The following is a 1,149,054-nucleotide window of genomic DNA, read 5'->3' as shown; positions in this document are numbered from 1 at the left end:
TTTTATTTTATTTTTGGCTGTGTTGGGTCTTCGTTTCTGTGCGAGGGCTTTCTCTAGTTGCGGCAAGTGGGGGCCACTCTTCATCGCGGTGCGCGGGCCTCTCACTATCGCAGCCTCTCTTGTTGTGGAGCACAGGCTCCAGACGCGCAGGCTCAGTAGTTGTGGCTCACGGGCCCAGTTGCTCTGCGGCATGTGGGATCTTTCCAGACCAGGGCTCGAACCCGTGTCCCCTGCATTGGCAGGCAGATTCTCAACCACTGCGCCACCAGGGAAGCCCTATGTATTCACTCTTGATCTAACTTCAAGTTGACCGATTCCTTCTTCTGCCATCTCAAATCTACTTTTGAGCCCTTCTTAGTGAATTTTTCATTTTGGTTATAGTACTTCTCCACTTCAGTACTTCCATTTGATTCTCTTTAAACTTTGAATCTTTTCATTGATATTTTCCATTGGACAAGACATTGTCACCATACTTTCCCTAAAGTTTGTAGACATGGTTTCCTTCAGTTCTTTGAACATACTTTTAATGGATGCTTTGAAGTCTGTGTCTGCTAAGTCCAATATCTTGGCCCCTCAAAGGCAGTTGCTATTACCTGCCATTTTTCCTGTGTACGTGTCACACTTTCCTGTTTCTGAACACATCTTGTAATTTTTAATTGAAAACTGGACATTTTTGATAATATATTGTAGCAACTGTGGACACTGATATCCCCTGAGGGATTGTTGTTGTTTACTTCATTTATTTATTTGTTCAGTGACTTGGCTGAACTGACTCTGTGAAATCTATTTCCCCTATAATGTACAGTCTCTGATGTCACTGCTCACATTATTTTCCCCTTATTTTTATCTTTTACCCTGCCTTCCTAAAGGTTGTCACTGAATCTACTCATGTGTCAAAGGTTGTTTTAAGCCTCCACAGTCAGTTAGACTTTACCTTTTACCATTGAGTGTCTATGTGGCTTGGAGACTGCCATCACAATTAACAGAGTTTATATTTTTGCCCCACAATCAGCCAGGGACCAGTAGCTCCTGAGAGGGTACTGTTTGGGGCATGTACACAGTCTTCCAAACTGCTAGGGATGCATATAATTTTATTTTTAAACCTGGCTTCCTAGGAGTTACCCCTGGGCCAGAGCAGTTTATTGTTCAGCCAGTGTTTGGTCAGAGGTTATGCTTAAATTTCTTGTGCCAGTAAGGCTTCTACCCTGTGTTGAGGGATCTGTGTGCAACTTGGGGAATGATTTCAAATCAGCCCAACTCCTAGAGTCCTTCTGAGTCGGTGCCTAGTACGTGGGCACAGCCGTTTCTACCCCCAGAGTTGACTCTGATTCCAGGAAGGTTTTTCTTGGCTGTCTCTTTCTGTGGTTCTCTCTGTTAAACTTCTGGCTCTTCTGCTAGCTCACTTGTTGCTACCAGTACCATGGAGCTACCAAACCCTCTTCATTGCTCTCTGCCAAGATCTCCATTGTTTCAAAAAACACCCTTAGGCCTGGAATTCTCCAAGCTCTGTTCCAAATATAGTCAGTCCCCTCCAACAGAGTTGTTCACAACTTTCCTCTCTCCCTGAGCAGAACCTCTAGACTGCTGCACAGGAGCTGGGAGCAGGGACAGTGGTCTGCCTCTCCCAAGTGACACCCCTCCTCTACAGGTGGGTGCTGGAGTGGGGGATGGTAGCCCCTTGTCTTCTCAGCTTGCCCACCCCTCCCCAAGCACAGCACATCCACACTTCTGGGGCAGGGGCAATTGGGGCCCCAGTATTCTCAGACTGCCACACCTGGGATAGTGTCTCTGCCCTATGAGGGGCTGGTGGGGGATGGGAACCTCAGTCCTTTCAGCCACACCAGCCCTAAATAGAGTTTCTGTAATATGAGTGGGAAGCCGGGATTGATAAGCACTTGCAGCCTGCCCCTCGCAGAGTGAAAACGTCCTAGACTGGGAACTGGGGGAGGAGGGAGTCCCCTCCCCTCCACCCCGACACCTCCTAGTCTTCTGGGCTGCACTGCCCAGAGTAGAACTCCCAGAAAAAAGTTTCCCAAACACAGAGCTGAGGGGGAGGAGGAGGGGCCCGTGACTCAAATGCCTCCGACTCTGTTCTTACTGCAATTGAGTAGATTTTCTCGATTGAATGTTTCTCCATTTGCTGTGTGCCCTTAGGACAATTTCCAGAGCTTTACCTTTATATATATATATATATATATATATATATATATATATATATATATGTGTGTGTGTGTGTGTGTGTGTATATATATATATATATATAAAATTTTCATCAATTAAATGGTTGTCTTGCTGGGAAAAGGGCCTGCCAGGCTCCTCCTCACTGCCATTTTAGAAGTCCCTCCACTTTCATATTTAACTACTCTTGCTGTTAGTTACAAATCCATGTCATAAGCCATTCAAGAATTTTAAAAGTTATCTAGTCTATACTCCCTATGCCTTTGAGCGGGATAATACCTTAGTCAGCCCAGATAAATGAGAATCTATACTGGTTTTGAAAACCTCCAGGGAAAAAAATTTCACAGCCTTTCTTAATAACCTAAATCAGTGCTTAACAGCTCTTACTGCCAGGAATTCCTTTCTTGCATATAACCTAAAGCCCACATGCTACAGTTTAAAGGCGGTTACTCTTCATCTGTCCTGGAGGAGATGAAGAACAGCTGGTCACCACACAAAACATTTCCCCTCCAGGAGGAACAGTCTCTAGCCTCCTCTTTTTTAAGTCCTCCTTTGGCCCTGTCATCAGAATAAATAACCTTAATATTTCCTCATACTTTTTTCAATTGATGAACAACATTTGTGCTCTCTTCTGAAATCTTTTCACTCTTGCCATTACCCTCTTAAGACTGGAAATGTTTCTCAAAGTGGGGTCTAAGCACTCTGCACGTGGTTCTCTTGGAGCTCTTATTAACTATGCAGATGCCTGTGCTTCACCCTAGATTCAGTGAATCATAATCCTGCCAATGGATCTGGAAATCAGCATGCCTAAAAATATTCCCTAGGTGACTCTGATGCACTAAAATTTAACATCCTTTAGGCCAGATTGAAGCCTGCATTGCATCACAGGTTGAAACATCTCACCTGCACAGAAGAGTCACATGAGAGCTTTTAAAATACTAATGCCCAAGCTGTACCCGGGTCCAATTAAATCAGAACCTCAAGGGGTGGCACCTGGGCCAACAGTCATTTGAAAACTCCCCAGGTGAATTCTAAGTGCAGCCAGTAGTCAGTCAGTTTCTTCAAGGCAAGGACGGGTAACGTTTGTATCCCAGCACCTACTAACACAAAGCCTAACACAGAGATTAGTTCTCAACGTTGACTGAGTGAGTTAGGCTTAAAGTTTGTTCCTAGATTCATGCTCATTGTACGTCTCATTTTCTTTTATCTATATCGTGGCTATTTAATTGTAACCGTGAAACTGTCTTCACCATCGTGAAGATAAACCTTTTCACCGTTTGTTTTGGGAGGAGAGTTGACTTTGAAGAGGGAGAGGCAAGACTTCTGGCTTGGAAATGCTGAGAGACTCCTGTGTGAAGATTCCTACTAGCCATTGTGAGGCCTGGAAATGTGAATGGTGAGTGTTAAAATCTTCACATTGAATTATGTCACGACTCCTTTCATGTATCACCTCGCTGGGGGAACCTGGAAGTCTTACCTGGCAGTGCATTGCTTTATGCTGACGCCATAGGCCCCTCTCCTCCTACCCAAGGCTTCTGTGATTATACAGGGATAAGGCAGACCCCCTAGGTGTTCACATGTGGGCAACACCAGTGTAAAGAAGTTAATACGCCAAGGAGCAAACCTACAACCAATGCATGGGAGCTGGTAGATAAATTTGTCCCCCTTTCTCCACGACTTTCTAACCTCCACCACCATGTAATGTCCTGAAACAAAGGTTATAATGTTTCTAGAGGATGGTTCTGAGGGGTCAGTTGCACTTCGTTTTGGTGAACTCTGTAATGCTTCCTTGTGTTTCTCTCCCTCCTTCCCTGCCTAACTGCCCCTGTCCCTCACCCCAATCCCGGGGATCACACGTCCTCATAAGAGTGGCTATAGGGACCTAAAGCTGTATCTGAGGAACCCAAATTAAGTAGACAGTATGTCGTTCATTTTCACATCCTTTCCCATCACAGTGCCTAGCACAAGTTAGGTGTCCAATAACTATAAACTGACATGAACATGGAGCATAAAACTGGACAGAGGAAGGAGTGCACTCAAACTATTCATGACGAGAGAGTGTTTTGGTGAGAAAATAATCCAAAGATTATAATTTAATTTTCCCATTTATTAGCCGTGGGACCAGGGGCAAACCAGCAACCTTTGGATATCAAATTATTTACTTGCTAAAATGGAATTCTGAGTTGTATCTGAACATCATGAGGTTCAGTTGAGAAAATATATATGGTTGTGTTCTGAAAATAATAAAACCAAAGCATTAAGTTATTGCTTTGGTATCAGAGTCTTATTAGATAGCTTTTTTTCCTTCAGATTTTGAGGGTAGTTCCATATATTAGCAATTAACACACATCAGTAAGAATTTGAAAAAGCTGTGTGAGAATGAGATAACCATATTAAGAATTGTGATCATCTGAGATACACATTTTCATTTTTGCTTCCTGCTACATTTCTTTTTTTACCAAGTATATAATTCAGTATTATTAACTGGAACACCATGCAGTATGTTACATCCCCAGACTTCATTTTATACCTAGAAGTTTGTACCTTTTGATTACCTTCAGCCTTTTCCCCACCACCACACCCTCCCACTCCACCTCTAGCAATAACCAATCTGTGCTCTGTATCAATGAGTTCCATTTGTTTGTTTTAGATTCCACGTCTCAGTGAGATCATACGGTATTTGTCTTTCTCTGGCTTATTTCACTTGACACAATGCCCTCAAGGTTCATCCATGTTGCCACAAACTGCAGAATTTCCATCTTTTTTATGGCTGAGTAATATTCTGTGGTATATTTACCACATCTACTTTTTTTTTTCTTCTTCCAGTTTTATTGAGATGTAATTGACACAATGCACTGTATAAGTTTAAGGTGTACAGTGTAATTACTTGACTTACACACAGCATGTAATATTCATCACAATAAGCTTAGTGAATATTCATCACAATAAGCTTAGTGAATATCCATCCATATACATAAAAAATTAAAGAAATAGAGGAAAAATATTTTTCCTTGTAATGAGCTCTCTTAGGATTAACTCTTAACAGCTTTCATATATAACGTACAGCAGTGTTAATTATTATCATGTTGTAAATTACATCCCTAGTACTTTTATCTTATAATTGGAAGTTTATACCTTTTACCTGCCTTCATCCAGTTTCCCCCCAACCCTCACCTCTGGTAACCACAAATCTGATCTCTTTTTCTGTGAGCTTGTTTGTTTTTGAAGTATAGTTGACCTATAACACTATGTTAGTTCCTGTTACACAACATAGTGATTCTATATTTCTATACATTTCAAACTGATCAACAGGATAAGTCAGGTTACAATATTTCACCACACAAAGATTACATAGGTATTGACTATGTTCCCCACATTTCATACCCCTGACTCATTTATTTTGCAACTGGAAGTTTGTACTTCTTAATCTGCCTCACATGTTTTCTTCTTCCCTGCAACCCCCTCCCCTCCCTTTTGGCAACCACCTGTTTATTCTCTGTATCTATAATCCTGTTTCTGTTTTGTTATGATTATTCATTTGTTTTTTACATTCCACATATAAGTGAAATCATGTGGTATTTGTCTTTCTCTAACTTATTTCACTTAGTATAACATCCTCTAGGTCCATACATGTTGTCGCTGATGGCAAGATTTCATTCTTTTTTCATGACTGAGTAATATTCCATTACACACACACACACACACACACACACACACACACACATATTGATGCATATATATGTATATATACAGACACACACACATATATGTATAGTTAGTTGATGGACACTTTAATTATTTTCATATTTTGGCTGTTGTGAGTAATGCTGCTATGAACATTGGGATTCATGTATCTTTTCAAATTAGTGTTTTCATTTTCTTCGGATATGTACCGAGGAGTAGAAATGCTAGATTATATAAGTAGTTCTATTTTTAGTTTTTTGATGAACCTCCATACTGTTTTCCATAGTGGCTGCACCAATTTACATTCCCACCAACAGTGTACAAGAATTCCCGTTTCATCACATCCTCGCCAAAAGTTGTTATTTATAGACTTTTTGATACTAGACATTCTGACAAGTGTGAGGTGATAATCTCATTGAGATTTTGATTTGCATTTCCCTGATGATTAGTGATGTTGAGCATCTTTTCATATGCCTGTTGGCCATCCATATGTCTTCTTTGGAAAAATGTCTATTCAAGTCTTCTGCCCATTTTTTTAATTGGGCTGTCTTTTTTTATGTTGAGTTGTTATGAGCTGTTTATATATTTTGGATATTAGCCCCTTATCAGTCATATCATTTGCAAATATCTTCTCCCATCAGTAGGTTGTCTTTTTGTTTTGTCAGTGGTTTCCTTTGCTGTGCAAAAGGTTTTAAGTTTAAATTGGTCCCATTTGTTTATTATTGCTCTTATTTCCTTTACCTTAGGAGAGATATCCAAAAAAAAAAAAATGTTATGATTTGTATCAAAGAGAGCTCTGCCTATGTTTTATTCGAGGAGTTTTATGGTTTCCAGCCTTACGTTTAGGTCTCTAATGCATTAGAAGATTTTCTAATTTCATTCTTTTACATACAGCTTTCCAGTTTTCCCAGCACCATCTTTTACCCATTGTATAATCTTACCTTCTTTTGTCATAGATTAATTTCACATGTAAGTGTGCATTCATTTCTGGGCTTTTTATTCTCTTCCATTGATCTATGTGTCTGTTTTTGTGCCATTATCATACTATTTTGATGATTGTAGCTTTGTGATAAAGTTTGAAATCAGGGAGCATGATATCTCAAGGTGTGTTCTCAAGATTATTTTGGTTATTTGGGGTCTTTTGTGTTTCCATACAAATTATAGACTTATTTGTTCTCTTTCTGTGAAAAATGCCTTTAATATTTTGATTGGGCCTGCATTGAATCTGTAGATTGCCTTGGGTAGCATGGTCATTTTAACAACATTAATTCTTCCATTCCATGAACACGATTTATTTTTCCATCCGTTTGTATTGTCCTCAGTTTCTTTCATCAGTGTCTTAAAGTTTTCCAAGTACAGATCTTTTACCTCCTTAGTTAGACTTATTTCTAGGCATTTTATTCTTTTTATCATGATGGTAAATGAAATTGTTTTCTGAATTTCTCTTTCTGATAGTTGTGTGTGTATAGAAATGCAAAAGGTTTCTGTATTTTAATTTTGTATTTTCCAACTTTACCAAATTCATTGATGAGCTCTAGTAGTTTTTTGGTGGTGTCTTTAGGATTTTCCATGTGTAGTATTATGTCATCAGCAAACAGTGACAGTTTTGCTTCTCCCTTTCCAATATGGGTGACTTTTATTTCTTTTTCTTGTCTGATTGCTGTGGCTAGGACTTCCAAAACTATGTTGAATAAAAGTGGCAAGAGTGGGTATCCTTGTCTTTTTCCTGATCTTAGAGGGAATACTTTCAGATTTTTACCACTGAGTATGATGTTAGCTGTGGCTTGTCATACATGAACCTTATTATGTTGATGTACGTCTCCCCATACCCCTTTTTGGAGAGTTTTTATCATAAACGGATGTTGAATTTTGTCAAAAGCTTTTTCTGCATCTATTGATAAGCTCATATGATTTTTATCCTTCAGTTTGTTAATGTGGTGTATCACACTGATTGATTTATGAATATCAAGCCACCTTTTCATCCCTGGGATAAATACCACTTGATTGTGGTGTATGATTCTTTTAATATATTGTTGAATTCAGTTTGCTAGTATTATATTAAGGATTTTTGCATCTATGTTCATCAGTGATATTGGCCTGTAATTACTTTTTTGTGGCATCTTTGTCTGGTTTTGGTATCAGACTCATTGTAAAATGAGTTTAGAGGTGCTCCTTCCTCTGCAATTTTTTGGAATAGTTTGAGAAAGATAGGTGTTAATTCTTCTCTAAATGTTTGGAAGAATTCCCCTGTGAAGCCATCTGGTTTTGGACTTTTGTTTGTTGGAAGTTTTATTTAAATTACTGATTCAATTTTATTACTAGTAATTGGTCTGTTGATATTTGCTATTTCTTCCTAGTTCAGTCATGGGAGATTGTACTTTCCTAGGAATTTGTTCATTTCTTCTAGGTTGTCCATTTTATTGGTGTACAGTTGTTTATAGTAATCTCTTACGATGCTTTGTATTTCTATGGTGTTGGTTGTAACTCCTCTGTTTTCATTTCTGATTTTATTGACTTGGGCCCTCTCACTTTTTTTTCCTGATGAGACTGTAAGGTTTTATCAATTTGGTTATCTTTTTAAAGAATCAGCTCTTATATTCATTGATCTTTTCTATTGCTTTGTTTCAGTCTTTATTTCATTTATTTCTGCTCTATTTTTTAAAATTTATTTCCTTCTACTAACTTTGAGGGTTTTGTTGTTGTTGTTATTTTTCTTGTTCCTTTAGGTGTAAGTTTAAGTTGTTTATTTGAGATTTCTATTGTTTCCTGAGGTGGGTTTGTATAACTATAAACTTTCCTCTAAGAAATGCTTTTGCTGCATCCCAGGATTTTGGATTGTGTTTTCACTTTCATTTGGCTCCAGGTATTTTTTGATTGCTTCTTTGATTTCTTCAGTTATCCATTGGTTGTTTAGTAACGTTTTGTTTAGCCTAAATGTGTTTGCATTTTTTTTCTTATAGTTGATTGCTAGTCTCATAGCATTGTGGCCAGAAAAAATTCTTGATATGATTTCAGTTTTCTTAAATTTACTCAGACTTTTTTGTGGCCTAGCATGTGATCTATTCTGGAGAATGTTCCATGTGCACTGCAAAAGATAGTGTATTCTGCTGCTTTTGAATGGAATGTTCTATATATATATCTATTAAGATCATCTGATCCATGTGTCATTCAAGGCCAGTGTTTAATTATTGATCTTCTGTCATATGATTTATCCCTTGATATAAGTGGGGTCTTTAAGTCCCCCTACTATTACTATGTTACTGTTAATTTCTCCCTTTATGTCTGTGATGTATTCCGGTAGTGCGCTCCCCTCTGGTCACCAGAGCTGTATGCTCCAGGGAGACCCCTATGTGACTGGGTAGGTCCTCCCGTTGTGCTGAGCTGATTAAGCATGGTGGTCTGGTAAGTGTGGCTAGCCCTTCATCTGGTTGGTTGACAGGCCTTGTCTTGTGTGGAGGCTACCCACTGCTGGTAGGCAGGGCTGTGTTATGAGATGGCTGGCTGTAGGGCCCTGGGGGATCCTAGGGCTAGTGCTGCCCCCTGGTGGGCAGAGCAATGTCGTGAGTTGGCAGGTTGCAGGGCCAGGGTTCCAGTTCTAGTGTGGGCCTACTAGTGGGCAGGGCTGTTTCCTGACATGGCTGGCTGCATGTTCTGGCATGTCCTGGCATGTCCTGAAGCTGGTGTCAGCTTGTTGGTGGGTGAAGCCAGATCCTAGGCCAGCTGTCTGACAGGCCCAAGGTGTCCCAGAGCTGAGTGGGTGGGTCTGGGTCCTGACATGGCAGGCTGCAGGGTTGTGGTGGTCCTGGGTCTGGTGTCTGACTACTACTAATTGAGGCCAGGTCCTGAGGCTACTGCCAGCCCAGTGGTGCGCAAAGGCTGTTCCCAGGGTCTCTGGTTGCAGGACCCTGGGGGATCCCAGAGTTGGTGATGACCCACTGGTAGGTGGGTCCAGGTCCTGGGTCCTCTGGTGGTTGGGGCCAGTTCACAGGGTGGCTGTGGGCACAGAAAGCCTTAAGGCAGCTGGCCTACTGGTGAGTGAGGCTGTGTCCCTGCTCAGCTAGCTCCTTGGCCTGAGACATTTCAGAACTGCTCCTGACAGGCTGTTGGGCAGGACCAGGTCCTGTGGCTGATAAGCTAGAGGGAGGACTCCAAAATGACACTTGCCAGCACTAGTGTCCTCGTGGTATAATCAACTCCCAAAACGGCTGTTTCCAGTGTCTGTCCCCAGGGTGAGCTCCACTTGCCTCCTGCCTCTCTGGGAGACTCTCCAAGATCAGCAGGTGGGTCTGACCCAGGCTCCTTTCAAATTACTGCTTCTGCCTTGAGTCCTGGAGTGTGTGAGATTCTGTGTGCACCCTGTAAAAGTGGAGTCTCTATCACAGCCCTCTAGGTCTCCTGAAAGTAAGCCCTACTGTCCTTCAAAGCCAAACATTCTGGGGGCTCTTCTTTCTGGTGTAGGACCCCCAGAGCTGGTGAGTCTGATGTGGGGCTTGGACCCCTCTCTCCTTGGGGAGAAATGCTGCACTGTGATTGCAATTATTCTCCCTTTTGTGAGCAGTCCTTCTGGAGGTATGGATCTTGACTATATTGTGTTTCTGCCCTTCCTACCCTACTACTGTTTTATTTTGGTTTCTTCTTTATATCTTTAGTTGTAGAAGATCTTTTCTGTTAGTCTGTCAGTCTTTCTCATCAGTAGTTGCTCTGTAAATAGTTGTAATTTTGATGTACCCATGGGATGAGTTGAGCTCAGGATCTTCCCACTCCACCTTCTTGGCCATTCCTCTCTCCTATACCACATCTTCTTTATCCATTCACCCAATGGACATTTAGTTTGCTTCCATGTCTTGGCTATTATAAATAATGTTGCAGTGAACATGGGAGTGCAGATATCTTTTTGAATTAGTGTTTTCATTTTCTTTGGATAAATACCCAGAACTATAATTCTTGGATCATATGGTAGTTCTATTTTGTATTATTTGAGATATATCCATACACATTTCCATAGTGACTGCTCCAATTTACATTCCCACCAACAGTGCACAGTGTTCCATTTTCTCCACATCTTCACCAACACTATTATTTCTTCTCTTTTTGGTAATAGCCACTCTAACAGGTGCAAGGTGATATCTCATTATAATTTTTGATTTGCATTTCCCTGATGATTAGTTGATGTTGGGAAACTTTTCATGTATCTCTTGGCCATCTGTATGTCTTCTTTGGAAAAATACCTACTCAGATCCTCTTCCCATTTTTTAATTGGATTGTTGGATTTTTTTGTTATGAAGATCTACGAGTTCTTCATATATTTTGGACATTAACCCCTTATCAGATAATGGATCTGGAAACATTTTCTCGGTAGGTTGCTTTCCATCTTATTGATGGTTTCCTTTGCTGTGCAGAAATTTAGTTTGATATAGTCTACTTGTTTATTTTTGCTTTTATTGAAGAGACCAACTTCTCCCCATTGTATATTCTAGGCTACTTTGTCCATAAATTAATTGTCCATATATAGATGTGTTTATTGCTGGGCTCTCTATTCTATTCCATTGATCTTTGTGTCTATTTTGTAATAATATAATACTATTTTGATTACTATAGCTTTGTAATAGAATTTGAAATCCAAGTTTGTGATGCTTCCAGCTTTGTTCTTCTTTCCTGCCCCAAGTCACAGTACAGAGGCAGCAGATTGCTTTGGCTATTGAGGGTCTTTTGTGGTTCCATTAAATTTTAGGATTATTCAAGTTCTATGAAAAATGCCAGTGGAATTTTGATAGTGATTGCATTGAATCTGTAGTTTGTTTTGGGTAGAATGGACATTTTAACAATATTAAGTCTTGTAATCCATGAATACAAAATATCTTTCCATTTATTTGTGTCTTCTTCAGTTTCTTTCATCAGTGTCACAGTTTTTACTGTACAGGTCTTTCACCCACATGGTTAAATTTATTCCTGGGTATTTTACTCTTTTTGATGCAATGGTATGTGAGATTGTTTTCTTTTTTAATTTTATTTTTATAATTGACATATAACGTATTAGTTTCAGATGTACACCATAATGATTCTTTATTTGTATATATTGCAAAATAGTCACCACAATAAGGCTATATATCCATCACCCTATATATAGTTTAAAATTTTATTTTCCTTATGATGAGAACTTTTAAGATGTACTCTCTTAGCAACTTTAAAATATACAGTACGGTATTATTAGCTATAGTCAACATGCTATATATTACATCCCCATGACATTTATTTATTTTATTTTTTATTGAGGTAACATTGGTTTCTAACATTAGGTAAGTTTCATTTGTACATTATATTTCTACTTCTGTGTACCCTACAGTATGCTCACCACCAAAAATCTGGTTTCCATCTGTCACCATACAGTTGATCCCCTTTACCAGTTTCACCTTCCCCCAAACATTCCCCTTCTGATAACTACTATTCTGTTCTCTGTATCTATGTGTTTATTTTTGTTTGGTTTGGTTTGTTCATCTATTTTGTATTGTTTATCTTCTATTTTCCACATATGAGAGAAATCATATGGTTATTGACATAACATTTATTTTGTAACAGGAAGTTTATACCTTTTTAACTCCTAATCCATGAGCACTGTGTATGTTTCCATTTATTTGTGTCTTCTTCATTTTCTTTCATCAATGTCATAGTTTTCTGGGTACAGTTTTCACCTCCTTGTTTAAATTTATTCCTAGGTATTTTATTATTTTCGATTCAGTTGTAAATGGGATTGTTTTCTTTCATTTCTCTTTCTGAAAGTTCATTATTAGTGTATAGAAATGCAACAGATTTCAGTACACTGATTTTTTTATCCTGCAACATTACTGAATTCATTTATTAGTTCTAGTAGCTTTTGGTGTGGAGTCTTTAAGATTTTCTAAATAATATCATGTCACTTGCAAATAGTGAAAGTCTTTCCAATTTGGTTGCCTTTTATCTCTTGTCTGATTGCTGTGGCTAGGACATCCAGTACTACATTGAATAAAAGTGGTGATAGTGGATATCCTTGTCTTGTTCCTGATCATAGAGGAAAAGCTTTAAACTTTTCATTGTTGAGTATGATGTTAGCTCTGGCCCTCATTATGTTGAGGTATATTCCCTCTATACCCAGTTTGTGGAGAGCTTTTATCATAAAAGGATGTTGAATTTTGTCAAAAGCTTTTTTCACATGTACTGAGATTATTATATAATTTAATGCTTCATTTTGTTAATATGGTGTATCATATTGGTTAATTTGTGGGTATTATTAAACCATCCCTGCATCCTGGAATAAATCCCACTTGATCATGAGGTATGATCCTTTTAATATGTTGTTGAATTTTGTTTGCTAATATTTTGTAGAGGATTTTTGCATCTATATTCATCAGGAATATTGGCCTGTTATTTTCTTTTTTGTAATCTCTTTAATTTATTTTGGTATCAGGGTGATGTTGGCTTCATAGAATTAGTTTGGGGACATTCTTTCCTCTTCAATTTTTTGCAATAGTTTGAGAAAGACAGTTGATAACTCTTCTTAAATGTTTGGTAGAATTCACCTGTGAAGCCATCTGGTCCTGAACTTTTGTTCATTGGGTTTTTTTTTTAATTGCTACTTCTATTTCATTACTGCTGATTGGTCTGTTCAGATTCTCTATTTCTTCCTGATTCAGTCTTGGAAACGTTATATTTCTAGAAATTTATCCATTTCTTTTAGGTTTTTCAATTTGTTGGCGTATAATTGTTCATAATAATCTCTTGTGTTTCTTTTTATTCTGTGTTGTCATTTTTAACTTTTCCTCTTTCATTTCTTATTTATTTGGGCCCTCTGTCTTTTTTTCTTGATGAGTCTGGCTAAAGGCTTATCAATTTTGTTTATCTTTTCCAAGAAGCAGCTCTTAGTTTCACTGATCTTTTCTGTTGTTTCTTTTAGTCTCTATTTCATTTATTTCCACTCTGTTCTTTATTATTTCCATCCTTCTACTGACTTTGGGCTTTGTTTGTTCTTTTTTTTAGTTCATTTAGGTGTAAGTTTAGATTGTTTGAGATTTTTTTTATTTCCTGAAGTAGGCCTTCATCACTATAAACTTCCCTCCTACTACTTTTGCTGGATCTCATAGCTTTCTGGAACATTTTGTTTCCATTTTTATTTGTCTTGTTGCATCTTTTTTAATTTTCTTTTTGATATCTTTGACTCATTCGTTGTTTACCCTCAAATGTTTGTGTTTTTTCCAGTTTTCTTCTTTTAATTGATTTCTAGTTTCATATGGTTGTGGTCAGAATGGATGTTTGATATGATTTCAGTCTTTTATTGAGACTTTTTTTGTAGCCTAACATCTGATCTGTCCTGGAAAGTGTTCCAAGTGCACTTGAAAAGAATGTGCATTCTGCTGTTTTGGTTTGCAGTGTTCTGCATACATATCTATTAAGTCCATCTGGACTAATGTGTCATTTAGGGGCAATGTTTCCGTTTTCATTTACTGTCTGGATGATGTATCCATGGAGGTAAGTGTGGTGTTAAAGTCCCTTACTACTGTTACTGTGTTATTGTCAATATCTCCCTTTAAGTCTGTTACTATTTGCTTTATGTATGTAAGTGATCTTATGTTGGGTATATAGATAGTTACAAGTGTTACATCCTCTTGTTAGATTGATCCCTTTATCATTATGTAATGCCCTTTTTGTCCCTTGTTGTGGTCTTTGTTTTAATGTCCCCTATATCCACGATTCCACATCTGCAGATTCAACCCACTATGGATTTTGTAGTACTGTACTATTTAGTGAAAGAAATCCATATATAATTGGACCCATGCATTTCAAACTCATGTTGTTCAAGGGTCAACTGTAATTATTTTAGATATAGATTATTTTGCTACTTACATCTTTAACCTTCATGGTAGCTTTGTACATGGTTGATCCACTACCTTTACTGCAGGCATACTTTGAAGATATCACAGATTTGATTCCGGATCACTAAGTAAAGCAAATACTGCAATGAAACCAGTCACACAAATTTTTGGTTTCACAGTGCATATAAAAGTTTTTACTCCATCATAGTCTATTAAATGTGCTGTAGAATTTTGTCTAAAAAATAAGGTACATATCTTAATATAAAAATACTTTATTTCTAAAAAAAGACTAACCATCGTCTGAACCTTCAGTGAGTCTCATCTTTTTGCTGGTGGATGGTGTGGCCTCAGTATTGATGGCTGCTGACTGATCAGGGTGATAGTTCCTGAAGGTTGGGGTGGCTGTAGCAATTTCTTAGAAGAAGACAATAATAAAGTTTGCCACATCAATTGACTCTTCTTTTCGTAAACGATTTCTCTGTAGCATGCAATACTGTTTGACAGCATTATACCCATACTAGAACTTATTTCAACATTGAAGTCAATCCTCTCAGACCTTACTGTTGCTTTATCAACTTAGCTTATGTAAAATTATGTAACATTCTAAATCCCTTGCTGTCATTTCAACAATTTTCACAGCAGCTTCACCTGGAATAGATTTCATCTCAAGAAACCACTTTCTTTGCTCATCCACAAGAAGCAGGTCCTTATGCATTCAAGTTTTATCATGAGATTGTAGCAGTTCAATCACATCTTCAGACTCCAGCTCTAATTCTAGTTCTCTTTCTATTTCTACCACATCTGTAGTGATTTCCTGTACTGTAAATCTTGAACCTTTGATGTTACCCATGAGGGTTGGAATAAACTTCTTCCAAACTCCTGTTAATGTTGATATTTTGACCTCTCCCCATGAATCATGAATGTTCTCACTGACATTGAAAATAGTGAATCCTGTTGAGAAGGTTTTCAATTAACTTTGCCCAGATCCATCAGAGGAATCACTATCTATAGCAGCTATAGAGTTATGAACTATATTTAAGACTTGAAAGTTGAAATTACTCCTTGATCCATGAGCTACAAAATAGATATTATGTTAGCAGGCATGAAAACAACATGAATTTCATTGTCCATCTCCATCAGCATTCTGGGTGACCAGGTCCGTTGTCAATGAGCAGTAATATTTTGAAAGAAATCTTTTTTTCTGGGCATTAGGTCTCAACAGTGGGCAAAAATATCCAGTAAACCATATTATAAACAGATGTACTATCATCCAGGCTTTGTTGTTTCATTTATAGAGCACAGGCAGGGTAGATTTAGCATAATTCTTAAAGGGCCCTAGAATTTTTGGAATGTTAAATGAGCACTGGCTACAACTTCAAGTCACCAGCTGCATTAGCCCCTAACAAGGCAGTCAGCCTGTCCTTTGAAGCTTGGAAGCCACGCATTGACTTCTCCTCTCTAGCAATGAAAGTCCTCGGTGCCATCTTCTTCCGATAGAAGGCTGTGTTTGTCTCCATTGAAAATCTGTTGTTTACTGTACCCACCTTCATTAATGACCTTAGCTAGATCTTATGGAATGCTTGCTTCAGCTTCTACATCAGCACTTGCTGCTTCACTTTGCATTTTGATGTTATGGAAATGTCTTCTTTGCTTCACCTAATGAATCAACCTCTGTTAGCTTAGGATTTTACTTCTGCAGCTTCCTCACCTCTCTCATCCTTCATTGAATTGAAGAGAGTTAGGCTCTTGCTCCAGATTAGGCTTTGGCTTAAAGGAATGTTGTGACTGGTTTGATCTTCTATCCAGACCACTAAAACTTTCTCCATATCAACAATAAGGCTGTTTCACTTATCATTCATGTGTTCACTGGAGTAGCACTTTAAGTTTCTTTCAAGAACTTTTCCTTTACATTTACAACTTATGCTGAAGTTAGGCCTCTTGCTCCAGTTAACTATCTTGGCTTTTGACATGCCTTCCTCACCAAGCTTAATCAGTTCTAGTTTTTGATTTGAAGTGAGGGATATGTGACCCTTCCTTTCACTTGAACACTTAAAGGCCACTGTAGGGTTATAATTGGCCTAATTTCAATATTGTTGTGTCTCAGGGAATAGGGAGGCCTGAGGTGAGGGAAAGAGATGGGGGGGATGGCTGGTTGGTGGAGCAGTCAGAACACACACAACGTTTATCAGTTTAAGTTCACTGTCTTATGTGGGTGCAGTTCAAGGAGCCCCAAGGCAGTTACAATAGTACCATCAAAGATCACTGATCACAGATCACCATAACAAATAAAATAATAATGAAAATGTTTGAAATATTGTCAGAATTACCAAAATGTGGCACAGAAACATGAAACAAGCAAATGCTGTTAGAAAATGGTGCCAGTGGACTTGCTTAATTCAGGGTTGCCTCAAACCTTTAATTTGTAAAATACACAGTATCTACAAAGCACAATAAAGTCAAGTGCAGTAAAACAAGGCACACCTATATATGTTTGCCTTTACCAGTGAGAGATTTTTCTTTCTTTATTTTCTGTTTCTAGTTATGGCCTTTTCTTTTCCATCTAAGGAAGTCCCTTAGCCATTTCTTTTAAGGCCAGGTTAGTGGTGACAAATTCCTTTAGCTTTTGCTGTCAGGAAACTCTTTATTTCTCCTTCAATTCTGAATGATAACCTTGTAGGGTAGAGCATTCTTCTTGGTAAGTTTTTTTTTTCTTTTAATACTCTGAATATATTGTGCCAGTCCCTTTTGACCTGTAAGATTTCTGCTGAAAAGTCAGCTGATAGTCTTCTGGGGGTTTCCTTGTATGTAACTAGTTGTTTTTCTCTTGCTGCTTTTAAGGTTCTCTCTTTACAATTAAAATGGTGAAAGTGAAAAATAATGTGTCTTGGTGTGGGTCTCTTTGGGTTCATCTTTTTTGGGACTCTCTGGTCCCTGGACTTTGATGTCTGTTTCCTTTACCAGGTTAGGGAAATTTTCAACCATTATTTCTTCAAATAGATCTTCTATCCCTTTCTCTCTGTCTTTTCCTTCTCAGACCCCTATAATGCAAATATTAGTATGTTTGATGTTGTTTCAGGGGTCCCTTAAACTATCTTAGTTTTGGGTTTTTTTTCCATTCTTTTTTCTTTTTGTTGTTCTGATTGGGTAATTTCCACTACCCTGTCTTCCAGATTGTCAATTTGTTCTTCTGCCTCCTCTAATCTGTTGTTGATTCCTCCTAGTGTATTTTTCATTTCAGTTTTTATATTCTTCAGTTCTCATTGTTTCTTTTTTATATTTTCTATATATTTGTTGAATTTCTCACTGAGTTTATCTATTCTCCCAAGTTCAGTAAGCATTTTTATGACTATTATTTTAAACACTTTACTTGATAAATTGCTTATCTCCATTTAATTTAGTTCTTTTTCTGAGGTTTTGTCTTTTCTTTTGTTTGGAAGGCCCTCCATTGTCTCCTCATTTTGCCTAATTCTCTGTGTTTGTTTCTTGTACAGGCATACCTTGGAGATACTGTGGGTTAGGTTCCAGACCACTGCAATAAAGTGAATATCCTAATAAAGCAAGTCACACACATTTTTTGATTTCCCAGTGTATATAAAAGTTATATTTAGGAATTCCCTGGTGGTCCAATGGTTAGGGCTCTGTGCTTCCACTGCAGGGGGCATGGGTTCAATCCCTGGTCAAGGAACTAAGATCCTGCATGCCACGTGGCATGGCCAAAAAAATAATAATAAATAAATAAATAAGTAAATTTTAAAAAAATTTTAAAGATAAAAAATTTTAAAAAATGCTGATATCTTTGTTATTTTTTTAAAAGACATATTTATACTATATTGTAGTCTATTAAGTATGGAATAGCATTATGTTTAAAAAACAAAGTACATAATTTAAGGATACTTCATTGCTAAAAATTTCTAAGCATCCTCTGACTACAGTTTGTTGCCATAAACCCTCAGTTTGTAAAAAAAACACACTATCTGAAGTGCAATAAAGCAAAGCATAATAAAATGAGGTATGCCTGTGTTAAATATATCAGCTATGCCTTCTGTTTTGAAAGAATGGTCTCATGTAGAAGGTGTCCTGTGGGACCAGTGGACACCAGGGCCAGGTGTTCTAGAGACATATCCTGTGTGGGCAATGTATGGCCTCCTATTGTGTTTGGGTTGTGATTGCTATTGATATCTGGTGGGCATTGCTGGCCCCTGGTACATCTGTCTGTGACGCGCAGCTGCAACCACCGTGCGTGTGCTGTTGTGCAGAGCTAGCCCCCCAGAGGGAGAAGGGGCAGCGGTGTTGGCTGGGGTGGCTTGCTGGGTGGGGCAATGCAGAAGTCACTTTGGTGAGGCCAGCAGGGTCAGGTAGGTTGGTCAAGTCTGGTCCTCAGGAGAGTTGGAGTAGGGCATGTAGTGTTAGCTAGGTTAATGGAGAGTGACAGAAATGGTGTCTGCCAACACCAGGCCAGTTAGGTGGAAGGAGAGTAAAAAGAAAATGGCACCCATTAGCACTTCTGTCTCTGAAGAAAGTTCTACCAGATCCCTCTCCCCTCCAGCACACACTATAAAATTAGTCAAGTCTCCTTCTCATATAACCCAGGTGCTTTTCAAGCTAATGCCTCTAGGCCAGGACTTGAAGCAAGTAAACTTGTGCTCGAGCCCTTAAAGGGTGGAGTCTTGGTTTTTCTACAGCCCTTCAGCTCTCCCATATATTCGCCCTGCTGGCTTTCAAAGCTAGACGTTATGGGGGCTCATCTTCCTGCAGCAGGTTTCTTGGGCTGGGAAGCCCGATATAAGGCTCATACCCTTCAATCCTCAGGGAGGATCTCCACAGTTGTGATATTTCTCCCACTTGTTGGGTTGCCACACTAAGCATGGGTTCTGACTAAACCATGACTCTGTGCCTCCTATATGTCTCAGATGTGGCAGTTTCTTTATATTCTTAGTTGCAGAAAATCTGTTCTGCGAATCTTCACGTTTTTCTCAGAGATAGTTGTTCTATATATAGTTGTAGTTTTGCTACGTCCATGGGAGGACATAACCTCAGGATCTTCCTACTCTGTCATTTTGATCCCTATCCCTCTTTTATTTCTGATTTTATTTGAATTCTCTTTTTTTCTTGGTGAATCTAGCTAAAGGTTTGTCAATTTTGTCTATTTTTTTAGTGAACCAACTCTTTTCGTTTTCTTGTTCTCTATGTCATTTATTTCTACCCTAATCTTTATTATTTCTTTTCTTCTGCTCACTTTAGACCCACTTTGTCATTCTTTTTCTAGTTCCTTTGGGCATAGAGTAACGTTGTTTATTTTAGATCTTTCTTATTTCTTAATGCAGGCATCTGTTGCTATGAATTTCCCTCCTAGAACTGCTTTTGCTCCATGCCATAAGTTTTTTTATGTTGTGTTTCCATTTTCTTTTGTAAAAAGATATATTTTTTAATTTCCCCTGTAATTGTTTCTTTGATCTATTGGTTGTTCAAAAGAATGTTTTATTTTAAATACTCGAGAGTATTTTTATTTTTTAATTTTTATTAGAGTACACTTGATTTACAATGTTGTTACTTTCTGCTTCACAGCAAAGTGAATCAGTTACACGTATACAAATATCCACACTTTTTAATATTCTTTTCCCATATAGATCATTACAGCGTATTGAGTAGAGTTCCCTGTGCTATACAATAGGTCATTATTTGTTATCTGTTTTATATATAGTAGTGTGTATATGTCAATCCCAAGCTCTCAATTTAACACACCCCCCTTTCCCCTTTGGTAACCATAAGTTTCTTTTCAAAGTCTGTGAGTCTGTTTCTGTTTTGTAAATAAGTTCATTTTCATCATTTTTTTTTTAGATTCCACATATAAGTGATACCATATGATATTTGTCTTTCTCGGACTTACTTCACTTAGTATGATAATCTCTAGGTCCATGCATGTTGCTGCAAACAGCATTATTTCACTCTTTTTATGGCTGAGTAATATTCCCCTGTATATATATGTACCACATCTTCTTTATCTATTCCTCTGTCAGTGGGCGTTTAGGTTGCTTCCATGTCCTGGCTATTATAAGTAGTGCTGCAGTGAACATTGGGGTGCATGTATCTTTTCAAATTATGGTTTTCTTTGGGTATATGCCCAGGAGTGGGATTGCTGGATCATATAATAGCTCTATTTTTAGTTTTTTAAGAACCTCCATAGTTTTCTCCACAGTGGCTGTGTACAAGTTTACATTCCCACCAACAGTATAGAAGGGTTCCCTTTCCTCCACACCCTCTCCAACATTTATTGTTTGTAGTTGTTTTTGATGTGGGCCATTCTGACCGATGTGAGGTGATACCTCATTGTAGTTCTGATTTGAGTTTCTGTATTAGTGATGTTGAACATCTTTTCATGTGGTTTTTGGCCATCTCTATGTCTTTGGAGAAATGTCTGTATAGATCTTCTGCCCATTTCTTGAGTGGGTTGTTTGTTGTTTTGTTATTGAGCCACATGAGCTGTTCACATATTGTGGAGATTAATCCCTTGTTGGTGGCTTCATTTGCAAATATTTTCTCCCATTGTATGGGTTGTCTTTTCATTTTCTTTATGGTTTCCTTTGCTGTGTAAAAGCTTCTAAGTTTAATTAGGTCCCATTTGTTTATTTTTATTTCCATTACTCTAGGAGGTGGATCAAAAGAGATCTTGCTTTATGTCAGAGAGTGTTCTGCCTGTGTTTTCCTCTAAGTGTTTTATAGTCTTTACATTTAGGTCTTTAATCCATTTTAAGTTTATTTTTGTATATGGTGTTAAAGAGTGTTCTAATTTCATTCTTTTACCATGTAGCTGTCCAGTTTTCCCAGCACCACTTATTGAAGAGATTGTCTTTTCTCCATTGTATACTCCTGCCTCTTTTGTCTTAGATTAGGTGACCATATGTGTGTTGGTTTATCTCTGGGCTTTCTATCCTGTTCCATTGATCGATATTTCTATCTTCATGCCAGTACCATACTGTTTTGATTAATGTAGTTTTATAGTATAGTCTGAAGTCAGGGCGCTTGATTCCTCCAGCTTCGTTTTTCTTTCTCAAGATTGCTATGGCTATTTGGGGTCTTTTGTGTTTCCATAGAATTGTAAAATTTTTTAGTAGGCTAAATGCATATAGAAAAGAAAAAGGATGATAAATTTAAAAATTCAGGAATGGGGTTACCTTTAGGTGGGAGAGAAAAGGACATAACTGCAGATTTTTAGAGAGAAAGCTTCAATAACATTGGTAAAGTTCTGTTTCTCAAATCAGGTGGTGAGTTTATGGCTATTTGTTATATTATATATCTTACATATAACAAATTATATAAATGTAGCCAATATTTGATAATAAAATACTTGAAATGATAGGAAAAAATTGTAAAATTTTTTGTTCTAATTATGTGAAAAATGCCATTGTTAATTTGATAGGAATTGCATTGAAACTGTAGACTGCTTTGGGTAGTATAGTCATTTTGACAATATTGATTCTTCCAATCCAAGAATATAATATATCTCTCTATCTGTTTGTGTCATCTTTAATTTCTTTCATCAGTATCTTATACTTTTCTGAGTACAGTTCTTTTACCTCCATAGGTAGCTTTATTCCTAGGTATTTTTGATGCAAAGGTAAATGGGATTGTTTCTTGAATTTCTGTTTCTGATCTTTCATTGTTAGCATATAGGAATGCAAGAGATTTCTGTGTATTAATTTTGTATCCTGCAGCTTTACTAAATTCATTGATGAGCTCTAGTAGTTTTCTGATAGCATATACAGGACTTTATATGTATAGTATCACGTCATCTGAAAACAGTGACAAGTTTACTTCTTTTCCAATTTGGATTTCTTTTATTCCTTTTTCTTCTTTAATTGCCATGGCTAGGACTTCCAAAACTATGTTGAATAAAAGTGGTGAGAGTGGACACCCTTGTCTTGTTCCTGATCGCAGAGGAAATGCTTTCAACTTTTCACCATTGAGCATGAAGTTGCTGTGGGTTTGTTGTATGTGGCCCTTATTATGTTGAGGTATGTTCCCTCTGTGCCCACTTTCTGGAGACATTTTATCATGAATGGGTGTTGAATTTTGTCAAATGCTTTCTTTGCATCTATTGAGATGATCATATGGTTTTTATTCTTCGATTTGTTAATGTGGCCTATCACACCAATAAGTTTGCAGATATTGAAGAATCCTTGCATCCCTAGGATAAATCCCACTTGATCATGGTGTATGATCTTTTAATGTGTTGTTGAAATCAGTTTGCTAGTACTTTCTTGAGATTTTTGTGTCTAGGTTCATGAGTGATATTGGCCTGTAATTTTCTTTTTTGTGGTATCTTTGTCTGCTTTTGGTATTAGGGTGATGGTGGCCTCCTAGAATGAGTTTGGGAGTGTTCCTTCCTCTGAAAAATTTTGGAAGAGTTTCAGCAGGATAGGTGTTGTCTCATCTCTAAGTGTTTCATAGAATTCACCTGTGAAGCCATCTGGTCCTGGGCTTTTGTTTGTTGGGAGTTTTTAAGTCACAGTTTCAATTTCAGTGCTTGTGATTGGTCTATTAATATTTTCTTTTTTTTCCCTATTTCAGTCTTGGAAGATTGTACCTTTCTAAGAATTTGTCCCTTTCTTCTAGGTTGTCCATTTCATTGGCATATAGTTGCTTGTAGTAGTCTCTTATGATCCTTTGCATTTCTGTGGTGTCAGTTGCAACTTCTTTTTCATTTTAATTTTATGGATATGAGCCCTCTCCCTTTTTTTCTTGATAAATCTGGCTAAAGCTTTATCAATTTTGTTTATCTTTTCAAAGAACCAGCTTTTATTTTCATTGATCATTTCTATTGTTTTCTTCATCTCTATTTCATTTACTTCTGCTCTGATCTTTATGATTTCTTTCCTTCTACTAACTTTGAGATTTGTTTGTTCTTTCTCTAGTTGCTTTAGGTGTAAGGTTAGGTTGTTTATTTGAGATTTTTCTTGTTTCCTGAGGTAAGTTGTACTGCTATAAACTTCCCTCTTAGAACTGCTTTTGCTGTATCCCATAGGTTTTGGATCATTGTGTTTTCATTGTCATTTAACTCTAGGTATTTTTTGACTTCCTCTTTGATTTCTTTGGTTAACCATTGGTTATTTAGTAACATATTGTTTAGCCTCCACGTGTTTGTCTTTTTTTACAGTTTTTTTTCCTGTAATTTATTTCGAATCTCATAGTGTTGTGGTTGGAAATGATGCTTGATATGGTTTCAGTTTTCTTAAATTTACCGAGGCTTGCTTCATGGCCCAGCATGAGATCTATCCTGGAAAATGTTATTTACATGTGCATTTAAGAAGAATGTGTATTCTCCTGCTTTCAGATGGAATGTTCTATACATATCAATTAAGTCCATCCAGTCTAATGTGTCATTTAAGGCCTATGTTTCCTTATTGATTTTCTGTCTGGATGATCAGTCCATTGGTGTAAGTGCCTCACTATTATTGTGTTACTGTCGCTTTTCCCTTTTATGGCTGTAAGCATTTGCCTTCTATTTTGAGGTGCTCCTCTATTGGACGCATATATATTTATAATTGTTATATCTTCTTCTTGGATTGATCCCTTGATCATTATGTAGTGTCCTTCCTTGTCTATTGTAACAGTCTTTATTTTAAAGTCTATTTTGCCTGATATGAGAATTGCTACTACTCCAGCTTTCTTTTGGTTTATGTTTGCATGGAATACCTTTTTCCATCCCCTCACTTTCAGTCTGTGTGTGTCCCTATATCTGAAGTTGGTCTCTTGTAGACAGCATATATATGGGTCTTGTTTTTGTATCCATTTCGCCAGTCTATGTCTTTTGGTTGGAGCATTCAATCCATTTGCACTTAAGGTAATTATCAGTATGTATGTTCTTATTGCCATTTTGTTAATTATTTTGGATTTGTTTTTGTAGGGTTTTTTTTCTTCCTTTCCTCTTTTGTTCTCTTGTGATTTGATGATTATCTTTGGGATTGTGTTGGGTTGCTTTTCTGTTTTTGTGTGTGTATCTGTTGTAGTTTTTTTAGTTTGCTATTACCATGAGGTTTTTATATAGCAGTTTATATATGTACAAGGTTGTTTTAAGTTGCTGGTCTCTTTCCTGCCTAGAGAAGTTCCTTTAGCATTTGTTGTAAATCTAGTTTGGTGGTGCTGAATTCTCTTAGCTTTTGCTTGTCTGTAAACCTTTTTATTTCTCCATCGAATCTGAATGAGATCCTTGCTGGGTAGAGTATGCTTGGTTGTAGGTTTTCCCTTTCATCACTTTAAATATGTCATGCCACTCCTTTCTGGCCTGAGAAATCAGCTGATAACCTTATGGGGATTCCCGTGTATGTTATTTGTTGCTTTTCCCTTGTTGCCTTTAATATTTTTTCTTTGTCTTTAATTTTTGTCAATTTGATTAATATGTGTCTCGCTGTGTTCCTCCTTATGTTCATCCTGTATGGGACTCTCTGTGCTTCCTGGATCTGAGTGTTTCCTTTCTCATGTTAGGGAAGTTTTTGGCTATAATATCTTGAAATATGTTCTCAGGCCCTTTCTCTTTCTTTTCTCATTCTGGGACCCCTATAATGCAAATGTTGGTGTGTTTAATGTTGTCCCAGAGGTCTCTGAGACTGTCCTCATTTCTTTTCATTTTTTTTTCTTTATTCTGTTCCATAGCAGTGACTTCCACCAATCTGTCTTCCAGCTCACTTACTACTCATTCTTTGCGTCATTTATGTTTCTACTGATTCCTTCTAGTGTATTTTTCTATTTCTGTTATTGTATTATTCATCTCTGTTTGTTTGTTCTTTAAATATTCTAGCTCCTTGTTCACATTTCATGTATCTTCGTGGTCTATGCCTCCATTATTTTCTGAGATCTTGGATCATCTTTATTATCATTACTCTGAAGTCTTTTTCAGAAAGATTGGCTAGCTCCACTTTACTTAGTTGTTTTTCTGTAGTTTTATCTTGTTCCTTTGTCTGGAACATATTTCTCTGCCATCTCATTTTGTCTAACTTTCTGTGTTTTTGGCCTCCATTCCTCAGTCTGTGGGATTGTTAACTCCTCTTACTTCTGTTGTCTCCCCACTGGTGGGTGATTTTGGTCCAAGGGCTTGTGCAGGCTACCCGGTGGGAGGGGCCGGTACCTGCCCACTGGTGGTTGGAGCTGGTTTTTGTCCCTCTGGTGGGCAGGTCTGTGTCAAAGAGTGTTTAGAGTTGGCTGTGTGATCAGGACAACTTTAGGCAGCCTGTCTGCTGAGGGGTGGGTCTGCATTCCCACCCTGTTGGTTGTTTGGCCTGAGGAGTCCCAGCAGTGGAGCCTGCAGTCTCTTGGGCGAGGCCAGGTCCCAGTGCCAAAATGGTGACCTCTGGGAGAGCTCACACCGATGAAATTTCCTGGGGCCTCTGCCACCATTGTCCTTGCCCCCACAGTGAGTCACAGCTGACCTCTGCCTCACCAGGAGACCCTCCAAGGCCCACAGGTATGTCTCCCAGGCTCCTGTGGAGTCACTGGTTTTCCCTGGGTCCCAGTGTGCATGAAAACTTGAGTGAGCCCTCCAAGAGTGGAGTCTCTGTTTCCCCAGTCCTGTGGAGCTCCTGCACTCAAGCCCGACTTGCCTTCAAAGCCAAATGGTCTGGGGGCTCCTCCTCCTGATGCCAAGACCCCCCGGGCTGGGGAGCCTGACATGGGGCTCAGAACTCTCCTGTGGGAGAAGTTCTGTGATATAATTATTGTCCAGTTTGTGGGTCACCCACCCAACAGGTATGGGATTTGATTATATCACGAAAGCGCCCCTCCTACCCTCTCATTGTGGCTCATTTTTGTTTGGATGTAGAATATCTTTATTGGTAGGTTCGAGTCTTTTTTGTAGATGATCAGCAATTAGTTGTGATTTTAGTGTTTTCATGAGAAGAGGTGAGCTCAAGTCCTTCTACTCCACCATCTTGTCTCCACCTCCTATACTCTCTTTTATAACATGATTTTATTTTTGTTTTAAATCCTCATGATCGCCTGACTGATTGGGAGCTGTGGCTCTCTGCCACTGCCCAATATCAGAGGAGAATATCATACTGCATATCACAGCTCTGCTTATCTCCGAGTCCTGGGCTTCAGATCACTTCCTACCTGATTGCACAAAGCCCCGCCTGTGGTTCTGCACAACTTTGGGCACCATCTCAAAAAAGCGTTGTTTGATTTTCATGTGTTTGTGAGTTTTCCTGTTTCCTTCTTCTTGTTTTATGTTATTGTGTTCAGAGAAGATACTTGGTATGATTTCAGTCTTCCTGAATTTGCTAAGACTTGTTTTATGGCCTAACATATGGTCCATTCTAGAAAATGTTCCTTATGTGCTTGAGAATAGTGTGTGTTCTGTTGTTGGATAAAATGTACTATATATGTCTGTTAGGTCCTTTTCACTTATAGTGTTGGTAAATCCTCTGTTACTTTACTGGCTCTTTGTCTGGATTTTCTAACCGTTGTTGAGAATGGGGGATTAAATTGCCCAATTATTGTTTTATTGCCGTGTATGTCTCCTTTTTAGCTTTGTTAACACATTATTGACCGGAGACGTGTTAATACATCTTTTGTTACCCGAACGTTATTGACTGGAGAAGTATTAATCTGTTTTTAGAGAGTGATACAAGTAACATCACTGTGCAAAGTTGTTAGAGCTTAAAATTGATCAAGAGTGAATTATACAACTTATGATCGTTATCATTCACATTTTGCTCCATTAGGTTTTTGTTCCAACCTTGCATATATTTTAATCACATGTTTATTACTGTAAAGTTTTCAAAAATGATGCATTGCGAAATTTTGAGTGAAGAAGTTTTTGGTGAATTTTATGCAGGTGCTTTGTCTGATTGTCCAAGCAACATACATACTAGTGTCTCAGAAGATGATAGTTCTTAAGAATATAGTTCTGATTCAGACGATGTGAATATTAGACCAAAAAAGACAAAAAAACCTTAGTGATTGATTCTGATACAGAAAGTGAAAATGAAACTCATGGTGCTGGAGAATGCTCCTTTGCTTCTAGAGAAGTGTGGATTGAAGACAACATTTCATGAAATTACAAGACATTACAGGTGTGTCAGATGTAACTATTGAATGTAATAACCTGCAAAGTGTTAGTGAAATAACAGAATTAATTTTGGTAACAACTTTTTCAAGTTGGTTCCTTCTCAAACAAACTTGTATTACCAACAGAATGAAAAATCATATAAAAAGTATGATAAGGCTTTAAAATGGACTGATGTAACCAATAGTGACACGAAGAAGTTTCTTGGATTAATAATTTTGATGGGACAAATAAGAAAGTCACACTGGAAAGAATATTGGTCGACTGATCCCTTACTTGAAACATCTATCTTTCCAAAGATTATGACGAGAAGAAGGTTCAAACTAATAATGACATTTCTTCACTTTCACGATAACTCGGAAACTCCGCTTCCTGCAGACAGAATTTCAAAAGTTAAACCTCTTTTGGATTATTTTCTACCAAAATTTCAATTGATCTATATACCCAAACAAGAGCTATCACTTGAGGAGGCAATGATAAAGTGGAGAGGATGACTCAGATTCAAAACCTATAATCCTGGAAAACTTACAAAATATGGAATTTTCATCAGGATAGTTAGCAAAAGTGACACTGGATATATATGCAACCTTGAGATTTACGTAAGGGAAGGAAAGAGACTGCAAGAAGCAATATTATCGGTCCTACAACGTTATCTTGGTTCATGGCACCATATTTACCAAGACAATTATTACAACAGTGTGTCCACATCTGAAATATTGTTGAAAAATAAAACCAGAGTTTGTGGGACTGTAAGAGATAATCGTGGTCTACAAAACCAATTAAAGGAGAAATCTCAAAATCTACAGAGGGGAGAAATGACATTCTTATGGAAGGGAGAAGTGATTCTTCTTATATGGAAAGACAAGAGGCTAATCCGCATGGTGACAACTATTCATGATGCCTCCACAGCATCTACAGAAAAGTAAGACAGGAAGACTGGCTATCAAATTACTAAGCCCACTTGTATATTAGAGTATAATAAATATATGAAAGGAGTTGATCGATCTGATCAATATCTGGCAAACTTCAAAATCCTCTAGAAAACTAGAAAATGATATAAAAAAGTGGGTTTCTATTTGAGTAATTGTGGTTATTTAATGCATTTAAAATTTATTGTAGCCTTAATGCACAGAATAAAATGACTTACAAGCAATTTTCATTAGCAGTAGCTAGAGAATGGGTAACTGACCATTCTGATGAATGTAGTGATAGTCCCGCACCTGGTCCTTCTTGTGGCATTTCTAAAAGATCCCCCCACAAAGATCCACTTTGTCAACTATCAGGTAAAATAAAAGAACATATTCTATAGGAAATAATACCAACAGGACTAAAAAAAAAAAATGCCACCAGAAAGTGTAGAGTCTGCTCTTCCAGGGGAAAACACAGTGAAACACAGTATATTTGTAATAGATGTTCTTTTCCCCTGCACAGAGCTGCCTGCTATACTGCCTATCACACTCTAACAAAATATTAGAATGCTTTAGTAAGATATACAGAGTTTCAAATAAATACATTAAGTGCAAAATCATTCGCTGATATTTACTCAAATGCGGGTGTTTTGATATTCATTTACATAACAAATCGCTGACCACAGGCATTAGTTTCTGCAAAAATCCCCCAGCCATTAACGTGTTAATTTTGCTTTATATATTTGGGTGCTCTGATGTTGGGTGCATACAAATTTATAATTTTTATATCTTCTTGATTGATTGACCCCTTTATCATTATATAATGACTTTCTTAGTGTCTTTTGACCATTTTAAGTTGAAAGTCTATTTGTCTGATATAAGTATAGCTTACCCTGCTGTTTTGGTTGCCATATGCTTGAATTAACTTTTTCCATTCCTCTATTCTCAGTCTATATTTGTCTTTAAGGATTAAGTTAGTCTGTTGTAGGCAGTATATCACTGGATCTTGTTTTTTAATCCATTCAGCCATTCTGTGTCTTTTGATTGGAGAATTTAATCCATTTCCATTTAAAGTAATTATTGATAGGTAATGACTTAGTATTGCCATTTTGTTCATTGTTTTCTGGCTGTTTTGTAGATCCACTCTTCCTTGCTACTTCTCTTGCTGTCTTTTTTTGTGTGTTTTGATATCTTGGTATCAGTATGCTTTGACTTTTTTGTGGTATCCTTTTGTGTAATTATAACAGGTTTTTCCCATGTGGTTACCATGTGACATACATAAACTATCTTAATTATAACATTATATTTTAAACTGATAACACTTTAACTTTGATAGCATTTTTAAACTTTATACTTTTCCTTCTTCTCTCCCTTACAGTTTAAGTAATCAGTGTTACATTTTACATATTTTTACATTGTGTATCCAATAACAGATTATTGTAGTTATGGTTACGTTTATTATATTTTTTAACTTTTAAACTAGAGTTATAAGTGAATTATGTACCACCACTACTATATAACACAATTTAACTTTGACTATATATTTATCATTACCAGTGTGTTTTACACTCCCTTCTTATGTCTTTATGATATTATCAACATTTTACTTCCACTCAAAGAATTCTCTTTACCATTTCTTATAAGGCAGGTCTAGAGGTGATGAATTCCCTTGGCTTTTGTTTTTTCAGAAAAGTCTTTATATCTCACTTATTTCTGAAGGACAGTTTTTTTGCATATAGAATTCTTGGTTGACAGTTTTTCCTTTTAATATTTTGAGTACAAAATTATCTTATTCTCTCCTGGCCTAAAAAGTTTCTGTTGAGAAATCTCCCTATAGCCTTAGGGTTTTTCCCTCGCATGTAACTTCTCTCTTTTTTCTTGCTGCTTTCAAAGTTCTTTTTTTGTCTTTGATTTTTTTTTTAATTAATTAATTAATTTATTTTTGGCCACATCAGGTCTTCATTGCTGCGCGTGGGCTTTCTCTAGTTGCGGCGAGCAGGGGCTACTCTTCGTTATGGTGCATGGGCTTCTCATTGCGGTGGCTTCTCTTGTTGTGGAGCACAGGTTCTAGGCATGCAGGCTTCAGTAGTTGCAGTACACGGGCTCAGTAGTTGTGGTGCGTGGGCTCTAGAGTGCAGTTCAGTAGCTGTGGCACATGGGCTTAGTTGCTCCACAGCATGTGGGATCTTCCTGGGCCAGAGCTCGAACCGGTGTACCCTGCACTGGCAGACAGATTCCCAACCACTGCATCACCAAGGAAGTCCCTGTCTTTGATTTTTGACAATTTAATATAATGTGTCACAGTGCAGGCCTATTCAGGTTAAACCTATTTGGGGTCCTTTAGGCCTCAAGTATCTGGATGTCCTTTTGTTCCCCCAGATTTGGGAGTTCTCGGCTATTATTGCTTTAAATATAATCTGCCCCTTTCTCTTTATTTTCTCCTTCCAAAATTTTTGTAAGGCAGATATTATGTGCGTGTGTGTATTATTTTGTGTTCCATAAGTCTCATAAGCTTTCTTTATTCTTTTTCAGCCCTCTTTCTTTTTACTCCTCTGACTAGAGAATTTCAAATGTCCTGCCTTGTAGGTCACTGGCTTTTTTCTGCATGCTCAAGTCTGCTTTTGAAGCTCTCTGTTGAGTTCTTCAGTTAACTTACGGTATTTTTCAGCTCTAGGATTTGTTAGGAGTTTTTTTGTTTGTTTTGATTTTTGATTTCTTTGTTGAACTTCATTTTGCTTATGTATTGTTTTCCTAATTTTGTTTAGGTATCTGTCTGTGTTTCTGTAGTTCATTCCTTGTCTGATATTTCTTTTTATATTGTGTATCCATTAACAAATTATTGTAGCTAGTTTTACTACTTTTGTCTTTTAACCTTCATACTAGCTTTATGCGTTACTAACTTACCACCTTTACAACATTAGATTATTCTTAATTTTACTGGTTACATTCAGCAGTGATATTTTATATGTTTTCCTGTCACTAGTTGTAAAGTCCCCTTAACATTTCTTATAACACTCGTGTAGTGATCTGCCAGCGTTAATTGTATTTGGAGAGTATTTCAGTAGGCTTTTTGATGTGTGTTAAATTAGAAGCCTGCCCCTTAGGCTGAAGCTTTAAGATAAGTTGATTGGCCTCTTCCACAGAAACACTGGGCACATTTAATTCTGCTGCCTCTGCACTGTGACTTGGGGCAGGAGTTTGGGGGGTAGCCAGTTAAGAACTGTTCTTCTCTTTGTTTCAATCCTATTGGACCTGCAAAAGTAAGCCCCACTGGCCACCAGAGGCAGGCAATCAAGGGGCATCTCCTAGGTGGCATCCACAAAAACTGGTGCCAGACATTTGCACAGTCTCCTTTCTGGGAGATACTGGTGACCTGAAACAGGGTAGATGGAGATTCAAAAGGTGGTATCTGTTGGCCTCTGTGGTCTTTAGAGAATATTTCAATAGGGCCCTGTGTGTTGAATAGACACCTGCACCTAAAGTTGAAGCTTTTACAATACGCAGATAGGCCTCTTTCACAGTCAACTCTCTGCACTGTACCCTGGGGTGTTAGCCACAGTGAGTCCACACAAGCCTTTTAAGAACTTTTTCTTTGTTCGCTGTAGCCATGAGGGTTTCATGGACACAAGCCCCATTGGCTTTCAAAGCTAGCTGTATCAGTGACCCATCTCACAGATGCAGGTCTTAAAAGTTGGGGCTTCAGGTAGGGGCTTCAAACCTGTCACTTCTCAGAGAGAAGCTGGGATTTGTGAGTTCCCTTCTAATTTTGGGTCACCATGCTGGGGATGGTCTTTATGGAAGATTGTGTCTCTCCTACTGTTTTGTTGTGGGGTTATTCTTCTTCATCTGAGGTGTAGGAGTTGCTCAGCTAGTTTTTTGATTTCTTCAGAGGGATTTGTTCTGTATGTTGCTGTAGGAGGAGGTGAGTTCAGGATTCTTCTACATTGCTGTCTTGAGCTGGAACATTTTTTTAATGGAAGATGGAAAAAATGCATAACAAATATAGGACATGCAAGACTTTTTTTCTTTTTCAAAATTGCAGTTCTAAAATTTGGGGTAATAAATAGTCCTCCACTGGGTTAAGCATATAAATGACTGGTACTGAATCTTTGTAATCAGACCAGCTAGCACTGTGTTTGCCTGATTTTGTACCTATTATGTCTACTGAGTATATAATTAAATAGGTTGAGTAATTATGCTATGATCTTTGTTGGCTGTTCTCAAAAGCTTTTCACAGTCAGGTCCCATTTCTTTAAGTGGCAAAGGGGTGAAAGTGGCGTTGAGTCAGAAATGTGCAGAAGAGCATCCCAGTGATGGCAGAAACCTCTGTTTATTGTTCCCAAAGGTTTGAGACATGTACCCCTACTGTCATTAAAGATGAGTTATTCTAAGTGGTGGGTAGACCTGACATTAAATAACTTTAAATGCCACATGAAGGAATACAATATATGTCCCTTTCAAAAGTCTTTCAAGCTCTTAGAAAAACTCAGGTGGTACTAAAATGTCTCTCCTGAACTTGCCAGTCTCTCTCTTCCCACCTCCCCCCACCCCCCTTACTTTAACAAACAGCAAGGCTAGGACTCAGAGCATTTGACAGCAAAACTTCCCAGCTGGAGTTTACTAAAACTGGTTTATTTTTATTATATTTATTTTTATAGTTATCTCAAGTGATATTGACTTGTCCCTTTTATATTAGTGACATAAATTTTTCTTTAAAAAAAATGTGTATAGGTTTTTGCTAAAAGTAAGCCATTTAAGGAAAATATAAGCAAATAATACAGATAACATGCAGATTTTTAAAATACTAAAGTGGTCCAGAAATGGATTTTGAGAATCATTACTGAGGACTCTGAAGAGAGATCTCTTATTCTCTGGCCTAGAAAATAAATGAATGCAGTCTTTCTGTTTTTTTGTTTGCTTCCAATTTTAATATGAGTAGTAGAAGAAAAATCTAGGTTTTGTTTTTAGCATTCACTGAACAAGTTATATTTTCTCCTTAATCAGCCCTAGAGGGGTTTCAGCTAGAGCTTCATGGGTTGCGGCTATTAAGGGTAGCTCCTGATCAATACCCATCAGAGACAGCTCAGAATAGGAATTCAGCTGGCATTCTAGGCTTAATTGAAGGAGGACATCAGTCATATTCTTTTACATATAAGATCGTGTTTATAATACATACACCTAAATTCATATTATTTTTGTTCCTTGTGTACAGTATGTCTTAGTTACACTCTGATAATTTATGTATGGAGACCTAGAGAGGCTAATACGAAGTAATCTTTAAGAAAAAGTTTCAGAAGCTACAAAACTGATTACAGAAAAACATGTTAGAGAGAGGGGATTCATTCAAATAGTTTTTTCAGACCACTAATGAAATAACTATGTGCAAGACACACATATAAATTAAAAATTTGTTCTAAACAATACATGCATTTTTTGTTTTATTACCTTATCCACTTTTTTTTCCTCTCCTAGTTAAAAATGTGCATTATTTCTTTTTTGTCATGTGTGTTGTCTGGTCATTTAAATATGCCAGATGTCTTTAAATAGACCAGAATACGTGGCAAATAAAGCTATTCACATAGCAAATAATTACACAGATTTTTATAAAATGCAAAATCTCTCAGAACCAGTTTTTTATCAATAACTCTTCTAGACAACTCTATAAGTGAAGAAGCATTTGGGTCAATGTTATGAACCACCTCAGAGATGGCAAGATTGAAGGATAAGTTGATTATTTGGAAAACCAAAGTCAACAGTTGAAGTATTTATTTAAGGGTTTAGATAAAATAAAATAACAAAAATATTGGTCACTTAGAAGAAGATAGAAGTGGGGTATAGGATGGGATTTTAACCTGATTATTGTGATCAAATGTCCAAATGATCAACTTCATTGGTTAAGTGTTGATATCATTCATCTGGTACAGATATAATCACAAGTTCCAATGAAACTGTGGGTAAGACATAAATATACATTCAACCAGGACTGACTTGGATGTTACTATGGGGATTGCTCTTTCTTACAGTTATTGTGGGATTAGCATTTTGAGTTAAATGATTCCAGTTTATATCCTGTTGGGGCTTTATTTTAAATTATGGAATTGGGGGAAGGAGACACCCTAGAAAATAATTCTTTCATTAGGCCAAACCGCATTTATCCCAACCTGGAGAGTCAGACTAAGGGCTGCCATGAGCTCATAGAGTACCCTTGTGCAAACCAGAATAGTTGCTTCTTCCTCTGGGTGTACACAGCTCTACTTTAGAGCACTCAGCATGGCAGATGGAGTGTAGGATGGATTTCAGCCCTCACTTTGTCCCTCACTTAGCCAGTAACCTGTGCAACTGTATGGAACAGCCCTGAACAGAATGAAGGATTTCTATAGCATCATCAAGAATATATCTGTTTGCACTTCTTCTTGACAACTTGTTTGAATGTTTAACAACCAATATTATCAAGAAAGTCTTTTCAATAGTTAACCAACTACCTTGACAAACTAGGTCACTTACCTCTATACACTAATAACCCTTCAAATTTTTTACGAGAAACCCACTGCTATTCTCATTTGTGAAAAACAGATGCCCTGTGATAGGCACATTGAAATTTTAATCATTGAAATTTTCCTCAAGGAAAGCATTGATTCATGACTTGCAATGATTTCAACATTGACCCAGTGGCCCTGGGAGCACAAAGCCTCATATAAGAGCAAAGCTTATGTGGCAATTCAATTTCTATCTGGTGGAATTATACTGAAATCCAAAAGATAATAATGGTTAGATCCATTAAATTAACATCTGTGACAATAAATATAATAAAAACATCTTTTTTTTTTTTTTAATTAATTTATTTATTTATATTTATTTTTGGCTGTGTTGGGTCTTCGTTTCTGTGCGAGGGCTTTCTCCAGTTGCGGCGAGCGGGGGCCACTCCTCATCGCGGTGCGCGGGCCTCTCACTGTCGTGGCCTCTCCCGTTGTGGAGCACAGGCTCCAGACGCGCAGGCTCAGTAATTGTGGCTCACGGGCTTAGTTGCTCCGCGGCATGTGGGATCCTCCCAGACCAGGGCTCGAACCCGTGTCCCCTGCATTGGCAGGCAGACTCTCAACCACTGCGCCACCAGGGAAGCCCATAAAAACATCTTTTAATGCAATTTGTTCCACCATCCCAAGATTTAAATGTAATTGATTTTAAACTTTAAAATATCTTAAAAATTATACTTTAGGATTAAATTCTATAGTCCCTTGAAAGTAAAGTTGTGGAAAATATATTTAAAATATTTTAAGCTCTTTTAGATGTCGCTGGGTATATAATTGGTATATTTTTCTTTGTTCCAGATCATTAGGAGTCTCAAAAACTTTGTATTTCCCCCCCCTGCTTAAGGAAAAAATCAGGAAAGGAGGTGACCTTTAATTTAAGAAGGCTAGAATTATCATATCATGTGGTATATTAAACTTGCAAAAATGCAGTGTCCTCATTTAACTTGCTTTGGGGAACCTAGTAATCTATAATATTCGACATTATTTTTATAAAGTACATTAAAACAAAAAATGCAAGCTGAATTCTTATTAAATTTGTGTAAATGCAGTCACTAAATTATAATAGTAAAGCATTATTATGCAAATTGGAGCTAATTTTACAATATCCCTACCAATTGTTTACAGTACAGCAGAATTATGGCACTGTTAAGCAGGACAGGATATTGTATGAAAGAGCGTGTTTTTAATTTGAACCATTTTTACTCTCTGTGATTTTTTTTTTTTTCCTTTTAGCATAGAAAAGGGATTTAGCATGGAGAAAACAAGGGCAGATGTCTCCTGCACTGTGTATTCATGGACTTAGCTAATTGATATTTTCCATGTGCTTTAGATGTAGAGATGGAGATGGGCTCTCTTCAGAGGTGCACAAGCTTCCTCTTTTCAGTTTTTATGAGATGTCAGACAGAACTGTCTACAAAGACTTGCTCCAAGGAATATTTTTAAGAGGTTTGTTTTGAGATGAAGGGCTACTTGAGTGTGAAGCATCCTAAGTGGTCCTCGGCCTCCAGCTGTGTTCCTTACCAGAAGGGGTTAGACAAGGCTGCTCTGATGTGACAGTACCGAATTATGTTTGAAACAGCACTTAAGGAAGGTTTGGGGAAGAGTACAAGACCACTCTCCATCTAGTGGAGAAATCACACTGAATAAACAGTTTTAGCAGGAGGTCAATGAACGCTGCTTCAAAGGAAAGTCCCTTCATCTTAGATAAGCAAAAATCAGTGTCTGGGATTCGTTTGTGGAGGGCATTCTGCTTCCTGTTCCCCTGAAAATCCTTTTTTTATCCTTCCTATTACTCAGCGATTTCATATAAGCTAAACTGCCAGCATATGAGAAACCTCTCTGCCAATGAGATGATTTTTTTTTTCCAGAAAGGCTTGCCAAGTTTATGAGCCAAGAAATAGCTGAATTATAATGGCTGGAACTTGAAAGAGAAAGAAGAGTGAAATGTATTAAAATATTTTTGTAAAAATCCCTGACTCTTGAAATCAGCAGGAGCTGATCAGTCTGAGAATAACATAGTAAATTTTACGGATGGGACAGGGAGGGGGCTGAATATCTGGTGATAGGAAGCTGCCCCCAGGTGGAGCCTTCTTGCCTAGTTATTCTGAAAGTCTGAGGGGGTGAAATGTGACTATAAAATTCAAGGGAGAAACATGTCAGATGAACAGGATTGCACTGTTTTTCTTTTGGCTTAGCACAAGTTGCCCTGCTGATGTGATTCACTTTTTTTTTCCTCTGTTTTGGAATCTTCCAAAAAATCTCAATGCAAAGCCTCTTGATCACTCCTCCATTTATATTAAAATGAGGCAATTTATTATCTTTGTAGTTGTTTATTTGGTATGCCCTCCATGACAACTACAAACACCTCTTTCGTTCACTCTAAAGCCTTCCATCTCTACTTTCTCTGTCCTTTGAAAAACCTGCTGGACAGAAATGACCATAAACTCAACAAGGGGACCTCCTCCAGGGGACTTCACATTTCTACAGAGATCAAAGCTTAAGGCTAACAAGATTGGGAGGGTGGGAGGGAGGCGCAAGAGGGAGGGGATATGGGGCTATATGTATGCATATGGTTAATTCACTTTGTTGTGCAACAAAAACACAGCATTGTGAAGCAATTATGCTCCAATAAAGATATATTAAAAAAAAAAAAAAAAAGACTAACAAGACCCATTGCCTTCTAAACTTAGACAGTAGTGAGTATTTTACTCCAGATACCAATTAGGAATTTTGGTTGACTGCTAGTAACAGAGACGAGAAATAACAATGACTTAAATAAGTGGGTTTCTCTCAGATAAAGAAGTCCAGTGATAGGCAGTCCAGGAGTATGGGTACTCCACAGTCATCAGGGATGCAATCTCTTTTACTTTTCTGCCTCTTTATTCTGAAAGCATAGTTTTCATCCTCAAGTTCACTTTTTGCTCTAAGATGGGTGCTGTCATTATGTTCACGTCCAGGCAGGAAATAGGATAGGGGAGGGTATGCTGGTCTGACTGTCCCCCTTTTATGGTGTTTCCTCAGAAGTTCTCCAAACAACTTTGGGCTTACATCTTATTGACCATAACTTTTGCCTGGGAATATCTCTGCCCTAAATAAATTCAGGGGGGTTGATATTAAGGAAAAAGAAGATAATAATTATTGGATAGGTGACCAGAAGTTTCTGTTGTACCTCTTAAAATACAAACTCCCTGAGAGTTATCTACCTACTTCAGTTATGTCCAAGCCCAGTCCTCTCACTTTTTTAAAGGACCTAAATTGTAGTTAATATAAGGAAAGAAATGTGGTCCTATAATCAAGAGTGGTTCCTTTCTTATTCTCAGCTATATTGAGAATAGCCGATTGAGCGTTTTTATTGCTCAGAAGTCTTTCATGATTAGGCAACCCTTAATTTTTCACAGTAATGGGACACTAGATTATCATGGATAATAACAAACAAAGGAAGCTGGTGAAATGCCCAAATTAAACACCAATTTTCAGAGTTTGAAAAAGAATCCCCACTTAAATTGTCAGTTGAGTTTCACACATATGAAACTAAATGAAGAAACCAAGTACTTTTCTAAATAATCTCAAATTCTGTGCCTGTAGACAAACCCACACACAGAAGAAAATTATAGTTCGTATAAGTGAAAAAGGCAGAAGGAATTCTTCCTGTTGTTTAAAGGAAGTTGTCAAGAAAAGTGTCTTAATATTTTAGTATGTTGGTGTGAATTATATGTCATGTAGGGATAAACAACTAAGGTAATATCTTTTTAGTTTCTCTCTTTTGCCTTTCCCTGTTTACCCTAACAGAGTGGGGTTAATGAGGAGTCAAATAGTAAAACTCTGAAGAAAGCCAGAGTCAGGGCTGCCAGAAAGCATATGGTTAATGCTACATGAAGGAGCAAGGGAAGGACATATTCGAATCCACAAAGTGTGTCATAACAGCCATGAAACTCTTGGATTGGTTAGATAATCCTAAAGCCTCTTCCCCTTGTTCAGTTAAGACCTTGGCAAAGGTCAGTTGATGGCTTTTGCTTAAGCCAATTTGACTCACCAGGACTTCTTGGTGGATGCTGGACTTGTAGTCACACACGACTGGCTTCAAGTCCTTGCTCTACTCCTTAGAAGACCGGAGTCTTTGGGCAAAGGACCCAAATTTTCTGCAGCTTAGTTTCTTTATCTCTAAAGTGTTGTTATGAAGATGAGGGAGATAACATGAGGAAGAGGTTGGTACATAATAGTGGCTCAAAAATTAGTTAGGTGCTAAGGAGATAAGGAGAGAACAAGAGGCTAACTGGAGACTTTCAGACAAAACCAGGTGTTGTTTTTTTGTTTGTTTTTTGTTTTATATTGGAGGATAATTGATTTTAAAAGTTATGTTACTTGCAGGTGTACAGCAAAGTGAGTTAGTTATACATGTATCTATTCTATTTCAGATTCTTTTCCCATATAGATTATTATAGAGTATTAAGTAGACTTTACTGTGCTATACAGTATGTCCTTGTTGATTATCTTTTTTATATTTAGTAGTGTGTATATGTTAATCCCAACCTCCTAATTATCCCTCCCCCTCACCATTCCATTCCCTTTGGTAACGTAAGTTTGTTTTCTAAGTCTGTGTGTCTGTTTCTGTTTTATAATTAAGTTCATTTGTAACATTTTTTAGATCACACATATAAGTGATATATGATATTTGTCTTTGTCTGACTTACTTCACTTAGTATGATAATCTCTAGGTCTATCCGCGTTTCTGCAAATGGCATTATTTCATTCTTTTTATGGCTGAGTAATATTCCATTGTATATATATACTAACTACATCTTCTTTATCCATTCATTTGTCAAAGGACATTAGGTTGCTCCCATGTCATGGCTATTGTAAATAGTGCTGCAATGAACATTGGGTTGCATGTATCTTTTTGAAGTATGGTTCTCGCTGGGTATATGCCCAGGAGTGGGAGTGCTGGATCATATGGTAATTCTATTTTTAGTTTCTTAAGGAACCTCCATAATGTTCTCCATATTGGCTGTACCAATTTACATTGCCACCAGCAGTGTAGAAGTGTTCCCTTTTCTCCACACCCTCTCCAGCATTTATTGTTTGTAGACTTTTTGATGATGGCCATTCTTACTGGTGTGGGGTGATACCACATTGTAGTTTTGATTTGCATTTCTCTAATAATTAGCGATGTTGAGCATTTTTTTCATGTGCTCTTTGCCCATCTGTATGATAAACCTTTAGATAGACTCATCAAGAAAAAAAGGGAGAGGACTCAAATCAATAAAATTAGCAATGAAAAGGAGAAGTTACAACTGACACCACAGAAACATAAAGTATGATAAGAGAAAACTACAAGCAACTATATGCCAATAAAATGGACAACTTAGAAGAAATGGACGAATTCTTAGAAAGGTACAGTCTTCCAAGCCTGAACCAGGAAGAAACAGAAAATATGAACAGAACAATCACAAGCACTGAAAATGAAACTGATTTAAAAACTCCCAACAAACAAAAGTCCAGGAACAGATGGCTTCACAGGTGAATTCTATCAAACATTTAGAGAAGAGACAACACCTGTCCTTCTGAAATTATTCCAAAAAATTGCAGAGGAAGGAACACTCCCAAACTCATTCTATAAGGCCACCATCACCCTGATATGAAAACCAGACAAAGATACCACAAAAAAGAAAACTATAGGCCCATATCATTGATGAACATAGACACAGAAATCCGCAACAAAATACTAACAATCTGAATCCAACAATACATTAAAAGGATTGTACACCATGATCAAGTGGGATTTATTTCAGGGATGCAAGGAATTTTCAGTATCCACAAATCAATCAGTGTGATACACTACATAAACAAATTGAAGAATAAAAGCCATATGATCATCTCAATAGATGCAGAAAAAGCTCTTGACAAAATTCAACACGTATTTATGATAAAAACTCTGCAGAAAGTGGGCACAGAGAGAACAAACCTCAACATAATAAAGGCCATATATGACAAACCTACAGCTAACATCATACTCAACATTGAAAAGCTGAAAGCATTTCCTCTAAGATCAGGAACAAGACAAGGATGTCCACTCTCGCCACTTTTATTCAACATAGTTTTGGAAGTCCTAGCCCCGGCAATCAGAGAAGAAAAAGAAAAGCCATCCAAACTGGAGAAGAAGAAGTAAAACTCACTATCTGCAGATGGCAGATGACGTGATGCTATACATAGAAAATCCTAAAAATCCAGCAGAAAACTACTAGCACTCATCAATAAATTCTCTTGCATTTCTATACACTTACAATGAAAGATCAGAAAGAGAAATTAAACAATCCCATTTACCATCGCATCAAAAAGAATAAAATGCCTAGCTATAAACCTACCTAAGGAGGCAAAAGACCTGTACTCAGAAAAGTATAAGATACTGATGAAAGAAATCAAAGATGACACAAACAGATGGAGAGATATATTATATTCTTGGATTGGAAGAATCAATATTGTCAAATGACTGTACTACCCAAGGCAATCTACAGATTCAATGCAATCCCTAACAAATTACCAATGGCATTTTTCACAGAACTAGAACAAAAAATTTTCAAATTTGTATGGAGTCACAAAAGACCCTGTATAGCCAAAGCAATCTTTATAAAGGAAAACGGAGCTGGAGGAATCAGGCTCTCTGACTTCAGACTATATTACAAAGCTACAATAATCAATACAGTACGGTACTGGCACAAAGACAGACTTATAGATCAATGGAACAGGATAGAAAGGAATCTACCTCAACCTAATAAAGGCCATATATGAAAATCCCACAGCTAACATACTCAATGGTGAAAATCTGAAAACTTTTCTTCTAAGATCAGGAATATGACAGGATGCAACTCTTGCCACTTTTATTCAACACAGTATTGGAAGTCCCATCAGAGCAATTAGTTAGAAAAAGAAATAAAAGTCATCCAAGTTGAAAAGGAAGAGGTAAAACTGCCACTATTTGCAGATGACATGATATCATACATAGGAAACCCTCAAGACTCCACCAAAAAAAAATTAGAATAAATGAGTTCTAAAAAGTTGAAGGATACAAAAATCAATATTCAAAGATCTGTTGCATTTCTATAGACTAATAGGAATAATAATATTATTTCAAAACTGATCATTCATGTTGATGATTTATATACAGTAAGTGGAACAAATTTCAATCTTTGCACATGTTCAATTAACCATCATGTCCCACCAGACAATCATAAAATAACAAGAACATCTGGTTTTGGACAAATGTCTATTCAGGTATTCTGCCCATTTTTTGATTGGGTTTGTTTTTGTGATATTGAGTTACATGAGCTGTTTGTATATTTTGGAGATTAATCCCTTGTCAGTTGCATCATTTGCAAATATTTTCTCCCATTCTGTGGTTTGTCTTTTCATTTTGTTTATAGTTTCCTTTGCTGTGCAGAAGCTTTTACCAGGTCCAATTTGTTTATTCTTGTTTTTATTTTCATTACTCTAGGAGGTGGATCCAAAACGATAATTGCTGTAATTTATGTCATAGAGTGTTCTGCCTATGTTTTCCTCTAAGAGTTTTATAGTATCCAGTCTTACATTTAGTTCTTTAATCCATTTTGAGTTTGTTTTTTGTATGGTGTTAAAGAATGTTCTAATTTCATTCTTTTACATGTAGCTGTCCAGTTTTTCCCAGCACCAGTTACTGAACACACTGTCTTTTCTGCATTGTATATTCCTGCTTCCTTTGTTGTAGATTAACTGACCATAGGCGCATAGGATTATTTCTGGGCTTTCTATCCTGTTCCATTGATCTATAAGTCTGTCTTTGTGCCAATACCATACTGTATTGATTATTATAGCTTTGTAGTATAGTCTGAAGTCAGGGAGCCTGATTCCTCCAGCTCCGTTTTCCTTTGTCAAGATTGCTTTGGCTATACAGGGTCTTTTGTGACTCCATACAAATTGTAAAATTTTTGTTCTAGTTCTGTGAAAAATGCCATTGGTAATTTATTAGGGATTGCATTGAATCTGTAGATTGCCTTGGGTAGTACAGTCATTTGACAGTATTGATTCTTCAAATCCAAGAACATGCTGTATCTTTACAGCTGTTTGTGTCATCTTTGATTTCTTCCAACCACATCTTACAGTTTTCAGAGTGCAAGTCTTTTGCCTCCTTAGGTAGGATTGTTCCCAGGTATTTTATTCTTTTTGATGTGATGGTAAATAGGATTGTTTCTTTAATTCCTCTTTCTGATCTTTCCTTGTTGGTGTAGAGAAATGAAACAGATTTCTGTGTGTTAATTTTGTATCCTACAACGTTACCAAATTTATTGATGAGTTCTAGTAGTTTTCTGGTTGCATCTTTAGGGTTTTCTATGTATAGTATCACGTCATCTGCCATCTGCAGATAGTGAGTTTTACTTCTTCTTCTCCAGTTTGGATGGCTTTTATTTCTTTTTCTTCTCTGATTGCCGGGGCTAGGACTTCCAAAACTATGTTGAATAAAAGTGGCGAGAGTGGACATCCTTGTCTTGTTCCTGATCTTAGAGGAAAAGCTTTCAGCTTTTCAATGTTGAGTATGATGTTAGCTGTAGGTTTGTCATATATGGCCTTTATTATGTTGAGGTTTGTTCTCTCTGTGCCCACTTTCTGCAGAGTTTTTATCATAAATACGTGTTGAATTTTGTCAAGAGCTTTTTCTGCATCTATTGAGATGATCATATGGCTTTTATTCTTCAATTTGTTTATGTAGTGTATCACACTGATTGATTTGTGGATACTGAAAATTCCTTGCATCCCTGAAATAAATCCCACTTGATCATGGTGTACAATCCTTTTAATGTATTGTTGGATTCAGATTGCTAGTATTTTGTTGCGGATTTCTGTGTCTATGTTCATCAATGATATGGGCCTATAGTTTTCTTTTTTGTGGTATCTTTGTCTGGTTTTCATATCAGGGTGATGGTGGCCTTATAGAATGAGTTTGGGAGTGTTCCTTCCTCTGCAATTTTTTGGAATAATTTCAGAAGGACAGGTGTTGTCTCTTCTCTAAATGTTTGATAGAATTCACCTGTGAAGCCATCTGTTCCTGGACTTTTGTTTGTTGGGAGTTTTTAATTCAGTTTCATTTTCAGTGCTTGTTATTGTTCTGTTCATATTTTCTATTTCTTCCTGGTTGAGGCTTGGAAGATTGTACCTTTCTATGAATTTGTCCATTTCTTCTAGGTTATCCATTTTATTGGCATATAGTTGCTTGTAGTATTCTCTTATGATCCTTTATATTTCTGTGGTGTCAGTTATAATGTATTTTTTCATTGATTTGGGTCCTCTTCCTTTTTTTTCTTGGCAAGTCTGGCTAAAGGTTTATCATTTTTGTTTATCTTTTCAAGTAACGAACTTTTAGTTTCATTCATCTTTTCTGTTGTTTTGTTTGTCTCTATTTCGTTTATTTCTGCTCTGCTCTTTATGATTTCTTTCCTTCTGCTAACTTTCAGTTTTGTTTGTTCTTCTTTCTCTAGTTGCTTTAGACATAAGGTTAGGTTGTTTGAGTTTTTTCTTATTTCTTGAGGTAAGATTGTACTGTAAACTTCCCTCTTAGAAGTGCTTTTCGTGCTTCCCATAGGTTTTGGATCATCGTGCTTTCAGTTTCATTTGTCTCTAGGTATATTTTGATTTCCTCTTTGATTTCTCCAGTGATCCATTAGTTGTTTAGTAGCATATTGTTTAGCCTCCACGAGTTTGTGGTTTTTTTAAGTTTTTTTTCTTGTAGTTGATTTCTAATCTCATAACGTTGTAGTCAGAAAAAATGCTTGATATGATTTCAGTTTTCTTAAATTTACTGAGGCTCACTTTGTGGCCCAGCATGTGATCAGTCCTGGAGAATGTTCCAAGTGCACTTGAAAAGAATGTGTCTTTTGCTGCTTTTGGATGTAGTGTTTTATAAATATCAATTAAGTCTATCTGGTCCAATGTGTCATTTAAGGCCTGTGTTTCCTTATTGGTTTTCTGTGTGGATGATCTGTTCATTGATGAAAGTGAGTGTTAAAGTCCCCCACTATTATTATGTTACTGTCAATTTCTCCTTTTATGGCTATTAATATGTGCCTTATATATTGAGGTACTCCTATGTTGGGTGCATATATATTTACAATTGTTATATCTTCTTCTTGGATTGATCCCTTGATCATTATGTAGCGTCCTTCTTTGTCTCTTGTAACTGTCTTTATTTTAAAATCTATTTTGTCTGATATGAGTATTACTACTCCAGCTTTCTTTTGATTTCCATTTGCATGGAATACCTTTTTCCATCCCCTCACTTTCAGTCTGTATTTGTGCCTAGATCTGAAGTGGATCTCTTGTAGACAGCATATATATGGTTCTTGTTTTTGTATCCATTCAGCCAGTCTATGTCGTTTGGTTGGAACATTCAATCCATTTACACTTAAGGTAATTATCAATATGTATGTTCTTATTGCCATTTTGTTAATTGTTTTGTCTTTTTTTAAAATTTATTTATTTATGGCTGCGTTGGGTCTTTGTTGCTGTGCATGTGCTTTCTCTAGTTGCGGCGAGTGGGAGCTACTCTTTGTTGTGGTGTGTGTGCTTCTCATTGCGGTGGCTTCTCTTGTTGTGGAGCATGGGCTCTAGGCATGCAGGCTTTAGTAGCTGTGACCCGCAGGCTCAGCAGTTGTGGCTCGTGGGCTCTAGAGTGCAGGCTCAGCTGTTGTCGTGCACAGGCTTAGTTCCTCTGCAACATGTGGGATCTTCCCAGGCCAGGGATCGAACCCATGACCCCTGCATTGGCAGGCAGATTCTTAACCGCTGCACCACCAGGGAAGTCCCTAGTCTATGTCTTTTGCTTAGAACATTTAATCTGTTTATGTTTAATGTAATTATCAATATGTTTTTTCTTAGTGCCGTTTTGTTAATTGTTTTGGATTTGTTTTTGTAGGTCTTTCTTCTCCCCTTCCTATTTTGTTCTCCTCTCTTGTGATTTGATGACTAACTTTAGTGTTGTGTTTGTATTCCTTTTTCTTTTTTGTGTGTGTGTATCTATTGTAGATTTTCAATTTACAGTTCCCATGAGGTTTTGATATTGCAGTCTGTATATAAACAAGATTGTTTTCTATTGCTGGTCTGTTAATTTCAAATGCATTTCCAGTATCCTGCATTTGTACTCTCCTGACGATTGCTGGTTTTGATATCATATTTGTGTGTGGATGATTTTCTACCTTTACTGTATGTTTGTCTTTACTGGTGAGCTTTTTTATTCATAATTTTCTTGTTTCTAGTTATGGCCTTTTCTTTTCTGGTTAGAGAATTTCCTTTAGCATTTGTTGCAAAGCTGGTCTGGTGGTACTGAATTCTTTCAGCTTTTGCTTGTCTGTAAAGCTTTTGATTTCTCTGTTGAATTTGAATGAGAGTGTTGCTGGTTAGCGTATTCTTGGTTGTAGGTTCTTCCCTTTAATCACTTTAAATATATTGTGCCACTCCCTTCTGGCCTGCCAAGTTTCTGCTGAAATGTCAGCTGATAACCTTATGTGATTTCCTTTGTATGTTATTCGTTGCTTTTCCCTTGTTGCTTTTAATATTTTCTCTTTGTCTTTAAGTTCTGTCAATTTGGTTACTGTGTATCTCAGGGTGTTCCGCCTTGGGTTTATCCTGCCTGGGACTGTCCTTCCTGGACTCGGATGACTGTTTCTGTTCCCATGTTAGGAAAGTTTTCAGCTATTACCTTTTCAAATATTTCCTCAGGTCCTTCCTCTCTATCTTCTCCTTCTGGGACCCCTATAATGTGACTGTTCATGCATTTAATGTCCCACAGGTCTCTTAGACTGTCCTCTTTCTTTTCATTCTTTTTTCTTTATTCTGTTCCATGGAACTGATTTTCATCATTCTGTCTTCCAGCTCACTTATCCATTCTTCTGCCCCATTTATTTTGCTATTGATTCTTTCTAGTGTATTTTTCATTTCAGTTTTTGAATTGTTCACCTCTGTTTGTTCTTTACATATTCTAGCTCTTTGTTAAACATTTCTTGTATCTTCTTGGTCTATACCTCCATTCTTTTTCTGAGATCTTGGATTATCTTTACTATTATTACTCTGAATTCTTTTTTGGGTAGATTGCCTGTCTCCACTTCACTTAGTTTTTCTTCTGGAGTTTTATCTTGTTCCTTTGTCTGCACAATATTTCTCTGCCATCTCATTTTGCCTAACTTTCTCTGATTGTGGTTTCTGTTGTGCAGGCTGCAGGGTTGTAGTTCTTCTTGCTTTTGCTGTCTGCCCCTTGGTGGATGAGGCTGGTCTAATAGGCTTTTGCAAGCTCCCTGGTGGGAGGGACTGTTTCCTGCCCACTGGTGGGTGGAGTTGGGTCTTGTCCCTCTGATGGGCAGGGCTATGTCAAGGGGTCTGTTTAGAGGTGGCTGTGCACTCTGGACAAGTTTAGGCAGCCTGTCTACTGATGGATGGGTCTATGTTCCCACCCTGTTTGTTGTTTGGCCTGAGGCATCCCAGCACTGGAGCCTACAGGCTGTTGGGTGGGGCCAGATCTTGTTGAGAAAATGGCAGCCTCCAGGTGGGCTCACAGCAATGAGTACTCCAGAACTACTGCCACCAGGGTCTTTGTCCCCACAGAGGCCCCTGCCTCCACAGGAGACCCTCCAATACCAGCAGGTAAGTCTGGCCCCGGGCTTCTATGAGGTCACTGCTTTTTCCCCTGGGTCCTGGTGCTCACAAGACGTTGTTGTGTGCACCCTCAAAGAGTGGAGTTTCTGTTTCCCCCAGTCCTGTGGAATTCCTGTGATCAAACCCCACTGGCCTTCAAAGCCAGATGCTCTGGGAGCTTCTCCTTCCGATGCCAGACCCCCAGGCTTGGGAGCCTGATGTAGGGCTCAGAACTTTCACTCCTGTGGGGCAACCTCTGCAATATAATTATTTTCCAGTTTCTGGGTGGCTCACCCGGCAGTTACGGAATTTGATTTTGTCACGATTGCACCCCTCCTATCTTCTCATCGTGGCTTCTTCTTTGTCTTTTGATGTAAGATATATTTTTTGGTAGGTTCCGGTGTTTCTCTTTTGTTTGTTTGTTTGTTTTGTTGTTTTTTTGTTATGTTTTTTTTCCCCAATGATTGTTCAGCAGTTAGTTGTGATTTTCGTGTTTTTGTGAGAGCAGGTGAGTTCAAGTGTTTCTACTCCGCCGTCTTGTCTCTGATTAGGGAAGCCTTCAACCGAACAGGAACCTGAAGTGTGTCTCTTGTAAGCAGCATATAGTTGGGTCTTTTTTTGTTTTTTTTTTAATCCATTCAGCCACTTTGTCTTTTCACTGGAGATCAAGTTAGTGCATTTATATTTAAAGTATTGATTGATAAGACTTATTGCCATTTTGTTTGTTTTCTGGATGATTGGAAATTCCTCTGTTCCTCCTTCTCTTGGTCTCTTCATTTATGATTTGATAATTTTCTGTAATGATATGTTTAGTTTCCATTCTCTTTGTCTTTTGTGGCTTATGAGGCTTACACGAAACAACTTATATTTATAACAGTCCTTTTATGTTGATAACATATTAAGTTTGATCACATTCTAAAGCTCTACATTTTTAGCCCCCCTCATGTTTTATGTTGATGGCAAAATTGACATCTTTTTTCTTGTGTATTCCTTAACAAATTATTGTAGTTATAACTATTTTTTACTAATTTGTCCTTTAACCTTAATATTAGCTTTACAAGTGATTATCTTATCAACTTTACAACATTAGATTATTCTGAGTTTTACTATTTACCTGCCTTTATCAATGAGATTTATACTTTCATATGTTTTCCTCTTACTTATTTGTGCCCCTTTTCCAGCCTGAAGAAGTCCTTTTAACTTTTCTTGTAAGGCCAGATTAGTGGTGATAAACTCCTTTTGCTCATCTGGAAAACTCTCTATCTCATGTTCATTTCTGAAGGATAAATTTGCCGGGTAGCATATTCTTGCTTGACAGTTTTGGTGTTTTTTTTTTTCTTTCTGCACTTTGAATATATCTTACCACTCCCTTCTGGCCTGCAAAGTTTCTGCTCAAAAATCTGCTGATTGTCTTATGTGGGTTCTCCTGTACATAGTTGTTTTTCTCTTGCTGCTTTTAAGATTCTTTCCTTTTATTTAACTTTTGACACTTTAATTATAATGTGTCTTATTGTAGGTCTCTTTGGATTTCTCTTGTTTGAACTCTGGGCTGCTTTGATCTGGGTGTCTTTTTCCACAAGTTAGGGATGTTTTCAGCCATCATTTCTTCAAATAAGTTTTCTGCTCCTTTCTCTCTCTCCTTTTTCTGTACTCTTAAAATGTAAATGTTGATTGCTTGATATCCATAACTCCGTTAAACTATCGTCACTCTTTTTTATTCTGTTTTCTTTTTGCTTCTCTGATTGAGTGAGTTACACTACTGTGTCTCTGAGTTCACTTTTCTTTTCTTCTGCTTCATCTAGTCTGCTGTTGGACCCCTCTATTGTGCTTTTCAGTTCAATTATTGTATTCCTCAGCTCGATGACTTCTATTTGGTACTTTCTTACATTTTGTATGTCTTTAGTGAAATTTTCTTTGCTCATCTGTTCTTCTGAGCTCAGTAAGCATATTTATGACTGTTATTTTGAGCTTTTATCCAGTAAATCACTTATCTCCATTTCACTAAGGTTTTTTTTCTGAGGTTTTATCTTGTTCTTTTTGGAACATATTCCTCTTTTTCTTAATTTTGCTTGACTCTCAGTTGGTGTCTATGCATTATATCAAAGAGCAACATCTCCCCATCCTGAAGGATCTGCCCTTGCTCTTGGTTGTCTCTCAAACCTTTGTGACTTTCCAATCAGCCTATTTTATTTTTAGTGACTCCCTGTAGTTGAGGGTTTGCCAAGATCTGTCATTGTCCCAAAGGGAAGGATCTCAGTCAGCATCTAGATTCAGACTGATTAGAAACCAGACTCTCAGATAATAGATTTTAATGCCTGAAAATATACCTCTTTCAGAGGAGACAGGGAGCTGGGTTTTTCTATTTGCTCCCTCTGTGCTTAGCCATGGGGTAATTGCCAGGTAAGAACTGTTTGTTTCTTTGCCACTGTCCCATTGAACTCGTGAACACAAGCTCCACTGGTGATCAAGGGCACCCCTGGATGGCAACCAAAAAACTGGGCACCAGACATTAAAAACTGGGGCACAAGGTGAATGTACAGGCCCCCCTCTGGGAGTTACTGATGCTCGGGAGAGTGGCAGAAGGATATCGTGAAGATAGTGCTCATCCTCCAAAGTCTCTGTAGAAGATTACAGTCAGCCCTTAGATGTGTGTTTAATTAGACATCTGCTCCTCAGGCCTCTGCTCTGAAGGAAAACTGATAGGCCTCTTTCACTGAAAGACTGGGTGCCACAGTCTGTTGCCTCTCTCCTGGTCACCAGAGCCAGGCAATCTAGAGTTGTCTTCTGGGTGGCAGAAGCAAAAATTGGGGTGCTAGATGAAGGTACAAGCTCCTCTCTCAGAGATACTGATGAGCTGGAATAAGGCAAAGAGAGAATGTAAAGGTGGCCCCTGTCTTCAGAGAATATAGCGGTAGGCCCCTGGATGTGTGTTAAATTAGATGCCCGCCCCTCAGGGCTATACTTTAAGATAAGCAAATAAGCATCTTTCACAGAATGTCTGGATGCTTTTCAGTCAGGTCCTGGTGTGAGTGAGCCTACATGTGAGCTCTTTAAGAACTGCTCTTCAGTTTGCTATAGCCTTGCAGGTCTCGTGGACACAAGCCCCACTGGCTTTCAAAGCTAGATGTTTTGGCTTGTCTTTCAGGTGCAGATTTTAAAAGTTGGTGTGCCAGATGTGGGCTTCAAAGCCTGTGCTGCGGGGCTTCCCTGGTGGCGCAGCGGTTGAGAGTCTGCCTGCTAATGCAGGGGACGCGGGTTCGCGCCCTGGTCTGGGAGGATCCCACATGCCGCGGAGCAACTGGGCCCGTGAGCCACAATTGCTGAGCCTGCCCGTCTGGAGCCTGTGCTCCGCGGCGGGAGGGGCCGCGATGGTGAGAGGCCCGCGCACCGCGATGAAGAGTGGCCCCTGCTTGCCGCAACTGGAGAAAGCCCTAGCACAGAAACGAAGACCCAACATAGCAATCAATCCATCAATCAATCAATCAATAAAAAAATAAATCTTTAAAAAAAAAAAAAAAAAAAAAGCCTGTGCTGCTCTGGGAGAAGCTCAGGGTTTTGAATTCCCTCTTGATGTGGGATCACTTAGCTGGGAGTGGGGTTTATTGCAGTATTGTGTCTCAGCCTCTCCTACCTACTTTGTTGTGGGATTTTTCCCATTTGCCTGGTATATAGGTGTCACTCAGCTAGTTTTGGAATTTTTTTTTTTTTTGGAAGAAATTGTTCTGTATGTAACTGCAGATTCAATGTATCCATGTGTCTGGTTTGCCATCTTGAACCAGAACCTTCATCAATTTTTTTAAATTTTTCAATTTAGTTTTTGGCTGCATTAGGTCTTCATTGCTGTACGTAGGCTTTCTCTAGTCGCGGCGAGCCGGAGCTGCTCTTTGTTGTGGTGCACGGGCTTCTCGTTGTGGTGGTGTCTCTTGTTGCGGATCATGGGCTCTAGGCGTGCAGGCTTCAGTAGTTGTGGCATGCAGGCTCAGTAGTTGTGGCACACGGGCTTAGTTGCTCCGTGGCATGTGGGATCTTCCCGGACCAGGAATCGAACCCGTGTCCCCTGCATTGGCAGGCAGATTCTTAACCACTGAGCCACCAGGGAAGTCCACATTTTTTTTTTTTTTGATCGTTCATAAGGTATACTATCCTGTACGCCTTGGGATGACCATGATTATGGGAGATTTTTATTGTACTGCCAAAAAATACTAGTAAATAAGACGCCCAGGTACAGAAGTTTGCTGTGTTGAATGTTATCAACCTTCACTTGCCTTACAAGTATTATTAACTAGTTTCTAGACCAGAATGTTCCCATTAGGCTACAAGTACTTTCACACAGCATATAAAATGCACATCTTGAGCTGAAAAATAAGAAATCTGATCTACTCCATAGTAAAAATTTCTAATTGCTGAATTTTTCACACATTTTTAATTACATGATATATTACAAATGTGAGAAATGTCACCATCTCTGGGTCTATAAAGTGATGACTGTGACTGTGTATATTAAACACAAAGAGAGTTAAGTAGCAAAAATAGTTGTCCTTCAAAGGAATAACTTTAGAAACTCATACTGATTCCAGAAATACTGAGTTTATTCAAAATATCTTTGGACTTTCCCTCAGAAATGCTGAAAATCCATGCAAGAAAATTACATCAATGCTTTACAAGTTAAATTTCATTTTTGCTTAAAAACAGTACTACACAGATAGATCACCTTCTGTACTTATCAGTTTTGCTTTCAAGAACTTTTGGCTAGTTCTCAAAATTAAATGCAACTTCAAAGCACACAAATTTATCATCATCGAGGACATTGAAAGATTTTTAAAACATTTACAAAATGGGAATGTTGAGAAAACTTTTTAAACAAGGACAGCAACATTGGGAGTACGTGTATGGATTCCAGAAGGACTGTTCAGAAGCAAGAGATTCTCATTTGGCAGGATATGTTCTGATGGGTTTCTTTTTATAAAGCTGTCATCTCAGGTGTACCATCTGCAGAACTTTCCTAATTCTGTCAGACAAGAACATTTTCATCATTTCCTCTGTTCTTAAGGAGTTTGACAAGCAATAGAGATCAGGGTAGAATTTGGGAAAGCTACACATTTGCATCTCAGGTAAAGGAAAAAGAAAGGGAAGAGAAAACAGGAGAAGATAAGCACGAAAAGGCAAAGTAGGAGGAATTAGTTACTATGTTCAAATATTTCCTAGATACTGTTTTAAATATTCTTGTTGGTGACAGTTATTATTGAACATTTAACATGAGCCAGTCACCATGGTTGTTACTTGACATATAATGTCTTATATAATTCTTTTAATAACTGCATCTAAGGGAGGTGTCCTTACCAGTCCTTTATGGGTGAAAAGGTGGGGAAATTTTTTTCCTGTAAGTAAATGGCCTAGACAAGATTCAAACTCACGTTTCTCTGATTCCAGAGCTAGTGATCTATTAAATTGTACCAAGAAGCGAACAGAAATCAGCATCTCACTCATTTTTAGTAAGATGGCAAGTTTAGATACAACTAAATCTCTCACGGGATTAGGACCATCTGTTTGTCACTCTAAACCTGTCACTCCGAACCTGTCTCATGTGGTTTCTGTGGATTCCATCGTGTACCTTTATTTTAGACTTGGCCCATCTTTTGAGATCTCAAAGTACATGCTTGGGATCAAGGGAACCACAATTAGATTGAAATTAGTCATTATGGTACTACTTAGTACTGTTTTATTTGATTGATTAACTTTCATTTTAAAACTGTGTAAATTTTTTCCACAAAGGGTTTTGGTCCATGTCTGTTTTCCCCATGACCTTAATACTTTAGTGCCATGAAAAGCAATCATTAAGAATTAATTACCTTAACTAATGAAATACCCATTGAATGGAAAGAGTTGACACAGACTAGTGCTGATATTTTTCTACAGATCATTATTGCCATAGGTTTTCCATTCTTTTCTTTTTCTCTCATCCCACACATCCTTTCCTGCTCATCCTTTGTAAACTGAAATAAATGGAGCAAGAAAGCAGAAAGTCTTCCTTCCACTGGCCTCTGACCCCAGATAACCACGCAAACTATTTTAAATGGTTATTTTCCTCCAATCTCTGTCATGGATGTTTTACCTATGGTTTTAGACATCAAGTCCTTGATAGTAGGACCCATGTCCAGCTAAGTGTTACACTGGATCTCCACCTGACCAAGTGTGACCACCATACCCATCAGAAGCAAAAGTCAGACCTGAGGTCCTGCTCTTTGTCTTAACATTATTGTGATGTTATAATCATGTTATTTTGGTACTGTCAGCTGTTATTGTACCTGGTGCACAAATAAATTGTTGGGTCTCCTAGTCCATGGAATTAGGTCCATTGGAATTGGAATGCACCTACATAGATTTCAGCCTTTGGAGTGATTAAGCTTTTTGTTTTGTATGATTAAAAAAAAAAAAAAAGAAGCCTGCTTATTTCTTCTAAGAGATCTTTGAGTTTTTCCTGCCAGTCAGGTGGCAAGGGCAGAGACTTTTCTTCCAAGGCTACTTAGTCTCCTTTCCATTAGGCTTTCTTCTTCTCCATCCTTTCTTCTTCTCCATCCTTTCTTCTTCCTCCTTCCCTTTTAGCTTTCCCTCCTCTAGCTCTGTTTCTAATTCCCTGGGGAGGCCATCCAGGGTCTGTCCTGTATGAATCCAGTTCCCAGTTACTCTTTGCTGTATGAAACACCTATCATCAGTTCCTCAGATTTTAATACCTAGACAGATGTGTGTGCTCCATGAGAAGGGCTGTGGAATGCAGTATGTTGTGTGCCAAGACTAATCTTCTACTCTGTAGATGCTGGTACTCAGTCTTGAGTGGGCAATTCCCATGTAGCTTTTGCTTAATGTCTGAGTAATTGGAGAGAGAAGGACTTTGGTCTGTAATTTCTCCTTTTGTGACTTCCTCTTTTTGCACTTTATTTGAGATTACGAGTGAGTGTGATTTCAGATGTGAAACACTTAACAGTGAGTCAGGGAGATGAAATTTCACTGAAATGAAGAATGCAGGAAGAGAAAATGTGTGAAAAATCACGTTGACGGGGTTTTCTTGGTAGCTAGTAAAGCAGAGAAAGGAAATTCCCACACAGCAGGCTTTAATAAAATAGGCAGGCAGCGAAGTCAGACTGTGTGAGATACTGGTGAGGAATATAGAGATGGATAGTGAGTGAAGGAATCACAGGGCCCTATCAGACGTTCTTTCTCTGCACCTAATTTACTCTTTAAATGAGTTTCCAGATGAGAATTGTTTTCCCATAAGTTTGCATCAATAGATTTATGAGCATGATTGTGCATTTCCCAACACAAGGGTTAACCAAATATTAGGCAGTATTATTGTTTGGTATTTGTTTTCCAATCCCAAGTATAGTTTATGTAGAGTGGACATTTATGTCTGTGTATACCAAACTCAATATATGGAAATTCAGACTCCCAAAGGAGATAAAGCAGGACGTGGTCATTATTTAAGGAAGATATTCATCATGTGATTGTATTAAAGACACATGCTCCTTAAGGACTTAAAAATATCATTTGATTTTCATACAACTTTCCTGGAATTTTTGTATTTACGACATCAAGTGAGCCTATTCCCAAGATAAACATGGAAGTCCTATTTCCTTGTTGCCTGAGTCACCTTATCAAGGATCCACCATTTACTTGGTTTGCTTATGTTTTATATTCTTTTCCACCTACCAGTTTGTAAGATTCTTGACACAAGACCATTGTTTTTCTTCTTCCTTGATGTATCACACACGCTTAGTACATTTTGTGGCATGTAATAGGTGCTCAATAAATATTTACTGAATGAATGAATGATCTTGGGGGATGGGGAAAGTTTGCTTCACATGAGTAAATCACCTAAGCCAAAGGTGGCAGCTAGCCCAGAGCTCCTTGATCTAATCCCCCATTATGTCAGTGGCTGTCCTTTGAGTCACTGCCAGGCAGGCTGCAAGAGAGTAGGAACTGGGACAGAGAGTGGCCTTACATGCCAGAGCCTGGCAGGTTCACATAGGGAATTCTTTGCCTTTAATACATGAAATATTGGTGGGGATAACAACCGTAATGTTTACCTTTTTGGAAACTTCTGCTGAAGGCCCTTCCCAAGTTGAGGTTTGTGAGAGAGTCAGAAGCTTCCAGAGCAAGGGCCTAGCAACTTTAGCCTCAGCCAAGTGCTTTTTAACTAGTAAGTGGCTCAGAAGAGGCAAAGCAGCAAATTCTGCTGGTGACCGAAGCCTGAAACAAATACTGCTGTTAGCAGTGTAAGGTCACTTGACAACAGTGTCTGTCACTCTGAGCTTCCCTTACCTCCAGGGGACACCGTGAGCTTAGGCACGAAGTAGGGATAAAATGCCTATTTTAGCTGAAGATATCTGTTAAAAGAGTGGAGAAAATAGGCTAACCTCTGTGCCCCTGCTTTGCACTTGGTTCTGGTGAGAGAGGAGGAGAGGCCCGCAGCTCCTGCTGTTCTCAGTGGGGTCCCTCCAAGAGCAGTTCTTGTATTAACCACTTCTCTGTTTTGTCCCCATCTTGTTATCTGTTCTTGTTAGAATCTTTATTATTCATGGATGCAAAAAAATCCCATCATTAAACCATCATAAATATTCATAACACTTTGCAATTGTGTGCATTTCATTTAGCCACTTGGCAAAACTCTGAAGTACCAAGAGTTTTAAGGAAATCTGGCTAATGAGACCAGAGCTCAGGAAATGCAGGGTGGCTTTTCTACTCTCTGTTATTTGATTTCCACCTGAAAACAAATGTAGACTATAAATAATAATTAACAGAGATAAGCAGGGGTGGCGTTCCCTTGCAGTGAAGAGCCGCACGTTCCTCGGCTTTGTCTTGATGGTGCTTTTGTGTCAAGCGGAAGATACGGGTAAACACTGTACTACCAGAGAGGGGCTCACGAGGCTGCAGTGCTAATGGATTTATCCAGGAGCCTACAAAGGCCAGATAAACCCCCTGCTTTGGTTAACAGGGATCTCTCTTCTCATGTTCTGTATGATTACTGACATCAGGTTGGAGTTGAGATAAGCATGGCTCCTTTCTTGGTCTTATTATAGTAGACAGCCATCCCATTTTAGTGTCTAAGAAAGAATTATATCCATCTCTCTCCCTTCTTCTAATCCAGTTTATCTAAACTGTGCACTCTCCATCAGTACTGAGAGCTTTTCACGGGAGTCAAAGAGAACCCAGCAAACTTTGGCAGCAGCCAAGTAGAATTGGAATAATGTGTTCCCCACGGCCACCCCCTCCCATTCAGAGCACACAGATTCAAACCAGTGGGGGCATCTTTTTGTTTTGTACCAAAAATTCATGCCTTGAAACGTTTCTTTCCTGCCTTTTCAGCTTAAGGATTCTCACCACTGAAAAGGAATTTTTAAAAGGTATGAGCTTGTAGAGAGAAAATATTTATTCCAATATGTGTCATGGGCCTTGCCTGCACAAGTTGAGGATTCCTCCATGCCATTCTGACAGCATTTATGTTTGATAATGAGATTCATTCCCTGCGTAACGGCTACCAGGTGCTGGAAAATACTGGTACAATCGAGACTGCTCAGCAGGTTCTGCTTTCCCTGGGGAGCTTGTGCTTAGAAACAAGTTACCACCAATCCAAGTATTAGCCTGGCTGCTCGTGTGCGTCACTTTGTTAAGGAAATGTCACGTGTTAATAGGAGAGTTCTCCTGATTCCCAAACAGAGGACCAGTTAAAGAAGGTTCTGCTTGGTCTGCTCCTGTGGAATTAGAGTGGGTCCTTTTTTCCACTGTTGATCATTGAGCTCATTTGCGGTGGTGTTTGGCAGTTGTCTCGTTATTTGTTGGCCCATCTCAAATACTCTCTAATTGGAGATTTAACTCTTGTAACTCCTCTCTGTACCAACTGATACGGGGTATCAGCAGGGAGAAGAGGCTCTTTTCACCATTTTTTACATTGACCCCACCAAAAGAAAAAAAAGTACAAGTCTTCAAGAAAATCACGTGTGTCCTTTTATATAATTCATTGCGTCAATTTAGATATGGTGACCTTTGAAATATGGCAAATTTCTTCAGTACTATAACACTGAAATTCAAAATCAGGTTTTGAAAATTCTAGCAGTGTTAATTACTCCCTCTGCGCTTCCATTGCACTTTCTTCGTACCCCTCTTATCCTATCATATTTGTTTAATAGACTATTTTGCTTGCAAGGAACTATGATTCACTCAGGCTAGCTCAAATAATGAGGGCTTATTTTAAGGATGTCTATGCCAGTAATGGAATCAGAATCTCATGAACACTTCAAAATAGAAGCCAGATAATGACCAGGCATTACAGTGACTGGAACTCGAAAGTGGTCCTGGGTTTAAGGAAGCAGCTGTATGGAACTGAGCAGGTAAAAGTTAGGGCTTTGCTAGAAGAAATGTGACCAAACTGTTTTCTGTATATCTGCTCCTTTTTTGTTTATCTCTCCCCAGCCACCCTTGCTTCTAACTCATTCTATTTATATTATCTCTCAAGAGGGCCATACTAGTTGTCCTGGGTAATTACTAATTAGCAAGTAAAGGCAGAGATGTTTTTTCCTTGCAAGGACAAATATAGGACACTGACTAGCCTTTGGATTGGCTGCCTCTGAGTCAGGTGCCCAGTCCTTGTCCAGTCAGCTGTGACCATGGATGTGAAGACGTCGTATATGACATGGCTTCCGAGGGCTGCCTCCTTTGGTTTCCTTGGAAGAGACTGTGGATATGACAGGCCCTATAACTGATATGTACAGCCCATAATGACTGGGAGCCTTACCTGGATGAAGCCAATCAGTCTCCTATTAAAAAATACCCACAGTGCTTAGCACAGGTTCTGGCATATAGTAGGTGCTCCATAAAATATAGCTAAATGAATAAGCGAATCTTAATATTTTTTCTTGGAGCTTGTTTTAGGTGGAGTGAAATAACTTGCAGTCTGCCTGTGATTTGATATCATTTATTTGCCAACAGCATCCCTGCTGGATTCTGGATTCTAAGGCACGGTGTATCTTACTTTCCCTCTGTCTTTTCCAGTAGATTTTTTTCCTTGATCTATCAGAACCAAGCCATTGTGGTAGAGTCAGCAAGTTAGTATTCTGTGACGTGAAGTCTTAGTCAGCTTAGGCTGCTATAACAAGTACTATAGACTGGGTGACTTAATAAAAACTTATTTCTCACAGCTAGAGGCTGAGAAGTCCGAGATTAAGGTGCCAGCATGGCCATGTTCTGGTGAGGGCCTTCTTCTGGTTTGTAGGTGACTGTCTTGCTGGGTCTTCACATGATGGAGAGCAGGTAGAAGCAAGCTCTCTTCTGTCTCTTCCTATAAGGACACTAATCTCATCATGAGGACTCCACCCTCACAACCTAATCACCTCCCAGAGGACCTATGTCCAAATACCATCACACTGGGGGGGACTAGGGTGTCAACATATGAATTTTGGAGGGACGCAAACATGCAGTCCACAACAAGGCTAAATCTCATTTTAAGATGAGAAACTTGCTGTGATTCCAGCTGTTTTCTCTAGTTCCCTGGAGTCACTTTCCGCAGGAGACTAGAATAAATCCCCACTAACTTCCATGGGAACAAGTTGTTCTGAGGAATATAAATTTGTATTCTGGTTTCAAGGAGGTCTGGGCCTGTTTCTTTAGAGGGAAGCCTGAGATCCTTCCTCACAATGTGAACTCCCCTGACGGTGTGCTCTACAAGGCCATGGACAGATGTCACAGATGTTGGGGGTAGGGGTTAGGGCGGGCATGGGTCAGCCCCCTCACAGGGATTTCAGGCACACTGCGTGACTATGCTTCAGTCTCTCATGTAGATTTCTCAGTGGGAGGGTCTCCAGATGACAACTGCACCAAGATTCTGTGACCACAGTGGGCAGCACAGACGTGCAGTACCAGTTACAGGATTTTGCTAGACAAAGGCTTTTTCCTTATGTCACATCACATAATCATCATTCAGTTGTTTCTGTCTATACATCCATAAAACTTGATCAGGGCAGAGAATGGGATTAGAAGCAGAGAAAATATTGTAGTGAGTGGAAAATCAATCTTCCCTTTTGTAAATCACCCACCAAAAAAGTGAATGTCTGTTCCTTTGAGGTAGGTTCTTGGTTCTTCCCATATTGCTTGAATGGAAAACATTTTCTGGTACTTGGGGGGCTGCTGCTCACGGCCACCCACTGCACACAATAACTAGGCTTCCTGATGACTCCATTTCTGCTGATGCTTTTGCTTCCCCATGGCATTCTGGGGAGTTTTGGTCAGTTTCTGTGGAAATGTAGCGCTCCCCCACTCTTCCCTCCTCTCTATGGAGCTGTCAAAATTTGGGCCAGAGCAGTGGGATGTGTGAGCCGGCTGTGAACAACTTAGCAAAGGAGCCTGGTGTCCTCAGTAGACAGAGTAGCTGGTAAGTCTTGTGGACCGGATCGATGATAAACGGAAAAAAAAGAAAAAGCCGAACTAAGAGATGAGGACAGCCAAACAGATTCCAGCTAAAACTGATTCAGCTTGCTAATGAATCCTCTAGCTGGTACTGAATTCTCCTCACTCCTCAAATCAAGTTAAAAACTTGATTCCATGCCAGTTACAAGGGGCAGAGCTGTCACTTACCGCGGAGATTAACTTGCTTTGTTGAATACTGACAGGGCCAGGGACGGGCAGGACCCACACAGAATGCAGGGCACTCTAATTCATGGTAACCTCAACTCTGAGGTAGAAGTGAATTGAGGGTTTGTAATTTGCACTGGTGTCCGGTCCAGACTAAGTTAAACCTAGAGAGAGAGTTCAAGGAAGTCCTCTATGGGTCCTCGTGCCATGGCTAGTCAGCCCTTTGGAGGTACAGATCCTAATCCCCTGGTGCTCATAGCCCACACCCTCCTATTTAGCCAGCTAGACCGATCAAGCAAGTTGTAGGCCTGAACGCTGATGTAACGATGGCTCTGTCCGCCTCCAGAACTTGGGGTACTCTGTGGGTGGGCAAGTCAGCTGAGTTGAGGAAAAGACACCAAGGATTCAAAATGTCAAGTGATTCTCCCTGCCAGTGTAGAAACTTTTCCATTTACAGCTGGGCTCTGGGAAATGATCCACACTGTGGTCAGATCTGTGAACACCACAGGACCTGGCTGGCCATCCCCTAGCAGAATTTCTTTTAACCACTAAGTTTTTGCCCTATGGCTTTAGATGTTATCAGATTGATGTTTAAATGTATCTCAAGTGACCCTCAGTGTCCTTACACTGCTTTGCGTAGATGATGTCAAGAAAAAAAGTGCTGTGAAAACATAAAATTAGAAAAAAATGTGAAAGTGTGAGTGTGTGTATGTGGGTCAGGGGAAAACGAATGAAAGAGGAGATGATACAAATGATTCTTCTCTTAAATTCTTCCTACGTTTTAGATAGGTTTGAATACGCACAGAAACTGGGACTATCTTGAGAAATTACAGAATTAAAGTTTTGTTTAAAAAGTCCACTTTTATAATAAAACAGACAAGAAGATTTGGAGAAGTTACCTAGTGCCCATCTCCCAATTGTACTGCGTTAGAAACTTCTCAAAGACGGGATAAACATGTCATTTGTTTTCCTTTTGCTGGAGCTCTTAATCAAGTTATTAGGAAGGAAGAGTAACAGACTGGGGCCCTCTGTCCAAATTTTGGATCAACTTGACTCTGGATCTTTCCCTGGGCTACCTGACTTAAGTCGCTTTCTTCTTGTATCTCCAGGGAAGAATGATGACAATCCTCCTTTCCATTTAATTCTTCCCAAGCTTGTTGGAAAGAGCCATTAGTTTATGTTTTCTTCTTTATGCCCGTAAGATCTTGGGATGAAATACTCTCAGTAAACCACAAAGCCTATTACTATTTTAAGTACCTGCATCTTCTAGGAGAAGGAACACGCTGTGACTCCCTGCAGGAGAAATAAATGGAGTCAGCTTGCTGGCTGGCACACTGTCTTTAGGAAAGAATAAAAAAAGACACAGAACTTCTTGTTCTGTCTACTGCAGAAAATGTGTCCAGATCTAGTAAAGCAAAGCACAGATTTCAGGGGAGTTATGTGTTCCACACTCTCTGCTACACAGATCAGGGTTTTTGCTGTTTGGCCCAACAGAATAAGCTCTGAACACAAAAGGAGAGGATACTAGGGTGTTGATAAAATGCATTTTCTAAGATGTGTGTAGGGAGAAACATGTTCTTTCTCTTATTTTAGTGACTTGTTTCATGGCTGTGATGGAAAGAAAATGACTTTGGCTACTTGCATCTCAAATGATACATGCAGTTTGAGGGATCACCTGGCACTTGTGAACAAAACAGCATGCAAAAATATTTTGTTCTGCTTTACCATTGTAATCTTAGAGATTTTTTTTGGTCCCTCTCTTTGTGTTCTTGTCAAGATCGACAAGCATCCGTGTGTTACCAAGTGACATGAAGTTCTTGCTTGAATAATCATGACTAAAATCCAGGATATCTCAAAGCACGTTATTGACTCAGGGAGCCACCCAGTAGATTGAATTCTTCTGAATTAACTCTCAGTGACAGCATCAGGGGTAGTGCTTTTACCCCAAATTGTCAGGTCCTCCCATGTCCGCACCGTGGCTCTGATGCTGGCATCTTCGTCCCAGGGTGTTGTGATAGAGGTTGTTACTAAAAATGTTTCTTTTATTAATGTTACAGAAACCCCCGTATTTAGGACTTAAACTGAGTCAAAAAGCAGGCAGCAAGAAGAGGAACTGAAAGTTCTTTTTATTTGACCTTCCTTCAGGGTGGACACTAAGTAGTGCCATTGCTGGGAGTAAGATGGCAGAACTCATGGGACACTTAGAATGGAACCAGGGGTGATTTTTTTAATGAAAACTAATGAAATCATGCTTTAATCTTAGAGCGTACTGCAGTTCTTGGGAAGAGAGTATGATGATCTCCGACGGGAATTGTCAAAAGGGTCATTATGTTGGGATGTGCTGTACTTGAGGCCTTTGGTCCCCTTCCTTCTGCCACTTCAGACATCATATATAGGAAGGGCTTAGAAGCTGCTTTCTGTTTGGAAAGGGGAAGGGAGGGAGGGAACTTGCCTGGAAGCAGCATTTGTACAACAAGCTCACTGTTTTTACTTAGGTGCTATTTTTTTTTTTAAGAGTGGCTGGCGAATCACCCCTTCCCCAAAGCAAATGAACCCTCGGTGATGCTCTTGACCAATTCCTTGGGCAATGCAATTTCTTGCCTTTTTAAAAGAATCTTGTACATTCATTTATCATCCATATTTTAAAAAGGACACACAATTATTGCAAATTTACTGCTTACAGGGTCCATCAGCACTTACAACTCCATTTTAAAAATAGGCACACATATGTATTTAACCACTGAACAACTTGACCAATATAGCGGAATGTATCAAACTAAACACTGACGGAGAATATCGGCCTGATTAGTTATTTGCAATCATTTCCAGAAGCACTTGTTTTCCAGAGGGATTGTGCAAAAATCATCATGCTTTTCACAGCATTTTTGCCAGAGCTTTCCTGAAGTACGCTTATGTTATCAGCAGAATACGGAACTAAGCTTTGCAAACAATCTCTAAGAAACTGTTTTGCCAATAGTTCCTAAAAAACTGTTAGAATGGTCAATGAGCAGTTCATCAGAATTATCTTGAACTTCCTTTATGGCACCTAGGTTATATACATTCCTATAATAAGAGGTGAAAGATTCTAATCATTATCACTGGAATAAGAGATTCAAATACTTATATGTGTCTTACTCACCACAATTTCTCCTTTGATTCTTTTTGTGTAACAACTTAGGTGACTCAAGAATTCCAAATACTTTGCTACCAAAGTGTGGTTCTTGCAGCACTGCTCATGTCCTATCTCCGGTCCTGCCTGCTTTCCCGTTACGTGTGCAGCACTATCGATCAGGAACTGGCCTCTTTAATCAGGGACTCACAGTCACTTTCAAATGATCTTAGTCCCCACTTTTGCACGTTTTACACTTTATCCCTTTGCTCTAATCTAAGAAAATGTAGGCTTCATCTTGGCTGAGATCCTGGACAGCTCACAATTCAATGTAGATACAGTCTCAGCTTCCAGGACAGGTGTATGATTATTCTCTAAAGCAGAATCTGAAGTTGTCATCTTTTCATCACTTCCCCTACTTTCTTAGGGCACTAAGATGATTCCTCTGGACCAGTCTCCTCATAATTTGCTTCAATGATACTCAGGTTTTCTCATCTCCAGAGTCACCTTTGTAGCTACTATGAAAATTGACTCCATGCACTTCACTGTCCTTTTTAAGCCCACAGTGCTTTTTAACCCACCAAGATTTCTATTTTGTAAGAAGCTCTTAACCCCATTTTGACAAGATAATTTCCTTTAACTCTAAGCTTTCTAATCTGAAAATCCCGATCTTTTTTTTTCACTCACTTTTATCTTTTAAAAATATCTATCTCCTCTCTCATTTATGTATAATAAAAATGCTTGAATTTTATATTTTCTCTATAAATCGTTACTGTTATGTTTACACGTAATGTCTGCCTTGTGTTGTAAGCTTTACAAGTACAGGTTGTAAACAGTAACTTTATTCTGCATAGCGCTGAGCACAATGTCATGATCACTTAAATGCTTTTGATGATGATGGTGATGATGATAATGACCACGTAATGCTGTTCTGGTTTGAAAATATCACATAGGTAGTCCAGTACATCTTTTTTTAATGAGTTGTTCCTCATTCTATAAAGCTGTCATTCTTCATTAGCAAAAAAGGTTACAGTAAGTTGTAATTAGTGTTTAGTGCCCTGTCAAATAATTAAGTATAATAAAAAGCTTTCAATGAGTTTAATGTTAACATGGTATAATTAAAGCCAAGTCTTGAAATGCATTAGGTGTCTATTTTGTCAGACATTTGATGCTTTTTCCCTCTCCAGATGAAATTCTCAAATTGTGCTTATAGCAATGTCATCATCAAAGACAAAAAACTCACATCTCTCAGATGCAGAATGGGCTTCACAGTGTCCAGCAAGGGCAATATTTAAAAAATCAAAGCACTTATACAACCTTGTTATTAACTGATAAGGAAAGTGAGTCCCAAAGATATTGTGTGACTTGCCCAAGGTCACACAGCAGTAAGTTAATTTTCCTTGGTAGTGAGAATTGTGGCTTGGGATTGTACTGAGGTGATTACTGTCGTTACTGTCATTCTTTCTTTCTTTTGGAAGTATATTTTCTGTAAAATTATTTTTATCTTTTTCTTGATGAGGTGAAAAAAATAGATAAATACATGCGAAGTAAAAGAACATAATTTGTGTTTAGCTCTTGAATTTAACACTTGTTTTAGGATGCAGGGCTTGTCATAGTGCCTATTTTAAGGCTCAAATACTGAGACAAGACTGAAATCTCACCATTTTCTCATCAGAATAACTGGAATGTGCCTAGATACTTGACCATTTCAAACCCTGCACATTCTTTGACCTTCTCAGGCCTTCTCTTGTGCATGTCGTATTATCTTTTCTGTCCACAAAGATTTTGAAAAAATCAGCAGAGTACAAGTAGCCCCTGAAATAAAGGCGTCATTCAAGGAACAAAGAAGTAGAAGGAGGGCTCCACTTAAAATGATGAAAATCTTTAATTTTTATTTAGGTATACTTGTACGGACACGTGTATATACAAATACAGATCGTATGGGTTTGTTTGTGTGTGTTTTTTTTTTTTTTTTTACATTTTCTTTTACGTTTATATAATGTCAGCATTTCAAAACAGCACTCGATGAGTAAGTGCAAAGGAACTGCAAAGCGGGCAGTACAAGCACAGGACCACACGGAGCTGGACTTCACACCCAGACGCACACACAATGAGTGGCTTCAATGGGGTGTCAAGAGTAAGCATGGAAAGCGGATTTGGACTCATGGGTAACCTCCAACATGCCAGCATCTATTAAACTGTACAGACAATGGGAGCAAGCCCATTGTAGGGAGATTTGTCTCACATCCGAGCAGCTCTGGGGCAAATGCATGGGAAAAACTCAGTGATGCCAGACCAGAGACAGACCTGCCCATTCACGGTTCTGAGGGAAAACCAAACGTGGGAGGAAGGCGAGAGACAGAAAAAGTAAACATAAGAAATAAAAGGGGGGGCGTAGGCAAACGGGGGTGTTGGTGGAGGTGGTTTCCAAAAGAAAAACTAGTGATCACAGCTCTGAGAGCAATGAATGGAGGGTAGGGGTTTAAACTGTTTTTTGTTTTAAATTTTGGGGAAACTAATAAAAATGGCTGCTGCCGTTGCTAAGGCACCAGAGACAAAGTCCCTGAAAGTCCACAGGTACTGTGTGACTCTTCCTTTCACAATGACTCAGAGAGAAAGATCCCCCATTTAACCTTCCTAAATGAACTGGTTTGAAACCTTTCCCATGCTTGGGCTGCACGTGATACTGACAAGACTCTTCCTGGGGAAGAATGAAAACCACCACAAACAGAAAACCAAACCAAAGTACAGAACCGTTACTAAATTCCCTAAACCTTTTCAAACCAACATGCTGGGGGGAAGAACACCACAGGACTCCAACATCAGACCTTGAAAACATTGAGGACAAAATGTTGATCAAAAAAGTCATGTTGTTTCAGGTCCCAAGATGGTGGAGTCTTAAGATTGGGAAGGCGACGACCACACGTGAGTCCTGTATGGAGCAGTGTCTCGGCCATTTGTGACTCTTCTTAGCCACGTCTACATTGGATGTTTCAAAGCCTCAATGCATGTTTTGTATCCTGAAAGACTATTGTTCTCACTTACAAAAGACATAAGAATCAAATTAATACTTTATTATCAAACACTATATACAACAGAGGTTGCTAATAATACAGAATTTAAAGAATGCAGTTTTTTTTAACGTTTTACTTTTCTTTCCTCTGCCACCCAAGAAAGTACAGTACAAAACAATAGTCTAAACTAACACGAACTATTACCTGGTCTATTAAAGGATACACGGTATCCACTAAACAGACAGATCCTTATTTTCCCTGCTTCGTGTTGCAAAGCCCTTGGCAACCAGGGGCAAAGGTCGCTGGGGTTTGACTGACTGGGGCTGAGAGGCAGCAAAGGCTGCCCTTCATACTTTTGAATTGTTTTTGAAATTAAAAGCTGCTACAAAGTTGCGTCGACATCCTCCTAAGCCCCCTGAGGGTTGTAACACCATCACAAAAGGCCACCAGCACTTTTTGGACAAGATGAAAACTGCATGATACCAATCGTCTTCTTGAAAACTCCATGGCAAGCGTTACCTACAATTACGTCACTTTTAGGTAGAGAAGCACATTGTCTACTGGTGTGGATAGTCTTGCTTTTTTTTTTTTTTTTTACATTTAATTTGTAGCGGCACAGTGGTGAGGGGGTCTAATTTCACTGTTAAAAATGAAAGACAATGGCAGAGAGGGCCATGAGTAATTAATTATTTTATCATTTGTTAGAGACAAATGCTAGAAAAACCACAGAAGTCACCATTTCTAAAATGAAATTAGCACTGATAACGTAGTTATGACTAACTGGAATCATTACAGGATCATTTAATTTCCTTGTGGTCATAGAACATGCAATATTATTTTGGTTCTATTGATCCATTTTAGAAGGCATCTTTTTCCCCCTACCCAAATCCCACTGGACCAACAAGCCTGTAACTATTAATAAAAAAGAAGTATTACTAGATATTACTGAGAGTTCTGAGTATATAAATAGTTAATGCAAAAAATAATCCAATGCTGTGAACTTTTGTTTCAGTGAAATCGTGGCTGCCTTCTGTGATAAGACTCTGCCACTCCAGAGAAGTTCCTGATGTCTGGGGGAATAGGATTTAATCGGAGAGGCTGGCAACCTCTCACATGGTTCCAAGTGCGAACAGACCCAGCATTAACATCCACTCCAAACGGATTGGGTAAGCCCAGATTACATTTCAACATGTGTACAACTCTCCAGCGTGCAGCGCCTTAACAGCTGCCTTTCATTCACATATCTCTGTAATTCAGAACCACTCACAGTTCTTAGCAAATTCCCATTCATGAAGTCTATCCATAATATGACCCCTCTTTTTTAACATGTACATTAAAAAAAAAAACCCCAGTATATTAAAAATTCCTTATTGTGCTGGAACGCTTCCAGTTTTTCACATCTTACACGATCATTGCATTTATTTTTTGTTTCGTTTTGAAAGGCATGGTTTCTATTGACATGTCCTGCAATAGCAAAAAAGGCTTGATTTCTTTTCTTTTCCATTGGTCTGACACTTTTCCCTGTCTAGGCTTTGGAGTTCAAAGTTCGTGACAGCCTCACCAGTAGCAACCCCCAAGGCTTGCATTTCCTGGTAATCGACTGGGAACATCCCTGTTGGCCGTGCTGATTTCCTCTCCTCTTGCCCACCCCTACAATGAAACAGGGCAGCCCCCCCATATTTCTAAATGTATCAAGGGATACCACTTTTTCTCACAAGTTTAAATAGGACAAGCATATATACTCACTCTCAGCATAAAGTATATCTAAATAATGTATATTCTATTCTAGTGGATTTTTAAAAAAATAGTTTGTTAAAGTCTTTGGGACTCCATCTTGTTTATCTCCCACAGATAAACATATGTTCCCCCTACGCTTCAGGCTGTGTCAGAAAGGGAAAGAATATAAAATCAACTCTTGAATTTTTTCGTTCCAAACTTTGGAATTTTTATTCCAAATTTCCCTTTAGCCCTCCCAAGTAGTATTGACTCTTCTGGGGACAGGGGTTTGTGTCTGAGCCCCTGTAGTCATGGAGTGTGGAGCAAAGTGTGGGTATGAGGGTGGGAGTCAGGGAAAGGCCACAGCACACTGGCGCTCCAGCAAAGCCAAATTACATCTCCTCTGGCCACTGACACCCTTTCCTTGGTACATATTGTTCCCCCAGAGGAGTATCCAAAGCTATTCCATATACACTCATCAACCCTGGCTTGTCAGCCTCGGGGAAGGTCACTTTATTTGTAAAAATGCCTCTTTCAGTTTCTTAAAAAAAAAAAAAAAAAAAAAAAAAAAAGTTGTAGCACCATGGTGATCTGTATTCAAAGGAAAAAAAAAAGTCTGGTGTGCGCTGCCCAGTCACCAAAAAAATTAATTAGAGGCACTCACACATATATATCCCCCACCCAACGTAGTGTGTTTTCACACTTGCTCTGTGCTAACATTCCGGCACTCGACCCGCCTCCTAGACAAAAGGCTTCTTTTACGGAGCACAAGTTTTGCTGTCAAGAATGCTTTAAGAAGACAGTCACCTTTTAAAAAAAACAAAAACAAAAAACAGAAAACCAGTGTCTCAACCTTTCAGAAGCCTGTTCATTTACACACTCCTAGAGGAAATGGTGTAATATTATATCTATTCTTAATACCTCCCCTCTGGACTTGACATGGTGACATGATGCCCTGCACGATCATCTTACAGTCCTGAATGAGAAGGCGTAAGTAAGTATTGCATGGGAGAGGAAAACCCTCCTGGGCCTCGGCATCACCGGCTGCATCTGCCACTATCCTTCCTCGTCCACGTACCGCTGACACTGCGCTAGAGGAGGTGAGCTCTCGGAGGAGAATGCACAGGAGCAGACGACCACGGCTGTCGCTATAACCATTGGGCATTTTCATCTGGAGTCCATCTAATTTGCAAGGGGTGAGAGAAGGCAAGGGCAGGGGTGGGGTGAGGTGAGGGAGGCAGCAACTGTGTTAGCTCCCCCGGCCCCAAGTTGTTGCTTAGAATTCAGGCTGAAAGAAAGAAAACAAAAAATCTGACATCTGCCAAAAAACCAATAACAAATCCCTTCTTAGGATGAGCAGTTGGGTGGATCTCTGGTGTTCCAAGACCCTGATGTTTTCTGTGACAGGTGACGGGAGGAGACGGTGCTATAATGTCAAAAGCATCGCCAGGAGGAACAGCAGGATTGCCAAAAGGCGGCTGGGTATCCTCGGTGTTTGTGCCGCATTCTCGCCGCGGGATGGCTCGGCTGACTCATGTACGGTATCATCTGTTCAAATAGAAAGCACACATTCCAATGAGATTTCACATCCTTAATAACTCTCTTGCAGCAGCCTGCTGTTAACAGACCGCGCCACCCTCTGCAAAGTAGGGTAATGAACCTTGTGCCACCATTGACTTTCATGTCTGCATAATCACTCATTATTTACAGCAAACAAAGGAGAGGCAGAGGAAATTGGACTTTCTTGGCAATATTAATACTTTCCGTAAAAACTGAGGTGAAAAATGTGCACACACTGTAACCTTTGGCACGTGAGCTACTCGGGTTTGCTAGCAGTCAAACAAACACACCATGCACAAACTTGGTATCTGAATGTACCTTTTAAACCCAATATGCCATGGAGAAGCGAGTAACGGGGGCAGGGGTGGCAGGATGCAGTTAATGTTGGCATATTAGTGGTTAACCAGAATGGGCTGCCCTTTTTCCTCTTTTTAGCGGTTTCATAGGATTAGTGTTGAATGCCTGGTTGTTGGATGTCTAGATGAATTTTCAAATGTGAAGAATTAAATGCCAAAACAACAGCATTTTAACTAAACTACACGTAATGCTCACTAAACCTAAATAAATTGGTGCCCGCTGGCTTGCCTACAATTAGGAATCAATTATGGTGCTATTTCTATTACAAACCCTGTATCTCCAGGATTAAATTACTTGAACTTGACTATTTTTATTTTTGTCAGGCTGAAGCTGGGCACATAAATTATCAGTGTGGATGCAAATTTTCCTCTAAATAAAATGGATTAAGTGAGGTAAGCTTCTTTTATTTCGCTATAAAGTGTTCTATGAGACTGCCTCTGACTTTGGATAGCCTTCCTGAGCTGCGTGATTAACAGGCTTAACTTCGAAACAGGAACTTTGCAGCAATTAGTACCCAAAGATAGACTGGAGGCTTGCCTATGAGCCATGCTATGCTCTGCTGTTGCCGGTCTTCTTCCTTCTACCTGGCGTAACTCGTGCTCTTAGACTCAGTGATCTCTGAACTACACGTGGGGCCCCCAGTGGGATTCTTTGGTAGATTTTATTTTAGCATCAGGAGAACTTCCCGTAGGAGCTCAGCGATTGTCAGGCTGGATTCACTCTATGGTCAGTCAGAGAGAATGGGTACAAGTGAGACTCTAGTGGTTGTTCCCAATTCTGTAGACCTCAAAGGATAATCCCTAGATATCCCTGAATGACCCACCTCGAACACCTTAATGGATTAACTCTATTCTATTACATTCATTTCTGTTTTCACATCACACAGCACGTCACAACAGGGATGCTTTTTCTTTACTAGGCGGAGTCCCACTCCCTGTTATTTGTCCTAAAGCGACCAGCTTTCAGGCTCAGGCTGGCCTCTCCTTCAGGTATGCTCACGTGGGCTGTTTCTGTTCCTTACATCCACTCCCTATATGAACTTAGAAATATGTCTTCTCAGCATCGAGGCTTCTGCTCTGGAGTGCTCGTGTCATTTTAGCCTGTCCCCACGTGTAGAAGCTGCTGCATCCCTGTGTCAGATTTGCTCTCCTCTCCTGGACCTTAGCAAACCTGCATGGAATACCTATTAGCTTAGGAGACTAGAAAAGGTTAGGGAGCAAGAAGGGGAAGTTAAATGGATGCAGGGGAAAATAATATAAAGCCCCACATGATGCAGTCAAATACTTGTGGACTCTTTTCTCTGCTGTTTCTTAGCCTTGCAGATGTATTAAATCTGTAGTTAGGAGGTAGACATAAATGCCCTCAACAGCCCTGAAAAGAAAATCCAAATCACTGTCTTAAGAGCACCAACCTGTTGTTATTCGGAATAATAGAGTACTTCAGGCTTAACTGTGAAAGAACCATAAACCCAGAGGATTCCAGAGTTCATTGTGAAATACCACTTATATTCATACACCTGAAATTACATCAGCTCTTGGGTTCTTCTCAGTCTTATCTTCCCCAACACGTTACCCAGTCCTCTTCCTTGTAAAGTTTGGAAGTGCACTGAGAAAAGAGGCACCCAAGGAACACGTCGATACTCAGCTGTGAGCCTGAAGGGGGCTCGCCTCTCAGTCTGACCAGAGTGCTCAGCGAGGGCTGTCCGTGCTCTAGCCCACGCAGCACAAGGTGGGGGAATGAACCTTGCACACCTTTGAGACGGAAGCGTTTGTTTATCATGTAAGAGAAGCCATGAGGCCAATGTGCCTTTTGATCCTCGAATCATGGCCATCTTTGGAATTAGCCTTTTTCTAAGCAACCAACCCGTAAGTACCCTCTTGCCCCCAAAGGAGAAAAATCAGTCCCCTTAGGGGACCAGGGTTCTTCTCTTCTCACTGTAACACTGGTCCCGGCCCAGGTTTCTACACAGCATCCTTTGATTAAACAGGGAATCAGCGTTGGGAGATTCTACGGCCCCCAGGAAGCAAAATGAAAAACAGGCTCTTTGTTATTTAGGTAAGTCTGAGCAATTTCAGAATTCTAAAGAGGAATTCATAAGCCGAATCTATCCCAATGGAAATTACACCTAAACATGAGAGAATTTCTAAAACTTGTAACAGTGAATGTGGCTTGGAAAAAGAAAATACTTCTCTTCAGAAGCCAAATCAAGTCTTGCCTCCTGGCTACAGGATTCCACAACATGAGGGTTTCAGGGGTTAACTGAGAGAATACTAGCAATATTTTGGAGCATATTATGTGTCAGTGTCTGCCCTGAGATCATCCTGTATCCCTGATGATAGGAAACTGGCAGGCAGAGTGTACAAGCAAACAAAAAAGACAAATACATTCCAAAGACAGGTGAATTAGTATACATTGCTGAGAACATGCAGTGGAATCCTTTCAGCCTTGCTGGCTTCATAAAGTCTGGGTCTGCACTCAACCATCCAGCACAGTGGGTGCGGAGCTGCAAGTATGAATTTTCTAAGGAGTACAGGGAAGTATCAAATCTATTATTGCATTCGTGCAGCCAGGGATCGTAGTTCAACCTTGTCTTACTTTTTTAGTGAAGGTGATCACCAGAACACCCTTAAATATAGTCACAACTGACTCAGGGAGCTTCTTCCTGCAAGCACACCTGCATGCCTCTCCCCAACACACACACAGTCTAACCACATTCTGTCGAAGCTTTGCAAACTTCTATCAGTTACAGGTGTATAGATTTGGGGGCCATCATGGATTTAAATGCTCACTGAAAAAAGAGTCTGTTTCCCCAAAGACAGTGAAATATGTTCACATATGAATGCATGTTAGTATCTTGCATTTTATCATTAGTTGAATTCAAAGGTAGTTTTCCTAATGTCCGAACAGTCCTCAGTGTGCCTCTTCATTACCAGTGAAAAACATGCAATCTGTTATGTTTCTAAACAGCCTCTTGCTTTCCCGACAGGCAGTGGAATTTACCTGGAAAAAAGGTTACTGGAAAGCTCTGCCTACATTCTGCAACGGTGTGCATCAAAAACTCTTAATTCAGGGTAACTTATAACATGCCCAACCCTGCCGCTCAGCCTACACGTGACTTATGAACAAAGCCAAGATAGTAAAGTTCTCTCCATGGACATCTCTATGTCTAGCAATGGTAAGAGAATCCTTTTATACTAATGTAGGAATGGGAGTTGAGAAATATGAGTATTACACCTGGATCTGTGTGTAACTAGCTGCATGGCCTGGGCAAGTTACAAAAGGAAGAGTGTAGACTCTGGGGTCCTTAAAAGATCTCATCTCACTCACAGATCCTGTGATGGCCCAAGTCCTCAAGCTTGTGAGGAGTCTGGAACCTTGAAAAGCCACAGTAATGCTTCTAGATTTCCAGAACACAATTAAAATGTCTCCATGTCAGCACTCATTCCTTGCAACTTTCTAAAGCAGCTAACGGATCCCTGGGGAGCCACTATGGCCTCTGAGAGCTTATTGTACACACCTCTCCTCTGTGCTCTAGATAAGATGCCTGCCTTAGAAAAACAGGAATGCTCGGGGGAAAAGCCTAACTCTTCCTGTCAGTTACAACGTGGAAGCTATTGTATGTCCTGAGGCACCACATTTACTCAAGGTAAGTCTCCCTGAGACTCATTGACTGTGTGTCCCAGTAACAATACTCAAAGGATAAAGTGGACCTCACAACCTTTTAATTTCCAGGGCCATCAGAAAGGTAAGTCCTACTGCAAATAGGTGAAAAAAAAAAGTCTCTGTTTACATAAGAGGGGGCTTACAACTTTCTGGGAAGAGGAAATAATTCTACTGTCCTTAAGCTTTGAGATAGTCACAGGAGATAAGTAAGGAAACGAGTGAAGATCTCAGGCAAGTAGGGTGAGGAAAGGAAACCACAGGTAGGTGGGCATCCAGGGGCTTTGAGGCACACTCAGAGAACAGAGGATAGAGGGCTCCCCCACCTCATAATCAGTCCAGCTGCATTAAAGAGCCAGATTGAATTTATAACCAAATGGAGAGTTTACAGAGTTTACATTATCCACAGTATGCTGCAGTACAAAGGCTTCAATGATCCCGTTGGTGGGTTTTATTTTTCTTCATAGTGATGGGAAAGTTTGGGTGTATGGAAGATAGAAGCAGTAGAAAAAATTTACTTATCCTCGATACTCGTTTTGCCTCAGTTATCAAGGATCATGTTTGGCTCGACAGACTACTGCGGATACGTTTGTGGGAGCAGCAGGTGCCTGACTTTGTGGTGTTAGGAGGCAACATGATTATGCTTCTCCAGACCTATTTCTATTGACAACAGCACAAATAATATTTGAAGTAAAATGAAGTCCTTTAGATCAGTTCAATGATGCATGTGAATTTCTAGAGAAAACTAAATAGGTTGAATTAGTTGCTATTTTGTGCACTGGTCTTATGACTTTTATCCATAGGTTTGGATATAATATAAAAGTAAAGTTTTATAAGCACATACAGTAGACATTTTTTTCTGTCTTACATGAAAACAGATCCATTAATAGTCACAGTGATTCACCAGCATGCTCAGAGGATATGGTAAAAAAGTAGTGAGACGTTTAGCATTCTGATGGGGCTTCTATACTAGGATACTGCATTGTATCAAACCCATGTCAAAAAAAAGAAAAGTCATAATTTATCTAACATGCATTACACAGAGATACTGGAGGAATGAGGTAGAATATAAGTAATATTAGCATTGCTAGCAATGAGCAAAAGCAGAGCAACTGTAACATGCAAACATGCGGAGAGGAAGAAAGGAAAAAAAGTACTGAAGCACCAGAGAGAGATGCATTTGTTAAGAGAGATTCTCTAAGCATACTAACCTGCTGGTTCTAATGAATTTTCTACTTTGTCGTTAACATCGAAAACACGATCATGAACACCTATAGTTTTCATACAGCTATCTATAACAAAAATAGAGATAACAGCCAAATATGTTAGTGAAGACACCCTTAAACTCCCGTTTCTTTCTTTTTTCTTTCTCTCTAATTTTTCCTTTTACTTATGGAGAGACTGTTTTACAATCAGTGGCATGTATCCAAATGCCAATATTGTTCCCATTTGCTGTGCACGTACAACAGTCTGAGAAACAACAAGTTAGCAACTGCTGTGTACTTAAAATAAAGGCATCATGAAAAATAATGAGAAAAAATATGATGAAAACTGAAACATGGATGTTGATAATACAAAACAGATACCACACAGGATTTACAGTAAAAAAAAGTTTTACCGCTGTGAACCAGACCACACAATAGAGCATGCGCAGTGAAGCCACCCTCGGAAGCTCATTTTAGTGAACTTACTTGTTGGTCGCACAAAGACTTTGAGCTTTAGACAGGACCGTCTTCCATTATCTGGGATTGCAGAGGCTGTGGAAAAGACAAAAAGAGAGAGCAAGAGAGAAAGGAGAGACCACCACCAGATTATTCATTTTCAAATGCAAATGGTCCACAGTAAATTCTTTCATGAACAATGGGCGCTTACTCTAATTCTTCCCAGAAGATGAAAACAGAAATACTTTTCAGACTGACACTGACTGACTGCTATCGAAAGGGCTACTTTCCTATACCTATCTTTCCTTTGCAATACAATAAAGAAAGAATCATGCAAGAACATTGGTAATCTACAGAAGAATACTTTGGATTCTTATTTCAAAGGCTCTTGCGTTTAACTTGATCCGTAATCAGTTTTCTCTAAAATACGAAGATAACGCCCGAGTCCTCCTGCTTTCATAGAGAGCTCCTCCTCTGCTGCAGGAAAGGGGCCCGCAGCCACCAGAGCCCAGGGTGTAAGCGTTGGCAAAATCCAGTTAACAGTTACAAGGCCAACTTCAACATGACCTAGTTCTGCTGGGGAAAGCAAAGCTCTGTCTGTCCTGAAAGCCTGTCTGTCAGTGCTTTGCAGGTAATTCAATTAGAGGTTTTACTCAGAACTTGGCTCCACATTCTGTATGACTAAACCGAACCCAGCAACTTCCATCAAGCTATTATAAGTACAATATGCTATTGAGAAAGTACTGGGTTGCAATGGTACATTTATTTTTAAAAATTTGCCACAGAGATGGATGGAATTAATAAAGTGGGCTTACCAAAACATGACAACATGTTTCAAGTTATAAATCATTTGAGGAAGAAACTTTCTTCTCCTCTTCAAGATAATAAGACTGTAAACCTCCCCTGCGTTTGAAAGATGATCGCCCCTCAGTATACCCAGCATAACGTCAAAGGGATTTCCAAGGCAGTAAGACCCTTAACAATCACATATGTTTACACATGCATTCTAGAGATGACAAAAATTACAGAAATGAGTGCTGCATACTTTCTTCCCTATGTATTTGCTTCAAGTGTTTTCTTTGTTCAGAAAGAGCAGATGATATCAGTCAAAATACACATGGCTCACAATTAGTTTGGTAATACCCTCAGTGACAAAGCGAGGACCAGTGTTCAGTGTGCCTTCTCCCTCCTCTATTCTTACTGTCCCTCACGGTGAGCCCAGAAAACCAAAATGCTGATTTTGCAGGTGAGAGGATTCAAGATGCAAACTCCAGACTAATTTCCCAACAATCTCCTCATGTAACTCCAGGTCCACATCCTGGAGGAGAACTTATATAAAGTCAGTCACCACCTAAAAGACATCAAGCTGGAAAGGACCCCCGTGTCGCTATTCAACACCTGTTGAAAACTCTCTTAATTCTTAGACCAAAGTAGATACAGAAAAAATGTTTTCAGCCCTCCTCATCTTCGTGTTCGCTCTGACAAGCAGTTAAGAAGTGCTAACAGCTGGCTTTGCTGTAGGCTTTCATTAAATCAAAGTCGGAAAAACTCCCTCTACTGACATTTACAGTAACTAGTGTGTTATTTAGGGCACAATATTTGCACTCTGTGGTTTGATCCAGGAAATGATGTCCTTCCTGTGGACCCCAAGTGCAAATGTGCATGTCACAAATACAGTACACATAGGTGACTCCAATTCATTAGAAAAACCATGGGTTCTTGAGATAGTTTATATCTTATTTATGAGAGGTGGTGTGAAAAAGTGACACATGGATATTTACGCTGCTGTGCTTATGGATTTCTGAGCTGAGATGAACTTACTGCAAGCCTCGTGAACTTGATTTACCACATGCAATAGCTGATTTTACTGATGATACTGTAAGATATAACAGGCTCAAGGCAAGATCAAATGTTTGTTTTAGTGGGGGAACTTCTTAGAGTTAGCACACATTTTTCAGATTTATATATAGGAGAAATTCTATAAATCCAGGACATAAAAATCAATCATTGTGGGGCACGCTGGAATAACTAAACATCAACAAATGATAAACTGTCCAGGAAAAATTCAAGAGAGTTCTCTCACCAGCTCGCAAAGAGGGACAATTAGCCTTAGTTACTGGATGAGCTATATTATTCTGTACACTAAGAATATTAAATGTACTTATATTTATATAAAGACCTCTCTTCCCCATCAGACTTCTCCCTTAGTTCCTCATCTCCTCTCTATCACCAGAAAAGCTGTATGACAATGATAACGTTACTGATACCTTATGATGCTGTTTGACTATTATACTCTAATCCTTAGAAAGACTGATGAACAAAGAATATAGACATATAATGTGAGTACACAGTGCAGATTACATTAAGTCACTTGACTCTACAGCCTCCGACCTGAGCTCATGAAATCTTAACCTAAGTCGGTATAACTTGGGTTCCTTGTTTGCCACGTTGAAAAACAAAAATGATACCAGAAGGCATAAAAACTTTTCCCGTGTGTCAGCAAAACTCAATTTTTTATGCAAGCTTTAAAAAACTGGGAGTGTGGCTTTATTCCATGTCATGTTCCAGGTTTCTTAACCCCACACCTCTTGCCTGACAAATAGAGGGTGCCTTTATACCACTTACTAAGAGCGATTATTATTAATTATTAGTAATATTTGAATATATAAGGTAATATGAAAGTACTTTACTAGTCACACCTAAACAACAAAGCAGAGGCTTGAAGCATTAAAAACACAAAACAGAGGAACTGAAAAATGTAATAGTCACACAAGTAAATTTATAAAGAAAATCCTCTTGGGATCAATTATGAGCAAGATTGAAGATGGACAGTAAAAACTTAAAATGTGTCTGGCCTTTGTCAGGAGGTCGGTATTATTGATCTCTATGATTCTAGAGACACACATCATTTTATAATAGGCAACATTATTTTAGTTAAAACAATATGCTGTTTTCCTTAGAAAATTAATAGTGAACGTTTGGAAACTGATGATAGTGAATAATTACTACCATGTATTATATATTACTGCAGCTTTATCTATCCACTCAAACACTTTTTAAACTGCTGCTATGCACAGTTGCCCTGTTAGGTGCTATGGACGCAAAGATGTAAAAGACAAACTGTTTCTGTCCTTGTGCTGTGCTTATCCCAGCTGAGGACATAGGTAGGAAACACAGTTTAGGGACCAGGAGGCATCCATGTGGTAACTGAGGTTTGCATGAGCTTCATCTGGGCATGTGAGGGTGTCCCGGGAGTGTATATCAGAGGGAATTTTATCCAGGCTTTACAGGTCCTCCAGAAGCCAACCAACAGCAACTGGGACAAAAGAATTATAACATTTCATCCCTAAGTTCCCAAATTGGAGCTTTAGCAACCAAAAAGGGGTCTTCACCTGCAACAGGGGAAGAAAACCTAGACCTGAACTCTTCCTATAATGATATTTGGATTTTCTGTGCTGGAGAGGGTGTGGAGAAAAGGGAAGCCTCCTACAGTGTTGGTGGGAATGTAAATTGGTGCAGCCACTATGGAGAACAGTATGGAGGTTCCTTAAAAAACTTATAATAGAACTACTGTATGACCCAGCAGTCCCACTACTGGGCATATATCCAGAGGAAACTCTAATTCGAAAAGATACATGTACCCCAATGTTCACAGCAGCACTATTTACAATGCCAAGACATGGAAGCAACCTAAACGTCCACGGACAGATGGAAAGATAAAGAAGATGTGTATATATTTATACAATGGAATATTACTCAGCCATAAAAAAGAATGAAATAATGCCATCTGCAGTGACATGGATGGACCTAGAGATTATCATACTAAGTGAAGTAAGCCAGACAGAGAAAGATAAATATCATATGATATCACTTATATGTAGAATCTAAAATACAACACAAATGAACTTATTTACAAAACAGAAACAGACTCACAGACATAGAAAACAAACTTATGGTTACCAGGGAAAAGGGGGGAGGGAGTTTGGGATTACAATATACAAACTACTGCATATAAAATAGATAAACAACAAGGTCCTACTGTGTAGCTCAGGGAACTATACTCAATATCTTGTAATAAACTATAATGGAAAACAATCTGAAATATATATATATATATATATATAACTGAATCACTTTGCTGTACACCAGAAACTAACACAACATTGTAAATCGACCATACTTCAATAAAAAAAAAAGATATATGGATTTTAAAATAGAATTTGTCAGATTAAAATGAGAAATTCAATTCATGTCTTAAACATTTGTCACATAATCCGAATTCATATCCCTTTACTCAGTTTACTGCTGAAAATGTACATTTGGAGTCAGGAAGCTGGGAGTAGGGGTGAGGGGACCATTAAAACAAGCGCAGCCTCCCATTCCACGATCTTAATAGCAACTTTATAAATCAATCCACAGAGTCCCTTCCCCCTAATGATCTGCAAAGTACCCATCAAAACCTTACAACACATAACGAAATATAATCTAGGGGCCCTCTGGTTCTCCGTGTTTAGAGTAACCTGCTAAAAAAGGGCTGCTTATCTTCACTCTGTTGCATGACCTCAGACAGGAGCTCTAACTTCAGCCATTCCTGAAAACCTGTTTGCTTGCTCTGCTGGGGCTCAGGTGAGCACCGCTCAGCACTTATCAGCCACTTTGATACATAAAGGGGACCACATTCAATGCCTCCAAATCAGTACTTCCAAAGGCTGTATTTAGCATTGCAAATATTTGTAGCATTCACATCACAATTAACTGTGGGCCCATCAGGATGTGGCATCCTGCTTGTGGCAGGCAACTTCTGACCTAGCTCCAACAGTCCGCACCCGGTATGCATGCGCTGTGTCTGCCCCTCCCCTTGAGAGTGGGCTGGCCCTGGTTTCTTGCTTCTGGTGAGTAGAATACAGCAAAAGTGATGGGATGTCACTTCTTCGATTATGTTGTAAAAGACTGTGCCCTCCTCCTCCTTAGCACTCTCGCTCACCTTCTGAAGCAAGGTGCCATACTGTGAGATTCTCAGTGGAAAGGCCCACCCACATGGCAAGGAGCAGAGGGAGACTTCCAGACAAGCGCGTGCAAGGAACTGACGCCTCAAGTGCAACAACCCGCAAGGAACAGAGTCCAGCTAACAATCATGCGAGTGAGCTACTAATTGAATCCTTCTCAGCCGAGCCTTCAGATGACTGTTGCTTTGGGAGAGACCCAGACCCAGAGGACCTAGCTAAGCTGCCCCTGGATTCATGACCCACAGAAACTGTGAAATAATAAACGCTGTCTTAGCCACAAATTCGGGGCTTAAGAGCTAACTGACATAATGCTGTGCAATCAAGGGTTTCCCATGCCCACTTGAGGCTTCAGGACTGAGGCACCGGAGTGCACTGTGCTGAAGGCTCCCCCAGCAGCTGCTCCCTGATTCTGCTGCCACGTCTAAACAAACGCACCCCTTAGCAGTTTACTTTTCAAGCTACTGGTACAAGTCCACTTAAAACAGGCCTTGAAGAGAGGTAATTATAAACTGCTGTTGAGGAAACACTACAAGACATCTCTATTTGTTTTCACTCCAGCATTTAAAAACTGTTTTTCATTTTCCTCCCCATGCCACTTAGCTTTTGCTAATGTAGCCACAGCCTGTGCCGTTTCTCGTAATTAGCATGATGCCTCACATTAACTCCAAATTGCTGGGGGAACCTAAATGAGCTTTGATACAAGAACGTAAACTTAAATCATAAGAGAGAATGCTGTTCCTCAAATGTGAGAAATAGAATATAAAGATGGGCTTGAAAACACCGGAAATAAAAGGACTTTAAATAATAAGTTAAAATTTCTCTTCGTATCAAAAAACTCCTATTTATCTTTTACACAGACTCTCAAATTAAATATAAACATCGTGAGATTTTAAGCAACTCAAAAGCAATCAAGGAAACAAATGTTCTTCTTCATAAGGAGCCGAAAGTTTAGAAGGAGAGGGGTGAGATTCTCATATTTTCTTCACATTTTCAGGCCCAATCCTGTACTCATTAGTTCATTTTATCATCCCTCTGCCTAACCTTATTCATCCTCAAATCGTAATTCCAAAAGCCAAATCCTTCTCCTTTTCTGTGTCCCTTGTCAACCTGGGTACTTTGGGAAATTTTATTTTTAAAAAATAATCAGCTGCTTATTTTCCAAAGAAATGAGTGTGTGTGTGGGGGGCGGGTATTAAAAACACAGTTTTCCATTGTGTTTGCCACAGACGATATTTCTTAATTTGTGCAAGTCCAAAGAAAAGATGGGCTATTAGCTGTTAGCACAGCCCAGTGTTTCCTCTGTAGGTTTTCATGTGGTCTCACATACAACATAGATATATGTAAATTAGACAGGCGATGGCAGAATTAAGCATTAATATTCTTTTCACAATAAATGCTGAAGAAGTAAAGCCCATTTAAACAAATGGTACTACGGAAAATGTCTTGTAGAATTTAATGAGTCAATAAAATCCATTTTGTGTATGTGGGTGGAGGGTGGGTAACAGAAGAAGTGGTGGGAATAGGATAGAGATTAACCAAAGCCATATGGACTTCTTGGAAAATGGTTACCAGATCCTCAGGAAAAGTCTTAAAACAAAAGTTAGGCCTCTTGAAAGAAGACCCCAGCAACAACTTGCAGCTGGCTATCTGCCCTTCTTAAAAGCAGCACAATACCTAATTTTCATATTAAAAACAAAATCACCAGTTATGATGCAATACATCTCACCAGTCTACCTTTTGAGATTTAAAAGTCACGTTTTAATAACCTGCTTTTGGCCCCGGGTTTATCAAGCTTGCCCCCTAAGAGCAACCTCAGTCCCCGACTACTCTGCCCACACAATTCATCTCCCACAGCCTGCTGTGTCTCAAGACTTGAATCACTGGCAGGTTAAGGTCAAAGCCCCAGAGGTAAAACTTGGAAATGAGGTTACTAAGTAAAGGTGGAAGCGTTGGAGAAATTTAAAATATCATGTAAACAACAGATACTTTGATATGGCTCTGGGGATGTTTCTTTTTAAAAAACTAGACAAGGAAGAGGGGTATTTCCAACAATAAAATAAGGGTAGAGTGTACTCTGCAAGCTAAATCTTGGTTTCAACAACAGGGAACTGTAACAGGGACAAAAAATTAGAGCAGAGTTCAGGGTGAGAGAAGTAAAATAAGTTCCAGCTGTGCAGCCTCAGACAAAAGAAAAAATAGGCGGTACCCACCCGTCACACCCATGTCCCCCCCCCCCCCCCCCCCCCCCGCATCTCTCTACCCCCTTAGGCAAAGTTTCCCTGCAAACCCTAACCTAAGTGTTATTTAAATTCCAGCAGCTAAGCCTCAGTAGATCAATTAGTTTTTCTTAGCAACCTCAAATAAATGGCTGAGGACAAATTCTTTCCGCTGATTTCTAGGAATAAACAAATAAGACATTATCATGTTTTTGTACACATTTGAAGTGTGGGCAAACTTTTACTTGCTTTTTAAAGCACAGTGACAACAAACTTGTTTCTACTACTTATTGAAGAAGGCTAGTCCCATGTATTTTGATATCTATTAAGGCATGACCAAAAAATAACCTGGATTTCAGAGAATGCTTTTAAAATATCCTCTATAAGAAGCATTTCTAATTCTTTTTAAGAAAAATTTAAGTCAGCTTAAACCTCAGATTCTGAACCTAGACTTGATCTTCTTCCATATGACTGGCAAATTCCAGCCCACATAGGCACAGAATGCAACATAACACTTACATATCATTTGAATTGTTAACAAAACCTTAAACACGAGGAAACATATAGTTCAGTTCCTAATTGGATATTTTACTATTTTTCAAAAATTCACTGAACATCTTTGAACAGTTAGGGAAAAAAAAAGTTTCCTATTATACACTAGTGTTGTAACTATTTTCTGAGACCTGGGCTTGCCTGAGGCAGTATTACTGAAATGACTGTAGCAGGCCTTTAAGGTCAGATAGTTCTGTGTCTCTTGTTTGTGGTGATTTTGGTGAATTTCACCTGCTCTACCAAATAGGTATAATCTGGCAAAAGAAGACAGGAAAAATGATTCACTTATAAAGACTCTTCTTCAGCTAGACGCCACATAATAAAGGTAATAACAACAAAAACAAAAACTCAGACAAATGCAGAATTCCTAGAATCCCAAGGAGGAACTATTTATATTATTATTTGACACAGGGTCCTTGGGTCATCTCTGTGATGTGCTATTGGGGTGACAGTTAACTGATAAGCAATGAAAGCCACAAATCCCATTACTCATTTGTACAGTATTAACAGAAACAATGTCATTATCATACAGCACTAATGTAGCAAAACAGCAAATTACTAATAAACATCAAGTTGATACAATCCAAAGAAACTCCTAGAAAAAAGTTAATAATATTTCTTTGAACCTTTCATAACCACTTTCATCCTTATCTTCCTTGGTGAAGGGCCTTGGAAAGGACATGGGTTAGTGGTTTGAGTGCATGTATAATGATGATCTGAACTTTCTCCCTGGTTCACCCATTCTGACTTGTTTTGTGCCTTTCAGTCCGCTGGTTAACCCACATAGGCTTTGGTTTCCCTGTGAGATTACCCCTCTAGAAAAAAAGTTGAAGTATGACCAACTTTAGAGGGCCTGTGAACTTCTGTATTGCACTTGGAAACTCAGGGGACAGATCCCTTTAGATCTAGAATATCATTTCACTACTCCACAGATTGATGCCATCAGCTCTGCCCGTATTGCTCCCTCTGCACGGCAATTTCCCTAAAGCAAGCAGCCTCTGGTTCTAAGTGCAAATTAAGAGGGGGGTGGGGAGAGGGAGGAAGGGATCAGCTCTGGATAGTTGTGACAAAAAGTTATTTATGAGGCATAAGGGAAACCAGGGGGACAAGTGTGACCCTTTATTTCTAGCCTAAATTAGACAAACTGGATTCTCCCATAGTTTTGTGTGTATGGAGGTTGGGGGTGGAGGGCAAAGGGGTTTATGTGAGGATGTGCCCTGAAGCTGGGGTGAGAGTTTAGAGAAATTGGAAAGGGCAGTGAAAGACCCTGTTCCTTTTGGAAAAATCATGCTTAGATTCTGTGAGTTCTTTTTTTCAACCCGTTTTAAGAGTGTGAGCATGTGATTATATTAGAGGGACACTGCCAAAGATGAGGACATAAATCCTGTAGAGAAGCAACCGGGCTGTGCACTGAGGCGGCCTCTGCAGCTGCACAGACTAACTGTGCTACAGCGATGGCCCTAAATAAAACCAGCCCAGAGGCGGTGCAAACACTGCACCCATGCCCACACCCATCATCTCTGGATATTGTGCTGCTGTAAATGGTTCCTACTCCTGTCTTTAATGTTCTTTTGCATCACATTTGGGTAAATATCTCTCTACACAAATCAGTCGTTTCTTTGGTTGTTCTTAGTCAGCAGGTCACGGTCCCCCCACTGTCTGCCATCTCTGGTGGTATGATTCATATCTAGGCAGGAGTAGCATTTGTTTGGGCAGCAGGTCCCTAAAGGAACCCTAGAGGCCTGAACAAATTAATGTTCTCTCTTTAGAAAGTTGAGTTCTACCAAGGATGGAGTTATTTAGGCACCAGGACTGTACATTTTGTTTCACACCAAAAATGCTTTCCTTGATGAAGAATTTATGTTGACGGAGTGAAGAAAATCAAAGCTAATGATAGGGGCTGTATTCTTGTTTGCTCTGGTTGTCTCTAGGTAGGACCACTTCCAGTCAAATTAAGGGCTGTGCGTTGCAGGGCATCACGCCACAGAGAGCAGCCAGGGTCTTTCATAATCTGCCCAACCCTGACTTCCGTCTTTCTCTCTCCTATTCTTTTCCCTCCTTCAATCCACATTAACAGCTAGTCCCAACAGTCTTTCCTCTCAGAACCCCCCTGGCTCCCTTTTCTCATGTGACCTTCCCTTTGCCTCTTAAAAATCCCAGCTTGCTCTGGCCACGTGAGATATTTCTCCATTTTTCCAACACACAGCCCTTCTGGGTTCTTACACTGGTCTGTTTCTGTCCCCTTGGTAGCACACAACCCATATTTCTGTTCTGTCTCAGAGCTGGCTGCTACGTTGCATCTCTGCTACTAGAGTTACGAGTTTCCGGCGGGCAGGAGCTGTGCTGGGTTCTCAGTTCTGGGGAGTCCACTGCTTTGTTCATAACATGTTCGATAAAGATGTGATTAGTCTACAGGTAACAAAAATCTGTATAGCTGCAAAGTGATTTGTTGACCAAATATAAACAAACTCAGGATTAGAGTAAAAAAGAAAAATGAAGAGAGTGGTTAAGGAAGTTTTGTTTTTGTTTTTTTTTAAATTTATTTTTATATTTATTTTTGGCTGTGTTGGGTCTTCGTTTCTGTGCGAGGGCTTTCTCTAGTTGCGCAAGCGGGGTCCACTCTTCATCACGGTGCGCAGGCCTCTCACTGTCGCGGCCTCTCTTGTTGCGGAGCACAGGCTCCAAACGCGCAGGCTCAGTAGTTGTGGCCCACGGGCCCAGTTGCTCCGCGGCATGTGGGATCGTCCCAGACCAGGGCTCGAACCCGTGTCCCCTGCATTGGCAGGCAGATTCTCAACCACTGCGCCACCAGGGAAGCCCTGGAAGTTTTTTTTTTTTTTTAAATCCCCTTTCCTGGAAGGTTCCTCAGCCCTCTCTACTGGCTCCTTCTTATGGAATGATGTTGGAAATTGTGACTTGATAGCCAAAACCCGAAGAGACATACAAAATTCAAGCAGGTATTATTTTCACATTTTTGCGTATGTGGTCTAAGAGATAAGAAGTAAATGAAGGGAATGTGGGCATCATTAAACCCAAAGACATGCAGAATCTCATCAAATACCCAGCCTCAGTAGGGGTTGCAGGCCTCTCCAGTAAACAGGAGAATAAAGGCAAGTGGTGCTAGAATACAGGTGACCATGGGCTGCTTTCAGTAAGGACAGGAAAGTGATGTTTGGGGTGATTATGATCGAAGGTGAGAGTGAAGCCATCTGGCTGAAACCCTGTAGTCATTAAGAAGCCTTGGCAAGTTAAGGTACCTCAAATATTAAATGAGAATGTAATCCCAAAATTGTGTTGAGGGGATACAACCATACTTTAGTCACAGCTGAGTTTAAAAACAAAGTAGAGGCATTTTTAAAAGAATCAAGACCACAGAGGTAGTAATTTTTGTGTTAAAAAAAAGCATCTGAGGGGCTTCCCTGGTGGCGCAGTGGTTGAGAGTCTGCCTGCCAATGCAGGGGACACGGGTTCGAGCCCTGGTCTGGGAGGATCCCACATGCCGCGGAGCAACTGGGCCCGTGGGCCACAACTACTGAGCCTGTGCGTCTGGAGCCTGTGCTCTGCAACAAGAGAGGCCGCGACAGTGAGAGGCCCGCGCACCGCGATGAAGAGTGGACCCCGCTTGCCGCAACTAGAGAAAGCCCTTGCACAGAAACGAAGACCCAACAGAGCCAAAAATAAATAAATAAATTAAAAAAAAAAAAAGCATCTGAGAATGTGGAACTTTAATAAGCTGTAAGGTGTAGGAATACTTTGGCCATTTAGAGTAACATGTCACACATGTAACTCCAATTTAAAATATATAATGGAACAACTATTTAGACTTGTGACTAAGTGAAATTGTAGGTTGATATGCAGTTTTAAACCATTTAAGAGAACTAAAACCTCATCATATTTTTAAGTTTAAATTATGATGAATGATAAGAATTACTTAAATACTTGGGAAGTTTTATAGTCAACTTAAGTACTTAAAAAGGAAAGAAAATATATTAAATCTTTAATGGTTAGAGGAGTTTAATTAACCAAATTTGTAAATAGAGCCAAATACTTAAATTTACTCATCGTATATATAGAATAGTAAGATGTATAAACTAATCTGAATAGGCAAAATTTGATGTTTTACAGAATTATTTTTAAAAATGTGTTACTTTAATAAATAAAATATCAAAATTTAAATCCTAACTAACTCTTTAAATAATCTTTCTTAAGACAAAGTACTATCCTGAATATTTCTGGCTTATTCAGTTTTTACTTCATTTATTTATTCCTTCAAAAAAATTTTTTTGTATGCCTGCTTTGTACCAAGCACTGTGTCAAGTTTTGGAAACACTGTGGTGTATTAAAAAATGGTTCCTGCTTCTGGAGCTTACAGTTTAATTGGGATAGAGACAATAACCAGGAAACAAACAAATCCCTAACTGCCAATTATACTAGGACCTATAAAAGGAGCATCTAGCTCCTGAATAAGCCAGAAATATTCAGGTCCGTATATTACAAAAAATAACCAAATGGACCAAGGTGTCGAAACTTGAAATCTTCACTGACTGATGGGCTATGTTTTTCACTCTCTGAATATTACTTTTATATTTCGTCTTGCTAAAATGCAGAGAAATCTCATAGCTAGATGACAACTTTGCCCACTTTATTGCTGCAGCAAACTTTTTGAGATATTTGTTTACTATTTGATTTGCCAGAAAGCCTCGTTTACCAAGCAGATAATGCACAGATGATACTAAGATGAGATAGTAAAAGGTTGATACATTACAATTATGACTCTAATATGAAGTATAGTAAATAAATCAATGATGTATTTTTTAGAAGCTTCTAGTATTTGAGAAGTCCACAGAGTGGAGAAAGGGATAACCATACTTCAAAATATGTTCCTATTTCTTAAGAAATCTGTGAAGCTAGCATATAAACACAAGCATTCTATCCACGAGCTATGATATTAAATCCAGGAATCACATTTTGATACTGATTCCATGTGTCATATTAACAGGAATTTTTTTGTTGTATATAGCATGGCATTTTGGGCAAAAAGTTCATTTTATTTTTCTTTTGCTTAGCAGAAGAAAAAGTATGTACTCTTGGGTCAACTTATCTTTTTAATCTAAGAGGTCTCAGTTGAAATTGGCTTTGAAGTTTTGCTAATTACAAAACTCAATAGGGGTTTTTCCTTATTTGGTGTAACTCATATTTCTATTCATTAACCCCAGTTTTAAAAAGATTAAAAAGTCTGAAGAGAAACAACTTAAAAGTTTGAAGAACAGCCTCTCCCCTGTGATACCTTTAGATGCTTCAAGTGCAAACTTCCCCCCATACTATCTAATTATAAATCTTTTGTGGTTACGGGAAGGGGAGGTAAAACTTACACATTCTGAACTTTGTAACTGCACAGTGCTGCAGGGAGATGAGAAATCATCAATTTTTTGTACATTCTATATATTGGGAAAAGTAATGTCAACCTGAGTCACAAGGAAATCAGGGTTCTGAAGGGCCATCCTGCTAGCTGCTTTTCTCAGGGCCAAGCCACTGGGTTCAGATGCTTTCATTCTGGTGAAAAGATCATTACCAGGCGGCTCTGGGGAAGTTGGCCCTCCTGTAAGTGTACTCCTTTGTTATGAATATGGAACAGATGGAGCCAAATCTATCTGCTCCGTAGGAACAAAAACACTTACAACCCAGCTCTCTCTATTAAAGACTCTACTTAGCTCCTTTATACCATCGGCTTTCTGTGCACTGCTGTGAGGTTTTGACTTTATAGAAAAAGGCACTTCATAAAAGCAACAGTTCTTACTCTTAAACCAAAGTGGCCTAAGAACTAAAAAAGATGAATACATGGTTTCACCCACAGGACTCCTTGGAGATATGCAGATATTCAATTAGGGGCGTGTGTGTGTGTGTGTGTGTGTGTGTGTGTGTGTGTGTACTTGGAAGACAGTATTCAATTCTGGTAAATGTCTGCATTAAAACAACATGAAAATACAGAGGAGAGCGATGAAGATGTCATGTTTCTCATTATGAGGATGGCATCTAATTGCTCTAGCATAATAAAATGCCAGGATTTAATTTTGTATATATGTCTGTAAGGCTAGCGAGGGCTGCCTTGAACAAAAAATATGACTTATGCATAACAAAATCACGCGGGTAAATATAATTAGTAATTAGGACCTATCACAAAACAAAGGCTATACTATGCGTCCTCCCCATGAAAAATAGTAGTAATTACATTCAGCGTCATGCCAATTTGTTTTTATAATCGGGAAGATGTAAACACTGCAGGTAAAACCAATGTATGCGCTTGTTTATCATGCTGATGGGCCGAAACTCATCCACGGGCCATCCCTATGGTGTGCTGTTGCCAAGATATGCATGTTGACAGATAGCTGGGTAAGTCTCACAGGCTTCAGGGTGTGGATGCCCAAGGGTAGATGCACCTCCCCTTGATGGCAACATGGGGAAAGGAGTGTCTGCCTTATTTCATTACATTTATTATACTGATACATTTACATTCTGACTGCCTCTTCGGAGATAATTGAAAAAAGAAATTCTGTGGCGGGATGCTTTGATTCTGACTAAATCAAGTCTTCGAGCGAATATCCTTCTGCCAGTGGAAGCACAGCTTGCCTGAAGTCGTAACCTTTGTTGGAGGAAAGGAACTGGCCTTGAAGCAGATCATGAAGCAGATGTTTTATGCCAAATCAGAGTCTGGGGATACGTAGGCTACTGCAAATAAAACTCTTCTTCTGTCTGTTCAATCATTTCAATTCCCTGCAGTGTGAAATACGAACTTGCCAACAAATGGCCAGCGTGCTGTGCCTCGCAGCAGGGGGGGAAAGTGCCACAGCTGTGCCAGAGTCTGGAAGACTTGAGATGCGCATGACATGTTCATTAGTTCTCCTGTTCAGCCAGGCCCGAACCAGGCCTTTCTCCGGAACCCATAACGCTGGGCAGGAGCAGGACTGCTGACTCCGCCCAGGAGTCAAAGACATGATTTCCACCAGAATGAGGTGCACAACTTGGCCTGACCTCTTGGATGACCCCAGAAGGTTAGTCTTTAAAACAAGAAATCATCGGGGTACGAATAGATTGAAAAAAAGATGTCTGAAAATGATCACAGCTTTTCTCTAACTTTATTAGCAGCCTGCTCTGTGAGCAGTAAAAAAGTGAAGAACTGAAACGTACTTCGAGCCTCAAAGCATCTATGGGAGACTGCAATGTCCCAGTGAAGAACTCATCAGAAAGATTATCAGAAAGATATCTTGTCTTTATCAGAAAGATGAAATTGTGGAAACTGTCCGGGTCGCCTGTCACTGGCAAGTGGAACGCTAGTTCTTTCTAGGTTGATTCCACATTACAGTTTCCCAATTTAAAAAATGGTTAATTTATCTAAATTAAAGTAAAATTAGAGTAACAAGTTTCAATGTGAGGTCCTTTGCAGTATACTGAACACACATATTCACATATCCCCTTATGCTGTAATCCTAGATTATAAATATCCCATATTCACATGCTTTCTAGTGCCACATTCTTTCAAGTTTTAATCACGAGCTCCTTAAATAGAAGTCATTTGCATCTGTAAACATTCCCTTGCAGTAGTATTTAGCAGTATATTCTCTTTGTGAAGAGCTATTTTAAAAGGAAAATAAAACTTAATATGGAATAACAATCAAACATAGGCACAAAATGATAAATCAGAGGCTTGAGAAGCCTATCTAACCTCTTTATGCAATTTCTGAAAAAATGTTTTAAGTTTCCCAATCTTAAAATAGCCCAGAATCATATAGGTTATTCTGGATGTCGGATTATAGGAATACTAGTCATATAATCCAAAGCATGACCTAAATCATAGGGGCATTTTCAAGAAATGAAATGAGTTTGAAATAATTTATTATTTTGAAACGAGGCCAAATAAGTACACATGGTTCAAGCTCGAAATGATAAACCATTATCACAGCTAATGGCCAAGTTCTCATTAGTTTAGCATTTCTAAATGAATGCTGTAGTCAATAAATCTGTCACACAATGGTTACAAATTATTGTTTTAAGGGATTAATAGCAAGACCTATATTTTTATTTTAGGATTCTTTTGGTACCAATTACTCTAGAATATTATTTCCCCATAATGTTTCTTTTTCTCTATTTAACTTGACCAAATACAAATTAGAAACATAAAATTATTTCTTAACTGATATGGGACTTGGTGGGAGGGAACTTCATTTCAGGATAGCTACCATTTATCTACTATTTCTATGCACCAGGCACTGTGCCAGGTTTCTTAAATTTAATCCTCAGAACAGTTCTATAAGGCAGATATTATTATCCTCATTTTAAAGATGAGGAAACTGAGGCTTAGAGGGATAAGTAGTTAGCTGATGCCATACATAGCTCGTGTATGGCAGAGCAGACATTCAAATCCAAGTCTTTCTGATGCCAAAACTATACAACCTCAGTTTACAGTATAAATCATACTTTTCTTCATGACAGCCCCACTTCAAATATTTGTTTCATAATTTCCCGTAAGTTCTTAAAAGTCCTTCCAAAAAGTCTCGGGGTAGATTAAACTTGGTGGAACTTGACTATGTAGTCTTAAGCATTTGCAGTGGGTTTTAGTAAGAAAACCAAGTGAGAGTTTTGCTGCAGAGACATGCCCTATGCCTATTTCCTAATCAGATGCAGGTCACGAAAAAGCCTTTAATATTATATTACTATAACTGATGTACTCCTAAGTACCCCTATGCACCACTGTAGGAGGAAATATGAAACAAAACACAGTAACCCAATGTTCCAAAAAGAAAACGGAAAATTGGCAGCATCCTTAGTACACACAGCCTTAAAGGAGAGATTTCTCAGCCTGGCATTGCTGTCTCTGACCTCATGGCATCCCTTGGGATTTAGGCAGCTCTTGCCTGCTCCCACCCCTGTGGTGCCTTAGCCTTGGCCCGGAGGAGAAGTAAATTAGCTGACAATGTTGTGGCACAAGAACCGAAATTCACATGTTAAGCAGAAATTCCTCTTCTCCAAAACCCAACTCAGAGGGTTGTGTCTGGGGGAGAGGCCTGCTGAGCCCAAAGCCGCCTGCCTGTATATATGTAGACAGAGTCAACCGCCTTTCCTGATGCCTCAGAAAAATAACAGATGCAGCAGATTCACTAACTTTTACCTTAAATTCAATAAGGATACGGGTTCATTAATAAAGTGCACCAAGGGTGATTCTGTATCTATTTCTTCTTTTTCTCTTGCAGTATAGGTATTTGATCCATGAATGTCCTACTCAACAACGCATGTAACATTTTTTTCTGCACCATCTATTTTCCAAGAATTCCTCCCCTTAATGGACTACATCCAAAGGATCCCATCCAGCCAGAGAAACAAAAGACCCTGCTCCACTTTGGACAAATGGACAAGAGTCCCAAGTGATCCTGGCAGAAGCTAAGTCAGATCATGTTACTCCTCAGCTCAGAACCCTCCAATGGCTCCCATCTCACTCAAGAGTGAAATCCCAGACCCTTACCACGGTCCACCATGACCCTGCCCTCTCATCCATCACACACACTTGCACACATTTACAGAGCTCTCCCCCCGCTCATCCTGTCCCAACCATGCGGACGTAGACAGGCAACTCTCCTCAGGCCCTTAGTGTTTTTCTGTTCCCTCTGCCCAGACAGCCCTTTTGCCAGACAGACACGTGGTTTGCTGCCTCACTTCTTCTACGTTCCTCCTCAAGTGTTAACTATTAGAAAGGCCTTTCCTGATCACTCACTTTCTATTTATCACCCCTATATAATTATATAAAATTATATTGATCACCTTATATGTAAAGATAGATTGCCCTATATAGATATATTTTTAATACATTATATATTAAATATATATAAAATAGTGATTTTTTCCCTACCTTTATATTGTCTATTCTCCTTACTATTTTATTTTTTCATCCTAGCATTTACCAACTGCATGACATATTGCATATTTATTTATCTGCTTGTTTATCCCCTTCCCCACCCCCGGCTCTTCATTAGATTGTAGGCTCCATTAAAGCAGGGCTTTTGCCTATTTTTTTCTCTACTGTATTCACAGAATCTAAAATATATCTGGCCGGCAGTATGCACTCAATAAATATTTGCTGAATGAAGGAAAGAAAGGATAAATGAGCGAAAGACAAAGTGAGCCCAAGAAAATGCTTGTTTGCTCACTGATCTACTATAAATGCCCCACAAAATCACAAGTTCAGAGTAGAAAGGTAAAGTAAAAAAGCCAATAACTGAGTAAGCATGTGGGTTTCCTGCAATGTAAGTAGGTCCTTAAGCCTGCTATAAATGTGAAGAAGTGGCTTATTTTTCAACATAGAGTGGGTTTTTCCCCCCACATTCAATTAAAATGCACTAAAACATATTTGTTTAAAGCAAAATGATTTTAAAGTACCTTTGAAAAAGCTACTAACTAATAACCTGATGGCTGTTTTCAAGGCATTCCTGTGAAGGGTGAAGGCAGATGATAAGATATCAGCTAAGTATCAAGTGCAAGAAGGAGGTCAGGTTTTTGTTGGTGGCCTTTATTTGGAGTAATGCTGAGCAGCAACAGCCCTGAGTAGCCTGCAAATGCATAAGGGGCTGACGTGGACCTGGAGGCGAATCTCATCACCATCATCATCAAGAGCTAAACAATGGGCACTTTTGCATCCTTACATCAGCCTGCAAGCTTAAATCACTCCATCATAAAATTCAAGGTCATGAACCTTAGGGACCATCTAGTTCAGTCTCCTCACTTTACAAGTTTAAGAAACTGAGCTTCAGGGTTTCAGGGAGGCCAAGTAGCCCACCAAAGTCCATCTTACTTTGGAGAAGGATATTGAACAGGCTGACATGGCCCAGGGACATTTATCAAAAGCAAAAAAAGCTTTCACTCAAACTACCTTGGACTTAACTAGAGCAAAGAAATCATCCCCAAAGCTCCTCTTCAATACAAAGAACCAAAGTATCAGGAAGTAAATAATTAATGAATTTATAGTATAGCTAGTTGTGCTAAAATTTATGAAATAGTCTAATTGAACTTTATATCTGCTGAACATATTCTTTAGAGTGCATGTAAAATCAATGTATATAGTACATTTATGTCCCCTTTATAGAAAAGAGTATAATTTTACTATTTTAAATAAATGTGGAAGGTATGGCTACTGCATCTTTGCCTCTGACACAGGGGTGATCATAGTTATAATTTATTTTTTCTCAAATATATGGTCAGAGACACAGTCTCAATTAAGATATTACTCCTGGAGGAAAATGAGAGGCACTTTACAACTCTCTGCTTTATGATTCTATTTCCAGAAAGCACAGCAGTGAAAAGTGGGAGCTGTCTCTCTCTGATACTAATTTGAAAAACTAATGAAGTTATAAGAACTGTTATTTCTCATAAGTAGCTACCAGCCCTCATTCTCTGCACAGTGTAAAACTGTATTAACATGTACAATTTCAGCCAAGGTGAGAGCTACTGCCACAACCCGCCCTCAGCAATACAACACACACATAACTCCTTCCCCCACCACTGCCACCATCTTACTGAGGACGAGGTTTACAAAATGTTATCTCGATTCTCAGGCATCTAGAATTTCGTCCCACTCTCAAAGAAATGTTCTTTCCATTCCCTATAGCTGTCTTTTCAAAATTTTCAACTACTTTTGCTCCTTGCAACCAATTTGATCCTGAAAAATATATGTAAACTGGATTTTTAGAAATCAAATCATTTAAAAAATGCTCAAAGGCTACTGAAAAGAATTCCATTTCTGTAAATGGAATGATCACTCTGCAATTTACCTTTTGTAAAATCCGAATTTTCATATGTCATGCTTGTTTAAAATGATATAGACCTGTTCAGATTTCCTCCAGGGGATAAAATCAACATTAATTATTTCTTTCTACCCCATTTCAGTTGAAAACTTCCTCTAGAATAGAAAGCAGAATTTAAAAAATATTTTGCAGGTTCTGTCTTAGATTCCTTAAATCTGCACCGATCAAACAGTCCAGAAAGCAGGAATCCTCACTGTCAAAGCCTTGGTGGGCTGTGTCTGAATCCCCTGAACTCTCATAGAGGTAGATTTTTATTCTTTATCTGTACCTCCTTCCGTTCCCCGTGCCACTATGTTTACAATAAGAAAGAAGAGATACACAGTCCCTGCCCTCAGGACCTTATATTTTACAGAGTATGGTATGAAATTTGAAATTGTCATCAGGGTTCTGAAGGAAGAAGCAAGGATTTGATAGACAGATGGAGACTGGAGGCTTTGTATGGGATGGGGTGGTTCCATCAGCTTTAAACCAAAGGACCTGATCAAATTTGGGCACAAAGACATTAAAAGCCTCCAAGGGGGCAGGTTCACTTAGGGCCTTTTGGCCCTCCTGCTCACCTGAAGGGAGTACCAGACACAAGGCAGTTAAAAAGCATTACCAAATACCTATCCCATGCTCGCCCTAGGACCGAATGCGTGTGGGTAGGAACTATGCCTCATCCTTTGTTTTGGTATCGCTAGCATAGGAAGCCCCTATATAGCTACATCCCAGAATAGCTTCCAAAGATATCAAGGATTTGGGGACCCTTTCGGCCCAGCGAGCAGAACCTCATGATTCAAAGCTCCAGGGGCACTTTCCACATGGGTCTGTGGGGAGGAGAAGGACTCACGAGGGTACAGCAGGGACAAGGCCTGGAGGGGCTACGTGGGCAGCATGAGAGAAAGACTATTAGATGAAAAGACTTTTCATAGATGAAAAGTCTAGTACCTCGTACAGGAGAATGTAAAACTGGCTAGTATTCCTTGCAAAAATAGGAAAATCACTGTTCAGGACCAACTTTGAAGGCATATTAGTGAGTGCCTCCCTTCCTGTAGCCCGCTGCTAAGTCATTCTTAAGGTATTACTTAATATTTTCATCAGAGGATGTGAGATGGATTTGAGAATAGGTTTATAAGTAGAATTATTTGGGTGAGGTAACTAGTCCTCTCAGGCAACTAGTGAACTGGTCCACAGAAGTGGGATGAAGTTCAGTAAAAAATAACACAGGACAGAAGAATGGCAGACTGCAGGCATAGGTATATCTCAGGAAAGACAACCCCCATGGCGGACTACAAAGTGAACATGCATCACACGGGTCTACTTACCAGATCTAATCACAGTGTTGTTTTCATGTTTTGGATCTACATTTAAAATAGGACTCCAGAAAAGTTACAAAAGGTATTTGCAAAACTTAAAACAGCTCTCATAGGAACAGCCAGAGGAATTTAAGCGGCACAATTCACTACGAACACATGAATCTTTGAAGGACGAAACAACCAGCCTGTAGTTGTTCCTCATCTCCAAAAAGGATGAGATGCAAGGATGTGGATTGAACTACACAGCAAGTCTGGTTATGCGAACTACGTAGAGAGGGCTGGGTGATGAATGCTATTAAAATGTATTCCACATTTTTCATGACTAGGAGAAGTATATACTTAGTATATTTTAAAGCTGAATGGGATTTTATAAATAATCTAACCTTATCCCATGGAAGCCAGGTCCCTCAAGATGCTCCAATGAAGAAAGAGTTCCAAAATCCAGTAAGTTTGGTAAACAATATATACTATATCACTCTCTTCGGAGAGTTACAATCCATGGTATCACGTTTAAGGCCCCAAGAAGTCTTACAGGGAAAAAAATTAACTTTATTTAACCCAGAATTTCCCAAACTTAATTTAAGCTTGACTGTCAGCAATTGTAACATCTGAATAATTTTCTTGTTCCTTGGAACCACCTTGGGATCTTCAAATCAAGCCCAACCCCCTCATTTTACATTTGAAAAAACAGTTATATGACCCAAATCTGACTAGAGTTGGGCAGTGGCAGAAATGGGACTTAGCCCATTCCACTACATTTCTTATATTCTGTTGATGTCAATGAAATAAAGCCGGAAGTCAAGAAATAGGGTGTTTCCCTTTTTTTTTTTTTTGGTCCGGAGTCTTTGCTTTCTCATATTATCTCCATTAAAAGAAAGAAAAGCAATTAAATGTGAGAGAAATCCTAACTGAAAAATATGAGCCACATTTTTTAACTTGTTGGAACACAGTAAAGCCTGCAAAAGTACTAGACAAAGATAAAATATTATTGTACAACGAACTAGAAGTATAAATGTTAAATTGATGCTCTGCCCCTCTTTCACTTAAAGGGTTTATTACATAGATTTTTCTCTTCCTTTTGAACAACTCCACATGTTCTACACTACTATTCGTCAATGAAATATACCTATGTTTTGGCCAGTGGTGGTTTCCACCTACTCGGCATCACTGCCTATCTTCCTTAGGTTAAAAGCCAAACAACAATAACAAAAACGTTGAAGAACTCCTCTTTCCTTATTCCATGCAGTCTTGGTGGGGTTGTCAGTCAACGTGCTCTTCATTCTTTCCAAAGGAAAGGCATATATGCCAAATTCCTTTTCCCAGGAATTTGAAACCTGAGTAGAATGATCCAAGGAATGGAGGAATGTTAGAGTTGAGGAAATCCAATGGTTGGGTCTCGATGAGATAATTCTATTTACTTGTTTCTATGTTCTAGATCCCCAGCATTGCCTCGGTTTCTGTCCATCCCGAGGTCTTCAGTTGAAATAATCTCTTTAGTAGGGAAAGAATTCTTTTTTTGTTTAAGTTAGTTAGAATTGATAAAAATTGTTTACAAGTGGAAAACCTTAATGAATATAGTACTCATCTATGGGGTACACTGCAAATGGATGAGGGACATTATCAAGTATTCATAATTATTATAAGGGTCACGCAGTTGGAGATGAATTTTTCCAGAAAGAGAGTGGACATAAAAATGAAATTTAAGGGTGATGGGTAAAAATATAGCTGCTCATATTCTAAGATTAGATAGGCATTTTGCTTATTTTATCTATAAACAAGGCTTGCCACAATTTAAAAAGTATGGGTCAGGTGATATAATCCTTGGGTTCCTTATTGATTAATCTGTTTCTGATGGTGGAAAGAATTATACCAACTTGCGTCTTCATTGTATAATTTTATCAAGGAGATGACAAGCCATGCTTTTCAGAGACGCCTTGAACTGAAGTGGAATGTACAGTAAAATACAGATTTCCTCAAATAAATTGCCAAAACCATTAATCTTTATCTAAGGACCCATAATAACAGTTTGTTCTCAGTAGCAGGCGGGGGAGGGAGAGAAAATGTCTTCCAGAAAGCACTTTGGCAGTCAATCTGGTTGATAATAAAACTTGATGGAACATCTGTGATTAATATTAATTCTAATTCTTCCTTTAATGGATAATTGTGAAAAAGATAATTTATCCCATTTCATTTAGACTACAGCTGAGTTTTTCAATTTAGGAAAAGAACATTTCTCTATATTTCTCAGGTATGAGACTCTATGGGGAAAAAAACAGGTGCATAAAACCTGCTAATGGTGAAGCAGTTTTCTAGTTAGCCCTGGAAAATATTTTGAACGAATTCAACTGACCACTGCAGACTTGGACGTGATCCAAAGAATGGTTCTCTAAGTGACAGGCTGGTATTTCTGCATCTTTACCCTTGTAGAATATTCTAAATGAACCACAGTGAACTAATTTAATACATTTTGGTCATATTTGATCCTGCAAAGAGTGTGAGAAAAATGCCCTTGTGAGTAAATGACAGTCAGCTATTTCTGACCACCAGTGTATTTCAAACTAGATGATGAGAGGAACTATTTTTGACACATGTAGATGTATAATTTAAAGTACCCATAAAAACTTGTCATGGTAGCTACCATTAATTTTGACAGAAACTCGGAAAGTAACTAATTGCCTTTCAAATATCAATATTAAGAATACCATTTTTTAAACTAGCACTTTAACTCATTTATATATGGAAAACTTGAGGCATGGCTTGAAGCCTTCCGCCCAAATTAACACACCTAATAAGTGACGGACTCAAGACCCAGATCCCCTCATTTTCATCTATTTTTCTGCACTTAATAGTATTTTTAAAAGGAACCTATTAAATAATGGTCTTACTTTCTAAGAATCAGAACATATTATATGGTTAAAAACATGATTGCTGTCTAACTTTATAAGTAGTAAATAGTGATTAAATATACATCACTGTTGACCTTTAATCAAAACCAAATCATGGCTCCATTTAGATATAGTCCTTTTTCATCAGACTCTAACTAAACATCAGGGAGAAGAAAACATAAACTGACAAGCACGAAAGGTCACAGACAATAGGTACCCACTTCTTTAATGTACCTTCCAAAAACCTCGTGTTATATATATAGAATATTAAAATAGAATATTACAGGAACTACTCACTATTCTTTCCTTCCTCCCCAGGCACACATTTTCCTTCTAAACTATTGGTGCAAAATGAATATTTCTTATCACTTGATATCATGCCTGTTTCCTCTCTATTTTTATGTGGCTTTCTGATTCTTATCCTCACTTAACAAAGTCTACCACTTTGTAAAAGGAACTCATTTTATAACAAACATTTTTATAGTTGTATAAGAAATACAAAAACTCCCACAGGGTTACCTAGTTCTTGTTTGCAGCAGCCTGGTAAACACAGCTCAGCGAGAACTGAAGGGTTGACTAATGAGAATACATAATACTGAAGTATATCCTTCTATAGCCACCGTAGATTTTCTACAAATTTAATGATGTACAAGTACTGACAGCCCAAGTAAAGTTTAACAAATGGATTTGTGTAGCATTTTTAATATAAATATTTTAGGAAATAACTACAATAAATCTTCTAAAATGGACTTTAGTAATAAACTAACACATCATATCAAAAGGCCAGAAATTCAGCTATTTGATTAATAATCCAGCAACTGTTATTGATTTAGCAATTTCACTTAACAGAAACATCATAAAAACCTACACACAAAAAAAACCAAACACCCTAAAACTCTGCAGCAATGGCAACGAAGCTGAAGGCAATATAGAAACAATAGAAATTCAAGTAAAGGGTATTTATATCTCTGAGATGAGAATAATTTTTTCGTAAGTACCGGTAGTATTTATGGAATAAGCTTCCAAAATTATTTGCCATTCAGGGAAAAGAGCTAAGAGCATGAATGTTGGAGTTGGGATGCTCAACTCTGGCCATCGCCACACATGGACAGTGTGATTTTAGACAAGTTATTTGACCTGTCTGTGCTTTGGCTTCCTCACCTGTAAAATGGGAACAATAACAGTGCGTACCACATAGCTGAAATAAGGTATGGATAAGACAGCACATGTAAATAGGTGGGATGGACAAGTGTTCACTACCCGCTAGCTTTTATTGGCTAGCCAGCCTGCATCTAGCCCTGAACGAATTATTTCAATGTAGTTATAAGGCCCAAATGAGTTTCCATTTCAGAAACATACTACTCCCTAGTGCCTGCTGGATAAGTTCCTAATTCTTCAGACCAGACGTAATGGCCCTCAACAGTCTGGCTCAATCTATCCAGTTTTATTTTCCGAATACCTTCCATTCCAGTCAGACGTGTCTTGTCATTGATCCCGCAGTCCTTGCTGTTCTGATTTCCTTATCCGGAGAGGGAGGCAGGTGAGAGAGGAGCCCCATGCACTACGTGAAGCCTGTTCTCTGGAGGACTGCCCAGAGTCTCCCCAGCTCTGACAGCCACCCTCATGAATCAGAGCCAGGACCCCTTCTGTGTGAAATCTGGGTGCTTGTCAATCCCAGACTCACTGCTATATTTAAAATGGATAACCAATGACCTGCTGTATAGCACAGGGAATGCTGCTCAATATTCTGTAACAACCTGATTGGGAAAAGAATTTGAAAAAAGAATAGATACATGTATATAACTGAATCGCTTTTCTGTATACCTGAAACTAACACAACAATGTTAATCAACTATACACCAATACAAAATAAAAAGTTAAAAAAAATATCTGGGTGCTGCACACGGCTGCTGCGATTCCTGAACCTCACTCTAAAGATTTCAAATGCTCTAAGTTCTCAGAGTGGCTCTTCTTCTCGTAGAATCTCTACTCCTGTTTCTTGAATCTGCAAAAGTGTGTAATAACCAAGTCTGTGAAAAACTCGTGGATTTTAAATAACAACGACAGCAACAGCAAGTACAACTAATAATAATAGAAACAGTAATTGCAGCTGCTGTGCTGCTTAAGGATGAGCGAAGGCAACAGGCAATCCCCAGCGTGTCACGTTAACAAGCTGCGATGTTGAGACAGTCACCAGGCTTTGCGTGATATCCACCAATGCCGACAATGTGCTATTGATTCTGTTCATCAAGTTTAAACCTCTGAAAAATGACTCAGGGTACCAAAGAGACATAGACTTTCAATAGTCTCGCTAATCATTAAATGTCTTCATTCCAATTGAAGCAGGGAGAGTGAGTGACACATTTTATTATGTCATCATGTTCTGACACCACAAACCATTCAATAGTGCTCTACTTTGTTTTAAAAATCCATAAGCATCCTAGTATGTGAGTCTCAGGGATAGGTTGACATGAAACATCCCTCTGTACATCACATTAGCCATTTTTAGAGCTGGGTCTGCCTTGAATTCTTACCTAATCACTTGCCAAGGGTGCTTCAGATCTCTCTCCTTCTAACTTGTTTTAAAATATTTATTATAAAAAATATTTATTATGATATAAGTGAATAACAAGTTTAGACTTGGAGTCAAACTGCATGGGTTCAAATCCTGACTCCACTGCAAACTACATGATCTCAGGCAAGTTACTTAACCGCTCTCAGCCTCAGTTTCCTCACCTACACAATGGGGATAATAATAGTACCCACCTCACAGATGAGAATTCAACGAGTTAAAACAAGTAGAGTGTTTGATACAGCGCCTGGCACATAGTAAACTTGCAATAAATGCTAAATCACATCATTATGATTATCACGGGGAGCATTATTGTTAGGGGAGCAGTTTTCAGGCAATGTATGAGTAAGCCTTTAGCAAAAGGATGCTTTTTTACTCCCCTATGCAGGTTGGGCACTAAAGTTAGGATAGTATCTAAGCCCTGAGACCTGAATTCCACCTTGCCTGTCAAATCAGCACTTCACATCTTTACTGTCTTCCTCTTGACGCAATCTTCTCTTTTTTTTTTTTATGGAAAAAAAACCCCCCAAAAAACTCTGAACTGACCTTTATTTAGATCATTACAATATTCATTACGTGGTCTCAAAGTTGACCGAACTGAACTGCCCCTGCCCCTGGTGTATATAGCAAGACCTTTAAGCAATCTATTAAAAGTAAAAAAAAAAAAAAAAAAAAAAAATCACCTGTCCTATATTTGGCATCTATTTTTACTCTCCTTGTTTAGATTTATTCCTTAAAAATGAGGCCTACAATAGAGCAAGAAGTTCTGAATTCAAGGTTGATGACCCACTGAAACGGTTCAAGCAAAACATACAGGGAAACCTCATCAATTCAGATTTTAGTCAGAGCCTGTGATAATGTACTTAGGGAGAAAAAATTGACTTTGAGAAACTTTTGTTAAAAGTAAGTCTGAAAAAGACAGTTTACATTAGAATCCAGATATTGGAGCTACTAAAATTTGGGCAGGTTCAAATTAAAAACAATATATATTCTTTCTCAATGACTCAGAGACATTGTTTTTAAAGATTTGGCTGTAAATGGGAGTGCTAACTATAAACTAAAACTTATGTAACATTAATGTAGATGAAACTAGTTGGAAATATTGCACCTCTCTGAAAATAGTAAAATGAAAAAGATATTGTAATTCCAATTTCTAACAATAATAGACTGGCTGGCTATTCTCCAATTCATGATACTTTACTTTTGGGGCTCAGAATGAATTAATATTTTGTAAAGCTTTAAATTTTAAAACTAAACCTGGATATAGCCCATCTATTAAAGTACTGTTCCTAACGTGGACTTTCTACAACCTGCCTAAAAATATTTGATGGAAAAGAAGCCTGTTGCCAAAGTCCACATATTTCCCCCATTAAACAGAGGTAAGCCATATCCCCAGAAACCATATTTCAAGCCCACAGGATACTCATGAACTAAAATAATGAATGATAATGTCTCGTTCTCTGCATTAATATTAAAGAAAAGAGAAAATAGAAAACTTTATAGCCACTATCAGCCCTCTGGACCATAAATCTCAAGCTTTGAGAATTGCTTCCCAAAAGGGTAGGGAGCGGGGATGAGTTGTGAGAGAGCTCTGGAGCCTAGAGATATTTTTTAGCAAGCCAGCAAAGCACTGACACAAATTTCTACATATCTCTGGCTGTGAAAAGTCTCATTTGTGGTGATTTATATTTCCTCATAAAGAACTCTGTAGATAATATAAGCCTGCTGTGAGGCTGTCTGACAACTTTCAAACTGAGAGTTACACGACCATTCTGTTAAAATAGAGCACGAATAGATGAGCGGGAAAATCTGTAGAAATAGTATTTCTTCTGACGAAAGGCCAAAATACTGTTCTTCCAGCATGCACAATGTTGACAGAGTCACCTTCTCACTCTGTGTGCATGCTTCGTGGATAATATTTTGGTCGTCTATATGAGGAAGTACTATTTTTTTCTGAAGATTGACTATGCATTTCAAGTGTGCGTGCTTGTGTTAATTTACAACAAACGACACTTAGACATCATCACACTGGAGTTCAGCTGCCTTAATAAGTTACTAAGGGAAACACAGAGAATCGCACGCTGACAACCCAAAGTCAATGGAGTATAAACACTGTTATTCCAAGTGTCACTGGTGTGTTATTTCCATTTCTCCTGGCATCTGCTCTATGTAACACTGCACGTACACATGATACAGCAGCTCATTAAACTGCTTTCAGTTAACTCTGAAACCAAATTAGTACATTACTTGTTTATAAGGCTGAGAATTACCGCTTCCCCGTGAAATTACACAATTAATCAGGTGTGTTTTTTCTCTCGGCGATGCTGCCACTTCTGACATTTAGGGATTAAAAAGAACAGTCCTTTCATTTGTTTCCACATCAGCATTTAGTCTCAGTGGGGTAAAAGGAAGCAAAAGGTGACATAATTCCTTCCTCCCCCTTAGGAGGTCAGAACTCTACATGTTCCCTCAATCTTATAGCATTTTAAACTCTTAAAAGGAACACAGAAATTATTTTGTTTTTGAACTTCTTATCTGAGTGTCGCAGCCTTTGAAAAATTCGAGCAATGGGAAGAATTCTTATGAGTCTTCTGTTTCTTATGGCTGATACCATGAATTGCCAGCAAGCCCCAATTATTCAATAGGTTTTAAGGCTCCCTTTGCAAACTTTAAGAACGGTCCCAAAGTCAAAATCTATTAAGCAGTGATGTTTGCCCCAGTTTCCTTTTTCACAAACCCAGCATTCATTTCTCTGATTCTTTTTAACAGTATCTCATCCTTTAGTCATTTAAGAGGGCATGCATTTCTTTTTAAAATTCTCCCTACTTGATCAAATGATACTGCCCAAAAGTTTAAAAATAATAAAGTGTTTTAAAATATCCTTTGTTCCTATTAATTGCCTCCTCCACCTTTGATTTCACTCAGACTCTGTGAAACACGCCAGGTGAAGCGTCTGTGGCTCCAGCCGTGCCCGAGCTGACGCCTGGCCTTCCCGTTCAGGTTAACAGGGTAAGAGAAACCTACAGTTAACACAGAAGACTATCCTGAAGTCTCTAAATATCCTCTTTTTTGTTCTTTATTTAACCTTCATTTAAGAGCCCTTGAAATCCATTCACGCTTTCCTAAAAGATGGCTAGGGACAACTTGAAACAGACACAATTCTCTAAACTCATTCTTTAAATAAAAAGGTGCATTCTTGCAGGTTCACTAAAGACCACTGGAAGTATACGAAGGGAATAGAATGACTATTTTCAGACAGAAATCTGATACAATCCCAGACAAGCGTCTAGTGTCTAAGTAGAGGAAAACTGTTTCGTTGTTTGTTAAAAATTTTTTAAAACTTAAGAAAAACCCTAAATTTTAGCAACTAAGATATACTCTGTATCTGAGCAATTACTATTTGACGTCTGTGCCATATTCATTCTTTTCCACTTTAGAAAATATTAAAATTTGTCGATTTCCTAACACTGCCCTTCAACTCCCTTCTCTGTTAATATAAATATGCATCACTAAGTACCATGCTCTGACTCTACATACCTAAAAAAAAATGCAGGAGGTGCATTAGTATTTGACCACAGTCCTGGAAATTTCAGTTATAAGCCCCTTGAATCTCAGCTGGAGTATGTGCTAGAACCTTTAATGCTAAAATAAGACTCCAGTAATCAAAAACATTTGTCGATAATAAAAGCAAAATGCACACACACGTTGACGCAAATATTGAGTTGTTCATTTTAAGAAAGTACATTGTACTTACAGGTCACCTCCCCTGCAAGAGTAAAAGACTATGAAAGATGAAAAAGATTACCTCCTGCTTTGATAAATATGCCGTTTTGACACTCTTCTATTTCAATAAGAACAACTCAGAAAAAAAGGCAGATTCATGTGAACCGTCAAGACCAAAATAATTCTTAATGCAGATTACTAAAGTAAGCTGCTGAAAATCCAGACATCTAAAGGGGGATGAAGACTTCCTCAGGCATATGTAAAACTGGCATAATATTCCTTCACAGTATAGGGCATGAGCTTCAAACGTGAATTTTTATGAGGCATTTATGACGTTTTCTTTTACTAAACTAAAATATCAATCAGGGCTATTCAAGTTGCCATAACTTTTCAAAGGGTGCAAAATTTTGGGGATGTAGATTATTGAAGTTATCTTTTTGGTAGTCAATTGGTCCTTTAAAAATCTTTCTTTAATTGAGCCTTGGAAATAAGAAAGATTGTGATAATAAACGATTATTATATACCCATTTTACAGATTAAGAAAGTGAGGCTTGGTGAGGTTAAGTTACCCAAAGTCACATAGCTATTAAGAGTATAGAAGAAGGATTTGAGCCCAAGGGTGCATTCACTAGAGTCTGTGCCTTTTCTTTTTTTTTTTTTTTAACTGCGATCCACTCTCTCCTTTGCTGCAATGTATCCCCCTCTCCTTTGATATAATCCCCAGCATGTGATCAAAAAATGTTACTAAGAAACTAGGGAACTGCTGCAGTGGGTGCAGCAAAACCTAATGCTTCTAATTTATCTGCTTGTCTCAAACAGTATCATCTAAGAAAAATTTTAATTGCTTTTTCTATTTGGTTTACTATTACAGTACTTATTCATTCAACAAATACTCAACAACTCTTCTATGTGCTGTTTTCTACTATTTTTTGCACTTAAAATATACAGTTTTAAATCAACATTACGGTTAAGCAGATTTTCCACATTATAGAGAGCTTGCCTGATTTTAGAAACACTTGTGTGAGAAACTGCACTCTAAGTTCCAAACAACTCACCTGTAAATAAGCTTTTGGAACATATCCCGTTGGCAAGTGAAGCACTTTCTTTATATTAGTATTCTCCGGATTTACTGAATATTCTTACACTTCTTAAAGGATAGTCAGTAACCATCTTATACAATCAAATGGTTTCTGAAGCTGATCTTGATCATTTCAATAAGATACCTCTTCAGGACTTAGGTTTCTTATTTTGTCAATTTTAAAAACTGTGTAGTAGATATTAAAATTACTTCACAGTTTAAGACTGTAAATTTTAATTAAAGTACACAAAGCAGAGAATTAGCAGTTAGCCACATAAATTCAAGTATGCACTGAAGAATGATGCCCATAGAAACATAAACTGTCCTCATGATTTTCATTCTAATTTTTTTTTTTTTTTTAAAGATTGATTGATTGATTGATTGATTGCTATGTTGGGTCTTCGTTTCTGTGCTAGGGCTTTCTCTAGCTGCGGCAAGTGGGGGCCACTCTTCATCGCGGTGCGCGGGCCTCTCACTATCGCGGCCTCTCTTGTTGCGGAGCACAGGCTCCAGACGCGCAGGCTCAGCAGTTGTGGTTCACGGGCCCAGTTGCTCCACGGCATGTGGGATCCTCCCAGACCAGGGCTCGAACCCGTGTCCCCTGCATTAGCAGGCAGATTCTCAACCACTGCACCACCAGGGAAGCCTCATTCTAATTTTTAAAAATATGTATACCAAAAAGACTGGAGCAGAAAGCTTCAGCTCCTTGAAAGTTCTTTTCATTGATGAGGTTTTTTAGGATTCTAACTTCAAGGAAATGGACATTTTCCAGCTCCACACTTACATCACCATGTCAATTATGAAGGAGTAAAACTAAAGCATCATGGGTATTCAAGTTTACTTGCCAATAAGCTTAGGAAGAGTATTCCCTAATAATCTCCCAGAAACTCCTGGATTCCACCTGAGCGCTATGACTATGAACTATCTTTACTCCAAGTATCTTCTTTTGAAGGAGATCAGCTATACCTTAGATGTGGCAAATGCTAGAAGAATTCTCTGCCTTTTTAGTATCATTTTAAGAAAATGACATCTGTCTTCCTTATTGTAGGTCTCTCATTAAAAACCACTCGTTTCCTGAATCGAGTGTGCAATCATAATTTAGTCTGGATGCTGAATATTCAGTGGATTTAAGAAGAATTTCTTTGAAAATACAACTTTTCTGAAGTTATTGTATTAAAAAGGTCAACCATCTGGGAAGATACAGTTGAGATGGAAGAGTATCCTTTGGAGAGCTGAAAATGTATAAATGTGTTTAAAATGTATCTTGCACTACCTGATTTGGGGTTCCAGTAGAGTTTATAAAGTAATATTCTCTAAACAGTAGTGCTAATAATTTCTAATCTTTTTTTAATACAAAATATATTTTTTCTTTTTAAGCGTATAAGACCTAGGACCTTATCTCTTCACTTCCTTTTTGTTGTTTACTCACTTAATTTCTTCTCAGATTAGCTACGTACTTCTCGTTTGTGTGAACTTTTTTCAAGTTACCTAACTTTTCTGTGCCTCAGTTTCTCCAGCTGTAAAATGGGAAATAAGAACAGTACCTCATAGTGCTGTTTTGAGAACAGGAGGGTGTTTAGAACAGTGCCTGGAACAGAGTGAGTGCTACATAAACACTAGTGAGCCTTATTTATTGATCATCTACTACATGCCAAACAATATAATAGAGGACATAGAGCAGAAATAGCCATGAACAAACCACCATAAATATATAATGTGATAAGTGCTTGAGCGAAAATAAAGCAGAGTTAAGAGTGTAGAGAATGGTACAGATATTATCTTTATATAGGGAGGTCAGAAGAGCCTCTCAGATAAAGACATTTTTTGGCCCAACCTAAAGCAAGTGAGAGCAAGGGATGTGGATACCTGGGCCAATGAGAACCTCAGGCAGAGAGAAGATAAAGAACCAAGGCCTTGATGTCAGGGGGTGCTGGGCAGGTATGATGAACAAGGAGGATAGGGTGGCCGGAATAGAGACAATAGGCAGAGATGGTAGGAGGAGAAGTCCAAGAGACTGAGGGTGGGGAGGAGAAGAGGACTTGTCTCAGAGGACCTTGTTTGCCAGGTTAGAGACTTTGGATTTTGTCTTGGTGAGACAAGAAGTCTCTGGAGGGCTTTGACAGAGCAGTGACATGAGGAGGGGAAACAGATAGGAGCCTGCCACACTAGTCAAGACAGTGGATGATGGTGGCGTGGATCACGTGGCCAATGTAGAACTAGTTCAATAATTCCAATATGCTGTTCCACTCCCCATTTTCCTTAAAAATATCCCTTTAACTGGCATTTATTGCACATCTACTAAGTAAGGCTTTGGGCTGGGCCATTTTACAGATGTTAACTCTACCCTAGTGTGCAGACCCTATGATAAAATATATTAAAGCTCCAAGAAAGTTTGAAATCATCTATTGCAACCTCATTATTTTACAGATGTGGAAATAGAAACCCAGAGAGATTAGATGATTTATCCAAAATCATATACCTCGTTAGGTCAAGAGAAGGGCCCAGGACTCAGTTTTCCTTACTTTACAGAAGAGGACACATTCAAAACCAGCAGTTCTACTAACTTACAAAGATAACTTATGGCGCCCTTATTTATTCCCCTTCACCTCTTCTGATTTAAAAATAACGACACAAAACTTCTTTCAAACATGTTCTCATTAGGTCAATGTTTATGAGAATCATTTCTAAAATGAGCATTTTTGAAGTTTCTAAAATAACTCTTTGCCTTAGGAAGTCTATATAAATGACTATTGCCATAATCTATTGACGGGCAGTTCTGCAAATCTACCACTGGCAGAAAAACCACCGACCTTCTCTAGTTATTTTAGTATGCCAATCTCTTACCAAAATAACTCCTGTAGATTAAAAACAGTATCTGTCAGATTGAGAGGATGGGCTCAGTCTGCCTGACCGATAATCGGCGATTCCAACAACTTAGTACACTGCCTGTTCCCAGGGAAAGGAAGACATGGCATAGAGTCGTTCTTGGGACAAATAAAGGATCTAGAATTGTGAATGGTATTTTATTTTTAATGTAAACAGGAAACTTCATGAGGTATTTCCAACTACTGTATTTTCTTAATTTTGTATAACTTGGAGAAATTAAGAAGGAAATAAAGCTTGTTGAAGATAAAGCAGAACTTGATGAGAACGCTCCGATCTGTGTCCTGAGTCTAAGTGATGAGGTGGACTTCCCGTTATGAACTATTCCTCTTCTCTTCCCCCCCAGTTCAAGCTTGTATCTGACTTTCGGTCCTCTGCAGTCACCCCTGAGCTTAAGCCTTCCTCCGGCACCTTGAAGCAGGACCGTCAAAAGGCTATAGCTTTCATTTTTCTCTTGGAAAACTTGGAAGAGATTTTAAGGCCTTGAGGAGCTGAAATCTACCCCTGGCCTAGTAAGGATGTTTTGTAAAACTGACAAGTGGGCAGTCAGGCTGGCTCCTGAGATCAGCAGTAGGGCTCCATGTAATGTAATAAGTGGGAAAAGAGCCATTTCCCAATCATCTTGTTCATTCCACGCACATTAGGAAAGAGGAAAATTCAACTGACGGCCAATTCTCCCCTAAGAATCCTTTAGTTTAATTATGACCACAGTATATGAAACGTCTGTAAGACGACCACAGTATATGAAACGTCTGTAAGACGTCCACTCTCAGCAGTGAAAGGAAGAGAGGAAACCCTTTCCCTACTAAAAAGACAGGGAAGGATGCTCTTATGGTTCTAAAACATGGTTGAAAATTCAATTTAACTGATGACCAGGCCACTGCGCTTCTTGTAAATGAACGTCTTTTTGCTGCTAATTTTGTGCTATTTTACCTTTCATTAAAAGAAGTAATTCAGGTTAAACTCAGCTGAACAGCAAAAAGCTCTTGATATTTTGAAGCATTTTGAACAATTACTTTGACAGGAGCCCTTGACAGTTAAATGACTCCGTTAAATGAATGTTATAGAAGACACATAATGATTTTTAGTGAAATATTGAATTTAACCACAAATGAGGAAAAACCAGTCATAAGCACTATGGGTGTATTTGAATAATAACATCTTGCTTATGAACCTCAATGGATTCTATAATTTCTAATAATCATGCAATCAGCTAGTTAGCTAGTGAGTATGTTTCCCATCTTCGTGCCCTCTATTCATTTTTGCTTTTGGCTTTTGTTGCTGTTTGTTAATCTGAGAAACCATGTGAAAGTTTTGAAACTGGTAATAATTTCCTCTTACATCAGTATGATATTTTAGAGTTAGGCAGTTAATGAGTCTCTGTCCCACAGCTGAAGTCTTCCTTTTTCCTTTTTCTCCTTTGCTGAATGAGATTCTTTCACAAAGTAAAAAATCAGCAAAAGGCAAGAGCCTGCTGCCTGAGAATATGTGAATTCACTGTATGCTAGTGTTTCCTCCATCCACGGGACTCAATATTCCTTTTCTTATTTTATGGATCGAACGTGAGATACTATCGAGACTTTTACATGTTTCTTCATGACTAACGACTGAAATATGTACTGAAATAATAAAACTGGTGCTGTTCAATTTCCTTCTTAAATTCAATTCCAATAAGTGAGAGTGCCCTTGTGATGGGGAAATCCGGCTTATTAGAAAACTCTGTTTTCTGGAGAAGAAGAGGAGCTAGAAATCCTTGTAGACTTAAAACATGTGGGTGAGGAGAGGTGGGGGAGGACACTGGGATTGAAGAAATGAATCAGAAAACCAGGAACGTTCTTTATCTCGTTTGCCTGGCAGGCGGAGGTGACAAGCAGCTCAGCACACTGGGAGGCCCCGCCTGGCTCTGCACTTCCTGATTCTTCCAAGCAGGTGAGGTCCAACCTCCCCTACGTTCCCACGGCTCCCTGCACTCATCCGCATTCAGCAACTGTCTATTTCCACTTTCACTGCCTACTTAAATGTCTGCTCCCCACTAGACAGTCACTCCTTGAGGACAGGGAGTGTCTTTTCATCTTGCATCCCCCAAATTTCTGAGCCATGATAAGCTGGTCAGTAAATGTACTTCTGAACAAAGTACTTTTAACATTTAACTCCTTCAGCTGACAGTCAAAACACGTGGGAAAGGCCAGATAGCTTAAATATCTGATACTAGTTAAAGGCAAGTCCAGATACACAGCAAGCTGCCTAAATTAGGTATTTCCTATAACCCTGCTATGTGGTCCATAGACCAGCAGCAGTGGCATCACCGGGGAGCTTTCCAAATACCACGTCTCGGGCCCCACCCCAGGCCCCCTGAATCAGAATCTGCATTATAACAAGATCCCCAGGTGACCTGTGCACAGTGAAGTTTGAGAAGCATTTACCTAGAATACATGACCAGTATGATGCCTGAAGAAGTGATGGTGTGTAAGATGGAGAAAAAACCAAGATACTTCTTCACGCTCTTTCCTGTTTAAAGACACAGCTGCTCTTAATAATTGTCTTTTCTCCTTGGTGCAAAGAGAGTATTTATCATCAGCTTGCTGACATTTGCAGGAGTTTTGGCTTTCTCCAACTGAAAATGTGGATGATTGAAAGGATATTGCTGACACCTGAATGAGAAATCCAATGACTCCAAGCTATGTAAATTTAATTATTTCCTTTAATTCTTTTTTCAGGAATCTCTTTTTCTTTTCCTGAGCTTTGGAGAAGTCCTAGCCATTTTCATTTAAAAGAAATACAAGTCAGCAGTGGTTCACTGAACAGGCTGACACGCAATTTCATAGGGGGAGAGGCGCTGTGTGTTTAATCTAATTTGTGCTCTCAATTCCCAGCTAACGTATCTAGGGATCCTGATGTATGCATGTACAAGGAGACATCTATAATGCAGAGTGCAGCTCTCTGCAGTTCTCTGAAACACGGCTAAAAAATCAGTCTGGGTTCTTGCAGCTGCCCTACAACATGATAAATCTCTGTATACTCACAGATGTAGAAATATTCCCGGCCTGGTCTGAATTCAAATCCTAGGGAAAAGGGTGTGAAGAGCTGGAATTTTTCAGAGAACTTCAGTGGTCCATTTGGAGAGTGAGGCCGGTTACATTCCCATCTCTTGAACCCTTTGGAAGTATGGTCGCAGGCACTGTAGCCATCAAAGTTCACCATGTAGAGGACATAACGCTCAGTCTTATCTTCCGGGACTGAGTCCTCATAGTGAGGGCAGAACACATCCAGGTAGTCATTGATACAGACGTCAATGTGGTAGTCACCCCTCTGGAATCTGTTGGAAGAAGAAAAAGATAGGATTATTCATAGAGTAAAGGCTTCCTGCTTGGAATCAGTGGTTGAACCCATTAATAACGCTCAGGCTAAAGATTTATTATAGTAAGTTTTTATTTGGTGCCATATGATTTGAGGCATGGTTTGAACTGTTGCTGTTCTAAATCTAAATAACAGCATGCCATTTTCAGAGGAATTCTATTACCGTTGTTTCAAAGTACCCTACCAATGGAGTGCTTCACTTTCATTTTAAGTATTAAAGGTACTGATTTGCTGTTTTCCTTTCATTGTTAAAATCAGAGTTTTCATATTTCTAAAATAGTGTTTCATTTAATAAATGTTTTTGAATAAATGAGTAAGAAATTTAAAGAATAAATGAGTTGTATTTGTTATAACTGAGACCATTCTTAATTTCCTATGCAACTGTGGACAATTAGAGTGATAAAACTGAGAGAATTAGAATCATAAAATTTAAAAGTTGAAAAGAAAATTCCTGGAACAACACTTCCACTTTAGAGGAAAAGAAAACCCGAAGGCATAATGATGAAGCAATGAGCCACTGAGCTAGACCTGGAACCAAGACTTAGGATCCTAGTTAGGTGTTTCCCTTAGTAAATCTGCTTTTGTCACAAACTCGTTTTAGCCAATCTCTGTTTTGATGCCCTCGCCCTTTCCCTATTAAATTGAAACCATCTAGGTCGAATGACTTTTCTGCCCATTTCTTTACTTTCATAGGTTGTGTTCTAGGGCTGGACTGAGGAGTAGAGAAAGTAAGAAGTCAGATGAAAACAGCAAAACCATGGCCACTTCATCCTGAAAGAGTTAAAATGTGTGCACACAAACACACCACTGCCCACATCACAGTGTCTGCTTCAATTCTTATCTTGAAGAAGTTTTGCTTATTTGTTTTAACTAATGTGCCTTTCCCCATCAACTGAACAGTTTTTCCCAGGACCCAGTGGTGTGTGAAACAGGAATTGTTATGTGCACAACTTTCCAAAATCAGAGTGGAAAAGCCTACAAAACACTTTTGTTTTTAGCTGGTGAGGAAATTCTTCTCTGAGCCCTTCGGAGGGTCATCACAAAACTATGTCACTGCTGAAATACAATGCCCATAAAGTCATAAAATCTTCAAGTCAGACAGTCTCAGGGAGAACACTTCCCAGTGACGGTGAGCTAGTCTATTCTATCTTTAGACATCTCTAAATGTTAGCAAGTTTCTTCTTATATTGAACATAAATCTACTTCTGTGTAATTTCCATCCAGTGATCCTACTTCTGCTGCCTGAAATTACAAAGAGCAAATCTAATTCCTCTTCCACCAGGTAGTACATAAAACATTCGGAGATGTCAGCTGTATCTCTCTGTATCTTCCTTTCTCCAGACTTGAAAATCCCGATTCCTTTGGTTATTTCTGGTATAGTTTCCAGACTCCTCATCATACTAGTATTTTGACCCTCTTCACATCTTCTAGTTTCCCAGTGTCTCCCAAACATAACAAGGACCTCTGACAGGTTGTTGTGAATACTACCTTTGCTCTGGATGCTAAATATTCATTGACAAAGTCGAGAGTCCCTTCTGAAATACACCGTGGTAAAAGTGGAAGAGCTACTTATTTTGAGTGAGTAGAACTAGATCTGCTGCTGGTTGAGTAGGAGAGTCATAAGCCATCCTGAGCCTCAGTTTCCTCACATGTTAAGTAGAATAATAGTGAGAATCTTCCTTGCTGACCTCACACGGCTGCATCAAGCCTCAGATGAGGAAATGTATGAAAAGCACATATGAATATAAAGCACTGTTACTATTAACAGGATATATTAAAATGGGTAAGTAACAAAGTATTACTTTTTAAACAATGACAGTAAGAGCATACAACAGAAATAAAAATAATCCCCAAGTTTCCCTTTATTAAAAATCCCAGAAGAAAGGAAATCATATAAAAATCCTAAATTCTGTCCTCAAATATCAAATGATCCCCAGAAACGCCACTTGCTCTGTGCTTTTGAAAAGCAGCATGTTGATTTATGCAAGAGAAATAAGGAAAGATGATCAGATCACTTCTCAGTTAGAGGATCTCAAAATACATAACCATTTTTAAAAACAAGAAAACCCTCAGAAGTATTTATTTCTTTATATTTACAGTGATGACGAAACCAGGTTTTCTTTTTCTTCATTACTGGCAGACGACGATTTGTCAAGATACAAGGAAAGCCTGTGTTGCTTTTAAAAGATTTTTGAACATCAAGGTAACATCACTGCCAAAGTACAAAGAAAAGACACTGCAACGTTCAGATAAAAGGGTGCTGGGCTGTGAATCGTCAGCCCTCAGAGTAGGCTGACAGTTCTGGCTGAGAGCCAGACAAGAACTGCAGCAGAAGGCAATGCCCAGATGCACTTTATATTATTATATTATTATTATAGATTTTAAAGACATGCAAGGGGGAAGTTTTTCCTTTCCCTAAGTGTCACTCATCTTAGCTTCTACTGGCACTGGACACTGCTTAAAAGTGAAAACTAAGAAAACTGCCACTGTCTGGACCCATTCGGTTATTGCTTTATTCTACAAATTGTCATAGTTTTTTGGTGCCTCAAGTTTAGCTACGCTTCTTCTAAACTTTTATCCCTGTTAATTCTGCTATAATTTTAATAAAGCAAACCATGAGACTGAAGACCCATTTTACATTGGGTTGACCAGTTATCCTTTTCTGGTGACAATCTACTTTGTGTGGGGTGTTAAGTGAATCACTGTGGAGCCAATTTTAAACATGAGATTGTCCCAGCCCTTAACGCTTATACCCTTCTATGCACATGACAAAGACATGATTATGATTTACCATAGAATCAACTTACACTTCTGTTTCAGATATTCAACTTGCATAAATTATTTTACTAATGTAAATTTCAAAGAATGGACAATGTGAACATAAAAACAGTGACCAATTGGAACTCATAAAAGGCATCTGTATAATGTAGCTAAGTACAATCCAAAGAAAGGTTGAGCGTTAGATAGTCTAAGACTATTCCAAATTATGCTCTTTGACTACAAAGTCACAATGAATCATTCTTTTCTGGCCTTACTGTGAAGAAGCACATATGTATGGCTAATATTATTGAGTGGTTATTACGTTACATTCATTATCTCAATTTAATCTCCATCACAACGCCACAGAATAAACACTATTAGTATACCCAGTTAGAGATGAGGAAACTGAGATTAAGAAGTCAAGCAACGTGCCCAGTGTGACAGGAATAATAAAAGATGGAGGCAGAATTCAAACCCAAGCAGTCTGACCTCAGAACTGAGACTTAATTGCTAAAGTCAAGTTCTTAGGTCCACTCTGTATTTGGCCAGAGGGATGATTCTCATTCTTGATGGGGTTTCAGTTCTCTCCTACATTCACTGATGCAACAAATATTTGCCATGTCCAGGATCTGCTATTTTATGGCTTTACATCTGTTGTCACATGAAATCCTTATTGGGTAGTTATAATTAGTTTCATTATACCAATGAGAAAATGACATTCAGAGAAGTTGTTATCCACTTAGTTCAATTTTTTTCCACAGGAAATAAGTAGCAGAGTTAGGATTTCAACCCCAGTCTGATGGCTTCTGAAGCATATATACTTTCCTCCTAACCATAATGGCCCAAAGCTTTACTGACTGTAATTCCCCTCATCCTGTTTACACTGATCTTCTAGGAAAGTCTGCTGCAAGGGGTCCTGGCCCTTCTCTCTTCCTCACTAGGTTGAGCCTAAACTCCTGCACTGAAAGCGGAAGGGTGCATCAAAATCTGAATAAGCCTCAGATCACAGGGTTAGCTCCTGACTCAAGCACATCATTCCAACCTTTCACAGGATAAAGTGCTTTTAGGCTCTGTAGCCATCCACAAGAAGAGAACTTTTTTTTTTTTTTTTTCCCCATCAGGAAACTTTCACGAGCTTTAGTTCATATTAAATGAGCAAATTCACCTCTAGGAAGAATGATTCCACATGCCAATATTTACAGATTTCATGGGTAGCCCGCCCCTGCTTTGACACATTTGTAAATTTCTGGGAAATTTTCTTGTAAATGTCTCCTCTTTACTCCTAAACTTTAATTCCATCTATTGTATCTGTGGTTCTCTACCTCTCTGAAACCATTGCATATTATGAACTGTAGGAATTTCTGGCTGCATACCAACACGCCAACAATAATTACAATACAATCTCTACTAAATTATCACAGTGGTTTACAACGTAAAAGCAGGCATGGTTGCCACACTTAGAAAAGTGACTGCGTTTGAGTAAAATGATTACCTCTCTGCCCGTGTTCTCACAATACAAGTCCCAAGTGCCAGGAAACATCTCATATGCATACAGTGATGGCCCTTGTCCTCCACTGGGTTGCGTGGCTACTCAGGTCAGTGTTCCATATAACAGGATGACAAGAACACATTGTGTACATTTATCAAAATGTGGCAGTAGGCTGGTTGAGAATGTCATATATATTGTGAAAGGATCATTTTAATTAAGAAGAATAAAATTCAGTACGGCAACTAATTCTTTGTAATCAATTCAACTACTAAAAATGAATTATGCACTTTATGATTGTTTTGATGACCCAGAGGCTGCCTGAAGGGTTGGATAAAAAATACAGTTTGGGGCTACCGATAGCAAACAACAACAACTAAAGGTGGGATTTGAGCTACAAAGTCTCTATGCAGACATGTGTTTTTGTCTTTGTTTGTCTTCAGTGTTTACCTGATGACATTCCACAGCTAAATACAGTTTTTATTATAAATTTAAACTACTATTAATATCTCTCTCCTTATATAACCTGTCTGGAGAAAGTGAATCATGGATTGAGTATTGGAATTCAAGTGAAATCAAGACGACAGAGGTGAAGTAAGAGTTGACAGGCTGTCTGGGACTTCCCTGGTGGCGCAGTGGTTAAGAGTTCACCTGCCAATGCAGGGGACATGGGTTTGAGCCCTGGTTGGGGAAGATCCCACATGCCGCGGAGCAACTAAGCCCGTGCGCCACAACTACTGAGCCTGCGTACCACAACTACTGAGCCCACGCACCACAACTACTGAGCCCACGCACCACAACTACTGAGCCCGTGAGCCACAACTACTGAGGCCGCGTGCCGCAACCACTGAAGCCCGTGCGCCTAGAGCCCATGCTCCACAAGAGAAGCCACCGCACTGAGAAGCCCAGGCACCGCAACAAAGAGTAGCCCCCGCTCGCCGCAACTAGAGAAAGCCCGTGGGCAGCAACGAAGACCCAACGCAGCCAAAAATAAATAAATAAATTTATAAAAAAAAAAAAAAAAGAGTCGACAGGCCGTCTTTGCATTTAGTTATCAACAATGTGCCCCCAAGTTTCTACTGAGCCAGGGACCAAAACATTGTTTCATGACCATAGTTAACCTGATCCGTAGGACTCTGCGCTCCTAACTAACTAGTCTATTTTCAAACTTGGGTCGCTCCACTGGGGACATCTAGTACTTGAACACTCCAGTCCTTGACCTCAAGTGGAAGTTCTCTACTCTGATCTCGGTTCCTCTTTGCTTTGGCAAGGAGACATCACCTAGCTTTCTTTCTCAATGTATAGTTTTTCACGTCATTGACCTTACTTCCTCCTCTATCACCATATGCTCTCGTGGTGTGGAGACTGACAGCTGGGAGGCCGAGCTCACAGGACACACAGGCAGTGCCCTGGGCTCAGGCTGCAGAGAAGCAGCGCCATCATCATCATCCTTCTCTGAGTTCATCTTTAGCCACTTTCCCCTGCAGTGTTCCTCCTCTCATTCCATCCCTCATTTGCTAAAGCCAAAATACATTTCATTTTAGTAGCTGGAAAAGGAAGGGTACGGTGCATATTTAAAACGTTCTAAATTGGCCTTCAGCATATGTTGCTGGCACAGCAGAGAGCCTGCTTCCAGGGAAATACGTACTGAGGTATTTTATCAAGCAGCTCCTGAGTGAAGTTTCTTTACTCCATAAATAGAGAAACAGCGTTACTGAAAGGAGACAGTGCTTATTAGAGGTTAGGAAGCTGTGAGGCACTTTTATCCCCTTTTCATGTAATGTTTTAAAGGACTCAGTGATGAAAATGCTATTTCTCATGAACTGGAGAGTTGATTATTACATTTTAAATGTATTTTAATCTGTCAAGGAGGTGATTGTTTTAATATTCCTATCTGAACAGAACTACACTGTCACGTCTTTAATTACAAGGCAACTTATTATACTACATTCTGAAATTGAAATGTAACAGAAGGATGATTTATGGTCAAAGATTAAGCAAATTTATCAGCTCAGGGTTCCTCCCAAATTTTAAACTAAATCTAAAGTGAATATGTCTTGACAGCACAGTCTTTCAATTCTATTATAGATTTAAAGGCTAATTTCAGAATAAGATGTCTTTTTAACCAGAGGAATTTCTCATTTGTCCTGAAGGGCCTAATGGGCCCAGCAACAGACACAGGATTTGTTTTATAAATACGTTTTGGGAGGAGATGGGCAGGACGGCAGTCTCTGTTGCGTTGCATAACACGTCTCTTCTTGTCTCCTTCTGTTATTCCTTTCAGCACAGAATGCAAGCCTTATGGCTTTCAGATCCTAAATCTGACGATGCTCTTTTTTTTTTTTTTTTTCCAGCAGAGGTTAAAGCGAGAAATACAAACAGCAAAAATCAAACTTGGGGTAGATAAGTCATATTAGCATTGGTGGGGGATGAAGAAAGACTTGTTTTGCTGATTTTAAATGTTCCCTCTCTCTCACAGGCTGAAATATGCCAACCTTTCAAATATATTGGTCATTGACCTCTGTTTCCAGTTCTGAGACAGTCAGAGTCATAGACAGTTTCACTGTTACCAGGCCAGTTGTTAAGGCTGAATGAGGTGTAGTACATGGTGACCAAAACCCACCATTTCAGGCAGCCCAATCCAGCTCTTCCAGGCTCTAGAACATACCAAGAATGACTAAAATTCCCATAAAAGTGAAGATTTACAAGTGTAAAAAAAAACCTACTCAAGGATGAACTTCAAAGATATCTCCTACATATTCTTTTGCAGTTGAAAGGCTGTAGGCTACAACACACACTTTCATTCAACAAAGCACATGATACTGACAAAACATTTAGAACCCAGAGTTGGTGCTCTGCTTATCCATTAATGAAAATTAGAATAAAGTTCTTACACATGCAAGTTGGAAGAAAGGAAATAAATGTTGTAGTAATCACAAATTGTGCAGCATGAGAGCTTTGTCTTCAATTTAATAACTGTTGGTGATGAGAATAGGATGTAATTTACTTAGCCAGATATTTAGAATTTATTAGGGGTCTAGTATACTAACCTGTCCCTTTTTTTCTGTGTGTGTGTGTGTGTGTGTGCGCGTGTGCTTTAAAAGCAAGTGGTTTAAAAATTCCTCCATTAACATTAATTACTCATCTCAGATAGATGGATAGAAATCTCAAATACCTTGTGTTATTGCTTTTCTAGTTCAAGTCACATCAGGCTGAATGACTTTTTAAAATTGATATCTCCCAGGAGGAGTACCTGTTTCAAATACAGGGCCCACAAAATGTTCTCTCCTCCAGTGTTTTAACTCATTTGGAGTTTGTTTTATTAGCCTGACTGAGGAGCTCCAAAGGAAACAAAGCATTAAATTGGCGGAGCCTAAACAAGACTTTCCTTCAGGAAGGGACCCGGAGCTCTGGGTGACAGTCTAATTGCTTCTAAGCCCCCAAAGAGGCCTCGGGCTTGGAGTAAGAATGTGTCAACGTCAACAGGCTAAATCAGCCAAAGAATTAAGCAGGCAGAGTTCCACACACCCGACACATCGCAGACCACTGCAAATGGTCTTCAAAAAGGGATTAAAATAAAATAAAGAATTATTGTCTGGCAATCAGTGTATGGCTTCACAGAGGTCACTTCCACAAGGCAGAACAGGCTCCTTCTTGACTCCTGCTGGCCAGGCGCTTCCTGACGAAGCTGCCCTTCATGCCCTAAGTTATCCAGAGTTTTACATCATGTCAAGCACACGGAACAGAGCAGCTGAAACACACACACAGATCCAAAGGCAGATGCGGGAAATCACTGACCTGGTTATCCAGTCCCTGTCCTAGGAGAACAGGATTCAACAAACTGATTCTGTTCTGAGGATGCAGGAGGTGGGGAGTCAATCAAACAAATAAGCCACCTGCCAAACTGCTTACATACGTGTAGTCCTTTTGTATCCTACGAGGATGGAGTTACCCAGCAGAATTTCAGGTTATTCCTAGTTTCAAAATTAAGAACAATAACCAAAGAGATATAGTAAATGTCCTTCCTATTAACCACCTCAAATAATGATTTCGTAGTTCTTACGTACTGCTGTACAAGCAGTAAATTAAATATTTGTATTATGGCTTGATGATAACCTATTGGAATCATTACCATCTAAGTCTGAAATTTGGCCCCAACTTTTCAAAAACCGGGTGGGTGTTCGAGATCTACATGGCACGGAACTACTGTCTATTAGTTTATTGTTAAACAAACAAAAAACAAGCTGGAAGAAAGGAAACAAATGTTTTATGGCTTTCTTTTATGTTTGATCTTCATAGGACCAGGGTAAGCAAATATCTTGCAACGCTAGGGCACAATAATGGTAATAGTGTTTTATACAAAGCTTTAGGATGCAAAGCAGAAACTGTTGCTGTTTCTATGCAAATTGGCACGTGAGAAGTAGTTATTTTTATTTGGTATGGTTAGGACCTTGTGAGCAGTTGGATACAAATCTGGAACCAGGCATGAGGCTAAGGTGAGAGAGAATTGATCTAGAGTCATTAGAAATTAGGTGGTGGGTAGAGCCATAGAAAATATTGAATTCATTCAAGGTAAATGCATAGATGCAGAAAAAACCTGGGACTGCACTGAGAGAAGATCACTGGAACTATGATTATTCTGGTATTTTTATGGAGACCTCCGTTCTTTACACTGAGAGCTCCTTGAAGGTGGTGCTGGTGTTCACTCATCTCTGCATACCCAACGCTCAGCACAGTGTCTGCACGAAGTGGTGACTTGAGAGACGTCCCAGAAAGTAAATTGTAGCTGATGGATATTAGAAGCAATGTTTGAAAACAGAAAAAACTTCGTAAAGTGCCCAATAATCTCCTTCTGTGTCCTGGGTCCCAGTATCAAGTTTTGAGAACAGCTAAATAATATGACAAACAAAGGTCAAGATCAGGAAACAAAATAATGGCCAACGGCAGAAAGGAAAATGATAATCAGGCCTATTGTTCAAGCAATGCTAGAAAATCATGCCTAGCCAAGTAGACGACTTAAGCACCTAACGCAGAATGAAAGTTTCTCTCTTGTCATTAAGTCCTCTATTCAATTACCATTTATCGGGGTAATTAAACACTGGAAAGTGATGCCAGGCTAATTGTTAGATTATGATAATTACATGTCTTTGCTATGCTACAGCTGATCAAAATAAGATGTGGTCCCGTGCACTTAGCTGGAACTGCTCTGTAATCGTCAGACTTCCGGAGAGCGCTAGGCCATTTATTACCAATTCATTACAAATCAGGCGGAGAAGCTTATTATTTGTAATGCTTCTTTCTTCCCCCCACATACAGTCTCCTGGAACAAGACTCCCCAAAGGTTAAGCCCAAACTGCCGCCTTTCATTGGCCCATTTCCATCCCAATTACACAGCTGAATGGCATTAGGTGCCTCTATTTGAGAGGGTTCATCAGACTGCTTCACAAAATCCTGCAAGCGCCTATCACATTGGAAGGAACACCCAAGGCTCCCTTTCAGCCTCTGCCAACCACTGTTGTGCTGTGAGCTGTGTCCCAGCAACCGCAAGCTGGCAGTGCTGAGAATCTTCTGGTCTGAGGCTCCCTTCTGCTCAGGTTAGGACTAGACCAGGCTGGGGTATGCCCGGGGTTTGCCCCAGTTCACAGGAGTCGTAGGGATACAGACTGTGCCTCTCCTGTCAGGATATCCGGCTTTTGTTGCTCAGGCCAGGATCACGAGAGGAAAGCAACTTCCTCGTCACCTCAAAGCTACCAAAGAGTAGCTCAAATCTTTGTAGAAAAAGACTAGAACCAATCCCTTGTCCTTGGACATTTCCGGGGGTTAGAAATCTCCCCTCCCATCCCTCTACTGTTGGAAGGTGGGAAGGCAAACAGGTATTTGAGAGTCTTCCTTTGGCTTTTTTCCTGGGACTTCTCAACTCTCCCCTGCAACTGTCATCAGAGTGCATTCACAAGGGCCATTGCCAGTGGAGGAAGTGCAGAGTGTCAGGTCAAAAGTTTACTAACTGCTACAAAGTTCATGTCATGTTATGGTTCTCTATTTTAGGGGTTTATTTTCTTCTTTTATTTGGGCAGTATTATGGACTGAATTTGTCACCCCCAATTCATATGTTGAAGCCCCAATGTGATTGTGTTTGAAGATAGATATGGAGGAAATTAAGGTTAAATGAGATCATAAGGGTGGGGCCCCAACCCAACAGGATTGGTGTTCTTCAAGAAGAGACACCAGTGGCCCCTCTCCCCTTCTCCACTCTCCCTTCATGTGCCTCTGCAGGCCAGAAAGAGAGCTCTTACCAGAAACTGACATGGCTGGACCTTGGTCTGGGACATCTATCCTCCAGAATTGTGAGAAAATAGATTTCTGTTGTTTAAGCCAACAAGTCTATAGTATTTTGTCACTGCAGCCTAAGCGGACTAATAAAGGCAGTTTAAAAGTTAATTAATGGGGCTTCCCTGGTGGTGCAGTGGTTAGGGATCTGCCTGCCAATGCAGGGGACACAGGTTTGAACCCTGGTCCAGGAAGATCCCACAACTAAGCCCATGCACCACAACTACTGTGCCTGCACTCTAGAGCCCGCGAGCCACAACTACTGCGCTCGTGTGCCACAACTACTGAGCCTGCACTCTAGAGCCCACGAGCCACAACAACTGAAGCCCACGCACCTAGAGCCCATGCTCCACAGCAGGAGAAGCCACCGCAATGAGTAGCCCGCGCACCGCAAGGAAGAGTGGACCCTGCTCGCCGCCACTAGAGGAAGCCCGCGCACAGCAACGAAGACCCAACACAGCCAAAAATTAATTAATTAATTAAATTTATTTTTTTAAAAAGTTAATTAATGGTAGATTTGGGGGTGGGTGCTATTGAATTACATCACTGCCAGGGACTTCAGAGACATAAAGAATTATCGAAAAACAATAAGGGAACAATGGCCAGGAAGGAAGGGAGTAAAGGAGGCAAGAGAGTGGAGTTAAGCCACTGCCGGCACCCCGCAATACCCTGGAGCAGGGGGGACACTCACTATGCATCTGCTGTTCTAAGCAAGTGGCTGGTCTGAGGGGAGAAGGCACATTATATTCCTACGTCAGGATAGTTTCACCCCTGAAATTAACTCATAGCACCACGAAAATGACTGTATTCTCACCCAGCAACTGTTATCTCACTGTTTCAGCAAGGCTTTCGCCCAAAGATAGAATGAAGGGTGTTACAGAAAAGTCACATACTCCATTTTACCCTTCCTCGACCCTGGAAATTAAAACAGAATATGCCACTGCCTTTCAAGAATCATATTAAGTGCATTCTGGGGACAAAACAGACCGTGAGGTACCTTTGTTAACACTGGAATACATAAAACTGTCATTTTATGCACACATTTACTGGTGGCCTGTGGCTCAAGACTGGGGAGCTGGGAACAAAGGTACTTTGGTTCATCACATAAAAATGGTTTTGCACTACTTAGTATTATTATTTCCTCCCTACACTCATTAAAAGGATATTCATTCATACCGCTGGATCCTCTATTTACTTTTCTAGCCTGGACCACAGGAAGATATATGCAAGAATAATGTAATCATAAAAAATAAGAAACTAATTGCTCTATCCCAAGGAAACATAAGGGGGAGAAAGAAATAAACAATTCACCATTTATTTCTCAGAAATAAATCTAAGCACTTAGGGGATTCTCAAGTGCTATAATATCTCCACCTACTTAAATGCATGTCTATCTCAATGACAGAGAATAGAGTTGTTTTTCCCCTCCCCCTTCCATTTTAGCAAACTCTACTTTCAAAGTGTCTACCCTGGAAAAGAACTGTAGTTCAAAGCAAACGCACATGACCCTCCTCTTGAACTTTCAGAATTTTTGGTCCTGCTACAAGCTCTGAATGAGCCACTTGTAGAGGTTGTGAGATTTCAGAGGGATGGTTAATGCCAAGACACAAAGATGAAGAAATAAGAGCATGATAATGGGCCTGCCATGCTGGGTGGCAACTCAGCACTGTGAGCCTTGAGAGGACAGGGTCACAACTGGCTTTCTCCAGCACTTAGTAGCACAATCCCAGATCCCAAAGTTTCGTCCATGTGCACATTAACATTTCATTGCTGTTCAAGAGAGGGAGAATGTGAGCTACTACTGAGTTATCCACTCAGTGCTGATAAGCTGGGTCAAAAAACAACAAAGGCATGAACGAAACCTATGGGAGCTATTAAATGAGCCTGGAACTTAGCACAATCTGTATCCAGTGTAGAGACAAATGGGACTATATCGCACTGATCAATTTATTTACAAAATAGGGCAATTTCATCTATTGATGTTTTAATTCAACATCTGGGTACCTACTCTGTGTGTGCCAATTATTTAATTAAAATCATAAGCCATTTGGTATTCTAAAAGGAATGTACATCTTTTTCCATTCTAAATATAAACTATACCTAAATAAATTACAAATATAAAATATACCTTTCACCTTATCTCTGGGAAGTAAAAGGGTAACCAAACAGGATATTCCCTTTAGTACACTCTCAGATTCTGTCTCAGGCACCCTGTAGCTGAGAAAAGATTCACAGCAGCCAAAATCTACCCAAGGATGTTTTCATGAATCCAGCCATTAACTGAAAAGCCTGAGTCTTGGTCACTGAAAGTGCTGGTGACTCTGGTTTTATGAACGTGACTAGAGAAAGTAACATATGTCATGCGCTGGCCAAGTGGGCAGCCTAGAAACACAGTCTACAAGGCTGGTCGAGAGTACACCCCCTATTGGGGCCGGGGGTGGGAGGGGGGCCGCCCTATGGCGGGCACTGCATGGAGGGCTGGAGGAAAGGAGACGGTGTCTGGGCTGCAGAGACGCCTCTCCTGCTCTGCTCCTACCGGCAGCCAAGTGAGCTCGAGCTGTGTTTGCCACAGGCCTGGGACAGGGTCTGACGCTTACACGCACCTCAACAGGGTTGTGAAGCCTAAGAAGTTACAAGCCATTCTAACCCACTGGAGGACATGAACTGAACAGTAGGAACTCTGGAAAGTGTTTTTGGCTTTTGTTTTAGTTTAAATACGAGTTTCTGGCATGAAAGCCGAAGGAATCAACTTACTTATTATGCCCAGCAGCACTTCCCGGCAGAGTATTAAATTTAGTTTTGTTTATTTTTAAAATCAGGGTGGTGGCTTCAAGATATAATTAATATCTCTAAAGACGTCAGAGATGTGTGGAAGTCTATGGGAACACAAAATACTGCTATTCTCTGTTAGACAATTAGGATATGTAAAAATTCGTATCACATGTGAGGAAACTGTGTTGGTTCTAATGACTAGGAAAATTTATAGGGCAACTCAAAATTAGACATATCACTCCTGTTTCTCTTAATGGTAAAATGCAACCCAGCATCCTCAAGCACTCACTGGATTAAAAATGGAACTCTCAGCATTACAGTTGCAGCTAAGTATTTATGTATGCCATTGAATCTACGCACTCCCCTCATATGCAACTTTCTGTAGTTGGTTTGACTCAAGAACAACCACAACCAAGTTACTAGAGTCTAGAGCGATAAAATCCTAACTCACCACTCCTTAAAAACAGCAAGTTGCTTGCCTTTGTAGTCCTAGACACTACTCATGTTTACTAGTCTTAACCTGCAGTAATTATAAATTCTTCAGCACACAAAGCATGCATGACATAGGCTTGGTAAAGAGACAGCCTCTGGTCTTCCCTTGGGACCCGATATTTGATAATAATTTCACAAGAACCCTACTTCTGCATCAAGACTAGAGAGAGACACACTAGTGAAAGGAACTTTGAGCACCATCTCATCCAGCTGTTTCCTTTCAGGACTATTAATTATCTAGTCTCTTAAAAAAAAAATCTCCAGGGAGAATTCTGAGTCTTAAATAGCTCCTCCCAGGACCTGTGGATGTCCTTCAAAATCCAATGCATAAAGAAATTCTCTATTCAGGGGCAACCAGCTTTCCAGTGTTGTTCAGAGCATTTCCCTCACTCCCGCCCGATGAGAAGATTTGAGAGAAAAATAGAGGAAATTTAGCTCATGTTTTCCTAGGAAAGTCGAGCTGATTGTATTATCGACTGTCTACTGCATTAGCAATTTCCAACTGAATTACAAACTGTTTCCCTGCATTATACTGCTATTGTTCAATACCATTTTCATTGCCCTAATGAAACAAAGCTATATAATATAACCATAAAGTACTGATTACAGTTAACAACAATGATAGAAGAGAGCTAAGGAGAGACCTATTTTTAAAATATGCAAAGAAAAAGATACGAAATGCTGATACTCAGCAGACTTTTTTTTTTTTAACTCTTTTTGGCTTTCTGGATTGAGATCAAAACAACACTGACAAGTTAATTCTTTCTCTTCCAACAATACAAATGGTATTTCCCCTAAGATAGAATTTCTAGAAGATTTCCCAAAGAACAAAATTTCTCCAGGTGCTGTAAAAAATAATAACAACAATGATAACAATGTGGATTTCACACATACTTTGTCTTAAAAAGTGCCTACTTCAAACCAGAGGATTCCCTAATATCATGAAAGAGGATAACCAAATTTTCCCCAGGGTGCAGGTTTCTCACCGTCTATAATTGAGCTCCTTTAGAGAAGTGCCATCATGAAAGCACCAGGGTATTTTCTATTGGCCCATATTAAATCAACCAGCAACACAAATGATCACGTTGCTGGGCTGGACTGAAGGCTGCCCCAGTGAGACAGCAGATCCATGGCTGAGATTTCTGCCTTTTAGCAAAGGCCCTGAAGGTTACTTGGCAGCCTTTTATACTCCCAGTTCCTTTCCCATAGATAGAAGCAGTCAACAAAGAGGTGGAGGGCACAGGAAGAAGTGGTAGAGAAAATTCTTGGGCATTGCTAATTATATTAAGACTAGAAGCTGTAGCATCAGACACTTGCTACCCTCTGACATTCGTGCCAGAGCTACCATATCCGCCCCCCCCAAAGCAGAAAACAATCGGGATAATGGGGAACAGAGCACGTTGCTGTCATTCCCTAAGAACTCCTTGAGCCGAGCCAGTGACAGATAATGAAATTACTGTATGGTGCTCTAGTGGCAGATGATCTGTGACTGCCCAGGTCCTAGACACCCAGACATCCTTCATCTGACAAATCCTTCCTGCCATTTCCTGAGTGGACATGGTGTAAACATAGAGTTCACTGAAAAGGCCTGAATGTCAGGATCAGAGACTAGTTCCTCCAAGACAAACTCCGGCTTGGAACAAACCTTCCTCTGGAGATCTTTCTGAGTGTTTATATTTCTACGAGCAACACTGGATAGTGTCATCCACGTGGACACAACATTCTGAGTTCTACGTACTGTATTTGAAACACTGATCTGATTTCAACGGTTCAGAAGAGTCACCTCAACGCTCATTTTACTCGCATTTTCTAGTTTTTGCAACCCTGAAAAAAAGATTTAAAAAAAAATCAGGATGGTATCTGTTAGACCTCTTTCAATAATGTGTATCACTTGAAAGATGAAAGGGAAGGTGCATTTATCTGTTCCTATTAGAGTGCTAATTTATGCAAGTTCCTTTGCCTTTTGCATCTATTGATTGGATTCTTGTTGTTTCATCCCCTGCACTCCATTAGAATCCTTGCTGACCTCACAATAATGCCAAGCCCGACAAAATGTGTACTACAGATTTTTATATGCTCTTGCATCTACAGCCTATTTAAAAGTTGGCATAAGCAAGATGATGGTGTAAACAGAAATTATGGGCAAGATGAAAAAGTATTTCGCTTCATCACATCAGAAAGAAAATCTTAGAGAAGATGAGAAGACTTAATGGTTGAACTTCTCTCTTTAATTTTAAATAGTCATGTCTGAACATTTGAAAAGACTCCTGTGCTTTAGGCATGCTGAAATTAAAATAGAAGTGCAATTTGGGATCACAGATTATAAAACCAGTAAGCACAGCTGCTATACGGAGGGCAGGAACGGCTCTTCTTTTCCAAATCCATTTTTGTAAGACGGTCAAACGTGGAAGTAAAATAACCTTTGCTGTGAAAACTAGAAAAAGGGCTAGACCCCAGGAGAACAATTTTCAGACATGGTCTGCTATTTATTTGCTCCCAGTCTCAAATAATACTTTTGTTTAGTGCTTCATTCTGAAGAAGAAAAAAAAAATGTATATATCATCACATATTTTTCAGGATTTATTAGTCTAAATGCTTTCTGTTTATAAGCCCAAGTAAACAAATTTAATTTTAGTCTTGGGACTAATAAAATAACTTATTTAAGTATGAAGAGATCCAAAGCCGTCAATCATAGGACAAAAGAATACAAAAGTTGCCATTTTGAGATACAATTTTTAAACCCCAAAGAGCATTTTAATCCACTTTGTACGGAGAACACACCTGCTTTATTGAAAGGTTTATAACTATTTCTTCTTGTTTCCACCTCACTAATTTACCTATGTCCAAAAAGGCATGGGGGAAATGTAAAAGCCCGGGGAGAATCTGTTCTCATCTTCCCGCGGGGTGATTCCTGGCAGCACGGATTTGACAATGGAGAAATCACAAGTTGTTGAGACTGTGAATGGGGAGACTCCCGCAGCTTATTGAGCATTCTAGATTTGCTCAGGCAGGGATGTCAACAGGGGCAGAGGGACACCTGGCAAGTGTGGAGTTCAACCACCCGGACCTCTCTAAGGATGGCTGCAAATCGTACAAGATGTCCAGAAACACTAATAGGCGTCCGCTGAACCACTTGGGAGGCGTCACTAATAAAAAGTGAAAATCAGAGTGGAAAGAAAATTTCATTTCCAGTCCTCCTCATGGCACCTGGCTTTTTCAGCACATATGGTTTGTAAAGTTTGCTAATGTCTGGTGGTTATCAAGGAAATCAGAGTTGATTAAAGATATTTCAACTTTATCTTCATTTCCCAGACTTTGCAGACATCCACCTGATGACTGAGAAGGGAACTACTATCTGATCGTTTGTGGCAGGCAGCACAGGAAAGAGGTCACGAGAAAGGGATAGAGAGCCATCTGCCAAGCTTCAAATCTGGCCTCTGCTACTACTGACTCTGGAACCTTGGCAAGTTATTTTCCCTCTCCATGCCTCAGTTTCCTCATCTGTAACACTGGAATAAGAATAACACTGTACTCCTAGGTCACCAGTTAGGATCAAATGAATAAATTAAATGAGTAAATCAGGACTGACTGTAAAGTGCTTAAATAGTGCTTGACAAACAGTACAGGTAAGAGGAACATGTACAATTACATTATTTACATAACTAAAAAGGTATTTTTTTGAGCGCTAAAGACAAAGAATTTTAGTACTTTGAAAAATATCTTGAGAATCTCAAAGATCTTTAGAAATAAAAATGTTGATAGCCATTGCAACATCTCTTGAATAGGCAGAGTGTAATTATAATAGATTTTTGTTTATGAAATAAGGAAAAGAAGTGTATGGAATAGGGGAGGACAAGTGCTGACTCTTTGGAGGAACTGTGCATACACAAGGCAACTCAGCCTTGTGGAAGTGTGTTGGATATAAAAATACATGGAGGAAGCATGGGCAGTTGCCCGTGTAGTGTGATTTCTGGGACACAAAAGCCATCTTTAAACAAAAAAAACTTCCCAAGAGGGAATTTCAGTTCTTAACTGTGTAAAGTGTTATTTTGCCTGGGAGGGAAATTATACTTGTCAGCCAATGCATTAACATATTTTCATTTCTCTGACTCATTAATACCTGTCACCTAGCAGAGTTAAGACCCCTGAAAGACTATGGGATACAGTAGGTAAATTCTGATGAGAAAGAGCAAGTGGTCTACAGGGTTGGGAGAGCAAGCCTCAGGAAAGGGGCACTGGACAGAGGTGTAGGGCAAGGTACTAGAGAAACACTTGACACTTCCCAATTCTGCTGAGGTCAGCTCTACAGACTAAGTGTCATAACATTTCATTAGAATAAATGACATTCTCTTCAAGAAGGCCTATTTTAACTTAAAATTTAAAATTATACTTCCCTTGAACAATATGATACTAGACTGACCTTCTATCCTTTCTTAATTTGACTTCTCACATATCTATGTCCTATCTCTCTTTGTTCATTCATTCATTCATTCATTCAACACAAGTATATTGATTGCCTCCAGTGGCTCAGGCATTGTTCTTGCGGACAAACAAAAATGAACCAAGACAGAGTCCTGCCCTAAAAAAACTGACAATCTAGTAGGGGTGACAGTAAATAAATCACTGCAACAAAATGTGATACATGTCAGAAGAGAAATTTGTACCAAATACTGTGGAAAATAGGAAACAGCAAGGGACTTTGAAAGAGTTCTGGAAGACCTCACAAAGGAGCCAGGTCTTGGAAGATGGACTGACTTTGAAAGAGTTCTGGAAGACCTCACAAAGGAGCCAGGTCTTGGAAGATGGACTGAATCATTCCAAGAGAAGGAGCAGGGGTGGGCTTTCTAGACACGGGTGATAGGTACAAACCCTGAGACTTGAAAGCAAGGAGTTTGTTGAGAGGGCAAATGAGGCTACAGAGGGAGGTGAAAACCTTATTTTGAAAAAGGAGTTGATGAAGGTGATGAAGAACCAGGGAAGATTTTTAAGAAGGCTCACAACATGATTGGGTATGTATTTTTAAAGTGATCATTAGCCCTGGACAAGACAGACTGGGTGGGAAGAAAGCCTGGGGTAGGATGATCACAGGAGTCTACTGCAATGGACCAGCCAAACAAATATACACAGACATTACAGGCTTCAGCTGAGGATTCCTTACTTCCTCACACCTGACAATAAACTATTCCCTTATTCATCCATTCAACCATTATTTGTAGAGGCCCCACTTTGTGCAAGATACTTTGTGTTGTAGAAGCTACAGCATGAGTCGGACACAAACTCTTCATCTCAGCTTCTTAGGATTGTCTAGACGTGAAGAGCTTGAAGCAGGGCATTTGTGGAATTAAACAAAAGGACATGGACTAAAGAAATTTCATAGATGCAGAAACATCAGAAGAAGATTAAAAGTAATCCTTACCATTTGATCATATTTTGCAGTGCTTAAGTATCACCACATGTATTAAAAGTTAATCTGCAGTGGCCAAAAGGACAATGATAGTGGCATTAAAAGACCTAGGCTTAAATACTGTCTCTGTCTTAAATATGGTGTGAATTGGGCAAGTCATTTAATCTCTCTGTATCTCACGTTTTGAATAAATAAACAAAAAACTCGATGCCCTAAAGGTTCTACAATGCTATTTAGGTTTGGCATAGAGATAATGCAGAATCATCTGACTGAATCATCTCAGAAACTAAATAAGACATAATAGAACACTAAGATTTTGCCAAATTCCATTCCTGGATTTCCATTCATTACATCCATTTCGGTGGAGTGAGGAGCAGCTATAACCAAACTCTCAAGCTGGTATCATGTCCAGTGCCTGGGGTCATAGGGGGTCACGATGACTAGGTGTCCAGTGTCTGGTACGTAAGGTTAGAAGGGCAAAAATATGGCTAAAATCATGAAGAGGATTCCACCCTTGCCCATGGAAAGCGGCAAAAACTAGGGACCATTTATGTGGTGACAACTGACAGGAATGTCACCACTGATGAAAAGCTATAGTTACAGGTTATCACATCATCACATTCCCCCCACACCTGCTCTCAACCCTACCGAGGGCTGAAGCAGCACAACAGGAAATGGCGAGCATAATGATAAGAATCAGTGAGGTCACCACTTAGAAGTTTCCCCCCAAGTATCGTTTGAACTGTTTCATGGGGTCTCTTAACATCTAAAGTCCTTGAGGAGCTCTCCTGGTTCCAATGTCCACATCTCAATTTCAGGGATATAAATACATAATGCATACTTAATCAAAATTGTTTTACACCTGTTCCCTCCTACTAAAAACGATGGGAAAAAAAACCCCACATCTGTATTACCCTCTCTGGACAGATAAAACTTCTTCTCTTCCAAAGTCTTTTGGAAGGTAATTATGGACCTTAAGTGTGGAGGTAATTTAAGACTTTTGTCTGTCTCCAAAACTGTTGACAATATGTTAAGCAGATGGAGGTCATTTCTTTTATTTCTCTAACTTTCCCCTTTGGCTCTCTGATGAAGGATATGCTGACATAAATGTTTTGTTGTTATGCATGGTAGATAGACCTGCAGGTCCCAAAGGTGAGGCAAATCATGTCCTTTCAAATGATCTGTTATTTTTGGCAATAAGTTTGGGTTAACTATAACACAGAGCCTTGAAATATTTTATATGCCTCAACTTTAGCATTAATAGGAAGGAGGGGGGTTATAAGAGAGGGAATGGGACGTGCCAAACAAAAATGTGTTTGGGTCATTTTGATTCATTGAAACAGAATGGCTTTTGGAACACCCTGTGACTCTGGATGTTTACGGTTAGGATTCCAGAGACAAAGTTCTTGGCTTCTCTGGTTGACAGCAAAAACTTCACTTCCGGGAAAACTGGTGCTATTAGCCTAATTGTGGCTTGCTTTAAATTAAGTCACAGGCCTTGAAGTGTGAAACGCCTTCTGCCATTTTCTCTTCTGAACTAGTTTTGCTGACTAAGTATTTTCTCCTCTTGATGTCTTTAAGCATGTTCAAAGCTATATTTCATACATAACATTCATAAGAGCCTACTGCCTGAAAGTATTGCTCAGTAACTCAAATGTTTTTTTTTTTCTACTTTTGCCCCTTAAATTTTGCTTATAATTGATAAACGCATGAAACACCGAGCAATTAGAGGACGAAGGGTGAAAACCAGGGCACTGGCTCTATGTGGTTCATCTACTAAATCCTCCAACAAAGTACTCATTATTTCACATGAACTGGACTCTGTTTCGTGAGACACTGGGGGTGTTTAGAATTCTAAAATTATATGGTGTACATGAAGTCAACCGGAGACCACTCAAACCCGTGAGGATATGAGAGTTTTGCTTATATGTCGCAACTCATAAGCAAGATTTAAAAAGTCACAATGCTTTATCATTCGTTACGTTTCTTAAGAGAACAAAGGTAATGATTCTGGAGGCTTTTCATTTTCTTTAGACAACCGCAGGAAACTGAGAGCTACGTGGCCTTGGCTTTTGATCCCTTGGGGTTATTCCCTTGGGAAGTCAGAGAGCTTTCTTCTCAGTGTGTCGAGGGCAGCACTCCTCTCTTGCATAAAAGCTGTAGATCTCACCAAGATCGGAAACCTTAAATATAGTTTATTAGACTGTTAAAAGTCTATGACATCACTTCTCTCTTCTCTGGTATTCACCCCATTGATCTCTACAGGGATCTTAACGTAGCCTCTTGTACAGTAATACCTATGTGCTCAAGCTTCAAAGACCCATTTACTTCACATGTGTAATCTGCCCACTTATTCCTGCTGAGATAATACTCCTGGTTTAATTGCTCATGGAGCAACTGGATAAATCAGCTACATTGGTTTGTGTTAGCTATCTATGCATATGTGTAAAAGCAAAAAAAAAAAAAAAAAAAAAAGCAAGATCGTTCAAGCTATAAACTGCAGAAATTAGGATAAAAATACGATTCCTATGAAGAAACAGACCCAACAAATATTTCTAAATTTTGAGAAATAGAAAGGAAAAAACCTTAAAAACATACTTGGAGGTATTAACTACTTCACTGTTTAGGGAGGTAGAGAATAAATATCCTCAATATATGTTCATATATGTAGATTTATTTATGCATAAAGAGAGAATGAATGATGATGAATGACTTAATGAATAAATAAAATGAAAGCTTGAATGAGTGAATAAATAAATGCATAGAGATATTACATAAATTACCCAAGCCTGGTCCCATTTAAGAAATGTCATACTTATGACATTTGCTTGGAAAAACTCAAGTTTATTTTCATCAAATGATCAGAACTATGAAAGAAAAGTCTCTTTATATAAAACACACTATTATTTCTTATGTATTAAACTCTTAAAGAATCATTTTCAAATTGATCTTCCCTGTTAGAGTCATTAGCTAAATATAAGAATTATAGCGCATACACATGTGAAAACTCAAGAATACACCAACAGGCACACACGAAGACCTAACTCAAAAATATAAAATTAATATTTCAGTAAAACACCTTAAGCCTTCAAGTAACTAAAAAGGAATGCTTGTCTGGTTTTCCCTTTCTCTTTTTTTAAAAAATTTTTATCAATGTTGCATCCTTGTATAGAATAACAAGCCCCACACTGTTTTAAGTAAATCTCTCTTTAATCTTCTTGCTTCTAAAGACACTCTACTTTTAAATGATAATATACTCATTAAACTAGACAGTGAAATAAATGATATGTATTTGACTACAAAACCCTAGAACAGAGTTACATTCTAGACTGAGTTCTAAAACTGGCAGAATGTTCAACTAGAAAGATGTGACGCCTATTTAGACATATCAGGTATTAAAAGAGTTGATAAAAGGCATTGCTTTCTTGATTAGAAAACTTTTTAGTATCTGGAAAATCAGGCAATGACCAGACTATTATAATAAATAAATCTAACATTCAGAACAAAATTTATTTCATTTGAAAAATATGAAAACGTATTATTGTCAAATGGGTTTTATGGCAGATTTAACTAAGGCTTAAAATATGCTAGGCCTATCATATGTGGGACTGTCTTATGCACTATATGTTGTATGCATTTTACATAGGAATTGAACTCTAATTGATTTCATGATTTTTAGAGCTATTGACTGGGTAATTTTAAAATGGCACCAGCAATGGAGGTTGCCAAGTTTCCACTTTTGAAAATTTCAATACCTTGTGGTCTCAATTTAAATATACAAGAACTCACAAACTCAAGCAATTCCAGAAATGAGAGGCAGACCCTAATGGCAGCAGGCGGAGCAGAGGAGGTATTACTGAAATACTTGTTGATATGTTTCAAGAGTGCTCAAGGCCATCTGATGCTAAGGGCCACACGCGAAATCAGCAGGGCCCTAACCTGACTAATTGTCTCCCCTGATTGTGACAGTTTTGATTAGAAGAATAATCAGCTCTCAGCAGCCTGTAGGCAAAAATGCCACCTGAGGGGTGTGTGTGTGTGTGTGTGTGTGTGTGTGTGTGTGTGTGTGTGTGTGTGTGTGTGTGATGAATGCACAGCTGAATGAATGCAGATCACCATTAACCCACTCTTCAAACATTAGAGGGATTCCAATATGAACAAAGCCAATAATTCCCTTCATAATTAGTGTGAACATTTTCCTTCTGTCACTCTGCAGTTGCTTTTAATACAAACTAAAACAAATGCTGATACTCAGGCTTTCTAAAAGTAGAAATGTACTCATATTTTGTCACTGAAATTTTGAAGATGGAAAATTGAAGTCATAAAATTCTATAACCCACTTTTTAGTAGTTATTTTAAAATAGTTTATGCTAAACTCAATGAGAAATTGTTTTAAGATAAAGGAAACTTTCCTTAACTGTTTCTACTTATTTTTACCTAAATATTGATGAAAATTTTAAAAAAATAGTTTAATTTTTAAAATAAAGATTAGGAATATTAAATCATCCAAAATGCTACATTAAAATCAGTTTAATTCATCATTTGAAACCCTACTTTGTGATCTTCTGCTTCTTTCAATTTTAGATTAAAATGACTTCAGTCTTTCATAAGCTTCGTGCAGAGAATCTTTTACCTAGAGTGGTAATCTACTTCAACTAATATTCCTATGTTAGTGATTTTTAAACCTTGAGATTTAGAAACAGAAAACTTCCAGAAGTTATTAAGCTGTTGAAAGTGAAAATTTACGGAAATGTTGTAATATGCAAATACTAACATTTTCAGTAGCCATGATAAATTTAAGGGCATTTTGTTAGTGTGAGAATGTAAAATGTATCATGTTTAGTTTTATATTTTCTCATAAATTTATCATGTTTAGTGTGTTTAGAGATGGGTAGGGATAAGGCAGAAAACATTCCAGGAAAAAACATTTTATAACTACTTTGTAAATATAACTTTTACTTCTTAAACTTTCTTCCTGCTGTGGCTACAAAAATCAGAGACTGGGTGTGTGTGTGAGAGAGAGAGAGAGAGAGAGAGAAGTATTTAGGTCTGAAGAGCTAAAGCTAGGTTATTTTGAGCTCAGTTCCATGGACAGAGGTGAGTTTATCTTCAGTTAAGTGTTTAAAGACATGTGATAACATTAAGTGTGATTTCCATCTACCTGACGGACTCGACAAAAATCTCAAACCCTCGAATGGTGCCTCCAAATGTAACTGTCAGTCAGCTAATGTCAAAACCTAACGTCTTTTCATGGCCTTACACAGCTGGTCCCTGTCAGTGTCAACAGGCTTTGTTGGATGCGGTGTCATGGCAGGCAAGATGATTTATATACACAGACCCAAAGATCTCAGAGCTTATTCGGAGGAGGCATTTCATCTGGTGTACTTGCCATCAACAAATGATTGACTGAAATTAAACAAAACCTTGTATCCTGAAATTTAAGCAGTCTCTGCTCCTCCCCTCACTCAGATCATTAATATATTTAGTTAGCTTCGGAATTCACAAAAGACCCATGTCAACAGTCTATTAGGGAGAGAAAAATATGCGCATTAAACACCTCCATGCTTTAGCCTCTGACCTCCTTAAGCTGGCACATTTTTAAAATTCTTTGTGGGATAAGGAATTACTAACCAGCCACACTGGGAACTCATGAATATGTGGAGTTCAAACCTGACCAACGTTTTACTTGAAAAGCTTTAACTGAGGGAAGACCTGACATATTATATATATCAGAAGTGGGCACTGCCTTTATCAAATAAATTATTTAAAATACTGTATCTATTGGATTAGGATGGAAAGGTCCTCACTCTCTGCCTTTAACCTGTCTTGATTCCATCTCCCTAGGACAACACACAGGCATGTAATATAAGACACCCAAAAATGTCTCTGTTTCTCTGCTGTTAAAAGCTCATTGTTGCAATATGTGGTAATGCATAATTCTCTCCACTTTACTCAGTGTTAATTATTCTTTTTCACAAGCATCGTAATGATCTGTAAAACTAACACTTTGGTCCGGTTAGCATATGTTCAGAACAAATTTAATGCACAGTTGCCCTGACTGGATGCAGGCAAACTTCTGATTTTGAGTACTTCCTGCAGAGACAAGCCATTCACTGACTGGAAATGCTCCATACGCTACTGTTGTTTGATCCACACAGTTTTAGCTTTGATAGACACAGTACAAGTTGGAGATACTGACTATCCCTTTAACTTAGAACTCTTAATTCAAAAAGAATTAGGAAGCTGGTGGGTGGCTACAGGTCCATATTCCACATACAGAGGGCTACTTAAGAGCTCTGGGGTGGTGTGTGGGTGGGTCAGCTCCTAAAAGGAGATGTCCATATATATCAATCCAAAGTTAACTTCACCTAAGCTAACTAGGGTGTGACATATATTTTTATCCCAGGGCTCTAGGCCATTTCCCACATACCTCATTTCTAACATGCTGAAACTTGCTTAAGCACCGAAGGAAGAAAAAAGTAAGTAATGACTGTTTAGGTAATGTCATGGCAGTGCAAATCAGCTCCTGACGAAGCCAGCTGTTCTGCACTGTCATCTATCTAAGCAGGCTTGCTTGAACATGCAAAACAGTGGGGTACAGTGCTTTCCATCTAGGTAAAGGTGTAATAAGTGGCATGTGTAGCAGCCCAGCAAACAGAAGCAAAATCTTTTCAGCTCCTGTTAAGCTTCTAGGGAGCTGAAAAACAGTCCACTTTAGGAAGAGATGATCTGAAACCAAGCGCTGCTGCAACCATGCCAGTGGTTGGGGTATTTGTCTCTGTTAGTTGAACAAACCACACTTCTCCCAGCAAATCAATCTGGCCTGGCTACTGTTTTGGACAGGGGCTGACCCGTCACCGCTTCTGCTTCTTTCATCACTTATCTCCTGTCCAACTGAGCCCCCTGGCTGTTCTAGCTTTCCCCTTGTTCAAGATGGCCCTGCAAGAACTTTCTTTGGGCTTTTAAAATCCAATAATTCCTTTAATGACAGATGCTGTTTATATATGCAGAGAGCTTTCCATAACCCCAAATGTCCATTTTGACTCTGTGCTCGGTGGCTCGGCCCTTGTCCACTGCTTCCCTTCACGCTCACTGTGCTTTTCCAGCTGGGGAGTCCCCTCTTGACAGGTCAAATGCTCTGCGCTGATTTCCCCTTCTCCCAGCGTCAGCTGGGCCCACAGACTCACAGGCCCTTCAGTCGACTTACCAGTGAACAGCCCCAGTGACCCACTCAACTCTGCTTGAAAACCTTTTTCTTTTTCCTTAACAGACTTAAAAAGTGTGTACATTCTAAATTCCAAACGCTAGTGAAAGAAACATAACTTGCATGATTTTTCCTGTTTTAACTTTTATCACTGACCTGTTATGTCTCAAGTTATCTTCTCCCAAAGAAAGTTCACTTGCCACTTAATACTGCACTCCATAGAGGTGACAGAAAATGGCCAGATAGTCTTTAGAGATAAAGGCACTTTACTTGGCCTCTGACCCTATTAATTATATGTTTACCATATAATTTAAGTAAGTTATCTAGTTAAAAAAAGGAAAAACAGCAGTTAACTGTTCTAAAAAGTAAAGTCTACAATTAAAAACAAAACCCATAGAGACCCTCTGAATGACCTCAGTCTTGAGCAGCATCTATATTCACCTCACATGTATTAATTCTTTAGAACAACTCTATAAAGTAGATGTTGTTCTTCCCATTTTGCAGATGAAGTAAATGAGATGAAGAAAGATCCTAGAACTTGCCCAAGGTCACTAGTAAATAATGAAGCCAAGATTCAAATCCCCTTCTCTGTCCCTCCAAATCCTACGCTGCTTCCTCTAAACCACATTGCTTTCTACTATATTTTGGTCACATCATATTTATTGTTGGACTTGGCTGCCAGGCAGCTTAGAGCTAAATGAGAGTAAGATATTACCTTTGATATATTTGTTTCCCTAACCTCTTTCCATTTTAACTATTATTATAATTATTACTATTTCAACGGTCTCATGTGACATGCTTTCAATCAGTCATTCAAAAGCCTTCACTGAGCTCTACCGAAGTGATAGGTATCAAGTTGGACAAGAGTACTAGGATGAATAAGATACCATTCCTGCTCACAGAATTCAGCCTACTCAGGGAGACAGACGCATAAACTAGCAATTATATTCTGAGATGTAAAGATGGGATTCCACATATATCCTTGGAGATAAAAGGCTTCCTAGAGTCAGAGTTTGAATAGGAGTTATCTCAAGGCAGCGGAGGCAATCTAGGCAGGGTAGACAGCATGAGGGAAACAAAAGGCACAGAGGGAAAAGCAGGATGCATGGAACATGGACTACTTAAGCCATTTTGGAAGTAGTGAGACAATAAACCATGGTTATAAATAAATACTTTGTTATAGCAATTCTGTGATGCAGAAACAGAGTGCTGGAAAATCTCAGTGTAGGTCAGCATCATGAATTATCTGCTGAAATCATAAGGGAAACTAAGCTCCAAACTCCCTCTACCTCACAACTGCATTTAAAACATTTGTTGAACGGACCAAATCTCTGTATGGAAGAGTGAGCCTTTTAGGAAGTATTTTTTTATTATCTCTCTGTTATGTGCAACAGAAACTCAGAAACTTCATCACTCATTGAACATCAGGGGAAAAGAACAGGATAATTTTAATCTTTCTTTGGAAATTTCAGTATATAACTGATATCTTAATAAATGCATTTTAGATCTTTGTGTTTTTAAGTTTGATTCTTTATAAAGGCTCCTTAGGTTTAAGTCTTAATTATTGGGATCAAAAAGTTCATTCAAAAAGTTCATTCGGGTCAAAAAGTTCATTCAAAAAGTTCATTCGGGTTTTTCTGTAACATCTTACCTTGTCATATTACCTTGACATCGAAATATACTTTTTTGTATATTCAAAAAAAGTTCAAAAAGTTCACATTCGGGTTTTTCTGTAACATCTTACCTTGTCATATTACCTTGACATCGAAATATACTTTTTTGTAAATGCTTATCAGACAATCCTTTGTTCTTTGACCCAAGGAACACTTTTTTCTTTCCTTTAAATTTACTTTTAAAATTAACAGTGTTTTATTTTAGAACCTCAAGTATCAACTGGAATAGTATTTTTTTTAATGTCCAGGACACAAAAAAATGAAATGCCCCAGGGAACAACAAAAGTCCAGAACTGCAAACAAATGGAGGCTTAGAGATTAGAGGACCTTGGGGATCTTTCATCCTATGCCCATATTTTACAGCTGAGTAACTGACACCCAGAGAGGTAGACTCACTTGGAAAGATCACCAAGTATATTAATGACAGAGCTCAGAGTAGAATGAATTCCTGAGTTCCAGGACAATGTTATGAAAATCATCTCCTGGAGTTCTGTGAGTACAAAAGAATTGAAGACCCTGTAGGGTTGATATCTTCTTCCTCAGGAACATCAAGAAGATACCAGTGGAGGAGAGGACTGGTCAGAATTGAGTTGTCAAGCAATGGCACAGGCAGAAGCAAGCTCTGAGCTTCAAATGTGATGGGTGAGTTTACACCACTTCTTCAGTGGGTCCACACCAGCAGCTCAGTGAGGGGACATCAGCTGACGATGGGCCCTGCAGGATGCTTCACGGGGGTTTGCTGCCTTAGTAGCCACAACTCTCCAGCTGCCAACAGACACCAGAACCTGCCTGACACAGGCGGCTACAGATGGTGCCGTGGCCACTTCATACTCTTTCTTCTACTCTGTTTTGTGCCACTCAGTTCCTTGTCCTTAGGAACTGTTCACCACTGCAAAGGAAACATTTTGGACTACATTTTGGCTTTTCTTGTTTCATGCTATCTCTTGAATCAGGAAAGGCTACTGTGCCACACAGACAACTCCTCCATCCAATAAGGAACCACATGCAGGAGTGGCCAGCTCTGCCCATCAGAAGGGACAGATACCCTTTCATTTGACAACGATTGAACAATCTTTATTAGAATAAAAGCAGAATGATTTGTAAAGGTTTGGAAAGTATCTGCTTTTTTATTTTGCTGATGCCATATTCATATGGATGAGACCAGGATTTTTATTTTAAAAAAACACTAAAAATGAATTTAAAAAATGGACCCAGCACCATGGAGCAAAGGATTATGGGCCCCATCCATTTGTGCTCTGTGTCTTCTATTATTGCCTGCTGACTATTTCTGCTCATAAGGGACCGTGAACTATCCATGAGTGGAAAATGGATACAGCACAAATTGATTTAGTAACATCACACAGACATGTATGAATAATGAGGTTCAGTTGCAGTCTGTCACACAGCAAGCACATCAGTGTAACTGATTTATTGAAAACCTGACTGGGTAAATTCTCATTCTTAAGAGAAGGCATCAGATGCGTTTTCTGTGTTTTTTTGTGTGTTTTTTTTTTACTTTTTTTGGTAAAAGAAACAAATTTGAGCAAACTCAGATTTTGTAATTTAAAATGTGGAAAAAGCTGAAACTGGCATAGAGCTGACCTAGTTCCTCTCTCTTCACCAATAAAAGGAGGAAGAGGAGGAGGAGGAGGAGAAAATGATACTAACATTACCATAAACCTTGAAGGCTCATCAGAGATGCTAATCAATTTCAAATTTCCTAAGGAAAGCTGTGTCTTCATATGGGTGTCTATAACTGTTAAGAGGAATATAGCTAAGCCATTAAAACAAGAAAAAATGAGCTTCTCATTAACCCCTCCTTTAGAAATATCCTAAGATAGTCTGTGGCACTCTGCATTCATTCCACATTCGTCACGCAAATATAGTGGGTGTAGGTATCAAAACCAAAAAGGAACAGTAGCCCCTCGGGCCCAGCAGCCCACTATTTCTGAAACGTGCCCCGTTATTTCTTTGTGTTTTCTGAGTACAGAAATTTCAAATTCAGACCACCTGCCCATTTAAATGAAAGAGGTAGGAATCAGACTAGATGACACCCAAGATTTCTTCCACTTCCCAGGTTCTGGGAGACCTTGAAGTTAAAAAAAAAAAAAAAAAAAAGTAAAGGATAGAACAAGGAAAGTTAAGATTTTCTGAAAAGAGAGATTGCAAGTAAAAGCATGGGTTAAAATACTCTTAATTACAACATGTAGTCCTATGCAACTTTCAGATAAAGCAAGGACAAAGTACACAGATGTAGAAATTGAACTTGGCTAACAGTATAGAGAAAGCTGTTCAATGGAATTCTTTAAGGGTACAAAGGTACCACTTAGTAAGTCACTGAGTTCAAGCCCCAAATAGCATCTTTGTGAATCTAGTCGATACACCCCTAAAGAGAGGCCCTATGTGCTGCATAGTAAATACAGAGAAAAAGACCCTTTCTACAGGTTGGAATCTAGACGAGAGAGTATAGGGGAAAAGGTGAACCACCACTCAACTAAACAGACCTGAAACAGCTTATATAGATGCAGCATTTCTTCTATAGGTCAAAAGTGTTTAATTTTATACAAGGATAACAAAGGATCCTGTTATTGCCTCTATAAACAAGGCATTATAAAAAAAAAAAAAAGTGGGGAAAATTAAGCAAATCCAGCAATAACTTGATTAACCTATGTAGTCATGTTGGTTCATAAAAAATCAATCATTTAATATAGGCATTAAGTAAAAAAAAAATTTTTTTAAAGCATCTGTAATTTATTCACTGGCCCTGGGGATATCTTTGGAATCAAAGACAGCTTAACTGAGTTCTGAAGTTCTCACCAAGTACTTGTACACGTTTTCGAAGGGCCGTGAAAGCAGCTGGGCACTTTCTGCTTCGGGCTACACATTCACTAAATTCCAATGTGCCCCGCACAGACCAACCTCTTGATCAATTATTTCCTGCAACTCTTCAGAATGTTCTTTCTGTCTTAGGTCCTGGGATCTCTGGAGAGATGCCAGGACACACACATTCACACCCCAAACCTCGTGGTCCTAAAACGCATGCATCTTGAAATGTCATCTTCACAGCAAAGAGTGAAGAGCCGCGAGAATTCAGAAGAGGTCAGGAGGATAGGGTGTGGGGAAGAGGTCTGCAGCAAGAAAAAGTCAGAAGGGAGAAGGGAGAGATGGGAAAAAAGAGAAACAGAGAGGAGCATCTTTTGTTTAAATCAACAGTTTCCGGGTTGAATTCTTTATGTTGAGAAATCCAGCAAAAGAATGGGACAAATGCTATACTGAGAAACTGGTCTAACCATTTCAAACGGAAAGTTTGCTGCACAATAAACACCCACAATGCGGAAAGCCCACAGTAGATGGCCCCAAGTCCAGGCTATGAGCTAGACCTAAAGGTTCAAGCACAGCTAGTGTATTCTCGAGTCCCAGAATTTAAACCATTACTTCAATGCAAACCATCCCCACTAATCTTTGCGATGATCAAAAACCGAGAAGAGAGATCAAAACGCCTGGCAAAGTATAAAGCTGCGTTCCGTCATGAGGGGCACTCTCACCCACGCTCTCCGGACCGAAGCACTGCCCGGTAACTATTGTGAGTAAGCAACCTCGCAGCCTGGGCTCAACTAAGTTGGGTTCCCTCTTCTTCCCTTTACTCCCAAATCCCTTGTGTGGATGGCTGACGCCTTTTTTTTGTGCTAGGATTCAAAAGGTCCATGAACCTGAAGCTCATTCATGCGAGGAAAGAAACATACCACACGAAGATGTGTACTGGAGAGAAAACCCAGCTGGCTGTGAGGGAGGAGGCCTGGGTCCCAGTCCTCTCTCATTCTGCCACCAACTCCAGTGACCTCGAGTCTGTCCTACACTCTCCAGGGCTCAGTGTCCTTATCTACGAAGAGAGGGCGCTGCAGTGAGATGGGGGAGGGGGCTCTAGTTCTACATTCTTTAATCCTAAGGTGGCACACTTTTTATTGTGCTCCAAAATACAACCACAATCATTCGCCAAAGATTTTGACATAGTTCAGTTTGGTCATTTCTCTAGTAAAATAAATATTGTATTACTAAACGAAAAAGCAGATTACAATATAAAAATCATCTTGATTATGTTAAAACACTCACACACACAAATATCTATCTTAAACCCTATATATAAAATCAACACTCTGAATGGTAGTATTATGAATAAAGTATATTTTCATCAGTGCACTTTAAAAATATATATATATTTCTAAATTTCTTCAATGATAATGTACTTCTTTTATTATCAGAAAAATAGTATTGGAATGAAAAAGTTAAGCTACTACGCCTAGCTGTTTTCAGGACTATCTTCCAAGATTTCCCCAACAAACATCTGTGACATACATACACGGTTGTGTGTGGGTGTGTATATAATTTATAAAGCACTGAGATTCAGTGAGAGAAATTGTGACACTTAGTAAAAACAACTGACCTCAACATTTTAGAAAACAATTAAAAATTAAAATCTGTTAGAGGGCTTAGAAGAATTCTGATCATCAATAAAAAGAGATAAATTCAGTGTACAACAAAATTAAAACTATTGCTTGAATTAATCTAGCTATAAGAATTTTCTTATAATCAAGTAAAATTTATTAAGCTTGAGCTTTTCTATGTTCTTTCATACGCTTCCATATCCTTTCCTTCCATAAAATCCATGCACATTACTTCCCCGCAAGGATGACCTGAAGTCAGTAATGTGGACGTCAAGGGCGTAAAGTCACACCTCCCCCACCACATCTAAGCCCTTGATTGTGAGGATGTTGCAGGCAGAATCAGCCACCTCATATTAGAACAAAGTTTACTCGACAGCAGCAAGGGAAGTGGCTGAAAGCATTCAGAAAGCAATTTTAAAGCTTAGGAGACCTTTTAGGAAGTTGTAATACTCAATCTCTGAACCAGAAGCAATGAGTACAGAAAGGCGACAACAGTAACTTTATGAGATTTAAATAGCAGGCAGGGAAATAACTTAGGCACACCTTGCCCTAACACCTAATCAAGGAGACTGGGCTGGCTTTAATTCATTCAGCCTCAGGGACAGCACATCAGCGGTTTCTAGAGCCAAGAGGAAGTTTGGTCCATTCTGTTGTCCTCTGTTGTAGGTGTCTCAGCCTATCCCTACATCCTTCATCACCCCTGTCACAGCTCAGGTCCTGGGATGCTTTCCGATACAATGACAATATCCGAGCCGCCCCTACCCAGGCTAGACTAGAGCAAGGCTGTGCTCTAGCAAAGGTGGGGAGCAAAACACAGAGGTGACACTGCTTCAAAATCTACTGTCTGTATGTCCTCAGGGGACAAGGGGAGAAATTCTGCACATCGTTTTCCAGAGAAGCAAAGCATCACAGAGGATTTCGGGCACAGACTTCTCCTTCCTGCCACAACTCTTTTCTCCGGGGATGGTGAACAGTTTCATTTCCTCCCTGAGCTTTCTACAATGAACTCTAATAACTCAGCCCTCTGCTGTCCTGACAGTTTAGTTAAACCCACAGAGCACAATGTTACAAATAGAATCCCAGGCAAGAAGGGAGTTGCCCATAGGCTCAAATTAACTACCAGTCCCCAAGTAGCTAACCTTCACTTATCACACAGAAAGAACTCTGAAGCCAAACCAAACCCATGAGCAAAATTCATCATGCCAGGAAACAGAAGAGGGGAAATCACCTCAAGTCCAGCTACTGATTCCAACTCTCCCTCCTGACTCTGGGTTCCCACAGAGACTCTGTTCACAGCCAACCCTCCGCCTGGAGAGGTAAATCTGTTTTTAAAGCAAAACTTCTTTTCTCTCTCTCTTTTTTGTCCTTGAGACCAGCACTGAGCTCACTGAGGAAGCAGGGCCTAAGGGTTTACACCTGTGACCCAAACTTTCCATTCCGTGTGAGGTGTTTTTTTTTTTTTTTTTTTTTTTTAAAGAAAAACAATTCAAGGGAAGTTTCTGAACCACTGCTTTTCCTGAGGCCAATGGTTACCAACAGCGACAGAAAAGTTCTTTATTTTCAAATGTGACCCAAATTATGGCTTATCCCAGACTTCACCTTCACTTCTTTCCAAGTCCCTCCCCAGGCCATCTTATCTTGTGTATCTGGAGAGAGTGAACATCAACATGTAAGCCTCTAAAGATAATGGTTGAATGTTACCTAAGATGGTGACCCAATGTGATTTCTTTCCGTTTCCTAGATCTTGTTCTGTCCCAGGTTATGTAGGATGCTAGAAGAAGTAATATGGCCAGGTGACTCCTGAGAAGGAGTCGTGTATGCTCTTACAGGGCAGAAGACTAAGGCTCTACTGCTTCGCTCCAGGGACACCACATAAACACGTGGCTTTGCCTAATAAAGTGTGAGCAAGTATGACAGCAAAACCACGGTGTTCATGAAGCATGGAAGTTAGCGTGTGAGAACTCGAGTCCAGCACAATTGAAAATCAAATAAAAAGGTCGCTAAATAATTACGAGAGGTTTTATTCCCAAGCAGATCCATCAAAACAGCATAAGAAATGTAATGAACACTGATGATAATACTCTTCTCCCCATTTCTGGCTATTTCAGCCTGCTTGCAGAAATGTTCCCTCATTTTAAATATATTGTGGAAAAAAACGGGGGTGGGGTGGTACATTCCCAAAGATACACACAATTTAAGCAAGAAGGGGCCTCAGATCCGCACTGAAAACCAAGAAAAAGGGGAATGAAGCAGGTTCCATGACTACTGGTGCCATGCGGTCTACACCACCCTGCCTGCCCCAGCACACCCAGCAAGTAAGACCCATGGTCCCATTATCATCTCCAGCTCACATGAGAACATCTGGGGCACTAGGAGGCTGACTCACTCACGTCAAGTCACCCAGCTTCTAACTGCAGGACTAGGATTTGATCCCAGGTATTTCTGACCCCCAAGCATGTTTCATGATGCCATGATTCCAAAGATGATGCCCGAGTTATTCAGAGATGCATCCCTTTGCTGAAACAGTCACTGCTAGTGCTTTGCTATGATACCAAAGTTTCACGGTGGATTTAGAGACAGTGGACAGCTCATAAATCATGTTAAGCCATAGTCTATGTCAAAGGTGCAGGTATTAAACGCCAAGTCACTGCTATGCTTTGCAGAGATAATACTTTATCCTGCCTGTCCACATATTCTAGCCAGTCAGCTAGGCTTGGAGAAAGACAGCTCAAGTGGAGCTGGGCGCCAGAGCTGAAACGATAGAAATGGTTTCTCTGTCCCAAATTCCCTCGCCTACTCCCACAGCTCGGCAAGCCTCAGTGTCTGCCTGTTTTAATGATTCATACACAAGAGAACACAGCTAATGTCACAGGGCCAAATCTGGGTGAATGGAATGCTACCCTCCCCAGCTGTATTGCATGAGGAATATTCTTGTGAAATCAGCTTAGAGAACTTGCTGTGACACTCGCTTCTCCTACTTTCTGTCACAATCAATGAAGTCAGATCTCCTATTGATACACCACTCACCTGGTGTCAGCTAGAGGAGGAAAGGCGAACTCACGCTAGCTATAATGTAAATTAGCGGGGTGAGTTCCATAAGGAAGATGCACAGAGCCTTCAACATCTGGGGTGGGCCATCAGAGGAGGACACTGAGGTGTTGGCATCCGAGCCCAGTGTTACAGACGGTGTGACAGCCAGAGTCTTGGGGGAACGAGAGAGAGACTGTCCTAGGCTGAGAGAAATGTCTAAGAAGAAACTACCACCCAAGTTAATTGCAAAGAGTGTCTGTTTGTCTAAAGTATTTCTTTCATTCTTCCACAGCCAGAATCTCTAGCCCCTGTGTCCCCCTTTGGAGGAACCTTAGTCTCAATGAAGAAAATGAATCTTTAGAAGACTACTAAGGGGTTACAGAGTAATTTACATTTAAATAGGTAATTACTGAACAAAATCGAAACATAAATCTAAAGGAATGATTATAACGGTGGAATCTGAGACAACATGACAAATGAGGGGCCCCGTTTAGCATCTCTCAAATCTCATCACTTAAGGCAGCATTTTCAAAGTGAGTGATCTAGACCCCTAGCAGTATTATGAGACCCACAGGTGATATGCAGATACAGCATTAACAAACAATGAACCACATGATGAGAAAATTAGTCCTTTATGAACCCTCTCTCAGTCAAGGAGAAAATCTCAGTATGTTGCTAATAGGTCTAATACCTCCCTAACACCAGCTAATCTCTACTTTTAACAGTAGGTTTCAGGAACAGAGCCTTGTTTGCTTACTTGTGGCAAGTAATTATTCATGGCAAAGGCATATTTAGGAGAAGGATATAAAGTTTCCTGGAAAAAAATATTAGGTAAAAAATATTAGGGTCTAGGGCTTCCCTGGTGGTGCAGTGGTTGAGAATCCGACTGCCAATGCAGGGGACACGGGTTCCAGCCCTGGTCTGGGAAGATCCCACATGCCGCGGAGCAACTGGGCCTGTGAGCCACAACTACTGAGCCTGCGCGTCTGGAGCCTGTACTCCGCAACAAGAGAGGCAGCGATAGTGAGAGGCCCGTGCACCGCAATGAAGAGTGGCCCCTGCTTGCCGCAACTAGAGAAAGCCCTTGCACAGAAACGAAGACCCAACACAGCCAAAAATAAATAAATAAATAAATAAATAAATTTAAAATATTAGGGTCTAGTTTTAAAAATATGTTAATTCTGGCATAGGTGACACATGCACATAGCAAAACTTTGAAAGTGGCACATAGATGATCAAACTTTGAGAAACCCTGTCTCATAGACTGTCCATAAGGCAGCTTTACCTTTTGACTTTACTGACCCAGAAGTAAAATCAAAGAGTGAGAGTCAGCAGGGAAAGCCAGCTCTGAGCACTGAGGGCAGCAGACCTAGAGGCAGCGTACGGAAATGCGACCCCACTGACTTTCCCAGGAAAGCGATCCGTGACCCATGTCCAGGGTCTTTTCCTTTGCACAGCAGATCACAAATAATCAGAAAAGGTAACAGAAGTACGTATGCATACATGCTGACATCAAAACCAGGCTTCGGGTTTTTTACAGTCAATTCAGAATCATATTATAGTTACAGGAACGAGGACTTTAAATCCCAATTTTCAAATGCAACACAGCATTTTGTTCTCTTTTCATGACCTATTTATGCTGATAACACACAAAGCCATATAACTTTCCTTTTTAAGAGCAGAGTTATGTAAACTGTGCTTTAAAACGTGCAAAGAAATGTGAAATCACAATATTTTTTAAAGGGAAGAAATCGTGGCTGTCCTTTGTTTTGTCAGAAAGAAAGTTTATCACCCAATAAAAAAGAAATTATACTTACAGCTTTAAAATGGGCAAGACTCACATTGTCAAAATGCACATATTTTCTTGAAAATAGTCTCCCTTAGGCAGGAAACACAAAATTGCTTTTAATGACAGAACGTTTTAGATTGTAGTTGGAAGGGAAGGGTGTTTATGAGAAATAAAGCTAATGAGTCACAGAGCAAAATAAAATGAATGGAGTAGTTCCTCACTTGTCAGTACAAAACTTGATAAGAAACCAAGCTCTGCCAGCAGGAATCATTAAATGTCCATTCTGCACTGACCCAGTGCCAGGTGACCTTCCTTAGAAGGTGCTTTTGAAATCTTCCAGGTCTAAACAACCACACCCTTAGAAATTAAGGAATGTGCCCCAGGGTTTGTGGGTGTTAAAACCTCACCATTTTTGATATTCCACCAGCTTTAACAGCTCTTTTGGTTGAAATACACATTAAAAATGTATGAAACTAAGCTCATTAATTACTACTTCATATTTCAACATGAATCCATAGCCTGCATTGGATATAGAAACACCCACTTGAAAAGTAAAAAAAATTAGGTCAAACAGGTTATTTGGCATCCTGTATCAAGGAAATAGAGCTGCTTAACTAAAGGACATTTTTAAAAAAGGAACAAGCCTGCAATGTTGTCAAACCAGTTTGTGTGTTGATAAGAGTACAGAATTTAATTACTCATGGGTGGTTGAGCAGGATCTGACTTCTAGCACACGTGGTGAAATTTTAAACCACATTCTGCCCCAGTCACCAATGAGTGCTAGGTAGGACCGACTATGTCATTTGCAGGGCCCAGTGCAAAATGAAAATGCGAGACCCCTTGTTCAAACATTACTAAGAACTGCAAGACAGCAGCAACATAACATTATATCAAGCGTCAGGCCCTGTGTGAATGAATGCCCAGGTCGAACATCCATGGAGCCTGTTATACCTCTTTCCAGCCCTTAAGAAAGCTCTTTCCAAACCAGTGTCATAGAGATGCCCATCCTACGTTCAAATGAACGTCTTGGTCCAGATTATTTGGGACATTTGAGGATCTATGCCCCAAACAATATTCCACTTAACAGATTCAAAGATTGATAAACTTCGGGATTTCCTCTGGCTCTTTTTATTTATTTTTTTTTTGCAAGCCTGAATAAAGATGTCTCAAAATATTTCAGTTTCCTGTTGCAGAGCTAAGCCAAGGAGCCGCTTGGTTGTGAACAACAGGCAGTTCAGTGTATTGTAAAGGAAGAAGTTCACAATCATCTGAAAGTTAAGGCCTGGAGCCCACCACCGTCTGGCTGACCTTGCCACAGTGGCGTCTTTCTTTTCTTGTTAATGTGCCTTTCAACATTCAAACAGGATGTCAGCTATGAATGAAAGTTTCTGCCCTTTTCCTGCTATAAACCCCAGAGCCATTTCCACGCCTCACAGGAATCCCTGTTACTTTCCAGCGATCGTCTGTACATTGTGGCTTAACCTCAAAATGAAACAGACATATAGTACCTTAAAAGTAAACAAACACACACACCAGGAAGAGCAGTCATCCCACAAATTCTGCCCTAAATTCCAGCATCTTTTCTCTTTCCTCCATTTGGAAGCTTCAGATGATCCTCTTTGAATTTAACAACTCTTTCTGGCAATGAAATGTGAAGAGGTGATGATTTCCTCCAAATTAGCAGGACATTAACAATTAAGTGTTAATGCGAACACCGTTAACAGTAATGCAATTATAACTGTATTCCACAAAGGGCAATAGGAAATAATTACTCTGATTCTCAAGTGATAGTTCTAGGAGAATGAGATTCTCAGTCTAAAATTCATTAGGAGGGGCTCTAAAACTCAAACGCACACCTACAGCTGGAGGAGCCTCTCCTCCCCTGAAAGGATGACCCCGTCGGTGCCAGCACAGGCACTCTACGGCTGTCCGCTTTTGCTCCTGAAAAATGGCTGCAGTGGGGGCCCTGGGACCACTAACTTGCTGTTCCTGGAGCTGCCATCCAGTCCTGAACAAGGCTTATCTGAATCGCCAGAGATGCCGTTTTAAGCCTCCAAGCTGGACCAGAAGCAAATGACACCCAATCATCATTGTATGGCTTCTAAGGATGATGGAGCATATCCCAGGAAATGACTAATGTCCAATTACCATATGCATGTCAGCATTGAGACTTGACCAGAGAGAGTGGTATAACAGCAGATCAACCATTAATGCCTGTCTCGGTCTTATTTGACTAAAATTGGAGGACTAAACAGAGAAGCTGATAGAATCAGTCAATTGCTAATGCTTTTTCCTAATGATGCATAGATGGAAGTTTAAAATGTGCTTCTAAATTCCATGACAACCCTCGATGTTAGCAGTCCTTCAATAATCCATAAATCCTTCTCCCCTTTCATTCAAAGCTTAACAGTACTAATAATGAATAAAATGAACATGTTGAAATTTCATTTCTCTATTCCCTGCTCTCTGATAGACATGGCCACAAGAATGATTAAAGGAAATCAGGAGAAAGCTGTCTCTTTTTTTTGGTCTCTTTTCTTCTACACAAGCTCATCTGTTATATTCTGATGATTTCTTTCTCCACGATCCTGCTCAGAGCTATCGTGGTCTATTCTAACACCACAGGCTCACACAGGCCCTACTGTCACACATGTGGATTAGCATCATCACCTCCTAGCTGGTCTCCCTTATTCCTTTCCATTCTCTCTTCCCAATTCATCAGGCCGTCCCAGGTGAAGACCCCAGAAGACTCCCTATTCTGTAAGAGCAAGTCGAATCCGTGCTCGGTCTTTCATCACATCCTCCATGCTTTGGCACCATGGAACCTCTCCGACCTCAATTCCCAAGACTCCTCTGTCAACCTGGCCTTCTCACGTGCCCTGGGAGCTCCCACCTTAGGTCTCTGCTGATTCTCCCTTTGCCTCTAATTCCCTCAGTTCCTCCCCTGGACTTTTTGCAGTGGTTTAGCTCCTCTATAAAGCCTTCACCACCTTCACAGCCCACAAAGAACTCTTCCCTTTCTGAAATCCAACAGGACTGAGAACATTATTACACAAGAAGTGTATATTTATAGAGATGATCTTTTCTAAATTGGGGCATGATCGCAATTGCATTTTATATTCTTTGGCATTGATAAGGACCATGTCACCATCTTCTCTTTATCCTTCATTTTGGGGTACATGGTCTACAAATTCATGCTAGTCAGGTGAGGATAGAAATATCAATCCTCCAACTGAATAATGCAGCTTGGTTGACTGATAATGAACTACTTCAGCTAACAGGTTAGTCCACTTGCAAATTATGGAGAAGGCAAGGCCATGTTGCTTAGTGATGCCAGACCATGAATTGTGGCGTTAAAAGCAAGTCCTCCTAAAACCAAGGTCCTTTGCTGAGTTTATGATTAACTTCTCTACCCAAAACCTTATTCCCTTTCTTGCCCTGCCCCTAGTCCTCTCAGGATTGAGGGAAATCAAAGAAAAGGGGGGACTGAAACCAAGCAGGACCCTTCAGGTCCCTCCCAGGTGCAAGCCCCTCAGTGGCCCCTGCTTCTTGTTTGGCCTTCCCCGAATTCCAAAGAGCAGACTCAAGCAGTTAATGATTAGGACAATAGAACCACAGGACTCCTAGTTCCTCCTGAAGGGATATAACTAACAATCCGATGTATACCTTTGAGCTGTTCTGCAGGAACTAAGACCCCCACCCAGGTGGAGGATGGTGACTACATGCTGACCACAAGCACACAGACCTCAGACTGGTTAGAACCAGAGGGTTGAGAATTAAGATTCCCGAAACATCACCATGTTACCTCACCACCAACCAATCAGGAAAATGTTCAGGAGCTGATCACACACGCACCCTGCCACCCTCACCCCTAATGCTGCCTTTAAAAATTCTTGCCTGAAAGCCATTGGGGTGTTCGGGTTTTTTAAGCCCTGGCTGCCTGTTCTTGTTGCTTGGTACCCTGCAATAAATGCTGTACTTTCCGTGACCACAACCTGGTGTCATTGAGTAGCTTTGCTGCCAAGGAACAGTGATTCATGACAGTACACCTTCTACCAAAAGATGCCAAAAGGAATGTATTTGGTTATCAGTTCAGGTGTAAATGGTAACCAAGGAAAATAGAATTTAAAAATCAAAAAATTCAGTATTTCCCTTCACAGCTTGGCATTATATTTATAAGGAATAATAAAGTCATTAATATTACATGTATAGTAGTTCTTATACATAGTTGAAGATTCCTCTATTATTTCTTTCAACATTTAGTAAGTGACTTCTGTGTCACGATATTTTAGAAATAACTGCTGTAAGATATCCTTGCAGAAAGTCAGAATAAATAGCCTTAAGTCTGAACTGATATACCAAATTCTGGAAATTGTAGAAAAAGCTATAGCTCTTCAGAGAAAATACATACAAACATGCACAAAACCACATACACAAAATATAACAGGTAACTGAATAATTTATTACTACAGAAAAAAACAACAATGTAGATGTTGAGGGAATAAAAACAACTCCAGTCTTTACAGTGCTTGAGGCTGGTTTCACCGACAGTAATTGGACATCTTGCAGATCTCTGAACTAGTCAAACCAGTTCTTCCAAACACTTGTTTTATCACTTATTGCACAACAGAGTCATTTAAGGGTCTACGCTTGCAATGAGTTGAGACCAGGTTTCTTTCAGCTATGACAAATAATGATGTTAGTAACACTAGTAATGATAAAAATTGTAACATCTTCTCAGACCCTAAAGAAGAACCCGAGATACATTTTGCCTTCCTCTGTTGCTCATTAGCAACCATCACTCCACGGCTTTCATATTAAAAGCATGGGCACTTGAAGACTCTACTCCTTAATGAACGTTGCTCAAAGGACGTTAGCAAGAAGCATGCATCAGGTGACAAGATAGTGCCACCCAGGACAGGGGGACTGGTCAGACTGTGCAACAGGATCCCAGGGACCTGTCTCAATCAAGTTAATTAGAGACATCTGCAGCACAGAGATCAAGCCAGGCTAGCCAGGGCAGCTTATTTGCACCAAAAAGGTACAACTCATGTGGGAGGTAAGAGGGCTAGAATGACAAACAGATAGCAATCAGTAACGTGAGCTGCTCTGTCATCCGCGCATACTCTCCGCTGAAATAAAGCTGGTAGGACCAAGGGATGCAAATGTCCCGTTGATCAAAAGGCTAAAGGATATTTGAATAAACCTTTGATATTCTTAGCTCTTGGCAGGAATCTCACCACTATAAATGGAGTCTACCCCCAGCACCTGCTTGAACTCTTCATTCACCTATGTATCACCTGCCTCCCGGGGGTTGCTCCAACTCATTCCAGGGACCCTGCCCACTGTTTTACTGCAAACAACTCTGCCCTCTTCCAAGATGTTGTTTCGGATGGAGATCTAGCTCAGAGATACGCTGTGTTTGAAGTTGTAGCCTTTGTATAGCTGACACTTTGAAACTTTGCCTCTGGAACTTACACTCCACACAGCTCAACGCTTGGCTCAAGGAAGCCATATATCATTCCCAAAGGCTGCATTCCAGGCCTGGTGTTTAGCAGCCTGGCTCTACTGAAGTTTGCAGAGTTTGAGTCTTTAAAGTATTTATTTTATTCAACTCTTTGTTCTTATTATTCTTAAATTCCCAAAAATGATAGCAGCCAGCTTCTCAAGGAGTCCACTGGATTCCACTGACTATGCTTTGCATACAGACACTGAGAAGAACTAGATGTCTTCACCAATGACAAACAAGTTGTTTTCTCTAGGTTATTACTAGGGATGATGTCTTGTGTTAATGTTAACTACAGCTCACTGGAGAGGCTGATAGAACTGTGCCCCAAGTCAAGAACTGTGGCTATGATAGACCCAATTCTCAAAGCTCAATGAATCTGAAAATACAATTAGCTTAGCCATCTATAATTTGATGTGGGATGGATGTCATACCACGACATATTCTTCCAGCCCCAGAACATGTTTTGATTCAGTGTTCTAATTTATTAATAATTATATTTTCATTTGACTTTAACATCCACATGCACCACTATCATGATTTAGAAATGAATCTCCATAAAAGCCAGATTGTAAACTGATAGCCTATGAACCAATTTCCGCTCCATATGTGTAAGTTTTGGCCAATCCAGTGTTTCAGACTAATCTGAACCAATCTTTAGGAATCCAGAGATTTCACATAAAGTACAGATTTCGGCCTTCTAGTGAAAAATTGGAAGATCTGGCATCATTGGTTCCATATTCTTCTTTCACAGAAATATTCTGCTAGAACGGGTGAGCAGCCATCCCTTTCAGTAGGGTCCTTACTCACCAAGTTTGTACATCAGGCCTGATATTCTCACTGAGGTATCTGTCTGGCTGCAGTAGCCGTGAAAGTTTGCATTTCCCGCTAAAGAACCCCTGTCTTTGTCACGTCTCTGAGTCTGCCATGTAATCAATAATATTTTACAGATTGTCTTCTACTTTAAGAAATATTCATCAGCACAGAACAGCCAGAATAGAGTTTTCAAGGATTTCAGACAGTCTGAATTCCAATTTTGAATGTAAAAATGTCCCAGAGGATCAGAAACCCCTGTTGAGTTTTCCTCCAAGCATGACTAATACAATACCGGAAGGTGTTATCATGCCCCCATGCATCTTTGAGATGGCAATGAGGAATGGCTCAATTGCAGTCCTCTACCTAAAGCGTCTTGGGATGGCTTTAACATGCTGGAGAGCATATCTCTAGGTCAACAACTCTGTTAGGAGATGCCAGGCCTGATGGTGTCAGCTACTGACTCATGCAGGGAATACCATTTCGATCTTGTTATACCTGTTTGGGAATGAAAATTACTGATACCAGGCCACCATGTTCCAGCCAAGAGTCACTCATTCTAAAGACAGAGGGAAAACCATCAACTGTTCCAGAATGATGCCGGCTGACTTGCCAGTGGGAGGGAGCAAGGAGAAGCCATGAAGATCAAAGACAATGTAGACGGCATGTGTGACTATTCAAGGCCATTCTAAGTGAAAGGACAAACTGTGGTAACTCATAACTGTCCAGGCTCCAACCATTCAAAAGCTATTACATTTCCACCCAAACCATTGTCTATGAGAAGAATTCTGCCCCACTGTGAAGATAGTGATCGTGCAATTTGAGATTACTTCCTGCTTCTACACTATGACTGCACCTTATTAAATAAACTTCCGGGCTAAGATGTTTACTTGACTGGGAAATGACTACTAACGAACTGTTAAAGGACATATCCTCGAGTTACTACCAGTGGCGTTTGTAACGCGTCCCCTGTTGAACAAAGTTGTCACAATGGCACAGTGAATAAACAATCTTTTTTTTTCCTCCCTGTAAGTTATACAGTATTAAATGTTAATAATTAATTTGCCTTTGTGAATGAACACACACTATCTTGCCAAACGGCTACCGGTGCAACCTCACCCCACTCTTGCGAGATGGCTCATCTTTTCACACACTTCACACCTACCCAGCTATCAGTATCACTGACCTCAAGTAGCTGAGTGTGAAATGGCAGATGGTTTGTGGCGCTCAGTGATGCCCTATGAAAATTCAGCAGAGCTAACTACAAGGGTTTTCACGAAGGATGGTGGTTTATGCAAACTTCCCAAGGAACTCAAGAAAACAAAATACTACTCCCGTCTACGTCAAAGGATTCAGTGAGGCTCCTGGGAGAAAAACGTCAAGAGATTTTAAGGCCTTCAGTAGTACAAGATTGCCAAAGTGCTCCAGAAGTTATTTTAACCTGCTGCATTGCTAAAAGGGGAGCAGAGCCTGAAAAGCCAGTGTAATTTTGAGGGATGCTCAAGGATTCTGTCAACAGCGCTGTAACCTTGCACAGGGCTCACACATTAGAAGATAGACTGTTCTAGGCTATCCCCAACCTTGGGACATATTCCTCATGAGAACATCCCATATTTGTACCACGCCTAAGTGAGAAAGTGGATTGTTCTACCTAAGATTACATTACTTCAGTGTCTCAAAATACCCAGGCTGAATTGTTTCTGGAGCAATGGGATGTTGTTAATTAATATCAACACTTCCCAGATCCTCTTCAAATGTCTAATGTCGAAATATTTTCCAGGAGTGAATTTCAAACTGTGTTCATGTTTTTCACAGCATGGCACCTGTTTGAAATGGTATAGTTTGAAAATCAATAAAACATGAGATGGAAGATACCAGGGTGGCTTGAGAGTTTTTAAGGAACTACACTCTTGAGAGCAAAACAGAGTACATAATACTTAGAATGGAAATAGGTAAACCTTTACAAGTTTATATTTTCATGACTCCCTCATGAAGCAGGGATCCGGTGCTGTTTTACTGATAAACAAAGCCATCAACTGACTTGTTTGGAGTTTCAAAACAGACCCTTCTATTCCTGCTGTTTCTCCTCTCTGGTTTAATTAACTATAAAATAAATGAAAATGACCAGTTCCATGAGAATATCTGAATATAATTTGGGGAGGAATACTTCATTACCTTTCCACCAACCCCAATTCCTAGAATTTTATGTGTCAAGATGTTTTGAGTTTAACTCCTTAAAGAAATACTTTATTCTTAGTCCATTTAGCTGCCTTTAAAATGTGTACTTTCATACACACACACGCACACAGAGTAACATTCAAACCATGTTGCTATCATATACGACAAAGCACATTCGTTTCATGTTTATTATAATACCCTGACTCCTTCATGAAATAATTTGATGGGGTTCACAAATAAGAATCAGACCTAATGAAACCATTTAGATCTTAGACAGCTTAAAAACAACAACAACAAAAAGTCAAATATAAAGAGAATGGGAAGTCGATTTTAATGAAAAACAACTTCGTGATACACCTGCTGATTGAGTATATATTTAGTAAGCATGTACTGCTATGTGCAAGTGCTGCTAGTGGGCATGAGGCAATGAACAGGAGATGCTGTGTGGCAAGCAAACACAAAACTTAGCTGAGCTATCTGGTGGCCAAGACAAACAAGGAAACAATGCATCACACAGTTTCAAAGGGGGAAGTTACTGGCTTATCAAGAGGGAAAGATTTTCTTGGTAAGAATCTGAGGAGATATTTAATGGATAGGTCAATGTATGTAAAGTAGATACTAAACAGAATAGTAAGAGAACTTAAATAGTTATCTGTACACTGTACCTATCTTAGGGCTCTCTCTTTCTCTTAGAACAGGTTAAATAATTTGTAACCTTTTGAACTAAGAAATCAATAGAGTAACGTGTGGGGGAAATCCTTACCTTTCTTGCCTGTTTACAGATGCAAATCTAGACCTAAAATTGCATATGCTACCTATGAAAAAGCAGAAAAGACATGTTGGAAAAGGACTTTCTTTATGTGAAGTATTACTATTCTAGAAAGAAGTTTTCTATATTGTATTTGTAATTGTAAAAGAATCTCTGGCAATTACGTTCCTTTGTTTTTCAGGTGTCTTTTGGTGATACATGTTATAAATCCTTTTTATTTCTCTACATGATGCTACTTTCTTTTGGGTGGACCTGATAGTAATAACCAAGCCACCAGGTGAAAGGGTCTCAAGGTTTTCTATAGGGTTCTCTTGACTAATTTCCAGCTGTACTGTTTCCTTTTTACAGGGTGGTTCTTATGTGACTAATCTAGGCCACAATATATGAATTTTTTTTTTTTAAGTTAGGTAAGAGTAAATGTCTCCAGACCTTTAATTTTACAGTGCTTTATTTGCTGAATTATGCAAATCAATACCCCTAAATCAAATATATACCTGCCCTAAAGAGAGTTCCCCTCAGTTTTGAAACTCACTTTAACAAGCTATCAATCAGAGGCTGATATTTAGAGGTAGCATAACTGATTGGCAGCAGTGGGATTTCGGGCCATTTTTCGGGATAACCACTGCAATATGGGAGGGGCAGGTTTTCAAGCCCTAGGAAGGAAAAAGCCTCAAAAAAAACCCCTAATAGATACATAACGCCACGACAGAAATACTACTTATTATGTCATACCTAATAATCCACCTGTGCCTTATCACACAGATGTTTATTTACACCCTGTTGCCAAAGAAAGTGTCTCCCTTCTCTTCCTCATCCACCAATTAATACGCACCTCAAGCACAGTGGCCAGACATCTATGTAGAAAGAAGAGACAGGCAGGGGATCCGCAAGCACAGAGACCTAGGCGAGTAATACTCTCAGCATTATCCAGGAATATTTAGTTGCTTGCTCAAATGCATCATTAACAAAGGGCCTATTTCCCAAAGGTTTGCACTGTGTAATTAGCAGCAACAAACACTGCCCCTGCTCAGGTCAACCTATGGGATTAGTTACAAAGGTTTTGTAAATTTCAGAAGCGATCTACACAGATGTCTAAGAAAAAAACACACAAACACACAGAACAGCATAATGGATGCAGCCACAGCCATTAAGTAGTTTAGGATTTGTGAGACTCAGACAACCAATACATTTTATGGGGGAAGTCATAAAAGTCAGACAGGAAAAAATATATAGCATGAAAGTTGCAAACTTCTAGACAGCATGTAAAACATGCTGAAAAGTGGCAGGGGCAAAGGAATAAACATACCAACTGGAGCTCATCAGTCTAGATAAATAAGACAGGGTCACCTGAGTTTACTTCTGGAATCAATATACATTCCTTAGTATTTAATTATTTTTGTTAAAGGATTGAATTCTTTTCATACTCCCATTTACTGTTGTCATTAGATTTGCTCATACGTCATTAGAACATTTTCTAAAATGAAACCTTCATTTTATTTATGGAAGTTGTTATACTTTCACGCTGCTCTGAAAACATACAATTAAGCAATGCTAACCTTTCGATCAGGAAGGTATACTATACTAAAAGAGATGCAAATACATTTTGACAATTCGTATCAATTAAAAGGCTTCAAATTAACTCATCACATTGTACACTTTAAATATCTTACAATTTTATTTGTCAATTATTCCTCAATAAAGCTGGAAAAAAGGCCTCGAATTGAAAAAGTAATTTTAGGACTTCCCTGGTGGTGCAGTGGTTGAGAATCTGCCTGCCAATGCAGGGGACATGGGTTCAACCCCTGGTCCAGGAAGATCCCATATGCCGTGGAGTGGCTAAGCCCGTGCGCCACAACTACTGAGCCTGTGCTCTAGAGCCCGTGAGCCACAACTACTGAAGCCCCTGTCTCTAGAGCCCGCCACTGCAACTACTGAGCCCATGTGCTGCAACTGCTGAAGCCTGTGCGCCTAGAGCCCGTGCTCCACAACAAGAGAAGCCACCGCAATGAGAAGCCCGCGCACTGCAATGAAGAGTAGCCCCCGCTCGCCGTAACTAGAGAAAGCCCACACGCAGCAACAAAGACCCAACGCAGCCAAAAAATAAAATTAAATTAAAAAGTAATTTTAATTTAGATTAAAAAAATAATTTGTTAGTGATGGGATCCGGAATAACGTGAATAAAAGTTAAGGCTGATGTCATGTGACCAATGAATTACTTTAGTTTGCAGAGATTTATTCCTGTTTAGTAAATAGCACTGTTCATTTTTTATGATGGTTATTAGTGTTTAAACAGGTTGGCAACTTTCAGTTCAGAAGTCAAAACTATTGTCTTGGTTGCCAACAAAAATAATTAATAAAACACCTCTAACCCCAGGGTAAATATGTAAGCAAGTGCATGGTAATGTATAATAAAATAGCACTTCCTTCTACATCTGGGGCTAATTAAAATCTGATCGGAGTAATAATTGAGCAGTGCCCAGGCTACCCTTGATTTTTCTTGGCAGGTTTCAATTGTTTGACACAAATGCACTGACCTCAATAAATGAAAACATATTTTTTAAAAAGCTAAATTATAGCTATCCTTTTTCAGGACAAAAAAGTGATTTACTGGTGCCACAGGGTTTTAAGGTTACAGGTGACACAAGTCTTCTGGGGAGTCACTCATGGCCACTGCTGTTCAAGAATTAGAAAGCACCAGGGAAGTCCATGAGACTTTTCTTCCCAGTTTCCCCCACCAAACACACAACCCCCTCCCTATACAAATCCCAGTTAAAATAAAAGAATAATATTACCTAACCATGTATTGAGTGTGTGCCAAGTACTCTAAGAGTTTAAAGGTACCATCTCAAATCTTCAGCATCCTAATGAAGTAGGATCATGATTAGCCCCATCTTACACATAAGAAAACTGAGTCTCAGAGCTCCTGACTCCAGAGCCCTCATTTTAATTTTATATACTATCTGAAAGCAAAAAAAAAAAAAAAAAAAAAAATCTTACCAGTATATTTTGAAAAACAAGTAAATAGGGTTTCCCAAGTACAATACTTACACACTGAAAATACTCTTCTATTAAAAAAAAAGGTAAAATACTAAACTTCAGTTGGAATAGTACTGATTTAATTCTTACAATGTGATGTCTAAAACCTACCAGTGCCTGCTTATATCAGTTTTTTAAAAAGTCATTAGAAAACTCAGAATAATACATATCTCTATGTCCAAAGTGCCCTACAGATATGCTTCATACACACAGGCCCTAGTTGAAATTGGAAAAGCCAACATATTACTACTTTTGATATGATTGCTTAATGAAATATATGCTAACGCTCAAAGTGAAGAATTTTTTTCCATAAATCAACATATTGCTAGCACTGTTTGCATTTTTATCCAGTCAACATTCACTCTTTTTATTTAAACTTAAATTCAACCACATTCTCTGTGAACCTACTTCTTGCCCTATGAAAGGACACAAAGATATATCAGAGATGCTCTCTGCTCCTAAGGAGTTTAGTGTCAGGGACAAATAAATGCCAACTATCTAATATCAACTATAACACATATGGTAGAGTATAATAAAGGCTAGAATTCAATTTTTTTTTTTTTAATGTAACACACCAGGCTACATGTAAAGCACCGTCCTACGTACCAGATGGATATCAAGACCAATGTCACAGACTCTGCCCTCAGAAGCTTTCTCGTGGAAGGGGGAGGTGTTCAATAGTTATGCGAACATCTGGCTCCCTTTGGTTAGTGCACGAAAGGCAAACAACCTTAAAGGAGGGCTTCTCAGGGGCCTTCTCAGAAGAAGCCACAATTTAAGCAGAACCAAGCTGCTGAGACACTGGGAGGCTGGGCTTGAGTGGGAGGACATAGAAATAGTGGAGAGTGAAGTGAGACATAAACAAGTGCCAGATTGAAAGGAGCTTTGGATGCTATTAATCATGAATCATCTTGACTTTGTTACGACAAGAAGTGATCTTATGTTTTTCAATGTATTCAGATCTGTGACTGGGGGAAGTCATTCTGACAGCAGAGTGGGGGATGAACGGACCGAAGGGAAGGCAGTTACAAGCCTCTTGTAAGTTGTCCGGGAAAGACTAGCGGATGGCTTGCATGAGGGCCTGGTAAGGGGACTGAAGACGACTGGAAGGCCGGAGAGACGGTGGGAAGCCGACCTCCCAGGATGGAGGACTGCTCAGTAGCGAGCAGAAAGGAGAACTTGATAATGAGCGAAATCTGAACCAGGGAAGGAGGAGAGCTAGCCCCAAATGGCGAACAAATAAGGAGAAGTAGGTTTGACAGTCAAGAGAAAGAGGTATGGTACTGACTTCCTGGGTTTGAGGAGCTGACAGGGGGACACCCTAGGGAGAATCATGTATTTAATTCATTCAGCATATATTTATTGGGCTCCTACCACATGGCAGGCACTGTTCTAGAATTTGGGGAGACAACAGTGAACAAGACAGACATCAGAGACGTGCAACAGGCAATAGGGAATGAGTGTCTCCTGCAGAAGCAAAAGCCAGAAATAAGGACTGGGCGGTGAGGAAACTCCACGGTTCTCCCGGATTCAGGAGAGTTTCAGAACGGAGGCTGGGCCACAGCAGTGAATGCTGGAGTTGGTGGGAGTGACAGCCCAGCTCCATGAGAACTGAGATCAAGGGGACCTGATAACAAGGAGGTCGTCAGGTGCTGCTGAGACAGCCTCCCCCCAGGGTTGGGCCAGGAGCCAGGGAGCAAGTGACAGTAGCAAGTGCACCTTTAAGAAGTGTGATGGGGGCTTCCCTAGTGGCCCAGTGGTTGAGAACCTGCCTGCTAATGCAGGGGACGCGGGTTCCAGCCCTGGTCTGGGAAGATCCCACATGCCGCGGAGCGGCTAGGCCCGTGAGCCACAACTACTGAGCCTGCGTGTCTGGAGCCTGTGCTCCACAACAAGAGAGGCCGCGATAGTGAGAGGCCCGCGCACCGCGATGAAGAGTGGCCCCCGCTTGCCGCAACTAGAGAAAGCCCTCGCACAGAAACGAAGACCCAAACACAGCCATAAATAAATAAATAAATAATCTTAAAAAAAAAAGTTTGATGGTAAAATAAAAACAAAGAGGATGGTATTCTCATGCACAGTTTTACACCTAGTTCTCTAAGAATATAGAGAAAGTAGTGATTTGTTCTGACTAGGAGACCTGGGAAAGCCTATGGTAGGAAGCAAGGATGTTCCCTGTTTTTGCACAATATACACAGGAAGAGAAGCAGAAAAGAGATGATCGCCAAAAAAAAAAAAAAAAGAAAAGAGATGATGGAGAGTCAGAGTGACAACAGAGTTCATCTACTGTCCTAGTAACATATCTCTGAGTTAAAGTTCTGAAAAAGAAAATATGTTACATTAAAAAAAAAAAAACAACTTGCTATTCTACTTTAAATTAAGTAAATATAGTTATCTGTTGCTTAAGGAATAAAAACTTAGCCTTGGCTGGTCCTCCACCTAGAAAATATTTGATTTTAGAACAAAAAAAGTAAATTTCTCATTTGAACAAGGGCATGAGAAGTTGAGGATGGCAGGCCCCCGGCCCAGCCCTCATGGTGGGTCCCCCCCTGTCTGCTCTCAGGAAACACCCAGCTCCTGGGAAACAAGGACGCACCCGCTGGATCGGGCCTTGCTGCGCTGCGAGCTGCCACAGTGCTCTGAGCCGCAGCAGGAATTCCTCTGGGCCTTGTCATGACATCATTTGTGCAATGTAGCCTGTGATGGCAGAAAACGAAGCTGGTATTTATACAGGGTATTAGAGGGGGACCCGCCCACGCCAGGCTTAAGATGACAAAATGTCAGCCTCAGTCATCTGACAGGCTTTGGTCTCCTTCTGTAACCTCTTTCTTTTTGGCTGCTCTTTTTTTTATATACATATGACACTAACAGAAAAATAAATTGAAAAGAGCACTGAGGCAGAGTGTATTTCACGCACTGGTGCCAATGTTTCACATCTCATGAACCTCGGGAAAACAATTCGTAGAACTAATTAGTTTACAGTGTTTAAGCAGCTTGTTCCTCGTCTTTAATCTTCTTTATGCAATACTGTGAACAAAGCCATGTTATCTTCTGATTTTTTTATACAGTTTAACAAATATAATCTCCCTTTTCTTTCTAGAGATTACTTCATTTAGACATCAAACTATGTTGTTGTTTCCCCCAGGGAGAAGGGGTATAAATAAATTGACACCTATCCGCAGAGGTCTCAATGGTCTACCAGATCCACCAGGCCCTAATCCTCTTTGTTGGCATGGAATCCACCTGGCTTAATTATATTTACAGTTTTCAACTATACCTCATGGCATGCAGGTTTCCCCTGAAACTTTGCACATCTTCCTGCATCCTAGCTATAAGTCACATCTAGGCTGCTGTCTCTTTCTTAGATTCTGGATGATGACAAGACCATCTTGCCTTGCCTGAAACTTAGCATCAGGTCCTTAAAGAATAGAGCCCTGATAAATCTACCCTCAGGTAGTATTACGGCCCACCAAAAGAACACGATTTAAGGGCCCTCATGACCTAGAGCCGTTATGAATGGAAATAGATCATGTGTGCACAAATTAAGTGGAGAAAAAAAGCAAGGAAGAACCGAAAACAAGCTGGGAAAGATTCAGCTTTAAAATATGGCTCATCAAGTATGACTTTTAAGAGAAACGGCGTCTTTTTGTGCCTTTCTATTCTAGATCGCTATTTAATCGCTAGGCTGTTACAGCTATGATATATTAGTCCAAAACCAGGCACCTGAAATCCAAGAACTGGTGAAGGCTAGTGTTGAAATAATTATTCATCTGGTAGGTGATGTAGCACACACATAACTACTTGCACTACTAAGGCTTTGAAGCAATGTTATTCCCTGAGAGAAACTCCTTCCAAGTGGCAGAAAACCTCCTTCACACTTATTTATACATTTGAATCCACATTATTAAAGACATTTTATAGTCTCAGTAAAACACGGTACTTGGTGCAAATTTTCTTTTTGCCTGCTTGAGAACTGTTTACCGTCCCATGGTACCAATCTGCCTTAAAGTTCACCCCGCCCTTAATTGTCAAGCAGATTCGTGGTAACTCCTAATTAGTGCAAAGCAGGTAACACAGCTGCGACTCTGCAACTGCTGAACACCTTTAGCATCTCTACCAAGCTGAGCTCAGGAGCTCTCTCTGCTCCCCCTGCCAAGGTCAATGGTTTCGAGTCTTCTGAGAATTATGAAGTAGGTGCCCAGAGTGAGAGGGGACGCCTGGATCTCCAAACTGCTGCTTCTACCACTAACAGAGTCAGCATATGAAGTTGCCAGCTTCCAGCAACCATAACAGAAGAGAAGTTTCTTTCTCACTGCACAGCCTCCAAATCACATTGAGGCTCGATTCAGAGCTAATATAGAAGATGTAAATGGATCCAATGCAACAGACGTTATGCATGTAGCCCACTGGAATTAGAGAGACTAATCAGAAAGCTGGGGTGGCACCAGATGGTCTCCTGAGGAATCTTCTGAGTTTAAGACACATGAGTCGGTGATACGAACTACGTTAGATTTTACTCTAAGAACATCAGCACTGAAAGTAAGACTACTAGGAAACTCAGCTCTTCCACTTTCCTGCTCTAAGACCTTGGGCAGATTAATGAAATACGACAGATGGTGGAGGATTACAGAGCATACATCGAAAGCCCAGGGCAGCTAGGCAGGGCACAAGGAAGATGAGGAATGGTTACTGTTGTGACAGTTATGATTATTTTGCATTTGCATCACAATCTGGGGCAGCAGAATTTGCAAGCGACTGCAGTGAGGTGTATATGGAGAAGGAAATCTATCTTAAAAATAAATGTGCCGGGCTTCCCTGGTGGCGCAGTGGTTAAGAATCTGCCTGCCAATGCAGGGGACACAGGTTCAAGCCCTGGCCCGGGAAGATCCCACATGCCACGGAGCAACTAAGCCCGTGTGCCACAACTACCAAGCCTGAGCTCTAGAGCCCATGAGCCACAACTACTGAGCCCACGAGCCACAACTACGAAGGCTGCGTGCCTACAGCCCGTGCTCCACAGCAAGAGAAGCCACCGCAATGAGAAGCCCATGTACCACAACGAAGAGTAGCCCCCGCTCACCACAACTAGAGAAAGCCTGCACGCAGCAATGAAGACCCAATGCAGCCAAAAATAAAAACAAACAAATAAATTAATTAATTAAAATAAAAAATAAAATAAATGTGCCAAGGAGAACCAAGAAATAAAGAACATGGAGGATGGGAGAGAAAAAGAAAAAAAAAAAAAGGAATTTCAATAGAAATAGAATGATAATGCAAAAGGAAACAAAGAGGAAAGACAAGAAATACACATCTAAGAGGAGAGTTTGAATTCCTAATCCTGTTCTTTTTCCTTGAACTTCTATTCAAATCCCTTTCCTGCATCTCAACTCCGTCTGCACCATGTGGCCCAGTTTTAGCCCAGTTTCCGCTTGCAGCAGTCATTCCCTCTTAGCTATGAAGAATGAAAAACGTTAAAATGCAAACACAATGTAAAAAAGAAAGCAAGACTCCACAAACACTTCATAGCAGCGACTTCTCAGGCAGAAGTGGAAGCCGGAAAGTAACTCCCTGAGGTGTGTAGTATAATATAAGTGTTTCAGGTTTGCCGGATGACAGATAAACAGCTAGCCCTGTTACTATTGAATGAATCTCTCTTTTTTCAGGGCAGAAAATGTTTGTGGTAGAATTGGTCCTTAAGAAAGAGTTAATTGATCTGTTAGCTTTTTGTGTTGGGCCAGAAATAATTATAGCCATACCTACTTCCCATGGATTATGTTCAAAAGCTCCAGATACTCACTTATTCTGTTTTTTATTCTACGGGGAACTAAGCGGAACTGGGGTTTGCTTCACTGATTCTCACTTATTTTAAAAGTCAGGCTTAGGAGGGAAGAAAAAGTCAAAGAGATTGACCAAGAAAGGATGAAATGTGCAGTCTGGGTAAGCAAACACTGTTTCAGATAAAGTGCTCCATGGGTCTCGACCTCACCTTCTACAGCGTATGAATTCATTTTGCAATGATCCTTTCTTTTTTTTTTTTAAATCAAGATCTTTGTGTGCTTATTTTCAACAGGGGATGGCAATTGATTTGTTTTCTGTTGAACCTCGCCAACTGGATGCTGAAGAGAGGATGGCATATTTAGATGCCCGTAAACGTTCAGATTCACCTTTAAAATGTGCCAAGGCAATGTCACATTCAGGGTAAATGTGCAATTTTTGCTAGGCCAGGACCGGGAATGAGCGTCTCACAGGCAAAGTGGCATTAAAGGCTTTACAGTAAAACAGTCAACCTCTACTGATTCATTTTAGTTCCAATCAAATTCCAGTCATCTGATGGATGTGACATCCCCAACAAAAAGAAAAACAAATCAGATGATTCCTGACTGTGTGTAAAAGGGCATCTAGGACTGGATAGAAAAAAACCCCCAAACCTGACAAATTCAGTCCAAAGTGTCTCCAAAGGAACCCACTTAGCTTACTGGCTTGTCCTGCAGTGTCAGGACCTGTGAGGGACTATAAAAGTGAGAAGATGTAGAAAACACAAATCCACCCCTGAGAGCTTACCAGCTTCAGGCAGTTAGAGGAACAAGGCACAGGAAGCAACAAGATGATAATTCTAAGGAAATGTGTAACTAAATAGTAAAGAGTGGATCAGGAAATATACAGAAATCCTGAGGAAACAGAAGAAAAAAATGACTGTAGATTATGGAGTGGTAGGGGTTTCTAGGGTTCAGGCATATCTACTTTCTCCTCCTTTGGAGCACAGAGAGTATTATACCCCCTCCCACCACCTTAGAGTTAGAGTTGTGGGCAGAAGGAAGGTGAGTCGCTCGTGGGCTGAAGTAATAAGACCCTTCGTGTTCTCTTATGTGGAAGCCTGTGTTGAAATGACAAAGCCACAACACTGAAGCAGCCTCACTGAGTCTATACTGAGTCACCGACTGGAGAATAGTTACCTGCAGTAAGAAATAAAGTTTGTTATGTTCCTGAGATCCTGGGGCTATTTGTTACTGCAGCGCAACGTATCCTGTCATAAAAATTACATGTATACCAAGGCAGAGAAGATCAAGAGGATGCAACTCTGAAAATGATTTTAGGATCTCCTCATTGCCTTTCCCCCTTGGGTTGGGCATATTCCAACCCTCTGGCCTGTCTGCTTCCAGCATCTCTCCCTCAAACCCTCCACACTGCTGCCAGAGCATTCTAAGACCCACATCTGTTTCCATCTGTGTTGGAAGCTCCAGGTGGATCTTCCTAACACAGAAGCTAAAGAACAAATTCCCTGGCATAGGAGTCAAGGCCCATGATCATCTGGCTCCCGGATTTTGCCAGTGTTCTCTTCGCCCACTCGGGTCCATGCTATATTCCTGCCACCAGCATCCCGATCAAGCCACACTCTCCTCTGTATCCATGAGTTGCTTCACTCAGCTTCTGTCTGTGATGCTCTCCGCTCCCTCTTCTCCTTGAGGAGCACACCATCAACTGCTGGCAAGATTCCCTTCCTCTGCGAGGCCTCGATCTCCCCTGTCCTCCCTCAGCACTTCTCCCCTGTCCTCCCTCAGCACTTCTCCCCTGTCCTCCCTCAGCACTTCTCCCCTGTCCTCCCTCAGCACTTCTCCCCTGTCCTCCCTCAGCACTTCTCCCCTGTCCTCCCTCAGCACTTCACGTGCTCTGTTCTAACACAACACACTGCTCCTTAAGAACTTTGTTTTCTTGTCCTTCTCTTCCCACTAGACGGCAGGTTGCTCAAGGCGGGGACTGATTCATTTTCGTTTCCCCCAGAGTCCCTAGCACAGTATCTGACAAGCTGTGGTATTTGCAGAAATAGTGAATGAGCAAAGGAAGGAAGGAAGGAATCTGTGGATGGATGTGTCCAGGGCCGTATTAGGCAGAGGACAGAAGCCGCACAGAGAACTATAGTAAAACATAAATGTAAGCAGCTAGGATGGCATCAAATTATGAAGACTGGAAATTTTTCACTTGATCCAAAAGGTGACAGGGAATCATTATAACTTCTTGAGCAGGGAAATGACGAAAATTTTTGTTCAGCCTCATAGCACCTTGCGCCTTGAATGACACCTATGTTTCTACCACTCTTATTTGCCTTTCGACTGTAAAAGCTCCCTGAAAACAGGAGCTGTGTCTTAATCATGTTTGTATCCCCTATAGTGACAAGCACAGTGTTTGTATTACAGGTGCCAACAAATATCTGCTGAATTTAATTCTAGAAAAATTACTCCCTATGCTGTGAGGCTGGAGAGACAAGCCAGCCGGCTATAGTATTGGATACAGCATTAGATGGGAAATGGACTTGGTGGGGATTAGGAGGCGTGATGCCTATGGAAGTATGCAAGTAGAAATCCAAGAGAGCCTAATAGTCCAATCGCCAGGTTTCAGGGTCTCTAACGTAAATGAATGTTTTGCGCCTGGGGTCCTACAAAAATGGTGGTACATTTAAAGTACAAATCTTGGGAGGAAGATTTGTTTTTCCATGGGGTAGATGAGTTCTATGCTGACGATGTGGCTTCTAGAGTGGCAATGGGACAAACAAAAGAAAATATACTATAGCTACAAGCAGCTACAAATACTAATTGTCGTATGCAAATTTGATCCCCCATCTTGGGATGTGGTTAAATTTTGATTAATTCACTAACTGATTCATTCATTTGTTCATTCTTTCATTTAATATTTACAAATTATTCACATTGTGTAAGGCAACGTTCTTTCCAAAGTTTATTCCAAAGTCTACTTGGATTTATTGTCTGTTTCACTTTGCCCTTTTTCAGTTACTCCCCAAAGGCAACGATGACGAGTGAGGTAAAGGAATGATGTAAATGTGCCTGTTTCTTCTATTGTGTTTGGTTCCCAAATATCTCTGGTTACTCACTATCAGGCAGGATTTGCAGGGGCCTCTTCTTGTCGAAACATTGTTTTGAAAGCTATAGCTGTCAACATGTAGTCCTACAGGCATCTAATTATTTTATGAATTACTTTATGAATTCCAAGTCAAAAGATCTTCCCTAAGAAGAGCTCTCTCTCTCTCTCTCTCTCTCTCACACACACACACACACACACACACACACACAGTGATCTAGTTAAATTATATCCTTAAAAGAAATATTAAGAGTGAAAACAGAATCTCTCTCTTAAGAGATCATCTAATACTCAAACTTGAGGAACTCAGTCTTGAATATTCCAAAATAGAAAATGTATTTGAAACAGAATTCAAGGCATACATAACATGTTATCAATAACTTAAGCATTCTCATTGTTACTAACACATTCAATATGTCATTTAATCTATAGCAAACTCATGTATTGAACTAAACAAAATCTAAACCAAAGTTCAGATTTAAATTTGCCTTGGGTTAATTTTAAAAGAACATTGAAAATAAATAAATAAAAGAATACCTGAGAAAGCATTACTCCAATGTAAACTAAGAAGGTACCTAGAACTTATTTCATTGGACCCTGAAGCTTCTGAATATTTCTTGGTTGATCTGACTCACACCTACAACCCACAAGGTCTAACATCAATATTTCATTCCGGAAACTGAACATCAGCAGTTTTTCAAATCATTTATTTGTTACAACTGGAGAAAAAGCACACGCCCATGGCGAGGACCATGACTTCCCAGTACATTCATTTTTAACCCACCCCACTCATACTTTGAATTAAACAATTATTCTTTCTCTATGAATTGCTTTACACTTGCCAAAAAAGAATCAGCAAGTCATTAATTTCAGAGGAAGTCGAGCATTTCTTGCTCCCTCACCCTACAGCAATGAGATGCCAGGGGGGCTGCAATGCTCACAAGAAGCTCAGTACGAACCCCAGTCACACAAACTCCGACGTGACATTATCTTAACCATTCCCGCAGTGATATGGTACCTTTCAGAGATGCTACTCATTATACATTTGGAAACAGGATGAGATGTCATTAACCCTTTTACTCAATCATCTTTAAAACCCACCTCCAAGAGAGCAAACTGGGCTTCATGCCTGCTTAAGGCTTAAGAACACATTTTACATTTATTCTCATTCAAGCCACATTTTGACATGATTTATGAACTAGGGAGCACAAGTGTTACCAGAATTCAGTTATAAAATGTTCAGGGCCCCTTGGCTTTGTCGCCATCGGGGACAGGACACATGCTGGGTTTTCCATGGCCCAGCCAAACTGCTTCCAGGTAGTTTAGATGACAAGGCTCTTCCTCTGGGCATATTAAAAATTATGAGATGAGATGTGCTCCAAGCAGCGCACTCTTAATTCTAACATTTTCTGTGGCAATACAAAAGGCTTCCACTATGTGCCCCTCCCCCCCTCGGGACTGTAATAAGGGAAGTCTGCAATTTTTATGGTTTTCTTTGTGTACCCACAAAGCCTACGAATAAAGGTTTGCCACTTGAGGGGGGGAACTGGATAGTTGAGAGCAGAAGTGGAAAGGAGACATTTTTCACCGTGTAACCCTTTCATAGCTTTTCCATTCTGTACCACGTACACGTGTTCCACACTCAAAATTAAAAAACAACTTAATTTTAGAAGACTAAATAAAAGCAAAAAAAACCCCCCAAATTTCCTAATCTATGTTTAAAGGAAATCATCCATTCTTATAAAGTTACCAAAACTTAAAAAGACTTAGTAAAAAGCAAACCAGTATTCACAACCGATTTTATGAAAATGCTTCAAAGACTCTATACCTAAAACACTGCACTTAGGCAGACACTATTAAGAATCATATGTCATCCTTTTATTATGATTACTATTCAGCCAGAAAGATCATTACCTTCTTCAGTATTATAAAAGAGATTTTTTAAAGTAGATAATACGTTTTTAAAGCAAAGCATGCTATTTTTTCCTCTAACATATTACTGACAAATATTTAGCATTTCAAGCAAATATGTATTATTTTCTTTATTTATTGTAAGCATCTGATTCTCTTCAATATGACCCATATCACTCATTCTCACACACTGGGATCCCATTAGAGAAAGAAGCCACCTGTTTACGGTCCTCATAGAAGAAAATTAGGCTGAGGATAAGTCAGGTCCCTCAATTTCACCCAGGAAGAAAATTAGCCTTAAGGCCTATTCTTGTGTTTGATTTTCAAATGGAGAGCCAAAAAGTGCTAAAAAATAATGAAGTCGAGATTTGAAGCCACCAGTTAGGGAAAAGTAAGTATATCCTATTTGTTACTAATGCCCCTCTGCAATAATTATTTTTATTTGTTCATTTTCTGGAGCAGACACAATAGTTTTGTCTTTACCTTTTACAACCGAACACTTTTTAGTAAACAGGAGATAAAAGACCAATAAAACCTCTGTTCTTGCTCCCTTTGGCCACCCCCTAAGGCCTGTTTTATCTCCAGAGTTGTTATCTGAAGTGAATTACTGATAAGAAAAATTAAAGGACTCAGAAGCTGAATGTGTAAGGTAATTTGCAGAGTGTTTCCCACACCTTGTTTCTGTTCAGCTGGGTCCCACCAAGAGTCATCACATTCCCACCAGCCAGCTCTGCAGGCATCGACAGCAAGTTGCTTAAGTAGAATGGTTCCCAGGCCCAAATTCCTTTTCCAAGAAGGAAAACCAGGTAAATAACAAGACTCTGAAAAATCAGTCGTACATTTACACTGCTCTCATTTGTATTTGCAAACTACTAAGTGGCAGGAGAATATGAACTTGTACTTTTAAAGGACCTTCATGTACCAAGAGATTATCTTTAATACCTACTTGCACATACTTTATGATGAGCTATCAGTTCTTTTTTGTGACTCCCTTGGTCATAACTGGTATACTCTGCCTTCCGCATAATATCAGTAGTGAGTACTTATTGAACGTAGGCACAGCCCTAAGCACTTTACAGGTATTATCTCATTAACTATTCAGCTCATACGATTACCATCCTCACCTCACAGACAAGGAAAACGGAGGCACAGACGCTTATCATTTTTATGATTCACTGACTCGGAACGCATCCATGAATTCCTGATCTCTTACTATTATCCATTCTTAGTAAACAATCTCTAGAACGTGCAAAGTCTTGTGTCAGATATCTGAGAGGAATATGAGGAGGGGTGACAACACATGTTCTCAAGTAGTTGGGAACTTCTTGGCCCTCCTCGCCCTCAAAAAAGAAAAAGAAAAGAAAAAACATTAAGAAGAACATTTCCAAACATCCCTGGAAGCCAGGCTCTTCTAATACCCACAGCCTTCGGTATAAAATGGCTCCTGATTGGTGGTGTTGATCGGTTGCCGGGGCCAGGGTAGGCACAAGTGAATTCTAGGACAGGCTGTCAGGGCACGGGTGGTCTCTGTAGTCAAAGGCAGGGGGAGAGACTTGGGCATGTCCAGTACTGGCCTGAGATGAGACCAAGAAGTCGCCCTCCTGATTGCCTGTCCACGTTTTTTTCTCTCTCCTTCCGCCAGCTCCCACACGATCGCCCCAATGTGAATTTTAAAAACAAGACAATAGTATTCCCCTCCGCAGCTCTTTGCCACAGACCAGATGAGGGGTTCTGGCTCCTATCAAGTTTCTGAGGTAATGTCTTCGTGAATTACTCCATTTTTAGGCTGCTTGCATCTCTCAACAGAGGATGATCATTTGGCTCAAAGAGGGGATTGTGAAGCCCTTATGACAACTATCTCCCACATGGGGTTCCTCCCACATTCCTTCTGCCCTCATGAAAACAGATCTGTGGCAGAAGAAACAAACATGGCTTTCCTGGGGAAATGTTGCCAACTCCTGCTCAAGACCACAGCCGATACAGTGTGTTTGGGGCTTGCTAAGCAATCAAGTGTACATACTTAAAGAATAACTGCAACTTCCTTAAGGGCCTGACCGATTCCTAGGGAGGAATACGCTGGGAAAGAAATCTGGGTCAGCAAACCTATGACAAAAACCAGATGGGGGTAGGGCTTTTGGCGTCTCCTTCTCACCCTGGGCCATAATCTCTCCTGCTGAAATAAAATGGTTTGGGGATAGTATCAAGTAGACACTTGGCGTGGTTGGCTCCTAGAAGGAAGTCATTCTTGGCTTTGTGCTAAACTCTGGGAAACTATCGATGTCCCCTGGGTTCCTCTGCATGGCTCACTGCCTGCCTTCCTCCTCACCAGCTCTCCCACTGGCTCCAAGGAGAGATCTGTGGCTTTATAACCAGCTCCCCGAGGTTGCTTCCACTTAGTAAACCAGTTTGGACCTAGAAGTTGGTTAGTAAGTCGCCTTGGGTGAGAGTGGTATATGGGCTTACACATATCAAGAGCAAAGTGTTGGCCGTTTCTGTCTGTGGTGGTAGGCACACTTCTATCAGAGAACCGTTTATGTTCATGAGGGCAGATAAATCAACACACCTATACCTCCTAATTCATTTGCAGGAACAAAGGCACATGCTGCTGAAAACAGAAAAGGCAGGAGAGGGTAAGAGGCAGAGGCTGGGCGGGGGGAGGTATTTTATAATGTTACAACGCTGGTACAGAATTCCTTTTGCAAACCATGTCTGGAAGGTAAAAGGACCCTCACATATCACTGGAGAAAATTACAGTCATGAAAAGACAGGCTGCCTAAACATAAAGTCTGCCAAAGTTCCTCTGAACAGGTAGAAAATCTGAAATGTGGTGGGATCTGGTTAAACGGGAACCTTTGCCTCAGGAAGGCCCTAAAGGCGGCATAGGTGTGTATCTGGTGTCTGCGTCTCACAGGCTACCTGGGGAGCATCTGATCTTAGCAGCCTCTTCAATCAGACTCAGTTTATCTGAAACTATAGACCACTGAGTAGGGCCCACTCCATAATTTGCAGGGCATGGTACGAAATGAAGGGCCCCTTGTTCAAAAAGCAGGAAAAAAAGTGCCATTAAGTGCACTAAAATATAGAGCTTTTTCCTTTCTTCCATGGTCTCTCTCAATTTCTCATGATGCTTTTTATTTACTATTTAATGTTATGCTAAACAAAGAAAAACTGAAGTATTTAATTATTAGCATGCATTTTACCATTCATCTTTATATGGTTCAATGATGGTTTTAAATGCAAAAGGAATGGCATTTAACTTGTATGTGGAATCACCAAACAACACAACTTGCATATTGTAGTTCATACATGCATATGTATTTTGTCCTTACTAGGACAGTGGAAACACTTCATGTGGCTAACTCAACTGAAACTAACTCAACTTTAAAATCTTACTTCTTGATACATGCATATTCTACCAACATTCTATGGAAATGGGCAGCTGCCATAAAATGCTGACCTTGTACTCACTTGGAGTCCCTGAACTCCCATACATCGCAGTCTGTGCTCATGGGACGCTGTGAACACTTTTTGCAAACTGTGCCCCAACAGGTGAACACACGTATTTTATGTACCACTTCCTCTGAGGCACATGCTCCACTTACAAAACGCTGGTTCAAAGATAAGACTAAGACTTGTGAGATGGTGACAGCAGAGCCTTAAACGGAGCATGGGGCCCTTGTGTGAGCGGACCCCTGGCCATTGTTGTGAGAGGGACAATTCCTGATCACCGACCGACAGGATCAAGGCTCTCCAAGGATGTAGGTGTGATGGCAACGGAACACACTGTGGTAAGGCTGCAGGGGACTGACTGCCTATGGTGATTACCCTGTAAATTATCTGTTCACACAGTTTCCCTGTGGTGTGTGGTTGGGCATATAATTATATGGGGCTGTCCTTCTTAAGGAGGCTCTCAGTGTGGCCTAGCTGCTAGCCCAGGAAACAACCAAGATAATTATTTATAGCAGCCAAAAGAATGTATAATTTCTCTTACTGTGAGCTCTTCTTGGCCACTGGAAACAAACACATACTTTTCTCCCTTCTCTTGGTTTTCAATGTGCCATAACCAAATAGCAAGCTCACAGATTTTGGTTAGTCATTCTAAATCAACAAGGACCCCAAAAATATGCAGGAAGGTGTCAAAATAACAGAAGGCAAAGAAAGTTAAGTAATAAAAGAAATCCAGGGAGGGCTTCCCTGGTGGCGCAGTGGTTGAGAGTCTGCCTGCCAGTGCAGGGGACACGGGTTCGAGCCCTGGTCTGGGAAGATCCCACATGCCGCAGAGCAACTAGGCCCGTGAGCCACAATTACTGAGCCTGCGCTCCGCAACAAGAGAGGCCGTGACAGTGAGAGGCCCGCGCACCGCGATGAGGAGTGGCCCCCGCTTGCCGCAACTAGAGAAAGCCCTCGCACAGAAACGAAGACCCAACACAGCCATAAATAAATAAATAAATAAATAAAATTTAAAAAAAAAAAAAAAAGAAATCCGGGGCAAGTAAAACCTGCCCTCGATACTGTACCTAAATCCTCCACAACGGACAACAAGGAAGCTACACCTGATGTGGGCACTGCCCTGGGCACACTTCCCTCCCTCATGTGCTCCGAAGAGCAGTGGGTTTCAACCAATTTGAATTAGGGAGCCAAACTGCATCTGCAGCCAACAGCTGGAACTCAGCAACTGTTGTTAATCCACCTTAATTGCTTATTATTCTATCAGTTCTCATTTGTGCTTCTGTTATTCAAAGTGATTTTCCCTACACACACAACCAAGCATGGTTTTTGCAAGCTGTGGCCAAAGAATTCTTGTGTTTCAATCCTAGGGCTGTTACTGTTTTGTTTTGAAACGAAAACACGTCGACACTGGATTTAAAAAAACAATAAAGTTAGCAGCGATGCCCACAGATGGACTAACATTGGCCTGTATGTGCACAGAGATGCGGATATGAGCCACCTCTAAATGAGAACAAGGCTTCTTTTGGTGCTTTAATTAGAGTGGCAGTTAGCGTGATTGCTGTTTTCCCTAAACAATTCTTCTCCTCCTTGCTTTAAGGAGGGATTTTCACTCCACCACTTTTATTGCACTAGTGAATAAATGAGATCCCAGGATTCCAGGGAGAAAAAAAATGACCAATATAAATGCATCAGGTGCAAATTACCAAGGTAAATAGGCCCATGGAGACTGTAAAGCTGGCAACAGCAACTGGAATATCTGAGGGGGGGCCAGCAGGAGAACGCCCACGGGTCACGGCCCCAGTTCTGCAGTGCACTGGGCAAGTTCAGCCCAGATCATCCATCCTGCAGCCTTCAGGAAGGAATCCACAGCACAAGGCAGCTGTGACTTGGCATTGACAATATTCTTACTAAAGCTTCAGTTGTAGCTTTTCTCTGACTCTTTTTAATTCTCCCAAATGCCACTCTGGGTAGCATCTCTCAAAGCAGATTCCCCCATCCAGGGAGACCACCACAATATAACCACCTCCATCTATAAATTGATCCCCAGTAATAATCTGTTTTGTGAGATTCTGCTTATAATCTACAGTAAGTCAAAACCAATGCAAATTTATCATTAGTAAGTATGATCCAAAGGGCATGAAGACTGATCTTTCATCTCTTCTGTACAAGGTGTGTGTGTATATATATATATTATAAATATCCCCTAAGGAATGCATTTGTGGCTCTGCATAGTCTTCTCACCATAACACTTGACTGCAAAGTCCTTCTTATTCTCTAATGATTTTACCAGCATAAGCCTAGTCCCCTGTAAGTTTGGTACAAAGCAGAGACCTATCCCATACTTGTCTCTTCCACAGTACCTCACTATTTACTGAACTGAATTCAGTTTTCTCTAGATGAGGAGACAGGGCTCTGTATTAGCCTGGCCTTACGTCCACCTCGCACTGTCCTCACAAGGTGTGGCTGTCTTACCTCTTACCTTCTTCTGGGTCTATCCTGAAGGCATAGTTGTTAGTCTTATTTATCTCCCTATTTGTGTCATTGAATCAAGTCCCTTAAAAATTAGTCGGCTCTCTCCACAACAAGAGAAGCCACCGCAATGAGAAGCCCACACACCGCGACGAAGAGTAGCCCCCGCTCGCCACAACTAGAGAAAGTCCTCACGCAGCAACGAAGACCCAACGCAGCCAAAAATAAATAAATTTGTTTAAAAAAAAAAAACAACTAGGCTGCTCTGCCAGGACTAGAACATGAGACACTGCAGGCGACTGAACATATGTGCAAACTTGAGCTATATTATGACGAAGGTCTTTAACGGATATTTGCCTTGCCCTTAAATCACCCTGACTCTGTTTCTTCTCAGCAAGAGCTGAAAAAAAAATTTTTTTTTTTTAAAGTGTTTCCTGGGAATGTTTCAGTGAGGACCATTCATCCTGGAGCCTGGAGGAAGAAACCTGTGAACCAGCGGGGAGAATTTACGTTGGAATAGCTTTTGTTTCGAACTCTTACTATTTATTCATATCCGGTATGGTCTTGGTTTTATGCCTCCTGTTTTAGGGTACGTACCAGGCTAGGTAAGGAAGTATTGTATGCATGATATAAACTAACATGAGGACGATTTCTACAAGCCTTCTTTGGCATATCCTTCAAGTGTCATTTCCTAAAGACCACAGACCCTTGTTAAAACCATTTATTCGTATGAGTTAAGCCTCGTTCACAGAAAGTGAATCAACTATATGATTTTTAAGTATCGTTTTCAAATAGTCCTTTGCTCATTCAGGATATTTCTTACTGTCTTCATACTATCAACTATATAACCAGCAAACTATAGCCTTTATCTGTAAATTAAGCCTCTTATTCAATTTGTAGAACAATTGTTATGTGGTTTGGTGATGATCTGCAGGAGTTTTAAATGCATTATATCCTGTTATATTAGAGATGACATGTAACTGCAAATATTATAGCTTATTAAATCAGCCTCACATTCATCAATTCAGTAGCAATGAATCAAATTGCCCTGATTAGCAAAGAAATTCCCAGAAACTATTTTTGCTCATTCAAGATTGGTGATTTTAATCCTTTAAAAAATATTATAGTTCAGTACTTTATTTTAGCACAGTCATTCACTATTTGTTTAAAAATTTTTAAACTGTAATAACATTTTAATACAGTCATTATTAACTAAAATTTTAGATATATACTATACACTACATTTCTGCTCTGGTACCTTAACCCTCACTTCGCTGAACCTGTGATGATTTTCATAACGAAAATTAAAGAATGCTGAGTTTGTATGTGAAAGATAGGGGTGGAGGAAACTACCCCACTTTAATTCATGGCATTAAAATTAAAAAAAGAGAACACGGCATCAAAATGATAGGTGACAACTACGTGAAAAAAAGTAGCAGATCTAGGATCTTGTGAGATTTTTTTTTTTTAATCAAATTTAACCTCTTTCTTGCCTTAAAGACAAGACCTGCAGCTGTGATACAATTCTACACTCCCCCCCACCCCAACCCTTAGAAGCCGAACTCAAGGAGGAATCCCCTATCTGATGGGTTTCTAAGATGACCCTGGGCACTTCCTACACAAGTCAGTTAATTACGCCAACCTGCAGCTGTTAGTGCCGAGACGTTGTTCCCTTTCCCCCAACACAGGACGGTAACCAATCCTCTCACTTCACTGATTTAATTTCGGTTTTCAAGCGCCTTGGCAATCCACGGCGCCTCCTTCCCTCACCTCCCTCCTCTGATTCTTTCAGAAAACGAGATGAAGCTAATTTATGTTCATTTTCTCCATTTCCCCTCATGCCTTGTGTTTAGACCAGTCTCATCTTAGCCATGAGCTAACGATACCATCATCGTTTAGAAAGAACCGTCATCATAGCGCTGTCAGCATCAAAACTGTTCCTCAACATTCTAAATTTATCTAGCACATCTTCCCCATCTGATGCAAATGAACTAGCAATAATTTTAGTGGATTAGGCAGTGCTTTAAAGAATTGTGAGCCTGATCCTGAGGAGGTTTACACAGTACATTACAGAGCACAGCTGTATCCTGTTGTTTTGTCTGTGGGGCTTTTGACAGCACATGACTATAGCAGCTGAAAAGCATGTACACGGGGTTGATATATACACACATACATACATACTCGGGACGTGTGGAGCAGAATGTGGCTGTGCTTTAAGTGTATCAAACTATGACTTCTAAACTCCTTTCCATCAAATGCCAGTAGAAGCACTTGATAAATGGTCCCTAGGAGAGCACTTCTCATTGCCTCAGGATGGAATGGCTTGCAGGCATACGACACTCCATCAATATAGAGAGCTGGCAGATTGAAAGGCGGAGGGACTATCCCTGATAGGGTGCATCTGCTTACTAACAGCAGCGGCGTTCCAATCCTCTTCCCATTCATCGCCTACAAAAACCACTCCTGAGAGGCACGCCAGTCAACAGATGGTCTCTGGCTAAGGTGTAATCAGGAGCAGCTTGCTAAATTTACCCAAAACAAATAGAATTATAGGCTTTTGCCCGAGTCTGAAATTGAATTGAGAACTTGGGTGGTAGATAATGGAAACTAAACTGGAGGAGCTCAAAACGCATCACAGCACGTTGGGAGAGGGCCGGCATGGGATGAAGTCTCTGCTCTGAGCTTCTCTATTTACTACCAGGTCATCTATTTCCAATAATCCCGTCTACCATGCAGGATGGTGTGCCCTCACTATCAAAGCTTCCAGAATTGGTACAATCATCACCGGCTAATGAAGACATCTGCCTTGATCAGATGTGCAGTGGACAGAATACTACCTGGTATTTTGACTATGTTTTGCCCAGTTACAACGTCTTACTTTTAGGATGACTGGAAAATGTCAACAGTTTTAACCATTCTTGCATTTAGGAGGTAAGGGCTAAATTAAGGGCTCTGAATAATCTTGATTTTCTGAGCACTGGTGTTCTTGAGTCTATCCCCAGACTTCCTCACTGTTTTGAATCATGCATTGCTTAGAATAATGGCAACATAAAGCCTTAGAAATTGCCTGAAAAAAAAAAGGCAGCATAAAATTAGAGTAAATCATTTAACCTATGCCTGGGTTTCACTGCCTACATAGTAAGAACTGTGCCACCCATGCAAATCACTGTATAAGGATGTTGTAAAAGTAAATGAGGCAAAATATGTAAAGACACTTAAGTTCCAAAGAGATAAGGTCTTAAAAGGTAAGGCCATTTTTAACCCAAACTATCAGCAGTCACCTTAAATATTATTAATGATTACGAGGACAATTTATCACCAGTGAAACTTGTTTACCCACTTAAAAAACTTGAAATCTCAGTGACAGCATGCATGAAACTACCTTTAAATGAATAATCAGAAAATTCTCCTCTTTCTTCATGAATTTTCCACACTATGGAAAATTTTATTTTCATATATCAGTCAGGCTAACATTTTCAAAAATCAGTTATATGAGAAGTGTCTGAAGAGTTTTCTGGTTTCTTTAGGTATTTTTGTTGTAACGAACCCTCTGCCATACAGGAAAGGAATCCCAAAAGAAAAGTGTTTCTTGTGGCAGGATGAAGGTATTTAGGGAGAGAGTATTTTTTATTTTATTTTATTTTTTAAAATAAATTTATTTATTTATTTATTTGGGTTTTTTTGACTGCGTTGGGTCTTCGTTGCTGAACGCGGGCTTTCTCTCTATTTGCAGCGAGCGGGGGCTACTCTTTGTTGTGGTGCGCAGGCTTCTCACTGTGGTGGCTTCTCTTGTTGCAGAGCACGGGCTCTAGGCACACGGGCTTCAGTAGTTGTGGCACGCAGGCTCAGCAGTTGTGACTCGCAGGCTCTAGAGCGCAGGCTCAGTAGTTGTGGTGCACGAGCTTAGCTGCTCCGCGGCATGTGGGATCTTCCCAGACCAAGGCTCGAACCTGTGTCCCCTGCATTGGCAGGCGGATTCCCAACCACTGCACCACCAGGGAAGTCCCAAGGAGGACACATTTTTAGTTATGTGTTATAAAAAAGAACTAGATGCTAGACCTACCTTACTAAAATACATACCCTCTCTATAGGTAACTTTATAGTTACCTATCCTTCTCTTATCTTCTTATATAGAAATAGAAGATGAAATACAGAAAACAACCATACTTGAATAAAATAAAGTAAAACAAATGAATTACAGAAGTACACACAATTTGTATGCTTATAGGAATCAACATTTTGAGCAGCAGAATAATCTAATAAAAAGAGCACAGATACAGATACCTGATTACTACATAACCCTGGGCAAATCGTTTAACTGCTCTGTGATTCAGTTTACCCATCTGTAAAATCAGTAGAGCAGGCTCCCTACCTATCCCCCCAAGGTGTTTGGTGAGAGACCAGGAAAAAGTGTTGATGAAGCCTATTTAGACACCAAGCCTAAAAGGTTTGGCACACATTTGTGGAAATACAATTATAATGATTTTCATTACTATATTAGTAGACTCTGAATTTTAATTGCTAGGAATAATTCTTGCTATTTTATTTTTAAATGCTTCAAAAATATAGCTATAATAGAAAAACCTAACATATAATTATTAGTAAAATTATGGCTCTATAATATCATATTTATTATTCCATTATTGCTTCAATAATCTATTATATGTTTCAAAAGTAGCCTGTGTTTTGTGTATTTTTAATTCAGTTTGTTCTGAAGAACTACTCTGACATTAATAAAAGGCGAAGTCCTGCAAAAAGAAAGCGCCCAATAAGGACTTGGCAATAATCTCAGTTTAAGGCAAAAATGCTATGAATTTTAACATGAGGGACCTGTTACATACTAAGTAAATATTCCTAGTTTATAATTTGTGAAGCAGTAGACATTGTATATCTATGAGAAAAAATACTGCTCATTATATGAAAGGCAATTTTAAATAATATCAAATGATTTAACTTACAATGACTCAGGAGAGCTTCATGGCATGTTATTAATTTCATTAGAGAAGAAACTGTATCCTGCACATAAGATGTGAAACTATGACGGACACTGTGTACTGACTCTCCATGCAACAAATCTGCAAACACTGCCTATGGCATGCTGTATGAGAAATCTAGGCAGCTGGAAATCACAGTAGACAAGAAGTTTCAGGTCACTGATCTTAGAATTGGAAAATTTCCCCTAGTGAGCCAAAATGAACCCGGTGCATAGCATCAACACACACCCACTCCCTCCCCCACCCCCCACAGATAAGTAGCCTATCACTGAGAGTTATCATTAGAAAATGCAGCCTTCTGTAATAGATAAGGTATGAATACATAACTAATTGATTGGTGGCAACGTTCAATCATTCAGTAAATATTCATAGAACACCATCTATACTCATGGCACCTTGAGAATCAATAGTAAGAGATATAAAATAACTAATTATTAAGCATTTTCTATTCTAAATCCTTTACTTAACTCGTGTAACCCCCCCCCCTCCTTCCTAACTTTCTCTCTTCCTCTCTTTCCCTACCTTTTCCCACATTATCATTCCCATATTCCATTTGAGAAAACTGAAGTACTGAATGACTAAATAACTTTCCCAAATTGATAGAGCTAATAAGAGGCAAGATTTGAACCCAGGCCTTCTGACCCCAGTCTGCACACCCAATCACTAGGCCATACTGCTGTAAAGGAGAACCACGAAGGAGGCACAGGGAACACCCCCAGCTCTATAGCATTCGGGCTTAATAGCGCCGTTCCCACTGCCTGCAATGATTCGCCAGCCCCTTGAACCCTCCCCAGATCTCCCTCAGGAACAACTGTCCACTCCCTCCTCTGGTCTATCAAGGTGCCTTGTACATATTCCAATATTTGCACTTCTCAGATCTCTAATTGTAACTACTTGCCTGAATATTTGACCGTTTTATGTTTGGGGCCTGGACTAGAATCCAGCATCCCATTGGTGCAGTAATTAAAAGATTAACCTGTTCTTAGAACATGGCAGCTTAGCAGGAGAAACAGCCCAAAATCTACTGGTATAAATGTCTGTGCTTGTTAAAGGCAGCATGTGATAATGATAAATAAGAATAAGGGTTACGGCAGCACAGGTTGCCAAATTATGGATTGGGGTGAAGATGGGGCTTGAAACTGACTCCGTCTAGCCTTAAAGAATGGGAATGAGTCTGATAATTGGAGGAGAAGAGAGGTAGTCTGGGGGGCAGAGGAGCAGGGGCAATGGCGTAGAGAAGGGATTGCCTGAGGCATGTCGAGGTGGGTCAGGCAGACCCATCTGCAAACAGACATGGCATATTCAAGGGGGACTCAGTGCAAGGAAAAGTGAGGAAGGCAGGCTGACGGCCAGAATGTGTATCCAGTCCCTTTAATGCCAAGCTGAGAAGCCTCCAGTGTATCCTCTGGGGCACTGAAGAGTTTCGAGCTTGAGAGTAACATGACCAGAAGAGCAAGATAGGAAAAACAGTTTGCGTTGCAGGAAAGACAAAAGTGAATGTTGAAAAATATGAAAAATCTAGTTTTTAAGGGTGCAATCTACTCAGAATTTCTTTAGTAAGAAAAAAGGCAGCTGCTACATTCATCACTTGCTGAAATATCCCAACTTTCTCCACCAAGCAAGTTACTATAACCAGTAGTTTCTTTTCTTTTTTCTGGTTGTTTTTTGTTTTTTTAAATTTTTATTGGGGTATAGTTGATTTACAGTGTTGTGTTAGTAACCACTAGTTTTTAATGTAAGTAAAAATTAATTTAACACTCATTGCTGCCTTTTTATCCTGTGTACTAAGGATACAGAAATGATACCATTACTTTTAGGGATAAGAATCTCAATTTTTGAAAAGGAACAGAATATGGAATAAAGAAGAAATTCATAGGGGCTTCCCTGGTGGCGCAGTGGTTGAGAATCTGCCTGCCAATGCAGTGGACACGGGTTCGGGCCCTGGCTGGGAAGATCCCACATGCCGCGGAGCAACTGGGCCCGTGAGCCACAACTACTGAGCCTGCATGTCTGGAGCCTGTGCTCCGCAACAAGAGAGGCCACGACAGTGAGAGGCCCGCGCACTGCGATGAAGAGTGGCCCCCGCTCGCCGCAACTAGAGAAAGCCCTCGCACAGAAACGAAGACCCAACACAGCCAAAATTAAAATAAATAAATAATTTTTAAAAATTCATAAAAATGATCACAGATTTGTTTGCAAAGGTCAGCAAAGGAAAACTACTATTCTTCTATAATATAAACTGTCAAAAGAAAAAAATACATTTGTTCAACGACAAATTATATAATCGGAGAATAGGAAAGGACATTAGAAGAAATTTAATCCCACAGCATTTTACAGATGATTAAATTGAGAGGACCAGAGAAGTTAAGCAATCAGCCCCAGGTCACACAGAAGGTTGCTAGTATTATATGGAATACAAATCTAGTCTCCAAACTCTGCTTTGCCTCTGCCATCTTATATAGATATAAACGTGAGTACACTATAAAAATAATTTCTAGTACATTTTGACACAAAACAAATTTTAACTCTTTAATAATATCTACATGAACTTTAAAAGATTAAAACAATAGGGCTAATGAAAATGGAGCATTCATTCATTCATTCAGCAGCCTATATAAGAACCTAGGCAGATAATGTGGGGATGGAGGAAGGTTCAGATATAAATAAGGAAAGATGCCAAGCCCTACTCCCTAGAGATTCACAGTCTCTGAGATGTGTTATAAATGTAAAATACACACCAGATTTTGAAGATAGTACAAAAAAATGTAAAACACCTTATTAATATTTTATATTGATTAGGTGGTAAAATAATATTTTGGATACACTGGTTTAAACATAAAAATAATTTTACCTCCCTTTTTTTGTACTTGAAACTTAAAGTCACACATGCAGTTCACATTATATTTCCACTGGACAAAGTTGCTCTAGAGAAACAGCAAGGAGATTAGCCAGCTGTGGGCTCTGGCCTGCCCAGGAAGGCCAGGAAAGAAGACAAGATGTAATCTAACCATTATAGAGATAAGGATCTTAAGAGAAAAAAGAGACTAGTCTTCAAGGCATTATGTTATCTCACAGGAAAAAATTTGGGGAGTTACGCATGGGAAAGGAATCTCTCCCATCATCTTTGAAACTTCACAATATAATGCCTTTGGGCAAATCAGATCACCTCCCTCCTCCCACTGAACTAAACGTGCAGTTTATCTTTCTGTTTGCTCTCTGTGGAACCATGAGCCAAGTGAAGTGCACACGGATGGCTTCTTAGAACCGAAAGCATGCCTGTCCTTATGTTAGAAAAGCAACCACCTTCAGTGACCACAGTTACAATGGGAACATCCTAGGTCCTCATTCAGGAGGTCACCAGATTACAGAAGCAGCTCTCTGGATAATTAAGTACAATACTACACACACGCACGCACGCACACACACACACACACACACACACACACACACACACACACACATCATCATCATCATCACAGAGTTGTTAGGTATTATTTAAAAAGAGACACAGGCCCCAAATCGAATTACTTATGCTAAGCCCACACCACCAAACCAAGACTTAATACCTAACCTAATCACAGTTTCAACCTCCCCCAGGAAAGTAACATTAACCAGTCAGTCTGGAATTTCCTAGTCAGCACTAGTGAGGTAATCTACCTAATAGACCCCTTTTGTCCCCTAAGGGAAGGTAGGGAACCTTGCCTGAAACAGTCCCCTCTTTCCTCGTCCCTCCCCAGTTTCTCCCTATAAAAGTCTTCCATTTCGTACAGCGCCTCGAGCTCCTTTCTATTTCCCAGGTGGGACGCTGCCCAATTTATAAACCATTGAACAAAGCCAATTAGGTCTTTAAATTTACTCAGTTGAATTTTGTTTTTTTTTTTTTTACACTTTAAACAGACACTATTTCCATTCATGTCTCATGCTGCATAGTTTCTTCAACTTCATAATATGCTTTTTAAATATAAATGTGGGATTCACCTAAATTATGCCAACCTTAAATACAAGAACTGTAGACAAACTTTCAGAATGGCTTTATGTTATCAAACTGGCAAGAGCTGAAATATCAAGATCAATTTTGCCATTTTCTAATCATCTCTGGTCACTGAGATACAGCAGTAACAATTAAGTAGTTTCTCCTCGAAACTAAAGGTGAATAAATCAAGCTAGAAACAACATTATTTGCAACAGAAAATAGTATACAAAAAGCTAGTAATACAAGTATGTACAACACTGGATAAATCCAGTTTTCATGTTGAAAAAAAGTTTTAGAAGTTAATTTCATTTAAAGGTGTTTCAATATTTAATTTTAATAATTTAACTTGTTTTCTCACATTCCAGTGTCATTAAGGAGTTAGGCGTATCCACTACTTAAAACATTTCATTTAATCATTCACACATTTATTTTTTGCAGTATTTGTTTATTGTATGCCATATTATTCTGATATTTATACTTTCTAAATTAAACGGATATTTCAGGTATTGTAGCCTAAATTATCTAGAAGCAAGCTTTAAGTTTTTAAACCATATTTGGACAAAGCACTATCTTATAAATTTACTTATAGAATGGCTTTGCTCTGGAGTTGATCACAATTGGTGTCACATGATAACGTTGACTAGCATTGACATCTTAGCCTTTATTGCAATTTTGCCTAAAATTTTCTTATGTTCCTTTGAAACATTTGACTAGATGTCTTTAGATAGCCCTTTCAGACTCTTTGATACAACTACTAGTTCTTTTCATCTAAAAGAATCAACACAAAAGAATAAGTGTCAACTTTTCTACATTCATTAAAAACACAATCATATATGTCAGAATGGTTTTCGAATGATTTTAAAGTATGTTTGAGGAACACTGGAATGTATCTTCACAAGGGCAGAAACTGTTGCATGTTATATTCATTGCTATACCCCTAGAACCCAGAAGAGGTCTTGACACATAGTAGATGCTCAGTAAATATTTGCGTATTGAATGACACATAATAGGCACTCAAAATATAAATGGTTAATGATTGAATAATTAATGGTAATGGTAAGGCCATTAGTTATTAACAATATGCTACATGATCACCATTTCACTCTGTGCTACGATGTGAACATTTTAAATGGTAGCTGTCAGAAATTATTGTATGTTAATGGCAAGTAAGTGCTTAATAAGTTTTCTTGAATAAGTGGATGAATAAATAAACTGCAAAGATTGAGTCAGGGTTTAGAAAAATGAGTCATTGAGACATCATGATTTCAAAACTACACGGATATTTTGAAAAGGTGCTGAAAACCAGTAGAATTGCCCAATCTTTTCTTATAAACCTCCTGGAATGCAAGTTTTAACATGGTGTTAAAAACAAGTTGTGATCAGGTTCTCCAAAATTACATATAAAGACCAGGATGGCAACGAACCAACCAGTCAGGAATTTGTCAGCATCAGAAATCTTTTCTTGATTTAGAATATTCTCAGATACCAAACTAAATGGTAAATTCAACCATGTGGGCTAGATGGTCATCACGATGACTGCGTAATTACTTCAACATAATTGCATGCCAGGACCTAATCCTCTACACAGTTTGAAAAAATGATGTTGAGATCAAGGACGTTTTGAACACATGTTTTTTTTTAAGTAAATGGTATTTCCACCTTGCAAAATACATTTGCTTTGGATGTATATTGTATTTTGCTGTAGTGATTTCCTACGCCTATCCATTCATAAAATGCTGTATCCCAACCTTAGACAAAAAAGTACAAAATTCCTTTCAATTTAAATCGGTAAATTACCTTAAATAGTCTGATAGCACCGTTCTAAATCCACCCTTACCACAACTGCCTATTTAAATCAAAACTGTCCATTAAAAAAACTCACAAATACAGTATTGTCCATCAATGCATACACATATACTTTTCTCTTAAAAAAAAAAAAACCAACAAAAAACCCAAACTAATAATGTGGCTTATGAACATGTCATGTGCAGATGTGGTTTGTTCAAAGGGCAAAGAAGCAATTATAGCCCCATCACTCACAATACATTCCCCCCAATTTTCATTAGCTTACATCATAGTAAGACTTTACAAAATTTTCATTTGAAAAGACCTACTTTCCTTAAGCTCTTGAGCACAAAACACCCAAAAGGTGCATTTTGGGAGAACGAAGGAAATGCCATGATGCTATCTATGGCTGCTGCAACACTTGTTTTACTTTCTTTTGTAATAAATAGAAAGTCAAAGGAGATTTCAAATGGTGGGCAGATGTAAATGGCATTTGTCTGAAAAGACATAAAGCAGCATTCAAGAGGGAAGTCCCACCCCACTGAGTCTGTATAAGCGCTCACTCCATCTCTGTTGTAGTTGAAGACAGGGGCTGTCAATCAATCCACACTCTGTGGTTAAAGAACCCCACATAGGCTCCTCAGTAGGGTGTAAATTGCTCCAACAGTCTAGGTAGAAGCAACTGATTTGCAAGCTGACAAGGGGAAAAAATGGTTTCTTCTTTACATACTCTGAAGTCAACACTCTGGCCTGTTTTCTATCTTCTCTAGAAGCTTGAGGAGCTTAGGAGGCCATTATTACAGATCCACAGAAGGCACAAAGCTGAAAAGCTCACTCAGCTTAAGAAGCCGAGGACATTGTGCGCATTTTCAGTGATTACTGCCGTTAAAATAGAGCAACAAGATAAAGTTCTGCCAGAGCAACACAAATACCGTGGTGTTTTCATAGAAGTATATACAGGACCTTAACTCTGGGGGGTTGGGGGGGGGGCAGTTCCATCTTGCAGTAATCACCAAGAACTCTGTTTTGAATTCAAAGGTAACCTTTCCAACCACTATTTTCTGAGTAAATCACTTAACCTCTTGCGCGCCTCAGGTTGTTCATTCTGAACTACCTCCACATGGGTTGCTTACCAAGAAAAAGTAATAAAAAAAAAAAAAAATTGTGAAGCTCTTTGAAGACCTAAAATTGCTGTAGAAAAAAATCAACTGTGAATTTAAGTCTATGCTCCTTGGTGAAGAAGTTGCCAAGTGAGTCTGATTAGGTCTCTCCTTTGGGCTGTTCTGCCTTCAGGGGCTCTGCTCCCTTGCTAATGAGTGTTTGTGTGCATTGCAGCCTGGAGCCAAACTGAAACCCAAAGGGAGGACTGGAGCCAGGGCCCAGGCTGGGGGGCACTCACCCATCCTGAGACATGGTGGAGGCACTTGTTCTGCAGAGTCCGGGTCCAAGGCACCCCCCCTGCCCTCCCCCTGCCTTGGGACCCGGACTCTGCAGTACAAGTGCCTCCACCGTGAGGTCCAGCTGCTGTGTGTAAGCCCAAATGTAGTCAGAAATTCTCGACTGGGACAAAGAAAGCAGGCTTTTTCCAGAGAGGCAGCCTTAGCACCCTCCTGAGCCAAGAGGAGAGAGAGAATGTTAAGCTTGATGAAAGCAGAATGTCTGTTGAGATTTACAAGGAAACACTTACTTGGGAGCTGATGAATAGTAAGATACGATGAACATGTTGATTCTGTGGGGTTTGTTTTCAATATGCTTTCATATCATTTGCTACCCCACTCCCCTGCAGAGTATTCCAGAAACAGATACTGTCCCATTGTAAAGATGGGGAAATTAGTCAAAGTGTCTCTGTTGCGTAGCAAGTGGAAGCCAGATGTCCGAAGCCTTATGCTGGGCAGATGTTAAGAGTTTTAAAATGAGAACTACCTGAACAGCCCTGGATGAAAACATGGTATTCTAAAAATAGGACACTGACAGCCCACCGAAATCAACTGTTCATTTATTTATTCTACATGAAGGATACTGTAGGGCGCCAGCTTCTTGCCAGCCTACAAAACTGCACTCATGGATTTACAAGATGCTTCTAGACAGAGAGGCCAGTGGAGCCTGTTGTTGAAAAAGACTCACCACTGAGATACTGAGCTCCATATTGTTTTTCGATTAAGTCCAAAAACTCAGATAGAGGGACAGAAATGCTGGATGCATAGCTATGGGTGGATGAGCAGGGGGGATTGGGAGTAAGTGTCACATGTAAGCAGATCTGTGAGATACAGTAAGAGTAGAGGATGTTTCAAGGCAGGCCTGGGTCAGTGTTGCACAGGTGCTGGCGCTGGAATGTGTTTCCTGAACATCTGTGCTGAACACAAAAACAGCCAGGACCATGGGGGGAGAAATAACAAACCTCACATTGCCTTAACAAAAACAACAAAATAAAGCACAGTCCTGTTTTTCGCTGTGTCTGTCATGCTAAACGACATCCCTGTCCCCAAACTTAGCTATACGTCTTGCCACCTCATAAAACCCTAATCAACCTTCCCTTCTCTCCTGGCACCAAGTTTTGCACACCCCTGATCTCCCAGAGCTAAAGAAAACAGCGCTGAGACAAGGCTCCCCCATTAGGGGGAGGTTTCCTCTTTGCTCAGAATCTGAGACTAAATACAGATTGGAGTATTCACTTGGGAATTCAACAGCGATCCATCTTAAAGAAAATTCCAAATACACAATCAGAAAGAAAGTATTTGTGTGCTTTTCTGCTCCTAGAAGAATGTGGAGAGTAAGAAAAGGTCACTGTTTCATGTAAAGTGATTTCCCCCCTTGTCTGGGTAAGCAGAGATCACATCAGCCCACCTGGAATGGGAGTCATTTGTGAAATGCTTGTTTTTAATCCAAACTTCTCTACAACCTGAAGATAGACCCAAGAAGCAGACATAAAAGGGCAGATTTATTTTTCCACGAGAAGGGAACTGTCAATGCAGCGGCCAATGGTAACCCTAAAAATAGGAACTTGCCAACATTTTTATTGTCAAGCAAAACAAACCCAAAACCCATTCTTCTTCAGAACGGGGAGAAACAAACGCTTAGAACCCTCCAGTGGACTCCTGCCTCGCTCAGAATAAAAGCCCAGGTCTCTGCAATGGTCCTGCCAGGCCCCTCCTTCCACCTCTGAAAATCTCCTACTTCTCTGCCCTTACAGCCGCTTCCCTCCAGCCACACCAGGAACACGCTGCGGCCTGCAACTGTCTTCCCCCAGAAACCAGCCTGGCTGACATCCTCCCTCACTTCTGCTCACATTTCACCTCCTCAGAGAAGCCCTCCTGACCCTGACAGCTCCCATACCCCTCACTCCCTTACCTCACCCTGCACTGCAGCACTTAAACTAGCTCCCTGCTGTAGCCCCACCACTTAGGACAGTGCCTGGCTCACAACAGGTGTTCAGTCAGTAGTTCTTTTTTTTTTTTTCCAATAAATTTATTATTTTATTTATTTATTTTTGGCTGCGTTGGGTCTTCGTTGCTGCGCGCAGGCTTTCTCTAGTTGTGGCGAGCGGGGGCTACTCTTCATTGCAGTGCGCGGGCTTCTCATTGCGGTGGCTTCTCTTGTTGCGGAGCACGGGCTCTAGGCACACAGGCTTCAGTAGTTGTGGCTCTTGGGCTCTAGAGTGCAGGCTCAGTAGTTGTGGCACACGAGCTTAGTTGCTCCGCGGCATGTGGGATCTTCCCGGACCAGGGATGGAACCCGTGTCCCCTGTGTTGGCAGGTGGATTCTTAACCACTGTGCCACCAGAGAAGTCCCAGCAGTTCTTTTTGAATGCAAATTTACTGTTTCTTGACGAGGGCATCTTCCCAAATGATATGCAACCAAAAATGTGATTCCATTTTCCACATGAGAGTAAGACATGGGCAGCGGCTTTCAAAGGGCTCTGTTTTATCTACGCAAGGCCTGGACTCCACAAATCAAATCAGTGAATTAGAATATACAACTCTGGGCCCGTCTTAATCTCACAACCTCATCCCACGCTCATGCTCATGCCCCAAAGGTATCTATCTATCTATGAGATACATTGTATACAGGAGAACCCAAGCCCAGGCAACTGAAAATCATGGCAAAGTAGTTTTAAAATGAACAAAGCTGATTTCACTATACAGTGTGTTAACATCATCCATTTGTTGATTACCCTTTAAGTTGTGTCAGGGTAAGTCCTGACAATTCAAATGACCTACTGGTCCTGAACACTGTAGCTTTGGTTTTCTAAGCAAAATTCTCAAAAGTCAATTAGAAAGCCCTCTAGGAAGAGAATGATTCAGCCTGTGTCCACATAATGCCCCTCCCAAAATCTGCTGGTCTACTAATCTGTTAATTAAGCAAACTTTTAACTTTTAACATAAGAAATAACCACCTCAATTTATTTCTTTCACAGTATTGACAGCTTTCGTTCACCTAGTACATATGCAGCTGAGGAATAAAAGGATGCTTGAAGTAGCATGAAGGCCACATCGAAGCCCTTAATTGATTATCTGGGAAGCTCATGATGACGGTGCTGCTGCCATTTCCCCTCAATGGGAAACTCTTCAGGGCTCCAGCCGGGCCACCGAAACCTGGTGTGACAACTACAGATCACAACACTGAGTTATTAAAACCAGCACTCCTTCACTTCCGTGGAGGCAGGTTTAGAAGACGTTTGAAAGAGGTCTGCAAATAATGAAAAATTTTACGTGAAAGTCCAGTATCCAGAACCTCAAAATCACACCCAGTGAAAGAAGCCAGACACAAAAGAACACGTGTTGTAATGGATCCAATAATACGAAATGTCCAAAAAGGGCAAGTATCTAGAGACAGAAAGTAGATGAGAGGTTGCCTAGGGCTGTGGTGGGAACGGGGACTAACTGTGAATAGGCACAAGACTTCTCACTAGGATGATGAAAACGTTACAGAATCAGACTGTGGTGATTAGACTGTATGACTCTGTAAACATACTAAAATTCATTGAATTACACATTTAAACCCCTTGAATTTTATGGTATATAAATTATATCTCAATAAAGCTGATTTAAGAAAAGAGTGAGAGAAAGAAAAAAAGGTCCAATATCTATAAAAGCTTTAAGTTATGATGGTTGGGGAAGGGGGAGAGGGATTAGAAGAAAATGATTCATCATGCAAATGATGGCTTCTCTTCTTTTCCCCACTCCTGGACCATCATGACGAGCCACGAGAGGGTTACCAGGGTGTCAAGCACAGCACAGGCAAAAGCATGAACTCCAGGCCAAGCTGCTTGGGTCCAACCTACTGGCTCTGTGAGTTCATGGCAAGTCACTCTAAGACACTCCCTGTGCTTCAGTTTCCTCATCCACAAACAGCAATAAAAATAGTACCTACTTCATAGGGTTGCTGTAAATACTAAATTCAGTATTTGAAAAACATTGAACACTTCCTAAGTGTTTGCTATTATTGTTCTGCCTTTAGCATCTCCCTGTGTGCACTATAAATATAGTTTTCTGTGAATGCCAAGATACGAGAAAAGTTGGGGAGCATGCCTTACACGTGAATCCAACTGCATTATGTCTGAATCGTTTTCTGTAAGTCATATTATGAGTGGGCCTATTATATTATTAAAACGTACGTGATAATGTGTGAAAAAAAATTAAGTGGGCTACATACAAAGATTTTTTCCAAAAGAAGAGGTCACTTAGAAGCACATTCCTAAGGATCTACTGAACTCATATTTTCATCATAATCTAGTAAGTAAGAACATTATAAATGTACTTCGTCTACTCAATTGTCAGGGTCAAAGTAGAAATGGGTTGGGTTTATTGGTGTGTCTTTTAAAAATACTGCATTTTTCTCATGCAATGAAGCGTACCCAGTGGGGATCCAAACTATATACACAGCAACAAAGCACGATTAAGAGCTTTTTAATGAAGGCACTGTAAACAGCATTTTCCTTCTGCTTTAGAATATTTCAAATACAAAATTAGCCAGCCCCAGAGATTGGAATTTCTGCTACAGGAGAGATGAAAGGTTAACTGCCTTAAAAGGAAAGAATATGTTTGACATATTCTATTGAGAAAATAAAAGAGGTTCCTAATAAAAGCAGAGTCCCACTTGATGCGCCTAATGCTCCTTCAGTGTTTGCATACACAACCGGATAATTAGAAAGCCCCACTGCAAAGAAAAAAAAAAAGTGAATAAAAGCTATCGCTGACATCAGTCCCTTGTTTACCAGGCTTGCTAGAGGCCCCCAGAGGTCACTATCATTGACAGGATTTTGGTATTGTAGGAGGGGTTGATAATGTACACACACCTCTTGAGAGGAGAGTCCTGACCAGGCTTAATAGAAGGGCAGCTACTATGGAGAACAATGTAGCAGGCAAAGCCTGGGGGCCTAGTGGGTGGAAGGATGTTCAAGGATTGCAAATGACATTCCCAGTCAATTAGTACCCATTGGGAAGCCGAGGTAAACCATGCCAAAAAAAGAAAACTAAAAATTCCCAGGGCAAGGATCTTCCTTTGCCAAAGGCAAGGCACCCTGTAGCCATTTCCATTAGGTACACTTCAGTGACCCCAGATCCCAAAGCATCCTTCTGAGCTGTTGAAGCTCTAGTCATTTTGGAAAAGCAACACTGGTTTCTATAACGTATGGCAATGTTATTTTCATTAGGCATGTCTGAAAGGCAAAAAACCACAGCATTAAGTCACAAAGCCAACTTAACTCTATCTCCCTGTCATACCTGAATTCCTAGAAACTCAACGAAAAGTATTTTCTATATTTCCAGTCATTGAGAGGAACCATGTTAATTATTCCCAAGGTTCTTATACTTGAAGATCCCTGTGACCCAAATTTAACAAGAATATCCAGCCTGTTTGATTTGATATAATGCTGTTTGGGATATGGGGTTACAGAGAGTAGATTCATTTCCATGATACATTATTAGATTAGCTTAATGAACATGACTTCAGCCAAGGAAGATTTCACTCTTTGGGGTACACAAAGACAGCTGCTATAAGAACTTGTGTTTTGGGGACTTCCCTGGTGGTCCAGTGGTTGAGAATCCATCTTGCAATGCAGGGGATGCTGGTTTGATCCCTGGCCGGGGAACTAAGATACCACATGCCGTGGGGCAGCTAAGCCCTCACGGGACAACTAAGCCCATGCACCACAAATACAGAGCCCACGCGCTCTGGAGCCCGCGTGCCACAACTAAGACAGAAGCCCGCGCACTGCAACGAAAGATCCTGCATGCCGCAACTAAGACCCGACACAGCCCCAAAATAAATAAATAAATAAATATTAAAAAAAAAAAAAAAGAACTTGTGTTTTCCTGTCACTGTGCTAGACTTCTACTTATTAATGAGACCACCTATCAGCTGCTGCCCACGCAAATTATTAACCATCAAAAAACCCTCACTTTAAAAGTTAAAGCCAAGTGGGCAGAATCATGGTCCAATTGCTGATTCTGCTTCATAGAACATCAATTAAAATTATGGGAGTATATATGCTAAAATGCAGAATTGTACCAAAATGGAAATTTACCTTTTCATGACTCTTTCACCCGAAAATGCAAGCCATTCTTTGAGGCAAAGGAATAAAAATAATCTTGTCTTGACAATGTCACACCAGGTTTTTCCTAGCTTAATCCTTCTGAAAAACTTCTACTCACTTAATCCACTTCATCCTGGAGAAAGCCTTGTTCAGAGTTTCATATAATATTGAAACAATAAACAGACACGTATGGTGTCAAAGCTCTAAGGGAAAAATATACGGAGATCTTTAAAAGAGTGTTTTGTCTTTCAAAATAAAAAAATGAGTGTTCTTTGGGATACTGAAAGACATGCTCCCCTTAAAAAACACACACTGCAGAAAAAAATATAAAATCAGACATCCAACCAAACACCATAAATAAGCCACAGAGCAGGTGTTCTAAAGACAATTCAGTTTAAGAACAATGCAACGTGGCTTAAGTCAACGTATTTGAATGTTCACTTGAAAGATAAAGTTATTTTAAGAAAAGAGAGGGTTGTTAAAGCATTTTCATTCTGAGACAGTCAAAACTGAAACTCAGCCTTTGAAGGAAAGCTTCCTTTCCCCTTTGAACTATGAGCACTGCCCTGGCGTGATGAAGTGCGTGCAGCAGTGACGGAGCACACCGACTCCCTTCCCCATCCTCTCCCGATCTCTCGTTCATGGCTTTGTTTCCCTTCCTAGAAAGGGGGAAAGGACCCTCCGTTCATTTGCCACAAGGTTCACAGAACCATTCCAGGGCTTACGGGGACAGTGTGTCGCCAGGACAACTGAAATAAACACGAAAGACAGATGTGAAGGCCAGAATTCTTCAAAGGCAAGAGGGTTTGACACTTCATAAATCACCATGTCACTCCGGTACAACAAAAGCTGTTCTCATGTACTGTACTCAGGCTTTCTCCTGCTCTCCTTGCCGGTGGAGCCTGTTTGCGTACCACATCTGGCTCATCACTAAAAGCTTTATAAATGCAATAAATCAAGGAGAGTGAGAAAAGGGCAAGGGCTTCGTTCTTGATACAAGAAAGCCCTCTGAATAAATTCAAGGAAACAATTACTAAAAAAAAAAAAAAAAAGCAAAACACAAAAATTGTCTCAGGTATGAAATAAAAATACTTTAAACTTGAACATATATAAAAAATACTTTAAATTTGAACATATATAAGAAAGCATATAAAAAATACATGGTAAGCTTTATGGTTTCAGTTGTATGGCCACTCTTGGCATACTCACGATGATGGTCTTCTCAAGAAGATAGGTACAAAATACCGAGCATCCATTGTTACCTGTGTTCAAATCAACTATTCTGTCTTTTACCTGGTAGGCAGATCAAAACTCCTATTGAGTTTTTTTAAAAACTCAGTGTTTGTTACATGGAACCAAGTAATTCTGCCACCTTAAAATTTTCCTCTGAACAGGTACAGTACAAGAAGACCTAGCCTCATGCATTGTTGGTGGGAATGTAAATTGATACAGCCACTATGGAGAACAGTATGGAGATCCCTTAAAAAGCTAAAAATAGAACTACCATATGACCCAGCAATCCCAATACTGGGCATATACCCAGAGAAAACCATAATTCAAAAAGACACACACGGGGCTTCCCTGGTGGTGCAGTGGTTGGGAATCTGCCTGCCAATGCAGAGGACATGGGTTCGAGCCCTGGTCCAAGAAGATCCCACATGCCACGGAACAGCTAAGCCTGTGCACCACAGCTACGGATCCTGCGTGCCACAACTCCTGAAGCCTGTGCACCTAGAACCTGTGCTCCACCACAAGATAAGCCACCGCAACGAGAAGCCCACGCACCACAATGAAGAGTAGCCCCCGCTTGCTGAAACTAGAGAAAGCCCGTGCACAGCAATGAAGACCCAACACAGCCAAAAATAAATAAATAATTTAAAAAACCAAACCAAAACAAAAAGACACATGCACCCCAATGTTCACTGCAGCACTATTTACAATAGCCAGGACATGGAAGCAACCTAAATGTCCATCAACAGAGGAATGGATAAAGAAGATGTAGTACATATATACAATGTAATATTACTCAGCCATAAAAAGGAACGAAATTGGGTCATTTGTAGAGACATGGATGGACCTAGAGACTGTCATACAGAGTGAAGTAAGTCAGAAAGAGAAAAACAAGTATCGTATATTAACGCATATATGAGGAATATGAAAAAACTGGTATAGACAATCTTATTTACAAAGCAGAAACAGAGACACAGACGTAGAGAACAAACGTATGGGTACCAATGGGGAAAGTGGAGGGTGGGATGAATTGGGAGATTGGGATTAACATATATACACTATTAATACTACGTATAAAATAGATAACTAATGAGAACCTACTGTGTAGCACAGGGAACTCTACTCAGTGCTCTGCGGTGACCTAAATGAGAAGGAAATCCAAAAAATAGAGGATATATATATACATACAACTGATTCACTTTGCTGTACAGTATAAACTAACACAATATTGTAAAGCAACTATAGTCCAATTAAAAAAAAACAAAAACTTCGCCAAAAAAAAGAAGACCTAGCCTTCAAACTATAATTAGCAAGTTTTCAGGAATGTGTGAGATCATGTTTCTGTCTGCTAGGTACCATTCATGTCTGCTTAAAACAGAGTGAATTGATAGTAATGACTACGGATCAAGATTTTTTTTGCTGTCTCTTTTAATATATTATCTTTACGGTGATAGTTCTGGGTAGTTAGTAATTATTCACATCCTGGTCATATAGTCATTACAATATTTAAACGAATCATATTGAATAAAACACCCTTTTTGTCTGTTTTCCAAGCTTCCACCCTCTTAAATTTAGTCCATAAATATTAATTATCAGATAAATGTAATATGATTTCAATCTAAGTGGAAAATGAATGCATGCCATTTTATCATTAGACCTATATATTAGCTTTGCTCTCTTTTTCTGATAGAAGACTTCATGCAGCAGAAATGCAACTATCAAAAATTATTATATACCTATGGAGCCCAATCTTTTCAAGAACAAAAACTCCAACATGAAAGTAGTTGTATTTCTTTTATCTGAACTCTAAAAAATGCTAAATGACAAAAACTACTCAAGGGAAATAACATTTTTATATGAATCTATATTTTACTAATCCCAACAGCATGCATATTTGTTTGAAAAAGAATGGTATATATATATATCTCCAAGACACATTTGCACATATTTATAGTCCCTTCACCAAGGGGATGTGAAGACCCCTTTGAAACATCCACAGGTCACCCAGGGCTCTGCCCCCCAAAGCCACTAAAACCTGTGTCCCCCAGCTCTCTCTCATTTCTCTGGTCTCAGTTCAAGTATCACCCCCTCAGAGCCATGATCTTCACTGACCACCCAGGCCATTTTAGCAGCTTTCCTCCACCTCCTCTTCTCTATCACATCTGCCGTTTTTATTTACTTTATTTTTTATTCACATCACCACCATCTCCAATTCTCTTGTTTATTCATTTATTTGAGGGTTGTCTGTTTCCCCCACTCAAAATGAAGCAGGGACCCTGTCTTATTAACGAACAGAAGGGTATTCCCAAAATACCTAAACAGGACTCACCCAATTTAAAGACCATTTAATTTCCACTGATACAGAATCGACAAGACAAATGAAGACAAGAGACAAAATGGCTTAATTTACCAAGTTAATGTTACTAAGCTCCATTACTACTGTTTTAAAAAAAAAAAATCAACAATGGCAAGTCATTACACAGTCTGTAAAATTTTGCCCTCTTTTTGGTTTGTTCTTACCTTTCTTTTGAAACATTTTATATATGCCAGAGCCCTCCGGAAGAACAGCAATCTTAGCATGTTCATTTCCCAACTCCTGATAATGCTATCAATCAGCTCTGAAAACTGGAAATGTGTGCTTGCTTCCTTTTATTTTTAGAAATGAACGGAAGACATTCAATTTGTTTGTCTTGCATTTTGTTTAAATGCAAAACAATGTAAGATGTGCTTAAGGCAGTCCCACTGCTTTGCAGCAGGCATACTGCTCACAAATGTGCCTGGCCCTTTGTGCCAATACCCAAAAAGGCAACATCGCTCAAAAGCTCTGGTCCACAAGGGGGCCAGCAGGTGGAGAGCAAAAGAATCAGCCATGAGTTTGTGTTTCCTGCCTACTAAGAAGCAACAAAGTGCCAAAAAGACAATTACGGTTCCAGCCACAACGTCAGTCTGACCAAGAGGCTCTATCATTAACAGAGAGTACAGAAATCATCTTCGGTACCCAAAGTCTCCAAGCTTGCCATGATGCTCAGAAGGTTTAAAAGTGCACTATCTGACATCCCTTCACCTTATTTCTTTATTGAAATAAATCCCTTTGTAATAACAAATGAGAGTTTCCGTCACCTTATGCAGATGAGTGATGCACGGATGCTTTCACACTTGGTTGGTGGGGAAGAAAGACGGGTAGCAGAAGCGGACTGTGGATTACCATTTGCAATTAACAAGAGCAGATATATCTCCTTTCTTCCAATTCCTTTCACTCTTCTAATAGAAAATAATTAAATCGTGCGACAATTTAAAGTAACAGGTTGGTTTCTGAATATCTTTAAGGTGGTGCGGGATAGATAGCAATTAAAAGGTTCTTTTTTAACGCCAGTAGTTTGGATATTGAAAGTCAATCTGTTGGGTTCTTCTGTTTTGTAATTCATGTAGTTCATCAACCAAAATAATACAATTTAACCTCTTTCTGCCCAGCCAATCTTTACTGTAGATGAAGTCACTGAACCATGCACACTCAAACTTAAAAATTACCATAAGTGACTCTTCAACTTGAAGGTACTCACCTACGTTCCTGACAGACCAGCTGTGTGAGCACAAAACTCAGTGGAAGTAACATAAAGGCCATTCTTGGCACCAGCTGTCCCAGTAGGAACAATGACTCAATAGGCAAGAAGGGATATTAATAATGGTAAAACACTGTTGCTTGCCTGATCACACAAAAAAGGCCCAGAGCAGGGGTCAAATGAGTCACAGCAGAGCAGAAAGTGCTTCAAAACAGGCCAGTGTCTCAGTACATTAAAAATGCAACAACAGCTTAAGGTAGGTGAAAAAACAAAGGGCATTCCATACTGTTTACACATCATCTACTATTCACTACCCATCAACTACTATTGACTTCATTAATATAAACTTAACTAAATGCAGCCCTAAAGAAACTGACAATATGCTGAAGATAGAAAACTTTGAAATTATTTGCTTTACTAAAAGCCCAACTGGGTTTTTATACGTTAGATATAGTTGGACCTCATAATTAAACCCAAGGAGAGGTAGCTGTACTTGGCATCCTTTCAGGCCTATGGTGAACCAGCAGAAAATCCAGAAGTGCAGAAGGGATACAGGGTTTAACCTGTATCCATGTATCTTTGCTTGCAGTGATGCCACTTTAGGTCTTTAATAATTTTTTGGATAGTTTCTTCATATTCCTAAGAGTCACCCTAGGAATTTCAATTGTAAATAATTAAATTTATAAAAAGGGCTTCCCTGGTGGCGCAGTGGTTGAGAATCTGCCTGCCAATGCAGGGGACATGGGTTCGAGCCCTGGTCTGGGAACATCCCACATGCCGCAGAGCAACTAGGTCCGTGAGCCGCAACTACTGAGCCTGCGCGTCTGGAGCCTGTGCTCCGCAACAAGAGAGGCCGCGATAGTGAGAGGCCCGCGCACCGCGATGAAGAGTGGCCCCCGCTCGCCACAACTGGAGAAAGCCCTCGCACAGAAACGAAGACCCAACACAGCCAAAAATAAATAAATAAAATAAAATTTATAAAAAAAATTAGCATGTGCGCTCACAGTTTTTAATTAAATTCATACTGTTAATGCAGATTAGGCATATATGTGTGTGTGATACACAAATTGTACTTCTGAACTACATTTTATTAATCTTAGAGTAACAGCACAGCATAAGGGAAAAGAACATGAGCTTTGGAGTTGGAGATACCCTAAAGGGATTTTCTTTCATATCCAGCATGGCAGGACCTCAAACAGAAAAGTTAAGCTCTCTGAATCTCCATTTCTTACATAAAAATGAAGATAACTATACTACAACTTGTGAGGGTTTGAGATTAATGCGATTGTGAGATTAATGAGGTAATGTATGGGAGAAAGCACAGTTCTTGGTACACAGAGGCTGTGTGGCCAGCACACATCATAGTGGACAAAAATGTAGTGTTCATGGCATAGTCTCAGTGTATGTTGCTTTCTTATCTCTTTTTTCCCTAATTCATATATTAATGTGGATATTTCAATTTCAAGGCTTTTTTGAGCAATGAGCACCTCACTCAAATTTGAAGCAATGGGAAGTGCTCTCATTTTCCTAAAACTTATTTCTAAATTTTCTTTCAAAGCTTTTATTTAGTTAGCAATCAAATTTAGATTGCTCTATAGAAGATGTTTATGATGGACATGCAAAAGGACCAAACACTGCCCAAAAAAGTCAATCAAAAGAAGACATGATATAATTCAAAAAGACACATGCACCCCAATGTTCATTGCAGCACTATTTACAATAGCCAGGTCATGGAAGCAACCTAAATGCCCATCGACAGAAAAATGGATAAAGGAGATGTGGTACATATATACGATGGAATATTACTCAGCCATAAAAAGGAACGAACTTGGGTCATTTGTAGAGACGTGGATGGATCTAGAGACTGTCATACTGAGTGAAGTAAGTCAGAAAGAGAAAAACAAATATCGTATATTAACGCATATATGTGGAACCTAGAAAAATGGTACAGATGAACCTGTTTGCAGGGCAGAAATTGAGACACAGATGTAGAGAACAAATATATGGACACCAAGGGGGTAAAGTGGCAGGGGGTGGTGTGGTGGTGTGATGAATTGGGCGATTGGGATTGACATGTATACACTGATGTGTATAAAATGGATGAGTAATAAGAACCTGCTGTATAAAAAAAAAATAAAATTCAAAAATTAAAAAAAAAAAAAAAAAAGAAGACATGATACTATTTTGCTTATAACCATCAGTACAGAATCACAGAAAACAACAGAAATTTATTAGCTTATCCAAAAAGTTAAAAGGACAAACAAGTTATATCATTCTAGAACAATCCTAGAATCCATATTCTAGATTTTAGAAGAACACTGCTTTTTGTAATAGTGGATTTCATCTATAAGACTCAAAGACTCAGAAGAGAAGACTGATCCTGGTTCTAGCTCCATGGGTCTACAGCCAGAGTTGCCTTTTCTCTGCACCAATACATTCCAACGTAAGGTTTACATGTAAACATTCTTCCTGAAACCAGGACTGGGCTTTACGTGGGATTTCTGCTTGCTCTGTCAGGAGAAAGCAAACAGCCCAGACTTGGCTGGACCTGAATACGGACACCCTCTGCCATCGTTACGCTGCTATATTCCACAAGCAAAAGCTATATGAGTTCGCCTTTCTAGAAATCATCTTCATATGTACTTTTATATTCAGTCATGGATTATAAATAGATTCTCTGATTAAATAGTTTCCCAAGTGAAAAGTGTAGAGAGAAGAATAGAACAGGATTTACTTCTGAATGTGAAAGTGCATGATTTTTTGCTACCAGCTACATCAATGGAGTAGCAAGTCATCCCAAGGAGATCAGGAAAGCAAATTCCTAAATAATAAGGTGTTATGGTAAAAAGCGGAGTATGAGGATAAACTGTAAGTACAATGTGAGATTCTAGTTTCTTCAGTTGTAGTGATACAATAGCTGAGAGTGCCAGAAAATTACTGTCAAGCCATTAGAAAAGCTGCAAGTTATGAAAAGATGGCTTAAAGTGAAAAGAAAGGGACTCTACCTATGCTGTTCTTTTGCTACACTGACTGTAGGTACCACATGTAGTTACATTTTTGATATAGAATAACCAACTATATTAACTAGAAAATTCAGATTTCTACTTTATTTTCTCCTGAGTAAATCAGGAGAAAATATTTTTGTGCTGGGAAAAATTCAGTTACTTGGGCTTTTTAAATTTTCTAAGTTTCTGACCTCAAAATATGGCCTTAAGTTCTGTCTAAGAACCAGGAAACCCAAAAGTCCCATGTTCTTGTTTTGTTTGCAAATTGGTTATTCAAATAAACTTTAGTTTACAATGACTATTTAAGATTCTTCTAGATTGGGGTGCAGGCGTGTGTGTGTGTGTGTGTGTGTTGGGAGAATGGGATGAGGGGAAATAATAATCCTAATATGATTATATTGATAAAATTAATTTATCTGTTCTCAAATACATTATCTTATTTTGGATGCACAACCATCTTTATGTGGCAGGTAAGAAAGTTTCAGAATAACCTCATGTAACAGATGTGAAAACAGGTGGAACATGTGAAAGGATACGGGGAAGGTCAGATACTAACAAACAGTGATCACATCAGGCAGCCAGGTTCCATTCCTGCACCCCACCCCCTCAGAACATGAACACCACCCACCATGCTTTCTCGCCCAGAGGTAGACGGCGTTCAGAACGTCCTCCACAGATATGACTTCAAAAACCAAGAAATAAAATGATTTTCAGGAAACAAAGCCTGGAGGGTAAATGGACTAGAGCAAATAGCGTTGGCACCATTAACACAAAATCACACTTCTAAATTGATAGAGGGCTGGTGACTCCACAGAAAGTTACTCAGCGTGTTAGTCACCTGTACAACGGAAATGCCAGTGTTCACCTCACAGGGCTGCTGTGACCGCTGGCCGGGAGGACTCAGGACAACAACCTTCACCCGCAGAGCTCCACATTGAGACGAAGCCAGAAACAGGACCTCTGGTCCTTACTCTTTGGGACGTAAGTTATTATGAGAAAAATAACCATGGCTTTTACTAAGTACCTTATTCATTGTTAGGAAACTTTTTTTTTTTTGTCATCACAATCAACGTCAATTTAATTTACTCAGAGCATCTCCTAAGTGCACTTAAAAACTCCATGATGTTTAAAAAAAAAAAAAAGTGTAAAATTCCAAGTTTGATAAAAATGAAACCATGAAACTTGCTTGACCAGTCAGTTAAACGATGGCGATTTTATGTACGTGATACAAGTCTAAAGGGACAAGAAACCCTCCAGCTAACTTCTATTCACTTCTATTCTTGGTTGCATTAATACTTCATTAATTTTCTCTCTCCATCTTCTCACAGCTGGAAGGTTCTTCCTAAATACAACAATAAAAGCCATTGGAAAATTAAATGTGTAGTATTTGTCTCAGTGATGCCATTTTGGTCAAAAGTACTACAAACTAAATTTAATATTTGAGTTTTATTACGTACAAAGATTTAGGTGTAAAGGGTTACTTTATCATATACAATATGATAGACAGACAGACAGATGAGATATATTCTAGGCTTTTCAAACTGCATCATGACCCATTAGTGGGTAGTAGCTTTTTTTTAATAGAATGGAACTGAATAGAACATATCACAGTTATTTACATGTGGTAAGGGAAGTATTCTTCTATAAGATTTTTGTTTTCATTATGTGTGTATTTGTGTACATGTGTTTTCTCAAACACTTACAAAACAAATTTCTTACTATGGCTCAGTGTAAAAAAAAAAAAATCAATGTTAAAGAAACACTATCTAGGGTTTTTGTGGGTTTTTTTTTTTTTTTTTAAGATTGTTCAGGTTCAAGTTATTCTGTTTTCTTAACAACTAAATTAGATGAGCTGATGAATTATTCTGATATTGGTAGACAAATGGTTGGTACAATTTAAAAACTAGCCTAAAACACTGGGATATCAGAGTTAATGGGATTTTTCAAATCATTCAACCCACTGTACTCTGTTCATAGGCTGAGGAAACAGAAATCTTGAGTGGCAAAGGGCCCTAGACTCAAGGTTTGTTAATGTCTGTATTAGACTCAATTTATGCACCAGGCCAGATAAACTCAGGCTGCCACCACTAACTACACCACAGTCCAAGAAAACCACCTGGCAAGAAGGGCCAGCTATGGCCGCATACTGTCTAGACGGTACCCTCCGAGGCTCTGGCTTCTCCAGAAGCTGCCTGGGAGGGTACAGGCAGCAGGACTGGAAATGCATGGGATTTTGACAAGTGAGAGACAGGAAAAGGCAAAGAGCCAGTAGATGAATTGCTTGCCCTTCCTCTCTCTGATGGATTGGTCCAAGGCAGAGTGGTCTTGAAATACCGTCTTTCTGGTGCCACTTCACATGACCAAGCGACCACTTCTATTTTGTGCTGAAGCTACGGCCGGCTTAATGACATATCACCTTGTAGTGCTTGCCCACCTTTCCTGCCTCAATTCATTTCTTCCACTCACTCCTGTTTCCCTGGAATTGCATGGTCAACCATCTCCCTCCCCCAACAACGTGTTCGCACATAAGTTATTGATTCACGCTCTGCCTCCTAGCAAGCCCAGGCTAAGATAATGTCTTATATACAAATGCTGATTTCACTGTGCATTAGTAACATGGAAAATAAAAAATAGAGGTTTTAGATATTGCTTACACATAGAGGTTGTCTTATATGTCTTCATATCAAGAAGTTTTTCCAGGTAAGTGTAAATTTTCTACCTTTTAATCTTAAACAGGGTTAGGATTCCTTACAAGCAACTCAATCATGTTCTAGCTTTGGTAATCTAGTTGTAATAGGATAGGTTAGATTATGAAGCAGTAACAACCAGCTCCCAAATTGTCATAGCCTAAAACCATAAGGGTTTACTTCTTGCTCGTACTGTTTGCCCACTGCAGGTCGGTAAGGGGGCTCAGCTCACTGGAATCACTCAGAGACTAGGCTGACAGACAGTCTGCATGTTCATGGTCATGCAGAGGTGGGAAATAGTATGGCTACTCTGGCGAAGCACATGCTGCTTCTTAAATCTCCTGACTAGAAGTGACATGGGTCGCTTCCACTCACACTTGGCTGACCACAGCTAGTCACATAGTCACACCAAATTTCAAGAGGGTTGGAAGCGCAATTCTACCACATGTCTGGAAGGTAAGAGAACCAAACCTTTGTAAAAGCCTGAATGACTAACATAGATAATGTATGGAGTAGGTTATCGCCACTATGGGAACATTTTATGCTTGGTGTCTAATCCACTGACTTGCTGTGGTTTCAAATGGGTTATGTAAAATATTGGGGCATTTGAGAACTTACCTTAAAAGCCAAATTAACATACACAATTTAACACAGACATCAAGGTAGAGTGCAAAGACAGAGTGAGAAATCTGGGCTGAAATCCTGGTCATGCCACTTACTAGTGTTGATGGCCTCAAGCAAGTCACTTAATGTATCCTAGTCTGGTTCCCACATCTGTAAAAGGGAAAACAGTATCCACCTTGTAGGTTTGTTGTGAGGATGACTAATAATGGTGATACTGTTCCACATTGGGCCTGGCAGATAGATAGGACACGCTGACAAAAGGCAGCTGGCACTGATGACTGTTTTCCAGGAGCTGTGCATTGCCTCTTCTGTAAAGAGGCACCCAGGTGTGTTATTATTTCCTTTTGCCATATTTGTATACTCTACTAATATAGGTGCAGCACTTTATAAAGAGAATTTTTAAAATTAAATTTGCCAGTGAATTAGAGCTGTAAATGATTTAGAATTTGACAAGATGCCCTTTACTAAAGGTATATTTTTTAAAGCCCTACACTCAGTTTCAGAAAAGTCAACTACAAAGAGCCAGAAGGGGTGGGGGGAGTCTCTAACTGAAGTTCATGTGAATTAGTCTGAGGGACCTTGGTTAATTGCAAGCTCACCATGAACCAGTGAGACAGGGTTGTGCCCTAAAACCTAAGCAATCTTACCCTTTAATCAAAACCTAGAGTCCAGATCAAGGGATGTTAACCTTCGATTTATACCTTATACAGTCAGACAACAGACTATTGCAGTGCTTGGGGGTGTCCCCTTGGGAAATTCTCCTGACAAATGTAGGGGGCAGAAAGGATGGTGGGCCTGCAGAAAGCACGACAGATGAGAAACGGCTGAAAAACACTGGAGATGTTTAGGCTGGAAGAGAGATGGTCTCAGGAAACATGATACCTACCCCTCCAATAACTGAAAGGTTGTCATGCAGAATAGATCTTTCTCTGCGCTGCTCTAGAGAACAGGAGGCGGATGAAGTGGTAGGGATCCACCCCTTGACTGCTGGTGAGATCACGGCCAAGCAGAGGCCAGCTGCTGACCCGCTGAGGGTACCATGGCGATTCCAAATGGGCCGGAGCCAGAGCTTACGATGTTTAATGTGCTTTTTTTCCCAACCCTAAGCATCTATCAGTCTTTGGACGTGCTGTACTTGCTCTAAATAGGCATCTTCTCCTTCCTTTTTAATAAAGACATGATAACAATAGTAATGTAATGTGCAGGAATTCATTTACACTGCTTATGCTACAGAAATCTTGATTTAGTAGATATCCCTTCAGGTTACGATTTCTGCTGCTGGCTGCAATATAATAAAGATGCTGACAGTCGTGAATTACTTTACTGAGTCCTACAAATGATCAACTCCAGTGGTAAATAGGAGAGAAATAAAAGGTAAAGTAGGTGGCTAGGTGAACAGGGGTGATGCCTGCCTTTTCTGCATAATTTAAGACCTCCTGAAAAGTATGGCAAATAGGTGCCTCTTGCTGAGGAAGAAGAGAAAGTATATATGGCTCTAAGTTTCAGGACATAGAGGTTAATGGAAAATAGGAACAGCTCTGTTTTATGGGCCCTGCTGAAGATAGATGGCTGGGGAGATGGGCAGCAGGAATTATTTCTTATCTAGAAGAAACTGAGGTTAAGAGATGAAGCAATGGCGTGTGAACGCACCCGGGACAATTATTAGAGGAGAGCTCTGACTAAAGGTGAACGTCTGCTGGGAGATGGGAGACATCTGATAGGTGAAGTCAGTCTTGCCCTGGGGCCATGACCTCATTAATAGTTAAACAACAGCACTGAAAATTAATGACCCACACCTGACTGCCCAGTGAAACGGCACTCCTCCTCACAACTGTCCGGAAATCCTTGCATGCACATTCCAGCAGGAGGTTGGCCGCTGTGGCTACAGCAATCCCGTGGGGAACTCGCCGGGTTAAAGGAGTAGTGGCAAGACAGATGAAGAAATAGGCTCCATCTGGCCTCCACGATTCAACCGGGGCCGAAGGAAGCCTGGAGTTGCTGAGGAGGAGAGACTGACCACATTGAAGGTATTTAGAAAGGAAAAACCATGAACGGTCCTCTGTCAGGAATGGACGTGTGGACCAAACGGCACTCATCGGAGTGAGGAAGGCTGGGCACCGCAGTGACCTCCACCCCATCTGCCATATGGCTGGCTGACAAAAGCGATTCGCCAAGCTTCCTTGTTGCCAAATATGTGGGCTTGAAATTGCCAGGTGGAAGGGAGGACATTTTAAAAGAGCAATTTAGACAACTTCCTAATTTTAAATCAGGAGACTTTTCTCCTCCACACACGAGATCACCTAAGGTGTTCACACCACCATTAATGTCTGAGAAAACAAAGACCATCCCCCAACCCAGTCTCCAGGTTGTCTTTCTGCTTCGTGCACAGATTTTTGACAATAGAGCCCAATAAATTCCATGCAGGACAGCTTACTGCAGCTAAAGAGTGAGCTCCTGAGATGCGCATTTTTATTTATTGGGGTTGGGGAAGGGAGGAGGTAATGTTTCCTGTATTGGATGCCTTATGCTCTGCAGACCTTTGGGGACTCATCTCTGCTGAATTCTTTAACAGCTGAGATGACAGGGATGTCCATTACCCAAATGGACAGCACTCGCTATTGATCAAGCCTCCACTTAGCGATCTCATTTGTCATCCTATTGTCTCTCATCTTCACTGCTCTCCATAAGAAGGGGGAATCTTTTTTCAGGTGTTAGAGAGTTAATATACATTCCAGGCACAGCTGAGCAATTAAAACATATAATGAGCAGAACACTTTAGTGCTTCAGCTACAGAGAAGCCTGCATTGGGCTTCTCCCTATCTCCCCCCCAACAGGCCATAGGAAGTTAAAGAGGTAATCCACTCCTGGAAAAGCCCAGAAGAATAACTATAATACTCTTCAAACCTTAGCTGTGTCAAGTGCTTGCTTTGCCTCCATTTCTGGTTTCAGAAACTCATTTTAAAAGATAAAAAGGAATATTACAGGAAGAAAGCCCAAATCCCAACAAAACAAAGGAAGGTCTACCTCATCTGCCAGTTAATCATTTGGGGAAAAGTCTTGCTCTGCATCTAATTAGATCTATGCAGTTAAACGTCCATCAAGAATTCGCCTATAAAGAGTACGTTTTATGTAGTTCTCATATGAGAGATTAAATTGGGCACGTGGAAAGCATCGCGGATCCAGTTAATGGACTCCCCCAAAATATACATCAGCATCCGTGTCACCGAGCTAGATGGCTTCCTTATCCTCTCCCCAAAAATGCAATAACAGAAATAATTAAACATCTCTCAGACCTGAACTGCGTAGTCATTAGGCAACAGTCAGTGACTGGAACCGCCATGAGAGCCTGAACCACACTTTACCCTGGCTTTTCTAGGCATTTTGATTCGGAAAGCTTTCCATATCCGGATCTCCCCTGAGAACCACTTTATGATGCTATAAAGACTGTCAACCAGAGGCAGGAGCTCCCCAACACCTGAGCCACACACAGAACTATCAAATAACATTTAATTGCTAGATGACACTGTATGTCTGGGCTTGCTTTCTGATCTCCAAATATTATCCATGCAACTGTCTGCAGAGATAAGGTTGTTACGATAACAGCAGATAAAACCAATTAGACCTGGGAGCAGCAAATACTTCAAGATCTTGACTTTCACCAGAGGGTTTGAGGATATATAAACTAAAAGAGGTCTGATGCTATCTCCCGTATGTGAGGAGCATTACTGGAGGTCTCTTTCCTCTTGCATATGTGGGTGAGTGTTTTCATGTAAACACGAGTAAGAGCAAGCAACACGTGCAAATTGCATGAGCTACTAATTACTTTTACATCTAGTGTTGAAGAGCAAAGATGATAAAGACTGTAAACTAGTTCATTTTTTTAATACATAATACTGCTTGTGGTTTCATTGATAAACTCAAGCAGGTTATCCTAAGTGTACTCAGCACAATGTTCTTTCTTTCACATTTCAGAGGCTTTTCTGCTTTTTAGCTGACAAGGTTCTACTAGTGTCTCTAGCTGTTTGTACACATATTATGTCTGCTTTGTGATACGTTTGCGGCACCAAAGCTGAAACACCAGGAGGAAGTGCCAAGCCTTAACCCAAGTTGCTTCTGGTGGACCGCAGATAAGGAAAAGAGCACTGAATTGGGGCGAAAATGAACAGTACATGTGAGCTCCCCAGAAACCTTATCAAAATCTGACAGCTAAACAGGATACTAGGAAATTTATCAACCAAATGATGTTCTAAAGGGAAACAAACTTGATAGAAAGGGAGTGGTATAGCTTCAAAGGGAGCCTGATTCTTCACAGCATGAATTTCTTTCATGAAAAATAAATAAATAAAAGCGTAATGGAAGTTTGTCACTAAGGAAAACATTCCATTTTCTTTGTAAAAATGACTTTCTATACTTTTTGTGAAAAAATATGATATACCCTCCTACATGTATGATTTTCTGAGAAAAAGGGGGAAAAATTAGGACCTATTTCAATTTAGCGCTCTCTCAGACCTGGGGTATATATAGAGAGGATAATAACTTGTATTGTCCAAGAGAGGAGGGAAATAGCAGAGTGGCATTCAATAGTGGTGGGTGGGTAGGTGGGTAGAGGACTGCGGACTTAGAAAGGAAAATAAATATCACATGTAACAGGTGAACAATGATTATTGGTAGAGACAGGAGAAAAGAGGATGGAGGCCTAATGACCCCCACATAACAAACAACATAGTGTACAGTTTAAAAAGAAAGTAATTTACCAGTAGTATCAGACAAATAATATTGAAAAACTTCAATATAATTGTCTTATAATATATGGGTCTGATTGCACTCTTCCTATGATGACTCTAAAGGTAAAATACAGAACAAATAGACTCAAGAATGAAGATTGGAAAATAAAACTAGTAGAAAGTTTGAAAAGTTTAACACCAATCTTCATTACACAAGAATATTTTACAAAGAACAGAAACTAGGCATTCTAAATTCAAGATAATATAAAGTTCTCTCATAGCAGCACAAATAATTTTTACCAGCAATAAGAAGAAATTTCCAGATTTAGAAAAGTTATATGCAAAGAAAGTAGTGTCCGGTCTATTTTCTTACTCAATGACAGTTATATCTCAAGGTCCTTTATGGACTAAAGACTTAGCAATTAGTTTTAGTCATGAAGATCATCATTATCATTGCTCACAGTTAACACTGCTGGAACAGCCACTGCGTGCAAGGTCTAGAGGAAATGCTAATATCACCTGTACTGCAAATAGCCAGAAGTCCTCACTCAGTGTCTAGTCTAAACTTCCTGTCTGTCCGGGAAGTTCCTATTTCATCCTCTGAAGTCTTTTCTTACTCTTTCACGGCACACTGCACACTGTCTTCGCCTCTGACTCCACAGCATTTTCTACATTCCTCTTCCCACTATCCAGGCCCTCTTCCATGGCAGGCACCACTGCTTGAGCAAGTCTGCACACTTAGCACAGTGTACCTCACATGGAGAAGGTATTCACTGAACTTCTAGTAAGACTCAGATGACACCGTATAGTTGTTCCACTCTCCCTGTTCTATTTCTTTGCAACATTCCTACTGCCAGAGAAGCAGCTGGTTAAATAAGACACCAAATGATAGCATGTGGCAATCGTCAAATAACCTGCTCCTTTCACACTACTCACCGATAGCAATGACGGGCTGACTCTCTACACAAAAAAAGAGATCCTGATTTAATGGGGCAGAGCCCAAGTATTTGCATTATGGGGGCAACTCAGGTGATTCCAATATGTAACTAGGGTAGAAAATTACTGACAAAGAATTATAACTTCATCAAATTCTTTTCTTCATTTCCTACCATAAGCCACTCAACTGCATCTTTATATTGCTTGTGGCCAAGTGTATTGTTAATAAAAATTATTCAATATTTTAAAAATTTATTGCAAGCACACTTAGAACACTGCTTATAATCTATTATTTTTCATGGATGGTCAACATACCAACCTTGAAATGATGATAGACAGCATGACAGAATTCTTAAGTCAGAAAGTATTTCTTATTAAAAATACATAAAAATATGTAAAACAGATGCTCAAAAGTCTTCCAATCAGCATACTAATATATCAGTCAAAGAAAAATTGTTTTCAGCACTGTCAGCCAGGTATGATTCTCAGTTTGGAGATACAGAGAATACAGAGTTCCCTCAAGGAACTTATACCCAGTGGAATCTGAAAACATTTTTTTAATTAACAATATTTTTTCATCAGTACATTGGTTTACAATTTTAATTGTAACACCTGCTCATCCATAATCTTACTTAATATTCATGATAGTTCTGTGAGAGATTATGATCATTTTACCAAAGACGAAACAGGTTCAGAGAGGTAGAGTGATTTATTTAGCTCACACAGTTATTAGGTAACAGAGCTATGCAAGTTTCTGAATGCCTTGCTCTAAATCCAGGGACAAACATCATGCGGTATTACCGTGCTGTATGCAAAGAGATTAAACTCTGGTCCTAAGACCTCAAAGGAGGCTGCAATCTACTTATGGAAGGAAGCCAGACACATACAAATGATTAGAATATGATACACTGCAGTATTTGCAAATACTAAGTAAATGACAGAGGAAAGTCAGCTGTCCTACAGGGCTGCAGAGAAGGAGCAGACTGAGACTAGCAAAGTGGGGAAGGCTTTTTTATAGGGTGGACCCTGGGCTGAGTCTTAAAAGGATGGGTAAAGCTAGGTAAACAGGAAGAGGGGAGGCAGAAGCTCTACAGATGATGTGTCTCACTCTAGTCAATTTGGAAAGTTCAGGCTAAAAACAAATCCACATAGTATGCATCACCAGTTTTCATTTAGGATATAATCTGAGGCCAAGAATACTTCACCACTATAGCCAAGTTAACTCAATATAAGGGAACACCTGGATTCCTCTCTCAAATGTATCCATTCATATTCATTTTCTTAAGGAAAAAATTAACAAATTAATCATCAAGGTATTGACTGAGCCTCTACTATGTGCAACGTACTGTGCTTACCACTCTGAGAAGCACCAAGCACTGTCTTTACTCTCCAGTAGTTTACAATCTCATTGAGCACAGACACAAAAATTTAGATGCTCTACTTAAATATCACGTGACTAAGAAACCTAAGAGTGGTCTGCACAGTTAAGTGTAATGAAGGTATAGAGGAAGACTGAGATGTAGAGGAGCTGGAAGCTGGGATGGTAGTCCTGGCCAGTTAAGAGCACAAGCAAAGGTGACAGGGATGGGATGAGTAAAATGTACTCAGTAAACTCATCTGACAGACTGTGTAGGGTCTACTCTGTGTAAAGCACTGGAGATACAAATTTCACCAAGAATCCTGTAGCAGGAATAGAAGGTTCAAGAAGAGATGAAATAGTCACTCTATGTTATGTTCATAATTTTGTATTCCATCCATAAAGTCCTGACTTGGCTTCAATGGTCTGGGTGTAGGGGTTTGGGGAGAATATGCACCTTTTCATGCAGTAGATCCTTTGAGGCACTCAGCTTTTCTCTATTGTTAGGGCTGCCCTGCTTTGATATGGTTTCTGCATTTCCGGCTTATAAAATTAACAACCGCACACATGGTTGCCACTATCACAACATTCACAGTTTTCAAAGCATCATACACAGAATGTACACTAATGACAAGGCAGACTTTAAAATCCCATTCACGCCCAGGAAAGCCATGCCGCACCGACATGTCCTTGGGAGCTGCCTGGGAGACACTGGGTTCTTGTCCTGTGGCCCTGATCATTTTCTCAGAGAGATGATCATGCCTTCCAGGCCTGGACTGTTTTAAGGCCACATGTGCTAACTGAATTTACGGTGTTAAGAAGAGCTGCGCCATTCGTGAGGGGAGTGGAATGCTAAGGGCTTCTCCCAGCTCTGTATCCACAAGGGGCTCCCCTGCTCCTCTGAACAGGAGAACAGCAGCAAGAGCAACAGAAAACACTAACTTCAGCCTGGTTGAGGTAATGTTCTTAATCCACGACCACCAGAGGTGTGGAGACTGTGCTTGGAAGGGAAGTGAGCTTTTGCAGCGGGGGGGGGGGGGGGGGGGGGCGGGATCACCTGACTTTGAAAGCTCTTAAAAGGATTCAAACCAGCCCGCATACCACTGGAGGAAAATTCTGCTTAAAAGGAAAAGTGGGGAGGGGTAGTGGGAGGTGTCACTGAAAGAGGCTTTTGGATGTGGCTTTTGAAATCACACCTCAGCCGATGGATTCTGGCCTCAGACTACACACAGGGATTGTTAAGGTCATAACAATTTCTGCATTTCACGCAGAAATGCTCATCAGCTTTTCTTTATCCATGACCTTTCGTTCTGGGTGATTCTGAGGGGGTGAGGGAATGTTAACTCCTTAGACAGATGATCTGACAGATGGACTCAAGGGAGGTGAGGGCTCCATCTTGGGGGTGAGTGGGGAAGGGAACAAGAGACAAAAAGCAGATAAGAAAAACACACAGGGCATGCCACTCCTTAAGCTTTATGAATACACACAATCATGCCTGTAACTAAGATACATAGTCAAGACAAAAGAAGCATCAAGTAGTATTCTAACAGATAATGTAAAACCAGGTTGAGAATGCATGACAAAACCTGTTTATGAAACAGTTAGCTACTATTTTAAAAATCCGATTTATTCTTTCACATATTTAAAAAAGGAAAAAAGTCTTATTAAAATGAAATGGATGTCACTGAAAAAAATTGATTATCTTCAACTTTTTGGCCCTAACTTTATGAAAACATGATTGCAAAGAATATGAGCAGATTCAAGAAATAATGTAAATGTAACATACACATGAAAATGCCCATCAGTGAGGCAGTCAAAGATGTGGAAAGCTAGTCACTTTTGCTATAAATTATGAAAGCTAATAAAGATAACCCAATACTTTCAGATGCTTTAGGACTATAAATTTGTAAGAGCTTTATTAAAAAAAATTAGGCAATCAGTATACATTCAGAATCTTCAAATGTTCATAGATTTTGACCAAGAAAGTCTGATTCTGGGAATCTACCCTAAGGAAATCATCAAAATATTGATAAAGATTTATTTAAAAGCTTTAATCAAGAAAAAAAACTTTATAAAGATTTTAATGATATGTATAAATAATTATACTATTAACTGAGAAAAATGAAGTTGCAGAATTATATTCACAATATGATCACGACATAGAAACAAACAACAAATCAGTGCTTTTCATACGTATGCAGAAAAAATACCGAAAGTTAATGCACCAAAACACTAATAACAGTCATCTATGGATTCTCATTTTACTTCATTAGAATTTCACAAATATGTTAGAAATGATAAATATAATTAGAAAAAAAGCAATCAAAGTCTACAACTCCAAAAACAGCAATAAAAAATTACCACAAAGCTACTCCATGAATTATTTATGAAGGAAAAAAAATTAGATTAGAGCAGATATGGTCAATTCTCTAACACAACGTAATATTGACCTGAAACTTATATTGGTTATAGATTATATAGAGAGGCCAGGTGGTAATGTCTCGCCATTTGTCTACACACACATGCCCAGATTAAGGCAGGCATACCTCAGCCTCAAACCCAACAAACTGTAAGAAAGAAAAAAAAAATAATGTTCTAAGTTGCCAGAAGCCAACTATAGATTTTGTACTTGATAAGATGATAGGGAAAAATGAAGAGCTATCTTTGGAGAACTTGACTGAATTCCATTTGGGGAATTTTCATGGCTGACCTGTAGAAACAGGCCAGCCAACATTTTAATTATTCTCTCTGTTCTGCTGGTATCTTCAGACACTTAAATTATTTTTGTACTGTGTTTGGTGTTTGATAGATAGACTCTAGTTTTACTTTTTTATACATCTCTGTTGTTATAGTATAGAGTGACCATCCTTCAAACTCACATGTTTTCCAGCAAATGATATATTGAAAAAAACACTGAAAATTCTTCATGAAAAATTAATTTTCCAAAAAAATACTGTTAAAATCTGATTACACCCAACCCTTCTATTTCCCATATGCTCAAAGAGCTGAGCACACACCAGGGGCCACACTTTAAGGAAAAAAAAAATACATTGTCACACACAGCATGTCTTTTCAAATTCTGTCCAATTTAAAACTTTTAATATCATAAGACTGCTTACTAAAAGTTTAAGTCTTGAAGAACGAGAAATGAGAACTCCCACCCCATGCTCCCAAAACTGTACAGAAAGGAAATTGCCAAAGAGGACATAAAGTAAACTCTGCTAAGAGCTCCATATTCTCTAGTCCTGTGGGCACAGTGAGAATTTCCTATGGAAAGGACAAGCACAGCTGGTGTCAAATTAGTAAGAGATGGTGGAGAGAGGATAGAGTTATTTAGGGTCTGAACTTTGAAAATAAAAATGATGAACTTCCATTTTCAAGTTCGGTAGGTAGAGTCTGCAGCTTTCATGCAGGCTGCTCACCAACCACCCACTTCACTTTACTGTTGGTACGTGTGTTGCTGTGGTACAAAAGTGGGGTGGGGGAGATACAGAGGGTCATGCCTTCTCTGTTGGCACACATGACTAATGCGTGTACCAGAAGGGGGAAAAAAGCACACACCTGGTTATAAACTGGCCTGACTCATGCCTCTAGGCATTTTACAACAAGTATCCAGAAACTCTGGTTGGTATTTAGAGAGATGTCTATCAGCTGCTTTCACAATGTCTGGGGCAATGAATGTACTTCTCCTCTCATTTGTAACAAACATTAATTCAGTTGCTGAAAGTTGTTTTTAACCACCTAAGAGGAAGTCAACAGGCTTGCCTCACCACCTAATAGGGAGCTATCGTTCGTCCTATCCTGATTTCGAGGCTCAAAGGCTCAGAGAGCGGATGGACGATCACAGGTGAAAACAAAAGCAGTGGTCTACTACCAGGTGCGTTTCACATCCTTCACACTGTTGCTACACAGCCTGGCAGCACCAGGAGCCTGTAATCCCAAGTGGAAGAAGCCAGCGGGGAAGCACCTACAGGTCTGCTCCGCCCTTCCTGGGCAGGGCTGCCGGGCAGAGTTGCACAACATCTGACACATGTGGGGAGCATTCCCAGAGCCTGCTCTCTGATGAGAGCCAAACTCACCTATCAGTCTGCAGGAACCAAGTAGAAGGGAACAGAAGTTGAGGACTCCAGGGTAAAAAAAAAAAAAAAAAAAAAAGATTTTCAAAGCAATTTCTCCAAAGGCCCTTTTATATTTCTTCTAAGGAGACATCTGAATTTAAGTGACACTGTCAATCATTTCCTTTCTCAAATATGACAAGGCTATTCTACCCCTAACTTGCTCATGGCTTGATGGAAATGAGGGGGAAGTGATTCTCCTCAACCCAGAAATTCACACAAAGAATATCTTGGCAAGGGCAAGTAATGCAAATGTTTTCTTCTCAGTGTTCTCTTTAATTTAGTTGTTTCCCATTTACTTATGATTAAACAAACTTTCTAAGAGAGAGTGTACAAAATTTTCCTAGGATCTCATTTGGGAACACAACAGACTAAAGAAATTAAGAACACGGATTGCATAGAGGGTAACAAAGTGGTGAATACACCGAAGTATAATTAAAATTTTTTTCTTATGATTTCCAACTTTTCAGAAGCCATTAAGCCATCATGTAAACTACAACTTTCATACCCCAAATATTATCCTTGGTGAGACTATCACTTACATATTTTAATATGTAATAGGTCTTTAAAAATGGGATTAAAAATGCCTCCCAAATAAGCACTCCATTCATTCCACAGATTCTGAAACTCAAAAACCAAAACCAAAAGCTACAGAGAGTCAGCCCTGGCTCCCGAACCCCAGAAGGGGGCAGGAAATCAGTGTACAGTCCAAGAGGCTGTGAGTTCCGGGCAGTGCAGGTATTTGAGAGAGAAGAAGCTCGTCAGGTGGGCCCTGGAGGGAAGCCCATTACATCTGCGGGGGTCCTCACATTTGGGGTAATCTAAACCTTGTTACTGTGAGAATCACCCCTGGTGGGAGGGAGATTCAGAATGGATGCCTCTTTACCCAAGCAATTAAGATCATTTAGGAAACAGAAAATGGGCAATAAGGATCTCCCTCCTAGAGCGCGCTTACTGGTGTTCAGACAGTTCCAATGACAGCTCATGGTGGAGACACAGCATTGGCTGAGGAAGACACCCGAGTAAACGCTGGGGCTCAGCCCCACAGGCGGCTTTGAAAAACCTCTTAGGGGGGCACTGCACAGGGCATCAGAGAGCTGTCACCTCACTTCCATGGTGTCCCTGAGTACACCTGAGAACCAGGTGGAGTGAGGAGGCATTTTTCTGGGGGCCTCAAACCAGGAGCAAGCTGGTTCTGGGAGAGAGATTGTGTTCTATGAATGAATGTAAAACTCTGCAGCACTTCCCAATACACAAAAGCGGCACTTGGAAAAAGCCAACAAGGAATCCTTCCAAGCTCTAAGCATTATCTTCAGAGCCTACTTAAAGAATTTGAAGGGATAAGAGCAGTTCAGGGGCTGGTCCCACAGAATAAATCACTCCCCTCTCAATGTTCCTGGAATATTCTTTCTTCAGTTAGAGCACTTGCCACTGAGAACTGTAATTACTTATTTACTTGCCACTCTCCCAAGTACCCTGAGAGCACAGAATGCCTTATTCACATCTTAACACCAATGGTTAGCATAACACCTGACACAATTTAACTGTTAAATAAATATATGGTAAATATATGGTGAGAAAAAAGCTCAAGAACTTTCTCAGATATGTGATAAACAAACCCTGAAAGACTACCATCATCTCTGGGAGTTCACCTCATAACAGGTCTGTACATCATTTTAGTTATTTTTGTTCACCTCTTCCCCTCTCCACCCTTGATACTGTCTTTGAAGCCATGTGACTCGTAAAAAATCACTGAGGAGAAGCATTAACTAACAACTTCTAAAAGGTGAATGACAAGCGAAAACATAATTCTTGCCTACCTGCTAAAGCCCTGCCCAGGTCTCAGCTAAGTGAGGAAATAAAAGTCACACATCGAAACTTTTACTTTCCTTAATTCATCAAAGACATCTTTCAAAAACATTACCTGCCTGTCACAGTATCAGGGCTTGGCCAAAGGCCTTAGTGTTTGTTCAGCATTATCGGCTGTAAGCCAGGTGAGTCCAGGGCTATGGGCCACATTTTAAACACATTCAGTATTTCTGATGGTCTTGTATGTTGGGTATATTGAGTATGAAATCGGTTTTCTAAAATGTAATGAAAAAGAAATCACCCAAAGGAAAATATTCACGATGGGACTGAAGAAGCAAAAGAGGGACCACAGAAGCGCAATAAAAACATTTCAGCCCCACCCGGGTTTTAGCAAGTCAGTCCTGAACCTAGCACAGAGCAGCTAGCGCTGCTTCACACTTGCATCCATTCATTCATTAAGGATGAGGACGCCTTTTTCCACTCACATGCCCTTAGAGGACTCTGTGGCTCCTCGATGGTTAATTACGTTAGGCCAGGGTCAAGAACCTGCGGTTGGAAAGCCACATGCAGCTGCCCAGCAGCTTGCGTTCAGCTCTTCACTCTGCTGGCATCACACGGTAATTTTCAATAGTACACAAGTGCAAAGGAGTTTTGTTGCCAAGAAGGGCCTTTTATGGCTCTGTAATCAACTCAGCTTCAACAGGCCTTTTGCACAGACTGAAAGCAAGTCCAACTTTTGGAAAGTCATTAGTTTTCTCCAAGTAAAACACTATCTTTTGCCTCCTAATGTTGTTCTTGTGAAATGACTTCTATGAACTATGAGAAAGTTTTCTCAGTAGCTTTTTTGAAAGCAAAGCAAATAACACTTCAGCCATCCTAACATTAGCGTTTTGTTGTTAATTGAAACTCAACATCAAATAATGTATTTGTGATCAGGAAGGAGAGAGTGGACCTCTGGAAAAATGGATTTTCAGTAGATTTTTCTACACAGAGATATTGAGGTTGTTTTCCATTTCCATTTAGCTGTCCCAAAGTGGCTGTATTTTCAAACGCAGAAGTGAACAAAGTAGGAAAAAGACAGCCTTCCTTCTTGTTCTGCAGTATAGAAAAGAGCTAGTAGACAACCGTCTCAAAAGATAATACAGTTGGTAGGGGCCGCCCTCTAGCACTGGCGCTGCTGCTCTGCCCATCCTCACAGATCAATCTGGTCGTCTCCAGCACATCTGCTTGTGCGCTGACAAATGATGAACTCCATCTCTGAATCCATAAGCAGAAAGGAGCCTGCTGATAAACAGCTATGAGCAGAAATGTATGCACCTTTCATAAGCAAGACAAATCACTCATTCTCACCAAACCCTTCCAACAGGAATACTAATTTTGTATTTATTTGCACGGCATATGTACCACGTCCGAAACAGTGCATTAAAAAAGATCTCAAGCAGCCAATTGCTTTGATTGCATTTATTCATTGCAGTATTACAAGGGCTCAATGGCAGAGCAATGAAATAGGAAGCTAGTGAAGACAGAAAACACCTTATCAATGGCTTGTCAGGGTTAGAGATTTTTCTGGTGCATAACACGCACACGTACACACACACGTGTGTGCACACACACTCCTAATGTAGGAAAGAATTTTTTTTTTTAATAAAATACTGTGGCCATGCATCTTAAATCTGCCATATGCCTTTCCCGTCCACCAGCAGTTATTTTTGTTAATAACTCCAAGAACATATTGTGGGATTCTTTTTGTTTTCTGATCCGGTCATGTGACTCCTTTGGCACCAGGGAACACTGGGTAAATTGTAACATTCTAACAGGCCAGTGAATGGTCTCTTTTAAAGTCAAGTTGATGATGAATTGATATTTGCTAAGGCCTAAGCAAGCACAGGGCACTATATATACTCCTTCTTCTGTGCTCTCTGCAATGATGGATGGAAGTGAGCGGCAGAGAAGTCACAGAGACAAGCTCAAGCTGACAACCAAGCAACTACAAGTGGATTGTTTTAATCAAGCCACAAAAGAAATGGCTTTTTGTATTACTTACTGTGGCTTCATTCTCCTACTGTACACACGGATCATGGATATACTGTACCACACTGGCCTGACTGAAAGTTGAAATGCAGTAGGAAAAGCGGATAAGATACAGCTTCCTCCAGGCCCCTAGAGGAAGGTCGTTGAAGCCAGGCATTTTCCCAGAGGTGCCAGAACTGGAAACTCACACTCTGTCTTCCTGAGAAATCTGACTTTCTAGAGGAGGATCAAGATGGGTCTGTTGTTTTCCTTTAATAACCCTGATTCCTCCCTACAACAGAAACTTCTGGGACCACGACACAGGTGTGATTGGTCCTCCCAGCCCTCTGACAACAAAGCTCTCTTGGTCAAGGGTTTTCAGTTTACAGTTTGAAAAGTTAGGGCAAGATACTGATGTTGTTCAAAGAAATATAAGCCTACCTCATGAAACCAAGGCATGCTGTGCAAATAAATATAGAATTAGCGTTTACCCTTGGCAGGACATTTTTGGTTGAGTTGGCTGCAGAACATTAAAAAAGACATTAAGTGGATTATACATTCAGATGAAGTCTCCTGTGATTTTTAGCCATTAAGAAAACCCAGTATTTTTCTTTTGGATGTTATACACTAATTGTGAATGATTACAAGAGGCGACTGTGTAATTGTGTTCTCCCCCTGCAAGAAATTTCATGGTAATATAACTTTGGTAAAATAGTTTAAAATAAGGGCTTTGGCTTAGACGGAATCACCATGTTTTGAACAAACAAAAATCATACCCTGAAATAACCATTTTCTCTGAAATGGAATGCTAATTCTTTATGTAGTAGGCTCCAAGTTCCTAAAAAGGTCTCTATAAAATTCTGTGATGGCTGTCTAAGCTAAAAGCCACAAAAATCAAGTGGGCTAAACTTTAATTTTACAATGAGGATCATGAGAAATTAAGAGGCAAACTAACCCACCCCAAGGAAATATAGCTAGCATAGCTGAAATCAGATTCAAAGTTAAACCTCAGAATGTGAGTCATTATTTTAGTTGGGGTAGTGCGGAGCAAACTAGCCGTGCGTTCTTTCCTTTGAATTCTTTGAAGTTTAGAACCAACATAAACTTTATGAAACAAAGGACCTCTAAAACAATCTCTTTTCCCACACTAGAACTATATGGGAAAACTGGATATCACATATGCAACGCTACCATTAATGATCAAAATATTTTTCCCTACAATTTTGCCTCACACTTAAGATGATTTTATTATTTTTATAAGGGCAACAACTCAAAGGAATGTTGCAGACACACCTTCAGACCATTTTTTTGTAGGGAGTATAAGTTTTTGAAATGATCAACAGGTAAAGCTTGAAATCTGGGAAATACGTACTTTGATTCCTGTTACCAAATGGGCTACAAGACACCATCACATAAATAACCGACTGCTGAGATGCACAGCTGACGTGAGATGTGAGCAGGAGAAATGTCCAGCAGAGGTTCAGAGACCGATGCTGCGTACCTGTTGAACCAGCCCTTTGTTTTAGGACCAGATGTGCAAAATGTGAGACCACCTGTCAGTTTCCGCATCTGTAGGAAGCAGTCTTTCAAAAGTGAGTTGCCTTTAGTGAATTTTCGTGATAGGACTAGTAACTCCACAAAGTTCAACAGTGCAGGTGGAATTTGGCAGAGATCTAGCCAAAAAGTCTGAGAGAATTTTCTCCAGACGAGATAAAGATTCCCAAGCCCTTCAGTGTCTGAATTCACATACTGAGCAGGAAAACATATACACCTGAACATATAACACCTTGCAGTCTGGATGTTTCTTTTCTATAAAACTCAAGGAGAGTAAAAAACTCATTCAAAGTTTGCCAAGAACCTTGTTTTCTAAAATAGTGATCCTGATACATTTTCGAGTTAAAGTCCAAACTATAATTGTTTTACATGATAGTTTCAAGAATGCTTATTTTCAAGAATGCTTATTTTCTTTTTGGTTAACAATTAACAGTGGTCATAAGTACTCAGGCTTTCAAATATATAAGTACCTTACCAATCTCAATCTGCCTGGCAATTAATCAGGAAATAATTATATGCCATAATCCTTCTACTTAAATATAACAGACATCATTTCATTTGATCCTCACAAGGTCTTTAACACAGGCAGGGTAAGAACTATCCTCCTTTTACAAGTGAGAAAATAGATGCTCATAATTTGCTAAACTTGCAGAGCTTATAAGTGGCAGCTTTCCAGTCTCGTCAAGCAGATGGAAAGTAAGAGATAAGTATCTAGTCCCTAAGAGTAAACTGAGGTTTTCGTGAACAGATGGGCCTGGAACGATCATATTCCGGGCTCATCCACATTGAGCACCTACACCTTTCAGTACCTCGTGCCAAATTCAGTCTTTTCAGACACTATCCGAAACACGATGGGTCCCAGGTTCCCCATGGTGGTAAGAGGGAAGGGATGACCCCGTGTGAGTCCTTGCAGTGGCTCAGGCTTTGCCACAGGCTAAGTAAGGTGTGGCCATCCAGAGCCCTTCTCTCTTGTCACAAGGAACAAGCAGCCTACCTTTCTAAGCCCCTTATGCTCTCAAGATTCTCACCACCCAGCGGGCTGCCCCACCCAGGCAGAAACAGTGCCCGTCTCAAACGTAAATAGGCATTTGGTTATCACTTTTGACTCTCTGGAAATGGAAGTCATTCCTTATAAGGTATGCCTACCTTGCAGCTTTTAGACTTCTGCCCTTAGACACATGCTTAGGGTGGCAAACTGTACTCAAATAGGGGACTGCTTGTTAAAGGGTCTTCTTAGAGCAGAAAAGACATGAGCAAAGAATACTCTAAAATAGCTCTCCTCGGGACTTCCCTGGTGGTCCAGTGGTTAAGATTCCACGCTTCCACAGCAGCGGTGCGGGTTAGATCCCTGGTGGGGGAACTAAGATCCTGCATGCTGCGTGGTATGGCCAAAATAATAATAATAATAATAAAATAAAATAAAATAGCTCTCCTCATGGCCCAAGTGCCCTCACATGGTCCCACTAAATGCAGGGATGCTTTTAGATGCACTCTGATTTCTAAGTGCATACAACTGCTGGTCCTCACACATAAGCAATACATCTGGTCAGCAATATTCTCAGAGATGTCAAATACCAATTTAACATAGAAATATTATAACAACTCAATTTAGAATATTTATTTTAATATGATTGAATTAAACAGCAACAATACTCTGTTACCATTTATATTATCTATCATCTTCCTCATGTATGCATGTGGGAGAGGCAGTGCTGGGACTTGAACAGAGGAGACAAGTTTATTCTCCTTTGATAGTGTTGTAGAGGAGAATGACCATGTGCTTACCATTTTAGGCAAATTGGCTCATCTTTATGAGCTGCAATTTCTCCCTCCATTTCTCAAATGGGAAGAAAAACGCATACCTTGCAGTACTGGTATGAGAGCTAAATGATAAAATGTACGTGACGTACCTTAATTATAAGGCCAGTATTCTGGCGTTCTAGGTAAAATACTGTTATAGTCTAGGTAATATTCCTGCTAGATACAATGGAAAACACATAGTTTCCATAAGTTTCCATAACTGTCAATTGAGCAATTTTAAAAAGCTTTAGTATATAAATATCAAGTGTTATGCAAGCAGAATCTTGTAAAAAAAACTGTCCTTTAATCCAATGGTACCCTAAATTAGCAGGGTGCTTTAATCACGTAAATCTTACGTGGCACTTAATAAGTGCCAGCTGGTGCCCTAAGAGCTTTTTAATGTGTCTAATTATATGTATTAACTCATTCCACAGTCTTGGCCACCCCATGGCATTGGTGTCGTCATCATCTTCATTTTACAGATGAAGAGACTGCGATTACGGACAGGTTAATTCACCAGCACAAGGGCGCCGTAGGTGGCAGAGCTAGGTTCAAACCCAGGCCAGTGGCATTAGCGTCCATGGTCTAAACCAGGGCTCCACCAGTTTTTTTTTTTGAAGGGCCAGAGAATAAATATTTCCGGCTTTATGGGCCACACAGCCTCTGCCATAGACAATCCCTAATGGGTAGTCTGCCAACTCCTGTTTCAAACCATTACACTCTTCTGCCTCTCAAATGCTTTGTAATTTTCAAATTAGTTTGATCTGTAACCCATTCGATTCTCACTACAACCTTCTGCAGTAGCAAGAAAACAAGCACGATGTGTATCTCCCTTAAAGCAGCAGCAGAGGCTAGAGCAGACCCACGCGCCTGGACTCCAGACTGAGGGCTCCACAGAAAGACTCCTTATGACCTGCTTACAAATCTCCGTGCTCCTCTCCACCGAACAGTACACTTACCAAACGAGATGATCAAAGAGCAATGACGACACTCATTCTACCCCTCTCTGTAGTATTGATTCATTCCATCTCACTCCTATCCCATCAGAAGAACTGATGTCTCTGAACATTTATTTTAAAATTTCCCCTAAGACATGATAATTCTTTTAACTCTGAGAAGGAACTACAAGCAAAATATGTAAGGTTTTTGAAAAAAGCCTGGTAGATTTTACAAAGCTGAAAGAATCCCCACTAGTCTTTCCCATGACCAATACATTCAGTTAAAAGTGTACTTTATAGCAATCTCTTTTTTTTTTAAATTGTTATCCAAAGTTTTTTCAAAATTGCCAAATATATATACTATAAAAAAAATGACTTAAAAAAAAAAAATGGGCTTCCCTGGTGGCGCAGTGGTTGAGAATCTGCCTGCCAATGCAGGGGACACGGGTTCGAGCCCTGGTCTGGGAAGATCCCACGTGCTGCGGAGCGACTGGGCCCGTGAGCCACAATTACTGAGCCTGCGCGTCTGGAGCCCGTGCTCCGCAACAAGAGAGGCCGTGATGGTGAGAGGCCCGCGCACCGCGATGAGGAGTGGCCCCCACTTGCTGCAACTAGAGAAAGCCCTCGCACATAAGCGAAGACCCAACACAGCCAAAAATAAATTAATTAATTAATTAAAAAAAAAAAAATAACACACAACTCTGGCTTTGGCAGAGGTATGCAATCCTGGCCACTCACTGTGGCCAAAACACTGCAGGACATGCCCGGTGTTCTCATGGTCTCTGGTAACTTCTGCTGGGAAAAGTGAAAAAAATGCCTAAAAGCCTGCCACATACTACTAGACTTTATGGTCATGACAATAACAGAAGTGAGGGAAAATAATTACCACAACAATAATGATACTAAGAAAGACAACATTAATAACTGCCAATATTAACTGAAGGCTGATTATGAGCCTTCTCATTGTTCTAGGCATGTATTAAATCATTTGATCCTCAAGCAACCCGTGAGGAAGGTACTATTATCATCCGCATTTAACAGATGAGGAAATTGAGGCAGAGAAGGGTTACGTAACTCAGGAGAGAGAAGAAAGCTGGGATGTTATAGACTATGATTAAGGCTATGACTGCTGGCTCCAAGGTCTATGTGAACCATTCTCAAGTGTTCCATTAATGAAACAATATCGGTGTCTACTTAGAGCAAGGCATTATTGAAAATGCTAAAAACTCAAATTATATCACTCTGAAAACCATGTGCATAAATGGGCATCACCTCATCACAGAACTCTATACATTTCATGAAGCTCTCTATTTTACAAAGCCAAAGGGATAAAGATTTTTAAACATCTAGAAAAGAGTCTTTTAATGTTGTCCATGTGCAAGAGAGATTGCAGACAGCTGTCAGTGGATGGTGAAGTGGAAAAGACTAGCCCATGTCATGGAAAAGGATTTCTGGTTCCAGTTCCTGCCTCTGTCCCTTTGAGCAACAACTTCTATAAGCTGTAACATGGGGACAATAGTAATTTACCTCTATTAGTTTAGGGTACAAAGGAGACAATGTGTATGGGGACACTTTGTAAACTGTGAAGGGATAAACAAGGCTGATCACCCTATAATCTGTTAGCTCTATTTTTGAAGTGGCACAGACAATAAAAGTTCATTTACTGAGGCTTTTTTTTTTTTTTGCTATAAAATATTTCAAGGTTATTTTATTATTATACCTCTCCTCTAAGGAATTAGGTTTTACATATAAATTTCCTTCCAGAGGGGAAAACCTGACCATGAGGCAACATAAACAGACCAACAAAGAGTGATGAGGAAAGGAAAAGAATTGCCACTGATCCAATTCAACAAAATTCCCCAGAACTTAAGGTATTTGCTTGGTTTCCCCAGGGACCCTATTCAACTGTGTGCAGGTGGGGGTCCCCAAGGATTGGGTGAGCACTAAATGCCTGCTCTGCCATCACCGGCAGCCTTGCTCTATAACCTTAGGGAAGAAGAGTCTGTGACAGAAGGAGGGGAAAGATGGGAGCCAGGAATGGTCCAGCCACTACTCCACCAATGCCCCGCTGCCCCCTGCTTTCAAAACCTGATGAGGGTCATCTACTCCAAAGGTCAAGGCCACATAACTCCAGGGAAGGTAACCCCATCCATTAGATTGTATATCCCTAAAGGGGAGAAACCATCTCCATTTCACACCTCCCTGAGGTACAGTTGTTTTAACATTCAGAGGAGACCTTGACCTTGAACAGAATCTCTTGTTGGCCTAACACAGACTGCCTTCTAGTGACAGAGCAATTATCTGGCAGGATACTATATACTTTGTGGCCATTGCTATCGACATTAATGTGTCATCTTCAACATCCAATGGGAATTCTATAGATTTCGCTAAATAGATACTAGAGATGAGACGTTGATTCCCTTTATGATTTTCCTTCTGCTAAATGAAGAATATTGATTACTGAAAGGGTTTTTTTTTTTCCCAAATGATACATACATTAAATCATTCCATGGGGTTAATTCTTTATAGAATCAGTGAAAAAGCATTTAAATGCTTTTTTTGTTTAAAAAAAGAAAAAACTACACCTAGTAGGTTCTTCCACACATCATTTTCTATCTTTTCAGCTGTTTTTCGATTACTATTTTATCTGGCACGTGAAAATGTCTTTTATGATACTTTATAAAAGGAAATTAATACTTAAAGAGTTCAGAAATAATGCCTTTAAAAGTAGAATATTTTTTGATAAATTCTGTATGCAGAATAAAGAGTTATTTCAAAGAAAAGGCAAGCTGCAACTGATGTCCAAAAAGCTGGGTGATCACCTTATAATGTGTTAGCAATGTTTTTGAAATGGTACTGACAGTAACAGTTCATTTACTGAAGCATTTAATTTTTTTTCCTATAAAATACTTCAAGGCTAACAAATTACAAAAGGGAGAAAGTAATTACTCTAGAATATAAACAGATGTATATTAAAAACACGCACCTCATTTGTATTAGAAAAATAATTCAAGCGTTGAGCACCTTTTTAAGAATCCTCCCATTTTGATGTTCCAGTTGAATGTTGTACCCAAAATAAAGGAAGTATTAGTGCCAGTGATTTTTCTGTCACTGATATGGGAACAATGAATTATTTGCATAACACATGTAAGATCCTAATAAAGCAAAAACATACTAATAGTAAGTAACTGCGAGCTTTCTCTATTTATCTTCATAGAAACATTAAGCGAAAGACAGGGAAACAATTATAATCATTTCAGAAAAAAGGGTGGTGGGAAGAAACTAACTGACAAAGTAAAATGTCAATGATGAGCAAAGAGTCCTCAATTTATTTAATCCTTTGATTATACCTACCGATCATTATGTGCCAAATACTGTGAGATGAATTTTAATCCCAACAACCCTATGAGTTAGGCACACTTTGCAGATAGGAAAACTGAGTCTCAGAAAGGTTCTGGTCTTGTGGGCAAGGTGTTACCATATGCCAGAGCCCAGATCTAAACACTTACGCTCTCCACACCTTTGGAGGGACACTTGCTATCAGATTCTACGGCAGCAGCTTCTGGCAGCTGGGAGGTACTGAGGTCACCATGCTGTCTGCCGAGCAGCTGTGCATGAGCAGCTGCCTCATTTCTGAACAACTGAGAAACATTCAGCTCCATCTGGAGCTGGGCCTCAGTCACCCTCTGCAACCTGGGCCCTCACCTGGGTTCCCCACCTCCTGCTCTGCGCAGGACACTTGGTCTCACATACCCTGCAGAGTCAGATGTCGAGAGTGAAGCAGCTTAAAATGTAATGAGTCTTGGTAAACTCTTGGCTTATTAGCCCACACACCAGTTCACATATGACTGGAATTCTTAAATCAGACTACCTGACAGCCAATTTTATTATCTTGCTCCGGTACACCTTCAGAACCTCGAGACAGCCAGATATACATCGCCCATTAATCTATTTGGTCAGTCAATGTGCAGCTTTCTACTCCTGTTGGTGCAGTTACCCCTGTTCAAGGTTTTCTTTGTGCTTTTGTGTCCTTTTTTATGTTTATTTTGTGTATAGAAGGGGAACAGAGATTTTCTTGTATTTTTGACATATTTAAATTCATCATTATTCTACAACTGAGACTTGAAGTCATTGATTTGAATTCCCACCTCTTTACGTCTCATGTAGTATCTTAAGCTGAATGTTAAAGATTCTTCCATAAGAAGTAAACGCTGACCACGACATGAGTTTAATTAACTTGGGACAGAAGAAAGGAATGGCAAGAATGGCTAATAGCTTAAAGTTAGATGTAAAATATACACATTCTTCCATAATGGGAGTATACGCTGCTCACTTGACTTTACTACAACTCTTCATGAAATCTCAAGCTAAAAATAATGGAAAGGAACTTCTTTATAGCATACCAACTAGTGCAAAGCTCCATTTCAAGGGTACAGAATAAAAAAAGCATTCTAGAATTTCCTTCTCATCTTCCATCCAGGAGGCTGAGGAGGAAAGCTCCCTTTGGGGTACAGGGTGAAACGCCTTGGCCTCTGTGAAGTGTCACCATCCAGCTCATCAGTCAGTCCTCCCGTGAGGACCAGGCATTCCAGGAAATTGGACAACTTGGTCTACGCAGCTTAAAGGATACACCTTTAAGTCCCTCTAGAATACTCCCCTCCTGAACCCCTACACCACTTACTGCCTATTTGGTAAGTCAACCCAATAGCCCCTCTTTGGCTCACGTATATCATAAACTGCCCTCTTCGTGGATGAACATCAGGTGTCCACACTATTCACAGTGTCTTATCCACCACCTTGGTTCTTCCCATACCAACTAGTCACAAGAACTGAATTTAAACCGTACTTACTACGTGCCAGGAACGGTGTCAACTGTCATTTGTATACTTTCTTTCTTAATCGTCACAAGAGTCCTGTTAGATTTTACCAAAAAAATAAACTCCACACAAGCTGTTTGGTGACAAAGTGTGAAGTAAAATTCACATTTTCTATCCTTCACCCTGGAACTCAGTTCCCTGGCCCACAACTGCCTTCTTAAATAAATTTCTCAAATCCCGTCGGTCTGCAGCAAGAAGAAGTTACCTGAACCAATGCCCTCATGAACCCAATTCATCACTCCACTTCACATTCCACTAATGAAAATCCACAGGAAGACGTTTTTTGATCAAAATTTTGATCTCACTCAGATCCCTTCAGCACATTTCATCTGCCCTAAATTATCCACTATGTGGGAGACTGTTCATATCAAGGTTGGAACACTTAGGCAGAAATTAAATGACTGCTTGAGCCCAAACCCCAAGGCCCCTGTCCCAAATCCCCCTCCTGTAACTGCCTACCATCTCTCTCCTTCATTACTCTCAGCATACCTGGAATTTTATGTCCCTTTGTATGGTTCTTTCTTTAATGCCTCCCCGCCCACTGAACTGTAAGCTACATCAGGGCAGCAGCCATGTCTGTTACCAGTCACACTTTGGCCCTGGTCCCTAGCACAGTGCCTGTATGTGGTAGGTACCCAGTAAATGTCTGTCAGATGAGAAGGAGTGAGAGAGGGAAGGATCGAGGCCAGGTGGAAAGCATCTTAGCATGAATCTGGACCAAGAATTAGGCAGCCGATGGTGAGGGCTGACAGGAATTCAGACACTGTGGTGCCAGGGGCAATGTGGTGAAAGTGAGTTTTGCTTCCTCACTTCTAAACGAGGACATTTGCCAACTGACATACACAGGAGAGAATTCAGCCCCGGTTAGTTGTGGCATTCTCCTCCATTCCCCCAGGACTTCTCTGTGTGTGCCGTGGTTCTCCTCCACACAATGGGGATTTTTTTTTTAAAAAAGCCTCTTTGTATTACTGATATGAAATATCTTTCTAAATAAGTAAAATAATAAATGACCTTTCTCAGACCTTCCTTTAAAGACAAAGTAGTTTTTATATTCAAAGTTTTGGTACTATTGTATATGTTTAGAAATATGTTCACTTTTGAGTAAATGAAATATTTGGCCTCTTATAAAAGCGATGTAAATAACAAGGCAGTCCAGCATAGTGGTTCACAGCATAGATTTACAATCCAAGAGACCTGGGTTCAAATAACTTAACTGAAATGTTAGGCAAGATAAAGCAAGAACTGAATTACAATCCAATGACAGTACCTACTCTATAGTGTTATTCAAAGGATTAAGTGATCAAATATGAAAGGTTTAGAATAGTGCCTGGCATATGGTAAATATAAATGCTTGCTATTAATATTTTGCAACAACAAAAAAATCTGAGCCCCAAAGAGCTTGAATGACTCACTCAAGTTTATACTGCAAGATTCAAAAACAAAGCTAAAACTCAGGTCTGATTTCCCATCCTTGACTCCATCAGGCCATGACAGATGCATTATGTTTTAAAAAAAAACAAAACAGAACAAACGTAGCTGTTTGTTTACAGGCAGGCCATTTTTCCTTCTCCTTTTCTTTGAATTTTCCACTGAGCAAATAATTTCCTGGCTTTCAGGAAACAGTAATTGTTAAATGCTTACTACCTGATTATATTCATTAAAGATTTCCAAATAGTCCCGAGTCTAGCAAAGTAGAAATCATACCATGATTATATTATTACAGAGTTGAGGGAAGAGAATCTATTTCTCTTCCAAAACTTCTATGAGAGTCAATATAATTCCCATTATACTTTCCCTGCTATTTTATTATCCCTTTCTTCATGAGAGGTTCAGATTTGAAGCTGTTCTAAGAAAAAGGATAGGAGTGGAAAGAGATTTAAATTACTCTTTGTCCACATTAAGTCCAAAGCTTTAGCAGATAAGGGCAAAGGGAAGGTTAAGTCACAATGGTCAAATGCTGTGACCTAGTTATGTCTTGGCTTATTTTCTCATCCTTTCATTAAGGAGAATTAGCCAATTTAGACTCAGTTATTATGCAACCATGAAAGCGATATATGTTTAAATGTATAGCTTTCCCTTGATGTCATTACTAACTAAATGGGAATTATTTATGGAGCTGAAGAATCTAGGCTGAATCTAACAAAAGAGAACAAAAGAAAGTTAGTTTCTATGAGGTTTTTTTACTTTAATATTCAAGCAAAACAATTGGACGTAGACATGAAGAGAATTCTACAGCCAGGTGGGTGCTAAGATGACAGAATGGCAAGAAGAGATGTTAGACATAAACTTACCGTTTGAAGAAATGACACAGAAAGAGGTTTAGTAAATCACTGGGAGAGTGAATTGGTCATGGTGGGGTCAGAAGCCCAGCCTCCCAAGGCAGTACTTCTTCCCCTCCCCGAAGGCCTCTCCCAACACTCATCACCTTTGCCGCCATGCTCAGTCCCATTTCCTGCAAAACCCTTCTTCACAGTGACTTCTGCTGTCTGGGAATGTTTATTTCCTGATCATTCACCGGGACTCTTCTTCTTAAGCCATCATTTAACTCTCTCCCCTATGCCTATTTCACCAAAATGAAAAAAAACATATACATTTCTTGAGGATGTCTTATTTATTTGTAACCCTCTTGGGAGGCAGTACAGTGGTAGCCCCATAATGATCAGTGAGCATTTACTGACAGAACAACATGACGGAATGAATTCTTCTTGGCAATAATGACATTTGGATAGAACACTCTCTAAAGAACCCCCTCATAATTTCTCTCCCACAATATACTTCATGACAGAATGCTAACTTTAAATTAAACAAAGACAAGATTATATCTGTTTAAGTTCACTTCACTACACGAAGTATTAAGTAATATGCACAACCCAAAGAATATTTATATTTCCTCTGAAGGAAAATACGGTCTCAAATAGAACTGTTTTAAAGGTCATTCATGACACCTCTGGAAGGAGCCCTCCTGCAGCCATCCTGGTGCTAGGAGTGAAATTACTGAAAGAAAACAGAATTGTACCACATTGCAAAGATAAATATTGAAATATATATTGATGCCTCTGGAAGAGCAATTATCCTTTAGGGAGTTTATTTGCTTTTAAAAAAAATACTTCTTTCTGAATGCTTTTTCCCCCCAAATCTGAGAACATGAATATACTTTGAAACAAGGATTGTGCATATATATTGCTTTGCTTAACATGTGTTCTGAAATTGACTAAAGGAACAGGCTTGCTGTGAGGATAATATATTCATATCGGATCCTATATCAAACATGTTACTGTAAAAACATGTCGGTATTCTAAGAGTATTAGGGTAGTTATATAAAACTAGATACTCTATTTTCTCAAATGCTCTAGTACTGAAGACGCAAGTATCTTGTGCTGAAAGTTTATTTCTAAAACGTTGCTTTTACATCGAAAAGCTAAAGAATGAATTACTTTTAACTTCCAATTTTACATAATGCTTATCAGCCAATATACGAAGATTTTCATTTTTTACTTAACATATAGTCATTGGCTATGCTATTAAAGGCAAAGGGCCAATTAAAGCTTTTCAAATAATGTAAAGTGGAGAGGGGCAGGGGGAAGAAATGATGATCTGATTCCTTAAACAAGGTAACTAGGTAACTGATGGAATTTCCTCTTCTGTTTAGGTCATGTGTAGTACAATATTGCATTTATAAGCAAAATATGACCAAAGTATATTTCTTATATATTTTTGGTCTTCTCCTTGGTGCCTGGCTTACACCTCTCCAAACGCTTGGAATTTACTCAGTGTTGAGAGTGATAAAAGGTGTCCTTTGTTATGTTAACGAGATAGCTTTGGAAAGCCCCTAAGGATGGGGGCTAGTTGCCAGTGTAGCCGACCCTGTGAATACAAGGCTGGAACTCTCAGTCCCACCCCCTGACTTCTGGAGAGGGGCTGAAGATTCTGAGTTCAATCACCAGAAGCCAATGATTTCAACAATTACGCCTATGTAATGAAACCTCCATAAAACCCTAAAGGATGGGGTTCAGATATCTTCTGGGTTGGTGACACGTGGAGATTTGGAGGAAAGTGGCATGCTTAGAGAAGCATGGAAGCTCCGGGCCCTTTCCCCATACCTGCCCTATGCATCTCTCCCATCTGGCTGTTCCTGAGTTATATCCTCTTATAACAAACCAGTGATCTAGTAAGTAAAATGTTTCTCTGAGTTCTGTGACCTGCTCTAGCACTAATCAGACCCAAGGAGGGGGTCAAAAAACCCTCTGATTTATAGCCAGGCAGTCAGAAGTACATGTGGCCGGGGATCGGGGCGGCCCGGTGCCCGTCTTGTGGCACCGAGCCCTTTACTTGTGGAATCTGATGCTGTCCCTGCGTAGTGTCAGCACTGAGTTGAACTGCAGGACGCCCAGCTAGTCTCTGAGAATTGTTTGTTGGTTTGGGAAACCACCCACCTCCACACGTTAGAAGTGGATCCAGGAACCCAACCATAAAGAGCAGGTGAATTTGGCTCTTTGTGTAAAAAGATACGTGAAAATACCCTGATCAAACAGTCACCCCTTTAATAGTACCCACCTGCCCTTCTTCCCACTCAACTACTTGAGCCATCTCCCACCTACTGTTTTGAAGGGGGCTCACCTTTGGACCACAAATGTAAGTCAGGCTATTTTTTTTTTATATACATTCTAGTTTCACGTATGCTACGACCTAGATGGGTGACAGGGATGTCTGGCTTAATATCAGAATTATATTTATAATTATCTTTATAATAATATTATAATTATATATGTCAGAATTGTATTTATAATAATAAGTAATTATATATATATTATAATTATATATCAGAATTATATTTATAATAATATCAGAATTATATTTAATATAATATCAGAACTCTTTAATATCAGAATTCTCTTCTGTCAAAACAGGAGTTGGCTTAGATTGGGCTCCTCGCCTTGTCCCAGTCCCAAACACCTCCATGTAACACTGTAGGGACAGACTTCATCCACTGTAACAGCTGTTGCTTAGACAAGGCCTGGGGTGAGGCGCCCTGAGGTCAGAATCCTAAAGGTGAGGCACTAAAGGGACCCCTGCAGGTCAAGCTCTAGGGATCCTTGTGGGGCTGCAGTTCTGTGTGGAAGTGCTACCTCTACATCAGGTTTCTAAAGACTGTGCTCTTTTTTCAACCAACAGGGAGTAACTGCTTTAAACACTGATGAGGAATTAACTGTCAATTAACTACTCCTATGAAGAACAGGTGAAGCATTAGCAGACATGCTGTATAAGGGATATCATTCCTTTTCACGCCTCGGGGTTCCCCAGACTCTACCTTTTCAGGCCAGATAACCAAACTAAGCATCCCTGGGCCACCTCATTGCCCTGGAAAACTGCAACGTGCCTTACCTTTCCTGCTAAAATGCCTTCTCTGCGTTACTATTCAAAGGCATGAATTTGGTCTTTAGAGGGTCATTAATAAGAAATAGCCATAAAATAAAATTTACAGGGCTTCCCCGGTGGCGCAGTGGTTAAGAATCCACCTGCCAACGCAGGGGACACAGGTTCGAGCCCTGGTCCGGGAAGATCCCACATGCCGCGGAGCAACTAAGCCCGTGCACCACAACTACTGAGCCTGCGCTCTAGAGCCCGTGAGCCACAACTACTGAGTCTGCGTGCCACAACTACTGAAACCTGTGCGCCTAGAGCCCGTGCTCCGCAACAAGAGAAGCCACTGCAGTGAGAAGCACCATGACAAAGAGTAGACCCTGCTCGCCGCGACTAGAGACAACCCGCGCGCAGCAACGAAAACCCAACGCGGCCAAAAAAAAAAGAACAAAATAAATTTAAAAAAAATACAAGTTACAAAACTCAAAGTAAACTCAGCTATCCTACCTGGTCCCATTTATATTAAGAACCACGTGACAAACATCTTTTGGTCATGAGAAAATGACAACTATATAAACAATCAGGTCTCTGTTTTCTCATAGCCACAAGGACAGTAAAAGCCAAATTTAATGCTTACATAGATATCCTGGATTCTTCTACTAAATTCTCCCTAAAATATTCTCACCTAAATTTCTGACCTCTTTTATAATCTTTATTTTAACTGACTTTTTAAAAAGATGTTATCTTTTTCATCTATGGCTTCAAAACATACTTGGAAATAAGTGAAGATATATATATTCCAATACCTCAGCCAGTCCTCTCTCCTGCGGGCCAGAAAAGTGGCAAAGCGCAACACATGGATCCCAGGGCAGCGTGGACCACACAGCCTCCTTCCCACCCAGGTCGGTGCATCCTGCCACATGCCACCTGTGGCCTGGCCACTGGTGAGAGAAGGTTTCCCCACGTCAGGAAACAGACATGTGGATTCACTGCTGAATTTCCTTAACCACACGGGAGCTTCAGACCCACCTCTACTCAGCTAGGAGTTCTGTTAGAGCTCAGCAATGTTGGTTTTTGATCTCTTGACAAAATAAATGATGTAGTAATTCATTACTGACAGGGCAAAAAATTTTGCCACAATGTTTACAAGCTCTAATAAATTATGGATAATTTACCAAATTACTACCAGGGAAAAGAAGCCCACCTTTTTTTTTTTTTTTTTAGCCCACCTTTTTAGATTTTCATTTATCATTCTAACTCCTTCCTCCCACCCTTTCTGTCTCTCTCACTTGTCTTTCTCTCCCCGTCTCTCCCCCACTGCCCACTCCCTCTCCGTCTCTTTGTTTCTGTTTATCTCTCTCTCACACAGACACATATTTCCATAATAGATTTTGGCTTGAAATCAAAATTGGAATATAGTACAATTGGTATACTCTACCCTGTCCCATGGCTAATAAAACACTGGAATTAGACAAAGTAATGAATGGATTCTGTAGGAAGTAAATGATCATGATTTAAAAAAAAAAAAAACACTGCCAACTCCATAGTGGACTCACCAGACCACAGTAACAACCTTTGTTGAGTACACACTGTGTGGAAGACTGACTCCTCCATCAAGAAATTCTTAATCTAGTGCAAGAAATAAAAAAAAGAAGAGTTCCCCTTTATTTTTTATGTTTTGGTTTGGCAAAAATATACTGGCATATGGCCTTATAAAGCCGAATTATTCTTAGCATCCAGATAATTTCTTGTGGTAATAATGGGAAATTATACTCATAATGTAATATTTATATTGGAAGAACTAGCATTAAATTACTGGGCTGACTGTTTGTGTTGTAAAATGTGAGGGGAAAGGCCTCATTTTCAGTGGATTCACAAACCAACATGAAAGTCAGTGGGATATGAAAATAATCACCCTCTGGCTCTACAACCATACAATGATGTCATGAGATGGATGCAAATGTTTTCTTAAAGATGAACCCAACTCTTTGTGAAAAATACCAGATTCCAACTTCTTTAGAGGATCAGAACTTAATGAACAATTCATGCCCTTTGATGATAAAATCTTTTAAAGACAGATCGCTCTTATTTTCTATTTTTGAACAGGTCCACACTAAGATCTCATCCCCACCTCCCTATCTGAAGTTAAGTCTGACTTTTTCCAAACACCAGCCTCCCCTGTCCAGCCTTAAAAGGTGGATGTCACCCTCTGCTCCTTCTGTGCCCCTCTTGTGGCCAGATGCCTTCTCTTCCAAGTCTTGGGACACCTACTTTCTTCTCCTTGCCCAGAGTCTACTTGTATCCAAACCCACATCCTCTTTCTTACACTATTGTGGCAGCCTCCTAACCAGGCTTTTTACGTCTAACCTCTCCCTACACGATGACTCTTCCTAAAGCACCGTTCTCAAAACACCACAGTCCTGCTCAAAAGTCATCAGAACTTCCAACTACATTCCTGGTACAAACAATTGCTCAGGTTGTTGTTGGAGGACTTCCTCAATGAGCTGCTGTTGACGTCCGCGATGCCCCAGGCAGGGCCTCTCAACTACTGTGCTCCAAAAGGGTTACATGTAGGAGAGGGGGTGGGGCAGGGGCTGGGAGGCCTGTCCTGGGCTGGAGAGGGATACTTTGCAGCACCTGCTGCTTCCTAGACTTGAGCTGGATCTGTTTACCCAAGTGGCCTGTATAAATTATTTTCCGGAAGATGCTCCAGGCAAAGTAGCCTGACAAATTACTGTTAAAGGCAGACCTACCTTCTTGTCTCTCTCTGTCTTGGCTCTTAACCTTACCACCACCACCCCCCCCATTCTGCATTTCAAGGTCCTAACACTTTATACCCACCTCTGCTAAGAAACCCTCCCTGACCTCCCCCATCACATGACTTCTTCCCCTTCCTTTAAAGCCTAACAGCATGTGCTATATACTTGATGGTATTTGTGATAATAGTCCTGCTATTAACAAATGATGGTCTACTTGCCCTTTTCCCATTATTAGGATACCAACTGCATTGTTGTCCCAAAAGCACCTAACTCATACTGTAGGGACCCAGTGAATGTCTGTCAATTGTCACACTGCTGAAGAAAAGATGGTTAAAACCACAGTTAGGATACTCTTATTTGCTTTGATTAGTTTTCTGATCTGATACTCTTCATCAGACAATAGTTCAATTAAGTCTCCTAACAGTTCCATAAGCAATGATCCCAGCAGGTAGGACCTTTCGCCCTGATCCTCATCCCCTTCTGGTTTTCCTGAGGGCTCTTTCTTTTTCAGGTTTAGGATTATTAATGTGCTAAGGATACACAATAATAAATGTCTAGCATTAATTTACTATCACTCTCTGATCTATGAAATCTTCAGCTGGAGGGCTGCCATAAATGTTGACCGTAAGGACTGAGCGTGAAAAGCCGCAATTCTCCACTCTTAGTCATCTTCCCAAGAAACCACACACCCCTTAGCATGTGTGCTTGGCCAGTAGTTAAATTGTAGGTGACCTTTTCAGGGATTTGGTGCTAGAAGATGGAAAACTGGAACTGTTCTGGCAAACGTGAAGACAAATAATATGCTCTCATTCCAGCAGAAAGCCACAAAGAAAGTCCACACTGGAACTAATTGGCACCAACCAGGAAGTGTGATACAATACTCTCTCTTCCACTGAAAACCTTCTGTGGTTTCAGGGTGAGGACGAAGAGAATGAAGAAAAATAAACACAATATGAAATTGAAACCACACCAGGAACAAAAAATATGAACTGCAAGACCACAAAGTAGTATTTTTATGGGTAACTTTCAATTTTATCAAGATAGAGTCAGGAAAATAGTACGCATAGCTATGTTATGTGACTTAAATGCCAAGTTTTCATTTTGTTTTTACATTAATATTAGGACTTCTCATATTTCATCTCTGTTTATGTTTACATAAATTACATTTATATCAAATCCAGATTTGGAGCAACTCAGAATAAATACTTGGGTAATTCTTGTTAATATTTTCATAGGAGTTCAACTTTTGATTTTTAATATTTCTCTGGAAGATAATGCCTGCGTGTATAAATTTAATTCAATCACATTACTATATTGCTATATTATGTTTTTATCATTTTCACAAGAAAACTTGCTGTATCTAATATATACTTTATGTCCGTTTAGAAACATGTATTTTTTTCAACTAATAGAAGCTGAATAATGCTAGGTATATCCAACACAAAAAAACAAGGGAACTTTTCCCTCTGTCACATTCTTTTCTAAGTGTTAAAGGGGGCATAACTTTTCTTAAAACTTAGGGGTTAAATGATTAAAGTTCTGTAAATCACAAAATAAGTGGGTGACATCAAAAGAAATAAGAGCAGAATCAATCAACTTTCAACTGTAAGAAAGAAGAGGGAGGCGAAAAGGTTAATTTTACGTGAGGCTAGATAATTTTCATTTAATCGCTGTTTCATTCAGTGTCTAAAAACACTGTTTGGGAATATCCTTTTGTCATATGTACAGAAGGGCTTTGCTATTGTCCCTCAGGAAGGCTGACAGCTGGCCCTGCACTTTGACCTCTGACCCTGCCTCAGCAGGGGGCTCATTGATATTCCCAGAAGCTTCTCTCAATGGAAGAAGATCATTTAAAAAAAGAAAACCCCACCTCAAGGGCTGGTGGTCCTTCCACTCTCACCCTCTGCTCCTGCCCCCCTGAGTGGTGGCACGCAGGTCCAGTCAAGCCCATCAATTCCTGGGCCTTCATAAACTCACCATTTTTCATGTATATTTGATGGGTCCTTTCCCTCTTATTCAAAGTGGCTTTCACAGTCATGTTAGTGGGCGAGAGCCTTCTATTCTGGACTTACATTTGATTAATTTGTGGTATTCATGTGTCTAATTCTCTACACACAAAGGGAATGAACTAGCTTGGACTCCATCGACAAGCCATTTCTGCCAGGAAAGTGCAAACGTAAAGGGAAAGGCTGTGTCAGTGGAGACGGTTTCCAGCTTGCTAAAAGCAGCTTGGAATACAGCACAACAAAACAGTCCAGCTTAAAAAAACAAAAGGCAGCTATCATCTCCAATGCTTTTGTTAATGATATTTCAAAACACGTAAGCAAATTCCTAAATGCTGCATTCCGTGTCACGCATATGTACATCTCTACAAGAGGGAGCGCCTGAAATTACTGCAGCTTTACAGACATCACACACATACAAAAAGAGACTCCTGGCTTCCTTTCAAATCCCATCAGTCAACTTTTATCAACCCAAGGGGAAGCAGAAGATGATAAACACTGCCTGCAATATCGTTTGAGTTTTAAGCTTTGGGTCTTTTAAAACAGTTATGTTTACAAAAGTGTGAATACTTTTAAGGAACAGAATATTGATCAAATTCCTCATTTTTAGTACACAATGAATGCCTCCAAATATGTCCCTAAATGCAATGTTTTATGAGTCCCATAATTATCTTTGCTAATCCTTAAAGAATGATAAGGGCCAAAAATTTACTGTCCTCAATAACCTTCTTACTACAGTTTCCCTTTTTAAGTTCTCATTTGAATTCGGTAAGTTAGTATTTACTTTAAAAAACCCACAAAATTCTATTCAACAACTACTTGAACTTTTACAAACGGTTGAAAAGAACGTAAAGCTAGATATGAATAATTTGAAGTCAACAGAATAAGAAAGAGCTGTCATATGTGTAGCACAGTCTTCTATGTGTCCTTTAATAAAAAGCAGGACTCTGGTCATTCCATGATGTCACTGATATTCTGTACAAAATAAAGTCCCCACAGACCAAATTCCACTTCCTTTCTATATTGCCAAAGATGAAATAAATCTTCAAAATGCAGGGGAGAAAATAATGTATATGAGTTCTTCAAGAATATATGAGGGAGCCTGCAGGGAATAATGTTAAAAAGATAAAATAAAAAACAACCCTGGCTTCCACTTTTGCTGATTTTACTCCCATGACCTTGGGCTTACCCTCCTGTGAGAAGTGGAATGTATGTGTGCACATGTGTGTGCACTATACTCAGGCCCTGGTGCCTGAACCAGTCATCTGTCTACTCTGGAAAGGGGGAAGAATACCACGCCAGGTAAATGGAATCTGAGACAAAGCGCTCTCCCCACACCTGCCCCGGGGCCGAGATGCCTGAAACCAAGACACACAGGCTCCCAAGAAAGGACAAAGGACAGACATTCCCGCACAGTTGTGACAGCATTCTCTCTGATCTCACAAGGGTAACAGGACTGTTAACCTTCCAATACCAATAACCAGGTTTCCTGAAGAATATGGAAAGGGAAAACCTAGGCTGAGGTCTATGTGGCATCTCTAGGCTGCACTAGGAAATTAAGGGGTGTGGTACTGAGCACTGAAGTGTGAGCTCCTGGGCGAGGCAGCCTGTGGTCTGGAATGGAGAGTGTGTTTCCAATATTTACGTTCAAGTTTTATACCAACATACATACACCCCTCTGCCTGTGTACATATATACCTGTGGATCTCAGGTAGATATGGGGGGCAGGGCGGAGAAGGGAGAAAGGGAGCTGAGAGACAGCTGGACTGGGGGATCCTGCAAGGTACTGCCGAGGGGACGCACTGAAGCAGGTGCGTGAAAGGAAGGAATGGTTAAATAATGCCCACAAGCAGCACTGTGGTGAGAGAACAGGCAGAGGATAAAAACTGAGCAAAGAAGGAAACCACAGAGCACCCAACAGCTGCGGTCCTTAACTGCCTCAACTCAGGGATGCAATTACTCCTGCTTCCATCACTCATCTTCAGGCTCGGGTCCAGAACGTGCCGAAGCTCCTCTGAGCAAGGTCCTCCTGGATGGAGGACATACCAATAGCTGTGGCACCGGAAAGAATCAGAAGTGCCAACATAAAACTTAACAATTCGTTAGTTGTTTGAGCTTTGTAGTGAAATCAACTACTTGAAAAAATAGGTTTTCAAAAACTTGATAATATAGAGTATATCCTGTATGTAAAATAATAAAACTTCAGTTCTGTAAAATTATTACAAGCCCTCTCCATATTTTTACAAATCCATCTCAGTTTCCAGATTCAGCAGCAGATCTATGATGGGAACTGGTTCTCAAAGACCTTAGAAGGGACAATTTCAGGACAGCCCAAAGTATAACTTTTCATAAATATCACTAGTTTCTCCCACCCTGATTCTTTTTAGCCTGGAAACCACATCTTTTCTCTGAGCTTATAAATAAACACATGCAGATATACACAAAACGTAAGCAGCATGATTTGTGTGTGTGTATATATATGTATATGTAAAATTAAATACATATGTGTGTACACACACACACGTGTTTATATATAATTAAATCTATACTTAGCGTATTAACTCCAAGATGGGCATAAAGACACTTACGATGGTGCTCATACTAGTCAGAACAGAAGCCAACCCTGGAGAACTTAAGCAGAAATCGTATTTCCTAAAAGAGAATCAAGACTGTCACAAAATCTCCTGGAAGATTAGAACGAAATGGACGCAAACTGAAGGATGCAGCCACCGGAGTTAAGAGTCCTGGCCATGCTTGGTCACTCTCCGCTGGCCTTTTAGATTCAAGACCCCCCTGCCACTCGATCCCCAATCAGCAGACACTGGAGACCACTGCCAATGGAGGGGGCTCTAAAGGACCCATGATTCTCTATGTCCCTCCCTCTGGACTCCAAGTTGTGGGCAGAGACCTTAGATTGGTGAGTTTAGGCCACGTGCCTGTGCCAGAGCTGCTAGAGATCCCAGGAAACAAGAATCTGGCCTCTGGGGCTTTCCGTACTGGAGGTGAACCCTCACCTCCCCACAAGTGTGTCACAATGGTAGATGTTCAAGCCTGCCAGGAAAGGCCTTAAAGATGCTAGCCACCTCCAAAAAAGTGACAGCTGTACTCTCAGACACTTGTACACTGGGAAGCAATTATACCCCACTGTTTTTCAAGTATTAAATTTATTAACAGAGAGCCTTACAGATTAAAAAAATACAGAACCAGAGGAAATGGTCTCCTAGAAAAGAACAGCGAACTATTAAATTCCTCTCCCTAGGCCAAGTATATACTAATTTTTACTTGAATTCAAACATTAGAAGATCTTTGACAGGAGAAAAACTAGGACAGAATTATCTGGACTTTTGCCCTAACCCCAGAAATTGACATAGCATAACCAAGGCCTACTTAAAAGCTGGTTGTATCTGTTTAACACCAAACTCTGAGCAGAGAGCTACCTCCTAATGGTGAAAGAAGCTGTTTCCACATTTGGAGAGGCAAGGCCCACAAAGGAAGGGCCTTTAATTTCTAGTAATTACCCTGGTACCTTAAAGTTGGTAATTACGTAGAGAACCATGCCCTGAGCTGGCCTTCAGTTTGTTCCAAACCCAGTGCGTGTAATTAGCCTTGATTAATATCCCACATTTCACATCAACAGAAACAGTGAATCCAAATGGTCCCCACATTCTGCTGCCTCAGGAAACCTCACTGTTCGAATTCTGTACCTTTATCGAGGGAACACACTGAACAAATGGGATCAAATGATGCCTTGGCACCCACCTTGGTCTAACTATTCAGAGGGAAGCAGCAATGCCTTTCATGTAATCATCTTAATCCCCTGTATCAACTAATTAATACACAGAGAAAGCTTTTACTTGCATGTGAGCAATTATAGCAAGTTCCTGGTCGGTGTCCAAATATAATTCATGGCCAATGAGGCTCCGGGAAGGACAGCTTCTAAAGATGCCTTTAAAAATGCAAAAGGGTTTTAGGGGGGCAGGAATGAAACAATTTTGTTAATAGTAGGAAGAGAGGACAAAAAATAAATGTCAGTTTCTCCAAAAATCTTTTTAATTTCAGAACTCTATTTTGCACATGACTTGCTTAAACAGGTCCATTTATGTGAGCGAAGTAAGACCCAAGAGATAGCAAAGAGCTTTGATTCTATGTCCTTATACAGCTGAAATGCCACAGAGTTACTTACAAAGGGCTTGAAAACAAAGAAAACTGATGCCCTTAACTAACTAGCTTCTGCTAAAAATAAACCCAACTAGTCTCACTGAACACAGACTTCTGAAAGACAACTAAGATGTGAGCTCAGTGATTTCACATTCCTCCCAGGGAGGGGTGGGTACCTGTTGCACAGGCCCCCACCCCCACCCCCCACCCCCACCCCTGCCCAGTGCAGAAGACTGCACATCAGTATTTGCAGCTGCCTGAGAACTGATCCAAGAATTGGGAGCATGGGGTGGCAGGGTTTGGGGAGCTGTGAGCAAGTGCGGGGGAGAGCCTGCACAAAAGGACATCTGAAGCATCGGCACCTGCTCTGGGGCTCCTGCTCTCCAGTTTGCCCAGACAGAGTGGGAATCGCTCCAGCGTCGGGGCAGCTTGCAATCCAACGTGGGGCAGAGGGCACAGGAACCTAGTGGCTCAGGCATTCAAGGAAAGGCTGTCAGTCATGAAGCACCACATTGTGGCAACAAGCCCCGGGTGTGCCCGTGAACTCTCCCTGCACAGATGGCTCGCTGTCTAGGGAAAGCATTACCCAGCACAGCCCAGTCGACAAGTACACTGAATCCAAGTTTCAAGAAACAAAACGTTTCCTCACATCACCCCCTCCCACCAGACGATGCTGAAGCTGCTTAAAAATTGCCAAGAGTTATCCTCTTTTTTTTTTTTTTTTCCTTAAAGAATAAAATGCTAATCACATAGGTTTGGGCTCTCTGAATTAAATACTGTACTGAGCCACCCTGGGAACCAGACGGTATCCTCCCAGCTACAAGGCTAAAGAATGAGCAATCACCAGCCCGTGGAATTTTCATGATCCAATTTCCCCACCTTCCCGCAGCATACCCACTGGCAGGAACCAAAGGGCTGTCACCCTGATGAGAGAAAACAAAGCTGGGCACTGCGTTATGAAACAGGTTTTTCCTTTCCCATAGACACTGCTTTATGGCTAGGTCATGTAAAACAGCAAAATGCTCAATGAACACACGCGGTCCTGTTCCCTGCAGGTTATGGTGCCCTTCAACTTGACCTGAGATACAGGGACAGGAAAGAAAACCACTCTCCAATTTCTAAGTGAAAGGTGACCAAACGGCAGCTATGGCAAAGCAGAGCCTACTGTTAACAACAGAAAAGAAACTGAAAACAGCAATGTGGACAGCACAGTCATACAGGTGTGGGCCGGGACCTGAGAGGGCAAAATAAAATGCTTCTGGGGTCAGATCTGGAGCCAAAATTGACTAAAAAGGACAGACTGGCAGAAAACGTGATTTGAGTTGCTCTGGCACTGAGAAACCTGTTCTTATCTGGCAAGGGCACCCCCTGCTGGCCGCGGCACTGAACTCCGTCTCTTGGTCCAGCTCCAGGCAGCCAGCAGATCTCTTTGGATAAGGCCCGGAAGGGGCAAAGAGCTCTGGCAGAGCAAGTCCCTTGTAAAGCACACAATGGGAGCCAAAGGTCCCGTCCTAGCACAGCCACCGCCCAAAGCCATAATCTTTGTCCAGTCACGGTTCTCTGCAGTCAGATAAATTCCAAGCTGGCTGAAAAGAATGAATTCGACCCTGATTGCTGTTTTGCCTGTGAGAAGTTTAGAAAGTTGGGGAGGAGAGGGAGGGACACAAAAGAGGTCCCACTATAAAAAGATTCTTAAGACACTCACATGTAACAGTGCTTGATCACTGGAGGAAATCCTGACTACCCTTTTAAAGGCAAGAGTTTATTATGACATTCTTAATGGTAATCATTTAAATCCCAAGGATAGGACACTGCAGCACTGGATTAAAACACATTCAAACATTAGAGCAGAACTTAGTGTCAACAAAACATAAGACTAAAATCAGTTTTTGCATTCCCATTGTTTCTCTTGTACATGATGCTACTATACACACAGATATTTTCATGTTTCTCCCAAGTTTTCAATCCTTTTCATCTAAATCTGTTTTTTTTTTCATTTCTTTCACCGTTGGGCTCTTACAAAATCATCCTGATGTTTTGTAATATCAGCTCACTGTTCCTTACAATGATTCCCCTCAGAATCATAGCATTCAATGTCTTTGGCAGAAAATCCTATGTAACACGGGCTTGTGTGTAAGCACATTCCCACCATCATCAATTGGGAATGCTTACTTAAGGAAAACTGCCAAGACATTCAGCTAGGCTCCATCCGCTCTGACAAGCAAAGAGAAACCTGTTTGTGAAGGCCGGGTGGGTCTCTCCCCTACTGGCACAAATGTCATACTTGTGTTATCTTCAGCTCACGTTATCTGCCCTTAGTGCCAGTGAGTTCAGCAGTTCAGGCTGAACTTGGCTTCTCCCTGGGACCTCAATCTCATGTCTGTTCCCAGCTCTCAACTTCAAACACAGGGGAGACAGAAGGCAAGGCATCTAGGCGTGAGCAGAGAAATATAATGGGCAAAACAAACATGTTTCATCTCCTTTGGGTCATTTGGTCTGGTTTTCATTTTCTGGTTTACATATGAAATCAGGGGGTAAGAAGTGCCAGTGGAATTACAGGCCCGAAGGACAAATGCTCTCATTTGAGAATTTAAAAGGAATTTCTAAAAGCTGGAAATCTCAGTGCTTGTTCTTTATTTAATCATCTTTGCTGAAAATTTTAGATTTCATTTCTTCATGTTCCTTATGCAACCAAAAGACAGTCCAGGTAAAAAGAGGGTTTGCCATCATTCTTTTAATTATTTTCTCAATGAACATTTACTGAAGGTTAGACTTTTTTTTGCCAAAATATCCTACGTGGACAATATATAATACAACAGTGGCTTTTATTCACCACTTCTTTTAGCTTGTACTACAGATGTCTATCCCTGGGAATAACATGATTATTTGGGCTTCCATGCTGTGGTTTGGAGAGTTCAACCTTTACCTATCAAAAGGTCTGAAATTGAGTGTGTGGGTCTATTTTTATTTATAAGAGAGGAGAGCAGAACAATTTTAGAATTAGCAAAATCAATCGGTACTGGTTTGGGGAATAAGCTTCTGCTTTGAATAGAGTTGTCAAGAAACTCACAATCTGTTTGGCCCTGTGTCCACAGGAGGCTAAAGGTTTCATAATCAAAAAGTAAGGGATTTTTATTCTTTGCCACTCCAATAGCAGGCGCCTCATAAGACTTGAGGTGATTTTACCTGTTCTATTATATCCTAAAGCACAAAAAAGCACACCTATATTTATACTCACATGCACATATGTGCAAAATAATCTATAAGAAAAACAGAATCTTAGGCTCACTATTGCTTTATTTCAAGTGTGGGGATAAGCATGATAGCTATCGACTGTCCTTCTTATTGAATTTAAGACACAGTCAACTTTTCTTCAATAAGAACAGGTGGAAAAGAGTTGCTCGGAAGAACTCTGCAGATTTTTACTCGTGGCTTCAAACGTCACTAGATGGTAAGCGACACGGAAGTATGAGGAAAAGTCCTTCAAGAATCAAAACCTCGTTTTTGGACACTAAGTGTCTTTCTCTCATATTGTAACAATACTAAGACCCACCCCCTTGCAAAAAAAAAAATCAATAAATAAGCTCTGACTGATACCAAACTCCTTTAGATTAAGCTCAATATGTCATTAATATGAAAAGAATTTGACAGTTTACATAAGGGATGTGACCTGGTGCCAACAACCCCTGGCTCCTCCATTCTCCAGATGGTAGCAGATTAGTAGGCAGGCTTTATTCTCATAAGAAGATTTTTTTCTCCCCATGGAAAAACTATAAAGGCCAATTCTGTTCCAAACTTCAAGTCTCCTTCACAAATGTCTACTCAATTCTGGGCCTTAACTAATGCCTATTAAAAGAAGCCCCTGGGCTTGAAGCTGTGCAAGGGGGAAAAAAAGACTAAGGCAAACTTAACTCTAATGCCTGCCTTTAAAAGCTCTATTGACAGAAACAGTGGGGAGAGTTTGAACTAATGTTAACTTAAAGAAAAAGGCTGGTGAGATTCAATTGTGGATGTGAAGGCTTGCTTGAGTTTGATCTTGACGGGGCTTAAGATAAGGGAGATAAAAACCTAAGCCTACTTACATATTAAAAAATGCAGTTGTGCTAAATTCACTACATACCACTGTTCTCAATTTGATTTATGCCCATCATCACCAAAGACGCTGAAGGACATCCCTGTCTAATATGGTAAAAAGCCACAGCAGAGGGCACTAGCTCTGCTTTGCTAATGCTAACATGAAAAATCATTTCCTGACAACACACAATGTTCTTTCACATTAATTCTTCAAATGTAACGAAGGACAAAAACGGAATTTTTCTTTGGTCTTGTTCTGGAGGTATAAATATAACAAGTGGTTAATCAAAAAGATCCTAGAGGTTAAAAAACAGCCCTTAATCTGCAAGAAATTCTTCCCCCAATGGATAGGAAGGGATCTATGAATAATCAGGAAAAATATATTTTACACAGACTGACCATAGTAAAATTTTTAAGAACATTCAGCTGCACTTAAAATTCAGATAGCTAACTAGATACCTCCCCAAAATATCTGGCTTGTTCGGTGGTCACCTGGACACATACTATATTTTTTAAAGGGAAAAATGTTTTTCTAGGAATCTTTTAAACACAGGAAGACTTCTTTTTATGCCCATTAGTTCATAAAATATTAGAGCTTTTTAATGTAATTTTAAATATTTCTATTAATATTTTCACAAATTGGTGAAAATATGATCAATTTTGCCTGGATTTTTTTAAAAGCAAGTTTGTCATGATCGCTGAGATCCTGACAACTGTAAAACAAACAAACAAACCAAAAAAAACTCTATAGTAGACCTACAATGCACAATGAAAATAAGTTGTACAACAGCATATGGTCCTTACCCTCAAGGACTTCACAGCTCACTAGGAAAATGAGACCAAAGAATGAAAAGTTTTAGTAAAAGTTCAAGATATTAGGAAGGAAGAGATCAAACAGAAAAATGACACAGGGTCTAAGATTCCACCTACTTAGCATGACCTATTTCTATCAATTTCCAAAATCATTTAGTTAAGAAGAACATCAGAGCCTGCTCACAGCAAATATATTTAGCAGTCCCCAGAAATAAAAGTTTTCATGGAAATCTCAAAGGCAATTAAAAAAAAGAAAGGCAGGATTTATTTAATTTCTTTTCTGCGAACTGCCTCATTTCCTTAAGGAGGAAATACCCGGCAAACAGTAATAAACACTGTGCTAAACACTCACCCAAGGATATCTGCCCAAAATGTTGATGGCCCAGAACTGTTCTCCAAAGGCACTGGTATGGTACAACACGGGTTGTTTTCAGTAGATGTTTCCTAGTCTTCTATTCTTACCACAGTGTTCTAACAGAATGTCCATTTCCATGGTCAGTATCATATTCCTTTGTACTGAGAAAAGCTACATCCAGCAAAGGAACTATCCCCCAATCCAATAACTGAGACCATCCCGACAATCAGATAACAAGTTTAGGAAACGGCTTAAGGAAATGAGCTAATAACTTGACTGCACACAAGCAGATTATCTCTGATTGCTACAAAGAATGCTATTAGGGGGGGACTATGCTTCCAAGTGATCATTTTTCCAGCCTGTTACAGAAAGGTTAATCTGCAGCCTTATTCATAAAATCAATTTTGAATCATGCCAAATACAAAAGAATTACATTAAAAAATGCATCTTCAGGAACTAAGCTGACATCTTTTTTCAGTTGTCTTAGAGGAGACTGATTCAGATATTCTCCCAATCACACGTTTACCCATGAAAATAAAGGGGAATATATGACTTTAGCAATACTCTGTTTACCTAGCAAGTTGGAGTTGACTCACATGAGAGGAGGACACCACAATGGTTGTTTACAAAGGCTCTCATAAAGCTATTAGCCTCAAAATTCTTTAGTTCATGAAGATGAGGGAACATGATCAAAGAAGCTTGTTTTACTGTTATTTTACTCTAAACAGCCTAAACCACCTTCCTTTAGAATCTCAGGAGCACTGCTTAGACTGTAAAGTGTGATGAAACCCTTTCTCTAATCCACAATCTGATAGTCAAATCCTTGCACACACAAACTCTCCTCACCCCGGAGGTTAACATTCCAAGGTTATCTCCGGTCCAAAATATAGAAATCTGTTTCAACCTGCCCACCGATGCAAGCTTCAGTCAGAGAATTCCACCTGAGTAGTAAGTATATATATTGCACTCTTGGTTCAAAAAGACCCAGTGGCCAATTGCACCCGTGTTTTCACCCTTGGCTGGCAGCAGATCGGATTGTGAAATGTAAATCAGAATACCTTTCACCTGCAAAATGACTAACATAAATGCCAATACAGATTTTCTCAGGCCCTGAGGGAGTTTTCAGAGGCACTCTGGCCACCTGGCCACTCTGAAACAAGTTGATTGTGAACAGAAAACTCCAACCTTGCTTGAGAAAGGAGCCTGGGAAAACGGGAAATCTGCCATTCCCAGATGAAGTCAGTTTTTCAGCTGGGCTGTTGTGTCTACGAACAACATTTCGTAGTTCCTATGAAATCTAAATACCGGACATTACTACAGGCCAAAGGAGACGAGCTATGTGCCCTTTTCAGATATAGAAAACCCAGGGAAGGTTTAGCAATAAGGGTTAGACCCAAAGGGTACCCCGGAACGGAGAAATTTCAGGATGCCCCACTCCAGCTGGATTACATCCAACACCCACTTATCTGAGACAGAATTTGACCAAATGTCAAGAGGAGAGAATGGACAGGCTTACCCTTCGTGTACTGGGAAGAGCTAGTCTTAGTATTTTGCTGACATTTTAAGTATAAAAGGGTTTTATTGTAAACTCTGGACCCCCAGAAGGGCTGCTTCTAGTGAACTCTGAAAGGAGAGATTAGGTGGGAGAGCCTCAGCACCAGATTCCACCCTTCAATCACGTTAGACACAGAGCTTTAGTCACTTTTTTGCTTAAAGTCATGCATGTGGTCAAAAGTTTAATTATATCACCGGCTGCATCAGCAAGCATATTGTCTGCCATCCACAGGAGGGATAAAACCTTTTTGGAGCACTGGGGTTCAGACATCGCTGTGGAAGCCTTCCCGAAATCTTGGGTTATGCCTGACAGTTGGTATTTTTTCCCTTAACTGATCAAAGAACACAGCCTGGATCCTGATAAGATTATACAAGGTCTCTCTCAAATTCTAAACTTTGGAGAGGGAGTAGGGGCCTCACCAAAATAGCTGAGTTTTTAATGGATTGAGTCTAAACACAATCAAATTGGCACTTTTGACATAACCGGCTGGTTCTTTGCCAGCCACTCATTCCTTCATTCAGTCAATGAGAATTTATTAAATGCTTAGGTCTTGAGAAGATGCAAGAGGGCCTTTCCTGGAGAAGTTCATGATCTAAGCCAGCCCAACATTAAACTAGTTATGAGTCAATCAAACTGGTTAGGCATGTGGCCTGGGCCCAAATCCATGAAGTATGAAGTAACCATCAGTTTCATTCTGAAAGTTGAGAAATGCTGATTGTAATCGGTGTTTGTTTGTGGATATGAGGGGTACAAGGCAAGGAGAAGCTGCCCTAGAAACCAGCTTCAACAAAGAGAAGACCAGGAGGCGCCACATGGGGCCAAAACCAGCTGCCAGTTCTAATCGGCAGAGAAAAAGTGAGAAACTCTTCCAGACTTTTCTATAAATAGCTTTCAGTATGAAGACGAGTGCTGTAGAAGTTTTAAGATATGCCAAGTACCAGAAAAAATAAATGATAAACAATGTAAGCCAGACTAATCAGTCAAGAGCCATCCTTATAAGTTCCCATTGTTGAGAACATCTGTCCAGCTAATACCAATGACGACAGATTTCTGTTCTCCCCAAATACACACAACTCACACCCATATACACTTGTTGAGCAGATTCATATTTCAGTGACAGGACATAACAGCGACATGATTCACAGAAGGTAAAAACCAGTGCTCTGAAGCTGATGGTGAGCTTGTGATGATACAGGCCAACTTATATAACTGGCACAGAAGGCCCAGTGCCTAGGGCCTATTCCGTGTTCACATTTTTTATAATAAAAGAAAACATGAATAAAATCCATCCTTAATTATATTTGTTTTTATATCAGCCCAGTCTTAAGATAGAATTTTCAATATTTTTCTTATGGAGGAAAGGGCCCATGAGGACAAAAGTGCTGGGGGCTACGCAAATCATACTGTGGCTCTGATCAAAACCTCCTGGATTTCTGCGGGCCTCCCAGATGCTACGAACTCGACATAACCTCTCTGTTCTTTCCAACATCTAGACTGGAAGTATTAACATGTCCCCATCTTACACATGTGTATATTGCACTGCACAGAACTTAAGGAATCTTGATTCAGATGAGAGATCATGAATTTAGGCGACAATCACATCTCAGTGGTAATTCTGGCTTCTCCATTAACGAACTATGTGATACTGAGCAAGGTACAGTTTTCCAGGGCTAAGAGAGTTAGTTAAAATATATGCAAAGAGCCCAGCACAGAATAAGTAATAAACAGTGGCTATTAGTATAAACATTACTATTGCCCAAGGTTAAACAGCTAATGGCTGAACCCAAATTGCAACTCAGGTCTGCTGCTGAAATCATTTTTTTATGCAACCATGTTCCTCTTCAGATCTGTACAACAGACAAGAAGTTCCAAGAATTCTGTAGTTGTATGGTTCAGTCTTTAAAAGAAAAAAAGAGACTATCCTTCAAAAAAATCATTCTATGCAAAGTAGAAAAAAATTTTAAAGTCACAAATTTAATCGTGCCATAGACCTCTTTTTGCCTCTTACTAACAGAAATCAGCAATGTGACTTGGTAATTTCAGTTCAGGAAAATGCAGGATAAGTTAATTGTTCAGTTAAAATGCTTTCATGAACCCCTTGATTCACTTCCAGCAGAACTTTCACGTGCCCCACCTTCACACAGTGAGCTGCACTTCTGACCTGTGTCATTAGGCCATTTCACTATTAGTCAATTGAACTCTCTGCGGTTGTTTACGATTTTTCCACTATATAACAAAGAGGTAGGATGTTTAATCAACCACAACTCAGAATATTTATATTACAAAAGTCTTTATCCATAAATCTCTTAATAGTTTGCAGTCACCATAGCATTTCCTGGACTTCCAAGGCTGACTTTATATGCCTTTGATGAGGACTTAAACAAGAATTCAGCTCCTCAGAAAGGTACATTAGAGGACCACATAGTCACACTTCTGAAGGTACTTGACAAGTCTATATAGCTACATACAAATTACAGTTTAAAGAGCTCTTTTCAGTTACCAACTGCCATTGCAATTGAAGATACTTAACTCTAAAAGTTAAATCTCGGACAAGACCTCGGGGGCAAAGTGAGGATAGTGCCATTTAGAGACAATTCTGATAATACCAAATTCTGTATATGAATTTAAAAATCAGGGCCATTTGCATGAGAACAGGGTGTATACCCTAGTAAACTCATTTTCTCCTGCTAGTTATTTTCCCCTTGCAGGGATCTTCTTCTCTTCAGGATTATCTGAAATGATGATAAATTGGGGTGAAAAACTGCAAAGCAAAAAGAGAGACAATTCCCACACTGTTTCACAGGAAATAAAAAAGAGAGGGAGAGAGAGAAAAAACAACAACCACCACCACCAAAAGCAAGCACGCACACACACTGCACTGCACCACTCCATTATCTGTGTCCACACAAGAGCTTGGCTGTTTTGGTCAATTTGTTGCCTTTCAAACAGTAGGAATCTCTGATCTTAAAATCAGCATGCTAAAAAAAAAAAAAAAAAAAATGAGTTTAGGGAATTTCCTGATCTCAACACTGAGCCAGTACATTGAGAATAATTTTTACTGTAAATTTTGTACTTTGAGGTGAAACTGGAAAATGACTTGGAATGAGAAGTTTTTAAGACATGTGCGTGTGAGCCTGTGCATATGAAACATATCGTAATATGACTGTAGCAAGATCTAGTTAAAGTTGTGCAATGCAGGCTGTGGACAAAATTAGCCTCCCACCCAACTGTGGAACTCAGAGCCAGCTCCTTCCTCCTGGTACGCCCCTCTGCCAAAATTCCATTAATCGCTTCCAGTAACATCCTATTTTTCACCTTAGAACACACTAACACAGGGTAAACTGTTTCGCCACAGTCCTGAAAGAGGCTTTAGAAACAATTTAGTCTACCTCGGTCCGGACTTGCTAAAGTTTCATTCCCCCTGTGATGTGATCCTGAGAGATTATTCATTATCATGGGCCTTTACCTCGAAGACACAGAAGGAATAACAAAGAGCAACAGAGACCCACTGTGTCTTTAGGGATGGTAACAGCCAAAAACAGTAGAAAATTCCACCAGTCGAGAGCATGTCAAATATCTGATTAAGCTGCAGGCCAGAAGTATACTTCAGTTCCGATGAAAAGTGTTTAAAATCAGTTTCAAAGTCATCTACACTGGTGACCCAGGGCTGCTGGAGCCTCTACCACCAAGCCCAAGGCTGAGATTGAATTTCCCCAGACAGTTCACTACTGCAGACAATAACAGTTGCCACATTCAAGTTTCATATGTTCTAACACCCTGTGATTTAGACTCAAGTTCCACTTGTGCAGCTGCCTGCCTTCGTGTGTAAATGGGAACAGAGAGTAGAGTTGAGGTCCCCAGTGCAGGGAAAATAGATCCTTTTATGTCTTAAGAGACAAACTTGTCCCAGGGCCTCATGAGAACCAAGACTCCTGTATCATGTTAGCAGCCAAAACATCTCTGGCTCAATATTCGGAAGGGAAGTTAGCTGCCTGTTGTGGGTTCTCCTCAGATCACCGACATCAGCTGAGGTCAATGCAAACAAAAGAGCATCAGAGAGAGAAAGCACCTCAAATCCTATCTCATCAAAAAAAGGAGAAAAAGAACCACTTTCTGCATGTACCTGGACAAACCCCAGTGGCCAAGTCTCATTCCAAGTACAGGTGTATAAATTAATCATTTGTAAGTGGAAGATGTGTGAAAAAAAAGATAGACTGAAGACTTATACAAAGTAGTAGCTCTAACAGAATGATTCAATATTACTTACAAGCCTGTTTTCACTTTTTAATTAAGTGTAGTATTAAGTGCTTTTGATATGCTAAAGTATCCACCTAGCACCCAGCCTGGCATATAGCAGTTACTCAATAAATGTTGGCGGATTGAACATTTTAGAACTATTGTATTATAAATCCTTCAACATAGTTGCATAAGAAAGTTAAGTTCATTTGGGACTGGGATTATGTTTTGTTCACTTGAGCATATATAAACAGTATCCCAAATAATAAATGATTTAATAAATGTACAGAGAGAGAATAGGGCCTTCTGAAGACTTAAAGACTTGTACGCTACGTATCTTCTGCTAGTTTACGAAGCTAGGCCAAAAATGTGTTGGTGTTGCTCAACCTAAGTAATCAGAAATAATTTTCCACTGAATTCTGCTACAGGCCCCTGAGAAGAATATTGGGGAACGTCATTATTGTGCAGATATTCCTTTGAGCTAATTTTTAAACGTTATTTATATTTTCATCCCGTTCAAAATAATGAATGAGAATGAAACTAAGCATAATTTCTAAAGAGTTTATGACCATCCTGTACAAAAAAAAAAGTAAAAATAAATGTGCTCATTCTCTTTTTCTGTTCCTCTTCTCTTCTACTCTCTGGTCAGATCGATGTCAATAAATTCCACATTCCATCTCAAACAACAGATGAATAGAAGATTAGCTTTTCAAGGAAACAGCTGTAAATAACTATAATCTAGTTAGGAGGATTCCTTTATGGCTGGAAAGGTTTTAACAACAGGAGTCCTAAGTTTCCCTGATCAAAAACTTTAATTCCCTCCTATAGGGAAACAACAGGACATCTTCTAAAGTTCAAAAACGAGGTCACATGTATAACATTTATATATACAAACTAGTAATAAAGAACCAGGATAAAGAATTTTAATCCTATAAAATTTAGGCAAGCAAAGATCCAAAGTTCTCATAACTAAATATTCCCTGAGGAAAAAGTAAGAAGCTGGCTTAATATGAATTAGCAGTCTTTGTCGTGAGTGACCCTCCCCTTTCCCCAAAATATAGCAGCCTAAGAGAAGGTCCAAATAAATTTGGCCATGTTTAAAACTAAAAATGAAGTAGGAATAATTTGTTTGGCCAAAAATTCTGGTTCAGACTGAAGTACCTAAATAAGGAAAGTATGAAAATACCAGTTTTTACTGGAACAGTAATAATTTGGCTATAAAAATATTAATTATAGACTACTATGTACCAGGCATTGGCAAGACAATGGGAATATGAGGGGTATAATTTCCTCACTCATGAAATGTGAACTTGCTTCTTCAGACATCTTTCCAATGAATAAGAGTTTTGCTGGAAATGCCTGTTGCTTGCTAAGAACAGAGAGGAGCCTCTGTAGGATTGGATCTGCCCCTTAAGTACCCGCTCCCTGAAGGAAAGCATGGGTCATGCTATGGCTGGAGAGCAAAGGCAGAGTGGACACAAGGGAGGAAAAGGATCTGGATAACAGGATGTCAGCACTGCCATGGAAAACCAGTCTGTATCTTAGAATATAGATATGAAAACTGCTATTTCCAATGAGTACTTTACTTGGAAGAAGACAGCTCTTATCCAATTAGAACGGAGTATGTCTTTCATTTGATAAATTGAGTATCTTCCTTCCTTTAACCACCAACTCTGGAAGGCACCCACAGCAAACCAGATATGATAGATGCAGGTCAAATACAGGCAGATTATCTGGTGACCTGTACACTTAACCTACACCTCAGAGCAGAGATGAGGGCCCTACTCCTAGCCACAGTTCCAGAAAAGAATACATCGTGGATCCAGGCAGCCTCAGTGTCCATGGGGAGCTGCACATCCCTAGAGAAGGACCACGTGCAAACACTCCCCGAGGTCCCAATTAGCTCCAGGGGAATAATAAGGAGGTCTAGGTTACTCTGGGAATATCAGGATTTTCCCCACAGAACCAATCAGAACCCCCTTAGGAAGTCTACAAAACAGAACTCTGTTCTTAAGAGGCCAATAAATTGGGCAGTAAGCTAATAACACTGCTTGAGTTATCCTCTGAAGTAACCTTGAACTTCCAAGGTGACTGGAATTCAGCAGTTGCCAGATTCACCTAAACCAATGGCCTCTAAATTACACCAAGGAGTTGGGCTCACCGAAGTTTAACTCCTTATTTTGATGTCCCTATAGCAAAACAGGCTGCCCAGAATTCAGTCCTTTTAGGAACAGGAGCACAGCCAAGGCACAGTCCAGGTGGCTGGCTGCAGATTCTTCCCTGAGATTTATATATTTCCTAAATTTATTATTTCAGCATTAGTAACCTTTAAATGTGATAACTGAACATTTTTATTTCAAATATTATTTGAGCCTTTCATCACCTTATGAATATTCAGTCTCTCTTAGTATAAAACTCAACCATTAAGAAATTTAATGGGCGCAATTAATGTCTGATTTGTTTTCCTTCCCAATTGACAGCATTTACTAATAGTTATTGCCGATGAGCAACTTGCTATCCATTTTCATAGTTCCTCTTGCTATGGTATCTTGTGTGAATTTCCTAGTATATAGTAAGTACTCAGCAAATCTTTGTGAAATAAATGAACGAACTGAGCTGTTGCTAGAATACAATGAGGCTCCACATGAAGAATATAAGAAGGGGTCTGACACGTTACAGGCACTCAATTATCCTGAGGCAAGAGTAGAAGTGGTGGTAAGCGTAGTCATCATAGTAGTACGTCTTCTGGTGATTCTACTGTAGGAAAAAAAGGCCCATCGGATGGAGAGTATTCCCTGGTCAGGGGGAAAAGTCATCCTCCAATGGATGTGGAGGAAAACAGGATAAGATTTGAACAGTTTCATGCAATATCCATGGCAACAGGCAGTGGGTTCCATTTTTTCCTGCTTCTCGTTTATAATAAGTACTGAATGGAAATTCTAAGTTAACTTCTGTAAAATATGAAAGCCAAGGACCGTCTAACTGGCACCCAAGCCGCTGGTTCATTCCTGTTGTACCACATAGATGGCAAAAAGGGGTACCTCAGTTTCTTGTCATTTCTCGTAACAGCAACAGCCAGTTCAAGGCAAGGAGGAAAGCAGGCGTAGGATCTGGACGGATAAATGATTCCAAAAGAGAGAATGGTAATTCAGTCACCAAGTTAGGGTTCTGATAAATTCTAAATAACATTAGGCTATATGTATAAATAGGAAAATTTGTGAAGAGCATCCTTTGGTACCTGAAAATTGCAAATAAAGAAACAGAATTTTCATAATGAACTTGGGATGAATCAAACAATGGGATACCAGATCAAGTACTATATCCGCTATCGAAGACAGGTGAAGTAACTACAAAAAAAGGTGTGTCGGGGGGGAGATTTTATTGAGATAGTGAATCCTTTAAAATTAAATCAGTCCTCAAATATGGAAAAGAAGGAAGCTGAGACATATTTTGAGACAGTTTCTGCCATAGCAGAAATTAGCCCTAAATGTTTCAGAACTGTTGTTAGAAGTTACATAAGAACATCTGGATGGTGATAAATCAGTGGAAGATATTATATGGTATAAAATGAAATTACACTTTGGGGACAGTTTAGTTCACTGGTATGTTTAATGCTTTGAATAGCATGATAAGTAAAACTGCTGAAATGAAGACTACTATGTAAAGCAGATCACTCACAGAGAAAAATCAAACTGACATGAAAATCCCCATTAAACTAATGCTGGAGTGGGTGCCATTTTTAAAATGTGACTTCTCATACCACTGGACTGAAAAGTATTATGTTTACAATATTTTACTTTGTTTCTGAATTCTCTGGTTGACTCATGGGATTGCTCAAATTCAGGTATTTTTGTTTTATTCAATCATGCTCAATTAAGAATCGAGCCTGCCTAAATAAAACTCACTACATACAGATCTGCAATTATGAAAATAATTGCTCACAGTAATGGTTTTTAAAAGGCAATTCATACCTAGAAATCAGGAAAAATAAACTAGCCTTTCCTATAAAGAACAAAACAAAAGATGGTAAACAAATACAACAACCAAAATAGCAGACTTCATAAATCCATCTTTAGAAAGAACAGCTAAAAGCATGAGATTGAGGAAGGACTTAGAACCATGAACAGAATGTAAAGATGTGGACACACTGCTCTACCCATGCATCTAGACTCAAGAGAATGTACCTTGTGCTACTGTATTTTAGGTATCCCTGGAGTGTTTTCACTTGATGACTATTTTTACTACCCCCTCCCCAAAATAATTATTATCCATTCACGTATACATTATAAATGCAGGGAGTGGTTTAAACGTGGTTTTCAATTTTATGATACAAGTCAATGGGAAATATTAGGCCATTCCTCCCACGGCCTAATATTTATAGAAACGCACCGATCTTAAAGGAACAATCTATAAAGCAAAGCCTCTCAGTTCAGTAGGGAAACCGAGAACACGCCTTCAAAAATTAGTTATTTTAAGGGAAGAATTTAGGTTAAAAATTAGACACAATTTGGTCTTCAGAAGTTTTTAGCTTTTAAGCATATCAATGAATTACCAAAGAATACTGCAGAGTCTCTATTTTTGGAGTTAACAAATGCCTTTCAGATATGTCTAGGTGTAATCTTACGTGGACATACAGGGATCAACCAGATTCTTTCTTACGGAACCTCCCCAGACCTGTATATCAATGTAGACTAAATGGATACACCAAGTCTCTTAGAGATCACATTTATTTTCACCTGTATCTTAGCAAAGTGTAGAGGGCAGGGGAAAATAAGGGGACATTGGGTTGGTTTTCTAAATAAAATCCTAATAGCAGCCAAGAGCCGCTTAAATGATTAACATGTATGAAACAGAAAAATGCTTGATAACAGGCTTAACCAAACCAGGCACTTCTCTGCCTGTCCTCACCTCCTCCTTCTTTTGATGGAAAATTAGGGGAGTAGTAAAAGTGGAAGCCTCTTGGCCTCCAAAGAAACCTGAAAGTTATTTCAGGATTCTCAGAAGACTTCTTGACCTACTTGTATGCTGGGGGGAAAAAGGAGGGGCAGGAGAAGTGGCAGAAATAATATGTAAGGTTTTTAGAGGTACTAAAATCAGGCATTTACACTTGCAACTGTATGTAAGTGATTATGCTCTATACCACTAAGACAATGTCATCACTTTTCTGTCTCTGTCGCCTACAACTTAAAGATACGATGACTGTTCCTCTCTTCTGGGGCTGCCACTCTCTAACAAACAGGAAAACAATCCAGGCAGCAGGAGATGCTAAGAGAAGACACGTGGACCCTAAACTAACAACCACAGGCCCTATGATGCTAGGCATCAGGCTGCAAACCAACAGGAACAAGAGAAAGTGATGGAAGCCAGACAAATTGGGAGGGCCACACGGCTCACCACATGCAAGGATGAAGCTAAAACCTTGCAATGACCTTCCTTGGCTCATGCAATAACTCCTTGGCAAGAAATTAGACAAACCAAACCCCTGTCTGGGAAGACTATTCAGATTCTACTTGCTGCTTATGTGGTCGGAATTAGTCTTTAAAACAACCAGATTTTATTTTTATTAAAAACCTACAAAACAACAACAGCGGCAGCCACTAGGCCTTTTGGCATGTCGCTGCACAGTTAGAATACAAAACTGGGAGCCCATTCTGGTCAGCCCCAACTGTATCCTCATGTCCTGGAAGAGGATCTTCTCATGATTTTTCTTTTCTTCAAGTGATGTTCGTCGCCTATTTATCCCGGTCTCTCTGCACTGACACTAATCTGCCTTGAAATTGGCTGATTCCGCTCAAACCATGTTTACAGGGAAGCAAGTTTCATCAGGCCATCCTTGTTCATAGACCAGTTTATGCTCTATAGCCAAGAGATTATTAAAAACTATATATTACGTGCATACACTTTAAAATGACTCAACTTGGGGAAGGTAACAATCGTATCTGCATTTCATTGCTTGTGTTGTAGAAAGGGGCAAGGTAGCATTACAATCTTGAATGAAAATTGTTTCCTAAATATATTATCCTCCATGAGAAACATTTAGCAACTGTTAGTGCCCAGGAGACAAAGACTAAGAGGAAAAAATAATGTGCTCAATAGAATGTAGAGAGGGATGGGAAGAGAGAGGAAAAAGCCTCATTTAAATGATCAAGCTGAGCATTAACCACAAGGAGAGAAAAACAAATGTTCTATGTTTTCCACAAACATCAATTACGTCTAGTAATTTAGCTGATTTCTCTCAACGAACAGGTGCTCTGGCTGCAGTGCAAAGTGCAGAGCGTGCACACCACCCCGGCTCCTATGAAAGGTACCAAAGGTCCTCAACTTGCTCTAAAAAAGATTTCCAACATTCCAACATTGTTGACGGTTTTCCCTGAGCCCCCCACCAGGTATGTGGCATCGTGGGAGTGAAACCTAGTCTAGGGACAGCCGAAAGACTGGCCACTTCAAGAGGCTGCAAATTTGGGGCAAACAGAACAAACTCAAAGAGAAATTATGCAAATGGTCATGGATTTAGGCATGTTAAGCCAACTGAATTATGCTTGACAAGGAGGAGCAGGACGAATGAATTAAGTCTACAGAGAGCCAAGAACTAAATATAAGTAACAGATTTAACTTTCTCATACACAAAGTCCCAAACTGCTTAAAGAACCAGAATCAGTCCTTTGAGTTTAATTCCCAGATCCCCTTTTACACAGATTGCAAAATGCTAAGTGACTGGAATACCTAAAACAAGGAGGAGGGAAAAGATATAATCAAGGGCTCTGCTAATATCCAACTGAGCTAAGCAGGCTCCAAAAAATGAAAACTGATTATAAACATAGACAGACACACACACACCCCTAGTAAAGAGAATGAATACTCTTTTCCATAGTAAATATTTAAAAACTGTGGAATGAAGTTGAACTGTATGAGGTTTCCTCCGCAAAGAGGTACATCTCCCAAATGGAACTTTAAATGAAGAGGAGGCAGTTTGCCTCTATCTTTGTTATTTAATCACCATTGTTTTGGGGGGTTTTTTGTTTGTTTTTGAAGTCCAGAAGAGATCATGTTTTAACACTTTTTGTTTACTTTCTCCCTTGGTTACTGATGTTGATCCCCAAAGAGAGGGGTTTCTGTGGAAGCAATCATCTTAGGTACTAAAGCATCTGTTTGCTTGAGTTTTACCCCTTGCTAGGTCAACTTAAATGACTTGGGTTGGCTCTCTCTTTGCTTACATTTCCAGTTTCCTAAATTTCTCCCTCTATAAACCCTGCAAGGAAAAGAATTCCCTCATGCTCCTACCTTCTCTTGACAATGGATTGCTATATTACCTTGTCTTCCGTAAATACACGACTGACACAGTATTTACATAGGACTGGGGAACACAGCTACTCATATTCCACGCCCTGGCTCCTGTGTGCCTCTGCACACACCAGGTTACACACCTCAGCTTGACAGTCTGTCCCAATGGGGGAAGAGGTAGCCTCAGACGAGGTGGCCCAGAAACGCATTATGAGTGTTAACTTTGGCTCTCACTGGAGACAGTCATCTTGGATAGACAAGCCAGGCTTCTTTACCTTGGTTTCCTCACCTGTACAACAAGAATGCCTTCTACCAAAGGAGTTAAAAGGATAAATGTAAATGACTAAGGAAGGCGGTCAAGACTTTCATAAAAATGCTTAAGAAACATAACTCATCTCCTCTCTTACAATGGTAGTTCCTTCCTATATTCTAACCTCTACCCTCCAAATCACAACCCTAGGAAGAATGACATTCTTGAAATACTTCCAAATGAGTTCCATCCAGAGGGAGTAGAATTATAGCTCTGTGTCAAATGTCAGTGATCTAGGATCTCTAGGCACCAGCGTGATTTTATCTTAAAAGTAAATGCCATGCACACATAAGGCAAGAATCTCACATGTTCCAGGGCCATAAGGCTGGACCAAGCTCACTGTAACCACAACTGCTTTCAGAAATTGTATTGAGAACTAATGTGACCAGAACTCATTTAGACAGTCATATGGATAGTTTATGTGCCCATATTTATGAGCATTTTCCACACCCATAATCATAGACGCCTGTAACCAGTTTGGTTCTCAAGGTAAAAATTTTAACAGTTGTGTGGGTCAAGAGGGGAGTATATGTGTGAAATGAATCTATTATTGTACATATTTTATTACCATCTGTTGTTTCAATGATTCTTAATTACTTAACATGCAGTTCTCTGTGCTGAGAATATATTTAAAAGGAAGCTACCCTGTTCAAGTAGTTTCCATGTATTTGGGGCTGGGTAGGGAGTAGGGAACAGAGTGACAAAACATCAGAGGTCACAAAAATTCTCAGCCTACTTACAAGCTTTACTTGGCTAGCACAGATTTTTTTTTTTTCAATAAGACTTAAAAGTCAGCATCAAATTGACCTAAAAATCTAGATTATTAGTTTTTCATAAAAATATGTTAACATCTGGCAACACTGTTCATATTACTCTTCATGCTCAGCCACAGAGCTGAACAGCAGCTGCCCTGTGAGGTAGGGCCTATGCTCTCCAGGTGACCGCAGTCTCACTTCTGTCTGCAACACCCTATCTGCCTCACTTATTTGTGTTACCCTCTTGGCCTTTATTGGCAATTGAGTTTGAGACACCTGGTATAGCTCAAGGAGCTTAACACCTGGAAGATGCTTAGTAAAGATCTATTGAATGAGTCAATGAAGGATCAAACTTTAAAAACATCAGAGTAGGGGCTTCCCTGGTGGCGCAGTGGTTGAGAATCTGCCTGCCAATGCAGGGCACACGGGTTCGAGCCCTGGTCTGGGAAGATCCCACGTGCCGCGGAGCAGCTGGGCCCGTGAGCCACAATTGCTGAGCTTGCGCGTCTGGAGCCTGTGCTCCGCAACAAGAGAGGCCGCAGTAGTGAGAGGCCCGCGCACCGCGATAAAGAGTGGACCCCGCTTGCCGCAACTAGAGAAAGCCCTCGCACAGAAACGAAGACCCAACACAGCCATAAATAAATAAATAAATTTTAAAAAACCCACAAAAACATCAGAGTAGATAGACTAGAATATATATTGGGTTTGTCTATTTCTCAAAGCAGTTATTTTTACTACTGTTAATGTTATAGACATTAAAGCGTATTTTCAAATGGGTTTCCAAAATTTAAAAATAGTTTGTGTAGAGGAACCTTCAATTTTACCAACATTCAACCTCCACTAAATCACAGTACACATTCAATACATAAATCTGACCAAAAAGCCAATCAAGGAATGTAAACCCAGCCCTAGTTCTTGAGCAAAGCTAAGCCTATTACTGCATGGTTATTTGTAACATGGACAGGTTTTAAATATTCTACGAATCCTCTCATTTTTTTAAATCTGAAAATCTGACCGCACCCAAAAACCTGCTGCTTTAAAAATTTTAAATGGACCTTGAGTTGAGGAAATGAGGCAAACCAACGATATGACTTCTTTTAGATGGTTTTAAACTCCATGGAGGTTAGGGGACCCCACACAGAACACTGCTACCAAAAAGCTGCAGAGACAGGCTCCGCAGAACAGGACCCCTCTAGAAGGACCCCAGAGCTGAGATAGGGCGTTTTCAACATGGATGAATCAGCATAGGTGGGCAGTACATGCTGGGGAGCTGTACACAGCTAGGGAGGTGAAGTGAAATCTCTGGCTGTGACTAAACCATCACGCTATCTAATTTCTCCACCAAAATGACAAAACAGGGAGCCCTCTGCCATTTTTTTTCTGTGAATGAGTTCAGGCTGCAAGCCATAGTGGAGACAGGAAAAACCAAGCTTCTTTGACTCATTTTTCTGAGCAGCCACAAGAAAGCATCAATGAAGCAAAATCTGTCAAGTTTAACGTTTCACAAAAGCAGCAGTGAAAAATATGAAAAGGGATGTGAGAAACTGACCTCCAGAAGAAGTTGTAGCATGTCATCTCTGTTCACGCTCCTTATTAGCAGTTTCTGTGTAATTCCTTGCTGTCCAAGGATGTACATTAGCACCTGTTTTGAAACAGCTCTGAGAGCAGTGGAGTGAGCCCAGGATTGGGGAAGATACTCATCAGATATAACTACTCGGCCCTTATGTGCACTCCCCGCTGTCAGTCATCCATCTGCGACTGTCAAGCAAGGCCAGACTGTCCCAGGAGGCAGCACCTCTTCCCAGCAGAGAACCGGACTTCGGGGTTGAGCCATTCGATGGCTGTGCACCAGGAGAACAAATCTGTTCTCTTTGGAAGGAGAGATTTCTGGCCAATCTGCTTGATTACTCTAACGGGTTGAGAAGGCTGAGACTTCAGTGGAGAAACTGCTCTGCTTCTGACTTAAAACCCAACCTTCTCTGCAGTCCCTAAGGCATGCCCAGTTTAGTCAGAGATTTTTAAACCTTTACGGAGCAGGTTCTCCTGTGCTGGCTGCACATTAGAATCACCTGGAGGGCTATTAAAACCACCACCACTTAGACCTCATCTGACTCCAATCAAATCAGACTCTACAAGGGTGCGGTCCAAGCACTCCCTGCCCTCCCCCCAAGGTGATTCTTAAACGTGCATCCAGTGTTGAGAACCACAGGTCTAGGAGATGCAAAGTGAAAAAAGAAACAAAACCAGAAAGGAAATGCTAACTCAAAAGAAAAAGGTAGAGTAAAAGATGGGATGGTTCTGTAAAAGGACCACCCCCCCTCCTCACCAAATACTTACAAACTTACCCTAGGTCTCCCAGCACAGCTCAGAGCTAATTCCTCTCCTGACCCAGCTATCACCCTCTTTCCACCTGAAAATCCTTCAGTTATTTATAATCCAGGTTTTTTTGGGTTTTTTTTTTAATAAAGCTACTAAACTAGAATTACATTCTGCCTACTGGAGAATCCTTGCTTCTAAAAAAAAAAGAAAAAGAAAAGAAAAAGGTTATTTGATTATGTGATTAGTAAAAGGGATAAGACAAAACAAGGTATGAGCTTGTCCTCTCATTGCTTGTCATTACTGGCCCTTTGAACAATTAAACTTGAATGGAAAAAGGGCATCTTGTTTCAAATAATACTGTAAGCTTGTATATATTTGCCTTGTTGATACAACCTGCTTCATCTGTACTGAAAATGGCAACATTTGTGATAGTGTTGAAGGCCTTTTATCAAAGACCAATTTGGAAGGTAAGGTGGATTGTTAAAGATTATGTATACTGACACATTTTTAATTACCTTCTAAATAATGTGATTGGATGAGTCAGCAAAGCTACTCCAGGCTTATAATGAGGGGTAACAAGAACGGCTATCTGGTGGTGATCCTGAGAGGCACTGGGCCAAGAAAAGGAAGGGAAGTGGGAAGGCAGGCGGGGGCAGGAGGAGGAGGGGAGAGGAAAAAATGAGCTCTGTCATTGCAGGGTGTGACAGTAAGGGGTTTGGATAACTGTGCCAGCTGCCGTAATCACCACCATCCACAAGCCAAACCCTTACACATAAGCTCAGAGATTCAACTTTTTTCAAAAGTTAATTTTTAAAAGCAAAACCCAAGTTAATAAAATGTTCCAGTAATCCCCTATCATCAAATTTTACTCTATTTGCGGTATGGAACTTCATTTATTCATATTTTTAGCTACCAAGTCACGGCCTGCTTTCTTCCAACCGTTTTCTCATCCTTCCCCCTCACACGGTGTCCCACAGACATGCCCTGTTGGAGGCCTCAGCGAGCGGGACCCCCTGTGCTCTGCTGCAGATGCTGAGGCGCCCTGCTTGAAATGAGCAGAACACAAAAGAATGGAACACGAATCGTTATTCCCACATACAGATGGCATTGCTCATTTTCGTGACCTGGATACCAAAGGAGACTTCGGGCCAGAATGGCGGCTGGGTGGGTGCGCCCCTTCTTTTATTACTGTATCTCATATCAGAGAGTTTAATTTGTGTGATTTGTGGTGGATGGCTGGATGACAGCAAGAAATGAAACGGAATCAAAGAAAACATGGAAGAAGAAGGAAGTGGAGTTACTGGTTCCCCCTTTAGTAGCCAAAAAAGTACAATATAAAAACCAAGATTGAACCTTTGGTTTAAAATTTTTTTTAACTTTGATTACACAGTTGGGTTGGTTTGTGAATATGGTAATAAGTTTAACCTTTAGAGTGGACGGCCGGATGAACAGATGGAACCTCATTAATTGTGAAAAATTATTAATCTGTCTTCCTAAGAGGAAGGAAAGTCGGTCATACTTTACAAAGGAATTTGTCTGTACAATGTAATAAAGGCAAGACTCACTATACAACTGGGGGCTCGTTATGAAATGGATATGTTTGATCAAAGTCTGTACCAAACCCTAATAATTAAAATCACCTCACCCTAACATAACAAGCTTGAATATACCATTAACACGAAGCTCAGTTGTTGTGTATTGCCATGTACCCTTTTAAATCCATTATTCAATAAATATCCTTTACAGAAAAAGGAGCAGTAACTCCTTCTGGGGAAACTGAGCAGGGAAAATAAAATTAATTTACTATGAACTCCACTTTCTCAAAAATTATAAAACTTATTTAGAGAAGGATTCACTTCTGACTAGTCCCCCTGCAATGCCACAAGTCAAACCATTCCCCTCAGCGTGGACATTACAGCAACAGGATCAAAAGCAAAAGATTCCGGATCAGATAGACCGAGATTTCATGCCCAGCTTTGCCATTGCTAGCTGTGTATGAATCACGTGCAAGATAATTAAGCCTTTCAATCCTCGATTCCCTAATCTCTAAAATGGGGTTATAATATACTCCATAAATGTTACCTATGAGAGAAATTGATACATGAACCTTAAAAAGTAAAAGTGGGGGGGAAAGGCACTTATATTTCCAGGTGGTAATAAGCAAAAAGACTTATATTGCTAGCAGGTGATAATCCCAAGACTCCAAATATTTATTTTTCTTAAGTTGTCTAGAAAAAATATTTCTTGCTTTCTACTTCTGCTTGTCAAATCAAGACTGAGAAATAAAACTCAAGTATAAGAAGTAAAGCTACAATTTTACTTAAAACTATTTTGTTAGAAGAAAACATAATTTTCTTAGTAGAAAGTGATAACAGATGTCTTTCCCTTTTTATTAATTTATCAATAATAATTTTGATCATTCGGAACAGAGCCCAAATTTACCTTTGGACTCAAAATGTTTGAAAAGTTATTCAACTTGTAAAACTGAAATGTCTGTCTCCTGGCAATAGGATATATGGAATTAGCAGATTATGACCACACTCCTCCATCCTCCCCTATCCAAAGTACACAAGGGAATATACTGAGGACTCTTATTTTTGTCACCACTGAGGTTTTATATTCTGAGAAAACCAGCACAAAGTGAAGTCCTAAAGTGAAATCTCACTGGCACTTCACTAAGACAAATCAATCAAAAATTGGATCAGTGAGATCAAGACCCCAAGACTCAAAATCTAGCTCTTGTCACTTACTAACTCAATGGCTGTGAGTAAGTTATTTAACTTCTCTGAGCTTATTTTGTCACCTGTAAATTAAGATTAATAATACTTCTTTTAGGACTGATGCAATGATTAAATGCAGTTAAACAGCCAGCCACATAAAAACTATTTTAGAAAATAGCTCATTATTATAAAATTTGATTTAAAATATTTTTTTAAACACCCACCAAAAATTTTTAATAAGGGGAATGAGTGCTACTATTTTATCCTTTTAAAGCCTAAAATTAACTATCAAAATGAAATTATATCCTATATAATATATATACACACACATAGCACAAGGTATACATGAGTAGACAAAGGCAAATAGCATATATATACAGCCTTGTCTTGGTCAAATTTGGTTTCTATCAGACAACCTAACAAATTCCAACGTAAGCTTGTACTCAGCCAACATTACTTGGAAATGGATTCATCTTCCACAAAATTATTTCCTTCCACTGGCACTGACCCATCACCACAAACATCATCTAGTTTTTTCAGAACACTGAATTAGTAGCTGGATGCAAGAGCTGAAGAACATCTTGAAACACAGCCATATTGTATCACACAGAATATAGCTTGGAAAAATATTACTTTTCACAAACAAAAAACTTGGCTAGAGAAAAGGGGAAGAGAAGATTAAAACAAAATATCTCCAAGTAAAAAGTGTAGAAAAGGAACTGAAACAAAAACACTGAGAATTAAGTGTACTCAAGCCTTGTGCATTGTTGCTGCTTCCAATAGATGCATTTTAAATATAACAAGATGAATTTCAACAGACCATGAACCAGAGATTTTCAACATGATAAAGGGGAAGCGATATGTATTCAATTTTTACAAGTACTGAGTGAGCAGAAAACTGAAAATTCTTCAGCTGCTGATAATGTGCTGATAGAAGTGCATCCCCCGACAGAATTCCTAATGAACTGCCAGAAAAATAGAGAAGTATTCAACAAACTAGAGAGAACAAATGACTACAGAACACTAACATAGATCTCTAACAACCTCTAGAGTCATTTTCCTATTTTTGAATGAGAAAATCATTAAAGACCATTCCAACAGTTTATTTAACCATTTACAATAACCTTAAGAGTCTTCAAAGACAAGAGAAACTCATAAAGCAATATACGTAGGAGATAATGTAGAACATCTAGCATTTCCACTATTGAATGAGAGCCTCACACAGGTCAAGCCCCATGCTGGGTACTTCACGTGCCTCACCACTACCCATCTCTCAGTGACATAGAGGGGAGACACAGTGCTATTACTTACTTTTCACAGATGAGATTCCTCTGTAAATTACTTAGCTCAGAGAAGTTGAGCAATTTTCCTTACCTGAGCCTTGCCCTGGGCTCTGCATTATTTTTAACATCTTATCCATAGTGACTGGCTCTGACACCAAACTGAGTGGGATAGTAAATACTCCAAAAGGACAGATGGCAAGCAATAAACTGAATTTATCCATGAATAGAAGAAATTAAATTCTGGGAAGATTAGTTATGCTTAAATATGGAAATAGCAAGATTCATAATGGACCACAGACTCTTTGTATGATGGGAAATACAAGAAAAAAAAAAACTGGAGAATAAAACAGAATTATTCACTTGAAAGGTTTACAGTATTTCCTTTGGGAGGCTACGTATTATAAATGTACCCACAAAGCAACTTCGGAACCCATAAATACCTAGAGATCAACATATAAAAGGTCTATGAAAGTCAGAAATCAGAATCAGAATTATGAACCCTGCCTGACCAGTGTACTATGACACTAATTTGTTGCTCATCCAGTTACACTTAAATTCTCAATTCTTAAACTGCAATATAACATTTTTCATTCTTTTTCTCTAAAGTAGCCAATAATCTAATTAAAATTTTAATACTTCATTGCATGGCAAAATACCACAAGGTTTAATTCTTTAACTTCACTGAATATGGAATACTTCTTCTGAATTATAGTCACCGTCTTTTAGCTCAATTCACTGAGTTAAAGATGCCCGAAGAACTGGGACTCAAATCAAACACCAGAATTCTGGACTGGGGGCATCCTAAAGTTCAAGACATTGTTTCCCTACTCAGGAATATTGTGGATCTATTAAAGCAGATAAAAACATCACGCGTAACTCATTTTTACAGTAGCTTATGAGGTCTACAGGAAATGGACAAGGAAACAGGACAAAGATCAGTAGACACATATTGGAAATGAAGTGTGCACAAGGTTATACATTACAGCATTATTTACATAGAAAAATACTGCAAACAACCCAAGGGTCCATCACTAGGGACCACCTAAATAAACTACAGCACATCCACACAATAAAATGGTATGAAGTTGTAAGGAATAATGAGGAAGCTTTCTTTGTACTGAAATGGAATTTCCATATTTAAATCTCCAATTTAAAAAGAAAGGTACAGAACAGAGTATATAATAAGCTCTGAGTATAGTATGCTTTGAGTAAGAAAGTAGGGATTATAAAAAATATATCTGGATGTGCTTGTATTTGTACAAAAATGGAACACTCAAAACTGTAATAAAAGAGGCTCTCTCTATAGGGGATAGTGGGGACCAGGGCGATGGAGACAAGGATGGAAGGCAAACTTAATATATATATACCTTTTAATATCGTGTTGACTTTTTAACCTCCTGAATGCATTAACTATTAAAATGTAAAATCAAATAGAAGTTTTACTGACAACAGAAACGGATAGAAAATTTTTGATAATATATAGTAATTATAAATATCACTGCAGTCTAGAAGGACTTATCATCAAATATTTAATGAAAAGTAGCTACCTATAGAGCATGTGACAAAACTTTGGAGATTTGGTGAGGAAAGGAGAGTAACTGCCAATGTATGTTTCCAGGAAAATCTTACTATAGGCAGTTCACTCTAAAGACTCCAGAGAGAGCTCTCATTTTCAAAACGCATCTCCTAGGCTGTGCCTTGCAGAAACTCAATGGCATTTGCCTCTAGGAACACACATGGAAAAACCTGAGTGTCTGTTGGAGTCCAAAGCAGCAGCTTCCCTTCAGGACTCTCCCCAGTCTCCTGAATACATTCCAAACTTGTAAAAAGAAATATGAAGTGGAAAGACTCAAGAAATGATAATTATGACAAAACCCAGAACAACAGAAGAGCCTGGATGCTGGCGTTCCTCGTGATGTCATCTGGACAATGAGTTTGAGTGAACAGTATCTGTCAGGGTTCATCACAGGCTACTTCCCAGAAGAAGTGAATTTGCACCAAGGTTTAAAGGTGACAAAAGGGAACTGAAGGCCAAGTTGACAAGAGATGAACTGCCGTAGATTTCACAGGGCTGTGTGAATAGACAGAAGAGTGGCACAGAGATGAAATGAGGGCAACTGTAATGCTGGCGTGCATTTAAGGGAAATGAACATAAATTACATTTGGAGGGTGATCAATGGGCTACAGGATGTCAGTTAGAACCAGGAAGAGGAACTGCTGGCTACTGATGACGATTCACGGAAGATTACAAGCTAATACACTGCTGTAGCCCAAAGGCCAACAGTAAGCTGAAGGTAATCAGCTAAGTTATTAAAAGTGTTCCCCTCTTAATGCACAAACCAAAAGTATGTTTACCCTTGGTATTCCATCTTAAATTTGGACCCTACCACCCAAAGAGCTGAAAATAGTCCAGAGGAGAGAAATTACAGTGATCAAGATAGGGAGAGTCCCCAAAGACCTATAAAGTTTAGAATCCCTCTGTCTACAAGAGTGAAAGCTGAGAAAAGTGATGATCCAGTTCTTATTACCCTCAAACCTGGTAAATATGAGAAACTAAAGCAAGCAGTCTTCATGAAGTATGTGGCAAACTTAGAGAACTCATTACCCCTAGGGGCGGTTCACGCTGAATCTAAAAGTGACTTCTAAAGAGGTTTAGATTATTTCATGGGAAATACATTCACACTACATTATTATTAGAAACAAGCACCATTTGTAGTATATTCCAAGGGAGGGAAACTTTGTCTATAATCTTTCGGCCCTGTTGGCAAGCAAAGAACTCACAATGCAGTCCCACCTCTCTCTCAGCTCTTAGGTCCACTGGCAGGATCAACGGAGGGGAAATCTCAAAGGAAAACAAGGCAAACCTCAAAGTATAACGTTAGAGATGCACCAGGTAACTCACTACTAGTCTCCGCTCACCACTGCACTGGGCTACACCATCTTATCAGGACTGTAGGAATAAATACCATTCTGAAAAATCAACCTGAATGAATCAAGTGTACAAAAGTAAATGAGGTTAGGAAATCTGTATAATTCAATCTCAAGAAGACTGCAAAATAACAGGAAAAACTTCAGTTGATTTAGAGGATAAGGCAATGATCCTTTTCTTAAAGAAGAGTTCACACCATTTAAACAGAAAGGATTCCCTGAAACTGACATTAAAAACATTTCCTGGGGCTTCCCTGGTGGCGCAGTGGTTGAGAATCTGCCTGCCAATGCAGGGCACACGGGTTCGAGCCCTGGTCCCGGAGGATCCCACATGCCGTGGAACAACTGGGCCCGTGAGCCACAACTACTGAGCCTGCGCGTCTGGAGCCTGTGCTCCGCAACAAGAGAGGCCGCGATAGTGAGAGGCCCACGCACTGCGATGAAGAGTGGCCCCCACTTGCCGCAACTAGAGAAAGCCCTCGCACAGAAACGAAGACCCAACACAGCCATAAATAAATATAAAAAATTAATTAATTAATTAATTAATGAAAAAAATACTGAATGTTTCCTTTGCTTTAAAAAAACAAAACAAAACAAAAAACATTTCCTAAGGGTGAGAGCATGAGCTGAGCGCTTACTAGTCACTAGACACTGTGCCAGGTGCTCTAAGTTCTTTAACCCACGTTTTCTCCTTTTACTTTTAATACCTTTACAGAAACAAAAAGGGAAAAAGAGCTAGATTAATTTGTGGGGGTAACCTGGAGCCCTGAGAACGTGACCGCATGCCGATGACTCACTGAAACGATAAACCCTGCATGCCAAAAGACTCATTAAACGCATTAGTTGTTTTCTCAAAAACCTATGTTTTAGGGTAGAGTAATTCACAGCTTTCCAGGAACTAATTATGTTTCCCTTTCTAACCTTAATGCATTTTTAAAAATTTTTCTTAATTTACTGAATACTTACAATGAGCATTACGCTGAATTTAACACTTAGGTTAATCTTGGGAAAGAGATGGGCGCTCAGAAGAAGCCAGGAAGGAATGGGAATTTACGATCACTCAGGAAATGTATGCATTATTAATGGAACTCAAAGCAGAGACATGATCAGTATGAGTAGCCCTTTCGCAGTCTCCGTTTCACGCAGGAGTTTAAATTTGGAAAATCGACATACTTCCCTTGACTATCGAAAATCCAGCCTTTTATAAAATGTTTGTAATTCCAAATATTGTTGAGGAGTTAAGGGGGCAAGGTTTGGGGCTTCATTACTTCTAATCAGGCCTGTTAATGTATGTGGATGTATAGTCCTAACAAATAACCATTCCAAGGAGGAAAAAAGGCAAAGAGACCATGGAGCAAAGACAGAAATCAAGCCTGTTAACTGCCTTTGGAAGGGAAAGTGGAATCGCTTCTTGTTTTGGGGTCACAATTTAGTCAGGAAACCCAGAACATCAGGAACAAAACAAAGGCGCATTCAAGCGAAATGAACACGGCAACTACAAAGTCCATGTACTTCACGCACCAGGAAGGTGGTTAGACCCCTCGGCCCCATCACACACCCCACAGGTTGGGGACAGGACTAACAACCTTACTTAATTACAAGGTAATTCTTATCTGGATTCAACCCGAAATCCTCAAACTGGTCCTAGGTTATAAACGGAGAAAGGAAAGAAAAACCAATTTGGGATTCTGGAAGTCAGAGCAAGTTCTCAGTGGTTTAAAAGTGGCAGAGGAGAATAGAAACTATGAAAAGGGAGCAAAAAGAAAAGAAAAAAAAAAAAAAAAAGTAATTAGAGGAGCACAGTGACCAGAGGCTGTGGGCTTTCGGATAAAAAGTCCTAGACATTGGCAAGAGACAGGAGAACCAGCCATCTGGGAAATATCATAAAAAGTCAGGCTAAACCTACAGACCTCAAAGGCTCCCGAGTGCATTCCAGTATTACCAAAGAGTTCAATAACTGGTGTTCTTAATGAGGGCCCTGGTTCATTGAAAAAACTCACCATACTCTACCGGACCACGTCTGGTAATGACTGTGACATTTTAGAACCATTTGCAATGAGAGCAGTTATAACTGTTTCATTGTTTAAAGGATTAAGCAGATTTAGGCAGAACTCCTCCTTCCTGAACACTCTGGATGAATTAGTTACTATGAAGAAGGTTGTAGTTCAAGGTGTATCAAAGAGTCATTCTTCCTTTTAGTGGAGCTGCCCACCTGACTCCGCCCCATTCCATTTTTAGCTTAGAAAGGAAAGAATACACAGAGTTAATTATGGTTCTTCAAGAAAATATCATGGCAATTTTTATCCCTTACCTTCACATAAATTTACAGGCTTTTCTAAGTGACAGGATAAATCACTGTCTCTGTTACATGAGGACTTCTACTCAACAGAGATTAATAGGCCATACCTCAGGAGAACAGCGCTCCCATTCTGAATGATACACACGAACCAAGGGAAAGGTGCCATTTCAGTCATTTACTTCCACAAAATGCAACTTAGTCACTTCAGTTACTGCTGTGACTCACCTACTAATTACTGGCCGCAACAACATCAAAAACATTCAATCACCAAATTTGTCATCAGTGTTTTTGTACATGTTTCCCATGCTTGGTAATCTGCATTTGTTAAGAGCAGAGAAACATTAAAAGTGGAAGCAACACCACAGATACCGTCCTCGCCGTCCTGCCACTCTACCCATGAGGAGTTGTGACTTATGTTAGCAAGTGGAAACTGGTAGGAATGAAACTTCTTTTACAAGAGCAAGCCAAAATGATAGCAGAAATTTACTTGATATGTATAGTTTTACAGAGCTGCAGCATGGCTCCTGTGCATAGAACAAAGTGAGCTAATCTACTTTGCAAGAAACAATGACCTTTTAAAGCAAGCTATGATAGGTTTATTCCTTACTTTACAAAAAGACTATCAGTTCTTTAGCAGAATCATCAGGACAAGGTGATTTTATAAGGATTAATTCAGGCACTCCTTTTTCAAGGTGAAGTACACACATTTCTCACATCTTAGAGGACATAAACCAGCAGTATTCTGCATATATATGCAATAAAATTCAGATAACCAATAAATCTTGAATAAGACATCATTGGAAAGCTAAGTATCAATGAGAGAACGGCTGTTGCCTGTCACTAACACTAATCTTAATTTTCTTTTTTTTAAATGGACCAATTTCACTTTTTAAAAGTCACAAGAAGAAGACATTGGCTGTGTGGATTTCACGTCTTACTATCTCGGCAGCAATATGAAATAAACGGGAGCTGGAAAGGAGAAACAGAACACTAGTTTCCATGAAGGAAATAACTTAATTCAGTATTCTTCCTGCCCTAGAAGCATCTGTCCTCGGCCTTACTGTATTTAAAAAAAACAAAAAAACAAAAACATGGAAGAGGGAATAGAGACATGAATAAAACACACAAGAAAAACATAATCTAGAAATTTTTAAAATGAATATAATTAGTGCAAGTTGCAATCCACTTCCCCTGAAGACATGTTGGAACACAAATCTGTTTAAGTCTACACTCCTCACTCCCAGGCTTATGAAAATTGAGGAAGAACATCAGGGGAAAGAAGTTGGGCATGCATGTGAATTTTTTAAACACCCTAGATGATTCTGACTGGTCATCCTAGGTCAAAACCACGTATCTGTTCAAATCACGGTAGTACACTCACTGGTTCACAGGCTCCTTTATTTGGTCAACTAATTTCATGGAGTGTTTAACTGGTAGGTATTTTCATAGGTCCACTGGCCCCTAAATGGATTCGGGCTTTGTTCTAAATCTCTCCCAGTCTACAAATGGGTATCATCTCCTTCCTCTTCACAGGCACCTGCCAACCAGCAACCTAATGACAGTCATCTAAACTAGCAGAACTAGTTAATTCTTCATAACTGCTTGCTTTGCCTCAAATAGTGCAGCAGGGAAAGGGACAGCAGCTCCGCTGGGAGGAAAGCCATGTGGGACAAATTAGGTGCCGCTGTAAGATTTAAAAGCTAGGGGGAAAAACAGAGCTAACTGGAGGCAGCTGTTAGGATGTGGTTTCTCTGTTGATATTCTTCTCCTTCCCCCCTAAAGCCTCTTATGGGTATTAGGAAGGAAAGCATGCATATGACCCTACGGAGAGAACAGGCTCTCTCGACTGTACACGGGGCCGGAGACCATAACTCAGCATGTCTGAGACACAAAAGTTACCTGCCAGGGAGAAAGAGGTCAACTGCTGTAAACCTTTATTTGATAACTTTTAGAAACCCTCTTCTAGCTAAACACAGCCATACAGCAGAAAACTGCACTGCTGGCAGAAAGCAGTCACGATAACTAAGAGAAACTCTACAGGAACAAAAAACCCTTAGCTAACTGGAGATTTAAGGCTGACCTACCAGTTGGCAAATGGTACATCCTGTTGCTGTTGTGACCTCTGCCCTCCCCTCCCCCAACTCCACCTTCAAACTCTCAACCCAAGATTTCAATATGGCTCATTGCCAGCACCTTTCTCCTTTCTTGGGTGCAAAAGTGGTTCTGATGATCCATACACATTTCAAGAGGCTTTGATTTTCAGCTTTAACTGAGAAGTAATGTCACATACTATTTAAAATAACACAGAGAAGGTATTGTTCTTACAAGAACCTCCCTTTCCCCTGCCTGCCCTGACCTCTCCTTCCTTCAATATTGTCCTCAATAACGGGCTTTCTTTCCTCCTTGTTAAGCCAGTATGGGGAACTGAGAGGAAGCGGGGTGGGGGGAGGGAAGTATTTCTATTTCTCTTGGCACTGAATAAAATGGTTTTCTAGGGGATGGAGTATCACTCCTATTTTAATAAAATTCCTGTTTCCTATATAATATCACTCAGGTCACTTCAACGTGAGAAGGTGATCAAAAACAGAGACGAGAGCAGGAGACTACACTTGCGAATAGTAAACGACACAGCCCACATGCTCCAAATCAACGCAGCACGACAAGCAAGCCCTCTACCCAGTGCTCCAGCTACTCAAGTACAGCAAATCTAACAATGTCATGTGCTCAGAAAATAGCTGTTGCAACAACTTAATGCAATGAAGTCACATTTTACTTTTTTTTTAAAAATCCTTTTACTTTCCCAAGCTCTGTGTCATAATGAACATCCATCGAAATTGACTTTTCCTGGCTCCTAGGGCTTGCTTACACCTAAAGCGTTAATGCAGAATAAAGAACAGACTGGAACAGTGTTGGTCTTAACTCTTAAAATAGCTTTTCTCTTCCCACTGGGTAAATGAGTAAATGAATCCCTTTGATTCACAAAGGGAAACTTTTATTCCTTCCTCCCACCCTCTCATCCATCCATCTATCATCTTCCTGTTTTATTTTTAATTGCTTTGATACTTCAGCCCCTGCTACTCTATCCCAATTGTAGACACACACATGCGTGTACAACACGTACACACACGGATAGTAATGTGATGTGGCAGAATTTTTACCTGAACTACATACTGGCTGTAGGACTTCGGCACGTTACATAATATTTTCAAAACTTTATAGTTTTCCCCTTCCATAAAATCAAGATGATAATTCCTGGCTCATAGGGCTACCAAATAATATCCCAGCAGAGCAAGAGTAAGCACTTTATAAATATTAGTTCCCACCTCTTTCCCTCTCCCCAAGCACAATGTACTTTAGTATCCTTTAAATATAGACCTTGCAGGTCAATGAATAGGAAGGAGTATCTTCTGGGGGTCGCTGATGCTGGGAAAAGTCCCCAAATTTTTTCCAGTGCCAGTTTCTTATTTCAGCACTTCTTACCTCTTCTTTCATAAATCTGTATTCTCATATCTTTAGTAGATTGATGTTTTCTTTGCTTTTCTAATCTTTCGTCAAGGTAATGAGATCTAATATACTGTAACTATATTGGCAATAGATACCAATTTGAAACAAAACTATAAATATAGTCATCCTGTTACTAGCCTTGAGTTTTAAAGCTATGTTTAAAATGTTAAAAATTTCCCACAGCAGTGAAAGCCAATATAAAGTTTATGTCCTAAAAGAGATCATCCACAAGTGCAAATAAAAACATTTCTGAACCAGACTACTAAGACTAATAACATATTTCAACACATTAAGATGAAAAATGGGGGAGGCTTGTGATCTCCTCTGACCCTCGGGAGGGAGGGAAGCATAGACACACACACTTATATAACACAGTGAGTGGGCAAACCCACTCTCTTCTGGGGATGGCACTGCACTCATTTCTTCTCCATCTCCAAACATCTGCAGTAAAGTTTGAGCCCAGTTAATCGATATCTTAAAAAAACTGTTTAAACACAATAGTGTCTATTTTACTTTCTGGTCATTTAATGTACAAACTTTTAAAACTAATGATTTTTTTCCCCCATGGATTTCAGGTTTTACTAACCTATATTACAAAACAATAAAAAACAATCTGTTGTGACATTTAAAATCAATACTCATCATGACAGAGACTATGATATTTGGTAGCTGAACTTGCATCTTTTCAGCTGAAAACTCAAAAGTTCGTCTTCTTTTTCTTCTTCACTTCCCAAAAAGTTTGTGCAGGGGAGGAGAAGAGTCAGGGTGGGGACACGGGAGAGAAGAAAGTAAAATATAAATAAATCTTCAGTGGCAAAAAGGGCCTCACCTTGCTTACCACGTATGGCCCATACCTAAGAACAGACCTGGACCAGAAAAACCTATTCATTCCTCAACGTCTCCCATCTCCCTAACACCCCTCCATCGTACTCTCCCAAAGCCTCCTTCACACTAAAATGCAGATAAGCTGTCAGAGCCTGGAAGTCTAAGCCATCTACTACCCATCTGCTCACAAATTTCCCTGCGTTTTTAAAATTCAGCACCATACAAGGAAAACGGCATTCAGCAAAGCCAAAAGGAACACAGACCCAGTTCTCGCCTGAAGAGGGCTGGCAATGTGTACATCGCTGCTGCTGCAGTTAATTCTGAAGCAGGAGTTGCACTTGTAATATAGAAACATGTCACTTGAACTGAAGCAAGGGCTTCCGAAACTAAATGTCCGATGCCGGCGTCTAGATGTCTCATCTGCCACTCAGAATACATACTTCTCATCTCAGTCCCCAAATGCCTGGGCACCTCCTAACTGGTTCTGGGATTCACTCTGTACCCCCCTTGAGCAACTGTACTAGGAGACTCGATCTAGTCAATGATGCGACAAAACAAAGCCAGACTCCCAGGCTGTGGGCTCACAGCCTCATACACGGTCTAAAATGTTAAGCCTCATTCACCGTAGAAAGACACCGTTCAAATCCTCGGTTCCCCTCTCGCTCATGCAGACATACTTTCAAACGTTACGTCGCATGCAGGCAGGTCTTTCTGCCTGGCTATTTCAGCTGAACATGTCCTTTGCAGGATGTTCTCTTTGCCCCCTGTGTGCCACTGTGCCAGGCAGCCACGAGCAGAGGTGTCATGGGGTCCAGAGAGAGGGGCTCCCTGGACCCTGAGATGGAAGCTCCGAGGCCCAGCCTGGCCGGTGGCAAGCAGGACCCAGCTCTCGGCAGAGGAGTGGGAAGGGAAGCAACTCCAACCTCATGTCTGGGTGTTACCCCCCTGCTGGGCAAGACACGGCCACGCTCACGCGGGCTCCCCCTCCACAAAGGGCAGCGGAGCCCGTCCGCGGCCACAGCCTCCCCCCTTGCCCGCAAGGGCGCTCTCGATGGCCGCGGGCAGCCCGCGCCAGGCTCGGCTGATTCCGGAAGATCAGTGAAGACTTCAGTCTCTGTCAATGTCCAAATACCCAGCCAACAGATCACTTAACTAGAATTTGGAAGGCTTTAGGCTTTTTAAATTAACCCTACACAGTGCTTTCTAATTGCGAGATGCTCAATAAATGGGCACCACAAAACCTCCTGGGCTTCTTCACACAGTGAATCCTGTGTGTAATATTTCTTCTTGGGAAACACGGATTTTACATATTCCATACACATCTATATGCAGCTACAATAATTCATACAAGAAATCTCAAATAATCAAGAGGCTGTTAAATTAAGTAAGAAGGAAGTTGGAAGGAGACCAACTAAAATGACACAGTGTAATTAAAAGGGTGTGCTTTCTAAATTTCTAATACAATGTGCTTGGTTGTTACCGTGTACATGACTTTGTATGGTTTTTTTGCCAGCCTTCGGTACCCCGCAAAGAAACAAAAACAATGAAAATTTACTATCAATAATTTCCATTCATTTAAGCAACAACCGAAATCTGTCATTACTAAAATTACCTATAAAAGTGGTCATTAAAACTAACTGTCTGCCAAGCCAGCCCAGGCTGCCCTCCTCCCCTCCTCCCGTCTTCCCTGGCCTCCTTTGATCTTTCTCCCCTGGTTATTAACATTAGTGGCAGGAGTAGGAGATCCACGTCAAAATGAGAAAAATAACTCCGAAGCAGAAGAGGGCTTAAAACGCAGCAAGCCCCCAGATGCTGACCCATGCAAAGCGGGGGGAAGCAAAATCACCCCAGCCTGTCTGGGACTCAGAGGCTGTATTACTGCAGACGCCTCGCCTTGCGTCCACCGACCACTCCATCGACCGTGTTCAGCAGAGAGAGTGGATCACTGTTAGAATTATTTCCCCCTGAATGTCTCTGCTTCCCAAGGCCACAGGCCTCCAAATATACCGCCCTCTGTCTTCCACTCCAGCACCTGCCGGCCAACGATTAAAATAGGATGACTGAGCGGTGCCCCTTGAAAGGTCGCGATAACAAATCCAATTTACGATTCTCAAAGGGACAAAACTGAAAGGTGGGAGAGTCTGAAAAAGTGAAAAACTGTATTATCATTTAATTTTATTCATCAACAAGATCACCTCTCATTTAAGAAGCCAGGCTAGATAGCACTGTTCAATAGACCGGGAAGGGGGAAAAATTGCAGGGCGGGGGGTGGGAGGGAATCCCACCTGTCCTTCAAAGTATAACCCTGAGTTAAATTCTCTTCTATTATTTCCGTCCTTAAAATAGTCAGATAGCAAAATGTTCAAAGGAACACAAAGCAGTATAGTAGAGCCGCCTTCTTTCAAAGGGCCACAGCAGCGATTCGAAGAGTTATTCAGGTCACAGAGAAATTACACTTCTTTATGCATCTATAAAGAATTCAGAGTTTTCCATTTTTATTAGCACTATTATAATATTGAAGGTTTTCAGGCATATCATGAGAGGAGCATTTACAGAGAAATGCTGAGCAGACCAGCCTCACGCAGCACCGCCTCCCTTTCTGAGATTCCAAAGCCTGGCAGACATTTTGAAAAGCCTAATAAACACATTCAGTTGCAAGATCTTGTTAATTTACAGATACATACAGCCAAACACTTTATGTGAAAAAGCAAATGATCAGTTATTTTTGTCAACTACTAAGATGTAACACGCTACTTTGTCTTTATGAAGGCAAATTATTTAGGGCCAACCCTACGTTTATAGAACTGTCATGCTATCATTGAATCATCACAAAAGTGTCTCTTTCTGTAATCCTTTCTTAAATTTTGCTATTGAAAAACGAGAATTATCTTTTGATTCTTTTTCAATGCACATGATGTCAAAGTCCCATGTTTCCTATATAAATTCCACGAACACTGAAAAAAATTAATACTATCATGTCACTCACTGCTCATTTTATTCACATCTTTCCTGCCTTCCCCCTGGCACTCTTTATGGCAGCCCTGATCTTCCTGTAGCAGCACCGAGGCATAGGCACATATTCAAAGGCAGGAGACCAAAAAGGTCATAGAGCAAGCAGAGAATATTCTAGCAACGAAGGTTTCGATCTTTGCTATTTCAGTGTTATTCCCGCTGAGCCTCGCGTGCCAAGAATACCACTGGCGCTGTTCAGAGACATTCATGATGACTCAATGGAGAATCAGGAGACCTGGGCACTTAACTATGTGCCGATTCCCAATGATATTCTGTCTCAACTCATTTCCATCCTCATAGAAACATGAAAGTGGGGCAATGACAGATATGAAGCCCAGCATGAACTGCCTGGCAGAACTCTGCCTAGCAACACAGCTTTATCACTCCACCACACATATGAGGCCAGAGTGCACAGACAAAAATAATGACATAAAAACCGAGCTGGAAATGCCATAGTTTAAGGAAAAGCTACAAAAATCATATCGCAAAAGACAATGTTTAAAATAGTCTTAAATTCAATCCAAGTACAAATGAAATGTTAGTAGATATCTTAACCCACAATGAACCAAATACTGAGTCGTCAGCATGTGTTTTTTTGCTACATAAAATCACACATTACCTACAAAAATTTAAGGTTGTAAAAATTCCATAGAAGACAACAAAATGATTTGCTCAAGTCTTGACTTAAGCTTGGCCCTTGATGCAGAAAAAGGAGCCTGAGGTTATGTCAATGAGCATTCAAATTTTGTACACAAATATATTAGATTTTCTTTATTCTATTTCATTGACAGGCACCATATGTGTCTGGAAGGTTAGTTCTTTTAGTTTTTTTTTTTGTTTAAGAATTCTAGGTTCTAATTGCAGATATATGAATATGAAAGACAAAGAGCATAAGCTTGCTTTTTTTTCCCAGAGAGGATATGGGTTTGTGCTGCTGTAGTCAAACCGATCTTTCATTAGTTCCAAAGATGAATATTGGTGAGTGAGCAAGACAGGCATTTTTAGCCTTGGAAAGGAATTAAACTAGTTAGTCTAATGCAGCCTGAACCCACATCCTTGACCTGATTAGTAACAAAAAGCACTGTAGTGGCAACCAAGGAATGAATGAATGTGCAAGGAGCAGTCATTTCAAATCATTTTCTCTGCTAGATTTCATTTAAAGAAACTGAATGGGGTAACTGCTTCTGTACCCAGTGACACAACAATTCTGACAACATACTAACCTGACATGAGCATAGGATAGGATGTGGGGAGTTAGGGATGATTAACACATATCCTTCACATGTATCTAGTCTTCTCAGAAATTAACCGAGAATTTTAACATAAAATTTACATTTATCAAATATCATCATCCAGTAGAGAACTTCAAGCTATTTTTTGCTATGGCTTATGTGATATATAAACACATGAAAATTATTTCAGGTTCCTAGACTAGAACTGTATTTCTCTTATTCATTTCTGATGTTTCTTAGGAAGTAAATTGTACTAATAAACATGAAACTTGATTAGTTATAACTTCCATGACATTTATAATGAGTTGTATTGTAATGACATAATGAAATTGTACAGACTCAGGAAAATACATGAATCATTAAGGAATGTCTAATAAGGCCATCTTAACTATGAATTCTGGACTCTTACAACCAGGAAAGCCTGTATGTTTTAGAACATGCAATCATCAAGAGCTCAAGCAAGCAAAAAATCAGCCCAGAAAGTGAAAATTCTCTTTTCCAAATAGAATTTGAAACAATATTTTAAAAAATAAAAGCTCATCCAAAATATTTACCTTGACTGGACCCTAAACCTAAGTGGTAACTGTTGAGGTCCACACAGAACTAGTATTAAAAAGTTATCAAGGAGAGCATGCTCTTTGTTTAATCAGGATATAGATGCAAAGAGAAGCAGTCATTGCAACGCACAGTGAAGATCTGGAACAAAGCTGTGAGCAGCTCTCCAACAAAAAGGCCCCAGTTGTGATATTCCTGTCAGTCACTTTATTAATACAGGGGAAGCCTACTTAATGAACTGCTGAGAACGGAAGAGAGCCACTATGAGAATACATTTTGTGTTTACCAGACTGTAAAATCTGCAATAAGATCCCAGAATCCTCTTAGATGAATAAAAGTTAAAGGAAATAACCTTCTAGACATACGAACTCAGTAGCAAAACAGGGAATAAAACAAATTGTTTCCAAATAAAATTTCTGAAAGACTCATTGCTTTGGCAAAAGCCACAAAATTTGCTTCATCTCATCTAGAAACACTTAAAGTAACCCAAACAACTAAAGATAATTTCCTAAAAGACATGAAACCCTATAACTTTAACCATTTTCTTTTGCAATAAAAAAAAAAAGAAAGATGAAGGTAAACCTTGGGAAAGGCTGTGATTTTGTTCTTTTTATTAACTAAGCAATATAAACTTGAATTATATCACTAAGTTTATTTGCTAGTTACTCATTTCTAAGTGTCTTACACTAATAAAAATAAAATCTCAAGTGTTTTATAAAAGTAACAGGCCTGGAAAAATTGCTGAGGGTATTTTTTCATATCATGTAAGTTTCTTTGTATTTTCATGCCTATGGGGTTGAAGAAATGACATGCAAGTTATTAACTATAATGTGACCGGTGTAATTACTACCACCAAATTAAAATAAACGTAATCTTCAAGATGTTTCAAGTTTCCTAAAAAGGAAGAAAACACTGAAAATTTGCTATAAATTGGTGACTGGATGGCACAGCGTGACCCTTGCTGTATGAACTTCTGTTCTCTATTTCTTCCTGACAGATCGTGCTTCTAGAGTGAAATAAATTAAAAACAATTTTCAACTGATTGATAGCTTTTTAAACACAGTGCACCTTGAAGGAAATCATTTACATGAAGTACTTCAAGAGTTACATTGCTAAGTTAAAAATCAAAGTAATGACCCCAATAAGAGATTCCTGAATCACTAAGTAATTTCAAATAAATGAAAAGAGAATGAAAGGCATTTTTCTCACTGGATGATAGACTCCTGATTAAATCTTTTTCTGACACTAAAGTAGGCCTTGCAGTTCTAACAACTCTTCATTTCAACTAAGGTCATCATGAAAAGAATGATTATCAAATAAACCCAATCAGAAAAGACCTCAAAAATTTTCAGGGCCTCCAATTCCTTAAGATTTTTAGGCATCCTGATTGACAGTCTTGTAAAACATAAGGGTAATTAAACTGACATGAAAATCACTACCCTGCATAAATCCTAAAAGCAGTTTATCTAACCTTTTGATCCTTAGAGAACTCATAGCCGTCCTAGCACCTGTTCCTACTCACCATCCAATGACCTTCATAAAAAGATTAACACCCAACTCTCACACCCTGTATAGTTTACACACATAATCCAAGTCCCCCACAGTATCGTGGATGCGCTAATTATGCAGATAATGCTTCTTGCTGGAACTGGTTCATAGCAACTTCAGTCTCCTCCCTAGGCATGAGATACTACGGGATGGGTCTTCCAGAAGGAAGCTTTGCGATGCTGAAATGAAATAAAATTTTATCTTTAAACTATAAAACACTGAATATTTGACATATTAACTTGGTGCTGACAGTATTTAAATTTCAAGCAGTTTCATAAAATCAGGTAGTGTTTTAAAGAATCTTAAATCATATACAAATTATCATCTAATGTAAAATCTGTAATTATTTTTAAATTGCCACTGAAATATACTAGTAAAAATAAATAAGCTAGTCATGCATGAAAACACTTAGCTTTCACTGGCTTTCTCCCAGGCAGAAAGGTGTTCAGACGATTTATCATGAGTCCATTTATAATTCTGCCCGATTTTGAAGGCAACACACATACAATCTCTGAGCACCTGCAGCTGACTCTAGATAAGGCTCTTTTCTCCAGTAAAGACCAATGGCTATTTCAGCTTTCAGGAGAGCCAGGCAGATACATTCAAATGGATTTCCTGTTAGGTTCCAAATTGTGCAAATACTCTCTCTCAAAAATCCAGAAGCAACTGTTGAATATTTGTATGATATTAAATCAAGAAAGGCAAAAATCCCAGCAATATAATCAACAAACCTTATCAGGAAGTTATAACATTACGAACAGTATATTTCAATGTTCAAACAACTCTTTAACTTTTTTAAATGAGTGATACAAACAAAAGCCCTATGTGGAGAGAAATCTGAAAGCTCAGATTTCATTGCTGTTTTCTTTTTCTACATGGGATTTCACTTTATCTTGTTCTATTTTGAATGAAAACAAATTATTCAGGAGCCACAATGTTTTGATGTTGGAAAATACTTATGTAAACAACCGAAAAAAAAAAATCAGGTATCTACTAGATTTTCATGCAAAAAGCATTGAGAAAAATGGTCAAGTCCTGTTTCTAAAAAATATTACCACTAACCTCTCTTACTTCCACTTTTTAAAAAAAAAATCTTTAAAATGACAAGGTAATCTCAAATTTTAAGGAGCACCTGACTGGCTTGTCAGACTAAAGTGGCATATTAACTACACTCATTGTGGCACCAATGGAGCCTCAGTTTTTATCATTTTGATATCCCCTCCAGGGTTTCAATCTTCTCTCTTGGAGCTCAATCATGCTCTGTGATGCTCTGTTCGCACATGAGTATTCGAGAGGATTTCTATTTAAAAATACGTTGCGGGGGGAGGGTGTCAGGCACTACTGATTGAGAAGGCATTCTGTGATGATCCCTATTTTCAGTTAAAATGCGCACTTATGGTTTTGGATTTAACACCCCTGCCTTTGCAGTCAGACAGTCATTTAGCTGGAGTCAATCAAGCGTGTGATTAGAAATAATAACTCACAAGCAATGAATTCAAAAAGATTAGATCTTTGCTGAAATGCACAAGTACAGCATCCCATTATGCATCCTTTCCTCTCTGGTTTCTAGAGAGCAGACCAAAAAAAAAAAAAAAAAAAAAAAATTCTCTTGCACTCTAAAAGCTGGCTTCTCTTAAAATCTGACTAATAACTGTTCTATCCCATGATCAGAAACCTCAGTCAGTTGGAGATATAATCAGCACAAGGCGGGGTGTCTCTTCTATCTTTTCTTTTCCCCAGTTAGGCCAAAAGCCATGTTTTACACTGAATAGGTCAGAAACTAGACACTTTATCTTATTTACAAAGAATAAGAGAGAGGGTGTGTGATTAAAGCCCAAAGATGGTTAATTTCCACCCCCAAAAAATCCATTTATAAATTATTCTTCAAATTATATATCACTTCAGGATCTAGTATTTTATTTAAGTAAGGGGTTTGAGAGGTAATTAGAGAAACTATATTTAGATTTAATAATCATTATATTGAAACCAATAACCCAAGTTCAATCAAATCTTCCCATGTAGCACCTTTGATCAAGTCAAAAGGATTTAATCTCACTAAGAAAGTTTGGCGAATTAAGGTGAATTATAAGATTTTATATTATGTGGTGCTTTATCTTTAATCAGAGTGCATATAATTCATAGTCAACAATGCTAATAATGGGCAGAATGATTTCAAAGGGCAAAAGATTGACAAAAATGATGAATATTTTGCCTTAGAATATAATACAGAGGGGATGGGTTGATTTGCCTCCCCAGCTTTGCTTGGTTTAAGCTGTTCTACCGTAGCACACACTCATGACACTAACATAACTCATACAAATGAGAGCAGAGAGCAGCCTGGGATTTGACAAATTTCTGCAGATAATTCCCAAGGCTGAATAAACCACATGTGGGTAACTGAGAGCTAATTCAGTGAAGGAGATATATATGTCCACACACACTCTTCTTAAAAAAATAAAAATAAAAAAGTAAAAAAAGCTCCCATGCTTCTGTATGTTTAAAAAAAAAAAAAAAAGCAAGAAAGGAAAGAGCCGCGTTTCAGTTGCTGATAGAAAGTACGGCGCCAAGTAAGAAACATCTAAACATGTTGAGCAGTCAGTTGCACCAATAAAGGCTCCTTTACATCAAGATCCACTATATTCATTTCAAGTTGTGGTGTCTGAGAAAGTGCCACTAAGAAACTTTTAGGAGCCAATCCTTTTTATTCAACAAGCACAATTTAGATTTTTTAAAAATCCAAATATTACTTTGGATGACTTTGGGTACTTTTGACTACATCTGAGAACAGCCAGACGTTACATTTTCATTCTCTTCCAGGAGCTAATTAGGGGATCAATTTCCACCCCTTTGCCTGTCTTCACATCCAAGGGCAGGGAGCACATCAGTGGTCTTGTGGAAGAAACTCCGACCCACCATTAACGTACTTTCAAGAGCCAAATCTAAAGGCTTTTGCATCTCTCCAGCTTTAGCCCAGGGAAAATCAACCCAGACTCAGCTGGTAAGGCTACTTTCTATCCTACCTTACCTATACATTTCAATCCATAAGAAAGGTGACCATCTCTCACATGCACACACCTACACACAGTCTCCAAGTACAGGAGAAAATGGAACTAGAGCAGTGTTCTTTACTCCTTCAAATATTAAGGTTCAGGTTCCATTCAAGAAACACATTCATTTAATACCAACCAGATGCTGGTCACTGCACCAGAAACTGGGGACAGATGTTAAAATCAGTAAAATAGGTTTTTGTTCTAGAAGTTTACCTCCTAATCTGAGAAGCAGGCTAAACCTCCAGCAACATCACCAGCGCCCTACGCTCACACCTTGCCCAGCTGTTGTCTGTAACTTTAGACCTTACAATAACAGGAGGCAAAAGAAGTAAGTAGAAAGAAAAAACCTCATACTAAAAGACAAGTTTGTCCCAAAGAGTTTGCATTTGTTCAAAAGTAAATAAGAAGGATTGAAAACCACTACTAAAATAAGTACCATTCTTCTTTCCTAACTTCTACGGTAGAAGGGTAAGATATATAAGGTGGGACGAACACTGCAGTGCTTTGCTGGGGCCATGGTGAAATGCAAATAGAAGTGAAAACATGGTACAGCTTAATTTTTTTCCATACAGAAAGATATCCACTTAAAAACAAGTGGATATATGAAATATGTAGATTAAAATGCATGCATTTCAAGAAGCAAAAAAAAAAAAAGGGTATCCTTAGCACACTATCTACAACCCTCCATTCACTCATCGAACAGATTTGCTGAGCTCCTACCATTACCAAGCCCATTCTAGGCACAGTATCTTTATGTGAATAACATGTATGCAATTTAAACATTTCATATTTAGTCCTGCCAACAATTCTCCTCTGCCTCTTTTGAACAGGTAAGGCCATAGAAGGAAAATTTGAAGCTTTCAGTGCTAATTCGATGATAAAATCTTGATGCATTTCAGTTACTTTCTATTGGTAAGGAAATGTGTGAGCGTGAAATTCATTATAAACAAAATTCATTATATGAACTTGTGACATTCTCATGCACTGTTTTTTTCCCTCCATTTCTAAACACTAATTGACAGCACTTGAAAACAGTGATTCAGCTTCTGCATGTCACATGATTCCCAGGGACTGTAGCCATCTTCCTCAGGTCAGTAGACTGACAAATCAAAAGATAAGAAGTCTCTTTCAGCTTGAATCAACTGAAATATGTCAGAAAATATATTTGGCATGATCTTCAGAAATGTCAGGTTTGGCCATGACAGGATAGGCACAGTTTTCCTGACAGTTTCAGCACACCAAAGGTTCAGAGTCCACATTAGAATGAGGAGGGAGAAAACCACTTTGGTCTGCTATTTTGGAGAAAACTACTACACGCAACAAGAGAAAATGTGTGACATGCCACTTGAGTCTCTGACAAAAATGTCATAAAATGCCTGACTGCCTAATTAATGAAACATAAAACTTGGAAAACGTCCACTAAGATAAAAAGGATTAAGGTTTCTTTCAGTATTTCTGCTTACGAAAACCATCCCACCCGCTCCTCAAGGGATGTGCCCAGCTTCATTTCTCTTCATTTTCCCACCAAGCCTCGCACCAATTGGGTGCCTCTATAAATATGTGTCAAACGAGTTAATGGGCCAACGGCATCGAGCAAAAATGTTAAGAAACCGAGACTTATCTGAATGTATTACATGACATGCCTCTACTGGACCCTGCGTGTCATCTTACCTTGCCATGCCTTTGCCTTGGCAAATTAGAAAAACAAAATCAAATTAACACACAAGTTGGCAAATTCTAATCTACATCAGGCTCCTTTCTGATTTCTCCATGAGCTGGACTTTCCTCTATCTTTCATCACCACCATCTACGCCCCAGATGCAATCATATTCTACAAATAAAAGAAGAAACAGCTTAATCAGTTCTCCAAAAGGCACTACACAGAGCCAAGACCCATTTTTCTACCTCTGGCTACAGAATTCTGACTTCTCCAATTTCCCATTTGTAAATAGATCTCCAAAAGAAATCAGCCCGAGGGCACTAAATGGCTGTAGATGTCTGCAGGAGCACTGCACTCTGACATTGCAAACCCCAGTGAGCTTCTCAGATAGGAGATGCAGGCTGCCTTATTTAGACACATTCCCTCCAAGTAATCTAACAACTCCAGTGCTGTCAACCTTCATCTGATTTTCATTTATAAATGATGTTGCGCAAACCTGCAACAATAAAGAATATTGACACAATCTTTGTTAACACTTGGCATCTCTCATTTTCTAAAAAACAAAAACAAGATCCCCACATTCGGGCAACTCCTGAATGTGCTAGCCACGTTTCATTTACTTTCACCACCAATTCAGCAGCAATCTGTCAATATCTGTACCGTAAATTACCAAATACTCTAAATTACTTACTTTAAACTGATCATGCATTTACATATTTATGAATGTTAACGTTAAAAACCATTTCTTTATTGACTAAATCTATACATACTGTCTCCCAAACTAGATGTACCAAGTCAATTAAAAGAGATACTTAAAAAATACATATTCTGACTTAATATGGGTCCTGTATTTTCAGCATGGCTTCACAATCTTTTTCCTTTTCAAAGGGGCAAAGTCAAATGTATTTTTTCACTATATTAGGCAAATGTAATACAATGTAATTTAAGACATTGCTGCAAAAGGCTCTTATTTCATCATTTCCCAAGAATCAGTCATTTTAGGATATGTATTCTTCAGTAAACATTTATTGAGCATGAACTATATGCCCACTACCATGTTTAATGAAGGAAACAGAGTCCAGGGGAAGTAGGAATACTTGGAAAGTGCCTACTATTAACTTATACAGGCAAAAAAAGAATGAAAGAAAGGAAAGAAGGGAGGGAGGAAGGAAGGAGAAAGGCAAATAAGTACAATGTAAAATAATTAGCACAATAATAGAGTTTTGTGTGTAAAACTTCAGGTGCATAGAAGCAGGAATAACTAATGTGGCCTGAGAACTGAAGAATGAACAGGAACCAATAGGGTAGAGAAGAGAGATAAGAATATTTCAGATTCGGACCACCAAATCTGTGAAAGGGAATAAGAAAGCATGGAACTTTAAGGGAAGGGAAGGTAATTTGGTATGTCTAGAATAGAAAACAGTGCGTGGGAGGGCAATGGTAAAGATTAACATGAGACGGTGGGCCCAGAAGGTAAAGAGTCATCCTCTGGGAAATGTGGAGCAATCAAAGGTTTTTAAGCAAAAGAAAGATGTGGTCCTCCATGCTCACAGCAGCATTATTTATAATAGCCAAGATAGGGAAGCAGCCTAAGTGCCCATCTATGAATGAATGAAAAAAGATAATGTTAAATGAATATGTAATATGCCTATCTATCTAACTATCTGTCTATCTATCTATCTATACACAATGGGATATTATTCAGCCATAAAAAAGAAGGAAATCTTGCCATTTGCAACTACATGAGTGGACCCTGAGGGCATTATGCTAAGTGAAATAAATCAGACAGAGAAAGACAAATACCATATAATCTCACTTATATGTGGGATCAAAAGAAAAAAAAATGAGCTCATGATACTTAGTGGTTGCCAGAGGCAAGGGGAGGGGGGTAGGCAAAATGGGTGAAGGTGATCAAAAGGAATAAGCTTCCAGTAATAAGATTAAATAAATTCAGGGGATGTAATGTACAGCATGATGATTATAGTTAATACTGTACTGTATATTTGAAAGTTGCTAAGAGAGTAGGTCTTAAAAGTTCTCATCACGAGGAAAAAAATTTTGTAACTATGTGTGGTGACAAATGTTAACTAGACTTACTGTCATGATCATTTTGCAATATATATAAAATAAAATCATTATGTTGTACCCCTGAAACTAATATAATGTTATATGCCAATGATACCACAATAAAACACACAGGAGCAACAATAACAAAAAACAAAAAACAAAAAACCCAAAAACAAAAACATGTGATCACATTCATGTGTTTGAAATGTAACCAGATAAGTTAGCCAGATAGGCCTGGCAAAAGATAACTTTAGCAGAAAAATCTAGCAGAAAATGGATTGGGGGACAGGAGTAAGGACGGAGAGACGTCAAGAAGCTACCAGGAGGGTCCAGAGTTGGGAGATGCGGTTCTGTGCTCAACCAGCTTCCGCTTTGAGCCCTTGTGCCACTGACAAGGGTCCTTGTCCCAGGAAGCAGGGTTGGGCCACTCACTACCCAGAGGAGGTCATTCACCACACTAGGGATGGGCGCCTGATTCAAGGAAAAAAGAAACATTAGTGCCAAGACTTCCTATTCTAATCTTCTCAACCAAAAGAATCCAACTAAATGTGGCCTGGTTAAGGTCAAGTCAACCAAATTAATAAGTGATTATATGTAGGAAGCCAAAGAGCGCAAAGGTCTAGGGAATGTGTTTTGGAGTTGGCGGGACCAATCTCCTGGCTGTACCCCTCTGAGCTGCCTGGCCATGATGGACTGACTTTCCATTCTGCTTTCTCATCTGTTAAATAGGAATAATACCTAATTCATTGGTTTGTTATGAGAATTAAATGAGGATTAAACTAAAATCTATCATCATCATTATTAAACGGGGAAGAGAGAGGAAGGAGAGGAGGAGGTCACAGGTACAATTTTGGTAGATTTGAGTTGATATTAATACAGAAGGAAGAACAAGTTAATGCAAATCTGGTTTTAGATGAGCTGTTTTTAGAGTGAAGAGAGTTTGGTGTTGGAGACTGAGGTATTTAGATAGCAGATAATGCCCTCCTCATATACTTGACTTTCCTTTGATTTGAGATTCAGTTTCCAGAACTTCTAATGAATCCCTGTATCTCCCAATTTTCAACTGAATGCATGGCTTTCTGGAAGAAAAAAAAAAAACCAAAACACTTCATTTTACAGGCCCCTTGCAGATAGGCGATTATATAATGACAACTGTGACAAAGCAGAAGTATATGTATGGGACTTCTTCTTAGAGTAGGGGGACATGTTCCTCTTCATTCTTTTTTCTATCCTGGTGCCTAGAAAGTAAATCTGATGACTGGAGCTTTAGCAGCCACTGTGAGCCACGAGGACACATGCCACATCCTAAGCAATGGCAAGGGTTCTTAACAATTTGGCTGCAGCCCTTGGCTGCACAGAATCACCTAGAAAGTTTTGTGGGGTTTTTTGTTTTGTTTTGTTTTTTTTTAAATATCCATGCCTCGCCCTCAAATACCTTGATTTAATTATCTGGGTTGACACCAACACATGGTGTTTGGGTAGGGGTATTTAGTCACTCCCCAGGTGACTAAATATGTGAAGCAAGGGTTAAAAAAACAGTGACTTAAACACATCATTATCATCTCATTATATTATGCAGTATCATAGTCCATCAAGACTTCTGCAAAAATGGCATAAGCAGATTAAGAGATACAAACCACTATGCATAAAATAAATAAGCTACAAGGATATATTGTACAGCACAGTCATTATTTTATTACAACTTTAAATGGAGTATAATCTATAAAAATATTGAATTACTATGTTGTACACCTGAAACTAATATTGTAAATCATCTACACGTAAATTTTTTTAAATGGCATAACTAATATACAACAATAATAACGGCTACCACTTTTTGAATACTCCATTATGCCATTATGTAGGCTCCTTGTAAATCATTTCACACTCATTTTCTAACTCAATCTCCATAACAACACTCTGATGTCAATATTATCATTTCATTTTTACTTCCTGGAAAACTGAGGTTTACTGAGTTTGAGTAATTGCCTTCAGAGTCCCATAGGTTAGTATACAAGCCCAGAACTAACTAAATCCAAGGGAGTTCTCCTAACCACCACAGGGTATGCCTCTCTCCAAATGAGTTTTACTAGCTTTGATTTCTTCTAGGGGTGCCAGTGAAGGTGCTAATGAGCAGTGAGATGGTGGGCAGCAAGGAGGAGGAAGAGGATAACTGGTAATATTTAAGATCCATCTCCTCTAAATAACCAGGAATTAACCTTACTTCTTGGGTCCTACGATTTGCTCAACAATGGGCCTAACGGAAAATCACTTTCCTTTATCCATCATGTAGATCTATTTAACACAGGTTTACATTTGTTTCCATGTAAACTTCTCTCTGATCTAGATCCAGAAATGTACCAAGTTCTGATTAGATTCCAAAACGTGAACAGAAGCACCGAATCCTCAACTCTTTTCAGCTTCCTGGTTTAGAAGTTTAAATAAATCATGTGAAATGCATAGAAAAACTCATCTCTTTCTCTCCTAATGTTTAATGATAATTTATAGCCCTAGAACTTTTGTAAATTTAACAGCCCATCAAAGTGTCTGAGAGCACACCAGTTCTAAGGACTCATTACATGGCATTAAACATAACTTTCCATGAAGGACTATACAGCATGAATGGGTGGGCAGGCTCATGAACAGCCACCACTACAATAATTTATCGTTTGTAATTTTGCCTTATTACTTGCAAAAACATTTGTTAAGGGGGAGGAGGCAGTTGTGGCAGTCTTACAAATAAAGTACTTCACTACTCTGTCAATGCCATAAATTACGAAGGCAGAGAAATCCTTTATGATCCTAAGGATGTGCTAATTCTTTTTCCAGCCACTCAAAAATGACAGGGAAGAAGTTTTCGGTGAAGTCTTATAGGATGTTAAAAATTCATTTCTTTGAACAGGGTGGTATTGTTTCCAACTTACCTCCTTTCCAAATTCCAAAGAACATCAATAAAAGGAAACCAAAAATGTAGAAATTTTTTCCAATATCAAGTGAGAGAGTCCCCTACTTTATCCAAATCACATCTTTAAAATGGTGTTTCTTTTGCTCCAGAAACATCTACGAGGTCAGGTCTGAAAGAGGCCTTTATCCAAATCACATCTTTAAAATGGTGTTTCTTTTGCTCCAGAAACATCTACGCGATCAGGTCTGAAACAGGCCTTTATCCTGTGTAACTGGATTTTACACTACCGCAAACAGCTACCCTAATTTTGTCAAGGCATTCATCCTAAATAGGCAAAATCAGGACAACAATTATTGCTATAATTAAAAGGGAATGCTAACTTCACAGTGACCACAGACTAAGTTATAACAATAAAAGTCATGGTTGAAGTTTAGCATTGCCACCTGCATAAGAAACACCCTTCACATATTTTCCTTAAAACCACCCTACCAGATAACCAGGGACATTATGCAACTTTCATGATTTTCATTCTTTCACCATATACTATGACTGCAGATTTAATAAAATTCCAAAGTTTTAACTATCAGTGCGTTAAGTATAATACAATAATTTTGCTGATAGCATAATTTTTACCACTACAAAGTAGGTCACTTATTTAGTTTAAGCTTAGCTTTAAAAAATGCTTTCTTCCCCTCCTTCTAGACATGTGGCCCCAAAGTCCCAACACAGGTATCTTTATTTCTTTGCCAAATTCCACATATCACTTTTACTAACTTTGTTGACTGTAAAGACTCTCTCCATAAACTTCAGCAACTGAAGTGGTGGTGAATTTCTGCAGCAGAAGTAGTTTTCCCATGTGAAAATTAAGTCATGGGATTAACTTCACCCCAAAAGAGCAGTCATTTGAAAATGACCCTACCAAAGTCATAAGTAAGTTTAGCTAATTAACTTTATTCTTATGCATATGGAACAACATACATGAGAGTCTCGGCAAAATCAGTGGCTGCTTTATACAACGGATTCATTGTTTACCTTTAAAACTGCCTTCCATGAATAACATTATTTAAGGGAAAAAATATGGCTTTCACAAAGATTATATGTTACATATAAACAGTCACTTGCCAACTACTTAATACAGTCAAGACAAATGGTTCAAAAGTAATTTCAGTGATTTCTATCAGGTTAATTTTAATGTTTCCATAAACTTTCTGTGCTTCTATCTAACATGCACAAGATTGGCCCTAACACAACCCAAAATGTAAACATCTAAATATGGCTGGGAGATTTATCAATTGAGAGAAGAAAAACTCTCACCAAAATAACTTCTAAAGTTAGACTGCAGCAATTAATTTTTAAAATTCTACTCAGAATGGGACTTCCCTGGCGGCGCAGTGGTTAAGAATCCGCCTGCCAATGCAGGGGACACGGGTTCGATCCCTGGTCCGGGAAGATCCCACATGCTGGGAAGCAACTAAGCCTGCACAACTAATGAAGCCCGCGCACCTAGAGCCCGTGCATCGCGACAAAGAGCAGCCCCCACTCGACGCAGTGAGAGAAAGCCAGCGTGCAGCAACGAAGACCCAATGCAGCCAAAAATAAATAAATAAATTTATAAAAAAATATAAAATTCTACTCAGAGCTAATAAACAAGGGAGTTCTTTTTTTCTCCCCTGAATAATCAGTGGTTTGACTCAATCTAGTGAATTTAGTTGGCTCTTTTGACTTCAGGTGGCTTAGCTGACATACACTCTAAACTTGACAAGTGAGGTGTTTTGAGACTGGCTCATGTACATTTCTGTATTTAGCAACCACCAATAAGTTAGCACGATTATTAAATTCACAACTAGCCAATTTCTTCCAACATATACGTACAAAGCAAAACCAAGACAAGTGAAAAAAATCATCATCAGGCTGCATGCCTTGATTCTTTTCCTGTCACTAATGACAATTTATATAAGCTACATAACACGTGATAATTTGAAGCACTCTGTTTACATCCAAAATTATAATTCTAATTCTTTATTAACTGGCATTAAGTAAGAATTACTAGATTATTCCAAAGCTAATATTCCATAATAGCAAGCAGACACAGGTTAAACAGTCATCTAAAATTAGCTTATTCACTGTAAAATAAAGATTGAATGTTAAGGTATAAAATTATTCTAAATCCCCAAACACAGCAGAACCAATTGTGAAATTAAATGTGACACTTTCCATAATTCAAACTACAGTACTTGATTTTCGTCTTTCTCCTCAGCTACCCCTAAATTAAATTAGTCTTATTGATTATAACTCAGAAATCCCTGTCTTGTTACCATGATTTTCAAATTTTAATGAAATGTGCAATTCAGTTGTACATAGTTAGCTTGGTTTTCTTAAATTACAGTATAGGAGATTAAGTATACATTCAATGAATATCTCAATACTATAGCTGACAGACATAGTGAAAGCCAATTTCTTTGCTAGCTTAAAACAACTGATAAATTCAAGCGTCACAAACCTGTTTTCGGTCTACCATGATGGATGATCACTCATTATTGAAGTAAGATCTTATGCGTTGATTAGCAATGTTATTTAACTAATAAGCACTGGCTGCACATAGGTCCTGGAATGAAACAGAAGCCCTAGTCCAATTAAAATGCGTTACTGTGTATAAATGATGGTTAATGGCTTTAGTAAAAGCAGAACCACCAAGTTAAAATTCACAAGTCTTTATACTAGAAAACAGAAGAGTACACAGTACATTTTCTATAAATTTGCTAATGAGACGTCTATACTATGGACAGCAGCTCTGCTGGACCAAAAGCCCACATTATGTGCTTAGCCCTGAAAAATATCGTTCTGGTGTTACATACATTATAAGCAGCCTCAAAGAACACATTTATGAAACTCAGACTGTTTTAGCATTACTTTCAGTGTAATGGGATTTGGATTTGGTTTTGATTTTTTTTAACTTAAGAGAAAAATATTTCTTAACAACATTTCCTTGACAATCACAGAGCCCTCCCTGGGCCTTGTTCTTTATTAAGAATAGAAAGGATTTGTAACCCCCAGCCTCATCTCCAGACCATTTCTCCTGCATCCCCAGCCGAAAGCTGCAGGACTCACTCTCAAGCTTGCCTTACTTGTAAACAGTTCTGAGATGCCTTTCTTCATGGCTGATATTAGATTTTACACAGCATCATCAAATATGCTATAATGATTCCTGTTACTTCATTAACTGTTGCTTTTTTCTAGTAAAGAAATGATGTGTACCCCCCTTTCAGTCTTCTTGTCATAATAATATTTAAGTGATTTATTTCCATTTATTTCTGTTTGTTAATTTTGGTGAAATTAACATAAAAATATTACTAAAGAGGGATATTAGAGTCCCTGGATGAATTGATTTGAGCTCTCATCTCTTTATTTCCCAACAAATGGGGATGAAACATTCATTTTCTACACATAGATATAATAATAAATGTTATTAGCCACTTTATCACCTGAGGAATTGTCACCAAAGGAGTGTTTAGCATGCAAATGTCTGTACCAGAGCAACCTTCTTCATCATCAGAATACAAGCCAAGGCTTTATTAAATACTGCCTGGTCATTTACAACACACCAAAAACAACTGAGCATGCTACTTAAGATAAGAATACATTAGCATTAAGAGCATTAAGCCACTGTTTCTGTGTCATAAGGCACCAATTCTCAGCTGTAAATACATTTATATATATTTAAGTGTAATGTTTCATTTATTGAATCATGTATTTTATATTATGATGAATTTCAATTTCAATTACCAAAATGATGTTTACACAAGCTGCAAACATGTTTTTTTTTCCTAGAGGAGAGTAAGTCCTATTCATTAGCACTGCTCACTGTCAATTATGAAATACATTAATTTTCACTATCAGACCTATACAATACTAGTTTCAAAATATGTCATCACTCAATGAGAATAAATTAAAATAAAGCATCAAGATTAACTAGGTTAGATCCACAGTAGCCTATAACCTATAAATAATAAAACTTAATGCTTATTAATTTCTTACGATGTGCCATACACGGAACGAAGCACTTCATGTATACTAACTCAATGTCATGCGTAAAACAACACTGTGAAGTAGGTACTGTTTTCATCCCTATTTTACAGATAGGAAAAAATGATGAACCAAGAAGTTAAAGAATTTGCCTATGACTACATAGCTACTAAGTGCAGATAATTAGTTCTAGAGCTTATGCTCTAAAATCTAAAAGAAGCCAGTATGTCATGCTGCCTCTTAAGAAGTCTTACATGAATCAAATGCTGTGTATTGCCAGCACCAAGAGGACTTTAACTTTTAAAATAAAGTAATAGGTTTATTAAGTTATTTACATTGTAGCGCTTTAGAAGGTTCATGTTAGACAGTCTCAAAAATGTATTAGTATATAAACTGAAACTCAAAACACAAAGTAACTAAAATAAATACTTTGCATAAACTGAGTACCTCCTCCTCCACTTTCCCAAATCCATTCATTATGAAAATTTGTCACTAGGTATATATAATATTGAAAGTATTTCTTTTTGTTTCCTACTTAGACTACAAGTTATTCATGGTTTGGAAAAGCAGCTCTTCTATACATTATTGAAAATGCCACACCATACTGTACCCTGAGAACCCTTGATAAATACTAAATATTATGTTGACAATGAGTAATGGCAACTGAAAACAAAATTACAGTGTAACTCAAGGATGAAATATGAAGCTGAAATAAAATGGATGTGAGTCCCATTCAAGCTGTCCCTTGGTCTTTTGAGGTCTCTGAAAAGAGAAGTCCTTATTTAGGACAAAGGAAGGTAGTATTTTTGAGGTCTGGGAAAGATAATGACATCAATCCTGATTAATATTACAATATTAAAAAACAAATTGTGTGAGAAAGACAGGAGGAAGGAAGGATGAACAAGTCATTACACATAATTATTTTATTTTCTGCATATACAGAAAATAAATGCAAAAGGGCTAGCATATTATCTCAAAAATGTGGTTTTTAGGTATCTTAAATGATTTTCTTAAAGTCTCACATATTTGCCTCTAGTGAAAAGGAAAAGGGTAGGAAAGGAGACATTTTCATTCTGTACCTTTGAACTGCTTTTGTGCTGTTTGAAAATTACTATGTGCATGTATTACCGATTATTTTAATAGAAGTAAAATTTTAAGTGTCAGTCTACAATCAAAAATTGCAATACTCAGTAAATTCTGCTTAGTTATCTTAAACAATTAATAAATGATTAGTAAATAATTCGGAATATTCTGTATCTAAAACAATAGGCCAGGGAGAAAAATATAAGCCTATATTTAAAAATTTATATAAGCTCTATACTTTCCATATATATATGGAATATACATACAGACATACACGTGTATATACATATATACGTATATATATAAATTTTGCCCATCGTAAAACTAAAAGGGTATAACTGTAAATATTCACAGAGCAAACACAGCTTTCCTAGACATCAAAAAAATTACTAGTTTATGTGAAAACACAAGAACAGTTCTTCCTATAGAACACTGATGGATATGAAAAAGTTGCTATCAAATGTTTATTTTATACCTACTTTTTAATGCAAATGAAGTATAATTTGGAGATGCAGAGATGTATATTTTTCTAATGAAAATGGAAGATAAATATTTATTTACATCCTCTTACATTATCTCTAATTTATTAGAGGTATTCTAACCATCATACAAAATATTTTAGCCATTATCAGTTTAAAAAGATTTAACACAAAGTATTAATTTTCCCCTAGGGAAAAATAAAAGAGGAAAACGAAAGTTATCAGAAAGGCTTTTTGAGTCTTTATGTGGGGTCAGATTTAATCAAGTAACACATGTATTTGAAGGTTTTGCATTTATTTGAAATTTCTTAGGCATCACTGTGATTTCCATCACCCATCACGGGATGGGGCCAGTTTCTATAGGAAGCAAGGAAGCAGCCACTTGAAAGGGGGCCCCTGCACTAGGTCCTCCAGGAGGCCTTGGAGAGGCGCTGGCCCCATGGCACAGCCTTCCAGCCACCAGCAACTCAGCACCTGAGTAAGAGAAGGAAGAGCAAACAGGGTGATGGGAGGTACCCGGCTGCTTCTCTAACTCATTCTCCTCTCTCCCTTTCTCTCTCCTTAATTCTCCTCTCCCCCTCTCCTTTTCTCTCTCTCTTCCCCTTTCTTTCTGTCTCCCTTGTCTTTTTTGCCATCTCTCTCCCACTCTCCTTGTTTGACTCCATTCTTCTCTCCTTGTCTTTTTCTCACTGGCTCTCCACTCCTCTCTTCTCCAGGTTATTTTTTTTTCTGTCTCTCCTCTAACATTTCATGTAGCTGTGAACTGTGCCCTTCAACAAAAGCCTTGGCACCTTACAAGACTACCCCAAATTCTACCACTTGCGGAAAATTCCAGCAGGGAAAAACACAGATACAGCAGGTAAGCAAAACTAGCAAATATTGGCTGTTTCCTCTTTCTCTTCACTACACCTGCAATTCCCCATCCTGCCAACTATCTACTTTTCTCCTCTTTTTAAGCATACTATTCTCTGCTTTCTTGTTCATCCCCCTCTCCTGCATCCTTTCCCCCCTCCTTTGTTCTTCTCTCCGTCTCTGTAACACTTGTTGAGTTGTATAAATTATGATTTCATAATTAACCAAGACATACGAGTTATACATTTATAATTAGCCAGATGCTCCACAACCTTCCTCTTCAAATATACGTAAAATCTCACCAAATTTTATCCAGAGAACACTTCCTTCTCCCATCCTTTCCCCTCTTGTTAGCAAGCTTATAACAGAAAATTGGGAGGATGTGTCTCAAATAAACACTCTCCTAGGATGAAAATAATACTATATCTATACAACTTTCTAATCCACCATAAGAGATCTCCAATATGGTTGTTGACGACATTCTTTGAAAATATTTTCCTAATCTATTCATGGGTCTCAAAATATTTATTTAAACTATGTTTAAAAATTGTCCTTTCAAAATAATTTGGCCAAGATTACATTTTTTTTAAGATTACATTTTAGAATTTACCTCGAAGTTCAGTATTTTATGTTTCTTTATATGCACTGAATCTGCACTAAACTCATTCTCCTCACAAGTGCACTTCTATGCACAGTGGAGAATATTTTCCATTTCTTGCCTTCCAATAAATGCACACAGAGGTATAACAAGAAGGGAAAAGTCCTTCAGTAGTCTAAATTGAATTTATTTTTTCATGTGCACTCTGCTTTTTACAAATTTCTTCCTGCTTTCATTATTTCTGAGTCATCTGTTAAACTTCATACCAATCAGGCCAAACTCGGGGTCCTTTTCTGAAGGCTGCCCGCCCCGCAGCCGAGCCCCCGCGGACGCCCTGCGCTGCTGCAGCACATTACTTCCGCTTTTCTAACTTTTCCACTTGTGAGCACCATCAATTATGCACTAGAATAACAGAGGCCTGGCAAGGCAGTGTAACATAAAGGCCGATTATGACGATAAATAATTTAAACACCTACGTGCCATGTTCCTTTTACCACTGATAGGAGGCCAGGGGAATGGGATAAACGTTGAAGATTCAAATGCACCACAACCACTAGTTTGGAGAAAGCCCACCACACACTCACCAGTGAACCTTGCTGTTCACTGTCTGCCAGGAGCAAAGAGGCAAAAGAAATGAACTGCTCACAAAAGTATTCACACTTGAAAAAACTGAATAAGAATCGCAGAGTCCACAGACTCTAGCACCTGATGTTTATTTTTGGCCCTAGATGCAGCCCAGGAAGTTCAGGGAACACTATTTCAGAGGGCGTTGGCATCTTATACCTTCCAGAAAAAGGTAAACAACTACATATACAAAGGTTTTAAGAGAAAAGACACACTGTTTCCATGTAAAGTTACTTAAGCTTTAAGGAAATTCCAACGTGGAGTCTCTCACAAGAGTCTATACCTTCATTTGATGATAAAGTATAATTGGGAGCTGGCAGGGGATCAACAAATGTAGAGACTGCTGGTCTAACTCTCTTTTCAACTACCCTATCTCTCAACTGCAATTCAGAAATCCTTTACTTTCTATGTTTTAAATAGTGATTTGAAAATTCACAGCTGAGAAGAAACGTTACGTCCAAAAACTGCAGAAAAAACAAGTATCCTCCTTGCAATGCCCTGGGAAGTTCAAAACTCAGCAACATTGACAGCATCTGAATGCCAGGAGGACGTTGTTCCTTGTCCACACAGGCAAACTAAATTTTAAACTGAGTCTTTAACATTGTACACCCAAACTAAAAAAAAAAAAAAAAAAAAAAAAGATTTCCAAACCGTGAAAGTTCAGATTAACTGTCTCGAGCCTATTCGTCTCCTTTATGGAGATAACTCCTAAAGTATAATGCAACATTTCTAACACTCAAAAAAGGAAGACTAATCCCAGCGTTCTATGCAAGAGTGAAAAAGGGAAAGAATAAAACTACATACCAGTAGGCATGTTTATAAATCAAAAGCTGACCTTAAAATATATGAAATTCAGGAGAACAGCGGTTAATTCATGTCAAATGATACCCGGCTTCATTTTTGGAATAAGGCTCCCATTAACTAGAAATATTCCAAAATTAATCCTTAGTCTACATGAGAGCTAATATTACATTTCTAAATGCAAATTGACGAAAACTCTAGGGGGAAAAACCATTTTGAACTGTGGTTTCCAGAAGGCTTCAGGTTTAGTCATGTCAAATTAAAGGGGGGAGCAAAGCTCCTTAAAATAACATTCTTGTTAAATCGCATCCATATGATTTAGCAAATTGATATGGCCAAAGTCAATAAATCATGATGCAGAGTTTTTATTTTAATGTGTGACTGCTTTGATTTTATTTTATTTTTTGCTTTCAGCCAACTCCTTATCATTTTTAGCCCAAAGCTGGATGTATATTGTTGTCTAGGCAAAACAAGCTACTTCTCACAAAACTGGGTTCCTGCTTTTTAATGGCAACCCACCACCAGGAAAAGAAATGTGCCCACCAGTTCTGTGGGACACAGAGCTAGCCGCCTCTGCACCAACATGCATCCCATCAACTGCCTTTCAGTCAGCAGTATTTGAATTTGTAGATTTTTCACCACTTTTCAGCATGTAAGTGCTTCTTTTTTTTCTTAACCCCAGGGATTTCATTTTGTGCTGACACATACTCAAGAAGCAATCTCCACGAAACTATCCTTTTAAGGCAAGCATTCTGTGCACTCCTTAATGATGGGTGTTTAAGAGAAATGGTAATTAGGATAGATTTTGAGCCTTAGGTAACAGTCAGTCTCACAGTGAGAGGGTTCACTACATTTAAGACCAAACTCCTCATTAAGAAATGGAGATATAAGATATGGGGATATATTTATATGTATAGCTGATTCACTTTGTTATAAAGCAGAAACTAACACATCATTGTAAAGCAATTATACTCCAATAAAGATGTTTAAAAAAAAAAAAAAAAGGAAATGGAGATATATCAATTCAGATCCTTGCAGACACACCGACAGTGAAGTCCAGGTTAGTAAAAGCACTCATCCTTACGATGGATGGTCTCCTGAATGAGCCAACACAAGGCAGTGCTAGTCTGCCCAGATTGTGAGCAGATGAAACTTCCTGGAGACAATTAAACCTAAGGGACATTGGTTGAAAATATTATTGAAAGTATCAGTGCTTTAACTATCGTTCCCCTCTTTCTTATTCTTTTTATGACTAAAACTTTTTTGTTTAAATATGTCATTTAAGCTACCACATGAGATACTCTGCATGCTACGACTCTGATTCTGAAATCTCAGTTTCAGACAAAAGCAGACTACACGCTAGAAATGAAACTACCATGAAAACATATATGTGTGTATGTGTATAGGTATGTTTTGTATATATATTTGTGACTCATATGAGTCTCTCAAAACACATTCCAGTTAAACATTACTGTTAAATGAGAAAAAAAAATAAAAAGTAAGAAAACAAATCCTTGAACCAAGATGCCATGACCTCAATCCCTTCCTCACCCACGTACATGCATAAGTTTTCCTGCCCAGCTTGCCTTCAAAGATGGCAAACAGAATTTAATATTTCATGGAGCCCAAAGCACAAATCATGTTCAAATTCAATACAAAGAAATGCTTTATCTCATCCTTTATAGATTAATAACCCAGAACTGTGAGAAACTTCAGAAAGCCATGACAAGATTTAGCCAAATGACGTGTAAGTTTCTTCAGGACACTCTCAAACCATTAATGAAATGGAAAATATAAAATAAAGGATTTATTTATCAGTTTACTTTAAGATACTTGTTTCCAGAAGAGTTGCTATATCAAGCTACATGATTTATTAGAGCTAAAATAACTTGGAATATCGTATCCAATTTTTTTCTCAAGAGATAAGATTATATTCTCAAATATGGATGGCATTAGCCATGTATCTTGCATAACAACACTTCAATTAGAAAATTTAAAAGCTAAACCCCATGAAGACTGTCTAAAAGGGAAAGAGTGAAACATGGGCAAACACAGTCCCATAATAACCAGCTGTGAAGGTTACAAGGTTCTGACAGAGGAGTGGGCGTGATGATACTGATACGGGGCAATAATCTGTAAACCATCAGAAAAGAGCATGAAAAGTATTTAGCATTTTATAAATATTTGAGAACCAAGCAAGCATTTCTGGTTTAAATCAACCATATTTTAAACTTTCTGGTTTTATAAGAACATCCTACTATAAATCTTTCTAAAATTTGCCTGCTTTTTGTTTATTTTATTTTACTCAGGCCAGTAATGACCACTACAAATATCTAAATGCTGAACTAAGCAAAGATTCTATCTCTAAATTTTAATGTGGGAAGGTTAAATTTCTTCTATAAAGCCAACAACAGTAAATAAGCTTAGTATTGGTCATTTTCTTTTTTTCAAACCATAGCTGAAAAATAAAATCTTCATAGAATCTTAAGGGGAATCAAAAGTCTGGAAAAAAACAAAACTATTGCCATATCCTCTCCAATTCTTAATCCACCCCCAAAAAAAGACTTTTAGTTAAAATAAGTCTTTTCAATCTATAATATTTAGAATGACAAGAGAAGTCCTGTGACTCCATCCTGCTTCCAGCATCTGTCAAGAAAATCACAAACCTAACTCTCAATTCATGGGAGAATGCTAACAGGAGATGAATAATGCTTCAGAGGGAGAAAACATATTATTAGAAAGGTTCAAGACCAAATATTCACAGAGAGCTGCAAAGCCATTTTTTTTTTTTTTTTTTTGCTTTTCAAGTGTGAGTTATTGAATTAAAAAGATAAAGAACAAGTTATTTTTTAACGAAAATCCTCAAAATAGGAGAAAAATATAATGCTGTATATACGCCATTATATATATATATATATACACACACACACATATATAAATGTAAAATCTTCTATAAAGAAAAATAAGCTAATGGCTTACTTTTTTAGGTCATTTTTGCGTTACAATCACTTTAAAAAATTTTTTTTAATTTTTATTTTATATTGGACTATAGCTGATTAACAATGTGTTAGCTTCAGTTGTACAGCAAAGTGATTCAGTTATACATATAGATGTATCTATTCTTTTTCAAATTATTTTCCTATTTAGGTTATTACAGAGTATTGAGCAGATTGCCCTGTGCGGTATGGTAAGTCCTTATTGGTTATCTATTTTAAATATAGCAGTGTATACATTTAATTATAAATCTGCCTTTAAGGGCACCTACTCTCCAATCCATACAACACATCTTATCAAAGATACTCACGTGAGCTAAATTGTTGAATACTGTAGAAGCTATAGTCTGTACTGTAGGTAGTAAAAATTCAGCCTTCAGTTATAAAGGTATTTCTTTTAAAACACAACATATTACTTTGGACATTTAACACTCTCCCACTTTTCTCTAACCTGTATCCTCACATACAGAAGAATAACATGCATAAATTGGGATTTTAAAATATGGAATATAATCTACACTTTCTAGAGTATTACTACTTTGAAAATGGCAGGGGACTCGCAGGGCAGTGACACAGCAGCATTCATTTGGTAAGTTTAAGAATACAACATTGCATAATAATAGCAGTAGCCGAGGCAGCACAGCAGAGTTCAGAGTAGTCTCTGAAACAGATTGCCAGGTTTTGTAATCCCGGTTCTGCCACTTACTAACGGCGTCAACTACATCACCGTATTTAATCTATGTCTTAGTTTCCTCATCTGCAAGATGAGATGGCAATAAAAGAAGCTACCTTATAGGGTCATTATACAAATTATATGACTTAAACATATGCACACTGCTTGAAAAGAGATGGGTACGTAGTAAGAGCTAGGTAAGTATTCTCTTATTTTAAGGCTGTGTAACAGACTATGAATGCAGTAAGCATTCAGCACAGCACCAAATCCAGCACAATGGCAGCCAGTAGCAGTATTTTTATTCCAAAGGCACAGGTTAATAAGAGCAAGCTTTACCAATCATTAGTGCCTTTATAAACAGTGAACAAATAAATAAATGAGCAACTCATCTCACTTATTATCAAAGAAATATGTATTAAAACAACAGCTCTTTCTTGTTCATTAAATGAGATCCTTAAAAAAAAAAAAAGTACCCAGGTCTGGTAAGAGTATTATGAAACTATAAAGCAACCTGACAATATTACCAACAATTACACAATGTTAACACTGTTCGACCCAATAATCCTACTATTCTACCCTGGAGAAAAATCCAAAATATAAGGTAAGCTTTAAGCAAAAAAAAAAAAAAAAAAAAAAAATTAAGTTATCTATGTGTCATTTATATTATGGAAAACTATATTATGAAAAGTTATATGTCTAACAATAAAGAATAGTAATTCAGTATTTCTAAATAGTCAGAAAGTTTTGGATATGCCACATACATGCTCCATCGTGGGCCTATGCTCCATCGTGGCCTGTCAGAGATTATTCATATGTTAAAGGCACTCAAAGGCTCAGATGTAATGTCATTTCTTTAATCCAGCTTTTCCCAGGCATATTGGTAACAAACTCTGGGGGAAAGCGTAGCTAATAAGATGGAAAAGTATTGGTTAAGTAAGTAATGGTTAATCGTCTTGATGAAAGTTTATCCAGTCATTGACAAGGATAATTTCAGTATTATACAGGCTGCTTCCAGAAATATTAGAAAATATTTACTATATAATATTAAGGGAGAAAAAGCTAGATGCAATGAATTAATTAATAGCCAAGCATATGAGAAAAGCTCAAATGGAAATATCCCAACATGAGTTGTAGAACTGTGGGAAAATGTTTCTCTAACGCGATGCTACTTCTCTAATGAAAACAAATCCGTAATAATAAAACCAGGTGAGTTAGTGATATCAAGTCCCATCTTCCCTCTTCCTGATTTGGAAGCATAGTTTGTTTATCTGGTTGTTACTTTAATAAGGCCTGAGGGGAGACTCCTTACTGAAAGTGACCTGTAACAAGAAAGTAGAAAACAGAGCAATCATTCAGCTTCACCAGAGGGATATGTGGAAGCAGCCAGCCCTGTCAATTTGAAAGAGGCTAATGAAACATTATCTGCAGGTGAGCGGATTGTCTCGCCGCATTACAACTCTAAGCTACAAATGATTTCCTAACCACAGAGGTAACCACTCTACAGATACTTTGAAAGACAAATGAGAATGCTGGCACACACAAGGTCAATCACAAACCTCCCAGACAACCTTGGTGTTTCTCCTTCCGCAGGAGAAGATGATCTGGGGGTCCTGCTGGGCATACCTAAGCAAGCCACACCACAGTCACTTCTCTTGTATTTCTGAGTTTGAATTTTAGCAGCCTGGTATACATTCCTATTTATGTCTAAATAAATAAAATGTATGTATACATAAACTAAAGCTCGCACATAATTTGAAAGCTGTGATTTTCATTATGTTGGAGAAAATGAATAAACATCATTTTCCAATCCCGATAAATGTTTGATTATGATTAAAATGGTTTCACGAAATCATTATACAAGAGCATAGTAGGCTATAAACTATGGGGGGGAGAAAAAATATCAATAATGGACAGTTCACTCTTATCTATGAACTTTTTTAATAAATCAACTCCCCAGGTTTACTGGGACCATGGTTTTATTTGATGCAATACATTCTAATCAGGGATTTTTATTTTAATTTTCTTTTTATGACCTAATGATGCATTTAATTTTTAATTAAATTTCATTTTGAAGTATAGAGTATGTATAAAAGCCAAAGCAAGTGTGCAGCATCTGTTCATTGCATCTGCACTCACTACCACAAAAATTAACCTTAATCTAAAGAGGCACAAATGGGTTTTTATGCCATCAGGAGGCCCAAGTGCTTAAAAATCAATGACTGTCCACCCAGGCAAAGAACAGCTGTTTCCTAATATTCCAGCTCCACATTGAGGCCAGCCTCAACCCCCAAGGACTAGCCTAAAAGTGCCCACATTCTCGCTTCTCCCAGTTGAAAGTGTCAGAGAAGGATACTATCTAAAAGCCATGAAGTAGGTTAAGTGGAGACAAGACAGAGAGGACCTGGCCTAACCAGATGGTATTTGGAGAGGCAGCTTCTATCACTATCACTTGATGCTTTCGTAAAATCATAATCAATATTACTTTCTGTGTCCAGAAACCTACCTAAAGAAAAAACTTACCCATTTGCGTTAAAAGGCCAACGAATGTTGAGAGTAGACTGATTCCCAACCCTGTAAAGCAGAAGTTCTCTCTCTGGAACCCACGTGACTTCTAAAGACTATTGCATAGGACTTACCTGGTGGCGCAGTGGTTGGGAATCCGCCTCCCAATGCAGGGGACATGGGTTTGAGCCCTGATCCAGGAAGGTCCCACATGCCATGGGGCAACTAAGTCCGTGCGCCACAACTACTGAGTCTGCGCTCTAGAGCCTGTGAGCCACAACTACTGAGCCCGCGCACCACAACTACTGAAGCCCGCGTGCCTAGAGCCCATGCTCCGCCACAAGAGAAGCCACTTCAATGAGAAGTCCGCACACCACAACGAAGAGTGGCCCCCACTCACCACAACTAGAGAAAGCCTGCGCACAGCAATGAACACCCAATGCAGCCAAAAATAAATAAATAAATTTATTTTAAAAAAAAAAAGAACATTGCATGATCGGGCAGTCATAACAGCCTCAGAAACTATGTGCTTTTACCTTCCAGAATGACATGACATCAAGATGTAACGGAGAGAAAATAAAAGTTGACGTGTGCAAAATAGGAGGAAAGAGAGGATACAGAGGTTGGCCATAGTTTTCCTTGGCATACTGGGATTTTCTAGAAGTTCTTTCAGGGATCACTTTAAACACAGAATTCCATAGGAGAGAGAAAGGGGGAGAAAAATCTCAGAAATCACAGATGAGAAGACAGACTCATGCTCTGTGTGACATCTAAAATGTCATTTTGCCTCCTATTTTTCCCACCTACAAAAACAAAATTAAACAACAAAATTAGGTGAACTTGAAGAACCCACGTGGCACCATCTTTATAAAGCTTTCCTGATTCACTCTAAGAACTAAATTTTAAAAGCCACATATTGGGATAAATTACTAGGTAACATAAAAAAGCTACTGGGTGGCCTTCACAATTAAGTAGCAACAAGACATTTCTCTTCCAACATTGAGGCACTCTGTACCACCTGACCACCAATGACACCTCAGGAGATCTACCAAATGAGCTCAGCATCTTGCCATCTTAGTGTCCCCACTGTGGGCAGCTTCCCACCGTGGGGGATGATAAGCCCTGAACCATGGGACTTGAGTGGTGGCAACTCTGGCTGATCAGAGATTTAAGTCCAGTAATTTAAGGGAGCATGAGTCAAGTGGGTTGAGAAATCATGCAAAGCACCCTCTACTGACTGCACAGAAAACCATCGCTCTATTGACTGCTTCCCAGTCTGTCCTTCGGGGCCCAGAGTCCTCGCTACGGTGATGTGCTGTGCTCCATGCACCCTGGGGTCCCGCCCGGACCCAACCATCTGGGCCCTGAAAGTTTCCATGGTCCCCAGCCTGAATGGTGATTGTCTCCAGAAGCGTCTTTACTATGTTTCAAGCATCAAGGCTTATTAAAACCCCGAAGGGAAGTAATCCCTGAATGCCACTAAAAGATCTCCAGCTGCTACCGTTTATGAAGTAGGCTTGACAAGACAGGGAGAGGAAAAGGGGTGGGGGGAGCAGGAAGGACGGGAAGAGAGAAGAATTTAGACAAGGGCAAGTTATCCAAACAGAGCCCCCATCAAAAAAGAGTCATGTTTTATCAGCTTAAGCTTTCCTGCCTCCTTTCCCAAAGGTATTCCCCCCCTCAACTCTCATTAACTCTTCTTTATAGCTGTCTATTTTCTTTAAAAAATAATAATAAAGGCAGCACATGGCTAGAGAAAGTCCGTCCCTAAGTGTGTGAAAATTAGAAAGATGAGCCAGATGAATTACCTGGGAACAGGACTGAATATGTCTTCCCTAAAAATCTGGAAGGAAAATGGTTTCTTCATGGAAGAGAATTAGAGTAGCTCTCAGTATCTGTCTCTCCCTTCTTCATTCTTTTGAAAAGGTCTTTTCATCTCATTAAGTTAAGCTGATTAATAAAAATTCAGCAGTTTGCCCATGGATCCTTTAGAAGTGGCGTTACAAGCTGAAAGATGCAGGCGGAAGGTTTTTGTGCTAGAGACAATAAGGGGATGACTTCTTAAATCCGTCGTTGTCACCCTCCATTAGACAGAAATAGTCACCTTGGCTCAGATTCGTCTGACAAACATTGTACGCTACTTGTTAGCTCCTAGTAACCTTCGCAAAAAGTTTAGTGCTTACTTATAAACAAAAGGAGGGAAAAAGAAACATTTAGAAAGAAAGTATGAGAACACTTTGCTTCATTTCAAAGATTATTTATACAAATTAATGAAGAAAACATGGCCTGTAGAAGAAGGTTCATTAAAGGGAAAAAGCAATGTTATCTAAAGAAATTTCTCACGTAAACACAAACTTGCACGTTTTGCAGTAAAGCAAAACAAGCAGATAAATTCAGCTATTCATTTATGAGTAACTGTTGATTTTGTTATCCAAAAATACTTTTGTTAATTATCTAGTCAGTACCTAACACACTAAATGCTCAAGTTAAAAAATGAATTTCTTCAACGAATTTAAGACTGTCATTTACTTTTAAAGCTGAAAAAATTGTCAGGTTATATAATGTCACGACTTGCAAATGTTTTCAACTGTTCCAGTATGAGTTAAATTCATCCAGAAAAAATGATTAAAATGAGCAAATCTGCTTTGTAGGAGTTGAAGCATTTTCTTAGCCACCTTTAACCTGCATAAACACTAAATTGCTCATTTGTACTTTATCCAGAGTTGACTAAATTAAATTTATACTACCATTCATGATACTTTATTTAAACGTCCCCCTAAAAGGCACTCACTATTCATGTTAACGTCATTACCAAATTTATATCTATCAAATCTTTGTATACGTGACAGTGGTTTTAAGTGCCATCTTAAACAATTTGCCCACAATATATTGAATCAAGTTTTATAGTTAGTCTAGTTCTAACATTAAATTTGTCCCAAAATACCACAGCAAATAAGTGTTTTTGTCTGAATCTTACTTCAAAAGGATTTGGGGGAAAATGTTATTTTTACTTTACTCATATCTTGTGGACACTGCATAGACTTAAAGTCATCAAGTCTGTACAGAATAGCCCCCAAATATTCAAAGTGTTTGGCATTTTTAAAGATGCAATTCTTGATTTGAAGATCGTTAAAATAAACAAACAAAAAAACACCATTAAAGGCCCATCCTAAGCCATGACCAAATCAGCCATTAAGCTATTACTGTTTTCTCCAGGTAAATATGGAGGATTCAGTTACATGAAGAAAGCCAAACTAACTTGACCACACATTCCCTGTGGCCTGAAGCCTGTCACCTGCTTTGCCATCATCAATCCATCTCTTCAAATACCTAAGAGGCTGAGACCAAACAATGTGGCTGAGAAAAACAATGAATAAGGATCTATTTACATTTCTACTGTGAAGAATAATCATAGGTTAGCTGCGGCTTATAATTATCAAGTACAAAACGTGTTAACTAAAGCGTAGCTCCTTTTTAATGAAATGAAAGATGAGCAGAATCTAAGCAGATGCTACATGCTTAACGGCATTATCATTCTCATATTTTAAAAATCCTACAAAGCGCCTACTGTGTGCCAAGCACTATGCCAACTACAGTAAAGATTAACAAGGCATGACCCTGACACCAAGGCGACTACCGTGTATCTGATATAATTAACGTCTTCAGGGAGGTGAGACAGTTGCTACCAAGGGATACGAAAGGTAATGGGGGGAAGGCACTAGTTAAACGTGTGGGTGCTAGTTCTTCCTTTCACAGATCCACTTGATTTCCTGGTCTCCCTGTAAACATGCAGACAGGAGCAGTTACGTGTACTCATGTTGAGTGTGTCATTACTGAAAGACGTAGCTGTTAAAACCATGAGAACATTAAAACTACTGCTTCTGAAAAAATAAAGTATTTTCATGGAAGCGTGGAGGTAGGGCTGGGGATACTGTTACCTACTACCGGGGTACTGTCACTGAACGTAGTTCTTAAGACGGAAGAGTTCCTGACTCCGAAGAAATGTGAAAAAATCTTACTGAAAAAGCTTCATCATGTAGGATTTTTTGTGTGTAAAGGATACATACACATTCGAGATCAGTTCCCCAAGTTCCTCCAGATACAGTCATTTTACTGTGGAATTGGGACTTCTGGATATTATTATCAGTGCACTGTAGATAGCTAATAAGCAGGTTTAACTAAAATATCATATAAATGATAGTCATGCATAATATGGGTCCTATAATACAAATTATTGACTTTTTTTTCAAAAATAGCATCTTTCTGATGATGTCACTCTGATAATATAAAACAAAAAGCAAATGACATAGTAGATGAAATAATTTGCAGATAAAATACAGTTTATATATGTATTTAAATAAAATGATTTGTTTTCCATATTAACTGTTATCAATGTATTTCTATCTTATGCAATTTTGGAAACTTAAGAACCAGACACTCAAACTTTTCAGTCTAAGTATACAGCTATTATATATATATATATATATATATATATATATATATATATATATATATATATATATATATACACTTTCTTCAGCCTCTCACAATTTCATCATGGGTACAAATGTCTATAATGGATTAATAGTAACTCAATATTTGTAAAAAACATAGTTTAAAATCATAGTTTCATAATCAGCATTGCTATTATAATGAGCTCTTATTTTAAGTAGGTTTTTTAATCAACATACCTATATTGTTAGCTAGAAATAAACATCAGCAAAATAAATCTACTTTAATACTCATTCTGAAAACCAACAATGAAAGGTTACAAAATTACAAGCTAAGGGGAAAAAAACAGAGTCTACAAAAGTTAAACTTGGATTCTTTAAATTTAGTCAGACTGCTTTTATTAGATAGCAGGGAAATGAAAAATGTTACATTCATGTCCAACAAATTACTAAATGCAGAAACACACTGCAAACACACACCCGCTGTCCGTAATCGCTACTGCTCACAAATCAATCTATTTGGATGAGAACAAGACCTGACCTCTAAGAGGACACATCTTCGTGCTCTGTGATTGTGATTAGTCCACTGAAAACCCACAATGCCACAGGAAATGGGGTGAAGACAGTCCAATCTACCCATGAGACTGATTAGGAATAATTTGACTAGAAACTACTAAGAAAATAGACCCTGAGGTGGGCCAAGCATCTCCAAATAAATGAGACGATTTCTCCTCTGTAAACAGGTTTCTCTAATACAAGGAAGGCATAAAACAGGTAAGTTAGCTAATAATTACTCATTACTCTTTATGTCTACATTGATCATCATCGTGATACAAGTGCATAAATCACTTAAAATTTTAATTGATTTTCTGGCTGAATCATTCCTTCTTGTATAGTGAACTGGCATCTTGGAACTTATTTTAAAGATCCAGTGTGTCTTGCCCACTTCAGTTTTCACTGATTACTAAAGTAATGTTTGAAATGTTCATTTCATATTATAAAGCCTACCATGACATTATTTAAATTTTTTTAGTAATAATGTAAAAATAAGTATGCAAAATTAGACAAGATACAGCAAAAAACAGGACAAAAGACTGAGTCGTAGTTATATAACTTATGATAAAGATTTAAATTGTACAACTGTATTCTGCGTTCCAATACTTATACATATACCCAATTTTCTAAAGTCTTCCCTATTCTACTTCATAACTCCTCCTAATGGAAAACAAATGAAAACCAAACAGTTCAGTAAATCAACTTGTGATTTAGATCTTACAGATGTGAACTAAAGAATATTTTTTTAATTCTAGGTCCTTCTTTTTCTTCTTTTGAAACACTTCTTAAAAACTTCTTAATTTTTAGAACCAAATTAAAATGGGTGTTTAATCAGATACAATTCCGCCAAAGTCTCCCTGTGTCAAATCTCAGGATTGGATTCATTAACTCGGATGAGAGTGGATTGGCTAGTTTGGGTATAAAACATATGCCCCAAAGCTCTGAAACTGTACATTATTTTTCTTACTGATTAACCGTAACTTCAGGATGGTTTTCCAGATAAATACTTAAATTCATGTTTAGAAGTAACACAGAAAAAAATTTTTTAACCTTTAAAGTTTGAAAGTAAAAAACAAAAAATCATGAGTGTGTTTTCTTCAAAAGTTTAGACATGTAGATACGTATGTATTAGTTCCTCTGCACTAATAAAGCAAAAATGAAGTTGACAATGACCTCCCAGAGGACAACAATCCTCTCATTTCACAGATGAGGAAACTCAGCTTAACCAAGGTTAAGTGACTTGCCCAAGGTCAAACAGTTAAGTAGTGTCAAAGCAGTGACACATCTCAGATCTTCTGAGTCAGATGCTCTAGCATAAGAGATGAACTAATTCAGTCACCTTGTTGTCAAGATGAAAAACAAGAGTCCTGGAGCATTCAGTGATTTGCTTAAGGTCAAGCATCTAGTTGGTAAAAAAAAAAAAAAAAAAAACAGTGACATCCACATCACCTGACTCCAGGCCTTAGTATTTTTTTTTTGAAAAGATATTACTTTATCTTTCAAACTGAAAAAATCAGAAAGGAGAATTTCCACACAATTAACACATGAGTTCAGTTAGGTTACCACAACGTTTGGCAACAGGCAGGAAAATGAAGAGAGAAAATCTATGGGCAGACAATGTATCTCCTAGGTTAATACTCAAATGATTCTCTAAATTAATAATGACACCTAGATTTCACTGAGAGGATATTATGCAGCAGGTATTTTACATGCATTTACTTTCTCACTGGATCATCACAAATTATACACCCTCTCTATTTTACGCAAGTGAAACTCAGAGTTAAGGAAAAGAATCAGCATTTGAACCCAGATCACCCAGACTCCAAAGTTAGTCAATGCTGTCTCTTTAATATGTCTCTGAACCATTATAAGATTTTTTTGTACATAAAAAGATAATGAAAATAAAGAAATTCATGCAAAAGTATTTATTAGTAGCTAACTAACATTTACTAATCACATACTCTGTGCCAGGAATTGTTCTAATGTAACATGTCATTTAATCACCACAATAACGCTATCAGATAAATACATTTAGTATTCTCATTTACAGATGAGGTAGGTGAAGCGGGGAAAGGTTAAGTAACCTGTCCAGGCCCACAGCACCTAGTTAGTGGAGGAGCTGAGAATTATACCCAGGACCTGCCTCAGATTCTTAACCATCATGGGCCAGACCTTGTATAGAGTGCTTCTGCATGTAAACCACAATCCTGACCTCAAGAGTCTTATCATCTAGGGAACAGAACACATACAAAGATGCAGATAGTGTACACCAACTACAGTATTGTCCATATGCCAATATTATTCATATTCACTAAAGAAGAAGAAAGGGTAACAACTTCCAGTGCAGAAGCACAAAGGACTGTGCATGGGCGATGAATCACCTCATGTTTCCAGGCACACGTTTCAACTAAAAGACCTGGTTTAGTCTGGCAAAGCAGATGTCCATAACGGATAAGGTGCCAAAACTCTTTCTTCCCCTCCATGTTGTCTCTCTGGAGATTAGCTGGGAACCTGATCTACCCACATCCTATCAGGAGACTTTTGTCTTTGAAACTAATCAGGAATAATTTACTGGCTGTTAAGCTACAGGGCAAAAACTCCTGTGATGAAAGGAAGCAACAGCAAGGGGAGGAAGATGGGGGGGGATTTGGGACACAAAAGAATATAGAGTCAATTCAGGCATTCATATGCTGTTCTCGATAGCTTAAGAAACACGTGTTTCTTGCTCAGGATGTATTTACTGTGGAGTAGGCAAAAGCTGCATTTAAAATTTTTGAAGTAAATTCGTATTGTTATTATGTAAATCAAAGCTGACTGAAAGTGCAGGAATTTAAATGAAATATAGGGGGAAATTTCCTGACGATATGATTGTTAAACTCAAGCTTTTATTCAAGGAATTCTAGAATTTCTCCTAAAATTCTTCAAAAATTGCACTGTACTTTGGCAAGGCCTCAAGAATCAAGCTTACCCGAATGCAGAGGAAGAGGGCTAGCTGGCATGTGAATTCCCTACCAGTCCGATTATTCTTCATATACAATGCACGCTGTATATGTATACACACAGCCTCACAATTAGCTCCAAAGGAGTCAAGGAAACATTTAACCTCCAGTGGGTGGTACTAATTATCTGCTGTAGGTGTACCAGTTGCGGCTTGCAACCTCTCAATCCATTAAATGCTCAACAAGGGGGAACATAAGTGTGCATTTTTAACCCTCCTTTCATATTAGCATACGGTCTCTATCGTTCTTCTCCACTGCACCTCCTCAAAAATTCTGTTTCAAGGTCACCTTTCAACATTTCACTAATTATGTTAGACAGTGTGTCACTCCACACAGCCCAGCTAAGCGGTTTAAGAGCCACTTACTGGCCAAGGTCAAAGTATATAAAGCTCAGTTTTCTCATCTGTAAAAGAGGACCATTACATTTCCTTCTTCATAAAAGGTGTTGTCAGGATTAAATACATGATAATGATTGTGAAGTCTGTAAAGCACTGTGCTTGGTACACAGTAAGTGCTCAATAAATGGGAGCTATTCAGAAATACCTCTGTCTCTAGAAGGGCATAGGAGCACTTCTGTGCCTGTAAAGGCAAAACTGAATCATCCTGCACTCCTCTGAGTAACCGCCAAGGCATTACTTGGCGGTTTTGAAAAGGGACTCAAAGAGCCTGAGGAGCTCCGCACAGCCTCTCAGGAGCCTGGGGCCAGAGGTGGGTGGAGCCCCAGACCCCAGTCTCTCCTAAATGCAGCCTGATGTTTGTTTGATGCTTTTTGTTTTTCTTTTTTTCTGTTTTATATATTAGTTTTCTGCTCAAGATTTTTACGAACAATGTTTCTTGGCTAAAAAAGAAGTTTGAAAACAACCGCTCAATCCATAAATCAGAGAAATAATTGAGATGTGATACAGCACTCTCAGGGTCCATCTGGAAATATTAAAACTTCCCTGATTTTTACCGTCCCACCACCTAACCACTTATAAACCAAGCCTAATTTGAGACCTTCAGATTTTTCCGGTATTCAGTTATATTTGCAAAGCAATTAAACAGCGGCTAAGACACACAATAGTGCAGAATTATAATATACATGAGAACATGTATATTATAATTGATATACATGACCCTCCCCCTTGATATTAGAAGCCTCACAGTGAGACCCTGCAACATGGCTAACCCATTGTAGCCCAAGCTTCCGATCTTCCACCAGATCTCATTCGCTCGGCACTGACTGCTTTCTGTACGTCCCCCAAATCCACCTACAAAGTTACAGCCAGCAAGTCTTTACTCCTGTTGTTATGAATCCCTGGAATATTCTTCTACTATTTGTCTCCATCTCTATTAAAATCATAACCATCATTCAAGGCCTAATCCACACTATTCCTCTTCCAGCAAGTAGTTCCTGATACCCTGAACAGATGTGCTTTCTCTCTCTGTCCATAGCATTCCATGCTTTATTGTGACATTCTTTGTTTGTTGTTCATTATTAGCCTGAGTGAAGCAGAACATTTTGATCACTGCCTTGACAATTAATGAATTTTCTAATTGTCTTGGTATTTGCCTGCATGTGGTCTTTAGCACTGACGGGTTCACATCAAATGTCACAGAAGACCAGGCATTAAGATGTAGGGACGTTTACAATATCAGTCATAATGAACAACAATCCAAATATGCTATTGGTGGTTTTACTGTGTCTTTATTAAAAATCACTTTGCAGTCAGGACACATGAGAATTTCATTTTAAGGATGTTTACTTTTCCAGTTAGTAAATGTACCGGGATGGTTTTTACTAAAACATAAGTCAGCCAGCTGTTTGTTTGGGTTCTTGAACTGAATGGTAAAAATACAGTCAGCTTTTACTCAAAGTACTCCACTTTAAACAAGGGAATCTGTTCCATATTTATATGATTTAATTTTCCTTTTTTAAAATAAAGTTTCAATTTTTCATAAAATAAGAACATCTCCTCTTCAGAACTTCAGAAGTTGCATTTCAGATGACATATGGTTCTCCATCACCCATCTGATACCCCAGGGATGCCGAAGCACTTAGGAGACCCAAGAGAGTGTGTAATCCGACATGACAGCTGAAGTTGGAAAGGCTGACAGAAGCATCAGAACAGGTATCAGGGAGGGAGAAGGATTAGTCTGGAATTCAGGTTCACCCCTCATCTTTCTTTCAACTCCACCAGAATGCTACACTTCATGTGCCCTTGAGAACACAGCATCTGGCATGAAGGGCTGGACCCACCAAGACCAATAGCTCCATGTGTACCTTAAACTTCTGAAAGAGGGCAGAGAGTGTTTTGGCACTCCAGTCTCCCAAATTCTCTGTAACCCAGCATAAGCTCCTGCTGGCTTTGTAGTCAGCTTCTCTTTCCTCTATATGGTGCATTTACGAGTTCAGCTGTGGGCCCTGTTAATTTCCCTGTGCGGCCTTTCTTCTCCTCCTAACACATGCATACTTGAGCTGGCTCTGGAGTGCTGACTAAGCAAGAACAATAGGAGGCTTTGAGCAGGCCTCAGCCAGCCCCAGACCCAGTCAATATTTACTTCAGTTTAGAGCCACTGTTTTAAAGCTCCTTCCAAGCAGAACTCAACAGTGGGGAGTCCCCAGAGGTTTCTAGATTTTATTTAACAAGAGGGAAGAGGGCTGTAGAAACAGAGTAAATAGATTACTGTCCAAACCACTTTCTCAGAGAAAAAAAGGGAGGCAGTTCAACAAAACAGGTTAGACTTTCGATACTAATTAGCAACTTACAACAAGAAAAACCAATCGCCTTCCAACACTGATTACTGCAGTCTTAAAACTCCGTATTAGGCCGCAGTGCAAATCCACTTAGTGTGACCCCTGTATACCTGTGAACAGGGCCCTGATGCGATCAACCACTCAAAGCTTGCCAGTGTTTGCCTGCTCTGCCCGGAAGGACAATGCGAGGGCCCTAGGGGAAGTGAGTCCAAACTCCTTGGCTGACTCCCAAACCAGATCTCACGTATACTACCAATTCAAGTGTGTCCGAAAAAGAAGTTGTGATTACCAAACACCCAGAATCAAGAGCGTGCTATGGTAAATACCAGTACGCGTGTCTGCTAGCTTGGCGACACTGAGAAGGTAGATCTGCGGTTTTGAAGAGAGTAACCGAAAAAAACAAGGCACAAACACTCTCTTCCCACCAGCGACAGTAGCTTTCTATGGGACGGCAGGTGGGAGGTGGGATGCGGAGGGAGGTGGTTCTAATATTACATTAGAATCAATGGAGTTTTCCCATAAATTTACATAGTCTTTTGTTGATGTAAATATAGAGATACTCTCTTTATTGAAAATAAAACTATTTAACTGTAAAATTTTTATATTTGCCCAGTTGGTTTAATTTTATTTTTTTAAGGAGTCAATTGTCATAAAACTAACCTGAAATGACAGTTGGGTAGTTTTACTAAAATGATTAAGGCCATATAAAATTACTAGAGATTTCAGTTAGATACCTGAGGAAAGAAATTCATAGCTGTCTGCCATAACCAATTATAATGCTCATTATTCCATTCAAATCGATAAGTAGACTTCATTGTTTCTGCTTAAAGACCTAACTATACATTCCATTCGCATTTTACAATATTTCCATAAGGACAGTCAGATGATCCAAAAATTTTAATAGGAGAGAAATTAAAGAGGCTTTACAACTGTCTAGACTTAAAAATTCTAGTTTATGATGACCTAGTATTAAAGGGCAGTTCACCATTGTCTATATTTTAAACAAGCAAAATACATTGACATAATTTGGCTTTCACAAAGAGTATGAAGAGAATTCAAACCACCCTTCCTCAAAATATATGAGATAAAAGGTTAGGTATATTAGGATAGGCTTGTTCTATCATGTTTGTTTAAATTCATCAAATGCACTGAAATATGTTCAGCTCTAATCTTTACTACAATATTTACCATATTAATAAAAGCTAAATAATTAAAATGCAACTCAATCCAATTACTGCCGCATCTTAAGGAATTCCTGGATTGCTATACACTTAATTTGATCAATCAACATGCGCTCACGGAAAGAAAATACAAAGTCAGCCTAGCTGAAATGAAGCCTCTGGCTGATATTTTTAAACTGATATATAAGAGTTACAAAGAATTATTTTTTTAATAATACAGAATGTCAGTGAGTAAGTCATCAAAATTTAAACTTCTTGACTACCCTTTTGCCAAGAAAGGAAGCCTGGAACACAGGAGGGATTGTAACCATTAACCATTCATCATACTGAATCCAAGTAACATAAAATTACAAAGTTTAAAGCTTGAAATAAACTCATAGCAAGCTCATTCCCTTGACAAATCTTAACTTCCAATTTAGCAGGACAAAAGAAGCCTTCTTTTGTATGAAATGATACAAATGTAAAAAAGGTCAGTCTGATATTCCGGTGAGCATAGCAATTCCAAATATTAAAACACTGAACTTTTAAGGGAAATCAGTTATAGAGAGTTACCAGTTCTCTTTCAAATAATTTTGGTATTGCTGATACTAACTTCAATATTTTATTGCTACTGGCCAAGTGCTGCCCTCAGTTGTCACTAAATTTCTGGGTACAGCACATAAGGATCATTGACAATTTCCTTTATGAATTACATTTTTTTTGCCTTAAGTGAGGTTTATATCTTCAGGAGTAAAATGTTATAAAATAATTATGTAAGTATACAATTGCAATTTTTAAACAAGTAACAGGCACACTTGCTATTCTCCTGAATAGCTATACACATTATGAAGTAAAACCTGCTTTGAGTAACCACCAGACAATTCTACAGGAAAGTGTTCCTTTGACAGTAATGTGTTAAAAGAAACTTAGGTTTCAGTGCATTAAAATATGTGTTCCTTGACAAATTCTGTCTCTTTTCTTAGCTAGACGCTGTTACGATCTATTTATGCTCCTAACATCAATGTGTGTATAATTAATATGTACTAAGTTTAAAAGCAGTCAATAACAGGAGTTTTTTAAGCACAGAGGCGTCAAGAGGCTAAACCCTGTTTTTCTGGCAGTAGGATTCAGAAGAATCCAAGGGTCCCAGGGACAGCTGGGCTGCCTGTAAGGAACAGCCCCAGACAGGAATTGATTTGTTTCAACAAGCTCCTCATTGGAAATACAAGCATTCTCCAAAAGGGTGTCGGTATTCATTAATTTCTCCTTTGAGATGGAGATATCTCATTACACCTGTGAAGTCCAAAGCAGAATATCAGGGTTTTAGAAGTCAAAGAGGAAACAATATATTGGAGACAAACTGAGAGGGCAACAACTTCACGAGGAGATCCAAATTTCCTTTCTGGAAGAAGGTCCTAGCTGACTTGCCTCTCAAGTGTCACTCTTCACACATTATTACTCATGTAGAAATCACAAGATAAAGCCTGAAATGTGAATTCCTTTAAAAGAAAATTCTATATAAATGCATAAATCATATCTATCAGGGACAACATATATTACGAAATAAGACAACTTGATCTTTTTTAAAAAGTCAACTCTTCCACGATGTTTTGAAAATAAAATTTTATTTGTAAGACTGTATTTCTACGCAACTTACAAGAATATATAGAATTATACAGTAAGATGCATCAGTGCAAAGTGAGGTGACCCCCTCAATCGCTACTCTAATTTTTATAACCTTTTTAAAAATCCTGCTACAGATGTACTTTCCTTCAAATTTTCACAGATCTGAAGGAGACATTTTGATTACACCCATTTATCTGTTAGGGTGAAGAAACAGGTTCAAAATTAATCATTACAAATGTAATGGCACAGTTAGACTCAATTAGAGCTGAAATTTAACTAGATCTGAAATGTAACAAAAAAATGTTAACAAAGACAATTTAAAAATCAAATCTGACATAGGATTTTTAATATCTTACTCTCTGAGCCTTGCCTAGACGACACCCAAACCCATTCAAAGTTTTATCCAAAACAGCTGCTATTATAAAAACTCAAAACAAAAAAAAAGTATATAAATTCAATGCCTTTATTTTATGCAGTCAAAACAATCTGTAAATGTAGAAATATCAGTATATCAAAGAACTTGGTTACAACCTATTAATCTGAGGACAAATCACTGTTAATAGCCTTGAGCTAAATAAAAACTGTTCAATGAATGAGGACATATCACTGTTAATAGCCTCGAGTTAAATAAAAAGTGTTCAATGTATTTATTTTCCCTTTTAAAAAATGGAGGGGCAAAACAATAATTAGAACTATTGAGTATCTTCTGCTTTATCTAAACATGGAAATGACCACAAATCTTAGGTATATTAACTCCATTTTGAATAAAGCCATTCCTTAGAGATATGCAAATGACTTCATTTTAATCAATAAAGATATCCTATTTATAAATTTAATAATCTTCTAAGCATACTTCTTTTTTAGGAACCACTTAAGTTCACACATAGTCACAGAAGATTCTCGAATTTTTTTATCTATGAGAATCATAAAACGGAAACTCTAAGTGGGTGTCACCTCAAAATCACTGTCTCAGATGCTTATTTACACCATAATGAAAATAAACATAGTGGTGCAGTGGTTAAGAATCCGCCTGCCAATGCAGGGGACACGGGTTCGAGCCCTGGTCCAGGAAGATCCCACATGCCGCGGAGCAACTAAGCCCGTGCACTACAACTACTGAGCCTGTGCTCTAGAGTCCGCGAGCCACAACTACTGAGCCTGTGTGCCACAACTACTGAAGCCCGCGCACCAGAGCCTGTGTTCCGCAACGAGAAGCCAACACAATGAGAAGCCTGCGCACCGCAACGAAGAGTAGACCCCGCTCGTTGCAACTAGAGAAAGTCCGCACAACAGCGAAGACCCAACGCAGCCAAAAATAAATAAATAAGATAAATAAATTTAAAAAAAAAAAAGGAAGGAGAATAAACATAAACCTACAAAAACCAAGCAAAACAGACATGTCTTGATTTACTATTCTTAATAATATTCATAGTTCTTATAAAAGTTAGACAATATTTCAATTAAATCCATTTTGCCAAGGATTTGAAAATGAAAAGATTTGCTTCTGTTTGATAATTAACTATAAAAAAGTATTGGTAAAATCGTTATTAAGAACAAAAGGATATTTGAATTGAGTGCTCACCATCCTTCCCTTCTCTGGGTTTATTTTCATACAAATATAGCTGGTCTACAGGCAAACAGTTTCATCTTCCTTTTAATAATTGCTCCATAGAGGTATATCGGTTAAGTAAGTCTACTTATGCTTTCAAAGACTTTCAAGTTCACTTAGGAGAGTGGGAATATTGCATTTATACACAAAGAGTGAGGAACAACAAGTAAGCAGGCAGAGTAATCTGAATTTAACTAGTTCCACCCTTTACTTGTGAATACAAGCATCACACAATTGTTTTGCAAAAGCAGATGACATATATGCTGTGAAAAAAACAGAAGCGTATTTATAGACTTTATATTACCGAGACTCTATAGAAACAAAGATTACTAAGGACACGAGAATCATGGAATTTTAGAGCAGACAGCTGTTTTCCTCCCAAGTCTCCAAGGAAGTGTAGGCTCCTAAAGTCACCCACAAGAAACCCTGCCAGTGGAAGCAGAAAAATTGTTAGTCATCTTCTGTGCTGAATGTAAGATGAACATTTGAGGTTCATTTAACCATATGGATTTCAATTGGAAAGTGTTAAAAATCTGTTTCTGAGGTGTAATTCTGGCCTTGCCATAGAAAATATCTCTGGGGAGGGTTTGCAAATATATTGAGACATTTATGACAGGATCCTCCTTAAACTTTTTGGACCAAGGCAATATTTTCACTCCAGTAGATTTGTCTATAAAGAGCAAGACTTACATCAAAATCCCTGGCCTGTTACTTTTGTTAGTGGTGTATTTTAATGACGTATAAACCTCAATGTAAAAATCTATTTTATTTGTCTGAGATTTGGGGTAAAGTCGCAAGAAATGAAGACTACCAGGTCTTAAGACAAATAACTTGCACTCACGCAAATACTAAGCCACTTGAGAAACTGTAGAACTATACAGAAAGTTCAGGGCAAATACAACCAAGAGCCCTTGATAAGAAACCAGAAGTAATCTCTCTCCCCACTGATCCATCTAGAACCTGGCTGCTCCAACTGTGGTTCATGGGCTGGCAGCAGCAATACCACCTGGGAGCTCGCTAGAAATGCAGATTGTCAGACCCCACCCCAGATCTACTGAATTAAAATCTGTATTTCAACAAGATCCTCAGAGGACTTGTGTGCACATTAGAGTGTGAAAAGCAGTGATCTAGAAATCGCAAATTGACTGCTTCATGACGGCAGGGATGTTGTTTATATATTGTTTCCTGCAATATCTCCAGTACTAAGAACAATACCTGGCCCACGGTGGACACTCGATAAATATTTGCTGAATAAATCCATATGTGAACATTTCTTAGAGTATCTTCTACTTTGCACTGTGATTATGTGTATACAGTTCTTAAACGTACACAAAACTGCAAGTTCCTTAAGGGTACAGATGCTGTCTTATGCATCTCCGAATCCACTGTGTGCCTCTCAGAGTCTGCAGGTATCACTCAATATTTTATCAATTGCAACCTTTAGATATTCAATATAGGAATATATTACTACTGTTAGATATTTATCTATAATGTTGTTTTAATGTGAAAACTTTAGAAAACTAAGTTTAAATCAACATATAATTTCTGAATTCGCCCATTTGGCTCTGGTTTTAAATACAGTAAGGAGAATTCACCCAAGAAATCGAAGTAGTAAGGGAAACCATTATATAGGGCCAAGTCCTGATTCTACGTGGTACCAGAGAACAGGAATGGTATGGATGATTAAAATCCAAAACTGATTCCAAACCTCAAGTTATTCAATAGCCTCAAAGTCTTTTCTTACCAAATGTCATACGAAAGCTGCTATAAGTTTCAGAAACATCATTTTTGTTTTATTTTCTTTCTCAAATCCACCTACTGAACAGTGAAATGGCCAAAGCCATCAAAAGAGAAATACAGTGACAGAGAGATATACATAATAAACAAACTAAGTAATCAGTCCTCAAATAACCAGATACCAACACAGAACTCTAAAGCAAAGCAAAGAAATAATTTGTGAAAGAGATAATTATACAGTAAATAATCAAATACATTAATAGCATAGATGTACTGGTAACAGGACCATTCCAAAATGATACTCAAAATAATGAGAGGTTCAGAGTCATGATTATTGCTGACTCTCTTAGGCCATATTTTAAAGGACGGATACTAAATCAGGAATACTTTCCCCAATAAAGAATTGCTTTTTTTCTATTTAATTAACTGAATTCAATTGTCCTTTATACATTTTTTTTTTTTGCTTCAGGGAACCCAGAGTTTTAAGTTAAGCCATCAGATATGTCTGACCCCATATGTATATAATCATATGGAATATCCTGTATACATATACACACCCCACCATACACACACACACACACACACACACACACACACACACTCTGTCATGTTGTCGTTTTCCCAAGAGTATAGTCGACAATAGTGATAGCAGAGTGTGTAATAAGTTTTCATTGTTCCCCTGACAGCTATAGTTCCATACAAGACCCTTTTCTTTTTAGGTTGTAAATGCTATGGAAAAAAATAAACTAATAACAGGCATTTAATTATGGGTTCTGCAACCCTAGTGGGAACATTGCCAGAAAAGACTGGAACCTCTGGGAGAGCAAAAACATATATTTCCAGGGGAGGGGAGAATTTTGTTCTTCAATTACAGTAATGCTTAAAATATTGATGACAGGCATATGATAGAAAAAATTTTTAATTTTTTCCCAAGTCTCTATCAAGGATAAAGTATGTATACAATGCTACATCAATACTAAAACCAAGAATACTATTATATCTGTACTAAAATATTAATAAGGATAAAGGCATTGCTTATTAATAAGCAAAATACATAAAGAATAGCTTTATGTTTTGATACTATCAGTGAAGAATACAAAGATTCAGTTTCAATTTTGGTTTCTGCCTTGCTTTATACAGACTTAAAAAAATGAACACTTGTGATATCAAATATCTGGGTGCTATAGTCCCTGAGGCTTACTTCAATTTGTTTTATACAGTATTTAAAATAAGGCATCCCCCAGGTTGCTGTCATGGCAGACACCAGATCTGTCACTGAGGTCCTTTCTCGCCTGATTAATTAGTAATTGGGAGACACATTTTGGCAGCTTTCATTTCCCTATTATTTTCTCTTGTTTGACACAAAACCCTGTCAGGAGCACCACTCTTTGAACTGTACCCTTCTTAGTGCTGGGTCACTAAATTTTAATAAATGGAGCCCCTGCCAGAAAACTACAGAAATAGGCATAGAAGTTTATTGCAGCAGTAACAGTAAACAAATATATGAAGAAAATACTGAATGCCACAGTATCTAAAACATTAATGGTCTGTCTGAACCCAGGGGTTATTGGCGAGATTGCAGAGCAGAGACTAAAAGAAAGGGCCTTCAACAAAACCACTGCTTTCATTTGTCTTTAAAAAAGTACATATTAGCTAAATAAAGCAGATAAATACTTGGTGCAGCAGAGCCATACATCTGAGTTTCCTCCATTATCCCAACCCGATGAATAAATCTATTGGGAGGAAAAGATTGATAGTGACTACAGGGATAGAGACCCCTTCTAGAAGTCACAAAAGCACTGTCTGAGCCAAACAAAGAAACGTTTTTCATAAAAGGTAAGGTGAGGAACTTAAAATTGCAGCTAAAAAGACTGAGATTTCGGAGAGCTACAAATAGCTACAGAATCAGTTTCAGGTTCTCCATCTCAAGTGTCAGTCACTTCAAAAAGTGCTGCTACGATGGTGGCTCAGGACACTTGTGTGCCACAGCAGTGGCCATGCTGTGTGGGTCAGAGGTCACAGCTTCCACATTCCGACATCTGTCTGTATTTTCTTGCCCTGAAACAATAGAAGGGAACTAGGCTCATTTGCTCCCACTTTGTTTAACCTAATTGTTAAACACAAAAGATAATTTCCCCATATTTAGAATTATTTTTCCTTTTCTCCCTAATCCCATTTGACTCCATACGATTAAATACCATTAAAAATAACTTAACGAAAAGGTTAAGTCCCCTATATATTATTAAAGTTAGGCAAATGTGACAAAGCCGTATATCCTGCCGGCACCTAAGTACCAGAAAACATCAAGTATCATGCCCACCACCATCAAAATCTAGATAACAATTAGCACTACAATTATCCAACCAAAATAAGCCATGACTGCATCAAGCCACAAAACTGCATTTTTAATAGGAGAAAATACTTCCATTTACTTTTATAATATTTTCATAGTAAGAGGCAAGAGCTAATTGTGAATTATAGTTTCTACATACATAAATAAATCACTAATAAAACTAGAATGGACATTCTGACACCTTAGAAGCGGGAAGAAAAAACAAAAGTATTTGTTAGTTTATTTAAAACAAAAAGGTCATTTTGAACCCTTGGTTATTTTAGTCTTCTCCATCAGTCAAAGAAAAACAGATGATGGATAGCAAAGGAAAGCGTTTTGGTACAAAAACTGTCAACTCACTCATACTTGGACTTTAATGAGAAGTCCATGAGACGTATATCCGATCTTAAAACATGTATTTTATTTATCTCCTTTACATTGTACTTGCAACCATCAAAAATTCTACTTCTAATGAACTGAAGCAATCTGTGACATAAGTAGTATTCAATTTGTACCCAGTTTAATCAGACTGACTGAGTCAGGTTACTTTGAAATTAGTCTTAAGACGTTCTGTTTTTACTTCAGTACATGAGACTAATGTTCCCAGACATCATCAAACAGATGCAGTGGCAAGAAGTGTAGTATAAATTTTTGGTAAAGTTTACTAGACCACATGTTCCTCCAAATGTATCCAGAAATACAAAACATGGTGGAAAATATAACAGTCTCAATTAGTATACTCTCATAATTTTTAAAAACAAATATGAATTTACTTCCAAAATAATTTTCTATAAGAACCCACAAGAATGGTTTAGTAATGAGATTGTGAGAGCCTATATTCCAGGGACCAAAAAGGCTCTGGCTTCATAAAACGCTTCTTAAAGCACCCCAAATGCTTCATTTTTGGAGGTAACTATATTTTTATCAGTACCACTTACTACAGAAAGATTCCTGCTAACGCTGTGCAATTTGGAAAAAAAAAATATCAACCAACAAACAAAAAGGACTGCTTAGTACAGTAAGAAAAAGGAAGTCAGGGTTTGGGGGGGTGATAATAGGGGCCACTAATATATCACTGAGAAATTAACAATAAATTATAAGCTTCAAGAGAAAATTACATTTGTAAACATGGTACAGCCCAATATTTAACATGAAAATATAATATGCTTAGGTTTAAAATATATCATTACTAAGTTAAAATACCCTTTTTTTTGTCAACTAAATACAAGAAGATAGCATTCTAGTGAGCTCACAAATAACTTAAGATAGAGCTTTAAATGTAGAGCCCTGCCAAAATGATCCCAAAGTGGTTTAGTCCTTTTCTATCGTCCATATTCATTTCCGGACCATTTTCATGAAAGAAGTAAAATCGGTCTTAAAACAAGATGGCTGCTTCTAGGGGAAAGAAAAGAAACGCTGATTTAACTGAAAGCCAAAAAACTAGCTTTTCTAAATCAAGAAACAAGAACTTTGGTATTTTTTTCTAATCTCCAAGTATATATTCATGCACTTCCACATGGAAATTTACGGATTACTCTGTGCAGTTACTGAAAATTATTAATAGCAAAGCAATTTTTTTTAAAGGTTTGATCTTTGTGTGCTAATAAGGTGATTGTCCAATGCATATACATAGAGATATCACAAAACCAAAATTCCCAATTATCCTTCGTATCAGAATCATGATCATCAGTCCCAAAAATCAGGTCACTTGATAAGCAGTTAACAGGAATAATATTGATATCTTATAACTCTTACAGAACTCCATTATAAAATGCCCAGTGATAGACATCCTGTTACAAACAAATCAACTGTATTTGGCTTTTCAAAGGTAATACCCTAGGAACTTAGCTGTTAGACAACCTCTCCTGGAATTGCACTTTGATGACCTTCCCTGAAGCAAATGGCAGATTAACTCTGTGACATATACATAAAAACTAAAAACATTTTCCTCCATTTTGAAATGTTTTAAATAGATTTTTTTTTAAAAAATCACTCAAAACTATTTTTATTTCTCACTTGAGGGGAAAATAAGACCTGACAGTAACATTTTCTTCAACCTGTCAACTGTCAATTGCATGAAGGATGTTTCTCAAGACGACAAAGGTTTATTTTTCCTTATTGAAAATGATAGAATTCTACCTGAATGAAAGCTGAGCTAACCATCACTGTAGTACACTACCGTCTCCCAGCAACTAGCTAACTCAAGGAGAAGTTTTCACGGTTTTAAAATAATGGTTTTATTGAAATCTATGGCTCACTGTTTGAATACTATATTCAAAAGCCTAAAAATAAAGAGTTTCCATCTACACAGATTTCAGATTAGAAAACAGTGTAGAGACTTCAGTAGTTCACAATAAACCCTTCAGAGTACAATAAGGAGTACAGATTATCAAGAACAGTAAAATAGAAGGAAAATTTTTTGCTTATGCTCAAAACTAGGCATAATAGTTGTAATACAGAAAAAAACTGCATTATTACTTTTTACTTTTAAACTAAGTTCTTCTATGTCATTATGCTGCCTTGTTTATAACTGACAATTTTGAAAACATGAATGCAGGCAAATTCCAGAGGAAACAGATCTCCTGGTAGTGAGTAATATACCATTCAGAAACACTGGAAGTTCAAATTAATCACAAGAAACTTTTCCACAAAACAGCTCAGGGTATATAGGTTGAGAAGCAGACTAAAATATAAATCTAATAATATAAATCAGGCCCTTAAAAGAGACAATAATTTATTGATGTTTAGCTGTCTAAGACTACCATCATAAGACAAATTACTACAAGTGAATATTAATATCTCATTTCTTACACTCCTCTTTGAGGTTTTATACCTGAATATGAAGGTATTATCCGTCACAAATGATGAGAGGCAATTTTTTCTCGGCTTGGAAGACTAGTCCTGACTGAGCATCCTGGGTAAGTGGCCAGACCTTCCTCACTGTGCTTAGAGACATACAAGCTTCCTTTTCAACACAGACATTCTAATCAGGGCTGCTGTTTTAACAGTTTGTATACTGTTTCTGAAAAGAAAATTGACTATATGGCATCAGTTAACATAGAGTGGTTCATTATCTAAGATAAAATATCATAGCTTTTTAAATTCTCATTACTGCTGGAAGTTATTCAAAACCAACACCAAAAATGAAGAGGGCTGAGGGGCATCTTTTTTAAAAAACTATTAATCAAATGATATATATTGGACAAAGAAAAAAAAAAAACTAAACAATAAACCAAATGTTACCCTCACATAAAATTCTGTTCTTAACATATTCTTACGTTTTGTTCATTTTCTATTTCAATGTTTTCTCTTCCTCAAAGGTACATTCTTTTGGCATATACTTCTAAGTTTGCAAAGGCCAGGACTCCTGAAGGACTAATTGTATTCATTAATTTTCTTGGCCCAGCATGAAGCTGGTAGCTTGCTTGGCTCATAGCAACAGGGGAGAAGAGGAGGCGCTCATCTTTATCTGTCCCATCCAACAGGAAATCAGGCCAGTGGACAGAATGCAATGAAACGCCTCCTCAGAGGCACCTTACAAGATTAAATGGCAAGAAATTCACAAGGTTAATTTGCCCCCAAATAACTAAATGCTCCCTCCAAATCTGATCCTCAGTCTTCAAAGGTGGAAGCCTCTAGAGCTATTGATTATCAGCCAGAACACATATGGCAACAAGATATTCATTCAGTGAGCCAATGGCTTAGTTAATACCACTAAAATCAACGAACAGGGAGTAATGAACTACTGAAGGCTCTCTCTGATTCTTTTAATCATGAAGAGTATATTGACCTTGGTCTCACACTGTACAGCCAAGCGTGCCTCAAACAGCACTGATGTTCCAGTCACCTAAGAAAAAGACAATTGACTATTCTGATGGCTTATTACGAATACATAACATAATGTATAAAATCACTGGAACATAACATCTCAATGGCTTATTTTGCTTTCAAACTTCTATGGAAAACCAGCCAAAAATAAGAAGCACACTTTTCTTCTACAAATTTCTAGATTAAACAAAGGGTAAGAGGGGGAAAATTCACTTCAGGTCTCCTACAAATGGATAAGGGTAAAAACACTTCAGGTCTCCTACAGTGGATATAAATTTGCATCACACTGCTTTATTTTTAAAGCAGATGTTTATAAAATTCTGATATAAATATCAAAATAACAAAATTATCCCATTACATCTAATAAAATGATACATTACACTGAGGTTCAGAGTTAATAAAGTTAAAAGATTCTAAGCAATGTCTTTTACTTGAAGAACTTTTGTTTCTAATATATGAGGTATTATTTACAACACTTAAAATTTCAAAAATAAAGTTATCAGGGTTGGTGATACAACTCATTCAAAACCAAGATCAACTTTCCATCTTTCCTCAAAACAAATTCTTAGATTTAGACCAAACTGATTTCATTTGTCAGTGGAAAAGGCACAGTACTGGTATACTGGTATATATATATAACACTGGCAGCTCAGATTTTTTTTAATGAAACAAGTGAATTTTAAAAGAGAAAAAATATGCAAGGGCTATATGATCAGGGAAAAACGTTACTACTTCTCTCTACTTAGTCACATACATATCACCTATACTGCCTGAAAGATTTGGGAGTGTTGACCTAGAATTCACATCACTTTCACAACTCAAGATTACATGTTTGCAAAACTAAATGGTGTCAATTACCTGCTACTCTAACATGAAATGTTTAATTTACAAGTCCAAAGAAAACATATGGTTAGGCTGAAATTTTAAAAATCCCAGATGAATTACAGGGATATCTTTTCCCATAAGAGAATAATAACATTTTAAATTGGTGATTCTCAAACCTTAACAGAAGCAAAGTACTAAATGAAGAAAATCGGTACTCTTAAAGTATGCTAGTTATATTTGCCACTGTTTTATTTTACTATTCCATCTATTAATGCCAACCAGTAGGAGACATGTTTAATTATCCCAGCATCATTTTGGCAAGTGGTCAAATGAATCCAAGAACTTTTCAACATACACAGCATTTGAAAGAATATTCTCTTTGGAAGCACCAAACTGTTTATAGCATGTTTCAAATTAAGCGGCATACTCTTAATGAGTCACCTCTACCTTTATAAGCATAGCTACTAAGGGAGAATGTAAAGGAAGTTTTATTATTGAAAGTCCTTTTAAAAGTTACTTAAAAGCTTTTTCAATTATTAAAGAAATTAGACACAAACACTCTATCAATAGTTATATTCTCCTTGACTTGGATCTTCATTACTCAAACTTACTTAGTAACAGGCCGGTTCAGAATAGAGCATAAAATTAAAAGGATCTTTCTATTACTCTCACGATTTAGGTGAAACTCATACAACTTTTCAAATGTTTAAAATATGAAAGATGCATTTACAAAAATGTTATCATATATTTTTATTCAGACTCTTAGGTCTCAGTTGCTATTTTAGAGATTTGTAGCAAGTCAATACATAAAATCAGTGTGGTCCACTGCCCAATAAATACTGGCAATTAAAAAGTTATCAGCATTTAAAAATTAAACATCTATTTCCCAGAAGTGAATGCTTGGGAAGACAGATTCTAACAGCAAAACTATCTGACAGCAAATAAGTTTTACATTTTTTTCCTCTGTGAACTTAGATCTATGGACGCTTCTGTTACCAAAGCAGTCAGTAATGAAACTCAATGCAGCTGATAAACTCCTATGACTACACAAGTTACAAAATAAGATATTTAAATCCTGTGATCAAGATGTAATACTTAATTTTAATTTTATCTAAACATAATTTCAAATGAAGTACAGTAGTATAAGCTAAAATATATTTACTTCATTTTGCCACAATATCCATTTATTACCAGCTTAATGTGTCCGCTGAACTCTTCTTCTAAGAGTAAAATCTTTAAAGTCTATTTAAGTTGCAATTAAAGTTTTCTACTTTTTTCCACAAAATTGAAGTCTTCTGATAATATTATTAATTTAGCAAAATCTTAAAAGATAGGATTTATGTCAAACCAAAAGGCATGGTTAGCTTACTTTACAAAATGATAGCATAGATGAAAAGAAAATGTAAAACATTAAAAACTTAAAATTTAGTAGACCCCTGCAAATTTTCTAAAATATTTTTTCACTATCTTTTGTGATAAACGTATTTCTAAATTACTTATTTTGCATTTGGCTCCTTTTAAATACATCCAAGCTGACTTTTCTTCATTCATCAAAAAAGCACCATCTTATTCCACATTTCTAAGATAAATCTGCCTACCAGTACCTAGTTTTAAAATTATATTATTTTTTAAAGTAAGTTTTACTGTGATAACATATGAAGATAAACACACCCACAAATCCCTAAAAATACTAAAGTTAGAGCTGAATTCTTTTTGGGGGGGGGTTGCATGATTCTTTCTTTTGAACATTATCAAATTGATAATGATCAAATAGAGAGGTATTTCCACAAACTTCAAATTAAAATACTGACTTGAGAATACTCTTGGTATTTTAAAATTCTACAGATTAACTTTGGGCAGGTTCAAAGACACCATGCCATCCTGAGCAGAAGAGTTTTCCGCAGGCAGGGCAGATCTATTAAAAAACATGACCTGTGACAAAAATCAATGTGCTAATCTCAAACCAAACAACAGTATCAAAAGCATAAAACAGAGATAACCTAAGATAAAATGTCCTCAAACTAACTCAGACTAGTTTGACAGATTAAGAAGGAGGGGTAAGAGTGGGGATGTTGCTGATTCTTTCTGTTTTAACCCAGGGTGACTGGAACACCCAAGTACCCAAATAAATTAATACCAAGAGAAAAAGATTACACTGTGAAGTTTGGAGTGGGAAACAAAAGACAAGCAAGAGCAAAATGTCCCAAATTCAACTAACCAATTTCACTCTTGTTTTATTTGATAAGGCACTAAAGTTTAAAATATAAATTCCTCTGTTTCGAATATGCTGTCTAAAAAAGCCCAAAGGGGAATAAAACCAACCAACATAATGAGACTTGCTTTTAACGCCATCACAACTGGAAAGCTTGCTCTATTTGTCTTGTCAGCTTTAATAAAAGGCATCTCCTCTGGCAGGATGGCTTCTCTTTCTCTTTTCCTAATAGCGGTAAGTGGCATGTCAAAGAAGAAATAGCTTCCCATCCCACCACCCACCTCCAGGAGACTTTTTAAACCAAACTTTGAAGGATGTCTCCACTTGGCCCAAGCGATGCAATCAGGACTTGGGCTACCTGGGTGTGACTATCTTTCCTGGGGTAGCAGGGTGGGGGGACTCTATCCCCGTTCGGCAACCGGTGTACGGCTCGTAGGGAAATCTGCCCATCTTCAGCTGAGAGAACATTACTTCAAGCGGGGGAATCCCTCCTATGCCAGCATAACAAAGGAAGGCGGGAGGCCGGCGGAGAGGGCCACCGGGAGGTAGGAAAAACTAGAGGCGCCCACCAGCCCCCTCTCCCCAAGCGCGCTGGGCGCGCAGCAACCACAAACTCTTCCCTTGGCCTCCCCCTTTCTTCTCCCAACTTCCACGCCAGCCCAGGGAAAACCCTGGGATTTTAGGTATAATCGATGCTATTTCCCTTCTCCTCGGCGGGCACCGAGACCAGCCCACAGCTGGAAGCTGGAAGCTGGCCTCGGTCCCAGAAAGGCAGAGCAATATGGGCCCAGCGGGGCCGACTGCTGCCCGGGAGAAAGTAGGGCTTGGACCTGCTCTGGATCGGGAGGGGTCCGCCCGGCACTCTGGACAACCCCACCCGTACCCCTCTTCCAGGGTCCGTGAACAAGGAACCCAGGCAGGTAGCCAGGGTCCAGCAGGAGCGCTAGGGCGGCCCCGGGCGCCCATCTCTAGGTTTCCGCGTACTCGGCTGGCTTCGGAAGCGCCCGAAAAACGTTTCCAGGTGTTAACCGCGCGTTTTCCTCCGGCTGCACACTGCCAGGCTGCGGACGAAGGGCTCCCACCTCCCGGTTCGGCCAACTCCAGCAGCTAGCTCCGCAAGCATGACGTAACCCGGCATTAGATCAAACTTTCTGGCACCTTGAGCCCACCGGGAGGTGGAGGAGGTGGGAGAAGCCTCTCTACTGCCAAGAGAGCCGGGACCAGACTGACTTAGGGGCCGGATGATTTCCTCGCAGTTAAAGAGGAAAATATAAACCTAAAGCTTCCGCTTCCCAACCCCCCACACCTCCCCCAGCCAGTGCGCTTTCTGAGCGCACCGGGGAAAAGGGAAGGACAAATGTTAAGAAACAAACAAACAAAAAAACACTTTGGGGATGTTCAGCGGGTTCTCCCCGCAGTCCCTGCGCAGCCACGCTCCAAGAGGGAGCTCCTGGCGGCTTGCACCCAGGGCTCCCCGTGCCCAAGCGCCGCGCCTGGATCGGGATGCTGGCCAGCCTGCCCCGGTGGGAAGCGAAGTCTCGACTCCCGGGATCCCGCCTTTTCCGAGTCTCCCCGGGCTTCGCAGAAGCAGCGGGTCTGGGCAGCCCCGGGGACGCCCAGGGGCACTCAGGCTCCATGCCGCACCTCAACAATGAGGGGCACGAAGTGAGCGTTTCCCGCGGGCGCCTCGAAAGCCATCCGCGCCCGAGCGACGCAGACTCTGAGAGTGCGCGCCGCTGTCGGCCGATGCGCGCGGGTCCCCGGCGCCGCCGCTCCTTCCGCAGGGCCCCGAGGCCCGGGTACCCCCGGCTCTCCGCCCCCCATTGCCTTACCTGGGGTTGCTGCTGTTCCAGTAGACGGCGTAGCGGTCGGCGACGGCCTTGGAGCCAGGGTCCTGGCTGAACACACACATCCAGAGCACAAGAAACAGCAGCGTCAACATCTCCACGTGCAACATCACGCCTGGCCAGCGGCGGAGCCGCCGACGCGCCACTCCGGGGAGAGATCAGGGATCCGGAGGGAGGGAGGGAGGGAGAAGGGGCGAGAGAGAGCGGGAGAGCGGGAGAGCGGGAGCCAAATAAATATGAATAAATAAAAATGAAGAGGGGCGAGAAAAGGAAGAGGCGCACACCAAGCTGAGGAGGGGGAGGAGAGAGAGAGAAAAAAAGGTGGAGGAGTGGGGGGAATAAAGGCAAACTCGCACCCCCACTGGAGGGCTCAGGAGGAAAAAAAGGAATCACAAGATGGAGAGAAGCGTGCGTGTGTGTGTGTGGTGGCGGCGGCGAGGGCGGGGGAAGGGGTGCCAAGCTGTGTCTCGGGCGGCGGCGGCAGGCCGGTCACCCCGGGAGAAGGAGGTGCGCGCCGGGCCGGGCGGCGGCAGCGCGGGTTGGGGCAGGCGGCGGCGCACGCTGCACAGTCACCGGGAGTTGCGCGCCACGGCCGCGGGGAGACATACACTGGCCCGCCGGGCCCGGCTCAGCGTCGGCGCCGCGGGCTGCGCACGGCTCCGCCGCCGCCCAGGGCCCTCGCACTGCGCCCCGCTTCGCTCCAAGTTACTTTGGCGGCCTGTAGGAAACTGCAGGAAGAGGGCTCCGTGTGGATTGGGTGGGGGGGGGCTTCCCGCCTGTGGTCCTGGGAGTCTGAGGACCCCCTTCCCCCGCCTCCTCTGTGCTTTAACCCGGTAACCCCTGGAAATCTCGGAGGAGTCTCGTAGGTGCTACGGGTTCGGGGCGGTGCGCCGAGAAGGGTGGAGATCTGGAGCCAGAAACCCGGCCCCGCCGGCGTTCTGGAACTGGTTAAGCGGCAGCTAAGCGGGCGAGGAGCGGTCTTGCCCCGCAAACCTCAAAGAAAAGTTTGGCTTTTCGCGTCTTCCGGCAGGTCCCCTGTCGGAGTCGGACTGCGACGGTGGCGGGAGGCGACACCCCGGCCGCTGCGTGAGTCTCGGGGATTTCTCGCGCGTGCTTTTCTTGGCCGGGAGTCGGTGCACCAGAGTGAATGGAGAGCAGAGGTCTGAACCAGCCAGCCAGGCGGAGCTGGGATGCCGAAACCTGCAGGACGATGCCAATCCAACTGTTCAGCAGGAGAGCGGGAGGGGAAACAATCACTTTCAAATGAATCCCTCCAACTCCTGGATGGGCTGATGTCAGTCTCCGATCGCCTTCCGGGAGCAAGAATGAGCCCCCAGACGCGGTGCCAAGAGCCCTGGGTGAGCTCTCAGAAGTGTCCCTGCGACTCCGACTGGTCCGACCCCAAGCCCGGCAACTTGTAGAGAGGCATCAATCAGTTTGAAATGCGAAAGGAGAAAAAAAAAAGAGAGCGCGCACGAGAGCGTGTGGCACCTCCCCGATGACTACATCAGAAAACCTTCCCGATCCTCCCGCAGCTGCTCCTCTTTCCCTCCTTGGGCACAGCAGCAACAAGAGGTGAAAACCACCGACAGAATCCCAAAACCTTTACCAGGCGGGAAAATAAACTTGAGTGCAGCAGCAGCAGCAGCACGAGCAGCCCGGGAGGGATTGAAACGACTGGCGAGAAGTGGAAAGGGGTAAAAGTCAGTTTTGCAAAAGAGAAAAAAAAGAGAGAGAGAAAAAATGCTTTATGGGAAAAATTTCCTCGGGCACGCCCCCTCGTTAATGACCTGCGTGTAAAGCCGACAGCAGCGGCAACCCAGCAGCAGCCGCCGTACCGGAGCGCGAGGCCGCGCGCGTGAACGTGGACGTGGGCGGCGCGGGTGGCGGGGTGGGCGTGGAGCGCAGGGCGCGGGGTCGGCGGGCGGCGCGAGCGCCGGTGTGAGCTCGGGACCGAGAGGGGGAGGCGCCGCCAGCCCGAGCCTAGCCAGCGCTGCTGCAGCCGCGGCCCGGGTCATGTGGGCTGCTTTTTTTTTTTTTTTTTTTTTTTTTTTCCTCGCAGTTTACTTGGGAAGGGGTGGGGGGTGGCTGGAGCAGCCAGTCAGGGAAAGGCCTGCTGTTTGCTTACAGATCGGGTTTTTTTTCCTCTCTCTTTACTCCAACCGGATTGGTCTGCTCCACGAGAAAGAGGCGTTTTCCTAATCTCCTCCCTTCCCCACGCCTCCTAACCCCCCTCCCGGGCCCCACCTTCCAGAAACCTGACTAATTGAATTACTGGGAGTGCTGAGGCACCCTCTCCTCCGCCCGAACCCGGCAGCCGCGCGTAACCCTTTGGATGCTGAATTCCGTCTGGCCTGAGGAATGATTTGACATCTTTTTAGCTGAGAGTAGGGTCTTTCAGTTACAAAGGAACCGGTTCCCACCCTGTAGCCGGAGAGCCAAAATCTGTCTCCGGGGCCCCTCAAGTGACACGCAGTTCCAGCAGCCGGCTGGCAGGCGACGACAGTGACTACGTGTTCTTGGAAATCTCTGCCCTGTTCTTCACAAGGCGCATTGCCCGGCGCCGGGCTATCTGAAAACCTGAGCATCTCTCATGTGCCTTTCAACTCCCCTCTTCCTACCAGGGATTTAAAGGTTCATGAGCAGCAAGCAAGACTTTTCTTTAAAGTGATGCTTTGAAAACACATTTTTTTTTTTTTAGATCGAGCAAATCACAGGGTAAAGTGATTACAATTCAGTGCGAATCTTCGGCAGGGAGGAAATGAATGCGGCAGGGTAGCCCACCCGAAATACCGTACACCTTTTCTATTTCAAGTCCGAAGTTGGTTCACTGCCCACTCCCCAAAGGATAAATGCTCTGAACGAACCCGGTGGGGGAAGAAATGGAGGTCAGGGAAGGAATTCCTTTATTATTGGAAAAGGCCTTGCGTTCCCGGGTTTCTAGAGCAGGTTGCAGTGCCTCGGGCCCTCGGCCGCCACCGTCGCGCGATCATCTGACAGCGAGGCGGTCCTCGCGCCTCGGGACGTGTGCCGGTGTCCTCCAGCGCGCGGGAAGCTAGCCAGGCGCCCGGCACTGCGGGGCTACAAACTCTCGAGACTCGCTCTCGTGGGGCTCCGCGGGCTGGGGCCTGAGTGGTATTACTCTCTCTAACTCTCTAGGGAATTTGCTGCCTCGGCGAGAAGGGCTAATCCCAAGAAAGAAAACAGCGTACTTTTGCTCCCAAACCTGCCTGTTCTTCCCTTTACTTATTAGCCCAATAAAATCAAAGATCACGTTCTTCCTCCTGCGCTTTCCAGTCCTCGAGCTCTAGATTTCCAGGCGCTTCGGAGCTGTTTGGAAGCGTCCAGACGCCCTCCAGTGGTTGGCCTGCAGTCCGCACCCAGCGGGGCTATTGCCTATAGTTCAGCCGGCATTGAGTTTGATGGAGAATCTGGGGTCATGAACAATACCGATTTGAGAGGAAAGGAACAGTCCACATCGGCATGGGATTATCTGGATGTCACGGGCTCTTGCCTAGAAGTTGAGTAGTTTCTCAATTACAGACATTTTTCCTATCTGCAGAGACCTGAAATTGTCCTAGAAAAGTAACTCTTCTGTTTTGTGAGTAGATATAAATTGCAATCTGTGTAATTATAGATTGCACTACAGACCACCCTAACAAACCAACCACCTTCCTAAATTAAGAAACGTAAATTCAGAATATTAATACAAATTCTTTTCTACCATCTGTATATTTCACAAAATTCCAGCAGTGAGAAGTCGGAAAACTTCAGCTAGAGAACTGAAGGATAAGCTTTAATTTTTTAAATCAAATTTTCACTTAAAGCGTTATCTGATTCCCCCCGCCCAGTGCCCCCCAGTTTTGCTGATGTTCAAGTTCTTGGTCTATTTTAGGGTGCACTTTTTTTTTCTGTGGTGGGAAGGATGCACTTCTTCCCTCAGTCTTTCTGATAGTAGCTCTAATAGGTGCTCTTATGACTGAGGCAGTTTTGCAGGAAATATTCTGGACCCTTTTAAGGGACATATGTATCTTTAGGAAGATGAGAATTCACGACTCCTATCTTGGAGAAAATGCTGATTCTCATCGGAGAGACTTTTTAGTCGGGGAAATATCAGGTATCAGGGAGTTAGCAAGCTGGCTTCCTGTGGCATCAAAGCCAAAAGGAGTAAAGAGAAAGAAATTATATCCACTTATTTCCTATTTAAAACACATACTGTAAGCAAATGTGAAAAATCAATATATCAAAAGAATATGGATGTTCTGATATTTTAAATATTTCCAATTTGTTTTAAAGTCTGGATAGTCTCATTTTAAGCAGAAAAAAAAAATTCATACATGATGGTTTTCCTTAAAATGATTCAGGGAGTTGGAATAAAACGCATTGGAATTTGCAACTGTTCAGAACATAATTCAAATGTCTGTGAGAAATAATTCATAAACTTAAATCAAATGCCTCCTTCTGGGATTATATACCTAAGTAATTATTGATATTGGAGTAACTAAGCAGCAATATGACAGATACATACTTAGATAAAGTTTGAAGAGAGGTATTAAATATAAGTATCATTAGATAATGTGGCTTTGTCTCCTCAGGAAAATATTGAAGTGATTTGAATTTATACAAATCAGCATTACAGAAAATAATTATGATTAGCCCAGTGTCACAGAGGCAATGACTCTAAAGTTGGCCATTTAAAGGATAAGTAGTGTTTTGCCAAGTTCAGAAGGAGGTTCAAGTATGTCAGAGAGAAAACAGCAAGAAGCTAAATCATGGAGGAATAAAGGTGCAGGGAGTGTTCAATTACTTTGAGTTCAACAACATTGAAACAGGGTTGTAGGGAGCTGAGACCTGAAAAGTTGGTTGGAAATGGACTGTAAAAGGGCTTAGCTATATTCTAAATATATTTGGATTTAAAGCTACCGGTAACCGAGTGCACTGGTGGTTTTAAAACAAATGACACTGAAAAAATGACACTGAAGCAATGCTTCAAATTAAAATACAGATAGGGATTTATCTTTCTATTTATTTGTTTATTTATTATTTTTTGGCCTTGAACTATCTAGGTGGGTGTTCTAACCTTGGCTACAAGTTAGAATCACCTTGAGAGATTTTTAAAAAAGAACATGCCAAGGCCCCACTCCCTGTTTTAGGTTAGGGGCCGGGATTTTGGATCTGTAATTTTTAAAAGCTCTCCAGGGAATTCTAATTAGCATAGAGAATAGAGAATCACTGATCTAGGTAATTTCTTTTTACCTTAATGAGTTCAATATTTCAGGGAAAAAAAAAAAAAAAAAGTAAGTTCTGTACTTAGAAATGTCCCAGCTAACCATCAAGGCAGGAAAGTTGATACTTCCAAGAACTGAATTTCATGATCCTCTCTATTAAAATGAATTGATACTATAAAAATAATTTTCACATAGCACAAAACAGAATACCATCTCCAAGACGTGGTTGCAGGGCAAAGCTTACTTTTAAATATGGATTAGTCTTCCTTTTTTTTAGACTAGTCTGGACTTCCTTTTTGTATTAGCTGCCTCCAGATAGAAGTGGAGATCTATTGAGTCAAGTGTCCAGATAAATGAACGAAACAAGCTGGTGTATCAAACCCCAGAGTCCACAGACTAAGCAACTCTTGTTTAATATAGCAGTTATACCCAGAAGAAATAATAAAGGAAATAAACCCAAGAGCAAAGATTTAAAAAATAATAATTAGACAAAAAAGCTTTCTAACAGGTGACTAACATAATGGTATTTAAGCTAACCCTGCTATCTGTCTTCCTAGAACTTTAGAATTCATTCCAAAGGCCTAAGAACCCAGGTTCTATCACCAAACTGTCACCCAGCTATCCTGTGCACAGACTATTTGAAGTTACTTAATGAAGGCTTCTCCCTTCTTTACCCCCTTTTATAACAGCTTTCTCAGAATCTTTAGGAATAACTCTTCATTAGCTTTTCTTTCCTTACAGACCTTAGGAAATGCTCCTTTTCTATTTCTGATCTAGTTGCCTCTCCTGCGTGCAGCCTAAAAGAGGGAGGGAAAAAAACCTCTACTAAATAGAGTACTATGTCTTTACCTTCAGCTGTGACCTTCAAATTCCATCATGAATTTTCCACTTTTCCTCATTCTCTCTTTAATTTTCTGGCACTTCCTGGAGTTTGTTTCCCAGCATGCCTTCTCTTGAAGTCTGTGCATAAGTAGAAGCAGTTTTACAAGTTGCTGAAATATCCTTAAAGAGGCATTTTTAGAAGTTCTTACTTATGAATTGCCTATGTATTGTTTTGCTCATTTCAAAATATAGTTTAAATAAGACCTACATAGTAAACTTTTTAAACATACAGAATTTTGAGCAGTCATTTTGATAAACAGCTAAACCAAATAATTAGGCACATATGTAAATATGTGTTATGTTTCTGTGTATTACAAATGTGTATGTGCTTACATATAATTTCAAAAGAAGAAAACAAGAACTGGTTGATTCAATCAATTTCCACATCACTTTTCATTAGCTAGACTTCAGTATATATACCATAGAGCTATGTGGCCAATATTCAACCATAAAGCTGATATTGGTAGGTGATATTATTCCCATGAGAAATGTTTGTCTTGTCTTTTACTATTTGAACATGTATGTACTTTTACTGCTCTGTATTTTCCCTCTTCAAATTTTTAAATAAAAATCACCAAATAAAATCTATCTGCATTTAAAAAATCTAACCAATCAACTAAGTATACTATCCTAAAATGGTCTTTGTGAATTATTAAATAACATTACACTCCTTGCTTAAAGGAATACAGATTACCATGAATGCACATTACAAAATAAATAAATAAATTATAAATAAAAATTTGTATTTATGTTTTATTACAATGGCAACATAGATATCTACAGCATACCTTTATTTAAATAAAAAGAATATTTGTAGCCTTTTCAGAAATAAAGTTAACCTGTACTTTTTTTCTCAAATATATACAAACTAATAATTAGGATACTTTTCTCCCACCAGCTACATCTACCATCATCCAAAAAGCATGTAAGCTTGTGTGCTTTTGTATTTTTTTACTTATTTATAGACCCCCCCCAAGGCTAGAACATCTTTTTTAAAAATTTAATTGATGCCGTTATGTACATACACATATATACACATGTAGCATATTTATGAGCGTATATACAGACAGAGAAAGAACTTATTTTTCAATCAATGTTCACCCAAGATTTTCATCAACTTCCGTGAGAATTCTATTTAAAGACGAGCAGAGGATATAACCCTTAGTCAGTGAGCATGATTTCATGAAATAGGAAATGCTGTTTCTAAGCCCCTTTTTAGCATGGGCTTTACTTTTTCTCCCCAGATCTAAACTGGCTAAGCAAAATAGAATTATGGCAAACTAAGAAACTCTTTCCTCAAATTATGTGCATATTTTTTACATAAAAGTCTCAGGGGATATTGTGGAGTGTGGATTTTTTTTTTTTTTTTTTTTGTAGTCGTCTAAATAATTGTCTCAAATTTTTTCCCATTTTTCTTGGCCATGGTAGAGATGGTCTTTCAAAGTATATTATTTATTTTTTAGGAAAATTGTCCTCTTACTGCAGATTTATAACTCTAGTCTGAGACTTCCAAATACCTTATGCCAACATTGTAAATTTTATTGTGATGTCATAGAGTTACAGTTAGGGTATAATTTTTTAAAGGCATTTCATTTTGGAATAATAGTTATAAAGCTGGTCTCTATAGAAACCACTGTAACTTGTGATTTTAGAACATCAGATAATAATGCAGAGGATTATTGGCCAAAACTTTTTTTTTTTTTTTTTGATTTTTAAAGAATTTATTCTGTTAAGAAGTATAACAGGGGATGGCCACAGACATATTACAATTGCGGGCCAGGGGCAAATAGTAGAGAAAAAGACTCCTTTTTTTTTTAATCGCGAAATCAAAGACTCTACTCCCTGAATACAGTCCCTTTCAGGGTTGATGTTGAGTTTCCAGACCTTTAAGCACTATTAACATCCAGCTTTCATTATTTCTAGGTGAATTCAAGAAAACTCCATTCTTGTTAGAAATTGTGAAAGATGTTTCTGTGAAAGCTGTTAAAACCACAGTCAAGAAATCTGGTAAATTCTACTAATTGGTCCGTTCCATTATTCTGTTTCTCATCTCAATCTAACTATCATTTGTTTGTAATATACACCTACAAACAAGAAACATCAAGACAGAAATACAGAGGCACTGTCCGCAAACTCTCTGAGGGCTAGCAGTCTTCATGAAACTTCATGTGGGAGTAGAAGGCTTCTTGATCCGGGAAGGATTTTCCACAGATGTAACAGGAATGGCCGCCATCCTCCTTGTGTAAGCGTCGGACATGGCTGTCGTGGGCAGCAAGGGACGCAAAAGATTTGGCACAGTACTTGCATTTGAAGGGCTTCTCCCCGGGGTGCTTCCTGATATGTGTGCGGAGTATACTAGAGGCAGTGAACTTCTTTGTACAATACACCCCGTGCTAGAGTCTGTCTCCGGAGTGGACTCTCATGTGTTTGTTTAGGTTGGAAGATTGAGAGGAACATTTCCCACACGTAGAACACTTGTGAGGCCGATGCTTCTCATGAACGTGAAGGATATGGATCCGGAGCCGTTCTCACTTCTCAAAGGATCGTTTGCATAAAGAACAGGGAAATTTCCTGTCACCCTTGTCCACACACGGGGTGTACTTGAGATGCTTGTCTCTATAATATTCGTAGGTAAATACTTTTCCACATCTTTCACACCTGTACCCTTCTGCAGACTCTTCTGAGGGCCCTGATGCCTGGTTCCCCTGCTTTATGACCTGCAGGCTCACGGGAATGTCCAAAAACTTCTCATAGCAATCTCCATACCACACAAGGAGCTCTGGGTTCTGGTAGAGCTCCTTGCAGCTTTCATAAAAGATCTGCCCTTGACATTGTACGGCAACTAGGTTCTGCTCCATGGGGAAACGAGCCCAGTTGACATAGGACATCCAATTCCCTGCACCTCCTTTTCCATCAATAAAGTGGCTCAAATGACCATCTTCAAAGATGTCTCACATCAGGGAATTACCCCCGTACATCCTGACTTAGCTGGTGTTGACCACTTTACCCTGAAAGGGCCCGAACCTGACTCCTTTGTTTGTGACAGGGCTACTGAAGAACACACCAAGACGTGCCACGTCACCGAATTTCGTCTGCCCGAGGCAGAGACCTTCTGGTAGCTGAAGGGAGTCGTTATCCAGAGTCTGAGGAAGAGAATCAGACCCAGAGCTGTCTGTGGGGACCAGGAGGCCTGAAATCGCGTGGTGCAGGCGGGCGGAGTTCTGAGGGCTGGGGATGACCCCATGTAGAACTAAGCGCAGGTCTTCCTGGGTAAGGTGGTAATGGTGAGATGCCTTCCCCTCTTGGCTCACGAGTTTGGGGCCATCCTCAGAGCGCTCTCTTTGAGAGCACAGCAGCTGCGCACTCCAAAACTTAAAGTGAGAAATATTTTACTGAAATGACTCTTTAAACTCAAGTCTGCAAGGAAAATGTGCCGTTAAAATGATTACCTTTTAATCAGAGATGATCACTCCCATTTTCCATTAGTCTACCTTTTTGGGGGCATATGATGTATACTAAATTAAACAGAATTTATTGGTTCATCTAGATTCTGAATTACCCTCCCTTCCTATGGATTAGGAAAGTGCTTTTCTTAGCCCTTTTCCTTGAAATCCATCAGGATCTTTTATGTGGACTAGCTAGTATTCTGCACACTTCCAATGTTTAATAAATATTACATTACAATATTAGCATAATAATAAATCATCTTAAAGTACTACCTGGGCTATTAAGTGAGATCCTATTCAGTTTGAGCCAAGACATCAAAAAGTTTTGTTTTCTCTATATGCATACAAAGTAATTTTAAAACTCCCTTTCCGTGAAATGTCCTTGCATTCATAAGATGTCTACATATTACAGAGTGAAGTGGTGAAGTGTGTATCTTCCAGTTATGTATTTCATTGGTTCAATTTATTCTGGGGCCTGAATTTGCCATTTTAATAAGAGGAAATATAAAATTGGGCAGACAAAAATGGAAATAGCACCATTTGTCAAGTAAATGCCCTTTTCCCAGTGGCAATTCTGAACTCTTTATAAAGGATTTCCAGGCCAGCAGCTAGGTAGTGTTCCTTGCCACTAAGAAGTCCTGCTTTGTCTGTGATTGGTTATGTCACACACACCTAGACTAACAACCACTGAAAACATGAGGATTTTCTTTATAGTTACAGAAACAAGAATGAAGTAAAAAATATTCTGTTAATAAAATCTCATCCTAACTGGTTGCTGTGAGGGAGGTCCTAGTTTGAAACTGCTATCAAAGCTAAAAATAAAGACATTTCCCCTTCCAAAAGTATTGTTCAAATATTATACATTTTATCTACCAATATGTGACTCAAATAGGATAAAAATGATGCAGAATCTGTGATAGATAGCAAAATGGCCAAAATGTTTTCTCCCGTACAGTTTAACTTTGCAGTTAGCCCCTCGCATCAGTAGAGAGTCTATTTTTTCACCCCTTGAATCTGAGCTGACCTTGGACATCCTTTGGCTGAAAGGCTGTTGAGCTAATTCTGAACCACACCTCAAGAGGCATTCAAGTTTCCACTCTTTCTCTAGGAACCCTGCCCAATGGCCATATGGACAAGCTGAAGCTAGCTTTCTGGTTGATGAGAGACACGTAGCTCATACACCCCCATTGTCCCAGGCAATCCCCAGATGCAGAGCTGACCAGCTGACTGGCAGCGACCAGCAGATACATGAGAAATTTCCAGCTGAGACTAGAAGAGCTTCACAGCTGAGCCCAGCCTAAACTGCCCACCCAAAGAATCCTGTCCTCAATAAATGGTCCTTGTTCTGAACAACTAAATTTTGGGGTGATTTGTTATACAGCAATAGACAACAGATTCATCCATTTCTTAAATTATCGGAAGTAAAATTTTGGATATTATTCACCTCAAATTAATGTTATTCTTTCATAACTTTGATTTCCATTACTGAGTTACTTGGTGCTAAATCTGTACTTGGGGAACTTCCCTGGTGGCGCAGGGGTTAAGAATCCGCCTGCCAATGCAGGGGACACGGGTTCAAGCCCTGGTCTGGGGAGATCCCACATGCCACGGAGCAACTAAGCCCGTGTGCCACAACTACTGAGCCTGTGCTCTAGAGCCCATGAGCCACAACTACTGAGCCCACGAGCCACAACTACGAAGGCTGCGTGCCTACAGCCCGTGCTCCACAACAAGAGAAGCCACGGCAATAAGAAGCCCGCGCACCACAACGAACAGTAGCCCCTGCTCGCCACAACTAGAGAATGCCTGCACGCAGCAACGAAGACCCAAAGCAGCCAAAAATAAATAAATAAATTTATTTACTCAAAAAAAAAACTGAAACTTTAAAATAAATAAGTAACTAAATCTGTAATTGGTGACATCGTTTTCTGAATATTTCTCATAGGAGTGTTTGTTTCTGCTACTTCATAAATTTCATAGGGAGTCTTTTTCTTCAATAAAAACTTGACATGGAACCCTAAATGAACACAATTAACATTCAGGCCCTTCTGATCCTCTTAGCATAATGTCATTTGGTTAGAATAGCAAGCCTGAAGAGATGATTTATCCAGAGGTGATTCTTCTTCTAAAGTGGTGTCCAGCCAGAAAAAATGCAAAGGTAAAATCAAAGGAAGCTATGTTTAGCTTCATCTCAAATCTCCACATCACTCGCTACATTGATTTAACGTCATGACACCTCCATCTTTCAGCAGGAGGATCTGGCACAAGACAGAAACTGTAGTGACCCTGTAAGGGTCATCTTGCTGTCAGCCTCAAATTACAACATCTCTGCTCTTGGCTGACAGCCATGGCAGGACTGGGGATGTACAGCCCTCTTTCCATAGGTGGAATAGATGGGCTTCAAGGAAGTGAGATATAAAGTGAAATGTTATATATCCAGTCTTCTCTGCCTATAATTTAAAGTTCTAAAATGGGAGAAAGTTTTGTCAAGTTCCTTATATGTAATCCCCCTAAGTCTATTTACTAGCCTGAGTTTCTAATCTGTGCCACCTAGGGTGGCGTCTAATCCAGACTCAAAGTTGTCTTGTCAGCATTCATCTCACTTTCTTTCTCTGCAGCAACTGAACCACTGGCCACCCTTTCTTCTTGAGACCTTCTTCCTCTTTGATGTTTGTTACTCCACGTTTTCAGAGTTCTCTTCTTTTGTCTCCAACTAGTTTCTTCTGCCTGCTTGACTATGACTCACAGCCCGGTGCCAGGCACATAGTGAACACAATACATATTTGTGGTATGAATGTCCAGCCCTTAAATATAGGTGTTTTTTCTTCAGCCGTCTTTTCTTTCTTTACTGACATGATCTTTAACAATCACATTCATATTCATAGCTCCAATTATATTTTCTTTGTGGATCAGGATAAAGACCCCCATCAGTTCCCAAATGAGAATTTCTCGGTAACAGACTTGATAAAGCAGTGGACTCACTATTCTGTCAAGGGATGTAATGCTTCGTTTCTCGATTTCTCATTTCTATATCAAGTTGCCTCCGAACCAATCTCAGCCACCCACTCTTACCTCCATCCGATATTTACTGCATTCTGCAGCTGGAGTGATCTGTTCCAGAGGGAACCGTCACACTCTACCAGTTAATGGCTTCCCATACCTGTCAAAATAAAGATAAAATCCTTAACATGGCTACCAACCCCTGCATGAGCTGATCCTTGCCTTCCTCTCTGACCTCATCTTACAGGACCCTCCCCACGCTCACTAACTCCAGCCACAATGACTTCCTCTCATGTCCTCAAAGAAGCCATGCATCTCCCTGTCTCCAGGTGCCCCCTCTGCCGGAAACATTTAGAGTCCCACCTGTTTGACTCATATTCATCCTTCAAGTCTCAGCTCAGATGCCATTTTCTAGGGGAAGTCTCTTCTGACTCCATAGAATAGAGCAGGGCTCCTCTAGCCACATGGCACCGAGTTCCCTTCATACTATCCACACTGGTCCCCTGATTGAAACTGTATACTTGTGTGGCATTTCCTCCATTTCCCCTTCTAGTTCAGTTGCTCCCCATCACCTCTCTAGAGCTTAGCACTGTACACAGCACACAGTAGACACTCTATTAATATCTATTCAGTGAGGGAAGGAAAATAGTGTACTAGTACTTTACACTGTGTTTTCCCTTGTGTTTTCTGTGAGGAACCAGATCTCAGGGCTATACAAAAGGCAGTGGGGATGAGAGGGAGGGACAGTTAAGTGCCTCTCAAAGACTTGGAAATGAAGGATTTCCCTCAGAAAGTTTAACCAGAGAAGTTCCGCACAATGAACCCCAGCAGAGATGTACAAAAACAGCCTTGAGGAAGTACTTGCAACCTAGAGACAGACCTAAAGGAGGGTCTCTCCATTTCTAAAGAAGGAAGGCGAAGGCGGCAACCTCAAAGGGAGCCAGTCAACTATGGAGCAAAGAAAATGAAAGGAACTGAGGCAAATTCAGTTCTAATTCCTGAAGTAGTAGTCCCAGGAAAGGGTGCCTGGTCAGCGTGACAGGCAAATCCAAATTGTAAACATCTCCACCCAAGAGTCTCAGCATAATACCTGAAACATTTAACTCATCTAATGTCCTCCTTTGTTGTGAGGCCTCCAAACATTTGCCCACCCTCCGCTGCGAGTAGCTTGCCATTCATTTATTTTTTCATTCATTCATAAATTTATTGAGCATCTAATATGTGCTATGCCTTGAGGATATAATAGTAAGTAAGACAGAGCTGGTCCCTGTCCTCACAGAGTATATATTACAGTCTATCAGGTGACAGACAAGAAAACAATTTACCGTAAAAGTGTTGGGTCCTAAAGAGTAATAATGCTGCCTGCCTGCCTAAAATCCTTTCTTCAGAGAATCTCTCCTTCTCTCATCCGGTGACGCTATCCATTGCCATGACATAGCACACTACCATACCACCGCACCCTTATCACCACAGGGTCAATCAGGCTGGTCAGGGCCTCACTGAGATTTGTGAATGAAGCCAGGATTGAGAGGGCCTCTCTTCTTCTTTGGGGATTTTGAGTTATGTGGATATAGGTTTGGGGCTGCCAGCAACCATCTTGCCTATGCTGGGGAAGAGAGCCACCAGATCTAACAAATTAAAATACAGTACACAATTATTTGTTCAATCAACAAACACTTATTGAGCACTTACTCTGTGTCCAGTACTGTTCTAAGAGCTGAGAATTCATCAGTGAACCAAACAGATTAAAATCCCTGCCCTATGGAGTTTCCTTCCTAGTGGAGAGAGAAATTAACAAATAAGACTAACAGATAAAATATATGGTACATTGAAGAGTGATACATGCCAAGTTAGAGAGGTAAGGGAGCAGCCACATGAATACAGGGAAAAGCAATCCAGGCAGAAGGAATAGCAAGCACAGGGGTCTGAGTGGGGAAAGTGTCCAGAGTATTGGGGGATGCCACCCTGGCTGGGGAGAGTTGAATGAAGGGACCAGCAGAAGGAGATAAAGTCCTAGGAGGCAGTAGGGGCCAGATCTTCCAGGCATCACAGGCCTTTGTAAAGATTGCGACTTTTACTTCCATTGTGACTCTTACTTTGAGTGAGATGGGAAGAGTTAAGGGTTTAGAGCTGAGGGTCAGACTGACATTTCAGAGGCTCAATCTGGATATTCTGAGAATCCAGGGCAGAGCAGAGAAGCTGGGAGACCAGTAGGAGGACTTATGTTAAGTACAAAGTCTGCTCTTGGTTAGTTGCTACTATCATTAATTACATTATATTTACATTAGGTAAGTTGTACATGTCAGGATTTCAGAATTACTATATACTTTTATGTTTTTTATTAATTTTTTTCTTTCCTTGGTACCATTTGACATTGAAGCCCAACAACGTTCAGTTTGCGGTTGAAGAAATGGTAATGGAGATACTTACATATCAATAAATGATCCCTATCCCAGGATTTCAGTTTTAGAAGCATTATTATATGAGGGGAGATTTTAAACGTTATCACCCTTGTTCCTTGATACCACAAGTCAAAAAGCAACCCCTCTACAGCCAGAGGGCAAATTAGTTGCTGGTTCCTGTGTAGATGAATTATGGCTTAAGGAGTAACAAAAATTTTGAATTACTAAACAACTTGCATTGAAAGAAATAAGAAGAGAGGAAAGATGCATGAGCTTAGGGAAAGGATTTTATAACGTACCCCAGTCGACTCAATGATAAATGTACATAATTAATCATAGATGCCATTTTTGCAAATGATATTTTTAAATGATAGAGGCAATTATCTGTACAATTACATATGCACAGCAATGCATTATTTTCTGCTTTCAACAGGCAACCTACCCTACAGAACAGGTAAGGAAGAGACTTACCTAATTTAGCATCCTAATTTTAACCTCTATCTCAAGAGGACATTTTTTGGTAATTAGAGGAGATTCAGAAAAGGAATGTAAAATGGTGACTTCTTGGTTCGCCTACTATTCTGGTGAAGCTATTTAATCACTATGGTTTAAAGCTATAAAATACGTTACATTCTCTTTTTTTAAAGAAATATAAAATAATTTTCTAAATGCCTTTCCAATAAATGTTCTGGAAATAAATTATAAAACGTGTGAAAATGAAAGAATATTTGCTACTCTCTTTTTTTTGTTGTTGGGGAATGCTTTTTTATTTTTATTCTTTTTCGTTTTTTTTTTTAATTCACATCTTTATTGGAGTATAATTCCTTTACAATATTGTGTTAGTTTCTGCTCTATAACGAAGTGAATCAGCTATATGTATACATACATCCCCATATCCCCTCCCTCTTGCATCTCCTCCCACCCTCCCTATCCCACTCCTCTAGGTGGTCACAAAGCACCGAGCTGATCTCCCTGTGCTATACAGTTGCTTCCCACTAGCTATCTATTTTACATTTGGTAGTGTATATATGTCAATGCTACTCTCTCACTTCATCCCAGCTTACCCTTCCCCCCACCAGCTCCCATGTCCTCAAATCCATTCTCTGCATCTGTGTCTTTATTCCTGTCCTGACCCTAGGTTCATCAGAACCATTTTTTTTTTAGGTTCCATATATATGTGTTAGCATACGGTATTTGTTTTTCTCTTTCTGACTTACTTCACTCTGTATGACAGACTCCAGGTCCATCCACCTCACTACAAATAACTCAATTTCGTTTCTTTTTATGGCTGAGTAATATTCCATTGTATATATGTGCCACATCTTCTTTATCCATTCATCTGTCAATGGACACTTAGGTTGCTTCCATGTCCTGGCTATTGTAAATAGTGCTGCAATGAACATTGTGGTACATGTCTCTTTTTGAATTATGGTTTTCTCAGGGTATATGCCCAGTAGTGGGATTGCTGGGTCATATGGTAATTCTATTTTTAGTTTTTTAAGGAACCTCCATACTGTTCTCCATAGTGGCTGTATTAATTTACATTCTCACCAACAGTGTAAGAGGGTTCCCCTTTCTCCACACCCTCTCCAGCATTTATTGCTTGTAGATTTTTTGATGATGGCCATTCTGACTGGTGTGAGGTGATACTTCATTGTCGTTTTGATTTGCATTTCTCTAATGATTAGTGATGTTGAGCATGCTTTCATGTGTTTGCTGGAAATCTGTATATCTTCTTTGGAGAAATGTCTATTTATGTCTTCTGCCCATCTTTGGATTGGGTTGTTTGTTTTTTTGATATTGCGCTGCATGAGCTGCTTGTATATTTTGGAGATTAATCCTTTGTCAGTTGCTTCATTTGCAAATATTTTCTCCCATTCTGAGGGTTGTCTTTTCATCTTGATTATGGTTTCCTTTGCTGTACAAAAGCTTTTAAGTTTCATTAGGTCCCATTTGTTTATTTTTGTTTTTATTTCCATTTCTCTAGGAGGTGGGTCAAAAAGGATCTTGCTGTGTTTTATGTCATAGAGTATTCTGCCTATGTTTTCCTCTAAGAGTTTTATAGTGTCTGGCCTTACATTTAGGTCTTTAATCCGTTTTGAGTTTATTTTTGTGTATGGTGTTAGAAAGTGTTCTAATTTCATTCTTTTACATGTAGGTGTGCAGTTTTCCCAGCACCACTTATTGAAGAGGCTGTCTTTTCTCCACTGTATATTCTTGCCTCCTTTATCAAAGATAAGGTGACCATATGTGTATGGGTTTACCTCTGGGCTTCCTATCCTGTTCCATTGATCTATATTTCTGTTTTTGTGCCAGTACCAAACTGTCTTGATTACTGTAGCTTTGTAGTATAGTCTGAAGTCCAGGAGCATGATTCCTCCAGCTCTGTTTTTCTTTCTCAAGATTGCTATGGCTATTCAGGGTCTTTTGTGTTTCCATACAAGTTGTGAAATTTTTTTTTCTAGTTCTGTAAAAAGTGCCATTGGTACTTTGATAGGGATTGCATTGAATCTGTAGATTGCTTTGGGTAGTAGAGTCATTTTCACAATGTTGATTCTTCCAATCCAAGAACATGGTATATCTCTCCATCTGTTTGTATCATCTTTAATTTCTTTCATCAGTGTCTTATAGTTTTCTGCATACAGGTCTTTTGTCTCCTTAGGTAGGTTTATTCCTAGGTATTTTATTCTGTTTGTTGCAATGGTAAATGGAAGTGTTTCCTTAATTTCTCTTTCAGATTTTTCATCATTAGTGCATAGGAATGCAAGAGATTTCTGTGCATTAATTTTGTATCCTGCTACTTTACCAAATTCATTGATTAGCTCTAGTAGTTTTCTGGTAGCATTTTTAGGATTCTCTATGTATAGTATCATGTCCTCTGCAAACAGTGACAGTTTTACTTCTTCTTTTCCAATTTGGATTCCTTCTAATTCTTTTTCTTCTCTGATTTCATGGCTAAAACTTCCAAAACTATGTTGAACAATAGTGGTGGCTACTCTCTACTAAATTATTCTTTCTATTAAAATGAGAAAGAAAATTTCAGCAACTACAGTAGGCAATGGTCTTTTTTTTTTAACTTGATAGAATGAATACATCCTCTCTGTGCTTTCTTTACCCTGATGGTCTTACCTTACAAAGGCAGTAAGCTGTGGTGAAGGGTTCAGTCTGGAATCAGACCAAACATAGCTTCAAATCTGGTTCAGCAATTTACTATGATTCTAACCTTGAGCAACTTACTTAACATTGCTAAGCTTCAATTGCTTTGTAAAAGTGAGTCTAATCATATCAATCTCATAAAATATGCTGTGAGCAGTACAGGAGATAATATTTATCAAGTATCTGGTCTAATGTCAGGGATTCAACCCATGTTCAATACTGTAGGTAGTATTAATGTTAAGTCCTCCCCCTCAAGTTCTTTAATATCTTATCTGTCTAAAATAAACCGTAATGTCAACTATCATTCACTCATTCTACCAATGTGTATTGAGTGCCATGCATACTTACAAGATATCATTGTATAAATAAATGAGTCATTTTGGATGTAAGTAAAGAAAGGATGAATTATTCAGGTTAGCATTGATCTCTAACTCAGATTGTCTAAAACTGTGTTGTCCATACGACCGCCACACACATGGCTCTTGAGCACTTGAAATGTGACAATTTAAAATTGAGATACACAGAATATGTAAAATATACTCCAGATTTTGAAAACTCATTTTTAAAAAAAAGACTGCAAAGTATCTCTTTACGATTTTTTTTTTGATATTGATCACATGTTGAAATGATAATATTTTGTAAATACTAGGTTACATAAAATATATTATTAAAATGAATTTTGTCTGTTTCTTTTTACTTTTTTAGATATATGGCTATGGGGAAATTTTAAATTTTGTTGCTCACATTTGTGGCTACAATTATGTTTCTACTGGGCAGCACTTATCTAAATATTTAAATACAGTAAGAAAGGAGGAAAGATTGGAAAGGAGGGAGGGAAAGGGGAAGGAAGGAAAATAAAAAGAATCTTCATGAACTAAAAGATATAAGCCTTAAAAGATCACATAGTGGAACAGTCATTTCTCCACATAACACCAATGACAAAAAAATCTGGGAGACTGAGATACTGTGCTTATAGCACAATGCCAGTTACTTGGCAAATGCCAGCTTGTAATACTTATTAGTTTCATGATCACCTCTCATATTTTAGGCACCATACTAGTTGCTACAGTTACAATGATGAACAAAACGATCCCGTCTATCCAGGTGTACTCAGTCTAATGAGAATTACAAACAAGAAAAAATTTTGCAAACTTTTTTGTTTTGTATTTTATATTGTTCTCATGGACCTAAAAGATACTATGTTCTAATTTTCTTTCAAAGAGTTTGTACATACCTCTCCACATCTGACCCTTATTAGCATAATTTCTGTTTTGTTCTTGTGAAAATTAACAGCAAGGGGATATCGAAAGGCATTTTTAGTTCCTTTGGCAAAAATTTCATTGACTAATATACTGCAAAGTTGTTCAGTAACAAAAGTCAATTTAGAAGCACTCAACTGCCATATATTTCTATATCATACATATCATTCTCACGCAAAATCATTCCTGAATCCTCCTACAATATTTCAGGCTGCCTATGTAGTCATGCTTGTATATATGTGTATGCAAACCATTTGCATACAAATATGCAGAGCAAACCCTTCATTTTGGAGCAATCACAGCCCTCGCTCGCCCCCTTCCACCACCACCTCCCCCCACTAAGCTCTAAGAGGAAGGAGCCCGAAGCTCTGGCAGCTCCTGGCCTTTTGTCGTGCTGATTAGAATTGAGCTGAGCTGCAGGATTTACATCTTAAAGGAAACCAAGCCCTGGCCCCAGAAACCAATCGATCCCTGAAGGAGGAGAGAAAAGGAAAAGCTTACAGGAGTCAGAGTTGGGAAGCTGAGTTTGGGGGAGTGGGGAGAGAGACAGAGAGAGAGAAAGGAAACAGAGAACAGTTACCATGGCGAGCTGTGCAAGATATTGAGATTTGAGATGAAACTGAAATACTGAGCTATTGATAAGGGATGAGATTCTGAGAGAGAAAAGAAATGAAGGCAGAATGAGCAGAGGCAAGAAGATCCCAAGACTTGTTGAGGGTTATATAATCCTTTGGTGATTTTCTGAGAGGCTGCAATGAGGATTTAAAATGCTTTTCATTAATTCTTGCCTATCTAACTGGTGTTTCTATCTGCTTTGTAACCATTGACGCTGGTGAGAGCAACTGGGTTAAATTAATTAAACAACGAGTCTGAGGCTGTTAGACTGATGGGGCTCTAATGCTGTGCCAGCCTGCAGGCAAACCTAAATCTAAGCTTGTAAATGCCTCCAGGTTAGGAATCAAAATGCTAAGGACAACCAATCACAAACAGCCTACTTGGCTTTAAACTACAGCCAGTCAAATAATTTCCTTTCTTTGCTTCCACACTTTCTCTATATTAAGTCTTTCCTGAGCTCCTGTGGTCCAGTGTTCCCACCACTTCTGGTCTGGTGCTGCCTGATGCAAATCAATTTTTGCTCAAACTTAAAATTTTTATTCTGCCTCGGTTTATCTTTTAACAGTTCAAAGCAGCCCAGCTCTCTCTGGGTTCCTGGTGCTACTTGAGTAACTCAGTCTGGAAAGTGAAGGCTGTCCCAAGCCCTGTGCAGCACAGCGGCAACTATGGCGGTCTCTAGCACCCTCACCCAGAAGATGCTCCAGAAATATGGGCTGAATGAAAAAATCTCTGGGGTCTGAAGGGAGATTCGATGTTGGTATCTCCAAACACAGACTAGGTATGCGGCAACCGACTGAATAAACGCATCTGTGTGGCTGGAGAAAGTGACAAGTACCGCCCCAAGCACGACCCTTCAACTTTCACGTTTGTGACACCAAGAGCTAGAACAGACCTGGTTTACTGGTTTTGTTCAGCTGTTTTGTTTTGTTTTTTGATATCCAATTGTCCTTGACAAGAAATACACATTCTCAGTTTAAATACACAAGTCACTTTACTGCCTCTCCCACTTCCTCCTGCCCCAGGTTCCCTAGTTGCAGGGCCATCCCACTGTCTCTTCAGCACAGGGCAATCCTGGGGGAAGGGAAGACCAGGGTATGTTGCCTAGAAACCTGAGAGAAACGTAGAGTTCCAGGTGAGGTGCACAATAGAATAATCAAAACCTTGTTTAGGCCCAATCCAGAATCATTAAAATTGAATTCCCGGGCCTTTGTAATTTTTTAAAGTCCCTGGGTCATTCTGACACTTCGTTAAGAGAAGAGAAGCACTCTCCCCTTCATCCTGACCAAGTTCAAGTCTGAGTCTTCACTTTCGACATCATAATACCATAGGTTACAGTGAAGGCCTCCAGGCCTCTACAATTTAGTCAATAGCCCGGACGTGAATCTGAAGGGAGATTCCTTACTTTATCCCTAACTATTGAGACCTGATGCCTTGGCTGGCTGGGCCGGTCCCGGGTCATGCTGGCATCTTGGAAAAATTACTAACAGCTTCTCTTTCTCTCTTAAAGGAGCTCAGGTTTGGATGGTAAATTACATGGTCCCTCTACACATATCCAACAGGGAAAACCCAGCCTAGCCTAGCGTAGTATTTACCTGGGATTCCTTCCAGCAACAATGTTAATGTTCTTTCACTCTCTTCCTTCCTCAGATGTCTTTCTTTCCAGTCCTTTCTTCTTCCTCTTTCATCAGATAAGACTTAAACACTCCAAACTGTTCATTCCCTCACTCTCCCCACACCCGACATCCCTGAGAGTTTTCCTCTTCATCTCCACATGTGGAGAGCTCAGGAGGAGGCTGCAGCTTAAAGATTTTATCTTGTTTGTCCTGTTTGAGAGCCAGGAGAGATGGAAGTAGCCTGAAGCTCTGTGGAGCCAGACCACCCCTGGCTTTTCTCCAGGAAAACCAGAGATATGGATAACTTGGATAACAAGAAATATGGTCTATCAAGCACAACATTCAAGAGGAAATCACTGCAACTGATGAGGGAATCAGATATTGTCACCAAAGTGTGGACCTCAGACTACTACAGATAGAAAAAGGAAACCATGGGTTTTCCAGATTCACCCAAATCACAGACTTCCCAAAAAGGAATGCGAAGGTCAGAAACTGGCATCTGCATCTTTCCCATCTTACCTGTCTTCTGGCTTAGGCCCTAAACTTAGTATCCTAATTCCTGTATCTGATACTTCTTACGCTTTGGTACTGGGTTTGCTTTTTGCTCCACCTTTGCCTTGTACCCTGATTGCAGTGCACTGTAATTCCCTCCACCCCCTATCTTGGGCTGACTTTCACCTCATGGAGCTCTTCCTGGGTTCCGTTTCTAATTCTGGTGATTCCCCAGGAACACAGTCCAGGACTCGGAACTATCACTTGGGGCAAAGATGATATACAGGCCATGTCAATGGCGGAGAGTCTCTGACATTGTCATAAATGTCATTGATTTTTCTTCATGTTTACTACCTGGCCTGCTCTCTTCTCACCAAAATTCAGAAGATTTCTCTGCAGAGCTAATACTAGAAAGCAGACTGGATCCCCTGAATCTGTTCTCACATTAAAGCATGATTCTTTTCATGACCCTCCCCTTCCATTCAGTCAGGCTCTCTCTTTTCATCATATTCTCTACCACCCTCCTAAGCTGCCTCAGCTCTGCATCTGACTTCGATATGAGTTGTTAAATTAGTTTATGAACCAATTTTTGGATCATAAACTAACTACTGACATTTCCAGTTACAGAACTTAATTGTCCCATAAGGAGCAGGAGTTGCAAATTCAAATGACCACGGGGGGCAGAAGACAAGGTAACTGAATGAAGCAGGCTGGGTGGCAACTAGAGCAAGATGGCAGGCACCTGCTCTGGATAAAGGGTCTAGCTGCTGTCCTTTCTCAGTGAACTGTTGCCATGAAGGAATGCTGGCCCCAAATGCTAGATCTTCCCAATTTTCCAGAAAAAAAAAGAGATATCTAGATTCTTATGAACAATCTACTATTTTTTAGAATATTGGTGACTAATTTTAAAACATTTAAATTTCATCCTGGATAAACAAAACTCATCTGTGAGTAGGATCTGGTTTTCTGGTTGCCAGTGTGCAATGGCTCTTCTAGTGTATGCTCAGACAAATTTCTACGTAATTTTAAACATGATTTTAATATGGAAAAATCATCTGAGGCAACCCAACATCAAGGGATGTGAAATGCTAAAGGATATCCTGGAAATCTACAGATGCTGGTGTTTATGCATAAAAATGACAGCAGCAACAACAGAAATTCCTATTAAGTGACAAATAGCCACTTAAGAAAAATCTTTGAATGAAAGGAGATTTTAAACATTCTATAAGAGGTCCACTGTGCATGTTTTGTGCTTGAACACTTCATTTTTCATAAACAAAAAGCGTCTCATTGTCTTCCATTTTAAAACATCTTTGTCAGCGAAGATATTGAGGAGGTAGTTAGAGGGGGAAATAAAAACACTATAAAAGTTAGCAGTGACATCAGTTAATCTCTTATCCCTTATGACAGTTTACATTTTGAGTGACAACTAAGGTTATCTACTTTGCAAATACTGTAGCTTTATTCTTGAGCAAGGTGATAGGAAAACACATTATTTTCCTCTATTACTGGACATTATCTTTTTAAAACAATCAGGATGTAATGCTTTAATACTTCAACACATGCAATACTTTGAAATGCAAAGTATTTCAACATGGGATGACAAAAATGGTCAACTGACAAAAATGCTAGAGCGGGGTTTCTCAACCTCAGTATATACAACTGACATTTTGAGTCTGATAACCTTTTGATTTTGGGGGGGTGTCCTGTGCACTGTGGGCTGTTTAGCAGCACCTCTGACCTCTATCTACGAGATGCCAACAGTACCCTCCCCAGCTTGTAACAACCAAAAAGTATTTCCAGACATTGCCAAATGTCTGCTGGGGGCCACATTTGCCCCTGATTAAGACCCATTGCTCTAGAGGAAATGTTGTACATCGCAACTTGGATTTTGATTTTCCAGGAAAGTCTTAAAATGGCATTTCACACAAAGGGGAAGATATTGGAAAAAGCATCACCGCTGACTTCATTTAAGTCCTCAGGGGACTGTGGGGATTGGGGAGGGAGGTCTTTGAGGCAAGAGCAGTGAATGTATACTGACAAGAAAGTTGCTGTGGGGGGCAGGTGGGGTCAACCCTAGATGTGAAACCCACTCTTCTTGACAATAATGCCGTGACAAGCAGGAACCAATAGAGACCTATCAGGCCAGGCAGCAACATCTGGTAGATTCCAAACTACATATGGGGAACTCCAGCCTTCCTCTGGCCAAGTCTGAGGCGAATTTTCAACATCTTGAAGAATAGGATGATACCAACCAGTTAGTTACACATTTAATAGGAAATCCTTTTTTTTTTTTTTTTTCCATTTTGGAGAGAAAACATTTTTCCAGAAAAACATGAAAGGTTATAATAGTGGTTGGAAATCAGTAACTCTCAATTTTTTCTTTGTGGTTATGGAAGAAATCATCAATTGCATTTCTCAATAGAACCTCATAAACACAACAGGCCAGATGCCAGAACAGAAATTAAATGGCTTTGTGAGCCTCAAGGGAAGACATACTTTAACTATGAAGTATTCACACCAAACTTTGAGAACAGTACACGAAAGAGAATGGGCTAGAGTATGTGGTGTCCGCATTTGCTGTTTTTGACAGCACTGTTTATCAAAATAACTACAGCTTTCAAAGACAAGACTACTTAATTTTTACTATACTGCTTTTCTGACTGGTAGGAACTATAAAGAATAAGTTCACTAAGTTCTTGGTTGAGTTTTAGTTCATTTAACTTGTTTCAACCACAGTTAGATGTTTCAAAATGGTATCTTCTAGTCTCCTTCCAGTTTCCTTGTATACTTAGTTAGCTTAAAATCTGTTTGGATGATACGGTAATGGTGGATATGTGTCACTATGTATTTGTCAAAACCCTGTGGAATGTACAAAGAATGAACAGTAATGTAATCTATGGTTTAGTTAACAATAATGTATCAATATTGACCCATCAGTGTATCATATATATCACATGAATGCAAGATGTTGATAATAAGGGAAGCTGGCGGGTGGAGTGGAGATGCGTGGGCAGAGAGGGCGTATAAGGGAACTCTGTACCTTTCTGCTCACTGTTCCTGTAAACTTTAAACTTCTCTAAAAAATAAGCTTTATTAAATTTTAAAAAATCTGTTTTTTAAATTTTATAATAAAAAACCCAAGAGAGTTAAAATTCTTTAAGTGTCTTTTAAATAGGCCTTTTGATGATTGTTCTGCTACCTGCTTATATAGTGATGAAAGATGATTGTTCAGGATGAAGTGGGGAGAGGACAGGACTTCCTTCCTTGTCTGAGCCTGGTCCCTGACCACTCTCCTCTAAACTCCTGGAAAGCACTATTTGAGCACTGTGAATAGTGAACCTCGAATTGCATTACATTTATGCATTTTCTTCATATCAGCGATTTCACATGCTTTTATGTTTTTTCCCCACAAAATAACTTTTGAAGTAAAATTCACTCAAAACTGTTTATAATGCATTTTACATGACAGGCCAAATTTGTTTCTAATTAACAACATATACTCTTTGCTAGAGAAGCAGTAAGTTATGATGAATCAAAGAGCTTTTTGTTGGACTTTATGCAACAGCAAACAAGTTGTGTTGAAATATAGTAAATTTGCTTTCTCAGTGGCATTCTATTCACCCTGTCATAAAAACTGTTGGTTCCAGTTTTAATCTCTGCCACAATGGGACATTTTTCAACATAGACGCTTCTTGGATGGTTGTCAGAGACTCTCCAGGCTAATTAGACCATCATCTGTCAAGGGAAGGCTCAGAGCAAAGCTTCACACTAGATGCTCTGAGGGGAAAGGGCAATCTAAAGAAAGTTTTAAATGATCCTGTGTTCAAAGGATACTCGTCTAGTTGAAAGGATAGAACTACATTTATGACAACATTAAGAACACACCCAAAGCAGATAAGAGTAAGCACAACTGAATTTAAGAGAAAGCTAGCACTGAAAATTGCCAAACACTTAGAGAGTTAGGAGGTAGAGAACAAAGTAGTAAACTCATGGGCTCTGGAGTCCCAGAGACTCAGGTTCTACTCCAGATTGTGGAATCCTGGGCAGGTTACTTCACCTCTCTGGGTTTCCAATCTTGCATCTGTGGAGTGAAGCAAGGTGAGGTCATGTCTTTAGAGAGCTAGATTCATGGTAAGAGTGCAATAAGTGATAGTTTTATCATTATTGTTAAGAGTAGTAATAGCAGTAGTAGTAGTAGCAATAGTTATACATTCTAAAAAGAGACATGTTTTCCAAGAAGGTGAGACAGTCAGATGAAGTAAGGAGACTGGATTTCAAGGTGAAAGTTTGTATTTCCAAAGAAGTGGGAAAGAATGAGTCACATTTTGAGGTAAGACTAAGAAAGGGAAGTTCCTTTGGGAGATTTATATGAAGTAAAAGCAATGCAGTTAATATCATTTAGGGAACAATATCTGAAGGTTTTGGGGGAGGAGAGCAAAAGGTAGAAAGAAAATTGGTTCGGGAGTCAGAACACCGGGGCTCTGAACTAGGTTCTACCTTCCGAATACTAATTCCTCTGCTGACTAGCTGTGTGACTCTGGGCAGGGCAAATCCTCTCTGGGACTTGAGTTGTTCACTGATGAAATTGGATGTGTGGTCTTGGAGGGTCACACAAGACCTGTGGCAAGTAAGAGTCTAAGTTCTTAGGTATACAAGAGGCATGATGAAAACAGGAAGACAGTTGCTCTACAAGCTCTTTGTAGAATTGATTGGAGAGGGAAATAGAGAAGGACCAGGACAGAAAAGACTTACATTTACAAAGTATTGTCACAACAGGACAAGAAGGATTGAATCTGTTAACTTGGTGCAGGAATGGATATTAAGAGGCCCATGAGTTGGGAGAATGGGAATAACATGAAAATTACTAAAACTGAGAGAAAGGAATTATTTGTAGAAGAAAGGGAACGTGATAAGCTAATTTTTCAAAGAAGTTAAGTGTCAAGACGTGGCAGGAGATCTTTAATATTGACTAATGAGCAATAAATTAGATTTGATATAAGTAGAATAGATTATATTACACACTTTAATTACCACTTTATCATATTAAAGATTTCCTAAAAACTGACTATAAAATTCATATAAGAGCATAAAATTCCAAGGATAACCGAGACAAATTTGAAGAAGGAAATATGAAGGAAAGATTTGCTTCATTAGAGATCATGAATTACTATAGTGTACTACTATATCAGCTAAAATAATGTGGTGTTAGGGGAAGGTCAACATATTAATGAATGGAAAAGAAACCAGACCTATCACTGAATGGAAATACCTAGTCTTACATAAGACCTGAGTGCAAGCAGAGGTGACCTTAAAAGCCAGCAGGCTTTATAAGTAGCTTCATTCTCCATATGGAAAACAGTACAGTTAGAACCGTACCTTACATATCATACTTTAAAAAAAAAAATTCCAAATGAATTAAAGACATAAATGTGAACACAACACATTATATCTTTTCATAATGCAGAGAGGGAAGAAATTCTTAAACCATGCTCAGCAAGTAGAAAATCATAAGGAAAAGATTGATTAATTTGACTACCTTACTATTGGTGAAAGAATAAATTTGGAGAGCAATCTGGTAGAAGATGCATGTATTCTAGACCCAGAAACCCCAGTTGTTGCCATAGACTTTAAAGAAACTTGAACATGTACACAAAAGGAGACATGCTGCATAGTCTATATAGTGAAATATTGGAAGCAAACTAAATCATTAGAAGAATAAGTAAATAATTATGGTGACCTATTTAAATTTATTTAAACCTTGATCTACATGTATTCATATAGGTAGAACTTAAAAACAAAATATTGAGTGTAAAAACCGAGACTGAAGTATAATATCGTTTATGAACTTTTTAAGAACTCACACAAATACTATTTACCAATTATGGTAAAATTGGTAAAATATACATTTAGTAAAAATGTAGACAATAGATAGGCAGGGTATATGTCTACTTTAGGATAGAAGCTATTTTGGAGAACAAGGAAGGGAAATAACACCAGGGAGGGGTTTAAACATTCTCAAGTACATGTACCTATGTTTATTTTTTAAACAATAAAGAAAACCTGTTAGTATTTTAAAATTCTGAGAAGTAGGTAATGAATCTTTATTATATCACTCTTTATATTTGCCTGTATGTTTGAAATATTCCAAAATAAAAGACTGTTAGTAAAGCACAGTGGGAAAATTTTTATCACTCTAATAATTTAAATATTATCTATGTATAGCTATTTGAATTTTAAGGCATTGTAATTACTGTTTTGTAAGTGTTTGGAAATTTTATTTCAAATTTTCAGAATGATTTTGTTTGTTTGTTTTACTTCTCCATTTCCCAAATTGTTGAATACAAATACATGGGAAAGAAAACCTGCCATAAAACACTGATAGTTACATCACAAAAACATTCTTAGCTTATAACGAGATTTATTTCATGGCTCCACTTCAGTTTGATCAATTAAATGATCAGGGGCCCTTACCAATTGAAAGGATTAGTGGATTAATAAAATTCAATTCACTAAAATTTACTTTCCAATGTTTCAAACATAGACGTGCTATGTAAAATGAGGTACACCTGTAATTCCAAAGTGTAACTCAGGCTCCTGGGACCATAGACCCCTTTGATCTTGTCACAAATTAGCTCCTGGAAAGCAGAAGGCCTCCTGGACTCAAGTCTCCAGGGATTTTACCTCTGAAGCATCTCAAAACAAATAAAATGACTGAGACAGATGCTGGATCCAGACAGAATGGCAACCATTTCACAAAATTAACCCCCAAATGATGAGAACAGACAATTCTCCACATGTAATTATGGCTTTTGTTATTTTTCTCCCATGAAAGCATTCTATTGCTTTTGCTTAAATGCAACAGATAGAGGTATTCAGCCTCGGCTGGCAATATTTCTGGTCCATATTTCAATAGATTATCCTGAATTGGCCTCCTGGAAGCATTTATGCTGACCAGTTTTGAAAACCTCTTTGTCAGCCCTCACCCTTACCTGCTAACGCCCAGCTCTAATGGATGAAAGCAGGGGTTGATAATAATCACTGTCTGCCCAGCCCTGAGTGCAGTGCCTGCGTCTGCAAAACAGTCTGCCTGGCGGGGGGAAAGAAAAAAAAAAAAAAAGGTAATGAGGAGTGTAATTCAATGAATACTTGAGAACCAAGCTTGAGGGTTACTTTTTCTTTTTAAAGGAGTAGTGATATCAGAAGCAGGATTATGAAAAAGAAAGAGTGAGTAAAAATACGATCTTTGTGAATTAGAATAGCAAGGCCATTTCAAATTGAATTACACAGGATCATGGCAATTAGAATTGGAAAAGATCTCTCAGTCTTTCTCTGTCAAAGCATGATTACTCCCAATGGTATATTCTCCCAAGCTTAGTTCAGTCCAATTTTAAATGATTCAAGTGATGAAGCCTCGTTGGCTTCTCTTGGGATATCACTTCAGTCTAAAATAGCTAACTGCTAGGGAAGCCCCCCCATATATATCTATATATTTTGTTTTTTGCCTTATTTCTATTATTCGGTTTTGTATTTCCCCAATCCACCTTAAAACTATTTGAATTTAATTTTAAATGGGTACAACCTACATTTAAATGATTAAACCCAGCCGAGTCTGGGTCTTTTTGGATGGGTTAATGTCTCTCTCTCTTTCTCTGTCTCTCTCTCTCACACACACACACACACACACACACACATATCACACATGTACTCACATATACAATTAGAAAATATTACACAGCCACAATGTATCTATGGGAAAAAATTAATAAGGACCCTTAAGTTTTAGGTCATTCATTGATAAAACAATATAAAAACATCAATAATCTACTGCCTTTAAACTGACAAAGAGGCAACAAACAATAAACCTAAATGTTATTCCACTTTGTGAATATTATATCTATGGTACATGAGTAAAATAATATGATCTAATATAGTGTTTTCTATAGCTTATTCAGTATAAATAATATAGAAATACAATATGGTGCTAATGCCATAAATATATTTATAGAAATTATTTTATTGAAACATTTTTTTGCATACATTCAAACAATAGTGACTCATACTTTCTTTGTAGATAGACTCATTCTTACATTAAATTTGGTTTGAGCTTTGAGCAAGTTGTAGAGCCTGGGGGAGCAGCTTGGAGTGTTCAAGGTTAATGGAGGTTGCTTAAGGGTATTTAAATTTGATCAAGATTTTATATAGCTTTCCATGTCCTTTCCAAAGAGCTGCCCTAAAGTATTTTTCACACCTGTCAATCAACCAACCAATATCCAATCAGGTATGAGAATGAGTACCCTGGGAAAAGGAGAAAAAATGTAAAGAAATGATTTGAGCTTAATTTAAAGAAATGGAATTTACCATTTTTGTCGCATGATTTTTTTATGTCATCAGTTCACAAAATTTTGGGCTAGAAGGAGTCTTAGAACTAGGAATCTCTGAGCTAGAATCATCTAGCTCAGTGATTATACAGTCATGGTGGAAAAATTATAAAGAGAGCCTGTGCAGCAACTTAAACTTTTGAATTTGTCAGTTGGGTGAATTTTAGTTAAATATGTGGATTGAACATGTTTTTACACCAAATTCCTCCATAAATCTTGTGAAAATTACAACAAAGAAATTTAAAAGAACAAAAAGGAAGTGAGAGAAGACAGTAGCCAAGGAGACATGTCTATGCAGTTTTTTGAAGATGAAAGCAAATGGAGGGGTAACTGAATGACTTGAATGGAGGAAGTTAATAATATCTAATGATTTTTGAGCATTTATTATGTACTAAGCATCATCATAAAAGTTTCACATAATTTAATTCAGTAAACCCTCACGACAACACTATAAGGTAAGTAACATTTTAAATTTTATTTATTTATTTTTGGCTGTGTTGGGTCTTCGTTTCTGTGCGAGGGCTTTCTCTAGTTGTGGCAAGCGGGGGCCACTCTTCATCGCGGTGCGCGGGCCTCTCACTATCGCGGCCTCTCTTGTTGCGGAGCACAGGCTCCAGTCGCGCAGGCTCAGTAGTTGTGGCGCACGGTCCTAGCCGCTCTGTGGCATGTGGGATCTTCCCAGACTAGGGCTCGAACCCGTGTCGCCTGCATTGGCAGGCAGATTCTCAACCACTGTGCCACCAGGGAAGCCCGGTAAGTAACATTTTTATCTCCATTTAATAGGTGATGCTTTTGAGGCAGAGTAGGTTACTAAGAAAGCTGTTAAGTGACAGAAACTGGTATGTAATCCCAGAGGATCGAACTCCCACATCCGTGAGAGGAGAATATCAATGACAAGCAAGCCAAATTGCCCCATCCAACACCCCCAAAAGCTAAGTGGAAGAAGGAGTGAGCAGTAGGGCTGAATGACGGTTGAAAGACCATAGAGAAAAAACTTAGACCACTAGCTCTCCTTTACCACACCAAATGAAAGGAGATTTAGAACATCCAAGTGGATCAGAAGATTGGAGGAGTCTTTACAGCAGAAACTGATCTCCTTGAAAAAATATTTACAATACCTGGCATTATGGCTTCCCATAAAAAAGCCAGATAGCCAACAAATCCCCACACAGTGGTGCCTGTTTACAAGCTCCACTCGTGTACGGAGAGTGCTAACAATCAGATTTTACTGCATCTTTCTTGATGTCTGTTTATATTGACTGCTTTATCTTTCACAAATAGGTTGCTTTTCCTTGCTTCTTTCTGTCTCATTTTCCACTGAATGCCAGACAGTGTGTGCAGAAGACCAACGGAGACTGAGGAAAATTTCGTCTGAATATCCATATTAAAAAAAAGAACCTTGACTCCTACCTCGCCCCATATACAAAATTAATTAAATATGGATCATAAACCCAAATACAAGACAATTAAGCTTTTAGAAGAAATCACAGGAAAATATATCCAGGACCTAGCAGAGCTTTCTTAAAGGGCACAAAAGGCACGAATCATAAAAGAGCAAACCGATAAACTAGATTTCATTAAAATTAAGGAAATTGATTCACAAAAGACAACATTAAGAAAGGGAAATAAAGACACAAACAGGAATTATAAATCTGTAATACAGATGTATGACAAAATACTTATGAGATTATGCAAAGAACTCCTTCAAATAAATAAAAGACGTTATTTGTAAAAATTAAATGAAATACTTGAAAACAAACATCGTAAAAGAGTATATCCAAATGTCCAATGAGCATAGGAAAAAAATACTCAACATCACTAGTCATCAGGGGTATATAATTTAAAATGACAATGGGATATCACTGTTAAACCACCAGAATGGCTAAAATTAAAAAGAGTGACTATATCAGATTTGGGTGAGGCTTAAGAGCAATTTGAACTCATATATTGCTAGTTGATGTGAGTATAAATTGATGCAACCACTTGGGAGAACTGTTTGGCAGTATCTACTAAGTCTAAATAAATAACTATTGTACAAGTCAGCAACTCTAGTCCTAGGTATATACTCAAGAGAAATGAGTTTATATGTATACCAAAACATATGTAAAAGAATATTAACAGTAACTTTATATATAATAGCCTCAAACTGGAAATAATCAAAATATCCATCAGTGGGAAAATAGATAAGGAAAGTGTAGTATATTTATATGGTAGAATAGTAAACAGTTACTTTTTTTTTTTAAGTTTTAAAAAAGAATGAACTACTACTATATACAACAACATGGATAAATCTGCCAGGCAATATTTTAGTGAAAGGCAGATTTAAAAACATATATACTACATAACTCAATTTATATGAAGTTTAAGTACAGGCCACACCATCTACGGTATTAGAAGTTAGAATAGTGATCACCTCTCTGGGGGTCTTATCTGAAATGCTGAAATGTTCTGTATCTTGACCATCTGTTGGTTACTTGAGTTCATACGTGTAAAAATTCATCATGTACGTTTAATATCAGTGCACACTACTGAATATACACTATTCTCAATGAAAAATTTTAAAAGGCTAAAACAAGTTCAGCTAGGATCATGACATATTTGAAGAAACCTCTAAAAGAGAACAAAATGAAACAAAACAGACTATTCTTTTTCCCAGAAAGTCAAGAGGATATATATACATCCATGAAATAGAAAGCAGGAATTAAAAACATAAAACAAAGAACAGAGAAAAAGAAATAGGTTTTTTTGGGGGAAAAAAAAGATAAAATGTAAAAATTCCATAGAAAATAAAGTTGAGGAAATTATCTAGAAAGCAGAACAAAAAATTGGGAGATAGTCCATAAAAGTTACCAGGTTTTTAAACAACTTAGCCACTCCAGGCAAAAATGCTCATCTCAGGACATGGTAGTCCTTGCCCTCCATGATTTCAGCCTGACCTTGGGAGGGCCTGGGCATATTTTTCTGTAACAAGGCTGCTCATTGACTGCCAACAGTGTATTTTTGATTTTTTGAGAAATTATATCAATCCAGCTTGGTCACAACTATTTCCTCAAATATGATTAGCAAATATTTTTTGAAAACAATTGAGAAAGCACATTAGTTAACCTTTACTTAATTTTGTTTGGTAGGTAGAGGAAACATTTCAAAATATGAGGTCTATATGAGAGGGAGAGAATAACAAATATAGTCTCTGGTGGTTATAAAAACAACAGCAACAAAACAATAAGAGGGGTGGGAATAGTTGAACATACTCCTTTTGGTATATCACAGAATTATTCAACCCTCTGTGTTTATCGATTTTAGAATATTGTATGTTATCATTTCAAAATCGTTTCTGTTTTTCTATTTTCTTAAATAAATAATGTGTACATTCTAGAAAATCTGGATAATACAGTTAAGACACAAATGGAAAAATCAGTGATGTTTCTTCTGCACACAGATAATCACTATTGATATTTAGTTAAGAATTTTTAGAGTTTTTTTCTCTTTCACCATATATATATATTTGGGGGGATAAAATCGAGATCATACTATATATATATCAATACAAGCTTGAACCATTTTTTTAGTTAATAATATATTGTGGACATCTTCCTATGTATATAACCATTTTTAACTAGTAATATTTCACAATATGGATGGTATATGGTTTATTTACCATTATCTTATTGTTGGACATTTAGCTTGTTTCAATTTTAAAATATTATAAATGATATAAAATATTTGTACATTTTTTGTACATCTGATTCTGATTCTGATTTGTACATCTGATTCTTATTGCCAAATTGCCCTGAGAAATGTTACCTAAATTTACATTTACACCAGACACTGCAAGAAGTGCCTGTTTCACTGAGCTGTAGCCAAATCTGGAAATTTTCATTTTTATAAAATCCTCAACAATCAAAAGGGAAAAAAAAGTAACATTGCTTTTTAAACTTGAATGTCTAAGTTTCTAATATTGTTGAACATTTCTTCATATGATTGCTGGCATTTTAATTTTTTTCTTTTATGACTTGCCCATTCATGATTTTTTCCCCAAGTTTCAATTTTTCTTATTAAAGTATAAGATCTTTAATAAATTAAGGCTAAGACCAATAATTTTCAAATGCTTTTTCTCTTTGGGTGTTTTTGTTTGGCAAATTATGCATGTCTACAAGAAGGAACACGTGTGATGGGAAGATAAGTGGAAAAACAAGGGTCAGAGGGGTTGACAGCTCACAACACCTTAAGTGTGGACATATTTGAAGATGGCATCAGTAAATCAAGAAGGAAAAGAAGGCTAGAAGAAAATGGTTCTTATGGATAAGATGTATTTGTGGGCGTTTTCCATATATTTGTATAACATAAGTAGGGTATTAGCAGGATAAAGTCTCTCTCAAAATCTGGAAGTCAATTCTTCGAATGATGACAGAAATCTTTCTTTTGCAGAATGAATAAGTCTTTTGGCTAAACATAGATAGAAGCTTTTGCTCAATATGGCATAATAATTCCAGTAGGCTCACAGTAGCAAAACTAAGTCTGTCTCAAAGTGTCTTATTACAATAAAATCAAATTTAACCTCCTAAACCCAAGACATACGTCACTCACTTTTCTTTTCTTTCAAACAATTTGTTAGTATATTATCATAAATGCTACCTGTCACAAGACTGATAGCTGTCAGTAGCTCAAAACTATGAATAAAATTGAAAATGAATTTGAATATGGGAACCATAATAGCATTTCATAGAAAGGTGACAATAATAAGAGGTTGTGGCAGACAAGAAAAATTCTCAGGAATAAGGAAATCAAGAAAACTTTCTTCAAATCAAATAAGCTCCCAAATCAGTCTCACCAGAGTTATATTTCCACCAAACCTAACAGTCAATAAAATACTTATTGGCCCTTGGTAGTCTTTAGCAATGGCAAATTGAGTTTACCTTGTGAATTTTTATATTGCAAGTATGTATCAAGTTGCAGAGCATAATTTCAAAATAACACAATCTGAGTTTATGTTTCTTTCCAAATGTTACCTGAAACTTTCATTAATATTTCTCCAACAATGTAAAATTCTCACTTGAATTTTAAAATATAATTTTAATCACTAACTAGGATCAATAAACACAATGTCTTTTAAAAGATCCAAGTCAATATATTTCAGATAAAAGAAGTTTCATCCAAACTTTAGGACTCAATTTATATTTCTTTTGCATTTTCTGGTTTAAAAAACAGTATTACATGCAATTATTTCGATGGATCTCAAGGGAACTATGTTGAGTGAAAAAAGTCAGTCTCAAAATTTATATACTTTATGGTTCTATTTATGCAACATACTTGAAATGACAAACTATAGAGATGGAGAAGAGATTACGGGTTGTCAAGGGATGGGTGGAGGTGGGTGTGACTAATAAAGGGATAGCGTAAGAGAGTTCCTTTGTGTTGCTAGAACAGTTCTGTATCTTGATTGTGGTAGGAGTTACAGAAATCTATACACGGGACAAAATTGCAAGAACAATACACACACTCACAGATAAATAAGTACATGTAAAAACTGGTGAAAAGTGGACAAAATCTGCACTCTCTGAACTGACATACTAATGTCAGTTTCTTGCTTTTGATATTGTACTACAGCTATATAAGTTGCCACTATTGGAGGAAACTGGGTGAAGGGGTCATGGAACTCTAGGCATTAATTTTGCAACAGCCTGTGAGTTTAAGTATTTAAAAATAAAAAAGGGTTTTAAAAACATGTTTTCCACTTATCCACATGTTTAACTTTATGTAGACAATTGTCAGAAAGGAAGCAAATTAGAACTCTTAGCAGCCAATACTGATCACAAAAATTCATGCACTGGCAATAATTCGTTTTACTTATTGGAGAATTCCTCAGGTTCTCATGCAGTGCCTACTTGCTCTGACTTCAAACACATTTCTAGTATACTTGGTAATCTGTTTTTCTCAACTATAGCAGGTACATTCATGCAGTCAGTCAGCAGTCATTTATTCATTTATTTATGTTTATTCATTCATAGTTTTGCTGATTGTGCCAAGTAATGTGATAAGCATGACATCCTGATGAATGACACAGTTTCTGTCTCCAAGAAACTTATGACTTAGAGTGGTGATTTCTACACAGAGGTTCGGAGAGAAATGAGGAAATATGTATCTGAAAGTTACAAGCTTTTCAAAATACATACTACCCCATCCCCAAAACTCTTATATATCCCTGAGGAAGACATCCTCCCACTTCCTAGAATAGAGGGAAGATGATAAATGGGAAGGGAGAGGTGAAGATAGATGGGACCAGATCAGGAAGAGCCTTGTATATAGGAGCTTTGGACTTTATCCTTAAGGCAATGGGGCACTACTGAAGGGTTCAGGCAAGGGGGTGGGGTAAATAATCAAATTTACAGTGTTTTTCAAGATTACACCAGCTTCAGCGTGCAAGTCTGGAGGATGGATGACTAGTTAAAAAGCTGTTGCAATGATTTTGAGATGGAATAATAATGGCTGTGGGGATGAAGATAAGTAGACACGTTTTTGGATTCATTAGGCAGAATAACTGACAGGACTTGGTGAGCAGTTATTCCTCATCTCCACAGAAATGGAGGTAGCCAAAGTTTACCCATTGCAAGGTGGAGAGGGTAATGACTGGGTGGGACATAGGAGGCCTCCCAGGTTTCCAGTAATGTTTTGTTTCTTGACTTGGGAGCTAGTTAAACTGATCTATTTACTCTGTGAAAATTCATTCAGCTTGTACACTTATGATCTGTGCACTTTTGTTTCTGTGTATGTTAAACTATGATTAAAATTTTACATAAATTATGTACATAGTAGCAAAAACACACTGAAATGCTGTATGACTTGCATGGTAATGAAGTGTATTCAACTTCACATCACATGGGAAGAAAAAAGATAAATTTTAAAGATTCCCCTGTCATAGTGATAAGTCCTTAAAAGCCAATATATATATGCAAATGAAAGAAAGAATTAGGCCTTTGGGCTATCAACCATCACATTCAACAGGCTGAAAAAAATATGTGCAAAATTTGGCAGTTTTGAAAGTACATGTTTTGTATTAGACCTACAGAGACTGAAAAACATTTTCTTACTGACCTTTGATAAAGATGAACACAACTTTCTTTACTTAAACATTTTCTAGAGACAAGTCTAGGTTTACGCATAAAAGTATGTTCAGGGACTTTGTGTTTCTCATTGGTGTAAGGAGCTTAGAAGATGCCATTTCATCCTAACATCAAGTATAAAAGTGAACAAACTGAAAAGTCAACAACTCTTCCTAGATCTGTCAGAGAAGTGAGGTCATAAGCAAACCCTTGCCCCCCAGATTGGAGAGAGAGACAGGCAAGTTCAGAGAATGCCAACCTACTAGATCAGGAAACTCAGCAGAACCAGTGCTGGGGTAAGAAAACCTAAACTGTAATTGATGAATTGCTAGAGGCTCAGTGTGGACAAGTCTGAGAGTTAAAAACTCCATGTGGACCCAGTCATAGAGGGTACAATACTTTCATTAGTTGTACCTACCAGTTCCTCATATTGAATATCAGAGAAAAATCTCTCCTTGTGCTCTGGCAGGGTGAGAGGAAAGGAAACCATTTTGAAATACACCAGAACATTCTGTTTTTCTTAATATAGCCTGCCTGAGGAGAAACTATTTCACTAGAGCCTAACCTGCTAGGGTGTTATCAGAGCATAGTTTACCTGGGGGAAGTGAGATACCTAACTCCAGTCTCCTGTAGCCATCCAGATTCACCAAAGGAGGGAAAAGAGAGAGAGAGAGAGGCGCATTGGTGAAGTTCACAGTCCAGAGACACGGGCTCACCAAAGGCTGAGACCTAATCATAGAACTGTAAAATACTTTTCCTCCACACTTGCCTTGCCACTTCATTATTAAAGTCTTAATTACTGCAGTTCCTTTTCCAAGTGCATCATGTACACCATTCAACAAAAAATTACAAGGCATACTAAAAGACAAAAAAATCAGTTGGAAGAGACTGAACAAGCATCAGAACCAGAGTCAGGTATGGTCAGAATGTTAGAATTATCAAACAGGAGTTTTTAAAAACTATGATTAATATGCTAAGGGACTTAATGGAAAAAGTAGACAACATGCAAGAACAGATCGATAACATAAGCAAAGAGATAAAAATTCTAAGGAAGAATTTTTTAAATGCTAGAGATTAAAAACACTGCAACAGAAAAGAAGAATGCTTTTGATGGGCTCATTAGTAGACTGGACATGGCTGAGGAAAGACTCTCTGAGCTTGAGTACACAGCAACAGAAACTTCTAAAAGTAAAAATCAAAGAGAAAAAAACCTGAAAAATTAAAACAGAATATCCAAGGATTCTAGGAAAATTAAAAAAGGTATAACATATGCATAATGGGATTATCAGAGGGAGAAGAAAGAGAAAAAGGAAAAGAAGCAATGACTAAGAATTTCCCCATATTAATGCCAGACACCAAACCACAGATCCAAGAAACTCAGAGAATACTAAGAAGGATAAATACCAAAAAACCCTACACCTAGGCATATCATATTCAAACTTCAGAAAATTAAAGATAAAGAAAAAAATCTCAAAAGAAGTCAGAGGGGGAAAAAATGCCAAGAATTACATCCAACTTCTCCTCCAAAACCATGCAGGCAAGAAGAGAGTGGAGTAAAATATTTAAGGTGTTGAGAGAAAAAATATCCACCTCCCTAAAATTCTGTACCCTGCTAAATTATCTTTCAAACTGAAGGGGAAATAAAGACTTTCTCAGACAAACAAAAATTAAAGAATTTTTTTTTGCAAGTAGACCTGCCTTATAAGAAATGTTAAAAGAAGCTCTTTGGAGAGAAGAAAAACTATATAGATCAGAAACTTGGATCTAGATAAAGAAATAACATTTGAAGAAAGAATAAGTGAAAGTAAAATAAAAACTTTTATTTTTCTCATTCTTAATTGATCTAATAGATAACAGTTTACTCAAAATAATAATAGCAACAATGTATTTAGATATATATAAATCATACATAATTATATATAACCATCTGTGACACATAATTATATCTATGTACATATATGATTCTGTATGCTTATGTATAAGTGAAATGAATGACAGCAATGAAACAAGGGACAGGAGGGAGATATTAGGAATATTTTGTCATTATAAGTTACTCACACTACCCATGAAGAAGTGTAGTGTTATTTGAAAGTGTATTTGGATTAGTTGTAAATATATATTGTGAATTCTAGGGTAACCACTGAAAAAAGCTTTTAAAATGTATGATTGATATGCTAAGAAAGGAGAGAAAATGGAATCAGGTAAAGTGCTCAATTAAAATCACAAGAGGCAGAAAAAGTGTGGAAAACAAAAATAGGAACAAGGAAAAAAGACAACAAATAGAAAACAGTAACAAAAATAGTAGATATTAATCTACCATATCAATATTAACTTTGAACATCAATGGTCTAAATACACCAACTAAAACATAGAGATTGTCAAAATGGATCAAAAAACATGACTTATCTATACATTGTCTCAGAAAACCTGCTTTAAAGATAATGGCCCATACATATCAAAACTAAAGGAATGGAGAAAGATATACACTAATCAAAAGAAAGTGGGAGTATGTTTTAAATTTCAGATGGAGCAGATTTTGAACAAGGAAAGTTATTGGGGATAAACAGGGGTACTACATAATAATACCCCAAAGAAGACATAGGAATTCTAATGTGTATGCACCTGGTAACAAAGCTTTAAAGTACATGAGGTAAAAAACAGAAAAATCTACGAGGAGAAATAGATGAATCCACTATAACATTTGGAGATTTTAACACACTTTCATCAGAAATAGACAGATCCAACAGTCATATAGTAAATCAGTAAGCATATAGTTGAACTCAACAGCATCATTGATCAACGGGATATAATTGACATCTATAGACTAATTCACCCAACAACAGACGACTACGCACTCTTCTCAAGCTCACATGAAACACTTACCAAATAAACCACATTCTGGGCCATAAAACACACCTTAACAAATTTAAAAGAATAGAAATCATATAATGTCTTCTTTTAACCACAGTGGAATTAAACTAGAAACCATTAACAGAGAGATAACTGGAAAAATCCCAAAGTATTTGGAAATTAAACAACATACATCTAAATAACACATAAGTCAAAGAAGAAGCCTCAAGATTAAATTAAAAAATATTTTGAACTAAATGAAAATGAAGATACAGCTTATCAGTATTTGTGGATGCAGCAAAAGCAGTGCTAAGAGGGAAATTTATAGCATTGAATGCAGGTATTAGAAAATAAAAAGGTTTAAAACCTAAAATCTAAGCTTTAATCTTAGGGAACGAAGAGCAAAATAATCCAAAGTAAGTAGATGAAAATTAATAATAAAAATTAGAGCAGTAATCAATGAAATTGAAAACAGGAAATCAATAGAAAAAATCAATAAAAACTGAAAGCTAGTTCTTCAAAAAAGATGAGTAAAATCAATAAGCGTCTAGCCATGCAAACTAAAAAAAAAAGAGAGAGAGAGAAGACACAATTGACATCAGAAATGAAAGTGGGAACATCACTATGGATCTCATGGACATTAAAAGGATAATAAAGAAATATTATGAACAACTCTATGCCCACAAATTTGATAACCTAGATGAAATGGTCCCATTCTGTGAAAGACACAATCTACCAAAACCCACACAAGGATAAATAGACAACCTGAATAGGCCTATATCTATTAAAGAAATTGAATCAATAATTAAAAATAGAAATAGATTTAATAAATCTATTAATAGATTTCCAAAATAGAAATCACCAGGACTGGATGAATTTACTGGTAAATTGTACCAGAGATTAAGGAAGAACTTACACTAATTCTCTACAATTTCTTCCAGAAGATAAAAGCAGAAAGAATATTTCCTAACTCTTCTATGAGGCCAGCATTAAGCTGATAACAAAACCAGACAAAGGCATTACAAGAAAACTACAGATCAATATCTTTCATGAACATAGATGCAAAAATCCTCAACAAAACACTAGCAAATCAAATCCAACAATGTATAAAAGAATTATACACGATGACCACGTGAGGTTTATACCAGCTATGCAAGGTTGGTTCAACATTTGAAATCAATTGATACAATCCATCAAATTAACAGGCTAAAGAAGAAAAAACTCACATGATCATATCAATAGATGCAGGAAAAACATTTGACAAAATCCAACACCTATTCATGATAAAACTCTTGACAAACGAGGACTAGAAGGGGAACTTCCTCAACTTGATAAAGAATATCTTCCAAAAACCTAACAGCTAACATCATACTTAATGGTGAGAAACTCAAAGCTTTTCCACTAAGATCAGGAACAATTCAAATTAAAACAATGAGACAGCACTACCCGCCTATCAGAATGGCCAAAATCTGGAACACTGACAACACCAAGGACGTGGAGCAATAGGGACTCTCATTCGTTGCTGCTGGGAATGCAAAATGTTACAGGTACTTTGGAAGACAATTTGGTAGTTTCTTAAAAAACTGAACATATTTTACCTACAATCCAGCAACTATTCTCCTTAGTATTTAACCAAATGAATTCAAAGCTTAAATTCACACGGATATTTGCACATGGATATTTGTAGCAGCTTTATTCAGAACTGTCAAAACCTGGAAGCATCATGATGTCCTTCAGTAGGTGAATGGATAAATAAATTGTGGTACATCCAGACAATCAAATATTATTCAGCACTAAAAACAAATGAGCTATCACATCATGAAAGATATGGAGGAAACTTAAAAGTCTATTACTATGTGAAGGAAGCCAATCTGAAAAGGCTACATACTGTATGATTCCAACTATATGACTGACTTTCTGGTAAAGGCAAAACTATGCAGACGGTAAAAGATCAGTTGTTACAGGGGTTAGGGAGGAGGGAGGAATGAATAGGGCAAGCTCAGAGGCATTTTTAGGGCAGTGAAACTACTCTGTATGATACTATAATGAATACTTGTCATTATACATTTGTCCAAACCCATAAAATGTACAACACCAAGAGTGAACAAGAGTGATAATGATGTGTCAATGTAGCTTCATCAATTGTAACAAATTCCACTCTGGGGGAGGATGTATGTCTATAGTAGGGGATGTTGTGCATATGTAGGGGCAAGGGCTATGTTAAAACTCTCTTTACTTGGTGCTCAACTTTGCTGTGAACCTAAAGCTGCTCTAAAAAGTAAACTTTATTAATTAAAAAAAGGTAGGTTCAGAAAAACTTATACCAATTTTCACACTCACATTTAGAATTTCCCTACACACTGAACTGTGAGAACTAGAGAGAGATGATTTTATTCAATTGCTTTTAGAATCATTGACACCACTTAGGTCTCTTATTTATTTTATTATTATTTTTTTTTAGGTCTCTTATTTTTTTGAGCCCTGAGGCTTCTTTTCATGGCAGAAATATAAAGAAATTCTCTTCTTCTCATGCTATTTTCCATTTCATATTTTTATATAAGATTTCCATTTCATATTTTTATACAATCCTCTATGATTTTATATTTTTATAGAGAAAAATATTTCATTAAATCTCTTAAAAATAGCTTTTTGGTGTTTCTGCTGAGGCTTTAAAAATATGCTAATAATTATTTTATTAATCTCTTTTATTTAGGCTAGTATGAATATGAACATATACGTAATTTCACTTTAATGCTAATACATAATACATTGTGTTTAGATTGGTTAGATATTGAAAAAAAATTTTTTCAATGTAGTTTTTTTATTACCGAAGAAGTAATTTATGTACTTGAAGAAAAATGGAGCAAAGTATATGTTATCAGGTACATTTTGTGATTATCTGCAGGTGGTAATGTTTATGAAGAACTAGGCAATTTTTTTAAAAAAGTGTTCATCCCTGAGCAGATCTTTTTCTGTCATCTAGTCTGTGCCCCCTTCTAACTGCACCTGTTATATTTGGAGATCATGTTGCATATAATGATATAATTATCTACTTTGGGAGATTATTGATATGTTATGAATGAAAGATAATGGATCAGTCACTATGTGAGATTATAATTTTTAAAAAATGTTACCAATAATATTTGGACAATGAATTCCATGAAGAATGAGTAGAAATCGATTCTCAAGACTTGGGGAGTCCCGAGAACCAGTGGAAAAAATATTTTAAAAGACTTCTCAAGGTCTCAAAAGCAGAAAGTTTCTACAGATTCACTGAAAATTTTTTAATGTATGTTTTTTAAAAAAGTAACTCCCAATATATTTATAGAAATGGCCATCTGATGTTTCAAGTCTTCATTCTCTACTAGAGAGTATTTCCTTCATACCAAATTTACTGACCTTACTTCTAATTATTTTCAACCTCATTTTTCTCTGATTTTACTTAATTGCCTATCCTCCAAAGAATTCCTATAAATGGTCCTAAATAACTATCTTTTAGTTTTCTTCCATGATTTCTGACTACTCTTCTATGCATTATTCTCTCTTCTGACTCTGTAGGGATAATGAGCTCCATGCTTTGACTCACCTGCTCAGGCCTCTTGAGAGATATCTGAATGTCACCATGGTGACATGGTACCACTCAAGGCCCTGTTGGGAATGGGATAGGGCTCAAGGGCTGAGGCATATGTATGACAGAATGAGTTTAAGTACTCTTAGTTGGGAGAGAATAAGAGGTAGACAGAGGTACATTAAAAAAAACTATGTTCTGATGCCGACAGGCCTTGGAAGCCAAATTTAATTCACTATTTCAAGAAACTAAATCTTGGTTTTGCAGCTTCTCTCTCTATTCAAGTGAAAGGGTAGTCAAAATTCAGGCCCCAGAAATGTTGCTGTGTCATCTCTGTGTTAATGAACCTGGAAGAGTATGTGCGTGTGCGCGTGTGTGTACGTATGTGATACTATAACAACCTCAAACTAGGCTGAACATTACGTTCCCAGTCTTCTATTTGTAGAGGTAGTTTGGGAGTAATTAGTGTTAGGGGAAATAATTATTAGCAACCTTGTTTTATCAAAGTGCCCTAACAGAGGACAAATAATCCAGCCATTTCTTCACTGACTGATTTTAGATCACTATTGTTAGGAGATGTCCCCACAAATGCTGAACATCTAGGGAAACCTGCTTCCTTAAGAGTCCATAATTAATGATGCAGTAGCCACTTCACAACTGTGGGCTGGCATATAGAAAAATATATATATATCTCAAGATCTTCAATACAGATTTAAATCTAGGTTTTTCATTACAAACTTTTAGAAAGCAAAATTCTAAACCACATCTTTTCTAAAATGTCAAAGCTATTCCAATGACGTTCTCAAATGGCTGCAGAAGGGGGAAATAAGAATCACTTATTGATCAAAGTCAAGAAAAAAGAGAATCACTGGCTCAAAGGCTAAAGTTAAAGAAAGATTTGAGGTTACAAAATGTGTTTTGAGTTTCAAAATGCAGGAAGTAAAGAAATAACAGAACACTTAGGTAGTATTTTGCAATTCTAATTTCAAAGGTTTGGTGTGAGAACTAAAATGAACATCTTTGTATATAGGAGAAACATTATAACCCAGCATCCTACAGTTTCCTCCTCATTATTTGGTTCCATGTGCGTCACTCTCCAGTTGGACCCTAAGTTGTTCTTGTCCAGCATGGTGCTAGGAATGAAAAAGTTTTCTGTCTCTGGAACACTCCCTCCACAAATACTTAGGGATTAGGGAAATTTAAGGATAATGACTGGATTGGAATGCAGTTTCCTTGAGTGCTAGAGCAATGGTTCTCAAACTGGAGCCTGCATCATCTGGAGGACTTGTTAAAACAGAGTTTGCTCGACGCCCATCCAGTTTCTGATTCAGTAGGTCTAGGGTGGGATGAAGAACCTGCATTTCTAACAAGTTCCCTGGTGCTCATCTGGGAAGCACAGGTTGAGGGCCATTGTTCTAGACCAGTGGTCTCCACCGTGGCTGCACGTGACAATAAGCTGGGAAGTTTTTTGACTCCTCATGCCCAGATTATTACCCAGACCAATAACATCAGAATCTATGGTGGTCGTGACTAGGCTTCAGTATTTTTTAAAGCTTCCTAGTAGATTCCAATGTGCAGCCCAGACTGGGAAACACTGTTCAGTCTCATAGTGGTTCTCAGCCCAGGCTGTATATTAGAGTAACTTGAGAAAGCATTTTTTTTTAATTGAGCTATAATTGACATAGTATAAAAATCACCCCTTCAAAGTGTACAAGTCAGTGGTTCTTATTTAATCACAAAGTTGTACAACCATCACCACTATCTAGTTCCAGAACCTTTTCATCAACTTCTAGGGAGATTTTTAAACAAAGTTCTGATACGTCGGTTCTACTCTTAGAGATTCTGATTTAACTGGTTTACAAGGTAAAGGCGTCAGTGTTTTTGTAAGTTCCTCAGGCGATTCTAATGTCCAGCTAGGGCTGAGAACCACAGCTCCTGAGTTTTATTACTGACCTTCCAAGACTGTTTTAGGAGTTAAGACCTATTCAGGAGCTTTCACTGACCCAGGCAGGGATGTGGTAAGTACAGAGGAACTAGCACACATTTTCTGTCTAAACTTCTGCTTGTCCATTAAATATGCTCAATCACAATACAGGGAAAATATCATCCTTGATTTCTGGCGCTCAGAGCAGAGAGCTGGGTGGCCTTTGACAGATGGACCTGGAGGTGACTCTGGTAGTGAAACTGGCTCCACTGTCTGTGGCATTTCCCTGAAAACCATAGCTCCATTTTAGAGACTTCAAGAGCCTCTAAGGCTCTTTGGGCCCCCAGTAGGACTCAGAGCTGTTAGTTAAATTTTTAAACATTTGCTTCTGTTGGTCTGATGTTGTTTCAGTGACGGGCTTTGTTGATTAAGGCACAGAAGCCGAGTTAGAGCCCTGGCTCCTGCAATTACTATTGCCTGATGTGGGGTAAAAACATTTTCCTCATTCTGTAATAATCCCTTCCTCCCAAAGATATTTCCGTTATTAAGAAAAATAGTGTATTGGGTGCATTCACCTCTGCATAATTAATTCAGTAGAAAGATGATGAGATTTTACATCACGTGATCTGGATTCAGTCCCTGGCTCTGGCCCTTTTAGTTGATGTGATTTGAGCAAAATGTGCGCATTCACACTCCATAAAAGGGGAATCCAACAATGACAACAATAATAATAGTACCTGACTCACCTTTAATAACACCTTTACATATTTTTGTGAAGATAAAATGGTATAGTTCACATGAAAATGTTTTATATACTATGGCATCATATAAATGATTATGCCTTAGGATGTAACTAGAGGGACAGACTTATGAAAGGAGGAAAGAACGCATAATTTATAAATTAAGATGATTCCTTTTGCTATGTAGACAATTTGAACTTTAGGACCTCAGGAACAAAAGGATACTTCTCCTACAGATCATTTAAAAGCAGCTATTGCCTGAAATCTAGGTAATGAAACCTCATTAAAATGATTTAGGGAGAAGGAGATCCTAAGTCGGTAGCCCATAAGTAGTCATTTTTTCACTTTTCCTGATTCTATCTATCTCCCCCTTTTCTGGGGTCTTTGTCTATACAGAATTGAGTTAATTCTCCTCTTTAGTTCATAGCACTTAACTGGTCCATATGAGGCCCCTCCTTTTAATTTATTCTCCTCCTTCATCTCCATCCCTGATCCCATTTCCCATCCTTACATAGTCCCTATTCTTGTGTCTGCAATGTGGATTCTTCCAATCTACCTTCTGTACATTTGTTTATATGTATATCTGTAAAAATATTTTTCAGTATGTATGAAATTTTTGACATTTACACAATTATTGTGCTATAAATTTCATTTGTTTCACTTAGCAGTAGGCTTTTATTTCATGTGGTAAGAATACTTACATGAGACCTACCTTCTTAACAAATTATGTGTATAATACATTATTGTTGACTATAGGTACAGTGTTGTACACTAGATCTCCAGAGCTTATTCATCTTGCTTAACTAAAACTTTATGCCTCTTGGTTAATTACTCCCTACTTCCCTCTTCCTTCAGTCCCTGGCAACTACCATTCTACTCTTTGATTCTATGAATTTGACTATTTTAGATACCTCATATAAGTGGAATCATGCAGCTTTTGTCGTTCTATGACTGGCTTATTTCACTCAGCAAAATGTTCTCAAGGGTCATACATGTTGTCACATATTGCAGAATTTCCTCCTTTTCAAGGGCTGAAGAGTATTCCATTGTATGTGTATGCCATTGTGAGATTGGTCGTCCTACTATATGAAGATCTAACTCATTTTTTTTGACTGTTGCATATCATTCCATCTTAGGCAAGTACTCTATCATATGTACCTATTCCCCTAGAGAGGGATACACATTGCCCCCCAACTCCCACTGCCCAAAACAATGGTGCAGTGTTCCTCCTTGTGTGTCCCCTTGTACATCACTGTACCAGGAGTGGAGTCCCATTTTTCTGTTGGGCTTCTGTCTTTCCTTGAAAATTTTTGAGAATTCCTAATATATTCTGGAAGTTAATGTTTGCCTGTTATAGATGTTGTGAAGATCTTCCAGTCCATGAGTTACTTTTTTAAAAATTATTAATTAATTAATTAGTTTTATTTTTGGCTGTGTTGGGTTTTTGTTGCTGTGTGCGGGCTTTCTCTAGTTGTGGCAAGTGGGGGCTACTCTTTGTTGTGAGTGGGGGCTTCTCATTGCAGTGGCTTCCCTTGTTGCGGAGCACGGGCTCTAGGCACGCAGACTTCAATAGTTGTGTCACATGGGCTCAGTAGTTGTGGCTCGCAGGCTCTAGAGCACAGCCTCAGTAGTTGTGGTGCAAGGGCTTAGTTGTTCTGTGGCATGTGGGATCTTCCCGGACCAGGGATCGAACCCAGGTCCCCTGCATTGGCAGGCAGAATCTTAACCACTGCTTCATCAGGGAAGTGCCCATGAGTTAGTTTTTAATATTGTGTATAGTGTTCTTTGTTCAATAGAAACCATGAATTATTTTGATGTAGTCAAATTCCATCCTTACTCTTTTTAGGGATTTTACTTTGAGGGTCTATTTTAAGACACCCTTTTCTGCCCTGAGGTCCCAAAGGTTCTCCTGCAGGGACTGTTTCATAACTCTATTATTTATTTATCATTTGTTCTTTCCCCAGTGACATATTGTTTTAACTATTATAGGTTTTCTTAATATCCATAATATTTCTTAATATCTTTTAGGTCAAGCTCCTTATTTGTTCTTCCTTTTCAAAACTGTCTTAGCTGTTTATGGGCTTGTATTGTTCCATGTTAATCTTAGAAGCACTTTATCCTGTTCTCCCAAAGTATTCTGCTGGAATTTTTATTGAAATTGCATTGAATTTATAGATCAATTTGCAGAAATCTATATCTTTGAATTGTAAAGATATCAATCTATTCACATGATGTGACTTTACATTTATTCAAATCTTTGTTCCTCTTTTATTATAATTTTAAAACTTCTCTGTAAAGATCTTTATTAGATCAGTTTGTAGATAGTTTTTAGCTTTTGTGTTATTGTAAATGATGTTTTATTTTCTACTGTATTTTCTAATTGGTTATTGCTGGTATAAAAGAATGCTACTTATCTTTGTTTGATATTTTATTTCTCGAACTTGCTAACCTCGAACTCCTTTATTTATTACTTTTCATAGTTTATTAGTTCTCTTGTATTTTTATGTAAATTATATAATCTACAGACAATGGCAATTCTGTCTTCTCCCTTTCAAATTTTATCACTCTTATTTCAATTGATTGTCTGATTGCAGTGGCCAAAACCTCCAGTACTATGTTGATCAACAGCATTCAAAGAAATTAGCCTTGTCTACTTCCAGACCCAATCATATCGTGGTTATGAAACTCACTGTCATATCTTCTTGGTTAGAAATGTGGTAGGTTTTTCCATAAGGCTCTTATCTTCCTGTGGTGGGGAAGGGGAATGGGGCAGAACCTGGCTAAAAAAGGAAATATATGAAAAGTCTTAGATAACACTTATAAAGCCAGGGACTCATTATACCAAAAGCTGGGTAATTCTAGTAAAGATACATTTTGGGTTTATACTTGAGTGATTACTATAATCCAAAATAAATCCCCTTCCTTTATTTTCTCTCTATTCTCTCATGCCTTAAAAGTGCTCTGAAGCCCCTCTGTCTTTAAACACCCCCAAACTCTTTCTTGATATGAGCCCACTGGCTTTTCTGTCTCTTCCTCCACAGGTCCTCCTTTCCCACTTTATTATGTAGCTTACTTTTTCTCCTGGAGAAAACATAACCCTTCCTTTTTGGAAATAGAGTATCCAAATAGCAAGTGGGTGCAGAAAGAGGGCTGTGAACGTTCTCATTATTAATTTTTATACTTTCTGCTTACATGACTTGGCACATTGAGGCAGATAATTAGATATCCAGGTAGAAATTTTTGAAAACTCTAGTTCCTTTGGCTCTATATCCCTCTGCCCTATCAGTCTAACCACAATTTGTTCAATATGACAGCTGCCTCCATCACCATTGTGTCCTATTTATGCAATGAAATGTAGCTTTATCTATTTATTTATGTAGGCAGCTGTATCACATCTCTGATCCATTTTGAAATTACACTTAACTAAGTTTCTAGTATTACCCAGTTATTTGTATAATTAGTTTTTGGATTTAATTCAAAGATTTTACATTTGTTCTTAAAATTCCATTCTGACGCTCTAACATATGAAGAGTTTTATAAACTGATTTCTGTTATCCAACATACTATCTATTGCTCCAATCATCTTGTCATCCATGGAATTTGATAGGAAGGCCATCAGTGTGCTCATCCAAACCTTTGATAAATATGTCAAAAAGGACAGGACCAGGGAAGAACCCTAAGGCACACCACTATAAAATTTCCTTCAGCTTGACATGGAATTAGCATTCTTGGACATGACTCTTCAATTATTGATGAATTCACCTGACTGTACTTGCATTCACTCCACATTTCTGCACATTATCCACAAGGTTTTCATGAGAAACACTGTCAGGTTCCTTGCTGAAATACTAACACACCGTGTGTGCAGCATTTCCTTGACCTACCCAATTAGTAAATCCATGTATTATGCAGTTCTATTTTGGCTTCAAGTAACAAAATTTCAACTTAAACTAGAATAAGCAAAAGAGATAATTCATAATTTACCTAACTGTACATTCTATACCATCAGAGCACTGGCTCTTTCCACCTCTTGGCTCTACCATCCACTGTGTTGGCTCCATTCTTACATTGTCTCTCTACTCTTGGCTTCAAGATGACTACCTGCAACCAGGGAGTTTTAACCCTACAATTACTCTGACATCCTAGAATTGAGTCTCATTGTCTCAGACAGGATCATAAGCCCATCTCTAAATCAAACCCAAGGAGATGGAAGGATCTGAGCAGCCAGCCTGGGTCACATGCCCACCCTTGAAGCTGGAGTTGGAGTCTGCTTCACCCAAATTACATAACCTGAGAAAACCTCAAAGATAAAAATGATATCAAAGGAAGAAGAATGAATGGATATTTTCTACATCCAATAAAAATGTCTCAGCCCTCAGTGTATGCTCCAAAGTATTTTCTCAGGAGCCTCACAACTCAAGGATTATTCACATTATGTCTACATTTGTACAATCAGTTACTTTATACTAATATATATATATACACACATACACACACATATATGGAATACATATATTCAACTATGTATATATATACGTCCAGTTGTTACACAGTTGGAAGCAAAGCTCTGTTTGGATAAACAATGTATCATCAGAAGTTTATTTCTACAGGGATGACTAATGAGTGTTCGCCACTCTGCAGCTGGCCTGATGACTTCAAACCCACCCACCACAGAAATCTGGGCAAGAGAGTGGTCTACAGATGAGGGGTGAGGGTATCATGTATGTATTTGTGGTGAGCTGTCCTGAAATGAAGAGATAATTTCTTGGTCCTGATTTATTTGGACGGCAACAGTAATATATGGTCCAAAATATAGTGGCCTTAAAGCAACAGGAAATGCCAGGGGTGAAAGCTATAAGAACGAGAACTGTATTTGGCTTTAATATATCTATTACAATTCGGGGCTGAATTGCTTTTTCAGAGATGGATTCTCTAAAGGCACTTAATGATCTGATTGGTTTGTCACCAAGGTACTTTCCTATGTACTTAATTTTATTTGTTCCAACCACATTCAAGTCCATGGAGAAGTCTTACTCACTTGTGCAAATCTGCTAATGAGAGAGTCCAGCAATGAGCACTGGAGAAGATGTTCTTAGGGAACAGTTTAAGGGGATGCTCTTGCAGAGGATAATCTTGGGAACTTTTATTTCATGGAGCTTTTCTAGAATCATTTATAACCAGACTCAAGACAAAATGAAGACACTTCAGGTCTGACTGCCTGATAAGAGCAGCTTTCTCATGTCTATGCTGTCAGACATCCCAGAAGGAAAACCACTAGCAACAAAGGCAGGACCCCACTCCCGCTGCTTGACCACCCAAACAATACAATAAGGCCCTGGCCTTAACTATATACCTCTATACATTTTGGGTAGTGTCTGCTACATTTCCTGTTCTTATTTAACAAATGTCCTGTCTTTTGTGGTAGACAAACTTGATGTTATCAGAGTCAATATCTAGGCAGCAGCAGAATCACCATATCTTACTTACACTGAGAGACAGATAGGCTGGCAGCAGAGAAATAACAAGAGGATTGTCAATTGTCGGGAATATATTAAGCTTTTCCTCAATGTAGTAGATATAAGAATGAAAGCAAAAATCTGTTGGGAATTTTGCTACTATGCTATGAATATTAGTACATTAGGGGACCACCTTCAGAGAATGTAGGGAACCAGTGGATATCTTAGGAATCCAATAGAGAAGACAAATAAGCCTCATGTTTTGACAAGGTAGAGCCAACCATATAACCTTAGAAGTACTGGGGCATCAGTAGCACTTTTCAGGCTGATCAATAACATTAAACACTGCAGTTAAGTCTGACAAAATGAAACTAGCAAGAACATATCAATGAACACAAAGAACCTGATCATTATCACTCCTAGGGTGTAAAGAGCAACAAAATTGTAATTTATCTGAGGGTCCCGCCATTAGAAAATAGGACAGAGTCTGAATTTCCTTTCTCATTTTCACAATAAGAAAGTCAATCCAGTGCTCCAGCCACTATTACATTAAATACTGATATGGAGTCACCGTATAGTCGGTTTTCCTTCTAAGAAATTGATTAATCCTTAATGAAGAATAGGGAGACAGAGCCCAACCTAAATGGGTAATTCATTCAAATACAGTTGACTTTTGTCTTTAGAGTCATTCTTTTCCCATATTATATAACAAATGATTTTCTTTGGAATTTAATTTTTCTGACAGTAACACATACATACCTAATAAATCTTTCTAGATTCTAAATGGACATTCTTGGAAAGCTTTCATTTGGCACAAATGGAAATGAGCTAAAGCTAGCAGGGAACTGCCTTAAAACCTACGTTTCATATCAGGTCCAACAATCAATAGTGCCCACTAAGGATAAAAATATAGATATATATGTGGTTGGCTGCAAGGCTTCTGCTTCTGCTGCTTTCTGAACCCTTTGAGGCTATCAACATTCTCTGTGCTTCTAGGGAGAAGTGGAGGGTACAGACTTCTGGAACTAAGAGGTCCCTGAGATGTCCATCTGCATCAGAGCTACACAGAGCCATGGAGGTGCGTCACTGTCAATTCAAGAGTTTAGTTCCTTTCACTTCAGCTCAAAAGTTTTCTGCTGAGCACTTAAGTACAGAGGTGTAATGAGAGCTAGAGATACGAAAGGTGCAAAAGACACAATTCCAGTCCTCAAGATGCATATCGTCTAGGACTTATTCAAAGCACCCACACATGAGCTAAATAGTCAGGATCAATGTGTGATGATAATATTTACCAAGCTACATGCAGAGATGCTAAGTGGGTGGAGTTAATTTTTGGATTGAAGTGTAAAGAAAATGACAGGGTCATCTTTTGGCCTTAGGATGCATTCACCTATGGTATCACTGGAAGAGTGTCCCAACTGAGATGTGCCTTAGGAGCTTTGGATGAAGAAACCCAATGGGGAATGCTCTTGGTAAGTTAAAAAGGTGTGTTTTCTGGAACTGAGTGTGTATTTTTCTGGAGATCCCAGCAGAGTACTGCTCAGAGGATGGCCAATGAGATGTTCCATACAACTTGCAGATGACCTCTAACCAAATAACCAGAAACTGGAGGGGGTCGCCCAGTCATTTCAGTCATTATTCTGCTGTTCCCCATTCCAGGACCACACAGAATCGGGGAGCTTACCTGGATCCCAGAAGAAAAGGGATCAGACTGCTAACTGTCTATTCCAGTCTGAAGATGCTGACCATTCTTATTTACTGAACCCATAATGGCCCCTTAAAGTCTTGTGACTCTGCTGTTTTGAGACACAGTGGCATATAGGAATCTTTGCTAAGGCTTTGAACATGGTCTCAGCCCCTGGGTAGAACCTAAAGCCAATGTTTGTGAAGTTGTGCCTTTTGCGGGGGACATTGCCACAAAGGATACACTCAGTTCTCTATCTCAGCAAACTCTACGCCCTTTTCTGAATCTTAAGTAATCACTCTCTCTCTCTCTCCTGTGGCTACCTTCAAAGTCTTCAGGGAACTCAGGTTTTAAGAATGTGCCTTGCAAGGTATCAGTTAATACAAATTTCCCTCCAAGGAAGAAGACAGCCAAAAAGCTGGGCTGCCTTTGTGGAATGGGGTAGGGAAAAATAGATGGGGAGATCTCCTATTAATTAATATTTCAAGGTGTTTTCCTGCCACACTTGGATATTTGGAATTTTTCTTATAGACAATATGCTTTAAGTGGTAAAATGATTTTTCTGAGAGCAGGGGGGCAGGATGGATTGGAGAGGGGAAAGCATTATTGGGAAACCAGTTAGAAGTATATTGTCAAAATCTAGACATGATGTGAAAGATCCTGGACCTTAGTAATGGCAGTGGCCATGGGAAACAGGACAGACATTAGAGGCATATAGAGAAGACTTTAATCACTGACTAGATATAGAAATTGTATGAGAAGGAGGACTCAAAGACAAATGTGAGCTTTCAAGTCTCAGGGAGTGGAAGATATTGACTTGGAGGGATAGGAAGGGGAAACGGGACATGGAGATGTGAAGATGTTAGCAAGATAGTCAGTGACGTGAGATATTCAACCAGATGAGCAAGTTGTGAGGTTGAAATTCTGGAAAAGAATTAAGGGCTAGGGAAGAAAATTTGGGACTCACTTGAAAAAGGAAATAGTTGAAAATGTGAAGATGAATGAGAACTCTGACAGAAAAGTAAAAAGGAAACCAAGACAAGGCTGGGCCCTGGAGTTTGCTGGTGTCTGGCACAGGCAGCTAAAATCCAGAAAACTGTCTCATGAAAAGGAAGAGAATCTCTTCAGAGCTCTGTCCCTGAAGCCTCAGGGTCAAGTCAGGGTCAATGAAACTCCACGTTTTAGAAAGAACAGGAAGAATGGGAATAGCCAACTCAATATCAAGTTGGGAAACTAATATTAAAAAGTTATTGGAGTAGGTTTCTAGCATCTTTGTGAGAAAAGATTTAGTCACTTAGTGGGAAGACAAACAAGGAGTTCAGGCAAAACTAGGTGGTGAAGAAAAGGAGACAGGGCTTATAGACCCATTCTTTAAGAAATCTGGCTGTGAAAGTATGGTGAGAAATGGAACAATAGCTAGAGGGTATCGTAGAATAAAAGGAAGAGTTGTTTCCTCTTTCCACATTCGTCAAGAAAATATCTTTTCTGAGGGGCAGAAGTATCAGCCAGATACTGTTGAAGGAAATAACCAGGTTTTATAAGAGTTTGCCATTGGTAATAGTCATAGTGGAAGCTGTTTGCCTAGATTATTTGGCTTAGGCTCTACCATGACTCAATAAATGATTAAATGTCCATTTTTGTGGCTTTCTGAAAGAGACATTCACCACCATGGCACGGTCAGCAAATGACGGTGGGTTCTTTAACAGTCACTAAAGTTGACCACTCCTGCCCAGTGGCTGTCAGTTCACTGCAGAAGATCCAGGAAAGAGAGCAAGAAGTTGGAAAGGAAATGTATACTTCAGTCCCACACAGAGGTCTAAAGGGCTGGATCTAGACTCGTTCTCTTTTCAGAATTTGGATTAGAAATAGGCAGAGATGGAGTCTTGGAGAACAGTGCCTCTGGCATTATGACTCACTATTTAAGGATTTCATTAGGAGGGGAAGTACATGCCCTTCAGCCAGTCATCAGGAAATCACGACTGTCCGCTTATTCTACCAAATCCTGCAGAATTTAGCTGGAGAGGGTAAGAATCTGGAGGTGGAAACTTCGACATTGTAATGATTTCCTTGCCTAAATCCAATCTTTTCTATTTCAAGTCATGAAAACACATATTTTTAGATGGATTGATAGACATACACACATACAGAGTGCATATATATTATCTTTTCATAAACATTTACCTGTCAATGTCTGTAACTTAGGGTGCCTTTAAATAAAATCTCAACTGAATTAACCAAATATACAATGTTCTCTATACCAGTTCCCAAAAGAAGATGAATCCTAAGAAGGACCACTTAAATTCATTCCAGAGAAAATGGGGAATAAATGAGAATACCAGGTAGAGTTAGAGGGTCATTATGATGAACTGATTTCTATATAATATGACGGAAGATTAGAGCTCATAGGGTTCTGCATTTTAAAGTAAATCACTGCATGGAGGCAGAGGAAACATTACTAAGAATTGTGTTCTGACGTCCGGTTAACACTTTCCTCTCTTTAGAGATTTCAAAATTTCAGAGGGAAAGCACAATTTAAGCAGTCCTTTCACCCATTCAACAAAAAAGGCATTGAGGGCCTCCCGTGAGCTAGGCACAATGTTAGGCTCCAGGACAAGAAGGTGAACAAAAAAGACCTTTCTCATTCCTGGAGCTGAGAGGACAGTGGGGAGAGGGGGAGAGCAGTAAACAATACCGGCACTGATGAATGTGTAATTACAAACCGAGATAAGTGCTTTAAAGGAAAAGAATGGAGCCCTCTAAAAAGTAAAGAACAAAGGACTCAAGGTGGGAGGGGGGTGTGCAGGGACACGGAAAGGCTTCCCTGAGAAAGGGCTATTTGAGCTGAGAACCAGGTTGAGTTAAAGCTACCCAAGGAAGGGGTCGGGGGAAGCAGGCGATACCCAGAGAAGAGCATGCGCAAAGGTCGATCCCGCCCCCAAGCTCAACCCGCAAAGGGGCCTGGCTGTGCAGTTCCTAGTTAAGGGTTTAGTCTTTATTCCGAGAACAGTGGGACGCCATTCAAGGGCTTTAATCAGGTTGGTGACATGATCAGATTTGTGTGTTGAAAGAGCACTCTGGCTGCAATGTTGAAAACAAATTGGAAAGACATTGTCTAAAAGCCATTGTTTCACAAAGTAAATGCTAAGGCCTGCAGCTGTCACAATCACTTTCTTGTGGTCACCTGACCCCACTAATATTTTTCTGCGCCCCCCCCCCCCGTGGACATTTGGAAGCTATTTGAGGCTGAGGATTAAGAATTTATCGATCCCAAATTATTATACGATTATGTCAACAATTGGGCTAGAGACACAACACCTTTCTGTCTGCTCAAAATTTTGATTAGCATGACTAATCACCATTCTTGTCCGTGATCGAACAAACAAGGCCTAACAAACAAACTTCCGCATTTTACAGTCAGGCACAGTATCATATTACCCTTCTCCTCCTTCCACCTCCATCGCTGTAAATGCTCATCATCTTTCTAGTGGCCCTGTCTGTGTTTTGACTCTCCATGTATCTCACCCTGTCCCTGACTTCCCTGGTTTCTCATCATGAGCCCCTGGTCAGTCGTTTCAACAGTGCTCTTGCTGTGGTGCGTGACTGAGGACAGCAGAGAAGGCACCGTCAAGAGCAAGGCAGAGTCTTCGGTACCAGGCAGGTTCCAGTCATCCTGAGTCGTTTGTAACGTTATTGTAGAAAGGCCTGATTGCATAGGCCCATTTACCAAATTTCAACTCACCAGGGCTAAAACCGTGAGTGTGCAATTGCCCTCACCAGAACCCTGCATTGCCCTCAGGTGGCCTCAGCAGTAGTCCTGGAGCCCAAGGAGGGCTGAGCTGCAGTACAGGCTGGTGGTCTCGGCTGACATACACAGAGGAAAGCAGGGACAGGGAGCCAGGACGGTTCTGATGACCCCAGCCCGGAGAACCCACCTTTCACCATACCGGCTGTGAAATGTTGCTGTAGAGCTGATGTGCTTAGGGGAGCATCCAAAACCTCCCCTCCACCATGTGAAAAACTCTCTTCAACATTCCGGGCAAGTGGCCATCCCTTGGTGTCAATAACATGGCTTTAGTTGTTATATCTTCCTTATATGGAGCCTAAGCCAACTCCTCCCTTAACTTCCACTAACTTAAACTAACTGTGGCCCCTGCCACCACATAGAAGGCGAATCCTTCCTTGACAAGGTGGCCCTTCAGTACTTTAAGTGTGTCGTTATGTCTCCTCAATCTTCTCCATGCTGAAGCTCCCTATTTTCTTGCATGGGTGCTTCTCTGGTGAGGTTTCTAGGGCCCTGTTGTCCTGGCTGTACTTCTCGGGACTTGCTAAGAGTTTGAAAAATACCATTCTTGAGAAATGTGTAATTGGCTGATTAAACAAGCTGGGCTCAATCAACTTTATTCTTGTATCCATTCTTTTCAAACCAGTTCTTTTTCCATCTGTGTACAAAATTTGAAACAGACCCCATAGATTTTCCACTATGGGAAATATTATTAGTCCCTTTGTTTGGGCACGAAAAATCGAATAACTCTGTCCCAGTCCAATCCACACCAGTTTAGTCAAAATTCCAAATACATGTCCAGTTTAGGGCTTACCCCCCACTCCTGCTCAGATCTGACCCAGTCTTTGAAGCCTGGAGTTGGGAACAGTGTGGTTGCCTGCTTTACTGTTCCATAGCTCTTCCTCTTCTTCCCACCAGCTGCTGTTCCTAACCACGCCAGGGCTGGGCTGGGGTAGAGGAGACTAGGGGAAACTGGCTGGTACAGTTAGGTCTGTTGATGTCCTCTAGGCATAAGAGATACGCAAAGCTGATTCTTTCTCTTATGTGGCACTTTTGCCTGTTCCTCAGAGATGCTCTGCTGGTGACATCTAAGCCACTGCTTCTCAAAGTGTGGTCCACAAATGAAAAAATTATTATCACCTGGGAGTTTGTTAGAAATACACATTATGGAGCCCTTCCATCCTAAGGAATCAGAAACCCTAGGAGTATGGCCCAGGAATCTGTGTTTTAACAAGCCCTCTGGGTGATTCTAATGCAGGCTGAAGTTTGAGAAACATCGATCTAAACAATGGTTCCTCCCCTCTCGCTGGTCACTTACAACTTTGTTCATACCCTGGGTTCCTGGGCACATTGCACCTCCAGGCCTGTGTTCTCCTGCTGAGCTGAGCCCACAAACCAACCCCAGGAAACTACCCTTTCCGTGTAGCTAAAGGCGGCACATTTCCCTTCCAACAATATCTTCTCATTGCTGTACTCCTCAGGGGTCCCTGCACCTAGATTATCCATCTTAGACTTATGGGGACATGTAGATGCGAATGTCTCTGTGCCCCAAACTTCAGGAGGTAAGTGCCAAGCTCTCAAGATGTTCTCTTGAAGCCTCCCTCTCTTGGCTTAAGGAGAAGACTATGCTCCTCTCCTTTACCTCCTACTGAAGTGGGTGATGAGCTCTTGCTGACCAAACTGGACTTATGATCTGTTAACATGTTCCATGAAATTGATCTAGCACACCCCTTTGGGACATGGGAGGACTTTGATCACTCTTGTACTATTCATGTCCTTTGGGGCCTACTGCAAAAATCCAAGACAACAGTAGAGTTAATATTTAACATCTTTTTGGACACGGCAACCAAATCTCAGTCCAATTGGGTGGTTGTACTTTGTTCTGCATGCTACTTTTAGTAATGCAGTCCAGGCTCACATTGGTCACATCCCAGCATTGACATATAAGGAATAGATTGTCAATTTCCTTAAATAATTTTCACTCATGTTCCTCTTGTCATGTCTCCCAAAATTTATTCTTAGTTAGGTCTTTGTGTTTTAAAATTGATTTATGCTTCTCTTTATATTTAGCATGGTCATGTGCCACTCACGCCTTCTTGTATTCATACATTGCTGAGCTCATGGGACTTTTCAGACATTAACTTGCCTAATATCTAGACTATCTGTCCAACTATGCTACCTACTTTTAAGTGAAATAATCACTGTTCCCATTATTCCTATCATTTTTCCTTCTTGCCGATCAGAATTAAGAACAGATTGCTAATTTCCTGATCAATTCCTCTACATCTGAGAGATGAAATCATCAACAAGGCAAATGAAGAACTTATCAGATGTCCTGTTGTCATTGCATTAAATATCCTACAGATGCTCATTCTGTATATGAGCTATTCACCTTTCCTAGTTGGGCGCTCACTGCTGCTTGGCAACTGATTTCTTAACTGCTCTTTATTGCTTCTCCATGGAGTTTACACTAACTCTTCTTTACCCCTTAAAATCCAGGCACCATTTCTTCCCATCACTACTCATAGATGACCCCTCATCCATTTAACTAAAGAATTAATGTCAGACAATATGAGCTCCCTCAGCTTCCCGCTTCTTGATCTCAAAATCTCCCATAATTTGGTTCTTTTACTTTCTCCCTGTTATTATCTCAGAAAACATACCTCTTATGCTTGCCAAGACCATGCCTCCATCTTTGTTATCTTTTCTCATCCTCTTTGGGACTTTCATTTCTTTTGCCTCCTTAACGTGTCTCTCTCCACTAGCTCCCTGACATTGGCCAAAAAAACAAAAGTTTTAGTCCCATATCCTACAAACCAACCAACAAGAAAACACCCCTAGACACTCAAGTTGCCATCATGTCGTTTTCCTTTGCTTCACTCCTGTTGACCAATCTCAGCTCACTTTTCTCCATTCTCCTGATAACTTTCCATTCAGAGTTAGTCAATGATCTCCTAACCATCAAATTCAAAAGCTTTTTCTTATTTTTCTTCTTCTTGGAACCACAGACTTTTCATTTTACACTTCATAGTCTTGACTCTCCACTGGGCACATGATAAGTCCTCAATACAGATCAGTCTCGATTGTTGTAATTGCATCAGCTTCAAAACTGATCTCCCTACTGAAAATCTCATTGTATATTCCATTGTCAGAATTACTTTTGCAAAGGAAATTCAGCTTTGCTTAAATCTCTTAAATAATCTATCCCCAATATCCATCTCCAGCCTTATTGCCTAATGTTTCTTGACACACCAACCAAAGTGGATGACACAGAATGGAACCATTTCCCTCTTCTCCAAACAAAATGTTTTTTATTTCTTCAAGCTTTTGATTATGATGTTTTTCCACTTTGAACTTCTCCTCCTTCCCAGTTCTTTGTCATAGTACTTATTCTTTAAAATCTATCACAAATGCTACCTCTTCTGTGAAGACTTGCCTGATTCTGTTAGATGAGTGACTTCTTTCCCTCTAAATTTCTATAGTCTATTAGCATCCCTCATGTTATACATTCAAATACACAAATATGAATAATCACTAAATTTAGAGAGCATCACTTCTTTCTAAAATGACTACATCTTTCTTACACAAGGAAAACAATATAAACCAATCCACCTTTCTTGTCTTGCATTAGTTTAGACAAAACACCATCTGAGAACTGGGAAAACCATAATTTTCTTTAATGTTTTGCCTGTAATTTGTAAAACAACAGAAAATATTCTTGTGGACATGTTTAAAATTTTTCCCAGATGCCATAATCTCAGTACTGTATGGCAATGTCTTCATGACACCCACTGAACATCCAGATGCTGAAAGAGTCTGAAGGACAGGATCTAAAATGATTAGCAATTTTGGAAATAGGCCCTATGTGGAAGTAATTTATATATGAAGAAGAAGGAGGAGGAGGACAAAGAGGAGGAAGAGGGTGAATTATTTGACTCAGAAAAGAAAAGGCAGGGGCAGGAAATGTTAGTTATTAGTCTCTGAGTGTCTAAAAAAACTATTATATGAGAGACAGTGAGCAGCTTTTTCGTGTTCCTACTCAGAGGGGGACAAATGCTTTGGGCTGTTGCATGAGAGATTACAAAGAGACAGTGGGATAAGTCTCCAGACTCTAAAGTTGATAAAATTGTGGGGTATGATAACATGTTGTCAAAGAAAGGGAGGAGAGACATCTTTCTACACTGGGGTCAGGGTGGTACCTTGGCTGAAAGAAAAGATACTGGAGATAGGGTTTTTATTCCCATGGGATCATACATGTAGAGAAAGAAATGATTCTATCACACAGTGTATGAGAAAGCTCTTTCAGAAAACCTAAGTTAGGAATCTAATCTATACCCAAGGAAGGAAGAAAGGTTCTGAGAATATGGCACAGTGGGTAGATGCAGTCTTTCAAATGACATTGTTTACTTCTCATGGATCACCCACTCCCTAGCATTGTGACTCTGGAAAAGTTATTCAACTGCTCTAAGAATTAGTTTTCTCATCTGCAAAGTGGGGATAATAGCTGTGCCTCCTTCACAGAGATGTGAGTACTCTCTGAGATGATGCTCAATAAATGTTAATTTTTAACATTGTATTAGATATGTAGCACCTTCTAGGTACTATGTTAGGCATATTCCCAATCATTATCTCCTTTACAGAGCAATCATCCAAGCCCTATATAAAACAGATGATGTGACGACTTTTCACCAGAGTTATGTTCTTTAATTAAAAATGAAAGCCCTAGGTATCAAAGACCAGCCTGCTGAGTTTCGTTACCTTTCCCAACCACGAGACATTTCCCTGATGTCTGCAGCACGTCTTTGACGTCTGGGACAGAAGACCAATTTGCCTTTACCCCCACATGGCTCCACCTGCCACCATTATTATGTGATCTTTATAAAATTAAACTGAGAATGTACCAACCTTTTTTTTTTTTTTTTTGCTGTGCTTTCTACCAAAGCCATTAAGCTTACAAATATGGTGTCCATTTAATAAGATGAATGGATACAAGAAAGAAAATTCCTGTATTTAATTTTATATCTTCAAAACAGTATTTATACCCACTAAAGTACTCATGATCAATTTGAGCTATAATGTATTTCTCATCATCTGATGAACTTGTGATAGAGGGTCTATTTGTAGCCAGTGGTTATTATAGAAAGCATATTTTCCTCTGGGTCATTGCTTCTTTCTTCCTCTGCCACTTACCTTCACAAAAAGCTATTTTCTCAAGGATTCCAGGGTGTGAATCCTTTAACTCTTCTCTGTTTCTATCAAGGGAAGAGATCACCATTCTGATCTGGGCAGTAGTTACTGTGTATCAATATAGACAACTGGTAAGCTTTCAATTCCCCATTTGAGAGTCAGTTAAGAAGCAGAGAATGCTAAAGTTACCTATGTAGTTGTATTAGAGTGTGTGTGCGTGTGCGTGTGCGTGTGCGTGTGTGTGCGTGTGTGTATACATATGTATTCCCTTTTTTTAAGGAAAGTTTGGATACTCAGGAGCAAGGATAATGAGACATATGCTCCATTCTTTGCAAATAAAGAGTTCAGTACAAAGCATTATATATAGCTTAATGCAAAAATATATTAATGACTATCTCTACGCTAATAGTGAAATTTAAAAATCCAAACTGCACGGTTGAATTTACATGGCTGAGTCAGAAAGAGTCATCATAATTGGAATTCGGCAACATGTTTGGATGATAGAAATCAGTGGGGCATGACAATCTTTACTTTGAGTTATACATAAAGATAGCTTAGGACTGGAATGAGACATGCATGATGTATAAAGGAGTCCTTAGACACTATGAAAATAGTTCGCCACTGTGAAGAGAAAAGGGCAAGGTTAAATTACTTTGGCTATAAAACCCCATGTAATGCAAAAACCAACTGAACCAACTTTGTTTTCCAGATGTCTTAAGAACTGCATAATTGCAGAAGTTGGAGGAGTGTACAAAGATAATTTCAGGGTATGCCTGATACTTTATCACAGAAACAGCAACAATAATGATAAAAGTTTTAAATGATCCTAAGATGAACAAAGGAAATACTACTGCACAGGTTTAATAAGACATCCTTTTATAGAAGATGCCTAAAGTGTCAGCCTTTAGAGTACGAACCACTTGAGTTTGAGCCCCAGTGTCACCATTTACTCTCTGTTGGACCTTGAAAAATTCCTTTACCTCACTGAGCTTTAGTTTGCTCATCTGTAAAGCTGACCAAACAGGTCAATGTGAGGTTTAAGTGAGATATGAATACCTTTCTTAGCAGAGGGTCAGGGACAAGGATTAAGGGCTCAATAAATGTCAGCTGTGGTGTTGATAATGATGAAGAAGAGAAGAAGGGAGAGAATGAAGAGGAAAATCAGCTAGATTGTCTATGTATAAATCCTTGTTAAAAGAGACTCCCAAGAAGAAACAATTGTCTGATTATGAAATGAGAGAATCCTCTCCTTCTAGGGGAAAGTTATATTATAGTACATCATTTAGGTGCATTCCTATCTGTCCTTGTAGAAGAATATTCACTGTAAAATTGAAATGAGGTCATATGACTTCTGTCAGATGGAAAGAGGAATTTTTTTACCTAGAATTAAGAACAAACCTTAAATATGCTATTAAAAAAAATCTGTCCTTTGGCTAAATCCCTATATAGCTAAGAGTTTATGAAAGAGAGCAGTTTCTTCACTGTCCCTGAGTCTGCAGGGACAGTGGGGGTAGAACGTGGCACATCAAAAGTTAAGGCGCGATGAGCAGCAGTTCTTGAAATTGACAAGCCAATCTTAATATTTATATGAAAATGTAAAAGACTTCAAATATTTGGAGCAATCTTGAAAAAGAATAACAAAGTTGGAGAACTTACACTACCTGATTTCAGTATTCTGGGAAGCTACAGTAATCAAAGCAGTGTGATTGTGGATTCACAGAGCAATGCAACAGAATACAGAGAACGAGACTCCCACTCAGGTGGTCATTTGATTTTTGGCAAAGGTGCCAAAGTAATCCAATAGGAAAAAGAAATTTTTATCAGTAAGTCGTACAATAAATAAAAGGAAATAAGTATCAATACATTGGATATCCATATGGAAAAAAGTGAACCTTGGCCTCTACCTCACATATACACATACATTAATTCAAGATGGATAATAGACCTAAACATGAAAGTTAACACCATAAAATTTTAGTAGAAAACATAAAAGAATGTCTTCATGATTTGGGGGTAGGCTAAGGTTTTTTTTGTGTGTGTAATGGGACAAAGAAACACTAACCATCAAAAATGTTTTGATAAATTAGTCTTCATTAAATGAAAAGCTTCTTTCATCAAAAGACACTACTAAGAAAATGAATAGGCAAACTGAAGACTGGGAGAAAATATTTGTAAAATAGATATCCGACAAAAGACTGGTGTCCAGGATCTAAAGAACTTTTACAACTCAGGGACTTCCCTGGTGGCACAGTGGTTAAGAATCCACCTGCTAATGCAGGGGACACGGGTTCGATCCCTCATCTGGGAAGAGCCCTCATGCTGGGGAGCAACTAAGCCCGTGTGCCACAGCTACTGAGCCTGCACTCTAGAGCCCATGCGCCAAAACGACTGAGCCTGCGTGCCACAACTGCTGAAGCCTGTGTGTCTAGAGCCCGTGCGCTGCAACAAGAGAAGCCACCACAATGAGAAACCCACACGCTGCAACAAAGAGCAGCCTCCACTCGACACAACTAAAGAAAGCCTGCGCGCAGCAACGAAGACCCAACGCAACCAAAAATAAATAAATAAGTAAATAAGAGAAATCATTTAAAAAAAAATAAAGAACTTTTACAACTCAGTAATATAAAGTCAAATAACTCAAAAATAAAGGGGGCAAAAGATTTGAAGATGTTTTCCAAAAGAACATGTATGAATGGACAATAAGTACACAAGAAGATGTTTAACAACATTCGTCGTCAGGGAAATGTAAGTTAAAACTACAATGAGTACCAGTATGTATCCACGAGGAAGGCTAAAATAAAAAAAAACTGACAACATCGAAATTTGATGAGGATGTAGAGTGATTAAAACTTGAAAATATTATTGGTAGGAGTGAAAAATAGTACAATCTAAAGTTAGTACAATCTACTTTATGACGCAGAAACTCTACTCCTAGGTATTTACCCAGGATAAATTAAAACATGTGTCTACAAAGGCTTGTACAATAATGTTCATAGCAGATTTATTCATTATAGCTAAAAACTAAAGACAGTCCATCAACAGGATAATGTAGAAACAAATTCTGCTCTATTTATGCAGTGGAATACTGCAATAAAAAGGGGAAAAGCCATATTGATTACAGACAACAATATGAACAAATCTCAAAAACAATACTGAGGAGGAAAAAGAAATTTTAGAACAGGCAAAAGTAATTTATGGCAGAAAAAGTCAGAACAGTGAGTGCCTGAAGTGGGGGAATAATTGACTGGGAAGGAGCATGTGGGAGCTTTCTGGAGTATTGGTGATGTTCTATATAGGGGTTTGGGTTATACAAGTGTCAAAACTCATGGAATGTTTTTTAAGATTTGTGCATTTCATTATATATAAATTTTACCTCAAATAAAAACAAGACCATAAACAAATATTGAACCGTAATTAATAATATGCATACTGAAATGTTTGGGGGAAAGTGTACTGACATTTGAACTGGCTTTGAAATGCCTCAAAAAATAAGATGGATTGATAGATGCATTGAGGGATGGATAGATGGACTGTTACGTGATATGTGATAAATCATGTGATTGATATGTGATAAAGTAAGTATAGTAAAATGTTAATGGCACAGTCTAGGTGGAGGGTATGTGGGTGTTCACTGTAAAAATTCTCTCAACTTTTCTGGATGTTTGAACAGTTTTGTAATAAAATGTTAGAAAAAGAATTTAAGGTTGAATGGGTAGTTGATGGGTTGATCTGGGTCTGACCAAGACCCAGATGAGTGAGTCTGGTCCTCTCCTGTGGAGTATAGAATAGAAGAGCCAGGAAGGTTATAAGCAGGGCAGTGCTATCATCAGATTTACATTTTAGAACGACCTCTCTGCCTGAAGTGTACAGGGTGAATTGTAGGCAGAGGGAGAGGAACTAACTGCAGTCTAGGAGACCAGTTAGGAAACTATTCTAGTTGCACATGTGAGATATTTAACAGGGTAAGGTCTATAGAATTACAGTAGGCGATGGTTAGGTAATGGGGGAGAGCGTCAGGAAGGAGTCCAAAAGGGCACCCGGGTTTCCGGCATTGTTCACAGAAAGAATGGCCTGACAATCTCTGGAGGAAATGGAGATGAAGCAAATGAGGGGTTGAGGGTGGTAGGTGAGAAAAGATGTTTCATTCCATATCAGACATGCTGACTTTGTGGTTCTCTGTGGTTCTCTGAGATGAAGATGTCCAGGTGGCATTAGTAATAAGGGTCTAGAGCTCAGAGAAGAAGTCTAGGTTGGAGATATGGATTTTGAAATCATCAGCTAAATGATGGCAGTTGAAGCCATGCCAATGGATGAGATGGTCCAGGGGGAGAACATAAATGAAAGAGCCCTGGGGTTACTCACTCTTTAGGGTTTGGCTGAGGAAGAGGAGAAGGCAAAGAAGGCCAAGGAGGAACTATGTAGAGCAATGTTTGTAGATCTCAAAAGTAGTTAGGGCAAAATTCATATAGAGGAGGGTACAAGTAACTCTGTTCGGGCTTTTGGAGTGGGAAGAAGAGGATGCAGGAAAGTTTTCACAAAGGAAATACCAGTGGAACAAGACTTTAAAGGGTGAATAGGAGTTTTCCGTGTGAACGAGGGAGGTAAAAGAAAGGCAAAAGGAACAAAATGATAGGCCAGAAGTTTCAAGGAGTATTTAGGGAATTTCAGGCCATGTTTTTTGGGGTTTTTTTTTTTTTTTTGACCCTAGGTTGGGGATTACAGTTTAGCTTTTTCACTAGGTAGCAGCCCGTTGGAATATAATGTTGGGTTAGGGAAGGACGATTTCTGTACTTCTCCCTGATATAAACTACTAGTTTTCAACTGTAGTGCACACCAGAATCCCCTGGACAGCTTGTTAAAACAGATTGCTGGGCTCCACCCCCAGAGTTTCTGATACAGTAGGTATGGGTGGGGCTGATAATTTGAATTTCTAATAAGATCCCAGGTGATGCCAATACTGCTGCTCCGGGGACCAGACTTTGAGAACCACTGAGAATGCAGAGAAGAAGAGGTGCCACACTACCCCCCAGAATCAGCTTCTAAGGGCAGGCTTTCCCTGTCAGAGGGGACTAGTTATATTGTGAATAAGGGACTGTTCACATCACACAGTCTTCACATCTTTCTCACTTTCTTGGTAGACAGCTCCTTCCTGTTTAATCTTCAACTTATAAAAATTTTGGAAAATTTCAAGGCTGGGTTCTCTTCAACAAAGCAGACTCATGCTCGTGTGAGTCCCAGGGCCTCCTCTGTCCACTCACCCTGGTGACACACAAAAAAGAAGATGACTGTCGTGCCTTTCTCCCCAGTCTTGGCTGCCTTGTGGAACTGATTTACATCAGTTCATCATTTTCCCCTCCTGATAAGCCAGCCCAGTTATTACTGGAAGATAAAATAAGCAAGCATAAACGATGATAATGTATCAAATTCCCCACAATAGCTCCTGGTGTGGTGGTGACTCTAGTGACACCACAGCCTCTTCTAGAAACTGGTGACACTTTTTCATTTAAAATTTATCTCTTCTACAGTTCTGTGACATTTCAACAACACAATCTAATGCAACTTCCCCAAACTAATCAGGAATTGTAGTCCCTCCACACCCTCCCCTCCCAGATTGTAGGGTTTTATGGCAGTTGAATTTAGGATGCCTATTACTTTGTGAGAATGAGCTGCTTTTAACTCTCCTCCTTCCCCCCAAACCTTGAGATTACGGGGGTCTTGCGTATATCTCTGTGCCACCATGGTGTGGGAATAGCATAGTTGATATGTCTGCAAGGTGAGTGCCAATTTACTACCCCAAGCCTCCCTGAGATTGGTGGAGAAGAGCTGGGCTGCTCCTGTGCCCACAAGAGGGACACAAAAGGGATGATCAGGGATCAGAGGATCAAATTAATCTGCAGCAAGGAGGACATAGCGTGACCTGTGGGGCCCGTGACAAAGGCCATGGTGAGAGGGAAACTGAGCTTCTTAGATGACATCATAATCCAGAGAGGTGTTTACACCAGGTAAGAAAGTTTAAATAGGGAGAATTATACACAATGGTAGAGAGAGGGCCAAACTAGGATACACTTGGGAGATACTTCAGAGTTTTAGAAGGCATTCAAATCAAACTTAGCCAAAGAAGAGATAAAGTGACGCAATTCCAGGAGATTCTAAGGGAGACATTATCGCCAAAATACGAGGCTCCTATAGTCTAATCCATTCCTCTACCAAACTAGGTTCAGTTTATGATAAAGATATCAAAATGGGGGGAGGGTGTAGGATTCAGAGCATCAAAGAGCCCTTACACAGTGTGTGATCTAATAGAAAAAAAACAATGCAGCTGAGCCTCAAAAAGAGACAATTCAGGGGGAAGTGACATTGAATATTTAAAAGTCTGTCATGTGAAAGGGGATGAAACTTGTATGGATGTGTAGATGTTACAGGGAAAAAATTTTAGAGCAAGAAATATAATAAGGAATTTTCTAGAAGGTAGAACAGCTTGAGGAGGTAGGAGCATGGGGTTTGGAGCAAAGTTGCTTAGGTTTGAAGGTCCTGTAGTAACCTTCTGATTGATTTACCCTCTTGGTACCTCAGTTCTCTAATCAGCATGATGGCCTTAAGAATAGTATCTTCTGGGCTTCCCTGGTGGCGCAGTGGTTGAGAATCTGCCTGCCAATGCAGGGGGCACAGGTTCGAGCCCTGGTCCCGGAGGATCCCACATGCCGTGGAGCAACTGGGACCGTGAGCCACGATTACTGAGCCTGCGAGTCTGGAGCCTGTGCTCCGCAACAAGAGAGGCCGCGATAGTGAGAGGCCCGCGCACCGCGATGAAGAGTGGTCCCCGCTCTCCGCAACTGGAGAAAGCCCTCGTACAGAAACAAAGACCCAACACAGCCATAAATAAATAAATTAAAAAAAAAAAAAAAGAATAGTATCTTCTAAGAGTGTTGTTGGGAGATTAAAGAGTTAATAGTTCTAAAATGCTTACACAGTGTCTAGCACATGCCAAGTGTTATAATTGTTGTTATTCTTGTTACTGATAGAGCTACTGATGGAAGAATGGCTTTGAGGGATGGTGTGTACCCTCCGAGGAGTTGTCTGAGCAGAGACGTTCAGGTAGGCAGGAAATGAGAGAGGAAGCAGTGGTAGGAGGGCAACGGCACCAGAATGATGGTTTCAGCGATAGGTAGACACGGGACTTCAGAACAACTACAAAGGATTAATTCTCCACCATCTCTATTTCCACTCACAACAGCATCGTGACTACTTCTAAAGGTTGTTTTTGCTTTAGTAAAAGCATGAGAACTCACTCCCACAAATACTTCCACAATTATAATATCTTTAAAACTGTCTATAGATGATATTTACATTTTCAAAAACTAATAAAAGTCAGTCTTGAGAAAAAGTGAGCGTTTTGAATCAGGTAAAATGCAGGGACACTCATTCATCCTTTCATTCAATATTTATCAAGTAATTCATATGTCGGGCACTGTGCTAGCATTGGAGATACATATATATTAGTAGTGATAAGCTACATTCCCTTGCCTTCAAGGAGTTTACGATTTAGTCACATTGGTCAGAAATAAGATACAAGAGGTTAAGAACCACTATGTGAAATAAACCTAAGAGAAGCCTTTCACTGTAGAGTGAGAGTCTACAAATCTACAATTCTTGCCCCGGTAAGTAGCAGCAGCAACAGTCCCGCGGACAAATTAAGTACAGAGAACAGATAAAAACCAAAGCCAAAACCCAAAATCCCAAAACACACCCCCCACCCCCACCCCCCCACGCCAACCCACACACAGCAGACTAGAATCAGCCTTGAGGTTGTATAAGCATGTTGAGTTAAAGGCACTGAGGGTCACTCTGCTTTTGAGAAGTAAAGCGTAAGGGCAAGAAAGAGCAAACCCTGTGTGATGAAGCAGAGAAATGACTTTTCAGAAAGAAAACAGAAATTCTTTAAAGTAAAACATAATCTAAAAAATAAAAATCTACCTGGCTATAGCCATTGAGGTGTTAAATACATACATTAAATTCCAATGGGATGGGGTAGATAAACATACGGTACAAAAGAGAGATTGTTGAGAACCTTTATGAAAACTACATATTGTAGTTTAGAAGCGGGATGAAAAAATCTGTTGCTAAAGATAAATTTAATAAAGAATAGAAAACTTAAGACATACATTTTCAACAAAAGAAGTTTAAGGTAAAACAAAAATTTCTCCTGCAATCATTTTTAGCAAAATGTTGATGGAGACTAGTCTCTTCCAGGAAGTCATTACGTAGCACTTAAGACATGTAAGTGTTTCAACTCTCCAAAGCCAGGTGGTATTCATTGTGGGGTCCCAGGAGGGCTCACATGTGAATGGCCACAGTATTGGTCAGGACGTAAAATACAGCCTCGATGTTACGTACTTACCTAAACATCAGGCTCCACTGGGATTTTTTTCTTGAATAAAGGTTTGAGAATTGGGTCCCATCATCTATTAGTGCAGAGGAATTATTTCTGGAAATTAGAAAGGTGTTTTGTCCTCCAGAGATACAAGAAATTTAAAAACTCTGAGCCTCTTGAATTCTAAAACTCTTTGTTCAAAGATTAATTGAATCACTATGCCGTTATAATCGTGATATATTCTGAAGTAAAAAATAAAATCAATATTCAATTTAAATTCTTTCTGGGGAAGGACAACAAAATGGGGAGAAAAATAATCCAACATTACTTTCTAAAAGTGATTTATATTTTTCTGTTTTTTTCCCCAAATTTTGTCTCTTGAATATGCATCATTTCCATAATCAGGAAAGATGGTTGAAACAAAGAACTATAATATACCAATATTAAGACATTTCTTAAAATATTTATCTTAAAGAGTGCAATTAATTCTGGTAGCTCCACTCAAAAAGATTTAGGATAGCCAAGCATAATAAGAGTTAAGGTGACCACTCTGGATTAAGACTCCAAACAGAGAGTGCAAGATGGATGGTCCAATACATGGTATGAAATTGAACAGTCTAACATTATTTTATTCTAGAATAGAGAAAAATTATTAGAGACTTTGTTGAGCTATTTAAGCCCTCAGTGTAATCTGAGCAACTCCACGTTTTAACCTATGTGCTAAGGGGAAAAGAGGGATGCTGTATGAAATTAATAACCAGGAGAATTAGTAAAAATATGAATTAGTTTTTCACTCTATATAGAGCTAAAGTGTAGAATATTGTGTCAAAGATTATAGTGGGAAAATCATGGAGGTATATATTTTACGATCATTAATTATATTTGTCTCCACAAGTATAAAAATATTATTCTATCAAGTAGGTAATATAAAGCTATCAAAAGCAATAGGACATCAGTTGATTACCTACAGAAGAGATTACATTTATTTCCCTTGCTCAGTAATATCACACATACTCATTGGTTATTGTACTATGGGGTCAATGGCCAGCTTATTTTAGTATTAGCAGATGTTAGCTACTAATGAAACAGGACACCTGGTGAGGGGGACCAAATATTTGATCATTTATGGGAGATCTTTATTTCTCTTGCAAGATTTTTCTTTAAGAGAAGCTCTTGGTCCTTAGTCAGGAAGACTAGTATATTTCCCAGGGAACTGAAAGCTCTGTGTAAAATAACCTCTATTATGCATGAGATACCATCTGTCTCTGGGTCAAAGAGATGATACACTGTGTTGCAGGACACTGGTTCCTTTTTGCTCCCATTAGATTAAGTCAGACACTTGGCTTCAAGGGACCATCTGCACCAGTCCCATACCCCAAAGTTTACCCATGGCCTAATGTCAATCAACAGTCTGGAGGGCAGAAGCTCTTCCTATGTAGCAACAATACTTCATTTTAACTGACAGCTGATATCCTCCTTAATAGCAATTAGCACGTTGAAAACTCCCAACAATTAACCTTGGCAGGAAAACAAATAATTACGATTAATTTCTTTACCAGGGTCAAAGACTATCATTTCATTATGCTCATACCCTTGTTAGTACATAGATTTTCTATTAATTTGCTGATCATGTATGGACTTCAGTCTCAGTGTACATATTTAAAATTTGTAGAAGTTGATTCTATAAAAAACACTATCCTGTGACCGCTTTAATAGAATTAAAATGCCTAAGCAGCCCTGCCGATACAATTCTTCCTTTGCATATCTGACTTCTAAAAAACACACATTCTCTTTGTAGTGTTCAAGCAAGTAGCCTTGAGCTGGAAGCAAGAGTGAAGGTCAAATAAGAGAGGAAATCTTAACTAAATCAGATACATTTCATTTTGCACAAGAATTTTCTATCACAGTTACCTCTATCAAAAATCAGCCTATCTTTCCAGTTTACTTTTTACCAGGAGTAAAAATTAGTTTGCAGATTGTAAATGTAGGGGGGAAAGATAATTTAGCACACTGTTTTATCACTGTCAACCCAGTGGTTTTCATAACTGAATCCCACATATTCTGAGAACGTCATTACTGCCTTGCAGTGTTTATAAAGCGGAGTGGAACAAGCCCATCTCCACCAAAGGTCAGAGAGAGAAACCGAATGACCCAGGGAAGGACAGAGTGTGACCTGTTTGTGATTAAACTCTGAACAAGATCAATTGAGTTAGTATAGTAGGCAGAATGAGAGCGAAGGAAGATACACACTGGGAGCTCAGCCATATTGCCTGAGGTTTTTCAGCCCCCCTGCCCCTGCACACCCTGATGACGCCAAGGCTGATAACTGCTCTTTTTAGATCAGGGCATAAATGCTCTTTCCTCTGTGTAGTCATTAAAGCCAGGAGAAGGTGAGGATCTTATTTAGTGATGCCAGGATGCACTTCTGTTTATTCCTCTCTGCTTAAGGACAGAAAGAGGCAAGGGGAGTTTACCCTGGGTTTCAACATCTGTCCACATCCCTACAGAAATTTTCAGCAGCTGAAGTCAATCAGTTTCCGCAAAGTGCTAAGCAACCGTACCAAGTGCTCCCAACTAACATTACCTCCGAATGTGCATGACCAGGCATATTTCAACGTGCTCTGCCAGGCGGTGTTAGTAATGTGAGCAATATGCAGCTCACTTTACTTGCTGACTGGCTTAAAAAGAGAAAATTAAATACATTTCTCATAAGGATATTTTGTGGAATTTTTCCACATCATTAAATAAAATGTAGCCCTGGTTTAAAGGCATTTCCTGAGAGAAAACATTTCTTAACCTAAACTAACTGAACGATGTGAAACAATCTGCCTGTATACACCATAATATTTTTTTCCTGATTACATGTAATGGCTCTCCTATCATCCTGCAAGCTTACCCATATCATCGAATGTTTCATGGCCAACCGAAAAAATTGACTGCAAACTTTTTAAAGCTGTTCTAGGGAAATGGGTGGTTATTCAATTTTCTCCTCGTAGTTACAAAAGACTGGATGGTATCAGAGATGACGTTTCGGAAATAATTAAGAAAAATAACGACTTGCTTTCTTCAGCTAGGTCCACGCTTCCTTCACAGCTTCGACATAACAAGCTATAACATTGCTTTCTTATTGCTAGAATAAGGAAGATAAGCTCAAATGTGACAGACAGCAAGAAGCAGATGTTATAAAGAAATACAGAATCAAATGGAAAGCTTTCTTGTTTGCCATCAGAATGCATATTTTTCACTTTTTTCCCAAGGAAGGACGGCACATCCCTAGTGATGACTTAAATCCATTCAGAGTTTGGGTTTGCGACACCGTTTAATTACTTTAGATCCCCAGTGAGGTAAATTACCACTCCTAACTCCAACAGTTTTGGTTCCTGCATAGGGACTGAGGTGCTGTACAAGATTTGTGTTTCTTTTTATTTTCCATTGGAATAGCCACATGAGATGTTCTGATTTTTCAACAGACTCTCCTGGCCTCTTTGTCTCAGTCAGAAGTTTTCTATTAAAAAGAAAGGAAAAAAAATGCTCCTTACAAGAAGATACCACACATCTTCTGTTTAACCCCAGGAGTCCTCTCTCCAATTTGAAAGTCAACATCAGACAGAGAGGTAATGCTTTTTTGTTTTGTTTCAATCCGAACTCTCAGTTGTTCAAATTGAATCAAGAAGCAAGATTTTCAAACTAAGTGGTGAGCTAAAATAAAACTGGGAGACATTCGTTCTACAAGGTTGTATGGGAGAAGTGCTGAGTACACCCTGAGAGAAAAATAAAGGAGGGGGTAAGGTCTGCATAAAGAGTTTATGGCTACACAACAATCCACAAAGCAATGTGTAGGAAGAGAATGGACACACCACCCGCAGTATAATCCAAGTTGCTGTAATACAGCTTGGTGAAATATTTCAGCACTGGGGTTTTTGAAAAAACTCTGTGAGTGAGATGGCTTCAGAAATAAAAACAAAGTTGGGTTCCAAGAATCTTAGTGATTCTCGCCCCCATCTGGCAACACGGACAAATGTGCATGTGTGAGTGTGTGTGCACCCACCCCACACACACACGTGATAGGACAAGGCTGCTGTGTCTAAAGAGAAACATAGAACAATTTTCTCTTTGGGATGCTGGATCAAATTCCCAGTCTCCTAACTAGGTTAGGACTTTGTCCCCGCTTTGGGCATTGCCTTGTGGCAGAGAATAACCTCCTGCTCCATTTCTATTCCCTGCAAAAATAAAACCTTCAAGAAGAAAGAATGTCCTATTGTTGGAGCAGAATTATTCCTCCAGCTTCTCAAAGAGGAGGTATTTTTGGCATCTGGGAAGAGATTGTGTCCAGAGGGGCTTCTTAGTTTTACAGCTGGGTCCACTCAAACCAGTCCAACAAGCCAGCATTACATAGAGGAGCCCAGCCAAACACAGGCACTTCAATCACGCTCAATTCACTTGGGTTCTGGTAAATGAAATAAAACCCCAAAGCTTGGCTTTTTATTTTTCTTAGGGCAAAGTCCATTTAGAATTGATATAATCGCTTGCTATGGTTACATATGCCACATTTATTTTTAAATAGCTCCACATCCCAAGGGCTCCTGATTTCCATCCACACGGCAGGTAGAAAGGCTGCAGGAAAATAATTTTCAACACAGTCTACATTTTACTAGGTTCCAAAAAAGCACATCTGGAGATGCACACCTAAGTTGGTAAGAAGCTAGGCTGCTTGGTAAATATGCCCTGCATTTTGTGTCCTGCTAAAGGATGCCCAGCCAAAGACACAGCTGGGGATGAAATCCATCCCGTAATCTGCTAGCCAAGCTGAACATCCTGTCAAGGGGCTGCAACTGCCTAGAGGAAGAGGCCTTTTTTTTCCCTACCCTGTGTAAATATGTCATCCACTCATAACTCTTGTGCATGTGGGGCCGTGTCTGCAAGTCACCTAATAGGCGACTGGGGGCCCTGATTAGGAAGTCCTGTGTTTGCTCTCGAATACCAGCGGAGATGGATCTATAGAAGGCTGTTTCTCTGCTATAGCAGGGCTCAGGGGCCAGACTTTCACGGCCCCTGCCAAGAAGCTGACTAAGATGCGGACCAACACTGGGATAAGACTCGAGCTCTCTGACTCGGGTTCCTCTGCTTCCTGGCCGAATGGTACTTTGTGCTTCTCCTAAGGAAGGTGACGACATTTGCCTACTGTTATCCAGGACTGGTGCTTTACTTCTCTTCCTTATCAGTTCCTTGCAGTCAGGGACTGGGTCTCACTCATCTTTGGATGCTAAATAGAGTCCAGCTGAGTCTTGATGGTTAATATCTTGTTTAATCCAGAAATTGCAAACTGTGACCTGTAGACCAGCCTGGCTGCTTGTGTATCATCTGGCACAGATAGAGTTTAGCAAGTTATAAATTAGGTTTTATGTTTTACATACATTCTTACATTTCCAAATGGACAGGTTTCACATTAAAATCTGCATTTCTGGTTTCTTTGGAAAAACTGGGAATGCTGGCATCACTGGCTTTGCTTTGTCTCATGACAGCATTCAGCCAGAGCAGAGGAGCTGCTAGGCTTTTTGATCTGGCGTGTTCTCTAGGTCACAGAGTCACCATGGTGCCTTATTCCTTCCTGTGAATTATCTGCCTTGCTCTTCTACGAATACAGTTTAATTGAATAGGAGTCCATTGGAATAATGATCCAATAATCTCCCTTATTATATTCGGTTACCGGATCCAATGCTGTAGCATGGAGTTTGTCAATGTTTTTTCCTCCTTATCATCCATGGTAGATGACTTTCACATGTGCAACACACTCTCAAGGGTGCTGTCAGTGTTATTCTAGCTGTAACAAGACTGTGAGATGGTTGCTATAGCCTGGAAAACTCTCTTCTTAGAAAAAGAAAGCAAATACTTCGCAGGCTTCAGAAAAGCTATTACTGGTAACAAATTTCTTGTGACATCTCACAACTGATCATGACACACTTGTGTGGAGTGAGAGTGCAGTTGCGAATAGCTTTGAAGCTGAAAAAGGAAAAGCATGAATAAGTTTAGAGAATTGTGTTTATAAAGCACGATAGAAAAGAAGCATCAACAAGACCTCCCAGTAAATAATTTTAGGTCAGGGTAAATACTAGGTTTACTAACTTCAGTTCAGTTTCCCACACATGTATTTATGACCAGGGCCAGCCCACTACATGGGAGAAATTGACAGCCACCTTCTTCTTGTGCTCGGGCTGGTAAGGAATCTCTACTATTAGACTCATTTCCAGGATTTAGGTAAAGACAGGGTATTGTCTCTAGGAGACTCTTGAAGACAGAGAAGATCAACAGATTCTCTCAGATGCTCTCCTAGAACTTGAATTAGGGTCGGTGTCTTAGATTTGTAGTTTGTACCAAGAGAGTAGCAGGAAACCTGGATCCGTCTCAAGCGAAGGCGTGGAGGCTGAGAGCTCAGCAGCAATCGGGAGGGAGAAGCAGTAGGTCTGGACAGGGGGTGATAGAACCAGATGAAGGATTGACAGAGAGCCCTGGGGTGCTGAGTGCTGACTTAGGGAAAGAGACCCAGGAGATGAGCTTTTGAGAGAGAAGAATGGAGTAATGGCAAAATCCATGGGGATTGATTACTCCAGAAGTTCTTTCCAAAGCTGGCTTTGCTGGTGATTTTGAAATTCACCAGTGTTATACTGGCTCATTTAAGGCATGGTTGACGGATTGCCTTCACCTGGGGGGCAAGTGGAAAGTCAGATGCTAGTCTCTAATGCAGAGTGTGGTTTTTGTCTTAATCACCAATCTTTTTTTCTTCAGGATTTTTAATAGGGTGACTGGCATTTTGCCTGAGAGCAATAGGGTCTTAAGATAAAGTATTGAAAGTCTGATGTTTCTAGGAATTAGATTGTTAACAGGCACAGTAAATGAATCAGGTGGTTCATTTTTCTTTGCAGTCTGGATTATGTACAAGTTGGCCTGGGCAAATCAGGAACCATCTATTGAGAATTAAGTATTTATTACTCTGCCCAGGCTCTGATTTCTTCAAATTCAAAGATGAAGAATTCTGAAAGAAAAAGAGGTTTCAGAAGCTTCTAAGAAGGTGGTGTAGACTAATGGTTTTAGTCATAGCTCTTTAAGTTGTTTTTACCACCTCTCATAGGGACCTAAATTTCAGCTGTCTGAGGCTGGCTAATTACTGAGGTAAAGTCAAAAGTTGTTCCGTGCTCAGAGAGGACAGGGGAATAAAAGCAGTGAACCACGAAACTGTGTCAGGAAAGTTTACTTTTCATGGTCATTGAATTAACGAAGGAACACGGCAGCTCTGGTCCGTCTCTGTCTGTCTTCGTGTCACCCTGGGCCTCGGTGCCACAACGGGAGAGACTCTTGTCAGACCCAAGCACCTTTTCCACCAGAGGGGAGCTGGCAAAACAGAATGCTCCTTGATTAGAAAAAAAAAGGTTGGAGATTGCTAATTCTCACTTTCCACTCACTTGCTTAAAATGTGACAATTGTGTTTCTGGGGTGTCCTTTGAGAGACACAAGGATGAGAAGTGGAGTGGGGGGGGCAGATAACACAATGCCTGCCTTTTCTCCCTCTGGAGACAGAGAGAGCAGCATGACTTGCAGGTGGCCCCATCTGCAGCCACAAGGACTGCAACGACTTGGAAAAGAGCTCTACTTTTTTTTTTTTTTATTGCAAAAAAAGAATGAGAAGAAAATGCTAATAGTTGCAGTTAGAAAATATGCCTGGGAGAATGGCCTTTATCATCTGCTTTTGAAGTAGGGGTTGAGAAAGAGATGAAGCCAGGGAGAGAACCCAGAGGGCTGATCAGGCATACAGAGCGCTGTGGGCACCAGGACACATTTGGCACCTGAGGGACTGAGAAACTTTTCTGTAAAGTCATTTCAAACTTGCTCGGTGATTTGGTGAGAATCATTTACATGGTCTTCTAAATGGTATATTCCTGTTTCATCTCCAGACAAGAGCGCAAGAGATGTTTATAAAGACCTTAGCCTCTGTTTAGGGATGTCTAAATACATTCTGGTAATTAACTTAACTTTGATCCAATGCAGTGCTTTTTCTTGGTAAAATAAATAAATCAGTGAAGGTTCTGGAACACTCTCCCCTTTGAGACCCCTACCATTAATATCAAACTGAATTATTTCAATGGATATTGTTAAGTCTGTTTTCTTTTAATCTCCTATCTGGTTTTCCTATTAATAAATAATATTAATTATCTATTAATAAGAGTTCAAAGTGAAAAACTTTAATTTATTAGTGCAATGCTTATCTTTTCTCATAAAACAAAACCTAAAAGTGTTCTATATAAGACTGTCCACACGTTGGTAATATTCTTGTCATAATCTGCATCTCAGTTTCTCACTATATTGTTAGAAAGGCTTAGTCACATGGCACAAGCAATAAAGAGAAGAGACCACAGTTCAGCTTCCATAACAATGAAGGGATTACGTACATTCAACTCCTCTTGCCATTTTTATGTATCTCTCTTCCCTGAAACCCAGAAGGGAAAGAGTGAGGTAGAATTACTATTTAGCTGAAAAGTATCACAGGCTAATATGTACCAGATATGCTGTCACCTGCCTCTTGTCCCTGTTTCCTGGTATTTCCTCAGTTGTGGTGTCTGTGAAATGGGCTGGTCCCATATCAGACCTGGAGTTATGAAAGGAAGTATGATTCCTTTCATAAAGGGAGAAACAGGTATATTTAATCATTTCATATGAACATTGAATTTCATCAATATAGAGCATAGTCTCATGTACTAACAGCTGATATCTTTTTAAAGAAAGATTTTTAGAACGCTGTTTCAAATTGTTTAACTGTAAGAGTTTCTAGATAATCTTCTATAAAATAGACCTGACCCAAAGGTAATAAAAAAATATACTTTAAGGAAGAAAATTTACTTGTATCTCACCACTTAGAGATAATCACAATTAACATTGTGAACTATTCCCTTTCAGAGTTTTTATATGCACATAAAATGACATTTTTATAAAATTTGGATCCTGCTGTATACATACTATTTATTGTACTCTGATTTTTTATTCAAAGTTAAATCCCTTCTCCCATGTGTTATTTTAAAATGACCATTACCTTTTTGTAAATGAAAATTACACCTTTATATGGTGGGAAAAAAACCAATACACTGCAAAATATGATGATGGAAAGGAACACTCTTTCGCATTATAGACCTCAGTTTTGTTTTTTTGTTTTTTGTTTTATTTATTTATTTATTTTATTTATTTATTTTTGGCTGTGTTGGGTCTTTGTTGCTGCACGTGGGCTCTCTCTAGTTGTGGCGAGCGGGGGCTACTCTTCTTGCGGTGTGTGGGCTTCTCATTGTGGTGGCTTCTCCCGTTGAAGAGCATGGGCTCTAGGTGCACAGGCTTCAGTAGTTGTGGCACACGGGCTCAGTAGTTGTGGCTCACGGGCTCCAGAGCACAGGCTCAGTAGCTGTGGCACACAGGCTTAGTTGCTCTGCGGCATGTGGGATCTTCCCGGACCAGGGCTCAAACCCGTGTCCCCTGCATTGGCAGGCGGATTCTTAACCACTGTGCCACTAGGGAAGCCCTAGACCTCAGTTTTAAATGCTTCCTAGGGTTAGGTAAGCATGGTCAACAGTTTCTCATAGAGATTAATTTTTAGTGACCGGGCTATACTGTCTTTCTAAATTAGCATCACACTAAAGCATTGAGCAAAACATCCCACAGAATGTTAATTAATGAGAAAGAGAACGTTCCCATGCTGTACTTTTAAGATGATGTGAAGTCAAGCCCATTGTTAACAGCAGCCGAATTATTTATGTGACTGTGCAGGTGAACAACCAAGGATTTGTATAGGTAAGTGCAAACAGCCCTGGAGAGTCATAGTATGGTCAAAGGAGTTTTGCAGCGGTCTCCAACCTTTTTGGCACCAGGGACTGGTTTCGTGGAAGACAGTTTTTCCACGGATGGCGGGGATGGGGGTGGGGAATGGTTCAGGCGGTAACGCGAGCGATGGGGCGCGATGGGGAGCGGCAGATGAAGCTTCGCTTGCTCGCCCCTCACCTCCTGCTGTGCAGCCTGGTCCCTAACAGGCCGTAGACCAGTACCAGTCCGCCGCCTGGGGGTTGAGGACCCCGAGTTAGACTATCCAGTGACATTGGCCCCTAACGAAAAGACTGTGGCATCCTTGAGAAAGGCAAGGTATTGTCATGCTTGATATAGGATACTGCACCCCACTATTCTTCCCAGCCACACTCTTGCAACTCGAAGGTTGCAAATTCAGGTGCCTGCTTGGCCAGGAGAGGAAACTGAGTGACTGAAGTGGGAAGGTGTGAGAAACGAATAGGGAAAGATGGGAACCATGGTAAACAGGAAAGAATGTCTCATGGTGTAAGGGTGGAGTTACCACACAGACTAGTACTTAATGGAAATGCAGCCTAGTGTTACCCTTTTGATTTTTTAAATGAGAAATAAGAAACCTAAGTTTTCATGGGAATTTGCCCAATTTTTTAAGGTTGGCAATTTATTAAAAAATTTAACAGCGCTGGACTATCCTTGCCTATTGGCTGCCTTAGAGGGCAGTCTTATTTTTCTTCCATAAAAGCCCCCCTCACTGAAGACGACCATTGCTTTAACTTTACCTGCAAGCCCTAGCTTCTCTAAGCTCTGGAACAGACCTCCCCCTGCCCATCTGTTTCTCAGAAGGAAACTCATGTGACACAGCTGGCTGGTACAGACCCTGACATAACATCACAGCATATCCAGGGCAAAAGATGAGCAGGGCCTTGGGGCAGGCATAGAATGAGGACAGTCCCATTTTTGCCATAGACAGAAAGTGGCATTTTGACCTTCTGGTTCTGCTACTGTGATAATATAAGGGGACACCCGAGGCTGCAGGGTTAGGATGGTACCCACTGCCACAAAGTGGCCCTGTCTGTCTCTGGCGGAATTCTCCTTCCCGTGAGGGAGCACTTACGCCAGGGAAGTTGTGGGTAAGAGATCTGAAAATGGTCTAAATATCTTTTTTTAAAAATCCACTTAAGATGGTCTAAAACCTTCTCCCCCGTTCTAAAATACTCTTTCTGAAACCCAGCCCAACTCCCTTTATTTGTGTTAGCATATTTGCCCTTGAGTGTGCCTGGGTGAGTTTACTCTGTCACCTAAGAAGCAAAAGAAAGCAAATTCAATTTTATATAAGTAGTGAAAGAAAAATACCATCAAGAATCTTCAGGGCAGCAATTGTAGATGTTTTGCACCAGGGGAATTTGAGAATGTGCTTTGTGAAAATGACAAAAGGTTGCTAACAAGAGTCAACAAACCAGTTTGGGAACTGATGTCCCATAGAAATGATGGCCACCTGACAAGGTATGGGTGCCATAAAGGGCTCTGGTGCACAACAGAGACCTCAGGTCCTATCTTTACAATGAGGCAGACATCAGTTCACTCAAAATGGCTTACAACTGATGTCTTTGCTATTCTCCTACCTAAAGCAGTGTCTCATTATTTGAATATTGAAACATGGACTCAAACAAACCTATCAATCTATTTCTCCTAGTTATTTGCATTTCAAATTAGTGAGGTCTTTTAAAATATTCACGTTCTTTGACTCAATAACACCACTTGCAGGAATTTACTCCAAGGAAACAATTCTACACAATAGCAAAAAACAGAAAACAAGTTAAATATTCAATAATAGTGGAATGGTTAAGTAAACCACAGTCTGTGATCTCAGTGAAATGTTATACAACCATTGCAATGATTATAAGGACTATGCAATAACATAGAAAATACTTATCTTAAAATGTTGCCAGAGGGCTTCCCTAGTGGCGCAGTGGTTAAGAATCCGCCTGCCAATGCAGGGAACATGGGTTCGAGCCCTGGTCCGGGAGGATCCCACATGCCGCGGAGCAACTAAGCCCATGCGCCACAATTACTGAGCCTGCACTCTAGAGCCCACGAGCCACAAGTACTGAAGCCCACTCACCTAGAGCCCGAGCTGCACAACGAAGAGTAGTCCCCGCTTGACACAACTAGAGAAAGCTGCACGCAGCAACAAAGACCCAATGCAGCTAAAAAAATTAAATAATAAAAATAAAATTAAAAAAAAAAATGTTGCCAGAAAGGCAAGATGCAAAATTCTAAACAAGCATGATTATATATTATACAAACCAGCCAACTAGCGAGCAAAAAAATCCTTCATACAGGAAATACAGGATTACAGGAAAATTCATTGAAAAGTTAACAGTAGCACTGTCTGGGTGATATCAGTTTTTCTCTTCTTTCCTTAATTTTCTGTATTTTCTTAAATAAGCATATATTACTTGTATAATGAAAAAGAGTATACATTTAAAAATGGGGCTCAGTCCCAACACTTTAGAAAATGATAGCTAGGGACTTCCCTGGTGGTGTGGTGGTTAAGAATCCGCCTGCCAATAAAGGGGACACGGGTTCAATCCCTGGTCCAGGAAGATCCCACATGCCGTGGAGCAACCAAGCCTGTGCGCCACAACTCCTGAGCCCATGCGCCACAACTACTAAAGCCCGCGCACTCTAGGGCCCTCGTGCCGCAACTACTGAGCCTGTGTGCTGCAACTACTGAAGCCCGCGTGCCTAGAGGCTGTGCTTCACAACAAGAGAAGCCACTGCGATGAGAAGCCCAGGTGCTGCAACGAAGAGTAGCCCCCACTCGCTGCAACTAGAGAAAGCCTGGGTGCAGCAATGAAGACCCAAACGCAGCCAAAAAAAGAAAAAGAAAAAGAAAATGACAGCTAACACAAAATGAAGCAGTCTCTTCAACAAAGTGGATCTAGGGTTATCATTAGCAGGATTTTCTAAAGCGAAAATGTTCATCCAGTGCAATAATGATCCAAAAGCACTGCTTTTGAGGAGGGGAAATAAATCCAACATTTCCCTCAAATAACTCTGCCAACACTGTGCACAGAATCAAGTTAATTATTCCAAGGATGGTTTACAACCCAAAGCAAGAGATTTTCTTATTTTTATCATAATCTCAGTGAAACCTTGTACATGTGGTACAATCAGTGAGAAAATTAACCTTATTAAAATCCAGCTACATTATTAAATCAGGGATTTCCAGGGAAGCAGATTCAGAAAGTTGAATGAATGTAATGTGAAGTGGAATTTCCTTTCATTTTGTACCCCCTCCCCTCATAAATCTCTGCCCTTCAATTTCATCAAGTGATCCTTTGTTCTGACATTCTGGGCAGGAAGTATGGAGAGAACTGATCAGCTTTCCTAACACCTCTTGTGAGTTTTGAATATGCACGTGTTTGAATACATCAAACACATCTGCTCCAAGACAGTCCATGCTAAATAATCTCACCATGTGTAATTCATACACCACACCAGCTCCCTTCCTCTTGTCTCCCCTTCATGTAATAGCAACTCACACAGACACACACTAGAGTTTTCCCAGCCTGATTTTTAAAATGGAGGAAAACAAATTTGCAACAGGAATGTGAAAAGCGCGATGTTGCTATGTCCAAATAACCATCAAGAGAGAAATAAATCAAATTCAGCAAGTGAGAGGAGAGATGCGAAAGGGAGAGGACTGAGAGGAGAGGAGAGAAATTTAGGCTGGAAATTCCATTGTGTGGTTTTCAAAGGCTTTTCTGAGCTTTCTCTTTCTATTATCACCTTACAAATAGCCTATTGAGTAGAAGAGGATGCAAATATTTGTTTTGGGTTTCTTGCTACCTTCTTCTAGAAGACGGAGAAAAATGTTAAAGAGGATATTTTATTATTCTTGTATCGTTTTTGCTTTATTTCACCGAAGTGGCAAAAAGACAAAGTGAACACACAAAAACAAGCATTACTATTGATACCACATTGACTTACTTTTTCATCTTGTTTTCTTCGTGTGTGTGGCTCAGGCTATTAGAAGAAATGTACTGATTGGTCGACAATTATTCCTAAGATCCTTCCATAGGGATGTGTATGAATTAAGTTTGTATGTTTGAAGAATTAAGTTTGAAGTAGACAAAGTTTATATTAGCTTTTCCTAGTCATTATCATCTTTCCTTTCATTTGTACAAATTAAATACTACACGCTTTCCCCTGGCCTCTTTCCTAATTTGCTTGGTTGTATCTGAAAAGTCTTCAAATTTGCCACGGCTTATCCTCAGAGGAACAGACTCACCGGCATTGACATCTACAACAAGGCTTCAAATTTGGTTCTGAAAGTAATCTGGCCAGAATTATTTTCTGTCCTTGAGCATTAGTTTACTTATTTGAGTCTGTTCAAAAAACAAGGTTAATAGTACAGAGCTTAACTGAATGGAATTCCCAAGATGTTAAGTTAAACATCATTTATGGAAAACCGCATTTAGTTCATAAGCCCATCAGCAACACTCAACAAGGACATGAGGATGGATGTCCTACCACTAAATGCTGCCTCACAAATCCAGCAAGTCCTTCCCTTTCCTAACTGGTTTTCAATTCACAAAGGGATCTGACCTTTACCCTATGGTTTCTTATTTCCTTTAAAAGTCAGAAAAAAGCTATGAAAGAGTTTATTAAAACGTCTTATAAAAGACTGTCCATTCCTCAAAAGCTGGCCCTTGCCTCTCAGCTTTTCTCTTCATCCATTTCCACTGGGATTTGAAACATTACTTTAATTCCCAAGTCAGGGAGGACATTTCTCTTTATTTCCCACCTATTCCTCCGACCGGAGCATATATTTCAAATAGCAGTAGCTTGCAAAATAGAATAAACAATTCCACAGGTGTTCCAGTGCCCACTCAGACTTATCAGGAGGTGTGGAGATGGCCTCTGAATGGTTGGGAGACTGGCAGAGCGGTGCTAGAATTAACCAATGTAAGAGTTCCTCAGTGAGTTGTTTCTCAATTAAAAAAAATAAAACAAAAATAGGGCCCCATAGCTACCGTGCCCTGTGTTAAGAACATTATGCATTACTTATTCCAATCTGAACGATTCCCTGGCCTCTGCAAACCCTTCGCTTTTCCTCCCAGTCCTCTGTCCCAGGAGGAATTTTGCTATGTGTGACCCTAGCAGCCACCCCAAGTCTTTATTGGTCTCAGCTCCTTAGTGATTCCACTAACATCCACCTCAAAAACTTTGACACTTCCTTTTATAGTGACATAGGACAGACCATCTCTTTGTGATTGTCCTAATGAAAATGGAATTCAGCTAGAACACACACACACACACACACACACACACACACACACACACACCCGCCCCCCCCACCCCACCCCCCACACACATACAAATTCTTCTCTTGCTTCCAAACCCAAATGCTTTTACTTTCCTTTGATTTTCAGCATGCCTCTTTGGGAGTGAAGAGCTTCATTGTTCGAGGAAAGTTTCAGCGAATGGGTCATTTCCTGGCCTTCTGCATTGCGAACACACTCATGATAACAATTAATGAGAGGAAGGGTTTTTATGATAGCGTCTAGCTTCCGGTTTTCAGCTCTTAGATTCTCCCTATATGCGCACGGATCCTATTACCTCTGGGAGAGCTCTTATTAATCTCAGTGTCAGAGCTGTTTCAACAAATCTACTGTAATAATGAAAAGTCATCTTATCACACTTTGCTCTCAGTAAATTTACCATTCTTTGATAAGGTTGCAAACAACTGGGAAGTAATTGATCTGTAATTAGCGTGGCAACTGCTGAAGAGAGTCTGGGCTGGGGTTTCATCATTTATCTGCCCAGCACAGCGCATCCTTCTCCCCAATGCTAAATTATTTAGCATTCCTTTCAAATACAAATGGTCTCAATGGGTTCTCCATTATTTTAAGAACTTTCTGAAGAGGAGGCTAACATATAAATTTGTGATTATCTGTCACCAGTGCAGTGCTTAGAGGAGCTGGGAGTGGAAAGGGATCATTTTTCACACATGACTTGCCTGCTGAAGCCAGCCTGTGCTATGAATGGAGAAGGACAGGGGCTCTTTGATCCGAACCAAACTTGCACAATTTATCTTTCAAATGCACTAAAGCTTTTGATAAATGTCAATTTGACAATTAAATTCTTCAAGGGCCACAATATATCACCATCACAGTGTCTATTTTTGAGGGTTGGTCAGCCATAACATCTTTCAGCAGACTGCAGCAAGCAGAAGTCAGAGGAGAAATGATAGCTCTCAGGCCTCGCTCTTCTACACATGGTATTTTTATCTCTTGCTGAGTAAAAGAGCTGTGATCTTTTCCTTCAAGACAGGGCACAGCTCTGACGGCAGAGTTTAGGGTTTGCCTTGCAACCCAAAGGGATTGTGTTTGAGATCTGTCCTCTATCATTTCTCTGGTAGTTCAGGGGAGAAATGCACGAAATTTTTCTTGTCATTTGCCCTTTTTGACAGTCTATTTGCTACATTAATATATATATGTATAGTCTATTTACTATATTAATATATATACGAATATATATGTATTTCTCTTCTCAAAGGTATTTTCCTTTGTGTTTTGCAAGAGACAAGACAAGGCAAGCCTGCTATTCTCAAAAGTCTCAAAGTTGGTAGGAGGAGCAGAAGTAGAATCACTGAGTTAGGACTTTGGTTTTATGTAAAACCCAGTTTAATGACAAAAGTCATTGTTAAGTCAAAGAGTGTAGATTGTAGTTGCAGGTTGAAGGGAATGGAGAAAATAAATGGTAGGCATGAGGGTTTGAGGTGAGATTTCACCTTGAAGGCCATTTCAATCTTTTAGGGTACAGGAACTACAAAGTTATTTCATGCCTAAGCCTGGATCTTTCTATGCTTCTTTGAGAACTAAAATAGCTATCAGATCATGAAGAAGGACTGGTCCCTGCCTTCTCAGCGTTGATGTTCAAAAGCACTTCTCCTCTTTGCTCTTTTTGCTGCATGAAAACTCAACCCTTACTGGAAGAATAACAATTGTAATGTGACATTTTGAAATGTTTCACATGAAAGATTATTGCGAACTCCACGGTTACGAAGGAGTTTCTGAAGTGCTGACAAAGGAAGATACTTTGGACGGAGCAGCAATGCCTCTGTGATCAACTTTTAAGCTCTTCCGTCATCACAGATAGTGCTGCCATGGCCCAGTGTGGTCCCACCACCCAGACATTTGGCACGGATATGATTCTATCTTTTGACAAAACTGACATTTCAGTATGATTGTGAAGAAGACTAAAACTCCCTCATCAGTTGGCTGACCTGCTGAAAATACAGACATAAGATGCTGCTCTGATGTCTGCATGGTACCTTTTCTCAAGAACTGAGGAGAATCGCTATAATCCTTACTATCTCTAAGAAAAAGTAAAAAAGAACCAACTGACTGAGTGTCTTGAGGGCATCTCACTGTTTCCAACACAGATTAATTTTTTGGATGGGCTACCATGCACTATTGTCAATCAAACCCTCCTAGAATCATAATGTGACATCAGCCCTCAGTACAGCTAGAGTCATGAGTGCTGAAAGTTAGCTACAAAAGAAATGGAGGTCACGTCCCTGACCTTCAAAATGTTTGCAGTCTCTAACTTTTTTTTAAGGACTGAGAATAACAATTATTCTGTAGTTGGAGCTACCAGAGGATATTTGTCATATGCTTAAGGTTATTTCATGATGGCAAAACTGGGTGTAATGACAGGAAAAAAAAAGTTATTTTGGTCAATGCCATTTCAAAGTACAGTTCTAAATAGCACCAACAACTCTAGTTGAAATTTAGCAAGTGATCATTTAGCTTTTCTATGGCAGCCGTGTAATATTTAGCTCTTTGTTCTGCTGTGCCTATTATTGTAAGGTACACACATGCCCTGCAAGTAAAATTCTCTTTTCTGTTTTTCTCGCATTTTCTCCAACCATATCTTATTGGATACACTTAATAGATCAGTAAGTAGGTAAACTCTACTGATGGATAAACAATTATCCATTTTAAGTACTGATATTCAGACATTCCATATATCATAATGCATTTTTTAAGAGATGGGCAACGTCCTTTGGAACGATATTGCTGATGTAATAAACTTCTAAACTTTCATTCTCTATGTAGATTGTCTACTGAAATATCACTAAATTAATCGTTGACATTAAACATATGAAATCAGATTTAAAAATTAATCCATAATTGAAAATTTCATCATTTACCCCCAAATAGCACTTGGTAAGTATCTCATGTTATCTAACACTCTCCCCTGCATCACTGGATGGACTGCTTCCAGAACTGCCCAGATTTTGTCCTTTTCACTGACTTTTGATACATCACACACTGTAGTAGGTGGAGTCTGAGGCAGAAGCACAAATATAGGCCAATATATCACATCTAAATATTTAAAAGTTACACATTATGTCTAAAAATTATAAAAGTTACACATTAATACTAGCACTCAATAAAATATGTTTATTCTTCTACCTTGGTAAATATATGTTCATAATAACAAAATTGAGTAACGTGTTAAAAAAAAGCACAGTTTTTATATGACTGAAAGTCAGCAAAATATAAAAAATGACAGAATTCAGTTACTTTTACACGTCTGGATGTTTTGGTGATGTGCTGCTGGTGTTTGGATGAATAATAAGACATATATAATTCATAAGTTATTTATGTATTTATCCCCTAAAATTCTTTTTCTTGCCTTCCTTTCAACAAAATTATATTGCTTTATTTATTTTTTAAAAAATTGTATTTAGGTGAAATTCACATAATATAAAAGTTACCATTTTAAAGTGAACAATCAATGGCGCTTAGTATATTCACCACGTTGTGGAATCTAGTTCCAAAACATTTTCATGACCCCAAACAGAAACCCCACCCCCTAAATACTCACTCACCGTTTGTCACTCCCCCAACACCTGGCAACCATGAACAAAATTATATTGTAACGATTAAGATTTTTTTCATAAATTTTTGTTCTATTGCCAAAAATCATCATGTGTTAAATGTGAAAGGTACTAGTAACCAAATATATGAAATTCAAATACATTTTTTTATCAAAAACTTAAATCGCTGGGTGGGAAGGAGGGGACGCTGCCCTGTAGATGCTGGACCCGCTGGCACCACGGGTGTGACTGCCTGCTGCACCTGTGACGTTGGGGCAGAGAGGAAGCAGCTATTTCTATGCTTAGTGCTCAGAACAGTGGGTGCTAAGAATGGTTTGTAGCCGGACATCGCCAAAAAAGCCAAAAAAACAAAAAAAAAATCCCACTTAAATCAAACATAAATATTTATTATTATTGGGTTGGCCAAAAAGTGTCTTCAGTTTTTAAATAAAAATAAGACACATTTTTCATTTTCACCAAGAACTTTTATTGAACAACGTATTCACCATTTTGTTCCACTACCTTCTGCCTCTTTTCAGGCAACTTCATAATTCCATCTTCCCAAAACTTTTTATCTTTTTGAGCAAAGAACTGCTCCAGGTGCCTTTTACAGTCTTCCAGGGAATTGAAATTTTTTCCATTAAGAGAATTTTGTAAAGACCGAAACAAATGCAAATCCGAAGGTGCAATGTCTAGTGAATACAGCAGATGAATCAGAACTTCCCAGCCAAGATGTAACAGTTTTTGTCTGGTCATCAAAGAAACATGCGGTCTTGCGTTATCCTGATGGAAGGTTATGCATTTTCTGTTGACTAATTCTGGACGTTTTTCGTTGAGTGCTGCTTTCAGTTGGTCTAACTGGGAGCGGTACTTGTTGGAATTTATCGTTTGGCTTTCCAGAAGGAGCTCGCAATAGAAGACTCCCTTCCGATCCCACCATATACACAACATCACCTTCTTTGGATGAAGACCGTCCTTTGGTGTGGTTGGTGGTGGTTCATTTCGCTTGCCCCACGATCTCTTCCATTTCACCTTGTTGTACAGTATCCACTTTTCATCACCCATCAAAATTTGTTTTGAAAATGGAACGTTTTCGTTACATTTCAGTAGAGAATCGCACATGGAAATATGGTCATGGTCAAGAAGGTTTCGCTTCACTTAGGTGGAACCCAAATATCAAAACAATTAACATAACCAAGCTGGTGCAAATGATTTTCAACGCCTCATTTGGATATTTTGAGTATGTCGGCTATCTCCCGCGTGGTATAACTTTGATTGTTCTCAGTTAATGTCTCAGTTGGATCGCGATCAACTTCAACTGATCTACCTGACCATGGAGCATCATCCAGTGAGAAATCTCCAACATGAAACTTCAAAAACCACTTTTGACAAGTTCGATCAGTCACAGCACCTTCATACACTGCACAAATCTTTTTTTGTGTTTCAGCTGCATTTTTACCTTTTTTTTTTTTTACCTTTTTCTTTTTAATAGATTTATTTATTTATTTTTGGCTGCGTTGGCTTTTCGTTCCTATGCGCGGGCTTTCTCCAGTTGCGGTGAGCGGGGGCTACTCCTCGTTGCGGTGCACAGGCTTCTCACTGTGGTGGCCTCCCTCAGTTGCTGAGCACGGGGTCTAGGTGTGTGGGCTTCAGTAGTTGTGGTTCACGGGCTCTAGAGCACAGGCTCAGTAGTTGTGGCTCACGGTCCTAGCCGCTCTGTGGCATGTGGGATCTTCCCGGACCAGGGCTCAAACCCGTGTCCCCTGCATTGGCAGGCGGACTCTCAACCACTGCGCCACCAGGGAAGCCCCATTTTTACCTTTCTTGAAATGATAAAGCATAATATGCCGAAAATGTTGCTTTTTTCTTCCATCTTAATATTAAAATGGCTACAAAAAATTCACCGATTTTGATAAGTTTTTTTTTTAAATGCAAGCTGATATGACAGCTGTCACAATACAATCTAACAAAATTGTTTCAAATGAAGTTAAAGACAACTAAGCACTACTAGAGCCAGCTTACGGAAAAAACCGAACAAACTTTTTGGCCAACCCAATAGTTTTCATATATTTTTCAAGAATGTTATTTTTCTTCTACAATATTAAAATTACATATTAAAATTAAAAAGCAAAATATAAACTACAATTACTGACTATATGAATTTTTCATAAACTTTCAAAAGTAAAGTTGACTTTTTAATGTACTTTTAAAAAGTTGTATTATTTTTACAAAAATAAAAATATACACAATTAACGTTCAGTGTTCATTTACAGTGTAAGATACCTACATATATACAAATTTAATAGTAACATTAATTATTTTATATTGCAAAAAGTTCCTCAGCTACCACACTTTCAAAACTGTTGCAAATACCATAAAAATTGTGGGTACCTCCAGAACAATGAAAAAGGACATGACTAGACAAAAAAAAGAAAAAAAAAAGGAAACTTCATACCAGTATGCTGCTAAACCAGCATGGGGAGAGAGGGGATTCGTACTAATTAATTACTACTTAGCACTAGTAATGTCCTGATTAGTAATATTTACCAATTTCATTTAAGGCTACCAGTGATTTAAAATCTGGCTTGCAAAATTCCTGCCTTTTTAACCACTGGCTCTTGGGAGCTGGTATGAGCTAGCTCCAGCATACCACGGTTAGCACCTTGGGAAATGATACTTCACTAGGCAGGATTTGTAACATTTATGCTATCTGAGAGTAAGAATTTGACAAGTTACTTAATATGTCTTTTCTCATAACTAAGCATCCTCAGCTTACTGCTCCCCACTCTTGGAAGCAGTCTCCATCTGTGATATAGAGAGAAGCACAACCTCCAAAATTTCAGGTCACTTGGACATAGTTCCCTTTTGTTTCAAAGACATAGGGCAAGAGATGTGGTGAAGTGTTTCTCTGGGGCTTGAATGGTGTTAATGAAAAGATGGATGTTTAGGAATTCTAGTCACTCTGTGCCAATGCTGAGCATCAGATTCAGAGAGAAAGAGACTCCTGTGTATTATTTAATCAGTTTTATGTGTTTGCAAAATTCAGAGTCCTTTAAATTACAGGGCCCCAGGGTCCCTTAATGGTGAAACTGCTTATCAATCAGATCAACTATACTACTTACGTTTGTTAGATCTATCTCTTTTTTAGGTTCTGATCTACTTGATCTGTCTTAGACTCAGAGAAGTAAATTAAAATCTTCCACCTCTAGGACTTCTATTGCTCTGTACATATCCTTGTGATTTTGATATACATTTGTCTCATGATTAATGATGTTGAACATACATAAAGGTGCCATCTGTGTATCTTCTTTGGAGAAATGTCTATTCAAATTCTTTGCCCATTTAAAAATTGAGTTATTTCTCTCTCTACTGTTAAGTTGTAATAATTTTTATATATTCTATCCAAGTCCTTTATCACATATATGATTTACAAATATTTTTCCCATATTGTGGTTATTTTTTCACTTTATTGATAGTATCCTTTGAATCACAAAAGTTTTTAATTTTAATTAAGCCCAAATTATCTCTACTTATTTATATTTTTTCTTTCCTTGCTTGTATCATTATGTCATATCTAAGAAACCATTGCCTAACCCAAGGTCGTGAATATTTACTCCAACGTTTTCTTCCACATTTTATAGTTTTAGCTCTTATATTTAGATCTCTGACCCATTTTCAGTTAATTTTTGTATATAGTGTAAGGAAGGAGTCCAACTTACTCTCTTGCATATGGATATACAGTTGTCTCAGCATTGTTTGTTCAGAGGATTATTCTTTTCCCCATTGAACATTCATGACACCCTTGTCAAAAATAATCTGACCATAAATGTAAGAGTTTGTTATGGAATCTCATTTGTATTCCATGAGTTTGTATGTCTATCCTTATGCCAGAATCACACTGTCTTGCTCATTGTGGCATTATAGTAAGTTTTGAAATTATGATGTATGAGTCCTCCAACTTTATTCTTACTTTTCAAAATTATATTGGCTATTCTGGGTAACTTGCACTTCCGTATGAATTTTAGGATTGGTTTATCAATTCCTTCAATAAAGGTATCTGAAATTTTGATAAGAATTGCATTGAATGTGTAGATGAATTTGGTGATTATTGCCATTTTATCACTATTAGGTCTCCTGATTCATAGACATGAGACATCATTCCACTTATTTAGGTCTTTAATTTCTTTCAACCATGTTTTGTAGTTTTCAGTGTTCAAAAAACTTGCTCTTCTTTTGTTTAATTTATTGCTACCTTTTTCTTTTTGGTGCTACTGTAAATGGAAGGCTGGAAGTCCAAGATCAAGGTTTTGGCAGGTTTGGTTTCTCCTAAAACTTCCCTTCAAGCCTTGCAGATGACCTTCTTCTCACTGTGTTCTCACATGGACTCTTCTCTGTGTGTATACACCCCTGGTGTCTCTTCTACCTCTTACAAGGACAACAGTCCTATTGGGTAAGGCGCCCTCCCTTATGATCTCATTTAACCTTAATTACCTCTTTAAAGACCTATCTCCAAATACAGTCACTTGGGGGCTTAGGGCTTCAACATATTAACTCTGGAGAGGATACAGTTCAGTCCATAATGATTGATAACTTTTGCTTTTGTTTTCTGCCATTTTAAAAAACAGAATCTTTGTATTGATGCTGGGCCTATTCCTTATTTCTTATCACTGAATGAGTTGTATTTTTCCAGACCAGCTATTTGCTTGTATAGCTTCCTCTGTTTCTCTGAATCAAAATCAGCCCAGCAGAAGGCTATACAAAGATACCACCCATCATTCGAAACAAAGTATATGTAGCTTGTCTGTTTCTGACTGAGTCTCACCTTTAGAAAATGTATTTAAAATTGAGGTATAATTTATATACAGTGAACTGCACAAATCTAAAGTGTTCAAGATGATGAGTTGACGACTGTTCATGCCTTGTAACCCTCACCCATATCACGTTATGGGACATTTCATCACACAGTAAAGTTTCTTTCCTGTCAATCACTACCCTTCCCACCTTCATTTTCTTGCATGTCAAACACTATTCTGATTTTTATCACCATAGATTAATTTTGCTTGTCCTATGATTTCATATAAATGTAATCATACACTATGTACTCTTTTGTATATGGCATCTTTCACTCAGCATAAATTGTTTGAGATTAATTCATGTTGTTGGGTAAAACAGTAGATTATTCCTTTTTACTGGTGAATAGTGTTTCATTATAAGACTATACCACAAGTTGTCTACCTATTCTCTTGTTGGTGGACATTTGGGTTGTTCCTAGTTTTGACTGTTATGCCTAAAGATGGTATGAAATCTCTTGTACATGTATTTTTATAGACAAATGTATTCATTAATCTTGGGTAAATACCTGGGAGTGGAATGCTGCATCATAGACAGATGTATTTTTAACTTTATACATCAATCAAAGTTGTTGTACAATTTTATATCTGCACTGGAAATGTATGAGAATTCTAGTTGGCCCACATTCTCACCAATATTTCATCTTATCAAGCCATTTTAATTTCATCCATTTTCACGGGTTGTAGTGGTATCTGTGGTGTTAATTGGCATTTCCATGATAACTATCAATGTTGTACTACATTTTGTGTATGCTTTGATCAATCATATATCTTCCTTTGCAGAGGTTCTTTTGCCCTTTGTAGTAAAAAAGTTAGTCTTCACAAAGAGAAGGTTTGGCCTTTGCCTTTGCTTCTGGAAGATAATCTATATCATACCTGATAGGAGTGTCTTTATTAAGGGCAGAGGCTGGCCACCAAAAGATCAATCATATGAATAGAGGGTGGGTGCTTTAGGTCACATGGAGTCAGTTGACCTAGAGGCTGAGATCAACCAGATGGGCAATCAATCAATCATGCCAATGTAGTGAAGCCCCAATAAAAACTCTGGACCTCAAAGTTTAGATGAGCTTCCCAAGTTGGCAATACTCTATGTGTACTGTTACACATCAATGCTGGGAGGGTAATGCGTCCTGGGGACAACAGAAGCTTCACATTTGGAACCAATCCCAACTATGCCTTAGGAGTCTCTTCCTTTGACTGATTTTCTGAAAAATTTTTTGCTCTCTAATAAACTGTAACCATGAATATAAATAGCTTTCAGTGAGTTCTGTGAGTACTTCCAGAGAATTATTGAAACTGAAGGTGCTTTTGAGAACCCCTCTTCTCAGAAGCGAGGGTGGTCTTGTGGAGAACTGTGCCCTTAGGCCCTGTAATATAGCTAACTCTGGGTATGCCCCCTTTTATTGTCTGTGTTATTGAATTATAGATGTTTTTACATATTCTGAATACAAGCACTTTGCCAGATATATATATAAGGCAAATATTTTCTCCCTGTGTGTGGAGTGCTGCTTTACTTGTTTAACAGTATCTTTCAATGAGCAGAAGTTTCAACTCTGAAGAAGTGAAATTCATTATTTGCTTCTTTTATAGTAAGTGCTATCTATGAGCTAAGAAATCTTTCCTGGTCCTGGTGTCATAAAGATATTCTACGTTTTCTCTAGAAGTTTTATGCCCCTTATATGTATTTTAAAATTTGTTGATTATATCTGTCTCCTATCTTCTCACTGAAAATGATGTTTACAGAAATTTCTTCATTTTCTTTTGCTTTTGTACAGAGCAAAGGGGAGACCATGTTGACCTGTACTGCTCTGGTCATACGAGGAGTCTACAGCAATGTAATTTGAATTTAGAAAACCAATCCCAATATCCCATTAATTTTATATATTTGGAATCTGTTCCATTACAAAAAGTCATGAATTTATAGCTCATTTAAAAGTAAACTTTGCTCCAGGAGATTGTACGACCAGCCCCAGATAAGCCAAGTATATGATATTGAAAGAACACCTCAGTGCTGAGGGGGAGGAGGAGGAGATTAATGACATGTGCTTTTGAGACAGGGAATGGGGAGACAGGGACCCAATGCCCCATGCACAAATATTACCAGCTGGTGTGTGAGTAAAGGAGGAACAATGGAAGAAACAGAACAAAAGAAACCATGGTAAATTCTTCAATCTAAATGCTGCTCTTTTTTTTTCCTTAAAATAATATTTAGAAAATCTGTAATTCCTCTTTCTATAATAAACTCAAAAGTCCCTCCCACAACCCTGATGACTTTTACAAATGCTGGTTTGGTCCAGATGAAGGAATGAGAACTACATGCACTTTGCATAGAAAAGAAATATTTGGTAAACACAATCTTGAATAAGATTGGTAAACTGAAGTCATAAATACAAATATGTTGCTGTCTAGGCCTACTTACCACTAATAAAATATAAATGGGCTCAGAATTTCAGTGTTGCAAGAGATTAGATGATGAGTTAGTAAGGTTAGTAGAAGGAATGCATATGACAGTGGATTCAATTATTACTGAGTATCCTAGACTTAGTTGAGATCATGTCAGAGCGTTTACTACTGTGACACTATAATAAGACAGCATTGCTGGGAAAAACCTTTTGTATAAACATTTTGCTGCGGTATCAACCAAATGTGTACCTACATGCATGTATATACATATGAATGCATATTATTTGTAAAATATGCACATGGTTTTCTCATTCATCATTTCCTGTCTAATAATACAGGGCAAGAACAACATCTATATGAGTTAAGACTAAGTCTCTAATTTTGTTTATGTTTCCTTTTTTTTTATGGTAAAGGTGACTAGTTTAAGAAATTAAGATGTTATATGAGCTTTTTGGTCCCATTTGTAAAACTTATGACATTTAACTCAGACTCTTTATAAAACCCTACTCGCCCTTCTAATATGACAGTCTGAAAAGTTGTTTAAATAGGATATAGTCTGGAGCTTGCCCTCTTGTAATGGCTCTGAAGGTGTTTTGTGGCCTCCCTGTGTTTAGAAGGCAAACTTAATTTTTGTCATTGGCTATAAAATAGTAATTTCCTTTCACAGATGGCTGCTGAACTCACTACACCCACCAAAAGAATATTCAACTGGTTCTTGCTGATGTAAGTTCATGAAAATACAGAAGCAGAACTCCTTGGAAAATAGAAAATGTTCTTTCCTTTTCTCTGTTTCCACAAAATGACAAGAGTATCAATGAACTGACAAATGAGCAGAGTGCCAATTTCATCTGAGTATTTCACTATTTCAGAAATACAGGTACAGATTAATATGTCTTTAGATTTATATTTTGAGATGAAATTTTAACACTGCAATACTCTTGATATATAATAAAATATAAATAATATTCAGCTGTTATGTTCCATGCTGAAATTATCCTACTGATTCTCATCATTTATCATTCCTTTCTAACTAAAGAAATCTATAACTCTTAAACTGATGAGTTCTCTTTCATGTACTTTGAGACTGTGATTGTAGCAGGATTAATAAATTCACTTCTTGCCTCAGTTCAGTAGCTATCTATAACCTCTATTTGACATATTTTTAATCCCCTCCTTAATTTCAATAAAAAGTTTCTTTAGAAATAATAAAAACAAAATAAGTGTATTATATTCACATTCATTGATTATATTCTGAAAGGTTTACCTATTGAAGCCACCAGGTCATTTGTACTTTTAATAGAACTGCATTCTGCTGATAGTGTTTTCCTTCTAGTTTCATTTTGTGCTGGAAAAACCCTGTAGCAGGTTTTTCCAAAGTGTGTTTCTTGAAGTATCAGAGTCCTGCAGGATATTGTAGGTCTTCAGCCAAAATAAAGGGAGGCAGGATTTAATGAGCCAGTGTATTTGGGAACTTCTGGGTTAAAACAAGGGAAGGCGTTTTCACCTCTTTACTACAGAATTCTCAGGGTTTTTGAAATGCTGGTATGTACTGTGACTTTCTAAAAATGCCATGAATTCTAAAACTTTTCTCAAACATTGGAAACCATGAAATCATTCAAAAATATATGTTTTTAAAATGAAAACAGGTTGTATCAGGTTAATATCCCAATTCCCTTTCCATCAAGATACTGAAATCAATCTTAAATCGATTAAAGAATAAAGAAATAAATTACAGAGTATACAGTAGAATATTGTACAGCCATCAGAAATAATTCTTTAAAATATTTTTTAATGGTATTGGGACATGCTAGTGATATAATAATATTGAATAAAAAAATATACAACTATAGAGAATTTGGCAATATTACTGGACGTTATTGAAAATTACCAGAAAAATAGTAGAAAATTAATGAAAGTAAATACACACACAGGAAAAAAATGGCCATGGTTTTCTGGCTTATTTTCTTCCTTGCATGTTTCTATAAATTTTACTTTTTAAATATTAACATGTATTAACTTTATAATACGAAGAAAGTGAAAACTTTCCCCTTCATTTCATTTTCTCTACTATTGTCAGCCCATCATTATTTCTCTGTTTTAGCTGACTCTCTACTTTCTCTTTACCTCCAATCAATCCTCTGTATCAGGAGCCAGCAATTGGGCTGCTGCCTGTTTTTGTCAATAAAGTCTTATTGGAACATGGTCATGCCCACTTGTTTAGATATTGTCTGTGGCTGCTTTTGCTCTGTGGCAGAGTTGAGTAGTTAAGACAGAGACTGTATAGCTTGCAAAGCCTAAAATATTTACTTTGTCACCAGGCTAGGATCAGAGAGGCAAATAGGACCCCCAGGATGCACTCACTCTCAGGAGAGAGGCACTTACTCTTGGGGCAATGATGGGTTCAAATGTGTGCGGCACTCACCTGTCCAGTAGATGCTTGTGTCAGTTTGGCCTGTGAGGAACAGGTGCAATAAAAGAATTGGATATGCAAGAGATTTATTGGAGGAGATGCCTAGGGAGAGGAAGAGGAAGAGGAAGAAGGAGCAGGAGTAGGTGTGTGTTCGGGGAGGGGAGTCATCAGACCGACATGCAGGTCTGACCATCGTGACAGGAGAGAGGGACAGAAGATCTGTTAGGAGGCACCTCACAGTACAGAGCTGCTCTGTTTCAGCACTGGCCCACATGGAGCCCAAGAGCAAGACTGACAGTGGAGGAGTCCCACAGTGAGCAGGAGTGGCCTGAATCTAACACCCCTGCTTCAGCAGGAACGTCCAGGTGGGTCCACAGGTGCCACTGCTGGAGGCTGTCACCTGAATGCATGTATCACAGAAAGTTCTTTTGAAGAGACATCTGAGCAGTACATCTCCATCCACTACAGGGCTTATAATATTTGCCTATGTGATTTGAGGTGTGTGGTGAACATTGTGGTTATTTTCTCCAAAGCATCACACCTCTGATTTTCGGCTTGGGAGAGATTGATTCCATTTTGGACTAAGGCAAGCAGGGGTAGGTCATTCTGGGCCATAGTGGTGCATGGATGGTTCAATCGGAATGAACATTAGGACTTTTATTAAGTGGGTGGAGTTTGTAGCAGGTTCTCTCTCCTTGGATATGAACAAGGAAGCATGTAACCATGGCTGCTGCTGGGTTAGTCAAGAATGCTTTCAGCTAAAAGTATCCAAAATACCTGATTGGAGTAGTCTGTTACAGTTAAAGAACAAGCGGACCAGAGATGCAAGGTTGCTGGCATTAGTTCAATGGTTTTGAGGGAACATCCACTTGGCCTCATGACTGCAGCAGCTCCATCCTCACGCATTCATATTCAGCGGCAGGGGGTAAAGTGGCACAAGGCAGCAGGCATTATTTCTCCTCACGTGCCTTCCGGCCTTCCTCCCATCAGGGATGAATAAGTATCATTCTCAGACACCTCAGAACAATGACTGGGTTACACACTGACATCTAATGCAGACCGTGGACCCATGTTCCCTGAGATCAGGGAATCTCTACACATAAGACAAAAGTAGGGTTTCACCTAGCGTGCAGGTTCCAAGGAGGTGGAAAAATAGCTTCTGGAAGGGCAACACACAGAACTAGCACTTAGTTATCTTACAAGGCCAGCCTGAGGATGAAGCTGACACACAGAGATAGAGCTGGGGAAACATAGAGAAGTGGAGCCAGAGCCCCCATCAAACCATATGACGATGTTCACTCTATGTCAGGAATTTTCTGTTACATGAACCAATGTAACCCTTTGGCGGTCCAGTAAGTTTTAATTGGTTTCCTCGTTCCTGCATCTGAAGAACTCTAGTTAACTGAAGGAAAGAAAGGTATCTTTGTCTTTAGACTTTCTAAAGTTGAAAATAAAGGGGGTTGGGTTGTATTAGTTAAGATGCTTTGGGTTATAAGTTACAAACAAACAAAAAAATTCCTAACTCAAAGTGACTAAATGGTAATGAAACACGTGATCTCTTCTAGCAGGAAATCTAAAAGTAGGGCAGCATGCAAGAACTCAGCAGCTCAAGAACATCGTCAAGAAATGAGATTCTTTCTGTCTCTCCACTCTGCAATCAGCATCAACTTCAGCCTAAGGCAAAGATGGCTGCCACTGGCAATGGAAGCTACATCTAAGAGGAGAGAGAAAGAGCACAGAACCCAAGGTTTCTCTTCAGTTTGACAGGGTCAACCTGGACCAACAACACATGAAAAACAATGGAGAAGCAGCAGGGATGAGATTTGGGAAGAGCTGAAACATATGTATATACATGTGCATGCACACACACATACACATCTATGTAGCTAGTGGCCTATTTCTTCAGTTGAGAATAAATATAGTCTTAAGTACCACTTTCATCATCATAATGACATAAACTAATAACTGCTAAGTGTTTACCATATGCCAGGCATTCTTCTAAATATCTGTACATGCACTATCTCATTAAATCCTCACTGTAACTGCCCTTTGAGGCTGTTTTCATCATCCCTGCTGTACAGAGGAAGCAACTGAAGGCACAGAAATGTTAAGTAATTTGGACAAAGTCACACAGCTAGTAAGTGGCAGAGCTGATATTTGATTGCAGGAAATTTGCGTACAAGTTTTAGTTTCAAACAGTCCTGGATTTGGGTCCTTGGCTCTGTTATTTTCTGGCTGTGCAACCTTGAGCAAGTCACTTCCACCTCTTCAAGCTTCACGTTCCTCCTCCATGCAATGAATCAGATGATAGATTATGATGCACATCACGGATAAGCTCATCACTGTGCTGGAGTTCTCCAAGACCACCCTACGATTCTTCATTAAAAGGACTCAGAACTCAGAAAAGCTGTTTTTACTTATGATTATAGCTTACTGCAGTGAACAGATACACATTAAAATCAGGAAAGGGAGTACAGACATAAGCTTCCAGTTATCCTCTCGCAGTTGGAATCTCCAGACAATGCTTAATCCTCCCAGCAATGACGTGGAGCAATATGCACAGAGTACTGCCAACCAGGGAAGCTTATCTGAGCCTTGGTGTCCAGGGCTGCTGTTGCAGGTTGGTAATGTAGGCATGGAGTACCCACATGGCTGACCATAGTCGCTCAGGCTCCAGCCCGAGGACAAACTGATGGAGTGTGGCCCAAGGCTTCCACCATCAATCACATCATTAACATAAACTCTCTGGGGTGACCCAAGGCCCTAGCTATGCAAAGTCACTCTTATCAAGCAGGATATTCTGAGGATTTAGAGGTTATCTCCCAGAACCCAGAGAAGGGCCAGTCCTTTCTTTGGGATACGAAGGGTTTGAACAACCCAGGCCTGCGAGTTAACCCTTTACTGCATAATCAGATTACATGAAATTTGTAAAATGTAATCAGTAACATTTGTCTCCTGGCAATCACTCAGTTCTCTCCTTTTTACCCCCATCTTCATGGCCAGAAAGCAGCATTTAGAAATTAAAGACTTGAGAGGATCAATCCAGTTTCAACTCATTGATTACCCTTATTCAGAGATTAATACTATTCCTGGTCCCACAACTCATAAACATCAATAAATTGCAATATTTTGAAATCTCAGAACCAAGCACTTTTAAAAGGGAAGATTCCTCAAAAGTGATACCACTGGGCAGAGTTCGTGTCTCCCCACAACTAGGGCACCTGCCGGATGCTGGTGGGGGACCCCAACGCACCCAAGGAGATGGGAAGAACCCCCAAGTGAACCAGTAGGACGTGGGGGGACTAAGGGAGGAGGAGAAGTGGAGGCCAGATAGGACAGGTGCCCCTGAGGGGTGGCTGAGAGGGGGGAGGGGTTCCCACACCTGGAGGGACCCTCAGGGGCTCAGATTGGGGGGGAAACGGGCCCAGCGTTTCTCCTGCCCAATCAACTGGGGAAGTCTGCCCAGCTCTCGGGCCAGGTCCTACACCCTCAGAGGTCCCCTCTGGGCTGGGTTGGTCCTGGGGGCATAGGAAGGAGGCCAGGGAGATCAGGAGAGGCAGGCGGGAAGGGTCCTCCAGGACCAGAGGAGCAAGAGAGGAGTGGAGGGTGTTTACCCCACCCACTTGAGCCCAGGAAACCTGCTGGGCTCCCAAGTGGGGTCCCCTGCCCTCTGAGACCAAAGGCGGGAGGCACGTCTGGGCCTCTTCTGTTCTTTTGAACCTAAGCCCACCCCCCACACCTCCTGGGACTTTTCCAGGCCTGTGGGTCCTAAGTATAGGCCCCACCCACCACCCAAACCTCACTCCTGCTTAGGTCCCAGCCTCCACAGCCAGGGCCTTTTCCACCTTTTTTTTGCCTCCTCCTCTTTTTTACTACTGTGGTTCTGCTTTACCTTCTGGTTGTTGTTTCATCTTTTTATTTTTATAAATATGTTTTTATTTTTATATTTTTTCTAACGTAGCTGTTAGTTTCCTAGTCTAATTTTATTTTTTACTTTGTTATTGTCCTCCTTTTTTTTTTTTTTGCTGCCCCGAGCAGCTTGCAAGATCTTGGTTCATAAACCGGGGGTCAGGCCGAAGCTCTTGCAGTGGGAGCTCTGAGTCCAAACCACTGCACTAACAGAGAACCTCAGAACCCAGGGAATATTCATCGGAGTGAGGTCTCCCAGAGGTCCTCATCTCAGCACCAAGACCCAGCTCTACCCAACAGCCTACAAACTCCAGTGTTGGAAGCCTCAGGCCAAACAACCAGTAAGACAGGAACACAACCCCACTCATAAAAAAAAAGAAAAAAAAAAAGAGACAGCAAAAAAATATGTCACGGATGAAGGAGAAATGTAAAAACCTAAAAGACCAAATAAATGAAGAGGAACTAGGCAACCTATCTGAACAAGAATTCAGAGTAATGATAGTAAAGATGATCCAGAATCTCAGAAATAGAATAGAGGCACGGATTGAAAAAATACAAGAAATGTTTAACAAAGATCTAGAAGAACTAAAGAATGAACAAACAGAGATGAACAACACAATAACTGAAATGAAAAATACACTAGAAGGAATCAATAACAGAATAACTGAGGCAGAAGAACGAATAATTGAGCTGGAAGACAAAATGGTGGAAATAACTGCTGAGGAGCAGAATAAAGAAAAAAGAATGAAAAGAATTGAAGACAATCTCAGAGACCTCTGGGACAACACTAAACACACCAACAGCAAATTATAGAGGTCCCAGAAGAAGAAGAGAAAAAGAAAGGGTCTGAGAAAATATTGGAAGAGATTATAGTGGAAAAATTCCTGAACATGGGAAAGGGAAGAGTCACCCAAGTCTAGGAAGCACAGAGAGTCCCAAACAGGATAAACCATAGGAGAAACACACCGAGACACATGTTAATCAAACTAACAAAAATTAAATTCAAAGAAAAAATATTAAAAGCAGCAAGGGAGGGGCTTCCCTGGTGGCACAGTGGTAAAGAATCGGCCTGCCAATGCAGGGGACACAGGTTCAAGCCCTGGTCTGGGAAGATCCCACATGCCATGGAGCAACTAGGCCCGTGTGCCACAACTACTGAGCCAGTGCTCTAGATCCCATGAGCCCCAGCTACTGAGCCCATGTGCCACAGCTACTAAATCCCATGCACCTAGAGCCCGTGCTCCACAACAAGAGAAGCCACCACAATGAGAAGCCTGTGCACTGCAACAAAGAGTAGCCCCCACTCACCACAACCAGAGAAAAGCCCACGTGCAGTAACAAAGACCCAACACAGCCAAAAAAATAGCAGCAAGGGAAAAACAAAAAATAACAGACAAGGGAATCCCCAGAAGGTTAACAGCTGATTTTTCAGCAGAAACTCTGCAGGCAAGACGGGAGTGGCAGGATATACTAAAAGAGATGAAAGAGAAAAACCTACTGCCAAAATTACTCTACCCAGCAAGGATCTTATTCAGATTCGAAGGAGAAATCAAAAGCTTTACAGACAAGCAAAAGCTAAGAGAATTCAGCACCACTGAACCAGCTTTATTACAAAGGCTAAAAAAAACTTCTCTAGGCAGGAAACACAAGGGAAGAAAAAGACTCACAAAAACAAACCCAAAACAATTAAGAAAATATTAATAGGAACATACATATCGATAATAACCTTGAATGTAAATGGATTAAATGCCCCAACCAAGAGACACAGACTGGCTGAATGGATACAAAAACAAGACCCATATATGTGCTGTCTACAAGAGACACACTTCAGACCTAGGGACACATGCAGACTGAAAGTGAGGGGATGGAAAAAGATATTCCATGCAAATGGAAATCAAAAGAAAGCTGGAGTAGCAATTCTCATATCACACAAAATAGACTTTAAAATAAAGACTACTACAAGAAATAAAGAAGGACACTACATAAGGATCAAGGGATCAATCCAAGAAGAGACATAATAATTTGTAAATATTTATGCACCCAACATAGGAGCACCTCAATACACAAGGCAAATGCTAACAACCATAAAAGGGGAAATCAACAGTAACACAATCATAATAGGGGACTTTAACATCCCACTTTCACCGATGGACAGATCATCCAAAATGAAAATAAATAAGGAAACACAAGCTTTAAATGACACATTAAACAAGATGGACTTAATTGATATTTATAGGACATTCCATCCAAAAACAACAGAATACACTTTCTTCTCAAGTGCTCATGGAACATTCTCCAGGATAGACCATATCTTGGTCACAAATCAAGCCTTGATAACTTTAAGAAAATTGAAATCATATCAGTTATCTTTTCTGACCGCAACGCTATGAGACTAGATATCAATTACAGGAAAAAAACTGTAAAAACCACAAATACATGGAAGCTAAACAGTGCACTACTAAATAACCAAGAGATCACTGAAGAAATCAAAGAAGAAATTAAAAAAATACATAGAAACAAATGACAGCAAAAACACAAGGACCCAAAATCTATGGAACGCAGCAAAAGCAGTTCTAAGAGGGAAGTTTATAGCAATTCAATCTCACCTCAAGAAACAGGAAAATCTCAAATAAACAATCTAATCCTACACCTAAAGCAACCAGAGAAAGAAGAACAAAGAAAACCCAAAGTCAGTAGAAGGAAAGAAATCATAAAGATCAGAGCAGAAATAAATGAAATAGAAACAAAGAAAACAATAGCAAAAATCAATAAAACTAAAAGCTAGTTCTTTGAGAAGATAAACAAAATTGATAAACCCTTAGCCAGATTCATCAAGAAAAAAAGGGAGAGGACGCAAATCAATAAAATTGGAAATGAAAAAGTAGAAATCACAACTGACACCACAGAAATACAAAGGATTATAGGAGACTACTACAAACAACTATATGCCAATAAAATGGACAACCACGAAGAAATGGACAAATTCTTGGAAACGTACAATTTTCCAAGACTGAACCAAGAAGAACTAGAATATAAACAGACCTACCACAGGAAATGAAATTGAAACTGTAATTAAAAATCTTCCACCAAACAAAAGTCCAGGACCAGATGGCTTCACAGGTGAATTCTATCAAACATTTAGAGAAGAGCTAACACCAATCCTTCTGAAACTCTTCCAAAAAAATTGCAGAGGGAGGAACACTCCCAAATTCATTCTATGAAGCCACCATCACCCTGATACCAAAACCAGAAAAAGATATCACAAAAAAGGAAAATTATAGAGCAATATCACTGATGTACATAGATGCAAAAATCCTCAACAAAATACTAGCAAACAGAATCCAACAACATATTAAAAGGATCATACACCATGATCAAGTGGAATTTATCCCAAGGATGCAAGGATTCTTCAATATACACAAATCAATCAATATGATACATCACATTAACAAATTAAGGAATAAAAACCATATGATCATCTCAATAGATGCAGAAAAAGCTTTTGACAAAATTCAACACCCAGGGGCTTCCCTGGTGGTGCAGTGGTTGAGAATCTGCCTGCCAATGCAGGGGACACGGGTTTGAGCCCTGGTATGGGAAGATCCCACATGCCGCAGAGCAACTAGGCCCGTGAGCCACAATTGCTGAGCCTGCGCGTCTGGAACCCATGCTCCGCAACAAGAGAAGCCGCAATAGTGAGAGGCCCGCACACCGCAATGAAGAGTGGCCCCCGCTTGCCGCAACTGGAGAAGGCCCTCGCACAGAAACAAAAGACCAAACACAGCCATAGATAAATAAATAAATAAATAAAATTAAAAAAAAAAATTCAACACCCATTTATGATAAAAACCCTCCAGAAAGTAGGCATAGAGGGAACTTACCTCAACATAATAAAGGCCATATATGACAAACCCATGGCCAACATAGTCCTCAATGGTGAAAAACTGAAAGCATTTCCACTAAGATCAGGAACAAGACAAGGATGTCCACTCTCGCCACTCTTATTCAACATAGTGTTGGAACTCCTAGCCACAGCAATCAGAGAAGAAAAAGAAATAAAGGAATCCAAATCTGAAAAGAAGAAGTAAAACAGTCACTGTTTGCAGATGGCATGATACTATACATAGAAAATCCTAAAGATGCCATGAGAAAACTACTAGAACTAATCAATGAATTTGGTAAGGTTGCAGGATACAAAATTAATGCACAGAAATCTCTGGCATTCCTATTCACTAACAACAAAAAATCTGAAAGACAAATTAAGGAAACAATCCCATTTACCATCACAACAAAAAGAATAAAATACCTAGGAAAAAACCTACCCAAGGAGGTGAAAGACTTGTACTCAGAAAACTATAAAACACTGATGAAAGAAATCAAAGATGACATAAACAGATGGAGAAATATACCATGTTCTTGGATTGGAAGAATCAATATTGTGAAAAAGACTATACTACCCAAAGCAATCTACAGAATCAATGCAATCCCTATCAAACTACCAATGGCAGTCTTCACAGAATTAGAACAAAAAATTTTACAGTTCATATGGAAACACAAAAGACCCTGAATAGCCAAAGCAATCTTGAGAAAGAAAAGCGGAGCAGGAGGAATCAGGCTCCCTGACTTCAGACTATACTACAAAGCTACAGTAATCAAGACAGTATGGTACTGGCACAAAAACAGAAATATAGATCAATGGAACAGGACAGAAAGCCCAGAGGTAAACCCACGCACCTATGGTCAACTTATCTATGACAAAGGAGGCAGGGATATACAATGGAGAAAAGACAGTCTCTTCAATAAGCGGTGCTGGGAAAATTGGACAGCTACATGTAAAAGAAAGAAATTAGAACGCTCCCTAACACCATACACAAAAATAAACTCAAAATGGATTAAAGACCTAAATGTAAGGCCAGGCACTATAAAACTCTTAGAGGAAAACATAGGCAGAACACTCTTTGACATAAACCACAGCAAGATCTTTTTTGACCCACCTCCTAGAGTAATGGAAATAAAAACAAAAATAAACAAATGGGACCTAATGAAACTTAAAAGCTTTTACACAGCAAAGGAAACCATAAACAAGACAAAAAGACAACCCTCAGAATGGGAGAACATATTTGCAAATGAAACCACAGACAAAGGATTAATCTCCAAAATATGCAAACAGCTCATGGAGTTCAATATCAAAAAAACAAACAATTCAATTAAAAAATGCGTGGAAGACTTAAATAGACATTTCACCAAAGGAGACATACAGATGGCCAAGAGGCACATGAAAAGATGCTCAACATCACTAATTATTAGAGAAATGCAAATCAAAACTACAATGAGGTATCACCTCACACTGGTCAGAATGGCCATTATCAAAAAATCTAGAGACAATAAATGCTGGAAAGGGTGTGGAGAAAAGGGAACCCTCCTGCACTGTTGGTGGGAATGTAAATTGATACAGCCACTATGGAAAATAATATAGAAGTTCCTTAAAAAACTAAAAATAGAACTACCATATAACCCAGCAATCCCACTACTGGGCATATACCCTGAGAAAACTATAATTCAAAAAGAGACATGTACCCCAGTGTTCACTGCAGCACTATTTACAATAGCCAGGACATGGAAGCAACCTAAGTGTTCTTCGACAGATGATTGGATAAAGAAGATGTGGTACATATATACAATGGAATATTACTCAGCCATAAAAAGAAATGAAATTGAGTTATTTGTAGTGAGGTGGGTGGACCTAGAGTCTCTCATACAGAGTGAAGTGAGTCAGAAAGAGAAAAACAAATACTGTATGCTAACATATATATATGGAATCTAAAAAAAAAAAAAAATGGTACTGATGAACCTAGTGGCAGGGCAGGAATAAAGACATAGACATAGAGAATGGACTTGAGGACACGGGGTGGGGGGGGTGGGTAGGGGGAAGCTGGGGCAAAGTGAGAGTAGAATCGACATATATACACTACCAAATGTAAAATAGATAGCTAGTGGGAAGCAGCAGCGTAGCACAGGGAGATCAGCTCAGTGCTTTGCAATGACCTAGAAAGGTGGCATAGGGAGGGTGGGCGGGAGGCTCAAGAGGGAGGCGATATGGGGTTATATGTATGCATATGGCTGATTCACTTTGTTGTACAAAAGAAACTAACACAGTGTTGTGAAGCTTTTATACTCCAATAAATATCTATTAAAAAAAAAATGTCACAGCACTTATCATAGCAAGAAATGTCAATGGTTTGGGGTTACACTTTATGATGCTACATCAGACTGGTTCCTTTTAAAGTCAGATTATCTCTTTTCATTGTATTCAGAAATATGTGGACAGATCAAGGTAGTTATTTTTCTGTTTGCACTTCTATGCCAGTACTCTCAAAGATTTTTTGATTGCACACCTACTTCTAAAATAACTTTGATCTCTCCCCTCCAATTTATGTGTATTAATTATAAATTACATGCACTTATACTACTGTACTAATATAATACATGTATGATAAAAATTACACACTCTCAATAAAAATCTTAAGAGGACGAAATTGAAAAGTAAATGTAAATAGAAGTTCTAATACTGTCTTCCCTTACTTGAGTGAATCATCTTGTGAAACCCTTGGGGTACATGTCTCCAATGTGGATATCGTTATTCTCTACATGGGAACCACACCACAATTCCTTTGTGTCATGCTATCCTGGTTAGCCTGGACCTCTCTGAGGTCCTCACTTTAGTATTATGGCAACAGCATTGAATTATGGAGAATATTACTTGATAAGGTAGTAGGAGAAAGAATCGATCTGTAGCAAATAACCCAAAGCAGTGGAATGCTAAACTGTGTGTCAAGGGGATTAGAGGTTGAAGGCAATCTCCAGGTGTTGGACTTATTGGACTAGGGTAGCCAGGAAGGGTCCACGAAAGAGGGAGAATATGGCTAGCTTATAAGATGGATGGAACTGGGTTGGAAGATGGAAGCATAAAGTGAGCAAAGCCCTGGAGGAAGGATTAAATGTGATCAAAATTGGGGAGAATGTGAGACCAGCCCAGTTGAAAGACACAACCCAGGCCAACCTTGAAGCTCTTGACCCTTTCTCCCATTAGGCCACTAAAGTGATTCAATCTGGTTCCTTTCCTAACTCTCAGGAGCTCCAGAGGCTGAAAGCTGTCCTCTCAAGCCTCATCTGTCAAGGTAACTAAGGACTGTCCATAGTTCTCAGCGGTCAGCTCCTCGCAAACTCCTTTCCGAGCTTTGTAGCCTCTGGCTGGCTTTCAGGCTCTCCCCTGAGAAGTCATCAAGCCCAGGCTTCCTCTAGGTAGAACTAAGCTGTAGGTGATGGAAAGGGAGTTTTTGACAGGATTAGGACTTCCCTGCATGGTAAGCAATTTGTGTTTTCAAGTTAAAAGTCCTGACAGTAAGCTATGTAGTGTCTTGTGCTGTGTGCAGTTTTCATTTAAAACGAGTGTGGGGCTAAGGTTGAAGTAAGATTTCACTGATACATCAACTCTCTCAGTCAAGTTCACTTGGGATCATGTCTTGAGATTGCTCCCTCTCCCGTGAGTGGGTCTGAAGGAAGATCACTGAGAAGAGAGCGACGATGGTGGGTGGTGTGGCAGGAAGTATGAGTTAATGGAGTTAAAAATTAATCGGTGTGTGTGTGGTAACAGGAAAAATGAAAGGAACAGATGTTGAGGAGAGGCCAGTTGCCAGCACACAGGGATGGATGGTCTGTCTCTCTGCCAGGGCTCAATCCGAGCTCCAGGGAGAAATGGTTTCGCTGCCTCAAGGTCTTAATGGAACATTAGTCAGGGCTGTGGGGACTAAGTCTTTGCCAAGGAGACGTCATCTCAGACCAGAATTCAGAGAGGCAGGGGAAGTGGGGAACTCTGCCCCTTATATGCTGTTTCAGACAGACAACTTTCAGGCTTGTGTGCTCTTGTAGCACCTTCACAAAAGCAAAACTCAAGGAGCCTGTGGTTTTCTCTCGACGCTCATTCTGAGTGATCGCTGACACATTATAAGCCACTGAATCTCCAGATTCAATCCAGCCGCAAAACAGGACTCAGGCTGCGCCGGTTATCCTTTACAGAATTACAGCCTGTTAGGACACTGGGGCTTCTGCAGAGATAGGCTTCCATGCATAATTCTGTTCATTCATTAAGTCACAACCAAGATACAGTGAGTGCTCCTGCTGTACTTTTTGGCTATGTACCAGAAATATATCAGTGAACAGAACAAACATTTCTGCCCTCATGGGGCTTACATTCCAGTGGGGGAAGATAATCAATAAACAATATTCATAACAAATAAACTATATATTATGATGGAAGGGATGTGTGCTATGGATGGAAAGAAAAAGTAAAACAGAGTAAAGGGGATAGGGAGTGCCAGGGCTGGAAGTGAATGACAATGTTAAATTGAGTAGTCAGGGCAAGCTTCTTCATTAAAGGGGGTATGTGGATATTAGGGGGAAGAGTATTTAAGGCAGTGGCAACAGCCAGTGTAAAAGCCCAACGTTGGGAGGTACATGAGCAGAATAAGCAAAGGAGAGAATAGTAGCAAATTAGGTCAGAGAAGAATGGGGCCAGAGCACCAAGGACCTTGTAGACCATTGTAAGGGCTTTGGCTTTGAGTCCAAGTGAAATGGGAGCCATTGCAGTGTTTGGAGCAGAGGAGGGACATGATCTGACATGGTTTGAAAAGATGTCTCTGATTGCAGTGTTAAGATAAGGGGCAGTTACAGACACAGGCAGATGCTTTAGGAGGTCACTGCAGTGATGCAAGGAAGAGATGATGATGGCTTGGAGCAAGGTAGGAAGGTAGGAAGAAGCAATTGGATTCTAGACATGTTCTTTTGAGACTGTCCTCCTCTTATGTTTGAACGTCCTAAAGTATAAGCTACCGCATGGCCTTCACCATGTGCGAGTGACTCACTCTATCTTGAATTTCCCAAACATACTTTTTCATATAACACTCATTATGATTAATCTTGGAAAATGTTGTTTTAATGTCTAAGCCTCGGGGTGAAGATGGGTAACTGGCATCCACAGGTTATATCTGGTATAAAGCTTTTTGTTTCTGTAAAAACTGAACTAGCATTCTAAGAACAAGAGATTCACATAAAAATCTGAATTCCTAGTTAGCTTCATTTAAAAAATCAGGAAGTTGGCAATACATTTTCTTACGGCAACCATCAGCTGGAATTGAGTAACTAGTCCCATTGTGTCCTTCAATTCCCCCCAGTCCCTACTTGGCCTCTTTCACATGTTGACATTACTTGCTTAGACCATGTAAGCATCGGGGTTTATGAAATGGCCCTAGTCCAGGGGGAGTTCTGAGGAGGAGGAGGAGGAACAGGGCTATGGGTCAAGACCACAGAAACTACTAGGCCATTAGTCTCTGACTGTGGGACACTCAAGCAGACGAAGAAGTTTAAAGCTCTTTTGTCTAAACAAATACCCTCTTCAGATTTTCTCTATGGGCACGTTTGTCTCTCTTCCTCAGTGGCTCTGTGCCCTCTCACACAGTGGTGTGATGAATGAAACCAGGTCTCTTCCAGCTTGTGGGAAGACTGCTTCTCTCCTGTAGAGAGCCCAGTGGGTCCAAGGAGGGCTTCAGGCACTAGGACCCATGGAGTGGGTGGCAGAGGCCACATGCTCTAGTCTTTAGGGGGAAGGCTGCTCTCTCTTGCTTTCGTATCTACCATTTTCTGCCTTTTCTTGCCTTCTGACTAGTAAGAATTGGAGGGCCAACACTAGTAAGAAGTTCTAAGTGACAGACTTGAGCCACCGGTCTTGGGCAACCCCCCCACCCAGCTCTCCAGGGCCAGGGGCTCCATGGAGGCCTCAGGACCAATTTTCTCTAGTCATGAAACATGTGCATCTGCTTAGTTTCCCTTGTAAACCTAGAGTGTCTGTAAACAAGTGTTCAAAGACATGGTGACTTGAGGCTCTGGCCACCTCTCTTTACATAAGAGGTATGTGGCCCTCAACTGAGAGTGCTTAGTCAATGAGAAATATTTCAAAAGGCCTTATTTCTGAATTTATTAGGAAAATGCAAGGAAAGACTCATTCTTTCCCCTCTCCTCTTGCTATGGATCCTGAGGATGGAACAAAAAGGTCTACCTTACCCATTTTACAAAACAACCTCAAGCACACTCTCTCTTCCATGACCCTTACAAAAATCATCCACACACTTGATGAGGCTTGAAATTCCAACAGTCTTTCATTCCACAGCTAAAAATAAGACTCAAAATGCAAACTGCAGAAACACCATCCTCTAGTACTGCTGCTCCTATTAAGGTCTCAGGGAAGCATGGAGAAGGCAGAGGTGATAAGAGAAAGAATCCAGGTGTGTTTACCCTTCATCACATAATGAGAATCAAGCAATTTCTTGGTCTAAGCTGGACTCAGAGGAGGACATATTCACAAAAGTTTTATAGCATCTCCTCATCTTTTCCTAATTCCCATCCTCCCATCACCATGGCAACCCCCATGTTACAAAGGCAGGTGAAGAGGTTTGCGAATCTTAGCTCCTTGACCTTCAGGCCTCTTTAAGTTTTATTCTGTGCTTTTGAAGAGCATAAGTTACCTAACTTGTACATTGCAGGGAAGAGGATTTCTATGGAGGATGCAAGAAATAGAACTTCTAAATGTTTAGCTGGGAATAGCAGGAGAGCCTTCACACTAATGACTGGTCACTCAAGGCTATTCCACCAAGAGAAGAAGATGTCAGGCCCCTAACTGAGAATGGCTGTGGGGAGAGAACTAAAATGCTTATGACTCATCTAAGTTCACTCCAGTCTTGTTCAAATGCTAGACCTTCTTATCATTAAAGTTTACCTTTGCGGGCTAAACTTATTATTACATATAAGTAGAAACATGTGAGAAAAGTGATGTACACACGCACACATATACACTCTAATTCTCACTAAGGTAGAAATGACTGACTCGAGATCATTCCAGAAGAACCCAGTTTTAAACAGAGGAAAGAGAACACCAAATCTAAGAGCAGAGGTGAACACAATGGAGCAAAGAAAATCAACTAACTAGAAAAGTTAGTAGGCGATAGGCACGGAAGAATGCTGGAGTATAGCATTTAAACAGTTTGCTTTTAGATGGATGAATTACACCTGAGTCTAGAGTGCAATGGGAATGTCAAGCTGTAGGGATGGTCTTTGCTCTCACAAAGGAGTTTACATAGTGAGTTTGATAGGGTTTTAAATTCTAATGCATGTCTTGATTCTGGGTGAAATTTCAGAATTTCACCTTTCTGGTTCAAATGGGTCTCAGCATTAAATCATTCCTGGTATGAGGCAAGTCCATTCAATGTGGTTCCCAGATGCCCCTTAACAAGCTCTAATTTGAGCCAGGTGCTCAGGCATGGTCCCCTCCCTGTACTCAACTAAGTCTGAGCTGTTGCCTGAATGGCATGTCCATTTTTCTAAGCCCGAAGAAGCATACGGTCAATGCACTATTGCTAACGGTAATTAGTGGCCCTGCTGAGGTCTGGGGCTTTCTCCCGGCTCCTGCACAGAGCCACATTTGTTGCTGCCCACAGCCAAAGAACTGGTTCTTTTTTTTTTCAATCGTTTGAAATCTGAAGAGGGATTTAGACCCTCAGGATGTGAATGACAAAATGCACGTCGTACCCTTGTAAGTGGTTGGAACCCCTGAGATTCTAGTGTTCTCATCACTGACACAAGGACACAACATGCCAAACGAGGAGAAAGATTCTGCTTCAGCAGAGAGCGATTCCCGTGGACATCCTGCTGTTCTCAAATAATAGTGCCGAAACGGAGAAACAGGAAAACAAGATCCGCCATTCCGGAAATCAAAAAGAGATGGAGTGAAGGGTGGGGAGGGATGAGACAGCAAACATATGGAAGAGTTTTCAGTTATGGAGGAAGGAAGCCAAACACGGGGGCCATTATTTCAATTTTCTTCAGTTTTCAGCCTTAAGAGATGCCCAGGAAATACTTTATGCTAATTCTCTTTTCTTAAAAAGCTGAAAAATCTTTCAAAACTAGAGAGAAGTAATTGTGGCTTACAGCTGGTTTGGTGTTTTTTTCCCTGTCTTTCAAAATAATCTGCATTTGTTTTCTACCCGGGGGTTAACTAGTTCAAATTCGATTCATGAGTGACAATTTCACTAAAATAATCTGAAAATATTTGCTATGCGGAAATTCTCATGACGCTAAAGACTGCATGGGAGCATTTTATACAACACTGGATTCATTCACTTTAGAAATCCTGAACACATAGGGGATACCTTCTATTAAGAAGAGCACTCTGGACTTTTATAAATTTCCACAGTGCTTCTTGGCCTATTTTCACCTTTTTGTCAGTAGCATTCTCTGTAGAGAAGCAATTTAGCGGAAAACAATAAACAGATCAGAATTTAAAGCAACTCTTTTATTTTTATAAGCCTTACAAGGTTTCTATTTCAATCAACATAGCCTAAAATTTTCATGGGGATAAGCATCCTTTTGTAATATTTTTCTAACAAAAATTTTCATACTTCTTTTAAAAACTTACATTAATTAATATTCATAGCCATCAAGGTGAAAATTGTACTAGTTCTATTACGAAGTCATTTTAATCACTTAATAAACATAAGGTGTTGATTGTTTCCTTGGATAGCAAGACAAGCCAATCAAAATAACAGAGAGTAGAAAATAATCTCAGGCAAACAGACCCCGTCATCTCTTCATACACAAGTGTAAGTTTGTGAGTGTATGTTTGTGCATGCAAGGTACATTTTAAAGTAAGTTTTAATTCTCCCAAAATGTCACTTTTGAAACAAAGCAAGATTAAAGGTGAAAATTTGAGAAATTAAATCTTAGCAATAGTTCTATCTTTAAGTTTAGTAATAGTACCACCTTTTAAAACACAGTGTTGCTTGGAAAAGAATTCCCCTAACCTCGTCTTCATCTTAAAATTTATGTATTTAAATTAAACATGCCTATTCCTTGGTACATATACCAGGATCACAAAAGCCATCGTATCGTTTGCCACAATCGAGAAATAAATATATCATTATCACAAGTAATAAGGAAAATTGAGATGCTTACAGTCTCTTGGCAATGAAATCTCTTGTACGTGCCAGTTCCTTGTGGTATCAGAGTAAATCCTTTTAGAGACTCTGTGGAGAACCACACCAATCCCCATAACCAGTGTCAAGGGAGCAGGTAGTGGAGCCATGGGGGCACAGGTGCGGTTGGGAAAGGACGTCTGTTGCAGGAAACTAATCAGAAGTTCTGGCTCCTCTTACAAAAGTGGACAACCCGACAACATAGAGCATGCGCTCCTACCAGGAAATGCTGGGCTGGAGCCCTGCCCCCTTTAGACTTTTAGACAGTGCGCGCATTCTGTCTGCAGCGTTTCTCACACCTTGCCTGTTGCAGTCACTTGTGTTACCTTCCTCACACCTGTAGGCACTTGAGTTGACGCTGACTTTATGGAACACGTGACCCAATACCCTTCACCTGGCAAAACTCTACCCGGCCTTAGGCGCCCTCATCTAGGAGCCTTCCCTGCTCCTCTGAAGACGAGCCTGGTGTCCTTATGCCCACAGGGCCCTGTACCCTTCTCTGCCATTGTGCTTTTCATGTCACCTGACGAGGACAGCTTAGTGTGTTTGCCACCCCAAGGTTTGCATATAGCCCCTACTCTCCGCCAGGTCCTGGAAGGATGCTGGAATAAGCATAACATATTCTCCAAAGACATGAAAAGATAGAAGATGGAATAGGATAAGGGCTATATTCATTGTTCACTTAAGGAGATCAAGAAGGGCTTCTTGGAGTAATTGACATTGAAAGTGCTTTGTGGAGGTTTTCACAGGAAAAATGAGGCAAGGGATGTGTTCCAAAAGGAGGAGACAGAAATTGGAGGAGCGTTTAAGGATCAGTGAATTTACAGGGTGTGTCTGAGGCACAGGGAAGACCGGCAAGCAGGGTGGAGGAGTGGGCACTCGTATAAATAAATGGGAGCTCTTTGGGTTGCAGAGTGACATAATCAGTGCTGGACTGCGGTGACAAAGCAGGAGGAACCGGAGAGAAGAGACATAATGTGAAAAGGAGCAAGCATTTGTTGAGTGTGCCAGACCTGAGCTACATGCTTTTTATCTATGGTTTCTCTTATCCTCACAGCCCTGTGAAGAGGTTGCTAGGATTTTTGTTGTAATTTCAGAGGGGAAAGCTCAGACACAGCTGGTTAAGTAAATTGCCAAGCTCTCAACTTCTGTACCCTTAACATCTTGCCCAGTGTTTGCTGTATGAGTACAGAAAAAAAGAAACGAATGGGGACTTACCTGGTGGCGCAGTGGTTGAGAATCCACCTGCCAATGCAGGGGACGCGGGTTCGAGCCCTGGTCTGGGAAAATCCCACATGCTGCGGAGCAACTAAGCCCGTGCGCCACAGCTACTGAGCCTGTGCTCTAGAGCCCGTTGAGCCACAACTACTGAGCCCTCGTGCTGCAACTACTGAAGCCCGCGCGCCTAGAGCCCATGCTCCACAACAGGAGAAGCCACCACAATAAGAGGCCCGCGCACCGCAGCGAAGAGCAGCCCCCCACTCGCCCCAACTAGAGAAAGCCTGCGTGCAGCAACGAAGACCCAACACAGCCAAAAATAAAATTAAATAAATACATTTAGAAAAAAGAAACGAATGAACAAACAAATGGATGGAGCTGGCACTGAGTCAGTTCTGCCTCATGCTAAGCCCATTTCCTGCCTTCCAGTGGCTGGAAGATATTCAGTAGGCAAGAACAGGCTCAGTAAAGGTCAGACCTTGGGTTGTGGTGCTGAGGGTGGATGGAGGAGCCAGCAGGAGAGGGGGCGGTGCGCTACAGACACAGCGTGGAGACGTCATTTCTAGGGAGGCCAAGCACCTGATTTTCCTGGGAAAACTGGGACAATACCAGGCAAACCAGGACTGTTAGTTCTCCTAACTGGGAGCCCAGAGGTAAGAGTCCTATATTCCAAGGCAGAGGTTCCAGGACACCCATTGGAAAAGAAGTAATGCTATAAGTGGACAGTGGTGGTTCTAAAACCACCAGCAGGCATCAGCGTCCCCTGGAGGGCTTGCTGAAACACAGAGTGCTAGATCCCACCCCCAGCGTTTCTGACTCAGTGGTGTGGGGTGGAACCTGAGGATTTGCATTTCTAACAGGTGCTGCTGCTGCTGGTCTGGAATCACACTTGGAGAGATGCTGCTTTCCGGTTTGCAAAGCTCTTCTGCAGCCTCAGCTCATTTGCTCCTCATGATGACCTTGCGGGGTGGGCTGGGACCACTGGGAAGGTCTGAGGATGACTGCTGGCCCATGGAGCTGTACGGTCTCAGACCAGGGAAAATTAGAAACAAATGTCAGACTAGACACTGCCTTGGAGTCGAGTCCCTGGGGGTTTCTGTGTACTTTCTTGTCAAAACCAACCCTGTTGCTCTTATACCATATACATCCTTGCACCCCCAGAGAGCTTTTATGCACAGTGAATGCTATCCTGAAGTCCTGGAATTCATGAAGTCGGTCTCATAACTAGACAGAATCATGAATGTCTTGCCTTTTCCTGCCATATGCTGTGCATTTCTTACCCTGTGATCCCGAGCAAATGGTTTCTTTTTAAAAAAATTTTATTTTATTGAAGTATAGTTGATTTACAATGTTGTGTTAATTTCTGTTGTACAGCAAAGTAATTCAGTTATATATATATTCAGTTTTATATATATATGTGTGTATTCTTTTTCATATTCATTTCCATTGTGGTTTATTACAGGATATTGAATATAGTTCCTGCTTCCCAAAAGTGCTCTTCCAGAAGCTGCCCTCTTCTGGTGTTTACAGAGATGCCTGGCTATAGGAAAGGAGCTATTCATTTGTAATTAACAGTTTTCCAAAAGCACCCCTAAATCTTTATCTGACAGTCTCTGGATTAAGCCAAAAGTTGCTTGCATTAGTTTTTATGCTTAACTATTGAAGATGGTATATGGGCTACCAACTTTTACAGAAGAGATCAGAGGAAAAAAGCTTATTTTTATGTATTCCTTACAATTTACAAAGTCCTTCATAGGTCCTGTCGTGCTCAATCCATGTAAAATCCCTCTGGGTATATTCCACGTTTTCATAGATGAAGAGGATAAAGTGATGTATCCTAGGGTTGACAGCTAAGAAGAAATACAGTTAGGACACATTCTCCCTTCTACCCATTGTCTATCTCTACCATTCATAAAGGCAGAGAGTCAAACCAGCTGCATTCTTTCATAGGTACATCGTGGACATGCATCATTCTTTCATATGAATGTCAAGTCTGTGAACTACCCAGATCCTAGCCAGACCTTCAAGCCCATATCCCCATAGCGAGCGCCCCCTTCTTTCCTATAGTTCTTCATCCACTTTGTATCACAAATTTCATATGCACATGTTTGTTTTCTCCAATTAGATGGTAAGTCCTAGCAGACAGAGTCTTGCATTCCTTCCATTCTTCCTAAGACCCTAGAACAATGCTATATACATAGCAGGAGCTCAGTGAGCATGTGCTGAACGCTCAGTGACTATTAAATAAGAACCTGGCCTTCGTGCAGCTCTATAAATACCAGACAGAGTGAGATGTGTTTTAGTTTCCTATTGCTGCTATAACATATGACCACAAGTCTAGTGGCTGAAAACAACACAGATTTATTATCTTACAGTTATGGAGGCCCGAAGTTTGGAATGGGTTTCATGGGGCTGAAGCCAAGGTGTTGGCAGGACTGCATGCCTTCTGGAAGCTCTAGGGAAGAATCCCTTTCCTGGCTTTTTCCAGCTTCTCTGAGACTGCCTGCATTCCTTGCCACACCATGACCTCTCTCTTCCATTTTCAAAGCCAGCAGAGGGGGTTGAGTCCTCACACTGTGTCACTCTGACCTTCTCTTCTACCTCCCTCTTCCACTTTTGCTGACCCTCGTTGATTAGCAATCTTAATTTCATCTGCAACCTTAATTTCCCTTTGCAGTGTAACATAATATTCACAGGTTTCAGGGATTAGGCTGTAGACCTCTTGGGAGGAGGAGAGCCTTATTCTGCCCACCACACTGAGGGAGGAAGAGAGTAAAAGGTGTCCAGAAATTGGTAAAATCCAAATAAACATAACTCACTAAAAGTGCCTGCTACCACTGCCTACTGTTTGAGCACTTAGGAGGCGTCTCGCTCTTACATATATGAGCGCCTTGTGTATATTTTGTGCATCATTTAATCCCCACATCCATCTAGTGATACTGGTATTAGGCCCATTTTCAGACTAGGAAACAGAGGCAAAGAGAAATCATTCAAATTGCTTATTATCCGCACAAGAGCTCAGTAAGGGAGCCAAGATGGCGCTATGCTCTTCACACCACTGCACACCCAGCCTCCTGGGGTCCATCTCAGCTCTGCTCTGCAGGCCACACACGGCCTTGCATTTTCCTCAGCTCCCTTCCTGTAACTCCCAGCCCAGAACCTGCTTAACTACACAACAAGAGATAGGGTAAAACAAGACCTGGCAAAGCTCTCCAGCAGGTAACTCTTAGGGGATTTGTTTTTCCTCTTATTCTTGTTGTTCAAGGAGACATGATAATTAAAATGTCAGAGCTCTTCATGCTTCCCTGATCAAGATAACTACTTTACCACAGGTGATAGGAAGGCAAGGAGGAAAATGTCTGCTGTGGGGGAAGGTAGGTGATGATTCTGACAGGGGGCAAAGCTGGGGAAACCGATCCCACTGAGCTCAGGGGGGAGCTGATTGCAGCTTCGGCTGAACCAGGATAAGTGCTCACCCATGGGGTCTTCAGGGAGCTTCCCACCCCAGCCCTCCTCCCCAAATCCCCATCTCCACCGGCTCAAAGGGAGCCAGTTCCCAGCGGATCCATCCAACAGCTTGCTAATTCTATCCAATCTCTCCAATTCAGTTAATTCCCAGTTTCAGTAACAGAAGCAGCAGCTGTCAAGCTCGGCAGCTGTGTTCTTTGTCTCCCTAGCTCTACCTCTCCCCCTTCTCTCTCCAAGTTAACTGAGTGGATCACATACAACCTTCTAGGGGGAAAACAGAATAAAAGTCCTGGATAAGATGAGAGAAGAAAGGAGAAACAAACTTGTAGGTGCTTGAAATTGTCAGGTCAGCTGGAGACAATGGAGAGAATTCTTTCCCAGCCTGAAGTCTCAGCTTAACACTGAACAGTTTCCTCAATGCTCATGTGCTCTCTAGAACAGACAGGGAAGTAGCTTTTAAATTCTAATCTGTTGCAGGCCAGTGCATGGATCTACTGTGCATGACTAGGGAGCAAGCTCACACCACACGTGACTCACCCCCAAGGGCAACAGTACCCAGGCTGCCCTGCACCCTGTTCAAGACACCCCATGCGTGGATGTTGCAGTAATGACAAGCTGCCATAAAAAATTCCTATACACTTCAATTTCTGTATTTATCTCATTGACTAAGCTGCACTGTCCTAGAGGCCTCATGGAGAAAGTACGATCTGCACAAGGATTTAAGTTATGTTAGTTAGCCTTGTGAATTTCTGGAGAAATCATACTTCAGGCAGAGGGAACAGCCAGAACAAAGGTGGGAGACAGGATGGGTAGAGTTGAAGGAATGAGGGGAGAATTTAAAAATGATGAGATCCAGCAGGTAAGGGAGGGTAGTAGGTCATGTTGGGCACTGCAGGTTGTTGAAAGATTTTGAATTTTTTTTACTCTGAGTGAAATGGTGTGTGCTGTAGGATTTTGAGCAAAGACTTGGCATGATCGAGCTGCAGTGTTAGGGGGGCAAGCCTAGATGCAGGGAGAACAGTAGGTGCTACAATAATTCAGGCAAGAGATTGGAGGACTGACTACAGAGGATGACTGAAGATAGAGGATGGACAGGGTACAAGAGAAGAGGAGCCAGGGATGGTGTCATTGTTTTTGGCCTGAGCCACAGGAAGGGTGGAGCTGCCATCTCGGGGTTGGGGAGGGCATCACGCAAAGTAGATCTGGTGAAGGAGAATCCAGACTTTAATTTTCAGCACATTGAGATATTGAAATATCTAAAAGACCTCCAAACTGAGATGAGAGATGAGTTGGAGATACAAGTCTGGAGTGTGGGAGAGACGTCTGGGCTGGAAATAGAAATGACGGAGTTGTATTTCAAGCCATGGGGTTCAATGAGATTTCCAATGGAGTAAATTTAGAAAAGAAGGTACTCCAAAATTAAGAGATCAGGGAGAAGAGGAGGAATGGGTAAAGGAGGAGGAGGATGGAAACCAAGAGGGTATAGTGACATGAAAGCCAAGGGAAGAAAGCATTTGAAGCAGGGACTCAGGCAAATTGCCAAGCTTCATTTTCTACATCTGCTAAATGGGAATATTAACACCTCCTGTGAAGTTATTGTAAAGATTATAAATGAGTTAATCCTTTTAATAAATATGTACTAAGTGCAGTCACTGTACTAGGTACTTGGATTTGAGTAACATATGGGTTCCCTACCTCGAGTGGGAGGTTAGCCATTTGTAAAACACCCAGCCCAGTGCCTGACCCCAGAAGGTGCTCAAATAGGTAACATTACTGCTCGGGTAAGAATAGCAATTGCCTGTGTGTGGCCTATGTGGATTCACACTCTCCTCTGCTTCTTGAGACCAATTAAAATTACTTAGTGCTAATTAGTGAGTATGGGTAAAGCAGGGGATCTTTCAGTTCCCCACCACACCAACCATCTCAGTCTAATGCTCGGATACTCCACAGAACATATGGATTTCTTTCTCGGTTGGGGAATAAGAAGGGACCATTTCGGGAACTAGTAACTAGTCTTACCTGTGTACACAACTCAGCCCCAACTCCCCACCTCCCAAGCCTCGAAGGAGATGAAATAAGACAAAGGGCAGTTTCCAAAGGGGAAGAAGATCAAGGAAGGGGAGCCCGAAGCCTGTGGCCTGGAGAGGAGGCCCAGGGAGAGGCTGTAGAGCGTTCATTGCCTACACGTTCCCAGAAAGTGCACATGGGTTTATGTGTTGATATGTAAGATTCACTTTTTAATTTTCCCACAAGCCAATCAGCTGCCTCCTTCACCTGTTTGCTTTGATATTCCAGCAGCCTGCGGCCTCCCTTCTACAGGCCGGATCCGACACTAGGGCTCCACGGGCCAGGTAGCCAAGGTAGCCAGAAGCCCCTGGAGCCCAGGAGGCCTCCCTGAGGACAGTCCCCAAGGGCCACGGGCTCCAGGCAGTCAGCAGAGGGCGCTCTCCCAGCTGCCTGTTTTCTCCCCTGATGTGCCCTGCCTACCTGGCCTGCTGCGGAGGGAGGCTCCCGGGGCCTGATGTTTTCTTTATAACTATGGGTGACGTTGCACAGGCACTCCAGTTGCTTTCACAATGCCTTTGTTTTGATCTACAAAAGTCTGCTGAGTTTCTTTTGGGCCTTGTCATGTTAACAAAAACAAATGTAATAATATGCACTTGAAAAGGCTCGCAAGTCTTGATGTTCTAATAAGCTTTTGATGCTACAGGGACCTCTGCAGCTTTTAAAAGTTTAAAGTTAATAAAGAGAGTAAAAGAAAAAAATATGAATTGTTTTTAATTATTATTATACAAGATTAACCAAACCAGTTGTGTATAATTAGACAGTAGCTACCTTGCATAGTAGAGGCAGTAAATAGGTCCACAGGGGGGCTGCCAGAAGGCTGAGGTGTTTACAAGGCACTGGAGATGTTTTCACCAAGCACATAATCTCCATTGCAGTTACTATTGCTTTTATAATGGATGTGTTCATTACAACCAGAGACTAATAGACGTATCCATCTTCTTTCTAGCACAGATGACTCTGAAGTGGGGGATGGCAGTGGAGAGTGTATGATATAATCTGGTGGTAAAATTATTAAGAGGGCCCACTGGTATGCAGCTTTTTTTGTGGTTTTATTTTTGTTGCCATTGCCGAGAGGAATTTTAAGTTAAACAAACAATTGCCAAAGGAGTGATGATTAAGATATTGCTAAGAAAGTGTGGTTTAAAAACAAAAAACAAAAAAACCCTCCAGCATTGAAAGCAATGGGTCAGGGGTTCCAGGGCTTTGTTATGAACCAATCTATGACTTCGGGGAATCCATTCATTAACTTAACATTTATTGAGTGCTGCCATATGCCTGGCATTGTCTTAGGTGCTGGGGGGAAATAATGAGTAAGAAACACTGAACCTTTCTTCCCAGGTGTTCTCAAAGAAGGACATCCCTCAGAGTCACCTGGAAAGCTTCTCAAAACATATTCACTGAGAGACTGCAGCCCAGAGTCAACAGAGCTGGGTATGACCCTGGGCGTATGAATTTTGATAAAGTGTTTCAGTGCCTCTGAAGGTTGTTGACTGGAGTGGGAGAGATACATAATTAAACAACAAATATGATGAGTGCTTGACTGATCTGAACTTCCAGTCCTATATTTTTATAGTGGGGATAATAGTATCTGTCCTACATATCTATCTTGGGTCAGGTTCCCCAGGAAGCTGACTCTGAGAAGGAGTGTGTAGGGAATTTATTGGGGAGTGCTCTCATTTTGGGGAGTGAAATGGACCAGTCATTATCTCCACCACCCCGCAACCCCCCCACCCCCCGCACCGCCCCTACCCCCCCACCCCCCCCACTCCCCACCTCCCCGGTAGGGATGTGACTTGGGGCAGGGCAGCTCTCTCCAGCCCTAGGCTAGTTCCTGGTGTAAGTTAGCTGACAGTTATCAGCCACGACCTCTGCCTGCAGTCCCACTAGCTGAAGGAACGAGGCCCTCAGTCCTGAAGGGGGACGGGAGTGGCATGTCATAGCACCCTACAGTATAGCTATTTCCTACAGAAATAGATATTGAGATGGAGACTGGGAAGTAGTCTAGACTAAAAGTTACTCAAGACTAGAAGGTACCCATTTTCTGTCATTAACCCATCACCAAATTTGCTCTTGACAATGACTTTTGAATTTTTTTCATTTTTGATGTGAGAATGATCTGTGAAGTGTCACCCCATAATTACCAGTGTTGATTAGGCTGAGCTGGCTGGCTGGGTCAAACCTGCACGCCCAGATTGAGAAGGAAACGAAATGAAAAGACAACCCACAGAATGGGAGAAAATATTTGCAAACAATGAGACCGACAACGGATTAATCTCCAGAACTTAAAAAAAGAGCTCATGCAGCTTAGTATCAAAAAAGCAAACAACCCAATCAAAAAATGGGAAGAAGACCTAAATAGACATTTCTCCAAAGAAGACACACAGATGGCCATCAGGCACATGAAAAGATGCTCAACATCGCTAATTACTAGAGAAGTGCAAATCAAAACTACAATGAGATATCACCTCACACCAGTCAGAATGGCCATCATCAAAAAGTCTATGAAGAATAAATGCTGGAGAGGGTGTGGAGAAAAGGGAACCCTCCTATACTGTTGGTGGGAATGTAAATTGGTGCAGTCACAATGGAAAACAGTATGGAGGTTCCTTAAAAAACTAAAAATAGAACTAACATATGACCCAGCAATCCCACTCCTGGGCATATATCCAGAGAAAACCATAATTCGAAAAGATACATGCACCCCAGTGTTCACTGCAGCACTATTTACAATAGCCAGGACACGGAAGCAACCTAAATGGCCACTGACAGATGAATGGATAAAGAAGATGTGGTACATATGTACAATGGAATATTATTCAGCCATTAAAAAGAATGAAATAACGCCATTTGTAGCAACATGGATGGACCTAGAGATTATCATACTAAGTGAAGTAAGTCAGAGAATGACAAATATCATATGATATCACTCATATGCAGAATCTAAAAATATATATATATGTATATGTGTATGTATATATATATATATATATATATATATATATATATATATGTGTATATGTATATATAAATGAACTTATTTACAAAACAGGAACAGACTCACAGTGAGCTTACCAGGGGGGAAGGGTGGGGAAGAGGGATAGATTGGGAGTTTGGGATTGACATGTACACACTTATATTTAAAAGAGATAACCAACAAGGACCTACTGTGTCGCACAGGGAGCTCTGCTCAATATTTTATAATAACCTAAATGGGAAAAGAATTTGAAATAGAATAGATACATGTATATGTATAACTGAATCACTTTGCTGTGTACCTAAAACTAACACAACGTTGTTAATCAACTATACTCCAATATAAAATAAAATTTAAAAAAAGAGAGAGAGAAGGTACATTTCCAGGGATAAAATAACTGAGTGTTGATAAGAGACATAAATGAGCTGAGCTCTCTTGCTACACGCTTTAAACAAGCTTGCAGGTTCCACTCATAGTCATATTGCAACTACGTAAAAAGTGGTAGTTTTTTAATTCACATTTGTCAACTTTTTTTCTTTGATTCTCCTAGTCAAGGATGAGTTGCTGGAGTTGATTCACGCATTCAAGCAAAGAGTTGAAACCTGTGCTTCTCCATTCCAGCATCTAGAAATGAAGGGATTAATTCAAATGACCTTTAAGATTTCTCTGGCTCTAACCTTCTATGATGACCCAAGTATTTATCTTGGGCTGGGAAGACCAGATTTCCTCTCAGACAAGAGCAAGCAATGCAAGAAGACCTCCAAGCAGAGGCCTGTTTTGCTAGAATGAAAGTTTTATAAAAGGTCTCTAAATAACAATAAAGCTGGAAGATTTTTTTCCATGCAGCTTCTCCAGTACTGTCTCTTCCTTGTCTACACTGTGGAGCATGCAGGTCAGTAAGTGCGTATACACAGTAGCAGGAGGGGTACAAATAGGAAGATACTACAGATGGGAAGAAAAAAATTGATTTAAAATTGGGTAAAAAGTTGGAGTCTCCTCCATTGTCTTGGCTGGACACACGTTACACTTCATCCCCATCCTCAAATCATATTTACCCATGTTCTTGATGTAGTCAAGCAATCTGATGTCAATTTTTTTTTTAATTTTACATTTATTTAAAGAGCCATCTCTCATGAAAACTGCTCCATCTCTCAGCATGTTCAAGAATATTTTAAACAACAAGAAATGCTCCATGCGACTTCACTGGGGCCTAGAACTCCCTGCTCTGGGAATTGAAAACCATAAACCAGTTCGCTGGGGGATAGTAAACCAAAACACAAATAGAGCTAGAAAAATACTTGGAACTTGAGAACCTAGATGGCAAGTTGGAAATGAGTTTTCAATATACTCACTTGATTTCTAGGACTTTGAGCTTCAACCACAGGCCATTGTATTGGATAGATATATAAAAAGGTATTTGCATAAATACATGTTTGTATAAAATTTCCATAATTTTCTTCCCTCTGGAGTTAGAGATGGGGCCATCAGGACAATCTGCCAGGCCTGGAACCAGGCTATTTTGGGACCTGAAAGGGAAGTTAGGAGATGGGGTAGCTACCAGGATTTGGTGACTAGGAAAAGTGAATAATGACAAAATGGTTTAAGAAAAGATGAAAGAAATACTTTGGAGCAGAAATGGCTAGGAGGAATGTTAATGGTCTGCCTTCATTGTGCTGTATAGGAAGTGAAGTACTGAGAATCCAACGAAGAACCCTCATCCCCCTGGTATAGCTGGGAGGTATAATAGATGGAATTTAAAAAGAGAAATTTGAGACAGGCATTAGGGAAGAGACCAAACTTCTGTGTTCCCAGGGGAAGGGGAACACACTCAAGGCATTTGAAAATTGAGGTTGAATTAAACTCTAGGAAATATTTTCTATTGTCAGCAACAATTCCATGCTGGCCCACTGGGATGGAGTACATCATCTAACAAGACGTTTTCATTTCTAATTTCTTTAACTTCATGGAAAATCCTTCCTGAATTCTCCACAACTCTCTGTGGTGTTTAATAAGTGAAATAACTTAGTGCCCTCCATGGCCTTCACTAATTTACCATCCACTCGCTCCTCCAAATCAATAATAAACACATTAAATAACATTGGTCCCCAAACGGACCACACTATTAACCTCCCTCCACTCCAAGAGACCAACCGACACTGTTTCCTGCTGCTTAGCTGGTTTTATAAAAATCTACAGTCTTTGATTGCTCCTGCCCAGCTGGAAGAAGAGTCCAACTCTGCTTTTGTTCTTTCCTGGCTAATGCCGCGTGACTATCAGGGCACAGGGCCTGGATGCCTGGGTGCAGGGGTGGGATGGTGGGGGGGTAACACCAGTTGCTTTGATGGGAGGTGCCAAAGATTGAGCAAGGGAGAAAAAGAAGGTAGAAAAAGTTCATTGTTCTTGCTGAAAACTCAATTGCACTGCCATTTTTCAATTCCATTGAGAAATGTCAGTGTTCTTTCCCACCGTCTGGCGGAGGCAGATTTGACCAGGTGTCTCCACACAGAGTGGGTTCTCACAGTTGGGCTGCGTGTGTGTCATAAAGCTAAATAAGGAGCCAGCTCAGTCCGCCACCCCCCTTCGCTTCTGCCGGCCAGACACACTTCCCCATATGACAGTCTTATAAATAGATGCTGAGCAGCTGGTCCTCCTCTCACCTCCTGACTCCATCAGCTTCCCCCATCAGAAGCCCCTGACAGTCACGCAGCTGGGAGCTCTCCCTTTCCCTTCTTCTCCACCCTCCACCTCCGACGCGTGGCCGCCACCTCAGCTCTGTCCACTATAACCATTCAGAGATTGGCTGGTGTGGGAGACGGGCTCAAGGAGATGGGGGCTGGATTTGACCACTGAAGCAAGCTGTCACCCCACTAAACGAGGGGATGGAAGGTTGTGAGACACCCAACAGCCCATAGTAGGGGGCCCAGATGGCTGACCCAGCCAAGATCCCAGGAATCCTTCCGAAGTGAGTTAAACGCTCTAAATATCTATGGGGTTCTGCTATACCTCTATCTATATATGTAACTAGTCGAGAATAGTTTGGGGCAAATAAATATAAGATAAAATGCATTTATTAACTTCTACAAAGTACCAAGAATGTATTCAGGGTTCAAATGAGGGTAGGATTTAGGATAAGGAAAATATAGGAAAGAATTAAAGATTTGGAAGCCACTATGTAATTAGGAGGTAATATAATAGAAGTGATATTTTCTTCCTAAATACTGTTATTTTTTATGAAACATTAAGGCTTTACAGGATATCAGAGTTACAGGGATGGTCAGAGTCAAGTCATCTTACTGGAATTAATTGAGTGTCACTATGTGCCAGACACAGGGAATGCAAGGAGATATCTCCTGGCCTTGATCGGCCCCTGGGCTGGTGAGACAGACAGACAAGTCGAGGGCCAGGGAATGATGCAGAAGATGGAGTGGCCAATTTTGCTTTTCATAAGGAGAGTTTGGGAAGTATGCAGAGAGGACATAGTGTCGTCTAGGCTACAGAGACAGCAGGAGTTTGGGCAGCAGGAGGTGCATTTCCGGCAGGTCTAGGAAACAGCGAATGGATCTACTGAGGCACAGGGTGCCTGCTGGGACTGGCTGACATGGGCTGGGGCGGAGGGCGCCACCACAGGAAGGGGATTATAAACGTGAGAGAATGAAGTCTTTGGACAAAGTGTGTGGTAACCACAGGTTAACGCTGAAACTACAGATCTCGATTGTCACCTAAAGAATCCTTCCACTTTCTGGTTCATTCAGGTAGGCTAACCTGAATATTTAAATCTCTCATAGTTTAAATCTCCTACCGAGGAGTCATCCTTAAACCAGGGCCCTATCAAGATCGTTTCCCAAAATACCCACATATTCACTGGAAATGCATAGGCACACCTCCACTGAGGGACCCTTCACAAAGTGGATAAAAGTTCTGGTCCAGCTAATGCTGGACCAGGGCTCCCTCCTGGGTTAACACGCACCAAGTTGTCACATTCTACGGGAAGGCCTCCCCGGCCCTTCCTTATATACTCTCATAGCACCATGTACCTGTTCTTTTCATTGTTGCTGTGACCGTATGATTTTTTTTATTGATATCTGTTCCTTTCTCCCGGAGGATGGCAGAATAGCTTTCCTCCCCGCTGAATCTCCTCTTTCTACACCTGCCTGGCACACACTATACACTCAGGAAATAACTATTTCTTGAAGTTTTATAAGAGCTAGTGTTTATTGAGAAGTTTGTGTTTAATCTTTCACAACCACTTGTGAAATAAATAGTGTTAATTGATCCCATCTTACAGATGAGTAAATGGAGATCAAAGGATTAAGAAATCTGCCAAATGCTAACGAGTGGCAGAGCTTGGATTTGAACTCTGGTGTCTGACTCTAGAGGCCATGCTTTACCAGCTTGCATGGGCTGGGAGCGGCCATGGAGAGGGGCTGGTGGCAGAAAAGCAAAGCACAGTGACCCAGAGAAGGGGAGGCAGGGAAAGTGGTGGATAAGGAGTGGGGGGTGTATGGAAATCCGTTCTTCCTTTTAGGCTCAAGGGACCCCAGTCTCTGGCTTTACCACTAGCTCACCTCCATCTCAGCTGTGGAGAGTATTTTAGTCAGTGAATGAGGCTGGTCATCCTCAAGAAACGCTGCCCACCCACTCGGACGGCCCTCCCCAGCCGTGCACTGCCAAGTTCAAGCTGTTGATTGTTTCCTCAGGTGCCCCTCGGCAGCAGGTCCCCCCAGCTCCCCATGCAGGCTCCCTGGCTCTCACCTCTGACCTAGGCCCTCTTCTTGGGAGCGTCTCCACAGCAGGTAAGAGGCCAGGTGGCTCTGAGTTCAAGGGTCACATAGTTCCTGGGAAATACAGGAGATGACCCTAACTAAGACTACCACTACATGCGTGAATCTAAAGTGTCCCGTAAACTCCCTGAGCCTGGGATTTAGATGGTCCCCTGCAAATGTGCGTCCTTCTCTATTTCAAAGCCATTTCATTACCTGTAAGTCTTAATTTGATGCCAAGTGGACAATATTTTGTCCTGTCCTGAAAGTCAAGCTGGCTTTCTCAGGGTAGTTTTCTTAAATAAACTGAACGCTGACCTGTGCTAAGTGCTCTACATTTATCGTCTCATTTCATCCTCACAGTAGCCAACGGGTAGGTATTAGTGTCTCACATTTATAGATGAAGAAACGAAGGCTCAGAGTGATGAAGGCACTTAGTGTCACCAGGGAGTGAATGGTGGAGCTGGGATCAGAACACTGATTTTTCTAAATGACAACTAGGGTACTATAGGTTAAGAGCCCATTATGGCTGCCAGTATACTATATGTATAATTTTTTTCCATTTTGGGCTCTTGAAAATAAGATTTTTGAGCAGTCAAATCTATTACCTGAAATATTGTAAGGAGTCAATGTGAGGGTTTCTTTCTCAATCAGCAGCTTGATTGTTTAATGATCTTTTCTTTTAAGAAAATTAGCCACCAGATTAATAAATCCCATCTTGGTCTGTAGTGCTAATTCTAGGAAGCCTAATCTTTATCTTCATAGAGAAAAATGCAAGGGGAAAAAGGGGGGGTAGTATTGTCTGAATGGTTTCATTTGGGGATTTTTTTCAACAACAGCTTTTGTCTAAGAAATTAAATGTGACAAGGAATTAATCCACATTGTGATCTAATTATTTTTAGAATTATGAGAAAAATGTAAGGTGTCTCAACTATTTAATTTTGAAAAGTGTCTACGGAAATTAACTTTTATTACCTTTCATAAAGATTTTTAGTTTTTTTGCCGTCCTTAAATGGCATTTTCAACAGTCACTAATGTTGCTATTGTTGTCATGCAAGGTCACTAGCATATAAGGTAGGGTGTCTTACAAAGCCTGACTTTAAAGAACATGTGACATATGATGATCTGGGCTTGTCCAAATATAATTTATCAAATTCATGAATCAGAACGTGGGAGCAAATTAAAGACCCAGCCAATTTCCTGACTTCCTTTATGTCTCTAAAGGATCAACTGTTAATCAGGAAGGAACCCCAAACACAGGGAGCTTCCTTGTGGGGTGTTAAAAGCAATATCAATCTGCCCCTTGAAAATTAGACTAAAGTAAGACCAACAATAATGGAAAAATGGTTAATGGGGATGGAATTAGTTAACATAATTTAAAATATTTGGGGGCTTCCCTGGTGGCGCAGTGGTTGGGAGTCTGCCTGCTAATGCAGGGGCACGGGTTCGAGCCCTGGTCTGGGAAGATCCCACATGCCGCGGAGCAGCTAGGCCCGTGAGCCACAACTACAGAGCCTGCGCGTCTGGAGCCTGTGCTCCACAACCAGAGAGGCCGCGATAGTGAGAGGCCCGCGCACCGCGATGAAGAGTGGCCCCCACTTGCCGCAACTAGAGAAAGCCCTCGCACAGAAACGAAGACCCAACACAGCCAAAAATAAATAATAAATAAATTTTAAAAATATATATTTGAATTGGGGAAGAATTCACAATTGTGACATTTTAATAAGGAATGTTTTGGAGATGTTTAAATCCCACCTATCTTTCCCAAAATATGTCCCCCAACTGCAGGATCCAGTGACCCAAATTCTGAATATTGAAGATGACCTTCAGGGGAAAAAGGCACTGGATCCAGAAGGCACCAATCAAACTCAAGAGTGTACTCTGGGAAGAAACCTGCCTAAGTCACCTACTCTCCGGAAAAGTGAGTTTTTACAGCATTAGGTAGAGAACAAGTCACAAGTGAAGTACAAGAAGTTCTGTTGAGGGGAAAGTAAAGGGGAGAACATGGAGCCCCAACAAGAGAGGGTCCACAGTGATGGTGGAACCCCCAGGGCTGCGGGAAGGAGCTTCAGAGGTGGGGAAAGCCAGGGGATGCTACATTTTATTTACTTAGCAATTCTGTAGGCCCTTCTGTTATTCGGGATCCTAAATTCAGTGCTAACCCCTGGGTATCTGTAATCCAAAACACTGGTTCTCCTGAATACCACCTTTAAGCCCTGGGGAAACTCACATTCACTTCTCTTGCCCTAGATCCTCAACACAAATGGCAACCACATCCAAAGGCCATGCAGGTCTGCAGCTAAGGTGCAAGCTGGAGGGGATGGACTCTTGCTTCAGAACACGGGAGGGGGAGGATTTCCTCAGCAGAAGCATTTAGGTAAGAGAAATGACAAATTAATTAACTTGTCAAATTCTTACTTTCACAAAGCTTGAATGCAATGGATTTTAACATAACAAGACACCATTTCCCTGCAGTGCCAAGTATCCATTTACTTGCTTCCCTTCTTTCTCCAACTGGGGATTCCGAAGGTACTCACACACTAACGTGGCATTCAGAACAGTTACACATGGCTGCTAATGTGTATCACTCTGGTATTTGAATATATACACGGGTCTCTATGTAACATGAGTGAAGTATGATACTGATTCTTTACATTGACGGCTAGATGGACATTTAATAATGGGGCTGCAAATAGGTTTTTTAACAAAAATATATGACAAGATTTATATTTAAAACGTTAAATGGAAATCTAGCATTTAAATAATGTATATTTAAATTTTTAAAAATTTTAATAGACTGGATATTTTTAAAGAAAAAATTTTTTTTGTATAAAATACATAACATAAAATTTACCATCTTAACCACTTTTAAGTGTACAGTATAGTAGTGCTAGCTATATGTGTCTTGTTGTATGACAAATCTCTAGAAATTTTTCACGCTGCAAAACTGAATCTCTATACCCATTGAACAACGATACTCCCTCTTTTCCCCCTCCCCAGCCCCTGGCAACTACCATTCTCCTTTCTGCTAAAGAAAAAAAACTTTTTAAAATATAAGTCAATTTTAACTCCTTTCATTTTTAAGCTTTACTTTCATTTACATTTTTATAAAAATAAATTCAAATTGTATGTATTTTAATAAAATTGTATCTTAATATTTTAATTCTTTAGACATTACTTTCAATAGAACACAAATTATATGAAAAATCTTGACTGTAATATCTTAATTAGTGATTTTGTTGAAATGAAGGCAAAAAATAAATTTTATGGAATAAATACATGATTTTTTATGAATTATGTACATCTTTATTATTCATTCAAATATCTCTAGCTCATCAACATAACACTCAGACAAATGCAATAACAATTATTTCAGTCATTTTTGACATTTTGCCAACTTTAAGTCATATAAAGGCTATAATTTTTCTCATATTTTTCAATTTTGTCTCTATGAAATATGTTTTTCAAGGAAGGAAAATAGAACATATTTCGTTTAACAGTTTATTAGCTTTAAATATTTAGACATATGGTATGTGGGCCTGTATTTGTACTCCTGTCTGGCCACCAAAATATGAGCCTGCCTGATTGCAATTGCATGTCTAATTATCATTAATAATGATACACATGTTATCACCATGTCTTCACCATGTTACTATAAATTTTCAAGGGGCAATTATTTGTTTTGTTTATCATCATATCTCCAGTGTTTGGAATAAACCTGGTGTATAATTGATCCTCCTACAAATGTGTTAAATTATATTGATGTCACCTTCATTGATGACAACTAATTAAGCTACTGAGTGAGCCATTGTATTAAAAATCCATATAGGTACATACCAAGTGCTGTGGACAGTAAGTCTTGCTAAATTCTAGATCCCATGTGTAATATAGGGATAATAAAATTACCTACTTTGCAAGGTTGTTGTGAAGATTAGAAAAGAGAATTCATGTGAGGCACTTAGCCCAGGGCTGGCACAGGGTATCCACCCAATAAATGGTGATGGTAATACAAGTAGTAGTTTTGTAATAGTAGTAGTGGTCCTGGAAATTGTAGTGGTGATAGTCATAATAGTAGTAATGGTAACTGATATGGAAGTTCAGGAACAAACAGTGTCTATGGGCTCAGATGGTCAGGAAAGGTGTCATGAAGGAAAACACAGAGGTATTAGAGAGTTGAGCATACTTGAAAAAATGTATTTTTGAAAAGATGTGTCAAGGAGTCTAAGTTAGATAAAAAAGAATTGAAGAAAGGTAAAGTGGAGAAACCCACAGGTCAGTAGATGAAAGCAGCTGTAAAGGAGACAGGGTGATATAGCTGAATGGTATAGTTCACAATGGAACTTGACTGCAGGGAAAGAAGGTCAGGGAGTTACAGTCAAGGAATAACAGCAAGAAGCAGAGAGGACGGACTCTGAACCCTCTTGCCAGTCTCGAGGTTTACTGGACGGGAAAGGATCAAGAGTCACACTGTGAAAGAGCTTCAGGGGATGCAAAATTCGGGGGAAAGATACAAGCTTCAATTAAGGGAATGAGTTAAGGAGAACACTCTGATAAAAGACTATAGACCTGTTTTTCTGGAATATGGCAATTCTAGACAGCAAGGTAGAAGCGTTGACAGAGTTATGGTGAGGACTGGATCAGGAGCAAGGAAGAAAACAGGTGATGGAGCAGTTCGGCAGGATGTGAAGAATATATCATCCCAGTCCTGTCACCAAATCTGTATGAATTTAGATAAGTGACTCAACTTTCTGGGTTCATCTCTTCATTTAAAATATAAACTTAATAATACTTGCTTTGTGTATCAATGAAAAACAATTTTTAATATATAAATATTTGGAAGCTTGAAAAAATGAAACATGCTTTAAAAATATAAGGTATGATTATGACATTCATATATCAAGTCAGATTGGGTTCTCAGTTCAAATATTCCAAATACACTAGTAAATATGTAGAGACACGTGGGACACCACCTTCAACTACCTGATGGACTTTTGTGAAACACAAGTGATTCAGAGCATTGGTCATAACAATAACATCAACCATTGGCATGTTACAAGTCAAGCTGGATAAAGAGGTACATGAAGAAAGAAGAGAGCAGACTACGAGAAAGAAGGAAGGACAGACATCTGGATGGTTCTATGAAGCCAAAGAACAGGGGTGATGGAGGAGAGCACTCCATTGACAGGGCTTCCACTGCCCCACTGGAGCCACAGCTCCATTACATGCCACAAACTCAGCAGTCTTGAGTGCAGAAGCAAAGAATAACTTAACAGGATACAGTTTAAATTAGCCTCATGGGAGAACCTGAGTCATATTTGGGTAGAACAGTGATATTATTTCCCTGGCTCTAGCAATATTTTTCCCCAAAGCTTGGCTGTGTATAGCTTTAGTCACACATCTCTCCAGAAAGTTGTAATTCACTGTAGTTTCTCACGTGTTAATATATCACATTGAGTGTTGACAGGATGGGCATTTAATTATCTGGGGATGGCTGTACTTTCTTTGCTTCTTGAGTAATGAACTGGATTCTATACCACAGTGTGAGGTACTTACAGCTTCTCTGAAACACCAGGGACTCTTCCTTAAGTTGCATAGGGATTCAGCTATTCACATATACCCCAAGAGGGTAAGTGAAGCAATTATCTGGAGATTTCAGGAAAGCCACTGACTCATCTTAATTATCTGGATATAAGTAAAATCCAGTTTCAACAAACTTTAAGACACTGTCCTAATTACTTTGAATGTTGAATATTGTTTACAAGAAGTGACTCATCATTTGGGCATTAGATCTCTGTTGTATAGGCTGTTATCGTTGTAATGGTGTCTGTGATAATTAGATTTAACCTGCTTGAATTATCTAGAAAATGGCCTTAAATTATCACTTCATTTTTGCAAAAGTATGTAATCCACCTTGAGTAGAGACAAGCAAAGCAGAAAATACCCCTATTCAGTAATGTACTTGGATTTGCAGACCATGAACTCTGCCCCAGTCAAATTATGGTTCTTACAAAACAATTTATTCTGAGTTCACTGGAATGAAGGCAGCAGTGGGTTTAGGCTCCTTGTCCTAGTTAGTTTTGCATTCTGGGCTGCTTGTTTAGATCAGCTTGTACATGGTTTAGTTCAGCTGTTTCTGAGTATTGCCTTTCCTTAGCCTGGCCCTTCATATGGGCTGGTTTTGTGAGCTGCTTCAGTTGCCAAGGTCATCACTCCCTGGCCGCATTTAGACAATACTACAGGAGGCTATGAGGTCTTGTAACCTTACACCTTCATACCATTATAAAGGCTTTAAGTACTACAAGGCCACAAGAAGGTGAGCTCCATTAAGAAATGGAAGAGCAGCATACCAAAGTATTACCTGAAGGCCTAGCACGGTGTCTTACACACAGAGGGTGCATGAATGTTTACTAAGTAAATGAGAACATGGTGTGCCCCATATTCAAACACAGTTGCTACAGAGCTATGTAAAAAATGGCTTCACACACTATTATAGTTTGATCCAACTTTCCTTTTCAACTTCAGATTTATACTTTCAACTAATCAATTGACATCGGCATCTTAAGACCCCATAAGCAGCCCAAAACCAACATTCTAAAAGGTGGTGGGGTAGGCAGCCCCTAAAATGGCTCCCACTGATCCTGCCCCTTGGTATTCATGCCCTGTGTAATCCCCTCCCCTGAGCAGGCTGAAGTTGGTGACACGCTTCTAACAAATAGAATATAACCAAAGTTCTGGGACACTACTTGTGAGGTTAGGTTCCCCAAAGACTCTGGCATTTGACTTGCTTGCCCTCTCTTGCTCCCTCACCCTCTCTGTCTCTCCCTTGTTCACTTTCTCTCTCTCTCTCTCTCAAAGTCCTTGCTCTGGGCAAAGTGAGCTGCCCTGTTGTGAGCAGCCCTGTGGAGAGGCCAGTGTGGCAAGGACCTGGTACCTTGGCCAACGACCAATGAGGACGTGTGGCCTGCCACAGCCACACAAGTGAGCTCGGCAGTGGGACTGTTGAGACCTTCCAAGAGCCACGTGAATGAGCTTAGGCATGGATCCTCCCTTAGTCAAGATTTGAGCTGCCTGCAGCCCTGGTTACACCTTGATTGCAGCCTTGTGAGAGACCCTGAGTCAGAGACACCCAGCTAAGCCTTGCCTGGATTCCTGGCCTATAAGACTGTAAGATAATAAATGCTTATTGTTTTCAGCTGCAAAGTTTTGGGGTAATTTGTTACACAGCATAGATAACTAATACAGTCAGTTCTGTGTTTTCTAGGGTATTATAACGATCTGATAAATGGCATCCTTGCTTCACACTCTATTTTTTTCCACCACAAATCCAATCATACTCACCTCACTAAAGATGTTTTATGGGCTGTTGTTGCTCCAAAAGAAGAATTCTAAAAGTCTGGCACAGAACATCCTAGGTCCTTTGTAATCTGGCATTTACCTGCAGCTTTTCAACCTGTTTTCTATCAGTGATCCAACTTCTAAATGTCTCTGCTCCAACTACACCAAATTACTTACGATTCCCAAGTGCATGACATATTTTTATGTTCCTCTGTTCTGTCCTGGCTGTTCCCTCTGCCTGGTATGCCCTCTCCATCTCACACCTTACCCTCCTGGAGAACTGCTACCCATCCTCCAGGCCTCGGGCCCCAATCTTCCTCTCTGTAAAATGTTCTATTCCAGGCAAAGCAAGGCACCCCCTCCTCTGTGTCCCGTAGCACTCTGCTCCCACTACACCATTCTCTTTCTGAATACAACGTGGGTTTCTCATAGCTAGGAAACATGCTTCCTAGAGCATGATCATTAAAAGCAAAGTATTGGGAGCCAAACTGACTGGGTTCAAAATCCTGACCCGATCTCTTTACTTAGAGGCAAGCCTTGGACAAATTTTTTAACCTAAATCTCAATATCCTAATCTGTAAAATGAGGATAATAATAGAACCTACCTATTGGGTTGTTTTATAGTAAAGGAGATAGTGAAATGTGCCGAGCATAGTGCCTCATGGTAATAAGAGTTCAATTCATGTTATTATTATTTGTATCTCCAGCCACAGAAACCAACACATAGTAAAATTTCAATTAATGTTTCATGATTCTTTGAAACTTATTTGCACTTCCAGTGGGGACAAAGTTTGGCAAAGAAATAAATGTTAACAGTGGTAGAATTTCAGGCATTGTGGACACCTGTTTTGCCTCCTCCTAAGGTTGGCCCTGGATATTAATCTGAAAAGAGCTAATAAATTAGCAGGTAGTCAAGAGAGCAGGGTTCATTTATTCACTGGGAACTATTTGTCAAGGGTCTGAAAATGAGAAGATTTTCCCTATTAATGTGATGAAGTGATTATAATTTGAGGATGAAGAAACAATTTCCATTTTTTTGAAAGAAAAATTGCCAGGGAATCAATTTGAGAAGCCCATAGTCTTTGACAAGCTCTTTCAAGCAGCATGAGACAATAGAAGGGGCCTAGGCTGAGGAGTCTGAAGACCTGGGTTCTAGATCCAACTCTGCATTTACTGGTGTGTCTCAGGGCAGGACACACTCATGCCATCTGTAAATGGGAGGTGGTGCCCATTCTCCCTAAGTCACAGCACTAAGCCACAGTCGGAAGGAGCAAATGATCATATATGGGAAGACAATGTTTGAAAGTTTAAGAAAACAGGAATGTATGATGTGTATATTTTTGTAGTTTCCTATTTAAATAAGAAATAGTCAAGCACGTGTAAGGACACAATGGAAGACATAATTGATTCTGCTTATGTAAATGTGGTGTTTCTCTTACACGTTTTCCAAAAAATTCAAAGGAAGTCATAAGACTAAAAGTCATTTTAAGGAACTTTATTTTTATAAATTGGAGTAAAACTGATTTTTCTTTTTTGGAACTAACAGCACATGACTTAAAAAAAAAAAAAAGAAAAAAGAAAAAAGGAAACCCTGAGGGATTCAGTATTTAACACAAAGGAACTCAACGTTAAGAGCCAGGAACTAGCTTTTTACTGTGTGCTTGAGTTCTCACAGATGTCATTGGGTCAGGTAGATCAGCTCCAAGATATTAGTAAGTCTCTATATTTCTCAGGGGGTCTATTTGGAATCTGCTCATTGTTACTTGTCTTGAAAAGGCCAACCTATCTGATCTCCTTCAAAACCATTGTTGTAAGTAGGAATTTGAAAACATCAAATGCAAAAGATGATTCCAGATAAACTAGATGAGCATGGTTATCCGTAAAGATTGATTCATTCCAATAGAAAAAAATAATGAAGGAAAATGGTAGCCAGCCAACATGGTCTCCACATTAAACAGGGCATTCCAAATCCAGAGGTTTCTCCTTTGATTATCTCTCAGAGACAAAAATCACTCTTCACAATTTGAAACAAAAGTAAATGGAAGTTTGCAATGCTAAGAACCCCTGTGGAAATAAGGCGAAATAAGACAAGGCCTTTAGACCTGTGAGAAAAATCAATCTGATGGAAAATTGACAAACTTGTTTAATGTGAGGCACAAGAGCTGAGGGCTGACCCCAGAGACCTCCACCGAGACACCCGTGAAGTTCCCGTCAGATCCCTTAATCCATTCAATTACACAACAGCATCTCAAAGGAAACCTTTTTTTTAAAACCAAACATCATTTTATATTAACTTTTTTGCCATTGTGCTTTAAATTCCAATTTCTTTCTCTTCATTCTCTCTTCTATACTAAATTATTAAAATCACCAACTGCTCTACAATCAAAAATATTTCAGAAAGCAGTGATGCCAAATTTGGACTGACTAAAGTGAAATCAGACAGAAGGAAAGATATTTTAAACATTTCCATGCTTGGTGCATTGTTTAAGGATATGGCAACAAGTAATTAAAATTGACTACTTGGCTTTTCCCCATGAAACCAACGCTAAGCTCAGTGTTTGGTCCCATTACAGCCTAATTCAGACCAGGGAGGCATCTGAGTGAAATGAAACACATGAATATATTTATAAATAGACAGAGTTTTTTCTTCATCTATAACTTGTTCCTTTTTATATATATTTATAAGCCACGGTAAGATGACAAAATAAGTAAAATTACATGTTGGTTGGAAAGCCAAATTGGAAAGTCAGAATGAAAAGACAAGATAGATAACCTTTTACAACTAGAGAATGGAAGAGGTTCTTGACTGTTTTTAAAGAACAGATTTTACTCAAATGTCACTTAAATGGACTTGCATGCGTAGCGAGCCGTAGCAATTCTGACCTGTATGCTTTTCATTTGCCATCATCTATCTATATACACACTTACACAAATGAAGTAGCGTACCCAACTACACAGAGGGAGCAGAATTGCACTTCGCCTTCACACACAAGTAACAAACACACCTCCACCACCGGCCTTGCTGCCTTCTGATGGTTGATCACCACTGTCTCCTGGTGAGGAGTTTCTATTCAACGCCTGTCAGCTCCTGGCCTAGCCCCTCGCTTTACTATGCTGTCATATGCATCTGTCATCTCAATTTCATTCAGTTCAACAGTTGAGTTCAACCAACGCTTACTGAATTTTCTCTGTGCCAAGCACTGCGCTATGCACTCGAGATGCAAAAATGGCCCCTGTTCTCAAAATATTTATGGAATAGTGAGTCCCTTAAAGTTCCTTCATTGAAGGGCCCTGTATTCCAGGCAGCATGGAGCAGAATAAAATTGGTGAATCCCAAACTAACAAGTAGGCTTTGTTTAAAAAGAAAAAAAGGGGGGACTCATTATTTGACTGGAAATCAATTCACATTTTTTTTCTGTGATAAAAGAATATTCACAGTGGTGGTGGTGATTACATGGCTGGGCCTGTGGATGCTTATTTAACTCCGAATGTGGCTGAAATTCCCTTTGATGCCAAAGAAAAGTGCAATGAAAGGAAACTGCACTGCTGTAAATGTGGACCATTTCAGATATAAGTTTCCTACTTTTAAAAAAGTCTGTACTAACTTTCAGAGTCTAGAAACCACTTTCAAATATTACCTCGTTTGACCCCATGAGATCAGAGGCTTATTGATCTCAGTTATTACAAATTAGGAAACCAGGCTTGGTGAGGCCAAGGAACTCGTTAAGAATCACCTGGTTAGGAAGTGGTGGTCCCAGGACTGAGGGTCTCCTGATGAAAGAGCCCGTGTTCCTCCTTCTACCTGAGGCTGTCTCGGGAGTTCTCTGGGGTAATGCAAGCTATTACACCAAAACACTGAATTGCATTTAAAAATAGAAATAAAATGTTTCACTTTGTTATAAAGCAGAAACTAACACACCATTGTAAAGCAATTATACTCCAATGAAGATGTTAAAAAAAAAAAAGAAATAAAATGTTCACCTAGAACTTTCCTGTGCTCCTGGTATATTTGATTTCTTCCTCGTGACTTCAAGGAGTAAATATACCTTGGGGAAGAATGAACTTATCCTGAAGCCGTTTTTCTGGCAGTGGATGAGTAGTTGGTGAACCACGTTTTACTTGGCTTACTATTGCAATAGTTAGTTCTTGGTTCCATTTCTAGATAATGACAATCTTTAAAAAAATTTTCCCCTTCAGTTTTCAGGTTTGGAAATTGACATACTGATTAATTAGAAAAGAGAGAAAGGAGCTGCTGCTAAAATAAAAGGGGATGTTTGTAAAGACTGTTTGGTTTTGGACATGGGTCACCTAAATTTTCATTTATTTCTTAAATGAAGGAGTTAAAAAAAAATGTCAAGTCAGTTATCAAGGCATTAGTTGGACAAAGATTGCATATTTTATCAAACATTTTATGCAAAAGATAGATCTTTAAGAAAATCAGACATAAGTAGCCTTTCTAATTATGGGGACCCATAGTGTCACCAAATGAGTGACACTTGGAAAAACTTATTTTAAAATTAAAATGTCCAGGGCTTTCCTGGTGGCGCAGTGGTTAAGAATCTGCCTGCCAATGCAGGGGACACAGGTTCAAGCCCTGGTCCGGGAAGATCCCACATGCCGCGGAGCAACTAAGCCGTGAGCCACAACTACTGAGCCCGCGTGCCACAACTACCGAAGCCCACGCGCCTAGAGCCCGTGCTCAGCAACACGAGAAGCCACCGCAATGAGAAGCCCGTGCACCACAACGGAGAGCAGCCCCCGCTTGCCGCAACTAGAGAAAGCCCGCGCACAGCAACAAAGACCAGAAGCAGACAAAAATAAATAAATAAATACATTAAAAAAAAAAAAATTTAAATGTCTGAATTTCAGTCCTGTGCTGAAGATAAGGAAACAAAGGCGTTTAGACCACAAATTGCTAGGCTGAGTGTCAGAAGCAAATCTGTTGTAAGAAATGCAGTATCTCCTGCTATTTTCGGGTCCACAATACACCTTCTGTGTGCAGACTTGCTCTTACCTCCTCCGCCCAACTCCATTTCACTTAGAATACACACATAGTTTATTACTGTACCATGCAATGGTGACATATTACTTTTACTTTGTGAGTCGAATGTTGCACTTTCCCACATGTTACTGAGCTGCAAGCTTTTGTGAGCTCTCATGGGAAATTTGTGATGGTGTGAAGTGAACTCCTGTCACCACTCAATGGATTGCAAAAATAGTGTAGCTCTTGCTAAAGACCTGGATCATATCTTGAAAGATTGCACTGATCAAATCAATACCTTCAACAAGATTTGTTGTAGCCAACCTCGTTTAAATGTGTGAAATGGATATAGTATGCTTAAGAACATATAGTTGGCTATCTCCTTCCATTGTACTCCTTCTAGCTAATCTTTTGGTATGGATTTTTATAAGTATAAAAAACAAAAGGTAAGTATCCAAGCACGAATATTGGCATTCTGTGAAAAGAGGATGTTTTGGAGTCTCACAGACCTAGATTCAAAGCCAAGCTCTGCTGCTAAGTAGACATGTCACCTTGGGCAAGCTTCCTAACCCTTCTGAGCCTTGGTTTCCTTCTATGCAAAATGGAGGTGATGATGTCTGCATCACAGGCTTGAGAAGTACCAAGCACAAAGCAGTTACCCCCATATGCTGATTTACTCTTTTTTCTTCCCTACTAGGCACCATTCTCCTTTTGCTCCATGATTCACCCACTTCTCATCTCTATATTATCACACTCTTGAGTATATCTGTACATTTATAGGTGTTCATGCATATGTGTGGATTTACCCCTTTACATTCATATCATTGAATATTGAGCTGAACGGTGATTTTTTTTCCTGCATTACCTTTAGGAATTTCAAAATAAGTTCCTTTTTTATATGATTTAACATAGGCCATTAAAAAATTTTAATAGCTATTTTAATTTCTAATTGGTACAATCAATAAAAAGATATGTTCCTTTTAAAAAATGGGATTCCTGACCCCAAAATATGTAAAAGGGATTTGTAATTAAAAAGGAAAGTCTAAATGAGTTCTATTTACTTGAAGCTTATCTGACAATATACTGAAAAATTAAGCATATAAAAAAGGGTGTCTATAAGAGATTTATTCACATACTAAAGAAAATATTGGCTTCTAAATGGGAGAAATTTAAAGTGAAATACTAGAAGAGATGTTAAGAAAAGAAAGAGAGCAACATATTACTGAGGGCCACACACTCCATTTGCATATGAATTTTGCCCTCAGGATACACCAGGAAGAACAAAGGCAGGCTGGGAACAAGACAGATCATGCCAGAAAGAGTCCTGGCAATATGGATTTAGAAAGTGTCTGCAGTCCTTTGCTTATCCGGGACCTTAGAACACAACAATTTCAGAAAGTAGAAACAAACTTTAGTGTGCTGAAGAGCAGCCATATTTGAAAACCTAGTGGCAAAATTCATAGACTTTGCCCAAGGCCTTCATCCTGATACACTATGCTTCACCCTTAGCAAGCAGGCATTAGGAGCTGCCTCAGAGGGACCCTCTCGAGAGATTTTTGTTTATTAAGCTCTTTTACCCTTGTGGCCGAATAATATTTTTGAAATTTTAATCAATCAATTTTAAGCAACTCTTTCAAGCAGCTGGGCCACTTTAGGGTCATTGTTCAAGGTTAGGAGGCTACAGCAGGGTGGAAACCAAAATTGCATTCATGACTTTTGTCATCCAAAAGTCAGGGTCCCCGAGTGTCCCGAGGAGAGAAAGTGACAAGAAGTTTGGGAGCTGAGGATCTGAGTGGGAAAATGTAGAAATGTATTTCTCCCCACCTTTAACTCCTCAGACTAGAAAAAATTCCCTGGGCTGGAGAAGATGGAAAAGAGATAGGAAAGAATCCATAAGAACACAGATGGTGGTGGCTCCTGGTTAGAAGGGTCTTTTGTCCCTATCTCCTGGGCTGAACCCTGCGGAAGCAGGAAAACCCTAGGCGCTTTCCGAAAGCTGAGACCGGAGAGCAGCTATGCCCTTTCCCAAGGGGTGAAATGGCTGTGCAGTGAATCTAGGTAGCCAGGGTAGGACCTACAATAGTCTTGCAAAGATTTTCATGTCTCAGCCTGGCACATGGCACGAAAAGAGCAAAATGATGACTCTGACATCATGCATGGCACCGAGAAGCAGAGAGAGAGAGAGAGATTGACCTCAGGGGTCCAGGTGAGCAGGAGCAAGAAGGCTGACAGACTACGAAGCAGAAACCGGAGTGGGAGAGGCTCCAAGGACTAAAAGCGTCCCCCGTCACCCTCCTTCCACACGGCCCCTCTGTGCCTTCAGATGCCGCCCCAGAGAGAAAGGCAGGGTAGAACCTTAGATGACGGAGGGTAACTTTCCTCCACCTCAGCAGAGCCCGGACTTAATATAAAATTAACCAGAGTTAAAGAAAAATAAACTCTGATACCTCTTGCCTACCTGATTTGTGATGTACAGCCTTACCAAAACCTAATAAAAAGTCCAGAGATGAAACTAGATAGGCTGCCGAGGAGAGACTAGGGGGCGGGACAAGGGGCAGCTGGAACATGGCTGGGGCAGGAACGCGTCCTTTGGTGGGAAGAGCGTCCCCTCCGCTCCCTTCCTGAGTCTCGCTTACAATTCTGTTTAAGTTTTGAAGCTGAGAGAAGAGAAGGCCCGTCGGAGGGAATTGAGGCCTTTAACACCGTGCACTGCAGTTAGTTCTTGAAGCACAGCAGCTCTGCCAAGGTGTTTAAAAATGAAGTGCAGTTCCCACCTCCCCACGCCTCACATTCAGGAACTTCAGTCAGCTCACATTCCTTTCACGTTTGTTGCAGGGGCTCCCCTTACACCTGAGGGGGGAAGCTCTGAGTTTTTCAACTGTTCAAATGCAGTGTTTTGAGACGGGCGCGCAAAGTTTCCATTCCATAGCAGTAGCGGTGGAGGATGGAGCCCGGGGCGCAGCGAGGCTTTCTTGCCGGGTCCTGAGCACTGTCGGGGCCTCTGCGAGGCAGCCTCCAAGGGGCTGTGGACTCAGGCCCTCCAACAGGAGCCAGACAGAGCCTGAGACTCTGTGCTCATGAAAACACTGAACAGCTGAGCCGAAAAGACTTCAGGTCACTCAGCCACAATAAAGCGGGCTCTGCTTTACAATAGGACATGGGCGCTGGGCGCTCACACTGAAGGAAGCTGACAGATGAGCCATCTGTACCCCAGGAAGGAAATAGGACTGGCTGAATTTTAAGCAAAAACCTTGGAACGACAAAAACAAATAGGTTAAGGGCTGGCCAAGGGCAAGTCAATAAATAAAAAAGGGAAAGGCTCCCTGGTGTGGCCGCCAGAGGTTGAGATTGATTACTCTGCATGTGTTGTAAGAGAAGTTGCATGTAATGCACTTCATATTTTTGCTTCCAATCACACCATTTCTGGCTCACAGGGGAGAGCTCTGGTCCCAGAGGCACACTGCCAGGCCTGCCAGGTAAGGGAAATGTATTCCTCTGGGCAGCCTCTCTGTAATTTGCGGTCACAGTGAAATCACTTGTGCTGTCTCGGATTCCTTTCAGAGTGTGGGAAGGAAGATGACAAGAGCATCCCCTGGGGGCTGCAGGGTCCTCTTAGGCCACCTCTAAGGCAGGTGGGGCCTTAGAAGGTGCGGGTCTACCTGGTAATATTTCAGTGACACCTGGAAGGCTCTTTGTCCGCCTCCTGCAATTGCTCTCAGTTGCTCAGCACTCTTCTAAATAAATAACAATCTTTCTTTCCACTGTTAGAAAGAATTTCATAGTAAGGTGTAAATGACTGATAGCATATCCATTCCCGAGGATGGGTTTTGATAAGAGGAAAATAAGGGGAACATGGAGTTATTATTGATAGCTGGAGTAGTGCCTTGAGGAAGGGAGGAAACTCTGCGTTGGGGAAAATGATGAAAAATGGGAAAGGCGTGGTTGCCAAAAGTTGATCACTTCATAAATTTCCATTGAGTCAGTCTTATTCAAAAGTACTGAAATGGCTTTGCTGAGCCATGTGAAAGTGTCATTTAGAATAATCTACCAGTTGAGAGATCTTGTATGTTCCACATTATTAATATCGAGGTAGGTAGAACTCCCACTAGAACATCCTGCGAACGCTTGGCATTCTCCAGCTCTGGCTTTCTGGGTTACATAACCTCTGAGTAAAACATAGTCCTGATTAATACCTGCCCAGCGGAGCTCACTGCAGTGCCTGGAGGGCAGTGGTCAGAAACCATCAGAATACCCTTAGACATTTTACAAATGATGGACCCAAAGTGTTCTTGATCAAGAAGTCTTAAGAATCTGCCTTCCAATGTAGGGGACGTGGGTTCGATCCCTGGTTGGGGAACTGAGATCCCGCAAGCCGTGCGATGTGGCAAAGAAAAACAAGTCTTTTCATCATAAATATCCCAATTCTTCCTAAACTAAGTTATGAATTTGACATGACCGCAACAGAAGTACTAACAGTTCTTTTCTGTACCTAAACAAGCTGTTTTTAGAGGGCAGGGGGTACTACAAATCAGCTCTAGTAGATATTAGAACATACGAAAAAGCCTCAATATTTAAAAAGTGTGACACTGCCACATAAAATGACAGACCTTTGGAACAGAATAGAAATTATAGAAGAATAAAATACATATAGAATTTAGTATATGATAAAGATGGACTTTGTATACAGGGTGTTGGGACAACCAAGTATCACATGCTAAAGGATAAAACTGGATCCATACTTTACACTATACAGCAAAATTAATGATTTAAATGTGCAAAATGAAACCATAAAAGTACTAGAAGGAAACATGGGAGAATTCTTTTATAATCTTGGTATAAAAAGGGCCTTTTTAACTATGACTAAAAATTTAGAATCCATAAAAAAAAGATTGATAAATTCAGCTACATTAAAAAAAAAAACAAACCAAAAAACAAAGCCTTCTCCATGTAAAAGTAGCATCAAGTCAAAGAGAAAAAATAATTGGAACTCATATATAGACTAAGTGCTCATTTCTCTATATAAGGAGCTCCTAGAAAAGAAAAAGAGGCTAACAACCCAAAACAGAAAAATGAACAAATGACATGAGCTAACAGTTTGTAGAAAAAAAAACACAAATGCAAAACATCAAGATTATCAGTGTCACTCATTACAAGAGAAAAGCAAATTAAAAATATACAGAGACGCTATTTTTCCCTGTGAGCTTGACAAAAATCCAAAAGTAAGACAACACATTCTTTTGGTGAGGCAGGAAAAGAGGAGCTCTCATTCACTGCTGGTCAGAGAGCAAAATAGCAAATTCGGAGGTAGGTATTGGGGTGGCCAAAAAGTTCGTTCAGGGTTTTCTGTAATATCTTACTTTTTGGCCAACCCAATAATTTGTCAGTACCCCCAGATTAACAATGCATCTGCCAGACTTCTGCTTTCAGCCATGATAGAGTAAGATAAACCAAATTTACTTTCTCATCTTAAACAACAACAGCAAGGAAAAGGAAGAAACATTTGAAGCAAAAGTTTTTAGACATTGGAAAATAAGCAGCACAGGACAATTTTGATGGTTAATTTTATGTGTCACCTTGACACATGGGTGCCCAGATATACGGTCAAACATTATTCCGGGTGCGTCTGTGTGAAGGTTTCTGGATGAGGTTAACATTTGAATTGATAGACTGAGTAAGGCAGATTGTCCTCCTTCATCCAATCAGCTGAAGCCCTGAGAAGAACCAAAAGGCTGACCGTGTTGTGAGTGAGAGGGAATTCCTCCTTGCTGACTGCCTTCAAGCCACCATGTTGGTTTTTCTCCTGTTTTCAGACACAAACTGAAACACTGACTCTTCCTGGATCTCGAGTCTGCCAGCCGTCAGACCAGAACCACACACCATCCTGGTTCTCAGGCATTTGGTCTGACTAAAACTACACTGTCAGCTCTCCTGGGGCTCCAGCTTGCTGACTGCAGATCTTGGGACCTGTCAGCCTCCATAACTGCATGAGCCAATTCCTTATGATAAATCTCATATATATTCTGCTGGTTCTATTTTTTCTGGAGAACCCTGACTACCACGACAGTGAACCCTGAAAAGAGAGAAACAAGTAAGGTGACGCTGTGGTTGCTACAGCCTACCGCCTAGAGTGAGGTTCCAGCCCAGGGAGCGGCCTCCCCAAGAGCCCACAGCCTTGCTAAGTTGAGGAGACAGAGTTTAGAATTCTGAGCGGCCAGGGAGACTAGAATTCACAGGGCAAAATACCAGAGAGGTAAGAGCTCACAGAAAGTTCCGAGATCAAAGTGTTCCCCTTGAGGGTTCCCCTAAATCAGACTCTCTTGATCCATGAGTTCGTCAGTTCTGGGCTCTCATGGGGGGAGCATCTTCACAGACTATGATTCTTGACCTTAAAAGACCCATTTCCTACACAACAGGGTCTCTAAACTCCAACCTGCTACTTCACTTGGTGCATAAATTAAGAACAACGATCTACTCTGAAGGAAAATTTGGCCGTGTTGGACTCAGTGGAAGACATGTGTTTGTTTCCAGCATGGTGCCTTTCTAAGAGATTTTCAGAGGCTATTTTGTTGACCATCTGCTATTTTGACCTGATGTAGGCTTCATCTCTGTGCAAAACGCAAATCAAATGAAATGGCAAGAGTGCTCGGTTTTGCATCAGGAGGCTTTTTGTTGGTTTTAGTCTGTCACGTAACCTCTCTGGGTTTGTTCTCATCTTTACAAAAGGAAGTGGCTCCAGTTTGTGATCTCTAAAGCCCCTTGAGTTCTAGAATTCTATGAAAACTTCTGATAATACATCACAATCACAAAGAATTTACAGTGCTCCAAGATAAGGCATAATTGCACTAGTTCTAAAATATATAGTTATGCTATTTAATTTTACAATGAGATTTAATTAACTTTCCTTTTCCACTGTCAAAAGCCTCAGTGGAATAATTGTCTTTGCAAATCGTGCAGAGCTTTGGTGCCCTGATCGGACACTCCAGATACCCAATTTGCTCTCATAGCAGCAGGAAAAACCTTGGAAAGCAGTAATGCTTTATTCACTGGAGAAAAGGACAGTGTAGTTGCCACAGGAAAGCCACCTCCATCCTCCTCTCCGCAGCCCCAGAAGAACTGTGGTACCAGGCGCCGGCTAAATGCCATGAGAAGGATTTAGCCCGATGGATAAATCTAGTTCCTCTGGCTGCCTCAAACAGGTGGATCCATCTGAAGCAAATGTTACGAATTGGACTTTTTCACACAGCCTTGTGGAAATATCCATTGCCCTAGGCCCCCAGAGCCATCAGGGAATGTTTGACTTAACCACAGTTTTACTCATCTTTCAGCTGAAGCAGACCTTCAAACATAAACCTGAGTCACGTTGGGGCACTGAGTGGATTTGTGACCTTCCCTGGAGGCGACTGGCTCCAAACCCCGGGAATGTGTTATATGAAAAAATAAATGCCTTTTTTTTTTTTTTACCATCTGTAAATGAAAAACATTCTTCATATGTTTAACTGTTTCGAATTGCCATATGTCTCACACACACACACACACGCACACACACACACACACACACACACACACACACACGCACACGCACGCTGCATGCCTGCTGGGGGCTGGGATCAAGTTGGTACTCGAGATTTTAGGTCCCTCTTCCAATCCTCTGCTTTTTCTTTAAGGAGGCTACAGGTAAGAAGCTTCCAGGTTTGTACCCACTCAGAAATAGCACAATTTAAATCTTAGTGGGGATGCTATGGCTGGCTTTTCTGGAATTTCAACGATCTGCTGCAATTCTCCCCCTCCCCTTTCAGCCATTCACTTAAACTGTCCCCATGCTGCCACGAATCATAAACATCTAAAGACTAAAACCATGGCAAAATAGGGTAATGCACTTTATGTTTTATTTTATAAGAGGGATGGATGGGTAGAAAGAAAGGGAGAAGGAAGAAACTAAAAGAAACTTTTGAATTCAATTGTCCCTCATTAACTGAGTAAGAGGACTAATTAGCTTCTTTCAGAGACTTTTTGGTTGGGTGTTTGCTGCTTGAATTAATTTTTCTGGAAAGCTAACAAGCCAGAGCTTTTCTTATTGTCTAAAGTTCCTCATTCCTCCCTCAAAACCGTTAGGGGGTGAAGGCAAAACCCCTAACAGTACCCACTGCAGGATCTATTTTGGTCTGATCTGATCATGGTGGTTGAGGAACGGTCAGTGAGCAAGTTGGTGACCCATGGAAGACATGATTCTCTAAATCTAGAAGGAAACCCTCTCATGAAGGACCTTTTAAATTGACTCACAGGTATTGCCAAATAAGTCCTTTTATAGCAAGCAATGGGTACTGATGTTTGCTTATCCAGATCAATGCCCTTCCTGATTGGCTGGCACAAATGCTTCTTTGCTCCGGAGGGTTGACACTGATTCCATCCCCCCGGATAGGGTTTCAATGGAGTCATGATCATGTGACCCAATTCTGGACAAAGAGATATGAGAGGCTTAGAACTTCTGGGAAAAGCTGAACAACATAGGTAACGTTCACTAATATCTGGTTCTCCTTTACTTCTGAATACATGGAAAATTGTACATCCCTACCCCCTTGAAGTGAGGCAGGGCCATGGCAGGTTTCTGGCCAATGAAATCGAAGAGGAAGTTACAAGAACTATAAGAGGAAGTCACTTCAGGCCAAAAGATTTATCAGCAGCCTTCTTTTTTCTTGCCACTACAAACTCTGAAGTTCTTTTTAAGATGAGAACCTCCATTAGTCCGGGTCCAAGACTGAGCCGGCAAATCTGTGTAAGTCATGGAGCACGAGCAGGCAATGTGCTTTTATTGTTTTTAAGCCACTAAGATTGGGAGGTTATTTGCTTCTGCAGTATAATCTATTCTATAATGACTGATACAGCTTTTCTTGCTCTTGAGAAACAGACATAAGATGCAATAAGGAAGAGCTACTTTTCCTACCCTGGAGACAATTTTGTGAGAATATGACACTGGATCAATTTAGTTCAGAGGAAGATGCCAACACATAAAACCCTAAAGAAGCCGGGCCCTTGACAACATCATTGAACACGGAATAAACCTGGACGTCACCAGACTTCTTATGTGAGATAATAAACATCTCGTTTTTATGCCACTTTCAGTCTCATATTCTCTTATTTGCAACCAAAAGCATCCTAACCAATACACTACAGAAGAGGTTATCTGCCTCTCTCCTTCCTTCTGTTTCTTTTTTTGTTTCCATCCATCCATCCATTCATTCATCTATATGACAAACAGATATATCAATTATTTTTCAGGTCACACCAACCATGGGAAACAAAACACAGCAAAAGACCCCCATGGTGGGACTTCCCTGGTGGTCCAGTGGGTAAGACTCTGTGCTCCCAATGCAGGGGGCCTGGGTTCGATCCCTGGTTGGGGAACTAGATCCCACGTGCCGCAACAAAGATCCCAAGTGCCGCAACTAAGACCCGGCGCAGCCTAAATAAATAAAATTAAAAAAAGAAAAAAAAAAAGACCCCCATGGTTTTAACCAAAGCCATACACAGATTCCCTGGAACTCTGGTGGTTATTACTGACCACCTCCCGGAGTCCACAGTGAATCTTAAGGTATTAATGGAAAGCCGAGGGTCATCTGGGCCTCTTTCTTTGCTACTTTCAGTTTTTAAATCTACTCCGTCTCTAAACATGTTTCCTGATATAAGCTCCATGCTGAGCACTGTAGTGAGTGCAGGGAACAGCACATAATTACTGCCGTGGAAAAGAAACAGGGTGATTGGGCAGGGAGGTGAGACAGGCAAATCAACAGGCCAGTTGAACACAGGGCCTGCCCCTGTGAGCTACAGATCCCCTGCAGATTCTCACCATGTTCTCTTCTGGACACCAGTCTGCCTACCCGATCTGGTCCCTCCTGTCAGCAGCTTGTGCCTGTCCTATATGCTCCAAACCTTCATAACCAAGGATCCGTCAGGTCCTGAAAGGACTTTGCTCTGCGAGGTATAGACCGATGCCCGGAGTTGGGTTAGAGCTTTTCTTTCATTCTCCACTTGCCACATTGCAGCCTTGCTTTCCCTACCTCTAAGCAGTGATTGCTTCAGGACAGTCCCTTACCTGCAGTCACAAAGCCAGAGCTTTTCTTATTGTCTAAAGTTCCTCATTCCTCCCTCAAAACCATTAGGGGATGAAGGCAAAACCCCTAACCGTACCCACTGCAGGATCTATTTTGGTCTGATCTGACCATGGTGATTGAGGAATGCTCAGTGAGCAAGTTGGTGACCCATGGAAGACATGATTCTCTAAATCTAGAAGGAAACCCTCTCATGAAGGACCATTTAAATTGACTCACAGGTATTGCCAAATAAGTCCTTTTATAGCAAGCAGTGGGTACTGATGTTTGTTTATCCAGATCGATCCATCTATATGACAAACAGATATATCACTTATTTTTTCAGGCCACACCAGCCATGGGAAACAAAACACAGCAAAACACCCCCATGGTTTTAACCAAAGCCATAAACAGATTCCCTGGAACTCTGGCTCCACCAAATTCCCCCAGTGATCACTGGTGCTGTTCGTATACTGACCACCTCCAGGAGGTGGTCAGTAATAAGAGCTGGGTCTGCCAGGTCCCCTGGCAGGTGGCTTCCTAAGTATCCAGTCCAAGGATTGGAAGGCCAAATTCATCTCTGTTCCTTGATGCTCGGACCAAAGGCCCCTACAGAGCTTGAAATGGAATGTGTTCTCCAGAAGCAGACATTTAGATAGACTTTGGGGTACAAGATGGTTTGGTTTTTTTAGCGAATAATGGCTGTGAACAAAAGGCAGGATTAGGCAGAGGAAGAAGTAAAACTATGATGCAGGACCGACCAACCTCAGCCAACCCAGTACACTGTGTTGGGCTGAAATGGCCAGGCCTCCATTCTGCTCCTCCTAGCTCAGTCACCAGACGAGAGGGGCTCCAGGAAGAGTGTGACCCTGAGGGAGGCTCCTCTACAGCTGAGGCAGACCATGACCGAGCTGACAGGGGGAGCTGTGTCTGCTGGGCTCCCCGCAACTGGGCGGCAAGTCCTTCTCCGGAAGGGATCTGGCAGACCCAGCTCAGTGTCCCCCAACAGTCCACCCTTTGGGCTGCTTGGATCTACTTCTCCAGGTGTGCTCAGCGAGCAGCTCCCCCAGGATTCCTGTGGGCCTCTTTTAGAAAGGGGAAACAGGTGGACAATTATAGCCCCCAGTGTGATCGTCTGAGCAAGGCAAGTGCTTTCAGGGCCCACAGTTAATGCTTATTTTCTCCTCCCCCATTCACTCTCGGGTACCACCTCAGCAGACTCAGACCATCCTCTCCAAAGTTCACCATATCCTTCTCTGATGGGGCTGCTGAATCTGTCCATACACAGTTACAATCGGGCAAGGAAGTAAAAAGGGGCACCCATTTGGTTCCATACATATTCCTCACTGGTCCCATGGTGTAGCAGAAGCCCACCTCCCCCTGATGATCAGGGTCAGCTACACCTGCAATGATCTTGCCCACCTGTCCCTGGATACAAGGATCCTAAAATGCCTGGGCAGCAACTGTAGTTTGAATTCAATGGGACTCTTGCTGTGTCCCCTAGAGAAAGTCTGTCCCCTCTGGGACAACTTTGGGTTGCAGGGACATAAAGCACAAAGTTCCCCAGTGAGTCATTGAAAGTGGGGCGGGGGGGGGGTCACTCCTACTTCCACCTGTTGGTTCCCAGGTCCATGTATTCTTCCTACTGAGAGCATAGTGCTATGGGGACACAGCGCCCTATAAAGGCCTCTGGTTCAATGCATGCATTATATCCTTCTGGGCAGTGGGGAATGTGATACGACCCACCCGTGGATCCCATGGTAGTGTGCCCATTCCTCATACCTTTGCTGTAAAGTGGGTCCCCTGATGGGATGCCATGTTATATGGGATCCTATGCCAATGGATCAAATACTGCACAAGCCCTTAGAGAGTAGTGCTGGCTGAGCCCTGATGGTGGGAAAGTCAAACTTGTGTCTATTCTTATGACAACAACTGCTGGCTTTTCCAGAATGGAAAAGGTTCAATGTAGTGAGCTTACCACCAAGTGACCAGTTGATTTCCTTCAGGACTGATGCCATATTGGGCACTCAGTGTCAGTCACTGTTGCTGGAAGGTGGGACAATTAGCAGAGGAGTAGCTAGATCAGCGTTGGGAGGTGGGAATCCATGCGTATGTCCTGCATGTAGACGCTATCTCTGTTGCCATGGCCACTACATTCATGTGTCCATTATGCCAGCACTAATGTGGCTGACGACAAAGGCTAGATAATGTCAACTGGCCTGGTCATTTTGTCTAGTTGGTTGTTTAGTGTTTCTTCTGTAGTGGTTGCTCTCTGGTGGCTTTAGCATGTTGGATGATGATCTTCACATTTGGTGCCACTGCCCATGTTCATCTGCATGCCTCTGCCTCAGATTGGCTTATCCCCAATCTTCTAATCTTTTCTCTATCGGGCATCTAACCAGAAAGCCAGGACATTTGCTATATCTAGCCCACAATATATATTCTAATCTTGGGTCATTTCTCTTTTTGGAATTTGGTGAACAGGTACATTGGGAAACTTCCCACTGGGAAGATTTTCCCTTGATGCTCTCTTTCAAGTCCATTGCTGATGAGGCTATATTGAAGCTGCCGTCCGTTTTTGGCTTAAACCCACATACTGAGCCAATCCATCTGTGTACTAAACTCAGGCATTTCCCTCTATTTTAAGCTGATCGTACAAGATGTCCTATGCACTCATTAGCAAGAGCTGAGGCGGGGGAATGTACAGAAATGGTGGGTGCTCTGGTCTGGGCTACCTGCTCACGCAGCTTGCTTGTGCACTAGGTCCTCCTTGTGCTTGATCCCAGATGGATCAGGTCCATCTTACGATGGATTGATGTGGAGGGTGTGACAGGACCCAAACCCTGATGGATAATGCCTGGTAACTTAGTATCCTGTGCTTAGGGTGACTATCTGTTAATGCAGGACTGAGGGATTTCCCATGATAAGAGACTTTCAGTGTTAAAACTGAAAATCTGGGAAAGTCTTGGGCAAACTGGGATGTGTTCGCCATCCGACCCATGGTCAGTCACTCTGTCTCCAGGAGGGCCCCATTAACACGCCAGCAGTTGTATTTCAAAAAGTGCATAGGGCTTCCCTGGTGGCGCAGTGGTTGAGAGTCTGCCTGCCAATGCAGGGGACGCGGGTTCGAGCCCTGGTCTGGGAAGATCCCACGTGCCGCGGAGCAACTGGGCCCGTGAGCCACAACTACTGAGCCTGCGCGTCTGGAGCCTGTGCTCCGCAACAAGAGAGGCCGCGACAGTGAGAGGCCCGCACACCGCGATGAAGAGTGGCCTCCGCTCGCCGCAACTAGAGAAAGCCCTCGCACAGAAGCGAAGACCCAACACAGCCATAAATAAATAAATAAATAGAGTTCCCTTTAAAAAAAAAAAAAACGTGCATTATTCTCCACTGAAGGTAACATGGCTTTGTTCCAGAACCCCAGGAGCCTCCTGTGTTGTTCCTGCACTGGGACTTGCCACAACTCTTTGAGGGAATCCACCCGGATATTGTTATTGCATGTGTCAAGGTCCCAGGTTTCCCAGCCCGGGTCCTGACCTTGGGTTAACATACCTGTCTTGGTTGGTTCGTCCACTCCGACTTGAAGTCCTGGGCTTGGTCCTTGGCTTGCTGCACTCTCCAGCTAGGGAAGATGAGAGCTTCACTGTGTGTGAGCAAAGAGGCCCTCCGGCTGTCATCCCTGACTTTCAGTTAGTTGCCTGTTACTCATTTTCAGGTGTTCACGATCTTCTGTGGAGTAGCAACAGCACCTAGCAACGGCCATCCAGTCCCACTTCAGGGCTAGATGTTCATAAGTTTCAGGTGCCTCATATACTGCTTTCACTAGTACATTCTCTGTTACAAATACACCATCCCAATTCACCACTGAAGGAAGTTTTAATGATAGGACCACCACCTGGTGCCAGAAAATGGGCCCTAATTGCCAGCCAGGCGGTGAATGATTCAGCTTTAAAGCCCCATCTTACCCTCTGCTTTCTGAGACTTTTCTCAGCACCAACTGTTGCAAGGCTGGTTCTTCAAACTGAGACAGTCTGGGGAGCAGGATAGCTATTACAGATGAATATACCTAAAAGGGAAAGGGGGAAGAGACAGGATTGGTCCCAGGAAGAAGGTGATCTGTGACGCAGGCCTGACAAAGCTCTGGCCACCCTGGCGAGTCGCTCTGGAATGAGTGTTGTCTATAGAATCTAGTGCAGGCGGCCCTGAAAGAGTATGACGGACCACGTGGCTTCTGCTGAAGGAGCCAACACCTGGAGGCTGGCTGTTAACTGCATCCACTCCCTGTAGCTGACCAGGAAGTCCCTCCACGCCTACCACCTAACTCTCCTCCGACAACACAGAGCCCCCCGGAAACACGGCTGTGGCATTGCACGGGGCCCGTGGCAGGCATGGGCCCTAGGCCATACTGTGATTCCTGGCTTGTGGGTTCTACAAAGTGAGTCCTTTGTCTTCCCATCGGGGAAGAAGGGGAAAGATGGCGGGGGGGACCCGAAGAATCAGTGTTTGTAAATTAGGAGGTAAACAGAGAAAAGCACCGCAACAATCTGAGGAGAAGCAAAATGAAAGCTTGTCTCTCTCCAGATATCCTCTTTCATTGTCTTTTCTTCTCCATATTTTCCAGTCCAAGACCCAGAATAAAAGCATCTGGACTAGGACTTTTCTTAAAGTGTCCTAGGAAAGAGCCAGACATGTCTGTATGGACCTTTCTTCCAGCTTTCTGCCAGAAATGTTCAAATGATGACTGCTCTTCCTTGTACTGGGGTATCCAAATAGGGAAAGAGAAGTCTCTTATCTTGTTCCATAAACCCAAGTCCTAGGAATTCCACCACTGGCCCCATTTCCCACTCTCTCCCCAACCATCTGTGTTCACCCCACACTGACCATCCTGCAGGGAACTGACCAAGTGTGCCCCTCTGGCATGACCAGCCATGCAAACGTAATGAGACCACTTTCTAGAGGTCTACAACATTGCATGTTTAAAAAGTTAAGAGCAATTTAAAGTGCAAGTATTACTCTGAAAATGCTCCCTAATTAATAAATGTTCTACATTTTTATGTGGGAATGTTTAATATTTAATTTTTCAATAATTTTATCATTTATAATTTATTAAATTTATTTTGTGGCTTATATTTATTAAAAATTGATATACTTCCTATTTCTTTTACTCCAATGTTAGATTTTTATGCAAAATGAAAAAAACTGGTGCTTTTCAGTCATATGACTTTTTTTAAAGCCTCAATTGCAATTGTATTAAGGCTCCAACATCCTAAGCTTCCCTTATGGTATCTCTCCTGACATTTTCTCAATGACTATTGCATTTGTGTAGGTCAGGGGACCAGCAGCTCTTTGGAAGTGGGCTAAGATTTTCAGCTTTTTTCTCCAATGAGCTGGTTATAGCAATTATTGCAGCACTAAAACTTCATGGTGTTGGAATTGTGTGGACTTGGAGCTACAATGTTCTATATGCCTCTGAAAATTCACACCCTGTATCAAGATGGGTTGAGTAGGGATTTCTGGCCCTCAGGGGTTGACAGCTCAAGTGCATTAAGTTTCCAGTTAGGTAATAGAAGGGAGGGGCTGGCAGAGAATACTAGAAGTGGAGTTGGTGTTAAATGCCCCAACCATTCAAAACCAAATATTTTCAAAGAAACAAAACATGTCTGATGTCTTTGGTGTGGATTCTGCAAGTTTGCAGCCTCTGCAGGGGAATCCTTGAGACTTTGAACTGAAATCTGAATATTGGGCTGTACATCTTCGTAAGTAGAGGGAGTGCCAATGTTAAAAGTCTCCTTTCCGTACTGTGGATTTTAGGCAAGCTCAAGTTATGATTAAGGTCAGGAGACCACATATGCGTTAAGTGGAGGAGGATTTTATACCGATAAAATCGGCAGGCACACGGCAGGTTCAGTTCATTCAGTGCACACATGTTTATTGAGCATTTACTATGTGAGGTGCTCATGAGGTCAGATAAAAAGAGAGGTGCAAGGGGTGAGAGGGCATTTTGATGAACGTTGGCTGCAAAAACAACAGAGGGCAAGAATGACCTATGTCACTCTGTAAGTCACCAAAATTCTATAACAAAAGCCCATCAAACAGGGCTGTGAAGTGTTTCAAGATGCTGGGTTTAAAAATATGATATAAAATCATTAATGTCAAAATCTACCACTCATCACGTTCAACATTTTTAAAATTTATTTATTTATAGTTGCTTTGGGTCTTTGTTGCTGCGCGTGGGCTTTCTCTAGTTGAGGCAAGCGGGAGCTACTCTTTGTTGTGGCACGTGGGCTTCTCATTGCTGTGGCTTCTTTTGTGGAGCACAGGCTCTAGGTGCGAGGGCTTCAGTAGTTGCTGCACGTGGGCTCAGTAGTTGCGGCTCACCGACTCTAGAGCGCAGGCTCAGTAGTTGTGGTGCACAGGCTTAGTTGCTCCACGGCATGTGGGATCCTCCTGGACCAGGGCTCAAACCCATGTCCCCTGAATTAGCAGGTGGATTCTTAACCATTGCGCCACCAGGGAAGTCCCACATTTGACATTTTTTATGACAGCTCTTCAACATGTTTTCTCACCCTTGTTAGAACTGAGGGCAGAGCCCACCTCTGTTTTATCTTTACTTCCCTGCATCTTGTATAGTGCTTTGCTCACAGTAACTCCCATAAAGATGAGCTAAATGAGTTCATGTTTATACCCAGACCATCTCTAGCTTGTAAGCTACAGGAGGATAGGTTGGATGCATTTTTCATTGATGTTTTCCAAGGATCCTAGAATAGTGCTTTGCACTGAAGGTGCTGAATAAATGCTGGTTCAGTCAAAGAGAAACCTCTGACACCCTATTCTTTTTATGATACAGGCCTCCCCCAGTGCCCTTCTCCCAACCTGGCAATGCTGAGTTGGGGCTCCTTTAGTGCCAAACACAGCTCGCTCCTGTAATCTAGCTGCTGAGCGTCTGTAGCATTTTGATATAATGCATTAAAACATCTCCTCAGCCAAGTGTTTTACACAACATACAATATTTTCCTATGCTAATGTTTCTTTTATTGAGTTTTTTACAAAAAAAATTATCACACATTCTACAGATATTCAGCAACACTTACTCAACTGAAACACAAAATAAAATTACAGAAACACCAAATACAGACATTCTCTCAAATTAACTGGAAAGAACTGATTGTGAGGAATCAACTCCACGTAAATTGCTGCGTGGCCTCTGCATAGGGCTCTCTTTGGTCAAACGTCACATTGGTGGGGCAATTTCCAGGTGGGTCAACTCCACTGTCCCTTTATCTGCCAACCCAGCAATCAGGACAAAGACTGAGCATCCCAAGTTTAAGTTCATGGAAGAGGGCTTATATTGTAGCTCCAAGGGTCACAAAGCAGACAGTTGCTACACCTTGTACAGCCCAAGATGAAGGCAAGTGAAGAGGGTATGTAGACTTGGCAAGAGTTACTGAGTTGAGAGAAACACTTGTTGCCAAAAGAATGTGCAAGTCGCCCCTCCCTGTGGAAGGACCATTGTCTGGGGAAAAGGTGACTTAGAGAAGAGAGCAGATAGTAAAGGTCTGGGCATGGAGATGAAAGCATGAGGAGGAGGAGGTGTAGGGAGCAGGTCAGGTAGGAAATCAGTGAGGGGAGGTCACGTGGGGGCACCTCCATCCTGGGAATTGAGACCACAGCTTGTGTCAGGTGCTCAGGGAAGACTTAGAATAACCTCTCAAAGCTCAATCGTTATACTTCCACTTGTAACTCTAAATCACACCAGTTTCATCCCCCTGTGAGGTAGAAGCAAAGGGTCAAGGAGCCTAGACCTTGGCTGATAGGGTTAATAGCATTCATGCCTATGTGTATCACTTCTGATCCTTGAAATCACCCCCAAATTCATCAGAATAAGTATTTTCACTCTTAGTCAGCAGATGAAGGGATCAAGCAGCAGGAAGTTTAAGTATCTTGCAAATTGTTGCACTTGGCATAAAGGGGGAGACCCAGGACTGGGATTCAGGTCCTCTGGCCACTCACCTACTGGTTTCCTCCCTTGTTTCCTTTATACCTCTGTGCAAATTTTACCCTCTCAGTGAAGGTGATCACCATTTATAAGTAGGAACCCTTACTCCACACCAGTACTCACTCACCCCCATCCCTTCCCGAATACTCATCACCATCAGAAATACTAATATTTACTTGTCTGCTTATTTATTGATCTTGCTTCCTTCCACTATTACAATGTAAGCTCAGTGCAAGCAGGATTGTCTGTTATATTCACTGCTGTACCCTCCAAACCTAGAACTGCACCCGGCATGTCACCCTTGCCTAATCCTATTTGAAATGTCTGGATTAAGACTTCTGAATCATCCAGGGATCTTGCTTGAATGCAGATTCAGAAGCCTGGGATAGGTCCTGTACACTCATATGGCTGGTCTGGGGAACACTCGCCATCACATGTGGTTTTCCTTTGGCTTTGATTTGGTGGTAGGTGGAGGTGGCTAAAGAAGAGGGCAGGGTGGGGCCTGAATGGAGGGGAATAGCTGAAGGAATCTCTTATAGGTAATTTTCTATCCTCAGTAGTTCCCCTTTGATCTCACGTGCATCATGAATGTGTAATATTTCTGAATGGTACTTAAGCAATAGGTATTCTCATCCCACAGCACTTTGACAAGCACCCAGCCTCATTTCCACTGGGCCTCCCTGATGAACACTCTAGCAGTCGCATTGCTGTTGAAAACTTGGTTCAATTCCGAAGCCTACCTTAAAAACAGAAAAGCCTCAAAGGCTGCAACTAAAGGAACCAACTCTCTCAAACAGGGATTTTCTTTAGGATCTGTTTGGCTAACACATATGTTTCTTACTTTGAGGCAGGCCATGTCAGCAGTTTAATTTAAGACATCAAATGAGAAACAATCTGTCTGGTATAACCTTTTGCCGGTGAGATGAACAGCCTCTGAGCCAGCTCCCAGAGAACACTCTCATTATCCTGGTCTCCGTGACATGGGACATATTGTCTCTTTTCTTGACTTGACCTTAACACATCACTGATGCAAAACATATTTTTAGTTTGAAAAATAGTCATCTAGAAAATAAAACCACTTCATCGTCTCAGCCACAGTTCTGAGCCTCAGTGCTATTGAAAATGTGTTTTATTTGTTTGATTTGTACCACTGCCTGGTTCTAGCCTCTTAAAAAATTAGGGAAATATTTGTGAGCATAGGGGTACCCTGCAAAAATTTATTCTTTCCATTCAAAACCTAAGGTTAACAAACTAAGATCAATGGGAACATGGACTCTTTGACTCTGGTCACAAAATGTTCTTGGAAACTGAGGGATAAAGGGAGTTTTGTTTGGAAGTAAAGACTCATGATCAAATTAAAGAAAAAAAAAATCTCCATAACTGTTTAAAATAGCAAAAATGTGATCTACATCATGGAGAGTTCCAGTGGAATGGGGGAGGAAAATTAGGGACCATTTAGTTTAATGAGACATTTTCAGAGATGAGGAAACTGTGGCCTGGTAGGGAGACTTGCTCAAAAATATGTAGCTATAGTGGGAAGAGGCAGGACTAGAATTCAGGTCTCCTGGTTTGTGGCTAATGACCTCCCACTTCACCTACTTTCTTCCCTCTAAAAGTCCTACGTGACAGATATACTTGCACTAATTGGTGCATTGCCAATATGAGAGCCTCTTGTACCTACATCAGTTAGGATTAGCATCAACTACTATTAACAGGGGCTAGAGCAAGATAAAAATTTATATTTCACTCATTTAAAAGAAGCCTGGTGGTAGGCAGATCTGGTGTAGTGACTGCACAGAAATTAGAGACCCACTCTCCTGGTAACTCTTTTTTTTTTTTTTTTTTTTTTTTTTTTTAAATTCTTTTTTTTTTTTAATTATTATTTATTTATTTATTTATTTTTGGCTGTGTTGGGTCTTCGTTTCTGTGCGAGGGCTTTCTCTATTTGCGGCAAGCAGGGGCCACTCTTCATCGCGGTGCGCGGGCCTCTCACTATCGCGGCCTCTCTTGTTGCGGAGCACAGGCTCCAGTCGCGCAGGCTCAGTAGTTGTGGCGCACGGTCCTAGCCGCTCTGTGGCATGTGGGATCTTCCCAGACTAGGGCTCGAACCCGTGTCGCCTGCATTGGCAGGCAGATTCTCAACCACTGTGCCACCAGGGAAGCCCCCTCCTGGTAACTCTTTACTCCATCTTTCTATTGCCAATTTATGACCTAAGATAGATGTTGAAATTCCAACTATTATGTCCACACTACATGCTGGAAGATGAGAAGAAAGACAGTGGACAAAGGGGCTTCCTTCTGCTGTCTCTTTCTCTTTTAAGGTAACTTCCACAAATTTCCTCCCAACAACTTCTGCTTATATCTCACTAACCAGAACTTATATTGCCACAAGGGAGACTGGGAAATGTGACTTTCCATCAAATTGGGGTTCTATTCCTGAAGAAGAAAGAGAATATTGGTATTGGAAGGCAACGAGCTGCCTCTGCAACTATACGAAGTATATTCATAGCACTGAAAGCCATCCTTTGGTCTAAATTTGGCTTTTTTAAAATCAATACATTAGGAGTCATGGTTCTGATAGTGGTATAGCAGCTTGTATTGGACTAACCATCTCACAGATAATGATTAAACTCTAGGAAGAAAACAAAAACAAAAAACCTCTTGAAGTCACTGGAGAACAACCCAAACTAGGAGCTAAAGGGAATTCAACCATTTAAAGAAAGGAAGGGGTGGGGGGGCAGAGTCAAGATGGCGGACTAGGAGGATGCAGAATTCGAGTCTCCTCACAACTAGGGCACCTACCAGGCACTGGTGGGGACCACGGACACCTAAGGGGCCAGGAGGAACCCCCAGGTACTGGGTAGGATGTGGGGCATGGGGGGAGCGAAGGGGGAAGAGAAGTGGAGGTGGGACAGGACTGGCACCCCTGAAGGGCGGCTGGGGGAGGGAAGGAGTTCCTACACCCAGTGGGATCCACCCATGGTTAGGGGTCCAGCAGGGACAGGGGAGACCCTGGGGGAGACAGTGGGGGAGGGGCGCAGAGGAATGGAAGGGAACATGGCCAGTGCTTTCCCTGTCCACTTAGGCATCGGAAGCATGTTGGGCTCCTGGGCCTAATCCTCTGCTCTTGGAACCTCCCTCCTGCCATGAAGAGCCCAAGCCCCACCCCTAGACCCTCACCCAGGGCCCTACCTCTACACTCGGAGACCCCTCCAATGAGCTGGGCCTAAACCCCACCCACACACCCTCACCCAGGGCCCAAACTCCAAACTCCAGAAATCCACACTCCAGAGGCCCTCCTTTCCACGTGCTGCCTCTCCCCTTCCACACCGGTCCTAAGCAGCAGCCTCGCCCCAAGCTTGAAAGTCATCCCACTGAGGCCCTGCCCGCAGGGCTTTTTCCAGCTACCAGCGTCCTGAGCCTAGGCCACGCCCCCCTCTCAAACTGTCACCATCCCACCCGCCTAGGTCCTGCCCCACCCTAAACCCCACCCCTGCCTAAGTTCCACCCCGCCTAAACTCCGCCCCCATAGCCAAGGCTTTTTTTTTTTTTTTTTTCCTCTTTCAGATTGGGGTTCTGTTTTACCTTGTTGATTCATTGTTGATTCTTTTATATTTTTATTTTTCCTAATAAATCTTTTATTTTTCTAATTTTATTTTATTCTTTATATTTTGTTATTGTTCTCTCCTTTTAGCTTCTTTCTCCCACCCCCCCAACCCCTTTTCTTTTTTTCTTTCTTCTGTTGTGGTTTTATTTTACCTTGTTGCAGTTGTTTCAATTATAGTTTTATTTTTCCTAATATAATTTTTATCTTTCTAATTCTATTTTGTTTTTTATTCTTTGATATTGTACTGCTCCTTTTTTTTCTTTCTTTCTTTCTTTTTTTTTTTTTTTTACTGCACCATGAAGCTTGTGGGATCTTGGTTCCCAGGACAGAGGTCGGGCCCAAGCTCCTGTGGTGGAAGCTCTGAGTCCAAACCGCTGAACTAACAGAGAACCTGAGACCCCAGGGAATATCAATCAGAGTGAGGCCTCCCAGGGGTCCTCATCTCAGCACCAAGACCCAGCTCTATCCAACTGCCTGCAGACTCCAGTAATGGACATCTCAGGCCAAACGACCAGTAAGACAGGAATACAGCACCACCCATCAAAAAAAAAAAAAAAAAGAAACTACAAAAAAATAAGCTACAGAAGAAGGATCAAGGTAAAAACCTACAAGACCAAATAAATGAAGATGAAATAGGCAACCTACCTGAAAAAGAATTCAGAGTAATGATAGTAAAGATGATCTAAAATCTTGGAAACAGAATGGAGAAGATACAAGAAATGTTTAACAAGGATCTAGAAGAATTAAAGAGTATACAAACAATGATGAACAACACAATAAATGAAATTAAAAATAATCTAGAAGTAGTCAATAACAGAATAACTGAGGCAGAAGAATGGATAAGTGGGCTGGAAGATAAAATGGTGGAAATAACTGCCAGGGAGCAGAATAAAGAAAAAAGAATGAAAAGAATTGAGGATGGTCTCAGAGACCTCTGGGACAACATTAAACACAACAACATTTCAATTATAGGGGTCCCAGAAGAAGAAGAGAAAAAGAAAGGGTTTGAGAAAATATTTGAAGAGATTATAGTCAAAAACTTCCCTAACATGGGAAAGGAAATAGTCAATCAAGTCCAGGAAGCACAGAGAGTCCCATATAGGATAAACCCAAAGAGGAACACACCAAGACACATATTAATCAAATTATCAAAAATTAAATACAAAGAAAAAATATTAAAAGCAGCAAGGGAAAAGCAACAAATAACATACAAGGGAATCCTCATAAGGTTCACAGCTGATCTTTCAGCAGAAACTCTGCAAGCCAAAAGGGAGTGGCAGGACATATTTAAAGTGATGAAAGGGAAAAACCTACAACCAAGATTACTCTACCCAGCAAGGATCTCATTCAGATTCGATGGAGAAATCAAAAGCTTTACAGATAAGCAAAAGTTAAGAGAATTCAGCACCACAAAACCAGTTTTAAAAAAATGCTAAAGGAACTTCTCTAGGCAGGAAACACAAGAGAAGGAAAAGACCTACAAAAACAAACACAAAACAATTAAGAAAATGGTAATAGGAGCATACATATTGATAATTACCTTAAATGTAAATGGATTAAATGCTCCGATCAAAAGACATAGACTGGTTGAATGGATACAAAAACAAGACCCATATATATGCTGTCTAAAAGAGACACACTTCAGACCTAGGGACAAATTCAGACTGAAAGTGAGGGGGGTGGAAAAAGATATTCCATGCAAATGGAAATCAAAAGAAAGCTGGAGTAGCAATTCTCATAATTCTCAAAATAGACTTTAAAATAAAGACTACTACAAGAGACAAAGAAGGACACTATATAAGGATCAAGGGATCAATCCAAGAAGAAGACATAACAATTGTAAATGTTTATGCACCAAACAGAGGAGCACCTCACTACATAAGGCAAATGCTAATAGCCATAAAGGGGGAAATCAACAGTAACACAATAATAGTAGGGGACTTCAACACCCCACTTTCACCAATGGACAGATCATCCAAAATGAAAATAAATAAGGAAACACAAGCTTTAAATGACACATTAAACAAGATGGACTTGATTGATATTTATAGGACATTCCATCCAAAAACAATAGAATACACTTTCTTCTCAAGTGCTCATGGAACATTCTCCAGGATAGACCATAGCTTGGGTCACAAATCAAACCTTGGTAAATTTAAGAAAATTGAAATCGTATCAGGTATCTTTTCCGACCACAATGCTATAAGGCTAGATATCAATTACAGGAAAAAAACTGTAAAAAATACAAACACATGGAGGCTAAACAATACGCTACTAAATAACCAAGAGATCACTGAAGAAATCAAAGAGGAAATAAAAAATTACCTAGAGACAAATGACAATGAAAACACGATGACCCAAAACATATGGGATGAAGCAAAAGAAGTTCTAAGAGTGAAGTTTATAGCAGTACAATCCTACCTCAAGAAATAAGAAACATCTCAAATAAACAACCTAACCTTACACCTAAAGTAATTAGTGAAAGAAGAACAACAACAAAAAAAAACCCAAAGTTAGCAGAAGGAAAGAAATCATAAAGATCAGATCAGAAATAATGAAAAAGAAATGAAGGAAACAATAACAAAGATCAATAAAACTAAAAGCTGGTTCTTTGAGAAGATAAACATAGTTGATAAGCCATTAGCCAGACTCATAAAGAAACAAAGGGAGAAGACTCAAATCAACAGCATTAGAAATGAAAAAGGAGAAGTAACAACTGACACTGCAGAAATACAAAGGATCATGAGAGATTTATTACAAGCAACTATATGACAATAAAATGGACAACCTGGAAGAAATGGACAAATCCTTAGAAAAGCACAACCTAATGAAACTGAACCAGGAAAAAATAGAAAATATAAACAGACCTATCACAAGCACTGAAATTGAAACTGTGATTAAAAATCTTCCAACAAACAAAAGCCCAGGACCAGATGGCTTCACAGGTGAATTCTATCAAACATTTAGAGAAAAGCTAACACCTATCCTTCTCAAACTCTTCCAAAATATAGCAGAGGGAGGAACACTTCCAAACTCATTCTATGAGGCCACCATCACCCTGATACCAAAACCAGACAAAGATGTCACAAAAAAAAAAATTACAGGCCAATATCTCTAAAGAACATAGATGCAAAAATCCTCAACAAAATACTAGCAAACAGAATCTAACAGCACATTAAAAGGATCATACACCATGATCAAGTGGGGTTTATCCCAGGAATGCAAGGATTCTTCAATATATGCAAATCAATCAATGTGATATGCCATATTAACAAATTGAAGGATAAAAACCATATGATAATCTCTAAATGCAGAAAAAGCTTTTGACAAAATTCAACACCCATTTATGATAAAAACTCTCCAGAAAGCAGGTATAGAGGGAACCTACCTCAACATAATAAAGCCATATATGACAAACCCACAGCCAACATCATTCTCAGTGGTGAAAAACTGAAACCATTTCCTCTAAGATCAGGAACAAGACAAGGTTGCCCACTCTCACAACTATTATTCAACATAGTTTTGGACGTTTTAGCCACAGCAATCAGAGAAGAAAAAGAATCCAAATTGGAAAAGAAGAAGTAAAACTGTCACTGTTTGCAGATGACAGGATCCTGTACATAGAGAATCCTAAAGATGCTACCATAAAACTCTAGAGCTAATCAAAAAATTTGGTAGAGTAGCAGGATACAAAATTAATGCACAGAAATCTCTTGCATTCCTATACACTAATGATGAAAAATCTGAAAGAGAAATTAAGGAAACACTCCCACTTACCATTGCAAAAAAAAGAATAAAATACCTAGTAATAAACCTACCTAAGGAGACAAAAGACCTGTATGCAGAAAACTATAAGACACTGATGAAGGAAATTAAAGATGATACAAAGAGAGGGAGAGATATACCATGTTCTTGGATTGGAAGAATCAACATTGTGAAAATGACTCTACTACCCAAAGCAATCTACAGATTCAATGCAATCCCTATCAAACTACCACTGGCATTTTTCACAGAACTAGAACAAAAAATTTCACAATTTGTATGGAAATGCAAAAGACCCCGAATAGCCAAAGCAATCTTGAGAAAGAAAAACAGCTTTGGAGGAATCAGGCTCCTGGACTTCAGACTATACTACAAAGCTACAGTAATCAAAACAGTATGGTACTGGTACAAAAACAGAAATATAGATCAATGGAACAGGATAGAAAGCCCAAAGATAAACCCATGCACATATGGTCACCTTATCTTTGATAAAGGATGCAAGAGAATACAATGGAGAAAAAACAGCCTCTTCAATAAGTGGTGCTGGGAAAACTGGACAGCTACATGTAAAAGAATGAAATTAGAACACTCCCTATCACCGTATACAAAAATAAATTCAAAATGGATTAAAGACCTAAATGTAAGGCCAGACACTATCAAACTCTTAGAGGAAAACACAGGCAGAACACTTTATGACATACATCACAGCAAGATCCTTTTTGACCCACCTCCTAGAGAAATGGAAATAAAAACAAAAATAAACAAATGGGACCTAATGAAACTTAAAAGCTTTTGCACAGCAAAGGAAACCACAGACAAGACGAAAAGACAACCCTCAGAATGGGAGAAAATATTTGCAAACGAAGCAACTGATAAAGGATTAATCTCCAAAATATACAAGCAGTACATGCAGCTCAATATCAAAAAAACAAACAATCCAATCCAAAAATGGGCAGAAGACCTAAATAGATATTTCTCCAAAGAAGATATACAGATTGCCAACAAACACATGAAAAGAGGCTCAACATCATTAATCATTAGAGAAATGCAAATCAAAACTACAATGAGGTATTACCTCACACCAGTCAGAATGGCCATCATCAAAAAAATCTACAAACAATAAATGCTGGAGAGGGTGTGGAGAAAAGGGAACCCTCTTACACTGTTGGTGAGAATGTAAATTGATACAGCCACTATGGAGAATAGTATGGAGGTTCCTTAAAAAACTAAAAATAGAGTTACCATATGACCCAGCAATCCCACTGGGCAAATACCCTGCGAAAACCATAATTCAAAAAGAGACATGTACCACAGTGTTCATTGCAGCACTATTTACAATAGCCAAGACATGGAAGCAACCTAAGTGTCCATCGACAGATGAATGGTTAAAGAAGATGTGGCACATATATACAGTGGAATATTACTCAGTCATATAAAGAAATGAAATTGAGTTATTTTTAGTGAGGTGGATGGACCTAGAGTCTGTCATACAGAGTGAAGTAAGTTGGAAAGAGAAAAACAAATACCGTATGCTAACACATATATATGGAATCTTAAAAAAAAAAAAAGGTTCTATAGAACTAGGGGCAGGACAGGAATAAAGACGCAGGTGTAGAGAATGGACTTGAGGACATGGGGAGGCGGGAAGGGTAAGCTGGCATGAAGTGAGAGAGTAGTAGTGACATATATACACTACCAAATGTAAAATAGATAGCTAGTGGGAAGCAGCTGCATAGCACAGGGAGATGAGCCAGTGCTTTGCGACCACCTAGAGGGGTGGGATAAGGAACATGGGAGGGAGATGCAAATGGGAGGGGATATGGGGATATACGTATGCATATAGCTGATTCACTTTGTTATACAGCAGAAACTAACACAACACTGTAAAGCAATTATACTCCGATAAAGATGTTAAAAAAGAAAGAAAAGAAGCACAGTTACTTCATGAGATCTACTTTTACATGGGTTTTCCCTTGAGGGTACGCCTCAGTCCACATGGTACCAGGAAGATTAGAACCTGAGAAGAAAGCTGCTGTCTATAGACTTGGAAGGCCAGGGAAGGGTCCAAGAGATGGGCAATTGAATGGGAAATCCTGGACATGAAAGAGCCTCATCAGAATCTGCATATAAACCCTCTGCCAATCCCTGGCTGACTCCTGTTCTGCACATACATGGGGAAGGCTATAAAGAGCCCAGTGAAAGCAACGATTGAAAGGCTGAAAAGATTAAAAAGATATTTCAGCTCTGCCAACACAGGCAAGAGAGAGTTGAGAGTTTAAGTCCTTCCAAGTTAGAGGGACTCGGCTATTATTTTTTAAAATAATTTTCACCTTTATTATTTTCTTCCTCCTTGCCTGGGATTCAAATTGCACATACATTAGGCTAGTTGTACTACTTGTCAGTGAGACATTTTTCTGCCCCCCCCCGCAACTTTTTTCTCTCCATTTTTCAGATTAGATCATTTCTATTGCTATATATTCACATCCACTGACCCTTCTGCAAACTCCATTTGCTCCCAAACCCATGTTCAATAAATTTTCTGTTTCAGATATTGTACTGTTCAGTTCTAGAATTTCCATTTTTTAAATGTAATTTCTATTTCTCTGTGGAGATTCCCCATCTGTTCACTCATTATGACCACTTTTTCTCTCAATATTTGGGCATATTTATAATAGATTCTTTAAAGTCCTTGTCTGCTAATTCCAATATCTGTGTCATATCAGGTCTATTTCAACTGACTAATTTTTTTCTTGAGTATGAGTCAGATTTTCCTTTTCCTTCACATATCTATTAGTTTTTGATTGTACACAGGACATTGTAGATCATGTGTTGTAGAGATTCTGGCTTATGTTATCTTCCTCTGTTGATTTTTAACTTTTTTTCCATTAGGTAATTAGATTATTGGCTAATGACCTTGAACTTGAGGAGGCTTGGTTAGAGAGAAACACAGATCTCTTTGTTAGAAAATATAAATCACCAATAGCAGGATTGAAAAGGGGTATCATTATACAGCTTACAAACATTAAAAAGATTACAGGGAGTTATAAACAACTTTATGGCAATATTCTATAACTCAGATGTAATGAAAAATATCCCTGTGTTTTCCTGATACAAGAAAAATTTCACTGGGGAATTCTTTTAACTATTTAAGAAATAAATAATACCACTTTTACATCCTCCTTCAGAAAATAGAGGGACATTAAGAGGCTAGAGTATACCAGAAGAAAATAAAAGAATCTATATGATCATATCAATCAATTACAATAAATACAAAAAAAAATGTTCTTCAGGATGGAGAAAAATGACATTAGAAGAAGCCATAGATATGAATAGATATTAAGAAAAACACTTGACAAAATTCAATATCCTTTTGTAATAAACACTCTCAGCAACCTAAAAATAGAAGTGAATTTTTTCAATCTTATGATTGGCATCTACAAAACTCTACAACTAAGATCATACTGAATGGTGAACGATTAAATGCTTTCCCCTAAGACCACGAACAAGGAGGTCAGCTCTCATCATGTGTATGTAATATTGTATGTAGTTCATAAGCCAGTGTAATAAATCAAGTAAAAGAAATAAAAGTATAAAGATTGAAAAGAAATCAGCATTGTCCTTATTATTGCAGATTTTTTTTGGATTAAAAAATCCTCAGAATCTGCTAGACAACTACTAAAAACTAATAAGTGAATTTAGCAAGGTTGCTGGATACAAAGACAATGTACAAAAATAAGTAGCACTTCTATATACTAGCAGCAAACAATTCAAAAATGAAAAAATTTAAATTCCATTTACAGTAGCATCAAAGCATAATATACATAGGAATAAATTTAATGAAAGCAGTACAAGACCTCTGCTCTGAAAGCTACTCTGAGTTGGTGAGAGTAATTACAGAAGGCTGTAATAAGTAGAGAAATGTACCATACTAATGGGCTAGAAGACTCAATATTGTTAAGATGTCAATTATCCTCAAATTTATCCAAACACTGAAATAAAAGCCCAATTAAATCTCTAATGGGCCCCTAAAATGGCTAAATTTGAAAGACTGACAACATCAAATGCTGGTGAGGATGTAGAGTAATTAAAACCCTCATTCATTGGTACTGGTAGTAGTGGAAAATGGTATAGCCACTTTAGAAACCAGTTTGAGAGTTTTCTTATAAGGACTATGTTTATACAAATATCCTATGACTCAGCAATGCCACTCCTAGGTATTTACCCAAGCTATTCCACTCCTAGGAATATATCACATAAAAAGAGTTACAAAAATGTTTATAGCTCCTTAATACATTAGTCAAAAACTGGTAACATCTCAAATGTCTATTAAGAGGAGAAAGGATAAATAAATTGTGGTATATTCATACAATGGAATACTACTCAGCAATGATTGATACACACAATAGGATAAATCTCAAAAACAGTCATGTGAGGGAAAGACATTAGACACAAAGAATACGTGCTCTATGATTCCATTTATAAGATATTCAATAACAGGCAAAAATCATATGCAATAGAAATCAGAATAGTGATTGTGGTAGGGTGAGGTGATAGGGGAAATTTCTGGGATGGTATACACACACACATACACACATAAGTGTTTATATATGTATACACACATACATTGTATAGCTTGTTTTATATATATTATATAGCTTGTTTGAGGTATTTGTTACAAAATCTACATATTTGTCAAAATGCAAAGAACTGTACCTTAATACATGTGTATTTTATTGTAGGTAAGTTATGCCTCAAATGAAAAAATTGTGACTTTTTAAACCACGAGTGTCTATCAGTTGGGCATCTGTTTTGGTCTAAGCAGGTACAGTAAAAGTCCTCTTATCAGCATGGTAAGGACAGCTAGTTGGCCACTTACTTTTAAAAGCTTATTAAAAATCATTTAAAAACATATATGTACATATATCTTTTCAATATTTTACTTTTAATATAAAAACACATATATATATGCATTCATTTGCTAATCTTTTGGTGTATAGCCAAGGCCTTTTTTCTTTGATTTGTGTTCTACACTGTCATTCTTGAATAAACCATCTCCATAACATATCTATGATTTCTAGTTTCAATTTCTTTTAAAAGCAGTAAGAAATTAAATTCATTTTTGAAGCAATCTAAATGCAAAATTCCTCCAGGTTTTAATAAGTTTTCCACATTCTACATCTTGTGTGCCCTATAACTAACCTGAAAGATTTCTCTTGTGCCTATCTTTTCATCTGAATTTCCAAAGCATTCAACTTTGTTTTTATAGCAGAGGAGCGAGAACTCTCTTTCTCCCATTCTTATTTCACTGGTTTACACGGTATTTAATTTAATTACATCATCACAATAACCATACAATTACATAACCTTAATAACCATACAGTTACAGATCCCTGTAATTTCTCATTTAAATCCAAGATAATGGCCTCCTTCCATACAAAAAGATGTAATAACGTCATAGGAAGATAAAGGGCTAAAGTCACAGGAAGATGAAGGGAAAGAAAGCTCTGTCTTTTTAATCAATAAACCTCTTAAAGGGTCTCTCACTTTCCTTGCCCCCTTTACATACCTTTTTACCCACGAGCTATGATCCACAGTGAAATTGTGGCAATCCTCTCAGGCCTTTCCTGTCTATGCTCTTTCTTTTATCTGAAACGGGAAGGCAAACATTGGTTTAAAGGTCTTTACAACCATTATTTCCTAAGTAGCCAATATACATATGAAATGGTACCTAGTTTTTTAATATTCTGGAGAATGCAGACTAAACCATGATAAGATACCACTACAGGGCAATCGGAAGCAAATAGGTGCTCAGTAAGAACTTCCATACTCTGCTGGTAGAAATGCGAATTGGTTCAACAGCTTTGGAAAATGGTGTGGCATCACCTAATAAAGTTGAAGATATGCAAATAGTAGCACTTCCTCTCCTAAGTATGTATCCTGTATGCTTGTGTGCACTATGACACTTGTACGAGAAAGCTTCCGGCAGCAGAATTTTTAACTGTCCCAAACTGGAAACAAACCAAATGCTTTTCAATAGTAGAATGGCATTTCCACACAATAAAATGGATGGATCCTACAAACACATTTCATCAAGTAAAAAAAGAAAGTTACAAAACAATATACACAGTATGATTCTTTCATGCAAAGTTCAAAACCAAGCAAAACCAAACTATATTTTTCAGGAGGCATATAGGTGGTACAAGAAAAATAAAAGCAAGGAAATTATTTCTATAGAGGCCAGGAGAGTGATTATATCTGGAAGGAGGGAGATGCCTGGGCTTGGGGAGGGGTATTGGGGGGGGGGTGCTTCGAGGGTGCCAGTGTTGGTCTATTTCTTGACTTAAGTGGTGCTTGTTTTGCGATTTTATTACAACTGTATGTGCATGTGTTACGTGTTTTTCTCTGTTATATTCACAACAAAATATTTTAAAACATGGAGTATTTTACATAATTCACTTAATTCTCCCTGCCTCTCCCCAATTCCTGTTTGGGGATTACTTTCAAATCTATCATTAATCCTTGGAGGCATGAAGAGCCTGATCAATAATTTTCTTAGACTCTTTGGTTAATTATAAGAATGAAGCATAGCTAGGAAGAAATGGGGACAGTAATATTGAACAGCAGCCACAGGAAGAGAGTAAGGAAGCGGACTAAACATCCCTTAGTATACATGTGAGCAAACTCGGTCATCTGAATTATCTAATAACAAGGGATGCCAGTAACTTAATTTTCACATTAAACCCAATTATTTAAGTTATCTATGAGTGTGTTTCCCAGTATTGGCCTCTCTATATTCATCCATGAACCCTGAATAGTAATCCATCTTTTGATTTGGAATCGAACACTGCACTAATAAAAGCTTCATTGAAATCCAATTATCAAAGATGTCTTTTTTTTTCACTTAAGCCAGTAAGCGAGCCAGTGGCAAGATGCTGCTTAAATTACAGTAGAATTATTTGCTAACAAAATCAAGCTTGCTGAGCTTTCTCCATTAACTTTGGTATTATTTATAAAAATCACCCTTGTCAGTAGCCACCAGGCCCATCAAGGCAGCATCTATTATTTTAATAACAATTCTTTTAAAAAGCCCTCCTTCAGTCACTGATTTTTCATTTTTGATTATGTTAATCACTAAAAACTCCAAGGAAAAAGAAGACTAAATAGATTGCATTCAGCAGACGTCATTTATGATTGTATGGTGTATGTGAGCACATGAGCATACACACATACACACGCACACACACACACATAGTCACACCATTGAAGATTTCAGGCTAGAGAAAGGAACTCAGTGAGTGCCCAGCAGCCTGGTCCAGTCATGAATCCTCATGCCACTCGACATGATGCCAAGCTGTGAAAAAAGTACAAGAAACATCCCTCCGTCATGGGGTGAATAAAAGAGCCGAAATAAACACTTGCCCCTTGAATGTTTCTCTTTTCTTGGGCTGATGACATCCATACATAGTTTTATTAGCCAAGCAAAATCGTAGGAAAGGAGATGCTCTTTAGGGGATGATTTTAGTTTTCTGAAGTTTATTTCTTGGAGACAGAAGGTTGCATTTCAGGGACTGAGGAAGCAATATTGTTACATTTGTATCTACTATCTCTCTCAAGAAACTGGGATTAATTTTAATAAGCATAATGCCCAAACAGGAAACAACCTAATATCCACCAATGGTAGTATGGGTAAATAAATTGTTGTTTATTCATATAATGAAATAGATAGACTTGACCCTAACTGACTGTTCCATTTCAACTATAAATTATCACATTATCTGACAAGCCTCTGTATTACTAAAAGGTTTTGATACCAGATTTGTGTAATTAAAAATGAAGTGATAGTTCTATTCTTAGTTTTTTAAGGACCCTCCATACTGTTCTCCATAGTGGCTGTATCAATTTACATTCCCACCAACAGTGCAAGGAGGTTCCCTTTTCTCCACACCCTCTCCAGCATTTATTGTTTGTAGATTTTTTGATGATGGCCATTCTGACCAGTGTGAGGTGATACCTCATTGTAGTTTTGATCTGCATTTCTCTAACAATTAGTGATGTTGAGCATTTTTTCATGTGCCCCTTGGCCATCTGACCCAGCAACCCCACTACTGGGCATATACCCTGAGAAAACCATAATTCAAAAAGACACATGCACCCCAATGTTTATTGCAGCACTATTTACAATAGCCAGGACATGGAAGCAACCTAAATGTCCATCAACAGATGAATGGATAAAGAAGATGTGGTACATATATACAATGGAATATTACTCAGCTATAAAAAGGAACAAAATTGGGTCATTTGTAGAGACAAGGATGGACCTAGAGACTGTCAAACAGAGTGAAGTAAGTCAGAAAGAGAAAAACAAATATCGTTAATTAATGCATATGTGCGGAATCTAGAAAAATGGTACAGATGAACCTATTTGGAGGGCAGGAATAGAGACACAGACGTAGAGAAGGGACATGTGGACACTGCGGGGGAGGGGGAAAGGGGGGATGAATTGGGAGATTGGGATTGACATATATACACTACCATGTATAAAACAGATAGCTAGTGGGAACCTGCTGTATAGAGCTGGGAGTTCAGCTCAGTGCTCTGTGGTGGCCTAGATGGGTGGGATGGGGGGGAGGTTCAAGAGGGAGGGGTTATATGTATATGTATAGTTGATTCACTTCCTTGTACAGCAGAAGCTAACACAACATTGTAAAGCAACTATACCCTAATTTTTTTAAAAAAGCTACTTTCAAATATTTAAAAAAAAATGAAGTAATAATGAAAGGGCCCCCCACTGTTTTACAAAACAGTGTAGTGGTCCTTTGATTCCTGTAGCGGTAATGACATGACAGGTGTGCCAGAATTCCCACAGCTGTCTCCCTGCCACATGGACAGCTGTTCCACTTAAAATTCCAATGATGGTTGGATAGAAACCAAGGAGTTAACGCAATGCTATGCTCCCAGCACAGGAGAAAAGAAAGGTGAGACTAGAATGTTCTCCCACTTCTGCCACCTGCTTAGACATGGGATTGTGTAAACTCTGCGTCACACAGAGCTAACCTCCACTACCAAACAGGTAGCGAATCTTGCATCTAGGTTTAGCAATTTTGGATAATCAATCAGTTTAAACAAGGTATAAAATTTTGTTTAAAAAGTTAACAAAATATTCGATACAAAATAATTTGTCACATATGCACACATTATGAAGCCTATTAATAAAGCAAACACTGGTGAATCCACACTTCAACTAATGAAGTAGAACCTACAGATTCAGTTGAAGCCCACCATGTGGTCCCACGCCTGCCCACCCAAGGGTAACCACCACCCTGAAACTTTGCAGTTGTTACCTTTTCCTTTTTCCATTTTTATTAATACACTGTGTCCCTAAATAATAGCTTATTTAATTTTGCTTGTTTTCACTTGATTCTAGGATAGAACACACTCCTGGTTGTCCTCCTTCCTCTCAGGTTATTCTGTGTCAGTTTCCTTTGAAGAGTTTGCTTCCTCTCCCTGCCTTCCAAATTTTGCAGTGACCAAAGACACAGTCCTTAGACTTCATTTTCTATCTAAAGTAATGGATGATGACCAGCGATGACGATTTCAGACCGGCTTATGGTTTGAAATGCCATCTGTATACCTCTCCTCAGAACTGAACTCCTATATCCAACTGCATACTCAATATACTCATTTGGAAGTCTAATGAGCATCTCAGAATTAACTCATCCAAAACTGAGCCTTTGATATTCTCCTCCAAAATCTTGTTTTCTTCTTAAGTAAATGGAAACTCCACTATAGCTTTAAACACTGCCATTCCCTTATTCTATTTTTTCTTCTGGAAGATTAGATACGTTGGAAAGTCTCATACTGTGTCCCATGTGTCTTAACCTCTCAGTCATCCATATGGAAATTATCCACGCAAAAGAAGAAAAGCTTGTGTGTTTTTTTTTCCCAATTTTCCTTTTATTTTACTCACATCTACCTTTCCGTTTACGAAGTATCCCTATAGCTGAATCTTTTCTACTAATGCCTTTCCATTTTAATATTCAATTATATTTTTCATTTCTAAAAATTCTATTTAGCTCTTTTAAAAATATTTCTGTTCGTTTTTCTGTTCGTTATAAATAATTTTTAATATATTTGAATATCTCAAACATTTATTCCGAATTATGTGTCTTAACATTTAATATTGAAGCCTTTGAGGATGTGGGTCTACTGTTTGTTTTTTCGCTTGACTTGAACTAATGTTGGCTTACCCCTGCTATTCTCTGTGATTTAGACTGTGCGTTCATATTTGCTGGCAGGCTATTTGTTTTTCTTTTGAGGCTTCGGATGATTTTTGTCTGCTTTGTTGGGCAATGAGCACTCCTGAAATGAATCCTTTTAAAAATAAAATTACAAGTGATATAAACAACGCAGATACCGTAGATTCAGAAAAACCCACGTGAATGGTAGCCAGTGGCTACTTATTTTCAGAAGAACCTTTTACAAAAACAATCCATGAATAGCCAAGGCTGAAAACGGTAATTTTTCTGTCTACCTCTTCAACTTTCGCTTTGCTTTGCTTTATTTTAGTTCACTCTTTGTAAAAGGGTATTGCCTTTCCTATTTGTGCTCCCTCTAATAATCACATCTACTGCGCTCCGCTACTAGGGCTACTTTTTAAGACTGTCTCCTTGCTATGCTATGAGCAATTTCAGGATGGGAATGAGTTTTATTTATCTTTAAATGCCCAGTGCCTGGCACATGTTTTTTACTCAATAAGTTTATTTATTTACTTTTGAGAAAATGAATAAATGGCTAAGTAAATGAATGAGGGTTTAGGGAATGGTACTTTAAACGGACCACTTGTTTAAACCCTTGAGGTTTTAATCTTATCTCAGTACTCACTGGCCAAATGCAAATCTCCTAAATTCAGTCTTGTTTATTATTCTGGGTTCACTGAACCTACATAAAGTCTGCAGTGAAACACCCAAGGACACGGACCGCTGCATGCATCACACCCAACCAGCATAAGGGAGGCCATTTATTGTCTCTAAAATAAAACAAAAGACAGTGTGTTTTCTTTCTCTTTTATTGCAACCCATTGCAAGGTCAAAAGATTCACAGAAATATAGAAACTCGAAACTGGATGAATTTCCTTTATCCACTCAAAGAGACGTTAAAGACAAAGGACCAGAATTTTCCACCACAGCAATATATTTCATAGTCTTTATTCTGAAAATACTATTGACATTTTGGAGAGGATAAAAAGCCCTGCATTAAACATGTTCACATATATTTATGACATTCTAAGCAAAAAAAGAAACTCTATATTGCCCAGAAAAATCATTTTAAGCCTTATTTCAAAGCATCTAATGAGAGCACATTCAACAACCATCACAGGATCATTCAAGGTGATGCTTTTTCTGGTTGTTTTTGTGATTAATGCTTTGAGGCTAGATTGATGTTTCTACAGATTCCTACAAACACACCAAAGCAGTTTTCCAGGTTATGATGCATCAGGCTTTCTGGATTAGTCAACATCTTAAAGAATAAGTGCAAGTCCCCAACCCACCCCCACCCCCAAGCTAAAGCATGTTATAGTGCTGTACTTGAGATTCCAACAACGCAACATTAAAAAAAAATTGATTACACACTTCTGAAACCATCTGACAACCAAACTGTGACATTCCAAGGATTATCACAACTTTGAACTGAAATGGCACCATCTATATCATCGATGGTTCTCCTTCCTTTTGTCTTTTTTAACTATTTAAAATATAGTGTGACATATATAAAAATTACACTTTTGCTTATTCACTCAAGCTACTATTACTTTACATATTGTCTTATAAATTAGTTTTGGATTAAAAATCAGTTAAAATATTGTGAATTAAGATAGTTTTCAGTAGTGGGGAAATGAACATGAAGATGATACAGTTCAATGTTTAAGAAGAATTACAGTTTGTTAACAGTAAACAGCTTTTTTTTCTTACATAAATTTTATTCCCTTCAAATTAAATTAGTAACCCATTTAGTGATGGAAAAAGTACTCTCGGTGCCTAGTGACTAGATTTTCCAAATTGATTGGGATTAAAAGCAAAAACATGCTACATCAGAAACAGGTTGACATAATCAAAGGAAAGTTGTTTACACAAAAAGAGTTATTATAAATAAGTGAATGGCATTTGAATGTAAAGCTATTTTTCATTCCTTACAGCTAGTATCATTTTAGCAACACTGGGACTTATATAAAGTGAATCTCAAATCTTAGCATATCTGTTAAAGACCAAAAAACAGTTATGTCCACATTGGGAAAGAATAAATAGCAAACTCACAAGTCAGGGTTTTGTATATCTAACTCTACTGTGAAAGACAATCACTCTTTAGCTTAAAAAGCCTCCCTGCTGTCTTGATTATAAATCTAGACATAGGAAAGGTTATTTGAGCCTGAGTCCCCAATATGAATTACTCGTAAAGATGTGTGAAATCAAAACATATATTCATTTACTAATAGATACTGTCTAAACTGAAAACTGGCAATCTTTAATTAAACAAAGAAATGCTTATTTCTGACAAGTGTAAACAGAATCTTAATGAAAAGATTTTCAAATTTCTCTTCTTAACTCATACATTAACCAGCAACAGATCTTTGCCATAGCATAATAATTATTCAAAATATGATAACATGCATATATCCAAAAAACCTGTTCTAAAGCCCAAAGCAAAAAAAAAAAAAAAAAACTTAATAGAAAGATTGTCTACTTATATCTTACTCATGAACCTTCTACTAATGTGACTAGCCCCAAATCTCAGAAATATACTTTCATAATTACCAAAATTAACAAAAATAATTAAATGATCTGTAGAGTTTTTTTTTAAAAAATAACTGCACACTATTAATTACAATGGTGGCTTTAATGTGGATAATGCTAAGATTAGCTCCAAATATCATTAAAATATATCCAGACCAGTTACTATCCATTGTATTATAAAAGCTAATACAATGTTAACATGAAACTCAAAATACTTAGTACTCAACAGAATTTTGTACAATAATGAATAATTAACTTTTGTGAGCTGGTCAGGGGAGTTCAGATTGTTGCCTCCATATGAAAACTTCACAAAAGGTTTTGTCCTCTATAGTCCCTAAGTCGCCCACCAGACAAGCAGGTTGGGACACCTGTGGGGACAGTGAGTTAGGCAGAGTGACAGTTGATGCCATGCTCCCTCAGTGGCCTGGAGAAAGGCCCCTGTGTCAGAAAACGATCTAGAAAGAAAGTGCTGTGGGGTGTGCGTGTGTATGACAGTATGAGAACCTATATGTGTGTACGTGCTTGAAATCTTGAAAAGTACTGGTTTCCGGGCTTCTAATTAGCACAACGTGGCTCCTTTCCGGTCATCATCAGTAGAATCGCACAATTCTTTCCCATCAAAAAAGAAGGCAGTTGCCTTCATTTGGGGGCATCTCCAGTGGCAGTCATTAGAAGCTCAAAATAATGGATCCGTTTTTTTTTTTTTTTTTTTGATTCTACAGCAAAAAAAAAAAAATTTTTTTTTTTAGAGAAATAAGCCTTTGAACTTAAAAACTAAAGGTCTGTACCTGTCAAAATCGTTATTTAAGGAAAAAACCAGCTCACCTGGGAACAAAATAGCAATTGAGCTTATGCTACACAGTATGCAAACGAGACACAGATATACACACTCGGGTACACATGGAGACACGGGACGGTCAAAACCTTTGCAAGACATCACCCACCCCAACTCTACAATTGCTCTCTGCCCTGCTGGCTGATCCGCGTGGACCCAAGCGTGGGCAGGGCTGTCAGGAGGAGGCGGCAGACATGTTGGGGGTCCAGCCCATCTGGTAGGCTCTCTCCAGGGTCCTCTTGCAGTCCTGCAGGACGGTGCTGAAGGTGATATGGGGGTACTGCTGCACTAGCTGCTCCACCGTCACTTCACTGACCTGCAACCACAAAGAAGAGCCACGGTCACCCACGGGGACCACCGAAACCACCAGCCGCCCACGCTCACTGGGCTGCGCTTTCCACTGCACCGGGAACCCTCGTCTCCTTCCTTTTCAGCAGTGTGACCAATGCTTCGTGAGAAGACAGCGTCGCTTTTTGTGTGACCTCCCTGATTTCCTAAGTACTACATTCGCCCTAAGGGATTTTCTGAAAAGACGCGGTATCAAGTTAGTGTTTTCTAGACGCATAGATGACTGTGACTTGTCAAGATCTTAACAATGTCCATTGAAAATGGAGTGCTTGGGAGGTGAGGCAGCAGTTAGCATCCTAGTGTGCATTTGACTTCATCGCCCACCTGACAGCTTTTTTAGGACAGAACTGTAGATTGGTGGAGAGGATACACAGGATTCTGGATAGAAGTGTTGGGGAAAATGTTTATTTTTCTTCCCTTTAAACGTTAAGGTATTGCAAACTTCAAGTCCCTTTGTGGAAAGGGCTGAAATGTGAAGAATCAATAATTAAAACATACATGGCTGGCAGGTCAGGGATGGCCCCAATAGACCTTAACCATCAAAGATACCACTTTGATTCTTGATTAGACAAGGCAATCAGACAGGCCTAATTAAAACTAACACCTTTACAATTGCTGTGCTGTGAAGGGATTAATTTGTCAATTATTTTTAAGCTGATTGCAGTTCATATCACAAAAGTAGACAGCTTCCTTCATCCTTTAGATAAATAAATGATTAACCTAAGAACCGCAACTTTTAGGTAGCTTTATTTAAAATCTTTATTGAACACTCAGGCATTTTCAAATACATCAATATTTCACTTATACTGAGTAAGCTGGTCTGAAAGAAGGTGCTGGTGATACACATTTTTGTGCTCCCTCTCCATGTCTGTCCACCATTGAAAAAGACCAGGACCATAAGGAAAAACCTAAAACAACATCAAACCCTTGCTGTTTGCTTTGAAAGCATGCTTGGGAGTATGACGACCATGACATTAAGTCAACTGCACTTTTCTGAAATAACATGGTGTTTTCTGAGTGATTTGGTAAACCATGTTATATATAATCTTTTTGTTAAATTTAGAGTTGATATTTCCACATTGCACTGATGATACTTAGTCTTTGTCAGAATTTCTATTCAAGACTTTCTTGTATTAAAATCAATTTTCATACCAAATTCCAAACCAAGCCATGCAGTTAATTCTTTTTATGATATAGATACAATGTATAACATTTTATTCACAAAAACACAAAATAATTTTGAATAAAAAAGAAAAACTGATACACAAATTAGAGTTGAGAATATCAGTTGACGATCTTAAAAGGAGTTCTAAGCAATATAATTTTTGATTTTTTAAATTTCAATTTCTATCCTAAGTCTTGCTTGAGTTGAGGCTGCTTAGAACAGTACACTTAGAAAGTCATGCATCATCTAGCCATGCCTATCTCTCTAGTATATTTTTGATACTAACCAGTCATCTGACCTAATTTAAAGTTATCAAGCTGTCCGAGTTCCTTCTGGCCTCAGGATCTTTGCACATGCTGTTCTCTTTATCTGGAATACTGTTAAATCCACTTCCACCTGAATGTCCCCTTCTCATGCCTACTCCACCTTATTCTTAGTTCTTAGTTCAGTGTCATTTCCCCAGGGAACTTTGATCACTGCCCTCAGCCTGCTCCCCTCCCCACATTAGGTAAGGCTTCCAGGTTACTCACTCTTCCAACACTGCCTACTTTTCGTTCATGCTACCTTCAAAGTTAGTTTATAATTGCTTTGTTTAATGTCTACTCATGTTCCCATGTAAGATCTTACAAGAGCCATGATCATTTTTGTATTCATGAGCCAGGCCTACTTCTCAGTGAATGAATGAGAAAACAATAACAAACTACAAATAAAAAATAGAAACCCAAGAGCAAGGCAAAGCCAGACACTAACATACTAATCACAACATACTAAAGACCAAAAATTCCCAGAGGAACTTGTATTCAGCTCAGGAATTCCCTCCTTCAGGAAACCTTCCCTAAGCAAGCCTATCTCCCCATGAGGTTGGTCTCAGTACACCTTCTCTGTGGACCCATGGCGGGTAATTGCAAGGCTTGTCTCTTATTTAAGCAGTCTCACATTGTGTTGCAATCATCTCTTTACTTGCCTCTCTCTTCTACCTGAACCAAAGTCTGGGGACCAGAGACTGCCTTTTATCTTTAAGGCTATAGAGCTGTGTACAAAGTAGAGAAGAAACATGACAACTGCAGTTGACTTGAGAGTCAACCAGGCACAGGTCGGAATCCTGGTTTCACTTTACAATTTGGTTTCCTCAACTGTAAAAACTGGATAATAGTACTGAGGTCATAGGACTGTTACAAGGATAAAATAATATGCCTAACACTGCGACTGACATAAAAAGGTCCCCAAATGGTAGCTCTTATTAGTACAGCTGGCGTTCAGTAAACAGTCATCCATTGAGTTAATTAATGCTATGATAGGGTGACCAGTTCTCTATAGTGATGCTCAATATTGTTCAACTTCTGAGATATTTCAGAAATAAACCTTGATAACATAAGTTGTAATGCTCAAAATAAAATCATCACAGGGCAAGAAGTTAACTGTACACTATTGATACTTTGTATAAAATAGATGACTAATGAGAACCTACTGTATAGCTCAGGGAACTCTACTCAGTGCTCTGTGGTGACGTAACTGGGAAGGAAATCCCAAAAAGAGGGGATATATGTATATGTATAGCTGATTCACTTTGCTGTACAGTACAAACTAACACAACATTGTAAAGCAACTACACTCCAATAAAAATTTTTTTAAAATACTTCATATACAAGAAGAATCTATTCTATCTTAATGCTCTCTGGAGAAGAGTTCAGAATTTTTCTTAGTAATACAGTCCAGGTTTTAAATATCCACTTTCAGGAAATCCTCCCTTTTCTTTACCTGACATTCCCCAGGCTGTGGTTAGGTTACGTTCCACCCTCCAGCCATGAACAAACCCAGAAGGATGCAGGTCCTTCTAAGGGACAGCTGAAGTCATCTGGTCAGAGGACTTTCAGAAAATCTGCATCGAATTGGAAAGGAAGTAAACACGGCCCAAATCACTTAGCATTCAAGGAACAACTAACTGAAAAATAGATGAAAAACGGAGGGAGAAGGGAAAACATTTAAACACACCATAAAGATGGAGCCTGGGCTTCCCTGGTGGCGCAGTGGTTGAGAGTCTGCCTGCCAATGCAGGGGACGCGGGTTCGAGCCCTGGTCTGGGAAGATCCCACATGCTGCGGAGCAACTAGGCCCGTGAGCCACAACTACTGAGCCTGCGCGTCTGGAGCCTGTGCTCCGCAACAAGAGAGGCTGCGATAGTGAGAGGCCCGCGCACCGCGATGAAGAGTGGCCCCTGCTCACTGCAACTAGAGAAAGCCCTCGCACAGAAACGAAGACCCAACACAGCCAAAAATAAATAATAAATAAATAAATATTAAAAAAAAAAAACAGATGGGGCCTGTCTTCTGCAGTACATCTTTTCTAATCTACACATAGGCCTGTACAAAGTTTTACACCGAGGGTTGACAGGCATTTTGTTTTGGAGGTCCAATTTTTAAAAAGAGAAAATATCACTAAGTGATAACTGTTTTGCAAGAGGAGATATAAAATTTACCTTAAGCAAACTTGATACATGAGATATGGATTTATGAAATACATAAATTAGGAGATAATTGTTCACTTTAGCAAAGACTTTCATGGTAGGGTTATTTTTTGTCAGCTCTCTTAATGTGTTTTATATTCCTTTGATTTACCAAAATTCAATTTACCTATTTCTGTTGCATAAAGTAAGGTCCACCTATAGCTAAGAATATAGAGTGTGTTAGATCTCTGGCTTTCATAGGTTATGGGCAAGAACAGACAGTAATTTGGCTTTGTATAGGTATGTAAAACGTTACAGGTAATCCTCTGTGGATATAATGTGTCTTCTAAGCAATCTTTTTGCTAACTGTGTTAGCAAAACAAAGCAGTAGGGAAAATGCAAATATTCCATTTTAGAGTTTTGTTGGGTAGAAGCTATTCAGGGGAAATACATGTACTCCCACTAGGGAAGGTTTTATCTTTTACTTATAGTGTCTCCTGGCGATACGGTGTGACAAATTTTATACTGAAGTTATTTTCATTTGCTCCTCAGAAGTATAAATTATGCTTACCTCTTTGTACCCATAAGTGCTTTGGTGCCTTAGAGAAAAAGTTGGGTGTAAGACACCAGGAGGGTCCAAATCATTTTAAATCGTTACGCCTACATACACATTTCTGCAGACATTTTGTCATGCACAACTCCACTTGCTAGAATGAAAAGAACCATTCTCTGTTCCAACTCATAAAATGTATGTAATATAAAAAAAGGAACATAAAGATGAATTTTAAAAAGTTTCCCCACGATCCCTGGTTTTCTGTAATTTTTTTTTCACCTGCTGAAAACTATCAATGGCAATTCTTATATTACACATAAGATTTGAAAAATGCAGCATATCTTCCTAAAGAAGTATGCAGCAGTGTCATTTGAAGAAATTACTGTGATTAAAGGGGAAAAAAAGCATGTACCACAGGTTTTTTTTTTAGTATAAGAAATATAGTTCTCTCCAAAGACTGTATAACTATAATTTACATTTTCAAAATTATTATAACTCTTTTTAAGGTAATAGCAATTTGTCTGGTATTTTAATCTATTTTGAGTTAACATCTATTAGGACTTTTTGAAAATGTGAGGCAAACTGCTATGCAAATTAAGGTAAATCATACTATAGTTTCATCCTATTGCTGCTGTTACTATAGACGGGTGAGGAGAGATCCTTCAGAGTTTCTGAGATTCAGTTTGACCAATTTACCCAGACCATCACCCTGTTTCTTCACCTCCTTATTGACACTTTCCCCAGAAAATTCCAGAAAGTGTAAGCCTAGGCCTGAATTATCTCCTCAATAATACCTATTGTTCAAAAAATACAATTTCTAATGAAATTTGCTGCAGAAACCATTTATGTTAAGTGATTCTTATTTCCTCTTTGACTCTTGTTATAAAATAGAACATGCTTCTTATGTCGGGGGGAAATATTTGACACCTGAGTATATTAAAACCACACTTGAGAATATAATGAACCACTCAGGGACTTCCCTGGTGGCGCAGTGGTTAAGAATCCACCTGCCAATGCAGGGGACATGGGTTCGAGCGCTGGTCTGGGAAGACCCCACATGCCGCAGAGCAACTAAGCCTGTGCGTCACAACTACTGAGCCTGCGCTCTAGAGCCCGTGAGCCACAACTACTGAGCCCACGTGACACAACTATGAAGCCCTCATGCCTCAAGTCCGTGCTCCACAACAAGAGAAGCCACCGCAATGAGAAGCTCGTGCACCACAACAAAGAGTAGCCCCTGCTCGCTACAGCCAGAGAAAAGCCCACGCGCAGCAACAAAGACCCAACACAGCCAAAAATAAATAAATAAATAAAATTTTAAAAAAGAATATAATGAACCACTTAAAATCATTTTTTTTTAAATGAAGAAAGTTTCTCTGCAAAAAGTGGACACTATTTAAAATACCACAAGCAATAAATGTATTGCATTTTTCCTAGACCGTAAGTTCCTTGATAGCAAGGAGGATTTTAGTCATCTTCTTGTTTTCAGTCCTACACACTCTCTCTGGCATATTCTCATCCCATTAGAATATAAGCTCATGAGACAGGAGTTTTTGTGGTTTCTGTTCACTACCAAACCCCTAGCAGCTAGTGAATGCCTGGCACATAATAAGTACTCAATAAATATTTGTTGGCTAAATTAATATAGTAGCTGTTCCATAAGTGTGTATTGAGGAAACAAAAAGGCCCCAAATAATACTAATACCCAGAAATCATGGAGATAAGCTCACCTTGTTCCCAGAGCATTTAGCTATGGTGGTGGCAGTCTCTCATGTCTTGACATTAGGGCAGCTCCAAACTCCTTTAATCTTCTGAAGTTCACACCCAAGGTGATTGTTTGTGCTACTCTCCTTTCTCTTCTTTCCATCTGATATCACCGGGTGCCTCCTTCCAGATACACCTTGCCTGGGCTTTCCAATAATTTTGCACAGGAGACCAAAGCAGCCCGTGATGGTGGTTCAGCATCATGAGCTGGTGGTCGCTGGGCCATGTGGCTGTTGGGCAGTGCTCAGGAAATGCCTAGGCTCTACTTCAGATTAACTGACGGCAGCCTTCCTACTGGAGACGAGTGACACACTACACTGGGTAGGTGACACTGAGAAGCATGCTGATGGTCACTGCACATGCGCCAGTTTCCAAAACTTTGCGAAAACCCACATGGTTCAGAAGATTTCATACTTCAGCCTTCAGCATCAGTGCCCTGCTCAGGGTAGCAGATCCAGGAGGGCCCCAGAGAAGATTCTGAAGTTTTGTGATATTTAAGGTTTCTTCTGATGTCACAGCTGTCTGGTGACAGGGGGAACTGTGGGCAGATCTCCTGACTCAAAACAATGCTATTTCCACCCTCTGATTTCTTGCGCTTCAGCAATTCTACATGTCTTCACTGTTTACCCGAGGGGCTGGTTTTCGGTTGTTGTTTTCCTTGTCACAGTGGTATTTGGCATTTGTTGTCCCAGGGAACATGTAAACAATACTCCAATATACAGTATAGTCCCAGACAAGGAAAAATTCTGCAAACTAAAATCGCCTCACGCTCCCCACCGAGAAGCACCGTACTCATCATGGTTAGGCTCCCATGTGCTACGGGATAAATCAAACGCGTTCTTCAGCATGGTTTATTTTGGCAAAATACTTGAAAGTGATTTGTTGATTTTTCATCGTGATGACCAATAGGCAAAATAAAAGTATGTCCCCATTCCAGTAAGGATGGAGGAAGAGGGCAAGGGGAAAACATTCAGTGAGCATCTACTATTTTCCAAGCATCTAAGCATTAATACCACTGATTACAGATGAACTGTGGCTCATACAGAATTAGTATGTCACACAGGGTCACACAGCTCGTAAATGGCAGCCAGGATATGAATCCGGGACCCTGCAACACAGGCGCTCTCTGCCCTGGGACACAGTGCCCTCCCTGCACACAATGCGATGCACGAAGCGTCAGACTGGGGCCTAGCTGAGCACCTACCCACTGAAATGTTCACTGACATTCATTTTCCAGCTAACATTAAAAAAGTGATGGCGGTTTACATATAAATACAATTCAAAAGTCCTTTACAAACTCTTCAAAGTAGCTGCTCTATGGGAATGTAAATTACAATAGATCTCACTTGGCCTGCGGAACATTCTGCTGTGGAACTGTGGTTGTGGAGACTTTGACACGGGATGGAAACATGACGGAGCTGTAGGACTCACAAGGGGCCTTTTAGCAGGGCACCATGCCATAAACTGGCGTAGCTTTCCCTCCAATCTTCTACCCTTCAAGACGTTTTTCTGTGTCCCAGAGGTAGAATGGCCAGCATGACAGATATGGCCCCTGCCCTCTTGGTGTGGGGGAAACGGACAATTACAACAACAGCAGCAAGGCCTGAGAAGTGCTTTCTAGGGGAAGTACAGGTTGCTGTGGACAAAACTTAGTAGCTCCTGACCTCCGCCAGGAGGGCTGGAAAGGGCTTCCCAAAAAAAGTGACACTTAAGGGGACTCCTGAAGGACGAGGAGGTACCAGCTTGTGTACCCCATGCACTAAATATAGACATATTATTCAGGGGAGAAAGGAAACCCGCTCATGAGCTAGAATAAAACAAATAATCTGTCCTTCACTTTGTAAGCTTTGTAAGGCAATGCTTCTCCAGCCCATCTAACAAACTCAAGGGTGTAACTGAAGTAAGTTCTTGTTTCCAATAGCACTGCTCTGAGGACGGGGGTGGGTGGGTGCAAAGAAAAGGCCCCCCCACTTTCTGCAGGCTGGAAAAGTAAGGAGCCCACAGTAAGTCTGTGAAAGTGTCGCAAATAGCACAGTCAACTCCTGCGTCCTAATTCAGGGCTCTTGCCCTCACGCTGGTCTGTCACTCTTCACAGACTCCTGGGCAACGTCACTCACTGCTAACAGCCCCACAGGCTGACTCCTGGGCAATATGCCTCCGGAGTCGGCCTCCCTCTGAGCTTCTTGGCTCCCGGGAGAGCGTGCTGGCTCTCCGTGGGACTGGCATTCACCGGGTGCCAGCTGCTCTTTCACCAAGTGCCCACTGGCCCCAAGATGGGCACGTATTAAAACGGATAAAATAAGGGTGACATGAATTTAGTAATACCTCAAATTCGCATGTAAATGAGATGAGTCATCTAAGTGCAGTTTAAAATATTGTAAATAGGACACTAAGAAGAGAATAAAAGAGCAGAGAATACAGTGATTTGGCCAGGACCCTCACAGCCAACCACATGCACCGGCTCTCCGCAGGCCAGGGTAGATTTTTTTTTTTATGATTCTATTTCCCTCCCTTTGCAGCAGGACGTTTCACGTCCCTGTTCGGGTGACATACCCCATCCGGCTAATGTTTCCCTATGATCAGCGCAGGGAGGTCCAGGACACCAGGAATCTGGCGCCACTGTTACAATCTCTCACCTCATCTCTTTCCCTTCAGCTGCAAGCCTAGCGTCCCAGCAGCCAGCAGCTCAACAGGCAGGAAGAGGCTGCAGGCGGACCCCACAGGGAAGGGAAAGGCTGGCGAGGGCTGTGGAATGATTCCGGGCATGAGTGGAGCACCAGCTCCTTTTCTCCACCCTGCAGGCAGCTTCACGTGCCTCTCCTTCCCGCTTCCTTTCTCAGTCAAACCAAGGCCTTTCTCCACACTCCATAGTGACTCATACGTCACAAATGATCAGTCCACATTTACTGATGTGGGATGAATTAAGCTGTATCAATAATCCCCCCAAAGGAGAATCATTTAAGAGTTCTTTGGACTTCACCCTCAGAAGTAGCCAAAGAATTCGAGGGACAGTTTACCCCAGAAAACCTTTTGCAGTTATTGAAATTAGGGTATAACTAAGAATGTTCAGAACACCACACACACAGTTTAGGTGGTCTTGGTATATAACTCACAGTGGTGGGACAGCAGTGATTGTAAAATGAAAGTAATTAACCTGAACATGCTCTGTCTGGCGGGACTAAGGGGAAACAGGTGTTCAGCCTAGGAAAACGTTTCTCAGTGGATTTCCTATGAAGTCAAAGCATCTTGGGTTTAACTTTGAAATACAAATAACGAATTTTAAAAATTAAAAAGAAAAAAATTAAACTGTGTCTGCAACCAAGAATACGAACAAGAATACCGTGGTTCTCAGCCCAACTGCTCATTAGAATCACCTGGGGATCTTTGAAAAATCCCAGTGCCCAGGCCATATCCCAGACTAAATGTAACCCAATCTTGGAGGAGTGGGACCCAGGCATTAACATTTTTTAAAGCTCCTAGGAGATTCCAATGTGCAGCTCAGGCTGATTGAAGAGCTCCTAGAGGGCACAGGTGGTTTCTGCACTTGGGAATCTGAAGCCAAGGTCTGAACTACCATCACTTACAGGTAACAAGTACCCACCCACCTCCCATGCCACCCACCACATTAAACACTGAGTCAGGGGCTCTGGAGGAAAGAAGCTGTTGCTCCGACAGCTTGTTGGTCCATCTTGTTTCAGATATTCATCACTGTCTGAAACAAAATGTATATTCTTTGAGTGTAGTAAAAACAGACTGGTTTCCTGTCCTTCCACCTTGGTCTTCCATCTCCAGTTGGGCACAGCCAAAGGAGGTGGCCACCTGACCTTCCCAACAGCTAACGGAGGGAAAGATTCCCCTAAACCCAGTTCACACAAGGATGTAGTGCTTCCTCAAGGACCACTCAAGAGGTGGGAGGAGAGGGCACACATGACTAAGTATTTAATATAATTTTTAAGAAGAAAATGATTATCTTATTGGAGCCTAAAAGCCACCTGCTAAATTATGGGCATCAACTGATTATAGGACACCCACAATGCACTATGCCTCATGCATGAACCTCATACCAAGAGCCTGAGGCCTTTAGGATGTATTTTTTTTATAGAGAGGTAAGAAATATTACTTTTGGGTGGCAAAAAACTCATCTAAAAATCCCAAAGCATAGAAGGAGACAGATACTGAGAATGCAATGAACCTGACAGAGGCAGGCTCATAAGTTCAGTCAACTTTGTCAAATGCAGTCATTCCATTTCAGGATCCGCAATGACTGGAAGTGCCATGCTCTGTCAATATCACAACAGGCCTGGATTCATGCTGTCTCTTTTTCATGAAATGTGGGTTTCCTGTTAACACTAGCATTGCTTCTGTTCACTTGAATTAGCATGGTGAGAAAGCTGCAAAGAACCTGGGAGGATGGAGATCACAGAAACGCCTGCAGTATTAAGTGAGAACCAGGGCTCACCAACCAGACGCCTCTAATTAGAGATTAGCGTGACAGGAGTCCAAAAACTAGACTGTCAGAAAAATTAGTGACATTTTCATTCCCTGTTTTACCAAGTGATCCTTCACCCAGAAGGACGTTTCAAGCCAACTGGAAGCTCCAGGTACACAGTATTCCATAGGACGTTCTGAGGCCACAAACCCACGGAACTGACCCATCGTGCAAGTCTGTACATTTTTGGTATAGATGTGCATGTGCAGTGGTTAGAACCAAAATTGACATGTGTGGGACACCAGGATGGAGAAAGCCACTTGGGGAGTCTTGGTGGTGCTCTAAATGATTCAGTAAAAGACTATTTGAGAAAACCTGGGTCCTAATAAGATAATTAACATTGTCACTAAGTGAGCGGTAAGTGTAATGTATTTATGGAACACATCTGCGTGTTTCTAAATTAAACTTGCAAAGTTAAGCTGAAAAACACAATTGAGGGAGAAAACTCTCAGAACCAAAAATTATGTTTTCTTTTGTGCGTAATGGCTTTCTTGATTTCCGTTTTTATTTTCTTACATAAAGCCTAGGACGGTGGTAATTACCGTGGACACCTGACGGAAAAGAAACCTTTCTAAAATTGAGTTCCCATCAGGTAGAATTTATGGATTTGACCTGTTTCCTAAAACAAGTTTATTAGCAGTAAAAATTTATTCTGTATAAAAGTGATAAATCCATAAATTAAAAAACCTGAAAATAAGTGATATTTTTGGCTTTCAGAAGAGAGACTCTACATAAATCAGAGCATTTCAGGGTTAGGCTCTGAAGGATGCTGAGTCCTGTCACACAGCAGATGTCTGAACTCTGTCCTTGACTGACCTGAACCCTTGAGGCTGCACTCAGAATTCCCCAGCTCCAGGAAACTGGTATTAAATCCAAGGTGTCATCTTTCTTATTTATTTCCCTCTGTCTAGATACTTTTTGTTACCTATCAAATTATTCAGAGGCAGTGGGATCTAATGGTTTTCAAACTTGCTTTTGGCTGTAACAATACTTCTGCACACCAAAGTAATAAATAAGTAAACAAACCAAATAAATAACTGGATAAAGCAATAAAAGTGGGGTTGCTCTGGCTGAGGTTAGGTGCAAGGACCAGGCACCGTGGCCTCTTAGCCACTCTGTCGTTCCTAGAGGCTCTGAGGAACCTCCTCGGAACCTTGGGGCCACACAGAACGCAGATGAGAAACAATCCCCAATCCATCTAGCCATCATCCAACACATATTTGTTTAGCATCTGTTACGCGCCAGCCACTGTGGTAGGGCCTGGCAATAGAACATAGACTAGTTGCCCATGGATCTTATATTCTAAGGAGGAGGGGAGTCATGGGGATGAGAATGTAAGAATTCACCACCACTGCAAGTAAGAGCTAATATTCACTGCTTACTTCACGTAAGGAATTTTACACATATTAACTCACTTAATCCTCTCAATAGCCTAGGAGATAGCTGCTATTTTTATTTCCACTTTACAGATGAGGGAACAGAGGCACAGAGAAGCAGTATGGGAGGCGGAGATAGAAAAGCCAGGAGTGTGGCGACACTGGAGACAAGAGAAAAGCATCCTCACTAAGGAGGGAGTGGTTACCAGGTGGATGCAGCTGCTCAGAGACGGAGCAAGTTGTGGTCAGAGAAATGGAAACTGGATTTGGTGACACAGAAGTCACTGGTGACCTTGCAGAACAGAAAGAGACTGCATGGAGTGGTGAAAGGTAAGGACAACTGTTCATAGTCAATCCTTTTCAGGAACTGAACGGTCGAGTGCCAGAAAGATAAAACTGTAGAGGACCATAGCGGAAAGCCAGGTGGGACCAAAGTGAAGTTCTTCATGCAGAAGAAACAGAATCGCGGGTGCCGTTTTGAAAATTAACTTGCAGTCTGATAGCACGGTAACTGCCCATTTACTCGTCTGTCTTCCCCAGCAGGCTGCAGGCTCCATGGGGTAGGAACTCTATCTCGTTCACTGTTTTTTTTCTGACCTGTCTCCTATTACAGTTACTGGAACACAGTAAGGAGCTCAAAAGATATTTCTTGAATAAATGGATAAAATATATAATAAAAATTGGACGCTGGAGAAGGAAGCTTAGGTTTTCTCTTGAAAAACTACTTGCCAAACAAAGTTTTCACTAGACCCAGCACGGCAGGCCCCGGTAACGTGCTGCTGAGCGGCTGGGCCTGGGGGGCGGGCGGGCCCGTTCCTTTCCACAGAGCCAGAGTCCCCCAGTCTCCTGAGCCTCAGCAGGCCGTCCTTGTTTCTACTTTGTGAAGTCAGGTGCTTCGGAGTTCTGGGATCTAATCTGAGCTCCATTAAGAAACTGCTGTTACCTTTTCTGTTCCTAAATTAGAAAAATAATATGATCCTGCAACCTAATTCTTTCTTATAATTACTTAAGCCAAATCAAAGTTCCAAGGAGATTATTTACTGCAAAGCAATGATGTTCCAGGCCGCCTTCAGGCGAAGTCCAACGTAACATTCTATTCGCCCCACAGCATTCGGGGAGCAGTAGGCCCCTCCTGCCTCCTTTTTTAAAAAAACAAAAACAATTTCACTATACATCCATCCCGTAACAGAAGTGGGCAAAACATAAGCAACTATTTGCACACTCCCTTAAAAGGTTCCAGGGAGATGCCGTTTTTTCTTGAAGAAACAAACCAGCCTGGAACTGACTGGCGGTCAGACTTGCCGAGTCTTACTCTTACTTACTCTCTCTGTTCACAGAGCCCTGCTGGTCTCTAGGTTTCTTCTTCCTCTATAAGTTTGACTGTAATTTAATGGGTTCTAACTATTAAAAAAAAAAAATGGATCGTATTTTTTTTTTTTAAGAATTGCTGTCCAAGTCTCAGGGGCCTAGTTTTTCTTTGTAAGATCTTAGCGTGTGAATTTATATTCATGGCTAGCATATATGAACTAGGCAGTTCATATCATGGTTAAGTATCAGATAGGATTCCAGAGCAGCCATGTATACATGAATAAATAATAATGATAGTAATTATAATAGTTGACATTTACTGAGTGCTTACAGAGTACATGACATTAGGCTAAGTGCTTTATTGCAATATCTCATATAATCTCATAACAACCCCCTGGAGTAAATATTACCCCCATTTTTCAGATGGTAACACAGGCTTTTAGAGATTAAGTTGTCCAAAGTCCCACAGATAGTAAAGTGAAGGATGTAGAATTTGAAAACCTAGCGGTTTGACACTAGTGCTCACCAATTTAACCTCTGTCATAAAGCTCCACACCAGTGTCTCTTGCTTTATTACTTAAATACAGGAAAGGCCTTTCAGTTACCACTTCGTAGAAGTTTAGGTGAGGAGAGCTGGAAGAAGAAGTGATGGGAACTTGGCTAAAATGAGGTTGAGAGATAACCTCTGAATTTCAGCTGATGTGTTTTTCCCTGTTTCAATTACGAGCAATAATCAGGAGAGGGTTGTAAAAATGTGTTTTAAAGTATTCCTGTGCGGAAATCACTGGAAGAAACTGTTTTATCAGCAAAAGGAACAAGATGCTGATACTTCAAGTGAAGGACTTAAGTGCAGATTTTAGAGCCCCAGCCATACTCTCTCCCCATTTTTCATCTCCCTTTTCTCTTGGAGCGCATGGCATTGCAGGCTGTTCGGGTAATGGTTATGTCTCCCACCATCTATAGGACTGCACGATCTGATACAGTCAGACCACTTCTGTCTTATTAGGGGAGAACGTTTTGCTTTGTTTTTTTCACTTTATTTTCTTTGATTAAGGCATACTTTGCAATATTCAATTTTGGCCATGGGCAATCTGGAAACACAGCTGTGGATACATTGTGGGGAGAGGGGAGTCCCTGCAGGTACGCACTTTGTTTCATGGCTGAATTGCTACCCAAACAGTCCTGGACACAGTGCCCCACAAATTATTTTTCCCTTAGACTGACTTTTCCAGTTAGTTGTGTATATTAGTTACAGAGTCCTATATTATTTTCCCCATAGGGCTTTCCTGCTCATGATTCCTAAACAAGCTGATAAAAACTCCATTTTCCCCACAGAAATCTTTACATTGTTGAGGCTTTCTCTTACCATAATTACTTCCTGAAAAATGCAGTGGTCAATTCTTCCTGAATATTTTTACATTAAAATGGGCACATAAAACTTGGCCCTTGAGATTTTAAGGTTGCAAAGCAGATTCCTGGCTTTAAAGAGCCGACTGGCTGCTATTACTTGCTTTCTGTATTGACTTCTCATTGATTTGATTCAATCTCTCTACCATTTCAATGAGGAACTCTGTGCGAAAACAAGGATTTCTCATGACCTGAAGAAATCTTTTCTTATGAAAAGAAATCATCTGTTTCATTCCTCCACTAAGTACTTCAGGAATTAGGCCAGGTGAGGAGAAAGGTCTTGGCATTGGCAGTTTGATGAGAAATGAATTAATTTGATTATTTCCATGGTGTGGATCAATAATAGCCTCCACAGAGGCCCCTGGCCTGAAGGCAGCTGGATAATCAATAGGATCACATAGAGGTGCTCTCCTCCCCCAGCAGCCTCTCTGATCTTTTCTGGGTGGACTCTTCACGCCTGTGTAATTCTAATTTATGTCAACTAGAAATCAAAGAAATTCCAAGAGGCTTTGGTCATAGGACATTGGGGTGGACCTTTCAAAATCTATTTATGTCTCTTCCTTAAGTAATGTGTTCCCCCCCCCGCCCCGATGGCCCTCCTGGCGCCTCTACAGGCCAAGGAGAGGTAGCTTCCCAGCAGAAGGGCTGCTATCTGCTCTGGGCAAAGGCAGAGGAACACAGTTAGGTAAATCGAGGTACCCTTTCTCCTTCCTACTGACAACTCCGCAGAAACATAACAACGAATAAGCATTTTAAGCAAAATGCTTTGCCAAGAGTGGCTCCCTCAATAACGCTCTTTAATGATACCCCAGACGCTGGCATTTTCAAATCAAATGAACAGTGTATAAAATTAGTTCTGCATGAAGTTAAAAAAAAAAAGTAGAAAGTGAAAGGGAGCTTTTAAAAGCTCTAGCACTTCTTCATCCAACTGCTTTTCACAAGGGTTTGGCATTTGAGAATTGTTACATTTATGATGCTATTTGCTGCTCATAATTCAGGCCCTCTGTCTCCAAACGTCTGTATTAACACTCGCTGCAGAGGTTTCCACCGTGACATTTTATCACTGAGGTTTCCCAAACCAGCCAGGCTGCCTCTGGTGAGGTCTGGTTTCTCAGCCAATACCATGCCACTGGGCTCCCTCCCTTTTCGTCAACCTTGTTACCCCAAACATTTTTCATTAACCTTGAACATTGCATTTCCATTTGCCCTACAGCTTTCCCAGGAATTTTTTTTCTTTTTGTCCTTTTTAGTTTTGTTCTCCATCCAAACTGCCATGTGAGAGAAGTATCATATTAGTAGAAGAAACAGATCTGTATAGAATCTAGAATTCACTGAAGTTGTGAGAATGATTTCTATGACCAAAGCCACTGACTGTCTGTAATTGTGGGAAGCAGAAAAAACAGACTGCTCTTATTAGACAGTCCCGTTGGTTATACAAGTAGTTTTAACTAAATCACCAAATAAATGCGTGCTACGTTGATATGTGATTTCGGGTCAACTCTAATTCCCAAGGTCAAGTAAGCCTTTGAACAGTCTTTAAGAATATAAGTTCACCCCAATTCATCAAAGCCGTCTCACACAGCGTTTTCTTCTCTGGGTTCTTACAATGCACTAAAGTTTAGGAGATTAAGTGGCCTTGGCTTCAAAACCGAAAGTAATGCCTCTAACGTGCTTATCCATCCAGCAATTGGAAAAGCTACTCAAACAGGGGCTTCTTAACGTGCTTCCTAATTTTACAAGTGCACGGGGAACACTGCATTTGTCTAACGGCTGGAGGACTCCTTCCTAGGAGTCACCAATGTGGCAGCCAAATTTACTGCTGTTTAGCTTAGACACTGACTGATAATCTAAATACATGTTGCTTTCATCTGCAAAGAATACATTGAATGTTTCTTATCTGTTCTTTGTCTACCTAATGAAAGAGTGAGAAAAAGAAACAGGAAAACCACTTTTTTTCCTACAACAAATACAATGCATTTTGTTATTTAATTCTTCAGAAGCTCAAGTGAGGAAAAAAGCAGACGTTTGGTATAGCTTCCAAATCAAATATGTGGCCCCAAATGAAAGAAAATATAATTAGCCTTCAATATTTCTGAGAACCCCAGAATTGCAGGACACAAACCCTGGGACACACAGATATCACAAACCCCTTCTCTCTCCAACGCAGGGATCCCACTGGCAACATGCCTGACAAGGGGGCTAGTTGTGGAAACCAGTGAGGTCTCTTGCCCCCTCCTTTAGCTCCAGTTGGTGTGCAGAGAGGGGAAAGAGAACTCAAATGAACAAGTTTTTAGTGGTTAGCAGATTAGGTTAAGGTACAGGGAGAAGAGTAATAGGTCAAAATTAATTTTGTTCTTTAATTCTTTGTTGGCACAGATGATCACGTTGAGATAGACAGTGGCTCTCTGTCTCTGTATCCTAATCATAATTTCACTGTTTCCTGTTTCTGTTCTTCTATTCTTTCTCAATTATTTTTCTTATCCTAGCCACTAGACCACCAGGGAGCCACATCTCCATTATTCTCCTTAATACTTTCTTTTTGTTTCCTTACTTATTTGAATTGTTTTATCTTCAACTCACCCTTGTCTCCCACTGCAAATCTTTCTTCAGCCTTATGCCTGGATCAGTAAGTTGATTCCAAATACACTGTCCCACAGAGGCATTAGTTTTCCTTCGTAAAGTGTGTTGAAAATGTAATTATTGATATATTTAGTAGAAAATAATAATCTTAAATTTAAGTGAGAAAAAAGTAAAAGGGCAACATCTTCTTTAATCTGAGTTAATTTCTTTCTTCTTTTTTAAAATTTCCTTTCAAAATGGCAGGCAATACAGTTTTTTTCTCATTTGGAAATTCAAATATCAAAACACAGGTTAATATAATGATGATGATAAGAATAATCATTAACACTGAGCATTTTATATATAACAAGCTTTACTCTAAGGGCTTGATATATGTTCACTCATTTAAATGCTCGTAGCATTTCCACGATTATCATCCTCACAGTAAATGACGAAACAGAGAGGTTAAATAACTGCCCAAGATGACACAACCAAGTGCAGAGCCCAGATCTGAACCTGAACTCTGGCTCCAGAGTCCATGTCCTCAGCTACTAACTTCTTTTCTTTGCTACTCATATCTTCCTTTGAATCTTGATAACTTTAAAATCTGGAGACAAATCTGGACAGCGTAAAATCTGGACAGCGTAATACAAATGTCAAAGACAGAATAGCTACTCACGCTAGATTTCCAACCAACTAAATCAACCCGCAGGCTTTTAAGTGCAAGGCTTTACGTGCACTGTGTGTGTGGTTTGGAAACTTCTTCCGTCCTCACAGAACTTCCCGTGTTTGGCCCTGAGCTGCCTTAAGTCTGAGGATGCCAGACGCCAGGGCTGGGCCATGCTGCAGCAGGCTGTGGTCAGACGGCTGGGTGTGAGAGCCAGCGGGCTCTCAGAGCTGCAGGCTGGTTGGAGAAAGGATTCAGAGGCCACCTGAGGAAAGGGCTAAAACCCTCAGGAATATCGCTCATCAAAACCGCCTTCTGATCCCATTTTGGACTAATTTGCATTTAGGTAGAAAAGGATCCATTGCCTAACTGAAAATTGGCAAAATGCTGGTCAGCAAATATGTCTGGAATAATCTTCTGCACTAACTGGAACACAAATTTCTACAATTCATCTCTGAAGGTGAAGCTGATCTCAACAAATCTAAAGAGTATGGACTAGAAACATGGTGACTTCTGAGAATGGCTGTGGCTACAAAGATACATTTTGAATGCATACATTTTGGCATCCTTGCTTAGGTAGTTCTCATGTAGCAATTCCTTCTGGCGAAGCTGAGAAGCTCTGCTGTCACTGTTTAGTGTTTCTAGAACACTCTGCCTACTGTGGACCCTTTTATCTGTTTTAAAAGAAGTCATTTTAAAGTGACAGGGTTAGTAGCAGTGTTAGGTTAGTTAGTAGTGAAATCTGAGGGAGACTTGCAACCCCTGGGTCTCCGCTGTTGCTTAGTAACAAAGTCAGTCAGCTTTCTAGGCTGGGCTTAGAATATATAATAAAATCTCTCTAAACATAACTAACTGGCAAAGGCCTAGTATAAGTTGGGATTGTATGGCATATGGAGAAAAGAACTAGGTCAATTCACAAAAATGACAAAACTCTTCAGCCATTCTTCTTATTTGCCCCCAGATTTGCTACATTTAGAAAATGCATGTCCTTTGAGAGGCATACATATTTAGTTTCACTCTCATTTGCTGGATTTTCTAGATTTGTCCCTAATCACCAATTGTAAAAGTAGCACACATGTGTAAATCATTACATGATGCCAGCACTTTCAGAGCAAGTATCTGAGGTGGGTCTTTTCCAAGGAAGCATCCCCTTGCCTGGAGATAGCCCCCAGGGTGTGCCACAGGCACTGGACACAGGCTTGAAGATCTGGGGTAAAGTCTTGGATGAGTGGCCTTGGGCCAGTGCCTGGTCTTTCTGAGCCTCTATTCTCTCCCCTTCACAGTACAAATGATTACTTCCTAGACTTGTTATAGGGGAAAACATAAAAGTGACAAAGGGGAAGGCACCTCTCTAATGCCTGGTTATCAATTCAGGTTTTGATCATCTTTATTAAATGCAGCACAATTTCTCAAACTCATGCTCACATCTCTGGCCAGCTCCACTGACCTTCCGTGGGGCCTCTGGGACCGTTTCTCATCATGTGTGAGAAGTGGCGCCTGAAATGTGGAGAGAGGTAAATTCCCACATAACATTCCCTCACTGGCCCTTTCTTGCCCCCAGATGGCCAGAATACATAGATGTTGAGCACTGAAATCGCACACTTCAGATTGCGACAAAACAATTTGGCACTGTGCTTTCCATCTTACTGTTGTAGGAAACTTGGAACCCAGAACAAAATTTTACTGTCAGACCGTGCACATTGCAGTGTGCCATGCAAACATTTTTAATTGTGGTCCATAGACTTATGGATAGGAAGCCAAAATCTAAGCTGAGCGTGTGTATGATTGTTTTTTCTTTCTGCATAAGCACGAAATTCATTTTTAAACAGAGAAATTCAAAAATAATCTCAGATAAGTTTAGAAAACCGGGCAACTTACAGTGTAATGGTATATGCACGTGTGTGTATACAAACATATATATAGGGAGAGAGGAAGAATATAATATCAAGCTATTAATTACAGTGATATGCAGAAAAGAAACTTGATAGGCAACTCTTACTTTATCGCATCTCATCAGCCCCAAATATCTCAGAGACTTGCTGCTCTGTGCAATCAGGGTGGCTCCTTGGTCTGTAATTTCTTTACACCATCCAACATCCACAGTCTCTATTGTCATGCTGTATCGCCCAATGGCTATCAGTGCTGCAGGGAGGGACAAAGGGGAAGAAAGCAAGCATAAATGTTAGCAGGGTAAGGGATCTCTATCTCATTATGACTATTTCTCTCATTTCCTCACTAAATTTGTTCCTGGAATGTTTTGTAAACGAAATTCAATTTAAAATGCTTTAGGAAAGCTTGCCCTATGACAAACCCTTTCACAAAGTGAATAATCATTCCATAATTTCCCTTTCATTGGAACACAACATTTTATCAGTTTTACTCATTACAAGGTTACCTGTACTTCCAAACATTCATATCTGCAGAAGGCATAAATTAAAATGAATTACACATATAACGTTACAGGAAACCCTAAGCAGTAAATTTTACCCAAGATAACTTTAATAATTTTTAAAAAGAAAAACCCATGTAAACACCATTTTGAGGTGTGTTATACTGCATATGAATTTCTTTACCAATTGGCATTTTTTTCCCATCTGTTCATGATCTGTAAAATGTAAGAGTATATAATATTTTTCATGTTAGTCCTTCTTGGGACCGCTAGGAATTAAACGTACATTATACATACAGTTGAATTTAATTGGTGCTATGCTAGAGCACAATAAAGGGAATGCATTTGTTATGGGGAATTTCCTCACCATATCAAAAGTCTTCCTTCTATTAACATATGAAATGAAGCCTGTCATCTGAACATTACGACAGTATCTCTAGTCTTCTTGACGGTTTAGCACTGTACCACTACTGACGTGCAGATGCTTAGCCCATAATCTATGATGTGTACTACTTATCACTGCAAAGCTCCATAACCCATCTCCCTGTCAGAGCAACCAGTCGGTGAATTTGGCTCTTTGCTACAGACTTCTGATTAAATAGACGTGCACACTTCTACCTTTGCAGCACAGGAAAACAGATTTCAATACCTCCAGCCAGAAAAAGTTTACGGTGCATTGGTTTGTAAATGAAAACCCTGAAAACAATGCTAAAAATGTTAAAAAGGAATAATAAATTGTTTGCTAATTATTTCCTCATTCTAACATAGGATGAGTTGATTTCTGTGACATTAAAAGCGGATGATATTTTCCAATTGATTAGATTGATAAGAGCAGAGTGAATTACTCATGTAAATAAACATTAACTCTTTTTCACTTTAATTTGTTTTATACAGCAGGTTCTTATTAGTTATCTATTTTATACATATCAGTGTATATATGTCAATCCCAATCTCCCAATTCATCCCACCACCACCACCCCGCCTCCACCCCTGCTTTCCCCCCTTGGTGTCCATACGTTTGTTCTCTACATCTGTGTCTCTATTTCTGCCTTGCAAGCCGGTTCCTTTGTACCATTTTTCTGGATTCCACATGTATGCGTTAATATATGATATCTGTTTTTCTCTTTCTGACTTACTTACTTATAGCTCGCAGAAAAAAAACACTTGGCAAAATCTCTTTGCTAATTACCTAAGTAATTTTTTTTAAACTAGAAAACTCATGCCCATGCATTCAAGTGTCAAAGCACTCCTAAGTAGCCAGATACTTAAAGTTTATAAAAACAATAATCATGGTCCCAGTGTTTTCCAGTGAAAATGCTATAAAGGAAGAAACAAAATTCCTGGAAGTTCCTCATGTTATCAATTGGTTGATGTTCTCATCTGTGCACATGCTCTTTTGGCATTTAGTTTTCCAAGGAGGTGGGGTGGGGCAGGGGAAATCTGCAAAGGTTTGCTGAATGGTCTGAGTGATATTTTCGTGTAGTATAAGCAATATCCCAGGTTAATCCCATCGGTGTTCCTGACCTAAGAAAACTATTGTTATCTCTGACATTGTCATAAATTTCATTGGTTATGATATCCTGAGGATCTTGTATGATAAGAGAAGTAGAAGGTGCAAAAAGAAATTCCTTTCAATACAAAGTGCTCAAACTGTGATTTCAAAAGATGGAGCACAAGATACAGGATGGTCCCACATTAGCGGAGAGCGTGTTTTTACTGAGGTTTGAGACCAGAATGTGAAAGCCCTGCACTATCCAGAAAACAGTAAATCAAGTGACCTGCGGAGTTTCCACAGGCTGCTTGATAAGCAAATGAAGAGTTAATAGCTACTAATTCCAGATGCTAAAATCACTAGTGTTTGGTATTTTCCTTTTTTTTTTTCTTTCTTGTCCAAATTAAACAGTAAATAAGACAACTGAAGATAAATCACGGTATTCAGTTTTTGTTTTGCCATAGTTCCATTTACTGAAGTAAGAATTAAATTTTATTTTTCCTTAACTCATTCATTTACTCAACAAACACCTCACGAGCACTCACTCTAGAGCATTTTTCTCCAATACTTATGGACTATCCATGTGCTAGGCACTGGGCTGAGAATTTTAGGTACATTATCTCATTTAATCCTCACAGCAACCTTACAAAGTCTTATCGTTAGTTCCATTTTAAAGATCAGGAAACTGAGTCACAGAATGATGGAACACCTTTCCCAGTATCACAAGATAGTAAGTGTGGAGTAGATAGTAAGCTGAGAGCCGGCTCTCAGTCCTGGCTGCACATCAGATCTACTAGTTCAGAATCATGGGCCCAGGCACCTGGCAATTCCAACATGCTGCGCTGCCAGCGTATGGAACTGTGGTGTGACACACCTGGCCTGTGCTCGGTCATAGGGACAGAAAGGTTCACAGAGCTCTGAGGTCAGTTCAGTGGGGATGGGGGCGGGGGGAGGGAGGGCTGGGTGGAAATGAGGAACAACCAAGTAAACAGTCACAACACAATGTTCATCCCCCATCTCTTCCCATCCCTAACTTCTCACTTTTCAGATCTCGAGTCAAAGGTCAGCTTCTCAGAACCCATCGCCCTGTCATTTTCTGATATTAGGAAAAGTTACTATTTATTTGTTCAGTTATGTACTTTTTTTGCAGCTCACTTCTCCCATTAGAATGACGGATTTCCTATTCACTGCTGTATCCCCAGCATCTAGCATACACCTGGTACAGAGTCAGTTCTTAAAAATATTAGTTGAACACGCCAATGACTATAAGGTGGTTAGGTCTATTATAGAGGCACGTCAAGGGGCATGCGAGCCCCTCACTCTTCAGGGGAGGAGAGAGATCACGGGAGCCCTCATGGAAGAGTTAAGCTAGGTCTTGAGGGATGAGTAAGGATTCTCCAGAAAAACAAAGGCGTGAGGGCTACTATGCTGGGCTAAGGAAATAGCACATGTAAGGGCAGAGAGATGTGAAAGAACTGGGGAGCTGCAGGTCATTCCGTGTGGCTGAATGCGGCTGAAATAAAAACAAGTACAAGGAAGTGGCAGATTTATTCCAGAAATATTCATTCCATGATTAGTAGCATTGGGGTTGGCATAAGACATACACGGAGTAGCAAAAATAAGCAGAGTCCTTGATGTCATGAAGCCCATATTCTAGAAGGAGAGAGAGATGTGAAGTGGACACAGAAGTATATATAATTCTAAATTGTAACAAGTGCTTTGAAGGAAATGGAATGATCACTGTAAGAATGACATTTAGATGGCACCAGGGAGAGTCTTCCTGGTGAAGTTACTTTTAATCCCTCCAATAGCACTGCAAAAACAATACCCATGGTAGAGGTAAGAAAACTAAGGTTAAATACCTCACCAAGGCCCCATGCCTATTAAGTGGCAAAACTAGGGTGCAAACGGAGATAGTTTGGCTCCAAAGCCAGGGCTCATTCTTTCACAGCAGCAGCATCCAGGGTGCTAGAGAAGCCTGTGTATGTTCAGAATGTATTTGCCTTTACCTCCATTCAAAATTTAAACACTACTGCTCATAGGTAGCCAAGTATTTACCCTGCGACTATAAAACAGGATCCAAGAGTATCTTTAAATCCCAAAATATATACTGAGTAATTTACCTCTCTATGAATATACCCTACCTTTGGATATATTTTTTTAATGTTTTTCATGAGCTAGCTGTGGTAGAGTCTCAAATTCATTTCCGGCCTCACTACTTAGTAGATGTTGACCTCAGGATGACATTTAACTTTCCTGAGTCTCAGCTTCCTCACCTGTACAATAGGGATGGTGACTATATGTCCTGTCTACTTCACAGGGTTGGTCTGAGGTTCAAATGAGATAATACATTTAAGGGACTTTGCACTACATAAATGTACTACATAAGTAAAATACCGATGTATTCGATATTTTCCCACGCCATTCTACAGTGGTGCAGTTGATTTAAAATGAAAAGACTTGAAAGAGTTTTGAAAAATAAGAAGCTCTGGGCAAATGAGACCATTATATAAATACTTAGTCATTATGTCACTGCTAGAGTTCTTGAATTGCCTGCTCTCCATTGGTGATCATGAACTTACAGACTGCACCTGGGATGACAGGGCTGTAAACGGAATGTATGATTACTATCTTCACTAGGGGCTGTTGACACATTATAATGGTATTTATTAAGCCTTGAAAAGGGATAAATCATGCAAGACTAATTCCTTATCCCAATGCAATTTTAATGCACTTTTTAATGTGCTAAGTGTAACTAATAAAGTTAAATTTTAAAAAGTTACACAAATTCAAAGCTGTAATTCAGAAACATATGATGATCAAGGATATACATTAACTCACTAAAAGGTGTTTCCATAGGCATACAGAGTGACTGAAAGACACGAGCATATACGTAGTTAATTTTGATGAAGAAACTCCATTTCTAGGAATCTATCCTGAAAATATACTTCTAATTATACAAAATTACACATATACAAGTTTATTCATTAAAGTGTTGATTGTAATTGCAAAATAATGGAAACAGCCCCTAATGCCCATACATAGGAGAGTGGTTAAATAAACTATGCTACATCCTCACAGTTGAACACTATGCAGCTTTAAAAAAAATTAATGGGGGAAGATCACTAGGAACTTCCAAATCATTCAGTGAAAAAACTAAAGTGCAAAAAAGAGTTTACATGATGTGCTACCACCATCCAAAAGACAATGCAATTAAACAAACAAACAAAAACAAAAACATGAATCCTCTCACTTGTGAAAAAAGAATATGGGAAAGACACACCAGAAACTACAGAGACTGTTTAACTATAGGGGGTTGGTGGGAAAGGGGAGAAAAGAAGGGGGCATGGAATGTGGAGGTGAGGGTGGGAGAGTGAGGGGGACAAACACCTCTTAGACTATATCTCTTTGGCTATAGCTTTGACTCTCTGAGCCATAGTAATGCTTTACATACTTCCCAAAATAAAAAATTAAAACCAGCCAGGATGGGGAACCCGAAGTGGAATACCAACAGTAACAAATGAACCTAACTGTGTTACAAATGAACAACATGGCCCCAACAAATAATATAACCACACCGAAGGGGATGGGAATTAAGAATTAAGTGGCTTTGGAAAACATGATTTTGACTGGATATTGTAAAGTGAAAACCAAAAAGAGCTGTCAGCAAATACTGCACTCTAGTTAGGAAATCTACTTCTCACAGGGGTGTGAGTTAGCAATTCAGTAACTACTTTACGCATAATCTAGGATTATAAATAATGAGAGCCAGTCTCTCCACTGTTAGGGAAAGAAGTTACAAATAAGAAAAGGCGGGAGGCTTATAATGAACCTTGTGATACTGAACTGGAATCAGAGATATTAGAACGAACTCATGGTATTTTATACACACATTACAGATAAATACATGTAGAAATAACTAATAAATATGATGTATGTGCATGCATGCATGGCTTAGTATACATACATACATTTCCTAGCTCTTGCTGCTGAGAGGAACTAGGAGCAAGGATACCCCAGTAGCAATGATCTACTAGCACTCAGATCTTGGTTTTTAAGTATCATTCTCCAATAAAGTGAATAAAAGGGATCAGGGCTTCTTAGAAAAATGGTTGATTCCAGAACTGGGGCTGGGAAAATAGACGATGATTCTGGGATATCTTGTGATCGTAGAAAAAAGAAGTGCTTAAAAAAGAGTGAGGGTACATCAAAAAGACAGAGGATCCAATCAGAAAGAGCTGTCAATGGCCACAGCTGGAACAATTTGAGCAGCAAAATAAATAATGATAGTACTGGATTATAATTCAGAAAACTGAATAAGCATTCACAGATTCACACTGATATAAATAAATAAATAGCCAAGGAAGGGCACCTTACAGAAGAATTCCAATTAATAAATGTATAAGGAATGAGGGAAATAAAAAAAAAAGTTATCAGGCGAAGACTAGAGTAATAATTATTGCAGGCAAGATCCACCAATAGGTGCTAAAATCAGTGAGTGAAAGTTTGAGGTGAAACAGAATATTGGCATAGTGCCAAAGATATTTATCAACTATCGAAAATTGTAACTTTATAGTGGAGAGACCCAGCAGACACCACCTTACCCAAATGATCAAGGTTAACATCACCAGTAATAACATATAGAGATATAATGTATCGCCTGATCACTTCTGCAGTATTCTCACCAAAATGAATAATTTCAATCTACTCATAAGAAAACATCACACAAACCCAAAGTGAGAAACATTCTATAAATAATTCACCAGTACTCATCAAAAGGGTCAAGATAATGGAGTATGTAAGAAAAGAATGAGGAACTGTTACAGATTAGAGGAGCCTGAGGAGACATGACAACTAAACACAATGTGGGATCCTGGATTGAATCCTGGACCAGACAAGGAAATTAGGGAAAAACCTGGTGAAATTCAAGTAAGATTTGTAGCTTAGTTAATCTTATTGTTCCAAGTTAATTTCCTAGTTTGACAATTGTACTGTGGTTATATGTCGTCAACATGAGGTAGCTGGATGAAGAGTATGCATGAACTCTCTACTATTTTTGCAACTTTTCTGTAATTCTAAAATTGTTTGAAAGCAAAGAGAAAAAAACATGGATAAGTTAATAAGAGATACCAAGTGAATGAACTAAGTAGAGGACTAAAATTTTCTAAGTGAAAGCAGGTATTATTTTTATACTGTAAGATCTGATATATAAATGTTAGGACTAAAAATACATTTTTTCCTCATAGGAGAAAGATTAGTCATATGAGTGCACTAACAAGTGACCTGCATGTGCCATTTTGTCCTTTCCAGTTCTATCATCTGCTGTAGATCTATGTACCTGTAATAAAATCAGAAGAAATGCCCTAGTGCATGAAAGAATCAGGGTTAAAATTTAACAGTAGGATTAACATCTTTCATGTAATACTTGGATAAAAGCCATTTGCAAAGAAATTTCTTGGCACGGATACAGAGAGATAAATATGAAAAGTGCTCTTCTTTGTGGAAGCCACAGAAGCCCCAAAAACAGAGGAACGGTGCTTTCAGAGATACTTGTTGTTGCGTCATGGTCCCTGCGAAGGCTCCCTCTACCCCGCAGGGACTACGGCAGCGGCTCCTAACCCTGGCAGTTCAGGAGAATCACAGGTGCCTAAAAAAAGTACAGATGCCCGAGTCCCACCCCTGGAGATTCTGATTCAGGAGAAGCTATAAAAGCTCCTGTGATCCCAACGTGAAGTCAAGGCTGAGAACCCCTGGAACAGAGTAACCTACAACTCTAGCAAAGTCAGTCAACTAAAAACAAAAGAACTCATTTTTAAGGATATAAATAACTTATGTGTTCTGATATTTTAAAACAACTTTGCCTCTCAAACAGTTATGACTTCTTGTACATAATCCAATGCTTTTAATCCCTTTATTTCTAATTTATAGCCTTAATTCCACTTTTAAACATTATTCTGTTCCTCCCATTATTATGCAGCAAACCCAACAGTGACTACACCCTATATTTTTCCAAGTGGTCCTTTTTTGTAAATATTTTTCTTTATTTCACTGCACTTACTTATATTTCTAATGCTGCACATATCAGAGTTTGTTTCATATTAGAATTATTTATCAACATGCCCGTCTTCCCCAAGACTGTAAAATCTTTGAAGCAGTGAACATGCAGAGTGTTTTCCTAGGACCCCTGAATCTCTGAAAATCAAGTGTCACTCATTTTTTATAGTTTTAATATATTTTTTGGAAGTATAACATACATGTAGAAAATTGCACAAATCCTCAAGGTACAACTTGATGAATTTTGACAAAGTTAACATAGCTGTGTAACAGTATCTGGACTGAGAAACAGAGCATGACCAGCACCCCTAAAGCACCCTCATCCCCGACTCCAGTCACTACTATTCCCCCAAATGGATTACCACTATCTTGACTTCCCATCACACAGATTAGTATTCTTGTTTTTGAACTTCATACAAATAGTCAAACACCCAACACACTTGTTTCTGGTCTTTTAGCTGTCCACCAGGTTAATGAGATTCATCTACATTGCTATGTGTACTGGTGGTTCGTTCATTCTCAATGCTGAAAAGTATTCCATTCTACTCTAGATGGACATTTGGGCTGTTTCCACTTTTTGGCTATTAGGTATAACGCTGCTATGAACATTAGCACACATGTCTTTGTGTGAATATACGTTCTCACTTCATTTAGGTAAATACCTAAGAGTGGGATCTCTGGGTCATATAGTTAAGTTTATGCTTAACTTCCTAAGAAACTGCCAAAATGTTTTCCAAAGTGGCTATACAATCTTACATTCCCACCAGCAGCATATGAAAGTTCCAGTGACTCCACATCCTTGCCAATACTTGGTAATGTCTGTCTCTTTGATTACAGCCACTCTAGTAGGTATGAAGTGGTGCCTGATTGGGGGTTTTAATTTTCATTTCCCTAAGCACTAATGATTTTGTGCATCTTTTCACAGTGTCATACATTTAAAAAAAAATCCTAGCTTAGTGCCTCTATCCTTGCAAGTACTCAGTAGATATCTATTAAATTAAATTGATGAAGAGGAAAAGCACATAGATAATTTTTCTATTATTAGACTATAGCAGAGAACTAGCTTTCTAGACAACAGATAATTTTCTATGTAATTTGAAGGAAACTACCAGTAAAATAAACTTAGTCTATCCTCTGGAGACATGAAAAGTCTTGAAGTTTCTTAAAATAAGAAAGTAAACTCAGGGAAAAAAATAAGGTTATAGATAACATTCCAAATGCTCATTTACTTCTGGAAATTCCAAAGACTGTGGAGTATGCTTTACTTAGGAACTCTAAATCTCTAAAAATCAAGTGGAAAATAAATCTGTATGAAAATTGTCCAAAAATGGTGGATAACAGAGTGGAAACACTGAATAGTGCTAGAATTTTCAAGATGCCGCACATAGGGCATTTATTTTACATAACTCTGCTTACTGAGTTCAGAATAGCAACATCGAGTATTGTCTGGCTTACAAAGGGAGCAAGCTGGCTGTGGCCCTTGACCTTACTGGGAAGAGGTTCTCCTGCCCTATATATCCTGAAACAGAAATGCAAGCACTATTTATAGGCTGTGTCTGCTTTCCTTCCTATGAGATAAACAAGTTGGTGGAAAAGTAAAAGTTCAAGTGAAGGAATTTTTTAAATAAAGGTCTTTTGATACATTAGGAGCAAGGATAAGTATTTTTCCTGCTTTATCCCTTCTTAATTATTTTTATTTTAATGCAGAAAGATACAAATCTGATTAAGTAGAAACTATTTCTGAATATGTGACATCCAAAAATGTAAAGAACAAGGGGTGCATTTAGAACTAACCTTCATTTAACAGGAATCTGATCCACTACTCTGGTTTTCAGTAGTGCTGTATTTGGTGGTAACCAACCCTTTGAGTGGAATGTTAGGTTCCCCTGACAATCTCCTTATTAAATTTTAGAATTTGAGATGAGGAAGAAAAAAAACCTTACCACTCTAACATTAGCTGAGAACCTAAAGTCCCTGGTTCAATGATTCTTTTTTATTCCAGCCTGCATAAATACATACATTACTTATCAAAGAATTATGCGTCCTTTTCAAAATCCTAACATTATATTAGATTTCCTCACTTTATGAGAAGTGAATTCTGGGCTTAAATATGTTGGTTCATAGATATGGAAAAGTACATTAGTGTCTCTGTCATCTATCTGCCTTGGCCACCTTTCTGAACTGAATTTTCCACACCACCGTAAAGACAGGGCATCAATTTCAAGCAGGCGTCAGATACAAACATCTATCTGCCCCAGTGTGCAGAAAAGTAGGATGCGATTTCAGCGACTACCACTTAAGAAATACCAAGGTGACAACATATGTGTTGTCGAGCTGCCCAGTAAACATTATAAAAGTATCTTGATATTGAAGGGAGGGAAACCAAAGGACGAAAGAACATGTGGGGATGTCAGCCGAGTGAATATATTATCTCTTCTTTCTTTCAACAAATACTAATTGAGCACCTACTATGCACCAGGAAATGTTTTAGGAGCTGGGGATAAAGAGATCAAATCCCTGCCCTCGTGGAGCTCATATTATGATTACAAATAAGTAATACTATATAACATTTTGGAAGGTAATAATGCTTTGAAGAAAAATAAAGCAAGGACCAGAGGTAGGAGTGCTCTAATTTTAATTAGGATGGAAGGAGAAGGCCTCACAGAGAAAATAACGTTTGAACAAAGATCTGAAGGGGAGGGGATCAAGCCATACAGGTATCTGAGGGAAAAGCATTCTGTGCAGAGAAAACCTAGTGCCAAGTCCATGAGGTGGGAAGGTTGCTAGCTTGTTCTAGAGTGAGCAAAGGAGCAAGATGGCAAGCAGTAGATTTTAGATCAAGGAGTTGATGGAAAAGCGGGTGGACAAAATCATCTTATAGGCCAGTTTAATGACATTGGCTTTCACTCTAAATGAAGTGGGAATACATTGGAGAATTTGTGGCAGAAGAGTGTTATGAGCTAAAAAATTTTCAAAGGACTTCTCCAGCTTCTGGATTGAGGACAGGCTGTAAGGAGGCAAGAACAGAAGCAGCGAAACCAAGAAGGAGGCCATTGCAATTATCCAGACAAGAAGTGATAGTGGCTTGGGCCAGGGCAGCATAATAGAGATGGAGAGGAGTTGAATTATGAATAGATTTTAAATATGGGCCCAACAATATTTGCTGATGGATTGGATGTGGAATGAGAGAAAGAGAACAGTCAAGAATGTCAAGAGAAAAGAAATCTTTTTGGCACTTAGATTTGAAAGAAATTTCCTACGTGGGATTTTACATAGCTGCTCTTGGCGTCCTTGTGTGTCTAAGTGTCCTTGTGTTGGTAGGGATTTATTGGCTTCTTCTACTGGATATAAATTCCACTGAGAGGAGCAAAGGCCACCTTTATTCATCTTTATATCATCATTGTCTAGCATAGGGACTTTACTTGTTAGTACTCAAGGTATGTTCATTTAAATATGGGTATCTTAGATATCACAATTACAGAGGCACTTAGGGAAAAAAACTCAGAAAGGGGTTTTACGTGTATTCTCTGGAGTTCATATTATTCTTTTATTCTAAAAATATTTATTGATTAGCTCTAGTATGTCAAACACTGTGACGACTGTAGGTATCTTTGGGGAGATTACAGGTGACATATATTTCCTTAAGTATTTATGCATTCTAAAATGTTCAACACTAGGCAAGTTTTACTTTTATAAAGGATTAAAAACCAGTTTTTAAAAAAGGTGTTACCGGACAGATCATTTAATTTTACCAAAGTGAAGAACTTGACATTTCCTATAATATCATTTCTCTCCAACTCAGCGCTCCTTAAGGCAAACTAACACACTTACTGGTGCCGAACTTCAATATCTAAAATCATGGGAAAAAAGCAAAAAGCTATTTGTAAACTAAAATGAAACACAGAAAGTTGAGCTTTCTGAGTCAGTTATTCCTCCCTGACTATAACCAGAGCAGCTGTGACTCAAGGGCTGTTGTCCAGTGTATGGACTAGTTTAGAAACCGGCACTAATTCTTGCTGATGGGCATTTCTGCCATAAGAAGGGCAAAGTAAATAAAACTATGAAGTTCAAAGTATCTCAATCTGAGGTTTTAAAGTTTAGTGCAGAACTAGATTAAAATGTAGAGAACACTAAACTTTCCTATTCTTTTTGCTTCTGAGGGAGAAGAGAGAGTCCCAGCCCTGGATCCTCTTACCTGGGAGCTTGAACCATACACACAGGTTCACACGTTCACATGTGCACACAGACACAGATGCAGACATGCAAACACACATTTATTCCTAGGCCCTAGCCCACAGGTAGACCTACCCTGAAGCTAATGAAGGTTAAGCTTCAGGGTCCATCATTTACATGGACCTTTACCAGGGCCTGGTCCTAGAAATGTATTCACATGGTCATATATTTTTGTAAAATCAGTTAAAGCAAGATATTTGGCATTCATTTTCTTAAAGAGAAACCCCGAACTGTACAAACCTCAGGCCCTGAGAAACCCTGACTTTGTCCCTGACGCAACCCAGAATATTCTGATTCAGTGGCTTTGCGGGTGGATACCAGGAGGCTGTATCTTTTCCTGCTTCTCCTTTTTTAAAATGTCACCACGTGATTTTGATACACAGCCAGGTTTGGAAGTCACTGACAAAGGACTACAGACTGATCAGTTTAATGAGTCCCTGACATCTAGGTAGTATTTCTTTCTGGAGCTTTGCCACCATTGATTGGGACATAAACCATATAACACTATGTAGTTTGGAAAAAGCTGAATATTGGCAACATTCACTTCCTCATTGCAGTGATGAATCACATAACCCTCTGTGCAGAGTAATTAACTATCCATTTGTATGTACTGGCTGTAGTGATAGAGTTTTTTCCACGAGGAAGGAAGGGAATTTGGACATAACATTAACAGTTGTTAATACCAAGCAAATAGAGTAAATTGGATTTATTAAAAAGAGTATGTGTGTGGATTTTTTCCCTAGGAGTTGACATAATTTGTCTAGCTTTCTAATTATAGCTAGGACAGAAAATGGCTGAACCCAGAGACCTCTCACGGTATCTAATAAACTTTTACTTACAGGGAGAACATTTCTTGGGCTGGAGAATGACAAATAATTTACTAAGCTTTTCCTGAAAGACAGCTAAAGGTGTTTCACCTATATCTAGCTGATGAATTAGCTTGAGCTAATAATCAGTGTCATGAGACAGGGAAAAAGCAGCCTGTAATTACTTTGAAAGGAATGAAGGAACAGATCTGATAAAGAAACTAAATCAGTTAATTCCTCTAGAGGCATACTGAGTGAGAGAAGCTTACTTTGTTGCAAGTTTAAAGTGAAGCAGAGATGGGCGTATCGGTAGTTTTTACCTGCCCGGCATCCATTCATTCCCACTTTCTGGTAACAAACCTTCAATTTTCCTTTCCATAGGTGCAGTTTGGGGGCCGTAATCAAAGGTCCCCTCCCTTCTCCAGGTTGCAGGTGGGCATGTGCCCCAAACTTGACTAAGCACACTCCCTGGCAGATACCTGAATTCTGCCTGGAATGACTTAAGAAGAAAAACAGCTGGAGTCCACGCATCCTGGGGGAGTTCCCTAAAGAGACTCTCATTAGTCCCAGCTACTTAGAGATCCCACGTGCTTACCCTTCCCAAGGCCTACCTTATTTAGTTTTTATTTTTGATTCTGGGAGTTACCCCATTTTTTTTCAATAATTTCTGTGCTTCTGTTCTTGGTTTTGTTTTCACTTAAAGTAGCCTCTGTTGGTTTCTGTTACTTGCAACCAAAGAATCTTAACTGATACAGAAAACCATGCACAGGATGGCTCAGTTATTTTCTACAATAATATGAAAACCCCAGAAGGATTCTCAACAGTGTTCAGCTGAAAGAGTCACAACAGCAGAAAATATAAATATGGCTCAGTTAATAACCATTTGTTTTGTTGGTAGATGTTACTGAAATATCTGTACTCACTTTTTAAAAATTTACTTTATTTATTTTTTATTGGAGTATAGTTGCTTTACAACATTGTGTTAGTTTCTACTGTACAGCAAAGTGAATCAGCTATATGTGTACATATATCCCCTCTTTTTTGGATTTCCTTCCCATTTAGGTCACCACAGAGCACTGAGTAGACTCCCCTGTGCTATACAGTAGGTTCTCATTAGTGTACTCACTTTTATAGCAGTCAAATGAAAATAACTTTATCCAGTTCCATGACTTTTAAACAATGACTCTATTGAGTAAAAATGGCACAACTTATTACAAAAGTTAAATTAATAAAGGAAAGTACAAGAAAGCTTAAAAATTATCCCAGATCCCACTATCCAGAAATAGCATCACTAACTTTGGTAAGCATTCTTCTAGCATCTTCTGCATATACACAGCAAAAGAAAGATAAAAATAATTTCAGAAATATATATTATTAAACATGCTTTTAAAAAGGATTTAATTGATTTTTACTTGAATTTAATGAAAACAAATGAAAATGAATTGAAATTAAAAGAATCATAGAACTTCAGTTAAATATTTCTTCACCATAAAAGAGCAACTCTTAAAAGAGTTTACATAAATTAATTTTAAAATTTCATGAAAACTTTTAAGAATTCTGAGCTATTTAAAAAATTCTACACTTTAATCTCAGACAGAATCTACTGACTCTCTTCTAGGAAAGATGAGAAAACTGGCAGGCTTTTCTTCCTCCTCTCATATTTGTTAGCTATATTATTATTTTTACATTATCAGGTTTCAACGTTTCCATCTGCTTTTCTAACCACAATTCTCATGGCTGTTTTGCTCTGGTTTTATATTAAATGGGTGAAATACCATGATTTTCTCCATGATTGTTTTTTTATCCCTGAGTTTTTTGGGTTTTTTTTTTTTTTTTTTTTGATTAATCTCTTGGGTGGCTAGGTAGCATCTTTAAGTAGTTTTGCTTTTTTTCAAAGATACATTCATCATATAATTCCCTAAGTTCTTGAATGTTTGAGAAAGACTGTTACCCTTATGTTTAAGGAACAACGTGGCTAAGTATTAAATTTGGGGGTCATGCTTATTTTTACTTTCAGAGATTTACAGACAAGTGCTTCAGTTTTGCTGTGGAGAAACTTAAGTACAACCTGATTTCTCCCCCTTCAAACGCGTCTTGCTTTTAATGTCTAGAAGTTATGTGACTTATTTCTTAGGATCAATACTATTATCAGGACATGTCTTGATTATTCTGTAGTGATTTAATTTCCTGGAACCTGTCAGATGCTTTTGACTTTTCTACAAAACTCTTTAGACACAAGATCCATGTGTTTCACTCTTGTTCTGTTTTCCTAACTTCCCCCTATCCCACCCTTCACCTTGCAAACGATGCGCTTAAATGAAATGAGAAGCATAGATCTGTTCCTTTCAAAATCGTCTTTGATTGACTGGGATTGGTTATCTGTGGGGAATGTGGGGAATATGGGGAGGTGAGTCATGAGCTAGAGCCGTCTGCAGCAACTACTTGGGAATCTTTATGTCTGGTATCTTCACCACAAGTCTATTATTTCCTTTATCCTCTCAGGTTTCTATGTTCAAGATGTTACATATTACTAATCACAAAACTATTGGGGTCATTTTTGTGTTGAATTTTGGAACTTTCTGCTTCTCTCCCTCATGATTCATCCACTTCACTTGTGGCAGTCCTCCCCATTCCAAAGCAAGCTGGTAGATGACAGAGATGGCTCAGCAACATGGTATCTCCTTTAGTGACCTCTTCCCCAACATTTCTGTAATGTGAAACTGGGACTCTGCTTGAACATTCCCACCTCTTCAGGGACTTGGAGACTCATGGCTCTAATCAAAAATTGCTGGATGTGCCTTTCTGAGTGGGGGATACCTATTTCATGTTAATCAAAAGTATCCCCCAGGATTTTTTTGTTTGAGAATTATGAAGTTAAAGAGAGTCAATAATGTTGAGAAATAACAAATTACATAGAGAATTGTTGAACTGTAGGTTAATTTGACTAATATTTGTTGTATGATTACTGCAAGCAAAATGACAAAGGGGATAAAGATGGGTAAAAGAAAGTCCCTTTCTTTTATGTTCACTGCTGAGCCAAGTAGTATACTACGACCAACCTTTATTCCTCAAGTTTAATCTGGAGTTCATATTTGCATCATTATTTTTTGAATGTTTCTATAGATGGTTCAAATCCCTACCAATATTTTCCCAAAAGCTTAAACACATAAATTAACTTATTAGTTCCATTACCTAACCACACCCTCCTGTGTCTATGCCCTCCCTTCTGAAGTCCTACAAACTCCTGCTCCTGCTGAGGTGAAGACTGTTACTGATAGGTGCCCAGACATCCTAAGATTTCCCTTTTCAGCTGTCCTGTGGATCCCATGTCTTCCCCCTATTGTAGTTTATTCTCTTTTGTGATGAAACACATCTTCTAAAGTGCTAACGGGAGATAAAATTTGAGCCCTTAAATGTCTAAAAGAATCTTTATTTTATTTTCACAATTAATTACTAGTTGAACAGTGTATAGAATTCTAGGTTGAAAACCATTCCTCCTTAGTTTTGAAGGTATTGCTTCATTATCTTCTAGCTTCTCGTACTGCCCTTTCCCCTCTCAGCTTAACTGAGATATAACTGACATATAACATTGCATAAATTTAAGGTATATAACATGTTGATTTGATACACTTATAGGTTGCAAAATAATTATCACCTATATGGCTTGTAAGAGATTTGGAGCCACTCATTTCTGATCTATAGCATGAATCCGGTCTTCTTTCTTGGGTAACTTCTAGAATTTCCTTTTCATCCTTGGCAATACAAAATTTCATGATGATGTGCCTTCATGTAGATCTATTTTCATACATGGTGCTTGGCATTTGGTGGGTCCATTCAATCTGGAAACTCATACTCTTCCTTCTTTCAGAGCAGACTGTTCTTTTTTAAGGATGTAATTGCTTTTCTTACCTCTGAGAATAATACTTAAGGTTTTTGATGTTTTCTTCTGCTATTTGCATTGCCTCTGTTTCCTCTTAGCCTCATTTTTCTGTTTGTTTTCATCTCTCTCTTTTACGTCAAAAGCTTTTCTCAAATGTCTGGTCACTTAAGGATTTTTGACCATATCACGAGGGCCTTTTAGCATATCTCATGCTCTGAGAACTGAGCCTTGCAGGGGTTCTGCAGGCCAACAGGCTCACTTGCAACAAGCTCACCTGTCATGGAGGCCCTCTCGGAAAGCATGGAGGTTATGAGTTCCTCTGCTTTGTTAAGACAGTTAGCACTCTTCCTTCTGATTTCTGTTTTCTAAATATGTGTTGACATCTCTTTCTCATCCTCTCTTATATCCTTTCCTACTCTCTCTCTCTCTTTTTTAATCCCATTAATGTCACTTTAGCAAGATTTTAGGAGGAAGAGAAGATAAATGCATGTGGTCCATCAGCCATTTCAATTGGTGAGAAAGAACATGGGAAACCTATAGGCTTTCCTAATTGTTCCCAGTTTTAGGCATTCATTAAAAATTGCTTTCCTGGGCTTGAATGAAATATATAGTTAAAGGAAAGGTCAGTCTCTTTACGTGTGTACATGTTACATACCCAGTCTATTAAAAGCAAAAATTAAAGGCAGAGTAAAAAGCAGGAGAACTTAGCATCAAGGGTGAGCAGTATATCCTGGAAAATATAAGTAAACCTAATAATTAAATAATAATATCTTCTTAGTTATTCCTGGTTCCTGCACTACTAATCTGCTCTATATTTTATATTACTCTTCTCTATATTTAGGTTAATCTATGTGGGTGAATAGATTATTTTAAAAATCTATTGGGATATACTTTATCAGCCAGAGTAATATGTTTACCATTGAGTAAAACAATATTTGAAATAGAATCTCAGATGCTTGAAAATTCTCCATATATTCTCAAAGAATAGTTTATACAATTTAAATCTTTCCTTCCTAACATATTTGAAATACTTCTTCTGATTTCATCAAAACGTTAATACACTAAATATTTTTATTTCAAGATATTTGAAAAGAAACAAACACCTGGCATTTTATGCAAAAGTATATTTTCAGTAAAGGGACTATTTTTGCTAAAGTAAGTGTATTAACATGACTTGATTCAGTGTGGTTTTTGGTAAGAGAATTCAACTCGATTTAATTGCAACAAATCTTGATGAAATTCCATCATCTATCCACAATATATGAAATAGTCATTAAATTCAGTCAACTATTTTTCAGGTCCAGAGAGAGATGTCTTCAAGAAAATAGACTATGATTGACAGTTCCCTTAAATCAGTAATATCATAAATATTTATATACACAGTTATAAACAAACTATTATCAGTTTAGGAAATGCAATTTATCCTCAGTGATAATAGCTTTGAAATTTAAAAGCAGAATTTAAACATTTTAGTTCTCTGAAATTTTATGCTTTAAACAAAACCAAACTCTTCCAACTAAAGAATATCAGATAATGTAGTTCTCTACTAACTATTACATTTCAATTTTTTAGGATATGTATGTAGCATAGGGTAACCACCATGTGCTTAAAAATTATTTGTGTGCACTAAATACATCACTTGCAAGAATGGTTCAGATGCCAAATGAAAGATTTTAAATAAAACCGCATCCCCAAAAGCTTCTATTTAAGTCCTTTGCATTTACTGAAGATTCTTATAAAATCTACTGAATTTCAGGTGATAATCTCTTTCTCAGCTAAAGCCTATAAAAGGTGAAAGTTGCATCCACAGAGGAAAACAAACAAAGTGCAATGTAGTTAATTTCTAGAACATATTTATTAGATGCTAAATAGAGTAAGCCTCTCTAGAGAAAGCATTACATCTCAGGGGATTAGAAGATTTGTGAAGCTACTATCCTCTCATAATGCAGGCATTATTAACTGTAAAATATTTTCAATCATTACACTCGGAGTACATTATCACATCCATGAACATAAGCTATATTTCAGACTGTAATGAAGCATGGTACTGTATGTTTTAATTGCCTTTATAAGCTTCACATAATATCTGTAACTATTCTTCTATATATTTTGAATTTTATTAACCCAGATAAATCACTATCTCATTTTTTGATATTGTGGGAAAAGAAGGAATTCCATATAAGTGAAATAAGCAGGTAGCAGAAACTTACTACTTTATAGTAGGTTAATTCATGTGAAGCTGCCATTTTTGTGGGATGAAGTTATTAAATATTGGCAGCTTCAAATGTTTCAACTTATACACTGAAAGTGTCTTATTTTGACTATTTTAGATTGAAGTAGTTCTGGAAAGTTTTATCTACTTCTTTATCTTTTAAAATAGCATTTACTGGACCTAGCAAAACTTTCCCTTGATTATTATAACTTTACTGTAATGAGAAGCTGTGCTCCAAGCTATAGAAGAACTCTCTACTAAGCCCAAATGCCTAAAGGGCCATGTAGATAAAGTAAATGAGCAAAGCTGCTTTATTATATTTCTTTGACACAGACACACTTTGTTTGCATATTACACACTGAAACATTTTTCTCCTCTATAAAAAAAATGCACTTGCTCCCTTTCTTTTGATAACACTCAGCCCACTAAGCCTGCCTTCCCATTCCTCACTTTGATGGACACTCAGATGTAACAAATATTTTCTTCAGTTTCTTTTTAGCCAGACTGTAGATAAATGGCAACCAACACTAAGCTTCAGCATCGGTGAGACAATGGGGATGAGTGGGGACTGTGAATATTGAAATGCCCTCCCTAAAAGTAGGGGCAGTAGAAAACCAGACACCTCCATCTGCAATCAATATACTGCAGTCAATCTAAATTCCCAAGAACTAATTATGTTTTTTAGGAATGTAGATTCAGTGCTTCCAGATCTTCACTTCTTCAAGGGAGACGTGAAATAAATTTTTTTAAATGTGAATCACCTGATACTTGTGTTAGGAACTGAAAAAAATCAACAAACAAAAACAAAAGTACTGTGTAGATCAACAGATTGGGGGCTAAACTAAACATGTTTGTGAGATGGATATGGACCATAAAGCATTAGTTTGGAATCTCTGCTCTAACTGTTCCCACATGATGCTGTGTGGTTTTGTATCTCTCTATGTATTTCTCATTTCCCTGTTGTCATAGCTATTTTTCAGTAACTCCAGGTTGTTGGACAGCTTGAGAAATCAGATAATCTTACTTGTCACAACAATATATAAGGTTGGAATGAATGGGTTTGGCAGGAGTAGAGAACAAGAGGGTTCTTTGAAAATATTTAAATTTAGTTTATTGATTCCAACATGACATCACAGGGCGGGTTTTAAAGAAATATTTACTATTGGTAAATAGTACAGTACTAATGCAACTAGGAGTGCCAGAGGGACAGGCAAGAAGAGCAGGTGCCAAGGATTATTACCCTCTCACAGCATCCCCCTTTTAGGGTAGGAGTTACAGTCAGAGTCATTAACACTATAAGGTTTCAAAAAGCTAAACAAGGATTATCCTTCAGTAACTAAGCAAAGCATGGGGATCTCAGAGGTTGTTTTCTTTCTTCCATAAAGTAAAGCAGCTATCTGAAGATGATGCAGTCTTGAAGACCATCTAAAAACATCTTTTCATACTTTCTTCTCATCTGCCTTTATTTATTTCTTAAAAGTTCTTATTATGGAAATTTAAAAACAAAAGTACAAGAGATTTTATGCATGTACTTTGTGGTATCTATTTTAATTGCACAGGGTTTTTTTTTTTTAATAACTTGCAGGCTTTTCGTTTGTGTTCTAGTTGAAGTTGGTTGACAAGTGATCTCCAGACAACTGAAATTTCACTATAGTTTGTATAATAAAAATCATCATTCATGGCATTGCCTGAATAAAAACTGAAGAGAACAGAAATGTTGTTTTATCTCAGTAATTTATGAGACTGAAGAACTTTTCTTGTGTATTTCATCAACATCTATATAATAAAAATGAAAACCATTAAGTCATTTTGATTTTGTCTTTTTAACTGTAACTTGATTTGTAATCTTTTTTTTTTCTTTCACATCTTTATTGGAGTATAATTGCTTTACAATGTTGTGTTAGTTTCTGCTGTATAACAAAGTGAATCAGCTATATGCATACATATATCCCCATATCCCCTCCCTCTTGATCCTCCCTTTGATTTGTAATCTTAAGCTTAAACAAAAAGATTTCGGCAACATACTTCTGGAAAATATTGATATTTCATATTTCACAGATCTTATTGTAAGACATTTCCTCCTATATTTATTTTACTTTAGATTTTCAATGTAAGCAATTTTAACTTTCCTGATATCATTTTGAAAATAGTTAATAGAGGCAATATTTATAGTGGTAGTAGTCAATCATATAATCATTATTGAAAAATTTATTTATTGAGCACTTTCAAGGTAGTCTAAACACAATATCTCATCCTCACTGTAACGCTACACAGTATTGGATTGAACCACATGAAATTGTTCTCTGTAGACTGAACATCTGCAACTGCAAATGAATCAACCCTTAAGTAATATTAGCATAACCCTTATGCTACAGAAAAGAACACTGAGCAGACAGAGGTGGAATGTAGCCAGTTAACAGCAAAGCTAGGATTCACAGCCAGGTCAACCTGGTCCCAAAGCCTGTATTCTTAAATTGAAGAGCTGTCATGGGGGCATGTGATGACAGGTGAGGACAGACAAGGGGGAAAAGGAGGAAGACAGTTACTTAACTATAAGACGTTTACAGTTTGCCTGGGGAGAAAATAATAATCTCAAAATTAACCAGGAAAAATAGAAACCATCATACCACAAAGTGCAAAATGACGGGACATTTGCTTTCACACCACGGTCTGAGCTTTACTATTACAATTTCAGAAGCAATTTTTCTCTGACCCTCTTCATCCCCCCTGAACTGGTTTTCTTGAGGCCATCAAGACACCATGTCAAAAGCTGGCGGGAGGGAAGCCTTGGTCATATGATCCAAGGACTACAAGGGAGCTTTCTTTAATACACCCATAATCACACATTTAAAAGAATAACATTTTGAGGGAGATCAGCTTGGTGCTTTGTGACCACCTAGATGGTGGGATAGGGAGGGTGGGAGGGAGACGCAAGAGGGAGGAGATATGGGGATATATGTATATGTATAGCTGATTCACTTTGTTATAAAGCAGAAACTAACACACCATTGTAAAGCAATTACACCCCAATAAAGATGTTAAAAAAAAAAAAAAGGGTCATATAAGGCTATTGTTATGCAACTTGTACTTTTCCCTTGTTGGACATCTTTATATTTGTAGAAAAGCACATTCTATTTATATTAATGCTGTATCAATGTTTAGCCTAAAATCTGTCATTTTATTTTATTAAAAAAAGTTTACGTCGTTTTCAAAAAAAAAAAAGAAAAACATTTTGACTTTGACATCAGTACAATTCACTGTACAAGAATGAACTTCTAAAACATTAATGACTCCAAGCCTAGTCCTCTCTCCAGAGCCCCACATTGCATTTTTGCATCTGGGACCTCACCTAGATATTCCACAGGTGTTCAAAGGCCACATGTCCAAAAATAAATTCACCATTCTTGACTCCAAACCTATGACCCCTCTGATTCCCTATCAGGTCACGGCACCGATGAGTTGCCCAGATCAGAGCTGGGAGAGTCATCCTTTACTCCTCCTCTTCCTTGGCCGTCATGTTCAACCAGGAACTTATTGTACTATTGATTCTATCTCCTCAACAGCTCTTCAACCTCCCCCAGATTCTGCATCCCCACTGCCTCTGTATGTATTTGGATCCACAATATCTCTTGCTGACCAGTGACCCAGTTCAACTGGTTTCCCTGCCTCCAGTCTTGCCCCACTTCAATCTAGCCTTCACAGAAAGAAAGCTTTCTAGTTTCCAGTCATATCAAGCATACTTAAAAGATGAAGAAACAACCTTATTTACTTGCAAAGCCCAGTTTAGGGCTTGAACCCCAAAGCCTGGACATAATAAACATCTCAATTTTTTGATAGGTAAGCAGCCCCCACTGACAGCAAGGTCAGGCCTATAAACTTAAGTTCTTAATGGAAAGTTTATACATGACAATAATCAAGTAAAACAGCAAAAACCAAACAGAAGTATATTTTCCCTAAATAAAGTTACTAAAGGATCAAAGATATAAAACAGTAACAACTATCTCAGTGCCTACGTATTATCAGTCTGGGGTCACGCTCGTGTATTGTCAATCTGGGGTCACGCTCGCATATTATCATTCTGGGATGATGCTTACGTATCATCAGTCCGGGGTCACGCTCACGTATTATCAGTCTGAGATGATGCTCGCGTATTATCAGTCTGGGGTTATGCTTGCGTATTATCAGTCTGGGGTCACGATCGTGTATTATCAGTCTGGGATGATCCTGAATTGCTATTAGACTTTTTACTCCAGGAGTAACTTTCCAGCAGATTGCTAAAGAACCCTGAATTCTGCTGAAGTACCCCCAGGTACTTCCTCAATTCCAGGGATGGGGCAAAAGGAAGAGGAAAGTGAAAGAGAAAGTAGAGGGAAGAGGGAAGGAAAATCCCAAGTAAGCTGGATTCCTGGTTTCCTGTTTCCAGCTCAAAGAGGGCAGTTCAGCTCTGTTTTGCTAAATATATTGTGGCTCTTCATAAGACTTAATTATAAAAGGGTAATAATGCTTTAAATAGTAATTTAAAAGTTACTGCTCTAGTTTAAAAAATTTAGAGCAGATGAAAATTGTTAATTCAGGCGTAGCAACTAATTGTGCAAAAATAGCTTTTAACTAAATAATCATTAACATAATACCAATCTCTCTTTCATACATATAAAACTGTCTATTCTGTGTCTTCTTAAACATTCTCTGTTTACAAAACATATCTAAAAGCAGCTTATCTCAAACTCAAGATTTTATCTGATATTATTGTGATCAATTCCTTTTGCTCTGATTTCTCACATAATCTACTTTTGATTAATGAGCAAGTATACCCTTAAAACAAGGTATGTGGAATAACTCTTCAGACTTCTAAATATTTGCTTACTATTTGTGGAATAATGTACACTTAGTACTTAGTATCTACTGTGAAGATGAGACCCTGAAATATATCAAATACATACAATTGCAGATATTTGTAAATACAGCCAGTTACAGGTAAATCTGAACATACAATCACAACATATGTGATGTCCATATATACATACATCAGATACACACAACACACCACATAGCTACATACATGCAACAGATGTACACATATACATACATCTCTTGTCTTTGGATATATAGTTGAAGCTATAACTTACCTACACTAAAAGATTATTTTCAGGCCTTTGTCCATCTGGAATGATTCTCATAGTAAAATTTCAAATCATACTATTTGAGTGGAGACTTGCCTTTTAATACATTATATATGTTTTATATTTTCTCTGGGCCTCACCTGCCTTAGGCAGCTGTGGTCTCCAGTGCTAATCTGTGGGTCTACCTTTGTGCCTCTGGGTAACATTTCTTGAGAATTATGTATGGAACTGCAGTTCAACTAAGCAGGAATATAAGGACATGACCATGTTGGGAACCAATCTAATCTTAGGCCCAAATGAACTGAAAAGGAAAAGAGGTAGACTGCATGCCTGGAGCAGACTTTTTTTCTTGGGGAGTTTAGCAAATCTGCTTAAATTCCCTAGATCCAAATGTACATTTTGACCTTTTCTTGGAAGCTAGATGACAGGCCAGTCAAATAGTGAGAATAATTTCTACTAATACATATTTTTTGAAAGCATGTTCCTTAAACATCACAGCCATTAAAGGTATGTTATATCTAGCATGTACATCCGGAATTTAGTACTTTAAGGCTGTATATACTAAAGCATAATGGGTAAAAACTACTTTAAATAAAGGTAAAATAAAAGATAAAGCATACTCTGTAATGACCTATATGGGAAAAGAATCTAAAAAAGAATGGATATATGCATATGTATAACTGATTCACTTTGCTGTACAGCAGAAACTAACATGACATTGCAAATCAACTATACTCCAATAAAAATTAATTTTAAAAAGAGATAAAGCAATATAGCAGCCACCAAAGAGACTATGAATAACATAACAACAACAAAAGGAGTGACAGTTTATGAATACGTATTACCTGATAACATGGTGTTAAGTTCTTTTATATACATTTACTCAATTAATCCTCATCCCCTTCTTGTGATGTAAACGCTATTTGTGTCATATAAATGAGGAGGCTACATTTCAGATGAGCTTGTATGACTTAAGGACCACAGCTAATAAGAGGTAGGGACAGGACTGGAGCCCAGATCTGTTGACTGTACCAGACTCCGACATTGCCCCTCCTACCACTGGATAATTAGAAACAACTCATAAAGAAAAGAAGGCAACAGGATTCCGGTGGGGAGAACATATCTAGGAACATGACTAATAAACATGAATTGTTATGAATAGTAAACTGAAGTAACCAAAGAGATTCAAAAGCAACTAAGGACTTTCATTTAAACAGTCTGAACAAGACAAAGAAACTACTCAGTCATAAACATTATGCAATTTTGGGATCACTTATAATACTACTGTTACATTAAACTTAATTTTCCTTTAATTAGGCATATCTCTAGTTTCCATTCTGCATGGAAAGTAATGTGATACTAGATTACAAGGGCAGACATTTCCCAGTCAGACTGGGAAATATAGTCAACTTTTGAATCACAATTAATTCCTTCATAAAATAGATAAAACTCCCATGACATATATAGTAATTCCTTGATAGAGGAAAATATTAATAGCTAATTTGCACCTTCCTACCCTGTCGTCCTCTACCTCTCCTTGACCATATCATCCATTTACACTTCATACATTTACCTTGTAAAGATCTATGAAGTATGACTACAGTGTAATGAATAAGGAATAGTCTCAAAAGATGACTAATTTGAAGGAGATAACAGTGATCTAAATAGGAAAGTTCTAGTATGTTGATTAAAGGTCAGTCACATTACTTTATAGACATCCTTTGGGCATTGCTACTGAACAGTTTCACATGCAAGAGCCACAATACATACATATAAGCTCAGTACCAAACACTGTAATCTCAGCACAGTGCCAAATCATAATAGCTGCAAACTAATTTCTCTCCAAAACAAAGCAAAACAAACAAACAAAAAATCAACCAAGCAAACAAATAACCAACAGGACTCTACTTGGTATCTCCTGTACTTAGTATTAGGGTAAGACCTAATTCTCATGTATTTTGGTTATTTAGTCATGGTAGATTTATTTGCTAATTTCACCAATATTCAAAATACTGTCTTCTGTATACAGAAAAATCCATTCATTTATCCAACAAATGATTATAAGTATCTACTAGGTTCCAGGCATAGTTCTTAGGCACTGGAAAATGAAAGAACAGGTTAGGTGGAAGATAGATAAAAAATACATGATTTTAAAGCTAAAAATGTCCATATATTCAAATTTAAAGGAACCTTAGGCCCATTCAAGAAAACTATATATACAAAAACTGAAAGATGTGACCAAACATCTGTAAACAATTAATTCCCTATAAAGAGCCATGAGTTCAAAGAAAGGGAGAATCCCTGTGTCCTGGAATCATCAAAAAAGACTCCATAGAAGTGGGCTGTGAGCTGGATCATGAAGCATAAATGGGCTGATAAGTGATGAGAGGCTATTCTAGAAAGTGCATAGGGGAAGCAAAGGCTCTGAGGTGGGAATGTACATGGTAGGATGGGGTTCAACAAGCACATCAGTAAGCATATGAATCTACGAAAAGAAGCAGTGGGTATCAAGGTCGTAAATGAAGATTGGGCTCTTCCTACAAGGGTCTGAAATGCTAGTTTGGAAAGTTGAACTGTATTGAAAGATCCCAACAGCCTTATACTTATGGGTCTGGGATAGTGATCTCCTGCTGAAATGGCTCTTTCTGCTGTGCCAACACACACTTTTGCTGACTGCAGCACAACAAGTGGCCACAGTGATAGATTCTGCCCCATGTTAATTATGACTAACCAAACCTGTGATGATCTCACTTGTATACTTAAATGAACATAAATAGATGTTTAGAACAACTTATACTGAGATTCCGGGTGAATAAATGAAGAAAATTAAACAGAATTCTATACTGTGAATCAATGCAGATTGAGTAAAAATACAGTGAAGGGAATGTTTCCAGTCAAACCATTTTGAAGATTCATTATTAACTCCTTTAAGTGGATCCTGGGTACTTAGAAAGAACAATTGCACCAAGTTTCCATGGAAAGAACCACAATTTGTGCATAGTGTCTCAAGTCTGTCAAATTAGTTTCAAATAATGATACCTACTATATGTGAACAATGTTTATTGCTCAGTGGCTACACATAACTTACATATTCTTTAGACTAACAGAGCTTCAAACCATAATTAGCTGCCTCGCCTAATGAGCACATGGAACTTTAGGAAGGTGGTTGAATGAAATCGTCTTCAAAATCCTTAAACGACAATGGAATGATGGAAATACCAAGAATAGCTATTAGTTCCACAGGTCTTTGAAACATTTTCCCCCTGAACTAAAACATTTCTCCAGCCTGTCCTGCATCATAAGCTTAAGTAGCACAATCTTACTTTCCCCACTAATTGAGGCCTCTTTGCCTCAGGGATTTCTCAAGAAAACATAATACAAATGGCAGCAAACTCCTTCAAATCCTTGCCCAATGAATTCTGAGACTTTAAATACAATATAAATCTTGAATGCAGAAACAAGAGATAAGTGGGAGGGCTGCATCCAAATATGGGGGAGGCTGTTAAAGTTAACCAACGCTAAGGTTAACGTTCCCTAAAGAGTCTTGCTCAGAATTCAGTAAAACTCACGCTTCAGGCACTGGGACCAGACCTGAGTTATCTTCTGCTTCAAGGATGTTTAAACATTTCAGGGATAAAATTCAATCTTGAGGAAGGTTAACAAATATGTTTATATTTACCTTACTATAATTGAAGCTAAATGGCTTAATATATAGGATATATATTGGTTGCATTCTAAGAATCTGCTTCTTTAGAAAAGTAGGGTCACTAAATTCTTCTTGGAGAGCTACGCTGAATTAAAGTAACCTCACCATAAGCCACTCAAATAAATGCAGTTCAGAATCTCCAATGTCATTTGCTCACAGTATGGGATGGGGGTTGTGGGGAGAGATGTTCCAGGGTGGGTAAAGGCCTGGCCAAGGGGAAATAGGGGACAAACTATTTAAAGAAGTCAAGAAAAGAACCATTAAAGGAAGGAAAGAAATAATGGCATTGGGCCTGACTTTTCTGAAAACTAACAAAGAAGGAAATGAAGTAAATTAAAATTCTTTCATTCTTAAAAACTTAATCAGTGACAAATTACAAGTAAATATATTAGGACTTCTGCTTTACAGATGAAGAAGGCTGACAAAATTTTTAAGGTAAAAGTGCAAAATGAGAAACAGCATGGTGTAGTAGAGAGAGTCCCACTAAAGAGTGTTCATCTAAAACTCACAGCAAACATCAGACTGGAAGGTGCAATAATGTAAGTGTCCATTAAAGCCAGGAACAAGCCAGAGATTCTCTGACATTCCTAGCACCCAGGGTATTTATGGTCCTAGATAATGGCAATAAAATAAGAAGAAGAAATGTGAAGCCTAAAAATTGGAAGGAGACAAAATGATCAGGATTTTCAAAAGATACAATTACTTACCTAAAAAATGCAAGAGACTCAAACTGACAAACTATTAAAAAATACTAAGAAAGTTTTGTAAGTTGGACAGTTACAAGATTCACAAAACCAACTGCATTTCAATATAGTAACAACAACCAGTTAGTTTTTGTTTTTTTTTTTTTTTTTGAGGTTGAGCAGAGAAAGGTTAATGCAGGGCCAAGCAAGGAGAATGGGTGGCTCATTCTCAAAAAACCTGAACTCCAATCAGTTAGAATTTAAAAGAGAAAAAAGATCCTACTGACAATAGTAACACACACACAAATAACATTATATAGGAATATACCTAACAAAACATGAAATAGCTTTGTGAAGAAAATCATAAAACTTTATTAAAGTAATATAACATGACAGAGAAGAAGACAGAAATGGAGAGTTGTACCTAATTTACAGATGGGACAATTTAATGCTATGAAATACATCCTCTCTTCAGAAAAACCTATACATTCAGTGCAATCCCTCCAAAAACCAATATTGTTTTTAAATAAAATTTAAGAAATTGATTGTATAATTAGTATGAAAGAATACTGTGTAAGAATGAGAAAAGGCAATTTTGAAAAAGAATTAAGGGGGAATAAATCTACTAGATTTCCTGTCAAAATATAAAGTTACAATAACTAAAACAGTATATAGTATTGGTGACAGAATAGACAACAGATAGAAGAGATTCCAGAAACAGGCCCATAAATATATGGAACTTCTGTCTATGAGAGAAGTGCCATATCAAATCAGAGGGGAAAAGACATCGATAAATGATTCAGAGACAACTTATGATCATTACATAAAAATGTGTAGAGCCCAACCCTACATGTAAAAACAATAAATTCCAGGTCAATTAGACACCTAAACTAAAGAAAATAAAATTAAAATAATTACAATACTATAGAAGAATATCTTTTTGACTTTCGGTTGAGGAGGTCTTACTTAATATTAGAAAACAAAAAAATAATAGAAAATAGAAAATGGTGTTCATTCTGTGCCTGACGCTTTGCATATATTAACTCATCCACCTCACAACAACCTATGAGGCAGATATTATTACTATCCTCATTTTATAGCTGAGGAAATGAAGGCTTTGAGAGGTTATGTAAGTTGTCTAAGATCTCAGGGTCAGTAAGTGGCAGAGCTGGGATTCAAATCTCAAGTCTCAAGGCCTAAAGCACATCAAAGAACAGATTGATAAATGTGGCCCCATAAAATTCAATCTCTTAAAGACAAAGATATTTTAAGCTAGGGTAAACAAGTGGCAGATTGAGAGAAAATATTTGAAGCATGTAACAGAGAATTAGTATCAAGAATATATTTTTTTAAATTTGACAAAAGTCTATAAAAATAGAAAAGTGAACAATGGCTACAAATAATTTAGAAAAGAAATCAAACTGGCTAATAAATACGTAAAAATATTCATCTTCACTACTAATCGAGAAAATGCAAATTAAAATGTCACTGAAAGGATTTTCTTATTGGACAGAAGAGCAAATAAAAAGGTTTGCTAATACAAGGTGTTGGGAAGAATTAGGAAAATGAGCACTCTTGCACTGCTGAGGGAATTATAAATCTGTGTGGCCACTTTGGAGGGCAATTCAGAAATACCAATTAAACTAAAAATGAGAGTAACTCAGGATCCAGACATTTATGCTGGATCATAAATGCTCACTTTATGGAGCACTTACTATGTTCTGAGTCTGTAACGCAGCACCTGATATATATTACCTCATCTAATGCTTATAACAACTCTATGATGAGGAGAATGAAGCTCAGATTGTTTAGGTAACTTATCCAAGGTCCCACAGCTAGCAACTCGAGAGCTGGGATTTCACCAGCAAAATATATTGCTTTGTTGCACACAAGGAGGTCCACCGAGGAATTTGTAATAGTGAAAAATGAAAAAGAGCTTAATGTTGATCAATAGGGGAATAGATGAATATGACATGGCATGTTCATTTCATGAAATTCACAAAGTGGTTAAAAGAATGAGGTAGATATATATACATCAACATAGAAAAATCTCAAAGGGATATTGTTAATATTGTAAGGGTACATACATATGAATATGTATAAAAATAGTCTGCAGGAAGTACACCTGTCACAGTGTTTTCCATTAGGGAAGGGGAGCAGTAGCTAAAAGGAATTTCAGATTTATTTGTAACATTATACATGTTTTTAAAGGACAAAGTATTCATATATTATTAGTACAACTAAAATGTAATATTAAAAAAAAGTTCACAATTTGGTGCCCAAAAGACTTGGGTTCAGATTTTAGGTTTGACACTTATTTCCATATTTGGCCAACCAATCAAATGTTGTAAAGAGAGGTAATATAAGGACTTGGGGAAGACTTCAGGTTTGATGTCTAGGTGGGCACTGGGGACCATTTCTGAGGGAGTTTCAGTGGCTTAACCAGGGTGGGAAATAGCTATCATAAGACTATAAGTGGTTTACATAGGCAAAACATTCTCTGACATAAATCGTACCAGTGTTTCCTTAGGACAGTCTCTCAAGGCAATAGAAATAAAAACAAAAATAAACAAATGGGATCTAATCAAACTTACAAGCTTTTGCACAGCAAAGAAAACTATAAACAAAACAAAAAGACAATCTACAGAATGGGAGAAAATATTTGCAAATGATGCAACCGACAAGGGCTTAATTTCCAAAATATACAAACAGCTCATACAACTCAACAACAAAAAAAACAAACAACCCAAACAAAAAATGGGTGGAAGATCTAAATAGACATTTCTCCAAAGAAGAAATACACTTGGCCAACAGGCACATGAAAAGATGCTCAACATCACTAATTACTAGAGAAATGTAAATCAAAACTACAATGAGGTACCACCTCACACCAGTCAGAATGGCCATCATTAAAAAGTCTATAAATAACAAATGCTGGAGAGGGTGTGGAGAAAAGGGAACCCTCCTTACTGTTGGTGGGAATGTAAGTTGGTGTAGCCACTATGGAAAACAGTATAAATGTTTCTCAAAAAACTAAAAATAGAATTACCATATGATCCAGCAATCCACTCCTGGGCACATATCCAGACAAAACTATAATTCAAAAAGATACATGCACCCTTATGTTCATAGCAGCACTATTTGCAATAGCCAAGACATGAAAACAACATAAATGGCCATTGACAGATGAATGGATAAAGAAGGTGTGGTATATATATTCAATGGAATATTACTCAGCCATAAAAAAGAATGAAATAACGCCATTTGCAGCAACATGGATGGAATTAGAGATTATTATACTAAGTGAAGTAAGTCAAAAAGAGAAAGACAAATACCATATGATATCACTAATATGTGGAATCTAAAATAGGACACAAATGAACCTACCTACGAAACAGAAACAGACTCACAGACAAAGAGAACAGACTTGTGGTTGCCAAGGGGGAGGGGGTGGGGAGGTGAATTGGGAGGTTGGCGTTAGCAGATGCAAACTATTATATATAGAATGGATAAATGACAAGGTCCTACCGTATAGCACAAGGAACTATATTCAATATTCTGAGATAAACCATAATGGAAAAGAATATAAAAAAGAATGTATATATATGTATAACTGAATCACTTTGCTATACAGGAGAAATTAATACAACATTGTAAATCAACCATGCTTCAATAAAAATAAATTTTAAAAAAAGATTGTAAGTAGTTTAAAGACAAGGCCATATTTTGTATCATAACAGTAATTAGCTTTTCACACAATAGGCTCACAAGAAACACTTACTGAATTTTTAGAGATTTTAGGAGGATGTGTGTTTGTGTGGGTCGGTGAAGGCAGAAGGAGTATCAGGAAGCTGGTATGGGCTATGAAACTGGCTACCAAGAGGCTAGCCATGAAGAAAAAAGAGAAGGTGCCATTTGTGTGGAAGTGACAGATTGAAGAGAGGTTTGTTTTGCTGCCTTTGTTATATTCTGAATGGGCAGAGGGGGAGGTGGAGAAATGGTGTCAAGTCTTGGAGTAGGACAGAGGAAATGGGATGAGAGAAGCACATGTGCTGGGTTAAGAGAAGTGACATTTTCTTCTGGGAAGGGAGCAAAGGAAAAGAAGATCTGTAAAGAGTTGGTGGTGATACTGATGATGGTGATGATCACAATGATAATGACGTCACCTTGTAACTTCCCTTGATTCTCTTGGAACACTTCTGAGATACGAATGGTCTAGAGCTTCCCTGAGAATCTTCGATCCTTAAGTGAAGCAGATCCATTAACTCTTCACTGCACTGCATCCTGGAGACTAGGGGTGCAGGTCAGGAGGGATGAAAGGCCACATTCTAATCCTTAGACGCCTTCCCCTTTTTGTCTAAGGACAGCATTCAGGGCTTAGCTTCATAAACTCAGCACGGGAGGACGATATTTGCTAAGGGCGACAGTATCACTGCTCATTCTGCAAATACTGACAGCGGTGGGTAGAAATTCAAATCCAGTTGAGGGCCAACCCAGGGAACTTTTAGGGCTGTTCAGTGTTCAGTGAAACAGCACAAGAGCATGTGCCATACAACTGAAATGGATGTATTCGGATGAGCACAGGTAAAGAAAGAGGAAAAACACAGGGAAAGACTTCAGATTTCATTCTATGAGGTTGGTTTGTTTTTGTTTTTTAATGAGAGACACTTCACACAATCACATGAGTATACAGTGCAACCATGAGTCCACCATACGAAAGTTCAGCATTCTACAGGAATACATCATTATAAATTTAGTAGAAAATCTAAATGTAAAACTAGTAAAATGTTTATCAAATCTAGCTTTTCTCTAAACCATATAAGCAGTTCACTGAAACCAGAATAGTGTTTCAAATGAGAGTATACAAAAGGTGGAGTAATGAGGCACTAGAGTCAAGGGGGAAGACTCCAGTTACATCTGCTGATTACACTCCTCCTTTGAAAAGTGAATTTGTTTTCAAAATGGATTAAGAATTAACATGTTGAAGTAAGGCTGCAAAAGTCCTACTGGAAAATACCCAAATAATGGGATTGGATGACCTCTCTGCTGAGAGGTAAAGGGGGATAATGGGCAAGATAAACTTCCCCTGACTGATTTAAGCCTAGGTATCTAAGTCCGTACCCTTTTTAGGTACACAGTTGCAGAGGATATTTGCTGGCTGTTTCCTAATTATTCACCATCCTCCTTCCCTTGTCCTAAAAACACTCAGATTTCCTTTAAGAATCAACCAATCCCCGAATTCTTAGCTGTACTTGGGTTAAATGGAATCCATCTTTAACCCTGGAGTTAGGCTTTGAAGAGCTTAAACACATCTATGAATTCCATACACCCGGCCAAAGCGATAAGTGGACATTTGATACATGCCAGTCCCATTAGAGTAAACCCCAGGACTTTGCTGGGAATGCTGGGACACAGATTCTTTCTTTCCTTGGGATGATATTTGTGAATTACTGGGTCTACAACTACCATAGCCCTTTTTGCTACCACAAGGAGAGTCAGCCTAAGGACAACACCAATAGACTGAGGGAGACAAAATGCAAAGAACTGCAGGAAAACAGAACTGGAGCCTGAGAACACGAACCTCACAGGTAAACAGAACTACCTCTTCAGGTCCATGAGCCAATCAAATTCACCCCTCCTTTTTTGTTTAAATCAGTTGAGTTGGTGTTTTTATTAACTGCAACCAAAAGATTACTAACTGACCATATTCCATTCGTTTGATTAATGGTTTTAAAAATAAATATGGATAGAACACTGAACTACATTTTAGTCTTCGATGGAGAGGCTAATAAACTATCTTTTGTGTAGAGAAAAACTAGTTTCTTACTATAATTGAAATCTTAAAATATATTATTTGCTTAGACGCAACCATCCCTTCATTATTTTGGGAACTTCCTAAAATTTATGCCATATGGAATCTGGAGGGGGATGTTTGAATTCTAAATGAAGAGTCTCAACCATTAAAAGCTGTATGAAACATAAGTAAAACATTTTTGCCAATTTTTTTTATTTGTATACCCTATTTTAGATCTGGGAATCTGATGCTAAAAATGGTCTCAGATTTAATGCTGATTTGTACTCAATGCCAACAATAAAAAAAAAAAGAACCCTAGTTAATGTCTTTGGTGTTTTTATTTTAGAGAACTGCTATTTCATAAGAGCGGTTTCCCAGATTGAATAGAGGCTGGGGTCGGGGAATGGTTTATTCTTTATATGTGAAGAAAAATTTCCACCAATAGTCTGGAAAAAATATGCAACAGTCTTTTCTGTAAGAACTTATGAAAGTAATGAGACTTTTTTTTTCTTCCTTAGCTTCTAAGAAATTTACAGTGAACCACATTGTTCTTGCGTAATCTAGTCTTGGGACATATAATTTTAGAAACCAGATGTACCTTTTTGCATGTAAAAATAAAAGTAATTTTGGTGCTTATAATAAATCAATAGCTAAACAGGAGAGCTGTGTTTACTTTAGCCTTGTCTGCTGCCTTGTTCAGCTGCTAGAACAAAATACCTTAATCCAAACTTGACTTCCCAAACATTTCATCGTTATTGCTAGTTCTCGCTGTCTCCCACCATCTGTGTTCAATCAGGCTGATATCTATTGGTTCAAAGAACTTTACACATATGCCAGCAGACAAAGGATACTTGGTGCCAGATATCCGCGCTCACCCATAGGTACCTCTGGACTTCTCACCTCATCGTTTTGCAGATATTTTCTCTGACTATATAAAACCTCATTTAATACTTTCTTCCTCAGACAAGAGATTTTTCTTCTTGTGGTGGGGCAGTCTAGTAAGCACCTAAACTGGTTGCTTAAAGATCTTCTGGGTAGAGCAGACTTCACCTATGCCCCACTGGGTGGTGTAGCTGGTGCAGTAAACACAAAATCCAGATCCCAGGTATTATGTCCATATTTATTCAATAAAGACTAGGTGGTTTGGGACTACAATAATCAATCTCTTGTTTTCACAAGGTTTTATAAAATGTAAGACCACCTAAACATGGTTTAAGGTCATGCTTTTAAAGTCTAAAACAAAATGTACCACAGAGATTGGGAAGGCTCTTAGTCATGGCTAAAGTTGCTGTGAGAACTCCACCTGATCCACATCCTAGGTGAACACAGGGGTGGGTAGAGTTATCCCATTAACTTCAATTTCTTTTCTGATGTAATTTTCCTTAAAGCTGCATCACTTCCTGCTTACCGTTTTTTTGTTGTTGTTAATATATTGGAAAATGTCTTTTATTCTTTTTTTGTTTTGTTTTTAATATATTGGAAAATCTCTTTTATTCTTCTTTTTTAAATGTTATTTTATTTATTTTTTATACAGCAGGTTATTAGTTATCTATTTTATACATATTAGTGTGTATATGTCAATCCCAATCTCCCAATTCATCCCACCACCACCACTACCCCCGCTGCCTCTTTCCCCCTTTGTGTAAATACGTTTGTCCTCTACATCTGTGTCTCTATTTCTGCCCTGCACACTGGTTCATCTGTACCATTTTTCTAGGTTCCACATATATGCGTTAATGTACAATATTTGTTTTTCTCTTTCTGACTTACTTCACTCTGTATGACAGTCCCTAGATCCATCCAGGTCTCTACAAATGACCCAATTTCGTTCCTTTTTATGGCTGAGTAATATTCCGTTGTATATATGTATCACAACTTCTTTATCCATTTGTCTGTCAATGGGCATTTAGGTTGCTTCCATGACCTGGCTATTGTAAATAGTGCTGCAATGAACACTGGGGTGCATGTGTCTTTTTGAATTATGGTTTTCTCTGGGTATTTGCCTAGTAGTGGGATTGCTGGGTCATATGGTAACTCTATTTTTAGTTTTTTAAGGAACCTCCATACTATTCTCCATAGTGGCTGTATCAATTTACATTCCTGTCAACAGTGCAAGAGGGTTCCCTTTTCTCCACACCCTCTCTAGCATTTGTTGTTTGTAGATTTTCTGATGATGCCCATTCTAACTGGTGTGAGGTGATACCTCATTGTAGTTTTGATTTGCATTTCTCTAATAATTAGTGATGTTCAGCAGCTTTTCATGTGCTTCTTGGCCATCTGTATGTCTTCTTTGGAGAAATGTCTATTTAGGTCTTCTGCCCATTTTTGGATTGGGTTGTTTGTTTTTTTAATACTGAGCTGCATGAGCTGTTTATATATTTTGGAGATTAATCCTTTGTCCATTGATTTGTTTGCAAATATTTTCTCCCATTCTGAGGATTGTCTTTTCGTCTTGTCTGTAGTTTCCTTTGCTCTGCAATAGCTTTGAAGTTTCATTAGGCCCCATTTGTTTATTTTTGTTTTTATTTCCATTTCTCTAGGAGATGGATCAAAAAAAGATCTTGCTGTGATTTTTCTCAAAGAGTGTTCTTCCTATGTTTTCCTCTAAGAGTTTTATAGTGTTCGGTCTTACATTTAGGCCTCTACTCCATTTTGAGTTTGCTTTTGTGTATGGTGTTAGGGAGTGTTCTAATTTTATTCCTTTACATGCGGCTGTCCAGTTTTCCCAGCACCACTTATTGAAGAGACTGTTTTTTCTCCATTGTATATCCTTGCCTCCTTTGTCATAGATTAGTTGACCATAGGTGCGTGGGTTTATCTCTGGGCTTTCTATCCTGTTCCATTGATCTATATTTCTGTTTTTGTGCCAGTACTATATTGTCTTGATCACTGTAGCTTTGTAGTATAGTCTGAAGTCAGAGTCTGATTCTTCCAGCTCCGTTTTTTCCCCTTCCCTTCCCTTTTTTAAATGTAGTTTCACGAGATAAAAATGATATCAAATAAAGAGATTTGAGGATATACGATTTCTGACAAGACTATTCTTTCCTCCAAGAAACTCAACAATAAATAGGCATTATGGTTAATCATTTTAAATGAAGTCAAGTCTAAAATTTGCTATTTTTATTCCAGACCACAGGCTATACAAACATCTTTCTTCTTTCTTATATAAGAAAGTAAACTTCTTAAATAAGCTATCCTATTTCCCCTGGCGGCTGGGCATAAAATGTGCCATTTAACTAAAGAGTATTTTACCTCTTCCCTTTATCCTGTTCATTTCCAGCAAAATAATGTACATCTTTTACCTTCAGAATAGATTGAATGAGAAAACGTCTCAAACATATGTGGTTAAAGAAGTTTGTTTTCTGAATTAAAAATCCTCAGAATGAGAAACCATTTTCTCAACATGCTAAAAATTTAGTCCTTGAGCATGATCAAAGGTGTGTCACTAAGACATAGCAACTTTGGGTCTAAGACTCCTATTTAGGATTTCCTATTTCACAGCTTGTCAGGGCATTTCTATCCTTTCCTGAGGGCATTTCAAAGACATGAGTAAAAGTTTCTTCAATATATAAACCTTAAATATATTTAACCCCATTAACTTGCAAATATTAGTAGATTAGGACCACCATGACCACCACTACTATTACAACTATGATTCCTGGTTGCTGACAGAAACTGTCAGCTTCCTAGAAAGGAATAAATACAGTGTTGTGGGGAGGCTTCCTTATTTTCTTTTCTAATTTCTAAGATTCCTGAGGATGTAAAATGATCTTGTGAGGACGCTGGTAAAACCGCAGCTGTATATCCAGAGAATGAGCATTCTATAAAACCTAAGAACGAAATAATATCAAAAGCTTTAGAAAGCTGTGGATTTTTTTTTTTAAAGAAGGTGAAAGATGAAAGGAAAACCTGCACAAGTAGCATACCAAGAAACAGATGGTCTTTTTAAAAAATGAACCAAGAGTGTGCCTTCCACAAGCATGCTTCTTAATTGTAGCATACTGAGCACTTTTATGCAGATTATTTCATTGCTAAACAAAGAGCCAAATAAACGGGGTTAGCTCATTGACATTAAATGACATAGTATACTTGGAGCTCATCTACTATTTAGTCTGTAAACACCTGATATGCAAAATCGTATGAAGAAACTAGTGCCAAGAGGGTTTAAGATTGACCAATGTTCAGTGAAGATTTAAAAGCTTGGCTTTCATTTTGCAAAAGATGCTCCCTTTCATATTTAATCAATGAACTCAGTTCTGTTTTAAGCACTCGATTTAGAATATATGATTTTGTTTCATTTCAGCTTATTCCAAATGAGTTAAAGGAAGCTTAGAAACTGGGAGGGGGAGAGGGGAGGAAAAAAATAAGAACTAATGTGAGTTAAACAGAAAATTTCACAAGAATATTTCCGAAACAAGTAGATTATCGACTTTACCTCCATTGGACAGACTGAGGAATAATGGTTTAAATGTTTATTTCTATTTAGCACAGGATCGTACAAACATTGACAACCCTCAGCTAAGGTCTTCTTCCTCCTCACTTTGGTTTGCCAGCTTAATGTCCCCTCACTCCTTGCTGAGGAAGCCTTCCAGCGAGGGTAGAGGCAGACCTACTGACACTTAAAAAAGCCAGCTCCTGCCCCAGCTCCTTGATGGGAGAAGAGCTGGACCAATGGGGGGCCTGCTCTGAAGAAGAGGAGGCAGATCTCCCTTGTCGGGGGGTGGGGGGGGTGGGGGGGGGTGGAGGGGGGGGGCTCATGGTGGCAAAGCCGGAAGTCGTTCAGAGTCTGCACACAGCAACTCTCCAACCTTCTGGGATGGCTGTAACCCAGGCAGGGGCACCTTTAGAGCTGGGAGGGAGCTCTTGGCACATCTACGAGAGTTGCTGAGATTACCGCACCCCGTTACTCAACGCACCAGGTTTTTTCAAGGAATCTGGATCAATATCTTCTCATTAACTTGGGTACTAACTTTCCAAACTGATCTTTTTATTTTTGTGGACAAAAGGCTTTGTGTAGCTTACATGACCTCTTACTTTACTATTGCTTTTACTGATCAGAGCAGCCAAGCAAATTCTGGAGACTAAAATTTGGAACAAGAATATGCATAAGTTTGTACTCACATACCTATATTGCTGGTCTGTGTATACATAAAAGATGTACATTGAAATATCTATCTATACAGATCTATATTTAATATATCTATATTTATATTTGAAAGAGTCACATTACTGACATATATCTCTGTAAATGATATAAATAAAATCCTAGTGCTCCACTGAGTTATGGAAGGCAAGGTACTTTCATTAGACTTTAAGCTCCTCAAAGATGAGGATGTGCCATGTTCCTTTGTTGATTTCCATGCTTAGCCTTGCTGAGTAACTATTGCAACCAGTCTGTGTTCAGCCCTCCTCTGGATTGTGTCTCCCCATCCAGGGAATTCATGCATGAGCTCTTGTTTTTGTTCTTCTTATACTTCAAATTTGACCCTCCCTCTGCTTCCATTACTCATGGATTGTACTCTGGGGGGAGGGGTGTAGTACAGAACCTGAGCATCTGGTAACTTAATTCTCAAGCAGCATCTCTATTTTGTTACACCATAGTACAACTTTGTTTACCTTGCAGCAAATACTACTTGTATCATGTTGTTCTTTTTGTATACAGAGACACAGATTTTCACTGAGTCAGAAAGAGAAAAAATATGTAGGGTCCTAACTAAATGGCAATTGGACTTCTTGTTTTGGCTACTACATAACAAGTAATTGGGACTATAATGCTGGCAGGCTTGACTCCTCTCTTGCTCTCACATCCATATTTGCTCCATTAGCAAGTCCTTTGGCTCTGCCTTCCATCCATCCAGAATCCAAGTGCTTCTCCCCACCTCCTTTGCTACCACTCAGGTCCAAGCCAACTTCCTCTCCCACCTGAATTACGGATTATTGCAACAGCCTTCTAATCAGTTCCTCTCCATCTGCCTTTGTCTTCCTAGAAACCATTCTCACGAACAGCCAAAGGGATCCTTTTAAAGCTAATCAGTGCAAGTCCCTCCTCCTTGCACGAGCCATCATAGAGTCTCACCTCACTCAGAGTAATGTCCTAAAGGCTTTAATGTTCTGGCTCCCTTTACCTCTCAGTCTTATCTGCTCGTGCTTTTGATTTTGCTCACTCCACTCCAGCACACTGCCCTCTTCACTGTTTTACCAACAAACAAATCATCCTCCCATCTCATGGTCTTTGTACCTGAAGTTGCCCTCACCCAGATATGCTCAATTCTCCCTCTCCCAAATCTTCATGGCTCACACTCTCACTTCCCTCAGATCTTTCAGAGTTCCCTTCTCAGTGAGAGCCTTCCTTGATCCCCTTGTTAAATGGCACTACTTCCCACCCTCCCTTATCTCCCCTGCCCGGTTCTATTTGTCTCCCTATCACTTATCAGCTGATTCTATTTATTTACTTACACTAGAATGTAAACCCCCTGAGGGCAAGAATTTTACCTGTTTTCTTCACTGCTTTATCTCCAGCAAGCCTGGGGTACAATGCTCAATAAATACTTAAAGAATAAATGAATTGAATGATGGCAAAATAGTTCAACCAAGCAAACTCTTAAGATCTAGTTTTATGCCATAGGTGCAGAATGCATACTTAAAACTTAAGCTCAAACAGCCAAGTTATTTAGTTTTGTGACTCTTTTTCAGTCATTAGATATTTCAAAATGACATATTAGTTCTTTTTTGACAAATTGACAAATTGAGAACCAAAGTGACTGGGGCTGCTGCATTTATATCTAAACTGCAGATGTGAATCTTAGTATATGGCCCACAAGTCTCTGCAGCACTGACTTTATCATTTAATCAGCAAAACTCTGGTGGCCAGAAAGGGTTAACAAAATTTTTAGGTGAATATGCATTATTACAGAGGATTGGGACAACCTAGTTCAATATGAATCTGAGATTTCTTGGATGGTCAACTTTAGGGGACAATGAAGTGATATCTGGGACATGAATAAATCCACACCCCAAATTCTGAAGGTAACTTTTGAGAAAATTGAATGACTTCTGTATAGCACCTTTTATAAATCTAGCAGAAACCAAATTTACATCAGTGCCAAAGGCAGAGTGACACTTTTCTCCAGGAAGTGCCTAATCCTGCAATAAACCTGTTGAAGAGACAGGTTTAATGTTCACCAAGGCTAAGTGTTTAAGAGGTCTCCACGGTATAATTTATCACTACTACAAGTTTTTGCTTTCCTTTCAAAGCCGTGAAAATTGCTCCCCAATCCCACTAGGAATTAAGTTGCTCATGTCAGGATCACAGTTTACAATTCGTTTCTATTTTCATAGCACTTCTTTGTTTATTCCTTGTTGAAAAAATATATGCTATTATATACACTACAAAGCCACAGGATGTAGTCACATGAAAATTCAAAGGATAAAATATTTAAAAACTAACACTGCTTGACTATAATAAACTGAGGAAAAACAAGGCACAATGATTTGAATAGAAGGTTTCAGATTTAAGTGGGAATGAGGGAGGTGGTCATTGAATTTTTATTTCCAACCTCGTCAGAAGTTAATTAGCCACACACTCTTAGCAAAACCTTACGGTCCATGAGGTTTATCCACGAATTCTGAAGGCTGAACCTCCCTGAGTTCTTTTCATCACACTAGTTGTAAAAGAAAATGTGCGCTAAATTTACCTGCCATAGCGTTCAAAATTAATGCTTCAGGAATCTAGAGAGAACATTTTTGTATTTACATGCCAAATATATAAAAAGAATAAATAAAGACACAGTTGGCAAAGGCTTATTTTCCATTTATTCTCCTTTAAAAACAAACCAATTTTTAAAACTGTGTAAGTCTATATGCACGCACATGCTAATTTGATGTCAGGGTCCATTTTCAGGGAGACATTCATTTACGACAGTACTATTTATTAATGGTCACAAGAGGACTGATAAGGCTGAGGAGCTTCTATCATGAATGATAAACTGAAACCTTTCTCAGATTTCATCTCAGAGCATCCTTTGATAGGGTTTTAGTGTAAAGTGTTAGGAGGAGATTTGGTACTAGTTTCTGAAAATCCTAAACATTTACCCCCAACTTTCAATTAAAATTTCAGATTTTTGCCAGTGAGTGTTTGCTTTCAAAATGGAATTTGATTTGCTTCCCACCTCCCTCATCTCCATTTTATGTACCATGTATGATGCAGAGGGCAGTGGCTGGGCACATATATTCCTATATTCACATATATCCCCATATATTCCACATATTTTCATATATAGTATTAAGACGTCAGCAACACAAAACTTGGTGTCAATTAGCTCTTACGATGGATTTTTCATAGCAGAAAGCAATGAAATTGAAGAGAGGAAAGCAGTATGGCAAAGGGCAAGGCATAGCAGATAGCATGGCATGAAGGAAGGGGCTGGTCACAGAAAGGAACATTGAAAATGGAGACAGCAAGCCAAAATTTTCCTACTTATTCTACAAAACAAAACTCCACATAGAACTTGAAGAGTTAAATCCAAGCCAGCTGTCATTATGGATACTAAAAGCCAGGAAGGGGCAGTGAGAGCTGCCAGGGTGAGCAGCCCAATACTAATGTTTCTTCACTGGTGATTGGTTAAGGCGGCTGGGGCAGTCCCCTGCGATCCAGGAAGGGGTCCCAGGATGAACACTGTGTCATGTCCATGATCTTGGCCATGAAGCAGGGCGACGGAGAGGTAAGATCAGAAGAAAAGCACTTACTAAAAGAAACCATGCATGGGCCAGAGATTTGGCCAGGGACAGTCATGACCTAGGATGGGGGAGGGAGACACTCCCTTCCCAATCTATACATGAAGAAGACTTCTTCTTGTTTATGCATGGGCCTCCCACACCTGAAATGGAAAAAGATTTGATTTCTCTCTCCTTTTCTGCTAACATTGCTGCACCTCCCTCCACCTCTTGCTTTCCAGGGAAGATAAAGGCACATAATTCAAACCTGATTTGGCTCAGATTTACTGAGTCCTGATTCAATTCAATTTCAATATCTATGGAGCACCTGCTGAATACAAAGCTCACCTTTCCTGTGACCACACAGGTAGGACAGTACTGCTGGGAACCTAAACCTTGTGGCAGAGACCTGGGCATCACCAGGCAGATTCTGAGCAAGGATGCCTGTGCTGGCTTCCTTACAAGGTAGCAAGGGATGGCAGAAGTCAGAGAGAGGCCAATAAGATGTGCTTTCCCTCAGTGTATGGAACATTTTATTTCCAAAATGGATTGAGGTCAGACAGAAATACCACAAGGCACGCTGAATCTCTGAATGTGGAAGGTTTGCAATGTGTGCTGTGGGCACTAGAGTCACTAATATGTATGGAAGTCCTCAGGACTATCTCACCATGTAATATATTACAGCATCTGAAAAATCAATGTCCTAGGGCACAGAAAGATGAATACAGAACTTTTCAATTATCTTTTTTTTCCCTAAAAATATTTCTCCCTTCAAACAGATTCAAAAGGCAATATGATACTGTTTTCATTTTGGTTAAGAAGATGTTGAGTTTATGCAAGGATCTCAACTGCTGCAATCCCACTGGGTAATGGCCCACTGAGCAAAAGCTGTATAGACCCTGAAAACACAGTAGGTTAATAAAACTCTCCCTAAGAGCTCAATGAATGAGGATGAAGTATCTTCAGTAAATTGACTTGTCTGTTTAACAGTCTAGTTGCACCCAACTTCTTTAAGACTGATACTTTTTTTTTTTTAAACCAATGTCTTCTGTCAGTAAGTACATGGATCACAGTATTGTTTTAAAATAAAATTTCCTGTCACACTCACATCTTGGGAAATATAACAGAAGCAATCCTAAAAGCCCAGCTTCTTCATATTCAGTCAAATAAGAAACCAGAGTGAGTTTAATACAACAGGCAGAAACCTAACTTTCAATCTCAGTTACCCAAAGGCGCAAGGTCATCTGCCACCTTTGAAAAAATAGGCCTGCACACAAATGATGCAATATCAAGAATAGCCTTGGAGACTTCCCAATTTCTTGGGGGAGGGGGGTGGCAGAGAGGAATATTCTGGTGGGACATAGAGCATTTATCCTGTGTTTCAGAACATCTGTATTCTATCTAGTGCCCAAAGCACTCCCTACTAGTGTTAATAATGTGTGCAGAGAAGGCTTGGTGGGTTTGTTATAGTGGCAAAGCCCTTTTTCCAAACCAAATTTTACAAGAGAAGTCAATGAATAATGAAGTCAAAAGCAGAGTGCCTCCGTAGCAATGGGTATGCAAGAGTGTTGGGGGTGAGAGGAGCAGGAAGGAGTGAGGCTGGAGTCTAAATGGTGCTAATATAAAAGAGGTTTGATAAATATCTGTTAAAAGAATAAATGACCTACCATTTCAGGACAGACTGGACTGCTGTGAACTCCCATGGTATGTTTACCTTAAATACACCCAGCTTGTGCTTTCCTCTGGTGGCCTATAATGGCATTTTCATCTTTGTCCTGGTCTTGGTAAGTAGGGCCCTGCAACCAGGGAATGGCTGGACCGTTTGAGCCATGAGAAAGTGGAGATTTATTGAGCCTTCGATTCCTCCTGTTTCTTGGCTGATTCACGTCATCTTAACTTCCAGGTACTTCCCAATTATATTTCCACAGCTGCCTGGCACATTGACCACGAGTGTCTGCTCCTGGCCATCCTCCAAAACCCTGCACCTAGTGCTCCCTTGTCAGAAGATCCACGGGCAACAGCTCGGCATTCTACTCCTGAGAGGATGCCTCTTTTTCAGATCTTTATATTATTGTTGCAGTGAAAGAAAATGCCTCTTTTTAAGCTGGAAAGAGTTAAAGTTTTTTCCTATAACCCTAAGGTACTTGATATGCTACATTTATTTTCAAGGGCACAGGATTCTTAATATCCATTCTTTCATCGAGTCATTCAACAAAAATTTATTGAGCGCCTACTCTGTGGGAAGCACTGTCCTTGACATTGGGGTATAACAGTGAATAAGACAGATCAATTCTCTTCCTCCATGGCGGTAACATTCCAGTGGGAGAAGTCAAACAAACATACACATAAAGGAACAAGAATAAATAAAGAACACAAGATAGTGATGAATGTGCTGAAGAAATATAACAGGGTGAGGTGATGAACTGAGTGGCCGGGACAAAGGGCTATTTCAGATGGGATAACCAGAGAAGTTCCACCTGAGGAGGTAACATCTGAGTCAGTGAGACTCAACCTTTGAGAGAGTGTTCCTTTGAGACCTCCGTTTGTATGTAGCCTTCACTAGAAAATATCAAAAATATGAAGGAAGTACATAAAAGATCTTTTCATTTGTCTGCATTTACGTGGTTTAGGTTCCACTAAAAGCTAAGCTTCAGGGCAGAGAGCCACATACATTTCTAATCGGGTACAAGGAGTCTTATTAGACAAATATTTATTACATGTAACTGGTTAAAATACTCCAGATGGCATCCGGGCATTTGCATAGCGCTTCATGTCAAATTAATAATCATTAATTAAGGGTTAGAGTATTCAGAATAAGCTGGCTTGAAAAAAGATAAATAAGTAGTCAGGCTAGGACTTAACCCTCTATAAAACTTTCAAGCAGATAAGGTTGGGCCTTGAGGTTGCTCTAGTCTCCTTCTAGAATTCTCTCTTTATCACATTCACCACCAATGTATCTGGAGTCCATGTACTTTACAGTTTAGCAATTCTGGATTTGACAAATAGTTGAAAGGATCGGCCCTGAAAAGAATCTGAGGAACCCTCATTTTAACCTAAAAGCAATATCACCAGATGATCTGTTTTAAATTGAGTAAACCATCCATCACAAAATTCTTGAGACCAATTTAAGAATTCAGCAAAACTCCTTGTGCCTAATAACACCTTGCTTAGCTGCAGAGGAAAGCTTCCGAAGATAATAAGTGAAATAGAGCAATTCTGAAATCTTTGCATTTTCTGATTTGTGTTAAAGTATAATACAATGAAAGAATTGCTTTTGACCCTGTCAAGTGGAACCTCAAGGACAAAGATTTTACTGTTTCTTTTCCTGGAAAATTGATGTAAAGATTCAATTTACTTTGGAGTGTCCAAGTGCTTCAGCAACTAAGGGGGAAAAAAAGATTGATTTTTCATATGAATGTTATGTAATTAAGTTCTAATTTGATAAAAGAGCTGATCAAAAAGTGGTGACCATTCTAAAATGTTCCTCAGAGCCGAACAATTACCTGTAATGCTTTTAGAAGGAAAAACTCTCAAGTAAATTTCCTTTATGTTATTCAGGTGTTGTGTTTCCATACTAATGTTCTCACCTTTATTTAAAAATATATACATGTAAATCCAGCATTTGTACACTCCTCTTATGTTTCTATATATTTTGAGCTTGCCACATACAGCCTCATGTTGTAGCTTTTGGGTAGCTTTTGGGTGAGGATCTATGTAGCCAATGCTACTGGTGCCCTCCCATATCCCTCTATAATTACTGTTTCTGAAAAGGCCAACAGTTTCCCAATGCAAGCACCTGTGACTCCACTGAGAGCGCTCTCTGGGCCCAGAGCAGGCCTGGGCAGCACACGGTGCTGGTTGGAAATGCCACGGAATTATCTCCCCAGAAGCAGCCCTTGGCCAACAACATAAAGTCAATGGTTGATAAATACCCCATTTTCTTTTCTCCTTGGGGAGACATGCTCTATGTCAACTTCCTGAGCCCCTCAAGTGGGACTGAGCCCCAGTTGCCCACTGCAGTAATGTGTTCATAAATGCGCCCTCTCATGGCTTTCTTTTCCTGCCCATTTTCCATCCCCAACCCTTATAACTGCTCCTTGAGATAGCCTCCTAAATACTTGCATTCAAATCCTTGCCTCAGAGTCTACTCTCGGGAATTAAAACCTAAAGTAATCTACATCTCAAATATGCAAAGAGACTATTAATGATAAAGGATAGGTCCAGTCCAAAACTTTTTCTGATTTCTTATAACACCTAACTCAGTGCTTTGTACACAAAATGTGGCATTAATAATGATGAGGAAAGCATGTAACATCGACTGAGTACGTCCTCTACGTCAGGCACTGTGCCCTATTCTATACCCTATTGACTCTCCCCACAGCCTTGTGAGGTAGGTACTATGGAAGGTACAGACTTTTTTCACCACTCACTGTTCACAAGAAGTACTAAAATGTTCCTAATTTATTTTGAAGCAGAATTAAATACTACCACTACAATCCCCTCTTCCTGCCTCCCTCCATATTATTACCTTTTTAATGATAATAATAATAATAATAAAGGAGATACATTTACTTTTTTTACCTAGCACAGACTGTCTAGTTATTATGCCATCCTAACTTCCCTGTTAAGCCTCAGCTCCTAGAAGAGTACCTAAAACATATCAGGCACTCATTAAATACCTATTGCATAAATCCAATTTTACAGATGATGTAATAGTGACTTAGAAAGGTAAGTAACTTCCCAATGGTTCTGCTGTAAATGGCAGAGCTGATTCCAGAGTTCAAGCTCTTAATCCCGCACTACACTAGAAGGTGATCGATATGAGGAGAAGGAGTGGGGAGTCCACTTAATATTTATTTGCTCTGGGCTTGCTAACATATTTGTTGTCACACCATAAAAAAAAAAAAAATCTGCATTACTGCATCTTCATTTACTGATTATACTAGTCATAATCTTTCTGGCTACCTGCATCCTTTCCTGCTCTTTCTCCTTGCATCTCCTGAATAAGTAAATTCATGTGTCTGCCTTGAGTTTGATGAAACTATTCCAATGTTTAATTTGGTGATTAATGTGTGTCGTGATCTAGGGTAAATGTCCTACTTGTCTTAACAGTCATTTCTCAGGTCAAAGGAAGCAGAGTAACTAGCCTGTCCGTGCTATGTAAAGAAGTAAATGTCTCTCCTTTATTATTATCATGAGGGAGGCAGGTAGATGAGGTAGTGGTGGCAATTTTTTTCCAATAAATTAGGAACATTTAGTGCTTTAAGAAAAAAATTTTTTCTCAGTTACTAATGTACATTTTTGAGCTACCTATACCTACCTTCTCCAATAAATTAATGGAGAACTGGAAACCTATCTAGTTTTGTTGGACTACTGACTTGAATTTTGTTTAAAAACAAAGCACAATAAAATTACTGATGAAACACTTAAAGAAAATAAAGCAAAAAATGATGTATCTAAAAATAATAATCATAAATTACACAGGTGAATAAGCAATTTAAAAATATGCTAAACTTTGTGATCTACCGAATGGGTCTTTAGTGGTTATTAAAATGATGTCTCTAAAGTCCACTGACTTTTAATAAAAAACACCAAATAGAAAAACAAATGCTAAGCCAATTTCTCTTCAAATATTTAAAATGTTAAACGTTCATCTATTTTGGTGAATTAGCCATGACAGAGTGAAATGTTGTAAATAATAAACAGCCTCTAATAATAACTGTAACTACATTACATAATAGCAGTATTTAAATAACGGTTCAGAGTCACGTCGCATGTTGTCAGTAATTAGCCACATGAGGAAAAAATGCAATGGTAACTCCTACTCCAGAGTTACGTTACCCAAGATTTTGTAGAAGAGCAAGCGATTACTTAAGACTCTGTAGAAAGCTTTAAAGTCTTTGATTCTTGAGCATCCCATCTGCCCAACAGCTAAGAACAATCACTTCCTTTTATATAAACGATTATGAGCCAAATGTGAAAACTGAAACATACAGCAAAGAATTTTTCCAGTTAATCAGCTCTCATAAGACTTTAACTATAAACACATAATGATTCTCTAGTAAATAAAGCTGGATATAAAAGAGCATATTATCTATTAGAAGGTTATGTTTTTCACTAACACAGTAATTTTCTTCTGAAGAAAAGATTCTATAATTTCAAAGAAGTATACTTTAGGGGGAGGAAAAAACACTCAGTTTTAAAAAATATTATGGTAATAAATTGACACCCAACATAACAAACTCCTTTTCTTGGTACATGATGATTGGTATTCTACATGTATTCCAAGAAGGTAAGGAGCAAGCATAAAAGAGACTGCACATGACCTCTTTTCATATCATGTTAGCGATCACTCTTTTCAATTCACCTGTTCTTATAACTGACCTCATTTGGCATGTAGATATTAAATATCCAAATATTTTAAGGATGGCAGATGATATTATAAAATTTATTAATTTCTTACCATTCATCTACAGAGGCTTTAAAAATATTAAGGCTACCCTGGGAAAAGAGGTTCTTGGATAGTTCCTCTCAACCATAACAAAGGAAATTCTAAACAATAATTAATATGAGAAATATGATGGCTCTTTGAGCACTGGTGAAGGAAACGTGGATATATCTTAAAATCTGGTAAAGAGAAGCAGCATGTAGAAACACATAAAGAGAAAATAGGGCTCCTATGGGGCCTGCTCAAGCTCTAAGGAAAGCTTTTCACGAAGATTAAAGAGGCAGTGGGAAAAAAAGCCTTTGACTAGCTTTGGAGGAAAATACATATACAGTAGCAATCCAACACACCCTTAGTTGTGAAACATTTATTCTTTTAAACCTTTATTTACTTAAGATCTTGAGTTCAGCTCTAGGATTCGTTCTAAGAGACAAAAAGCTGCTTTGATTTTTTTACAAGTCAGCAAAGATGACCTCCCCAAAATAATTCCTAGATATTCCTTTTGAAGAGGCTATACTGCATTTAGAAATATTACATTTTAATTTTACATACAGAAACTCAACAATTACTACTACTTCTAAATGACCTTATATACTCAGATTTAAGGAAGGCATGTAGCTTGCACACTTAGTTCACTGATCAATAGCTTCAAAATTTTATTTTATGGGAAGGACAAGAATCTCAAGATAAAGAGGTAGTGGTTTTAGCAGGATTCATTCCTAACATATTATTACTATAAGAGCAAAATGATGTATCCCTAATCTTCCCAGTAAGGGTCTTTCATCTGTTATGTAGTTGTGGGCCTGCCTATGATTATACAATCATCACTATAAGTGTATGCAGCCATTTGTAGAAAATATGCTCTTAAAACAGAAGTTATGTATTTCCTAATTACCTCTCTGGAAGGAGAATTTCTTGCTAAAGCAGATTTTTTTTTTTCAAACATACATGACGCTAGAAAAAAGAAAACAATCTCCTTGTACAGGACTGAATAATCTAAGGCTCTCCATCTCTGCACCGCCATTTTACCATTTACCTTTCTTTACATAGTTCAGTACAGGAGAAATAACACAAGGCAATGAAAGGCAAAATCTCTCTCTACCTCAAAGGAACTTGCCATATTGGTGGTGAAAAGAAACTCACTGTCAATACTGGAAACTGTTCAGACTAAACAGATACAATAGGGAAAGTCTTCAGAGAAAAATTCATTTTTAAATGGCTTGTCCTTTTATTTCCTTTGGGGTAGGGTGGACGATATGGAGCCAAGTGATTTTGAAAGCCTAAATCTAATTATTCTGTGGTTTCCAATTTTTCCTGATGCTTCTTTTCCTTCTCTAGTCTCATTACTTAAAATGAGCCACATTTGTTTGGCATTATTAGATCTGATAAATTAACCTAAATGCTCTAAAATTACTTTTACTACTACTTAGTGGGAAAACATATTAAATTATTATAAAAAACAATATTTAACTATGATAGGGTATATAAGTGTATAAGTGTATGCTAGTAAAAATAAAAATACTTTAAATATTTTTTCCTGATTTTTAGTTTCTAAATGCTTCAGCAGATTTTCTTGGATTTTGCTCTCAATCTAAAATGTTGATTTATTTACAAAACAGAAATAGACTCACAGACATAGAAAACAAACATGGTTACTAAAGGGGAAAAGAAAGTGGGGGGGTTATAAATTAGGAGTTTGGGATTAATATACATACACTACTATATATAAAAGATAACCAGTGATGACCTACTGCATAGCGCAGGGAGCTATACTCAGTACCTTGTAATAAATCTGTAAGGGACAAGAATCTGAAATATATATACATATATATATGTATATATATAACTGAATCACTTTGCCATATGCCTGAAATTAACACAACATTGTAAATCAACTATACTTTAATAAAAAAGAAATTTTTAAAATAAAAAAATAAAATAAAATGTTGATTTATTGAAAATCTGAACATGGTATAAAAGTCAAAAATACAAGTTGTAATCAGAAATCTGTGAAACACAATGGTTCCAAGAAACATTTTCCAATATAATTATAGGATCCCACAATGTTTACAGGTCTTTGTGGGAGGAATCAAAGAGAGAAAGGCTGTAGGAAAGTGACTTGCTCCATCTTCTCCCCCATCTGTGTATACAAAGGCAAAACATTTCTGTTGTGACCACCCCAAAGAGGACAAAGTCTAGGGTGAAGAAAGGATGGGAGCTAGCAGCTGTGAAATTTTTATCCCTTATTTGCTTACATTTCTACATCTACAAAGTCTGGCTTTACGTATATTCTTCCTGAAAATAATGCTCTAATAACTTCATATAAATTCCAGAAGAAAATCCAATCCATCAGCAAAGTCTGTTTATTCTACCACCAAAATATACCTTGAATCCGTTCACTTTTGTCCATCTCCATGGTCACCATCATTTGTCCTTGGACCACAGCAACAGTCATCTTTCCACCACAGTGCCCCCACCCCCAATCCATTCTGTACACAGCAGCCAAAGTAAATTTAAAAAACATATTTCTGATCACATTTCTCTGCCTAATACTCTTTAATGGCTTCCCACTGCATTTGGAATAAAAGCTAAGTTCATTGCCTACACAGAACAGTCTACCTATCTATCTGACTTCTTGTGTATTCACCCTGTCATTCAGGTTGTACTGGTCTTCCTGCACAGTTCCTTCAACTCATCAGACTCTCCCTCTGCAGGGCCTTTGTGTCTGTCGTTTGCTCAGTTTCTTGATCCAACTCTTCTTGTGCCTGGCTCCTTCTCATCTTTCAGGTTGGGGCCGAGATATTTCCTTCTAGGGGTAGCCTTCTCTGCTAATTCTGTGTAGAGTTGGACCCCTGCCCTGTTCTGTACTTTTCTGTTATAGAATCTTGTAAATTTCCTTAAGAATTGTTTTATTACTTGGTTTGTTCATGTTTTCATGGACTACTCTCCAACTGGTATACAAACCCCAAGTGGTAGGAGTGATTACATGTGCTCATTCTAGGCTACAGCCCCAGGGCCTAGGACAGTGCCTGGCACTGTCACTTAATAAGCATTTGTTAAATGAATAACCACAAAAGAAGGAAGTGAAGTGAATAGGAAATCTAGCAGCATCCTAAAGTTCTTTTATATTTCAATGCACGGTATTACCTATTTATATATAATTATGTCGTATAGTACAAACAGTTACTGCATGCTTATCTATGAAAGGTGACTGATTTATAAAATGAGTACCTTATTAATAAATTCTGGAAAGCTATATCCTTTTCGGGGGGCTTTATTTATACTGGTTTGTGAATGTTTTCTACCTTGACATTTTCAAGTGTTTTCAAGACTGTACAAGCATCTTTTGCAGTTTAGCTCTATTTATCATTTTGTAGTGTGGGGTAAAAAGTAAATAAGGACATTTTTCCTTGGGGCTATATATACAGTCTTTGTGAACAACCACTTTTGGCTGAGCTGAGCAGTTGGTAGAACTGAGAAAAACAGTAAAACCCAGCACTACGAGGCAGTAGTGCTGGCCTCAAGCAGAGTCACTTGATATTGCTTTTGCTGTGAAATATCTAAGAAGCCAAGACCTCTTTAGCATTTTTGAGCTATCTTTTTAATTGAGTAACTTAAGTAGGTATCTTTCTACTCTATGTCATGGCAGATTTATTTCTACTCCTTGCAAACATGACTTCATTCTGACATTTCTACTTCAAAACAGACAGAATCTCTAGAACAGTATGTTTAATTAATTTCTGTTAAGATTTAAAGGCACCAAAGGCATGGAATTTTAGATAAATATTTATCCATGTGCTCACTCCATATGATAGGTCATATGTTTGCCTTTTACATGCATTAGAAACATAAATTTAAATAAAGTATCTATCAATGCCAATTCTATTAGAATAATTATCACTCAGTGTTATACTTATTTCTTTTGAGGTCCAGCTTCTTGATATACAGGTGCCTCTCAAATTAATGAGCCTCAGAATCACTGGATAAGTTATTCAAAAGTGCAGGTTCCTGGATCCTATCTTCAGATCATGGTGCTATAGGTCTGAGGTGGGGTCCAGGAATCTGCATTTTTAACAAATTCTGCAGGTGATTTGGATACTGATGGAAAGGGGCACACATGCTGAAAGTCACTAGTCCAGTCTTTTCTCCTTAGCAGAAGGACTTTTATCTTGCACTTTTTAATGTCTCCATCAGCACTTTGCACATCACCTGGCATCTTGTAGGCATCAATAAATTTTTACTGAATGTTCATGAGAATAGACAGTTTTATGACTTTATGAAACATCTAATGGAATATTCTCATTGGTGTATCTTTTGAATAGTAAAATTAGCTAATACTAGTTTTTTTTTTTAAAAGAAGGACTACATTTAAGGAATATGTTTATGTTTAAAACTTTCTATGAATACAATGAAATTGGATATTTTAATGACTTCCATGTGGCTAGCAGCAGGTGGAATTACTGTGAAGAACAGAAAAGAACTCTTTACTACTTGATCTATTTTATTCAGTTCCATTAAATGGTTTGAAATAAAGTGTGACTGTTGTCTACTGAACTCTCAGCACCAAACGTATTTAATAAAACAAATTTGATTTGTTTTAAAAGCATTATCATATCTCAAATCATTGAACTAAGACAGTCTCTTTTCTGTAATACATGGTAAAAGATTTTTAAAGATCAAAGACAATCTTAAAATATTTGAATTGAACATGATTTATTTCAAAATAAGAGATATCTATTAAAATAAATTTAAAGAGATACTGGAAAGAATACCAGAAGGAGGGGGAGGGACTCATAAACTATCTCTTAAACAGCGTTTAGAATCCAAGTTACTTCTAAGTCTGAAAACTATCACCACCGAAAGCAAGAAGCCTGCTCAGGAATATACAGAATGTCTAGTTCAATGTTGATTGTGGATATAAACTAGGAATTCTAGGAGCTGAGTGTAAGGTTATGGGTATTATAAAAACTGAAAATGAAGATAAAAGTTTGAAGAGGAAAAAGTGAATGGTATCAGAAGACAGGAGGAGGCAGCAGTAAAGAAAGGATAGGATTTAGAATTAGAAGATAAGAGTTCGAGGAACAGCAATGTGACCCTGGCCAAGTCACTTTAAAGAAGTCTTGGGGACTTTCCTCATGGTCCCGTGGTAAAGAATCTGCCTTCCAATGCAGGGGATGTGGGTTCCATCCCTGGTCAGGGAACTAAGATCCCACATGCCGTGGGGCAACTAAGCCCGTGTGCCACAACTACTGAGCTCGCACTCCTCAACTAGAGCCCACGTGCCGCAAACTACAGAGCCCAGTGCCCTGGAGCCTGCATGCCACAACTAGAGAAGAGAAAACCCACACACCACAACTAGAGAGAAGCCCGCATGCCGCAACGGAAGATCCCATGTCCTGCAACTAAGACCCGACACAGCCAAAAAAATAAGTAAAGTAAATAAATAAAAAAATAAAAAATAAAAAGGAGTCTCAGTTTTCTTATTTGAGGGACGAAATGGCACTGAATTACTGGCTTATTCTGGGGACCCACCATGATTTATGTTATGGGTGCCTTGTAAATGGCTGTCATTATTTGCTTACCATTACAGAGGCACAGAAATAGGATCAATGGGTGAAGAATGAGATGGGACTTGGAAGATATCTACATTTGCCATTTTATCCAATTTCATCAGTTTGCACAAAGCTCACCCTCTCACCGATCACTCCATACACAGCCTGGGAAGATGCATCACAACTACTGACTTACCAACAATAAACAGTCACTTAAACTACACCTAAGATAATGTGACTTAATAGGCTTCTCAAGTGTTCTTTACATCAGGTTAATTAGAACTCAAAGAAACAGAAAATCTAAATCCCTTCTTATTTCCCTAATTATTTCAAATATATAAGGAATCTGTGGTAGGTATATAGACTTTAAACAATACCCCATCCCCCAGATAGGGTCACAATATAGTCACTGACATGAATCCAATTCTATTTTCTTACTTTTTACCAATTTGCCTTTGATTCTGCTTGTGGGGTTTCATCTTGACTTGCTATTCCTCCTTTTGCGAAGTGTGGGGTAGTGCTAAAAGTTAAAAATCTGTGATATATTTCAGGATACATTTCTCCTGAACGGTCTGACTTTGACCATTACATTTATTTTCATTTGAGAAACTCTAAAAAAAACAGATGGGAACCGGAGAAGAGGAAGAAAGGATGTGAACTCTTATCCCACATAGCTTCATACCAGGATTACATAAAGGAAGAGGTCTGCATTCTTAGGTTGAGATGAGGACTGTGGCTGCTCTCGAACACGAGGGGTGTAAGCACGGCCTGTCCTTTGACATCGCAAGTGCTACGCGGTGAGACCTGAAAAATTGCGTATTCCTTTGCGGTATCTGAAATTCTTCTCCCTGTAATTGACTTAGATTTGCTCTACCTCTTTTACTTTCCATGACAAATCTAGGCTTTGGGAAAAGAATTACTTCCATGGTAGAATCATAATAATCTAAAAGTGAAGTTTGAGCAAAAATGCTGTTTCAAATGACCTATTTGACTACATATGTTGCACTGCAGATTTCAAAGAGAACAAGTCTAGTTAAATCACTTTTTCACTATCATCCAATATTAAATGAGCATTTTTACATAAACTAAGTGAATCTTTTTCTTAATTTCAAAATAGTCAATATGACAGAATAAGCAGAGATGATATTTTGATACTCAAAAAATACTTTTAAATTACTATCCCTACGTTAAAGTTATTGAAAAGTTCAGTTAAGCCTTAAACCTTTTTGAAGCAGGTTAACTTTGCCAAAGATGTTTGTTTTCTTTTTGAAACTAGGTACATACAATGTTAAAGGTTGTTTTCTTACTTTCTTTCCTATTTTGTTTTCTTAATTTCATTTTCTTCTCATTCTTTCACTACACACTCTTTAACTGCAGACTGGCTCTAGTTACCATATCTGAAATGTAGCCTCTGGTGTCCTTACTGGGGGTAGGTGGAAAGGGGAATCCCAGCCATTGCTATGACTGCATTTCAGACAGACCCTTGACTTTAGGAGTCTTAAAAGCTGGAATTTCTTACTATGTACTGTATTTCCTATAAAAGTATGAAAATGCATTTTGAACTACTTATACACATTTTATCACATACTTCAATGTACTTTGTAAAGTACATAAAGTCACGTTAAAAAGTTAGGTGCCAGATGTTGGCCTAAAACATAGTACTGGCATGATTGGAAATAAAATGTGTTCTGAAAGTGTGGACGTTAAGTCAGGTGGTCTGTGAAATTTATTCCAAGGAGGTTATCATTGTCATTTGTCTACAGAAAAGAATGGTCAGAAGATCAACAAGATGTCTTTTGTTTTATGGTACTTTGTTCACACAAGGTGCTGTTGAATAAAAAGTGGTATTTTATATATTACTTACATGTCTATTTCCTTACAGAAGATGCAAAGCGTGGCTAGATTAGTCTCTTTGTTTGCTATGTATGAACAGCAGCCTTCAAAAATCAAGGACTCTTAAGAATTGATTTGAAAGTAATTGCTGTCCCTTTTACATTGGAAGGAGACTGTAGCAAAGGTATATAAATATTACTGACTCGCCTCAGCTTTCGTGTAAAAACCAAACTAAAGCAAACAAAACAATGCTCTTGATTCTCAGAAGAGGCATATATACACACACATCTCTCTCTCTCCACACACACACACACACACACACACACACACACACATACACACCTCATCTCAAAATACTGTGCAACATCTTTTTAAAAAAGTGTTGTCAGTGGTAACAGAACACTTTCCACAGTGATTGTTAGGGATCTTTAAGAAGGTGAATGTGCTCTCATGGTTTGCCTTAAAAACAGTTTATACTCTAGTGCTTTAGAAGGAATGATAAAATAAAAGGTATATCAAATAGAATAACATACACCATTTTTTTCTTCGACACTTTTGCAAGATATAAACGTGTAAGTTGGCATAAAGGGCCATTTTCCATTTATTAAGCCAAAGAAGAACATTAGGTAACACATCTGAACTGAAATGCCAGCACCAGTTTGTCCAATAGGTTCACAAGACCTCATTCTGCAAATCAGACTGAACAGGGGAAGAAGCAATGGAGGGGAACCTGAGATTGTAGAAACCATGGGGGGCGGGGGAGATGCAGGGCACCACATGCCACCTGCTAAGCAATTAGGAGAACTGTTTGCAAGCTCAAGAAATCCTGGAGAATTTGGGGTTGTAGATAGCACTATAGTTAAGAGTCAAGTAACACACAGAAACTTAATTGGGAATTCTCTCTTGAACTTATAACACTCAGTCATAATATTAACACCCATATATTAATAATACTATAGTTCATAACCAGCCACTTTGCTGTATGCTATCTGCTCCAAAAAAGTCTTATATCTTTACGTTATTACTCTAAGCATGAAAGCTGTTTTTAAAGTTGCACTATTTTCCTTTTAGTTTGCATTAATGGCACTATTGGATGAGTTTGAAAATGAACTTGATTTTTCAAATGCAGTATTTTATAATCTCTCATTAAGGCATTCTGTAGCTTCAATGTTTATGTAACTGTCTATTTTACACTCTTAAATTTGTTAAAATTCTTAATACTGAAGAAGTCAAAGTATAAATTCTTTCCTAAGATTTGTTTTACATAGCGAGATTATTCAACTTATTGTTGAATGGGGTCAAAGAAGCTTGTAAGTCACTTAATTTACTATCTATTTCTTCTAAAATTATTCCCAGAGGCTCTGAATCCTCTTAAGTCTGTTGCTTTTCTTTTGCCTTCTGGCTAACTATTCCTCCTCCCCTTGTGCCACCTTCTACCTTGGAAGATCTAACAAGAATTCTTTTGTCCTACTTTCTTGTATTCGGAACTATTGATGACTTTACATTAGAAGGCTGACTGATGTGTTACACAAAGGCCCCTATGTAGGTGAAGTCTGAAGATGTGCTAAGCAGCCCATTATTTTCACAGTACAGTGATCCGCTTGTGGAATTTTCTGAAAACATTTCCAAGGGACAAGACATCAGAGCCTCCATTCCTGTTTTGCATTGACTTTTGACCTAACATTGGACCAGTAAATCCCATGTGTAAATAGGAGGCTGGGTGGCAAGGCCACTTTCCTAAATATTTACAGTGGTAAACTCTCCAGGTTATAAATTACAAGAGAGACAAGATGATCACCTTTACCCACCATGAACTTGTATTTAACACTTATTTTTGTATTATATTAAGCAGGTCTGTGAAGTTCAGCAGTATACAGAAACTCAAAGAGGAACAAAAATTAGATTAAATAATTCATCATTTCAAATAACCATGGATAAGAAAAACAGCTGAGAAAAAAAACAAAACAGCCAATGTTAACATAGGAAAATGTTTCTTAAATTTAAAAAAGCAAGATAAAATTTGGGTAACAAATAAGTCCTATTATTAAGCAAAAATGCCATGTTCTCATTTATAAACATAAAAGGGTGTGAATTAACTTAGTGATTAAAAAAAACATTATACAATGTATGTGAAACATCCAAGAATCGTCTGAACGTAAATAGGCTGAGATGCTCAGTCACCAATCGGTGCAGCAGGGATGCAAATCACCCCATCTTATTCAGTCTGTTGTGTGCAGTGATTCTCTGAGAGTAGAATAAAGGGCTCAGGAGCCAGCGTTAGACTGTGATTTTTGTCTTCTGGGAAACTCCACTTAACAGCTCTGAATATCATTAAAAGCCTGTGAGAGTCATTCAAGGGCTGCTGCTGTAGGCTGACGTGGGAGCTTCCAAAATGCACACATGGAAAGACAGCTCATGGCTACAGATCTTTTTGCAGAATAAATCCAGTGGCCAAGATGCTGAAAAGCTTACTCTGACCTCCAGCAGCACTTCTCATCTGTCTCTCCTAATCGTGAGATGGACTTTTATCAGCAGGCAATAATACTGTAAGCCCCTTGAAGGTAGAAAATGTGCCTGCGTTTCTTTCTATCCTGTGGCACTTGTGTATTTCTAAGCCAGTGGCAGGTGTGCCATAAATAGATGCTGAACTGAATTACAGCATGAGATCACATACTTGGCCCCGTCAGCAGAACCCCACACACCGCTCACTGGCAATATTGAGATTACAGGGGTCACTGGCAGCACTCTGCCTAATGGTGTGCTGACTGACAGAGTAGAAAATCAAATCAAGGAGGCCAGCATGACCTCTGGGTTGGGCAGACAGGGTGCGCACTTACTGTAGCAAGAAGGTCAGGATCAAAGTGACGAATGTCCAACCTTCCAGTACATGGCTAGAGACCCTGACTGACCACATCTGATTATCTGCGCAATTTCATCAGCATCACCTGTAATACTTTAGCTAATAGTAAACAATGAGAGAGGAGCACAAATAACACAATCCCAGACCACAGCAAATTTACCAGGTTGAAGAAGTGCACTTGACAACAGGCTTCTTGTGGATTATGCAAGCCTGCCGATTAGACATGAAAACAACTGCTTTATGGTGACCCAAAATGGGATTAACGTTAAGCCGGATGAGTGTTAGAAATTCTTTAAAGAACTCAGTGAAGTACCATTCAAAATGATACAGCCAAGCTGTTAAAAAAGAAAAAAAAAAGTCCTGGGAAAACAGAGAAGCTGAGATGAAGCTGGTTATCAGTAATCAAGAAATGGGACAGCTCCTACTGAGAAACCTTATGTGGGAAAACATGATTCTAGGCATCAAAGTCACTAGTTTCTATGAATCCAGGGTGAGAAGGGTTACTAGTCACTTATCTGTCTGTTAGCCACATCAGTCCTCACAAATGGTAGTCAGACCATTTAAATACTAAAGACAAAAATAAATACGCTGTATGTAAATATGTATCTAAATGATTTTTACATTTAAAAATAACTTCACTCTCAGCTACTAAAAAGCTCCTTTAATTCTAAGAGAGATAGTCAGTGGGTGACTAAGGCACTGCAATTTACATCTGCCTAGTGGTGATATATTAGTCCAGTCTCCAGAGGGCTTCAACTTGATTTTCTCCATATGTTACCCATATGTTACATTACCCTAAACATATCTTCTAGAAAATATCCATATGCTTCACTTTTATACCTGAATAATAGTGGCCCTTCTTAATCCTTTGGTTGTTATCTCTTCTATGGATTTTGAACTATTTATAGGAATTATATATTAAAAGAAATATTTTAAAATCAGTTGAATGTAATCCCTATTATGCATAACATTGCATTTCTAGGATCTATAAATTTCTTTCCTATAATACTGAAGTTCTCACACTCGAATATCAAGATAGAATTACTATTTACATTTGGGTCAAACAGAATTTAGCCTGAATTTTAATGCATCATCCCAACCAATGTTCCTAAGTGTGCTCTGGAAGTGGAGGATTTTCTCCTTTTGATGAATGAGTCATGGATAATCATCATCAACCCCGTGATATTAATAACAGTTTATGGTTACTGAGTTCAGATGATGTGCCAGGTACTGTGCTATGGGACACTGCACGTCATTTTTCATTTTACCTACAACTAAAATGTAGGTAAAAATGTAGTAATGATGTTTACAGCTGTATTATTTTCAGGTAGAATTCACTGTAATTCTCAGTTATCACAATGGTAATTTTGCACATATGAGACCCTGACAATCCTGGTGCTTCTAGGGCATACAGCATGAGAAAGAGTAAATAAATAATCTGACTCTTTGCTTGCTCTCTTTTTACTCCATCTTCTTTCTTCTTCTAGCTTTCTAACTACTGGAACCTCCACGGATCAGAAAGGGCTATGATGATCTGGTTTCAGCGAATGCCTCTGGGTGGATGACTGTAGCCATAAAGTTTTTTATTTCAGGCTGCTTTAAAGTAGGAAATTCAGAGTCAGTCTCTACCCTCAATAGTCTCATTATTTCATGTCAGATTTTGGGGAGAATCACCCTGTTTCCAGTATCTCCTATTTCCAATCATGTAAAATTGCATAGAATAATTCTGCTCATATACAATCTGAATTATTTCACTCTCTTGCTAGAGCATATCCTTTCAAAATCCAGGATCCTCTCTTTGTCTTTCAAAGTCTTCTACCAGCTGAGTCCATGAGCTCTGTGTACTCCTTTCCCAAAGCCAGCCGATAAGGCCTTGGAAGAGAAGGGCAGGAGGGCTCAATCAACCTAGACCGGACTAACGCAAACTTCACTGACCATGTTTCACCTATTTCATGCTCTAATCCCTATCACAGATAATACTTAGACTTATATCCAGATAGAAAACAATTAGGAGGTAATAAGAATAATAGCAGTGAACATTTATTTAAAGCTTCCTATACATTAGGTACAATATTAGCCACTTTACAAATGGTATCCCATTTAATTCTCACAAGTAGGAAACAGTATTATTCTCACCTAACAGAAAATGAAGTTGAGGCTTAGAAACACTACATAACTTGCTCAAGGTTACACAGATAGTAAGTGGTAGAGCTGTCATTTGAACCCAGGTAGTCTATCTCTGTAAGCCATGCTATCGCTCCCCATAAAATGAATTTTTATAATAAATTTCATTCATTCCTATGTTGAGTCCTCACTATGATTTAGGCACTGTATAATAAGACACAGAATAGTAAGGCACGCCCCACCCCTCAAATAACGCGTTTTGTTGGGGGGAGGGGTCGTGTAGCTAAACAGTGGGACTGCCTGTCTGAGAAAATGGAGTATTATTGTGGTAATCATTTAGGTGTATAAGTCCAATAATTATGCTGTACCCTTTATACTTATACAGAGCTGTAGTATATCAATTATATCTCAATAAAACTGGAAAACAATGGAGTCATTGGAGGGTATGTACAGCAGACTAGCATGAGCTTATCTGGATGAGTAGTGGAGCCATGCTGGGAAGGATCTTAAATGCTAAGCAGTTAAGCTGTTTTCTGTGGACAGAGGGTTTTAAAGTGTGGAGGCGCCCAGCTGGATGTGTATTTTAAAAGGCAGGGGTTCTCAAACCCGGCTGCACGTTAGAATCATCAGGGGATCTTTTAAAGAAATACTGAAGCCCTGACCCCACTCCCAGAGAATCAAATTCAATTAATCTGAGGGAGGGCCTGGGCATCAGTATTTTTAAAAGCTCCCTAGGTGATCCAAATATGCAGCCTAGGCTGAGGACCACAGCTTCTTGACTTTTCCTGTCTCACTTACAAAATTTAAAAAAATGTACTTTTATTAAACATTTGCCACACAAACAGCAGAACGTAACCACCAGTTCAGAAGATTTCACCTAAGATATGATTCTAAACAATGTCTCAAGCAAAATTATTGCTAAATCAAGTGAAAATTTTTTTAAATAAATTTTTTGCTTGTGATTACATGCTAAAGGTAAGGATTTGCTGGCAAGACGTGAGCCAGAATGCTGAGAGGTTAAGTCACAGCACAAGATGATGAAACAGTGGGGAAAATGACTTTAAAGGGGTAAAAAGAAAATCAACCACTCATCTTAAAAACCTTCTTTTCCTAAAATTCCTCAATTCTCTCTCAATGCATCTTGGGTGACAATAGTTAAAAATCAAACGTATCTTTACACTATTCTACAGAATCGTGGCTAAACTCTGCCACGACAATTGCAGATCACTCTCAGCTGAGTTACATAACAGAAGTCTCTGCAGTAGTGAAAGTTATTCCAGCTCTTGGGTAAAATGACGGCTGCTCCACAGTTTCTTCGGATGTGAAGCCGCTAGGGACCTGGCTGCAAGCATGTATTTTTATAGACACCTCAGCTAATGTAAAAATCCTAATGCGAACTTTACTGCTTGGGAACATTAAATAGGTTTGGGATGCTTCCCCAGAGAGTTTTAGTTCCATTAACACAAGACTTGGTGGCTGAGGACGATGTAATCCTGATCCCATGTTAGAGATATAGAAGGAAAAACTCCTCACTGTCTTCAAGTTAGCACTCATGTTTCAAAAGATAAGGAGAACCTTTCTATGTTGAGAGGACTAAGGAATTCAAGCGGAACCTAATTCAGCATCTTATACACACCCCCTTCCCCCAACAGAACTCAAGTGGCAGAAAACAGCTAAATTATTTCAGCTGTTAGAAGAGAGAAAGAATTTGTGGGCCTCCTTCGGCGACTACCATGATAGGAAGTTCTGTTATTGAATTACTAGCTCTTGGCCCTTCAGGCTCTGACTGTCGGCTCTCAAATGGCTACGGGTGGCAGCTACATGTGAAAATGTCTGCTGCCAACTCAAAGGCACCATGGTGGTCACTGCACATGGAAGGCCTCTGTACACAGATGCTCCTGTATGGAGCTTCTACCTTCTGGCACTAGGCTGAAGTCTGGATACAGGCAACACCAGCAAATCTACTGAGCTCCCATGATTGTTCTCAGAGGGCCTAACGTTCCCTCAGTAGGCCCTTCCCCACCATCATGATCCCGGGAGTCATACAAAGTGGACTCTAAAGGAAAAAAAACAAGACTTTGTCCTCTTGGAGAGTTCAGAGAAGAGGTGGAACGGTCTCCAAGGACATGCAAGGCTTCCTAGAGGCGGGTCCCGCAGCAATTCTTCCCTCACTACCAGCCTCCACCGCATTCCAGAATACAACCATGTCAAGTATATTTCCACAACGTTTCCTTAGCCATCCCTTTCTCTCCATCCCTACTTTCACAGTCCTGGTTTGGAAGATTTTGTTTTGGTTTTTTTTTACCCAATTGAGTCCAATCATTCTAGTTCATCTTGTCTCCAATACATCTTCTCCTCAATCTATCCTCTATTCCAGTGGTCAGTAAAGTATGGCCAAGGACCAAATCCCGCCTGCTGCCTGTTTCTGTATATAAAGTTTTATCAGGCCACACCTATTCATTTATGTATTATCAATGGCTGCTTTCACGCCACAATGGTGAAAGAGAATGCATGGCCCACAAAACCTAAATTATTTATAATCTGGCCCTTTACAGAAAAAGTTCTCTAACTGCACTGTTGTCAGGATGATTTTGATCAAAATATAGATCTGATCACACTGCTTCCATGCTTAAAAGACTTTTGTGGCTACATTTGGTGGTGAGGGACCAAACTGAGGTTGCCAAATGTAGTATTTCTGACCACATTAAATAAACTCCTGATCTCAAAGGGGCCTTGCATATTAACACCAACTTTATCCTTCTGTGCCTATGCTGTGTGTTTTGCATATCATGCTCTTCATCTGAAGGATTTCTATTCATCCTCCCAGTTCAGTTCAAATGTCATCTTTATTACCATGTAGACTTCCTTGACTCCTCTCAATGGTCAGATCCTCCCTATGTACTTTCTTTAGTTCCATAGCACATTTTTCAATTTTGCATTTATCACTTAGTATTTCATTCATTCATCTATCTGTAGATCTGGTTGCCTTGCTAAGTCATAAGGAATTGGCTTAAATATACCAGGATTAAACTTCCAAAAAAACATAATGGAGATTTTATGCCCTTATTTATATTGAGATTACTGTTATTTCAAAATAGTTTGAGAATTTCTCTAAAAGTCTGCCTTCAGAGTCATTTTATGTTCACACCAGAAAAGGAGTCTTAACAGTTTGTAGGTACATCTCATTTCAAGTTAAATGAAAAATCACTCTTTAGTTTCATCACTAAGCTTATTCTAAAGGAATTCTAATCCTTCCCCAAAATTAAATCTGCCCTTAAAGAAAAATTTACCAATGATGGTAGTTGCTAAATAATTTATAGCAGGCTTTGAATGTAATTTTAAAAAGATAAATTTCCAAAATATTTTGGGCAATGGCAGCCATCTTGAGAGAATAGACACCTTTGTTAGGCTATTAACTTTGATGGGAATGCTACGTGGTTTAGAATGTATTTTTTGTTTAATTAATTAAATGGCACTGTGTAAAGAATGGAATACTCAACAATTGGTTAACCACATTTTTAAAAAATGGATTCAGGTGGATAACATCTAAGTATAAAAAAACAAACTAAAACTTTTAGGAGAAAACAATCTTTATAATTTTGAATAGAAAAGCCCTCTAAAAGGCAAAATAGAAGGAACAAAACAAAGCAAAAAATGATAAATGCAACTTCATTAAAATGAGAGACTTGTTCATGAAGATACCATAAACAAAGTAAAGTCAAGCCATCGCTTTGGAGAAGATATTTGCGAAGCATATAGCTGACAACAGCTTCACATCCAGATTGTCTAAGAATGCCTACAAATCAATACGATAAAAGCAATCTCCTAAACAAACAAACAAACAAAAAGATAAGAACAGGCAGTCCAAGATAAGATGAAACTGGAAGGTCCAATAAACATACCTAAAAATTCTCTACTTCATCAGAAATCAAGTAAATACAAATTAAGCCATAATGAGATATCATTTCACACCGATCAGATTGGCAAACATTAAAAAGTCTGGCAACACCAAATGTTGGCAGGGATGTTGAGCAATGAGAAATCTTATACCTGATGGTGGGAGTGTAAATTAGCACAACTTTGCAGAGCAAATTGGCAATATCTAGTAAAGCTGGAGATGTACTCCTAGGTTTATTCTTAGACACAAAGAGATATATCCAAGGATATTCATTGCAGCACTGTTCGTAATAGAAAAATCACCTAAATGTCCTTCAATTGGAGAATGAATAATTAAATTGGGATTGTTTATAGAATGGCAAAAACGAATTAACTAGGACACATATACCAACTTGGATAAGTCACAAAAGCATAATGCTGAACAACAGCAAAAAAAAGTGAGAAGCAGAAAACATATATAGTACAATACCACCTACATAAAATTTTTAAACCTGCAAAGGGAAGACCTATATTGTTCAGAGATACATACAAATAAAGCAAAAATACATAGTTGTGTGTGGGATTGATAAGTACCAAAATCAGGAGAGTGGTTACTTTTGGAGGGGAAAGATGGAATGTAATTATGGACTTTGTAATCATCTGGTTTTTTAAGCTAAGGTATACTGATGTTTGTACACTGTTCTCTATGCTTTTCTGAATATCTAGAATTTTCACAATTTAAAAAGTCAATCACTTTGAAGACAATTCTTTTTGAAGGAAGGTGATATAACACGCACCTCCACAATAATAAATCCAACAGCCATATTCCAGTACCTGACAGCAAACTGGTGAGATTTTAAACTACTCAGACAGTGTTATCAGTTGTAGAATTAGAATTTACCTTCAAGTTTGGCCAGCCTACCTCTCTCCCATTTACAAGAAAGGAAATGGCAGGGATAACTCAATTACTCAGTATTGTCAGATTGGCAAGTGACAGGCTTGGAACAGCTGGGTCTGTACCCAAGCTGCTACAACCGCAGACACGGGGTATAATCAAATAGGGGCATTTTCAAGCAATGTCCAACATTCTCGCATTATTACTTTCATCAATCTTACAGAATTTTGAATTATAAATATGTATCTTGAAACTTTCATTAGGGACAGAAGCACCTGGATACATTTTGGATTTAAATGACTCCTGTATTATGATATAATATTTATCAGATGAAAATAGTAAGGTACAGAACAGTGTGTATAATGCAGCACCACTTTGTAAAACATGAAGGGAAATGAGAACATTGTATTTATTTGGCTTGCATATGCAAAAAAAAAAAGAAAAACAAAACTGGACAGGATAAATTAGAACAGTGGTTAGCTGTCAGCAGGAATGGGTACTGGGCCGAGTACCAAGATTGGGAGGGTTACTTTTCGCTATTTTTTTTTATAGCTCCTCTATTACAAAGCATACATTATTTTTCTCATCCTCTTCTCTCAATGAACTCCAGTTCCCGCTTATTATCATTCCTACGTAACCTTTTTCATGGACTGATGGCTTATGGTCAGGGTCTGACAGGTGGTACAATGCCCATTACCTTGGCATTGCTTATGGACCCCAATTTCAATGGCTCAGCTTCTTATGTACTAAGATTCTGGTTTTTAGCTCCCAGGTTGAAATGCCTCATGCCTATTGCTTTCTGCTTAAGCTCTGGTCTCAAGCTCCTGCAGGTCTTAAGCTTTTCTCACAAGGACACTGTCTTATAAAATTTTCCTTAAGACTATGAGGTAATAGAGAAGTAAACCTTCGGAGAGTAGCGAGCTTTGCCTGGGCTGTAAGATGCTCAGCTTTCTTTTGATGTCTGAAATATGCTTACCAGTCCACTTAGCAACCTCTTTACACCTGACACCTAGGCTCCTGGGTGCTTACTGACTCTCATTATCCTGTCTGAGGTTTGACTGACCTTGACTCTGTGCTGTTGACTCTCACTAGGGTATCTACTCTAAGCTCCTTTCTCCTCTCTTCTCACCTGTTGATCCCTAAAATGTAGAGTTCTCACTGATATATTTTTCTATGATTGTTTCCAGCAATCAAGTGGAAGCTACTTCTTCCTTAACTTAGAGTTTGGTTCTTGTTCTACAGCTCTTTTCTAAAGAACTCGGTTCTAAAAGATACTCCAAGAAAAATCATGGCAGTCAGGAGAACCCTAGCCTGAGGATCTAAGGCTCCAGGCTGGATGAAGAACAACTTCTCTGGCCCTTAATTTCCTCAACTCTAAAATGAGCAGTTCAGTAAATATTATCTGTAAGGTTCCTTACAGACCTGAAATTCTATGATCCTCCTCTTTCTTTTATTCTCTTCTACCTTCTTCCAGCTCTATTCCTTCTTTCACCTCAACATTTCAAACATACTCTGAACAGATGTGTTTAGACACATGTACCCATGATTTAATCTCATAGAAATATATCAGAGAAGACTAGAAAGTTTGGAAACATAAAGGAACAAACGGGAATTGCTGCCTGCCAACTTTCCTCACGGGAAAAAGGCATTTTCTTCTAGAGAGAAAAATCTCTCGAGGTACTATTGTTAAAAAAAAAAAGGCTCCATTTTCTCGTAAGGACATTGTCTTATAAAATTTTCCTTAACAATAGAGGAAAATAGAGAACTAATAGGAGGTAATAGAGAAGTAAACCTCTAGAAAGTATTCTTTTAACTTTAACATATATTATCCATTCATTTAGTCACCCACTAAGATATATTCTGAGCACATAATCATGTTAAGTAACTAGGTCTCTATAACTAATTTGTGATTTTAATCATCACTGTCATGTTGTGGCTGAAGCTAGAAATCCAGGAGTCACTCCAGGGTCCTCCCTTTCCTTGACCACACATCCAACCAACCACCAAATCCTGAGGACTCAACTCCAGAACAGGCCTTCCCTTCCACTTCTCTGCTGCTCTTCTGCCTGCCTAGCCATGGCTTGACTAAACTCTTTTAATAGCCTCATGGTGGCCTCTGCACTCTGGCCATTCTCCACTCTTCTCTCTGCAGAGCAGCCAGAGCAATCCTTTTCAAACCATAAACCTGGCTGTGCCACTCCCCAGGGAACACACTTCAATGTCATATCAATGGCTTTTGAATCAAATCTGCACTTCTTCCTGAGACTTCAGGGCATACAGGATTTGGTTCCTGTCTACCTTTCCATCATTAACTAGCTATGTGAGGTTCAGCAAGTTATAGGATCTCTCTTTACATTATAAATTTTATGCTATAAAAATGCAGCTAAGAAGTAGAACCTGCCTGTAAAGTGCTTATGATAGTTCTTGGTACATAGCAAGTACTCAAGGAGTGTTAACTCTGAATATTTTATAGTCAATAAAGACAGAGCATCTACTCTGTGTTTCACACTAAGCTAGGCACTTCAAAAAACTAATGAACCCTTTCTAATACTTCTCCCAACATATCCCCTTTTCTCATTGCTATGTCAACAAGGGGATTACTACATTTAACTTAACTTTATATTATATATTTTTTAACTTTTATAAAAAGTCTTACATTTGGGCTAAAATATCAACAGCACCAAAAATGGCTTAGAGCACGTCACAGTTAATGTGAAAAGACCTTAAGGATTTTAGGTGATTTAGGATTTTAGAATCTAAGAAAAAAGAGCACAGTGGTTTCCACACTACCTTCCTATCCCAATGCACACACAGAAAAAACTACAGAAATCTTAGATAATGATACTGTTTATATCTGTAACAAACTTATGGTTACCAAAGGGGAAAGGAGGGGGTGGAGGGATAAATTAGGAGGTTGGGATTAAAGTATACACACTAGTATATATAAAATAGATAACCAACAAGACCTACTTTATAGCACAGAGAACTATACTCAATATTTTGTAACAATCTATAAGGGAAAAGAATCTGAAAAAGAACTGAATCACTTTGCTGTATACCTGAAACTAACACAACATTGTAAATCAACTATACTTTCATTAAAAAATAAAACAAGAGAAGTCACATGTTGCACTGGTCAGATAATATCTGGTTTTACTCTAGGCATCATATTTTAATGGTTACATTAACATGTGAATTAAGGACCAACTTAGGACAAGTAGGAAGGTAAGGGTCCTGCTAGCAATGTTATATATGAGATAGTTAAGGGAACAGGGGTCATTAGCCTTGGGAAGAAAAAACCTGGAAGAGAGGATGGACAAGATATTTCAAATATTTGAAAAGACTTTTTATAGAAAACATATTATATATGTCCTGATGAGCAGAGCTGGACCCAAAGTCCTGAAGACACAAAGAAGAAGACTTCAATTCTCACTATCACAACTATTCAGAAACAGTGGGGAAAATACTTGGGAGAGTAACAAATCGCTCTTCATAGGAAAGATTTTAAGTACAGACTGAATTATCATCCTCTAAGAACCATGTGGAAAGAATTTCCTTTTTGGATAAGAGCAGGGACTAGATAATAATAGCTGACTTTTCCTAAGCACTCAGTGATGTGCTAAGAGCTTTACAGAATTACTCATTTAATGTTCACAACAACTCTACAAGATAGATACCACCATTTTTCTGATGAGGAAACTGAGATAGGTTAAGTGACTTGCCCATGGCCCAACAGAAAATAGCTGAACAGGAGTCAAATCCAGGTTGTATGACTCCAGAATCTGGACTCTCAGCCTTCATATTAGCCAATTTCTAAACTAGTTGATTTCTGAATCTTCTCTACCTCTAATTTCCATGTTTCCATCTCTCACAACTTTCTGCAGTCACTTGTTGACTGGCCTCCCATAGGCCTGTGATTTCCTGTGTCTAAGATTTGTAAGGAAAGGAAGTTTATGTGAAATAGATGAATGTGTACCATTTCCTGGAGATGTACAGGAATGCATATGTAAGGAGACAGAGTTGTAGCAGAAGGGGAATATTAATCTACGCAAACCCTCCAAGAAAAAGTCTCTATAATCAAAAACGACCCTATAAGAGATCCCTCTGCTCATTCAGAAAGAGAATTTTGAGATGCTTTTAGATCTACAATAATTTAAAATATGCCATACTTAACAAAAAGATCCAAGGGAAAAATCAAAAGGTATAGCAACCTTTACAAATATCGTCTTGCCGTTACATTAAAAAGTGATAATTGCAGGAAGTTAAGACTGTTAACATTCTAAAAACAGAATAACAACCATACAATATTCCATATAAGGAGAGAGTTTATAAAGTAAAATGTTCTGGAGTAATTTGAGATCCATATAAAAATCAGGTGGATAAATAAGATAATGACAAAGAGCAGAAGAGCCCACAGAACGCACAGATATTCTGGTCTGGTAAAAACTTCTGGGGGTATTACTATGCTTAGATGACTCATATGGTCTCATCTGGCACAATTTTGCAGTGATAGTAAAAAAATACAATTTGCTCATTTAGAACATGTTTTAGAGCTGGGTGAGAAATAATTTCCCTAAATTGAATATGTGGGAACGAATTACAACCCCAAATCAGCTATTAACCTCAAAACAGGTAATTGCAAGTTTGTGTCTAAATCCATTTGTCATAATAGAACAAATGAAGAATCAACATGATGGATGTGGTTAATGTGTGACAGTTATCACGAGCACCATGAGCCCAAACTAATAACAACATCAAAGAGAGATTCCAAATGTGATGCAGCCATGAAGGCAAAACTAATTTTCGAATTATAATAGCAACATCCAAGAAAGCTCATGTTTTCTTTGTGTGATAGTCACAGCTGGGCATCTGGAGGATGGCCGGCCACTAATGTCCTAATAAATGGTAGGCACACACTGGAAAGGTTGTCATCACGTGGTGAGCTGAACAAAATTGCTGCTGCTTTTGTCATAATGGACCGGCCTGGCATCACGTCACAAGGTGCTGGAAAAAAGTGAGTCTCATTACCCGTTCGGGCTCCGGGCTCGACGTGCCTAAGAATTCTCAATCCTACGGCATAAACACATTTTCAGTGCATACGGGTAATACTCCTTCCTTACTCTTCTGCAACATTTCTGCCCTGTTTTTCTGTTGAAAGAATACCAGAAGTCCTGGAAACTACTTGGTAGCGTCACAGCAAGAGCTTGCTTTAGGCAACAGTCACCTCGCAGTTAAGACAGAAAACTGCCTGCAGATTTTGTGAGAACAGAGGCTTTGGTTGATGCCACTTGATACCGGGGGAGAATAACCACTCTGGCAGCCCCTGGCAGGCCTGGTACTGCCTGGTGAACTGTACAAGGAAAGGCAATGGCCCTACCCTGCTAGACTGAGTGTCATGAGATCAGAGAGATCGGAGAGAAGGTCTTTTTCATCTTTACATCCCTGGCACCGAGCACTGTGCCTGGAATGGATAGCCAAGAAATAAAGGACAATATAGGACAGAGTTAAGCAAACAGGCTCAGAATCTTGGCTCTGCCGTTGACTAGCCTATGTGACTCTGGGCAACTTATTTCAGCTAAGTCTCAGTATCTCTCTACAAAAAGGAAAAACAGTTGTGGGGATTAAATAGTGTATTAAAGCATTTAATACACAGTTGTGCTAAAGAAACCGGCAGTTTATTGCATCAAATACATTTTAATGATGAAAGCTGCCTAGGAAGTATGAGGTAAGGGAAAATAAAGAAAAAGCCCAAGACGGTCATTTTTCACAGATCAAAGGGGGCAACAAAAGTACTCTGCATAGCACTCTGAGGTGAATACAAATGACCTTTACTTGTCCAAAGCAGTTTTTAAAAAAAAATCTAATTGGCTTTTTATCATTGGTCATACAAGGGTTCAAAGACAAAGTCTGTCCTAGAACAGTAAATTCTGAGAGTAAATAGAAATTAGAATTAATATTTCTTGTCTCATTTTAGCTCAACAAGTTTCTTAAAATCTGGACTATTTTAACACTTGTAGAACCTCAAGGACAGGAATACACATATATTTTTTAAAAAAAACGAACTTCTTAACTTTTAGTCATTGGTTTAAGTATGAACATATCTGCCAAACTAAGTGTAGACACATAAAATAATTGATGGCTCCTCTCTTTCAAACATTTTTACATTTATTTACTCTTGGCATTCTTCTATAAAATCACCTTTCTATGGTTTTCTCTCTTTTGACAGGATACAATTTGGATTTTTATTTGCACTGCTCATAGTTTTAAAATTAAAGTAGATATCTTAGATGTTGGCAGTTTTCCACATCTGCCTCCAACATGACTGAAACTATCTTGGTATCATCTTTGGGGATAAATAACTAATTAGTTATTTGAGTCTCCAGTCACAGAATTGGTTAGCAATGATGAGTATCTTAATATAATTGTTTCTTATTGAAGGGTTAAATTTGAAAGAAAGAAACTGTTAGGCCTTCGAAGACTTCTTCAAATTATGGTTTTCTGATGTGTGTCAAATTTTAGGTTCACAAATGTGTTTGTTATTTTAATATACCATCAAATAGTTCAGATAATCAAATGATGTTTTCAGTGGTTCTGTTTAATACATTGGCATGTTTCCAAAATACAGACCTGAAGTAAGTAATCAGAGATGAAAGCAAGGTTATTTGAACTATTTAAATGGCATAAATGGCACTTTCATACATCCACATATTCTGATTAAACTAGATTGTGTACATGAATGTGTATGTGAATATGATTCAGCCTAAAGAAGTTCAGCTTTTCTTAGAATGGTCAATAAGTTAATTTGAGTTTCCTGATGAAAAATATATAAATATTCAATGCAAGGTGAAATCCATATGTATATCTTGTGATTAGTGATTACAGCCTCTAAGAACCACCACTCCAGTGCTAGAGCATGACATCTGTCTCATCAGACACAGCCTGGTCAGAAAGTCAGGAGACATGAACTGTCACTCCTGACTTACTCTGTGATGTCACCACACATGCTGCTTCTCTTCTCTCCTTAACACTGTCATCTGCCCCATGACAACACAGCCCCTTCTACTTTGTCTTCATCCACTTGGAAACTTCAGTGTTCCTCCAGGATCAGTCTTCCTCCTTTACTCTCACTAAATATTCCTCTGACCGTAAAAGGTCAGGTGTACTTTTATGGGCTCAATTATTACTTGTGTGTAGCAAACTCTGAAATGTTGCTTTATGGAATGTTAAAATGCAAGGAATCTCAGGACTCTTATTTTATGTACAAGAAAATGGAAGCTGGAAGCCATGAAGTCTCTTGGCTAAACTTACCCATCTAGTTGGCATCAGGGAGAGCACTAACTAGAACCCAGGTCTCTGCAATTCCCGTTGCCTGCTCTCTACTATACAACACTGCACCCATTTCTATCCTTGGTGCATCATTTGGTCTCTTGCATCTCTACCTTCTTACTGGACCTTACACTTCAAATGTCCAAAACCAGATTCTTCACCTTCTCTCTCAAGCCAACTCCCATGACTTTTTTTTCCCCCCCCACTAATGTCATCTCAAACTCCAGGTTATCCTAGCATGAAATCTTGAAATCCCCTTTGATTCCTTCCTTTTATCTTCTGAATATAATCAGTAGCAGGTCTTTGGTATGGATATGATATTGAAATATACCTATCTTTCAAGGACAAGTGTAAATACTATCTCTTCAATCAACCCTTCCAAGGTCGTCAATTCATATTGATTTCTCTTTCCTCTGAACTCATAGAGCATTGATTGAGTCTATCAATTCTTTTGATACTTAATCATATATCTTATATCTTACTGTGTCACAAATTACCAAACTTTAAATTTTTTTTTTAATTCTCTTAAGACCTAGAAAAATTTATGCATATAGTAGGTACTCAATAAATTCTCATTGTGTTGAATCATATTTCTTTGTAACTTGTTACTGGTTGACATAGCTCTAAAACATGAATACGATGCTTGCAAATATTTTCTGATAGTTTTGAATATTAAAAGAAAAAATGAGTGCTGACTAAATATTCCTCTCAGAAGAGCATCTCATTTAATATAGTATTTATAAGTGAGAATAAAGGTAAATAGATATGCACAAAATAAAATGAATATAAAATAACTCTATCCAGTATTATGGATAGTACCAAAATGTGGCCATTTCAATAATGTTTTTCCTGACACATATATGAAACACAAAAATAATGTAAAATAGCAACAACTTTAAGCGGACAGTGCTGTCTCAGGAAAGATCAGTTGAGAAAGTATGCTGAACCACGCACCGAACAGCAGTCCACTGGCCTGTAGTGCAAAGGAGGGCGCACTGTTACAGAGTGCAGGGGTCCTCACAAGGAAAACATCCTATTTCAACTTCCCTTGTCTAACTTGCAGAATCACTAGTAGGCAAAGACAGCTGATTTTAATTGTTTCACTGGTACACGGGGAGAATGACAATCTCAAAAGTAAAGAATTCTTTTTCCCCTCCTAATTAGTCAAAGAAAGTTGACATACCATGGCATATTCATGAGTCTACAGGAGAGGAAACAGATTTTAAAAGGAGAAATGAATGAAAAGATAGCAGGCGGAGAGAAAAATGATTTTGATCACCGAAGACTAGAAATGAAGGAAAATTTAGATAAACTAATATTAAAAAGCTAAAATGGTTAGGACAAAATTAATAAATGTAAAAAGCAGAAAAGAAATGGAATAAGGTTAATTATAGGAAAATTGACTTTCTCCTTTTTCTAATCCATAAAATTAGGCTCAAGGAACTATAGATTGCACAATTACTGCTCTGATACAAAAAGTGACTTTAAAGCCAGAAATTTACTTCAAAATCCACACAGGAAATTTAATCTCATTAATTTACTGACATACCTTAGATATGTTAAGTATGGAATATGGAATGCATTTTGAAAATCAACTCTAAATTTTACCCAACTTCAAGGAAACAAAATTTTTCTTTCAAATAATAAAATAATTTTTTAGAAGTAAATGCTGAAAACTAGTAAACTATAAGGAATTTCATTTTTTAATTACATTTGCTGATATTTGAAAATTGTTTCCAACAAATAGAATAATTCATATGAACAAAATAATGCATTGAGCAGGAGGAAGTTCTGACCCTGAAGAACCGCAAATTCAATACACACCACAAAATCATTCTCCCCTTACCTAAAGAGCTGTTAGTCTTAAGAAAAAAAAAAAAAAAAAAGAAATTAGAGTGAATAATATCAGTAGCGTGGGTTTGTGATTTTTTTTAAAACAAATAACTAAGAAAGATCACAAAGATGCTTCACTTTACCACAAACTGATTCTGTAACCCTCTTTAATGTTGATTTTGGAGTCAGAGTAGAGGCAGCTCAGAGCTATTGCAGTTCCCTGTGACAAGAGTCTCCGAGGGAGATGAATGAGATCATCCTATTGATAAGGTCGTGATCGATCTGAAGTAGACCTTTTATAAATTAGCAAAATGTTGCAGCACTTTAGTAAGTGTCACCAACAGCCTTTCTCCATGAAAAATGCACTGGCTTATGGAAAACTAATTTTTTTAATTAAAAATTTCTCATAACAAAAGATGCGCTGCTACACCTACTTTTCCCCAATTCGTTATTATTTCAGAGACATAGATTCTCAAGGTAGCCTACACTTACATCTGGGTTCAGAATAGCCCACCTTCCAAAAATCTTTTAAAGTAAGTTATGTTCACTAATGAAAATCAATCTCTATGGTTAAAGTGTCAAAAGAAAGTTTTCTCAAAACACTAATAGACATAAATCTTAAATAAAATTCTGACCCTATTAAAATGAAAATATCTTTAGCAATACTTGAAAAGATTTAACTCAAAATCAATGAACTCTTGTATCAATCTGAAGAAAGCAAAACCAACCCTTTAGCTTTCTTGAGATGAACAAAGTGGACAGAAAAGGAGTGCTTAGATTTAAAGGGGTTGTCATTAAAACTATCAAAAACTTAACCATCTTTTTTTGTAATTTATTTTTATAATGGGATATAGCTGGTTTTCAATGCTGTGTTTTCTGCTGCTGTACATCCACTTGATTCAATTACAGAGAGACATCAATAAATTCTTTTTAAGAAAAAAAAAAACTTAACCATCATGTGGCAAGAGAAGTCAGTTTTTTTTCCTTCAAGTAAAAATTATTACAGAAACTCTTCCAGATACACATACACATGATAGATGCATGGATGGATGGATGGATGGATAGATATTTACAGATAATTTTATTAATACTTAAAGAAAAGCAGTCCTCAAAGTGGAAATCTGCTTCAAAATTACCTGGGGTACTTGTTAAAAATTCAGATTCCTGGAGGTATATTCAGATTCCTCTGCAGGTATAGTAAGGAATCTGCAATTTTACTATGCTCCCCGTGTGATTATTTTGCACAGTGAGGTTTCAAAACGACTGCTGTAGAAAGACTTGGTTGGCCACTTTGCTGTGTACAGTATGGTGCTGGTAATCTCTAGCTTTCTTTCCACAGGCATAAGGTGTAGTGGTCAGAGGTCAGGTAGACTGAGGCTCCAACTCTTGTCTTCCCTTTACAATCTAACTTTGGGCAAGTGACTTCAGTTCTCTGTGATTTGGGTTCCTCATCTTGAAAATAAGGATTTTAACCTCCCATAGAGGTGCTCTGGGATGAAAGAAAATTTACGTTAAGTCTGGCACACAGGAGCCTCTCAAAGATCATATTATTAGTTCAATCCCCACAGTGGCAATTAACTTGTCCTGCAGCTGGTCCACAAAATGTACCTCAAAACAGCAGCCAAGAAAAGAAACTGACTATTCTGGGGTGATGTGCTCCTAACTCTCTAAGATAAGGTGATATGATGAAACTCTGAGAAGTTTTACCAACTCTTCACAAAATTAATTTTGCAGGAGTGGGCAGAAGAGAGACTGCCAATTGAACAGTTTAGGGAAAGTCAAGAGAAGCAGTGAAAAGAAATGGTTCCAAATCAAAGGTAAATTTTTAGTTTTTGTGCCCAAATCTAGGGACCGATAGTTCTGGGAAGGTAGCAAATGAATCTGCATCGATTTCACATTTAAAATTAGGATATAGTTTGTCACCTTCAGGACTGTGAGGCTGACTCCTTTCATTTTAAATTTACATGGTTTCACTGCTTTGCTTAATATAGTCATTTCTTGATTATTAGTTTCTTTCCCTTGCGCTTTCTCAACCTTCCAGTGTCACTGATTAAAAATCTTGGTGCCAGAAGTATACAGCTAAGAGGACAAAGGGCATTGGCTTTATAACTAATACAGGTGAGGAAAACGGGGATAGAGACCCAGGAAGAGCGGGTGTAAACAACATCTGGTTCCACCAACTGCTCCACTAGACTCAGCCAATTAGTGTGATCAGGAAGTAACATGCTAATAAACAGTTCTAACACTGGAAAGGAGAGAAAGGAAACAGGATTTTTTCATTGGTTAGAAAAAATGGCTTCAGGCCAAGTTACAAAAAAAAAACCCCAAAATCACTCAGGAAGAAGAGACTCTTTATTTCCTACTTGAAATACACATTTAGAAACACATTACTAAGAAGTACTACACTTAAAGTTGATATTAGTGAAGGAAATGTTGCATGTCATCTTTCAGAGCTTCATACAGATTTTAACGCGACTACATTTGATTCCTCAAATTGGGGCATATTCCTTTTCTCCACCTAACATAACTGTATAACTTTCTGCCCACATCAACTCAGGTGTCACACCTAAGCTGCTTTGTATGTCCAAACACAGCACAAGCACATACTTATGTACACATAAAATGAAAACTAGCACTTTGGATTGTATTTTAATTACAGAGAATACAGTTTGCAAATATTTATAATTAATTGTGGTAGAAACTTCCTGATGATTCAGTTGGATTGAGGAAAAGCAAAAAATGTTTTAAAATGAACCCCTATTCCCATTTTTACTAAGCAGTTTTAAGATGACCTAGTTGATTCTAGGCAGTGACATGTAGAATGCATCCGTAAACAGCAGTTTGTGAATCAGGCATCCTGCACAGGGCAGGAGGCTCTGTGTCCACGCAATAAACTCTTAACTGTTGACGTGGTAGGGAAAAGATCTAAGGTGAAATGGTACAATGGCCACGTAACCCAGGTGGAGAGCATAATTATCTCCCTTATGATTATGAGTCAACTATGGTACACACAGATGAAGTGGCTTTAAAAAAAAAAAAAAGTGAATCATGAATAAAAATAGAAGGAGAAAAGATAGCCTAGATTCTGGTTTTTTGTTTTTTGTTTTTTTTGGTCAGTTGTTCTCAGCACATAGAGATATAGAACTGTTCCTTTATTTTTTGGTAATTTTACATATCTCTCTTCCCTTCATAGGCCATCACCCTTTCCCCTTATTTAGTTTTAAGACCCTTATTGACTAATGTAAAATATTTACCCTCAGAACAAAAGATATACTATACAGACCTCAGAGTGATCTGCACTTCAGCCAACTCAAAATTTAAGAGTCAACATCTAATATATCTTCTTCTACCTCCTTTTGTGAATAAAGAAAAGCCTAAATTATTTATCCCTCTATAGCTGGGCCAGCTATAAGTTAACTTGTCCTTAAAAAGCACCAAAATGCAAATGATTGGGCTATTTAATACAGAGATATTTACAGCGTGCTTCTCTGACCTACGGCCTCACTTAAAAAAAAAAAAAATCCATTTCTTAATTTTATTTCAAAGTGATGTCACACAACTAGAGTTCAGTAAAAACAACATGACAAATTAGAAAGAATTTACAAGAAACCACGTTCTTTATTTTAAAGTGTGACCTGCAGCATGTTTGCATTTTGTACATCTCAAAAAATATATCATTAAGAGCTCCTCCCTCATCCTCAAATGAGAAGTTACCAGAATTCTTCCATCCTTCAATCGCTCCCCCTTCAATGGCCACTGCTCATGCTCCAGCTGTGACTCACCCATCAGCAGCCTATGATGACACAATCTAATGGAAGCTTTGGGATCACGCAAGCTCTGGCCTCACTTCTTTGAGGAATGGGGCAAAGGCTCTAAAATGAACACTCCTGTGGGTGATCCTGGCACACCTCTAAACAGTCTCTTCTTCTAGTCCTTGTCTCGCCTCAGATCATGTGTCTGCCAGCTAACACCCCCTGTGGCCCATTTTCCCTACATTAGACAGGCCTGTGCTTTCTCCTAAATTAAAACAGTAACATTCAAAATTACGTAGAAAATAATCCTGTGATAATGCTAAGAAGAAAATGAAGGAAAAATTGAATCAAGTTCCAAATTTGACAGGGATTACTGCACATCTTTCAAAATTTTGCATCCTCAGTTTTATGAATGATGGGGCAATCACATATTTTCTTAAAATAAACTCTGTCACATTAGAGTTAAAAATGTCAAGTATGGTCAAGGTTCTGTGGAAATTAGTGGAGACATGAAGATCAGGTGCTTTAGCATCAGGAAGTGACTAGAATGTGGTCTCCATGGTAACAGCCTTGGTGCTTACATCAAAGGCCCTTCTCTTATATGCACAATACCCTGTGATATTTCTGACTTTCTGATGAGTGCTTGGGCCATGGAATTGTTCTCCTCTTAGGTGGGGGCCCACTGCATTCAGGGCTGATCACTAAGTTTAGTTTAGATGCTGATGGGTGAAATTCTCTCACAGAACCCTGGGTCTAGCAAAGTACAAAGACCACTTTATATAAAGAGAGGTGTTCAGGAATCATGTAGAAGAACCTCATGTATTTTCAACTTACTTTTATTCAGTTACACAGAAAATTAAAACGTTCTGAATCACGATCATTATTTAATATGCAGGGCTGAGAAATAATCACACACACTCACATGCACACAGGCAACTCTCTGTTATGGAGATTTTATTTCTGTATGCATTTCATGATATGCCTCACCTGCCTTTCACCTGATTCTAATCAACTTCATACTCCCTTCTACCCACTCATCAAATTCACTAGTTTATTTGCTTGGTACGTTTCAATGACCACACTGTGAAAAGCATGCTAATCACCCCATCATATGTTATATTTTAGTAGGGGCAGCTTTTATTATGCAAAAAAGTTCACATGCGCAATGTACTAAGTTTTGTTATAGTGGTTCTTATAACATGGGGACTATGTCTGCTGAATTTTACTGAAAACATCAGTTTCAGGTCCCTTCCAACGTGGTCTCAACTGACACATACCAGAGCTTAAAGCAGTTTGCTAAAGTTGTGGCCAGAAATGGCCTCTGAGTTCCCTGTTTCGTTTATGCATTTTTTTTTTTTTTTTTTTTTTGTCTTTCGAACTAACATGGTCTCACAAAGGCAAGAAAAGCTCTGGGAGGTTTATTCAGCACTTTGCAGTAAAATCCATACTTACTGCAGGGAACATTTCAGTAGATCTGTTCTCAATGACTAAAATTAATCTGTGTACTTTCCTTCTCATGCAACACACAAGTCCTGGGGCCTTATTCTGTTGTGGAAACTGATATTCAGATTAATCAAGAACAGGAATGATATGGGCAGAATGCAAATTTGGGGAACTTTGTGGTTCCTGTTGGTTCTTGATTCGTTTTTATTTTCACTCCTTTGGATACCTTGCTTTTCACGTGGGCCGGAGCTCACAATTCTGGGACTCAACTTGTCCTCCTTACGTGCACAGTTGCTCATTCATCTACTCTCACCTTAAGAGTAACCCCCAAAGGGTTCTGATAGACTGAAAATACAAATATAGCAATCCATTGTACTTGGGTCTGAAAGGTTGACTACAATTGGAAAAACTCTAATACTGTAACATATATTTAGTAACTATTTACTAACTGCCTCCTCTGTGCCAGTACTGTGCTAGAAAATAGGGTTATAAATATTTATAACCCTAGAAAATAGGGTTATAAATATTTATAAGTAACACTACCAAACCTTAGGGAGTTCCCAATCCAGAGGGAAAGAAGGCCGGTGAGTACTTCTTCTCAGCAGAGTGTGATGCAGGTTACCAGAGGGTTTGCACAGGAAGTTACCAGAGTACAGAGGAGAGGCAGGTGGGCTGGGTGCCAGAGAAGGTTTCCTGAGAAGGTGAGTCTGAGCTGACCACAGAGTGATAGTAACAACCAGTCTGGCTGCAAAGAAGTGGAGGTTCAAGTTGGGGAGGGACACTAGGGCAGAAAAAGCAATACATGCAAGAGGCACAGACATGGGATCACCAAGTGTGGTCAATGTCTGTTAACTAAGGGAATGGTGGTGGGGAGTGGGCACTAAGAGTGGGGCAAGGCCTGGGGAAATAGAGATGATTTAAACTCATGGGTAAATCAAAATCAGTCAAAACCTGGTACACTGTGCATAAGATAGAACTAATGTCAAATGTTTTTCCTGATAAATATTTATTTCTTGAAAGACAGCTAGTTTGAGAATGCCTTCATTTGGATGTGAGAACCCTTATCTCAGTTGCACAGCTTTCTCAGCTAAACTTCTTGATTTCAAGTGATCATGGGTGGGTATGTGGCAATGGGTGGGAGGGAACAAAGGATAGGAGATGGGTTCTTGGAGTTTGGGTAAGAAAAGATAAAGATTTTTATAATGATACCTTTATTCATTAATTCATTATAGTAAGTGTGACTCATAGAAGAGTGAAATGCCTTTGGAATTAAAAAAAGGGAACACAGTAAATGTTCACTATAGATCTGTTATATATTTTTTTGTTGTCTAATTCTTTAAAAATGGAAAACAATTTAAAATTTAAAATAAAACATATAACAGTTTCTATTTGGAAAGTTCTGGAAATGAACAGTGATGATGGCTGCACAACACTGTGAATGTACTTAATGCCACTGAAATGTACACTTAAAATGGTAAATTCTGTGTTATGCATATTTTACCAAAAAATTAAAAACTATATAAAGTTATATATAATATATATACACACACACACACATATATATATATATATATATATATATATATATACAGTTGACCCTTGAACAATGAGTTTGAACTGTGTGGTCCACTTATAAGCAGATGTTTTCAATAAATATGTGCTACAGTACTTCATGATCCCTGGTTGGTTGAATCTGGGGATGGAGAATCATGGTTACAGAGAGTTGACTGTAAAGTCATACATAGATTTTCAACTGCAAAGAGAGTCGGTGCCCCTAACCCCTGCATTGTTCAAGGGCCAACTTTGTATACACAAGTTAGGACTTATAGTACAAAACTCTTCATGTAGGGTGAAACACCAGTAATGACATTATCTAATAACCCATGCTTTCACTGTGACTAACATTCCACTATATAAATAGCTACCAATTATTGACCATCTACTCTGTCAGGCCTGTGATACAACCTACAACACATGCCCTTTGGTACTGGTATTATTCCCATTTTACAGATGAGGAATATATACTATTAGCATAAGAAATATCATTTACATGCAAAAATTGAAAGACCATTACATAGAAGTTATTGCTACTACCTTACATGCCAGACGGGATTTTAAAATTTTTTCTTACATTCTTAAATGCAATTTTAGAAGATACCTACGGGCCAGTTGGTTGTAAGTAACAGAGCAAGTGTTAGTTTTTTAAAATGAACCACTTTCCATTTTATTTTAAGAAATCTTGTGTAACCATAAGCTAATTATTTTCTTCATAAATTAGAACAGAGAAGTGGATATCAGTAAATTTACACAGCTGATAAATTTCTTTTAACAACTTAAGTAATTTCAAGATTCATATAGGATTCCTCATAGATATGCCAGAATTTGGCAAAAGCATAAAATTTTATAGAGAAGACAGTTGTTTCAAACAATGCATGCCACCCAATAATCTAATTTTAAAAAGCTATCTGAATAATTTCATGGTACAAAACCCACCCTCCTTTAGGGAAGTCTTTATCTGTAACAGAAAATTATATGTTCATGATGAGGAGGAAAAAAAAAAAACACTTAAAATATTTGGAAGAAGTAGTCACACACTATCAAAGAATAAAGTATTTGTAGGATTCTCAAATCCTGATCTTTTACTAAACTACATATATAAATTGTAAATCCCAGGACTTTACCTGAGTACTTGAAGGATCTGGGAGTGAGAAGCCTGTGGCTCTGGTCCTGGGCATCCTCCCATTAACTGAGAGTCTGCTGTGGGCCAGGCACTCTCACTAGGCACTGATGAACAAGACAGACACAGTCCCTTGCTTCTAAAATGGGGAATGAGAAATTTAACAGGAACAACACATAAATATAAATTATAAGTCCTACATAAGAAATGTACAAGATGCTAAGACTAAACATAAGGGGAGGGATCTAATTTGCCACCAATTTCTACAAGCTGAAAGCAAAGGCTTTGAAGTCAGAAAAACTGGATTTTAATCCTGGCTTCTCTAGTTAGTAAGTAGTTGAGTTACTTAACAGCTGTGCTACTGAGCCTTTCTAAGCTTCAGTATTTTTACCTGGAAAATGAGGATAGCACTGCTTTTTCTTTGAGTCTCATAGTAAGAAGAGATAAAGTATGTAAAACGTCTAATAGTACCAACTGCACACATAGTAGGTACCATTATTATTTTAATACCGCCATTTATTATAAAATACACAAACAGCATGAAACACATTTGACTCCGGGAGCATGGAAAATCATGTTACTACTCTCTGACACTCTGTTGTTGTCATCTTTAGCATACTCAAATTTTGGAGATGCAAATCAACAATTTTATTATTTGAAAACTCACTCTAGGGTTTATATAACAGAAAGTAAAGTGTGGGAAGTAAGTTCTTTTCTAGTTAATGAGGTTAATCATCAGATAATTCAGAACATCTAAAATCCTGGATAAATGCTTAAGTTTGTCTTCCTTTGCCAGTACAAAGGAGACCTAGCACTTTTATCACCTAGGCAAATGTCCAAATAAACAAAGTTTGAGGAATGTAAATAAAGTGGAATAGGTTTTATGTCAGTAAGAGCTTTTTAAGATTTATCATGGACCCAATCTAATATAGATAGGTGAATTCACTCCACAGCTGCCCTTTTTTTTAACTTCACTTTATGTAAGGAGGACCCAGCATCAAGAAAAGGTTCCCATTTTCTTTATCCAAGGAGGACTCAGCATCAAGAAAAGGTTCCCATTTTCTTTATCCAAATGGATAATTTTGTGCAAAGAGATCACTTTGTCATACGAGCTTTCATGTGGTGAGCTGGCAGATTTGTTGCTGCCTTATATGATCAAACAACAACAATAAAAATCACAGGGGATGCAGTGTATGGGCAAAGCACAATTAGAGCCATGAATAATTCTCGGGGATAAAAATTATTCCTTAGAGAATAAACACCATGAAATTACTGATTATCTATTCCTTTCCAAAAAATTACCCAAGGTGAAGAGTACTTAAATGTGATACAAATATCAAATGTAATACAAATATGCTAACTGGATCCTAACTGCATGAGATAACAATCCTGAGCCAAGAAGCTGCACCCAATTCTCATGCTTTAAATGAAGAATCTTAATAAAAATCATAGTTTCCATTAAATGTTGTCCCATTATCATTAGCACACAGTTAAGACTTGATATCGAATGGATAGCTTTACCTTCAAGGCTATTTATAGGAAGCTAATAACTGGGACCCCAAAGACCTCAATTTGCATAAAAAGGAGGCAAGGCTACATTCACTCAAGTATACAAATGGCAACCTTACAGACAAAAGCTCTAAGAACTCATAATCTCTTCTTTTTGGATTTCGTCAGGGATGGCTGGCTAATTGGAGGAACTCATGAAAGTTCCTTACAATCCAATTAGCACTTCAGTGCAATTAAGCGGTAGAGGCTTCCCTATTCTGCAGAGAATATCTTTGATCTTGCAGTGAAAAGTGTCCTTCCTTAAAGCTGTGGTTTTGATTTTTTTCTCAGTAATTAGTGCTAATTGTAAACCCAAGCCTGACCTGCTATAAACAGAGTGTTTTACTGCATTTGACACTAGGACCTTAAATCAGTGTTCTCTTTTGTCTATATTGTACTTGCTTATTAGAAGTCCGGCTATTTTGCTCATTATTTGATGCACAATGGATAAGTACATACTAAAGTCAGCTGAAACAAATGCCTGGATCTTAAGAGCTTGTGTGGGTATTTTCACTGATGTCTTTTAAGCCCAGTTACCATAAAAGTAGTTGATTGAATTTCACTTAAGGAATATACTGTAGTTTTTCCACACAAAGAATGACTATTCAGAAGCAATTTCTAAAGAGGTTTAGTGACCCTTGTATGTTTTGAAAATAAAAACAAAAGATGAAAATGGTCTTTTCACAGGAGCAAACAAAGAACTGTACAAATCAACTGCAGCAGTCTGCTGAAAAATACCTATTACAACAATGTCTGTTAAATCAAATCATTGTTTAGATTCATAAAAATGAATTAAAACATAAGCCTGTTAGTGACTAGGCCAATGAGATATCTCTATATGGAAATAAGATGCTGCAAAATATAAAATCCCATTCCTTCTCTAAGGTATAGATAAGACCTTTTGAAATTAGCACACATTTTCTATGCAAATGCAAAGCGGCTGGATATTAGATAGGACACTTTTCCCTCAAATATGTTTTTAAACATACTCTATTCCATTACTTAGTAAATGGAATAGAAAAAAAAAAAAAAAGATAAAGGAAGTTAGCCCAGTCCAGGTTACATCATTAGACATTCTGAATCCGGACCAGTTTACTGATCTTGAAGTAGACATAGTCTAGTGTACAGACATATAATTACTAGGAGGAAAAATATCTATCTAAATACAAACATACTCTACACAAAAAATATGATGACGCCAATTAGCGCTACTTAGAAACAGTTATTTCGGTATAAAAATTTTTTTCCCTTATGGAATAAAGTCAAGAATCTAGAAACAGTATTTTCTCTAAAGGACAATATGATTGAATATGACTAAAGCAAACAAAAGGCAAGATGGACTGTTAGAAATCATCCCTTATTTTATGTCTTTTAAATTTATTCTAATCATTTAAAAAACCAAAGTATTGCATGCCTACAGTTTAGAAATCAAATAATAATAAAAGGCCAGTCAAAAACTTAGGGGTACTTTCCCATTCCCTCCCCTCCTCCTTCCTAGAGGCAATGACTTTCAACTCTTTTAGCCATTGCTTCGGCTCTTCTTTGGCTCCATATTTTAAAATCAGCTACGACTGTAGTGACGTGGCTCACAGGGATAAGCCCTGACTATCTGCATTTTGGAGCTCCTCAGGGGAAGAGGCTAGAGGCTCAGGTTTAGGACCACTAGACTTTCACCTGTGTTTTTGGTGTGGTTCCCTCACCCTCTTCAGTCCCTGTAGCCTCTAAGTCCTGAGACTCCCTGATTCCGTCTTCCCCAGAGTATCATCTCCTACCTGGATGGAAGGGGTGAGGTCATCTGACCAGGGGCAGTGGAAATGACCAGGAGGTCTAGTTGCAACTTGTACACATTTTCAAGCAATCCCTATTTTCACTACCCTCACCCTCTATTACTACATGACCTCCAATTCTGAGATCTTTTTGGGAGGCAGACTGGTAAACTGTTCTTTGGTACTCTCAACCTGCAAGCATTTTTGTTTGACCAAAATCTACTAAATCACTTATCATTCCTTTAAAAAAAATTATTGTGGTAAAAAATATACTAAAATTGTGCCATTTTAAATATTTTTAAAGGTATAATTCAGTGGCAACAATTATACTCACAGTATTGTACAACCATCAACACTATTTCCAAAACTTTTTCATTACTCTAATCATTTATCATTGTCCCATCTGCCTTCCAACTTCACAGGCTGTGTTCTTGGACTACAGTGGGTGATTCCCTACTTTAATCATAATCAAACTTTATGTTTGTGACTTTTTTTTCTAGTTGTGGGTGTGATTTTCAAGACAGGGGTGCAAAAATGCTTTTATTCTATCATTGTAAAACCTAAATTCCCATCTCCTTATTTTAAAGATGGGACAACTCTTACCTGGAAAGAGTAAGCAATTTGCTCTGGGTGCCACTGTGATTTGCCTAATTACCCAACGGGGCACTTTCCATCAACTAGACTACTCGTTTCACTAAACTATTGGGGTCCTTATGAGTTTAGATCATTTTGTGGGGTACACAAAAAAACTGTGTATACCAAAGAGATTGAGAATGATGTTTCTGTAGAAATTATTAGAACAGTAACTGTTGGACAGTTGATGCTTAGGGACCTAGATCTTCCTAAATTCCTGTGGTGACAGCAACTAGGAAATTGAATAATAGAATTAAGTCTCTGGAACATCTTGGATTTGCAGACATGGAGAACTTGTTGACCAATGTTGACAGCTAAACTTATCTCCTGCTAGAGCTGGCAGACTTTATTTTAGGACCTGTTTCATACAAAATTTTCAATGTTTTACTGTGCATGCATGCCAAATTCAATGTAGATAATACCTTAAACATCTAGTAATGTAATAGCAAAAATGATAAAATAACATTTTCTGTACTTGGATGTGGCTTTTTATGTTATAAATCCTCACTTTCTGTATTCCATGCACCACTGTGGCCACCATTTTAAAGTCTGGCAAGTTATTTTAATCTCAGGTGTCATCTGCTTCAACAATGAACTGGAAAAAAAAAAAAAGGGGCCTTAACGGGATAGTATAACTTAAATAGTATGGTAAGATTTGAACCTATGGTTGATCTGACTGTCTCTTGAGGAAAGGAGGCGGAAAAGCGGAGGAATTGTAAGGGCAACAACATCAAAGAAATAGAACAACTATGCTCTCAGGTAGGTACCCTTGTCACACCTACTCTGTAGATGAAAGAGCCAAGGCTCAGAAAAGTTAGGTAACTTGCCCAATATCACACAGCTGTAAGTGATAGAATTACAGTTTGAACCCAAATCCAGTGCTCTCAACAACTCAGCTATGCGGGCAGATGGAAGAGTTCCAACAACTCAAAAACAAAGTTTAGTTATGTGAATAAAGTAAACTAGAGTAGGCACAAAATATTATAGAACACTGATCATGGTGAGGGCAGGGCAATTTCTTTTTATCTGAAAGGCAATTTAGTCTCTTCTTTTAGAGTAGACACATCTGTTACTCTTGATAAACTAATTCATAAATATGGAAAACACTGGACGAGACACACTAAATTATGCCCATGAAAATGCAGTTGAAAAATTTGTTTTTACTTTTAAGCAAATGTGATGTATAGTTACAAAAGCCCATTGAACTACAACAAAATTCTTTTAACACAAAACTTATCTTCCACATTAACAATTTGTTCAAGAACCTAGAAATAAATAAAAATGGCCCCTGAGCCAGTATCGAGAAGGAAAGCCATAGTAAATGCACTCTGTGCCTTCTTGACTAGAAAGCCTTTTGCCCCTCCCTTGGAGTCTAGTGACTCTTACTTTAAGTACAAATCTAACAAGCTACGTTCTTTTCCCCTGTAGGACAAACCACATCAAAAGCAATAAACAGAAAAGGGTGAGACATTGCTAAAGGAAGGAATACAAGAACATCAGAACAGCAAGAAACGAGAATCATGAACTTCTAATAAGTTACTCGAGAAAGATGGTAGTTGAGGTCAGAGGTTGTCAAACCACAGCCTGCAAGCCAAATTCAACCACTGCCTATTCAATGACAAAGTTTTATTGGAAATCAGCTATGCTCATTCACTAAATATTAGCCATGACTGCTTTTGTAATACAGCGGCAGCTGAGTAGCAGCAACAGAGACCACCTGGCCTGCAAAACTTAAAATATTTACTACCTGGCCCTTTATAGAAAAAGTTTGTCGACCTTGTGGTTGAGGTCATTAAAACCATGAGTAAACAGCGTTCTACACCTCACTAGGCCACGTGGGCCCAGCACAACTGAGTTACCCAGAAATTATTGGCTTATCTTTAGTATACTTCAGTATATACTGTTTAATAAAGCATTGAAGGATATGATGCACTTTAGAACAGTTTCCCCCAAAATGATTTTCTTTTAACCAACACAGCTCAAACATTTCAGTTATCCAGAAATCTGATTATAAATGAAATCTAATATTTTAAAAAAACTATTCAGAAGTTGAAATCTTAGAATTATTCACTGGCATAAGCAGGTGAACAAAATGAAATCATTTCAGATGCACTTGCTAAAGTATTCTTTCCCCTTGAGATCAAAGTTTGTCTGCTAATTTCCTCCAGGTGATCCAGTCTCAGGGCTCTAGAAGCCTCGTGTTCCTTAAACTGAGCACGTTGGAAACACTGATATCGGACAAGTGAATTGGCATTTTTTGAAGAACTAGTGCCGTAATCTAAACTACTCCTTGATCTTCCCCCAAAGCATGCTAGAGAACCTAATTTCCATAAAACTTTCTAACCCAGTTTGAACAGTATAATGTGGACAGCGGGGAATAAATGAGTTTGATCAATTATGAATTTATATGATATGTTAGTAAGCTATTCAGGCTAAGTCTTACAGTTCAGTATTTTGAACACTAATGCCATGCTACATAATTTTAAAATGGTGCATTTCAGAAAAACCTCACTAGGGCATATTTGCATATTTGGAAATCTAATTAACCCAAGCATATCTTAAAGCTTTCAAGAGAGAACATACAATAACATTTTTGTCAGCTGAATGTTTGCTTGAGGCTATGTAAGGATTTTATCATCTGGTATAATTTAACTCTTTAGCTCCCAATTTTTACATAGACCTGTGGGATCTGGCAGTTAAGTGTGGATAGATGGAACATTTTCCTCTCTGGGCCTGTGACTCCCGGGGCTCAGTGTGAACAGGAGGACTCCAGCCACTTCAAGAACACCATCAAGTGCCTCTGACGACCCTGCTACCCAATCCAAACCCAAATGCAAAACTGTCTCTTCTCTCTGACCTCAGATAACGTAACTCTGAGCTGCCTTTCTTGCACAAACACTTGAATTAAGCGGGAAAAAAAGACCTCCACGTTGCATAGAGAGCAAAACAAAACATCGTTTTTATATCTTTTGTGGGGGAAAATATTTCACAAGGAGACAGAAGCCCATAGAGGGACGCTGCCCGACCTGCCTCCCCAGCTGCTACCTCCTCTGTCCTTCACGAATTTCCACCACTGGGGTTTTCCTCTCCCCCTACGCCAGAATCTATGCCCATTGACAAAAAGGAGAGAGCAAAAAAAGAGTCCAGTTCTAAGGACCTACTGGCTTCCTACTAAAAGGCAGCAGTGATTCCTGTAGGCATCAATCTGCCTGCGAGCCTGGTCATTGAGGTTGATCCATGGCCAAAGCCCTACTCTCCAGACATCTTCCTTTGCATTTCTGGCCATTTACCTTGTCAGAGTGAAGAAAAGACCTGCAGTCCTTGTGACTGCATCTCCCCAAGGATTGCTGCAAATATGGAGGCTCAGGCTGCCAAACACTACTTGCAATCTCATGGCCCTCACATGTTTTGCCAAGTTCCCTGCAGATGCTCCCCTGTTACAGAAGCTGAGAGGAAAATGTAGCTCTGGCAAAAATGGAAGTCACTTATATCAGCATTAAGTAGGAGACTGGATTTATGAGGAATTCTGACATGTCCAATAGAATCTAAACACACTATGTTTGAGATTTCAGGATATACTGTAAGAAAATTATGAACTTAATTTGCAACAAATACAGTCAGTTCTGCAATAAGGCTTGTTTGGAAATTGCAAATTTGTTCCAACAGAATTGATACATTAGGGAAGGACTTGAGCATAATGCAAATTTCACATTTGCTTACTCCAAGATCTTGGTGAGAAACACTAGGTGAGCACAGAAAACTGTACCCAGCTGAACTGAATTGTGGAGAAATTTACAAAACACACGCAAGCACACATCTCAAACCTCTCATTTCACTTCCTGTGTTATGACTCAGTTATGAGCCATATTCATGCCTGTCTCCCATCACAATTTTCCATCCTATTTCAGATCACCTCCCTCCACCACTTCACCCTCGGACTTGACTGCCACAAGTAAACTCCAGGTCTTCTTCAAGGTACACTGCCACATTTTTTGTAGAATCTATGTAGTACTGTAGTATTAGTATGTATTCCTTAACTATTCAATATGTGTAAACCATGCTACCATTTTCATTAAGTTCCTATCATTTAAAAATTTTGTGTCCCCCGGACGAAGTTTTTGAGTGTTTGTCCCTAACCCCTTTTTCCTCTAAGCTACAATTTTCTGTGCAGCATGATGAATTTAGAAACATGTATGTCACCTTATAACAGAACTGACTGTAAATTAGGTTTCATTGTTTTATTAAAGATCAAAGAAAGGGCAGAGGACAGAATCAATAACATTTTAGTTGATAAAAAGAAACAAATGCTTTCATGTATCTTGCCAGGTATTAACAATCAGTTCCTGTGATAGCCCTCTTGGCATTTTGGAGCACAGTGGACTCCCTTCTCACCACGCCGCAGTTCAGCTCAGATGGCATCTCCTCCAGCAAACCCTTTGAAATCTCCAGACACTGCCCGAGTCTGTACTAGACGCACCCACCATGTCTCACATGTTTCCAAGCCGCCTGCTTATACCTTTGGCACGGGCCCAGTCACATCACACTGCAATTCCGTTTACTTATTATCCTCATTCACTAGCCTGTGGGCTCTTCCGAGCCATCTTCACACCTGTAGTTGGATTCTGAGCGCAGTCACATAGTGTTTAGCACAGGGGAGGTGACTATCAAATGCTTGTGAAGAAAGAATAAAGGAGTGTCCAGTTATTTGTATCACTCATAGCCTTGAGCAGTGCTTTACACAGAGCAGGGACTCAACAGACATTGTTAAATAAATGAAAGAAAAGGAAACCGAAAAGAAGTGTACTTACTTAGAGATAGGGAAACAGTGAGCAGAGTCATCTCTTGAAACTGTCAAACAAAGCCTTCATATTAATAACGTAAATTTATCTTTATAGATGAATAGGAAAGGAAGATGACTACGATATTTTATTTTATAACCATGACAGGACTGTTAAATTCCTCAGAAAGGTTGCCGGGCTCAGCTCTACCATCAAGCAGGTCAACTGTTAAGCCTTCCAGCCAGGTGGCTGCTCATTTCATTTTAAACATCTTCAAAGATTATATTCTGTCTCTTGGTGACCTTAGACAATGCTGATTGATATTTTATAATCAAGAAACCCCTGCCAATGTAAAAGCAAGCTCTCTCCCTTGCTACTTTAAGCTAATTTTCTTTTGTTCCTTCTTCTGTAGGGATAGGGAACTGGTCTGCGTTCTTACGATAAACCTCTATATACTATAAGACAGTTATTAAGTCATCTCTTAGCTTTCTATTTTCCTGGCTAAGCAACCGAACTCCTTTTAATCTTTCGCCACATGACCTATTTTACATCCCATTAAGCATTTCTGTTGTTTTGCCACAGACCTTTTCCAATTTTCACACTTCCTTTTAAAATGTAGAAATTCAGAGTCGACAAAATAATTCAATAAAAGCTTATACAACACCAAACGTAACAAAGGATTATTTCCTACCTCCCTAAACGCCAGCATCATAGGAGTTTTATAGCACACTTTGCTGAGAGCCAACAAGCTCTTAGGGCCTCTCCGTGCCTGCTGGTCCTCACGCACTCCCTGAACGCGTGGTGTCTGAGGTGGGCCTGGCACCCACATTCTCTCTGTGGACAGTTGCTCAGAGGTGCCCTGAGCACACGCTACACCCTCTGTTCTGCTCTCACCAGCTCGCTGAACTAGAGCTTCGGGGTGTGGCGCTGGTTCCAGGTGGGCCTCGTCTTAATTTTCTGTAGTTCTGGCCGCAAAGGAGCTACATGTGTCTTTTGCGGAGCAAGGCTGGCCCTTGTAGTCTTGTTTTAGGGTCAGCACCACTCTGCGGTCTCTCCTGGAGCTCACAGTCTTTTTCTTGTCCTATCTGTGCTTGGACAACCTTCCTCCCTCTGCTGACAGTATAGTTTGCTTTTCTCTCTTAGGATATAACCTTGAATTTGTTCCATATTTTTGAAATGTGATTTATATAATTTATTAAGATCATTTCAAATTCTAGTTCTAGCTTTCCAAGCATCGTAACCCCTGTTAGCTTAGTGTAATCTCCAAACTTAATCAGTATGCCTTTTATTCTGTCGCCCAGGAATTAATGAAAAGGCAGAATGGAATCTATCATGAGCACCAGGACTGAATCCTTAAGATCTTCAATTAACAGGCCCTTACAGCTTACAATAAGGACTTCAGAGGGTAATCTCCTAAAAATATTTTTTTTAAAAAACATGTTTACCTAATTGTGATTGTCTTGGGATCTACTTAGACAAAATCTTATTTATTGATAAAGGGTAGTAATTTTGGGGGTAGAATTAAAGGTGATAGTGAATTGATAATGACTTTATCCATTGCTTTCCTTTAGCCTGTATGGGTTAATATTTCATCAGAGAAGGAAATTATACCACTTTGGGTAGATCTGCTATTCACAAAACAGAGCAATAAAATTATAACCAAGATTTTGTAACAGTGCTTTTTATTATACTGGTTATTGTCACTGTGCAACTTAAAAATAAATCAATACCTAATTAATTAACTATTAAAAATGTAAAATGTAAAAAGATTTTAAGTCAATATAAGAAACTAAAGGTAGAAACTTGATCAATCTAGGTAATTGTGACAGTGGTATTATCATGAGATCAAGTTGCTGAATGATTCAACAAAATACTAAGTAAACTGCAGACAGAAGCAAAAACTAGTGAAAAGTAACTAAAATTAAGTGCATTCAGCTAAAATGATTGTTAGCTTCTAAACTTCAAACTAGATATCCTATTTATACAGTTAAAAAAGGGTAAAGCAATTATGTCAATAGTTGCAAAGTCTTTCTTCATTGGTAATTTTTAACTAGATAAGTGAATTTAATTTCCACTCAAAAATATTTGATCCTAGAGCAATTTCCACCAGATATTTCTGTCATTGTTGCTACAACCTTCAAAAGATTGAAGACAATGAACAATAATGTCCTTAAAGAGTAGTTCAGTCAGTTAATCAAAAATATTTATTGACTGAAAATTTGATTGCTATATGGAATCTCTTTCTTGATTATTTCCTAATTTCTTTTAGTTCCGGGTTCAGTTATTTTAGACTACTAAGTTGTTTTGTGCAACTGTTTGTTAGATGTTTACAAAACTGCATGCACAAAAATGGGTCAAGGGAGAATTACAAAAAATTATCTCACTAGACTTCGATTTACGGAATGTTTCATAAAGGGATATCTGCTGTTAACAGAAAAAGGAAAATATATCAAAAAAGGAAAAAAATCTGCGCTGTGATGTTCAGCAAAGAGTTAGTGAACTGACCTTGGAATAGTATTATATAAACATACAATTCTCCCGCATTTAGTTTTCTGCTGGCATATACACTCTGTCTGCATATAATGTTAATGCATCATTTATTTATATCAAAAGGCTGCCCTAGACAATCATCCTAAAAATATAGTAAGATAACAGTCTTTGTTCTGGGAGTAAAAGAACTTGAGAAAGTTCTCATTCTTAAAATATGCCATTTTATAAAATCAATTCTCAGATATTCAGTGTCTAGTCATTGAGCTATGGATTGCCTATAAATGTGCTCAAATACTTCTCCTCTTCCGTTTTTTCATGTATTGGCTTTGACTGCTCATTAGCATATCCAGGACAAGACAGGCTGGGTGATGCAAATCTATCAATTTAGAAGCCTTGCCAAAAACTTGTGGAAATTCACTTCCCTACAGTAATCTTATTTTTCATTACAGTTCTTGAAATATGTTTAATTAACGGGATTAAATCCAAGGTCAGGTAAACAGATCACATAGAGAAATATCATAATACACATTCAATTCTAATATATCATCAACTTATAATGTATTCTTACTAAATACTATCTGATATTTGTATTTTTATTTTATATAGTTTTCAAGATTAAAGATGTAAGTGAACCCTTTTAAAATTAATATATTTAAAAATTTGTTTTGGAACAATCTATTCCATTAAAGAGGACTTGAAAAAAACATGTCATTGCCTGAGATTTGGATACTTTTTTATTATAGTATTTTTCATTTTAATGGCATTAGGATTAGTGGAATTTGACTTATGAATTGAAATGGGTTGGATGAACTTACTATTTTCTTAGGTAATACACAAAGAATTCTAGAAATCAAAAGGATGCATGGAATCTGAATCAATCTAAATGTAAATTTGACAGTTCATTTTTGTTACAATGATAATTGAAGTTTTTGAAATAACAAGCTTAAAAATAATACCAAAGATCCCATTTGTAAGGTTCAGTGAGGAATCTTGCTCTTACTAGATTGTTTTGTTTTTCCTAGCTTAGTTAAATCTGATTTTTCCAAAAAGAGACTTAAAGACAGTTGACCTAATATAGGTAACAAAGTTTTATGGGGGAAATGTTTAATATTCTAACATGAAGATAATTATACCAATAGTGGGTATGTAATAAAGTGGCTGTATAATATCAAAATGAATATAAATATTAGTTTACTCCAACCCTTTGTTTTATAATACATTGAACAAATGTGGACTTGATAACAGGAAATTCAACAAAAGGTTAGAATGGTTATGTTTGTATATTTGAATGCCGGTGATGGGGATTTTTTCCCCCTACAATTTCTATATCTTTCAAATATTTGACTATGAATATCATGTTTACAGACAAATAAAAAGGTATTAATAAGCCAAATACAATTGTGAGAAGACTGGAAGATTTCTGCTAGCATTCTCCAAGAGATCATAAATCTCCAGATGTTATATATGATACAAGCTGACTTCTCTCAGGGCTGATATACGGCCACTTGGAAGAATCATGACTTTATTTTAAAAGTCTATCTTATCTTCACTGGTTACAAGTATAAAGAACATTTTTTTTCTTTCATAATTGAGATTTTATTGGTTGTTTTGAGATCAGTACGCAGACATTTCAAGTTGTACACGATTCTTAACATACGTACCAAAAATCTAAAAAATCATGTAATTGTGATTCTTTTCTGAACAGTTATTCCAGTGACTTTCCAGCTTAAAATTTGGAGGCAAATTTTCCTTGACAGGATATCAAGTACCAATATCTTCAAATATTGATATGCTGTTACATCGTAAGTCCCACTAATTCACAATTTAATATCATATACACTGCATACTCAAATTGTCAATCGTTCACAGCACATTAACAAAGTTACTAGAAGAACTGGACTACCACCACCGAAGATGTTACAGAATGCACAAAATTCTGGCCAGGAGAGCCAAGATCAAGGAGTGAGTGGTTTGCTTTAGGAAACAATTCTACCAAAAACAACATGGGAAGAGAAACACTTTAAAGAACATTTTTAAGTATTAAGGAAGCAGAAGAATCTAGAATTCTGTATCTGCAATTTTTCTTCTCATCACTGAATATCCCTTAAACCAACAGTTATTGAAGTTGATATAAGAATGTCTGAAATATGGGGGAAAAAGATATTTGAGTTGTTCATGCTTATTTGAAGCTAATACATAGCATTCAGTCAACAAAGAGTTATTGGGTAAATTGTTAATTTTACGCAGTACTAGATACTGGACAAAAATGAAGAAAAAAAGACCTACACTTTCCTTCTCAGGGCTCATAATGTATAAACTCAAAGACTAGGTGGCGGTGACACTGGTGTCAGGGATCTGAGGGCAGGTAGGGTCTGCCCATGATTTCCTGTGATTGTAAAGTTTGGGCTTTCAGTTTGACTATTTGGGGACACCCATTCCAGACAATCATGGGAGATAAGATGTGAGTAGAAAAAGAAACATATTTTATTTTTTAAAAAGTGCTTGAATGACATTTTTTTCTCTTACTTCTTGAGACATTTCATGTTATGGCAAGCAACTGGAGGAAAAGAAAAGGATAAGACAGTAAAAGAGATCATGGAACAGACTTCCATATAAATAAATAGTGCTTAAATTGAGGTCTCAGGCTGTAACATCTAGAGATAAAACACAATTAATTCTAGTCTTGCTGGAGGGAAATTATAAGTATTAGAATACACTAAGAGAATGAGAGACATTTTAAATCCACATTCACCTCCATTCCCTTCCCACTTTCCAGGCTCATTATCACTGGGAACTGACTGCAGAAAGGGGTTGGACATTTCAAGGATGTTTGCTATTTAAGAACCAAATTAAAATTAAAAAATGCTTATCCCTTGCCACTATTATAGGACAAAGAATATATAGTTGGGTGTAGGCATGCTAAATCTTATTCGTGTATTATACTAAATTATTCATTGGAGATAATTCTTTCTAAGCAGGTTTACAAAGAATCATAATATACTATTTAGTAAAAACGGGGGTTACTAAACTGTGCATATCCCAAATGTTTTTAAAATGAGAAGCAATTGTGGTTATTCCTGAGTTATTAGTTATCTTATTTATGGATTATCATTTATTTTCTTTGCATTCGTCTGTATTTTCCAAATGATAAGGAATACACACATATACATAATTTAATGAGTGCCCTACTATAATGCTAGGAGCTTTCAATTTATTACTCTAAATTTTCAAGGATCCTACAAGGTGGGTATTATTACCCCTAGTTTACAGATTTAAAAAAAACTGAAGCTCAGAGAAGGTTAGTCTTGTTTAAGTTCACACAGAGATAATTAAGTGTCAGAGATCATATTTTTTTAAAGAAAAAATACTACTGAACACAGAGGTCAGATTTTTTTAAAGGAAAAATACTACTGAACAGAGATGAACTGCTTATTATTGTGTTGTGAGGGGCATATAGGGGCCTGGTATATAACCTTGATGATACTTTACAGCTGCTACCTGAGAGTCTTCACCTGAACTCCATGGTCATCCCATGGATTGGCGCCAGGGAAACATGATTAATGAGTTCTACATGGACATAAACACATGCATTTCTCTGGGCAGGAGGTTCATACCTTACATCAGATAATGATTAAATAAAGTGCTTGTTCAAGAGAAAAAGCTAGCACATAGTTTGTTCTTTCAATAAACTTAAGTAATATTCCTTGTATGGCTGGATTCGTGAAAGACAGCAGGGTGATTAGAGGAGGGGCTGGAGGGGTCGGGGTAGATGCCAGAAGGCAGCTGCAGCTGGGCACACACAGGCTGGGAACCTATGCTTGAGAAGGGAGAGGGGTGGAAGGCTGTGATTCTCAAACTTCAGCATGACCAGAATCACCTGGAGGGCTTGTGAAACTAGATTGCTGAGCCCCACCCCCAGAGTTTCTGATTCTGTCGGTCTGTGGTGGGGCCTGAGAAGTTGCATTTCTGACACGTTTCCAGGCAGTGCTGGATAAGGAACCACGTAAAAGGGTTGAGGCCTAGGCTCTGGGGCCCGATGGGGTTTAAATCCTTTGTCTACTACTTACTAGTATGGAATCATTGACAAGTTACTTAACCTCTCTCCACCTCAGTTTTCTAATCTGTAAAGTGGGGATGATGATACTGAATGAAATTTAATAGGATAATGCATGTAAAGTGCTTATTCCAGTGCATGACACATTAAGATATATAATAAAGTTATACACACACACATACATACTTGGATTAAACAAAATTATGTAATACTGAAAACTTCCATAGACAATATGTTAAATCAAAGCAAGCTGAGTATGATATAGTTTTGTCTTTCAGATAAATAAACCCTTTTCAAATTACTGAGTCAAGTTAATCATATCATTGCTATTTCCTTAAATTTGCAGCATTTCAATCACAGCAGGCCCACCAATGCTAAGGGAATCCATGGTAACCACACAAAGTAAACATCCACCTACCCATTAGTGCCAGCAATTATTTGGCATTTGTTATGTTAGTTAAACTGTGTAATGGTGTGTGAGAAATCAGTTTCTGCTTCCTTGACCCTTTGGAAAGCTGGTTTTCCAACCTAGTATGCCTTGCTGAGACTCCAGAGTCTGACAGCTGTGACTTCAGGCACTGATTCTCTCACAAGCCTCTTCTGAAAATGAGGCAGCAAACATTGTGGTCTCCTCTAAAAGAGTAAGAATCTATTACAGGGACTTGATTATTGATAATGACCATTTCTATTTTGGGGCTAACAGCTAACTAAGGACTTTTATTGTTCATTTTAATAAGTATTCATCATGAACCCTGAACTATCCTTCAGAGAACATTAATTTTAGATGCATGAGATACACAAGAACACAATGAAAGGATTATCTTCATGCCTTTAGATTTCAAGAAATATAACCTGTTTACTTATACTGAAGATGTACACAGAAAAGGAAAAGAGATTTAAAAATAAAGAAATAAACTTTAACAAGAACAGTTTTAAATATAAATGCATCTTCATGCTCTCATAAATCCTTAACCTTAATTCTAAAGATATTACAGACCTAAAACTACACAGAAATTTTACCTAATAAAATAATATTTTTTAACTCTATGGATATTTACTGTCCCCTTAGTAAAATATCCTGTAATAAATTCTGGAAGAGATACAAAAGTGAATAAGTGCTTGACTGTTATCAGGGAACTGATACTTCAAAGAGGAGATGATACACGATAGTGAGGGGAAAAGGGAGGGCATTTGAGGCATGGGCAAGGTCACAGAGACTGGACTGAGGCTGAGAATGAGAAGAAGCCTGGCTTGGCTTGAGGAAGAGCTCATGCTGGAGAGAAGCAGGAGATTAAGTGAAATAGAAGGAGACCTGGGGGTGAAAATGAATTCTTTGGACCTGATGGTCCCTTTCATAGCCAAAGGCCTTCTTAGCCAGAATCCTGATGTCATCATAGCATTTTATTGTTCCTTACTGTTTCTGCACCCCTGTGCTGGTCACAGATACGCCTTCTCTGTCTCCACAGGGACAGAGATTTGACTAAGGGAGTAACCCCTTGCTACAGGCAGACAGAAAGAGTAGAGGTGGAAAGCTGCTGAGTCAGGGCAGGGAGAGGAGGAGAGACAGGACTACGTCATTCTTATCTACTCCTTTGGGCTTTAAGTATCCCACTGGTCTAATGAACATTTGCTCTACTCCTGCCAGAAGAAAGTATGTTTTCTTTAAAGAAATCTGGGTTGGCAGTGGCAGCTTCTATTTTAAAGCATAATACAATATGGCACCAAGGCAGGGGACGTTATACGAGAAAAACATTCTCCTTGATACTCTTGCCAGCATGTGAAAGGGAAAAAAAACCAATGAATAAACATAGTAAGTAAAAACAAATAGTTATTCTCGAGCCACGCCCAGATGACTTTTTTACTCCACCATGTTGGTTGACCTCTTCCACTACTTTCCTTCACTGCAGCCAAGAACACAATGCCTCCCTATGGATAAAGCTATGTTTGCATATAACTTGATTACAGAAATACAAAGAGACTTGAACCAAGGCTGATTATGAAAATGTTCGACATGACTCCTTGGTCATTGTGCAACATTTCTAATATAATTTTAGAGCAATACAGAGTGGAGTCCTAATTATAATGATAACTTAATGAGAAGAGTCACATATTAGGTGAGAAAAAAAAAAAAGACAAGACAAGAATGAACCCTGAGCACAGGGTAAAATACATTTGAAAATACATACTCTGCACTTAAAGTCAGAGATTCTCATCTTTAACTGGTATGCAGATAATACATAAATGAATTTTCTTTCATTTGTAAACACGAAAGCTTAAAAGGATATTTGTACTTTAAGAAACATCAGGGCATACATTACAGAATTATAGTACTGGGCCATCAATATTGACCTTATCTATACAAAAGATTTTTATATTAGGATGTCAAGGAAATGTACCAGGTTCACATAAAAACAAGTCCTTCAATATTCAGTTACACAACTACGAAGTGAGTACTCTTACAATCTTTTCACTCAATGCATTGATGAGTAAAATATATGGCAATGAACTTGCCATGGAAACAACACTTTTATTTCAGAATGAAACTTTGCTGAGAACCAGAGGAAAAACGTATCCATTTTCTCAGGGTGCTACACTGGCTATACCTCATTTATGCAGAATTTAGGTTAATTGATAGGACTCACAGACAAGGGTTCTATAAACCATTTTACTGAGCATACATCCTGATTATAATGTCATGTTAAGAAATGGAGTGCAATCTGTCTTCGTGTCATATTTAATAGATTTCTAGTAAATAGCCCACAAGTGCTCCTTCTAACAGGTGATGAATTATATTAATGCCCTGTTGTACTTTCCTAATTAAGGGTCTGGCAGGATTTCCATTATAATCAAGACTCCTCCGAGGGAGGGAACAAAAGGAGTGGTTTTCATGTTTCCTGGCGCTGACCACAGGGCTCCCCTCATGCTCCGCTATGGGGGCCATGGGGGACACATCTATGAGGCCTCTCTCAGAAAAAAGTTTGGGAAGTTGGCTGCTTAATTATTAGCAACGTCCGTTTTTATCAAGTCGTTCCCTTTCTTTTCCTAGCTTACTTGCCCTTTCTCTCAGCCTCTGCTTCTCCACTTTCTTACTCAAAAGCATCCTATTCTCCTTCATCAGGGGTGGACTTGATGACTTCTCTTTGATGCCATTTTCTTTCCCAGACTTGGTTGCTGCCCTGCTGTTTGCTCTGGAAGAAACCTGGCTGCCCTGCATCTGAGCTGCACAGTGTCAGCATTCTTTGCCTTTTGAATAACAATGAAGGACCTTCATAAACAAAACCAATACTAAGATGGCAAACGGAGAGGGGAATACGGTTGATGAGGAACCTCTCTCCACACAATAAACATGAATTTATCAGAAAATTCAGAGGATAAAACTACAGCCTCTAAGGTCCACCCCCAAAGTAGCGTTTCTAACAGTGAGAACGTCAGAACAGCTAAGCCAGAAGAGGTGGGTAGAGCCTGGGTAGGACTGGAAACTGACGCCTTGCATGTTCCCCAAGTTATTTTGTGGGCATGCATCACACCCCACCCGCATTAACACGTATCAGAAATTGAGATAGAAGGGATTGGGCAGCGCAGGGAATAACAAAAGTAGAGGGGAGCATAGGACAAAGAGGAAGACGCAATGATAAAAAAGGTGGAGGGGTGTTCTGGATTGGTCTAACCTGCTTTGAAATGAACAAAAAAAAAAAAAAACTGAGGACCTAAAGAGAAGAAATGGAGTGGCCAATCATGCCTCTCAGACATGAGTGATTTTTAAATCTTGTTATTTCCATCACAGGCAGACTGTGTGGTCTCATGAGCAAGCACAGCCTTGGGGGCTTGCACAGGTGAGGATCTTGATTCTCAGCTTTTCCCCTTATGAGCTGGTTCATCAACTTGGACAAGTCACCTGGGGACAACAGCATTAACTACCCGGAGCTATTATGAAGGCAGGCTTAGATATTTAGAACATTTTCAGAGTCACAGTCACATTTCCATCTCCTATTATGAACTTTCAAGCTATTTAATTCTTTAAATTTGTAACATAAGTTGTGCTTAATTCTTATTTTTATAAAATTCAGACATAGTGTTTTGACTATTAACAAGTGAGCACACATTGTTGGAATGACAGTATTAACAAAGGTCTACTCCCTCATCCTGTGAGGTCCCCAGAGGTACTCTGGATCTAATTCCAGGGTAGAGGAAGCCAGCCACACAATTTCAGTTCCCAGGTGCCCATGAGTTCCTGGTATCCACTTGCTATAAGGCACACTGCATTCTTCTAATGACCTATCCCTTTGCTCATACCCAAGCAAAGTTTTACTTCTTGCACTAAAATAGCCTAAAACAGTTAAATCAAAGTTAAATGAAAATTAAAAATGGTTATCACACCATGTAACTTCTTACCTGTTTTGCACTGGAATTATATGATCATAGAGGGGGAAATAATCTGATATGCTTTTAAGGTGGATAAAAGATATTTAAATATTGAAAGACATTATTCAGAAAATTAGTATTCATTTTAGCACACAATAAGGATATTGTGCATAGAAACCCCATATATTCATTTTTGGACAAAAAGAAGAAAGTATTTCTGTTGCTGAAGTTGTATATACTTTTCTAGAGTAAAAACTTTATACTAATCTTTTGTAGAAAATCAGAATGCATTAGTATGGTGTATATGATAATCTACTATGTCATCGTGCCAGAAGTTTGACCAATTCCTTTTCATGGAAGTTTGAAAATGTCAAGTTCGTTTTTAAACCCATGGCTAGTTTCATCTACTTTAAACCAAAAGTGACAAAATAGGAATTGACTGGGGGGAAAATTCTGCAATCCACTGTTCTTAATATTTGATAATCCATGTGAAGCAGGTTTACCACAAACTGCTGTGACAGAACAAAGATGACAGATAAACTCCTGTGACCAAATTAATTGGAAATAGGTGCCTCAGTCTTGTGATCCTATTTCAGTTTTTGAAAGAATTATATGCACCTTCAGAGCATGCCACGTCTAAGGATGATTAGTCCTTGTACCTCTGGCATCAGGCTGATATGGCATGTTGCCAAGTGTCTCAAGAGAAAGCTAAAAAGTTCAGTGGAGGTGGTGCAGACTGTGTAGCTATTATTCCAGGATTACCTCAGAGAACATTCTGGTTTTTCTGTTGAAAGCCTGTCAGAGTTTGATATCTATTCTCTTTGTGCCTATGATGTGTGTTTTCAGACTGCCCTAAGTGGACCTTCTTAAATTGGTCTCTTTTTTTTTTTTCACTCTGCCATACTGCTAAGAAACATAATATAAAGCAACTTTAGGCATTTTTATCAAGCCATTTTTACCCACATATCTTTTCCTACCTTTATTATGATTTATACATGTCAGAATGATCTGGTATTAAACTATGGCAACTAATTCCAAATAGAACTTAATGTTTTCCATTTGTCTGAAAACAATGACACTATGCAAGAGGTTAATGGTCAACTGTCTATACATTTGCAGCTAGGCAAAATACAGCTGAATATTAAACACTGCCCAAAAAAGCTATTAATTAAATGATTACATGTCATACAAATTGCTAATTGTAAACACATCATAATTTCTCTTGGATTTGCTTCAAAATAATTCTGTGTGTGGGAAGAGAGTAGAGAAGGTGAGCTATGTACAGAGGAAAAAAGATTAGCTGTCTATTGGTAACTGTTGAAGTTGGGGAGTATGTATTTAGGATTTTATTATTGTTTTTTGTAGAGACTTCTGTTAATGTTTGAAATTTTCCATGATAAGAACATTTTAAAAAGAAAAACCTAGCAACTTTAGAGGGTTATAAAATTATCTAATGTGGCTGAAATAGATTTACTTTACAGAATAGAAATATAATCTATTGAATCACCTGTATTGAATCTACTTTGCACAGTAACCATAATAAATTTATGACATTAAAATATATCTGCAGCTGGAGTAATATTTCAATGTCTAATATAGATATACATTTGTTTATACTGATAAATCTACTTCTTGCCTTGTCAAATCAACCATAACTAAGATAATACATGGAAACCTGAAATAAATAATTATTTTAATAGAGAGGGTTTTTGTTGGCATGTTTAACTTCTCTCATCACAAAAGACATCAATGTTCTCAACTTAACTATTTTTAGGGCTGAGAAAAATTATAAGATTAAACACCCAAAAAAAGCAGCTTATTCAAATGTTAGAACAACAGAACACAAGCATAACACTGATTTAGATATATTTATCATTTTACTTGCAATGTGAATAAGGTTGCAAGAAGTATCCCTATTTACATTAAAAGAACTCAAACTTCAATATCATATCTTGATAGCCTTTTGAATGTAACAGGAATACACACTGAAATCAAGTAAACTGTTTAAAACAGATCTAAATCACTTAGAATAGTCTATTAAATTATATTTTATTGGAATTATTTTGACAACTCGATAATTATTTTAATTAAAAAATAAAGCATATACATTAACACACTAAACGTTCTAGTTAATAGTGACACATTTACAAATGTGCAGTCCTATTTATAATAACAATTTTGAAAACTATCAGTTGCTCAAAATTTAACAATATATTCCAGTAATCACATTTGAAGGTGGAAATATCTAACAAATAAAATCATTTTAACCTTACTGTAAAATCAATTGTGGGAAAGCTATGTTTATACGGTTGAGCAATATTTTTTTGAACATAAAAGCTACTAAATTTTCCAAAAGTCCATACAAATTTACTGACATCTTAGGTTGAAAATTACTAATAAACTCAGGCCAAAAAAGTCACATAACTGAAACTTTAACACATTTTTTAGCAACAGCATTTATAAAAGGATGGCTGGATATGATCTGCTCCTTCGAGAAGAGAGAGATGGAAAAACACAGAAGTCAAATTTAAAATATATGATAGCTCATACACTTTAGATATTTTGTCTGTACGATACTTGATTATTTGAAAAAAAAAAAGTGGCATTAAGAGAACTATATTTTCTAAGTGCTATATAAAAGCCAAAACCACATAAATAGTGCAGATTTCCAGCTTTTCATATCTGCTACTGCTTAATGTTTTAACCAACACTCATCTTTTCTTAAAAGAAAACAATATCAGATTCATAATGGTCAGGCAGATAAGTAAAAATTTTTTCTCCAGGTGCTAAAACCTATCCTGAAAAAAAGAATAAGATTTTCATTTTAAAAGAATAATAACCATCAATTACGGAATGAAATCTACTATAAGCCAGGTGCTTTGTATGAGTTCTCTTATGCCCTCCTTTGTAAATTCTTCAATTTTTTTCAGGTAAGAAGAAAGGCTCATGTCAGTTTAGTAGCGCAAGACACATACCTAATAAGAAAGTAGTAGTGATTCAGCCTGAGGCCTGCTCGTGCTCTTTGCATAGTGTGTGTCCAGAAAATAAAACCTGTCTTCAGCGGGCATCTTGTTATTATTGTTTTTAAGGAAGGTCTACTATAAAGATATGCAAAGCCAAGAAATCTAGCATAATTTAGCACATGTTGAATAGATGCTCTGCAACCACGGCTGGGTATGGGAAGACTGAAAAATGGGTTTGAGTGTCCTTAGGAATGATTGAGAAGCTCTGGTCAGGCCAAGCAATGACTAAATCTATACCTATTTTAATGATAAAGACAGCACTTTGATAGTGTTTAATTCATCATGGATGGATTAGGTGAAACTGAGTTGATGCTGATAGCTGAGAGAATTATTTTCTAAACGAATTAAATCTTTTTGTATAAATATAGGCTAAAAGGGAACACTGTTGGATTTATTTTTTTATACCTACATGTTTGAAAACAAACAAAAGTTAACTAATGATAATTTTTAAGTCACCAATACAAACACAAATATCGTCAGGTTTACTTTAGTGCACAGAGCCAATTTTAATATATTTCTTCTTTTTCTAAAAGAAAAATAATTAAAAAAATAAAGATCAAATGACAAAAAATTCAAATGTCCTCTTCATAATATATGCTGTATGTAATATAGCTACAATATCCTGAATTCTATGATTAGTCTGAAACCAAGTAATTCTATATCTAGGAGTCTAGCAAGATATCACCTTTCAACTCATTACCACTTTTTGCTACTGCAGAAACAGATTAATCTGAGAACTTACTGGTCAAACACTTTTCTTCCACTTTTGAAATTTAAAAAAAAGAGTTTCAATCATTTTCTCCTGAAGATGTCATATAGGGTGCTAACACTTTCATAAGCACAATCAACACCTTTAGAGCACTGAAAAATTGATATAAGTTGAATATATAGGTTGCTACAAATAGTCCTTTCCTAAGTAGTTTAGTTTTAGGAGTAGTATTCTCATAGAGAACCAAAGAAATTATTTTATAAAAATAGAGCAATGCTTTAAATTAAAGATCATTTCCTATACATGAGTGAAATATCAAACACACAAATAACCAGTACTATTGGTAATAGACCAAATTTGGAGGTTTAGTTTTTAAATGTAAAAATTTTGCTTAAATGGATTAAAAGAATAAAATTTCTCATCTCAATATGGTACTATATTTGAATTTTTAGACCCATTAATTAAATGTAAATTGAAAAACAGCCTGATGATCTGATCTTTTGTTTAGTGTAATGTAGGCAACTGCCACCTGGAATTTAAGCCCAAGCTAAATTTTCTCTTAGACAGCAATGAAATTTGAAAAAGAAAGAACTTTGGGCAAAGAAGTCAACTCTTGATTAGACCTGAGAATAAAGAGGATAATCCCAAATGGCTATTTAACCTCATATCATGTCTATTTGCCCATGGGGGTGTTGTCACCTGAACATATAACTAAGAGTGTATTTGCTCTATTTGGAGTTTGTAATATTTCTAGATAAATAATGACATACTGTGATTCCTTGAATTAAGTTAATTTCTTCACCAGGTTCTCCCTGTTGAAACCGTTCGTAGACCTCTACTCAAAAAGGACCACGACTGCTGGGCTCTAAGAGAAAGCTTTGAAGTTCCTTTCTGTTCCTTTCCTAATCCCTCTTCATCTCTCTATGGAAGAGGAGTGTGGATCTGAAGTTGGATTCCAGGATGGTAACTGAGCAACACGTTCTAGGGATGAAACTTTCAAGAGATAAGAGCTTTCCTGTACCAGCTGTGGTGGTTGCTTTCTTCCGGCATCCTCCCATGAGGCTCTGCTCAGCAGTCTCCCTACCATCCCTTTGCCTTCAGCATGCGCAGACAGAACTGGAGCTACTGCCCCAGGGAGGACAGGCGGGCGAGGGTGCGGATAGATGTGCCTTTTTGTTTCAATGGCGTTATTAATTCTAAGATTGGTGTTTAGTGGCAGGAACACCCAGGTGGTCCTTCAACCAGGAAAAAAGGAGCCCTCCATGTTTTTTTTTTTTTTTTCTTAATTAGAGTTCTGTGTTAGGTTTGGGGCCAAACGTGGTCATCATCATTTATTCAGTTAACAATTAATTATTAGGTGAGTAATGAATAAGGGTGCAAACTCTGGGGTTAGTCCTTGTAAATCTGAATTCTAGCTCTGTCACTTAAAACCTGCATAACTTTGGGCAAGTTATTTAATTTATTTGTGTCTTCATTTTCTCATCTGTAATATGAGAATAATAACAATAAAACTCCCGAGTTAGGACTGTTGTGAGAATTAAGTTAATAAATGTGGAAACCCTTAAAATAGACCTCACACATAACAAGTGCTCAATAAATATTATTAATAATTTTTAATATAAGAAATATGAATAATGCTAAGTCTTGCTTGACAAGCAGCTAAGCAAGGGAGGATGCAGACAGACATGAAAGACAAGGTCCCTGCCAGGGACCCTGTCTGCTGGTATTGGGCATGCATCTTCTTAGGGACTGATAGCATCTGTCTGCGTCAGGATTCCTGAGGTGAAGTACCATCTTAATAACCACCTAATTTTATCCTTATAACAAACACCAATTTTCAGAATGAAGCCAGGATCAAATCTGAGGCTAAGTGGCTAAAATCTTTTCTATATTTGAAGAAGCCCAACTTTATACTTCAAGGTTGACTTATATTAACGAAAGACTTTAAAAAGCGATAATATTGATAGGCATATGAAAGTAAGACTTCCTGAAGATGAATTGAAATGTACATGACTGTAGATAACTGGAAGCCAAAAACACAAAGAACGTCAGCCTTTTGTCTCGGCTCCTTAAGCCTATCTTCAAACGCGGGGGCTTGCTTTCTAAAAGCCTCTGTTCGGTTTGTCTAACATGACTACACAGCTTCTGAAAGTAGAGATGAGACTATAAAAGGCTGAGTTCAAGGAACAAGGCTGAGGCTTCATGGTTTGTAGTCCTGGAGGCCTGAGAAGTGTTGTGGAAAGCAAATATCATACACATAGAAGATGTATATGTTTCTAAATCCACATTTTTTTTTTTTTTATTTGAAAGAGGATAATGTTCTCTGGAGCAGTGATGCCTAAATCTAACTAATCATAAAACTCACCAGAAAAACACTAAATAACATTAACAAAAAGCTACAGAGCTCTGCCTACCATCCCTACACCCTTGCACCACTCCTGCCAAGAGTCAGATTTTAGTAAGTCTGATATAGGGGTAGTAATTGGGGAGTAAACTCCCCAAAGCCCCACTTCCCGCAAAGATACCCAGAATATTTGAAGGCAGTACCAGGATTGGATGCACTCATCTCGATCTGATCTTTAGAATCATCACCCAGTCCCCAACTTCCATAGAGACCCTGGTTTCATCGGTCTGGGGCGGGGCCTGGCGCTGGTGTGTTAGAGAGCACACCCAAGTGTTCCTAAGGTGCAGTGAGAGCTGTGTACCAGGGGCCCTAGTTCAATGTTTTCCTGCTGAGCTTTTGTTACAGAACTGGACGTGATTTCTGTGCTTCAAAGCAAAGACCAGATGCTACTGTCATTACCAGAAGGTGTTACCTGAGCTCTTACTCTGCATAAGCTACAGCACTAAGTGAAGACACAAACATAACTTGTTACATCCTAACCAGTGATGAAGCCAAATTACAGATAAGATTAAAAAAATTTTTAAATATTAAACTCCAGGATGGCAAACGTGCTATGTAACCTTCATCCACTTCCGCAGAAGTAACCTGAAGGCTGCTCTTTCAGATCTAAGTTCCTCTTACTACTTTATCTCTTTCTGTTTTTGGTATTTAGATGCTGCTTATGCTGGAAGAAAAACAATCCTGCATGGTTAATCTGTTATTTTACAATATCCTGTCATCAGCTTGGAAAATGAGGCATCAACATAATTTATTTTCAGGGGCACCTTATATAAAACACACTTTAACATATCTAAGCATATCATTCCATTGCTTCCGGTAGGGAGATTTAATCACAATATTTAACGAAATAAAAACTAAATCAGAATTTCTTTCAAATGAAGGGAGAGGAGAGATGAAATATGACTTCACCTGTTTACATCTAAAAATACTGAGATAAAATTATACACACACACACATGAGACTTTTAAAAGTATTAAATTGGGGCAGGTATATAACCATGTAATGCTGGGATTTTCCTTATGACAAACAAGAACTAGGAGGAACTAGGTACAAATCATCTCTCTTTATACAGTTTAATGATCAATAGATCTAGTCAGACTAGGAAGAAATTAACTTTCTATTATGGAAATATAACATATTACAAATACCCTGCACTAACATGAAACGTATAGTATTAAATACAGAGCACGGTGAAATTTTCTATTATTGCACATCAGACAAGAATATTTTGTCTCCTTGAGACTGGAACTAGAATCCAAAAACTGTTGGCCTTGATAAAGATGTATAAACAAAGCTATGACTCTTCCAATTTTTATCATTTTTTTAATGTTAAAAATCTTGCCATTATTAAGCGGATTTTGAAACAGGAAGAAATTTTCAGGTCAGTTCTAAGAGTGCTTTGGGGGACAAATTTTAAAAACTTTTTTATCATGGAAAATTTTCAACATACACAAAAGTAAAAAAATAGTATAATGACCTTCCATGTATTCATCACCTAGCTTCAACAATTAACCCATAGGCAAAATTGTTTCACATATACCTCTGCCTACTTCCCCCGCCCTAATGGGCACACTGGATTGTTTTAAAGCAAATGTCAAACAGCATGACATACCATTTGAGGGGGGAGGGGGTCAGCGTTTCATCAAGCCATTATCCAGCACCTGAATAATTAGGATTTTGTTTTCTTTTTCAAGGCATAGCTCTTACACTTTTTTCATTCCTAGAATTTTTTTCTCTTATGTCTTAATACTTTTATTAGCTTGTCTGGACAAAAAAAGATTCTTTTAGACTCACATGGTGAGATGATGAGTGATCATTCTTTAGCCATGTGTTTTTCTGATGTGTAATCTGTGGCTCTATCAAAACAGATCATCAGGTAAGAAATCAGAGATGCAGGGATTTTCTAAACTCCCATTTGCAAATATGTTCTAAACAAAGCTATTAAACACATGTAGTTTTTCTGACATTTTTGATGTATCAGGAAAGTTCAATGTCAGTGCAGTCTTTACTTTTACATTCATTTGACTAAGCAATAAATAGTCCAGGCAGATGTTTTTCATGTATCTAAAAGTCAAGGCCTGCATAATTAGGAACATTTCTTATATTTTCCTTTATTTAATCTGATATATATTCTAATATATATTTTTCCATTTTTACATATAATATCTTCTTTTAATATCATGCTTAGCTTGAAAAAGTGGGTATGTGTTATTGTTCTTCAGGAATGTTCCTCTAAATCATACTCCTTTGTGTTATAGTGCTATCCCAAATAGATAAGTTATGGCAGTACTAAAACAAAGTGTGCTGGTAAACCAAAATTTATACCCGATAATGCCACAGCCAACCAATTTTTGAATAGAGCCCATCCTAACGGATGAAGCTCACTTCAGACTAACATCCTTTAGCTCAAGAATGCACGATCCCTTCCGTGTCCTATTCAGGGCTGCAGTGCAGAGACTGAAGAGTAAGAATTAGCTAGTAGAGATTTTCCAAATTATGTTAAAATTACACTAAAATCATCATTATGATTAATTCTACATATTTTAAAATAAATTTTAAAGGTAAAGACGAATAACCAAGAAAGCTTGGAAGAGGCAGAATAACACTGATTCATAAATAGAATAAACACTGATTCATAAAGCTGGATTGTTTTTCTGACTATTTAAGGAGGTTTCAAAATTATGTCCAATAAAGGCTAGTGACATGGTATCACAAAAATTGTTTTTAAAAAGAAAAGCTTCCATTTTGATGCCAAATAATTCCAAATGTTACCAAAAAATCAATGAAATAGTGTGTTTTCTTAATATTGCATTGGTTTAAGTCAGAAGAGTTTGTGGTAGGGCAAAACCTGTGTGTGTGTGTGTATTAGCCTCCCTCCCTCCCTCCCTTTGAGGCCACAGATAATTCATTTATGAACCATTTATCTTCAAGCTGAAGATAGCATTTTGAATTGAATATTTAAAAAAACCATAAAAGACAATAAGCATACTAAAAAACTTATTTAGGTATTTCTATAATGTTACATATGTTTAAAGAAAAATGTTTTTTTAAGTAGAAAAGGAGGCAAAATTAATCTATGCTGTCAGAAGGAATGATACTGATTACCCTTGGGGTAGGGTAATGACTGGAAAGGGTAAAGGGAGAGGTGAGGATTGTGGGGTACTGGAAATGTTTGTTTCTTGATCTGGCGGCTGGTAATATGATGTATTCCATTTGTGAAGATTCACTGAACTTATATGTTCACTTTATACTATACTTAGAGGTTTCTTTAAAAAGTAGAAAATGAACTAAAATGGTATTAGACCATTTTTCACACTGTATCACCTGCAGCATTTGCTATTTCTGAATTTTATGTATTAATAAATACTTTCATATACATATAAAATATACAGAAGCGGTTCTTCTAAATAATTTCAATGGTGTACAAGGCCAATTTTTTTTTTAACCTGATTTATTTAAAATATATGCACCTTTGAGGTTTTAGGAATAATTCTGAATGTGACATAGCCTCCATTAAGAGTAAAGATGGCTAAATAAACTCTTTAGTATAGGATATTTAAACTATGTGGCTAAATAAACTCTTTAGTATAGGATATTTAAACTATGTCAGGTGAATCAAAAGAACCAAAAAACAAGGATATATTCCTCATCAATTCCAGTAGGCCTTATTTTAGAGACTACAAAACTTCCCTTACTTTTAAGGAAAAAAATCATCTGTCCCTTAAGAGTTTGTATAGGTATGTATTAATGTAACCAAAAGCCTAAAGAACTCAAATTTCTGAGGGGTTTATAAATTATTCAGATCTTTAAAAGAGTTATTTTTGAAAAATAATGAGATGTAAGAAATTCAAGTAGTCTGGTCCCACTTAAAGTTTAATTTAATAATATTATCAAATAAAAATAAATAATATTAAATAAATAAGTAGTATTAAATCAATGAGTATTTAACTTAGTTCTGTGAAACCTAGTAAAAGGCCTAAAACTGCTATTACAAAAGAAGGTGAAAGTTCTGGACGTGGAACATGGAAAATGAGAAAACGCAGACATGGAAAAACGCAGGCATTAAAGGAGTCAAAAAATTGAAATCCGCGACTGATGAAGTACAGTGGGGTAGTTGAGTCTGAAAGAGACCGCCCACCACAACAGATTTATACCTTTAGCTACAGTTAAACACTCAGGTAGAAGAAGCTACTTAATTTTACGGTTAACTTATCACCAAAAACTCAATAACTTGAACCATGTTGAAATGCTCATAAACCATAACAAATTCCGAACGTTCTCACATCTGCCGTGCCTGGTTTTCCCCTTTGTTCATATAACGTTGCTCACTCTGCTGCCCAGTTTTCCTGTCCAAATCCTTCCTTCCTTCTTCCGCCAGCCTAAAATCTTCATCCTCTCCAAAATCTTCCCTGATCACACTCCAGTGCTCAATTATCTTTTTCCGTCTCTGAATTCCTTTGACACGGCTTAACTCTTATGGAAGCAGTGTTTTATGAATGAAACTCTCATTTTTTCTGATGGGGAAAGTAAAGAAAGGACAAATCCTATCTACTCCATTTTCTCTTCGCATCTCTACGACAGTCTGATTCACAGACAAAGAAACTGGGACTCAGGGAGACTGAATAATTTGCTTGTCTTCACACAGATATTAAGAAGCAAGATTGGGTTCTGAACTCGGGCCTGCTTGACTCCAAAGTATTAAAGCCTCTGCCTTCAAGCAGATGGTGATTTGGGAAGACAGAGAGGATCATATTTCACCATGAAACCTCTCGTAGAAAATGGACTGCATTACTAACTTCACTACTCCTAGCACACTACCTGAGACAGATGTAGATAAAAAATATTGGAAGGAAGATAAAGAATTTGCACATGTTCGTACACACTGTTAGTGGCAGGACAGACACTAGAAACCGTCTCCTGGCTCCTCTGCACCACACTCAAGACAGAGAGAGCTCAAGGATGAAAGATTATATCTAAGCAGGCAGCATATTGCAGTGGAAAGAGTACCGGATTCAGGGGCAGAGAGATGCGGGTTTAAATCCTTTCTCTACCATTAATTTATATCCTTAGGCAACTTTTGAGTATATTTCCTTATCAGTACAACAATAATAATACAGATATTGAAGGTCTGTAATGAGAAGACTAAGGGATCCAGCATACGTTAAATTACTAACAAAATACTCAGAGCTAGTCTCTCTGCTCCTCCCAATTTATATGTAATATTAAAATGCTGAACTCTGGTATTCTACTGGCACCACATCATTTCCAAGGGTTCATCATAAAGCACAGCCCAGAAATCAGACGGATGTCCTCTACAGGGGATCCACCCCACATGGGCTTCCCGTGACCCCTCTAGGCAGCCTAATGAGAAAACAGTGCTCCTTGCTTTTCATTACCCAAGAATATTAAAGAGATGGCATCTTGAAAACAATTTCAAGAATTGATTATCATATCAAATAATACAGGTTTCATTACAAGAGGGCAAGGAGTTATGAAGAAGATGGTTTCCTTTTTATTTCTGTCTGATTTGTTCCTATCTGTCTTCCAGGATGTCAGATGGATAGTCTGCTCTATTTATAAATGATACTACAGCTGAGAACAAAGGATGAGATTATAAAAAGAAAGAAAAAGCCTCAGAAAGATGAAGAAGGAGGTAAACTTAAGACCTATTAACTAGATGGATGAATTAACACCCTGAGTCACCAAGTCAATAAAATAAATAAAATCCATTTTCAGTGACTGGTTGCATCTTTGCCACAAAGAAAGAAAAAGAGAAGTCACACTGACATCCATTTCTCTCATATTACACTAATTTAGAATGAATTCAGAAATGGAGTTTTACATTAAAGATGGTTAATCTAGAGCTGCACTCTCCAATATAGTAGCCACTCCAGCGATTAGTGCACTTGGGCACTTGCAACATGGAGCGTCCAAACTGAGATGTGCTTAAAGGGAAAATACACACCAGATTTCAAAGACTTCATATAAGAAAAAAGAATGTAAAACATCTCGGTAGTAACATTTTTAATTGATTGCATGATGGAATGATAATATTTTGATCACATTTTATTAAGTATATTATTGAAAGGAATTTCACCAGCTCCTTTTCACTTCTTTCAATATGCTACTAGAAAACTTTAAATTACATATGTAGCTCAAATCTGTGGCTTGCATTCCATTTGTATTGGACAGTACTGGCCTAGAATGAGAATCAAAGATATTTGATACTCAGGCAAGTGACAATACATGAGAAATACTCTCTCTGACTCAAACAGAAGGGGTTGACCTTCATTAAGAATTCCATGCGCAAACTGTTTCTTGAGTCACAGATGCTGATGTGATTTTATACAGTAGGTATTTAGCATGTTACATTGCTACCTGAAACATTTTTGCTCTTTAGGATTATGATCTACCAAGATAAGATTTAAAGAACTTAATTGTAAATATATACTATAAATATAAATTCTAATACATAAATATAAATTCTAAATGACACAGATGTCACTAGAATATGGAGTTCAGTATATATATATATGTATATATATATATATATACACATATATATATGTATATGTAAAATTTTTGAGGTCAGAAAGTCTAAAACAAAAACCTTGAGAAAACTGAGATTTGTCATTTCTTTCCTAAACTACTCCAATATCTTTCTTGTTATCGGTTTCTCCCTCCACTGATCTCTTCTCAGTGCAACTCATCCTCCACACCGCTGCTAGAGTCCTGTTTTGGAAGATAAATTGGATTTTATCACTTTCCTCCTCAAACACCTCCAATAACTCCCAACATTTATAGCATAAAGTCTAAAATCTTTAGAGTTAAAGCTTGCCAACATCTCACTCCAAATTAACTTTCCACTTTCATCTTTGAGAATTCTCCACCGCAGGCGAATGCCTCGCCCTCCTCAATCATGCCAAGCTTGCTCATAGCTCTGCTGCCCCTGTCTCCCTCCTTGTCTGCTGGTGAGCTCTCCCTGCCTTCAGTGCTACCCCCAGGTGACCTCCAGGAATCTGGTACATGGCTATCGTCATATATCCCACTCACCACACTATAGTGACAGGTCTAGCGCCCCTGCCAAGACCAGTTTGATAGGGAGTAGGATAAAGATAAGAACCTAGTGTTGTTTTTTTTTTTCTTATTCTTTTTTAAAATTATTACTGAGATATAATCAACGTATAACATATTACTTCCAGGTGTACAACATAATGATTTGATATACGTATATACTGTGAAATTGTTACCACAATAAGTTCACTTAACATCTATCTCCACACATAGTTACAATTTTGTGTGTGTGATGAGAACTTTTCAGACTTACTCTCTTAGCAACTTGTAAGTATACAATGCAGTTATATTTTTTTGATGTGTTAATGTAGGTTTACTTTTTACTATTATTTTAAAAATTTTATTTCATTTTATTTTTTTATACAGCAGGTTCTTATTAGTTATCTATGTTATACATATTAGTGTATATATGTCAATCCCAATCTCCCAATTCATCCCACCACCACCCCCCCTGCTTTCCCCCCCTTGGTGTCCATACATTTGTTCTCTACATCTGTGTCTCTGTTTCTGCCTTGCAAACCCGTTCATCTGTACCATTTTTCTAGATTCCACATATATGCGTTAATATACGATATTTGTTATTTGTTTTTCTCTGACTTACTTCACTCTGTATGACAGTCTCTAGGTCCATCTAGGTCTCTACAAATGACCCAATTTCATTCCTTTTTATGGCTGAGTAATATTCCATTGTATTTATGTACCACACCTTCTTTATCCATTCATCTGTCGATGGGCATTTAGGTTGCTTCCATGTTCTGGCTATTGTAAATAGTGCTACAATGAACATTGGGGTGCATGTGCCTTTTTGAATTATGGTTTATTTTACCTTTGTGTCCCCAGTATCTAGTACAGTGACAGACATGAACTAGGTGTTCAATAAATATTTATTGGTTAAGAGAATTATGTTCTTTTCCTCTATCACCTTAGGCACTAGCCACGTAAGACTCTCACGTTTCTGAAACATGTAGCACTTTCCTACATGCCTACTGTCCCATCACAGCTTGGAATGCTTTTCTTTTTGAAATTTGTTTACTTTTGGTTTTAGTTCTATCAGAATAATACATGTTTATTGTTAAAAAAAAAAAAAAAAGTTAAATTGCTACAACCAGCAGTCTCATGCTGTAGGTATCCTCATTTCCAAACCCTACTTCCTGAAATCAACTACTTCCAACTACTTAGGTCTTTTTAAAATTTTTCCCTTCATTCTTATATTTCTCAGGCCTTGTTCTCAAGGAGGACATAGGCAAAAGAAGGCAGGTCTATCTCAATCTTCATGCTCACTAAAATGTCTTGCAGAGTACTTTACATATAATAGATACTCAATAAACACTTGTTGGTTGATTACATGAATGGATAAGTGAATATTCATGCTCTTTGGTGCTTAAGCACAAACTACTCAACAGTCTGAATCAGAGATGCGTTCATATACCACAGTCAAAGCAAAGTAACAAGTTAAAATGGGGTGTCAATTAAGAAGTAGGAAGGAGATAATGAAAGGCAAGACAAGGTGGGTGGAAAACAGGAAATTCTCCAAAGTTAAAAAGGTCAGGGTAGTCACATAATAGAATGTGAATGAAATTTAGATTCAGTTAAACTTAGATTTGCCTTCTAGCTATATAGGCTTGGGTAAATTACAGAACTGTCCTAGGTCTCAGTTTTCTTATCTATAAAATGGGGATTATGCTCCTTCCTTTCCAGATTTGCCTTAAGTGTATGGTATGCTCTATAAATGGAAGCTGCTTTATTATTACTGGGTATGTATATGGGAATAATAATAACAATAACAACAACATCACTCTGGAAACCTTGAAGATGAGGCAGACTGCTGGTTTAACCGGAAGCTTCTTATACATTTTTTTTTTTAACATCTTTATTGGGGTATAATTGCTTTACAATGGTGTGTTAGTTTCTGCTTTATAACAAAGTGAATCAGCTATACATATACATATATCCCCATACCTCCTCCCTCTTGCATCTCCCTCCCATCCTCCCTATCCCACCCCTCTAGGTGGTCACAAAGCACCGAGCTGATCTCCCTGTGCTATGCAGCTGCTTCCCACTAGCTATCTATTTTACATTTGGGAGTATATATATGTCTATGCCACTCTCTCACTTCATCCCAGCTTACCCTTCCCCCTCCCTGTGTCCTCAAGTCCATTCTCTACGTCTGTGTCTTTATTCTTGTCCTGCCCCGAGGTTCTTCCGAACCTTTTTTTTTTTTTTAAGATTCCATATATATGTGTTAGCATACGGTATTTGTTTTTCTCTGACTTACTTCACTCTGTATGACAGACTCTAGGTCCATCCACCTCACTACAAATAACTCAATTTTTTTTCCTTTTATGGCTGAGTAATATTCCATTGTATATATGTGCCACATCTTCTTTATCTATTCATCTGTTGATGGACACTTAGGTTGCTTCCATGTCCTGGCTATTGTAAATAGAGCTGCAGTGAACATTGTGGTACATGACTCTTTTTGAATTATTGTTTTGTCGGGTTATATGCCCAGTAGTGGGATTGCTGGGTCATATGGTAGTCCTATTTTTAGTTTTTTAAGGAACCTTCATACTGTTCTCCATAGTGGCTGTACCAATTTACATTCCCACCAACAGTGCAAGAGGGTTCCCTTTTCTCCACACCCTCTCCAGCACTTATTGTTTGTAGATTTTTTGATGATGGCCATTCTGACTGGTGTGAGGTGATACCTCATTGTAGTTTTGATTTGCATTTCTCTAATGATTAGTGATGTTGAGCATCCTTTCGTGTGTTTGTTGGCAATCTGTATATCTTCTTTGGAGAAAGAAATGTCTACTTAGGTCTTCCTCTCATTTTTGGATTGGGTTGTTTGTTTTTTTGATATTGAACTGCATGAGCTGCTTGTAAATTTTGGAGATTATACACTTATTGCTGAGGCTTCACCAGACTAGGGTGGAAACAGAAAGAAGCGGTTACACTTGGTAATGGAAAGTATGTGGGGAGGACATGAGGACAGGTTCCTTCTAGCAGCACTGTAAAGGCAGAATTCTACTTACATCTATATGTTAATCATCTTTTTTGTTTGCTTGTTTTTTTCCAGAGAGTCTACCAAGGAAAATCAAGTCTCTTTTTTAGATGGCACACTCAGAAGCACAATAACAATATTTCAGAAAAGACAATGGATATGTGATTACTGCTAAAATTTAATACATATGCTTGATGGAAAAGTAAATTTCATAACATCCTATACTAATGTAATCCATACACTGAATAAAAACTCTATCTTCAACTTTCTATTAAGAGAGATAAGCCAGAATCTCAAGAAAATAAAATCTCACTAGAGGGTATCAAATAGCAGAGCCTTAAATTGCTCTCAGCATCTCCATGATGATTCAATGCATTAATGATAAGTGATTGGTTAAAAGCATTTAAATCAACCTTACATCCTTGAAATGTCCATGAACAAAAACAATATCCATTTAGAAAGATCTCAAAAAAATGAGTTTGTTGTAAAGAAAAAGAGAAATAGCACAATAAATTATTTTAAAGCATTTGGCTAGTGAAGTAACATCATCTGCTCGGTGGAATATAACATAAGCCCTTGAATCACAAAGTAGTCATAGGTGATGGGTAATCAAAAACACCTGTGCTCACTTCCATTTACCATGGACACATGGAATTATGAACTAGCTGATACACATAATCATTAAACTGATCTGCAAATATAAAACCTCAAATGATTGAGGTTTTATATGATATTTTATATGAATGATGTCCTCATAGCCCTAAACAACCTAAGAGTAGAAGGAAGAAAAATCCTCTTCATATATGGTAGTAGACTTTGTTAGTTTTGCAATATTTTTATCTATAACAACTGTAACTATTTACTAGCTACGATCCAATTTAGAGAAGAGAAAACCCCAAGCAGAAATAAGGATGGTATGTGTGGATGTTTTTATGTTTGTAATGAAAGCATGACAAGTCAAAACCAAGTCTCCAAAATGGAACTAATTTCTAATTAAATGACTTCATCATTACAAATTTTTAAGTTAATGCTCATTATAATACTAAATGCTCATTATAATAACAGAAGTAGAACTTAGGTAATCTGAATTTAAATATTTGAGTAAATTAAAAATGTATCTCTTTCAACCTAATTCTTTGGCTGAAAGAACAGAAAAGAAATTAGTTTCTTGGGGTTAGCTCTCTTGGGGTTAGCTCTCCTATGTCCTAGAATAAAAACAAAAACAAACTACAAACAAACAAAAACATTCCCTTTCTGAATGAGAATCTGACCTTTGGTTAACTTCCTAGATGTGTTCTCCAAAAATGGTACATTAACCATGTTGCTAGGCAACACTGCTTAAAGTATCAATGATCCCCTAATTGGTAGACAGCATCTGTCTGGTTTAAGGGAACTATAAATACCTGGTGGGGACACCACTGCTTAGATTCCCTGAGTACACTCATTCTTATAACTGGACGTGTAACTGTTAGGGATGCTAGATGTCATGCCTATTGGCTGTTTTAAAAGATTATTAGTTCTCAGGGCTTTGAAGCTTCTAAGCCAGAGTAGTGCCCACACCCATGCAATGTGGATCTCATCTCCTGGTACTTGAGCCTTCACCTGGTTGGTGAAAGAAGATGTTTCCTGGCTGCTGGGTGAGCTGTGGAATGGGCTGCTGCGAGGTCTCCCACAGAAAAGGACCAGCTGACACTGCCCTATGGCAAGCTGAGGTCCCCATCCTTCGCCCTTCTGAGTAGACTGTGCCAAGTGCCCCCTACAACAGCTAAATGTCTAAGTGTTTAGTTGAACCTAATACGACCTCATGGTAGGCAAGGCGCCTAAATGTTTAACTTTTAGTATTGCTTTAGGTTTTAGGCCTACATGTAACCCAGGATAAACAACAATATTGCTAAAGTCATGAACAAATTAACTTTAATAACATTTTAATTCATTCATTCGCCCAAGAATATTTTAGAAAGTTCATCGTAGCTGTTCCGTGATAGACTGTAAGGTAAGGAGAAGACAAATAGGGGATACAATTAAGTGGCCAGTGCAGTTATCAGTGGAGTTGGCTCTATTCCAGATACATTTCGAGGGTAGAGTTGACCTGGCTTGTTAATGCATGTTGATGAGGTATGAAGAAAAGTGAGGCATCAGAGACACCTAAGTTTTGGCTGGAGTAACTAGGTGAGTAGTGATGCCCTTTCTGAGTCCGAGAAGACCGGTAGTGCTAACAAAGACGTGGTAGACATGGTGAAGAGTAAACAGCCTTCCACTCTGCATTTAGATTAACCCACTGAAAAGTAAGTACTTATATAAGCCAGTGTGGGGAAATGATGCTCTGAGAACAGTGATAATAAGGATCCAGTTTTATAATCAGCATTACATACTTAATTCCTTTTACAGGGAGCAGGAACAAATAAAGAAGAAAAAGGAGGAAAGGCAAAACACATCTTTAAGTGTGCAGCACATCATGTGTTAAATTGAAACAACCCCAAAGTTCAACTTCCTTCACTGTTCAAGGAGAAAATCCTTTACTATGTACTTCACGATAAAGGATTTGCAACTATATGGTGCTTGAGAAATATGCTATTGCTGTAATTTAACTCACTGTATGTGGGCTTCAAGATGCACAGTGGCATTCCAAACCAACTTTTAAAGAAAATTGCATGGAATTTTCAAGACATCAGGAGCATTCTTAAAAGTTATGCAGAGAAAACGGATTTTTGATAGTTATGAATTGCATTTAGTGCTGCCAGATTGCAGGGAACGCTCTTTTTGCCTCAGTATGGTAGAATTACTGTTGACAAAGTTTTAATTTAAATTTTTAAGGGTTTAAACGGAAGAATATAGGTCACTGAATTTTCATTCACTGTGTGAGTATTACTAGTGGCAGAAAGCAGGCTTTGTTAGTGAGGGTCCAATTTTGGGCCTGGAGTCCATCTTTTCTGTAGTAGTTGGGAATTGAGTATGTGTTAGCGAGCATAATTTAGCTCTCAGTCAGTCAATCAGTGGACTGAACACGCACAGTTAGAAAGCTGCTTGGCACAGAACAGAAACTCGGTTCAGAAAATACTAAATGCAACTGTGAGACAGACTCAAGTCTGTACAAATCATCTATTACAATCACAAGCTGGAAGGGATTCGATCTTGCCTAGCAGGTTGTAGATTTAGATAGATTTGTAATAGTCTGAAAACACACTACACAGCTCCAAAGTCTAATTCTAAAATTTTCAACTGGTTTCCTGAAGTTGAAAAAAAAGAGGTAAATATTTGTAGAGCCCACTGCATGTAAAACATGTTTTAAAGAGGCTTGCGATATATCAGGAAACCTTAAGAAATTACAGTAGGTATCTAATTTAAATGCTGTATCTTAAAATAACTAATTTAAAGGTATATGCTACATAGGCTATTAAAAATAAAAATCATTTTCTTGAATAAAAAGTTAAAAATTCTATTTTTTCATAAATTTGAGAGACTAGAATAGATTTCAAGTCAACATTCTGTTTAACGAAAAGATGAAGTCTGAGCTATGTGAGAAAAGCGGTATAATTATTGAAAGGCTTTTTCCACATAATTTGCCTTTCTGCATAATTTGTGGGTCGGGGGGATCTTTCTCCAGGTTTGTGCTGTGTTTGGTGCCCTATCTGTCCTCAGTGCCCCCAGCTCTAGAATCCATGTTTTCCTCCACAGATTGATGAATGTGATGGATAATACTGACATGTGTAGCACATACTCATGCATATTCCCTGAATTTGCTCTAACCCCAAAATACTGTGGAAGTAAATTTTAGGGGAATATCCCTATGTGGAGTAAAGGACTGGCCTTCAGAATAATATATTTTGTAAGCATGTAAATAATTAGTAATGGTATACTGGTAAGTACCGCACCGAATGCTCTGACAGCAAAGAAGCCACAAATTATGTGCAAATTTCAGCATGCCTGCTAAATTCATCTCTCTTTCTGCCACTCAAGAAGAAATTATCAGAATCCAAGTGAGTGAAAAGAAGAAATCACTGAATCTGTTCTAATTTCTAATTTTTTAGAAAGAAAATCCTTTGCAAACCTTGATTGCAAGGTGTGTTATAATCCTAAAGTTGAAAACTAATGCTTTAGAGGATTTCACCCAATTTCTTATGTAAACTAGTGCAGAAGGTATAATTCTCATAAAAAGCCAAGTACATTTGCCTCAACATAAAATAGGACTGATTGAATTTCAAACTCTTCATTTATTTTGTAGAACTGAAATGTTAAGTTCCTTACTGCTGTTCAAAATTGGCTTGAATCTTATTTATTCTGATATATATGTATATATATATCATATATATGCTATTGTAATATGTATGTGCTATTATCAATACATATATATAACAGTAGTCCCTCCTTATCTGTGGGGCATTCGTTCCAAGACCCCCAGAGGATGCTGAAACCTTGGATAGCACCGAACCTTACATGTACTATGTTTTTTCCTATACATACATGCCTATGATAAAGTTTAATTTATAAATTTAGGCACAGTAACAGAGTATCCAAATTGCCATCATCACTACTCTTGCAACTTTGGGGCCATTATTAAGTAAAATAAGAGTTACTTGAACACAAGCACTGTTATACTCCAATAATCATCTGAGAACTGAAAGGGCTACTATGACTAGTGGGTGGATACAGTAAGCAACCTGGACACACTGGGCAAAGGGTAATTCACCTCCTGGGCGGGATGGAGTGGGACAGTGCAAGATTTCATCATGCTACTCAGAAAGGCACAAAATTTAAAACTTACAAACTTTATTTCTGGAATTTTCCACTTAATATTTTTGGACCGAGGTTGACTGTGGGTAACTGAAATCATGAATAAGGGAGATTACTGTATTCTCATTCATTTAAAAGAAGTTTTTGGTTACTATAGGATATAAATGATTTAAAATTTCAAATATATTCTCCTCAAGTATGTTCAGAAAGTGTTATTCTAGATGGTTTTGTCTTGGTCATGAGCTGCTTCCTGCGTGACCGTCTCATCCTCAGTAGCCCAGAGAAGCACCTCTGGACTTCAAATCTCCAAATCTGACTTTCCAAGGCTGACTTCAGAAAGATTCTCAAACAGAGGGCAGAAGAGGGGCTGGATCCTATGAGGGCATTATTGTGATTTCAAATCTAAAAGAACAGAAGAATCCTTTATGAGAGGAAGTGAAATATCTTCAAAGCAAAACTGCTTTCTTGGAGAAGCTCCCAGAGCCATATGTGAGGAAAGAGATAATAGAAAGAAAGAAAATGGGAAATTTAACCTAAGAAAGAGATAGAGATGATTAAAAATATATCACAAGTATCAATCATCAAACAGTACTTAGCTAGTTTTCTACATACTTTTTTTTCCACTTCTAACAATTATTTACCATATAAAAGTATTTTTGGCAAGCAAAATTTACATCATATCAGTATGAAGGTAGTTCATTGAAAAAAGCCATACATATTAATATATATAAAATAGAAGAGTACCATAACTCCCTGAAGACAGAGAGAACTTTTTTGTTTACGTCTTATTTCTAATTTTTAAAACCTCCTTTTCTCTGCCCATACTCAGTCATTCTCAATGAAAGACAAGTTGCTTTCAGGCATTTGGCATGCACTGCATACAGAGGCACATAGGCTGGATCAGCCACATCAAACTCAACACAATTGTTTGAAAAGTTGAAAAGTTCAAACTATTTATTTAATGTCATGCAGATAAACCCAAGAAAAGGAACACATTTGACAGATAAATTCTCATTGACTGAGTCTTAAAAAGCCAAGGGAATGTTTTAGGATATGGGCTAAAATGAATAGTTTAATATTCAAGTTAAAAGTAAGTTTGACTTAATTAGGAAATTAAATTAACCAAACTACCTTTCTGCCTCAAGTGAAAGTTCCATTTAATATCTATCCTAAAGTGAAATCATAAAGAGAATCTATTTGATTCTCTTACTCCCAAAGATATGATAGGAAAGAAATACTAACTCCTTATTTCATAGATAATAAGATCAACACACTGGATTTGATGAGCTTGGGAAGGTTGGCGCCTTCTACCTCAAGAACAGTGTCCATTTTGAATCAAGGAAATCCACCAGTTTTCTACTCTTAAGCAGGTCACTGACTGAGAGGTCTAGTTTTTATCTATACTTTGAAGGAGATGAACTAGAGCAGTGTTTTACAAACTGCTCGTCATTCTAGTAAGTGATGAAATAACTTTAGAGAAAATCCAACAAGCACTTTAAATGCAAAATGTATTTTTCACGGTAGAACAAGGAAGTATAAAAGCCCTGAATAAGATTATGTAACACCATACAGTTTGAACACTTTTCTAGGTATTTCCAAATGGGTCCAAGAGGTCATATTTTAGGACTTACTTAAAACAAATGCAGAATATCTGAGACAAAATTAGAAGGAAATCCCCAGAAAATTGATGGGGTAGCTAAAATGTAAAAGTACCTTTCCTTCCCAAGTTCCACCCCTAATTTCTCCAAAAGCAGAAAATGTGGGTAGAATTAAGAGAGTGTTGCATACAGGCATATCTCGGAGCTATTGCACGGTAGGTTCCAGACCACCACAATAAAGTGAATATTGCAATAAAGCGAGTCACACGAATTTTTTGGTTTCCCAGTGCATATAAAGGTTATGTTTATACTATACTGTAGTCTATTATGTGTGCAATAGCATTATGTTTTAAAAAACCAAGGCACATAACTTAAAATATACTTTACTGCTAAAAAATGCTAACCATCATCTGAGCTTTCAGCGAGTCATAGTAGTAACGTCAAAGATTACTGATCACGGATCACAATAAGAAATAAAGTAATAAAGGAAAAGTTTGAAACATTTTGAGAATGACCAAAATGTGACACAGAGACACAAAATGAGCAAATGTGTTGGAGAAATGGTGCCAAGAGACTTGTTCGACATACAGTTGCCACAAACCTCCAATTTGTAAATATCGCAGTATTTACAAAGTGCGATAAGGCAGAGCAAAATAAAACGAGGTATGCCTGTGTAAGGAACTAGAAATTTCTAGTGTGTTGAGAATCCCTAAATGAGGATTCTCTAAAACCCAGGGGGCTGATGTTACTGAGTTGTAATGGAAAGGTTGGACTTGTGATGAGATCTAAAATAGGTTTTAAGCTGGAGGCCTAAAATACAGAAAATACTGTGATGTAAGATTCAGAGAGCAGCACAGACTTTGAAGATACATTTTTTAAAAAAGCCTAATTCATTCGAAGAACCAAAGTTCTTTAGAAAAACAGCTGATGCCATGTCTCCAGCACGAAACGCACAAGATGGGCCGGGCATACCTTGACATAATCAGTCTATGTCAAATGGACGTGGGAACCATTTTATAGAAGCATGTACTACCAAAAGATAGGACAATTTGAGTATCAATTTAAAAATAACTGCAATGGATTATTGAGTTTCTAATAATACTTAAACAAAAGCAACAACAACACCTCATCGGTCACCTTTGAAGAATAATGGAAATGAAATTAGCATGTTAAAAACTGGTAAATAAAGAGAATCATGTATTATTCCTTCCTTTCCTATATAAATTGAACTCAAGTAAACCAAGAAGTCAATAAAGGAAAGTTGCTCTTAATAATAAGAGAGTCCTGCTAATAAATAAAAAGAGAAAGAACTTCTGGTAAGGTTTAACGCTACCAGTGTTAATGGATATAACAATGTGAGACTCATTTGTGAAAGACATACAGTAAAATCAATTAGTTTAATGTTTAATTTATATTTTGCTATGAGTGTTACTATCATTTTCTAATGGGAAACTTGGAGAACGTTTGTTTTGTTTTGCTTTTTCGTTTTTTTTTTTTTCCCCCAAAATAAATCAGATGCCAAGTGTCTTAAGTAGGCTAATTAACCAGTAAATAGTGAAGGAGATTTAGTCAAACACACAGCTGGGGAGGGCAAAATTATCTTAAATTATCTTAAAGAGAAGGTGAGACCCTAAGAGAGCACTTGTAGATATAATTTACTGCTTTAGGAGGAAGAGATGCAGCCCTTGGGTTTTTACCCCCTTTCTGCTCCTACTTCTTATGATATTTCAGAAAATGAGGAGCACTGATGCTAAACAGCATAAAGGAGGCAGAAAGCAAAGCCACACTGAAGAGAGATTCAATTTTGACTTCTCAGAGGACATTCTCAGAAGAGGCTCTCCTAAGGGAAGAAAAGTAAGGGGCACCTGACACAGGTGATGACTCTGAGGCCCCAGGAACTTCTGAGCCCAGGTTTAAGGAAGAACTTAAAGAAGAGAACAATTGCTTATGTTTTTGAGACTGATACAACTGTGTATCTTTAGAAATATCTGTACTTTAAAAAACTGCTATGGAATAAAATACCTAGGAATAAACCTACCAAAGGAGACAAAAGACCTGTATGCAGAAAACTATAAGACACTGATGAAAGAAATTAAAGATGATACAAACAGGTGGAGAGATATACCATGTTCTTGGATTGGAAGAATCAACACTGTGAAAATGACTATACTATCCAAAGCAATCTACAGATTCAATGCAATCCCTATCAAACTACCAATGGCATTTTTCACAGAACTAGAACAAAAAATTTCACAATTTGTATATGGAAACACAAAAGACCCCGAGTAGCCAAAGCAATCTTGAGGGAAAAAACGGAGCTGGAGGAATCAGGCTCCTGGACTTCAGACTATACTACAAAGCTACAGTAATCAAGATAGTATGGTACTGGCACAAAAACAGAAATATAGATCAATGGAACAGGATAGAAAGCCGAGATAAACCCATGCACATATGGTCACCTTACTTTTGATAAAGGAGGCAAGAATATACAGTGGAGAAAAGACAGCCTCTTCAATAAGTGGTGCTGGGAAAACTGGACAGCTACATGTAAAAGAATGAAACTAGATCACTCCCTAACACCACGTACAAAAACAAACTCAAAATGGATTAAAGACCTAAATGTAAGGCCAGACACTATAAAACTCTTAGAGGAAAACATAGACAGAACACTCTATGACATACATCACAGCAAGATCCTTTTTGACCCACCTCCTAGAGAAATGGAAATAAAAACAAAAATAAACAAATGGGACCTAATGAAACTTAAAAGCTTTTGCAGAGCAAAGGAAACCATAAAAAAGACGGAAAGACAACCCTCAGAATGGGAGAAAATATTTGCAAATGAAGCAACTGACAAAGGATTAATCTCTAAAATTTACAAGCAGTTCATGCAGCTCAATATCAAAAAAACAAACAACCTAATCCAAAAATGGGCAGAAGACCTAAATAGACATTTCTTTCTCCAAAGAAGATATACAGATTGCCAACAAACACATGAGAGGATGCTCAACATCACTAATCATTAGAGAAATGCAAATCAAAGCTACAATGAGGTATCACCTCACACCAGTCAGAATGGCCATCATCAAAAATCTACAAACAATAAATGCTGGAGAGGGTGTGGAGAAAAAGGAACCCTCTTGCACTGTTGGTGGGAATGTAAATTGATACAGCCACTATGGAGAACAGTATGAAGGTTCCTTAAAAAACTAAAAGTAGGACTACCATATGACCCAGCAATCCCACTACTGGGCATATAACCCGACAAAACCATAATTCAAAAACAGTCATGCACCACAATGTTCATTGCAGCTCTATTTACAATAGCCAGGACATGGAAGCAACCTAAGTGTCCATCAACAGATGAATGGATAAAGAAGATGTGGCACATATATATAATGGAATATTACTCAGCCATAAAAAGAAATGAAATTGAGTTATTTGTAGTGAGGTGGATGGACCTAGAGTCTGTCATACAAAGTGAAGTAAGTCAGAAGGAGAAAAACAAATACCGTATGCTAACACATATATATGGAATCTTAAAAAATAATGGTTCTGAAGAACGTTGGGGCAGGACAGGACTAAAGATGCAGATGTAGATAATGGACTTGAGGACATGGGGAGAGAGAAGGGTAACCTGGGACGAAGTGAGAGAGTGGCATGGACTTATATATACTACCATATGTAAAATAGATAGCTAGTGGGAAGCAGCCGCATAGCACAGGGAGATCAGCTCCGTGCTTTGTGACCACCTAGTGGGGTGGGATAGGGAAGATGGGAGGGAAATGCAAGAGGGAGGAGATATGGGGATATATGTATATCATTGTAAAGCAATTATACTCCAATAAAGATGTTTAAAAAAATGCTATGAAACATGTCATTTGGCATTAACTAAAATTGCTTTTAAAGGATCATTTATATGAAGAAATCATTTCTATATGAAAAGCAGAGAAATTTAAGAAGTTATCTGCACATAATCCAGTAAACGATTTGGAGTGAGGAGATTATAGTTCCGGTTTTGTTAATTAATTAAAACCTGTCTGGGCTCAATTTTCTCATCTATTAAAAAAGTAATATTTCTGCTTCCTTCATAAGCTTTTGGTAATAATTTAGAAAGAGAGTGTAAGAAAAATTTTAACTCATGAAGAATTATATACAATTTTGAAATAATTAAGAAGACATTTATTGAATACATGAATACACACTGAATATCAATGAAAGTCTCTATCTTCCAGCTAGGGAATGTTTAATCATAGAATATAACTGATATTTGGTGGCAGCACAACAAAGTTATAGTGAATAAGCACATTAAACCTATTAAGTTCTATAACTATATAATTAGGTCTCATGGGGTAGCTGCTTTGCAACATTGTTTTTTTATACACAGATGGACAAACATGGTTATCATGGGATTCAGTTACCTTGTTTAAGCTTTGACAACTGGGAAAATCCAACAAAGCTTTCTAGTAATAAATACTACTAAGCATATCACTGACCTATGAGTGGTTATCCAAGAGATATTTAACACTGAATCCATACCATATGGTTATTCACAGACAGTGTGAACCTGAGGCTTTCCTAGCCTCAATTTCCACATCTCTAGGCTTGAATAACTAACAGTCCATATCTAAGGGGATTAAATGAATAATGCCCCACAGAAAAATCCAATAAATGGTAACTATTCTATTATATTATTATGAAAATTTACACTTGACTTCTTTCAATTGAACTGGGTACTTGATTAGTAGTTAAAACCCAAAGTAGTGTTTCCTTTTATATATGTTAAGTGAAGTTGTTACCATGGGAATGGTGAATAAGACAGGAAAAGTCTAGATGAAAGTTGGAACTTACCCTGAATTTTCAACTAGAATATTTTCATAAGGTTTCTTCAAAATTTGCCTGTGTGTGCACGTAATCACTTTGGATGATTTCTGCTCTTTCTTTAGATTAACCAATGCATACAAACTCATCCATTCAGACACCTGTTCTTGCTCTGAGCCTTTCCTAAGGCTGTACTACCTCAAATGCCCTTGCTTCTCATATCTGTCCTCCCATGCCTCCTCCACCAAAAATCCTTCCCCAAAGACTTCAGCCTCTTATGACCTTGTCCTTTTGAGCCCCTATATCTTGTAGGGCTTATTTGTTAAAAAAAAAAATTGACACCATCATGTTGCTTAATATGTTGGAAAACATTTTCACTGCTTATGTCTTCTTTCTCTATGTAAGAGTATACAGTTCTCACCCATCTCTGTATTCTCCTCAGCACCCAGCCAATAAACATACAGTAAACATTTGCTGAATGAAACAAAAATGGAACTGGTCCAGTATAAATCCCAGGATTAGAAAGAAATTTAAACATTATGTACGTAAATTCCTTACCTAGTGCTTCCATCTTTCCATATTCTTTTCGAGAGATTATCTCGGTGTGAATAACTCTTGTAATAGAGAACTCACTACCACTCAAAATTTCTATTTTTAAGAAGTCTTAAATATTAGAAGATTGTTTATTTTGTGGGATACTAGAAATTTAGTATTATTGCAGTTATCTTGGTGTTTATTGTAATCCCCTTTAGATCTACTCATTGCTGATACAATACTGATAATGGTCAATAATGACTCTATTTATACTACAGCATATTTCAAGGAAAACAAATGCTTAGTCTGCATACTTAAGGGTACTAGGCAGTGGGGGTTAAAAATAGGAACTCCAAAAAATGACTTTTCATGTGATTTGGGACAAATTTCTTATATCTGGAACAGGACTCCTTCATAAGATTAACGCTAAAACAGCTAATTAATACTAAAATCAAACACTCTATTTTAGAAATGCTAAAAGCAGTTGAGAGAAGGAAAGTGGGAAAGTTAATATTTCAGCTAGTGATTCGGTTGTATATGGAAACTGAGTATTTGGCTATAAAAATTAATAAACTAAATAATTTGCAGCAACAACATTAATGTATTTGGAGGTGTAAGAAAGTTCAGGGGCAAGCACAGAAACCGGTCCATTTGTCTTTTACATGTAAGTTAGAAGATTCCTTAATCAAAAAAAAAGAACTCTATTATATAGGAAGCTAGAGATGGCCTTTGAATTGGTTATGGGAGACTTTTCTTAAAATAAATGTCTTAAGGGCTTCCCTGGTGGCGCAGTGGTTAAGAATCCGCCTGTCAATGCAGGGGACACGGGTTCGAGCCCTGGTCTGGGAAGATCCCACATGCCGCGGAGCAACTAAGCCCGTGTGCGACAACTACTGAGCCTGTGCTCTAGAGCCCGTGAGCCACAACTACTGAGCCCTCGTGCTGCAACTACTGAAGCCCGCGTGCCTAGAGCCCGTGCTCCGCAACATGAGAAGCCACTGCAATGAGAAGTCTGCACACCGCAATGAAGAGTAGCCCACGCTCGCCGCAACTAGAGGAAAGCCCGTGCGCAGCAACGGCCAAAAAAAAAATAAATAAAATAAATAAATTCATTAAAAAAAAAAAAAGTCTTAAGAAGTGCTTCTCAATACATTTGAGATGAAAGTCTATTATGATAAGCATGGTTATTGTTCAGTCTTTTATTTCAGGGTTATATAGCTGCAGGTTTAGGATGACCTAGGAAATAGGGAAGAAAGTCAACAACTTCTTTGCTGTTGAGCAAAAAAAAAAAAAAAAGCATTTAGAAAACAGTTATAATTAAATACCAAATTTCTGGTGAAAAATCATGACAATTACTGAAAAGAAAGAAAAAAGAGAAAATAACCCTTGCTAAGTACAACAGTAGACACAAATACAATAGTGAGGAATTCCAGGAATGAAAGAATTAGAAGGGGAGAGAAATAACTTTTAAGATGGACATAAAAACAAGGGGAATTTGCAACAGTAGAAGATTTAGCAATTTAGTACTATTTTGTTAGAAACAATAAAAGCTATCTATATTTAAATGACAGAATGGAGAGAAAGTGTGAATAATCAACAGTAAACAATAAGACATTCTTTTTGACTTGCAACTGTATTTTCTAAAGTTCTTCTCTGTCACTTGACAACTATTAGAGTTATTCCTGCTGACAAAAGGAGGTGACTCTTACCCAGCAACCTTGGAGCAGTTTGAAATACAATTTGAAAATGAGACAAAACATAAAAGAAAAAAACAAGAATTAAATTTTAACTGGAACATCATTGTATGTAATGCATACCTAATAATATGAAAAATAAGATGGTGTAAGAAAGAGCAAAATTATTTTTGGTATAAGATTTTTTTCTTGAATAATATATCAGTGTTGGTTTGGCAAGAAAAAAAAAAAAAAAAATGAAACACTCCTGATACTAGTATAACCCAGAATGCTTCTTGGGATCTCTTTTTGTTTCTTCAGTGTGCTTATTTTGAAAATGTATCCCAGATCCCAATTTGGGTTAACTAATAGCTAAAGAGGTCTGGTATTCCAAGAAGAGGTAGCGAATGTACAACTTATTAATCTTTCAATAGCGTCGGAAGGCCAACAAGGCTGGGGTGAGGTACGGGTTAGACCAAAGCAAAGATTTATGGCAGCAGGCACTCCCTGCCATTCTTCTTGTCTGGAAAAAGATGCATCACCTGTTTTGTTTTTTTTTTTCTCTCTTTTTTTTAATAAGCAGGCCAGCCCTGTCCTCTGGATCCCAACAGGATGAAAGCTCCAGGAATGCAGAAACTACATGTCCTGCCTCTAGCACAGAGCCCAGCACATAGTAGGTACTGAATCAATATTTGTGAACAGAATGAATATACATCACGTCTGTCGTGTGGCAGACCAACTGAAATGACATCTCACATGATAACCACTGGAACAAATGACCTCCTTGCCTTGGAAGACCTTTTGTCCAGAGCAATCCAAAAGCTTTTATGGCACGCCTTGGGGTTAGGTTTAAAAGTCCCAGATCAGGCAGAAGCGCATTGGCAAGCAGAGTAAGGGGCAGTCAAAGACTGTCCTCAGAGAGCAGCCCCAGGGCCTGCGGGAGTGACAGGAGAATGTGGAGCGGCCCAGATGAGCCTGTGGGTTGTCAGAGACTTGTAGGCCCCAGACATCGATGTCGGTAGTTGAGTGTTTACAGTCCTCTTTAATTAAAAGGTTATTTGACAACTTGAGATGGGAAGCAAAAAGATATCCTCTAGAGTGTATTTCAAGGGCCCTGAGGAGTGCTAAATAAAGTCAAAGGAAATGTGATAACAACCCAGAAAGGAACCTGGGTCCTTTTTACAACTGCTCCCTGACACAGGGTCACACTGGTAACCTTCACTACGGAGATGCTAATGGAGATACGGGCTTTATTCATCCATCCCATTTACTATACCACATGTTCTATGCCTTGCAGCTGGAGTAAGACTGGCTCTGACCTCTGTAGGCTTGAATGATACAAGTTGTTTTCCCTTTAATCCTAAGGATACACTGTTCTGAAGGAGGAGAATTTTCAACAGAAAAGTGTTTGAAGGTGAGCAGAAAGGTTGGTTGGAAATTACTAATTGATAAATTATTATAAGAACAAAAAACAAAAGCATAAGGGAAGCCAAGAGGAAATTATCCAAACAAAAATGAAGGTAACATAGAGAAGAGATAGGGAAGAAACCTAAGATAGGGAGACAAATTAAAGATTTTATACTTTGTGCTGCATCTTTCTTTTTATTCCCCACTAATAAGAATCTGGTTTAGATAGCTTAGGTGTGGAAGTCAACTAGGCATGTATAGACTAATACAGGTCAAACTTCTAAATAATGATTCCCACAAACAGAAAGCCACATTTGGAGGAGGAGGGCTGATTCTTCTTCAGAAAAAGAGATGATTCTATAATTATAAAAACTGCCAATTAGTGACTATCCACTATGCCACCAGGCACAACACAGATGTTTTATATTCATTTTCACTACCTTTTATGGTGTGTATTATCATATGCTTAACAGATGACAAAACTAAGAGGTTAAGTAACTTGCTCAAGGTCACAAAGAAAAGAAGAGGCGAATTCTAACCTACTTCTCTGACTCAGTTTGAGTTTTTTTCCCACGATACGACCTATAACATTTATTTGTTTAGTGATAGAAGAGTGACAATATTAGATTTCTCTTTAGGGAGCAATTTCCCAAGACTGTATTTTCCATTTAGCTGTGCCTGAATTATTGATTTGTTTATAACTGTTATCCTTTACCATAAAGATCTATGTTCAATCTGGGGAATAAGAAGCCTATTAGAATGATAGTTTTCTTCATGACAACTGTATCATATATCAATTAAAATGAACATAACTTCCTAACAGCCTGGGCAGGTGTTGCTAAGTACTATAATACTACACTCAACAACTGTGAGAATCTTGAGAAAAATTACAAATGATAAGTCAGGAGAGCTGCTTTTTCTGAATCAATGCATCCTGCAAAAAAACTTCAAAAATCTCAGGATACTGTACTGAAAACATGTACGAACACAGCACCAAAGAAAAAGGAGGTGAGGAGGAGACTAGCTAGAATATGAGCAAAGCGATAGGAAGCAGAATTAGGGAGTAGTCTCTTAAAGGATGAAATTACCCTGGTAACAGGTGTACATCAAATTTTACAATTTCTAAGTAGCCTCAAAAATCAAAAAGTCCCACAGAATATGTCTTTAATTATCCAGTTAAAGAAGGAAGAAAGCATCTGCTTTTCCTTCTTAAAATTTATAATTAACACAGGGCAAGGGATCACAGCCTCCCCTAGTAGAGCAATGACCTCCAATAACATGCTGTTTCTCTGGTTACAATGAAGAATCTTTCTTGCTGTCTTTTTGACAAAAATTGTTCACGTGTTATTGGCATGGTGCCAGAGTAAAAAAAGATGCGCTGAGCTGAGTGTTTAGTAATTTCTTTTAATTTTAAAATCAAGTAGCAATTATAGTAAAATCTCATAAACTACTGACCTTTCCCCCTCATCCTCAACTGTGCCCAAACATTTTGAAAAACAGAACCAACAGATGCACAGAGACTTTCACCACAAATCCTTAGGACACTGAAAACTGCAAGGAAGAAGGAAGAGAGACTAGGTGGGGCAGAGCGCTTGAAAGCTGGAGGGACTGAGGTATGAAAAAAACCGTGATAGATTTCCTGTCTGGGTGGAGGGAGGGAGTCCTCAAAATTTTCACTTCTACTTCCTCTGAACTAGACTAGATCAGTGGTTCTCAACTTTGGCTGACATTGACATCACTTAGGCAGGTTTTATTGCCTGGGCCCCACCTCCTAGAAATTCTGATTTAATTAGTCTTGTGTAAGGTTCAGGCATCAGAATGCTTTAGAAACTCCCCAGGTGATCCTAATGTGCAGAGAGGGTTGAGAACCGCTGACCTAAATAGTTCAGAGATAGGAATAAATGCAAACCACATGGGCAAAGTTCTAACAGTTTTTACCTCACCAGGAGAAAAAAAATCCTGAGATCTCAAAATATCAGAACCTGAGAATATCACTAAACAATAGCAATAAACCTTCCTTCCTTCCAAGGAAAGGAAAGGAGGTAGAAGAATTTTGTGTCAATCTTTTCTCTGTCCCACTCCTGTAGGAAAGCAATTTTTCTCAGCAGTATACACTGTGCTAATCATTAGACTAGGTACCAGGTACACACAGGAGCATGAAGTCAATTCACAAATGAGGAAACAGCCTCAGAGACGTGAAGGAACTTCCCTAAGGCCAAAGAACAAGGAACGAAGACAGAACTTGATCCCAGATCTGTCCCAAGTCCAAAGCTTTTTCTCTTTTCCGTATCTTCTGGAACATTTCTTTGCACTGGCTAACTTAACTGGTACTGGGACAGAGTGTAACTTTAGCAACATTTTCCACTGCAGGACCTTGAAGAGTTCATTCTAAGGAACTTAATCCATAGCTCTCCTGGCAATTAGCAATCTGACATTGACAGCAAACAGGTAAAAGGGAGAAATATAAAGTAAGGTTGGAGGGGCAGGTAGGAGACTAATGGTAAAGGATCTTGAATGCCAAGTAAAGAGTTTGCAACGAATGAATGTACTAGTTGATTAACAAATCTACAGGTATTGAGGATATGCCCTGTGTTGGGCAGAGAGAACACTCTAAGGCCTAGACAATAGGGAGATATTGGAGGTTTTAGAGTTACTGTATCTTAAGTGGCAATCTAATATGCCAAACCAGAAAACAAACTACAAGGAAAAAGAAAACATATCAAAACACTCCTTTCTCATGGTATAATTAGGAAAAAGACAACAACCCAGAAACATTATGGATAAATCCATGTAAGACATTTATCATTCTCAAAAAATAAACTTTGAAAAGAAATTAGGGTTATTTTTAAGCCAAATCCTTTATGTTATTTTTTATTTTTTGTTACAGCTTTCATAGAATTTTTCCAAAGGATGAATTTAGTAGCTGATAAACTACAACTCTCCCACCCAGGGCAGATGGTCAGTATGACATCTCAGGATTGGAGTCAGTTATTAGCATATGTTGGAGTTAACAATAAAAAACTTAATGGATTATTAGTTCCAAGGCAGAAAGCATATTCTCCAGTTTAAAGGAACAAATTTAAAAATCAGAAAAGAAAAATGGAAACCATTTTAGTCTCCCACAAAGCCAAATAATTAGTTAAAACTCTGTATTTAGGTTACATATGCAAATTAATAGGAAAAAATATATAAAGCTGAATGAAAAAGGAAAGGCTAGGTTACTTTTCTTTATTACTCCAATAGGATGATTTCATACTTTTCATATTTTTATAAAACAACTTGCTTTTCTCCACTTTAAAGGGATATTTAAAATTAAGATAATTTAAACTCTTACAAACAAATGTATACCCTTTACTTCCTGTATATCTTAACTTCCTATTAGAAGTTTCCAGCGTTTTAAAGAACTTAAGGCATTAAGAAGGTTGGCATTTGGAATGGCACAAGAATGCATTTTACATGACATTAAATTAAGCAAATCAACTCAATGTAATAATTTCTTTAGTTATATTTATTATATCAAATATTTAATTATCCTAGTATTTATTTTCATCGTACAGCAATTTTAGCCATACTTTTTAATCCTATGTGAGTGTGTATGTGCATGTGCACATATGTGTGTATAATTTACATGTGGTGATAAACTGATATACATGTTCATTTTTACTCTGGTTCCATTTTCATGATTTCTTGATTCGGGGGTGTATGATCAGAGAGTACAAGTAAAGATAAATCTCATAGTCTCTATGAGTTAGTAGCTTTTGATTTCTTTTAAAAAAGCTTTCAAAGATCTTGTACCTTTTTATTCTTGAAAATGATTAGGACAATGGCTCATTACATACCATAATCTGTGATTTTACAGGACACCAAATACAGCTCTTTCAGGTTTTGTCCTTCCTTTGCAATGACCTCCACACACCTAAAACACACACAAAAAATGGTGAGTTACACTAATGCGTTTCAAGTTAAATTAGCAAGAGTTTGGCCAGGACTAGAACAGGAGGAGGTCCGCGTTTGAGGAATGCCACAGCTCTCTCCTTTCAACAAACCTCTTTCAAGGTGTTTCAGGAAAAGGTATTATATTCCCTGCTTTAAACTCAAGTGCTCTAATACCTAAATGACTTTAATTAAATACATTTATGACTAGCACATCTTTTAAAACCAAAGTGATGAAAGAGAGAAATTCCTGTAAGAGTAGTGTTATATTTGGTAATAAAGGATTAGTAAACATGTGCTATATAATGAACATATGTTATTTACATAAAAAATAATGTAATGAAAGTGTAGAATATAGACAGATGGTCATTATAAAAGAACGGTAATATTGCTCATGGTTTAATTATTAATGAGGGACTTTGATAACACTGAAGTACACATCTTGTGAAATTTTATTCAAAATAAAAATGGTTTAAAAATCTGTAACACTGATTAAAGATGAAAGAAAAATCGTACACATAAGAACTTTAAAATCTTTTACTTTAAAATGTTTTATTCTTAACATTTTAAATGAATTGTTGCATACATATAGGCCATTTTCATAATATAGATATGTAAGATTTAAAGTCTTTTCTGGTTTCATTTCAGTTAAAAGGTTTTTGAATGGTGTACTCTGCTCTAATGGACGTAGTGGAACATGTAGTACAGAATTGAATGAACTTTGAAAACAATGATTAACAGCGTGGCTCAGTCCCCTGAATTATCAGAAAAACCTGTACAGTCAAACTGACACATTGGCATATGCATCCTTCAGTGCAGCCCCTGTTTTAATCTTTATAAATAACAGTTAAGTAAAAGGGTAAAAGCAAAAAGAGTCATTAACCTTTTCTAGAAAGTAAGGATCAAGTAATTTGATACCTATGTGTGTAATCCATCAAAAAATTACTGAGTATCCATCTCTGTCTTTCAGATATTTTATTTGCTGTCTGGCTTATTTGTAGGTATCTTCATAAAATGTCAGGAAATTTTATACAATTTTACTTCACATAATTTATTACTGAAGGTTAAATTAGTTATAGAGAAGACATATTTTTCTTTTAAAAATATTTTTATAGAATATTGTTTTAATGGAATGATAAACATTTCTAAGTTCCTCAGAATAACTGAATAAACATTTTTTTGGCTATTTAAAAAAAAAAGATATATGATAAAAATGGGTAAGCTCTTCCATTGTTACAACAGAAAACTTAAGACAGTAACAATGTAATTATGATTGATACAGCTTATTATGAAGGGAAATTTTTAAACCTAATTCCGTGTCATTTCGCTTTACTGTAATATTTGAATAAAGTCATAAAAAAGGGAAAATAAAACATTACAGGCAACAACCATGTTTTACATATGACTTTAAAAACTAATTTTTACATACTAAGGATAAAAATAAAGGCCCTAGATGATTATAATATTATAAATAGTTAATAAAAAGTCTACTTTCTACCGTATCAAATATACATAGCTCTCTTTCCTCCTCCATTACCTACCAAAAAAGTTAGCAGATCCAACATTTTGTATGACCACCACAAAATGAAATAAGTTAGTGCAGAAATAATGTTCATATCATTTATTTTGTTCTCATGGTCTTTTCAAATAGTTCAGAACACCTGATTTTACATCTGATTATGGAAAAACTCTAAGCAAATACAATATTCTATTTGTGTTCCTGCCACTTGATTCTATATTAGGTATGCTACAAGCACATGTGAACATTAAAGACACACAGAGCAGACTACAGACAGCAAATAACACAAATTGATTTCAGTGTACAAGCCAGATCAAATGCTATTTCATAGGCAACAAAAACCAGTATTCACATAAAATCAGATAATCAATCACTGGATAAAAACTGTCCTAAAACTGATGAAAGGCTATGAGCATCAGGTTTCCTCCCTACATGACAGAGAAAAGCTATGAATAGATATTATACATATATTTAGCTTACTCAAGAGGCAATAGCCAAGAGAAAACACGTGATTAAGAAATAAAAACAGTATAGTACATATCTTTTAGAGGAAAAAAAAAGAGAAACATAAGAGAAAAGCACTTTGCTTTTACAAAGGATCACCTAGGATTTTTGTTCTTTTTTAAAATTTTTTAAAAATTAATTAATTAATTATTTTAAAAATAAGGAACGCTTCATGAATTTGTGTGTCATCCTTGCGCAGGGACCATGCTAATCTTCTCTGTATCGTTCCAATTTTAGTGTATGTGCTGCCGAAGCTAGCACTTGCTCTGTTTTTAAAAGTTCAGTCACATAAGGTTTTCCAAATACTTTTCATTACCCTGTAATCACAGCCTGTGCTAGAAGTTATGCACAACATAAAACTATTCCACAAATAGGAATTCATGGAGGAAAAAGAAGTATTCCTTGGAAGATTTTTAGCAAAAATTATTATTTTTTTAATTTAAATATCACATATTTCATGGATGTGATATTTGAGAAGTCCCAAGTTCTGTGAACCTGGTCTGAAACTCAATATCATATTAACACACAAAATTGAGTGGTTCAAATAAATAGGTAAAATAGCTATTTTTTTGAGAGTTGAAAATGGAAGTGGTTTATATTATCCTGTTACTGCAAATTGGTGAAAATGGAACCCCACATCAGGTCCCTGGCTAGTGTCTGAAGCCCTGTGATTAGTCTAGGCCTAGTTTCCCAGGCAGCTTGTAGTGACAGCAAGTCATGATGAGAGACCACGCTGGTGACTGTCCTTTCCTTCTAAAACTTTTAGAGTCTATTCTAGAGTATATTTACAGGAGGTACCCTAACACAAGTCTGTCGACCACATTTACTCTAAATAATTCTACTCTGTTTTAAGAGTCTTGGCTTTAGTCGTGACATTTATTTAGTGTATTAACATCAGAGAATTTCCCAGTTCACTGCATAGACTGTATGCAGGCAACAAACAAGGCTTAGTAATTTACACCTTTTGACTACAGGTATTCATGTAAATTTTTAAGGGGTATTAAAAATGATACCAAAAAAAGGGAGGAATGTTTGCAAAGTCATAGTCTGTGAGAAGGAGAGTGAAAGAACCAAAGACCACATTTAAAACCTTTGCTTCTCCATCCCCTCTCCTATTCACAGATATCAAATAGGAGAATATTCATTAATCTCAGTGATTAATTATAGTTTTGTCCCTAGGGGTAAGCCATGAATTCCTAAACTCAGAATCCAGAATTCAAAATTTTCCCATTATCCCCCTACCCGTCCCCACCATCCCTAAGGATAAACCTCAGAATACCATATGACCAACATTTTCTATGGGTCAGTGCATTCAAAGATTTCCTATTTCATGCATGACAACCTAAGGAATTACAAAACTTGGGAAAAGAACAATACCCTTAGGGAAAGTAATAATCTATAAGATTATTAAGAACAAATTCATAATATAGGAATATGGCATAGTGGAAAAATACAGAAGAATATCAAATATGGTTAAAGTAGCCCATGAACATCAAACACAAACCTACTAAACCACCTTTCCGAGTTCTGAGAAACAAGAGGAGACATGTTTTAACAAAAGTGCATAAAGAATCAGAAGACATACATTCTACTCTCACCTGCATGAAACCACAAAACAACCCCTATCTTCTTCGAAGTCCCACATCATCATTCTTTATAAAAATGTGGGCCTATATGAAAAATTTCTCCAAATCAAATGTCCTAGGTTCATTTAAATATATTTTAGTTCATTCTGAATTGCCTCCCCTCAGATTATTTTCTTGCTTTTATGTTTTGGCAGGGTTCTGAAGAGAATTAAAAAATTGCAACCATTGTAAATTCCTGAGTAACAGCTGTTGAGTTCATATATATATAAACTCTGTTAGAACAGTGAAAAGGGCCAGAAAACCTGCTCCAAAGTATCCAAAGCATCCAGAATTATTTTTTATAATAATGTGATTTTATGCTCACTTGCTTTTGATAATGTTCTAAAATGCACCTAAAACATTTGATGAAATATGAAAAACAGCAAAAAGGTACTTTTGTGAGCAATATAGGGTTTTTTTTTTTTTAAAGAAGAGAAGGCATTACTTAGTTTCAGTGGAGGCAAAAATCTGTCTCCCTAGCAATAGATTCCTAGTAACCTGATTTATGTGAAGGGTAAAGGTTAATGAATTAAGCTGTGTAAGCTTCAAAACTATCAAAGGAATTCAAAAGAGCCTTGAATTATAGAAAACAATGGCCATTCTACATACATACCAAATTTTTATGTTTTTTGTCTCCTACTCAAAAGCTGGAACATGGCATTAGTGACAATTGAAAAGAACTAATGAGGAAATATGACTACATTGCTTGCAAAGAGGAGTGTCCTAGGAGACCTTGTTACTGTTTGTGATGTGTTTCAAATCCAAATGAAGCTAATTGGAGCTGCCAGACACTGGTTTGCAAATCTCACTTTAAAGGACAGGCTCAATCACCTTAGAGGTGTGAAAAGAAATGTCCCCATTAGAGATGCATTAGTATGTGGCTTGGTGAATTTCTAAATAAACTTTAGGTTGTTCTTTCCTAAGTCACTCTTGTATTTGGATAATAGATATATCTTCAAGCAGAAGAAAAAATGCAACAAGACAAAAACAACCCTACAGATTTAAAACAAAAAGTATGAACGGTGCTATAAAGTAATTGGCAAATAAGTGCAACGGGGAGCTAAGTACGTTTAAGGTCGAATAAACACGTAGATCAAACGTTAAAACTCCTGAAATACAAACACATCATAAAAGTGATCTATTTGGGGGTTTCAGAAATAGAACTTCATTTTCATCATTTCCTGAAACTAGACAAGCCAACAAACCACCCTGTGTTATATAGATTGTAAGTGGGTAAAAGCAGAAGAGGCTGCAACACACACACACACACACACACACGAAAAGGAATAAAAAGGATTTACAAGATCTAAAGAGAGAAACAAGGGAGCAAACTTGGTTCAATTCTGTGCTACAAAAGCTCATCCTGACTAACTCATATACGGGTCATTTAAATGATAGCAGAGGTCACCAAAACACAATTTGGCATCTTACACAAAGAATAATGATATTTGATTGATTTTTCTAAAGCCCCAAATCGAGTTTTACTAAAGTATAGTCCAATCCCAGTGCAGCAAATGAATGGACATGATTTATAGGTATACCCTGCTTTCAGAATGTGCACTATGTAACAGATTTCTATGTTAAAAAAAGGTAAATTTACAGTTAAACATTTACAAGATGAATCAATTCAAGAATTTACTAACAGTACCTTTCCCGTTATATGTGAATATAATTTCATTTATAAACATTCCATTCATAGGTACTTTTTCTAGTAACACGACACCTTAACCTTACACAGCATGCAGTGGTTATTTTTATCTTTAACTTAAAGAAATGTACATAATGACAAATGAAAGCCTATTTTGAGAAAGTGATACATGGCATCAAATTGATACGTTGAGCGCCCTTTGTATTTCATGGTACACTTTCTTGTAAACGTTCTTCTATTCCATCCCTTTAACAGCACAGTATCAAATGTATGCTTAAGTCAATTTTTCATGCAAACATCTAAAGATAATCTCATAAAAGAGATGCTCACTGCAAGAGAGATTTTTTTAAAAGGATGACTTACAATTAAAGTGCTAAAGCGTTCACTCGAAACACAATATATCTCAGGGGCAAAGACTAGGAGTGACATGCAAAATGTCACCAGCTCCACCAGTTACAAGTCTCTTGGGATATTCATTAAGTTCTCACTTACCAAATGTTATTCTCTGGAAAGCCAATATCTGATTAGTGAATCCAAGATTAATTTAGGTAGTTGCTACTTAAACAGTGGAAAACTGATGCCCATTTTGGCACACAGAGATAGTGAAAGATTACACAATGAGAAGAGTGGTTTGTTTGTTTGTTTTTAATAAGATGTACCACAATAAGTGGCCTGAGATGTTATTGAAACGTAAATTCTATGGGTTTACATCTCTGCCAACAGAGGTGTTACACCTTTGGAAGAGGTAGAGCAGATGTTGTCACCTGCTGATTCTGTCTGGACCACCCTTTCCCTGACAGTCTCTAGCATTAAGTAGGTTTCCTAACTGGAGAGTAAGTAGGAGTTAGCACTGAAAAAGGAGTAATACAACAGCAAAATAATATTTTCTAACAATATTTAGGAGTGACCATCACAAACCAGCTCTTACGGGAATATTTTGTTCCTTCACTTATATAGCAAAACATGTTTAATGTAATTTGAATGTTTCTTAGAGAACTTTAAAAATGTTTTTCAAATAGAATAAAGCCTGCAGTATTTTTTTAAATGCACATTTTCCTTAAGCTACTAAGAAACAAAATGGTTAAACGTTTTTCCAAAGCAAGGGGGCAGGGGAGAGGAAACCAAACTAACACATTTGGATAAACTTGGTTCTGGCTTTAATATTTCAGATACATTTATCCAAAAGTCTTGTTTTTAATTTTAGCCGTTGTTCCATCCTTTTACCGCAGCTACACTAAACCATTATATAATAACTTGAGCTAACTTTTTCTAAGCGTGCCTCCAAATATGCAAGAAGCAGAAAAAAGATTCTAAGCTATTTCTGATTTATTTCAACAAGGTTTTATTAAGTGTAAATTATGTGTCAGAAATGTTAAAAGATCTAATCAGAAAGCCACATTATTATGAAATGATGGACATAATACTTATAACCTTGATAGATCAACTACTATTTATTTTTGCTGCTATGGCTGATATTAATGTTCATACCCAGCAGCAGAAAAAGCATATCACTATCTCTATATCTACTGAAAATCAACTGAAAAGAGTCATGTTTCAGGACTGAAGGAAATGCTAGAAAGAAAGGGAAGGGGAAAATTTAAAGGTAAGACTTCCTAATTCAGCAGTTTAGTCATTCTTCAATGGAAAAAAAAAAATGTAGTTATTTTGAAATAGGAAAAGTTAAGAAATCTCCTCCATCCTTAAAGGTTTTTGGGGTTCCATTAATTTATAGCCAATATCTCTGGGGGAATCCAGGCATTGCACAATGTTGATACAGTTAAGACTGGTGCTATCTTTATGGTATTCTGGCATATTTTAAGATAGAGGGTGGAAGAGATTTTATTATCCTACATGTAACAAAAATTTACTGTGTGGAAGCAAAAGCCCAGGCCCTGAAAAAAAAAAAACAAAACAGGAATATAAAAACATATAAAACTATGGTCCAGTTCAGTGAATTGTGATTCATCAGAGGCCATTCCTTTTCTGAAAAAAGAGTCAGGCAAAATTCTGGCAAGTTCCAACTCCTACCTCGTCCTACAATAATAAATAAGAACTTTAATGGTAAAGCTAGAAATATTTCAGACTTGTTAGGCTTCCAAACAGCTAACATGAAATTTAGTTGGAATATTAAACATACAGTTGATGGTAATCTCCCTGCCCATCTCCACCCCCATTACACTTACTGCTTTAAGTATTGATGAGAAAGTCTCAATTCAACAGACATCATATATTTTAAGCTCACCTTTAATTTAAAATGGATAAGACAAAATTATTTTAGAGGACTATAAAAGTATACTGAAGATGAGATTTCAGGCATTATTCAGGAAAGAGTTAAGTACTTCCTTACCAGAAGACGCCACAAGTCGGCTTTGTAGTGACTAATTGCCTCTTTAACCTCTGTACTGGGGGAGCTGGCCTGTGCTTCAATACCAGTTTTGTGATAGAGCCAAAGACTGATGTTCAACAGAGACCTCCCATGACCTGTGTAGCCAAGGAGTTAACTCAGACAAGATGCTGACAAAAGGTTTCCTTCTCACTTGGGAAGGCACAGAATCTCTTTTTGGATAAGCCAAATTCTCAGAAGACTATAAAACACAGCAGTAAAGACAATTTATAAAAGTCAAAAGAATGGTTTCACTTTAGCTAACAGTGATTCCCAACATCCCAATGTACCACTCAAAATTTTGTTTGAGAATGGTTTTAGCAATATGAAAAAACTATATTTGTAAAATGCAATGAAGAGGGCACCTAATTTGATATCTTTGAAAGCTTATAATTAGATAGCTGTAGTAGGACACAAAGAAAGCAGGTCAACATTCTCCATTCCAAATGTTTCCCACATGCTTCAAGCATTCATATTCAGGAAGCCTGCACTTTGTCGCTAATTTTTAAGCTTAGCACATTTCTGGCCCAATCAAAAGCCAATAAAAGAATTTTTACAGGTGATTTTAAGTACAATTATAAAAAACTAATTAATCCTGTAATTGGGAGAAGAAAATGGTGAAGGCTTCTTATTAGTTTCTGAAAAAGAAGGTATGAGGAAGGAGTTCTAGGTTAGGGAGCGGGAAAAGTATAGGCAGTAGGAATAAAGTTACCCACATATTCATTCAGAAAGACCAAAGGAGAAAGATCACATGGCACTGATGAAGACAAGGACACTACATAAATTTGACCTTATTGATGCTTAGCTAGATTGAACTCTGAACCCTTTGAGGCTTAAGGGTCATCACTGCTGAATTCATAAAACCTACTTCCAAAGCTCTGGGACTCCCATTACTTTATTCCTATTTTCTTCCATATCATTACATATTAATGTCATGTCAGGGGTGAAATAATCTTTGCTCTAACATTTACAGGAAAGAGAGGCAGCGGGTCACATTTAGTTGTTTTGGTACATTATGTTTACACGGAGAGATAACTTTCTTACTTAGTAAAAAGAAATAACATTTACACTTCTTTAAAAATAAAAAAGAAAGAAACAATTCATATATTTCTACAAACTACAATAAGGGACATTAACCAAGAACCCTCTTATGAAAAGTATGCAGTTTACATTTTTAATCCCAAAGGAAGAATGACAACTGATTTCAGTTAATTTTTATTTATCTGAAGGATAGCGAAACAAAGGCCTCCCCATTTCCTTCTTAAATAATATTCAAGTAAATGCAATAGAATGAGATTTTAAAATTCCAGAGAAAGGCTATTGAACCTTACTTAGCTTCACCTGGCCAGTTCAATGATACCTGACACTATGAAGTCCATTTGCCTGTAAAATATGCTTCTAGAGGATTCTTTCTTAACACTTTAATTTATCCATCAATGACAAGAACTGATTATCAGCAATTTAATTTATATTCAAAGTGCTATGTAGTATAGATGTGCACATGTATATAAATACACTTATAAATACAATTCTTAACAAATACACTTTTCCCTTCCCAATCAACAAATATCTAATTGCTGTAAATCAACAAATTATCTCAATCAAAAAATATCTAATTGTTGTAAATGCACATAGTAAAGGAATTTTAGCAGCCTAGCCCCTGAAATGCCGTGATCACTAAAATTCAGGTTGCTTTGCTTGAATTAGTCCTCAGTCTATTCCCTACGAAGGGAAAACACATCTCTTTGTTCTTGGAGAAAGTGGTGGAAAGCTAATGAAACCAGCGCTAAGACTGATAGAAACCATAGGGGGGAAGCATTACCCATTTTCTCCTTGCAGAAAGTTGCAAAAGCAAGACAGTAAGTAAGCATGGAGAAAGAAGACAGCATATTTCACTATTTGTTTCAGACAGCAGGTACCTTGCAGGCAAGATCATGTCTGACAGCCAGCAGGAACAAGCAACACTCCCAACCCCAGTCCTCAGTTTTATGTTATTTTTAAAACGTAAATCAAAATGAACAGCACACCTCTGGCATGTTTCTAAATGCTCCGCTGTTGATTAGTTGTTGATTATTATAGTTACTGGTCTGTCTGCATAATCGACAAACCAGGTAGCAAAATGGAGTAACAGTATTAATATTTCCGCTCTACACACAAAACACTTCTCTCACGTACCCAAGTAAATACAGAAATACATTCTGATATTCCGAGGAAGAAGACTGAGAGGTGAGGAGAGGGGCAATTGATTGTTTTCTAAGGTTGTTAGTGGAATAAAGAGGCAAGAGCAATGCCAGACGTTTGAAAGGGATGTCAGGTAAACGTGCTTGGAGTCAATTGATCAGTTGTGTGTTCCTATGGTTGGTTACTGGGGGATACCATGAGTGTTTCCCTGGTAATGACAGAATTTTATTAAAAAATTAAGTTAGAGAACAAATTCCTTTTTGTGATCCATTATTGAAAGGTAAGTGCATTCTCATCAAGACACAGAACACTCTTCGGCCACTGGGCAAAATTTGGGGCTTTGGGAAAACTAATGGCAATCCAATGCCACATCATACTTTGAAAAAGGTGAAAGAAAATATAAAGGGTAATAGTATAAGCAAGTCAGTGAACATGATATATACTCAGGGACACATTAGTTGAAATAGTGGCTGTAAAGAGGAAAAAGAAGAAAAACAATATATACAAAACATACCAATATCTATATAAAATAACATTTTATATGTAACATATACAATAATACATTCATATATTTCATAATTACTAAGGAGCCTAAATTCATTTCATCTGTTTACTTATATCCAGCCTTATTTCCCTAGAAATGCATACAAAACTACAAAAGAAATATTTGAGAGGGGCTAAGAAGGTAGAAAATATGGATAGTAAAATAATAAAGTTAGGGATATACTCACCCTGAAGGGATTGATATGATTCATCCTGAAAAGCTTCTACAAGTGGAATAAGATTTTGGAATAAACTTTCAAGGAACCAAAGTAAAGAGGGAAGTATGATTATTTATAAGATTCATAATATCAATGAGTTAAAAAAAATCTGATCAAAAGAAGTTACAAAAAGACTAGATAGGCTTGACATATCTCTGGGGAAAGGCTGAAGTTTCAAGAAAGTGTTAAAATATTCGGTATCATGTGGAAAATTTCCTCCCATTTCTTAATACCACTGTGGACTTAATTCACATGAAAATGGCCTCTCAAAAAGTTAAAAATTTAAAAGTATATTGCACATGATTAATAATATAATGCAATGATAAAACAGAGATGATATTTAGCTATATCAAAATTTTACTGAAATTTAATGTTTCTTGTACAAAATCAATCAGTCATGGACAGTAGAAATATGCTTCCAATGCTCACATTGTCAAAGTTTTGTATGTGTGTATGTGTAAGACACAGTCCTGGGGTTGGGAATGTAACTGAACTTCTCTAAGTCTTTTCAGTAAAATACTGGAAATTACAATACCTATCTCCAAGGATTTTGTAAACGTTACATTTCATAATGTTTGCAAAGGTGCTTTTAGTTATTCAACAAACATTTACTAACCCTTACTCTGCCCCTAACTAATGGATACAAAGATGGAAAAGACAAGTCTCTTCCCAAAGGGAATTCACAATCTTGTCAATTTTAACATCTTCCACACAAATAAGACAAGGTTATTTAGTATCGAATAGAATTTTCAAGTACATTTCTTAGAAAACTAGCACTGTGGGACTTTAATAGTTGACATATGCAAGAAAGAAATGTATGCTCCAATATGTTCATGTTAAATCAATTTTTTCCTTAGTAAAAAAATGAATGTAAAGCACATAGGACAGCACCTAGCACACAGTAAGCAATTAAATGTTAATTATTATTATTTAGGCCGTAGCACAGAACTTGGCACATAAAAAAATGCCTGTGGTAGGCTGAATAATGGCCCCCAAAGACATCAGGTCCTAATCCATGCAACCTTTAAGTGTTACTTTATATATACTTTATACTTTTTTATGGAAAAAGGGTCTTTGCAGATGTGATTAAATTAAAGATTTGAGATGGGGAGATTATTCTAGATTATCTGAGTGGGCCCTAAATACAATCACAGGTATACTTACAAAAGAGAGGCAGAGGGAGATTTGACATAGACAAGAGAGGAGATAGTAATATTACCCCAGAAGCAGAGACTGGAGTGATATGACCATAAGCCAAGTAATGCTGGTAACCACCAGAAGCCAGAAAGAAAAGGAATGAATTCTTCCCTCCATGGGAGACTGGCACCTTGATTTTGGCCCAGTGAAACTGATTTTGGATGTCTGACCTCCACAACTGTGAGAGAATAAATATTTTTGCTTTCAAGCAACCAAGTTTGTAGTAATTTGTTACAGTAGCCACAGGAAATGAATATAGTGCCTAATAAATGGCATTAAACTAATCACTGGATTACACATGTGGCACCAAGAAATATGACTTATAAAGGTAACAAACTGGGGCTTCCCTGGTGGCGCAGGGGTTGAGAATCCGCCTGCCAATGCTAGGGGACACGGGTTCGATCCCTGGTCAGGGAAGATCCCACATGCCGCATAGCAACTAAGCCTGTGCGCCACAACTACTGAGCCTGCATGCCGCAACTACTGAAGCCCGCGTGCCTAGAGCCCGTGCTCCGCAACAAGAGAAGCCACCGCAGTGAGAAGCCTGTGCTCCGCAACAAAGAGTAGCCCCCGCTCACCACAACTAGAGAAAGCCCGCGTGCAGCAACAAAGGCCTAACTCAGCCAAAAATAAATAAATAAAATGAATAAATTTATTTAAAAAATAAATAAAGGTAACAAAGTAATTGCAATTAAGATGACATAATTGGATAAGACAAAATTTTAAGTTGTGAAAGGGAGAAAAAAAGAAAACCTTAAAGAATCCTACCAAATCTTCAGCCTGAATTAGAATAAATTCCAAAAAGGTATGTCTTCTAAACTTTTTTAGAATAAACACTCATTTTTGCACAATTTATTATTGAAAATTTGAAGCATACCGAAATTTAAAGGAATTGTTCACTCAAAGCCATTATTCACCACCTAGATTCCATAATTAACATTTTTCTCTCTGCTTTATCTCAGATGTATCCCATCTATTTCTCTATCCACCCAGGTATCTATCTATCCATTCTTACTTTTTAATGCATTTTAAAGTTAAGTGCAGACATCAGTACATTTCACCCATAAATACTTTATCATACACATCATTAACTAAAGTTCAATGTTTATAATGGTTCTCTTTAAAAAAAAAAGTTTTACCTGCTGTGAAATACACAAATCTCAAAAGCAATCAGTTTTGACAAATGCATATATCTGTCTACCTTGAACCCCTATCAGATCTAGACTATTCCTAGCACCCCACCAAGTTCCCTCATGCCCCGCCTTCCAATCAATGCCCATACCCACCCACAAAGGCAACTACCATTGTATATGTTTTGTTACTTTGTTTTATTTTACCGTAGCTTAGTTTTGTCTGTTCAGAAATTTCACAAAAATAGAATCATATTTGAGTAACTTATTTTTACTCTGTAAGAGGTTGAGATTCATCTATTTTGTTTAACATTTCAGTAGTTTTTCCTGATTGTACCTTTCAGTTGCCAAGAGGCATTCCATTATATGTATATAGCATAGTTTCTTTATCCATTCTTCTCTTGAAGGGCAGGTGAAATGTTCACAGTTTGGGGGGAATTCATTAATAACACTGCTAGGAACATTCTTATACAGTCTTTTCGTGGACATATGCTTTCATTTCTCATGGTTAAAAACCTGGGAGTAGAATTGCTAAGTCACAGAGTATTAGCAGTATGTATGAAGTAGATGAATTAATTTCTTTCCAAAGTTGTTATACTATTTTACATGCCCATCAACATTTATGAGAATTGTAGTTTCTTCAAATCCTCACCAATGCTGATGTTATCAGACTTTCAGCCATTCGAGTGTGTATGTAATTAAGACCATTCTACATTAAAAAATTCAAAGATCCCATCATGATAATAATTCTACTGTTTTTATCTTTTAAGAAAATACACAATAATAAAAGATAGCTAGAAACTGATCAATATTTTAAAATTTATTTGTATATTTCCAGAATTTTTTTAATGCACATGATATAAAAGTACACATACATGATATAATTTATTCATTAAACAGACAATGCTCGCTGCAGACTCTTTGCAATAGCTTTCTGACCCAGACGCAACATTCCATCTGCTAGTTCTTTGGGATATCTTCCATCTCATCTATCATCTTTATTCCAAGCACCTGACTATCCAACAATAACCAGATAACTTCAGGAAAGGGATCTCAGACAGTTCTTAGCCCTCAACGTTATACGTTGTCTTCCATGTTCTCTCTCATGAGTTGAACTAAAAGTTAAAAACCAATATAAAATCAGCCCCAAAACTATGATCTCCTTGATAAGCATCAAGCTTTTCATTTAAGGTTCCTACCTTAACTGAATATTTGGTGAAAGACATTATATAATGTTGTGCCTTAAAAGGTAGACTGCTTATCCAATCACCAAGAGCATTTTTTAAAATGTGTTGCCGTGAACTGGGTTAGGATTCTGGCACTAGTCAGCATATAGTAAAAGCTGGATACCATGGACCTTTCAGCAGAGTTTTCCTCAATCTGGGAAAAAAAATAATGGAACTGCCTTTCTTTTAGTGTTACTAATTATCTAAGTCAATTGCCCAATTTTAAGTAACACACAGTCTGCTGATTTTCATAGCTACATACACTGCACATAAAATAAAAGACTTCACCAAAACATGCTGAAAACCATGGAAGTTGCAAATGAACATAAAGATGCTTAGTACTGCTGAAGAGACAAGGTGTTTTTCTCTAATCGTAAGTAAACAAAGAACAAAACAGATCAAAGAAAATTTAACCTGACAGTTTATCTTTTTTCACTCCATTGTAAATTTTATTTTTGTCTCACATAAAATGATTCACCTATGATCTAGATGATTTGTGTTAAGCAACCATACAGTAGGTATTTAAAGAACTCTTTGTAAACAAAGCCCCCAAATAGGATCAAGGAAAGAGTCACAAATCTCTTAAAGCATTTAGTTAAGGTTCAAGACATACAAAAGTTCGTGAACAGAGCCATATTAACACTGCCGAGCACAGTATAGGTTTCTATATTTGAGGATATCTATTAGATCTGAAAGATCTTCTTGATATATAATATAAAAATAATGAAGATATTAATAACATTCGGCATATTACTATAAACCTAACATGACCAAACTTTGGTATTCAATGAGAGGAAAAGATATTATACCTTGATTTCAAAATATAATACATAAAAATATAGTAAGAATTATATAACCATTATATTATTTTTCAAAAGATTAATATTTAAAAATGGAAACCACTGAGAAATAATTGCAAAGTTACTAACTGTATGAAAGCCTTTAAAAGTTATTTTATACTTTTATATTATTCAATTACACCATATAACTTTTAAGACATTCAACCTAATTTTTTTCAAAGTAAACTTTAAACACTGATTAGAATCAATGTCTGTAAATCCCTACAAAGGGAGAATAAATGCATGTTTATTGCAAAAATTAATACAGAGCCCAAATCTATGAGTTTGGAAATCTCTCTTAATAGCTAGTACAACCAATGTCAAACATTAATTATAAAAAGACATTCAGAATTATTTGGGGTTGAAAAAAGTTTTAATGGCCAGCAGGTTGTGTATTCATACAAACTGGGTACAGCCACATTTGTTACTGAGGCTACCTTCCAACATCCATGCCCAGTCACCCTGAGCCTGGTCTTCAGCCAAACACCTAATTCCTCTATGCTTGGAATCTTCAATTTTATTGGCTTATCCAGGCCAGATTAAGGCATGCAGAGGCCATGAGTCCTGGAAAAAAATATGGTTCCTCTTCCATCTCTAATTTCATAATAATAATTTAAAACTCTACTAAACTGCACAATTCATGAAAGAAAGACCAAAGTCTAATTTTAATTTCTTTTCTCAGATTGTTGATGCTGTCCTTCTCGGGGTGATACACTAGGCATGTGCTTGGTCTGCTTAATGGTAATCCAGCAGAATGCCAGACTTTGTACCAACCTACTGCTATATCCTTCACTTGGAACCTCTATGCCCCTGTTTTATGGACCAAGATGATTTTGGTACATTTCTTTTGTTCAAATTTTGTCCCCCATTTCTTTCTTTCATTGTAGCTTGAAACCCTAGATATTGACTTCTGGCCCCAAAATTCTACATAAGTCTATCTGACTTGGCCCACTAAACAGAATTATTACATAGACAGTTTCTCAAAACACTAAATTTTTCATGTACTTAGACCTTACCAGAGTCACAAATAGGCATCCTAGCCATAGTCTGTGTGGCTGAGTCAGTGTTTGAAACAAACCTGTGAATATGAGTGTCCTTAGATCAGACATGCATTCTTCAGTTGTTACAGTCCCCACCATTCCCCAATGATTACATTTGACCCACTTCACTCATTTACATTCTATGTTTGGTCAGACCCCAGCAGTGGACTCTTCTCAGACTGACAGTTGCTCTTGACTCCTAGTTTTTCCTCCCTCTGTTGTGACCACTGTATGAAGTATATGTCATCACCCTGACCTGACTTCGAGTCTGACCTGACATGGGGCCTATGTTTTACTCATCCTTGATGAGATGCTCAAGACAGGTTTGTTGAATGAGTGTGTGAAGGATTGGTGCACACTGATAAGACAAGTCATGCTCTTGTATATACTTGGAATTCTGAATAAAAATAGCAAATGTACCACTTTTAATAAGCATATGTCAACAAAGCAGAACATTATTTTTAGGCACAAGGAATGAATTACTTGCAGTTATAAAGAGAAATATCGATGTAAAATCTGTCTTATAAAAAGGATGAAGAGCATGTATTAAAATATAGAGGGATTTAGGGCTTCCCCGGTGGCGCAGTGGTTGAGAATCTGCCTGCCAATGCAGGGGACACGGGTTCGAGCCCTGGTTCTGGGAAGATCCCACATGCCACGGAGCAACTAGGCCCGTGAGCCACAACTGCTGAGCCTGCGCGTCTGGAGCCTGTGCTCCGCAACAAGAGAGGCCGTGATAGTGAGAGGCCCGCGCACCGCGATGAAGAGTGGCCCCCACTTGCCGCAACTAGAGAAAGCCCTCGCACAGAAACAAAGACCCAACACAGCCAAAAATAAATAATAAATAAATAATAAATAAATTTAAAAAAAAAACAAAACAAAACTCATACTCTCATTCACAGGGTATGGAATCTGACAGAAAAAAGTTAAAAAAAAAATATAGAGGGATTTAAAGGGAAAAAAACTGTACATGAAGATAGGCAGACTTTAAAATATAAATAGGATAAGAATGTGCAAAGGAAACATAAAGTGGATTTTGTTGAATTTCCCTCAGTAAACATATCTCCTACAGTAGTTAAGCCAAACTGATTGAGAAGACACTAGAATACTCATCCTTATGTAAGCAAAAGAAGCAACAAAAACTGTAATAATTTCTTTTGTAAATGCTATGGCTATTGAAAATTACAAACTGCCATGAATTTCAAGGAACTCAGCTTATATTTCTTGATGTTGCAAAAGAAATGTTTACCTATTTACCTAAGGGAAGTAAGTTTACTTTCTATAAGTTCCACTACAGGAAAAGGAAAATATCACAATTTGTCAATGTAAGAGTAAATATCACAGTAAGAAAATAAATATGGGTTTTACAAGGTATTATTTTCAAAGAAGGTTGATGTGGTAAACAACATAGTTCAAAAGTACTTTTTATTTAAAATGTATACCCTTTAACATTCATTTGCTTATAGAATTAAGACAGTATGTTTACTGGAGGGGTCTGGTACACACCTAACTATTTTTAGTGTAATTTAGAAATGTCACTGCCTTCAAGAGGCAGAATGGGTGCTCTGGAGCACAGACTCAGTAGTCTCAGTTCCAGAGACCAGACCAAATCCAGGCTTGGGAACCTCAGCAAGTTATTTAGCCTCCCTGTGCTTCACTTTCCTTATCCGTACAGTGGGTGTAATAAGAACATCTACTTCAAAAGGCTTTTGTAAGGATTAAAAGAAATGATATATATAAAGTGTTTAGAACAGTGCCTTGCACAAATTAAATGATACATATCTTAGCTATTATAACTTAATTAAAAATTTCCATTATCTCTAGATAATATGTGCCTCCTGATTTAATATAATAAGAGCTATCCAGCACTACCTATGCAGTATACTGCTCCCAAACCAGGAACCTAAATTTAATCGAGACTCTAATCTATCTATCAATTTATAGACAATATATGGGGGTGGGCAGGTAGCAAAACATATTGAATGGCACCATAAGAAGACAATCAGCTAAATCCAGGATGAAAGAAATTTTGCAGGACAAACGATTCATGTTCTACAACAAATGAATGACAGGCAAAAGAAGAGTAGTATTATTCATTAAAAGAGACCAAATGCAACATGTAACCTAGTTTGGATCCTAATTCAAATAAATGAGCTGAAAAGAGGCTTCAAGAAATTATTATTATGTTCATTAGTTGTAATAATAGTATTGTATGTGTGCATTTAAAAAATCTTCATCTGTTAGAGATAACTGAAGCATTTCCAAATGGTAATTTGTCCAGAATTTAATTTAAAATACTCCAGGAAAAAGTAAGTTGGGGGGATCAATCAATGAAATAAGAATGGCAAAATGTTGGTAATTGCTGAGTTCAGGTGATGGGTACACAAGAATTCATTATATGATTCTCTCTATATTTATGTGTGTTTAAAACCTTCCACAATAAACATTAAATTTTAAAAATTCATTATCTTGTGTGTTTGCCAATCATATTTGTTATTCTGATTGTGCAATTTAACTAAATGCTACAGTAAATTAAATGTGAAAGTGAAAAAGAATTATTTTTATAAAACTACACTAAATGCTTCACATATATTTGATAAAAGTAACTAATTAAAAATGATTTTAATTAGGTGTGAAATGATTTAAAAGTTTAGGAAAATCAAACATCTTTTACAACCATAATGGTATGAGACTAGAAATCAACAACAAGAAAAAAATTACAAAACCCACAAACAACTGGAGTCTAAATAACATGCTACTAAACGACCAATGGGTCACTGAATAAATAAAAGAGGAAGTTTTAAAAATACCTTTAGACAAAAGAAAATGTAAACACAAAAGTCCAAAATCTATGGGATGCAGCAAAAGGAGTTTTAAAAGAAAATTCTATAGCAATACAAGCCTACCTTAAGAAACAAACAAACAAAAAACTCAAATAAACAATCTAACCTTACAACAAAAGGAACTAGAAAAAGAACAAACAAAACTTAATGTTAGTAGAAAGAAAATTATAAATATCAGAGTGGAAATACATGAAATAGAGACTAAAAAAACATTAGAAAAGATCAATGAAACTGAGAGCTGCTTTTTAAAAAAGATAAACAAAATTGATAAGCCTTTAGCAAGGCTCACCAAGAAAAAAAGAGGTAAGGCCCAAATAAATAAAGTCAGAAATGAAAGAGGAGAAGTTAAAACTGACACCACAGAAATACAGTGGATCATGAGAAATTATGATGAGCAGTTATATGCCAATAAAATGGACAATCTAGAAGAAATTGATAAATTCCTGGAAATGTACAATCTCTCAAGATGAACCAGGAAGAAATAGAAAATATAACAGACTGATTACCAGTAATACAATTGAATTAGTAATAAAAAAAACTCCCAACAAATAAAAGTCCAGGACTAGATAGCTTCACACGTGAATTCTATCAAACATTTAGAGAAGAGTTAATGCCTATCCTTTTCAAACTAATCCAAAATATTGAAGAGGAAGAAATGCTTTTGACATGTGAATTTCACAAGGCCAGCATCACACCAATACCAAAACCAGACAAGGACAGCACAAAAAAGAAAGAAAATCACATGCCAATATCCCTGGTGAATATAGATGCAAAAATCCTCAACAAAATATTAGCAAACTGAATTGAACAATACTCTAAAAGGATCATGCACCACGAGCAAGTGGAAATTATGTCAGGTATGCAAGGATGGTTCAAGATCCACAAATCAATCAATATGATACACAACATTAACAAATTAAAAAATAAAAATCATATGATCATCTCAGTAGATGAAGAAAAAGCTTTTGAAAAAATTCAATATCCATTTATGATTTTAAAAAACCTCTCAGCAAGGTAGATATAGAGGGAATATTCCTCAACATAATAAAAGCCGTATGTGACAAATCCACAGCCAACATTATACACAACAGTGAAAAGCTGAAAGCATTTCCTCTAAGATCAGGAACAAGACAAGGATGACCACTCTCATCACTTTTATTCAACATAATATTGGCAATCCTAGCCATGGCAATTCCCAGACAAGAAAAAGAAATAAAAGGAATCCAAATAGGAAAGGAAGAAGTAAACTGTCACTGTTTGCAGATGACATGATACTATATATAGAGCGTCCTAAAGATGCCACCAAAAAACTATTAGAACTAATAAATGAATTCAGTAAAGTTACAGAATACAGAATTAATATACAGGAGTTCAGATAGTTTGTTACTAGTGTATAGAAATAACAAACTATCAGAAAGAGAAATAAAGAAAACAGTCCTATTTACAACAGCATCTAGAAGAATAATATACCTAGGAGAGAATCTAAGGAGGTAAAAGACTTGTACTCTAAAACTATAAGAGACTGATAAAAGGAAGTTGAAGACAACCCAAACTAATGTGTTTATGAATTGGAAAAATTAACATTGTTAAAATGATCATATTACCCAAGGCAATCTACAGATTCAATGCAATACTTATCAAAATATCAATGGCATTTTTCACAGAATGAGAACAAATAATTCTAAAATTTGTATGGAAATACAAAAGACCCCAAAAAGCCAAAGCAATCTTGAGAAAAAAGAACAAAGCTGGAAGTGTCATGCTCCCTAATTTCAAATTATACTACAAAACTACAGTAATCAAAACCAGCATGGTATTGGCACAAAAACAGACACATAAATCAATGGAACAGAATAGAGAGCCTAGAAATAAACCCCCACTTATATGGCAAATTAATCTATGTCAAAGGAGGCAAGAATATACAACGGGGAGAAGACAGTCTTCTCAATAAATGGTGTTGGGAAAACTGGACAGCTATATGCAAAAGAATAAAACTGGACTACTTTCTCACACCATATACAAAAAGAAACTTAAAATGGATAAAAGACTTAAATGCAAGACGTGAAACCATAAAATTCCTAGAAGAAAACATAGGCAGTGTGCTCTTTGACATCGGTCTTAGAAATATTTTTTTGGATCTGTTTCCTCAGGAGAGGAAAACTGAAGCAAAAATAAACAAATGGAATTACATAAAACTAAAAAGCTTTTGTACAGTGAAGGAAACTATAACCAAAACAAAAAGGTCCCCTACTGAATAAGAGACAATAGTTGCAAATGATATATCCAATAACAGGTTAATATCCAAAATATACAAAAAAACTCACACAACTCAACATCAAAAAAAACAAACAACCTGATTAAAAAATGGGCAGAGGACTTGGATAGACTTTTTTTTTTTTTCCCAAGAAAAGGCATACAAATGGCCAATGGACACATTAAAATATGTTTAACATTACTAATCATCAGGTCAATGCAAATCGAAACCACAACGAGATACCATCTCACACCTGTCACAATGATAGTAAGACAACAAATAACAAGTGTTGTTAGAGGATGTGGAGAAAAGGGAACCCTTGTGCACTGTTGATGGGATTGTAAATTGGTGCAGCCACTATGGAAAGCAGTAGGGAGATTCCTCAAAAAATTAAAAATAAAACTGCCATATGATTCAGCAATTTCACTTCTGGGTACTTAATTGAAAAACACAAGAACACAAATTCAAAAAGATATTACCCACTATTCACTGCAGCATTAGTTACAATAGCCAAGAAATGGAAATAACCTAAGTGTCCATCAATAGACATATGGATAAAGAAGATGTGGTATATATATACACAATGGAATATTACTCAGCCATTAAAAAAAAAAGAAATCTTGTCATTTGTGATAACATGGATGGATATAGAGAGTATTATGCTAAGTGAAATAAATCAGACAAAGACAGATACCATATGTTCTCACTTATACAAAACAAAAACATAGATACAGAAAACAAACACGTGGTTGCCAGAGGGAAGGGGAGGTGAAGAGAAAGAGGTGAAGGGGATTAAGAGGTACAAATCTCCAGTAATAAAATAAATAAAGCAACGAGGATGTAATATACAGTATGAGGAATATGGTCAATAATAATCTAATAACTTTGTATGGGGACAGATGGTTACTAGATTTATCATAGTGATCATTTCATGATGTATGTAAATGTCATTAATTAACCCAAGCAAGCAAGCAAAAGCAAAAACTTAAAAAAAATAAATAAAATGTTTAGGGAGGGCTTCCCTGGTGGCGCAGTGGTTGAGAATCTGCCTGCCAATGCAGGGGACACAGGTTCGAGCCCTGGTCTGGGAAGATCCCACATGCCGCGGAGCAACTAGGCCCGTGAGCCACAACTACTGAGCCTGCGCGTCTGGAGCCTCTGCCCCGCAACAAGAGAGGCCGCGACAGTGAAAGGCCCGCGTACCGCGATGAAGAGTGGCCCCCGCTTGCCGCAACTGGAGAAAGCCCTCGCACAGAAACGAAGACCCAACACAGCCAAAAATAAATAAATTAATTAAAAAAAATGTTTAGGGAAAGGTCTTTAAAATTTTAAAGGATTCTATTTATATTGCTTTACAAGTATCTTTCTCACCCCACTTTAATGTACTGAAAACTGGAAATCACCGATGATGCAATTGGGGTGCAGTTTACAGAAGAAAGATGATGTGACTCCCATCAGCATGCTCTTATACAAATAAAATGCCTTTGTCCTTCAACAGAATACTCATGAATAAATGGGCATTTATATAATTTTAAATTATGCAAATTCCTTGAATATTTTATTTTACAATGCTCCTACCTTAACTCTTTAAATCAACAAATACTAATCTCCATCAGGGCAGAAAAGAGGGCTTTCGTTACAAGTTTGCTTCGTTGTTCTTTAATAAAAGTTTTGGACCCCTTTTTTGGTTAACAGAGTCCAAAGGTTATTTATGTTTTAAAATCCTTTTCAAAATATTATTTCAACTATTTAGATTGATTAATTCACAATATAAGATTAAAGTGGTATAAACTGAGAAAATGAAATGATGTTTTAAAGTTTAAATAATGAAAATCCTATGGCCCAACTATTGCCTCAATAAATATAGTCTAGAAGCTAGAGGCCTTTCCAAATTGCAAAAAACCATGTTTTGCATTTGACCAAAGACAAAATATACAATAAAATGTACTGGTATCAACTAGACTTAATAAATACTATAGCTGTGACAATTTATTTATATTATTCCCATTTGACAAAAGAGTTGGCAGTAGCTTAAAATGAAAGAAAATGTTCATTTTAGCTAGTTATAAAACAATAAGATGACTTTGAACTTTGCTCTAAAAGGAAAAACAGTGCTTAAAATAGGCTTTCTTCTGAAACCCAAGTTACGTAAAATATTCAAAGCCACTGTTATGTAAAATATTCAAAGTCACTATTATAAAGTTCCAGAATTTAAATATCTTTTCTATTAAAAATTATCATTCTTCATTAGTACAGCTGAATATCAACACAAGCATAATTCTGAGTTTGATTCATACACTTTGGGGACAACAGTATAATCACAGAAAGCTAACCAAAATCCTGGCCTGTGTGTTCTAATAAACTGAAGTTGGAAGAAAAAAAAAAAAAACGGATCTCGATAAAAAATATTTTATCATAGATTTGATTTAAATATAACCCCCATCTCAAAGCTGTTGGAAACTGTGACAAAAGCAACAAATCAGCATAAAATGAATATATAATTAGTGCCTAAAGCCCCATGCCAGAATTCCTCATCATAAATTTTAAAATGACATTGTTTAATTGTTTATTTAAAATTAGTAAAAATATTGAAGCATATTACTTTATATCTTGGGAAACAAAATAGAAAACTTTATATTATAGTTTCTCTAAGCCAAACGTTCAAAATATTAAAAAATATTTAGGTATAATAAAATCTTGAATTATAAATAAGCACTTACGAATCAGACTAATGCCTCTTCAAAAACCAGCTACTATATGACTGCCCTCTCAGAGCCACTGGAAACAGTCACCACTATGAGTCTTTGATCATTTGGAGATTCTATTCTCACTCTAAGAGCAGTTTATTTATAAAAAGGTAACTGTGGACTTAGTTGTCAACTTTCATACCTTGTTGAGGGGAAACAGATACACATGTAGCAACAACACAAATTAGCAAAACCATTCTGGAGTGTAGTCTAGTATTGTTCACCCTTTCATTTATATACTTATGGACCACCACATATGCCTAGGGATACACTGGATCCTAGAATTACAGGATGAACAAAACTAAGAAAGCTTTCAATGAATATGTCCTGTGACCCAGAAATTCTATTACCGCATACACAAATAGGATAGGTTAAATAAATTACGGTATCCAGATGCAGGTATGTAACAGGATGATACATATTTTCCTTGACATGTAAATATGCTCAATTATTATATTAATTGCTAGCTATGATTAAATACTTCTAAATCAGAAAATATATATTTGTAAAATATTTTAAGATTTTTTTCCTTAGTATTTTATATTGAAAGTCTCAACCTGAGAATGTTCCTCCTTCCAACAAAGGAGGCTCATGTTTAATCAACTTTCATGATTGAGTGCTAAGTAGGAAGGATTTCTCATACCATGGTGTTGATACAGTGCTGTGCCCAGAAATGGAACTTACAGAAATTCATAGCCTCATACACTCTACAATAAACATCTGACCTATGATCTTGGGCAATGTCACCAATTTAAGCACATCTTAGATGGAACATAGTGTTACCAATGATTTACATGTTTTGAAATCTTTTCTCAATACAATTTTAAGACTTTTTCTGTCTACACACTTAACTCCTACAGGAAATTACAAAATGCCCACCTAACAACTGGCACTTGGAAAGTGAATTATGAATAGATGGCTGCAAGAGACAGAATAAACAGCAAGGCCTTTAGAGACATACCTGGTAATCTAGATCTCTCTCCTAAATATCCAGTAAGGAAATAGAGATTTATCAGAAAAGACAGGTAAGCTATCTACTACCCAAAAGCATTTTGCAAATGTCTTCAAAACCATTAGTCTATTCAAAGAGGTCAGATACACAAATGAAAAACTTAGGCAAAAAGTGTTTGACGTGATGTAAGATAAACATAATACATGTCTCACAATAAATTTTAAAATCTAGTTTTTTAAAAAAAAGGCCTAAGCTTTTTGTACTAAACTATCAAAATCTCCCATCAGAAATTAATTTCAGATTGGGATTGACATATATACACTAATATGTATAAAATAGATAACTAATAAGAACCCGCTGTATAAAAAAAAAATTAAAAAAATTTAAAAAATTAAAAAAAAATTAATTTCAGAAGAAAATGCTTTAAAATAACTTGAACAATGGGAATTCCCTGGCGGTCCAGAGGTTAGGGCTCCACGTTCTCACTGCCAAGTGCCCGGGTTAGATCCCTGATCGGAGAACTAAGATCCCACAAGATGTGCAGCACGGACAAATAAATAAATAAATAAATAAAAATAAAATAAAATAACTTGAACAAGATTTCAATGCCAATCATATCTTTGCGTTATGAAATTGAAAGATTTAATAATGACATATCTTAAATGTGATAGAAGAAATCAGTAGTATGATTTTTCAAGTAAGAATTTACAGCATTAGTTTCCCACAGTTCTAAAATGTCGTTTTTAAGTGAAAAAAAAGATTTTTCACATCTTTCCCATTTAAGGGTCCCAAAGACTTATAAATTTTTAACTCCATCTCCCCAAGCTCTATAAATTCTCTTTTTGTAGACTTTCTGATGCATGGATTTGATCTATATACAATTCAGCTAAAAATTAAATGCACAATCTTCAAAAACTCTAAATCTTTTACAGTTGTGCAGTTGAAGATGAAAGAACTTGTACACAAATGTTTAAATTATATAAACCTTCCTATGTAAGATGGAAAACAAGAGGCTCAGTACTGTTTCTTAAATCCATCCTAAGGGATTCTATTAAAATAGTATGCTCTTACAACAGATCCCATTACAGCAATCCCATTACAATTCCATTACAACAGATATCGCACTGGAAAGAAAAAGGTTCCTTTGTCAGACTAAAAGTCAATAATAATTTTACCACTACTAAAAATAAGTAACATTAATTGGTACTTCTGAAATTAACTACAGCTCTATTATCTCAGTTTATACTTTAAAACACCATGTAAGGTAGTTTTATCTTCATTTGATGAGTGAGGGGGCTGAGTTATAGAGAAATTAAATCCTGGGGCCAACATATTATATGTTGGGATAGTTAGTAATAAATTAGTAATGGAATGAGAACAGGTTACTCGCTCCTAGATCTAGGACCTCTCTGCTAGACAATGAAAGAATTAAAGTAGCTAACATCAGTGAGCATTCATTAGCTGGTAATTTGCTAAATATTTACTTATTTAATTCTGTAAAATACAACTCCATTTTACCATGTCCATTTTACAATGCAGAACAATGGCTCAGTCTGAGAGTTAGATCTAGTAAGTGGCAGATTTAAATTGAGGTCAGCATGAGTATGATTACAAGGTTCATGCTTTTTCCCTACAAGAAAAAACTTAAGGCTAGAAATAATTCAGAAGCTAAGATAAGCAGTCCTTCCCTAGGACTTGTCTACATGGACACTTTCTTACGTGAAAAAGGGGAGAGGGGAATGAACTCAAAATACCAGGTAAATTTGGGCCTGGTCTGCAGATTCTTAGTATTCCGACTTTCCTACAGTTCTGCCTAACCCTGAACTCATAGCCCAATGCCTTCAGGCGCTCCTGCAGAAGTTGCTCCTGGAGGCCAAAGCAAAGTAGAAGGGCAGATTTTAGGAAGAGGAACGCTCACTATATCTGAGGATCATTTAGTTGAATATGTCTGTGGATAGACTGAAAACAGCCAAAAACATCGTTTCTCAGAGCATAGAGACTTTCCACACAAAAAAGGGAGACTTCACACAAATCAATTGGAAAAACACTGCCTTGTGGAACCCTCAGATCCTTGGGTCACAATGCATGCAAGCACGGAAAAAGCTTTGAGCAGTATTGCAGAACAAAGGCTTATTTCATTTGGCTTGACCAAGTATTTCCCAAGGGTAAGACCTATTAATATTCTAGGGAACAGCTTCTGATATTTCAGACTTGAGTCTGAAAATAATCTAGGAGTATGAAACACACTGTGCTTTTCTCTTAGGATAATTACTACAGAGTGAAATCTTTAGGGCATTATCTCCAAGGTCCACACCTCTAGTGCATTATTCTAAAGGTAGAAGTAAGAAATAGCCCCAGGGCAGATGAGACTAAATGGTGTAATCTCTGGATATTAGAACTGGCTGGGCCTTAAAGGTCTTATCATTCCTTCATTTACATATGAAGAAGCAAGAGCCCAGAGCGATTGAGATCCTGCTCCAAGATCCTAGGACCTTGAGAAGTGGCTGCACTGCTAATGAGAGATGGCCTCTCCTCCCCAGGGTAGGCCATGGTGTCTTAGCAGCACGGCAAGTCAGAGGCTTCCCATCCACCACATCTTGGCATTCTCTGCTAGTCTGACCCAGGGCCAAGAGGCAGAAGGTTAAGGAGGTGTTCTGCCTTCTTGCTTTGCTGTTTTGTTCTCCAAAGGAACCACCCCAAACATTGACGGGTTGCAATTTTGAGCAAGAAATGTTTGCAGTGGGAATATCAGACAGGTGTCTGACATCCTAAGATGTTTGTTTCTAGGCTAATATACCCACAATTTCCCCCCAACTAGTGTATTGACAGGCATTTACAACACCCAAGAGTATTTCTGAATTTTATAAGGATAATTCGAGGGGAAAAAAAAAGTACTTTTTACCATATCTATATAGGGAGGGATTTTAAAGTGGTTTTCTAGGGGAAATAAATACATATGTATCTTGGAATTCAGCAGGAAATTCTAAGTTGCTTTCTGTGATGAGTGGGACTTTGGGAAGATGGATTTCTGAAAAGGATTTTCGGAAGTGTAACTAGATAGTGAGAGACTAGTGGCTAGATAAAGTGCTACTGAGTAAGGGATTATTGAACTTGCCGGTGTGCGATACTTTCTGCCAGGTGAAAAAAGTATATCCAAAAAGTGCTGTGTCCCCTACACTCATGTTAGCGATGGGTGACTGACAGCTAAGGATATCAGATAATGGGTTGGTTGAACAGCAGAGGAACGTCCACGTGATCGCACCTGTACCTCTTTACCATTTATAACGCAAACCAGATTAAATTCTTAAGTAATATAGTTACTGAATCAACTCTAATAAAAGCTCTCATTTCCTCTAACCTCCACATTTAAACCTCTAAATTCTACCACCACTCTCTCAAAGACACAGGCTTCTTTGGTTTTAATTTTTCTCCTTCCACCACCACCTCCACACCTTATGCCTCCTTTCTCAATGTAAGTCAAACTTCCCAGTCATCTCCACTCCCCACGCAGCCATTAAACTAATCTGAACACCACCACCAAAAGTGCAGGAGAGAAAAAGACCTTGAGTCCTCATTCCTTTGATTTTCTACATCCCCAGTCCCCTGCCCCATAGACCCAGTGCAAGGCAAGTTGAGAATCACAGACCTACATCCAGACATCCTCAGAACAAGATGGTCTTTTAAAATTAGTATTTCAAAAAACTGCCTATTTTCTATTAATCTCTTACTCATGCTTTTATGACTAATAATCCACATTGAGATTCCATTGAGATCATTTATGTCTTTGGCAAAAAAAAAAAAAAAAAAAAAAAAAAGGGAGAGAGAGAGAGAGAGATTAAATGAGGAAGGGGCTCGTTCCTGAGAACCAGCCTCGCCTGCTACACTGACTAGACCCCAGCCATAGGCTGCCCTTTCTCTGGCCTGCTGAACCATAGCCACAAAACTCTAAAAAGTTTGACCCTGAAAATAACTCTTTCTTTCCAGCTGAGTTCTTTTTATAATTTTGAACTTAAAGACATGAAATGAATAGTCATGTTCATGAAGTTTCCCTCTGTTAGTGCTCATTTTTGTTACGGCACCATTTCCCCTAACTGGGCCATGACAAAAATGTGCTAGTACCAATTTTTACTCTCCACAGTTGTGTCACTCTTCAAGCACAGCATATAAACTGATATCCAGGTCAAGAAATCCTGAGTATTTTCACAGATATATATTTAATTAAAATCACGACTTTCATTGTTGCAGGTGTGGGCTTCCTTCAGTCATTTAAGCTCTCCAGGCTTCATTTTTCCTACTTTAAAAAAAAAAAAAAAAAAAGCCAGGGGAAACACTACTTATGCATAAAACACTTTGAGCTCCCCAGATGAAAGCCAGAATATATAAGTGTGATGCGTGTTTATTGCCTCTTCTCTGATGAAAAGTGGCAGCCTTCTGCTTGAAATGGGATTAGAAATTCTGACTATAACGGAGAAGAGAGAAGCACAAATGAGTAACAAGCAGTCAGAATAAATAAAACTGAAAAGACGGAGAGTACTCCTTTTACAAAAGGAACATCAGTTGCAAAACTTGTGGTTTAATTTGGTATGCTTTCCACTTTTAAAAAATTGGGCTCCACTGCATGTATAATGAGCTACAAGCAGGAGGTACATTCAGTAGTACATGAATTAAAAATAACCTTTTCGTTTGCTTTTCTGTAGCTTGGCACTCCTATATTATTAAAATATAATGTATTAAAGATTAAGTAAGCATATTAGCCTACAGACATCATGCTTATGTGGCCATGGATATGAGGCTATCCAACATAAAGCTAGAAATCCATCTATATAAAATCCACATTTATCATAGTATAGCTATCAATTAAAAAGAATGCAAACTTTTCTCACAAAGTCGGCTATTCCATCAGGGATAAAAAAGAAAGGAATGAGGAGAGAATCACTAAAGAGAGCCACAAATAATTACAAGCTATTCAGTAATTGGGAGAGAGCTGGATTCTATGCTATAGGAAACATTGAATAAACTCCCTGGCTTAATGAAAATTAATATTCTCCATGTAGGATTTAAAATACTAAGGCAATTTTCATACCAACATTTTTGGGGATAATAAAGCATTTATTAAATATTTTTCTAGTATTTATTCCTTTCTATGGCTTAATTTCCTTTCTCATTTTTTCTTTTTGACATGTAATACATAAATTTACAGAATATTAAGAGAATGGACAACAAAGTAATTGCAAAGACATAAACAACTTAAAATTATCAAATTTCCAAAGGACAGGGCTTTCCTTTCATCTCATTATTATGTAAGCAATACAGGTTCATAAAAGAAAATCTGGAGTTCAGGAAAGTGAAGTGAGAAAAAAAAGAATCCTATGAGTCTAATGCAGTCAGTAGTCACTTCTTTTATATTTCCTTTACTGTTTTCCAATACCTAGCTTTTTTTGTTTGTGTGTGTTTATCTTTCTTGTATCTCATACACTGTTATATTAGAGATACAATGTTATACCATGCTCTTTTCAGTTAATATGTCAAGAAGCATTGTATACCCAAAGCATGTGTTTCTTTTCTATTTAGAGTTCATATTTCCTTTCAAAAAGTTGCTTTATCAATGGAAAGCGGACATTCCCCAGAACTTGGTCATTTGTCCTACAGATTGTTCCCTCAGTGGCTTCACAAATGATGGTGATGGTCTTACTTGGAGCACTCCAAGAAAAGTAGATGTCATAGTGCACTGGTATCTAAACTTAGAGAGGGGCCAGAATTTCTCCTAGTCAACTATCTAAGAGCTTAGCCTCATATTTCAGTTACAGGAAAGCCTGAGGTGTGGTTATGTATAAAGTAAAAGCTATTCAGTAACCTCAGCTTGACTTGGTTTTTAAAGATGTGAACTGTCAATTTCTCCCTTCAGCAGCTCTTCCACCCTCTGGGCCCCTCAGCCTACTGCTGTTAACATGTAAGGAAATAAGAAGCCCAATCTTTGAACTACTATTCCCAATTTGTCAGATTCACCAGTGAAGGATCTGTGTGTGAACCTGTAAGAATGTACGAGACAGAAATTCCTTCATACTTGCATTCATTGAAATGAATAAAATTCTTCCTTATGTTTAAGAAAATTAGGTAAGATGGAAATCACACAAAGAGGAAGACTAAATTGAAAATTTGGGGAAAAAAACAAACCTTTACTTTTAAAATGACGTAAAATCAAAACAGACATTTACAGTAGATGTCTTGTTTTCTCCGTTCTCTTGGATGAAAGACAATAGTGATTTTTTTAAAACAGTTTGCTATGAACAAAATTTATCATCTACTGATGCATTATTTCTCAATTTCTTTCTCTTATTATCTCTCGGAGATAAATGGCAATAACGAAGACACATTAAAATGACACTAAGAACAGCGTTTTATAGTTTTAATTATTTTTTTCTGTTTTTGCAATAAAAATGATGTGGTATGTTTGCACGTCGTATATATTGAGAAGCAATAACACTGTTTAAAAATTCATAATTGTGAAGATAATTTTTACTTGATATTTTAAATATGAAACAGATTGCTTCTGGCCCCTAATATTATAGCCCTGTTTACTAACATATATTGTAGGCACACCTATATTTATGTCAGTCACTTACTGTGCTTTTTATTCTGTTCTGAGGTATTCTGCATAGAGATAATATTCACTTATGAGTCCATCAAGTGTTTTCTCTTTCTGAGAAATAATTTCACAATTTGTAATATAGATAACGAGCACTCATTTTCCCAACTTCTCTTGGGATTTGAGCTCAGTCTAGTCTGTGAAGTAAAAGCTGAAGACCTGAAATGAAAATCTGAGACAAGGGAGACCGTGGATGGGCAGTGAACGACATGTGCCTCCAGCCCTGCTACGGTCATGGAGGAGAGGGGGCATCTGAGGGTGCCCAGAGGAGGCCTGGCAGGCCTCTCGGGGGCAACACTTCATCTGGGTCACTGCAGTCAGGACCTAGTCCCTACCTTCGCACCCCAGAAATGATTTTGTGCTTAAATTAAAACTGAGAAGCCTCTCTGGGATAAACCCATGAAAATCAAATTCCTATATAGTGCTAATTTATTAATTTAGAATGACACATTACTGTAATGCAAGCTGGATCTCTGGCCTTGTCAGATCAGTGCATTCTCACCCACACAGAAACTGACAGTACAGAGTTTGCATCAGGGACAGAGTTAAACCTAAAGGGCTTGGTGATTTCATCTCAGGGTTCCTAGGCTTAATCTATTCAGAGCAGTCTTCCTTCCTAGAGCTTCATTCTGTCAGAGGTTCTCAACTGGGCTGCTGCTTTTTAATTTTAACTTTTTAAACATAATATTAATTTTAAACATTCTATTTACTTCTAGATGGGCATTACATTTAAATGATACAACAGTAAGATAGTGAAAATGAAGTCTACTTCCTTCTTCTATTCCTAGATGCCCAGTATCTTTCCCTGGAAGCCAGCTACACTACTAGCAATTTCTTGAGTAGCCTTCCAGAGATAATCTATGTACTTATAAATATATGCCATATGTGTGTGTATACATATACGTGTATCTTACATATATATACAGATACATATGTATCTGTGTATATATGCAATTTGTCTGCCTATAAATACCATATGCTATTTTGGCATTTTCTTTTTAAACTTTCCATATACAGAACTTTTTAGTTTTAAAATGTACATTGGACATACGAATAACAACAAACATCCTTAAATATTATTTCACTCATGTGAGAGTTTATCTGTTAGATAAATACCTTGAAATGGAATTCTGGGTCAAAAAATATGCACATTTTTAATTTGAAAGGTACTGCTAATTTTTGGTCATATTTTATAATGGTTAAAACTGGGAATTTAAAAACACAACATGGCAATTAACTTCTTGCATGTCGTGACCATAGAATGGTTTACTGTGAATTTTTACAGAAGGGAAAGACAATTCAAATTCAATAAATTTTGCTTCTAGTGACCCTCTTATCCTCAAAGGTAATAATTCAAGGTGTATGACTGATTACTGAACCCTAGAAAATAGGCCATGAATTACATGAAGTATATGCTTGATAGATGGGAAAGCAAGAAAAATAATCGGATAGAACATAAAAGAAAAGATTTTAAACTTGGGGTTCAAAAGGTTTCCCTTTTCTAGTAACTTTGGAGTTTGAGGGCAAAATTCCTCTCAAGAAAGAGGTGATGAGGATAAATTTTTTTTTAAAGTGAGAAAAGTGAAATAAAACTACCAGGGCTGTCTGAATTGGAAATTCTAACATTACCAATACAGTCTCATATGAGGAAGGAATGGCTGTCAAAGGAAATACTGAGGGAACCTGGGGAAGAAAGGTTTCTTAAGAGGACTGGGGACTATTGAAGATCAGGTTTCTGGCAGGAATTTTCAGATATCCTTACTGTAAGAACTTCTTCCAAATGCTAAAAAGGGGAAGGGAGGAAGAGAAAATGGGCAGACTAAGTTATGAAACTTCAGACTCCAAACCCAAAATGTCTTTATTGAGAACAAGGGCGATATCATGACATTGATTATGAGGAAGGTTACGAAATCTTAGAGATCCTTCACAGTCTGCTAATACTGTTATTAACTAAGTCAATATGCTGGGCTGGGCTAAAGAAAAAATATTTTTTAATATCCAAGGTATAGTAACCATTAAAGTTGTTTTTAACATAAAACCTAAATATATAGATTACCTTTTAAATATTTTTAAACTTAAAAAGTCTGGGATATATACTTGGCATGGCCTCATGCATGTATATGACCCTCACTGCCTTATCAGAGTACAAAATAAAAGGATCAATCGTAATTATAATTTCCATTCTAAAGTGACTTCAAACAACTTATATAATTCTAGAGAACTATAATATAATCTTTTAAATTACCTATACATTAATTTTCTTTAATAAAGCAGAATATAAAATAGGTTTAAGTGTATTATTTGCATCTAAAATTTAAGGACAGTGTCAAAATACTAAAGTGTTCTTTACATTATTTATCATTTGGAAGGCAAGTAATTACAATTTTCCTCCATTTTATTATCTTTTTTACAAACTTACATATTTTCACAAAACTATCACTTATTTTACAATTTACCTGAAGCGGGATTTAAGAATTTCTCAGTTTTATTCTCAATTATTCAAAACACAACAAATATGTCTTTAGGTTTTCTGATTAGTATATGAAAATATATGAGATAATTATATCTGAAATTAAATAAAGCATTTGGATCTTGAAAATGAGCACCAAGCATTTAAACATAAAAGCTAAATAATAGTTTAAAGCAAAAATATATTTTACAAATGAAATAATTCAGTTTATCTTCTGAGAATGAATTATTAATTTTCATCTTATATCTACAATAAAGCAAGGTCACAGTATCATATAACTCTGAACCTACACCATGTTTTAAATAGATGTCTTAAAATACATTACCTAGACTTATCTCATGTTTGTTGAATGAATATTCTAAAAGAAATGTGATGGATATCATTAATAATTTATGTAACAGAGAAAAGTTTGTATCATTATCATAATAATATGGATTTTTTGGGTACTAACTATATGGAATATTTGAGTCACATAAAATAGACAATATATACCTCATATCATTTTATTGTTATATGTGTCCTTATTTTATCTTCTCTCCAGGAACATATATATCACTGTATTCCTATTAGTAAGCACCAAACCTCATAAATATTAGGAGTTCAATAATTGATCTCTCAGTGAATACTGAATGAATTAATTGACTATAATATTCAATATTCAATTTTCAGTTAAAACATGCTAAAGAACTCTTAAAGTAAATGGTAAAATGAGAAAAATTACTATTATACACAACGAGAAAACAAAAACTTAACAGAATAATTATATTGACTAGAATGTTAGTTTCTGTCATCTACAATCCTGAGGGCCTCTAGATTGCATGAGCCCCTGTAAGTACTCCTAGCATTGTAGTCACATGATCATAAGTTTTCATAAGCTATTTTAACAGTCATTTAAACTATTGCACATTTAGAAGCAATTTTTTATTTGTAATTTTGTGTTTGATTTCTTAAGAGGCAGAGGGAAAGTTATAATAGTGGCAGGCTCCACAAACTTGGATCCGCTCCACCATAGTTTCCTATTACACTGAAGATACCTTGACACAAGAATTGAAAGTAAACCAACATTTGGACAGGTAACAAAGATTTGATTTACATTTATAAATATCTGTCATTTCTTGTTAAAAAATCAAAATATGGCCAATTCTAAGTTATGGGCTAGCACACTACTCTGAAATACAAGTTCATCATCTAACAAATCATGTGGTGAGATTTCAATTAGTTATCAGCACATTCTCTCAAATTGCAGTTTTCTTTTCTGGTAATTATTCTTGGACATTTATTGACAGTTAACAGCCGCTCTACTACTTCACTTATTTTACTTCATGTGTTGACATTTCACATTTACTCATACTTTCAGATAGCCTAAGGTACTTGAAGAAAACAGACACTTTGATATTACTTTTTTAATTCTTTATGGTTCATTCAGCATGTAAAATATCATCAAGTTGTTGTTTTTGCCTGTGTGATCTTACGTCTCATTAAAAAATGTGCAGTAATTACAATACACATGTAACACTCAATTTTCTGTTAAATATTTTGACATACTTATTCTACCAAAATATCAAAAGTCAACCATCATGAAAGCGCCATGAAATACTTGAGTCAATGTTTTTGTTAAAGCTAGCAAAAAAAAAAAAAGTTCTCTTTACACCAATAAAACATAAATACTCCTAATTGCTAACAGACTTTTTTTGACAAGTGTTAGCCCAAAATGAATGCTTACAACCTATGCTGAGTAATGGATGCCTGGAAAATAGCATTTACATGGAAACACTGACACAGTTTTCACCAGAAAAAAATACTAAACTTATATATCAGTGTTAGCTTAACAGGGCAATTAGAATACTCTTGGCCTTGGAATGATGTAAGAAAACATTTAAAGAACATCTGATTCTGCTGAAAATAAGACCATAAGATTTTTGTTAAAACAAATGCCTGAAGGTGTGAGTATGATATTACTTAGACACACACACACACACACACACACACACACACACACACACACACACCATGGTCTACAGCAAGAAATATTTTGATCCTTTTCAAAGGACATTTTGTTATTTTTGGGTGTAGAAGCTAAGAGAAATAAGAAAAACTATATGGAGAACATGCCCTACAATTTACAACTGAATCATGTTTACTACAACTATTACATCATTTGCTTTCCTTTCTTGTATTATGCTATATCTACATTATTTTGTAGAGTATGTATTTTAAAAGATGGATACTAAAGATTTAGGAGAACAGGACTTAACAGTTTGACTTATAGTAAGGTTACTCTAGAATGCTTATTTTATTTGGAAAGTAGAAACATTAAGGACATACTTTTTTGAAGTCAAGAAGATAAGGAATATGAGTGATGGCCACGTGCAAAGCAAGAATAATGGAAAAATCATTTTTAAAGGATAATTTTGTGTTATCTCTATTACTGTGTTTTCGTGTATATGCATCATGCCAACAGTAGGTATAAATAGTAGGTATAAATAGAAAATAAGAACTCATGGGAGAAAGTTGCAAAGGAAGTTATCCTTATTAAAAAGCTAGATTCTACAACCGGCAAGTCAGAAAATCACAGAGGTAAACTACACTTCCTGCTGATCCACTGAGAAAAGGAAGATTATTTTATTTTTCCTGCTCCCTCCCCTCACCTAGCCCCAGTGGTTAGAGTGAGTCAAGAAAGCTGCCTTCCTTTTCTTGGTTTCAAAGGGTGTCGTGCCCCCCACACTGCTGGAAGAAGAAATGAGAGCTGATGACTCCATACATATATCTTTCTAATTTCAAAACCTTCCTCATGCAGATGCCTGAAACCACGTTCTACAGTGCTGATAAATGATTTTGTTTCACTTTATATTCTAGGCTGCTAGATATAATTATTTTGAGGCTAGACAGCACTCCAATGGTCAAATAACAAAACTAATCTGCAGACTACTCTTACAAGGAGAATTACCCATCTAAATTAGTTGTTGGATTCTTCTTCTATTGACATCCTAAGATATTTCTTTGGACATATGGCATATATTTCAAATTAAAATACTACGCATTAAGACAGCAGGTTAAGTAGAAATTTTTCTCCTTATAACAGATTTGTAAATGAATCCATCAATGTTGGAAATCTCATCATAAATTACTATGTTCACTATGTCATTCCCTTATATCCAATAAGGCCCTACAAAGCCAAATTCTGCAAAACTTTCAATAACACATCTAATCTTAAGGCTCTGATCAGGTTAACGATAGTTTCCTTCAGGATTGCATTCATCTTCACAAAGTGTGGTTGTCTTTAAAAACCACTGTTAGGTTCAGAGACATTAACTTTTAAAGATACTTTTAACAGTTCTTCCCTATTACTAAAAATCTTACCTTTCGTGCTAGTAAATACAAAGAGCTTTTCATGATAGCATAAAGAAAGAAACTGCCATAAAATGAAAACTGAAAAACATACTGTTTTTAAGTTACCAAACAGGGTTTATTTAACAAGGGTATACTTTATCACTACAAATGCTTTCAACCCATCTCACAAGATGCATCTTCTTTTCCTACTGTCGTTTCTATTGCATAAATCAAAACAGTACTCATTAGGGTAAACCAAACTTCAATTGCAAGGATCTCAGCATTTCTGAAAACATAGATATAAAGATATCCAAGTTAATGTCACTTAATTAAAAATATATAGGTTGCTCTGGACAGTTTTTACTAACCCTGGTCCTTATTATCTGAACTAGTGAGATTAAGATAATTTAGGGCTGAATAGTTCCAGAGTGCAGCAGAGCATAAAGGCCTTCTAAAATAGAGAGGCCCAAATCCAGAATACCCACTACCATGTAAATACCACTGGGAAATGCAATTTTAATTTGCAGGAGGATTTTAAGGAAACTCTTCAGGGTAAATAACAGTGAATCCTAACCAAAAAAAAAAAAAAGGAATTCAATAATTTTGCAGATGAAGCAGATAAGACATTGCTACAACACTTTTCTTTTAAAACCAGCCAAATGCAGTTTCTTGATTGGAAAGAGCTCTCTGAGCTAATTAGAATGCAAAGCACCTTGAGATAAAATTTCATGAAAGATCGATTTGTGAAAACATTTTTTGTTACTGAGATAAAATGCACTACCATCCATAGACGGCACGGCTAGGACAAACTCAGTCGTCCCACTGAAATTCCCAATGTGTAACTTTTGACTTGACTGCCAAAACACGCATTTTAATATCCTGTTTCGAAAGTAGGACTACAGGTACTAAGATTTTTATAATTCTATTATACTCAACCTATCTGTATGAAGTTCTCAGGTAAAAGACAATGAGCAAAATCTGTAACAGGAAGTATGTGCTTCAGGACTCAGTAACATTTGAAAAACAAAACTCCATCTGTGTCACATATCTCAGGTGTAGGCTTGAAACTCGACAGAAAACTTCATCTCATCGTTGGCATCTCCAGTTGTGAGGATGACTTAATTGAACTGCATGGATTCCTCTTTGTGCCAATCCCAATCCAGATCCAAACCGATACCAACCTGATTCTAAGTCACCTTCCTTATCCACAGCACTTCGGGGTGGAGGTTGGTGCTGAGAATCATTCTGTCCTCCTCTAAGCTTGCCCCGATGTCACAGAGGAAGTAGCTCTGAACACATCCTTCCCAAGCCTAATCTCTTCAGTCCCCCTGTGATATTGTGATGTATAATAAGAAACAAATACTTGATCTTCCTCCCTCATTTCTGGCACAGAGCTCCTAAAATCCTTAGACTTTCCAAAGCGCTGAGAGATATAAATGTGTTTTTGTTATGATAATGAGGTGACTTTTGGATCCCATTTAAGGAAGGGGCTGATTGCCAGGAGAACCAGCCCTGTCATTAGAAGATTGGAACTTTCTGTCCCTACCTCTTCCCCTGACCACCTCTTGGAGGGGAGAGGGGCTGGAGGTTTAATCAATGATTTAATTAATGGTACCAACTTAATGAAGCCTCCATAAAAATCCAAAAGGGTGGTGTTTGTAGAGCTTCTGGGTTGGTGAACACGTGGAGATTTGGGGAAAGTGGCCCGTTCAGAGACAGCATGGAAGCTCCTCACCCTCTCCCCATACTCTGCCCTGTGCATCTCTTCCACCTGGTTGTTTCAGAGGTATATCCTTTTACTATAATAAACCAGTAACCTAGTAAGTAAAATGTTTCTCTGAGTTCTGTCAGCTGATCTAGCAAATTAATTGAACACAATGAGGCGCGCATTAGAACCTCTAATATGTAGCCAAATCATTCAGCCAAATGCTTCAGCTGGCATCTGAAGTGGAGGGCAGTCTTGTGGGACCAAATCCTTCACTTTGGAATTTGATGCTATCTCTGGGTAAACAGTGTCAGAACTGAGTTGAATTGCGGGACACCCAACTGGCATCAGAGCTTGTTTGTTGGCGTGGGGAAAATCTCCACACATTGGAATCAGTAATCAGAATCCTTACCTACCTCATTCCAAACCTGACTATTTTTTTCTTCTTATTCCTCTCTCCCAATCTCAGTCAGCCTTTCTCTCTCTCCTGTGTTTCTCCATGCTCGTTTCTCGAATTCTAAAAAGAACTTCCCTTATTCTCTTTTACCCCAAAGTCATTATCACATTTTTCCTTCCCCTTCATGAATACACACCAAATCAGTTAAACTTGCTGTCCCTTCTGTCTCATCTTTCATTTACTCATTGGTACACTATAATCTAGTTTCTAACCCACAAATATTAGATTACAACTCCAGCAAAACTACCTAAGTCACACGATTTCCTAAACCAAAAATCCAGCTTAGGATCTTACCCTACAGAGCTTCCGCAATATCTGGTTTTGCCAAATACCCAATTCATGAAGCCATCTTCTCTTTGGCAGCATCAGATTGGTTCTTCTCCTATTGTACTGATTGCTTCTTAGTTTCCTAACATGTGTTTCCTCAGCTCCCTTGAATGGGGTAACCTCATTTATTCCAAGTGATGTGTATATCACTCTTCCTGAATGCCTCCCAAACGCATCCTTGGCCCTGATCTTTATCCCTAATCTTTATGCCTGCAACACTTGTCTAAATAGACTTCAACTGAGATTTAACATGTCTAAAACCAGTCATCATCTATATCCCCTCATACCTTATTTTACCTAACTAAAGTTTAAGATAGCTCACTTGACCAAATGTAAAGAGTTAAGTAAGAATGTTAAAAGAATTCTTACTAACACCCCCAAACCTTCACAATATGTTACATAAATGAGAGAGTTAATACCACAAATTCAAGAGTGAGCAAAAGCCAAGTCAAGAACAGTTATAATGTCACGATCTGCAGAAATATTCCTAGAGAGGATGACAAGGAAGTCCTCAGCAATATCTTGATCTTAAGCACCAACTCATTCTTCGTTAACTCTTCTGCATTAGACATTTCAGATGTCTAGCGGCAGGCTAAGGGTCACTCAACCTTCTCGACGTGAAATATATTGCATTTAGCTGAAAAATGTTATGGAGCTAAACAAATAAAAGGACCATACCTGAAGTGGAAAAGATTAAAAAAGGTACATGGGATCCCATTCATAAAACTGTTGAAAGACATGTGCTTATTTTCTGATAAACTTCTTTTCATTTACGCATATTTTTGCTTCAGGAAGAACACTTTTAGTCCTATGTCAAGTTACAAAAGTTAGAAATGCCCATAAGGCTATATTTTAGTGCTACTTCATAGCAATAGCTGGCTAAATGGCAGAGTAAAAAGGACAGAATAAAAAATGAAAAACTCTGTGTCTATACTACTACATTTGGAACATGAAATCTAGGGAGAAACCACACTTAATGGACAAAGACTGAACTGCATTGATTTTGAAATTTCAGAGCTACAGTGGTTATAAGGGTGGAAGAGAAGAGTATTTTAAACATCTATGAACACCTTGCTTACTTTCTGAAGTAGCTATGAAGACTTGAGATATAAACAAATAAAAGAAAATGTTACTCATGAATTTAATTACCATCAATTATAAGGTACTATATACAGGGATCTAAATTGAAGTCAAAACCTACCATGAAAAACAGTACACAAGAGGAAATGAATGACAACCAAAACTTAAAAACAGAGAAGTAACTAACCTGTTCTATGTGGAAGGCTCAGCAGATGAAGATGAGAAAACAATATAGCAAAGCTTTATAGCATAAGCTAGTTTCCCTGAAAATCCAACATGTTAAGGCCCTTATTAAGGAAAGCATTCAGTGCTATATTTATAAAGCATTTTGTATAATGAAATATAATGGAATAACATAAATTTGTACTGAGGATTAGGTCAAGCTCATGAAACCAGACACCAGGAGTTTTTAGCTAGGAAAGAAGTACGGGGGGAAAATGGGGGGGGGGGCCGGAGGGTGACACGATTACAGCTTCTATACCTGTCTTATAATAAGTCATTGTATGACCAGATCATGCAACATCAAGTAGATCTGAATCATTTTCTTGTTAGAAAAGTAGGACACTGAAAGCTGTATGGTTGCTCATTCATTCATTCTTTATCCAATATTTACCTATTACCCATTAACTGCCAGGCTCTGTGCTAAGTAATAATGAAGATAGCACCTCTCCTCACAGAAACAGACAAAACTGAGCAACCTGGTGGGTGTGATCACAGACGTTTGCGAGGGCGCTATGGAAACCTAGGGGAGATGTACCTAACCTAGCAGGTCTCTTTTGTTTAATGCGAAAGAAACGCAGTTAGAACTAGGTTTGGATAAAATGCCAATAGACTGGGTTCCGCAGAAGAGGAAGATGCGTTCAGGAATAACTGCAAGCAAGGACAGTGAAGTCCTACTTTCTCTGTGTTTCTTTCCATTTCTCTCTATACATTGGCTTCATTCTCTCAGAATCATTGTCTGCACAACTCAGAACCGCAGCTGAGGAAGCTCTGTTTTGACACCTTCCCAGGCTTTGCACTGGACTGGCGATCTTGAGCTATGTTTACAGTTGATCCAGAATAATCACTAAACAAGCCCTCTTAGGAACACTACCTTAGAGGTCTGAAGCCAAACCCGTTTGATGTCTGAGAAGGTGATGAAATGTGAACAGCAAAGGTCAAGTGGTTAGTCCTGGTTCAGCAGGAATTGCACTCCCTGGGCATGCTTACTAGAAAGCTGGGTGCTTCCTAATGAAGCTGGTGTAAACTTTACTGACGGCCTTGACTATGTTGCTGAAAAATAATTTGTATAATGATGAGGCAAAGTGATCCTGAAACTCTCTCCACAAGGGCCTTTTTAGAATTTTGGACATATTCCTTAAATAGGAAGTCTCAAGATATAATTGCTGATGCCTGACTAAAAATAAAAATATAAATAACATATTTGATATCTGATGTGATGGAAGCCACAGGGTGGAGTTTCAATGTTTTTAAAGACAAGACATTCCTTACCTGTGTTTTAATCCTCAGCATTATAGAAGGACCAGAGAAATTCATTAGAGAAAAATAAAATATTCTCAAACTCAAAAATTTCATCATTATTAACTTCTGCTTGAAAAAGTTAAATGTGCAATTATAGGTTCACTGGGAAAACACAACCAACATAGTTATAAAATCTGTATGGTTATTTTGTGGGTGCGAGCAATGAGGTCTGAAGGATTATCTCACAGGGGCTTTAGAAGTAGCAAACTTTTCTTGTATTTCTGGTTGCATAAAGCAGGCTTGTCTCTTGTTTACTACCCAGCAGTTGCAATGGGGGTCATTTACACAACAATTACTTAGAAGTAACTCCTTTGAAATGCATTGTGTGATTAATTGACTTGGCTTCAGGAATGCAATGTTGTTTCTACACTGTTGTTCAATTCAACCTAATGCCCCCTAGAGCACAGATCCAATTAACAAACAAGGCAGGGAGGCAGATATTAAGCGAACTATTTCTATATCACACAGCACTTTCGTACAGGATTGAACACCACCACCTACTGTCTGCAGGCACTTGATTTATTCCGTGCATCCCTGTTACACTGGGGTTATGGGTGATGGAAATGAATAGGATTTAAAGTAAATGTCTTAGAGAAAAATTAAAACCAGATAAATTTAACTTATTAAGAAGTGCTTTTTAACACAAAAGCCTAAATACAGCTAAAACTTAATTTTCTCATAGAAGTACAAAGGATAATGATCTGGCCTATGGATTATTTCGGTATATAGCGAGAGTAGAATTTTCCTCTTCAATGAGATGTTTCCAACCAAACTGGCATGGGGCAACAATCCTTTTCACAAGGATTTGCATTTCCCATTCTTTTAAGGAGAAATCACCCACTTCGTTAGTAGAGGCAAAATCAGGAATCAGCAGTCACATACCAAATGCTCACACATTGAGCAGTTAGGGCCTTGCCTCCTCTAACATAAAAGGCACGGGACGCTAACACATAGGGTCTCCTTATAATCATAGGTTCAGACAGTACTCAAGCTTCGCCTGGCAAATAATGTGCCAGTTGTTCCCCCAGGCCCCACTCCATCTGAACCCACACAGCTTCCCTTCCCTTTTTTCTCTCTCCAAGTAACTTTCTACTCTGCCTACTTAGCCATACTCCAGCACCCTCTGGGCTGCAAGTTCATTAAGATGAAAAAGCTTAAGTCCAACTCTCAATTCTACATACAAATTGAGGACAAAAGGCTTCCTGGTAAAACAGATCCCCAATGTTTGTCACCAGCATAAGGCCCCAGTGCGTGAGAGAACTGGGGAAGCAGGAAGCACACAGGCTCAACTGTAATTACATCTCTGTCCCTACTCTCTGACCTTGGGAAAATTACTCAGTGTCTCCCAGCCAGTTACATATTTACATATAAGGACATATGGAAAATAAGGGTTACAGAGTGTTTCTCAAAGTCCCCTCTGGTAACAAAGCACTAAAGCTGTAATGTAGAAAGAGCAGTGGTTCAACCATGGACTTAGGCTCAGATTGCCTGGTTCAAACCTCAGCTGGGTCACTTCCTAGCAATAAATGCCTGGTCTCTCATCTCTAAAATGGTGATACACCTCATAGCATTGTTATGAAAATTAAATTACTCAGTATTATCAATAAGTGCCCAGGATAATGCCTGACACATATCAAATGTTCCGTATGTGTTAGCTGCCCTCATTGTCATTCTAAAAATTTCCAACCACAGATCGGTGTGCAGGAGCCACCTGACACTCTGCCTCTGTTCAGAGTAGATAAAATTTCACATAGTAGCAATCTTTTCTACTTATTTCAAGTTTTCTTACTTCCTGGAAATCTTCCTTTATAATTTGCAATGTGAGCTAAAACATGAGCCACAATGACAGCCCAGAGTGATCCATTTCACATAAGAGCAATCTCTTCTACTTATTTCAAGTTTTCTTGCTTCCTGGAAATATTCCTTTATAATTTGCAATGTGTGCTAGAACATGAGTCACAATGACAGCCCAGAGTGATCCATGAGTTCCTTTTTGGAAAACATCAACTGATAATAATAATGAAAACAAAAACTTCAGTCCCTTTTATAGAATTTATTTCCCAACTTTTGATGAACAGATTGAACTATGCTGTGTCCGATCATCTTTGGCCAAAAGTAATAAGAAAAGATTGTAAAACTAAAGTGAAAAAAGTTGAATTCTTACAATACCTAGGGGTAAGTGAAGCCTTTCAGTAGTATCTCAATAACAAAATTTGTTATTTAAAGAAACGTTGTCAATCAGCTACCTGCATTTTTTTCAGGAAGGCAACATTATACATCAGTATTACAGAAATTTTATGGAATTAATGCCTTATTTTGTCTTTGTCCATGACTGAAAGGGCAGAAAAATATAAGGAAAACCAATGAAAAATATAACCTCCAAATAATCAATATTTAAGAAGGTATAAAATATGAAAACTCTTTAAATGGTAGAAAACATCTACCTAATGACTATTTTTGGAAAAGGAAAATAAAGTGAGAAACACTAGACCCCTATCTTTATGGCTTCATACACACACACACATACACACACAAACACACAGTTAAGATAGCAACTATTTTGATCATGCGTATAGGGATACACATTTTCCATTCCTTCCCTAGCTCTGTGTATACTCACAAAACATCTGTGTATACTCTCTAGGATTTTCCCACTCGTAAAACAAATCATCAGCCTCAGAGTTTATGAAACCATTCAACTATAGACACCTTAAAAGTACATGGGAAATGTAAATGTACTCATTAAATATAATTAAACACGACCGAAAATATGTATGGCAGAATTGCACCAAAACAGAGCAGGCAGCCATGTGCAGGGACCTGGGCCTTGAACCCTGACCAGTTGTCCACAGTTCGGACAGCAGCGCTTAGCATCATGAGTATGAAGGATCTGTTCCACACCTCAGAGCTAGGAAAGGGAAAAAAACAACTTTGAAAATGGAAAATAGTTTCAGACTGATTTTCATAAGAAAGGTGGGAAACTCACTGTTTAATCGTTTCTACTTAGCAAATAATTTATCTTTCATATTCTTATAAAGTGGCTTTCTTCTGTGTTAGCAGTAAAAACTAACACTGACCTTCCTCCTGGAAGGTTAAACTTTTAGCTTCTGTTTGAAACGCTAGAGTGCCTTTTCTCAGAAGAAATGCTACATATACGTGTGGCGAGAAATGAAAAAGAATACACCATCTCTCCGACCCTTCATTAGTCAGAGAATCTTGCCAACAGCAATGCTACTTGTATACGGTCTCTGCATGAAAAACTGCTTTCAAAGGTAACCTTGCTATGGGCTATGTCTTGGCAGAAAGGAGCAAACTTTACTTTTCTACCAGTCGGTTTGCTCTGCATGAGAAACAGGTGTTAAGGTATGAAACGGGGCTCGGAGCAGCAGCAAACTAAAACTCACCCCAAATAAGTTTCATCTGGAAAAAAACACATAATAAGCCTGCAGGGCCGACATGTTTTTGCAAAATGCAAATCATGAAAACTGGTTAAGGGATTAAATGCTCTTTTGCAAAAATGACCATAGAGATTATAATCATTAATTAAAATCATGTAAATAATTTTCTGAAAGAACTCTCCCTTTTTATCTCATAGGTTTCAAACAGCCTAATGGTAGAAAGGTTTAGTCTCAGAAGAGATTCTCTAATTAAAACTAGAAATCTGGTATAATTAATAAGTGTCAGTCTGCAATCTCAACCACTTAGTAAAGGCAGAGAAATCAAATGCTGTTGTTTTATAAAAACTCCAATAAAATCTCCGAGAAAATGAAATTTTTATAGTGTCTACTTCCTATCTATACAATAGGTGTCCCACATGGGACTAGGAACTTGTTAAGTGGATAAATATTTTAACACTTACAATTCATATATGCCAGTTTTATTCATTTTTCTTTCTCTTTGGAGTTTCAACTTGACCCACAAGTCAGCTTTCAGTGATTTAACTGGGGTTTACATTTTTGAATTTTCTGAGCTCCTTGATTCTTTCACTCCCAAATACCCCATTATTATCTCCACGCAGAGGTGAACCAGAGCAGAAGAGACAAGATGAAAACATATCAGTTACAAATGTTGATTCCATTGTCCTGCGTAGTCCCTCCATCCTCCTTCCCTGCATTGGATGTTCCAACTGTACGACAGCTTTAGTGTTTACAAGTTTAATTTATCTTCCTAGTAACAGCTCAAAGAACAAGGGGAATTGGGTTTTCCGCAACTAAGTTTTTGGTATATAAGTTGGTCTGTAGTTAAGCACACACAAGTTAGGAAAACCAGTTAGTGTTATCAGACAACAGCACAGTCAGGGACAGTTATCAAAACCCCATGTGTCATAGTTTGTTGGTGGCTTCCCCTCCCTTTTCAATACCCCTGACTTCTCCTGGGAATCCATGGGCTTCTAGAAATAGACTCTATCCCTGGCTCCAGGAATGGGCCGCTGAGCCTCGGCTAAGCCAGTCAGCGCCTTCAGTACCTCTGCCCCTGTACTAAGCTCCCACAGTCCAGGCGGGGTCGTCTCAGGACCGCCTGAGCTCTGCATAGCCCCACCAGATGCTCTTTCCTGCTTTGGCCCAGGTGGTACGCAGATGCGAGGCCACGGCTGCTTTTCTACCACCAGAGAGGTCAGTCAGCGGGAAAAGCCTTCTATACCCTGAAGACGACAAAGTCAAGAGAATCCCAGAGGATGGAGCTGAAGCTGCTGGATGAAGAACACTCTGAAGCCCACCCGCCCTCTGGGCCTCTGTTTACATGAGCCAATGAAGTCCCTGAATGTTTGAATGAGTGGTTGTTCTTGCTTGTAACACAAAGAATCCAAACCAATATAAATGTATCCAGGGTATTCAACTCAATTACATGGAAAATTACAAGACAGTGTGTTAGCCATGAGATGTGCTGCTCAGATCCCCCTTCAAACAAGGACTTGCTGCCAAATATGGGGTGGCGACGGCACCAGCCTCCACTGTTGACCTGGGCTGTAGGGTCAGCCTCGGCTGCAAAGGGCCGGCTTGTCCAAGCATTAGCCTGTAACAGTGGCTGAGGGGTGGGCGGTACACAAAGGCCTGTCCATTTCAGCCCTAAGCAGGACACCTGGACCGGCAATGCTAGCTCCACAGGGTTGGCCAAGACCTTGGCTGCACCAGCATCACGGTTTGAATTTTCCCTCTGCCCAATCCTCCCTTCACACTTCCTTTCACAGTAGTTGATGCCTAATAAACATCTTAAACCCCAACCAACCTCCATCTGAGTGTCTACTGCCAAAGAACCCAACAGTGTCAATTTTCACATTATAACACATCACAACAACATATGAAAACAGAAGAAAAATAGATGTGTGAAACCACATAAGGAAAATCCTCACCAAATCCCTATAAACAAAATGCATAACAGATTTTCTTCTACCCCACCCACCCCTCTGCTTTTCCAAACTTTCTTTGATAATACAGTTTCCTTCAGCCACATATGTAATAGAAACCTTGGTAAAGGAGGAAGGCATTATTTACCAAATCGGAGTAACACAATTAAGTTGGCTGGGAACCTGCTGAAAATTGACAAGGCTTGTGAGCAATGTGATATTTCCCAAGAGTCACCAGTTTTGCTTTTTTTCAAAATCACTTTGAATGTTGCAACAACTTTTTCTCATTATTGCACTTTTTTATTAAAGGAGATTTGCTGTATAATCTGGGTAAGTATTTAGGTGATAGGAAATAGATGTTTTCAATCAAAATTTGCTGTGAAGCAAATTTCTTTTAAGTGAATCCCATTTTTTAATTAACTGCCATTGTAAAGTTGGAGATCAACTGAACAATAAAAAGATCACACCTGGGAATGCAGGTTTTCTTTAAAACTAATACAGTTAAAGGTATAAATAGCTTTGATAAAACAATAATTTAGGGATTCTATTCTCGTTGTCTCGTCACATGTCTTGCTCTCTAGTCATCAAAGACGTTCATATCCCAAAATCCTTGGATACTCATCCATCCCTTTTGGTTGTCTTCTCTAAAACATGGTCATTCCCCTGACACTTCTCTTCCTTTGACTTCTACCACACAACGCTCTTTTAGTTTTACTCACCTTTTTCCTCTGTGCTGTCCAGGCTCATTCTCTTCTGCCCAGCCATTAAAAGACATCCCTTAACACTTGGTTAAGGCCCTCTTCCCTTCTCACTCTATAAGCAATCCCTGGTGTTCACAACCGTACCTATGGTTCTAGAGCAGCACCTCTCCACAGATTACTAATACACAGATCACACAGCCCACTTACACACAGACCACTCACAGAACATTTCAGATGAAAGCCTCAAAGGCACCTCCCAACTCCACAGGCCAAAGACTGAACTCTTGACAGCCCTTCTCCCAGGTTGCCTATCTCAGAGAATGGTACTACCCTCCATCCTGTACTAAAAACCCAAACCGAACAGTCTTAGCTACATCTCCCTCCTTCACTGTCTCCCCACATCCAAATCCATCATCAAGTCCTGTCAGTTCTGCCTCCAAACTTTTCATGTGTCAAGATAAATTCTTCTTTTTATTTATCTTTTCAACCACTGAAATGTAAAAAACAGTTTTAGCTCATGAGCTTTACAAAAACAGGTGGTGCACCGGATCTGAACTACAGGCTGTGGTTTGATGACCTGGGTCTTATAAGAAACAAACTGCACACCTTCCTAAGTTTGTATCACATGAGGGTGTTTTAAGGGGTTCGCAAATACCTGGTTCTGTTTTACTTTGTCGGTTGTTACACATTAACACAACACACACACAGTCACCCCCTTTTTTTTGGTATACTACAATAACCAGTGAATTAACTTGTGCCACCAAGTTTTGGGTTTCCCCCCATTTGGGGAGGGGGGCTCTGCTTAAAAGAATCTCTTCTCTGCCATCTTGATTAAAATGAAGACTATCACAATGTGACAAAGCAAACTACTAAAACCAAACAAAGCTTTCCACGTACAAGTACTTATTTGTGTGAATCCAGATTTTTCTCTGAAATGTGCAACCTGAACAAAATACAGAAATAGATTTAAAGCTAAAGCCAATATTGTTTTGCAACTGCTATGCAAAACACCTAACTTAAAACTAATAGCAAAAATAACAAAAGTAACGAACATTTACTGAGTCCTTACTATAGACCAGCCCCTTTGCTTTTCGAATTAACTTCTTGAGTAAATATTATATACATTTGAACTTGTGTGACAAAATTATAGTTTTAAAAAAATCACATTTTTCTGTTTTCTATGTTGGCATCTTGTGTACAATTTCACTTGGAAAAGGAGATCTATTTTGACTTTATTTTTCCTTTAATACACCACTTGCTTTGGCATTTTATTGCATATTCTTGTTACTATTTGCTACTTTGCTGTCTGTTTTATGTGAACCTTGCTTCATCCATAGGCAGGCTGTTAAGTATGCTCCTTGAGGTCAGGCATCAGGCCTTTTTTCCCACTCCTTACACACAAAATATATATCCTACATACTCCCCTAAAACAGGGTTCAGCCCATAGCAGCCCTCCAAGAAATGGACTGCTGCTTATAAAAGTGAATTTTTAACTTAATCTGTGAGCTCCTTAAATCTCCATTTGCTTAAAATACATTTCATTTAAATTGAGGTGCATGTAAGAGTTCTTGTAAATATTTAATAAACTCTAATCCTTATATTACATTGCAGATTAGAATAATATCTAGTAGCAAAATAAAAAATTTAGTTTTAGTTAACAGTAAAAAATAATCATGTTTTCTTTTGTTAATTCATGTGTCAAACTCCTCTGTCCAGAAAGCACAACATCCCTCCTCTGTTTATATTCTGGTGTTAGCTTTGGCATCTTCTAGGCTGAGAAAAATTGTGACTTCAGACATCAAGTATTTTTTAGTTCCATATATTACTTTACATACTAAAATTTATTTGAATGCGCCAACAAAAATTAACTAGTATCTTTGTTGAGATTAATGATCAGAGTATCTCTACAAAGCCTCCAGTGTACATGTGGACCAGTCCATATCTGGACTTTTTCTAATGATCTGTCACACACCAAGGAAAGGTGAACACAATGACAGTAGCCAAATGACACCCAACACTCAGCCTTGAGAAACTAGAGGGTGAGGCTGGAGCTGTGTGTCTATATTTATACAAATAAGAAATTTACAGAGAAATATTTATAGGTCTCATTAAAGACTTTCCTGAAATGAGTACACAAATAGTTCTTTTCAATTAAATACCGGAGGGATGAATGTTTCCCAAAGGGAAGAGAAGGAAAATAAGCAGTTAAGTACTGGATTTGTGCATACTGTTAAGATGTACTATATATTTTAGAGAATTTGGTTATTTTGTTTTGTTTTGAAGAAAGCAAGGACAATGAATTGAAGGGCTAATTACAGTATGCTCTCTTCAATCCCCAAATTAAATAAATATATAACAAATCTGTGAGATAATTACTCAGAGAATCAGCACTGGAGAGAAGAATAAAACATTTCTAAACCATTTACTCACATAAATAATAAAATATTCAGTTAAATTTTTAACCTTACACATACATAGACTTCTTCGCACTCCTTCACTCCCCTCTCTCCCTCCCTGCCCCAAAATACCATGCATCATACATACTTCCAAGTATGTTTCTATGGAGAGTAATTAAAATTCAGTTCTTATAATTTATTAAAATTGGTAAATATTTCCCTATTGAAAAAAATCCCCTTTTCTGTATTTTACATGCCATAATACACTCTTATGATAATAATCCCACTAAAAATCTTAATCTACTTTTAAAAGGTAAAATGCCCTAGTTTAGGGCAGAAAGTTTTCTCCCACTGGAACTACAGCCCCCTTGAGTTTTATAAGAAAACTCAGTCCTGCAACACCTCCCCTCCCCCCATCTTGTCAGTAATTTACTAAGGAAAAGCAAAACTTTTTAAGAAAGCAAAGTTGAATCCACTGATGTGGAGCATTAAAATGATTACCAAAGACGATTTCCTTTCAATTTTTAATAAGAAACTCCACCTAGAAATGTATCCAAAAGCTAAAAAGGTAATTTACACTGCTAGATATTCCCTAAGGGTCACTAATGAAAAAATATTAAAGCATATAGTGTTGAGCATATTAGCATCTCAGAAGAATTTTCTTTACTACCCATTCAGGTTCACAATCCTACACTGACAGTTTTTTACGTCTTTTGATTTAGTAATTTCACTGCATTTATATTTGTAAAGATTATATGCAGACCTGAGTGAGAGTTAAGTGGGTAGATCTGTCTAAGAGTAATGACAATAGAATAAGATTTAAAATTTTTAACTCAGTAGGGTGTCTATGTTTTATTCTAATGCCTAACTCTACTTCAAGATGCAAGTAAATGTAGGATAATGTGGAAAGAAACAAAGCATGATTTTTAAAAATCAAAGCCATTAAGTACTTAGAAAGCCACAAATTCAGGTTGCCAGAGCCAGAACACATCTGCATTCGCTATAATCCTTAATTTGAGATGTCCATATTGTGTTCCTTTGTAGTTCCTCAATCACTCAAGATTCCAAAATAGCAGCATAAAGTCTATGGTTTAAACATCAAAATTTGTACTTGTACATAGTATGCTCTCTGAAGCTTACAAAGAGCCTTGGGCTCTTAAACTTAAAATGATTACTAGAGCATAGATATAAAATGCAATCTGTGGCACTTAGCAGCATGTGCTACTTCAGTCATTATTCTGTGCAAATTATGCTCCCTGCGACCAGTTAGTTAATCAAGAAGCAAGGGCAAAACACGAGGGAAAAGCTCTTCCGCACAAGTTACAAAATCATCTTTCTGATAAAATGGATAAAATTAATTATATATCTCTGTGTATCTTATATCCAGAAACTTGTCCAAACCCTGGTAAACTCGGCAGTTCTATAAGGGAGAGGCTACTATTATATGATCAAGTTTCCTTAATACAAATGCCAGTAGGACAAGTATATAACACTGTGTAAACAGTATGTGCTATTTGGAGAAAAAAATCCAGGAAACCTTGCCTTACTCACTCATTCTATTTCTCTCCTATATCTTTAAAGAATACCAAAACTATTTCTAAATTCCATTCTGTTCATTCACATGGACAATAAACATTTAGAAATTTCTCATTCAGGCATAAAAATGTGTCTGTGGTTAACTAACACAAACAAAAGCTGCCAATGTGCTCCTACTGTTTTATGGGAGAAAGGTCTTTTTGTAATTGAAAATATATTACTTTCAAAATCTGGAAGGGCTCTCATATTCTGTTCTAAAAATGTTACTGTCTAAACCATTTCTGGGGACTAATTATTACATGATTTACTCTGACTAGAAACCTTATGGAAGCTGAAACAAAAATAAAAATGATTTTAAAAGCCTAAATTTTGAAAGGCTCATATCAAAATTGATAGAAACTTAGGGTACCAAAAAATAAACTGGTGAGTGACCTTCTATGAAAAATCAACTTAATATTTATCTTGGCATGCCTATTTCTTATGCATTTTATCAGAACACTTCAAAATTGGTAGGGAACCAATGCTACCAATCATCACACCAAGGGAAAAAAACTTGCTTCTCTGGGCAAATACGATAAGTGATATATTTAGCTTTTCTATTTTACATATAAGGAGTCCCTCTTAGAAAGCAAATCTGTCATTTATGACATTCATTTAAAAATTATAACATGTCATATGTTTACATTTGGGGGCAGGAGGACATGTATTTTTCTTTCTATTAAGTATTTTACATGTGCTCAGAATCTGACTTGTTAAGATCTCTGAGCAACTTTTATAAATACCATCGGATGGCAAAGCTGTTTACCTACAACATGAAAATGAAGGAAGAACTGGGAACAGAAATCAGTGGGAACCTCAGACGCTTTCTCACTTGATATGTGGTATTTATTTAACCTTTACCATACTGTTAGGAAGAAGGAGAGGGGATGGTATTTATGCCCATTATGTGGGAAAACTCAAGCGACATAAAATTTAAATAAATTATTTTAGTAAGCTATTAACAAAGAAATTGGAGAACAGAAGTCTCCTCCAGCTTTCACCCTGTATACTAAATAGAATAAATCGAGAAGCTATTCAAATTAACAAGATGAAATCTAACATCGAACTGATTTGATAATTTCCTGACAACTGAGGTCATTTTTCTGTTCAACAAATCTTAACATTTGTTATGTTAGGAACCTTTATGTACAATTTATCACTGTTAATATTAGGCCAGAGGTAATAAATGGCAAATGTAGTTACATTTTATTCACAGTAAGGGCTGATGTGATGATAAATGGCATCATTCATAGAGTTTTCACCTTTTAAGTCAGATGCCAGAACAAAATGGCACAAATTCAATTGTTTGAAAAGAACTAGGAATTTTATGAAGAGAACTGTCTTCTTAGAAATAAGAAACACTGATAAATCAATTTCCTAGACAGGTAAAATCAATGCTGAACATGGACATGCTATCTATGACAAAACATAACTTTTAAAAATACAGATGAAATTGTTGTTTAAAAGTTTAAAATTCTGAAGAGCTGAAAATGCTCTGGGTCTGTTTAAGCAGTATGATTACCATACCAATCTAGTTATCTTCCTAGATATAGACTCAGTGTTTTAAAACGGTTATGCTTGTTAGCAATTTCATAAAGTTAAAGACTCCAGGAAACATCGATTACTGCAACACAAAATATTCTATGATTTTGTTTAAAAATGTTAGTTATCCTTTGCATATGTACAACAATTTATTTAGGCATGGAGAGCCCACATAGGAAGCACTAGCAAAATGATTTTTCAGCTCAGTAAGAAACCATTAATTCATTATCAGTAACACAGCTCCTGTGCAAATGGAAAATATGGTGCTTTTCAGACATGAGCAGGAACAGCTTTTAATTTAGACAGTTACTCACACAGGACCACCTTACTGTTACAAGGCCCATTTTCTCCAGAATGTCTTTGGTGGCAGCTCAAAATGAACACCAAGTTTACGGACAAACTTCTGTCCCAAAAGACCACCGGAAACTGTGCTTATGCTACCCTGAAGGCAAAGAATGTGATAGACAGCAAGGTAGAGCGGAGTAGGAGAAAGAGAAGGAGAACATAGTCAACATATTGGCCCAGATTCGGAAATCAGATTATCCAGGATTAACCTCTTGGAAGAACGAGTATGGCATCAAGCAGACAGACAACAAGATAGGTTTCCCTTATTTGGGGAGTGGGGTGGGGGTGGGGGGTTCACGCAGCACCAACACTGTGCCTGGATGTCCAGTCAGCATGGAAGGAAAAAGATCAGGAAGTAAGGAGCTGTCTGAACAACCAGGAGGCAGTGTGAAGTTCTGGGTTAGACAGGGCAGGCCCTACAACAAGGGCTGAAAGGCCAGCAGAAGCATGCCAAACCCAAGTGTCCTGCTCAGGTTTCCTGGTGGACGTTAAAGAGCCCTGTAGAATGTACAGGAGAAAGAAAGCCAACCTACAGTGTGTCAGTGATGAGAGAGTGGCATGGATTAAACGCTCCTCTATGGAATACTCAGCCAGTCCACTATTGGTCAAGCCAAATCAAAGTACATATATTATTTAGAAAAAACCCTACCCCTAGGAAAGTGAGTCACAGCTTTAAGATTTTAGTTTTTAACACACAGAACTAAGAAACTCATCTTTGCATGAAGGGCTCTTTGTGACATTCTGATCCCAGGTTAAAGATTATATCTTCAGAGATGCCCTTCTTGACCACCCAACATCTCTCTCCATCACATTAAGTCACTCTAATTCTCTGAATACCACTTTATACTATCTGATAGGCTTCTTACTTATTTATCTTCCCACAACCCCTAAAACAAAAGTTTCAGGAGAACAGGAAATCTGCCTATCTTACTGACCACTGGATCTACTAGACACTCAGTAAACTCCTAGTAGACTCTACCTTAGAGTCCAGTTTTAAAAACTAAACTCTAATGTAGTTGATAAGTGGTCAAACTAAGCCAAACAAAAATGAAGCATAAAATAGTTTGTTATGTGATATGAATAGACATTGGCATACTTATCAGTTACTTCTGGTACACAGTACATCCTTCATTCTCTTAACTGATAATCTGTAATCCAAAATTTTTCCATGTCTACAATGGTATGATAAGTCATAACCATAAAAATGCAACCATTTTCTCAGTTACCTTATGGAGAGTAGGTTATGACTGGTATGGGCTTACTGCTTGTATTGCAATATATTAATGTTTTAGAAGAGTGTTCATCTGTGGATAATCTATATTAGAGACTAATTTAACAATCCTAATTATCTCAAGGACGCTAGCATTTTAGCTAATACACTATTCATAGCATGATTTTTATAGCCATATCCACCACTAGCATCCTAAATGCAATCACTAAAGGAAAAATTAATTATTTACATATCAGAATATTGTTTGCATATCATAAATCCTTGTAAAGTTTTTTAAGGTATCTTCGATTTCTAGATTTTCTTTAGCAAGAAAACAGTTCATTCAATGAAGCCATCATTTTGAGCAACCAGAAATTATTTTTTAACTTTTTATTATGAAAAATCTCAAATAAGTAAAAAAAAATGGAGGAAACATTCATGTATGCACCCCACAGGTCAATGATGATCAACTCATGGCCAATCTTTTGTCATTTATGTGTTGACACTTCTCCCCATTCCCCTCCCCACTTTGAATTGCTTTCAGATAATCCCAGAAGTTATGTTATTAAATTTGTATGTCAAAATATATTTCTAATAGATTCTCAGATTTTAAATATTTACATAATGCAGGTTTTTCATGGGGGTTTTTTTGGTGTCATTCTTCTATTTTATTTTATTTTAAAAATTTTTTAAACTTTTTATTTTATATTGGAGTACAGTTGATTAACAATGTTGTGTTAGTTTCAGGTGTACAGCAAAGTGATTCAGTTATACATAAACGTGTATCTATTCTTTTTCAAATTCTTTTCATGGTTTTATTAACCTGTTTATACTTTATTAGGAGTCTGGTTTTTTTTTTTAACATCTTTATTGGAGTATAATTGCTTTAAAATGGTGTGTTAGTTTCTGCTTTATAACAAAGTGAATCAACTATACATATACATATATCCCCATATCTCCTCCCTCTTGTATCTCCCTCCCACCCTCCCTATCCCACCCCTCTAGGTGGTCACAGAGCACTAAGCTGATCTCCCTGTGCTATGCGGCTGCTTCCCACTAGCTATCGATTTTACATTTGGTAGTGTATATATGTCCATGCCACTCTCTCACTTCGTCCCAGCTTACCCTTCCCCCTCCCCCATCCTCAAGTCCATTCTCTACGTCTGCGTCTTTATTCCTGTCCTGCCCCTAGGTTCTTCAGAACATTTTTTTTTTTTTTTAGATTCCATATATATGTGTTAGCATACTGTATCTGTTTTTCTCTTTCTGACTTACTTCACTCTGTATGACAGACTCTAGGTCCATCCACCTAGGAGCCTGGTTGTATTATACAAAATTAAAATATGCTTTAAAAGGACACTTAGGAGGCTCTTCTTGATAATTTATAATATTAACAGTAGTTTTAACACAGCTAAAGTAAGTTTTTATTCCTGACTTCTTCAGGTACCTTCTGGCAGTCTCTGATTACCAAATTTTTATTCTGTTATTAAGAATAAATATTAGAAATGAAAGGCAAGTGATAATGTCATAGTTTTAATCAATCACTAGAGCTTAATTTTTCTTCCTTTCTTTGCTTTCAAGGCGAAAATACTCATAAGAAGATCAATTCATTCTTGGAATTTAGATGTACTAAGACAAATTTAGACATTTCACTACAAATACAGATGGAGCTGTAAACATAAAAGATCAGAACAACAGAATTCCATAGCAAAAATCTGTGGTAAATTACCACAGATTTCAGAAGGAAGACATTTTGGGGGGAGAGAAAACACTGAATGTCTACACTGCTCTCCAGCTTAAAGAATTTGTTCTCCAAGTCTTTGATGTGAATTTCGGAGAGTTACCAAATAAAGGGGTAAGGCTATGTCATTTTTACATCAGCCACTTGTTTCTGGGCATGCTAGGAGAGGCATTCAAGAACCTCTTCAGAACTTTGCTTTCAAAGTTTAATTATGAATGGAATAGCATAGCAGGAAGACAGAGAAATTCAATGTGTGTACATAGACCTCTGTCCACAGGCCAAGATTTTATTTCCAAAAGGACACAGGGCCTTCTCATTGAACAATGCCATGGTTAGCTCATCATACCGACACAGGGCTTGCGCCAGGACATTTAAGGCTTTCGATGTTCCACTATTCATTACTCCCTGATGCTTGCCAAGGACCAGACTGAGCCCATTCAGTATAAACTTAGTGCTGGGCCCAATCAAAGCACTTCAAGGAAAACATGAACAAGTGTTTTGTATGCAGAATCCAGCCGCTGGCAGTGTCTATTAATGTAACACTGTTCCCAGCTAATTCTCATTTAAAAAATGGCTTTTGAACTAAATTGAGTTACCTCTCTGCTGTATTTTAACATTAACTGACACAAAAAGAAGAAAATGTTATAATTAGCCATTTTAAAATATACTTCGTGATAGTAATTTTCCAAGCAATCTTCTCCTACGCTTTAAAATGGCACATGGGCAGGGAAACTGGACAAGTACCAACTTTTAATCATCATCTATTGCTTTTATTTTAATTAACAAAAAATTTTCAAAACCACTAAAAATATAGAATTGAATGTACAAAGGATGCCACTTCAGTTGGGAGAAATGGTAAGGATATACTTTACAAAAATTTCAAAATAGACATCACAGAGGCGAAAAACACTTGAGAAAATGGTGACAGAGACCCGTGTGAATGGGTTCACCAGTTCCCAGGGCACGCGCACTCCAGGGCTGGGGCACTCATTCAATGTGGAATGCGAGCGGCTGGGGCTCAAGTGAGATGAGTTGAACCAGTCTCGGCAGCTTGTCCTCAAGGAATGAGGATTAAATACAGCTTTCTTCCCTCAATCCCCAGAATGGGTGGCCATTACAAACTACAGGGTTTCTGTCTCCAAAGAGTGAGATTCATGAAAATGAAATACGGAGAGATAGAGGGGGCATCAGAGAAGCTGATCCCCCCACCTCAAACAGACTCCTAAGTGTCATTGTATCGATACTATTTTTAAATACTAAAATTTTTAGTGCCAAATCAGTCTCAAATTAGGAAAATAATTTATTACAAGTTTTAATTTCCATTTGGTAGCTTTATTTCCAGCAAATTTTTAGAACGGAGGAAACAAAAATCAAGAGTGTGGTGATTAAAGAGATGGAATGTTGAATCAGACAGAGCTGAGTTCTAATCCTGATTTCACCACTAACTGGGATCTTGGACAAACTATTTAATCTCTCTTAGTCACAGGTTCCTTATTTGTAAAATGGAAATAATGCCTACATTGTCGCTTTGAATTTGGAGTGTGGGTGGTGATGGGATATCTCTTCCAACACCATCTTTCAGCTTAGTCCACCCTGTTGATCAGAAACACTCCAGTCCAAAGCTACTGTCTTACTGCTGGCCCTCATTATGACTTTGCTCTTGTTTATGTTCACCACTGTACTTATGGTACCAACAACAAAAAACACAAGACAAAAAGCCTTCATAGGAAGACACTTCTGCAAACACAGCACAGTGTGTTGTAATTTTCCCCATGTGTCAGTAATGCTTGACTGTCTAAAGAATTCCTGGCAGAAGAAATATTTAAATCACATCATTTATAAGATTGGAAATCTTATGACAAAGCAGTTTTCTCATGATTTTTTTTTCTGCTAATAACATTTACTATTCTAAACACTGTAAAGTCAGAGTCGAGAGACTAAATAAAAGAATGTTGGCTAGTAGGAAAAGGTAAATATGTGATAAATACCACAAAGAAGCCAATCGGGGGGAAGAAAGGATATTTGCCATCAGAATTACTGGGTACTTTGCAAATATGCATAACACCTTGTGAAAGTGTGGAACTACTTATTTTTTCTGTCTTTAAAGGTTTTATTTTATGTGAGCCAGTTAATCTGTCCTTACTCTGCAGTTAAGCTGTCCTTATTCTGCTTAAAATCATCAGCTGTGAATTCACTTGGATAGAATTTAGAAAGCAATCAGAGCAAAAAAGACCCATTTCATCAGCTTTATACAATTATGCAGAAGGTAACCTGTATTCAGTAATTCAATTTCTAAAACTTCAGAAAACTTCCTGCAACTTACGATTTTTAAGCTGCAGCCATTTTGCTTTCAAGGGGCATGAAGAACTTTCAAATTCAAACAGCGTTCCTTAGAAAAATGCACAAGGCAGGGCATTGCCTCTGCTTCAAAAACAGTACATTTGTTGTTTTTGTCATTGCTGTTTAAATGATCATTTGGTCAGTTTGGATCCTATCATCTAATATTTTCAACATAAACTTGCAGTATAAAACACTAATTTAAGAAAAAATAAAATATAGCATTGGTCAGCAGAGGTTTGTGAGCACTAAAAGTAAAGAAAATGTGTGAGAAGATTAATTTTGAGCTTTTATGTCATGTCATGTATCTTACCAAGAAATCTCACACTCTTGTAGTAAAACTTTTTGTTTTTCAAGTGTTTCAAGGAAAATAAGATATTTTCTCTTTCATTTACCACAATGCTTATATCTCTTTCACTTTGATGGAAGAGATATTTTGGAAGCTAGTAGGTCTCTTATTTTATAGTTAAAAGGATAATAGGTCTCTTCTAAAAGGATAATAGGTCTCTTCTGCAGTTTTTGTATTGACTCTTATTTAGTTTACTTCTCAAAAAGTTTCCTTTTTTTTTAAAAATTTTATTTATTTATTTATTTATTTATGGCTGTGTTGGGTCTTCGTTTCTGTGCGAGGGCTTTCTCTAGTTGCGGCAAGCGGGGGCCACTCTTCATCGCGGTGCGCGGGCCTCTCACTATCGCGGCCTCTCTTGTTGTGGAGCACAGGCTCCAGATGCACAGGCTCAGCAATTGTGGCTCATGGGCCCAGTTGCTCCGCGACATGTGGGATCCTCCCAGACCAGGGCTCGAACCCGTGTCCCCTGCATTGGCAGGCGGATTCTTAACCACTGCACCACCAGGGAAGCCCCCAAAAGTTTCCTTTAATTCACCTTTTTTCTCCAGTTCACAACCAATTTGCTCTTATGCTTTTTATTGATTTTCCCTTTTTATTCCCCTCAAGTTGCCATCCTCTTCCTGCTTCCATGGAGCAAACTGTGCCAGACACTATGTCTTATGCTGGACCTTCTCAAATTTCCTTCATCAATTTTATTCTCTCCCTCAGCCAAATATTAATTTTACACATAATTACATTTCTAAATATTATTTTCATTAGAAAGGTTACCTACAATAAAAATAAAGAAATTAATCAATCCTCTAAGACTTCTCCTGAATTTATAGAGGATCACACTAAGATATAGGCTCAAAATGTACAGTTCAACCAACCATACTTATTGAGTGTCTCCTACAGGACATACCTCTGTGCATCCCTGATGACGAAGGACAAAAGCTTAAGATATAGCCTCTGTCCTCCGAGAAGCTTCTTACTTTAGGTGGGTGAGTAAGACTAACACATATGAAAATGTTAAAAACAGATACGAAGAGTAAAGGATGCATTCACTGAATGTAAAACATTTTTCAGAGTTTTGGGACAAAGCAAGTGTCACAAAACAACATGTATAGGATGGTCCTATTTCTATGAAAAATATATTAAAAATGACTAGAAAGATACATACAGAGAACTCTGGGGAATACAAAGAATTTTACCTTTTTCTTCATACAGTTTGGACATGCTTTTTTTTTAAAGTATGAATTGCTTAAGTATGAATTAACAAAGAACTAACAATAAATAAAATGGATTCAGATGGGTGAAGGCTTCTTGGAAAAGGCAGAAAGAACTGGTGTGAACCTTGAAGAACAGGCAGAGAAAGCACACAGCACTGTGGAAGAAAAGTTGTTAGCACTTAGAAAAGATGTAATTTGGCTTCAGGAGATGATTCAGGTAAAGCTGTAGTAGAAAAGTCTGGCTGTTGTAAACTGGTGAAGGCTTTGACGTAGTGTAGTTATTAAGCCATTAGAACTTGGCATATGTTTCTCAAAGTTGCTTGTAACTATAAAGAAGGTAAAGGATAAAACACAGCTTTCTCTGGGTACATACCCAAGTTACAAACACAGATAGGAAAAATGTGGGAAAAAATTTTAAATGCTAGAAAAGAAAGAGAGTTAAATTTAACTCTTAACAATCTGTATATGTAGATTATCTGCTTCATTTCTTATCCTAGACAACTTATAAGGTTCTTCCCAAAAGGAATAGGACAGGAGAGCTCTGCTTTCAACATTTTTGCTGATATAACTATTCTAAAGTTAACTAACAATTATAAAGACAAGAAAGAAACATAAAGCTTTTGTAGAGTTTATATTCTATTAGAAAAAAGGTCATTAAAGCAAAAAAACTTAGTATCTCTCCCTATTTATTTACTTAAGAATATGCATCAAAAAGAGAATAAAAGTGACGGTGACAGAGAAGGGACAGGAAGAAGTCTGATGCTTTACAATTTGCAAATTAATTTTACATATTATTTTATTGGACGACTGCCAGAAAGTGAGGGATTAATCCTATTTGAAATGGTGGAAAACTGAGGCTCACAGAGGTGGAGTGACTGATTTACTCAAGGTCACTCAAGCAGTAAGTAAGAAGCTGGGCCTGAAAGCCAATTCTTCTAAGTTGAGGGCTCTTTCTACTACACCACTTCTACCAACGCCACCACAGTACGCACCAGGGGAAAACTGAGACTGCAGAATAACAAAGCAGGACAGGATTCTACTTCTCGTAAATATGAAAATAAAATACAACTTAAAAGACAGACAATAACAGGTGTTGACAAAAATGTGGAGAAACTGGAGGCCTCATACACTGCTGGTGGGACTATCAAATGGTACAGCCACTTTGGAAAAGAGTCTAGAGTTCCTCAAAATATTATACCTAAAGTCACCATATGACCCAGCCATTCCACTTCCAGACAGACAAACAGGTAAATAGATAGATGGAGAGAAAGAAAGGGGATACATATATAACCTCCAAGGGAAGTGAAAACATATGCCCACATAACAACTTGTACACAAATATTCATAACAGCATTATTCATGTTAGCCAAGAAGTAGAAACAACTCAAATATCCATCAACTAATAAATGGATAGATAAAATGTGGTATATATCTATTCAATGGAATATTATTTGGCAATAATAAGGAATGAAGTACAAATAAATGCTACAACATGTAAGAAAACTGAAAACATTGTTTTAAGTGAAAGACACAAAAAGGCACATATATACTACTCCATTGATATGAAGTGTCCAGCATAGGCAAATCTGTAGACAGAAAGTAGACTGGTGGTGGCCAGGGGCTGGGGAAGGGGGTAATTGGAAGTGACTGCTATTGGTTACTTTCTGGGCTAAGGAAAAAATGTGATAATTAGACTGGGGTGATGGTTGTACAATTCTATTAATACAGTAAATACCACCTGAAGATGGTGAATTTCATGGTATGTGACATATATCTCAACAAAGCTGCTATTTTTAAAGGAGGTGAAAAAATGGAAAGAAATAGAGAAATTTAAAAATAGAAAATATTACAAAAATAAATTGTATAGAATTTCTTTCCTAACAACCTCTGAATTTTAAACACAACTCTGAAAAGTATATTATTTGGTATCTTTTGTTAATTAAGTGAGATAAAGAAAGTTTTAAAACTACGATTAGGCATTGTTTTATAATTCAGTTTCTTCTGCAGCTTCAAAATGTCATTTCACTAGGCTCCTTTAAAACTTCATTCTTTTCACTCCACAAGTCTTAAAGACATGAGAAATTAAAAGGTGAATTACGGAATTCAAACTGTTTTTATGAAATGCTTCATTTGAATGGAATATGCAGAGAGAGATAACGCAAAAGGTATTTTTAAAGGGACAGGTGACACATACATAAATAAAGTAAATACACCTCTCAGGAGTCATAAGGACTTTGACAGGTCAGGATGGGCACGCGTTTCCTTAGGGTTGACTCATGTAAGCCCGTCCCACGTCTTCTTTCTTGATCATCTCTCTCTGACATCATGTATCCTTCTAACGGATGTCTGCCAAAAACCACTCTTAGTTTGATTCTGTTTTTATTGAAATTGAATTAATTCTATCCCAGGCAAAAATTTTTTTCTAAGCCTTTATTTTTTGTTTTTCTAAAACTTGAAAATTTATACTATGAAATGTAAATAGCATTGTCCTGTTTCATTTGATTCAACACACGTGCTTACTCTCATGAGATGTATGGTGCAGAGTTAAGAGCGGAACAGCGGAGCCAGACTTCCCGAGTTCTAATCCTGGCTCTGCAATTTATTAGCTATAGTTCTATGAACCCAAGGTAAGTCACTTGACCTCTCTGGGGTCAGGTTCCTCATCTTAAAATAGGAAAATAATCATAACTTCCTTGCAAGCTTGTGTGAGGCGAGGGTTAAATGAGTTAACATATGTAAAGCACTTTGATCAGTGCTGTGTACATAATACAACATAAGCACAGCCTAAGTGTTAGCTAATTCCTTGGTAATGAAAACAAGGACCATCTGAGTGCCTTCCTTTATTTGCAGCTTGCACTAGGGTCAGCCTTAACCCCTCTGGGCTTCCAGGCTCACAGAGTACAGCATAAGCAGCAGGACGGCTGCCTCTGTTCCCTAGCCTGACACTCCACGGAAAACACCCTGTGGGTCCATAGCAGAGAGGAGAAGGGCTGTTGGGACCATCACTCCTGAGAGATAATAATACGCACCAAAGACAATCCTGTCCATAAAGGAGTTATTTTAATTCCCAATGTTCCTTTTTACTATCTACTTATTGCCTCCATTTTCTATCCTGTTCCTGATTTATAAGAGCCCTTTCTAAGTATTTCTTTCTCCCTCTAAAATTACACATGGCTGTCAGTCATTCATTGCGGTACTACTTAAGAAAGGTCACTTGGAACGGAAAGGAGGAATCAATCTTAAAGAAAATGACCTAGAATCTTGAGAATGTTCTTCCAAAAAAATGCAATGAAAATTTTTGTAGTCCTTACGGTGATAAAATAATAATATGTGTTCATTATATTCATAATGCTGATATCCAGATTACTGCCTCCTTGCCTGCATATAGGATGGTCTTAGTTTTCTGAATAGAAAGAAATGGAAAAGACAATGGACTAGAAAAAGAATTTAACAGTTTTTTTCAGACCTGGTCCAGGTTCTGAAACAGAACAAGCTGTCCGAAAGTACTCAACACCTTGGAACTCCATTCCTTAGCTGCCGTTTAGTGCAGCAACATGGGGTTATATGTGGACCAAGACAGATCATCAAGGGAGGACATTCCCTGCTCTTCTTTTTAGTTCCTGCATATAATCCAGCAGCAAATGCTTTTGGCTCTAGCCTTAAACTATATACTAATCTCCACTTCCATCATGCAGGTCCACACCACAATCATATCTTACTTAAGCTGTTATAATACTGCCTAACTAATTTCTCTGCTTCCATCCTTCCCCTGGTACTGTCTATTCACCACTCATCAGGCAGCATGATCATTTTTAGCCATAAATGGGATCATGTCATTCTCTCACTCAAAACCTTCCAATAGCTTTTCACCATATGTAAAAATCCAGACCCCTTCACATGACCTACAAGGCCCCACATAATATGCCTGCTGTCATGCACTCTGACCTTATTTTCCTATCCCTCCTTCCTTCACTGACTTTTGCTCTGGCTATACTGCCCTCTTTTCTGTTTCTCAAACCCACCAATGTGGTTCTGCTTCAAGGACTTTGTACTTGTTATTTCCTCAGTGATTCACACAGCTCACTCCTTGACTTCACTCAAGTCTCTGCTCCAGTGCCAGCCCTCCCATGAGGCAGACCCTCACTAACCTGTAGAAAACTGCAAACAATAATCCCCAGGCACATATCCTACTCTCTACATCCACTTAAGCTGTTATACTTTTCTTACCACTATCGGAAGAATATTTTCACTTGTTCATTATCCATCCCTCCTACTGAAGTGTAACTCCCCGAAGGCAGGGTCTATTTTGTTCACTGCTGTAACTCCAGTGCCAAGAATAGAGATCAGCAAGTATTCGTTGAATAAATAAATAATCAGGTGAACCTCAATGAAAGTGCTTAGAAAACTATGAAATATTATGAGCTCTTCGGATACAGGAATCACCTTCGTAACCTTAGGGCTGAGCACCTAGTAATTTTGAAGAATGAATTCATGAATGAATGCACCAAGTTAAGTTTGAAGGATGGGTAGATGGATTCATGAATGAATGAAGTTGTTGTGTTTAAGGATAATCAGGTTAGGCTAGGTCTATATATTTGGGTAAAGTTATGAGTAACTATTACTAAACATTTTTAAATTTTCCTTTGGCTTTTCTATTGTAAAAAAATTTTTTGTTAACCCTCTCCATTTTTTTTAGCACTAAGTAGAACACCCCTTAGATATCCTGGGTTTGTGTTCTTACCTAAAACAAGACAAACAGGGGGAAAGCATCCCATTAGATCATGTTCCCCAGTAGGCCAAAACATTCACACCCTTGGACAAAGACCTACTGGGAAATTAAAAAGGTAGAGTAGGCAGGGAAATACCTGGGCTTTGCAAAAGGAAAGACAAGGAGTGATGGAGAGAATGGAATACTGGCCACTGCTCCCCTCCCAGGATTCCCAAACACGCAGTCCTATGAGCTTTCATTATTTTATTGCATGTGCTTAATATAAACAATGTATAGCAATACAAGAGCAATACATGATTAAGATGTTTTGTGATCTTTTTTGATAGTAATACTACATTTTATTTGAATCACTTTTCACATATCAAATACAACAAGTCCAAAGAAGGTGAGGGGGGAATGGGCAGAGGTGGGAGGTAGAATATATTCACTCTGTTAAAATCAGAGAAAGAATTTCTTTTCTTTATAATGTCTGTCATTAGAAGTCTGTCATATAACAGAGTCAAATGCCTTTATTCTCGTCTAGCTTAAGGGTCAATAAAGTGATTAACACCACAGTTTATCGGCACTAAGGTGTGGTTATTGTTCCTCACCCGAGTCCTGGATGGGACGGGTGCACCCTAGCTCGCTCTGGCTCCTGGACCAGCCAGGCAAAGCTCTCAGTGCTCTGTCAGCCTTCGTCCTCACTCATCTGCTTTCAACTGTGTATGAGAAAACCCACTGGATTCAAGAACACCCGAGCAGAACCTGAAGCATAATTCTGAATTAATCTCTTTTAAGATCCTCTCTTCAAGTTTAATTTGAAACAAATTCTTCAGTAATGCAAGCTATTTATTTATAATAACACTTGAAACTGACTAAAATATGTACTTCCAAATATAGAATTTCTCATATTTCTTACCTGGATATTAATAGATATAATTACAGTGCATTATAGCTATGCCATTCAAAAAAGACAAAGAAACGAATTAATACATGTATCATAAACAAACTTGCCACTTGACTGTGGGATTAGATTTTAATTAATGGGCCCTTTCTCAAGTTTGTAAATAAAGTTTGCTGCTTGAAAGCAGTTTCCTATTTACAGTCTTAATTTCCACAAAGAGGAAAAAAAGGCTTTTAAATGATTTCAATTTTCAAATGCTGAGTAATGTAGAATTTTTTCAAAGTATTCCTTATTTTAATACTTAAGAATTTGTTATTTTTGATGAGAATCATCATTTGTCAGTCCTACTGCAGTATGCTTTCTTTCCTTGTAGTATATTGGCATGCTTTAAAAAAAAAAAAAAAGCAGATTTGTGCCTGAAAAATATCACACTATCATTTGCTGTACCTTAATTTTTTTAAGGAAAGAAGCCCCACACACCTAATTAGGATGGCATTTTATATGCTTCCTTGTTTCTAATTAGTAGTTCAAATAAAATATCCTAATATGAGTAGTTATTAAACCTGGGTTCTAAGTCTCCTTCTCCCTCTTGCCAATACACTGAAGAGTCCGTATTACCAGCACCAAGTCTCCTTCATCAGGCCAATGGCAACAAGAAATCTTCAACAAGTGTTGGCCTGACCCCTTTTCTTTTTCTACAGATCCAGCTGAACATCAAAAACTGCTTGAAATTCAGCAATCACATTTCTCACTGTTCCAGAATGACCTATTTCGCACTAGAATGAACCAGTGAATTCATACATATAAATAACTATCTGCAGACGCTGCTTTTAAAAATATGAACAGGAATGAGCAAAAAAAAAAAGGAGGGGGAGCTGTAGTTAAAAATGAAGATTTGATTGAATTGGTATTCTTCAACTGTCTGATATGACAATTAGAAACAAAGCAGATCTACATAACTTAGCTATCAATGCTACATTTAAAGTCTTAGAAATTGTCAATAAATAATATTCATGAGAGTACAAGCTAAATTAACTTTCTTAAAACATCTATCATATTTTTCTTGTGTATTTATTTAAGCTATCTTTTCTAGATACCTAAGAAAAAATATGTTAACATACTTCTAAGCAGACTATGTCTATAAATTAGTTGCAATATTCTTCATCCATAAGCATTTATTGAACACTATTGTGTACAAGATCTAATGATATGCTACATCCTGCAAACACAGTGTTCTAAGACCTTCTGATCTCTCAGAAAGATCTTTCCCATTTTTATAATCTTTCAGTGTATACGATTGTACATTCCAGCTTTTCCCACTAGAATACGGGATCATGCTTTATTCATTTCTATATTCCCAGTGACTAACAAAATCCTATCGCATAATGAAGTTTCAATGAATATTTGCCAAATGGATCGATTACTTAGTCCCAGTCCTTGAGAAGCTTACGGAAGTTCAGGCAGTGGCCACACAGAACCCACTACATCGCTCACATTAGAGCTCTGTGTCATAAAGCTAGGGCCCTATGGCATACCCTGAACTGACCAAAAGATTCCGACTTCAGGCTCTGATTAAATGACCGAGAATCTTAATTAAATCAAGAGTTAAAGATTTTTTAATATGAAACAACAAAATTTCAGTGGATTCTGGAACTTCTGCTTACAGCCATGATGAGAACAGGAACCAGATTTTCCCTCCTACCTCAGAAAATCACTAAGCTAGACAACATATTAAAAAACTGGTATTCAGACACTGACAACAGACAATGCAGGACAGTGATCTCTGACAGCAGGGAAACAAACAAGTGAGCCCTACACATCAAACACACACTGCTCAGAGAGCTTCCAGATCACAGCATGGGAAAGGAGACCCCAAACAGAGCACAACAGTCTTGCTTAGTTCACGAGGCAGAGTTCAGAGTTCTAGAACACCAAGGTGGCTAGAATCTGCTGCACAGAGTACCAGAAAGGAGGGAGCTACACAGAAAGAGCAAGTGAGTGAGCTGTGCAGATACGCACAGGAGTCCAGTAGAGTCTTGGGCTGAATACTGGTCTGGTTCTGCATAAAAGAAAACTACTGAGGCTAGAGAAAGAATCATCATTCAGGAGTAAGTGGAACAATGTCTGGAGCTCACAAAGGCCTGGAAATACCTTGATTTCCATGAGCCAGGATACGAAGACCTGCTAATCCACAGGGCATCAACTCAAGGCCTCAGAAGGACAATGCCCCACTAGTGTGGCCAAATTAGCCCTCGACTAAAAGCTGTTCTGGATCCACCTAACAAAGCTTAAAAGCAAGCCTTAGATGATCAAACTGTGTCCAAGTAACTTAACTGCATCCCAGAACAAAGTCCAGACATATTTAAAGGGATATAAAAAAAATCAGCACCCAACAACCTAATAGTCACAATGTCTGGCATCCAATCAAAATGAACAGTCATGAAAAGGAGGAGGAAAGTATATCCAACAACAAGGAGAAAAATCAATCAATAAAAATAGATAAAGAAATGGCATAGATGATAGGATTAGTGAACAAGGATGTTTTAGCAGGTATTATAAATACACTGCTGCTCAAACCGAAGGAGGAGGAGGGACTTCCCCGGTGGTCCAGTGGTTAAGACTCTGCCTTCCAATGCAGGAGGTGCGGGTTTCGATCCCTGGTCGGGGAACTAAGATCCCCGTGCAGTCAAAACATAAAAAAAAAAAAAAAAAAAAAAGAAGAAGAAGGAGAGCGGTGACCAAGTCTGTGGAGCCGCCCCAGGAGCTGGAGCTGTCATACCCCCTGCTCTTCCACTTCCCGTTGCAAAATAAAGGCCGTAAAAAAAAAAAAAGAAGGAGAAGGAAAGCATGAGCATGATCAAGAGAGAACTGGAAGATATAAAAAGACCCAAATCAAACTTCTAGAGATGAAATGGTATGCTGATTCCCTTGATGGTCAAAATATTCTACATGTAACAAATATTACATTTTCATAAACCTTGAACTTCTTCCTCTGATTTCCTCTGATATTTAAACTTTAAAATAGGGGTAAAGTGGGAGTAGGTAATTATATCACACTTCACTGGTTCCAAACTTTTTCTTAATCTGCCATTCATAGTCCTAATCTCTCTAATAATTCTCATTATTCTACCCCCATTTACAGATAGAAAGTTACTCCTCTAAAATTACACAGCAGACAGTGATCCGGTTGAATGCAATCTAGATTTTGTCAATACCTCACCCTATTTTTCCTCATACTTTCAATCTTATCTAGACTTCTCTCCTCCAGACGTGTCAGTGTTGTAGAAAAAGTGTGGGCAAGACATCAGGAGACACCAGCTCCCATCTGGGCTCTGCGCCTCTGCATGAAAACCTCAAGGGCATGTGGCTAATGCGGCTGGATCTCAGTCTCTTTATCTTTTAAATTAACGAGTAGATCATTTTAATCTTAGTGGGCAATTTGTAAACACTTTTTAGCCATTGAGCTCTTTAAGTGCAATAAGCAGGATAGACATATGCTATGCTGCTCCTGGAGTGAATGTATACGTGTACACTAGGAGGGGAGAACAGGATAAGGGATGAAACAATCCCCCTTTCACATATTCCATCCCTTCTGGTTCTGGATATCTAGTTTAAAAACTACTGGGTTATCTCCACCAGGCACCTCCAATGATAGACTCATTCACTCGTTTATTTACAAGTATTTATTGACTCGCCTGCTATATGTCAGATATACGCATGAGGTACTGGGGACATAACGGTCGATATGAGAGCATGTCTGCAATCTAGAAGGTTGTAGATGAATGAGGAGCTCTATAAGGAAAGATGAGGGAGGGGAACCACACACTATCTTTCATTAGAGTAGTTGTAACCTGGTGTTCATTAGTATCAAATATGAATTAATGCTGATACACTCTGATAGACAGAAAAATATTACTGCATTGCCCTAATCCAGGTCCTACATATAGGCTAGTTTACTGCTAATAAAGTTAGAAGTTTAGTAAAGAATATTTGTTACTAATAGTCATGGTAATTTTAAAATGACTAAAGTGAACATAGAACAAAGTCAATAACCATTGCAGGTAATATAAAATGTGTTGGGAAATTCTATTTTCTTAAATTTTGCTTTCAATATATCAAAGATAGGATGAATTATGAATGGGGGTAATATATGTGAATCAATCCAATAAGGTAAATGAGAAATACTGGCAAGTGGAAAGAAAAAAGTACTTCTGAGATGTCTTTCTCAGAGGCGGGAATACTACTGAAGGACTCTCATGACAGACACCGAGACAGCATCAAAAACTGACGAGTCTCTGAGAAATGTCGCCTTAAAAAGTACACTCCTCCCATTAAGATGATCCAATTCGAGGGATGCCTATTTTAGAAATCCTCCTTTCTTGGAGGAAAGGAAGACCTGGAAAGTCTGTCCCCAGAATTTGTACACAACATGTGCTTCTGCCTCCTTGAAATAATAATCCCTGAACATCATACCTGAAATAGCCATCCTAGGAATGGAGCTGTGAAAGCTATTCTTTAGAAAATTGGTTTTTCAAAAGAAAGAGTAAAACAGAATTAAGGCATAAATAATTAAGAAATATACACTTTGATTTCTTTTATTTTTTGGAACTTTTACAAATAGAAGAAAATTTTAATGATTAATTTTATGAGTCATTTGAACAACAATCCTTTATATATCTTTTTCAGTTATAGAACTGTGGCAATATCTATTTATATTACACAGCAGGCTGTATATGAAAGTCATAAAGCTAATCTTGGTTGCCATTATCTGTAATAAACAGAAAACACCCTGCAGGAGTTTATACACCATTTTGTGAATATAACATGTACAGATTTTTACATACGCCAATTCCTAGAACTTATTTACGGATTTATTGTGCATAGTGACAATTTGTTTACTCCTAAAGTACTTTTGATTTGTTAGTATCTTAGTGAACACATTTCATTCCATTCCCAAAAGTTGTCGCCTCTGGCTTCCAAATTACTATAAATTCAATATGACATCAAGCATAAATCATCATTTATATTAATTGAGTGTTATTGTTATTGAAAGACAACTAGGTACACATCACTAAATGTCTGACTGAAACAAATTAGGCAAGAAAATAACTTTATAGCCAATAATAAGAAATAAAGTTGTTGTATGTTCAGTTGCCCCACATTCTTTGTTTGTGATGGTGTAGGATACTAAGTGACTTTTATATTCTTATCTGTGGCCATTTGTTTTTCAAACTGTGTATATCAGAAAGACATTCAAATGGGCAAAATTTACCCTGATACTGAATGAAGCACACAAATGCTTGGCACATTGCAAAATGTTTCAAGCTTGGTTGGCTTTTCAATGCCTGAAAAGGGAGTTAGAGATAGGCCACTGAATGCTAATCACACTGTTGCATCTACTCACCACATTTAAATTCTTAGGGTGAACACATTTATCACTGACTTGTGATGCTACATGATTTTTAAATATTGCTCTCAAGCTGCTGGATAGAATTTCATGTCCTAAGTCCAGAAAACCAAGGTAAATGACAAACATGTTGCAGATTTCTTTTCTTACCCAGAATATTAACAGGGTGCCTCTAATCCTATACAGAAATAGTCCAAAAAGCACAGCCATGCATTCTTTTGAGTGTATACAAGAGCATAATCTCCAAGCAATTTTTTAAACAAATGCATCAATCACCTGACAATTGGGCAAATTCAAGACATATTAGAAAAAGCTGAGGGATAACTGGGAAATATACGTCCAGGTACAATAACCTGACAGAACAATAAGTGTTCAAGTTACTCAAACAAAAATGTGTGTCCCTTCCAATTACGCATGGTAAAATCAGTTAAGTTCTTCCTAGAGGGAAGAAACAAAAACAAAAACAGAAGAAGCATGGGTTTTATTCATTGACTATGAAACCTAAGTTAGTTTTTAAAATGTGAAAATTTAGTGTGTGTGTATGTTGAAAAATAAATTTATAGTAAGCTAAAAAATTGTTTTCGTTTAAAATGCACATACTATCATACACATAAACATTAGTCCTTAACTTCTAGAACTGGCCTCATTTTTAGACTCATTTCTAAGTAAACGCCATACCTATGGGGGGGACTGGGGCAAACTGGAAAGCACAGGTCCATCCAGAGATGGTAGTCAATATTCATCTCAAGCTGCTGAGGGAGAAGTGGGAATGCAGACATCTCCCAATTTTTAGAAAAAAAGAAAAGAAAAGAAAATCTCCCAATTTTTAAATTTTTGCACCTAATTCAAAGTTGAAAAGTTATTCCTCTGAGGAGTTCTACAATATGGCCCACATATATAGACCATGTCCATAATGAGCAGCTGAGCAAGATGAAAAGGAGTAATTAGAGCGATCAGTGATAGAGAAGGCCCCAAGACAGCCTCTCATCTGGCCCCCTGCCTTCAGACGGGGAAGATATTCATCAAGTTTAAAAACTGAAGCAGCCAAGTCTCAAAGAGATTAAAATGAACTTGTTCACAGTCACACTAAAATTAAATAACAAAACACAGGTTGATCACCTTCCACAACTATTTTTTGTTTGTTTTTAAGCTAAAAAACCATTGGCTTAGATATTTTACCGAGTAATTACTGGCTTGAAAAACGACAAAAAGATATACAGTGACAGAAATTTTGAAGTGAATATGCCAGTGAACAAAATCTCCTTAGAAAGAATGTAGTAAACCAGAAAGATAATAGAAAGAAATGAGAGAAGTCCTAAAGTCATGGAAGCATATAATACAGAATACAGGAAGGCCCTCGGCCTGACATCAGTGAAAGGACCCCAGAAGGGAGGTCTAGGAGAAGGACCGGGAAGCAAAAGAGGAAGTGAGTGCAGAACCAGGTCAGGTGATGAGAGATTAACAATAATTCACAGCGGGGTAAAGAATATCATCAATCCAAATTGAACAACTAAAAATAGTAAGAAAGGTTAAGATAGAGAATAATGGGATGAAAAATGCATGATACGTTTTTCAAGAAAAAGTCATGGGCACAAAAAAATCTCATCATTCTAAAAAGTAGCAGAGATAGATTCCCTACAAGAATGAACACCCAGGTTTTCAATTCCCAGTGTGGCCAACAACCCTGAATCCTTAGCTTCAAGGCTGGCAAGGCTGGCAAGGCTGGGATGATGCTTCTCTGTACTTTGTCAGGTAAGGGACCCTGCAACCCCAAAGAGGGAAGGGATACATACAAAAATAATGAAGTGGATCAAAACAATGATTTGTATACTTTTGCTAGGGTTAGGAATGTTCTGTTTGATATTTAGGGTGTTTGAAACATTTAAGAGAATCTGACACATTAGGAAATCTGACATTTTAGGCTTGTGCTTTTTATCTAAAATATTTAAAATAAGTTGACTAATAGTAAACTTGAGATTTGAATTTAAACTATTTAAAGATAGTCTGATTGACTAAGTTTACACACCTCATTTGAAAACTGACTGACTAATACATACATTAGGTTTCCAGCTTGTAAGTTGTGTTTAAGTGCTCAGGAAGGTTTCTGTAAGGTTATCTTGCCAAAGGTTAAAGTGCTTGGATAAATTAAGTATATTGGGTGTTATCGTTTGAAATGCCTACAGGAATTTAACTAATCAAGTTTGAAAATGGTGTGAAATGTTTAGGAGAATTTAGGCTGTCAAAATTACGAGCTAATTGACAATCAAGGAACAAATGAAAGTGAGTGTTTAAATATTACTAACTTTACTAACTTTAAAAATGAGATTTAAAAATTACTAACTTTAAAAATGAGATTTGTAAATTGAGCTTAAAGGTTTATAAAAACTTGGCTTTAAGATTGGAAACTTTAAAAAACTGAGTATTAATTAAAAACACAAGGAAATGTATTTCTTTCAAATATAAAAGACCCTCAAAGATTAAAAGTCCAATGACTCTATGGAGATGACATTAACTTCTCCAATCAAGAGTTTTTTTTTTTTTTTTTGCAATACCTTGAGATATTAATAGGTATTCCAGGAAGAAAAGGGGTCTGTAGGTGAAAAAGAGAAAAGCTTGGGAAGGAGCTATTAGCTACCTACCCCTCTTGGAAATTTCTAGTGTATGTACATTATTAAAGGTTTTGAGAAGCCCTGCAATAAAGAAACGTTCCATTTTTGTGGGGTTTGTTTGAATACAGGAGTTTATTTAATGCTTATTAACATCTGCAGAATTGCAGAAGGTGCTCCATAGAACACAGTTTGGGAAACCCCACATTAAATAGTTGTCGAAAACTCCCTCAAGGATTCTTCTTTGTCAGAATGCTGGCAGCAGAAGGAACGAAAAATCAGTTATGCAGGATCCGTTTCCATTATTTGATAGTATCACCCAACAGCTGGCAGGTAGGCTGCCTTAATGAAATGGGATAGTTCTGTCTCAGGAGATGTTCGTGTATTCTCAGAGTTCAAAACCACTGTTTATGCTTCGCTGAGTATTACACTTGAGACTCTTCTTTTCTCTAGTCCCCATTCATATATACACGATTTTCACTATGATCTACATCCTGATGGCTCCAAAATCTTTATCTCCAGTCCTGATTTCCATCTTCAGATCCAGACCAAACTTTCTAGGTACCTAAGGATTATCTCTGCTTGGGTGACCATGATAACTTCAAAATCAACATGTCCAAAACTGAGTTCATTCTTTTCCACCTAAAATCTGTTTATACTCCAATTTTCTACAATTTAGTAACAGCATTCTGCCTACCCAGATGCCCAAGCCAAAAACGAAAGTAAATTCTAGAGTCTCTCAGCTCCCTCAACCTTTATATCACTAAGACCTATACACATCCTGAATGACTCAAGTTTATCCTTTCCTTTGCATTCTGCTTTTCAATACTGATGTTCAGGATGTCAAAATTGTTTTCCCTGGACCACTGCAATAGTCTTTTATCAGGTTGCCCTGCTTCTGATCTCCCTCTAATCCACTGTATGTGGCTGTTTTTTTGTTTTTAGTATAAACCATTCAATGCCTTCCTATCATCTATAATGACAATTTCCTAAATTCTTAGTGTGATGTCCATGGTCCCTTATGCTCTGGCTCCTATTTATCTCTCTAAACCCCTCTCTTACTATGGCCTCCACACTTACCCTGTGTTTTAGGCACTTCTAACTTCTTGCACTTCCTAGGAGAGGCCATGACCCTTCAAATCTCTCCATCTTTACACATGTGGTTTTCTCGATCTGAAATGCCTTTACTATTCTCTTCTTCCAAAAAACTCCTAACTCATCCATTAAGATTCAAGTGAAATGTTACCTCCTCTCAGGAGCCTCCCCTGTTCTTTGCATACTTCCCTTTCTGTGCTGATTCACTGTACTTTATTCATATATACAAAAGGCACTCACCAAATTGCTGCAATTATTTGCTTTATATAGCTACCTTGCCCACTAAGACTGAGGTGGCATGCATTATTTTCCAGGTTTTAAAAATTTTTTTAACTCTCTAATACTGTACCTAAATTGAGTTAATACTTCTGAAAAATAAGTTTTTAAAATCCTAAGCTTGTAATTTGACCATTTCCTTCCTCGCCTTATTCTAACCCTCTTAGAAACTCCAGCAGAAATGCCTATCTCACATCCTTGCCTATTCCCTCAATTTTTTTTCCAACTGTAAACAATACCCCCTTCTATCTTCCACAACTAAAGCACAAAATATACCGAAGTTTCAAATATCTTAATTTTAATATAGGCCTCTCCTGGTCACAAATCCATGTGCCTGAAGGATGTGAGGATCTGAAGGGCCTGGGCTGACTGTGCTGACAGCATCAGAGACCTCAGTCTCTCTTCCTCTAAGTTGAAAATTGATTCAATTCAACAAATATTTACTGAGCAACCACTAGAGTAAAAGTCACCCTGTTAGGAGAGATGCAGCCCCACTAGGAAGATACCAGTTTTCCCCTACCTGGCAAAAACTACTCATGACAACTAGCCTTCCATTCATTTGGACCTTATTTAAACACTCTAGGACTTACAGTACAATTTACTATCTACAAGAAACCTTTCCTAATCACTTTCTGTGATTTGGTCTTTGTGTTTAAATATAACTTAGGCATTTGGTTAGAACACAGTATATAAGGTTTTACTGATTAATATGTTTCCTTCTACTTGTTTCTCAACTTCTCCATGGCTCCATGTTTTCCCTTGCCTTGGGAGCAGAGCACTGCTTTCTGTTTTATTTGTTGTTGTTGACAGAACCTAGTGCAGTGCTCTGCATACGATACAAACTATAAAAACACATGGTTTCTAAAAGGCAATATTCCAAGATCCATGTATTAATAGCTTTCATCTAACAATTCATTAAATCAGCGCACTTTTTGTAATCAAGTTACTAGAAAGTCAGGCTCAGATAAAAGCCAAAGAGGATGTCAGTACCTCATTAAAAATACAAATAAATGTTAGAGAATGTGTTATTCCAATAGCCTCTTACCACTCTTGGTAAGTGCCCAGGGCGAGGACTGCACAGGGTCAGATGGGCAGCTCCCACCTGACCCTGGCGTGGATAATCATGTCCTGAGGTTGTGCAAGGGGAATGCCACTAGTCCCAAATCAACAAGCTCATTCTATTCATAGCCTGGAATAAATTAGGCACTTCAGGGAATGGAAACTGCTATTCTCCCCAGGAGGAACCAGGGCTATATGAGCAGGTCAGAGTACCTGCCTTGGGCATGTCAGGTGCCCAGCCAGCTGTGAAGTTCTTCCTAGCCTTGCTCAGTTGGAAGCATCATAATAGGGCCCATTGTTAACACTGAGAAAATCAGGAGCCTCAACTTTAGAAAGAATGTATTTCCCATCTCTCCAAGACTCAATGAAGAAAGTTCTGGAATGTAGACCTTTAGAATCAGTGAAATTGTAGCATTCATATTTCTGTCAGAAAATTAAATGAATACATCTAATATTCTAATGAGGAGTTGGCTGTATAGTAACTTCTTACATGAATTACACACTTTGCAGAAGTTTCTATGTAATGAGAATACAAGTCAGCATGGTCTATGCATTTGAGATCTATTTAGCCTCCCTACATGGTAACAATAACAACTCCTGATCATTTCTCTATGTTTTCAAATAATTCCGGAGAACAAGATTTAATAAGAATTAACCTGTGATCGGATTTCCATGGTACACAACTTGACGAAATTCAGAAGGTGGCCCACAAATAGTGGTGAGCTGCCCACTGGCTCTAGGCACTGCTTGATCAGGCCCTGGCACTAGCCTTGCTTCATATTGTGCATTCACCATTGAGCTGCTGTAGCGTTAAGATATGCTGCATTGGTGCTATTAGCATTGCCTTTACAATTAACATTCATCTACACTTCATCCCGTTCCAGAAAGTAGGTGCTAGGTGAAGGGAAATTTACTTGAGAGCTGCATCTTCACTTCACTACGAGGAATACAAACTCCCTGTGGAAAAGAGGAGGGCAGAAAATTTCCCTCTTCCAGCTCCTTAGCCTTTTGGAACAAAGAGGTCAGTCCACAGGCTAAATAAAACTAGTTTAAATCAGGTAACAAACCACAACCTATCCAAATTTGATGAAAAAGGTGGCTTATATCAAGATGGAAGTTCTATGAACAATTCCCTTGTGTTTAATCTCACCTTCTCTTAGATGGTGTTTCAGATTTAACCACTGCTATAATAACTAAGGTATCTTATGGAAGAGAAAAAAAAGTCATTTTAACCACCAGGAAACAGGTAAAAGAAGAACTCTGTGAACTGAATGTGTATATGTATGTCATTAATAATTATAACCATTAAGTTCCTATATCATGGAGTAAAAAAACTTACTAGTTTATTGTCTGATCCAAAAGTTTCACTGATGTATCTTTAGCGCCTAGAACAGTGCCTGGCAGTATAGCAGGCACTCAAATATTGATGGATCAGTTGATTGACTGACAGAATGAATGAGTCTATCCTTTTCACCATATTTATTATTTCTTTATATTAGTCAAAAGCTCAAAAGAATAAACGGATTTCAGATTTAATCCATCACCATTAAAGAATTTCTAAATAAATAGGCTACACTATTAAGAAAATCTTAATTTTTTTGGCAATGAAATACATAAAATATATAAAATGATGATTGACATATACCTACACTCCCCCCACATACACAAAGGATTGGAAAAGAAATATTTCTAAGTTTTACAGGATGATCTTATGCATATTTTAATACAGCTGTTCATTATACAAAAGACATAGACTACACAAATCTAATGGATAGGAAAACGTGGTTACAATTTAAACGTTTTCTTCATCTTATTTTTAAAGATATTGAAAAGTGACACTTCATTACTCTGTATTTTTATATTCCAACCTAAACATTTTACATTTTATTTGGTAACTAATACTCTAATTCCATGCATTGGAAGAGGGTGGAATCAAATTAGTAAATACTAAAACATCTTTGAAGAGCAATAAAATATTATTCTCTAAATTGTAAGTCAAATTTTGAAAGTATATTGGGCCCTCAGAAAAAAAATAGCAACAATAGCAATAGCAAACTCTTATAAAGGGCTTATTATGTACCAGGTAGGTACTATCTATAATATATACAGATAATTTTATATAATTTGTATAACTTCTAAAATAAAATACCAACTAATATATATACATACACACACAAATACATATATATTTGATCCTCATAAAAATCCTATGAGATAGATACCATCATTTCCATTTCAAACATGAGGATACTGAGGCACACAGAGGTTAAGTAATTTATTTAGCAAATAAATTATTATTAGTCATTTAGCAAAAAAAAAAAAAAAAAAAGAAGAAGAAGAAGAAGACTTCAGGGAATTCCCTGGCGGTCCAGTGGTTAGGACACTGTGCTTCCACTGCAGGGGGCACAGGTTCGATCCCTGGTGGGGGAACTAAAATCCCGCATGCTGTGCAGCACGGCCAAAAAAAAACAAGTCACATAGCTAGTAAGTAACAAAGCCAGTATTCAAATTCAGACAGTCTGGCTCTTGAGGTCATGGTCTTAATCACTATATTTCACAGAGAAATGGATTTTAATTTTTTGTGAAAGCATCGTAAATTAAGTACATTGTTAGAAAATGTAAAGATAAGTACTTGCAGTTTCTTCTAATAAATCTACTCATGGAAATGCAAATCAAAACTACAATGAGGTATCACCTCACACCAGTCAGAATGTCCATCATCAAAAAATCTACAAACAATAAATGCTGGAGAGGGTGTGGAGAAAAGGGAACCCTCTGGCACTGTTGGTGGGAATGTAAATTGATACAGCCACTATGGAGAACAGTATGGAGGTTCCTTAAAAAACTAAAAATAGAACTACCATATGACCCAGCAATCCCACTACTGGGCATATACCCTGAGAAAACCATAATTCAAAAAGAGTCATGTACAACAATGTTCACTGCAGCACTATTTACAATAGCCAGGACATGGAAGCAACCTAAGTGTCCATTGACAGATGAAAGGATAAAGAAGATGTGGCACATACATACAATGGAATATTACTCAGCCATAAAAAGAAACGAAACTGAGTTATTTGTAGTGAGGTGGATGGACCTAGAGTCTGTCATACAGAGTGAAGTAAGTCAGAAAGAGAAAAACAAATACCGTATGCTAACACATATATATGGAATCTAAGGAAAAAAAAAGAAAAAAAAAAGGTCATGAAGAACCTAGTGGCAAGACGGGAATAAAGACACAGACCTAGTAGAGAATGGACTTGAGGATATGGGGATGGGGAGGGGTAAGATGTGACAGGGTGAGAGAGTGGCATGGACATATATCCACTACCAAATGTAAAATAGATAGCTAGTGGGAAGCAGCCGCATAGCACAGGGAGATCAGCTCGGTGCTTTGTTACCACCTAGAGGGGTGGGATAGGGAGGGTGGGAGGGAGGGAGACGCAAGAGGGAAAGAGATATGGGAACATATGTATATGTATAACTGATTCACTTTGTTATAAAGCAGAAACTAACACACCATTGTAAAGCAATTATACTCCAATAAAGATGTTAAAAAAAATAAAAAATAAAAAAAAATAAAAAAGAAAGAGAAAAACAAATACCGTATGCTAACACATATATATGGAATCTAAAAAAAAAAAAGAGCTTCTGAAGGACCTAGGGGCAGGACAGGAATAAAGACGCAGACGTAGAGAATGGACTTGAGGACACGGGGAGGAGGAAGGGTAAGCTGGGACGAAGTGAGAGAGAGGCATGGACATATATACACTACTAAATGTGAAATAGATAGCTAGTGGGAAGCAGTTGCATCACATAGGGAGATCAGCTCGGTGCTTTGTGACCACCTAGAGGGGTGGGATAGGGAGGGTGGGAGGGAGACGCAAGAGGGAGGGGATATGGGGATATATGTATATGTATAGCTGATTCACTTTGTTATAAAGCAGAAACTAACACACCATTGTAAAGCAATTATACTCTAATAAAGATGTTAAAAAAAAAAATCTAGTCAAGAATTTCCCTTAAAATGTGCGCCTAATTTTTACTATCATAAATGGGAGGTACACGCATACAGGGGGAAAAAAACAGAAATAACCTCTAGGGAAAAATATGTAAAATTAGAAAATCAACATTATGGGATTTAAGCTATATGCCAATTTGTATTCATATAAAAACAAGACCTCTGAGTACCATATACTCAAAGTCAGCGAGGCAGATGCAAATGACTCTCAATAGTGTCTAGTGCATTATCTGTCGGCAAAAGGCTTTAGAGAAAATGCCCATGAGGAGCTACCCAGACATCGCTGCTCCAGCTTCTTCCCACGGCGTGCTCATTCCTACAGCCTTTGAGAAGAGCATGTGCAAGAAAACAGCACGCTCCCACAATTACACCTGCTTATTGGTGGGCTATCACATTCATTAGCCTAACATTTAGTTCACTAGAGCACCTGCTTCTAATACTGCTAACACATGACCTTAATCTGGGCTGCGGGATACAAGCATTATTATTTCTCATCTTCTAGTCTGATTTTTACTCTTTATTCTTTTGCTGTATATAAGATTTCCTACTTCATGCTGGATCTTTTAGGAAATGGATATTTTTGTTGTGGCACTGCTTGCTATGTGTATGTGCTTGGTTGAGTTTTTTGCCTTTTTCTTTTTTTATTGCCACCACACAGTTTTGGCAAAACCTTCCACAGGAAAGTCAAAATTCTGTAGGAATTACTCAAATATCTCTATTTTTATTACAGCTTTCTCCTGGGAGAAATGCATTAGTCTGTTAATTTCTCTCAACCTCACATTTTTTTTTTTTCCCCTCAGCACAGGCAAAGCTCCAAAAAGTAACATCAAGCACTCAAAGTAATTGAAGGAGGCTTCCTAAAGATCAGCAAATCATGTGTGTAGGCCAATTCCTAAAGACAAATCTTAAAATAAACATCACTGTGGGCACTGAAACATATTCAGCTACTATGTTTACATTTCCATTGATAACTTTAATGTAAACAAATGATATTCTGGTGTTTTTGTATTATTGAATTTTTCATAAAGACATAGCACTGAATCTTTTCCTTGGAGCTTACTTTCTAGAACGGAAGAAAAAACAGCAGTCTGAGTGAAAGCAAACCCTAGTTTCATCCTATTTCAGCACACCTCAAACTGTCATCTCATTGTCACCTTTCATTCGCTGATTCTCCCTATTCCTGTGCCTCTTCTACATACCAATAAGGAAAAATAAATCACTGCAAAACATACGACTTGCTAGATTCTGCTATTGGGTAAAAGGGAAGCAAAACCAAGAACCTACCCTTTGAAATGCTCAGTCAAAATCAGTATCTTCACATACAAAACATATCGCATTATTCTTAAAAGAAGGCACTCACAAAATGAACTGAAATTCCTGTGTACCTTGGGCTGTGAGTTCCTCTCCTGAGTTCCAACGACAGAGCACCTACCAGCTAGTATTCTTTGGAAACTATATTAAAGCGTGCACTAAGTTTGAGTCAGTGACTGTCAACTTATTTGTGGTAAAGAATCTCCTCACACTCCTGATGTTGACATTACTAAACTGCCTTGACAAAGTAAGATAAACATTGGATTTGCTTATGCTTACTTTAGTCTACGGTTTTAAAGTTTTGGCTAACTTCACCAAGTAAGTCCTACAAATTCATCTTCAAAACTGCACATTTCAGGTCATCTAGAGGTTAAGTTAAGCTGATAAGGAGAAAGGTATTTATATTTCTGAAATAAATACATATTAATCACAACAATTTCCTTAGATATGAGATATATCAGAAAAGGGCCAAAGTGATGCAGGAAAACTTAATTTTGGTCGCATTCATGCTAATTTCTAGGTCTTTGGCATTGGTATATTTCTTAACTCCGCTGGGCCTCAGTTTCTTCACATGTAAAATAAGAAGGATGGCCCAGATAAACTCTTTAGTTGTTTAAAAATTTTAAACTCCAAAACTTAAGCAAATTTATCTGAGTTTTAGAGAACAAACATAATTACAGGTACTTAAGCCCTGGAATGACTAAATTGGCCTATTACAACAATAAGCAATGGTACTGAAAACATTTCACTCTGGCTCCAAATGTGATTCAACTCTAATAAGAGTGCCACCCAGCTAGTAAGCAAATACCTGTACATTGAAAATATTTTTAGAGCAAGCATAAACAGTTTGACAGTAATTTGTATCATTCTCACGGGAAAATAACTTCTCCAATCTCATCTTTCTAGTCTATGTAGCAGTGCCAATTTATAGGCATATAAAATTCGAAACCTCTTCTGTGCATCAATTATAACTTACACAGCTCCCTGAGCAGCATTTAAAAAGCAAAGAAGTGCAAACAATATTCTGCTTGCTGACATAGTAAAAATTTTAGCTAACGTAGCTTTAGAACTTCACAATTTAACTGCAATCAAATATCCCCTTTTCGAGACAGGAAAGCGACTAGGGCAATTATCCTAAGTATAAAACTCCATCCCTGAAATTATCTAACTCGTTACCCAAGGAAAAGGGATGTAGGTTGGAAAACTGGCCGATGATATTTTCCTTGTTATCAATGTACAAGAAGCTATAAAATCCTACATTTTATTTTTTTTTAAAAAGGAATGCATTTAAAACCACAGACATACATATCTAAGTGACACACAAGGAAAAAATGTAATGCAACATAAAGAATATTAAATATTAAAATCTTTTCTACTTGTACTATACAGAAAGATAACAAGATTAATGTACATAAAAATAAAGAACTTGAAAGTTTTGTGAAAGTTCCAGAAAAATCAATAAAAGTAGGTCAGGATAAAAACTGAACAAAATGAGAAAGACTTAAACATCAATTAGAATTTAAGTTAGACAGAAATAAGAACTTCCTGAAATGAGATACTCAGAATTTATATCTATGTCTATGAGTAACTATTAGAGTCTTTGGGAGGGGAGTGGGTAATGGAATTTTATGAAGCCTTTTTAAAAATGGCACACAGTTTTGATCAACGGTGATGGCTTTGGTTGGCTATGTCAAAGGATATTCTGGCTGATATTTGCATATAATTTTCATTGTGTTACCAGAACTATGTTACAGTTTGTGCATGGGAGAGAGGGGATCCTTTTTAAGCTGGATGAGTTTATGGTATTATCATTCAAATATTATCCAAACCCCAAGAAGAACTAGAAACCTTTCCTTAGTCCATATACGTTCTTCCATTTTCCTGAGAAATGTAACCAAGTGAAACACAACACCTGTATAATAAGCTCACAGTCCAAAGAGCCCAAAATAGTCAACAAAAACTCTAAAAACCCACAAGTGTAAAAATCCTATTTCGTAAGTCCTTAATTTTAGATTGCTCTGATGGAATGGGGCTTTTGAGAATTTTCTCTAGAGCAATCATGTGCAGTTTACGAGAGGTGCAGAGGTAAGTAGTTTCTGGTCAGCTGTAGACCAGAGATAGTCCTAGAGAACCTGGCTAATAGCACATGGCTTAACTGAAATAGAGAGTATAATTTAGCCTCTAATTTGATCAGTTTAAAAATCAGGTAGAAAAAAAATTTGGGCCCTAGGCTAGAACCTGGCATATGAGATATCAGCCCAAGGGCATATTTTCTTAAAACTGTTTTGGAGGTTTTGTAGGTAAAACTAGATTAGGGTCACTCACTTCTCTCTCTTTTCATTTAAGATTCAGTTTCTTTTGTTAAAACACTAAGCATTTTTTAAAAATTTGTCTGCTAAAGTAACAAACCTGAAAATTCCATCCAATTCAAATCAGACTATTTTTACTTCAGATTAAAAATGATTTTATTAACATTCTAGACAGCTAAGACCCTGGGAGAAACTGCCAGTTTATATTTTTACCATAGTCATAGTTTTATTTCATATATATGTGAATATATCATTAATTCTCAGAGCAAATATATAGCATGGGTCAGCTGAGGGCCTATTTTCTAAAAGAAGGGTCAGATGAAAAAGCTTACTGTCTTCAAAGCTATTAAGGCACAACATTTTACATAACCAGGTTTAGTCTATTCTTTAGCTCACTGAGAGACACATTGAGGGAAAAAAAAATCTCAGTGGCCACTGAAGAGAATATTACAAACAACACACAGATTCCATTTAAAGTCACCAGAAGCCTTTGGGTGTCTAAAATCTTCAAATCAATACAATTTTAGTCCTGTCTTTGTGTCTCTGTATTATGCTTTGTTGTTGTTACTTGGCTTGTGCCAATAGGAATACGGAGAAAGATATAAACATAAAATTTAAGAAGTCATTTTTGGCTAAGAAAGTAATTATAAATTTGGAAGAGTCAGACATTTATGTCTTTGTAGAAGTGGCTTTCGAATTGTCTGTCATCCTCACTATAGCACAAATTGAGGCTATGGTGAGTCCACGGTGATAAATTCTGATGCTCAGCTACTATGAGGACTAATACCGAACAGCTGCCATTGTCCTGTCCAAAACATAATATGAAGAAAAACAGTGTAGAAAAGCTGTGCAAGCTCAAGAGGGTTGTTCATCTTGATTCCCTTTTCAAAACTGCCATCAATGCTTGTTCGACTCATGTAAGTAAAATGCAGAGTCAGCATAACTAAAGGACTTCGGGTTTCAAAGGTTACTGACACAGAATGCTTGGAGAAAGGGAGGTGCTTAGCGTTAGGAAGATGATGAGGAAAGAGGTGCTTAGAAACATAAGAAACTAGAAAGGAGAAAATTCTGCAGCAGGCCATTGTTTCAAAAAAAAACAACAAAAAAAACCCCCCAAAATTTTGTTTAATAGATTTTTAAAATTCTGTTTCAAAAAACTGCGTGTAGTATAATAGGAACTAAAGATCACAGTTTTTAGCATTTTGTAAAAAATTTCTTCTCTAATGCCAATTCTTTTTAATGAAATCAATCAAAAAAAAAACAGGCATGGATTAAAAATTGATTTTTAAATATGCTATGTATAAAATCATCCAAACATTGAAAAATGATTTGAATAATAAGCCCAATTGAGATTTTTAAATCAGAATTACAAGTTTTCATGAAACAATATTTTTTCTGCTTTCTCTACTTATTCATTATTAAGAATTTCTCCATAACCCTCCATTAACCAGAAAATCTAATCATCATCCAGTCATAATTTTTTGCTTTCCCTGGATTTTGTCTATTATTGGGGGAGACAACGTTTTATGCTTTTCATTTCCAGTATAGTTTTCTCTAATATTAAGAGTCAGTTGTGCTACTGAGGGTTCTTTAGTCAACTAGCCTGTGCCAGCTTCAGTGCTAAAAATACTATTACAATTAGAAAGAAAGCCATGAAATAAATGAAAAGTGAGAGGGTTAATATACCAACAATAATTTATCACCTTATTATAACTTGCTCTGTGGCACACAGAAACCCTGTGATAAAAACAATAACCAAGAAAGCTTCCCTTAACACAACACTTCTGATGGCTTGTCATGATAGCTGAGTAAAATACCAAAATCAACAAGAGTCTACAAAGCACAGTTAAAAATCATGTGAAGATCCATAGCACAGTTTTTTTCAAGCACGTTAAAATTTTAATGAGATATAGATCGTGCAACACTAGCTAAAGAAAGTAACTGGGATACACTGGGGAGTACAGCTTACAATGTATACTTCTGCAGATAATGCCAACTGTAAGGAAAATAAACTTTTCAATATTATATATAATTTCAGCAGAAACATCTGGATATTTAAATATTTGTACTATAAAAACAAGTACAACCAAGTTCAATTATTACATTTATGTTCATGGTATTATAGAAATTCACTTCCCCATCTAGCTATTTAAATGAAATTTTCTGGTTGATGTGATTTTTTAAGTAGATGTGATACCAACTGCTACTGAGAATTGCATTCTCAGAGAATTGCATCACAGAGATTGACTTAAAAATGTACTCCAGTCTTCATTATTGTTAGCAGAAAATCTGAATTTAAGTATTTTCTTTGAACTGTAAGCAATCAATCTACCTATATTGCATCCTGACGGGGCACATGAGTTAAGAAAGAGAAAAGCAAAAGAAAGGGCCTTTTAGCACTGTCTTTTCACGAAGTAGGGTTTTACCAATTTGTACTGTGGTTGTATAGGCGTCAGCTATTATGAAATCAATGCAATGTATTCACTGGTTGTCAGTCACAGGATGACAGTATTGTAAATTAAGGGGTTGCATCTTCAAGCAGAGTTCCATACACGTATTTCTAAGGAATCCATTTGCAGTCTGATTTATGCTCTTAAAATAGACAACCTACCACTATCTGTTGAAAAGTCTCACAGGTATGAAACTGTCTAATTGAATATCATTTTCCTTTATAATCAAAGTAGGCTCCCATTTAGCTTCAATCACTTTGCAGTTTTAACCTTAATATTTTCTATACAGTGAAAAGGAGTCAAAAGACTTCACGAACAGTTTTGAATAGCATTACTTATTTAAATATGTATCTACTGAGATGAAAATTACTGAATAAAAATATGTCACGGTAGTTGCATAACTCCTGAGAATATATTAATAGCATTCCTTAAAGCAGTAACTCATTACCATGATAGATTGCTAAAATCTATTCTAAAACCTAATTAGAACAAAGATTTTTCAAAATAAATGAAAATAATTATTGGCAGGTACACTAAGATCTTTTAAATTTAAAATAATATTAAATTACCATTTTTTGGATAGGTTTTTAAAGACACTGTTGCATAGTCTTTTATCTAAATAAACAATGTCTTTAAATCACATATGCCTAGTAATCTATAAAAATGACCAGGCCATGTAAGAATTGATAAAAGTTCTGATAAGTCTATGTAAACAATTCTATTCTTCATAATTTTTTATTTAAATAGTAACATTTTAACAGGAGAAAAAATTGTTTTAAAGGAAGGATATTTATAAACAAACTTTTTATTTTTCATGTTCCCTTCCAGATTTTGTCATACATTATTATATAACCATGAACATATAATTTGTATTATAGGTGAGAAAAGAAACATTAAAAAGGTTTTGTGAAGTCAAAACTGAGACTTAGAATAGGAAAGAAATGAAAGGAAGAAAAATTTCTTTCTCTCATATACACGTGAAATTGCCATTCTAACATAAGAATCACAAAACTTAAAATTAGCAGAAAAATCATATATCTTAGTAATCAAAAAGCTGTAGTTGGGAGTGAAAAGAAAAAAGATATTCATAAGTATTTGGATATAGTCATATAATTTGGGGAGATGCCTTTAAAACTACAATGAAATTACTATGTGTCAATGTCATTATTAGGCCCATGGATGGGATGTCAAGGGTTGATATTACATGTGGATTCAATTTATGTGGATGAAGAAAAAAAAAAACACTATCTGTTCAAGATTTTACTCTAGGTTTTTCTAGGTAAAAACCTAGGAAAAGTTCACTTGTAAAGACTGCTTTTCTGCATGCTGAAAATTTCTTAAACAATTATTTTCTATTGCTACCTCATAGGCACATTTATCAACTTCTAGGGTTTAAAGTGTTAAACAAAATCTGCTTTAATACCGCACTGTATTTTTTTAAACTTCATATAGACTATCAGTTGTGTTCCAGCTACATAATAAGACTTATGTGCTCAAAGACGGCCACAACCACGTTAGGCAGGTGTGCTGAGAGTAGGACAGCTCTTACACATTCAATTAATAGCCCCATATTGCTGTGACCGAACCTGAAAGACTGACTTTAAAGTTACAGTCCTCATTTCTAATATATTTCTCATTTAGATTTTGTTTCTGAAAAATGAAGGTAGAATAAGTAATATTTTTCATTACTCCAGGTTTTTCAAGTCTTTCTAATTAACCTTCAAATTTTAGCAAAACAGCAAAACTCAAGAGATACTATCCACATAAATCTCTGTGCAGTTCTTGACTCTGCTACTGAAATAAATAACATATTTCAAACAGGAATAGGAACAACTTTACAGGTTTAGATCTACTCCTGTTTTATGTCTATTCTGACACAAACTTCTTGGTTCAAGGTACTTCTGACGCTAGTAAATTATTACTTCCTGGTTACATTAAAAGATTCCTTGAGTATCTAATGAGTCTTAAATAATAAATGTGTTTCCTTGACTATTCACCACTGGAAGTTCTGAATTCTATTATAAATAAGTCCATGACTGGTAATAATATTTTGTTTTAAGAGTGATTTGTGAAAGATCTGCAAGCAGCCCAAAAATTCAGGTATCAAAATCACAAATGAAGAGACCCCCAGAGTCTTCATTAATAGGATGACTATAAATGATTTAAAATTGTGGTGAGGCAGACGCTTCTATGGAGAGACAAACTACATGGGCATTATTGGTTTTAATAATGAGAATACACACCTTTGAAGGAAAATCCTAATAAAGCATTCCATTAGGAAAAAAAGTGGGGGGAGAGGATATCCTCCTTACAAGCTAATCACCACTGTGAGTTCCCTTATATTCTCAGAGCAGCAAGAGGCCACATTTTCATCAAAACATAAATCGTTACTACAGAGGGAATTCAGAACACTGACTGGTTAGTAAAACAGAAATAACATTATAGTATTTGTTATAATTATGAATGCTAATTATTATATAGCTATCATAATTATGGTTCCATTTAACCTTTAATTTTCTCTTATAATATCTAAATTTATCTTAATAAATGTCAAGGCTGAATTTTAGGAATTTTTTCACGAAATCATTTTAGTTATTCAGAGTAAAATTATTTTATGTTAACTTTGACTGAAGGAAGTCCCTTTTAAGAAATGCAAAAGTGTAAACAGTTTATACACAGCTTTGACAATTCAAAATTATCCCTTACATATAGTTAACAATGACCACAGGAGACTGAAATCTGCGTACTGTTATTAATGTTAGATACAAAACAGTTCTAAACCCTAATTAGTTAATACACTAATGAATAAACTTTTCTTGCTTCATATAATATGTTGTGTTTATAACAAATATTCAAAAGTTATATAAATAATATTTTCTCTTTAAGAATTACTTTAGAGGGACTTCATTTTCTAACTGATTTGATTTGCAAGTTTAAAAAGCTTACATTTCAGTAGCCTTTCATTCAAGTAAACAGTGATCTACAAAATACCTTTACCTTCATTACTACTTCCTTTTAACAAACACTTTAACTATTTAACAATGATGTTCTTACAGTACAAAAAGTAATATGATTTCCCAGGCCAGCCTGTGTAAACATCACCAAAAAACATTTACGTTTACGCTGCTGGACCTCATACACACTCCGTAACTCCAAATATGAATAGAACATCTCCATTTGGATGTCCTAGATTAGTTTACCTCAAACTCAGCACATAAACATGGAATCAAAAGAAAGGAATATTATATGCATAAAAATGTTGCCTGCAGTATTGTTAGCGGTGGGAAAAATCAGAAATAACTTTAATAAATTTTCCCTTCAAAGAGGGAAATGTAAATGATTAAGTAAACTGTGGTAAATATCCACTCAGAGGCACACTTGGCAGCAAGCTAGTAATGAATATGATCACTCTGAAGATTCCAGAGGAATATGGAGGCAAACACTGGTGAACTGTACAAGCACTATGATTACAATTTAAAAGGCACTATTAATAAAGAGTTGGGGGAAAAAACATTAAAAATTCTGAAATTATTAAACTTCAAACTTCTCCCATAAACTATCTCCTCTCTGAAGTATCCTCTTTCTGTCTGTCCGTGTCTAAAAATTTTTACATTAAATCTGGTTCTTAGATATAAATAAATTAAAAAATCTGGTTCTTTCTTTGAGGGGAGACCAACTAGTACTATATCTTGGGAAAGTGGACACCATTGAGATTTTACTACACTATATTTTAATATTTCCTAATTGTTCCTTTTAAATTCTATCTGCCACGTTAGTCTTATTTACTAATAGCAATAATAAGCTATTTGAAATTATAAGAGAAATCTAAAATTTCTATTTTATTTTCTCCATTCATTCATTCATTCTTCCACACATTCATTCAGAGCACAAAGGAACAGCCCATTCTGGAGAACGAATTTTAAGTTCCCTGATAGCAACACTGAATTCCCAGTGTCAACCCCAGTGTCAGGAATCCAGGCAGCATGTAGAGGAAAGAAAGAAATGGAGGGGTGAGGGGAAAGGAAGGAAAAGGGTGTGGTCTGTACACAGCAAATGAAAGTAAGGGAAAGAAAAGGAAGAGGAAGAGAAGAAAGAAGAGAGTGAAAAAATGCTTAAGTTTTAGAGTCAAACATCTCAGCTTGAATTCTGTCTATCCTTACTAGTTGAAAATCTTGAATGCATTTAAATCTTTATGTTCCCTTTTCCTCATCAGTTAAATTGAGAGTCAGATGAGTTGGCATCTGTAAAAGGTTTAGCAGAAGTCCAACACATAGTAGGTACTCAGTACATACTGGCTGCCCTGTTAATGCCTCAATATACTTTGAAGAATATATATTTTAAAATCATTTCTAATGTCCTAATACTACAAAGTTAAGCACTGCCAGTAAAGTAAGGCTGAACACTGGCTGCCTTTATTAGCTGTTTTGAAGATATATCACCATTATTTAGAAAAGCCCAAATATCTAACTTCATTTTTCCAAAAATGGCAAAAAAAACCAATAAATAGCAATTCTTAAGTCCAATGGCAGACAACTCTAGTATTTGTTACATGACCGTAATAGACCACCAAGGGAAATTATATGGAAGGACAAAAAAAACCTTGTATTTCATCTCAAAATCAGAGTTGGAAGCAAATATATGAATAAATATGTAATAATAAATATAGAAACTATATCAGGAGAGCCAAAGAGACAATCCTTTTTCTGTCTGTTTTAAGAAATCATTTTATCGTGGAAATAACTCCCTCTTAAATTTGTCTTATTTTTTATTTTATAATTTAATACATCAGGTTTTCTTAAACTGGGGCATACTTGTTATGTCTACCCATAAATTTAAAAATAACAGATAGATGTAATTTCAGAAAATGACAAATAAAAAACGCAACTAATTTTTCCCTCAAACCACACAACTGAACCACAGCCACTCTTTCTAAGATAATAGCAGAGTTCTCTTTCCAAGGAGTGCCTGGCACAGTGCAGTGAAGAAAAGAAAAGCACAATTTTATCCTCAGAGGCACCAAAGGAGACTAACATTGTGACAAAATGTTAAATACTGGAAGTTCTCCATGAAGGAGCAGACTTTAAGATCATACATATATGTAAAATGTGTACTGTACTGATGTATCCATTGATTTCCAATCCTAATTCCAACAGCCTCCTGGCTCCTGAAGTCACCCATAGGTTGGCAGCTTCTTCTGTAGAATTTCTCAGATCATGATTCCTTACCCTCCACTTCTGCTATGCCTTAAGCCTCCACTGCACTTCCTTTTCTTTCTCCTCCTCATTATTATTTTTTAATTATTTATTTTGTTTATTTATTTTTGGCTGCGTCGGGTCTTCGTTGCTGCGCGCGGGCTCTCTCTAGTTGTGGCGAGCGGGGGCTACTCTTCGTTGCGGTGCGCGGGCCTCTTATTGCAGTGGCTTCTCTTACTGCAGAGCACGGGCTCTAGGCACGCGGGCTTCAGTAGTTGTGGCTCGCGGGCTCTAGAGCGCAGGCTTAGTAGCTGTGGCACACGGGCTTAGTTGCTCCGCGGCATGTGGGATCTTCCCGGACCAGGGCTCAAACCCGTGTCCCCTGCACTGGCAGGCGGATTCTTAACCATTGCACCACCAGGGAAGCCCTCTCTTCCTTATTGACAAAGAGCTGCTATGAATTTAGAAACGTGTTTCATAAATTTATATTTTAATAATCACAGCATTATCTAAATACATTTTTTGTTATTATATGTTTAGACAGAAAGTATTACTGCTATCTATTATGGTCCAAAATAATGCTTTGTAATCAAAAACTTACAGACTTAAAAAGATTAGCAACCACCTAATATATTCCATATATTTGGTGGCAGCTTCAGAATTTCATTAGAGAAGGGGTTTGGGGTGTCAATCAGATGGGAGGAGGTCGTCTATGGAAATCATCTTACCAGTGTGTTTATATAATTGGCCCATAGTGTTTACATGCTATCTGTTCATTTAGCATAGATTTGGAGGGAGAAAGCTGGTGGTGGTTCTAAGGTGAGATAAGACCCCACCACAAACCACTCCTTGATACAGCTCCTTCATGTTTCAAGAGGATGGTTTCAATGAGGAGTAGAAGCAAAGGTAGGAGTCAAGAGAATACTTACTCACAACGTGCTATTTTTGTTCCTGGTAATTTTACCCTGACATTCAAAAGGGTAAGAATTACGCAAGCATCTGGATCTTGGTGAGAAAAGGGACTTGGCTAACTTCACGCATCCTTGAGATTCAAACCATGTTTGCAAGAGATTCAGTCCTCTGCTAATGCCTTAAGCACTCATCAGCAGTGAAGTGAACAAATCTAGATGTTTCTACTGTTTGGCTTCCTTCACAATTCTTTACAGTCTTAAAATTTTCTTTTTGACTAAACAGCAAGGAACTTTGGCTACATGTGGAATTTTGAGAAAACCAGAGACAGGAAGGGAGTAAAAAGGTCTTTATTTTAAAAGGTAACATTTGCATTTGGCATTTCCTTTTCTTCTCAATTTTTGATTCGGGGTTTTGGGGTTCAGGGGTAGAAAAATAAGACAGTTATTTCCTCTCTAATCAATCATTCTAATCTCTATAATAAGTTGAACATCTCTGATCTCTCCGAAAAAGAAACATTTTAGATGAATATTTTAGGGAGCAGCAGGATGGAGGCAAAGAAGTTCTGAAATATTCACCTCTTCCTCTCACACCATCCAGCTGTCAGTGTCTCCAATACAGTTAGTACTTCGTAGGCAAAGATAAGGGGTATTTCAATCATCGATGAGCAACAACAGTTGCTATTTCCAAATACGGGAGAAAAAAGTAAGATTCCTTTTGAAGAAAACATTCTGTTTTCACCTCTAAATGTGTATATGTATACATGTGTGCTGTGTTCAGTAAAAGAAAAATATTGCAGCTAAGTTAAATCTCTTAGATTTGGAAATGGAAAGACCCTCTTTTATCTATTTATGAGCTTAACTCTAGAACTAATTCAAATTACTACTGGTTAATGTTTCTTGAATCATTCATTTCCTCTGAATGAGTTTCATTCATTCTTACAAAAGGGAAAATGGACTTTTAAGCTTGCTAAATATAAGAAAAAAGTATTCATATATCAGGTCCAAAACCACTAAGTTGCAGTGATAGCAAGTTTCAGTAACATGTTTTTTGGTATGCTGTAATCAAGTTTAAACAATGGTATTTCTTGTCCTAAAGTGGGCTGTGGATATAAGAACTAGCTTTTCTTGCCCAGCCAGGCAATATGGCATGAAGGACTATGGTCAAAGAAGTAGCTACAAGAACTGCTATAGCCAATCTACACAAACACACACACAATGTAGTATTTAATAGTACTGTGCTTACACCAAAAAATTTATCTACTAATACATAAAACTGATCCCTCAGAAGAAAAGTTTATAATGATACTAAATTTGCACTGTGAAAAGAGCCCAAACTAGTGAAAACTTAGAGGACTTGGTAATCCCAGAAGTTTCTGTGAGTGGTTATTAGAAATGTGGTCCAAACTCAGAGGGAACCCTCATGTTTCTATATTAGTCTGAAAAAAGTTATTTTGATCATTCCACTTTTTCTTAATATAGCACAAAAAGAAAATTTAATGAATCCAGGATTGTTATGTTATTTTGAAATCAGGTTTTAACTTATTACTTTAAAACTATAACTTAAAATTATATATACATATACATATATAAAGAAAAGGTCACATTTACTTTAAATTCCAAGAAACTCACTTTGATGATCAGATAACATCACCCATCTTTTAAACAAAAAATAATAAAGATTAAAAACTAGAGTCATCAGAAATTCCATATTAACCTATAGTATTATAGAAGTTGCCATTAACTGAAATTCTCCATGAACTAAATACATCTCCTCTATGATGAAAATCATAATGTTAAATCATGAAATATGCAAAAATCTTGAAATGTCTGTCATTTTTAAAAAAGGATAATGACACTCAGTGTCATTTCTTATAAGTGTAATTTATCTCATCCTACCTCTATGGAAATTGGGTATCTGCACCACATGATATACAGCACGTGCTGCCTACCTAAGGCTGCTTTTTGTGGCAGGAGGGTACGAGGATCGGCCACTGCTCTCTCTTTTGCGTTACTGGGAAAAGCCTCCTACCTGCACTTTGCCTCCACATCTGGACATGTGGCTCCTAATCTCCCTATCACCCACATTCACAAAATCAGGAACGTCACCCATAACCTCTGTGTTTTAAAAAACTGGCATGATCACCGGCTGGTAATCACGTATGACAGTAAAGCGGCATGCCTCCTTTGAAAAAGCTGCTCTAGGTGATAACTGTATACTGATGAGAGCATTTAATTATTCCAGAGCTTATCACTGCCCAACAATTATCTGCTTCAGAAGACGCACTGTGCTTGTGAATGATGTATGTCTAGTGAAAGTCATGAAATCAGTTTGATAACCAAAATTTCTGGATAGGTATCTTGTTAGTGCCCTCTTCCTCATAATAAATAGTCTGACATGACCACTTTTACATTTATTTCATACAGTATCTGTTGAACAATGTGAAACTTCAAATGATGGGGAAAAGAGGAGCATTACAGTTAACTTTAGGTCCAGGAAAACTGGATGAGCTGCTAGGAAATACACTATCTATGGCTAGACTATTGATAATCTGAGCACAACACTTCTAAGATAAAAACTCCAAAGCTATTAAAACTATTTATAACTGCTTATTACTTAAATTTTAAGTTACTTTGTCTAATTTTTCTAAAATCTTTGTGCCTATTTTTTGTTACTCCCCATAAAAGTTCTCAGGACTAGGGTGTTTATAATGTAAAGATAACTTAAAGATCCAAAATCAAAAGGACAAGACTATTAGCAAGATAATGTATTGTTAAGGAATTTGTCCAAAGTTATTAAAAAAAAAAAAATAGACTAGCTTATTAGGGGAAAGGGTCTTATGAGCAAAAGTGAGAACATGTCAAGCAAAGACAATATGGTTCAGACTACAAACATCAAGATTACTGACATTTATAGAAAACCTTTACTTCTTTCCCATTTTCTCTGTCTTCTGATATGTCTGGCTAATTTTTCATTGGCTTTACTCTAAATATGCATTATCCATAGAACTTAAGCATAGAGAATAAAAGGGAAAATTTAAAACTCTCAATTTTTTTGTCTCACAGTAATTTTGGTAAAATATTTTGCGTGGGCTTTTAGATTGTATGCAATTTTATGCTTTCTGCCTATTTCATTGCCTAGAATAACTGGGCTTGATATCAAACAGAAAAGTAAACACCTCTTCTTGAATTGCAAAGGTAAACCAGAGGAACTGCAGTGGGGTGTAGGGGCAAAGAGAAATTATAGCTAATCACAAATAAAGTTTTATTCTTCCTCTCTCTCACTCATGGCCTTTACACTGAGGAAGTAATGAGTCATTCATGCATTTATTATTATTTTATTCATGCCTTTATTACTTATTTACTGCTTATTTACTGTCTAAATTGTACCAGGCAACAGGGAGACACTGGAAGTACAAAGACTCAGTCCCTGCATTCACAGAACTCAAAAGTGTATGGAAAAAGCCATGAAATTCTGTGAGAGCTGCTTTACGGACAAGGTATGGAAAACAGGCTGCTAGAACTGGCAGGCAGAGGAGATCAGGTTGTCTATCTAAAAGGGGAAAAAAACCGTAGGGCAAGTTTTACGGAGAGGGCCACATAAGAGCTAGACTCTGAGGTAAGAAGTGCCTCAGATTTACTAATTCATTGGGAAAGAGCGTTTATTTCCCTTCAAGGGACATCATTCATCAAAGAAAAAACTTGTATTCTTACATGACCAATTTAGAAATCTTCAATACTTAGAGTAAGTGATCTGACTGAAATAAGGAAGCTTCCAGGCATAAAATAGGCACTAGAAGAATTAAGATCACATCATACTTACAGTGAGTGTGTATGTGTGTGTGTGGTGAAGAGTGTGGGTAGGGGAAGGGGATGTAGAGTGAATGTATAGTTTTTAAGTAACTGAGGATATTCCTGAATAGAAAACACTAAATAAGAAACAAATTATGTCCATTTAGCACCTGAGATACAGCACTTGCTAATTTTAGAATTCATAGGATTATTGAGTCTACACTGTCATCTACAAATTTGAATTTATGGAATCTGATACCTGTCTTATACCATCCTAGGTTCACAGCACCTCCAGATTCAGTTTCAATCAATATTTTTTGAGTTTTCATCACTGGGCTGCTGAGTTCTGCTGAAGGAAATACAACAACCATGTGGACTGGTGCCACTACAAATTTATGGTTTCCAAGCTCTCAAAACCGCTCAGCAATTCTATATTCTGCTTGTCAGCTCCCTCTGCCACTTCCCACAGCAGCTTTCCAAATTTTAGCTCCCGTCCCAAGGGCCCTACCCAATTCCTTCATTGCCTCGGGCTTTTATCTCAGAACTAGTTTGGCTTCAAAGAACAATTAGGGGCCATCGAGCATGTACTCATTCAACTTCTTATACTCCACAAACCCTAGGAATGTTTAATCAGCATCCACCCTCTATTCTCAGAGCTAGAGGATATCTCTCCCTCTCAAGGTTAATTCCTCCTGACATTCCCTTATTCCTAACCATGTCTCCTGAATTCCTCTTGGACCTCCCTCCATGAATTTCTCCCTCCTCTCACCTATATCTCTCTCCATCTCTCATCTCCTTTGCCTCAGCCTCCCAACAAGTTCAAGTCTCACCCACTTTAAAAAAAGTAAACAAAACTCCTCAATCTACTATAATCTTGGTTTTCTCCCCCACTACTTGGCTAAAACAGCTTTCCCGAAAGGCAGCATGATCCTCGCAAATGCTATCTCCACAGGCCTTTCCTCAGTCCTCAACTTCATAACTATCTTTAAGGCATCTGACAGCTCCTTCTAGAAATTTTCTCTTCCTTTGGTTTCAAGTAACAACAACTTTGCCTATTTTTCTGATTCCTCTTTTTCATTTTCTCTGGAAATTCATCTGTCTCTGCCCACCCTTTAGCCATGGTTTTGTTGAGGTTACATCAGGATCCTTATACTATAGCAATCCTAGGAGAGTGCATCCACACCCAAGGTTTTAACAGCTGCTGAACAGTACTGACATCTCTCAAAACCTGGCTCAGATTTCTCTCCCAAGTTCTCGCCTCTAGATTCAATGGTGAAGTATATATAAACTCAAGGATATCCCACAAAATTCAAGATTACTTACCTTATTCAGTGAATGGCACCATCCAATTACCTCCACAAGAAACCTGAGCCATCCCTTTTTTCACTCCCCACATCAAACCAGATGGCAAGACTCATTAATTCCATCTCCTAATTTGTAAGCTTATTTCCCCTAGTACTTTCTCCCTGTTCCTGCCTTAAGTCTAGGCATCATCATCTCTTACCTGGACCACCCAAATTGTCTCCCTTCATCAATTTTCCTGAACCTTGATCTTGAACTTCTCCTATCTGTCCTAACATGGAAATGTGACGATGTTACTTCTCTAGTCGGTTTTCTTCAGGATGGGCCCTGTCTACCTCTCTCGTTTCATCTCCTACCCTTTATGCTCTCGTAACAATGAACTATCCTATTCCTCCAGACGTGGTGTTCCCTCCTATGGTCTAGTTCTGTCTACCCAGAGAGGCTTATTTACTTGGCAGAATGGCTCAACTACTCAACAAAGTTCCACTCAGCTTCCAGGTGACAGATCTGGTGCTCCTCCTTTCTTAGTGTAAACAATCCCCAGATTGCCCCCGACTCCCACCCCTGACATACACACAGCCCTGGCGGTTTCTCACATTCCTTTTCCTTTTGTCAAAATGGCCACTATGACCGTAGTCCTTGCCACCCTACCTTCTGATTTGTCGAATGTCTGTTTGCCTGTTATTCTGTGAACAGAGCCAGGCCAGGTTTTCTTTGCTTCGTAACTCGAGCCTCAAATCACGCTCAAGCCATTGTAGGAACCAGTCAATAACTTTCTCAGTGAAAAAGGACACTAGTCTATTCTCTTTCCAATCACTTTTCTCCTCCTACACACCTACATGAGTTCTATTTCTAAAAATGAATCTGAACAGGTTACTCCTCTAGTTAATCTGAAAGCAATGAGAGACCTCTGAAGGAATTTCCAAATACCTCAAGATGGCATCCAAGTCACTACATGACCTACTTGAACCTTGTTTACTTCTCCACAATCACTTTCTACTCCTTCACCCTCAAATCAGACATTCCAGCAATATCAGACTATCTGTTGTTTTATGCCTCCCGGTCTGCACACATGGGTACTACATTCCTCCAGGGTCTCTATGGGAAAATCCCCCTCATCCTACAAGTCATTATGACCCTATGAAATCATTTAATGTCTAGGCATCACACATCCATGAAACATTTCTGGCCTCATCATTCAACCCAGGCTGAGTTGATTCACCTGCCCTCTGGTGTACCTTTTTTTTTTTTTTTTTTTTAACTTCTCCATTTACCTCACACACTTTAATTATTTGTTTAAAAGTTTGTTTCTCCTATGAGAATGTCAGCTCCTTCAGAGTAGGAGCTGTTACATTTACCTTTAAATCTCTGACACATAAAAGCCTATGTTTCAAGCGCTAGCAGGATAAGAAGACAAGCCAAGCATGTACAAATACAAAAATACAAACACGTTATAACATATTTTAGTTCGCATTAATTTGTCTACACTTAAAATATTCTCTCCCTCTATTCTTATCACTTTTGTACTGGCACTTTAGAAACTATAAGAAGCTACACTCTAATTATAATTATTTTGAATTCAATGTTTTACTTCCCCTGTAATCTTTTTTGCAAACAGTAATTTTTCAAAGACTGTTTGGGGAATTTTTTTCCCACTCTACTTCCAGCAAAAGGAGATTCTTAAAAGGTGTTTAATGAGCTAAATCTGTACAGAACCAAAATGATACAGTAAATGGTAAATTAGTCGGGCTTGAATTTCCAGATGCTCCTTATTATTTCCTTAAATCAGCTCAAAGCAACAGTATTCTGGCATTTGCAAGAGCACCTCTGTCCAAAAATGCTGTCTGTTTATAAATATATCAGTTTGTTAACTGATTTTTTTCCCCTGAAGCCTACATAAGTAATACTAATCATTGTGTTTAAAAACTAATTGGAAACGAGGAAAACAGTAAGGAAAAAAATGTTGATGAGGAATTGGACAAGATTTCTTTTAAACTGTAAAAAGTCCTTACATGATGAATTTCAATGCTTAAAGAAGAAATGATGACATTACAGGTATCATTATGTAGAATTATTCGGCTATTAAATACATTCTTCAATAAAACAAAATGAACATAGATTGCTAATGTGTTTTACCAGAAGAACAGCATTCACATATACATGAAAAGAACACGCTATTCATGTATTTATTCATTGCTGCAGTATTTTACAAAGAATCAGAAGTGCCACCTCAGGCATCTCTTCATGCCCAGACTTTTCACAACAGACATTCTCACTCACCATGGAATACTCAACTTTTGGGCTACACCCTGTTCTCTGCTAGCTCCATCCTTATTTGTGAATAGGAATATTTGAGTACAGTTTCAAGCCCCAAATGTACTCAAACAGTTCTAACAAAGTTGCATCCAATAAACCTTTGTTGGGCCTTTTAACTGAAGTGAACTGCTCTTCATACCTGTGACCTTGCATTTTTTCATGAAAAAAACATGTAAGGCTGCTTTCTTAGATGGATACTCCTGCCTTGGGTGCTTCTGCAATTTATCTCCATGTGAATGTGAATGTGAATGTGGGAAAAAACTCCATTTTGACAGGAAAAGTACAACTCACATTCTTTAATTCTTATTTATGTCCCAGGAAGCTGGTAAAGAGGCCTTGATTTTTTAAAAACTTGAGCCAATAGAAAAAAACTTATGACTGAAAAATTATAGAGAGATGTTACGACATCTCTTCATCTGTGGCTTTCAAAAAATAGATTAGCAACGCATGTCTCTAAGACGAGCAGAACCAAGGATGTGTGATATCCCTGGAAACCTCTCTGGTTCTATAATTCTTTGGTATTTCTGACACACTCAGATCAAATTAAAAAGAATCAAAAATTAAATAAAGTTTTTTTTAAATTTGAACCATTTCTCAAAGGAGGAAACTCTACTTCACTAGATTAATGTAATCTCATACACTTCATTATACTTTAATGCCCTCAAAAGTTAACACACGTGCTATTAAGAAAAGTGATTCTTAAAAGGTGTTTAATAAGCTAATCCTATATGAACCCAAATGATACAATAAACGTTAAATCATTTGGGCTTAAATTTATGTACTCTCATGGACCAATATATATATACTAGAATTACTTTTAACATAAAAAGGCCCTCATTTAACCATTTGTCAACTGGAGAAAGCAATTCCCCACAGCTAAAACTATTTTAAAATCTGACATAAGAATAAAATTATATTAAAATGCAATAATACATGAATTTGGCAACTTGCCAAGCATAGATATGGACTTCTGCAGATTTCTCTTTCAAAGATATACCAAGCATTCCCACATTTCTAATCATTTGATACTCAACTGCTGCAGGCAAAAAACTGTACCTAGTAATTCTGTACTGCCAATATATTTTAAACTATTTCATAAACATTGCTCATACAGTATGTCTAATAGATTTTGCATACTTTTTCTTATCAGAAACTTTTTAAGCACATATAATCTGATGAAATTCTCAAACTAAATTAAATCATAATAGGAATGAAACTGACAAAATCTTTTAGTTGGCCTGTTTTACCTGGAGAAACTGGTAAAATGGAACTCATGACTCTGAATCTCCATATATATTGAAAATAAACATGTTTAATATTTAAGCAATTTAGTTAAATCATCAGACAATAATTTTGAATACTTTTCATATTTAAAAATGCAAATGTGATAGAGAAGCAAAATAACATTTTAAACCCATTGTTTCAGAATTATGCACTTTCACTCCAAACCCACCAGAACCAAGAAATTAATGGCACTAAATAGAGAAAACAGTTGCTTCATGATCAGTTTTATGAAAGTTTTTTTTTTAATAGTAAAATAGGACTCAATTTTTCCTATACTTTGATAAATTCTAATTTATGGCACTTGCCAATGATAAATTAAGAAACATGATTTGTGACTTAAAAGTATGCATGAAGTTTACTTGATAGATCATTTTCTAATACTGTTATTGCGCACTTAGATGTACTTATAGGATAAAAACATCAAGAACAAAACAATTAACTTAATAAAAGCAAATGAGTAGGGATCACATGGCAACAAACAGACTTCTATTTTTTAAGGACACTAGCATCTCAGACCCCCTCTCTCAGAACAGTTAGAGGCAGACAGAACTTTGAAGTTTGTATAATCCAACTTCAGGTAGGTCAAGACAAGTTACATTTTCTCTCCCCACCAAACCAGCTTACTTAAAAATTTCCCTAATTAAACACATACTAACTCCATTAAACTCATCAGTTTCTTTCATTCTCCTACTTACTTTCATTTACTAATACAAAAGGTAAGAAGTGTCTTACAATGTTTATTACTGTGGGGAAGTCAGCGATACGAAAGAGGTTATATTTTTAGATGCAGTTCTGCAAATAAATAAAGCGACTTAATCAGATAAAGGGGAATTACTCTAAAAAACAGAGAGGTCAGTTTTAAAGAGTTATTTAAAATCAGAACTTTAGGTGTCTCAGTTAGTTCCCAAAGGGCATTTTTAAAGGACAGAGAAAGATATATAGCACTACATCTCTGTTGCCTTAAAATTTTTTTCTTACAATTTGGAGACAATCACTGTCAACACTGAGAGAGAAATGCACAAAGACAGCAGTAGTAAGCATAAGCTATTAAGCCTCTTATCACCAAAGCAACCAGAATCTTAGAATCTGAATTTACTTGGCACCTCTTTAGCATAAAAAGAGGGATTTACAAATCCCATTTAAATGAGGATTGTTTTAATTCATGCGCTCTAAGATAACTCTGGAGTTACTTTCTGTTTCATTATCACTGCAGTAGGACTTAGTAACAGGAGTTTCCCTCTTCCAGCTCAGTTCCTGGTACTCCACGCCTCATCCTCCTGTCCAAGTGGCTAGGACAATCTACCTCACTGCCTTACACAAGGAATAACAGGAAAACAATAATCAAGCCCTTCTTTTGAGTTTCATAAATCCAGGCTTCTGAGTTGCAATAACATGATTTTTAAGCTTCAAAAGCCATAAAGACTTAAGTTATATGGTTCATGCCATCAATCAAAGATCTAGAAAACTACTGGAGAGTCAGTCATTCCTCCCACCCCCAAGACTATAATTTCCCCACAAGAAAATGAAGTATGATGAAGGATCCAGCATGAAATGGGAGCAGAATAAATATCTGCTAAGGCAAGAATATCCTCCTCTCTCATCTTCTACACCCTCTCTCCTCTATCAATTGAAAGTACTGTGTTTAGAGAAAATAGGCAGAAATATAATTTTGATGACCTCTCTTCACAGAAAAATGAAAAACACTTACATTCTTACTTTCCAAAAATAAAATGCAAACATTCATAATTTACCAAATTATATTTTTCATTTATGTTTTATAGAGCTGCTTGTTTTACAGATATTCCTTTTTTGGCATTATCAAACTAAATATTTACATCTTTTAAAGGCTTATTTCTATTTTTTTCATAGTGTATACATGCTTTTATCTAATTTTAACAATCTGCAATTATAGTGCTGTTACTTTAAAGTTTTTTCTCCTTTTTAAAAGAACTTTCCTTAAAATAAAATCTATGATCCCAGTTTTTATTTTCCTTTAAAGGACCTTTCTGTTTTGTTCATTATGTGCTTTCTTGAAATTTAATTGAATTTTAAAAGGAAATATTAAATTATTTGGCAACTCAAAATCAAATAAACATGTTTTCAATTTTAAAGTGGTTTTATTGGTGCAATGATAGTGAATCAAACAGATAGAATAATTGTAATTTTTTAATTTAAATGACTACTACTCAGAAATTATTTGACATAGAGCCAAGTTCACCTCTAGTTGGAGGAGCACTTTTAAAAGTAACAGATTTCTTTTAAACTCATAAATAAAGTAATTTGACACAAATAACAGGTAAATGAAAGGTAAAAGATGCACATAAAACCTTTAAGTTAGCCCTGATGCTAACTAAAATTATTAATACACATCTTAGAAAATAAAATCACTTGATTTGCTTTCAAATTAAAAAGTAAAATACGACATTTTTGTGAAATTGGGAAATATTTTTAGATACAAAAAATATAAATCTCAATTCACATAATTATTTATGTAAGAAATGTCATTTTTTCATTTTTCTATAGGACTGTGTGAGTATTCTACTGAAGTAAGCCATTGAGACAACAGCAAATTAATTCACTTTGATGCTTCAAATTCTTATAGAATATAGTATTAAATTTCACTTGTCTTAATTATATTCTTTACAATTTAGAGAAAAATCAATATAAAGACCAAGAAGTCCAAGACAAATCTGAGGAAATTATTCAGAATGTAGAACAGACAGATAAAGAGAAGAAAAATATGAAGGCGAGGTTAGGCGATATTGAGCAGGAGATACGTAGAAGGAAACGACATTCTACATAATCAGAATTCCAGAATTCCAAACAACACATGGGAAAGGGAAATTTTTCAATAACACAATGGCAAAGAGTTTTGAGAACTGATGAAAACCAACCCTCAGATCTAAAGAGTCTAATAAATTATAAGCATAATAATAAAAAGAAATCCACAGCTTGATAAATCATCATGAAACCACATGATACCAAAGACAAAGAAATGTCAAAACCTGTCAGAAAGTAAAGACTGCTATCCATAAAGGAATAGTAATTAGATGTATAATGACTTCTTAACAACCACAAAGGATGCCAGAAGATGGTAAAATAATATCTTCACTGAGTTGAAAGAAAATAACTTGTAAATCAAAATTCCATACTCAGCCAAACTATCTTCCAAAACAACAAAGACAAAATATTCAAAAAAACAAAAACTGAAAGAGCCTCTCATAAAAGAAAACTCTAAAGAATACCATGGGGGAGGAAGGAAAATGATCCCAGATGGAAGGAGAGAAATGTAAGACAAAATGTTAAGCAAAAATACTGGTTAATATATGGGTTAAATCTAAATAAACATCAATTGTATAAAACAATAATTTCTGATGGGAGAAGGGAAAGGTAAGTTTGACCAAAGAGTACATATTGATTAACTTTTATACTTTGTTAAGTATGCATCTTAAAATAGAGAGGGTAACCATTAAAAAAACAAACATAGAGCATATAACTTCTAAAGAGAGAAAAAACAAATGAGTCAGTGAATCCAAAAGAAGGTTAAGAGTGAATATGGGGGGAAAGGTTAGGAGAGTGAAATAGATAAAAAACATAATAACTTGATCAAAAAAATCCAATATATTAGAAGTCACACGAACCTGAATGATTAAACTCTGCAGCCACAATTAAACTATTTACAGTAAAAGAAAGCCAAGGTCCTATATTAATATCAGACAAAAAATACCTGAAATCAAAAGTATTAACAGAGAAAAAGAGGGTCATGACAGAATAATAAAACATTCTCAACAGAAAAATATAGAAATTCTAAACTTGTAAGAACATAGTAACAGAGCCTAAAGCAAAAAGTTATGCAGCAATAGATAAGAAACAAAACTGTCATCATTTACAAATGTTGCAACTGTCTATGTAGAAAACCCCAAAGAATCTACAGATAAATTAATAAGAGCAGATAACAAAGTTGTTGGATACAAAAATCAACATTAAAAGTCCATTGTATTGCTATATACCAGCAAGAGTTAGGAAACTTAAAAAAAATTTACAGTAGCAATACCATATCTAGGAATGATTAACAAGATATATACTAGCTCTTGAGGAAAATTATAAAATCTTATTGTAAGACATAAAAAGACCTAAATAAATGGAAAAGCATGCTATCTAATCCAGAAAATGCAAATTAAAACTACAATGATATTTCTTTTTAAACCTCACTAGAGTGAGGAATAATTAAGAAGCTGGTCTCACAAGCATTTATGAGTATATGGAACAAAGGGACTCTGACACACCTCTGTTTTGAGAGTAAATTTATTTGACCACTTTGGAAAATAGTTTGGTATTCCATTGGGAAGTGGAAAACACACAATCCTACATACAATTCACCTGTCACATTCCTAGGTGTGAAATTTTGCACATGTGCTTAGGAGACGTGTATAAGAATATTCATTCATATGAGCAGCATTGCTTGTAATAGCCCCAAACTGGAAACAATCCAAATATACTACAAAATAAAATAGATAAATTATGTTATCTTCATTCAATCAAATCCTAAACAACAGTAAACTCCAACTCCATATGAGATGGATGGATCTCAAAAAATAATTTTGGGTGAAAGAATCAAATCATAGAGAAATACATACAGTATGATTTCATCTATATAAAGAAATAAATATAGGCAGAACTAAGTTATTCATATATGATTACATACATAGGTGATAAATCTATGATAAAATGTGACAGACTAAGAGTGTGATGAGGAGGACTCTGAAAAATTGAATATCCACATCCAAAGATGACAGATTAATATCTCAGGGAGGGGTCTCAAAGGGCAAAACAGGTCAAGTTATTTAATCCTCCATACTAGTGTATGTAATTTTGATGACTACCACCAAGTGGAAGTTGATGCTACAGATTCTGGAGAAAACACAGAATGCTGAACTATATAAAAATAGGCCACAACAATATCATTACTATTATTATATATAAAGTACTAACAATGTGTCAGTCACTGGACATTAAGACATTATCACTCCTCATGGCTCATAAGCAAAGCAGGGGTTTCTCAACTTGCTCATGATAAAACGAACTCTCGGGTCAATTTGTCAAGGTTACATTGTACATGGTAAATGATAGGGTTCTATTTACGTGACTTCCAAGCCTGTTCTCTCCCCACCACTGTTCCGTGACACGTACCACAGTGAAGCTTGTAGGATGACAGTGATTTATAGACATATCATATCTGATTCAACTACCCGTAAATTCCCTGAGGGTAGGATCTATATCTGATTCATCCTCCTTCAAAGTAAACATTCAATTAAAGAATATCTAAATTGTACATGGAATAAACACTTTAATTTTTCTAACCTTTTCACATGAGTGATCTCATTTAAACCTTCTAACAAATTCTCTGAGGAAGGTGTGTAGGAGGCATACTGAAATAAAGGACTGATAAGTTAGATGGTCCAGGCTCAGAATCAACTGTGTCACCACCATGCTGAACCAGTCTGTGACTTGGAGTAAGTCATTTAACAATGTACACTGTACACCTGAAACTAACACAACATAGTAAGTCAACTATACTCCAATAAAAATTTTTAAAAAATGTACATACCACAGGCTTTTATGAAGGAGGAGGAGACTTTTATTAAATAGCCAAAATAGCACAACAACTAAATAAGTGATTAAACATTAATGATCATTACGTATAAACATTAAGAGATACTGTCATTTGAAAGATGTCTTAGCTACAAATTTTTTCCTTCAAAGATAGTTTTTGACTGGCACTCAGTTTCTCATTCCTCTGATTCTCACCCATTTGTATTACTTAAGTATAAGTAGATTTTACATTTAAGTTTCCTTATTCTCCACTTTGAAGTGCGTTAAGCATGTGTAAAGCATAAAAGATCTGGGCTCTAGTCCTAGCTTCATTTACTACCCTTGACACTTGGACAAGGGTAGTAAATGAAATCATGGACTCTTTGGACAGTCCATGATAGAGGCTGCAGCTTGGCATTCCAAATACCAACCTTAGTATCATAGCCCAGACTCTTTGTACTTTCAGGAAGTCACATTCATTCTTTTTCATATTAAGTCCAAGTTAATTATCCATTAATTTATTATGAATAGAAAATAACAGCCCTAACTTTAAGATATCACACATTCTCTAAGTGTTTTCTTATGAACTATATGGCTTGTGTTTAAAAAAGTACTTCTTTTTACCTTGATTATTTTTCTCTTCCTATCTAAATCCAATGCATAAGAGAGAAAAAAACGCTGGCAGAAAACTCTTGGAAGACTTCCCCTGATCCTATCCCCTTAACTTTCAACGTTGTATATGATGAGGGATCTGATGCTTATTTGTTTGTTTTTAACTTTTAATTTTGAAAATTTTCAAACATGCTGAAAAGAAGAAAGAGTAGAATGTATACCTATGAACCTTTCACCTAGATTCATCAATTGTTAATATTTTACCACATTTGTTGTATTGCTCTCTCAATATACATTTTTTTCTTTGCAGAATCATTTGAAAGTCAAGTTGCAAACAACATAACATTTTATCTATAAATACTTCAACATATATATCCAAAGAACTAGGACATTCTCCTATTAAATTACGGTATCATTATCACACCTAAGAAATTTAACTTTGATAACAATCATTTTTTTTCTTATACAGACTATCTCCACCTGTCCCAATCATGTTCTTAATAGATTTTTTTTTTTCAATCCAGGATCCAATGAAGAATCATGCTTTGCATTTAATTGTCATATTCCTTTAACTTTTACTCATGACTTTCATCACATTGACATTTTCAAAGAAAGAATCCATATAAATTGTCTTAACAGGACGTCCTCTAATCTCGATTTGTCTGATTACTGTTTTGTGATTAATTTCAGATTAAGCATTTTTGGAGAGAATACTACAGGAGGTGCTGTAATTCCCACAGGATCACATCTGAAGGCACATAATGTCCATTTTCCCCAATACTGGTGGCTCTGATTGATCACTTGATTAAGGTAATGTCTGTTGGATTTCAACATTGTACACGTACCTTTTGCCCTTCACAATTAATAATCTTTGAGGTTACAAAACTATCTTTTCCCCAACAACTTGCACACAATGATTTTAGCATCACTGGTGAATCTCACGACCTTAGTTTTCACGTGGGGCCCTCATTCCTCATGGTTGCTATATTAACCAATCTGTCCTCAGAATACCTATTTAAGGAACATACCATAAGGTTCTTTTGTGAAGTCTGTAGTTTTAAGTCTGTTACGTTTGCTCAGGTTATCAGTGTAGAGTCCCTTTTCTTCCGCTTTCTAAAACTTCTGAACTTTCTTCTAGTAAAAGCTTCAAATACAGTATTTTACATAGTAGTTGCCTCATAGCTCATATTGGACAAACTAGTCTATCTGCTCGCCTTACTTTCTATAGAAAGAAAAAAGTCATCAAAATACAAGCAGAACTAAACTTAGCCCATCAAACTTGAGCCCATCTGTCTCACTGGTTAATAAAGAAAATTCTCTTTGCTTCACAAAATTACAGGACAATCTGTCAATAAAACTCTTAGCTTGTCTCCTAAAAGATTTGTACCAGGTTGTCTGTCATATCTCCAGCGTTCTGTATTTGCTGTGGATCTCACTTTATCAGCTCTAATGAAGCAAGCTACATAGGAAGGTGAGATAAGGTTTCCATCAAAATCTTAATTCCCAAATCAGAAGTCAAGAGGGCAATCCTGGGAAGAGCATAGCCATCTGTAGACACTGAAAAGAAACTCTGCTAAGACAGATAATTATAATAGTGGAACTTTTTGAGCAAGTAACTATGACCTAGGCTCAAATGCTACCCATAAAAATCAAAACTGATCTTTCTATTATGCAAAATGGAAAAGCAATTTAAATAAGGATGCCTATGTTTCCACTTTTTTTCCTCTGTTGAAAAACCTGGCCGACTTTTAAAGTAAGTGATCTAGCAATGAGCAATATGCATTAATGCCTCCAGGAATGAATACAATATGCTCCAATGACATTCTTTAGCCTCAGGAACTTTAATATCAAAGGTGAAAAAAAAATGTTTGACTTAAATGATGCATTCTTCCACAGGGAAGCCTAAATGGCCACCAGCAGAAAGCACAGTGAGCAAGGAAATCTAGTCTCAACTTGGCCACTATGATCAGTTTCTTCATCTATGAAAAAAGAGATTAGACTTGATGAGTTCCAAAGATTTAATAGTCACAGTCATCTATGAACCTGAATATATATGTGACTAAGATATCAAAACATAAATAGAATAACTATAATAGAATAACTAAAATAAAATAACTCCTTGCTCTCCCCCAAAAGATTGAACCAGAAGCACAAGACTTAAAGAGGCATCAAAAAAACTCAGCCATCAAGATAATTGTTTGGTGCAATATTTTAAAAAATAAAAATTATCGCAAAAATCCATGATGAACAAAATATCAAAATTTTAAACAAAGACAGTCATTGTTGTTTGTTTTATGACCCTGCATTAATTGTGCAACAGGAACTGTCATTTCCAATCAGCTCCCAGTCCATGAGGCTGTTCCCCATCAGGAAGGTTTATAAGGGTCGAGCACAGTGTCCAACAGACTGGGCAATACACTTTATATACAGTCATACTTCTTTCATAGAGCTTTTATCAACTTTTTCCACTTGATACAAAATATGAGAGGATATTTTGATAAATGTACATAGGGACACATTTTTTAATATTTTTCTGGGGCTCTAATATGGCTCAGTAGGGCACTAGATTTAAGGATTCATTTTTTCAACGGGTGAAGCACCAAAATGTTGAAAATAAATGCCTCTACTCCAGGAGTTTTCAGTCACGTAGAAATGAAGAGTCAGTTTTACAAAGAAGTAAAATGAAATACAAAGTACCATAGAGAGAAAACAAAAATCTTAGAATTCAGGGAGATCAGAGCTTCCTCTGTTGGGGGAAAGAGAATTAGGAAAAGACCCCTGGAAGTTGTATAGAGTACTATATTTAGCAAATAAAAATACAAACATTGCATGAGATATATTCATACTAAAAAGCATTTGTTGTTTTTATTCTGAAATTCAAAAATTTTTTAACATCTTTATTGGAGTATAATTGCTTTACAATGGTGCATTAGTTTCTGCTGTATAACAAAGTGAATCAGCTATACATATATATATATCCCCATATCTCCTCCCTCTTGCGTCACCCTCCCTATCCCACGCCTCTAAGTGGTCACAAAGCACCGAGCTGATCTCCCTGTGCTATGTGGCAGCTGCCCGCTAGCTATCTATTTTACATTTGATAGTGTATATATGTCCATGCCACTCTCTCACTTCATCCCAGCTTACCCTTCCCCCTCCCCGTGTCCTCAAGTCCATTCTCTATGTCTGCGTCTTTATTCCTGTCCTGCCCCTAGGTTCTTCAGAACCATTTTTTTTTTTTTTAGATTCCATATATATGTGTTAGCATACGATATTTGTTTTTCTCTTTCTGACTTACTTCACTCTGTATGACAGTCTCTAGGTCCATCCACCTCACTACAAATAACTCAATTTCGTTTTTTCTAAAAGGATCTGAAATTCAAATTGAACTGCGCTTCTTATATTTTATTTGACCATCCTAAAGTGGTAGGTAGCATATAAGTTGAATCTTCATATATAGATATAAATAAGAAACTCTTATATCACTACTTTGAAATTACTATTCAACAAATAGGAAGCACTGTGACATAAGGCAGTGAACTGAATTCAAATAGAATTGTGGTACCAACTGACTGGATAAGTTATTTCTGTGAACTTCAATTTTTCCACTCAATATACTATTATTTGCCCTACATACACTGCAGAGTAGGTAGGTTCAAAAAATCTGAAGATGCTTTTTGAGGTGTAAATATCAGTGAAATAAAAATTTAAGATAAAGCATTGCTTTATTGTGGAAGCCAACACCTATTTTGCTGATCTAATAGGTGGTTACCCCACAGTTCATCCACTTGATCCACGGACCATGGCGTCTGCCACTAAGAGTTAGGAAATTTCATTGAAAAAATACCAAGGACTATCTCACCTTTTTGAACACAAAGCTTTATTCAAAGTCGGGACCATCCTCTGATAAGGGGTAAAGTTCACAAGAACATTCAGTTCCACTGTTGTCAGGATCCTCTACCGATGATGAATTATTACGTAAAAATGTGTTTAAAACTGTTTTATAAAATCCGGAATGCTCAAACACCTTTGACACTGATATCTATGTGTCCTCTCTAGGTGTCCAGGGCCCAGGCAACTTGTAAAATTTCCTTCTTGCAGGCAGTGTTTCCTTCTCCGACCTGTGAAGGAACTCCCACTTAGCCCAGAGGCCCACAGTCAAATCTAACTGGTACATCAGGTAAGTGTCAGGGTAAGACCAATAACAAGTGATTTACTCTGCTGTACTCCATCTTCCACCAAACCAAAGATGTGAACACAAAAATAACTTCAAAATGGAAGGATGGGAGATAGCCAAGAGAAAGGAATAATAAAGAAATAGGGAGGGGTAAGTTCAAGAGATGAAAGAAGAAAATGGTGTAGAAAGGATTATAGATAATCTCAAAGATGAAATGAGAGAGCTAGGGAAAAAAAAAGAGATATGAAAAAAAAGCCAAGGTACAATGATAAAGAAATGAAAACAAGGGGCTTCCCTGGTGGTGCAGTGGTTGAGAGTCTGCCTGCCAGTGCAGGGGACACGGGTTCGAGCCCTGGTCTGGGAGGATCCCACATGCCGCGGAGCGACTAGGCCCGTGGGCCACAATTGCTGAGCCTGCGCGTCTGGAGCCTGTGCTCCGCAACAAGAGAGGCCGCGATAGTGAGAGGCCCACGCACCGCGATGAAGAGTGGCCCCCACTTGCCGCAACTAGAGAAAGCCCTCGCACAGAAACGAGGACCCAACACAGCCATAAATAAATAAATAAATAAATAAATAAATGAATGAATGAATGAATGAATGAATGAATGAAATGAAATGAAATGAAATGAAATGAAAAAAAGGGGGTAAAAAGAGGAAGTATGGAGATTTACCCAAACATTACCCCTGAGCAGACCAACCAACAGCAGAGAAATCAGGCAGGACCATAATCCTCACAGACTGCTCTGAAAGCAAGAAGCCAAGGACTGGAGTCAAGAAACTAGGGATTTCTGTAAATTTAAGCAACAGGCCAGAGATAAACAAGAAGTCAGGTCTCCCTTCAGCCTTAATAAGAAAAACAAACCAAATTCGCCACTTTTTTCTAAGTAGCTGCCAGTAAATTAATATAATAAACTAATATTCATGGTAAACTAACTGAATCATTTTGTAACGAAGTAGGTAAATAACTTAAACATACACACACACACATATTCAAACACATACACACATTTTAAAGGTGTCTTCAAGCGAAGTTTCTCAGACTGAGAAAAATGAGATACATAAAGCAGGTTTTTACAGTTGTTTGTTGTTTCCACTTAGAGATAGACTAATACAAATTTTAGTCCTGGCCTCTAAAATTAACCCCCAAGTATCTTAGCTTCTCTGGGTTTGAACAATGAAGGAAATCCTGACTAGCAGATCCCAGAAATGTTCTGTAAGAATTTATCTTGATTTTTGATTAACCTACAAGTGTGCCTTCCTAATTTCCCTAACCTCCTGGTCTATAAACTCATTATTTGTAAATAAACATCTAGCATACTATTAGAGCTCAGATATAAATTTGTCTTAAAATAAATTCTAATTTAGAACAAAAAATAAAAATAAAACTTCCTTAACAAATCCATCTTGCAATACACACCTTATACTCTCAAGTTATTTTTAATTGTAATTATTATCTTTCTTTCTCTGCATTGTTTTTTAAATTCAACTTATAGCATATGAAAATTACAGAATTACTAGAGACTGCCTGGAAAGCTAGAGGATTACAAATAAAGAGGCTACCTTTTGCCAAAAAAGGGACACTGATTAAAATTTAATTTTAATTCTATAGAAGCAGCTTATATATCGTTCTGATTAACTGCATACAGTCATAAACTACTAAAATTTAGGGTGAATATTTGCCTTGACCTTAATAAGGGATTTATTTTTGCTTCTCTTGATTTCTATTATAATAAGCATCATACCATGCTACAGTTATTCATCCGTAAATCTGTCTTTCCCCTTATTGATGCCAATGAGGAACTTAACACAAGAAATCACATTATTTATTTACCGTTTTGTGCCCAGCACCTAACATAGTATCAGAATATATTAGGTGCTCAAAATACACATACATATTTGAGTTCATACAGTTAATCAACAGGACAAAATTCTTTATGGAATATAAAATGTAAATCTATTCAACCTAGGAACAAAATTTATGTACTTGATATCAAAAAATAATTTCCGGAGAAAGGTACATTAATCTCGTTCTGGTTACAAAATCCTACTTGTATATCCTAGACGTACTATACTAAAGTACAAAAAAGGAATAGTTGTGTTTTTCACAACTTGGGGATTTAAAAATTTCTGGAGTAGAGAAAGTATCAAAGTTAGCTGATAGCTTAGCATCTTACTCTGAATCAACCCGTACTGTTTGCTTTTCCTCACTTAGAGAAATTTTAAATGTGTTGTTATTAAAACACTTAATATCAACAAGTTTTCATCTGCTCATAAAACAGGTTTTAAACATCATTTTATGTATCTATCTAAAATGGAGTTTTTCTTAAAATATACTTCTAGCTTTACATATCAAAAAACAAAAAATAATAGCAGCACTTCTCTCATCTGAAGTTCCAAGAAAAATAATTTGATTCTAATGCACGTTAGCTCTTTTGCATGGCAAACAGACACCAAAAAAAAGAAAGAAAAGAAAATTAAAATAGTGGGGACCAGTATAATTAGTTAAACAAATGGCTACACTAACAATCTATTAAGTTAATATAATTTTATTTTTAAGCACTCTTGAAATGATCTATGTTATTCAAATTAAAAAACAAGAGTTTTGATAAATTTATTTTACATCAAAAGATAAGAGTTAGATCTAGCTGTTAGATATGCAAATATCCATCATCTGAAAATACGCATCATGTAGTATTCAATTTTTCACTTCATGCACCCCTATAAATGGCACTGAACAAACTGGGAAAAAAAGAGTAAGCTAAGGACAACATAAAAATGTGAGATAATTAAGGGGATTTTTTTTTTTTTTAGGGTTAGGGGTAGGAGGGAAATATTTTTTTCCAAAACATTTTTCCATTCCAAATAATTCATTTTGTGGTGCAACTTAGAGCCATTAAAATACATTGCATGAACAAATAGTCTAAAATTCTAAATCACTACTATAAAGTACGTTTTATAGAGATCTAGTCATAGAAATATGCCAAAGTATCTCTTATAGGAAGGTTTGCTTTTTTGAGAGAAGATGCAACAAAACCCAATGCAACACTTTTTATTTGAAAGATCATGTTTGCTGTGTTCTATGGAGTTTTAGGAATGGTCTATGAATACTCAATAACCAGTGAATTCAACTTTGATTTTTCTTAAAAAACAAAACAAAACTAAAAGGCATAGATGCATTATTAGTTTCAGTACACTATATACAAAATAAATTATACAATGACACTGTTTGAGAACAGTCAAATTTTAATATGGCTACGTAAGAAAAAGAAAAGATAAAAGAAAAATACCTCTGAAAGCCAATAAATTTATACTTGATAGGAATCAAAAACAAAAGTAAAACTCAGTTTAGCTTTTTAAATGTTCAGTGTTAAATAAAACTGATGCACCAATTACTTCTATAAGTCACCTTTCAACTCTAATTACCCAGACACAGGTAACTTTCCACTAATACTTTTTGCCATTTTGTTTCATTTAATATATCTGCTTTAAAAAAGAAAAGGGGGGTGCGTGGCACCACCACTTGCAGTTCGAGGCAGCTGCTGTAGTGGGGCGGACTATGGCAACTCAGGAAGCCACTCCAGGAAGCCAGTCAGAGGAGAGCAATGCTTTGGACCTGCCATCAGCTTATGATGTAAGGGATTACGTGTTGCAGAGACCCAGCCAGGAGGCCAACAGTGAGGCTTTTAAGTTCTGAGGAAGCCCTTTCTATTCCTTGCTCTTCTGATGTGGATCCAGCAGTGTGGCTGACAGGGTCTTGGTGCTCCGGCCTGGTGTCAGGCCTGAGCCTCTGAGGTGATAGAGCCAAGTTCAGGACACTGGACCACCAGAGATGTCCTGACCCCACAAAATATCAATCAGCAAGAACTCTCCCAGATATCTCCGCCTTAACGCTAAGACCCAGCTCCACCCAATGGCCAGCAAACTCCAATGCTGGACTCCCCAAGCCAAACAACTAGCAAGACAGGAACACAACCCCACCCATTAGCAGAGAGGCTGACTAAAATCATACTAAGTTCACAGACACCCCAAAACACACCACCGGACGCTGCCCTACCCACCGAAATACAAGATCCAGCCCCACCCACCAGAACACAGGCACCAGTCTCCTCCACCAGGGATCCTACACAAGTCACTGAACCAACCTCACCCACTGGGGGCAGACAGCAAAAACAATGGGAACTACAAACCTGCAGCCTGAAAAAAGGAGACCCCAAACACAGTAAGTTAAACAAAATGAGAAGACAGAAAAATATGCAGCAGATGAAAGAGCAAGGTAAAAACCCAGCAGACCAAACAAATGAAGAGGAAATAGAAGTCTACCTGAAAAAGAATTCAGAGTAATGATAGTAAAGATGATCCAAAATCTTGAAAATAGAATGGAGAAAATACAAGAAACTTTTAACAAGGACCTAGAAGAACTAAAGAGCAAACAGACAATGATGAAAAACACAATAAACGAAATTTAAAATTCCCTAGAAGGAATAAATAGCAGAATAACTGTGGCAGAAGAAGGGATAAGTGACCTGGAAGAGAAAAGAGTGGAAATAACTACTGCAGAGCAGAATAAAGAAAAAAGAATGAAAAGAATTGAGGACAGTCTCAGAGACCTCTGGGACATTAAACGCACCAACATTCAAATTATAGGGGTCCCAGAAGAAGAAGAGAAAAAGAAAGTGTCTGAGAAAATATTTGAAGAGATTATAGTTGAAAACTTCCCTACCATGGGAAAGTAAATAGTCAATCAAGTCCAGGAAGCGCAGAGTCCCATACAGGATAAATCCAAGGAGAAACATGCCAAGACACATATTAATCAAACTATCAAAAATTAAATACAAAGAAAAAATATTAAAAGCAGCAAGGGAAACGCAACAAATAACATACATGGGAATCCCCATAAGGTTAACAGCTGATCTTTCAGCAGAAACTCTGCAAGCCAGAAGGGAGTGGCAGGACATATTTAAAGTGATGAAAGGGAAAAACCTACAACTAAGATTACTCTACCTGGCAAGGATCTCATTCAGATCCAATGGAGAAATTAAAACCTTTACAGACAAGCAAAAGCTAAGAGAATTCAGCACCAACAAACCAGCTTTACAACAAATGCTAAAGGAACTTCTCTAGGCAGCAAACACAAGAGAAGGAAAAGACCTACAAAAACAAACCCAAAACAATTAAGAAAATGGTAATAGGAACATACATATTGATAAGTACTTTAAATGTAAATGGATTAAATGCTCCAACCAAAAGACACAGACTGGCTGAACGGATACAAAAACAAGACCCATATATATGCTGTCAACAAGAGACTCACTTCAGACCTAGGGACGCATACAGACTGAAAGTGAGGGGATGGAAAAAGATATTCCATGCAAATGGAAATCAAAAGAAAGCTGGAATAGCAATTCTCATATCAGATGAAATAGACTTTAAAATAAAGACTATTAAAAGAGACAAAGGACACTACATAATGATCAAGGGATCAACTCAAGAAGAAGATATAATAATTGTAAATATTTATGCACCCAACATAGGAGCACCTCAATACATAAGACAAATGCTAACAGCCATAAAAGGGGAAAATGACACTAACACAATCATAGTAGGGGACTTTAACACCCCACTTTCACCAATGGACAGATCAACCAAAACGAAAATAAATAAGGAAACACAAGCTTTAAATGACACATAAGACAAGATAGACTTAACTGACATTTATAAGACATTCCATCCAAAAACAACAGAATACACTTTCTTCTCAAGTGCTCATGGAACATTCTCCAGGACAGGTCATATCTTGGGTCACAAATCAAGCCTTGATAAATTTAAGAAAATTGAAATCGTATTGAGTATCCTTTCCGACCACAATGCTAGAGACTAAATATCAATTACAGGGAAAAAAAACTGTAAAAAAACACAAACACATGGAGGCTAAACAATATGCTACTCAATAACCAAGAGATCACTGGAGAAATCAAAGAGGAAATCAAAAAATACCTAGTAACAAATGACAATGAAAACGCGACAACCCAAAACCTATGGGATGCAGCAAAAGCAGTTCTAAGAGGGAAGTTTATAGCAATACAATCCTACCTCAAGAAACCAGAAAAATCTCAAATAAACAACCTAACCTTACACCTAAAGTAATTAGAGAAAGAAGAACAAAAAAACCCCCATAGTTAGCAGAAGGAAAGAAATCATAAAGATCAGAGCAGAAATAAATGAAAAAGAAATGAAGGAAACAATAGCAAAGATCAGTAAAACTAAAAGCTGGTTCTTTGAGAAGATAAACAAAATTGATACACCATTAGCCTGACTCATCAAGAAAAAAAGGGAGACGACTCAAATCAATAGAATTAGAAATGAAAAAGGAGAAGTAACAACTGACACTGCAGAAATACAAAGGATCATGAGAGATTACTACCAGCAACTATATGCCAATAAGATGGACAACCTGGAAGAAATGGACACATTCTTAGAAAAGCACAACCTTCCGAGACTGAACCAGGAAGAAACAGAAAATATAAACAGACCAACCAGAAGTACTGAAATTGAAACTGTGATTAAAAATTTTCCAACAAACAAAAGCCCAGGACCAGATGGCTTCACAGGTGAATTCTATCAAACATTTAGAGAAGAGCTAACACCTATCCTTCTCAAACTCTTCCAAAATATAGCAGAGGGATGAACACTCACAAACTCATTCTACGAGGCTACCATCACCCTGATCCCAAAACCAGACAAGGATGTCACAAAAAAAGAAAACCACAGGTCAATATCACTGATGAATATAGATGCAAAAATCCTCAACAAAATACTAGCAAACAGAATCCAACAGCATATTAAAAGGATCATACACCACGATCAAGTGGGGTTTATCCCAGGAATGCAAGGATTCTTCAATATATGCAAATCAATCAATGTGATACACCATATTAACAAATGGAAGGATAAAAACCACATGATAATCTCAATAGACGCAGAAAAAGATTTTGACAAAATTCAACACCCACTTATGATAAAAACTCTCCAGAAAGTGGGCACAGAGGGAACCTACCTCAACATAATAAAGGCCATATATGACAAACCCACACCCAACATCGTTCTCAATGGTGAAAAACTGAAACTGTTTCCTCTAAGATCAGGAACAAGACAGGGTTGCCCACTCTCACCACTATAATTCAACATAGTTTTAGAAGTTTTAGCCACAGCAATCATAGAAGAAAAAGAAATAAAAGGCATCCAAATCAGAAAAGAAGAAGTAAAACTGTCACTGTTTGCAGATGACATGATACTATATATAGAGAATCCTAAAGATGCTACCAGAAAACTACTGGAGTTAATCAATGAATCTGGTAAAGTAGCAGGATACAAAATTAATGCACAGAAATCTCTTGCATTCCTATACACTAAGGATGAAAAATCTGAAAGAGAAATTAAGGAAACACTCCCATTTATCACTGCAACAAAAAGAATAAGATACCTAGGAATAAACCTACCTAAGGAGACAAAAGACCTGTATGCAGAAATCTAAAAGACACTGATGAAGGAAATTAAAGACGATACAAACATATGGAGAGATATACCATGTTCTTGGATTGGAAGAATCAACATTGTGAAAATGACTATACTACCCAAAGCAATCTACAGACACAATGCAATCCCTAACAAACTACCAATGGCATTTTTCACAGAACTAGAATAAAAAATTTCACAATTTGTATGGAAACACAAAAGACCCCGTATAGCCAAAGCAATCTTGAGAAAGAAAAACGGAGCTGGAGGAATCAGGCTCACTGACTTCAGACTATACTACAAAGCTTCAGTAATCAAGACAGTATGGTACTGGCACGAAAACAGAAATATAGATCAGTGGTACAGGATAGAAAGCCCAGAGATAAACCCACGCACATACGGTCATCTTATCTTTGATAAAGGAGGCAAGAATATACAATGGAGAAAAGACAGCCTCTTCAATAAGTGGTGCTGGGAAAACTGGACAGCTCTGTGTAAAAGAATGAAATTAGAACACTTCCTAACCCCACACACAAAAATAAATTCCAAATGAATTAAAGACCTAAATGTAAGGTCAGACACTATAAAACTCTTAGAGGAAAACATAGGCAGAACACGCTGTGACATAAATCACAGCAAGATCCTTTTTGACCCACCTCCTAGAGAAATGGAAATAAAAACAAAAATAAACAAATGGGACCTAATGAAACTTAAAAAGGTTTTGCACAGCAAAGGAAACCATAAACAAGATGAAAAGACAACCCTCAGAATGGGAGAAAATATTTGCAAACAAAGCAACTGACAAAGGATTACTCTCCAAAATATACAAGCAGCTCATGCAGCTAATATCAAAAAAACAAACAACCAAATCCAAAAATGGGCAGAAGACCTAAATAGACATTTCTCCAAAGATGATATACAGATTGCCAACAAACACATAAAAGGATGCTCAACATCACTAATCATTAGAGAAATGCAAATCAAAATGACAATGAGGTATCACCTCACACCGGTTAGAATGGCCATCATCAAAAACTCTACAAACAATAAATGCTGGAGAGGGTGTGGAGAAAAGGGAACTCTCCTGCACTGTTGGTGGGAATGTAAATTGATACAGCTACTATGGAGAACAGTATGGAGGTCCTTAAAAAACTAAAAATAGAACTACCATATGACCCAGCAATCCCACTACTAGGCATATACCCTGAGAAAACCATAATTCAAAAAGAGTCATGTACAACAATGTTCATTGCAGCACTATTTACAATAACCAGGTCATGGAAGCAACCTAAGTGTCCATCGACAGACGAATGGATAAAGAAGATGTGGCACATATGTACAATGGAATATTACTCAGCCATAAAAAGAAATGAAATTGAGTTATTTGTAGTGAGGTGGATGGACCTAGAGTCTGTCATACAGAGTGAAGTAAGTCAGGAAGAGAAAAACAAATACCATATGCTAACACATATATATGGATTCTAAAAAAAAAAAAATTGGTTCTGAAGAACCTAGGGGCAGGACAGGAATAAAGACACAGACGTAGAGAGTGGACCTGAGCACAAGGGGAGGGGGAAGGGTAAGCTGGGACGAAGTGAGAGAGTGGTATGGACATATATACACTACCAAATGTAAAATAGCTAGCTAGTGGGAAGCAGCTGCATCACACAGGGAGATCAGCTCAGTGCTTTGTGACCACCTAGAGGGGTGGGATAGGGAGGGTGGGAGGGAGGGAGACGCAAGAGGGAGGGGATATGGGGATATATGTATACATAAAGCTGATTCACTTTGTTATACAGCAGAAATTAATACACCATTGTAAAGCAATTATACTCCAATAAAGATGTTAAAAAAAGGGAGGGGGAGGTGGAGAAAGTTTACAGTAAAAGCAAGAACTAGACTTTTTAAATTAAGCTTTTTTTTTTCCCCTTAGATTCCATATATATGTGTTAGCATACAGTATTTGTTTTGCTCTTCCTGACTTACTTCACTCTGTATGACAGACTCTAGGTCCATCCACCTCACTACAAATACTCAATTTCGTTTCTTTTTATGGCTGAGTAATATTCCATTGTATATATGTGCCACATCTTCTTTATCCATTCATCTGTCGATGGACACTATAACTTGCCTCTTGACATTCTAGAGAATACAATCAAATATATAAATAAAAGGAAATAAAAGGCAAAATCTTAGAAAAAAGAGGGTAAATTTATCATTATTTTCAAATGATGTGACTGTCTACCTTTAAGAGCCAAGAGAATCAACTATAAACCTATTAGACACTATATAAATTCAGAAAGATGGTCAATTACAAAATTTACATACAGAAGTATATTTAAACTGTACAAAAAGTATACTCTCATTGACCAATAATAACCAGTTAAAAAACATTAAATTGATATCATTCACTACAGCAATAAAATTACTGAATAAAACTAAATTTAATATGAAATACATAGGACCTGTAATAAGAAACCTATAAACCCCAAGAATGAGAGGCTTAAGCAAATAGAAAGTGCTATGTTTTATAATATTTAAAGATATCAGGGACTCCCCTGGTGGCGCAGTGGTTAAGAATCCGCCTGCCAATGCAGGGGACACGGGTTTGAGCCCTGGTCTGGAAAGATCCCACATGCCGCAGAGCAATTAAGCCTGTGCGCCACAACTACTGAGCCTGCACTCTAGAGCCCAAGAGCCACAACTACTGAGCCCGTGTACGTAGACCCAGTGTTCTGCAACAAGAGAAGCCACCGCAATGAGAAGCCTACACACCGCAACAAAGAGTAGCCCCCACTTGCTGCAACTAGAGAAAGCCTGCGCGCAACGAAGACCCAACATCAGCCAAAAATAAATAAATAAATTTACATTTTAAAAAAAAAGATAACAAATTTCCACAAATAAAACTGTAACTATAAAGCAATAACCAACAACTTCTAATGGTGTGTGTGTGTGTGTGTGTGTGTGTGTGTGTGTGTGTGTGTGTGTGTGCATGGTGGTTGTGGTCGCTGGCATTATTATTCAAACATTAGTAAGTGGAGAGATTGAAGGAGAAAGAACAGAGCCAGGGACTATTCCAAGGTGACATACGGATCAAGGATTTAAGATCATAAAATCAATTCAATCCAAAATTTGATTTCTACAGGGTTAGGAAAAAAGTCACTGCATAGAAAAGTGGAATGTCTCAGTCCCAGTTTGACTTAGAGAAAAGTAGGCTTGGTGGGAGGTTAATGTAATCAACCATGACATATTCAGATCTGGGAGTTCAAGACAATAGCTTCTAAGAGCTAAAACAAGAAAAGAAAGCCATGATAAGTCTACTAAGTTTTACATTTTCTTTTGCATGTAGAAGATACTGAAAGAGGTAAATATAGCTATGGGGAGCTTCAAAGGCCTGAAGGTGTACCTTGAACCTTACTGGAAGAAGGAAAAAGAAACCCATAGGTCCCTAGCAAGTAAATGGTTGTATTTCAATTAGTATTCCCATATTTTAGATTTGTAAAGTCTCAGAGAACAAGAATCAGAATGTCCTTGGCTAATATTACAGACAATTACTTCGAATAGAGAAATCTACTCTGGAATATCAAGTTGTAGGTATGTTCTCATATCCCTCACAAGTCTAAGCCAGAGAAACTCAACTTTCCCACCCCCCTTTTTCTTGATTCAGAACACTACGCGATTTTATTCAAAAAACTACTATAGCAAAAGGATTACTTAAGAAGACAACATTTCAGATTTGCGAAAACCTGGTGATATGTGATACATCCTGCACGGCATATAAAGATATATTGTGTTCAGACTTTTCATAAGGGGTGAAATTAACATAAATATTTCATTTTCAATCATATTTTCTTAATGTACTAAATCAATGATGTTAAAAATCCTTAAATACTATACACATATAAAAATGAAATAGCAAAGGTAAGAAAACAGCAATGAAAAATCAACTTAGATCCCAGGATTATTTTCTCACTAGGATAGTAAAAGTTTATAGATTTTTCCTATATATAAAATGAAACATCATAGCAATGAGAATTTTAGTTAAATAGTATATGCCTGTTTGTCACTGAAAAAAAGTTAGAAAACCTAAATCACAACAGGTTATGTTATTTTGTCAAATAATTAAAAATAAAAGGATCAACCAGTGACTCAGAGGGTCTATTCCTACTTATTATGATGACCAGGTTTTACAAAATCCAGATCCTAAAATCCATGATGAGACACAATGAAAGGATGCACGATTAATATAAGTCACTCGCAATAATGTCTTTTCCGCACCACCAAAGGCCTTTAAAAGGGTGAGTGTACTATAATACCAAAATTAGATTTATATATCCTAGAAAACAGGTTACACACTGATGAACAGCATTAAATTGACATAATGGCTCTTAGTGGTTATAAATGTAGCTTTTTCCTACTTTAATTGGCAAGGACTAGACTGACCTTTTCTCTATAATTGTAACTACAGTACAGTAATTAGACAAACCACTACTTACTTCTGAAATAAAGAGGAAAGGAAGAAAGCTCTTAGCCACCAGCTTTGAGAATGCAGAGTAAAATTGGGTTGGCATTCTACTGGGGGAAAATGAGCCACCACACCAATAAGAAAAATTGTTTTCCATAAATTATGTTCTATGTTTAGTTTAATATCTGAACTAAAGAAAAAAATCCCAGAGGAAAGCCCTTTTCATATACTTAGCGACAGCCCCCACTTGAGGATAAAAACCAGTCCTAAAAACAAGTTTGAAAGTTAAAAAAAAAAGAATTAAGATGTTACTTGGGACAGATGGAGGAAGGGCAGGATAAAATCCCTAATTGCGATCCTGCAGGCATGTCTTCCTTGGGCCTGCATAATTCAGCAGGGAGGTAAGAGTCTTGACGGGGCCTTAAGGAAAAGTCAGCCTCATGGCTGAGGCTGAGAAGGGAGCAGTTTCCCTTACCTAAGAGCAACCGCCCTTTTTTCCACCCTGTTTCTGGGTCTCAGGCGAAGGTCAGCCAGCCCCTAAGCCGTTTAGCTTCCAAGGTGGGAAACACTAGGTCCCTGAAGGAGACGTGGGAGAAGCTTTCTTTTTCAGCAGCCCAGATTGCCCATAAGTGATCGCCTCTCTGCAAGACCCTGGGGAGAGAATCATGACATGCTGAAAGAAAAAACAGTGCAAACTCAACCAGTGAGTCAGTTCTTGTCACAAGTCACTACCCATTAGCGTCCCAAGGCCTCCACACAGGTCACACTCTCCCAGCAGCTGCAGTACTTGGCAGTCACACCACTGAGCACTGATAAATCAACTCAGGACCCAGAATTATTTTCTCATTTGGACAGGAAAAGTTTACTCATTCCCCAATATGTAAAATGGAATATAACTGCAGTAGGAATTTTAGTTAAACAATATATCCCGTTAGTCACTGAAGGTAAGTTAGAAAATCTAAGTGAGAGCCAGGGACCATCTTTCATCAGTGAGAGCAATGAGATTTGGTATATAAATATCAGTTTAAGGGAGTCATTGTACAATATGTAAAAATCCAGGTTACACAAAAGTGCAATGTACAGTAATTAAAAACTATCTACTCATGGCAACTGGAGACCACTGACTCCCTCAATTATAGGAAGAGCAAACAGGGTTTCAGAGCGTGCTCAACAAAGTTAAAAAGAGTGCATAGAAATGATGAAAATGAAAAGCGGCACAAGTATTATACAATCATCCAGAAATCCCTTGACTATGTCAGAGGCAAGTATTGCTAACTATCAACTCCATGAAGGCAGGGAACACAAAGATTCTGTTCACTGTCCTAGCCCAAATGTCCAGTCACGGTAAGTACTTAATAAATACCTGGTAAGTGAATAAATGACGAATAAACAAAATCATATGCAGTAATTTTCTCTCACAAATTCTTGGGTCACACGACAATTACTTCTCATAATGCTTATCAGACACAAAAGAGACATGTGAATACTGCTTCTCTAAAGAGTTCACTTGGAATAGAAAATTGTATTTTACTTATGTCACACTGGGCCACTTAATCTCTTGTGCCTTGGTTCCCTTATTTGAAAAATGGGAAAAATAATAGTATCTACCTCACAGGGTTGTTAGAAATTTACTATATGTAAAGCACTTAGAACAGGGGTTAGCAAAGGCAATGCTATATACGTGTTAGTGTTTCAGCTGTTATTCTATAATGATATGCAGGTAGGTTTTTTAAATCCTATGGCTATTCACAAGTCTTATTAGCCTCTCCCTACCCTCCCCTGCTCTGGGAGGCAGAGACCATTTCTTATTCAACTATGTACTGCCAGTACTAAGTACACTGCCTGGCACATAATCAATGACCAAAAAAAAAAAAAAAAAAAAAGGAATACAAATTATATTGAATCAAACACTAATATTATAATATGACAATGTCCTCATCTAGATCAGAAAAAAAGTCATCTAGGCCCACTATGATTCAGAGCATGAATTTCCTACACAATAAATCCAAATGTGACAAGCATCTTCCTTTAACATTTGATATCTAATTAAGAGATAGTTATAATGAAAGAGCTAAAAAATGTTTCATTTTTGCCAGGGCCCAGCATAGTCAACCTCTATTCCTTTATGTTCTTTCTTACCATTTATTCATCATTCAAAAACTAAACTCTCAATCTTTTAAATGTATTATTGTGACATCAATGGCAAGGAAAGCAGATAAGAAGGTTCAACTAACAATCAAATATTAGGAAACTGGCTAAGATGCCAATAATGCAGCACATTAAAATATTTTTAAAAATCTGTACTGAAGATGTGGAGAACTACACATTGCTCAGAACGTGTTTATCATTACAATCACACCTGTGTGCAAAATAACATGTTAGACCTCTAAGGAAGAGTGGATTTGTTTTATTTATACATTTAAAATTTTCCACCTAACTGCCATAATTCACCCTGAACTATTTCTCCCTTTGGTTTCAGAAAAATAAAGTCTCAGTTGATACCCTGATGCAACATGCTGGATCATCAATAATCCAGCAATAAACTATTCTTCTCTGGCAGTAAACCAAGTTTCTCTTCTAACATTTGTAAGCAGTAAGTGATAGTTAAGAATGAGCTTTCCCCTGAGCACCTGGAAATAAGATTGTCCTCTAAATTAAACTATAAAATTGATCCAAAATAGAACAAATGGGCAAAGATAATAGTCAAAATAGCTCCTAGGCCAAAGCAAGAATTTGACATCACATCATCATCACAATGACATTCACAGACAGGTATCACTGGGATAAAAGGGTGACCATAGAATTTATCATCCAACCATAATATTAGGCCAGACACAAACCAGGACTGTGCTGCACGAATTGAGATATACAATCACCCTAAATCACAGGAGGAGTCGGTCCTGTTGGGAAAAAGAATATAAAACAGTAGAGCAAACTGCGGTATTGATCTTCCAAATGTTATAATGGAAGCCTGTTTCATGAATATACCATTCATTTGGTAATTAATAATGTTTTAGTCCGTGTCTGTTCTTACACTGTAATTTTGTGTTGTTATTTAACTTGATTATGTAACTTTCATTTACTACTTATGCCTTATCTCTGGTATGTGGTGGGGTTTTTTGATCAGTGTGTCTTATATTTCTTTTCAAACCCCATATTCCAGCATTGTGTACTATAAACTGTAGATGGAAATCAAATGCTCACTGACTGATAGTAATAATAATTATTATTATAGCTATAGCCGGCATGTATTGAGTAATTAACTACGTGCCAGAAACGGTCCTAAGTGCTTTACATGTATAATCACATTTAAATCAGACAAAAACATTATGAAGTGAGTACTATTGGAATCTTCATTTTACAGATAATAAGACAGAGGGAGACTAAGCAACTTGCCCAGTGACAAATGTGTAGCAAGTGGCAGAGCCAGGATTCAAATCCAGACTATCTGGCTCCAGGCATAACTACTATGCATACTGTCTCTTAGTGGAAAATAATTATTTAGTGCCTAAATAATTTTATTAAACATTAAAAAACATTAAAGTTAAACATTAAAGTTATTTTTAAATGCTCCAAAATAGGTGATGATTGCATCCAGGGTTGGCATAGGTATGGAGAAACAGATACTCTTCTCCAGGGATATAGACATATATTGATATAATCTTCTATAGGGAATTAAGCAAGATGTATAAAAAGTTTACATATATTTACCCTTATATACAGGAACTCCATTTCAAGAATTTAACGCTAAGGAGACAAAAATTAAAAGTACACAAAGACACAGGTATAAGGATGCTCACCATACAGTTATTATGAGTAAAAATTGGAAATAATCAGAATGTCTATCAATAAGAGATTGGTTAAGTGCAATATGCTAAAACCCTACTGTAAATCCATGAGAAATGGTGAGAGGTATCTATATTTATTAAAATAAAAATAAATCCGTAGTATATTGTTGACATAAACACAGACTGCAAAATAGCACACACAATGTAATTCCAAAAGGAGGACACGCACATATGTGCATATCTAAAAAGATGTTCACTAAAATGTCAACAATGGAAGTGTTTAGAAAGTGAGATTTTAGATAGTCTCCATTTTTTTTTTTTTAATATTTACTAAAAATCTCCTTGTGTGCGTGTTGTTGTCTTGCCAAAGGGGCATAAAAGAAACACAAGAGTGTACAATCTAGAGATACTCCAGTTCCATTCTAGGCCATGAAAGAAAACAAGTGTTGATGGCAAATAAGTGGCTATAATGGAAGATAAGGGAGAAAAGCTCAGCCAAGTGGGACCCAGCAGCCTAAGGGCCACCTTCACCACTAGCAGGCTGTGTGAACCTAGACAAGTCACAGGTGATCTTTGAGCCTCAGTTTCAAAACAGCAAGATGAAGAAGTTACATGAGGTGTTCTCAGAAGTCTTTTCAACCCCAAAGGGCTGTGGTTAAAATTTTCAGAAAGAGCAGGTAGAAATATAGTAAGGCCTCAATCCCTTGCCAGTCACAGGTGTATTCTGCAGGCTATTAGTATACACGTTATTCAGTCTGTACAAGATGTGAAATACCAAAACCCAGAAAATGAGAACAGCAATGAAAACCCACAAACACACTCAGGTACTTGTTATTGGAAATATGATTATTCCTCAGAGAGTGGGATAGCACACTCACCTAAGGATGGAGCCCACAGGAGACCCCTCGCTATCCCAATAAAAGCTCATTTCCAAACAGCAGTTGACAGTGCTCTTGTAACATTTCACTTTTACACAGATAAAAAAACTACAATATGATCCATCGGACATTGTGGTATTTATACTTCTACTGACGAAAATCTAGGGAAAAGAGTCAAGTGAGACCTTGATGTTGCATTTCACTGTTATTCAGATATATCAATAATCAAATCTGGAGAGCTGCCAATAAAAATAGAATAAACATCATTAGCATTTTAATAAACCTGCAAGCCACAGGGCTGGAAAAACAAAGCAAGACAGAGCAAAGGGAAATCAGCATGTGCAGTGTCTTCCCTCTAGCGGTTTGCCCCCTGGCAGTCCGCTGTGTCCTCCCCACTCCACTCCTGCAAAACACATGCTCCAGGGAGATGTCTCTGTATTTTAAAACCTCTCATACACCTGTCCAAGCTCTAAAGTTCAGGGGATGTGTTGCAGTCTTTTTTTAAAACTGAGAATAAATAACCTGATCTTTAAAATACTTTCAGAAAGTGCTGATCTTTTACTTATGAAGCATTTTGAATGTCAGATAGTCAGAATGTGATTTAATATGTTAATTAAATAGACCCAGATGAGAGATGAAGGAAAAGTGGTAAGAAGATGGGAAGAAAAGAAAAAAAGAAAGAACCGCATATATGCAATAGATGAAGAGTCAGCAGTTTATAGGTAGAAGGCTGAGTTACATGTCCTTTGAAACTACTTCCAAATCAGATCCTAGGATTTTTGGAATATATCAAACACAGAATTACATATAAACACTCAAAGTAAACAGTTAATTTCCTTAATTTTCGGTCATTGTATTTCCTCAACTGAACCAGAAATTAGAAATTGAAAGCCCTGCTTCCTTAGATATTTTGAATTTCATTTAATCTCCTTATTAGTCCATCATGCGTGTGTGAGTATGTGTGTGTGTAGATAATGTTAAAGTATATTTTGAAAAGTGTAACTCATTAAAATATACAGTATTTGGATAAAAACTGCAAGTGAAAAACATTCACAGAGGTAGAGTAGCTATATATCAAGGTATTTTACTTTATGGCAACGTAAGTAGGGGTCACCGGTTTTTTTTTTTTTTAAAAAAACTCCATTTATGAATCTGAAAACACTTCACCCATTTAATCTGAAAATAGAGACGTTTATGAAAATATACAATAATGAGTACACACTAATTGCCTTATTTTCTTCAGATAACTGTGAACACTTCAGTATTACCACACAATAAGCAATAAGTAGCCATCAAGAATCTGCTAGGGTCTTTAAAATGTTTGATGTAAGACCTTCCCTGTCAATTTGCAGGGGACCATGAGGCTACAATGGTGATAAAGCATCAATGATGGATGGTACCACCCAAGCCACCATTCTAATAATGAACAAATGATTCATACTCAAGGTGCTTTTGAAACATGATTAAGCCTCCAAACATTTCACTAAGGTAGGTTCTCATTAACTCAGTCTTATAAAAGAGAACTTAAATAAGTTTACCAAGGTTATATAGTGAATGACAATGATAAGATCTGGAACAATAACAACAACAAAAAGAAACAACACAAAGAACCCCAGACTCCCTTAGTCCTCTGCGAGCCCTATTCATTAGTATTGCAGAGAAGCCTTTTTGGGTAATTTATTTCATTGCTCCGCGTCTAACTGACCTTCTCTGGTAGCCACTGGCAAGTGTTTGCCAAAATGTCACTGACCAAAAAACTCCTTACAATGCCATGTATTATAAAATGAATATGTCAAGAACCAGATGAAAATGTCATCAGTGACACTGACAACAATAAAAGAAAATACTCTATAGATTGAAGGAATGGAAGAAGATCCAAGTTAAAGGGGAAAAAAATTACCTGAGAAAATGTCATCAATGACTTCATCAACAAAAAAGTAAAAGAGACCACGGCTTTAAGTAAGGAAAGAAGGCACAAATTAAAGGGGGAAAAGTTCCTGAGAATCAAATGCTCTGTAATGGATCAGAAAGAGGAAAAAAGACTCCTTTTACAAAGGCTTGTGGGAAAACTACAACACCTCATTTACTGATCGTCCTGTTATTCCTGGCGGGGAGACAGAGGCGACATGGCTAAGCACCTGTGAGAGCTCTTCAGAGCTGAATCCCAAAGTCACTGGTTTTCTTATTTGCATGTCAAAATTAATGACATAATTTGTGAATGTCAAAAGCAGTCACAGCAAATTAAACAGAAATTGAATGAAAATTTCCTCTGTGTTGCCCTTAAAATATAAAGTCAAAAGTTGTTGGTTATAGATAGCCAGTGGGAAGCAGCTGCATAGCACAGGGAGATCAGCTCAGTGCTCTGTGACCACCTAGAGGAGTGGGATGGGGAGGGTGGGAGGGAGATGCAAGAGGGAGGAGATATGGGGATATATGTATATGTATAGCTGATTCACTTTGTTATACAGCAGAAACTAACACACCATTGTAAAGCAATTATACTCCAATAAAGACGTTAAAAAATTTTTTTTAATTAAAAAAAAAAGTTGTTGGTTTTCCCACTCTGAAGTCTTTGGAAATAAGTTTCACTCGTACAAGTACTTAAACAACCCAGTTGGGTGTGTCTACTTTAAAAAAAACAAAACGGTAATTTCACTAAAAAATTACTTTTACACTAAGATTTGGGATATTTTATTTTATTTTAAATGTTTATTTTATTTATTTTTGGCTGTGTTGGGTCTTCGTTGCTGCCTGCGGGCTTTCTTCTAGTTGTAGCAAGTGGGGACTGCTCTTCGTTGCGGTGCATGGGCTTCTCATTGCGGTGGCTTCTCCTGTTGCGGAGCACGGGCTCTAGGGCACACGGGCCTCTGTAGTTGTGGCACACAGGCTCAGTAGTTGTGGCGCATGGGCTTAGTTGCTCCACGGCATGTGGGGTCTTCCCGGACCAGGGCTCGAACCTGTGTCCCCTGAATTGGCAGGCGGATCCTTAACCACTGTGCCACCAGAGAAGCTCAGGATATTTATTTTAAATGGACCTAGCTTGCAAACGTGATTCTTAAAATAAATGATTGCAGCTCGATGCTGATGATTATAATATATTTGGGGTATATTCTGGAATTTTCATCTGGATATGATTGCCACTTTTAAATAACATCTTTAACAGAACTTTCAGAATAACACGTGTATATTTTTGATCACCTGCCTGAGGATGAATTGCACTGAAGATTAACTATAGTCCACGTTTAACCCTAGGCATTTTGTTCCACCTAAATGCTTACAGGACACCATTATCTCAACAATGAAATGAAATCAATGCCTATCAGTGCTAAAAACATGGAGAGGTGCATGTTAGGATTTCCTGCTACCTTGAATTACTATCTATCCCATGTTCTCCCCCATACATACTCCCAAGCCCATCAGTGTGGATCACCACAAATTCTAAATTCTTTACCAAGTACAGTGTGCACATATACAATCTATTTAGAGGATTGAAACGTAGTGTAAAACTAACAGTGACAAGTTAGCAAAGATAAATGTAACCATTCAAAGTAAACATTAGAAAGATACTGTCAGTGGGGAAATAATCACAAGTAAAATATATGTGCATACAACAAGCAACAGGTGTGTAAAGTTATTGCGACTTTGTCCCTTTTTAAATAGCTACATTTTCAAAATGGGAGACACCATCAAGTAGCAGCAGTGTCTGTGTGGATGTCTGAATGTCTGTCAGGGCCTGCCTGGTGATAGTTTATATTTCTCCCCCTTTAACAAGCTTCACTGTTACATGTTACACTGTACTTGGAGACGGATGGCTGCCAAAAGCCATCACCAAAAAAGAAAACAAAAACAAAGCTCCTCTATAACATAATGATGTCTCAGTACTGGAAATAAACTCATAAAAGAAAAATCTTGGAAACAAAAAGAAGATGTTAAAAAAAAAAAAAAAGAAGATGTACATCTATTTAAAGATATAAATTACTAAACGTTTCTAATTCCAGTAAGACCATAATATGCAAAATATTAACTGTGTGATAAGTAATATATATTTCTTTGAAGATATTTATCCCACAAACGTCTATAAATCTGCAGAAAAAAATGTTACAGAAAAACTCTTCCTTTTTTTCCCCAAATCATTACTAAATTTAATGAAGAAAGCCAGGGCATTGTCTTGACATATTTTGTCATCCCCTTTCCAAATAAACTGCTGCCACAAGGAGATGATGTTTCTCCAGGATTTTTCTCCCCTTGTCTTCATTCAGTTTTTTTTTAATCCAGCAAGGTTAACATGTTGTCAGACTAAAACTGTATCCAAGTACCTCACATATAAACCACACCCCTGTTAGAGAATTCAGTGTGTGCGTCTTTAACTCTTCAATTACATTTATAACGCATTTTTAAAGGCAATGTCTATATCATTAAATGAACTTGACTCTTTTGACTGACTTATTTTGATTTGCTCTATTTCTTGACGAATGTGAACAGTTCATTTTCTTTTTCTTTTACCTTGAACATAAGCTTACGTTTACTAGGTTTATTTATATTGCCATCTAATCAATCAACACACATTTACTAAACTTCTGATTAGGAGCCCAGGACTATAGAAAAGTCAAAATTCCCAGATACAGTTTTAATTCCTATGTTGTTATCAATGTCACATTCTAAGAAGTTTACAATCCATCTGCGTGTAAGTTAAAACTAAAAGAAAAAAAATGCAACCTACTCTCTCTCCTCTCCCCAAACGCAGGAGTCTCCAGATATATACTCACACAAAACAAAATATTCATCTCTGTGTGTAATACAACAAAATATCAAAATATTAAAATACACTGGTAATTTGCTAATGAAAAAAAAGATTAATCAAAACCAAAAATAGGAATTGAGTTTAAATTCAAGCTAAAAGGAAAACAAATGGAAACTGTATTTCCCAAATGAAACTACTTCTCCAAATACCATAATAAATCATGGAGGAAATGCTCCCAGGCTTCATTTAACAGGCAATAAAACCCTGAGGCAGGTCTGATTAGTGTGGTGCTATAGTAAATGGTAAGATGAGATATGATATACATGTCAGAATCACCCACTAGTCTTAATTAGTTTATTGATGTATGGTTTCTAAGGTGATAGTTAAAATTTTTTTAAAAAAGCATTTCAAAAAATGAAAAGACTACTACTTCTATTTGTAGAATTTTTTGTGGTATTTTCATCATAGGTATTAGTACCATTACTGCCTATAGGCCATAGAAGTTATGTCCTTACAAGACTTATTACTAAAAAACACAGTGTTGAAGGCAAACATAACAGTGATTAAGCTTCAGCCACAATTCTTCTAAAAGACGATCTCCTCTTTTTCCATTTCTCCCTAACTTCACAATAGGGTAGAAAGAGATCTATTCTGAATAATATGAAACGCCAAAAACTGTTTTAAATACATATAAAATCAAGGCCTTATATTTATGTATTTTTAATTTTGTATTCACACTATTCCTTTCAGAAGAACTGTCTCTTTTCCCCATGCATTTTTTAGGTGATTACCCAAGATTAAATAGTAACACTAGAAACTGCAAATGGAAGTTATTTTATTGTAATATTTATTTTAATCAATGAGATGTATCTTATTATAATGCAATTTAGCTAGTACTTATATTCATAGACTCTGCTGGTAGGTTTAACTGCTTATCGCAACCAAATGTATTTTTAAACTTAGCTTTTGGAGCTAGTTTGATAGATGAGACTGAGGTCAGGCAGATCTGCATTCAATCCTGACTGTACTTACTAGCTGTGATGGCCAGCAAGATCTTTTACCTCTCTGAGTCTTTTTTTTTACCTTATCTATAAAATAGGGCATAATGATACCTATGTCACAGAGTTGATATGATAATTAAATAGGATAATGAATAAAGTGCTCTTGGTACCTTGCCTAACTTAATACAAAATGTTCAACATAGAGCAGCTACAAAGTCAATGTCTGAATAACAAACTACACCAAAACTTCACAGCTTAAAAAAACTGCTCTTACTTGCTCACAACTCCCTGGGCTCAGCTGAGCAGTTCTGTGGGTTTCATTCACAGTACTGCAGGAATCCAAAGGTTTGACTGAGGCTGGATGGTCTAAGATGGCCTCTTTCACACGTCTGACAGTTGACCCTGGCTGTTGGCTAGACCTCTATCTCCATGTGATCTCTCATTCTCAGAGAGACTACTCTGGGCCTCTTCAGGTGGGGCAGCTTCCAGAAAAGCAAGTTGCAAGGCCCCTTGAAGCCAAACCTTGGAAGTCCCACAGCATAATTTCCACTACATCCTATTGGTTAGAGCAAGTCACAAAGCCAGCCCAAGTGCAAGGGGATAGAGAAACAGATGCCACCTCTTGATGTAAGGGTGGTCAATATACCAATGCACAAAGGCATGCATATAGGGATAGGGTAAATATGTGGCTATAATTTGCAATCTTCTAAAGTCTCCGAAATAGTGACAAATTTTATAGCACCTATGCTGTCTTTCAACTATAAATAATTGCAGAATTCATGTTTTAAAGGCCAAAAAGGAGTACTAGCTTGAGTTTTCCCCAAACTAGAGTAACACTGTTCTGCTACTTCAATGACAGATTCAAAAGAAGACCAACATCATTTAGGTTTCTTTGTTCATTTTTCTGTATTCTAGGAGTCCTCCACACTTCTCTATTTATTCTAATCAATATATTTATTTTCATCTGATTTGATATTTTTACCTTCAACATGAAGCTTTCTAATCAAACATTCCACAACAAACAGCATCACTGGGAAATCTGGATGAAGTATGCTGCACTTCTAGAAACTATGAAGTTTTGTAAAAGAATAAAGAAAAATATATCCTTGTAAAAACTAAATATACTTTTGTTCTTCTCCATGAAAGTGATCACTAGAGAAAAATTTAGTTTTGTGACACAGTTAATTAGCTAGGCTTAGAGATCTATTCATACCGATTTAAGCAGAAATACAGAAAAATAAAGAAAATAATTTTTATATCTACTAACAAAAAGTAGAATGCCAAAACAAAACTTGAAATTTAATTGACTGCATCAAATCTAATTTTAATGAATATCTTCCTAAATTTCTTGTCACAGACCCAGAAAGTCACAAAATAACTGCTACCAATACTTCCTTTAACAGGTGTGTCTCTCAAAGATTCACTCCGAGAGCCACAGTCCTTAATACAATCCAATCTATTTGCTTTGGATAATTTCATGGGGCAGGACAGGCCACTAAACACGCTGCGTGATAAGAATGGCTCCTTAGGGAAGGAGAGAGATGAAGGAAATAGCTACTTGCTGTTTGACAATATGGTGAACAGAGAAGCAGTTTGGGGAATGACTAATTCCCCCACTAATGACATTCCTACATTTCCAATGAAGAACTGATTCCTAAAGTTGCCATTTTTATTAGCTGAGTTTCTGTTACAATATGGCTTCATAAAGAAACAGCTGGAAACTCAAGTCATTTTCAATTTTAGACAAATTGGTGCTGCCCAAATTATAATGCTCAATAAAGGAAAACTTCAATAACATGAGGTATGCCTAATCTGTTTTTTAAGACATTTAAAAATCCTGATGATGTTAGGAGAAGCCATACAAGAACCCAAAAACACGTCTGTTAGAGAAAATGCCACTAGCCAGTGCCATCTTCGGTGGTTATTTCTCCCCCTATGTGAACAAACCTCCTTAGTGTGCATTATTGAAACTAGATAATTCTTCTTGATAATTAGAGATTAAAGATAACCCTGTGCTACAGTTGCTGAAAAGGTAATCTACTCGATTTATTTTTAAAGGGAATCTTGTGTGCTAAAGTACTCCTATTTTGCTTTAATTATTTCAAAGTCCCACATGGGTGATAGATCTACTGTATAGGTTCATATGGAATAATTACCATTTTTGAAAAATAGTGACAATTCTAACATTCTTTAATTATATTGCTTACTAATCTTAATTGCCACGATTTCAAAAGACAGTTCCAAATTGCATCTTGAACAAACAGAAAAGCAATTAGCCTAAATTAATTGCTTTGCTGATGTGATTTGCAGTAGGTATGCTTGGTGGCTTTGAAACTCCTGCCACTGCTTTCACAAGTTGATGTTCTGATGATTTTTTAGCCTATTTTTGCACAAGAGCAATTAACCAGATAATTGTTCTAATGTGAACCTGGACTTAAATCAGTATGTTTAGGTTCATAGTTACAATTAACCAAATATTAAACATACATTTAAAGAGCAGCACTTAAAAGTGCTACAAGGAAGAATTAAGAAAAAATATGCAACAGTTTTCGCATACAGCCATACTTTTCTCACCAAGAAACAGAAAAAAAGCTGTAACTGTCTCCTCTGCCTCTTTTCAATTAATACAAGGTATCATTACATATGAAAAGCAAATGAAGTTTCTGGATCTTCATTTAAAAGTATTCCAAAGACTCTATTAAAAAGGCAAAAACCAACGATTCAACATTAAAACCTAGGTATTGTTCCAAAAATGAAGCTATGGCTTTCAGATAAAAAGCATGCAATACATAAAGCAAGCTCTATCTAAATCAAGACAATGACATTCTCCTCACTTTATTAAGTATCAACTTTATTCAGAAATAAATACATCTGGAAGAAGGAGGACATTTGAACCAATTGCCCGGATTTCGGCCAGAGTTCAAGCCAAATTTAAAAACAGACTTAAACATCCTACAAAAGCAACATTTATAATTCCCTCAACACGTAGGTATTAAATTGCTTCTCTGAGCTGGGCTCTATGCGAGGTTCCAGGGGCTGAGGCTGGGGCAGAGGGCCAAATATGAAGACGCAGATTCGCCCTTGCAAAGAGAGAGATTCATAAACAAAACATCACACAGCCACACAATGATATATGCCACCAGCAGACTGATGTGCTATGGATTCAGCCAACAGTAACGTGACACAGCACTTCATTACAACCACCATTATTATTTCATCTTTTCTTTAAATATAAAGGAATTCATATTCATTTAAAGGGAAATTATTAGCAGTGCAATTGTAACTGCTAATGAAACAAGTTTGCTTTTGTCAACTTCAGTAAGCAAGGAGTTATTTTATACTAACTTAAATTAAATATTTTATCAGTTGAGGAATGATATACATAAAACCTTTCCATCTTCGTGAGACAAAAGGGTTCAAGCTGAAAGTACTCTGTCATTCTTCATGTCTTCATGTATTCTTTTTTAATTTCTGAAAGGACCATCATACGGAAAGTAGCCCAGGCACATACATGTCAGGTCTGCCATTTTTAATTAATACCAATCAAGTTCCAGCTATTTCTCCTCTGGTTAAACATGTGTGTACCTATCTTCTAAGATATTTCTTTATGCCACTGTTCATAAAATATTTTAGGCTGAAGCAAAATCTCTTGCACTAAATTAATAACTAATCACAGGAGATATTTATCATCTCAAGCCTTTTACAAGGAAATTGTCAGATTTAATCACCTTTCTCATATTTTCACTATTTACTGGGCTTCATTTATCATACATTTTAAAATTTTGACAACAGTGAGTTATTTTAATTACCATTTCTGGTTGGGGATTAATAATAAGACAACAGCTGGGGGGAGGAGGGGGGGAGGGCAGGAAGTCATAAATTTGTCCGAACAGTCAATAAACTATTATCATTTTCATCAATAAGTGAAGATTTTGTTCATTGTTGGTAATTTTAAAATGGGTTTTGAGGTTAGGAAGCCTCCAAATTTATGAGTATACAGCACTGCATTCATCGTCATATATTGATACATTGTGTCCCATTCTTTCCCATAATTTGATCATGAATTCTGATTTCATAACACATTAGACATAATTTGTTAATCCCACAAACTAAGTGCTTAATATATACATTTACTCATCTTTATATTGTCTTAAAAACACAAAATCAGTGGCAGCATTTAGAATAGCACATCCAGGAATACCAATAATATGATTCTATAAAATCTCTGTTATTATTATTTGCAGAAATGTTTACTTATGCATTATTGCTCACTAGGAACCAAAGACAAAGCAGAAATTAAAAATTACCATTATACGTTGGAGCTATCATAAAAATTCGCATTTTTCTATATGACAAAATGTGAACATAGAGAATCAATAAGACAAACTCATCCACATCAAATCCAGTTTCCATCCCATCTCCAGAATTGGAGTTAAAAATCAAAGCAGGCTGACATAGATGAGATAAAGATGATCTCATATAGACTTCCTTTCAAGTGACTGTACTAGGTTAAATGCTCTAATGTTATATATCAATTAATATTTCCTTTAAAATGATATTCGGCAATTAGAATTATTGAAAGAACCAATATCAGCACCGATACCCAACAGCACTACATACCAAACAATGAAAAAGCACCTTTAATTTGAATTTCATCTGAGGATAAATGCACAAATCGCTTTATCAGAAAAACTTCTCCTTCTGTAGAAAAATATCATTAGCTATTTGAAAAATCACATATGCTAGGAAAACTGTACAGATTAGTTATGGCAGTTATTTTTTACCAAAGGTACTGAAACCTTCAATGAAGTTAACTTCCTTCTTTTTAACTCAGTAACAACTTACTCAAAGTATATACCACCCAGTATTCTCCTTCACTCTGCAACAATTAATTTGTTACAACTGACAGACAGCATTTATAGATAATAAAATATTTGTAAAAGTAAATGTGTATCATCACATGCTTAAATAAAATATCTACTCAAAATTCATTCTGAAATTCTTTTTGATATCAAGTATGAGCTAGATGTGGTATAAGACACAAACACGAGCAATACTTTCTACTTTTCTTCAAGAAACTTAGTAAGAAATGAAGAGTGTTTATAAATGGAGTTGTTGGGGAAAAAAATTGCTTTTTATTACAAAATTAGATGTTTTCAAAATCTACAGGTCTTATCTTAAACGTTTACCTCTCCGATACCCCATATGGAAAAGAGAAGGTAACACCCTAATGATGTTCAGAATGATCACACATAGCCTGAGGTAGGAGGACCACATAATTGATCATCCAAAGCAGGACACCCGGAACACAGAAAGGAGCAGTGGCAGCACAAGGCCTAACCCTGACGGAATTACAAAACAACAGGACTGGCCTGAGACTGTCCTCAGCAAATCAGGACATTAGGTCATTAGGTCTGAGTCAAGAGTAAGGTGCTGGGAGACAGTGAGCCCCTCGTGGTTAGAGCTTGGACTTTGAAGACACAGAAAAATGGGTTCCAGTCTTGGCTCCACCACTTACTAGCTGAGAGCAGTCTAACCTTTCTGGACCTTAATTCCTTCATTTTAAAATGAGGTTAATTTCTTCCTCAGGGTTGTTGTAAAGATTAAATGAAACACAGGGTGTAAACACTTAGCACACTGTATGGCACAGATTGTAATAAATGGTAGCTATTATTGGCTGTTGTTATTATCCTTGGTTAAAAAACAAAAGAGAGAAAATATTATACCCTCCAACCTCAGGGACACTACAAAAAACACTCATGGTTTTAAAGAGAGGGTCTAATGGATAGAAGGACATCTAAGACATCATTTTTGAAGATGGTTAGGGGGCCTGAATAGTAGTTACCCCAATATCATACTATTCTTCTAGGGATGGTCTTACAAATAACTGTGACTATAAAAGAGAGTATCAATAAGCCAACCTCAAACAAGCGTCACTAGCTCAGAAAGGCTCCATTCTGTCCCTGCAACTCTCCTACAACTCAGTGAAATATATTTATCCTTTTTAAAAAAATATGAATAGATACAGAATATACTCAAAACTATGTAGTAAATTACGGAAATAACTAAAATTCAGCTTTACTAAAACTCCACCTAACCAGCCCAACCACATTATTAGGCACCAAAAGTATGCAGATAGACTGCTCAGCATTCTACACTGGCAGGAGATCGCTGCTCTAAATACCACCATGGAGCTGCTTCTATGGGCAGCATTATTTTTACCACCTCTTTATTTCCAAGTTTTCATGCCTTTATGGGAGCAAATTGTTCAAACTTCACACTCAATACTCCAAGGTGAAAAGTATTCTTCTCCTCCAGACCACTTAACTTTAATAGAAAACAAAATATTCTCCAACTCAAATTCAACCATGCCTGCTGGATTTAATGGATAGGTTTATCCCCCTTGGGCAATCTTTAAACCTCAGTCTCTAGGAGAATTAAGTAATATTAGGGGATTGAAATGAAATAAAATTCTAAGTCCACTGTGACGTGACCTTCACAGGAAGATGGCAGATTATCCATCCACCCAGTCCTCGAACACTTATAAATACAATATATAGCATATGTTCACAAAACAATTCTTGGAAATAAAACACAATGGGCACTCAGCAAATATTTTATATCACCAACACCTGCTCAAATCCTCTTTGAACTTTATTTCTAAATGTCACCGTTTTTTATTGAATCAACGGAAATTTTAAAGAAGAAACAGAATAAACATCCAGAGAAGATCAAGGGAGTTAGAAAAATCTTTATAGAAAGCCTCATTGAGTTTTACATGAGCCAGGATGCTGTCAGTCTCCCTGAAAGGGGTGGTGGAGTAATCTGTCACTCTACAACTTCAATCTCAGTATACCTAAAAGACTAAAAAGGGTTCTGCACAGAAAAAGAAAAGAGAAGGAATAGTCTTAAGATTTTTCTTAATATTATAAACAAAGGAATTGTGAATCAAATACTAAGCACTGCAAATAAATTCATTTTAAATCACAGGTTTGAAGTTGGAGTTAATTTAGTAAACTAGTTCAACTCTATTATTCAGGAAACTGTTTAGAACACTCGTTTGAACACTAAGTGGGAGTGAGTTCTCCATTTTGGAAGGCAGTCAATGAAAACGAAGGTTTTAATTTATTTTAAATGGAATTCTGTCTCCCTCTGTAACTTCAACATGTTGGCCAAAGTTCTGAGGCCTGAAATAATGAAGAACTAATTTAGGTAAACTAATCAACTCTATATTATCTGTTAACATATGTTATCAGACTCAATTTAAAAAGAACTACTTGATTTAAAATAAGAAATCTTTACCTAAAAATCTCTACATTCTGGATTTCAATAAGGGAGAATTCAATTCGTAGACTGGGTAAGGAACAAGTAGATAATATAAAAAAATAGGTCATGCTGGGTGGGAATAGTGGAGAAATTGGAGAATGGCCAACGAGAAAAGCCCATTACTCATCCTGGAAAAACTGTTGACATGAGAAAATGTGGGTCCAATGCTGCTAGATTTGCAACTTTCCCAAGAGAAGGCCAAAATTCAGAATTTTTATGTGAACTACCCCAATTTTTTAAGTTGGTAACTAATTCAATTTTTAAAATATTGTATGGGCCAAACAAAACAGCTTTGTGGACCGGACTCAGCTGAGCCCACCAGTTTGCAATTTCAAAATGATGGTATTCAAAAGTTTTACTTAAAGAGAAGATATTTATAGTTACTATTCTAAACAGAAGTACATATAAAGTGAAAGAGTAACATACTGTAAACGTTATTGTATACTTGAAAGAAACTGGTTGCAACAGTCTCAGGTTTAAAAGTCCTCAAATTTTAGAGTGTCCACTGATGCAACAGCTGCCTTTACATAAATATAAGATTCATACAGCAAATTAACTCCTTAAAGAAGGTATCCTTAGTTATCCATGTTCAACAAACTTATACACTCAACTTTGTTTTAAACTGCAAATTCAAAGAATAAATCTCTAGCTAGGCAAGTTCAACTAGTTGGCAGCATAACTGGCTTTAACAACCAGCCTGACTTTTGCTATGTTTTGTGACTTTAGCTGACGGATGCTTGAGAATCTTTCACTTCTCTTGTATTGTTATCTTCTGTTTTCCTAATTCATGAGCAAGCATGGTCAACTGTCATTGAAAGGATCATATATTAGATAATGGGTATATACATTATATGATCAAATTTTATTTTCAGGACTAACGTTAAAAATTGAAATTAGGGAGATTAATTCGCTCTTTGGTAGCCAATTTAAATATTAAAAATAGCTTCCGTAAAGATCTATTAAAATCAATTAGATTTCACTTAATTCTTCTTGACCAAAAAAAAAAAAAAAAAAAGCCATTATAGGCATATTACTATAAAGATGCTCAGAACCATTCACGTTTTTATATATCTGTTTTTTACATCCAAAGCATGCTGCTTCTGGACTCTATACCAAACATACAAAAACAATGAAGACCAAATTCGACGTGAAATAACAAAGGATTTATATCAAATACAAGTAAACATTCCAATAAACTTACAGTCAGAGAGAGTAGAGGAGACATAATAACCAGATGTTTAATTTAAATCATTGATAGAAATAGTCAGTGTCCTCTTTTCATAAACCACTTGGATTTTATTTGTATTCAAAAGCAATGGTAAATGTCAAACGACTACTAGACCATCCTTCTGAATACAAGAAAATATCACGCTGTTTAACTCTCTAAACACAAAAAGTCCTTTTAGAAAACAAAGATAAAGAACAGCATGTCTTAGTCACACAGATCAATTCAAGAACCACAGAATGCTAAAAGGTTTCATGAGCTTAACAGTAAAGACCTTCAATTACTAAATATTTTAAAATTTTGAGCTTCAAAAAAAGTTTATTGATAAAATCTTTTAAAATTCAGGATAAATCTTATATCTAAAGATCTGGGAAGAGTATCAAAGTTTATCTTCATGTGAGGAATCCTTTATTAAAGCTAGCAGCATTAAACATAGATCCTTTTCACAGGTATTACGCTTAAAATAGTATCTAAAGGTTCTATTGTAACTTTATTATGGAAGAAAACAATGAGATTAGTTTAAAAAAAACTAAGAATGTTACATATAAATGTCAATTGTGTGTGAACCCAGCTATGAAAGGGAAATTGACTCATTAGCCATTTGCTTTTTCTTGTTTGTCCCCATCCAATTTTTACTGCAGCAAAGATGGAAAATACATACAACTGGAAAAGCCAAAGAAAAGTCAAACAAATGGGCTAAATTTAATAGGAATAGTATGACCTTCCGCTGACAAAAGATGTTGAAAGGATTGAATGAGAACACATGTCAAGTGCCTATCAATTACCTGGGTAATAAAGGTTACCTTCCTCCCCTCTATCCTTACGAGGCTCACTATTATCCCACTCATTAAGTCTTATGTCACCTAAAGAGAAAACCTTCTGAGAGCAGCAGGGACTCAGTGCTCCACAGTCTGAGACACAGCACCGAGTATTTAGTAGGGGGTTAATAAATGCCTCCTGATTTACTAGAGGATAATAATAATGAACAAATGTAAAACAGACGCTAATTGATAGGCTAAATGCATTAGTGCGTTCCAGTGTCCTCTATATGAAAGGTTGCTAACCCATCTCGGCTAAGTGCTGAAATTATAATTAAGTCTGATGGGAAGTCCTAGATTTATACCAATATAATTACGAATATTACTTAGCTTAGTGATAGAGTATGCCAAGAACAATGAGCTGAGTAATTTAGATGATACTACAAAGTGGGTTTTAATGTTTGAAACTCCTATTACAGTACACAGGATAAGTGCAAGTAGTGTAATTAAAACCTAAAAGAGTCTGATCTTTAAAACTCTACCGCTCAGCCTCATTAAAATGCACGTTTCCTCAATTAATCCAAACTTTTCCATTAAAAACATAAAAATACACTTTCATTCCTTGCAAATAAATCTCTACAGTACAGGTATTTAGGATCAAATACCAAATAACCATTATAATTAGGGAAAAAATGACTGAAATAGCAAGAGGTTTGAGTAGATGGAACCTAAGAAAGAGAAGGTGAGGGCTGCCCACTTTTTCATTTGTAAATACCCAGTTATGGCTAAATAAGCATTTGAAGAGCTAGAAGATGAGAAATCTCTGAATATCTTTGTGTAAATAATACAAACCTAAGCAAAATGTTTACCAAGCAGATAGCCCTTATAATCATATACGGACTGCATCTAATTTACCTCTGTAGGCTCCAAGTACTGAGGCTTCTATGCATGGACATAGAAAACTGTTGTGCAATGAAAGGCAATCGTTTTCATAACCATATTGTGGCACAAATAGTTTTCACCTTTCAACTTAAAGCATTACCAAGAAGTTTACCTCAATATTAAGCTAATGCTAAACACCTAAACCACAGGATGATGTTTTTCATGTACTTTATTTTATTAGTTATTATGAAAAACACTTAAAAGATTATTTTTAAGTTGCCACATAATTGGCTATGTAGGCAAAAGCTGATTATAGAGAATAATTTAATTTTTAAAATTTTCATCAATTTTCTTTAGATTTTGATCCACCTCACATAGTGACTATTACTCAAAAACAATAAACACCTTTTATAAATGATGACCATGGGCCAATTCTGGATTAGTAAATTTTTCAAGAAAAATTTTACTAAGAAAGAGCTAAGTCAAAAGCTATCACATAATTTAAAGAGCAATGCAGGGTAATTTATAAAAATGTCACTAGAATTTACCATACTTGGGGAAAACGTAGTCTACACGATTTTATTGTTAAAAGTATAAAAGGAAATTAAAAGCGAGAGGGGGAAGCGTATTGAATTTAAAGCATTATCTGACACAAACTTAATAAACCTCTGCTCTAATTTGTGAAAAATATTTAAATCTAAATAGGTTCTAATTATAGCTGAAATAGTGCTTTCTATTTTGAAAGCAAAATATTTTTGGTGGCCTAACTTTTTAAAAAAATTTATTCTTGAAAAGTCACTGGGCAAGAATCTTATCTCACGCTTATACTTAAGAACCCACCTAAACTAATCAGCAGTAGTAGAGTAGTGCTAACTCTGCAGTTGTTTTCATTATAAAGAAGTCTGTTTTCAAGGGTTCTTGCATCTTTTTTTTTTCCTTCATTAAATATTTCAGAGAAAAACTGGTTTATCATTGTTTGTTTTAAAAACTACCCATTTTACACTACATATTAAACTGTCCATCACATGACTTTCATTTTCAAAACAAATTCTATTTACACAGAAAACAAAATGTCATCCTTGAGAAAGGATCTGAATGTATAATGTTTGAAACAGTTTCTCAGAACCATTTTCCTTGATAAGTGAAAAGTAAAATCAACATAAAAGTTGCAAAAATATTAAAGTGACAAACAATATGTCTTGGATGGGTGACAAAGAGAAAATTCAATAGACTTCTATTATTATAACTGTTCAGGCAAACATTTGAGTCTTAGCACATAAAAACCTTGTTGCAAATATAAGCAATGGATGGGTTAAAAGTATACTTCTAAATGGTTTTCAAAACTTAAACATATCTATTTTAAAAGTCATGGCTTTATCACATTTTCCTTAAAGTAGACATGCCTTATTATAATGATAATCAGTACTTGGTACATAGACCACATGTTTCCCTCTGGAAAAGTATTTTTAAGATGTTACAATGGTTACCTGTCATTTATGATCCAGTTCAGGCAGAGATTGAGAGAGCTTAGATTTTTGCACCTCTTGACAATTTCCATCACGGTTTCATTATCCAGTTCAGTGATATGACGTAGGTCCAAGCTGGAAAGGTTTCTTAGCTAATGAGATAAATAAAATGAAAGATGAGAAATATAAATACTATATTCATCCTCAAAAACTATAAATATAGCTTATTATAGAGTATCACTATACAATAGACAACAGTCTAGAATCATTTGATTAAACTAAATGGTTACATAATATTTTAATACTAAATTAGAAATGAGGTCAGAAATCTATGATGAACAAATGAATGGCAACAAACATTAAAATCAAACAGATTTATTGAGGCATCATAAAAATCAAAAGTTAGCAATCTAACAGGTGGGAAAGCTGTTAAATCTCTCATTAATTACCCACAATTTGATAGGCTTATTTTCTTTAACATTGTTCCATTTCAGATATTTATCTTCGTGATTATAATGCCACTTTTGTATAGGTTTTCTCTTTTTTTTTAAAAGATAAAATATGAGTAAGTAGTTAATTCAGAGATATCTTGGTGATATTTTATCAATGTACTCCAAATTGCAGTATTATGGGTTGTATGTTCCACTATGTGAAAAGCAATATAAAACATTGTTCAAGAAGTAAAGATTTTCTCCATGTACCACCTTCCCTATTTGTTCACTTTCTCTACTCCTTTCCTGATGTTTCCTGTCTTCCCGTGATGTTGTCTCCAAGGAAAATTAATAATATCATTTACACAAAGATGGTAGTATCTTAATTATCCTCTTCAAATAAACTGTATCTCAAATAAGCTGTTTTTGCTTAATAACATGCAAAGAATTAATTTGGAAGCATGTGGTAGACCAAATAACACCCCTCCCAAGGATATCTATGCCCTAATACGCTACGTCATATGGCAAAAGAGACTTTGCAGATGTGATTAAAGTTATGGATTTTGAGATGAGGCGACTACCCAGGGTAGGCCCAATCTAGTCACATGAGTCCTTATAAGCAGAGAACCTCTCCCAGCTAAAGTCAGAGAGATGCGGAGGAGGAAGATGCAGGGGACATTTGAATTGTGAAAGGGATTCAACCTGCCCTTACTGGCTTTGTGTCTGGAGGAAGAGGGCCAGGAGTCAAGGAATGTGGGCAACTTCTAGAGCTGACAGCCAGTAAGAAATCTGGACTTCAGACCTACAACCTTAGAGAACTGAATTTCCTCAAAAACCTGACGGAGCAAGAAAACAGATTCTCCTCTCGATCTTCCAGAAAAGAATACAAGGTGGGTGATTTTAGTCTGATGAAACCTGTGGTGATCTTCTAACAAACTATGAGGTAACAAATTTGTGCTGTTTTAAGCTGCTAAGTGTGCGGTAATTTGTTACAGCAATAGAAAACTAGTACATGGCCTTTCCAGCACCATCAGGGAGCCCTCCAGGACATGGCAGTCTTCTCTAGGCCACCCTCAAGTCCTGCTGTAGCGGAAGGAGGTAATTCCTGCACGAAGCTGACTTGCAGGCGTAACTCAGAGCAGTGAGTCAGGCGAGCTTCGACCCCAAGGGAAGAGAAGACACTGGTATCGCCGCTGCTGTAGGACAAAAGGGAAAGAAACACTCTAGAGCAGCACCATCCCAGAGAACTTCCTGCAATGATGGAAGTGTTCTCTAATTCTGCTGCCGAATATGGTAACCACTAGTCACACGTGGCTACTGAGCACTTGAGACGCGACTAGTGTGAGGAAGGACCTGAGTTTTTTTTACCTTATTTAATGTTGTTTAGTTTGCATTTACTTTTCATATCTGTGGCCAGTGGCTACAGTGTTGGACGGAGCAGCTGCGGAGAACTGGGTCTGCCAGGCACCACGCACACCCTACTCCCCACCTCAGCTCACAGAGGGGCTTCACGCAGAGTCCCTGCCCACTGCTCTGATGCGCGCTGCAGGGCTACGGAGAGAAACAGGGATGGCTAAGAGGGCGAAATGCGAAAAGGTCCACAACAGTAGGGAACGCTTTCTAGTTGAGACAGCAAGCCTCTGTCCCTAAGGCTGAATTCTGAGCCTTCAGCACGAGATTCTGGAAAAACTCTCTGCGATCGGCCTCTCAGGTCAGATGTTCCAAGAAGTCGCCATCCAGTGTGGGACTCAGGACAACACAAGAGAACGGAGGCAGGACCAGGAAAGAAGAAATGGGTTTGATGAAGTTCTTCCTCAAGTTACCATGGACTGAGGCTTTACCAACATCAGAACATGGTTGGTACTTGGCAACCAAAGCATAATGAAAGGGAACAGACGCACCTTTGTTAAACAAACAAAACAAGAAACAAAAACAAACAAACAAAAAAAAACAGGCTGCTCTGGCTGTCTCAGCAGCTCCATGCAGTTGACCAGTCAGAACCTGGGCTGACTCGCTGTTTCCCCTTCCTCAAGGGTCTCCTCACTCCACTGTCTGAGAGCTATAGCCAACACCACACTCAGAGCCCAGAGGTAGGCTGCCTGGGCTCTAACTTTATACCCCAAACATGGCACCTGATTCCTATCCTTTACCTCTCTACCTACCATAAATAAGGTAGGCTGGTATTAAACAAAACAACAAAAATGTTCTGAAGTACCTAAAGGAACAATAACCAAAAGACTATATAAAATACAAAACAGATAGCAAAATAAGTTTCTAATAATCTTTCAGACATCACTAAAGCCATTTAAAGAATCAAAGGGCTGATGCACGTGCTCCTTGCTATGCTTTCTTCCCTCCCAACTCCTGACGTATCTCCATGTGGTGATGGAAACAGAAATCATCCAGAATAACAGCTAGGCTTGGAGCAAAGCACAAGGTTGTGAGGCCGGTACCCATGTCTTTTATGAAGGAGCAGGAGACACAAGGAGTACAGAGAAGACTGCAATAAAACAGGAGAGACAATGGTAATGCCAAATGGAACAAGTCTCAAAGTCTCGATATTTTGTTAATTATATTTGTTGTTGTTATTTTTCACAAATGTTGGAAGAGTAATGGCCTGGAAGCAGCCATGCAGAGCAAAGAGGATCCTGCCTCCACTTTCTGACCCTGAGAAACACAGTGAGAAAATAAACAGGTATGGTAGGTAAAATTCTAAAATGACCCCAAGGACCCATGCCCTAATATAATCCTTGACCCTGAGTGTGGGCAGGACCTTATAAGGAAAAGTAAAAGGATTCTGCAGCTATAATTAAGATCCCTTACCAATTAAACACTGAATTAATCAAAAGGCAGTATCCAGGATGGGCCTGACCTAATCAGTTGAGCTCTGACAGAGGGTCTAGAGGTCAGAGAGATTCTCCTGCTGGCCTCGGAGAAGTGAGCAACCACGTTGTGAGAGGGACTGTGAAAGGCCCTGTGAGAAGACCACATGGCTAAGACCCTCAAGAGGCCTCTAGGAGCTGAGAGCTGTCCCTGACTGACGGCTAGAAAGAAAATGCGGACCTCAGTCCTATAACTACAAGGAACTGAATTTTTCCAACAACTACATGATCTTGTAAGAGGATCTAAACTCTAGAAAGAGATGCAACCCCAACTGACACCTTGATTGTGACCTTATGAGACCCTGGAAAAACCAAGTTGCAGCATGTGGACTTCTGACCCATGGATATAGTAAGATGATAAATATATGTGGTTTTAAGATGCTAAGTCTATGGTAATTTGTTGTACAGCAATAGAAAATCAGCAGAGAAGGGCTATAGGGGACTCTGTATGCTTGAAGAGAAGTCAGGTTTCTCTTAAGACAAGGGGAATATCCTTAGCCACTTTAAACTCTGAGGCTCACTGCCCTTCTTTAGATACGTATGTTCACAAAAGCTTAGAGGGAGATGCTTGCTCCATTCAGCCTTCTCTCTAGGTGTATCTTCAGTGGCCAAGAAAACACTTCCTGGGAAGACAAGCAACTCTGATGTGGTCACTCTTATCAGCTCCACATTGGGGAACTAAATTTCTCAAACCAGTCTTCAATCATGGAAAGATGACTTTAATGGAAATGTTTTATGAAAATGTTTGCATAGCTCCTGGCTTTCATTCAATTCATATTCTGTGAACAGTCACATATTTCCTATACATATCTTAATACCACAAGGTAACTGTCTTTTCACTTTCACTAAACTTTTATTTTTCACAAGATTTTGCATTGGAGCTAAACTAGTAGCTAAAACGGTTTCACTGGTCAAGTTTTCTTATTCTTGATTAAGCAAAGATGAACTTATACATGTCAAGGATCAGAATCACTGTTAAATTTGATATCCCTCTTAATGTTCCCCTCAGTAATGTACCCCATATTTCTATTTTCTATATAAAAATCACCATTTCTTATGACTATAAATGGAGTATAATCTATAAAAATTTTGAATCACTCTTGTACACCATAAACTAATATAATATTGTCAACTATACCTCAATTTAAAAAATCACCATTTTCTTAAGCCACATTATTTTTATAGTTAGCTTTCTTTACAGGGTATTTTTGATCCCAACACCCCCAAAATTTTCATCACTACTGTTCTGGGAACATGTAAAGAATGAAGTAGCCTCTGTGAGTTGCAGGTACTGGGCGGCTTGCTGAGCTCACATCCTGACAGCAGCCTCATGTCTGTACCACAGCCAAATCAGAAATACATGAAATGGACCCACAGAGCTGCTAGAAAATATTCTGAAGCATGACTATTAAACCCATGAATGTTAAGGATGAATTTTGCTACGTGTAACCATACGCATATGTGAACTATTATTAAATATAGCCACGTATAATACACATACAGCATCATTTTATTTTCCCAATTATACTGTATTATAGTCACTACAAAGATGAAAATCATAAAAATTCTATCCAGCCACATAAATATCTCCTACACATGCATATTCTGGGGTCTAGCATAGCTTCTGGCACAAAGTTTCTTTGTGAATTATGACTTTATCTCTTAGCTTCCTTCACTGTAAAGTATCTCATCACAACACTGTGAATGTACTTAACACCACTGAACTGTACCCTTAAAAATGGTTAAAAAGGTAAACTTTTGTTATGTACATTTTACCACAATAAAAAAAAAAAATTACTTCCTCGACCAGGACCCAGCGGGAGGATACAATAAAGTTCTGTAGGAAAGAAAACTTTATTTGTGCCAGATTGGTCCCCTTACATTAGGGAAGGTAACTGAGGACCAAAGAGGTTTGAATAACTTATTAAAGTGCCGATAATAGGGAGAGAGTCGATGGCAAATCTAAACTATTTTTCAGACTTAGGAAAACCCAAAGATATCTTCTAGAACTAATGGAATAGCAAGAAGTAACAATTCCAGAAACTATCTACGTGTGATAAAATTCTAATTCTAGTTCATTGACTCCTGAGCTTTCAGAAATCCTGCATCCATGCCCATTCATCAGTTCAAGGTGGGTCAGATGATGACACTGGGCCACCTGTGGCTGATACTGCCCTGTATTTATTGTCCATAAATGGAGCATTCTTTCTCTTCCAATGGAGCACAGACTCAAACATGAGGAAACAGGTTTACTTTGGCTCCCACATGCCAGCTTTCTATTGAGATCTTGAAGAGTGTTTTGCCCTCGGATTCAATTAAGGCTCATTTTTCATGAGCTGACAGTCACTGACTATGCTTGTGTCACCTTCCCTACGACCATATTGGCCAGTTCAACTTGAAATATGACAGTATCCAAAGGCAGTTCCAGGAGGCTAATTCCTGGTAACCGGCATCATTATAAGACACATACGGAGCACCTCTATGGGATGTGACATTTTTATTCAGAACCCCACAAACAGCTCTGTCAAATTCATCATATTCCCTCCCTTGCTATGGGAATTTCATAATAGTGCCCTCCAGCGTTTCATAAAAAGCTACCTAAAATAATCCTTCATAAACAAATAATTACATTTAGGAAACTGACATTTTAATTAAACTTACTTTCCTTACAAATTCACTGGTAGTCTTGGGTTACACAAATCACAGAGGATTTGAATAAGCAAAGCCATACCACCAAGATCTTTTAAATGCTTCATTCCAATTTTTAAACAGCTTAGTAAGGTATTTTAAAAGAAATTCAAGTCAGAATGTAGAATGCAGGTAGTCAACTTTCAGTTTAATACTGCTTTTATTGCAAAAAAAAATATTACTTATAGCCAATTCAGGTTAAAGGCTAAAATTAGTCAATGACTGTATGGCTGTGTATGTACTTAAGAATAAAATGAGACACTAAAATGTTACCTAGGAAACACAGACTTGGAGAATTATAAAAAGACCTCAAATAGCTTCCAAATTTTGTTAAGACTCTGGAAAAGTAAAAAATGAAACAAAATCCTCAATTGTGCAGGTTGACTAAAGGGGATGAAGCAGCATAAGAGGACTCACAGTACCTTGGCAAAGGCAGCAGGGATGTTCCGCTGTTTCAGACTAACGAGGATAATTTACGTGAAGCCAGTTGGAGGTGATAATTTTTGAAAAGAAGAAAAACTTCTGTATAGTTAAATATGTTCAAATGTCAACTAGTACCTAAATTACTTCTTGCCAGCCCCGTGGATGTTGGCTTCCTTGGGACTGAGTTTCAAAGCAATCGGTTGTAATCTTTAGGGAGCAAAGTCAAGGGTAAAGACAGGCTGCTGGGGCCGTAGATCAGCAACACACACTCACCTGCCAATCACCTGTCAGGCTGCCAAGATGGGGATCACGGGAGAGACCAAAAGCACAGGGAGACAGAGGGGTCAGAGAAAGGCATTTATAAGAAAGTGGGGAGAGCCACCTATTAAAGACAGGGAGGGAGATACAAGGAGAAAGGGAGGGGGCTATAGTATGGGTTGTGCACGGCAAGACTAAAAATAGTAGTAAAGAAACTGAGACTGCTGGGAATGGAAAGGGGCAGAGAGGGAATTTCTGTCCCTGAGCACAGGAAGCCTTCCGCACCTCGACAGGTTCTGTTATCTACATTTAGAGAAGAACTTGGTTGGACAAAGGAGAGAGCGAGGGCCATCCCTTCTGCTCATCAACTAGGCTGAACCTCAGTTTGGTTAAGGCTGGCACTCGAGTATGGAGAGAGTAATAAAAGCTAGGTAAGTCACATTTAGGACATCAGGCAAATCCTTCCCAGCACCTCATAGAACTGAGACACTCAGGGTATAACTGAAAGCTTTTAAATAGCCTGAGAGCCTGGCAGAGACAATAAAAATTTCTAATTCTAACCATGAAAATAGGACTTCCAGGGTCTGGAATGCTTATCACATCCACAATTGCTACCACGTTAATTCTCTGGCTCCTTCTCTATGTGTTCTTTCCAACCACTGCCTTCTTAATCACAATGGGCTGCTGTCTCTTTGTTTTATTTCCAAATCCAAGGCCTGGTTGGTTCTGCCATTCTCCTACTGGATCTGACATCTTTCACCATTTTATTCATGCTCTGTTTTGCTTTCTAGGACACTTTACTCACTGCTTCTCTTCAGAGCTATCCCTTCTAACTCCTTCTTGCCACATAACCAGTCAGATAAATATTCCTTAAATAACTCTGATCATATCTCCCACCTTCTCTGAAACCTTCAGGAAACAAAAACATTTCAACTGCAGAAAGGAATCCCAGAGCTTGCGTATCAAGGCCGTTCACTGTCCATACCTACTACTCCCTGACATCTTAAGTTAAAATAGCTCAAATCTCTTTCTCCAAGCTTTGAGAAGTTATTCTCACTGTGCTCAGAGACCTGTGTTCATTATTTAAAACTGAGCTCACTTCCTGATTACTTCAGAGACAGGAAAAATTAGTGAGTCTTAGAAATATAATATACCTGCCTTAACACAAATTACTAACTAGGCAGCCCACAACAGAACTATGCCTTTTAGACAGAAATCGTCAATTGGCAACAGCTGCCAAGGGACCAGGGGAACAAACTTTCCTTCCTGCTACAGCTACTTGGGAGTCCCCTCTTTGTTTTCTCCATCTACTCACCTTCCCTTTCCCCTTCCCTTCCTCCTCCCCCACCAGCCCTCCCTGGGCTGTGCTGCTCAGGACCAAGCTCTCATTGCAAACATTTTACATCCAATCCTAATGCTTGAGCTGGTCCAAATCTGCATCTCTGGTGCAGTAGTTGTGGTGCGCTTTCATTCATTCATTCGTACTTATTTAAATGCTCCTGAGCACGTGGCTCTAACCTTGGCTGCACATTAGGATCATATGGGGAAACTTTTAAAAAACACTGATGACCGGGTCCCATCCTTAGAGGCTCTGATTTAACTGGCTTGGGGTAAGGCTAACCATTCCTATTACTGAAAAAGATACCCAGTTGATCCCGGCCTGGACAAGGAACCACTTCCCTAGTGCAGAACAATTGATATTTAAATCCAGTTACTGAAAGTGTAAAAATAATTTAAAAAGCTCAGCCTCTTCAATCACTCAAAAAAGAACATAGAAGACTATTATTCATATAGTCAGTAACTATTTATTGGGCATCCATTATGTACCAGAAAATATTCCAGCTGCTAAAAATATAGCAGTGAACAAAACAGACAAACAAATCCCTGTCCATAGGGTACTTATATTCCTAGTTGGAAGGGGGCAGTAGAAACAATAAGTAAACAAATTGTATAGTATGTTAAAAGGTGTTAAGTACTATAGAGAAAAAAATAAAGCAAGGCAAGGCAGATGGAAACCAGTGGGGGGAAGAAAGATGGAGTGTAATTTTAAATAAGCAGTCAAGAATGATCTCATTGAAAAGATATATGGGCACAAGTTTGAAGGAGGTGAGGGAGCAAACAAAACCATGCTGATGCCTGGGACAAGAATTAGTGCAAAGGCCCTGAGTTGGGAACGGGTCTAGTGTTTTGGAGGATTAGTAAGGAGCCAGAGGTTCTGGAGCAGAGTGAATAGAAGGAAAACTAATTAGAGACATGGCCAAAGAGGGGAGCAAAGAAGGGAAGACTGTATGAGGCCTTGTAGGCCAAAGTAAGGATTTTAGCTTCTGCTCTAAGGAATTTGGGAATTTGGTGGGTTTTAAGCAGGTATGTGACAGGATCTAAGTTACGTTTTTAAATGATTATTCTAGCTTCTGTGTGAGTCTAGCTAGACTAGGAGCAATGGTAGAGGCAGAGAAGCTGTAATGAATTAATCTAGTCAAGCAACATCAGTGACTGCGCCACAGTGACAGCAGCTGGAGGTAGTATAAAGTGATCAGATTCTGGATATATTTGAAATTAGAATCAACAGAATTTTTTGACAAATTAGTTATGGAGCACAAGAGAAAAATAAGAATCAGGGATAATTCCAAGGTTTTTTGGTTTGAGCAACTGGAAGGTATTACTGCAATTAACTAAGATGCTTTGGGGACAGGTAGGGAGAGACTTTGCTTTTGAATATACTATATCTGAGATGCTTGTTAGGTATCCAAGGAGAGATGTCAAATAAATGTGGGTCTCATCAGCACACAGGTAGCACTTACACTTCTAAATTTAATATCTAAAAGTATTAATTATATATAAATGCGTTAAATTCATTAGGTTAGCTAGGTACAATCATACTAGCCTTTCAATTTATAGTGAGTAAAAAAAATTATTAATTAATTGATTACACTACTTTGTGGGCATACATACCCAGAGTAATAAAAAATAATACATAGTGGACTAGCATGATTCTAAAAAAAAAAAGCATTAGCAGCAATATTGTCCCAAGCCACCTGGAGCAGTTACAAGGCTGGCTTCGTTTCCTGTCAAAGCATAATGCAGCCTTCACAGCTCCAGTACACATCCTCTGTAAAACCTCCCAGGATGCCCACCATCAGATTAAGAGACTCTGCCCTCTGTACACCCAACGATGTTGCTCATTCTCCCACCACGGCCTTAAACACACTGCTTTATAATTTAGTCTAATTAAGTCTATGTTTCTCCCACTAGAGTCTAAGGCAAGCTAATGCAGGTCAGTGACCATGTCTTACTCACTTTTGTGTCACCGGTGCTTCACACAGTACTAGGTGCATCAAACAAAATTTTTAAATGCTGATTGCTGAATGAGTAAATTTGAAATCAAGAACAAAACATTAAAAATAATTTCATGTACCTAGGTTTCCGTAAACCAGGCCTCTGTTCTTTTAACTATATCGAATGCAGGATCTGCAGCTCTGAAGCTACGTGTTTCTAAAAGTGATATATCAGAACATAAACCTCACTAATACATAAGCATTAAATAATAAAAAACAACATTCTCACGCTACACAATTAAAGATCATTTTAGAACAAGAAGCATAATCAGTTCTCTATTTTCATGTTTGTTCTTAAAGTGAAGAACATTTGAACAGTCTCTGTAAGTTTTCAGAGTTTTGATGTGTGTGGCAGGAATTTTGAGTAGTTCACCAAAAATTTTAATCATTGTCCTCTGCTGCAGAAATGTGCATTTGTTAATTGGATTCCTGTTTTCTTCGTACACCAAATCAGAACGGATGCTCCGCTCCTCCTCTTCCACTCTGGCAGGCAGCACGGTCTCTAATTGACTTTTTTCTAGGACTTACTTTCCACCAAATCCCTTTCTTTTCTCCATAGAAGATTTCTAGAGCTCATAACAAACTATGAACAGCACTTAAAGTTAGCAGCACTAAGGAGCCCTGTCACTTTTTTACCTAGCAGGAGCTAAGAAAAAGAATTTCTCCTCGGTTAAAAAAATAAAACATTCATACTGTTTGACTTAAATAAGAAAAAAAATCAAAGCTTAAATAAATTAAGGGTAAATTAAGTCAAATGTGAAGCAAGCAAGGAAAGATTACTTTGTCTAATTGGACTGGCTGTATACTTCTCTTTCATTTCCTCATACCAAGTTCACAGATCTGTTTTTTTTTAAACAGACAATTCATGGAATTTTGAACCCATTTCAGTCACCTGAATCCACATATCAAACTTCAAAGTGTCAAAAGTTTAGGAAATATATTCCAAATAAAATTTTACGACCTTATTTTTAAAAGTAGTAAAATAACTGAAATGCCATTAGCCCAATACAAAAGCTTATCATATCTAAGCCAAGTGACCTGTACATTGACCTCTTGATATTATACTATTAAAGCCAAACAGCCAAATTATTCCATTCTTTATTTCTAAATGTATGAAACTGAAAAACAAAGAAACGACATTAATGATTTTTAATTAAAAATACTCTGGCATATATTGTCATTTTCCAGCATTCAAAAAATCTTACAGAAATGATATACCTACTCTCTAAAATGAAGTGCCTTTTATTTCTTTCTTTCTGGTTTAGAATATGCAACTGATTTCTTTCTTTCTGGTTTAGAATATTCATCTTCACATGGAAAATCTCTTGGGCTTACACTCTCATTTCTGAGCCTTAGACTAAAGTCAAAGTTCAGAGTGAAAGGGGCCCAAAACTTAATTTCAGACATTAGTCTTGCTAATCTGTGACCAGGTACTGTTCACAGAGCAACAGCATGAGGCCCCTTCAGTAGGTACCTGCAGCTTCCCTCTGAGGCTTACCCCATAGGTCTGGAGTGCCCTGAGTCATTCAGGAAGAAAACAGCTAACCTAGGCATCCATTAGCAGCTTTCTCTTCTCTCAATCTCCAAGCCATTTTTATGAGAAGAAACATTCCAAAATGTATATATAACTCTGCCCCCCTACCCTCCCTCCTGAAGTCCCCAAACAAAGCCTCAAATACCCCTTCTAGTTGGAAGACAAGTCTGATATTAACAATCTAAAAATGAATCAATCAGATCACCCTTACTAGTGAGAAAGAAAAAAATCAGGATGCACGTTTGGAAAAACTCCTATTTCTTCCACAATCTTCATTTCTGGCATTGTACTTGATATTACGTAAGTGAAACAATCACCTATAATAATAAAAGAATGAACACTTTCCAGGTGAGAAAAATCTTAGAAAACTCAAATTTTTAAAGAGCATGTAAGGATTTATACTCAAAATCCAAATCAGGTACTCTACAAACACTGAATCAGGTCCCATTTGTTTTACTTAGTTTTACCTTTGTCCTACAAAAGCAGTTCCAAGAAGCAACAGCATTTGGTTTACAATGTATTTAAATTTGGAATTGACAAATCACACTCAATGTTAAGAGCTGGAAGTAAATGATCTAAAATTCTAGGTTAAGGACTATGCTATAGGCAGTATATCAGTTACCAATAAGAAATAGCACTCAGAAAGAAGGTCTTTATGAAGTTTTCCTTGATATTAAGTAACATAGAACATAAAACTACATTGTTATTATATAATGCAAATTTTTCAAAAATGAAGTGTAAAAATTATATAACTTTGATTTATATATTAAAGCACTACTTTCTGATACAAAGAACTAATTCTGTTCTCTCAACCAGTTTCTTCCATCTATGAGTTGAAAAGCTTCAACTAATTGAAATGAAATTTTAAATAACACTATCTAGTATACAGCTAACTTTAAATATCAAAATTTATGATTTACTTTAATATTATGTACTTTGGGTCACTTATACCTTCTCACATCAACAAAATGCATGACCAAGATTTTTGAAAATTAAAAAATAAACAGAAGTACTGACATGATAGCATGTTACTTTTTAATTGTCAGTCAAAACCATCCAAGATATAACTTAAATTAACTGGTAACTAATAATCGATAACTCAAATAACTAGCTCACAACAATTAACTTATTTAGTCAAATATTTTTCTTTACATTTGCCTCTGTGAATTGACATTATACATTACAGCACTGAGAAACATTTAAATTTTACTCTTTCTAGGGGCATGTATAAAAACTGTTCTTTTATAATTAAGCACCTAGCCCTCTAACCTATTCTTGGGAATCACCACAGCCTTGTAGCTTCATTATTCCTAATTACCAAATAGCTAGCTTCCTCTACCTCTCTAGTTATAGCTTTTCTAGATCCAAGACCAAAGTATGGCTAGAGAGTGTCTAAGGAATGGTCAAGTCTAATTTAAATGTTATATTATGTGCAATTCTCTGCTTTGTGCTTGATGCCCATTGTTACAAGATTCTCTAAGGGGAAATAAATATCAGTTCTATTCTCTTAGATGTGCTCTCACATAAGAAACCCTGAATGACACAAAAAGGAATATGTATTAGGATCTAACCAGGAAAACAGAAACCACCATAAGCATTTATTAAATTACACGAAGGGAATTTCATTAAGGAAAGTGGTTATTCTGATGAAGTAGAAGGTGAGAAGACAAACTGGAGAGACTAATGTAAGCCACAGATTTAGCAGTAGCAGGAGGCCACAAGCACCCTAAGGCTAGAGAGACAGAAAGAAGACTCAGTGTTCATGGCCACAGGCCTGGTCTTCCAATACAAGCTGGAGCTGCAGGAGGTCTGTCCAGGGCTGGAACCATGGAGGAGATGAAGCTGTTGCCAGAAATGCTACCTGAGACAGACAGGGAGGTTGAGAAATACCAGACTGTCTCCTTCCCTTTGCCTTCCTGCCTCCCACTAAATGCAGCCTTCAGACTGAAGCCCCCTATGATATAGAAGAGCATGCTTAGAGAGAAGAAAGGATGTGAGGGCAAACAGACCCAGGACCAGCACAAAGCAAAAGGAAAGAAAGGGGAAGGGGGAGCCAGATTCTAAAATGAAAAGAAGTAGTCAATCTAATGAGAGTTCATTGTCACAACCCAGAAAAAGGAATAACTGCCAGAGCATTCCCCACACCTTGTCTGAGAAACCCAGGGTGCTAATAAACTTTGTTTTCTCCTTTGAGCTAGATGAAAGCTGTAAAAGTATCCTGAGCTGCTTTCTGCTTTCTCAGGCACAGGGGTATTGTTTCATTTTTAAAGATCAAAAATTGATAGCCAATTGCATGTTGAAAAGTACCTCTGATCAAACATAATAACCAAGCATTTCCACTAATGAATATAACAGAGAAAGTTCCAGTGGGCACCTTTTTTCTTGGAAAAAAATGTTGATGGCCAATCATCCCACTGGGATACAATCAATTGAAAGGAAATCTACAGTAGGGGAAGCAGCTATGTTCCTGCCGGTTTTGTAAGTACAATGTGATCAACAGCTTTTGTGTAAATACCTGTGATACCTCTGGGCTGGAGAACAAACATACGAAGAGCTCAACTGCCTTTAGTCAATAGACGCTATTGGACTCTATTATTGGGCCAGTGTGACAGGAGAACAGGGAGCTCACAACCAAACTCTATTCCAAAAATTATTATGGAAAATAATGAGTAATATTATGTAGACCCAAATTCTGGTTAAATACTGAGGTTCCAAGATAAAATTTTAGAACACACCTCTGCTGTTACATAGATAACTTTTGACTAATAGAGAGTTACCATGGAAATGAATTCCCTGTTTTCAAAGAATGTGACTCCAATAAAGATGCAACATAATTTATCTTCCCCTCAGTATTCAGGAGCCCCTTAGGCCATCGTTATAAACACTGCACAATGTTAAACAAAATTGTAAAGAAAAATCTGATTATTTGGATTCTCTATGATTGGCACAGTGTGGGTATGTACTGTGTTTGTGTATAAATGAATATATAATATGTACATATGCAGGCATTTCCCTGTGGCTAACAGAACCTGCCCAGGGGCAGTGAAAATAGTGTTTAAATAAGACAGTTGAATTAGTTGATAATAAAACACCATTAAATATTTTATAAATGTTCAAAACTATTAAGTGAATATAACTGTCAATGTTTTAATCAATTGAATATGTTTTCAAATTAATTGGACTCTCTGTAATTCTCAGTAAATGTTTATTTTAAATTAATAAATGATAACTGAATCACTTTGCTGTACACCTGAAACTAACACATTGTAAATTAACTTTACTTCAATAAAAAAATTAATTAATAAATGAGATCTGCTTACTTTTTTTCCCTCAGTAGTATATCTCCTCATTAAGTTTCATTATAACGTATTCTCATTAAGCCTCAGATCTGGTTTCTCTAATTCAGGTAGTCTATTCTGTCAATTTAGAGATGTGACCCCATCCGTGCCTGATATCACTATGCATTTATGTATAAACCACAAGATTGAATGAAGCAGATTCACACTGATCCTTAAATAAAAATTCTGTTACAACACAGTGTGAATGAATCTGAAAGTCAAAAAGAGCTTGAAAGCAGTGTCTCCTAATATCTTTCTTGGATAAAGACTGACCTCATGTGTTAGAGACCAGATAAATAAAGTTGAAATCCTTTTTTTACAGGAATACTGGCAACGAAAACCATAATTTACGAACAACATGTGTGTGATAAAAATTCAAGGAGTGAACTGAGGATAACATAAGCAAAGTAAAATAATATTTAAAGTATAAAGCCAAGATCCAGGAAAGGCCCTTTCAAAAAAGAGAGCCAGCTTTCCTCATTTTATATTTATATATTTATAGTAGAGCCTGAAGCAACCATTTTATCAAAGGATAGAGGCAACAAAGAAACTCATTTGTTCATTTTACTTGTTAGGACTTTCACAAACTGAGTCATTTGAAAGATGAATTCATTTATTTTACTAGTGTCACATTGATACATACTGCTGTTGTAGTTGTGGAAATGAAAATGTAGCACAAATATACATTACAACTAGAGTAGGAGTAATAGAGTTATAAAATATAAAAAGAGTAGCCTCACTGAACAGATATTACTGACTTAACAGAATGAAAAAAAATAAATGTGATAAATTGTCACAGCTTGCGTAGACATTGCCTATACTAATTTAGAAAAATAAAAATCAAAGTCACTAATTTGTGCAATAACAATAAGGTACAACATACCTCACACCGGTCAGAATGGCCATCATTAAGAAGTCTACAAAGAACAAATGTTGGAGAGGGTGTGGAGAAAAGGGGACCCTCCTACACTGTTGGTGGGAATGTAAATTAGTACAACCACTATGGAGAACAGTATAGAGGTTCCTTAAAAAACTAAAAGTAAAGGTGCCATATGATCCAGCAATCCCACTCTTGGGCATATATCTGGACAAAAATGTAATTCAAAAAGATACATGCATCCCTATGTTCATAGCAGCACTATTCACAATAGCCAAGACTTGGAAACAACCTAAATGTCCAACAACAGATGAATGGATACAGAACATGTGGTGTATATATACAATGGAATATTACTCAGCCATAAAAAAAGAATGAAATAATAACATTTGCAGCAACATGGATGGACCTAGAGATTATCATACTAAGTAAAGTAAGTCAGAAAGAGAAAGATAAATACCATATGATATCACTTATAGATGGAATCTAAAATATGACACAAATGAACTTCTATGAAACAGAAACAGAATCACACACAAAGAGAAGAGACTTGTGGTTGCCAAGGGGGAGGTGGGGTGGGGAAGGGAAGGATTGGGAGTTTGGGGTTAGCAGATGCAAACTATTATACATAGAATGGATCAACAACAAGGTCCTACTGTATAGCACACAGAACTATATTCAATATTGTGATAAACCATAATGGAAAAGAATATTTACAAAAAAGAATGTATATATATGTAAAACTGAATCACTTTGCTGTTCAGCAGAAATTAATGCAACAATGTAAATCCACTATATTTCAATTAAAAAATGAAAAAATAAGGTACAAAAGTGTATTCCTCTGATTCAGTGTATTGTTATGGTAGGAATTTTTTTAATGATTTTATTAAAAATATTATTTTAGTTGTTCAGTGTATTAAAGGGGAAAAAAACAAAACAAAACCATGAAGAGCAGACAAACAGTTTTTAATCTTAACATTAAGCATTGGCACTCAGGTAGAAAGAAGGGTCATAAAGTTTTTAACTAAGATTTATTTTCATGAAAATTATTTTTCATTTTTATTTTAATAAAAGAATATGAATGGATTAGGACTAAAGAGTTATAAGAAGCTTTTATACATAATGATGAATATTTTTCTAATTAATTAATTAATTTATATATATTATTTTTCAAATGCTGCTTTAGCATGTGCCAAGCACTCTTCCTCTAAAACCCGAGAGATAGGTAGATGTTATTATTATCCTCATTTTACAGATGAGGAAACTGAGGCTAAGAGATTAGGTGATTTGCCCTAGGTCATACAATAGCAGTCATCCTATTAGCTTTGATGACAGCAGTAAGCAGTTTGCTCTCCGTTGTGAACTTCAAAGAAAAAATCTATTTATGGATCACACCAGGCCTAGAGAATCAGCGCCTAAATTCTCAACACTTGATTTTTGGCTCAACTCTTAACTCCCGGAAAGCTAAAAAGAACCAAAAGCACAGTCACCCTACAAATACCTCTTCAGAGTCCTCACTGGTCATACTCACTAGGGAATATTTCAGAGCTGAATGAATTTAAGAACACACACTTGCCACATCTCAAAATTTCACTCAAGTACCTATAATTAATCAGAAACAAATGAAATGATAATCTATAACTTAACAGCTATAACAACTCTAAAGTAGCAAAATAAAATGTTCTGCCTTTAGAATAAGACATTCTAAACTGATCAGTTGTTTGGAAATTTGAAAGACAAGAAAGTTCATCTTTCATTTCTAGTCTCTGAATAAACATGAAAAGGAAGATGAAAATTGAGTTAGCTGCATGAATGAACATTCTTTCACTTATGTTAAATTGACTGAAAAAAATCAATTTTGTTTTTCTTTAGAAAATATTTCGTATTTTCAGCCATAAGCACTTTTAAAATATGTGTTTTTTAAAAAGTTCTTTAATATGATATGGTCCAAGAAAATATCTGAACTTTGGGCATTTTTTTAGCTGTTACCTTCCAAAAAAAAAACCTCTATTTAAAAACAAAAACAAACATACCCATATCTGACACATCCTAAGAATTCAGTTCATGTTTATAAACTGAAAAACTGAAGCAACAATAAGATCTAAGGTATCATCAGAATTAATATCATTGATTAAGATATCATCAGAATTAATATCATTAATTAATAAACACAACTTTTAAATTTATCAACAATCTTAAGTTATGACAAATATAAATTTTTATATAGCATATAATGAAAATGAACATTTTGTCAAAAATTCTTCACCATCATCCTTAATAGTCATATAAAATAGCATCTTCCCGACTACTGGTAGAAATCATTTGAACAGATCTAAGTCATTTCACAATGGATCTGTGGCATTAAACTCATGAACCCACAGCATTTCTGAGGTTTGCACTCCAACTACACGTAAAAATAACATGTCACTTTGACATTTCAGATTCCATTGGCTTATTTGTTCAACTGATTTTAAATTAATATTATATATTAATGTATATGATTATTAATTATTATCCTGAGCATTTTCCATGGTATTATGCATTCTCAAAAAGCATGCTATTGAATAGTATGATTTTATCATGTTATATTAATAGCAACATTTTTAACTTTTTAACCCCTTAAAAGCCTTTCTATTATTATGGAAATTTTCAAATATAAACAAAAGTAATGAGAATAATATAATGAACAGCCCTGTCCTATAGCCCAGCTCAATTATCTATATTTTACCATTTTTGTCTCCTTTATTGGCCTATTCACTTTTTTTTTCTTTTTATCCCTTTGTAATATTTTAATACAAATCCCTAACATTGTGTCATTTCACTAGTAAATACTCAAGTATGTATCTCTTACTGATGAAGTTTTTAAAATATATCAGATATTTGGTAGAATTCACCAGTGAAGCAATCTAGGCACAGAGTATCATTGGAGGGAAGGTTTTTAACAACAGACGTAATTTCTTTAGGAGATATAGAGGTATTCAGGTTATCTATTTCTTCTTGAGTGAGCTTTGGAAGTTTGCATCTTTCAAATAAATTTTCCATTTCATCTAACTTGTTGAATTTAGAGGCATAAAGATGTCCATAATATTCACTTGTTATCCTTTTAATATCTGGAGAATCTGTAGTTATGTTACTCCTCTGAGTCATGGTATTGGCAATTTCTCTCTCTCTCTCTTTTAAGTAGTCTGAATAGAGATTTATCGAGTTTATCAAAGAACCAGCTTTTGCTTTCATTAATTTTCTCTTTTCTTTTTGTTTTCCATTTCATTGATATCCACTTTGATCTTTATAATTTCCTTTCCTCTGCTTACTTTGAGTTTAATTTGCTTTTTTTTTTTCAAGTTTCATAAGGCAGAAGCTAAGGTCGTTGATTTGAGACCTTTTTTTTTTATACAGGTGTTTGGTGGTATTTAAAGTAAGTACTTTAGTAGCATCACACTAAATCTGATGTGTTGTGTTTTCATTCTCATTCAGTTCAAAATACTTTCTAATTTCTCTTTTGATTTCTTCTTTACTCATGGGTTATTTAGGACTGGATGAGCAAGGAAGGGAGAGCATACACCAATCTCTGGGGTTTTCTATGCAAGGTCTCTCCACTCTGGTACTCTGTCCTCTGAATTCTGGCTATCCTGGTCTCCCTGGACTTTCGGTTCCATCTCAACTCAGATAGTCTGCTGAGTTTTGCCTGGGTTATCCCTCTCTGTGCTACAAGCTGGAAACTCTTCCAACAAATTAGACGAAGGCAAGCATAGGGCTTCTCTTGTTTGTTTCTTATATCTCAGGGATCACTGTCCTTGGTTGTCTGATATCCAGTGTCTTGAAGACCATTGTTTCATATATTTTGTCAGTTTTTCCAGGTTGTTTCAGGGAAGAGAGTAAATCTGGTCCCCACTACTCCATCTTAACTGGAAGAAGAAATCCGGTTCTGTTTTGTTTTTTTTATAGATCATTGTAAACTCATGACTTTTATACATTTGTTTTAATCCATTTCAGCCATTTTCCTTTTTGATGCTCAAAGTATCCCAGCTTAGGCCAGTGAGAGGCACTTCATGTTGGCTTTTGGGTCCTTTGACATGTTCCTATTAGTCCTTAATGTGGCAAATGATATTTAGGCACTACAGTCTAGTCACTAGGGGTTAACTATACATTTGCATTTGCTGAACTTGTTTTTGAAAAGTGGGAAGGAGAGCAAAAGTACAAGATAGAAGTATTTTACATTTATTAATAGGTACATGGCAGTGAAAAGAACACACCTGTGTTGGAGGAAGCTCAATTCTGCCGGATACAAGTCATTAACATTCTCAACTGTTAGAGACCTCAAAAGTTCTTATCGCTGCTTCCAAACCCACTCTGGTAAAGCTGACTTTATCTTCTCAACCTGTGGGCATTCAGTCTTAGCTACTTCTGGACTCTCATTTACATAGTAAAGCTGACTTTATCTTCTCAACCTGTGGGCATTCAGTCTTAGCTACTTCTGGACTCTCATTTACATAGTAAAGCTGACTTTATCTTCTCAACCTGTGGGCATTCAGTCTTAGCTACTTCTGGACTCTCATTTACATAGTCACAGCAGCTTAGAAGGAAGGCCTCTTACTTCAATATTGCTTGATGTTAGCAGAATCTATCTGAAGACTAAGGGTGTGTCATCAATAAATAGAGTCCAGCCAAGGCTGAGAGCATCAAAGTAAAATTAAGTCCACGAGACCATAGTAATAGAATATCAATATTCTTCCATTTATTCCCAATCTTCTGTCTTCTTGCCCTTGATTTAACAATCTAAGATGTCACAAATCCCCAGTTTTCCCTTCTAACTTACTAAAGACTTGACATTCCTTAGTTTCAGTGACAGCCACTCACAGTCCCGTCCAGGCCAATGACTCAAATTCAGAGACTTGTCTGGCTGTAAGAAACTCTAGAGATAGATCACCTAATACAGGCACATCTCTTCATAGGAGGACACTAAGGCACAGGGTTTTTATGGCACCTGCTTCTAGTAGCAAACTTAGAGCCAGAGACTTAGTAAAGTAATAACTTGGAGAGATTTTCTAAATCATATAAAATTAAATATATTTATACCAATAACTCTCAACACTCTGTATCTCATATCTCCCTAATCATTTATTTAAGAATTACATACCATGTTGATCATAAATTATTTAGAACTATATACCTTGATTATAATAAGGGTAACACAACTTTCTAGGAACACATATATTTACAAACATTTTGTGAATGTAAATTACATTTTGTATAATGTCTTAGTATAAAAACACTGTCAGAATGCAAATATTTTAACAAAGAAGCTTTTATTTTATTAAAACTTGAGTTCTACCCTTGGTTTTCAAGAGATAAAATAACTAAAATAGCTTTGCAAAAGTTATGCATGTTTAAAGTGCTATCTTGCCTTTACCTGAATCCATGAAACTAAGCAATCTTATGCCACAAACCAGTCTTCTCATCAAAACAAATACTGTGCTGAGCAAGAAAGATGCTCCTAAAACGCTGTGGACCAGCTTTGATATGAATCCAGTAGATTCTGACTGCTAACAGGCCAAAACACCAATCCTGGTATATAATCTTCAGAATAATCTTCTCAGCAAATTAAGCCTTCCAAAGCTGACATTTGCTATCGCTGCTATTTTGTCACAGAAAATAATTCTGATCTTTTAAGTACCAGTGTACAATTTTTGGCCATCTCAAAATGCTCAGGGAAGCACTTACTGATCTAATAAGTCCTGTTTTGCCTTTAATGAGTACAATTTCAAGTGATCGTAAAAAGCCCACATACAGTCATTATAACACTTGTTGTGCACAATCTGTTCATCCAAAGGCATTTCTACTCTACACCATAAACAGCATTCGATGTGACTAGAAAAATATTCATCTACCAAAATGTTCAGGCCAAGGTTATAGAAAATGAATAAAAAATTATGGTTACATATGGTCTTGGTTACACTGAGATGTTTTGATAGAGCAATAAGAGAATAACGTGCCTATCCTCTCTGCTGGCTTTAGGTTCTGATCCTCAAAATATAATTAAAGCTGATCAGTCATTTAAGACACAGAACAACCACAGGCTCTGTTTCAGATACACTAGACTAGAACAGTGATTTGATTTTTTTTTTTCAAAGTCTGCTCTGATTTTCCAGCAATTTAGATATTGTAGCACCTATTTTAATAATAGTAGCTAAAGTTTACTTAGCACTTACTGTGGTTTCGATACGGAGGCAAGCATCTTGCAAATATTACTTCAATTAATTCCCTGAAAAATACTTTGCTCACTTAGGTAATAAATGGCAGAGCCAAGATTCAAACACAAGCTGACAACAGAGCCCAGACTCCTATCCACTGGGTCTTATTGCCATAGTTCTAGGTAACTCGTACACATTTGCTCTTTTCCTGGGAAGAAAGAAAAACATTATATCCCGCTGAACTGTAAACTTGAAGAGACCTGACAAATTTCAGATAATACACAAGTAAATTTTATAGTAGCCAGTTTTCTAAAGCATGTATATAAGAATTAGCTCCTAATTATTTTAGAACTCTGAAAAACAGCAGAGATGACACATTGAAAGGGAGAGATTACAAAGGAACTGGTATTTTCATTATTGCTAAAATATGAGATTTCATATATTTGGTATATAAGTAAACTCTCTGAGCTATAAAGTTAATTTTTGACATACATTCGCTTAATCATATGCACTGACCATATTCACTTCTTGAAAGCCAAATGCTCAGAAGATCTAATGATATGTGACCAGTGAACACTTTCATCAAAATATCTTCTAACACAATACATTAACATCTCAATATGTTCTGTCATATATATCAGTTTCTTTCATGTATATATTTCATAGTCATTAGCAAATGAAAAAGCAAAAAAGTTTCTTGTTTAAATGAATGTACCATTTCAGAAAGGATAGATTGTGTACTGTTGCCTTAAACTGATTTTAATTTTACCAAATACTACTTACACTTCTATAATGGTCTGAGTAGTCCTCATTCAAGTACGTATAACATTGCTAGGGCACTGATATGAATGATACTCGGAAAAACTAAGGCGACGTAGCCACAGTTCCTACCTTGGTTAGATGAATGACTCCTTTAGAAGTAACTGAACAACCCATGAAGCCAACGTACTGAAGTTCAGGACAGTGCTCAGCAAATGCTTTCACCGACTGATCTGTCACCTAGGGAAGAGACATGAAGAAAGTCAAGATGGCATTACAGTGAGTGAATTTAAGGATTTGGCTACTGCAAATTCCCTCTGCCTTACCTTGCATCATTAATATTTCCCTTTCCAATGGATCATTTGAATCCAGATACAGACATGCTGCAATATGTCCTGTGTTTTTTTTTTTTTAAATCCTCCCTCAACCCCACATCCCTTTCTATCACCCCACGTTTGTTTACTTCTTCACAGAAAATGTCTCAGAGATGTCAACATTATCTACCTCCACTTCTTCGCATCTCTCTCAATAAATATGTACATATTTTATTGACATACACTTCACAAACTATAAAATTCACCCCTTCAAAAGGAACAGTTCAGTGGTTTTTAGCATATTCACAAGTTGTACAACCATCACCAATATCTAATTCCAGAACATGTTCCTCACCCCAAGAAGAAACCCCACGCCCATTAGCAGTCACCCCCCTATTCCAACTCCGGCCTCCAGCCCCTGGCAACTTTCTGTCACTATGAATTTGCCTAGTCTGGACATCTTTTATAACTGAAATTGTACAACTGCTTCCTAAAGTGCAACAACGGTCTCTTTATAAGGTTTCTCCCTACAAGTGTTTCTTCCAAGAAATCTGGTTTTGCCCCTCACTGCTTCCAATTCCTCAGATTTGGATGGTGTGATGGTTAATTTTATGTGTCACCCTGACTACACCAAGAGGCACCCAGATATTTGATTAAACATTATTCTGGGTATGTCTGTGAGGGTGTTTCTGGATGAGATTAACATTTAAAACAGTGTACTGTGTAAAGCAGATTGCCCTCCCCAAGGTGACCACTCAGCCTTAGTCACATCCAATCCGTTGAAGGTCTGAATGGAACAAAAAGGTTGAGTGAAGGAAAATTTGCTCGCTCTCTCTCTCTTTCTCTCTGCCTTGTCTTCAAGTTAAGACACCAGTTTCCTACCTTTAGACTCAAACTTGGACTGGAACTTATATCATCAGCTCTCCTGGTTCCTATGCATTCAGACTCAGACTAGAAGTACACCATCAGCTTTCCTTGGTCTCCAGATTGCCGATTTGGGGACTTCTCAGCCTCCATAGTTACATGAGCCAATTCCTTACAATAATCTCTTTTACAAACACACACACACACACACACACACACCTCATACTAATTCTGATTCTCTGAAGAACCTTACCTAATGTAATACATATTAGAATCCCCTGAGTTTAGTAAAATCTCAGAGCCAAAAGGGATGTGGCCCAAGAATCTGTATTTTTAACAAGCCCCTAAGTGACTCTTAGGGATGTGAAAACTTGAGGCCCCAGATATGCAAAGAAGTTACACTGACAGCTTTTGGCATTTCTACATGGCCCTGCTTTAAACAAAGGGCAGACTGAAATTCCTTTTTTGTCTCCCTCAACCTCCAAAAACTTTCCATGTATAAAATTATCTTCTTATAATTGTGCTAACATTTTCTTCACTGTTCCACAAAGTTGTAGCTTATAAAAGAAGGTCCAAATATTCTCTATCATAGGCTTAATTTCAGATTCACTTTCCTCACAGTCAAGATGAAATCAACAAGTTAAACACCACTGTTAGTTTTTCAAACAGCAGTGACTTGCATCTCCTTTGCATTAAATTTAATATGGCTGACTCTTACTTTGTATCTTCCTTATCTATTCTGAATAGATATTGGAACATAAACGTATGTGGGTAGCATTAATTCTGAAACAACACAAGAACATTTTCCTAAAATAATGAAACCAACAGCATCCATGGTACGTCTGATAAAAGATTAATTCTGCCCTCAAAAGTAAAGTATGCTTCAGCAGATTAAGAGTAAGGGTGCCATTGATAAATTAAAAATGGGCCTTCCTGACACTCAGCTTTCTAAAAACATTATGTTAACAAAAAATATTTAAGGCACTAAAACTGCCTGAAGCTTTAGTGAAAACAAATTTCTATTAAAAAGTGGGGTGGGGGGGAAGATGAGAGAGAACAAAGGTTAAGTAACTACGGCCATTTGGTTAAATAACCCTGCCTAATCTCACTCTAACATCAGGCCTCTCCTAGGTCCATCTTCAAAAGGGGGAAGAGGAATTCAGATAAGGATTAAGGACACAAGAAAGCTCAAGTCCAAGGTGTTAGAGCTTTCAGAGAGAAGAAAAAAAGGTATTAAGATGTGCTTGGTGGGTCTTTCTCTTTCAGCTCAAGGAATCAGAATAAGAGAGCTCGGGGGAGCCTCCAGCATCAACAGAATCCTATAAGCCAAACAAGACCAGAGTAAGTCCTTGGAGTATAGAAGCACTCTTAGTAGGCTTAGATGTGTTTTAGGAGACTTTATAAAAGGCCTTAAACAGTTGTGCAACCAACACCAGGATCCAGTTGTAGAACACTTGCATCGCACCACCCCCAAAATTCCCTTTATCCCTTATGCCCATATGTTCAATCACAGCTCCCACCCCTAGACAACCATGCTTTACACATCCATACCTGCCTTTTCTAGAAATTTCATATAAACAGAGTTCTAGCATAAGTAGTCTTTTGTATCTGGCTTCTTTCACTAGTGTAATGTTTTTGAGGTTCATCCTTGGTGTTACATGTATCAGTAGTTGGCTCATTTTATTGCTGAGTAGAATTGCACTGTAGGACTATACTACATTTTGTTTATCTGTTTACCAGTTGATAAACACTTTAATTGTTTCCAGTTTGGAGCTCTGATAAATAATGCTTCTGTGATCATTCACATACAAGTCTTGGTATGGACATTATGTTTCATTTCTCTTGTGTAAATATCTAGGAGTGGAATTACTGAGTCATGTGATAAGTATAAGCTTAATTTTTTATATATTTTCAAAATCGGGTTGTTTTCTTATTAAGTTGTAAGAGTTCTTTATATAACTTGAATACAAGTCCTTTATCAGATACTCGTTTCACAAATATTTTCTTCCATTCTGTGCCTTATCTTTTCATTTCCTTAATGGTGGTCTTAGCTCTAACATTTAGGTCTATGGTGCTCTTGGAGTTGACTTTTGTGAATAGTGTGAAGTAAGGTGAAAGGTTCATTTTTTTTTTTTTCTTTGCATATGAATTGCCCAGCGCTATTTGTTGAAAAGACACCTGGAACGGTTTGATTTTGAAGGATCATACTTACTCACAGACTGTGGGAAAAGCAGGCAGTAGAAAAGAATTCGTATGCAAAGAGAAATGCGGCTCAGGATTTGGAAAGTAGTATCACAAAGTCAGGGGGGAATGAGATCAGCTTGCAAAGCAGATTTTGATCTTTTAGTCAAAGCTGTGATGGAGAGAAAGAGGAAGATGAACCTCAGATTCAATAGTGTCATCTCTTCACATGACAGAGGTAGAGAAGACCATCTCCTTAAGCTGGCATTCTAAAAGCCAGACTATACTTTTATAGCGGCATGGAAAGCATGCAAGTGCATTTAGTGTTACAAGTTGGAAAAGCCCTCGTGATAAGGAATGTCTATTGTGCCTTCAGAGTCACAAGAACCATGAAAAGCCTCAATAATATAAACACACACAAAGATTCCTGTAGAGCTTCCATTTGTGAACCTTAAGGGGGCCTTCTCTAGTTGCTAAACCCTAAGCAAATGAAAACCAGAAACACAGGGGGCAGAGGGAAAAGGAAAATGTTAGTTCTCATAAGCTCTTGAAAGCTGCACTCAGAAATCCTTTGAGGGTGGTTTCTTGTGAGATCAAATGTGGCTACAAGAAAGAAACCTCTCCAGGAGGTAGAAACAATAGGCCTAGAAAATTCTAAAATGGGGCAAATGTAATAGCCACTGTGTTAGAAGTGTTCATACATGACTAAACTATTCTGGGCTAGAAGAAAGAGAAAGAACAGAAGGTGAGCAGTACAGGGTCACTAATTTTGCTTGGAGAGTTATTGTTTACAATTTTTTTTTTTTGAATTGTTGAATCTAGAGATTCAGTCTCTGGATACAGCTCACTCTGTTGAGGTTTGGGGTACTAGTAGCCAAAGAGTTTAAGAGAGAATAGATAATAAAATGCCTATATTTACTAAGGCCTTACTGTGTGCCAAGCTAAGTCCTCTCTATGCATCACAGGAGAGCCTCATAATAGCCTCGAGAGGCAACATTAGCCCCATTTAACAGGTGACTAAAATAAGCCTATTAGAGACTGACTTTCCCAAAATCAAATCACTAGCAGGTGGCAAAGTGGGGCTTTAAACTTTGGTCTTTTAGGTTTTGAAACCCATGCCCTTTAACTTATACACACTAGGTTGTGATTCATTTCATGGTGCTAATTTCACTCAAAAGCAAATTTAAGGCCCTCCCTTTAGCCCCAGAGAAGTAGAGTGAAAAGGATCAAGGCACATTAGGTCTACTTTTTAAAGAATTTACTTAAGAGAAGTGCTACCCTTGATTACTTTTTTCATCTCCTATAGGTAGACCAGGTGTGCTGCCAATGCCGTGATAATCTTGTATATCCTGAGAACCCTCCCAAAAGAGGAAAGCATAGGAGAGGGTTGGGGTAGTCTAATTCAGACGTGTTGAAGAAGCTGGATTAACGGTAGTGAATTACAAAACCACATAAGTAGAAACTGATAATCCAAGAAAGCACTTTCACCTAAAAAGGATTAAAATTAAAGAATAAGAAAGTAAGGATGGGAGAAGCTTTTACAAAAATTTCAGGATTCTAAATAAAGAGATGCAATTTATTCTTATTTTACGACAAAGTTTTCTTGGAACATGGGAGGAGAGATCTATCTTTTTCAGAGTAAGACTGAGTCAATGAAAAGGGTTTTGTAATTTGCACTGAAAGATGAACTTTTGGAAATGATGCTAGCATATCTGGGGAGGAAAGGAATTTGTAGTATTAACTCTAAAAAGGTGGAGCAATCTTTGGACATTTTTATACTGCTGGCATTAAAGAATTGTTCTGCGTAATCCTACATGAGTGTCCTAAATAATATAAAAGTATTTTGTGACCTTGCTCAGTAAAAAAAGTTTTCTCTAGACTTCACCCCAAACCTACTAATTCAGGACCCGGAAATATATACTTTTAATATGTTCTCTTAAAGAGTCTTATGAAATCAATCCAGAAACAGTCCCATAACTAAATCTAACATTCACAACTAACTAGACCCTCCAAATATTAGTACTGAAGATGGCCCTGGGTATACATGGGGCTATCTCTGTACTGATACCACAGACCACCATGGTCCAAGACATGTCCTCCTTCTCCTGGACATTTACAATAGCTTGCACACTGGATCTCTTTCTGCTACTCTTGACCCCGCAAATCTGTTCTCCACCCATCAAGCCACAGTGATCTTTTTAAGTGCGAATCTGATCATGTCAGTCTGCCATTCAAAATGCTCCAATGGCACCAATTACTCCAAGAATAAAATCCCAACTCCTCTATAACCTACCAGGCCCTGCATAATCTGACTCCTCCCTAACTCTTCCACCTGTTTTCATCACCCCACCACCCCTTACCCTTGCTCACTATGTGGTGGTCTCCCCACCTATCCCATTCACTGCGCTAAGCCCAGTGCTTGGCACAGGGCCTGGCACACAACAGGGGCTCCAAAATGAAAAGGAATGAATGAATGAAGTCCTGTCTTGATGCATGTTAATGCCTTGTTTTGATGTTGAAAAACAAGTCCTTTTTAATGCTAAGAAAATTTGATCTGTTGATCTTATTGGTTCCAAGTGCCACAAAGAAGCCATGGCTAAGAATGGGATATACAGCTTTCAAAGAAAGAAACAGCAGCACTTTGATTCTGGAGTGAACTGGAAAACTAATGGGAGGAAATTAGCAGGGTGACTACCTAATTTCACTTAGGACTTTAGGACCAGTTCAAGGCCTTCTTTCCACCTCCAAGGACAAAGAGCAACAGGGATCAAGGACATAGTGAGTCTACTTCCTAAAGAATTTTCCAGGAAGAATGCTAACCTCATTACTTTTATTCGTGTCTTTCAGCCAGAGTGGTGTGTGGGCCTATGGGGTGCCCTCACCTTCTGAATGCAAAATAAAGCCACCATAAAGCAATCTGCTTAGGCTGAGTTCTAACTGAGCTTTATAACCGAAGGGCAAAAACATTTCCATGTGTTCCAGTTCAGCAAAATGCATCAGACTAGAAGAGTCGTATGATTCTGGGCAGAAGTCAGCTGGAGTAGAGTTTAGCTGTCTAAGTATCCCCTATTGGTTTAGGAAAGCAGAAGAGAAGTGACCCCAGTAGTCAATGGCTAGAATCAGCAATACCTTCAAAATTGAAGAAAGCACATTTATAGTAAAGGGCTTATTTCACTCAGAGTTGCTCAGTCTCTTAAATCCCTTTAGTTCAACAAACATCTGAGTACCTACGATATGCACGATGCCTCATGTCAAGTACTAGTGCAGTGTGAAGACAAGGTACAGAGAGCAGAGAGGAGACAGGTTGGGATACGAACAAGTATAGCTGCCACGACTACTGGCGAGATCCCTGGGAATATTTTAGTCTGTGTACTGCATCCCAGTCTAGTTTAGTTCAGTTTCCCAGGACCTTCTGACTAGATCCGAAACCAAGTTTGAAGAGGTGACTAGACTATGGAGGGTTGAAAGCCTGGTAGAATGGTTATGACTTGATATGGGAGGGAGGGAGGGAGGGAATCTATTTTATTGGTAACATGAGTCATATAGGGATTAAAAAACTGTAAGGTCCCCTTGAGTTCCGGCATACTGCAGGCACATACTTGATGGAGCCATTCATTAAAGACTCTAACGGAAGGGTGATAAAGGGAAAGTTGTACTTCAAAATCCAGCAGGTGTACCCAGGACCAGCTACAGGGATATTCTGGCCTCGGAGAGGCTGCCAGTGGACTATGGCTGCAGCAGGGTCCCTGCCCCCACGTGAACAGTAGCACACCACACAGAGGGGTACCTCAGTGAGGCCTAGCCACGTGCCCGAGTCAGAAAGCAGCCACGTCTAACAACAAAGAACTAGTATGTGAAGTACTGTGATGATAAAAGTCCCAAATGAAGAAATTTTACTTAGATACCAAGTGACCATACATTATACTTGTAGGAGCTTTAAAATGGAACACAAAATTTCTCCATTGCTTTAGTGGAGTCTTCAAACTCTATGAAAAAATTCTTTTTCATTTTCACCTTCCTTTGTTTTTCTGTATTATTTTTCACAGGGTGTAGTGTACACTTGCAATTAATGCACTAGAAAGTCCCCTCCTTTGAAACAGTATAACAAAAACACAAAACAAATTGGTACTGATCATATCAAAGGAAATAGCTAAATATGGAGACAAAGCACTTGGTATAGATTCACTTTATAAACCATTTCATTACGACCTTTTCACTATGCTCTTTATGTAATAAAATATTCATATCGTTAGTAAATTTTAAAAAGAAATCTAAAATAATGTTATTTAAACAGAAATCGTTTTCTTTTAAACTGTGGTCAGACAACAATATTTACTGAGCAAATACTATGTGCCAAGTACTGTGTTACATACAATGATTAAGACAGACTGCCCTCATGAAGCTTACAATCAAGTGAGAAGAGTAAACGTTAAACATTTATTACAAGTGTGATAAAGAAGATGTGGCACATATATACAATGGAATATTACTCAGCCATAAAAAGGAACAAAATTGAGTTATTTGTAATGAGGTGGATGGACCTAGAGTCTGTCACACAGAGTGAAGTAAGTCAGAAAGAGAAAAACAAATACAGTATGCTAACGCACATATATGGAATCTAAAAAAACGGTACTGATGAACCTAGTGGCAGAGCAGGAATAAAGACGCAGACGTAGAGGACAGACTTGAGGATACGGTGGGATTGGGGGAGGTGGGGGAGGTGGGAGAGGAAGATGGAATGAAGTGAGAGAATAGCACTGACATATATACACCACCAAATTTAAAATGGATAGCTAGTGGGAAGCTGCTGTATAGCACAGGGAGATCAGCTCGATGCTTTGTGACCATCTGGAGGGGTAGGATAAGGAGGGTGGGTGGGAGGGAGGCTCAAGAGGGAGGGGATATGGGGATATAGGTATACATATAGCTGATTCACTTTGTTGTACAGAAGAAACTAACACAAGATCGTAAAGCAATTATATTCCAATAAAGATATAAGAAAAAACATTTATTACAGCTGTGATCACTACTTTAATATAATCATTTGCAGTAGTCAACGAATTATTACTTTCTATATATATGCCATAATTACATATACATGTAGAAAGAAGACAAAAATATGACTAAAAATTATACTCAATTATTACAAATAAGATTTTTCTCAAACATTTTAAGCTATTGTATGCCTGATATCATTATACACCTGATATCATTTCAGTAGCAAGCTAGAATATGTATTGCTTTTATATATCATGAGAAAAATAAGGATTATTTAAGAACTCATATTTACTAATACACCTTTGACTTTTAATTAGCATGATACAACTATTCCATTAAGCAAATCAGAAGCACAAAACAGTAAAATTTTTTACCCTTTTATTATGAAAAATTTCAAAAATATAAAAAAGTAGAAAAAACAATACATAAAACTCCATTTACCAATCATCTAGCTTCAATAGTTACTAACTCATGGCCAACCTCATTTCATTAATAGCCCCATCCACTTCTAAAACATCACATTTATCAGTAAATATTTCAGTATATCTCTAACAATAGGCTCTTTTAAAAATCAGAGCCATAATACCCTTATCATTCCAGCAAAAATGTTCATGTGAGACTTAATATGAAAAATGAACTATGTATAGTTTTATAGAGATAACAATCCAACACGGTAATTTAAAAATCTCATTAAAAATTTACCACAATTTTATAAAAACTGACCTTTTGTCAACAAAGGGCATTGAGATTCATAACTAATCATTTTCTAAAAGTCTAAAATTCCATTAGTGTCCAATGAGAATCTGATCATTTGATTGCTTACTTGACCTTGCCTGATTTTTGCTCATCCTGTCTTGCTTAATGTTAGTCTGGGTTTGGAAAAGTCAGATCGGCTGATAAAAAGAGATTTATAAGTTATGCATTAAAGTATTGTGAAAGGGAAAGACATTGGTCCAGAACTAATGGCACAGATATTTGTCCCTATTAAAAAGATCTATGATAAGTTAGGTATGACTCAACCACTTTCCTTTAATATGCTGACCAAGTTTCTTTGACGAATACTGCTTTATTTTATTGAAATTCAATATTTGGGTAATGTAAATGAAACAGAACAATTAGTCTATTCTGCATCTGCTCATCCTTTAATTAATGAAAGGAGTAATCTAAAAAGAAATCTACTAACCTAACAGCCATAGTTGTATTCAGCAATAATATTTACAAGGCATTTTCTAGTACACATATACATCTGTCCACTCTCCCAGTTAGATAAACAGGCAGGTGTAATTTCCATTTTACAAATGGAAGAAACAGAGAAGTTAAAGTAATCTGTACAGGGTTACATGGGAGCCCAGTACTCTTTTCATTACAACATAATAATATACTTAAAATACAACCAAAGAATCTATATGAGCACTAAATTTGAGACCTTAAACATAATTGATAATAAAGTAGTTGCTTCATAAACATACAATTAATTCTGTGGTCATATCACAGAAAATATGTTTTAATTCTCTGAAAATAAAGCCTCTTCCATTCTGTCAAGCTTTATTTCATTTCTAAATAAAACTTTTAAATTAAGAGATATGGTTAGTTTGAGGATTCATTTCAAAGAGTATAAGGAGAAAATCATAAGAATATGACTGAAGGCTACATTAAATCCACCAGACAGATCACTTACCAAAATTTGATTGTGTGGATGTATCATGAGTTATGTAAGAAAACAGGAAAAAACAGAAGTAGTAAACACAACTTGAATTCCGAATCATCTAACTCTGATTGAGGTTTCATTGCAAAGGATGAAATGAACTTAAGTCCCAGAAGGCTAACACACAAAAAACAGGGGAAGTACTCTGAATAGCAGAAGAGCTAGTTAGTATTTCGAAAGGCACGCTAAGATTCACAAAGCAAGGGAAAAGCCACCATTATAAGGTAACTTAGACTTCCAAACCATCTGGGTTCTCTCCTTTTCTATGTAATAGGGCATCCTCTGCTTCCTTCCTCAACCTCTGCCTGAATATCTCTTCCTCTCCAGGACATTTGCTGTCCTCTCCCCTTTCCTGTATTTCCATCTGTCACCTTACCTCCTTTCTCTGGTTCTTCCCTTTCCTTTTCCTCATGTTTCTTCTGAATCTTTTATGCCCACTGTCACACCTTTCTTAACTGGCTGGTCATAATATGGAATGAAAGCATTTTAAATATAATTATTGTACTAATTTCAAATCAATGATATTAAACTTTTTATTTATCTCAAAAAGCAATGTAAGATTATCTGACTGCATGAAATCACTGAACTCAGACTGGGTTGCAATCCAGCTCCACATCTTACTAGCTTACTACCTTAAAGAAGTTATCTGTTTTCCAAAAAGTGTGAAAATGAGATAGAAACCCAATGGGGTTCTTGTGAGCAATTCCAAGAGAATTCCCATGTGCTGGGCACATACCATACAAAGTGCTTAATAAAGATTAGTCACTACTCGATGTATACACTTCCTTTCCCCAGTTCCATGGAGCTGGCACTTCAAACATTATTGTACAAAATTAACTTTTATTCCTATCATTATACTTGATAGAATATAAAGCAGCATTTAATGATAGTCTCTGTTATGATATGTCCCACCTACCTACCACTGGGCCATTAGAAATAGAAATGACAAAAAAAAAAAAAGAAATATAAATGACAATACATAAACTGTCTATTCTATACTTGTTCACCAGGCTGAAGTTATGTATCGATGGAAAAATGTAAGTTAAATGAGACTTTCATTCAGTAAAATAAAAGTAAAAAGTTTAACTGTACAAAACAAGTTTACCTGTACTTTGTAATATATCTAAAATTATAGATAATAAAAGGAAGTAATCCAAATAACCTTATATTTCTAAGGTTATTGATTCTAAAGTATATTGATTCTAAAGTATATTGATTCTACTTTTAATGTTCTAACTTGACAAATTATTTTACTCTAACAGCCCTTGGAGATGACAGTACATTCCTACTGTTGTTAAAGCCTTTGGAAAGCACAACAAGGTATATACACCAAAATTGGGCTTTGTAATGCTCCTAAATATCCAATGTCTTAGATAATAAGTAGAATAGCAAAGTTTCTTACCTGTGATTATAAGGAATTTAACTCATCAATATATAATTAGTTTGATTTATAAGTATAATATTCTATAACCACAAAGAACCACCTCTTTCCTGGGAGGCTGATGCATAATGTGCAAAAAGAAAATACATACAAGCAAGAGCACGACCTTCAAAAAGTCACTTGTGTTTGTGAAAATATTTCAGATTAGGCTTTAATATTTTAACAAGAGAAAAATGCTTCCCAGGATGAATAAAATCTAACCAAGGTATAAAGTCCTAACAATCTATGTTTTAATCATAAATGAGAGCCAATAATCACCTGTTTAAAAAAAAAAGCATACGAACACCCTAATGTATGAATATAGAACATTTCTTGCATACTCATGTTTAACATTCTTTAAACAAGAAAACCTATTATCAAAAAACAAAACCTAAAATTAGGTTATACATTTTTCATCATGTCAGACAAATGCATTCACAGCTCACTAAATGTTCTTTCTTACATTTCAAACAGCTTATAAAATCCCACCTCCTTTAATAAGGTTCCCACAGTAACTGGAAGTAAGATGGCGAGTCCATCACCCACCCTGACCTAGTCCACTTGGTCCACACCCTTAACCTTCACAGAGGAAGCCATGCTCAGTAACAAGAATGTGAGAAAAAGGCACTTCCCTTGTCAGTTTTGGCAGAAGAAAAAAAAAAGTTATGTTGTATAAATATGTTTCATTTCATTTTTTTAAATCAGAAGCTCAGAAAGGGCAGAGCTCACGTTATACAACATCAAGACCCAGATTCATCTCTCCAGGAAAAGGGGGTCAAAGGAGGTTTTTAAGTATTTTCATAACATTCCCCAAGTCCAAGTTAACATATACCTTCACAGGGCTGGACAGATAGTAGGTGCTCATTAAACATTTATGGAATACATGAATGAATCAGTCAAATCTAGGAAAGGCAAGTACTAGAAAAACCATATCACTGAGGATGAAATGACAAGTATACTGCAGAATTTCTATGTTAACAGTCAGTATTTGAGTGCCTATTTGCCAGGCACTGTGCTAGATGATTTTTATTTACATTTATTTAAACTATAGTATAAAAGTCTTAAAGGTGTTACACATTTTTACCCAAAAAGAGCACATCTGGGGACTGACTTCTGAGCAATAGGCTCAGCAGACAAGAGACGGATTTGTGGACCAGGATGCTCAATGCAGCAGTATTTGTAGTAATGAAAAAACACAGAAGCCTCCCAAATGTACTAAAATTAGGATAATGGTTAAATGATGGTATATATTTTTGATAGACTGCTATGTGGCCATGAAAATCATATTTTCTTAAAACATTTAATGAAATCGGAAAATATGATGCAATTGAAAAAGCAGGATATATAATTATTAGGAGTTTAAACATCATTCTATTAAGTACATAAGCAGAGTGAAAAAACTGAGGAGATAAAATGTTAACTACCTCTTGGTAGTGGGATTATGTGTGTGATTTTAATTTTCTTTATGTTCTTATTTTCCAAAGTTCTACATCAATACTCCATTGTCACAGAAAACAAATGCTAAAAAAGGTAAAAAAACCATGGAAGAAGGCTTTTTTAAATTGATTCTCTTATTTTAACCTAAATAATTCTCATATAAGTTTAGAAAACTTGGGGACTTCCCTGGTGGTCCAGTGGTTAAGACTCCATGCTCACAATGCAGGGGGCCCGGGTTCAATCCCTGGTCAGGGAACCAGATCCCACATTCCGCAACTAAGAGCCCACATGCAGCAACTAAGATCCCGCATGTGGCAACAAAGGTCCCGCACGTGGCAACAAAGGTCCCGCGTGCCACAACTAAGACCCAGAGCAGCCAAAAATAAATAAATAAAATAAATAAATAAATGTTTAAAAAATAAGTTTAGAAAATTTTAAGAAACAAAATGTAAATTTTCTTAAAATTTAGAAAAATAGGATGTAAATTATTTTAGCCTATAAAATATTAGATATAAACTAGTACCATATTTCTCCCTGGCCTTTATTCTTCCATGCAATAAGGAGAAAATGTATTATAAAACAATATACAATGCATCTAAATACACTTTGCTTGGGTAAGCCAAAAACAAGTTTTTGAAAATCTGTTTATATATTTCCCCTATATATTGAAAAAAACGTACATTTAAAAAAAATTGTTAAGAAACATAATACTATGTAGAGCCAATTCACTAGTTTAGACCCAAAATATAAAGCAAAAATTTAAAACACTGAATCATTGTTCCAACATATAACTGGACTGCAAAAAAAGACATACATTTAGAACACAGTATTAAAAGGTACTTTAAATGTACACAAATATGAAATGCTTAGTGGAGGGATACATTCCAGGAATTCTCAAAGCCAACAGCTTCGGCAACATGGTGATAATGTGCTTGTATTACACAGCTTCTCGCCTGTACTTTGTCTGAAAACAATAATCAAATATATGCCAGACCTCACTTGCATGGAATTATAAAATAGGGACACATTTGCTTTCAGTGACCTAATTAGGGAGCTAGAATTCCCCATTAGCCTGACTGATGGAAATTAGCATCTCTAAGTTTTCTCCATAGTCTTCTCTGGGATGCCCAAAGTAGTGCCTCGCTCCTGCCCAAGCGCTCAGCTTTAGCTGCTGTCCCACAGGTGCTGATTTGCTCTGGTTCCTGTTGCCTCCGTGTGCCTTGCAGCAGAGCCACTCAACAGAGCTCAAGGCTTTTCCTGCCTCTTATGATCATTCCAGTGTCACGGCATCGAAGTTCCTAGTCCTGGGAGTGCCAGAGCACTGCAGAAGTGGAACCAATGGCCTCTGCCCCAGTTCTGCCCCAAACCTCACCACCTGAGCCCCGATGGGGCGACCATCTCACAATGTCCGTCTGTCTCTCCATACACAGTTTCTTCAGTTTCTGGCCCTCTCCCTCTAACCATAGGAATTAAAACCAAGTACCAGAGGTTGAATGAGGAATAGATGCCATACAACTTGCACCTTCCCTTACTCCCCTACCACAAAGCTCTCCCTCTTCCTCATGTTTTCAAAATATGTGCATCAGGATCTGGCAAATGCTATGTATATAAGCATGTATATAAAAAGAAATGGGCCGGCAGGAATCTCTACAACTTTAGGTGGTTAAGACTTGAAGTCACAAGGACTAGATTTGAGTCACTCATTTCACCTCACACCAGCTACATACTTAACTCTCCAAATCCCAATATTCTCATCTCAGTTACTGCAGTACCTACCCCCACTGAGTTGTGTGAGGATTAAAAAATATAATGCATGTAAAGAATTCATATAATACAAACTCAATACAATTGTATTCAAATAAATTGGTTCATTTGGCGAAAGAGAGAAAAGATTATATGTTAATCTGGGTGAAAACTAAGTTTCTGGAATTTCATAAAAAAGAAAAGCATCAAAAGAAAAACATCTTTGTTCAATGAGATTTTTGGTTGAGTTAGTTGAAGAGGCTTGGTCTTTTGAAATCTTAGGCAATCTGTCCTTACCTAACATTGTAGAGTTCATTAACTATTTAGAGGAGGCAATGCAATGACAAAGTAGTGCCTAACTAGGAGTCAGATTTTAATTTTAATTCAATTTACAAATGTTTATCATCAAGTATGTAAAAGCCCTGTGTAATATGTATGTATGTGCAGCGGTGGTGAGGAGTAATGTACACAGATACCCATAATAACATGAGATAAATGCTAAAATAGCCATGCAAAAATTGCTTTTGGATCACAGAAGAGAAAGCAATTAGTTTTACACATTTGTGGGGGGGACCAAATGGTATCTTGAAAGTCACAAAGGAGAGACCTTTAAAAGATCATTTCAGGCATGGAGGTGAGGTAGGACCACTCAGAACAATAGGTACAAGGTCCCAGAGACGTGAATGTACAAAACATATGGTAAGAATGAAAAATCCAGGTATCAAATTCTGGCTCTGCCTTAGGCAGCACTGTGGCCACCTTGGACACATTATTTAATCTTCTATACCTCCGTTTTATATTCTGTAAAAATGGAGGTAAGACTATCAGATTAGAGCTTTCTCATAAATAAGGTCACTTTCATAAAAATATAACCTATTATAGTTAACTCTGTTTTATGTGTTATCAGATTTCTTCTAATGTCAGGTTTGAAATTTTTAACTAATATGTCTTAAAAATTAATATATCTAAATTTTTGATATTCAAAGTTGAATTTTTAAAGTTTTGAGCATGTTTTAATTTTTACTCATGGCATTTAACTTTTACTGCCTTCTAAAAATCTTCAGGGTATTCATGGCTTCTGGGGGTTTGTATTATTCATCTGTATGAAGCTAGGAAGTGACGTGATTCATATTCGCCACATGTCAGGGATTAACACTCACACCAGCACTTCTCTTCTGGTTCCAGAATGAGATGTATTATCCTACTCTTCCCACCAAGTACAATAACAAAACAAAACAAAAAAACCCTGGGCATCATATATAAAACAAACACATGTAGACTTTTCCTTTGGCTAGAAACAGCAGGACAGCACGGTTTTCCTGAGGTTTGTTTTTGTTTTTGTTTTGGCCTGTGTTCACTGATGTTTCCAGGTTGCTAGCTTCTCCAGGACCCAATGAGGGATGTGTGAGGCAAAAAGACAATCCAGGGAATTCACCACTGTGTTGTCCTCAGGTTCCCAGGGAAAGATCAAGAGATGCCAACACCATGATGATGCAGATGTTGGAATTATCTGACAAAAATGTTAAATCAGACATCATAAAAAATGCTTCAGTAAACAAGTACAGTACAGACATTCTTGAAGCCAATTTTTAAAAACGTCTCAGTAAAGAAACAGATGAAAAAAAGAAGAACCAAATGGAAGTTTTAGAACTGAAAAGTAAAGTAATCAAAAGGAAAAAAGTCACTGGATGGTCTCAAAAGCAAAATGAAGACGAGAGGAAAAAACCAGTAAAACGGAAGATAGAAAAATAGAAAGTACCCCATCTGAAAAACACAGAGAAAACAGACTGCAGAAAATGTAATATTCATGTCATCAGTATTCCAGAAAAAAGAAGAGAAAGAATGTTGAACTAAAACAGTACTCAAAGAAATAATGGCAGATATTTCCCCAAATTTGGTTAAAGAAATAAACCTACAAATTCAAAAAGATGAGTGAACCCCAAAAGAATAAACATAAAGAAACACATGCCAGGGCTTCCCTGGTGGCGCAGTGGTTGAGAGTCTGCCTGCCAATGCAGGGGACATGGGTTCGAGCCCTGGTCTGGGAAGATCCCACGTGCCGCGGAGCAGCTGGGCCCGTGAGCCACAATTACTGAGCCTGCGCGTCTGGAGCCTGTGCTCTGCAACAAGAGAGACTGCAATAGTGAGAGGCCCGCACACCGCGATGAAGAGTGGCCCCCCCCTTGCCACAACTAGAGAAAGCTCTCGCACAGAAACGAAGACCCAACACAGCCATAAATAAATAAATAAAACAAATACTTAAAAAAAAAAAGAAAAAAGAAACACATGCCAGAACATATCATAATCAAACTACTAAAAACTAAAGACAAACAAATCTTGAAAGCAGCAAAATCTCTCTATAGTTGGAATGTGAAAAACAATTCAATATTACAGCAGATTTCTCATCAGAAACCAAGGACACCAGATGGAAATGGGACAATATTTTTCAAGTGCTGAAAGAAAAGAACTGTCAAGCCGAAATTCTATATCCAGAAAAAATATCCTTCAGAAGTGAATAGGAAACCAAGACATTCATTCAAAGATGAAGAAAAACAGAATTTCTTGCCAGCAGACCTACCCTGAAAAATAACAAGTAGTTCTTGAAAAGGAAAAGAAACGATAAAGAAATCTTGGAACACTGGGAAGTAAGGAAGAGGAAGACAAAGAGTAACAATTTGGATTAATACAATATACTTTACTTCTCCTCTTGAGTTTTCTAAATTATATTTGATACTGAAACATTCAAGCAGGGATAGGCTGAGAAAAATTCAAAGCCAGGTTCAACCCATCCTAATCCTCCCTCCTTCCTATTCCTTTCTCTTTCTCAACTAACAAATGGACATACTGATCTTGATCATGTGGCCTAGAGACCTAAGTCCTTCTTGACCCTGCACTACAATGTCTAGACATGTTTTATCCCTTTTACTGCTTTAAGAAAAGAGAATTTCAGTCTCTTTCCCTGCTAGGGATGGTATGAGACAAGCCAGGAATGCATCTGACTGATATAAGACCTCTGAACATGACTTTTAACCATGGTTAAAAAAAAAAAGATTAAAAGTGAAGGCTGATTCCTACTTATGATCTGGCCCAACACTACTAAATATACTGCTTTATTCTGTACCAACATGTTAATTTACAGAAACATATCAAATCAGTATTAAAAACAGCATCATGCATATTTTATTACAAACTGGGAGAATTCTATATTTAACTTATTCAAATAGTGAAGCTGTTTGTCTGCTATCTTTGTAAGGACATGAACTTGCATAAGAGTGCAACTTACACAGAAACAGAAAGAAAAGGGAGCACACTGCACCCCTGCGTTAGAAATGCCCTCTACTCTGGCCTTGGTTCATAATCCACTACCCCAAGCAAGATGCCCCGAGGAGCAGTGCAGAGCTGAGAACAACAACACACATCTGACCCGTATTTTCTGAAACATGCTATTAGAGGTCACCTGCCCACAATTAGACATATTCCTATACTAACAAAATATGAGTGCAGGGGAAGTCCCAATGGAGGCTACCACATTAGGGCAGGGAAACTAACTCCTCTTTCCTTTATCCAAAAGTAAACCCCAGTGAATGAAGAGATTGTAAAAATAGTTAGAAAAAGCTGACAACTCTCTTCTACATCCAGGAAACACATTTTTTGCATGCAAGAAAAAAGTGACCTTATTATTTTTTAAGAACTGTTACAGATCCAAGAAACCATATAAATCTCTTCAAATGTTTTTAAAAGGTTTAAAAGCCAGGAAATTTAGATGTTTCAGCACCATTAATGCTAACCTTGGCACTGTGACTGCTACCAATCAATTTTTTCCTTTTGGAAAGAATGAATAATTTTGATGAATGCTATTGCAAATTACACACTAAAAACACAATTTTTCATATGAATGGGGCCAATGTCTTTTGGCACGCTTGTCACCGTCACAACATAACTGCTAATCTTCAAATACAGTTATTAACAACCTCAGAAAATCATTTAGAAGACCAACTCTCCTTTTTAAGGTCAGTGATTATCACAGTTAATGACCAATTGGCTTTAGCCATTACTGTCCTGAACTTTACATCATGTTTTAAACTAACAAGACAATAAATAACTATTAATACCAACATATTTTGAAGGGTGTTTTTCAGTCACCATCTATGCTCACCAAAAACATAATTGCTTTTGTGTTTTATATAATCACTCGGTCACTTGCTGATTTTTGCTTGTTTCCTTGTTGTAGCCGGTGTTATTTTATCATGAAAGTAGGAATAAGGGTGAAGGGTAAAAAGACAAAATCAGAGATAAACCCTATTAGCATTTTTCAAAAATACTAGTTAAACCTGTATTAGTTTAGAAAATATAAAGGGCACTGAAAGGTATCAAATGAAAAGTAAAAGCCATCTTCTCTTCACTTTCATTTCTCAAAGGTAATCACTCAAGTCTCTTATAGTTGCTTACAAAAAAACTGTTTAATGTATATGCTTGTGTACAGTATATGTATCTCTTTATTTTTCTTTCCAATTTCAACAACAGTTTCATACTTGATACATTGTTCTGCAGCTTTCTTTTTTCACTTATAATATCTTGGAGATCCTTCCATATCAACATACATAGGTTTATCTCAATTATATAATAACTGCAAAGTATTCTATCATGTGAAAATATACAAACTTATTTAACCAGTCTTATACTGATGGATATCTAAGTTATCTATTGTTTTGTTGTCTATTTTGTTTTGTTATTGCAAACAGTATTTCAATGAATATCCTTGTACATATATTTTGAAAAACATGTGAAAGTTATCTGCAGTATTCCTTACAGTGTGACTTCTGGGTGAAAGAACATGTGTCTTTTTAATTTTGAGAGATTTTGCTACACTGTCTTCCAGAAAGACTATACTGACTGATTTTCATTGGAGAGAGTGTCTCTTTCTCTACCAGGTATTGTCACACCTCTTATTTTCACCAACCTGCAAGGTAAAAATGATCTCAAGGTGTTCTCACTTTGAATTCTTTAATTATTAATAAGGAGGATGTAAATCTTCTCATGTTTATTCAGAGGCGGTTGTTCTTAGCTATTATTATTTTCTTATTTAGTTAGAACAGGAAAATCAAGTCTGATCCCTTTAGTTTAGGGCTTGATACATAACAGCTACTCAATAAATGCCTGATCCCTTATCAGATGAATCAAACAACAGTTTAAAAGAAACCTTCCTTATAGCCACACTGTATTGTCCTGATACAATCTAATATCTGGTTTTCAAAATTCTCAAGATTCCTTGACAATGAGCCAAAAGAAGTTGGCAAAATTATAGAACAAGCAGGTTACAAACAAAAGGACACACAACAGTAAACGCATTATGTAGTCGCTCTCCTGTAGCTATAATCACAGATGACCTTCTACCCTGTTATACACAACACACATTTCTCCATATTATATAAACCTTTTGAAAAGCTAAATAATATTCCACCAATCCTATAAAGTAGTATTTTCCAGGTTTTATTCTTTCTATAAAAAGTGTATTTTATATATCCTTCTACAATTTGCTTTTATCTTTTCATTCAACATTATGTTGCTGAGATGTAGACATAGATATATGTAAATCTACTCCATTAATTCAACCACTTCCAATTCTTTAATATACAGTGATTTATTTATCAGTTATATTATCAATTTATGTTTAAATTATTACAAACAATGTTGCAATGGACATTCTCGCACGTCTCTGAAAACATGTACAAAAGCCTCTGTAAGATATGCATATTTATGTATATATGTACCTAGCAGTAAAACTGCTGAGTCCTCTTGCAAAAGTGTTGGAGATGATATAAAGAAAAGAGAATGCCTTTCCATTACTGGTGAGAGTATAAATTGGCATAAGCATTTTGAAAAGCAAGTTGGACATATCTTCAAAGTTTCTAAATCTGTACCTATGAACTAGTTTATTCCTAAGATTTCTTCCAATCTTACAATTTCATAACTGGGAAATTTTCTTGTTACCAGATATAAAACTGGCTTAGGTGTATTCAGAGCAATTAAGCAACAATGGGAGACATACTCATATGTGATTGAAGAATAGAGCTGGACAGGGTTAAAAAGCATCATAAGTACAGAATCAAATCAGCAAGTTTTTGTTAAATCAGAATCCTATGTTGATAACAAATTTTGGAAAAACAGAATTCTGAAAAAACACTATTTTTGAATTGCTTCAAAAATTTCTGGTACAAATGAAAGTACTAAAATTAGGAAAAGCACAGTAATATATTTGGTGTGATTTCCAGCAATCATCTGTTTTCTGAAAGTTGGCAGTGAACATATGCCTGAGAATTTAAATATCATTTAAGTATATTATACTACATATAGAAAGATACATGAAACACATATCTGACTACGCCTTTCCTTGATATGAGGGTAAAAGTCACAGAAATAACTCTAGGCCTTCAAGAGAGCTTTATAGATATCGAATTTCCCTGACAGCAGAGAGGCAAACACTATTTAATTCACAAAGCTAGGTAACAGGTACTGCTGCTATTCTTTACGTTCTAATTGGAAAATTCTCAATTTCTCATTACGCATAGCGAATCTGGTCCACCATCAGATGAATCCATTACACCTGTATTCTTAGAAAAGGCATAAGCTAATATGAATATGATCTGAGGCCTTTGAGTAGAGTCTTTGGATTTTCTCAAGGTCTTAGATTCTGTAACAATGATCTAAAAGATTCTAAAGAACAATCATATATATCAGCTCAGCAAGTAAAAGCAAATCACCATGTCGGGGACTTCCCTGGTGGAGCAATGGTTAAGAATCCGCTTGCCAATGCAGGGGACATGGGTTCGATCCCTGGTCCAGGAAGATCCCACATGCCTCAGAGCAACTAAACCCCTGCGCCACAACTACTGAGCCTGCGCTCTAGAGCCCGCAAGCCACAAATACCGAAGCCTGCGCACCTAGAGACCATGCTCCGCAACAAGAGAAGCCATTGCAATGAGAAGCCCGCGCACTGCAATGAAGAGTAGCCCCGCTCACCACAACTAGAGAAAGTCTGCGTGCAGCAACGAAGACCCAACGCACCAAAAATTAATTAATTAATTAATTAAAAAATTAAAAAAAAATTTTTTTTTAAATCACCATGTCAATAAAACATTCTCAGAAAAAACATTCAAAATTGTTACCGCATGTTCAAAGCAACTGTTGAAACTAATGTAGAAAAGCAAAGCTTTACCAACCTGTACATGAAATTTCCCTTTAACGACAAGTCATATGAATTATAGAAAGAACATGTTACTCTAAGAAAAGAAGTTTTTTTTAATCTTCATTTCTGTGCCTCAGCGGGTTGTCTATAATGGTAATCCTTGTATTTAAGCATGTGGAATGGTTCTTTGAAGAATGCCTTCAAATAATTCATACCTGCTAAATGTATTACTTTAAATCTTTACGAATATTTTTGTATTTGTTAAAGCATAACAAGGTGCCACCTCTCCACTCAAAGTCCTTTGGATTGCAGAAGTGCTATGTCACCATTTAATGGCTTCTCTCCCCCTCCCTCTCCCCCTCTCCCTCCCCCTCTCCTTTGTTCTCTTTGCAAGATAAAATGAATAAAGTAGGTCATCCTCCTTGATTCTAACATCCAGCATTAACTATTGAGGATAATTAGACTAGCAATAATTTAAGAAATATTTAGGCAAATAATTTAAAATTTGTAAAAAAAGTATCCACATAAAAGTAGTAATAAACATGAAATCAGCTTTTCCTACAATATTGGTATCCTTAGGTAAACTCATGTTTTGAATTCATGGAAAAAATTAATTAAGGTATGAATACATTTTATAGAATCTAGAGCTTCAAATGTAAAGAACTTTCAAGGTGCATTATAAAGAAACTTACTGGTAAAATAGTTCTTAAGTGGCCATCTGTGCTTCTAAGAAAGAAAGAGGAATAAAGTTTTAAGAATTTGCAACATATTCAAGTATATTCCCTCAATTGAGCTTGAACTGGCTAAATTATACATTCTCTGATATTTCAGAGGAAACAAGACATCAATTACCAATTCCCAAAATTCTGACTATACATAACTTCTTCCATAATTCAGTACCCACCTAGAGAGGAAACTCTGTCCCTCATGCTTTCCTCCTCTCCACTATTTAAATCACTGATGTGTCTAAGTTTAATGATCCAATAAGAATTTAAAATAATCATAAAGACATCACTTATTCCCAAGGGATGCATCGAACACTGAGAGAAAATGGAAATCATAAATTTGTCTAATTTCTCCACCATTAATTCTGCAATGTTAAAGAGTAACAGATTCCTACTTAATTGTATTCCAAGGAAAGACAATATGTTAACTTGTGGAAATAATATTTAATAATTTAACATAAGCCATAATTTCACAAGGGACTTTCCTGGTAGCACAGTGGCTAAGATCTGCCTGCCAATGCAGGGGACACGGGTTCAAGCCCTGGTCCGGGAAGATCCCACATGCCGCGGAGCAACTAAGCCCGTGCGCCACAACTACTGAGCCTGCGCTCTAGAGCTTGCGTACCACAACTACTGAGCCCACGTGCCACAACTAATGAAGCCCGCGCGCCTAGAGCCCATGCTCCGCAACAAGAGAAGCCACGGCGATGAGAAGCCCGCGCACCACGACGAAAAGTAGCCCCCACTCACCGCAACTAGAGAAAGACTGCACGCAGCAACAAAGACCCAACACAGCCAAAAATTAATTATTTTTAAAAATTAATTAATTTTAAAAATAATTAATTTTTTAAAACTTTCATAAAAATATGTTTTTTACCCCATAAATGTGAGCTAAAATATAACGGTAAGAACAAAGGACAAAAGACAAGCCTACCCTCTGCTGTCTCCTATACAGGGCTGTCAGAGGTATTGAATTATGCCCTTCAGGAAATCATTCAGAAAACATGAATGGACCTGGGGGTGGGTATTACGCTAAGTGAAATAAGTCGGACAGAGAAAGACAAATGCCATATGGTTTCACTTGTATGTGGAATCTAAAAAAATAAAAGATCAAACATAAAACCAGACTCATAGATACAGAGAACAAACTGGTCGTTGCCAGAGTGGAGGTGGGGTAAGGGGGTATGGGTGAAATAAGTGAAGGGGATTAAGAGGTACAAACTTCCACTTATAAAATAAGTAAGTCATGAGGATGTAATGTACAGCATAGGGAATATAATCAATAATATTGTAATAACTTTGTATGGTGAAAGATGGTAACTAGACCTAATCGTGGTGATTATCTTGTAATGTATAAAAATATTAATCACTATATGTTATACACCTGAAACTACCATAATATTGTAAGTCAATTATACTTCAATTTTAAAAAAAAGAAAATTATTTAGTATCAATGTTTATGTTAATCCTAATGTCCTCCTCCTCCTCAAATTGGCTACATACATTTTACTTGTTCACAGATTTGTTGTAATAGGACACTGTGCAACCTACATACTAACTATGTTGCTTTATATGCATATCTATTATATTAGAAATAATTTACTGTGGCTTTAGTGAATGTACAAAGGACTTGTACAACGCAATGGAACAGAGTGTTGAGTAGTCAAAGAGATTAATCAATCTTGAAGAAGAGTTTATATACATGTATCTCAATACACATTTGCTGTTTATTCTCTGACATATTGAACTATATTTCTTCCAAAATCCTGAAAAACATTAAGACAGAAGATAATTGTGGCATATAGATAATTACTTTATAAATAAAAATAAGTTACGTTCTAGGGTCCTAAAAGCTTAACATGCAGCATATTTTTTTTTCATGCAGCATATTTTAATACATATACACTGTAAAATGGATTTTAACTTTTTCATTTGGTTGTTCCTACAATGTTTTCTTTGTATTTTATAAAATACTACAAAGAAAATGAAAACGATATGGTTTTCAATATATCTTCATTGATCCCTACATTTAGGCAGATTCAAAGGTAAATTCAAAAAAGAGAAAGAACAGGTTTCAGGGTTTTTTAAGCAATCCAATAACTGACTTTTAATTCAGTAGCCATAGGTTTCCCTGGTTGTTGGGAATATAACAGAACTGTGTTGGGTGCATATTGAGGTTCAACCCCAAGGAATCCTGAGTTTGTGTCCATGGAAAGACTGACCAAGTGCATAACATGTTATGGTTCCACCTCCCAGGATGTCATTTCTAACATGCGAGACATGTCAATTTATTTCCATACTTTATTTTCACACATTATATTGTCTTGAATTGGTTGAAAATCAGATAATGGAGTTCTTAAAATCTGAAATAATGCAACTTCTTTCCAAGGTTTTTATAAACGACACATCACTTTTTTTCTAAAGCCTCTTTCTAGCAAGGCAATCCTAGACAAATCACTTAGAAAAACTCACATTTAAAGATGTTACTAAAAATACATTTCAAACTTTGTATCTGGTTATCAGGGAGGGGCAGGAAATAGCACCTAAAACATAAAGCTGTTGTGCTCACAAAGTGAGAAAGTGCTTAGCAAAAAACCAGGAGCATGATAAGCATGAAAACATTTTTGCCAAAACTTTGAATACTGGCCTCTCTGTTGACTCTAAAAACAGCCAGCTCTCTGCCCTTAGATAAGCCACTAAACCTCTCCAGGCCTGTTTTTTCACCTGTAAACCATTCTCCAGGATTCCAACCCTTGCAGTCAGAAGAGTCTCTGACTCAAAAGACCAGTCTGGAAGGAAATCTGGGAGAACATCTGGTTCCTATCTCATATAAATATTATAAATAACCTTCAGAACATTTACCTCTGCCCTACCATTGGTACTCAGAAAACATCTGTTCTTATATAAGTAAGAGTAAAATTAAAAATAGAAATAGAACTACTGATGAAGATATTCTGTTCCTGCCTACTGGCTTTCTCTAACTGGGCGAGTATCTTCCTAGGTAAAGTCCACCCAAAAAAGTGCTGAGAAGCCATGAGAAAAGGGTCAAGACCATCAAGACTGGAAACAGATTAAGATCTAAACAAAGCCAACTCTGCAAATCATAAATGAGACCACGATCACTGGAAATATGAGCTGTATTATTAACCCAAGACCTGAGGCAAAGCTCAGAGTCAAGAAAGCTCAGGAAAGCCTGCCCTCCTGGTAGGTATTTTGTACCATCCTCCATTTAGGTTATTTGCATATATCTCATCTCCTGACTAGATCACAACTTCCTTAGAAGCAAGGATTACTGTCTAATTTACATTTACATCCCCTGCTATGCCTAGCACATTGCAGACATCAAATTAATATTAGGCAAATTAATTAAGTATGATGCCTTCGAAAGAAAATCAACGCTTATCTTGACATTCAAATAAAACATCAGCTAAGTTTTGTTAGCTGACAAAAGTTAAAGTCAAAACATTTATCACTGGGCTAAAGTTTGTTTTTTTTCTTTTTTTTTAGGCTTCATTTTATTAAAATTATATATGCACCTGGCTTGAATTAGCAAATAACTTCAGAAGGTTTATTTTTTTAAAAATAGCAGACTCCTCTCCCCTGCCCTCATTTCCCCCTTCTAAGAAGTAATAAGCATTTTCAGTTCCTTCAGATTATTATTTTGGAATTGACTTCCTTATCTCTAAATACCAGGCTTATGTTGCTATTTCTTGATTTCAAGTTTTAGGCATTATCTGTTGACTTTTCAACATGAAACAAGGGTTGAGTTCTATTTCCCCCACTCAGATCCAACATACACACAATCTTTCCTACCTAGTTATAATTTTGGTTAGATTCATATTACTGTTTATATAATTGTGACTATATAAACAGTATCTAGAGCTGAGCCATTTAGTGCGATATTATTACTTCTATGAGGTTAACAAATGCCTTGGGGTTTGTTGTGGTGGTGGTTCTATATGTTCCTTGCTTAGTTATCTAACTGTATCGTGAATTCAACACCAAATTCTTTGCCAGAGAATATTTTTGGAAGTTTTGATGCTCATTATGACCTGCTGTGGCACTTTGGCATTTTCAGGAACAGCACAAATATTTAAGTTATTTTTAACAGAGTTTTAGTTATGTTGCTTCACTGAATAGGATTATGTTAGGCCTGGGTCACAAACTGCCTGGGCTTTATATGGGTTACAGGTATTTCGGATGTTACAAGACTTTACCCTAATCAGATCATCACTTAAAAGTGTTAGACTGGTTTTAATGTGGTGTAATGGAAACAGCAAAAGATATGAAGACAGACAGACATTGCAGAGAATTCTGGGCTCACCCTAACTGAACACATACTAACTTCTTTGAGCCTCAGTTTGCGCATCTATAAAACAGGGACTGGTGGAATATCATAAGTTGATTTCTGATTTTTCTACCCACAGGAATAATTTGATAATAATAAAAAAAAAACCTGAATAAAAATGCCCATAGGCATTTACCCTATCAAGATAGGATATAAAATTAATGGAAACTTACCAAGGCCCTAAATGACAAAGGGAGGAATAAAGAGAATAAGTTAGAGTCATTTGGGCCCCAATGGTCAGGAAGAATAGCAAATGAAGATGATAATAATCACTATTATTAACTGAATACTTACTATTTGGCAGATACTATCTCCTTTAATCTTCACTGCCAGCAGACGTGAGGTAATTTTGTCCACTTTACAGATGGGAAGCTGAGGCAGAGGGACAAACACCCTGTCCAAGTTCACAGTGACTTAGTGGCAGAGCCAGGATTCAAACTTAGGTATTCTGATGCCAAAGTATGTGCATGTGTGCACTCAATCATGACCTTGATCGTGTCTTCCATGAAGATTCAAACAGCAATGTAGATGGTGAAATGATATTAAATTGATCACAGATTTAGTAAATGTTTTGAAAGATAGGCCTATTTGTGCCTGGATTGGGGAATTGGGAACAATCCTATGCAGTTGTGTGTGTTTTGCCAAAGGTTGCAGAAGACATTGTGTTTGCATCAATCTGCATCTCCTCAGACCAGTCACACCTTGACCCTGAAGACAGATCACATTAAGGACACTGGGGCAAGCATGTCAGCAGCTGTAAGGAGTGCTAGCTACTTCACAGGGTTATGATATATAGAGCATGCTACTGACTGAATTGTGTACCACCAAAATTTGTATGTTGAAGCCTTAACCCCCATGTGATTGTATCTGGAGACAAGAGTCTTTAGGAAGTAATTAAGGTTAAATGAAATCATAAGGGTAAGGGCCCTTATGGGATAGGACTGTGGCCTTACAAGAAAAAAAAAAAGAGAGACCTCTCTCTCCCTCTCCCTCTCCCTCTCCCTCTCTCTCTCTCTTCCTGCCATGTGCCATGTAAGGACACAGCAAGAGTGGCAAGAAGAGAGTTCTCACCAGAAAATGAACTTGGCCAGACCTTGATCTTGGACTTGCCAGCCTCCAGAACTATGAGAAAATAAGTTTCTGTTGTTTAAGCCACCCAGTCTACAGTATTTTGTACGGCCAACCAAGTAGACTAATACAGAACATGAATTTAGGAGGAACTTGACAATATTAACTCTCTTTTCTTCCTCTTTCTACCCTTTCATATGTTGGAGTTAAAAACAGGTAGCAAAGAAACAGTTAGTTGTTGAAAAGAGAAATCATGTGAGAGTCCCACAGAAGGAACAGATTCAAGTAAAAAACACAAAATTTCTGTTTACCACTCATTCAGGAGATTAAGTGGAACAGTGTAAAGAATGAGAGCTGGAATCTAGGGAGGCTTGGGCCCTTATTCGCGAGATGGCTTTGGCCAAGTCATTTAATCTTTCCTTTTGCTCAGATTTAATCACGGAAATCAGGCTAGATGATCTTTAACTGTTTTCTGCTAAAATACTCTAGGATCCTATAATGTAGGTGGTAAAAAACTAGTCAACAGAAGAGTCTGCTCAGGATATATTCCTAAAGTAGTAACACACTGAGAACTTAAAAGAAATTCCAATGATATAAATTAGAACCCAGTAACCAGGAGAAAAACTGAACATAATAAAAAACCATCATATGCTATATCCAGAGCCTACGTATTTCCAAGGCAGTCTATAGATCATAATGAAAGCAATTACATAATTTCCATTTAAATAACAAGTTTCTGTGATTTAAAAGTGACAGGTTTTTTCCCCCCAACAGCAAGTCCTTGGCTGCTATCAGCTATTTTCACAGAATAATTTGAATTGGAGAAAAGAAAGCACAAACAACACTTTTTCAAGCTGTGAGAATCAAGAATTGAAGAGATTTGATCTAGGAGGGAGTCAGGTACAAGCAAGTATGTTGGTTTAAAGAAAATACAATATGATCTATCAAAAATGTTTATCAATATTTAATATATGGGTTTGCGGAAATCCTTGACTTAAAAGTTTCTGAATGGCAAAAACTGTGAAACTCATTTTACTATGAAAAAATAGAATTAAGAATAGTTCTCAAAGAATTCAGAGGATTCTAATGTAAAAAAATTATTCCCCATGTAGCTGGAGTATACCAGACAAAGCCCTGGAACTGAAACCGGTCCTGGGTTTACATCCTTGGCTTACCATATACTGGCTGTGTCACTGTGTCCAACAAACTCGACCTCTCTGAGCCTTACAGTTTCCTCCACACAGTGTCAGCTTGAAATGAATATGATTAATAAATGTAAGAAGGCTGTGTAAAAATGTTGTCGCTAAAAATATGAGCGCTTCTAGGAAGTACAAAAGCATGTTCAATTTCTCGGTGTCAAAGATGTGATAATACGAGATGTAAAAAATACAAAGCAAAGGTAAAAAAGAATTCCCAAAGCAAAAGGTAAAAAAGAATTCCTAAAGCAAAAGAATCATATAAGGATACAGACAGTACCCTAAAAGACCATTATTTCAAAATCTAATAACATCAAAATTTAAATACCAGAAGGTAATGGAATAAAATACCACTTTTAAGTTTACTAATTTGAGAATACTAGTCTTTTAACCTAGGCTAAGACGAAACTTGCTTTGTAGTTACCTATAAGGTAGCATATTTTCTTGTTCCTATCAAGATGGGTGAACTCCCTACACTACTGGTTCCCTCCACAAAAATCAATACTGGAGAAACTGCAGCTTAGTGAGGGAAACAGTTGCAAGGAACTTAAAAAAGAAAGAAGAAGATAAAACCATACAAAATCAAACAAACAGAAACTACGTATGATGGAGTCAGTGTGCTGCACCTCCGTTGGGAGGGAACAAGCTGTTGGAAAACTGTCCAGGGCTGCTCTTGCCTCTCCTCTGAGATAAGCAAAGCATACACCTCACCACATCATAGAAATAAGGCAGCAAAGTAATACGGGGCAGCTTAAAGGCTTTGATGAGGTGAGCGTGAAACCCCTAGGTAGAGAAGAGACAGTGAGCGATCAACAGGAAGTCAGCGGTGCCTGGAGTTGAATAGGCCAGATTAACAATGACCAGAGGCTGGCCCCCCGCGCTTCCCAATTCACATTAAGAGGCAGAGTGGCTATGTCCTGGGAACGAGAAAAGATCTAGAAATCTAGACACTTAGACAACTATGAAGAACACCCACAATTAAATAAATACACAAATCTAAACATAGATTAGCTTTCCTTTCTGGTAGGTATGAAGAAAGGGTGGGAAATAGGAAATGAAGGAGAGGGCAAAGCCATGCCAGGCAACCATTTCTATAAGCAGAGAGGGAGAAAGTAGGTTCCTATGCTCCCATATTTCTCCTGATTATTCCAATTAGGCACACAAAAAGAGAGACAACTGCTGCTGCTGTCTTGCACTTAACTAAATCATGCCCATGGAAATTTAAGCAGGGGGAGGAGATGGTCACTAGGGGGCACCAAACCACAGCCAGTACTAGGACAGATTTGGCTCTCAGCCCAATGCCCTGAAATTCTGGTAGGTGAGATGCACAGACTTGCTCTAGTCATACCATCAATATTGATATCACACATTCCTGCACTTACACAATTAGAAACTTGGACTCCCTTTATTGTCTTTTGGAAGAGTTTTACAAATCTGCTGAAGCAGAATTATTAGAACTGCTGTATCAATAATTTAAAATAAACATGATATAACAAAAGCAATAAGAAAAGATATCAGCATGTGAAGCATGAATAGGAAATCATTAAAAAATAATTTTAAATATTGGTACAAAAATATAATAGCTGTAATAAAAATCTAATAGAGGAAATACACAGCAGGATGGATACAGCTAAAGGATGAATTATTGATGCAGAAAATCACAGTGGAGACCTTTCCTGAAAGGCAACAGGAAAGGGTAAGATATAACAACGTGAAAGAGAAGCCAGCAGATGGAAGCAGATGTGTGAACATCCAGATAACAGGAGTCTCAGGAAAAATGGTGGGGAGAGGAAAGTAGAAAGAGAGAAAAAGTAACCCTTTGAAGGAATAATTAAAATAAATGTTCCAGAACTAAAGAAAGATGAAATATTTCAGAATGAAAGGGCTCTCTGACAGGACGAATAAGGAAAACTCTATACCATGACACATCTTTAACCTTAAGTTGGTTACATTTTAGATTAAAAAAAAAAAAAAAAGATAAAATTCCTAAAGTTTCCAGAAAGAAAGCAGATAAACTTTGAAACAACACTGGATACAATACAACACAGTAACATTTTAAAGTGAAGAAAAGTAATTTTGACTCTAGAATTTCCTATCAAGCCAAACTGTTTCTCAAAGGTAAGGGCAGAATAAAAATTACTCAGGCATACAAGAGTACAGAAGGTTTGCCTCACAAAGGCCCAAATTAAAAACATTCTTAGAGAAGGTACTCAAAAAAAAAAAAGAAACCAAATCAAGAAGATAATGCAAATATACAGGATATAAGGATTATCAAATATCTTTTTTGCCCAAATATCTTATCTGTTTATGTCTTACAAAGTAAGCTAAACTAAACACAAACTAAAACAAAGAATACCTATAACAACTGAGAACCAAAACTCTAAACAGGAATAAGAAGCAAAGAAATAATATCAATAAGAAGCTAGGAAATAATAAAAAATAGAAATCAACAAAATACTGAACAAAAAAGCAGTATGAGAGATGAAAACAAAGGTTGCTTTTCTGAAGACTTAGAATATTAACAAATATCGACAGACTTTTCATCAAAGACATGGGTGAGGTGGGGGAATGGAACAAAAAAGCAAAATACAGAATGAAAAGGGGAAATATTAAATGTTAAAGAGATTTTTAAAGTGTCATAACAAGTATAGGCTGAGTTGAAAATCAAGATAAAATTGATAAATTCCTATAAAAATGTAACTTGCCAGAAATGGCAAAAGAAGAAACAGAGACCTTAAATACACCAAAGAGCATGAAATAATTTGGAATAGTAGTCAAAACTCTCCTCTCAAAAAGCCCAAGGCCCACAAAAGGGTTTTAATAAATTTTTAGGAAACATTAATGGATTTATAATACAGGTTGTACATGTATTATACATGGGAAGTGTGAAACTTCACAGCTCATTTTAGGAGGCTAATTAATGGAATCTTGATTCCCAAACCAGACACTATAAGAAAAGAATATGGATTTCATTTATGAATTAAATGGAGAGCCAAAAACAGAAACAACCTCCAAATAAAATACTAGCTAACTGAATCCAACATTATATTCAAAAATAATAATACATAATGATGCCATGAGGTGTTTGCAATGCAATGAAATGCTGCAATGCAAAGGTGGTTCAATATCATCATATGATTAGCTCAACTAATGCAGGAAAAGCACATGTTGAAGTTTATTACCTATTCACAAATTTTTTTAAAAGGCTTAACAAATGAAAAATGGAAGAGAACTTCCTTAAGTTGGTATAAGCTATAGAGGGATACTGTTCCATTTGAACTTAGCTGAACACCTGCTAGCAGAACTTAGTAACAAAATTAATTCAAATAAATTTTCAGTTTTCAATTTTCCTCCCTATCTTAGCTCTCACCACTCACTATCCAAAACTGATGAACCATATATAACCAACTAATTGAGATCATCTTGCTCCACCAACTAACTATCTGAATTCAGGTTCCAAGTAATCTTAGATAGCAAAGAATATCTGTATAGCAAAAAGCTACATGAAACATTATATTCAACATAGAATCTCTATTCTCTCTAAGATCAGGAACAAAAGAAAGGAGACCACTCACACCATCACTCTTAAATACAGTTCTTGAGCTCTTGGTCAAAATAAAATGGAAAAGAAAAGTTGTAAAGATTGGAAAGAAAAGGGAAAAAAAATCATTATTTTTGTATGATATAAGTATCCACCTAGAAAAAAACAACACAAATTTTTTAAGTTCAGAATAAGAGAGTTCAGCAAGGTTGTCAGATAAATTAAAGGGTTCTTATCATAGAGTCCATAAACTCTAATGGATACATAAATTTGGATGGGAAAATAAATTACATTTTTACATTCGGTAACTTTCATATACTTTCCTTAACCTCTATTATATTTTACTTTCACTTTCCTCTATATAGCACTTACTTCAATTACGAATATAGGCAACAAGTACAGTAGCTGTCACCAATAGAAATAACAGTTGTAGGCTTCCCTGGTGGCGCAGTGGTTCAGAGTCTGCCTGCCAATGCAGAAGACACGGGTTCGAGCCCTGGTCTGGGAAGATCCCACGTGCCGCGGAGCAGCTGGGCCCCTGAACCACAATTACTGAGTCTGCGCGTCTGGAGCTTGTGCTCCGCAACAAGAGAGGCCGCGATAGTGAGAGGCCCGCGCACCGCGATGAAGAGTGGCCCCCGCTAGCCACAACTAGAGAAAGCCCTCGCACAGAAACGAAGACCCAACACAGCCATAAATAAATAAATAAACAAATACTTAAAAAAAAAAAAAGTAAAAGTCTATAAAAAAAAAAAAAGAAATGACAGTTGTTTCCAAATTGCATTACAATTTTTTGTTATCTTGAAATAGCATTAATGTTCATTATTATTTCAAAATTATGAGAGTTGTTAGGCAATGTTATTATTTAATACATTAAAAAACACATCTATATATTTTCATATATCTATGTGTTTTAACATTATCCTGAGGAAGTTTCCATAGACTTCACCAGATTGCCAAAGTGTCCATGATACCTAATCAGCTCTTCAAAAACCAGAATTAGGAAGAAAGAGAAAATTATCTTCGTCTGAACAAACTACCCAATAGGAAAAGAAAATTTCAGTATTTAATGTGGACTGTGTGTTTGTTTTAAAGAATCTCTATACTTTTTTCAATTAACACCTTTTTTTTGCCAATTAACTAATTTTGTCCCAACTGAACCAGAAAAACAACAGGTATTCTTGTCCCAGTTCACTGTCTACAATTTAAGAGTACCACAAACTTTCAAATATATGTTCTGTCCCAAAGATCAAAAGATAAGGAGAACCAATGATGGAACTAAAATTATATAAACTGGTAAAGAGAGAAGAGACAAAAATATTCAGTCAACTTTATATATCATTATACAAAGTAAGATAACAAGATGGTCCCTGTCTCTATGCTTTGTTTCAATGTTTATAAATTACAGGAATATAGGCTTAAAATGAAAATAAAGTGATTTCAATTCAAGATAAGTTAAAATTTTCTGACACCCAAGTGAATTAGGAAGTAATTAAGATTTTCATCTGGAAGCCATTCTAAATAGACCTTCCTTTGTTGAAAAAAATTCAAGGCTGAGTAAAGAGATGAGATCAGCTCTCTAAGCCTTGCCTACTTTATTCACCCACGACAGTAACTTCAGTAAGACAAATCTTAATGTGAAAGTACCCATTATAACTATTCTAATTTCAATGAAAGATGAATGAACCAATTAGTTTTTACATCGCTAGCCTACATTTCTTAATGCTATGCAACATTAGTAAACATAAAATACTGTAGAGAATTATAACGATAGTTGAGAAATATATTTTAAACTTTTACTGACTTTGTCATAGGGTCAAAGCCATATTTCATTTATCCATGATCATTGGTTTGTTGTATATTTTAAACCTATTTATATGAATTAATATTGTCAAGAACACAAAACTCTATTTAGAAAATGCAATAGAATAATTTAGAATTTTGCTTTAATCAATGATTTGTCTACATTAAAAAATTTTTTCTGGGACTTCCCTGGTGGTCCAGTGGTTAAGACTTTGCTTTCCAATGCAGGGAGTGCGGGATCAATCCCTGGTGGGGGAGCTAAGATCCCACGAGCCTCGTGGCCAAACAACCAAAACATAAAACAGAAGCAATACTGTAACAAATTCAACAAAGACTTTAAAACGTGGTCCACATCTAAAAAAACAAAAATCTTAAAAAAAAAAAAAAAGATTTTTTCTGTTTTCATCTTTGGCCACTGATTATCTCATTGCCCTTTTATTTGCTTTTATGATATAACTAAGCTAAGGCAGCTGTTCCCTTATTTCTTGAAATACTGATTTATCAGTCATTCTACCTAATCAGGGAAAAGAACAAAACAAAACTATTTGTACTCATCTTCCGGAAAGGAATTTCAATTCGACATATAAGGATATTAATACAATTCTTAAATCTAAACAATTGACCCAATTAACCCTATTTTCAAATGATAGAGACCAAAAGCCATCATAGCCAAAACTATTTACTCTTCTCAACTATTTCCTTTTATTATATCTAGAGTATGTTCAGCCCAAATTGTTGATTTAATGAGTAAAATCAACACATACTAAAAAGATACCACTTGTCATTCCCCAATGTGCAGCTGTATTTTTGTCAATCTCTGTATTAATCATTAAGATATAAATCAATCAACCATTGTTGTCAGGGCTCACATATATGGTAACATGCTTACTTCCACCAGGACTTATGGAACTTGTTATTATTAAATATCTCAATAATCTCTGAAAAACAATATTTAATCATCTTAAAGTCAAACCTGAAGTCTGTTTTCCTTTTTGTTTGACCAGCTTATTCTAAACCAGAGCATCTCAAACTTTAATGTGCATGCATATCACATCTTGCTAAAATGCAGATTCTGATTCAGTTAGTCTGAGAGCCTACATTTCTTAACAAACTTTTAAGTGATGTCTATATGCTGCTCGTCCTCATATCATACTTTGAATATCAAGGTTCAAAACTGCAATTAAGTTTAACTTCTACAGAAATGCAATACAGTTCTCTTCATACAAAGAGATACTTAGTTGTCCTTTAGCTTTCTCTTACACAGGTGAACTAATTCCAATTCTTTCAAGTTTATAAACTTTAGAAAGTGATATATGAGGGAGTATGGTAGAGTTGAGGCATAGATAAATATAAGAATCTTTTCAAGATTTAAAAATATGAACCAAAATTTGCTTGAAATCTTATACTGTAGCTTTAAGTAAGGTGCAACCATTAACCAGAACTATATTAACAATTTTAATTTCTGAATACTGGGAAATAATTTTTAATAACACTAATGATGGGGAAATTTATATTTATTCTATAGCATAATAAGTTGCAACTATTTAAAGTTCCCCCCCAAAAAATAATTTAAAAATCAGTTTTTTACTATTAAAGGTATTTAACATTTAGATATTAGTGAAATTTTTAAAAGACTAGCATAATATTTTCAGGATTTTCCAATAACAGATATCATTAGAAATTTTTTAGAGAATCATTAAAAATCTAGTTGGCATTAGAAAACCAGATTCCCTAAATAAAAATAATGAAAACATGAATTATGGAAAACTAATACTATTATCAATACCTTTTATACTTGGCATTATGTTATATAATCTAATTATCAAACATCTAGAAGTGTTTGTATCTAGATATTCAAATTTTTTCTAGAAAAGTCTTCATAATGTGTTCACCTAATCTTATTTTTCTGGGTTGGTATGAGCTAAAAGTTTGTTAAACAAAACTTACAAATGCCACCTTGAAAAAAGTTTCAAGTTTGGAAATGTATTTTCTAAAATGTGTACCCTTGCTGTTATTCCAAAGTTTCTAAATTTACACTCACAAATCTAAATATTTGAGATTATTTTTTTCCAGTAGATTTTTCAGATAATGTATAACAGAAAATCTAACATTTCTGAAATGGCTATGCACAGAATTCTCCAAACATAGCAAAGGCAGTATTTCCAAGACATACTTCAGAACATTAATAAAATAGACCAAATTTTTACTACTAGACTGAAAATCAAAAGACTCCACTATGAAATGATGTATAACCACCAAATATTCAACTTTTACTTTATAGAGAGATTAACAAATTTAAGTGGTTAGAAATGCTTAATTATGTAAATTGCAATGTTCAGTATATACATTATAAGATTCAGGGTGTTACTTAATCCTACCCCCACTAGGAGTAACGTAACCTTGGTAAAATTATTATATTTTAGTATTAACTTCCATTTCTATAAAATGGAGACAATGGCTTCCTTTGCCAGTAGTTTATTCAACAAATATTTTGTGCCTAGTCTGGGGCAGGCACTGTGCTAGAGTGAAAAAGACAACTAACTACCTGCCACAATAAACATGGTATATAGGTGGATGGAAGGTGGATGAATAAATAAGTCCTATGAAGATAAAGCTGGATAAGAGGATAAAGAAAGACTTTGGCTGCTGTATTAGACAGGGTTAGATTAGGGAAGACCTATCTGAGAGAGTGACATTTGAGTAGAGACCTATCCCTAGGATGTTTGAAAAACCAATGATCATGTCCTTTTCATTTCAAATACATTTTCTAAATATTATTAAAAAATCAACTTTCATTAATCCATTTATAATGATAAATAGGGATGGCATAAACAACTATATGCCCAAAGTAATTTCCATCTAATTTTGGTTCTTAGTTTGATAAGTGCTAACAAGGTACAAAGCTGGCTAGTTAAAATTACTGTGTGTCCCAGGCATGTTCCACCCTCTGGTAGAGTCAGTAATGAGAAAGAAAAACCAGAAGTTTACTGGTAGGAAGCTAATGGGGGGAAACATGGGAGAGGGGAAGAATAAAGAGAAATAAAGGGTCTGAATGATCAATAAACTGGATAAACTGCTCATGAATAAATCATGAGTAAATGACATTTCTATTTTCGTTTTATTCCTAAGAGGCAACAATTTAAATGGAGTGGGGTGTGTGTCTATGCACACAGGCGTATATGTGCCATGGCTTTTATACCTAACTTCATCTAGCACTCTCCCCGTTTTTACTTTCAAAGCATTTTATCTCAAAGCATAAGGTTTAAAGGCAAATCTGTAACTATGAAACGGCTCTGGTTCAACGTTATCAGAAAAGGACCAGAACTTTAGATTATATAAATTCTCATGTTTTTCTTCTGAGATGCATCAGCCACTTCGCACAATACTTCAGTCGTTGCAGAAAGCCTGATTCCTCACTCCTTCCCTGATAAACTGTTCAATCAGAACTATGCTGAATTTACTTTTAAGTATCAAACTAAAAAGTTAGAATTCAACTCCTGAAGAAAATGACATAGAGGGGAGAAATTCATCTTCTTTAAAGATATATAAACACTACTAACACTAACAAGAGGCTGATATAAATTATTGCACGTTATAACTCCTTCTATAGGTTTTTAATGTAAGGACGTTGAAATTGACTGTATAAATTGAATTATCTTGGAATGTATTCTTTCCTTACACTGTTATGAAAGCTTCAATCTTTAACTTATATGAGTACTGAGACCATTATCTAGAGATAATCCAAGACAGGAATAATCTGAAGAATTTAACAGGAAGAATGTACACAGAAGGGCTAACTTCATCAAACTTAATTATACTCGATACCAATGAAAAATGTATGAATCCCTTTATTTTTTTAATTGAGACTTCATTTTTCAAGAACAATTTTAGGTTCAGAGCAAAATTGGGGGGAAAGTATAGATATTTCCCATATTATTTCCTGGGATACGAATAGCCTCCCCATTATCAGCATCCCCCACCAGAATGGTATATTTGTTACAACTGATGAACCTACATTGACACATCACAGTCACCCAAAGTCCTATTTTACATTATGGTTCACTCTTAGTATTGTATTACATTCTATGGGTTTGGACAATGTATAATGACGTCTCCATCATTACGGTATCACACAGAGTATTTTACTGCCCTAAAAATCCTCTGTGCTCTGCCTATTCATCCCCTCTAAATTCTTTCATTTGTATGTATTTTTCATATCAGCACGAGCTCCACATCATCATAAAGCTGGTGCACAAAAGAAGAATCTTGATTCTCTATACTGTAGTAATCTGAAGTGAGGCAAGAATATAAAAATACGGGCATTGTATCTCCTCTTCTCTCTCCCTGCCCCTCTTCCACCACCCAGACTAATATCTCCCCCAAAAAAGAGGATCATGTATTATTCATCTTTGCATCTCCAGCACCTAAGACAATACTGCCACAAAAACAGATATTCAAAGAATAATGTTCCTGAAATCTTTTAGATGAGTTTTTTCCCACCAGATAACTTTATTACTAGAAATACCAAACAAAAAATTGGTACTGCCCTAAAATGGAATTCCTCCTACTGTTACTACAAATATTAGTGTAAAGTGGTATGGCTATAGCCCCCTCAATAAAGAGACTACGCAGGTCCCAGCAAAAGCAAAAAAAGCAGCAACAGCAAATATCCAAGCTAAAAGATTTCCTCGACAACTTTGAAACTAAGTTTTCAAGCATGTAGATTAAAGAACATTAGAGAAGTTAAACAATCTCCAAGCATCTAGAAGATATCCACGGGGAGGTAAAAAGGAGGGATGCCAGGCATGTTACCATATAAATGGTAAGATTCTAAAAAGCAGTAAAAGCTCTTAAGAATAAAAAGGGTACCTTAAATACTGAGAAACTCTAAGTGTCTGTAGACATCCTACAAAGAAGTGATGGTCTTCTCTACACTCCTTTCCAGTGGCAGGTTGAGAAGAGGGTGCTTCCCTAGCATATTTCCAAATGCAGCTATGTCATACATTTAACAACTACATAATGAAAAGTAGAGCTTTAAATTGTTTAAATAACCACATGTTCCCAAAGAAATTCATCTATTAAGACCAAAGAAACAGAGAATTCATTAGTCATTAACCTTGAGAATAAATGCCATTTAAAATTTCCTCTCTATTAAGTTTATATAATGTTTTATATGAACTTAAGTTTTATATATATGTTCATAATATTTTACTAAATTATGTCTCCCATATCCCATTTTAATATTATCAGTACGGGGAAAATCACATAAAAATAAAGAATAATAGATTGCTGAAACTCACCCCCAAAAGTCTATTTATTCTTGGGAAACATCCCACTCTATCTCCCTCTTCTTTCCCCTCTCCCTCCTCCTCTCTCGTCACCCCCTGGCAGGCACATGTACTCATCTCCCTTCCATATAATTACATCCAAGCAAGCAGTGGAAATGATGAAGAGAAATGATTTGGTGAATAAAACAATGTAAAAAAAGAAAGAAAAGAATAACACAGGAAAGAAAATGGTTAATGAAAATCAGTACCTATACCTAAGCAAATCATGGTAGAAATCATGACACCTGATAGTCTCGCTTTCCCTAGTGAACCACTGAAATAAACTACTAAACTTGGAGCTTTCTTCCCTTTCTGTCTTCTAAAAGGTCTATCTTCTCTATTAATCCCACAAATGTGCAAGTCACATTCACATGTAGCAGATGTTTCTCCATCGTTCACTTTACATCCAATATCTGTTTGCGATGAGAAAAGAAACCTACAAGCTAAAGAAAGGGAACATTCATCTCATCCATTCAGTTATATTTATTCATCACACTTTTATTAAACATCTTCGAAGTTCCAGGCCCTAAACTCCGACTAGAAAGGATCACTGCTGAGGTAAGGAGTGCTGAAATTAAGGAGAAAGTTTGCTCCAAACCCAAGATTTAGTCCATGAAATAAATGGGCTCTCTTAGGCTTTTTTTGTTCTTCTTCTACTCATTCAGTAACCTAGTAGAATGTAGGGGAATATACACGTGTGCACACACACACACATAAACACACATGCACAGAACAAAGGCAGTTAAGATAGTTGGTGAGCCCTCGACACCTGGCCAGGAGTTCTCTTTATTCATTACAACACAGATTCAAACTCTGGAGGAGAAAATGGGAAGGTGCAACAACCCACACACAATGAAAAATGGGCCTCTAACACAAATAAAATTCTTTTTACAGCCAACTTCTTGAGAACACATTTGTGGGCTGGTACACGGCTTACAAGTTGGGATATATCTACCAATAAATTACATACTATAAAACAACAACTCTAAAATAACATGCTAAGAGATACTCAGTTATAAATGCAAGGTTTCACCACATATCTAACCGTGACATCTTAGTATTTCATGTAGATCCTTTCACTCAGTTGGAACAATCCTTCCAAAGTACTTAGTAAGCAAACTAGACAGGAAGCATAAGTAAGAACTCTTCAAAGATCTCCAGAACAGGGATTTCTGGCTCCCTCACTTACTACCTATGTGACCATGAGCAAATTAATCTCTGTGTCTTAGTTTCTTCACCTATAAAATGTGGCTAGTAACAGTATGGGGTCATAGTGAGGATTAAATGAGCTAATATGCTGGCATAACATGTGGCATATAAAAAGCAACCAACACGTTAGCTATGATGTTTGTAACGAATTATGCCACACTTTCCCAGTAACAGGGTCTCTGATTTCACTGAGGAGAAAACCAATATTCTCTTTGTCAGAAACCTATTACACATATAACTGGTCACCTAATTATAAAAAGTCACATTATGAATACTTACTTTTTATACATGTGTACATGTATATAAAAATAATCCATACAGAGTACGGTATGAAAAAGTAATCATAATTAATTAATTAACATGAAGCACTTTCTGGGTATTAGGACATTAGCATATATTATCTTTTTTTACTTGAGATATAATTGACATGTAACATTATATTAGTTTCAGGTATATGACATAATTTGATATTTGTGTATATCATGAAATGATCACCACAGTAAATAGAGTGGTAGATTTCTTTTTCCTATGATGATCACTTTTAAGATCTATTCTCTTAGCAACTTTCAAATATACAATACAGTATTATTAACTATAGTCATCATGCTATACATTACATCCCATTACTTATTTTATAACTGGAAGTTTCTACCTTTTGACTACCTTCATGCCACAGGTAACCACCAAGCTGTTCTCTGTATCTATGAGTTCGCTGGCTTTTTTTTAGATTCCACATATAAGGGAGATCATATGGTATTTGTCTTTCTCTGCCTAACTTATTTCACTTAACATAAGCCATCTGTGTTGTTGCAAATGGCAAGATTTCCTTCTTTTTTATGGCTGAATATTCTATTGCATTTATATACAGACCATATTTTCTTTATCCTTTCATCCATCCATGGACACTTAGGCTGCTGGCCATTTGTACCACTTATATGTCTTCAGAAAAAAAAGTCTACTCATATCCTTTGCCCATTTTTTAATTAGACTTTTTTGATATTGAGTTGAATGAGCTCTTTATATATTTTTGGATATTAACCCCTTATCAGATTCGTGATTTGCAAATATTTTTCTCCCATTAGATAGGTTGTCTTTTCATTTTGTTGATGGTTTTCTCTATGAAGCTTTTCAGTTTGATGCATTCCCACTTGTTTATTTTTGCTTTGGTTGCCTTGGTTTTTAAAGTCAAATCCAAAAAGTCATTGCCAAGACCAATGTCAAGGAGCTTTCTTCTAGAAATTTTACAGTTTGAGATCTTACATTCCAGTCTTTAATTCATTTAAATTTTTGTGTATTGTGTAAGATAGGGGTCCAGTTTTCCCAATACCATTTATTCAAGTGACTGTCCTTTCCCCATTTTATATTCTTGGCTCCTTTGTCATAAATTAATGGACCATATATGCATGGGTTTATTTCTGGGCTCTCTGAATTCTGTTCTATTGAATTTGTGCCTGTTTTTATGCCAATATCATACTGATTTGACTACTGCAGTTTGTAATATAGTTTAAAATCAGGCAGCATAATGTCTCCAGCTTTGCTCTTTTTTCTCAAGATACCTGTATTATCTTATTTAATTAAAAACAAAACCACAAATATAGGTACTATTATTATCCTAAGTAAGGATATAAGAAAACTTGAAGAACAGAGAGGTTAAATAACTGCTCAAGTCCGCACAAGGGAAGTGACTGATTCACAATTAAAGTCCAGGCTGTGTAACCCCAAACCAGAGTTCCTCATCAGTATGAACACTGCTTCCACAAATAACTATCAACCCGCTAAGAATTTTATATACATATGTATGTGTATATACACACACATATATACATAGAGACAGACAGACGGACCTTTAGGATTACTTATCATGAATGCTAAATGCAAATGTGTACTTCATCAAGTAGATGACAAGGACACTTCCTTCACCATAAACTACAATGAGAGTTCTGACTAACTGAGGCAGTGCCTATGACACAAGATTACAACAAACCATTTGATCAAAAAAAAAAAAAAAACAGGTCAGGTTTTTTCTTTTGTTTAGGCAGCGGTGCGGGAAGTAATTTAAATCAAAAGTTATATGAAATCATTCAAAAAAAAAAGCTTTTAAAAATATGCCACAATTTTCACCTTCTAGGTGTCCTTAGCCTGTGGTAAGCCTACTGTGACTTACCCTTATTTTCATTAGAATGTATAATAGTAACCATGCCTCCCTTCTACCTACCTCTATAGCCATTAAAGAGATCAACAGTTTTGCTATCTTTGCTTTCAGACAGTAGAGGTGGGAAGAGGAATGAACTAACATCTTTGAAGCACTATTTTGTGTCAAGAACTATAAGGCTCCTACAAAGCCTGTGGGATTAATCCTCACAACCACCACATGGGCAAGGTATTATTATTCCCATTCTGCAGAAAAGGAAATGAGGACAAAGAAAGATTTATGGCTCTTGATTAGATCACTCATACATTAAGGACAGAGCCTAAATTTCAACCCAAAACTAACTCTAAGGCCTTGTCAACAAGGATTCCAAAAAGCAGCCTAGGCTATGCTCACTGGGAAACATACACCCTCACTTTCTTCTCTGGTCTCAGCACTCCTTCCCATTTACTATCCCAGAACTAGTGTGGATGGGGAATCCAGATAAAAGGGAATTTACACTACACAATGCAGATTTCCCCTTCAAGGTAATCAAGAGAAATTAATTTGAAGAGATATTAAATGTAAATTTTTAATACAGTATTAAAACTTGAAAACAAAAAACAAGAAAGTAAATGTGATCCAATATAAAATTATCTTTTATATGTATTCTTTAGCCAGACACTTGAGTAAACTATCACTTGAAGAGAAAACATGTCTATTTCCAAGGATGAAATGAAATGTTTAATGAATTAGCTGGATTTTTTGCATGTTTCCTAACTTTTTAATCCTTTCTATTTCATTACTACATTGTACCACAGAACTTTAGAAAGTGGACATAGTATTTTATTTTAAATATTTGAATTGCTTTGTGAGAATATGAAAACATTACTTTCAGAGACGCTATCAAATGACCTTGATGATCTATACAACATTCATAATAGACTGGTAAACATTTGTGAAAATCCTTGCTGTGATGATTGATTGCTTTTTTCCCTGCTTCAGTTACCTCAAACTAAATTGCCTGTCATTAAAATGATGACTTCTGTCAATGTAGTTTCTTAATCCTTCCTCAATCCTTTCTAGCAATGACAACCTTAGAATAATATATTGTAAGTCTTTATGGATCAATAATGCTCAGTATAAAACACTGCAATCTACCACCAAGATTTTTATCCCCCTGTTTATAATGATGTCTGACAAGCTAACAGGAAAATTTCTTACTGAGGAAAAAAAAAAAAAAGACATCTAACATACAAGTCAAATACAATGCTAAAAACAGCATATGCCAATCTAAACAAGTTAAGAATTTTGAGTGAAGCTCAATGTTAGCAAAATGCTTTTATCCTAAAGTAGTTAATGACTGAGATGTCATTTGCAGACTACTCAAGAAAAAAATTATTCAGGCCCTTACTTAGACATTTTGAAATGATTTATGGGAGGTTATTTATGTGAAAAGGCTTCTTGGCAATGTCAAAAACAGAAAGCTTCCACTTAAAAACCATAAAAGATAAGCCAACATGCATACTCTGGGTAAATTTTTCCATAGGCAATTAGAAAAGACATTGTTTTATTTATCTATATTTAGATTGTACCTTGAACATCTTTATATGGAAATTAGTTTATAATTACCTCTAAATACTACAATTTAGATGTTTCCATTTAAGCCAAGAATTACTTAAAATAAATGTCATTATATCAATGAAAACAGAGCCATGACACTGCTTTACAACTGACAGTACCTCTTTTATATAATGAGTTATATTAACTATGTCTTCTCTAAATCTCCATGTGTTTCATTACTTATTAAACTCAAATAACCTGAAATTTCTGACAGCACTAAACTGGAGGGGAAAAGTTTCAACAAGCTAGAAGTTCACGATATTTTTCCTCCCAAACTATTTAACTACAGAATGAGAAGAAACAATTTATATTTACTATTGGGCAACTTGAAAAACATTATCAAGCTGGATTTAGAGAATTAACTCCATATCAAACATCTCTTTAAACTGGGGGGGAGTGGAATGTAAACTCCATTCATTCTTTCTCAAGAAACCATTGGAGGAATTAAAATTGAAGAAGTAGGACTTCCTCGATGGTGCTGTGGTTAAGAATCCGCCTGCCAATACAGGAGACACAGGTTCAAGCCCTGGTCCAGGAAGATCCCACATGCCGTGGAGCAACTAAGCCCGGGTACCACAACTACTGAGCCTGTGCTCTAGAGCCCGCGTTCCACAACTACTGAAGCCCGCGTGCTGCAACTACTGAAGCCCATGCGCCTAGAGCCCGTGCTCCGCAACAAGAGAAACCACTGCAATAAAAAGCCCGCGCACCGCAACGAAGAGCAGCCCCGGCTCGCCACAACTAGAGAAAGCCCACGTGCAGCAACGAAGACCCAACGCAGCCATAAATAAATAAATAAATAAATTTTAAAAAAAGATTGAGGAAGTAAAACAAGTGAAAGGAAAATATAGAAACCAGGAACAAAAGACCCAACGCAGCTATAAATTAATTAATTAATTAAAAAATTGAGGAAGCAAAACAAGTGAAAGGAAAATATAGAAACCAGGAAACAGGGATCTAACACAGAAAAGAGACAAAAGAAATCTAAATTGAAGCAGGGTTTAGGGCTCCAGGAGCAATGTCTCTAATGAAACACACACACACACACACACACACACACACACACACAATTATGTTATTAGTTTGGTCATATTGAAAAGAGTTTATAGTTCTGTCGGAGTTCAAGGTAAGAATAAGTAACTGGCACAAAGAAAACTAAGCAAACAGGGGAAGCTATTAACTCAAAAAAATTTACACAAGGATAAAAAGTGAACATAGTACAATATATAGCTCTGTTTTAAATGTTCCCATAGTCATAATAATGTGATATAAATATAATGGAAGATGAGAAAAAGGAAGACAGACTATGGTAGGAGGAAAGGAGGGAAAACGCTAAATCATCTTCTTTCACAGTAGAAAGACACTGTGTATTAAAATTGCAAAGTCAGGAAATGGTAGTATGGATTTGGGGAAGGACGATATAGAGGTAAATAAAAAGGAGGAAACAAAAAGTTGAAAGCAGTTGTCTCTGTGGAGGAGGACTAAGGCATGAAGAGGGAGGTACCCATTTTTCACTCTAAGCCTAACATACTTTGACGTTTTAAACTATGTACACTTACTGGTTTCTGAAAATTGTTTAATTATTGAATGAAATGGAACTACATGAATCAACACTGACAAAATCTCTAAAAAAATATTGGGCAAAAAAATAGAAAACTGCAGACTGTTAGTTCACTACTGACATTTATGTATCAAGTTTAAAAACAGAAAACCAAAACAGAGTGGGAAGGGTACAAAATTGTTCCAGACAAACAAGAACACTATTTACGGGCAATGACACCATGGACAAATGACTTACCCGCTCTTCACCTCCATTTTTTCATGTGTAAAATACAGATAACAATAGTATCTATCTGATAATGTTATTTTGTGAATTAAATGAGATAATGCAGGTGAAGTGGTTGGTACATAATATACTTTTGATAAATGTGTCTTATTATTATTCCTTTTTTCTTCATTTTTCAATTTTTCTATAATGGATATGTAAATTTTTAATTGAAATTTTTTCCCAAAATGTTCCAGAATTTATTGAAGTAGGAAATGGCATCTATTATTTGAACTATTAGTTGGTGTCAAAAGAATAGCTCAGCCTCAATTATGCCTGCCCTGTGCTGACCCCACACACAAACATGAACAAATATTTAAAGAATCATTGGTTTGAATGGGGCGCCCTAACCTCCTCCTCTACTTTTATTCATTCAGCAGATACCAACCACTCACTAGGTTTAAGGAATGTATAAGAAGGTATGCAGAACATGAAGATGCAAAATACATGGTTTCTACACTCAGATAGCTTACTGTAATCAAGGTAGGGAAGCTGAGAGGTAGGTAAATGCAATGTGATATGCCATGTCATGGCTGTGAAGTCAGGCAGTCTGGGGTTCCAATCCCGGTTCTGCAATCTTAAACTCCAAGTTCCAGTGTCCTATGTAAAAATTTGGATAATAGAAATTGCCTTACAGAGTTACCTAAGGATCAAGATAATATTCTTAAAGCAACTACCACATGACACACAGTAGGTGCTCAGTATTTGGAAACCCTTGGTCCTACTAGAATTGTTGTAGAAGATACATACTTTCAGAAATGGAAAATTCAGGGGAAAAGCCCTGCACATCTGTTACTCTGTAAAACTTTCACAAAAAGATATAAATAAATGATTACAAATTCTTAGTGAGAAAATTTACTTTCAGATAAGGGAAACCAGGGATTATTTTTTGTGGAGACACTGGCATTTTAAATACCAGGTTCCAAAAATCCTAAGACACATTATTTTCCTGTTTTAATATCTCTGAAACAGAATGTACCCAGCAATGATGATGTGCCAGTTTAACTGGCAACATTTCTTTCTTAATGGTACATAAAATAATAGATTCAGTGAAGTACAGTAGACAGGGATGAAGGGAATTATATAGAGGATAGCAATACTAAAGGCACAGTACTGAAATTCCCAAGGCATGAATGTTGGCATGTACAGTTCGGGTTGGCCAGTATGCAGTTGTATACAAAGAGGAGTTAGGAAACAAGGGTGAAAAGGCAGTCTGTTCCATTAGTTTGTTTACCTGGGTCACTACCATACTAGTTAATGAAGTATTGCTGTATGTGGCAAGGTAAAAATCTTGGTATGTAGTAGGGTGAGTTCACCCATATTGTCCTTCAGAATTATTTGGTTCTTCTTGCCCCTTACACTTCCATATCAATTTTAAAGTCAGACTGTCTAATGCTGTAAAAAATACTAGTTGAGATTTTGATCAGAATTGTATTATTGAACTTACTGGATTTATTTGGGGGATAATTTCTATTCTTATGCCTTCCCGTTCAAAAACATAGTACCTCTCCCAATTTATTTAGCTTTTAGGTCTTTCAATAAAGTTGTATAATTTTTTTCCATAAAGGTCTTGCACATCTTTTGTTGGATGTAGTCCCTGGTATTTATTATTGGGGTTTTTTAAAATTGCAAATGGCATTTAAATTACCTTCTGTAAATTGATGGAATATTCAGTAATCTCAAGTATATATGGTAATACGATTGTTAATATGTTTAATCTTGCTTTTCTGTATGTTTATATGTATCATAATTTAAAATTTAACAAAAATATTTCCATGATACACAGATTAAAACTTCAGAAGTCCAAATAAAAGATTCGTTAACACATATGCAATTTCATTTAAAACAAGCAAAGCACAGATTTAAACTGTCCTGTAAAGAACATAATATCCAAAACCCATATTCATGTATAATATTATACAATACATATAAAATGTTGGGTTATTAAACACTGGACTAGTTCCATTTCCGCAACCTTGAAATAAATGATAGGAGTGGTAGTGATATCAAAACAATTATTCTTGCTCACTTTAGTGATTTTATTAGAGTCAACTCTCTATTGCCCACACCAACAGAGAGAAACATTGACACTTGCAACAGAAAACTACAGATAACCAACCCAAGTGAGTTGAACATACACTAAAAAATTAGGCCTCCCCTAAATTTATAAGTATCCAGAACAGCTGGGTCATCATCTGCTCTACTTTCCCTCAAGACAACTTCATTGATTACATGAGACAGCTGGTGGCAGAGAACTGGCAGCAGAAATGAATCCCAGTTTCCTTAAAATGTGAAGCAGACTACACACAGACATTTATTTTTCCAAAATTTCTCTAATTCAAGTTCCAAAATGTCCATACTCTCACAACTTTACCCTTTTCTTAAAGAGTCATTAGCAGCCTAAAAAATAAAATCGATGAAATGAGTTCGGGACCAGTATGCTAACTTCCAAACCTCTGTCTCTTGGGCTCCAAATCTTTAGACATCCAACTGCCTACTTGAACATTTCCTAAACTAGTGTCCTCTGACGTCTCAAACATGACCTGTTTACTAGAGCAGTCCACACCAAGTCCCAAAACTATGTCCCCTTTCCAACAGTCCCTATGTCAGTGAGTAGCACCTCAGCCTAGAAACCTAGAAATTGACTTGGGTATTCCAACAAACCTAGAAGTTGGTCTACGTACTCCTAGAAGCTGGTCTTGGGTACTCAAAACAAAACTGTTGTTGTGAACCACAACATCCAGTTAATCATCAAGGTTGACTCTACCTCAATACTCTTTCTACTCACTGCCACTGCCTTCATCAGACACTCATTACCCTTTCCTCTACTATTGCAGTAATTTCTTTACTTGGTCTTTCTACCCTCATCCCTCCACCAGAAAATCTTCTGAAAATGTAAATAGGTACATGTTACTCTCCCACTCAAAATTCTTTAATGTCTCACCAATGCTTACAGGATAAAATCCAAAATTCTTAGCCTAACATCCAAAAAGCTTTTATAGCCTACATGTCCAGTCAGCCTCATAGGTCCATAGTCTCCTTTTCCTAGCCCTGCTCTCTAAATGCCTCCATACCTCTGCACATAATGTTCCCTTAACCTAAAATCCCTTCTTTATTTTCTATTACCACCTGGAAATATTCTTCAATTCTCTGTAAACAAAACAAAGCATCATCAACTCACAAAAACCTTCTCTGAACCCTGAAGAAGACTTAAGCACTGCTCTAAAGTTTCCTTTGAATCATGCCTTATTATATAGCACATATAACACTGCATTTTAATTCTCTATTAATATCTGTCTCTTCCTAAATAACACTTAATTGGGAAATATCCAGAATTAAAGCATAGTGTCAGTATTCATCAGACACCAAAAAACATTTGAATAAACACTGTATATTTCTATTAACTTCTTATTAATCTGAAAATATAGTTATCACTGATACTTTGAAATTAAAATATTTCTTGGTAGGAGTCATTACATCTCACAATGAGGAATTTTCATTATAAAATGAAATACTGCCTATTAATATGAGTTATATATAAAATTGAAATATTTTACACTAGTTTTAAGTGGCTTATTCATTTAAAAAAGGATTGAAAATTTTCTAATCTAACACAAAGTATGAAAATTGTAAATCCTATAAGTAAAAGCTATTTTCAAATATGGAGACAAGCATAATTTTGCTCCTAGAAAATAATTCTGGAATACTTATGTTTCCTCTAAGTTTAATGTCTCTACTTGATTCTGAGCACACAAATTTGAAGGAATAATTTTCAACTTACTAAAGAGTAAAATATAACTTTAAAATTGTATATTTAGACTATATTCATACTCAAATGTTTAATTAAATCCCCTCAAAATTATAGTTACTGAATCATCATACATTTGATAACCATATGATGAAACAACATACAAAAAGTAAACAGAAAGCCATGTGCAGTTAAATTACTCATTTTAAACTGCACAAATTATTTAAGAACACTATCAACAGCAAGGATCTCACTCAGGAGTAATGTATGTCAATCATTAAGAAAAATAATTCAAAGCACACACACATAATATTAAGCAAACACAGACTGTCAAATTAATACTTATTTCTAATATAAGCACTCAACCACAGAAAAAATGATACATATCAACGATACTTTTTAAAACTTATGCAATATGTACACTCTTAATGGTACTAAATTGCAAAATATACGATTCAACCAAAGATCAAATTTCTGTGTACTCTATTGTCTGAAATACATGTTTTATAATTCCAAGAAGTTGTAAGTTCCTTAAAAATACTTTGCGTTTACAATCTAATATTAATACTACTCAGTGATTCTCATTCATTATGAATGTTTTTATGAATTTTTGAGAACTGTCTAGATTCAGAAGCATAGATCCCAGTGGATGCTTTTAACCTTCATCTTACCAGTGCCAAATGGTGAATAAAAATCTCTAACTGAAGAAATCAGATTTAACTATAACATTATATATGTATATAAAAAATATTTCCTTGATATTTCCTTATGTATCCACCTATCCTCCCTCCAAAAACCAATGAAAGAAAATAAGGAAAATCTTTACATTCAACTTGGTTGGAAGTGATGAGAAAATCAATCAGACCAACAAGGATGGGAAAAAGTAAAAAACAAACACTTCTACTGAGATTGCTATACTCAGCCTATCTTTAAAAAAAAAAAAAAAAAAAAAAAAAAGCCTATGCTACGTCTTCATTTTTTAATTTAAAAGTCTACCTAAAAGGATCAGGTGCCAATTTCTTATTTTATTTTCTTAACAACATTTCTCTATATCTCCAAAAAACACTTTGGTTCATAGTTATTTTAAGTGATTTTACTATAACATAATATAGCAACAACTCTAATAAAATATTAAAGTTATTTATACACATGTGCACATTTTTTTAAGTCTTAAGGATAAGCTTACTAAAACTTAACATAATTCAATTCTCAGTTACTAAACTTTTAAACAAAATGGCTTTCAGATATTCAAGGAAACATTTTAAATGTGATATTTTACTGCAAAAAAATGATCTTTAAGAACTATGCTTCAAATCTGTGTACTTTCTCAAATTTTGGAATATAATATTATCTAACTGGCTTATTTTATTTTTAAAATAAAAACTGTTAACATTTAGTAAGCATTAACTATGTACCAGGCACTATTCTAAGCACATTACATATATAAACATATTTAGGGGCTCAGGAATTAAATAAATTGCTCCAGGAGACAAAGCAGAAGAGCTGGGATTTGAACCTAGGCAGTCTTGTCCAGAGTCCATACTCTTTACTATAAGTTTACAGCCTCTTCTGTGCCAAGGACTATGCTTGGGACTTGCAATTCAAAGTTCCCACAATCAAACAAAACACACAGTCTCTGCTTTCAAAGAGTTCATAACTATTTATACATATATAAACCAACAATGTTTCTAGTGATGAGACCTTCTAGTAATATGATCCAATTGCTAGTAGAGCTCAAATCAGTATAACTAATTCTTAAAGTAACTCTTCACAAAGGAGATGACATTTGGTTTCAAAGGGTGGGAATGCGAAGGGAAAAACTCTAGAAAGGTAGATTAGAAACAGACTCTAAGGTCCCAATGAATGCTGTTCTAAGGAATTTAGATTTGACTGTGTAAGCAATTGAGAGCGAAAGAAGCATTTTTACTCTGTCCAGCCAAGTGTTTTAGTAAAAATAAAGCAAAAATACTTTTCAGTGTTATTGAAGATAGGTGGAACAAGAAAGAGATTGAAGACAATAACATTAGTTAGAAACCTACTAGAAGAGTCAAAAAAAAAAGTACAGAGAGAAGAAAGAATGAAGAGTTATTTCCAAAGTTTAGAAACTGAATTTGATGGGAAAGTGGGAAAGATGAGAGACTGGATTGAGTCTGAAGTTTCTAGCTTGAAAGACTAACAAGTGATAACATTAAATGGATACAGAAGAAAGCAACAGGAGCCGAGGGGAACTGGGATATGATTCATGATTTCAAACAATATAGCTGACACTACAAGTCTTGATTTTTATAATAAAAAAATCAGCTGCTTTCTGTTATGAAACATATTGGTATATAAAATACAAATGTAAGTTTCTTAAACTTGTTTCTTTTGACCCTATTTATACTATTTTCTTGATAAGAATACATCTAATACTAAGCATGGAACAACTTCTTCTTAGAAAGTATGACCTAAAATAAAAAGATCAACCTCCCTAAAACCCAAAAGCACTGATTTATTTACTGTACATTATTAATGTATGATGGTTAAGACTTTGATACAGCTGTAGCACTTACTTTGATGTCAGCAGTAGCAGAAGTACCCCAGTTGCCTTCTATACCCAATCTTAATGAAAATATATTTTTAATACCTTTGAGTATCATATGTCACTTCAGACATTTTCTGCTTTGCTCTGAGTAATAGTTTATTCTATTAATTTTGTATTAATATACATTAAAATAAACACTTTAAAATTAATCATTTGTTTTATTAATGCCTAACTAGAGTTATAAGTATCCATTTCAAATGAAACAAAACATTCAAAAGTCTAAAATTATAAAAGATACATAACTGCAACAAAAAATAGTAATTGCTATTTTTAATACAAGAATTCATTGTTTTTTACTTCAAATTGTTATTAAATAAGAAAAACAAATAGAAAAGGATTTCATTTTCTTAAAAATTAAATCTAGCATCATTCAGTTAAGACACAGTTAACAACATAGGAACTGACTTCCTCATTTTGATAATTTCCACATGAGGCAAATAAAATAATCATCTCCTTTAATAACTTCATAAATAAACCCAGGGTTAAGACCATTCACTTCCTTAAAAAAGGATAACTTATAATTCAGTAGCAAAGAGCAAAGTGAAGAAAACAAATAGTAAAGGTGGTAAAGGTGGATCATTTTATAATCTATAATAAACAAGGCAGTCTGGTGAATTTCATGAAGTATAGTTTTCAGACATAAATCTATACTGTGACAGAATTATATAATATATAAGACCTCAACAGTTAATGCAATTATTAAATTAAAACAAAAATTTTTTGCTGAATTCACAAATTAAAATACATTAGTTTGACCAACAGGTGGTGCTCAATCTCCATTTATAAAGAGAATAAACATTCCCCCAAAGCATTTCCAATACAATGAAATCATTTGCAGACTATGTGGCAATTTTTAGAACTCAAACATCAGAAAACCCAGTGTATAAACATTATTTTAACTGTTTTACTGTGCAGAGGAAAATTGGTTACCTTGTAAAAGAATTTTAAAACTGATACTGACTGCCCATTCATCCATAGAAGACTTTGCAAAAACAGTTTTTTAAATATTGCTGAAACGTTTCTTTTAAAAAGTAACATTCAATACTGTAAAATGTTATGCAACACAGAAATAAACTTTAAAAAATTATCCCAGTGTTCATTATAAATTAAGAAAATACTAAAGTCATTTTATTTTTTTACTTTTTTTTAAAAGTCATTTTATACCAGCTTAACTCATGCTTTAGAATTCTTACTAAGTATTTAACACTCTATCCTTTGCTAGACAGTTTTTAAAACTAACAAAAACTAAGATATTTGGCTAAACAAGAATCAGACTATTTTTGAAAATTCAGGTTTCTATATGGCACTATATTCTTTATTTGTAAAAACAGCTTAAGACTCAATTGTCTGGCTGAATTCTAAATGCAAGTTACTCTCACCAAAAGCAATATCGTTACTTCTTATCTGAACCGTGATCAAACAGTTTCACTCTTTCATTACCACAAATACCCAAGTAGGACTTATACAATTTTAACTTATCTGTCACGTAACTAAATTTTTTTTCTTCTTAGGGAGAAAGAAACACAAAGTACTACAGAAATTTTGCAAAATATAGTATTATATGATAGAAAATGCCCCAAGACAACTTTTAGTCTATTCAAGTTATAGTCTTCTTACTACTTAATGTGAAGATAAGAAGGCATACAGTATTTGGTTTCTAAATGTTGAAAAAAAAAAAAAAAAAACAAGGATAGAAGACACTAAGAAAAATTACTTTTTGTATAAATTCTGTGCATAGAAAAAAGACGTTGCTACGTATTAGTCAAAGGGAGAGCAATAAAGCAGGATAGAGATGGATTTAAACTAAAATCTAAACAAAACAATTTCAATGGGCTTATAGTTTTACTGGAAGCACCTAAAGCCTTAAGTTTTGCTTTACAAAAATTAAATGCCACTGATTACTAACTCAATAATGTTAAGAAGAAATCAACTCAAATTCAGTCTGAGATATGGGAAACAATGTTGTAATTGTAGAAAATATTAAAACTTTTTAAAAAAAGCAATGTTCTGGATCAACAAAATACAGTACATTCCTTGATAACATACTATCTTCCTCATACAGAATTTTAAAGTATCAGAAGACTTATTCCCAATTCATTCTTTAATTTTTAGACCCATGTTTATTTATTCACTGTTATTAACCACAAATTAAAAGTCTAATTTAGTTCTTACATGTCTTCAAAACGAAACAAAAAAATTTAAAACTGAATACTTTGGCATTTAAAACATATATATTTATTCTTGTTTATAAAATGAAAGTCTTTTTTTCCATATCCACATTGAAATTCTGGCTCATTGATCCAAAAATTAACCTTCAGTTTTATATAGTACCAATATTTCATTAAAATACAAATAAACCATATTTTCCTTTGTTACCTAACTGCCAATATTGAAACCTAATTTTAACATGAGTACACATCTGAAATAGTAGCCCCAAATTTATGTTGCTGTTCTAAAGCAGTCTTATTTTGTAACAGCTTTTAAAATTCTCTAATAGTGTTAAAGTCATTTAGACAAGATTCTACCAAAATCTTGTTTTTCTTTTAAACTGATGGCAGAGTTGGTTGTATCTTTCTGACACACAGAACTAAATTCCCAATTCACAGCTACGTAGTTTAAAGCTCCTTAAGCAAATCCCTCACTTCTACTTCCCTTGTAAACGTGAGGTTCTTACCCCCTGCCCAAGATACCATTAAGGTATATTTTGTGCATACACAGAAAAGTTTCAAACTTTTTTTTTCATATCTATACAAGCAGGTTTACATAACAGAAATATGCATTAGGAAACAAAGACATGCCTAATTTTTAGGGACAGAAAAATGTTTAAGTTACAATGTAAACATTATTGAAAAAGGAAAGAAAAACCAGCAGGTAGGCTCATTTCTACATAATCCTTCCTTTTTAAGATAAATATTCCCTACAGTAAACTTACTAGATTTTACTTTTCAATAGCTAAAATGAATATCTATACTTTGAAATGCAAAAAATATGTAAAATTTTTTTTTTAAAAAAAGGCCAGTCTGCCCCTGTTCATGATTGGCTGCTTGTCCAGTAAGACCTGGGTCCCTAGGTATGTTATCCGCTCTGCAGGAGCTGATTGAAGCAGTGCATGTGAAATTCGGAAGGATCCAGGAGAAACTAAATAGCGTGGAACACAATAACACGATAAAATGTCAGTCGAGAATCTGAAAAAAAGGGTAGATGTCATGGAAAAAATCATTAGATATTTCTTCCCAGAACATCTGAAATGATGGGTAAATGAACCTACATGTCCAAATTTATACCCTGCACTTAAAGTTTCAGAAGATGAATTTCTTAAAGCTCATAAGGAATGTGTCCATTCTCACAGAGAATTCTGATTACAGTTTTGAGTTGTATAATCTATAATCTTTAAAGCCAGAAATAGATGGTCACATATCAGTGTCTCACTTGAAATTTTTAAAACACATTTTAATCGAATCATTGGGTCTGCTAATGATTAGATTAAATGATTTAATATTTATATCTCTGACTCAAAAAAACTTTAGGGACTTGATTTTCAAAACTTTCACTCAACTGATACTAAAGCATTCCTTCTACTTGATGGAAAAAATTATAACAGGGAAGAAAACATATTCAGATCTAAAATGAAGCATACTTTATACAGAGACACACACTCTCTACTACTTGTTCAGTGCCCCAATTTAGAGACAAATAGATTCATGATTTTGTTTTCATGAACAATTTTGGAATTGTACAATAAATGCTTCCAAGAAGAAAGATAATGGTTTTAATTAAATGTGTGGACCAAATATCTACTGTACTATAGGGCAGTTGTTAAAAATTATTAACTATAAAAGAGCTGCTTCTTTTATACTACTTAATTATCTCCATATGGAGGTTTTTTCTGTAAAGTATGTTTAACAGTGCTCTATATACAAAAGAGATGTATTCATTCTATGAAGTTTTGTTTAGTTTCATTTTGCTATGGTAGCAATTTGAGAAAACCTAGAGGGCAGCTCCTAGACCCAAAAATTATTCATTAGTACAAAATAACTCAGTTTCTTTTACACAAAAAGAGGCAACAAAGAGAAAGGAAAAAAATAAAGATGTGTATTTCTGGCTACATTTTTATTACCTAGAATTTTTATAATGAAGGTCTATATGCAATTATTTTACATACATAAGGGTAAAATTCCCCTAGTTCCAAAAACTGATGACTCAAAATGATTTATAATTACAGATGCTAGTTAGTAAAATAAAATGAATATTAAAGAATATGTATATATGTTTAAATGTTTATAGTTTAAAATAATAGCTTAAATATAATCTATAACTAGATTATAGAGTAAAATGTAGTATACAAATACATGAACATAAAAGTAACGGACCTACTAAAGTTTTTTTCTACGAAATGAAATTGATTCATGGAGTAACCACTAGAGCATTTTAATTGTAGCTTTTTACTGTATTTTTGTCTACCAATTTTAAAAGATACAGATAAAACTCAGGGACCTCTGAATTCTGTTATTTCCACCACTTATTAATTCTGTGACCTTTGGCTTTACTTTCTTGCTCAGTTTTCTATTACCCTGTCTGAAAATGGAGGGGGCACATAATTATATAGATGAATTAAATGATAAAAATCTAAGATGAGTTTAAGAGTTTTTAAAAATTCATCTTAACAAAGGAAATTTTAAGAATAAAACAAGTCATCTTTTCATGCAGAACTGTTGGCATTATTTGAATTGCAAAACAATTCTAAGCCAGCAATTTTACTAAATTTCTTTTAGCACACAATTACTACAGCTTGTCTATGCTTCAAAACTCTTACATCTTTCTTACGCAGCACTTTAAGTTACAATTCTAACAGGCAGAAATGTAAACACTGTGTTAACTACTATGTGAATGCAATAGAAATTATTTGTGATAAGTTTTGTATTTTTGTTTTTAGTTGCATTACCATAGATCTAACCCTAAGAAAAAAGACAAACACTGGAAAAATAACACTTATTCTTACATGAATTTTAAATAATAAAACTGCATTATTCCTGGAAAATGTGTATCAGTTACCAGTATAAATGGAGTAGGTTAATAATTATTTTACTAAGAGACATCGTATGGTTCTTCTATTTAGGAGAGCCATAAAAAGTTGGAATCCAAAAATCTTTGGCACATCAGTTCCTAGAATGATAATTTCTATGGATCTGTAAGTATCACATTTTTAACTCTGCTAGTAACAAAATCCAGATATTTGTCATTCTTAATGGGAGATACAAGTATTGATATAACAGGATAACTAATTTTAAGAATACCTCCTAGTAGGACAGGCAATCCAACCATTTCTCATGTCGTGATTGGAATATGACATTTCTTTGCGCCAACCCATCATAAGTCTTTCTGAAAAACATGCCACAAATTTGGACCAATCAATAAAGCAGTTGGTCAAGGCTAATTTAGCTGAAAATACAGATGTCAATGTAACTAAACTGGCACATCCCAGGAAAAACAAAAGTTTACACTAAAATAGAGACAAAGATACTATAATGATTATCTCTAGATGAGTATAAAGTCATCAACAGTCAAAAATACTTCCATGAATATATCAATACATTGTAACTGAAGAGTAATTTCTCTCAAAAAGGTGGATGGAGGATTCACTTTTGGTTTATGGAATAGCCATTTCAAACAAAACCCCAAAATTAAAGTTGGAAACACATACTGCTTCTTGACCTTATTAAGTCTTAGAAGCCTCCCTAAATGAGTCTTTAGCCTAAGGAAATTAATCACTTTCAAATTAACCCTTTTTAAAAAGTAAATTAGCTTATCATTGTTTAGGCTGAGAAAGCCTTGAAAAATTAAGATACTTACAAAATATAATTTCTACAAAGTCTGAAAATTTTCTTCTAACGAAACAACTGTAATTAAGATAATAATTTTTCTCATCAAATCCTTAAACCCTATTGAACCATTTAAGAAATACATTAAGTGTTTTAATTCAAATGTTTTCCTATATTTAAATAATACTTTAAGGAATAATATGTTTGTATTTTGTGGGGTATTTTAATATAAATTTTTTTTCAGAAACTGACATATATCTTTTATATATACACTAATACTTTTTTCTATAAGGTAACCTATGGAATTAATATATAGATATGTTTCATTTTTTAAAAAAACCGATGTTGAAAGAGAAATCAGTGATAATTCACAGTTCAAAATAATTTTTCATTTTATTAAAAAAAAGCTACATAATTTCTTTAGGCCCAAAATGTCACAACTAAATTAACATGTTACCAAGGTAAAATAAAAAAGGAGATTTGCATTCACTTTTTTAAATAGAGACCCTAATACATAAAGCTACAAATACTACCATTGTAAGAAAACAGCTGTACATGAAATTGTATAGCGTTACCATTACATTCAAGTCCCTGATGCAGATCCAGCTAGTGGTAGCAACAACACAAAATGCTGAAATCTTAACATGAACACTCTTCCTAAGCCTTAGAAAAATCATGAGATTCTCTCATACATATGAAATGCTTCAAAATATAGTCCCTTTACTAACTGTGGCCTCTAAACTACCCAGTATAGGACTCAAATAACAGCCATACACTGAACCATAACATATGGCTAAAGACAGAGAGCAAAATGACCACCATTAGATGAACCACCTAGAACACACTTCTAGTACCAGCTCAATGCCATTTGACTAGATCACTTCCCCCAAACACACACATACATTACACACACACACATCCCACAATCAACACTACCCATTCTTTGTTTCCATATCTTGGTCTTCTAATTTAAGACTAAATGCAAAAAAAGACAAGTCCAATTGCTTTATTTCACTGTGGAAAAGAACTCTGAATTTGAGAGAGATGAGTCTGCTCAACATAAAATACATGTATTCTGAAAACTTTACTTTTTACTGCAACTAAAGGCTTCTCTCATCTAAAGTAAAGAAATTCAAAACTGAAGTATTTTAACTACAGGAGCAATTTTTAAAGTCTGGTCCAGGGATTCTCACTCAGGACCTGCTCAGGGTATCGGCAATGTCAAAACTATTTTAATAATAATACTAACGCATTAATTGTTTATTCCACTCTCATTCTCTGAATATAGTGAAGTTTTTCACAAACTATATAACCTGTGATGACATCACTCTAATGAGTGATGGAATATATGCTTGTATATTAAATTTTCTCATTTTTAATTTCAAATGCAAAACGTATCAATAGATACAACAACATGAACAATGTTGTTCATGAGAGTCCTGAATAATTCTTAAGAGTGCAAACAAGAAATCCATAAACCAAAGAGATTAAGAAATACTGAACAGAGGAAATTTGGTCCCCAGAAATACTGCCTTTAATGGAGGGGAGATCATATACTATGTTCCTTCCTCTATCTCCTTCACAGCCCCAAGACATGTATCTCCAGCCCTTTTAATTTTATTACAGTTTTAAACCCAAAACAAATAATCTATCATGAACACTAAACACTCTCAATACAGTTGTTTTAAATAAATACAGAGCAGCCACAATTTCCATGCAAATTTATATCTACTACTTTATGATTATTTAATTAAATCTGTTTTTCTTCAAGTACCAGCATTCAAGAAAAACTATTTTAGTCTTAATTTGAATTACTGATTCTGCTTTAGTAACTATATTTCAATAGTGTTATTTATTTTTATTTCATTATAACTTTCAGTAGTTAAATCTAATAGGTTAACTCAACATTTATAAACTAACCAAAGAACATAATTATCACTTAATTGTTCTCATGAGAAACCATTTTCTAAATTCCAATCAAATTCATAAATAAACCTATGGAATACAAACACTTTTCAGTGAAGATTTCCTCTAATTATTGAAACAAAGCTACCAAGTATACACAAATATACACGTTGCTTTAATTTTGTCCTTTGGGTTGCCAAGAACAAAAATTCAATTCAAAGGAACTCCAGAGAAAGGAAATCTCAACAATCATCAACACAAGAATGAAAAGACCTAGGCACCAAGAGAGCTCTTAAACTCCCTCTCTCTCAGTGTTGTTTCTACCTCTCACATTCAATATTTCTTTTCTTACCTCATATCTAACCCTTATATATACTTGATAAAAAACAATTTCCGTACCCTGTGGGGAGTGAGACTTCTTCCTGATCTTTCTTTACAGTAAAATAAAAATAAAACTTTTCCATTTGAAACTGATTCTCTACTGTACATCTACAATAAAACTTTTCTATTAGGAACTGATTCATTTTTTACAATTTCTAACTCCCAGGAGAAAAATTTGATCAGTTCTTGGGAAAGGTAAACTTTCTAAGTTTCAATTTCCTCCTCTGAAAAATGGGGAGATAATAATACCTACCTCATAAAGTTGTCATAAATCAACAAGTCTTAAAAGATGAGCCTGGTGGAAAAGAGGGGAAAGAGAATTTTGAGCAGGAAGAAGTGAGCATGAATGGCATGTTCTGCAAACCACATATGGATTCAGATAAGGCAGAATGGGTTTGTAAGGACATAGTAGGAGCAAGGCTTGCTAAGCAGAAGTCAGGCCAAGGGGGTATTGTCAACCATTCTAAGGAGTGCGGGGTCTCTACCTTATATGAGAGGAAAAAACATTTAAGGATTTCTACCCAAGAATGAACACAGAAGAAAAACAGGTTGAGAGAAGGGGGTAGGTAAGATTATGAGCTTAGTTCTACTGAGTTTTGGCATGCTCAATTTGAACTGAAAATAAAGGTTTATAAAAGAGAATAAGACTAAGAATTATTCAGCAGTCTGAGCATACAGGGAGTAGCTGAAGTTGGAACTCAAGCAGTTGTTAAATGGTCCTTTTCCAACTGTTCAGACCAATCTCCACAGAAACATCCATACATTTATCTATCCACTTCTAAAACTAAAGTTTCTTAAAACAATATTGACCTTTACTATTTAATACATCTGAATGCTTCCACTCTTATTAAAAAAAAACTGCCGAATTGGGTCCAATAAATTTATATCAAAACCCACTACTGGAGGCTTTACTGACAGAATAATACTGATTTAAGGTACTGTTGTAGTACTCAGAGCAGACTCCTATATCCAAGAGCCATTACATTTGTATTTTTAAGTCTTATCCATAATTGTTTATGTACATGAAGGAATAAATAAATTTGTGTATTTTTAGAGGATATTTTTATTTTGAGGGTAAATCTTTATACATTTTCATGAAAAAAAGCATGTATATATATTTATTGTTGTTTTTATTCTGTGAGCATTTAAATATTCAGAGAAAATGTACTTCCCAGTGCCTCAAGTAGAGCTAAAGGTTTATTGTGTAATTCTGTGAAATAAATGAGAAAGCTACACTGGTGGTTATGTGTTTGATACATATTACTAATGGATACAGGTCTCAAAGAGGAATTTTTACTATGTTTAGGTCTAAAACATTAGGTTCGAAAATTTGCTATAACAGAGGTAGTACAGAGCAGTGGTTAGGAACATGTATTTTTGATGTCATACTGCCCAAATTCTAACCTTGGCTCTGAAATTTACTAGCTGTCATCTCTCTGTGCTTCAAGTTTCCTCATTTGGAAAATGGAGATAATAACAGTACCTACCCTAGGGATGATGTGAGAATTAAAGGAGTTAAAATATATTTAGTGCTTCACAGAGTGTTGGACTCAAATGTTAAAATATTATTATTATTTACCTTGGAACAAGTTATCTAACCAGACTCTTACTTCTTTTAAGTGAAGGGGCTTCCACTGTGTGGTCTGTCAAGTATTTCATCATTCTGAGTATAGGGAATAAAGCTGCCATTTTTTCCATCATGGTGTCCACAGACTGCTGAGTCATAGGATTTTAAGTTAAGTACAATCTGAAGGTCTTTTATAAAAAAAGAACTTGAACCTTCATACTCTCTTCTCTAATTATCACTTGTGAGTATATAAAAAAATCCAAAATATTGACACTAGTAATTGCCGCTTACCATTTAATGACTATGCCTTCCTCAATACCTGTCATTTTTCAGTTCTTATACTTTCTCTTTTTGATGGTATACCCCAAAAGTACTAAGTCTGGAACCACTGACTATCAGATCAAGTACCCTTATATCTTTCAATTATCCCTGCCTGTATCACTGTACATAACATAGTAATGTCATTGACAGTTGTTAGAGTGATGACTTTCTCGAGCCACCAAGAAAAGGCTAATTATCTTGATATATTCTCTTTAACATATTTTAGAAAGACTGCCTTTTAAAAGGTTTAAAGTGAAATGAGTGACCTTCAGTTATCTAGTCTAAGGTGTCAACTCCTTGGTAGTATAAGTAAAATCCTGTTTTACTCTATACCATATCAACCTCTGATTCTGTTTAACATATGTATTTCCATTTGCTTACAGATGAACCTTACATGAAGGTACTTGGCTGATATGCTGACAATAAGTTCTATTGGACAAAATATTCTGTATAACAAATTACCTTTAATCTTGGCCCATGAGAGTATATTCATTGTAATAAAAGCTGCTTCTATTGAGATATATTGTTATAAAATATTGAAGAATAAAGAAAAGACTGGCCATCATAAGCTTTCTAAGTATCTCCAGTTTGTTTTAAGTTTTATCTATGTGTGTATGTGGTTTACAATATAACTATTTCATTTAAATAGTGTATGTTACAGGAGATATAATAGTAAGATAGGATTTCTTAAATATCAGTTGATCAATGAATACTGCCTTAAAAATTCATGTTCTCAGTTCTGTTTGTTCCTATAAACTGACAGAAACACGACTTTGTCCAATTTCTACCCCATCTACCTAAGAAAATTCCTACTACTGCTGTTTCTAACTATCTTGCTTTTCTTCTTTAAATTTTTATCAAATAAAATTAAGGAATGAGAAAGAACATTTTGTATTAATAGTAAAAAATAACAAGGGGGCGGAAGTAGTACTAGTAAGAATAACAGTAGCATGAACAGTAACAACAACAATAATGAATAATGGTGATTTTCATTTTTTGAGTGCCTAGAATGCATAGGCACTGTGCTAAGCATATTATATATATTATCTCATTGCAACAATCCTATGAGGAAAATTTAATTATCACTTTATGGTTTAGAAAAACTGTGGTTCAGAGAGGTTAAGTAGCTTGCCCAAGATTACAATGGCTAGTAAGTGGTGGAAAAGAAATTCAAACCAACTTGGCTTCCTTAACACTACACACAACCCTGACTCCTGCTGGTATATTCTGCAGTCCAAAAAAGTTTTGCTTTACAGAAAAAATGTTAATCTAATTTGGGGGGAACCTCCCTCGTAGATTATATATAAGCAATTATTCTACAAAACTGCTTAACTACTAAAAGAATCTAAGTGAGCAGTGTGACACCTCTTGCTGTTATTTAGAAGAGAAGTAACTTTTGTCCTCATTTCCTCCATCCATTGCCCTTAATGGATGAGAAAACTATTTTGCTTGAAAAGGAAATAAATAGGTAACATTAATTTTTAAAAAACATAACTGTTCATTAACTGATTTTCAGGAATTAAAAGATGGATAACAAATGGTTTAGAATAGACACAGGGAAATGAGCATTCAGATATACTGTGGGTGAGAGTACAAACTGACACAGCCATTCACCCTGAAGTGTATTCTGCCAACAGGTAGCAAATTTTAAAAGCAAATACCCTCTAGACTCCAAAATTTCACTCTCAGAATATATTCCCAGGAAATAATTGCAGAAGTAAAAGAAAAAAGAAGAAAGTGAGGCAAGGATATACAATGGAGAAAAGATAGTCTCTTCAATAAGTGGTGCTGGGAAAACTGGACAGCTACATGTAAAGAATGAAATTAGAACGCTTCCTAACACCATACACAAAAATAAACTCAAAATGGATTAAAGACCTAAATGTAAGACCGGACACTATAAAACTCTTAGAGGAAAACATAGGAAGAACACTCTTTGACATAAATCACAGCAACATCTTTTTTGACCCACCTCCTAGAGCAATGGAAACAAAAACAAAAATAAACAAATGGGACGTAATGAAACTTAAAAGCTTTTGCACAGCAAAGGAAACTATAAACAAGACAAAAAGACAACCCTCAGAATGGGAGAAAATATTTGCAAATGAATCAACGGACAAAGGATTAATCTCCAAAATATATAAACAGCTCATGCAGCTTGATATCAAAAAAACAAACAACCCAATCAAAATATGGGCGGAAGACCTAAATAGACATTTCTCCAAAGAAGACATACAGATGGCCAAGAGGCACATGAAAAGCTGCTCAACATCACTAATTATTAGAGAAATGCAAAACAAAACTACAATGAGGTATCACCTCACACCGGTTAGAATGGGCATCATCAGAAAATCTACAAACAATAAATGCTGCAGCGGGTGTAGAGAAAAGGGAACCCTCTTGCACTGTTGACAGGAATAAACTGATACAGCTACTATGGAGAATAGTACGGAGGTTCCTTAAAAAACTAAAAATAGAATTACCATATGACCCAGCAGTCCCACTACTAGGCATATACCCAGAGAAAAACATAATTCAAAAAGACACATGCACCCCAATGTTCATTGCAGCACTATTTACAATAGCCAGGTCATGGAAGCAAACTAAATGTCCATCAACAGATGAATGGATAAAGAAGATGTGGTACATACATACAGTGGAATATTACTCAGCCATAAAAAGGAACAAAACTGGGTCATTTGCAGAGACGTGGATGGACCTAGAGACTGTCATACAGAGTGAAGTAAGTCAGAAAGAGAAAAACAAATATCGTATATTAACGCATATGTGGAATCTAGAAAAATGGTACAGATGAACAGGTTTGCAAGGTAGAAGTAGAGACACAGATGTATAGAACAAACGTATGGACACCAAGGGAGGAAAGCGGGGGTGGGGGGTGGGATGAATTGGGAGATTGGGATTGACACATATACACTAATATGTATAAAATAGATATAGCACACGGAACTCCACTTCGCTGTAGAGTAGAAACTACCACAACATTGTAAAACAACTATACCCCAATAAAAAAATAAAAATTAAAAAAAAAAAGAAACTGATATAGCCATAGTTAATTATTTCAGGGATGTTTATAATGCTGAAAAGTCAGAAACATATGCAATAATAAGTAATAGTTACATAAAGCATAGCAAATCAATACAATGGAATACAAAATAGCTTTTAAAAATTATATTACAGTCTGTATTTACTAGCATAGAAAAATACGTCTGAGATAATTTAGAAAAAGATAACACAAAACAACACTTAATATGAGCCATTTTTATATTAAAATAAATATTTATATTTGGTGCCTATATGCATTAACAAGTCTGAAATGGGGCTGACCAAATTGTTGATAGTAGATTATGTAGTTGCAAGAACTCTGAAACCATATACTTTAAAAAATACTTTTAAACATAGACTTTAAAAGTATTAAGTTCCAATCAACATGTATTCCCATCATAATCAGAAAAGGGGGTCATTTTCATGACATTTTCATGTTTTACATCCTTTAAAAACAAAAGAAATAATCAAGATGCCTACCAAGATGCATGTGCAAAGGTATAAAGAGCAAAAAACAAATAATGTAAATACCAAATGAACATACTTCCCAGCCATGAAGAACTAATGTTCTATCAGATTATTTCTTGTTATGGGATAATGTTCAAAATATATTAATTAGTGAAGCTATACATTAAGTATAACTTCTTTGGAAAATACAAATTACATTTACATAGAAAAATACTGAGAATATTCACTCAGGTATAAACAGTGATTGATTTGTCTTTGGGTTGTGGATTATGGGTAATTTGTGATTTCTGCCATTTGTGCTTTGTGTTTTCCAAGCTTTCTTTAGTGAGGATGTATTGATTTTGTAGTTTAAAAAGCAAAATAAAGAAATATAAGGATTCTTCACTTCTCATCTGTTTATGTTTAAGGCAACAAATTCTACAACCAATACTTCAAATGAAAACTATTCTATCTAGAATAAGTATGATAGATGGCTAAAAATCACTAAAAAGTTTTTCTAAAATTGAAAATTTCTATTAAAATGCAAAGTATCAGTCTATAAATTAAATATTTAAGAGTTTTTTAAAGCAGGTGAATTTCTGTGCATTAAGAGCTACTTTTAAATAATTCTGTTTGAGGAAAATTCAAGCTCTTCCTAAGCATCACCAGGATTTTCTGGAATAGAATTTCCTACAGAAGATCACAGTTTTACAGTTGGAAGATTTCACAAAACAGGTAGTATCTCTGAGTGGACTACCTTCTTCAATAGCTGCAAAAGGACGGTGAAGTTAACAAAAAAGCACTTACCACACTATCCACTTACCCTGACCCTTAAATTATGACCTAACCATTCCTTTTCTACCCAAGTATCACCTTATTACAAAATGTGAAAGCTGTTTTACTCTAAGAAACCATTTTTAAAATTTTTCTGCCCAAAATTTAACCACTTATTTCCATTTAATGATCCCATTAGGCTATCCGATATCCCTAAATGTTTAATTATGTCAGAAACTGACCACTTAAACTCTGTAGCTTCAATAAATAACCTAACTGTGGTTACAATATATATAGTTTGAAATACTGTAGTAAATTGCATAAATAAAAAAATACTTTCTATTAGAACTTTGAGATATTTTTAAACTATTTCAAAAAACCAAGATAGAGATATCTACTCAACAATTAACAAATTACGTTATGTTAGGAAATTTGTTCAATTTTATTGCAGGGCCATTCTCTCATTGCCATATTAGACAGCCATCACTAAAGCATCATATTGTGGAATTTAAGTTTCTTTGGTTTTAAACAAAAAGCAATATATGACTTACAAGCATCGCTTACTTACACATGTCCTACATAGCCCAAGGCTGAAAAGTCCACAGATAATTCTCCTTCACTATCTGCTGCTGCTGGTTGAGACTTAACCTCCTCTCTTCTCCTAGCTAAACTGTCAGCAAACTTCTTCAGATAACTCCAGCCACTGCCATGCTGGCTCTGAGTATGGAACAACTCCAGAGCAAGTCAACACAATTTAAATTTGGGACTGAAGGGGGAAAGAAAATGAGGGTAAGATAAGCACTATTGAAATCATTGCATTTTACCTTCTGTTCCCCACTACAGAAAAGTTAACTTACCTACCCTTTCCTCAGGTACTTTTTATCACTAATTCTCTTCATGCTCTTCCTTAGGAATGCTCCAAGGAAGTCTGAGGATTCTTCCAAATACATACAGAAAATGACTTTCAGTTTCTGGTTACCCCAAAATCCACCACTGGTATCTTTTCTTGGACTGAGCCCTTCCTAAGAGTATTTTTATTCCTTTCCCAAATCTCTATTTGTTTGGTATCTGTATAAACTCTTAGAAAACTTTTTAAAAGATAGAAGAAGACTTGCTCTGATGACAGGAAAATATAAAGAAATGCTAATACTATTTTGTGTCTTATAGTTGAAGAGGAAAGAAATCCTAGTCACAAAAAGAATGGGTGGTAACAAGAGGCTAATAATGAACTGTGGAAGAGAAGAAGAAAGATGAAGGCTCAACGCCAGGAAATGCTGAGTGTGATCTAGTATTTCCAATGGAAGAGTTCTAGTCAGACCCTTTAGCTTCCAAACTAGAAAACCTGTTCTCCAGACCCCAGCACCCACTCCTGTGCCCCAGCCAACACTTTGGAGCCACCATGAGAACACAGAAATGTATCCTTTGAACCACCTAAGCTAGTGCTCTAAAGATTATTTTTCCACAGAAACATTCTTATAAAAAGGCTGACTGGATCCCATAATACCATCAATATTATAGTTCATGTAAAAGACTACTGTAGACCAGATTAGGGACCCATTACACAAAACACTCCTAGAAAGAAAAAGTGTTCCTAGTTCAATTCCTAAAAAAAAGCACAACTTTAAAAAATCAACTCTTGAAACACTGCCTATTTGCATGTCATGAACTACCTATCCTTCTGACGCAATCAGAGCTAGTACAGCAACATTTCCATGTAGAAAAGCAATTTCTTTTCTTCTTATATATATAAGAAATGGATCTCCTTTTTCTAAACTTAAATATCCTGAGTAGCAGATTGCCTGACTGCAGCAGTCCAATGCATTGCTGGAAGGCAATCCAACAGTAGGATGAGAGTAATTTCACACGTATCTTCTATTTAAGCAGTCACACATGTTATGACACTGTCCAAATGCCAAAGTGTGAGCAAAGAAATTAAGTTTTAAAAAACTAAGTTTCAATTGAAGAGTCCCTTAAAACTTGAGGGAAAAAAAGCCTGCTGTTCTAATTCTGAATTTGTTACTTCAAAAGTACAGGTAATGTACTATATGTTTTTATATCCTTTAAAATACAACTATGGAAACTTTTTACTACTCTGCAGAAATACAAAGGAATGATTTTTACTCCATTATTATTTGCAGGCCAACTAAATTATTCTACATAACATATTCACAAATGTATTATTTTTTCAGAACCTTCTAATTAAAATGCTCCAATAATGACCATTTCTAAGCTAATACATAGTCATTTCAGTAGCTAAAACGTATTCTTTTCTAATTTGACCATAATAAATTAATGGCAGAGACTCTGAATTCCTGCTTTTATGTCAGACCCAAGTTACTTACATGAAATAAAATATGAATTTAAACTTAATTACAAACTCCAACTGATAATTTCTGTCATGTTTTCAAATGAAAGTAAACTAATATACAGCCAAATCTCAGTTAATAAAGATCAGACTGTCCAATGCTCATGACGCTTTTATTTCTCCTTCCATCTTCCACTTTTAGTTCTTTTTCACTTCTTATCTGTTGAACAGACAGTTAAGAAAAGATGATGCATAAAGTTGCTAGAAAGAAGAATCATCTATTCCAACCTTCTACCTGATGAATAATCCTTCCAACAATAATAATGTACATATAAGCCCTTCTATTCAGAGAAGTACCTGAGAACACAATTCCTCTGGAATAAGTCCTACACACCACTTACATTTACTCCCAGCCTTGGGCATCTGACTGGATACATATCCTTTGGGACTAGATATTACAATTTGAAAATGATAGGCTGAGTATCTTCAAAAAGAAGAGACTTAAGGCCATTTAATTTCAACCCTACCTTCTACCACATACAAGTCTACCACTGTGTTATTGAGGGAAAAATTAAAACAGAGAGACCTAATTCTGTCATTCATTTATAGCAAGCTAACAACTGCAAAATATACCCTTAGTAGCTATACTAAACTATTCCGCTCATTTACCTTTCAGTAAAAGTTGGATAGTAGCAAGGGAAAGATTAAACATAGGTCAGTATCAGGTGTGGTGACTGTCCTCAATTATTTATATTTATATATTATTGTATGTATATTTCTCTACTCATTACTAAGATAAGGGTTATCATTTCACTCAACACTCTCAATGACAACGAAGACAGAATATTCTGTAAAATATGTAGGTAAATATCACCATTTATAACTCTATACATTGTAGTTATTTAATGCCTATCAGCCTTAGTCCCAATGCACATATAAAAATCATTTCTGAACATTCAATGTTATAGTGTTCACTTTATTTTACATTATATAATAAAAGATTTATATAGCATAGGAGAAGGAAAATCTGATTAAAAATCTAAAAATAAAATTCTTAGTAATATGAGCAGTTATCATCAAGAAAAATGTATGCTTTTACAATCAAAACAGAGGATGGTGAGAAATATATTGATGGCAAACCGTTAAAAATTAGTGAATCTGATTAACAGATACTAACTACTATACATAAAATAGATACACAACAAGAATTCACTGTATAGCACAGGGAATTATATTCATTATCTTATAACAAAACTATAGAGGAAAATAATCTGAAAAAACATGTATTTTATATACATATATACATAAATAACTGAATCACTTTGCTGTACACCCGAAACTAACACAATATTGTAAATCAACTATACATCATTTAAAAAAATTAGTGAATCTGGGTAAAGGGTATATGAGATATCTGTACTACTCTTGGAACACTTCTACTTTGAAATTATTTCAAAGTAAAACAATTTAAACACCTAAATGAAGGCAAGAAACACCAGATTTAAAACACTGTCTTTAATACAACCAACAGTTAAAAAGTAATCAAGCAGCCTTAAATGCTAACATTTTTCCACATTCTTCAGAATATATTTTCTCCTGAACTGTGATAAAAGAAAGAAAAATCTAGAACTTCAAATACACCCTTAAAAATAAACATAGACTTTGAGTTGTCTGCCAATATCGAAATGGTTTGATCAAGATTATGTTTACAAAGACTAGATTTAAAAAAAAAAAAAATTCAGTATGCAACAACAAATTCCTAAGATTTTCCCATAGGTAAATTCCAAAAATTAGCACAAAAAGGGAAATAATTTATAATTTAATATCCTATTCATACGGTTCCACATGTTGTGCTCCAAATGCCATACTGATACTATTTACTTTAATGCTAAATTTTGTTCTTAGCCTATTTCTTCTTCCACATTACAAACTTAATTCAGATTAAGTTGTTCAAAAGTTAAATAGTCTGTCTATACTACCTAGAAATTAGGCACACACACACAAAAAAACCCAGTAAAAATTAACATTCAGATTCTGAAATTACTACTTATAAGAGCAATGAGATATGTTTATTTCATTTCATTATTTTGAAATCAGGCAAGAAAATCATTGCAGTTCTAAAAAATAATATTACTATATTTGTGTAACATTAATACTTTATAAAATGCTTTAAAATCTATAATCATATTTTAGTCTCATAACATTGCGTGCCAGGTAAAATAGGTATCATAATACCAATTTAATAGGCAAATTTCATAACTTACTGTAATATTAAATTTAAGATCATTTATTGTCCTGTTTTCATATTTTAAAAAAGTTTTTCCAGTTTTACTTATAGTTTCATGAACAAAAAGATACTCAACAAATGCCATGTAATATATCATTATGTTTACCATGAGAACTATTTCTAAAAATCAATCAAGAATGATAGATTAATTATTTTGGGAACTGATCAACTAACAAGGCTGCAAAATGCAGTTCATAGTAAGTAAGGGGGAAATAATCAAAACTTAGGAAAATAACGTATCAATAAGGTAACTTTATTACTGAAGTAAAAAATAATAAACAAACATTCACAAAACGAATTCTCAAGTATATTTTTCAGAATCTATCTATAGCTATGAGATCTAGAGAGAGGACAGGGAGAAAATCAGCTTGAGTGACTTATTCTCAGTTTTACTTTTTTTTAATTTGTGGTTAAAAATAGAAATATCTTAGTAAGATCATGAAGATTCTCTCATTTATAATTTAATATTTTGTGTTTTTCAATGGTGAGGTGAAAATATGTATTTTATGTATAATTTTAGTAACATTGTTATAAATTAATTGTGTTAAATACACTAAATTTCAAAATATTTTTCTTACATCAATAAACTGAAATAACACACTACAAATTACCCCAAGTGTGCATAATTTTAACCAAATCTGGTAACAGTTCTCTTTCACTATTTTTCTTCCAGTTACAATACAACCAAGAGACCTTTTATTTTCCCCAAAAAATATGAACCTTGTCAAAAAAAGAAAATATCACTTAAGCAACTAAGCATCAAGCATATGCTTATTTAATTTAGCACCACAGTCTCATTAAAAGCTTAAAGAATCATCAAACACAACTGAAATTATGGCCGCTAATCTATATCTTTTGGTAATTCAATTAGGATATAAATCTAGTATCTTCCAAATATTTTTAAATATATATAGACTACTTAAAAACAAATTAACGTGTTCTAAATCTATATAACACTTTGGATTTATAATGTTAGGAAACAATTATCTGTGATATACAGAGTATATCTAATAGGTAATTATTTTTAAGCATCCCAAAATGGGCACAAAAACATAACTAGAGTCTGATTGCAATGCTGCCCTGCAAACACACACCTTGCTGATAAGGCCGTCTCAGTGTATCTATTTAACAAGGGTCTTCAGCAATGAACCCTCTTTGAGTGAGGTCCACACAGATCTATCTCGAACATGACGCATTATGATTCATGCAAAATGATGTATTATGAATCTGATGAAACTCTATCCTTAAGAAATAATAAGACTCAGTAAACTCCATCCTGCTTACCTGACCCTCTAAAAACTTTACAGGAGAAAAAAACTGGTGATTTACTAATAAATACTTGCTAGACAAATACATTTTTAAAAGGTTACTGACAACAAAAGAACTATAGTTGAAATGTAAACCATTTTTATATGGCAATATCAATTTTAAATTCTAATTTCTCATTAAATAACTCCCTACAACAATAAATTACTTCTGTCATAGATTACAAATTAAGCCTAAAAGACACTTAATAGATGATTAATAAAATCCTATCTTTCAAAACACAAGCACTAGTCATCATTGTGCTGGCAGGCATGCAAAAGTTTATACATATAAATGATAGCTGTCTTTGAATATGAACTGTAAAAATTTTAATATTAAAATATCAAAACAAAAAGTGAGGAACATCTTCAAATTCAGAAGACAACACTTACTTCTTGTGTTCAATGATGTCTATTCATTATTAGACAATCAAGTACTATATTAAATAGTATAATAATATTCTAAATACAATAAACAAATAACAAGTAAGGTAAAAGCGTAACAGAACAGACCAAAAAATTGTACATATTGGAAATTATGCTGTTGATATTTTAGAGATCAGTAATCCTTAAATCACACCAAATTATTAAACTATTAGAGACCTTATTAGTTACTATAAACCCAGATAATTACATAAAATATCAGTTTTAATGTCGAGCCAATATAATTTCCTCCACTTTAGCTTTTTAAAAAATTACTTGTTAGTGTATTTATCCATCACATTTAAAATCTTTATAATAATAATTTCAAGTTATACATAATGGCCTCAATACCTAGTTATGAGCTATGCTTGTATCAAATCCCATCAAGTTTTAAGTGGAATAGGTACACTGGTAAATGTTAAACTTTTTAAATTAAATTTTCCATTATAAAGTTTTTTTAAATGTAGGTAAAGTTGACACATTAGTTCTCCAAAAATTAAACCTAAGTATATTCATTTATCTGTTAAAATCATACTCCCAAAACCTTGGACACAACTTTTTTAAAACTCTGATACAAAGGGCACTTTTAATAATGACACTAATTTTCCTGCAATCTGCTAAAGAACATAAGTATTTTGGCAAAAAAATTAAGATATGTTACACTGAAGGTTAACCACCTTAAGTACAATAAGAAAACATTTCCACACATCTTAATATGACAGATTCATGAAAAATATTACACCAGTAGGCACATTCTACTTACAGTCACATTAAAAATATTATCTTAAAACAAAATGATTAAATATCTATTCCAAGACCTATATAAAATGTCAACTGTCAATCGAGTGCAACAGTATTATTTAGTGTAAAATAAGAACCTTACGAATATGGATATTTAAATGTAAAAGCATTTAATGTATGCATCCTATCTATCTGCAAATAAAATCACATGAGGCTTGTTTTTATTGTTATTGTATTTGCCAACATAAAAACTTTAATAGATCATTAAGTAACAATAAAATTCAATACATGGTTTTGCCCAAAACGACCTCTATGAAGTAGTTCATAGAACAATTCGATGCCTGTACATACAATAAAACAATGGACTAAGGTAACTATAAAATAGACTGTAAACATTTTTCCTTCTAACAAATGAATGTTAGATTTCCTAATACAGAGGAAAAAAACAACCCATGCACACAACAAAAAGATGTCCTGTACTCTTAATAATTTTCTACTAGTAGTAATAAGTTTCTACCAGTTAAAAAAAAAAAAGTAATGAGCTATAGCCAGCATATCATACATAAAAATAGAACAATACCACAGCCAGTAACTTAATGCCTTATCAGCAGGTTTACACCCTTCCTACGCTTTGCTAAACAGTAGGTAGGATATACAGATATCAACCAAAAGTATTTACTAACCTCTTGTTATAATGTTAATATACTTGCAACTATGTGTTAATATATTTGTGCTATGTGTTATGTTAATATATTTGCAACTATTCCTATTTCAATTTTTAAATAGGTCCTAAATAATCCAGTATTGATTAAAAAAAAAAAATGTATACAGAAAAAAATGTTCTTCAATAACCAACCTGCAAAAAGGCCCTGAAATTTTAGGCAAGAAGTGGAAACCAGTTTTAAAGACTGATAGCATTTAATATCTTTTACTATTCATATATGATTTTTTCAAATATGAAATATTATTTTCATTCTTCCTCATCAAAACTGTGTTTAATTAAGCTTTTCTGGCACTGTATGCAATCATAAATAGAAAACAGAAAACAGCAGTCTAATTTTATAGGCTTGAGAGACTTCCAGTACAAAGAATCACTAGCACACAAGATAAAGATACAATATGACGGCTCTCATAGTGAAACATTTAACATTCCCACCCATGGCATTTAAAATTATAAACCAAAAAAGTGATGGTTATGAAAACAATTGTCTAACGTCCATTATATTTACCATAGGACAACTGTAATTAATAATTTAAAAGCTCTTTTAACTTTATAGCTATAAAAATCACAGTGGAAATTAGATATTCATTTAAAAAACAAATTACAACAAATCCCAAAATCAAGGCCAAACCCAACCATGACTGACTATGCCTGATCTGACACAGCTGGAACATTCTGCTTTGTCTACTCCCCCGAAAGACACAAGGTGGGGACAAACAGAGCTGCCTTCCCATAGTTTTACTCTACACATACAGACAACAAAAGAAATATTTCAAATAAGACATTCCACTTAAAGTTTTCTTCAATGTAACAGTGTTAAATTTATATAACTAATCTAATTCTTGATTCAATGTAACAGTAAATGTATATAACTAATCTAATCCTTGAAATTGATCATTCTAAGTGCAGAATGGGCAGAATTAGCAACATAGAAAACGGAAAAAAAATTCCCATTAAGACATGTTTTAAAACATTTAAGATGTACTTTCTTGGAAATTTTTCTGGATATTTATAAGTGTGGCATTAAACCTACAGTAAAACAAAAGCTAAGTATCATATTTCTTGGATTAAAGCAGTCCTATTTTTGTCAGGACAAGCAACTACCATTAGGGGGAGGTTATATTTAATGAATTTTAGCTGTGCACTGCCATGCAAAAAGTATTAACAAATGAAACAACTTGAAGTACTTAATATTTTTCAAGAGAATTTACTTCATAAGACATCTGAAATAATGTGAAGCTTTTAATGTTTTCCTATCAGCATTAAATTAATATTTCCTAAATATTTTAAAATATTTTAGTTTTAAATAAATGCAAACTAATTTTGAAAATAATTATTAACACCCCTAAAAATAATATATTTTAAATAGACAAAAATCAATACTCTAAAAGTAATTCTTTTAATTAGATAAAATTATCTCTCAGAAAAACAATGTAATTTAAATTTTTTGATAACTTTCACTTTTTAAATTTAACAATTTATTTCTAAATATGTCACTTCTATTAATACTGTAGCAAAAACTAGGATAATCACCTCTAGAATCTAGACTAGGCACTACCAAAAAGTGAACAGCAATATTTTTTCTCAAATATATGTATCTGAGATGTGTGCAGTGAAAAATAAGTTTATCAAGTACGATCTAAAATTGTGTCCTAAGGTCCAAAAGTGACCTGTTGGCCTTGAATATTATTTATACACCATGAAAAATTAGTCAATTTTGATATTCCTACTTAAAAACAATTATTCTTTCTTTAAAAAAAATTTTTTCCCTTACCTCTAAAAACATTTTCTAAGATGACAATGAGATCCTCCTTTAGAACATTTAGCATTGCATACTTATCTCTCCTTACTACTTTGAACTTATTTCATCTTTTTGAATCCTCAACATTCTCCTGTTCTTTTACCTTGAGCTTTGTTCCTTTCCTTACCTTTTACGCCCTTCTTTGTTTTTGTCTTTTCATATTTCATTCTTTTCTTTAAGCCAGCATCATATGAAGCCAAAGTGGCTTATGTCCCCAGGTTGGAGATAGCTATAAAAAATAAATTCTTACTATTTTTAAGGAGAGGAAAACAAGCTAGTTATCATCTGAGAGAGGATGAGGGGAATTTAACCCACCAGACAAGCCTGTCCAATAAAACTCAGACCTGAATCAAGTGATTAGAACTTCTCATGCACACACGTAGAGTTCTTGGAAAGCATCCAAAAATTTTTTTGGTTTCTTCTCCCTTGTCTAGAAAAAAAGGACTAAAAAAATAATTGGACTATAATAATTTAATCACTTTCACAAGTCTATTGAACACAAAAATGCTTTAAACAGAATCTTTATAAGCTGGGACTTTAAATGTTTTGACAATTTTTTATTACATTTAAATACTTAAATCTGAGGGAAGGCTAAACTCTGTTTTCTGCTTCTCACAATTTCTGCTCAAACTAGTAAGAGGATCAATTACTAAATATGTAATTTCTAGCTTACCCTAGAATGAAAATCCTACATTTTGCACTAAAAATAAATAGCTAAAGTAATTCCATAACCCTTTAAAAACTTGATTTTCAGCATATCATCATATTTGAGGTTATTTGCAAAGTTTTTTTTAAAAAGATTAGCTTTGTAACAACTTACAGATAATGCTGATTTTAATTTCAGAACAATCATACAAATTTATTTAAAGAAAAAGCCCAAGTTTAATGCCTATATGCAAAGAAAGCTTTAGGACAAAGATCTAAAGTTAAATAAATTATCACCAACTGGTTCACCTAGCAGGGGTGTCCTAATAGTATGTATTCAATGACATATTTAATGAGCATAATTTTCATGTTGCCTAACAGCTGTTGCTTACAAAAATACTATTATTAATATTATTACTACTACTTACCTATCGTATGGCACTTATTGTAGTATGTTCAAATCTATAGCAATACTCACATGTAAAGTCTTTAATTACTGAATATATTACCAATAAGGCACTAAATTTAAAGAAATTGATATGGAAGTGACTATGGCTAGAGATACACTCACAACTTTATAATATTTACTCTGCTTCTTCTTTGAGGATAGAAGAGCAAAGAAGGATGCTTCTTCCCAAATGCTGACCAAATTTAAATGCATGTCTTTTATTAATGCAGATTTGAAAGAATGGTCACACTCTTCCCACACTTTCTTCACATATGAAGTGGCCTCTGTTTTATACAAAAGCAGACTGGTGTTGATGCTATTATACAAGATTATATCTGCATATTGCTGTCCTGAAAATGTTTCAGTGTCTCTCCCACACATTAAGTTGTACAATTTAGGTGGCTGAGGATAGTCCTGTCCATTCAGAAAGTACTTCTTCTGCCTTTCTAACTATAACTCAAGATTCAGAGGCCAAAAAAAGGAAACAAAAAAAAAGATTAATGTAGATAAAAAATATTTAAAAAATAAAACTTCTGCATGGCAAAACTGCTACTGGCAAAGGCTAAAGCAAAATGACAAAATGGAAAAAAATATTTATAACTCTAATCACATACAAGGAACTAATAACTAATATATAAAAAGTGTTCCAGGAACAAAGAAGAGAAAGATCAGCAACTTGGTAGCAAAATGAGTCAAGGATGAATAATCACAGTTAAAGAAATCCAAATGGTTTTTTAAACATATGAAAAGATGCCCAATCAGACTCACAATGGGATAAATACAAATTAAAACTAACTCAGATACCATTTCTTGCCTATCAAGATGGCAAAAATCTCATAGATTGACAACACACTATTGGCAAGGCTGTGAGAAACAATCACTCTCAATGCATATCCTCTGCTTACATGACTGCAAAATGATACAGCCCCTAAGAAGGGGAATCTGGGAATATCTACCAACATCATAGGTGCCTGTACCCTTTGACCTAGCAATCTTACTCTGATAATCTCTCCTACAAATACACTTAAATTTGTACAAAATTATAGATGTATAACTGACCTAACAATTCTTGTAATAGCAAAAGAGTGGGCACAAATTAGATACATACCATGAGTGAATGAATTATGCTACTTCCAAACAATTAACTGCTATATCACAGTTACAGAAGAGAAGAAGAAGAAAGGAAGAAAAAGAAAAAACAATGAGAGCAATCTTATGGATCTATTATGAGAGATCTATGAAGTGAAAAAAATAAAAGTACAGTATATATACCAATTTTACTTTTGTGTAAATAGCATGCCATCCTTTGTGTATCATCTATTTTTTATTTAAGAAAAGAATATAAAAATATATTATTCTTTTTCTTATATTTTCATAAGAAACACTGGTTACACATAGGGAGAAAGGGAGAAGATGGAAATGAATAGAAGCAAGAGTTCTTTCTATGTATTTTTTAGAAGAATTTTATTTTTGATCCACTAACCTTTCCAAAAATTAAAATCAAAGGGCTGACTTGCCAGATATTAGTGGGAAAAACTACTACCTTAGCCCTCTTAAATCATTTGTAATATTGCCATCAATTATTTAATAGATGTTCCCAAACAGAATGATGAGATCACAAGTGCCATATCAATGCCTGTAAAGTAATTAAAAATATTACTTGGGAGCTTACTATAAGCAAGGCTTCTGGAATAAAAGACCAAGCTTCAAAACTTTAATGCCAATAAAACATGATAAGTTTATGTCTAGAAGCAGCATACTGTGTAAACTGGAGGTGACCAATATTGTTCAATAAAAAATAGAAAGGGCTCACCACAGCTAACATCATATTCAATAGTGAAAGATTAAAATATTTTCTTCTAAGATCAGGAACCAGGTAAGGCTGTCCATTTTTTGTCACTTCTATTTAATATATTACTGGAAGTCACAGACAGAGCAATTAAGCAAGAAAAAGAAATTAAAAGCATTCGAATTAGAAAGGAAGAAACAAAATTATCTTTGTAGATTATATGATCTACACCCTAATATTACACACAAAAAAACTATTAGAATAAATGAATTGAGTATAGCTGCAGTATACAAAATCAACACAAAAAAATCAGTTGTATTTCTCTACGCTAATAATGAACAATCTGAAAAGGAAATTAAGAAAATAACCCTATTTATAATAGCACCAGAGGGAATAAAATATTTAGAGTATAGCTGCAGTATACAAAGTCAAAACAAAAAAATCAGTTATATTTCTCTACGCTAATAATGAACAATCTGAAAAGGAAATTAAGAAAATAACCCTATTTATAACAGCACCAAAAGGAATAAAATATTTAGAGATAAACTCAGCCAAGGAGTTCTAAGAATCGTATACTGGAAACTACAAAACATTGCTGGAAATATTAAAGATGACACAAATAAATGGAAAGACACCCCATGTTCATGCATTGAAAGATTTAATATTAAGATGTCAATACTGGGGCTTGCCTGGTGGCTCAGTGGTTAAGAATCCATCTGCCAATGCAGGCGACACGGGTTCAAGCCCTGGTCCGGGAAGATCCCACATGCCACGGAGCAACTAAGCCCGTGCGCCACAACTACTGAGCCTGCGCTCTAGAGCCCACGAGCCACAACTACTAAGCCCGCGCACCACAACTACTGAAGCCCGCGTGCCTAGAGCCCGTGCTCCGCAACAAGAGAAGCCACGACAATGAGAAGCCCATGCACCACAACGAAGAGTAGCCCCTGCTCGCTGCAACTAGAGAAAGCCCGCACGCAGCAACGAAGACCCAACACAGCCAAAAATAAATACGTAAAGTAAATAAATTTTAAAAAATTAAAAATAAAAGATGTCAATACTACCCAAAGGGATATACAGGTTTAATTAAAATCCCAACAGCATTTTTTGCAGAAATAGAAAAATCTATCTTAAAATGCATATGGAATTTCAAGGGACCCCGAATAGCCACAACAATTTTGAAAAAGAACGAAGTTGGAAGTCTCACACTTCCCTGACTCAAAAAATTATTACAAAGCTACAGTAATCGAAAGTATAGTAGTGGCATGAAGACAGACATATAGACCAAAGGATAGAATACAGAACCCGGAAATAAATCCTCACTTATATAGTCAAAGGATTTTCAACAGTGTGGCAAGACCATTGAATGGGAAAAGGACAGTCTTTTCAACAAATGGTGCTGGGAAAACTGGATATCTACATGCAAAAAAGAATGAAGTTGGACCCTTCCCTTACATCATATTCAAAAATTAACTCAAAATAGATCAAAGACCTAAATATAGAATTAAAACTATAAAACTCTTAGAAAAAACCATAGGGGGAAAGCTTCACGACACTGGACTTGGCCATGATTTCTTGAATATGACACCAGGCAATAGAAGTAAACATAGGTAAATTGGACTATATCAAAATTTAAAAGTCTGTGCATCAAAAGAAACAGTCAACAGAGTGAAAAGGTAACCTACTGAATGGGAGAAAATATTTTTGAATCATGTATCTGGTAACAGGTTAATAACCAGAACATATAAAGAACTCCTACAACTCAACAATAGCAACAAAATAACCCGATTTTAAAATGAGCAAAGGACTTCAACAGAGATTTCTCCAAAGATAAACAAATGGCCAAAAAGCCTATGAAAAGACGCTCAACATCACTAATCATTAGGGAAATACAAATCAAAACCACAATGAAATAACATTTCACACCCATTAAGATGGCTATCACCAAAAAAAAAAAAAAAAGTTTGGTGAAGATGCAGAGAAATTAGAACCCGTGTGCACTAATGGTAAAAATTAAAACGATACAGCCACTATGGAAAACACTATGGCAGTTCCTCAAAAGTTAAAAATAGAATGGCCATATGATCCAGCAATTTCACTCCTGGTTATATACCCCCAAAAACTGAAAGTAGGGGTCTCAAAGAGATACTTGTACACCCATGTTCATAGAAGCATTATTCACAGTAGCTAAAACAGGGAAGTAATCCAAGTTTCCTCTGATAAATGAATGGATAAACAAACTGAGGCATATACATACAATGCAACATTATTCAGCCTTAAAAAGGAAGGAAATTCTGACACATGCTACAACATGGATGAACTCTGAAGACACTATGCTAAGTGGAATAAGCATAAGTCACAAAAAAGACAAATATTATATGATTCCACTTATGTGAGGTATCAAAAGGAATCAAATTCATGGAGACAGAAAGCAGAATGGTGGCTGCCAGGAGCTTGGGGGAAGGGGATTAGCTTTGTTGCTTAACTGGTATAAAGTTTCAGTTTTACAAGATGAAAAGAGTTCTAGAGAATGGTTCCACAACAACATGAATGTATTTAATACTACTGATCAGTACAATTTAAATGGTAAAGGTGGCAAATTTTATGTTATGTATATTTTACTACAATTAAAAATAAAATGATTTTTAAAAGAGGAGAAAGCTGATAGAAGGCACTGCCTTCTTATGCAGTATTGCCATCAAATTCAGTCAAGAAAAAAAGGAGTGATCAACCAAGAAGCATCACCTCTGTAACCAAAACCTTACCAAAGAAGCAGAATGCATGAATTCTTAACAAGGAAGAAACAATCCAGAAGGGCAAAATATGATATCATGAAATATTCAGCAAGATAAGTTAGGCAAAAACATGATCTTAAGAATAAGTAAAAGACCTGAAGAATAAGTGGAATTTATTTTGGCAGGAGGGAAAGAAATAGTATTACAGGAAGGAAAAAAATAAAGGTAAAAACTATGGAAAATAAGAACATACGGAAAGACAAATATTAAGATGACAGGCTCTACCTTACCATCTACAATAAAACTTTAATCAGTTCTTAACAAAAAAGTAGTATTTTTGAGAAACAGAGTAAATATCTTACTGATTTGTTTGAAATTGGTTTATAGGTAAACCCTAAGAGAGAGGGGGTGGCATCTGACATGCATAAGAAAATACTGCAATTCAGACACAAAAATAAAAGGCCTAGAACTAAAAGAATTAGCAGTAGCACTAGAGAAGCAAGGCATCAATCAAGACAGTGTAAGGATAAGTGGAATACAGAGGATGGGAGAGAATAAGACAACCAATAGCTAAAATTTTCAAGTCTATGAGACCAACAAAATCCATTCATTCAAAAATTACTTCTGAGCAATTACTATGTGCCTGGCATCCTTCTAGACAGAGGATACATCAGTGAATAAGGCCAATGAGCTCCCTACTCCTATGGAGTTTACACTCTAGCAGAGGAGCATGATACACAAACAATAATAAAGAAAAAACAGCTGACACTATCCAAAGGTTTTACACAAGACACAAAAGCAATTATCATTAAGGAAAAATGATAAATCTGACTTCATCAAAACTAAAACCTGTTCTTCAAAGGAAAATAAAAGGAAAGGAAAAGGAAAGACATAGACAAGGAGAAAGTAAGCACAATGCATCTATTTGACACAAGAACTTGTATCTAAAACATATAAAGAACTTACAAATTGATAAGAAGAAAACCAAAATTCTTAAAAATAGGCAAAATATATGTACAGACACTTCACAAAAGAAGAGAGAGTAATGGCTAATATGCACAATTAAAAGGTGCTCAACATCATGAGACATCAGGGAAAAGCAAATGAAAACCACGATAAGGCACCACCACACATCCACTCGGATTGGCTAACATTTAAAAATCTGACATTACCACTGTTGGTGAGGATGGAGCACAAATGGAGCTATCAAACATTGTAGAAGGACATAAAACAGCACAACCACTTTGTAAAACCCTTCGGCAGTTACACACAAAGTGAAATTTAAAGAAACACTAACCATATGACCCAGCCATACCAATCCTAGGCATTTACTCAAGAGAAATGAAAACCTTTGTCCATTCAAAGACTTGTTCATGAACGTTCATGGCAGCTCTATATTCAATAGTTAAAAACTGGAAACAACCCAAATGTTCATTAACAGGTAAATGGATAAACAAATTATTGTATGTTTACATTTTGTACCAAGTATCAAATTAAGTACAACATACTCAGCAATACACAGGAATTAACTATGATACATGCACAACATGTACTTAGGAACTGTTATCAACAACCTTTAACTACAAGTGGAACCAGACTTAGACTGAAAATGAGATAGCAATGAGCTAAGCAAAGAGTCAGAAAGAACAAGTTCCATAAATACACTGTAAAAGACACTGAATCAAATCAATCCTAAAACCTGACCTACCTCTACACAGAGCAGTTATGAGCCAATAAACTTCTTACTGTTTAAGCAAGTTGAGTCAGGTTGTGTTACTTGCAATCAAATGAATCATAGATGATATGATGTAGCTCATACTTAATGATTTCAATATTCCCCTCTAAATAGTAAGAAAATTTAACTAAGGATGAGAACTCATGGCAAAGAAAATGACAGGAATTCATGAAAAAAATTAATCGACTGGAATAACCATTGTGACTAAGTTACTAAGAGTAAAAAATATAAAAGCAGTAAGAAGTATAGGTGGAGTTTTAAAAAAACACAAATACTAGAGGTTAAAATGACTCTTCCAGAAATTCCCCATAAGATGAAAGGCTCACTGGACCCTCTCAAATGCATAAAGCACCATCGGTTACTTCTCCCCCTTGGCAAGTTGCTCAACAACAAAAATGTTCACTACCAGCAAAGCTCTGGCAATAACTTCCTTCCAGGTTTCCTTTAGTCATAAAGAGAGAGAAGAGAAATGGCAGTTGAGAAGTTAACAAGAAAAGAGAGGAACCTAACATTTTATGAATTGCTATTTGCCAAGATGCCTTGTTGGACAATTTACATATATCATCTCAATCCATATAACTTTCTCAATGACCAAAGTAAACGGTATCATCTCCAATTTATACATAAGGAAATCAAGTCTTCAAGAAGTTTAAATTTTAAGTGCTTAGGGCTTCCGTGGTGGTGCAGTGGTTAAGAATCCGCCTGCCAATGCAGGGGACACGGGTTCAAGCCCTGGTCCAGGAAGATCCCACATGCCACGGAGCAACTAAGCCCGTGCACCACAACTACTGAGCCTGCACTCTAGAGCCCGCGAGCCACAACTACTGAAGCCCACGCGCTGCAACTACTGAAGCCCGCGTGCCTAGAGCCTGTGCTCCGCAACAAGAGAAGCCACCACAATGAGAAGTTCGCACACCACAACGAAGGGTAACCCCCGCTCGCCGCAACTAAAGAAAGCTCATGCAGCAACAAAGACCCAATGCAGCCATAAATAAATAAATAAATAAATAAATAAAAAATAAAGATCCCTTAAAAAAAAAATTAAGTGCTTAAGAAGAAATCCACAACTTGTGTACTGGTAATTGGTAATTCTGGAATTGAAATCTCTACCTGTCTGATACAAAAGCTACCTTTCCTCAACCTCTTGATGAGAATAAGCATCAAGAGGTCTGTCACTGTGTGTTCCTTTGTCTGACCTGTCCCACAGGAAAGCATCAGTTACTTCTCACAAGAAAAGTACGTCCCTTAATGATATGACAGAGCACAGAGAATCAAAGATTTTTTTAAAGCATCTTGTTTATTCTTATCTCTGCCTCTAAGTGTAAAACTATTTGATGTTCTCAGAAAACTCCAGCAGCAGACATGGTCACTATTTAAAAGAAAAACAAAAACACCTGGAATGGAGATGAAGGACAGTATGTAGTGAAGACATGTTTCTTGGTTTTGTGAAAATTATCAACAAGATATCATAAAAAGGGTACATATGAAAATATATTCTTTTGATAGAAAACCATTGAAATTTATGGCTATTATCATTTCTAATGGGGAAAAAAAAAGGAAAGAGCCTAAGTATTCACCAATAATGACATCTGTAGAACAGAATATGTGGTATAGTATTTTAAATAAAAACATATGTCCTCAAAAAACTAAACACAGAACTACCATATGATCCAGCAAATTCACTGCTAGGTGTATATCCAAAGAAAACAGAAACTCTAATTTGAGAAGACACATGCTGTTCACAGCAGCATATTTTAAATAGCGAAGATATGGAAGCAACCTACGTGTCCATCAACAGATGAATGGATAAAGAAGATGTGGTAGGTACGTATATGTGTACACAAACATGCGCGCACACGCGCACGCGCACACACACACACACACACACACACAATGGAATATTACTCAGTCATAAAAAAGAATGAAATTCTGCCATTTGCAACAACGTGGATGGTCCTAGAGGGGGTTATTATCCTTGGTGAAATACGATGGAGAAAGACAAATACTCTATGTTATCACTTACATGTCACTTACAGGCACAACTACTGAGCCCGTGTGCTGCAACTACTGAAGCCCATGTGCCTAGAGCCCATGCTCCACAACAAGAGAAGCCACTGCAATGAGAAGCCTGCACAGTGCAACGAAGAGTAGCCCCCGCTCGCCGCAACTAGAGAAAGCCCGTATGCAGCAATGAAGACCCAACACAGCCAAAAATAAATAAATAAAATAAATAAATTTTTTTAAAAATTCACAGTAGTTAAAATAATAAAGGAAAGCAATTGCTCAGAAGTCTAGCTTTCCCCTTTGCTGTACACCTGAAACTAACACAACACTGTAAATCAACTATACCCCAATAAAAATTTAAAAAATAAATAAAAATTCATAACATAACAAAAAAAAAAGAAGTCTAGCTTTCCCCAGTACCAAGCCCAGAGGGAATATATAACTGAGGGTTCTCATGAGGCAGAACTTTGTGTGATATAGATGACAATCTCCCTATAAATATCCTAATAATAATTAAAACATTAAACCAATGGGATGGGGAGGGTGGGATGAACTGGGAGATTGGGACTGACATATATACACTATTATGTATAAAGTAGATAACTAATGAGAACCTATTTTATAGCACAGGGAACTCTACTCAGTGCTCTGTGGTGACCTAAATGGGAAGGAAATCTAAAAAAGAGTGGATATATGTATACGTATGACTGATGCACTTTGCTATACAGCAAGAAACTAACACAACACTGTAAAGCAACTATACTCTAATAAAAGTTAATTTAAAAAAATAATGAGAAAAAGAACCCAATGGAATAATGCCAAAACTCAATTCATTAGACTTAATTCTTCAATTATTGCTACCCATATACTACTCAAGTACTACTATGGCTCAATGGAACAAATCTATCTTTAACAGCAAAGTGTCTTCATAAAAAAACTAACAGAACAAGTCATTGTAATGAATATAGCATGTTTTATACTACATAATAACTCCTTTAATTTTAATCTTCAAAATATTTCACCTTAATTAGGTAACTAACTTAGAAGTTATCATCATTAGCAAATAAAATATTTTCTAGATGTCATTATTTTCAAATTCTTACTATTAAAATGTAGTTTTCAATATAAGAAAGGCTAAGAGTCCAGGCTCTAAAGCAATGGCTTTGACAGGGGGATATTACTGTCCCCCCCAGTGGGCTCTTACATAAGTAAATACAAGATGGAAAGAAATTGCTCATGTTAATTGAGTTACTTTATAGTAAGTGGGCTGGCATGACCCAAGAAAAACTGGCTCTAGAAGCATAGTGCTGCATATGTGGTTAGTACTCAATAAATGGTTAATGAATGAATCAGTGAATGGTAGGAGATAGGACTTATGGAAAATAATTAATTGATCCATGCAGCTAATAACCATGAAGGAGCCAAGGAAAACATATTTTCCAGAATTATACGACTTGTAACGATAGCACCATTAATTTCCAAGCTTTCAATATCATTTTCTAGGGTATAAAATGTCATTCCACCCTCTAACCTTTGCCTCTAAATTTAGCTTCTATTCTCCCAAATATCATAAATCAATGTATTTAATAATTTATTTCCATTAAATTATCTAAATGACCGGTCTACAATGAGAAAAACCGAGAAAGTATACCATTATATCTTTATAAAGCTATTTGACATTTCTAAGAAGCATGCAAGGGATTTACTGCTTTGCTTCTTCAGGTAGGCCTCACATTACAAAACACTGAATAAACCTCAATGGAATGAACTATGTGCAGCTTCTCAAACTACAACCCTAAACACTTTATGCCAACTGTATTTGTCACTCAAGCAATCTCACTAAGATACATTTTGAGAGCAAAGACCAATCAACACTCCACATGGACCTCTTAGACTCCTTCATAAGGCAAAGAAGCATAATCCATCAATAAAGAAAGAGGAAAAAATCTCCCTTTTAAATTCAAATTACATTAATCCGAAATCACTTCACCACCTTATATTATTTTGTATATATGGATACAAATATATATTACATATGTATGTGTGTATAAACACACATATATACACATATATGAGCTCACCATTTAGACTGAAAATCTCCTAAAAATGGAGATTGGTACAAAAATTTATTCTATATTCCACATTCTTGCAAATATGATCAATCATAACTTGTTCAAAGGAAAAAATCTGTGTCAAAGTTGAAATGTGCTAACTTGACCTCCAATAATATTTTATTAGTTGGCTCACTCAACATTTATATATCATTAACCATTCTGAGTACTGACTATTCCTAGGTATAATCAACCACATTTCCAAAGGATTCACAGAAACAAAAAGGCAGATGTTTTTTAATACTACATGTTAGAAAATAGCAACTGGAGAAAAATCCACCTACAGTTAAGAAAATATTTTGTTTGATTTGATTTCACCAAAACTTGTGTATCAGACCAGTACTGAATTACTGACCAATCTGATTAAGCTGGAAAAAAAAAAAAAAGGACTCTCATTTTTCTACAAATTAGTAGCTCTAAAATCACAGGAAGTCTTAAAATCAACATAAATATTTAATGCGGTTTTTTTCCCCCCAAAGAAGTTTTTGTTAAATCACAGTACATCTAGAAATCAAAGAAATATAGTACAATCATCTTATCCTTATGAAAGATGACAATGGTTGGATTTATTAAATTACTAGTGATACTCTAAGCTGATAAGTAAAACAAAAAGGTCACTTGGTAAGGTTAAAATTCACTTACCTCCATACCAAACAAGTGATTAGTTAGATATTCCTGACCAGCTACCTTTACCACCTAAAAGAGTTAACTTTTCTAACCTGTAAATCAATTCACAGGAATTGCTACAACTGCAGCAAACCAAAACTAAGAAAGAAAAGACCTCATTTCGCATATATATGAATATAATTTATAAATGGAAGGTGCAAAATGCAAGGGACCAACATGTAGTTATTGTACCTGCAATTGAAAGATCTAAAAAGAACATGAAAATGCAACAGAGAATATCTTAAAAGTTAGATTTAAATAGTATCAAGTTTAAGATCAGAAACATACTTTCCTTACATTAATTTACTAAATTATACCACTCTTAATATGTTAAAATACCTGCTAAAGCACTACATTTACAGTTCACCAATGACCTCTTTAAAAATTTATTTGATTAAAAACAAGTAAAAACTAAACAATTTATTGTTTAGGCAAATATACACAGGTAACAAATTGGGGAAAATGGTAAACATAAAATTTAGGATAGTGGTTACTCCTAATTACCTCTGAAAGGGAGTCAGAGATGAGAGAAGAAAAGAATACAGAGGTAGATGAAAGTTACTGGAAATACTCTAATTCTGGGTTTAGATAGGAGGTTCTTGAGTGAATGTTAAATAATTTTTAGATAAACTGACTTTCATAAGACAATAAGATCATGCATGGACAAATTAGGATAGTATGCCATGGACCAAAGATTATGACTAGTAACATTTTATGCTGGTGAGGTCCATTTTGAAAAATTGACATTTACTTTAAAAATTTACTTTTCACAAATGTTTCTTCCAAACATTAATATTAAAATATCAGCAAACTCAACTCCTCTTTGCAAATATTCAGACTGAAGGACAGACTGGAGGGATGCCCTCAGACAACCAAGAGCCAAACCAAAATCATTCTCCTTAAATCAGAGGAATATTATCATATTGGTTTCAATTTTCAGTCCTTCAAAGGCAGTTCGGGGCAAACATGTGAAAAAAATGATCAGAAACAAAAAAAAGAGTCTAACTGTATTTAGATTGTGTATTGAATCTGTATTAAGATTTCTTAAATTTTAAAAAGCTTCCAAAATAGATATAGAATCTTAATTTACAAAACATTTTATTCCAAATAAAATTAATCAAATAAAAAATTAGGACACCTGACTCAATGCCAACATTAGAATTCCTAAGTCAAACTACTTAAAAAGGAGACCCTGAACGCTTTATGTAATGATAAGTCTATCTAAACGCCAAATCAGAAATATCACTATTTATAGGTATGCTCAAATATATTAGACAGTAGTCTAGAAGTCAAATATTAATTTAATTTAAAGGTAATACAACATAATATATATTGTTTTATATTCTTTTATATATCTAAACGTATAAAGGAAGACTTAACGTTACTTAATTATCAAAAATAAACAAATATGAGAATTTTGGCAAAGATGAACAAATTATGAGATTAAAAATCACTTTTAAAAGGCTGACCCACTAAGATTCTTTATTCATCTTACTGGAAAATCAGTATTTTCAAATCAATTCTTATGTGAGGGCAAATGACTGTTAACTATGAGCCTGAATGAAATTCGGCAGTATTTAAAATACCAAAAGTTGAGACACTGAAATCTAGTAGCAGTCAAATCTTTGCTCTTAATGTAAAGGAAAACATCATAATTAAAATTTTTAGAAATATGCCTCAATTGTCAATTTATCCACACAGAAAGCTAATGAAAGATAAAAATACCATCCTTGTTCTAGACTTTAGTCACATACTTCTAAAGATGAAAGGGCAGAGAAAAGAACCACACATACAAAACCCCAATGAGATTGTTTCAAATTTTCTTTCAGCTGACTTAGAAAGGGTTACCTTAAGAGAAAATACAATAATAATTTATAATAATAATATAATAATAATTTTCCCACTTAGGGGTTAAGAGTTAATTCAAATTTTTTGAAATTAGTGAGGTTACTTCCAAAATTTTACCACTGAAGGGTCCTACTATGTGTCAAGCTTAGCACTATCCACTTTGTTACCCACCATTATAATTATATAAATGTTCTGATTAGTTATAGTTAGATGCTTGAAAGAAAGAGTTTGGTGACTTCCAAGCCTGTAGTATACTGTATTGAAACTTGCTTGTTCATTAGTACTATCTCTAAATATATATTGATTACAAAGTTAGTATGGTTAAGTCTTTATTTTTTTTTCAACAGAGAATGACTCTATGACCTCTAGATAATTAAAGTAAAAAATTTAAACACCCAAACTGCTCAAGAACTAGGATGTAAAAATCTGTACTTCAGTTAAGCTTCCATTCTGACTTCTAATTCACTGTACATCAAAGAAAATCAACTTGCCCTGACACATAAGGACTATTCCCTTCAGTGATCAGGCAGGTGTTGAGGCCAGAAAGAGAGCCTATTTTCCACAGCCCTTTACCTTGTTTGATCACTGGTTACTTTTGATCTGACACTGCCCTCTCTCTAGTAATGACTTCCCCCTCATAGACCCTACCTCACATCTGTCAGAAAGAATAAAGGGCATCAAACTGAGACCTGACAACGCCTATGGGCCATGCAATGGGCTGCCAACTGAATGCTCCCCAGCTCCCACAATTTCTAATTCAGTTTCTTTTGTTCTGGTAGGTACAGGGTTAGGGTACCAATGACAGCAGAAAGGATTATGCACCAACTGTGAAACCGAGCCTTCTTGAATGTGTATCTTTTATCTCTGCTTCTTCATCTTCTTAAATGCTGCAAACTTCATGGTGGTTACTATGAAATACATATTCAACAAGTGCAATAGAAAGGTTGTTTAAATCCTTTTCCAGGAGAAAACAAAGGACACAATGTATTGTAATTCAACTATAAAGCTTTAAGGAAAAAGTTTCAAACCTATGGTGTGAGATTATTAAAGGCCAGCTGTCAAAGAGCATGTTAATTGTAAACGAAAGACAAAAGTTTTATGAGGACCACTACTTAGTGCCATACACCATCTAAAATGGAAAGGTCCCCTAAAACAATGCACATATCCAGAAGAGGCAATCATTTCAATTGTTAAATTATAGATTCTCACACTAATTTGGTACTAACCAGTACTGAAAACAAGTTCCTCTAGTCCTGTTTAAAAAATGTGGTGAGTATATGTAATCTTTTTTTAAAAAAAGGCATTAGTAACAATCACTTTTAAATGTTAAAATTTTTAAAATTTGGCCAAATATAATTTTGACACCATTTTACTAATAATTTTTCAACTGTCATTAGAATATTGCATGAGTTCTTGTATATTCATTAATAAATAACCTTCTACACACACACACACACACACACACACACACACACACACACACTGGTGGAGAGCTCATTATCAGGCATGCAATAAAAGGATTTGTAGGAAGCAGGTTTAGAGGCCTTCTAAGATCACTTTCAAGGCTAAGTTACTTTTTTTTTTTTTAAGAAAGGACGGTCAGAAGAAGGAAATACATGATCAATAATATAGCCATGCAAGTTGAATGTACCTTTAATACTATAACGCATAAAAACAAATAACTAACTTTAGACATTGACAAATACAGAATCTCAAAGGTGAGAGGGAAGCATTAAGGTGATCACAAGTTGACTCTAATGACTGGAGAAGTTAGTTTCTACAACAGCTAAAGAAAGATATGCCTTGATGGAGAGAAAGGAGAAAGGCTCTCACATCTGAGAATTAACCTGTGACACTGGGGAAATCCATACACTAGACTGATAATGATTAACCCCTATGAAAAAGACTATATGTGAAATACCTCCTATTCTAAGACTGATCAATAATCAGCACCATTATACTCTTTAAAAAAACAAAAAGCCTGTCTTGACTCTGTAATCTAAAAGTATCATAATATAAAGTACATTATAAACATGTGATTGTTTTAAATAGACTTTAATATATGAAAACAGATGATGCCTACATACACACTTGGACTGACTTTACAGAAGAAAATCATCTAGGTATACTAGAAAAAGCACTTCTAGATTGAAAAAACAAAACTTAATTCAAGGTTAAACAATTCAGTAGGCTGACCCAATACTCGCCCATTTTTTTCCTTAAGTTTTCCAAATGCCACTTAATTCTCCAAGAAAATGAAGAAATAAACTGTACTATTCTAATAAGATACCTAGTTATGCTTCCTTTGGGGTATTCTTTTCCTAATTTTTGATTCTACAAAACCATTAGGACATATTAAAGAACAAAAAGATAATAAAATAAATGGAACCAATTTATGATATTTAAAACTAAGAATTTTATATAAAGTATTAAAAAACTGTCAGTGTAATTTCTGCGTGTTATATCATGCTCAAAGCAAGCAATGTCAATGTTCTAACTACATTTACTGCCAGATATGCTTGATGCATTTTCTGGGTACCAAGCAATCAAGATATGTATCAAATATTATATTTAATTTATCTCTTTCTAACTGCAACAATACAAGCAAGCTCTTCTAAACAAACTCAACCATAGAGGCTATTTGTTAACTTTCACCTTTTTAAGAATCAAGTGATGGAATATGACAAAAGAAAAAGGACCACAATTCTTAGCAAGCTTAAGAGATTTTTGCTAGGGTTTTCTGAAAGCAAAAGAAGGAAAATGCACTGGTGGAAGCACTGAAACAATTCAAATATCCTCAATGGAATGTAAACCAAGAAATAAAAATATCTAACAGGTAATCTGCAATAAAAAGAACTTTAAAGCCACAAGCGTCAACATTCACTCTTTTTTTGTTTGTTTGTTTTGGCTGCGTTGGGTCTTTGCTGCTGCGCATGGGCTTTTTTTCTAGTTGCAGCAAGCGGGGGCTTCTCATCGCTGTGGCTTCTCCTGTTGCGGAGCACGGGCTCTAGGTGCGTGGACTTCAGTAGTTGTGGCACGTGGGCTCTACAGCGCGGGCTCAGTAGTTGTGGCCCATGGGCTTAGTCGCTCCGCGGCATGTGGGATCTTCCTGCACAAGGGCTCGAACCGGTGGCCGCTGCATTGGCGGGCGGATTCTTAACCACTGCACCACCAGGGAAGCCCTCAACATTCACTTTAAAAAAATCATTTCTTAAAAACTACTTAATTCTTGAAGAGGACATACTTACTTGGGATTTTACTTCCTCAAACTATGACTGCCATTCTTCTGGTAAGAACACTAATGAAGAATCACTTCACACTGCTATAGAATGAAACATATTTCACCAATTCCGTTGTTAATAAAAATTGAAACTTGTATACTAAAAGCTGTATTGTATGTAAATATCAAAGTATAAATAATCATACTTAAAGTTACTGACATGTGCCTCATTAAAAACATTAATTTTTAATAGCTTTCTTTTTGGCACAAAAAGAATTTTTCCCAGGACAAAACCAAAAGGATTTGAGAATAGAATGGTTCATCTTAATTAACAGTCCTTTTCAGAAAATGCATAATTTTTATGTAAAAAAAGATTGATTTTTAACCATTTAGTCAAAACATTGACAAATACACAGTCAGTTACTAACTACAAGTTTACAAAAAAGACAATCTTATCCCCATTTTCAAGGAGCTTACATGACTAAACTGAAGCCTTGAAACCTACAACAAATTATCAATGGATTAATAAGAAAAAATAAAGGAAGCTGACAGAATATTGGAAAGTAATAAATGTGGAAGAATTATTAAAGAATATTTGACCAAAAAAAATAATATTTACCTCAGCTTGAACACATACTGGAAGAAAGCAAGATGACAAGAAAAAATGAAGACTAAGTGGACAAGTTAAGAACGTAATGAGAACAGAGACAAGTAACTGGAGAAATCTTTGTAGTTAGCCACTACAGATTCTTGAAATGATGAAAACAGTATTTTAGCAAGAGTATTTCTGTGTTGTGGATGTAAAAAATAAAAAGTCGATCTTTAGAAATGTCTTAGGTCATGACTGAATTCAGTGGAATACGATATACCATCATCTTTCACACTGCTTTCCGTTAAGTTCTTTACTCATAAGCTTATAACAATTGTAGTTTATAAAATGTATAATAGATTACACAATGGAACTGACTACATTTACACATGATGAAAAAAATACTTAATATATCAGTGAAGAGGGGTACATACATATGTGTATGTGTATAAAATTGTGTCCTGCAATAACTTAAAATATATGAAATATCAAACTACTCATAAGTATCTTCAAATATTTAAAGTTAACATTAACCTAGTAAATAGATATGGAATTATATTTTGATTCCCATTCAGAGAATCTACAAATCACAGCTCCACCTAATTCTACCATGTTCTCAGAGGAGTTAAAACAAAAAGCTAGCATTAAATGATGAAAATATTGATAATTTTATAATCTGTAGGCATTCATGTGGGCATTTAAACAACAATGAATATAAATATATACCTTCCTCTTTCTTTTCTCAGAGATATATATATTCAATAAGAGGAAAATAAAAGATAAGAATAATCATCCAGATACAGCTCAATTAGAAGGACTCTGATATATAACTATTTTTCTTTGGATTACAAATTCTCAATATATTCATTTATGTATCGTATTATAGTGAATGATAAATACCTAGATTTTATGCTTAAATCAAAAATAGTCAATAAAAACCTGGCAATAGACACTACAAATTTTCTACCCCCAAGAACTCTCCATAACTCATTTCTATCATATTTTAGAAACCAAAAATAGTGAAGTAGAGGACCCATTAAAGAAAAATACTGTATTGATCTTTTCTACAACCTAAATTTTATGTGGCTACACAAAATAAGAAGCAATAGGAGGGTTAAAAAAAATAATATCAAAAAAGTACAGATTTCATCTGGCCTCATATTATCAGCTACTAAAAACCAGAAGGTACAGTCCAAGGGAAAGATTTTACCCTAACACTCTCATCTGAGCAACTTCGTATTTAAACCTTTAAAAAGAACTTGAAGAAAGACAATATAGGTAACATGAATAAGCAAAATCTGTAGCAGAAATAGGAACAGTAGTCACCACTCAGGATGCCTAGATGCACTTTCGTGACAATGTATCTTTCTGATAATAATGACAAGAAACTGCTTGAAAAGAAGCATCTTATCAACTGGTAACCAGATTCAACTATAGTTTGTAAAAGATATTCAGAAAGGCACATCTTAAAAAAAGAGAGAAAAAGAAAAAGAGAAAGGGCTTCCCTGGTGGCGCAGTGGTTGAGAATCTGCCTGCCAATGCAGGGGACACAGGTTCGAGCCCTGGTCTGGGAAGATCCCACATGCCGCAGAGCAACTAGGCCCGTGAGCCACAACTACTGAGCCTGCGCGTCTGGAGCTTGTGCTCCGCAATAAGGAAGGCCGCGACAGTGAGAGGCCCGCGCACCGCGATGAAGAGTGGCCCCCGCTTGCCGCAACTAGAGAAAGCCCTCACACAGAAACGAAGACCCAACACAGCCAAAATAAATAAATAAATAAATAGCGTTCCCTTAAAAAAAAAAAAAAATTAAGAAAAAGAGAAGTTCTTCTCCCCTTAAGCCTAATCACTAAAACATTAAATGGGATTAAGTCTTGGATATCCTAAGACTCTAAGACTCCTCTGTGATAGGTAGATGAAGAAAAATATAAGCCAAAACTTCTCCTGAGATCCAAGCAATACATCTCACTTGTTGACTGACGGTCTAGAAAGGCAGTTGAAGAATGTGTGCTCATAAATGACAGGCTTAATGTACTCCCAGCATTCCACTGCCATCTAACCTTATAAAGTTTCTATTTGCTAAGTCTAATGACTTGGCTCTTTATCTCAACTCATTATCAATTGTTGCCAACACTTGAGCACGGAGACTGAGACAGCACTTTCATGTTTATATCTGAAAGATAATTTGATTTGCTCCAAAACTCTTTGTGATTTTTCTAATATGCACTCCTAAAAGAAATAAACAAAAATTACATTTTAAAAAAAGGATCTAGGGGCTACCCTGGTGGCAGAGTGGTTAAGAATCCGCCTGCCAATGCAGGGGGACACGGGTTCGAGCCCTGTCTGGGGAGATCCCACATGCTGCGGAGCAACTAAGCCCGTGAGCCACAACTACTGAGCCTGCACTCTAGAGCCCACGAGACACAACTACTGAGCCCACGCGCCACATCTACTGAAGCCCGTGCACTCTAGAGCCCATGCTCCGCAACAAGAGAAGCCACCGCAGTGAGAAGCCCGTGTACCGCAACAAAGAGTAGCCCCCACTCACCGCAACTAGAGAAAGCCCGCGCACAGCAATGAAGACCCAACAGAGCCAAAAATAATAAATAAATAAAAATAAATTTATTTTAAAAAAAGGATCTAAACTACAGAATATATAAGTGGAAAATAACACCAGCAAAAGAACTGCAACACTAGGAATAACCTACCAACTATAAATTTTAAAACCAAAACAAACTGGATATTTTTAGTAATCTAGAATTTGATACAGAAAAAATTTTTTAAGAATATGTAAATACTATTTAGAGTCTCCTATTTTTAGCTATAATAAATTCTGCATTATCAACACTGGAATATCTGTATCAGAGTTTTTAATACTAGGCTAGCTTCCTCCTGCAATCCTGTTTGCATCTGAGCAACTCCTATCATCAGTTGATGGGCTCCCAAAATTTGTGAACTAATTTTAGATATTACTAAATAAATATAATATTAAATAAATATGCTGGGTAAAAAAAATAATGCATTCCAAAGAAAAATTATTTGGATATTATCAAAGCCGCTGCTTGCCCTCTACCAAACTAGTTCACAGGGGAAGAAAAATATACATACACACACACATACTCATTCTTTATGGTTTTCTATGCCTTTCAAATGATGGAATACAATTCAGTCATGTTCTTACCAAGATACCTGATAGATAAAAAAGATACCCACAGGAGAAAAATAGAAAATAGAAAAACAGATTAAAAAAAGAGACGGTAAGCTCTAACAAAGAATATATAACGAATAAAAATGTATTTATTCTTCAGACTGAAAAATCTGCCAAATAACATTTTAACTTTTTTTTCAAGTGGATCTTTCAAATATCACTGAACAAAATAAAACCAATTTTATTCATCATAAGAATGTACAAGTCAATGTAATTCAGACAAGAAGAACAGAAATTATACTCTAGTTGATCAGAACTCCATATTGTTAAAAAAAAGTATTGTCCCAGAAAATACTCCTTGAGAACATTAATGACTCTGGCTAGATAAATTTCATACATGAAGAATGGCATCATTAATATAGTAACTAGATCAAAGAAATTTACTTATTTGAAAAGTCAGAAAACCACTGACTCTGCATCTTTAACCTATTTTTCAAGCTTTTATTTATATGCTTAAATCCACCTTCTTTTTAAAGCATGTTCCCAAAATACTGGAAGAAATACGTTTTTAAAAGTATGTTTAATTCAGCAGTAAGCCATGTGTCACTAAACCAACATTTATTGAATGACTATTATGTGCCAACACGCAGGTAGATGGGATAAAAAGATAACTAGATACTCTCCACCCTCAAAAGAGCTGACAATCCATCAGCAAGATACAGCTGTAAACCGTAATTACAGTTATTCATGGAGAGCAATTTGACATTATCTAGCAAAAATTTCAAAATGTACCCATCCTTGCTCCCTTTAATTACATTTCTAGAATAGATCCTAGAGAAATTCTCACAGATAAGCACAGAGACTTGCACAAAGATTTTATTGCAACACTGTCTATAATAGCAAAACAATAGAAGCAATATAAGTGTCCCTCAATAGGAAATGGATAAACAGGAGATATATACATATATAGGATACTAAAAGTTTAAAAGAATGAATTACATATTCATTACGGCTAGATATCAAAAACAACTTAAAAGTAAAAATGCGAAGTGTAGATTGACATACTTTGTGAGACCAGATTTCAACCATATAGCATCAGATATAAACTATTTGGGACCACATACTGGACAATATTATATTGTTGTTCATGGTATCCATTATGTCTGTTAAAGCAGTTTTTTTTTAAGCATTTGAGATCATCACAGTAGTTGCTTCTAGAAAGAGATAGTGGCATAACATGGGATGCAAGACAAGAGACTTAAAGTTTATTTGCTTTATTAATTCAAGAAGAAGAAACAAATTTAACAAAATGTTAACAACTGTCGATGTCTAGGTGATGGGCATATATATGTTATTACTCTTTTCAGTATTCCAAATTTTTTTAATTTCCTAAAATTAAAAAAAAAATACCAAGACCGAAAAATTTGATCACCTTTCACATTTGAAATCCCAAGTATAATCCCAATTACCAAGAGAAATATAAATTTCTTAGCATGACACTCAAGAAACTTAACAACCTGGTCTCTACCTTCCTTTAGAGACCCAACTATGAACACTTCCCCCACCAGCCTGATATAATCCTAATCCTACTTTAACACCCACCACTTATTAAACATTCCAAGCCTGATGCCCTGTCTTTGTTAATGATATCACTTTCCTCAAAAAAATGTTTGCTTGAATCACAATTGCCACATCACTATATATCATTCAAGACCCAGTTATAAATGTCACCTACTATTTATAGGATTTCCTGATTCCTCCCTAATCTCTCACACAAGTAACTATTTTGCAATTGGCATTTCCATAGTGCTTATCACTAGAAAAGGATATTCCTTCTTTGACACTATAACTCTTTTTTAATTCCTTAACACTTCTCATAGTGCCTGGCACACAGTAGGTATTCAAATGTTAACTGCACTGAATCAACATCTGAAACAGCGTTAAGGAACACAGTAGAAAGTTACCAGTTCATTAATCCATTAAAATTTCTATTAAATCTATCGGACCAAAATGAAACGGTATTTAGCTTCTGAATCCAAGTTATCACAAAAAACACAATATTATGTTTTTGCCAAGTAAAAAATTTTGCATAATGAGTGCAATTCTACAAAAGTTCATTATGGTCACATTTATAGGATTAAAACTAACATTAAACACTATCCTGAAGACAGTTTTCCTCTTTGGTAATTTTATTAACTTTCCTAGAAAAAGATTTCAGTGTATCTCCATTGGTACTAGCAGCTTCCCCTAAAATCAGTTATCATCCTAGCAAAAGGATCTTCTGCTCATGCTAATAGCTAATTTCCTCCTCTGATGTCTCACAGCACCTGACAGTTAAGTGTTTTAATGGGGATAATGCCTTTCAGAAATTACTGCTTGGTTCAAAGGCATATATGGATTAGCTCCACCTGTGATGTATCCATGCGATCAAAGGTCTTGAGGACAAACTTTTGAGAATCCAACAGATCTGGGTTAGAATCTTGACTTTGACATTTATCTGTTGTTCCTTAACCTTTCTAGGCCTCAATTTCTTCATCTGTAAAATGGAATAAAAACAAACTACCTCATGGGGACTTCCCTGGCAGTCCAGAGGTTAAGACTCTGCACTTACAAGGCAGGGGGTGCGGGTTCAATCCCTGGTCGGGAACTAAGATCCCACATGCCACGCGACATGGCCAAAAAATAAAAATAAATAAATAAAATTTTTAAAAAGTAAGTTACCTCATATGGTGGTTGTGAGGATTAATTATGTAAAACTACACAGTGCCTGGTACATTATAAACAGTCAATGAGATAACTATTATTAAATATTTTTAGATATCAAAAAATGACAGCAAAATACTGAAAGGTAGTATACAATAACAAGATGAAGTTTAGTAACTTTAGGTCACCTTCTTTAGAATGCCATATTCATGCATCACTGTTTATTGGAAACTACCACTCTCGGTGTAAGTAAATGCCTCATCCACTCAGAGAGGAAAGGGCAATGAAGGTGAATATCTACCCTTGGAGACTCTGGAGGCTGAAGTGAGTACTTATAAAATGGAATTCTTCATAAATGTACATTATTTATGTCTGGGATTACAAGTAAACTCACTTCACAAGGAGTATCTGAGGATAAGACAACAAGAATGTAGTGGGGGTGTTGGGGGGTAGCAGGGACCAAATCCCTTAATATATTAACTCTAAGTTGGACAGTAAAAGAGTCAGGAAATCCAAGCCTTAATATAATGCTGAATTAGTTACTGCTATTTAAGCTCTGATGCAAATTCTTACCTTACTTACCCTAGTTGATGATAACATGGCTACCGGTCTATTCACTTAGCTGCTGCAACAACCTCAAAATCACAGCAAGCAGCAAAAAAAGAATTAAACTGTGGGTAACTAACAGATGAAATCAGAACATAGTAAGTGACAGTAGGTACTGACACAGCCCAATTCAAACTGGTAGACTCCAGAAAGTGAACTCTGATAGGGAGAGGAAGAAAAAAAAAACATTTATTAAAGACTTCCTACATTTGGGACCATAGATTTTGTACTTCACCTCAATCTCATTTAGTCTGATCCTCATAAGAACAAGTCTGAGGTAGTATTATATCTTTTCTACAAACAAGGAAATGAAAGTACAAAAATTAAGATAACTAACTGAATCACATGATTAAGAAACAGTAGGATCAAGATATGAACTGAGTTCAATTCAACTCACACTCAGTATTTGCCTCATTCATCCCAGAAGGAAGCAGAGAGAGGTAAATTTAGGTCCTACTTCATACATGTAAGCCTCCAAAGGATAATAAAATTAAAAACAATGAACAATGTTACAAATAATGTTACAGCAAGAGCCAAAGGACTATGGGAGATGGCACAGAACTGTAAAACTAGTAAAATAATTCACCAGGAGGTTGAAAAAAGTAAAAGGTCATAATTAACCATTGGGAAATCAAATTTTAACCAGAAAACATTTAACATTTCCCTAAAACTTTCTAAAATCTATTCATAATACATTACTACTTTCTTGGGTAACTCAGAAATCTATACTAGTTTCATAACTCAACTCTACAGAGTAGAAGGTGTTAAAAAAAAAAAAGCCAAATAAATATAAGACATGGAGATCTCTATCAAATATGCTGATCCTAGAACTTAGCATAGAAGCCATTTTCAAAATCGTAAAATCCTAGTACTTTAAAACATCAGGTTGGATAACAAATGTAGATAATCTATCTGACCCCATCATTTTACAGCCAAATAAAAAGCTGCCCAAGACGTAGGGAATGGACTTGAGGACACGGGGAGAGGGAAGGGTAAGCTGGGACGAAGTGAGAGAGTAGCACTGACATCTATACACTACCAAATGTAAAATAGATAGCTAGTGGGAAGCAACTGCATAGCACAGGGAGATCAGCTTGGTGCTTTGTGACCACCTAGAGGGATGGGATAGGGAGGGTGGGAGGGAGACGCAAGAGGGAGGGGATATGGGGATATATGTATACATATAGCTGATTCACTTTGTTATACAGCAGAAACTAACACAACATTGTAAAGCAATTATACTCCAATAAAAATGTTTAAAAAAAAAGCAGCCCAGAGAGCTTCTGTCCAAAAAGTAGAGAAGCAGAATCTGGAGCAAGGAGAGTAAGGAAGCAGAGAAAATATACTTAATGAAGTTTCTAGATCATCAATAACTATACACACAAACTAAATATGGCTTTAAAATAATTTTGTAGCCAGTACTGCACAGAAGTGATATAAATGCTATAGCTAAAAGATGGCAGACAGTTGGATATAATATGCTAGACACTCACTATAGTTGTATTCCTCAGATCTGTTTTTATAGTCTATACAACAGTTTTATAGCAAATGCAAAATACATCCATGTAGGTGCATGGCAGTTGTCTCACTCAAAAATTACTAAAACAAAAACTCACTCTTTGGGGAGAAGGTTTTACATGCATGTTCTCAATTCTTTGCCTCACCATAAATCATTTGAGCACTAAGATGTCAGATCATTGTCCTCTTTCCACCTGAATAAAACTCCTGATAAATACAGGAATCCTTTCTCTATGCTAAAGTGTACCTTACTTACAGTGCCACAAATAAGAACATTCAAGTATCTTGCTACTTTGTGTAAGATAGCAAGTTCACCTTGTAACACTCTAGATGCAACTATTATTTCATATTTTTAAAGAAAATTTCCCTAAAACCATCTAAAGGACAAAATTAAAAATAAACCATAAATATCTGCAGAAACCATGTACGAGCATTTTATCTTTATAGTTACATCAAGGACACAAAAGCTATGTCACTGAAATATACAAAGACAATGCTGCCATCTAAAGGCCAAGATATAATATGAAAAAAATGTATACTTAGTCATATACTGTCAACGTATATAAAAACAACCAATTTGATATTTTAAAGTCAGCAAAGTTTATACTTTAAAAAAGCACTATGCTACGATTATTTTTAGGCTACACAATAAAACTCTAATACTATTTTGAGAAGATTCTTTTTGAGAAGACTGATAAGAGAATTAGCGAAATAATTTAGCTAATGATCAACATCTGCACAGGTAAAGTTCTGTTGGCATCCTTTCAGACACAATATTCTCCTGAGTACTGAATATTTCTATTAGTTGTTTGTCCTATTTAATGACGTTTATTATTTCTTGTCTGTAATTAAATATACGGTATAATTATATATATGCATATATAAATATTATTTGCCTTTAATCATACTATTATTTCTACTCATCCTTTTTAAAATATGTCATTAAATGACTAACAATAATACATCTCAGAGTGAAAAAACCCAATCTACTTAAAATTGCAGCTTTGCAAGTAATTCAAATATTTCTCCTTATTTCATAAATTCTAAAAATACAAACTAAAGTTCCTATGGGAGACCAGTTGTCAACAGCTCAACTGTCCAACAGAAAGAGTTCATATTATTCTAAATTTCCCTTTCTAAAAACCTTAAATTGAAAGAATTTCATTGAACTGAACTTTACTTAAGATTTAGCAAAATCACTTCTAATTTGCAATGAAATCAAAATGTTTACTGAATAACACTACATAGGAAACTGATTCCCTTAGCATTTAAGTATATAACACGTTTCTAATGGACCACAATATTAAAGAAATTCGAACATAACTAGAACCTTCAAAACATATGGTTTAATTCCTTTGAAAAACCACTGACCAAAATTTTTAATGTGTCAAGAAAAATGTTTTTCTGGTTTTGCTCAACAAGAAAACAAATATTAATCACTCAACAAATATTCCCATTATGTGAGAAATATAAAAATTGTAAGCTGGGATTACCACCTTTTAATTTATCTTGAGTGTAAAGTGGAAACCAATGGACAACAAATATGGTCAAGTTCTCATAAAGACTACTAGTTTTTTATTGTCTCCTGTGAGTCAGAGTTTATACTAGACAATTTAAGGACATTACATCATTTAATCCTCAAAACCACAACCTGCAAAAATACAAATACTAATAACCCCATTTGCAAAGGAGGTTCAAAGATCTTAAGTAACTTTCCCAAGGTCACAATGCAAGTAAATGGATACTGGGATTCAAAAATTCATTCTCTCTTACTCAGAAGACCTTACTCTATCCACAAGAACATAATGCCTCAGGAGTGATTATTAAATTTGTATTAAATGTGAACAGGAATAGGAAGTATTTTTACTGTGTCATTTCACACAAAAAGATAATTCTACATGGTAATAAAAGTGTTTACTTTTAATTCACAGTATTTCAATTTTTCTAACTGTAATCTTTAAAAAAAAAAAAAAAAAAAAAAGCATTATCTCACTTGAAGTGCTGAGGCTTCCAGAGACCCTTCAAAACTTACATTAATATGTGAGAGGTATTTATCAAGTTTTGTAAACTAACTCCAAGGGGCAACAAAAAGATCTCGTTATTTTGTAGATACAGTTAAAAAGCAAATCTTCTTTGTAAATATACATGTTCAGGACCACCTTGCCTACATTTTAATGTACAGTATTTTTCAACATTGAGAACTCTACTAATGCCTCCCCAGTGACGACTTTTTCTGTTAACCTGTACTATATACCTAGCAAAGCAAAATTAAATGGATTTGGAATATTATTCAGCCATAAAAAGGAATGAAGCTCTGATACATGCTACAATACGAATGAACTTTGAAAAAACATGGCATGTAAAAGAAGGCAGACACAGAAGACCACATATTGTGTGATTCTATTTATATGAAATGTCTGGAACAGACAAAAATCCACAGAAAGTAGATTACCAGTTGCCATGGGCTAGAGGAAGGGGGAATGAAGAGTGACAGCTAATGGGCACAGGGTTTCTTTTTGGGATAATAAAACTGTTCTAGAATTAGTGATGATGACTGCACAACTTTGTGAATATACTAACAAACACTGAACTGCACACTTTAAAAAGGTGAATTTTATGATATATAAAGTATAACTCAATAAGAGAAAATTACATGGCTTTAAATATATTTATAATATATAATAGGTGTAAATGAGTTACCTACACATGTGCTTAAAATATAAAACCTATGTAACTACCTAAAAACAAGACTATCTGTCTCAATTTACTGAGTCCCATTTTACACCATACTAAGTGAAAGGCTCTATTTCACAAGCATACATCTTCCTGAATATTAAAAATTCCTAACTATCTAAAATTACTACAATCCCTAGGGGAATCAGAAGGAACGACAACTACATACTTATGTTTGGCAGCCAAATTTAATTTTTTCAAATTAATTTTTTCCACTGTCAGAGTTTAGAAAAAAGCACATTAGCACATGCTAATGAAGAATTTTTACCATGTAAGTACCACATACAAGCACCCACACAGTTATAAAATCAATTTATACAAATCATTGTTTTGAGAAGATTCTTGATTTTAAGTAGAATTTGCCTCTGAACCATCAAAAAAAAATAAGCAGAAAAAAATGTATAAGCTAAGTTATAAGGAATTCAAGAGTTAGAAACAAAATGAAAAACACAAGAATGGTAACAAGTACTTACTAATTTGTTTTCCTGCATGTATATTCTTTGTAATTTCAGACAGCCCTTAGCTATGACGATCATGCCTTCATCTGAGATCTTGTAACACTGGCCGAAATGAATATCTTTGAGTTCTCTGCATTTTGAGCCCAGCTGTAAACAAAGAGATTTGACTGAATGCTCCAAAAATAACAAAGGTAACATATTTCTAGTGGGATTTCCATATAATTTTTTTCAATAGCCATACCAAAGTTAAATAATTGTTTATAAATTACTCTTAAAATAGAATGTAGGCAATCTATCATTTAAAATAGTGTTGTGTAAGCCTTTTCACCTTCTAATTATTTCCTTGCTTCAACTGCCTCACACTATATGCCCACCTAGGTGCCTAGATTCCATAACACTTCAAATTCATGTCTTAATTTCTCTTGAGTCTTTTTATCATAGTGTTAGACTGAATGGAACACAGGTCCAAGGAATAAAACCAAGGTCCAAGAAGTGAGACAAAGGTCCAGTGAGTGAACGAATATTTAATTCAGGAGATTCTACTTCTAGTTCTGATTGCCCCAATGTATCATTTTTCTGCATCGGCTCATTTACTCTGTGAAAGAGAAAAAAGACTGAATATGCTATAGCCAATATTCTAGTTAATACTTATTTATGCACTTATTGCATAAACTAAAAAAAAAAAAAAAAGGACTAGTGATTTCCTGATTGAAATCTCAAGTGTACGGTAAATAGTTACTGAACAGGTACAATGTTCCTCTTAAAAAACATTAAGTACAACAAAGAACAAATTACATAATTTCTTTTCAAAATCTACAGTAGAAATTAGATGATCAAAGCAAACTATAAATAAATGTTGTTTTATAAGTATTACATATAAAGAAAGTCATCTTAGAGATAAAATAAGAAACTTTAGTAAAAACCTATATATCAAAAATTGTCTAAAAAATTACATTAAGACAATAAAATCCAGTTTGGCAAGGGTTCAAAGTGTGCTGATACACCACTGGTAAGAGTGTAAATTAGTACTAAAAATCTTCTTGGAGGGCTAGTTAGCATAAATGAAAAAATTTTATAAAATTTGCCTGAAAATTATATGACTCAGCTTCTAAATATTTACCAAAAAATGTAAGAGGGATGGATAATTGGATAGATACATAGTGAAGTCAACATACTACAATGTTAATTATACAATCTATGTAGTGGGTATACGGGTGTTCACTGTAAAATTCTTTCAAATTTTCCATATATTTAAAATTATTCATAAAGACTACTGGAATAATTAACTAAAGGTGTTTGGTAAGATTTAGCTATAAGAAATTAGCACAAGAATTTTTTTTTAAATAGTGAAATACAGAAAACCTAAAGTTATAAATTATGGTGTTTTCATAAAATTGAGTATTATATAGCCATTAAATTGAAGTAAACACTTGACAAATAAAAATGAAAACTGTACATGTTTTTATAATACAATTTAATTTTTATAAACAAATTAGGCACATTTAAATATACATATACATATTTAATTATACACATGTATATAGAAAAGAGATAAAATATACACCAAGGTGTTCACAGTGGTTATTTCTGATCAGTGCAATAATGGGTACTGTTCTTTTTTTCTTTTCTATCAGTCTTCTCACATCTTTTTAAAAATAAATATTATTTTTGTAATAAAAACTTTCAAGTCCTGTTTCAAGTAAAGTAATGATATTATCAGAAAGATATGCAACTTCAGTTAGTTTTTCCAGGGATGGTGATATATACAAGCCATCTTATTTTAATCTAGGTAACACTATAACCAATTATATATTCCACTAGAAATGTAAACTCCATGAAGACAGAAGCTTGTTTAACTAACATAGGCCTGGTGCCCAGTGCCTTACAGTCAGTTGATACTTAGTAAATATTTGTTGAATGAATGAAAAGTCTGATCAGAGTTATTCATTGTAAAGAGACCTCTTTGAAAAATGGACAAATAAAGGAAACCATGATTATGGTCTCATATACCACCATGTTCTATTTAATTCAAGAGTTCTATATTGGGTCCACAGGTCGAAATCAGGGATTCCAGGAAAATGGATGAAAAAAAAAAAAGAGTACATTTTTATTTTCTTACTATTCTCTAAATGAACTTTAGCTTTTCCTTCACTTATTAAACAGAAAATCACAGTAGTTTAGCAGTATGTGTGACTCTGTAAACAACAGAAATCAAAGATAATTTCACATAACACTACTGTTATTGCAGATAGTGAAATATCATTTTTGTTCATCAGTATTCATCATGTTTATTAGATCTACTACCAGATCTTATAATGCATTAAAGAGGCACATATATTTCTAGAACAAACATACAATAGCATGTTACTTAGACCCAATAAAGCTGAATCCAAAGCCAATAGTGGGGAAAGCAGAAAAGCAATATGATAATCACTACAAAACTCCCAATAAGCTCACATATGTCTGGCAATGAGGGCTAGGTTGGTGTTAAAACCACCAGGATTCTTGAAAGTCTACTTAAGAAGTAGTTAACCACTCAGATCACCTCCTCATTTCTGCACAGCCTGCCCCTGCCCACTCTCCCACAATAGCAAAAGACTGGAGCTCACTGAGGGGAGTAAACCATAGGGTCTTTGGGGTATGCCATGCACAGCTGACAGCAGAAGCACACTCCAGAAAATGTGGGGATGTGAAAGTTTATACCGTGAAAATGGAGAAATTAAAAGAAATAATTCTATAAAATGTTCCAAGATGAAAGGATATGGACTTCCAGACTAAAAGGACTCACTCAAATGTCCAACACAAATGACAAAAGCAGACCTGTATCAAGGCAAATCATCATAAAATTTCATAATCGTAGGTATAAAAAAAATATTCTAGACTTCTAGTGAGAATCAGATCTCACACAGAGGATTAAGGATAAAAAAGGCATCAAACTTCTTATTTAAGAAGAATACTTATTTCAAACCTAGAATACTGTACTCAGGATTCAGACTATGAATTAAGTGTGAGGGTAGAATAGAGACATTTTCAGACATGCAAGCTCTCAAAAGATGTACCTCCCATATATTCTTTATCAGGAAGCTATTACAATCTGTGCTCTACAAAACAGGAGAATACATCAAGAGAAAGAACACATGACATCTAGGTAATAGGACATCTAATAGAACAGCAAGGCGAGGAAAACATTGAGAATAAGGGTGAAGATAAGATATTAAGATGACCATTAATGCAAGAGTAGTTAAATACAAGAACTCCAGACTGCTGTCTACTTTAAAAAAATAAATTCGACTAAGTAAATACATATAGGTATACTAAAGCAACTGGGGGAAAGCTGTGGACTCCATCACTATTAAGATATAAAAACTAAGTAAACTAAATGAGGACAAAAAGACATTTATTCATTCCAAAAAAACCAAAATTCCAGAGGGAAAAAAAAGGTAGGTAATTATAAAATGTAAATACTGAATACTTATTTAATCAAAATTATAACAGAATTATTTTGACACGATGAGGGCATAGGAGATAGAAAAGGATAGTGAGCTAAATCCTCATCTTTCAATAGCAAGGAAATAGCATAGACCAGCGGTCCCCAACCTTTTTGGCACCAGGGACCGGTTTCATGGAAGACAATTTTCCCATGGATGCGGGGGGAGGGACGTTCAGGTGGTAATGCGAGCGATGGGGAGTGATAGGAAGTGGCAAATGAAGCTTCACTCACCTGCTGCTCACCTCCTGCTGTGCGGCCCGGGGGTTGGGGACCCCTGGGACAGTCTAATATGGATAAATCAAGAAAATACATACAGACATAGATGGCAAATGCTTCTTCTCTACCACTGCTTCCTTCTTCTGGAAGGAGTTCAACTGGTCTAACTTCTGGTCTCTACACTGATTAGTTTGTATTTAATAAGCTGAACATGTTCAGTTCATCTCTTTTTTCCGCTTGAGAACAAACTGCCCACAAGGAGCAAGCATCTACTTCTACATTTGCAGGACACTGCTGGTCCAGCCTAGTAGATGACGACTGGGTCCCCTGGCCAAACTCCAGCGTTTGAGTTAACAAGCCTATTTAACTCTATTACTAAGCAACATTCCCAATCTAGCCTTTCTGTGTAATAAAGTTGATATTTTTCCTCTGTCACTATTCCAGTGTCTTATTTGTCAATTTATTGAGATGCTGGAGCAATAAAGAGACTTCAACGCTTAGTGCACCAGCCAGGTGATCTCCTCCTGTATCAAGTTTACCCCCATTAACTCTTTTTTTTTTTTAAGATTTTTTTTTTTTTGATGTGGACCATTTTCAAAGTCTTTATTGAATTTCTTACAATACTGCTTCTGTGTTTTTTTATGTTTTGGTTTTTTGGCCGTGAGGCATGTGGGATCTTAGTTCCCCGACCAGGGATTGAACCCACACCCCCTGCATTGGAAGGTGAAGTCTTAATCACTGGACCGCCAGGGAAGTCCCTCCCTCCTTAACTCTTACCTTATCCCAGCAAAAAGTCAATACAGCTAAAGGATCTACAAACACCTCAAAATTACCTCCATAATACTTTCTACTTTACCAAAGAACATTCTGAAATAATAACTACTCATCATAAGATAAGAATACCTATCTGGCTGATATTGACAGAATGCATACCACCACTCACCTTGGTTGGATACTGGAAAACTCCTCCCTGAGGGCCCTTCCAGGTAAGAGAGGTTATCAACCTTGTGAAATTTTAGCTCCAACCACACCTATCCATTCACACCCAGCCTGTCCTTCATTGCTATTTGCACCTGACACTCATGCCAGGTACAATCCTAACTCTCACTCTTCACCAAGTAAATGGTCTTAGTTATCTAAGACATAGAACCCCAGTATGTCATTTAAGAGGTTCTGAATCTTTATCAATACAAGTCCAATATCTAGTTCCCTAGGAAAGGTGCAAGTCAGATGGACAGTAATGGAAGCCTTCCTCTAACTCTAATAATGTGTTAAGTGCACCCACCAATCAACCCTGAAGGAAAGCATTTAATGACAAGGGTGTTAGTAGCCACTTTATCACTTAAATGAAGCTAGTCCACCTATTAATCCATGGTTCATTTTAGCACATGACAGTAATTAGAACTGCAAATGGACTACAGTAAATAAACATAATATAAAAAGGACTGTCTTTGATTTATTCTTTTCTTCTTTGTAATAATCATTTAAGATTATTCACAATTTTGCTCAAGAACTCCAAAGGTATTTTTCCATAAAATATTTGGAGGTGATTTTTCCAGCATCTCAAAATTTAATTAAAATTTTGCACTCCACCCTTGAGAATTTACAAAAGAGAATTTGTTTTAACAAGCTATATGTTGTTACTGGGTTATTTCTGTAATAAAACAAACACCTTAGGAAGAATATACTTCGACAAAGAATCTAGATAACTGAAACCAGAACATGGAACCCACTGGGATAAAAATAAGATTAGGTCTTCCAATGTCACACGAAAGCTGCTCAAAACCAGTATTAAGAACATATTTTTAAAACATGAGGTATGCCACCTTCAACAGAAGAGGGAAGTTGTTCCTTCTACTTTCCATTCCCAATATGTCACCACTGTCACTATTATACACATGCAAAAGAAAACAGTGAAGAAAACCCAATCCATATCTTCTAGTAACTTCACCCAACTATGCTAACTATTCATGTTTGTGAAATCATAAAAATGACAATTTCATAATTTGATTCATTAGTTTCATCATTTGTAGTAGAGTGGCACAGACAATGAGATATGAAAGAAAGCAAAGCAAATTTTTCAAACTGCCACTCATCTGACCCTCTTTAAGGACTCAAATTTGAACCTTTTTCCTAGATTTATATTGTCTAACTTTGCCTCATTTAAAGAACATTCCATTTAATACAATGAAAATATGCTACATAAGCTCCCAAAATGTGTACCAATACTATTTTTTAGTTGTACTAGCATGATGTATAATTAAAACTCAAGAGTAAATGAAAATTGAGAACATACATGGAATAATCACTTGATTAATTTGTTACACACTAAAAAGATTTTTTATTTTTTAGAAAACCAGCAAAAATGCTATTTTAGCACCAGTACATAGAAACATTTGTTACTTATTATTAATGTTTCAAATTTTAAAATACTGTGGTTAAAACTTTTGCAGCTTAACTTTAAAAACGTGGGAAGCCATCAAATGTCCATCAACAGATGAGTAGAAAAAAATATGGTTTATACATACACTAGAATATTATTCAGCCATAAAATGGAATGAAACTGATATATGTTACAACATAGATAAACACTGAAAACATTATGCACGTGAAATAAGCCAGACACAAGAGTTAATATTGTATGATTCTACTTACAGGAGGTAGCTAGATAAGCCCAGAAAGTATGCTAATTAGAAATTAGAATAGAGCCTACAATGGTTACACAACATTGTGAACATACTTAAAGTCACTGGAATTGCACACTCAAAAGCTGTTAAAATGGTAAATATTATGTAGATTTTGCCACAGTAAAAAAAATCAACACAATGAAACAGCAAATGTCAATAACACCTGAGATGAAAAAAAACAGTCACGAGAAAGTGCTATTTCTTCCCAAACCTGTTTTTTCTAATTATAATTATTATAACATAATTACATTAGATATTAAATAAACTGACAAATGAGAAGGAAAAAGAAAGCTCTTGCTAAAAAAAGTAGGTTGAATGTTTTATGTTCAATGAAAGCAAGCCATAAAAAAGTGCTGATGAATTAGTTTTCAGTGACAACTATAAAGTTATAAAATATTGGGAAAATCATATTCTAAAACAAGCTGCACCCATATTCCTTCATAAGTAGCGACCGCCTGTCCCACTTCAATTTAAAAAAAAAAACAACTGAAAATCATGGGTGCCACATCATTGTTATAGTTTAAGTAAAATAAAGTCAAACTCTAACTAGCTATCTCTAACTCAAGAAAAAGGCCCTGACCCTATGTCAAAAGACTCACTAATGAATCTACAGTTATATGGTATTTTTTAATTAAAATGTTTATAGTACATATTGATTTTTGTGATTCTATCATTTAACTGATTTTCAGTTAACTGACCAACTTCCATTCTCAGGCCCAGAAGGCTTATGGTGAATTATAACAATGCCTACCTATACCTCACTGGGTTGTGGAGAAGATTTAAAAAAAAATAACACAAATGGAAATGTTTATTAAGGCACACTGAAAAGCATATAAAAGTACTAAATAAATGTTTTATATCTCTATTATTATTAATGGGTAAAGAAGGAAGCTATTAGAACACTATTTATTAGGATTCATGTGAAGAGAACTTTTTAGAAGTATTCAATACTATAAAGATACATTTCCAGAAAGAAGCCTTCTTGAATTACATGAAGGCTCAATACTCCCAGTTACAGATGGAAAATTTTCTCTCTGGTAACTGAACTGAAAATTCCAGCTTAAAATCCTAGATATGATTCCACATGACATGATTCACAGATCAAGCAAAATTGAAAGAGAATATTGGCTCCATACCTTCCCAACTATGTGAACTTGGACAAGTTACTTAACTTCCAAAAGATTCAACTTTTCATCCTGAAATACCTCAGCGCTGCTGTGAAGATTAAATTGGACAACAAAATATGAAAGCACAAAATACAATGCCTGTCATATAGAAAGCACCCAAAATATATTTACTTCCCTTTGCAAATTGTGATGCTAATTTAGAAACAGAATACTTAAAACATTCTTAAACTACCTAAATGTAACACATTTTGATAAAGGAGGCTTTTCAAGATCTCTAGTTTCTCAGTCTCATTATAAATATCCATTATCATTATAGGGCTAAAATGAGTGTCATGTAATCTGAAAAGGGGAGGAAATGAGCTAAGTGGATTTAGTATGAACTCAAGACATCCCTGGATAAGAATGCCAGCCCTATCACTTATTACTTTATCTCAGGTAAATTACTTATGGTCTCTCTCTGTAACTGCTTCCTCATCTATAAAAATGAAATAATACCTATCTCACAGAGTGGCTGTGAATCAAGAGAAATTAAATGTATGAACATATAGTTAGAATATATGAACAGTGCCCTGCCCATGGTAGATACTCATAAAGGTTACGTATTTGCTCTTTACTTAGTTGACTGAATATCACTAGAACATGTAAAGATAGATTAGATGAGACTGACATTTTCCTTTATCTCACAGAAATTCAGCATCTAAAAACAAGTAATGTTTCTTTTTTCCTTTATTGTGGTAAAATATATCTAACATGAAAATTGCTATTTAACCATATTTAGGTATATAATTCAGTGACATTATATTCACAGTGTTGTGCAACCAACACCACTCTTTCCAAAATTTTTCATCACCTCAAATAGAAACTCCCTACCCATTAAGCAACAAGTACCCATTTCCTACTTCCCCTAGCCCCTGAAGCCCTCTACCTACATTCTGTTTCTGTGAATTTGCCTATACTAGGTAATTTATATAAGTAGAATCTTATAATATTTGTTCTTTGTGTCTGGCCTATTTAACTTTGCATATATTTTCAAAGTTCATTGATGTGGTAACATGTACAGCATTTCACTCCATTATAAGGCTGAATAATATTTCATTGCATGACATACATTTCATTCATTCATTCATCTCTTAATGGACAGTTGGGTTGTTTCTACCCCTTGGCTATTGTGAATAATGATACAATGAAAACAAGTGAACAAGTATCTATTTGAGTCACTGTTTTCAATTATTTGGGGTAAACATCTAGGTGGAATTGCTGGGTCAAATGATAGTTCTATGTTTAATCTTTTGAGGAACCACCAAACTGTTTTCCACAGTATGTGCACCATTTATATTCCCACTAGCGATGTATGAAGATTCCAATTTCTCCACATCCGAAGAAGCACTTTCTTATTTTCTGGTTTTTGCTTTTTTTTTTTTTATTAATATCCATTGGAGTAGGTGTGAAGTGATGTCTCATGATTTTGATTTGCAATTCTCTAATGACTAATGATGATGAGCATCTTCTCATGTGCTTGAGGGCCATTTGTATTTTTCCTTTGGATAAATATCTATTCAAGTATTTTGCCAATTTTTCAATTGAGTTCGGGGGGTTACTGTTGGATGGTAAGAGTTCTTTATATATTCTGGATATTAAACCCTTATCAAATATATGATTTCTACACATTTTCTCTCATTTTATGGGTTGTCTGTTCACTCTCTTGAGAATGTCATTTGAAAAAAAAAAGTTTTTAATTTTAATCAAGTCCACCTTATCTGTTTTATACTTTTCCTGCCTATTCTTTTGGTGTCATATTTAAGAAACCATTACTAAATCCAAGGTCATGAAGATTTGTACCTATACATTCTTCATAGAGTTTTATAGTTTTAGCTCTTAAATTTAGCTCTTTGACCCATTCAGAATTAATTTTTGTAGATGGTATAAGGTAAGGGTCCAGTTTCACTCTTTTGCATGTGGACATCTACTTTTCCCAGCACCATTTCTTGAAGAGTGTTCCTTCCCCCAGTGAATGTTCTTGCCACTGTGGTAAAAAAAATCAACTGACCACAGATGTGAGGGTTTACTTCTGGACTCCCAATTCTATTCCATTGGTCTATATGTCAATCCTTATGCTAATATCACATGGTTTTATTTACTGTACCTTTGTAGTAAGTTTTAAAATAAAGAAGTATGAATCCTCCAACTTTGCTCTTTGGATTCAAGATTGCTGTGGCTCTTCTACATCCCTTCAAATTCCTTATGAATTTTAGGATGGATTTTTCCATTTCTGCAAAACCACCATTGGAATTTTAATAGGGATTGCATCAAATCTGTAGCCCACTTTGGGTAGTATTATCTTAACAATATTAAGTCTTCCAATTCACAAGCTCAGGATGACTTTACATTTATTTAGGTCCTCTTTCTTTCAAAAATGTTTTGTCATTTTCAGTGTGTAAGTCTTGCATTTGCTTGACTAAATTTACTCCTAAATATTTTATTATTATGGATGCCATTATAAATAGAATTACTCATTTATTAGGCCAAACAGTTTTTTTGTGGATTCTTTAGGGTTTACCATATAAAAAACAACATTATCTGCAAATAGAGATAGTTTTTTGTCTTCCTTTCCAATTAGGAAGTTTTTTATTTCTTTGTTTTTCCTAATTGCTCTGGCTAGAACTTCCAATACAATTTTGAACTGAAGTGGCAAAAGTTGGGCATCCTTGTTTTGTTCCTGAACTTAGGGGAAACGTTTTCAGCTAGTCACCATTGAGTATGATATTAGCTGTAGCTTAGTCACATCTGACCTTTATTATGTTGAGAAAGACCCTTCTATTCCTAGTTTATTGTGTGTTTTTTATCATGAAAAGGTGTTGGATTTCACCAAATGCATTTTCTGAGCTAATTAAGATGGTTATGTGGGGTTTTTTTCCTTCATTCTGGTAATGTGGTGTATTACATTGACTGATTTTTGTACGTTGAGTCACCCTTGCGTTCATGGGATAAATCGTACTTGGTCATAGTATATAACCCTTTTAATATGTTGTTGACTTCTGTTTGCTATGTTTTTTTGAGGATTTTTGCATCTATAGTCATTAAGGATGTTGGTCTGTAGTTGTCTTCTCTTGTAGTGTCTTTGTCTGGCTTCAGAATCAGTGTAATGCTGGCCTCGTAGGAATTAGCAAGTGTTGCCTTCTTTTAAGTATTTTGAAAAAGTTTGAGAAGGACTGGTATTAATTCTTCTTTATCTGTTAAACCAAATTCACCAGGGAAGCCATCTGATTCCTGACTTTGCTTTGTTGGGAGGATTTTTATTACTGATTCCATCTCCTTACTTGTTACAAATTTGTTCAGATTTTCTACTTATCCCTGAGTCAGTTTTTGTCGTTTTTACATTTCTAGGAATTTACCCATTCCATCTAGGTGATCCAGTTTGTGGTATACATAGTGGTTCATAATTTTCTTGTATAATCCTTTTTATTTCTATAAAGTTAGTGGTAATATCTACTCTTAAATTTCTGATTTACTAAGTTGAATCTTCTATTTTTCTTAGTCAATATAGTTAAAGGTTTGTCATTTTTGTTGGTATTTTCAAAGAAACCAGTTTTGGTTTCATTGATTTTATCTATAATTTTTCTGTTTTCTAGTTCATTTATCTCTGCTCTGATCATTATTTCCTTCCTTCTGTTAGCTTTGGGTTTAGTTTGCTCTTCTTTTTCAAGTGCCTCCAGGAGTACAATTAAGTTACTAATTTCAGATTTTTCTTCCTTTGTAAACATAAACTTTTACAGCTCTAAATTTCTCTCTAAACATTATTTTTGTTGCCATAATTTTTGCTATACCGTGTCTTCATTTTCATTCATTTCAAGATATTTTCTAATTTCCCTTGTGGTATCTTTAATGTTCGATTGGTTGTGCAAGAGTATGCTGTTTAACTTCCACATATTTGTGTGTTTTCCAGTTTTCTTTGTGTTACTGATTCTTAGATTCACGTCATTATGGTCAAAAAAAGATACTTGCATGGTTTCAATCTTCCCCAATTTATTAAAAGTTGTTTTGTGGTCCAAAATATCGTCTAATCTTAAGAATATTCCATGTGTACTCTTCTGTTGTTGAGTGTAGCCTATTGTATATGCCTGTTAGGTATAACTGGCATACAGCATTGTTCAAGTCCTCTAGTTTCTTGTTGATCATTTTCTGGTTGTTCTCTCCATTGCCGAAAGTAGATTATTAAAGTCTCCAACTATTAATGTAAAACTGTCGTTTCCTCCCTTCAAGTCTCTCCATTTTTGCTTCATATATTTAGGGGCTGTGTTGTTTGAGTCATATATGTTTATAATTGCTATATCTTCCTGATGAATTGAAACTTTTATCAATAAATAATGACCTTCATTGTTTCCTGCAACCTTTTTTCACTTAAAATTGATTTTTTTTTCTGATGATAATATAGATCTTCCTCAATTTACAATGGGCTTACATCCTGATAAACCCACCGTAAATTGAAAATATCATAAGTCAAAAATGCATTAATACACTTAACCCACTGAGCATCATACCTGAGCCTAGCATACCTTATACAGGCTCAGAACACGTATATTAGCCTATAGTTGGGCAAAACCATCTAACATGAAGCCTGTTTTATAATAAAGTGTTGAGTATCTTATGTAATTTCACTGAAATTGAAAAAGAGAACAGTTGTATGGGTACAGAATGGTTATAAGTGTATCAGTTGTTTACCCTCATGATTGTGTGGCTGACTGGGAGCTGCAGCTCACTGCTACTGTCCAGCATCATGAGACAGTGTCACACCACATATTGCTAGCCTGGGAAAAGATGAAAATTTAAAATCTGAAGTACAGTTTCTACTGAATGCATATGGCTTTCACACCATCATAAAGTCGAAAAATTTTAAGTTGAACCATCATAAGCTGGGGACCATCTGTATAGCCACTCTAGCTCTGTTTGGTTATTAGTATTTGAGTGGAATATCTTTTCCCATTCTTCTACTTTCAACCTCACTGTGTCTGTATCTGAAATGAGTCTCTTTTAGACTTTATATGCATGATTGATTATTTTTTTTATTCTGCCAATCTTTGCTTTTTAGAGAATCTATTTATATTTAAAGTACTGATAAGGAAGGATTTATTTCCACCGTTTAGCTATTCATTTACTATATGTTTCATACTTTTTTTATTGTTGTTCCTCAGCTCCTCCATTACTGCACTTTTTGTATTTGGTAGATTTTATGCAGTGTACCATTTGATTCTCTTCTTATTACTTTCATGTGTATATTTTAGTTATTTTCTTAATGGTTATCATGGAGATTACAATTAACATCTGAAACTTATAATAACCTTATTTGAATATTACCATCTTGGTTTCAATAGTATACACCCTATTCCTGTACATCTCTATCCCTCCTACTTTATATGGTTATTACGACAGATGATACATTATGTGCCCATTAACAAAGATTTATAAATACTGTTCTATACATGTGCCTTTTAAATCATATAGAAAAAAATAGTTAAAAACCAAAAATACAATAAAGCTATCTTTTACGTTTACCTATGTGGTTACTTATACTCGCATTCTTTTTTTCTTCATATGGCTTTCAGTTACTATCTAGTGTCTTTATTTCAGCCTGAAGAACTCTCTTTACCATTTCTTGTAACGCCAAGTCTACGAACGAAATTCCTCAGTTTTTGTTTACCTGGGAATATCTTAATGTCACCTTTATTCTTGGAGAACAGTTTTGCCAGATACAGAGTTCTTGGTTGACATTGTTTCTTCAACACTTTAAATATGTTAGCCAACTGCTTTCTGGCTTCCATGGTTTCTGATGAGAAGTCAGTTGTTAATCCTATTGAGGATCCCTTGTATGCTATGAGTCACTTCTCTGTTGCTTTCAAGATTCTCTTTGGCTCTAGCTTTTGAAAATTAGACTATTATGTGTTTTAATGTAGGCCCCTTTGAAATCATCCTGCTTGGAGTTCACTGAGTTTCTTGGATGTATAGATTCATGTCTTTCACTAAATTTGAGAAGTTTGGGCCATATCATTTCTTAAAATACTCTTTCTGCCTCTTTCACTCTCCCTTCACTTTATGGTATCCCACAGGTCCCTTAGACTCTGTTCACTTTCCTTCATTCTTTCTTCTTTCTGCTCCTCAGACATGATCATTTCATTTGTCCTATTCAGGTTCACTGAGTCTTTCTTCTGCCTGCCCACATTTGATGCTAAATCCTTCTACTAAATTTTTTATATCAGTAATTATACTTTTCAGCACCAATATTCCTATTTCATTCCTTTTTATACTTTCTAGCTCTTTATTGCTATTCTCATTTTGTTCATGCATCATTTTCTTGAATTCCTTTAGTTCTCTGTCCATGCTTTCCAAACCTTTCAACTTGATCTACAGAATCAACAATTCAATCAATTGCTATGTTTCAGAGTAAACAAGAAAAAAATACCAGGAAAATTCATCAATTATGAAAGCTCCATACTAGGCCTTTTGAAACTTTATTATACATTTTTAAGTTGTTAATTCACTAAAAGTGCAATGTAGTCCACATCAGAGCTTATCAAATATCACTGGGTCATGAAATTAATTTACTGAGTGGATCAAGATCAACATTTATTTAACATAATAGTACAGAATAGAAAATATCAATTGCACTGTTCATAAGGCTATATATTACTTCATAAAACTTTTACTTCTATTTTGTGTATATATGAAAGCCATTCTCTTTCTACTATACAGTAACACTATCCCAACAGAAGAAAGAGGTTAAAAGAGGACACACCCTACCACAGCACCGTCTTAAGCATAGGAAAGGATTACTCATTGTACTGCAATGAGGTTCATATGCAATTACTTTTAAAAATTACTTAGAATGAAAAAGATTTATTTTACTACTTTTATCAGATTATTACTTCATATATAACTAATTCATAATTCAGAAACCATAAAAATCTGAAGCAAACATCTAATCTATCATAAATTAATGGGTTCCAAAATGCCTCACATTCTAGGGAAGATTTACATAATTAGTCTCAAAGCTGTAAATATTAGATAAATTCATAATACTTAACTGGCATATTAAGTCTTGTTCCTTAAAGAACTTTTTAGTTTCCCTCTATTTCAACCATAAATATGACCTTATTTTTACAAGGAACACCCTTGGTACTCTGGTCAACTGGTACCTATTTGTGCTATATCAGATTTAAATATATAGCAAATTTAATCCATTTCTTAATAAATACATAGACTTTTTTTAATGTTTCACTGTGAAGTATAACTTGCTGGGAAATTTCCATCACAAAAAAATCACACCATGTCTATAAAATTTATAATTTACCTCAAAGATTAATTTGTTTTAATAGACTTAAGAACTTCATAAAATGCTTTGCTAGTGAATAATCCTGTACATAGCAGAAATAGATCAGGACAAATATTACAACAGGTAAGACTGTTGTTGCACAATTAGCCTGTGCAGACAAAATAGGCTCCCTTATAAATTGCAGGATCCTTAACACATAAATTGGATTGACACACCTAGTACTATTTAGGATAGTCTTTCCAAATTTCTTCTAATACTGAGCTTTAAGTTAATTCATATGCAGTGTTTAAATTTAGGGATCTTCAGGGACTTCCCTCGTGGTCCAGTGGTTAAGACTCTGCGCTCCCAAAGCAGGGGGCCCAGGTTCAATCCCTGGTCAGGGAACTAGATCCCACATGCCGCAACTAAAAGCCAGCATGCCACAACTAAAAGATCTCACATGCTGCAACTAAAAAGATCCTGCATGCTGCAACAAAGATCTCACACGTGGCAATGAAGATCCCACGTGCTGCAATTAAGACCCAGCACAGCCAAATAAATAAATAAATAAATTTAGGGATCTTCATATTATTTCTGACTTTGTCTCAGATCAGACTTAAGTCTAGGACTTTACTGATACTCTGCTTTTCCTGGGAACTATTAGGACTACATCTCAATTCTAAACTTAAAAAATAGTTCTGACTAAGTTCTTGAGTGGAATTATTAATTCTTTCTTTCAACAAATGTTTGCAAAGGGCACTGTGGGTAGAGTGGTAAATGTGCATTGCCTCTGCCCTTATGGAACAGGCTAGAAGAGTACAGTCTATTGGCATGGAAAACTGGAAAGACTGTAGGGCAGTAGGGCTTTGGAGAATCCAAGCTTCAAATCCCAGGTCCACTCTCTACTACACATTAGGCAAGTTTCTTAATCTCTCTAAGCCTTAATCTCTTCCTTACAAAATCAGTTTAATATCAACTATTTCCACAAAGTTATTTCAAAGGTTAAATAAAAAATACAAAAAGTGCCTAGTACAATAGAGGGAACATTACTAAATATTCAAAATATTCACAGATTCAGGGACTGGCACACAGAATCCATTCAATATCCACTCTGAGCCAAGAAACCTTAAATACCATTTCCAAAGAAAGTGAATCAACCAGAAAATACACATGATACTATATTTAATCCAATTATTGTGCCTAATATAGGTAATTACCATCTTTTTCTTCATTTTATACTCCTTAACTTGGACTTCCATTTAAAAGATATTTTAAAACATGTAAGCATGTCATCTAGTAACATAAAAGAGGAATTAAAAGTTAATTTTTAAAACCTCATGCTGACCCAAACTGCATACTGTATTACCTAAAGCAAAATTTCGTATAAAATTTAAGTAACAAAAGAATAAATTAATAAAATGGCTGGTCAAAGAAGTTCAGGCACTTATTAAAAAACACAAAAAAGTTAATTTATCAATTACAGCCATGGCACTCTAGTTCACTAACCCAAATATTCATAGATACATAAAAAGGATGACTTATTTTAGTCTCTGAACATTACAATACGTATGTTGCTATGTATGTTGCTACAACATAGCAATCTTTCAAAGTGTTGCTGCAAGAAAACATGTTGAGTTAATACAAATAAAACCATTTTATAGATGCTAAAATTTACCTGTTTGAGTCCTTCATCAGTAAGTTTGTCCTGGTTGCCTACATGAACTTTCTGAAGTAAAGGACAGTGAGAGGCAACCGCAATAATAGAGGTGTCAGAAAGCTGTTTACACCTGTAGGCTGTATACCTAAGAAGTCCAGGACATTTAAATGCTAGAACACACACGCCAGTGTCAGACATACTGCGACAATCAGAAATGTTGATTTCAATTATATTTTGACTTCTTGATGCAATTTTTTCCAATAATTCATCCGTGACCTATGAGAGGAGAGAAGAAAAGCAATAAATTTAAAAATCTGCTAAAAGTAGAAACTTACATTCTATTCTTTTATTAAATTCTCCCCAATAAATAATATAATAATTAGATTATAGCATAAAAACCACAATCAAAAGAAAACCTTCTTACTTAATATTAAAGCATAATAAGAACTGTGGTATAATAAAAAAGTATATTTGGTCTTTGTCTCCAGTTCCTAGAACAGAACTCCTAAAGTTCTAGGAATTTCCTGAGTGATAGGAATGTCTTTTGTTATTTTTAACAAGCCCCTTTTACCATGCCTGAGTTTATACTAATGAAATGACTTAAGTTGGGGCCCCTAGATAGCTTCAGGATGGGGGCTGGTCACCAGAAAGACAAAACACCATGTGATTAGAGGGTGGAAACTTTCAGCCCCATCCTCCGACTTCCTGGGAGGGAAGGGAAACTGGAGACTGGATTATAAAAACTCTTGAACACTGAGATTTGAAGGGCTTCTGGGTTGGTGAATACATCAAAGTGCTGGGAGGTCGATGTGGATGTAAACAATATAGAAGCTCCAAACTCTCTCCCCCGGTACCTTGCCCTATGCATATTTTCCATTTGGCTGGTCCTGGTTTACATCCTCTATAATAAATCAGTAAACATAGTATTTTCCTGAGTTCTGATCATTCCAGCAAATTATCACACCTAAGGAGGGGGTTGGGGGAACTTCCAAATTTACAGCTGGTGAGTCAAAAGTATATAGGTGGCTCCTAGGACTTGTGACTGGCATATGAAGTGGAGACAGTCTTATGGGACTGAGCCCTTAACCTGTGAGGTCTGCACTAACTCCAGGAGTTAGTGTCATAATTGAACTGAATTGTTGGACACGCATTTGGTGTCAGAGAATTTGTTGTCAGAATGGAAAAAAACACATATTTGGTGTCAGAAAACACCAAGTGATAATGTATGTGTTAGTTTTCATTAAACGCCTAAAAATCTTTCCTTATTAGGAAAACATACTTTAATTAAACTTTCAAACTCACCAAAAACTCCCCACAAACAAAACTGTATCGAGATTTGGAGTTGGTTCTGTTTTTAACCCAACAAATAGTATATATCAGCCATCATGATGTATGACTTGACTTTTCACACTTATTATGAGATGATACCTACCAAAGTATATAAATTTCAATTGTTTTACTACTTCTATCAGAATACATTACATATAACTAAATCCATAGCTTAGACAATGTATCACTTTGGGTTTCAGCACACTGAAGACTTCATAGAAAAGTCCATTAAAAAAAGTTTTTCTCGGAAGACTCAAAGCTACATATAAGTAACCTTAAAATTCATCTGCTGAAAAATTCATATGGCCATCTCAATTCTTAAAACAAATTTTAAAAACCAACCTCTACACATTCCCTGCCCAATCATATTTCCAAAAAAAGAAAACAGAGTTAACATTATTCAAGTCTTTTGTGTAAAAATAATGATGAGAGAAAATGCACATGATGAAATTTAGAAAGGAAAAAGAAGGGCTTCCCTGGTGGCGCAGTGGTTAAGAATCCGCCCATCAATGCAGGGGACACAGTTTTGAGCCCTGGTCCAGGAAGATCCCACATGCCATGGAGCAACTAAGCCCGTGCACCACAACTACTGAGCCTGCACTCTAGAGCCCACAAGCCACAACTACTGAGCCCGCGTGCCACTACTGAAGCCCGCGCGCCTAGAGCCCGTGCTCCGCAACAAGAGAAGCCACCGCAACGAGAAGCCCACGCACCGCAATGAAGAGTAGACACCAGCCACCACAACTAGAGAAAGCCCGCACACAGCAACGATGACCCAATGCAGCCAAAAATAAATAAATAAAATAAATAAATTTATTAAAAAAAAAAAAAAGAAAGGAAAAAGGAAAGAACTGGAGTGTTGAGGGATACAGGGAGTAAGAGCCAAGGTTGAAAATACCTTTGTTTATGCTTGTTGGAAACAACATACCTCTCTTTTTTTTTTTTTCCTTTTTTCTTTTTTCACCTCCAGACCTAACTACCAGGAGAGGGGAAAAGCTCTTCTTAGTCTGAGTTTGTAACAAATAGCTCAGACAACCAAGACTAATGAAGTAAAGAGCCAATGGATTACTTCACATTACCTGTCTCCACTGTACCAGCCACAACTAACTAAATATTCACCATTCCCCCGGACACAAATTTCATGAACCTGGACAGGTAAATGACTAATTCTATAACTGTCTTAACCTCTTACCAATGAGGCAGAAAAACAAAAAGAAAACTCATCCACAAATGCTCAGGAACTTGCTTATTTTGTTTAAAGTACATGTGTTTATAAACACACACAAATGCTACCAGTGGTGTGTTGGAGTTGGCTTGTACCAAATCACAAAAGTCTATAGTATATACCACTTTCGAAGTCAGTCATATCACTACATTCAGTGACATCACATTGGTAGCTTGAAACTGGTGATGGTACAAGTATTTGTACAACAAAAACTGGAAAATATAACAAATCAGGGCTTTTTCTTTGCTCATTTGTTTTTGAAAGCCAGCTGTTAAACATTTACCAGCACATCACTAACAATATCATGGAAGGATTTAGAGCAGGTTTAGTAGTCTAATAAAATCCTATTCTTATTGGATATTTTTTTTATGTTTCCAATGCCAAGCACTGAAAACCAAGTTTAAGGGAAGAATTTAACAAGTCCAACAAATTGCTTGTAATAAGCACTATTAACTATCTTCTTTCTTAATTTATGCCACCATATAAACATATTGGCAGTTGGGCAATAGGGAGGATTAGAAAATTCATCAAAATGAAAATTAAAACAAAATAAGTTATCTTATTCCATTTTGCTTCCATTTCTTCACACAAAATAACATTATAAGTATACTGTTATGAAAAGTATAATAATAATAATAAATTAATAGGGATAATGATAGTATCAACTCATAAGATTGTTGATCAAATGAATACATATAAAGCTCACTGAACAGTATGTACATGGCACGTCAGCAGTACTATATAAATGTTTGCCTTATTTTCTACTATTAAACTAATATTCATAAAATGATCCCTTCAGGGCTTCCCTGGTGGCGCAGTGGTTGAGAATCTGCCTGCCAATGCAGGGGACGCGGGTTCGGGCCCTGGTCTGGGAAGATCCCACATGCCGCAGAGCAACTGGGCCCGTGAGCCACAATTACTGAGCCTGCGCGTCTGGAGCCTGTGCTCCGCAAGAAGAGAGGCCGCGATAGTGAGAGGCCTGCGCACCGCGATGAAGAGTGGCCCCCGCTTGCCACAACTGGAGAAAGACCTCGCACAGAAACGAAGACCCAACACGGCCATAAATTAAAAAAAAAAAAAAAAATGATCCCTTCAAAAAATGAAAAGTTTAATAACTCTTTTTAAAGGTAGTAAAAACCGGGGGGGATGAAGAGGACTAAGACAAAGAGGATTAAGAACCAACCCAAAATTACCAATCCAAACTAAAAAATGTATTCTTCATCATAGGAACCTAGTTTCAACTTGAATTTGAAAAAAAATTACTAAAGCACAGAATTATAGATTACAGTAATTTGAACTACCTTGAAAAACTACAGCGTGAAAGAAGTGATTTCTGAGGAGGAAAAAGATATTTTTTGAATAGGTCAACCTGAGTGTTTCTTTAGAATTAGAATCCATACCTGCTGACGACTACTAAGATCCAGCTGCTTCCAAAACTGGAAATCTAAACAAAGGTCACGCCAGTACTTGCAAACCAATGATGCAGAAAGGCAACGCTCATCCAGGGATAAATTGGAAAATATCTGTGAATAAAAAAGGAACCACATAATATGTGCTAAAAACTTTAAAGGCAATGAAAAGGTCTTTATCAGTTAGAAAAAATTACCCTTTTTTTTTTTTAATTTATCCTTTCTGTCGAGGGCTGACTTTAAATAGATCGCAGTAAGGGAGCTGCTCTGCTATGTAAGACACCCTGACCCAGAAGCAGGTCATCCACGAATGGTTTAGCACCAGGTTCCCTGTGAAAGTGTGTTGTGTGAAGGGCGAGGGGGCATAACAGGCAAGGGGGTGGCTGCCTTTCCAGCCGTGAAAAATCAACTTTAAAAACAGAAAACCATCTTAAGTACAAGTGGTCATTATTAAAAGAGTCATTGTTATGGACTGTCCTAAAGAGGAAGTATGATATGGGAGAAGCTAAGAACACAACCAAGAGAGGAAAAAAAAAAGCAAACACTCAAATTACTAAAATCATGAATAAATAGAGACATTATTACCAACCTTACAAAAACAGAATAAGAGAGTATCATGAACAATTGTATGCCAACAAATTAGATAACCTAAATGAAATAGACAAACTTCTAGAAACATACAAACTACAAAAAAATGACTCAGAAGAAATAGAAAATTTGAATAGACCTATAACAAGTAGAAATATTAAATCAGTAAGCTAAAAACTTCTAACAAAGAAAGACCAAGGACCAGATGGCCTCAATAGTGATGTATTTAAAGAAGAACAAATACAAATTCTTCTTAAATTCTTCCCAAAATTGGTGCATGAGGGAACCCTTGCTAATTCATTATATGAGGTTAGCATTACCCTCATACCAAAGCCAAAGACATCACAAGAAAACTATAGACCGACGTCACAAGAAAACTATAGACCAACGTCCCTTATGAATTTAAATGCAAACAATCCTAACAAAATACATTTGACCCTTGAACAACACAGAGGTTTGGGGCGCTGACCCTCAATGCAGTCGAAAACCCAAGTATCACTTATAGTTGGCCCTCCCTATATGCAGTTCCTCACCCATGGATTCAATCAACCAAGTATCATGTAGGACTACAGTATTTACTCTTGAAAAGAAATCTTCATGTAAGAAAACCTGCACAGTTCAAATCCATGTTGTTCAAGGGTCAACTGTATTAGCAAACTGAATCCAGCAGCATATTAAAAGGATCATACACCATGGCCAAGTGGGATCTATCCCAGGAATGCAAAGATGGTTCAACATGCAAAAATAAATCCATTTAATATATTAATCCATTTAACCATATTAATAAAATGAAGGTTTAAAAAACCCAACCATCTCAATTAATGCAGAAAAAGCATTTAACAAACTCCAATACCTTTCTTGACAAAAAATACTCAGAAAACTAGAAATAAAAGGAAACTTCCTTAATGTGATAGATGGCATGTATAAACGTTCCACAATTATCATTATACCTAATAGTGAAAGACTGAATGTTTTCCCCTGAGATGAGGAACAAGAAAAACATTTCTACCATCTCCACTTCTATGCAACATTGTATTGGAGATTCTGGCCTGGGCAATTATGTAAGGAAAAGAAGCAAAAGGGATCCAGGTTAGAAAGGAAGAATTAAAATGTTCTATAGTCACAGATATCATGATCTTATATACAGAAAAAAAAAATACACACAAAAATTTAGAGCTAATAAGCAAATATTTCTGTATACTAGCAATGAACAATTCAGAAATGAAATAAGAAAGCACTTCTATTTGCAACAGCATCAAAGAATACTTTTTTATACTTTCCACTTCTTCATACTGAGATTTCCCATTTGTTGGGTCAATGTTATCATATTCTTCTATAATTTAAATCATGTTTCCTTCCATTCTTTTAACATGTTTATAATAGTAGTTTAAAGTTTTTAAAGTCTAATAAATCTAAGTCTAATATCTGTGCCTACTCAGTTTCTATTAACTGCTTTCTTTTCTCTCAGTATAGGTTCCATTTTTTTCTGTCTCTTTACATGTCTCAATTTTTCATTCAAAACCAGACATTTTAGATAACATACTGTAGCAACTCTGGAATTTGATTTACTTTTCAGAATTTTTTTTCAACTTTAATCTCCCTGGCCTTAAATGGTAGGATATGAGTCCCCTGAAGTTTGAATGTCTCTGCTCAAGTTTTAATTCTTATTCATATTTTTTTTTAGCCTGGCTTCCTAGGGAGGTCAACCTGTGTCTAAATTGCTTAGTTTCCAGCTAGTTATTTGGGCAAAGATATGCTCAAACATCTCAAGTCTGCTCTCCAATCTGTGCGTGGGATGGGAAAAGCATATTCAAGGCTTATACTCAAGTCTGCTTTAGCCCTTGCTTTCTGCTAGATACTCTCAAGTCTCCCCTGCACATATGCATAGTTTCAGAGTAAGCCAAGGATATGTGAAGAGCTTATTATCCCTTTATGGTTCTCTCATTTCCAAGGTCTGCCTGTTAAATTCCTAGCTCGTCCCCCACTCATCCCAACTGGCACCACAACATGAGACCTGCAAATACGTGGGTTTTCACCATTTTTTTCCTAACAAGTTCATCAATTTTAGTTGACAAATACAGGTTACTTATTGCCCCAAACTAAGTTACCCTCTTAAGACACCTAAGCTGCTGGTTTTCCAAACTCTTGATTCTTGCCAAAGGTACTGGGGTACGAGGGTACAGTAGGGGCCTCATTCAAGAGTGGTGTAGACCTCCACTATTCTTACCTGAAGCTCTAGTAGTTTTCCTAAGAATAAATGCGTCTCATTTTGTTGTGTGCTTTTGGTCAATTTCCAAAGCCCAAATAGTTTTGGGCAACTTTTCCCAGTTATTTATTATATATATATATATTTATTTTGTGTTTGTGGAGAGGATTCACCAAACTCTTCATACAGCCAAAGCTGGAAGTCCCTCTCTGGTGGATATTTTTAATGCTTGTTCCCCTCGTTTTATAGATGAGAAAATTTAGAGAGATTTAGAGAGACTGGATCATTTGTTTAAGGTTAAAGGACTACATGGTTTTAAAGGGCTAATTTGTCCCTTAACAAATAGAAGATTCGTGGAACATAGTCACTGGAACCAAGAAACACCTTGTTTAAAATATGTCTGACTTTCGATAGTACCTTCTTTGAACCTTAGTTTTCTCCTTTGTAAAAGTGAGATGATTGTTATCATTAACAGAAAATTGACTAATCTAGATAGATCTAGATGGATCTTATTTATTCAGGTGAAAGGAATAAGTGAGTGAAGATAAAACCAGTACCAGCAAAGATGGATAAAAGTAAGAAAGCAAAATACTCAGCTAAAATACCAATGCATATTTAATAGATCTTTGCATATGGTTTGTGGTAGGCAACCTACAAAATGGCCCTCAATGACCCCACCTGCTGGTATTTACACCTGTGTAATTCTCTCCTCTTGAGGGTAAGCTGGATTTACTGACTCGCTTCTAATGGACAGAGTATGGCAGAAGAGATTAGATTAAGAAAACTGTGGCTTCCATTTTGAGTGTTCTTGACTCTGTTGCTCTATGTGATTAGCCCTATGGAGAAGCCCAAATGGCATGGCAAGGAACTTAAGCATCTGGCCAACAGCCAGTAAGGACCTGAGGCCTGCCAAAAACCATGCGAGTAAGCTTGGGTGAAAATTCTCAAGTCCCAGTTGAGTAGCCCCAACAAACACCTTGAATATAACCTCGTAAGAGACCTTGGATCAGAAGGACCCAGCTAAGCCACAAAGGGATTCTAACCCACAGGAAATATGAGATAATAAATGTTTGTGGTTTTAAACTGCATAATTTGTTAAACAGAAATAATTAACTAACACGTGTTTAAACATTCCCGCTTTTCTTTCTGTCATTAAAATGCTATCTCGCCCCTATCTTAACTCCTCAGAAAATAACTACCATGCACCATGCTATTTTCTTAACTCATTTAACAAACATCTGTGCACATGTACCTAGGCTTCTGTGGGAGACACTAAGACATGAGATTTATTCACTGGTTTCAAGATTATATGGTCAAAGGCATTTCTGAATTATCTTTGGATCATCTGAGATTCAAGAGAAAGAACATTTCAAAGGTTGCTTTGAAGAAAGAGAACATAGGTCTGTAAAGGACTGGCCTGGAACATTTTTGCTAAATAAGAAAGAGGAAAAAATGACAATGAAAAAACTGAAATGGCACTTGCATCAAGCCAGGAAATTGCTTACTTTAACACAGGCCTGTTAGCAATGTCTTGAGCGTGACAGAAGTCCAAGCCAAGTAGGTACTCTAAGGCTGTATTAGATCGAGGGATCTATCATCTTATATCTTGTTGCTCTTTCATCACTGCCCAAATTTATAGGGTTGAAAATGGGTTACTCTTTTAATCCAGGTGGTCTAGCCCTGGAAAAGGGAAGAGGAAGCAAAGGACAAGCAGCTGCCTTTTATAGTGTGATCTGGAAGTCATATACATTGCTTCCACTCACATCCTATTATCCAATATTTAGTCACATAGCCACCCCTATATGAGAGGCTAAGAAAGTCTCTAGTTAGGTGATCATGTGCCTAACTAGAACACGATGGGTACTGTCACTAAAAAGAAGAGAAGGGGAATGGATATTGGGAAACAACAATGACTTCTAGTCAGGACCTGGGTTGAAAACCTGCTTAATATTCTTGATCTTTACTGGCAGATCTGGACAATGCAACTAAGCTATTAATTACCAGAAAATGTACAAGCCACATTACTGATATAATCTGAACTAATCACTACCAGGCCAATATCCAAATATTTCTAAAACTTGAAGATTCTATTTTTGACTGAGGCATTGATATAAGGTATCAGAAGATACTTCAGACTAAAAAAACTTCCAGAGAACGTATCATTGCTTAACATTTGGTCATACATATCCCACAGACCTTTATAGTACTTAAAAATCAACCATGCCAACACCTACATTTGGCCATTTCACTTCTTGATGAAGAGATCTTATCTGCTATCAGGTATTACTACAAAAAGGAGTTAAGGCTTATGAGCATGCAGACTGTATGCAAGTTATAGAAATATAAGAAGTAAATCTGTGTAGCTATTTTATATTGACTGTCTTCTCTGTGTCAGTTTAACTTTTTTGGCCTTTTCAATTTTTTTCCTATGTACATCATATCTTGCCTCTTTCTTAAATATTCTACTTATATTGCTTGCCAAAAGCTTGAAAGTAAAATTTACTAAACAGTCTGTTGAATAAAGCACCATTTAGAAAAACAGAGACACAAAACATATTTCTGGTACTTTTTTTTTTTTTTTTTTTCGCCACACAGGGCTTTTGGGGATCTTAGTCCTCCGACCCGGGATTGAACCTGGGCCCCGGCAGTGAAAGCAGTGAGTCCTAACCACTGGACCTCCAGGGAATTCCCTTTCTGGTATTTTTCTAACCGTACAGCCATAGGGAAGTCACAGATTCTAAAACTATTTCCTAATCTGTAAAATAATTTCTCACAATTTAATCATTAAAATTTAAAGCACAGCAAACTAATAAAACCCCCAACTGTTACTACATAGAGTGTTAGTCTATAGCAAAGTCAGGTATTTACACAAGAATAAGTTTTATTCGAAAGCCAGTCACAGAATTCAATAAAACAAGACTCTTTTTTTTAAGTATTTTGGGAGGAGACACTATGAAATAATGTGTTCTTTTGACATATCTCCATTATTCTCTGAGCACTTCCTTGCATTCTGGCTCAAAATATTCCAAGCTCATCTTGTGCTTTACTTGGTCCCAGCCCTGGAATCAGTCATTTCTCCAAGGAACACTGATTCCTTTTAGCAGAGAATGATATTTAGAAGCTAAGATCTGGACACTGAGTGTACTCACTGTCTTGGGTATTGCTGCTCAAAGACCCTCTCAGAGGGCAGAGCGAGGGAATGCATGCATGTACGTATGTATGTAACCAATCTCCCATCACTGTTGCTAGCTGCTTCCACCACATGGATGCCCTTACCACATCACTTGAACACCAAATTGGCCAAGACTTGGGCAAGATTCTTTATTTTTAATTGAAGTATAGTTGATTCACAATATATCAGTTTCAGGTGTACAACATAGTGATTCAATATTTTTACAGTTATACTCCATTTAAAGTCATTACAAAACAATGGCTATATTTCCCAGTGCTGGACAATATATGTTTGTTGCTTCAAGATTCTTGATAAGCATAAAACAGGATATTTAACCAAAGGTAAGTAACTTTTTAAGAAACTATTATTTTAATATTAAATGCTTCCATATTTGCCTTCACATATCTTCCCTTACATTCCCTATCATTTATACAACCTGGTATCTTAAGTTGGTAAAGAACAGCTTAAGGTTACCCCCCTTGGCAGCTACTCATTACAAGGCACCAAAATGTATAGACTTCTCAAAATGAGAAGAAAAAAAATCTCACCTTTTGGTAGCCTGATTTGATTAAATTATCCAAGATTACTAGGCATTCTCCAGCAAAGAACAATCTTGAACCTGACTTCCTAAGGACACTCCATTTTAGCACTGGCTAAACCATCCCTAGAACTCCAGAGACATACTTTCTAGAATTTATCTGGTACTGGAGCCTTAAGTCAAAGCACTCACGAAAAGCTACATGTAACTTAGTTCCTCTTACCCACTAGTAATCTACATTCAAAGCTTTAAAAAGTCGCATTACTTTTTTTCTTCAACTCCCATTTTCATTGCTTTTATCCTTGTTTTCATATCTGAAAAAAATAGATCAGATACATAAGCTTTCCTCCAAAGCACATTTCTCTTATAAAACTCTTCCTTGATCACTAAAGCAACCTGTTCGTAATAAAGCTATAAAAATACAGATTTAATAACTACTGATACATTATCAGAGATGCATTCCCGGTGAAGTGGTTTTTCTAATGGTGGTGATAGATTTTGAGTCTCTCACCTGGTTTCCTTTGGAAAGAAATAGTCTGCTGACAGAGAGCAAGATATCTAAATATATAGCATACAAAGCCTCTAAAATTTAAATATAGATTCAAAATACCCAGTTACTCAAATAGCTACTACTTAAAGAAAAATATTCCATTGCTATCATTTGGTAAAACTGTTATAGTGGATCCACTATATAAAAATCTAATTGTGATATCAGTAGGTAAGGTTGCTTAAAGTAATAAAGGCAACAGGTAGCAAAGACTGAAGCTAGCTTATATGATCCAAAACAATCCATTTACCAGTCCAAGATCATATGTAACAGGTTTAAGTACTTTAGAAAATGCTATTCCCACAGCTGACCTTTGAAGAGCCATTCCCTACTTCTCAAATTTCTAATATTTAAAGACACAATTCAACCTTACAGACCCAATTATAAAATTAGCCTCTGACTCATAATGGTTAGATGTTGGCTGGTGTAAGCTTCTCCCCACCCCCTAATTCAGGAATCTCTTTCATAAAATTCTGAGAGAAGACTATTTAAGCCCTTTTACACCATATGTTGAAAAGATCTCTAAACCTGGAAACACTGAGCTGGGTTCTAGCCCAGGGTCTGCCATTCCCTATCTGAAATGTCTTGCGGTAAGCCATTTCACTTTTCCAGGCCTGTTTCTTCATGCATAAGAAGTAGGGAGTGACAAGATGACCTCAAAGGTCTCCTCCTGAAGTTACATAATTATGATTTCCAATGAAGGAAAGAATTTCCATTTTAAGAAAGAATTCATTTCATGTTTACAGAGCTCCTATAGTGAGAAAGGACTTTCTAAATTTTCAGAGAATCACATTCTTCAATCCTGAAATTCCACTTCTTGAAATCTACCCTAGAAAAATGGCCACATGTGCATAGGAAACATCTACTACCATTGTTTACAGTAGTAATAAATTGAAAACATCCAATTATACCATACTGAAATAAATATAGTATGGCATAATACTATGGGATACTATACAACAGTTAAAAAGAATGAAGGAAACCATATACTTACTAATAAAAAAAGACCTCCAAATCATACTGTTAATGAAAACAATTGCAGAACATGTACATTTTGATGCCATTTATGAAAAAGGCTATGAAGTTTTACACAGGGCTTTCTACAAAGAAAAAAATATTCTGGAGCTGCACAGTCCAGTACCGTAGCTGCCAGCCACGCATGACCACAGATCCCTGAAACGCAGCTACTGTGACTGAGAAACCGAATTTTAAATTTTATTTCATTTTAACTACTTTAAATTTAAATAGCAACATGTGGCTAGCGGCTACTGTACTCCACAGTACAAGTCTAGAAGAAAAATCTAAACTGGTAACAGTGGTTAGTGACCTCTGGAAAGAATACTAGAGAGGAGAGTAGGGGGTGAACCAAGGCCAACTTTCGCTTTACGGGCATTATTTGAACATTTTAAGGCAAGTAATACTACTTACATAAAAGTAAAATTGAAAAAGAAAAAGCCCTATTGATATTGAGCCAAAAATCTGCATATGAACCACAGTAGAAAGAATTGTTTTCTTTTGCTTTTGCCATACCTGGAAAAAACTGAGCAAGTATGGTAGTTTGAGTCAACTTCCCTAAAAACATCTTTGAATCACATTTCCTCACGTCTCTCTCCCAAACTCTCTCCCCTCCACATCCCCCTTTTCTACAACTGTAGTAACTTCTGGTACAAAAGCCGCAGCAATACAATTATATAAGTTATGGCCCATTATCAGGGAAGTAGGACATACTTTCTAATGGGGGTAATGGATTTGTGCCTCTCTGTGCAACAACTCTCTGGTACTGTAAAGAAAATTGTCATAGCTCCCTAAGTCTTCTCTTCTCCAAGCCTAAACAGAGCCAGAAACTCTTCACGATCCAATGGCTCTACTGTGGCTCAAAACAACAACTCAGGATAGAAAACACTTCTTAGAGACTTCCCTTATTGGCGAGGCATATTCATCCAGAGTCTCAGCTCAGACTTCCTAAAAACCTGGTCATTCACTTGTTCATCAATATTTACTGAGTGCTATTAAATGCCAGGCACTGCACTTAGGGGAGAAGATAGAGCAATGAACACTATCTATGTCACCAGAGCCTCTGCCCCCCAAAGACTTATCCCCAAAAGTTCTACTTCGGTTGGTAAACACTAAAAAACTTCGATTTCAATTCATTCCAGACAGTCCCACTCACTCTGTGCTGAATACCACCAGGACCATGAAAACCACACAGAGTATCTTTATCCAAGTTTCTAATACAAGTAATGGAAATCTATATAACATGTCTAAATACTCCAACACAATAGGGTAAGTCCAATGAGTAATTACCCCAAATGCCCCTTACATCATGTTTTCAACAGTCCCTAGCAAAAATGTGGAAAAGAACAATGTAGCAAATGAAATAAACTTATTCTATAAGAAGTCTCTTTATTATGAAATCATGTCCTACCACCTTTTTTTTCTTTTTTTTTGTTTTTGTATTAATATTCTCTATTTCATGAAATAATAATGGTTTAGGTAGAAAGTGGGAAGTACCTGGTTTTTGTTTTGTTTTTAAACAGTTTTACTTACCAAACAACAAGACAGCAATCAAACCTCTATACCAAGTATTCGTTGATATTTAATTTGTCCATGTCATCCACTAATTTAAAAGGTTCAAGAATGTTTCCTCCGCCCTAAAATGCACACCCTGAACATACAGAGGTGGCAATTACTCCTCCAAAAATACACCTCTGTAAATTAAACAATTACATGTGGACACAAGGAAAAGGTAAGCTTTCCCACTCCTTTGCTATATTATTTACAAAAATATTAATATCACAATAAAACAGACCCAAACACACAGGATTACAAATATGCAAAAAGTCTAATCAAAGTATATTGTTGACAGTATATAATTATACTGTCAACAATTATAATTGATGACACTTACTTCAGTAACAATAAAAGTAACCAAATTCTTATCTAGGTTTTTTTATCTAGTCTTAAATATCATCCACACTGAGTAACCGGGTTTATATTTATTAAGCTTCAGAAAGCTGCAGACGTGGGGGTGGGAGAGAAGAGAGAAAATGAGGGAAAAAATAACTTTTTAATAATAGCTTACTACAAACTATCACATAACTAAGTGACTAGCACTAGCACTAACATTGACAAAATTGCAAATTTTACTTAGTAGTTGTGAGACAAGGCTCCCGCAAGACACCTACCTCTTCCCCACTCATCTATCCCCCAACAAAAAATACATTTGTCCTTACCTTCTGGTAATCTGTATGCTTTTATGTAAGGGTTAAAATGTAGAAAGGTAATACATCATAGCATAAATAAAAGGGTTTTCAAGTCAGGGAGGCCTAAATTCCCCAGAGCTGCCCCTTACTGTCTGTGTGTGACCTTGGGCAAGTCATTCAACCTCTTCAAGCCCCACTAGACTGTAAGCTCCGTAGGAGCAAAGACCACTTCTGCCTGACTTACTACTGTAGGCAAATGGCACTGAAATACCAGTTTCTCCTTGTATAAAGTAAGGATGTTAACAATATTTCTCTCACAGCGTTAACTGAAGGATTAAATGAGATATTACGTATATAAAGCTCTGGCACAGTGCCTGATCATGGTAAATGATCAATAAAATTAACTTTTTGACATTAACTAGCAGCTATCAAACCTGAAAATACTGTTTGAAGACGTTCAAACACTAATATACAAAGTCTTTACCCAGTCAGTGTAAACTGCTCAAGTGATAAAACAATATTTCACACAAAACTTACGAATAGTTTCTAAACCACTGGGCTGGGAATCTAATAATAGATGAACCCTGAATTATGCACAACAGACCCAAGCTATTAAAAGACATTTAGTAGACTCCAAGTTTTTCTACTTCAATAATATGCCATAGGCATCCTCCCCATTGGCTTCCCAATCTCCCCTTCGGACGTCTCCGGCTGTCAGGGAACCCCCTCCTCCATGCTTAGAGGGAGGAGAGAGAAAACCTCCCAGGCGGGGGCCGGGGTTGGGGGACAGCGCGCATCCCCGCGCCACTCGCCCGGACCCACCTTGAGCAGGATGGATGGCGGCAGCTGATTGATGTCTGGGGTTTCGGGGGATGGCTCCCTATGACAGTCGCACGGATTTTCGAGGGTCTCCTGACAGTCCGCGTCGCCGCATTCGTGCTGCTGCTCGGCGGGCGAGGGGGCGGTGCCCCCCGCTCGGACGGCGTCCCCACCGGCCTCTGTGGGGGCACCTTCCGAAGTGGGAGAGGAGCGCTGGGGACAGAGAGGCTGCGGTGGCTGCTCTGGGCCCTGGCAGCAGCCGGCGTCAGGGGGCCGCGGCGGCGAGGCGCCTCCCCCCGCAGGTCCTCCTCCTCCTCCGCTGCCGCCGCCGCCGCCGCAGGCCCCCCCGCCACAGCGGGGTTGCTTACAGGGGGTGCAGGCGGGGACCCCGGCCCCCTTCCGCTTGCACACCATCTCGGGAGGCGTGGGGGGCTCGGCCGGCGGCGGCGGCGGCGGCCCCCGGAAGAGCTGCACGGCGGCGGGCGGCCCCAGGAAGCGCACGGGCCCCAGGCTGGCCAAGAAGAGGCTCCGGCCCTGCTGTTCCCAAGCGGCTGCCGCGGCCAGCCCCAGCTCTTTGCAGCAGGAGGCGGGCGACGAGGCCGAAGCGGCGGCGGCGGCGGCGGCGGCGGCCGAGGATAGCAGGAAGCGGCGAGCGGCGGCGGCGCAGTCCTCGGCGGCCAGGGCCGCGTAGCGCCGCGCCAGGTGCTGCGAGGAGGCGACCGCGGCGTAGGCCCCGTCCCGCGGCGGCGGCGGCGGCGAGAGCGGCGGCTCCTCCTCTGGGCCGGCGGGGGCGGGCGCGCCGGGGCTGTGCACGATGAAGCAGAGCATGCAGGGCCCGCGGAAGAAGCAGTCCCGGCTCCGGGGCGCCGCCGGCTGGGGGGGCGCCTTGGCCGGGGTCCGGCGGGGCAGCCTGAGGAGAGGGCGGCGGCGGCGGCACCAGCTGCAACAGCGAGGCCTCTTCTGGCTTGGGCGGTTACGCGGCTCCTTCGAGAGAAGGTGGCCCATATAGAAGGCCCCGAGGAGGGGGACCGGGACAGAGAAGTAGGGAGGCCCGGACAGCCGGGCTCCCGACAGCGAGGAAGGGCCCTCGCTGGTTGGGCCTCGGGCCCGCGGCGGGCGGCGGGGTCGCCCGCCTTGCGCACACACACGCACACACACGCACACACGGGCACAAACGCGACGGTGGGGGGGGGGGGTGGGCGTCAGCTACGGGCCGGCCCGGCGCCGGATGGGGGCTACATGCTTTGCCCCGGGAAGCCCGGAGAACGATGGGAGCTAGCTTTGGGGACGCGACGGAGGGAGCGAGCCTGCCGGCTCAGTCAGTCAGTACGGCGGCACGGGGAACGCGGGGTCCGGCTCGGACCATTTTAACTGCGGCTCCGCTGGCGGCGCGCGCCCGCGACACAGCTCGGAGCCGCAGGAGCGCGCGGCCTGCTCGGGGAGGGGGCGGAGCCGCGGCAGCGGCGCGCTCGGGCCGGGGGCGGGGGCGCGGGCGCCCGGCTGCTCACCCGGGACGGGCCGCTAGGCGGGGACTGCTGGGAAGCGGGCCGGCGAGGGTGCGGGGCTCACGGGGAGCGGCGCGCGCCCCTCCCTCCTGTCGCCCAAGGTTTCGCGTAGCCCACGCCCCTTTTGTGGGGCGGGAGGAGACGCTTCCGAGCCAGCTGTGTGGCATCCGTTTGCCCTGCCGCGCTGACGTCTCTAGGTACAAGTTCAAGAACTGCCATTGGCCAGGAGCCGCTCGGCTCTTTCTTTCACCCCCACCTCCCGACTCGGAGACCCGGGCGACGAAGAATAGGTAAACCCGATTCCGCCTGAAGGCCGACCTGGGTCCCCGGCGGCCCCTCGGGTGGAGTGGCAGATGCGCGGCCCTGGGCTGGTGCGGACCCTAGTTCTCACGTGAGGGACTAACAGCAGGTAGTGCGGCACTGCAGTGTTTCTCCACTTGTTTGCATACTTGTTGCTTGTGACAGACTACTGACTTTCCGTAACTTTATTTCAGAATGAAAGCATATATCGAATTATTTATACACGCCAGAAAGATAAACAGTTTTTTCAACCCAGTTAGTCATCCAACATCCCAGGCTGCAAGCTTATGGATGACTTTATCGTCTGCACCCTCCAAGTCCCATCTATCCATCCATCAGGTACAGTAGTTTAAAAATGATTATGCAGTGCCTGCTCTAAGATAAAAAGTTCTAGGCAGACTTGGGAGACCCAGATGAAAAAGAGGAAATAGTCTTGCCAGACAACCTTTTAGAAGATTTGACTACAACGAGACCAGAGAAAGAAGGCAATAGCTAGGAGCAGTACCTGGTGTTGAGAGAAGGTTAGTTTTCACAAGGGAGAAATTGGGAGAGGCTGTCGCAAGGAATTGGACATGCTGATGGGAATGAGCCAGGATAAAGGAGGAAGTAGGGAAATGAGCAGAGATAATACAACAAGGCCCCTGAGAAGATGGAGTGACGATTACCTTGGGAGGGATACCGTCTTCACTGTGACTGGAAGGAAGGGGGAAAGGATAGATCAAGGTTGAATACAGATAGGTGGACATCTTTGGTAGGAAAGTGAAAGAGTTCCTTTCAGATGGTCTCTACTTTAAGTGGAGGCTGGTTACATACTGAAGGGTGGAAGGGGGCCGATGTTTTTAAAAGCTACTGAGGGTAACTGAGAGAACTGACTGAGGAAGCAGTATTGCAATATTCAAGGCCTGTCAGCGTAGAAACCTTTGTTTGAGCATGCCTGACTTTCCCACCGCAGTGGCCAGCCTCACCCCACCTTCACCCAACGTACCATCAAACCTTTGCTAATAGAGGCCTCTTTGTCAGGAATCACTTTTATTTTTGGTCTGCCAGCATTCAGGGATCTCCCTTTCTGAGCTTAAGAACAGTGAGATGGAATTCCAAGAAACCTAGAGGCAAAGATTCATCAAAGGGTTTTACATACGTTTCTATCAAGGCACTGCCCAAACTGCATTTGCCTACAGGTATTATCCACACAGCTTTCATCCCTCTGACTTTAAAGGGTTCTTTCAGGGCCCCAGAGCTTCACTGGTGAGGAAGGGAGGTTAGGAGTGACAGGGTTACCTGAGGCCTTGTAACAAATCCTTTGCATCTCTTCCAGGCTACACTTTGAGCAAAAGGAGAGTGTGTTCTGAGCCTTTTTATTACTCTCTCTGTGTCAAAATTGTGGACCCATTAGCTTCATATAAATTAAACACACATTATGACCTAGCAAATCCACTTACAGGTATTTATCGAAGAAAAATAAAAACTATACACACAAAAAGACTTGTACAAAAATGTTCATAGCATCTTTATTCATGATAATTAAAATCTACAAACAACCTAGATGTCCATCAGTAGAAGAATGGCTAAACTGGTATGCTCATTCGATAGAACACTACTCGGCAATTAAAAGGAAGGGAGGGAGGGAAACAACATGAAGGAATCTCAAAAAATTTAGGCTGAATTAGACTCTGGAGTTGGAGGCCTAGAATTTTTACCTGATTTTAACAAGCTCCCCATGTGATTACTACACAAACAGCCTGGCACCATGCAGACCTATCAGAACTACACATAAAATCTAACTACAGCTTCTTGTTTTCAGAGATGAGGCAAGTGACTCTGAGACTTTTGAAGTGGTTTCTGAAATTTACAGCACTGGTTCTTCCAATTCCAGAGCCATTCAGCCACAAGCAGGTGGCTGCTGTACCACAGCATGTAGCAGAGGGTTTCATATGTTTTAACAAGGATTAAGCTACTACTGTTGCCACCAGAGCTATAATGAGTTTTAGAACTCATTACCTTAAGTGATAATACTGATAAGTATTCTAAATATTCAGGAGACAGAATTATGAGTAAGAGTAATAAATTGCAATTTAGAGACAATTATAGTACTGGATGGCCTTTTTAATGAGAAAAAGGAAAGCAGCCTGAACAACCAGGAGCTGGCCTGGAACTATTTGCTAGGCCTTGGTGTTACAGGCATTCTCAACTAGGTTTGAGTGTTCTGTTGTACAAAAACAATCTCACAAAACATCAACATCGAACATGGCCACTCTGTGATCATAATAGACAAGAAAAAAATAAGATGCCTCCATAATCATGTCTGAACACAACCAACACAAGAACACTCCAAACCACAGAAATGACCAAACATTCTGCCTAATATAAGTGATTACTGTTTCTTGACCAATTACAACCTAAGCCTTGCTCCACTCTTCCTACCTTCTAGATAACAATTATTAAAATATCCAATCATAGAATAACCTCTGCTTCCTGACAGCATCCAATCCAGAGCAAAGCCTTAAACCTTCCTCAAAATCACCAAGCACAAGCCCAATCCTATAAGTCTTTTACACCTTCTTATTGAGACTCTCCACAATTCCTCACATGTGCTATGTGCTTTTTTGTAACAAGTCAGTAAACTCAACTTGGTTTAACTATGGGTGTGCTCCTGTTGGTCTTTGGCTGGAGAGCATTAACATTTGTTATAATCAAATGTCACCACCCTGTCTAAAATTACTTCCTCTTTATGCTGTACACCTTAAATTTTATAGTGCTGTGTGTCAATTATATCTCAGTTAAACTGAAATAAAATTACACCTTCCTTTACTTTTCCTCTTACAGTGCTTTTATTTTCTTTATATTTCATTAGCACATGTCTGTTTTGTCATTTTTTTCACTTTTAGTCTCTAGTGGAAGAGGGTAAACTCCATGAGGACAGGGACTTTGCTCAGTTTTTAGGAAGATAATCTGGCTACTGTATAGAAAATGGACTAAAGTAGGAAGAGGCTCTTAGCAGGAAGACCAGTTAAGACTGTTTGAAAGATCAATGGATGGGCCTTAAAAGCATGAATTAAGGCCAGCATGGTGGGGATAATGAAGTAGGGGTGGGATTGAGAAACATTTTTTATGTGGAGTTTTCAGGATTTAGTAACTTAATTTATGAATTAGGTAGAGAGGAGGGGATGATGGATAGGTAAGAAATGAAGAACCCCAAAATAGCAACATGTATATTCATATGACTTATTTCAGTGTATAACATTGTGGTGAAATAATGGATTCTACAATATAAAATATTTACATATTTGAATAAAATTCAGACCTGGAGTAGATATGTATTATAACATAGATTCACACTGAAAGCCAGCACATAAATTTAAAATGTTGAAAACAGTTTAAAAGAAAAGCATTTTCTTCTTTGCTGATGTAGAATATATGTACTCACTTTGAAATTCACATTTGCCTATAAAAACACACCCACATATAAAAAGCTTTCATGCTTACAGTTGGCTAATGATGGTTGTTATTAATGGCTAAAACATCCTATGGCACCAGTGATGTAAGTAGAGATCAGTTAACGTGCCATTGGTCCCACTGATTGTGGTAGGTGCAGTGGATGACCTAGAAGGACACTCTGGGGGCAGAAGACATTGTTTATGCATCTGGAAATCATGCAACACCCCAAGTGTTCAATAAATTTAATCCATTATTGAATTGTGTTTTTGCTGCAATACTCAAAGCCAAAGATAGAGATAACTTAGCAAGCTTTCAGAGAATTCCCTTAAGGAACTGATCTGTACTCTTTAATAGTTTGTTTCAGGCACAATATAAAAGTGCAACTGGTACCTCACTGGTTTTCCCTCAGTTCTTCCCATGACTGATTCATGCTCATCTTCCAGGTCTCAGCCCAGGTACCACCTCCTGTCACAAAAGCTCTTCCCTGGTGTCATACCACCCTGTTCATTTCCTTTACAGCAGTTACCAGAGTCTCCAGCTGTGGTATTTTATTTTACTATTAGTTGACTATCACCAGAATTAAGGCCTACTTTGTTTACCCTTGAATCACCAGCACCTAAAGTCGCTAATCGGTTGCACTTTAAAAGGAAATTATTCTGGGTGTGCCTGATGTAGTCATGTGAAATCTTTAAAGACAGTCTGGAAGTCAGAATAAGGGAGATTCAAAGGAGCAGCGGTTGCTTTACCTTTGGCCTTAAAGAAGCAAACTCTCACGTTGCAGAGAGGGCTGCACCTGGCTGATGGCCAGTGAGAAGGCCAGCCCTCCATTCTACAGAATTCTGAATTCTGCCAACAAGTGCATAAGCATGGAAGAAGAGCCCGAACAACAAGGGAGCACAGCCCCACTGATGCCTTGATTCCAGCCCCATGGGAACCTGACCAGAGACTCCAGCTGAGCCCACGCCAGGATTTCTGACCTACAGAACTATGAAATAATAAAAAGGTGTTGTTTTAAATCACTCCATTTGTGGTACTTTGTTATTGTGGGAATAGAAAATGTATTCACCAAACAGTCCTGTGAAACTAAGACTTCATGCAATTTAATGGGAGAAAGAGAAAGCGAAGTAATCAATTATCCATAACTCTCCAAAGATTAATTCAAGCTCATGAAAGGAAACAATTAACCAAGAGTTAATACAAAGAATTCATTGTTCTCCCACTTTTGTATAGGTTAATGTGGTCATTGAGGCAAATGTAGGGGTTTATTTTATTTTCCTTTACTTTTTGCTTAAGATTCACATATTATTTATCTTTTCCTCTATTTAAATGAAATTAATACAACACAAAGATGTTCTACCATTTACATTCCCTCAATTCTGTGCCCAGCTATCTCCTATATTATAACTGGTATTTTCTTATTTTCAACTGGTAAAATAGGGCCTTTAGAAAGAATTAAGTTACATGTGACTCTCTAACCAATTTAACGTTTTTCCCTCTTAAGTTTAATAACATTTTTGTTTCTTATTTTATAATTTTAGAATAGTTATATATGTGCTCACAATAAACAAAAGAGAGATAATAATATTTACTTTTAGTGACTCAGAAATGGCAAGCCACAATTCTAAATGTTGACAATTTGTGGTATCAGTATAATAATCAATCAAATGTCTATGCTCCAAATTTGTTTGCTCCACTCCCAAATCTGATCACAAGTATCAGGTTGCCCCTTCCTAACCTGTTCCCTTTATAATACGGGTTTTATCTCTCCTTCCAGAGATAAAACAATCATAACCAGGATCCACAAACTACGGGGATTGAAAGAACCATTCAAGGTGTCATCCCTCCTGGGGCAGGTGGGAGACAGAGGAAGGGTGGCTGGAGTGGTGATGTGAAGTAACTCCCACCTCTCCTCTGATCCTCTTTCTGAAACGGCTGGCTTCATTAATCCCTGGATTATGGGATTTTCTTGTTTTATGTTGCCTACTTAGCCAAGTGATAAGATGTTATTCTTTATCGCCACTCAGGGAGTAGATACTTCTCTTTGGATATAGAAAGGGATGATAAAGTACTTTTTAAAGTTATTTTTCTTCTCTAAAATATTTTTTTATTTTTCTCTAAAAATAGAGTCATACCTAAGTGTGGAAACAATGTAAGAAATGATTTTAGCAACTATTCTCTTTAACCTCACAAATTACATCAATTCCCTCAACTTTCTGGAAGGACACACTTTATCAGTATACCACCTGTGTTACCTTGAGTAGCTTCGGGTTTCAATTCTGTTCTACTTGCTTTTGAATTATACATTACTGTTTGTTTATCTTTAATTTAGTTTTTTATGTGTTTGTTCAGTTATGCCTACAGTATGTTGTGAAGCAAGTGAATCAACCCTATTTGGAGTCCATTATTTCCCACTAATTAAATGTTAAGACTAGGGTACAGGGATTAAAAATTATATTATCTATCATCCAATTGTGAAAGCAGACATAAACATAATCTGCTCTAAATTTGGTTATTCAGCAACACTTGCTATTAAGAGTCACCTCTCCCACCCTCACCTAATAATGGAAATGAGAAATATGGGTGTTAGGGTCTTTTGCCCCTTCCAGGGGAATAGATCCAGAAAACTGAGAACCACTGTTATAGGAAGCATGCTGTTCTTTGTGATTTATTGTCCTTTCACTTTATATATTCATTTCAATCTTATGTTGGAATTAAGTGTGTGTGTGTGTGTGTGTGTGTGTGTGTGTGTGTGTGTGTGTGTGTCTTGGGGAAGAATATGGGGAATCAGGACTTCTTCCCAATTCCTATTGATTTGCCAGTGATTTTCCCTGGCAAATCGATATATTTTCTTCCATATTTGTAAAAATTGACATTCCTAAACATTAGTGAATCAAATCTAATTAGAATAATTTGAATCTTTATTGGACTACAAATCAAAGGCATTTACTTACCGACAGGTAACAAAACTGCAGATAGTGATAGGTGCTCTTTTCCTGTGCTGTGGATCTAGAGGAACTCTATTTCTAAACTTAATATAACTGTTTTCCATGTCAACCATGAAATGATAAATAATAATCTCCCTATGACCAACATGCTACACATTCTTATAAATAAAAAAAAGAAGAAAATTTACTTTGAAGTCTTAAGAGTACTAAAGTGTGTTAGAATCTTCACTAAAAAGATACGTGGAGCACATGGTCAAGTGACAAGAATCTATAAAGAACTGCAAGAAAATTTGTTACTTCAAAAGGAACTTTAATTCTAAGGGAAATTAACCCTAAAAACCTACTTTAAATTGTATTGCCTATTTCATGCTGTTTCACCAACTTTCATTACCAACCAGCCTCCCATCACCCCTTAAATGTCTCATTTCTGACTGTGCCTTTCTATTCCAGACTGCACCTCAACAGTACTGAGATATGCTTCATAGTCTCTTCTTATAGATGGAGTTTTGGAGAATAGTCTATGAAGAAAATTAATAATCCTTTCAGACATGGTGTAGGGAATATATGCTAAGATCAAATTGGAGAATGATTACTCTGAATAGAAATTCTGAAGGGTGGCTTAATGGGGGAATAATAGTTTCTAAAATAAAACATGAGCATGGAACACATTTTCTGTGAAACCATCAGTTCTTTGACTACATGTTAGGTGCGCGTACGTGTGTGTGTGTGAAAGAGAAAGTGGGAGCAAGAGACAGAGAGATAAAGCTACTTGTGTATGCTACCATTTATAACAATTTTCAAGACGTACCTAACAATTCCTAACTTTAACTCATTTTCTTCCTTTGGTAGAGAAACTCTTATTCTCACAAGCATGTAAAAAATTTCAGGGTTGGGAAAATTTTGGCATCCTTCTGACTAGACTGAGACAAGCATCCAGGATTGGTTTATAATCTAAGCCAAAAGAGAGAAAGCGTAAAAGGAGGGAACAAAAAGAAGACAATAGAGAAATGACTTTAATGTTTTGGGGGGGTAGGGTACTTCTAATGGCACTCAGTCCAGAAACTATCCTTTCCTGCCCCCGAAACATAGGCCTCCACATCATCATTCATTAAGGCAATTCAAATTAAACTCATAATGAGATACCATCACACACCTATTAGAATGGCTAAAATTTAAAAGATTGACATAGCAAGTGTTGGCAAGGATGTAGAACAACTAAAACTCTCATATACTGATGGTGGAAATGCAAAATGGTACAGCCATTTTGGAAAACACTTCGGAAAACTCTTTGGAAAACATTCTGCCAGTTTCTTATAAACACACAGTTACCATATGATCCAGCAATCCTAATCCTAGATGTTTACCAAAGAGTAATGAAAACATATGTTTACACAAAAGCCTTTATGTAAATGTTTATAACAGCTTTATTCACAATTGTCAAAACCTGAACACAAACATTTTCCACTGGTAAATAGATAAACTATGGTACATCTGCACAATGGATAAGTCTCTAGCACATTGCACTAAGTGAAAGAAGTCAGACTCAAAAGGCTACATCTTGTATGATCCCATTTACATGACTTTCCCCAAAAGGCAAAACTGTAGGGACAGAAAACAGTGCAGTGGTTGCCAGAATCTGGCAGTGGAGGGAGGGGTTTACTACAAAGAGGTAGAATGGAATTTTGGGGGGAGTTAGAAGTATTCTATATCCTGATCATGGTGGTGGTGGTTATATGACTGAATGCATTTTTCAAAACTCATCCACTAAAAAGGATGAATTATCCTTTTATCCACTAAAAAGGATGAATTTTACACTGTATAAATTATATCTTAATAAACCTGAGTTTTAAAGAAAGGAATATAGGACAATAATTTATAAGACATCTAAACTAGACTCTTCAAAAATTCACTTCATGAAGAAAGAAATGAAAAAAAGGTGGGGTATCTGAAATAAATCTAAAGAGACCGAAGAAACAAAAATACCAAATGAAATATGTGAACCTAGAATGGATTCTACTTTAAAATAATGTAACAAAACAACTAAGAAAATTGCTTTTGTACAGTTGGGGATATTTTAATGTGGACTGGATATTAGATAATATTACATAATTATTTTTAATTTTCTTAGTCATTAAAAGAATATTATGATTATATATTTTTTGTTAAGGAGATATAGACTGAAAGATTTAAGGTGAAATGTCATGGTATTTACAACTTACTTTCAAATGGTACTGCAGAAAAAGGCAGGAGGGAGACATGAGAAATGCTGATCATTATTGAAACTAGCTGAAGAATCTGTGGACATGAGTTGTACTCACCGGATAATATCTTTTAAGTGTAGTGATAACACTCTGATCTATAACATCACCTTTATTATATACCAAATGCCCATAATGGTTAAGAGTAAAAGGAAAACTGTAGGCAAGTATGTATCACACAATTCTAGGTTTTTTTGGGTTTTTTTTTTTTTTTTTTTTTTTGGCTGCATCGCACGGCTTGTGGGATCCTAGTCCCCCAACCAGGGATTGAACCCGGGCCCTCAGCTGTGAGAGCACGGAGTCCCAACCACTGGACCTCCAAGGAATTCCACAATTCTAGGTTTTCAGAACATATGTGTGATTAGCATATTTACATCTATCTTTATAAACTCCTAAATAATTTGGCGTTGATACACCTCATATTGTTAATAGTAGTACCCACTGGTAAATCAGGTAGGGGAGCAGAATTGGAAGTACTCAAGTGGAAACTTCATTTAGTACTCTATACTTAATACTTTATATACTTTAAAATGCTAAAATGCTTTTGGATGATTTCTACTTTTCTTGTAGTAAAAGACTCAAGGTGGAAAGGAGGTCATCTAAAACCTTATCATTTTCAATCCTTAGTCTCATATCTGTAAAATGAGACCAAAATTCTTTCCAAAAGACTTTTGGCTCTTCCTAAAATAAAATCCTCCTTAAATGGATGAATTTCTACACTGGGGTATTCACAAGTGTACTTCTACACTTCAAGTGTACTTCTACGTTTGAAGGCAATTCCAAAGAAGAATTTCAAGAAACATTCACAACAATAACAGCATCATTAGGAAAAGTATCTGCAGTCCATGGATAATATAGGCAGTTCCCAATATAACAGAGTAGTTTAAAATTCGTTTGTAAATTGTTACTAATCTTGTAGTGATGAGAAATTATGAGAGTAGGACCTTTACCTCCTCTATTTGAGAAAGCTGTAGAAATGTTACTAAGGTTTTTATTTAATCAACAAAAGTTGCTTGAAGTACATAACACATTTTTCCCACAGCAACATTGTTAAACATGTTAGTAAGACATGAAGATCAGATTGGAAAAGTTTATTCAACCCAAATGGGACTGAGCTGTAGTACTAACAGTAGACCTCAATAAATATTCGTAGTGTGAGAGTGAGTGAATGGATGAATCAATATTAAGTACTGGGAGGTTCACTAGATCAAAGGAAGGAATTGGTCTTCCTTATGCATGTTTATATCCCCAACACCCTGCCACATAGTTGGTGATCAGTAAATGTTGAATGGATAATCCAAGAGCTATTCTCATTTTTCCTAAGTGTGGAACTGGACTTTTATAATGTTATGTTTGTCTTAACCAGTTATTAAGGGACATATTTTTTAAGATAAAATCATGAACCTTGTACAAAAATAAAATAGACATGTGTTAAACAATGGTTTTACTCAATTATTGAGGAAACTAGAAAAGTGTAAAAAGCCAGTTCAAAGAGATTCTGAAGACAAGACACAAATAGAAGCAATCAAGAGTACTGAAATAAATTTGTTAACAGACAAAAAAATGGTCAAAATTCACAGGGAAGTTATTAATTGCATCTTTATCAGCAAAAGTCATCTGCATTACCAGCAGTTTTGTACAAGTAACAAAGTGGTAAAATTACTCAGAGGCAATGAAAGTTACAAATCATAACAAAGAGGGGGCTAGAAAACACCTAGCATTTCATGGGATGCCCAGTAATATTTTTTATTTTGTCATTTCAAAGTCTTTCACAATTTTTCCTTACAGTTTCCTCTCCTTGTGATAATGATAATTTCAAAGATTATTCTTAATCACACACAAAAAAAACTGGTTTTATTAGGTTTGGCCTGATTGTCTACATAGGTGAAGCAAGGGCAGGAATCAGCAAACTACAGGCTGTAGGCAAATTCCAGTCAAAAGCCTAACTTGCAAAATCTGCAAGTTAAGAATGTTTTTTACATTTTTAAATGGTTGAAAAAACACCAAAAGATGAATAATTTGTTGTGACATAAGAATTATATGAAAATCAAATTTCAGTCTCCATAATTAAAAATTCATTGGAATATAGCTACAGTCGTTCATTGACACATTGTTTGTGGCTGCTTTCTCACTACAGTGACAGAGTGGAGAAATGTCACAGAATGGCTCACAAAACAAGACCAGGACTAGGTTAGGCAACTGAGGTACATCCCTTGGGCACAAGATTTAAGAGGGCACCAAAAACTAAGTAATGAATAAATGAATGAATAATACTTTGATGCATATTTTTTAAAATCAAAAGAATGCCCCCCAAATTGACCAAAATGTCAAAATTTTAAATGAAGACAGGACCAGTAATACTTTTTTTCCTTTTTCCCTTTTGCCTCGGGCTCCAGTATGGCTTGGCAAGGCTTTGCTACATTTTACTGCACCCTGATCCTGGCCCTGTTACAAAGCTAAAAATATCTACTACTGGGCTTTTATAGAAAATTTGTGAGCAAGAGTGTTAACCAACCATACAAGCTTCCTTGAGTTTGCTATTCAAACTGAAGCACTAAGCATTAAGGCCACAAATAAACTTCTGACTGGGAAATTTCGTAAGGAATCTTGGACTGGAATCTTAAAAGCTGCTATTATTTGTTATCCTGAGGCTAAGAAATCAAGTTCCCAAACCTCTCTCCACCAGATTTCTTCTGCAGTACCTATAAATTTGATGACTTCCACTCTTTCTGAGGTCCTCAAAATAGGCTGTTTCCTGGCTTGCCAGAAAATGACATTTTCTTATCATTTGTAGGCGTGAGACCCTGAAAGTCAATTCTCCTAGGTGGGCTTAACAGGTATTGGTCCTGTATGTAAAATCAACCTTCTTTTTCCATAAAAATGACCTGTCATAGCTGATTAAAAGGGTATCATTCTCAAATCATAAATTCTAAGTAATTTGTCCAATTGTATCCTGATATAAAGGCAGACAGAGTCTTATTGAATGTATGCAAATAACTACATTATCATGAAAAGCAACAAGACTTAGTAAAAGTTTCTGAATTTGGGAGAGCCAGTAAGACTCAAATACCATGTAAAAATGTTTAATTTAGCTCACAAAAGCAGTCTACTAAGTTGTGTGGGTTATAGATTGCTTAAGAAGAAAGAGAAAGGGCTTCTTCATATATCCAAAAAATGAAACAGTAACACAACATCAACAATATTCCAAACAAGGGGGTTCCTGAACAATATTCCAAAAAAGTAGCCATAATAACATTTCTCCCTTCACTCCATTTGGTCCTCTGTAATTAATTTTTGCTTTGCTGGATCTTGGACAGCAGTCTGCTCTCTGGACTAAAAAGAGTTCTGGAAATTCTGACTCAGTTCGTTGGTAAGGTCTGAAAGTTATCTAAGTGATATCAACTCAGAAGCCTGGGCAAGAGTCTGTTTTTTGAAATGCCAGTAGTTTGAAGTACTTGTTATGGTCCTTTCCCACTAGTCTCTAAGACTGTCCTTATTTATTGAAGACACAGACTCTGGGATGTAACTTATAACAGAGTCCTCAGGCAAGCATCAGATTACAAGAGATAGATAGATGATAGATAGATCGATAGATAGATAGATAAACAGATGAATAGATAGAGGGATGGATAGATAGATAAATAGATAGATGGATAGATAGATAAATAGATGGGTAGATAGATAGATAAATAGATGGATAGATAGAGGGATGGATAGATAGATAGATAGATAAATGGATAGATAGAGGGATAGATAGATGGATAGGTAGATGGATAGATAGATAGGTAGATAGGAAGATAGATAGAGATAGATTACAAAGACTCAATGGCTGTGGTTCATTTATTACTGTGGCTAATAATATCAGAATGAAAGAAAGTAAAATTCTCTATTGGGATACAATGCATACTATTTCATAAATTTTGGTCTGATTTCTCCTGAGAGTTAAATCCTATTATAGACAGCAAGGGCACTGGCAAACCTCTAGAGACATTCAATAAAGAACACAAACTCTGAAAGTTATCTCAATATTTGTCTATACAAACCTATTCTAGAGAAGAGTGAACATCTCTCCTGATATGACAACTCTTCCCATCCAAGTCTCACAATAGGAACATCTCAAACAAACCTAATTATTTTTAGCATCTCTCTTTTTATAAGGTGAGGAACCAAATCTTTGTGGTTTTCCCAGGAAACTTTTGCAAATCCAAAGACACTTTTAGGTGTAAAAGACATCCTGAAATTTTTATTTTATTTTTTCTAAATTTAGGGTTCTCATTTGGGGAAGGCAATTTCCAAAGAATTGGCAGAGGATATGTGGACACTTCATGAAGGTAGGATCATGGGTTACTGAGCAACAATACTTGGTTACTTATTTAATCAAAATGACAATAAAAGATTTTAAAAGTAAATATATAAGGTAACATGAATGTAAAGAACCTTAGTTCTTTCAAAAGTAAGAAGACTTTGTTCTTTTTTTTTCTTAAATAAACAAAATTATTATAAGCCACAGAATGTCTGCTGTGTAGGCAGATAACCCAAAAGGTAAAGAATGAGCTTTCATATTACAATTGAAGGTTATTAATCAGTGAACCAAGGAAGTAAGCCATTAAAACACAATAATCTTTGCTAAAATTTAACATATCTTACAGCCTCTTTTCAAGCTCAGGTATTATAAAACCAAAGAAAATAAAATTCACTTTCCAAGTTTTCTCCATTACACTATTTTATATTCTGGAATAAACTGACCCTTTTCTTAAAGACTGTATTAATCCATTTGGGCTTGATGGGAGAAATTTTCACATATTCGGGTATGGGGAAGTTATTCTGGCTCATGTGAGATTTGGCTTGAACTTTATGCTAACTCAAACAGCCTGTTTATGGCCTATATCGGCTTTAACCATTGAAGAAAAGAATGCAATTAAAAATCAAAATGGAGTTATTGTGGTTCAGGCATTCAAAATGGAGCCAGGTGGCCATTGTGAGTGTGGTTTCAGACACATTCCTGAAACACTGAGAACTTGAATTTTCTAAACTGCATCAGTCTCAAGGACACCATCAGCCATTCTCAAAACAATATCTGCTAGCAGCTGCCAGCTGCAATCTTACAGTTTCAATGTCTCCCCTTGTAACTAGGCAACCATTTTGGACCCTTGCTTAACAAGCACCTTAACTTCCTGTCAGCTCCAATCCTAACTCTTGACAAACAACTTATGTAATTCTGTGGGTTTTGTCTTTATAAGCATCCCCTGTTTTCTAGTCCAGAGGAACACAGTGCAAAAGCTCCTTGAATCTGTCTCTCAGGCTACAGTCCTCAGTTTGGCTCAAATAAAACTCTTTTCTATTCCTATTATAGACTGGTTTATTGTTTATTTCTGTCTACAGGCTGCTATAACAAAATACCATATATGGGGCAGCTTAAAATATAAACATTTATTTCTCACAAATCTGCAGGCTAAGAAGTCCAAGATCAAGGTCCTGGCAGAATCAGTGTCTGGTGAGAGCCCCGCTTCTTGGTTCATAGATGGCTGAGTCTCATGGCGTCCTCTCATGATTGGAAGCTGGCAAGAGAGCTCTCTGGAGTCTATTTTGTAAGAACGCTAGTCTCATTCAGGAAGGCTCTGCCCTCCTGACCTAAGTACCTCCAAAAAGCTCCACCTCATAATACCAACATATTGGGGATTAGGTTCAACACATGAATTTTCAGGGGGACACAAGCATTCAGTCTATAGCAAGGACAGAGCCCTAAAGCTCTTTCAGGGGATGCATGAAGTAAAAACTATTCTCATAGTAATATTAAAATGTTATTTGCCTTTTTCATTCTCACTTTCTCACAAGTGTACAGTACAGAAGCTATGGGATGTGTAATATTACAACAGATTACATGCAGAAGTAGATATGAGACTCCAGCTTTTTTCTGGTAAGCCAGACATTTGAGAGATTTCCAAAAACATAAAACAATGCTATTGCCATATTTTTTTGGTTTTAGAAAATATATTGTTCATAAAAATATGTTATTATTTTAATATGCAATGGGTTCCTTTGATATTGCTGCTTTCCAATGATCAAAATATAAATATTTTTTATATTTCTCATACAAACAAAAGCTCTTCGGAGTCCTCAATAATTTTTAAATGTAAAGGAGCCCAGAGAATAAAAAAATTATTTTATTTTAAAGGAAAAAACCCTACTCTTTTTTGGAAAAAAAAATGTACAATTTTATTTCTCTGTCATTCTTGCTCCTATTATGGTCTCAACTACCCCTAATAATTATAACTTTTAACAAAGTTATTGGGGGGGTGGGATGAATTGGGTGATTGGGATCAACATATATACACTACTGTGTATAAAATAGGTAACTAATGAGAACTTACTATATAGCACAGGGAACTCTACTCAATGCTCTGTGGTGACTTAAATAGGAAGGAAATCCAAAAAAGAGGGGATATATGTATACATATAGCTGATTCACTTTGTTGTACAGCAGAAACTAACACAACATTGTAAAGCAACTATACTCCAATAAAAGATAATTTTAAAATTAAAAAAAATAAAATAGCTTGGAAAAGAATCAAAATCAAAAAAAGAAAAAAACAACCAAAGTAATTACCTGCTATTTCACAGAGAAAAATGATGGCATGGGGGTGAAGGAATTAAAATTTCTTTAAGCTTAAAACACCTGAACAATCAGCTGCCACAGAAAGAAACATTATCTAAACTTAAGAAGATACACCTGAAAATACAACTGCCATTGACCCATTTGTGAGAGATTTTCCTGTTTGGAAGGAGACTGACCCTCAGCACCAGGAAGTGCAAATTCGGCTGCTCACTAGCACCATGACATCCAATAGGACCTTCCATACTTTCCAGTGAAGCCCTAAACATGCCTCTTTTTTGTTAAGTTGGTATATAAACTTTTACCTCTGGCTAGGCAGTGAGTTACTCATTACTTAGTGACTTCTGTGAGCATGGGTGTAAATAAACCTTGTCTTTTCTTCTGCTTGTCAGTTAATTCACAAACCCACAATGAGTTGAACCTAAGTGGATAAAGGAAAAGTTTTCTTCCCGACAGGGATGGATTATTGAACTGGATGTCATACACAAGCACTTGAGCAAACTAGCCTGTGAACACATTTTATACAACTTTCTACAGCAATGCACATCTCTTTTACACCTCTTAAGATGGCAAAAATGAGCACATTCAAAGATATAGCCTTTCTGTAGCATGTAAAATAAGATGAAAAGTTGATAAATCTCAAACTTTGTTTCATAATCAGTGGTTCAGTATTCTAATTTACCCAGAAATTATCCTGATATTCAATGATTATTTACTAATTAATTTAATTTAATAACAATCCAAGGTTTTAAATTAACTACAGATCCTGAAAATTATCTTAAAGCTGACATAACAAAACATAACTGCTGTTGAAATTAAAAGTTTGTCGGAATACCAAGACATGGAAGCAACCTAAGTGCCTTATCAACAGATGATTATATTAAGAAGATGTGGTGTGTGTGTACATATATAGTACTCAACCATAAAAAAAGAATAAAAAACTACCATTTGCCGCAACATGGATGGACCTAGAGAATATTATGCTTAGTGAAATGTCAGGCAGGGAAAGACAAATATTATGTGATGTCACTTACTTGTGGAATCTAAAAAATAATACACAAGTGGGAAGCAGCCGCGTAGCACAGGGAGATCAGCTCCGTGCTTTGTGACCACCTGGAGGGGTGGATAGGAAGGGTGGGAGGGAGGGAGACGCAAGAGGGAGGGGATACGGGGACATATGTATACATATAGCTGATTCACTTTGTTATACGGCAGAAAATAATACACCATTGTAAAGCAATTATACTCCAGTAAAGATGTTTAAAAAATAAAATAAAATAAAAAATAATACAAATGAATACATATACAAAACAGAAACAGATTCACAGATATAGAAAACAAACTTGTGGTCACCAAGGGGAGAAGAAAGGAAGGAGGGACAAATTAAAGGTATGGGATTAACAGATGCACACTACTACATACAAAATAGATAAGCAGCAAGGATATACTCTATAGCACAAGAATTATACCCATTATCTTGTAATAACCTATAATGGAATATAATCTGCAAAATACTGAATCACTATGCTGTACACCTAAAACTAACACAATATTGTAAATCTACTATGCTTCAATAAAATAAATAAAATAAAATAAAATAAAATAAAAGCAACTATCAAAAAAAGTTTGTCAGAATAATGACTCAATTTAATTGAACAAAATCTACATTTTCCACAGTCCTAAACATTATGTAAGAGTAATGTCAATTTATTTGATCAATAAACCTATAGCTTAGGAAAAACAAATCCAAGTAAAATAAAAGGTGTGTGAAGGGGTCCAGAATATGTCACTGTGGCACAAAAGTTATTTTGAACAGAAGGCATTTGAGTTCCTGAAATGCCTTATCTGCCTAAAAGCAGAGCCTTCCAAAGAACTCAAAAGAATTTAGTTGTTATAACTCCCCTCCCTGGGAGCAACCAGGGAAGACTGACCCATCACCAGAAATGAGAAGACTCTGCACCCCACCTAAACAGACATGGGGACAAAACTCTGTCTCCTTTCTATGGCCCATTTATCTATCCAAAAAATCATTTGTTTTCCCATAAATGCCCTTCTATTTTTGCTCCTGTCCCTATTAAGATGGTATATAAGCCTCAAATTCTAATCGCCCCTTTGAGTCACATTTTTCTGTGAAATTCTCAGTTATATATACATAGGTACATGCATAAAAATCTGTCTTTTCTTGGGGCTTCCCTGGTGGCGCGGTGGCTACGAATCTGGCTGCCAATGCAGGGGACACGGGTTCGAGCCCTAGTCCAGGAAGATCCCACATGCTGTGGAGCAACTAAGCCCGTGCGCCACAACTACTGAGCCTGCGTGCCATAACCACTGAAGCCCAAGGGCCTAGAGCCCATGCTCTGCAACAAGAGAAGCCAAAACAATGAAGAGTAGCTCCCCCGCCCCTCACCTCAACTAGAGAAAGCCCGCACTCGAGACCCAACGCAGCCAAAAATAAATAAATAAAATCTATCATTTCTCTTGCTAATCTGTCTTTTGTCAATTTAATTTGAAGGCACCCAAATCCTGAACCTAACAATGCAAAGGAAAAGTTTTTATTCCATGACATACATTTATATTATACTTAATACTGATAAATCAAAGAGAAGACAGAGTTCTCTTTTTTTTTGAACGAAAATTATTTAACTATTCTCATTTATCTAAGGTTCACATAAATTATGTAAATTTGAATTCTTAAAATGTTTGATTTAGCTCATTCTGTAGGATAGATTTATTTTTAAGTGCAACACTTTTAAAGTATTAGATGTTTGATTTCCTTATTTTCTGGAAACCTAGAAATATACAATTTATGTAAATTCTTAGCTGTCTATAAACCAATCAGAAGAGAGTTGTTTAAGAAACTTTATTAACTAGTATATTAATATTCTCCAAAGATAGGAAAACTTTTTACAGTTATTAACCAAGAGGTAAAGGCCTTTCTGAATTATAAACACACATATATATAGACACATTGAATACTTATAACTCCAGTTCTACAGCTTCGGCCATAGGTCAAGACTAAACAAAGAAACAGAAAAACTCAGTGATCTATATGAGTTTGTGCCAATGGGAGGAAAAGTCAACAAAATTAAAGTGCTGGTATTGCTTGGTATTCGCCCCAGCTGAGGTACTGGGGCTCCCTCTGAGGTGTACTTCTCCACGGTGCATGTTCCCTGGCTCTGTCAGGTGAAGCCACTGGGCATCTTGGAGGATGGTGTTTTAAATTGTTAAAATTTAAATTTTTAAAAAAGGAAAATCATAGCTGTCAATCAAATGTAAAATGAATGTATGTCAAAGATTTTTTTAAAACGTGGTATTTAACGGGGGAATCAGGAAGGTTAAAAATCAGGTCAGAGGAGAAGTCAAAGGGCAGATAAAGATACAGGCAATCAGATAGGCTGAAATGAATTCAGTAACAGATGCCAAACTGGTCAATATTGCCAGGACAATAATCAATTACATCCCACTAACAAAAATGTATTTGTGTTTCTATGGACAAGAATTATTTGTATTTGTGGGAGATGAAAAAATTTTCCTTGACACTCAGAGTCCTTGGCTGGGTCTGAAAATTAAACCAACAAAGACCGATGAACAGGAGAGAAGCATATGAGTTTATTTAAGTTTTACCAGACATAAGAGCCTTCATAAGGAAATGAAGACCTAAAGAAATGGTTAAACCTGATTGTTTTTATGCTAGGTCTGATAAAGAGTGGACAGTCATGGAGAAAGACAGTAAGACAAAGGGTATGAGGTAAGTGTAGTAAACTGGAGAAATTTCACAAGACCTGCTTGGATTCTTCTTGGTGTTCTTTCATCTTGGAGATAAGGATGACCCTTTCTTCTGGGTATCGAAGGGCACCTCCCACATGAGGGTCTTATGACTGCTTCAGGGGAGAAGGGCAGGGAGGTGGGGTGGGGAAGGGAAAGTCAGAGACACCTTCTTGCTTCTGTTTTCTCAAACTCCTGCAGCTTCAAATATTCAATATTCCAAAGTGCCGTATTTTAGGACAGTGTGTCCTGAACCCCACCATATTACTCTCTGTTTCCTGAAGCTATCAGTGATAAGATAGCTCTGAGACAATGAAAGATGTGGATAACCAGGGAGCTTGGGCTGGATAACACCTAACCTTCCATAGAACACCCAGTAATCTTTTTTCCCACTTTTCAAAGTCTTCCACAATTTTTCCTGACACAATTTTCTCCCACCTCTCAGCATGTCCCTTCCCCCCATCCTCACAAAGGCAGCCTAGTGAGACCTGCCCTTTCCCTTCTCTATCTTTCCCCTCCCTCATCACAAGTCCATTCACCTTTGGCTCCATCTACTTCATCTCCATTAACTTTGAGAAAAAGCACTAATTTACAATAATTTGTAATAAGAAGCTCTCAGCCCTTTACACCTTATCTGCCCAAAGGTGTGGGTATGCTAACAGTAACAACAGTAAAGATGCTTCTTGTCCTAAATGAGATCTCTAATTGAAGGTATTTTTAATGGATATCAAAGTAAAGTAAAAATTCTTTAGACAATTTACAGAGAACAAGTTTTTGATGTGGGGCAAACACTTAGGCAGCCCAACCCCTGGCTGTTCTCATTTTTTTTTTTTTTCAAAGGGAGCTTTTAAAAATTATTTATTTATTTTTTTAGAAGTTTATTTATTTATTTATTTATTTATTTATTTATTTATTTATATTTGGCTGTGTTGGGTCTTCATTTCTGTGCGAGGGCTTTCTCCAGTTGCGGCGAGCAGGGGCCACTCCTCATCGCGGTGCGCGGGCCTCTCACTGTCGTGGCCTCTCTCGTTGTGGAGCACAGGCTCCAGACGCGCAGGCTCAGTAGTTGTGGCTCACGGGCCTAGTTGCTCCGTGGCATGTGGGATCCTCCCAGACCAGGGCGCGAACCCGTGTCCCCTGCATTGGCAGGCAGACTCCCAACCGCTGCGCCACCAGGGAAGCCCTAAAAATTATTTTTATTTATTTATTTATTTTTGGCTGCGTTGCATCTTCGTTGCTGCGTGGGCTTACTCTAGTTGTGGCGAGTGGGGGCTACTCTTCGTTGCGGTGCACAGGCTTCTCATTGTTGTGTCTTCTCTTGCTGCAGAGCATGGGCTTTAGGTGCGTGGGCTTCAGTAGTTGTGGCTCGTGGGCTCTAGAGCGCAGGCTCAGTAGTTGTGGCGCATGGGTTTAGTTGCTCCGCAGCATGTGAGATCTTCCCGGACCAGGGATTGAACCCGTGTCCCCTGCATTGGCAGGCGGATTCTTAACCACTGCACCACCAGGGAAGCCCCCTGGCTGTTCTTGATCTGCAGAATTTCTGACTTCATAGACAAGCTCATAGCAAAAGTCCTATGAGCTCCAGCGGTCAAGAAAGTGAAGTGGGGGGTGGGGGGTGGTCAGCAACAGCCTGGATATGCAGGTGGGTCTTGTATAAGTGGCATGTTTAAAAATCTGTAACTGTCTGTTTTTTGAAGGGGACAATAATCATTGGGTAAACGACTAAGTTCTGGTCATTTAAAATCATTTTGTTTATGTAAGTCAACCTGTGGTGACAAAATGCTGTGAGTAATATGTTTTCCATGTTGCAAAAAGTGGGAGAATTGTTATGAAGTCTTTTATTTACCTAAAAGTAGATACTTCAATGCAGTGATTTAGATCATTTAAATTTGGTAATGTTTCCTATTTTTATGAAGGAGAGTTGAAATAGTTAAAGCTCTAATGTTACAGTCTTTAATATTATTTTTATTTTCACATTTCTTCCATCTCATGCAATTTTTAACATTGTGGAATTTACTGAAACTTACTACACATGTCTATTTTAAGTTACTGAAATATTTTCTCCCGCAAATAATGATGACAAAGATTCTTTGCTTGAGCAAACTTTAGTCAGGCTCCTGAACCTTTTCCGAGGTCCATCCATGAACTTCCCTGTAAAATTCTAATTTTAGCAAGAACCCTGCTAAGTCATTTTAACCAGAGCCCTTCACCCTGGATATCTGATCACCCTGGATATCTGATCAGGTCGCTCATCCCCTCCACCATCCCCCACCATCCCCCAGGTGATGTCTGTTTACTCTCACCTGTCTTCAGCAAGAATCCTGCTAGGTCAGTTTTTTGCCAGAATCCTCCTGATCCCTGATGTTTTCTTTTAGTAATTTGCCATCCACTGACCCCTCACCCTGCTCCTTGGCTATAAATTTCCCACTTGCCCATGATGTATTCAGATTTGAGCCCATTCTCTCTCTCCCACCATAAAAATCCCACTGCAGTGGTCCCTATACCTAACACAATTGTACTAAATAAAGTCTGCCTAACTATCTTTAACAAGTGTCAGTAAAAATTTTTTAACAATGGCTTAGAGAAAAACTCTGTGAGGAAAATTATGTAACTGATTTTGTTAATTAAGAAAATACAAGAAAAGAAAGAAGTGATGCAATGACAGGTGGTATCTTGGACAAGGTTCTTATTATTCTCACTTTTGGGAGAAAACAATCAATAAAAATTTGTGTTCATCTCATCATCTCTTTAATCCCTACTTTTATGATTTACTGTCTCCAAACAGCTAGAATTCAAGTTCTCATTTTCCTTTCTCCGAGCTGAGTTTCTAAGAACATTTTGAGGAAACCAAAGGTATATGTCAAAGCGTAGGACAACACATTTTTATCATTTTACACTCACTTTCTTCTGACCCTGTAAGAAATCAGCTATTTCTTAGAAAAACATTGAAAATATGTGTACTTTCTTTATACATCTGATAGAAATATTAAGAAGATACATAGCAAATTTTGAAGTTGGATGTAACAAGATTCCCTCGCTTGAGGAGCTAATGATGGGGGGTGGGGAGGAATAAACAATTAGCTATGAAATGAGACAATAAAAGAAGTGCTAAGGGCAGGAGTAAGACAAGTCCTTTGGAAGGCCAGAAAAAAGGATCAGCTAATCTCAGGGCAGGAGGTGGAGAGGCCTTTTGGGAAGGCTTCACAGAATAGGGCAGCTGAATGGGTTTTTAAAGAATGATATGATAATGACAACAATTAACATGTGGTAGTAAGGTGCACTTCAGTGCTGCTTGGTGGTGGTCTGAGGCTGGAACGGAAGATGATTCTGGAAAGGTAATCTGAATCCAGGTTACGTGAAGTCTTCAGTTACACCCAGGGAAACCAGCAGTAGATATGCAAACCTTAGCATGTCTTGACTGGCAAAAAAAAAGACCAGACAAAAATCACTCTTCTCACCCTATATTCCTCTTTCTTCTCAACCTAGTATTTTCATGATCTCTCAGACATCTCCTACCCATACCTTTCCAGTGAGTTTAGCTGCCCTTCAAAAATCCCGTTTTCACTAGTAACAATCAGAAAAAATACACAGTACTGCAACTGTATCAACCCCACTCTTTTACAGAAGAGTAGGGAAAGGTGTTTTGGGTTTCTGGTGGCTGTTGGTGGTGGCATCAGCATTTCTCAGGGGAGATTTCAGTTACTTCTTAGAAAAATACTACTTTTTAAACCCCAAACTGACTCAGGCTCCTGGTCTTCAAAAATTCCCATTTATATTCCATCTTCAGGCAGTACTTCAGTCAGTGGGTACTTCCCTCAAGACTCCCAAGGCGGTGCGCATGAACACACACACACACACACACCCCACACCTCTTTCGGGTGGTAAGAGTGCATTTTATCGGCCAAAGTCAGCTGTTCAAATCCATCAGGTGGAGATAGGATTCATTAACATGTCAATGACTGCTATCTCTTATCTAAACCCTTCCTGCTAAACAACAGAAAAGTCAACTTAAACCCAATAATTCTCTGATAGAGCCTCCTCCAGATCATTTATAAAGATGCTAAGTAAGGTGGATTCTACCACTGTCTTAAGAGATCAGCTCTTCACACTTCTCATTTATCTCCTCCATTTGCATTCTATCTCCAGGCCAACTTTCAGTTTTGGACAACTCCCACCCATTTCCCTGTCTTATTTCCCATAGCGAATTGTTAGGAAAAACTATGTTAGCATTTTATGCTTCAAAGAATTCAAATAAGGCATACTTTCATATTGCAAACCACCACCCACGTATTGGTTTTCCATTTGGTAATCCTAAAACTTATAGAATCCACTAGCTCAGTTGCATAAAGTGAAAGTTCAGGCAAATTACTTCTCTGGGAGTCAATATTCTTACGTGTAAAAAAGTCCGCACCACAGGCCACTTACATGGCTAATGAACAATTATGAGAGACCCTAGCACATAGGCCTGCAGGTTCATGATCACTGTTGTTCTGCTCCAGCCCAGCTTGCTGGCACCTCCTCTTTGGTTTACTACTGACTCTGCGACTAGCTTCTGAGTGAGTGTCCACATCTAGCGCAAGTTTACGAAGTCTGACCCACAGCGGTTCCATTTTATCCGCCAATATCTTGAGTTCTCTGGTTTTACTTTTTTTTTTTTCTGCCCTAAATCCTTACATTAATGAAGCAGGATAGTCTATGCGTACTTGCATTTGTTTTGTCAAGTGGAACTTGCAGCATTTTACATGTGAATCTCTCTTTGATGTAGTAACTCACACATATCCATTTCAGGGGATCATATATTCATTCTATCAACAAATACTCTTGAGCATCTACTCTGAGTCACGCACTTCTAAGATGCAGAGTTGAATAAAACTGTCTTAAAGTACCTGCTCTCAGGGGATTTACATTTTTAGCAAATGGAGTATGTGTGTTGGGGGCTGGGGGCTATTTTAGATAAGATGGTTAAGGAAAGCTTCTTGGTGAGGTTAACATTTGAACAGAGTGAAAAATGCAATGAGCAAGTAGGTTACGTGATATCTGTGGGTGTGTATGGAGGGGTGGGGGTGGTCAAGTAAGTGCAAAGGCCCTGAGGTAGGAGTCCCACAACAGCAAAGAGCCAGTGTAACTGAATCAGATTGACTGAAGGCAAAGTGTAGCAGAAGTTACAGAGGTAGGGAGGGGCAATATCAAGAATGACCTTGACCATGATAATGACTTTGGATTTCATTCTGAATGACATGGAAAGCTGCTAGACAGAATTCTATTTCAAAATGTGTCTTTCCGGTGTTTAAAAAACAATGTGAAAAGTCAACTCAGTCTGTACACTACTTTATTTTGACTCTGGAGCATACTTTTAATTGTATGATAATTAACTGATGCAGAGATCACAAACATCTGTACAGGACCGGATAGTAAATATTTTCAACATTTCAGTCTATGCAGTTTTTGTTGCAACTACTCAACCTTGCCATTGTAGTGTATAAGCAGCTGTGGCCAAAAGAATATGACTGTGTTCCAATAAAACTTTATTAATGAACACTGAAATTTGAATTTCATGTAATTTTTCTTTCATAAAATATTGGGTTGGCCAAAAAGTTCCTTCCATTTTCAAGTAAAAATAAAAGACCCAATTTTCACCAACAACTTTATTGAACAACATATTCACCGTTTTGTTCCACTACCTTCTGCCATTTTTCAGGCAGCTGCATAATTCCATCTTCCCCAAATTTTTAATCTTTTTGAGCAAACAACTCTTCCAGGTGCCTTTTACAGTCTTGCAAGGAATTGAAATTTTTTCCATTAAGAGAATTTTGTAAAGACCTAAATAAATGGGAATCCAAAGGTGCAACATCTGGTGAATACAGCAGATGAACTTTCCAGCCAAGCTGTAACAGTTTTTGCCTGGTCATCAAAGAAACATGCGGTCTTGCAGTATCCTGATGAAAGATTATGCGTTTTCTGTTGACTAATTTTGGATGCTTTTCATCGAGTGCTGTTTTCAGTTGGTCTAATTGGAAGCAGTACTTGTTGGAATTAATCTTTTGGTTTTCCGGACGGAGCTCACAATAGAGGACTCCCTTCCAATCCCACCATATACACAACATCACCTTTGGATGAAGACTGGCCTTTGGCATGGTTGGTGGTGGTGGTTCATTTCGCTTGCCCCACAATCTCTTCCATCCCATATTGTTGTACAGTATCCACTTTTCATCACCATCAAAATTTGTTTTAAAAACTAAACATTTTCATTACGTTTAATTTAAGTAGAGAATCGCATGCAGAAATACAGTCAAGAAGGTTTTTTTCACTTTACTTATGTGGAACCCAAACATCAAAGCGATTAACATAATCAAGCTGGTGCAAATGATTTTCAATGCTTGATTTGGATATTTTGAGTATGTCAGCTATCTCCCGCGTGGTATAACTTTGATTGTTCTCAGTTAATGTCTCAATTGGATCGCGATCAACTTCCACTGGTCTACCCGACCGTGGAGCATCATCCAGTGAGAAATCTCCAACATGAAACTTCGCAAACCACTTTTGACACGTTCGATCAGTCACAGCACCTTCTCCATACACTGCACAAATCTTTTTGTGCATTTCAGTTGCGTTTTTACCTTTCTTGAAATAATAAAGCATAATATGCTGAACATGTTGCTGTTTTCTTCCATCTTCAATGTTAAAATGGCTACTCAAAAATTCACCAGTTTTGATAAGTTTTTTTTTTAAATTAATTAATTAATTTATTTTTAGCTGTGTTGGGTCTTCGTTTCCGTGCGAGGGCTTTCTCTAGTTGCGGCAAGCGGGGGCCACTCTTCTTCGCGGTGTGCGGGCCTCTCACTATCGCGGCCTCTCTTGTTGCAGAGCACAGGCTCCAGACACGCAGGCTCAGCAGTTGTGGCTCACGGGCCCAGTTGCTCTGTGGCATGTGGGATCTTCCCAGACCAGGGCTCGAACCTGTGTCCCCTGCATTAGCAGGCAGATTCTCAACCACTACGCCACCAGGGAAGCCCCTGATAAGTTTTTTTAAAATGCACGCTGATATGACAGCTGGCACAATACAATCTAACAAAATTGTTTCGAATGAAGTTAAAGACAGCTAAGTGCTACTAGAGCCATCTTACGGAAAAAAGACGAATGAACTTTTTGGCCAGCTCAGTATTATTTTTCTTCTGATTTTTTTCAACAATTTAAAAATGTAAAAATTTTACAAAACCATTCTTAGCTCATGGGCCATACAAAACATGCGTTGGGTCTGATTTGGCCCATTGATTATAGTTTGCCAACCTCTATCTAAACCATAACTACTACAAAGTTGGGTTTTTATTTCTAGGCTACAGAAAGAGGAAATGAGAACTTGTGGCAGAAGGAAAAAAATTAATCCCATTTGAACTCTCTCAAGTAATGCATTCATTTATATATTTAAGACAAACACACAACATTGTAAATCAACTATACTCCAATAAAATTAAAAAAAAAAAAAAGAAGAAGACAGGACTTCCCTGGTGGCACAGTTGTTAAGAATACTCCTGCCAATGCAGGGGACACGGGTTCGAGCACTGGTCCAGGAAGATCCTACATGCCGTGGAGCAACTAAGCCCATGTGCCACAACTACTGAGCCTGCAGTCTAGAGACCACGAGCCATAACTACTGAGCCCGTGCATCACAACTACTGAGCCTGCACTCTAGAGCCCGCGAGCCACATCTACTGAGCCCGCATGAAACAACTACTGAAGCCCGCGTGCCTAGAGCCCATGCTCCGCAACAAGAGAAGCCACCGCAGTGAGAAGCCTGCGCACCGCAACTAGAGAAAGCAGCGCACAGCAACGAAGACCCAACACAGCCAAAAATTTAAAAATTTAAAAATTAAAAAAAAGACAAACATATATATGAAAATGTACTGAAATCTTAAGTGAATACAATCTCAAGTCTTTATGATCAGAAAGAAATAAGATTATATGTAAGATAGAGAAGGAAAAAATAGCTTTTGTCAGTAATCTGAAAAAGGCACCTACATTTTAATAGCTCAGAAATAAAATAGAAAGTATATCCAGAAATAAAGATTTAAATGTGGATTTTTCTCAAGAATCTAAAACCAGAGTGCATCTTATGTGCAGGCAAAGGATGATAACCATTAATGAGCAATTTCCAGGGCAATGGGCAAGTACTAGCACATTCCAAAATACTTTTACTACCAGCTCCATGATACCTGAAGTTTCTTTAAACAGGATGAATCCTTTTAGTCCATTAATATAAGGTTTAAAATAGAGTTAAGTTTTAAAAGATAACAATAGGTATGCACACCCATGGTGATACCTGAAAACTTTCCGAAATGTGCACTTACATGAATAGTTTAAAGTGATGTCAACATCCTTATGTATCTTTTCCTCAAATTGATCTGCCTGAAATATTTGAGTCCCCAGTGGTATGAGAATGGCATACCTGTCTCCCACCCCTAATCCAAATCTCATCACAGTGCTTGCCTCTGGAATGTAAGTGCCTCTGAGGAGCCAAACAAATATTAAAGCTTTTCTTTCAAGGAACCCTCTTGCAATGATTAATTGAGGCATGGGATCTTACATACATTTCTGTTAAAGGTGAAGTTTGGCCTGAGAAATAGGGTGCTTGGCCCGTGTTGGGACACTAAATTCACAACACGGTAGGAAGCATAGATAATGATGCTTATTCCTTTAAATGCAAATGGAATGGTTTGTGAGGCTACCAAAATGTTGACATACATTGGATAAAACCCACAGATAAAAATACAACATCACTTCTTTAGGTGGACTATGCTTATTCAGCGAGGTAGTTGAGACCTATTTCATCAAATTTTATCTTGAAATATTGATTCCAATTATAATCAATCATCCTATTTTATCTTACAAAATATTTAATATTTTGTCTCCTCTATTAACAAGAAACTAGCTTATTTAAATGTATGATAAAATTTTAGTGACTTTAAAAATAAGCAGCAAGGTACACAGATTTTCATACTTATTTTAAGGGATAAGTGAACAAAAATGTTTGAAGACAATTGCCCTAGAGAACTGAGAGGGGCACTTGGTTCCTGTAGGGAAAACAAGAGGACAGGGAGAGGTGCGAGGCCTTGGCAAATTTGGGGACAGCACAAAAAGGTTGCTGAGGAATCCAAACACACACATGTACTTTGCAATTTTCCCAAAGAGTAGCCCTAGTTCTACCCACTAGATCTATCCCCTTCTCCCTCCCCTCCATTTGAGATTGGTAAGAGGAAAGGGAAGAGGAAGCATCTTTACTGGGGTTTCCATGGGCAAAAAAAGGTGAGGATTAGCTAGTTTGAGTAATTTTAGTGGGATTTGGGCTATAGGATGGTCTCTAGTTGTCTGGTACCTGGCCCTAGGATGATGTAAAGCAGGAAAATACTGGCTTGGTGTGTGAGAGTAAGACAAGGAGGTGGTTGGGGTTATAGATTTGGGATTGGTTGGTTTGTCTGTAAAAGAAGTGCTCCCAGCTCAGTCTTTGCTATCTCTAGAATTGGCTATCCCTGGGAGGGGCAGTCTCTCCCCAGCCAGCAAGCTTTGTAAGATGTCAAAACATCATAAAATACAAAAAAAAATTTTTTTTTAACAATTAATACATAAAAAAGAGTGAATATGATCTTGGGTGGCCTCAGCTTGCAGGGCCTTGAAGCAGGATTTCAGTTCCCAACTGGTTCCCATTCAGTTCCCAATCCTGCTTGAAGCAGGATTTCGGTTCCCAGACTGAAGTCAGGCCGCAGCAGTGAGAGCACTGAATCCTAACCACTAGACCAGTAGCCAGTGACAAGGCCCTGGCCCATACAGCCTTGCAGAAATGAATTCCCATAAAGGCGGAAAGTAGTGAAACAAGTAAAGCGTTTATTAGGAGGAAAAAGAGTACATGTGGATAGACACACGGGAGGACTCAGAGGGAGAGTCGTGCCCTCGTGGTAGTTTGAATCACTTATATGGGGCATTTTTTCTGGGTTTCCTTTGGGTAATCATCTTGCTTTGTCTGGTTCTGAGTTCATATTTGGTTTATCTCAGGGTCCTCCCATGTGTGCACACGCATCTCTTGGCCAAGATGGATTCTAGCGAAAAGGTCTATGGGTAGGTTGACATCACCTACTGTGGTGTGGCACCCCCTCCCTTTTTGACCTTCAAGGAGCCTTTCTATACATGTGTAGTCAGGAAGGTCTCCTTGACCTTGAGAATGAGAAATGTGGTCTCTTATCTGGGAAGGGCTTAGCTCCTCCTCCTCTTCATCTTGAAGTATCTGTCCGCAGGAGACAAATTCCAGCTGTTCAGCCAGAGGCCCATCTATCTCCTGCCTCAAATATATGTATATGTATAACTGATTCACTTTGCTGTACACCTGAAACTAATACAACATTATAAATTAACTATACTCCCAAATTTTTTTTAATAAATAAAGAAAATGATTAATACAAATTATCTGTTCATATCTTTTGTCCACTTTTAAATTGAGTTGTTTGCCTTATTATTGAACTGTAAGAGTTTGTAACCACAGGACCAGCCCAAACTGGACCTACTCTGTTGATTACAAGATACTTAGTTGTTTTTCAGAGATGACAGAACAAAACCACAAGTCATGCAGCTGAGCATAGGCAGAGGAGAAAATTTTGACCTCAAAGTCTCTACTTCCCCTCCCCTGTGACAGAACCAAAGGACCTGGGACATGACTGGAACCTGAACACTGGAACCCTTTCAGAAGCGAAGGGTCTACTGTCCAGGAATATCCAGTGCTGAAACCCCTTTACCGTATCTTACCATAAATGTCCAAGTTCCAAAGCCCTTCAGTTGAAACCTGCCTTGCCAGCGTTTGCACATACCAATCTGTTCCCCATAACCCCTTAAATTTCACCCTGAATCCTGGATTGTGAAGATAGATTTGAGAGCCCCCAGTCTCCTTTCAGGCTGACCTTGCAATAAAGCATTTTCTTTTCTGAAAAGCCAGTGACATAGTACTGGCTTCTGTGTGTATCAGGCAGTAAACCCTTGCTCGATAAAAAGTTCATTGTAAATTTTGGATAGTGGTCCTTTATCAGATCTGTGTTTTGCAAATATTTTCTCCCAATCTATGGCATGTCTTTTTGTTAATAGTTGGAGAGTTGTTCTTAAAGTGTTACCAAACCAAACTTGGGTCTGTTTGCCCGCTTTTACTGACACCAGGTTGTGGTGAAAAAAAAGTATGGCATTTATTTACAGGGTGCCAGGCAAGGAGCAAGGGCAGTTCATGCTCAGAAGACCAGAGTCCCCCAATGGCTTTCAGGGAAAGGTTTTCAAAGGCAACATTTGGGGTGAGGGCTGCAGGGTGTGTGACTTTCTTGTGATTGGTTGGTGGCGAGGTAACAGGGTGGTGTTTCAGGTATCTTAATCATCAACCTTCTAGTTCCAACCAGTCTGGGGTCTACATGTTTGTGGTCAGCATGTAGTCACCATCGTCCACCTGGGTGGAGGTGTTCTTAATTCCCACAGAACAACTCAAAGATATGTGTCAGAATGGTGTGTATATCCCTTGAGGAGGAATTAGGACTCTGTTTTATAGCTGAACTATTGTTTCTTGATGGTTTTTCCTTTGTTTCTGCATTCCCTCACTTCCCTACTTAGTAACTGCTTGTGCCTGCTCTTTGGAACCCAGGGAAGGCCTAGAAGACCAAGGCCTTTCTCCTACAAACAAGAAACAGGGGACCCAGAGAGGCTTTTGTACCTGGGAAGGCCCTGCAGGTTCTGCTCGGTTTCCCTTTTCTTTGACACTCTTCAATCCTGAGAACAGGGGCAGGACAAGACAGGGAATAAAGTCTTGGATTGAGAAGTTAATCATAAACCTGGTTTTAGGGGGACTAGATTTCACAAGTTATGATGATACCTTTCCTTAGCATAAAATTACTCAGGTCAGTGATTCTCAATCACGACTTATGCATTAGAACCACCAGAAAAACACATATCTTTGCCTGCCCCCTCCAAAGATTCTGATTTCATTCCTCACTGCTCCCTCTCCTTCAATATTTTTTAAGGTTACCTAAGTGACCCTAATGTGTAGCCGGGATTGAAAACCACCATATTAGGGAAAGCATATAACAAGACTGTTAAAGGCATAGTCAAGGATAATCAAAGAGTGGGGCTTGTTTGATATTCTCTATTCCTACCAATTAGCAGCCCAGCCCCCTGGCCAGCTTTCTTGGATATCAGGATTTGGTTGCCTCTCCTCTGAATGCCTCCCTATGTGCCAAGTCATGTTTGGCACTTTTATGTATATTATCAAATTTAACTCTCCCAACAAATCTTTGGGAGTAGATATGATTCCCTCTTTAGCAGATACAGGAAATGAGATTGAGAAAGGCCAAGCAAATAAATTACAAATATGCAGTTATTAGGTGGTAGTGACACAAAACTTGAAATTTGTGTTCTGACTCTAAAAACCACATTCTTTCATCTACACCTCAATTTCACAACTGGGAGGCAGCATCAGCTTGAGTCAACACTTACTACATGATGTCATTCTTCATCAGAGAACACCATCTCATGTCCTGAGGCTTTCAGAAAGAACCGGGTATTTGAAGCAGACAGGAAGACCACAGCTTCATGCAAAACTTCCTCAATAATTAATTCCCCAGTTCCTTTAAGATTTTCTGAAGCAGATTTCTTACAAAAAGTCAGAGACTGTTAAAAGTGAAAGAGAAGAAATGAGCTCCAGAAAATTCTCATGTTTAAGAAATTCACCCTGGCTTTTAAAACTAGGGTCCTAGGAGGAGGAAAAGCTTCATTAAAAAAAAACCCTCTCTAGCCCAGAGTGGGGGAAAAACCTCTATTAAGTAGAAGAGAAAGAAGTAGATTTAGGGTTAGCCTCCTAAAGTATTCCCCAGAGTCTCATCTGGAATTTTCAGCTTCTGTCTCTATGGTCAGGTTGTCAGGAAAGAAAACAGGGAGAAAGAAAGAAATCAAATTACTTGGAAGCTTCTCATTTAGAAAAATCCACAAAGGTCTTTAAGAATCTAAAGTTGGCAAAGAAAGCATAACTTGTTTTTTAAATTCTCCTTAAAAATTTTCCAGAACCCCTAAAATCTTCACAAAGTCTCTTTAGGACCTTTAAAGTGAAAATGAAGAAAATGGTAGAACTTATTTAAAAGCATACAATCTTAGGTCTTTAAGACTATGAGGAAATAAGAATATCTGTGGGGGAAAATAAGCTCCATGAAAACTCTTAAAAAAAGAAAATTAAAAGTGCCAAGTGTGGCACTTCCCTGGTGGCGCAGCGGTTAAGAATCCGCCTGCCAATGTAGGGTACAGTGGTTCAAGCCCTGGTCCGCGAAGATCCCACATGCCGCAGAGCAACTGTGCCCGTGCGCCACAACTACTGAGCCTGCACTTTAGAGCCCCCGAGCCACAACTACTGAAGCCCACGCACCTAGAGCCCGTGCTCCGCAACAAGAGAAGCCACCACAGTTAGAAGCCCGTGCACAACGAAGAGTAGCCCCTGCTCGCTGCACCTAGAGAAAGGCCATGCCGCAACGAAGACCCAATGCAGCCAAAAATAAATAAATAAAAAATAAATTTATTAAAAAAAAATTGCCAAGTGCAAAATAAAGAAATACAGATGACACAAAGAATTTTAGTGGAGAAAATGAGTACATTTATGTAAAAATCTTCTGAGATATTTGAGAATATGTATTAGAGCAATCTGAATATGTTTAGGCTAGCCTGCTGGAAGGGTAAGAGGATCAGATTTGGCATGACAAGAGAAAAAAATCTTCACAGAAGCAATGACTTTAGGTATGAGAAAGAAAGAAAGAAAGAAAGAAAGAAAGAAAGAAAGAAAGAAAGAAAGAAAGAAAGAAAGAAAGAAAGAAAGAAAGAAAGAAAGGAAGGAAGGAAGGAAGGAAGGAAGGAAGGAAGGAAGAAAGAAAGAAAGAAAGAAAGAAAGAAAGAAAGAAAGAAAGAAAGAAAGAAAGAAAAGAAAGGAAGAAAGAAAGAAAGGAAGGAAGGAAGAAAAAAAGGGAGGGAGGGAGGGAAGGAAGGAAGGAAAGAAGGAAGGAAGGAAGGAAGGAAAGAAGGAAGATCTCATGCAATATTTTTAAAATAATTAATTCCCCAGTGCCTTCCATAATTAAGATAAACTACTTCAGAGGGTAAAAAAAGAAATATTGGAGAAAGAAAAAGAGTATTGAAGAAATTACTTTTGCAAAATTTTAGGGTTTCTAAATATTTAAAGCTCCTGTCTGATGCCCCCTCCACATCCCTCTCTAGTTGTATTATCTGCTCCCTCTCCTTATTTTTCAAGCGCAGGGACTGCAACTGCTCTCCGCTTTCCCTAAGCCGCTACCCACATCTTAAATTCTCATCAAACTATCCAGTTTAAGGAGGCCATTTGTTTCAAACAGGACACTGGCAAACATCATCTCCACATTTTAATGCTTAAAAACAAAACAAACACCATACATTTCCTGCTTACCTTATTTGCAGGAATGCAAACGTGAATTAGAGTCCACCAATCAGATGCAACCTCCTGAGATTCGCGGTCGTTGAGGAGTTATCCAGGGAAGCATCCACTTTGCAGTCATGGATTACTGCAGAGGGAGTGTTTCAGTGAAGTTCATTCAGGGAAGCAGAGCCACTACAAGTATATGCAATAAGGATTTATTATAGCAACTGGAAGCTTGGTGCGTTTTTGGTTTTTTTTGGCTGCACCATGCGATATGTGGGATCTTAGTTCGCCCACCAGGGATCAAACCCATGCCCCCTGCAGTTGAAGCGCGGAGTATTAACCACTGGACTGCCAGGGAAGTCCCTATTATAGGAATTGGACAGTACACTAGTGGGAGAAGGGCTGGGGCAGTCAAGTTTGGAAAAGGGAGTCGGGGGGTCAGGGCAAAGGGCAGTTGTTCTGGACTATGGGCACAGGTGGACAAGCGTGAGCGTGGAGGAAGCCAGGCACATCCGCTACTAGCGCGGGACCCTGAAGGGCTGGCGTCAACGTCTAGGGAAGGCCGCGCCCTCCTCTTGGCTGCCGCCTCTGAGTTACAGAGGAGCATTTGGTGGTGGGTGTGGGGTCGCTCAGAACAGCCAGCTGTCGGGAAGAGCTGGGAGCGAGGTCAGAAAGAAGGAGTACAAACCGGAAGCCGCCGGCACCTCTGTGTCTGGCTCTCACACCGCCTCTAACCACAGTGACCTTCAGAGAGCACTGACTGCAGCTTCACTTCTGTTTTCCAGATCTCTCCCTGATTTCTCTTTCGGCCAGCTCTAACCCGGAACCAGACTGCTGCAGTCTTTCAGGGAGTTTGGAGGCCTGCATTTCCACTAATGATCACTAGATGGCAGAAGAAGACGCTGGTCTTCTTCAGACTTCAAAGTGAAGCTAAATCCACATGTCCAGGAGCAGCCGCAGTCTTTTTTTTTTTAAATATCTCTGTCCAATATTTGAAGAGGAGGTTATTTGAAACTGTAGTCTTTTTAAGCTTTTTTTTTTTAAAAAAATATTTATTTATTTTTTGGCTGCATTGGGTCTTAGTTGCTGCACACAGGATCTTTCATTGCTCTGCGTGGGCTTCTCTCTAGTTGTGGCCCGCAGGCTTAGTTGCCCCGCAGCATGTTGGATCTTATTTCCCTGACCAGGGATTGAACCAGCGTTCCCTGCATTGCAAGATGGACTCTTAACCACTGGACCACCAGGGAAGGCCCCAGCCCCAGTCTTTGCTGGCTCTCCTGACAGGTGCTGTGTTGGCTGAAGTGAGGTCATCTGCACACAGGGCGTTTGTGGAATTTCTGTAAAGTCTTCTCCTGTGGCCCCAGGGTTGTTCTAAGTTGTCGCAGCCATTTTGATCATCACCTGAACTGTCATGTAACTCCACCTGGCCTTGCTGGGCAGACCAGAGCAGGAGAGTTTGTTAGCATGAGCCAGGTCATACTTGACATGGTATGGAGAAGACCTTAGAATATGGTGACCTGGTGTGGTCAGCAAGCTTTCCTAAAGGGATGTCACGTGCATTTTACCAATGCTACCTTGCAATTAAATTCTTGCCTCGACTGGAAGCTCCCTGGAAGCAGGCACCTGAAGATATAGCACTTCTAATCTGTTACCAACTAAGGATGATTATTTTTTTCAGAAGAAAAAGAAATCCTCTGTGTGAAAAACAAAGCATGGGTTGCATCAGTTGTAAACGGGAAGGTTTGACTGTGTAATCTACCTAGTAAAGAGATTTGTAACAGAAATAAATTTTGTGTTTTCACCTCTGCATTTTCTTTTTATGTAAAATATTTGATAATTAACATTAAACATATACAAGAATGTATAACATGTATAAAGTATAAAGAATAAAATAAAAGGCTCACTCTTTTGAAAGAGTCATTCATTCATTCAGCAAATGTAGGAAATCTGCATAAAGATGGAAATGCATAAAAATATACTTATTCATTGGTCTCTCCACTTTCTTTCTGCCTGCCAGCCATTTTTTTTACACTACTCTTTTTTCCAGCTTAAATTAGAAGGTTTATTGTTTCAACAAGGCCTTTGCCAATTCTCTAAATTCCTATGCTCTTTTATCTTTTCTCCCATGTCTGGCAAAACCTTACCCTGGATAAACCCAACTATCTGCTGTTCATGTCTGCACCAGCTCAGCGGGACATTGATGATGAAAGTCACACAACAGAGAAGATCAGCTTCACTGAAAACTCATGATCATTGACCCTAATCCCGCTGGATTTATCTAAGCAAGTTCACTGTCTTGTCATTACAAAGCAATTCCGCCCCCTCCCAACACTGCAGGTTATACTTGCTGTCCAGGACTAAGATCCCTCAGGGCCTCTTCACTTCTCTCAAGCAAAGAAGTGAAGAGACACTGGAGGTGAGAACCTCAGCGTACTGGAAACTGCCTATAGCAGGTACCCGTGAACTCATGGGGTCAGGGGAGGTGGGATGGGGACCAATTATGTCTGCTACATCTGGGGTGAATGAGGTAGTGGGAGAATAGCTTAGGGAAAAGGTAATAATCTGACCTTTCATGTTTTAAGAATTAAAAATAAAAACTCTGCTCTGTGGATTATTTTCTGTGGTGAAAGGCAGACATAGTTTTGACATCATGCGGAGGTCAAAACAAGAAACCAGTCCCACTCCAGAACTTCTGGCCCAACAGAGACCCAGAGATGTACCTGTGTATAAAAAATGGAAAGAGCTGAGCACAAAAAGCTACTCTCCAAGGAGCCCAAGGGTGGGACAAACTTGGCTGGGACAGCACTGAGGATCGCTCCCTTTCAAAGGACAACGTGCCCCTGACAGGGATCTGTGTCAGGATTAAATGAATTATATGGACTTAAAAAAACCTTTCTATTTTGAAATAATTCTAGACTTGTAGAAAAGTTGCAAAAACTGTACAGAAAATTCCCATTTGCCCTCCACCCAGCTTCCCCTAATGTTAACAACAGATTGCATAATCACAATAGAATTATCAAAACCAGGAAATTAACATTGAAACAATGATATTGACTAAACTACAGATCTTACTCAAATCTTTTCAGTTTTCTCATAGTGTCCTTTTTCTAGTCCAGTATCCTATTTGGGATCCCACATTGCATTTAGTTCATGCTTCCTTTACCTCCTCTATCTGTCACATTTCCTCAGTCCTACTTTGTCTTTTAGGATCTTGATGCTTTTGGACAGCACTTAATGGTCAGTTATTTTTTTAGAAAGTCCCTCAGTTTGGGTTTGTCCAGTATTTTATTATGCATGATTAGATGCAAGTTATGCATTTTTGGCAAAAAACCATGGAAGTGAAGGTGCTCTTATCAGCGCATCCTTTCAGGAGGTACAGTGATGTCACAATGTCACATTACTGGGGATGACATTAGCCTTGATCACTTGGTTAAAGTGGTGTTGGCAGCATTTTTCCAATGTGATGTTTTCATTTTTCCTTTTCAATTAATAAACATCTTGGAGGGAGATTCTTTGAGACTACCCTATTTCTCATTATACTTGGCCCACTCATTTTTGGCATCCATTGATGGTTCTTGCCTGCCACATTATTACTATGCTATTTGCCTGATGATGATTTGCTATTTCCCTCATTTATATGAACTGATTTTCAGTAACCTGTTGGGTTGCAGTGGGAGCTAATGATGGAAATGGACTGACTGTGGTGCAGTTCTATTCCTGCATAGATGTGGAGGCCGGAGTAGCCTCCTTTTGACCTTTTGGAGATTGTAATGGCCACAAGAATTCTTGTATAGATCTGTAAGAGGATGGAGATGCAACAGGGAGATAATTGGACTTCCTGCTAATAAAGCAGTTAGGAAACTGAATAATTAAATAAAATGAATGAGACATCAATCATATTTATACATGATTTTGTGGAGCAGTTTATTTCAGTTAATTAATTTTTATCTGTAATACAATGATCCCTTTAAATCTGTAGATTTAGGTAAGCCTCCGTTTATTGAAAAATTTTTAAAATTGTTAGTGTTCCATAGGGCCTGCCCTTTTATTTGTACCAATCATTTATATTTTGGCTTTCTGTTGCCTTTCTTCTATATCTAATTATCTTTTTTCTAAATTATCTTTATCCTTTTTTCCCTCTGCATTGTGTGGATATCTTAAACATATCTCAATGTCATTTTTTCATTTCTCTGTAGGGTAAATTTTGCTCCAAATGAACTTGAGGTCCAACAATAGTATCTTCCTCCTAAAATACTGAACTCTGTTCTGTTTTTATTCAATTCTCTTATGTCAACTTTTCTCTGACATTATTAAACATTGTTTTCTAAATTTTTTTCTATTTGCAAGAGTAAACTTTGTCCAGAGTATTCTCTTTGATGCTGGTGTTTGATTTCTTTTTCTCTTTTATAGATATTATTAAAGATTGTCTCTCTTATTCTCAACTTTGAATCAGTTTATTCAGGATTATTATTTGTCTAGAAATAACATCTATGGCTTCTCATTGGCTTATTTTCCTATTTCTCTGGGCACTATTTGAGTCTTCACTAGAGCTAGAAGATGAAATGTTCTATCCTCTGTTCACTTATGTAGCTGCATGAGCTGGATAGGAAGCCATGTCTATGGGTAACTATATTCAGAGAAATTTATCTCTGCTTTCTCTTTCTTCATAATTCTGTTAAAACTCCTGCACCTGAGACTAGATGAATTGAGATAGTGATATTTCCTAACCAATTGTGAGGACATATTATTTTCAATGTGTTTTTCTCTTGTCTTTAGGATGAGTGAACCACTTTGGGGAACAGTCATCATATGTTTTGTCGTGTGTGTGTGTGTGTGTGTGTGTGTGTCTGCACCTACATCTCCACACTTAATCTGCTTTTCCTTGCCACTATCACTTAAGATTGAGATAGTGGTCCCAGGAATTATCCCCATCCCTTCCCCACTTTGTGATGGGTCGAGGAGAACACCTCTCCTGCTTCGTATTTCTTCTAGCTTCTGCCTTGGAATGTGGGCTGAAGGGCCCCAAAGACTAGATTCCATGTCTTTTTCCCAGTATGCTCCTGTCATCAGTTCTAGTACTTCCAAACCGGAAAACATGAAAGAAGTTTTTTACAACGTCTTGCCCTGCCAACTTGTCCTTTACTCTTTACTCCTGGCATTTATATTTACCCTGCTCTAAACTGAATTATTCTTCATTGATGGCTTGTGAAGTTTATAGACAAGATTAGACATGTCCCCTTAGTTCAGTGTTGATAATATTGTCTTTATACATTTTTGTTGTTGTTGTTGCAGTATCTTTTTTTTTTTTGGTTTTGATGTCTTTAAATTGATTTGTGGGAGGAATCTTCTGCAAAATCCCCATGTATTTTCAGAAGAATCAATATACTTTTTGTAACCTAAAAACATGAAACAAGATAAATCTAGTTGCCATTTTTTTGTGTGTACTTTTGGAATTCAAAATGTCCCCTAATTGGTTTTCATTGCATACAAATCCCTTATTACTTTTGTAATCTACAACAAATTTTACCTCAAAAAAACTTTTTTTTTTGGCTGCGTTGGGTCTTCGTTGCTGCCCGTGGGCTTTCTCTAGTTGTGGCGAGCGGGGGCTACTCTTCGTTGCGGTGCGCTGGAGGCTTCTCATTGTGGTGGCTTCTCTACTTGTGGAGCACGGGCTCTAGGTGCACAGTTTCAGTAGTTGCAGCATGCAGCCTCAGTCGTTGTGGCACACAGGCTTAGTTGCTCTGTGGCATGTGGGATCTTCCCAGACCAGGGCTCGAACCCGTGTCCCCTGCATTGGCAGGCTGATTCTTCACCACCGCGCCACCAGGGAAGTCCCTCAAAACAACTTTTGAAGTTCACAAAATATGAAAGTACTCACTGAAAAGTTTTTAATTTTATTTTTGTTTGTTTCTTTTTTTTTTTTAACATCTTAATTGGAGTATAATTGCTTTACAATGGTGTGTTAGTTTCTGCTTTATAACAAAGTGAATCAGTTATACATATACATATGTTCCCATATCTCTTCCCTCTTGCGTCTCCCTCCCTCCCACCCTCCCTATCCCACCTCTCTAGGTGGTCACAAAGCACCGAGCAGATCTCCCTGTGCTATGCGGCTGCTTCCCACTAGCTATCTATTTTACATTTGGTAGTGTATATATGTCCATACCACTCTCTCATCCTGTCACATCTTACCCCTCCCCCTCCCCATATCCTCAAGTCCATTCTCTAGTAGGTCTGTGTCTTTATTCCCGTCTTGCCACTAGGTTCTTCATGACCTTTTTTTTTTTTTCCCTTAGATTCCATATATATGTGTTAGCATACTGTATTTGTTTTTCTCTTTCTGACTTACTTCACTCTGTATGACAGACTCTAACTCCGTCCACCTCACTACAAATACCTCCATTTCATTTCTTTTTATGGCTGAGTAATATTCCATTGTATATATGTGCAACATCTTCTTTATCCATTCATCCGATGATGGACATTTAGGTTGCTTCCATGTCCTGGCTATTGTAAATAGAGCTGCAATGAACATTTTGGTACATGACTGTTTTTGAATTATGGTTTTCTCAGGGTATATGCCCAGTAGTGGGATTGCTGGGTTGTATGGTAGTTCTATTTTTAGTTTTTTAAGGAACCTCCATACTGTTCTCCATAGTGGCTGTATCAATTTACATTCCCACCAACAGTGCAAGAGGGTTCCCTTTCCTCCACACCCTCTCCAGCATTTATTGTTTCTAGATTTTTTGATGATGGCCATTCTGACTGGTGTGAGATGATATCTCATTGTAGTTTTGATTTGCATTTCTCTAATGATTAATGATGTTGAGCATTCTTTCATGTGTCTGTTGGCAATCTGTATATCTTCTTTGGAGAAATGTCTATTTAGGTCTTCTGCCCATTTTTGGATTGGGTTGTTTGGTTTTTTGTTATTGAGCTGCATGAGCTGCTTGTAAATCTTGGAGATTAATCCTTTGTCAGTTGCTTCATTTGCAAATATTTTCTCCCATTCTGAGGGTTGTCTTTTGGTCTTGTTTATGGTTTCCCTTGCTGTGCAAAAGCTTTTAAGTTTCATTAGGTCCCATTTGTTTATTTGTGTTTTTATTTCCATTTCTCTAGGAGCTGGGTCAAAAAGGATCTTGCTGTGATTTATGCCATAGAGTGTTCTGCCTATGTTTTCCTCTAAGAGTTTGATAGTGTCTGGCCTTACACTTAGGTCTTTAATCCATTTTGAGTTTATTTTTGTGTATGGTGTCAGGGAGTGCTCTAATTTCATACTTTTACATGTACCTGTCCAGTTTTCCCAGCACTACTTATTGAAGAGGCTGTCTTTTCTCCACTGTATATGCTTGCCTCCTTTATCAAAGATAAGGTGACCATATGTGTGTGGGTTTATCTCTGGGCTTTCTATCCTGTTCCATTGATCTATGTTTCTGTTTTTGTGCCAGTACCAAACTGTCTTGATTACTGTAGCTTTGTAATATAGTCTGAAGTCAGGGAGCCTGATTCCCCCAGCTCCATTTTTCGTTCTCAAGATTGCTTTGGCTATTCGGGGTCTTTTGTGTTTCCATACAAATTGTGAAATTTTTTGTTCTAGTTCTGTGAAAAATGCCAGTGGTAGTTTGATAGGGATTGCATTGAATCTGTAGATTGCTTTGGGTAGTAGAGTCATTTTCACAATGTTGATTCTTCCAATCCAAGAACATTGTATATCTCTCCATCTATTTGTATCATCTTTAATTTCTTTCATCAGTGTCTTATAATTTTCTGCATACAGGTCTTTTGTCTCCTTAGGTAGGTTTATTCCTAGATATTCTATTCTTTTTGTTGCAATGGTAAACGGGAGTGTTTTGTTAATTTCACTATCAGATTTTTCATCATTAGTGTATAGGAATGCAAGAGATTTCTGTGCATTAATTTTGTATCCTGCTACTTTACCAAATTCATTGATTAGCTCTAGTAGTTTTCTGGTAGCATCTTTAGGATTCTCTATGTATAGTATCATGTCATCTGCAAACAGTGACAGCTTGACTTATTCTTTTCCAATTTGGATTCCTTTTATTTCTTTTTCTTCTCTGATTGCTGTGGCTAACACTTCCAAAACTATGTTGAATAATAGTGGTGAGAGTGGGCAATGTTGTCTTGTTCCTGATCTTAGTGGAAATGGTTTCAGTTTTTCACCATTGAGGACAATGTTGGCTTTGGGTTTGTCATATATGGCCTTTATTATGTTGAGGAAAGTTCCCTCTATGCCTACTTTCTGCAGGGCTTTTATCATAAATTGGTGTTGAATTTTGTCAAAAGCTTTCTCTGCATCTATTGAGATGATCATATGGTTTTTCTCCTTCAATTTGTTAATATGATGTATCATGTTGATTGATTTGTGTATATTGAAGAATCCTTGCATTCCTGGAATAAACCCCACTTGATCATGGTGTATGATCCTTTTAATGTGCTGTTGGATTCTGTTCGCTAGTATTTTGTTGAGGATTTTTGCATCTATGTTCATCAGTGATATTGGCCTGTAGGTTTCTTTCTTTGTGACATCTTTGTCTGGTTTTGGTATCAGGGTGATGGTGGCCTCGTAGAATGAGTTTGGGAGTGTTCCTCCCTCTGCAATATTTTGGAAGAGTTTGAGAAGGATAGGTGTTAGCTCTTCTCTAAATGTTTGATAGAATTCGCCAGTGAAGCCATCTGGTCCTGGGCTTTTGTTTGTTGGAAGATTTTTAATCACAGTTTCAATTTCAGTGCTTGTGATTGGCCTGTTCATATTTTCTATTTCTTCCTGGTTCAGTCTCGGCAGGTTGTGCATTTCTAAGAATCTGTCCATTTCTTCCAGGTTGTCCATTTTATTGGCATAGAGTTGCTTGTAGTAATCTCTTATGATCGTTTGTATTTCTGCAGTGTCAGTGGTTACTTCTCCTTTTTCATTTCTAATTCTATTGATTTGAGTCTTCTCCCTTTTTCTCTTGATGAGTCTAACGGTTTATCAATTTTGTTTATCTTCTCAAAGAACGAGCTTTTAGTTTTATTGATCTTTGTTATTGTCTCCTTCATTTCTTGTTCATTTATTTCTGATCTGATATTTATGATTTCTTTCCTTCTGCTAGCTTTGGGGTTTTTTTGTTCTTCTTTCTCTAATTGCTTTAGGTGCAAGGTTAGGTTGTTTATTCGAGATGTTTCCTGTTTCTTGATGTAGGCTTGTATTGCTATAAACTTCCCTCTTAGCACTGCTTTTGCTGCATCCCATAGGTTTTGGGTCGTCGTGTCTCCATTGTCATTTGTTTCTAGGTATTTTTTGATTTCCCCTTTGATTTCTTCAGTGATCACTTCGTTATTAAGTAGTGTATTGTGTAGCCTCCATGTGTTTGTATTTTTTACAGATCTTTTCCTGTAATTGATATCTAGTCTCATAGCATTGTGGTCTGAAAAGATACTTGATACGATTTCAATCTTCTTTACCAAGGCTTGATTTGTGACCCAAGATATGATCTATCCTGGAGAATGTTCCATGAGCACTTGAGAAAAATGTGTATTCTGTTGTTTGTGGGTGGAATGTCCTATAAATATCAATTAAGTCCATCTTGTTTAATGTATCATTTAAAGCTTGTGTTTCCTTATTTATTTTCATTTTGGATGATCTGTCCATTGGTGAAAATGGGGTGTTAAAGTCCCCTATTATGATTGTGTTACTGTCGATTTCCCCTTTTATGGCTGTTAGTATTTGCCTTATGTAGTGAGGTGCTCCTATGTTGGGTGCATAAATAGTTACAATTGTTATACCTTCTTCTTGGATCGATCCCTTGATCATTATATAGTGTCCTTCTTTGTCTCTTGTAATAGTCTTTATTTTAAAGTCTATTTTGTTTCATATGAGGATTGCTACTCCAGCTTTCTTTTGATTTCCATTAGCATGGAATATCTTTTTCCATCCCCTTACTTTCAGTCTGTGTGTGTCCCTAGGTCTGAAGTGGGTCTCTTGTAGACAGCATATATATGGGTCTTGTTTTTGTTTCCATTCAGCCAGTCTGTGTCTTTTGGTGGGAGCATTTAATCCATTTACATTTAAGGTAATTATCGATATGCATTTTCCTATTCCCATTTTCTTAAATGTTTTGGGTTTGTTATTGTAGGTGTTTTCCTTCTCTTGTGTTTCTTGCCTAGAGAAGTTCCTTTAGCATTTGTTGTAAAGCTGGTTTTGTGGTGCTGAACTCTCTCAGCTTTTGCTTGTCTGTAAAGGTTTTAATTTCTCCATCAAATCTGAATGAGATCCTTGTTGGGTAGAGTAATCTTGGTTGTAGGTTTTTCTCCTTCATCACTTTAAGTATATCATGCCACTCCCTTCTGGCTTGCAGAGTTTCTGCTGAAAGATCAGCTGTTAACCTTATGGGGATTCCCTTGTGTGTTATTTGTTGTTTTTCCCTTGCTGCTTTTAATATGTTTTCCTTATATTTAATTTTTGACAGTTTGATTAATATGTGTCTTGGCATGTTTCTCCTTGGATTTATCCTGTATGGGACTCTCTGTGCTTCCAGGACTTGATTAACTATTTCCTTTCCCATATTAGGGAAGTTTTCAACTATAATCTCTTCAAATATTTTCTCAGTCCCTTTCTTTTTCTCTTCTTCTTCTGGGACCCCTATAATTCGAATGTTGGTGCGTTTAATGTTGTCCCAGAGGTCTCTGAGACTGTCCTCAGTTCTTTTCATTCTTTTTTCTTTATTCTGCTCTGCAGTAGTTATTTCCACTATTTTATCTTCCAGGTCACTTAACCGTTCTTCTGCCTCAGTTATTCTGCTATTGATCCCGTCTAGAGTATTTTTAATTTCATTTATTGTGTTTTTCATCGTTGCTTGGTTCCTCTTTAGTTCTTCTACATCCTTGTTAAATGTTTCTTGCATTTTGTGTATTCTATTTCCAAGATTTTGGATCATCTTTACTATCATTATTCTGAATTCTTTTTCAGGTAGACTGCCTATTTCCTCCTCATTTGTTAGGTCTGGTGTATTTTGACCCTGCTCCTTCATCTTCTGTGTGTTTTTCTGTCTTCTCATTTTGCTTATCTTACTGTGTTTGGGGTCTCCTTTTCACAGGCTGCAGGTTCGTAGTTCCCGTTGTTTTTGGTATCTGTCCCCAGTGGCTAAGGTTGGTTCAGTGGGTTGTGTAGGCTTCCTGGTGGAGGGGACTAGTGCCTGTGTTCTGGTGGATGAGGCTGGATCTTGTCTTTCTGGTGGGCACGTCCACGTCTGGTGGTGTGTTTTGGGGTGTCTGTGGCCTTATTATGATTTTAGGCAGCCTCTCTGCTAATGGATGGGGCTGTGTTCCTGTCTTGCTAGTTGTTTGGCATAGGGTGTCCAGCACTGTAGCTTGCTGGTCATTGAGTGAAGCTGGGTCTTGATGTTGAGATGGAGATCTCTGAGAGATTTTTGCCATTTGGTATTATGTGGAACTGGGAGGTCTCTTGTGGACCAGTGTCCTGAAGTTGGCTCTCCCACCTCAGAGGCACAACCCTGACGCCTGGCTGGAGCACCAAGAGCCTGTCATCCACATGGCTCAGAATAAAAGGGAGAAAAAATAGAAAGAAAGATAGAAAGAAAGAAAGAAAGAAAGAAGATAAAATAAAATAAAATAAAACAAAGCTATTATAATAAAAAATAAAAAAATTTATTAAGAAAATTTTTTTTAATTTTAAAAAATAAATTTATTAATTTTTTATAATAAATAAGAAAAAATTACTAAGAAAAAATTTATTAACAAAAATTTTTTTTAATTTTTTAAAATAAAAAATAAGAAAAAACTTATTAAGAAAAAAATGTTTTTAATTTTTTAAAATGAAAAATTATTAAGAAAAATTTATTAAGAAAAAAATTTTTTTTTTTTTTTTTTTTTTTTTAAAAAATGACCACGGTAAAAGATTTGATGAAAGTTCATAATAATGCAGTTGACAAGAAAATTAGTTATTTCTGAGATATACATTTTAAAGTAATAACTAGGATTATTGCTTATAACATTATACCAGAACATATAAGATTTTTAGAAATTTCATGTAATGTCTGAAACATTTATATTAACATATTTCCATACATATTTCCATACAAATACAAATATAAGATTCTTAGAAATTTCATGTAATGTCTGAAACATTTATATTAACATATTTCCATACATATTTCCATACAAATACAAATATAAGATTTTTAGGAATTTCATGTAATGTCTGAAACATTTATATTAACATATTTCCATACAAATAACCCAATGAAAGTTTAGTATTAGTTGTTTTGTTTGTTTTTTTATACTGCAGGTTCTTATTAGGCATCAATTTTATACATATCAGTGTATACATGTCAATCCCAATCGCCCAATTCAGCACACCACCATCCCCACCTCACCGCAGTTTTCCCCCCTTGGTGTCCATATGTCCATTCTCTACATCTGTGTCTCAACTTCTGCCCTGCAAACTGGCTCATCTGTACCATTTTTCTAGGTTCCACATACATGCATTAATATATGATATTTGTTTTTCTCTTTCTGACTTACTTCACTCTGTATGACAGTCTCTAGATCCATCCACGTCTCAACAAATGACTCAATTTTGTTCCTTTTTATGGCTGAGTAATATTCCATTGTATATATGTACCACATCTTCTTTATCCATTCGTCTGTTGATGGGCATTCAGGTTGCTTCCATGACCTGGCTATTGTAAATAGTGCTGCAATGAAAATTCGGGTGCATGTGTCTTTTTGAATTACGGTTTTCTCTGGGTATATGCCCAGTAGTGGGATTGCTGGGTCATATGGTAATTCTATTTTTAGTTTTTTAAGGAACCTCCATATTGTTCTCCAGAGTGGCTGTATCAATTTACATTCCCACCAACAGTGCAAGAGGGTTCCCTTTTATCCACACCCTCTCCAGCATTTGTTGTTTGTAGATTTTCTGATGATCCCCATTCTAACAGGAGTGAGGTGATACCTCATTGTAGTTTTGATTTGCATTTCTCTAATAATTAGTGATGTTGAGCAGCTTTTCATGTGCTTCGTGGCTGTCTGTATGTCTTCTTTGGAGAAATGTGTATTTAGGTCTTCTGCCCATTTTTGGATTGGGGTGTTTGTTTCTTTGATATTGAGCTGAATGAGCTGTTTATATATTTTGGAGATTAATCCTTTGTCCGTTGATTCATTTGCAAATATTTTCTCCCATTCTGAGGGTTGTCTTTTCGTCTTGTTTATGGTTTCCTTTGCTGTGCAAAAGCTTTGAAGTTTCATTAGGTCCCACTTGTTTATTTTTGTTTTTATTTCCATTACTCTAGGAGGTGGGTCAAAAAGGATCTTGCTGTGATTTATGTCAAAGAGTGTTCTTCCTATGTTTTCCTCTAAGAGTTTTATAGTGTCCAGTCTTATATTTAGGTCTCTAATCCATTCTGAGTTTATTTTTGTGTATGGTGTTAGGGAGTATTCTAATTTCATTCTTTTACATGTAGCTGTCCAATTTTCCCAGCACCACTTATTGAAGAGACTGTCTTTTCTCCATTGTATATCTTTGCCTCCTTTGTCATAGATTAGTTGACCATAGGTGCGTGGGTTAATCTCTGGGCTTTCTATCTTGTTCCATTGATCTATGTTTCTGTTTTTGTGCCAGTACCATATTGTCTTGATTACTGTAGCTTTGTAGTATAGTCTGAAGTCAGGGAGTCTGATTCCTCCAGCTCCATTTTTTTGCCTCAAGACTGCTTTGGCTATTCGGGGTCTTTTGTGTCTCCATACAAATTTTAAGATGATTTGTTCTAGCTCCGTAAAAAATGCCATTGGCAATTTGATAAGGATTGCATTGAATCTGTAGATTGCTTTGGGTAGTATACTCATTTTCACAATGTTGATTCTTCCAATCCAAGAACATGGTATATCTCTCCATCTGTTGGTATCATCTTTAATTTCTTTCATCAGTGTCTTATAGTTTTCTGCATACAGGTCTTTTGTCTCCCTAGGTAGGTTTATTCCTAGGTATTTTATTCTTTTTGTTGCAATGGTAAATAGGATTGTTTCCATAATTTCTCTTTCAGATTTTTCATCATTAGTGTATAGGAATGCAAGAGATTTCTGTGCATTAATTTTGTATCCTGCAACTTTACCATATTCATTAATTAGCTCTAGCAGTTTTCTGGTGGCAGTTTTAGGATTCTCTGTGTATAGTATCATGTCATCTGCAAACAGTGACAGTTTTACTTCCTCTTTTCCAATTTGTATTCCTTTTATTTCTTTTTCTTCTCTGATTGCCGTGGCTAGGACTTGCAGAACTATGTTGAATAATAGTGGTGAGAGTGGACATCCTTGTCTCGTTCCTGATCTTAGAGGAAATGCTTTCAGTTTTTCACCATTGAGAATGATGTTTGCTGTGGGTTTGTCATATATGGCCTTTATTATGTTGAGGTAGGTTCCCTCTATGCCCACTTTCTGGAGAGTTTTTATCATAAATGGGTGTTGAATTTTGTCAAAAGCTTTTTCTGCATCTATTGAGATGATCATATGGTTTTTATTCTTCAGTTTGTTAATATGGTGTATCACATTGATTGATTTGTGTATATTGAAGAATCCTTGCATCCCTGGGATAAATCCCACTTGATCGTGGTGTATGATCCTTTTAATGTGTTGTTGGATTCTGTTTGCTAGTATTTTGTTGAGGATTTTTGCATCTATATTCATCAGTGATATTGGTCTGTAATTTTCTTTTTTTGTAGTGTCTTTGTCTGGTTTTGGTATCAGGGTGATGGTGGCCTCATAGAATGAGTTTGGGAGTGTTCCTTCCTCTGCAATTTTTTGGAAGAGTTTGAGAAGGATGGGTGTTAGCTCTTCTCTAAATGTTTGATAGAATTCACCTGAGAAGCCATCTGGTCCTGGACTTTTGTTTGTTGGAAGATTTTTAATCACAGTTTCAATTTCATTACTTGTGATTGGTCTGTTCATATTTTCTGTTTCTTCCTGATTCAGTCTTGGAAGGTTATACCTTTCTAAGAATTTGTCCATTTCTTCCAGGTTGTCCATTTTATTGGCATAAAGTTGCTTATAGTAGTCTCTTAGGATGCTTTGTATTTCTGTGGTGTCTGTTGTAACTTCTCCTTTTTCATTTCTGATTTTATTGATTTGAGTCCTCTCCCTCTTTTTCTTGATGAGTCTGGCTAATGGCTTATCAATTTTGTTTATCTTCTCAAAGAACCAACTTTTTAAGTAAAAAAAAACAAACAAAAAAAACAGACAGACCGAACCCTAGGACAAATGGTGAAAGCAAAGCTATACAGACAAAATCTCACCCAGAAGCATACACATATACAGTCACAAAAAAAGGAAAAGGGGAAAAATTAATATATCCTGCTCCCAAAGTCCACCTCCTGAATTTGGGATGATTCGTTTTCTATTCAGGTATTCAACAGATGCAGGTACATCAAGTTGTTTGTGGAGCTTTAATCCGCCGCTTCTGAGGCTGCTGGGAGAAATTTCCCTTTCTCTTCTTTGTTCGTACAGCTCCCGGGGTTCAGCTTTGGATTTGGACCCGCCTCTGCATGTAGGTCGCCTGAGGGCGTCTGTTCTTCGCTCACACAGGACGGGGTTAAAGGAGCAGCTGCTTCGGGGGCTCTGGCTCACTCAGGCGGGGGTGGGGGGGTGGGGGGGTGGGGGGAGGGAAGGGTACGCATGCGGGGCGAGCCTGCGCCGGCAGAAGCCAGCATGATGTTGCAGCAGCCTGAGGCGCGCCGTGCGTTCTCCCGGGGAAGTTGTCCCTGGGTCACGGGACCCTGGCAGTGGCGGGCTGCACAGGCTCCCGGGAGGGGAGGTGTGGATAGTGACCTGTGCTCGCACACAGGCTTCTTGGTGGCGGCAGCAGCAGCCTTAGCGTCTCATGCCCGTCTCTGGGGTACACGCTGATAGCCGTGGCTCGCGCCGGTCTCTGGAGCTCGTTTAGGCGGCGCCCTGAATCCCCTCTCCTTGAGCACCGTGAAACAAAGAGGCAAGAAAAAGTCTCTTGCCTCTTCAGCAGCTGCAGACTTTTTCCCCGGACTCCCTCTCGACTAGCTGTGGTGCACTAACCCCTTCAGGCTGTGTTCACGCCGCCAACCCCAGTCTTCTCCCTGGGATCCAACCTCCGAAGCCCAAGCCTCAGCTCCCAGCCCCGCCCGCCCCGGCGGGGGAGCAGACAAGCCTCTCGGGCTGGTGAGTGCTGCTCGGCGGCGCCGATCCTCCGTGCGGGAATCTCTCCGCTTTGCCCTCCGCACCCCTGTGGCTGCGCTCTCCTCCGTGGCTCCGAAGCTTCCCCCCTCTGCCACCCGCAGTCTCCGCCCGCGAAGGGGCTTCCTAGTGTGTGGAAACCTTTCCTCCTTCACAGCTCCCTCCCACTGGTGCAGGTCCTGTCCCTATTCTTTTGTCTCTGTTATTTCTTTTTTCTTTTGCCCTACCCAAGTACGGGGGGAGTTTCTTGCCTTTTTGGAGGTCGGACGTTTTCTGCCAGCGTTCAGTGGGTGTTCTGTAGGAGCAGTTCCACATGTAGATGTATTTCTACTGTATCTGTGGGAAGGAAGGTGATCTCCGCGTCTTACTCTTCCGCCATCTTGCCCAGACCGGTAACTTCTTTTTTAAACTCAGTTACATGCTGTCAGGGGCCACAGACATCTTCAAGACTATTTGAGGGCCAGGGAATCTTCATTCTTTGACGCCAGAGGTTGCTATGCCCCTTTGTAGAAGGCCATTTATGTACAGTAAATTGAATCCTTTACTTTCCTCCTCAAAGGGGGTTAGAATTTCTGAGGTTCGAGGCCTTCTGATTCCTTTGACAGCAATGTTCATAATCGCCGGCTCTCCGCTGGCAGGGCGGCACCACCAAGGAAAGCCTGGTGTGGGAGATGTGCCCAGTGCAACGATGCCGGTTAAATAAGTCTGTTTGTTTCTTTGTTTAATAAAAACGAGCCTTAAAACCCAAACGAAATATTTCCAATGGCATAACTGTATGTAATGAACACATATGACCACCAGATGCCAGTCTTGCTTCATGCTAGATTTCAACCAGCGGCTAGAAAAGAGATCATGCAAAGCTGGTTTTCAAGTGGTAAAATATTTTTATCACTAGGAAAGACTTATATCCTCTAATTAAGCAACAAGACATAAAAGGGAGTTCATTTTGATAGTAGAAAGACAAAAAATTTGCTTGGCTTTAATTACCAAAAGAAAGAGGTAATTCTTTAAACCGCGTGTCACCTAAAGAATGAAGGAGTTATCTAACACGTGGAGCTTATTAGCTTGCTCTTAATTATATACTGGCTTTATTAAGTTGACGTACACAATGGCTGATTCATACTTTTAATTTATGTAGGTACAATTACAACAAAATTTAAACTATTATTTTCTCCTAAGTTTTAGCAGAACGGATGAAGTTTAAGTAGGTACAAACTAAAAATTATTATATTATGTTTTGAATTTTTCTTTTAAAGAAACAGAAGTGTTAACTTTTTCAAAGGTCACTCTTTTTTAAGATTGGTAAGGCCATTTAATTTCATGAGTACTATACAAAATTATCTTAAGGATTTTGCACGCTTAAAACAATGTAATGTCAATACCTTAAATTGCATTTCACTTCTAATTCCTAACATTTATTGTGTACTTACTAGATACCAGGCACTATTCAAAGCACTTTATATGTTTTTACTCATTTCATCCTCTCAATAAACCTATTAGGTCAATACACATCATTTCTTTTTTAGAGTTGAACAAACTAAGTCTCAAAGAAATTCAGTAAACTACCCAAGGTCTTGTTTTCAAACCCTTGAAGTCTGGTTCCAGGATCCACTGCTATGCCATCCAATAAAATTTTACACACCAGTAAACTTAAAAGTCTGTAGAAGTTAAACTACCAAAGAATATACAGTAGTTAGTCATTTCAGTGTAGTTTTACAAGCTTGGTTATATATCAGAAAGTTATAGCCCCTTCGCTTAGAGACTAGATTATTTTTGTGTCAGTCTTCCTTACTCACTTTCAGAGGCTAACATTTCCAGTAGGGAACAAACTTAAACACTGTTCAGCAGCTAGAAGAATATATACATACATATACATATATATTTATATATATAGAAAACAAAACTACTAAGACTGTAGGTTAAGATGCTGACTGGGATAAAATAATGCATATAATCTCATTCCTTTCCAAAACATGCTAAAACTTCAGCCAAAGTTTATTTCCCCCCTGCCAAAGTTATTGATATAGTTGACATACAACATTGTATTAGTTTAAGCTGTACAACATGATGATTTGATATATGTATATATTGCAAAATGATCACCACAGCAACTTTAGTTAACATCAATTATCTCACATAGTTACAATTTTTTTCTTGTGATGAGAACTTTTATGATCTACTCTCTTAGCAACTTTCAAATACTGCAGTATTGTTAACCATAGTCACTATGCTGTATATTGCATCCCCAGTACGTATTTATCTTATAACTGCGAGTTTTTACCTTTTGACCAGAGACAAGGTGTACTTTAAGATGTCAAAAACTCTCAACATAGTGACAAGTTGAGAGGAGAAAACAGCAACACAATTTTGTAAGGTGGAAAGTGGATCGTGGAGGGTAAACTGACTAGAAGACCAGATCTTCAGCTAAGAGCTGAGAAAGCTGAGAATGAACACAATTCACAATTTACTCCAGAGTCTTGAGAAGGCTCAGGAACCGTTAGTTCCAGGTACATTTGGAAATGGATGTGAAGTGTGTTCACGTATGGCTGTGTGTGTTGGGGTCAAACTATAAAAAGTAGTACAGGGTAAATATTGTTTGATATATGATTATATTTTTAAATTACCTCTTGCTTTCCACACCTCTGGGCAACTGCCCAGTGTCCATCCAGGCAGAAAGCCAGAGGTTTATCTCCGGAGAGAGTAAATCAGAATCTCTGTACCGGGGGTGATAGGGAAAGGAATTCATCCACAGCTGAGGAAGCATGGGTACAATGACAGAAACAGAGGGAATAAGTGACCATACACTTTACTGAATGCTGAATGCAGAGACCTTCATCCTTCATTGAGCATCTGGAACAGTCACCCAGACTCTTTCCCTCCAGTCAGTGTCAGAAGACTCTTAGAAATCTAACAAGGCCAAGAGGAAATACCTAAATATATTAACTTCAAATGAAGTTTATCCAGATAAACTTAAAGAGAAGCTCAGAGTTGATAGCCCTCATTCACATGCCCATTTCTAATTAGCTTTTTTTGAATTTTATTTTACTTTATTTTTGTACAGCAGGTTCTTATTAGTTACCCATTTTATACATATTAGTGTATATATGTCAATTGCAATCTCCCAATTCATCCAAACACCACCCCCACTTTCCCCCCTTGGTGTCCGTACATTTTTTCTCTACATCTGTGTCTCTATTTCTGCCTTACAAACCAGTTCATCTATACCATTTTTCTAGATTCCACATGTATGCATTAATATACGATATTTGTTTTTCTCTTTCTGACTTACTTCACTCTTTATGACAGTCTCTAGGTCCATCCACGTCTCTACAAATGACCCAACTTCATTCCTTTTTATGGCTGAGTAATATTCCACTGTATATACGTTCCACATCTTCTTTATTCATTCACCTGTCGATGGGCATTTAGGTTGCTTACGTGACCTGGCTATTGTAAATAGTGCTGCAATGAGCATTGTGGTACATGTCTATTTTTGAATTATGGTTTTCTCAGGGTATACGCCCAGTAGTGGGATTGCTGGGTCATATGGTAGTTCTGTTTTTAGTTTTTTAAGGAACCTCCATACTGTTCTCCATAGTGGTTGTACCAATTTACATTCCCACCAACAGTGCAAGAGGGTTCCCTTCTCTCGCAACCCTCTCCAGCATTTATTTTTTGTAGATTTTCTGATGATGCCCATTCTAACTGGTGTGAGGTGATACCTCATTGTAGTTTTGTTTTGCATTTCTCTAATAATTAGTGATGCTGAGCAGCTTTTCATGTACCTCTTGGCCATCTGTATGTCTTCTTTGGAGAAATGTCTATTTAGGTTTTCTGCCCATTTTTTGTTTGCATTGTTTGTTTTTTAATATTGAGCTGTATGACTTGTTTATATATTTTGGAAATTAATGCTTTGTCCATTGATTCGTTTGCATATATTTTCTCCCATTCTGAGTGTTGTCTTTTCGTCTTGTTTATAGTTTCCTTTGCTGTGCAAAAGCTTTTAAGTTTCATTAGGTCCCATTTGTTTATTTTTGTTTTTATTTCCATTACTCTAGGAGGTGGGTCAAAAAAGATGTTGCTCTGCTTTATGTCAAAGAGTGTTCTTCCTATGTTTTCCTCTAAGAGTTTTATAGTGTCTGGTCTTAAATCTAGGTCTTTAATCAATTTTGAGTTCATTTTTGTGTATGGCGGTAGGGAGTGTTCTAATATCATTCTTTTACATATAGCTGTCCAGTTTTCTCAGCACCACTTATTGAAGAGACTGTCTTTTCTCCATTGTATGTCCTTGCCTCCTTTGTCATAGATTAGTTGACCATAGGTGCGTGGGTTTATCTCTGGGCTTTCTATCCTGTTCCATTGATCTATATTTCTGTTTTTGTGCCAGTACCATGTTTTCTTGTTTCCATAGCTTTGTATTATAGTCTGAAGCCAGGGAGTCTGATTCCTCCAGCTCCATTTTTTTCCCTCAAGATTGCTTTGGCTATTTGGGGTCTTTTGTGTCTCCATACAAATTTTAAGATTTTTTTGTTCTAGTTCTGTAAAAAATGCCATTGGTAATTTGATAGGGATTCCATTCAATCTGTAGATTGTTTTGGGTACTATAGTTATTTTCACAATATTGATTCTTCCAATCCAAGAACATGGTATATCTTTCCATCTGTTTGTGTCACCTTTGATTTCTTTCATCACTGTCTTATAGTTTTCTGAGTACAGGTCTTTTACCTCCTTAGGTAGGTTTATTCCTAGGTATTTTATTCTTTTTGTTGCAGTGGTGAATGGGATTGTTTCTTTAATTTCTCTTTCTGATCTTTCATTGTTAGTGTATAGGGATTCAAGAGATCTCTGTGCATTAATTTTGTATCCTGCAACTTTACCAAATTCATTGATTAACCCTAGCAGTTTTCTGGTGGCATCTTTAGGACTTTCTATGTATAGTATCATGTCATCTGCCAACAGTGACAGTTTTACTTCTTTTCCAATTTGGATTCTTTTTATTTCTTTTTCTTCTCTGACTGCTGTGGCTAGGACTTCCAAAACTATGTTGAATAAGAGTGGTGAGAGTGGACATCCTTGTCTTGTTCCTGATTTTAGAGGAAATGCTTTCAGTTTTTCACCATTGAGAATGATGTTTGCTGTGTGTTTGTCATATATGGCCTTTATTATGTTGAGGTAGGTTCCCTCTATGCCCACTTTGTGGAGAGTTTTTATCATAAATGGGTGTTGAATTTTGTCAAAAGCCTTTTCTGCATCTATTGAGATGATCATATGGTTTTTATTCTTCAATTTGTTAATATGGTGTATCACACTGATTTGCATATATTGAAGAATCCTTGCATCCCTGGGGTAAATCCCACTTGATCATGGTGTATGATTCTTTTAATGTGTTGTCGGATTCTGTTTGCTAGTATTTTGTTGAGGATTTTTGCATCTATATTCATCAGTGATATTGGTCTGTAATTTTCTTTTTTTGTAGTATCTCTGTCTGGTTTTGGCATCAGAGTGATGGTGGCCTCTTGAATGAGCTTGGGAGTGTTCCTTCCTCTGCAATTTTTTGGAAGAGTTTGAGAAGGATGGGTGTTAGCTCTTCTCTAAATGTTTGATAGAATTCATCTGAGAAGCCATCTGGTCCTGGACTTTTGTTTGTTGGAAGATTTTTAATCACAGTTTCAATTTCATTACTTGTGATTGGTCTGTTCATATTTTCTATTTCTTCCTGGTTCAGTCTTGGAAGGTTATACCTTTCTAAGAATTTATCCATTTCTTCCAGGTTGTCCATTTTATTGGCATAGAGTTGCTGGTAGTAGTCTCTTAGGATGCTTTGTATTTCTGCAGTGTCCGTTGTAACTTCATTTTCATTTCTAATTTTATTGATTTGATTCCTCTCTCTCTTTTTCTTGATGAGTCTGGCTAAAGGTTTATCAATTTTGTGTATCTTCTCAAAGAACCAGCTTTTAGTTTTACTGATCTTTGATATTGTTTTCTTTGTTTCTATTTCATTTATTTCTGCTCTGATCTTTATGATTTCTTTCCTTCTACTAACTTTGGGTTTTGTTTGTTCTTCTTTCTCCAGTTCCTTTAGGTGTAAGGTTAGATTGTTTATTTGAGATTTTTCTTGTTTCTTGAAGTAGGATTGTATTGTATTGCTGTAAACTTCCCTGTTAGAACTGCTTTTGCTGCATCACATAGGTTTTGGATCATTATGTTTTCATTGTCATTTGTCTCTAGGTATTTTTTGATTTACTCTTTGATTTCTTCAGTGATCTCTTGGTTATTTAGTAGTGCATTGTTTAGGCTCCATGTGTTTGTGTTTTTTATGTTTTTTTTCCCTGTAACTGATTTCTAATCTCATAGGGCTGTGGTCGGAAAAGATGCTTGATATCATTTCAATTTTCTTAAATTTACAGAGGCTTGATTTGTGACCCAAGATGTGAACTATCATGGAGAATGTTCCGTGTGCACTTGAGAAGAAAGTGTAATCTGCTGTTTTCGGATAGAATGTCCTATAAATATCAATTAAATCTATCTGGTCTATTGTGTCATTTAAAGCTTGTATTTCCTTATTAATTTTCTGTCTGGATGATCTGTCCATTGGTGTAAGTGAGGTGTTAAAGTACCCCACTATTATTGTGTTACTGTCAATTTCCTCTTTTATGGCTGTTAACATTTGCCTTATGTATTGAGGTTCTCCTATGTTGGGTGCATATATATTTATAATTGTTATATCTTCTTCTTGGACTGATCCCTTGATCATAATGTAGTGTCCCTCCTTGTCTCTTGTAACATTCTTTATTTTAAAGTCTATTTTATCTGATATGAGTATTGCTACTCCAGCTTTCTTTTGATTTCCATTTGCATGGAATATCTTTTTCCATCCCCTCACTTCCAGTCTGTATGTGTCCCTAGGTCTGAAGTGGGTCTCTTGTAGACAGCATATATATGAGTCTTGTTTTTGTATCCATTCAGCAGGCCTGTGTCTTTTGGTTGGAGCATTTAATCCATTCACATTTAAGATAATTATTGATATGTATATTCCTATTACCATTTTCTTAATTGTTTTGGGTTTGTTTTTGTAGGTCCTTTTCTTCTCTTGTGTTTCCCACTTAGAGAAGTTCCTTTAGCATTTGTTGTAGAGCTGGTTTGGCAGTGCTGAATTCTCTTAGTTTTTGCTTGTCTGTAAAGCTTTTGATTTCTCTGTCAAATCTGAATGAGATCCTTGCCGATAGAGTAATCTTGGTTGTATGTTCTTCCCTTTCATTACTTTGAATATATCATCTCACTCCCTTCTGGCTTCTAGAGTTTCTGCTGAAAAATCAGCTGTTTACTTTATGGAAGTTCCCTTGTATGTTACTTGTTGTTTTCCTTTGTTGCTTTTAATAATTTTTGTTTGTCTTTAATTTTTGTCAATTTGATTATTATGTGTTTTGGCATGTTTCTCCTTGGGTTTATCCTGCCTGGGACTCTCTGTGCTTCCTAGACTTGGGTGGCTATTTCCTTTCCCATGTTAGGGAAGTTTTAGACTATAATCTCTTCAAATATTTTCTCTGGTCCTTTCTCTCTCTCTTCTCCTTCTGGGACCCCTATAATGCGAATGTTGTTGTGTTTAATGTTGTCCCAGAGGTCTCTTAGGCTGTCTTCATTTCTTTTCATTCTTTTTTCTTTATTCTGTTCCGTAGCAGTGAATTCTACCATTCTGTCTTCCAGGTCACTTATCCGTTCTTCTGCCTCAGTTATTCTGCTATTGATTCCTTCTAGTGTAGTTTTCATGTCAGTTATTGTATTGTTCCTCTCTGTTTGTTTGTTCTTTAATTCTTCTAGGTCTTTGTTAAACATTTCTTGCATCTTCTCAATCTTTGCCTCCATTCTTTTTCCGAGGTCCTGGATCATCTTCACTATCATTATTCTGAATTCTTTTTCTGGAATTTTGCCTATCTCCACTTCATTTAGTTGTTTTTCTGGGGTTTTATCTTGTTCCATCATCTGATACATAGTCCTCTGCCTTTTCATTTTGTCTATCTTTCTGTGAATGTGGTTTTCGTTCCACAGGCTGCAGGATTGCAGTTCTTGCTTCTGCAGTCTGCCCTGTGGTGGATGAGGCTATCTAAGTGGCTTGTGCAAGCTTCCTGATGGGAGGGACTTGTGGTGGGTAGAGCTGGCTGTTGCTCTGGTGGGCAGAGCTCAGTAAAACTTTAATCCACTTGTCTGCTGATGGGTGGGGCTAAGTTCCCTCACTGTTGTTTGGCCTGAGGCGACCAGCACTGGATACTACAGGCTCTTTGGTGGGGCTAATGGTGGACTCCAAGAGGCTCATGCCAAGGAGTACTTCCCAAAACTTCTGCTGCCAGTGTCCTTGTCCCCACGGTGAGCCACAGCCATGCCCCGCCTCTGCAGGAGACCCTCCAACAGTAGCAGGTAGGTCTGGTTCAGTCTCCTATGGGGTCACTGCTCCCTCTCCCTGGGTCCTGATGCACACACTACTTTGTGTGTACCCTCCAAGCGTGGAGTCTCTCTTTCCCCCAGTCCTGTTGAAGTCCTGCAATCAAATCCCACTAGCCTTCAAAGTCTGATTCTCTGGTAATTCCTTCTCCCATTGCCAGACCCCCAGGTTGGGAAGCCTGATGTAGGGCTCAGAACCTTCACTCCAGTGGGTGGACTTCTGTGGTATAATTGTTCTCCAGTTTGTGAGTCACCCACCCAGCAGTTATGGGATTTGATTTTATTGTGATTGCACTCCTCCTGCCATCTCATTGTGGCTTCTCCTTTGTCTTTGGATGTGAGATATTTTTTTGGTGAGTTCCAATGTCTTCCTGTCTATGATTGTTCAGCAGTTAGTTGTGATTCCAGTGCTCTCACAAGAGGGAGTCATCTAATTAGTTTTTTAATTCTTTACACTTAAGGGCAAAAAGCCAAGGATTTCCAGGCACACGAGGAAAGCTAACACAGAAAATAGGACTTCCAAAGAAGATGTAGAAATGGCCACTAACCACAGGAAAAGATGCTCAACATCAGTAGTCATTAGGGAAATATTAACCAAAACCACAATGAGATACCACTTCATACTTACTAGAAAGGCTGTAATAATTTATTTTTTAAAAAGATGGTAAATAGCAAGTGTTGATGAGAACGTCTGCCCCTTGAGAGAGGAGGAGCTATACTTTCCCACAGACCCTGTGATTTCCTGGTGCACACAGCTAGTATTCTTGTACAACTCCTATAAAAGCCAGCACCTCAGGACTTCTCTGGCAGTCCAGTGGTTAAGACTTTGCCTTCCAATGCAGGGGGTGTGGATTCCATACCTGGTTGGGGAGCTAAGATCCCACATGCCTCACAGCCAAGACACCAAAACATAAAATAGAAGCAATATTGTAACAAATTCAATAATGACTTTAAAAATTTTCCAAATCAAAAAAAAAAAATCTTAAAAAAAAATAAAACAGAAAAACGTCAGCATCTCCAAAGCAGACTAGGTAGTTCCCTCCCCTTGAATCTAGGCTGGCTTAAGAGACTTGCTTAACTAATAGAATGCAGTAGACATGATATTAGGGAACTCCCAAGTCTAAATCCTAAGAAGCCTTATAGCTTCCACCCAAGTCTTTTGGAACACTTGCTCTTGGAACCCAGCTGCATGCTGTAAAGAAGCCCAAGCAGCCTGCGGAAAGGAACTGAGCCTCCCCTAAACATCCCAGCTGAGCTTCTAGACAATAGCTGGTACCCACTTGCTTGTAAGTGAGCTATCTTAGAAGTTGAATTACAAACCCCAATCAAGCCACTCCAACCAAAGCTGTGTGGAGCAGAGGTGGACCATCTCTACCAAGTCCTGCCCAAATTACAAGTTCTTGAGCAAAATAAATAGTGGGTGTTGCTATGTTTTTCCTTTTTAATCTGTTAATATGATGAATTGCATTAGTAGATTTTCTGATGTTAAATTCCCTGTGTCCTTGGAATATACTTTTTAAATCTTGATGTAGTCCCACAATTTGGACACTGTACTGGGCATAACCATCACTGTTTACGGAAAAATAGATTTGCCAAACAAATTAATGACGCTAAAAAATGCATAAAAATGTTTCACCTATTTCAGAAAATTTCAGACATATGGGTAGAACATCATTAAGTAGTCCAGAAGAACTCCTGGCTGGCAACACTATAAAAGCCAGTTTTCCTTATTTTACACAATTAGACTTTTCTTTAATTTGGAACCCTTAATCCAAACGAGCTATATATAAATTTTTTAGCTATTTTGAAGGTTGCATTTGAAGTTTAGTTTTTCTTTTTTCTTTTTTTGTTTTTTTGGTGTCTGTGTGTGTGTGTGTGTTTATGATTCAACGTACAGACTTGATTAATGGTATTGCATTTAGGAAATAACCAAGGCTTCACTAATCTGAAGTACTCAGAGGTGGAATTTTCTCTCTCTCAGTCTTTCTATCTTTGTCGTATCTCACTGAGTGTTTTACTTAATGCATATAATCAGCTGTTTACGTAAAAGTGGAGAAACACAAATGAGCTTTGAAAGGCTTTGAAAATGAAAAATTAAAAAAAGAAAAGTAACAAGGCAGACTAGAGGCTTGGGATTGCTCTAGTTTGAAAATTTATCACTTGAAAAGATGTTTTTCTGCTTTTTCAGATACAACAATATTTAGGAGAGACCCTCCCAGCCACCCCTCACTCTCCAGCTTCTACCCCAGCCACACACACACACAGACACACACACACACACACACACACACACTGTCTCTCTGTCTCTGTCTCTCTCTCTCTCTCCTATACTTCCCCACCACCTCTACAGTGACTCTCTTTTAACCAGTTCTCCAAAGCAGTCTTTCTAGGGTGGAACCAGTTCTCCAAAGCAGATTTTCTCCCCTCCTTCTACCGTCCTACCACCACCACCTTAAGAAACCTATTTTCTAGGAAAAGAAAGAGAGAGAGAGAGAGACCTTGAAGCCAAAGCAAATTCCATTTCTAAGGTTTTTCAATAAAAATGTCCTCTAAAAGATGCCTGCTCAGAAAAAGTTACTGAAGTGCCAGTGAGAGACCAGCATTTATTGCCAGAAGTGACACAAGCTGAGAGCAGAGCTCCCAGCGGGAAGCTGTCATTATGTAAATGTGCCCGCGTGACAGCCCTCCAAGGAGGACAAATGACTCGTCAGTGACTTCTTAATCAGCCTGTCTCTAGCAATAATAATCTAACCACTGGTCACCTAATTAAAAATGAAAGAAATCAGTGTCTTTTCCAAACACTGAGTTTCTAGAGCCTCAGGTTGCAGACTGTCATGAAGCAGAGAGCTGTCAGCTGTTTGCACTTCATGTCACAGACAACCAGACCCTTGTGAGGGCCCTCAAGCTCATGTCTGTGATTTGATTATCTTGCCATCATTCAGTTAATGCATTGATCTGGATGATTTGCTGCTATGGGCCCTTAGTCATTTATTCATTCATTCACCAGTTTCACAAGTATTTATTCATTCACAAGTATTTATTACAAGCTTACTGTATGCCAGGGGATATATCCTGGGGATATAAAGCTGAATAGGACACTTATGCAGCATTTGACAGATCTCTCTGTCGGGGAAACAGATATAAAAATATTTAACTATGATACAATTTGATCTAGCTGTAATACAGAAAACAAATATATATGTGTATTGCATATTATGGAAGATGCAAAATGGTGGCCTACTGGACAGAACCATTCTACAGAATTTTTTTAAATTAATTAATTAATTAATTTTTGTCTGCTTTGGTTCTTTGTTGCTACGTGAGGGCTTTCTCTAGTTGTGGCGGGCGGGGGCTACTCTTTGTTGCAGTGCGCGGGCTTCTCACTGCAGTGGCTTCTCCTGTTGCAGAGCACGGGCTCTAGGTGCGCAGGCTTCAGTAGTTGTGGCACTTGGGCTTCAGTAGTTGTGGCTCACGGGCTCTAGAGCACAGGCTCAGTAGTTGTGGTGCATGGGCTTAGTTGCTCTGCAGCATGTGGGATATTCCTGGACCAGGACTTGAGCCCGTGTTCCCTGCATTGGCAGGCTGATTCTTAACCACTGTGCCACCAGGGAAGTCCCCATTCTACAGAATTTGAGATGCTATTATTTGGGGCATGTGCCCCTCAGGTTACCAAAGACTCTGCGATATCCTATTCTTTTAAACTTAATCCACTTAATTCATTTATGTTACCTTCTTGGTCCTTGTTAAGCACTTCAGTTTCAGATGCTGGTGTAGAGATATGTCTAACAAGCAGACACTTGCCATGAAATGTGATATTAGAATTTAAGTATTGTTCTTTTAAATGAGTTTTAAAGAAAATTGTGTGTGATGTGTTAAAAAAATTCTTAATCACACTTTTCTCAGGTACGGAAAAAAAAATACCTCACCAGCCACCTGTGCTGTGTAGCAGGGAAAATAACCAAATATTTAAAACTAGCCAATCAATAGTATCTCAATCTGTTTCCATTTTAGTTGTCTTCATTGCCGTCATCGAAGGGGAGGTTCATTCTCTCTGGGTTCAATGCTCACTCTTTTACTTCTCTTCTCTACGAGCTGCTTCTCTTCAGATAGTGTTGGGGTGGCTTTCTTGACTCTGGTAGGGTGTGAGAAGTATCCTTGGAGCCATTGCTGGCCCTCCTGTCCAGTGGCTGGACATTGCTGGCCCTCCTGTCCAGTGGCTACCTCTGTACCAGTGACTGGGGTAGGACAGCCAGTCCTGGCCATTTGTGCGCTATTGAGGTACAGGCACCACTGGTTAGTCCACGGACACAGTCACTTGTTCCTGGCTCCAGAGTGTCCACTCCTGGCAGCCTCCTTTTCCTGACCTCGGCACCTGCTCATGTATAGCCAACACTCTCAGCACTTCTAGGCTACACTAAGGCACTGAAAACTTCTAGATTCCCCAAAACTCGTGAATAGATTATTGTGTTAATTGTACCGAGATCAAAGAACATAGTTTATGCCCTAAGACCTTGTTTGTGATCAATTTAATAAATATTCAGTGTGTGGTTGAGAAGAGCATGCTTCTCTAATGGTTGAGTCTATATTGGTGTTCTATTCCTGTGTAACAAATTAACACAAATTTAGAAGCTTAAAACAACATCCTTTTTTTTTTTTTTAACAACATCTGTTTTTAACATCTCACAGTTTCTGTAAGTCAGAAGTCCGGGCATGGGTTCTCTGCTTAGGATTTCGCAAGTCTGAAATCGAAGTATCCTCCAGCAGGGTTCTCATCTGCAACTCAGGGACTCCTTCCAAGCTCATGTGGGTTGTTGGTAGAATTTAGTTCCCTGCAGTTGTAGAACTGCATTTCTCAGTTGAGAACGGCAGGCCTCATTTTCTTACTGGCTGTTGGCCTGGGGTTGCTCTTAGCTCCTTGAGCCCACTCTGCTCCTAGCCATGTGGTTTCACACATGGTAGGTTACTTTTTAAAGCCAGCAGAAGGGTATCTCTCTCCCATATGATAAGATGGAGTCATGTATGACATAATGTAATCAAGGAAGTGACTATCCCATCATATTCAAAGGCCCTGCACCTGCTCAAGGGGAAGGATTATATAGGATGTTTACCTCAGAGGTGGGAATTTGGGGACCACCTTAGGATTCATCCTACCACAGAATATGAGTTTTTATAAATGTTGATTAAATCCCACTTTTTAACTGTTATTCAAATCTCCTTTATACTTACATTTTTTTTGTCTGCTTTACCTATTTTAATTACTAATACAATTGTGTTAATTGTGAATTTATTTCTACTTGTAGTTACATCTTTTTTTTTTTCTACTTTATCTATTCTGAGAACATTTATTAGGTGTATGCAGTTTAGAATTATATTGACCCTCTTTAACTCTAATAATGGCTTTTGTCTTAAAATCTATTCTGTTTGGTATTAATATGTAATGTTGAATTTTCATCTTGCTAGGATTTGCCAGGTATATATATTATTACTCTCCACTCTGTACCTTATATGTTAGGTGTGTATCAGTTATCTATTGCTGCTTATTATACTGCTCCAAAATTTAGTAGCTTATTATAGCAACCATTTGACTTGCTCATGATTCAGTCATTCAGGAATGTGAGTTAGACTCAGGGGGTTCTTCTGCATTATTAGCATTATTCTTGCCTAGTATTATTCATGTGGTTGCAAGTCATCTGGCAATTTGACTGGAGCTCAATGGTTTAAGATCTGGCAGTTAGTGTCAGCTATTGATTAAGCCACTCTCTTTACACAGTCTCTTATCCTCAAGGAGGACGCTTGGGCTTCATGATATAGTGTTGACAGGTGAAGACAGAGAGCAGAAGCTGCAAAGCCTCTTGAGGACCAGGCTTGGAAATCCACATGTTCCTTCTCTAGTACCCCTGCTGTGCTCAGTCATTGGCTGTGAGCAGTCAGAGGGTGTGTGGCCTCAATGTGAAACTTTTGAAGGTCCAGAGACATGTCAGTCAGTAATGCTCCTCAGAGTAGGTCCTTTGAGGGATGAGTCTGAGCAGTGCTCCTTCATGGTCACCACATAGATATGGTTTAATATCATAATTTAAAATATTTCAGACTTTTGCTATTAATGAGAAATCTTGTTATGGACTTCTGTTTTGTGTTTTCAGTGGTTGTGTTTTCCTCTCACATGTATCATATGAAGCATTCAAAGCATGGAAAAATGAAGATATAGCTATTGGATATAGATTTACCATTAAAAAACCAATTGCTTTAACTATTGGTCAGTTAACTCACACAGAAAAAAATAAATTCGTTTCCTGATTTTTGGTAAAATTCAAGTACACTTTTCTTCTAAACTACTAGCTCGAAATGGCTATCATTAAGACAATGTAATTATGTAGTAAAGATCTTAAAAGACATTAAAACAACCATTAACTTCTGCTTATTAACTCTATTTTTCAGCTTAAGGGTGTAGTCTACAGAGTAATGCTCATCTGGATTCTCTCCTGTCTGAAGCACAGCCCATGGCCTCTCAATATTTGTCTTCCTTTCTTCAATTTTTTTTGCTGGGCATATGGCTGCTACTAATGAAGACTAGTTGTAGTTGTGTAACTCAGTTCTGGAAAATGGGATATTGATGAAAAGTGATATACATGACTTCCAGATGAACGCTCTTCTCCTCCTGCTTTTCTTCTTCCTATTGGCTTAATGTTGACAAGAGAGTGGAGCTGGAGCAGCCGTTCTGGATCATCAAATGATACCAGCATGACGGGGTTGACAGAGCAGCGAGGTAAAAGAAGCCTTGCGCTCGCATTCCAACTCTAGGTCATAGATCTGGGCATTTAGATGAGAGAAAAATAAAATTCTATCATGTCTAAGCTATAGTTATTTGGGGATTTCTGTTACTAGTTGCTAAAGTTAATCCTAAACATCTTTCAAATGTTTGTTTGGTTTGCTCCCCATTTTATCCCCAGCATCTGCTGTGGTACCTGAAGAGAGCAGAACTGCGAGAGGCAGCCACCCAGCAGGAGAAATATGATGGACCTTCCCTAGCTGTAACAATATGAGTTGAAATTAAGGACAAAACCCACATCTGGCATACAACATGCACTCAATAGATATTTGTTGAATGAATTAATGAATTCATTAATTAATGAATTCATTCATGGGAGGGGGCTGCCATGTTTTTGAACCCAACATCATACCTGTCGAGAAGATCTCCTCCTTCTTACACGAGTTAGCCAACTGCTACTAATCTTCCAAGATCCAGCTTAAATGTGACTTTTCTGTCAAGATCCCCCAGCTTTTCCTGGCGTTGGGTAGTGCCTGCCTTCCTGGTAGTAAATATCTCTGCCTCTCTTACATTTATCTCCCTTATCTCTCATCATATTGAAACTTCAGACTTTCTTCTTCGTGTTCTTAACAGCCAACATGATGTTTGGAAGGATGGAGGAGAAGTAAGGAAGGAATACTTCTAAACATGCAAAAAGTCATATAGGACTTCCCTCTGAAGATTTAGGAACTGGATTAATCAGTGTTCTCCAGAGAAACAGAACCAATAGGATGTGTGTGTGTGTGTGTGTGTGTGTGTGTGTGTGTGTGTGTGTGTGTGTATAAAGGGAGAGATTTATTTTAAGGACTTGGCTTATGCAATTGCAGGGGCTGGCAAGTCTGAAATCTGCAAGACAGGCTGGCAGGCTGGAGACCCAAAGAAGAGTGGATGTTGCAGTCTCAAGTCTGAAGCAGAATTCCTTCTTCCTTAGGGGATCTCAGTCTTTTCTCTTAAGGCCTTCTACTCACTGGATGAGGCTCACCCACGTGATGGAAGGTAATCTGCTTTACTCAAAGTCTAATGATTTAACTGTTAATCATACCTAAAAAATATCTTCACTGCAACATCTAGATTGGTGTTTGGCCAACAACTGAGGTACCATGGCCTAGCTAATTTGACATAAAAAGTTAACTATCACAGGAACCATAAAGAGAAGTGGGTTTATTCCATAATTTTAAGTTCAAATACTACTATTTAGATGACATCTGCCAGGAAAGTTGCATGTATTACCAAGTGTCGTAGCAGGTCATCATGAAGCCAGAAAAAACGACTGATTATGACAATGAGAGAGAAGATCCTGCAGAAAACAATTAGAAATATAATCAGGTGTGTTTAGTAACTTCAAATTCATTATTACTGTTTGTATGGTTAAAGAAAGTTCACTCTCAGAGAGCATTTGCTATGTAACAAAATTAAGCCAAGCTTATGTGAACAAAGATCTCTGGGGGGAAAACTTCCTGCTTCTTTCAAATTAATTTTATACATATATATATAATTTAATTATGTTATTTATATATTTTTTTCCCAAATTGAAATAGGTTTTTTGTTTTTTATATTATTTTTTTACTCTGGAAACCTCAAGATGGCAGCGTTTTACTTTGGAAGAAGATGTTCAGTGCCAGCAGTACCGTCCTGCTTTTCAATTCATAACAGCACTCAGGAGTCAGGCTGTCAATAGGGGGAGGGGAATGGAGACAAGGTGGTAGATGTGTTTCGAAAATTTCTGACCTCTTACACTCTTCCCTAATTTCCCATCCACAAAGACCTCTGTAAACTGGCAGTTCAGGTAAATAGTTTCTCTACAGCAGCTGGTCCCCAACCTTTTTGGCACCAGGGACTGGTTTCATGGAAGACAATTTTTCCACAGACGGGCGGGGGTGCGCAGGAATGGTTCAGGCGGTAATGCGAGCGATGGGGCGCGATGGGGAGTGGCAGATGAAGCTTTGCTCACTTGCCCGCTGCTCACCTCCTGCTGTGCGGCCCGGTTCCTAACAGGCCACGGACCACTACCGGTCTGCGGCCCAGGGGTTGGGGACCCCTGCTCTACAGTCATTATAGAAACCAGTATTTTATTCTAGATGCATTTGTACTGCTCCAGCTAAATAGCTGATTTTTCTGTTCCCAACACACCACTTTGCAGAAACAGTTTTTATTTTTCATCTTGGAATTAGGCAGTAAAGAGTCAATATTATAATAGTGCATTAGTGTCAGCCCTTGCTTGGGCTACTGAAACGGCTTTCTTCTTGTCTCCTTAGGGCCTCTTTTCCAAACTTCACATCATGTCCCTCTCCTATTCCCAACCATCCAATGGCTTCACATTGCAACTAAAGTAAAACAAACTCCTTATCATAACCTGCATGCTCTACAGGGTCTGGCCCTCCCCACTTCTGTGGCCTCATTGTCTATCATTCTCCCTCTTGCCTGCTCACTTTGTTCTAGCCACCATGGTGTTGCTGTTCCCTGAACACTGTGAGCTTGTTCTACCTGAGGGCCTTTGCCCTTCCTGATAGTCTCTGATTTTTACATGACTCACTTCCTCCTTCTAGTTCCTTCTGAAGTGCCACTTTCTTCAGATAGGACTTCCCTGATCACCGTCCCTCTCTCCCTCACCTTATCCTTCCCCTGCTTTATTTTTCTTCATTGGAAGAATAATACCACCTAATAATTGATTATCTGTCCTCCTCAAGCAGAATATAAGTTCTATGGAGGGTTGGGACTTTGTCTTGTTTACTCCTGTTTCCCTAGAACCTAGAAACATGCCTGATTCATATTAGGTGCTCAATAACTAGTTGTTGAATGAATGAAAGAATAAAGCAAAGTTCAGTCAATCTGGTATCTTTATTCCATCTCTTTTATATATGGCAGTGTGCCAGATACCTAGAAAGTAGCAGTATAAACCCTAATGAGGCAGTCTTATTGACACTAACACATTGGTTTTTTTGACATACATGAGTCTCTATTTTTTAAATAGATATTTGATTTTTAAAAGTCTCCCCCAAATTGTCACTAAAACAAAAGTGATCAGATAAGTGATAGCAGTTAGATGTCTTCAGTATTTACATAATTTTTAAAAAACAAAATTAGCATCAGATTTTTCTATAATAGATCTGTGAAATTAATTCCTTTTTAATATATATTCTTTATTGAAGTATAGTTGATTTACAATGTTGTCTTATTTTCTGCTGTACAGCAAGGTGATTCAGTTATACATATACATACATTCTTTTTTTAATATTCTTTTCCGTTATGGTTTATCATAGCATATTGACTATAGTTCTCTGTACTATACAGTAGGACCTTGTGTTTATCTATTCTATATATAAAAGTTTACATCTGCTAACTCCAACCTTCCACTCCATCCCCCCCCAGCTCCCTCCCTCTTGGCAACCACCAGTCTGTTCTCTATGTCTGTGAGTCTGTTTCTGTTTTGTAGATAAATTCATTTGTGACATGTTTTAGATTCCACATGTAAGTGATATCATATGGTATTTGTCTTTCTCTTTCTGACTTACTTCACTTAATATGATAATCTCTAGTTGCATCCATGTTGCTGCAAATGGCATTATTTCATTCTTTTTTATGGCTGAGTAATATTCCATTGTATATATGGACCACATCTTCTTTATCCATTCATCTGTTGATGGACATTTAGGTTGTTTCCATGTTTTAGCTATAGTGAATAGTGCTGCTATGAACATAGGGGTGCATGTATCTTTTTGAATTATAGTTTTGTCTGGATATATGCCCAGGAGTGAGATTGCTGGATTGTTGGCATCTCTATTTTTAGTTTTTTGAGGAAACTCCATACTGTTTCCATAGTGGCTGCACCAACTTACATTCTCACCAACAGTGTAGGAGGGTTCCCTTTCTGTGGAATTAATTCTTTTTTTATTATTATTGGAGTATAATTACTTTGCAATGTTGTGTTAGTTTCTTCTGTACAATGAAGTGAATCAGCTATATGTATACATATATCCCCTCCCTCTTGGACCTCCCTCCCACCACCCCCCTCCATCCCACCCATCTAGGTCACCACAGAGCACCGAGCTGAGCTCCCTGTGCTATACAGCAGGTTCCCTCTAGCTATCTATTTTATACATGGTAGTGTATATATGTCAAACCTAATCTCCCAATTCATCCCACTCTCCCCTTCGCCCCCTGTGTCCACATGTCTGTCCTCTATGTCTATGTCTCTATTCCTGCCCTACAAATATGTTCATCTGTACCATTTTTCTAGATTCTACATATATGGGTTAATATACGATATTTGTTTTTCTCTTTCTGGCTTACTTCACTCTGTATGACAGGCTCTAGGTCCATCCACATCTCAACAAATGACCCAATTTCATTCCTTTTTATGGTTGAGTAATATTCCATTGTTTATATGTACCACATCTTCTTTAGCCATTCATCTATCATTGGACATTTAGGCTGTTTCCATGTCCTGGCTATTGTAAATAGTGCTGCAATGAACATTGGGGTACATGTGTCCTTTTGAATTATGGCTTTCTCAGGGTATCTGCCCAGTAGTGGGATTGCTGGGTCATATGGTAGTTCTATTTTTAGTCTTTTAAGGAACCTCCATACTGTTCTCCATAGTGGCTGTATCAATTTACTTTCCCACCAACAGTGCAAAAGGTTTCCCTTTTCTCCACACCCTCTCCAGAATTTATTGTTTGTAGATTTTTTGATAATGGCCATTTTGTCTGATGTGAGGTGGTATCTCATTGCAGTTTTGATTTGCATTTATCTGATAATTAATGATGCTGAACATCTTTTCATGTATATATAGGCCATCTGTATGTCCTCTATGGAGAAATGTCTATTTAGGTCTTCTGCCCATTTTTTGATTGGGTTGTTTGTTTTTTAGTTACTGAGTGAAGTAAGTCAGACAGAGAAGGACAAATATCATATGGTATCAGTTATATGTGGAATTGAAAATATGATACAAATGAACTGTTTCCCTAGTGGCTGCACCAACTTACATTCCCACCAACAGAGTAGGAGGGTTCCCTTTTTGTGGAATTAATTCTTAAATGAAGCTAATTTTACTGAGAAGTCATGCAAGTTACCAAAAAGAACTTGTCACCTATGTCAAAAGAGTATCTGCATTACTAATCATAGGTGATATTTTGTCTGCAAAACAACTCTAAGGCATAGAATATTTAGGCTGCAAAAAGAAGAGTGTAAATAATTAAGATGTAAATTCAATTATGGCTGTCCCCATTACAGTTCTTTTTTTTGGTAATAGAAATATACTGTCTCCTCAGTTTATAAATGAAATTGCATCCAGATGCAAGCAGGTGGAAGAAGTTCTGAAAAATTCTTGGTAAATAAAAAGCAATTCATTAAACATTATTCCTAGTAATACTCACAATATTTGATTCAGTTTTGCAACTACATAGAATCCCCAAATTCAAAATATAATAATATAAAAATATTCTATTTTGAAAAATATTAAGATAACTCTCTAAATTTTTTTATTAATGATAAATAATCTTTAAGCTAAAATATATTAAATATCTTCTTCTTTGAATTGGAATTAGGAATTAAAAGAAGTAGGGTTTTTTTTTTTCATAGTAACTTAATAAGTCTCCCTGTCTGTTATTTTTCTAAATGCTCGTTAGCTTAATTCTTATTTATGATTTTAAAAAATCATTTTGATTTGATCATTTTGTTCACATTATTACATTATAACCAATGATAATAGCTGTATCTATTAAGTGTTTACAATGTGCTAGGCACTATACCTAGCATATTCAAATAACTTAATTAATACTCATGGGCTAGCCTTGGAACCCAGTCCCCATTTTTAATACATTTTCAATGGAAAAATGGATTCCAACTTTAAAAGCACTGACTTACAAATGAAGTTTTTTAATACGACGTATTTATAAGTGACTGAATTGGGTGACTGCAACTTCTAATGAATGGAAATCTATGCAGCCTGACGAACTGAGTTACATCAGAATAACCTTTGTGTGCAGGAAAATGTAGAAGCTCTTTCACATTTTATTTCCAAATAGAATTCTTGGCATTTGAAGATATTACGGCTGACAACATTGTCTTCTGCATATTTGCAAAGCTACAAAGTCTGATGCATGCACGACTTGCAGTTACTTTCACAGTAAGCATCATCCATGTGAATTCAATCTGTTGACCGTAATGTGGCAAAGTACTTTACTAGCAATGCCTCTCTACCCTCTGTGCTAAAGGTTGCCTTTGCTCAAATAGTCACACCATCTCAGATTGCCACAGCTGGCGGGGTATTCTGCTGCTGCTCTGTGTACACATCTGCGTCGGTATGATTCAGTGAAACCTAGTTGGTGTTCTTCTGCTCACTCTTGCCTTAACTCACCGCAGGCTAGCTCATTGTAGGAAAGTCGTTTTGATGGAGAACCCCAAATGTCCTCAAAGGGATATGGTAAGATGGAAACTTATTCTTCTGGCATGCCAGGCTGAATATACTGGACATCTGTGGTTTATACTGTTCAGCATCTATTTCCCTATATTGAGGTAAAACCACTGGCTCCTTTAGGGGAACCACACTCTTCCATTGCTGTAGCTGAGGCCTGTGATTCTGCTGGGGCTGAACCTTCTTCTGGAGCCAGTGGTTGGTACATGACATATGAGAGCAATATATGCCCTGGCCAGAGAGACTAGTTCAGAGGTAGACCTGAGACCCAAGCAGGCCAGTCACAGCCATAAACGTCAGTTTAGGACTTTCTGCCAGAACCACTGTGAAAGAGAAACTGTCGTTGTTTTCTGGGGTTGCTAAGCCTAGACCTTCTAATAGCTATTCTGCCACCACTTGAAATCAGCCTGAGAATGAAACCAACATGGGGGTAAGCCAACTGGGAGGTGGAAAATATACAAACTACATTGTTTGAGTACCTAGATCTAGCTTCACCTGAAGCCAGTAGTGAACCCTAAATACTACATTAGCTTAAGTTACATTAGCCTAAGTTAGTTGAGTTGGTTTCTGCCCTTTGTAACCAAAAGAATCCTGAATAACACAATGGGAATGACCACAGACTGAATCTCAAAAGCAGTTTTATGGCTGTATTTGCCTTCCCAAAGAGGTAAACAGTCATTTTTGAGGACTTCAGTTAATATGGAGGAGCCCACAAAATCAACTGTTGACATGTTCCTGAAGATCAGCAAGTGTGTTGCATGTTCCTGGTGCTGTGTTTTGGAATTCTGCTTTGCTGTCCTTTATACTTTTCATAAAACTGGAGTGGCAGAGAGCAATAATCAGGGAAGTGCTGGTGCTATATCATCTTGCCAACTCTATAATCTTGAAACAAATCTTAGTATTTGGTTGAAAAATATAGAAATTAATAAACAGAAGAGCTCCCATGTGATGGACATGCTTTTGAACTTAGGTTTTGCTCCCAGATCATGGTCAAGTTACTAACCTCTCAGCCATAGCTGCCTCATATTTAAAATAGGAATAATAATAGTCCTGCCTAATAGGGCTTTTTTAAAAGAAATTAAATGGGTTAATTGAGGTAATAAGCTTGGACCAGTGCTTGGGTATAATAAGTACTCAAGGACTTCCCTGGTAGTTAAGAATCTGCCTGCCAGTGCAAGAGACACAGGTTCGAGCCCTGGTCTGGGAAGATCCCACATGCCGCGGAGCAACTAAGCCCATGCCCCACAACTACTGAGCCTGCGCTCTAGAGCCTGTGCTCCGCAACAAGAAAAGCCACTGCAAAAAGAAGCCCGCTCATGTCAACTAGAGAAAGCCTGTACACAGCAGCAAAGACCCAAAGCAGCCAGAAATTATTTAATTAATTAATTATTTACTTATTTTAAAAAAGTACTCAAAATACTTTAATATTAGGCATCACAACATATGGCCCCAGAATGGAACCCTGAATTCTCACATTATGACACCATCCTCATCATTTTCTTCAGCCACATTTGGACATGGTCTGACAGCCCAAGGTACAAACACAAGACTCTAGGCTAGACCTTACCATGTTTTCAGTTTCTTGTAGGTTAATGGTTAATACAGAAAAGCAACAAACTATGACTACTGTATCAGGATTGTATTCAGCCTTGATGAAATTTCCATTTTTCTATGTTCACTTAGACCAGTTTGTATGATATGAAATCAAATTGGCAAGAACTGTGCCTAGTAAAAAGAGACATTTTCTTAGACCTCATATGCCTTTAAACATTGTTATTTAAAAATTTGTTATTTCCTGGCAAAGATATGATTACAGCATTACAAGGAAGATATTGTAGTTGCACAATAGGCTTCGTTCAGCTCTCTTGAAGCAAATATTATAGATGTCTAGTGTAAGTAAAACCACATGTTATAATGGGAAATTAAGTAAAGTATGTAACATCTGAAATTGGTCAGAAAATCAGAGAAAGTTTGGCTTTTTGGGCACATTTTTAAACCATTCTTTTTTGGCTTGTATTGCACAATATGAGCTTCTATTACAGAAACAAAATTATTAGAGAATGAAAATAAAGCATTAAAATAATTTAGTGAAGACTTTTTTACTGAGGTAATTCATCTCAGTTTCAAGTAAATAATTACCACACCTCTCACTTTATGGCTGCTTTTAATACTTTTTCTGCCTCCTTCTTTATTTTCAGATGGTCAGCTATCAAATATTACAATGGTCAGAATGCTTGAGTCTAGAAGCTACCTCTTTTAATTTCTTGCTTCTAATCTGCAGTGGAGAGAGGAGTTAGATTTTCTCTAAATTAACAGTGAATAGCCTCTGAGAGTCAATTTTCTCAGGGTGAATTGGATGATCTTAGCATAAAGGGTTTATGATTTCCCCCCCCTGGATATTCAAAGGCTGCTTGTTGCTTACTTCTTGTTTTCTCAACCATGTCCAGATGAGGATGTGACCTTTGGTTAAATGAAGTACTTTTATAACTAATTTTAAATTTCAGGGACTTTTTATACAGCTAAGCTCTGCACTTATGCATAATTTATTTTCCCTTGCTCACTACCTTGTTCATGACCTTTCAGTGAGGGTGTTCAGTAACAAGAGGAACAAATCCATATTCTATATTTTGTGTTAGTTGTTCTAAACTGACCCCCTCTTCCTTCTCTAGCCAATCCAAGACAATCATTGACCTTATCGTTGGTTCCTAAATATACCCTGCTTGCTCTTGCCCTTATGCAGTATTTATACAGTTCAGTTACATTTTCCAACATGTCTCAACCCTCTCATGTTCCCAAGTCATCTCACAGCCTAATGTTTCCATGACACTAACTCTGGTCCATGTGAATCACTCCGCATTCTAATTGTCTATAACTGCATAGTCATTCCCATGCATTGGGGAGCTGATCAAATATTACCACTTATTTTTCTCTATTTGGGAGAATACATGTTTATTATCTCTAAGTATGTTATTATCTGCTTTGAGCAATTGTACATTCCTTATTCAGTACAGAGAAGAAAAGAATATTATTGTCTCTTTTTATATTCTTCCCACCACCTTGTCTTACGTCTGGTAGAAAGGCTGTGACATTATTCAGTGAAGGATGATGGAGCAGCACAGGAAGGCTGGTGATTTGAGCAAACTTGTCGACCTTTCTTTGTTCAAATCTTTGTTTCTCCTGGCACAGGCTTTCTTTGTTTAAAGGTGTCTGGATGTTGTCATGCTACATTGAAATGGGTAGGAAAAAGTGATTCCTTGATCACTCACATACACCTGTGAAGGGATTTAAAGGAAACTTGGCCTCCGAGATCTAGTTGCATACACAAAAGTTGAGAGATAAGGTCCATCTGTACACATAAGGTGGTTTCAGGCATTTTTTTTTTCAGATAGAGGATTTCTTGTTTCAAACATATGGTCCAGATATATGACTAATATAGCTCTCTAATCATGAAGGCTTCATATTTCCAACTACAAAAGAACATCTTTGTATAATTCTGTTATTCCCACCTCAATCTTTATGTTTTATCAAAGGGAATCTTTTCCAATATGTTTCTTCTCTGTTTTGAAACCACTTTGATGGAAAATTTATTCTATTTATTTTTGTACATTCCAGATGAAGGTTATTTTACTCTTATTCTAACCACTTGTCAATGAGTCACATAAATCCCTTGTGTTTTCCTGACCCAAATTCCAAGTGGTTTTTTTAAATCTCATAAAACGGTAAACACTTATTAGAGATGAATAAAATACTTCCTGGAAGTAAAATTTATGTCATTAATTGGATAACCCATCAGAGTCCCCACTTAATAATTCATAGAACCCAGCAAAAGATTCAAAGGTATCTGGGTTGTTTGGTTACAACCGGATGCTAATTACATAAGGTCAGAAGAGCCTCCTTTCAGCCCAATTAGTTTATGCTGATGAAATTTCTGTTCTAAACATGTACACTATTTTTTTTTGGTGCAGGCAGTGATCTCAACGAGCCACCTGCTCTGTCAGGAAGGAAGAAAACTGAGTGGCAACCTCACCATTGCGAGTGAAGTTTCAAAGTGAAGAGCTCATATTTCTGTAGATGCAGGGTCAGTGTATGTCAAACCATAGTCATTTATTTCTAAATAATCTCAGAAATTAAATACCTCTATAATGCTGTGTTCCAGTTTATGTTGACCCACGACCTTTCTCTTCCTGGTGCTATAGCTAGTTTACAAAATGACACAAGGCATCAACCCGCCATATTTCATTACCTATACTCCCACACACTTCCCCAAAGCTTCTTATAAAGGAGATTTAATTACAGATCTAACTAACTACACAAAGCTGGCACATATAACATATAAAAAGCTTTTTGTTGCCAGATAAATGCTTTCTCAGTTGCAGTCACATTGAATGGCAAGTGGTGATACCCAAGAATGGCTAATTACAGGTCTGATTCCCAGTGGATTATGGTGAAGCTGTGCTCTGGACTCACCTCGTATTTCAATGCAGAGGCATAAATTTGAATTAGGTAAAATTTCTTACATAGCCATTACAGCTAAAAACTTACATTTCATGACTCAAAGGGCAAATGATTAGTATAAACTGCATTTTATATTTAAAATACATTAAATAACAGGATAACACTGGCATTTGACATTCTTGAAATTTTATACAAAGAGATTTTTATACAAAAATGTCATATAAGAGGAAAGTTTTAAAAAATAACCCAAATCTTTATTCTGTTCTGGTTAAAGAAACTTTTAGGATCCTATTATTCTGTGGATGTCTGGTGGAGAATTACTGTTTCTAACTATAGTGTTTACATTGTTTATGTTTTCACTTCCTACTCTCCAGTGTCATCACAAAAGTTAAGAGATAAGGTCCGTCCGTACACATAAGAAAAAAAGCAATATGATGTGCATGGTGAGCATTATCATAGCTTCTTGTCAAATAGATAAAATAATTAGTATTGCTAGAATCAGACTGCAGCAGGTGAAGGGGATCTGAGCGATCATGGGTCCAGGTTCCTCAATTCACAGATAAAGAGAATTTAGCCTGAGGGGTAAAACTTGAATTAAAAAAAAATGAGATCTCCTGACTCAGGTACCTTCTACCACATTAATTTGCCTCTCAAACACCTATTCTGTGTTCAATACTCTACAAACCACTGTGGGAATCTAGGGGTATAAAACAAGGTCTCTGTCCTCAGGGACCTTATTTGAAAAGGCAAGTCTAGCACACATGAACTATTAGAGAATACCAGGAGATAGCACAGTTCTAAAGACCACAACATGCAGTAAAATAATTCAGAGATAGTCAAGCAAAGGCATCATGGGAGCCACAGATCTTCAGCCAGACTGTGAAAAATGACATAATTTGGAAGGGAAGTTTGGGAGAAATATTACAGATGAGGAAAATATGTGGAAATAGGCATGAGTGTTTATGAATCAGAGAGAAGAGAAGCAGATGACACACCGCAGAAGTATATGATAGGTAAGCGGTGGGTAATACTGTTGGACAGGGAGCGAGGGGAAAGGAAAACAAAAGGCCTTCACAACATTCATTTCTCTCTGATGTAAGAGTTCAGGTTTCTTATTTTAATGGTGAAGGAACTAGAAAGAAATGGAAGGATTTAAAGAGGAAATTGAAGTGTTGAAAGTGGTACTTAAGGCTAGTAGTTGAGGCAATGATGTGCTGAATGGTTTAGGTGGGATTTAGGACAGCTAGAGATATTGGAGGGGAGATATTTTCCTCTTGTACTCTTTTGGTGCTTGCAACTCTCACTTGGAAGTCATGAGACTGGATGCCGTCAACTCCTCTTCATCACTGTCATGTGTCTACTTCCTAATATTACACTCCCTTGAGTAACTCTGGCAAGCACTACCTTCTCAACAAACTTCTCTGAACTTGCCAAGTTGTTGACTATACTTTCTCCTTTGTATGCCTACTATAATTGGGCATTTCATCTCAATTATTATTTATCACATACTAAATGGGATATTTACCAGTTTTACTCTGAACTCTTTTAGTTCTTATAAGGTCTGATTCGTGACTTAATACAGTACCTGACACCAAGAGAGGCTTTATAGGAGTTCATTGAATTGTTGCATTCTTCCTCACCTGAAGTCCTCCCATTCAGTCACCCGATCCATGGCTGATCCTTCAACCAGATTAGATCCAGATGAAATCTTAGACCCCTGCATGTTACTACATGACTAAAACATCCTACTATGTTGGTTCTCATACTGCCTTACTCCCTGGTATCCTGTCTCCTAATCCCTCCATCATCTCTCAGGTTATCAGCCTTGTCCTGTCTTCACTTCCTTCCTTCTGGCAGAGATCTATGACACATAAACACTGTTTACCTTGGTCCCTTGTTTTCACTCTACTATCCATGGAGGAGAATCACACAACCAGGTTGATATGGAACCTCTACAGATTCATGGCCTCCAATGTATGCTGATCTTTTATGCTGACTGGAATTTATCCTAATTCTCCTATTCAGCTGTCTTTCTCCATCATTTTGGTGCCTATTTCAAGCCTTTATTACTCTCCTCATATCTTTTAACAAACATGACTCTCAAGAAAGAATCTCAAATCCCTCTTCGTAGACAAAATAGAATTAACCAGGCAGAAACCTCTTCAATTTCCCCCAAGATACCTGCTGATTCAATTGCAGTCTATGTGCAGAGCTAATCGCTCCACCCTTGGTCATCGTTTTCACATCTCCAGTCCATGTGAAATAGCACCTCTTACACTGGTGTTTCAGTATTTAGCCTGCTACATCTGTCACCTCCTTGGAGGCAGACTTTGAGTTTTTTTCTGTCTGTAGCACATCACCTACAGTAGAAGCTCAATAAATATTTAATGTTAATAAATGAATTAATATATGTGATGGATGAAACTAGTGACACTATTGATGGGGGCATTTATTGAGAAGTAGAAACTTCTATTAAAGAGGTGTTTTCAGCTATAAAAGAGGATAATTTTAACTTTTCATTATAGGCATCTTTCTGGAAAGGATAGATGGGACCAGATACTTCTGAATGAGAAAAGATTTGAATTCAAGAAGAACATTGGAGAATATGGAGAGGAACCAGGCCAGATTCAGGGAGAGTGGGAAGCCCTGAAGCAAGGCCAGGCCCTGAGATCTTGTTTTGTCCCATAAGACCTGGTCACACTCTGCTTTGCAAGAGGGCTGAAGGACAGATCTACAAAGAGTAACATCAGAAGGTATGACATTTAGTATTAGTTCAATTCTAGTGTAGCTAAAATGCTCTAAAGAGACACATTCTGAATAATGAAATTGGTAAAATCTTGTGGAAGACTCAGGGGAGAAGGGAAGCTTACCTGAATCATGAATTATTCATGCTTCACTAGAGAACAATGAGGCAGAACTTTGGCTTTTATTACTGCTTCTGACACAAAGTGATTAGTTTTAATTTTAGATGATTGCACATGCTTATGTAACACACTAAATTCTATATGGATATTAACTTTTCTTTTTTGACCCTTCCAATTTGAAACGATTTACTTTAGGTTATGGAATTGTTTCTTCCTAATGAATGCATTAGAACTGAATATCACGATATATGGAAGAATTCTTCCCAGACCTCAGTTAATCAAATAAAGTAATTTTTGCCTCTGATGCAGAACCAGAGACAAATGAATCTTTGAACTAAAATTAGATTAACCCAACACAGTCATCTGAAGAACGGAAATATACATACCCTTTGCTAATATTTATTACAAGAGAACATTCTTGTTTTCTGCTGTTGATTGTAGAGGTGCTGGCTGTAACATGACTGAAGTCACAAGTTGAGTCTCTAAAGCTGGCAAGGTGGTTCAGCTGTTTCCCCACAACCAAGAATATTGGTTATGTAGTGATAAACAGAAACAATTTAATACCAGATTGTGCACCATAATAATCACATGAATTTAGCCATAGATTTCCTGTTCGATTTTTGCTGATCAATAGTTACCACAGGGATTTTAAATCCAGAATTTCTTTGGTCATCTTGCATATTCTGCATCTCTTCAGGTTAGAGGGAGGAGTAGTTATGGATCCCTCCTAAAGCTTGTTTTAAAACTCTTGACACTTTTATGTATTTTAAAGTAGACTTATTTATATTACCGTTATCCAGTCCTAAAAAAAGTGACTGAAGCAGAGAAAATGACCATTCTTCCTGTGATATCATAAATTCTACTGCTATAGGGAAAGTCAAGAGAATGGCTGCAATAATTTAAAAAGCAATGGGTGAATTAGTTTTTCAGTTAACCAAAAGGTATCAATAGAACTTTAACATTAAAAATCCTGGTTTTAGTATTAAGGAGATGATAACTTTTAATCTTATGATCAACACTTAATTTAGATTATCAGACAGAAAACAACAACCCTAGATGCCTTTAAACCTCTAGTCATCACAGACTGTGTCAACCTCCCTCAGAAAGAAATGAGGGGACTTCTCCAGTGGCACAGTGGTTAAAAGCCCTGGTCCAGGAAGATCCCACATGCCACGGAGAAACTAAGCCCATGCGCCACAACTACTGAGCCTGCACTCTAGAACCTGCAAGCCACAACTACTGAGCCCAGGCGTCTAGAGCCCATGCTCCGCAACAAGAGAAGCCATTGCAATGAGAAGCCCACGCACCGCAACGAAGAGTAGCCCCCACTCTCTGCAACTAGAGAAAGCTCGTGCAGCAACAAAGACCCAACACAGCCAAAAATAAAGAAGGAAAGAAGGAAAGGAAGAAAGAAAGAAAGAAAGAAAGAAAGAAAGAAAGAAAGAAAGAAAGAAAGAAAGAAAGAAAGAAAGAAAGAAAGATAGAAAGAAAAAAGAAAGAAAGAAAGAAAAAGAAAGGAAGGAAGGAAGAAAGAAAGAAAGAAAGAAAGAACGAAAGAAAGGAAGGAAAGAAGAAAGGGAGTCTCCTGAAGTGTGTTTTTTTAAGAATTCTTGTGATGGCCTGAATTTGAGAAAAGTTTTAGCTTCTACATTTTGAAATGTAGAAAAATTGAAAATATCTTAGATTTCAGAAAATTATCTTTTTTCACCTTGACATTATGCATTTTGAACTAAAACTGTAAATTTTGTTCAAACGGTGGTTGTAGAAATAATTACATACACAAACACATGTTGTCTATGCTGGGATCACCTGTTAATTTGTTTACCATTTTTTCCCCTGAAATAACAGGAAACCCAGACCTTAACATTTGGAGATAATTGTCATAACTTAATTGTATTTTTACTATGAATAGAGATAAATTGATTTAGGAAATCTGAGATGTAATATTCTCCCCCAAATTAGAAGGATGAAGGTTCAGTACACTCTGTAAAGTGATATTTCTCAATCCTTTTTGATATAGGACAAGAAAAAACAATCTATATTTTCAGAGACAAGAGTAACACAAGGGCTACTTTTTAGTTGCCTTCAGCCTGGCTGTAGCCACCAGGGCCATGTCCTATTGTTTTTTGTAGGTCTTTCCTGTTTTACCATTTCAAGTGCATTTTCTCACAGAACAGGGTGGAATGCTGTCCCCTCCTTCCTGTCTCCAGAGTTCCTGTGGTAATATCCCTTCTTCATGTTTTGTGAGAAGCAGTGGCTTTCCCCAGTCAATCAGAAGAGTTGAAGGTTTACCACCAGCTTAGCCCCACCCAAATGAGCTGGCCTGTGTCATCACACAATCCCCACCCCCCTCACATTTCCCTCCCCCACTCTGAAAATTTAAGCCTATCAGAAGATGAATGACTGTTAGAATATTGATTCTGAAAGGCTGATGGCACTTACTCTAAAAACTTAGATTGGATCTGATCATTTCTGTGGCTCTTTCCTTTATCTTTGACACTTTTCCCCTTCACCTTCTCATGTCTCACTTTCTCCAAGGGAGAAGAGATTCAGGGGTGGCATCTACTTCCTCCCATAATCATTTCTAGTAATATTGCTTTTGTTTGTTTACTACTTGAGAATCCTTGGAAGAAATGTGCTATGTGCTTATAAAAGGTATGAAACATTTCTTTATAGAATTTGTGAAGACTTTTCCCAAATTGAATGGCTCTTAGAATGAAATTGAACAACTCTTCTCCTGCAAAAGAAAACAAGGAAAATGTCAGAAAGCACTGTATTCTTCTGAAGCTTTAAAAACTCACTGCGAGTTCAAGTTGAGGTTTTAGAGGGGGTAAAATCTAGAGTGAAGGAATGTGGTTGTGATAAACACACACAATGTTCAGTGGGTTTCAGCTAAAAGTTACTTTTTGGAAAAATATCCTTGGTTTTTATACCCATAGAGAAATCCTTCTTGCCTAGCTAGAAGAGTTTTGATAGTGCCAACAAATCTACAAACTGTGAGATCTGAAAACACACCAAGTGCTTACAACGAATGGGTGGCTTTGGTATCTTGAGATATCTACCAAGGAGAGGCTCTGGGAGGATCTATCAATCCATGGAAGAATAGCCACACTGTAAGAAATATTTTAGGGAGAAATAGCACTTTAATGACGTCTTATAATGTAGTAAGTCTAAAATATGATATTCTTTTCATACTCTGAGAAAAAAAATCTCAATTTTTAATTTTCATGGCATAGAAAATAAAACCACAGGAAGAGGCAATACCTATGTCTTATACAGACTAGAGTCTGTTTGTAGTGGACACAATCCACTCATTCATTCATTTTATAAACATTTATTGGGCATCTAGTATTATTTGCCGAGCATTGTTAATTCATAAATAATTAAGACATCATTCCTCTCAAAGAGGGATTCAGATGAAGGAAGATGGACATATAATCAAATAATTAATTTACTACAAGGTGATAACTGCTTATGTGAGTTGCTCAGAGAACAAAGTGACTAATATTTGTTAGATATTGCCAGATGTAATTCTATGACAAGTCACATTGTACAGACCTTACTATATCCTTTTAGTATGGATTTCAGAGACAATGCTGTGGGCTTCCTGGTGAGGCCTTTGCATAGGACCATAGACTACAGCGTGCATGTTATATCCTGGAGACAGGCAGTGTACCACCTACACAGACCGGCTATATTGGCTCTGTGCCTAGCACGTGCTGGGTCCTCAACTTGCTGAAAGAATAGATAAATGGATGTACATACATATGCAGAGGGATGACTTACGGAGTAAAAAACTCATTTAGGTAAAAGAAGAAGGATAGGGAACTGTAGGGGTGAGGAGAGTTTGTTTAGTTTCAATATAAAGTCCTCTACACAATGATAAATAAAACCCCCATTTATGATAGCAACAAATATTTAAGAATAAAGTTAAGAAATGTCCAAAACCTATATGTGGTAAACCTTAAAACACTCTTGAAAGACACAAACATGAACTTGAACAAATGCAAAATATATACTCTATTCTTGAACAAGAAAACTCATTACATTCTCTTTAAGTGAATTTGTTAATATGATGCAACCCCAATAAAAACACCAACAAGCTTTAATACAGAGTTAGAAAGTTGGTCTTAAATTTTGTATGGAAAAACAAGCATGCCTGTATTGTCAGGAAAAAACAAAACAAAAATATGAGGAGTACTCTTACTAGGCATGAAAACATAGTACAAAGCCACTATAATCAAAGCAGTGTGGTACTGGTGCATGAATAGACAGACAGACAAGTAGAACAGAATAGAAAGCCCAGACAGGTATCCAAGTTCATGAAGAAATTCAGTGTATGATAAGGGTGGCATCTCAAATCACTGAGTCAAAGATGGACTTGGGTAGCCATTTGGAAAAAGGTAAAATTAGATCTCACAATATACACAAGAATAAATTTCATATTCCTCAGAGATCTAAGTGTAAAATTCTAACAATTTAAGTACCAAAGGAAATACGGGTAATGCCTCTTTAATCTTAGTGTGGAGAATGCTTTATAATTATGACTCAAAATCCAGAGCCAATAAAAAAAAGAGAGCAATAAATTTAACCACAGAAATAAAAGAATTTTCCCATTACTTCTGTGATGTTTTTGCCAAAGACACTTACTGAATCTGAATCTCATCACAGGGAAACATTAGACAAACCTAAATTGACATACATTCTACCAAATAAGTTGTCTATAATGCTTTAAAGTGCCAAGATCATGAAAGTCACTGAAAGATAAATTTCCTTCCACACTGAAGGAGACTAAAGGGATGTGATAACTCATGGAACACATGATTCTGAACTACAGATTTTTGCTGTAAAGCAGGGGTCCCCAAACCCTGGGCCGCAGACCGCTACCGGTCCATGGCCTGTTAGAAACCAGGCCACACAGCAGGAGGTAGTGGTAGGCAAGTGAGCAAAGCTTCATCTGCCGCTCCCCATTGCTCCCCATCACTCACATTACCACCTGAACCATCCCCCACCCCCGTCCGTGGAAAAATTGTCTTCCACAAAATCGATCCCTGGTGCCAAAAAGTTGGGGACTGCTGCTATAAAGGACATTGTTGGTACAGTTGACGAAACCTATATGGGGTTTGATGATTTGATGGTAGTAATATATTAATATTAGTTTCCTGAATTCCTTGTATTTGGGTTATAAAGGAGATTTTCCTTGTTTGTAGAAAAGTTATCCTAATGTTAGGAGATAATAGTGCATCAGGCCAATGAGTCACTCTCAGAGGGTTTTGGGGAAAAAAACTTCTTTGCACTGTATTTGCAACTTTTCTGTAAGTTTGAGATTATATATATTGCATGTATATATATGTAATATGAGATATAATATGATCTTGTATATATAATATACATCTATCCTGGTAAAGTAATTGCATAGGAAAAATTAAATTATAAAAACTGATCTCAGAAGACATTTGAAAATACAAACAGCCATTACCAGAGAAGAAATACGAAATGTTGTCAAAAAGCAACGCCCAAAACATCATCAGGTCCAGATGTTCTCACAGGAGAATTCTATTTAGCTCCTAAAAAAGGCAGATAGTTCCAATGCTATCTAAATTGTTACAGAACATGTGAAACAAATTAAGCCTCCAAACTCTTTTCATAAAATGAGAAAACAGCAATACCAGATCCCAAATACAGCAGCGAAAAAGAACAAGAAAAAAAAGAAAATGACAGATCAATCTTTCTTATGAATATCTATGTAATAAGTCTAAATAAAACATTAACAAACAAAATTCAGCAGCACATTAAAAAGATAATAAACCATAACCAAGTGACATTTTACCTAGAAGTGCAGGAATAATTCAACATCGGAAAAAGCTATTAATATAATTTATCATATTAATAAATCCAAGTGGAAAAATTACATGATCATCTTCATAGATGCTGAAAACATATTAATAATGCTCAACATTCATTTTTCATAAAGAATTTATAAATAAAATAGGAACCAATAGATATGTTTTATTATGTTAAAGATGAATCCATCTCCACTCTCAAGTGACACCACTCTCAAGTAATTTAAGATTGTACTGGAACTGGTTCATAAAGTGATGAGCAAGATAAAGATGTCAGGGCTACTTCACATTGTTCCAGAAGTTCTGGTCAACACAATTAGACAAGGCCAAGAAACAAAATGAATACACATTGGTAAAAAGGAGGTTAAAATATTGTTATTTCTAGATGATATAATTATATACATGGATAACATAAGAGAATCAACTAAAAAACTATGTAAACACTGAGAGAATTCAGTAAGGCATCAGAGTACAAAATTATATAGAAATAGATATCCTTCATAGATATATAAAACAGGCAACATTGAGAAATCCAACTACTGGTATAGGTTGGAAATACTCAGCATTTCCAGTAATACCACTGGGATTTTTCTGTATTATGCGGGTACACCTCAGAGGTGAGTTACCCAAGGCCATTATTGTTCTTTTGTAGGTAATCAGAATTTCTCTCTGGTAGCTTTTAGAATTTTCTCTGTGATTTTCATATTCTCAGCTTCATTATAATGTGGTTAGATGTGAACTGGTTTTACTCTCCTCAGGACCTGGCATGCCCCTTTCATTTGTGACCTCAAGTCTCCTTACAATTGGAGAATCTAAGCCATTTTTAATTTAAATATTGCCTCTTCCTATTGTCTCTATTCTTTACTCCTGAAACTTCATAGATATATATTGGACCTGATCTTTCTATCCTCCATGTCTCAATATCTCTTTCATATTTTCTATCTTTCTTTCATATTTTCTATCTTTTTATCTTGCTTTGGAATTCTCAATGTGTTTCCTAGATCTGTTTCCCAATTCGATACTTCTTTTTTAGCTGTATTTAAGCCACTGTTCAACTTGGGCATTGAGGCTTAAAATGTTTTAAATTGAGCTTATTTATAGATTTAAAAATCTTAAGTGAAATTTTAGTGTACTTGAGGTAGAGGAGGAATATCAAACTGTCATACTGGCCAGAAGTCTATAAACAGTTTTTTTATGTATGAATAAATATTCATGATTGCATTAATTTATGGCTAATATGCCATTTGTTTAACATCTTCCTATTCTTGACTACTGAGGTTGTTTCAAATTTTTGCTAATGTAAATAATTTTGAAGTGAATATCTTTATGCACAAGAGATTTTATTTTTTTCATTTTAGATTATTTTCTTAAGAAGGATGGAACCAAAAGTATGCATGCTTTTAATGTTCTCAGTGCATATTGCCAAAATATTCTTTAAAGCAATGAGCCAGTAAAATGGCAGACTATAGCAGAGTGACAGACTCTGCCACTTCAGCTTCATTGGGTATTTTCATTTTGTTTAATTTTTTGCCGATTTAAAGGATGTAAACAATATCTTTTTTTAAAAATTTGCATTTATTGGATTACTGGTAGGGACTGAACATTTCTCCAAGTTTGTTTACTGGCTATATTTACTCTTTTGAGGATTGTCTCTTTGTGCACTTTGCATTTCATTTATTAGAGTCTTACTGTTTTTCTTGCTGATGTGTTTTACTCCATTCATGATACCAATATAAACCTGTTGTCATATTTGTGGCAGTTTTCCCCCTAGCCTATGGTTTAACTAATCTACAAATTGCCATGAATGCATCTATTCTCATGCATTCTATTGAAGCAGAACCAATCCTCTGATTATTTTAGTCAGCTTAATACTGAGAGACACATTTTCTTCATGGAAATATAGAAACCGAAGCTCTGATTTCAGCTTCACATGATTAAAAATGGCCTGTAATGCTGTCCTTCTAATGAATGAAGGTTACAGTTGTGATGGCCCCTCGATAAAGCTACACTGCTGCAGGTTGGGACAAATAGGGGCTGTCTACTTTAAAGAACTATGGCCAATATATTGTGAAGTTACTACAAGATCAGCACACAAATCCATGCTAGCTTGAATAACTCACTTCTGAAGTGTATTCACATAACCAAGAAAAATTCCCAAAGGAATTTTTTAAAAAATGTACATATTTCTAAATAGTATATTAATTTGTGACCTATATTTTTTATTTATTTATTTATTTATTTATTTATTTATTTTTGGCTGTGTTGGGTCTTCGTTTCTGTGCGAGGGCTTTCTCTAGTTGCGGCAAGCGGGGGCCACTCTTCATCGCGATGTGCGGGCCTCTCACTATCGCGGCCTCTCTTGTTGCGGAGCACAGGCTCCAGACGCGCAGGCTCAGTAGTTGTGGCTCACGGGCCTAGTTGCTCCGCGGCATGTAGGATCTTCCCAGACCAGGGCTCGAACCCGTGTCCCCTGCATTGGCAGGCAGATTCTCAACCACTGCGCCACCAGGGAAGCCCTCCCCCACTGAGATTTCTTTATGTTTGTTTTAGCTCAAGCTGGCCATAAATAAACTTGAGTAGTATTCAAGAATATCTTATTAAAGAGTCTCTGGGACTCTTATTAAAGAGTCACTGCGCCACCAGGGAAGCCCCCAAAGGAATTATTAGACATGCTGAATAACCTGCTCATAGTTAGGTTTCAAAATGTAAACCATGGAAATGCATATATGTTGTGTCTGAGTCATTGCCTCGTTTCAAGTAATATGAGCTGAATTATGAACTAAGCAGTTAGTTTAGTTCTGTTTTAAGCGTGGCCGTGTAGACTCACAGATATGGGAGATATATTCAAGCAGGTGTTATAAAATTTGTGAATATAATCTTGCCATTTGCAACCACAGGGATGGACCTTGAGGATATTATGCTAAGCAAAATCAGTCAGATGGAGAAAGACAAATACCATATGATTTCACTCGTATGTGGAACATAAGACAAACAAACAAAACAAAACAAAAACAAACACATAGATACAGAGAACAGACTGGTTGTTACCAGAGGGGAAAGGGGGGCCTGGGGGGAAGGCTAAATGGGTAAAGGGAGTCAACTGTATGGTGACGGATGGAAACTAGACTTTTGGTGGTGAGCACGCTATAGTATATACAGAAGTCAAATTATGTTATACATATGAAACATAATAAGTCAAAGTTACCTCAGGAAAAAAAATGTTGTAAATATATATAGTGTTAGAGATTAAACAGGTGATGTAATTAGGAAAAACTTATCATATGTAATAATCAGCATTATTCAAACTGGAGATAATTGGCCCCAAAAGAGCCAAACCTGAATCAGTGCCAAAAGATTGAACTTGAACTGGCTGTGGCCAACATAGCTAATACTATCAGTAAATCCAAAAGCGGAAGAGCGCTCTCTCTGAATGGAGATAAAAACTGCATCTTTAAATGCAGGTTCCACTCCCCCAGTCCCAGCAGAATTGCTTAGGTTTAGCCTCAAGGGCAGGGTTTTTTAAAAACTGTAAATGTAAATCCAATTGTCTTTGGGGTTTCTAGCCTTTCTACCCAGAGCAGGGTGATTCAGAACTAGTCTTTTACTACTGTACAAGAGCCTCTGCTGTCTGGAGGTCCCTCCCTCCTCCCAGAAACTCCCGGTGAGCCTCTCCATACCCCGCAGAGCCCCCCATCTGATTTCATGGACAATCGTAATCAAAAGAACCAGAGCCCCATCCTCATCCCTTTTATTTCTGAACGCTAACTGAAGCAATGAATTATATTTCAGACATCCTACATAGAGCGACAGCATTTATTTTCCACTACTTGGCTTCCACTTCTTAATAAAAGCAGTTATGCTAACCACGGTAATCAGTTCTTTTCACAAGCAATAAAGCACAAATATCACAGGTTTGAGTTCTTTTTTAAAAGAAGCACAGTTTAAAAACCTTTAGAACTTTGATGCCTGGAGCTGGATGGTATAATAACCTCTCCTTTCAAATCAACATTAGACCCAGATTGTATTTCCAAGTGAAAAGGCTGCTGGGCCAGAGAAAGTGACCTTTGGCTGAGAGACTACTTGTTACCTCCTCTGCTTCAGTGCTGCCTGCCATTAGGAAGAACTACCAAGTAATAAACTATTTACCGCCCGCACTTATCTATCCCCTACTGTGCCCTTTCTGGGGAGGAAGGTAAGGCAATTGATTTTTTCTATTCGATAGTCATCATCTTATACTTAGATCATCTAACTGCCCAGCATTGCTTATGTTCAATTCTCAGGGTACCTTATATAACAAGGGTAATGTTCTTTTTGTTTTGTTTTGGTTTTTGACAGATTTTAAAAGCCTAGAGCTTTTGTACAACATAAAATAATACCTAGAGCCATAGACAAAAAAGGTACACAGACAAAGAACACAGAAAGAGGTTTTCCTGTCCTAAAGGATCTCATTTGAACCAAGCTGTAAAAGGACTAAATTCTCTCCCCATCTGCTCCAAACATTTTTATTCTGATGAATTAAGAATCATCAGATTCTTAATTTCTGGAAATTTCTTTTTGAAAATGTTTTTTAAAAAAGCGAATTCACTTACTCTCTCCAAATCTTGGTTTTCACATCTGAAAAATAAGGAAGTTCTTTTTACCTCTGCGATTGTATACTTTTAAGTAGATTTGCACACACCTGCAACTCCAACCTGCAGTTGGGAGTTCCAGCACACTATAGCCACAGGCAAGTGTTCAGAACAGTCCAGTATTGACCCAACTATAAGGTTTATTGACCTGAAGACTACAAGACAAACTCTTCAATAATGAAATATACTAGAGCTCATGTCCTCTGTAATGCATTTATAGCTACTGTGCCTTGGAATAACTATTCTTGTAGAAGTACCCGGCACACCTAAAATCATGTATATTATGTTCATGTATATTATGTTTGAATAAACACAACCATGAATATATTTGAGGCAAACATACTGAGTTTGTGATTTAAAAAAAAAAAAAGGTGACACTAGTCTATGTTTGCTAGAAAAATTGCCTAACGCTATGTCTTGACTGCCTGGTTAATGTCCTGGCCTTGGTAAATTACAGTAGTTTGCACCACTTTTACCTTTAGAAAGTCCATGTTGCCAAAGACGCAGTATAGCACAGTGGTTTGCATTGGAAAGTTGGTTTTGCCAGTTATTTAGCTGTGAGATGAAGGTAAGTTACTGAACTTCTCTAAGTGTGTTTCCTCATTTGTAAAATGGATAAAATAATAGTTCCTAGCTCATAGGTTATTGATAGGATTAAATAAGGTAATGTGTTTACAATGCTTAGCTCAGTGACTGTCTCATGGTTAATGCTTAATAAATATTAACTATTATTGTAACAGTTATTTAAAAGACTTTTGAATGGCCTCTCATACCTATTACCCCCCATTCTACTGGGAGTAGGAGCTTTGTCCCTTGTGCTGGAAGTCTTGCCTCAGTGGCAGTCTTTCACCATCCGTGAACCAGGAGTGTCAGGCATCAGGGTTGGGGTTTACTCTCCCAGGCAGAACTCTTCTCTCTGGCTCGTGTTTACCACCTCTGGTCTGCAGACCAGTGGTACAGAGGGCAATAAAAGGAGCCTGGGTGAGACAGTGCAAGATCCCACTTGGCTGATGTACAGCAAATACATCCGTCCTCTTCACCCCGACTCTAGGGAATGGTGACCTTCCTTTCACTGGTCAGGGAGAAGTCTGGCATAGCTTATTTTGTCCTCCCAGTAAAAGAGAAAGTTAAATACTCTGAGGGAAGGCCAGGAACTGATAGAGAGCCAGGGGCTTGAGAGGAAAAGTCTACTTTACTGAAGTGCTATTATACGCCAGGCACTATTGTTAAGTTCCGGGGATGTAAGTAAAATACACACTGTTCCTGCCATCAGAAAACTTAGGAGATTGATGTGGAAGGAAAAGCACAAGAAGTGATAGAAATAAGACCTGACCTAATCAAGAAAGTTCTCCCTGAGGAAGTGACATTTGAAATGAGATCTAAAGTTTCGAGAAAATACAGCCTGCTAAAGGGACGGCATACAAAGCGGTCAGCAGATGCCAGAAACCTGGGGCAGGAGAAAGACCAGTGTCCTCAGGCCTGGAAGAAAGCCATTGTGAATGGAGTAGAGAAAACAAAGGTGAGAGTGTGCAACGTGAGCCTGGAGAGGCCGGCAGGCCCAGACCCTGCAGGACATCTTTGGCCAAGCTAATTATTGTAGTACTTATCCTAAGAGCACTGGGAAGTCACTGGATGGCTCTAAATTAGGGAGAGATTGACATGCTTTCACTTGCATTTTTACATGCTGCAGGGTAGAGTATAATGAGAGTGGATACTGAAGGCCATGCAGGAGCTGCTGCAGGAGTCCCTGCAAATGATGAGAGCACTGTGAACTAGGGTGGTCGTCCTCAGGAGGCATTAGATGCATTAGCTGTCATGGACAGGAAGGGGCTCTTATCAAGGATGACTCCAAGCTTCCTGGCTTGTAGCAAGCCTGCGTGCTTGTGCCATTTACTCATGTTGGGAGTGCTGAAAGGGGGCGGGTTTGAAGGAAAAGATAGTCTAATTTGGAGCATATTGAGTTAGAAACACCCTTAAGGCATTGAACGAGAAGCCTTGCACTGAGCATAGGTTCTACCCCAGTGCCTTTTCACTAGCTGTTTCCCTGTCTGGAAGTTCCTTCCTTCAGGTACCTTCATGGCTCACTCCCTCGTTTTGATCAGGTCTCTGTTCAAATGTCAGCTTATCTGATGAAGGGTTCCTGACCATGTTGTCTAGAACAGATCTCACTTTTGCTTTCTATTATCTAATCCAAAGCGAGGCCCCTGCCTTTTCTGGCCTCTGGTGCCCTTGAGTGGGCAGTCCCACCTAGTGGTTTCCTGACGCCCCCTCATCCATGACGGCCATTGCCCGCCCAGGTTTCCCAGTCTCAGCAACGGCCTGATCTTGTTCTGAAGCAGAGGCTGTATCTTCTTCCAAACCCCCATAGTTGTCCTGGCATAATTTTTTGGTTTGTTTTTTAACCTTTCTTCAAGTCCTAAGGTCATGTTTGATCTTCTTGGGGGTTAGGGACAAGCCCTAATGAATGTGTCAGGTTGTATTATTTTCCCCCAGTTTAACTGACCACTTAATGTTCACATGAATGAGAAGATGATGGTTCAAATCTAGTATTTCCTTCTTTGACTTTCAAAAAAAAATCGGGATTTAATAGTTTTATCAAAGCAACATATTATGTAGAAACAAGAATACCAAAAAAATTGATGTGAAGGGTTATAAAGAAAAGGGGTATAATCTCCTAGCCATTTTTTTCCCCACAGAAGCAGCCAACTAAAATCTTTTTAAAAATTTTTTCTGGTGATTATCTCCATACTACTAAATATGCTCATAATGCTGGTTTTTGTTTGATCAGTTAAGCCCCTGTCTTTTACTCCCTGCCTTGAAAGATGGATCTTTTCCTCATCTTTTGATCACTTCTGTTCCTTAGCTCATTTCCCACTTCTAATTTTTAGTAGTTATTATTTTAGTTCTTCTATTGGTTACATTTGAATATTTAAGCATTTATTTATTTAAATTCTATCTCTTGGCTATTCCTCTTTTAAGGAATTTGTTTATTCAAAGAGTTTTTCTTGACTCCTGCTATGGTGGATGAGAATATTTCCATTACTATCATTATGTAAGTATGGTCCGTTGAAGAGGAAAGGAGCATGCTGGGTCCAATGTCATGACCCCTGAGCCACTAGAAGGCTAATATTCCTATCATGAATATTCCTACATGAATTCTCTTTCATATTTTGCATCAAGTCCAGCCATAATTTAGTTTGCTTATTCGGAGCATGACTTTTATACTCTTTTCCCCCTAAAGTTTCTCATTTTTCTTCTTCAGGGAGAAAACATTTGCTTTTTTTTTTTTTTTTTTAAGAACATATCATGAACAGCTATTCCCCTTTTGCTATTTACTGTCTTGGATCCATTCTATTTTGCCTGAGAACACTTCTGATGGTTCCTTTTTTTAATAGGATTTTTGTTTTGTCTGTATGATGTCTTTATCTCCTCCATGCTGATGGTTTTCTTTATGTCTATGATCTTGTTTGACTATGTTGATTGTTCCTGGTAGCTGGCCTGGACTGTCTGTACTGTTTTTCTCATCTGATCTCTAGCATAATCAGGATGGCTAACCAGGAGTTCTGCACACCTGGGGTGTGGGGACAGAGAGGGAGCTGGCCAGGAGGCAGGGGTGGCTCCAAGTGTCAAAGTGGTAGTGGCTGCAGGTGCCTACCTTAATAACTAACTCTCCTCAGGCAGAGCACTACATGTTTAAGAGAAGAATCCCCTGATTTTTTATTTATTTATTTATTTAAACATCTTTATTGGAGTATAATTGCTCTACAATGTTGTGTAAGTTTCTGCTGTATAAAAAAGTGAATCAGCTATACATATACATATATCCCCATATCCCCTCCCTCTTGCATCTCTGTCCCACCCTCTCTATCCCACCCCTCTAAGTGGTCACAAAGCACCGAGCTGATCTCCGTGTGCTATGAGGCTGCTTCCCACTAGCTATCTACTTCACACTTGGTTGTGTGTATATATCAATGCTACTCTCTCACTTCATCCCAGCCCACCCTTCCCCCTCCCTGTGTCCTCAAGTCCATTCTCTCCATCTGCATCTTTATTCCTGTCCTACCCCTAGGTTCCTCAGAACCATCCCTCCCTTTAGATTCCATATACACGTGTTAGCACACGGTATTTGTTTTTCTCTTTCTGACTTACTTCACTCTGTATGACAGACTCTAGGTCCATCCACCTCACTACAAATAACTCAATTTCATTTCTTTTTATGGCTGAGTAATATTCCATTGTATATATGTACCACATCTTCTTTATCAATTCATCTGTCGATGGACACTTAGGTGGCTTCCATGTCCTGGCCATTGTAAATAGTGCTGCAATGAACATTGTAGTACATGACTCTTTTTGAATTATGGTTTTCTCAGGGTATATGCCCAGTAGTGGGATTGCTGGGTTGTATGGTAGTTCTATTTTTAGTCTTTTAAGGAACCTCCATACTGTTCTCCATAGTGGCTGTATCAATTTACATTCCCACCAACGGTGCAAGAGGGTTCCCTTTTCTCCACACCCTCTCCAGCATTTACTGTTTGTAGATTTTTTGATGATGGCCATTCTGACTGGTGTGAGGTGATACCTCATTGTAGTTTTGATTTGCATTTCTCTAATGATTAGTGATGTTGAGCATCCTTCATGTGTTTGTTGGCCATCTGTATATCTTCTTTGGAGAAATGTCTATTTAGGTCTTCTGCCCATTTCTGGATTGGAATCCCCTGATTTTTATCTAGGAATAACATTCGGTCAGGGGGAAGGGTGGGGAGAAGGGATAGGTAGGGAGTTTGAGATTGACATGTACACACTGCTATATTTAAAATGGATAACCAGCAAGGACCTACTGTACAGCACAGGGAACTCTGCTCAATATCATGTAACAACTTAAATGGGAAAAGAATTTGAAAAACAATAGGTACATATACATGTATAACTGAATCACTTTGCTGTACACCTGAAACTATCACAACATTGTTAATCAGCTGTACTCCAATATAAAATAAAACGTTGAAAAAAACCAAAAACATTCGGGGCCTGGATGGAACGGTGGAGAGCTAGGGGAGGAAGCTGTCCAGTGGAGCTGTTCACGATGAAGTTTTAAATATGGCGTTCAAATAAATGCCTCCTATAAAGTATAAAATGCTGACTAAGCACACAATTGTAAACACTCATCAGACCCAGTCTTGGATAAAATGGGAAACTTCATAAGAAGCAAAAGGATAGAAGGAGAAGATGGAGAAGGATAATGGATTCATGAGTCAGCTAGTAGAACTTCCTGTATCAGAGAAATGAACACCACATTTTTCCATAAACATTTAATTTCCATTTGAACATCGCTATTGAGCTTACCATAATTACTTCTTTAGGGAAATGGTTCCACTTTCTGACAGCAGTTAGCTCCAGGAATATTTTCCCAATTTCAGTTTGAGTTTGACCTTTGCTCTTGTTTTACTGTTCTTCAGTTGTCGCCAATCTAAAGTCTACCTTCCTCTTAAGTTAGACACTTTTTAAAAAGTGTTTTTCTACCTGAAATGTCATTTCTTTAATCTAAATAAATCAGATCTCTTGATCTCTTTCTGGTAGTTTCCTTCTAATATCGGCAGCTTTTTTGGTTTGTTTCCAGAATTTAAGGTTCTTTTAACATTTTATCTCCCAAATTCAATTTTCACATAATGGATAAGTCAATCTTTTATCGAAATACAAAATACCACCCTAACCATTAGGTGGTGAAACCCCTTTCATCACCTTTCAAATCACAATTGTGTGAACCTTTCCTTGACAAATGCATACTCTGTATTCAATATGCTTATAGTATGTCTTCTGGGGTGGACTCATAAGGCAATTTTGAGAATCATATGCTATTCACTGCCTTTTATGACCTCTCTTTGTGCCGTTCAACACATAGATTCTGCAAGTGTTACTTTATTAACACTGTGGGTCTTTGTTAAGACCCACAGCTATTCATGCAAACCCTGAGCCCAATCATTCATTCATTCATTACCAATTATGTGCCAGAAACTGTGGTGGGCACTATGAAACAAGAGGAATTAAAAGGAATCTGGTAGGGGAGAAAATTTCAACCATGATAAGTGCTATGAAGGAAAAGAATGGGATTAACTCTGATGGGACGAGAGGTGCTCAGGAACTTTTGCTTGAGATTGGAGATGCTATATACAAATATATTTATTTGTGTGCATGTGTGTAAGTGATATTTAAGAAGTATCTGTGATTTTAGCAGCAATAGTTTTTTTTTTTTTAATAGCAGGTTTATTGAAATAGAATTCACAAAACACAAAATTCACCTATTTAAAGTATACAATTCAATGGTTTTTGGTATGTTGCATTATTAATTTTAAAAATTGTGGATATATGTAATAAAATTTTATATTTTAACTATTTCTAATTGTACAACTCAGTGACATTAATTACATTCACAATGTTATGCAACCATTACTACTATCTATTTCCAAAATTTTCAATCACCCTAAACTGAAACTCTGTAACTGCTAACTCCTAATTCTTCCTCCCCCATCCGCTGGTAACCTCTATTCTACTTTGTGTCTCCATGAATTTGCCTATTTTAGGTACCTCATATAATTGGAATCATGTAGTATTTACATTTTAATGTCTGGCTTATTTCACTTAGGTAATGTGTTCAAAGTTCATTAATGTTGAAGCATGTATCAGAACTTCATTTTTATAAATGAATAATGTTTCTTTGTGTATTTATACACTACATTTTATTTACCAGTTCATCTGTTGATGGACACTCGAGTCGTTTCCACCCTTTGGCTATTGTGAATAATGCTGCAGTAAACATTGGCGTACAAGTATCTGTCTGAGTTCCTGCTTTCAATTCTTATGAGTAAACACCTAGGAGTAGAGTTTCTGGATCATATGGTAGTTTTATGTCTAACTTTTTGAAGAACCACCAAACTGTTTTCCACAGTGGCTGCACCATTTTATATTCCCATCTGCAACATATGCAGGTTCCAGTTTCTCTGCATCCTCACCAAAACTTCTTATTATATTAAAAAATTATAGACATCCTAGTATGTGTGAATTGGTGTTCTATTTCAACTTTTGGAGAAGCTATCAGACTGTTTTCCAAAGTGGCTATACCACTTTACATTCCCAGCAATATATTAAGATTCTGATTTTTTCATATCTTCACTAACACTTGTTATTATGTGCATTTTTGACTCTAGCCATCCTAGTGGGGATGAAGTGGTAACTCATTGTGACTTGAATTTACATTTTCTTCATGACTAATGATATTGAGCATCTTTTTATGTGCTTATTAGTCATTTGTAGGTCTTCTTTGGAGAAATATCTATTCAGATCTTTTGCCCATTTTTTAATTGGTTTATTTCTTTTTTAATTATTGAGTTGTAAGTGTTCTAACAACAATAATTGTAATTCCAAACTACTGGGCAACATTTTGAAAAGGAGCTCGTCTTCATTTCAGTAGTAAAAGATTCCGGTCTGTAAATCCTGGGATGTTTTTATCAGTCTTCCAGTAATGCAAGGATTTATGGAGGGTAGTTATTCCTTGATTTGATTCCTTTAAGGTTTTCACATGAAGTCAAATGATCAATTCTAAAAAGAAGAGAATCTGACTTTAGTTCAAAGCAATAGTCAAATAGCTAAATCTTATTATTATGCTCTACAATTTTACTATTTTCCTATACAACAACTTACCTTGGAATTTTTTTTTTTTTTGGCTGCATTGGGTCTTTGTTGACACGCGCGGGTTTTCTCTACCTGTGGCGAGCAGGGGCTACTCTTCCCTGCTGTGTGCGTGCTTCTCAATGCGGTGGCTTCTCTTGTTGCGGAGCACAGACTCTAGGTGCGCAGGCTTCAGTAGTTGCAGCACGTGGGTTCAGTAGTTGTGGCTTGCGGGCTCTAGAGCACAGGCTCAGTAGTTGTGGCACACGGGCTTAGCCATGGCATGTGGAATCTTCCCGGACCAGGGCTCGAACCCCTGTCCCCTGCATTTGCAAGTGGATTCTTAACCACTGTGCCACAACGGAAGTCCCTTCCTTGGATTTTTAAAACTGTTTTGGGTTAGTGTTTAACTATATCTATTTCCACTTTTTATTCCTTTGAATTTGGTTAGACTCATTGAGTTTTATAATTATACAATTTATACCACTCCCGGGTCATGGGCAATTTTGATTCATGTCAAATTAACTCACATTTGATTAATGTCAAATTCATTTAAGGTTATTAATGAGAACTCATACCTGGGATTTATAAAGCAAGTGTAAAGAGCGTACTACATACACTCTTCAGATAGTAACTAATTATACTTTACAATATACCTGAAAGATAGATTTATTATTAATAATATTTGCCCTGATGTCAAACTCCATGAAGCACCCACTTGACATAAATGTCTAATGTGATATAAGTTAATTGAGAAGAACCTTTGCTTTTCAACTTGCAGGCAACTGTTTATCCAGATATTACATTACTAATCTCTTGGCAAATGTTTTTTTCAAAAGCAATACATCAAAATGTTACTAAAGCTTGATAAATTATACCTTGTCTTAGTAGAGGAACTGTGAATAAAAATCTGTCCTGTGGTATCTTATTTCAAGATAAAAGGAAGGGAAAATGATTCAAATTTTTTTAGTTTGAAAAGTAAATGTCTCAAGAAATGATTAACCTATTTAAAGCATTTTGAATTTCAAGTGGATTATTTGACTACATAACAGTGGAACAAATTTCAGTGAATACTTAGGATAAAGGGAGTGCGAGGGATAACAAGAATTGAGTTCTAATCCAAACCCTGACACAAGTACTTTCATGATGCTCAGGCAGGTCTCCTAACCTGTTATTTTACTTATACAGTCATGGGATCACAGTAAGTCAGTTCCATAAACTGATAGGTAGTAGTCTGAATACAGTCCCAATTTTCAATTGTTTGGCCAACACATTTTTTAAAATATTTGAGCTAGTTTGCAACATTTTTTAAAATGACAGATTACACATACAAATTCAAATTTCTAACTTCCCTTGAAAAAAATCAGGTGATCTGGCAATAGTGGTCCACATCCTTGAGTGACATTTGTTTGGGGGCGAGTAGCTGCCCCTCCTGCTAAACAGAGCAAGGCTGTGTCATTTGCCAAACCTGGCTCAGGTTGCTCATTTATGTCACCTGCCTATCTTCTGTAGTCACTTCAGTGTGCTCCAAAAAAAAGTAGGATATTTTTGGGTTTTTTTCCTAAAACATCTGTGATATCTGTGGCAGAATTCCAAGATGGCCCTAAGTTTACTACCCCTGGTGTACAACACCTGTATAATCCCACATCTTGAGTGTGGTCTGAACCTGTGAATATGATGGATGTCACTCTCATGATTATGTTATGTTATATGGCAAGAGATATTATAGATGCAATTAAGGTCCCTAACAGTTGACTGTGACTTAATCAAAAGGGAGATTACCCTGGGTGGGCTAGACCTAATCAGGTGAACCCTGAAAGAGTCAAGAAGCAACAGCAAATACTTTCCTGTGGATCTTAAAGAAGAAGAAATCAGTCATGTTGTGAGCTGCCTATAGAGAGTGGTGTCTCTAGAAGCTAAGGTTCTCGGACCCACAACTGCAAGAAACTGAATTCTGTCAACAACCTGAATGAACTTGGGAAGAGGGCCCCGAACATCAGATAAGACCCCCATCACCGGTCGACATCTTAATTTCAGTTTGGTGAGACCCTTAACAGAGGATCCAGCTAATTCATATCCAGAGTCTTGACCCAGAGAAACTGAGAAAATAAAGGTGTTCTATATATTTTTTTAATTTATTTTTTATTTAAATTTTTTTTTATTTTTGGCTGCGTTGGGTTTTCATTGTTGCACGCGGGCTTTCTCTAGCTGCAGTGAGCGGAGGCTACTCTTTGTTGCGGTGCACGGGCTTCGCATTGTGGTGGCTTCTCTTGTTGTGGAGCACAGGCTCTAGGTGCGAGGGCTCAGTAGTTGTGGCACGCGGGCTCAGTAGATGTGGCTCATGGGCTCTAGAGCGCAGGCTCAGTAGTTGTGGCGCACAGGCTTAGTGGCTCCGTGGCATGTGGGATCTTCCCAGACCAGGGCTCGAACCCAAGTCCCCTGCATTGGCAGGAGGACTCCTAACTACTGTGCCACCAGGGAAGCCCAAGGTGTTTTATTTTAAGCTGTTAATTTTGTGGTAATTTTTTATGCAACAATAGAAAAGTTATATAGTATCTATGAAGGAATAATAAAAAGAATACATATTTAAAAATCAAAGAATATGCCAAGAAATTGAATTATTTAATGTATGATATATATTTCATTTAAAAAGAAGGTTATGACTATAAAGGGAGAGCATGTGAGAGAGGTGGACTCTTACAGTTCTGAAACAACCTTGGATGTATAATAGAATTAAGCAAATGAATTAATATGTTGATGTTGGGCACAAGGGTTTTCAGTGAGGAAGAAGGGACATATGAATGTGGAATATAGGAAGGGATTGGAGTTGGAGATATGAATGTGAAAATGTATATATGCATGTGTATATGCATATATCAGTTATCTATTGCAGCTTAACAAATTATCTTAAAACTTAGCAGCTTGAGACAACAAACATTTGTTATCTTACAGTTTCTGTGGGTTAGAAATCAGGGAATGACTTGGCAGGGTGGTTCTGACTCGTTGTCTTTCATGATGTTGCAATCAAGCTGTTGATTAAGGCTACAGTCATCTTAATGGTTGGTTGAGGCTGGGGGACCATTTCCAAACTCACTGATATGGTTGTTTGCAGAAAGCTTCAGTTCTTTACCCTGTTGGCCTCTCCAAACACTGCTCATGGCAGCTGACTTCCCCCAGAGAGAGGAAGGAGAGGAAGAAGTGGAAAGCCAGAGAAACCAAAACAGAAGCCACAGTGTCTTTAATAACCTGAACTCAAAAGTAGACATGTCATCACTTCTGCCATGTCCGGTTGGTCACTCAGACCAAACCTTACACAATGTTGTATGCACACCAGAGTGTGAACGCCAAGAGGCAGGGATCACTGGGGGCCATCTTGGAGGCTGGCATGGCTACTATAATGCATGTGTATATGTACATGTATATGTGTGTGTGTATGTTTATTTGTGTGTATGTTTGTGTGTATGTATATGTATATGTAGATATACATACATGTATTTCCTAGCTCTGTCTGTTGAAAGGGCCAAGAAGCAAAGACATGGTAGCAGCAATCAGTGTACATAGCATCCAGATTTTTATCTTTAATATAATTTTCACTAAAAACAACTAAGGTTTCTCAGAGAAATAACTGATTCCAGGGTTGGGGCAGGGTAGGTACAAGATGATACAGAAACATCATGTTATTCTAGAGAGTAAAGAAGTACTCAAAAAACATGATAGGGACATGTCACAAAGACATAGAAGCCAGATGAATGAATTTCCACTTGCCAAATAAGTAAAATAATGAGTTTTAAATCACTGAAAAAATATGTACTCATGAATTTTTACTGGTGATGTATAGATAGGTGACTTCTCTTGCTTAAAGTGGAATGGCTGGGCCTTTCTGGTAAATGTAGAAGGAGTGCTGGACTTGGGGAATCATCATTTGCAACCATAATGGTAAAGACTGGATTATACAAGAATCATCAATGCATGGTAAACCTAGAAGTGAAGAATAGGATATTTGCATAGTCTTAAAGTAGCTCCTCACAGACTGCTTATTGGTTGCAACTGAGGAAAACAACCCAGTAATTAAGGAGTGGAGAAACTGGGCAACACTTTAACCAGATGATCAAAATTAGCATCGTCCATGAGGGACAGATGCACATTGTGCTTCATTGTGCTTCCGAATGATATACTCTAAGAGGAACACAACATCTCTGTCCTATGCAGTACTCCACCCAAGAACGCAAAACCTTTATCTAAGCAAGAGAAAACATTGGACAAACACAAAAGGAAGAAAATTCTATTTTAAAAAATTATGTAGAGGGACAGCATTCTTTAAAAATGTCAATGTTGTAAAAAAAAAAAAAAAAAAAAAGGCTAAGGAGATGTTCCAGATTAAAAGAGGCTAAAGAGGCATGACAATTACATGCAATTATCCAACACTAGAGTCAGTCCTGTACTGGAGGAGGAAAAAGTGCTATAAGTCATCTGGCAAAATGAAATATGGGCAATAGCTTACATAAAAGTATTGTGGAGGGAAAAGATTGGTTTTTTGTGTTGGCTAGAGATTGGTTTGAATGCTATATCCACCACTCCTCAATGTATGATTTCTGTGCCATGTAGAAAACCAAATGCGATCACTACAAAACTACCTGTCTCCCCTAATGCTGTGAAAGATTTAAATAATTTCCCTAGGGATATATCTTACCACCATGAGGGTAATTAAGGCCATTGCTACATGTTGTCTGATTTTTTTCAGCTACTTTAATTTTAATGGTTGGTGTTGGCACAGTCAATCAGACTGGCTGTACAAACTTGCCATTTGATTATTAACTGCCAAAACCAGTTTTGATTATTTTCAGAGTGTTAGATGCCTGCTGCACACAAAATAAGACATGACACCAACCCAACAAGCTGGTTGTCTTAATGCCAAGACTATCTTTTCTCGTGTCCTATAGCTTCTATTTCGGGCATTCTATCAAGGGCATTCTTCAGAAACATAAGTGATATTTCAATAAATATAGAGTTGAATTAGAACAACCACATTCTTTAAGTAATTACTGGAATTTCTTAGAGTAATAGAACTAATATTGAAAGAGACTGTATAATTCTCTAGCACAATTTTTACCTTTTTAGTAGTCTTTTAGCAATTACCTTTTTAGTAACAAAGGCAACTCATTAGGAACATTAATAGTCACCAAAAATCAACACACAGCACAAAACAAAACAAAACAAGAGTCTCTGGAACTCTCACATAACTGTACACCACACATTGACTGTCTCTCCTACTGACACCTTAAAGCTGGATAAGATCACCCTTTGCACCCAAGGTGATTTTGATCTATTCCAATCTGCAAGGATTACTTGAAAATACAGAAATTCATAGGCATATTTTAAAAATTTCTTGTTTTATTTTGGAAACAATTAATACCTTCACTCTAATATTCAAAGGGTGCAAAAAGCCATATGATGAAAAGTCCTCCTTGAACCTTTGTTCCCAAGTCACCCAGTTGCCCTCACTGGGCAATCAATGGTATGAATTTCCGGTATATCTTTCCAGGTATATTTTGTGCCTATACAAGCAAATCTTAATATATACTGTCCCCCTCTTGTGTGAATGATAGCATATTACACACACTGTCCTGCTCCGTTTTTATTTTTCACCTGCAGTAGATCTTCGAGACCCTTCCATAGCAGCTCATAAAGAACATTCTTGTTCTTCTCTGGGGTTAAGAATATGTCATTGTATGACTGTACCATTATTTAATCAGTCTACTACAGATAGACATTTAGATTGTTTCTCAACTTCTGCTCTTGTAAGCAATGCTGTCATAAATACCCTTGTATATGTGTCAGTTTGCATATGCTTGAACATATCTGTAGGTTAAATAGTAGAGGAATTGTTGTGTCAAAAAAAAATCCATTTGTAAATGTGATAGATACCATCAAATTGTCCTCCATAAAAGTGATATCAATTTACATTCCCCTGTAGTATAGAAGTGTGTCTGTTGACCTCCTTGATCTTCCCACATAGTGTTATCAACCTTTTTGACCTTTAACAAGCTGGCAAACAAAAAGTGCTGTTTCAATAAAGTTTTATTTGCATTGCTCTTATTATAAATGGGATTTAACATTATCTTATATGTTTATGACCCACTTGAATTTCTTTCTTCTGTGAACTGTAAGTTCATATACTTTGCATACTTTTTTCCTTGGGTTGTGGAATTTTTCCTTCTTTTTTTTTTTTTTTCTTTTTTTAGGAGGCTTAGTATTAGGAAAATTAGCCATTGGTCTGTGATATGAACTGAGAATATTTTTTCCAAGTGTATTATTGTAGAGGCTTTTATAATGCCTATTTTTTAAAAAAACATTTTATTGAAGTATAACATACACACAAAACATACTTAAATTCATGATTATTTTTTAAGTGAAGACACTTCTATAACCACTATCCAGATCAGGAAATACAATTTTTTTTTGGTATTCACAGATATTACTAATTTCAAGAAGAAGTGTAAAAATAGATCTTTCAAGCAGATATATTATTATGGACAGATTAGAGACAATAGCCAATTAGCATTTTAATTTTCATTATTTTTTTAGTGGAGTTGTTTGGATAGTGATATCAAAAAGTGGCATTTTATAGAAAAACAGAAAATGTAAGGAATAATAATTTTTTTCGGGCTAGATTGCGTATTTTAACACCAGTTTATGCATACTCTTCTCTGATGAAGTGAAACATACCTACAGTAAATGCTATGAAGGGAGTCATGAAGAATGTTAATTTTAGATGGGCCCAGAGGGATGATTCACCACTTTGCTCTTGGAGCAAAGATCTAGGCTTGTTCCACTGTACTCATATTTGCTACTAATTATTTTAGGGTTTCTGATGCATTTAAAATAATATAGAAGCTTTTCTTGTTCGGGTCAATGATTCATTCAAACGCTTATTTCCTCTGAGTTCTGTAAATGTTCTAAGTGATTGTCCATTTTAACTTCTCTCCAAGTACAGCACTGAGAACCTGTGGCAGCCACATCCAAGCAAATGATTTCAAGGCTAAACATGCAGCATCAAAAAGACCTTCCTAAAGTATCTTGATTTTAAAAGGCATTTATAAAATTTGGCCTTAGACCATACTTGATAGCTATTAAGAATGCTAACAGAAGAAATCTTTTCTGAATAAATGACATTCAGCCATATTCTCAAAGTGGTGCAATTATGTGTTGTCTTCCTGTTTTAACTTCATTTTTAATAACAAATCTTCACACCCAACATGGATTTTAGAAATACCTAAATTTATATCAGCTTGGTAGCCCATAAAAATCACAAATGAGGAACAAAAAACTCCAAAGTAAGGCAGTCTAAGTAAACTGTAGATGTACAGTGTCTTCCACCCTAAATTTGATCAGTTCTGAGCTTAGGCTTTAGTTGAATCCTTGGGGAATAATGAAGAAAATGTACTAATTTTGTAAATTTTGTGAGGGTTTTTACCTGATTTACATAGCAAACATGCCAAAGACTCCTTTCTTGCATAGCATTATTTTAAACTGTCATTATGAGTGATGCCTTTTGTTTTTGTTTTTTTAAAAATTTTTATTGGAGTATAGTTGATGTACAATGTTGTTTTAGTTTCAGGTGTACAGCAAAGTGTAATCACAAAATGAATACATACATCCACTCTTTTTTAGATTCTTTTCCCATATAGGCCATTACAGAGTACTGAGGAGAGTTCCCTGTGCTATACAGTAGGTCTTTATTAGTTATCTATTTTATATATAGTAGTGTGTATATGTCAATCCCAATCTCCCAATTTTATCCTCCCCCCCGACCGGTAACCATAAATTTGTTTTCTACATCTGTAACTGTATTTCTGTTTTGTAAATAAGTTCATTTGTACCATTTTTTTAGATTTCGCATATAAGCAATATCATATGATATTTGTCTTTTTCTCTGTCTGACCTAATTAGTGATGTCCTTTGTATAAGACTTCCCTGTAAATACGATAAGGTCAGAAAATCAAGGCTACACAGATTAACTAAAAGCCGCAATGTCCATGAGAATTTCTACGGATGAGGAAAGAGCTTCACCTGCTGTGAGAACTTCACCTCTCTCTTTTTGTAACAAGCAGAATGTGAAACAGCGGGAGACAGAAATCCTCTGTTCAACCCCAGTATAAGAATAGCATTGTTCTCACAGTTGATACTCAAATATGTGTTTTGCATGCATGCTCTGAAGACCTCAGGGCATCTTGGAAACTTCAGTAGGAGTAGCACACGCGTCAGCTTTTTTGAGGCTAGTTCAGTATTCCAAAATACCCAACTCATCTCTCTTAGTCACATTGATCAAGAGCTAGGACTCAGCAAAATACAAAAGCAGACAATGCTTTTCATTTCTACCTTCCTTTTTTGTATCCTTTTCCACATCGTTAACATTCACAACCCAGCCCAAAGCACTGAGGATCCTTGGCTCCACTCATAAAACTCCTGTTCTTGTCTCCACCATGAAGAGGCAATAGGAATGAAGAAAACACTGAATGTGTATCTGAATTTTTATAGTCCTGACTCTATAATGAAGTAGATGTCAGATTAGAGTTTCTCACTACATCTCAGTGGTCTCTAAGTATCCCAGAGTATCTGCATTCTGTATTTTACATTAAAGTATAAATGACTGACAACCAGGCTTGTTAATTTATTCCACACAAAGTAAGTTCAAATCCTGAAAATAGAAGTCTCCCCTCTTTCTCAGCCTTTTTGTTGGAATTGGGAGAAGGACAGGTAAAGCAAGCAAGGACCGCAGAGGCACACGGGAAGAAGGATGATGAGAAGAGAATATCAGAGCCTATACTGGGCTATTCCGTTGTTTCTGCTCCTTCTAAAGAGACCAACCCAAACTGGTGGTGGCTAGAGCTGGGTTATAATGGGTATATATGGCTTATATGTTGCCAGGCTAAAAATAAAATATTGGCCCAGATTTCTATAGCTCTGATATTTCCTCTGATCCTTTACTGATACTATAGTTACCTTTCACTTATCAACATTTCACCTGAAGAACTGGCATAAAGACAGACATAGAGAGCAATGGAATAGACTATAGAGCCCAGAAATAAACCCTTGCAAATATAGTCAAATGATTTTTGAAGAGGGTGGCAAGATCATTCAATGAAAGGACAGTCTTTTTAACAAATGGTGCTGGGAAAACTGGATATCCACATGCAAAAGAATGGAGTTGGACCCTTACCTTACATTATATACAAAAATTAACTCAATAAATGTCGGCTGAATGAAGATAAAAACATTGGTTGAATGAAGTTTGTTTTTTCTTTTTTTCTCCTTTCTTGTTTTGCTTAGTGGAAAAAAGAGAAACTAAAATCTGATTTTAGTTGTGTGTTAGAAAAAGGGACAGTTGGTAATTATTCATCATGTTGAAGTACTTAGAACTAGTAGCTGTGAGAAAAAGTTTTTTTTTTTTTAAAGATTTATTGATTGATTGCTTGCTATGTTGGGTCTTCGTTTCTGTGCTAGGGCTTTCTCTAGTTGAGGCAAGCGGGGGCCGCTCTTCATCGCGGTGCGCGGGCCTCTCACTATCGTGGCCTCTCTTGTTGCGGAGCACAGGCTCCAGACGCGCAGGCTCAGTAGTTGTGGTTCACAGGCCTAGTTGCTCCGCGGCATGTGGGATCTTCCCAGACCAGGGCTCGAACCCGTATGCCCTGCATTAGCAGGCAGATTCTCAACCACTGCGCCACCAGGGAAGCCCAGAAAAAGGTTTTTGATGACCATCGATTTGATTGTGAAACTCTTTTTCTAGGAGAGAAGTTCTCAGCCCTAGCTGGACACCAAAATAATCTGGGCCATTTGAAAAAAAATACAGATGTCCAAGTCCTACCTGAGAATAAGTGAACCAGTTCCTAGGCATCAGTGTGTTTTATAATTACTCCAGATGTAATGCACAGTGCAGTTTCTAGGAGCCATATATCTCCCAGAGACAATTTCAGACAAGTTAGAAGGCAATTATTAATACAACACTGAGAATTAGCCAGAGAAATATTAAGCTATGATATCATACCAATTTAGGATTTATTACTGGAAAAGGTATCAAATTATCTTTTACGGGCAGTAACTCATTTCCTTGTTTTTCTTATCTCCCATGAGTTAATTCAAACAATTGTCCTTATATGCTATTCCACCCCATTTCCAGAGTCCATACCAATGGAAGGCAGTAACAATATTTGGAGTCCTCTGCCGTAACTTGGTGATGCTTATGCTTTTAGCCAAGTTACAACTATAGCACACTTCCTATTCAACACAGTCTGTGTCTTAATAATTTTAGCTAATGTTCATTGAGTTCTTACTGTATGCCAGGGTGATATTCTAAGTGCTTTATTATGTATTGATACTAATCTTCACAACAACACCATGAGTAAGGTGCTATTGTCATGCTTGTTTCACATATAAGAAAACTCAGCCTTAGAGAAGTAAAGTCAGTAAGTTGTGGAGCTAGGAGACCAAGCCAAGCCTCTGCCTGTCCCCAGCTCACTAGAATGCCAAGGTCCCCTCATCCTTTGCAGCTGAGCCAACCCCCAAGTTAACAATTTGTGTGTTTAATTCATTAGAAATAGCCAATGACACCAAAAACATTAATATTTATTAAATCCTCACTATGTGCTGTGCACTGTTGCAAAGCACCTTCTATGCACTTTTGCATTTGACCCTCACAATAACTCTATTAGCTAATGTGACAATTAACCCTATTTATTCACAGGTAATGAAACAATGGCACAGAAAGAGATAAAATAATTAGCCCCAAATCACAGGTAGAGAGGGGTAAAGCATGAACTCAAAATCAGGACTCTGACTCTTTAACACACTATGCTATCTGCCTCTTAAGAAAAATGTTAAATATATCTTTGTGACTTAGAAATTCTAATAAAGAGTTACAGTTTGAGGTTTTGTTTTTCTTTCAGGTAGACTTTGAAAATACAAGATTTGTGGTATAAATTTCTTATGTATTTCTGGAAACATAAGCATCTTTGGTGGCAGTTCCCTTAATTGTAAAAATAGAACCCTAACAGATTTCTTCAAAGAACTTGTAAACTTAGAGTCAGTAATGCTGGGTGGACCACTCTCACTGACTCATGAATTCTGATTACCTGCATCTCTTCTCAACTCTGGAATCCATGTCACACTTGTAGCTTGAAATCGGCCATGGTAGGCAAATTTACACTATGGAAATTGGTAAATGCTACAAATCCTCCAGAACATTTTCCTCCCAAAGAGCCAGTTGTTAAATATTTATCAGCACATTACTGTCTAAAGTTATAAAATAGTAACAAGTTGTCTTGTTAATATTTTAGTAATTTAAAATGAAGGAGACTGTTGTCATTTCGGGAAATCTTATTTCTTTTTAACAGGAATTTTGCTTATAGGAAATTGAAGAGTAAAATTCTTTAAGTTTTTCAGATGTCATCAAATGTAAAATGCTTTACCTGTTAACTTAGTTCAGCTTCAAAGGAGATACTGAAAATGATTTTACTCTCATTTTTTGCAATGGACATATTATCTGGGCTACTGGCCAGAACACTTCGGTAATGATTTCACCTTACAAATTCAAGTACATACTACAACACTAATATTCTAACTCCCCTGCCTTGCTTTAGTTTTATATAACTGAATAATAGAACTTCAGATGTTCTGCCTCAAAAGGAGTAAATGTGAAACATCTGAAAAGGACTGTGATAGATGTGACTTTGAATCCTTGCTTTTTGGGACAAGTACTTTATATGTCTATTAATAGTCATGTTTGAATTTGAGAGTGATTCTCCCCCTTGCTGTTCAATAAAATGGAATGTTTTATCAATTTATGTGACTTTCAAATATTCAGTGTATTCAGTATATATGCAATTGCTGCTGTGTGGGACCCATTCTTTCTGAATACTTCCTTCAGCACTACCATCTCACCACCACCCTGCCCCCTTAAGATCTAGGACTCATCCACTGGAATGTCAGGGCTGGGAACTGTAGCCAAGGCTGGAGCTGGTTACTCTGACAAAGATACCTCAGCATGCTGACATCCAGAGTGACAATTCCACAGGGGAAAGCTGAGGTTCAAGGACATTGAGAGAAGAGTTGAAGGAGGGGTTTATAGAGCTAAGGATTCAGAGTCAGGTCCATGAGGTCAAGAGTTAGCAAGGTGATTGTCCAAGCACCAGTAGGGACTCTTAACTCACCTCACAGTCTGGGTGTTGTGGCACATATATACAATGGAATATTACTCAGCCATAAAAAGAAAGGAAATTGAGTTATTTGTGATGAGGTGGATGGACCTAGAGTCTGTCATACAGAGTGAAGTAAGTCAGAAAGAGAAAAACAAATACCGTATGCTAAAACATATATATGGAATCTAAAAAAAAAAAGAAAAAATGGTTCTGAAGAACCTAGGTGCAGGACAGGAATAAAGATGCAGACGTAGAGAATGGACTTGAGGACACGGGGAGGGGGAAGGGTAAGCTGGGACGAAGTGAGAGAGTAGCATTCACATATACACACTACCAAATGTAAAATCGATAGCTAGTGGGAAGCAGCTGCATAGCACAGGGAGATCAGCTCAGTGGTTTGTGACCACCTAGAAGGGTGGAATAGGGAGGGTGGGAGGGAGACGCAAGAGAGAGGGGATATGGGAATATACGTATACGCATAGCTGATTCACTTTGTTATACAGCAGAAACTAAACCAACATTGTAAAGCAATTACACTCCAATAAAGATGTTAAAAAAAAAAAAGATCTGGGGCTTCCCTGGTGGCGCAGTGGTTGAGAATCTGCCTGCCAATGCAGGGGACATGGGTTCGAGCCCTGGTCTGGGAGGATCCCACATGCCATGGAGCGACTAGGCCCTTGAGCCACAACTGCTGAGCCTGCGCGTCTGGAGCCTGTGCTCCGCAACAAGAGAGGCCACAATAGTGAGAGGCCCACGCACCGCGCTGAAGAGTGGCCCCCACTTGCCGAAACTAGAGAAAGCCCTAGCACAGAAACGAGGACCCAACATAGCCATAAGTGGATAAATAAATAACTAAATAAAAATTAAAAAGAAAAAAAGTTTCAAGGTGTGTTAAAAGCCCTGATTCAATGTTATAGTCCCCCATTAGAATGACACCTCCATGAGGGCAGGATCTTTGTCTAGCTCTTGCTTATATCTCTAGCATCTAGAACTCTGCTTGCCATACGGTGATCATAAACACTGAGCATTCATAAATATTTGTGCAATGAATGAATGGATGGATATGTGAAATATCTGTCCATCATCATATTGTGAACTATATGAAAAAAAAAAATTTAAGGAACCTCCCATCTGGTTGGGTTATCATTTTATTCCTTTAGAACCTGTTTACTTCAAATGTGCTAAGGAAAAAATTCTTTACTTCATTCAAAATTATAGCATCCTTCCCCCAAAATGTTCTATGACACATTATTTCTGCAAGATGCTATCACAAAAGGGTTTAATAATAAAATAAAATGGGGAAATGATGAGTGAAACAGAAATTAAAAGTATTCTTTGATGCTGGACCTCTCAGAGCTCTTAATATGTTACTGTCGTGTGGAATCTCCAAAGAAAGGAGAAACAGTGTGTGGGATTTTCCAAAATCAATTTGCCATGGAGCACTTTTATGCAGAGAAACTTGGGTATTCCAAGGAAAAACGTTTAGAAATTCTTGTCTAGATGTTTTGTTACTGAACCAGGTTTGTTTTGCCCAATGTGTAGCAAGCCAAAACACTGAGATGCCGAGATTTGCAGCAAAGAGGATTTATTCACAAGGCAGACAAGCAAAACATAAAAACAGGTCTCAGAACCACCTCCCCAAAGGCAAGGGGCTTGGAGTATATATGGGATAAAGAATAAAGCAGCAGGGCAGTCTGAGGCATGGGGAGTGTGGGGAGCATGGGGAAAGGTGTTTGGAAAAAGGTTCGGTAATCATTGTCCTGCGCAGGTGTAACTAAGTTATGGGCCTCTGCAGGTACAAACATGGAGGCATTTAGCAGCATCTGAGGGTGGAGCTTTCAGCCCTCTAACATCAAAAGGTCACCAAGCCACCTAGCAGACACTCACACATGACCACTTGGAGGGTCGGTGGTCCTAACCAGTCTTAACCAGCTCAGCTCAAACTAGACACAGCTGACCCCAAATTCCTGGAAAACAACTCCGGTAAACATCTTTTTTTTTTTTTAATAAACTTCTTTATTTTGTTTATTTATTTTTGGCTGCGCTGGGTGTTTGTTGCTGGGCGCGGACTTTCTCTAGTTGCAGGGAGCGGGGGCTACTCTTCTTTGCGGTGCGTGGGCTTCTCATTATGGTGGCTTCTCTTGTTGTAGAGCATGGGCTCTAGACACGCGGCTCAATAGTTGTGGCTTGCGGGTTCTAGAGCGCAGGCTCAGTAGTTGTGGCACACTGGCTTAGTTGCTCTGCAGCATGTGGGAGCTTCCTGGACCAGGGCTTGAACCCATGTCCCCTGCATTGACGGGTGGATTCTTAACCACTGCGCCACCAGGGACTCCCTCCGGCAAACATCTTAATATTTAGGCTATGTGCCACTTGGAGGATGTGCAAGTCTTTTGTAGAAAAATTAAAATGACCTTGATTTGTGAAGGCAGGTGAAATGGATTTGACTAATGATTACCCACAGTTTCATTTTCTACAGTTTTACCCTATCTAAAACAAATGCATGTGGAATCTTTTTCATGATCTGAATCTTTCTTCACCTGCTCCATACTCCATCAAAATTTATGATTTTAACCCATTTCCACCAGAGTCTGCCAGGGAACTGACTAGTCTGATAAATTATATTGAGGTAAAATGTTAGCACCCGATAAGAGCTTTCTTACCTCCCCGGGCTACCTTGGCATGGCAAAGAAACTTCAGGTAGCCCCAGCTCAAGAGTCAGCCAATTCAGAATTTCAGGTAGGATCAATCAATGGAATGGGAGCAGAAACAGGGCCGAGGATAATAAGCAGTTTGGTTTGGAAGCATAAGGTTTTTGATAACCCTTCAAGTTATATCTTATAGGGATCAACTGCTTTATCTACACAAACAGCAAACTATGTCCCCTGCTATAAAACCGATCGGGGGAAGTCTCTTTCTTTTTCAGCGTCAGAGGGAGAAATCAGTAAGATGACCAACCATCCCAATTTTTCCGAGACTAAGGGGTTTTCTGGGACATGGCTTTTCAGTTCTAAAGCCAGGAAGGTTCTAGGCAACCATGACAAGTTGGTCACCCTCACAAAGCAGTCACTTCACAAAATGAAATGACTCTCAAGGTCTTTAAAATTTCTGGAATCAGAAGCTTCAGTGTGAACCACGTATAATATTTTTCACTGAATTGCAGAAGTGCATTTGTGAGTTTGCTTATGGTGAAGGAAAATAATCCAGGAAAATAAAATGTACAGTATTCTCTCGGTCATTTGAAACCTAAACATGTAGTTGGTGGAAGGCCCAGCCCTTTCCTTCACTTTCCCACTCTTCTTTCCTTTTTGACTGTTTCACTGCTTTTTTTTTGGTAAGAGCACCAGAGGGGGCGCTGAAGCTGGAGGGAAAACTCTTGGCTCTGTAGGTCGAGCCTACTACTTGTGTTCTGACCCTGCTTTTTCTCACTCCCCAGTCTCTCTAGCCTATTCATTGATGTGCATCCACGCTTTCTATTATTAAATTTTATTCATTTTTCTTCTTATTATTTTGTTTGCTTTCCTAGTGTTATTCCCTAATTTTTTAAAAACGATTTATTTTTATTATTTATTTATTTTTGGCTCTGTCAGGTCTTAGTTGGGGCACGTGGGATCTTTGTTGAGGCATGTGGGATCTTTCGTTGTGGCACGTGGTCGTCTCTCTAGTGGTGGTGTGCGGGTTTTTCTCTTTTCTAGTTGTGGTGCGCAGGCTGCAGGGTGCGTGGGCTCTGCAGTTTGCAGCATGCAGGCTCTCTAGATGAGGCACGCGAGCTCAGTAGTTGTGGCGCACGGGCTTAGTTGCCCCGCAGCATGTGAGACCTTAGTTCCCTGACCAGGGATCGAACCCGCGTCCCCCGCATTGTAAGGCGTATTCTTTACCGCTGCACAACCAGGGAAGTCCCTATTCCCTAATGTGTTTTTTTGTGAAAAATAAGAATGATGTCCAACATTTACTCTGTGTCATGAACTGTGCTTTGAATATACTTGTTTTATCTAATTTTCACAAAACCTTAAGGTGAAAAAATAACTTATCCCCATTTTACCATGAAATAGGTGAAGCGACTTGCCTGAGGTCATAATTGATAGATGGTGAAGCTAGGATGCAAATCTGGGCTATCTGAGTCTGAGCCACTATTCTTAAATCCTGCTTTAGCTACACTGTCTCTATAGCTTTCCAAGGTTTGAAAGAAACCTAATGAGACTTTACCACCCTAGGCTGTCATCACCAGGTGAGATGGGTCTGGATGTTAAAAACTCTTACCAGTCTGACTGTCAGGTATTTTTATTACACACAGACCTATTTCAATAGCTGGATTTCCACTTTTCTCTCTGGCTGTTCCTTCTCAGTCCGTTTGCATGCTTTGCCTCTAGCCAGTCATTAAATGATGGATTCCTCAAATCTCATTCCCAGCCCTCTCCTCTTTTCACTCTTTACTCTGTCCTTAGGCCAACTGATCTATGCCCATGTCTCACAAATTTACATCTTTAAATCCTCTCTTCTGAGCTCCAAACCCATACATCCAGCTGGCTACCTGCCCTTGTCCTGGATGCGGTAAATGCTCCTCATACCAAATATATTCTGAATCAAAATAAAGGAACTCCTTGCTATGCTCGCTTGCTTGGATTTGGAAAGCCTGGTTCTTTCCAGCATTCTCCATGTTACAGCCACTATATCATCTGGTTATGCAAGCTGGAAACCTGGGAGTAATCTTCATTATCTCCTCATCTAATCTGTGACAAGCACAATTAATCTCTCTTGGGCAGTTGATAAAATGTCCTAATTGATCTACCCACACCCATTCTGGCTTTCTTACAATTTTTTTTTTAAATTACACCAAGAGAAATCTTTTACAAAAGTATATCTGATCATATTAGTATGATTGTTCCCCTACCTATCTCTTCAGTCTCATCTCATACTAAAATTATCCATCATATCAGTCAGGGTTCCAGCAAAAATTATATGGTATAATCAAGTTGGATAATTTGTGAAGAGTTCAGTAAAGATATGGGCAGTGTTAATGTCCTATGGGGCTACTAGTAAGAGGTCCTATAGGTTACCACCCAATGCCAGAGGGGCAAGAAGGGGAGAATTACCATAATGAGGAGGTGGTAACAGTATGGAAATATCTGGCAGGAGCTGTGGCCTTGGATAGAGGGATGCAGATAATCCATGACGACCTGTCAGGAGGGTGCCGGGGGAAATAAATAACCTGACTGATTCTCTTTCTACCCTCCAGTCCCATCCCAGGGCTGCTCATTGGTTGCACTCAACTGAAAGTCAAGTGTCCAAAAGAGCCCATTGTGAGTGCATCCGCCTCCAGGGGCGAGAGCAGGGCAGAGAAGGATAGGCAATGGAGGAGGGGCAAATGGAAGATGGACAGGATGCTTACTAAATCAGGAAGGATTTTCAAATGCAGAAAGAGTATCAAAGCAAAATAAAGACTACCTCATACAACCAATAAAAACGATCATAAACTCAAAACTTGAACCTCACTTGGAATAATAGTCTACTTGTTGTGCTGTGTGTAGTTCTAGAAGAAGACTTTCCAGGTTTACACAGAGTTCCATTTGCCGTAACTAGAGTTATACTTGCTCGTACTCTCATCCACAAAACCCCGTTTTACTAGACAATGGGCCCCTCCTCATACTTGAGTTAGTCAACTCAATTCAGAAATGTTCTCTCTCACTAAACCTAGTCTAACCACTTTGGAGACTGTCCCTTTCTTCTTCTTCTTCTCCTTTTTTTTTTTTTTGTTTTACATTTTTTTTTTTTTAACCACTCTACTAATTGCCTCTGAAAGAGTTCCCTCTGTTTTTACCTTAGTAAAGGAAAAGTTTGTTAGGTTTTTTTTTTTTAACCTATTAGGCATGTGTTGTTATTCTCTATTCAAAACTATAGAAAATGTATTTATGTAAACAGAAACGATCATATGAATGCATTAACACTGAAACAAAGTGAGTTGTTTAAATGAAATTGACACACCTCTAAAAAAATCCAGCAGGTGTTTCGTAAATATCTGTCAGCTATTTAAATTGTGAGATTCTTATGGGAGATGATTGTATACTTGCCTTGACTACAATATATTTAGAATATTTAGGAAATATTTTGAGACTTTTACTTCCAGAAATTTCTCAGATTAGATATTCTGAAAAACTCTCCTGCTACAAACACCCAGAAGTGCTGCATAAGGTAAAATAAACATCATTTTAAATGTATAGGTGAGCTCACAATAAAACAATGGAAATCCTCAAGTGTCAAAAAGGAAGAGAGAGACAAAACCTGAAGGTGGTGATGCCTACAGGCTGCCCTGGGGCATCTCAAGTCCTGAGGAATCTGGAGACTAGGCTGTGAATGGGTCCTCAGACTAGGCATGGGGCCCTCATCAGGTGGGGAGTTGGAACTGACACCCCTGCAGAAAGCCCAGACCCTCAAAAAGTCAGTATTTCTCTTTTTCTTTCTAGAAGAGGATGCTATATAAAGTTTTAAAATAATAAAAACTAATATTAGATATTTGGGGAGGGATATAAAATAATTAACAAATTCTGGTTATGGGAGGAGGAGAGGAAGGAGAGTGACGGAGGTGAACACAGTGGAAAAAGGGCACAAGTAGGCTTCTAGTATATTTGCAATGTTTTACTTCTTGAGGTATGTCCAACGGAGTTTGTTATATTACTTTCTGTATTTGTGAAATATTTTAGGATGAAAAAACATAAAGAAAAACATGAGGCTACAAAGTAGCATGTATAGTATGTCTGTATATGTGTGTGCACAAGTCTGTGTGTAGAACTTCTAGAAGGATGTACACTTAAATGTAGACTAAGGTAAATTGCAGAAGAATTCACACAGTACAATAACACACACAATTTAAAATATACAACACAATAAATAAACCATGGGATGTAACATAACAGCATAAGGAATATGATCAATAATATTGTAATAAATTTATATGGGGACAGATGGTTTGTACACTTATTGTGGTGATCATTTAATAATATATGCAAAGTCAAATCACTATGTAGTACACCTGAAACTAACATACTATTGTACATCAAATATATTTCAATTGATAATTTAAAAAAACATGCAACACAATACTACTGGTGCTTAAAGATATATATCCATATAATTACCAAAAAAATATGAGATTGATAAACACCAAATTATGTCCAATGGTTACCCTGCAGGGGAGAGTGGGGAAGTCACCTGGGGAGGGCCACACTAGGTGAACTGAACATTGTTGGCAATATATTGTCACTTAAGCTCGTGGTAGTACATCGGTATTAGTTATGTTATTCTTCATTCCCCTTTTGTAATATCTTAAATACTATAAAATTTTAAAGTGAAATATATTGGTGTTGTAATCTTCTGAATAGCAGCTGTTCATTCCTCAGGCTCTGAAGAGATGCTGGTGGTCTGATAAACTTAGAGAGTGAATACCTCTCCCAGAACAGTCTTTTACATTTTTTTCTAATGCAATGATGTATCTTATCAATAATATTTATTGAGTGTCTACTATGTCCCAGGCCCTGTTCTAGGCACTGGAGATAGAGAGGTGATTAAAACAGACAGAAACTATATTCTCGTGCATATCAGGTTCAGACAACATCAGAAAAATTGCTGAACATTTTCTCTTATCTGCTGTTAGTGGGCTTGGCAGATGGGTTGGTAGAGGGTGCTGGAAGGTTCTTTGGGATTCGATCCTGAGAATGCTGTACATCCTCAAACAAACCTAGAAATTGTGATTGGATCCTGAATCAGCATCTGATAAAGTGCACCTATAATTATTACATTACACACTATTTGGGTAGACTCATTAGACAGGCCTGGAAGAAAATTGGATTGGAATTAAATTGGATACTATGACGGTATTTTTTATTTACAGGTCGTCCTGAGGAGATATTCTTGATATTTTTGTGGTTTAGATTGGCTCTCTTAGAAAACAGCCAGGAATCTGCTTCTGAATTTATGAAGCCACCATTCATCACCCTCGTTCTTAAGCATTGATTATAGTTTCTTTGCATATCAGTCATATCACTAAGTGATTACAACCATCTTTTTTAAAGGAGAAGAGAGTCATGCTTTCTTGGAAGGATAGAAGTCAATCTACCTGCTTGTACTCTCACCTATTGTCACTTCACAAACCACCCAAAACTTAATTCCTTAAAACAAGAACCATTTCATTAAGCTCAAAAATCTTCGGGTTAGGAATTTTAGCAGGGCGCAGCTAGGCAATTATTCTACCCCATGGGACATTGATTGGGATCACTCAATTGTATTCATTTGGTGGCTGTTTAATTTTGGAGGGTCCAAGAAGGGTTCATTCACATGTCTGGTGCCTTATTTGTGCTGACTGATGTCTGGGCTCAGGTGGGCCCCTTTCCCTCTCCTGTAGTTTGAGAGCTTCTCCACGTGGTCTTTCACAGGGTAGTTGAACTTCCTACATGGTGGCTCAGGGCTCTAAGAGAGTGTGTTCCCCACCGCGGGAAGTGAAACCTACCAGTTCCTTAAGGCCTGGACCCAGATACTGGCACATTGTTACTGTTACCAACCCTCCAGGGTCGGTTCCCAACAAGGGTCCTCCTGCCCCGTGTCCTTCCTGCCAATAGAACGAGACCCAGTTCCATCCAGAAGCAAAGGGAAGCTTTATTCTTTGATCCAATAACAGAGAGGTGCAAGCTCCGCGCTAGAGTACATGCTCGCCCCTAAAAGGCCTCAGGTGCGGCTGCTTTATAGGGTTATTGCCCTTGGGGAAGGGAGGAGGCGGAGTTCTCCCAGGTCGGGCGCAGGTGTGCTGCTTCCCGCGCTCTAGACCAAAGCGCCAGCACCGTAACCCTGCCCTCGGCCAGCCGCCGCCATCTTGAATTGCAGTGTCGTGCACAGCGCTTGCGCACATGCCGCACGGGGCGGAGGTTTCGCGAGCAGCCGTCTGGCATGAGGAGCTCTGGTCTGAAGAGACAGGTGCGAGACCTTCACACGCAGCACCCTGTGAGCAAGTGAAACCGGACCAAGCACAAAGGAAAGAAAGGTTAGACTTTATTTTATTACCCAGATTCTGCTTTTATTTCCCAAGAGTTGTTAATGGTAACAAATCCTTCCTCTGTCTTTTGTCCTTCTCCTCATTCTTGAGGGGCGCTGAGGGGTGAGGTAGTCTTCTGAAACTATTTCCTGCTGGGTCTGTGTGTCGTCATAACCACCATTTGTCTAACCTTTCGGAGACAAAGAATGCCAGACAATTTAAGATACATGGGCCAAATATTAGCAAGAGAGTAATGGTCACAAGTCAGATTTTTCCTAAAAATGAAGATATCTAGGTCTTTCCCCTGTAGGCACAAGTGTGCCCTGATGTTGAGGCTCACTGCCATGGCCTGAATCTCCCTGGTCACACTTTCGTTGTTTTTCCGGAAGAGAAGCTTCAGATCAGAGGTTCACACAAATGGTCAAGGGGGGCGGGGTATGGCCCCAGGTTGTCTTTCCGGAGGTTGGGGCTCAGGGCCCTCTTCACTTGAGTGCGATGTCCCCATGGAATGGTCCCCTGCACATTCAGGGCAGCATGGGTGGCTAGGATCCCCAAGGGGGGTCCATTCCACTTAGGGGTGAGTGGGTCTTGCAGGCTGCCGGTTTTCCAGGTTTTTAGGTGCACCCAGTCTCCTGGCGGAAGGGGTGGAGAGGCAGGTCAGTGGGTGCACACAGCACCTGGTTACCATATTCAGTGAGACCTTTCATGGTTGCTCCTACCTGAGGGCATACTTGAATTGTTCCACTTCAAGGGGGTTAAGGGGTCTCTTTTCTCAGGCTTGGGGAATGGATCTACCATACAGGAGTTCAAAGGCACTTAACTTTAACTTATTCCTTGGGGCTAACCACATGCAGAGCCGGACAATCAAAAACAACTTAATTCAATTTTCTTGGGTTTCCTGATATAGCTTGACTAAGACCTGTGTCAAGTTCTGATTGAATCTCTGTACTTGCCCAGACGATTGAGGTCTGCAGGATGAGTGCAAGATCCAATTTTATGCCCAGGGTATTGATTATCCCCTTCATCACTTGAGACACAAATGCTAGATCATTCTCACTTTGTAGGGATCCTGGAAGCCCAGACTTGGAGATTATTTCTTTCAGTAAAGCTTTGGCCACTTCAGCTGCCATTTCAGTTCTAGCAGGAAATGCTTCTGTCTAGCCAGAAAATGTGTCTGCTAGCACCAAGAGATACCTGAAATTTCCCGGTACTCTTGGCATGACGGTGGAATCATTCTGGCAATCTTCCCCAGGATATGTTCGTCTGGTCTGAATGGGCCTTATCTGGGGACCTCTCGGGGTGGGGGTGTCTAATGTTGGGGTTGTTTATTGTGCAGATGGGGTGTGTCTCAACTGTTCAACTGATTATACTTTTCGTGCCAGGAATTACCATGATCTCAACTGACCAATTATATAGGGCTTCCCTCCTGTAGTCATTTCCTTGATGAGCCTCCCTGATGGCTTGACAAGCTGTAGTCTGGGGAAAGAAGTATTGCCCATGATCATTAACTAGCCACACGTGGCCTCCTAGATCCCTACTGAAGTCCCATTTTCGGGCTTTGTCTAATTCTTCCTTGCATAGATTGGGGAGTAATTGGATGGATCTGGCCTTCGAGGTATGAGAGGTAGTTGCCAAGTTAGTGGTTCTAGGGCCACCCTTTTGGCAGTCATGTCCTCTTTGTTGTTTCCCTTTATGACCTCTGCATCCCACTTTGGGTGACTCTTGCAATGAATCACTGCCACCTTTCTTGGAAGCTGCACTGCTTCTAGGAGTCTCAGAATGTTTAAGCCGTGTTTCACCTGCTTATTCTCCTCATTAAGCATAACTCTTTCCTTCCAAATAGCTCTGAGTGCATGTAGGATGGCATACACCTACCGGGAGTCTGTGTAAACATTTAAAATCTTCCCTGTCCTGAGCTCTAAGGCTTGGGTGAAGGCTATCAGTCTGGCCTTTTGGGCAGAAGTCCCTGGGGGTAGGCTTCTCACCTCTGTGACTTGGGTCTGGGAGGCCACTGCATATCCCACCAGCCTTTTTCCCTCTCTCATAAAACTGCTCCTGTCTGTGAACAACTCCTCTTCAGCATTTGAGAGAGGTTTACTTCCTAGGCTGGGAGACTGGAATAAATCGTGACTGTGGTTTCTATACAATCACGCTCCGGGGACCCCGTCTCTGTGGGTAGCAGGGTGGCAGAATTTAGCATGTGACAGGTTTCTATGGTAGCCACTGGGTTGTCTAAAAGCATCGCGTGACCTTGAATCAACCTTCTGGGGGACAGCCATTCCGTTCCCTTAGAACTTACTAAAGCCTGAACCTGGTGGAATCTATACAGTGACTGGCTGACCAAATGTTAACTTTTCAGCCTTGTTTAGCTGGGTGATAGTAGCTGCTCCTGCCTGTAGGAAAGGAGGCCATCCATTAGTGGTTTGATCTAATTTTTCAGAAAAATAAGCCATCATCTGAGTAAGGAGTCCCAGTTTTTGAGCTAATGCCCTGAGGGCGATTCCCCTTCTCTCCTGAATGTAAATGTCAAAGGATGTAGCTAAATCTGAGAGGGCCAGGGCAAGGGCCTGAAATAATTGCTTTTTCAATTCTTGAAAGATCCCTTTGCATTCTGAGTTCCATTCAAAAGTATCATCATCCTTTCCTTTCAACTTTTCACATAGAGGCCTTGCTATTAGACCCTAGTTAGGGATCCAGATGCGGCCAAACCAGGCCATCCCCCAGGAAACCCCTAAGCTGTCTTCTAGTTTTAGGAGGGGCAAGGCTGCAAGTGACTTCTTTCCTTTCCTTTCCTGGGATGGGTTTCTCTGATCTTCTGTGAAAATGAATAGGTCACCCTAGTTTGTGGTATTTGAGCCTTTTTCTTGGGCACCGTATATCCTTTATTGGCTAGGTGGTTCAGGGTGGTTACAGTGTTTTTGTCAGAGGCCTCCATAGTAGGACTGGCCATCAGAATGTCATCTACATACTGGAGGACGGTTCCTTCTCCAGACGTAGATCTTTTAGGTCTTTAGCTAAAGTTTCCCCAAAGATGGTGGGGGAATTTTGGAACCCTTGGGGAAGGACTGTCCCGCAGTGTTGTTGTTTTTGTTGCATGTTTGGGTCCTCCCATTCAAGACTAAAAATTTCCTGTGACTCTGAGGCTACTGGAATACAGAAGAAGGCATCTCTTACATCTAATACAGAATACCAGGTACTAGTGTACAGTAGAGTGGCCAGCAGGGTGTAGGGATTGGGGACCACTGGATGTATATCCTCGATGGCTTCATTGACTGCCCTGAGGTCCAGCACCATTTGGTATTCCCCATTGGGTTTCTTTGCAGGGAAAATGGGGATATTACATCCTGACTGGCGTGATCTAATAGGCCCTGGTCAGTTAGGCCCTGTATAACAGGAGCAATGCCCCAAAAGACCTCCTGACAGAGAGGATACTGTTTTCTACTGGGCCATGTATGTCTGGGTTTTAAGTGGACTATTATGGGACCAGCTCCTACAGCTCATCCTGCCTGTCCCTGGGCCCAGAGCTCAGGATTTACTCCGTAGAAGTTGACTTGCTCTGGCTGGGGAGATTTGTCCTCAGCCATTAACATTATCATCTCGTGCCCTTTGTCTAAGGGGATGGCAATCTCCAGTTTGTCTTCCATTAGGTGGATAGTAGCCCCCAATTTATGTAAGCTATCCCTTCCTAGAAGCGTTATAGGGCATTTGGGAACATATCAGAAGGAATGGGTGAGAGTTTGTTCATCCAGTTTGCATTCTAGTGGCTCTATGAAAGCCTATTCTTGGGCCTTCCCTGATAGCCCCATAATGACTGAGTTTGTCTGATCTTGTGTTCAGAACCAAGTAAGTGGTACTGGTGTTGACTAAGAATTCAACAGGCTTTCTCCCTATTCCAGTGTCACCCAGGGCTCCTCAGAGGTCATTTGAAGTGCCAGCTTAGGAACCCCTGGGCCCGTCGTCCTTCATTGATTTGGACCATCTGCCTTCAAGGGGAGTGGTCGGGAACTGCCAATTCTGTCCCCCTTTGAGGGTGAGGAGGGCATTCTCTCTTCCAGTGTCCCTCTTGTCTACATATGGTGTGCTGATGGGGTCCTAGTTTCCTTGGCCTGCTATCCCTCAGAGGGGGGCGGGGGTCACTCATTGGAGTAGAGGCTCCGTGGGCTGTTAGTCAAGGTTCCTGTGCCTACCAGTTGACATTGGAGGGCAACAGCCAGAAGGTGGGTTTACATCCAGGTCTTTTTATCCTCTGACTTTTCCTCCTCTATATCTCCATTTTTAAACACCTAGTAGGCAACCGCAGCTAGAGATACGGTTATCTGGTTCTATTTCCAGTTTCTGAAGTTTATGTCTAATAGTGGGGCACTTTGGGAAATGAAATATGACCTCAGGATTGTGTTCCCTTCTGATGATTACACAGGGTCATTGTTAGTGTAGATTTGGAGACATTCCCTCAGGTGCTCTAGGAATGCCGAAGGGTTTTCTGTTGGCTCCTGATGGATTTCCTTTATCTAATTCCAATTGACAGGTTTCTTTCCTGCTGCCTGGATTCCCTTTAGGATCATATTTTTATAACGGATCAGCCTCTGTCTTCCACCCCATTCTCTATTGTCTCAGTGGTCCCAGCTGGGTTCATTATCTGGCACCATTTGATTCCCCCATCTGAAAATATTATGACCTGCATTGTTTCGGTTTTTTTGTCTACTTCCTCTTGGGCTTTTGAAAAGATTGTGGCCTTTTCTTCACCTGTTAGGAGTACATTGAGGTGGCTCTCGATATCAGCCCAGGTGGGGTCATGGGTCTGAAAGTTTCCCCTAATCAGGTTCAGAAGCCTCTCTGGATCTTCCCTCAACACTTACTATGACTTTCCCAGTTATACAGATCAGAAGTGGTAAATGGGATGTGTATCTGGATGAACCTTCCTTCTCAATGGGCGACTTGTCTCAAAGGGCGTTCTTTTCCTGGCAGGTTGTTGGGTAATGATTCCTGCTTCATGTACTTGCTGGACTGGGTTCTGAGGGAGGGGTCTGGTGTGGAGGGGGCCCCTAGGGCATCTTGAATTGCAGGGTCATGCACAGTGCTTTTGCACATGGCCTGCTGAGTTACAGTGCTAAGCTTAGCCATTTTGCACCAGGAACTCTGGTCTGAAGTGCCGGGTGCAAGGCCTCTGCATGTGGTACCCTATGTGCAAGTGAAACTAGACTAAGCACAAAGGAAAATAAATTAGACTTTATTACCCAAATCCGATTTTTATTTCCTGGGAATTGTTGATGGGCTTTGCCAGTAACACTACTTCCAATGTATTCTATCAGCCAAAGCAGTCACAGAACACACCCAGATCCATGGGGAGTAGACATATTCTCCCAGACGTATACCAAGGATTAGGGTCAATGAATTTGTGACAATCTTTAATCTGTTGCACTATCCTTTTCCATTGTTAGCTAGTAAACCTGGATAAGGATCATAGGTACTCATTGTCAGGACCCCATACATAGGCTCAGTCCACTGTCTTAAGCCAAACTCAGTCAAAGCAGAATAGGTCAGAAGGTGACTAAAATATCAAATTGTCTCTTGGACAATTTTTTTTTTTTTTTTGGTTTTTAAAATTGTTTTATTTGGGAAGATTGCGTCTTACAAAAAGGCAGCTGCAAAATACAGAGACCTCTGCAACAATTACTTGTTTTTGCTTAACGTGAAAGAATGAGTGGTATCCAAGGAATCAAAGCAGTAGGTGGACAAATCAGGGACATCTCCAAGTTATTTTCAGGAAATAACTGAAATATCAAATTGTCTCAGAGGAAAGCCAGATAATATAACACTGGGCAGCAGGTTAACCTAATAACTAGAACAATAACTCCAGCACCTTGGAGTCAGGGGCTAAAACCAGAATGTCATTCCTTCATTCATTTACTTCATTCCATTTAATAAATGTTTATTGAATACCTGCTAGGTGCCAGTTAAAATTTGGCACAAGGGTGAGATACTTGTTCTTATGGAGCCTATAGTCTGTTGGAGGTTAACAACAAATGGATAAATGATTAAGTAATCTACAAAATGTGACAGATTTGTCAGGGAGTGAAAATCTATTGGTGATCAGGAAGGACTGTTTATGGAATGGACGTTTAAATCAGATGACCTGAGTGTTACAAAGGAGTCAAGATCAGAAGGAAGCACGTTCTAGACAGAGAGAGAAGTGCCAAGTAGAAGGAGCAGAATAAAGGTCAGTGTGTTTGGAGCAACATGAATGATGGGAGAGTTGTAGGAAATGAAAATGGAGAGAGGCAGAAGTCAGATAATCAAGGGCTTTGAAAGCCATGGTAAGGAGTTTAGATTATATTTGAAGTGTGAAAGGAAGCCAATAAAGGGATTTGATTCAGGAGAGTGACATATATTGATCGATGTTATAAAAAGACCTCTCTGGCTACCGTGTGAGGAATGGACCATGATAGCACAGGGATTAGAGGAAGGAGACTGTGGATTGGGAGTGGCGGGGGTGTGTGTGTCCAAGGGAGAGCTGAAGTCTAGGTATTCGTGGTGGAGATGGAAACAATGGATGGATTCAAGAGATATTTAGGAGGTAACATCAATAGGGCTTCATAAAGGATTGAAAGGGGTACAGAGGGAGAGGAAGGCCTCAAAGGGGAGTCCTAGGTTTCTGATAACTGAGATCCACTGTCATCTCAACCTGCCTTGTCATCCAAACCAGGACAGAATATTTATTTAGATCATTATTTTCACTCATCTCAGCTTGCTTTTGAGAATGAGGCTTCTCTATCACCATGTGGCTTTTATAAATGCTACCAGCAGTGAGCACAGAAAAGTTCAAAGACACTAAATATATTTTCAAAGTGCCTTTCAATTCACTAAGGGAAAAAAAGGGGGAAGTGCCTTCCTAACCCTTTCACTGTCAGCGTATTTAGCTGAGCCAAGTAACACAAGCTTTCCCCTATGTGAGTGTCACAGTGCATCTTTGAAAAGCAGCTAACCTGATCATGAAAATGAAATTGAGAGACTCAGGCTCTGTGGGACACTGGCTTGTTCTCCCAGCTTGCACAGAAATAGCTCTGGGATACCTTACTTCCCTGCCACATGGTGCTGCTCCCCTTGATTTATTTTCTCAGATGAAGGGATGTTGAGTGATCACAGCTCTAGCTTTGTGCTGTCATGACCGACCTTAATCAATTATAGCCTCAGACTCTGGGCCAAACAAGAAGCCAGAAGAAAATCTGAGTGAGAATTATTTTCTGGGCAAACCTTTACAACTCTTCAGATAGTAGTTTATCATTCCAGTCTGAGTGGAAGGTGAGTTGGACACCAGAATAAAAACGTAGTTTAGGGGCTTCCCTGGTGACGCAGTGGTTGAGAATCTGCCTGCCAGTGCAGGCGACATGGGTTCGAGCCCTGGTCTGGGAAGATCCCACATGCCGTGGAGCAACTAGGCCCGTGAGCCACAGTTGCTGAGCCTGCGCGTCTGGAGCCTGTGCTCCGTAACGAGAGGCCGCGATAGCGAGAGGCCCGCGCACCGCGATGAAGAGTGGCCCCCACTTGCCGCAACTAGAGAAAGCCCTCGCACAGAAACGAAGACCCAACACAGCCAAAAATAAATATAAATAAATTTAAAAAAAAAAGCTCCCCAAAGTAGAAAATGTCCATTTAAAAAAAAAAACCAATAAAAACGTAGTTTATTGATGTGAGGAGTGACAGACAGGCACACTCTGAAGACGTAGCAATAGAAGGAAATAAACATGCTCCATTAGCCAGATGTTGTCGTCTCTGTCAAGGAAATGCCCTGGGTTCAATTTTCAGGCCAGCTTGGCTTCACTGCTTAGCTGGTTGCTGATTTTCCTTGTGTAAATATTTCCAGGCTCATGTGAGAAACTTGTACAAGTAACTTTAAAGGTGAGGGCTTCCCTGGTGGCGCAGTGGTTAAGGATCTGCCTGCCAATGCAGGGGACACGGGTTTGAGCCCTGGTCCGGGAAGATCCCACATGCTGCAGAGCAACTAAGCCTGTGTGCCACAACTACTGAGCCTGCGCTCTAGAGCCCGTGAGCCACAACTACTGAAGCCTGCATGCCTAGAGCCTGTGCTCCGCAAGAAGAGAAGCCACCGCAATGAGAAATCCATGCACCGCAGCGAAGAGTAGCCCTCGCTCCCCGCAACTAGAGAAAGCCCGCACGCAACAACGAAGACCCAACGCAGCCAATAAATAAACAAACAAATAAATAAATAAAATCTTTTGAAAAAGAGAAAAGGAAAAAAAAAATTTTTTAAATAATAAAAAAAAAAATTGTTCTTCCTCGGTCCAAAAAAAAAAGAAAAATTGAGAATCAAAGCACATCGGTATTCAAAAGTCACAACCCTTACCTTCAACAAATAAATTTTGCTTCAACAGAACTGCTTCCCTGCCTCTTCACATTCAGCAACGTGCTATGCTCAACGTGGAGCAAGAGGTTTTAGAATTATTTCTAAATCAGTCTAAATGTGCACAAATAAATAGAAACACACAGTCAGTACCTTCTGCTCTATATGCACCAGGCTAAGGGTTGTACTTAAATGTGTGGACTAGGTATCTTCCGCTCAGGGCTACCACCTGGGATGACTCCAGTGAACACCATTCACATTGTGTTCCCTTTGAATCCTGTCCGCTGGGCAGTGCCAAGGGGTGCCGTACACATGCCCCTTGGAGTTGTGGAATGAAGCAATCTCTTTGCTCATCCATCCATGAACCAACCTCATGAACCTATTAAATGTCTCTTTCCCAGCTGTGGCATGGTCTGTGGCACCTAGAATGGCTTCCAGGCAGTCTTGGGCTTACCAGGCTGCAGACTTTCCCCTTCACCCTGGTGGCGTACACTGCTTATAACTGGGCTCTTGCTTTGGTTTCTTATTTTGTCCTACTGGTACTAGAATCCTGCCCCAAACCCCACCCAGCACTTTTCATTCCCTTCTCTAGGGGACTGGGATCTGTTCTCTGTACCCATCGTTTGGCTATGGTCTTGTCCCACCAAGCTAAGTTTGCTTCAGTTTACTCCAGAAATTCTTTCTAGCAAAACTCATCTGCCAGATCCAACCCAGATCAAGCTCAGGTGTGTTTGACCCCCTAAAACATTGTGACTCGTCCTGCTGTGAAATCAAGACCAGGCTTGATCCTGCCATTTTGAGCTTATTCCCTTCTTACAAGATCACTTTTGAGGGTCTTGTGGGCAACACAAGAGATGACATTATCCCATTATAGATCCATATTTTTGGACACTTCAGTGTGGGCCGAGTTATAAATTACTTCAAGAGTCTCTGACAGCAAAGTTTTAAATTTAGTTCATGAAACATGTCAATAAATACCACATTCTTTCTATTTTTCTTATATATGAAAAGCTCAAAATATTTGGAATATCAATTCCCAAGCATCAGATCCTCTTATATTGAGTCAGCTAGTGACATAAACTTTCTTGTCCTGCACTGTAATTCTCTCCTTCCCGTCCAGACTCCCCTATCTTTTCACCCCATGGAAACCTTAGGAATTTGGACAAAAGGAGGAAGTTAGATATAAGAGATGTAAGCCACAGGGTATCTTCAATGGTTGTTTTCCTTTGTGGTGAGTAAGATGTGATCTGTCCTTATCTTCCAAAAGGGACTCATAAAGCTTTGGATGTAATGAGTTCTATTCTGGGAAATAAACCAAAAATTGAAGTTTGGATTTTTTTTAGTGCTACACTCCAGTCATCCAAAGAAAATAATGAGTTAAATATTTATAAATACTGTAATATGACTTAGTTACACTATTGTAATCTGGACACAGATTTAAGGCACATGAAATCCCTGTGCTCCCTGGTGGTCCCCCCAGGGGTGACATCACTTATTATGAGGTTGAGAGGGAGTATCTCAAAGAATGTAGTGGAAGAATCCCAATGCACATGTAATTGGTTATGAATTCCAGAAAGTTCACTGTGTTTATACCGGGAAGACTGACTGCATCTTTTAGGAATCAAGAGTCTTTTGCTGTTACCACAAAACTGTCTGTTGAAGATCCTATTCCTCCCACTTATGAACCCAGATTTTGTTGGTTAGGAACCCAGATGTAAGCACAGGGACCTTCGGGCACTGCCTTTTTGAGAAGAATGGGAGGTGGGGTATTTAGGGACAAAGGGCAAAACCCCAATCCTTGTCTCTTGCAACCTCTCCCCACTTTCAGAGTGAGGGGATTTGGATAAATGACCAAAGACTGTTTCCCTGGTTCTGTGTGGTAGCCATATATGTACTGGTATAGTGAAAAGAGCCCTGCTTTGGCATTGGACTCACTGGCCACCACTGGTTAAAAGTGCCTTAATCTCCCTGAATCTGTTTTCTCATATGCAAAAGTGGGGATAAAAATACCTACCTTGCAGGAATCATTGTGAGAACTGAAGATGATAAATAACTATTATTTTCATGTTTCCCACAGAGTGGAAGTTTATAGCCAATAATAGCTATTATAAGTATCTGTAATCATTATTATTTTCTTATCATCTCTCTCTTCTATTGCTTCCTCCTAAGAATTCCTTATAGTGACAGCTAAGTCCTGAGAAACATTCTTTTTCTTCCTTTCTCTAGGAGTGACCTAGGTACTGAGGCAGAAATATTGTCCACTATTTCCCCCACAAATTGCTGAGAATTCCTCAGCCTAATGCATGCTCTGTAAGTCTCCTTACTCAGAACCTGAATGCACAGGAGCTGTCTTGCTTTAGTTACCTTTGTGGGGTCCCCTCTCCCATGCTCAGGGCCCCCTGGAGACAGTCTGCACCTCCACTTTACCACTTAAAATTTGGCCATTGAATGAAGCACAGCATCTGTTCATGGGAGGCTAAGTCAATGTTTGCCTAAATAAAGGAATTAGCTTAATCATCACACTTCACTTAGTTATCAAAAATGGTCAGACACTTATTTCTAATGTTTAATGCCTTTCGCACCATAATCATAGACTTACCCTTGATTATAGATTTAAAATTTATATACTACTCAAGTGTGTAGAAATGTAACGTTTTTATATCTTTATGATTGAATTCAAATGACTCAGGACCCCATCTTATCCCCACTTACCATTTCTTCAGATGGTGGGAAAAATAATCTTGACCTTACAGGTTAAAGATAATTTAGTCACATTCAGTTTAAAAATTAGTCTCTCAGCTAATTAGGTTCAGCAGGATTTAGAGTCATACGGTTCAAAGTTCATAGCCTATCTTTCCATTCCCCCATTGGTACCGGGGTGCAGGGGGAGCTTATGTACCATTACTTATGTTGGGGCAGTGTATGTGGTCTATAGTCTGGCCTCAGCTCTTCGCCAACCTCCATTGGCTCTTTAGAGATCAGCCTCTGTAGCACTTCATCTGCTGCTGATGCACCTGGTCACACTTGGTTGGGGGGCTTGGACGGAAATATGATGCTGATGCTTGTTGTTTCTACCAGAGCCTCTGGTGACCAGGTCCACATCTTCTGCATCTTCTTCACCCCGACTGGGTCCTCTTTTAGTCCCCAGCCCCTCTCTTTACCTAAACACACCACTCTACCCTTCCTGCCCATCCATCCTGTGACAATGCCAGCAAACTGAGAGTGAGTCTCCTCCCACAGTTCCAGACAGGAAGTGGAGCAGAAATCTCTTCCACTTTCAGCCTACTCCCAAACCACCTGGGATTTTCATAGTCTTCCTTAGACTGAGGATCAGGGGATGGGGGACATTACTGGTTATGATTCTGACAGCTCTTCCTTCTGTCCTCCTTGCTAAAAGAAACCCAATTTTGTTCAGGGTATCAAAGTTATTAGTACAAATATTTACCTTTTCAGACTTCTTTTCACTAGGCATGGGCAATAAGATAACAAATGAAAATTACTGGGTAAACTTCTTAAAAGTTACTGTTTCCCGGACTTAGGAAACAAAAGCTGACATGTGCCTTTAGCCTTTGCCTTTCTTCTTTCTTGTTGATTAAAATACATATGTGATGCCAGGATGTAGAATGGGCATCTTGTCACCAGCAAGACACATACTAAGGCAGCAGTTATAAGCTAGGAGACATTGATGGTTGAGGACAGATTTGAACTACTTATCTTCAGACTTCTTGTTAGAGGGGAAAAAAGAAAATCCTATTTACTTACACCTCTGTGATCAGATTACTTGTACATGAAGCTAAAAGCAATAAAAATTGATTGACTTGTGCACCATATTTATCTTAGTCTTGCTGCCTGTAAATATACCTCCACCTGAACCCCCCAGATTAGCAAGTGTTCTTATTGCCATCCTACATGTCAGGAAACCACTGTTACATCATGGCGGGGAAATAAAACTCCCCTGGATTCCTTAGTGCTGTCGTAAAAAGCCAGAGCTTCCTGAGACACAGAAATATAAATGATATAAAGATAGAGAATATTGGCTTCCATTTCCCCTGGACACATTTTCACATATCATAAGGATTAGATCTGTAGCCATTTGTTCCGTAATGATGTAGCTAATTGCTCTGATCTGAAAGGATAATACAACTTTTCTTATCCCTCCCAAAACCAAATATCCGGAGATAGGCACCCAGGTCAGCTCCTAGGAATATATCTATAAAAATATACGAAGCCAGAGACCTCTCTAGGTGGAACACTCTAGGCTCTCTGACTCCTGGAGAGACTTTATTTACAATCCAGATGGTTAGGGTAAGATCCCAGCATCCTTTTCATCCTCATCTCAAAGCAACAAAAGGATTTTTTCCCCTTTCTTCTCTTATTTTGGGAGGAGAGTAGAGGCAGCTTCTCTCCTGTACATAAACAGAAAATCCATTATTCTTCACCCAACCCCACCCCTGCCAACACGAGTTAAAAGATTCCATGGCTCTCATCGAGAAGCCTGTGGGACTAGGTTTGGGGGACTCATGCTGCAGCGTTATTCTGGTTGTTGATCTGGTTGTGTCAATAAAGAATTCTCTGGCCCACATGCCTCCTGTCTCTGCAGTATTCACATATAAAAAGTAACTGTGCAAGTGGCATAACATGTCGCAGTTCTTAAGAAAACGATTGTATCTTTATCCTTGCTATTCTGTGGTCCATTTTATAACCTCTATTTTTGATTCCCCATAAGTTCAGGCTCATTTAAAACTTCAAGTCCTTACTGGCTCTAAACAACCTGACTCTCACACTCTTGTGTGAAATGGACTTCATGAACTTAATGAGGAAGTCCAAATGGGAACATATAAACGTTTGTCTTTCCTGTGTTCTTCCCTCACTCTGAAGAGGGCCTTTGGAGAAGTGATCTTATAGGCATAAAATATGGGTAGTATAATACTTCAAAACATTAACCTGTTGTACTTTTTTGTACTAGCTGGCATGACGTCGTCATGTTACAGATGCTATAACCTTTCATGATACTGTAAATTTAACTCTTTGTCAGGTTCCTCCAGGACCACAGTAGCACTACCTCTGCTGACCTTACTGTTCATTTTGCACTGGGCCATTTCCCTCTGTCTCTTTTCTCAATGTCTTTCCTGCATGTACATGGTAGTTTGCATCTTGGGGAGGTGTAGTGTATGTCCATCAACCTCTTTTTTTCTTTCAAATTTGGTGGATTAAGTGGCCAAAAATTCTTTGATCCTTTTCCATTGAGGGGGGATGTTTATTTTCCTTCCCTCTAAGTCTGTGCACCACCTGTGATAGTGACCAGTATAATACAGCAGAAATGATGCTGCACTAGTTTCTGGGCTGCTTCCACTTCTACTTCACAGGAAACACTCTCACAGCCCTAAGCCACCATGTAAACAGTTCAGTTACCCTGCAGAAAAGATCATACAGAGAGGACAAGGGGCCCAGCCAAGCCTAAGCTTCCAACCCTCCTTGTCAAGGCATTGAGCACATGAAATAGATCATCTTGAACCTTGCAGACCAGCCCATCCTCCAGCTGAATACCTGAGTGACTCTAGTGGATGCCCCATGGAGCAGAAAAATTGTGCAGCTGAACCCTACCTTAATTCCTGACCCCTAAATTATGAGATATAATTAAGTTGGCTATTGTTTTTAGCTGCTAACTTGGGGGGAGTTTATTACACAGCAGTTGATAACCAGAACACCCTGGTTCATTGCTGTCCTTCCTCTTTGTTGCCTCTCTTTGTCACTAGCATCTATTTTTTCTCTTCTTCTCTCTAGGACAGCCTCATAGCATCCCCAACATTGATTTTGCCCAAATGCTATTTATTATGATAAATAGCATTTATATATTAATTAATTAATTAATTAATAGCATATTAATAGCATAATATATAGCATATTATAGCATAATATATTATGCCATTTATTGTGATTCAAGGAATCATATAGTTAATTGCCAGACAAATTGCTTAATAGCCTAGAATATGAATTGTAATCATTATGTTCAGATATCTTCAGGATCTAGGTCTGTCCTCTACATGGTGAGACAAAGTATTCACTCAGAAGTAGATTTTTTAAAAGCTCTAATCAACATTATCATTATGCTGATGGAAGTATTGGTATTAATAAACCCTAAGCAGCCTCAGGGTTTGAGTTTCTTTTCTGTTTAGATCTATCAGAATTCATAAAACAAAACTTGGATTAATGCAAAGAAATATATCCAACATGCAGTGATGTAATTAGTGTCCAAAAACGTAGGGAAAAAAATAACATTTAAAAAATGTTCAAAGCAGAATCAAGATTGAAATTCCAATATGTTTCTCAGAGGGATTTAGAGAGACGTGAAAGGAAGAGGTGAAGTGTTTGCAATATGTTTGCGCAGTCATGCCATTTTGATTTTTCTTGTAAAATTTTAGAACCTTTCTTCCTTCAAAGTTCTTTTTTCCACTGGAGCCTATCCACGTTGCATGGTAGGCAAAACAGGTCCAAGGCCCCTCCAGCAGTGGGTATCGAACTTATCAGACCCAAGTTCCCCTTACTCTTCTGAAATGAAATTCATAGGTAATGTGATCTATCTACAAATATTTTGAACAAAATATATTATGCCTTAATTTTAATGTAAAAGAGAAATAAAAGGAATTTATAATACAATATTTTCATAGGTAAGAATTTGGGCTCAATATTATAAGAATAATGAAGAATCTGGTGCACACACACACACATATAGAATCACTATAATGGTGACAGCTACAAATAATTTAAGTGTGGTATATTGGTGACTCAGATACCACCAGCACTGTTGCCACAATTGATAGGTTTTCTGGAGTGATGAACAACTGTTGGTAACATACTGAACAAAACAAAGTAAAATCATCCTTTAATTTACATAGTTGTTGCATTCTGATTTTTAAGACTCTGTTATATGTTAAATTCATTATACATTAAAACTATCCCTACTTACTTTGTTTTCATGAGTGTCCAGTGGGCTATTCAGAAGTCATGTGGCTACAGGACAATTTTCTATTGTGTAAGATTGGTCAACATGTGCACAATATCTAGCATCCCTGTTCCCTCCATCACTGTGGTGACAAAATTCCTTCCACAAATTATAAAATATCTCCCTAGAGTAGGGTTATCAGATTAAATCCAGGATGCTTTGTTATATTTGAACTTCAGAGAAACAAAATATTTTTCAATATAAATATATCCTATACAATATTTGGGATGTACTTTCACTAAAAAAATTATTTCTTTGAAATTCATATTTTACTAGGCATCCTATATATATATATATATATATTTTAAAGGAATTCCTTTATTTTTATTTTATTTATTTATTTATTTATTTATTTTTGGCTGTGTTGGGTCTTCGTTTCTGTGCAAGGGCTTTCTCTAGTTGAGGCAAGCGGGGGCCACTCTTCATCGCGGTGCGCGGGCCTCTCACTATCGCGGGCTCTCTTGTTGCGGAGCACAAGCTCCAGACACGCAGACTCAGTAGTTGTGGCTCACGGGCCCAGTTGCTCCGCAGCACATGGGATCCTCCCAGACCAGGGCTCGAACCCATGTCCCCTGCATTGGCAGGCAGACTCTCAACCACTGCGCCACCAGGGAAGCCCCATCCTATATTTTTATTTGCTAAATCTGACCACCATACCCTCAAGGAAGGTACTGATCTCTTGCGAACCACTGCTCAGCAGGCTATTCTCAAGACCTCAAACCAAACCTCCAACATCTGGAATCATGATCCCAGGGCACATGGCGGCATCTCACAAGGAGAAGAGATAGGCAGCAGGGTGCAAGGGCACAGCCACTTTCCCTTTGTGTCATCCACTCAACATGCAGAAGTTCTCTCATGTCAGAAACTGGTTTTGGGGTCACTCCAAACTTGCCTATGGCATTGTATTTACTTGTCATTCTGTTCTCTGTGCTAATTTTAATTTAAAGGAAGTTACAAAGGAATCCAAGGCCAAATTTTTCTAATAAACCATTTAAAACATTTCCTTTATTGGGAGAAAGGGACAGTTAACCTTTCATTGATTTTCACGTTGGCATATTTTCTCTCTGGAGATAATGAAGATAAATAGAGAAATAACATAGTACTTTATTGCATCTTTTGCTGCACATATTTCTTCTGAATACCAGAGACAGATATAGGAGATATGAAGAGAGAGGGGACAGAGGGAAGAGAGAAATAAAAATATATGTACATGTCTGTCTCTCCAACATGACTGAGAGATTTCTTGCGGGGAGGTGTCATTATTCATTCTCATGAGTCTCCCCAAAAGTGCCTAGCATAGTACCTTGTAATGGTGGAAACTCAGTTTCTCTCTAATATAATAGAAAGAATCAAAGGCACCAGAGAAAAGTAGATTTCATATTAAATAACATCATGACACATGTGAGTCAAAAATAAGTAAACTATTTTTACAAGATCTAAAAATATTTTGGAGCAAATTTCCTCAACTTTATAGATGAAAAAGAGTCAAAGAGGTCTTCTGTGAATAATATGTTGGAGCTGGAAGTTAGGCCTCTTGAAAATAGATCCAGATTTCATTTCATTTTCCAAAAAGTGTGCTTAAGAAGAATGGTCTCGGGAGGTACTCTAGGAAAAACAAAAGTTTCTTTAGTAAAAGAAAATAGAAAGAGGGAGTTCCCTGGTGACCCAGTGCTTCAATCACTGGTTGGGGAAGTGAGATTCCTCAAGCCGTGTGGTACAGCCAAAAAAGAAAAAAAAAGAAGATAGGAAGCGTTTCATACTATGCTTCTCTACCGCAGTTTACAATGTACATTATCCTTTTAAATTTTTGAAAAGTCCTAGAGTAAGTAAATTTATTTCGCTCTGATTAACTCAATTTCCCAAACATATTTAATCATGGATCTCTGCCAATATCATGCCTAGGAGCTTTAAGAAATAATGTTCTATTTTGCCCCAGAAGAATTAGAAATACATAAAACTGACATTGGACTTGGCAAGCAGTGGTTAAAGACTCACTGGGAACTGAACTCTACCCTAGAGGTTCCCGAGTACTGTCCTGTGAGTATAGCTGCATCAAAATCACAAAAGGAGCTTATGAACATACAGACTTTTTGATTCTATACCCCAAAATATGATCCTCTAGATCTGTATGGGGCTCAGGAATGTGTATTTGTAAAGTTCTATAAGACTGTTAACTACTGCCCTTCTAGAACTTAGTCTGGAAAAGGGTGTAAGTTACCTGATGTTCTGTCAACACGTATTAAGGGAAGGTAAAATGTGTACTGCCTTGGACTTATGTTTCCTGTGATCCCAGGCTTTGAGGAGCTTGCTGTGGAGATGTTTGCGCACATGTAACAGGGGAAAATGCAAGATCATCTAAAATCAATTGCAGGTTGTTAGGCTGTGAAGGCAGACATCTATATGGTTACAAAGAAAGAGAGAGACTTCATGGAGTCTTCAGGATTTAGCTGGTAGGCTGGATTTTGGACCTATAAAGAAATAACATTTTGAATTACATGGCATTATGGGTTGAATAGTGTCCCCCTGCCCAAATTAATATGTTGAATTCCTAACCCCCAGGACCTCAGAATGTGACCTTACTCGGAATAGGGTTGGTTGTTGCAGATATAATTAGTTAAGATGAGGTCATTCAATCAAATATCACTGGGTGTCATAAAAAAAGGAAACTGGGACACAGACATGTACCGAAGGATAGCGCCATATGAAGATGAAGGAAGTGGTTAGGGTGATGCTTCTACAAGCCAAGAAATGTTAAAAATTGCCAGCAAACCATAAAAAGCTAGGGCAGAGGCACGGAACAGAATCTTCCTCACAACCCTCAGGAGGAACCAATCCTGCTGACACCTTGCTCTCAGACTTCCAGCCTCCAGAACTGTGAGAAAAAACATTTCTGTTGTTTGAGTCACCTAATTTGTGGTACTTTATTATTACAGCCCTAGCAAATTAATACACAGGGACAGAAGTTACCATAGGCCATGAGGTTATCTTCCTGTTCCTGTGTCTCCACTACCTCCAGAGTTCCCCAGCCTCTGATGCCTTCAACCCTACTACTTCCACAGCTCTTCAGTAGCAACCACCTGTGGATAAGAGGTTAGGAAAGCTGTTGGTAATGATAAAAAACTGCCCCCCTCCTCTTTCCACTTCCTCTACAATCCTCCATATTATAAAAGCAAACATGGCCTTTCAGACTCATCATTATTATTATGTATTGCTATTAGTAATAATTGTAATGAAAAAGCTGTATTGATTATATACAACTAAGCAGCTTAGAGTTTGCTTCTTATCACTTTTTTTTCCCAAACACACTTATAGGAGTTGAGCTCAGGGCAGGAGAGAAGCACAGAATTTCGATGACACAGTTATTAAATCACTTAGCATAAAAACCTGATTCTGAAACCAGTTCCCTTGACTTTCAGTTCACACACAACACAAGTCTAATGGTTGTAGCAGATGCTGTTGGATCCGGCCCATAGAAACGTTTATCACTCACCATGCTGGTAGACTTAGATATCACAAGCACTCAGAACTCTTTGCCTGAGTGCTTTCTCTCAACCCAATCAAGGACAGGCTAGCTGTTCCTCTGGGAACAGCCCTCAGCCAGTGACAGACAGGGTTAAAGGGAAAATATCCTACTTTACTTATCCTACAGGTGGGATAACTCTTTGGAATATTCCCAGAGGGTTTGAGCCCCAGTTGCCCACAGTAGCATCTGTTATCACACACTCGTTTTTAGCTTTCTTTCCTTCCTCTTTCACATCCTTATCCACTATGATCACTTCTAAAATAAACTACTTCTACTCAATTTCTTATCTCAGGGTTTGCTTCTAGGGGAGGCCAAGCTAAGACAATGATATAATGGTATAATTAATTTGGTTAATTTTTAACCTGTTATTTTATGCATTGATCTGTTTGTAACTGGTGAATCCCTCTACAGAGCCCAAAGTAATTTTATTTCATAGACAAAACATGGCTTTCATTGGGGTTGTTGGTAAATATTCTGTTTCTCCTCTCCCCAGGCATATGTAGAATTGCATCTCCCCTCTCCTAAGACAGGTATGGCCATATGACTTGGTATGGCCAATGAAATGTAAGTGGAAGTGATGTGTCTTTAAGGGCCAGTGCCTGGCCCCTCATGTTTACTTTTCTTTGTCTTGGTGAGCGGTGGACAGACCCTAAGATGATCCCACAAGACCGCCACATCTTGGAATTCATGTCCTTGTGCAGTCCCTTCGAGTGTGGGCTGGTCTGGTGACTTGATACTAACCAATAGAATATGGCAAAGGTGATGGGATATCTTTTCCCTTATTATATCACATAAGATTGTAAGTTCAGCCTTGCAAGCACATTCTTTATCCTGCTGGCTTTATTGAAGTAAGCTGCCCTGTTTTGATTTGCCCTGTGGAGAGGTCTACATGGCAAGAAACAGAAGCCCCTGTCCCAACAACCTGCCAGGTACTATTTCTTGCCAACAACCACATGAGCTTGGAAGTGAATCCTTCCCCAGTCAAGCCTTCAGATGAGACTCCCAGCCCTAATACCTTGATTGAAGCCCTGTGAGAGACCATAAATCCAAGGACCCTGCTAAGCTGTACTTAGATTTCTGGCCCACAGACCCTATGACATAAGTGTGTGTGTTATTTTAAGCTGCTAAATTTGTGATAATTTGATACACAACAGTAGAAAAATAGTTGGCAATTGTGGTAGCACAGAGATGCAACCTTCTCCCAGCTAGGTCTTGGCTGACCCAATGAACATGTAGTATGATTGAAAAATAAAGCTTTGGTATTTAAAGCCACTATGATTTTGGGGTTGTTATGGCAGCATAGTTTAGCCCATCCCAACTGAATTATAATGCAAAGTCTTTTGCTCTCCCCCACCTCGCTACCAGATTTTTTAAATAAAGAAAAAAAAATCCAGCTGTGCTAGTCACCTCGAGTTATGCAGAAAACAGAATTTTACATGGAACCAAACTTGGTTAAAAAATCTTCCCCCCTAAATCAATATTCAGCTATAATTATCTCTGTCTTTCTCAGCTACTGGTTTTAAAATGTGACATCATCAAAGTTAAGACATTCAGATCTCATCCTTGACATGCAAATATCCTAATACAAAAGTGCTAATATCCTGCCAACTTTCAGAATAGTTGCCTCAGAAACTAAAACAGCTAGTCTATCCCTGTTGAAAATAACAACAACCCAGCCTCTAGCTCTAGTTTGATGATTCGCCTTTCTGACATTTTGCGTTTAGCAGGAGGTTAATTAGACACAATTGCAACACTGCTGTGCTGCCCTAGGGCACAATACAAAGGGCCAATTTGGAGACAACTGTTATCTTAGAAACCCTGGGAGATACCAGCTTGAAATTTCCAGCAGGTTTAAAACAGAATCTTCTTTACAAATTTAGTGGCTTTATTGGACCCTTAAGTCTGTGGCATAAGCCCTAATTGGGCTAAAGTTTCCATGGCAATGATCTGCTCAAGAACATAATGAAAAGTCAACTTTCTGATGTGTTTATCTACTTCCTGGCTCCAAGGCACAATTGGAAATGCTAATATCCAGATGCCCTTCTACATAAAGAAACTGAGGGCTTTTTATTTGAATTATAGTGTGCAGGTTTTTCTGTAACCCAAACTAACTCACAATTAGAAAGTGAGTATACAAGAGACAGCCAACTGCTTAGCTCTATGTACGTTATAACAAAAGGAAGAGTTAATCACCCCCAGGATTGAGGGCATTTCCTGGGCAGGCAGGCAAGCCTCAGGTTCCACCTTCCAGTCCTTGGTTCCTTCAGACCCCAACTCAGGAGGCCCTTGCTCTTCCCTCGGCCAAAGCTTCCTTCCTTCAAGACTTTGCTCAAGTCTGATCACTTCTCCCCCTAAAAACTCAAGTCACTGGAGGAGACAGGTCTGGATTCTAGTCCTTGACCCCTCACTTACTAGTTTACATGAATTTGTATCAAATTATTTTACCTTTATAAACTTCAGTTTCCCCAAATGGGGATAATCGCTCAGAGGTTGTGGAGAAGATTGGGTAGGACAATAAGCGGAAAGTCCCTGGCCCAGGGCTGGGCACCTTGTTAAGCGTTTTGACTACTTTTTTATACCACTCATTCTACTTAGCCGCTAATTATGATTGGCCTTGAAATACCTGAAAAACGGTTAAACCTGTCACGCTTGTGTTTGCTCCTCAGCTAGCTTCTAGGTTTCACAAAAGCAATGACCAGTTGTCATTATTCTTTATATTCAATGCAACATCTAACACATAGTAACAGTTGGTTTTATGGTGAAAATGGTGAAGGCATTCACCTTGCAGGGACCTGTCACAGTGCCTTGCCCTCAAGAGTGACTTAAGGCATTGAATGATTGATGGGACACACAATAGAGGGGTCACAGTAGCACTAATTTCGGTGACCTTGCTGGAATATGATAATCTCACTAATGTGAATTATAAATGTGACCATTTGAAATAAATAACTTGTATTTTCAAGATTTGTGGGCAAGAAACATTCAGTTTGCTGAGCTTTATAAAGTTAAAGAGTGATTTGATTTGCCTCTCTATGAGTGCTTTCAGGCATATTCTTGTATTAATTAAGTCTATTTTTCAGGGGTTTTCAGCAGTACATGCCCCAAGTACTCAGGCATGAAAGGCAAGCTCCTCTATACATATTCATATATTTGGAGAGGAGATTTGAACTTCTCAGGAGAGGGTAAATTTGTGGCAAGGAAGGTCTCAGATGCTTGAGGCTGTTTTCTCTTCCAAGGAGAAATGTTCACATTGGCCTCTTTTATGGAATGTACAAGGGAGTACACACGTCTGTGAAACTTCTAAGACCCAGAGACATTGTCCTGAGTCTAGAATAAACTCTTTAGAGTGTAGCTAGGCAGGACTAGTGAATAATACAAGTATTCTAATATATTCCATTTTTGCATTAAAAACCTTTGGAAATAGAATTCTAATAACACACAGAAACCTACAGACAGCTTCACTGCCAGGAATTTCTGTCAGCCTGCAGCTGCCCTGAGTCTCTGCTTAGCCAGCCTTCTCTCTTGAGGATCAAAGGGGTGAGTGACAGAAAACAGGCCTGTTCCATGTCAGTCTGAACAGGTGAGGGATTTTACCTAACAGCACAACAAATTGGATGATGCATGTTATTCCTCTGCCTTTTTGCCATCTGTGGGTGGTATATTTGCCCTAAAGTTTCACTGAAACTGTCAATTTTAGTTTCAAAATATACTTTAGTACCAGTTACTTAGCAGCAAATGTCTTTCCAAGAGAGATACAACTTGTGGTTCCATACTTAACCACATCTCTCTGTTCCCATTTCCCAATTACACTCTTGCCTTTTCCAAAGGATCTGTAGGCATGTCACCTCCTGTCTGATACTCCAGTCTCTGGTGAAGAGATGTGAAGCCTGCACATGCACACTACTCTGGCATGAAAACACTGCTCAGGACGTATGTCTGCTATTGTCATTGTAAACTTCATAGTGTGTTATATTGTACCTATTAAGTTGTATGTTGTCATTGTTGATTTTTAAATATGGTAATCTTGACATGAGAAGTTTATTAGTGAGTACATCAGGTGATCATATTATATCATTAGGACAATGAAAATGATAATGACTGTGCTGGATCTTACAGCAGTTAAGATTTTCTGCGTTGTTCCATTAGTCAGGACACAGGCTAAGCTGAGGTAACAGAGAGACCCCAAAATAATGTAGCTTAAATTAGAAGCTTCTTTCCTTTTCATGTAACAACTCAGAAGTAAGCAACCTGTGCTCCACGTGTTCATCCAAAGACCAGGCTGCTGGGTTGGCCCAACCATGCTTAATATGCAGCTTCCGTCTCTACATCTAAGGCAGCTCCTCTTGTTGTTGCCGTTTCCCCCGATGGTGGGAAGGGGGAAAGTGGGAGCCCAAGGGAAGGGACTTTTCTTTATGGACATGACCAGAAGTTCCCACATTTCTTATGCTCTCATCCCAATAACCTGCATCCCATTCAGCCTCATGTAACTATGACACAAGCTGAGACATGTAATTTCCAGCTGGTCGGTGATGTGCCAAGCTAAAACTTAGGGCGTTTTTTTTTTTAAAGTAAAAGGAACAAAGGAGAATGAATCTGAGAGATAATTAGCACTATCTTTTAAATTCCTTTCAATGTTAACCAAAATGGAGCAAGAAAAGAAATGGGGGCTTCCCTGGTGGCGCAGTGATTGAGAATCTGCCTGCCAATGCAGGGGACACGGGTTCGAGCCCTGGTCTGGGAAGATCCCACACGCCGCGGAGCAACTAGGCCCGTGAGCCACAACTACTGAGCCTGCGCGTCTGGAGCCTGTGCCCTGCAACAAGAGAGGCCGCAACAGTGAAAGGCCCGTGCACCGTGATGAAGAGTGGCCCCCGCTTGCCACAACTAGAGAAAGCCCTCGCATAGAAACGAAGACCCAACACAGCCAAAAAATAAATAAATAAAATAAAATAAAAAGAAAAGAAACACCCACCAGGACAGCCAGGAGAGGCCACTCATCTTTGTTATACAATTCCTCTCTGACACTTGTATCCAGAAATGTTTGATGATCAATTAAGACACATATTTCTGGTCTCCATCTAACCTTTATGACATTTATGGAATCATTGGATCCACTAAATAAAATATCAGTTCTAGAAAGCATAGAAACAAGAGGCCTACTCAGACCTGAACATTATTTCCCACTATTCTTCAGGAGTTGCTAGATTTCCTGCACAAGATGGCAGTCTTTGGCCCAGCTACAGACCTTGTGAGCCCCATGGTATGGGAGCCAACACTACACATCCCTCTTTATGGAGAACCAACATGTGGAGAGCAAAAAGGGGGTGATCAGTAGACATTAATAGAAAAGATTGACCCAGACTGCATCAGCAATAATAATAACAACAACAATAATAGATCTTGAATGTGCATGTGTTTGTCAGATACGTACAATTACATTCAGTTTACAATCCTATGGTTTTGCTAAGTGATAAATAAAAGAGGTCACCCTCTCTAGGGCTGAACTCATTTTCTATTTTCATGAGGTATAAATAACAACAGGTAATTGATCAGTGATAAAAATGCCTTTCTTCTTGTTAACCTTGCTAAAATAGAATTTTACATAGTATAAGTGTAAAGCTCAAAGCCTCAGTTTATCTAGCTCAGGGTGCTTTTGGTTCCAAAAAATAGTAGATGAAGGAACAGTCTTCTGACAGCAAAAATTTAATAATTTAAATGATGGTTAAAATTTGCACACAAAACTTATTGGAAAAATATGTATTTTAAAAATATAACTACAGGGGAGACCTTCAAGATTGCGGAGGAGTAAGACGTGGAAATCACCTTCCTCCCCACAAATACAACAAAAATACATCTATATGTGGAACAACTCCTACAGAACACCCACTGAATGCTGGCAGAAAACCTCAGACTTCCCAAAAGGCAAGAAAATACCCATGTACCTGGGTAGGGCAAAAGAAAAAAGAAAAAACAGAGACAAAAGAATAGGGACAGGACCTGAACCTCTGGGAGGGAGCTGTGAAGGAGGAAAAATTTCCACACACTAGAAAGCCCCTTCACTGGCGGAGACGGGGGTGGGGAGGGTGGGGGGAAGCTTCGGAGCCATGGAGGAGAGCACAGCAACAGGGGTGCAGAGGGCAAAGCAGAGAGATTCCTGCACAGAGGATCAGTGCCGACCAGCACTCACCAGCCCAAGAGGCTTGTCTGCTCACGTGCTGGGGCGGGAGGGAGTTGAGAGCTGAGGCTCAAGCTTTGGAGGTCATATCCCAGGGAGAGGACTGGGGGTGGCTGCGTGAACACAGCCTGAAGGGGGCTAGTGTGCCACAGCTAGCCAGGAGGGAGTCTGGGAAAAAGTCTGGACCTGCCTAAGAGGCAGGAGACGAGGAGAGGGGATAACTTCCCCATCTGCCCACGGAAGGCAGAGCAACACCTAAATGAGATTCAGAGACTGGCCCAAGCCACAGCTAGCAGCTCGGACCCCAGAGATGGGCATGAAACGCTAATGCTGCTGCTGCAGCCACCAAGAATCCTGTGTGCAAGCACAGGTCATTATCCACACCGCCCCAGGAGCCTGTGCAGCCCACCACTGACAGGGTCCTGTGATACAGGGACAACTTCCCTGGGAGAACACACGGTGAGACTCAGGCTGTTGCAATGTAATGCTGGCCTCTGCCGACACAGGCTCGCCCCGCATTCCAAATATAACTACTGTACCCCTCCCTCCACCCGGCCTGAATGAGCAAGGACCCCCTAATCAGCTGCTGCTTTAACCCCCTCCTGTCTGGGTGGGAACAGATGCCTGAAGTTGACCTACATGCAGAGGTGGGGCCAAAACCAAAGCTGAACCCCAGGAGCTGTGCGAACAAAGAATAGAAATGGAAATTTCTCTGTGCAGCCGCAGGAGCAGCGGATTAAATCCCCACAACCAACTTGATGTACCCTGTACCCTGCATCTGTGGAATACCTAAATAGACAACGAATAGTCCCAAAATTGAGGTGGTGGATTTTGAGCAACTGTAGACTTGGGGTTTGTTGTCTGCGACTGATTTGTTTCTGATTTTTATGTTTATCTTAGTTTAGTGTTTAGCGCTTATTATCATTGGTGGATTTGTTCATTGGTTGCTCTCTTCCTTTTTATTAAAATTATTATTTTTTATTTTAATTATTTTTAAAATTTATTATTATTTTTCTTTCTTTCTTTTTTTCTCCCTTTTCTTCTGAGCCACATGGCTGACAGGGTCTTGGTGCTCCAGCCTGGTGTCAGGCCTGAGCCTCTGAGGTGGGAGAGCCGAATTCAGGACACTGGTCCAACAGAGACCTGCCAGCCCCACATAATATCAGTCAGTGAGAGCTAGCCCAGAGATCTTCACCGCAACGCTAACACCCAGCTCCACCCAACAGCCAACAAACGCCAGTGCTGGATGCCCCATGCCAAACAACTAGCAAGACAGGAACACAACCACACCCATTAGCAGAGAGGCAGCCTAAAATCATACTAAGTTCACAGACACCCAACAAAACACCACTGGATGTGGCCCTGCCCACCAGAAAGACAAGATCCAGCCCGACCCACCAGAACACAGGCACCAGCCCCCTCTACCAGGAAGCCTACACAAGTCACTGAACCAACCTCATCCACTGGGGGCAGACACCAAAAACAATGGGAACTTTAACAAATTAAAACACAGTAAGTTAAACAAAATGAGAAGACAGAAAAATATGCAACAGATGAAGGAGCAAGGTAAAAACCCAGCAGACCCAACAAATGAAGAGGAAATAGGCAGTCTACCTGAAAAAGAATTCAGAGTAATGATAGTAAACATGACCAAAATCTTGGAAATAGAATGGAGGAAATACAAGAAATGTTTAACGAGGACCTAGAAGAAATAAAGAGCAAACAAACAATGATGAACAACACAATAACTGAAATTAGAAATTCTCTAGAAGGAATCAATAGCAGAATAACTGAGGCAGAAGAAGGGATAAGTGACCTGGAAGATAAAATAGTGAAAATAACTACCACAGAGCAGAATAAAGAAAAAACAATGAAAAGAACTGAGGACAGTCTCAGAGACCTCAGGGACAATATTAAACGCATCAACATTCGAATTATAGGGGTCCCAGAAGAAGAAGAGAAAAAGAAAGGGTCTGAGAAAATATTTGCAGAGATTATAGTTGAAAAGTTTCCTAACGTGGGAAAGGAAATAGTCAATCAAGTCTAGGAAACGCAGAGAGTCCCATACAGGATAAATCCTAGGAGAAACACGCCAAGACACATAATAATCAAACTATCAAAAATTAAATACAAAGAAAAAAATTAAAAACAGCTAGGGAAAAGCAACAAAAAACATACAAGGGAATCCCCATAAGGTTAACAGTTGATCTTTCAGCAGAAACTCTGCAAGCCAGAAGGGAGTGGCAGGACATATTTAAAGTGATGAAAGGGAAAAACCTACAACCAAGATTACTCTACCTGGCAAGGATCTCATTTAGATTCAGTGGAGAAATTAAAACCTTTAAAGACAAGCAAAAGCTAAGAGAATTCAGCACCACCAAACCAGCTTTACAACAAATGCTAAAGGAACTTCTCTAGGCAGGAAACACAAGAGAAGGAAAAGACCTACAAAAACAAACCCAAAACAATTAAGAAAATGGTAATAGGAACATACATGTCGATAATTACCTTAAATGTAAATGGATTAAATGCTCCAACCAAAAGACGCAGACTGGCAGAATGGGTACAAAAACAAGATCCGTATATATGCTGTCTACAAGAGACCCACTTCAGACCTAGGGACACATACAGACTGAAAGTGAGGGGATGGAAAAAGATATTCCATGCAAATGGTAATCAAAAGAAAGCTGGAGTAGCAATTCTCATATCAGACAAAATAGACTTTAAAATAAAGTCTATTACAAGAGACAAAGAAGGACACTATATAATGATCAAGGGATCGATCCAAGAGGAAGGTATAACAATTGTAAATATTTATGCACTCAACATAGGAGCACCTCAATGCATAAGGCAAACGCTAACAACCATAAAATGGGAAATCGACAGTAACACAATCATAGTAGGGTAGTTTAACACCCCACTTTCACCAATGGACAGATCATGCAAAATGAAAATAAATAAGGAAACACAAGCTTCAAATGACGCATTAAACAAGATGGACTTAAATGATATTTATAGGACATTCCATCCAAAAACAACAGAATACACTTTCTTCTCAAGTGCTTATTGAACATTCTCCAGAATATATCATATCTTGGGTCACAAATCAAGCCTTGGTAAATTTAAGAAAATTGAAATCGTATCAAGTAACTTTTCCAACCACAACGCTATGAGACTAGATATCAATTACAGGGAAAAAACTGTAAAAAATACAAACACATGGAGGCTAATCAATACACTACTAAATAACCAAGAGATCACTGAAGAAATCAAAGGGGAAATAAAAAAATACCTAGAAACAAATGACAATGAAAACACGATGACCCAAAACCTATGGGATGCAGCAAAAGCAGTTCTAAGAGCGAAGTTTATAGCAGTACAACCCTACCTCAAGAAACAAGAAACATCTCAAATAAACAACCTAACCTTACACCAAAAGCAATCAGAGAAAGAAGAACAAAAATACCCCAAAGTTAGCAGAAGGAAAGAAATCATAAAGATCAAATCAGAAATAAATGAAAAAGAAATGAAGGAAATGATAGCAAAGATCAATAAAACTAAAAGCTGGTTCTTTGAGAAGATAAAAAAAATTGATAAACAATTAGCCAGACTCATCAAGAAAAAAAGGGAGAAGACTCAAATCAACAGAATTACAAGTGAAAAAGGAGAAGTAACAACTGACACTGCAGAAATATAAAGGATCATGAGAGATTACTACAAGTAACTATATGCCAATAAGATGGACAACCTGGAAGAAATGGACAAATTCTTAGAAAAGTACAGCCTTCTGAGACTGATCCAGGAAGAAATAGAAAATATGAACAGACCAGTCACCAGCACTGAAATTGAAACTGTGATTAAAAAATCTTCCAACAAAAAAAAGCCCAGGACCAGATGGCTTCACAGGTGAATTCTATCAAATATTTAGAGACGAGCTAACACCTATTCTTCTCAAACTCTTCCAAAATACAGCAGAAGGAGGAATACTCCCAAACTCATTCTACAAAGCCACATCACCCTGATACCAAAACCAGACAAAGATGTCACAAAGAAAGAAAACTACAGGCCAATATCACTGATGAACATAGATGCAAAAATCCCCAACAAAATACTAGCAAACAGAATCCAACAGCACATTAAAAGGATCATACACCATGATCAAGTGGGGTTTATCCCAGGAATGCAAGGATTCTTCAATATACACAAATCAATCAATGTGATATGCCATATTAACAAATTAAAAGATAAAAACCATATGATCTCAATAGATACAGAAAAAGCTTTTGACAAAACTCAACATCCATTTGTGATAAAAACCCTCCAGAAAGTAGGCATAGAGAGAACTTACCTCAACATAATAAAGGTCATATATGACAAACCCACAGCCAACATCGTTCTCAGTGGTGAAAAACTGAAACCATTTCCTCTAAGATAAGGAACAAGACAAGGTTGCCAACTTTCACCACTGTTATTCAACATAGTTTTGGAAGTTTTAGCCACAGCAATCAGAGAAGAAAAAGAAAGAAAAGTCATCCAAATCGGTAAAGAAGAAATAAAACTGTCACTGTTTGCAGATGACATGATATTGTACATAGAGAATCCTAAAGATGCTACCAGAAAACTACTAGAGCTAATCAATGAATTCAGAAAGTAGCATGATACAAAATTAATGCATGGAAATCTCTTGCATTCCTATACACTAATGATGAAAAATCTAAAAGAGAAATTAAGGAAACACTCCCATTTACCATTGCAACAAAAAGAATAAAATACCTAGGAATTAACCTACCTAAGGAGACAAAAAACCTGTATGCAAAAAACTATAAGACACTGATGAAAGAAATTAAAGATGATACAAACAGATGGAGAGATATACCATGTTCTTGGATTGGAAGAATCAACATTGTGAAAATGACTCTACTACCCAAAGCAATCTACAGATTCACTGCAATCCCTATCAAACTACCAATGGCATTTTTCACATAACTAGAACAAATAATTTCACAATTTGTATGGAAATACAAAAGACCCCGAATAGCCAAAGCAATCTTGAGAACGAAAAATGGAGCTGGAGGAATCAGGCTCCCTGACTTCAGATTATACTACAAAGCTACAGTAATCAAGACAGTATGGTACTGGCACAAAAACAGAAATATAGATCAATGGAACAAGATAGAAAGCCCAGATAAACCCATGCACATATGGTCACCTTAACTTTGATAAAGGAGGCAAGAATATACAATGGAGAAAAGACAGCCTCTTCAATAAATGGTTCTGGGAAAACTGGACAGCTACATGTAAAATAATGAAATTAGAACACTCCCTAACACCATACACAAAAACTCAAAATGGATTAAAGACCTAAATATAAGGCCAGACACTATAAAACTCTTAGAGGAAAACATAGGCAGAACACTCTATAACATAAATCACAGCAAGATCCTTTTTGACCCACCTCCTTGAGAAATGGAAATAAAAACAGAAATAAACAAATGGGACCTAATAAAACTTAAACGCTTTTGCACAGCAAAGGAAACCATAAACAAGACGAAAAGACAACACTCAGAATGGGAGAAAATATTTGCAAATGAAGCAACTGACAAAGGATTAATCTCCAAAATATACATGCAGCTCAATATCAAAAAACCAAACAACCCAATCCAAAAATGGGCAGAAGACCTAAATAGACATTTCTCCAAAGAAGATATACAGATTGCCAACAAACACATGAAAGGATATTCAACATCACTAATCATTAGAGAAATGCAAATCAAAAGTACAATGAGGTATCACCTCACACTGGTCAGAATGGCCATCAGTAAAAAATCTACAAACAATAAATGGCTGGAGAGGGTATGGAGAAAAGGGAACCGTCTTGCACCGTTGGTGGGAATGTAAATTGATACAGCCACTATGGAGAACAGTATGGAGGTTCCTTAAAAAACTAAAAATAGAACTACCATATGACCCAGCAATCCCACTACTGGGCATATACCCTGAGAAAACCATAATTCAAAAAGAGTCATGTACCACAATGTTCATTGCAGCACTATTTACAAGAGCCAGGACATGGAAGCAACCTAAGTGTCCATCGACAGATGAATGGATAAAGAAGATGTAGCACATATATACAATGGAATATTACTCAGCCATAAAAAGAAACAAAATTGAGTTATTTGTAGTGAGGTGGATGGACCTAGAATCTGTCATACAGAGTGAAGTAAGTCTGAAAGAGAAAAACAAATACTGTATGCTAACACATATATATGGAATCTAAAAAAAAAAAAGGCTCTGACGAACCTAGGGTCGGGACAGGAATAAAGACACAGACATAGAGAATGGACTTGAGGACATGGAGAGGGGGAAGAGTAAGCTGGGATGAAGTGAGAGAGTAGCACTGACATATATACACTACCCAATGTAAAATAGATAGCTTGTGGGAAGCAGCCTCATAGCACAGGGAGATCCGCTGGGTGCTTCTGACCAACTAGAGGGGTGGGATAAGGAGGGTGGGAGGGATATGCAAGAGGGAGGGGATATGGGGATATATGTATACATATAGCTGATTTACTTTGTTATACAGCAGAAACTAACACAACATTGTAAAGCAATTATACTCCAATAAAGCTGTTAAAAAAAATGTAACTACAAAGAAAAGTAAATAATTCTAAATACATTTCTGTGATTGCATTTTTATGCAATTCCTAAAGAACAATGCATGTAAATTTAAGATTTTTTCCACTATAGATCCAGAATCATATTTGTATCACTGTACTGGGCAAAGCATATTTGCAGTTCAGAAGTAGGTAGATATTTTTTAAAATATTACTCTTGATTGTATATAATAAACTCCTTGGCTAGTTATTTCTGTGTGTATGATAAAACATCCTATGATCTATTTAGTAAAGCACTCCAAAAAAATGAGGAGGATAAAATTTTTTAAATGTGATTACAGAACTAACATAGAAAAGCCTTCAAAGGAAAAAAAAAAGGCCTTGCTTGTTTTGACTCACAAAATCATAATCTAGAAAGTCCTTCATTATAAATAACTGAATATTAATATGAAACCACTCCTTTCTTTCAAAGAAACTCTGATGAATTGAGGTATATAATGTTGTAAATTAAAATTTAGCCACATACAGCAGATTCTTAGGAGAAAAGATTGTGTGATGAAGATAAGAAATTTCCAATTTTCAGATTGCTTTTCAATTTTCTTCCTGTTAAAATAAAAAGTGTCATTGAATTTACACTTCTGGCTTCCTCTCATCCTCCTATAAGGTTAAGAATTTCAGAGAGTGAAAGTTCTGGCTGATTGAGTTTTATAATAAGAATCTTCAAGTCAAATCCAATTAGGGTGGCCTTCAAGGACTAACTCAATTCTATATTTATACTGATATTCAGCTTCAACTTGTGAAAAAGCAAACCAAACAAGCATGTTGTCTTGGACTTAGGGAAATTTAAAGTCCAGAGAGATTTCCATTGTGATGTTATATCGAAAATTGGGACTTAGCTTGGAGCCAAAGCAGTGAAGCCTTGTGGAAGGGCCAGTAGGTTAATGGTACAGCACCAAAGAAAGGCCAAGAATTCGGAAGGGGAACTAAGCACAAAAGCAGGCAACGATCTGATAATTGATGACATCTGTCACAAGCAGTTTACATGCTAAGCAAGGAGTGGTAAGACAGAGGAGAGTTAGAGTACTCATGTTGCTTCCATGAGAAGGAGAGAAGAGTGTTCTATGCCAGACTGGTCAGATTTAGAGGGCATATTCATATGATAACTATTGTTTTTTATGTGCATTTTGTTCCTCCCTACTGCATGTATAGTTGACAACTTTAAGCGCTTTTTTGAATACCTCATCTTTCTAGATGTTATGAAGTACATGATACATGTTAAATGTAGAAGTAGTAACACATCACATTTTGTAAATATATTTTTGTTAAAATTCATATGAAATGTTTTTTGGGAGGAATAGCCAGAGCACCTCTTTAAGCAGTACACAGAGGAGGGCAGAGGAGAAGGAAGTAGAGCTTATGCCACAGTGTTTATACCGAGGCAAGAATTAACCACTGTCTCTTGTGTTCCTGTGTTTTAGTTTACTTTGCTATGTATATTGTGTGTATCATGGACAAATGAGTCCTAATTTACAACATCTAGTCTTTCTAGATGTTAAAGAGGTTGCAGTGTATGACAAAAGTAGACTTAGTAACCAGTAACTTTTGTACATTTTGCACAAAAATTCCTGGGAAAGATTATCTTCTGAAAATTTGAGCATTATATCCCGCTGGGTTGATAGAGGAATGGGAGGAGGAAAGGATTTTAGGCCAGAATATTCACATTTTGAAGATACTTTCAGATTAGAACTGTTGTTACATGTGTGCAGTTTACTCAAGACTGTTGTGTATATAATGGAGAAATTAAGTCCTTATTTGAAACACCTAATCTATCTAGATATTTAGAAGTGCCTGGTGTATGTAAAATGTAGAGGTAGTAAAATATCACTTTGTAAATACCTTTTTTGCTAAAATTCATAGGAAATATTGTCTTTGGAGACTAGAATTGTTATATCACCTCTGTGAGCAGTATACTATTATCTATACTTGTTCATTGGTTTGGAGGAAGTGGGAGGGAAAAAATTGCAAAAGGTAAAGGCTAGTATGATCACATTTGGAAAATGAGTCCTAATTTTGCAACACCTAATCTCTAGTTGTTAAAGAAGTTGCCAGTATATGACGAAGTATTTAGTAATACTAGCACATTTTGTACCCTTTGTGTTGAAATTCAGGGGAAACTTGTCTTCTGTAAATGACTTTCAGATATGAATTTGTTCAGCCACCTCCAAGCATTACACATGCCTTTACTTGTCCACTGGATTGGTGGTGGAGAATGGGAGATGAGGAGGGAATTGTTTAAGGCCAAAATGGTCATATTTACAAGATACCTCAAATTATAACCATTGTTATGTGCATGCAGTTTTATTTAGCAGTGCTGTCTGTGTACATAGCAGACAAGTAAGTTCTTATATCTAGTATTTCTAGATATTTAGAAGTGCTCAATGTATTTAAGAGTAGAAGTAGTAAATAACACTTTTTGTAAATAGCTTTAAAAGATTGATGGGAAATATTGTCTTTGGAAAAATGAAATGGCTAAACCACCTCAATGAACAATGTACTCTTCGTACTTGTTCATTGGGTTGAGGAGGTAGAAGGCAAGAAATTCCAAAAGGTGTTTTGTTAGTGTGTAATAGAAAATTTTAGCTTATCTATATGTTACATTTAACTGAACTTTGCTGTACAATTATTTTTACCTACCTATCTATCCTTCTTTGGTTACTAAATCCTACTTTCCTCTCAAAATCATCTCCTCCATTTTCATTTCATGAAATGAAACTTCCTCAAGGAAGTTCAGGTGACTCATCTAGCCAATCAGAGCAGTGCACTCCCTAATTTGTAGTTATTGGTTCAGAGATGGACACACACCCAGTCAGAGCTAATGAAATATAATAAGACTTTTTGCTGGGTCTGCTGAGGGAAAGGCATATTTTTTTGCTGTTAGACTTAAACCTGGAAGGTTGTTGGCGTGAAATTATTGGTGCCATCTTGTCACTATCTGGAAGCTAAGAATGAAGAAATGGAAAAGTTGCAGAGCCACAGAAAACTGGAGACACACTGGATCCTGATGACATTGTTCCATTCCCTTAATTCAGCCATTTCTGAAGCCAGATCCACACTGGACCTATCAGATACATGAAGCAATAAATCCTTATTTGATAAGCTACTTCTGGTTGAATTTTTTGAAACTTGGAACCAAGACAGTTATGAACGATCAACTGAACAGCATGATAATTTGTTAAGAAATAAAAAGCCAACTGGTGTACCATTTTTTTCTTGCCCTTACTTCTGAAAAGGAGGTCAACACAGTGTTTCTGAAAGTCTGAGCACATCTCTCAGGGGGATGTTAAGTGTTTTTCCATTTTAGGCTCACTGAAGCGACTTGCCCTAAAACAACAATAATCCTTTATTACCTCTTATGATTTCTGTGAGTGGGGATGACTTATCCCTGTTCCACAATGTTCAGGGGCTGAAATTTTCTGAAGGCTTATTCATTCACCGGTCTCATTGTTGATCCTGGCTGTTGGCTGAGGACCTAGCTGAGGTTGTAGGGCAAAATACCCGTATGTGGTCTCTCTATATGGTTCGAGCTTCCACACAACATAGTGGCTGGGTTCCAATGGCAAGTGTCCTGAGAGAGAGATCAGACAGAAGTCACAGAGCATTACTTCCCCCACATTTTGTTAGAAGTGAGTACTGCCTACATTCAGGGAGAGAGGAATTAGATTTCATCTTTTGAAAAGAGGAGTGTCAAAGAATTTGTAGACATGTTTTGAAACCACCACAAAGGAGAAGGGGAAAATGAAGAGTTTCCCTGACACTAGGGAAAACTGGAACAGTGTATTTTTCTGATAAACAATTCCTTCCAGATTTCTCATTATATGTATTTAGGTATGCTTGGGAGAAATTATGTGAGTTTCTCTATCAGCTTTTCTATGCGTTTTCCAAAGTGGACTATTGGGGATATTATGTAGCCATTATGATTTTCTGAAAGATTCTGGTTTCTGTATTATTTCCCACTAACAGAATCAGGACTCCTTGGAAAAATGGTCGATTCTAGATGTAGGGCAGGTAAAGAACAAGCTGTTTTGCCAAAAAGCAAATCAGTAGTCAAAGATTAATGGAGATGTATTAAAAGAACACAGGAACCAGCTTGAAGGGACTCCCACTGGTGAAGCTTGAGATAACTTTAGCAAAAGAAGGATAATTATAATTTATGGTTAAAAAGTTGAATAAATAAAACTTCATGAGGCTTGTTGGGTGCACACAAGAATAGGTGCATTCTGACATTGGCTATTAAGAAAAGGATGTGTGATGTAGGGCAAGAGTTGCTAGGCTGATCAGGTAATCACTAAGACAAAGTGAAAATTAGATGGATCACCTAAAATTGAAAGAAGCTCACCAAAGCTCTGACTTGTACAGTATACAAAAAAGAAATAAATAATATTGTATATGTTGGAAACCTTCCCACGAATGTCCATTGGGTAAAGAACATATTTCAAATCTGTTTTCAGCCAAAGTATATTCAAAATGTGCATTTTTAAAGAAAATGTTATTCTTTTGTGATATTTGCAAATTCTGGAGAAGTGACTCATGCCCATCTAAAATGTGCACATAGGATTGGGAATTCCCTGGAGGTCCAGTGGTTAGGACTCTGCACTTCCACTGCAGGGGGCATGGGTTCAATCCCTGGTTGGGGAACAAAGATCCCACATGCTTTGCAACATGGACAAAAAAAACAAAAAAGCAGAAAAAAGAAAAAAAATGTGCATATAGGACTTACGAAGGCCGAAGTCTGATTTTGAATATGGCACATGTTTCCCACAGGAATTATCTGCATGCAAAATGACAGGATCTGACTACTTATGTGTAAAATCATTTAACTGCAAGTGACATTGATGTAGTGTAACTTCAGGAATAATCTGGACCCCCAAATATACCATAAATGTGGAGCACTAGAGCTTTCAGATGTAAGAACCTGACTAATTGCTCCCCTGCTCCAGAAATAGTGGAAACTATTTTGAAAAGAGATTCAAATTAATTATCTGTAGTCTGACTTATACATTCTTTTTATCTGTGCCTTCTGACCTCCAAGCAGTTCAGCTTTCCCATTAGTCCTATAGACCACTTCAGTGTCCCCAAGGCAACCATGAATGAGAAGAAAGAATAGCTAGAGAGGTCTCTAACTCAGGCAAAAGTTCACCTAGTCAACTGAATGAACACAAGGCAGAGACTCCTGTCTATGTCCCACAGTGTCCTAAGTCTACAGTGCCTAGGACAGATTGGGGACTCAGTCAATGTGTTAAACTGAACATTTGGTATTAAACTCAGTCAAATTATTCAAAACAATGGCAAAGCTGCGCTGACTCACAGATCACCAGGCTGAGACCGTTCTCCTTATGAGGTTACAACTCCAATCAAGAGAAGACAACCAAGATTTTAAATCTAACCTGTTTTTCAAACTCCCCTCCTTTCTTGACTTTACTCAGGGCAAAGTCTGCATGTCCATTATGGCAAGGAAAGACCCTGCTCAACCAGAGAGCGCCCAGAGATCCTATTTGAGGGGCTATTATTCAAACTGTTAAACCACAGTGACTCATAGTTTTGCATTGCCAATTTCAAGTGAAGAGTGAAATTTGAAGCTGAGAAAAGCAATCAGCATGAGTGAACAAACCATGCAGATGGCAAAGATGTCTACAGTAAACTTTGTCATGACATCAATAGACTCACATTCATCTAGGAGAGAAGTGCAGGCACACGGTGAATTCGAATGTAACTTCCCTCCCCAGTCAATTAGCAACCTCAACATGCTTCCTCAACATGGAGGAAGAAAGAACTTCCAACTGAAAATCTTTCTGTATTTAAAAAAAAAAAGACTAGAAAACGTTTCCAGGGAAGCCTAGGTTCCTAAAGTTGGCTCATTAGTGGAACAAAAAGTTGATTGTAAATGAAAAAAACTGAGGTACAAAATCAGCGAGTAAGAAAATCAGAAAGAATTACTCTTCCTTGATATATGAAGTAATATGTAGCAACTACTAGAAAACTGGTACGTCCTTGAGCAGAGTTTTACTTCCACACACCTAGAAATCCCAAAATACACTCACTGTGAAACAGAATTAATTCCCCACTGTAAACCAGGGTAAAAACAATCCTTTGGGAATGACTCAGAGAATGATTTTTTTTTTTTTGATCCTACAAACTGAGGCTATCCCAATCCATTTTGTAAGTGAGAAGAATTTTAGGGGAAAAAGTTTTGAATTATCACTAGGATAACTGGAGTCAAGAAATCTAGAATTTAAGGAGATACTAGAGAACATCCAGCCAGTTCTTTCCTTAGGCTCATCATTCTGTCCTTATAAACCACATACCTTTCTCCATCATTTTTCCTCCTAAATAAATTAACCCCTGAAAATCCAATTTATTTGGAATAAGCAACTTGGTCAATCAAACACTCTGAGCCATTAGAATGTATTATACTTACAGGCTTAGCAATAATTGAAGTAAGTGAGCTAAGAAAGAAGAATAAACAATTCTACTACCATCCACACTTATCTTAGTCTAGTTTCCTATAACTGGATTAAGGTCAACTGAAAAAAAAAAGTTAAAAACAAAATTAATTTTAGGGAAAAAACATTTTAGTTAAGCACTTCTCAAATATATGACTTGCAAAAGAAGGTCCTCGTTATGATAAGTAGTATCCAAGTTTTAAAATCTGGCTTTTAAAAGCACATCTTCTGCCAAAGCTGGGAGACCAGGTATTGTTTGGCTCTATCTTTTATACCAGTCAGGACACAGGCTGTGTGACATCTACTCTCTGTGACATCAATTCTCTTTCATAGAATTCTGAATTCTGGTTCATGTTCAGCCATGTTATAGAAAAATAAAATGTTAGAATATTAGTTTTAATCCTTTCATTATAGGTCTTTCACTTTTGAGGTTTTCGTCTTCTCCAAAGAAAATTTTCAGGGTTTGTCTAATCAAAAACCTATTTGGGAATTCAATTTTTAAAAATGGAACAAAAATCAAGCAACTGGGGAGGATAATCATGTCTTTAAAAGTCTAATCGTAGAAGAATGGTCAAATTTTATGTTTTAGTCACAAAATGGAACACTATGTAGTCATTTTAAATGATTTTAATGATCCATATATATGTTTGTTGACATTGAAAAGATTTTTCATACTATATGATTAAGTGAAAACAAAGTTACAAAAGAGAAGGTAAATACTTGTTCTCATCAGGTTTGTGTGACTACTAATTTCAGTAACTCAACCATGTCAGTCCAATTAAATGAGGGTTATTTTAGCTACAAAGGGATTCTTATGGATTTCCAGAAACACAAACCACAGTACCGTAGGGCATCATGAAAACAGGTGTGGAATCTGGGAGGACATCTAGCCCTGGGGCAATTCTCTTCAGATATACAATGACCACACAGGAAGTAAAAAATTATCAAGTGCTACTTTAAATTATTTTATTCTGTTTTTTCACCTTAGCTTTTTGTTTTACTGGAAATTCTTAATAATTGTCTTTCATTCAAGGCTATTTTTTTTTCTGTTTTCTTTTTTACACACACACACTGTATTTTATTTTTACAAGAGATAAACTGACACCAAGCATTGTAAATGGATGACCACAACAAAAGCAACAATGATTGCAATTACCAAACACGAAACACACTCATAATATGTCATAATATTGACATTCAGTCCAGTAATCCTCCACTGTAATATGTACTTTACTTTGCAGTGAAAATTGATTTGTATATTTTTTGCCTCTGAGTCCTTGTGGGATTTTTTTTTTAAATTCAAACAGAAAGTCACAAAAATTATAATCATCCTCATGAGTTCACTCAGTCCCATGTAATTAATTTTTTCTATCTTGATCTTTTGTTAGCACTTTTATGAATTCATCAGTTTTCCATTAGAGTTCTGAAAATGCTTATTCATTCAGTTCAGCAGTATAGTCAGTTACCAGAAACCTGTACTTGTCAGAGTCTTTTCCATGAATTCCTTAAAGATGAAACCCTTTTTTAGGAACATTTTTGCAAAAGCACCAGAGTACACCCAGAACTGTCTGTAAATGACAAAAGATGTAAAAATGACCACGGTTAAAGATTTGATGAAAGTTCATAATAATGCAATTGACAAGGAAATTTAGTTATTTCTGAGATATACATTTTAAAGTAATAACTAGAATTATGACTTACAACATTATACCAGAACATATAAGATTTTTAGAAATTTCATGTAATGTCTGAAACATTTAAATTAACATATTTCCATACAAATAACCCAAAGAAAGTTTAGTATTAGTTTTTTTTGTTTGTTTTTTTATACTGCATGTTCTTATTAGTCATCAATTTTATACACATCAGTGTATAAAATCCCAAACACCCAGTTCAGCACACCACCATCCCCACCCCACCGCGGTTTTCCCCCCTTGGTGTCCATACATTTGACTCTACATCTGTGTCTCAACTTCTGCCTTACAAACCAGTTCATCTGTACCATTTTTCTAGCTTCCACATTCATGCATTAATATACGATATTTATTTTTCTCTTTCTGTCTTACTTCACTCTGTATGACAGTCTCTAGGTCCATCCACGTCTCAACAAATGACTCAATTTCGTTCCTTTTTATGGCTGAGTAATATTCCGTTGTGTATATGTACCACTTCTTCTTTATTCATTCGTCTGTCGATGGGCATTTAGGTTGCTTCCATGACCTGGCTACTGTAAATAGTGCTGCAATGAACATTGGGGTGCATGTGTCTTTCTGAATTACGGTTTTCTCTGGGTATATGTCCAGTAGTGGGATTGCTGGATCATATGGTAATTCTATTTTTAGTTTTTTAAGGAACCTCCATACTGTTCTCCATAGTGGCTGTATCAATTTACATTCCCACCAACATTGCAAGAGGGTTCCCCTTTCTCCACACCCTCTCCAGCATTTGTTGTTTGTAGATTTTCTGATGATGCCCATTCTAACTGGTGTGAGGTGGTACCTCACAGTAGTTTTGATTTGCATCTCTAATAATTAGTGACGCTGAGCAGCTTTTCATGTGCTTCTTGGCCATCTGTATGTCTTCTTTGGAGAGACGTCTATTTAGGTCTTCTTCCCATTTTCGGATTGGGTTGTTTGTTTCTTTAATATTGAACTGCATGAGCTGTTTATATATTTTGGAGATTAATCCTTTGTCTGTTGGTTCATTTGCAAATATTTTCTCCCATTCTGAGGGTTGTCTTTTCATCTTGTTTATGGTTTCCTTTGCTGTGCAAGAGCTTTTAAGTTTCATTAGATCCCATTTGTTTATTTTTGTTTTTATTTCCATTACTCTAGGAGGTGGATCAGAAAAGATCTTGCTGTGATTTATGTCAAAGAGTGTTCTTCCTATGTTTT

The 1,149,054-nt window shown here is 38.0% G+C and overlaps 4 protein-coding genes, 2 long non-coding RNA genes and 1 pseudogene across 35 annotated transcripts; 3 read left to right on the top strand and 4 right to left on the bottom strand.

The window, feature by feature from the left end:
* Positions 1-39,500: 39,500 nt before the first annotated feature.
* Positions 39,501-54,413, bottom strand: LOC309659052. Its single transcript, XR_014262547.1, has 2 exons — positions 51,375-54,413; positions 39,501-51,037 (listed from the first exon to the last, which is right to left on the bottom strand). It is a non-coding gene; the product is annotated as an uncharacterized lncRNA (long non-coding RNA).
* An 11,028-nt stretch (positions 54,414-65,441) lies between these two features.
* On the bottom strand, positions 65,442-342,860 carry EFNA5 (ephrin A5). Of its 8 annotated transcripts, XR_014262466.1 has the most exons (6): positions 112,623-112,915; positions 75,574-75,639; positions 75,094-75,174; positions 69,384-69,853; positions 69,227-69,281; positions 65,442-66,615 (listed from the first exon to the last, which is right to left on the bottom strand). XR_014262466.1 is itself a non-coding variant. In XM_082458270.1 (5 exons), the coding sequence occupies exons 1-5, from the start codon at positions 341,071-341,073 to the stop codon at positions 69,732-69,734; spliced, it is 687 nt and encodes a 228-aa protein (XP_082314396.1). In that variant the 5' UTR covers positions 341,074-342,852; the 3' UTR covers positions 65,442-69,731. The 8 variants fall into 8 exon arrangements, 4 of the variants coding, with proteins under 4 accessions (XP_082314396.1, XP_082314399.1, XP_082314398.1 ...); XR_014262464.1 differs by having other exon boundaries at positions 69,227-69,853; XR_014262465.1 differs by having other exon boundaries at positions 65,442-69,281.
* A 6,263-nt stretch (positions 342,861-349,123) lies between these two features.
* Positions 349,124-350,453, bottom strand: PRDM14 (PR/SET domain 14; the record flags this gene model as incomplete). Its single annotated transcript, XM_082458284.1, is given in 5 exon segments — positions 349,124-349,466; positions 349,470-349,601; positions 349,605-350,024; positions 350,028-350,057; positions 350,061-350,453. Coding segments are annotated over 5 exon segments (1,224 nt in total), but the record flags the coding sequence as incomplete, so codon positions are not given.
* Positions 350,454-520,781: 170,328 nt separating this feature from the next.
* FBXL17 (F-box and leucine rich repeat protein 17) lies at positions 520,782-989,324 on the bottom strand. 9 transcript variants are annotated; one of them, XM_082454480.1, is made up of 10 exons: positions 988,190-989,324; positions 977,105-977,227; positions 975,408-975,455; positions 973,169-973,426; positions 956,686-956,817; positions 851,018-851,125; positions 828,191-828,321; positions 681,580-681,656; positions 543,434-543,576; positions 520,782-523,671 (listed from the first exon to the last, which is right to left on the bottom strand). In XM_082454480.1, the coding sequence occupies exons 1-10, from the start codon at positions 989,189-989,191 to the stop codon at positions 523,531-523,533; spliced, it is 2,163 nt and encodes a 720-aa protein (XP_082310606.1). In that variant the 5' UTR covers positions 989,192-989,324; the 3' UTR covers positions 520,782-523,530. The 9 variants fall into 9 exon arrangements, with proteins under 9 accessions (XP_082310606.1, XP_082310607.1, XP_082310608.1 ...); XM_082454481.1 differs by lacking the exon at positions 975,408-975,455; XM_082454483.1 differs by lacking the exons at positions 520,782-523,671; positions 543,434-543,576 and adding an exon at positions 591,385-595,100.
* Positions 794,758-800,357, top strand: LOC309658445. Its single transcript, XR_014262235.1, has 2 exons — positions 794,758-796,904; positions 798,541-800,357. It is a non-coding gene; the product is annotated as an uncharacterized lncRNA (long non-coding RNA).
* LOC309657596 (shieldin complex subunit 1 pseudogene) lies at positions 797,647-797,918 on the top strand (annotated as a pseudogene). The gene has a single exon. The product of its transcript is annotated as a shieldin complex subunit 1 pseudogene (transcript).
* Positions 989,325-989,454: 130 nt separating the features above from the next.
* LOC309657290 (uncharacterized protein) lies at positions 989,455-1,070,217 on the top strand (the record flags this gene model as incomplete). Of its 14 annotated transcripts, XM_082454496.1 has the most annotated exons (4): positions 989,455-989,981; positions 990,186-990,330; positions 1,002,897-1,002,960; positions 1,004,081-1,006,139. In XM_082454496.1, the coding sequence occupies 4 exons, from the start codon at positions 989,455-989,457 to the stop codon at positions 1,004,083-1,004,085; spliced, it is 741 nt and encodes a 246-aa protein (XP_082310622.1). In that variant the 3' UTR covers positions 1,004,086-1,006,139. The 14 variants fall into 14 exon arrangements, 13 of the variants coding, with proteins under 13 accessions (XP_082310622.1, XP_082310628.1, XP_082310621.1 ...); XM_082454502.1 differs by lacking the exon at positions 990,186-990,330; XM_082454495.1 differs by lacking the exon at positions 1,002,897-1,002,960.
* Positions 1,070,218-1,149,054: the final 78,837 nt, after the last annotated feature.

The sequence above is a fragment of the Balaenoptera physalus genome, assembly GCF_965194825.1.
Source record: "Balaenoptera physalus genome assembly, chromosome: 3".
Lineage (NCBI taxonomy): Eukaryota > Metazoa > Chordata > Mammalia > Artiodactyla > Balaenopteridae > Balaenoptera > Balaenoptera physalus.
This window is presented reverse-complemented; position numbering and strand designations above follow the sequence as displayed.

What these genes read in the sequence shown, in the direction of transcription:
- FBXL17 (XM_082454480.1), bottom strand. Translation starts at nt 989,191, where the DNA reads ATGGGCCACCTTCTCTCGAAGGAGCCGCGTAACCGCCCAAGCCAGAAG. An exon ending in ACATGCAGGAAAACAAATTA is followed by an intron (nt 851,126 to 956,685) that starts GTAAGTACTTGT and finishes TCTCTTCCCTAG; the next exon opens with GTGACAGATCAGTCGGTGAA. An exon ending in GAGTCATTCATCTAACCAAG is followed by an intron (nt 828,322 to 851,017) that starts GTAGGAACTGTG and finishes TTATCTCATTAG; the next exon opens with CTAAGAAACCTTTCCAGCTT.
- EFNA5 (XM_082458270.1), bottom strand. Translation starts at nt 341,073, where the DNA reads ATGTTGCACGTGGAGATGTTGACGCTGCTGTTTCTTGTGCTCTGGATG. An exon ending in CCGGGAATATTTCTACATCT is followed by an intron (nt 75,640 to 112,622) that starts GTGAGTATACAG and finishes TCTTTTCCACAG; the next exon opens with CCTCTGCAATCCCAGATAAT. An exon ending in AGTCTTTGTGCGACCAACAA is followed by an intron (nt 75,175 to 75,573) that starts GTAAGTTCACTA and finishes TTTTTGTTATAG; the next exon opens with ATAGCTGTATGAAAACTATA.